The sequence below is a fragment of the Excalfactoria chinensis genome, chromosome 6 (genome assembly GCF_039878825.1).
Source record: "Excalfactoria chinensis isolate bCotChi1 chromosome 6, bCotChi1.hap2, whole genome shotgun sequence".
NCBI classification, from domain to species: Eukaryota; Metazoa; Chordata; class Aves; order Galliformes; family Phasianidae; genus Excalfactoria; species Excalfactoria chinensis.
The window spans coordinates 13162112-14269326 of NC_092830.1; the positions used below are offsets into that span (position 1 = coordinate 13162112).

General features: G+C 37.5%; 12 protein-coding genes, 1 long non-coding RNA gene and 1 other non-coding gene across 34 annotated transcripts; 6 read left to right on the top strand and 8 right to left on the bottom strand.

Moving 5' to 3' along the window:
• The first annotated feature begins 128821 nt into the window (after positions 1–128821).
• Positions 128822–476508, top strand: LOC140253777 (uncharacterized). The gene is made up of 13 exons (XR_011903983.1): positions 128822–129015; positions 203696–203756; positions 243143–243321; positions 339406–339530; positions 340302–340439; positions 364854–364943; positions 377982–378045; positions 378125–378277; positions 468666–468852; positions 470987–471067; positions 472464–472562; positions 474065–476148; positions 476317–476508. It is a non-coding gene; the product is annotated as an uncharacterized lncRNA (long non-coding RNA).
• CTNNA3 (catenin alpha 3) lies at positions 463716–848150 on the bottom strand. Of its 2 annotated transcripts, XM_072339609.1 has the most exons (19): positions 848019–848150; positions 844535–844641; positions 838764–838956; positions 830758–830924; positions 821017–821136; positions 773305–773568; positions 767883–768086; positions 617141–617221; positions 613455–613607; positions 594929–595021; positions 580552–580708; positions 558823–559023; positions 535272–535423; positions 509365–509457; positions 503765–503946; positions 487224–487307; positions 482126–482231; positions 476053–476187; positions 463716–465875 (listed from the first exon to the last, which is right to left on the bottom strand). In XM_072339609.1, exons 1-19 carry the CDS (start codon positions 848041–848043, stop codon positions 465588–465590), a joined length of 2805 nt encoding a protein of 934 aa, XP_072195710.1. In that variant the 5' UTR covers positions 848044–848150; the 3' UTR covers positions 463716–465587. The 2 variants fall into 2 exon arrangements, with proteins under 2 accessions (XP_072195710.1, XP_072195711.1); XM_072339610.1 differs by lacking the exon at positions 487224–487307.
• LRRTM3 (leucine rich repeat transmembrane neuronal 3) lies at positions 669657–748472 on the top strand. Of its 3 annotated transcripts, none has more exons than XM_072339612.1 (3): positions 669657–670176; positions 670498–672029; positions 746100–748472. In XM_072339612.1, exons 1-3 carry the CDS (start codon positions 670173–670175, stop codon positions 746307–746309), a joined length of 1746 nt encoding a protein of 581 aa, XP_072195713.1. In that variant the 5' UTR covers positions 669657–670172; the 3' UTR covers positions 746310–748472. The 3 variants fall into 3 exon arrangements, with proteins under 3 accessions (XP_072195713.1, XP_072195714.1, XP_072195712.1); XM_072339613.1 differs by lacking the exon at positions 746100–748472 and adding an exon at positions 701948–701998; XM_072339611.1 differs by lacking the exon at positions 669657–670176 and having other exon boundaries at positions 670200–672029; positions 746100–748119.
• Positions 848151–860813: 12663 nt separating the features above from the next.
• On the top strand, positions 860814–860895 carry TRNAS-UGA (transfer RNA serine (anticodon UGA)). The gene has a single exon. It is a non-coding gene; the product is annotated as a tRNA-Ser (tRNA).
• Positions 860896–865708: 4813 nt separating this feature from the next.
• DNAJC12 (DnaJ heat shock protein family (Hsp40) member C12) lies at positions 865709–896879 on the bottom strand. The gene is made up of 6 exons (XM_072340100.1): positions 896669–896879; positions 873442–873547; positions 871660–871738; positions 869751–869890; positions 868664–868862; positions 865709–866828 (listed from the first exon to the last, which is right to left on the bottom strand). Exons 1-6 carry the CDS (start codon positions 896785–896787, stop codon positions 866734–866736), a joined length of 738 nt encoding a protein of 245 aa, XP_072196201.1. The 5' UTR covers positions 896788–896879; the 3' UTR covers positions 865709–866733.
• Positions 877186–895574, top strand: SIRT1 (sirtuin 1). Its single transcript, XM_072340099.1, has 9 exons — positions 877186–877849; positions 879524–879640; positions 880225–880466; positions 881627–881779; positions 884531–884678; positions 886255–886334; positions 890263–890449; positions 891644–892204; positions 893481–895574. Exons 1-9 carry the CDS (start codon positions 877387–877389, stop codon positions 893798–893800), a joined length of 2271 nt encoding a protein of 756 aa, XP_072196200.1. The 5' UTR covers positions 877186–877386; the 3' UTR covers positions 893801–895574.
• Positions 896880–899724: 2845 nt separating the features above from the next.
• On the bottom strand, positions 899725–930709 carry HERC4 (HECT and RLD domain containing E3 ubiquitin protein ligase 4). Of its 3 annotated transcripts, XM_072340145.1 has the most exons (26): positions 930556–930709; positions 929612–929767; positions 928129–928415; positions 925603–925762; positions 924551–924627; positions 922556–922777; positions 921115–921206; positions 918656–918786; positions 917586–917746; positions 917124–917200; positions 915095–915219; positions 914487–914546; positions 913862–913973; positions 913345–913534; positions 912617–912789; positions 911172–911288; positions 908737–908760; positions 908164–908262; positions 907412–907579; positions 907144–907287; positions 906202–906368; positions 905338–905404; positions 905016–905098; positions 902695–902878; positions 901981–902083; positions 899725–901170 (listed from the first exon to the last, which is right to left on the bottom strand). In XM_072340145.1, exons 3-26 carry the CDS (start codon positions 928352–928354, stop codon positions 900962–900964), a joined length of 3171 nt encoding a protein of 1056 aa, XP_072196246.1. In that variant the 5' UTR covers positions 928355–928415; positions 929612–929767; positions 930556–930709; the 3' UTR covers positions 899725–900961. The 3 variants fall into 3 exon arrangements, with proteins under 3 accessions (XP_072196246.1, XP_072196247.1, XP_072196248.1); XM_072340146.1 differs by lacking the exon at positions 930556–930709 and having other exon boundaries at positions 899732–901170; positions 929662–929721; XM_072340147.1 differs by lacking the exons at positions 908737–908760; positions 930556–930709 and having other exon boundaries at positions 899732–901170.
• Positions 930710–957310: 26601 nt separating this feature from the next.
• On the top strand, positions 957311–998931 carry MYPN (myopalladin). 2 transcript variants are annotated; one of them, XM_072340419.1, is made up of 19 exons: positions 957311–958224; positions 967313–967488; positions 969125–969176; positions 970827–970974; positions 972368–972439; positions 972645–972786; positions 973688–973711; positions 975770–975886; positions 976641–977010; positions 979041–979625; positions 981075–981222; positions 989401–989622; positions 990110–990259; positions 991469–991548; positions 992347–992476; positions 993920–994127; positions 994702–994867; positions 997031–997164; positions 998762–998931. In XM_072340419.1, exons 1-19 carry the CDS (start codon positions 957311–957313, stop codon positions 998929–998931), a joined length of 4008 nt encoding a protein of 1335 aa, XP_072196520.1. The 2 variants fall into 2 exon arrangements, with proteins under 2 accessions (XP_072196520.1, XP_072196522.1); XM_072340421.1 differs by having other exon boundaries at positions 970827–970953.
• Positions 998932–1008343: 9412 nt separating this feature from the next.
• ATOH7 (atonal bHLH transcription factor 7) lies at positions 1008344–1008799 on the bottom strand. The gene has a single exon (XM_072340240.1). It carries the CDS (start codon positions 1008797–1008799, stop codon positions 1008344–1008346), a length of 456 nt encoding a protein of 151 aa, XP_072196341.1.
• Positions 1008800–1024191: 15392 nt separating this feature from the next.
• On the bottom strand, positions 1024192–1037806 carry PBLD (phenazine biosynthesis like protein domain containing). The gene is made up of 9 exons (XM_072339515.1): positions 1037674–1037806; positions 1035672–1035771; positions 1034443–1034541; positions 1033955–1034064; positions 1033769–1033798; positions 1033176–1033264; positions 1031868–1032046; positions 1030121–1030183; positions 1024192–1025397 (listed from the first exon to the last, which is right to left on the bottom strand). The coding sequence occupies exons 1-9, from the start codon at positions 1037755–1037757 to the stop codon at positions 1025285–1025287; spliced, it is 867 nt and encodes a 288-aa protein (XP_072195616.1). The 5' UTR covers positions 1037758–1037806; the 3' UTR covers positions 1024192–1025284.
• A 452-nt stretch (positions 1037807–1038258) lies between these two features.
• HNRNPH3 (heterogeneous nuclear ribonucleoprotein H3) lies at positions 1038259–1044614 on the top strand. 10 transcript variants are annotated; one of them, XM_072339505.1, is made up of 10 exons: positions 1038274–1038448; positions 1039276–1039411; positions 1039912–1040050; positions 1040578–1040765; positions 1041132–1041218; positions 1041336–1041451; positions 1042353–1042488; positions 1042748–1042828; positions 1042911–1042997; positions 1043295–1044614. In XM_072339505.1, the coding sequence occupies exons 2-10, from the start codon at positions 1039294–1039296 to the stop codon at positions 1043369–1043371; spliced, it is 1029 nt and encodes a 342-aa protein (XP_072195606.1). In that variant the 5' UTR covers positions 1038274–1038448; positions 1039276–1039293; the 3' UTR covers positions 1043372–1044614. The 10 variants fall into 10 exon arrangements, with proteins under 10 accessions (XP_072195614.1, XP_072195606.1, XP_072195610.1 ...); XM_072339509.1 differs by having other exon boundaries at positions 1038307–1038448; positions 1043260–1044614; XM_072339511.1 differs by having other exon boundaries at positions 1038307–1038448; positions 1040578–1040720; positions 1043260–1044614.
• Positions 1044615–1046350: 1736 nt separating this feature from the next.
• RUFY2 (RUN and FYVE domain containing 2) lies at positions 1046351–1070284 on the bottom strand. 3 transcript variants are annotated; one of them, XM_072340232.1, is made up of 18 exons: positions 1070210–1070284; positions 1068174–1068347; positions 1067631–1067748; positions 1066654–1066755; positions 1065370–1065493; positions 1063337–1063398; positions 1062756–1062821; positions 1061153–1061219; positions 1059863–1059964; positions 1059062–1059178; positions 1058165–1058332; positions 1057160–1057257; positions 1053161–1053280; positions 1051290–1051419; positions 1050544–1050638; positions 1049530–1049578; positions 1048715–1048792; positions 1046351–1047962 (listed from the first exon to the last, which is right to left on the bottom strand). In XM_072340232.1, the coding sequence occupies exons 1-18, from the start codon at positions 1070211–1070213 to the stop codon at positions 1047819–1047821; spliced, it is 1818 nt and encodes a 605-aa protein (XP_072196333.1). In that variant the 5' UTR covers positions 1070214–1070284; the 3' UTR covers positions 1046351–1047818. The 3 variants fall into 3 exon arrangements, with proteins under 3 accessions (XP_072196333.1, XP_072196332.1, XP_072196334.1); XM_072340231.1 differs by having other exon boundaries at positions 1061153–1061222; XM_072340233.1 differs by lacking the exons at positions 1046351–1047962; positions 1048715–1048792; positions 1049530–1049578; ... (1 more) ...; positions 1051290–1051419; positions 1053161–1053280 and adding an exon at positions 1053484–1056284 and having other exon boundaries at positions 1061153–1061222.
• Positions 1070285–1070741: 457 nt separating this feature from the next.
• On the bottom strand, positions 1070742–1084138 carry DNA2 (DNA replication helicase/nuclease 2). Of its 3 annotated transcripts, none has more exons than XM_072340292.1 (21): positions 1084006–1084138; positions 1083703–1083875; positions 1083203–1083386; positions 1082205–1082350; positions 1081717–1081842; positions 1081015–1081234; positions 1080372–1080489; positions 1079932–1080097; positions 1078469–1078663; positions 1077342–1077572; positions 1076830–1076946; positions 1076626–1076735; positions 1075326–1075435; positions 1074087–1074311; positions 1073372–1073565; positions 1073178–1073267; positions 1072879–1073071; positions 1072443–1072532; positions 1071903–1072085; positions 1071617–1071763; positions 1070742–1070997 (listed from the first exon to the last, which is right to left on the bottom strand). In XM_072340292.1, exons 2-21 carry the CDS (start codon positions 1083867–1083869, stop codon positions 1070941–1070943), a joined length of 3069 nt encoding a protein of 1022 aa, XP_072196393.1. In that variant the 5' UTR covers positions 1083870–1083875; positions 1084006–1084138; the 3' UTR covers positions 1070742–1070940. The 3 variants fall into 3 exon arrangements, with proteins under 3 accessions (XP_072196393.1, XP_072196394.1, XP_072196395.1); XM_072340293.1 differs by having other exon boundaries at positions 1084065–1084112; XM_072340294.1 differs by having other exon boundaries at positions 1070817–1070997; positions 1083703–1083920; positions 1084065–1084093.
• Positions 1084139–1086146: 2008 nt separating this feature from the next.
• On the bottom strand, positions 1086147–1101648 carry SLC25A16 (solute carrier family 25 member 16). 2 transcript variants are annotated; one of them, XM_072340561.1, is made up of 9 exons: positions 1101429–1101648; positions 1100462–1100554; positions 1098098–1098231; positions 1096307–1096370; positions 1090939–1091060; positions 1090361–1090427; positions 1089414–1089576; positions 1088439–1088507; positions 1086147–1087708 (listed from the first exon to the last, which is right to left on the bottom strand). In XM_072340561.1, exons 1-9 carry the CDS (start codon positions 1101520–1101522, stop codon positions 1087552–1087554), a joined length of 963 nt encoding a protein of 320 aa, XP_072196662.1. In that variant the 5' UTR covers positions 1101523–1101648; the 3' UTR covers positions 1086147–1087551. The 2 variants fall into 2 exon arrangements, with proteins under 2 accessions (XP_072196662.1, XP_072196664.1); XM_072340563.1 differs by lacking the exon at positions 1101429–1101648 and adding an exon at positions 1101019–1101220.
• Positions 1101649–1107215: the final 5567 nt, after the last annotated feature.

Below are 1107215 nucleotides of genomic sequence, written 5' to 3' on the forward strand. Positions count from 1 at the left end.
CTTTCAGCAACCGAGAGGTCACCCTGAGGCAGATGCTCAGACTCATTCTGATTTTGTTTGCAGTAAGTCAGGAGTAACTTCAAGGCAGTAAATTCAATTATGACATGGGTGGTAGACAGTGGCTGGGACGAGCTATATTTCACCAGTTTTTGTTCTAGGCATTTACTTTTTAAAAATGATTTAATTTAGAAAGGGATTAGAGTTCTTCTTTCAGCTGCTTTTCTACCCATCTTTATTATTTGCTTTTCATTTAGTCTCAGCCAATACATGATGTTTTCTTTCTTAATCGCTTGCTAGCATGGTAATTTTTTTAAAATGTATTCAGATCACAACAATTTTCTGGCAAAGAAAAGCATGAAATTCACTGCCCTTGAAATCTGCATCCGTAAGGAGGAAAATATATCCTTTCATATTTCACTGTCAGAAAAGAATGGTAACCGTGAAGTTATATTTATGTATTGAACCTTGTAATATTCTAAAGAGGAGGAAAAAATATATGAAGGATGCTGATTTTTCCTCTTGTGTATGCGGCATGTATGTTATTTACCTGTCAATGTTCAGGTAATAATTTGTTATAATAACCTTCATATTTCAGAATAATGTAGGAGGTGACACCAAGCAGACTGTTATTACTGGCCATATGGCTGTGGTCTCGGGCTCCCTCATAGTCTTCTAGCCAGATAGAAAGAGGAGAAATACCCAGCTAGATAAGTCCACATAATTTTCTTTGCCCTGAATGCTAATCTTGGTTCAAGATGGAAAGAAATTTCTTGAACTATTCCATAAAATATTAGCTTTGGGCTTTTGTTATTCAAGCTGCTTTTCTCTGGTTTTCATATTTTATCCAAAAAATTGGCAGAAATTCAGAAATTGTATAGATGTCAGAGCTATGAATAGAATCTGCTAATCCTGTGAATAATGCAGTGCTTGTTTTAATGTACCTACCTGAGAACAGCAGAATAGAGTTCAGAATCTGTGGTTTGTATGAATGGAACCTACAAGTTTTCTCCATTATCTCCTGACTTTGTCAATGTAAGCTTTGTGTGAGTTGGAAATAGCTTTTTCCCTAACAAAGGGCTGTCTGGGAACTAATTGTTGATTTCTATAAACAGAATTGCTATTGTTGAATCATTCTGTTATTATTTAATGTTAAGAAATGGGATAAGTCAGAATATTATTTATACCAAGAATAACATTACCAAGTAAGAACGTTGCAGCTACTTTCCTCGTTCACTGAGAAAGAGAATGTGGGAAATTCTTTTGTTTTTCAAGTGTTGAAATTCTTGGTGCCATCCCTGAGTAAGATGCCACTGTCTCATTTTTATTTCTTTGCCTACCAGTGCTACTTTCATATAGGAACACTTCTTTTTAAACTTAGTTTTAGCCTGCTGTCCACATTCTCTATGATAAGATAGTAACTGAGATGATCTCCTTCATAGATGTGATTCCCTGTTCAAAAGAATATCTTCAGGAGATGCACAGGGAGATGCTGAGGCTCAGTGAATACTCAGTGTATAAGGACGGAGGAAATAATTTTGTGTCCTTTTTTTTTCTTTTTTTTTTTGGAATTCACCATTACCTGAGTAGCCTGTTTGTTGCTTCTGATAAGCAACAGGCTCTGATTTCTTCTCCTTCACCCAAATATTAGGAAGCCAGAGGAAAAAACTTTCAGCCTGTCTAGTTAATGCATCACAAGAGTGTGTTGCTTTGTACATGGACTCCAGCAGCACTTAGTAGCTTCTTGGGCTGAAAGGTGTATTCCTTTATATGAAATAAGAAATGTTATCCTATTAAGTCAGATATGGGAACTTTATCATCTTCTGCCAGATAACTTTATTAAGTATACATTTTACCTTTTTTCTTTAAATACTTAACTAGATGATTGCTTGATTAATGTTAACATGTCATGAGGCAGCTGTTTTCAGTGCATGACTGTATTTCCCATGTCTCTGAGGAAACATGAATAAGGAAACAGATCAGTTTAAAACATTGCTTTCTGTGCTGTCTTCGTTATTTTTTCAATCTCAGACCCAATCTCTACATCTGTGGTTTTTTTTTCTTTTCCTTTTATTTATTTTTTTTCCTTTCCTAATTTCCTTCCAAATATTCCCTTTCTTTTATTTGTGAGAAACTTGGCCTGATTTGTAGCAGTGATGAAGGTGACAGTGGTACCACCCTTCTTTTGCTGTTAGTTTTGTGTGAACCACATAGCACTCACAATGGCCACAGGCATGTAAAACCAGCACTGTGAAGCCAGAAAAATACTGTATTTCTATTGACATTGCCAGTCCTCTGCCTGTTTTCTAGTCGCTCCTCACTGGTTGTTGTCTTCTGCAGCATTCTGCTCTGACATATTGAAGATTTGTGCCTGTTTGTTGGTATGGAGAAAAAGTCAGTCCTGGATAGCTTCTCTCTTGACTTTTTTTTTTTTTCTAACTTCACAGGCCTGCTTTTTAGCACATACTATTAGTAAAGGCCCTCAGGCATGCCTGTTTGGCTCCTGCCCTTCTTTGCCATTACATCTGAGTACCTGATTGATGTAGGTAGCATGTTAGGAGATGGCAGGTATTCTTTTCCTGTCAAATAGATAACCTGGAAAAAAAAAAAAAATAGTCGGCCTTTATGAAAAAAGGGCCAGAAGGCTGCTCCTTGGCTGTAATTTATCAAAGTATTTCTCATCTCTGTTTACATCAGCTATACACATGGACCCCAGTCCTTAATGGCTGTGCCTGGGCATTCACTGTGTTATTACAGAGTAAATGACAACAAAACAGTTTCTTGGGCTGCCTTATTTTCATTTGAAGAAAAGAATAGTCACCTTTTATCTATAGCAGGTTTGTGAGCCAGTGGTGTGTTCAGTGAATTTGTAAACGGCTGCATAGGCAGCCTGCTTTTCCTCTTCTCTCTGGTGTAAAGCAGTCAGATAGGGGAAAAGAAGTGTGAGGCATAAGAAAGATACACAGTTTTGCAATGAGTGTGGTATTAGTTCTACTGTGCTTGGATATTGCACTCTGAAAATTAAATAGAAAAAGCTGGAAAAGTACTTGCTTTGTTACTGTGCTTCAGACAGGCAATCCAGTCCTGCTGTAGATAAAGAATCCTAATTGTTTGTATTCACTGAACATGAAGGTGTGTCACAGAAATACAGTCTATAAAGTTGCTCCAGTATTTCACTAAAATGCATAGATTTTAACAGTAGTGTTCTGGTTTTTATCAATGTAGATATATGTGCCTGGAAAGTACTGTAAATACAGCATTTTGCTTTAAGTATTTGTACAGGGAGTTCCACTAACCATGTACAGCCAGAGGGTGAAATTAATCCGAAATTAATAATGTAGAACAGTGTAAGAGGACTAGCAAACATGCCACAAAAATGGATTCTAAAATCTCTCCCAAGTAAATTTTTAACACTGTACTCAGGAGTGAGCAAACATTATATATTCAAGAAATGTTTGCCAAGTCTGCCTGCAAGAAGTGTAGACAGCTAGAAGATGTCAACAGGGAATATTGTCATAACACTAAGAATAATGTGTTATCTAGTGCCTAACACTGAACAGCATGTAAACAATTAATCACAGAACAGGAACTTCTGAAAAGCAGTAACGTGTGAGTTGTATTTGTAGGCTTGAACTATTTATTGCTTCTGATGAATAGGTCTTTTAAACATTTTTTTACATGATATCTCAGCATTTTAATGACTGGCATCATCCTGGTACTTACGGCATCTTGTTTCTGGACAGAGTGTAAGTGTTTATTTTTCTTCAGAAGGATGAATCCTGTAAAGAGAGGTGAGTAAGGAGAAGGATGATTGCTCAACCTCAGGGTGCAATACTGTTCAAAATGCATGTTGTTCATAGTCTCATATACACGTGTAAGACTGTCATAATGCAAAGCCAGCCTTTTTGCTTGACAACTTTGTTACCATCTTTGCACTATGCATTCAGTTGTTGTGTGACAGGCACTGAAATATCAGGGATTTCATGGAACACCAGAGCATTGTTGTTTAAGTTGGGGTTTGAGAACTGGTAGCAGAGGATTTCAGTGCCCCGATGTAGTGAAAAGAGGAATTATCTGTGTATCAGATGGATCTCATATTGTGTCATCTTATAAACCATGTGTATTTATAACTTGCCTATGCTTTCCAAGTTAGGAAAGACTACTCCTCCTTGATTGGAAAAGACAGTGTTTTAGTACAGAAGTCTTTTCTTGAATAAATTGGTCAGGGAATGAGGCTCAGGTTCAGACAGAGGTAGCAAAGGCACTGGGAGAAGGGAGAAAGGCCCCCCCTTGCCCAGGCCAGGCCATGCTCCTATCCGGGCAGCTCCCAAGGCACCAGACATGTGCGCTGGAGAGAAACACCAAGCTAGTGGGGCCAGTGCTGTCACAACTGTTATTACCAGTCACTACTACTTCTCACCCTTCCACATCAAGCTGTCAGCATTCTAAGAAGTAGCTTCTTTCTTCAGTTACTGGAATTAAGTGTTTCATTACTGAACTTCGTGACAGCTGCATGCCACAAAGGAATTAAAAGTGGCCACCTTCGCTTACTAAGGAGTTCTCCTACCAGCTTCAGAGGGTCCAAAGCAGGTCACATAATGAAACAGGTCTGAGCTGTTCTCTTTGTGTCCACCTAAAAGGCAAAACTATTATAGGCTTTGTTGCTGAAACCTGTCTTGCTGCTACTGTTAACTGGCTTAATGAGGAGGTATAATCTTTTTGCTCTAGGCAAAAGTTGTTTCTATTCTGATTAATGTGCCACTTATCACAAAAGTTAGCATTTCAACTAGCTGATCTTTTTCCTGTCTTGAACTGTAAGGGGAAGTTGAATGTATCTTCATTTTGTCTGAGAAGTTCCCAAAGGCATGAAAGATTAATCTCCTATTAACATTTGCCTGCAGCTATTTCTAAAACATCTTCGTTGATTTCTGGCAAATTAATTAATCCTAGAGGAATGATTTGGTGTTCTTAGCTGTGTGGGTTTTTTTTACACAGAACTAGATCTGTACTGAAAGTAGTAGTGTTTCAATGGCAAAGTGTGAAAGGGATATGTTCACAGCAATGCAACTTGACCTTTTCAACTTCCCAGCTCTGTAGAACTCCTGTAAGACTCATTTTCCTAAGTCACAAAGTGGCTATTATACCACAAAGAGCAGCAATAGATGTGCTAATATTTCTGGTATTTGAATTAGTTTCTCATAGTAAAAAGATCCTTTTAGAAAGGCCTGAAGTCCATAGGGGAATTGAATATCAAGAGAGTCAGTCTAGCCTGCAGGACACTTTTGTGCCTGAAGGCATTCAAGGCCAGTCTGGATGTGGCTCTGGGCAGCCTGGTCTAGTGGTTGACAGCCTTACACATTGCAGAGGGGTTGAGACTAGATGATCACTGTGGTACCTTTCAACCCAAGCTATTTTGTGTTTCTACATAATTATCAGTTTGTTATAATGATAAATTATAAATGGTCAGGCATGTTTCTCACTGACTTCCATGCCAAAGACAAGGTGCTGAGTTTTTAATGTATTTCTGTTGAGAGTTCGTCTTTTGAATCTCTTGTCAGAATTGTAAACTATTACAGTAGAGACCTTGAAGTTTCTACCCCAATTTGTATTGTAAATATCTTCTCACAGTGTTAAAATCACTATGACTCGCTGTCTGTATCATTCCTATTATGTTGGTTGGATAGGTTCAGTAATACTGCTGCTGCATCAGAATTGGTATTCATTAGTGAAGTCTGCTGGGTAAAGCAGGGGTGGAGACCTGCTGACTCTGTGGCAGTGCCCCCTGTATTCACTTCGCTCTCTGATAAGTGTGAATTAAAGGCCTTGTTACGAAGGATTTGAATGCTAACACTGAAGGGATGAACTTCAATACACAAAAATGTGATGTGGAGGTAGGAGATAAAAAAGATTGGAGAAAGCATGTGAAGAAAAAATGAGAACCTGTAAAGTAGGTGAAAAAGACAGGGTGCAGTAAAATGGGTTACATGCCAGTAAGGTTCAGGACTTAGGAGCTGTGAACTGCAGAAATGGTCATTACTGCAATGAACTGAACATGTTAATGGCTCACAAACAGAGGGTCAGTCAACAATGTCATATGAGCAAGAAAAAGGCAAGCACCTCAATGAGTCTGAACAAGCAAAAGAGCCTGCAAAACCAAGATAAGGCATCCATTTGCTTTACTTCACGTTACCAAGACACCAAACAGTGTGCCAAGTCCAGCTGTGGGCATGTATTTTAAAAAAGCTACAAACCATTTTTGAGAGATCCTAGAAGGCAGGTGTAAGAATGATTAAAGATATCAAAAACGTGAACCGTAGGTTATAGTAGAGAGTTGAAGAATTTTAGCTAGAGGAGAATAAATCTGAGAGCAGAAGAATTATATTTCATCTGCCTGTGACGCTGCTGCAAAGAGGAAGTGAGTCTCCATCTCCCCTGTTTATGGCTTAAAACTTTATAGGCCTAGCAGGTAAGATCTGTTATTAGAAGACAAGTAGGTAATTGGGGTTTGGAAGATGTTAGCTGCCGGTATGCTGCAGCATGTGGGACAGATCATCATTGCATCAAGTGTAGATGATCCTGCCTTTTGGCAGGAAGATACCTGAGATGGACTCCTGAGGTCTATTCCAGCAGTACTGTCTGTAGTATTTTAAGCTACAGATGGATGGTTTGGGGGATTTATGTACCAATATAGCCTTGTACAGCTCTGTACGAGTTGTCTTGAATTCAGCTTTTTGTTGACCTCTCACTGGATGAGATCCCTTGGTCACCTAGAGAAGGGTGGTGCTGGCTTGCTGTACAGACACCCCCTGACCTATCGTTTTTTCATTAAAAAACATGAACTTTGCCTGACATGCAGATAGTGCTGTGTAGCAAAGCAGGCTTTTCAGATTTCTCCTATGGGTCCTGATTTATTTCCTATGCATCTGGGATCTATGATGTGAAACAAATTTTAATGACTTATGCTGTATGGGCTCGGTCGCAGGGGCAAACTTTTGTTCTGAGTTTCCAGAGCATTTAATACAATAGAGCTTCACAGTAACACAATAAAAAGCAACAGTAACAATGGTATGGAGGGAGTTGTTACATTCCTAAGGAATATTTTTTCAGTAGCTTTCTTGTGTGTGCATCTCACATACAGTGACAGCACAGAGAAAGAGCAATCTCTAAGCAGTCCTATCAAACTGACAGCTTCTTACTCTTATTCACTGCAGGGCAGTCACATGCCAGCTTTTAAAAAGAGTGATTTAAAAATACGAAAATGAACAATAACATCTTTACGGCACCAATAGTGGTAAACAAAACAAAAATGAAGGAGAACGCACCAGGGGTGAAAGTTTTTTAGTGTTTGTTCCCCTTAAGGCATGAAATCATTTCTTAAGTGATTGACACCCAGGATTGAGTTAATCTGGAAGACTTACTTATTTGCATCCTTTGAAAACTGTTGGCTGTACATAAACCTTGGGAAGTTACATAACTGTCATCTATAGTTGTACACTCAAGTATTTGACAAATAAGTTTAGCAAAATGGTGTTTCTTAATGCTTCTGTAAGAAGTACTTGATAATCCTATAAGATAACAAACCTGCTGTTCCTTTGGATATTTTGATGGCATAGATTTTTACCTCTGAAATCTAAATCCAGCCACCTGAATATCTGGAAGAATAACACTTGTAATAAATTTTCATATAGTTTATTTGTGCCTCCATTTTAAAATGTTTTGGTCTTCAAATTGATTCTTTGATCTTGATGGCTAGGTTTCCTTGTCCAAAACAGTGCAGTCTAGTTTTGTAACTACAAAATGCTCAGTTAAAGTCATCACAGTCCTTTTACTTTATTTTGAGTTTCTATGCTGGGCTCCCAGTTTCAGACAGAAGTTGTACAAAAGGTTAATTACACATTTGTGACTTGACTCTTTCGAGCATCCTTTTGTATATGACTCTCAACATACAATCACCATGTTTCAGACCACTACTTCCTGCTCTAGCTTGGAATTCTGAAGTAGGAATCTTGCTATAGATATGTTTTAAGAGATATAGTATTAACCTTTGGCTTGTAGTAAAAGTTCAGTAATGAGGCCAACACATCCAGCATCTCCTAAGAACTGACTCTCTAGAGGAGGAGCCCCCTGTCATGTTGGTTAGAAAAATTCAAACTAAGACTCATCATTCCATCAGTTGTTAAAAAATGGGGCATCTATCCTCCTCCTGTAGTATGGCTTGAGTTTGTGTCTTAGGCAGCGAGTAGTTTAAATGCTACTGCTTTTATTCCTTGGGTGAAACTCAGAACACAGCTAACAGTGGCAGAAGATGGGGAGGCTCTGTTACATGCAGTTGTTGAGAAACAAAGGCTTATCAGTTTGTTTTTCTTAAATTCCCATAGTTGTGATGAATAGGCCCGTGATCTTTACATTTGCTATCATTTCTTTAAATTGTTTGGTTCTTTTTTTATGTGCTCAGCAGGAGTTCGTGGAGAACAGGTGTGTACTTGATAGACTACAGGTATTTAAGTAGTGATTTGGGAAATTGTAGGTTTGTTTTCTGCTTTTTCTTACTAGCTGTCTTTTCTATTTTCCTTTTCCTCTACTGCCTTTTATTTCATTTTTTAATACCAGCTTGTTTCAATTTCTTCATGCAGCTGCTTCTTAATTTCAATTCAGTTTAACTTCTTTCCTTGATGTAGGTTAGTTGTTGATGTATATACTCAGCATTTAAGACAGAATGTTTTTAATGAGTATTTGTTTCCTTATTTGAAGAGGGAACTTCAGGGCATCTGTATCTGTGTAACACAAATCTCCTTGGTCTCCTTCTCAGTGATATGGATAGAGTAAGCTCTAAGAGACCAATGCCATGTTGAGCCAGTTTCTAGGTTGCAAAATGTCATGATCCTTTCCTTCTCCCAGTAAAATTTCATGTTTTGGCTCCTTGTGACCGATTAAATTACTCATCTCCACAGCAACTGAAGAAGAAGAAGAAAAAAAGAGCCAACTGTATTTTACAGTTTATATTTGTTTTACCTGTGTATTCTTCTTTACTAAGTAAGCTATGCTCTTCTTATAAGATGGAGCAAGGTTGGATCTGCTAGGGCAAAGGAGATGATGAGGTTAGGAGAGCCACTGAGCATCCCTGAGAGAACAGGCTTGATGAACAGCAAGGTTAGGCAAGCATGGAAGTTGCAATAGGGAGCCAAGTGCAGTTATGTCTCATGTAAAGACTTCAGGACTGCCAGGAGAGGCACTGAGCGGCTGGACAGACCTTTTCAGGAATTGAGAGATCTGGTGAGAAGAGTTTGCTGCTGCTAAGGAAGGTATTGAGTTGATAAGAAGTGAAGAAAGACAAGTGAGTTCTGTATAAATCCTAGATTCTGTCTCTGTTCCAGTTACTTTGAATTTTCTCAGTTTTATAGAAAGACAGAAATTATAGAAAATTATGGTTTTTTGTTTTTTTTTTTTTTTTTTTTTTTGCATTTAGAAGTTTTGCAGTCTTTTATGCAAAGGCATCCTTAAGTCTCCTCAGAGCACGTCTATTACTTCACCTCTGCCCACTCCAGAGTTTATTATGGTAGTCTACTTCCATATAAGTGCTTGTTCAGATGTGCCACACTTCTCTTTGTGTTTTTCACCCCAGATAAAGTCTTTTGTCACATTATTGCCCCAGCAAATTTCCTCTGCGTTGCTACTGTGTGAGCACTCTGGACCATCTTCTATCTCTTCTTTTGTGGAAACACTTCAGACTGTGAACTGCTAGATTGTGACTTGGATCTCTCTCCTAAGTTATTTGCATTCTAATTGCTTTCAGACACACCACAGATTTGTTAAAATTTTGTGCTGTTCACATATTTTGTCTTATGTTACACATTAAATTGTGTAGCAGAACTTCCTCACAGCAAATGCTGTGGGTACTTCAGAGCATAGCAAGGTGTTAGAGATATTTTGTCCTCAGCCTAAAGATGCCTTATGGATTTTGCATCCACAGAAAATGCCAAGTCTAGGATTGCACTAAGTAACAAGCTGATAATATTTATCTGAATTGCTTTTGCTAGTTTACTGGTTTGCTGAATCCAGGTCCAATAGAAATGAAATACTTCTAACACTGTAGTGCATCTGTAAATAGAGACTTTATCTGTGGAAGTGCATGCATCATTTTGGGTGGTACTTTGTGTATTTTCGGGACTTTCTTACATGTAGGAGCTGAATTCTGGATTAATTTTTGTGGGCAAAATCATGTATTGTTTAAAGTGAGTTGGAAAGGAAGATAAACATATCTTCAGGCTATCTCTTTCAAGTTTTGCTAAGCAGTTTAACATTTCTTGAATCTAACAGTTTTATGCTGTACAGGCAGAGTTCCCAAAGAATACTTGCAATTTGATGTATCTCTTGTCTTCAAAACATAGTTTGTGTGAATAAGGTAAGAAATACACTTCAGTGCTTTTGTTTTGATTGTGGTCCCAATTAATGAGCTTCCTTCTATAAAAGGATCATTCTAAGACTTTCCTTTTCAAAACTTTTAAATTAGTTATATCAAGCATAGAAGAAAAGTTATTTAATCTATTTTCTTATTATTTTGTTTCTACTCTGGGATAATTGCAGTACAAATGAAAAAAGTTTTTAAGTGCAGGGAGTAATTTTAATACAAGCTGAATAAAAAAATAGTGGAAAGAAACTGAGCTGTATGTCAAATCTCTTCAGATCTTAAGTTAATGATATTGAATATCCTGTAGGTCACATTTACTTTTATTAAATTATCATTCAAAAACATCACTAGGCAAAGTATAATATGCATAATTGAAGCAAGTTAAATGATATGAAGAATGCCTTGAACAAATAGCTATGGGGGACATGTACTTATACATAACCATTAATGTAACTCCATAAGTCTACTCAATTAGACTTAATTACAATACTGTAGAAGCCAACATAGAAGCTGTGAGATGTGAAAAGAGACGTTTTACATATTGCTGTAGGGATCACTGTATTTATGCAAGACACTGACATGCCTTTTCTCTAAAGGTTTAATTGTAACAATTGTGTTTGACTACACCAGCAATATGGAAACAGAGAAACTAAAACAAGGCAAGTGCCTTAGGACTGCTCAGAAATCAGAGCTGTCATCTGTAGTGATTAGCACATGCCATATCAAGAGCATTCTAATGTCCTGCTCAAAATGCTTTATTCAAAGAAACACACATACACCCAGCTCCAAATCTCATCAGAGTATTTTAATTTCACCACAAATAAAATGTTGTACAGTTCTGTCAAAATGGCTGGAAAAACACAATGATAACTATTACTGCCCTGAGTTACCTAACAGGGAGGGGGGTTAGAGCTTGACATTGCTAACACTTACACTGATGTAGAACTTTTGTGGTATTTAGTGGTGGTATGTCAATGAGAACCTGGTCTGATACCCAAATTGGGCCTGCAGTTCATCAAAACCATTAAAGGCAGTATTACAAATACTGGAGCCAAAAGAATGTCTTATCTTGAGTGAAACTTAAAGAAGTTTCTCCATGCTGTGTTTTTCTGAATGCATTATTTGCTAAATACAGTACTTTTCTGAAGATAATAGCCAACGCCATTCCACTGTATTCCTGTGTCCAACCTGGGATGTTGCAGTCTGGATGAATGAACAGTTGTGTCAGTAAAAGCTAATGGGAGAGTCAGCTTCAGCGGTTAATTTAGACACACACTCTACACAGGCCAGTGAGCTCAGGTAGGGGTCTCTGCCTGAACCTATCATTTTCAGCTTCTTCGTTAGTGGCCTGCAGGAGGCAGTGAAGTGCAGGCTCATTACGTTTGCAAATGAAAAACGGGCACATGAAAATGAATGCAAATACAAAGTCCTGCAGCTGTGAAAGAAGAACCTCCAGCAATGGTACAGGCTGAGGGCTGCCCGTCTGGGGAGCAGCACTGCTGACAAGGACTTGAGGTCTTGGCAGTGAACTGGTCAGGAGCCTGCAGGATGTCCTGGCAGCAAAGGCAGCCAGCAGCATCTGGGACCACGCGAACCATGGCAGAGCCAGCAGGCTGAGGGAAGTGATTATCCTGCTTTGCTTGTCACTCAAGAGGCTACATCTGGACAGTGTGTAATTTTAGGTCCTCAAAAACAGGCAAGCTGCTAATAAACTGAAACAAGTTCAAAAGAGGGCCACCAAGGTGGTGTGGTCTTGGAGCACTTGATTTGTGAGAAGATGCTAAGAAAATGGATCTTGTTCTGCCTGAAGATGGGAACAATTTGGAGGCATTTAATGGCAATCCACTGCTACATAGGAGGTGGTTATAAAGAAGATAGCTTTGCAAGGGTGGATCGTGCCTGACCAATCTGGTGGCCTTCTCTAATGGAGTGGTAGCATTGGTGGACAAAGGAACAGCAACTGATGTCATATACCTGGGCTTGTGCAAAGCCTTTGGCATGGTCCCACCTCACATACTTATCTCTAAGTTGGAGAACTATGGTTTTGAAGGCTGGAATGTTCAGTGGATAAAGAATTGGGTGGATGGTCAAAGCCAGAGGGCTATGATCAACAGTTCTATGTCCAGGTGAAGGCAGTGATGAGTGATATCCCCTAGATATTTGTCTTAGGATAGGCTGCTTCTCTTCAACTTCTTCACTTCAGTGCATAGTGGGAGGACAAGAGGTAACTGGCATTAGTTACAGTGAGAGAGATTCAGGCTGACTATAAGATAACCTTTTTCTCCAGATAATCAGTCCAGTAGTAAAGCAAGTTGCCCACAAAGGCTGAGCTACCTCCACCCTTGAAAATTTCCAGGATGTGACAGCAATTTGATCTGACCCCATAGCTGACTCTTCTTTAAGCTGAAGGTTGTTCTGGAGCCCTCCTGAGTCTCCTTCCAAACTTAGTTGTTCTGTAATTTAATAATAATTTCTAAAATTAGGTTTTCATAATGGTCATGGTTCATAAATAGTCCTCACTTGCTGAAGTTTATTGAGGAAATTAATGCTGAGGGTAACAGTGGAGCAGAACAGGATTTAAAAAAAGAATTGAGAATATTTTTTCCCAGAAGCAACTTGATTGTCTGGAACATTTTTTTTTTCCTCCTACTCTTTTCCTTATTTAATCATAGGCAAAGATTAGGAATGTGCAAGATGGAGTTAGTGACCCAGGAAAGTTATTCAGAGATAAAGGATTTTGTCTTTGAACTGCAAAATCACTATTTCTCTCTTTGTGTTTCCATCACTCCTATCACACTGGATGTGAACATTGCCCACAGGAAGAGTTAAAATTTGAGGTATGATGGAACTGGGGGAGGAGGACATTGGGAAGGCCTCGATTTTCTGAGACAAAGAATAATTCGTACATCCAATGCTGCTTACTGCTAATTAATACAGTTAAGAGGATAGAAGAAAAATGACACTAAATTGCTAAATTCTCTAATTCTCTAAATTCTTAGGGAGGATGGCATCTAATTCAAAAAAAAAAAAAAAAAAAAAAAAAAAAAAAAGGATGAAAGGATGTGCTGAAAGCTTAAATGGAAATCATTTTAGAAGGCTCCTCCACACAAAGTAACTGTAAATGTAAGACCTTTTAAGACTATAGGCCAGCTCATCAGTTTGTATAATAATGCACGGATTCATGTGAGGTAAATCTGATTCATTTTGATCAAACATGAAGACCGAAATGCACCTGTAGACTGGGAGAAGCAGGAAAATGTTCTTGGAGATGAAACAAAGACCCTTATTGTAAAAAAAAAATAAATAAAAAGGCTGTAGATTAAGAAGTCATTTTCAGGACTGAGGAAAAGTAAAGGGAAACAATTTCTCTCAGAACAGAAAGAAGTACCTCAGTGTGACAGAGACCTTCTGGTTCTTGAACTCCCAAAATACCAGAGCTTCTGCAGCTGAAATTTCTTCTTTAGGAAAGGGTGTTCAGCTTACCTATCACTCAGTGGTAGAAAAGAATGTTTAAAAAAATGTTATTAGGGTAGAAGAAGAAGGTGGAATTGTTAAATCCATAGAGATGAAATAAACTCACTTTGAACAAATCAGATAAAGCATCTCAAGAAGAAAAAGTACATATTTCATTTAAAAAGCCACCTGCTAACAACTCTAACTACACTGAAATGAAAACTGACGTATGGCAGATCAGTTACGTGCTCTTAGGGAGGAGGAAAGAAGTATTTGGAATATCTTCTTTCATTGCATTGCCTTAGGACTTCTGACTTAGTAGACTGCAAGGATTGTTAGTGAAAGGAAACCATTCTGGGAGAAAGCTGGGAATGTGCTGTAATGTTTAGAACCAGCAAATAGGAAGTAAAACTCAATATATTGGAGTACCATATCGGAAATTCTTTAAAAGACATTTTAAACCCGCTGTAAATGTTCCAGCTGGGTGGACTCTAAGGTCTTCCAGTGATAGCCAGACAGGAAAATAATGTAAATAATACCAAGGCATTGAACAATGCCATGTTTGAATCACAGAACGGTATTAATGCTCTAAAAATATCTAGGAGAATGGTATTAAATTTTTATACCTTATTTCATTGTTCTAATATTAGAGGTAAACTTATTTAACTTCACTAGAAACGTGGATTCAGCTGTGTAAATCCTGTATTCAATACAGATATATTGAATTATTATACATTGCAACATCAGACACATGCCCAGTCTACAGTTAAGGCACAGTTTTAGTATAGGCCTCTCCTGTGTAGAATAAAGCTGACTGAAGTAGTGAAGTATTCTGCTAATAAACTGTAGTGCGAAGTACAATTTTTGCATGCACATACACGAGCATGTTGTGTACTAATATCCTGGGGTTTCTAATTGGAGAATTTTAAATGCCCCTGAATCTTGGTAATACTTGCCATGTTCTGAAGGTTGAATGCTTAATCTTTCCAGGTATTTTTAAGATCTCCTTGGTGGTAATTTGTATTTTAATTCTGGTGGATGAATTTTCAGGAAGCACGTTTGAAGATTTTTTCAAAGTTTATTTAAGCAACAAACAACAAGATTAATTTAATCTTGTGTGTATGTTTGCAGTTTGGGAGGTTGCAAATGCTTAGTAGAAACTTCTTCTCGGTGGTTGTTTCTTTCTGGGTAGGTGAATCAAACTCATTCAGGGATAAGTTCAATGGATTTTAAGAGACTAAGAATACTAATTAATATGGTCTGGTTAATTAATGTCAGGCCTTTATAGAATGTGAAATAAGACCAGTGTAGCATACTTCACATTTGGTTTGCAAGCTCTAGTTATACAGTTCCTTTGTTCCATGAGTGCAAACAAAACATACAGAATGCACTGTGCCTTAGAGAAAGGCAAATCTCTAAATAGTGTTGATTTGCTGTAGCTCTATTTAAAAAAGAAAAAAGAAAGAAGGAAAAAGCCTAGCTGCATCTCTGTAAATAAAATCATAATTCAAGGTACACATCCAGCTTTTAATGGTAATTTTAAATATTGTATGTCCATTGATCACTAAACAGATCTGCAAAGGCTTATTATCAGTACTCCTTTTATTACACTCTGCTCATCAGAACAATTCAAACTAAACAGTTGCCATCTTACGGGGCCAATTCAGCTCAAACAACGTTTGTTTGAAGCACCTGAACCTTTCCCATTGTTCAGAGTGAAGCAGAGAACAGATATGTAACAAGTGCAAATTAAGACTCTTTTTTTAATTTTTTTTTTTTTTTCTTTTCTTTTCATTCTGACTGGAGAAAGTTGTTTTGTGAGGTGATAAAATCTGGCTCTTTTATTGTAAAGAGAGTAATTTACATGTATGTTTGTGACTATTTGTCAGGAAGCTTAGATTTCCAAATAGAGCTTATCATGAATATTTATTAAGAATATGTGAATAGAGATCTTAGAAAATTGTCTACGTGGGCCCTGTCCAGTTAGGTATAAATTGCTGCTTCAAAAAATAATGTCTTTTATACTGAAGATAAAATATGCTGTTTGTTTATTCATACTGAAAAGAATCAGTAACTGATGTTGTAGATGTTCACTTAAGCTATGAATGTCAACCGTCAGTCATAAACTTCAGAAACTAGACTTCTATGAGACATGTCAACTTTTAAAAGTTGTAAAACAAGGCTTTAGAATATGAATCACTGAGCTTACCCTGAAGCCACCCCTTGCTTAGAAAACTAACATGATCAAAACTTGACAGACGTGGCTCTGAGAAGGGCAGCTGGACTTGCCAGTCAACAGAGGCACCTTTCAATATGAACAGTTCTGTGATGCTGAAAATTTTTGAAATTTGCCCTTCTGGTCCTATTCTTTCCTTCCAAAAGGATTCTTTGTGGCAAGCTCTGCTATAAATTTGAGTTACAGGAAAGCATCTACTTAACCTATTTTTAGCTAACTATTTGAACTGATTTCTAAGCTTGTCTTTGAGGACGTGCTATAGCTTTCTGTGTAATTTTTTTTAATTAAAGTGAAAATAAAGGTTCTTGAAGTCTAGTAATCTTAAAAGGAATGCTGCACGTGCAGTACTATCCAAGTGTTCTTGTCAAAACTAGACAGCAACTTCTCAATCTGATGGAGCACCCCATAATGAGAACAAGGAGAAAGATTATACACAGTTTTGTACCTGGCATAATTTTTATTTATTTATTTATTTTTTACTTCATTTGGTGGATTTATTGAGAGTTTTATAGATTTTCAGGTGTTATGGAATATGACATAGAAACGAGTCTGTATTTGAGAATTTTAGCTGCTAGCTCTGCCTCTTTGAAAACAAAGTGGAGGGAAATATGTTCCAAATGTAGGAGGCTGAATTAACTCCAAGTTTGCTTTAGGACAAGTAAATTGTTTGGGCTGATGATAATTTTGAAATGACTTGTGAGAAAGAATTTTTAAATGGAATTTTGAACAAGTATAATAGTATTCCTCGTTTGAAAACTGAAACTGATTTTTTGGAGTATTCAATTTTCCCTAAGAGACAAAAACACACTTTATAAAGGCTAGAACAGAAGATTTAAGCTAATTTCTTGACCTCTCCAGAGTGATAGTTCAGACTAGCAAAATCTGTGTTGCCTTTGTGCCACACGTATGTTAGCAAGCCCTCAGCTTGACAAGTTGTCAGCACCTTCAGTGAGACAGTGCTCTTTCAAGAATTACAGCACCTGTCCACTGGGTGCTCATTCCAGCATTCATTCCTCAGGATTAGCTGTAGAGCTTGTTTTTTTGTGATGTTTGCCACAATGTGATGTATGCCTGTAGGTCCACAAACTAGTGATGCTCAATTGTCCTTCATCCTAATTAGATTCAGAGAAAAGAAATAAGGAGTGGAGGTGAACAGAGGAAGAACAGACAGAGAGGGAAAAAGAGCAGAAGCAGAAAAGAAGTATGAAATAGCATTGGTTTTTTGTTTGTTTTTATAGTAGGGGAAAAAAGATTATCTAAAGAGAAAAACATGTAAGATACCGGAGGAAAATTTTTCTTCAGGACACTTCTACAGATTTGTTAGCCTGTTTTACCTCAATCAGCATACATTTCCACACTCTCTACACAAATCCCTCCTCTGTACGCAACTTGTTGAACTACTTGGGCAGTTTAAATCAAATTCTGTAGAGCCATGATCCCTATAGACTCCATTAGCAGGAAGGAAATCTCTTCCTATTTAGAAGCTGGGGGAATGTGCAACACAAACACATATTATGTTATGTGAAGAATCCACACTGGAATGAAATGAGCAAACCTTGCATAAACTTCAGGAAGAACATACACACCAACTTAATACTCTATCAGCTATAACACACAGGTAAGTAGAAAACAAGATTTTGTTAGTTGGAATTCCTTATGCATTTTATTTTAGAGAAGAATTGATTATAGCATGAGAAAGATTCTAGGAACTAGTTCACATGCTATAAGCAATCTTCAGTTAGCTTTATCTGTGCTAAAAACTAGACTTGAGTTTCCAAAATGCCCCTCTGAATACAACAGGTGTGACAAATTGCAGGAGAACGGAGACTTTTTTCCACATACATTCAGCAAGGTTTCAGAACTAGTTATGTAAGGAAACATTGCACTTCCAAGACAGGAAGTAAATCTGGCATAAGATATGGATAAAAGTAATATCAGTCAAAGTAGATGCATGAAAGGAGAAGGACACTTATAGGTGAGGGGAGTAAGACCACAGGTCACCCAGCCTGGAACCTGGACATATCTGTTAGAGGAATAGATGCCCTATTAAACCTGTTAAACCATACATTTTTTCTCAATCCACAGCTGATCTGTGACAACACAGTGATGGACAGCAGGCAGATCTTAGAAGTATATATTCCAGTGTATATAAAACAGAAGCAGCAAATAATAAGAACTTCACAGACACTGGTGTTATGCTTTGCTTTTTCACTAGTGTCCACAGGGAGAATTCATGTTGTGCACTTGAAGCAGGTAATTTAGCTGAGACTCAAATCTCAGAAAATTGGATCCTTTGGCTATAAATGTCATCAACAAAAAGAGTTTGGTATTTTCAGATGATAATTCAGGACTTTAAATGAAATACCTGTAGCAGAGTTTGTGAATAGCTTGCTATGCTGTCCAATTGAATAGCCAGAGAAGACCAAGAAAATAAGACTGATAGTTATTGACAAGTTTCACTAGCTGACTACACCAAACCTGAAAGAAAATGTCTGAGTGGAAAACAGATTTAGAAACACTTTAAAACATAATACAGAAAGGTATATTTAGGATGATTCTAAAGAAAGAAAGGAAACTTGGAAAACATTATTTGACCTAACCTGATCTGAGAAAGAAATTTACACCTTGCAGACTTTGAGGTGTCTGCATGGAAAAAGGGCAACTTAGGTAATGTCAGAGATGGAAACGTTACTGGCTTATTTTCTTTAAAATCAAATAATTTTTCAGGTCATGAGGAAAAAGTGCTTTTCTTTGGAGAAGTTTTTAGAACACCTAGGGAACATCACAAAGGAATATAAAGATACAGTGTGTATAAAAGAAATAACGAAATTCCAATTAAGGATCACATTTTCTTAGAATATGCATCTGATAATGGCAGATCATGAAAATACAGTGCTGTTGCACTGTGACTGCATGGCAGCAAACAAATTTGGCTATAGTGAGTTACAGTTAAAGACAGAAATAAATTATATTGCATAAACCATCCGATGTTTGTCCAGCTACGATCTCACTTTAGTGGAATTAATTACAATGCTTTTGAAGGTGGGTAGAGTCCATCTAAGAAAAGTAGCATGTGTGACAAATGTTTAGGCTTGTACTGCCCTTTAGGGCATTCCTGCTCTTAATACATTTAAATTACACATTACTACATGCTTAAAGCAAATGTGATAAAGCAATGGAATAACATCTTTGTAACTTCACTTTTCTGCTCTAATCTTAATGTTGCTTATATTTGAAAATTGTTTGCTGAATTTGAAGATACAAAGCCATATTCATTTTTAAAGTTCTGGACTACACAGTATTTACCTCAATTATTGCAAAGTGATAATAGAAACAGGTTGTTGAGCACTGATGTTCTCACTGCACTGCAAGGTACTTGCCCACCTAAGGAGCTCTTGGTCTGCCAGAAAACTGTTGGCCTTGATCACTGTACAGCAGTGTCTAATCCCCTCCATCTCACTAAGCTGCTGTCTTTTCTACTTGCCCTCATCAGGCTTTTTATCTAGTGGTATCATGACTTTCTCAGCTGCTTTTGAGTGGAAGAACTTTTGCAGGTGAATAGCTCCAGGATCTGGTGGCTCCCTGACAACATTTGGTTTTTTTTTAAGTCAGTTCTTTGAGTCCTGTTGTGAGTCTCTCTCACTGATGCACCGGGAGCCTAACTCACAGCTGGAATTTCCACTGGCAAATCTGATAGTTAGAAGTGAACCATAGCAGTGCTCAGTATTTTAACAAGCAAGATGTTTTGTGAATATAGCTCCAGTTCTTTAGTTGAATGTTTTATGAAAATAGTGTTGCTTTCCTAACTGAGAAATTATTTTTTGCTTTTAAGTCAGATGAATATAAGCCTTACAGGAATGATTTCTTAATGTTAGATTCCATTATTTTCTATAACTATTTTTCAAGTCATCATTTTTATTGCTGTGTTTTTCCTAAATACAAAGCTCATATAATTGTGTGTTCCTTATCTTGCATTTTACTGAAAGCTGGCACAGAATGACATCATCCAGACTAAATGCATGTTCTTATATATTTTTGTTTTCTACTCCAGTGGTTTTGACTAGTTTCTAACAGTATGGCCACACTGATCTCAGGGAATTGAGGAATATTCACCTGAGAAGAAAATCTGGCCCAGTACCCCCAGTCTTTTTCAGAAGGGCTGTACTCAACCCTTTCATCCTGTTTGTATTGGTTGTGAAAGTTGCCTTGACCCAGGTGCAAGATATTGCACTTGGATTTGTTGAACCTCGAGAGGTTCATTTGGGCCCACTGCTCAAACCCATCTAAGTCCCTCTGGGTGGTACTGCGCCTTTTATTCTTGTAGGACACATATTCCAATTTCTTAGGTTATTTGAATCCTTTTACAAAGTGCACATAACCACTGCAGATGGCCACTTGGTTACGTGGACTGCATGTGTGAAAGGTACAGTTCTGCTGGGACTTGGCAACATTATGGCAAATTTGTCACGGTAAACTTGATCATGTAGTTGCTGTGGAATTACCAATGTACAGCACAGCTCTTTAGTAGAAAAAGAGTGATAAATATTTTGTTTCATGTTGTGTATTTTTCTGTGAAGAAAGCCTGAAAACATAAAAATAATTTGAAACTCACTGTAAAAAATATTTTTTTCACCACAGCAAGCATTCTGAAGAGAAATATGCTGCAGTTAAAGAAAATGACAATATATTTTACTTCATGCACCATTAGCAAAATTGCCTGTTCATTCTTCCTACCAGAATCCACATTGTGGATACTAACAGTAGGAATAATGAGAAGAGTATGAGAGAGATCTTTGGTCATTATGTAGCAAGTGCAAGCCCAATGGCTAGAAAAATTATGTTTTGACTGGTATCCTGAGTGTGGCTGGTACCTGTTCTATTAAGAAAATAACTAGATCAAATTCTCTGCTGAGGTATTTCAACACAACAGTAATAATTCAGAAAGAGATTAGTTTAGGTGATGATAGAATTCTGACTTTTTTCTCTCTCAGCAATCCTAATTTCTGACCCTGTGCATAATTTATGTTGAAAGATGTTGAAGAGGATGATGTAAAGCAGGGATCGTAAACTTTATAACTATTGCAGTGAGATGTAATCGCTGTGCACTACAGCAGATTCTCAGAATATCACTGTACCTTGACTCTACGCTTTAAAATAATGCCCATAAAAGAAGACCAATTACAAAGCAGAACATTCGACAAGTTATAAAAAACAGCTGAGAGAATATTTTTTCATTTAATATGAGTAAGCCTAGCATACCAAGTGACTGGAAAGGTTGGCTGAGTGTAATTGATGAGCCTTACACACTCACTTTAAACCACAGCTATAGTGTTTTATTTTAGAAACAGAATAAATGCAAGACTGAAGGCATGCTGTCATGTTGATTTAACTATATTTTTATTAATGCAAACTTTAGGTATGTTATAGCTAAGACTGAACTGATCTCAATTCACTTTCACTGTTTATGATGCTGCTCGTTGTTGCATTTTATTAGGTTTTGGGCTGGGACTTTCAACAGAACTAAAGGAATTAGGTATCTAAATCTGACTGAACAGTAGTTGCAAATGGATGTTTAGTTAACTTGGGTTCCCTAGGAGTCTCTAGATAGAAACTTGTCAGCTCCCTAGACTTGTATAGCATTATAATACATAAATACAAATTATATTTGCCAGTTTTTAAAGCAGCAAAAAGATTAATTGGTGCCCTCCCCTCACTTTGGAAAATAAAGAGCCTTGATTAAATCAGCCTAAGAGAGCCCTTCTTTTCAGCTGGGAGAGTGCAGGCAGACAGTTCTGCCTGTGCTGAGCTCAGTCACTTCATTGCCCTTCCTGGTGTGAAAAAGTAGAGTTTTGTCCCAGCCATATAACCAGATAGTCACCACTGCTGGTGCAGATGTATTGCGGCTGCTCTCAAGCTGTGGTACAGAGACAAGAAGACCCCTGACATGGTGTCAGAGCAAGAATGCAACTAACAGGAGAAGAAACTTAGTGCAGGTCCTGAGCTCATATCTGCATGTCAGTGCTCCATTGTGCCTGCTGAAAAGTACTGTGTGGCTTCCATTCCACACAGTTGTGCTGGTGAAAATACAGAAGTAATACTCCAGTGATTCTGGCTGTTCCCTTGCAGGGAATCATGAATTGCAAAAGTAAGGATGCTGTATTTGTAGGAAAGTAAATAGGAGCAGAGAATTGTAAAGTCATTTTTTACAGCACAAGATTCTGCAGGGATGAATTACTGTGGGCAGGAGAAATAGGTTGTTGGCTCTTAAGTCTTATTGCTGATGGAAGATGTCCCACACATTGTGTATACACATTTTCTAAGGGTGTCACCTGCCTGCAAGTACTGAAAGTGACCCATAGTGTGATTGCATGCTGAAGTTTACCAAAGAACGTAGCTGTGAGTGTGTCCTCTGGAGCTGTGTGTTAATTCAACATACTGAGGGCCAGGCCATCAGGAGAATGTGCTGAAAGTTACTTGCAGGCTTTTGCAGCCATGTGTTTTCAGGCTTTTGATGTGTTTGTCTTCCTCTTCTCTCAGAGGGAGCTTATTTGTTATTTTTCAGATACAAATAATATAAAAATTAGAGTTGTAAACATCAGAGGCTGAATTACACACTGTAAGGAAAATGATCACAGCCTGAACCTCTGATTAACCATCTGAGGCAAGCAACAAGTCAGCTGTGGGAGCACAGGTGAACGTAATTCAGCTGTGCTCCCAAGGGGTGGAGCTTGATTCCACCTCTCCTAGATCCCATTTAAGGGCTGACCACCATTAAGGTAGCATCTCTTTCTGGAGATTGCTCCTTTGTGGAGTTTTTGTGGTGAGCCTCAACACTGGTGAGCATCCATCTCAACTGAAAGCCTCAGCACTGGTGAGTCTTTTCTTAGGTACCCTTTGGCTATTCATTTACTCTGTAATTACAACTGTACTTGTATTATTCCAACTATACAACCACTATAGAAACAAAACCACAGGAAGTGCGTTCAGCCTAGAAGCCTGAAATCTTGGTATGTGAAATAAATTTGAATGTATAAGTTGTTGCTAAGCTCATTTTCGCTTTCAGAGCATTTGTTAGACTGAACTTGTTGATGTATTTAAGAATATCTTGTTAATTAGCTCATACAAATCTGGACTCCCAGGTTGCATGCTGGTGAATTAACCTTCTAGGAAACCTTGAGTATCCTTACAATTTTGAAGCAATGACCTAGATGTTTTCAAGTTGGTTTTCTTTTTTGAGCTCTGCTAGAGCTTTTTCTCTCCCAGGAATCCCACTGTCCTGGTCTTCAGTAGCCCAGCAGATTCTGTACTTTATTTTGTTCTATTTGCAGAATCATTGAGTCATTTAGTTGGAAGGGACCTGTAAAGGTCATCTGGCCCAACTATCCTGAAATCCTCTGAGATATAGGAGTGTGAATTTTGTAAGGCTTTATATTCTTACTATGGTGATTTTTCATGGGCTGTGTTTGATGTACGAATCAGAAAAAAAGATGATGACTAATTCTTTTGTCCAACTTTATAATTATTGGTGAATAGGTTAAAAAAGTTTTCATGAATATCATGCTTTTGTTTTTGTTTTTTGTTTTTGTTTTTCTTTTCTTTCTTTTTTTTTTTTTTCCCCCCAAAGGTCATGATAATTCCAAATAACACGATCTTGTTACATATTTAGACCCATATTTCAATTCTTTTTTTTTTTTTTTTTTTTTTTTTTTTTTTTTTTTTTGGCATTTTGATATGTTGTGTCAGGATGTATCAGTCATATCCTGGCCACATGCAGCGCTGTGACTGACAGGGCTGGAGGAGCAGACAATAAACCCAGCAGTTTTCATTCTAATAAGAGTTATTCAAAGAGATGTGAGCACTCCTGCTTCTCATTTTTTTTTTTTTTAAATGAAGTTTACCACTCCATGCATACCCTCACATCCTCCTCAAGTCCTTAGCTGTCACTAAAGCCACCCAACTATATCTGTTCTTTAGTCATGTTCTCATCAGTGCCTGCTTGATGTACCAAAGCAACCTACTTTGAATCTCATTTTCCTTGGATTGAGAGCTTTCCAGTCACAAAGAGCTTTCCAGTTCTGTCCTGTTTCCAAATTGTTCACTGCTGCTGAAAACACCCAACCTTAATGTGGGAGTATCAGGAGCCCAGGCCAGCAAGTGATGAGGGACAGAACAAAGGAAAAGCCAAACTGTGCTTTTACTGAGAGTTCAGAGATGGTTTTGCTTTTCCCTGTCAGTGTCAATGATCCTTTCAAAACCAGCTTTGCACCAGTTCTGTGCCTGGAGAAGTGCCATTCTCCAGTTTACTGCTGACCTTCTTGGCTAATCCTTAATCTCTCTTGAACTGTGAACTGGAGTGTCCTAACTTCCTAACTACAATCAAGACTGTGGTCTTTTTCTCTCTAAGCTTTTTCTTCCCTGGGTGACCCTTCCTCACTTCCACACTTGATGAAAAAGTCACTGCTATGCTGAGAGAAGGTTGTGGCCTCGTGGCCTGTTGAAATGCAATTCCTTTGCTAATGTTTCCAAGAGGTTACACCCACAGGCAGAATCAGGTCTTGCAGACCCCTACAGGCGATATGTTACTGCTTTTCTGTCACCCTCTTTACATACGAGCAATGGAATGGTGAGCTCAGCCACGGTGAACAGACACCGGCATTGCTCACGGTGGCGCGAGCCAGAAACAGAAATGCTCTCTGAAGAAACTTTAGCGTCTGTAGCTATGGAGAACTAGGAACGCATAAGGGCTGGAGGGGGCTGAGCTGGTGGGAGTGAGGGCACGCAGGTAAGGTAGGAGGCTGACGGTGCTGGCCGCGCGCTGCGGCCACGCGCCTCCGCAGCAGCCCTGCTACCAGCATCCGGCCATCTGCTGCTGCTGCACCGGCGGGAGTTTGCTCGAGCTGCAGGCGCGGCGCGAGGTGCTGCACAGCGTTTGGGATGGAGCGGGCTTTTGTCTGCTATCCTCCACAGAGCGGGAAGCGGTGCTGCCCCGCGCGTGAGACGGCAGGGCTTTGCTGCCAGGAGAGTCACGTAGCTCAGCCTCTGGGAGCTCCTCGCCAGAAAACGGCAGAATAAGATTTTTTATTTTTATTTTTCTATTAGTGTAGTAGTAGGGCTGGGGAAAGTCGGATGTGGTGGTGATTTACAGGAGACGAGGAAAGTCTGGGTGCCTCTCTGCCCGTTGAGCGGTGTGCAACAGTGAGCAAAGCAGGTAAAACTGGGGCTGCCTTTAGTTGCCTGAAGTGCAAGCCTTGTGTGGAGCAAGCCTGGGCTGCAGTTGGTAGCTGAGGCTTCACCTCATGATTGTATGAAAAAGAGTGTTCTGTTATCTTGGAAGCATCTTGTGTGGAAAACTGTTATTAATGTACCAAGAATTTGAGCATATTCCTTTGAAATTGGAAGTTTTTTTTATAAAAGGAGCTTTACTTTCCCTTCAACACACAGCTTTAAAAGACTGGGGTTCTGTATGCAAACACAAATCCACTAAAATACCTGCAGTTTGAGTTACATTTAAACAGATTGCGTGAGCTTTCTCTTAAGGCTGAATGTGAAGCAGGGGATCTGGAGGGAGAGAAAAAGGCTGATTTCAGAACTGACTGCGTTGATTGAAAAAGACCTATGGAGATTTGTATCCACTGAGGGGAGGCCTGCCATGCTGAAAGCTAAAACGTGGGCTTAACCTCTTAAAATCCTTCAGAAGTCTTTCTCCTTTCCTATCCGAGGTGCCTGCAGTCAGCTTGCTTCTATGAACAGCTCAGTTGTAAAATGCTCTCTGTTTCTGTCACACCCCTCTTTCTGGCATATACCTTAAGTAATATCCTGACAGTTTTATGTCGTATAGTATATTGAAGAACAAATGAACGGTAGCCAAGAAGAAGAGATGAGAATGATTGTATTGCTTTAAACTAATGAAAACTTCTTTAGAGTGCCTCATTAATGGTATATTAGCAGAGATTGTTCAGAGAGCAGAAGTGGGATTCATATTTTGTGCTTCACTGGAATGGGAAGGAAAAACACTGTTTAAATTCCATTTTGCTTTACTATCTTGTCATTTGCTTAACAGTGTGGAAGATATTTGGTTGGGATGAATGACACTTGTCAGTTGAATTTTCCATCTAGACACTTCAAATTAAGTTAGTGTTCAGGGTTTTGAGTCATAATTTGCACATTATATGAAATACTATCACACACACCACTTAAAATGAAGAAATCTCAGATACAGTGGTATAATTGTTCTCTTCTTAATCTGACCATTAACTTTTTATGCTCTTCACAAAATGGTGATGAAGTACTAGTGTTTCTTCTTGATTATATGTATGAATAAATGAGTGAGAGCTGTGCTTTCACTCATTTATCTTAAGGTACTGAGATTTGGATTGTGTTGGCATCCCCATAGTGTAGCTCTATGGATACTGTCCTGGAGTCTTTCACTGAGACCCTGGGCTGTATCTAAAATACTAATCTAGTGCTGGTCTGGAGAGCTGGCAAGTGTATGTGATGTTTAATCTATGAGGGAATCATAAAAGACTCATAAAACCTACTTCATCAAATTGCTCTGGTTAAATTCAGTGCTTTCTGGAACAGTTCACAGACTAGGTTGAAGCCAGTATGGTGTTTAAGTGATAATTCAGTGGAACTTCACAGTCTCCTTAAACTTGTGTAGATGTCTTTGCTAACAGAAGTGCTTTTATAAGTTCTTATTGATCAAAGTGAATTAAGATGAAGCAGGTAAAAATCAAACAAAAAAAACCTCTGATCTTAGTGATGACCCAGTGTTCAGAGTGTGGACAAGTGATATGCACCATGTAGGTTTTTTTCTTTCCCATGGAATCTTTCTTGGCTGCAGTGGAAGAAGTACATTGTATAAAAACAGTAAGAATCTTAAATTCTCAGTCTGGCCCTATCTTTGCAGTGTGTCTGACTCAGAGAAGCATCATCTTTCCTTCAGGATAAGAGCGTGACTGACTTTCACTGACTCCCATGTTGCTTTTATCTCCAGTGGCCATATAACTGTATGTAGTCCCCTTATTCAAAATAGGTGTTTACAACAGTGAATTCTGCACCAGATGTGTTGTCTTTAAAGGGAATAAGAGTGCTCCATTCTCCCTGCAGCTCCAGTGTGCAGCCCCTTTCCGGAGAGATGTTGTGAGCTTAGCCACCAGGTTCTAAAGGTATTCAGCATTTATCTGTAGAAGGAGTTAGTGACAACTGTCTGTAAAATATAGCCTGTATGGAGATTATGGTGGAAGTGAAGGAGTTCTTCCTGAGAGAAATCTCATGTAGAAAACACAAGCAATGACCTCATCTACACTGAGGTAAGAACTGTGTATGTGTTGACAAATTTTTTACTGGAAACTAGCTTTATCCTCATAGTGTTTGATGGTGAATGTGAGAGCCATACTTCTGAGACTAGGTTTTTGTTTGAGTCTCATGGGGGTATGATTTCTGGTACAGAGATAGCTTAGGGAGAACAAACAAAAATGTAATCCCAGAAGCAGTACAACTTCTGCATTCAGCATCCACATTGCTATCAACTCTGCTGTGCTTTGGATGTTCTCCGAGTTGTCATTATGTACTCAAAATTCCCACTGTAGCACAAGAGCGTAGAATGCTAGGATCAGGGATGTGGGATTTCTGTTATTAAAAGCAAAAATAGAATGATGTAGCTGGAGGTTGTCATTGTATATGTTTTGTAAGTGGTGCAAGAAGATCAACATGCTTTGAAAAGAAAAAATTAAATGGAGTTATATGCACATACATATGTGTGTGTGTATATATAGATATATTCAGGTGCAAACTTAAATCTGCGAATCTCAAAATCCAATTTTCACCTGAGGAAACTGAGAAATTTTAAAGTAAGTTTTGAATTTTCTGGGTGTATTTCCTGCCTGCCTTCCTCCATGATTTTTAGGCGTTTTTAGGTAAACTTTGTGTTTACTGACCTGGAAACTTTTTAAGACATTGCTTTGTTTCCTGCCTTTAGGAAAAAATAAACCATGTTAGTGGAAGGCAGAAATGAAATAGAAGAATGATGTGTGTTGTTTCTTCTCTACTTGGAAGATGCTAGGTAAAAGAAAACCAGCTGAAGAGAACTGTCATTTGGACATTTAAGGTAGTAATGAAGTGGTCTGAGGTGACCACTTTAGCTGGCAAGGGACTCCTTGGCTTTGGTGTCCTTTGGAAGCCTTGGGCATTGGGACCTTAGATAAAGTACGTAAGGAAATCTTATACTTTGTCAGTTTCAAAGTGGTATCTATTGCTTTTGTTTTGAACGCTAGAAACTTTAATACACAATCTTCACACAACTTCTGCTACTGTGTTTTTTAGACATGCCTGTAGAATAATCTGCTTAAAACATTCAGTGGTGTATGAAAAGCACTTGACTGCTTGCCACCCTAATTTTTGTCCTCCTTGTCCCACAGAAAGGCTAATTGCACAGTAAGACAAGGAGGAAAAAAAACCTCACCAAGTTAGTGGGGTATATCCTAGTCTATCCTCACCTGCTGCTAAATTGCTGACAAGCTCTCTTTCACCTGGCTGATGTGTGCAAGCAGTGTAATCCACACACAGCTGTCAGAGTGCAGTTTACATGCTTGCCCCAGTGTGTAACTCACTTGGAAATTGAATGATTGAGGCTGAACTCTCTTCTTTCTTGAGTTTGGTTCAGAACTGTGATCCTGGTGCTTCTTTTTATGTTCACACAGAATGGAATGTCATCAGCACCAAATGGGAATGTCTGTCATTTCACGTTTGTATGCAAGTTACTCCCAGGAGCCAAATCTGTGTAGGAAAACTGTTCTGTCTACCTTGCCCTAGTTCAATTCCCAGAGGTCTGTCAGAGCTTTAGCCTTGTGCTTGCTGACTCATGTCCTTTAACTGAAACATATAGAGGCCATCAGCTCCCATAGCCTCCGGCGGTAAACAGAATCTCGTTCATTCTTAATAGACCAAGCATATGAATCTGACTGGGGTCACCAGGGACATAAGCAGCTCACTGCTATTATATTCACTCCTGGAACTTCTGCTCAAGACACGGTAAGGGTTCATCTGTCTGCAAGGCACCAATTGTCAGTAAGGATGTAGTAGAATATTGCTGTGTTTAACGCAGCCTACTTTCATATGGATTTAGTAAATGTAAATCCTGAGATTTATCTAAAAGAGGCTGGGGAAGCAGGTATTGCAAAGTAGTTGTGAGAATACTTTCATGCTACTCGTTACAGAAAACACTGATGGACTCAGGACAGCAATCTTCTTTCTAACATGGTTTAAAGTTTTTGTGAGCAATAGACAATGGCCTGCTGTATCAATGGGCTTTGTGACCGGCAAATTATTTGCAGATCTACTGTACGTGAAAAGAAGAAGCAAGTTTATGAGCTTGGCTGGGACAAGTGGCAGTGTTTTTAATCTTAAAAAGATGTATCAGATTTAAGGAAACATACTTTATTTACAACTAAATACTAATAATTTTTAGGTACTCAGTTTTGTGTGTTAAAATTCCACCTCATATAGCTTCTGTATGTTGAAGGAATTGTTTATATAATCTTCGTGCTTAGTAACTTTCTCTTCCTTCTCAGTAGCTTTCTCTTCCAATTCCTCTGTATATAAGAAAACAAAATATGCAGTATTTGTAGCTGCATTTGTTTTAAAATAGTTGTACATATAGCTAGGTGGGTTTTTTGTTTTTTATTCTTTTAGTTTTTCCTCCTTCTAATCCTCATATGGTCTAACTGGAGTCTGCATCATAAGTGTTTCTGACAGGACAAACTAGTACTCTCCAACAGAAAAACACTTTCTTCAGCAGGCAATGCCTGGTAATAATTATTTTGGAAATATGTTACTAACAATCTCAGAAGATGACACGTAGTGATTCTTAGGTCTTTTATCTTGTAAGAGGTCGGAGGATGCTTTTAAAAAAAGTACATACAAATGTAATGGAGCAGGAGTCAATCTGTGGATCAGCATAGAACTTGGAAATAACTGCTGCAGGATTCCTTGCTGAGTTCCACCAAAACTTTTAAGCAGTAGTTTTAAAAGGAATATGACAATTCTGTGGCTACTCCTGCAGTATAATAGCACTGACCGTAAAGGATTTGGCATGCAGCAATAAATAAATAAATGGCTGTCAGGCAAAATCCTCAGTGACTGGAAAAAAGGAGACATCACTCCCATTTTTAAGAAAAGGAGAAAGAAAGACCTAGGAAACTACAGGCAGGTGAGCCTCATGTCTGTGCCTGGAAGATCATGGAGTGGATGCTTTTGGATCTTCAATGTTTCTGGATGAAACATCTGTGTGATGCTTAATTTGATTTTATTCAATACTTTTCCATTGAGAAGTGATTCTAAATAGTGCCATCAACCATAATTGCTCATATGGATCCTTTTTTCTTTGCTAGGAAGAGTTGATACCACATTGAATTTTGAAAAGAGCAATATTTTCTTACTTGAAGTCTCAAACTGTCCTGTTCCTCTTCACCCTCATTAGCCTTCCTGAGGTATATCTGTTGAAGTTGAGTAAATCTCAGTATTTCTGAATTTAAACAAGATTTATTTTCTGCTTTAGGCAACGACAGACTTTTTGGCCAGGCTCTGCTCATCTGGAGATACTAACAGAATAATGGATATTGTTGGAGCTTCTCTGCTTCAAATAGTATTATGTAGTTTGCAAGCAACTTTATGGCAAGCTTCATCATAAATTAGACCTCAGAGAGCTGTGACCAATTTTTATCCCTTACTTAAATTTCATCTTTAAATTAGAAATATATTGCTCTAGTGATCAAATACTGGTTAAGTAACACAGACAAGACTATGGCTGAATTTCAGAACTCTTGTTTTAGTGATGTTACTCCTCTTTGAACTGTGCTCTTTAAAAATATTCCATTTCAGTTAGGAAAACTCTATTAAAACTGCTGGTGAGCAGTCATTAAGATACAAGAAAATACCTCTGCTGTTTTATAATACTTGAATGTTCCTTGGCATTAGAAATCATACTGATGGTTTGTGTGCTTCCAAATGATAAAACAGCACCTTTCTGGGCTGCTCTCAATGCATGACAATTTATATAAGATTTTTATTGACACTGAAATTGGCTTGAGATGTCCATTCTGACAAGAGTCTGAGCTGATTATGTTGTAGTTGGCTGTGTAGGCTATAGCAGTGTTGCTGAATGGAGCTGGGGCTTACTGTTGCTTCAGAAAAAGGATGCATGAAAGCTCAGAAGTTGTTTCTTCTTCTGCTTAAACAAATTTTTCATTGGAAGCAAAAGCTGCCTAAATGTGCTTGCATCTTAGTTGCTCTGAAAGTAATACCTCCTGTTTATTTCCATGGAAATTAAAACATACAAGGAGCACAAGAATACTATTTGATAGAGCAAATTCTCATCTATAGACCATAGACATTCTGGAAGGTACCAAACTTACCTATTGAGAAAACAGAGTTCACACATGAACAGGGACTTTATGGAATTTTTATGCTTGTGTTGAGGGATAGTAAAACATAAAAGGTAATTCCTGTCCCCCCTGTGACATATGCAAGCAGAGCATTCTTTTTAGGAAGGCTGAGGGTACTCGAAAGATGTATCAAGTCTCTTTACTGTATTTCAGAGAACCTATAGTTAGGTAAGTATCAGGTAGTTCCAGAGTCTTACTATTTCTGATTGAATTTGAATGAATCCAGACCATAGCATAAGAGTGATTCTAGGAATGGTGTGGTTTTCATCCTTATGTTTGTTTGTTCAAAAGCTGAAACCATGTTTAGATTAGCACAGCCAATTGATGTAAATAGACACAATTCTACCAGAGTTAAGGGCTCCTCCATACCTTTCAAGTATTCAAAATAGATGTAATTTATTACTTCTTCAAATTGTCCACTGAAGTCTATTGTACACTCACAGGAAATACAAGAATTTGTAGGACACGCAGATCCTTATGTGCATTAGCAGTGCGTGTTCCTTCTAGCTGTTACAGCTAGCAGCTGGCACTGTAGCTTATATGGGTAGTAGGAGGAATGCCTGTTTTCTTTCCCCTGAAATGTGAATTAAACCTGTACTTATTCTTGAGATTCTCTTCCCCTTTCAATATTTTTGAGGGAAATTCATACTCATGCTTTTCTGTTACGCAGCATTTGCTTGGATAAAATTATAGTTGCTAAGATACCATGAAAAATCTTATTCCAGCCAAAATATTTGTAACTGGACAAGAAGTACATTCCAGTCGCAGTTGCAGCAATATTTTTTCAAACTAAGATGATAAAAATCCTTACCTTGCTCTGGGTGTTCAGAGTTCAGAAATGCTTCAAATCTTTTGTTATTAAACAGAATCCTGATCCTTCTGTTAGGGAATCATCAGTTACTAGATACCTGATTTTTAGTAAATTCCACCATGCTGATTGTATACGATACATTGTCATTTACACAGAAGAAAAGTTGGCATGCTATTAAAATGAAAAAAGAAAACCACAAAACTTTCTTTTCATTCCAGATAAAATAATGCCAAACCCTGAAAATGAGGTTTCAGTTCACTCATGTATAACTCCTGAAGGTTTGAATGTTCTCTGTCCTGGTATTTTGTTAACTTTGTTTGTATAGTTCTAACTGGGTCACCATAGACAATTGGTGTTATTAAATAAACTTTAAAAGTTGCTGGCTAGTGATTTGGCTGATTAAATATGGATTAGATTCAGAATAAGCCGATAGAAAGATATCTTATTTTCTGACATGCTTAAGTTTATGAAGATGTTATGTCACATTGTATCTTATCACATTATGTTAATTTAATACTGCGTAGGCTTTTGATGTGATGTACTTCAGCTTATTATAATGTTTTCCAACTCCAGGAAAGTTTGTTATCAAGAGGCATGAGAGTTGATTCATTTGACAATTAATCCAAAGCTATTATAGCCTAATGCATCAGTAACATTTTAAAAGAAGGTATTCAGGTAAAATGCACACTGTGTGTGTATCCATCCATGTGCATGTACTTATAGAAGTGTGCCTTAATTTTAAAACTAGCTGCAGGAATGGACTTAGGAATTTCCAATAAGAACAGTCAGCTACCATTCCAGTTTCCAATCTGGAATTGAGACAAGGCAATCTCACAAGATTTCTGCAGAGCTCATGTCAAAGTGTCTGATGTGGAAAAGAAAACCATTTCTTCCTCTCTTTTGACCCATCAGCAAATGCTTGGGTTCACACACACAGCTGTGTGTGTATGGGTTAAAACTGTATTGTAATAATAAGAAAATCCTGCAAAGAAAGAGCAGACTTTGAGAAGTACTATGAGAAAACGAACTTGTTTTGTCATGTGCTGGTGAGATGGGCATCACTTCTGCATGAAGCAAAGTAAGCAGCAGGGCCTTCCCCAGGGGCAGGTGCTCTGAAGCTCTGCAGTAGCACAGAGGCTGTGTGCTGCCCTCTGAGCACATTCTCATTGTTCGTGCAGGAATCCCTGCTTTGTGCTTCCTTTCAGGATCCTGCAAAGGTGTTTAAGGCACTTAACTAAGGTCTAGTAAGGTGAAAACATGCAAGAAGCTTGATCTTAAAGCTCTGTTAGTGGAGCTTGGTTTTCTTTTAACACTGAACGTTTTTGCCAGGCAAAATTTGTTAACAAATATTGCTTGAATTTTGCCATTTGTAATCAACTAAAATGAAATAAAAACTTCCCAGTCTTCTTTCCTGCAGAATACAGATTTCTTGGGAGACCAAGCTGTACAAGTTGTAAAGAATTTTATGGGTGAAAAATAGGGCTAGTGGGCGCGCAGTCAGTTCCCCTATTGTCAGCTTGAAGCATTTCAGCAGGATGTCTTCCTGTCATCTGTGCCAGTGTGAGAGCTCTCCACCCAGAGAGCTGTGCCTGTGTGTGTGAAAATGATTACTGTGTGAGATGCTCAGCTGAGCAGGGGAGCATTTGTGGTAGCTGGGGGAACCACCTAGCACAGAAGGATCTATATGCTTGCTAGAAGGTACATCTTATATCTTTGTGGATTCACTGGGTTGCTTCCCCAAAAGGCTGCAGTGTTATCACAAATATAAACTCAAGAATATTAGAATCTTTTAAAATCTGTTTCCCACTACTGCCATTGGTGTGCATCACTTGTAAGACTGACAGAATCTTCCCTCTTTGTCCCTCTATGCTTACTTCATGCCCATCCTTTCGCTAATCCCAACTCTTCTGCTTTACATTCCAGAGAAATTGAAGTTAGAGATGTTTTTGTCTTGTACTGTTTTGCTGTCCACTTTAGTATGTTTGGATCATCGACTGCTCCTTCTCTTGATCTTTGTGAGGCAGTTAACTGAACTCAGAATGCTCAAAGTGCCTAATTAATGGCAAATTAATTGTCTACACAAGTGAGACTGGAGTCAGTAGTAACCAGTGAAAAGATAAACTGAAAGTCTAAAGGTAAGCAGAAATTATTTACTGCTGGTCAGTGCCAAGAGCAGCCAATAAAAGGTGACATAAAAGTGGCTGACATGGAAAAAACACACTAGGATATGATCTCCTGAATTAATGCGTAGGTTTTATAGAGTGTAAACAAGGAACATGGTGATTTTCAGTGTAGATTAGTGAGCATATTTTCTTTCGTGATGTATTTGAGGGTTGAACCCTGAAAATTTTGTGTGTATGCTTTTAAGACAGTGATGAGTGGCAAGAAATAAAGTTTGAGGCAGATCTATAGACCTTTATGAATCATACTATTTGAGATCATAACTTTGACAGTCCAAGTTTGACTTCCTGTTTAATACCTTTGCCATCTGCCATGTTCCTTACAACATCTTACAATTAATACTTCCAATATGAGACAGGAAAGAGGAAGGTCCTGAGATGGTAAGAAATGCCATCTCTTTTAAAGGATACTTCGTACATTTTCTTACCCTGCTTTTGTCACAGCACACTTAATTCCTGTGAGTTTTGTACAAAATTGTATTACTAAGCGATTTTACTGTGTGTCAGTTTTTAACTTTTTTTTTTTTTTTTTTTTTTTTTAAATATATATTGCTGCTTATTTTTCTGGTTGTCTTATTGCAGTTTGGGATGGACATCTAACTGTGCCCAGGATAGACACTGTTCATACTCTGGAGACTGCCATGCTTCAAGAGCTCATTCCTAAGATTTTTGAAGCCAGAAGTCAGGTAGCTGAATGAAAAACATGGAGCATACTCCAGTGTTCTGCAGAAAACCATAGTAGAGAGCAGAAATATCTTGCTTCTTCTGTAGTTTTTGAATGACTGAATAATGCATACCATAAATACTGCATTTGCAAGTGAAGGTAACTAAGAGATCATAGCTAAGGCTGATTTGTTGTTTTCTAAGGGGTTGCTTCCAGTTGCAGCAAGCAGCACTGATAATGTTGTTTTTAATTGTAATAATTTTATGAGAATTAATTTCAGCTGTAATTCCACATGTCTTGCTAGTGTATGGTCATACAGAGCATTTCTCATGGATGGAATTAGAGCCATTCTAGCAAATCGCCCCTGGCTCCTGTGAACCTATTAGGAGTGGACTGCAGTGTATCTTGATTAACAGTGTCAGAAGGTTCAGAGCGATGTGAAAGGGTGAGAGCAGTGTCTGCTTATCATCTGTTGAGATTAGGAGACCATCTGTTAGTACTGCTGTAGTGGTGTCTGCCTGGAGCCTGGTCTGAAGCCAGGCTGTAGTGAGTACGGTATGGTGGATTCAGCTGCAGGCTCTTGGCTCACTTTTTATCTTATTTTTATGACCCTTAATCAAAATGATACTCAGTAAGAGTACGTGGATCACAGCCAAACTATTGTTCCTTTTATAGAGAAAAAATACCCACTTAATGGAAATGCACATTTGGAAGGAAAAAATGAATATTTAATCTCTAGAACAGACATTGCCTGTTCTAACTGGCTATTTGTTAGAGAACAAGGCAGGCAGCATGTTCCTTGGAACACTCCCTGAGCTCCTGGGGCTGTGGCATTGGACCCGTTTGAGCCAAAGGTTGGCATCTTTGAATCTTTTTCCTGTGGATTTTTCCTTTGTAAAGTCCAAGTAATTTCATGAAGAGGTAGAAGGTGAGGTCAACAAGGTGAAAATTTAGAAAATGGTTTAATAATTACCAGTTTCCCTTCAATATCACAACTTCAGACAAATTCTTGTGTAAAAAATGAAGTTATACATATAGGAAAAGAAGAATATTTAAGAAACCAGTTCTTGTGATCATATAGAACAGCTGTATTCTGGATTTTGCTGATTCTATTGAGAACTACTCCATGGCAGTACAATACATGCTATGACACACCTTTGTAATGCTTGATATTAGAGAACTTACAGTGCAAGATGAACTTTTCATGTTTCTTGAGAGTCACTTGCTCATTTTTGAGTTATAGTTACTGAGCACATTTGCAGCTTGAACAGCTGGATTTGGCCAGTCCTTTTGTTTCACCTTCTTTGTTTCCAATGGAAAATGAAGTATTGAAGTACATGTGAAGTAGTTCAGGATGACCAATTTTCTCTTTCTTATAGAGTGCAAATTGAGAGAATATAATTTCTTTTATGATAATACCACTTTTACTTTCCCTTCCCATGGGAGTCAGGGAAAAAAAAAATAGTAAAAAAAAAAAAACCACAAAACTGCAACATTGTATATTTTCTTGATATTGCTTTTTTATTTTCTTTTTTTTCCAAAGCTTCTGGAGGAGGCAGAAAGCTTTATTTTGCCTTCACATTCTCCGGTTAGGAGTAGTTGGTTCTGGCAAGGATATTTTTCACTTGGTATCTATGAAAGTTCCTTTATTTTACAGTTTCTGGCAATTTTAAGATCTGGGTTAAAAACCCTTATTTAAAGGAGTCTGGGTTTGTCAAGGTTCTATTTCAAATGTAAAGCTGTAGATGAAATGAAAACTAGGTTTAAGAAAAATCAGATTTCTGAAAAAGAAGAGCAGATTTGAGGTTGGAGAAACCCTTTGCATTAAATCAATCCATGAAAGATTCTGAATTTAAATTAAAAAAAAAAATAATGTTTTTTCTATTCTTTCTCCTTTTTAACATTACTTTTTGAGATGTGTAATTTTCTAGAAATATAGCAAAAAGAATACAAGATGCAACATGAGTCTCTTTGTCCCCATGTTTGAATAGAAGACAAGCTGACTTCAGATAATAATTTTTTGGATCATTCAGGACTGTTTTTCTTTAAACAACAGCCCCCCATAACAAGGAGGTAGCATTTGGCAGCTGGGAATAGGCCATAGTGATCTGATCTTAGTATGCCCACTGCCTGTGTGAACTTGTGCTCATCAAGGGTTAATGGCTGGCAGCTCTCTGAGGCACTTGTAGAGGCTGCCTGTGGTAGCTATGAAACCTGAGCACATTCTCTCAGACGGAAAAAAGCAGCTTCTGTACCCATCCTTTCAGGAGGAGTGCTGGAAGATGGGAATTTAGAGCTCTCTTTTAAAGATACTGGATGGTGCACAAACCATTTATCCCTGTGGCCTAAGACATTTCCTCCTGCCTTGGTTGCGCCAAGAGGGAATGTTTTCTTTGGCACCAGCACACACACAAGCAGCCTAGGTCCAGCTCTATGCCCTTTTTACATGGCATGCAGGGAAACTGGATGCAGAGACGGGAAATAGCTCTGCAGGAGTCTGCTTGGTGCTGGCAGATCTGATGAGCTCTGACTCTCTGCAGTCTCTGCCAAACCCAGGTTGGTGATCAGCCTGCCCTGCTGATCCTGAGATGCATACCATCTGCCTTTTCCATTACCCTATTCCCATCATGCAGTGTAATAGCTTGATGATTGTGTTGGAGAATGTTGGCTGTACAAAAAAGTAACCTGTGTTTTTATATCTTTAGATCTGTGCATTTTTGCAGAACAAAATAATAGCATGGTGTTTTTTTGTTTGTTTGTTTTTTAATATAGTCTTATTTTCCTTAACTTACTAACAGACATTAACCCATTGACCACCGCTCTCTTGGTACAATCTTGGAACATTCTCCTTATTCATTAGAGATTCTGCCCCTCAAATCTATATCATTCCAATCTGCAGAGAAGGGTATTATGGGAGACCATGTCAAAGGCCTTACTGAAATCCAGATAGATGACATCAATGGCTCTTCCCTTGTTCACCGACACAGTTATGCCATCATAAAAAGCCAATATAAGAAGTTGTTTTTGTTGGTGTATGTTTATTGAAAGATCCTGAAGTGCAGCTCCTTCAGTTCAGAATTTTGGTATCCCTTCATTTTGTTTTACAGTACTAATATTGTTCTCCATCTTTATGTTGTAACTTTATATCCTGTTCTCCATCCCTGATCACCTAAATTTAACTGAATAATCATGGGAAGAAGTAGTGTGGGCAAAACCACTGAAGTTGGAAGAACTCCTCCGTAGTTTGCCTCCAGCAATTGCAAGCCTTTCTATTGAAAGCTGTCCACAAGCTAGTGAGTTAGCTGCTGTCATTCAAGGCAGCAGAACTTGCCAAGCTATCTTATTAGCATGGTCTATTCAAGTTCTAATTTATTATATGACAGTCTATCCAGAGGGATGGATTTTTCCAATTGACATATGCATCCAACATAGAAATGTCACTTTTATTTTCCTGCTATCACTGCTTTTAATGATGTGAGGGTGGAGGGCCTTGTGCAGTTCATATTACCAAATGGGTAGTCTGAGTTCATTGACTTGAATTTTCTCACTTCTCAATTACTACTGTTCTGCCCTTTTTGTTATAAAAACTTCAGACCGTTATTCTGGGTTTTTGTTTTGTTTTTCTTCTGTATTTGATGCATCATTTGTAGTTTGATCTAACAGTAATTTGAGTTTGAACCAACAGTACTGTATTCACATTCTTTTTGGCAGCACTTGAAACTGCAATATGACTGCTGATCTAGGTAACACTTAGGACACAATCAATAGGTTACAACTCTAAGTGAGACAAGATTTCTGTCTGGATCTTCTGAAGTTTGAATTACTCACATTTCTATGCTTGTTTAGGTGGCAGCATACTGGCTTCATAGGTCACTGGCAATAATTATGTAAATGGGATCTTTTAGGTAGGGAAGAGAGTGTGTGCACAGACTGAGCACCTATAAAGCCACTGAAAAACCTGTCTGTATGGTAAATTAAATGTATATTTTCCAGAAATGAATAATGTCAGCAAAATGTTTGAAGGGCTCATGATATCAGTCAGAAGTACAGTGCTTCATGGCCATTCAGAAGTCCATAGAATTGATGGTGTGATTGCATTTGTTGGATTTCAGTAAAGTATACTGAGATACAATGGAAGTATTCAACAAAAGCCTTCATGTTAAAAATGCAGCTGTGACTCACAGGTTCCAGCAGTGGCAATGAATGTTATCTGGCAACAAATTGAGCCTCATCAGTTCTTAGCTCAAGATGAGAGTGAAATACTGAAAACAAGCTAAATAAGCAGAATGACTAGATTTCTGTACAGTATGTGATGTGATGCATTCCCCTTTGGGGCCTTTTTAGGAAAGTAAAGCATCTCAAGTTACTTTATAATGAAGCAGATCTACTATTCTGTATTTTCTATGTGCACCAAATAGTAAAGTAAACCAATAACAATTGCTGCTAAATGTAAGAATATTCTTGTACATTGTCTTCAGATTATAATTCTATTTTTTTTTGTCAAGATAAACAAATGGGATTTAATTATATGAGGAAGGTCAGCAGGTTTCCATATTTTTACAACCAAGGAATTCTAGGAACTCTATGCAGTCTGAAGCTTTACCAAATTTACACCAGAGCTGTAGGAACACGTGGGCTGTCTTTTTGCCTCTAAGTGCACCACAGCTGAAGGTGATAAATGTCACCTCTTCTAGCAAAATTAGTGGCATTGATGCAGCTTGCTTCCATCACCCAGTATGTGTTCCAGCATGTGTCATGTGCAAACAAACGCGAGTTTGGAGACTATCCCCATAGCTTATGAAATGCTGCTTTCTCTTCTGGCTAAATTGATGATTCTGTATTTTTTAAGAATGGCTGCATGCAAATGTTTTGGTACACAGAATCATTTCAAGGAAGTCCGATGGAGGAGAATTGGACAATTTGAACGGTTATTGCATTTTAGTGCTTTAACACCTTTTCAGTACAACTAATTATTCTTTTTGGAAAATGGTTTATTTAAAAATTTTTATTTTTAGTTTCCTATTTTCAGAATGTTGGTAACTGGGCTGAATAATTCTTTACAATATGAATCGGTGAGTAGAAAGAGATTATCAATAATGTAATTAATGTTACTGAAGTTTGTATGCAGCAGAAGTTACTCTAAAGTCTACAGAAATGCATGTCTTCAAAAGGCATCTATAAAATCAACCATTTTAGAATATTAGGAAGGTCAGATTTATGATCTTGGCATGGTGACTTGGAAGCGAAGGCAGGGAAGTCACTGAACTTCACATGGATGATATCTGTGTCATCTGTGAATTTGTGAATTGCTGCCTCCTAGCTCACCGATGCCCTTCTAGTTTTATGGGAGAGGCCCAGGTATTACATATTCTGTTCAGACAAAAAATAAGGTCTTTACTCAGTGTTGTAGCCCTCCTCACAATTCATCGGTCTTAATATCCTTTATGGAAGGGAGGAAACAAGGAACAGTGATAAGTCAGTTTGTGTTCAGTCAACTGCCTCATTCATGAGAAACGTTAGACATGGAAGGAGGGAAAATGCAGGCTCAGTATATGAACAGGCAATGTAAATATTTCCTGCTTTCTCACCCCAGTCAGCACTTTAAGAGCTAATAATTCTGCTTTTCCAGACTGGTAACTATAGCATTTTCCCTTCCCTATTTTAACAAATACAGTAAGTCATATCTTTCACGGAACTTTTCAATTTATACTGTTACTTACAAGCCCAACGAGCTCGGTGATGTCTGCTCTCTGATTATAGCACAGTAGTGCTTTACTTGGCAGTATAAAAAGCAGTCCAGACAAATAACAGCTGTGTTTGGGTTTTATAACACATTGGCATGTATCACTTCACATTGACAAATCCCACTTTTGATTTTGGATTCCTAGCCAAAAGCTGTAGTAAGTGTTTTTCTCTTGTTCAATTCGGTGTATCACTTTTGAGATGTGTTTTCTGATAAGATGCCAGGTGCCCCTGCATGAGGTACAAGTTCTAGGGGCACTTGAGCATTATGGGCACTCCAACGCAACACTGAAAGCCAGGAAAATGGATGGCTTCTTACAGTTTATCTACTGTTTTTGCTGTGAGGTCATGCTCTTCAGTGCCTCAGTTGTTTTATCCTTCTCACCCACTGTGGGAAGAGCAGATTTTCAAGCATACCTCTTATGCTAAAACTTGGTAAAAAAAGATCTTGTTTCTTCTGAAGAGCAGAAACTGTCTTGAGCTTAAGTTGTTCACTGTTCAGTACAGCTATTCTGTTCAGTTTGCTTGTCAACTTGGATCTTCAAAGTGTGTGAATAAACACAGCACTTAGTGGAGTTTTTGGACTGTGGTGATGGTGACAATCCATCAGTTGGGTGCTGAAATCTGCCTGTACTAAGGATACATTTTCCCAGTGAAGCCAGAACCAATTTTTAAGGATATGTTGAGTTGTTATTTGCTCGGTATTAAATTGTTAGTTTTTTAATAAGGAGACAGGGCTCTCAATGTACCAAGCTTGATGTGGAAATTATTGTATAAGATTTTATGACCCCTATTATTCAGCAAGCCAAGGAAGATGATACTAATGCTCTCTTCTGGTCATAAATTCTGTAAGATACTTCGATACCACGTGGTTACAGTGTTGGCATAAATATGCTGATGGATACAGATCTAATTAATTTTTAGAAGTTCCTTGTAATTATTCCGGTGATAGATGTTTAAATTTGCCTGTAGCATAGTAGAAAAAAATATCCCACTGTATTACTGCTGCTTGTAAAATGTAATGGCTGCAAAGCCTGAGGTTGTAGGTCTGCTGTTGCCTTTTTGTTCTACAAGTGTTCTTGTGGTTCTGCTAAAATTATGGCCTGAACTGAATGCTAGAGTGTGGAGTTAGCTCCTGCAGTCTGCGAATGCTGGAGAAGGGCTCTCTGACTATGAGGAAAACAGGCACACTCGTGAGTCTGCTAGGTTCATGGGACACAGGACACACTCTGTTGGAGTAGTAGAATAGTGAAGATGTCATTTTGATTTGGTGAGTAGTCTGTATTTCCTGGTGATCTGCTTGTGAGCTTTGGGATGGTGCATGACATCTCTTGGCAACCATATCCTGGGGTTCACAGAATGCAGAATTGCTAGCCGGTCAAGGGAAGTGATTGTCTTATTCTGCTCCACAGTGGTGCCACCTCACCTTGAGCACTGTGAGCAGTTTTGGGCAACACCATACAAAAAGGACATAAAACTACTAGAGAGCACCCAAAGGAGGGCTACAGAGATGGGGAAGACATATGAGGAGCAGCTGAATCCCTCAGTGTACTCAGCCCAGAGCAGAGGAGGCTGCATAGAGGCTTCAAGGTGGCTACAGCTCCTCAGGGAGAGCAGAGGGGCAGTGCTGAGCTCTGCTCTTTGGTGACAGTGACATGGCTTGCGGGAAAGGCATGGAACCATGTTAGGGGAAGGTCATGTTAGATATCAGGAAAAGGTTCTTCCCTGAGAGGGTGGACAGAGTTCCCAGGGCATTGCTCATGGCACAAACCTGCCAGAGTTCAGAAAGTGTCTGGACAATGCCCTTGGCTGTATGGTCTGATTTATTTATTTATTTATTGTTGGTCTTCTGTGGAGTCTACAATTCTTTTGCACACAACAGTTATTTGTGCTGCTATTTTAGAGTAGGCTTTAACTTCCAGTGCATTTCAATGTTTTTCAGAAGAAAGAATGGTGACCTCGTATAAAATGTTAGTTCTTTGGCTATTTTGTTGTAAGAAATATTAACAACCATCTTTTATTAAATTTGTGTTGTCCAAAATATCTGTGAAGACCAAAGAAATATAACAGTACATGCTCAACTGGTTTCTACGTTTTTATCCTGCTGTAGCTCATGACAGAAGTGCTAACATTGCCAGGGCAACACCAGTCTAGTTGCATGTAACCTGTGGATCCCTTCTGGTTACTGCTGCTGTCTGAGAAGGGAACCAAAAGAATATATTGTGGCAGGAAGACACTCGTTCCATCTCTTAACTGCTATACAGTAAAGATGAAGTAAATATTTTCATTTGATAAAGCTCTGACTATTCTGTGAAGGAACTCTGCATAGTCACTACTGTTTGTTTAGCATGCAAAGAAAGCATTCATCGTGTTTATGGTGGCTGTAAAAGAGTAACCTGATGTGTGAAGTCAAGAATTTATTGTTACTCTGTTATTGCTTTAATAGTCTAACAATTAAAATAATTCATCTAGTTGCAGATCATGGTCCAGGTTTAGTTTGCTGCAGCTGTCAAGGATCACTAAACTGGGAGTTTCATTAGGAGTTTGAAGGCCAAGAGCCTGCACATGCGGGAGCTCCCTGGCCTGGCAGTGTGTGAGAGCTGCTCCTCAGTTGTGTTGTTCAGCTGTAGTGCCTTCTGAAATGGTGAGACTGCACTACAAGTGGGAAGTGTTTAGGGCTTCAACTGCAGGTGAATATTCACTGCTTGGTGCAAATGAGGGAGGCAAGGGAGCTACCTCAGGTATGAAAGAGCTGACAGGAAAAAGTGAGTGCAACATAATAATTTGTGTGATCTTGAGTTCTGCAAAGCACAAGTATGTGTGTTTTCAGGGACAGGAAAAGACAGTAACTAGTGGGTGCACTAAAGCTCCCCTCACCTTCCTTGAAAATGCATGTAGAAGTTTTGTTCTGTTTTAAAGCTGAAAATGGAAGTTCTGTGTCTCATAGAATGGCCTGGGTTGAAAAGAACCTCAAAAGATCAAATGGTTTCAACCCCCCCAGTCTCTCCTATTCCTTGTACCGGTCTCAAATGCTTCCTTCTTCTGGGGAAGAGACAGCAAAACTTCAGGCCTACGAGCTTCTCCTTTAATTTTAATGTGCTAACCTGGTTTGTGTTCATAGCAGTCTCCAGCTATGTGCTCTTGTACATGTTGTTTTATTATACTGCTTTGAATCACTTATATATTCTCTCTGTGAGAAGCTTCTCGTGTAAAAACACGGAAAGTTGCAAGGAGTTTTTCCTCAGGGTGATAACTCTGAGAAAGTCTTCAGTTGTTAGAAGTAAACAGTCTGAGTAAACTCAACACCCTAAATCATGGAGGTGAGAGATTTGAACTAAGGTGGCTGTGTGAGGATGGAGGCAGTGAGCAGCTGCCAGCACTGTAGAGCCCTGCTCCACACTGTCTTGCTGTGCATTGCTGTTTTGTCATGGTGAGTCTCTTTGGTTTGCTGTTGTAGCAGACAATGATTAACAGTTGGTGTGACCTGAGATCTGGTTGCTTTCAGTTATTTCCTTTAACCGAAAGAACTCAAAATCTGCTTCTTCTAGTGAAAACCTGGATACTTAAGTAGCCTGGGATTAGCAAAAGAGTAAGTGGCAGGAAATTATTTACTCTGCAGCATGTAGTCTTTTTGTCAAAGCTTTCTTTTTGAAAATAAAATACTGCATCCAAAAATGCATTTGCCTTGGAATTTGAAAAGCAAATACTGATTTGTACATTTGGACAAGAGCTAAGTCTTAGAGAAAAACCCTTGTCCGTCTTTCTTGATGATATTTACCTTCATAGAGTGTATATTTATAGGCTTACTGTTCTAATGATCTTAAACAACTGGCCCTTGAGATAACTGAAGCTTGACTTACATTGCAATTTATGCTTCTTGCTGAAAGGGATTAGGTAGTATAAATCAAGGGTTAGTGGAAGTATCACCTTGAATTTTGGATGTTTTTCATTGCATCCTTTAGAAGGCTCTATTTCTTTGTTTAGAATACTATTATAGGAGGAAAAACATCACCTTTCAGAGAACGTGCTCATAGAAATAGGATAGAATGGATCTCAAAAGAAACAGGTGCAAAGATTGCTTTCTAGCTGCACAGCCAGTACTCTGTGCACAGCTTCAGGTCCATGTGCTAGATGAGTACAGTATAGTAGTATGACTTTGTGGCAGCCAGACTTTCAAATGGCCTGAGGACTGGAGAGGAAGCCTAAGCTTGGCTGCAATCTGCAACTGTCTTTATGACTGCTTGGAACAAGAGAATGTTCAGCAAATTGTAACATTCATGGAGGAAAATGCTGTAATTTATAATCTGCTCTAGTTCATTTTCAGTTAATTCCTCTGTGACTGGCTGCACTCTCAGCATTGGTGTAGCCATGCTGAAGGTGACAGAGGCTGCTGACTGAGAAGCCTGCTCCTTTGTTTCTGGGAAGTTTTGTTGGAAGTCAAGCTTTGATCTGTTAGGTGGCCTGTGTGGCCCCTGGAGATGCAGCTGGTATTTTTCCCTTCTAGACCATCCCTCTGCTTGTTACCAAGACTCCTGTGCCAGTCACAAGTCTGATCTCCCTACCTCCAGAGCCATGCTGTGTTTGTAGATGCCAGATGGAAGCCCTAACAATTATAGGTTCTGTATACTTCATTATTTATAAGAAGATAACAAAACCAAAGCATTTTTTTTTTCAATTTGTTGTTGTTGATTTTTGCTTATCTGACCTTAAAACAAACAAACAAAAACCCAAGTAGTAATGGAGATGAGATTGTAAACCATCTGAAAAGACCGATACCGCAGGAACCTTAAAAATCTGTTTTAATTAGATTCTGTTTTCATTATCTGTTTGAAAGATTTCCTATTAGTGCACAATAAACTGCAAAGGGCATTCAAAGATCTGCTGGCACAGATAACTGCAGCAGTACTCTGGGACAGCTCAGTCTATACAACGTGCCACTGGTGCCCAGCCTTTCTGGCTGAGGTGGCAACTTAGTTTCTGCTTGCACCGGGTGAGCACCACCTCTGCCTGCCCTTTTGGTGGAGTGGCAACATGATGGCAAGAGGGCCCCTGGAACTGCAGCTGCTGCTGGGTTTTTTTGTTTGTTTGTTGTTATTATTATTTTTTATTTATTTAATTTTTATTGTTCTGCTGCCTTCTCCCTTTTATGGTCTCTGTTAAGCTTTCCCAGCACCTCTATATGCTGATAGGCTGATGGGCTTGCCAGTAAAGGAGCTAACTTTGTGCTGCAGGGTGTTGGTGGGGCTGGTCCTTTTCCACCCTCACTGCAGCCACTGTCTGCTTACAGCTGGTTCTCTTGGCCTCGTGAGGTGAGAAGTACATATTTGCAGGAGAAACCCAAGTTAATCTGTAACCTAAGCAGACATTCTTGTACCTTAAATGGCAAAAAGTTGGCATGAGTAAACGTCCAAGAATTTAAAGTAAATAAGTATTTTGGTAATTGTGTTACTAGAGAAGCTGTTCACTTGTCAGACGCACATCCCTGCTTCCAAGCCAGAGATTTCAAATATCTGTGTAGCACGATGGCATGTAATGTATCAGATTAACCCCATCAGACCTCAGTCTTTTCTTCAAATTTAGCAAGTCATTATATACAGCAGGAACTACACAGGGATGTCTGCAAGTAGAGCTTTAGGAAATAGTCTGTGGCCATTTATCATCTTGCTCCCTAAGTGGGAAACAGAAAAATTCTCCTGTGTCTTTCAAGCAGTGCTTTCAAGCCAAATTTCCTTTCAGATGGTCTCCAATAGAGTCCTTTGAAAAGAAAAAAATAAGTCAACACATGGAAACAAAAGATGTATAAAAATAGCAACATGTGAACAGCAACTGAGTACCCTGATAGTTTCTTAGACAAATGAAGTGCTGTTAAAACTATTTGGAATATTTGTCTGTGACAAAGCATGGTTCAAATGAATATACAATACTGGTTCAGTTTCTACAAAAGAGCAATTTTTCTCCCACTGTTTGACTTATTTCAGCTGCGGGTATTGCTATACCTGTTTGTATAACACAGCATGTTCAGTCTATTGTTGGTAAAGAATTAATTACACTTGTGTCTGAAAGCAAAAGTATGTTTCTTTTCCTATATGGGACATGAAGTTGAAATAGTAAGTTTGCTAATTTTTGCATAGTGGAAGCACTAGGAGAATATTTCCATTCATACAGTTATGAACTTGATCAGTGCCTGCTTCTGGGAAAACTATTCTGTATGCACGTACACAGCTGATCTTAAATGGAAAGAAGGAGAGCATAAAAGCCATGGGCTTGTATTTTCCCCAAAATTGCATAAATGCTTCAAATGCCTGGATCTCATCAAATTGCAATTGGTTTGGGATTTCCTTTGTGTAACTTGGGGCCCAGTTGCACGTTACTTTCCTTCTCTTCTATGCCTTCTCTTCAATGGTCAGTGAATAATTTTGCCCAGTTTTGGCTCAAGATGATGTACTTCCTCCTGTCTCTGAGCTTAAACATTTGCATATGCAAATGATGATTTGCAGGTAATAAGTATACTGGCAAATTAAAGAGGAAAATAGCAAATGGGTTGTCAAATGTTATTTTTTCAGATATTATCCTAAAAACAGTGTTTTTTTGTCTACTACCTAAATATGAGCACCATGGATTCCTAAACCTTTTTAACAAAAGGTTAGGATTTTGATCATGTTTATATTTACTTATTTCTTACCTGGTTTTTGTTTATTTTTCTGAGGAGGCAGATTACAAATCCGTTACCTATATGCACACTACTTATCAGCTACTAGAAATGTAGATTTGATAGTCTAGCAAATGTCTTTTTAACCTTTACCACCTGTCTATACATTTATGCCATATTTCAGTTTAAAAATAAATTTGTTCATTTTTGGTAAAAATAAGGGAAATGGACATCCTGCCTTTTAAGTAAGGAGATAGAAAAAGGGCAAGAAATGTCCTGTGCAATGAAATTTGTTCCTCATTAAGACCATTATCTGCTCTAATGTAATCATGTTCAAGAACAGACAACCCAAAATCAATGCAGTCTGGGCAGATATTGCAACAGCTCCTCAGGAAGCACAGATAACACCAGTGTCAGTAGCTTGACTCCGGGACAAGCTTAAACATGCATCCAGAAAGAAACAAAATCAGGAGGAGATAAGAAAGCTCTGAACTGTATCTGAGTAGACTATAGTAATATACTTTGGGTAGTAATTTTTCGATAGTTGACTGTGCAGTTCTCATCAATAAAGGCAGAATAACCAGAAAAGAAAGTACTTGCTGCAAGGCAATAAGCTGAAACCTGGTTTTGGGAACTTAGTATTTATTTTAAGGACTTTCAGTGTTTCTATGTAGCTTTGTTTAGAAGTCAAGGCTTCTAGCATTTCAGTTACTGTTCTTTGTCTTTCTTTTTCCCCTTTGAGTATTTAATGCTTTTTTTCTAAGGGACTCAGGCTTATGTGATTTCTCTGTTCCTTTTTGAATAAGTGATAAATGTCTTGGTCAGTCACTTCTTGAGCCTGCAGCAGGAATGAAGTCTCTAAAGGTATCAGGTCTCTAAAGGTATCAGGTCTCTGTAGGACACATACAGAGTCACTAGCTGGTTGAAAGAGAGAAGCCCTATTAATATCCTTGCTGAGAGACAATTACAGTTTCTGCTTGAAATGTTTTTAGTGACACCTGGCCAAGCAGGATATATGTTGACCGATGATTTCAAATTGTTATCCCTGGCCCCATGAGTAAGCTAAGAACAGCAGTAATGGTGGGAGGTTTAATTTACAAGAAAGGGAATGAGATTTGCTCTAACAGAATAAGGCTTTTCTAGAGCCTTTAGTCATGACATGATCTTTTCTCATAGACTGCAAATACATGAGAACATTTGGGTATCAATGAAAACTTTCCACCAGTGTGTAGCTCCATGAAGAAGCTGCAGGAGCTTTGTTGACAGTACTGAGGGACTGGGGACAAGGGTTTAAGTGCTTGTGTATTTTACAGTCTACTAATGAAAGAGCCTACAGCAGCCAAGAAACGTTGAGTACTAGAAATGAGGTGAACAAGCTAACTTTGGGGTGGCCCACTTGATATGTACTTCCCTTTTACCAGATACACTGGGAGGAAAATGAAGGCCCAGACTGGGAGTAAGTAATTTCCTCCCAGGAAATGCTGTGATATTTAGATGTTAGGTGTTTGGGTGGTTTTTAAGTCAAAAATTAAATCAGTTGCACTCATGGGAACAAATAAACCTCTTACAAGTAAAATAAATCTGTATATGTGATATACAGAAATATTAGTATTCATTTGTAATATACAGATGTATATGAAATATGTATCTATGATGGTAATGACTTGCAGAAGGGAATCTGTAAAGGATAGGAGAGACCCCTTTGCTCTGAGAGACCTGCAGGTGTTCAGAAAAGGGTCTTATTAACACAGCCTCAAAAGAAGTAGACATGAAATTATGTGGGAGATTTCAAATAGGAGTGTCTCCACTACAGTGCAGAATATCTAATCAACTGTTGGCTCGTGACTCCTTCCTGCTATGTCCCAAAAGGGAGGGTGGGACTCCCATTGTTGTTCTGCTCATGTTGGATGTGCTCTGAAGATCCAGGTGAGGCTTTTATTACCACTTCTGTTGGTGGATGTCAGGAGCCTCTTTAATAATGAATAATAAATTAAGAATGTTAATACAGCTGCTATCTTGTGTGTCCAGCTGTCTGAACAGTAATCCTGCAAATCTTTATTCCTGTGGGGTAGGACCAGTGCCTAGGTATGAATTTCTAATCATGTAAATGAGACTTGTCGCATGCAAAAACCTGCGGGATTACAGTTGAAGCTCTAAAAATGTTGCATCTGAATGCTGACTAGACTGCCTTCTGCAGTTACTTATGCTTGGGTTTCCAGGGCTCACCAAGGCAGAAAATGACACACATCAGCAATTTCTCCACTTTTCCCTTTTCCCCTTACTATCCCCTATGCGAACTTTCTTCTTGTATCAGCAAGATTGATTGATTGGTATTCTATGGAGGATATTCCCAGGAGACTATCTATGATCCCTGCTACTGTTTATTTGTGCTCCTGGAGGCCTTCAGAAGTGTACTTTCTGAAGAAGAATTCTTAGTTAGAATTAAAGAATTTTGGTTCATGGAAAGAATGAATAGTTTCATTTGTACTATGACAGATCCAAGGGAATGAATGACTGTTTTTTTCCATTTAGAGTTGAAAAATATGAAGAATGCCATGCAATGCCAGACTGAGTCTTATAACGTAAATGGGCTTATTATCTGTGCTGAATTTCCTCCTTTGCTGACACCAGTAATGAACAGGGAACAAACATTTTGGCCTGACTCTTGTTTTATTGTGTGCAATGCCAGTAACTCTGCTCAAGTTAAGGTCCTCTGTGAGGTTGTGGCAATGTCTTGATCCCTTCAACATCTTCCCATGGGACATTCCCAGATTGTCTTTTAAAAAAAATAAAATAAAAATTGTTTTCTAATTTTGTGGTTGCAGCCTCCTGTGACCCAGCTTGAAAGAGCAGGAGCAAATAGTAGTCTTCCAGCTTTGTCATACCTCATAGCCTCTTCCTCATGTCCCAAATATTCCTGATAACACTGTTTCTTCTCTGTCATTTAAGTTAGAAAAAGAGCTGAATGTGACGATGGCCTGTTGGAGAAAGATGCTTCCAACTGGATGCTGTTTGTTCTCATATCTGAATGATCTTCAAAAGCTGTTCCTGCAGCACAAGTTTACTGCCCACTTGGTGTGAAGTCACTCCTGTCTGGCTCTTCCCTGAGCTCTCTCTTGAGTGGAATTGCCACTGTGGGTTTCATCTTTGGTTCCATTTTATTTTTCTGTACTTGAAATGATGTGTTCAGGATACAATAAATAAACTGGTTTCATGAAGTGGAAGTTGCACTGTAAATATTAGTAATTAACCTTCTGGTGATTTTTGCCTATGAGAGGATAAAAACGTTGCCCCCAGAAGAGTCTACTACTGACTCCTTTGGTTGTTCTCTGGAATAAGTCTGGGCTTTTGGCCCTTTCATTCCTGGAGAATGACAGAGAGCTTGACCAAGATTAATAGCATAGTATTGCAAGATCAGCAACTTGAGTGTGAGTTTACTGTATACTACCTTTTCCAACCACTGCTTAACCAGAACAATAGGGAGTAGTCCATGATATTTTATAAATTTTCTGGAGTGCACAGGGGTGCTGATTAATTAAGTCTTTGTGATTATATGTAGTGTCCTCAAGCACAAACAAGACTGCAGCTGTTTGGGATAATGCAGCTAGTGCAATCTTTACTGTGCAGACCATACTGACAGAGGAGAAGGAAGAGGAGGAAACATATTGCTGCATGATGCACCTTGTGTGAGCCTAGAGAGGAAAGCAGCTTCCTTCCACACTATTTTTTTGGTTTTATATATTTGCAAATTATTATTTTTTATGTTCTTCTGCTTTTTAAATTGCTTTTTCTTTTTTTCTTGTATGCTAAATTACTTAGAAAGCATCCTACTGGTTAGATGCATGCCAGATAAGGATTTGTTTGTTTTTTTAGCTCTCTCTCATGAAAGATTAGTGTAAGCAGGTGGCTGGATAGCTTGGATTTGTACTGTTTTTCAGGAGCTTAGAACACAGGCAATAAATTGGAAGATGTCCAGGGCATCTTGTGACAGAGAGGAAGCAGAATGGACAAAGAAATCTAGAATACCTACCCAGAGCAAATAAGAAATCAGGGGTAACAAATGGGGTTTGGTGAGGTTGGCTAAAAGTATGAGACTACAGATGACTGTAGAGAAAGTGAGATTAATGGAGTGAACTGAAATAGCTATCATAATAACACCACTACAAAAGGCATTGATGTATTTCCATATAACAAACTCTTTGTAAGCAATATTTCTTGTCTTAAAATGAATACTGTCTCTTACTACATAAATATAGGATATATGTGACAAGTTGAAAGCAAAAATGATCTTGACAAAGTTTTCTACCTTCTGAAATTATCTGCAAGGTTGAAAAAGCATTAATATCACTAGTATACACCATTCCAAATAAAGCTGGTATGTAGGATGGAGAAGGCTAGAGGATAGGCTCTTGGTGTGTATGACTATGACCTGGGATTTTGGTGTTCTTCTGTTGTTTTACTGATTTTACTGTAAAGCTGGTAACTTTCTTAGCCTCCTCATGCTTTTGTTTACCCCCCTTTTACATAAGAAAAAGAAGTCATGCTTTAAAAAAACAGCAAGAAATTATTGGATGTGTATTCTCATGGTATTTCTATTTCATGAACTCCTATTTTAATTGGAATTTGATCTTGAAATAATTTTCTTCAGGAAAACTGCTTTGTGAATTTAAAGATTCTTAAAATCAGAATACCTTTGAAGTTCTATGTTTTATGCCTCGTGATCTTTCAGGGTGTTTTATACTTTTATCTCTTAAGTAAATGATCATAGCTTTCTGTGCATTAGTTATAAACTGCTGCTCCAGAAATGGGTATTTCCTTACTGGTTTGTCAAAGCATTCGTGCTTACTTCAACCAACATCTACTCCTGTTTGTGATACAGAGTGAAACAATTTTTTTCTCAGGAATGCTGCCTTCAAGCCTCCTTTGTTGGTGAGAGATGTTCAGTATTACAGGGACAGAAAATGGGAAGACCAATAGGTAGTGTAAAAAGTTGTTTATTTCCCATTTTCTACATATAAGCAAACAGTAATAAAACATGAGACATTAATGTAACATCAGAGACTTTTACAAAGACTTGTTCAAATAAGCTTTGCTTGGGATTTTAATCAGGTATGTGGTATTTGAAATAACAGCACTTGAGTGGGGATTAACTGAAGGCTGGTGAATTTGGAAGCCTTCAGTAAGGGCTGGACACCGACCATGGAAGCCAGAACTATGTGGCAGGAGAACAGTAATGATTCTGATCGAAATTACAGACAATCAAAAAATATTCTATTCTCTCTCACCTCCTCACTTACCCAGGTTTTCACTGTACTTCCTGGAAAGTGTTAATCGGTTCTGGATGCTTTTAATTATATTTTTTAAAATCAACCGCCTTTTCCCACCATGTATACATGAAGTAGATGGTCTTTCTCTCTCTGCTTGCTTGGGAAGCATGAGAATTGAATGAGTATGGAGGTGGCATCTCTTGAGGACACTAACAGCAGAACTTTAGAAAGTGTTTTTCCAATTTATTTGATTTTTTTCTTGTCAGTAATAGGAAATGAAATTGTGTGAAGAAAGTTAAGAAAAAGAAGCAAGTCTGGATTTCCCTGCTGATTCTAAACATTGACAGTCAGCAAGTGTGGGAAAAGAAGCACCTTAGTTGAGGGATGACTTAGAAAGTTTTAAAAGGATGTGGAGAACAAATTATGTTGCGTTTTTTCTTCCCCTCTGCCCCAATTTTCAAATAGAGTGAAGTATTTGTTTGAAACACTGTGATGAGGCACCTGGCAAATGCTTCTAAAGGAGCAAATATTTATTTCCATTTGGAAAACAGCTGAGAGTATATTAAGTCTGTGTTCCCACCTCAATATGAAAATCTATATAGTTTTAGTAGTGTTTTTCTTAATTTTTATGTATGTTACAGCACTTAGATCATGTCTTTTATTATGATAAAACATTAAAATAAGATTGTAACTAAGCTTGAAGCTTCCAAATATGCGGTAAACCTTCACATAAACCAAAAAGCAATCTGTCTTTAGTGTAGTTTCATCATTCCTTATTAATGCTATAAATGAGGAATGTGAGTTTCTCTCTTGTACAACATGTAGTAAAATACTTAATGGATTGTGAATGGCATGTTATAAAACTTAGTGTTAGGTACTGCAATTTATATTCAAATGCATCTCAGATAAATAAATACTCTATAAATAGAAATCTATCTGAATTCAGAATACAGATAACCACTTATAGCAGTTTGGATGATGAAATCATTAGATAATTTATTTCTGCAGAAACATGTGTTTGTTGCATTCTGAAGGGAACTCCCCTGAATAAGCAGCTTTAAATAGGGAAAGAGTTTTATGCAAACCAGAAGAGTTGTCTATATTCCTAGTAGGATTCTGGTAACCTCTAAACATAATTTCAGAAGCACCAAACCGGAACGAGTGCTGGTTAACAAGTTAATACAGTTCTCCCACCCCATTCTCCAGGATGCCTGAGGCTACCAGACATCACATGCTTACCCAAAACAACAGTTATTTGGATTCCAAAACCTCTTTGCTGCACCAATTCCACAGCAGCTTACAACCACGGTAGCACCCATTGCTGGAACTGTCTCTATTAACCATAATATTTTCTGCCCACAGAGAGTGAGTATAATTCACGGATGGCACAGCAGAAAGTATGAAGTTTTAATGTAGAAGTAAAAAATAAAATAAAATATATATATATAGATAGATATAAAATCGCACAAAGAGCAAGCAGTTTCACAAATCTTTGTGAAGGCTGATGATCAGTATTTTAAATTGTTTACTCAGCCATGAAATGAGAACCAAAGGATCTAAAGGACAAATTCAGATTAAAGTGGCCTTGTGTTTTGTTTCCAGCACTTGGAGGAACAAGGCAGGACTTGGAAGAAGGCCATTAATTCTGTTGATTCCAGATCATTCCCTTCAGTATTTTCAAGTGAAGACAGGTGTGTGGATGGATTCAGAGCTGAATGCTTATTTCTTCCTCTTGTGAGAGAAATTAGTAGCTGTACCCTTGAAACAAGTCATGTAGAGTATTTACAGTGCTGCTCAGACATAAGAAAATGAAATCATTTACCTTGTCTTTTTGTCCTTACCCTCTACCTATTTGCCCACCCCACCTATAGTCTGCAGCTGTAACCTGTTACCTGTTGTGCAGGGGAAGAAAAAGCCACCGACCTTGGGGGTGTTCAGGGAAAGGCTGGATGTTGTGTTGAAGGACATGGCTTAGTGGGAGCTACTAGTAATAGGTGAACGGTTGGACTGGATGATCTTTTAGGTCTTTTCTAACCTTGGTGATTCTACGATTCTATGATAAAGCTTGTAATTTGTATTTATTTATTTCTTTTGTAAGAGTGGGACAACATTCCAAAATTAAACAGGTTCCTATATAGGATGCATTGTCTGCATTCAATTCTTGCATTCCTCCAGTTCTGTTTCTGCTATAGATGTATAATTCAGTAAGTAGCTTGTATGGTAACTGTTGAGTTGTGACCTGAAGCTCCAACTGAGCACCTGGGGAAGGGACTTGGTCTGCCCCAGGAGCACAGGTGAAGGCAATTCAGTTGTGTGATTGGAAGGGTTGGAGCCATTTAAGAACTGATAGCCACTGGGGGAGAATCCTTCTCTGGAGATCCCTCCTTGGTGAGGCTTTCCCCTTCAAACTTAGAATCTTCTGATACAGGTGAGCAATCTTCTTTTCCTTTACAGCACCTTTTTACCTTGCTGGTCCTTTCATCGTCACACCTTTGTTATACCGCCTTCCTCATCACATTGTTCTATTCCATTGCTATATATCTCAGTATCTTGAGGTGTAGAGTGGCTACTGAACAATAATACACCAGTGGTTTTCAGTGATGTGTCATTCAGATGTGTGTACACTTACTGTAGTGGGTTGTGCAGAGCTTGGAGAGCGCTTGTGTTGCAAAAGGTTCTTGAAGGGTCTGTGACATTTGCATTATCAAGTGGAAATAAGCCTGGAGAAAATGGTGGCTAGTACTAATACCTAGCAAGAGATTTTTTTCACCCTGTTTGCCTTTTACTCTTTCATGTACTGGTAATTGCATTGGAAAGCAGACAATCACCAAGGACTCCCAGACATCTGTTCCTGTGGATCTGGGGTTGTGGTTTATCTATGCTGTATCCATATGTAACAGGACACTATTATTTTTAATAGTGTGTCTTTTGTGTTTTTGTCTGTATCACTGCAACATATCTGCTCAAGTGACACTGCCAAAAAGGCATTTGTTTCTACCTCGATCTTGGGAGAGAAAATTAAATGAAAGACTTTAGTAATTTATCTGGGCTGTAGCCCTAAATCTGTGTTACATAAAACTGCTATGGAATTTAAGGCAGCAATACATTTAAATACTAAATGCACAGTTATTGACTCTGCCACTGCTATGAAGTTGAAGGAAGGTGTGAAGTAGCATTTTCATCAGATTGCAAGTATTTCTCTTGAGTTTCAGTAATAATTAAACATCTTTTTTGAAGTGCTCTCAAGAGGAGAAAGTTAGTCTTCTGTGAGTTTTCACTTCAGTAAATTAGAGAGCTCTCCTTTCTTGCTACAATTACTTCAACTTGAATAAATTGAGGAGTTCTTTTTAAGACAAAGAACTCTCTTAAATGCACATATTAATTTGAAGGTCTTTTGATCAAGCAAGTCACCTGATGTCTGAGGCATCCCCAGTAGAAGCTATGTCCCTGTGTGTCATTATATACTGTGTATTGTGAATATCATTCCTCTGGATTTCTTCGCAAAAATGGATCCTATTTGGTACCTACTTTAATTACGCTTGTGGTACTGGCAGAGATAACACCTCATTTGTATAGCTTGATCTTTATTTTCCAGACTCTCTTTATTAGAGAGAGTGCAGGTACCATTCAGTACCCAGTAATAGGGTACCTACATGGAGGTATCTGGCTGCACTGGTACCCTCATACTCAAATGGAAAATTGTAATTCAGACACAGTAAGTTTACTGTAGCTCTTGCTGACATTCCAAGTGTGTTTCCTCATAGGACTTGTGGAAAAACTCAGGCTTTATCAAAAGAAGTTGAGCTGCTTGAGTTGCTCCAAAGCTGTCACACTGCTTCCCTTTAGCATGGCTCAGGGTAAATCAAGCTGTGAGATTTCTGTATAAAGGAAAAAGTAGATCTTGGTAGCAGAATTTCTGTAGCATTTCCTTCACTGGAGGTAGCTATGAAAGAGAAGCTGCCATTTAGCTATGATGCAGATATACTTAAAGTATATACCTTTTCTGTTTGCATTTCTTTACAGATACTCTTTTTGCTTCCCCCCATGACTCTGCTGGTCTGTAGGACTAGTTCTTACATAGTTGTTTGTCTTATAGTGTTATTGGCTGTAAGGTAACTGGATTGTTTGCTTTCCCTTTTCTTTTGGGGGAAAGATTGCAACCACCCAGATACTCCTGGCAGCACCCTCCACTGCTCAGGAGGCACTCAATGACCAGAATTGAATTGACTCAAGTCAAGCCATCTTGAGAATAAAGCGAAAACTTGTCAGGGCATAAGAAAAAGCAAGTAGCCTTCCTCATTAATGCTGCATTTCCTCTGCTTGGAGCTGGTTCATTAAGCTGGAAATTGGTCAAAACAGGATGCTCTTTTTGTCATTGTTGTTCAAAAAACCTTGGAACAAAATTATTTAGTTTTTTATTTATATATGTATGTGTGTGTGTATATTTATTTATTTATTTTGCAGTAAACCCATGCTGTCATGTCTAATTTATTCACACAGTGATCCCTAAGTTTTTGGTTTTTTTCATGAGATGCAGCAAGCTTTAAGGTGACATATGTGAACATCACCTGAGCAACACTAATGTCTGTACTGAGTTTGAGGAATTTCCATGTTGCCTTGTCATATTGCTAAGCGATAGTTGGGTAAATCATGCTTAGGGATATTCATGAGATGTTAAAAGAAACTTAATTCAGTTTGTCTGTGTTCATGTTTGCTACTTTTTTGTGAAGACTTTTATAAAGCCTTTTTAAGTTGTGGGGCAGTTCAGAGAGAAGCTTGTTTTTTTTTTTTTTTTTTTTTTTTTTGTATGCACAATTTTATTTGTGTGCAGTGATGCACTGCAGAATTAGGAAGAGCTCATAAGTCTTTACTATCTTCATTCTGGAGCTGCTGCTTTGACACTTAAAATGTCTGGGTTTGATACTTTCCTTGGCTAGGTTGAAGTGCAACTGCAAAGGCAGCTGAGTAAATCTTGTTCAGAAATGTTATTGTTCTTGGGATGGATACCTTCAGAAAACTGTGGCTGCCACACAGTTGCCCATCACAGAAGCTAGGTTAGATACCCCAGATGCCCATTTAAAGCTGTTTACCAGTTTCCAGTGGATATACTGAGAACTCTGTCTGGAAATTCCAAACAGCTTCAGTTAATGATCATTCACATTTGCTATTGGTGGCATCCCTATATATATATATATATATATATATATATTCATATATATATATAATGAAGAATGAGGATGTACAGATCACGTGATGCACAATGACATCACTGTAATGGCTCACCACACGGATATTGTCGAATTCTGAAGGCTGCCTACAGTTCAGCATTAGTCTGATATTCAGGTTTCCTCTGAGAATGATTGAAACGTTGCTGTTATAGTTTCAGTAGCAATTACAAGGTTTGGATTTTTGTGTGTATGGTGAAGGCTTACTTTGGCTTTCCTCAAGGTTGTTTTATGATTTCTGCCTGCTGACACTTCTTTCGTCTCCAATGGCATCTTAGCTGTGTCCTTCCCAAACCTTCCACACCTCTTCCCCCATATGTACATCTTGGTGCTGAATGAGCTTTTCTTGCATGGCATTCTGCCAACCACACAAATACAAGAATAATAGGGAAAATAAGCATCAGAAGTATTTGTCTTTTCAGACATTTTTATTCCTGCTGGAGTCTCTAATTTCATTTTTCTTTCTTTTTTTCCCCTCTCTTGCTGCTAATCTTTTCTGTGTTGATTGATATGTTCATTATACTACACTGAGACATATTTTTCTCCTTTTTTCATCTTTTGTAGAGAACCTTTTTTGCTGCAGTATCTTATTTCACTGCAGCTGATGAACTCATCCATTCTTTCCCCATAACAAATGTACGTGTAATATATTTATCTTTCATGGCTGAATCCATGCAGAAAAAGACACCCCTTCCCCAGCCCCCTTTTATTATCATAACTTTGAGATGATTCCCCAATCTAAGCACATAGAAAATTCCTCCATCTAAAAATCACATTCTGTTTAGGTTTAGATGTAACTTTCAGTCTGACAGAGTCTTCCTCTTCACAGTCTACTGGAAGATACCAAGGTTATGTTCTGAGACCTACCTGTCTGCACTACCTGGATGCTGTGGGGAAAACATTTCCCTTTTGCACATGTGGAAGAATTACAGTCCAGAGTTCTCTGAATATCTTTTTTTGTTACACTGTAACTAATTCAGCTACAAGCAATGCTACCTGGAAATATGGGGCTTTCATTGGTGATTGTTGTTCCCTTTTGCTGTTCTAGCTTTCCAGAACTGCATGCAGAAATATACTAGTTTTTTTTTTTTTGTATTATAGGACACCTACAACAAGATTTTATCTTTTACAGGCCTGCTGAGTCTGCCATCTGGGCCTAAACACAGCTGGTAGCAGTGAGTGAACAGCTTGTTCTGTGTTAGAAGGCTGGTTTTTGAGGTAGAGGTGTAATTGAGCAGGGGGAAGGGCTCTATCTGTACTGAGTGACTTCTAGCTGCCTGAGCATCCTACAACTGTATTCTGACCCAAACTGTGTAGTCTCTGCTGTGCCAGCACCTTGTGTCCATGGTGCAGAAGGTATTTCACAATGCAGACTGACTTCAACTCACTGTAACTTCACGCTACTGGCCATGATGGCCCTACTCTTTTATTGCTGTAGGCAATCCAGATTTCTTCATCTGTTGAATTAATTGCTGTTTTGAGTCTATGAGAAAATGGGAGCATGTTTTGAGTCTATGGGAAAATGGAGTTAGAATTGAGATGTGTACCATGTGGGCTCTCCTTTGTTCTTGTTCCACTCACTGTTTGTCACAATGGGATTATCACTTATGCTAATTTAGAGCATTTGGCACAGAAATTTTAAAGAGAATACATCCACTTAGTGAAAGCTAGTTTTTGGAAACCTTGTTGATGAGTAAAAAAAACAGTAACTCTGAGGCAAATCTCTCCTGTTTGATTGACACAAACTGCCTCCATGAGAATTTCTTTATTACATTCTCTTGAGCAAATGGCTTTTTGTTTGAGTTACGGTATTTTCTCTTTGAGTCATTTACTATTTTCTTTTGTAGCTATGCATTGTGTTTGGAACTGCCTGACAGAGGTTAATCCTCAATGAAGACCTCAGATCTAGTTTTCTTATGAACTGGGGAAGAAATAGAAATGAGGAATTGAAGCTCTTTTAAAAACAAGACAAACTAAAATAACATAGTTTCAAATAAGGAATTGTGCTAACTAAAACTCTCTGGGAACCATAATGGAAACTATCATCTCTTACATTACAATGGGTCAGAAAAATAGGGCTCTGTAAAATTGAATGTAACAATACTGGACTTACGATTAAGTTAAGAAATTGCTCATAGCTACTTACCCCTTTGCTTAACTGAGTGTAAGAAAAATCTTAATGTTAGGGGAAGAATTTTCAACTACTGCTGAAAATGTATAAAGGTGGAGGTGACTGAAACCCTTAAAAAGCTAGCAGAGGTCATTTTATATGGTCTTACTCTTATTAAGCTGTAATTGATGTGTATGAGGGCAGCTCCAAAAGCAATGCCACCTGTTTTATTCTGTTGGTGTAGAACACTGGGGTGGATGTTGGTGGTATGCCAGAAGGGGTTGAACCTTCCCACCAGTATTCCATTACATGTTATTGCAGAATGACAGATGGCAGCAGAGGGACAGTCTGACACAACAGCATCTGACATTTGCAGATGAAGCAAAAGTGTGGAAAAATGGCATCCTTTGACCTTCATCGACACTAGTGAATGTTTATGGAGAATGAGTGGATCTGGGCGCAGTGCAGTGGTAGGTAATGTTTCAGCAGTGGCAGCAGTGACAGTAGATCAGCTTTGCCGGTGCAGGCTTTTACAAGTGTGACGTGCAGGCTTTTGAAGACTGTGTAGCACAATGCCAGTTTTGGCTGGACTGTCCTACCACACCCACTGTATAGTCTGCCTTCTGGCTTCCATTTCTATGGACTGATGAATGATGGAGTGCATGAGCAGTATTTTCCTAGTAACGGCACAATCACAGTAGCTATAAAACAGCAGGCTGCCTCTGCTGGTGCAGAGTTTTACAAGTGCAGCATGCAGGCTCTTGTTCATCACTGGTAAAATGCAGAGCTAATGTTGGTGACCGTGTTGAAGGACAATGTTTTGTAGCAGAGAATTTGCTTTTACAAGTAGCATCATTTTTCTTATTGCATCTGTTGCAGTTTCCATGGCATAAAATAGAAGGCATTACATTTGGTGTAATTGAAGTCACGTGTGAAGCATCTTTCCAAAATACAAATGAATGTAATAGCAAAACAAATGTTGTCTATAACTAACTAGGTAAGGTCTGAGTTTGACAGCAGGATAGAAAAAAGATGAAGCAGGTGCTGCTGTTTTGCATTCACAATGGCAACTGAGCAGTATTACTTGGCAACTGATGAGAATCCAACTGTTTCTACTGGGAAAAGATGTATATGTTAATTTCAAAACAGCAACAACAACAACAACAAAAAATCCACCACCAACAAAAAAATACACCTCTTTCACTAAGTGATTTTGGATTTCTGATCCGACTTGCACAACTGTAGCCAGTAGGGATCCTTCATTTAACATTCATTGCTCACAAACTGTATTTAGATTTCATGAAGGGATAATGAAACCGTGTAGCATTTTGAAGTATGTTAGGAAGCTTGGAAAGGGAGCTGATAGGAAAGTGCAGAGTCTGAATGGAATAAGTGCAGGAGACTAGCAGTTGTATAGCACCTAAAAAAGCACATCAGTGAGGTCCATCAACGTATAGCTGGACAGAACCAGCTTTGAGAATGTTTCAGGATATGTTGACAGAAGTAAATATGCCTGTGTTGTGTTTAACCCTAATAGTACTTTTTAAAGTATGTAATAACTTGCTGTGTACTGTTTTAAGTATCATCTCAGAAGCTTGTTAAAAAAGCTTGGCATTTCTCAGGAAGGAAAGCAGGGAAGTACACATCAATGTCTTGTCTCCAGCGGATGTCACTGGCTCTTTGTTCCTGGGTATCTTTCTTACTAAAACTTCTCAACACTGTGCTTTCATTAAGCTTCTCTGTGCAGAAATATTTCTGTGAAGCAGCACACACTGGACTAGTGAGAAGTCTTCGTTAGTATACTGAGCAAACACATCACGTACTGAAAAGATAGTAATAGACTGATTAGTTTCTTGTTTTCACTCTGCTCTGGCATATTGAGGGTTATATCATTCTAATGTTTTGTCTAGATTGCTATTGCGATGGAAGTGCCATGGCAAATGATTACTTACACTGTTGTCTGTCAAAAGACAGATTGGAAAAAGAAAATAAAGACCAGTTTTCCTATGCTACTCAGTGCTGCTTCCCTGTAATCTCTGAAGAGAGACAAATACGGTTGTCATTTTATTCTGTGTGTTGATGGTGGTTAATGTCAAGAATGAACTATTTAATAAGGCTTTAATGATATCAGTTAGTTATTTAAACATTTCTGGGGAGCAATATTATAATTAAGTACAGATATTAATTGTATGGCTCAGTGTTCATCTTTGAAAGCTCTGTGCTGCTAAGATTACTGTACCTTTTCTATCAGCCTGTAGCTTGGCTTCTAGAGCTGATGGTCCTCTTGGGAGAAGGAGCCATCTCCTGCACTGGTTACTTCTTGCCACACCTTCCTTCCAGTCCCCAGAGAGGGGCCCAGGGGGATATGATGGTTATTCCTGCATTTAAAAGTATGGAAAGCTTCTAAGGGTAGCGAGCAAACAGTTTATCACAATTTGCACAATGCGCATCCCTTTTTCAAGGTTTTCTTTGGAACACAGCTGTAATGTAACTGTAAAATGCAAAAGAAAATACATCCAATGTGCCAAAATTTCTTTTTTTTTTTTTAAACTTAGTTACTACTTTTCAAAATTCAGATGTGTTACACTCTCAATAAACATTTGACTGCAAGTATCAGTTGTAACAGTATTCTGCATCCAACCATGTATTTGTTAGATCATACTTATAGATTCTGTGGGGCAGAATCAATTCTTCAAGAGTTGATCTTATCCCTGGTACTATTTCTTGAAGCAAGAATGTTTTCAGTCTTCTGAGTCATTCACCAGATTTTTCCTTGTGTGCAGTTAGAAGTAGTTATTTTGGTAAGTAACTTATGTACTTGTTTACAATTTTTGTTTGGACAAATATATTCTTCAGACAAGTATGCTTTATAGTTTATCCAGATTGTATCTTGTTTCTCAAGAATGTGATATATATATATATATATCTTTTTTTTTTCTGAGAACAGTTTTGCCTTCTTGCTCAATGTTTTTAAGATGAATCAAAACTACAAATTGAAATATTTTGGAGGAAGTTGAGTAGAAAATCAGAATGTGTTTGTGTCTTTGTAGGACTGGAATCTTCAGCTTGGGTGAGAATTTCTCCCATCTCTGAATAATGCTGTACATAAATAGCATGCTTGAATAAAACCAGCAGGGGCACATCAGCTGTTACATAGAGGGGTTTAATGCACCTCCATACCCCCATAGAGCAGCATTCTGCAGAGGTATTGGCACAGCAGTGACTTATGTGGGGAAATGACAAGTAGGAGAGGAACAAATGACACTTCTTGATTTAAAAACTTGTTGTGTTGCAAATTCTTTGACCAAATGCTTTTGTAGATCTACAGAAGAAGTGAACTTCTTTATCAGAGGCTTGTGTTCCAGGCTTGGTCTTTGGTGTTGACTTGAAAATGTGTGTGAGTTCTCTTTTTTACTAGGCAGGCAGGTGGGGTGTTCATCTGGCACGCTATGCCAGTGTCACATGGAGTCTGATCTGATGCTTTACGTAGAGGCACATTGCTAGTGCTGAATCTGAGGTAGGCACCCCTGCTGTGGGACAGAAAATGCAGGAGTCATGTCACTGCTCAGGCAGCTTTCAGTGGGACAGCTTATTTGCCTCGCCTTGGGCACTAAGTGCAGTAGCACCTTGCTGAATCCTTTTGCTTGTCTTGTCATGTTGCATTTGTTTTCTAACAGAAAGTGGCTGCTTTTTGCAATGTCCCAAAATTTGAGATTTATTTATTTACTAGCAGAGGTCCCAGTAACTCACAGTGTTGTGCCTTGGTGCCTGCACACACATAGACACCACTGACATTTCAAAGAACTATTTGTATTTTATTTCAAAGGGAATTAATTTTGATTGACAGTTTCAAGAAGTTTACAAATTAGTGTAATTAGGAATTGTGCTCAGCCCTTCTACCATTGCTTTATGAGGGTAGCTCAGATTTTCTTTTGTGCTGTTTAATTTTTTGTTTTCTGTAGTCAGAAAACTTGAGATGCAGCAAAAAGACAGAACCAATTATATATCAAGCACTTGCATAATCCTAAAATATACCTCTCAGTAAGTATATAATGACAGTGTGCACTTTTAAATCAATTCTTCCAGCAGTAACAAAGCTGGGGATTTGATAAGTCTCACAGGCCAATTTCAAGTGAGTAGAAAGAGACAATTTGTCACAGTCAAGTGATCTTAGGACCTGCTGTCTTTGTTTTATTTTTTGGGGGGGAATATGAAGTATAAAAATTTAATGCTGTAATTTTATGGAGATTTTCCTAACTCAATTCACAGGGATTTAAATACAATCAATAGCAGTCTATAATAGTTTCTGTGGCAAAGTTTCTGAAGCCAGCCCACCCATAGTGGAATAACTTCCTGTCCTTGGAAGTTGGGGGAAACTGTAGAGATAAATCCAGAAAAAAATCTGTTTATTCCATACATCAGAGCTCAAAATTCCTGCTTTTGTTCACCTGCCCTGTAAGGTGGACTTTGGGTTGCAGGTTGTTTACTGCTATTATAAACACAGAGAGGTTGGACTGTAAAGGATGGTTTTGGCTCTTTATCAGTCCTTTATTTTTTCCAGTCTCCCATTCTTGTTGCTGTGCTTCACAGAGGGACACCAAGCTCAGTTCAAGTGAGATTTTAGATAGAATTAATGAACATGGTTATATTGCTCTGTGCCTGTTAAACAGTGGAGATGTTCTGCAAGTTCTAAGTCTGTATAAGTAATGCCATGTGGTACATAAATGGAAAATACTGTTTTGGGAGTAAAAATTGTAGAATGAATAATTGTGTTTGCAAAGTGTTTGAAAATGAGGAAAATGAATTTGAAGCAAGGCTGTGCTTCCCTTTCTGCTCCCTGAGCCTCCCTTCCCATGGCTGCAATGTGGAGGAATGCCTGCTCTGCTCCCTGACTGGCACTCCACATCAATCCCTAGGTGTTACAGCCTCTACAAGCCTTTGTGGCTGTCATGTGTCTCTTTATTCTTCTGAGCAGAAACGAGTCCCAGGACGTAAAATCCAAGTGGTGATGCAGCAGGGGTGTGTGTGTCTGTCTGTCTGTGGAGCCCCCTGCTTTTCTGTTCATTTTCATGTGTAGAAGGAAGTGGTGTGTGTGTTCTGTAGATGTAATTTGACCTAAGTCAAAGTTTCTACTTAGACATCATTTATTTTGCTTGCTGCTGAAGTTCTGAAGCTAACACTGTCCTGTCCTACACTTTTAGCTTAAATTTATTGTAAGAAGAGTGTCTTCCAATGTTCTGTAGTTACTCTAGTTCATTTTTCTTGCCAGCAAGTTAGAATGACACACATATATCACAATCACTCAGATTTCCTTTTTCGGTGTAGCTTTTCTAGTAATTGTCCTCTACATGTACTGGCTGGTGGTCAAATCATACATTGCTTTATGATATTCATTTTCTGTTTCTAAGTATTTATTACAGAGTTGTTGCTTTATTGTGGCAGCGGGCATGGAAAAACACTGCTTTGCTTGTTTGTTATCACTTAGTGGGATCATGGACAATACTGAGCATACATGGGAAAGTTTTGCTTTTTGAAATAATTCAGCATTGCCCTATAATAGAGTTGAATATGCTTATCTCCTTTAAGTAAGTCAACAGTATCTTGAGTGAAAGTTCCAGAGTTAATATGGTAACGGTGCAATCTGGCCAGATGTCATTTGTTTGACATAATGGTGTTGAACCGATGACTCACTTATTAGCTGCAGCTACTTATAAGTGAAAGAGAAAGGACTCATCATTTCTTTTCATTATCTATTGAGAGGAAAGGTGAGTCTCAGGTCAGGCTGTTGACTTTCTCAAAGTAATTAGGAGTACAGAAATCCAGCACAAACTGATGGAGTATATCTTCGGGATTTAAAAGAAAAGTTGGTCTGACAGAATGACTTAACTGTCTTTGAATTTTGCAAAACTGAATAAGATGGTCTGGTGCATATTAAAAATAGTCACTGTCCTGTTAGTATGACAGCACAATAATAATGCTGCTGTGAGTATTCCTACTGGCTATGTATGGCTTTTTTTTTTGGTTGGTAAACTATGTGCCCCTTCTACTGCTTTTCTGTGGTCTCTACTATTGTAATTTATGAGGAAAAGGAATTACCATAGAAATTGAAAAGGGGTAATTAGTATCAACAACTGAAAGCAATTATACTTGCAAAATTAAGCTATTTGAAGAAGCGTTTTTTCCTTTTTTTTTTTTTTCCCCCCCTTGAGTATTGGAATAATTTCAACCAGAAGAGGGCTACAAAATGCGGGTGTGAGTCTCTTGTTGGTTGTTCTTTTCCCTACTTCCCAGAGCAATTGAGCCTAGCTGCAAAATTCAGATAAAGACTTTGAATTAATGCCAAGCTGAGTTAGGTCTGCATCTGGAAATTAAACACAGCTCCATTTGTATGTTAAAACATTGATGAAACATGGAAAGAAATTTCTTGAATAAATCCATAAGAAGTCTTTGCTTTAATGCTTTTTCTTTTCTATTTTCCAACTTCATTGTATTTCAAGCTTTTTAAAAGACCCTTTATTACTTTTTTTTTTTTTTTTTTTTTTTTTTAAATAAAGATTTCTCGTTAAATAGCAGACTTCCAAGAGGAAATACAAAATTAATCATGAAACAAGAAAAGCAGTCCAGAACATGTATAGATGAAACCTGGACTGGTTCAGTATACAAAAAATTATATGTAAATGTTTTGAATTGCCTTACATTTACTTTAGTTTTGGAATTGGAGTGGACTGAATTTTTTTTATATTTTTTTATTTTTATTTTTTTTAAATCTTGTATGCAGCCTCACTGGAAAAAATGCAGAATTTTATACCTAGATAGATGGCTTATCACTAGGAATTCCAGATACTGATATGTTCACTATTTGCTCATTCCATAACACTTTTTTTTTCTTTTTTTTTTTTTTTTTCTTTTTTTTTTTACATTTCCTCTACAATTCCTGTGTTACATTATGGACATTTTTTTGATGTATGTTTATGAAGACAGACTGTGACATGAAGTCTAAGAATTGTGTTCCTGTCTTAGGGTCAAACAAACTGCCTGCCAAGCACACTGAGGCCTGACACATGGCAAGAGGTGGTCCCCTGACTTCAAACAGGTCTTATGCACTGACAGCATTGATTCAGTTAGGGTTAAGTTTAATATTATGTTTCTATGTAGGCAGCTATTAAATTGGCCTAATATAACTGGTCAAACTGAATCTGGTTCAGTTAATAATTGCATAAGGGACAAATACGTGTAGAGCATAATTTATAAAAATCAGAGGTCTGTTTGGAGTAAAAATCTGATATTATTATGTGGTACAGCATGACAGTTTAAGGTATGCACAGTCTGTAGCAGAAGGAGGATGGTGAACTTGAGAGGTCCTTCTTGCTAGTCTTAATGATTTTTTTTCCTCTATAGGGGTTACTCCATTTGTCTTCAGGAAGGTAGAGCTACTGTGGCTGTTTGTGTCTCTCTTGGTGAAGATACTATGAAGCTTCAGTATTTAGGCACAATTTACATCTCCCACATTTCACTCTTCAAAGACTAGAATTTAATCTCAAAATTTAGAATCTCTGTAAGGAACAATTAAAATTTTCATACTCATTCACTAAAACATTTATTAACATTTCTGCAAGATACCATTTAAAAGCATTTACTTTAGGAAGTGTTTTTAGGCTGGCTACTTTTCAAGTCATTTTCAAGTTGTGCACTTAGAGGAAATTATTTTCATTATCACCTAGCTGAATATAATAACACAAAGGAAAACAGCTTGAATGGCTTGGACTTACCAGCTACTTAGTCCCTGCAAGGCTGCACTGGATTTTCTGCCTTTTCTTCTGTATTTGTTGTTATCATTATCACAGATGAAATCCTGGTGTGACTGGGAGAGGCTGCTGACTTTCTCCATTGCATAATATGTTGAAGCAACATGCTGCACCTGCTGGGAGAGATGGGGTCGCTTACCTGCCTGTAAAGAATTTATCTCAGCCACATCTGCAGCACGGTGTGAATTTGATTATATATTCTCTGCTCATCCGTCTTTTGGAGTCTGAGGAACTGAGATGTTAAAACTCTGTATGATCAATAAGAGCTGTATGTGATGTGCCCTCCTGCTACACAGTTCCAAATGGGTAGCTTCTTGTGTTAGTGTTCAGTGAGTTTGTCTTGACCAACTGTGGTTTGAGCTTTTTGTAACTATTCTTCCACTCTTCTGAGTGGATGTGTTTAATGAGGTTTAACTGAATCTAGCTGCACAGTGTGATAGAAATGCCACTACTCTTCCCTTTACTCAAAGCTATTTGTGAACACAGTAAAAAATTTTGTTGCCCATTTTCTTTATGTGGGAGATTTTTGTGTGTTTTACTTGTCTGGTCATTCACATAGTTTTACAGTCAATCATTATAGGAAAATAACAGAAGGTGCTTCTCACTGAAGGAGACCTGGTGCGGTTCTTTGTGATGAGACTGAGCCTGAGGAAGGGCTAAGAGAGTCAAGGTAATAGCCATTGTCTGATGGCTGCCCTGACACAGGATCCAAGACCTGAAAAGGTTGTTCCTGGTTTGTAGTTCTTGCATTTCCTCTTATTAGTGATCAAATCAGATTATCAGTATTTGGTACTTTCAAGTTTCTATAGATAATTATGTTTTACAGCTTTTATTTGTGTAGATCTAAAGGAAGAGCTGCTTTGTATTTGGGTAATTTTTTTCTGCCTGTTTGCCTGAAACTGATCAGAAACACAGAACTGTTTTTCATTCTTCCTAATTTGTCTTCTCTATTTTTAACATTTCCATCAGTTTTTATCAATTTCTTTCTTGACTACAGAGCTTTCAGGTGAAAAATCTGAAACTGAGACATTGATACAAACATTTGTGTACTGAACCTAATTTCCTTGATTTTATGTGTTTATTTAGATGCCTGATATAGGAGTTCATGTGATAAGGGTTAATAGTAAAAACAAATGCTCACAGGGAGAATTCTATTGGTCCCACATCTGCTCTTGTCCTGGGTTAACAGTATTTCATTAGTATCAGTTGAGGTCCTGCATGACAGCATAATTACTACATAATAAGACTTAGGTGGCATGAAATTATCTGCCTGTAGATCCTCAAAGACAAGGTCGCTCAGAGTACAAGTAGTCTTTAAAATGATGTTTCTAGAACTAAGTGTTCTATCTACTGGAAAAATAAAACAAGTAACATGTTTCAATTTTGACACTTCTTCTAGCAGTGACAAAGCAGCTCACCAAAATAATCTCTCTAAAGCATTTTTAAAAGCCAGTGGTGTTAATGTAGAGATCATTTTTGTTTATGTAGGGCTACATTAAAAAATCACTTTTGTGAATACGAAGCTGAGAATTAAAAAACAGTAAATGGTGGCTGAGTCATCTGTTGCTTTTGGTAGAACAGCTTTGGATTTACTGCCTCTGGAAACCAAAATGGAATGCTCTTATCCTATTTTTATGGAATCAATAACCAGAGCTGCTTAGCACAGTTCCCAGTAGATAATGATGTGTCTTGAGTTGGCTTTGCTGATTCTAGATTTCCACCCAACCCCCCCCCCCTTAGAAGTTAAGTATTTGCTTAACTTCTTTATTCCTACATTATTAACCACTACTAAGAGCTTCTTTTGCATGGGGCCCATCCATCAGTTCCTTTGTTAAAAGAACTACTAAAAGAAAGTCCAGATTTTATTCATCCCCTTTATACAGTCCACTCTAGGGACTTCTTGACCATTGAAATGCATTTGGCAAGACAGCCAGTGAAACCATTAGGATATTTGACACGTATTTCATTTATATTCTGGAGAGTGTAGCAAGACGGGACCTGTGCCTAAAGCAGATCTGGGAGATAGATTTATGTAACCTTGAAGAGGTCACTTAAATCACAGCCTCCCATGTGAGCACACCGGAACCAGCCCCAGCACACCTGAACTCCATGAAGGTGCCAAGCTGCTGCTGCTGGCTGTGCTGTGAGTCACAGGAGGTAATGGCATGGGAAGTCTCTTAGGTGCTCAGGCACCAAGTCTGGCCTGTGTCTTTCTCTGTGCCAGTTCCCTTACCTAATAAATGAGAGTCTGCTTTACTGACTGTATCAAGGGGATTAATAAATTGCACATTTTTATGAAGTACCTGGAGATGCCAGGGTGCATCCAATAGCACTGTAGGAGTTTCACTGTTGGTGCTTCTAGAAAACAAATTTCAAAGATCTTTTTTTATTTGCAATTTGTATTTTCTTAACAAGCCTTCAAACTGAAAGAAATGTTTTTGCCCATTCTTTGATACTGAGATATGCGTTGCTGGACTCCCGTTGTCTGACATGATGTACTAAATTGCTTAATTTTGTCAAGAGCAGTTCCATTCAGATCTTCCAAGATTGCTTTATAAATATGTTTATATACTTATGAGTGTGTGTGTATATATACATGTTTACTTTATGATTTAAAGTATCAACTGAGCTGACTGTGGAGCTAGCTTATTGGTTGGGGTTTTTGTTTCCTTTGTTTTTTTTTTTTACTTACCGCTTCAAAAACAATCCTGGTTACTGTTACCCAGCAGTAGTGGGGTCTTTCTTTCACTGTTCTTTGCCTCTTCATTCAAAATTTAGCTGTCTTTAAATTCCATGTAACTGTCATCACCTCTGTGCGCAATGTTTTGTTTAATCTTTGCATTTGATACTTCCAAGGTGAAACTACACTGTGCCTGTCTTAGTTGAAAAGTAAAGACAGGTAACTGGTCTAACTCGAAGTATTTTACTCATGAGGAGACATTAATTTTGACAATTGGCTTGTGATTAAAGAATAAAAACCTTTGTGATCGTACTGTCTACCACTATCAGCAGGTTAACTCTTTTGTGTGAAGTAACCTTTCTATTTTGATGCGATGGTGTATGTGACCTCAGAGAAAACTGTATAGGCACGAGTGGAGCTTCGATCTTTATTAATGAGGAGGTATTTTTTCCTCCTCTTATTTGTGCAGGAGTGGACAGTGTGAAGAGATAGGAACCACTCAGAGTAACCATAGTTGTTAGTGTCTCTCTGAAGAAGGCAAAAACTTTCCCTGAGATGGGATGTGGTTTTTTCCTTGATTTTTCACTGTGGCCTGGTTCTGATTGAAGGTCTGGGACACAAGCAATCACTTTGACCATTTCTACCTCTTGCTGATTTCCTAATATTGACATGTGAAAGTGGAAAGGCTTGGTTGCAAACTTTCCTGCGTACCCCCACAGTAAAAAAAATACAACATACTGAAAAGCTGTGCAGGCGCTGTAAGCCCCAGCCTCTCAGAAGACAGAGGGAAACTGTATTCTCATTGTTGCCCCAGAAACAGTGAGCTGATTTATTTACCATTCAGTTTGTTTCTACCCTTTGAGATCAGTTCCATGCTTGATGGTTACTTACCTTCATTTTTATTAATAAACTCTTCCTAAATAACTATAAAAGGGTGATAATGTAAAGATTGGGTTTGTGTTCATGATCTTCATATTTTATTTGGAATTATGATAACCTTTCTAATCTAATTATGAATACTGTTTTAAGGAACTTCTCCCTTTTACGTGTTTTCATACAAGTTACATTTTATTAAGCTTTCTCCTCTGCAGTTTAAATGAAAGTTTGCTCCAAAATTTATTTTTCAACAAGATGTGATCCAGTATACTGGGGTTAGGAGACCATTTCTCTAAAGGACTTGCAAAATATTTCTAACAGGTCTTCTTTCGGAGGGGAAAAGCAGAAAATGAAGTTGGAGCTTCATTTATGTGTGCATGTCACGGCTGTGTTATTTTATGCCTTTCAAGTTTAAACTTTGACCCACATGACTTACAGATGATGTCCCAGTAATGGCCAGTTGTTGTTTCTGTGGTACACTGACCAGGGGAGCACACATCACTGAGAACCCAGCATTAAATACCACCTAAAGAAGCTCTGGGTGCATAATGTGCTTTCTGGATATGGCACGTATGTATCACTGCTTTCTCAGCTCTTTTAAAGCCACAGGACACACTTGCCCCTAAGGGGTCAAAACAGGATTTGTTTTGCTTGGTGTCACATTAGCAACAGTGGCTATAAGTAGATATGCAAGAAAGTGTGAAAACATGTTAAGTAAATACATATCTCCATCCTTTTACTTTCTTGATCCTCTGGTTATTCCTGACCTGGATGTGGTTTTGGTCTACCTACCAGTTCTCAATGAGTGCATTTTCTGTAAACTTGAATATCTGTAAGCTTTTAGCATCTACCAACTATTTCCTTAGGGAGTCCTATGACTATTTTTACCTGCTGTGTGCAAAGCCAGTCCCTCTGTACCTGTGTTTTATTAGTCAAGGCAGACTATATCAAGTCATTCACTCTTTTCATGTGCCTGTTGGAGAGCTTTCCTTGACAAAGATGGTGGTTACATATTCAGGAGTTCACTAGTTTTAATCTGTACCACAGTTGTTAGAATTTTCTTGGTTGAAATATTAGGTCCATAATTCCTTTTATTCCATACTGGATCCTGTTTTTGTATTTGATATTAGCCTGTCACCTTCTGGTACAAACCAAGGTGATTTTGGCAGGTAGACTACTTAGCAAATGAGCTCATGTAATTTTGGCTTCATGTGGGGTAGTGGAAAATATCCTCTAGTGCAAGTGATTTTGTTGGTCATTTCACCTCCTTACTTTACATCTAATCCTGCAGTCAGTCCAGCTCTGGGTGAAACTAACTGTTTTTTTTCCCCATAATGAGCATTAATACAAAATATTGTCCAATTGTTTCCATTCCAGTGGCACCTCTGTCCTTTGAGTGCTCTTTTGTGTCCTGGTCTTTTTTTTTTTTTTTTTTTTTTTTTTTTTTTTTTTTTTGACCCTTAAAGGGTTTTGGGTGTTTCTGATGAAGAAGGATTTAGTAGTTATGGTTCCTTTTGGCTTAGCCAATTCTCAGAATTATTGCCTTTCTCACTGTGTCTTTGCTTTTAATGTACTAGAGTTTAGAATTCTTCATATTTTCTTCATTTGAGCATAGGCTTCTAATAAATTTGGTCATCCTTCATTTGGTCATCCTGCTTCTAATAAATCCTTACTATGCTGTTCAGCTACTCTGGCTTCCTTCTGCCTGTTATCAGCTCCTCTCAGTGGGCATGACCTCTGCATTGGTCAGTGACTGCAGTATGCTGCCTTTCAATGGCCATCACTACTGCATCTCAGCTATCAAATCACCTAAATGTTATTTGTAATGGCTTTTTAATATGCTTTAACTTTGGGGTAATTTACCTTCTGGAAGCTGAGTAGGGTTATCTTTTTAAGTTCATTTTTGGTTACTCCTGTAGTGAATAGACTTAGTCACATTGTGGTCACTTCCACAGACATGCTTTCTAATTGTGCAATTCTGATCAACCTGGACCTACCTAGGTGCAAGGAGGGACTTGTGCTTTGCCTAGTGAGCTCCCAGCAAGTTGCTTTGCTGTTACTGACAGCACCTGAGTAAACGTCTTCTCTGTTTTCTGTCATACTGGGATGTCTGTGACAAGTGACTGAAGTCCTTTTATTTGTTTCCTGCCCTTTCAAATCTCTCCTGACACAGCACAGTTGGTGTATCTGTGCTGTTCAGCTGGAAAGTAGCATAAAGCCAATGTTACACTGCTGTTCCTTAGGCAAGGCTTTTCAAGGCACATGGACTCAGTGTTACTTGCTGAGATGATTAATGCATTAATTAATACAATTGATTGTAGAAAGTCCAAAACCTTTGACTAGACCAAAGGTATTCCTCGCTTGGATTTAAAATCCATGAACGTGTTGCAATTAGTGGCAGTTACCTATTAATAGCCAGCTCTCAGCAGTCAGTGGGCTATTCGTAGGAGGAGAGGCAAGACATGCAAATGTATGCAACTGCTGTCTGTGTAGTTTAATCCCTGCCTTGTTTTTCTCAAGAGGTGTGTCTTTGTCTGTTGTCAAAAGGTGCAAAGAAGCAGATTAATGGTGGTGATAATTTAGCAAAACCTCAAATAAACAGTTCCATATATCATATCTGCTACATTTTAATTCCCATAAAGGATATGTATGTAGCAGCTGTCTTAGCCAATCTAGTTGCAGCAGTGCTTCATATATTGGTTCACATACATTTGAAATTGCAAAAGGTAATGATAGTTGTCATAAATGAAATTCTCAAGACTGAATATTTAAGTCCCGCCAGTTGTGTGCAGAAAGGTTTGTCAAGCTGACTCCCTTCAGTATTATCAATGCTACTATTTTAATGGGTCAGCTTCCAAATATATTCCCATGTTAAAGCTTAACTGTTGTCTTTCAACTCTTTACAACTGAATGTGAAGTCATTTTGTATCAAGAGATTTAGGTTATGGGCTATAGTAATGGAACTGCCTTTTTTTCAATTTAGCAAAATACCATTAAGAATTAATTTATGGCCTGGCTACATTACTGAATCATAGAGGTATGTAGGAATGTTATACTCTGGGTATCCTTTCCAACAAAGTTCTAAAGATAATTTTCAAAGTACAGACACTTTCTTCCCTCATTGCACTGTCACTTGTATATATAAATATGATTTAGGGAGTGTGTTTTTGCTGGAGATGCTGAGGTAGCAAAATGTACAATTACAGATAACATTCAACGAGGTGAAGCTGTGTGTACTGAATGCAATTCTGCATTGCATAAGCAGCAGATGGGACAAAGGCTGATTATTTTAAAGTGAAATTCCACCATTCCTTTGCAGAAATGTCAAGTCCCTGTAGGTAGTTCTGCCCGACATTGTAAAAGATTAAAGAAAAAAAAAAAAAAAAGAAAAATAGGGCCCAAGCAAATTTATAAGATCCCTATGAGCCACCAAAGTACATATAATGAAAACCTTTCATTTGTAAAGGGTTAAACCTTGTTCAGCTGTGATGTGTTTACATAAGTTCGTAATTCTGTAGTAGTCCTTGAACACATAACATTCATTCAGAGGTTCCAGACAGGTTTCAGACAAAAACAATAACAAAACATCAACCAAACCCTCAGAACTGGGGAAATGCAGAATGCCTTGAAATCTAAGCATTGGTGCAGTATGGTGACTTAACCCCAGCGGCATTAACTGACAGCATGGGTGGCTGAGAAAAGAGAAAACCTTGTCACCTCTGGGCAACAAAGAGTCTCAGTCACATTATTCATATTAGCTGATATCACACTGTGAGTAGTTCTATATATAACTTTATCCAAGGAACTTGATTATGGTGAATCAGACTAGGGGGATATGTGAAAGTAGGGAAGTATGTGCTCTTATTAAAGTTTATTGCAGACTGACATGTTGGAGATAAAGAAGAAGAAAATTGCCTCAGAGTTTCTGAGAGTTTGGCTCCTTTCTGTTGCACGTTTTTATGAGATAAATTTGAAATCAGGGCTTCTGTAAGAGATTCAGCAGATGTAATGAAGCCATGGCAGTGGGAGGCAGAGGCAGTGCTGCCCTGCTCTGCACCAGGCTCATGTGCTGCTTTTGAAGAAAGGAGAGCTTGGAGCCCCTCTTATCTGTGTGTTCTCCGTGCAGAATTGCATTGCTCTTCTGCCAGTGAGGAAAAATATTCCTGGAATGCTTTGTCCATTCTAAAAGATAAATCCGTAATGTGTAAATCTTTTTGTTCTTTATCTGTTCAGTGACTTTTATAATTTCATGCACGTGTGGCACCTGTAAAATGCTTCCTAATGGAACCAATGGTTTACCTAAAGAGGTCAACAACACTTTGGGTGGTAGGCAAAGTGACATGCTATATTCGGTTCAAGTCATTTACTAATGGCAAAGTTTCTGCCTGGTTCATATTGGCTTCTGAAGCCCTAGAAGCTGGGCTGATTTATGTTCAGCACCTGGCCCTTTGCTGCTGTTTGAAATCCTTTTTGTTGTGGATTGTGATGTGGATGTTAATTTATCAAACCTGGGATTCATAGGTTTACAGTGTTACAGCTGAGCTAAAAGAGTCTCCTAAAGAAGGGTACATTCATCTTGTAGCTGCATGTAAATATTCACAGTTCCTATAGCTTTAGCTAGATGACTGTATTATTTCATCAATCATTCTGTGAGGATTTCTGTGTTGTCCTCCCTTTTCAAGGGTAGGCAAACATTCACCACTTCAATATATGAGTTACTGGAGAGTATGGTCCTTATAAATGGAAGAAGCAGTGTTGCTGCCTGCTGCTTTTCTTGGCTGGCATTTTTAAGACGGTGTGCAAGTGAAGAGAGAAATGGAAAGCGTAAGAGCTGGCCAAAATACAGCCTTGTTGGATTTGAGGAATAGAATTTCAAAAATAAATTGAGTCTGGGCCTAATATCTTACTGGCTCTAAGCAGTAATTTTATGTCTTTTAACCTCTCTGGCTAGCGATTCTTCACAGCATTCTTATTTACCTCCTGCTGTCTGGGGGCCTCAGTTCGTCCAACCACAGACAGCAGCCCAGACTGTCTTGCCTGGGTGCTTGTCAGGAGGGGCGGGGGCTGCTGTGTAGTTCCTGCCTTTCCTTGTGGGAGCTTGCTGAGAAAGCCAAGGCAGGCACAGACTAGGTGCTGTGGTGTTACCAGTATGGGCAGAAACCGTGCAAAACATTTCTCTGCATGTGACCAACGGGCAGTTTTATTGCAGTGACTTGCTGCACCTTCTATCCTGTTAGCAAAGAGGCTGTCCAGCTAAAGGACAGCAGGACAGCTGTGGCTGTGAGAATAACAAGGCATACTGGCAGTGAGTATGCTTTCATATATACGTGTATATATGTGTGTGTGTGTATATATATATAGATATATCCACACATACATACACTGACTACTGAAATGTGAACTGGGCAAATGCCCATTGTACCTTGCTACCCACACAACCACAACAGTCTTGGTTTTAATCTAGTCTGATAGCCTCTCTGCCTGCTGGGAAGAATGACTGCAACTGATTTTGTTCCCTAAGGACTTGGTTTGCTGTTCTTTTTGTTTGTTCCTTCCTAAAGGAAGCTCTGTTCAATAACTGTACTCAAGCATTGTACTTAACTGAGTTAAGTAAAGTTTGCATGTAGGAACTTTGTCTTACTCAGATGAGATGTTCTTTTCAATTTTCTCATTTCTCCTTGCAAATTTAAAGAAAACACAAACCATCAAAATGACCTCATAGTTCCAATTACTTTTTATTTCTCAATTAAAACAAACAAACAAAACAGAACAAAAACAGAAGAAAAAAAGTGGAAATAATTGTTCTCAAATAAGTGAGACACAAGAGAACACTTTTTCTACAGAGAATGCATTGGTTAGGGACAATGATTTTTGGTAATGCTGGTGGATGCTCAGTGCAGCCTTTCAGAATGCCTGGTATTCACTTCATTTGCTAAGTTTGTTGGGCTGTGGAGGTGTGCTCTGTATTTGTTAACTGTTAAGGGAAAATGGTATTACATGTTGAATATAGTGAAAGTAAATTCACTTCTGTTTTCCATGCTGAGAGATTTGGGTGCTTTTGTTTGGCTGTTTTTTTTTTTTTTTTTTTTTTTTTTTTTCTTTTTTGCTTTGAGTTTTTTTCTTTTTAATTCCTTCTACAACAGTTGATATAGATAAATTTAGAAGCGTAAGACCACTTTCCTGTTCTTGAAGGTATCAGTTCTGTCCACATATAATAAAACCTAGGCAGTATCTCTGTGGAGTACCCTTGCATAGACTGCTGAAGCATTCCTTCCCTGCATGATGACTGGGCTGTAAGCAAATCTAAACGAAAAGGAGAGTATTTCTTATGCTGATCATTTTTGGCTGCTGAGATGATTCCAGCTTGTGCAGCTGTGCTCAGGTACAAGTGGTGCCCTCCAGCTTTGCAAACTAATGGCTGTGATAATTAAGGGTCCTTGTTACTACCCATATGGCGATGGAGAGTCTTATCATTCTCTCATCCAACTTGCTACTGCCAAACAGTGTGAACTTTCCTTGTAATCCCTAGCTCAAAGTGTGTGTGACATCTTAATTACTTCTGGATAATGGCAGAAAAGGTGACCAGGAATATAGTTAGCACTTGCACATAGCTTTGTTATCAGACAAGCTCTTGCTTGGCCCAATTAATCAACCAAGTGATTAGTCCTAATCATCATAAGTGTCATGGCTAGAATACCTAATTATTCATATGAAAGCAACTTGTTTTAGAGGAATTGCTATAAGAAAAGCATTGTTGTTAGGAGTCGTCTGTCCTTCACAAGCAGGACAGGGCTACCTTGGAGCTTGCTGGTAGTCTCCTAATTGGGAGAGGGTTGTGTGCCCAGGACCCTTAACTGCCTCTGCCATGAGCTTGCATGTAGCTGGGGCAGAGTGATAAGGCTGCAGAGAAGCAGCAACCCATTTCAGCGGCTTCAGGGACTACAGCTCCTTTACTTTCATTTTGGGAACCTGTGTTGATGTGTATCTCCTGTGTTGGGTTATCTGAAAAAAATGTACCTCTAGAAGATGGGTCCATATGACTTTCTGCCTACAGGGAGAGGATATAGGGGGCAATTTGGTGGTCCTTCTCTTTCTGCCCTTTTTTTTTAATGACTATTGTTCAGAATTATCTAATGCCCTTTTTTCCCCATGATTTGACATTTAAAGGCCATATTGTGTGAATTAGGAAGATTGTTGGGTGTTAGAATGAGAACTGAGCTGAAAGAAAAATTGGTAGATATGGAAGTTAATCCACCTGTGGCAGTTAGCCTGAGGTTTATCCAGATGTAACGCCACTCAGCCAGTCTTCACATAAGCAAAGCGAGGTAGAAACAATCTGTGAAATCCTAGTTACAGTAACATTGGTTAAGATAATTAAAGCATCTCAGTATAGAAGAACTACTTAGTATAATTTTTTTTTTTCATTACATAAATTCCCTAATTTTCTTTGTCTGATTTTTTTTTTTTTTTTTTTTTTTCAACTACTGAATATCTGCTGTTGGAGTTGTACCTACATCTTCCCAGACATAACCTCACAAAAAACCTTTTAAAGAGCTAAAAATAGGAGGGCAGAGAATATTGAAGACATCTACTTTCCCTCTGCCTTTTTAAGAACTATTTTCATTGCAGAAATCAGATTTAAAACCTTTTATTTATTATTTTTTCCAAATGATTTTCTGCAGTTTGTGTGGGCTAACTGTAGATGGAGAGATGCATTTTTCACAAGAATGCTTCTCATAAATATGGTGGAAATGTATGGATCTGTATTTGAAATTAAAGTTGCCTTCGGTAAACTGTCTGCACAGCTGTGATAAGGAAACATGTTGAAATGTCAGCTAGGTTTACATGCAGTGCGGTCAGTTGTGCAACAGAACTTTACTGTCTGGAGTACTTATCTTACAGTATTTTTTTCCTCTGTTTATTTAAGCTTTACAATAAGTGACCAATAAGAAAACTTTAACTGGACAATTAAAAAAAAACCAAACCTGAGGAAGCCACAATGCGTAACTGCTTTCATCATGCTCTCATTGGCCAGAAATGAATGCCACAAAGCCAGGCCATATGTGCTGCCTCTGGCTGTCCCCCTGGCTGCCACCATCCCCACAGTCCTTGTGGGGCTCACTCCCTGATGAGGAACCTGGTGGGCTGCAGTCTGCAGCAGCAAATGGTGACCACTTGGCATTCCAAAAAGTAAGCCATGGGGTGATGGTTTTCCTCGGATCTCTCATCAGTCCTCTTTGAAGAGGCTGGAAATAGAAGATTTCTTTATATCCTCTGTTATTCTCATCCAGAAATACCTTTGGTATTCAGGGCTAGCAGCTATTAGGAGATGTCTGTCCCATTTTTCACCTTTTTGTTCTGTATTTCGTCTCCTGTTATATTTAAACAAACTGCAGGTTTAGTTGATAACTAAATGGTAGACAAAAGCCAGAAAATGCTTACAAACATAACCAGTTATTTGTTCAAAATGATTGCACTGGCACTGCCAAACCTCATGTATGGAGAGAAGAAAAAGGAGACAGAGCAAAAACCGGAAGTCTTGAGCTGAGGCACAAGCACTTGGTTTGAAACTGTGTAATTGCAGAAGCTTTTACTACCTTATAAACACTATCATAGTTAAGGGTAATTCCTCTTTTCAAGTGTGCTCAACATGTTTTTGTTTGTCCTTTCTGTTATGATCTATTATCAGGTAAATATTAACTGCGATTTAATATGTATTATTCTGCAATAATGATCCATTTGTAACTCCTGAAGGACAGAAAAGAATGAATAGTGACTCTGAGGGTGAGCATATAACATGCTTTTTTCCATAGGCAGGCCAACAAGGGAAGCCCTGCAGCCTCAATTGTGCTGCATCGTGCTTTTAAATGATTAGCTCTGTAGAGCTCTATGGGGTCATCGTATATTTCACAGAGCCATCAGGAAGGAAAGGGAGAATGTCCAGAGTGGCTGCCTGTGTATGATCCCTTCATGCTGGGGGTTATTCCTAGAGAAGGAATGGCTGGGTCTGGTTGTCTTTTACTGAGGGTGGGGTGTGTTTGAGTGTGTGTTTGCATGCACGTATATTGTGATTATGTTGTAATGATATCTGTATGGAAGAGAGTTAGCAGGAGTATCATGGGAGTCTGATGGAAACGGTGAGCAGCAGACCAGCAAGTGGGGTAGAAAAAATGAGAACAAGATATGCCTGTACTTGGGGGAAGAATTCAACAACACAGAAATGGTAGATATTCACAAAAGTGGCACATTATCAGTGGTAGAGAACAGTATGTTTGCCAAGTGTGAAGGGATTGGTGGACTCTGCAGGGACCAGCTTGATGAAGTGGTAACATAACCTGGCAGTCACACCTGTAGCAGTTGCCAGGGATGTGAGCAATCATGATAGCAACCCTGTGAAGGGAACTATTCAGTAGCAAAAGTCTCTGCTACAGGCTGAATTACTCAGCCGCATCTCAGTTCTCCAGAACCAGCTGAAATCTAAAGAACACCTTACAGAAGGGTGCATGAATTTCACAGAGATGAAGCTAAGGGCAGACCTTGAGTTGGAGCAGACTGCATGGAAAAACACATGGAGCATCAAAGCTTAGGGGGAGGGGGAGAACAGTGACTCAGTTCCACATGCTTCAGTGAGTAGATGTGCTGAAGAAGGACAGTGTTGGCAAAGCATTATGGTTGGCACTCTCTGAGCAAAAGTGAAATATTAAAACAAGAAAGCAATCCTCGGTACTGTCTTTTTAATGCCTGTACAAGATTAAGGTAAGCCCAGAATGCCTTTTCTTGTCTTTGTCAGAATCCATTATACTTTAATGACATGGCATAGTTGTTCTCAGTTTATTTGTGCTCTGCACAACTTGCGAGTGATGTCACCTTGATGAGGAAAACCATCTAGAACTGATATAAGGAGAGACATGCTCGCAATACTCTATCACTTAGAAATCCCCAAAGGAAGAAGAGAGAAAGCAGTGCAGCAGCAATGAGCTATATTCATGCAGGAAGTTTACACCATACCTCACAGGTACAAAAACAAGACAGAAAATACTAAGGAACTGCCCTGGTGGCAAAACTTGTCTGTGTGTGGAAGCCTAGATCTTGGAGTGCTGGTGTAATCAACTGCTCTTCATACACATGAAACCTACAATAGGAGTCATTAAGAGCTCAAGTTCTTAAGTTCAAAATGTCTTCTGAGGATACTGTAGAGATTCTTCTGATGGCTGAAAACTAATATTAAAAAGAAATGGAATAATTTGGCCTGGTGTTTCACTGTTCTGTAAAAGGGTAGAAACTGAACCTGTTTTGCCAGAGCAACAGACCAGGCAGGCACACATCTGCAGGGTTCAATCAAAATGGAAAATGTTTCCTCTGTGAATAATAAGAAGAAATGAACAAAATAAAATAGATCACTGAGTGCAAAGGGAAATCGTGAGCTGAATACCACAGAGTATTTCTAAGTCAGAATCAGTGCTTCTAAATTGTAACTTAAGAGTGATATAAGAGCAGGAAGACGAAGAGAGAAAAGCATCAAAAATTCACCTGAAAAGTTCAAAGGACTTTGGTTTACAGAGCGTGTATTAATCTCATACAGTAAATAAACTGATGTGATTTGCCCTAATGTCTGGTGCAAATATAGCATCAGACAAATGTGAATTCAAAATGAAGCAATGCAAAGGAAGAGGAGCTAATGCTAATTGAAATACTAGAGGAGTATTACAGGAGACTTGTTTGTTTTTGTTTGCAAGTCTAAGAAGAAGGAAAGCTCGGATTGTTTTGTCTCTTTCTTCCCTTCACCCTCACTGCTGGTGTGGTGTAGGAACTGATTCAGTGCAGGTGAGTCCTGTGCAAGCATGTGGGAATGGCACAGCTTTGTTCTGTGGCCATAATTCAGCACTGGAAAGTTAGTGTTTGTGGCTACCACCAGCAGCTTCTTCCAGGCATGGTGCTTAGGGTCAAGTGACACTGTGCTTTGCTTCTTCCAGGTAGGTGGAATAAGTGGATAAAGGATGAGTAAATTTACTGCTTATGAAGAAAACGTGGTATGTAAATTGGTGTTAATTTGAGAGGGACATGCGTTCATGTGCATAAAAATATGGTTTGTTTCTTTGTAACGGAACAGTGTGAAAAATTTCCTCAACTTCTTTTCTGAGGGGTGTGTGGTGATATAGTGCTAATGAGGTAGGGGTGGAGGGACAGAAGAAACAAGCATTTTAGAAATGATGAAACCCATTGTTTTCAAGTAAAGTGTTTCCACAGGACCTCACTGTCCTTGGTGAAACTGGTGCTGTGTTTTGGGAACAAAAGTTTCTGCAAAACAAAAGGTTTGGAAAGAAATTGTTGTCATCTAGCCTAGGAAAAAGGGCATTTTGGACCCCTTGGCAGTGGACATTTCACCCCAGGCTCCCCTGGGACCTGCAGGTGCTGAGCTGTGCACTCAGAGAAGTACCGCATTGTCCCTCTGCTTTGTTTCCCTTGCTGCTACCTGAACTTCATCCTGAAAAAATAATTGCCAGCAATTTATAATGATTCTGGTTACTGCATCAAAATGACAATAAGGGGCATTTTTTTTGCTACAGTAAATAGTGGAAAACAGTGAAAAAAGCAATAAACTGTCATTGTGATAGAATTGGCTTGTGACAGTAGCTGGACATAACTGGAAACTGCATTTTTCTTTAACTGCTCCCTTTCAAAGAAGGTTGTGATGTTTAGGGCAGGAATGTGCTTGCAGGATTTAAAGCTAAAGGCAGGAACGTCTGGAATAGTTACAACTGTGGCTATAACTGATAGTAACCTGAATGGGTAAGAGCCACAAAGGGCGTTGTTCCCTAAGAAAATTGGCACTGTGATGTAGGTAATCCTTCACTTACAGATGACACAGCTGAACAGAAAATGTACTCGATAAACCTGGCCTCCTCTTTTGGCTCTGTGTATGGTCTGTTTATTATCTGTCTCATTTCTGTCTTCTTTAGTCAAATAACTCCATTTGCTTTGAAATACACAGAATAAAACTGCTATATCTTGAGAAAGGAATCTGTAATACAGCATAGCTGTTATTAAGGAATATCTATTCCAATCCAACTCTGCTGTAGTTCTCTTATCTGAAGTAAACCTCTGGTCGTAGCTCACTCCTGAGTGGCTGGATGCTTTTGTAATGAAAAGTTTGGGGTGCTGCTAGTGATTGCGTGGTCTCCTCTCTCTGGGGTGTGTGGGTGGGGTAGGAGTTACGTGATGGGAAAGAAACAGCCCCAGACATGTTTCTCTCACACTTGAGCAGGGTAGCAGTGTGTGCAGACACAAGTCTACCGGGTCACTGGTAATATTCCCAGTGGTGGCTTATCTCCTTCACATTACTGTCTTGTTCTATATCTGGTTCACAACTTCCAAAAGCGACACGCAAATTCAGGAGAGCATCTCACATGCTGTGAGATTTTTGGAGAACAACTGTACTTGTTTAAGAGCTGATGATAAGGAAATGGGCATTTTCAGATATGTTTTAGCTGACACTACATTTCTGATCAGATCAGGCTGAATCTGAGTTTGTTACCATATCTCTGTGCCTCCAAGGACTAGGCATAGTGGCTCTGCCTCATTCTAGGGTGGTATCCAAAACAGTGTCTTGCAACCTTGCCCAGGAAATGGTAGATTGTCAGTGGTCTGGTGACCAACTCCTTTTGCAACCATTGTCTACCTTGGTGTGTTGGGTTAAGGTTCGCCTCTGCTACAGATGGATCTTTGCTGTGGGCTGCCCAGCAGCATAGCCATCTCTGGGGGGGAAGAACAGGGGGATTGAAGAACTTTCCCAGCCCCTGAGGTCCTGCTGTTAGATCCTTCTTGGTGCATTTAGGAAAACAACCAATGTCATGCTAGGAACCTGCTGCTGCATATGTTTTAAAGAAGTATTTTTATGCTGTTTAGGGTTACTGCAAAAGGAAATTCTTGAAATGGTTTTTGTTCATTAGCTTCAAGTTAAATTTTAATGCCTGTATAAAAGAGACAGAATCTCCTTCATCTTTTCTCGCTTGAGATTTCTTTCAAGTTCAAATAAATTCACTTTTTAATTTAAACTCAGCATGTGTGTGAAGCTGTCCCTGGAATAACTGTTATCCAAGGATTCTGGCTTCTGCATTAGTTGACTGCAGCACAGAATACTCAATATATTGTCATCTGCAGTTAGCAGCACATCATTGGTGAAGAGAGTTTTTAACAAAACAAGGTGAGTGACACAAAACTGCTCAGAACACTAAGAAAAATTTACCTAGAAGAGGTGAATGAAAAAAATAAAAGCAAAATTCGTGGTGCAGCCTTTAACCATTACCTGTTTGAATAGGATTGTATCAGAAATAGAACAGTGCTCTTCTCTCTGTTGTATTTATGATTGTGTCAGCATTTCTGCAATAAGCCCATATTTTCTGAGCTTTAACAACCAGGTATAAAAAAGTCCTATTGAGGTGGAACTTGTTGCACACATTATAATATCTCAGCATACTAGGAGTTTTATTAAATGTGTGTTTGGGGGGGTAACCTCCTTTAAAGTTATTATAGAAGAAAGAATGAAGGATTTATGGCTTGAGTTGCATGTTGTCATACTTACTGACAGCAAAATCAGCTGATTTATCCATTGCATACTTACCTCATCCCCTGGCTCAAGACTACTCCTTATTCATACACATGCTTGTTGTGAGCTATGCATCAAAGCATGTGTATAGTAGCCGTATTTACTGCTATCTCTGTGAAAACAAATGATCGAGAGCACAATATACTTCAGGTGAAAAGATGTTCCTTTAAGTGGAATGGTTTATGTTTTCTTGGTGTCTGTTTTTACTTTGAATAGTAAGAATCTCATTTATTACCTGTGGGTAGGCAGGTATGTAATAAAAGCTGGATGTGATGCTGGTGAAAGAGACTTCCCTGGTTTTTATAACCTCTGTGCTGACCCCCGTAAATGGTCACTTACTGGAGGTAAAATACTTAGGGAAGGGTCTGTAGCAGGCATTTGTTGTCACCCTGGCCCCTGAGAAAGGTGCCTGAAAAGCTGAATGGTAAAAGGATTGGCAAACTGAAGGTATGAAAAAACTTTTTTGTTAAACTTGTCTTCCTGATAATAGGTAGAAAAGATCTACCTCTCTTTGTGCTCAAAAAGTATTAAAAAGCAGAGCAAAAAATTTTTATTTATTTTTATTATTCAGTTTTAATTTACCAGTAAGTAAATGGAATGTGCTGGATTGCAACAAGGAAGTCTCTTGAGATTACAAACAGCAGGTTAATGTATGGGATAAACTGTCTACCTGGTTTTGTAATTTAAATCTTTTTTTTGTAAAGCACGGAACTGAACAAAAGCCAGAATTTCTAATCCACAATAAACTTGGATATTTCAACCTTTTTGCTTCCTCCTAAATCTGATCAAATAGCTGAAACAAAAAGCTTGATTTTGGGAAAGTTCAAGTATTTATGTTATTGGCTTTGCTTACAACCATATGAAGAGCTGCTTCTGTGTACTTTCTGGCTCTGGTAACAGTAATAAGGATGGACTTGATTGCTGCTTTCCAGCTGAATCCATCTCCTGTGATACAGGCTCAGCAAGAGGGGAAAAAAAACAACAACCCAAAACATGGCATGAGCTTTCAGTTCAACTTCAGAAACATCCAGGCCATGAGAAAACTTACTGTGAGGGCAAGAAATGAAAGAGGAAAAAGGTGTTGCAGTTTACTCAGGAGCTTGTCTTGCAGATGAGGAAGGATAACATGGCCATTCCAGCCTGCAGCTCATGGGGAATGACAGTACACCACCTAACTGATTCAGAAAGAAGTTTCTTAATGTCACCCCTACAAGTATTAGCAAAACTACTATTGTTCTGAAAATTTGCTTTTCAGCTAGCAATCAATTTTTCTTTTAATTATTTGCAATGAAATTAAGTAACACCATCTTGATTCAGGCTTGTTTTTCTCCTGCCTTTTCTTCTCATCCAACCCAGCTGTGTGTTACTTCTCCATGTTTTAGTCTTATCTGCAAAAGCTTAAAAATTTAATTACTAAAAGAGTTTCTTGTGTATAGGAAAATCCCATGCAATTTTATTAAGGGGAAAAATGGAAAAGGATAAAGATCAGGACCATGGTTTTTAATTCAGTAGCAGTCTCTCCAGTGTCTCATTATCCTCCTTGTAAATGATTCATTGCCAATAATTGTCTGTGAAGAAAAAATGATTCCCCTGTTCTCAAGTCTCCCACATTTATCCTTGAGCTATTTGTATTTTGGATTAAGACCTTTCCCTAAGAAGTCTGTGTAAATGTCTCTTTCCCCTTGGCTGTCACCAGGTGGAGAAGGAAGGCTGATCTGGAAATGGCTGGTGTTATTCAGGTAGACCTTCAAAGCACTTAGAGACCTGTGCAAATCTGAGGTTTCAGCTGAAGAGCAGAGTAGGAAAAGTGATAAATATGTTTTTGAGGGCTGGAAAGATCTAAGATCCCTGTAAAAAGCTTTAAGAACTCCTACAATGCTTCTGGAGCAGGCAGGCAAATTACTGCCTCAGACAAATGTCTAGGCTCCTAGATAATTCTTTGTTGAATGGGCAGGTTTAAATGGACTGGTACTGCCTTGGAAATGTGGTGGCTTGATTTTCCTCGTAAAATGTTTCTGTTCTGTTAAATTGTTGAGACTCCTTCTTCTTTTTCCTCAGGCCATGTGACATTCTTTAATAGAAGTTGAAATGAAATTAAGTGTGTTTCCTTACAGCTAGGAAAAATCATCTTAATTCTTGGATACCCACTTGTCTTTAGTGAATGAAGGTCTCTTCAACTTCTTTTTTTTTTTTTTTTCCTAATAGGAACCACAGCTGTCTTTGAAGCTGGTCAGTGATATTCATGCTTAGCTCGCTGATCTGCTCATCAGTTGCTTAGATTTCATCCTAGAATTATTACAGCAGTTTTGTGGAAATGCATTGTGGTGGAAGGGCTCACTTAGAAGCTTTAAGCTGTAGAAGAATTTTGCAGCAGAGAAATCCACTTGCTTCTTGTTCTTCTGCTGATAAGCAGGTGTTATCCTTGACTGCACATCTGACTCCATGGAACCAGGAAACTGATATGATGGAGAAGTTTCCTTGGTGACTTGACAGTCTGTCAGACATGAAAACAATTAGCTTTAGGATGATCTTTTTTTTTTTGACTACTGTTTCTAATCCTCTAATCATAGTAAGTCTTTGCTTAGATCAAGTACTACCCCTGGATAGTATTGTGAATTGACTAATCTCATCAGTACTCCTCTCATCAGTATGCTTTACTTAGCTCCACTAACATGCCTCTAAGTGCAGATGAGGTCCAGGAGTAGATTGGTCTTGATTATCAGATGAATGGTGTAGAAGTGCTGAGGCCTTCTTGACTTTGCAACTGAAATGGTCTTAAAAGCAAAAATTTACACCATGTAATTACTGATCCAAAACACAGTTTCGTAGTTGTTGATGCAGCTGGCTCCTCTAGATAATTTTTTGCTCACTGCCTTTCTTGTTTATTACAGAACAGGAAAGGTGGATATGGAGCATGGCAGTTCAGGAGGATGTGATGTGAGCACTGAGCCAGCTGGATACTGCACAAGGAAGCTGCTCCTTGCCTGACCTTTGCCACTGAGATCTTCTGAAATGGTAAGTTCTGTCCTTTAACTCAGGGCTGTAGTAAGAATTTTGGTAAACCAGGCTCACTTAACATATGCTTGCAGTTGTGGTGTATATCAGGGCCAAATTGTTTTAAAAATACAAAGTTTTTAACAATAGGTACTATGGAGAGAGGTAGGGGAAGTGACCTATGTGTCCCAGGTTATCCCCATTCTTGATGTGGCTGCTGAGAAAGTAGAGAAAACTTTGAAGAGCAATTGGAATAAAAAGCTTGAAAATGGCATTCATGCAGGTTTGAAACAGTTGAGCTGCTTAAGCTACTGCCTTCCTGTCATTTCCTCATCAGCTTCTTATTTCTTTATGCTGAAAGTCATGTCTTCTCATCCTAGCAGAACGGGCCATGCAGTGTTCTTTTCTGCTTCAGTGCAACGTCAGATAGGTCAAATTAAACAGTCTTCAGGTTAAACAGCTGAAAATTAAGCTGGATGACTTTGTATTGAAGCTAGTGAAGAGTACTTGCATTAAAAGAGGACTTTCTGCAGAATGTATGCTGAAAAGTTGTCTGTAATAATATTGTGAAGAGCACCTGGAAGAAGTTATGATTTCTACTTCTAGAGCAGAATTTAAATTACATCATATTATTAAACAAATTAAACAGAAAAAAAAAATGACTTGGTGATTATTATTTTAGCCTATGTAAAGGTTGAAGTGAGATTTCATGAAAATTAGGATAGCAGAACTGTCTGCAAGTCTGTTACAAATGAACCGTGTAAGAGGATCAACCCAGTGTTATCTCCATAAGCTGAATATTGGTCTTTCCTAGTGTTTTGCTTTGTACCTTTACGTTCTTTACAGTGAATAACCTACATTAAAAAGTTATCAGTTATTATTAAAGGAGCATTAAAATTTCATGCTTTTCAGTCTTAAACGAATCTCATCTATAGCCAGTGTGGAGAGCAAGTTATCTTTCACCTCTTTATCTATCCTTTACCATGGATATGATTTCAAATGTGGATCCGGCCAAGAATGGAAATTCTTTAAGCCCCTATTTCTTATGAGACCCCTAGGTAAAAGCATCATGCTTTTACATTGTCTTGGCCTCAACCTGCCAAGTGCCTTTGGAAAATTTTGCAGCTTACAAAGTACAAACCATTGGAGTTCACAAATATCTATAAAAGCAGGCAGGCAGGAGGCAGCTCCTGCAAGCAAATCCAGCAGGAGGGTCAATGTTTAAAGCAGAATAGGCGTTCCCCACTTTTTCAGAGAAATGGGGTCTAGATTGGGTTTCAACTGTGCTGGAAGCCAGCAAAACTGCTGGCTTCCCTGGAGACAAAATGAGGCTTTGTCCCTCTTATTCTCTGTTTTGAACTGATATTCCATCACTGGAATGACACCTCTGTGCCACACTCATTTGAATGCATTGTAATACAGATTAGTGCATGTTCCCATTTAATTGCAAAAATGCACATTTTGCAAGCACTCACTAGACAGCACAGCCTTCGATGCCCCAGTGGTAAAGGGATAGTTGTGTGTGAAGATCCTAAACTGAGTTTTGGCAGGGGTCTTGTAGGTGTTACCATTTCTTTTCTTCATACTGTTCTTTCTTCCTTTCATACTCCTTGCCTTCCTCTCAGCCCCATTCTTCTGTTGTTATTCATAAACTTAAATACCACCCCTCTTGCGGGCATTAATAATGTTCAGTTAAATTTTACTCATATTTTAAGCAAGCACAAACTCTTCAAGGTGAGCTAAATTTAAGCCAAGTTCAAGTACAAACAAGTAGAATACACAGATTTTCCTCATTTTGCAGAATTCATTAAGGCGTGACATGAGCATTGGTGATTTACAGGGAATATTCAAGAACTCTCTGAGTGTGGCAAGACTAGCAGGTCTCCTGGGGGCCAACAGCTTCCTTCACTTTTACTTGCTGTCACACAGGGAATTAGATATTCACTCAGTGATGTGCATTTGTTTGCTTGTTAAACAATAGTAATGTACTCAAGTATGAAAATCACTTTTAAGCCAGTAACAAGAAAATCCTTTCAGCCTTTCTGGTGCTTTTGAAAAATAGTTATTCTGATAGAATAATGTGAAACTGTGTTGTAGAGTTTTTTATAACCTCTTTGACTAGTACACAGTGGATATGTAGAAATGAATAAAGGGTGTACTGTTTCTTGTTAAGAATTTTCAGTCATGCATGTTACACATAAATTTTGTGGCCATTTTATATTTCGGATCTGGAAAGTTTTTATTATGGAGATGAGGTTCCTGCTATGATTACAGCCTTGTGCACAAAGATGCAGGAACTCACAGGTACCTCCTTTCCTGTGGCTACAATAATTGAAATGGGAGGGAGAACTCTCACAGTGTCAGTCAAGTTTTCCTCAGATCTCTACTTAACTGAAGTTCTGGCTCAATAGTGCTGTGCTTAACCATCATCAAATGGCATTCACACACAACCCTCCTCTGCTACTATGCATTTTTAAAGACTGTCTAATCAAAGCGAATCTTCTGAATAAGTTACATTTGTTAGCAATTAATTTGCCTCTGCTTGATTCAGTTGAGTTCAATGTGCTGGGAAAAAAACAACAACAACCTACTTTTTTTTTTATTATTATTTTAATGTATTTTTTTTTTCCCATCTCACCTGTAAATGTTGTTTAGATTATTTTTAGAGCTGTGTGATCTGATGGGGTTCATGCTGAAGTAAGCCTGCTGAAATCAAACCCCCTGCCATCGAGTGGAGATGCATCCTTTGTGGGTAGTGCTCAGGGAATTTGACTTCTTGGACTGTGGTGTCCTGGTATGGGGCTGCATGGTGGTTAGACAGCTAAGCTAGAGCATGAACCGAGTGTAGCAGCTGTAAGACCATAGTTTAACCAGTTGTAATGGCCACTAGTAGAGATGCAATGTATGTTCACTCTCTCCCTTGTGATCTTCTTTAGTGTCACAACAGGTAAGCTAACCAACATCAAAGAATCTTTTCAGTTAAGCTCTGATGTGTATTTCTCATTAACCACCTCTTAGGGATATTACACCTGCTACAAAGGCTTCTTTTATGTGTGAAATAACTGGGTCACAGTTTTTTAATGTGGTGTTGTTTTTTTTTATTTTTATTTTTAATTCAAGATAAATACGTGGAATGAAAGCTAGTTAATTGAACTTGAAGTTTTCCATAGCTTTTCTGTTCAAAGAAAGTGACCCTTCACAGCAGTGGAACAGCCAGTACTTCAGTTGATCTGTGGGGAGCAAGACATAGCTGGACAAATATCCTGCTGTTTCTCAGAGTGAGGACTTGAATCTGCTTGCCTCTGTTTCAGAAAACAGACGCAGCCCACTGGCTATTTCTCTTTTTCTGCAGATAAGGGTATAAACAAACATGTGGGTGTTTATTCAGGGAACAGTTCCAGTGGGAAAGATGGATGAATCAGAACATCTAAATTTCTGCTAATATCCTGACAATGCTCTGCTGGAGGCAGTTAATCTGCCTGTGGAGAACTGCCTCTGTTATGCTGGTACTTACTTCTTTGAAGTTGGAAGCTGATATGTCCTTCCCCTGCCCACTCTGATCTGGGCTCCAAAGGACCCGTCCTCACACTCCACAGCTCCTGGATCCAGGCAATGGATACTTTGCTCATTTGTGTCTGGAAGAGGATCTTTCCAAAATTATGCCTTGATGGTCTGATGCTAAATTTTTGAAATACTAAACCAACAACAACAACAAAAATCCCCAACGACTGGAGAACTGTATTATGCCAAGTGTTAGTTGGAAGTGCTGTGCACATGAAATGCTGGAATTACTTAGAAAGATTTTCAGGACTGTGTATACTCAAGGCTAAGCTTCCAAGCTGAGATGCTGGGGAGTGTTATATCTTTTCAGTTGTTTTGCTTTCAGTGTGGATCTGAAATAACAAGTCAGATGCTTGTCCTGGCCCCAAAGACTTTTGTGTGAATGGATGGTGGTGTTGTGCCCCGGTACGTAGGGTTGGTTTATTAACAGGTATTTGACTGTAAGAACTGTGACAGCAGGTGTGAAGATAGGCTGAGTTAGAGGTTTGCTTCAGGTGCTTGGTGGTGACTGCAGGAGGCAGCGGTGTCTGGGGCAGAAGCATTTATTCTGCCTGGATTTTGCTCCCATGCTCCTATCCTCTTTCTGAAGCCAGCTGCAGGTCTTGGGCTTCCACCCTAGTGCTGGCCTGCCCATTATCCTGTCTCTTTACAAAGAAAGGCTCCTCCATCTTGGGCTCTCCCCTAAATCAACAGTAGGCAACATATAGTCTACCTTTATTAGTCTCATTTCTACCTTTATCTATCTCTTTATATATATATATATATATATATATATATATAAAATGATTACATGTAACATTAGGCAGTGTTAACAGAAAATAACTTTTGCTTAAATCCTTTGTTGAACAAGGATCAATTTAATTGTATGCTTAAAGAGAAATATATGCCAGTGTGCTATGTTGAGTCACTCCTTATGCTGGTGATGAGTACAGATTCAAGCCCTTAGTTGCTTCTTCAAATGCTGTTAGAAAAGGAATGCACATTCCAGAAACAAAGTTCCTGTGTGGTTTTTGAAGACTTTGTTGTAATAAGCTATGGCTGAAAAAAAAGGCGAAAGGCCATTCAAATATTACATCTTTATCCTTTTCATGAGAGGATGGATTAAAACGTGAAAATTAAGAATTGTTAAAGACTAACAAAGAAGAGAGGCTACAGGAATAGTTTTAATTTCCTTCCTTACCATATGTAATGATAGCCCTAGGGCAGAATGAGGAAAATGTGGAATGTGTGAATGGAAATGTATCCATTAGGACTATACCATTTTCACTTTCCTTGGCATGAATATATAGCTAACAAAAATACCATTACAGTGCAAGAGCTCACTCTGTATAATTGATCCATTAGCTATCATAACATACAAATCATAAAACAGCAATTGGGAAGATGTCTTTTCTCAAAATGCCAGAAGAGTTCCAGTTACATAACATTGTATTTAATCTGATCTTAAATGTCTGCATCGTATTCATTCCGTTATGAGATCAGGAATTGATTTGGTTTGCTGGTCTGATGCCAGCGTAGCGCAGATGTTTGTGTGTGTGTCTAAACAGAGGTGAAATGAGTTCAGTGTAGCGTGGTTTGGAGAGAGCAGCTGAGAAACTCCTATATTTAGGGTAGGGTGTGAGCATGTTTGGTATGAGCATCTGGTGAAGGATGAAGAAACAGAACCAAATGCCCAGTGTCCCTTTAGGGAACACTTTAGGGAAATCCACTGGGCAAGTAGAAAGAAAATGAGGTGCTTGTGGTAGCTGTTACTGCTCCCAGTTCTCTCCTTGGCAGCCCTCTCTGTTCTGCTAGATTAAAGTTGCTTTGCTACTATGCATATTACAGTGAAAGATCATTTTTCTTAATGTAATCTTGCCTTGTAGTCCACTTGCCATAAAGGTGCTTACTTTCAGTAGGCTAATTGTATGATTCAAAGTCATTAATTAGCATTTATGTAGCTGAGTTGCTGCAGTGTTCTCAGGTCCGTGCTCATGACTGTTTGTACATGTATTTCCTAGCCTGTGTCATTATATATCCAGCTTTATGATTGCTGATGAACACAGAATACCAACTTGCAAAGCAGAGCAGATGGACAAGTAATCAGCTTAATGAGTTAATGTCACAAATGAGATGACCTAGCAGTTACCTGTTATTTATTTCTGCTAGGACTGTTTCTGAAGTGACAACTGTTTCTTAATACAAACTTGTAAGGCTGCTACTTTTCTCCTTGAAGCAAATGCTGCAACATTACCAGGCTAGCCACACTGATGCTTACCAAAGTCCCTAACTGCTGTAAAGGGCTGGTAGGTTTTGCCTAAGAAAGTTACCCCTGTACTATACCTATCTTCTAGTTAGGTATTATTACTGTGCCACATAGACGATCACTTATTTTCTTGAAAATTAATAATCTACCATTAACTCCTTGCCAGCATGTTGTCTGTTTGGCAAATGCTATGTATTCTTGTGGCTGCTTTCTCATTTAGAGGCTGTACTCTTCCTCTTTCAAAGAATGTCACACTTGCTCCCCTCTTGATACAGGAAATCATTTATATCTGTGACTGAGTCAATAAGACTTGTAGAGTAGCTTAGTTTTTATGTTCTGCTGAGGTAACTGAGAGAGTTAAGGGCCTGTAAACCATTGTAACCTTTATTGTTCCTTCAGAGCTATGCAACTGTTGGAGTTATTATTCCCCAAATGGTTCATTATTATTAGGAAAATAAAAAAGGTGAGTGTGAAGAGGGTGCTTAGCTTCTTGTGCATAGCTTTTCAAAAAACATCCTCAGATTTGCATTTTGTTCTCTGGGTTGAAGACAGGTCTCAGTTCTTATTGTGCTTCCCAGTGGATTCCTACAAACTTACCCAAGTGCTTCTCTCATCCCTGCCCATGCAGCAACTGCTCGTGTGTGTGAGAACAAATGGGCGTTCCAGTTGGTAGTCTCAGATCTGAGAGCTGTTGCCATTTCTCTTCTGCAGAAACTTAACAATTTTCCCTGCTGGAAAGAGTCAGTCATCACAAGAAGTAATTGCTCATTAGTGCGGTGGGGAGGAAGATAATAATATGGCATCAATTATTTAACGTGTTACTGGTCTATTAATGTTGCCCTTAGTAGGTGCATTATTGAAATAAAGGATGCAGGGCACTTAAATTCCTTTCTAGGTCTCTATTTTATATTTGATGTTTTTCAGAAAGTTATAAATTAGGTTGTTAACTAATTGATTTATGGGATGTGCTTATTGTGCCAGCAATTTTCTGCATCAGTTGTAAATTACCTTCTTTTATTTTGCCATTTACATAATTATATTTTACCCTTTTGCCTGTGTGTGTAATTTGTTACCCTGACAACCTTTATCATTCTAAATTTTTTTGTGGGTTTTGTCAATATTTCTCATGTGGATACGATAGTGAAAAAATAGGTATCTACCCAAGTGATATGAGGTTTTAAGCACCAGCGCTGTCTAAGGCTAAAATCCATTAACATGCCTTCAGAAAATAGATGAAAATGTTGTGTTATGACTGTACGAAATTATATGTAAAGTAGCCTTTTTACAAACTAGAGTTAATAGGAAAAAAAAAACAGCACTTTTAAAATTTAATTTAAAATAAGTGAATGTTGTGGAATGACATGGAAATTTGGGCATGGTAGTTATTTTTGCATTGGCTGTTTGAATGGTAGTAGTACTACAGGTCAGCTCTTCTGAATGTCTATGAGAGTGCCCATTGCCTGATTGACAAAGCTGGCTTCTGGAGCACTGGGAAGGCTCAGACCAGTAGCCCTTGCCTACCCCATAATGCCCTCTGAGCCTCTGTTGGCTGGAGAAGACCCAAGCCCTTCCTGGTCTGTATTAGCAGGTATGGATATGTATTCATATCCACGTAGTTGCATTTGAGACAGCTGCCCGGTATGAAGTGCCCAAATTTAGGAAACCCTAAACATGGTCCAGTAAAAGAGAAGCATTAGCATGTATTTTGAAATGCAGCACAAAGCATATTTGTACACACAAGAGATGTATATCAAATGCTTCTGCTGCACAGGACGGATTTACTGCAGGCTACATTTTGCTGCTCTCTGAAAGAAGGGCTTGCTTGTCAGTCTATGATAAGAATATGTAGGCCATGTTTGACTCTAAAATTGTGATGGATTCATTAAGTAATAACTCACTTTCCAAATATGCAGCTGATCTCATGTTAAAGTTTGAATCCAGTGATTTTTATTTATTAATTTTAAATCTGGATTCATATCATGTTGAAGTTTCTACAGATTTCTTTATGTAAATTGCTTTATTTGGTTTTGAGGGCATACAACTAGTTTAGTTTGAAGCCTAAAATTCACTTAGAAATGTTTAACAGAAGCAGTACCTGTGGTGACCTTTTGTTAAATGGTGCTTTATGTTTAGGTGGTGCAACTTCCTTTTCTGTTGCTCTTTTGGTTTTTGTGTAATAACGGTAATAACAGGTCACATTATGGCAGCTTATTCCTTTTATTCAGTGGTGTGGATCCAAAATCTCTATGTGAGTGGTCCACCTAAAAGCTTGGCCACTTACCTGTAATTACTTCCACAGATAGTTGTCCTTATTCCTAAACCTTCCCTAGCCTTGGGCTATTATCACTTTTAAATGCTTCAACTTGTTTCACTGTCTTTTCTTCAGAATGTGTTTCATTTGTAGTTCTTAAATGTTACAAATTTCCAGCAGAACATAATTTTTAGAAAATGTCACCTGTGCATTTTGGAATCAAAATAGTGCGTCAGCAATTTGAAAAGAGGGCCAAGCACTGGGTTTGGAGGTATTCAGATTGAGGGTATTTCCTTAGATGAAAGGAAAAGCAGGATGATTTATTTTTTTTAACCGGTGTTCCATAAACTGTAGAAATAAGGTCTATTTTTACTACTTCGACACCAGAATTCCAAGATCCTTGAGTTTACATCTTATTAATTTGAAGTGAGCTGAACAAAAGAACATTACATTGAGCGTGTTCATTTTAATCTTCATCTCAGTGAACTAGAGGGCCATATTTTAAAGACTGCACAGTTTTTGTCATGTAGATCTTGTTAAACAAGCTTCAGAGACTGAACGAAGAAAATGAATAAGCAGGACTCACTTAAGAAAGTAACTTTAGGGAAGCAGAACCTTAGAAACTTTCCCTGGTGGCCATTTGGGCAAGCAGTTGTGGCAGCGTTTCCAGGACATCAGAATGCACTTGTTGGATCTGGTGCTGAAGCAATTACCAAGAATTAAGAAAACCAGACAACACAATTAGCATGGAATACCCTCACGTGTTTCCTTCACCTTCTGAAACATCACTGCAAATTGTTTTGTCTTGGATAAGTTTTGGCTGGTTGGGTTTTATTACACTAATTTGCTCTCTGAGCTGACTCTGTTAGTGTTGGCTTCTTAAGTAGAACTACTGGGTAAAATAAATAGCAAACAAGGTTTGAAAGCCATATAGTTTTACTTGTATGCTTGGAAAGAAGTAGTAAAACTCCTCCATTGAGGAAAGTGTTTGAAATCGTTAGGCTTATGATTGGTGGCAAGTATGATTTAAAAAAACATTATTATTATTATTATTTTGTAACATTGAGATTTATAAGGGTATTTCTTGGAGAGTAACTTCACTTCTGTGGAACAACTTTGTCTTCCTTACAAAGGCGATGCGCTTGGGATTTTAATTTCAGCCTCCTTCTGTCAAAGACTATTGGAGTACTTCTTATCTTTATTTTACTTATTGCACTGAATGTCTTTAACGAATGTATGCTGTACACATGAAATAGCGTAGCTCTACCCTAGAATATGTAAGGACTTTTCTGTTACTACTGCAATACACTGCAATGTGTATGCTCCTAAAAGCTTAGCTTTATACAGCAGCTGCTGTAGAAAATGGTTTTATCACAATCCTATGAAAAATGCTTTTTGCTTAATGGAAAGGTGATCTTTGAATAGTCAGTTTTCAAAGTATCCATTGAAGCAGTGGAAGCTAGTAGCAGTTATTGCATTGAAAAATGTAACTGTAAACATTTGAATAACTGTTCCTGAGAAATGTGTGTGTGCAGTTTGAGGAGTACCGACATTTGCGAAGTTTGAAATGGGGTGGAACTGCCTGAATTTGTAGCTGCATTTGGAATAGAATATTTAAAAATAAAGCAAATAGTTCCTCAGAGAGCCATTATCAAATCATCAGTGTTTTCTTCCACTGCTGCATACTGTTCAAACCAATCCGTCTAGGTATAAATGAGGATTTGAATGAGGATTTCTTACTGTTTGGAGAGCCAGCTTCACATTTGCATTTACTACCATGGCTTATAGATTTTAACATCAGCAAATTATTTTTTACTTCACAAGCAGTATAATCACTAACGACAATAGATGATAGATTAAAGAACCAGACCTTCAATTTAGAAAAAAAGCAGTGATATGCACCAGGTAGAAAGTAATTTCAGAAGCTAGTAGGGCACTAATGCAAATGTCTGTATGTCCTGGACAAAAATACTTGTTTGTTCTTGGTAGTGTGAAAAGGACTCCTGCCAAATGTTATCCAATCTTAGAATAAAATATTCCTTCAGATGTTTTACATTTCATTGTAGATAAATGAATTTATGGGTCTGTGCAAGGAAGAGAGGTATTGGTGTCATTGTATACCATAGCAAGGGACAAAGGAGAAATAGCAGCTAGAGGGAACCTGGCTTTTGGGTAATTCAAGATCATTTGGCAGCAAGCAAGCTTTAGTCACCAGAAATAAGCATTTGATGTTCTTAAATCAGTCTTTCAGCTTCCAGGTATCACGTATGGTTTGATGACTACAGCATTACATTTCTTGATCATGGTAGGCAAATTCACAATTTGCACTGGTGACTTGAATGCAACAAAATTGCATAATATAGTTCAGTAATGGTGTCTGGACAAAGTGCTATACCTGCCCCCAAGGAGAGAATGTGAGATGTATTAGAGCAGGGAGCAGAACCTACATTTCTCAGATCTTCTGTGGCTTCAAACAAGTGTTACCAACTTGGTAGCACTGTGCAGTTCAAGCATAACTTTTTTGTGCCATGAGGTCCTGGGCGTGTTTTCCTGCCTGTATGTGCCAGAGCTGCTGGGAAGTTATTTGGATTGTGCTGAGAGGATGAGTGTCCCTGCTGCTGATTCTTTGGGATGGCTGATGGAACTTGGTGTGTGTGTGTTTACATGAACTTCTCAAGTTCTCTCTGACCAGAGATAAAATTGCCTCCTGATTTATTGGAGCTGATGACCCTTAAGCAAAGACTATTAGTCTGCTTAAAGACTCCCATTTGACATAAGTGGGCTCTAGATCAGGCTTCATGTCATTAAACAGCTATATTTCCTGAATCTTGGAGATGAATGCACTGGATTCTTGAAATGATATTTGAATTAAGCATTATGAGCCTGAAGGAGGAAGTAATGGGCGATATTCTGTAATGTAAGTTATAGGGGAAATTGGAATAGAAGATGATAATGGTCCCAGAGGGCCTCAGTGGTCATTAATCTCATCATCTTTCTTCCCTCTGGCACCTCTCTGCATCAGAAAGTGGTGGTGAGAGAGACCGCAAAACTGGGACAACTATCAGTTACTTTGCAACCAGCTTGGTGAATACACATCTGCTGTGACTTTTTTGAAATGACCCAGTTAAAGTAATATTTATGGGCAAAAGACCACCACCAACCACAAAAGCACTTTAAAGTCTTAAAGTCAGATGTAAAATAATTTGAAAAGTTCTTTATATTAAAAAAAAAAAAGTATGAATTTTGTAGTTTACAATATAAAGGATAAAAAAGAAATTTCAGGTAAGAATTTAAGTGTGTGGAACTGCTTGTAATGATGCCATGAATTAATGAAGTCTGGAGTTGTTCCAGGTGGTCCTGAGTTGTATTATCCATGACTGTCTTCTGTCCCACTGAAGGCTGAGGCTGCTCTGACCTGTTGTCACGTTTATGTGTAGTGGAAAAGTGGATGTCCAGGAGGTCTCAATGGCTGACAGTTGTGGTCTATAAATTCTTTTTAGCATTTATAAAAAGCTTAGCATATATGAAATTGTCTCCTTAACATAAACAAAATCTCCTCAGCACTCTTACAAGCCATCCCATCATCCCCTTGTGTTAGTGCTTTCCTGCAGTGTCAGCCTAGTCAGTGATCTTGCAGATGGGCTTCCTTGAGTAGGAAAGAGGTTTTGGGCCGCTTATATTTTGGAGAGATGAGGAAGAGAACAGATGGTATGGTAAACCCAGCCACCTTTTTCTTTCCATGGAGTGTCTCCCATTTTTTTTTTATTTTATTTATTTATTTTTTTTTAAACTCTGCATATTTCTCTTGTGCATCCTATTCAGTAGCACAGAGATGCAGGAAGCAGGAGAGAAATCTGAGTGTTTAGCAAAACAGGAGTGAAGGCAATATCTTCTTCAGGTGCAAGTTAGTTTTAATATACTTCCTCTCTTTTTGCAGTCTTAGCCCTAAAAAAAGGACATCTCTGAGAAGGTTAATCCTGTCAGTTAAAGTGATGGTAGAGAGACTTTTCTGAGTAGAAATTCTAATCTTGCATTCTACTCATGAATAACAAAGGCTGCAGTACAGAGAAAATTAGAGGTGAACTCACTTTTCTTTATTCTTGATTATAGAGTTCAGTGCTTGCACTGCTCCCTTTGCTAAAAGAACCCTGTAATCACCCTCTGCACTTCCTTTTTATGCTCACCAGCTATTAAATTAAGAATTCATTAGACTGCACACCTGCAGTGCCTTTACCCTGAACTGTAGTTTTTAACCCCCTATGTCTACACAATTGTTACCCAGCCTGTGCATTGCTTGACTTCAGCCAAGTAAAATTCACAGAAAAAACAATTTGCGAAGATAAAACTTCTGTCTTTTTAAGCCATTTCATAAACAAGAAGTGATAGTTTTTTTGGTGAGCACTGAGGACTAGAAGTGAGGTTTACTGTGACTTTCTGAGTAGGTAGGACAGGTGAGGGTATGAATAACCAGAGTTCAGTGAAGCTCCTGCTAGAGCAAAAAAGATGGAGAAAAGGATTGAGGAGTTGCTGCACTCCTTATGTTGGACATAACTAGTAAGAGGTATTTTTTTATGCTTTTTGGCTCATGTCCCTTACAGACACATGAACTTACTTGCTAATCTTTGGTGGCAATGTTTTGATTTTGGTACATTTGTGAGGGTTCTGTTGCTAGTAGTTTGTGGTTGGGTCCTTTTCATTTTGCTATTTTGGCAAAGGTTTTCTAAAGAGGGCATTGCCTGTATGTTGTTAGTTCTCAGCTGTGTTCGAGGTGTGGTGTAGTGTAGATACACAAGGTTCACAGGAAAGGCAGTCATACTTCATATGTCTGTGTTGTTCTTCCACTGTAAAGTTCCATACTTTGCTAATAATTACTTCTGATTGGCTGGTGTGGCAAAAAGAGGCAGGAGGAGCAGTGAACCAGCAGATCTGAACAATATAAGTCTTGGTGCTGAATGATGCCTGCATGTGAACTCTAGGATTTGAGGTGCTTTTTTTTTTGTTTGTTTGTTTGTTTTTACACACTTTCTTAAATGTATTTTGTTGTGAGTCTAGCATGTAATGCACCCAGGGCAAGGGTTTATAGTGTTTTCTTTTCCAAAATCTTTACTTACTCTTACTGTAAGATCCCAATGCAAAAAATATGTGCTTTGCTCTTAATAATGATTTAGCATCTTAAAAATGATATTTACCCTGGATGTTTTTATGGTGTACTTTAAGCAGTTTGTTTTTCTGTCTACACTGAATAAATTTTATGTGGCACAGCCAGAGACTCATTTGAGCATCTCCTCCTCAGCAGCTGTAAATGACAGCAGAGGCTGAGGGGCGGCAGGAGTGCAAAAAGGAAAAGGAGGTGATTGTGGGTTTTTAGTGTTTGAAGACAGTGCAGAAGGAATAGAAAGGTGAGGATTCCCAGAAGGGGGAGGGTAGAAGCTCTTCAGATACACAGGGGAAATGAAAGAGAAAGGAAGACATGGCAGCAGCAGCTCAGGAGAGTAAGCTGGGGAGTTCAGTCCTGTACTGCAGGTTTCCTCTTAGGAGGTTCAGCTACAAACAGGCTGACAATCCTACAGCAAAATAGTTTGGGAGCCCAGGAAGAAAGCTGAAACCCAGCAAACTTCCCAATAGCAGTCTTTTTTACAGTAATGTCTATGTTCAATACCAGTCCCAGCAGGGAGTCTTGCAGCATGTGACAGGACCAGTGTGTGGGAGAGGCTTTTTGGATGTGTGCAGGGCTGAGCCATGCTCAGGGCAGCTGGACACAGCGGTCTTGTCAGTGTGCATGTGCTGCCATCATGGAGCCTGCTGCTGGGTGAATGTCACCTGCTGTCGATGGGCAGTGATGCTTCACTTGTGGCTAAAGATTGATGCTATAAGTGGTTTCGGTGCTTTCCTTAGCTGAAACTAGCTATACTGCAGATATATGTGGCATAGAATAATAATTGTCCCTTCCATTATCCTCTCTGGCTTCTAGCCTTCACTAGGTGTAGCAGATAATGAGTAGATCCCCTCTGAGAGCTGATGTTATGATAAATGCGTCAGACTTACCAGGAGATCTGAAACCTGGTTATTTCATATAGTTTGGAAGAAAATTGCCTTTACATGCAAGTAAAAGCTATATGAAAGAAGACAGTAGGAAAAAAAATAAAAATCAGCGTAATGTTCTGTCTGAATGAGCTTTTATCAAGGACATGAGCAAACACATAATTGTCAGTTTGATTGCAGTAGGTAGTCAGAAAAACCTGTGTGCTTACAGGGCTCTATCAGGATCACATGTTAGCAGAAGAAATTCCTCCCTGCTGAAGCTGAGACCTTTTTCCCAAAAGGGAAGATGCTAGTGAGGTTTCCCTGGGCTATTGCTGGAGCTTGCAGACTTCAAATCATCAAAAGGAATCCTAACAAATTTGTGACGTCTGGCACTAACACACAACACTGAGCAGCAAGGGAACCAAACCAGAAACAGCAGATTATCCAAAGAGATGAGAGAAAGAGGATTGTACTAAACCAAAACCACAGTGGAAATCAACTCTTTTTGCACCCCAGATATTGATTTGGGAACATGGTCCTAGTGTATAGAAATAGACGTTGCTGGCATGCATTCTTTTTCTGTTTGTTATATTTACATGTACATGGAATTATTACTCTTGTTGCTGAGTAGGATTTGGGAAGGGTGAACAAGGCTTGAGGCCATGAATGAGTTATGCACATTCCTTTAAATGAAGGATTATAAATCTTTTCATGTTTTCCAGCCATGTAAAATTTGCCAGCTATTGGTAGAACTACCTGAAGATTACTTTTTGATCATTTGATAGTTTATTTGTAATTGTTCTCTTCTGTCCCTTTGGCTGTTCATTTTACTGGCTCAAAGTATTTGTTGAAATAAAGCTCTCATGCCTTGATAGCGCAGACAACATAAAGCAGAATGGATGTTGCTTACACAAGTAGTAACTGCAAAATAGCCATTGACTTAAAAGATATATGACTTGTGCAGAAACTTTAAAGCACTCAAAGTGGCATAAACCAATTTTCCCTGCCTACTTAAAATACCAAAGCTTTTAAGTATGTTATCTTTGGATCCTCTTAATGCTAACTATATATTCCCTGTTTCTTTGGCTTTGGGGGAAATTAATAATGTTAGTTCAGGCTCTGGATATAGGTTAAGAGAGAAAAGGATTATGGAGAATTTCAAGAGGCGTGACTTAAACCACCTGGTAGCAAAGAAATTTATGGATACTTATTCAGTTTCATAGCACTTTTTGTTTGCAGATCTGTCACACTAAGAAATTACATAAGCTTGTGGAAGATGTTACTGAAAATGTGTAGTCAACAAATGATCCTCTCTGGGACACCTAAAAGTTGCTGAGTATGTCTTTACAACAGTACTTAAGATGTTTTTATTTCTAAGCACATTTGTGATGGTGCAAAGCCAGGTTCACTTAGAGCACTCACAATTGCATTAGAAGGTAAGCTTAGATACTGGCATTGAGGAAGGATTTTTATTGTACAATAAAAACATACTGAAATATATCCTCTTAATGTTGTCTGAGTTATGATTATCAGATCTATATCTTTATGCAATTATTTTGGTCACACTGAGCAATATTTATGTCATAATACAACAGCTGCATTCATTGGCATGCTCTAACTGTAGTCTTTGGTGACTGTGATTCTTGTTTGCTCAGCTTTCTCCTTAGTGGATGATGCTATTTATCTTCATACTGAAAAATCAAGTTGGCTTTGTATCACTCGATGTGACATTTTGATATTTTCCCTAAGATGTGACTAACAGTGAGATAATTCAGGAAAAGCAAAATCTAGGATGTTGCTTGGTAAACAGGATGTGCTTGTAAATGCAAAGTGAACGCTGCTCCTGATTTCTTTATCATGCTTCTCTGTGTGACAGCATCCTGCGGCTTGTTCCTGCACAACTGCTGCCCTGTTCACTGCTCTTACTGCAACTGCTTTTCAGGGATATTGGTATTTATCTTTGCTTGGAAAGGAGTTCTTGCTTTATTCACGTTATGTGTACTTGGAAATGGAGCAGGTACTGTCCTCCAAAAATTATATTGCCTGCCTTAATTGCCAGGCTACTGTTGATGGGCAAATTCAGGCCCAGATGTTTATACTGGACGCAGCTGAACCTGTTCAATCTTGGTTCATAGAACAAATCTGTAATCAGTGCAAAAAAGGAGAAACTATTTTATGAAGACTGAATGCATGATGAATGTATGCATCCTATACAACATGCAGTTCTTAAAATGTTAAAAAGAAATATTTATGTCACTGTTCTGAATTCTGTATTGGAATTACTTTGTCCTTGAAAAGCTTGGCAAGGGCTGTCTCCCACAGAAGCTGAGTAACAACTAGTTTTAAAAAAGGATTAGCATATGTGGTGTTTCATAGAGTGCAGTCTAATCCTATGACTTTTAGGTTCCACCGAAGTATAAATGCTAAAGAAGATGGGAAGTGAATCAGAAACCTCCTGAGGTAATATCAAAATTGTTGTAGTAATAGAAATATTTTGAAAGGACAAATAAGGCTGTTGAATATTGAAACACATTTTGCATTGTAAGTTGACATAACTTTTTAATTGCACTCATAAATGGTGCAGCATAACAAATGAGTTATTAAAGTCCCAGAAGCAGCTGTTGTGTGTGAACAATCAGCTTCTAACTGCTAGCTACAGCATCATTTTCAGGACTAACTGGAGGCTGAGTAAGAGATTATTGCATTTCAATCAAAAAGTTATCACAATTCTGCAAAAAATGATTGACACTTTGCAGTATCAGCCCTTGCAGCTTATTTAAGTCAAAATTCAAATGCTCCTTTGGTCTGAATGCATCTTTTTGGTTTTCTATAGACACATGCAAATGGACCTCCTTCCTTATTATAAACCGAATATTTTCCTTTCTCATTCAGGAACGTTCTTTCAAGGCAGACATTAGGAAACGTGCATCAGATACCTTGTTGTGGTTGCAGGTAAAAATTTGTCTGAGGCATCATAATGAAAACAAAATAAGAGTGTTTTTATCTTTTTTTTGTTCGTTTGTTTTTGAGAATTTTCCATTGTCCCCTCTACAATTACTTGCTGAGTCTTCAGGAAACCAGATCCATAAGCTTTTAAATTCCCTAACAGAGTTACCCTACCTCAAGCTGAGGAAGATAGCTAAGCAGAAATGTTTGTGCATTGCTAGTGCCCTATGCTTAACCTCACAATAGCAGTCTGCCTCTGGAAGGACAGCATATCTCATTTCTTCCACAAACTTTGAGATTTTTCTCTTTGTCCTGTTTCCCAACACTCACTGGTCAGCTCCCTTTCATCCTAACTGCTGATTATTCCAGCAAGCAGCCTGTGCTGTGGAGAAATATAAAACTATTAAAGGCTAGCTGCTAAGCAAGAGGCCAAATGCATGATTAGTCAGAATGCAGTTTGTCTGCATAACGTCTTTTACTCAGTCTCCAAGCCTTGTGTCACCCACAGATATTTGGGATATAGACCAGAACCATGGGCTGAGGTATTTTCTTCCAAAAATGTGCGCAGCAAACCCATGAAAAGTCATCTTAGGAGTTTAAGATGTCAGTGTCACAGTTGCTTATAAACTGTATTTATCATTCTTTATATTATATATATTTAGCAATTTGTGTTCTCTGCCTGTGCTGTAATATCTAGGTAGGACATCGAGCAAATGTGAGGCATTGCAGAGAAGGATAACAGCATAGAACTGAACATGCTATTCAGCTGCTTGCCAGCAGCCACTTGAATGAGCAACAGTCTGGCTGTTGTGGGTTAGTCAGGGTTTCTGATCATGGATCTCTGGCCTGGTTTGTCTCATCGGCAAGTCCTAGGCAGCCCACAGATGCTTCTGGTATGGAGTGTACATACCTAGCAAGAAATCAGCCTTTCTGCTGATGCAGGACATGAAGGTAAGCTGGCAGCAGGATGAGAGGGCTGTGTGTCTCCTTGCTGGTAGGAGGGAGCAGCTCTTTCATGCAAGAGCTTGTGTGTTTCAGCAGGGAGTATGGAGAAAGGATGGGCAATTTAAATAAATGAAATGCATTCTATGGAGATACAGACTCTAAAGTGCTGTTTGTCCTTCACACCATGCTGAAAGTGTTGAGGGCTACTAACACATACATTTAAAATTTTATTTTAATGCTGTTAGCACAGGTATATCTTATGGTGTACTTGCGTATATGTGCTACCTGCCTATGACCTACATTTACTTTTCCACCTTCCACATAATTAATGAAATGTGTGCGTACAAAGTCAGGTCATATTATTGAAGCTACAAAATTTGTTATTAACATGTTATCTAATTTGCATAATGAAATCAGATGGCTTTAGAATATTTAAGCATTTTTTTCTTAGATGTAATTGTCATTGTGTCTTTAATTATTAACTGAAAAAGAAGTTACAAGAATAATACATATGAACTTTCTGGAATGATTGATTTAAATAAAAAAGCCAGAGCAAATTAAATGCCTTGAACTGATGTGATCTGGCACCAGAGAAGGACAATAATGGTTTTAAAACTCATTTTTTTAGCCTTAAGCTTATTTCTAGAGCTGATGTTAAAGTAGGAAATAAAAGTTTAAAGTATAAGACAGATACGCTTTGTGTTAGACTCATGGAAGTTCTCTATGTGCAGATGATTGAGTGATCTTGAAAACAGTGTAGGAAGCAGGTAATTTTTCCTTAAAAGTGCTTTAGCAACCCAGTTGGGGCTAAGAGTTGGACTTGGTCTGAAAATAGAGATATTATAAGAGGAACGGTTTCATGTAAATGTGGTAATTAAATAAGGAAGTATTTGATTTAATGTGTGGCTATTTGTAGTCAGTTTTCAGCTGTACATATATATTTTTGCACACATCGTTGTCTGCCTTATAATGTCACCCCTTGCATTTAACATCTTTCAAAAATGTCTTTGCCTGGAGCATCTTCCAAAAGACACCGAAAGAACACAATTAAAAACCTGCTGACCCTACTGAAATTGGAGAAAAAACTCATCTCAGGTTTTTGGAAGCTCAGCTCATGGAATGGCACTGGCTTGCATGAACTGTGCTGTTTATAACCAAGCTTCTTGCAGTGCTGTGGAAACTGACTTAAGTAGATGTTGTAAACAAGGACTCCTAGGCTTTGACAGGAAATGATTTGAAGTAAACAGCTTTGGTTTGAGAGGAGCACCCTACCAAAACCTACTCACATGAAGTCTTACAGCACTGGCCATAGATTTGGTTTTGAAGTGTACACATTTGTCTTGCTAAGGGCCTGCTGTAACATGGTAGCTAAACAGAATAAAAACGTGTGGGTAAGGTGCTGAGGTGAAGAATGCCTGCAGCAAATGGAATTTCTGCAGTTCTTTAATTAGGAGAATTGTATCCAGTGGTATTCTAAATCTGCCGATGTAGAGCTGACTTACCATATCTTAGTATTTTTATCTCTTTGGTGAGCATGTCTCCAGTAGGTGCACCATAGACCCTGCAGAGGATAAGCTCCCAGATTTCATTTCCTGTGCTTTGCTACCAGATCTTACAGCACTACTTGAGTGTTTAGGGCTGAAAATCATAGAAAGTCGTGCATTTCTCTTTTCCTTCAAGTAAATGTTGTGCTGCCTTTGGAGAAGTTTTAGGTTGTCAACCTAAAGGGAAGGTTTTCATGTGCATTGAGGTTTATGACAGAAGAGACTTGCAGCAACCTTCTGAGAATCTGCAGGTCCTGCAGAGAAAGCTGCAAAGGCAAGAAGGGAGCAGACCCAGCCAAACTTCCAGGTGCTAAAGAAGCAAACTTCCTAAGGAGCACAGAAAAAAATCATGCAGTTTGCTGCAAGCCAGAAGGCAGAACTGTCAAACCTGTGAAGCACAAACACATCCTGATAAAGAAATCAGTTCTAAAGCACCATTCAGTCAGAGACCCAGTCACTCTGGGGGTAAGATGTACCTCTCACTTCTCTGGTCTGCTTAAATAGCAGAGAGCCAGCCTGCACTCTCAATGGGCGCAGATGACTATTTTATCTGGTTTGGACTGAAAACTTGGTTTGGAGCTGAGAAATACTTGTCAGTGAAAGTTTTTATTAAAATTGCTAACTTTCCTTTAAAGGTCATGTCTCAGTAGAAAAATATTTTGTGAAATTGGTGCATTCCCAAGAAAAATCTTTTAGAAAAGTTCTTGTTCAGCTCTACTTCTGTTCCATACAGTGTAGGAGGGTGTTTTTTTCAAGATAAGCATTTTTATATTCCAAGCTGGTGAAATTAATAGTCCTTTGACTGTTGTACCTAAAGGTTTCTTCACTTTTTACAGGTAGCTATTTTAGAAGCTCAAAATCCATTAAATACGGATGGAACAGCTGCTATAGTGATTGTACCCCTTGATGCAAGCAGCATAAAACCTGAGGAGGTCTGGAAACTGAAAACTTACCTTACTTTGAGGTGTTGCAGACCCAGTGGGAGAACCCCACGCAGGTGCTGTTAACAGCCTGTTCTGAAAAAAGAAGTCTGTAAAGTGAGGCTTTTAGAAAGTGTTCAGGCATATGTTTTCCAAGGCAAAAATTAGACAGGGAGATTGAACTTTGTATTTGCTTATGGTGAGGGAAAGAAAAACTATTATTAGCAAAGATCTGTGCTGGAACTGGAATGTAATCCTCTCAGCTGCACTTTCCTATTCAGTTGAGCTTCAGAAGCCAGCAGTCTCAGTGTGTGGAACGCAGTGCTCAGAACGTTCCTTTTTCCACTCAAAATCTATTACTGGGGTTGAAGACAAGTATAAGCAAAATGCAGAAACAAGTGGGTCACAAAGTATCTGCCTTTTAATACTCATTTATATGAACTGAAACATTTATCTACTTGTAAGGCTAATATCTTTTGTTACTTGATTTGGAGGGGTGTCCTGCCTATGGCAGGGCACTGGAACTAGATGAGCTTTAAGGTCCCTCCCAACCTAAATCATTCTATGACTTTATGATACTTTACTTTAAGTATTTAACGCCGATTCCGGAGCCTTTTATAAAATATGCTGAAAGCAAAAGAAAGGAAGAAATAGATGGCAGTAACAGCACAAAGTAACATAGATTATTGCTTTAGTCTCTTTTGTTCCCTTTAATATGGAATCTCAAAGAATGTGGATATAGGTGGGTGGTCTTCATATGGATCACCATCAGAATTTTGAACTGAGTTCCTCAGTGTTTCTCCGTAGGGTACAGACTGGCTTGCATTAATCGCTGGAGGATTACATTAGCTCTGTTTAGCAGTTCTTCAAAAGTCTGAAGCAGAAAAGATGACTTGCTTTGTGTTGTTGACTGATGCTCCAGTATGAAGCATTTGAGAAGAGTCCAGAGATGATTTATCCCCACCTTAGAGGGCGAGAAGCTTGTGGTATTGTGAAGCCTGTCAAGGTGATATACTTAACAAAAGCTCTGTGATTGAAATGAGTTTTTTCAAAGTCATCTGAACAAGGACAATTTCCCCAGAATTATTGTTTTGCTTTAAGACACACACATAAATATTTTTGTATTTGTTTGTTTTTAAAAAAAGCAGGAAGAACAAAATTACTATTGAACAGCCATTATTTCCTCAGAGAATTAAGAGAAAGGAGGAAAAAAATAATGAGATTGTGGAAAGGTTGCTGTGGAAACAAGAAAAGGAACAGTTAAAAACATATTTGAGGTGATAGGTCAAGAAACTTAGGTTGAAAATCTGCTGTGTTAATTACAGCCAAAGGAACTTAGGGGCATATTCTTATCTTTGTTTTTTTTTTTTTTTCCTTCTGTGGAAAAGTTCAAGATTAAATACAAGCATCTGCTTTGTTAAATGTATGCATTTTCTATAAATGTGTAAATGGCTTTATGCCAACGAAGCAAAACTAATGAGCAAAATAATTCTTTAATTTGGAAGAAGAAATGAAGAAAATAGAAGTAGCTGTGGTAGCAAGGATATACTGGATTGAAGAAAATGGTTTGTTTTCTTGCTGCTCGCAGTGTGTGCTCTGCAAAGAGGTATTGATTTGCGTGGCCAAGTACATCAGCAAATGTGCAAGGAGTGCCTTGTGAAAAAATGTTGTCTGTACTGGTGTATCTGCTCTCTGCAGTTTGTTGAATGGTGTGTCTAGTAGCAGAAAATGTTATTGTAGCTCCCAAGGATGTGATGCTGTATAGTGATATTATGTGTTGGCAAAGCTGAAATCCATATTAGAAGTTCCAGCAGGATACATCACGTGTTCCTTTCTTTAAACCTTGGCTGATGTGCCGTAGCAAGATCACCAATAAGTGGTAGAAGGAGAAAGGCAGGCTATTCATAATGCCTCTGCTCAAGTATTGCCATCTGAGAGCTGCAAGAACAAGTTCTAGTGTGGCAGGATTTATGGCCTGCTACACGCTCTGATTGTTTTGTGCTTTTTCTTTTGCAGAGTGTAGTTATTGCTGAATATGACGTCAAGTTTATATTTTGGATCTTGGTCATGCTGCGTTCTGAAGCATTTTCAAAGATGTTTTGAAGGGTGTAGGGATGTAATGGAATGGTTCTGTGGGAAGCCTACTTCTAGGAAAGGGGAGCATGGAGGCATAAAGAAGGGAGAATGCTATTTCCCCATTGAATATCTTCATTCTTCAGTTGTATTGTTACTGTATCAGTGGGCAGATAAACCTGACAGATAATGAACGTGTTATTATGTGCCCTGAAATGTTTAAAAAAGAAAAAAAGAAAGAAAAAGTGCGGGTAGACGTTAGCATAGTTGATGCTGTTCTTCGAAGGAGTGATATTCTTATTTCTGCTCCCAGGGGCACGTTCCTCAGAGGCTGAGAATAAAGGAGGGCTCCAGGCAGTCAACTGGCTTCCTCAAACACAATTGGCAACATGTCAAACTGGGATGCATTTTGCTTTATACAAATAGGAAAAATGTCCAGAAAGGAGAAGCATTAATGAAATTCAGAGTTTTGGAGTGGAGTTTTTCGAGGCAGTTGTTAAATGCTGCACACCAATCCTCTACTTGCAGTCCTTAGCACAAGACTGTAGCTGAACAGACGTCATTTTGGTAATGAGATGAGACTTATTATGAGACTGAAATTAATTTCTCTTTGTTAAATTTATCTGTGTAGAGCAGTTATAAAATTGCTTACAGCAATCAAGATCCTGGTGGTTTGCCAGCTTTTTAACAGATAAGCAGTTTGGAAATAATTATTTTCCAATAGTGTCATTGAAGTTGAGAACATTTTTGTTCCTCCTACTCTTTCTGCTTTCTTTTTAATTAAATATGGGGTGGGGGGGAAGGAGGGATATGTTTCTAAAAATATGTAATGAACAGGCCGTGAATACCAAGTATGATTATTGTACTTATTTCTCCTTTTAAGCATTCTCATGAGACACTGCAAGACTTGGTAAAACTTCTGCATTCTTCTGTTTTATAAAATAAATATTTGGTGGTATTTCAGGTATGTTGTAACTCATCAATAGTGCTATTAGATAAATCTTTCCAAGAGTGGTGCAAAAATACTTGCATGCATCTCTGTAAAAGAACATCAGTTCTCTAAAGTTATGCAGAAACTGAAATTATGGAAAACTAATTAATGGTCACATTAAAATGCATTTCACACCTCTAATCAAGATGCTTGTACCTAAATGCAAATTTACTGTGCAAATAGAAGGGAAAGTAAGGAGTGTATTTATCTCCCTTTGGGGTTATCTGATTTTTCTAGCAGCACCTGAACCCAGTTGCAGTGTGGGGCATGCAGGGCTCAGAGAGCCTGGAGGGCTGCAGGCTACTTGCTCATGGAGATGTTGTGGGGCTGAGGGAGAACATGGGGACTGAGTTTCCTCCTGGTAGATATTAACAGGTCTGGAAAGGGTCATGGAGTGCCTCCCTGTGTGGGCTGTGATAATACAGGTGGGGGACAGAGGGGTAAAGGTGAAGGCACAAGTGTTGCTCCGGTGGGGAGAGCTATTCCTAGAGCAAGGGCAGGGCACAACTACGTGCGTGGCAGTGGGAGGGCAGCACTCACTGTTGCTGTTGGTTAGGCAGAGTGCTTTTTGCTCTGGGTGGAAAGGAGGATGGAAAAGAAGAGACTGATTAAGATATTCAAGATATTATATTCCATGAGATCTGTGGTACTTGCTGTCCAGACCAGCAGGAGGTGTGAGTGGACTGCAAATCACTTGTTTGGATTTAAGAGTGCAAATTAAACCTTACTCAAATCTATAAGCTGTTACTTCCCAAATTCAGAGACACACCTACTATATTTCTTATTTCCTTTTTTTTTTTTTTTTTTTTTTTTTGACCACTTCTAAACAGATTGGTGAGTTTATTGGTTTATTCAGCTGCTGGATTAAAGCCAGTAGCAGACAGGGGTCCCTAAGACTATATGTGTGTGTGTGCATCTTATTCTACCTTGGTGCTCCCTACACTAAACAATCAGACCTACACTGTCCTTTAAAAAACACCCTGAACATAAAAAAGAAACTCCAGAGCAGCAGATTAGAAACTTCAAAGTAATCCGCCCCCCCATTCAGGTCTGCCTTTGGAATTTAGTTGTGATTGTGTATTGGCCATAATAAAATTCACACATCTCCCTTTTTTTTTTAAGGAGTATCAGTCAGCATTGAGATGGCCCTGCCAGTTCTAAACAGGTGAGAACACACCTTCTCCATTGACGCTCTTTGATCCCTCTGTTGCTACTCTCAGGAGATACAAATTGTAGTGAAACAGCTGTAAAGAATAAGCTGAGGACTGGCATTTAGTTTACTGAGATGCAGTTTTTTGATATCTGATCTGGAATCTTCTAATTTTACAGCTTATGTGAAGCTATGGTCTCCTTGCTATGGCAAAGAATAAGAAAGAGGAAGAAGGAAGTGCAGGGAGGTGATGAGAAATGTCCTGAGAAGCTGCTGGCATTGCCTTCTGCATGGCTTCTCAGATATTGTAAGGGATTTCTCAATGACAGCAGAGGAGTGGTACTAGCAGTGCAGGATGCCATCCTCTTGAGAGGTGGAGGGGGGAAGAAAAGTATAACTGTGAAGATGCAGGTCATGGAGGGAGTTTGTGCGAAGCTGGGAGACATCAGGGGCATTTGTGAGAAGTGGGTGTTGGTACTGGTAGAGGGGCCTGTTGAGTAGAGCTTGAGACTCAAGAAGTGTGGCATAAAAATAGGCAGCACAGGAAACAAGCTGGGGTAGACCTGAGCCAGGTAACTATGGTGATGATAGTTCTTACGTTACCTGAGTAAGCTTGGCTGCAGAAATTGCCTGCTGGAAAATGAATTTCCAGGCACATGAAAGAAGTTTAAAGGTGGACAACACAGCAGAAGTAGGACTGCTACTAAAATCTCTTCTTGGCTTCAGCAGTGTTTGCTCACTGGCAATGTGCAACACAAGAGAAACTGCATGTGGGTCACCTGGAGGACTTGCCATAGCCACCAGTCCTTGCATGCTCCTATAGTTGCCTTGGCTTGGGAAGTCAGCAGGAGTACTAAGGCTATAAGATATGCTGTTTCTGGCAGGCTGCATTTCTTTGTTGATCACTTCATTAGCCAGAGCAATAAAAACAAGCAGGAAAGCAGACGTAGGCAGTTAGGCTTTGGCCTGACCATAAGACTTTCTGAGCTGTAAGAATAATTTCAGAAGAGCAAACTAAGGGAAATATTTTGCTTAATAAGTTACAGCATCTCATCAGCCACATATCACACAACACAATTTTATGAACTGTTGCACTTTGACTGGATATAAATGGATTGTAACTGATAAGCCATAAAAAAAATACTAGTTACTTTTAAGATTTCTAATGGAATAAAAAACATTGCAGTAATGAAAAAACTGACATTTTAAAGATTGATAAAACAACAGAAAAATGTATTAGCTGAACAGCCATGTATATTCTTTCAGTTCAACAGACCTATCATCAGAAGATAGCAAATGAAACAGGATGAAGGTAATCAGAAACTCAGGAAATTGAAATTGGGAGCATGCAAATCTGTTAAGAGATTGAATGAAGAAGGTGTTATCTGAAACTACCTGAAAACTAGTACTTGAGCAGATCTGCATTTCCAGGTGCTATTAATTTGGTCGTTGTGTGATGCTGTTCAGAATCATCTGTTGTAGGCTTACATGGTTAGAGCGAAAATCTGAACCTGTGCTCTTTTATTGGGATTTGCTGTGTAACGTATTTAATTGGCCATTTTCCATTCAAGTGAAATTGAAGTTTTATAAACCTCCAAGTCATTTCATTTTCATGAATTCCATCTTCCTCTGCCCTCTCAGAAAGGGTGTAACCATTTGCTTGTGACAGAAAGTATCAAAGGGGAAGTCAAACAATGCATGGTCTAATCAATATCTGTAAGTGAATGTCATTGAGTAATTGAACTGCATCCTCCAAGGAATTTTTCATTGCAACCTGTTACTGTAATGAGAGGTCAGCATAGAAGAACTGGTCTAGACAGAAGATTAAAGGCCTCTGGTAAAAATGAGTCTTTTTCAAATGTAAATTCAGGAAATACTGGAACAGAGCACTATTTTTGTACTTAATTAGATGCAGCTTTCTTTCTAAATCAGCACCAGTGTTTCCTTAAATTAAGAAATGCAGTAAACACTGGAATTATTGGTGACATTATGTGATTGTACCATGGCTAGTTATCTGTATGACCCTCTGTTATTTTTGAGGACTTGTTTACTGAAGTCAACGGTAAAATTCCATTAATAATTGAACACTTTATTTTCTTTAAGGAGAAAAAATGAGGTAAACACAATTTTCTTAGGTAATTTGTGATTATAAATTGAATGACTTGTTTAAGATCAATGTTAATAAATAATGTATAGCATTCTTTTTTGGTCAGCCCATAAATATAAAGCTGATTGAAGAAAACAGAAAGCATACTAAGGGCAATATATCTGCAGGCAGTGATAAGATTTCTGTATGTATGTTCCAATTTATATGAAATTGATTTCACACTGCCACTAGTAAAGGTAGGTTTGTATCAATCAACTGAACATATGCACTAGCAGGGGAACACTTAACTATATCCTTCCCCTGGCTCAGCTGATGCTCAAGGCCCCTCTTGTTGGGGCCTGTCTGACCCTCCTGTGCCATTAGTACTGTCCTGCACAGCTTTGCAGGATAAAGGACCTACATTTCACAACTATTCTTTTGAGCAGCTCCTTCTACATTGTGTATATGCCACAAAACCCTTTTTTTGCTGCTCAGAAGCAGTCTGTGTATGCATCCTGCACAAGGGCACTTTGCATACCTGAGACAGGAACTGTGCTGCTACATTCCTGTTGGTGGATGGTGACTGAGGGGGAAGCAACTGAGAGCAGGTAGAGGGAGAAATTCCGATGCTAAGGCATGCAGCTAAGTGAAGTTCTGCAATCTTCATAGCCCCTGAAGTCTGCATCACCATGATTATTAAGGTCTACATTCTCAGCTGATGAATATAAGGACAGACCAATTACAGTTTAATTGTTCAGAGTTTTTCCCTCAGGTGGCTGAAATAACTTTAGTTGTTGCAGTAGGCCTAACAGATTTTGTGAATCTGACCTGTACTTCCTTTTGTTGTCTACCCCCACCTGACACGCCACTTCAAAAGTAATATATAAGAAAGAAACTGAACAGAGAATCAGCTAAATAGTTTTTGATAATATACATATGCATAGATACTGTTAACGCACCCAATTCTGTTAGTTGCATCAGTCTAAACCTAAATACAAGAAAAACTCTTTCTGATTGGCACTGATGAGCAGTGAGTCTTATATATGTAAAACAATCAGAGCTACAGAAGTAGAAAGTTGCAGGTGGCAGCTTTTGAGGCAAAGTGCAACTCACCTTCTGGAACATGCAGCAACTTTTCAGAGAGAAAATAAAACAAATGCTCTTATTTTTGTAGGTAATCTGTGCTTACAGTTGATGGTGTATGACACTGGTTTTAAGGTGAAGGGTTTTTTGTTTTTCTTTTGAGAAGGAATTAAAAGCTAGAAAATGTGAATCTCTTGAAATTGAGTCTGAGGTGCTCCATGCTGCAGTCCTGTTTTCAGCTGTGAAAGTCAGTAGTTTGTTAGGGACTGAGAGTATCATCTCTGAACCAGTGAAGGTGAATGAAGCATGGAGTGGTACCTCATGGATGAAGAGGGAGTTTTGTTTTGGGTACAATGATCCAGAGGACGAGAGAAGGTGAAATGTTAAAATAAGGTTTGAAACCAGCAGTAGTATTGAGAGCTGCTAAACAATGCAGTATGCAGGGAGGGCAATAGATTTTATAAGGTAATGAACAGATTTACAGACTTAGAAAGTGGTAAAGAAGAAAAATGCACTTAGGTTAAAAGCAAGCAATAAGTTCCTGGACAGGTATGAACATTTCTGAACAAGAGGGAATGAGGTTGGGACCACTGCATGAGAGCCTGCCATAAAATCAGTCTCTCTTACTTGGAAACCTTCTGGAAGTGACATCAGGATTAATTATGTGAATACGCTGAGCTGTTTTATGAAAGAGATCCAGCCCAAGTTGTCAAATTCTCACTCCAGAAATCACTTTAGACATGAAGTGCCCCAAACTCTTGTCAACTTGTGAATTTTGGAAGTGCCAGACAGTGCTGTGTGTGTCACTCAGGTGATCATATGGAGATTTGTCTGTGAAGTTCATTAATTGAAAAGAAGACTATGCAAATAAGGGAGTGTGTAGAGACAGCAAAGTTAAAACCAGTGGGCTCAGTGATCTGTGCTTTCACAATACGGTTGTAAAATGAAATAGGATGGATTCACACCCTTTGCAGGGCTAACGATGGATTCCCTTCCTGTTCTCAGTTTTTTGACTTACACTTTTGCTCTCTGCTGGACATTAGGTTTAGTGAGCATTCACTTTGGTGAGCCAAAGAGGAGTAGTGTCTAGTAGTGCACAGGTAGAAGTCAAACAAGCAAGTGAAGCTTTTAGACATGAAGATTCAGAGGCTGGAAGCAGATTGCCAGGAGATGGTGTCTTAAGAATATGATATTATTTCACTGGAATAACCTTGCATGGTTAATTGGTTTTGTTAGAGCTAGCAATATATTGTATCTTATTTCCAAATTCTATACAGATGCTTCCTCCTTAAAAAGCTGTTTATCAGTTGATGCTTGCTTATTTATTTCTTGACTTGGAATATTCTCCCGTGTTTTTCCTAACTTTGAGTCTTGTATTTTCAGCCAGTAACTATGGCTAGAGCCTGACTTTTACCAGTACATGAAAGCAGGTCCAGTTTATGTTCCAAAATATTGTATTACTGATTTGGATCATTTTTTATTTATCTTCTCCTGATTTTTTTTTTTTTTTTTAACTGAAAGCTCTCAAAAGCAACTGTTTTTCTGAGGTACTAGTTATTCTATAATTTTTAATCATTATTACTGATAATATCACTTTCAAGCATGAAGTTTCTCAGCATCTCCACAAGGATGTCAGTAGGAGGGTTACAGCATGAATACTGCTTAAAGTAGAGCCCTTTTGTGATTTCCATTTTCAAAGCACAAACTGAAGCTAAAACAAAATGTGTATCTTTTCTGGCATTATACTACCTTCATTTCCCCTTTACATGTGTCAACAATGGCCACGAACCTTGAGTACTCTGAACACATGTCTAAGTAACTCATCCTTTTATTTTGTTTGCTTCTCTTACACTGATTCATGACCTGCATTTCTTTCAAATGGAAGAAGGGGAAAAAGACAGATTTCTTGGTAACGTGCTGTTACCAAATACAGCAGAGACAGAAAATCACAGAGAAATGCCAAGGGGAGTTTTTGAAGAAGGCAGGAATATCCATTCTTTGCATCTCTGAAAGATCAACTATGTTACTTTACAATGGGTTCTATCACCAGCTGACTATTGGTTGATAATAAGGTTATTGAGTGTGATAATGTTATGCTAAGAGTCCCCTCCTCCAAAGAAAAGAGGGGAGGAAGCGTATTTTCACATCAATTCCTGAAATTTGTCTTTTATTAAAATAGGAAGGAGAGTACATACATATGTTACATCATGACAGTGACTTATTGCAGAACATTATTTTGTCTATAGGAAATTGCAGTTCTGAATGACTTTCAGTGTCCAGTTGGCATCTCACTAGGGGTATTGGTACTTCTCTCCTTTATGGATGCTTTAGAAGAAAGGCATACTTCCAGGAAGAACTAGGCTTTAGTCTATAAGTCCCTTTGCATGCTTTTCACTATTATGATCTTTGTCTCCCTTGAGTCTTTCTTTTGAAATACTCCTCTGCAGCAGTTAGGCTTTCATTGCAGGCTAACAGAGGAGAAAGAGAAATAAGATTAATTGTCCCCCTGGTAGGAGCTCCTTTTTCCTCAATTAGTACAAACAGTGGGAGCATCAGGAGCTATCTTGGTTCTCTCAGATTCTGACATTATGGATAGCAGAGTAGTCATGACCATTTCAGTTGCCTCAGAAATAAATATGCTCATCCCAGCAGCTATTTACTTTTTTCCTGCCCACAGTCAGTTCTGCAGCATCAGCTCCTTTGAGGTGGATTGTAGGACCAAATGAAAATGAATATTCTCTTCTCTTCCCCAAATGATATTGGTAGAAGTTCACTGAAATTTGAGAGTTCTAGGTAGATTTGGGCTGAAGTGAAAAAAGCGTGGCCAGCAAGTTGAGGGAGGTGATTCTGCCCTTCTACTCTGTGCTGGTGGGGCCTCATCTGCAGTAGTGCATCCAGATGTGGAGTGCTGGAGAGACATGGACCTGTTGGAGCACGTCCAGAGGAGGGCCACAAAATTGTTCCAAGGAATGGAACACCTCCCCTACGAGGACAGGTTGAGAGAGTTGGGGCTGTTCAGCCTGGAGAAGAGTAAAGCTTTGAGGTCACCTGATAACAACCTTTCAGTTGCTACAGGAAAGAAGGGGACAGGATCTTTTAGCAGAATCTGTGGTGAAAGAACAGGGGGAAATGGTTTCCTCTTAAACAGAGTAGGTTTAGGTTAAATGAAAGTAAAAAGTCTTTTTACAGTGAGAGTGGTGAAGCACTGGAACAGGTTTCCCAGAGAAATGGTTGATGACCTGTCCCTGGAGACTTCCAAGGTAAGGCTGGATGAGACCCTGGGCAACCTGACCTAGCTGTGGTGTCCCTGTTTGCTGCAGAGGAGTTGGACTAGGTGACTTTTAAAGTCCCTTCCAACTCTAAGGATTCTATGATTCTGTTTCCTTGAATTTATTTCCTGCTCAGTTCTTTCTATTTGAGCTGCTTTTCAATGACAGTATCAGAATCTTTGACATTCTCCATCCTGTCAGCAAAACCAGTTAGTCTAAATGTGAATTAAGGTGAGTAAGCTGGAAGGCTTTTGAGTCTTTCTTTTACAAGAAGATGGATGTGAAAGAGTGCATGTACATTTTTTACATTAGCAAGACATCTTTAAAGTAGAATTGATTAAATTGATTTTTCATATATGCATGTATATATTTTTCAATCAGTGAATGTACTTTACTGTGTGGAATTTTTATTTTAGAGTGGTCTGTAGTCCAGAGAGGGATTAACTGTTCAACTGCAGAAAACACCAACCATAGACCCATGGTAGTGTCAAAAAAACAATTAGGTATTAAAGTCAGTGTTACAACATCAAAGGTTATATCTTAGGATTCCATATTCCACATATGGAATTCTCCCTGACTTGAGGATTAGTTAACAGTTGAATATTTCTCTTACTTAAAAATCAGGGAGGGAAGTATACATGGGATTTATTCTTGTTGAGACTTACAATGTGAGTGTTGCTATGGCTTAACTGAGACACCTCACTGCAGTGTCAGTCAAGGGAGTGAACTTCGGATTCTAATCTCTGCATGAAAAATAAAGGTTTTGTTTTCTTAGTATCGGAGTGAGATGTCTGAGGTGAGCTAGCTGGATTCTGATATAGTCCTATGTCTCTTTTTAGCTAGGAGTAAATTACATCTTTAACAGAGGAGTGCATCTGCAACAAGAGTGACAAGTTTGAAAAAATGTCTATACATATTATTGTGAAGAGTAAAATGTTTTATGGTAGATAATGGTGCATTATTTAATGATTTTCATTTGAAATATCAAATTAAGTTTTTCATCCTTTGTATCTGATGTAAATTAACATAACTCACTTCAAATCAGACTGAATTTCAAGTGAACTGCCCTCTTCCTCTGCATCTTTACTGTCTTTTCTTATGCAAGACCTTAACAAATTCCAAAGTATGTGATTTTGCTTAAAGCAAGGAAGAAATTATTTAAAATCTTTTTAGCTCAGAATGTACTTTGGAGATGTTCTAGAGCAGGTCTTGTGTATTTTTATTTATAGGCATAAACCACAGTGATGCAACAACTAGACTGTAAAACATGGATAGATAAAATGGCTTCAGGCAGTTAAAAAGCTGGCAAGAGGATCTTTGGGTTACTGTATTATATTTCTTATATGTAAGAACTGGGGGGCTATCACACGAAGTTCAGGAAATCCTACAGAAATCCTAGTGATGCACTGGCTAGCAAGGAACAGGTGTTCAAATCAGGCTGTCTCTTGCTCTGTGTTCCTGTGAAGTAGGCACAAATTATTAAATAGGTTAAAGCTGCATCTGCTGAAGGCAAGGAAAAGTAAAATTAGAAGTTGCTTAAAATGACATTTCAGCCAACTAAAACATTTTCTTATAAGGACTCAGTGAGTTTTACCTTGCCATTTTACTTTCTTTAGACTGAACTTGGTTGAAATGTTTCATGTTGTAAGTAAAGCTCACTTGTTTCTCAAAGGGACAAGCCTCTTCGGAAGCGAGAAATTCTGAAATAATGTGACATGGGTATGAGTAATATATACTATTAAAATCAGATTTCTCTGGGGGAAAAATGTTCAATGTGAACTGTAGAATAAGTGCGTGTGACTTAAAAGCCTGTAACGAGAAACTGAAACCAAGTTTCATACCATTTGACAGTGAAAGCTTGCAAAAGATTTTGTCTTCTTAAGATGGACCTCCAAAATAAAATTAAAATCTCATTTAAAATAGTGGATTATTGCAGCAGGAAGGCATATGAATGTCAGATTGACAATAATAAGAAAGACTCCTGAAATGAATGACAGATATGGTTTTATGAAAAAAATGTGTTAGCATGCAGTACTAGATAATTTATATGATATGTGACTAGTCTAATAAAACCACTGAGAGGGGAAAGCAAAATTATATAAAAATATATAAAATTCTCACATTTGTCATGCTTTAAAAAATAATGAATAACAGAAGACAAAAATGAGAGTCAAGCAATAGTTTTACCAGAGATTGTTTAAGAAATGGCAGGAGGAATGCTGTGTTCATTAAAATTACCCAAACCATTCACTCTCCCATATGTTGTGGAAATGTGATGTTGCTGTTCATTTATTATTATTATTATTATTATTATTATTATTATTGGCCACTTCTTAATAAAACAAGCTATCAAAAAACTTACAAGCTGCAAACTAGGTGTTTACTAAGGAACTCTGCAGTACTGATTTGACTGTGGAAAACAGTAAGAGCTTTCTCTGAGCAGCCTGGACAACCCCATACCTACTAGTTGTGAGCAGAGTCCACCTGAGGTCACTTGATGAGGAAGAGGAAGTTGAAAGCAGAAAGTAGCCTCATAATCACAGGCACTGGTTTTCATGGGAAGCTTTAGCCACCCTGATATTTCTGGAAAAGCAACACTGCCAGTATGCATACCCCAGATGATGTTCCTGCAATGTGCAGATTGAAAGAAAGAACTGCATGGGAATGTGCTGACTGGGGACAGCAAGTTGCAGTGACCAGACAGTAGTGGAGTTCAGGATCTTATATGGAAGAAGCAAAGCAATAAGTAGGATTGTAACCCTCGACTTCAGGGGAGCAAATTTTGACCTCTTGCACTTGGAGCTGTTCCATGGTTTAGAGCATTGGAAATGAAGGAGGTCCAAGAGATTGACATTCAAGTACAACTTCTTCCAAGATTAAGATCAGTGCACCCCTATAAATAACAAATCAGGCAAAGGTGGCAGGATACCTGCGTGGATGAGCATGCTTGGAAAAGCTCAAATGGAAAGTCTATGGAATATGAAAGAAGGGTCTGGCCACTTGGGAGGAATATAAGAACACTGTCAGAGTATGCAGAGATGCAGTGAGAATGGCTACAGCCCACTTGGAGCTAAATCTGGTGAAGGAGGTCAGGGTCAACAAGAAAGGCTTCTTCAAGTATGTCAGTAGCAAAAGGAAGGATAGGGAAAATGTGGACCTATTGCTGAATGAGGTAGGTGTGCTGGTGATGGAGGACACAGAGAAGGCAGGGTTACTGAATGCTTTATTTGCTTCAGTCTTTACTGCGAAGATTGCCCCCCTGGAAGCAGGTGTTTGTGTTGTCATGAAATAAAATCAAGAGAAAATTTTCAAAGCTAAGATGGTTTTCCACATGTGGAGTTGAGACCTTCTCGTGGAGAAGTTCTTCACTGATACCCACTTTCTAAATACTGAATAGGTCTTTCAACCTGAGACAAAGAATATTATTCATCTGTAACAGAGGTAACATAAAAGACAGCACAGTAGGATAGGTTTCTTTTTTCATCTCCTATTAGATGATGTTAAAATCCCAAAGGAAATAATTCTATCTGAACATTTTAATAAAACTTAAACTTTAGTTAATAGCACTTCTGTTTAACACTTGATTTGGAAAAGCATTGTGGTTTATTGATATTTGAGCAGGTGCAACAAATGTGCTGTCCTTACTTTAAATTAATATCTGATACAGTCATGAGAAGTGGTTATTAAAATGGACTTGTCTTCTGTATTAATTAGGATTTGCTCTCAACTCTTCTCTGAATGCCTCTGATGGGGAAAAAAAAAATATTTCTCCAGACCAGATGGTGTCTTTTGTCAGGTTAACTCAAATATCATGTCTGCTAGGTATGAAGTGTTATGCAGATAATTAATTTATCCCTTCTTTGACTAAGCTGAGTTAGACAAAACCATCTACCAAAGCTCTGTAGAAAACTCTGATAACAGTTTAGGTATAGTGCTGGATCCAATTCAGGTTCTTTTGCTTTTGTTGATTTGTACCTTGCTGTCAAGGTACAGGCTTTTCTACTTTCTGTAGAATCATTGTGGACCAAAATTATTTTCTGCAGTGTAGGGAGAATGAGAGCAGAAATCTAATCCCAAGCAGAGTATTGACATTTGCTAGCCCTATTGTATTCAGCAGTGACCTTGGTTTTTATTTTGTTTGGAGATCAGTTAAGACATGTGTGCCTTTCCCCTCCCTAGCTAGTAGAGAACTCAGCACCCCACAGTATGGGAAGCTTTGACTGGGAATATTTTTAAAAGACGGCACAAGGAGATGAATTCACTCTCCAGTGCACTATACTAGCCCAGGACAACAGGTACTTTTGCTAGGTGGGACTTTACCAAAGCTGGTCTTGCAGATTTATTGTTCTGCCTCTGTAAGAAGATTCTCTAAAAAAGGCAAATGATGCATTATAATTTACTTTCTGTTTCATCCCCTAAAAGCGTTAAGTACCATAATTTATTATCGCTATTTCATGGGGGAAGCTGGGACGCTAATGTAGAAATATATGATGGAAGTCTGAACTTCTTTTATCTCTACAAAGGTTAAAAAAAAAGGAACAAGACAAATGGCTCGTACTTGCTTAAGTTCTAGTTTTAACTGTCGAAATGCCGACAAATGTTATTAATCAAATCTATTTCAAAATAGCCCATGTTTTCAGAGTGCAGAACAGCCCTGGGGCTGGGTGACAGAATGGAGGGTAGGTGAATGGTCTTGTAAATTTTGATGAAGTTCCTTTATAGTTCCAACACCGAGAAGAAAGTACTAAGCCATGCTGTGAGTTTGTGGAAGCCTGGAATACTTCCAATGAAAACCGAGGATCTCATTGAAGATGTTTCTGTGTACTCAGGAATGACTTTTTTAACTGAAACTCTTATAACTCAACCACCTGTTAGCTGAAAACACTGCCTAACTGCAGGTAGCATGGTAACTCCCTACTAGCTGATATGTTACATGAGCTGCCCTTCCTTTTCTGTGTCTAATGAGTAATGGAAATGGTGTTTTTTACTAATGCTTACTGTTCAGTGAATGGCAGAATGATGTGTGACCTGAATAAATATTTAAGTATATTAGTGTCAGTGAAATTTTCCCCTTGCTGTAAAATGCATTTCAGAATATGTGAGGCAATTCAGAAGGGTAAAAGCAGTGAACTGGATTTGTCCCAGATTATATATTGTAGTTTACTCAGCCTCTTCTTTAATTTAAAGGCTAAATAAATTTTGATGAATAACGACATCTTCATACATTTTAAATTGAATTTGACTGTGAAATGTCAACTAGGCCATATAAACCAATACTAAAATCAGTTAAAAAACAAAACAAAACAAAACAAAAGCAAACAAAAGCCTGTGCAATTGTGTGTGGTGATCTGGATGCACAAGATTAAAGAAAGCAGCAATTGGAGTAAGATCAGCATGGCAGAACATAAATCTCTTAAGTTAATGCCAAGAGAAGGATGGGCACTTTTTGAAACAGGGAACTATGTGGGAATAAAACTTTTTGAATGCTGACAGTAGAGTCAGTTGTCACATCTGCTCTGACCCCTTAGTAGGAATTTTGTTCAAGATGGGATATTTGTGACACAGATTCAACCCTTGCTAAACTTATTGCTGTATTTATCCTAGACAGTGAACTTTGGTGCTGATACTTGTTTGGCTCTGATACATCTGCCACAAGAAATGATTGCCTCCCCATTTTAGAGATTGTGCAAGACATTTCTGATAGATTGGCCTAAAACATCTTCCTGTGCATCTTTTATCTCCAGATGGTTGATGTATCATCTTCTGAAGCCCTCTCTCCTCATTCTTGTCTTTCTCATGGAGAGAGGCAGAAAATGAACAAAGAACAGCACTAAACACTTTCCCTATATTACTCAAATGAATTATTTTTTCCTGTGTATCAAGTTTAGTTTGTTAAAACCCCTCATTTTCTGAATACTGCTCAAAATAGCAGAAACCCTTTCCTCTAAGTTATTTTTTTTTTTGCCTTGTGCAATTCTTAATGTTTTGTTGTTTTTTTTTTTTTTTACCCATTGTCATTATGCCTGTTTTTGTATGGATTTTATGTGTTTGAGATGCACAGTGAAAGCACAGCTGCTAATTTGTTCTGGCAATTTGGCTGGAAATTGCCAGGTACTGAGCACTCCCAGACATTTTAATGGAAAGTTTCAGCTGGACTGTCTCAAGGGTGTGCTTATTTTGCTTAAACTGATTCAGTCATTTCTCATCATTTCTAAAGCTCTCAGCTTGTTACTTTTTCAAGTCCAGATGAATGAAAAGGATTCTGTCAAATGTTTTGAGGCACACTCTTTGTTGCAAAGAACATCTACATACATGGGAAGGCATTAGAAAGTGTTCTGAGTTATTTTAACATTGGAAGTATTTGTATTTCTGTATCTCCTAGAAGCATTTGCATCTAGATGATGTATGTTGCAACTTTCTTTTTGGAGCATAAATACCTGTTAGGTATTTATGAAAAAAAAAGTCAAACTGGAATGGAGTTCAGACTGTTGGTATGCATGTCACAGATTACATAGAGAGAAGGAAATGTGCAGAGGGGGTTCAGAACAAGAAAAACTGAAAACCAAGTAATCCAGAGTTAGGCAGTAGACAGGCTGTGCAGCATATTAATTAGTTTCCACATCCATGGGAGCTATCTCTATCTGTGTGTGTTAGTCAGTTCAGGCTACTGTATGGAAAGAAGTTCAAGGATGGAGATGAGCATGACACAAACAGTTGGACAAGGGCAATTGTCTCAGCAGAGTTTGGTGAATACCCCCTGGCAGAGGCACTCTTGCCTTGTCTAGTTCGTGGTACATCACTTAGACACTGATGGTCAAAGGCAGTACTTCATTAAAGTCATTGGTTGAATTTCTTGACTGAAATCTTGAAATCAATAGCAAAACTTCTATCAGCTTTTACTTGGAACAAGATTTCATCTCTTGCTTTTGGTAAGTACAGAGAAATTGTAACTACAAAGGCCAAGGCTTTCAAAGCTACCAGGAAGATTCTGAGCGCCCTGAAAACATGAATTGTGGGTGTTCATTTTCCTTGGCAGTTCTTGCAGTCTGAACTCTATGTTAATGGATAACTGTAATGAAATATTGAAGACCCTTAGAGTCAGGACATGTGAAATTCACTGTGTATGGATTGCTGAAATGGCCAGTCAGCAAGGGCCAGACTTCATCTTGCAGTTGCACAAAGGTTCAGTTACAGGGCATGAGATTTACAGCATGCTTTAGAGTGATATTTTCCTTGCAAAAAGAAAACTTGAGTTGCAGACTTAAGAGACTTTGACAAAAATGTGTAGTGGAAATACATAGGAATACCCTCGAGGTTGCTGACACTGAGTCAGGCTGTCAAAGGAGGGGTACAAATAAGATATATACAAGTTACCTATCCAAAAGTAAAGCCTCCTGTTTTATTCTGTTGGTCCATGACATTGGAAGTGAATGTTGGTGGTTTGGCAGTAGAGGCTGAACCTTCCTGCCAGTATTTCATTACATGTTAATGCTGTGTGACAGAATTGGCTTCTGACATCGAAGTGCAGATGAAGCAAAGGTTTGTACCTGAATCCCTCCATGCAGAAAAAAATGGCACCCATTGACATTTATCAATACTTGCTGAACATTTGTAGACACCAACCAGCAGATGTGAGCACAGTGAGGTAGAGGGGTGGTGCATTTCAGCAGTGGTGACAGTGAGTCACCTCTGCCAGTATAGACTATTCTGAACACAGCATGCAGGCTCTTGTTCACCTCTGGTGAAAATGCAGAGCTAATGGTAGTGACAATGCTGAAAAATAGTGTTTTGCAGCTGAGAATTTGCTCTATCAAGTAGTGTTATTGTGTGCTTTGCATCTGCTGTAGTTTCCATGGAAATAAATAGGAGACCTCACTTCTGGTACAACCTATGTAGAATCATGAAAATCATTTTTCACATCTGCGTGCTTTTTGATTTTTCTGGCAGAAAAACAGATGGCATTTTGTCAGCTAACAGATTATAACCATGACATAATCCACTTAAACGCTGGTCATGTGAACATGTAGGTAGTAACTGCTGAAGTTAGCTTTTTTTTCCCACCCTCCATGGTAATCCATGAATTGGCATTAAAGCTCAATACTTCTTTTGAAGCAACACAACTTCTTCTTTTGAAGAGTTTTGTAGACATGAAGGGTAGAACTGAATTCACCTGTGAACTATAAGAAGTGTATCTTTGTGAGATTAGAAGAATTCCTACAGTCTCCTGGGGGTTTGCCTGTGCTATTTGAACCCTAAACTAAGTCTGTCATCTAGTTTTTTCTTTCTGGAATAGAAGCAGACATCACAATCAGTGTGGTCCACTATCATTCTTTGTCTTGTCTTGAAGGATATTTTCCAGTGCGAATCTGATTAGGGCAGAATTCTCCTCTCATGATCTGGTTGCCTCACCTGCCAAGGATACAGTATTTTTTTAGTTTTTTTAGTATTTGTTGAATCTTGTTGAATCAAAACCTGCCTTTTTTCTTTCTTTTTTTTTTTTTCCCTCGTGTCTCTCCAGTCTGTTTTGAAATCTGAACAGTCATTTCATTTATTTTCCCAGACTTTCAAGAAAATGAAATGAGAAGAGTAGTGAGACTGAGAAAATGTACCTATCAGCCATTTTCATTATGCTCTCCTGTTTGCAGTGAAGAATCTGCATGGTGTTTGGATTTTAGACAGACTACTTATCCATCTTATATTGCTCTGCAATGCAGAACGGCAATATTAACATATGCTTCTGTTTTCTTTTAATAGTTCACTGGGATTAGGAAGTTTGGATCTTACCCATGTCTGTATAGGGAGAGAGTTAATATTCTTTACTTATGTTCATAGAGTTAATTGAGAAATAATCCTATATGAAGTACTTGAATTTTTTTTTTTGTATGTTTAAGTTATATTTTGTGTATTTTTAAGTATTTATTCTTTTAACAATACAGTTCTCTTCATGAAGTATTGTAGGTTACCAAGAAATAGATACTTTTTTAGATGTTACCTTGTCTCCCGACTAATCCAAGTAAATATTCCTACAGACAAGAAGCAAATCTAAACTCTTGCCAAAAGTCCCGTAACAGCAAATTCATAGACCTGATCCAAAGGGAATAGTTATGTATTACACTATTAAATACTGATAGCTCTGTATTTACAAAACCAAACTAATAACAAACTGAACAAATAAATCTCCTGGAAGACTTCTGCTGGAAAATGAATTTTATGTTAAACAGACTAGTTATAAAAGCTGATAAAACTGTGAAATCTGAAGTATTGTTATTAAAAGATATTGTGCTTGCTGACTTATTTCAGATCCTAAGACTTACTGGCCTGGCAGTGAGGTAGATCAGCTTTAATCTCTAGAAGGCACCACAGTTTTGTAGGTTCAGTCTGTTACACAAAGAGGCAATAAGTACTTTCTGTGTATCTAGAAAATAGATTTTTTAAAAATTTGATTAATAAGAGATCAGTTACCAAACAAGGGCATTTTACCCCTCCAGCATGAGAAGACTAAAGATAAGTACACGGAAGTACTGCTTATGCTTCACATAACTTTTTTCATTTGTTTTTGTTTTCCCCATTGTTTACAGGCATCTGTAACCAAAGACCTGCAATTTACAGAGCAAAGGGAAGGGCAGAACGATTCAATGAGAGCAGAGGTTAAATGAAAGCATCTTTTGTCAATTGAATGGAGCTGCTAGAAAACTCATGACTGCCAGAAAGCTTCCTGCTTCCAGAAGGGAAAGAACAGACATTTCAACAATCAGTTTCTGGCTATTGGTCTCAGCTTTGGGTAAGTGAATATTTTAGTGAACCACAGTAGTGTGACTTGTTCACTGAAACTGCTAAAAACAAGGTGCTGCATGCAGATAAGGCAGGAGACAAATACTTGTGTAAAATTAACAGAAAGCATGAAGGCTTTGAAATAGAGGAGTCTAGCACAACTCTGTCAATTCTTTATTCTGTGTAGTTGATAAGGTGATATGTTAAGCCATTACATCAAGATGATGTGTTACCGATAATTAAGTGCTTTAATAGCAAAATAGTTATATGATAAAGAAGTTATCTGTTATGCAGGCAATACAAATATTAAAAAGTGTGAAGGAATACATCTTCAACTTCTAATGGAACACTGGCAACGCATTTGAAGATAATATGGGGAGTAGTATCTGGTCTGTACATTGTTAACATGAATATGTGAACTTGTCAGGCTAGACAGTTTTGTCATGTGTAGAACCAGGCAATGCAGTATGAACTGGCATATTCTTTTAAGGTACAGATGATAAGAGCAAAAATTTGGCTCGACAGCATTAGTGTTTCTATCTCCATAAAAGCTCTCTGCTTACCTGAAATGCATCTGACATACTGCATGACACTTATTCTTCCACCAAATTAATTATGCAGCTTCCCTTTTCAGCTTGCCATCACTTAGCATTATTTTATCTGGAGAAGAGTGTGAGCCTGAAGTTGGCCCAGGTAGGCTGGCTGGGCTAGGTGGACCATTGCCAGAACATTAGGCTGTCTCTATGCATTCTTCCCCAAGCCAGGGCAGTTCCTCCACGGTTCTGGGTTGTGTTTTCTACACTGTTTCCATGCCCTGGCTATTTTGCTTACATACAGATAGCAGGACAGAACTCCTTTTACCTTACACATAATGGTTAAGGTTTGAAGGAACCTCTGGAAATGATCTGGTCCAACTCCATTTCTCGAGAAGGAAAATTTTACGTTAGAGGGCTACTGAAGTCACAAGTGAAGTTCATTTAATACCTGGTGTGTGCCCTCAAGAAGTATGAAAGCAGCCTTTCAAAGCCATAGAAGCAGAACTCTGCACTCCAAGTTATCTACGTTTTGTTTAAGTTTTCAGAAATATTATGTAATTAAATTCATCAGTAAGTAAAACACTTGGAGTACCCATACTTGGATGGAGACCTGGCTGTGATTCTGAGTGTCTGATGATAATCGTAGCTAGTGGCATTTTTTATTGTTTATAAAAATCTTGTAAGATTTATTTTTTCTTTTGTTCTTGGTTTTTCCTCTAAGAGTCTTCTGTAGACAGGGACATTCATCTGCATAGCCCAGTGGAGAGTTCACTGCATACACACAAGAACATTGTTTGCCTCTCACCTCATATTCCCAAGAATGTAGATGTCACCAGGACACTGCAGGTTTCCTGCTGCTTTCCTGTGACAAGTGATGATTTTTGGGATTCCTTTTGGGATAATGATCAGGGCCCTTTGAACCGTAAAAGGTGGGCTGTGATCCAGATCGTGTCTACTGGTCTGTGTTTGCCAGATGTGACCTTAGATTTGGGAAAAGTCCGTTAGTTTCTGGAAGAATTACAACTTACAAATGGACTGTCTCTATGGCACTTTGCATATACATGTATCACCATAATGAAATAAAGAGATTGAGGGAAAAAATGTTAGCATCAAGCTCTGCTGTAGCTGGAATTTATCAGTTTTACCTTTTCCTTGAAGTCTAGTAATTAAACTTATCATTACATATTGCCTCCCATCAATTAATGAGCTAAGTAGGTTTGTCAGTCAGCAGCCTTAAATTGCAACACTAAGTTTTTATGAAACACTTTTATCACTGATTGCGTATTTGGGAAAAGATTACTGGCTTAATGATTCCTGAGGCACATATTCTGAATGAAAAACAACTAACATAGCTCAACTTCTTTCAACATGAAATTGTATTAATTGTATTCCAACAGAAATACAATTAAAGAATCAAAGCCCTGGCTATTCTTTTCCTTTTAGGGTCTGTTTTTGTGTTCTTCTAAGGTGAGATGTTCTCAAATACTTGTGCTAATAAGAACTTTTCTACTGAGGCTGAAGTTTTTTATTAGCAGCTGCAACAGCAGCAACTGATAATGAGAAACATGGATGAAAATAACTTAAAAACATTTAAAACTACTTCAACATTGTTTCTAAGTTTAATTTTAAAGTATTTTTTTGTCCTGGATATTTATTTTACGTATACAGAATAAATACTGTTTAGAAATCAGTCATATGTAGGGAGAATATATACAAGAAACATTGTTTGCTGCATGGATGTTCAGTTAATGAAGAATTAAATCAGATCTGTAATTTTTGCTATGAATATACTGGAAATTTGGATTAGTTTTTAGAAACACTGTGTTTCTAAACGTTAACAACTATAAACAAGTGCTTTATTTAGGAATTAATAGTGATAGAACTATATAATTTTTTTAGCTTCCCCTACAATACTCTCATTTATATTGCTTCATAAGTCAATGACTGGCAAGTTGCCAGAATAAATAGTGCATTGTTATGCTTTTAGATGAAAATAGACAGAAAACTATAAAAAAGAAACCAGAACAAATTTATGGAAGAAAATCCATTAGTGACTGTTTGAAGAGAGGCATCTTTTCTCAGCCCAGAGGGATCTGGGCTTACAGTCTTCTGAAGTCAGACAGATGTTTGGGGGTGATGGAGGAATCGTCACTTTAGCTTGTGCCACATCTTTGCCACATCTTTTACTTTTTGCTGGGAAACTGCTCATGGCTATTGCTGGAGAGAAGATGCTTTACTGAAATGAGGAGTTTTTATCCGCGTTAGTGCAGGTCCAGCTTCTTATAGCCGTGGTAATGACAAATGGTTTGCAAGAGAGAGTCCAGATCTGGAGTAAAAATGTTAATCTAACCAAGATATTAGATACCTTTATTAAAGACAGCACTGTGTTTCTTCCACACCTCTTTTCTCCTATTGTCTTTCCAGTGTCATTTGAGTCATCGCTCATTTCTGAATAAGAAGTAGGAAAGTAAATGTATATTCACTTCATCAGTGATAACAGCAATCGGTACATTTCCTTTTCTAAAGTGTGTTAACTAGACCTTTAGGTCTGCAAAGTTTATATATAGGGATCATAGAATAGTTTAAAACTGGGAAAAATGCTCCTGAGCAAAATCTTTGGATGTGGTTTCAGTTCTCTGATTTAGAAAAAAGGATAAAAGCAGAAATGAGTTCTTCAGTATGCTGGCTGGAAAGCAGTTGCAGTAGCAGCAGGAGCAGCACACCAGTCTACAGGCAGCCATAGGGTAGGAAGCCTTCTTTCCATTATTTCTGCTGTCTCCATTCTCAGCTTTTTACTCCCTCTAGGTAATGAGAGATATATCTGAAATACACAAGGGAAATAAATACAAGGACAATGATAGAAATAAAAGACAGTTCTTGATAGCAGTGGAGCAATGAAGATACAGCAGTGTGTTTGATTTATTGTGGTGTTTTTTAGTAAACGCAAAAAGATAATACTCTTAGATTTTTAAATGAAGAAACATGGGGAAAAAAAACCCTTTTTATTGTTGAATGGAAAATAACTAGCAGCAAGACATTTTACTGTATGTGGTGTTATCCCCATGCTTTCACATCTTAGGTGGTGGACTGTGGAACAGGATTACATCAATCTTTGAATGTGGTACTACTTGGGCCATCATGAACATTTTGATACTGTAAAGAAACACATTGTTCTTTTTTCAGTGATAAAGTGGCTTCTTTATTTTATTTTATTTTATTTTATTTTATTTTATTTTATTATTTTATTTTATTTTATTATTTTATTTTATTTTATTCTATTTTATTTTATTCTATTTTATTTTATTCTATTTTACTCTATGCTATGCAATTCTACGCTATGCTATTTTATTCCATTCTATTCTACGCTATGCTATTTTATTCCACTCTATTCTATGCTATGCTATTCTATGCTATGCTATTCTATGCTATGCTATTCTATGCTATTCTATGTTATTCTATTCTATTCTATGCTATGATATTCTATGCTATTCTATGTTATTCTATTCTATTCTATTCTATGCTATTCTATGCTGTGCTATTCTATGCTATGCTATTCTATGTTATGCTATTCTTTTCTATTATATGCTATGGTATTCTATGCCATTCTATGCTATTCTATGCTATGCTATTCTATTCTATGCTATGCTATTCTATTCTATGCTATGCTATTCTATTCTATGCTATGCTATTCTATTCTTTGCTATGCTATTCTATTCTTTGCTATGCTATTCTATGGTATTCTTACCGAAAATTCATAAAAAAGGGCGCAGTTATTTTTGTCCTCTTTCTACATCCCAAATTTCTGATTGGCAAATATTGATGTTTACAATTATACAAGGAATTCAAGGGAGTGATCTAATTTATACTCCCCATGCTACCTCACCCAGTGATATAAATGATTGTATCTTGTTGACTTGAAGGAGGTGTCAGCAACAGAGAGAGGGGAGTGTTTTTCTCAGCAATATCATCATTATGGATATGGTCAGTGAGACAGGGAAAGGTTGAAAGAGGTGAGATGACCAATAGGTTAATTATTAAAAAACAATTTATCTGTTTTTATTTGTTGATCATTCACTAGACCCACAGTTATTATTAAGTTTTGCTTTATAACATACAATCTTTCCTACATTCAGTTTAGCACCCTGCTAAGTTATCTGTTGTCCTCATTACTGCCATGCTAAATAAACATCTTTCTTCTTCTGGTGGGCCAGGTGATGAGGTAATACTTACGCATAATTCAGTACATTTGAACTACCTTTTTTATTTTTATTTTTAATTTTTAATTTCCAATGAAATGTCATATGAGAAAAGAAGTTCTGCTACCTCTCAGCTATTTTCATCTGTGCTGCAACAGAAATCAATGTTTCTGTGCTTTGGCTGTCCACTGAACCCCTCCCCCAGTTTTCTGTTTTGGTTTGGAATATATTGTACTGCTTTCAGCCCCATTTGTTGGCTTCTGATTCTTCTTTACAAGACCCCGCGTGCCACTTCTCACTATCTCCAAATGTTACTATGGCACAGTGATGTGGCCTTGAATCGGTAATTTAACTTAAAGCTGCTTTTTCCTGGGCTTCTTTCCAAAACTACCTGGTCTTGTGGGGGTAACCAAATCAGAGCTAATCTTTGGATGTGTGTGTTAATATGGAGATGGTATGCTTATATTATGTGGTTAGACACAGTCCAAGTGTGTGTATTATCATTATCTCATATCCAATGATCTTTTCAACCAGTATTTTTAGAGTTAATTACTATTATCTGTTAACTATTCTATGCAATTCAAAAACATCTGAATGAGCATAGCTCGGGCACTCAAACTACATTAACAGTACCCAACAGTGACTCTATACACTAGGCATATGGCTCTAATTTGGGCATCTTCACATTTTTGTTTGCACATTAGAGGAAAAGAAATGGGTATATCGTGGATGATAATACAGTCTCACTCTTGATTGTGTCACCATGTGCCACAATTAAGGATATGCATGTTTCCTAACTATGCATTTCAACTTTTAGTATCTGTGGGTTTCTCTTCAGTATGAGCCCAAATCCAGCTTCTAATGTTTGAACTGGGGATACTTAGAACAGTTAGGTAAGGCACTTTATGATGTGTTGACAGTGCAGTTCCAAGCCAGACTCTCCATTATCAGCTTGCTTTTGCCAGCAAGTTCTCTTGATTTGACTTTGTGTAATGTCAGGTATCTAAAACAAACGAACAAACCAAAACTAAGCAAATTTTAGCATGTGATACTACCAGATACAAGTTTTTATTTTTTTTTCCCTTTTGACTTTTCTGGTCATACTCATCTATTTATTCTGTTTGCTTTATTTATTTTAAATTAGTATTAAACCACTTGATCATATGTTTTACTTAAAATGGGTTTATTAGTGTTAGTGATATCCAGATCAGCACGATAAGCCTCAATTTTTTAATCTCCATTTCCCATTTTTTTTTTGTCTTTATTTTCCATTTTATTCTTTCTGTCATTCCATGTTTCCCACTCCTTCACTAACAGACAAGCTGTGCTGCATGTATTCCCTGCAGCTCATGTTCCCTTCATCCACAGCTATAATATTTTCAATGCCAGTCTTGTTTTCTCACCTCTGTGGTTTTATTTCCTGTCTTCTCTGCTGAAATGTAAACAAACAAATTCTGAAAATAAATACTTCGGATTAATACATGTGTTTGCACTTCTACTGTGAGGTTGCAGTACTGTCTGTTTTATGGGAGGAGTGCACAGAGAAGTCAACTTTACAGAATTCTTTTTGTTCAACATGGCCACTGATTTCTGTTCTAAGTAAAAAGGATACACTAAGCTGCTCATTCTCTTTATAAACTAAACAACTGTGAGAATTAAGATGCAGTTCTCATTAATAACTTTACACGTACAGTGTATGCCTTTAATAAACACATGACTAAGAAAGATGCTAGCTACTTCTGAAAGGTCTTCCATACATTGCTGAAGTTCTTCAGACAAAGTATCCTTGAAGGATATGAATTTTTGTCAGTTTATATCTCTGTATTTTATAGAGGATGCATACTGTTTCAACATAGCATTGTGCGCTAAGCAAACTTCTAGAATTTTTCAAACCAAAGCTTTTGATAGAAGTCTCCTTATTTTATGGGTTGTTTAGTACTGTCATTCTACTTGATGGGGATAAGTGACAGTTCAACTAATAAATTATTGCAGTTTTGATTTTCAGACTTTTTAAGTCTTGTTTTGGTTGCTGGACTCTTTCAAAGGCTCAGTACCACTCTGTGTGGCTTAACAGGTGTAGCTTTGTATGCTATATTGTCCTTAGCCCACTGGACTCTCAGTTTTGCTGATTTAGAAGTATATGTTTACAGATTAGTTATTTCCTTGGCCAGCAGTTGGTTACAGCTTATTACATCTATTAATAAAGTGAAATATTTTAAAGTCTGCTGCTCAGCTAATATATTAAAAGAATTCTATGAAATACTGCACAGTCCAGACTGGATGAAGAACACATTGAAAGCAGTCTTGTGGAAAAGGACTTGGGGATTTTGGCAGACAAAAAGCTTGATGTGAGCCAACACTGTGCTCCTGGAGCCCCAAGGCCAACAGTATCCTTAGCTGCATGAAAAGAGGAGGGGACAATAGGGAGAGGGAAGTGATTGTCCCGCTCTTATCTGCCCTTGTGGGACCCCCATCTGGAGTACTATGTCCAGAACTGGGGCTCCCAGCACATGAAGGACATGGAGCTATTGGTAGCCTGTATTTGTAGGGGAGGTGTTCCAGCCCTCTTAAAGCCCTCATGCTTGAAGATAAGCTAGTTCAAACCTTTTAATTACTTAAATGCTCTTTTCTTTGCAGTGGTATATGAAGAAGCCAGCTGTATTGTTCAGAAATCCACACAAACTGTTTTCTCAGTTGCGCCATGGCCTTGTACATTGATCTAGAAGGATCCTTGTAGCAGTTTTGCTCATTTTCGTTTAAACTGTGGGTATGGGAAATTGGTAATCACAGCCTGAACCTCTGATTAATCAGCTGAGGCAAGTGTCGGGTCAGTTGTGGGAGCACAGGTGAGAGTAATTTAGCTGTGCTCCCAGAAGGGGTGGAGCTCAACTCCACCTCCTCTAGACCTCATTTAAGGGCTGACCACCACAAAGGCAGCATCTCTTGGAGATTGCTCCTTGGTGGAGATTGCCTCAGCATTTCCCAGTGAAGGCATCTGTATGGGTGAGTTTTTCCTCATAAATAACCTTTTGAATATCTGTTACCATCTTTGTATCATTCCACCTTAAAACTGTGTAATTTTTCTTTCTGTGTGAGTGAAAGAGGATCTTTCTGGTCAAAGACCTGGTGCACTGTTCTTAAGTCAGGCGTTACTGTGGTGTTGATGTCTTTTGTTGAAGAAAGTGCTCTAAAATGGTAAAATGCTGTTATGGAACTGGTTCTCAAAGGATAGTTACTGCTGCTACCGGTGGTGAATTATTACTACTAAGAAACTAAATACCGGCATAAAATGTTTCATCATGTACATATCTGATTTATACTCTGTTTAAATAAAGACAGATCATCTTAAGGTTGGTAATAGCAGAAAATATCAGCTGATGTGTTTCAGGACGGGATTAGATTAGAACAGATACATCTGAAACTTGGGAGTAGCTTGCTAGGTATGTAACTACTCATGAGGATTCAGGTGCTTTTCTTTGCTTTTCTCCATTCTCCAAATTACTGTTTGGTCCTGGCTCACAGGGCTGTTTCAGTTGTTTACTGCAGCAGGATATATCAGGTATTAGGATGTCTCAGAACTTGCTTCTTCAGGGGTTGCTTTCTAGGCTTTTCGGTTTAGTAAGCTCAACTCAGTATATTTCATAGCAGTGGGACTGTGTGTGAAGAGGTATTGAGCTGCTGTTAGGGGCCTTTACTGTCTGCTAGCTCTTTCTGCTGCAGAAGCATTGTTGTAGAGATGAGCAAGCTCTCTACGTCAAAAGGGATAGAAACTCCTGTTTCTAAAAGACTTCCTACTGCTCTAAAGGAACAAAAAAGGCATTCATGAATGGGGAAGAGCTTATGCCTTCCTCTTATGACTGGGGTCATCCAGAATGAAAGTTGAAATAATCAGATGTTATGGAGGTAGTTATGATTAAAGGCTGTGATGTGTCCTGCTCAAGGCTAAATAATGCCAGTAACAGGTTTTTTTGTTAGAACAACACTGAGTGATGCTCTTGCTCATAATGTGCTAGGTGAAAAGAGGAGAGCACTACAATGCAGTCTTGCATCTGTTTTTTTTCCTTGAATTATTCTATGGGAAAAGGAGATATACATGTATTTTAAGTTATGATGACAAGAGCATTCATAAGAGGTTGGTAAAGCTGTGACACATGGTAACTCCTAATTAGCTATATTGCCTCAGATATATATATATCTTTTTTTTTAGTCTGTCAGAAGCATCATTCAACTCACATTAATCAGCAACATCTCCCAAAATGAGAGAAAAAATAAAAGATTACTTTGTATTTAAGTGGACTGAGAGTGTGGCGGGAGATGTAAGAAAGATAAATGCTCTGTATCTGGAACCTAAGGATTCTTTTCCTAAGAAAGTAATGCAACAGGGCTATTTCAAAATGTGTGTTAGTAATACAGGATATCCATGTGATACAGTGCTTTGCAGTATTTAACTTCTAATTCAGTTTACTAGAATTTTGTCAACTCTGTGTTAAAATTGGCAGCTATAAGTGTCCTGGTGACAAAATTCCTTGCACCAATTGCTCTTGACGAGCTGTTAAGATGTATGTTTCAATATATTTGCAGAGTGTAGTTAAATGTGGGACTGCTGTAGTCACTTGGAGAATCAGACCAAGTTAGAAAATAAAAAAAAAATTAAGAGAAATAGAAGAAAAAAACCAAATAATTGGAAGCTTTGGTATTGTCTCACAATATAGTTCTTGGGCTCCTTCAGCACAGTCTGACACCACTGCCTTAATCTGGCTGAGGACTTGTAAAAGCAATCACACTTAACCAGTAGGGTGTGGAGGTGGTCTGGGGAAGCCTGTCTTACCCAGCTGTTATTTGCACCTTTGTCTCTTAGATTTTATTTTATTATTATTATTTTTTATATCAGACTCCTTTATACTCTGACTGAAATTTGCATGTCTTTGAGTTCATTATTTCTATGACTATTTATCCATGAAATTACTGTACAGTCATAGCCAAGGTTCTCAATTTTCCTTGTGTAAGACAGTCGTTTGTTTAGGATGGGGAATGTTGTCACATGTAAAAACTGTACTACTATAAATAACAAACAGGAGCAACTGTGGTTATTTTTATTGTTTTATGCAGAGCAGTGAATAAATATAAAATAATAAGTACTAGCAGGGTGGGGAAAAGGGCTGATTGCTTTAATTAAAGTCTGCGACAGCTTCTGATTTCTTTGGCATTTTAAATTACATAGAACTGCAATGTAATTTAATTTTGAAGGTGTTTAAGCAGTCCATTCTTGAGTATTGACTGATTACCTTTTGCTCCATATACAAAATTTGTATAACAATTTATCTTACGGTTGGTAAAGTGAATGGTGCAGCACAGCTCCTGCTTTGCAAGATTATTTTCAATCAGTAATTAGGACAACATCAGTAACTGAGAATGAATGGAATAAAACACTAATGGCTGAAGTAGGTTAATGGAAGTGCTGTTAAACCTTGCACTGAAAGTAATAGGCTTATATGAGCTGTTACAACACATCAGGAAGGTGTTCAGTAGTCCCTAATTACCTCTAACTCCTCTTGCTCTTGTAATAAGAGTTTTTGCACCTCCTCTATCAGTGTTTGGAGTATTCTGGGACACAAATCTCATCATGTGGTTTTGGGAGAGCTGTGCCACACCTTCAGGCACAGCTTTCAGTGCTAACATATAGTATGGAATGTTTTGTATATGCATGTTTATAAAGCTAAAAACTCAGTACCAACTAGAAATATAATAGGAAATTTCAGGAAAAGGCATTATTTTGACAAAGCTATTTCATAATTGAAATGTGTGTTCCTGGAAGCTTTTTTTTTTTTTTTTTTTTTTTTTTTTTTTTTTTTTTACAAGAAATTACAACAGTTCCTTCACTTTAGAATTACTTTTCTACCTCAGTTAATAACTAACCTAGAATAGAAAATTTTCCATCTCAGGAGCAGAAAAAAAATCATAAAAATAAGCTGATTTTTCGCTGCTAAGAGTTCAGCTTCGATGCGGAAGCATTATAACAGCTACCTGTTCTCATCAGTTGTGTACCAGTTGCATTTTTCCTTCTGAATTTGACCAACCTGCTGCGATTTCAAAGTTAAATCATACGTTTTCCTAGTTTTGTAGCTCTTAGAAATGTTCACCCTTCTTCTTTTTATCTCCTTTCACAAAAATTTTTATCATTTTCATTCATGTTAAGAGTTCCCACTGTTTCCTCTGCTGGGTTTCCTCTCTTACTGCTTTCCTATGTATTTGTAGACTACTGGCTATCTCTTCTAGTCAGAGAAAGTTACTTTACAGCTAGAAGTAGGTTCTGTGCAGAGGTAGTGAACTTACAGTTGTTCATGGGATACCAGATTAACAGTCTACTTTGTCAAACATTTGAAATTCCCATTGTGCAGTGTCCCAGGGAACCTCCTATTCAACTCTCCCAATTAATTGCAGATGTGACCTTTTAGCATCTCTGGAATATTGTGTGTAGTTTAGAAATGAAAATGACAGAAAATAACCTGGTATGTTTAACATACCTTATATGGATGATCTGTAACTTTTATAAATAAAGAAGCAAGAAATAGTTTTAACCCTTAAGAAAACCATACAGTATTACAGTATCTAGCTGTGGAAAGAATTTCAGATGCTCTCAGTGCTGATCATTTTCATATGCAGAACAGCTTGAGCTGGTACAAAATGCTTCTTTTAATGAAGCTGCTGAACTTGTAAAGGATGAACAATTTTTTGTCCCACTTGGAAGGAAAACAGATCTAATGCATACATAAACTCCAAGGGTTTTATTTTTAAGATTCTGTAACAAAAATATTCCTGAGAGTGTTTATAGAAGATTCTGTTCTGTGTGAGTTCTGTAAGAACTAAAACACCTTAATTTTCATGTAGTTTTCTTTCTGATGAGAATAGTGTTACTTGCTCGGGCATTTAATGTATGCTGACCTTCAGTTCATAAGGCAAATGTTCAAATGAATTATTCCCATGGAAGAGGACTCTGAAAAGATCCTTGATATGAACTCTTTGTTAGCAGGGCTTTAAAAACAAACAGCAGTAGATTGTTTGAGATCTGTGGTTCATCCAGCTGCAGCTGCACCACCTGTTGCTTCAAGACAACCAGGCTGAGGGGCTCTTGGGTAAGAACAGTAGGGATGGTTTGGGGGTTTCTTTTTTGTAATTAATTTTTTAAATATGTACCCTAGGGAAAGAAAAGGGGTGGGTGAGAAACATTGTGCAAGGCAAAGATGACTTGGACTCTGGCAGCCCTGTGAATGGCATAGCTCAGAAGTGGGGCCTGCATGGCTTTCTGCTCCATGGAAGGGCAGGATGGCGAGCATCCTTAGGCATGCCAGCAGCCCTGCTCACCTCTTGGGAACCCTGGTTTGGAGCTGACTTTCTAGGGCTGCTGTGCTCTGCTTGACAATGTCTCTCCCACCATCTTTCACAGATTTATTTTAAAACTAAGAATAGAGTTTGTTCAGGTGGCATCTCACTGCTGCCATCAGTCACTGCTTTAACAACCCTGTACTTACTGATGTGTCCATCCAGCATCTGCTGGCTCTGTGACTTCCCAGTACGCTGGTTCCAGGATAAAATCTTCCACTTGGAAAAATTCAATCACTCATTTGCTATTTAAACCCTGCCACTGTTTTCCCCCTTTTACAACTCTTCACTGGTAGCAAGTGCAGGCAGTAGGGGCTGCTACCTTTTTCACCAACATATCCCTGCTCCAAAGCAGTGCCTGTCTGTGCTTCCCAGCAGCATGCAAACCTGTTCTGCAGCTGCTTTCTGCTGGCACGTCTGTGATTCCTGGTACTGGTGCCTTCAGATTGCTCTGTAACCCACCCACTTTTGTTGTTCTATAACAACACGCTCATCCATGCTGGGCAGTGCTGTGGCTTTGCTGCATGAGGTGCTTGGCTGCGCTCAGTGTTCACGTGTCTGCAACATGCTGACTCCCAAACACCATTCTTGAGCTGCTCCCCACCCCTCTGCTAATTTGGTTCTTATTAACTGGAATTTACAAGAACTGTGGCGTGGTTACAACTTGAAAATTAAATTTTGCATGGTAGATGGATTACTTCCACACAGCCAGAACTCATAACTTAGTTCCTGCCCTCAGATCTCTCATTATGTTTGTTGTTCATTTTTCTTATTCATGCTATTTTCTGTTCTCCCTTATTTTACTAAAGAAATGATAAAATTGTATCTAAATAAGAAGGGATCTAATCCAATAACAATTTGATTCAAATGTTTTCCCAGCTGTAGTGATCTCTCTGGAAACTTCTGTGTGATGCAGAGTGCAGGTGTGGGGCTGAGGGGTGAGGAGGAAGATACAATGAGATAGATGAAATTTTTCTGCAGCTCCAAATCCATCAGGTTAAAATGATTTTCTAGCAGCCTAAGATAGGCTGATTGATAAACACTAGAGTTTCAGATGCTTATATGAACCTTTAAGCCTTTGACTATTTATTTATTATGTATTATTGGATATAGCCAGTTCTATAAAAATGTACACTGTACTCTACTTTTAAATTTGGCAGTTCTCCTTTATCTGAGCTACTTCAACTTTATTTGTATTTTCCCTTTTCACTGTTAGGATTCACAGTATCCAGTCCTCTGCAGCGTTATCTTGGTCTTTTATCTCTCTGTAAAGCGCTGGGTGATACCTTGTATATGAGATGTTTTATTAAATTGAATTTGTTTGCTTTGGACTATACCACAGATCCTTCAGTCTCTGTACATCTTATCCTAGGCAGGTCCGTCCTTCCTCCCTATCACCTTGCTGCCCTATCTTTTTAATCCAGATGTCTGTTGGCTGAGAGGTATTGCTCTTATACAGCTATTGTAAGCTGTGATCAGACATCCTTGACTTCATGGTATTTCCCCAGTGAATGCACTCGTGCCTTCTTGCAGCTTTCATCAGAGATGCGTTACAGAGTGGAAAATTCTCGGGCTTAGGTTAGAGATAGCGATGGAGGCAGTGGCAGCTCAGGGCAAAGTCATATAAATAAAAAGAAATTGAGTCTTCCTGAAAAGAATGAAGGGGCCAGTAAAGGTCAGTAACTTTAAACCTCTGTGCTAGAAAGGGCCTTGGAAGCAGTGGCCACTGCAACCTCTGTGTGGCAGGTGAGTCCATAGGCAGGAGGTTTCATTATCAATAAAACATTTATTTTCTTTTCCAAAAAGTTACCGTTGCTGATTTCGCTCTTCCCTTTTTTAAGCCTCTTTGTTCTCAGCAGCATCAGACATAAGATGCCTTAAAATTTCTTCATTGTTTTAAGAACTGCTTCTGCTTGGGAATGAAAAAAACTGGGTTTTATTTTCATGCACTTTGTAGGTCTAAAATATTCTTTATGTATGAACAGAGTAATTGAGCTGTAGAATTTATACAAGTATAAATTGTTAAAAGGAAGACTGCACTGCCTAATGATGATGGCATTCAAAGGAAAGCAGTCTTCCATTTAAATCTGGAATAATATTTTTCAACTCTTGGTTATTACTACATGTTCAATGAGGCAGCTGTAAAATCACCTTATGTACTTTATCTCGTAAATATAAAATGAAAAGGGTATAAATTAGAATACAACTTTAGGTTATAAAATAAATATCAGAGCTAAATAAAAATGCAGAAAATCAAACCTGACCTAGCAGCTTAAAATACCCAGGAGATAGCAGAAATAGGCACTGCAAGTACTGCTTGAAGAAAAACAACTTGGGGACTTATTCCAGTGTCCTGGGGGAGAGGGGGAAGAAGGAGTATTAGTAGTTTCAATTAAAAACAGCACTTGTTTTTATAGGCCAATTTTCTTTTTGTGGATGAGGCCCCGATACCCTCAGAATTGTTTAAAATGTCCATCTACTGTTCTCTTAAATGTGTAGGAAACATGGAGGAAAACATTACCCATGGTAACAGGAAAGAAAGGTACTTTCATGTTCGCAGGATGTCTGTGTGAATCTCAGTTCAGTTTGCATTCCTGTCTTTGGTGACCCTTTTTGAAAACAACGGTGTGTTTCATTTGTGAAATTTCAAACCCACTTTTCATATGGAAATCAATCCATAACTTAATTTAAATCTAAAATTGCTTTCATATCAGAACAGCCTGGTCTCCTTCAGGCACTTTATTATGAAGTACCAATTAGGGACATAATTTAACTTGTGAGATATACAAATCACAATGAATACATGTGTGCTATATAAAGAAAATCATGTGTGAATACACTAAGATTTAAGCCTTTTAGAAGTTGAATTGCTTGCCATCATACTCCAAGGTCCCAATGCTCTTGACTCGTACTCATTGGCTTGTCAAGAATACAAAATGGAATTGGAAATGCAAATATCATTCATATTAAGAAGGAAAAGCAAATCTATCGAGTATTTGTTCATATTATTTTGCCAAGATCTTCATGTATCGTACCTTGGAGATAAATAGGTATAGCTTTTCAGTGCAAAAAGTGCAACCCCTTGAGGTCCAGAGCACACTTAGCCAATCAAGACCTGGTGCCCCAAATTGCAGGAGATGCAGGAATTGTGGGGTCATGATAATTTCATCGGGTTGTCTGTCTTCCTTTTCTGAACTTTCTGTTTTGCTAATCTTATTTGCGTGTTACGGAAATGTGAGCAGAGGCTAAAGGGTTTTCTCTGCTGCCACATCATGGGTGTCATCTTAGCCATCATCTTGGGGATTAGACTAGGAAACAGCTGCTTAAAACTGCATGTTTCATCAGTTTGGCTGAAAAGCTGATGCTTCAGAGAGAGCCTTTAACAAACCTGTATTTTTTGTGGAGGCTTTTGTAACATGTTTAAGAATCATGTAAACAGTAGGTGCTAAAATCTGAATAATAAATACCTTTTTTTTTTTTGGTAACAACTAATCTGTGTCATGGTGCAAGGCTCACACAGGTGAGTTATTATTCCATCTATATAATTTGATAGAATCTACTACATATTATTTCATCTCTACCCTCTAATTTATACTACCTTTATATACACAGATTTCATTGTAGCAATTTTACTCTCAAGATTAAATATGTGCTTGTCCAGAGAACAAAAGATAATAGAATAAAGACCGGTTAAGCAAAATCTAAATTAAATTCAAGCTATATTGAAACTGAATGTGATTCAAATAATGATCAAAAAGAAGAAAGGGTAAGTACTTGCTTATTGGGTTGCAGGAGAAATAAATACAATCAGAGACAGTCAAACAGCTTCTGTACGTACAGTAAGTTTTTTGACTAGATTAACACTTCAATTATTCTGTTCAGAAGCAAATATATGGGATGAAGCTGCCTGCCTGGAGCAAAGCTGAGTCTCGCGCAGAAAAGCGGTGAAAAGGAGCTTCTGCACCCTCTTGGGGGGGAGTGCTGGCAGCTTTATCCTGTTGCAGGCAGGTGCTGCAGGCATGGTGTGGGACCAGGGGTGCTTAGGTTCAGACTTGGGCTAAGTGAAATCATGGAGGTAAGATTTCTGAGTTAGCACATGCCTGAGAATGAGCAAGAGGGAAGTGGAGGTGCAGCAAAGGCTTTGTCTGAGGTAGCCTTAACCTGCCAAATTGTTTCTTGCACAAGATATGGCTGACTCTACCTTGATACTTTCCTAATTATACAGTTTTATATGCACAGTGTTTGAGAGGAGGATTGAAGTGAGTGGTGACACGCTGGTCTGTTTTGTTTTCTATTCCGATTCCAGCAACAGCAGTACTTTTTTTTTTTTTTTTTTTAATCGTTATTTTTAACAAGAGTGAAATCTGAAGTGAGATTGCAAGCTTTTGAGTGTTGTTTATGCACCCATCTAGGCAACTCTTTGCATTAAATTGGAGTATGAAGAATAAGCTAGAGAATTACGGATCTGTTATGCTTCTGTAACAGAAATTTGGCTAATGGAGTTGTGTTTATTTTTGCTGTAAACCCCAAACTTGCTGAAGCTCAGGGAAGACATCATCAGAGGGTAAAAGGTAAAATAGCAAAATTGCTGTCCTGCAAGATGAAAGTTTGTAGATATGATGTTATCTTCTTCATCGGTATTTGTTCCATTTCCATTCTGGGAAGTCACTGCTTTGGAAAAAATGAGTACTTCTAAAACTGTTGAAATTATGATTCAGACAGCGACTACAGCTTGATTCTACCAAAGTAGATTTGAGTGAGTGATTAGAATGGAAGCTGATCTGTTCTAGAAAGCTAATGAGCTTCTTGTAAGTAAATATGCTAAAGGATGAAACTTTCCTGAAGGCAGTTGTCTTTATTACAAGGAATGTTCTGTTGTAACTCAGGTTGCAGATGTCTGTTGCCTGGGTAATTTAAAAAGATGGAGACAAAGTAAAAAGCTGTCAGAGCCCACGGTGACTTGGGAGGATTTTTATCAGAAGGGGAAACAATGTTTCCAGGTAATTATCAGTTTATGAATGAGCTAATCCTGTGTTCATGCAACTGTTCTACTTCAGCTTTTGTTATGATGAGTATGACACTCAAAATAGTCTAATTCAGATCTGCCAGAGATAGTCACCAAAATCAGAGATATTATATGAAAGCTAATTTCCTATCTTTACATAATGCTTTTGATTTCATCTTCACCATTTTGATATAACTGATGGCCACAACTGTGCAGACACAATGTGTTTTTTTTAAAGAAATTTCTCATTTTACAACACCAAACCCAGAGTTCACTGAACAAGATTTCATTTCTTATCAAATAAATAAACAAACAAATAAAATCCCCAACCCTTCACCAGTAACCTGAATATCTTGCTTTCCAGTAATACTTCTTTCTACTGTTAATTTCATGGTTTGCAAAGATACAAGTGAGGAAAAGTTTACACACTTAATTCAGTTATGCCCATCTGCTGGTTACTGTTTTGGCTAACACATTAAAAATTTACTGTGTATGATTCCTTGTAGGCTGCTATTTATTAATGGATTAAGAATGGCCTTTTGAAGTGAGCAGCATGTATGCAGCAAGCCATTTTGTTCAATTTAAATGAAAAAGAATTAAATAAGTGCTGTTATCCTACTTCTTTGAAGATGTTTGGATTCAAATATTCGGTTTGAGGTATTGCTGTGCTCTTTTTAATAACATGCCCTGGAAACAAAACAAAACAATGTTTTGGGGCTTTATTTTACATATTGGATGAGAGCTCTTCTCATCAAAGGCAGAAGTAGCTGAGAGGTAAGCAATGCTTGCAAAGCACAGCCTCTTGGCTCTGCTGCATAAGCACAGTTTCTAAAGCTCTGAGCTGGAGAACAAGGCTGACTGCAGCTGCACTGTGCTGTCCTGGATGGATGTGCAGCTGAAGTACCTACAGGTAGGGAAATCTCCAGGCCAAAGTTGAGGCGGGCATCCCTGGAAGGAATCTGGGGCTGGAAACCCTCTGAAGACGCTTGCTGGAGTCACCCTAGGTTCCCATCTGCCTCTTTGATGTCAAGGGAGGGTGGTGTAAGAGCTTACAGGAAGCGGTGCCATCTCTCTTGGTGGTCTCTGTCCCTGCTGTGAAAAATGGCACCTGTAGGTTTTTGTGAATTCTGTCTTACCTCCAACATCTCAGGGATTTTGTCTGCTTACTGCAAGATGAGTACTGTGTCAGAGCACTAGTAATGCATCAGGCTTATTTCCCTGGCAGAGTTTTATATAAATCCAGTAGGTCCAAATAAATAATTACAGTAGAAGAAGAAACCCTGATGTACACACAGAGACCAAGAATAACTATTTGGCGTTCTGTAAGGGTCAGCATTTCCCCATGAGATTTAATGCACCTTTTAGTTCCTGCTAAGTTATCATGGTTACAGAAAGCATGGCACAGAAATGAGAACAGGGACAGCAGTAGTGTGAGGAAAGCCAGTTCAGCGGAGCTTAATGTAGTTGAAAGTTTTCTATCAACAAGCTATATTGTAGACTTGGCAAAGGCACTCATAGTGCAATGAAATGTATCAAAAAACAGGTCAGTAGAACAGTAAAAATCCCATTAGATTTTGAGCATCCTTCCATAGTGAAATGTTACATGCGGGTTTTTGTGTTCTGGCTTGTCAAAAGAATGAGAAACCTATGGGGAAGGACTGAAGGGAGACTCCCCTCCTTTAGGCATGTGCATGGGAGTTGCTTAAATGCATGAACTGCTCAGCTGGGGAAGAGCACAGAGACAGGGAGGAGGGGAAGGCTTTTGTAAATATGATCTACTTTCTGCATGCATCTCCCGACTATGCAGCATACTGCTTGTTTGAAAATATAACTCTTCCTGCAGGTATTCATCATTCACAAAGCAGTAATTAATTCTGCTTGGAACAATCAGTGATAACCTGACATTATAATCATCCTCCCCTCTTCAGTGGATTGCAGAGGCTCCCCCACCCCCAAAGAAATAGATCATTTCTAGAAAATATTTCATTTCTAGTAATGAAATAGCAGATCATTAATTCATTTTGTTTTTTAAAAGGATGGGTTCAAATGCTACAGCTCATATTTTGTAACAAAATAATAATAATTTTTAAAAAAGTATATGTATTATTCACTTGTTTTAACTGTATAAAATTAGAGATGGAAAAAAAGTATATTTAGTCTGCTATGTTAAAAAAAAAAAAAAAAAAAAAGATTGATTGATTGCATTTAATTGCTAAAGGAAATGTCAGTGCTACAAGAGTGCAAAAAAACCCCCGAGCAACCCTAAACTTTAATAAGACCATTCAGAGTGAAAATGCAAGAAAACTTGATTGATGCATTGCTGCTCTCACAGCAACACTCTATAAATATAATTAAACCAAAAAATGAAGAGTTAAGATGAAATTTGTTTCCATGACTCTTTAGAAATACAAAGCAAAAAGCGTATGGGCAGCAACTAACTGTACGCAGTAGAAAGAATGGAAACAAAGAAGTGGACTGGCTACCTAAAAGCTTTAATCTTATTATTATTATTATTTGCCTCTCTGTCACAGAAAACATTTTGATCTTTGTAGAAAACTTCATTAAAAAATGATTTTTTTTTTTTTTTTTTTTTTTTTTTTTTCTTATCAAAACTGCATTCTGTATCATCTACTCCTGAATAGAATATTCTTTCCATGTTGATCAGAAGACAGTTAGGGCCTGAATGGTCTAATTGTTGAGCATGGCTGACTGTTTCACACCCAGGGCCCTTGATGCCAGCACCCTTGGGGGATGAACTGTGGGCTGCTGGAGCATGAGACCCTTGTCGTGGGCATTTCCTTGCTTTCCATGAGCAAATGGGAACTCATCTCTGTGCAGCTTCTCTTTTTACAGGTCTGCAGTCCTAAACCTAATGGTGACTTTCACTCAATGAATAAGGCTATTGGGTAGGTCATAGTTAACCTTTAGCCGTCAGCACAGATACACGGGCATTTATACCAGCACTTCAAAATTGCTACAGAAGAGCTCAGTTTCCAGTTCAGGCATGATGTACACATGGTTCTTATATTTGCTCAGTATTCCCAGTTCACTGTTGGGCTGTGGCTGCTCTGTGCAGTCTGTTTTGATCTGCTCCCTTCTGCTCCAATCTGATGTTTTTTTCCTGAAAAATGAAGCTGGCGGGGCATGATTGTTGCAAAGACAATCAATTACTGAAGCTGTAAAAGTGTTCTGTCTGGTAAGGACAGAGTGTGCTCTTACCAGCTTGCTGCATAGTTTCCACTCCTCTGCGTTTTGAAGGTAAACGCACAACAGGCTATTGGCACAGACTCAACCTGGCAGTAATAGAGGCAGCTCTGGCAGATCTGCCATTGTACATGAGATCTAATCAGGGGCTTCCTGCTGCAGTTCAGTTTTTGTGAGGGGACTTTGTTAGTCAGAACAGCTTCTAGTGGTGTGTAACTGGCTGGAAAACTGTTCTTGGAGGATAGTTACAAGCAGCCAGCTGTGAAAGAAGAAAGATGTAGTGACTGGAGTTCCTCAGCATTCTATTCTGGTACTGCTCACTGGGTTTTCTGTTTTTATTTGTTAGTGAGTGACTTGAATGGAAGAGTTGAGAGCACACTTATTAAATTAGCATATGGTGCCAAACTGTCAGGGAACAGAATTCCAAATGAACTGGACAACTTACAGAAGGACTTGAGGGAAATTTTCTGACATGGCAGATTCAGCATTTCAACAGGAGGAGGTATAAGAGCATGATCCACACAGCTACCAGATTCTTCAGAAAGAATGCCAGGAGTTACTATCCTGTGTTCAGTTTAATGTCAACAATTTAGTATTGTGAAAAATGTTAACCTTGTTCTAAGATGTATGAGGGAGAATATATATCTAGATGTTTTTCTTTCTACAAGGGAGGTGTGTGTTGTGATCTTCCACCTTTGCTTGTAATGCTGGCAAATTCAAATCACAGCTGGTTCATTTTCTGATCTTACAGCAGGTTGCGGTCCAGGCAGAAGTAACCTGGTAGTAATCAAAGGCCTCAGGTAGACGAATGGTGATCTTGGAGGGTTTGCAAGACTTGTGATTGCATAGGCTTTAAAAGGTAAATTTGAGAATACTGATTCCCAATACCAAATGATTTAAATAAATACTACTTCTGTCCATCTTTTAAATCTACATACTAATATTATTCTCTGGGATAAAAATTGCATATAATTATTGTGACAAGGAACTCACAGCATGTATGATATATGTGATTCTCATTTATTATTATCTGTCTTAAACCTTTGTTTAAAAAAAAAATATTTTGGAAAACTGCTTACTTAAACCATTCCTTTGATGAAGCTGGACCAATGAAATGCTAGTTGTGGAAAGCAATTAAATGATGCTCCTAAGCAGAGATGACAAAGATAAATCAAAGCATTCTGATGAGAATACTGATTAATTGCACCACTTAGCTATAAACTTGTTGAAGTTTAGATGTTACTCTTGTGATCTTCTTAGGACAGGTGTCTTAACTTCTGAGGCGTGATTAAATGCTACAGCATGTGGGTGGCTATGTGAATCATAATCTTCAGACTAATGTGTGCCTAAGTTATTAATTTAGTATGCTCTGACTATGGGAAATATTTTGCTGTAATTATGAAATAATTAATGCAAAACTGTAGTGGCAACTTCCCTCCAGTAATTCATCGTCACTGCTTCAGTGACAGACCGTTTCAGCCTGCCTCTGGGAGGTTCTGGAGAGGAGAAGCAGAATGACACAAACCACAACTGGAAGGAGGTCCCATGGATTGATGGCTTTGCAAACAAACTATTGGTTAATTGGATGGGGGTGCATCTGTGGGAGCTGGAGGCGTTTTTGTATAGGAGAGATGTGTCATGCTGAGGGCTCTGGCGGCAGCAACTTGAGCAACTGTCAGTTCAGGGGAAAATGGAAAAGTAAATGTCTGTGCCTTAAATGCTGAAGTGCCTGAAATTTGATTCTAACAAGTGCCCAAGTGGCTATGCATGTGCATCTCCACAGGTTTGCTTCTCCTGCTACATGATTAATACCTACTGTTTAGGTTCATAATTTCCATTAATTGCTTGCTAAGAATTGGGCTGTATTTCAGTTTTTAACTGAGCAAACCCTCAGATACTTGCTCTTTGTCCTTTACAGCTGTTCTGGGCATCGTGTTCCTTAGCAGGATGAGCCACTGGAGGCAAGGATGGGAAGGGAAGGGCATGATGGAACTGGAAATGGAGCAGCTTTCTAGAAGGGAATTAGATCTCTGCATAATTTCCAACGAAGACTCTTGAGACCAGTCTGCTCTGGGCAGTGTAGCCAGCCAGACCAGGAGCAGTGGAAGCAACCTGAGCCATGCTGGTTGAGATTTCTGCTCCAGAATTAGTGTGGCTGTACTTGTTGCTGCCAAGCTAGGGTCAGGGCTGCCCACAGATAGCAGTGTGCTCCCACTCAGCAGCGCTCTCATGGAGAGTTTGCCTCTGCTTTTATTGCTGCATTTGTTATGTCCATGTGGTACAAGTCAGATTCTCAATTTAATAAAAAAGTAATGAGTTTTGGAGCACTGTATCAGGCCTTGTTCAAGCAGAGGTTGGGACTGAGTCCTGGGTGCCCTCCCTTTGCACTCACTTGCTTTCAAGATCTTTACACCGGGCCCTGCCTTGGCTACTCAGAGCACAGAGGTGCTGTCTACCTCATACTTCTGCTTTTTGCTCTCCCCTTTGTCACCAGCTGTTTCTCAGCCTTGTGAACATATATGTTATGGAGGCTTTTTTGCTGTGATTGTCAGTGATGTTGTCGCAGGAAGGATTTTCTGCCAGTGCTGTTGTTTACCATAGGCAGGACTGCAATACAGTTTGACTGTACGAGGTTAATGATGCTAACCTGACCCCCATAAAAGCTCAGGAATGAAGTAGCTCTGATTTCAAGAACCCACTCTAAGAAGTGAGCAAGACAATATGAATGAATATTGCCATCATTTTCCCTCACTCCCAAGAACAAGGCAGGCAGGATTGTTCCAGTTTTCCCACATGTCCCCAAGTCTGATGTAAAATCAATGAAAGCATAGACAAATTTGATTTAAAATAGAGTTTGTTATCTGATTATTGGAAAGAATGGGCCTAAGTTCATTTCTATAGAGTAATGAAGAATGAAAAATAAGAATTTAAAACACTTTTTTTTGCTCTATATTAAGGTTCATGGAAATGGTTAATGTTTTGCTTGAATGATTCTCAGCCTCTTTGTGTGTACTACGTGAAAAGTATTTTTACAAATTAATAACTGGTGGAGGCTGAGTTTCCAGATATTCAGAGTTTCTCTGATTAGACCTTATGTGTTTCTTTCAGTTTCTTAATCCCTCTCAGCTTCCAGTATTTGTGTTTCACTCTCCAGATTTATTTATTTTTTTGTAGTGGATTCCTTTTTCAGTGGCTGCAGTGAAGATTTTTCAAAGCCTCCTGCTTACTTGTCAAAACTGCTTATCTTTCTCTCTCTTTGTCCCCTTTATGTGTTGAATTAGACTAACTATGGAGATACATATTTTTCTGACTAGAATGAAAGATCCAGGATTTGGAAGGCACCAGATGGTGGCACTGGTCTTTCACATCTAGCAATTCTGAGTCATGCAGTGAAACATAGGAAGTTTTATGTGAGTTACAACTCATACAATCATATATATATATATATATATATATATATATATATTTTTTTTTTTTCCTGAGCTGCATAGTTGGGATGTGTGAGGTGACACATTTGCACACTTATTGTTAGCAAGTGCTTTGAGGTCAAACTGAGATATATTTCTAAGAGAGCAGGAAGGGTAAGCATGGGCAATATCTGAGCATCACTGACACCTTTACTTTCTGTATTTGTATCATGCCGTTACATTTCATTACATTTCTGTTTGAAATGTGGAGTAGTCTAGATGCCAGCTGAGCTGTACCAGTTTCTGCTGGTGAGGCTGCAGTCATGGTTCTTAATCAGACGTATGCCTCTTATTATGTCTTGACTGAACTTTCTTGCATTTACATACTTTGATGTATAGTTTTTAATAGTGACTTTTTTCTTCTTCCCCCCCCCCCCACCAAATATAACAGACATTAGCAATGGTAACCTTATGTTGTTATTTGCTTTATATTCTCAAATCCTTCACTTAGGTATTTCCATGGTATGTTTAAAAACATTACAATTTTTTTATTGCTTTAAGGAAGAATGGGTGGTGAAAACTGTATTTGAAAGAGGGTCAGGCTTAAAATCCATATGAAGTACTTTGTTAGAGAAATGTTTAAGACAGAAAAATGTACTTCTTGCCCTTGGAGATTATTCCTGCAGTCCATGACGTACTTCTCTCCTATCTGGGCACCCTACTGTGCCAGGGATCAGAGAGTGCTTTCAGATGTGAAGGTGATGGGTGTGAAGTGAGAAAATACATAAAGGCCAGTGTTGGGTAGAGCGGTGATTATGAGCAACAAAGGCAAAAAAAAAAAAAAAAAAAAAAAAAAAAAAGTTTAAATCCTTTAGTATGGCTTTCTGAAAATGAGTTATCTCTCAGTGTTAACTGCTGGAGTCCTTAGGCTGCAATGTATGCCCTAAACAGAGGGAAAACTAGATAATGTAAAGTTAGCTGACCATCCAGCCTGCCCCATAATCTGCACAGTAAACCTTTCTGCTGGGAAATACAAAGGCACTTAAAAAGAGTCAAAGCACAGTGTGTGCAGACTAAGTATCCCTCTACAAAAGGAAGTGTGCTCTGAGCCCCTAAGGTCTGTTTCTCAATGACTCTGCCAGCAGAACTAGTCTTCAGGCAGCAAAAATCCTGATGACAGAGCAAAGCAAGGTGAACTGGAGACATTTGGGTATTCACATTTAGGTGAAGTTAGCTGCCTTCCAGAGCTACATGTGAGCATAGCTTCAGGATTTGTTTCTTATAAATGTGTTGAGTGAAGAATAAGGTGAGAGTGAATGTTTTAAAGTCATCGTGGTCTTTACTCTGTAATATATTCCCTAACTATCTGTAGTGGGGAAAAGTTTAAGTTGACTACGCTTTAGCTGGAAAAGCAGAACAGAAAACTGTCTGTCCCTTGATGATGGGGGAAAGAAAAGCAGCAGTTACATCCGTGACCAAGGGCAATGGTTAAAGTAGAGCATTATATGCATATATATGTGTGTATGTCTTCCTATTCTTTCTCCTTTCTGTATATTGCCTGTGCTCTTGGATAGATATAAAGTTTTCCTTCTCCTAGGAGGAGAGGAGATGGGAGAGAGGAAAACTTGCATGTAGCTTGCAGTCTGTATTCTCCTATCTGTGGGGAATTAGTCTTCCTGCCAAATCAAGACTCAGTCTAGATTTGGTCTCTAACAGCTACAGTATTGTAATTCAGTTTTATAACATACCTTCGTCCCTTTCTCTGACACTTGTGGAGAACTATCACTGTATTTCTAGGTTGAGATTTTGCCTTTCTGTGAAGCTACTTATTTTTCTAGTCTGAATATATGAGAATAATACTTTTTGTCCCATAAGACTCAATTTTTACATATCTATTGATTGCAAGAGAAACCAGGAAAAAGCTAAATTGAAATGCCTTTTGAGTATGTCATTGTCATGTTGGAAGGCTTGCTGTAGAGTGTGCTCTGGCAGCAGATAGGTGATTTCTGTGGCACCTGAATACATTCTGAAGTTGCAATTTGAAGAAAGTATAGATTATGGATCAAAATGGAGCCTGGAAATTTCAGTGTGAAATCACAGGATGTCTGCTTAAGCAGGGCGTACTTTTCTGCTGACAGACTCTAATAGCAGCTATTATACATACATTGACTGCTTTGTTCGCAGCACCTGGCATTCTGTAGAATCAGACCTTCATCAAGCATTTGAAAAATTGTTTTTCTACTTTTACCATATTCTCACAATTGTTTTCCTTTTGTCCCTTAATATGACCTCAGCTGTGAGCAGTTCATAGGAAAAAATAGTCAGTCTTGTTTGCAATGTTATATGTCTTATAAACAAGCTGAGGCCCTGACAGATAGATAGCACTGCCTGCAATATAAATAGTACTAGTGTTGTTTTGAACTGTGTGGCCTACATAGGATTTAAAAGTTTGGAATTGTTGAGGGTTAACATTTTTTGTTGCAGAGAAGTACTGTCCTCCTAAGGTGATTATGTGATAGGAACTTAAAGGTTAAAGGTATCAGTTAAAGAACTGGTATAATTGGAGTTTTGTGGTAGTTAAGATTAGGAATCTTACTGCCTTCCATCTTGATTCAGAGGTCATTAAATGCACATCTATTGCATCTTATTGCTCTTGTGGGGAGTGCAGTATGTAGGGAACAAAGCGAGCATAAATGAAAACAGGGAACTTGCATTGTGGCCATGGGATTTTGTTTGGTTGTTGCTGTTGTTTTGGAAAAACACATATAGAGCTACTAATTTCATTCCTCATAGAATGTGGAAACCTCTTAATTTTGCCTTATTAAATCATTCTGACAGAAAGAAAAAGTTGCCTGGAGCAACCTGATCATACAACAGAAAAACGGAACCCAGAGCTGTCATTCCTTAAAATATTTTCTACTTTTCCAAGTTCTATAATGCTTCTACCAGAAGAACCCACAAGGGAGCACTCACCTGAAAGATTTAGTGCATGCATAGGCACAAAGGCACAAGTGTGCATTTGGAACGTACTTTACACAATAGGTGTGATGTGCTGGCATGATACTCCTAATTTCTCATTTAAAACTAATTATGAGAATAAGTGCATACAATGAGTCAGGCAGAAATGATCTAACCACAATTTGCTGTCTAACATAGAAGTGATAGCTGAGCAACATCTCAGTGTTCCAACCATTATAAAGGTGTTTGGATCACTGGGAAAGTACTGTAAAATACGAGATGTTTACTGTGTTGGAAGTCACTTCCTGTAATGAAAAGCTTTCAATGGACAGATATAACAGGTGCAGACCAGGAACATAAATTAGTAGCTATGGCTGTTTCATCTCTTCTCTTTTGCTGCATTGCCTCCCTTGGGTAATGTTAAAATGATCTTCTTGTGACTAGTAGATGACTTCACCCAGATCTCGAGTACAATCAAGGAGGATGAAGAGATTGTAAACAAAGGAGAGGAAGAGGTTGCACACTTCAGTAAGAATTGCTTAAATGTCACACAAGGGCAGAAATAACACCGAGGAAAGAGAGAAAAATGAGTGCAGAAATTTTAGAGCATAACTGTAAGATACAAATTTAATGGCAATTTGGTATCTTCTCAATGAAAAGAAAAAGAGATAGTTGGAGAGGAAGGTAAGTTCAGTTTCAGGATGTTGTGTTTTTGTTGTTGTTTTTTGTGGGAAGAGCCAAAGGTGCTGGTAAGGAAAAGAGTAGCAGTAAGTGCAAGACTTAAAAGGGAAATTTAGCATAATATGTAACCATAAAAAGACAGAAATCGCTATCATTTTGAAAGGATAGGAAGAAAAGAGCAATGTTTTAAATAACAAATGACAACCTCCTCCTCCAACATAGTACTCCCTTCCAACCTTCGGTAAAGCAGTCTTCAGTGGCAATGCCCTTCCTTCCTGTGCCTCTTTCTGGCTGTCCAGCTGATCCTCTGTTCTAGGAGCTGCCACCATCTGGGTCAGCTGAGCTCCTCTTTGGAAGAGAGGTTCTCTATCAACTTGACACTGCAATCAGGACAAAGCTAAGAGGTACCTGAGACTGCTCTTGCAGTGCTAGAGCATCCTTAACTAATCATAACAGGCTCTCTTGGAAGTGAGTAGAAGAAAATTGATCCTTTATTGCATATGCCAGTAGATTTTTGGCTTTCTTTATTCTTTTCAGACTTGACGTAGCTCTGAGGGTGTTTGGCACGAGAGCAGTGATCTTACTAAGTGTGACGTGTGTGCATACTTTAGCTGATTTATGTGGTAAATCTGTCACATCAGGTCAGGAATTTCTGACTGTGTGGACAAGGTGGAGGCCCATTTGGACTTTGGATGTCTCCTGTTGGCAGCAAATACTGAACCAGGTGCTGAAGAAAAGGTGTTGTGGTTTGGAGGAGGCGGTGGCATGTAGGGCAACTGCTCTGGAAAATGCAGGAAGGGGTTTGAGAGTCTTATCTATGCAGTAGTATCACATACTGGTTTCCAGTTTGTTCACATTTATTCCGTCTGTGCCTACTTCTTACATTTCTTCATCGTGGAACTTTCACTCAGATCCAGGCAATTAATTTTTCTTTTTTAGCTTCCAGAGGGGAAGCTTGTTTGTGTAAAGTTGAGCCTATCTACTCTGTTTCCCCCTACCTTCTGTAACAGTTAGCAGATGGGTTATGCTGTCTGCCAGAAGTGACCACAGTAGGTCCATTTGTTTTACGAATATCAGATGCAATTTTGAAATTCTAGGAAAATGCATCTGAAAAGATATCATGTGAAAATCAATAGTTCCTTTCTGTGTCATCTTGTTTATGTGCTAGAGCTGAAGGAGGGCCCACTGGAGCAGGGCTAAGATCAATAACTTTGTGAATTTTAATTGCACCACCTTTTAGTACTAGCTGAGCACTGTCTGCTTTTAACCCTCCAAGAGTAAAATACAAAACCTTTTGGCAGCTTGTGACTTTTTCACCATCCAGTCCCATTGGAACCACTTGTGGGCTATCTTACAGTGGATAGAAGGGAATCAAGGAGGAATTTCATTTTAATGACTGCCATATAATCTCATTTAAAATAATTTTTCCACCACTTTGGTTTCCTATTTAAGCTTGGTTAATATATTTCTCTTTTTACTGCCATTTTATCATCTTGCATTGCCCTTGATTCCAGTCTAACCATGTTTTCCTGCAGTTTTTTTTCCCTGCCTTGTACATAGTTGGTGTCACTTTACTTTACAACATAATTCTCAAGTGTGCAGCAGGTTAATAAAATCACCATGTACTATATGGAATATGGAGATAATCATAAAAAAATATGTCCATATTTCCTTGTAAAGAACCGGTCTTTGCTTTTCTCACTTTCATTTACATTTCTCTTACTTGGTGATTACAAACTGTAATGACCAAAATGAGTTAATTTAAGGTTACCTTTTCAGCTTACTTATATCAAACAACTCTTCTTAAATTATCATTAATTTAAATCATTCTCATGTCCTTTTGGCTTTGTAATCTATGAATATGCAAGGCCAGATAAGCCTTTTAAAATATATTTATACAGAAATCTCAGTGGGATCATTGCTACTGCAGTTTCCCTTTCACAATCACAGTCTCTCAAGTATAATATAATTTAATTTGTATATTGCCGTGTGTTTTTCCCAAATTCTATTGGTCATGCAGTTACATCTGCTGACAGCATGTGAGTGTTAATAGGAGACCCTCAGCATCATATAAACCTTCTGTAGGACTACTTGCCCTGTTCTGCTGGAGGTCCCAAGCTCCACGCTTGCCATACGTAGGTTTTTATCATCTGTGAATTGGTAGCCAAGGGTGTGCTTACTCTTTCCGTATGCATGCTCTGAATTAGATCTAATCTGAAATGGCTATTCCCCGGAAATTTCTGCAAGAGGGGCAACCAGGAGTTATCTACTCTGTTTCCTAAAGCTTTCCACCCAAGAGATTTTAGCCACTGATAAGGTTTTTATCAGGCCAGTTCCAGGTTGCATTTTTACATTGTGTGCTAAGTAATGGAGATTACTGCCTCTTTAAGAATTTATGGTTGTGAAGTGGTGATGAGATTTATCAGAATGACTTTTTACTTTGTTTTAGAGAATAAGTACATTATGTCGTTCCTGCTATCTGTGATGATTTTTTTTAAAGAAACACCAAGAGCTATATAATTCTCCAGTTTTTTAAATAGTAGTGTAACTTTACTGATGTGAGTGGTGTTTTTCCCCTCTGAAAAGGGGAGGATATGCTGTTTTGTAACTGAAGAGGACAGATTCCAGTCAAAGACTGTTTTGTGACTACATGAAATTCTTCTTTTATTTACATTGAAAACACTGACGGTGAAATTTTATGCTGTTCTTGTAAAAGGCACAATACAGAAATCAAAGCCTGGGAGGAAGGAGGGTTGCCTTGGTTCTTCTGCTCTGCTCCATGGCGTGCAGTAGGATGGAAGAGGCTTGATGGTACAATGGATGGATGGGGGATTTTGGAAAATATTATGCAGCAAATTGTCACATCTTTGCAAGCCATGAATTGAAAAGATCTGTAATGTTACTGTTGAGACTTCCTTATGACTCAGGTCTTTTTTAAAATTCTGATTAATGCTTGTAATTATACTTTTTTTTTTTTTTTTTAATGGAAACTGGTGCATGCCAGCATCTTTGTAGGATGTAGATGTAGGAGCTGCTTTTTCGAATGAACTTGAGCCTGAGTAACACTAGTTCAGGATGCATGCTTTTGCTGTTTTGAATTGCCTATAGTGGTGTACATACAAAAGATGCAGACAAATTAAATAAAGATATTCCTCTTTCCTAAGTAGAGATACTCCATTTTCCTTCTTCTTCACTTATAATTAAGCTGCCTTGAGTAAGCCAAGCCATTCTTTTGTTGCAAAATCTGCAGATCAGTGTGGCTCATCCTAATGGTTTTTCAGAGATTTTCAGTAGTGAAATAGTGGCTCAGGTGTCTATCACCCTACCAATGTCTGCAGAGCTCCTGAACTGGAGCTGGCTTGGCGCTGGTGCCATGAGCAGGGTCAGAGGAGCTTGGGTCTCTATGGATGTAGTCTGTACCCAAGTGGAAAGGCATGCTTTGATTGTTGTCCATAATGTGCAGTCCTGATTTGGGGTCTTATATGCAGATTCTTTGTGGAAAGTGACAATTGTGCAATTAGTTAAAATCCTTGGAGGGGATGGCACCAAAAGGAAATAACAAAATTGCTCTACAGAAGGGAAATGTTTTGAAGAATTGGTAGAACTTCAGCTCATCAATTGCTGAGCTCTCAAACATGTATAATGTCTTACTGTCTCCTCTTTTTTTATTTTAAACTTTACCTTAATTTTACCAAGAACTGCAGAGTATATGTTCTGAACATCTTATCCACTGACAGGTCTTCAAAACACGTCAGTAGAAAATTTATTTTTAGTATTTGGTTCTATCCGATTTGCTTGCAACCCACATCTTATCTTTCATTCACTATCACTCTAAGACTACTTCTGGCATTACTACTTGTAAATTCCAGGCAACTCATTGACTTCACATTTGAGATTATTTTTTTCTGTGAATGTATTTATCAAGTTTCAGGCCAGAGGCTCTCAAAGAGTTATAAGCCTCTTAAAGGAAGGAAACTGCTGACATAGCCTTAAATTGTTGTATGGCAAATGTTACACTATAATTACCTTTATCTATCATCAAACTCCCTTTCAGAGTCCTGGCTATGTGCCATGGGCCTCATGACGGAATACTCTGTTAGACTCAGATTTTTCATGGGAAAAAAACTCTTCAACCAAAACATGATGAAGTGCTTTTATAAGTGCAGTGTCACTGGCAGTAGCAGGGCAGTGAGAAGAAAAAGGATGATGTTAAGCTTTAGGACAAAATGTTTTGATGGTAGGCCTGTATGAGAAAAGGAACATGACTTCTTTCAGCCACTCTCTCAACTACTTCATGACTTTCACATGCTTTTAAGAGTTGAGATTTAACATGAGTGGTGAAATTTAAGTAAATGAATGTGTGTTTTTACTATGCATTGGAGTACTGGCAATGCCATGAAGCTGGCAGACACCAACCTCACTGCAGAGTGAAGAGCATCATAATGCTGTCCCTTTATCACTGCTCTTGGGCTACTCCAATCCACCTGGCAAAACTGAGCATGATAGCTTTGGCACAAGACTGGGCTGAAACTGCTTTGCTGATTTCATGATTGACATAGAGTTCATGCACTGTGATGTGTGATTGTTTGGTTGTGCTCTCATGGGATCCCCACTGTGAATTCTAGGTTTGGTTTGTACGTTTCATATACTTAAAGCAAAGGGATAAAGGGAGGAAGCACTGAATGTGAAAACATTTGAGAATGGTGAAATTCACAAGAAAGAGGAAGGAGTAGATGCTTCCATAATGCAAAGACATTGGGCGTGGGGAGAGAGGCCATTCTGTATGGCAACGCGGACAATATCATCATCTCAGTATCTGGAATATAACAACTCCCTTGTGGTTTTATTTTAATCATGAAGGCTTGTCAGTTGTGTAAAGCATGGATAAAAGGAATACCTAAAGACAACACAGAAAATATATTTGGAAATTTTCTCTGTATGTGTATATATATGTGTGTGTGTGTATATATATATTAATAAACTAAAATATATTTACTTTATACTTGCATTTGTTGTTGTGACTCTTAGAAGATTCATTGTTAAGCAAGCAGGATATAATGTATCCATTACTGAAATGTACCCAAAGGAAAAGGGGATGAACTTGTGTATTGGAGAACAGTCATATTGTGGGTGCAGGTCGCTATCCAGATAAATTTGTGGAGGCAGCCAAAGGGAGATGGTTTTCCATACTTAGGTCACTAGAACTACTGTAGAGTATCAGATTGTATAATTGCATTTTGAGTATCTTCACATTTATGTACAGTACTTTGTTTTGGTGGCTAACAATTTCCTTTCTTCTGTTTAAAGTGTACTAAAGCAGATGTGCTTTAAAAAATACAAAAAAAAGTGAGCTAAGCACATTTATAGCTGCATCTCTCTTGTTCTGCATGTTTAGTCATTTATTTCAGTACAGACGATGCAAAATATTCTAGTTATGACATACTGGTGTTTGATTTATTCTTCAGTACAAATGAATGAAGATCTGGAGCGTTGACAGTCGAGGGAATGGTTTCTAGTCTGTTATGCTGTAACAGGATAGTGAATGTACTAAATAGTATTAAAGGTATGAGATGAAAATAGACAGTCTTATGCAGGAGTCAAATTCAACTGCCTTAAAAGCCAACAGTCAGCTGAGAGGAGTAATTTATGAATTTAAGTGGTCTCTCTTTCAATGCACAATTGCTGTATGTGTCTAAAATGTGCCCAGCGAAAAATGAGCATGTGCATCTGTGTGTGGGCGGGGGGTCTTGAAGCTGAATATTCTGACAGAAAATAAATGAATTTAAGGGACTTGAAATATGACATGAAGTTTCTGCTCTGGGATGCTCTTCCTAAGTTACAACAGGCAGGTCAGTGGCAGGGGGACGAGTAGGTGGGTTCACTTTTGCATTCTTTCTAGTTTTCTGCCCCCAGGAAATAGATAAATAAAAATCGGTGGTTTGTCCACTGTAGAACAAAGTGCCCCAGAAAAGGAAACAAAGGTGAGGAGGAACAAATCCCCCCCCCCCCCAGAACTTCCATTTCACTGTATTAAATGCTAAATCTACTACAGCTGGAATTTAAAATGGTGCTGACATCTTGTACTGCCCTCATCCCTATTGAACGCAGACACTCTGGCCTTTCTCCCAGAGGAAGCAGCATGAAAGAACAACTTATGACTTGCACATCTTGTAGTGTGGTTGGTTTGGAAGATAAGAACCTTATCAGACTTCTGCAGCAATCATGTGGCAGTTATGTGCTAAATTCTGCAAATTAAATTCCATTAATTTAACCATCAAGGATCTGTAGCAATTTGACAAGAATTCTGCTGTTTCTCCTCAAATTAAAAGTCAAGTTTTGCAATCTATGAATCTGAACTTGAACATACATGTTATGAACTGTATTTTGATTCTATGAATACTAATGACTTTAACTATGTCCTTGTATGATGGGTGTAATATCTGCTTATCTCAGTGTTTGTGATTGTTACTTTGAAGGAGACCAGATTTTCTGAAGGATGATAGAAATGAGTTATTCCAAAAGTATTGGCACTTGTGGTTGGGGACAGAAGAGGGAATCCCAGCACTCTTGATTTTGGTACAATATGAATGGAAACTGTCCCTCAGCTAGTGTTGCTTTTTTATCGTGAAAAGTTTCAGAAAAATAGCTTTTGCTATCATGTCATTAATGGCCTTCTGCTATGGGTCATGATTGTGGCTGCACAGGTGCTCTGTTTGGACTGTGCCTCCATTATCAGTGCTGGGTTGCTCAGGGGCTTCTGTCTGTTCTATTTGGAAAAACTATTTTCAAGGACGGCATCACATACACATTGATTTGCACATAGCCTTCGCCTTCTGCTCTCTAGGGTGAATCTGGAAAACTACTTTACTTGGCATGACAAAGAAATGCCAATCTGTGCAGATATAATTCATGTTTTATTATACCTTTTTAGTCTTCAGAGGAAACAATCGGATCCAGTGGAGATAGGCATTTGGTTTGTTTAATATCAACCTGACACAGTGGATTCAGTAGAACTTAATCTGATGTCTTTGGCATTTTTCTGTCTATAAAATTAGAAGCGAACTTCTGTCTCAGGAATATCAGATGAAAAATAATAATTAAGAAACTATTTAAAAACAGAGTGGTTTCTCATCTGCAGATAAGATGTTGTTAAAACATGAAAAGACTTTCTTTCCTTAAAGCAGTTTTAATGTAATTGTTAATCTGTAATGTTGTATAGTTCGAAATATGAATGTAGTGGGCAAAGATAAGAAGCATTTTGTATGTTTTAAGTGCAGCAAACTTGAGTGATGCTTATTTTAATGTGAAATACAAAAGGTAGCTGTGGGCTGTCAGGCACATCCTTGTTGTAAACAGAAGCCCTAGGGCTTGTATTTGGTCTTCTAGTGCTCTGGAAAATGTTGGTGTGCTCGAGCATAATTTGCAGGTGAATGTCTTAAAGTATCAGTCATAAAGTAGTGAGTGAGAGTGTGGGGGGTTTCAAATGACATTTTCTTGTATAGTGAGATGTATTGTGCTGCAAGTTGGCTCTGACTGCGGATGACAAAGGACCAAGGTCTGGTAGCGGCCAAGGACTGAGCTTCAGTTTTTCCAGTGATGAAGCATCAGTGAAAAGATGTTTGTAGTGTTTACCTGGTAAATCAACACAGATGTGTTCTGGTCATCATTCCCCAGGGTTTAGGGCTTGGTAGGAATTTACCAAGTTAAGGAAATATAATTGTTTTCTTTTGCACTTGAACTTTGAATCCATTTATAATAAGATGAGTACATACTTGGTTTTGTTTGCATGTATTAGCTGCTCTACTCTCAGTAGACAAAAATAAAAAATTACAAAGATAATTCTATTGCCGTCATTCTAAGAAGGCTTTGTGATTTCACAAGGGCAAATGTGAAATCAGCTTAAACTTAGTGAACTCTCCATAAAAGCATTTCTGTTTACAATATTTGTGGCCGGATGGAGACTTTTGCATGACTGAAAGTGATTCTGTCTCTCCATTGCTGTTTTCATGAGTGCTTTTGATGACTTATTTCTAACTGACATTTAGTTATGTATTTTTTGTTGTTGCTGGTAACTCATCTGGGATGTGCCAGTTTATGCCCCATTCACAGTACCAGTGAGAGGAGAATCAAATCCTTGAGCATTAATCAGAAGATACTGTGAATTTTCAGAATAAAAGGTAGCATCTCTGGGTAGCAGTGCAGTTTCTGTGACTGGACTTATAGCCATGAAAGCTGATTGTTGAATGTTGCTCTTTATGGAATTGAATGTGTGGAAATGAAAGAGCCAGCCACTGTGTAGAACAGCTTTATTAACAGTAGATGGGATCAACTCTATGATGATGAGGCAGTGTCTGTTGGGGCAGCAGGAGAAGGCAATAGGGAAATTCAAGTGAAATACCTAGAAGGAACTAAGGAGTTATCCTTTAAGGGAGTGACAAGACCAGCTGTCCAGCTGAAGTGCCTCTCCTCCAGTGCATGTAGCTTGGGAAACAAACAGAAGGAGTGGACCAGGGAAGCAACATCTCTCCCACTGTAAGCAAAGATCAGGTTCATGACCACCTGAGGAACCTGAACATTCACAAGCCTATGTGTCTCAGGGTCCCAAGAAAGCCAACCATGTCCTGGGTTGCATCCAAAGATGCATGACCAGCATGCTGAAGAAAGTGATCCTGCCCCTCTACTCTGTGCTGGTGAGGCCTCACCTAGACTACCATGTCCAGATGTAGAGTACTCAGTACAAGAGAGACATAGAGCTGCTGGAACACATCCAGAGAAGGGCTGTAAACATGATGCATGGAATCAAATACATCTCCTACAAGGGTAGGCTGAGAGAGCTGTTGCTCTTCAACCTGGAGAAGAGAAAGCTTCAAGTCAACCTGATAGCAGCCTTTCAGTATATAAAGGAGAGCTACAGAAAAGAAGGGGAAACACTCTTTAGGAGAATCTGTGACAATAGAAAAAGGGGAAATGATTTCAGTCTCGAAGAGTGTAGATTTATGTTAGGTATAAGGAAAAAATCTTTTACAGTGATTGTGGTAAAGTACTGGCACAGGCTGCCCCCTAATGTGGTTGATGATCCATCCCTGGAGACTTTCAAGGCCAGGCTGAATAAGGCTCCGAGCAACCTGATCTAGCTGTGGTATTCCTGTTCCTTTCAGGGAAATTGGACTAGATGGCCTTCAGAGATCCCTTTCAACTCTAAGTATTATATGATTCTATGACTCTATATTCCTATGACCTTTCCAACTGCTAGTGTATGGATGGAAAAGAGAGAAAAGACAATGCACAGATTTTGTGCATCATGAATGACAGTATGGCATATGCAGCAGAAGCACCTTCATCACGTGGTATAAAAGCTCAGCAACGCCTCCTCTAAAATCAGAGCAGCATCACAAATAAATTATCTCTGTCTCTTAGGCAGGGATCTGCTGGGACACTGTGAACCAAGGGAAGCAGAGATGTGTGTCTCTCCCTGGGAAACGACTCCCCTCTGGGAGGCAGCGTTCTATAGGCTTGCTGTGTTTTCCTGTAGCCTGTATCTACAGCCAAAGATTTTATGGCAGTTATGCTCAGTTAATATTCTCTGCAGATAAGAATTCTTTAGTACCCAACTTTGCTACTTCATATTTTTCAAAACAACTAATATGTGCTCAGTGATCAAGCTGACTGCTTTTTATTCTAGGAATAATACTAGAAGCCCTGGCTTTAAAGGCATGGCTAATGCTCCAAGGAAGCTGTTTGCATTAAATTGCCCAGACTGCAAAAAACCAAAAATCTGTCCTACTCACTTTTCTTATCTTGGTATTAAAGAACTTTGTTAGATATAATTAGCTATACAAGGTCTGCTTTGATAGTAATATGATCTTAATAACAAGTACTATTAACCAAAACCCCCGATTCAGTGAGAGGTGAAAACGGTGTTTGATTCCTCTTATTCTTGGACACTGGTATCTATATTATGGGGACTAATTTTAGCCTGTGGTGTTAAACACCTGACATTAACTGAAGTAGTGTCTGCTTGGTGTATTTAAGGATTCAGTGTGGGGTGACTGCAGTGCTCTCCTGGCAGTAAGATGTCACACAGATCAATAGAGCCACTTGACTTTTCTATCTCTATTTGTGATCAGGAGGATATTACCTATGACGTTTTTACTTTGGCAAATCATCAGCTGCTAATTCTGCCACTTTCAGCCTCAAAATAGAGCTGCCCTTTAAAATCAGTTGTGGGGCTAATCAAATAGGAGTGATTTGTAACATAATTGTAGCTACCTGAGCTCCCTCCAAAAGCCCTAGACAGCTTAAACTGAAATGTTTGTGTAGTTAATAAAACAAAATGCTATTGCTTCAGCCAAGTGTTGCACATCCTTGTGTTAGAAGGATAGTGGGAACACTTGTTTGTTTGTGGGGGCGGAATAGGAAGATGTTGTGTTCTTTAAGAAATAAAACCTGTAGGATAGTTCCAATTTTATGTGCAGACAAGCCATCTGTTAAATGATAGTACGAATGTCTATAGTTCAAAATGCATTTGCCCAAGGTTTTATCAACATTCCTCTGAAGTAGTTGAGTCCCTCATCAGCAAGTATAAGTCAAGCTTTGCTATCCATTTACCCTGGCTATAGCAATTTGTTTTACAAATGTGCTGTTATTCCCATCTTACAGCAGTATAAATAAAATAAAAGGGGATGGAGAGAGTGAAGAAGTAACTAAAAGGTCTGTGAGGAAAGAGAGGAATAATTTAACATAGCAGTGAGTTTCTTCCCTTGCTGATGACTCCCTTTGTCTGTTCACCTAAGATCACAATGATAGAAGGATGCATCTCATAGCTAGCATAGAAGCTGCATGGCTTTCCTTGTACATCATCTCATTTGAGCACATATTTATTATTAAATAGGACAAAAATTCCAGAGTAGGCTTTGAACTTCTGTCAGCAAATAAGTGAGCGCAGACATATTTTGTGTTTGAAATTTCCTGCCTTGAATTAATTTATAGGGAAGAGAGCTTTGAGGAGGGAGGAGGGAAAGTGTCAGGGAACTGGCAGAAGACCACCACAACACAGAAAGGTAGGAAGTGAGAGCAGGATTATAAGGAAAAGGGCTTCAAAGTTTTCAACATAGAAATGTTAATCGTTTTCTCTGAGAGGTCTAGGTTAAGCAGCTCAAAGTTTATGACTCTGCAGGGTATAGGGACCAAGATCACACTTAACAGGACTGACTTTCCATAACAGTTGGAAGGATCTTCCTTTTCTTCTTTTGTTGTTGTTGTTAGGTCTCAACCCTACACAAAGCCACTGTCAACTTTGGCTGATTTTTGTTTACATATTACAGATAGCTTGCTTGCTGATGTGGGACACAGCTACTTGGAGGAAAAGGAGGTTGAGCTGATGAAACCTTGGGGAAATATATTTTGAAGCATAGGCACTGCTACTATCATTTAACAAATGCTTTGTCTGCATTTAAAATGTGAATTGAAAGTTGTGCAAAAGTGCCTGTGGATGAGTGCACCAGTTTAGAAATCCACACCAATATAACGTTATGTGCAACAATTTTTACACACAGTGAAGCTCATAGGAACAAGAAGCAAAATTTAAAGTAAAAAAGCTCAACCCTTATGTTAACTCATCCTAAATATTACTTCATAAACAGGGTGGCGTACATTTGATAATTCTTACAAGGATCTTTATTTCCACAGACTGTGCTGCTTTTGCACTCTTGTGCTCCCCACAAAGTAGACAGCTATCAGATGCTGCTAACAGGAAAGCAATGTCAGCAGTGAGAGCTAATTCTCTTTTTTTTGTCTGTATTTTTTATTTCACTTATACTTGGGATGCCAAAACCTAGAGTTGTTTTTATCATTCTTTTGTCTTTATTTCCTTAAAAGCATTTGACTCTCCATCCATCTACTCTACATCTAGTCTAGCCTCTGTCTATTCTCTCAGTTTTGTTTTTCAGCATCACTTTATTTCGTATATACTTACATGGAAGCTTAATTGGGATCCCAGCAATTAAATATATATATATAATATCCAGAAATTACTTTTACAGGATTTATTTTGATTTTTTTTTTCTTAAGGTTCAACTGCTTGAATAAACATTAAACAACAAAAACAACAACAAAGTATTTCATAAATTGCTCCAAACTGACAAATTTCCTGGGCTCATTGGATCTTTGTTCCTGCTTTCAGCCTTCCATTAGTGTTTAGAAGAGGTTCTAAGACAAAGAGAGCAGTTAGTGCCCAATACTTGATTTTTCTATTTAGTAGGCTGGATGAAGAGAAGTTCTTCTTGATTGAGAGAAATTCTTGCTTTTTAATAACTCCTCGGTGTGGAGATAAGTTAATCTTGAAATTCTACGTATTTCACATTTATCTAATATCTTCCTATGTCTTTTTAAAGGGATTTATTTTAAAGTAAGAGAAAATATTCCACTGAGCTGTAAAGAGGCTTACTGAAGTGGTTTTGCTTAAATACAATATCCAGCTGGAATGGCGACATAAGCAATAGTTTAATATCTTACAGGCCATCTGGGAATAGAATTTGTTTGAGGGGAAACATAACACCATAGAGTGTATGTTATGTAATTGTCTCCACTTTGAACATCTCTGCCAAATACTTTTGTGGCTGCATGTCCCTGCCTCTGGCTGAAGGAAGCAGCTGTAGCCCTAAAGTGCCCATTTGCTCACCATTTTAGAGGCTGTATCTCTTCCTATTTTTCCTCTCACTTTCCACCTGAAAAATCATAAACCTAATAGAGGCTTTTAGAAAAGCTGACAGACAGCAACTTACAGTCTTTTCTACTGATAGCTTTGTCAGTGAGAGATTTTGTTTGTATATTTGTTTGTTTTTAAGCAGAGAAATACTGTTGTTTCATTGTGAAACTTCATAACTAACTCCATGCTGGTACATATATTGCATTTATTTCCACATAGATATAAAAATACAAAATATAATTCATTATCCTGTCCCTAACCTGTTAAGTTTTGAGTTAAATGCAGTCCCTACCTCTCAAACGCTGTTCCATCTGAATATTACTCAGTCTTCCTGGTTTGATGCGTTACAGTGAACTGCATTTCCAAAAATGATTTCAAGTCCTTGTTTCTAGATGTAAACTGGCTAATGAAGTAGACTGTAAACTTGAAATAGGTTCATTTGCATTTTTTCTATGTATATCTGCTGAGGAGGACTACAAAAGTAAGCTTCTGTTTTCCAGATCTCTATGAATGAAAAATCGGAGCTTTTGACTTAGAGTAGAATCATAAAATCATAGAATGGCTTGTGTTGGAATGGATCCCAAGAATCATCAAGCTCCAATCCTGCTGCTACAGGAGGCAAGGCCACCAGCCTCCAGATCTGGTGGTAGAGCAGGTTGCCCAGGGCCCCTTCCAACTTGGTCTTGAGCACCTCCAGGGTATCCACAGCCTCTCTGGGCAGCCTGTGCCAGCATCCAAAACAGTGGTGTAGAATGAGTTGAATTAAGTAAAGTAATGTTGAATTAAGTAAAGTAATGCTCTGGGGGATGAATTTGGGAAGGGAATTATGAAAATAATACTGATGGACAACAGAGAATGGCTTCCAATCCTCCACGTGTAGTTCATGTTTTCTGGCAGATTGTTTTCAGTTTAGTTTTTACTGAACTTATATCTATCTGGCTGCATTGCATTGTGTTTGTAGATGTTGGATGGGGTGGTACTTACAATGTTGTCTGCTATGTGGAGCCTCTCAGCAAATGACCTTAAGATGTCCTGCAGTGCAGCTCAGAGCTGTTACAGAGTTTATCACCTCAATAATGAAGACACAGAGTCAGTGACATGACTGTGATAGTTTGGCAGGCTGTGGCAGGGATCTGTGCATAAACATTCTGAAATTTGATTTTAAATTTTCCAGACTTGTCTGGTGCGTATGTGTGTATCCATTTAAGCTTGCTTCTGAGCATATGGGTTACCGAGCTTGCATTTGTGTTTGGTCCTTCCATTGGAAAAACTATCTATATGCAAAAAAGCTCAGACTGGAAAAAAAAACCTTTTGGAAGGGAAATCGAGTGCACGTGTGTGTATGTATGTATGCTGGAGAGAGGTAAAATCCAAGTTTAATGGTAAGTCTCATAATTACACCAAGAATTAGATCAGATTGTACTCTACTTTCTCCAAATTAAATAAAATCCTGCTAATGCATCTCACACCATTTTATAAGAGCAACAGCTGCTTAATATTTATCAGGTGCTGTATCTGTGAATTTTGTTTTTTTGGTGTTCATGGAGAAGATGCTGCTCAGTACTTCAAGTAATTTGAAGCACTGATCATCCTGCAGTTTTAGTGAATTTCTGTCCTGTCTTGAGTGAAGCAGATCGTGTATTTCCTTAAGGCTTTTTATTCCAGCTTTCCAAGAGAGGCTATTTCATCCTAATTAACTCTCAGACAGCTCTGTTTTATTTAAACAAACACTAAAACCATGTTCTGGTGATATTTTTTTCTTCATAAATGAAGTTACTTATTTCTCTAGAGAAAATTTGATATATACAAATAGACTATGGTACTCGCTGTGTCTTGCAATCCATGATGCTGTTTTGATTTGATTCACTGTTTTTCTGAATCCTTGTTTCTAGAAATAGGGTTTCGACTCCTAACTGAATTATTTTGTGGTGTGTAGCACTTGTTTTATTCAAGCACAAAAATAAAAAGGTAGGGCTGTTGTGTACTGAAGAGAGGCGTGCTTTGTACCACTCACCTGTTTTTCTGTCTGCTGAACAACTGGGGAAGGCAGAAACAAGTGGGATGCCAAGAAGACAAGGGAATGCCTTCATGCAGGGTGTCCTGTTGCAGTACTGAGGGGAATTCACAGCCTACACCTTCCCATATGTTGTGAGGAGATATGTTTTTGAAGAGATACTACAAGCATACCAATAAGAGAGACAATAGATTTGTTCTTTCTTGTTCATTTTTTAGTGATAAGAGAAAGAGAAAAGGCACAGAAACTGAAACCTATAGGAAGCTTTCTTTTTCCTTTAATGTTAAAAGTTAACCAGTGGGAGTAGTGACTATGTGTCAGTGAACAGAGAATCAGAGCCAGTGAAGAAGACATCATTAATGCTGATAAATATGTATTTAGGGAGAGAAGGAACTGCAAAGGTCAGACATCTGTATCTTAGTATTTCAATGTATTAGTTTACCAGTACACTAAATAATGTTAGAAAAGAATTTCCCCAAAATGTGCTCATGTGGAAGCATATTATGTACCCCCTAAAGAAGGTGCCCTGATCCTTCTCTGAAGAAATTCATGTTTTTTCCCATTTCATTTGCCTATGAACATCTTTTTCAATTAGTACAGATGACATTGTCATTAGAGCAGATTCATAAACTGCTGCGTATCCCTACTCAGTATATTATTCTGCTTTGGCCTATAGTTTAAGTAGGAGTTAATTCTGTTGAAAGGAGAAGAAAGTATGAGCAAGCCATTTCTTGCAGTGCAAGCTCAAAAGCTGTTGTGGGTTTTTTAAAATCTCTAATTTGTAATCACTGATGACTCCAAAATAACCTTTTCAACAGAGTTTAGAAAATCTGAAATATGAGGAACGGCAAGTTAACTCTTAATTTTAGTGAAATTAGATAAAAGAATTTAGAACTGCTGGGGCTTTTAGATAGCAGTAGAATCAAATTCATTTCAAAAAAAACCTGATGATTTTTGTTTGTTTGTTTGCTGTCTTTTAAAATAATATTAAGTGTCTGAATAAAATTAATGCTTGATTAAAAAGTAATCCAAGTTGAAATCATGAGCAGCTTATCCTAACTATCAAATCCCTGGATAGCTACTGCCTTTTTTCATACTGTGTGGGGAGAAAATGCTTCTATTTTAAAATGATGGTAGTGGGGAGAGGGAAATTTATGATCCGAACTTGCTGCAAATCATTTGTATTGATCTGTTTTGTTTCTATTCTGCTGAAGCTAATGGAAATCATTTGTCACCTGACTTGTCCCAGTTGATTTGGAGAACCACCATACCATTTATCTGATCTGGAGCAAGTGTGCTTATGTCTGCAATCACAAAGATGTATTTAACTTCCAGCAAAGTAAAAAGCATCAAGTGAAAATGTTCTTATTTAAACATTAGCTTGAATACACTGTCTGTGTATTCATGTCAATGTCTTAATGAAACTGAGTAATTATAAACCTCATGTGGGGATCACAATAGGTCCTGTCTTGTTTGTGCTTTTCTATTACAAGGTCAATAGCAGGTCATCGGCTCCTATAAATCAACACCTTTGTATTGATTTAAACAAGTAGGTAACCATTAGGAACAGGGATGATAGTAGCTCTGTGGTGACATTTGGTTTCTGCATTAAAAGCAGTGTGAGCTCCTCATTCGCTTTCTTCAGAAGAAAGGAATAACTCATCTCTTAATACTCTCTGTGTATTCATTTTCACCATGTGTCCACTCCCTTCTGTGTTTTGCTACTGTTTTATTTAAAATAATTTAAATCATGCTATACAAAACAAGTTTGTTTTTATCTTAACTCCAGGCATATAATGCTCCTTGATTCTGAATCCAGCTACCGCAATTTTTATAGTCAAAAGCCTTAGATGTCCACCTCAGGCCTGTGAAAAACCGATCGTTTTTCACTGTAGGTATGAATTATGACTACAAAGTTGCATCTTAAACCAAACTCTTCTGTACTTGCAGTTGTTCCTATTGAAAATAAAAATGTTTGAATCACTTAAACTTCAGTTTGAAACCCCTACACATCTCCAGAGCTTCAAAAGTGTACTAAATTCTTAGTATGTTTAAAAAGTAAAGCAGTCTAAAATGTAATGTTGTTTACTGAAGTCACATAAATGACTCACTTCAGGTCTGCTGAATGTTTGTGCACTGTTTTTATAAACAACTCAAGTTTTAGATCATCTCACCTGCCATGTGAATGTTCAGCATAGTTCATTTTCAGTGGCTCAGTCTGATTTGGAGTCAGAATGCGAATTTGCATGGCCTTACTAAAGCTGCTTTCCAAGCCTGTTGGCTGTGGAATCTTCCTCAGAGCTTTAATCTTGTGTACTGCTCATTTTTACAATGTTCCTAAAGAGTTGCAAAAATGAGTAATTTTCTTTTTCATCTTCCATGTGCAAGACTCTCTCTTCTGTCTCTTAATGCTGATCACATTCAACAGTTTTAAAGTGTTTTCTACTGATGCAGTTGTTATTTACTCTGTGGCTTGTCAACCAGCTCATCACAGTTAGTTCTGTGCTGCTTAATTAAGGATAACTCATCTGTGGGATTAATGTACCTTCTGCTGATATTTCTAAACTAGACAGTATAATTGCCCTGTTCTTGGTGGGGAAAAGTCTCTACAATGCTGAGTTGAACAGACTTTGCCTAACTTTGCATTTCATATTTAATCTACACACAATCTCTTTTTAAATATGTGAGAATGTGTGACTACCAGTGTTAGTCTGAAGTGTGAGGCACTACGTAAATGATCTCTGCTTAGCCAATGTTTCTCTTGGCTGAAAGAGAGGATACTTGATTACAAAGCCAACCAACCAAAAATAAACAAACAGGAAACCAAAAAAGAAAAAAAAAATATATGGGGAGGGACATAAGGAGAGGATAAGGGGGATTATTTCAGAACTGGACTTTTATTTAAGACTTGTGATCTTCCTGCATTCTACAGGGTTTGTTTATCTGTGGTCAGCTTAAGGGGTTTGAAAATGTCAAGAACAGTATAGGTATAATATCACATAGCTGAGGAATGAAGAGATTCTTGCCTTGTGAATCAGGAATGTGCTCAAGAAGAGTAGAAGAATTCTATAGATACTGCTGCTGCTAGACATGAGGAGCTTCTAATTCTGTTTGGGTGAGGGAAAAAATAGAAATACTGTACAAACAGTGAAGCTCTAAGCCCAGTGAGTATGTGCCAAATATTCTTCTCCCCACACAACAACCAAAAATCAAACAGATGAGAGGTAATCAGATTCTATTACTGCATTAAATGTTCATGTTTCAAAAAAAACAAACACATATCTGCTAAAAATCTGGTAATATTTCACATTCTTACAGCAACTGATCAGTGTCTCCTTGCTTTTTCTCAGCCTTTTGTTGCAGAAAATGCTGTATTTTTCTATAGATGTGTTTAAAACAATCAATAAATCTGGAACAGGAAATACTGGAGTGAGGCTGTCCTCTGAACTGTGGTGTAGGCATGAACTATTTTATTCTACAGAATAAGGAAAATTAGAATGTACCACAGTGCAGTTATAGAAAAAATGGCTGGGAAGGTAACTCAAGTTCAGCTTGGTGCTGTTGCAGTTCTCACTGTCAACAGTAACCTACTGGTGTGTTCAAAGCTACTGCAATATCTTTAAACCATACTGCAATTCTTTCACCTCATTGTTAAATTTACTCTTAGATTTGAAGGGTGGTTGAATAACTGCATGCATATGGAACAGTTCACATTAATTTAAAAAGATGTTCTTCTGCACCATTAATTCAAAATCATAACATAGGCTGTGTCTTGTGTGGGTGTGCTGGAGGTTCTCACAGTGACCAGGGTGCACAGCTGGGTTGAAGCAGACTGCAAGATAGCACACTAGGAAGACATAAGCTTGGGGAATTAGGGTCTGTTGGAAGAGCAAGGTGTACTAATAATGTGGAAATAAATCTGTCCTTTCCTGTTATGTTTCAGTGGCATAGGTCCTTTACATTTTTGTTCCTGGTTGCTGTTTCCCAGGAGGCAGGGCAGTAATTACTTGAGCCTGATAAATGAATGGGGTCTACAGCAAATGCAGTTGCCTGTGCTCCTTGCTGGGAGTCCCTGCTATTCCCTTTGTATTGGCACTCGTGTTCTTGTTTCCATGCCAAAAATAGATTTATTAAAGAAGCTTCTGGAAGAAAAGAACAGTAATGTTCAGTGGACTTATTTTCTGGTCAGTAGTGTGTGTGACCACATGAAAGCAAAAGGAGCTTGTCAATGTGTGAAGAAGTCTAAATTAAGATTTATTGAAATGGAAAATGCTAACATTGCCTCTTTGTACCTGTGTTTTAACATAATATATGCACACGTGACCTGATGTTCTGGGGAAGTATGTTTCATATCTGAATCTGATTATTGAAACCACCGTGTTTCCCCATTTCCCATGTACATACATTAAGTTGCCTCTGTGCTCTTCCCAAACTTTATCACCAATGTGTGCTATGTGATTAGAAACTAGGAGAAAGTAAAGGCATTATTTGACTCTAATTGCCAATGGGATCATGATTATTGTGTACTGGGTTTTGAAACTGTCTCAGAGGTTTTGGTTCATTTTATTATTTTTATCATTACTGAATCAATATTTGTAATTAGAGATGTGGTTGGATTAAGAAAAGAATCTTTTTAAGAAAGGCTTGCTGTAATACATAATTTAAAGATCTCTCATAGTGTGTGAGTAAATCTTGTTCTGTAGGCTACCAGTGGTCTGCAGAGTAAAAGGACTGGCATGTAATACTGTGCTGTGGTGTGAAATGTGTATTGTTGGTGCAGACAGACTTTTCAAGGAATACTGATAGTGACTGGGCAAGAATTGAATTGCAAGCCATTATTCCATTTCAGTGTTTCATGTGCTTTATACAGACTAAGTTGTCTTGCTGAAGCCTGAGTCTGAAAAACAGTGGCTACTGCAATCTGAGATGTGACTTGAAACTAAGCACAGATTATGGTTCAAAATAGTGCTCTGTGAATGTGGGATTATTATTCCTTGTGTTTTCTTGTTTTGAACTGAATCGAGGAATGTCAAGCATTTATGAATATAAACATGGAAAAGTTCCATAACATCTGCTACTAATTTCTACCAGATGAAAGTGATAATGATGATGAATATTTTTGTTGATGATGCTGATACACATTGGCTTAAATAAATTCACTTACACGCAATGAATATCTAATTGAAAATATATGATTGTATTACCAAGTTGTTGACTTAGTGCTCACTTAAATTTTTAATTGTTTTAATTTGCTGGAGAATTTATGCTTCTCTATTTTAGAGAAAAAAAAGAAACAGTGTAACAAAATCAGGCATCACTAATACACTAAATAAAGAGAATGGTTAGAGGTTTACTATTTGAAGATTGAATTTTTTAGGATTGGATTGTATCGCTTAAGCGTTTTTTGAGTGGTGTGAAAACTTTGTTAAAAAGCTATGCCATTGAAACAACAGTAGTAATCATGAAGGGGTATCATCCTGCCTGCTTACAGACTTCACTGGAGCTTTGACATTGTCTTAAGTTGCCAGTGCGGGGGACCTGACAATGCCTCATGTTGCCATTGCAAATACCTGCTATTCTTAGTGCTCTTTTTCCATCTCGCTCTTCTCTGCGCTGTTGTGGAGTGCTTACGGTATCTAAGGGAGACTGAGGACATGTACTGAGTGGCATAAGGGCAGTTTAGCCAATCAGAATGAATGTTGGTTTTCTTTGACAGGCAAAAAATTGTGTGCTGGGTGATGTTTTTTGTTCTGTCCCTATTTTCCCTGGAGGGATCAACAATGTGCACATATGGTACATTTCATTTGTAGACCCTTGAGAATCTACCTTATTTTATCTCATTAGATGCTTAGGATAGGAGACTGAAACATCATTGAAGGACATTTATGGCAAAAATAGTTCATCTTAATGCCAAAGATGTGTGCCTGTTCTGTCCTCACTGATGTATGAGGCTTTTCTTCAAGTGTTTCTGGTATTGGGTTCTGCTCCGGACTTTCATGATCAGTGAGAATTTGGTTTTGGAGGCTGATAGCAAGGTGACAAGACTGGCTGGTCACTGGTGTAAGATTATAAGGATAAAGGGTTGTGTCCTGGTTCTTTGCTGCCAGAGTGTTTAACTGAGTGATGCAGAAACTGCAGGCACTGGTTTTCAGTAAAGTTCAGCACCTTTGGGAGACAGCAGTCTATTGGTAGTCTGATTAGTAGACTCGTAGAGCCATTAAGGTTGAAAAAGACTTCTAAGATCATCTAGTCCAGCTGTATACCATCCACCAATATCACCCACTAAACCACATTCCTTAATACCACATCTACATGTTTCCTGAATACCCCCATGGGCGGTGACTTCACCAGCTCCCTTGGCAGTCCATTCTAGTGCCTGACCACTCTTGGCTCAGGCAAGCCAAAGCTGTGTGCTTTTATACTGAGAATCTGTGAACTTTCTGAACTTTTTCAAGGATCAACAACAGGCTCTCAGTAAGCATCTTACAGGGAGGATGGAAAGAAGTGCTCTTCAGTTTCCAAGTGGACCTGGGCCATTTGCAAGTAACCTGATGATGACTAGCCTGTTAGGACAGGAAGATGCCTCATTCTCCAGAAATACTATGATTTCTGAAGTGATAATGCATTAATCCGCTTTTACTTCAACAGCTCAACCGTCTTCCACTGTTACAATGTACTGTACTCTGGTAAGAACAGGACAGTAGGAGGATGCTGTGATTACATTGGCAGATACACTTGCAGAAATGTGGTAAAATGTTTGTTTGGAATACAGCAGTGTTTCTTTCTTGCAAACAGGATGTGAACAAAATTATCTATCTCTTTGTATCATTGTTGTTCACTGCGCAGCAGCATGAGGATAAGGGTGAAAACATTCTGTTACTCACCACAGGAACTTTATGATTTACAGCAGAAACTCATTTGTCACTAGAAAGGCCAAATCTAAGACAGCAAGGAAGCAAATAGATATTTCCTGTTATATATCCTAATTTTGATTTGTTAAATGTGTGAGAAAGAGTGTGGCTGCATTCTCTGTTGCACTATATACATTTGCTAGCATTTCAACGTCATTCTGAGACAACATAGATAACCAAAACAGGCTTGAAATCCAGTAAAAGTGCATATTTGGACTGTATATCAAAGGCAATTTAGGCATCACAGGCATACTCGCTGTTGTTTTAATAGTGTGTGAAAGAGAAATTTTAAGATATGTCTTAAATCAGTGCAAGTTTCTCTGCTTTTATGACTGTTTCTCAAGCCTGGAATTCCATTCCAGAACCAGAAATGTTAGTTGACTCCTGTTAGCAAATCTGGGGATGCTATTATAGATTACCACATGTAGCATTTCCTTGTTAGATTTATATTGCAGGAATATATCTGGACATGTGAATATCTTGCAGCAGAAATATGAAATTGCAGTCTGGCTTGATTATAGCCTTGAACAAAAAAGGAATATTGCCTCTATTTACAAGGAAATGCAATGTTGATAACAGATGCTTCAAGATAGTCAGTATTAATAAAAATTTAAGTTTCCAGAAGAAAATTAAGGAATTGTATCAGAAAAACAGAAGAGTGACATAAAGATGTATTTTGCTACCTAGTGACCACTGCCATTAGAATTTTCATGTGGCAGCTTGTATAACATGAAGCTGGTAGCGTCAACTTGTTTTCCTCCAAATATTTTTGTACATGAAGCATTTAGAGAAGGTAGGTGAAAAGAGAGAAAGACAAACAGGGCAGGACTTTGATATAGCACTGTCTAACTTCACCCTCATTGTATATTCAAATGGATGTTAGTCCAGGCTCACTACAAAAGCTCCCATGTGGAGCCTTACAAATGAAAGGCTTGCATTTTGTTCATATGCCCCAAATAGTTGGTGGTTTCAGAAGGCTTTTTGACAGAGCTTTAAATAAAATGTCAGTGTATTTTTCATACGCTTAAAATGATGTGCATTTTACTTTCCATCTTTCTCCATGATAACTACAGTCAATTCCTTGGATGCTCTTATGTTTTTATTAAAGGGGAAGAAATGAGGACAAGTGGTTTTATTTTTCATCTGGTCTAGCCTGCAAATGTAAACTCCCATAACTTGCTTTTTTTTTTTTTTTTTTTTTTTTTTTTTTTTAAATATATACTTTGTTTTCTTTTATGACTTCTCCTACTCTGAAAATCAAGTAACTTATCTTTATGAAAATACCTGCATTAATTTCTGCTGCAAGCTTTACGCATAACTGCTTTCAAAACCAGCTGAGCCAGATTTAAACACGATGGAAGTAGTATAAAAGCAAAATGATTGAACAGAAGAGATTCACTAAAGAGGTACTTAGTTGTGAGTGTCATGTAAACCTTTATGTATCATAGCCTTTTCACATACTGGTTAATGTAGCCCAGATTTCAAAGTAGGATTGCATTCAAAATGAGTTGTTGCTGTTGAGACAACTCAGTTGCCCAGAGATTATGAGTTCTACGTTCTTATTGCTTATCAGTGTTCTCAGCTACTTTGTACTATGGAGATCATACTTGTATTCCACTTCTTCAGTGAAAACATCTGAGAGGTTTTTCTGCTTAGATAGAAGTAGAACCAAAACCTTGTAACTTCCAGAAGCGTGAACTGTAGCTATAAATTTGAGGTTTGAGGGTTATAAGATTGCTGATTCATCAAAGCTAGCACAAAGCTTTTGAAATGATTTAGTGCATAATGAACTGCTGTGCTTTTGTGCCAAGGAGAATAAGTGGTTAATAATGGCCAGTTCTGTAAGCAAAGCTACTCACTGATGCACGTGAAAAACAATTATAAATTCAGCAGTTACTTTAAATCTGCAAAGCTGAAGCCACTTCATTGAAGAAGGTCTACCTGAAAAGAGAGTCCAACTTGGAAAGTTCTTGAAGCTTCTTCATTTCCTTAAGGTCCAATGTTGTGCCACTGTATTTACATCACTCTTCCAAATTATTTAACTTTTTAATCCTGGACTAAAATTTAGTTTTAGCTTTTCAAATGTTATCTCTGCTTTTCTGGATTGTAGCAGCTTGAGTCAGTCTGACATCTCTGATGTATTTGAAGCTGACATCATTGTATTAACAGGGTTGCTTTGAACACATTCAGTCTCATTAAGGATGTTTACGTCTCGCTTTTGCATAATGTCATATAGTCATCCTATCTACGTGTGAAATGGCTTGCACTGTCACCTAATGCACTGTGCTTACAGGTGTGTATGCAGAACTTAAAGGTTATATCCTAAACTCCCTCACAAACATGGTATCAAAAAGTAAGATTGTTTTATGTCTCTTCTAATGGCACTATTTAAGTCATTGGACTATAATACTGGTAAGTATATCTCTTGAACATTTCACTGTCTTATTTTTAGTATCTCTGGCATGGCAGCATTGATGGACTAGAAAACTGAAATTTGTTAGACATAATTTACTTCACTTCCAGGTAGAGATGTAAGAAATTAAGGATATGTTGTCATATGGTTACAACTCTACAGCCAAAATCACTTCATCTTTCTGAAGCTGACTGCACATTCAAACTCAGGCAAGTTGCTTAAACACTCTGCTTTCATTAGCCTTGTGTCATACAATGGGGAGCTGATGGCCTTTTGCTTCTCCTGTAATCTCACCCAGCACACAGAGCAAAGTGACTGAGGAGGTGGGGTGGAAGTCCAGGTGCACTTTACAGGAGAGCCATGGCTGTTCCTGTGCAAGAGTTCTGATGGGGACCTGTTAATCTGTAACCTTCAGGCTTCTGCACAGTCCAACAGAACACTCAAGCATTCTGTTGGACTGTAGAATAGGCATCTGATAGAAGACAAAGCAAGAACTGTATTTTTTGACAGTAAAAACTGACATGTATGTTGGGGAGCTGGTTTCCATAAGAGAAAGCATAATTTAGAAACTGTAAATTTCATAGTTTGCTCTTTCAGACCAGATGTCAGAATGTATAGCAAAGTTAAATATAAGGAAATTACTTAATTACAAGTGATAGCTTCTGTTGAATTTCTAAATCACCTTGGATTGCATCTAGGAAAATGGAAAGTAAACTAGATTATTATAAGAAATAGTTTGCAGAGAAAAACCAGTCAAAGGCTGACTTTGAGTACTTTCAAATGGATATAAGGTAAAATGCCACAGCATAAAGCAAGGGATGAGTTATAGCCAGTGACAATCCCTATATATCATACTGTAAGCTTATCTTCAGTTTTGTCTTAAGTTCATTCTTTCTCACTGTTACTCCTTTCAATCATCTGTAAGAAGAGATGTTTTTTTACTGTCGTGATAGTAAGAGTGAAGCTTTTGGTATTTGTAATGGCTTCTGAGATATTACAGTAGCAATCAATGTAAAACTGAGCATTAGGCACTGTCTATGTGCTTTCTTGGTAACTTATGCAGTTTCTTTATTGATGTTTCCGTAATAGTTGCTCTTATATAAGTAGACTTCATAAAATACTAAGGGAGGGGGAAAGATATTTTGGCCTGCTCTTTACCATGGCAAAGAAGAAATATCTGCATTTTGGTGAAATTTAGAGCATCTTCAGACCTTCACACAGTGCTGAGTGGGGCAGTATAAAGTTGCTCCTGGCAGTAAAAATAAGTTGGTTTGTCAGTTGGTTGAGTTCTCATTATGACAATTACTATCCTGAGCTCTCTTTTCAGAAATGGCAAGTTATTTAGAGTACAAGTCTAATTAAAAGAAATAAGGTCATGATTATTAAATATATGTTGCATTTTTTTTGGAAAAAACTTTGGACCTATCGTTGCTTTTTTGTATTTTTTTTTTATTCTTAGTTGAGAAACATTAATTTTAAAGCTCTTTGTATATTATATTCTTCGATACACTTAATGAGGAATAACTTTCTAACAATATAGCAAGGCACTGTAAAAACTGAGGTCTGCAATGGCACTTTCAGGATGGAATATGACAGCAGTAAAATATTTACAGTCACATTTTTCATCCTTGTGATAGTGGTATATTGATTATATACAACAACAAAGCGGTAAGAAAGGATCAAGATTTTGTGAAGTACTTTATTTACTCAGCCTTCATATAATACTTACTCCCTTTACTCAAGAGCCCTATTCAGTCATTTAAATGGCTTTTTCTTTTTTTTTTTCCTCACATAATTTCCATGAGGTTATGTAAGCTGGTTTCACATCAAGCCACTCTACTTAGGGAAAACTTAATTAGCACTGCCATGCTGGAGGTGGAAGAAAAACAATCCCACCTGGCAGTTGGTCTGTTTATTCTTTTCTTGTTTGCTAAAAGTTGAATGTTATGTGACTGCCAGAACTTGGACCAGTGGGACTGGAGGTTTGATTTGTTCTGTGGGGAGTTCACCTTCAGAGGGAAAGGAACAGTCATGAAATGGAGAATGATGGAAAACCTTTGCAGAGGAGAACTTTCATCTTGACTCCAGTTGAACTGAGGCTGCCTTACAACCTTGAATGTGAGAGTTTATATCTTTTCCACAGATAGATAATAGAAACAAACCCTGTAACTTTGGATGTTTTCCTCTTCCAGATGAAATCTCTCTTCTTTTTGGAATCTTACAAAGGTCTGATAGTTTTAAGCAACCACCTGAACTTTGAACTAGAGCTATGAGCATCTTTAGGTGATAACTTTGTGTCTTAATTTAATGGACAACAAGGGGAAATGAGGATGTTTAAATATGCCATATACTTACTAGGAGTAATGTGCAATGTTTCCCACTTCATTTGTCCTAGTGAATCATGAAAGAAAAGGAACAGAGAGTAAAGCATGAGATTAAATGCAGTAGCTATAAACTCAGGGTATGAGAAGGTGTTTAAAATCAATTTATTTTATTGAGCATAAAAAGTACACCTTGACATCTGCCAGTGAGATGAAAACTATGAAAAAGGATGTTGTACAAAACTGGTTACAGCAACTTCACTGCTTTAAAGAGGTTCTTAAGGAAGTCAGTTTTTAGCCAGCTGTAGGGTATACAAAGTTTGGTGTAGGGCTTCCACTGATTTTGAAAGTCTGTAGCACTGCTATGAAAACTGTGCTGTCATTTTAGATCTCCCACAAAACCATAATTTAATTGGCTGTTATGCAAATAGAAAATATCATCAGGAAAAAAAGGGTGGCATGCACGGACTCATTGAGTAGAACTGCTCGGTGTTTTCTGGAGAGATGGCTGACACAATTCTCCAGTTTCTCTGAGGCCTCCTGGGCTGCAGAGCAGCACTTGATTAGAGCTGCCAATTCCATTCTGAAGCTGGTCAGTGTATCTGTAATAGACGCAAGCTATTTGTTAGCATATGCTGGATGTTTGTTTTCCTTAGAGATTCTGTAGAGTATTTTAGGAAGATTTTCTTTGAAGCCAAAAAGAATAATAACAGCTTAGAAAACCTTTGGAATTTGCACTGCAGAAATAAGTGTCTTCTACTTCCCATTCGTCGGTGGTAAGCAGCAACAAGGCAATTTTTTGAAAATACAGGGTAAACATGATGATTTTATTTAGCTTAATATTTTGTTTTCAGGTAACACATGTATATTGCACTCCTACAATGTAATGGGACTCTGGAGGCTCCTTAGTAAATCTAGAGAGATAGCATTCCAGTGTTAGCATGGGTTTCGAATGAATAGCACTATATATTTTATATAAGGCATTCTTCAGGAAGGTGATGGGTGTGAGTAGTGGATATTATGAGCCTAGTAAACTGTGTAAAAGTTAACAATTTTAACTTGAAGTAGGAAAAAAAAAAGTAACAGATACATGTAACTGTTAATTCTTGCAGGAAAAAAAAACAAAAACCAAACCAAAACAAAAAACAACTTTGTTTCATTCATAATCAAATTGCTTTGACCCCCAAATTATTATTCATTTGTGTAGATTTATTCCTGTGTTTGAGCTTTTGGAACTAGGGAACCTTAACTAGTTTTCATTGCATTGAGCTTTATCATGCACTTCAAAAGAACTGTAGTGGGTATTGATTTTTACCTATTATGTGTACAAAAAACTGTAACTATGGGAATTACTGTTTGCAAATAGGCAGAAAGAAATGTTTTCTCTGAGAAATAAAAAGCAAATGAAAGGGATGGAAATGACCTGCAATTTACTGAGGCAAAGCATAAAAGAATCCAGGAGATCTAATTGCTAGCAAAGACAAGAGCTCTGTTCCCACTTATGACCTTGCTTGTTTTCACTGTTATTCTTTATTGAATCTTCAATGTTTGGCTTCCAAGAGTTTCTGAAGATATGGGATAACAAAGTGAGATTTAACATGGGTTTCAAATATCATTTGATGGATGGAAGTGATTTGCATTGCTTTGCTTAACACATCAAACAAATATTTTTGCTTAGTTTCTGAAAAATAGAATCATAGAATTATAGAATGGCCTGGGTTGAAAAGGACCACAATGATCATCCAGTTCCAAACCCCTGCCATGTGCAGTGTTGCCGACCACCAGCCCAGGCTGCCCAGAGCCACATCCAGCCTGGCCTTGAATGCCTCCAGGGATGGGGCATCCACAACCTCCTTGGGCAACCTGTTCCAGTATATAGGAACAACACAAACAACAAGCACAACAGACAGAAATGGCATACTCAGGTCTTAGTAAAATTGAATGAGGCTATTATATTATATATATTATATATTGAATATATATTATATATTGAATCATGCTATTTTGAATCGCCAGTGATGCAGTATACCAGTAGTTCTGCCATATCTATTGATTATGCTGGCAGATGATTAACCATTACAAATAACTGGGTCAAGAAAGTCCACTGAAAAATTCTCCTGCATACTTTTCAGCTGTCATTACTGATGCTTTATCTTAGAGGGAAAATCTTAAGGGCGAAAAATCCATTTTCAAAGATTCCTGCTTCATGCATTAAAATTGGTCATATACATTTACTTTGTGTGTGTAAATTTAATGAAGCTCCAATGTAATGTAAATTTATGCCAAAAGGTAAATTGTATTATATATATATGTAGAGAGAGAGGGAGAGAGATCCTGGAAGAGGATGAATGCTGCATTTTGACTGTGCAAGGCTTAAGATGATTGTACTTAATTTTTCTAGTGTCAGTTTTGTAGAATCTCTTTCTGTTGTTTGAAAGAGTATCATGATTTAAGAGCACGAGGTGTGATCTTCTCAGGGTGCCTGCAGGGAGATCCCAGTCTGGGTTTCTGTTTCTGCTGTTAAAAAGGAAATTTAGTGGAGAATATCTTCATGCGGGAGGGAAACTGACTTGGCAGGAAGGCAGGAGAGGTCCTGCTCAATAGAAGAGCAGCCAGCAGGGAAAAGGTGGAAAACGAGCACAGGTAGCAAGAAAAAGCCCACTTTTCTATGCTGTGTTGTCCAGTTGCTATGAATAGCTCCTTTCCTCGTGCACCTGTGTTCTTGCTCGCACCACAAGTGCTGCCCTGCTCGTTCAGCTCAGTGCTTCCCTGCTGTGCGGGTGGAGCGGCACCCAGTGGTGGGATACAGAGCACCTGCTGGCACTGCCACGTGCAGCGAGCCCACATGGCTGCAGCGCGAGCGATCCTGAACTTGTAGGAAAAGTTAGCCTGGAGGATGCATTGCTTACAAACTCCCGGCCTTGTTTGTTTGTTTGTTTTTTATTGTTTTTTTTTTTTGTTTGTTTTTTTTTTTTTTTTTTTTTTTTTTTTTTCCTCCTGCTTCTTCCCCAGCGTTTTTTAATTTATTTTACTTTGTGCTTTAGAAAGCCAATGGTCAGATTGGTTCCGGGAGGGCGGCAGGGCACGCGCTGCAGGCGTGCGGGAAGCCTACAAAGTGCTGGAAGGTTCCAGAGCGCTGGGGCGGCCGCCAGGGGGCGCCACGGGCGCGCTCGTGCTGCGCGTGAGAGCGTTGGCGTGCTGCTGCCTTAGCTCTGCCCTCACAGCCGGGCTGAAGGGAGGTGAAGCGCTGCTTGCTGTAGCAAAGCGTGCTCGGTTAAATTCTTCCCTTTTTCCTCAAGCAAAACGGATGTCTGATGGAGAATGTATAAGTCTGAGTAATGCACATGGCCGTGCATCGCAGGTGAGAAGGATTTCTCTTGAATTACGATCCTAAGCCTGTTTTCAGTGTTGGCGCCGTGCTGCAGCTGGCCAGTAGGCTCGGCGTCACTCCTAGTCGTGTTTTTATTGCCACTCAATTAACTCTGAGGTAATCGGGTTTACTTTCTTGTTTTTAAGTGCAGGTTATCTCGTTTGTGATGGGTCATCTCTGAACGAATGTGAAGAATTAATTGCGTAATAAACTAGCTCTGATCTGGGTATAATTTAGTTACACCTGTGCTGTGGGAACTCTGTGCAGAATTTCTGCATTAGATGTAGCAGCACCTGTATCTTAACCTGCTTTAATTACAGAAGTAGCCACTTGCTATTGCAGTGTAAACTTAGATGATGCAGTGTGATTTTTGGACCAAAAATCATGAGTGTATCTTTGCATTTAATTCCAGCTACTAGGAAACAGCAAGGACTGTGGTACAAATACAGGGCTATGTATGCTGCAGTGCTTTCTGTTTGGGTAATGGCATCACATGGGACAATCTCATGGTGTCATCTTATTTGTAGTGCATATGCTACCTCAGCAGGAATTAAATTCCCAGAAAATAAGAAAAAAGCAAAATGCAGTCTAGAATTAGTGAGAACGCAGTTCTGAAAGCAGTCATTTTTGAAATTACCCCGTAATCTGTAAAAATTAATCAGCCTTTTTTTCTTGTTACGTGTTCTTTTGCTTGTAAGAACGCTCATCTCTTGCCTTTCCAGATGCATCGTGTTTTGATGTCTGTTGTAGTATCAGGTGGTGTTATTTCCAGTTGATAGAAGGGGATAAAGTGGTTGTGTAATGCATTATGATTATAAAAAATGCACAAACGTGCCCATTGAGGTTCCGTGGAATGAGGATGTTCTGGGGGTGAGAACTTTGTTCCTACTGAACAGGCACAAAAGAGTGAATGTATCATCACAGCAAGCGCCATTTTGTTTACTGTTCATGCTGAATAATTGCATGCACATCAGAAATTGCTTTCTCGGTACTGTTACATGTAGTTCAGCTGTGACCTGAAAACCCTAAGACAGGTAAGTGGGGCAGGGTTGACTCCGGCTAACAGATGTGGTATGATTGTCCACAAAGGAAATATCAGTAGCAAGACACTTAATAGTTGGAGGTGCTGTGCTCTAGTAACAAAGAGATTATTTGTTACATAGTTGCCACAGTGAACAGGTTCTCCAGTTTTTTCAGCTTCCATAGCTCTCTGAGTATTTGACTTTCTGAAACAGTTGAGAGCAGGGGAGAGCACAGAACCAGGCAGTGGGGTGGTGGAACTGCAATGCTGCTGCCTGGTTATGATACCCATGTGGTTGGCTAGCTAAGAACAACTGGTTAAATATGGTCCTATGGCAAATAATTGTCTGCTCTTTCTTCTTTACAATCTTAACAACACGTACAAGCTTCCTGTAGTGTTAGTTCTGCTTCAGCAATTGAGTACCACTGCATGTGTGTGTAGAACACGTTGTTCTTGTAAGGTGTCTGTGCTGTGGAACCATCCCTCCCAAGAACGGAACCGGCTGCTAGACTCATTTAAAGTTCAGAAATAGTTCACAAGTTGAAACTGCGTAGGTAGTTGTAAGCCATTAAAAATAAATGTGTGAAACAGTTACTGACTTCAAACAGCTAAAATTCTTTGAGACTTAAGCAGCCAGAATCTGATCTTGTGTAGAACAATGTGAAGATTGTAATATTTTTTATTTATTTTTTTTTCCAGTGAAGACTGGCTGTCATGTACATAAAGCTGATGTGCTGAATAGCTCAAGTTTATAGAAGGCAGGAGTCTGCTCAGTGGAGTGGAAGTAGAAGTACCTTCTTGATATATTTCAAAGCAATTATTGGAGGTTTTCTTAATTTTTCTACACTTTTCCATTCCGGTAACTGGGGACTTAAACTGAACAGTTGTGTGCAATTATGCCATAGCACTACCCAATTAACCACCCAAGGTAGCACAGCTCCCAAGTATATTGAAAGGATGCGTCTCAGCAGCAGTCCACATCCGTTAACCAGGGGGCTGTAGAATTGTTCCTTTGGAGAAGCAAATACATTTTATGTTGCCTGTATGCTGTTCTAAGTGTAAGTACATTTGGATGGTGCCATTTCAATTCCTTTTATCATCTGAAACAGCATTTGGCTTCATGTGCTCTTCTCCAGCAGTAAACAAATTGCTTTGTGCTTGTTCGCTATCTTGGCCCAAGTCTTCCTTCTGATTGTGTGCTTGGGGTGGTTGTACTGTCATCAGTTTTGTAATGTCCTGGCCATGAAAGAAGAAAACTGTTTCTTCAAGGTTGTTACATGCGCCCACTTTTAAGTGATTGATCTTATTATTTTCAGCAGCCCTAGAAACTTGTAGTGCAAGTATTTTGGTATCAAATGATAAAAACAGTGTCCCTTTAGTTTTCTCCAAACTACGCTGTATCTTGTTATCAAGTTCTCATTGTATCTGGGGTCACTAAGGGGTATTGTCAGGTGACATTGCCAAAGCAGTCATCTCTGGCTGTGGATCGCTGTCAGCAAACACTGCAAATTTGATTTTCCGTGTGGCTGAGCAGCATCAGCTGGCTTTTGTCATTATTGCCGGAACCATTTACAGGCATCAAGGATAGTACTGGCTGCATTCCATTGCTGGCATTGGAACTGTTCCCTGCCATTGCAATTCTTCAGTCATTCATCCTCACAAATGTTTCTCCACCATGTGTATTGAAACAGCAGCAATGCAAAGCACCATTCCCTACTGACACTGCAGACTCTTGTGCAACAGTTTTGAGAGCAGTTCCTGCTTGTTTCTCATCACTTGCAGAATTGTATAGGATATGCCATCCTTGTCTGTTGTCAGCCTCTGGTAGTGACAGTCTTCCACGTTGTTAGCAGTGTTCTTAACACTTACTCTTCAACTGGGAGAAAAAGCAACTGATTCACTAGAAAAATCAGGGGCTTCTGTGGTGTTAAGATTGCCTGTGCATTTCCCTGTGAAGAAGCTGAGATTCCATCCCATCTTTTTCCCTCACCTAGATTTTGCTCCTTTATGTGCTGGAGGTGTTTTGGGTTGTAGAGAGACATTTGGTTTTGTGCTAATATCAGATAGATATGATTCCAATTTTCATAATGGAGATGGAGTGCTCACATCTGCGCAGCATCCCTCTCACTGATTACGGCTGATGCATTAGGAAAGACTGAGTCTTAGAGATGGTGGGACTGTTAAGAGAATAGGTGGTCTGGTGAAATTGCCTTTCCATTCAGCTTAGCTTTTGCATGGTGGACTGTTGAGACTTGTTTATCTGATGAAGCTTAAAGTTAGTGGACAAACTGACTTCTTTTGTGTTTTTTCTTCCATCTGTCATCACAGAAAATGTTTATGACAGATATAGAAAAGACTTCCCGCATTGCTTTTCCAGCCTACTTTGAGTTGGAGTGCATGCTATTGACTCAGTGTTGTTACAAATAGTGTTCTCTAACAATTTAATAAGTCTTACATAAGAGATTAAATTGCTTTAATTGTGTCAGAGAAAATCATTCTAATTGATAAATATTTTGATTTCCTCACTCTGTCTTATTGTTGACAGGGTGTAGTCTTAGATGTAATCTATTTTAGCATTACAATTTTGCAGCCACCATCAATAAACCTGGTTTCAAAGGGGGCATGTTTGAGTATCAGTTTATTATGCCTTAGATGATGACTTTTGAATGGTCAGTGCAAAAGCCTTTTTTGTTTGTTTTGTTTTCCCAACAGTGAGTGATGGTAAGCTATTAAGGGATATTAAATCCAACCTACCTCACTAGTCACAAATCTGCAGAATCTCAGCATTCTGCCACCACTTCAAAGGAAAGAATTGAGAAGTAGGCACAAAATCTGTGTGTGCAAGCAACTCTTCTGTGATTACTCATCAAACTTCTGTTAAGTCAGAGTCTCTGGAACCCTTTGCCCTTTCACTTTTTGCCCTGGTCAGAGAAAAGCCATTCACTGTTAGCAGGATTGTGGTAGTGCTTTGTGAAACTATAATAATTTGAGGCCAACAGCATTGGTTTCAGAGAGCTACTGTGGCAAACAATAATTACAGGGATTTTGTTTGTTTTCAAATAATTATGCAATGGGTACATTTCTTTTAGAAGACTTTTTTTTTTTTTTTTTTTTTTTTTTTTTTTTCCTTCTGTGTATTGAACTTCATGCCTATAACAGCATGTCAGTAAAATCATTCAGCTTTTGTAGTGCTCTCCTTTCCTACACAAAACTTAGCATTGTAATTACATGTACTTTAATGGTTCCATTAGTGAGAGAGTGTACTTTGTGCATTCTGGTACAGTTTAACTATCTTGTACATTGGGACTGCAACATGAAGTACTCAGAACACCTCTCTCTTGCCTTCCACCCGTTGCAGGTCACAGGCAGAATGTGTTTGCATATCATATGAATAGTGTGTCTTTGTTGGCATGAAATTCAACTGAGTAAAAAATGCTAACTGTCATGATGTGTGTAGCTCAATTGTGTTTCAATGGAAAAACTGGTGTAAGGTAAGGTAGAGGCATTGGAGTTCCTGTTTTATAGCTGCTGCTCCTCCTTGTGACCTGGGCTTGAAATAGAATAGCTCCCATCTTCCAGCATTTACTACCAAGATATTCTGCTTCTATGTAGAGGGAGGAGCCATCTTGTCTTTTGAAGGAGCTTCTCCATGGGCTTTTGAAGCCATTTCAATAGTCCATTTATTGTTGCCTTCTTCATTGAGTTTCCTGTATATGTAATTCAGTGATCTATGCAGAAAATGATGTGATTAATTTGAGAATATTTGAGTAGAAAGGTTCCCATTTCCCTTCAGTTGGCTTTAGGTCATAAGCATACAGCTTTCTTTTGATCAATTGATCAAGCAAAGCAAGTATTTCCTCTTTAATGTTTTAATAGATGAATTAAGAGCTTTGATTATTGCAAGATTAGCATGACAATCAGCTTTGAATATTGATTTTAGAAGTGTACTATTCTTTTAATGTAGCTACACATCAATGAATTTCATTAAGTAGTAGTTGATCTTACAGGTTGGCACGCAAAAAATGTATATATGAAACAAGCTATCTTACAATGACAAGTAATGCTTTTGTGCTTTATTTTGCGACCTAATAGATATAGTCCTTCTGGAAGCAGTAATTGATGGAATTATTTAAATAAATAAAAAGAAAAAAAGCTCAATAGAGAAAGAAAGCAGAAAGAAACAAAATGAGTGCACTTATTAAAACTCAGGAAACTACCAGTTGCCACCAGACATCTCTCAGCAGTTTGGTGGGTGCTTAGAAGCAATAGCACTGCGTCAAACAGGTTTCATATAAATGGTGACTAGTGAAATATTCATGTTTGCTTATGGTGCTGATAGAACTTTTTGCAAAAGCAAAGTGTGAATCGTTGTAGTGTTCGTTTCTCATTAATGATCTCATTAACCTATTTCTTTCTTCATCAAAGCACTTCTTACTAAACAACATTTGTGAATATAGGGGGCTGTCTTCTGTGCCAGCAATATTTTAGCTGTTTTTAACTCACTAAATATAACTGTTTAGTGTAAGTTCTTGTGTATGGACTTGGGAGGTTGCAGTGTTGCACAGGGTTCTAACCAGGCATTCAGGCCAGCAGTACTTCTTACAGAACTCTTTTATGGGACTAAACAGCCTGTCTTCTTTACTAAGCATTTTGAGAACCGCATTGCATCACATTGAATTACATACTGAACAGCACAGCACTTCATTCTCCTTCAGTCTAGCAATTTAAGTTTCATACTGCCATGAGTTTATAGCTCAAACTTCAGTTTGAAATGTTTGGAAGTGTTAGTTTTATATTTTGTCTTCCTCTTAAAATGTTTTTCTGTCACAAATATTTTACTTCTGTCCCTCTTCATTGCCTTCAGCCCAGAGATGTCATTTGGAAATGAAATGAATTTAGTTTTTTCCACTAGAATCCTGTGATAGGTTGTAACAATCAGTCTGTACAGACAGTGCGCGATTCCAGCATCAAAGGAGGCAGTCAGCCAGACACTGATTTTTTTAAAATCTAAAATCTGCACTATGAAAAATGGATAATTCCTGAATACTGGTGAGATTAGACGAAGACCAGAGAGCATAATTGTCTTTTGCTGAGTTTATTTCTGAAACGTCACCATGAGGTTGTCAGGGTGAAACTGATTGCTTCCTAAAAGAAGCTTTCCTCAAAGTCAGTGCGAGGGACAGGATGTTTCAAGCGCCGGGAGAAACCAGAATGAGTCTCATTCTTGTAAGCATTCTTCAGACACTTTTCTTATATGCTCATGATGTCATAAATATTTAAATACTTCAAAGATTCATTTAGCAATAGGAAAGCCTTCTTGGTAGGATTCATTTCTCCCTGGATGTTAGCTTTAAATATATTTTACTCAATCTTTCATTGTTTAACTCAACATAAACAAACGCACACTGATAAACCAAATGGTCCTCCTTAGGAAAGGAAGACATGCTGACTTTCAGCGTAACCAGAAATGAATACAGTACTATCATTGGGCATTAGGTTCAGTATTTCAACAAACTGGGGAGTTACGTGTTTCTTGGGCTTACAGTTTTTTTTTATAGGTTTTTTTTTTTTTTTTTTTTTTTTTTTTTCTTTATAGAGCTGAAGAAACTCAGTAGCTTTAGCGCCATGTCACCTTTGTTGAGAGATACATCATACGTAGAAGTTGTGGACCCTAGCGACTAATCCTTAATTTAGAATATATTTGTCTGCTTTCTACCACGTTACATCTTGATTGGTTTCTTGTTTATTGTTTTGTTGAGTAATATTATTAAGCATGAAGTATTTATTGAACTGCTATCTTTAATAATTAAATTACCATTCACTTTGAAGTATCTGAAGCTCTCAGGTGAGATATGCTGCATCTAAAACAGGTGCCAGTAGCTTCTACTGACCCTCATGTCAATGTCAGAGTAATTTCTAATGGTTGTAAACTTTCTAAATTTAAAATCATATTTTAGATCATGCACTGATTCTCACAGCAGAATTTTTAAAAAATACATTTCAAAGTACAGTTTGCTGAAGAGATTTTTGTAGGAATAAATCCTGACCAAGTACAATAATCAGAGATTATTTGTATATTGAAGTAATAGCTCCAAGTTATTACTAATCTGGAAAGCACTATGCAGGATGTGGGGGTGGAAACTCTTTTAAGACTGTGATGCATTTGCAGTCTGTTAATTACAAGATGCATCACTCACATGAAGGAATTATGTACTGCTGTCCATCGTTCACACTTGCTGCTTTAAAGGTACACAGTATATCCATCATATCTGTATATGCTTTACCTATTCAATTATAAAACTTCACAGAAACTCTTGTATGTGTACTATTAAAAACAACTACCATGCATACATTAATCAGTTGGTGTGATCAGTCCAGCAAAAGTATATTCATTGTGTGTTTACATGGTGTTATAACATACAAATTTACAACTTTATTAGCAAGCCATAAAATCAAAGAGGTGTGAGGTGATGTTCTTTGTGGTGGACCGGCTTTGGTAAAATGCAAAGCCCAGATCCGTTGTCTATGTTTTGCTGTTGGCATTACTTTAACCAACTAATTACTAAGAAAGAAGGAGTTAAAGGATGGTATTAAAATACCAGAATTTAACTGCGAAATATAAAGGAAGTAAAATGTCAGTCTCTTATTGCAGCAGTGTTAGTCACAAAGCAGCGAAAGGAGTTCTACAAATGCAGTAGTTGTCAGGAACTAAGACAAAAAGCAGTCTTGTTCAGGGGCAGATGTAGTCAATCATCCCTTTCCAGGTAGAATGTGATATGCCGCATGTATTTACATGTAATCAAAAATATATATTAAAAACATGAAATCTGGACAGTTAGAATATGTATTTTGAAGAGCTGGAGTTGGTGTAATTCTATGACTAGTAGTGGAAATCCCCCTCTAAAGCTGTTTCTCTTAAGCTATATTCTATGTCTAAATAGAGTAAAATTAGTTGCATTGACAGTAAATGCATCAAAATGTACACATATTTATTCTGGCTTGCTTTATTTTCTTTCCAGAATGGTTTTAGGATTTACTTTTTTTCTTCCAGTTTCCTGCTGCCTTATGGTACTGCAGTTTTGAAAGTCTGACCATAGTAACAAACGTTGCACATTGAGTGGGGTGAGATTGGTGGTCCTTGTCAATCTCCATTGCCATCTGAGTTCCGCAGGGTACAGGTGGCTTGCCAGCAATATTCTGCACTGGGGCTAATGTGGATTTCATCTTTTTTGACAGTTTGGATTTTTTGGGAAGAATGTTGCCAAGAATGAATTACGTCATCAGGAAATTATGGGGCTTGTTTGTTGGTTTGTTTGTTTTTTTGGTAATGTACACGGAGTAGTAGAAAGCACTTAAATTATCCTTTAAGATTATCTTAAGCTGATGCAGAAATCTGGGCAAAGCCAGTGTTATGAAGTAGAAAGGTGGCATCATGTGTTTCTTCGGTGTGTTTGGGGAGGCTTAATCCTGGCTGGTGTGAGAAAGTCCTTTCAGGTTGCAGGAGGGCTCCATGTAATGAGTTGTGGGGTCCTTTCCCAGGGCTTACAAAGAGAAACACACCTATAAAACATGAAAACGGAGTGAGAATCTCAAGTTTTCTGAAGTGCATTGGTAGATTTCCTCATGCTTTTACCTCTGGAAGCATTTGGAATTCCAAGTTGAAATCTTATATGAGGAACATGTTTTTGGTGTGGTACACCCCCATAAATGTCTTTGTCTGTGGTGAACAAATTAGATACCATTTTATCTCAGACCGCCTTACAATGAAACACTCTTTTGAAGACAGAAGATATTATAAAATAAAACCATGTACAGAAAACTCTAATTTTTCTATATTTGAGATCAAACAAAATATTTCAAGATAGCAGCCCAGTGCATGGTTTCATTGAAACTATATTTCCTGTTCCTTCCTATCCTTTAACTAGGTGGGCACAGCTTCCCTGATGCTTGCAGTGTGCTGGAGTAAGAGCTTTTTTCCTGAATGTTACATGGGGGAAAGGGGAGATATGGAACAGAATTTGCTCAGATATGAGTGCTTTGGGGATGGGAGGAATATGAAGTGCACATTTTACAGGTCAGCAGTCTTTCAAAAAACATTTTTCTCCCCTGTTTTATGCACTACATTGTTCTTAAAATTATTTTCAGGTCCACTTGAAATGTAGCATATAAAACCCAGGTCTGTGAACTTGTTTCTCTGTTGCCAGCACTTCTGCGCTTTTAAACTATGAATTTGAAAACAGCGTGTTAAAAGCTGGCTGTTTTGGTGAATGCTTTCATTGTTGTATACAGAAACAAACCAATATGCAAGAATCTTTGACAACAAAACTCAATTATCTTTAGCAAATTTCTGCACATTTTTAAAGGCTGTGAAGCCCTGTGTGGGCCTTGAAGTGTTTCTCTACCTGGAGCTAATTATACTTCTGTACAGTATAATTAGGATGGGTTCTGCAGTATGAGTGCCCAGGGAAACTGCTTTGGGGTCACCTTGACTGATGCAGTTTCAATAGGAACTTTCTCAGGTACGAGGGCTGGATAAGAGCTGTTTAACTGAGCCAGTGGTAGTATTTCCCTGCTTCCATATTTCACCTTTAGAATGTTCAGGCTTGGTTGCCTTCTGGGTCTTGAGTTCCTGCTGTGCCTTTTTGTTGTATATTCCAATGCTGCTAATATATCATGCTTTTTAAATTTCTTTATATATATATATATATATATATTTATTTTAAAGTCATGCTGTCAAATATTGGGACTTAAGAAATAGAGCTTGCATCTAGATAAAAAAGTATTTAGTATTGCAAGCCTCAGAGGCTGTGCCTTCTCTGCCAGCGTGTTGCTACTCTGTCAAGAGCTGCAGCTGACTGATTTCATGGAATTTATTTTTTATTTATTTTCCATTGATGGACTGGAGCTTTGGTCTGCCTTAATGTACATTCACATGAAAGAGGGGAAAATGGAATGTAAAATGTTTTCCTAAAGTGCCTTAAGATGTCTGCTGTCTGCTCAGTTCCTATCAAGTCTGTATTCTTGATACTAACCAGTATCAAGCTTCTTCCCGCAAGTGTCTTGTGTTTGCCACTGTTGCATACAGGAACTTCGTTGCTCTTCTTGTTGGGGAGAAAGCAATGTAATAGGTATGGCTATGGGCTTTGCTGAGGTTTAAGGCTGTCTTTGGATCTTGGACTTCGTTGATAGTATCTCCAAACACAGTCTCATTAGACAGCTAAAAGTGATTGTGAGCCTTTTTACTTCGTGGAATGTGTTGTAAGGTGTCACGGGAAGTCACCTGCACACTCAGTAGGTGGCAATTTCTGCTGTCATTATTGCAGTTAACTTCATTGCTTTTTACATATATTAGGAGAGGTTTTTGTAAGAGACAAATTTAAACACAAAATCTGTAATACATCTGGTGGTACCTCTCGTGATAGATGACCCATTGGCACATGCAAAGACTTCGATGTCAGTCTTGTCAAGACTGATGATTGCCAATTGAATTTGAATTTAGCACAGGAGTAAGGAAAGGTACTTGGCAGCGTGATTAATTACATCTGATAGGAATCAATAATCCTCTGCCAGTTTCTGTATACATTCTTATTGGAGTTATTAATCTACATAGCCCACAATATTTTATAGTATTATATGTGGGAATAGGAAAGGATGCGTGAATGTGGTTTAAAAATGTAGGTGCATGATAGGATCTTGTAACTAACAACTACTTAAGCATGCTGTTGAAAACAGTTAACTGTGTCATTCTCCAAGAAAGAGCCATATTCCTGCAAGAAATTAGGTAAATTTAAACTAAGAACAGCAAGAAAATAACATCAGTACTGTAATGATCTGTATTTTTGTTCTTTCTTGAAATAGAATGGATCATCAGAGATCCAGCAGATTTTTGACTAATAATTCATAGAGGAAGATATATTTTAATGACACTTAGCTTCAGTCTTCTTTGGGAGGCGGAGGAGGAAACTAATCAAATTTCATCTGTCTTTCTACAGCTAGAAAAATTATTTCAGGATTCTAAGAACGATAATAACAATTTTAATAAGTATTGTGCTTTGTGTTTTACCAGTGTAATAGCAATGGATGTTTGCGTTGTAAGACTGTGCCTCATTGTAAGATAAAGCCCTTGAGAGAAGCTTTCTCTGGATATTTTTACATTAGTTCTGATTATTTTCAGCCCTGCTGTTTGAATTTCCTTTTGGCATCTTATTTCAGCCTAGTGTTCCTAAAGTGCTTTCAAACAGAGTGCACTGGAGAGAGATTTAATATTTCAGAAATGGTACTTAAATTTATTTGTACAGTCCTGAGCAGAGCACTCATATACCAGGGAGCCTACGGAAAGAAGAAGGTTCTTTTGTTAAAATTCTGCTTCCGAATTGGGAAGAAAAAAATCCTTGCTGGGTTTCTTCAGCTCTAAGTGAACTCTTCCACCTCTCTGCCAGCAACGCTGGCCTGCTGGAGATCACTTCTTCTGAAGAGTGTGAACATTCTCCTGTGTAGTGAATTTCCATTGAAGAGCTCTTAAACATTGGGAGCCTAGTCCTATTATTTTTCTGCTACATTATTGTAACAAAAACAGGTTTTTCTAAGAACGAAAAATGAAATTGAATTTCCAGACACTCTTACTTGTGATTGAAGTTAGATACACTAAAATGACCTAAGAGCTTTTGGCACCAAAAAGATGCAGCGTCCTTCCATGCTTCTGCCTGTGTGGCTTCAGTTCTGTTCATCTGATCCTGTAAGGAATTGATTCAGCTCACTAAGCTTGTAAAGAATTAATACAAGAGGAGGTGTGTATAGTTTACTTGTGTCTTACTGAGTTGAACAACTATTGTGTGTGGTAAGTTAATATGTGAATGTGGGTGGTCCGTTTCAACCCAAGCCTTTCTGTAGTTCTGTGACTTTGTTCCGAATTTTGTCTATATACATAGCCCTATTTTAAAAGTATTAAACAAAAGCCTTGTGCTTTATAAAGTGCTCTCTGTTCTCTCCAAGTTGGTAGAACTTGAAGAGGCTATCTGTCTTCTGGTCTGCATTCTCCTAAGCCAATTGACACTACTTTGGGTGATGCAGTTATCTTAACTCATTGACTTCTCCAGTTAAAATTGTAATTCCTGCTTCACAGGAGAGTGCTCCTTCTGTTTGTCTCTTGTTTTTGTCACCTAAGTGACAGCAGTCTGCAGGATAAATGAGAAAGCTGATTCACCTGTTTTCAAATCTCCTCTAATGATTTAAACTGCCAAATAGTTAGTGGCTTGTTCTGAATGTAATATTATTTAATGGAGCTCCTTGAAAGAATTTAAATGGTGAGCTAAGGTGCAAGGTATTAGAGGTCAGTGTGAATTCTGAAATCTGCCTTTTGAAGTTCATCTGCATATTACAACTTTGTCGTCTTGTTGTCTGTCAGCTAATGGACTGTATGAATATGGCTGCTGGGTGGTGGGCTTGATTCCTCCTTCCCTCAACTTCACTCAAGCCACTGCTGATCTCCATCAGTGTAATAGCAATACAAGTCAGGTCCTGTTACGTTTTTCTTGGAATCTTTTCTCAATATCACATATATTCTGCTTGTAACATGGTATGCCAGATGCCTTCACAGGTAAGAGTTATGTTTATAAGTATAAAGGCAACTTAGAAGACTCCTTGGGTTTTTGTTTCTTAGATCACATGATTCCTTTATCCTTTCTTCGGTATATACTTATTTTATATAATTTTTTTCCTCCCTCCTTGTTTATTAATGCACTAATTTGAATGTCTCAAACTCAGAAATAATTACTGTTACTTTTTGATGAAAAAAGTTTTTATTTTCTATTTTTTCAGCATTATTTCTTACTGTTACTATATTCATTTTTTATTAAATTAAATGTATGCGTGAACTATTGCACTGCAGAAATAATTCTTTTTTAAAATATTTTTACATCCTTATCATCCTTTCCTGTTCCCTAGTGCTTAATCATGTTGGGTTAATCGTAAAGGACAGAACAATATTAAAACAAACAACAAAAAATCCCCCATTCCATGTTTGTAATTGTCTAAAGCTGTGGTCCTCTCTGTACACACAGCATGAATGTAGGCAGAGGAATAGTTTACATCTTTGACTTCTGGAATTCTCTGAAGCTTTTAAACTGCATTAGCCTCCTGTTGCTAGCAAGCACTTCAACTTCCATCAGTTAAGTTCCAGAGCAATCTGAGATGAGGGGAGAGTAGATTTATGTGGAAGTACCAATGTTGATGAATAAACATATCAAAAATGCAAGATTTTAGATTTTCAGAAATTTTCTTGTAAATCTGTAATGTCATTTGAAAGTGACAGGTTGAGTATAACCCTGTACTAAGTCTACCTAGCTTAAGCTTGGTTTGATGGGCTGCTGCGTTAGGACCAGTTACCACTTGCTCTTCCTGTTATTCTTTTATTCTGAATTATTGGATTTGTCAAAGTCTCCAGAGAAACAAATAGGAAAAATAGTTAAGCACAAGCTGTTAAAAAAATAAATAAATAAATAAATTGGAAGTGATTGCACTGTTATTACATCAGGAAGAAAAATGCCGGGCAAATAAGAGGAGAAACTGCTTTTGGTTTGGCACAAATGTAGAGAGCATACAAGACAAAACTGCGGAGTGACAACAAAATGTTTTGTACTTGGATAGAAACGTGATGTTATTGGGTAAACAAGGCTTTGCTAAATACACGGAGTAGGGCATTAAAACACCAAAACAAAATATAAAGAAAGTAAGATTTCAGAGAAGAGGTGGCAAAATAACTGCCCTAGGTCTCCTATTGTGAAACCAAAAAGTGAGACTGTATGTTTTTGTAGCTTCTCTGATTCTTCAACAGTCTGTTAGGGCAGTGTGTTAAACAGAACTGAACCTTTAATTACATTTTAGCAGTGTCAGGAGGTCAATAATAATTGCAATAAGAGCATTTGTGACAAATCAATTATATAACGAAAGCAATTATAACATCATTAGAAGTTTGATAACCCAATAACTTTGTAATAATTACTTCTCAGTTACTCTGAGGGAATAATTTACCACAGGAGCTGCTGTACTACAGCTGTATTCATATTAAAGGCATATTGGAATCATCGTTTGTTTGAACCTTAGCTGGATAGTTGGGCAGAGAAGAACCTAATGGGATTCAGCAAGGGCAAAGGCACCTATTTCTCTAGGGAGAAATAACTGTTTGCATCAGCACAGATTAGGGGCTGACCTTCTGGAGAGGCCCTCTGCAGTGGTAGCCTGGGGTGTGCTGGTGGACAACAGGTTGGCCATGAGCTAGCAGTGTGCCCTAGTGGCCCATAAGGCCAGTGGTATCCTAGGAAGCATTAAGAATCCATTGACCTGTGGCCAGCATGGATGTGATCCTTCCCCTCTGCTCTGCCCTGGTCATGCCACATTTTATAATACTGTGTCCAGTTCTGGTCTTCTCAGTTCACAAGAACAGAGAGCTGCTGGAGGAAGTCCAATGGATGACCACAGGTAGGGGCACTTATGAGGGAACCTGCCTGGCCACTTTCCTGTGTTCCCTACCCTTGGGCACCTGCTTTTAGCAGGGGATTGGATGAATTATCTCCAGAGGTCACTTCCAACCCTTATGATTCAGAGTGGCCAGGCACTGGAATGTCCTGTCCGGGGAGGTGATGGAGTTGCTGTCCCTGGCAGTGTTCAAGAGTCATCTGGGTGAGGTGCTACAAGACGTGGTTAGTAGCTTAGTGGGTAGTAATGGCGATAGGAGAATAGTTGGACTAGATGATCTTGTATGTCCTTTCCAACCTTGTGATTCTGCACGATTCTGCGATTGGATTTGGAAGAGTAGTTAGAGAAATATTCCATTTCTCTAACTGGGTATTTCTGGGTCCGTGGGTTTAGAAATACAACCATAACGTGCCCTTAAAACAGAAGGATAATAAGGAGGTGTTTCTGATATGTGGTTTTGCCTGTGTGTTGGATCAGTGCTCATTTGATCCAAGGCAAGGGGAGGGCTGTGTAAGACAGGGGAACGTAAGAACAGGAGGCTGCTTTTGACAGCACTTGACAAAGGTTATATCCAACACAGAACTGTAAATAATTTCATTCCTTAAAATTAACTGCATTACCAGATCATATCTGAGATCCACCACTTCCCTTCAGCATGGTACACATGATAGAAACAAACTGTGGAAAAGGTGAAAGCTTTTACCGTTGGGTGATCTTTGCCTACAAACTTAGTGTGAGCTCATGAAAATGTTTATCTAACTGCTCTGAGTTCCAGGTCTTTTTTTTCCACTGCAAATCAGACTTGGATTTTGTTGAAATACGGTTTAAATGTGACTGGCAAATGAGACAGGACAAATTTTCTGAGTATCTTGCAATACGTGATAAGAGCTGGATGGACTTCTCCACCTTCACCTTTTCTCCTTTTTGTTAACTGAAGAGTGTTGGTGTTGCCTGTTCTTACTCTTATGTATGTTTCTTGGCAGCTAGAAAACAAGTTGTTTTAAAAATACCTAACAATTATGGAAACGAAACCTCATCACCAGATAGAAGGAGGATTATTTGAAATTATTGAAATCTGTCATGGTTATCTTAATTTTGTGATGTCTAGAATAAAAAAATATGTAGTCTGTTGGCTTTTGATACATGATTTAAGCAAGCTTGCAATTCCTGTCAAGAATACAGCTTTCAGAAGCACCACCTGATACTTCTAAAGTAAAGTAGTAGTGAGTCGGGGTTATTAAAGCTTCTGATGTAAGGCATGGTGATATATCAAAAGGTATTTTTGAAAACATGTCTCAAAAATACCATGCTTTCTTACATGAAGATAAAGATTAATTTAATTCTATTTTATTTTAATATATATTTTTTTTCCTGCTGTGAGTTGGATGAAACTAATTTCTGGGAACTGTGCTTGTAAAAGCAAGTAAGGGTTGTGTTCTAAGATTATTGTGTGAATGGGGTTTATTAGTTGTGAAATTGTCCTGGTGCAATGAAGAGTGATCATTGTCTTCCAGAAAAGTCTGTATTTCAGGACTATTGGCTGTCGTAAGCAAACATTTCTAGTTCTACAAATACAGTGCATTCTCTAGTAGCAAACATTTTCTAACCTACAATGATATGAATTTAAATTCAAAAAAGAGTATGAAAAATGTCATCTGAGCCTGATGAGGCAAAGCAGTGTATGTTCAATTCATAGTTTCTTATTCATTCTCACCATCACATTGGAAGTTAGACTGTGTAGCACATACGAGATGTTTTTGCTTGTTAGACAGTTTTGTGAGCTGTTATGTTTACTTTGTAACTACGAACTTTGTTTTGGAGGGGTCCAGAATGTTGGCTGTGGCCTCCTTCGGACTAGATACTTTATAGGCAAGTGGAGTAAAAAGTCAGAATAGTAATGCTAGAATTACAGTGCTGTCTTGAGAATTAAAGCAACCAATTGTAGTGTATGATTTTTACTTCAACAGTCTGTTGTGTCTTTTCACAAATGCAATTTTCTAGCTCCCATGCAGTTGATACATATAGGAATGTAGTTGATGAAATGGGGGGATTGTGGGATGTCACTGCTCCACAGAAAGAACATCCTTTTCTATTTTTATTTATATGTATGTATTGGCACCCACCTGTATGGGAAGCATTTCAAATGAAGTGCACTAAAGAGTTGAGGCTGATTTTCTAGGAGCATAATACAGCAAACAAGTGACAAACCTCAGGTCTCCTGCTCTCCCCCAGTGATGCAGAATTCAGGAAGCATCGTGAATTTCATATCCTACATTCAGTGTGTCAAAGTGTTTGTTTACATATAGTGCTGGTAAAGTAGACCTTGCATTGGGTTCCACTGGTGGTATTTGACATTTTGCATCTTGCTTCCTACATAACACGAGTCTCCTCATCTTCAGATTTCACAAGTTATTTTCTCCCTTCAGGTGGCTAATTGTTAAAAAATAAACATGTTAAAACCTGTAGAGCCTGTGGGAGCCTATTAAAAACTGCTCTCCTGATGAGGAATTTTTGTTTAGGCTTTCAGCTGGGATTTGTCAGTTAATCAGCTTTTAATTTGATTAATACATGACGTATTGACTTTGTTTTGTTCCAGGTTCTCAGTCAACATATCAGGAAGTACCAAGTTTAATTTACCCACTTAAAATTCTAAATTCATCAAGCTGTTATCTTTCTGAGACAAACTTTTAATCTCATCAAGTTAGTCAAGATGCATTTTCTATAAACATACCCAGGCTGGCATTAATTACATTACCATCCTTTAATTCTTTGTTTATGAAAATATAACTGGATTATAATTTGTTTAAATTACTACACAGACTGGAGAAATATTATAAAAAAAAATAATTAAAAAAAATCCTCTCTGGTGATGGTTTTTCAGTCTGGTTTCAGAATGATTCATATCATTTTTTGTTTGTTTCTTTGGACATCTGATTCATGTCAGAAGATGCTGTAATGTTTTTAAACGTTACTAGTGCTCCTTTGCTTTGAATGGAGTACTTAGTTTTGAGTAGGATTGGCAATAAGCATGTGCTTACTAATCAGTGGAAAATGTCTCTTCCTGCCTCAGCTGAGTTCTTTGCATTTCTTACAGGTTGTAGAAAGATGTTCACAGAAGTTTGAGGCTATGACCAGAAGTGGCACAAGCTCTGAGGGTGAGAGGCATATCTTTTCTGTTTTGTTACTCTGGACACAAAATGTTTGTTACAGCAACAATAGATGCATGGTTTAATGATGGTAATGTTAAATCAAGAGTCTTTTATCTATTTTATGGAGTTCTTTGACAGGAACTTTGAACTGGATAAACTTCATTCCTTGGAATTTATCCTTATTTTGTAGCATTGAATTCAAATCAAAACGTAGGTTATCTGATATCTGGGTAGTTTTTTGTTTGTTTGTTTGTTTTTTTCCGCAGAGAAAAGTCTGTTTGAGACCTATGTGCCATGAAACAAGTAAATTATTTTATGTGTATCTATAGTATCAGAACATAATTTTTCATATGAAGCATATGTTAAAAGTATGGTGACTTTTTTTATTATAAGCACAGCTTGGATGAAAAACTAAATTGAAAGCCAGTGGAAAGGAAGTAACTGAATACTTAAAGCAGTGCGCAGATTTTGAAGATATTTAGGCAACTAAAGTTGTGTTCTCTTGGCTCTTATATATGAAATTAATGGAAAGAGTCTGGATGCTTTTTTAACATGCCTTCAGGAAATGTTCTGTTTTCAAGGCTCCTAAGTCAAACATTAGTATACTCCTAAAAGGTAAGTTAGGTATCATATTACTGGGCATTCACATTAACTAAAATAGGAAGTGAATCATGTTCATTGTTGTTGCATGAATATCACTTTGCAGAAAAGTAATGTGGACATCCTGCTTTCAGTAGGAGCTGTAGACTTTGGTCATATTTCCACAGTGCTTCTTGTGGATGCTTTTTTTTCCCCCTTTCAGTGTTTCTCCCCCCCCCCCCCCCCCCCCTTTCCCTTTGCAACACATGGAAGACATTTATTTTCTGAATTTTTCTGAAACATTTGACTACTCATGCTAATGCCTCTATTTTGAAATCTCTCCCTCTGGCTGGAGAGGATCTGTTTCACTTAGGATATTTCTGTTAAACATCGCTGAAGACTGAAAAATAGCTTGCAGCAAAGGGCTCCTGTTCATCATGCCACACATCCTGTTGTAGCACTGTGCTAAAAATGCTGAGGGAGAAGCTGCAGTATAGCACATAACACTGAATTGCATCTTAAGAGGAGGTTTTTACCCTACTTTTATTTGCCTAGAGATTAAAAGCCACATGTAGCACCTGTTCTTTATTGTCTAATTTCTGATGTGTTAACATGAGGCATGTGAGGTTGTGTTGTAGCTGTTCAGTTGTATATAGTTTTGTACAGCTGAAATAACTGTATTATTTTAATATGATTCTACATTTTGATTTTATTGCTAGCCCATGTTTCATCCTGTCTTTGTAATGACTGTGGACTTATTTACTGCTCTGTGATTGGATTTCAGGAGACAGCGAGACAAGGAAGCAAGGAAAACTATTGCAAAAATAAAAATGTTTTGAATTAGGTGAAAATTGTAGTATGTGAGGGGCTTTTAAAGTAAGATTCAGTAATTAACTCTTCATGGACTTTTTTAAACTGCAAAACTGCAGCATGTATTAGCATTAATTAACCTCATATTTCTCTGCTACCTCCAGTGTAAGATTGCCTTCTCTTCAGTGCTGTTAGTACTAACATCTTGGTCAGATGTGTTTGCTTGCAATGGGGACAGTTTCTACCATTTTCTGAAGAGATAGCAGGATTTTTCCTACTGATATAGTTTTTTTTTTTTTAGTTAAAAAAAGCTATTTCTATTTCTTACTCTAAAATTCATTCTATTTAAGCCTGATTAAGCAGTACAACCTTTCTGCCTTTAAAATCCTTTCCCATTTCTTTTCTGTTCAAGAGAAGATTTAAGTGATCCTTCATGAGGGCAGGGTAAGCTTCTCAGAGCCTAGGTAGAACAATGGAAAGATGTAAGGGATCTCTAGAAGCCCTTGTGTTTATCTCTGCATGCAGATGGAATCAAGCTTAGAACATGTTGCCCAGTGAAGTCACCATTCACCTTTAAAGACTGTGATTTAGTGGCCCTGTTTGGTTTTGTGTTTATTTTTGCTTTTAGACAGTGACTTCGTTGCAAGTAAGATCACTTGAGAAGAGTAATTAGAATTTAGACACGGGAAGTAATGAATTTAATGTCCAGCTCACAATACTTAATAAGAGCCTGATTGAGTTGTGCTGTCTCATCTGCTATGCTAAACAGGGTACCCTCGTGCTATATTTTCTGTTCATCTGTTCTTTCATCACTTCTGGAGTCCTAAAGTTGATGGATGAGTCTTGGCTAGGTTAGGGAATTGCAAAGAGCCCTCCACATTCAAAATTGTCACTGAGAGGTGTCCCTGATGTACAGTATGCTCCCTTCATTTTAGGTTCAGTTGGAGCTCTTTTATGCGCTTTCTGTAGCCATTTATCTGTTTGTTCTCTACTAGTCAGTAATTTTATGCTGCATCCAAATGTTATGATGTATAGTACGCCACTGGAAAATACTTGAAATGGAATATTCTAAGATGTACCAAAGAGTACTTAGGTCATGTAATTCATGTGCAAAGGGATTGACAAAGGTTAGTTGTATATTACCTGCTTTATTCAGACCATATGTACTGCCTTTGAGGGGAGCTGAAAGCTGGCCACTGGTGACTAGGTTGAACAGGCCCCTTTTCTCTTTAGTTCAAAGAGTACAGTTCTGCTGGAGAGATGTGCACCAGCAATTTGAACTACTGAAAGAAATCTCCTATTGATACTGATTTGTTTGCCCTAATTTATGTACCTTTCTAATTTCTGTAGTAATTATTACACATTCTCCTTTTTTAATGGGTGGGTTTAAAAGCTTATAGCAGTGTCCTATGCAGTGTATGTGTTGTATCCCTTTAACTAAGAAAAGCACAGATTTCACACTGGGATTTGAAAGAGTGTTTGTTGTTCCTATTAAGGGCTTAAAGTATGTTATTTACAGCTGGATGTTATAATGTAATTAATAGGAGGTAGCCAGAGAGCACTCTTTGACTAACTGATTTAAGGCAATTGAGCGGCAGACAACCTTAGCTAAAAATGTCAATTTACGAATGTGGTTTGGGTCAATAGCAGCAGTATCAATTGCTTCCAGAAATCAGGTCACTGGACTTCATTCAGTGTGGTAATTTAGGCTAGTTTATGTCAAGACAACAGGTTTTCTTTCTTTCTTTCTTTCTTTCTTTCTTTCTTTCTTTCTTTCTTTCTTTCTTTCTTTCTTTCTTTCTTTCTTTCTTTCTTTCTTTCTTTCTTTCTTTCTTTCTTTCTTTCTTTCTTTCTTTCTTTCTTTCTTTCTTTCTTTCTTTCTATCACTTATTCATTTAGAATCTTTCAGTCTTCAAAAATTTTTGATGAGTGAGTAATTCAGTCTTGTATGTGAAAGTGCTGAAGAAATGCTAAATTCATCGGATAGCAGTGTGAATTCACAATTCTCTGCTATGCCAATACATCTTCTATTTGTTTGCAGTAAAATCTACAGATTCAAAATAGCTTTGGGACAAAGGAGATGTTACAGCTAATCTGAAAACAGAGTTTATTCTTGTCTTGTGTTATGAATTACAAAAATCCATAGAGCATGCAGTGGGCAAGAGAGACAAAATAAATTACACCGTTGTCATTAAAACTTAAGAATATTCCAGATGTCTTTGGGGAAAGAAATCCTAGTAGTATCCATTTAGTTTTTCATCTTGCATGCTTTTTAGTATTTTTAATATGATACCATAAGTTTTCTTATCTGCTTAATGCTATTACATGTGAACAGCAATTTTCACCTTAGAGCTAATAATTCATTACCATGAATTATTCATAACTGACTGAGACGAGATAGAGATAAAAGTTCAGCCAAAGGTGAGAGGACATGTGGCCGATCAGGAAGGGAAGAAGAGAGGAGCCTCTGTTCCTAGTCTGCTCTGTGACCTTGGGCAAGTAACTTAATCACCAGCTTTCTCCATTATTTCTCCTATCAGATGCTTCTCTTGGCTCTTTAACCTCTGAGCTGCTTGAAGCAAGGATTGTATCATGCTGTTTACATGCAGTGTGCTGGGGCCCTAATCTCAGTTGAGGCTTCTGTGTATTACTGCAAAACATGGAGAACCAGCACAATTTGTGTGTATGTGTGGGAGGAAGATTTGTAAGATGAAAAAAAGTAAAATAGAACAGTTGCAGTGGTAGCTTATCGCTTATCCTGGGAGTGCATAGAGCTAGAATGACACAGGAAAATTAATGCCCGTTGTACTTGCTTTAGACTGTGACATTAATGGACTTGCTAAAATTGTAATAATATATGTCTTTTAAGGAGTCATTCTGGCAGTCTGACAAACCACCATTTAGCTCTAACAATCAGTTTGATCCCCATCCTGAGCCATAGACTTGATTGCTTCTCGAAGACTGAAGTTGAGAAAGTGTCGGGTTAGAATAAATTAAGAAATTCAACTACAGAGAGACAGAAAAAAGTGATGAGAGGTTACTGTTTCCACGCTTCTTGCTGACCGGGCTTGCACCATCCTTTCTGCCATCTCCTTTTCTTTAAATCTTAGTCTTGCATATTATATTTGTCACAGTAATAATTTGAGCTTGTCCACCTCCCACACAGAGATGTTTGCTTCTTCCCCACTTAATGCACTGCATAGAATTATTCTCCCCAACTAATCTGTCAGCTTGTTCATTATCCAATGTCTGACAGGAATGTGGCTGTTAAACACATGGGAGTAAAATTTTTGGAATTTACAAGTTTAGGCTTCTGCTCAGCGAGAGCTATTAAAATTTGTGATGCTCTTTTAAAATAGGGCTTTTTTAGTCTTCTGGTGAGAATTGTTAAGAAGCAATTAATTATTACAATCTGTATGATATACTTTTTTTTTTTTTTTTTTTTTTTAAATAACACAGATATAGATCTCCCACCTTATCTGCCTGCTGTGTGGTATTTTAACCTGTACTCTTTGTGTATAAACTACAAGCACCTTAGGGTTCAGGCTGTTTTTCCACTTCTCTTTGAATAGTGACAAAGCACACCTAGCGCATTTGTTCTTTACTCAGATGTTTCCATTGATGCTTAAAATCTTGCAAAAGTGTTTGTATACAAAACGTGAGAATTGCTTATTCCAAACTTTGTGTGAGGTAAAAGATAGTGCATCTATCTTGAATTAATGATTTATTCTGTGGATGAAGACATGGTTTTCTTAGAAGTGGACTTAGTAGTAGCAAACTGGAATAGTATGTTTGGATGAGGAGGGAGGTTTTATGAAAAATAATGTCATTTTCAGTCAAGCAGTCAGCTTAACTCTTGTAAGATGGCAGTGATTCATATTTCTGTGGAGATAGGATCATACAAAATTGGAAGTCTAACTTTTAAGTATTTAATGTTTGAAGTTATAATGTTCAAACTGAATACAAGGATACATTTAAGATTCTACAGTGCAGTGTTCCACTGCTCTTACATATCCATTGGAGGACATAGTTTATTACACACCAGTTCCCTACCATTTCTGCAGAACTACTAGGACAGTGCTTTTTGTGTGAAGAAGGTTTATTGATGCAATTCCTTCATATGCCCTGGATACCAGTTCCTACAATATGAACTCTTACTCAGTTGCTTCCTGCAAACTGAGTTGGAAGAGAGACTTCTAACAGTCTGTCTGTGCTGCCGTCACATTATTTACACTCTTTGGAAAATATAAGTGAGGAATAGAAGAGTTAATGGAGAAAGGGCAATTTGTGTAACTTCTATTATGAGATGCAACTAAAGATATATTTCATTTCTTTAAGGATATTTATTCAAATTATGCTTTTTAACTTATCTGTCTTTATGGTGGGATTAAAAGAGTATTAGAACCTGTTAGAAATCTAATGTATTATCAAAAAAACATTTGAAATGAACTCTTTCTACCTGTGAAATATTCCCTTCTCTGATACCATTTACAGAATGTTTTTGAACTGTAATGACAGGAAGGGAATTTGTCTCCTTTAGAAACTGTCCACTATATTAGAGTGGTGGGGCGGTTATTTCCAAATCTGTGTGGAAGTGAACTATGTTTGGTAACTCCTGCAAGCAGAAAGTGTGGAGTTGAGAGAAGACTTCTCACTTAAATTGGAATGAGACTGCTGGCGTTACAGAGACTATTTAGAATGAAAAACATTGTGTAAAATACAGGAATAATGCATTATTCCTTCAGGCTTGACAGATTTCCCTGTAGTTGCTTATCCTACATTTATAGCATCTATTACAGTAACTAAAATGAACTAATACTGAATGAAGACGTAAAAGTCCTAAGTCCTCGTAACGCATATTGAAGTTTTTCTTTTTTTTCCCCTCAGGCTGAATATTGTTGAACTTTATTTATAATTTTTTAATAAATAGTAGTTGAAGTTGTCATTCAAGCTGTCAGTCTTGTTGCTCAGGAAGAACTGTCTTTACTTATTGAGCAGTTAGGTATTCTGAAATATATGTTTGCCAAATTGCAACTTTCTGTTACAAGCTCAGATTCAGACTAAGTTTGTGTATAACATACAGAAACTCTTACCAACAAATTTGATACTGTTATAAGAGTTAGATACCCACAACACACTTTAGTTGTAAATTCCCATTTGTCACTTTCACTGATAAATTCCTGAAAGTTCTGGAAAAATTCTGGCAAATTTCTCTGTCTTTGTGCTCAAATCCTGGGGCATCAGCATGTAAGCTCTGCTCTGGGCTAAGTTAAATGCAGTTTTCACACAGGAAGAAGTGGGATTTTGGAATGGAGAATGTTCAGGGTTGGGAGATTACTTTTGCTTCTGGTGTATGAAAACTTGAGGTTTTGTATTCGTAAGTATTTTGTTGGAGTGTTCTCATGGTTTTGTAATGACAGTGAAATCTCCAGTATGTTTGTAGATGGTGTGGTGTAACAGACCCAACTGAAAATGCTCCTATGGAAGTGCTGTATCATGCTGCAGTGGTGTTTCCATTACTTTGAGCACTGTGGTGGTACACTTTTTCATGTTCAGTGCTGGAAAATTGGTCACCGCACACTTACATTTAAGCACTGTGACCAAGATGTTTTCTCTTACTCATTTCCAACTTGATCATGTAACTAGTTCAGGAAGCTCAGGTTAAGAAATTTCTGAGAATGGATCAATAAGGTTGAATACTCATAAGAATTTTCTGATAAATATTTTCAAACAGCAGTAAGAGGTGTGTTGCTAAGGACCTACCAAATGGAACCCATGGTGATGAAGGAATGTCTGCATTCACTTTGATGTGGCACATATTCCAGTGTATTGGACCTGATAGGAATACAAAGATTAAAACTGCATTCATTTGCAATTTGGCATTTTACAGTTAGCCTTTCATGTAAACCTGAGAAAACAAAGCCATGGTGGAGATCTGGCTCTATTCTCCTTAGCATATGCTAATATCTTTTTCTCGATGTAATCTTCTACCTTGCCTAAATAAACTTTTAAATGCATGTTTTCCTCAAGATGCTCATAGAAGTTTACGTTAGTCTGCAATGTTCAGCAATTCCCAGACAAATAATACCAAGAGAAGTCACTATGAATTGTGTTATCATAAAGGCTAGAATTACTTATTTCCTTTTACAATTTAAAATGTAGCGCAAGACACTCCAGGGTAGAAATAACATTTCCAGCTGGCCTGATTTGTGTTACTAAAAGTAACAACAGCAAAAAAAAATTATTGCCTGTTATAGTTTGAAGTCAAATATGTACCTTATTACTAGGGCAATCAGAATGTATTTCATTGCAGTGCCCACCAGGGAAAAAAAAGTGGAGGCTGAAGTGAGAACTCACCTTATTGCAGATCATTCTGGATTGTAAAGATTTGGTAATGAAAGTTAGACTTGAAAATTCATTGGAAATGTCTCTGTTAAAAGCTGTCATTACGGAGACTGAGAAGTTGCACCATCTGATCAGTTAGTCTTGTAAGATTTCTGCTCGTTTCTGAATTCACTCTGCTGTTCTGTTGTCTCTCTGAACAGCTCAACTCTCTCTTGCTAAAATATACAAAAATATAAATCAGCCCAAAGCAGTATGCTTACAGCATTTGTTCTGTGTGTCATGGTGTCCAGATTGGTGGATTTGTGCTTATACCCATGACACAGAGGCAGTGATGCTTCACATAATATTGTGGTGTGTAGCCAGAGAAGTCACTGCAGAACTGTGGCTGCCATGTTGCATGTCTCTCTATACCATGGCATGCAAGGAGAAGCACACACTGGAGAGCAGTGTACCTTGGCAGAGAGATGCAGCAGTTCAACTTCCACAAAGGTTTTCTTTGGTTTGCAAGTCTGAGAAGTCTTAATAAATTTGCTGCCTGAATTGGTTAATGCTGTTAACTTCATCTGACTCTGCAATATCATTAAAGTGATAGAAGATTGAATAGAAAGATATTGATAGATATCTATTGCATCCAAACTGTTTTAAGAGGAGTCTTCCTCATCATTGCAGAATGGAATGAAAATCCATGTATACCTTTGCTTTGTTAAGGTATCCTCACATAAAGTAGTGGATACTAACATTCAGTGTGTGGATTTCTCAGTGTATAAAACTCACTGATTCCTTTGTAAAATGACATTAATTTGTTTCAAAGTGCCATAGGTTGCTTACAGTTTACGTAGATGAGAAGAAAAAGGAAGAACTGGAGGTACAACTCACTAACCATTAATGTTGTAGTGGTAAAATAAGATATGGGTACATTTTTCTTTGTGAAGAAAATGTAAATTCTGTTTTTGCCAAATTAGAATTGGGTGCTTGTTAGCTGTAGCCACGATGATTTGCAAGGACAATTTTTTATGCAGAATTTTGAAAGCGTTTTGCTTATACTGAATTTCCCGGGTGAAAAGGAAAGTAACGTGTTCAGTATTGAGAACAAGTTTTTCTTCTTATGTTTTGCATTGACCAAGGTAAGCTGGTTGTTTGCTGTATCTGAATTGGCTCAGGTTTTGGTTTTATTTTTCTTTTTAAGAAATATTCTATGTTATCAGACTTAAATTTTCAGTGTTTCTAACTAATATTCCTGCTAGGTTTTTTTTTAAAAATCTTCCTTTCTTTAGAAGATGGTCTACTCGAGACGTATGATATCTCTGATCTAAACTCATATTTATATTCTTCTAAATTCATATTTAAACATACTTTCTTTTATCTCCTATGAAGAAGGGACTTTGGCTTTTGCAGGCATAGCAGTTGGTCAAGTGAAAGAAATTCTACAGAAGACTCTTTGCCTGCCTTTCCTCTTACACATCTTTGGTAAGACATACTGCACAAATGGTAAAATTTTTGGTGCTGTTGCTGTTAGAATCACTGTACAAACCAGCCATGCAATTGGTTAGCAATCCTTCAGTAAAACTGAAAATCTGCAACAGGATTGCTTGAATCCCATTCAAGGGTGCTGAACGAATTTCTGTTATTTTTAGTGGTTCCATTGATGAAACATTTTTTGAGCCATGCTCATCTATTGAGCACCACCTTGACCCAGAGAAAATTTCCTGACATCATCTTTCAGGTCTATTTCTTCATATCTGTCTGACACTGTGGCTCTTTACGTCCCTGAAGTGAAGCAGGCTGTATCTTTTAAAGAAAAGTAGGAAATGACTTCTGTAGTGGGTATTTCCAGAATAACAGCAGGGTTCGACTTTGTTACGTTTCCTTAACCTTAATTAGCTGGCTTAGCTGTGTGGGGTTGTATGCAGCAAAAGCAGAAGAGACAACAAATGTGATTTTAGCCTAAGGCTAACAGTGTTTTGGAAGAAGATCTTGAGGTGCAGTAAATCACTCTAGGTGGTGATATTATTGCAATGAAGAGGATAGTGTGTCTCAAACTAGTATTATATCAGGGTCTTTCCTTCTGAGTTGTCACAGTCCCATACAGTATCCATGAGTTGGCTGTAAAATTGGGCTTGACTTCTCAAATTCCAAAAAGTGTCTGCTATTTTTTCATTTCAAATTCAGAGATCTAAAGGGGAATTGAGGGGAAAATTAATATGGAATAAGGCAATATTTCCAGTCTGCATTTAACTCTAGATTGGCCACCATAAGCTACACTCCCCCACATTCCTAATTCCCAAAAGCAGCTATGCAAGCTCATTGTTTAAGAGGACTTCAGATGCCAAGAATGTGCCATCTGCATTTGCCAGAAATGTAGATTCATTTTTGCCTCTTCTCACTGGAGTTCCTGAAGCAGTGGAACCAGCTGCACTTATGGAACAACTGATAGCAGAAGGATATATCTAAGGTATGTCTTATTGCCAGCTGTTCTTACTGAAAGAATGTTTCAGTGTTGTTACCTGCTGCTCGGCACCCCCTGTCTCCTGCCTGTGCTTCTTCGGGATAGCTTAACACATTGCTTCTGAGAGTACCTGAATGTGGGGTTCTATTGAGTAAATAATGGTTTCTTGTAGAACATGCCCTGAAAATGGCAAGGATGGCATCCCAGTCTGCGTAACTAGACAATTAAACTGAGTAGAAGTTTGTTCTTACTGTGATGAAATAGAAGGCTGGTGAAATGTTCCTACTGTTAGCTTGTTAGTTATCTTCCATTGCTTGTGAAAGTTCACATAAACTTGTGTATGTGCCAGGTGAATGATAGCAGTACCCTGTGTCACCCAAAGAGGTTGTGAATGCCCCATTTCTGGAGGTGTTCAAGGTCAGACTGGATGGGGCTGTGGACAGCCTGGTCTACTGTTAAATGTGGAGGTTGGCAGCCCTGCATGTGGCAGGGGGGTTGGAGCTTGGTGGTCCTTGAGATCCCTTCCAACCCAGGGCATTCTATGATTCTGTGATACCCTGTGTCAGTTCAAAAGTAGGAAAGAATTGCACTGTGGTGAGTTTATTCTGTAGATGACAGTGGTGGAGAACAGTAACTGTGAATGGTCTTTTCTTTCAGTAAAGAGATGTAAGGAGCTCTGCTAGAGGATGGAGATCTATAAGGAATCTAAAAAAGAGAAAAACTCTGAAAGAAGGTTGACAAGATAAAACTGTGGCTGAGTGCAGTTCTTATCTTAAAATAGCTAACAGTCTGTCTGATGAATTTTGATTGCAATGCATTGGAGAAATAAGTGCTTCTTTTGAAAAAGGAACTGATGCTGGTAGTTGTCATGCCCAAAATGAGTGGTATATTCTCTTGGGATTGTGGTGGAAAGAGCATTAACATAAAATCCAAAGTTTTATTAAAAGTTATTTATTGATCTGCTGTCATGAAACAAATATAATTCACAGTTCAACTCCCATATATGGATTCTAACTGATCTTTTAATGAGAAAGACGATCACATAAGACGGACTGTATTTCTGTATGACACCTATCAAGCCTTAAATTCTGAGGCACAAATGTGAGACTGAAAGCATGAAAAGTTTGAGACCAGATTTAAACTTTTACCACTAAGCTGAATTTACTGCTTTTGACTGGAACTGAATCATCACTGCTGTAACCTGATTGCTTCTGCAGTCTGTAAAACTACCAAGAATACATTTTATTTTCTTACATTTTGTTTTCTGCTCTGTAGTTATATTAAGATCGCATGTTGATCCTTGAAATCATTTGCTGTGAAAATTTGCATAAAGTGATGACTGCCTTGGTTGAGGATACGAGGCTTATTAAATGCAGTAGAAATTTCTTTACAGAGAAGGGCAAAAAGACCACAAGAAAGTGGTGAGCTTAGAACAGGAGAGATGGTAAACACTCAGTACAGCCTGGATAACAGGATTCTGGATTAGTGGTTGTAATTAATATGAAAAAGTAAAGCAGTTCGGTGTTAGTTTAGTATTAGTGTCTGCTATTATGGGGCTTTCTGCGACTCCCTGTGCATTTCTGCAGTGTATTATTCTCTGTTCAGTTCACTTGAAATGAAAGAGAAAAAGATGATATGGAGCTGGTTTTACTGCAGTAAAAGAGCAGGCACTGTAATCCCAGGGTTGTATACTGTCATCTGCCTATTCTTACTGCTTTTTTGTTCCTCCTCCTTAGATGTCTGGTGTACTACATAGTCATAAGTACTTTTCTGTGTAGACTGAAAGTAAAAGGTGTGGTTTTCTGTTTCAACTGCACTGTTCTCTCACTGCTTCTGATCACAAAGAAACAGTATAAGAACTGCTTTTCATTACAGTTCTTTAGGACAAAGTAATCTTGTCAAGACTGAAGATAGAACTAGCCTCTGAGAAAGCAGCGTACTGTGGGCATGAAATCAGTAAGACATCAATATCTGTGTGGTTAGCTTCTCCATGACTAGCTGACAATGACTATTTTTAAGCTTTCGCTAATAATTGCATCAGATAGTGATGAACAATGTACTTCTGCGTTTAGAAGTCAGTCATGTGTTAACCTTGTTTAACATAATTTTGACACGTTAAATAAAAGAGAAGAATCTCTTTAATGCTCCCTGGTTTGGGGTGTGTCAGTATTTGTGCCTCAGCTGGCTGCTCAGAGCTACCTGCTTGCAAGCAGGATGAGCAAATTCACTGTGAAGTAAAATGTGATTCCTAAAGGATTTTAGTGCTGCTTTTGTTCATGTAATTGTCAAAATGAACATGATGGCTTTGAGAAATAGTCAGAGATAGGGACTGCTGTGACATATAAAGGGGTGGAGGCTGCCTAGCCAAATCCCTTCATCTGCACTCATGGAGGCTGATGTGATAATGGCAGATCTGTAGCTCTGTGGTATTGAGGAAAGGTGCACATTTCTCAGCTGCAGATACTGCTTCAGCTTCTCTGCTCTGAGACCAGATGTACAAGTCAAACATCTGCATCCTATCCATTGAAACTGGAGGAGAGCTGTCTTTGGGACTACATGAGTTACTGCTGAGGGGCAGTGGGAGATTGGGGTAATGATCTTAATCTCTTCTGCCTCTCACTTTTATTCTGCATTTGATCTTACTTTGTCATGCTAATGGTATTAGCAGTGTAGTTGGGGGTTTCTCTTATAAAAATGTGAAGCATCTTTTTGATGCTTAAAAGCCATCGGGGATGATAATGTGATGCACATAAAAACAAAAATTTACTCTGAATCTGGAGCTGGTGTAGGACAGTCATCTCTGGCCGAAACAAGCATTGTGATCTCTCAGAGGAGACTCTCTAATGGCTCAGCAAAGGCCTCTTTCAATACAAGTGAATGAATATCCTGAAGTGACCACATCACATGACGTTGTTAGAGCTGAATTGTGGTGCTCAAGTAATTTACAGAGCTGTGTGTTCTGATGAGCAGTCTTGCTTTTGACTGTAGAGAGTGATATGAATTACACTTAGGCAAAGCACTTTTTATTTGAATATTTACCAGAGTGAAAAATTCTCTTGAAATAAAATTACACTGCAGTAAAATTCAAGGGTTTGATTCCCTTTAAGTGGGAAAACAACAGAGCAGAGGCTGAAATTCCATTCTCTTCCACCTTGCCCCTTCTTCCTAATTTCTGGAGTTTAAATTTTCAAAATAAGCCACAGAGGAACGGTTAGAGAGGCAAATTGTTAACAGACCTTATGATGTATTTTGGTTCATTTTCCAGTATAATATTTTAATTTCTTGGTACTTTTTTCAAGTGGTTTGATAAGTTTGGGAAAGCACCGTGTGTGTGTTATTGTATGCACACTGAGATAGAACAATCATACCATTGCTGAACAATGAGGATTGATGCTATTCATAAGGGCTAGACCAAGTCATGGAAAGGTACAAGGAAAGTAAGCAATCTAGTTATGTATTTGCTGAATTTGTTCCTTATCTTTTCCTGTCACTGTGGTGATGTGGGGTATGTGGTTTTATAAATTCTGATGTCAGCACGGATGAGTTGACCATAGAATATGGCCAGGTATATTCATTTTAAAAGAACAAAGTGCTTTTTCTACTAAATCCATGGAATACATTATATCAGCCTATTATCTGCCTCATCTGGGAGCCTATCAATTCTGATGTATGTTATCAAAACAGTCTTACTTGAGTGATTCATAAATGGAACATGATGCATCAGGTAATCCATTTTGAACTTTCATGTGCTCCTAGAATATGATATGCTCGTCTTTGTTTTATATAGAGAAGGGCAGATATGTGTACATTTTCTGCTAAAGAGAACTTTATGTATATTTTACATTGTGGAGTATGTATAGTTAAGACCATGTTGTGCAAGCAGTGAGCAGTATAAAACTGCCTTTGCTGCAGACCTATTAAAACCATTTCATCTCAGGTAATATTGCACATGAACTAAACCAGACATTATGTCTAGTGTTATTTGCTGTTTGGATAATAAACAGACTTTGATTAACACCATTATTAATTTGTCAAGTCATTCCAACACAATACTTAAGAGAAATGAAAGGTTTCCCTTTTCCCTCTCTTCTGTGGAGAATTTATCTACGGTAACATTATTTGCTGAAGTTCCCTGTCCTGTGATCATTTCATTATCTTGCAAGGTAAAAACTGGGTGAGTTCTGCCAAGTCAAAGGTAGACATTTTTTTTATCCATCAAGGCAAACAGGCATTATTTAGCTGTGTAAATACTTCTGTTTTTCCTTTCTCCTGTGGCTGCTTATTTTCTTGTAACATCATGTGAAGAAGACAGAGAAATTCTGTATGTTATTTAAGGAGTGATTTCCCTTTACAGCAGCCATGCTGACCCTTTCCCTGTATATCATATGCATATTTATTCACAAATTACCTTTATGATATTTTCGACTACTTACAGATCGTATCACTTTCTATCACTTGATTACTGATAGCAGATATTCTATTCTTCCCTTTCCTGGAACTTGTTCTTCAAAAATGGTATCAGCTGTGTGACCTTTTTTAGACTCCTTGTGGTCAGGCACTTCTAAGCAAGAGGTTATACAACACAGGTAACTGCTCAGCACTTTCACTGTTGATTTCTTCTGGAGCTGACGGATGAATGTATCGCCTAAGTGTGTTGACTTCTTTAGTGTATGTAGTTTTTTGTTGCTTTTTTTTAGTTATAGTATCATCCAGCTACACTAGTGAAAAATCTCCTGATACACAACTTATTTTTAGAAGATTCAATCAGGGAGTCTTACCAGAAGTTGCTCTATTGTTTAAAAAAAACAAACAAACTAGTTTTTTGTGCAATAATATTCTCTGAGCATTCCCTTTATAAATTGAAGAGTAATGGCTTCTACATATATTATTAGTTTTTATGAGTCTTGCAAGTTGTTCCTAGAAGTTTTTGTGTCCTTTGTATTTGGCTTGTGCTCCTTTATGTAGCCTTCCAGAACTTAACAATCCTTCCTATTTTCTGTGGTGAAACGCTTGCTTTCTGAAGAACATCTTTGCAGTTTTTTTGCCACTATTTAACCATGTCTGCTGTTTGTTTCTTTCTCACACTTGTTTTGTTTCGATGGCAAATCATATTTATGAAGTGCTTGTTTTTTTGCTAGCTATTTCTCACTGTCTGAAATGGAATGAGATAAAAGTTCAATTGCTGAAATTTCATACAAGTGTTTCATTGTCCGTGTAATTTGAATTAATACTTTACCAAGTTAATTTAATTACATTAATCCAATTCACTGAATTTCTGTAATACTTTCATCTGGATTTTGGTATGTGAAATACTTGGAGGAAAGCTCTTCCTCTTGTAGCAGAAATGCTAAGTCACAGCCTGAACCAGTGATTGAGCACCTGGGGGGGAAGGCAGAGCCAACCAAGGGAAGATCAGAGGTGCATGTAGTGAACGTGAGTGACCAGAAGGGGTTGACCCAGAATCAACCCTTCATTGATGGGTTGGCAGTGAGGGAAGGGCATCACTTGCTGTAGATCCATATATACCTTCATTCAGTATGATTTCATAATACATAAATCATTCTATAGATGGTGGAAAACAAACTGTCCATACATCATTGCTTTGTAAGAAGAAATTTCAAGAGGCTATTAAAAAAGCACTTCAGACAGTGTGAGGCTGATTGATGTTCAGAGTTCTCCTAGTAAATACATGTTTCTTCTCTTTCTTTCCATATTGGCTAGGATCTTGCTCATTCTACTCATTGCTTGGCAAAAGAATACTTGAAGCACATACTCTGAAAACCTGACGGAGAATAACTATGAAATTATCTTCATGCTTTTATTGTAGATTGTCTTCTTTGTAAATAGTGGTATATGGGAACATTATTTTATATCTTCTTTAGAACCATTCAGTGTGATGATTTGCATGTTATCTTAATTGTCATCTTTTATTTACTGGTTTGGAATACATCTAATTGGGAAAAGATCTTGATGTTCTTCCTTAGTGCTCTCTAACAACAGGAAGGTATTCTAGTAGCATGGGAATTTTCTGTTCAAGTACAAGCATTTCTTGGTCATGGAAACTAGATGCTTTTACCTCTATAAAATGTTTTTGAACTAGTAATGTGATTTTCCAAGTCTGTGTCATTTGACAGATGTATTTTAAACTTTATTTAAGCTGTTTCCTTATACTGTGGTATTTTGTGGAAAAATGGTGTAGACTTTACTGTAGTAACTTGTAATGTTTCAACCTCCAATTTTTCATCTCTTTAGCATTAGATGGCACTGTTTTCCAAGCTTACCTTTCAATCTTTCATGAGTGAGTCTGAGAAGCTGAAAGCTAAAAACGAAGCACCATCAAATAATGGAGGTTTTAGGATATTTACCAAGAGATAATTTAATTAAAATGGGGCAGACTGAATTGGAAACATAATGACCATTATCGTTTGGAAGCACAGAGACTTTCCAAATTAATGCTGTTACTGCTTTGGATTAATAGAACACTCCCTTAATACACACAACATAATCTCTAGTACAGCTTATTAAATATATTCTCTTGTACAGCTTAGTGATGTGACCTTTGGATTTATTTACATATGGCTGATATAACTGACACTAAAACAGTGAGTAGTTCACCTCCATGTCATGGTGTGTTTGTTTCCTGTCCTTGCAGTCCTCAGGCTTCTTGTGGCAGCTCTCCTGCTAGCAAATGAAGCTCAGCAAACACACCTGTACCATCTTAAAATATTTTAGTTGAGAACCACGACATCAATTGAAATGAAGAGGGTTTGGCATGCTCTTACTAGTCATCATTGAAAGAAGAAAAATTTCCTGAAGAGACAGTTGCATACCTCTGAAAATGCACACTCGGTGAGTGCCCCTTTTTATCTTTGGGGAGTCTCCTGACTCCTTTCTCTTTTCTGACTGCACGTAGCAAGGATGTCCATCGGTCACAGTTGGAAGGGGCAGATCATTGCTAGGCATTGGGGTAACTTGCAGGCTCCGGTCAGTGCAGGCTGTGATCAGGACTCTTGATGGTTTGTGGAATCAGATCTAAAAACTGGATTCAGATATTGTTTTAGCAGTTCATAGTGTTTCTTCCAGCAGAAGGAAGCTACTAGCACACAGGGAAAATACATTCTGCAGCCTTAAACCAGGATTTGCAGCCTCCAGGCTTCTTCTCTTCAGAGCTCCCCAGGATTAAATTATCCTTGTTACGATTTGGATGTGTCTTCATATATTTGCCGTCCTATTCATATCTAAGCAAACAGAACCTTTTTGTGGGTATTTGAAAACAGCACTGGAAATGATAATGTCATTGTGTAGCTAAGTATCAATGAGTCACTTGAGTGTAAATGCCAATTCAAGTGCGGTTGTTTTAAGAATCAACAATATAAATTGAATATTTCTCACCTGAAAAAGGATTTTTTTCAATTATATCAAAAAGTTTAAAAATGAAACAGGAAGCTTTATTTTTACCCACAGCTCCAGCTTTACCTTTTGATTAGTAGTTGGTATCATTTTCCTCCTCTTTTGTGATATCCCTTACTTTCTGATTACAGGAACATACTGCAAATGTTTAGGGAAACAAATAAAAAGGATTCTTGGTCACTGAAGTGGGAAAACAACCAGTTCAGAATGCTTGCGTTAAGCCCTGAGTGGTTAAGGACAAGTGGTCTTGCTGCAAGCAAAGCACTACTTTTCAACTGTCAACAGTGTTTAAATTGATCAGTGGAGATACACAGAAATCCAAACCTGAATAGTTTGCTTTATTGTGAACAACACTGCAAGGGCAGTGTAGTTAGGAACTGGCTTGAATGTTTTGGGGATTTCCTTCTTCTGGAACAGTAGCCTACATATTGCTTTCTCACAACTGTCCTCTGATGCCCCTTTCCATTGATCATTAATAGTATTGGCAGGAATGATTTTATTTTTCTGCAGTATCTACAGGTCTGATATCATATGGGTAAAATAATGGTTTATCAGCCACCTCTCACAGTGTGTAATACTTGTTTAGGACAATGAGCAATGTGGTGAAAATGATCACTGAGTCAGGAAGCACATGCCAGCTATTACCTGCTACCTTTGTGATGTACATATATAGATGATTCATACAGGAGAAATAAAAGCTCATCCTCTGCTTGGTCCAAGTTGTTGAAAAAGAATTTTTTATTTTTGGCATGCCTATTTTTGAAGATATTTCTCATATCCTCACTGTAGCTACCTAATATTACTTTCCTACCTTTTTCAGAATAAAGGAAATATGACAATATTTCTGTGAATGACTGCCTTACAGACTGAATGAAAAACACCAGCACTATAATAATACTGTGCTTCTGAATACTTGACGAAACAATAATAATAAAACACCTCTTTAAACTGCAGTACTAATTCTTAGGCAGCCCCACGTATTTTTTTTTACTTTAGCTATACAGACTAAAGGCTCTAAATAATAAAATACTTTGTATGTTATAAAAAGAAATACTAATCATAGTTCTTCTGTTCTTGTCTCGTGTGCCTTTTTGGATGTGGAAGGTTTGTGCCTTCTTAGATGTTTGTCACCTAATGACCTAATGATACAGGAGCAGAAAAAGTAATGCAAAGACAGGTTTAAGAACTGTCCAGATTCTATGCTACAGTTAAGAACTCAAACTTGTGAATTCACTATTTCAAAGAATTTGCGCTGTTGTGACTTGAACTTGGTTTAGGGCTTAATTAGCCCCATTCTAGCCCCAAAACAAAGCATAACAAACCCCAAAACTCTTGAAGAGATGCTGTGAATCTTCTGGAATCTTCTGATATGGGTGAGCAATCTTCCCTTCCTTTATAGTACCTTTCTATTGTGCTGGTCTTCTGTCATCATGCCTCTGTTGTAACATTGCTGTAACACATTTCCTACTCTACCGATCTGTCCAATTGCTACATAAATCTTTTATCTTTTTAAAGTTTATTCAGTGATTTTTTTTTATTTTTTATTTTTTATTTATTTATTTTTTTTTTTGTTAATCAGGAAGTATTTTTATTGTTGTTCATGGAGTTCCAAATCAGGCTGCTTTGCGAGAGATCAGCTAGGAGCCATAAGGTGGGTTGTATAGGGGATGGGTAAGTGTTGTCATCTTTACATTGCCAGAGCATTGCACAGCACAGTGTCTGCACAGTGTTACCATGCAGACACAGCTGTGCTGTTACAGTGAAGTGTCTGTTGTCTTTGAGCATTCAGTGGCATAGGACATGAAATGAGCAGAACAAAGTGAGAGTATCTAATTCTTTCCATTCCTTAAGTTTTTGTGATAAGATGATACGTAGCATACAGAGTAGGAAAATCAGATCTTATTCTTAAACCAGGAAAGTGTGGTATGAAAATAAAGATTAAATATCAATCTTCCTATTACTGCAGTGCTTCTACTACAGTGTAGCTTCCAAGTATGTATTTCCCTTATTATTTTAGGAAGTATTAAATAGAGGAAGCATTTAATGCATTTAATGAAATATGAGTTACATCATCCACCTTTCATTGACCTTGACCTGGTGTTGATAATGAAATGATCTGGATATTTGTAAAATCAGTGAAATGATCTGGACGTTTGTAAAATTAGAATTTATCACAAGGCAATCAAATATGATAGCATGTGGGAATACTTTCAGTGGCTTATAAATACTAAAATGTGTGTGCTTCTGTTTATGTGAATGAGGGCAGAAGTCTATCATTTACATTCTTAAAACTACCCTTGAGATACCTCTTGTATCAGATGCACAAATACAATACTAGCAATGTCAGTAATGAGGCATTAAGAAGAAAAGTAATTTCCTTATTACTGTGATATTGCGTTATCTTTAATGTCACACAGAAATTTTTTCAGATGACAGCAAAATATGATTTTAGGGATAAAAATGAATGACTTTGTATAAACAGCTTGATTTTTTTGATGGTGCTTGTTGTGTGGCAATATAGAATTGTGACTCTACTACATTATTAGAAGCTAAGATAAAAGATTTTGGTGCGCACAATTAAAAATAAAAAAGAGAAGGATTACAAGGTAACCAGATGAGTATCTAGGAAGGGAAATTGTGGTTCTCTTTCTACTGTTTACAAATACTAAGAAAAATATTTGAATGTTGCAAGCTTCAGTTTGTTCTAATGTATTCCCTTTGTTCTTGAGGGCAGGTAAGTTGTAAGTGCTACCAATTCCCCAAAAAAGAAATCTTTATTTAGAATTGGATCTGTAAAATTCATTTGTGAAGTGTGCTGCTTCTTTATAATGTATGTAAACATTTGTCCAACTCTTTTGGTGTACATATATGAAAAAAACACTGCCAGATTGTGCTGTTGCTTATTCTGTGACTTTCTTATCTGTGGTATTCTGATCAGGATGTTTCATTCCTAGTTTGACACACAGGACTTGCAAATCAGATGTATTTAAAGTTCAAGCATGGGAAAAGGAGACTGTTGTCTTCGATATAGACCCCGTGTATTTAGCAAGATCACATACCATCTCATGCTACAGTCAGGAATGTCAAAATTTTGACTTGATCTTCTTCAGTACAACTTCTACACTAAGTTTTTTATTGTGGTGATCTCTGTTCTCTCTGTTCATTCCTTGCTTTGTTAGATTTTATCTTTCTGTGAACAGTCCTTGACTTCAGAACAAATTTGTGTAGCTGAAAAATAATCTACTTCCAAAGCAGTAAATTATGGTGACTGGTTGAAACCTCTGGCCTTTCCAGAACACCATTTGTCTGTGAAATTTAATGGATTTTTACTGGATTAAGCAGTGATAAATCCTTTCTTGAAAATGGAGTAGGCCCCTAATGAAGCCTTACTTCAGTCCTTTGAAACTTTTCTTGAGGATGGAAATTAAATGTGATTACTGTCTGTCTGCTGGTACATTCTTTTCATTCAAGAAAAATATGTTAAAAGTAGTTCATAAACTGCCTTTTGTAATTTAGCTTGCAGTGTCTGTGTGAAGTGCCTAATTATTTCCCCTAATGATGCGATGGAGTGGTTAAACATTTCAATGTTAATCTCGCATTGTAGGAAGATCTCTCATTCCCTTCTCAGGGTTCTCAGCTGACATTTTAAACTTTAAAATAAAAATATCATTCACAAGGGGTTTCAACAGAAGCAGCTGTCAATGACTTCTCACTTGCATCTTTTAATGATTGCAGAAGCATACAGTTGACTTCATAAAGGACAAACAGCATGTATGTTGATAGTTGTACTTTCAAGATGCTGGTTTATGAGTCTTGCACTTTTCTGAGTGCTCAGACTAATCATATATTGAATAAACATGCTTCCAAAACTTTGAAATGAACTGGATTAGGGTCTCTCTAGAGTGTTTCTGGTGGAAACTGCAAGGAATGTTTGACAGTCATCCAGAGTTATCAGGCATGTGTGTACATATATGGGTATGTACATTGGTGTGTATGCATATAATCACTGCAAAAAGGGTTACTGCTTACCTTCCTCTGGAGCTGGTGTTTTATACGTTTTATATATTGATGTATTTTGCTTTTCATGATATAGTTGGCCCTTAAGAAATTACTGTTTACATTTATTCATTCTAATCATTGTCATTGAAAATATTTTTGTGTACATTTCTAGGCCGTTTGAATTAAATATTATATTTTGGTATAGTAGATGTGGCCAGTGTTATAAACACAACATAAAAGCTGCAGTCTTCAGTAGCATCCTCTCGCTTGTTCTTGATGGATTGTGTCTTACTAACTGACACATCCAGTGTTCATTGATCCTTGGAGTGGAGCAGCAAACAGAACAGCTGTTAGATTTCTCATTTAAGTTGTTTCTAAAGGAAATAGCTTATTTATAATGTAATCACTTAAAGCTTTTTCCTCTGGCAGGATGGAAGAGAGCCATCATTTTGTCAGAGGACATCAATAAGCTTTGTTCCTAGGAACCTGTCTGTTAGGCTCTTCTCAGCTGAACCCTAATGCTAGTGGAGAGAGAAAAGTGCATAGTTATATGTGTAGCCCTGTGGCGTGGCATCCATGTTTTAGTTCTGTCAAAAAGCTTCTGTAAACTGTGCTGGGCTGGTGAAGACATAGCCATGTAACTCACTGTTTACTAATGCTTTTCATATCCAAGACATAACAGTTCACTGTTATTCAGCAGAGAAAGTAACTGGTCCCACTTCTCTCTCTCAGATGAAACCCATGTAATTTTCAAGTTCAGAAATAAAACTTGTTGTCACATATGATGCAGATTATTCAGACTCTTGCAAAGAAACATTTCAGTGTCTGTTAAGCTTTAATTATATACTACCTTTCTGTCTTTCAACTGATGTTTAACATGGTATTTTCTAGAGTATATTTTTATATGGAAACAGGCAGAGTTGCTTAACATGGCTAAATTATAGTTCTGAAGCATAAGTTCTCAAACTTTGCTATGTAGTACTGATCATCAAGTTTCAGCTGGCAGTACTAGAAGCGTCTGGCTGTTAACAGATGTAGGAAGTTGCTTGGGTGGTGGTTGCTTGTGGTATAGGTAGATACAATCTACCTATAGGCAGATGAGTCCCTCTTATTTCTTAGGCTTGAGGTGACAGTTCTGGTTTATTGTAGAAGCAGTTCAGTTACTCAGCCAGTTAGCTGAGAATGTTAATATTGGGCATTTGTGATAGAAATTGCATATATTCTAGTCCATAAATGTTTTAAAAATCTTATTTTGAAGATATTTTTTTTCTACTTTGCTGAAGTTCCTGCCAAGCCTTCTTTCATATTTCAAGTATTGAAGTGGAATTTAGCTTTGAAATAGCTTTTTGCTTTAAGGAGAAACTTTATTGATCAAATACGCAAAAGGAAGAACCCCTAACCCAACAGAAAAGATATTGCTGTCTGTTTCCAATTAGAAAATCCCATATGGTTAACTCAGTTCTTTGGTTGGAAAAGTTCCTAACTGCTTACACATCGGTATTGAATCTTGTCTTAATGAATCAGCTTCCTCTTGCAGGGAATGTTGTATATACTGAAAGTAAAGTAATTTACGCAAGCTATAAAAAATTTACCAGTAATAAATTTCAGAGCTAGTGCTGTGCTAGGTTTATTAGTACTTTTAACAATATTGTATTTATAACCTCACTTCAGGAAGCGTTACAAAGCTAATATAATCAATTCCCTATAAATGCTTTTGCAGTACAATAGAATATTCAAGACTAACTCAATGATTTTTGTGTTGCTGAGACTTCTTTACAAATTTTCAGAGTGCTACGTGAATTTCTTGTGCTTTCTAGTAGTCTCAGATGTATCTTTAGATGTGAGCTAATTATCAGTTTTGAACTAATCCTCATCAATGAAGGCATTTTCTGAGGGCTGTGTATTTGACCAAAATGAGATGAATCACAGCCTTGGGGGTGTGTGTGTGGGGGGGTTCCTCCTGTTACTGTTGTTTTGAACAGCAGAAAAGATCTTTAGACATTCTGAACTTCCTCTGAAATACACTTGGGGAGTATATGGAAGTGCTTATTTACTTGCTTTATGTAGAGTATCTGCTGTATGAGGAAAGGCTGAGAGACACGGGACTGTTCAGCCTGGAGAAGGTTGAGAGGGGATTTTGTAACTGTTCTTAAACATTTAAAGTGCAGGAGTCAAATTGGTGAGAGTGGACTATTGTTGGTAGCAAGCAACAATAGAACAAGGGACAACAGGTAGAAACTAGAACACAGAAGGTTTCATACAAGGAATAGCTTCTTCACTATCAGATGACAGAGCACTGGAACAGGCTGCCTGAGGAGGCTTTTGGGTCTACTCTGCAGGTATTCAAGACCTGCCTGCACACCTACTTGTGCTACCTGCTGTAGGGATCCTGTTTTTGCAGGAGGATTGGACAAGGTAATCTCTAGAGGTCTCTTCCAACTCAAACAGTTCTGTGACTTCTGTGTTTATTTACTAGAATTTAAAACCAGAATGGATTTCAGTTTATAAGACAATACTTGGATTTGGACTAAATGATAGAAAGTATGGACAAGATTGCTTGTGGAATAGGTTGTTCAGAAGAGTTTTCATGTTGAATGAAATGTTTTGGTCTGAAAAAGACCTATGAATTTTACCTGTTTTTCTAACATTAACAGTTGTTCAAAATAATGTTGTTTTTTGTTGTTGTTGTTGTTTGTTTTTTGTTTTTTTTTTCCTTTTCTGGAAAAGAAAACAGGCAGAACTTATGCGATAAAATATTTGATTACTTATATATTCATATTTGTAGCCAAAAGGAAATAGGAAAAAGGAAATTAAATTTCTAAGTTAATTCAAGTACAAAATGTGAAATATTTAAGAACTTGCAACACTTTCATCTTTTCTAGTGGAAAGGTCTATTTAATTATGTAGAGTTGGTGGCCTATTTTCTGGCAATTTTTGTTTTAAAATTAGTCTTGGAAAAGATGCATTTTGTCAAGGATTAGCTATTTTTGATAAACTAATAAAAAAAGTTGATTAGGTTGAGGATGGACTGTAGCTAGAAAGAGAGAAATTCTGGCATGCTCTTCAGCTTTCCACTTAAGTGTTAACTTTGCCTTCTCAAGGTTCATATGGTATAAAAACATGGTGTCCCTCAAGCTGGAATATGCTTTTGGTTTTTTTTTATTCTTGGTTACTGATTATTTTTTCTTTAAAATGCAAACATGTAATAGTATAGGGATTCAAAACTTTGTATTATAATTTCTCGCCTTTTTCATTGCCATTCTGGAAAATAAAGTTAAAGCCAGCTCAGGAAGTCTATTCTATGTAAATAGAGTGGGAATGTTGTATCATTACCTCAGTAGGGAAAGGGAATCCTCTTCAAAGCTCAGTTTTGTTAGGGGAAGATTAGGAGATTCACTGTGAGCACATTTCAGATGCATTCTACAAGTAGTTGTACTTGAAGAATAATTCAGGAAATTCTGCAGGAAAAGAGTGAATGTACACAAATCCCACGCTGAGGACACTGCTGGTAGAGGTATAGGTTTTGTAATTGGGAGAGGCATTTATTTGAAGAGTTGGTCTGGGTAAACATAATTAAATGTGAACATGAGGTGATGAACTGGCTGAATCTAGGCTGAGCAGAGAGCTGGCATGCAGGATTTCTCTGGCTAGCGCTGTGCTGACACTAGTTGCTAAGACCATTGAGATGTAGTGTGAAGATTGTCTGTATTTGCACACCAAGGTGCCAGCCTAACTGCGCTGCCTCAAGATCTGCTGCTGCTTACTCCTTAGCTCCGTGGGTATGTTAGCACTTGGCATATAGAAAAACTTTCTCTGTCATGTCAGAACTGACATCTTGTCTAAATAATTGTTTTTTAGGTTTTATGATCAAGCTACAGTAAAAAGAATAAGAAATCCTAACAACTCAGAGTGAATATTGACTGCACTATAGTCCAGATTAGAAACGCTTCACATTTAATAGTGTTTTTCATATTTAAAACAGATTATTTGGAAGAAAAAAAGCAACAACAACAACAACAAAAAACCAAAACAGCGAACATACTTATTACTTACTTTAATATTGCTTGTGTGGTAAATGAGTACTAAGCAACTACTGTCCTCCTTTGAGAAAAGGTGAAAACAGGTTTTGAATTTAATGCACGTCATTATGAACTGGATTTTGTTACTTACCTATTTTTCCAATTCCATGCATTTGACGACATCCCTTACATGCAGGCAATGCAACACTCAGCCTTCAATCTCAGCTCTTCTGCATACCTTGGTCAGGCAGCTTTCTATTATGTGTGGGGGAAGTGAAGCTCCTCTTTTAAGTGGACTGTTACAGAAATGGTTGACTTCCTCCCCCCAGCAACATGACATAAGGATCCTGTAAGTTATATCAACTATTTGTATCAGGACTGTCAATGGTTTACAGGCTGGTTCAGCCCAGTTCCATGACTAGTGGGGTGAAGGGCTTTTGCAAAATCTGTGCCTCCAGAAAAGGGAAACAGGGGATCCCCAAATCCTCTTTTTGTCCTTCAGGCTAAAGCAGATAAATTGAGATGCATGAAAACATTTGTTCTTCTGTCAAGTCATTGCATCATCACGCAATACCTTGGTGTCTTTATTTTCTGACAGGCTGTCGTCATGTATGATTCTAATAGGTTGCATTTATTTTTCAAAATTAATTGGATATCATCAGCTTTTCATACTAGGAAGTTTCTCTGAAAGAAGGGGAAAATAATACTGAACATGGCTGTAAAAGTAGAGTCTTTGTAGGTATAGAGGATGGTGTCTATGACTATAACTGATACAACTCAGTTACACCCACTGAAAATTATTATTTAAGGTGCATAAAGTCTTCACTTGTGCTCTTAAAAACCTGTTGAGCTTATTTAAATTTCATAGCACCCAAATAAGGCGCTCTTAAAATAAATGAAATTGGCTCTTATTTAAATACTGACGTCCAAAATCCTGACTTTTTTTTCTTACTTCTGATACACTATGTTTTCATTTTTGGACAAATAGTAGAATCATAGAATTATCTAGACTGGGGAAGGGCTCTGAGGTCACCATGTCCAACTGCCCATCTGATTTGCCAGTCCCATTACAAAACTGTGTCCCTTAATGCCACATCCATCTATAAATAGCTCCTGGGATAGTGACTCCATAACTTCCCTGGGAAATGTATGCTAATGCCTAAACTGCCCTCTCCATGAAGAGATTCTTCCTGATAATCTAAGCCCCCCGGCACATCTTGAGACCAATTACTTGTATCTTATCAATCGTCACCTGAGAAAAGAGACCAACATCTCCTTGCTGCAACCTTATTACAGGTAGCTGTAGGGACTGATGAGGTCTTCATTCAGCTTTTTCTCTAGACTAAACAACCTCAGTTTCCTCGGCTGTTTCTCACAGGTCTTGTCCCTTCACTCTGTTTCATTACTTTTCTTTGACTGCATTCTAGCAACCATTCTTGTTTTGAGGGGCTCGAACTGAACACAGTGTTTGAGTGCAGACTCATCAGTGCAGAGTACAGGGGGACAATTGCTTCCCCAGATCTTTTGTTTCTGAGCAGCCTTCCAGCCATGCTTTCACTTGCCCACATCTCTGCATGAGGTTGTTAATTTTGATGGACGGATGGATGTGAAATGATATACTCTGAATAATCAGAAAGAACAATAACTTATGACTATAGAGGCATGCGAACATGCTGTTCTACATGACTTGGTATTGATAAACACTTGGAATCAATTTAGAGCATGTCTCTTGATTGTCAGCAGAGCAGCAAAATCATGATGCTCTGTTTTAATGCAAACCATAAATAAAATCTCTGTAATCTGCTGGTAATAGTATAGTTAGAGAGATTTCTGAAAGAAAATTTTCTTGCAGTTCAGACCTTTGTGAAGTGTGTTTCAACTCTTTGTTCTGGGGTTTCAAACATACACTGCATTTGGATCACCTAGCCCACAGGCTTCTGACCTTTTGGTTTGCCTGAGTTGCACTGACTGAACAGGAATGTCTTGGGCCATGTACACAGAGGCCACTCCAAAAGTAATGGCTCCTATTTATTTCCATGGAAACTATAATTGATCATGCAGTAAAGGTTGTGGTAGAGGTTGAACTTTCCCACTGATGTTCAAACTTTTTTTTTTTTTTTTTTTGCAATGCAACAGGTGGCAGCAAAGGGGCACTCTGACAAAATGGTGTCTGACATACATGTGTGTATGAAGCAAAATTGTAAAATTGAACTACTTCGTGTCGAAAAAATGGCACCCATTGACATGAATAGACACTTGGTGAATACTTATGGAGACCAAACCGTGGATATTGGCACAGTGAGGTAGTGGCTAGTGTGCTTCAGCAACATTGCCATCGCAGCAGCTGTGAAACGTGTAGTCACTGCTGCTGTTTTGCAGATTTTTACAGTTGCAGCAAGTTGGGTCTTGTTGATCGCAGGTGAAAATGTATAGTGGTGAATTTGGTGAGAAATAGTGTTTTGTAGTGAACTTCCTATGTCAAATAGTGCTGTTATGCCTTTTGTATCTGTTTTCATGGAAGTATATAGGAGGCATTACTTTGGGAGTAATCTATGTAGTTAGGATACTGACTATTGTGCCTTCAAGAACCTAATGTTTAATTGTAATAGGTTTCAGGATCTGCAGAAGATACTCACAGCAAGAAGAGGGAATTCTAACCTATAAATTTTTTTTCGTAGAAGTGAACAGAGAGAAATAGTGAAGGGGTGAGGCTAATATATCTATTGTATAGCACTAATATTTTTCATGCAAAGATGACTCACATTGAATTCTCTCCTACTGATGTTGCCTTTTCAGGGAATAGATGTGGATTCTGACTCTTGCCTCCATGTTTTCAAATCAATCATATTTGAGGGTCAAGAGATGATAATTATTGTTCCAAAGAGGCCAAAGAGATGGAGTAGACTTTGCATATTCTCTTTTTGTTATAGTGGATCATATCAGCTTCATGTTTTTGAAGTAAATGTGCTATTGCAGCAGATAAGCAGCCCTGACTATTAAACAGCACAGTGGGATTTTGAGGAACCACTCCTCAGTTAACAGTTTCATGCAGAGCTGGTTGGTCTTCATTGGAATGTTTTTTTCTTTTCCACATTGCAACAGAGCGAAACATCTGCAATTCAGATTTACTGTGCAGCTTTGTGCTGCTGTTACTAAACAGCATAAACTTGTGACTGTGAGAAAATACTGCATTGAAAACAGAAATGTAAGTTTTTGTACATGATCTTATTTTTGTTTGATCCTGGAAAGGAACAATTATTATTGCATTTGCAAAGACAAGCCGGAGTTGGATCTTACCTGTTTTACTGGATCTTTGTTTTAAGGGTGCTGAAAGGTGTAGTTATTAAAATCTGAGGTGAACCTTAACATGATAAATCTTACAGCTATGATCCTATTTCCTGTTGAATGTTTTAGTATTTCAGTGACACGTATATTTTTAAACATACCTATTTGTTACCTCTTTAGATGGTATAAGTGTATTGTTGAATCCTGACTTGTAAGGAGCTACTGAAATATTTTTGGCTTGCTATTTTTTTTTTCCTATGTAGCATCTCTTCTTTCAGAGACAAAAATATTCTCCTTGTGGTTTACTGACATTTTTTCACAGTCCAGAAGAATTACTTTGAGAGGCATTTTTAATAAGATTCTTAAGTGAATGAAAAGATTGAGCACAAGCAAAGAAATGTATTAAGCGCCTTACTTTAATCCTTACTAAATCATTTAAATGTACGTATATTTGCATGTGAAAGCTGCTGTATTATCATTCCAGTAGAACTGTTGTAATAAATAATGCCAGTCACTGTCTAACTTCTATTTTATTTTTAGATGGAGAAGCCTCTCTGGAGAAACACCAATTCCTATTTAATTGCCCTAGAATTTTAAGATTGAGATGAACGCATTAATGAATCAGGCACTTCTGTGAACTGATAGGGTTGCTGAAATGCCAGATAGTCTAAAATTCCTATAGTAGAAAACAAAAGATAAAAATAGATGACTGCCTTCAAGAATAATGGTTATATCTACATGTAACATAGAAATCTCCTTGTTAATGTTGAAAAGCTTTATTTGTTGGGGAATAACAGCGACACTTCTGCAATAGTGTTTGTATTTGTTGTTACATAACCTAATAGAGCTTTTGCCAGTGGAATGACAGGAAAGCAGATCATGATTTCAGACATGTTAAAGTACTAGTAGAACAGCCTTGTTCAGGGAGAGACAGAGCTGTGTTTTACTCACTTTGGACAAAATCTGGCCATCCAAATGTTCTCAAGCAGATCTCAAATACATGCCAATACATACTTGCTCTGTCACTGCTACCTGAGAGAAGAGACCAGCTGCCACCTCACCACAACATCCTTTCAGGTACTTGTAGAAGGCAGTAAGGTCTCCCTGAGCCTCCTCTTCTCAAGACTGAACAGTCCGTGTTCCCTCAGCTGTTCCTCTTAAGACGTGTGCTCCAGATCCCTCACCAGGTTTGTTGCCCTTGTCTGGACAGTTTCTGGATTCTTAATGTCTTTCTGGTAGTGAGGAGCCCAAAACACAGTGCAGTACTTGAGGTGCAGCCTCACCAGAGCTGAGTACACAGGGACGATCACCTTCCTTCTTCTTCTGGCAACTATATCTGATATGAGCCTTGGTGCCATTAGCACTGTTGGCTATGTGGGCACACTGCTGGCTCATGTTTAGCTGAGCATTGATCAGTATACCAGGTTCATTTCTTCTACACAGTCTTCTAGACACTCTGTCCCAAGTCTGTAGCATTGCCTGGGGTTGCTGTGACCAAAGTTCAGGACCCAGCATTTGATCTTGTTGAACTTCATCCCATTAGCTTCAGACCACTGATCTAGCCTGTCCAGATTCCTCTGATGGACTTTCCTGCATAGAAAGTCATAATTTGCATAGTAGTTGTACAGCCTCTCAAGAAGATGTGTTATTTCTTTTGTACTGTTACTATGTGACAGAGGCTAACAATGATAAGGAGCCTGTTTATAGTTGCTTATCATTTCTGTAATCTCTGTTGATTGATTTGGATATATAACCAGAGATTGAAATCACCACATAAAGGTTAGATGGAACACTACCTTTAGTGGCTTTTCTTTCTTTTCAAGATATTGCTAGGGAGAAGACGACAATTTGCAGCTAGTTGCGAAGTAGAACTATGCCTTTAGTCAGCATTCTCTCTTCACAGACCCTAATGCCTTCAAAGCTTTTCAGACTTGCATGCCAATGCCCTTGAGTACATCACAAAGGAAATCAATCAGGCGGTGATTTTTGAGAAACGTGCAGGTGAAAATCTTAGTCAGGTGACCAGGTTGCCACTTGAAAAACATTTCTCAGCAGCAGAGAAATTTGTCAAAGACCTGACAGTAAGAAGGGCAGCTGATCACTACAGGTTGCTCTGATGAGGTTGCTATGTTTAATTTAATATTTTAAAAATAAAGAGGAAAGTCAAGAGGAGGAAAGGGAGATCTTTAAAAAGACTTCTGTCATTCAGAGCAGTGCTCTGAATAGTATTTCTCCATATTCCTGATGACTTTTTTTTTTTTTTTTTTTTTTTTTTTCTGTCAGCTTTGTGCTGGACATTAATAGAGGTACCCTTGGGTAAATTTACTTATCCCTTTTCCCTTTCCAAGTAGATGTGGAGAAATCCTGAAGTGATTCCTAAAGGGCTATGGTTAGTAATCAGTCCCCTTAAAAGCAAGCTACGAAGGAAAATAATTTCACCCAAACAAACAGAAACAGTGCATAGCAAGTTACAAAAAGGAGCAAATAGGATGTAAAATGAAAAGTCAGTGTTTCTTGTTTTAATTATATTAAATGGTAGATGCAAGGAAAGAGAGGTGAAGAGGATTGTCTTGTGTTCACAAAGAAATTATGGAATGCTCTAAAGAGGAAGAGACCTCATTACTTTATGTCTGCTGTGACCTTGAATTGATGAAGGCAGAAAGGCTTTGTTGGTTGATTTTCACAGGTTACCCAAACTGCAATTACTATTTGTTCTTTCTTAGTTTTCCTTTGTATGGACAAGAGCCAGTATCAGATTTCCCTGTCCTAGCATGTGATTTCTCATCATATCTTGTTAGAGTGCCCATGCTGCCTTTTAGTAGAGCTCCAGTCTGGTTGGAGCTTTTTGAAACTTCCAGGCTATAATAATTCTGGGATTTAGAATTTTAGTGGTCAATGAAATGAATTCAAAGAGGACACAGAAATGGTCTGCAAGAGTCCTCTACCAAGTTTTTACCAATATTCCCCTTCTTTCCCCCTGTTCATGTATTCCTTAGAAGCGGATGAAGTTCTTTGCTGTTAATCATACACCATTATATCTACAAGATTTTCTGACATGCTCAAGGACCGATTTACATTTTGCAGAGGCTAATGTTTCTGGTGTTAGATTGCTCTATGAAAGCCCAGTCAAAAGCAAATGTCGTGGGTGCACGAACTAGGCAATTAGATATAAAGATATAATCCCTAAAAATACAACTCTGGTTTTCTTGATAGATGTGCTTGGAAGAAAGCAGATGTTTGGTTTTGAAGTATTTTATCTACAGGTATGTTATAATGAAGAAAGGATTTAAGACTCTGCAGATGGTGAAGCTATGTTTTAAATCAACATAGGCTCCTTAAGGATTTTTTATTTTTTTTTTTTAATTTGAAAAAATAAATCTTCGAACAAGGTTGTGGTTTAGCATGGCAAGTAGCACAGCACCACACAGACGTTCACTCATCCCCCGAAGTGGGATGAGGGAGAGAACTGGAAATGAAGTAGAACTTGTACGTTGAGATAAAAAGTGTTGACTAAGACAGAAAATGAAATGGAAATGAAAATGCATAATATGATATGTGTATATATAGGTATATCTCTATATATCCAACAACTCATGCAGTACAATGTCTCACCAGCTGCCTACTGATGCCCAGCAATCCCTGAGCAGTGGCTGGTCTCCAGACAGCTCCACAGAGCTTTGTGGCCTTCTTCATGAGGTGAAGAAAACGGTATGCTGATAGATAGATCAGCCTTATGTTTGTTTCACTAATACAGTCTTTCAGAAACTCAGTGTGGTGACATTCAGTTACTGAGTGTCTTGAAATGTATCAGCTTCACCTAAAATAGCTACACTTCTTGTTTAAAGACTACTAATGTTACTTGGGCAGTAAAACACTCAAACCTTAAAGTATTGAAAACACCCAAACTTTAAAGTATTGTGAGTTGTTACATTAGTTTCATGTGGAACACCACTGTGAATTGATTTTGGTTTTGATTCTTTCTTTCAGGCCAACTTGTATTCAATAAAGTTAAGAGATCAAAGTGATCACACCCAAAAAGGAAATATGGAAGGAAAGGATATTTTTAACACATTGGCAATGCAAATAATCTGGGCACACTGAAAGTTGTGTGTAAATTTTCCTGAAGTTAGTATTTCTTTGTCTAGACTGTTTTTTTCTAGATAGAATTGACTGAACTTAAAGCACTTTTAAATATTTGAAATTTAAGCATATGACTTATAAAAATGTTTTGTGTTCTTTGTTCCAACCTGTGTATGTTCTTCATTTCTTTGGTGATGGTAGAATTAATTTAGTAATTACTTCCCTCTTGGTTGGCTACATGAGTAATTACTGGAACAATCTTTAAAGTAATTACTTCTCTGTTGACTAAGAGCAATCTTGATAGTGAAAATCAATACATGCTAGCAAATCAAAATTTGAAGGCTTTTCTGGTACAAAGCTGGTTCACTAGGCAAGATTAAAATGGTTGTATATGAGACATATCTGTGTGGTGAATGCACTTTCCCTGGTCCCTTGCAACAGGCACTGTGCCGCTGCTTTATTTTCTTTTCAGAATATTGCTTGACTCAGGCCAGCTGTAAAGAAAACAAAAATTCATTTTGTTGGGCCACACAGTAATTTACCATATTTAGAAACTTACTTTATAGACAGTGGATTGTTCTTTAGAATGAATCAGCTGGTGTGCTAAAAATGTTGAGTCTGTGGGGACTGCCACATCCAGACTTAGCCCAGTACACTTATTTGAGAAAAATCAGTAATTAATTTAATTATGTAAATAAAAAAACAATATACTTAATTCACTGGAGTTCTTCAGAACAAGCTTAAGTGACAGAGTGGATTGGGACTTTGTTTCTGAAAGGCACACTGTGTTGTCAGTAGTAAAGGGTTTTCATAACAATGTGGTGGTACCTTTTTGACCAAATGCTTGAATGGTGACTGTAGGGAAATCAAAGCCATACTTCTGCCTCTGTGTACTTGCAAAGCAACAAAATTTAGTTGGTAATTTTTTATTATTTTTTTATTTTTATTTTTTCCTAAAGCTTTATGTTTTCATTTAAGTAAAACTACCATTAGTTATGCATGATGTGAATGAGTGCATGGTTCACACCATGATGCAAAAGACTACCTTCCCTTGGTATGTTATTATATATTCTGTGCTTAGGGTACCCTACAACTTTGTAGAAGACTTGAATTTATTCCACTAAATATTTTGATGTTTCACTCAACATGCTATCTTACACTTCATGCATTTGAAAGTGTTCTCCTGGGTGGTCATTACAAATGCTGTAGTTGGCATAAACTCGTGGTTATGGTAGTACAAGTATAATTTCCCAGCACTTGAAAGAATTCTTTTGGGCAAGGGGTTGGAAAGAGAACTCAACTTGTAAATGTTTCTTTGTGACTCACAATCTGACTCTTGACAATCTTTCTGTTGACTGTCTTCCCTTAGTATATTATCAGTTTTAGCTTCTTCAAAATTTGCATTTCATTTATAGAAATGTAGCGTATTTTAAATCCCAAAGAGAGTCTAATTCAGGAGTACATAAGTTTTGAGATTGCCACTTGTGATGTGGAAGAATAGAACTTTTCTGATAATGATTTACATGGGAAATGTAAGCATATTTTCTTAGTAACTGACACAGTCTGCTGCTAAAGATACTTATGTATCATGTATCCCCCATGAGAAAGGCTGGAGTTCTTTCGAACCATCTACAGACTTTTTAAGTGTTTGCACTTTGAGAAAGTTGGTAAATAAGTTACTGTATCTGAGTTATCTTTGAGTCGCTGGTTAGTGTAGTGTAAAAACATTTGAAAAAGATCCTAGTGCTACAGAGGGTATCTAATGAACAAATTTTGAAAAATCAACATTGGTTTTTGACTGCTGAAAACAATATTGTGCCTTTTGCAGTTCTTTGGGGTTTCTGAACAAAACGACAACTCCTTGGCTCCATTTTTTTTTTTTTTTTCCAGTGTCTTTCCCAAATATAACATTACTCTTCTTTCAGTTTTACAGTTAATTGAAGTGGTTGGAGTTCAGACAGTTTGACAAGAGGGCTACAATGAGGCCATTTTATAATCTTGAGATACTTACCATATCATAGAATGGCTTGGATTAGAAGGGACCTTGAGGATCATCAAGCTCCAATGCCCCCACTGCAGGCTCACAAATATTTTAGCATTAATTCTACAATGAAGTGTAGTCCTTAATTATAGTACTTTCAGAAAATGAAGGCACCAAATATCACTGTTATCGTTGACTTATTTTCATTTTTAGAGAATACTGCAGCAATGAAAGCTTGCCACTGTTTTCTTAATTTTTAATAAAGCTTTTATAGAAACAGTTCATTTTAAATCTCCTATGGCAAATAAGATTGTATAATAATTATGACTTTCAAGATATTCCAGATGTTGGTTTCCATTACTTATTTTCCCTAGCTGATTGATACTATTACCATAACTTTTACTGTAACTTTTGTTAGATCAGTTTTTAAACATAATGCTGACATTGAAATGACTTTAAAGATTAATAGCCCCTATTTCTGTGATGTACTGTGATTTACAGAAATAATACTCTAATCAGAGCACTTATTGATTTTTGTGTTTGTGATGAACATTGATGTACAATTACAATAGCAAAAAAAGACAAGCTTTTAGTCTAAAATAAACTTTATATAGATAACTTAATAAATTGTCATGAAAAAGGTCCCCCACCCACAGTATCAATTTTCTGCTGAAAGAGTTATAGTGCAGTTTCAGAGTAAACTTTGTGTTCCTCCAACAGGTAGCTATAAAGTAGCATAGCAATGTGAACTGGGTTGCCTTCTTGCCAGTGGCAATAAGCTGTTATCTAGAAAAAAACTAATAAAGGTGATGATAATGGGTATGTAGACAGTAAAAGTCCTACTAAAATTTTCTTGCTTAAAGTGTGTCTTTCAGGGCTCATGAAAGCTGGCTAAAAACGTGGGTTTATGAACATTCAGCAGGGTGTATTTTACAAGCTGATGTCATCTGGGGAGAGAAAATAGATGTCAGTGTTTTCCAGGCCAGTTAGGCTGTTCTTGCTGACTTGCCTACTTCATTGCAAATGGATTTCTAGCATAGAACCAATACTAGCCATCTGGAAACGAACCAAAGCAATGAAATGGTATTTATGCAGGTTGTTGCATTCTAGGATCAATTCTAGTGCTCTCTGAGTGTATCAAACCAGTGCTCTGATTGAATTAGCCTCAGTTATCTCAATTCTCTTATTCAGGACATCCAACTTATTTTCTGTTTATTATAGAATCATAGAATGGCTTAGGTGGGAAGGGACCTTTTAAGATCACTTAGTTCCAACTGCCCTGCTATAGGCAGGGACACTCTTCTCTAGACCAAGTTGTTCAAAGCCCCATGCAGACCTTGAATGTTTCCAGGGAGGAGGCATCCATAGCCATTCCGGGCAACCTGTTTCAATGTCTCACTGCCCTCACAGGAAAGAATTTCTTCCCTAATTTCTAGTCTAAATCTGCCCTCTTCCAGTTTAAAACCATTTGCCCTCATCCTGTCGCCACATGTTCTTCTCAAATGTCCGTCCCCAGCTTTCCTCTAGGCCCCCTTCAGTCACTATCAAGTCTCCCCAGAGCCTTCTCTTTTCTAGGCTGATGAGCCCCAGCTCTCTAAGTCCATCCTCATAGGAGAGGTGCTCCAGCCCTCTGATAATCTTCATGATTCTCCTCTGGACCTGTTCTAACAGCTCCATGTCCTGATTCATCTATGCTTCACTGGGTAGGCAGAGTCCTTGCTATAATTTTGTGCTGGGACAGTTAAGCAGGACTTGTAAATTACTAAAATCTAATTTTTCAAAGGCTGGATGGGAGGGAGTGTTCTGATTTATTTATTTATTTATTTTAACATTTCTTATGTTTGTGTCATTGTTGGCTTGTAGTACATGCCTGTTTGCACTTAGGAAATTAACTCCTAAATGTAATTTACAGAAGTATTTCTAATTTTTCCTTGCTAAAATCACTGTTAATGGAAGGAAGACAACAGCCCTTGGAGAGATAATATTTCTTTGCTGGAACTTGACACTGCTTTACTGTGTGCAGGAGTGACAGTAAAATTATGTTCTGAGTAGAACTGATGTTACAGGAAATTGCCATATGGTGTTTTATGTGGGTTGACATAGAATTCTCCATATATTCATCAAGGTAATCTGCTGTGTTCTTACAGAGTAATAAGCATTGAGTTATCCATGAGCAGACACCTGGGCTTTGAACTTTCCATGATACAGGTGCAGAAGTCACATAACTGGACTAGGCAAGTGGTATGTGGCAGGTCAGATGCACTGCCATAGAGAAACTGCTACCTTGTACTCTGCCTGTCTAGCATATAAAAGTGATTGACTTTGCATGTACTGCAGCCTGTGCTTATATTATAAGCCTGTTAGGATTAAGTAAATATTTGCAGAGCTAGCCAGTGTCTCATTCCAGGTACTGGAAGCATGAAAAAACTATACCTGATTAGTTTAACATGCATGCCATATTAAATGGAGTCCACGGTTGCTTTTTAGGTCTAGCTTAGCACTGATTCCATGAGAATTTTAGGAGCTACATGTGCACTGGTGCTGTGTCAGATTGTCCTCTGAGTTTATAGAGATGTTGCATGCATGGGTGAGGACACACTGATGCTGTTGGAAAATCTGATGTAAACATACAGAAATAGTACATAGTTTCCAAACATTTTTGGATGAATCATATTTGCTCTTTACCAAGGGCACTCTCTACCCAGTCTTGTTAGTGCTCTGTACTTTGGCAATGCTGTGTCATTCTGGGCTATGCTGTTTAAGCTCAGTTTGGCCATACCACCAATTAATGGAGCACTGACAATATGTGGAAATCAACCATCTGTGGATGAGCAGTGCCTCTTTTCACAAAAATAGCTAGAAATGAGTAGGGTATAAAACAGTCACTGAAACGCTACTTCAGAGTCCTCTCTGGATCAAACATATGATCTTAGAACATGCTGTTTTCATCCAGCAAGCCTCCAGTTTGTGATGCTGCATAACCCCATTGATCTCTGAAAACCTATCTAAATTTGTGTTGAATGCTTTCCCACGCTGTAGTCAGTCATCACATATGGTTATGGCTACTTGTTTTCTCCAAATATATCATTACATACACCCCAAGATACCACCAATTGTCAGATACTTAAACAGTTCTGTAATTTACATTCACCTGTTGGAGTAAATCTCCACATGCAGGTAGGCCTACCTATTTTAGTGATAAGCTAGTAATGCATTCAAATGCTGGCCAGTGTTAATTTAAAGATAGATGTTAATTTAACTGATTCCTATGAGTTTCTGTAAAGATGTCTGTTTTGTTAAATATTGCCTGCTTCACCCAAACCAATCATTTGCCTCAATTTTCAGGGCTAGCCAGGCTTCTCGTGCCTCTGAACTTCTAAGCAGGGTTCAGGTTGGCAAAATCCCTCCCAATCCAAGACCACTTCATGAAACTGAATGGGTACAAGTCTGTGGGGCTGGAAAACTTGCATACCAGGGTTCTGAAGGCATTAGCTGATGTGGTTGCCAAGCTGCCCTCCATCATATTTGAAAAACTGTGGCCATCAGGCAAAGCCCTGGGGACTGGGAAAACAGAAACATAGCTCTTGTATTCAAGAAAGGGAGGAAGGAAGACCCGGGGAATTACAGGCTGGTCAGCTTCAGTTCTTTGGCTGGGAAGATCATGGAGCAGATCCTTCTGGAAGAGATGTTAGGGCATGTGCAAGATGAGGAGGTTATCTGAGACAGCCAGAGTGGCGTCGCCAAAGGCAGATTGTGCCTGGCCAATCTGATGACCTTCTATGATGAAGCACCGATGAACAAAGGAAGGGAAACTGATGTCATCTACTTGGATTTGTGCAAGGTCATTTGACATTGTCCTGCACTACATCCTTATCTCTAAATTGCAGAGATACAGATTTGAAGCCTGGACTGTTTGGTGGACAAAGAGTTAGTGGAATGGTCATAACCAGTGGGTTATTTTCAATGGCTCTATTTCCAGATATAAGGTAGTCATCAGTGGTTTCCCCCAGGGGTCTGTCTTGGGACCAGTGCTCTTCAGTGTCTTTATTAATGACAAAGACATTGGGATCGAGTGGTACCCTCAGCAAGTTTGCTGATGAGACCAAGCTGAGTGGTGCAGTTGACACAACAGAAGGGAAGCACACCATCCAGAGGGACCTGGACAAACTCAAAAAGTGGGCGTGTGAAAATCTAATGAGGTTTAACAAGGCCAAGTGCAAGGTGTTGCACTTGAGTCTGGACAATCCCAGATACGAAAAGAACTCATTGGGAGCAACCCTGAAGAGAAGAACTTGGGGGTCCTTATGGATTGTCATGATTTTGCAATTTTGTAATTAAAAGGAGAACATACAAGTCCTTAACAGGATGAGCGCATGTTTATAGGTTCATTACACTGAGATCTGTTTCTAAACATTTTGTTTCATTTTTCCTTTTCCAGGGAATAGAAAACTGTTGTGTTGAAGTAGAAGAATTAATGCCTAGGATGAGAGATGTGTCTAGAAAGATGTAGAGAAATGAAGCATTGGGCAGAGAGTGAGCTTCAGCATGAGATGGTCCCTGCCTTGCACCTGCCATTGCTGCTACCTGCTCCCAGTGTTCCAGAATTAACTGTTGTAGGTAAGAAGTATTTTCTGCTCTGTGTGATTTTCTGACCCTTAGTCGAATATTTTACTTTTTTTTTTTTTAAATTTTTTATTTGAGATTCAGTCCAACTGTATTAGCTGAAATTCAGTCTTTTCCATAGTTCTGAGTAAGAATTTTATACCATGCTTACATCTAGTTTGGCTGTTTTAAGTTGCTTTCAGGTGGTGTAATATTTAAGAATATTTTTGTATATAATTAGTTTTATGTATTTCTGTAGTTCTGTACATGCGAGCAAAATAAGCAAGATGACAAAATAATTTTGAAAACTACCAGTGGGATTTAGGACAATAACGATGGTTGTGGAATGGTCCCAATTTATGTGATTGATGTTTTAGAGAAATCTCCCAGAATAGTCATATAATGACATGCCACATGTGTACTGATTTCTCCAAAAAGTGGTAATTGCTTTCTCATTTTAACCCTACCACTGCCATCAAGCAGACTTTTCCTTTTGGAAAATTCACTGTACTTAGGAACATCTGCTGCTCTCAGTATGTTTTTTGGTGAAATGTGTAAATACGAGTAAAAACCTTGAGATTTTGCTATTTTAATATCACATGGAAGAACATGCTGGTACTTGAAAACCTCTGTATTAAAACAAACACCCCAAACCAAAAAACAATCTAACATGCATTTTAAATTGTAAATTTCATACAAGTTTTAAGGAAAAAATCTTCAGACATTTTAGTGATTTCTTTCTATGCTCCTTAGTTTACTCTTTCTGTCTCCTAACTCTTCTGGCAAGCTTCTAGCTGATCTACTGGATAATCTGAATCTGAAGACATTTGGAATTTTCATCTAAGTTGACAAAATAATTTTAACCATTTGTCTCTGTGAGACCGTTTGAACGTTTGATGTAATTTACTGTGATTGTACTTCTAATTTTAAAAAGTTTTAATATTTGATAGATTTCCAAACCATGTTTAAATCACTTCCCTCCTGTAGCACCCCTGTTAGGGCTGCAAGTTACCATTTTGTTAGTGCATTAGCATTATGAGGTACCAATCCACCTGCTTCTCTGGAGCTAACTTGTAGCAGTACTGTAGGGAGGTGGGTGTATTAATTTTAAATAAGCAGGTGTTCAAAGAATTAAGGAGAAGCCAAAGACTTGGTATGATTCGCAAAAAACAGATTTTACACTTTTTCTGGCTGTAAAAGTTGAAATGTGGTATCAGACTTCAAATACTTGTGAAATAAATATGAAGGCACACTGGAACATTTTGTGCCAGAGGCTAAATTTCTACAGTTTAAGATGCCTGAAGTACTGGCAACAAAAAATGCAATTGTTTTGAAATTTCCTGTTTGGGGATTTCACTCAAATGTAATGGAAAATTTTGATAAAGATAAAATACTGAATTGGCACCTCCTAGTCTTACTGCCTTCCTTATTCAGAAGCGAGGATTTTCAGTTCATTGTTGTGTTTTAAGCGAGATGGAAACTTTTCTGCTTTTGTCAGAACAGCCAGAAGCAGAGGAAGGTTTGTCTGGTATTTGTACTGTCAGACAGTGATGTAGCTATGCCAGACATGCTACGTCAGCCAGAACAAATGTTGTTTTGTACATCACTTTGCTTTTGGTGTATTCAGGTCTGTCTTTTTCCAGTCATTCTCTGAGTGGACAAAGCTGAACAGACCACCTGGCTGTGCTGTTTTTCACAGAATCATTGAGGTTGGAAAATGACTTCTGGAGATCCGGTCCATCCACTCTGCTCAAATCAGTGTCAGCTGTACACAGGGCTGTTTTTGTTTTGTATATATCTTAGAGACTCTACAGCTCTCTCTGGGCAACCTGTTCTCGTGTTCAATCAACCTTGTAATTAAACAGCTTTTTCCTATGTTTAGATGAAAATCTAAATGGAAAGTCCTTCTTGATCTTTTGTTACGTGCCTCTGAAGTGAATCCATCTTCTTTCTCTCCCCATCAGGTATTTATTTATATACATGTATAGCATCCCTCTGGAGCCTCTTCTCAAGACTGGAAAATGCCATCTCGCTTACTTCCTGCTTACGTACTATCAGTGTTTCAAATCCTTAATCACCTGCATGGCCCTTTCTTGGACTATTTCCAGTATGCCCATGTTTCTATGAAATTGCTTTCTGGCATTTCAAACTCCCACATGTTCCAGTGTTTGGGGTTACTGCTCCCCAAGTGCAGGACTTGGTCTTTCAGTTTTAACTTCATGATGTTTGTTGCCCTGTTTTTCTATTTTTGCTCAGGTGTCTGCATGGCAGCACAACCAACTGGTACATCAGCATTTCCGTGCAGTTCTTTAGCATCTGCAGGCTTGCTGACTTAGTATTTTGATCCATCATCCAGGGCATTAGTAAAGATATTGAACTGTATTGGTCCCAATACCACACGCTGCCATACTCCTCTAGTGACTTTCCTGTGCACAGCCCTTAGGGTGTGGCTCTTCAGCCAGTTTTCAGGATGTGGAATGCAGGAAGGTTAGGTTTGCAGTCTCAGTTGTAGATCGCTTCCATCTGTGGCATCAAGTTTTGGTTTCTAGAAAATAAACAGTGATTATTTTATTCTTCTGATTCATCCTGGAGCTGCTAGATCTCAGCATATTAGCTGGAGAAGATTACTCTGCAAAGGAAGCTGCTTTTCAGTATTTACTAGATTTCTTTTGTGAATTATATAATTTCAAGTTTAAAGTCTCAAACCTGTTGAATTGAGCATCTCTTTCTCAATAAAAGTGTGCATTTACATTTGAAATCAAAGAAGCTTCGAATTCAACTTTCAGTGCCCACTGTTGCATATTTGGTGTGGACAGAAACCCTGGAGAGCATTTAACAGTGATAATTAAAGACATTCTTAAAGAATATGTGGGAGAAGATTGGATACTTATCTGTATTTAGCAGTCATTTGAAAAGCGATTTCAAATGGCACTGTTTGCATTTGTACACTTGCCCTAATGTTTTCTTTTGTACCTATCTGCACTCTTCTGGGTTGAACAGAATGGAATATTTCAAATGAGTAGCACATAATGACCAGTATATTTTTAATAGTGATTTTCAATTTCTTTGAACTTGCAGAAAATTCAGAGTCAGTGTATTTCTACCAATTTGTAACAGAAATATTTGCAAACAATTACGATTTTTATGTATGACGGAGGACCAAACTTGGTGTTTTTGATGTGGGAATGTGACCGAATTATGGATTGTTGTTTATTCAACTGGTTCTAGCAGTGAAGCAAAATGATGAAAAAACACATGGTAGACTGGCAAAAGAGGCACCATTAGCAAATGAATGCTGAATTGAGCAATTAGGCAGGAAATCGAATGAGGATTCACTCTAAGGCAACACATGGCAGGACTAGAGACAACTGTAGAAGCTGGCAGAGCATGGTCAGCACCTGGTAGTGTGATCTATGTCCAGTACAGCCAGCTGCCCAGCAGGGTTTGGAGGACTTTAGGATGGCACAAACATTTTTCTTGCCTCATTTGAAATGTTTTGAGTGCAGCAGTCTGCTTAGAAAATGAAATAGATCCCTGCTTAGCAGAAGGAAGGGGGAGAGGTTTCATTATTTAGAGTTCAGTCTATGAAAATGTGTTCCCTTTTGTTTCAGTAAGTCTGCATTATCAGAAATAATTGCTGTATAGTAAACAAAATATCTGAAAATTAAATACTTCTGATTTAAAGTACCTGTAATAAGTTGTAGGTCAGGGAAATAAAACTAATATGTGAAACTATACTGATCTGTTTTCCAGTAAGACCTGAATGCCTGTTCCTGGTGAAGCACAAGTTTGCTCTGCTGTAAGTTCGCTCTTGTTGCAGTTCTTCTTCAGACAGTTCCTAGGAAACTACTCAGAGGTGGATGAGTATGGCATGGCATGCTTTATGCCTTAGAGCAGTCTCAGTTATTGTGTTCCTCAGTAAGCCTAGAATGATATGCATGTCTTGAAGAGAGGGTGTTAAAAGCTCTTGTTTTACTGAGAAGTTTAACTTGTATAACATCATCAGTGTTGCAGAAAAAGGAAACTTGTAAAAATCCATAGGGTTCCTTTATCCTTTCGTATAATCTGATTTCACTTATTTCTGGTATGTCATTGCTGGAAAAAACAAACTCCTTCCCTTCAGTAGAACCTCATCAGAGCCTTGTGAAAATCAACTGTAGTGTGTTCACAACGGGTCATGAGAATGGAGTGTTCTCTCACTTATGTTTGTGGTGTAGCTTGCATAATCACAATGAAAATTAAGAAGTATTTTTATGAAAATAAGCTGGCAGTGATTTACATTGCACTACAACGCTGTCTGAATATAGAATGCTGAAGTGTGTCAGGGTAGGTCAGATTCTCACTTGATAATAAAGCTCAGCTGTGCTGGCTGATATGCCTAATAACTGTTCTGGTGTAGTTCAGCTGCAATAGGAAACAGTACTTATTGTGTCACCGGAATATGGTGGAGATGTACATCTCTGCAAGCATTTATGTGCAGAAGAAAGATTGATTTTTATTTATTTATTTTTTTCAACCTACATGTTAAACAAAGTGCTAGAGAGAATTACAAACCACTGAGACTAACAGATAAGACAAAACAAATACAGTTCTGAACATCATAATTCAGTGATTACTAAAACTATCTGAGCATCCCTGTTGTTGAATTTGTCTCTTCACAGAACATATGTCAATAAATGTATTAAGGCAGAAACTGCATCTCAAAATGAATTAAAAGTGTGTTTTGATAACAGAGTACTTCAAGTGTAGATTAATTAGCATTAACTTTCTTTGCTCATGCGTATTAGTGAAATTTTCATACAAAGAATTAAGTTTGATTTTTTCAGATTGAGGGAATATTTAGGAAGCATTGCCTCCATTTGCAGAACATGAGAAATAGGTTAAGTACTTTGCAGGCGTAGGAAGAATTTTCTATGCATTTTTTTCACATTGGCCAGAGTGCGTAATTTCTAAAGGAAGTTCTCAGTGGCCCAAAATCCCTTAAATCCCTAAAAATGTACTTTACATTTTAGCTTTCAATAGTGACCTCAGAAGGAAACAAACCCTTTACAAAAACACACTGATACAGTTAGTTAATGAAACCTATAGAGAAGGTTCTCTGTCTTGTTGCTTCCCAAATGTAAGACAGCTCTTACAGTCCTCCCACCTCCCTGAGGATTTATTGCTTACTACTAAGAAAAATGTAGTTCTTTGTCCCTGCTATTGCAAGAAAATAAAGCTTATATGATAGTCTCTGTCACCGACACATACACATGTGCTGTGTAGCTTGGTGTAATCTGGAAGATGTTCATGGTGTATGATTAGCATTTTAAATAATATTTAAATATTTCATGTTGATGACAGACTAGATTACAGTTTATATTAGACAGTAATAATGACACCCTCTTAAGAGCAGCTGAAAACAGATGAAACTTCATTACTGAGGGAAACAGGATATTCAGAACAAAGAAACAAAGACTGGAATAATAAATATTAGAACAGCTTGATCGTATGCTAAAGCTGGTGTTATGGAAGCTTTCTTAACTGGCACAGCCTAAACCAGAGCAGTCAAAACTTAGTTAAAGGGAGAGATTGTTCGATAACAAAAAACCAACCCAACTCAAGAATATCTGTGAGAATAATCATTTACATTGTTCTCTTGGGTGTGGGTGTTTTGTGGTTCATTCGGAGGATTGAAGCCTAAGCTAAATGATTTGTTTCTCCACAGTGGATAAAAATGTGACAGTTGTACTTAGTTACTTCATTCTTCATTTTTTTCACACTTTTGAGACTCATTTTACAGATTTTTTTTTTTTTGATTTTTTTTTTTTTTTTTTTATGGTGACAGTCTCTTTTATCATATTCTAGGTTAAATTATTCTGCTTATATTAAGAATATTCACTTCACTGTTCTTAACCTTCTTGCTGACATGGGCTTTGCTTTGCGATCTAATGAAAAGAACCTGAAGAACATTCAGGAAAAAATGACCTTTAAATACCCGTTCATCTCAGGTAAGGAATAATAAGGATTCACTGGCTCCCAGCAGATGGTAGGCTTTCCTTAGATGTCAGTACAGATTTGTTTCAATAAAAGAAGAGAAATGCCTACAAGCTATTTGTGCAGAATCCTGAATTTGGTAGCTAGATAGAAATTGACTTCAGTGACATCTCTTCAGTGGCTAATATTTGACGTTACCTCCAATCACTGAATAGGGTGATTTTGAAGGTATAGGTGGCTAAGTGAGGTTTAAATGTTCCAGATAAATGGTTAGATCCTTCAGCCTTGTCTTATTTTTTTAAAAAAGATGCAGTTTATGAGAAGCTTGATACGGACTAGATGAAAAAGGGAACCATTGCCCAGTTCATGTAAAAACACTTGTTTCGGGTGCTGGTGAAACCACATGAAGGTTAACAAGTGTCTTTTATTTGATATTAATAGAATTCAGTAAGTTTCTTATTTCAGTACATCTGGCCTTTGGGCACCAAAGCTAGCTGTAGATGCAAATTGTTTGTACAGACTTCATTTATATTATGAAAATTTGATTGGAAGTAGAATAGATCAAAATATTTCTGCATTCACTATTTGCAGTTCATGTTTACCAGCCAAACTGAAAATCATACTAACTGTGTGGCTTGGAAGTAGACAAAGAAATTAAATAAAATAAAGCTAGAGATCAATATCTTACAATCCACTCGATCTGCAAACCCTGATAAGATGTATTTTGTTCCCGTTCTTCAGACAGTGGGTTTATGTTTTTCTGGGATTTTGTGTTTGTGTACCATAAGTTTCTTTCCCTGACAAAGCATCTCAATGCCAAGAAAACTAATGAAGCTGAGTTTATTTGCTTTCAGAGGCTGGGCAAATCAAACGTAGTCCACTGATGCATGGGTAATGTCTAACAGAATCTGCCTATCTTGGTGTGTATGTCATCACACTGTAAGTGTTACACAAAGTAGTACTGTGCTGTCTTTCCAGTGCAGCGATGCTTCAGGCAAGCGTGGTTTTTGTCTGCTTGATCCTTAAGATCAAAGAAGCTGCATCAGCATCTGATTTATCATTGATTACACAATGTACTTCTCCTTGAGGAAAACCACACTGCTCGAGTTTTTAAAATTGCTTCCCACTTGGAAAGAATAATGTAGGAGGGGAATAAAGGCTGGTATCCTCATCCCAGGTTGCCTTGGGGTCTCAAGAAGAAGAGTTTGTCTTTTGGTTTAAAGTGTGCTAATAGAATCATTCCATCCTCCCAGAAGATAAAAACAAATACAAAGCTCTAACTTGAAATTGTCTAAGACTTACAAAAAACAAACAAACGAAAAAGCCATGAGGCTTTTTCTATGTCTTGAGCACCAGGAATGTGTCATCCACAACCTCTGGGCAGCCTGTTTCTGCACCTTGCAACATTCTCCATGAAAAACTTTCTCTGAAATCTGATCTAAATTTCCTCTCTGTTACTTTAAAACCATTCTCTCTTGTTCCTTTTCTATAACTATCTAATCACATAAATTCTTGATTTCCGTCCCATTTATGGTCTCCCTTTAAATACTGGAAGGCCATAATGAGGTTTTCCCAAGGGCCTTCTCTTCTCAGACAAGCTAAGCTCCTTCATGCTCTTCATGCTGTCCTCATAGGAGAGGTGTTCCAGACCTCTGATCATCTTCATGGCCCTCTTCTGAACCCACTCCAACAGATCCACATCCCTCTTCTACTGGGAACCCCAGATCTGTGGATACAGTACTCCAGATGTTCTCACAAGGACATGGGAGACAATCCCCTCCCTCACTCTGTTGGCCACCCCGCAGCTAATGGAGTCTAGGCAGCTACTTTGGCCTTCTGGGCTGTAGTCACACACTACTGACTCATGTTTCAAGTTTCTCATCTATCAGGACCCCTAAGTCTTTTTCTGCAAGGCTACTTTCAAGAAATTGTTCTCCCAGTCTGGGACTGCCCTGACCCCAGTGCAACTCCATGCACTTGGTTTTTCTGAATGTCATTTGATTCTCATGAGCCAAAATTACATGTCCTTTTGGATAACATCCCTTGCTTCTATTGTATCAACTGCACTACTCAGCTTCGTGTCATCTGCAAACTTGCTAAGAGTAAATACCCACTCTTGTTGTATTAACAAAAGTATTATATATGTACAAGATCAGCTGCGAAGCTGTTAGTTCAGATCAAATTGTTGTTGCTGTCATTTTTTTTTTCTCCTTTGGATGATGGAGGCAATTAAGTGGGTCCAGGGTTGAAAATCTGCAGTCAGATTCTTATTCTTCTGAAACTACTTCACTTCTCCAAGATGTGAGGAGAAACTTTGTAAAATCCTGTCTGTTTTGTGTACCATGACGAAGACTTAATAAGGATGCAGTGACTTCCTTTCAGGGTGCCTGAAGTTCCATCAGCCACACCTCATCTAACAGCCTGGTTGCTTTCTCAGAATTTCAGATTTGAAGAAAATGTGCTTTAGAAGTGTTACCTTACTAAACTGGAACATCACTGAAATATCAGCTGCTTATCAAAGCCACGGAGTCCATTGTGCTGTTTATGGCCACAGTCAAGCCTGTGCAAGTCAGTTCTCAGTCTTCTCTAAGGGTAAAGCCTGACAGTACCTCTAAATAGATAACTTGTGTATAATTCCCCACTTACTGTTTGAGCTAAGAATGGAAACTGGGCTTCTCTCTAAAAGCAAGATGATCGATAATGTGATAAAAGGACGTGCTGATATGATTTTAGAATGGGTGATAATTTTGTCCTATTCCAGATTAGCTGAAAGAAGAATAGAACAACAGATTTTAGGGGTCAATGAAGTTTAGAAAAAAGGCTATGTCTTTGTATGATTAGATGTGGGATGAAAATGAAATTTTCTAATTATTTTTGCTTATTACTAAAAATATCATTTTCATTATAGTGAATAAATGAGTAATTTGGTGGTTACTTTCCATTTTAGATTACTCTTTGTTGGATATAAATGTTAAAACAAAGTTGGGCATAAGCATGTTACATTGGGCATATCTATATTAAAAGTCATGCATATTTTGTTTGCAATTGCAGGGATTAATTTTCATAGATTCAGTTTCTGAGAAACTGAAAACCACAATTCATTTTTATTGAATGCAGCTTTGCAAAACAATTCTTTTCTTGCTTAGTTTTGCAGGTGAAGGAGTTAAGCCTTGCCTACAGTAGATTTATGACAGTAGCTGCAGGCAAAAATTAGCTTAGCAGTTTTTGTCAAAAACTCCATCTTTTTCTTTCTGAACTCCATTTATATCTATCAGAACTACAAATTGTGTCCCAACATAGCAGGTAAATTGAAGGTCAAAGAGAAGTGTAATGGGGCTGAATCACATGGCTTCATTTTCATGAAGGCAGGAAGGATTCTAGAAGAGCAGGTCATAAAGCAGCTGTAAATCACAGTGGACAAACTGTTGAAAAAGTAACTTTTATCTTAGGAACATTTTTATGAACTGTGAGTGATTGGGTTTTTTGTTTGTTTGTTTCGTTTGTTTGTTTTGTTTTGCCATAGAAAAGTATTAAGCAAGAAAAAAACAGAAATAAAGCAAGGCTCCGTATTATATATAACTACATAGGAAGGCTTCTCCAAATGCAGTGCCTCCTATTTGGTTTTCTTTTTGTCAACTGACATCAGAGGCAAATGTTGGTGGTACAGCAGTAGGGGTTGAACTTTCCCACCAATATTCCCTTGCATTTTCTTGTTGTGTGACAGATGGCAGCAGAGGGGCAAGTCTGACACAATGGCATCTGACATGGAAGTGCAGATGAAGCAAAGGTTCGTCATTGAATTTATCTTTGCAGAAACAATGCTGGCATTCATCAACACTTATTGAATGTTTATGGAGACTGAAGAGTGGATGTGAGCAGGTGGTGGGTGGTGCATTTCAGCAGCAGCAACAGCAGCATAAAAGATAGCCATGTTCTGGGTGGCCATGCAGTTTCTTAAGAGTGTGGCATGCAGGCTTTTCTTCATTGCTGGCAAAAATGCATAGCTGATGGTGGTGATTATGTTGAAAGACAGTGTTTTGTAGCTGAGAATTTCCTCAGTCAAATAGTGTTATTGTGCTTTTTGTATCTGTTGTAGGTTCCATAGAGGTAAATAGGGGGCATTACTTTCAGAGAGACCTGTGCACAAATGTACAGTACCCATGTAGAAGCATGTTAGAATTACGTAGTTGAAATAAGGTTGCATTGGCTCTAGATTTAATGTATTTCTGCTCTTGTTCCCACACCAGAGCAGATTGATATACATCTTTTCACTTTTGTGTTCATGAGAAATAGCTCAAATCTGAATGTAACCAGCACAGGTCCTTACAAAGATTCCTGTCATACTTTTTGTTATGCAGTTACAGTTTCTGAGTCTTCCTGTGAAAAATTCAGAAGTGAAAAACTGTAGATGACCTGAGGGGAGGGTTTGGGGCTTATTGCAACCGAGCAGATGTGAATGAAACAAAATGTAAAAAGTAAGATCAGCTGCAGGTCTCTGTTAAGGGCCGGAAGGAAATGTCTGTGCTTAAACTACCTGAGTTACAGGAGAACAGCTCTGGGAGGGAAAAATCAGTTATTTGGAAGTTGCCTGAGGTGGTTCTGCCAGCTGCCCTTGGGTCACAGCACAGGATGTTCTCTACATCTCTAATGGGGTTGCTTCCTAGCAGCAGCAAAGAGGAACTAAGGAAAAAAGTGCCTTGACTGACAAGGGCGTAGGAAATAGGGACAGCAAAGCCAAGTCAGGGTGTATGAAAGGTGAAGAGCTGGCAAGAAAGGCACCTCAGCTTACTTTTCAACTCTGCCACTTCCACCCCTGTTACTGAAGAAGTTAGTTACGAGCAGATGGTTGTGAGCAGTCATCATCCAGGATCATGTTTTGTGCTGTAGTTCCTAAAAGCTGCCAAGAAGCAGGGAATAGTAGCGTGGTCTGAGCCCTGCAGCAGAATCTTGCCTCATTTCCAGCTGTTGCACAAAGATCTCACTTCTGTCTGCAAAAGGTGAAATGCATTATAATTAATGTGGTTCTGCTGAATTCTGCTGCCAGTGAGTGGATGGAATTCAGAGCTTTTCCTTGTCAAAATCAGTCATAACAAGCAGGAAATAGGTAAAAGTAATGCTATTAATATACTGTGCCTGATGCTGTTCAAGTGTGTTATACAGGAATTTCACTAAGGGACTGTATAGGTGATATAATAAGTGACAACGTCAGTGAATTTATAAGCATGCAATTCCACTACAGGGTGGTGCTGGGTGTCTGGCAGTCTGGTGCCAGCACCAGTCCCACAGATGATCTCCCAGATGTACTCTTTCTTTCTGCTGCTAACTTGGTAGGAACTAAAATGTGAGACTGCTGTGTACTTCAGAGTGCATAATAACAATATTTGTGCTTAGCAGTTAACAGTCTCTCAGCACGAAATATCTGCTACTTGGTGAGTAGAGAAACAGCTGTAGACTTGTTTTATGGTGGAGAAACTTCTAATAAGAAAGACAGCTGGGAGAACTCTGCTCAATTTTACAACAAATGGTAATTTCCCCTCTAAGAATATAAATATTTTGGTTACTTCAACGTAGTACTTAAAAGATAGCCTTCTTAGGTCTCTGTAAGACTCCTGACTAGATTGTCATCATGTCTGATACCAAGACAAATATCCTTAACTGCAGCTTGTCAATTTTTTTTCCAGTCTCTCCACTTAATTCCTTTTCTGAATTGCCCCACTCTGTTATTTGGTCTTTCACAGTCTGCCATGACACCTTCTGTCATATCTTATCCACTACAGGTGTTATGCCTAGTGCTTAACTGCTTATCATGACATCTTGTCCTCCCACTTAGTAGTGTTTCAGAATGTCTTTGTATTTTTGCCAACATTGCTAATACCAGTGCAACCAGGTAGAGTTCCAAAAATCGACTCTAAAACTTACCTCTGTTTTTTCTATATGTCATTTGTGACAGTGCTCCTCCAGCATGATGTGTACTCGAATCTAGAGAGAAGTTACTTGGCTGGTGCAGAGGCCTCAGTGGATTTCACTGTGATCCGTTATGTACTTCTTTGTCTCTCTGTCTGACCTATTGCTTTGTACTTAAGTTACTGTCTTATCCGTAAAAAGGCAAAGGTAAGTGGGTGCTTCTTGACTGTACAGCTGTTGCAGGATGTATATGTGCTCTTGGTGTCTATGCTGAATGATCTGCCTACCTGGTGGCAATGAGAAACCTGGGATGTTCTTTGCAGATGTTCTGTGCCCCTTCAGTTTGGTGCACTCCTCCAGTCTGACAATGAGAACCTTAAATTTAGGCTGTAATAAGGATATTTGTAGATTTCTGTGTTATCAGAGGCTCACCATTGATTTGCTGGTTCTGCTCAACTTTTGCGTTATCAGCTGTAAAGGTACAGAACTAGGCTTTCAACATGCTGTGAGAAAATCAGTATGTAATGTTAGGAGTGGCAGCTCTTCCATAGAATGGGGGTTGTACCTCTAAAGTGCTGAGGCTGGGCATGCAGAGGTTGGCCTTGTGCTGGGTGTGTGGTGTCTGCCTGCTGCCTAGGGGGCTGGTCTGGGCCGGGTGAATGACAAAGCATCTGTGCTGATGGTGGTGTGCTGGGGACACAATCATATGCCTGGGGATTAAAATATTTATAGGAATTGGTCAATATTAACCATATTAATTTCATTGTGTTTGATTGAAAAGAGGAAAAAAAAAGTGCTTATTTTTTTCATGGGACTTAACTCAGTCCTTTACCTCTTCATGCAAAGTCGTCTTGTTTGATAGAAACATTGTATATATTCCTTAATTGAATGGACAGGATTTATTTTGATGCATTCAATGAGGTTGCAAATATTAGCACTGACTTTTTACTATGCCTTTTTGTTTGGTGCCTAAATATTTTGGATTTTACTCAAAATTGAATTTTTGGTTGTTACGGCTTTCCCTCAGTTGGGCTACTTTATCATTACTTCTTAACCAGAGTGAAGTAGCATGATTGAGTGCTGATTTGAGCACTTCTGTCAGTAGGAGTCATTCAGTTGATATTAGTGGATTTTGAAAAGGGTCCATTATGCACAACCTAAATTCCTACTGTTGGCTGCCTATGGAGCAGCTGATTGATTTAAATATATTTATAGACTTTCAAGGTCCGTAATTTTGTTGTCTTTGCTATTTAAATCTGATGACTTGAACCTTGTTTTGACTAATATCAGAACTCAAGTATCCAATTCTGTCAATCGCCCATTCATTCAAAAGAAAAAAGAAAAGAAAGAAGGCTTGTCTCCATAAAAATATTACTAAAAATCTATTCTATTTGTTCTCCATCTGTTTCCATCTTGTAAACAGTACTTAAAATATATGGTACTTTTAACATCTATTCTTTTGCAAAGAGAAAATATTTCCCAGTTTTTGTCATACCTAAGAATATTAGTAAGAGGAAAAGAGCTTGCTGTTGTTTCCTAAGCTTACTTTGTTTTGCATTTTAAACTACACTGAGATGTACTGTTTTGAAATTCCTAAAGCATGTGTTTGTAATGCTGCTTGTTTACTTCTCCCAAAGGTAATGTAATGAACATTTTGTGTGATAGGAATATAACAGGAAATAGAGTTTATTCCCAATAAAATTTCTGATTATTACTGTATTTTTAATTGAAATTAGAAGATAATATTTCACATTTTCCTGCAGCACGTTTTATTTACTAGCTTACAATTCAGAAAACGAAGAGCTTTTGTCCATTACATTCTATATAGCTCAAATTATAGTGTGGATAATCAAACTCAAATAGAATAAAAGGTAGAGTATTTAAATGTCAATTATGAGTATATAGGGGGAAAAAAAATAAATCCTTAAGTACAGCTGTTTCAGTAGTCCTAGCGTACTTTTAAAAAGAGTCATAAATGTCCAGTCATACTGCTTCCTAGTCAGTATAGGAAATCACTCATGGGTCAGTGTTTTAGTGGTCACTTCTGTACACCAGTCCCTTTCCCTGGGTGTTGTTTCTCATGAAAATGTTACAGGAGGCTGAGATTACAAAACCCTTGGTTAGAGCTGTGCGCAGTGATTCTCATCTAGGTCAGCTCTTGGTGGGTATTGGTGTTCTGCAGGAAACAGGGATGAAAGGCGGGTTAAATTTCTGCACATGGTGCTTTCACTGAACTTCAAAGAGGACTAAATAAATATTAGTTTATTTATCTAATCAGCCGCGGGATATTTGGGAAAAAAAAAAGACCTGCATTACAAAAATTCACAGCTGTGTGATGTTACAACCTCTTTTGTTACTTAGATTCAACTGTTTTGGAGTTGTATGCCATGTACAGCTGTGATGATGCTGCATAAAATATTTAACTGCATATTTTAGTAAGCATTTTGCTGCCTTCTCTTAATTCTGTTTTCTTAAGAATTATTTCTTTGCTCTTTATGCCCGCTTCAGGGATTATCATCAGTATTCCAAAATTAATTCTGTTTTCTATTCAAATGACAAATGGATTAAAGATCTTAGTTATGAGAAATGATTTTCCAATCATCATTTGGTTATCAACATTTGTAAATAATGGGATGCTTGTGTGATAAGGAAGTCACATTCCAACTGCAGTAGCTGCATCATTTTTCAGACTTTCAAAGCGAAAGCTTAGAAATTTTCCCATAGAAAAGACCTAATTTCTCATAATAGATTGCATTGATGTGGTGCATTTCATTTAAAAGCCTCATTGCTTTTATAAACATCATTATTATTCTTTATCGATGTTACAGTAACATCTAGAATCCCCAGCTGAGATTGCTTCCCTTTGGTGCTAAGCACTGTGCAAAATACAGAGCGAAGCATATTCTACCCAAATGTGCTTATGTCTGAGCTCTCCTTGTGCATACGTGCTCTGTGCCAAGGAATCGCATCAAAGTGTAGCTCCCTGCACCCAGCCAATGGGATTGCTTGAGGAAAGAGCTGCCTGCTCCACTGGGAGCTGCCTTCCTGCAGGGAGTGTGGTGCAGGAGATGGTATAAGATTTCATTGCAGTTGCCATACAGCAAGCTGCTTGTAAGTTACGAGGTGGGTACTTTGCTCAGGTAATTCTGAGTGAACCATTATAGGCACACTGAATTATTCCCATAGAAAATAAGATAGTTAGAAACTGAATATTGGAGTTAATTATTTTCCCAGCAGGATATCTGAAATTAATTGATATTTCACAGTATCTGAAACTAGATTTATGGTATGACATACAACTGTTAACTGAATAAAGGAAAGGATCTCATCCCATTCCTCCTTCACCTTCTCTAGCCCCCCAAATCCTTAATATACATTTGATTTAAAAAAAACAAAAACAACAAAAAAAAAAAAAACGGAGTATTTTAGTAACTAGGTAAGGAAAGTGAATCACTTTGATCACTTTGCAAGTGCCTTTTCTGGAGTTCTCACTTAGTGAGAATTTGGATGCATGTCATCTCAGTTCTGGTGCCTTCTCATGCTTGCAGTGGCTTCTGTGTCCATCAGTTTGCAGCAGAGGAAAGCACATTCTGTACTTTGAAAGCCCCTACAGGGTGGCAGTGTGGGCACGCCAAAAGCTTTTTCATGCCATTAATCTGTAAGTACGGGGATCAGAGACACTTTTATTTTTTCTTTTTTTTCTTTTTTTTTCCCCCAGTTTATGAGAATATTGGATAATTGTGGATAATTATGATTTTTGTATCTCTGAGCAGGCAGGACGGACGTGAGTAGCCCTCAGCAGAAGAGACCTAAAATAACAAATTCTCTTTGTATCTTAACAAGCTTCAGCGCTTTGGTCCAGGTGAACTGAAAAGCTGGAATTTGTCTCTGTGCTTTTGTATGCGGGACAATTAGCCTGCATTAGCGTACTGATAAAATCATCTCTTTGTAATTTCCAGGAGAACAATATAAAAGCCTTTTCTTTCCTGTTTACTGTAAATCACTCTGGAAATAAGCAAAAGGCTATTTTATTTCAGAATGAAAGCTTTTGCCTAGTGAGTTGTGATAGTATAATGAACCCATTCCAGACGAGCTGCAGGTTATGCCAGGATCTGTTCTTTGCCAGATGGCTGCAGAGCTGCTCAGCTCTCTGTGCTAGAGCTGCTTTATCCACAGCACATCCTCTCCAGGCCTTGCTTTGAGGTTTCCAGAAGGTTCTTTGAAGGATCCTGGATGAGGGCAATTGGCAATTCCCCTCAGAAATTTTGAGAAAGATTTTATGCTTCAACTCCTATTGACTGAGAAAATGTTGCAGCCTCCACTGGTGGGGCCTTAATTCAGTAGGGGGTGTGTTGTCATGTACTCAGAGCATTTGGAGTCACAGCTGTGTGAAGCAGAGTGATCAGGTAGGTCTGTGCTAAAGCAGAGGTCCCAGGGATTTTAGACAAATTTTGCCTGTCGTTACAATTGTTAAATAAATGCTACAGAATTATTAAATTTCAAAACAGGGAAATTTTACTTTTCAGGCATTTAACTTGCATTTGTCTTGATATATCATTCTGTTTTGCAGTAAGTTTTGTAAATGTCATTTACACATTTTGCTATTACTTGCTTTCTGTGGGTCTGGACTCCACGTGCTGAACAGAGAAAAAGATACAGCAGTGGAAAGGAGAACAGAGGAGAGAACTGTAGCAACACAACTTGGCTTTAAGCATTCATCTTCCAACATGTTGTTGCTATTGTTAACATTGTGAGCAAGATACTGGTTTTTTAAACATTTTTCTGTTGAACATTTGGATAATATTTTATTGTAAAGGTTAAGATTTATTATAAGCAAATATGTCCTTTTCTCCTTACTTAATTTAGGTGCTTATATAATTATTATGGCCAGCTAGTTGTTGGGCACATGTTGAGAAACAAGGTTTACAAGGAAAATACCCACTATACTTTGGGTATTTTGCCTTGAGGACAACTTTTCCTGTCTCCTTGACCTCCAAAATGTGTAGAGGAGCTGTTAGGTGATGGCTTGAACTGGTGATTGGGCACCTGGTGAAGGGGTGTGGCTGGCCCAGGGAGTACAGGCAAATTGTTTGCACCTGTGCTCCCCAGGTGATCAGAACGAGTATACCCAGAGTGGAGGCACCATGGGCTCATATAAGGGCAGGCCATTGAAGAAAGAGTGTCTCTTGGTCCTGGGCTGCTTCCAGAAAAGAGGTGCTGTATAGTTGGGGTGCTCCTTTGAAGCTTGGGTGAGTTTGTCTCTTCTTTTTGTATATGGCTCTTAGGCTACCTGTAAATACTCCACCTGCTGTCACCAAGAACCTATCAGAAGCAATTTTGTTTCTTTGTGAGTGTGATGCTGTGGCTCTCTAGGTTTTTCCGAATGCTGCGTTCTTGGTGTTTTAATTTTAAGCTTGAAGCAGGAGGAGAGGGGAAAAAAAATTAAAAAATTGCTTGATTTATGTGGTATTTTTCTTTAAGTTGTTTAGGGCACTTGTTTGAGATGATTACTGGGGATTGTTGCATTAAAGAATCTCAGCTTTGTTGATTAACGTGTAGGAACAGCTTACACCTACTAGAAGGCTGCTATTAATGTAGTTTAATGAACTTTGTGAGCAGATCCTGAAGCATGAGAAAGGTTGGCTGAAGTCTCTTTGTTTATGATTTCTGCTGGATCTGAAACTGTTGATTTTCCGTTAGCTTTTTATATTTAGCAGGGTACTTAAGGGGTGCTACTGTGTTTGTGTAAGCAGCTCTTGGCTCAATGAGAACTAAAATAGGTACCTAGAGAAAATGAAAATCTCCGTATTTAAGCCTGTTTTACCTGATAGCAGTAACTTTACAATGTGCGTGCTGCGGTGTGAAATCCCAAACCTGAAATTTAAGTGTTGACTTCTCAAACGTCTAGAATGCAAGGCACTGCTAATGAGATGTAGGTCTGAGATGGGTGCTTGTTATCTAAAAGAGACTGCCTTACAGGAATATGGCTAAAGGTCTTTATTTTGGAACTACCACAACTCTTGGGCAAGTGATTAAAGTTAGGCAAAGATGCAACTTGTGATGTAGCTCCCAGGGTGCTAAATGGGGCTCTGATGTTTCCTTCTGCCTGTCCTGTGAGTGCTTTTGTAAAGCAAGCTGTCAGAGGCAGGGAGTGTTCTGTGCTTATCAAATATCAGGCATGATGAGACTTTATATGATAGAACAAATGGATGCTACTGTAATAAATAATAATAAAATCTTGTCTCATCTCTTGGAATCCATTTTTCATCTATGCTTCCAGAAGATGAGAGCTTGAAAACCATTCATCTCAACAGATGAGAACACAATGCTAGTCACATCAAAACAGGCTGAAATCCAGTGTTGCTTTCGTTATCCTGAAGTCAGCAATATGCTATCATTGTTCCTTTGTCTAATGGAATTTACTGAGGCTATTCATCCTCTGCACACATTGTGAAAGTGCACTTTGTAAAGCTGAGAAAGCTCTGGAGTTAATAGCGTAATAATTCAGCAAGAAAAACTGATTTGCAAGTGACCCATGTATCAGGCTCAATGGTGCTTAAAGGTAGTTCATAAATTCTTGACAAAGAAAGGTGTCAGCTTTGTGGACCACCCTTTTTTATAAATAAAGTAGCCTTTTAAGAGTTGATCACAGAGCTTAATGCAGAATGTTATTCTGATGTGTAATTTACATGCCACCAGAGGAGAGAAGGGAAGCCAAATAACATTGTGATTGAGTGCTAACAAGAAAAACACTATGTCTCTAAGGACAAAACAATTGTACTTGAACCTAGACTGTGTTAGAAAAGCTGTGATACTCCTACCCCCTCCAGGTCCCAGGGGGTCTCAAGCCATCAGGTGGTTTTCAGGGTCATTATGCTTTGGTTCACACTTCAGCATGGAAGTGCTGCAGAAGGGACACTGAAATGGTTGTTTTTCTCTGTCTGTTTGCCAGGACCATGTTAGGTTAGCAGTGCTTAGGAAAAACTTTTATCACCTGCTAATGCCATGTTCCAATGAAGCGTGATTCAGAAAACAGAATTTGCTTAGATAGAAATGATCTGTAAATGTCAATGTTGCACTGCAGTCTCTGGACATTTTAGAAAAAGTAGGTTATACTGTAGCTCTTATCTTCCAGGATGAGAAATAGTGATTCTCCCTGGGTGATCTCTGAACAGTGAAGGCTGGCATTGTGTTTCTGTCTTCTCCTTTTGGAGGGTCTGGCAGCAGCTGCTGCCCTGACGCTTCCCTTGTAGTGGGACTTGGTCTGAGAGTGTCTTGTGCGTGCTGTGATGTGACATGGCACTGCTTCCCGTCACGGTGCAGCGTGGCAGAGACCAGCTGCTTGTTTTTATACGAGAAGTAACATTGCTAAAAACAATATATTGCTTACTCTGCTGGGATTAAGGCTGCTAATTTTACTCTGGAGTAGCATACTGAAAGCAATTCTTACTGTTTCTGTATGATTTAGAGGCAGAGAGGGGTTTAAGCATCTAAGTATTATTTCACAAAAACATGTTTCTAGGGGATTTTATTCCTCCTATGTGTAGAATGGACAGAGCAGCTCAATTACTGAAGTTATTGATTACTGTAGTAGCTCATTAGTCTAGAATGTTCCATCAAGTCAGTCAGTATCCCATGTGATTTCAGACAAAAGTGCAGCATTTCAGGTTTCTGCAGAGTTTGGCAGATATGGGATATGTGAATAGAAGCTTTTTATTAATAATTTAGGAGCTCATTTCTATATAATGAAAACATAAATTGGATATTTGCACTTAAGCAATCTAGTCAGATTACTCAACTGAATGTGTGTGAAGCACTGAATGATTACAAAATACGTTTTGGAATGCTTTGTACAAGACTTTTTATAGAAATGAGCTAATGATCAACGTATGAATGCATGATTTAATCCTAAAGGGCATCCCCGAGAAATTTGTTGGAGGATCTGGTGGAAAAATAATAATAGCTTGTGACACGCAGAAAATGAAGTCACATGAGATATCAGCTGTGGTCATACAGAAATCTTTGAAAGGGTTTTTATAGTTACCCTTTAGAAAATGAGTCTAATTACTGCAGATAATGTCTATTAAAAGTGATAGAAGGGCTCTATTTTATCTCTTTTAATTGTCTCCTCATCTTCCGTACCACTGGGAAGTTCAAATTCAAAAGTGATTCCTCAGGATGGTCTCTAGCTCATAGTACAGAACAGACATCGGACTTGCCCTATGAGTACAATTAAGGAAGTCAGTTAAGCACTGTGCTGTGTTCTATAAACTGACATGAAGGTACTGTGGTAAACAGCAAAGCTGGTATACTGGTAATGTAACAGTGCTTGTGACTGTTTGAAGTGATGGAGAAGAAACTGAGATTTGTACTATGTTAGAAATGTTTGAGTTCTGTCTTGCTTTGGTTCATGGGGCGTGCTAGGAAGAAAAGCCTTTATTCTCACTATTGATCTTCTGAAATTGGTGGGGTGGGGGAGTGGTGGTGGAAAGAGGAATTAAAACAATCTAGTGATTATTGGCATTACTGTATTAATGGAAAGTCAGCTTTATAGATCTTACTCAAGCAGATTTACTCCAAAGAGTGGAACAGTGGAACATCTTTTGTCTTTATGAAAAGCTGGAGAAAAAAAAAGAGTGTAGATCATTTCCAGTTGGTATCTGTACCTCGGATTACGAGTGCTATCCTTTAGTGGTTCTCATTCAGTGTGTCTGTGGGAAATTACACATTTAGAAAAGTCCAAGTATGGTACATGAAGTTATTGCTTAGCAAAAGTTGTGAGGGAAAAAGGGATTTCCGTTCTTTTGTAAATGTCATTACATCATTTTTTGCAGGGTATAAGGAAATATAAAATCACAGATGTGCTAATATAGATAGAATGTTTCCCTTTGTGGAGCAGTGAATCTGCTTTACATACATACATTCCACACCCTTACAGCCAGTAGTTCTCCCATTTTCCTCTTGGGTGACCTTCTGGTCTTCAGTTGTTTGCTCTTTGGAAGAGTTTTTCAATGCTGATGGAAACTGCTAAAACAAGATGAAGTTTATTGATTTAACTTCCTGTTTAGATTAGTTGTCTCCAAAACTATTTGATTGCATGCTGCTATTAGAGGGAAGGAAACAAAGCTTGAGTAAGGAGTCCCACATGAAGGGCACCTAGCTGAGAGCTTGCACAGGGAACCCTGCTTCCGGTGTCTTCTCACTATGTCCATAAAACCCCACATCTCCTTAACTTTTGAACAAACTCTGAGTCTGCCATGTTCACCTAATAACAAAGGAATGACTGACTAGGAGTAATTTGAGGACCTCATTGCTTATAGGTGAGGAATTATTATTGTTCCATGATTGACTGGAAGACTAAAATGCATAATTGCACGCTTCAAAAATACATCTCTGCATTTATTTTTATAGGGGATTCCCCAAAAATAAATATTTCTCAGTTTTGAAGTGTATGTTTTGAATGTGATTATCTATTGGAAGATTTTGGAGAGTCTTGTTAGTCCTCACATAAAGAGAAACAATGTGCTCCAGGCCAGATTATCTACTTTGTATGGAAATATATTCTTAGTCTTTATGCTTTTCTAACAAAATGAGTGAAATATTTTTCTAGTTTAAATGAAGTAGTGTTGTAGAGCAGTTTAATGATGGAGTTGCAAAACTCAGCGCCACAAAACTGGAATGCTTTTCACTAGCATTCTTCAGCGAAACTGTTTTGCAAGGAGAAATTAGGAAGGAGCATATCTGGTGTGGCTGGGGGAGGTGGTGCTGAGGCTGGCCTTACTGTGTCGCCCTCTGGGGCTGGGCAGCTGCCTCCTTCTTCTTCAGGAGGAGTTTTTGTTGTTTTAAGATTTGTCCTAGAATCATAGAATAGTTCGGGTAGGGAGAGGACCTTTAAGATCATCTAGTTCCAACCCCCTGCTATAGGCAGGTGGACCTCCGCTAGAGCAAGTTGCTTGAAGCCCCATCCAGCCTGGCCTTGAATGCATCCAGTCTCACTGGGCCACCTGTCCAAGTGTCTCACCACTCTCACAGTAAATAATTTCTTCCTAATATCAAGTCTAAACCTGACCTATTCCAGTTCAAAGCCATTTCCCTTTGTCCTGTAGATGTTAAATAGCACTGATCTGTGAGGAATGCCACTCACCAGTCTCCACTTGTAAATTGAGCCATTGACTACAACTCTCAGAGTGTGACCATCTAGCCAATTCCTTATCCAGCGAGTGCTCCATCTGTCACATCCATTTTATTTTATTTTTTCCCAATTTGGAGAATTTGTTTTTTGAGATGATGTTGTGCTGCAAAGCCCACAAATACAGAATTAATGCAGAAACTCATTTTATTCCTCTAGAAACATTACCAACAGAAATATGTTTCTAAGGGAGTGGAAAAAAAACAAATCATTTTTGTAAAAAGGGAATTATGTAAAATAAAGCAGTTTACAGTTTGGCTGTATGAAGCTGGTAGTTCATGAGCTTTGAGGCGATTCGTACTGCTGACTTGGAGTAAAATCTCTGAATGAAGTTGTGTTTGGCTTGCTGGTTGTACTCTAATTTCTTTAATAATATAATTAATTAAGAATAATTGAATGGAAATGCAGTGACTTGGGTGCATAATGGATATTTTGATTCATTAGAAAACCTAAGTATTCAGAGTGTGGACAATACTGAGAAACAGGTGTGATTTAGACGAAGCCCACATGAGATGGCAGTTTTGCTGCTGAAACAGGAGGAAGAGAGATGGTAATGTCAGTTTGCACTAAGATCTTTTTCCAGATTCTTTTCTCAACACAAAACAAGTTAGTAGTCCTGAAAGGAACAAGTAGCTTTTATCTAATTAAGATGTTCTCAGTATTCTGTGTTTCTCCTCCTTTTCTGAGGTACTGCCTCATTTAGCAACCATTCAGATTTGGATTCTTCTTCTTATATTTAAAAAAAAAAAAAAAAAAAAAAAAAAAAAAAAAAAGTTCAGACCTACTCACTGTGCTGTTTACACAATGGTTGGAGTTCTGTATGGAGGCTCTAAAAAGGATGTTAGTCTTCGTGAAGAGGATTTCTGATGTATCGGTGCTACTGCAGATGATCAGACTGTTCCCTAGGGAGCTTTGTGCCTACTCCAGGCCAAGGGCTTTAGCACAAAATGACAGAGTGGGGAATAACAGGGAGTTGCTACATGCTTGACATCTGCACCTGGTTTTCTGCAGTTTTCGTAGCTTGCAGTAGTGGTTTGTAACAGGACTGCCATTATTTGCATTGCTTCTCACTGGGGCTGTGAAGTTTTACACTGTGCTTTCTCAAAGTGCAACACAGAAAATCATCCATGGTGTTAGCTGCAAACCATTCAGCAGCTGTAATCATAGTCACGTTGAAAGGCTTCCCTGATGGTGTGGAACATATTGAAATACATAAAAGAGATGAGAGAGAAGGGAAATTGTATAATATTGTGAGACTTTTGCATAAAAGTTGATCATAGCAGTGAAATGAAATGAAAAGTTCAGTCTGCAGCCATTATTTAATCTCCAGCTCAAATCATTAAAGATGATCATCACTGCTTGGCACCAGAAACAATTCTATTTATTATCTGCTTGTGGTGTTTTGAAGGCTTTTTCTATTTACTCAGCTGGAAGCAGTTTTAAAACCTAACATAATGCAGAGTCTATGTATGAGGAAATGAGCATAAATTCTTCTTAATACTACAGTAGGAAATGTGTATGAAAACCCATTAGTGGTGGAAATTGTGCCATGAGTGTTGGATGTTATGCCTTTTTTTTTTCTTAAAGAAAAAAAGACTGCAGATATGGTGTGGATGATGCATTTCCGAGTTCTCGTGCACCAAAGCAGATGCCATGAAACTGAGATTTTTATGTGGGCATTAATAGGGACATTGCTACAACCCCTTCACAAGTATAATATAAATTGACTTTAAATGTTACAGCTTCTTATAAAAGCTAAGAATCAGTATCCCAAAGTACTAAAAGTTTCTCTTGTACTCGTTTCAAAGATTTATTCCATTTCTTTACTGAGAACATTGTTGCTTGAGAGAAGACAACTATTAAGCTGACCACCCTACAGAGAGCTTTTTTCAGTAATATATTGACTAAAAAAATTGACAGCAAGTTCAGAAGTTATGAAGTTATGAACAGGAGTTAAAGCAGATTGCAGTATAGTTCAGCTTTAAATATGTGGCAGTATTAACCTATTACTCTGTTCAATACACTAATTGAAAACAAGATCAGAATTATAAAGCAGCAAATAAAATAAACCCCTGAAATTCAAGAGAATATTATCTACATTTAGCTTTCTTAAAGTATAGCAGCAGTGAAACACAGGCTGTCACCACATGACTTGGAAACTGAGAACCAGAACACCTGTAGTGTTAGAAATTTATGCCACAGTTCTGCAGAAGTTTGTATAAAAATCAAAAATTGCATATGAGGCTTAGGTCAAACAGGTGGTATTGTCCACCTGTGATGGTAGTGCCTTGCTGCAAAGGGCAATGCAGTTCCTGCAGAGCGCCCTGCAGTTCTACAAGGTTGTTTTACCAGATGAACGTGTAGTAATGAAAAGTAATGATGCCACCATTTTTTCAAAAAGATCAGATGTGTAGTGTGTGATGTTTTGCCTGGAATATCACAGGAAGGACTGCAGTGGATTGAGGCTGGTAAACCTCCTTAATGCAATGCAATCAGAGTGAGTGCACCTGCGTATGTTGACTTGTGTAGTCACTGAGCAGGTGACTCAGAAAAGACATCCATCAGCAAAGAGCTGGGGAAAAGGTAAAGTTCAACATAGACAAGTGTCAAGATAAGGGAGGGTGTCAAAAGTAAGGCAGTGTTCTTCCAAAGTATCATAGTACTGGGAAAGGAAAAAAACAATAGATGATACACCAACCTAACACAGGCATTGCCTCAAAAGGTGTGTGCTTTCCTATGAGGAGAGAAGCAGAGGGAGCTAAGCTTGTTTAGTGTGGGGAAGAGAAGGCTCTGGGGAAAGCTCCTTGCAGCCTCTCTGTACTTATAAACAGAAAGGAAAGTGACTTCGTACATGATCTGTTAGTGACAGGACAAGGAGGAGTAGTTTTGGACTAAAAGAAGGGAGATTTAGAAGAAATGCTAGGAGGAAATTATTTACTCAGAGGTCGGTGAGGCACAGGTTGCTTAGAGAAGCTGTGGATGCCCCATACCTGGAGGCACTCAAGGCCAGGCTGGATGGAGCTGTGGGCAGCAACCCTGCTCATGGCAGAAGGTTGGATCTAAATGGGCTTCGAGCTCCCTTCCAACCAAAGACATCCTATGGCCTACAGTCATCCCTTCCAATGTGAAGCTTTATATTTTTCCCAGTTATTAAAAATACAAATATAGCATAGCAGACAAGAGAAAAAGAGATAAGTTGAAAGTAGAAGAAAATAATTAAGGTGTATGGATTTTTACTGCCTAAGGCAGAGAAAGTATTTTTAATTTTTTGGTTTCTCTTTTGTCTCCAGAGTAGATCAGAGAAATATTTGTTCTGAAAGTTTTTTGTTTTTTTTTAATGAGATCGTGTCAGCTGGTAGTTCACAAATCTGAACCTATTCAGACGGTGTATGTATGCACAGTGCCGGAGGGATTGAAAAGGAGTAATACCCTGCTCAGTATCTGGTCTGGGGCAGCGTTTGGCAGAGTTATAGGCAGAGGGGAGGCTGAGAAATACAAGAAGTGGGGAAGTGGCAGAGTAACAGTGATAAGAGTGATTGGGTGAATGAAAAATGTCTCTAGATATCCACAGCCTGTTTTTTACCTTGTTGAAAATGATCAGCAGAAGGCATACCGCATCTGTATGCTTGGAGCGTTTGCAAAATCTGCTCATCTTTAGAAAAGAAAGATGAAGTCAATTTGCCTTGGATTCTCAGAGCTGGTCCTCTGTTTCCTTATGCCACTGCAGGTGAGTGCAGCAGGGTGCCGGATGGCACTATGGGGTTAGGGGAGTGGCAGCCTGAGGCAGCTGTGCATGTTCTTTTCAAAATAAACAGTTTTAGGAATTATAATTAGTTAGAGGATTCTGAAGATATGTTAAATTTGATTTCCACAAGCAGAGGCTCATCTGTTTTCCCAGGAGTACCTCTGATTACATTCCATGATATTCTTGCAAAATTGATCTTGTTTTGAAATCCATGTAGGGGAGAGAGGCAGGTTTTCTTCCTGGAGCGTGAGCATCAGTGTGCCTTATTCTGCTACTTGACACCTTAGTGGAAAGAAAGATTCGATACAGTACCAGTAGGGCTAAATAAAGTCTTGAGCTGTAGTTTCCTGTGCCTACTAAAGCTGCAGTGGAGTTTGGAAACTAGTGTTTTTTAATTCCTCTGTCTTGACATGAAGCTTATTTTTCTTGCATAATAATCTTACAAGCCTTCCTTCCCCTCTCATTTAAAACCAGCAATGACCTTTCTGTACTTTGGGGTGCATTAAGTAATTTTTGTGGTGTTTGAGTGCATAACATGGCTGCTGCTGGGGTGTGTGGAACCTGGCAGCTTGGAATTCCTTTGTGGAGAGGAAGCAGGAGTATCACCTGTTAGTCATGCTTTGTTTTTGAACCAAAGCATGGTTTCAGGACATAGGAGGGGTAGCTGTGTACACAGATGCAAAGTTGTTACAACTGAGTTCCCCCTACCGTGTAAGGCTTCTTAGGCTGTCTTTAAGTCTGTAATAAGTTTGGGAATATCCAGTTCCCAGGTAGGATGCTGCTGCTTAGCTCAGTTTTCTGTCACAGTGAATGTATTGGTTCCCTCGATGTTGGTGTTGTTAGAGTTACACCTCTGGTATCATTTTGATGAGTCTGATCTCTCAGATAAAAATATTGATTCCAAAAGGAGGTAAACCTCATGCCAGCCCCTATCTCCCTGTTCTGTTTGAGAGCTGTACCTCTGTCCCTGTGACCCTGCTGGTCCTCAGTATCATGAGGAGTTTCTGCTGCTTTCCTCTGTGGTGACAGCCATCACTGTAAAATTGTGACCACCATGAGGCTACTAAAGCTCTGGGGGCACTGTTGAACTTCTAGCTCTGTATTTCTCTTTGCTGCCTTGTGCCTTCTCAGCTTCCTTGAGCTAGAACTGGGTTTTAAAGGATGCATCAGTCTGCTTGCATAGCATCCACTGCTACAGTGAAACATGCTAATGAGAATGCTGTTGTAATGGTATTAGTATGATGTAAGTTCAGCAACTTCCAAGTGCCTGGAATTGTACCTGATAACTGATAGTGCTTTTCTAGGTGTTTTCCTAGTTTTTGTTTGTTTGTTTTTTGTTCTTTTTTTTTTTTTTTTTTTTTTTTTATCATGTTTAGTTAAATGTGACTTGTTAAAATTAGGTAATTGAGTAACAAGGTAAATGCTTAAATGAGTACTATGTTGACCTAAAGAATAAATTTGAAAAGACTTTAGGAAAGGAAAAGTGGCCCTCCAGGCAGTATGAAGGACTGTATCAGACAGTGTGACTTACAGTAAGCACAGACCTCAGAACAGTCTGTGAGCTCAGAAGTTCTAATAGCAGATACTGGCAGCAATGGAACTGAAATGTACTTACACTGGGAAGTTTTCTGGATCAGGAGTGTTTGTTTCTTGCCATGTATGTCTTTGTATAAGAAAGGCATCTGCCACTGGACAGACTGTAGCTGTTTTTCTGACCATGAAAATGCCATCTGGAAGGCATGAAATGGAGTTCTTTGCCAAGTTATTATTAGAGTAACTATATCAAAGCCAAGCATTATTTCTTGCCTTTTGGTGGTGTTTACATTGAACTGGCCTTATTACCCCGATAAACCTTGTTAAACTTCTGTCAAGAGTTTGGAAAATGGCAGTAGCATTATATGTCCTTGATTGAAGGTTGAAAAATAAACATTGCAAAGAAAATCTGAGGTTGTGGAGTGAGAAGAGAGAAGATGAAGAGGGGATTTGGTTTTCTATCAATAAGCCCAACAAGTTTCTAGGCTTAGATTTTGCTTTGAATCCTCTCTGGAAGGATGTAAATGGAGTTGGTTGGCCATTTTGAGGGCTTGAAGATTACTTCAGAGATGACTCTTCTATCACTCTAGGTGTAGAGAAGGTTGTCAGTGGTAAATCACATGTGACAATGTAACTTAAGCCTGAACAAAGAGAACATGCAAGAAACTAAAAATATTTTCAGAGCAGTTAAGACTAATTATCACTTTCACTAGTTTATTTAGATCTTTACTAAGTTATCATTCTAAAGTTACAAAAAGCAACAACAAAACAGCATAGTATTTAAAGGTGTGATGTTTTCTCATAGTTGTATTTCTGTGAGTAAAAATACAGAGCTCATTCAAGTGCGTGAGGTGAAGTGTTACAAAGGTTATTGGAAATGTAGCTTTAGTAGGGAAGAGCAAATTAATGCAAGGAATTATGATGCATTTTAGCACACATCTGTGAGTAGGGAACGTGTTTACAGGAGTCATTAAAAGTGTCTTTCACCCTGAGGTGTACACGAATATTTAACAGTATATTCTGTAGCATTGCTGCACCATGCTTAGCAAGTCATGATCTCACTGTTAATTTTTGTGTGGACTAAATGCAAATTGAAAGATTCCATGGTGGATGCCAAAACTAGCTGGTATCTACGGAGCTAACCTGAGCCTAAGGAAGGCAGCCCTCACTGCCACCTGGGAGTGTCGGTTTCTCGAGAGGAGGATGTGATCCCACTAAATGGCAATTGAGAAAAGCATGGGTAGTTGCTTAGGTACCATAGATAGAAATAAATTGTTGCACTGTTACTGATGGATGACAGCCAGGCTTTCACTGCCACAGAGGGCCCGAAATCATCTGTTTATCTGCCTGAGTTCTGCAATTCTGCACATGTTCTAAAAATATTAAGGCTACTCCGTATTGGCAACTCCAAAATTGATGAACCCTAATATTATTAGGAATTGACATCTTGTTGGTATTTACGTTATGCTAAGTTGACCTGTTTGTCTGTTCCCAGTATTTAAATGCTGTTGGCTTCGAAGCCTGAATTTATGTGGCAAGATCTCAGTTTTCTCACTACTTCAGCAAACTTGTATATTAAAGACCAGATTCAGAATCGTAGTCAGTAGGAAATTATTATTTCATTAGGTGTTCGTGTGGATTTTGAATAGTCATCTTCCTCTGTAGCTGATGGTTAGAGCAGTCCTTCATTGCTTTTGATGATAACATCTTGCTCCCTTGAAAGTACAAGTTCTGCATTAGCTTTCCTGAATTATCTTAGAGTTTGAACTCCTTCCTGAAGGGTTTCATGGTATTTTTTTTTCTTTTTCTTTTTCTTTCTTTTTTTTTTTTTTCTATAAGAGACTCCAAATGGGAATAATTCTTTTAGAAGATGACTGATGAAATAACTCACTTGTAAGAAGTAAGTAGGCATATCTGAATCAATGTAGAAAGACAAATGTGTTCATTAGCTGCTAATATTTTGATGAAATCTGAAATCTAAATGTACCACGGATCTGAGCAAGTGGGGAATTTCTTACCATCTTAAACAGTTCAGTGGATATTTAGCCCTAGGCAAAATATTTTTACAGTGAACAGCACCAATGAGAGTCTTCAGTCCCAGAAGTAATCAATAGCTTTACAGACTTTTTTTTTATTGGACAGTGCAGTCCGTGACTGTTGGTGATGGCTTTAATAATTGCATGATTAGCTTGTGTCTGCCTGTTTTCTGCCCATCAGGTAAGTTACATTCAACCTTGGAGAAGCTTTGGTTTTCCCTTATGTAATTCTCATTCGTTATTGCAACTGGTTCAATAACACAGATATATAACGTGTCAAAATAGGAACTTCAAGTAGCAAAAAGGGAGAGGAAGAGACTGATTTAAAATCTAATGATAAGATAGTTGGAATTTTGTATTGCAGCAAGATCATTTCCTTGGTCTTTTCCCAAATAGCTCATAGGGGTTTTTTTGAAAGTAATAAAAGATGATTCATATACTTGATAAAAATCTGTCAGTCAGGGTGCAGGAAAAATTTTACTAATTTGAGATTGTGTTTAAATTATAAAAGTTCATATAACTCGGTTAATGGTTATTTTCTGTACAGTATTCAAATATTCACATCCTTTTTTTTTTTTTTTCTTTTTTCTAAAATATAATCTGATAATATGCAGAAGTGAGGCACAGTAGCGAACCTTTCATGACATCCTGTTTCACAACAGATCTTGCTGCATTTCATGTCTTTCTTGGATCAAAACAGTTCCAATACAGTTCCTCCTGTCTCTGTTCTGTGGTTTTCTAGAAACCCTGTAGCTATCTACCCCTTTGTCTTTTTATCTCGTTTGTAGTTTCTTGATGCAGTATTCCAACAAGGCAATTTCAAGTGAAAGAAGATTACATTATAGACTGACCCCACTCTCAGTACTGTCTAGGCTAGCTTTACTTTTTGAAATAAGTATGTCTATGTTTATCATTAACTACTTATGCTGTTTGATCACACGTGAAACTAATTTGTATTGTTAGTTTTCTTTCTAGCAAATACAAAATTAATCAGGAAAAAATAAGATCAGAGATGCTGACTTTGCACATCTTCAACAATTAGGCTCAATATCTGGGAAATTTGCTGAAAAGATATTAGTGAAAAGTTGGCATCAAATTCTTTGGATCAGACTTTAAAGGACTGGTTTAAATTCACAAATCTCGATGCAGTAATAAATAGGTTTTTGTTGTTGCCTGTAAGTAAAGGTTAAGTGCATTCTTAAAAGTTAAGTATTTTCTTAAACTTTTTGCTGATTGATGACCTATAAGGCAAATTGATCCATGATGCTTTGTTGCTGTTTTTCTTGTAACTGATTCAAGAAATATTTCAAGTCAGAAGAAAGTACACTTCATATACGTAAAATAGCTACAAAATTTGAATTAAAAAATCTGAAACATTAGACAAAATAATTATGTCCTTCTGTTAAGTCTATGTAATAAATTAAAAAATAAAAACAATGCACAAACCCCAAACGTCACCTAGTAATCACAAATTTTTATGTGATCTTTGTGAAGGCAGAAGAAAACTGTAATAAGGACCACTGGCTGTCTATGTGAGCACAAAGCTAACACAGCAGGAGACTCCATTGCTACTGAGAGCCAGAATCCCTGAAGCCTTAGTCAGCCTTCAGCATAAAAATGCTGTCCTAACCCTTTAGGTGGCCCTTCAGATAATGATAAAACTGTAAATGGTGGTAATAGAATCAGAAGACTCAAATTGTAGTCAAATATGTTAAATGCTTTGCCTCTAAAGATGTTTCAGACCACTGGTTTTATTCTTGGCTGGCTGTTTGAAATGGAACAGAAATCTGGTGTTATAGTTTGTCTGTAGCTATCATAAAGTGTCTGTGTTGCCTTCAATTCCTCCCTTTTAAAATTGCTTGATTTTTTTAGTTCTCACACTCCTTTTGAACATAAATGAACATGATTTTTTAGAAACAATGTAACTTGATTCCATAAATTTATTATGCATAGTTATTGTGGCCCAGAAGTCTGTGGCTGCTTTCAGCAATTTCCTGATTTTTATTTAAACTGTAAATTTATACAAACCAATGCTGAATTTTTAACAAAAATAGCGTGTTTTCTATTTTGTAACATTTTTCACTCAGTCATATATGTTAGGAAAAGTAGATTTAAACATTAGAGAAGAAAATTAAGCTTATATCACATTTTTGTAATTGAAAATGTGGGAAATATTGAAGGACTTCAGATCGCTCTCAAGTTATTTTAAAATCCTGTTGATTGCTATATGCAATACTTTGCAAGGACACCTGTTAGATGTGGCTGTCTATTTACTGTCCCCTTTCACGTGGGCAGTAGCACAGAGATGTTAGTAGCACTCCTGTCAGATAGAAAGGCAAGATTCTGTTATTTCCAGCACCCCCAAAAATCCCCATTTAAAGGCTTTTCCTTCCACCACATAAGGTATTAAAGTTATTCAAAGATCAGCCAGTTACAGAAGTAGTCAACTCATGTGTGAACCTGCTTTGCTAAAGTCACATTTCTGAGAGAATCATCACAACGCACAATGAGTGTGTCTGGTTATGTAAGAAGAACCTTGTGATGAAGTAACATTACTTTATGTAGGGAGAGATTTTACTTTTTGGGATTCTTTGTTCTCTTGGATGTGTTTTTTGCATCTGAAATAGGTTTTCAACAAGTGAATGAATAGCTGTGTCTATACTGTTTTTTCAGAGTATACTTCCATGTATAGTTGAGCAAAGGTTATTTGGAGACGTACGTGTGTGTATAATATTGGAAGAAGGTCATGGGTACTGGAAAAAAAATAGACAAGTAACCTATCCTGTTCATTTCATTTTTCTTAACCATATGTAGTTCAAATAGAGAAGTGTTAAGTGAATCCAATTGATGAGAAATAGAAACTGCATTCTACGTGACATTTATTCAGGGTGTGTGTAAATGTAAGAAAAGGTATGTGTCTTGCTGAGGTCTAAACATGCCAACAGCATAAAATACAGATTCTACTATGCTGTATGGTATATTAGGGCTTTTCTTTGTCAGCTTTTGGTAAAGTCTAGCATAGAAATACACAATTGCAGTGAAATTGTGGATTCTTGAAAATCAGCCATGGGTTATTGAGTTCTCTCTTGGAGGAGAAATCTGTGAGGGGACAGTTATGGTTAAAGCTGAAACCCATAGTGTGGGTGAGAAGAAATTCTGAATCCGAACCAGCTTAGTGCATAGCTTTTTTTGAACCTTGGGGATCAGTCAGACAAAACTGTAGTTACTTATTTTTTAAGATGTTTGAACATCTTATATATATTTCCATGATAAAGAGTTTTATCAAAGGTTTGTGATAACTCTGCTCTCTAGAATGATGTAGACCATCCTAGTCCTGTTTTATGATCTCTCAGTGACAAATATTTTGTGAATATCTTAGAATCACAAAGCATGCATGGTTGCCAAGCTGTGATAAAATCAATGTGTAAGACATTAGATAGCTTTTGGGGATTACAGTTGGATATTTGATCTTTTTCTGTTCTTCATTGAAATTTCATTAATTGAAATTTTCGTCATGCCAGATCCTTATCAAGTGAAGTTATTTTACAGGGTGTCTGTTATGCTTGGTTGCAGTCATGTTCCCTTTAGGTATTGCTGAGTAATTTACTAGCCCTAGGTAACTATACTATAGCATCTAAGACCACAAATAGCAGAAAAGAAACTGTGAAGCTTAGCACAAAACACAGTTACTGTGGACACAATTTCAAGAAAAATTAAGATGCATTCCAGGATAAACAGGTAACTTTTGATATTCAACAGAGAACCACAAAGTAATTTAAAAAAAAAAAAAAGAAGCAAAAAGCTTTGTACACTAAACTTAAAATGTTAGATCTTTTTTCACCATACTGAAAAGAAAACATGTTCATGCCTTTCTTTGATATCAAAGAAACTCCTCATTTCTAGTCAGTGAAGTGTGTGAGTATGTGTGTTTCTCCAGCATACTTAAATTAATCGAAGCCAGCTGGACATGCTTTGAGTTACATACACGCTCTGTTGACTTTCTGAGACAGCCTCAACTATTCCAAAAATGATCATGCAATTACATTTGGTTAGATATATGTTGATTTGGAAAGTCTTTTGTTTTACAGATATTCTTGTGAATAACGTAACTTAAATCACACACACAGAAAAAGAAAACATAAAACTTGATAAATATTCAGCAAAAAATAGCTAACTGAGTTTTCTTTTTTAGTTACAGGAATGTTTTACAGCTTCTTGCTTATATTTCCAGTCTGGTTTATTACTATGGTAACAAGTATCTGCAATAGCTACTGTACATGACAGGAATAAAAAAAAAAAAGACTTTGAGGGGGGAAAAAAATAAACCACTTAGCTTATATATATTAGATCAACTTGAATGGACTAGATGAAGATGAAGCCTTAGTGCTATTGTTGTATATCTGTTTTCTGTATATAGTGATTATAATGTTTTCTGCATATTCCTGAAGGATTAATTTTTGCGTGGAGTAAGAAAGGTACTATATCCAGAGACTTCTATGTACTTGCAGAGAAATGGAATTCCTTATTCATCTTTTTCCCTAAATTATCCATCTTTGTCATTTTTCTTTCTGAATAGCTATACCAGATTTCTGCTCTCCAGACCCTTTCTGCAAAGCTTTTTTCTGGTGCTTGGTATAATAGATAAATTACAAAGTTTGTTATTTATGGTATTGGATACTGAAAATTATTCTGCAGTAGGTAAAGGAAAAATTCTGCAACATCTGTGTGGTAAGCGTCAGAGTGAGGATTGTAATCAATATGAATGTTCAGCTTGGTTACACCCTCTTTCTTTCACAAGATCAGTTAAGGAGCTGAGACACTGCCACTATAGGGTATAACAGCTTAGTCATGAATAGGGTCAAGCTGTTCCTTGGCTGGCTTTCCCTCCTCCTTAGGACTCTGCCTTATCCCTAGGACACAATTCATCTGGAGTCCTGGTGTGTGCCAGCACCAGCTCTCCTATGGATTCAGTTCAGTAGGAAACACATCCAGGCTCCCACGAGTTGGGACCCTGCCTGTGGTGGCACATAGCTGAGTAGTGTGTGTGTTTTTTGTTGGGTTATTTAAATGTTTACTTTATGGCTCCTTGGAGATTTTAAGTCACAAGTTGAAAATACTTGAGGAAATAGAAGGATAAATCAAGTTGTGTTTAATGAGAAATTACTCTTTAGTTACTTCTTCTGTTTTTCAGGAAACATGGAGAACAATCATAGCCTTATGTTCATTCAGTTGCTCTGCTAGATAAATTTGACTGACAAATTATTAATGTGGACAGAAGAATTATTATTATTATTATTTATTTATTTATTTTTTTAAACCACCTTTGAACCCAGCATTTACTGTTTCAAAAGCTCATGTTGTCCTATAGGATGCTGTCTTAAGTGGCTGGGCGTATCTTGAAGTTTATAAACCTGTCATTATTTGTTGTGCCAAGTGGCTAGACCTTCAGGAGCTATTTCAAAGCAGCAAATGAAGAAAAAAAGGAAAACAACCCTAAAACCTTGCAGTTGAAATCCGTGGAATTGCAAACCTCTTTAGTTGTAGCACTGACCCTAAACATGGACAGAGTGCATGCTTGGTTGTCTGTCTAGTCCAGAGACACAGAAGCTATTACTGCAAAAGATTTCTGTGGCTCTTAATGCTTTTTAAATGTTACTATATTGTGGGTTTTTTTTTTCTTTTTCTTTTTTTTTTCCAAGCCAGAGGGATGATAACACAGTTTGAAAAGCTTAAGGTACTATCAGTGCAGATTCTAACTTTTTCCTCACGCTATGAATTCATAGAGAAACATCTGTGTGATGGCCCCAAGTAGTTTCAGTTATGAGACTGAAGTCTTTCTTGCAAGTTCATTTCTCACAAAGATGGACAGAGCCCCAAGGACCTAGAAAAATGATTAGGCTACCCTGCCTCTCACTTCATGCCAAACCTTGTGGCACTGCTTTATTTGTGCATTTAATATTTTTCTAATTGAAAGAATCTTCCCACCTTTTTGCTTTCCCCAAGTATTTCTTGCAACCTTTTGTTCCTCCAGGTTCTGTATGGAAAAGCTGGCACTGGCAGGGCTTTGTGATCCAGGGCTTTAATTAGTCATGAGCATCAGCTGTTACGTGCCATGTAGATTTCTGAGCTTTTGTCACAGATTGTGCTGAGAAGGAAAGTACTTGGCAAATTTGTCTCTAGCACATAACCTTCTGTCCCCATTTATAAATGGCAACTATCTGTAATGCATATTTTTTCAGTTTCTCTCTTTTTATATATGCAAAACAAGAAAACAAGAATGAAATGCAAGAAGTAAACACGAGCATTCATAAAAAACACAACTGGTAACCTTGGAGACAGAAAACCAAGGGTGCAGAGCAGTTAATTTATTTTTGAGGTGAAGTACTGTAATAATCTATTCAAACTTCCTATATATGCAGACTTCTGTGTTTGAGGAGCAATAGGAACAGTAAGACTACATTTTGCCTGTAGTTTTTTAAGCACGTCTCCTGGAGAGGGGGGAAACTGCATATACTTGTGAAAGATTTGCTATGTTTCTAGGCTTATAGTACTCGTTAGGCTGTGATTTTTCCAACAGCCATTGGACAATAGGCTGTTGTTGTGTTTTTCTCCTTACATATAGGTTTAAATTGTGCATGCTATGGTACCCCATAGTCAGAAGCGTGTTTTAAATTCTGAGTACAGAAGAATCTGTGTAGCTGCAGGGAGGAGAGATGTGCCATCCTGCTGCTTTCTGGAAGCACAGATCTACTGACAGCCATTGTTGCAGTTGACATTAGTGATCCTTATTTCTGATTGTTTTTGGTTATTATGCTTTGTTATGCTTATTTCATCTTTAAGTGATAGAAGCTTTTTTTATGCTTCTTAGTGCTTGGGATATTTTGGAGCTGGAAGTACTATTTTTGATATTTCCTTGCCAAGGAAGAAGGTTTGAGCTCTGCAGCCCTCTCCTAAATGTAGCCAGTTGTTAATGGGAATAGTACCATAGCTAATTTGTAATAAGATTGATCACAATTACTGAAATCCACAACAGAACAGATAGCATGCAGCTGTACAGTTTAAGTGAAGATGTCTGTCTCTAATGTGTTATTAACACAGGTGTTAATAAATAACTAGTAATACACTTCAGTGTATTACTTCAGGTCTGGGTTTTTCTTTACTGCATTCAGTATATTTATGGTTGCTCCCACACTTCTAGCTTCTGTGGTGGAACAGGTCTTTGTATGTGCAAGCTGGTCTAGAGGGAGGTGGCCCTGCCCTACAGAAGGGGGTTGGAACTAGATGATCTTAATGATCTTCTATGGTTGTGGGAGCAAAGATAAAGATTTGGTAGCTGGATTGGCAGAAGATTATATATATCTTTATATATATATATATATATATATATATATAAAACTCATCTTGCTTCCATGTCTACTATCCAGGCTATTTAGAATATTTAGTAAGTGTAAAGATCTGTTCCAAAACTAGCAGTCATTCTTTAGCCTCACTGTGCATAACTGTCACTGAAGCAAAGGAGATTTTCACTTGATTATCAGGCTTAAGTTCATGACTGATAACATCACTCAGCAAGGCTGCAGGAGTATTGTGTATTGTGTATCTGTACTATATGCTCTTCTGGTTACACCTGAACATCTTTGAGATACTGTAAATTTATTTGACTTGAGGTAAGAATCTGACCTTAAGTTCCTATAAATCTTTCCCCCTGCTGAGACCAAAGTACATTTCTTCACTTCATAATTCTGTACAGTGCTCACTGTTTTGTTAGGAAGACATTGAACAATAAAGGTTGGACCTTGAGGTATTTTTACTCTAAATTTTTTTTTTTTTTTTTTTAATGATAATCTTGGTGTTGAGATGGACTGCTAAAACATCAGTGCTGCCACAGCTCGTTGTGTGTTTTTATAACTCAGCTTTGAGATTAGAGAAAGCAGAGTGTCTCAAAGAGAGTCTCTAGTGTTGTTTTTTTTCCCCCACATTGTTTTTCATTTAATCATCTTACAGAAATGGTAGCTTCTTTGCTCACTTGTGTGTAACGTGCTCTTTTTTCTCTTGGAGCCTGTGTACTCATAAATGTGTGTATATATACACAAGGTTTACTCATGTTCCATGCATGAGTGTGAAAAAAACAATTGCTTTCCTAATTTTCTGTTATTATAATGTTATGCAAAGCTTGCAGAGCTGAGGTTGTCCATTTGCTGTCCCACGTGCTCCTTTGTAGTATTTCCCCTCTGTTCAGTTCCACCTTTTATGTAAATTAAGTTTAAATGGCTTCCTTTTGATCCATTTCATTCCAGTGCCATTAGGAATTGTAGCATTTCTGCCTCCTTGTAGACATACCGCTCTTTAGATGTTCAGACTGTGATTTGATTTGCAGCCTCTTTGTGTATATTTCTGATGATTACAAGAAGGAGTGAAGTCAGTTTTTGAAGGGCCTTTGTGCTACACAGAGAAACATAGCCTGGCAGTTTAATTAACAGGCAAATTGTCTGAAAAGGGAACTACCCAAAAGCTTAATGGAGGCAATGTTTTCCTTTGTAAGTCTTAATGCAGGAATGAATCTGAGCTTTCTGTAAGAAGTAGGGTTGTTTGCAGTAGAAAGTTATGCTTTATAAACAAACAAGCTTCTATGCTTTCTAGTGAGTACTCTTGGATTGAGAATCTGGAAGTGTACTTGATTTGACAGGGAAAATGACCCATATGATGACTAGGACTCTTACACTTCACCTTCTCTTCAGCATCTGTCTACATGGATATTTGATTTGTTGTGAGGACAATGCACTCTTGTCCAAGGGCTTTTTCATGCCATTATTTAACACTGCATCTCCCTGTGTCAGCCTGGAACTTGAAAATATTCCGTGAAGTGAAATAGTGAAATGCTTAAGCCTCTGCATGTTTTTTTTTTTTGTTTTGTTTTGTTTTGTTTTTTTTTGTAGAATCCCAGAATCATCAGATAGTTTGGGTTGGAAGACCATTCAGTTCCAGCATCCCTGACATAAGGTCACCTTGCTCAGTTTGCACAGAGCCCCATCCAACCTTGTCTTGAATACATCTAGAGACAAGGCACCTACAGCTTCTCTGGGCAGCCTCATCACGTTCTGAGTAAAGAATTTACTTCTAATATCTATGATAGCTCTCATTTTATAGTCATTACCTGTTGTCCTATTACCACTATCTTCTCCAGTCTTAACAAGTCTGGTTCTCTCAGCCTGTCAGGAGAGGTGCTGCTACCCTCTAGTCATCATCATGGACTCCTGTGAACGTGCACCAGGAGGTCCATGTCTTTATGCTGGGCATTTTACATTTTCAGATTTAAAAAAATAACACTGGAAATACATTACACTCAAAGAGCTGTATTCAGAGGTGGCTCTGAATCCTGTCAGGGTCTCTCTGGATAATGTTCCTTTCCTCCAGTGTGTTGCCTGCACCACTCAGATGTCATCAGTAAGCTTGCTGAAAGTGCCCTGAATTCCACTGTCTATGTCAACATTAATTAGTGCTGGTCGTGGTACAGCCCCCCCAAGGAACACTGCTTGTCACTGGTTACCACCTGGACATTGAACCACTGAATACTACTTCTATGCTTTAATGCATTCATGTTTCTATTTTTCCTTCATTTATGGAAGGTGGTAGCATCACTATCCCGTGTATATGAACAGACAGCTCTCCAGAGCAGCTGAGGACTAGAAGTGAGGCATGGGATGGAGTCTGAAAGACTTTGTTGGCCTGTGTTTGCCTGCACAGTGAGTTGATTCTGGGCTCTCTTGGTCCACAAAGCTTGTTTTCAGGGAATCCTTGTGCAGTGGTTCCCTCCATATCAGTATAGATTTTATTTCTAATCTCTATGGAAACTTGGCACCAACATATAACCTATGGAAAAGACTCAGGAAAAACATAGAGAAACTTGAGCATGCAACTGAGAATTGGAATGTGGTGGAATCTGGGATAGGAACAGAGAATGGAACTTAGTTCACTTGTCATAGTTAATTCAAAGGGTAGTATACATTAGATGTAGTGGTTTGGCATGATACAGACAGTGAAATGAGCAGTAAATAGTCTAGTCTGCTAGGTATGCCAGGTACAAATTGGAAGTATAGGAAAATATTGTGCAGAATTTATATTTTACTGTGTGTTTAACATTTTAGCATACTCTCTCTGTGGATGTGGTCCATATTTATTTATTCTGGGGGTTAGTAAACATTGGCAAAATAAAAAACCACCAAAAAAGGCAACCAAAAAAACTCCCCACAAAAACAGCTCACTATAAACCAAAATAAAACCAACAAAAATAATATTTCTGGTTGATTGAGCAACTTAAGTAGCCAAGGTTTTCTGGGTTTTGTATGCTCAAGTGATAATACAAAGGTTAAATCAGAAACCTGTAGATGTCATTGGAAATGGATGATAAGGAAACTTCTGCACCTATTTAAAAACAAACCAGCCACAAGAGCTGTTACTGTGGACATGGGCTGTGATCAGCTTTTTATAGTTTGTTAAAAATGAGAATATTCCAGTGCCGCCTATGGTTTAATGCTCCCAAACAGAAACTTTTCTTCCTGATGCCTTAATTCAGTGAAGTCACAGCAGTGTTCCAGTTAATTGTAGAAGTGCAATACCAAATTCTATAATTTAACAGATTTAAGACTCAGAAATCATAAAACATTGAGTACACATCCACTGCCATATATACCTTCTGAGTACATTAAGATCTTTATTCCTATTTGATATTGGCTTGTGTTTAGTGGTAATCATCCATGAAACTTTTTTTTGTTTTGAATAAGGACAACTAATCAAGGTGTTAGTGTAACATTAATAACACCTTTGTCTTAAAAGAAATTTGAAGGTGTTCTTATTTCCACACATTTTTCGTGTTCTTTTTTTTTGTTTTGTTTTTGTTTTTAGAAGAGTCAAATCTCTTCACTGTGGTTATAGAAGTAAATTCAGCCACAAGGCTTTTTGGTACTGCTTGTGTGTGTTTGTTAGCACGTGCTGCATCTCAACATTAGTAAAAGGCACAGTTATTTTAATATTTATCATTTTATTGCAAGATGTAGGTTACTCTGAATGTAATTCTTCCTTCTTATTTCCATGGAAACTGCATCAAAGGTTACAGCAACACTATTTGATAGTGCAAGGTATAAGCTACAAAACAAATTTTTTTGAAGTATTCATTGTCATTAGTAGTGTGTTTTCAACAGCAATGAACAAGAGGCCTGTGTGCTGTGCTCCTAAAAATGTGCACCAGTGGAGGTGAGCCATGGCTTCACAGCTGCTATGATAATGTTGGTACTATGAAAATGTTGCCCTTGCAGTCCAACTTCCACTCTATTTGTGTTCATTGTTTGGTTTCCACAAATATTCAGTAAGCATCACTGAATGTCAGTGTCTTTTTCTTTGTGGAGGAGTTCAGTTCTACTCCTTTGCTTCATATATATTTCTACATTAAATGCCACTGTGTCAGACTGCCCCTCTGCTCCATCTATCATGTAGCAACAAAATATAATGGCATATTGGTGAGAAGGCTCAACCCCTACTGCCAGATCACCAACATCTGCTTCTGTTGTTGTGGACCAATGTAATTAAATAGAAGTTTCTTTCAGGATAGCACTTACCTTTTAATGATGTAAAAGTTTATTTTGCAAATAAGATAGAAGGTTCAGAGATTGTGACTTCTGGAAGTAAAATTGAGAGGAATGCTGAAAGGGTATAAGTACAAAATGAGGAAGATCTGAGCTAAGGGGAAATGTCAGAAAACAGTGACTGAAATGAGAGTTTTCTGTTCCCTGAGCCATTGCAGCAGGGATCTCTACTGGAGCTTGCAGTAGGGACAACAGGAAGTGTAACTCCCCAAAGAACTTCTGACCAAATAATGTGACAGCAACATTTACAATACCAATCCAGTCAAGTATGGTTTCACAAGCTGCATGAAAGAGCGGGATCTTGGATATTCTGGAAAATTTGTTACTGCTTGTCTATAGGGCAAAGAAAAGAATCTCTTTAAAGCAACATCAGAGATGAAAACTGGTAGTCTTCACTATGACTTCTTACTCTATTTTTTTTTTCCCCCTAGTGATAAACTGATGCTTTCGCTGACCTTTTTAACAACTCATTTCCACCTCAGAAATAGATACACAAGAAGAAATTGTAGCAGTTAGATGAATTGCAGCTGTTAAGTTGAAGTCAGCATTTTCTCTTCACCTTCAGTGAAGGATGAAAACTGTAACTTTACTCTCTCCTCCACCATCTTTGATCACAGTATTCAGGTTGGCCTGAAATCCGGGTGGTTTTATTCTCTCTTGGATTAAATGGGGAAAAGGGGAGGAGGGTGGGGGAAAGCAATCGACCAAGTCAGTGTGGAAGTTCATCTTGTGAGTAGCACTAGCATATCCAGTATTAGAACAGGGATGATTATGTTTTTATTACTGTTTAGATGACTGAGGAAATTGCTCTTCTAAGTGCTGTACAGATCTGGAGCAGTGAGGTTTTAGACCCGGTGACTGTAGGAGTTCCATGCAAAATACGTAACAATATTTTGAAACAGAAGTACAGCGTTTCTTGTAGTCTAAATAGAACTCAAGCCAAACTTCAGCAAGTTATTAGTATAATTTACAAATATGCATTCTCACAAGGCATTGGTGCTATACTGTGTTGACTAGAGAATGCACAGAGCTTCTTTCTCTTCTCATTTCAACATTGTTCCTTAGCAAAAGATCAAGAACCACAAGACTTGGAAGACTCTGAGAAAATTAAAACAATTTTAGATCAACTAAAAAAGATTCACAAATGCTGTGCTAGATGAAATGCTGTTGTTCTGTGACAAAAGAGTTGAGTTAGAGCTCATAGGGACCATACGTAAACCCCCCAGTGAACCTTTACCTGTTGCTCACATTGGGAAAAAAAACAAAGCTTTTACAGCATCCTAAAAAGTTTCATTGTTGGCATAAGCATCCCAGCACCCTTTGCTTCTTCCAAAAGTTGAATTGGCACTACTTGGCTCTTTTCAGTGAAATCATAAAGAATAAAAGACAGAACACTTATGGAGCTTCCCAAATTGTTGAACATATTGCCAGCGAGTAGCTGTCTCTAAACTGGTAGGAAATCTTCAGTACAAACAGATGGCTGGTATTTATTCAGTTCTATGCTGTATAGCATAGAACAGTTTTCTTTTTTACACCATTCTCATTTCAATGATATTAGTGCTGGGGATATTCATAGCAGTCTGGGCACTGAGTGGCCATTTTCTGCCTGAAGTACCTGACCCAGTAATTTGGATACAGAGATTAATTCCTCTTCTTCTTTGCTGGACTGCACAAGACAGATTAACATTAGCATAAGATGCTTTATGTGGTGGGATTCAGCTTGTGAGGAATTCACTTCTGAGGAATGAAGAATGCCGAAAGGACTATTAGCACATCACTTTTGTCATCTTTATTCCTGAGGACTTTAGCCAGGATAAATTCTGTGGTGATTTGCCTTCTTGGTTACCTTGCAAGAATATATACATGTGCAATGAAATGCTTGGTACTGATGTAGCTGGTAAACATTGACAAGAAAGCATTAAAAGTGACAGTTTGCTGGGAATGCAGTCCTAGCATACTGCTAACATTTTTCTTCCTTTCATTGCAAAAGAGCCCTGAATCTTCATTTTATGTAGGAATACCAGGTTGATGGTGTGCTTCATTATCAGTGTGTTAGCAAGCTTTTTGGAGATTATTAAAAAAGTCTCTGTGTGTGCAATGTTATGAAGGGAACACAAGGACATAATGACTGTAGAAACAAAAGGAAACCAATTTCATTTAATGCATTCATGCATTCATCTCTTCTTTGAGGCACAACGTTGTTTGCAGGCAGTGTTAGTGAAGGAACCTGTTTATGCTCTGTCTTCAGATAACTGGAACTAAAAGCAACAGGTACAAATAAGTAAATAAGTATTTGTATAAAATTGCTTACTGGATTAGTATTTCTTTTCTACATTGATACTAATCTTACAATACAATGTGTGCCTCCGGTGGCGCAGCGGTAGAATTCCCGTTTGCAACACCAGGGGGCCCGGGTTCGAATCCCCTCCTGTGGAGCAGGGGGTAGAAGTGCCGCTCTGCTACACAGAGGGTTCGAATCCCGGGAGTTGGACTCGATGATCTCTAAGGTCCCTTCCAACTTGCACAATACTATGATACTATGATACTATGATATGATAATCAGAGATGGAATGTAACTGTCTCTGATCATCGCCGCTGCTCAGAATTATTCTCTAAATACCTCTTGCAAAAACTGCCTAGAACCTTTTTATTTTTTTTTCCCTTCTTTGCGTGAAGCTTATTAGCATGGTGTTCTGTCTTCTGAGTGGCATTCCCTTTTTGATATCAGCAGTGTGACATAACTAGATTTGGGTTTTAGAAGCTTGTTCTACAGTATTGTACAGTATTCATCTATGCTGCTAAACAAAGTCAAGTCATGTAATGGCTCAGTGTCTGGATGGAGATCAGTGACAAGTGGTGTCCCTCATATTGGGGTACTGGGACCAGAGCTCTTTAACATCTTCATTAATGGTATTAATGCTAGGATCAAGTGCATCATCAGCATGTTTGTGGATGACACCAAACTGTGTGGTGTGGTCTGTGTGCCTGAATGGTGGGATGCCATTCAGTAACCTAGAGAGGCTTGAGAAGTGGAACGAGGAAAAATTCATGATGTTGAACAAATCTTAAGTGCAAGGTCTTGTACCTGGGTCGTGGCAGCCCCCACTATTGGTAAAAGCTGAGGTAATGTTGGGATAGAGTGCAGCTCTATCAAAGGGACTTGGGGGTACAAATGGATGTGAGCCAAGCAACCCGGCCATATATAGCTCAGAAAACCAACTGTATCCTGGGCTACATCAAAAACAGCATGGCCAGCAGGGTAAGGGATATGAATCTGCCCTTTTGCTCTGTGCTGTAAGACATTGCCTGGAATACTGAGTCCAGGTGCGGAGTCCTCAGTACAGGAGGGATGTGAACCTGTTGGAGCACATCCAGAAGAGGACCACAAAAATCACCCAAGGGATGGAACGCTTTCCCTAGGAGGACAGGCTGAGAACTGGGGGTGTTCATCCTGGAGAAGTCTCTGGGAAGAATGAGGAGTGGCCTTACAGTGTCTACAGTGGAGTCTGTAAAAAGGAAGGGGACAGTTTTTTTTTTAGTGGGTTCTGTTCAGATAGGACAAGGGAAAATGGTTTTAAACTTAAAGAGGGGAGCTAAAAATTGTTTATAAGGAAGGAGGTTTCTCAGTAGGAGTGGTGAGGTGCTGACACAGCTTGCCCAGAGATGTGGTGGCTGCCCCTTCACTGAACACATTCAAGGTCAGGCTGGATTGGGCTACAAGCAACCTGATCTAGCTGTGGGTACCCCTGTTCACAGTGGGGAGTTGGACTGGATGACCTTTAAGGGTCTTTTCCAACTTAAGTGATTCTATGATTAGAAGTTTTCATATGTGCAGTTTAAAGCATGTATCTGCTGGCTCACCCTAGGGGCTACAGAATTCTCTTGTGGAAAGGAGAGGAATTTCTACTGTGCCATCCTCTCATGTTCAGCACTGGTGTCCTATTAGCTATTAGACCAGCTGGTTCTGTGGACTATGGCTTTTTAAAATTTTTTTTTTTTCAGATTTCCATTTCAAGAAAAAAATAAAACCCTTGAAATGGTGTTTTACTGAGTTAGGGGTGTAGCCGTTTACTTGTTGTAAACGTATCAGGTGTTGGCTACATGAACATCTTTTTTCATTTATGTTATATACGGTCTGGGGTGACAGTTAACCTTTTAAGAAGTTTCCATTAAGCTCCATCTGTGGAAGCTTATGATTGTGCCAGTATTTTCAGGTTTCTTTTTTTCTTTCTGGACATGATGTATTGTATGCTTCCCTGTGGTCTTTACATTTCCTAGTCATCAAAGTGGAATTTAAATTTCAGTTAAAATATGGGCCTTCAGATGTGCCAGCAGAAACTTGCATGTAGGAACGTACTTTATGCTGGTTGCAATCTAGTTAAAAAATCAGTCACCTCAAACCTAGGAATATGTGATATTTATCATAATAAAAAAGTAGTAGATGGATGCTGGGATGAGAGGGTGGGAGGGAATATCATTATAACCAATACAAGACAAATCTCATAAGTGAAAACCGATTTTTACAAAAGCACAGGTAAAAGCTGCTGACAGTTTCCTTTGTGTCTCTAAGTGGCACTGACCTAAAATAGCCCCATAAATTAAACTACTCAAGAACAGTACATAATAGACCAGACATTCTGCCAGCTACTTGCTAGTGCCCAGCAAAATCCTGTCGTTTTCTATAGAAGCAGCTGGGTGAGCTAATTGTGTGGCTAAGGAAGCATCAACAAGTTGGAGGTAATCATTAGTCATCTCTGCAATATCCCTGGTAAATTGTCAGCATGCTTTAGCAAAGCTGTTTCTGTCCGCTCTGTGATCTAGCGTACAGCCAGGTTCAAGGCTTTGTACATAATAAGTAGACGTGTCTGTAATTTGAAAGCAACCATCTCTTCCATGTGTCAAGACAATGCTGCAAGAGGTGCTTCCAATATTACCATGCTGTATCAGTGTACCTACAACATAACGCTACAGTCTGGTCTGACATGCAGTACAGTGGTAAAAATGTTTGGTGTCACCCACAGTGCTCTAACCAATGTCTGAAGCGGTTTTAAATTCATTTGTGAACTGTAGAACAATGTCACCAAGTCAAGCATGATGATGCAGCGAGAAGGTTAAATGAGGCACTGATTTGCTAAGAGAAATTCCATGGTTTGAAGCAAAGTCTTCAAACAAACAAACAAAAAAAAAGCCAACAAAATTCACACACAATCTCAACATAAGTTTATACTGGATAAGTATTTTGACTTCTGCAATATATTGCATGTTTTTCACCTGTTAGGAGCTCTAAAGTGGTTCATTTTATAGTTTAGAATTATTGCTTGGAGAAAGTAGATTGAAAAAGCACTGCTATGTCAAGTGGAAAATCTTTTGAATTAGCCTTGACTCTTTGGTGCTGGATAACCCCATATCATTAATCTTTTCAGCCCCATAAGCAATCAGATGAGTTCCTGCTGAGACAGAAATAACTCTTTGGTCACATTTGCTCACACTGATTCCACATGGCTTTCCCCGGGAATCTGGATCTGTCTAAGGCAGTGATTTCTGTCAGACTCAGTAGAAGGAGTGAAGGAGTCCGTGGTGATTAACCATGTGCAGGCAGTAGAGGGATATCTACACTGTTCTAATATTGCTGTTCATGCCGTGTCAGTGAAGGGCTGCCTCAGTGCATCTCATTGACATGTTTCATGCTCAAGAAAAATGAAACACTGCTTTTTTGTTCTTAATCTAGAATCATAGAATTGCTGAGGTTGAAAAAGACGTTAAAGATCAACCAGTTCAACCACAACGTAACCATACTACTCTCATTCTGAGGGTCCCTGAGCACCACATCCAAACAGTTTTTAAACACATCTGGGGATGGTGACTCAACCACCTCCCTGGGGAGCTTATTCCAGTGCTTTAACAGCCCTTTCTGTAAAGAAGTTTTCCTCATATCCAAAAATATTGTATGTCTACAAGCAATTCCTTTTTTTTTCTGTTGTTAGTTTCCAAGATTTCAGTGAAGCCTGATATGAGGGTTCTAATTTTTGTCCTGTGCTTGTTTGAGGAAGGAAAAATATAACAGGAGGAACCAGAGCAGATAAATTTTCTTCTGCTTTCCCTCCTGTTGCACCAGTTGTGGTCAGAAGGTAACACAGAGAGCAGGAGCTCTCCACAGTGGTCACCAAAAAAATGTGTACTTCCACAGTGATTCTTGCTCTCAGAGACTCTTGTGCTGGCAGTAATGTTGCTTTGTACATGCATTCATCTTATTAGCTATCTAGGAATAGCTGTACATTTTCAGAGAAATTTTCAAGGTTTGCCACATCCTATCGTATCTATCTGGTGTTTTACTTAAACTGTAAGCAAGGATGTAGCATTACTGACAGCATGTGTTTCAGTTGTTGCCTATTTCATTCTTTCTTATGAAGTATTGAGTCCATAGGAGCATTTGGTATGAGTGGTTGGGGTGGTAGGCTGCCAAAATTTAGGAAGTTTGGGAGGTGAATGTATTGTATGCTCTACTCATTTGACAACCTGACGAAAACAACTTTTTCTGTTACCAGTGATTATGTTATGCATGTGTCTTACTTTGTGAAACCTCATTCTGTTTTCCATGCTGTGCAGACTGACTTCCAGTGCACCTCTGCCTACCCTCCAGCTGTGGCAGCAACTGTGTCGCAAGTCAGTGACAGCTCTCAGTAACTCCAGTGGCTGACAGAAATGGCTCTCTAGAAATCTAGTGTGGTTTACACTGTTTTATAGCACTTTGGTAGCTGCCAGTTTTTTGGGGAAAAAAAAGATAAGCCTTAAAATGTGTAGATAGGAGTTGGGATTCTCAAAACTACTATGTTCCCAGTGTTAAGATTTTCTTTTGTGGGTGTGGACTTCTCTCTTCTTAAATACAAATGCTAGAATTTAATAAGCATTCAGATCTCATAAATTACACCCGACTGCCTTACTGATCAGCATTTCTAGCTTATTATAATGGAAGCTACATAACAGATAGGAATGCAGGAGAGGTTTTTCACTTACAGTGCAAATATTATGAGAAAGAGATTTCAAATAATATTAGCAGGCATTTCCTTATGGAATTTGTAATATCTAAATGTACCATTGGAATAATATTCTTACCAGTCAAATTTCACCCTGATTACCCAGTAGCTATTTTGAACTAATGCAGGTAGGGTCCCACAGCCAAACAAATTATCACAAGAAACAGTCTTTTTTTATGTACACTGCGAGTAGGTGAACAGAAAAATCTGACAGTGTAAGAAGCCTGCTGCTTGGTGATGATGTGCTGTGGGGAATTATTTATGGAGGATGGTCAGCTGTTGGAGTGTGGAGGGCCTGAATCATGTCTGTGACATGTCCTCCATATAAAGGAACATAAACTCTTGTTTTGGGACCTTTGCTAGAAGTAATTTGGAGTACACATTTACTCCCAGCCTTGCTGATATACTTAGTTCTGTGCAGCAACTATGGCTTTAAATGTAGCCTACCAATTTTATTTGCTGCCTCTGCTTGCTGCTTAACAAACTACACCTGGAGTACAGTTTCAGTTTGCAATTTCTCTCTTATTCTTCTCCTGTGTACTTCATTACAAGGCATAGGCCCAAGCTGTAACAGCATCTGTGTGGGTCTCAAATATACAGAAACGGAATTAACATTTTCTCTTCTTTGACAGGGAAAGGGAGTTATTTATAGGAAAATCAGCTTGATTAGATCATTGGTATCCATGCAGTTGTTTATTTGCATGGTATGAAGGTTTTTCTTCATTGAATAGGAGGAACGTTTTAACATCTCAGTAATTTTACTCAATTGAAAAGATTTTCCTACTGTATAATTAGTCTTATTTATATGATTAGAGTTTGTCTAGTAGTTGTTTGGTCCTTTTCAGTTTGCCTTCACTATACTTAGAGTATTCATCCAACATTTTGTGCTGGAAAGTTGGAGATTAAGCAAGATGGTTGTTTTTTGCTGTTTTTCATGCATGTAAAAGGACGAGTTTGCCAATGGAGCACTAAATTGTTGAATGTTATCTAAACACCACTTAATGTCAGCATATTTTCCTGGGTGACAGGATGATGAATTATGAATTAAAAAAAAATAAAATGTCTTAGTGAAGTTTTGTGAGACAAATAAACTATTTACGCCAAGAGATCCTACAGTGAACCTTAAGATGTACCAGCTGCCACATCTACCACTTCGCATACAACCACCTATTTTAGGCTCCAAATTAATTTGTAAGGAGCTTTGCTGAAACTGCTTTCTGCAGCACTTAGACACATATTCTAAACCTAATTCACTGCATGTGAATGACAATACCTTTTAAAACAGTAGCAACTATTTGTGCCCAACTTGATCAAGCATGTTTCTCTAACATGATCAAGACTGTTTTGTATTCCTTATCTCAGCTGTGTCGGGGTAGGGTCAGACTGGGCTTTAAGCAAACTCATTTTGCTGTGAGGGTGGTCAAACACTGGAAGAGGCTTCCTACAAGGGTGGTTGCTGCGCCAAACTTGTCTGTGCTGAGAAGGGATTTAGCTACTGCCCTTGGTAACACACTTTAACTTTCAGTTAGCTCTGAAGTGCTCAGGCGGTTGGACTGGATGGCTTCTCAAGGTTCCTTCAGACTGAACTGTTCTATTCTAGAACTTCATCTTTCACTTATGTGGTGAAACACAGCGCTGGTAAGTGAGAGCAAGGGAAATTAATTAAAGCAAAGAAAAAGGGTTGAATGTTGTCTAAATACTAGGCTCAAAGTGTGAAGCACTTAATGATGAATTGTGTCTGCTTTAAATAGGTTTTAAAGATTGTGCAGACTATATGGGCATAGTCATGTAACTGTAAGTATTAGAAACAGCAGAGAAGGGTAACATAGTAAATCCATAAGCTGTCCTATCAAACATTCACAAGGTTAGCAAAGTGAAAACTATCCAGATAGCTGTAGCATTGCTTCTTCTCTCAGAGAATCTAAGGTTCCACCATGTACTGCCTTTGTAATCCCTTGTAATACTTTGTTACACACAGTACAAGGCCTGTGTTGAAGTGGACTAAATAATTCTGGAAAAAGCTGAAAACTGAAAAGGTGGTTGAAATTGCTCTGCAACAGTATGGTGGTATCTGTGTGCCTGATCCTCTGCTTGTGAACACACGCTCATTTTCCAGACATGACCTGCAAAGGCAATAGAGGAGAATACATCATTTACTTTCTATCAAGAAATAGTGCAGTCCTTTCAAGTTCAGCTCTGCTGCATCCTGACCCTGCAAGGCTGTTAGCTCAGGTGGATGTATATTAAATGGTGTTAGGAAAGTGAGTTCAGTGTAATCGGTTCCTGGCTCATAACATATCAGATAAATCATTTCTCTGTTCTTTCTGCCTGCAAAGTGGAAATTATGGATGCTAAGAATTCTGGGTAATGAAATTATTTCTGCGTGGGAACTGCTTGTGGTGTTATCTGTGATGCTGTAATACAGTTGTGCTGTGCTTTGATTTGCGTAGCTATAAATTCCTTCTCTTATTGCTTAAATATAAGCACACCTACTTTGCCCATATGCCTCTTCTTATTTATGATGCTGTAAGAATTGATTTATTAATGTATTGACCTGTTTTCTACTTAGGTGTATATGTTTTTTGCAACTTCTCAGAACACTAACATGTTTGTATTTTAGAATCTAACTACCTCCCTATTTTCTGTTTATCTTCAGTAATCTATGATAGAGTTCTAAACTATCTCTTCCTTAAATGCAATTCAGATTTATAGGAAGGATATCATACCTTCTGTACTTCTTTGAACTGTAAGAAAAGCTGTATGTACTACTGCTGTGCTTGTTGCTGCTTTTATTTCAGCTAAAAGAATGAGATTTACACTGTATGTGCAGATTGGCAAACCTCCATGCATGCTGAATAATTAGGGGGGGCAAGTAGCAAGTAAGCATGGGAAGAAATCATTCTTGTTCCTTGTTCTTCATATATGTGTTAGTGATTACTTCTGGTACTTACTGGTTTTTAAATATCTATGGATTGATTGTGCTTTTCCACTTCTTTTATAGCATAATGTGACTGTATTTCCTCGCACTTAATATTTTCATCTTAGATAAACTCTGCATTGCTGTCTCAGTTATTGTTATGTCTTGCTAATGCTTTAGAGAAATTCCTAATTTTTAGTAATATTCATCCAATAAGGTATGATTAGCAACAGAGAAATATTTGATGAAAATTCTGGTATTTCAGATAATCTCATCAAACCTGTCAGAAACGTTATTAAGTCACAACATTCTCTGGAGTGTATCTCTATTTCTTTTAGGGCCTGAGATCAGCATTTCAGTTTTGCTAGACTGAAACTTTCACAGCAGAGAGCTCCCAAGTGACATTTCTAGCTTCAGTGATACATTTTTCTTTGTTAATGCCAGTAGTGGTGAACACATTGGATAGTTGTGTGAATTAAGCTCACTCAGACTGCAGGGACTAGGAAGTATCTTGAAATTGCTTTCTCCAAAGTACAAAGTACTGCCTCCTCTTAATTAGGAAAATATATATATATAGGAAAAGAAAAGGAAAAAAATAGAGGAAAAAAGAAAAGGGGAAATAGAAGCCTCAACCTTAACAGTTAACATAGGTATCTTTGATGTTTTCAGTGAGATAACATGTATCACATGTATATAATAGTTGCAAAGCAAGGTAGCAGTTTGTTCTCTGAACTCTTTGAAAGCGCACATGCCTTGTACAGATGCTCTAGATTCAGCTTGAGAGATGAACTTAATGTCCCACAATAGGGGCTCAGATTAAAAGTTTATGTAAATAGTTTAATTGCATTTGTGCTCTCCGGTCGTCTTAAAAGCTTTTGATGAAATGAGGTACAATATGGTAGTGAGAAGTGTTTGTCCTCACAAGTCTATTGCTGTCAGCTTAAGTAATGCTGCAGATGTTATATTACATGAAAAGGCTTGTTTCCCCATGATAAAACATAGTTCAAGGGATTATAGCAGTCAGGCTTCTCAAGAATTGATGGGTAGCTAGAGAAGTGATATTTCAGGTACCTATTAAAAGAATCTATTGAAGAAGGTATATTGTGTGGCTGTGTAAACTAATAGAGCAGAAGGAGCAGTCTCCAAGGGTGTGGGAATTAGTTGAATGGTAGTGCTGTCATCCTGTGCTGGTGTAACTATGAGAATGTTTTGAATGGTTTTGTCTGATTGGAGAGTTTACACTATGTAAAAGTTGCATTTGAATTAAAGCTGCGGCAAGCTGTGAATTATGCAGGCTTTTAGAAGTCTGAGGTCTCACAGGAAGACAAACTTGATTCAAAACTCTTCAGTATTTAAAGGGGATGTCACAGAAATACTTCATATTTCCTAATTTGAAAACTGAAACAGTTGTAAAATCAACATTGACAAAAAAGTGATGCTGAGTTTGAGCTTTTAAAAAGATGATGACATGAGTACGGCTTCTTCATATCACATGGTTCAGCTCTAAGGACATTTGGTACATGATTCTCACTAATCACCCTCAGTTTCAGATAACCCGTTGTTGCAGTCCATTAAGTGAGTAAAGGCCTGGTTCCTCTCTTTCCATGGCTACATCTACTGCCTCTGCACTTCCTCATTGCCATCTTCCAAAACTGGAGAGTTCTTTATTTCTTCCTGGTAAATACATACAGGCATGCTTTATCTTCCCTGTGCCCATCAGTAATTCCCATGAAAGTTGTAAATATATAACTTAGGTGTTAGAATAGCATGTGAAAACAAAGCAACTTCTCCCATACCATTGTATTTGGGATGCCTTGAATTTGCTGGTTTACTGCCAATGTACTGCTAGCTTTCTAGCAGTGAGAAGTATTGATTTACATACCCAGTAAATATCTTGTAGGCATTTTTCTGACTTTATTTGTTACTCAAATAATACAACTGGACACAAATTGACATTATAGTTAACGCCTACTAACAGCACCACTGAAATTAGCTAGAATCTTTCTTTAGCATCTAGGATTAATTAATTACTTTGTTGTAGTGATTTTCATCATGAAGTTTGCTGTGTTAACATCTGAAAGAAATGGAGTAGCTTGGACTACTGTGTTAATCTGTGTATCTTTTCTAACAGTGCTTCTTATTTTTCATTTTATGAAGCACATTGATATAGGATCCCTAGGCATCTTTTCAGCCACTGTCACATTAAAATAATATTTATCACATGTTTATTGCACAGTAAAGACAGGTGTCAGATGAATAGGAAGAAGGAACAAATGCATGGCTTTATGCTATTTAAAAAATGTAAGCACTGCATCTGTTTTGCTAATGCAAAGTATTTATAGCCTTTAAGTTTTTACTGGAAAAAATGTGTACTTCAAATTGATTTCTTTTAGTTTTGTGTACTAGAGATTTCCTTTATATTACTATAAAATTTCTTGTTGATCTTTTTTTTTTTTTTTTCTTTTAACTTCGTAGTAGTTTCTGTTGGATATAGAGTTGATTTGCGCTGACAGAACTGAAGGAAAACCTCTCTGAATTTAGTGTATGTAATATATATAATGCGATTTGTTTTAGAGCTATAGAATAGCTTGGGTTGGAAGGTACCTTAAAGGTCATCTACTTCCAGCACCCTTGTTATGGACAGAGTGGATAAATTTATTGTTCCTCAATATTTTCTGGGCTTAGTGTCATGGGTGGAAAAGAACTGCACTCTGTTGAACTGGTGGGAGAGAAGCCAGAATATATTTACTGACATAATGTGGATACAGTATAGTGATTTAACAAAGCTTAAATTGTAACTAAAGCAGGCGTTTAGCAAGATTTGAGGTAGCTGGATACACTCGATTATTTACTGCATAGAGGACTGGGTTAAACATGCACATACAGGGGGTCCTCCCATTGAGTCATGAGGTTCAGAGTGGATTCTCTTGCTTTCTAAACTCCTTTAACTGTGGCGATAAGGAGCCTAGGTGCAGCTAAATCCTCTTTGTCCCAATCTTGGTCAGTGGTTTGTGTCTAAGGGATTGTGTGGACACAGTAGATATAAGATATAACCTTAGTGAGGCTAATAAAGCTTATAATCAAAGGTGTGATCTTAGTGAGGCTAACAAAATATGAACCAAACCGCTAGTTGCTTATCGAGTAGCTATATCAGCAAAGCATCAAGACATCAAGGTCTAAGGAATCTGTGCAGGCATCACTGCTCAAGGGGTGAGAACATTGAGCAGCCCACTGCTGTGCAGGAGGGATCAGACGAGGCTCTTGGGCCCCCTTGTCTCATAGTCATAGGTCTCCTTTTAGGCATATGCTCAATTAGTCCTCAGCTGTTGAACTGGAGGTCTGCTACTAGTTCTTTCAGCCTCTAATTGGAGGCAGATTTGTATCTGTAAACCTGTTTTAGCGAGAGTGTGATTGGTACTGTTGTTCATTGTCTTCCTGTGCAGGGGTTTGTGAGGAGAGTCAGGCTGAAGAAGGGAGTTGAGGGAAGAAGTCAGGGGAGACAGGCAAGTAGGAAAAGCGTGCCATCACACTTGGAATGCAAATTCCTGTATATAAGTTTATAAGCACTTCTGCTTGGTATTTTGCTGCTCAGTGGGATGCCTTCTTGAGCTAGTGTACTACTGGTCTACAGGAGAGCAAAGGAGCAGTTACTGGTTTTATGGAGATATAACTAGAATGCACCGCTCTCCTTTTAGGGTGCACTACATTTGACCTGATATCAATCATTTATTTTTTTTTTTATTTTTATTTTTTTTTCCAGAAGTGAAATCTTGAGACTTTTCAGCAATAGAGTTTTAATTGAATTTTGCCATTTCAAGGATAGAAGGAAATAAAACCTCATTTGTTTCAGTGCTGCCAGTTCTAAATGTTAGTTTTATGGCAGAGGATAACCTGTGGACTGACACCAGCCAATCCTCTGCTATTTGGCTCAGCCTGACTGCAACGTGTGGGCAGAAAAGGCTATCAAATTTGGCAGCATCTATGTCCTCAACCTTCTCCTGCACCTACTCAACTTTTGTTCTGAGCACTGTCAGAGGACTGAAGATAGATAAGTCTCAACACAGCAGCTGTGACGGTATCTGAGATCTGGGGATAAATGAAGAACAGGTTTGATAATGAAGGAAATGCTAATTAGAATGGAGAAGGGATAGGTAAGCAGAGTAAGAAAAATCAAAAAGGTTTGGATTTCTCCTCCTAGGCTAGATTTTTCCAAGTCTTGTGTAAATATTAGCTGTGGATGATCTGAAAGGTCACTAAGGCTTAAATACCAAGCATCTTCTTGTGGTTGGAGAGGTGACCTTTGTCATTTTAATTAAAATGCACATGATAAAATTAAGATATTAGTTGAACTAAAACATGAAATCAATTCCTTTAGTATTTCAGTTTCATCAAACCAGATCTTTTGAACAGAAGGTACTAAACCAATCTTTGTGGCTTAAAAATATATTTCCCTGTGACTGTGTGTGTATATATATATATATATGTATATATTTAATCATTGGTCATTGATTATTTAAATCTTTTATTATCATTATTTTATTATATTATTTTTTTAATGAAACGTAAATTCAAGCATATGTACATAGGTTGCCTTTGGAGATGAAAGGGGGATGCTGTCTGTATGGATATATTTCTTTACTCTTGACAATGTGCCCTACTAAACCGGGCATTGGATGGCTCAGTACAGAGGTCAGTCTGTCTGTGACCCTGAAGATGATTAAAGCAAACTGTGTCACCTCTCTCTCTCTCTTTTCCCCTGCTGATCTGTTTTGCCTATTAAATCTTACCTGTCACCTTGTTCACCTACTTCTGCTAGGAAAACATATTTCTCTTCACTAGTTTCCAACAGTTCTTTCGCTATTTGTGTTCTGTCACCTCTTTCTTTCAGATGTTTTGGCTAAGGATCTGTTGAATGCCTTTGTATTTATAAGTATTATCTGGATTTCTGTTGTCGCTAGACACAATGATGGTGTCTTTGGAAAATATTTTGCTAGGTAATTAGATACAACTGCCTTGATAAAATTTGTTTCTCTCTTTGCCAATAAATCCATTTTTCTTTTCGTCTACTCATTCTGTTCTTAAAAATGGTTTCCACCAATATGCCTATCTCACTGACCTGTAATTGTTAACGCTTATTTGCTCCTGGAAAGCCTTTTCCAGTATCTTCTATAATGAATTTTGATTTGAGATAGGGTCTCTCATTCACCAGCATAGAGCTGGATTCCAGCATTGGAATCTTCCTAGTCTTCTCTACCAAAAACGCATGCAAGAAATTGCTTTTTGTTTGTTTGTTTGTGTTTTTTTTTTGTTTTGTTTGCTCTGTCTTTATCTTCTCTAGGCACTTCCTTAATAGCTTCATCATTTATTGACCCTAAATTCTTTCTCTCGTGTTATTAATCCCTTTTAAAAATTGCTCTTCATATGCTATTGTTTTAGTTTGCTACACATATATTATTACTTAATAGCGTTCACTGTCTTCTCTGGATCCTTCATCTGGATGTGAAAGTTTTCTATTCTTTCTGTGACTTATCTCCTTTCTCCCTTCTTGTGTTGCACTTACTGTCACCACTGTTGTTGCCTAGTTGGTAATATAGTGCTAGTAATGTATTTCTTCTTTTTCTTTTTTTGCCCAGAATGTCACTTCCCTTGGACCACGCCTTACTGACCTGTCTAGAGTGCTCTGCTAATTAGTTTCAAACTGCTCTTTAACACATGATACTCCTTAGAACTTTAATCCATTTTTCACATATGCCTTGACCTTTGTTATTATACTGTCCTTTTCTGAGTGCTTTCTTTCCACTAGACTTCCTCCATGATTACTGTGTCCATATTTGATATTACCAGTTAAATGTGTAGCTGGTCTCGTCACATTCAGAGTCAGTTTCCCACCAAAAGTGTAAAAAACCCACATAAACTTTGTTTTCACTACTCTGTACTCTTAATGTAGAAGTTGCTGTTCTTAACCATTTACTTTTTCATTATTTCTAACTTCCACTATACACTTTATTTCTTAGTTCTCTTCCCTCAGAGAAGAGCTTTTCTTCATCCATCAGTGTCGTTTTACTTTCCATTTTTGGTTTTTTTTTTCTGGTCACGTGTTGAATGTTAGCAGACTCGTTCCTTTTATGTCCAGATGATACCTGTTGGTCCCAGGGGGGTAGCTCTGTATTTACAATTGCCACCTTTTCTGATAAATCTTGTATCCTCTTTTCTTTAAATCACTTACTCAGCTGCACATCAAGACTTGTCTTTCTGCCTTGTTCTGTGTGCAGTTTTGAGTGTACCATTATGAAATACATTTGCGTGCTCTTGCCCTGAGTCAGAAACCTGGCTGTGTTCCTGGGAGGTAAATTACCAAACACCATAGCCAGAAGCTTGCAGCTAAGGTTCATGATCCTAATGGTATATTTACCTCCTGGGAGTAAGATTTCTCTTGGTGATCATTTCCAGCTTGGGTTCATGACTCTCTTTCTATGAGACAGGGGCTTTTAAGCTTGTGTTTAATTCTAGGAAGGTTTTTCATTGTGTTGACATGTCACTACATCATGCTTCATGTCACAGTGCCGTGACACGTCCACCCCAGGGAGCTGCTAATGGTTGTATGTGTTATTCAGCACAATCTATTCCATGCACCTTCTGATTTTTCAGTTTCCCAGTTAGGTGGGCTGCCTTTCTCAGTGCATCCTGTTCGTGATAGTTAATTAGCTGCCCATTGTTTCCTTATTGTAACTCAGGTTGACCATGGTAGCAGAGTACCTCAGACAGCTGATTTGCAGCCTAAAACTATGAATTCTGTAGACTGAGTGCCCACAAAATATTGCTAATTCTCATTGCAGAACCTGGGTGAAAGAATCCCAGGCAGAACTCCCTGCAAACATGGTAAAGTTTGGTGAATTCTTGCCTTCGATAGTTACTCTGGGTAGTGTCACTCTTAGCTAGAAAGGCACCTGGAGTAAGACGCTCCTGTGCCTTTACCCATGCTGTGGGGCTGAATCATTTAATTCTGAAACTCTCTTGGTGGCAGAACCTGTGTGGTTCTGGATAAAACCATGTGAGGTGAGGGAACCGGTGTTAGATGTACTGAACAGTTGTTGTTATTTGCGATTCAGTACATTAGGGGTTGCTCTACTTGAAGGAAAAATATTATGGAAGAGGAATTCATTCCATAGAGTGCCAAAGGCATTGTCCATAAGAATTGTGCAGCAATCAGACAGAAGAAGTCACTTCTCTACATTGGTCCTGATGAGAAGTAAGGAAATCCAGTATAACGTAGCTTGTTTAGTTTATTAGCATAAACTTCAGCTTGGGATCACTGTGTTTACCACCTCGGTACCCTCTTGTTTGCCTAAGTGGATTGTTCATAGAAACGTGTAGGGGAGCGCATCTTGTGGGCACACCTGTTTCAGTGTTGTAGCTTGAACACCTACCTCTCTTACTCTGTCACACTGCCATTAAAAAGAGGGCAACTTGATCCCCAGTCAACCAAAAACATCCAGAGTGGTTAATTCAGAATCATCTTGTGTTTAAAAAGAAAACTGCATGATTTGCACAAAATGTAATTCAGTGCTAGTGCCTCTCTTTTGTTGGTAGCTGAAACAAGTGCAGACAGGTTTCACATTTTAATTTGCTACTAGTTAGTTATTGCGAACATGGTCTGTGTTTTTTACCCTTGTCCTTCCTAATTTCTACTGATCTGCCAAGGACTAGAAAGGACATTTTCTATGAAAAAGCCAACAATTTTAATTTTTATTCTTTTAAACACTGAGCCATTAATGCACATTCAGTTTTATTTGCATTTCTAAAATAGTATATGATAGTTGAGCATCTGGAAGTAATACTTTTGTTGGCCTCAAATACTCCAAGTCTCATTCTTTGGCTGTCTATACAAATCAGTTTGGTTTTCTAATTCTCTTGAATTATTTAGGCTTTACGAGAAAAATGTAATCTCACAGATTTTATCATTTACCAACCAAATGGTGAATGTAGAATTCTTGTCTTAGGAGAAATAATGAAAAGTATTAACCTTTTGTGTACAAAATTAGCATAACTCTGAAACATGGTCTAATAGACCTAGCTTTTAGCTGTACTTTTGACTGCATGAACTACGCAGTTGTAAATTCCAAGATTCCTTGTTTAAACTGATAAAAAAAACAGTTGCATTTTTCAGTATTGCAGAAATGGGTTTAGAATTTTGGTTATTTGATTTCATTGTCTCTCTTTCCTGATAGTCACAAATCTTGAAAGCTTTAGATTCAGATTTTTTTGCCAGGTAACAATGTATATAGACAGATAGATTTGGGAGGGAATTTGGTGTTGTCTGAGAATGGGTTTGTTTTCTTACTATGTGGTTCTTGTTTTTCATAGTTCACAACTTCACAAGCCAACATTCTCTATTCTGTCATGGGCTGAGCGTAGCACAAACCCTAGCAGAAAAACCTGCATTCTCAGGTCTGGTGACTTATGTAGTGTTACTTAATTATATAGCTTAACTTACTGTGGCTCAATAGCAAGGAGCTTTCACTGTAGTTGGCAGCTGCATATAGGGGAAAGTTACAGTTTTACAATAGAAGAAGAGGAGATATTCTTTGTGCTGCAGAGAATCAGATAGGATATCTCTACCCTATGTACTGGAGTGCATCAGAGAGATACTCCAGGCAAATAAACTTTCACTGCTATAGAACCTCTAGTTACAGTGTTTGATTTAGCATGTGTAAATTAGCTGGCATTGCAATTTAAATGATGCCAGTGATTATCAGCAGTGAGTGCTGCCTAAAATATATTAGGAAGCCTTCTGTCATTTTGCAATGAAATATTTGTAATATACCTGTTTAATGAGGATGATTCCCTCAAAATAAAATTAAAGTGCAGCAATTAGAATAAAACCAGCAAATAGCTTAAAAAAAAGCCAGAATAGTAGGTGTTAATGCTTTATTTTGTGTTAATAGTTCTGTGAAGTTAAGTTCTGCACAACTGTTTCAAAATTTATGAAATTCATTTCTAAAAGAAACCATTTGGATGATAGACGTGATTATGATTTCTATTGTGTCTGTGCCAAGAAAGCTTTTGTTTTCATACTGCAAAAATTCTTTGATAATAGATCTTGGGTTTAGCATTTTGGTTTCTGAAAAGAAATTAATGCTTATTTTAGTAAGTTCATATTTCATAGAATCATATAATGATACAGTTTGGACTGGCAGTGGCATTATACAACTGAACCATATACTGTTAAAGCAACATAACGCTTGCCAACTGCACCTCTGCTGCATCATCCAATGAGCCTGCATGATAGTACTGTTTATTTTGACTGCTTCTTGTACACAGATGTCCTTTTAAAATGTGCTTGATCTCCTGATAGATTTATAAATATTTCCAATTGACAGCCTCTTCACAAATACCCATTTTGGGAGATGTGAGCCAGCATTTCCATAATCGTGTTCAGTCATTCAGATAGCCATCACATTTGAATACAGCGAAGAAAACTGGTCATGCTAAAGCAGAAGCCATAATTGGAAGCAAATGCCAAAAAGATGTTTTCATAATGAGTGCATTGATATTTAAGTAGCTTCCCAGCATTTTAATGGTAAAAAATGTGTCATGATCTGCCATCTCACTTGGCTGATAGCTGGATAAATGCATATATTGTATTGCTTTAAAGTAGCACTGGTAACGGCATGCTGCCTGGGATTCTGTATATTTTAGAAGAAATTACTTATTGGCTTTCATAGCCTTGGCAACTAGTATCAGAGCAACTGCTGCTTTGTTGTTTTAGGACTGTTGTCCTGTAATTCCAAAGAACACCTGGGGACACCACTTATGATACAGGAATATGGACCTTCAGCGTGTTATGGAGCTCTGGCTGTTGACCCATCTACAGCCCAGCTCAATAAAGTCTACCTTCCGTGTAGGATTACTCTATAGATTAATATGCAGGTCACTCCAAAAGTAATGCCTCCTGTTTATTTACATGGAAACCACAACAGATAAAAAGAGCACAGTAACACTATTTGACAGAGGAAAATCTCAGCTAAAAAATAATACTTTTCATTGTAGTCATCACCATTAGCTATGCATTTTTGCCAGCAATAAGCAAGAGTCTGCATGCCACGCTTATCCAATGTTTAACAGCACAGGTGACCCACTGTTTCACAGTCGCTATGACAGAGTTGTTTTTGGGAAAATGTTGCCTATGCAGTTCATCTTTCATCATCCTGATCAGATGGAAGTCAAAAGGCACCAAATCCAGACTGTATGGTGAGTGTAGTGGGGTAGCCCAGTCAAGATTAGTATGATCTTCAAATCAAATGGGGATGGAGCCTGGCCTTATCATGTTGCAAGAGAAAGGTTGTCTTCTCTGACCTGATTCTGGAAGTTTGAGCCTTCAGCTTAGTGCTGCAGTGCAATGATCAGAGTTGGTAGCTTGCCCAAGTTACAGGGAATCCAGTAGGATCACCCCTGTCCTGTCTAGAAGACAGTGCATGTCACTTTGCCCACCTAGGGCTGTGTCTTGAGCTTCTTCTTTGATCAGGAATTCACATGTTGCCCCTCCATGGACATGCTGTTTTGAATCTGGCTTGCAGTGGGCTGAAAGTGTACATTGCCGTTTCTTGGTGAATCTTCATCAGCTGACACCCCCAAATAATCTTCTCTAGGCTCCTTTTAAGCAGTTCTCTCCCAGCCTCTATTTGTGCTTGGGATTGCCCAACCCAGGTGCAGGGCCTTGCTTATTGAGCACCTCACCTTATTGAGCTTAGTGAGGTTGGTATGGGCCCACCCCTCAAGACTATTTAGGTCCCTCTGAATGCCATCCATTTTCTCTAGTGTGTCAACTGTACTGCTCAGCCTGGTGTTGTCTGCAAGTTTGCTGAGGGTGCACTCCCTCTATATCCCACTATACAGATTGCCCACAAAGATGTTAAATAGCACCAGTCCCTTCAGCAGTCCTTGAGAAATGCCGCTTGTTTCTGGTCACCTTTTGGATACTGAGATGCTGTAACATCTGAGTGTGACCATCCAGCTAATTCCAGCCAAATGTTCAGCAGTGAATCAATGAATGTGGGTGGGTGCAAATTTTTCTGGATGGAGGAATTCAATAACACACTCTTGCTACACACTTTTTTGTCAGACACCATTTGTTAGACTGCCCTTCTGCTACCATCTGTCACATGGCAACTGTATTTAGTGAGATACTGGTGGCAAGGTTCATCCTCTACTGCCATACCTTCAACAGGCAACTCTAACATAGTGGTATGACAAAATAAAACAGGAAACGTTACTTTTGGAGCAACATTCTGAAATATTATATTCAAAATGGATTCTGAAGTTAAAAAGTCCAAATTCAGATATTTTTTTCAGCATTTACGTAATTTAAAGTCAAACATTGTCAATTATTTCATGAGGCTTTCATTGATTTGATTTCAATACCCTGCATTGTACCCCAGTACCACAGTCTCTGCAACACAAACTAGAATAAAGCAAGGCTGTAAATTCTACTTCCATCCCCACATTGCAGATCTAAGATGATGAAAAAATAAAACATCAGCTAGTTACAAAGCAAAGTTTCAGAGAATCCATTGGAATTTTTGCAGTTAGTACAGTTGATATCTCATGGAAAGTCATGAGCAGTTCAATCAGACATTATTTCCATTTTTGTTATTCTGTTGGCATAGCAAGCAGGGCACTGTTGCCACAGTTAATACCCCAGCTCTCTTATCTGTGTCTGGAAACTGGTTCTTATTGACCACGAGGGCATTTTAGATAGCATTTCCATCTTTTATTGTTGCATATACCTGATTAATTGGAGCATTGTTGTGCCTTCTGTGTTTTACCCCTTCAGGTTGCTATTTTTTTTTCTCCTTTCCTTTCTTATAAGGCTGCATGTAGTTTGTTTGCTTTTTTTTAAGTAGAAAACACTTAGTTTTTCAAGAGAGCTCGAGGATATTTTTCTCACGTTTTTCAGTACTTTTGTATAGTGTTCATTCCTTGCAAAAAAAAAAGAAGTTATTGCTTGGAGAGTTCCTAGAAGCTGTGACTACCATTTAAATTCTGCATTGTGGCCTCTCCTGTTGTGAGAGGTTTTAAAGGGTATTTATTGGGACTGAGGGGAAATAATAAAGGAAAGCTGATTCTGGGGGAGGATTTATTTACAGGCTTTCAAGGAAATAAATTATTCCCTATACAAGCATCCCACCAGTTCTCAGTTGACAATATAGGTAAATATTCATTGCACTAAACTTAATCACACTCTATGGAAAAATGTTTGCAACCTGTAATGTTTCTGAGGTGAACTGCAGATTATTTTTAACGTTACAGTTGTGTTTTCTGTAAGGTGACTAATGAAGTAGGGTTCTTTTTTTCTATCTACCTTGTGTATATGTAACCCAGTGTTGATGTACATGTAACATGTAGGGCGCAGAACAGGTTGTTATCACTTCTAAGCTATTTTAGGCAATTCTGATAATGGGTCAGTTTGCTTGGTGTCCGCATCTTAATTGTTAGATGGAATTCTGCTGCCGTTGCAAACCATGCAGAAAAGTTAAAGCAGAACTTTGAAAAACTACACAAGGAGATGAACAAGGCTTACCACATTTTTCAAACTGTTTGGACCAATGAGTGATAAAGGAGACAAGAAGTCTTTGTGCTGGAGAAGAGATAACTGAAAGGTTGCAAAGAAGGGAATCTGTAAAATAATGAGTAGGAAACATGCAGTGAAGTAGGAAGGGGTTATTAAATGTTTCTTCCATAAGGGGAGAGTATTTGGAAATAGACTAAAAGCTAGAAAGAAGCAGTCTTTTTTCCCAACTTTCATAAGTTGTGGAATGCTGCTGCAGAAGATTATCAGTTAAAAAATAAATAAAATCGACTGGTTTCAACATGGTATTATAAAGGTGGGTCCATTGGTGTAAGTTTTAGAAGAGGCTGTAAAATTTAAATATTGAGCATCTGGTTCTGGTAGTTTGTAGATTTGCCAGGGAACTCACAGGGAAGGCTTGTTATATTTTTATATTAAGCTAATGATTGTCAGAGATACTGTGCTGTTTTGAATAGTCCTTTGCTTTGATGAAGACCTGTAGTATCACGACATTAGTAAAAACATTAATGTGTTACAGCAATAACTGGAAAAAAACAAACTCTACCAGTGTGTGTAGCATGAAATATGAATGGTGTATGTGCAGCCTCGAATGTAGCTGGAATAGTTGGTGGTGTAGATGGCAAGAGAAAGCGAAGCTTCTCTAATTTGTTCTGACTCTTTTATTGTCATATGCTTATTTTAATATGAGCATATATAATTATAATATATTTTAACTACTTCAGTCAACTGTAGCTTCAGTTCCTTGGTATCAATCCATTGCCATTGAGGCTAGAACTTGTAAAGAGATGGCTTAGTATGGACAGGTGGTTCATAGTGCAGCTATTGGGATGATGAGTGGGTTTTTTTGGTACGTATCTTCCCATTTGGACATTGAGTAGCTAGAAATAATCTTGAGACTTAAGGAAGAAACCCTGAAACTATTTACTCTGTACAGAAAAATAAAGCTTTAGTAATTGATCTTCCTCATGTATTAAGTAATAGTTATGCTGAATTCCAAGGGAGAAATGCAATCCTCATCATGTGTTTAAAATTCTGGTTCTACCTTCTGTTGAGTGTGGTTATTAGAATATTCTTCCCTCTCTGACATAGCAGGAGCATTTTACAGTCCATTTCACCACAGCATCCTGTAGAAAGCTGACACCCTGACCTTGTTTAAACTATGTTGTGCAGTAAAACTGTGCACTTCGCTTTCAGATAAACAGCAAGCTGCATGCGCAGCCCACATTCTTATGGAAGAATTAGGATAGTGCCTGTACTGTGAAACTGAACTCATAAATGTGTGATGACAGAATCATACTAGGAACTACTGCAGTTGTAAAAACCTAGTAAGGAATCTTACTAGAACTGCCCATGATATGAATAACTTCAGAAGCATCCTACCAGTCAGACCCTTGCTGTTGCATTGATAAAGGAAGTTGTGGAGGTGTAATCACTAACAATATTGCTGAAATAATAGCATGTCATTTAACAAGAAATCATTTAATTTATCAGTCATTAAGAAAATTAATATTAATGTTATCTCACTTATAATAGCTGATTGAAATAGGAACTATTGAAGAAATGGGTTGATGGCCTTTTAACTTGCAGTAATTTGTACAGAAACATCTTTTCAGTGGTTACAGGAAAGCTGGATGTTCCTGAGGACAGTGTGATTTTGGCTTAAATATGCAGGTAGTTATCAGCTCAAATATGGGTGTCAGCATCTGATCTTCCTGTGCTTCTGATACTACCAATATGTCTAGCAAGCATTTATTTTTTTATTTCAGATTCAACAGAGAGTTACATCTGCTATCCCCTTTGCCTTTTTGCTTTTTTCACTTCTCCTCCTTTCTGTAATCTTCATTACCATTTGAATTGTTTTTCTATTCAGATAGAAATAAAAACAAACAAACAAAGAAACCCACAGAATTTTCATCTAGACGGGAGGTCTTCACACTTCATGAAGACATTTGTTTAAAACAGTGTTGTGACAGCATCTAATGATGCGCACCTGGAGAGTCAAGGCACTACCAAAATTCTGTTGTTCCTCACTCTTCATGTAGGAGCAAAGTAAAACATGGCCCCTACTCATGAGTGTTTACAGTCTCTTTTAAAATGTTCTTCATGATAATGTTATGATGTGCACCTTTCTCTGTACAGCCTTGGGCTACTGCCACCATGCGTAGGTATGTCTTCAGAGGCCTCCAATTTAAATACTCCCCAGGTTATGCGAACTGAGAACTGCCACCTGGATGCATGGAAAACCTAGCTAGTAGAATAGATGCCATTCAAACTGAGCACTATCTCATGGTTAACTCACGCTGATACATAACACAGCCATTGGAAGAAATATTTTGGTACTCATTTGCAAAATAGGATTGCCTGCCTTACTGGAACTTCTTCCATATATTGATGGTTTTCTTTGAGATGGGTTGATATAGTTTGATGGCTCTTTCAGTTCAAGTTTGTTGTGTTGAATTTTATGTTTACTTGAAAATCAAACTACTCTTAATTATTGTTATCTTAATAAAGTGCTGAGAGCAAAGTGGCTTAGGTGTACAGGAATCAAAGCAGCTGTTGAGATAGCTTTGATGTTGAACAGTTTGAGAGGACAGGATGGCAAACAAAGCTGTTAGTGTTCCAGCAGCATTAAAGCTATTGTGATGTGTGGAAAGAAGTTGAAGGGGTAATGGCAAACAAATAGTGAATTGCTGTTTGCTGTTTTGTGTACTGTGCACTTAAAATGTAGGATTTCATTGATGTAAATTAGACCAAGTGTTATTATCTCCTGCTTTATTGAAACAAACGTAGTTGGCTTAGAGATTTGAAGACTCTTGTTGCACTTGATGAGAACAGCAGTAGAATATCAGAAGCTGGTAGCCTCCAGTGGGGGTGGAGATGGTTTAAAGGTGCAAAGGGATGTTGAGTAAGTAGAACAGAAATGCTGCAGGACAACAAGCTTGTGGTGAGTGTCTTTACCTGTGGCCAGACAAGGGTAAATGAGGCATTCTTAGTGCTGCTAGGAAAGAAAAGAATCATTATAGCAGCAGCCAGAAACAAAGAAGGAAATTTTAATTTTCTGGTGGTTATTTGGGAGAATAAAGTGTCTAGGAAAGACTTCACCTTTTTTTTCTTTTTAATGAGCTGTGTGCTAAAGGCAAGTAGAAGGGTTAATACCTTTAGGCCAAATCGTGACCTGCTGTAGATTTAAGAGACTGGCAGAGTGCTGCTGCTTGCAAGGAAGTTCTGCAGATTTATACCAGTGCAGCTTTCAGAGTCAGCTTTTAAAATATATATTTTTTTCAGATAAGTATTACTTGAGTCAGACAACTGAATTGAAAAGCAAGAATACAAGCACCAGGTTACTAATACCCTTGTAATAATAATAATAATAATATGTATTTTAGCTTTCAGACAAATTTTGGAAAAAATGCAACAAATAAGCAAAAGAAAATAAAGACCACTCATAAGTAAACGAAGAAGCCAAAACCGACTCCTCAGAGAAACAACCAAAAGAAGAATTTAAAGTAAAAGATGAAATAAATAGATCCTGGAGCTGGATCTGAAACACTAGAAACCATTACATAAATATAGGTGTAGATCTTAAAGGCAGTGTAGGATGACATTCTAGTTAGTAGTAGGAGAAAAGTCAAAATGAAAGTGCTGTGAGCATCCAAGTGAGACAAAACAACCTACATTTATCCAGCACTTAACATTTTGAAACTGAATGCCATTAAATAAAACAGGAAGTTACATTTATCTTAGGTGCATGGAAAGAAAAAAAGGAAATGGTGTATTTCTAGGGATTCCTTAGCTATGAGCAAAATATTGTTTTGACTGGGGGACTACATTAAAGTAAAACTGTGACTAAGGGAAGTGCTGGTGATATAAAATAAGAGGACATGGTGCTTTGCCTCTGGATTTAATAAAAAACCATGTACATACCATACAGAGGTTAGATTGGCCCTTTGAAAACAAAGCAATTGGAGTTTGGGACAAATTGAGATAATCAATTTCTTTAAGAGAAGACTTTGGCAAATAATTGATTATGTCTTTGTGAAGATGCTAAAAGTTGCTTTGAAGATATTTAAAGAAACAGCACTGGTCAAGAGCAAACCCAGGTTGTTTTTACTAACTGGCCTCATCCCAGTGGCTCTGCTCTGTGCAAGCCAAGAGCTGGCTTGACAGCAGGCTTTGTGGAGTTAAGGAAAAGTGTCACAGGTCCTCTGCTCTTGGGTCTGACCTAGATTCTGACATCACTAGTTCCCTTCATTGCTGGGACAGCAAGGAAGGCAGGGCCCAAGTCTTCAGAATAGGGACTGTGATAGTGCTCTGTTTTGTGGCGCATTTGTATGTAACCTTAGACAAGTTTATTTTTGTAAGTTCAATATGGTAGGGCTTTTCGTAATTGCCATCTGTGGAATGAAAAGCAATTTAGGCAAAAAAAAAATAAAAATAAATAAATTATATATATATAAATATATATATATATTAGAAAGTGTAGTCATTATCGAAAGCCATGGAAATAACTTGATGCAAATGTTCCATGTACAATAGAAGGGCCAGACTTGACTGTCATGCATGTTGCACAGTAACAGATTTTACTTAAGTACCATGGGATGCCCACACTGCGCCTGAAATTAGAATCTGTCGCAAAAATGGATTATTGGGATACAAAAGAAGCAGTGATGAGGAAAATCAAATGTTACTGAGTTTTTCCTAACCCTTAGCATGTGAAATTTGGCTCTTGGCCTTGTTCCTAATCTTGGACATTTATTGGAAAGAATCAGCAGTAAAAATAATGATAGTATAAAATATCACTCTTCTGTAAGAATCACATCAAATTGAGAGAAAAAAAGTTATTCTTTCACCACCAGTTGCTCAGAGCAGCTAGCAGTTTTTTTAATATCTAAATATTATCTGTATTACCTGAAGATAACAGTGGCTGCATTACCAAGGGGGATTTCCCTGAGGTGTTGTTATCTCAGGTGTTGGTATCATTAGAGCTCTGGTGTTGTGGAAACTATGAGCAGCCGAAATCTTTTCATTTTCCCCCATATTTAGGTTTTGTCTTTTGTTCTTGTCAAGTTGGAGAGGAGGTAAATGGAAGTTGAAGAGAAACGATGATTAATCTGGGACAATCACATGCAGCATTCATTTATATTCAAAATTTTGCCTTGCAGCAGCTTGACAGCTCCAGGTGGCTAATAAGGCAAAGGCTGCAGAGCTTGTCTCCTTATTAAATTATGTATTTATGACCCTTGTCTCTTATCTTTAGATCACAGCTCTCTAAGAGAAGTTGGTATGGCTGTCCCATGGTCATCTCCAGAATATCACTTGCCAGGTAAGAAGCTTCCCTTAGGGATGGCAGATAGGATTTTTAAACTTCATGGGATGGTGAGGCATGAGGTAAACCCAGCTCCCATGCACTGTCATGAGCCAGAGCTGAAGAAGTCCCCACAGCACTCCAGTTAGAAATCCTATTGTGACTTAAAGCTTCTCTGGGGTTGAAAAGCAGCTGCACCAGGGTTTCCGTCATTCTGGATTAAGGGACATTTTTTGGAATGCCAGAGTGAGAGGCAGTGGCTGGTATTTTGAAGTGTTCTCCATGGAAATCATAGTATTGGTACTGAAGGTGAGGCCTCTTAAATAAATGACAGGTACAAAGTAAAAGACTAATTTCTTTGAAGAAATAGAGTGTTATGTTTAATTATTATACATCTCTTTTACTGTTTCTCAGCTGGATGGAGTTTATCATTCAACACAAAAGATTCTAATTTATTGCAACTAAAGGGCTAATTATGAAGACAAATTCTATTCAACATCTTAGCAAAGGCTAAAATCACAAAAATGGTCACTGCAAATGTTTTTCTAATCTACGACTTCTCAGTGACTTTGAGAAAAATACCCTCGTGTTAGTCATACTTCTGGGACCAACTATAAATCTTTACCACTCACAAGTGAAGCAATAAAATTTCAATGGCAAAATGTTTGCAGTCATAAAAATGTGAAAAATATGCCACTGTTCAGGGACTAAAAGCTGTCCCAGGAAATGCTCTCAAGTCTGTGAATATTTGTTGTGCTGCCTGATTTTTAGATATTATCTTTATTCAGGATTTTACTTTTTGAATATTGTTTTAACTAACCCTCTGTCTGCCAAACATCCTGAAAATAGAAATATTCAATTTATCACTTGTTAGCTAGATGAATGGAAGTATAAGGCAAGTGGTTCTGAATAAGCTGCTTTTTAGGATTACATATCAAAGTATGCCCTTGCACAAAAAATTTTCAGTATAAAAATATGTTTTTACTTTATATATATATATATATATATATATATATATATATATATAAACATTCTAAAATCTCATTTATTGGAAGCTATAGTAATTTCATCAGGAAAATCATGCTTTAGCTTAAACAAAACAAATAATGCAGGATGTAACACCAAGTGAAACTCAAATGCTGTGTATTAGCAAAAAAATATGTTCCAGATCTCACTACCTCCTTTCCAGTTCTAATTTGACGCAGGGACACCCAGAATGTAAGAAGTCTTAACCATGCAGATAATTAGTATGCTGGTGTTTAACAAATACTCAGGATGCTAAAGGGAAATCTTCATACTGATACTTTGCTTTCATTCCTTTGCCATTTCAAATTAGCTGAAAGGTTATTGAGGCCAAGTCTCTAGTTCGAAATATTCTACCATCTAGGCAATTTTAATAAGTTTTTGAAATTGTATTATATTGCTGTTGATGCAGCAAAGGATTAGCTTTGGAGATTGTGTTTGTTTGATATTCTGACTACTGACTATGGTGGTGGACATGGAGGTTGCCATCATCTTTGCTTTGTTGTGAGGTCCTTCACGTTCATGTCCTTTGTAGTCACAGAAATCTTTGTGTATACAGGATAAATAAATTCTTTCATCATCGGAGACAATAAGAAAAGGGGATTGGAAAATACTAACCTGTCATTAATTACAGTTCTCTGCTCCATCATGACAGTACAATGCAATCTGGATTTTTTTTCTGCACACCTGTAAGTGTGTAGAAAATGTGCCCCAAGACTCCAATGGTGGAATAGCTGAAATTTTATTCTCTCCAGCAGTCTTGATGCATACATGATAATTTAAACCTTGTTTGTCTTTAGAATTATTTCTTCTCTGTTCCTGTACTTTGTCCTCATATTTATCTAATGCACATATTCTCAATAACACTTTCTTAACCTAGTAAGTCTTGCAAGGTTGGGAAAGCAAGACACACTAGCTAGCTTTCTCTTCTACCACTGGCTTTATTTTTCTTTCTATTCTGTCTTTCACTGCACATAAATACTTAAATATATTTAACACGTCTGCAAGCCCAGAACCCAAGTTTTATCAATAACCATTGCTATGTTTATGATCAGTAGTGTTTAGTAATATGGGCATTGTAGCAGAGCTCACCTAATTCTGGCCCTAACAAACCTGGGTCTGGGTTGAACTGATAGGCCTTTTTATTCTGTCTCTCTTTGAAATAAAAAGTGGGGGGTGTTAGTGATGGGCTGTTCAAAGCAAGAGATGCTTGCCATAGAAACCATGTAGTGAACTGGAAAGCATAAGTGAACCCAAGTCACAAATCTGTGCAAGGTGCATGTTATGTTGTAGCTTGGCTTAAAATATAAATTAAAAAAGTCTGGTCACACCTGCTGGTTGAGGTTGCATATTTTTATGGTTTTGGACTGCTTAGTTTGTTTTTAATTTACTTATCTTCACTCAGCTCAGTTAAATGCATGTTCTTTCCAGGAAAACCCTCAGCTAAGCCATGGTTTGTAGTTTGCAGTTCAGTTCATCAGAAGGCCAAGCCTAACTTGTAGCATGCAGTTCTACATGAGATGTCTGCAGTAGGTTGTTAATATGTTTAGGGTTCTTAGTTCACATCAGTTTGGCATGGAGTACAACGGAAAGCTGCTCTGTTGCGGCACTCCAGTTGTGGGATTCATCCCACCATGTTTCAGTAATGGCAACTGAATCATAGCTTGCCTGCCACACAGTGGCTTCCTGTTTCTCCTACTTGTTGCTCATGCTTTGTGCATTGGTGTAGATGCACTTCAGCTGAGCCATTGTCCTCACCACCCTAACCCCAGCATTATCCCCCACGGCTCATCTCTAGCGAGCCTTTGTTTTATCCCCTTCTCCCTTCATACCTACTTCAAAGCTCTCTCAAGGAGCCCTGCCAGCTTGTGGGCTAGTAAAATCCTTTCCCCTTTGAGACAGGTGAGACCCATCCATAGCCATCAGGCCAGGTGCTGAGTACACTGCCTCAGGGTTGAAAAAGCTAAAATTCCTGCAATGGCTTTCAGCCATGTATTTATCAGATGGGTTTTATGATCCTCTCTGCATCTTTCCCTGCCACCCTAGGGATGAAGGATGACCCCACCTGTACTGCTACCAGAGTGGTTAGTCCATGGACTTTCTGTGTCCAGTTTCAAGCAGAGCTTCCTTGTGGCAGTGTGGAAAAATCTGATTGTTATTAAAGAGGTCTTAAAAGGCATGGCCTTCCAGCCACTGCTGAAAATAGAAGCTGCTTTTCTGTGGAGGTGCTACATAATTTTCCTGTCAATTCGCAAATGATTTGCCTTCAGCATTTCTCTAATTTGCCATGCGGTTCAGTGCCAGTATGCTGTGAAAAATAACTGATACCTAGTTTTTACCTATTCAGGACTGGAGCCACACTTCCTCTAGGGGCTGACTACCTGAAAACAACAAAGATCCCTCTGGCAGGAGAATCCTAGAAGCAGCAATTAAGTAAGCCTCCTGATAAGGCTTTGCTAAATTCCAATGTTTTTGAAGCAGAGTGACAACTTCTGCAGTTGATTGGAGGGAATCAGGAGTGCAGTGAGGGAGCTGACTCTTGCCTGCAGCTGTCACTACTTCTCTTGTCCCCTCCTACCAGCAGCAGATTCTTTTCCAGGGCTGCCATTCTCTCCTGCTCCATCTGCCCTCTGTTGTGTTCCTGTTCTGCTTCTCATACTTGGGGCAGGAGAACTTTGTTTTCTCTGCAACACCAGGAAGCATCTGTATGGCTCTACCTCTCTACAACTGAACCCCAGCATCCCCAGCAGCAGTGAGAGCTCAGGCAGCCTCAGGCTGGGGTGTGTGAGGGGCTGGGGCAGTGGAGTTCCCCACAGTGAGGCAGCAACCACCATTAGGTCTTGCATCTTGATGCTAAAGCATTTTCATGGCAGATTGAATCTGTAGGGAGTTGAGATAACAGATTTATCCTAAAAAAAACTTGCAGCTTCATTAAAAGCATTTCACTGCTATGAGAGATGGTATAAGGTCAGGTGTCTAGTCTATCATGCTTCTGAGTTTTCCTCTGTATCACAGTGATTTTGGTTGACAAAATTTGATTGTGGAAATCAGATTATTTTAATGGAAAAATATGTTTTGTCTTAGTTTTGTACTTCAGCCTAACTGAAACTTTTCTAAACTTCCCCTTCAGTTCAGGTGGGGTGTGTCATAGGATTACTAACAGGAAGCATTATACCAGCCTAATTTTATTTGGAGAAGGAAGTGTTCTTTCTCATTTAAAAGGGAGGAAAAAAGTCAGAAAGTAAATCCTGAGGATGTTCTCATTATTCATGAAAAATGTTACTGAAATCAAACTCGTAGGGACTGGCCAAACATCAAAGTGCATATCCATAGCTGCAGAAGGAATTATTTCAGGCTAGCAGAAATTTACTCAAAACATCTGGTCCTTTCATTAGCATGCTGAGTTCCTATCATCTTTGCTTGTTCATTCTGCCAGACTACAACAGGAGCAAGAGGGATTGTCATTTATGAAGGTTCAACCAGGACTAACACGCAGAAGGTTTAACTAACAGTTGTGCTAGTCACAATGAGATCACAGCTGGTTCAGTCCCTCTTTCTTTTTATTGCACCTTTGACTTCAGCATTACAACATTTCAACTATTTCCTGCTTTTATTTCCAAATATTCATGTCCATGACTGAACTTAAGAGCGACATATATGTCTTTCTGCCATGTAGGGTTGGATGCCACTTTCTCATTTAAGGCAAAGGGGAAATGAAAGAAAATTAACTGCAGAAATAGAGGGCTTTACTGAATAACAGATCTCTGCCAGTGCGCTCCGGGGAAGTTACAAGGGAACAAAATGGGCCGAGCCAGGCAGCAATCAAGATCTGTATGTCTGCTGACCACTCATTTTGTATCTGCACCTGAGTCATTTAACTCCCTCTGGGTTGAGACCTCATTTGCTGTAAAACCGCAAAGCTTCTTACGTTTATTGTACACGTCTACCTACCTTTCCTCTGGAATCTGTCGAGCTGGTGAATGGACTCAGCATTACCCCTCTGAATTTGAAGGTACAAAGTACATCTTGTACATCTTGGGCTTTGAAAATTAAAATCATTTATCAGAGTGAAATAATTTTGTCTTACCTGCCACATTACTGTTCTTGAGAATAACACCTGTCTCATTTTGAGTAGGGGCATCTCAGTGTGACCTTAAATGAGCACAGATGAAAAAAACGGTTGCCAGCAAGCACAAAGACAGCTTTTGTTGTTCAGCAGAAAGACAAGGTTGTGTTACGCTTACGCCTGTTTTCTTTCACAGCTCTGTCAGTCAGGAATACAATTTCAGAACCCTTCCATATGGTAGATGTTCAGATTCATTTTTCTCAAGGCTTCCATAGGCTTTAGGTTACTTCTCTGATAAGAAACAGTCTTGAAGATGAAATATTATGTTAGGGTAATTCACATGTCTGTTCTAGTAAGAAAATCTGTATTTAATACCTCTTGGTTTTTTATTACCAGTTCTTTCAGTACAATTTGATTATTTTTTTTTTTTACCTTCCTGAATACCTATATTTACTGTGAATTGTTTTGCTCTGAACTATTGTTCTGTCAGTCTGAAGGAAGGGCTAAAAGGAGATGCTGGTGTAAGTGGGGTAGACTGTGATTCTCAGGCTGAATATTGATGTGACAAATCCAAATCAACTGTGCAAGGTTTGTGGGTGACACCCTACAGTTCTGAATGTTCTTGACCTATTGCTGTTGTAGTAGGTAATTAAGGTAGATATGAGGCTTTTCTGGGTTGAGGGAAATTTCTTTCATTGCCCTTCCCAGAGATTACTGCTTTTGGAAGTGAATGTTGAGATGTACTGGAGCTGGAAGGGTACTGTAACCCTGGATTATGGTATCATATTTAGTAAATAAATAAAAAACATCCCATCCAAGCAAAAAAAAAACAAAAACAAAACAAAACAAAACAACCCACCACCACCACCAAAATAACCAAGTGGTAAATATATTACAGTATATATGACAGCTGGTGGTGCGAATGCATTGCTAGGACTTCTTCTCTGGAGCACATCCTTAGTGATTTTGGAGGGGGTTCTACAGTATGGCATGCAAAGTGAACAAAGTGCCAGACTGTGTTTAATTTCTTCCCCATGTGATCTGTGTGAATTAGTGGAACAATCGACTGCCCCAGCATCCCTTTCCAACTGCAGATTTCTCGCTCCCAGTGGTCTCTCTGAAACATGCAGCAGCAATGAAACAGAAGTTGCTAAAGCCGCTAATTAGAATTGTAATTAACAGATTAGGGATGTGTCAGGATTCCTTTCCACATGTGAGTTTTGGCCAGGGTATTTCAGCTATAGTTTCTGTTCATATTAGATTCAGCATTAACCTTATCAGATTTCACCTAAAGGAGAAGCCATGTTCTCTGTTGAATTAACAGTGAAGCGTTTTTTACATGTGGCTATAGGGCTACATGTAATCTTCAGGGGAATTGGCTGATGAGAGTCACATCTGCTTCAGCTGTTTCTGCTGATGGAAAAATGGAAGTTCAGGGCTCATACAGTGAATCTGTGCAAGAGAGAAAAGTAGCTACTGAAGGAAAAGAATCATGGAATGGTTTGGGTTGAAAGGGATGTCTCCAGTCTTGGCCAAGGGCAGGTGAGTTTGTTCTTCAGGGAGAGCAAGATTTTTAGCAGGAGAAGGACATAAACAGAAGTCCAGGGAAAGAAATTTTGGGTAGTTTGACAAAATCTATGAGGTAACCTGTTTCTTTGGGAATTCACAGCCACTTGAACAAAGTTTTAAGGGAATGAAATCATTGATTTTAACCCAGAAGTACTGGTAGCAGGAGAACTGGATGCTTCAGTGGCATGAGAGGTACCTGGGAGATGGGGACTCCTAGGAAGACACAATACTTGGATTTGGGTACAATTCTGGGAGAAGGAGATGCTGATCCTTAACAGAATGACAGACAGCTCACTGATAAATTGAGTTAGAGAGTAATAGCATGCTACTTTAAAAAATAAATAAATGAGGTGGTATGCTGCATAAGTCTTGGCTAAAGAGCTTGGCTGTAGGAAGAGAAAATTTAAGTGACAGCTAACATATAGGTTGTTACTGAAGTCTGTTGTTCAAAGTTAACTGCTTTCTTTTTTTCAATGTAACCCAAACGACAATCTTGGCAAGTTTAGAAAGGTAATGAAGTATTCACACAGTATCTTTGTCTTTCTTATATTTCTAAAACATACATTTGAATCGTATAATTTTGAATTCAGCCAAGGCGGGATTGAAGTCTAATTAACGTGTTATTTGTTTGATGTTTGGGAAGGTTTGGCAAAAAGATGCCTCAGGAAAAGACTGCACCAAATATGCTTGTGATTCTCAAACCCAAATCAGAGCAGACGTAGCAGGGCTGGAGAAAAACGGTGGAATGACAGGAAAGCTTCCTTTCTGCTACTGTGGGAAAGGTTGTGGTATCTCTGCTACTAATTTTCCTTGCTGAGAGCTTTCAGCAGCACAAACAGACAGAACTGTGGCAGTTTGTCACCAGCACAGGGTGACTGTGAGCTAAGTAAGTAATCAAGATCCAGATTCATCATTCTCAGTTGTGAACCAATCCTAATAATGTCTTTTCCAAAAGGCTAATTGGAATGGGAAAAAGCCTTCTCATCATTCTGTGTGTTGGCTCAAATATGAAGTAAACATGGCAGTGGGGTGAGCCTGATTTTTTTTTTTTTTTTTTTTCCCTTTGTAGCTGCAGCTCTTCTAGGTTCAGAAGGTGACATTCTTTCAACTTTGAGACCTCTGCTCGTAAAGTTGTATCTTTCCATACTGCCATCTAAAGATCTGGATCATTGTTTTGCTGACTGTGTGATAGTGTAATCTTTGTGAGATTATAACTGTTGTCTTCTGTAGAAGCATGGTGCTTCTAGTAGCGCCTCAAATAACTTAGTTCATCTATCGATTTTCTACTATTTCAGTGTTAAGTGCTTGCTGTTACGGTTCAGACTGCTAGCGTAACTTAAGAGCCAAAGCTGAAAGGAACACAACATAATACTGCTGAAGTTGGAGTGCTTAAGTAGAGATGGAAGCTTTACTGCTTCAGTAACTAAGCAGAGGTATTCCTTAGACTAAAAATACTGTGTTGAACATCAGGAAGTCAAGTTATATCAGCTTAATATTAAATTAATGTTCTTTCATATATATCATTATCTTCTACCATGAGACATGCAGCTGTTCACACAATCTGCACCCAGTCAGTGGTTTGTGACATATCTTCAGCAAGCGTTTTATAAAAAAAACACCGCAGTGTCTAATCTTGTAGTCATCAATTTATAATCTCTAAGTGTATTTCTTAACAAATGTATTCCTTCATAAACTGTATTCCAGCAGAGCGGTGTTTATGTCCTGATAATTACCCTCACTTAATGCTCCTCTGTGACCTTTATGCATGTAAGGAGCAATGAAAATGCACTTGGGACTTGTAAATGTCATGGTCAAGTTTAATTTTTCATGATTGTGAGAAGCTATGATGGTAGATAGTGAAATAATTTCTTATCCTGGAAATTCTGTTAAGGTTATACACACTCTGTTTTACCTATGTTAAAATGCCTTCAAGTCACGTTAAGTCATCTATTTTGAGATACTGGGATTCTTCCTTTGCTGGAATGTGAATGCAGTGACAGAATTTGTAGCAATCTTTCTTGGGTTCCCATTTGCCTTCAATTTTCTGACCCATATGTACATCAATAACAATATTTTTGAAAGCTTGTATTAAGATTGGCTATTTTCAGGTCAGACATCTGGACAGCTGAGTATTTTTTTTCCTAAGATGCCAACTAGAACAGGTTTTGAAAATTACACTACTCTTTGCCAGAACACTGATTATAGTGAATAGCATACATCAAGGCTACTTGGTATTCTTAGTCACTGACAGTAAGTCAGAACATTTTCTGTAGGCAATCCTGTGTTTTCATCTTTCTGAGACCTGGGGAAAAAGAAAGGTCATGTTTGCATGGAGAAATTCTGCTCCCACCACACAATGTGAGTTAACTTCACCAGTTAGAAATGTGCTAACAGCTTGGAGTATCTTACGTTCCTTGCTAGTTTTTTTGTTTGTTTGTCTTGGTTTGTTTTTTGTTAGTTTCTTTTTTTCTGTTGCTTTTGGCTTCGTTCACAATAGAATAACCAAATGGAAAGTTTTATTTTTAGGGATTATACTTTTCTCAGACTAGTCACAATTATATAAGTATTGAGACAAATTTTCTTCTTCACGCTCTTTGAATGTGATCGGCATCGGTGTGACTGTTAGCAAAGTGACACCCACTGGCTCCTGAATTAAAAAGACTATTCTTAGTAGAAGAAGCAGTTATTTATTCAGAGGGTGAGCCATTACCAACTGCGGTTGTGTATTTTTTGGGTTTTTTTCTACATAAATGTATGAACTGTTAACTAAAGGCTCATTGAACGTAGAATGTCGAGTATGGAGGAAACTAAGTTATCAAATACAGTGCAGAAGAGCAGGAAATGACAAGAGCTTAGAAAAGAGATGGCATCATGGAACGGATCATTTATCAGAAACAAATATTTGTCAGCTTTTCACAAATATTTCTTAGAGCTTTAGAGGCAGTTTTTCTTGCTTTTGTTAAGCCTCCAAATACTCAGTTACATCTTATCAGTTACAGTTGCTTAGTTGCAATTAAATTGCTGCAAAGGAGGCGAGTTTTAATTGTAGCATCATCAGCCTGATTTCCAGGGAGGTGCAGACACTTTATGTTGCAGAGACTCAGGTGTTTCAGTGGGACCTACCAGAAAGTGCAATAACTGGTATGAATAAGCATGGTGGAGTTTGGTCCTAAATTAATGCCTGTTGCAGCCTAGAGCATTTGTTTGTATTACCAACCTAAGCTATTGCTTCTAAGGGACTCTTTTGCGCATTGATTGCAAAGATTTATTTTAAACAAATCTCCTCTGATAGTCATTGCAAATCACTGCTTTAACTTTTAATTATTGTCTAGGCAACTGTTTTTGTGAATTACGAGTATATTCAATGTCACAAGTGTTTTCTTTCTTCTGCATTCCTTGAAGTTGCTTACAGATACAGGGTGTCTAAGGTTCACTTAATCTGAGAAATAAGAAACCTGGGAAGGACATAAGATAATTAAGTTGATAGTTTAGTGAGAGGGATGCAGAGAGTTCTGTCAATAAAATCATTCAAATTACATACGGATGGGTACGTTGACTCCAGACCATCTACTGCTTTTTTTTTTCTTGATGCTGTTTTTGAAGTAGTTTTTCTTGTTCTCTTTTCAAGAGAGACATTTTTGCAGGAGAACGCACACAAAGACAGTGCTTTTAATCTAGAATATTAGTTTGATTCAATCAGTATAATTTTGAGGATAAAAATTTGCAAAACTGAAGAGTCTGGGTGAGGTTCTTCCTTCATTAATCCATGTTAAATTCTGTTGTGTTTATTACAAACTAGCTTTAGAGTTAAGGTTTGAGGGCTTGCTAAGTTCTGTTTTTTATAGGATGGGGAGGATTTCAGGTCTGACACGGATGTTAATACACATAGGTATTATGCAGGTCGCTCTGAAAATAATGCCTCCTCTTTATTTCCATGGAAATTGCAAAAGATACAAATAGCACAATAACACTATTTGATAGAGTAAATTCTCACATACAGAACACTATCTTTCAACATAGTAATCACCATTAGTGATGCATTTTCACCAGCCATGAACAAGAACTGCATACCACACTCATCAAAATCTGCACCGAAGGAGGCAAACCACTGTTGCTGTCATCACTGCTGAGGCACACCACCCACTGCCTCTCTGTGCTCATATCCACTGTTTAGTCACCATAAACATTCAGCAAGCATCATTTAATGCAAATAGGTGCCATTTTTTTCTGCACTGAAAGAATTCAGTTCCACTCCTTTGCTTCATACGTTCTTCCATGCTCCCTGGTATCAGTCCTGGGAATTATTGTTTCTAGAGAGTATCTGCTTCATTTGTGCAACATGCATACCTGCATCTCCCCTGCTTTCACAAGCTTTTGGCAAGTCTGGCATTTTGTGTAGAAATTCAGCAGTCTTCAGAGAGAAATCTCTTCAGTGATTTCTTTCATAGGAATTATGACAGTAATTCCCAATTATTTATTGAACCAATGATTATGTTCAAAACTTTGGATACAATAGGAGAAAAATACTGTGTAGCTCTTCCTTCTTCCTAGGTGTTTTACACCATGGGAAACAGCATAGCAGAGAAAGAAGTCATAAACTTTTGTATATAGAAGGAGGTGTCAGACTAAAAAGAAAAAAAGAAATTTACAGTGATATTTCTGCTTGAAAAAGCAATAATTTAAGAGACAAAATCAGGTTTTGAAAAATAAAAAGCTTTTCCATTACTTGAGGTTTGGTTTGGTAAACAACTGTGTACCCTTCACACAGCAGACACTGTTACAAAACTGTACTCTCAGGATTCTCTGAATTGCTGAACCAGGGAATCAACAGCTTTCAAATAGCTGACTTTAATAAGATACTGAATTGTGTAAACTGCTGATGAAACTGTAAAAGAAATGTATTGGAATGGTGTGATCTGGTCTAATCTCAGGTCTGTTCCTGTAATTCTTTTTTCTTACGTTTGTGTGGATAATGACTGATGGAATGGATCAACTTTGCCCCTGCCTGGGTATCTGTTTTTATTTTAAATGGCAATTTAAAAAAATGGTCGTATTCATTTATCACTGATATATCAATAATTAAATCATTAGAGATACAGATTTCAGTTGCATCTGGAAAAACTTAATTTCTGGCTCTAAAATGTATTAGATCTATTGATGCAATTTTGTCTTATGTAAAATTTCTGAAGAAGCAGTAGACAATAAAAGCAGTGGTTTTACTACAAAGTAAGAGTGTAAGAGGTACAGGAATACTTTAAAAAAAGGATGAGTTGTACGTAAATAAGAACATTTACTCCTTCTCTCAGTAGTGCTTTCTGTTATGGAACACATCAAACATTAGGGTTCTTTTTACCAAGCACTGGTTAACTGAGTTTTGTTTGATCTCTAACTACACAATTTACCCAGGACACTGCTGGAACCATCAGGTGTCTTTTCAGCTGCCGGTGATCTTATTCATCCTTTTACAGGAAGGATGTTTTTAAGTCCTCTCCTATTCTTATCCCTTAGGTCTGTTATTTCTGGCTCACTGCATGGAAAGCACAGCTAGTAACTCCCCTGAGCAAACCATACCTGGCTGCTCTATGTGTGCCTTTGGAACAAGTAGTTTAATACAGTGTTAAGTGCAAGTCTCACTTTGAATTTCACAGTAGTCTCTTAATGGGAAAGCGATGACTTCACAGCAGTCTTTATAAAGCATACCTCAATAACCAATTGTGTTCTCATTTCTGTACATTCTGTATGTATTTATTCTCTAAATCATTTTAACTTTTACAGTCTCTGTACATCTTAACATCAGTTGAAACCTGAAAATACAAAAGTAATTTGCATCTGGAAAAAAAAATCCATTTACTATTTATTACTTTACTCACTTAGAACTACCCCTTTCTTTCCATCATTTGTTGTAGACTTTGCCATTCTCTTTGGTTTATTCTTCTAACTTCAGATTTGTGTGTGGTGTTATTAAAGAGAGCAATCTGTTTCCAAGTCCAGGGGAAAACTTAAAGGTATATTGGAGGCAACATACATATTGCCTACTCACAGTGTACAAAGGTCCAAACATTAATAATTTATTCAGATTCTTTTCATGTGTAGTTGGGGTCACCATAGTTACTTTATCTGTAACTTCAGTCAGAGGGTGGTGACGTGCTGAAACAGGTTGCCTGGAGAAGTTGTGGGTGCCCCATTCCTGGAGGCATTCAAGGCCAGGCTGTGGATGTGGCTCTGGGCAGCCTGGTCTGGTGGTTGGTGACCCTGCACATCGCAGGGGGGATGAAACAAGATGATCATTGTGGTCCCTTTCAACCCAGGCTGTTTTATGATTCTATGTATTGCCTCTGAACTTTGCCATTTATTTCTGTACTGTTTGTCTGTTGTAAATAATGCTTTATCAGGTTATCATCTAGGTGATTTTTTTTCATGTTTTTCCTTTCTGTACTTCTGGCATCTGACTTCCATGGCAGAATGAGTACTTGCTGATCGACTGTGTCTGCCTTTTAGCCTGAAACTAACAATTATTTTGTCAATGTTGTTCTAGTGTGATTTGTCTTCCACATATCCTGCTTGTGTAGATTTAGCTGTGTGTTTTCATTATTTAGTATTAGATGGAAAGATATTTATTTAAGAGTACTGCTAATAACACATAAAAAACTTCTAGAAAGAATCCGGTTGGGCTATGACTGTAGATTTTGTTTCAACTATCAGCATAGCTGGCATTTGTACTTTGTACGTCATCTGTTTTACCTTATGTGATATTCTCTCCATCATCCGTCTCATAGAGTTGTCAGTTTTTACATTACTTGAAAATACAGCCTGATCATTTTTGTGTCTCAGAATATTTCATCTCAGCATCAGCTCATTCAGGATGGTTCTGGCAGAGCACAGTTGCTCAAATGAAGCTTGGATGTTGCAGGTCTGTGTGGAATGGTTTCTTTGCTTGGTGCCAAATCTGTCACTGAAATGCTGCCATTGCAACAAGTTCACCAGGACACCATCTACTGCAGTTTTGTGGATTCGAGGGAAAATTAGTGAGTATTTCTAGGCATTTTGAATAGCACTGGTTCTTTATAATGTATGTTTTAGAATATGAGATTCTTTAAACTGTATGATTCCCATGTCATATAGGTTTCCAGAGCCATTCCTAGATTTGTCTTATCAGTTTGATTTTTTTTTTTTTTAACAACCATTGCCCTTCAGAAAATTTCACCAGCTGCTCACCTTTAGCTGGAGATGAAGCAAATCTTTTTCTCAGCAACTTTCCCTTAGAGCCATGAATGTGAGTCACTAATAAATGATGAGAACTGAAACAGATGCCAGAAAATTAAAATCAATTGATTTTTATGCATAATATTAACAAGGCATTTTGTCTTGGTGACAAACAGTGCTATCTTAAGTAAGCATTCATTTGACCTACTGGCTTTGATATCAGTTGCTATTAATATCCACATAGTACTCATTATCAAGACTGCAGCTTTCAGGGATTTAGTGGAATAGTAAAGAAAGCTACATTAAACAAACCCGTAAACAACAGTCTTTAAAGGGAGAAAAACAAAAGGAAACTAAATTAAAGCTGGTCCAGTATTAAAGAGAGGATTAATGAACACAAGCATTTAATGAATATTCTCCTGTAAATAGAAAATAAACATGACCTATGAAAAGTTTAATTTCTTTTGAAATCTTTGTGTATTATAATTCTTCTAAATTAGTATTTGTCTGAGATATTCAGAAGTTTCTAAAAGTTATACAGTGTGGCCATAGAAATAAAATGAACAACAACTTGACAACCAAGACAAATGTATAACTAATGCTGTGTACTCAAGTGAACTGTACCAAAGCAGTTCACATGTTGCCAGAAAGTTGACTGAAGCTTTCTAAGAGCATCTGACTTTCAATCCAGATCTGATGAATGAACTAATGCTTGCAAGTATTTCCTCTGTATTGGAAGGCTGGAAGAATACTCATCAGTTCCTCTAGAATATAAAGGAGTCAACATCATTTTAGGTCCTTCCTGTTTCCCAAGCTGACATATACCCATAAGACATCTTCGAAATTCATCTGCTAACCCTTTGTGCAAAGCTTCTGTTTGCTGGGTATATCAGCCAGAGTCACAGCTGCATCAGTAGCCTGAGTCAATATTTGTTTGTGTAACAGGACAACTGCTGCTTGTTGTCACAATCATGTTACACAGTATCATTAGTTTAGCCTGCATTCAGTCTTTTTTTTTTTTTTTTTTATTTCTTTTCTATGAACTTCAGTAATTGCTAGGCAATATGCAAAAATATTTCCTATGAACTTTGGTAATTGAATCAACATCAGTTCATATCAGATAAACCTATAGTTCAACAGGTTTCTTCATTTTCATTATTTTACTGTATTATTTTACTGGTACAAGTTGCATGAGGGGAAAAAAGAGAAATAGTTACTGTTTCTGTAATCAAATCTGATAGTACCAGGAAAGCTAGAGGATAATTTCCATTCTATGTTGCATTCTATATGTAAGTTTCTCATCTATTAGATAAAGAATCCGCGTTAGATCTCATTGGAGATCTCTGCAAGTGAACAGAGGCATTGTTTTTTGGGATTTTTTAAAATTTTTCTTTTAGAGAGAATAGCATTGGTGAAGTCAAGATCAAATTGTTGCTTCAGAGCCTAATCCTTTTAGTGTTCTAACAGCCTACAGAGAGCTTAAAATTAAACAGAGCCATTCAAACTTCTAATTAATGAGTGGTAAATGGTAAAATGATATTGCATGACAAAATAACTTGATTAACCTGGCAGCTATTAATGTTGATGATTTGGTCTCACTGAAGCAATACGTGGAATCTCTTTAGTCAAGACTTTTCCATAAGGAACAGAAACAAGATGCAGTGTTTTTACTAGCAATTTTGATCCAGTTTTATCACAAGTCAGTACTGTTCAAATTGTGCTTAATAAGATGACTATTCTGTTGCCACCAGTACACTTTAAATGACCATTCTTCTGCTCCTTTGGAGTGTAACATGAATGGTAACCCCCTGAACAAAATATGTATTATAACATGAAATATCTAGTTACAGAGAGACAGGACTGAAACATTGAATACATCTGTCTGATTCATAAATATATTTTATTTGGTCTCACAAAAGGCAGGAAATGTCAGATCATACAAGAATCAATTTAGTTTGGGCACGTTCAGCACAATTTTAACTGCCAAACATAATTATTTACATCACTCTGTGACATAAACATGATCTCTGCTCACATCTTTGCTTGAAAAGGCTGTCTTTATTGGTTCTTTGCAGACCATTTTTCCAGAGGCATAAAATCTGAAAAAAAACTCAGAAGAATTTGCTCATATTATTAATTCCTCTTCATATTTAGATTATAGTAATGCTCAGAGTATTTCTGTGGTCTCTGCTTATGTTTCTGTGACATTATTCATGTATGCATGTCCATTATAGCAGAGGTCAGTTTTTACTAATAGTTGAATAATATCAGATTCTCTTTTCATCCTTTAATCTGACAGATGTTTCTGCCATAATTTGATTGAAGGGAGCAAGGGAAATGTAAGAAAAATCAGTGTCAATTTAACTCACCACTGAGAGTTCTGGGTCTTCCAGCAGAAACAACTGTGTAATCCTTTCTGGACTAGATTTTAAGAGCAGCACCGTTTTCTTCAGTGGCATCATCCTCTCAGCCTTTCCTCATGCAACAATCTAAATAACAAAACATTGTTTTCATACGGCTGCTGTCTGAGTGACTTTGTGATATTTTGCCGGCAGGGCTACATAGCTGGAAAGGAATTGATCTTATATGAAGGATTATTTTACCTTTTAAACTACTGTGGGATATCAGTTACCTTTAGACCTTAAGTCCTATTACATACCTTGAGAAAATCTGTCAAACAAGTGGTGCTGAGGAAAGAATGTACAACTAATTTGTATCTGGTGTAAACGTTCCAGAATGAGCCAGTGTTCCAGTTAAGGAAGAAGACTGGTTCACATTCCCTTTTTTAGTAATAGATTGTTAGCTGAATGGTCACTTTTCAGTATGACTCATGGAATGTCTTGGGTTGGAAGGGATCTTAAAAATCATCTCTTTCCAACACCTGCCTTGGGCAGGTTTGCTAGCCACTAAATGAGGCATCAAATCAAGTTGCCCAGAGCCTAGATCTGGAAGTAACTTTTTTTCCTTAGTCATTTACTGTTTAATGAGATATAAGTGCCTCTCTGAAATGCTGTCCTGAATGTAGCGTTCTTTTTAATTTTGTGACTTCATATAGTGCGTCACAATAGTTTTGTATGACTCCAGATACTGGGATCAATACTATAATATATCTTCATAAATGACATCAGTGCTAAGACAGTGACCCATCTACAAGCTTGCAGATAGTGAAAAGCTGGGAGGAGTGGATGTGTCATCATTCTGGGGGAGAAATGGGTTAACAGGACTGCCGTAAAGTTCAACAAAGGAAGTATTTGTACAAATACACGAAGTCTTGCAAAACAGAGGAAATAAATCCTTAAACAACAGTGTGAAAAACACTGCCAGTAGTGGGCAAGCTGTCATCATTGCCTTTGAAAGGGAGATTTACTACAACACCGTGCCTTGAGACCTGTCTGAAAGTTGCACTGTAGCCCATGTCCTTAAATTTTCCCAGGTTTTAGATGACACTTTAGCATAATATCTATAGACACTTTTTTTCTTATCTCTTCTGCTACTTGTAAAAATAGTGGTTTCTCTTTGATTTTTTTTACCTCTTTGTTAGTTATTATTTTGTCAGGATAGACTGGAAATCTTCTCTTTCATATTTCCGTAACAGTAATCACATCCAAAATTGCATGAATGGGTTGCAGTGATGACAAAACACCACTGCAATTCCCCTCTGTGGTAAGGCTTTTAAACTCTGTAGTGACCTCCAGAAGCAGCACACAGCAGGAGGGTTGCAAGGGCTTTTTCACTGAATAGTTTTAAGGCTGATCATAAAGTACTCCTTGGATACGAGCTCCTTCTAGATTATTTTCATCTAGGAATAAAATACAATTGAGTCAGCAAGAAAAATCCTTCAGCATAATCTAAACTTCACAATATTTTTCAGATCTGACTGTGGGCAAATAGCCCTACTGCACATGGGGAAACTTAATAGAAAATGGCCTATTAGTGTATTTATAGTTAAGACTCAACAATGCAGTGATTTGTATTTTCTATTTAATCACACCCACTGATGTAAGAAACATATGAAAGTGCTGGTGTGACTTTGCTCAAGCAAACTGTGTTAAATTGAATGTAGCAAAGCTTGTATATTGGAAATTGTGCAGTAACAAAATCTGTGGTTTTTTAGTTGTTTTTGTTTGTTTGTTTGTTTTTTCGCCAACTATGCCAATTCAAGGTAATAGTTTAGGGAAGTTACAGGACTAAAGAATTAGAAATTAACTGGGGAAGGAAACATAATGTTGGGTTTGCGGCAGTAGCTCATTTTGTATGATAAAACTAATTTGTAATTTGATCTCTAAAGCAGAACACAAGCATACCAAAGCACTTGAAAGATTATTACAGAGGAAAGGAAGTGTGAAGACTGAAGTAGTTTGACAGCAGTAAAGACAAGGGCAGAAGAACTCTTATGGTGAATAGCGTATTCATAAGAAAGCAATTCGGTTATTAGAAAAAGCAGATGAAGTTCCTGGGAGGGAGAACAGAAATAGTTTATGCACTAAGTTCAGGTTTAGAAATCTCATTTAACTTAATGTTTTTTTGTGGTTGTGTTTTTTGTTTGTTTGTCCGAGCATGAGAAGAAAAGTTACTGAACACAGAAACTGACCTTAGAAAGCACAGCTCATTATTAAGGAGTTCCCTAGGCTAAAAACAGAAGCAAAGGAGTGTGAGTGGCTTCATCCAGTTCTGCAGGTCAGGAGTCTGTGCAGACAGAACAGTGTCCTTGCAACCAGCTTCCTTTCTCACATGGAGCAGGTGAATGATTTTTTTGTAGGGTAATGATATCTTTTCTGTCTGTACATTTTAATGGCTGATGAAAGGACTTCTGGCAAAGCAGGGCTAGGAGCATTTACTGCTAAGTAGAACCAAGTGAAATATACATATACATATTTTTTAAATATACATATTTTTTAAGGAAAATTCCCCTCCTATTAAAATTCTTTGTAGAAATATAAATTGATACATTTGTTAAAATACCCTAGATGTATTTGAGGATGTGTTTGTTCCTGGGTTATTAAGGGAAGGATCACATAGATGCAGTTCTTCGCTGAAATAGTGTAAAATATTGTTTAAATAGTTTTTTGGTCTATTAGGCTTCTCACTAATCTTCTGGGGGAACTCATTAACATGCTTCATTGCTAAAAGGCATGAAGATAGTTTTCATCAAGTAAAATTGTTAGTGATGCATATCACGCATGACGTGCATTGTAATTTGTGTTTATGATTTGAGAAACCTTGTCATAGCAACTGGTACGTTGTATAAATTAGTACATTCTTCAGAGATGGAAAATGCAGGGAAATTTGATTCTTGGCTCTTAAGTGAAACAAATCAAAGCATTGCATACAAATCCTCACTTTTACTTTTTTTTTTTTTTCTTCCTTTTTTTTTTTTTAAATGTGTTATAAATGATTTACTTCTTTCTCCGCACTGAAGATCTTTAGGAACAATGCTCAAGTTAAGAGCAGAAATACTGAAATGCTTTTCCCTGTGTCCTTTAAGTCAGGTAGAAATAGCTAATCATATGTCAGAAGCAAACTTTGGGCTATGATTAATCCCACATATTGAGAATTATTTTTCAAGAAATTGTTTCTGAGAGGGCATGAGCCCTTTGGAATGAAAGACAGCTTTCCAGACAAGAATGTCTTAAACATTCTGTTTGTTGACTAGATATCTGGTGAAGGAACTCAGCTGAATACATTTGAAAGAATTATTATTCAGGATCTGAATCCTTTTCAGATGACTGTTATCCTGGTTTGAAGTCTTATAATGTGTCTTGGCAGGATAAAGAACACCTGGAAATGTTAAAAGTGGTAGGATGTAAGCGTATATGTATATAAGCCAAAAATTTCAGCTCAGATGTACTTTTTTCTACATTTACTGTATTTCATCAGTGCTTTGATAATGAACTGAAAGGTTTATGAGATTTTTGCTTTTCAGTATTTATATGGGATTAAACTGCAAGGGAGGAACTTCTAACGGTAGGGTTATCAAATGATGCTTTTTCATGCAGATAAGGAAGACTGTGAACCCAGGGCCTGCTCTTATTGTCTTCATTTACAGTTATCAACAGCAGTAATGAACAATACACGTGCAATCTCAACCATCAAATGACTGTGTTAGTGAAAGATATAAGACGAGATCTACACAAACTGCAGAAAAATGTTTTGAAAGATTTAATGTAATATCTGAATGTTGATCTCATCTGCCTGCTAAGAATTTCCTCATGCTTACACAGGGCCTTGCAATTGCTTACACCTCTTTATCTTGAAGCTAAAGCTGCTAATAAATGTAACAATAGCTTAGACCCCTAAAACTATATGTACAAACCATAACTAAAATCCTATTTTTTGGTATGCACATTGATACAGGGAGATTATATTGTACTGTAGATTTAAATTGCCCTGATTTATTAAGCAGAATGCAACATATAAATGGAAATATTCTACTACAGAATAAGCAGAGGGAAGACATACACCCTAATTTTGAGTTTATAGAGAATTTTTGCCTGACATATAAAATTTCACTGGGTTGGGATGGTCTCTTTTTTTTTCATCAAATTAAAGGTTGTAATGTGGGATTTAGACTTTATCATCTATTTGAGAATGAACTTTCGAACAGTTCCAAAGGTCTTCATGACTAGTGAAGAGGTCATAGAGCAAGTAGGGTAGTACAGAAAGGATCTGTGGCAGTTTCCAACTATTTCAGTAGCTCTCAAGTTCTTTATCTTGGGCAAAGATCACAGAGCAATTAATTGGAAAATATTTGTTTTGCTTACAGACTGTACTGTTCTGGTTAGCATACTTCAGTCCCACTTTTCCTGTAAGGCTGGGATATTTCTGTTCTTTGTTCTGTCCAGTGAAGTGGACAAGATATTTTTTAATTATTTGTGATACAGTTGACAGGCATCTTTTACTTATGTCCTGAGGAAAACTTGATACAAAAAGTTGCTTATTTTCTCTGCGTGGCAATTATTTGATATGATTGAGAGCTTCTTTAAGAAATTCTGCTGGTTTGATTTTCTGAAATTATTTTGCAACAATTTCCATTATGTGTTCCTATTTTTGGCTCACTAGGGTCTGTTTGAAATGAGTGTGTACATGAGGTAGAGTAGCTAATTGAACTTAGGCAACTTTTACTACTTGTAGTATAATGCTTGCACAGGTGAAGCGTGAAGCAGATGTTGCTTTCCTCTTCTCATAACAAGGTTAAAATTACCCATAGCTGTTGAATTTCTGAAGTGAATCAAACTGTTTATGATTTTTCATTCCCCAAACAGAAAAGCGGAGAGCAGCAGAGAGATGCAAAGTAACCTCTTTTTTCACTTCTGTGTAAACATAATTTGCATTCTCTAGCAACCATTTAAAAAGCAGTATATCTTGTGTCTAATTTAGGACAAAAGAAAGCTTTGGTTCACTTGTGTAGATGGAAAGGATGGATATTGAAATAGAATCTGAGGTCCTGAAGAGTTTGTTTACCGTAGCTTCTTTTGAGTACTCCCACCACTTTCACCCTTTGCTGTTAACTCACAACTTATTGCTGAGTTTCGCTTTATAACATTCTAAAAACTTCCAGATTTATATCGCACAGTAGTTTGAAACAGAAGGAAACATGCTAAATTGAGTAACAACTACAGATAAAGTCAGTTCAGAAATATGAGAGTGTTGGCCTAATTTCAAACTCTTTGGTCTCTTTTCTATTATTAACATTAACTCTCAGAAATATTTCAATAGGCAAGAGGACTAAGTCTTTTGATCTCAGATTCATAAAGCTCCATATTTAACAAGAACAGCAAATAGAACAAGGAAAAAGTGTATGTGCTGATATGACTGTTATAAAATGTAGAATTGAAGTTCAAATCCATCAATAAAATAGAGGAAATTTATATGAACATTAAATGAAATTATAGATATATTGCTTAAACCAGCTGCATTATTAGAGTTAATTCAGAAAACTAAATATTGGCCCCTATTGATTACTGAATGCATTCCATTACAAATTACAGAACAAGGAGGATTTATTCTCGCCAGTGTAATAAGGCAAAGTCTCAACCTCTGAGCACAGTGAATAAATGCTTTAATTAAAATGGAGAAGAAGTCAGTCTTTCTTTGGTACGTTGCATGTTTTGCATTAGAGTTTTAGATTTACTTAAGATATTCAGATGTTTGCCCTAAGAGCATACTTGACTGGGCAGAAAAATAATACTTTTTGGGCAACACCACAAGTGAGAAGTTTGTCATTGTTCTGGCAGAAGTTCAGTGCTTCAAGGTCCTTGAGCATGAGATGCTTTTTCAAATTTAAAATTAACACAGACAGAATAGAACTGCTTTGAAACAACACAAACTTCCAAAATAAAGTAGAATCTGTATTGTGGAGAGAAGAGTAGGTGTCTTACTTTTGTTAGTATTGAATTCAGTATGTTTGTATGACCTGCCTGGAAAGCATTACCTCAGAAAAGGCTGCAAACTGGAAGTGCACAGCAAGAGCAAGCAGTGGCTGGAGAGCAATGGGCACAGGACACAAAATTCCCTATTTAGCAAAAGCAGTGAGGAGGCTTTTAGATGGCACTGTCTTTTCTTATGGCAAGACTAGTATTCCCAGGTGAGATACACACATTTACTGGTAATAACTAAGTCCAAGTTCAAAAAAGCCATGGAAGCACTTGCTGACAGTAAGGGGACAGTCTGTCCCTTTCTTTCTTACAGTCTCCCTTTAGAAACAGAAAGGCCACTCTGAGGTCTCCCTGGAGCCTACCAGAGTAACTTGTATCTATTGCAGTCCTATTGCTATTTTGATGCCATAGCAAAATACAAGGTTTACATTGCACTATTTAGCTGTGTATTTCATGTGAAAATTTATTTTTTTTTCCCTAAAATCCTTCAATCAAGTTTCCATCACAACTTGTGTAAAAGCTCTGCAGACCTTTGAGATCAGACTAACAGGCTTGTAGGTTGAATGGGCTGAAACCACCAGGGAAAGATTGAGTGGTATTTCCATGCCCCCGTCTTCCTCTACAATATTTTTTGCTTTAATTTCATTTGATCTATATCTTTCTGAGGGATAAATAATGCTTTGCTGTTTGCTGATTTGGGGCCGCAATAATTCCGTACTGTGATGGGATCCTGGGGAAAAGGTCAGGTGAAATCAAGTGCCTCAAAGTGAACTAGTAAAGATTTAGGAATGCTGACTCAGAAGTGCCTGTAGAAAAACTGTGACAGTGACTAGTTTCATGCAGAGAGAGAAAGAAGACAGACCTGTTTCCAAAAGGGTGCATTCTGCTGGAGAAAGATAAAAACAGGTATCCATAAAGTTGACATTCCGTGTCATAAACAGTGCCGTCAGTGACATTGTTGTCTGGTCTGGGAAAAGTAAAATCAAAAGAGGAAGTTTGTGGGTTACTCAGGGTTAGCAAAATGCAGAAGATTACAGAGGAAGTCATTTAGTTTAAATAATTAAATACTTTTTGAAACAAAAAGTACTCAGGTTTGTTGTGGAACAGATAAAGATGAAACATGATTATTCTGACTGATTGTTCTGGAAAGGGCATCTTTCATGTTTTCAGATTCCTGTGAGATGACAGCCATTTTGTTTTCTACATTTCTAGATTGTCTAGGTTGTAAGACATAAATATTTTGTGCTATGCCCCAGTGATCTTGACTTTGTTCTGTTTCCTGTGAGATAGAAGAAATCAGTGTAGACTGAAGATGGTTTCCATTGCTTATGGCAATCACGATTTGAAGAAGAAGGTCTTCACATTCCTATTTAACATTTCTATTCACAATATTGAGTGAGGAAAAGAAATACATGAGTACAACTTTTATTTCAAAAGTCCTTACAGTTAGTTTTACTTTTCATTCCTTGAATACTGTAGCCAATATTAGTAGGCTAAGACTTTGTGAGTCACTGGAGTCACAGAATTCAATAATCCGGACTGTGTTCTACTCTTGGCCAGATTACAGCTGTGAGCCGGAGTGGCTGGAATAAGGTGCCTTTGTCCTGATACTGGTTTTATAAAATCTGTAAGATTAGAAGGATCAAAACTTTGCCTTGTTAAAGCCAGGCATTTCCACTTGACTTGGATGCCTTTCAGCTGAACTTTGAGAGGCATTTGAGAAAATCCAGGTTCAGTCTGAAAAAGCTGCTTCTAACCTTTGTGTACGTCGTCTCCATCTGTTGAGCAGTAGCACTGTACATTTTTTACCTTCAAAAATCCATTGGGAATGCTATCATTTTGATCTTATATCTGTTCTGACATAGGTATCTCCCAGTTTTGCCAAGGGAAATATATTTATTTCATGATTTATATCAAAGTTTCCTCATGTGTTATCTGCCTGGGGCTGATATTAAGTTATTCTTCTGTAGAGGCCTACATACCAGGGCTTGTAGGACTGTTCTCTGGAGTTTCTTGACTTAAAGTCTGAACGTGGATTTACCAGCTGGTATTAGCTGCTGCTTCTGTCATGTTAGCTTTACCTTAAAAAAACAGGAAGGATCTGATCCTGGAGCAATAGCAGTAGTAAACGTTCTGTCTTTTACTTCTATCAGGAGGGCAAAAACCAGGGTCAAGACAGCATATTGGAATTTTCTTGCTGTAACAAGCAACTACTCATAAAGGCTTGATTAACACTGCAAACTGACTCTTCACTGATTCTAGGAAGGTCCCTCTTAAAGCCTGCTAGAGCTACTGAAGAGCTTGAAAAAGCAAAGGAAAAGGCCTTTGAGCTGTGACCAGTCACCTACAAATGGAACCTAGAAATTTCAGGGTCATGTTTTTGTCAGTATTTATGCTCTTATTTGCAGTGGATATGAGTTAATCCTTCTCAGACTGCATGGAGCAGGCAAATCCATTGCCCACAACATATGTCTCAGACTTTACTTAGACTTCAATCAGGTAATTTTCCTTTCACAGCTCTTGCAATTTTATAGAGCCATTCCAGTGACATAAATACTTCCTGAATTTGTCTCTGAACACTCCGTTACTAAGTTACCATGCATCAGCCAAGCAGAGCTGACTTTTGACTTCACCAAAGTCAGTTTTAACTGTTGTGTTTAGTTGGTACTTAATTGTTGTTTTCACTGTTCTTCATGAAATAGCAGCTAAGCCAACTCTAACTGCTTGGGATTTGATGTGGACTCCAAGCAGACATGGACAATTACTACAACACTCTTGCCACAGAGTAATGTTTGCAGCACAGTAAGCTGGCCAGTTTTCCGGAGTTTTCCCTGTCAAAGGGACTGTTCTAGGTCTTAGTTCTCTCTGAGCAGTGAATAGCTTGGAGGGCAAAAAAATCCCCATTTGTGTTAAGCAGTGTCTGACTTCTGCTTCAATCTTAAAATCACACAAGTTTTATGAATGTGAGTGCAATCACTGGAATGTATAATCCAGTCTTAGTCAAATTAATTTCTTAACTCTTCTCTGGTGATGAATTGTTCTGGATAATTTTATGTTGTATTAAAATACCCTGTAAATTAATTTTTAATGTACTTAAATGTAGCATTTGTGATTTCATTAACAGTATGTTCTTCTTTATATCATGAGAGCACACTTGATCTACCCTCCCTATATACTTTATTGTCTTGGCATATCCTAAATTAGTTAATCATCAATGTGAACTTCAGTCTACTTAATTTTTGTTCTTATGAAAATCTCCAATTCCCAAGCAATGCTCATTGTCTTCCTCTTGGACCCCTGATGCTTCAGCTTTAGTGTTCTTGAAAGAAAGCTTTTGATTTGTATGAGGTCATTATAATTAGCTCTCTATTTTTTGTTCTGTGCTCCAGCATTTGTCTGTGTTCTGAGTAGCTTTGTCCAATCATCACTGGTTTTGTAAGATTCTGTTGTATACATACAGTGCTGCGAGAAAACAATTTTTCTTTGGTTTTGCATGGCAGTGGGTATAGATCAGAATGCTGTCATAACATCGGTGATTGGAAACTTGAGACTAAATCAAAGAGACTAAATATAGAAGTCACAGACATTTCATATGTTATTTCACTGACAGTAATGGAAGCTGAACCAAGCTTTTTAATGGAATTATTAATAAGGAAAATGAGGTTCATACAAGCTGCCTTGTTGAATTCACATTGTCTTGATTTACAGCACATAGCTCCAGTCATATAGATGGATACTTTAAAATATTCTGAAGTATTGGCAATGTTCTGAAAAAGTTCTTTATGATATAAAACGTCGAAAATAATGAGACAATCATTGATTCAAAATATATCTTTGTTTACCGACCAGAGAGTAAATAATGTGTGTGAGGATGAGTAGAGCTTACAGTAATATGCTTTTTCAGTCTGTAGGAGTGTGTGGTTTAGGCCAGAACACTATTATTATTTGAAGATTTGTCATACGGTCCATGACTTTTTTTTTAAGTTCACATTATATGATAAATTCAGCTTAAATGATCTAAATTCTGAATATATTAGAATTATGACAGTCTAGTGCCACTCTAATAAAAGGAATGAAACAATCGTGTAGAAAAAGGTTAATGAAAAAAAGCATAAAAAGCTCTTCCCCTGTACTGGACAAAGTTGCAGAAGGCAGAACGTTGTTACAACATGTAAATACATTATGTGTTAAATGTGTAAATAAAAATTACTGTACTGTTGGATACTTCTTTTTTGATTACTGGCTAAATTAAAAACTTTTTTTAGTAAGTCAATGTATTGTTATTTATAATCAGTTTTCTTCACTTAAAGAGCGAGTAATGTGGCGGAGCACAAACGAGCTTGTGCCCCATACATCAAGGTGATATAATTCTGGTGTAATTTTTGCTTGATGGCTAAGAGAGAAACTCATTGCAATTTTGACTTGTTGCCTGATATTTGGTAAGATATTTCAGATCGTTGCTTGTAATCCCCAAATGATGCATTTCCAGTCCTCTGGGAGGACATATATTATGTCTTCCCAAATGAAGATCATCTGTGAAGCTTCTGTGTCACAGCTCAAGCTGCAACACTGTGTGTGTTTGTGTTTCTGCAGCTAGACACTGCTGCAAATTTTCAGCCTCCTTTCATAGTATTCATGGCAGCTACAACGGCACTGGGAAGTGAGATGCCTTCAGCATGAACACCAGGATCACTCTGGTGGGATAACAGATTAAGGTGCCAAACTGTTTTGCTGAATGCCCACTCAGCTCTGGGAGCCATGTTTCTTTGTACCCCAGTGGCTTTGTCTGCAATTGCAAATGCTATTAGATGTTATCGTCCTGTGACTTTGGAGAAAACAGCCTTTACTTGAAACTTAATTATTCCAAAACTCTGGTTTCTCCTTTTTCTTACCTATTTCTGTCCTTTCCTGACAACACATACGTGCTATTTTTTACGTCCGTTTTTTTCTTCATTTTCTGCAGATTCTAATGCTAACTCCTGTTTTTCTCTTGCAGCTTTTTCCATACCCATTCCACAGCTGAATCTCTTGGGCAGAGCAAGAACATGTACCTGTGCCCCTTAACATGGCCTCGGGCAGTAGAAAAATTTATAGATCCCATATGGAACTTTGTGACTTCAGGTAAGAAAGAAGTAATTAAAGCAGATGAATTTTAAGAGAACTGTTTATATGCAAATATATTAGTGGAAGTCTGTGATTCAGATGTCTGTGGGCTAAATTATGGAAAAAGTATTGCTCATTTAAAAATTCATTATAAAGAACATAAAATGAATTTCAAAATATGTTATGAAATAAGAACTGGTGAAATCCCCAACCACTGTAAAGCAGTCTGAAGTATGACACAGTATATTTTTTCTTTCTGTTATAATTTCCGATTTTAATTATTTTTTGATGTATGTAATGAATTATTTTTTCCATCTTTGGATCAGTTGCTTTTAGTAACTTTAGCTTTTGCACCACCACTTTTAATGGTGGTGTTTTTTTGTTGTTGTTGTTTGTTTGTTTGTTTTAATGTTAAAACTCAGAAGGTATTTCCAATTTTATTTATTATGAGTTCCTACTGGTTTGATAATGGATGCTGTGTTTGGACTGTCCTAGCAGAGGTTGCTGTTGCAATTCCCTATCTTGATCATGATCACAAAATCTTGATAATCAACTCTTACTGTAAATTATTGTTGTGCAGGCATGGAATGTACAAATTATGTTCTTATACAGAATATGTCGCTGTCAGATTAGTTCTTGTTCTGAGCAGACCATGTCACCCTGCTCAGAAGCCTTGTCATTTTCTAGAAAAGGGAATCCTTATCTTATTTGGTATGTACGCATACATACGTATTTGTACTTTTACCTGCCTTAGTGAATTCTTCACCATTTTGTTCTTATTTTTCTCAGATCTGCTTCCCAGCTTTGCCTGAAGTTGTATCTGTAGAATAGCTGTAGAGCTTTTTTCCTCCGTGCGTGTCAGAAGACTCCCTGGTACTGAGGAACTCCCAGCTGAGATGTGATTAGCAGATATTTTGCAAAATGCAGGTATATCTTTCACTGTTCTCTTTAAGACTTTATCTGTGGTAGCATCATGAAACCATATGCTTTTTGGGGCAAAGACTGCATGAGGGAGGGAGGTCCCTGATTAGAATTGGAGAAGACACTGAGATAAGGTTAAGCACTATAAACCTGAAACTTAAGAAAAACTGTGTGACATACACGTTGACGCCTTTAAAACAGAATGTGGAAGACTGGTTGACCCATCATGTGGAAATGTTAGCTAGGAAGCTGGAAAAGGATAGAAATAGAGGTTAATAACTTTAGAGGACAACGCTTAAAATGTTCTTACTGCTGACAAAGACCATCCTTGATTACTTTTTTTCAATTATAAAGCAGAAAACATAAAATCTTACCTGGTTACTTTTTAGGATGAGTCAGTCCAATGGGAGTGATGAGTTAACTCACTGAGTATTTACTGCTGCCATTCTACTTTACAGTAACTAAAGCCTTAAAGTATCAATGAAAGTATAACAATTAGTTTAGACATTACAGATTAGTCTCTGAAATAATTCTAGCAGTTTTAATATGATTTGGTGCATAGGCAGTAGCAGTTATTCAAGAATTACAAACTTCATCAGGATTTATTGGGCGACATCTTCCTCTGTTCCAGACTTACCTTGTCAATACAGTAGTGGATGGTGACAAATGTCTTAATATTTCAAGATCCTTTTTATAAAACAGTGGACGTAACTTTTTAGAGGAGATATTATACTCTGTTAAGAAACCACCAGCGTTCAAAGGTTAATACGTTTTTTCTGTACCTTCTTAGGAAAGCACTAAATGTAAGGGTACGTTTATCAGTTAAATCTGAGGAAGAATGAGACTAACACAGTCCTAAAAGCTGAAGGACTGGTTTATGTCATCTTCAAGGTCATTTTGTGTGCCTCCGGTGGCGCAGCGGTAGAATTCCCGTTTGCAACACCAGGGGGCCCGGGTTCGAATCCCCCCCTGTGGAGCAGGGGGTAGAAGTGCCGCTCTGCTACACAGAGGGCTCGAATCCCGGGAGTTGGACTCGATGATCTCTAAGGTCCCTTCCAACTCACACAATACTATGATGATATTTTCCAAATCTGCTGACCTTGTTAAATTGACTTGTGCTGTTACAAAACCTAAATTATACTGAATAGTATCCAAGTAAACTACAGCCAATATTTTTCCACTCTTGATGTGTCACAGTTGTACACTGATATATTTTTAGCACTGTGTTAGGTGAACTGATGGTCACATGTGCTGAGAATGGTGTCTGAAATGCCTAATTCTGTGCATTTCAGCTCCGTTAAACTCTGTAGCCCTCCCAGAACTAAGTAGCCTCCTTGCTATGAGGCACCTTGCACTTAATTCATGTTCTGTCACAGTAAAACCAATCTCAGAAAAATCAGTTTTGTAGAGGGGCTGGAGGTTTTACAGTGACTTACTTTTCTGCATTCTTTCCTCATCTACCTACTTACACAAATACTGCTTGAATTAGGCTGTTACAAGTTTCACTGCATAAATCTTAATACCACATGCTGCTCTCTTGCACAAGCGCAAAGTGAGTTGCCTTCCTGGTGACACTGACGAAGTAGGAATGTATGAGGACTGCTCCAAAAGTATGACCTCTGATTTTATTATGTTGGCCTGTGGCATCACAGGTAGATGTTGGTGGTATGGCAGTAGGGGTTGAATCTTCCTGCCAGTATTCCATTATGTTTGGTTGCCATGTGACAGATGGCAGAAAAGGGGCAGTCTGACAGATGGTGTCTGACATGGAGGTGTGTATGAAGCAAAGATGTGGAACTGAGTTCCTCTGTGTAAAAAATAAAAATAAAAAATGACACCTATTGACATTAACTGATTCCTATTGAACACTGAGGGTGACCAACCAACGGATGTGAGCATGGTGAAGCAATGGGTTGTGTGTGTCAGCATTGGGTCACCTCCATGTGAGCATGGCATGTATGCTCTTTTAATGGACGGTGAAAATATATAGCTAATGATGGTGACTGTGTTGATAAACAGAGTTTTATGGCTGAGAATTTGCTCTATCAAATAGTGTTATTGTGCTCTTTGTGTCTTGGGCATCACTAGCACCAAAACAGCACTTCTTGATGTTGACAGTTTACTAGTTCAGAATTCTAGGTGTGCTTCCTAAACAAATGGTTGAATTTATAGATAGCAGAAACTACAGAAGTCTGAGAAAATTAAAGCTATGAGTGCATACACGTACATCTGCATCTCTGTATGTCTATGTATGTAACTTGTGTTTTGTTCTTATTGCTCTCAAGTAAAAGTGCTATAAAATTTTTAAGCAGCTGCCCTTTCTGATAGGTGCTACCTTGGGGCTCATTCCATTGTTCATTGAAAGTCAATGACAAAGATCCCATTACCTTTAATCTTGCAGGATCGAGGCTTTAAATGAAATAGCCAATCCTGCTAAGATTTTCCCATGAATATTCACTTGAACTGCACTATGGTATTGCTTTTCACTTCACTGACTTGTTTCTGCAATAGCTCTTCTTAAATGTTTTGGATCAGTGTTTGGTCAGTACCAATGGATGTCTGTGGAAACATAAGTTTAGCAAACATTCAAACAAAATTATTATCAAAAAATTTTAATTAATAAGCACAATTATTCATACAAGGAATCTGATGCAGAGATGTTACCCTGCAAATGAAAGTCCAGAAACAGATTGTGTGATTCTTGAGCTTGGAAATGTTTAGAAAAGGCTGATATTTGAACCCCAGATGCTTCTGAATAATGAATGGCTGACATGCAGTCCACAAACCAGGAATTATTTGCCAATGTAGGTAGGGGTATAAAGAATTCAGTCAGGCTGTTTGCTTATTTGTACCATTCTGTCCTTCACAACAATCAGAAAATAGTGTGTAATTTTCTAAAAGACAAAATTTTTACTTTGTAATTGTAAAAAAACATTTGTTTTTTTAGGGTACAGTCTTTGTCCGTGGAGATGTTTTAGTAGATCCTGCTACTTTTCATTGGTGTTGATGTTACCCTTCTTACAAAAGCCAAATTTATTCAGACCAAAGTGCTCCTACAAGGATTCTATGTATGTCACATGCGTTATGTTATTTCAGGAGGGAATAGAAAAGAAAATACTCTGCAGAATTGCTGCAGAAAACAATTTTTGTTCCTTGCATTATTGCTTTATCTCTTCCACTTCATTATGGCAGTAGAACTGAATGCAAATGAGAAAAACGAACCAATCCCAGATACCCATTTTGTTGGATTTAACTTAGGAATTGAATATCCAGCTTGTATTTTTTTCTGGACAATTTGCAAGTCAGATTATGTGAAAAATCCAGACAGTGTACATTTTTATCCTGGGTGTAGGAGCATTTCAGCTTTCTCTCATCGTTGTTTTATGCAGAAAGTGGTGATAAAAGGCCTCTCACTTCAGGACTGTGGATATGACTTCATCTGCCTCCTCCTTGCCTCTGTCTCTCTGGGTTCTAGCAGAGTGCTTTAGAAGTCCAGGGACATCTCTGTTCTTCTGATGATATGGATTTTCTTTTGTTTTCCATCTCTTACATCTTTTCCTTGCAGAATCTGAGTAATTAAGAAAATAATGCTTTCTTTAGGATAACCTTTTCTTGCCCCACATTACTAACATATTACTCTTTTATACAAAGCAACAAAACCTTCTGTGAAAAATTATTCTGTACAGTGATGTTTTCTTTCACAGTGATTGTTCATGACTGTGCACATGCAGCTCTTTTATCTGATGGGCTCATTTTTCAGCTCTGGGACTGGATGAATCTTTATTTGAATCTTCTGAGCTGGGAAAGTTGGGAGGAAGGCATTTGCATTTTAAGTAACTTTCGCCAGTAAGGTTGATAGAGCAGTGAGTTCTGTAAGTGTAGGAAGGAGATGATCTTCATTTTGTCTTATGTCTTCTCCATCAGATGTGTTATTACCCATCGTTCCTCTTTCTCTGTACTTAACAGCCCTTTTGGGAACAAGTTCCTGGGATGTGAGAAGCCAGGCTTTCTCATCTGCTATCAGACACTAGGGCTGTTCCCAATATCCACAGCTCTGATCTTAATTCCCCATACGCTCATTTCTTTTCTGTGTTTTGTTGCAAGACTGTAATGTTTTCTTCCAAAATGAACACTTGATTGACACCCACTAATTCTGTTAACTTTTAACACACTGTCCTACCAGTAATTCTTGCCCTTTCTTTGTTACCCTCTCAGGATGACCTCCTCCCCACCCCCGCCAGTTATCTGTAGGAGCCACGCTGGTTGTATGTGAATGCCTGAGCTTAGAAAAAGTCTTGCTAAATGTTATGGGGGAAGAAGTCTCTTAAATTGCATCCTGTTTTGGGTTCTTCATGACATAGTATGCTTAGGTCTTATGGCAGTTTAGTGATTTGCTTTTAATCCATTGAGCAAAGCCATAGCCAAATTGTTAATATAATGCATACTGAAAGCAGATTATTTTACTCTTTGAATCTGTTCATGCAGTGCTACAGAAAAAGTCCATCTCTGGTTTTTAAAGATGAATGTCAGCAGGAGTCAATGGAAATAATTCCATTGACTTCAATTGGATTAGTATTAGTTTCAGATGAAGTAATTATAGGAAATGACTGTGTATGTACTGCTGCTGAAATGCATAACTCATAGAAATACCAAACTGAAAGAAATACCAAGCTCGGTTCCTTTTGGTCAGGGACAGGCAATTTAGATACCTTCCACAAACTAATTGAGAAATGAGTCTTTTTTAATTCATTTATAAAATGTTTCACACTTGCAATGCTACTAAAATTAATGCTACTTTGAAGACAAGCTTTGCTGAGTCAGGACATAGTAAGTGTCCTTAGATTACACGGCTTTGCTGTCACAGAGAAAACAAATCCATTACTGTATTTTAGGTATCTGCTCACCTAATATTTTGCAGAAATGTTATAGCATTATGGGAAATAGGGTGTAATGGTAGAATAGCTGCTCACTTAATTTCGGACTGAGGTAGCTTGGAGAGAGGAAGTCATCTGAAGTCTTGCAGAACAATTAGTCACATTTTTTCCCTCCAGCAATAATTCAGTGATTACATAGCTGTTAATGAATCTTGCAGGACGCTTCCCTGTTTGGATTTGAAGTAGTAGAATTCCAGCTCAAGTAGATGCCTAGAGTTGTACAATTTGTTACAAGGGGAGCATCAGGCTGCTTTTGTGATTATTTCACATGTACAACTCAATTAAAAAAATAAAGAGAATAAGGCTTTAATATTGTTTAGGGAGGATTATGGCAAGACTTCATTAAGCATGCAGATTTCTTCAGGCTGAGTTCTGCACATAAGCAAGGTTTGATCAATAATACAGCTCTGCTTAGGCTTGATTGATTCAGCCTTTCATGTGCTCATAGGATGAATGAACAAAATGTTCCCTATAAGAAATGGGTGGTCCATCAATGTAAATGGCGGTTCCATCTCCTCGGGGCTAAGCCCCATCATGATTATTTATATTATAGTTTATTATCCTTCTGTATGTCTTATAAGGCAGGCTCTCAGTTTTTCATGTCATCCCAGTGATCGTTCATCTAATCTCATCTCAGTTCCTCTGTATTGCATAGGAGAAATCTAAATGACACCTTATATTTTTTAGTGAGTTTTCCTGTGTATCATGGACAATGGTACAAATCTCACCAACGAAGTTTTGCAGTGTTTATATACAGCAAAGCTCCCAAAGGTTGTGCAGGTGATGTAGCAAGACCACCCTGTTGCCTGTACCAGATTAAGTGTTCTAAGATTAATTTCTGCATGAAAATGAATTTAATCATGCATGTTAAACCAGCTTAGCATGATCAAGTAAATGTAGTAGAAGGAAAAAAGACACTTTTGAAAGACTTCTGAAGACATAAATAAATTGGTAGGGGTGGTCTGAAGATGATAAGCACATAATATAATGCAAATTGTTAGTCTGTTAAGCTCAGTTTTCTGATGCAGGCACTAGTCCTTTTGTCAAGATTCACAGAAAAAATGTTTATAAACAGAGACTTACCTAACTGGCTAAAGTTAGATCAGTTTGTAGTGAAGAGCGTTCACTGATTTCTGCTTCAAGAGTATTTTATGATTATAAACAAACCATGAAAAACCAAAGAAATGCAGCTTGAAATGCACTGATTTTAAGACTGGCACGTACCTCTTTTTGTTTTACCATTCTGGGTATTTCTGCTCTTTCCCTTTTGAATGACCTTTTTTTTAGCTTTAATGTCATGATGTATTAGGTGCATTCAGCAATGCATGAAATATTTCAAAGGTTTCTGAATGCGTTTTGGATTTTAATGAACTAGTTAGCTTTTTGCCAACGTATGCTTCTGTGTTCTTGCTGCTATCTCTTGTGACTAATTCTCTCAAATGATTTTAGTTTTAGCTATAAACTACTTGTACTTATTAGAAAATGGCATTGCAATAGAAATGGGCGGTGGTGAAGTTAAATCCTTTTTAGCCTATTCTTGTTGAAAATATTGACTCCACAGACCAGTATATCTGCTTAAGTGGGTTTTGTTTCAAATAATAAAGCAATGCTTAAGTAGAAAATGTTTCACCAGAGCAGACTATTGATGAACCAGTAGCCATGTTTATAAGAAAATGTTCTCAGAAACTGTCCAAACCAGAAATAAGTGTGAAAATGACATATTTCACAAAGCAAAACTGGGACTAGTTTGACTTCTCCTGGATTTCTGTCTAGATAGAATTCTGAGCATTAGGAAGAAGATATACTGCTTTTACTCTTTGTACATCTTAACTAGAGAAAGACGATTTGCTTTTTTCCAAAAGTGCCTTGGTGGTGCCCGTGTTTGGCCTGGTTTGGCACAGCAGATATGTCTGCTGATTGGCCGGCGCTTCTCTGACAATGGAGAAACTTCAGTCAATTCCCAAGTGCAAACAGACATCTATTTTCACTGCTTACAACATAACAAATCACTGCTGGCTGTAGCAGAATGGCACAGAGCCTTAGGCAGGCACAGATAGGCTTACTTCAATGCCTTTGTGGAGGGGGTGAAAGAAGTATAGATTCTATCAGAAAAGTGAATTTGTTTTCTAAACATTTTTCAGATATCACCTCATAGAAAATATCTGCTGTCTATGGGTAAGTCTGCATTTGGTATGTGCTGGACATACTCCAACACTGTAGAACCTTAATTTCAGTTCTTGTGGTTCAAAGTTCTTTATAGACAAAAGTTACTTTCTCAGTGTTATAGGCAAGTGGCGTTTTCTGCCACCTTGTTGCTAGAAGTTTGTATCACCTGTGCACATTTTACCGTGTTCCAAATTTATTCTTTAATAATTGTGTCTTCTGTGTACTTTTCTCAATCTCAAATGTCAGCTACAGGTCATCAGTTAGATCTCTTTCTAAATTGTATTTTAATTTCTAACTTTCCTTTGTTTATTTATAGTTTACTATCTCCAGCACAGGGAATACAGATCCAAGGTTTTAATCTGTTGTTTTTCATAGTGTCCAGTAGCAATTACAGACATCACACAGGTTTAAAAATGTACCGTATTTCATTACTAAATGTAGTGTTTTTGAAACGTTGTTAAACTGTTTGATTTCAGAAGCAAATTCCATAGCTTTAAAAGTAGACTATAGAGATATTGATTATTTCAATGTTAAGGTACAGATCAGATTGTATATGTAGCTACACATACGTGTGTGTGTGAATATATGAACACACTTCTTGTTGGCGTATATTCAGAACATTTTAGACTTCTCCTAAATGTGCAAATTGACCTGGTAAGGTAGAATTTTCATTGTACTTTCCTTCCCTCCTACAGACTATTTTTGTTTCTCTAAAATATTTCAGACAGTTTCCACTGGTTTTTAAAAGGTAGATGAAGGAAAATTCCTCCTTTAGAAAAAAAATAAATAGCAGTTAATGTAATTTCAAGATGATTTAGGAAGCTTTAACATTTTTTAGTGTCGTTAAGATGTTTTTAAAAAGGTGTATGCCATATTAATGAAAATATCTGCCTCAATATGGTAAGCAATTACAAAAAGCAGAGTTTAGCATATGTGTCAGTGCAGACTGAAAGCTCCAAAGGCCCTACTTTGCTGCTCAGGCTGTGCCCCTGGCGTTTGCAGTGCCAATCTGTGTGCACATAAGCACAAAGCCACTCTGCATGTTCTGCCTTCTCCTTCCTCCAGGGCCTGACTAGATGGCACAGATGCCACCCCCACGGAGTAAATCAAGCTCATCTTGTAATTGCTCTCCCCAGCTGCTCTTGAGTATGTCTTATATACTATCAGCAACACTCATGCAGGTGATCAAGCTGAGTGGATCTGAACATGGCAAGTCTGATTTGAATGTAGAATGACCTGGAGCCAGAGCAAGGGCAGAAAAAGAATATGTGGGGTAATACTGCTCCTCAGTTCTAGTGTCACCAAGCAGAAGAGAGAAGAAAGAGCAACTAATTTGCCATATATGGGAAGCAGAGTTTCTGGTGCATTCAAGGACTTTGGGATGGAATAAGCAGTGAGGCCATGGTTTGTGTCAAAAACTGGGAGCTGGTGAGATGTAGCAGGAACATACAGAGAGGGAGCTTCATTAAGAATGTGTAAAGTCTAAAGATTAAACTAAATAGATGAAAGCTGATAAGAACTTTAGAGAGAGAATATTACATAAACTTACCAAAGAAAACAACCAGATAAACATGGAAGAGAAGCCAGAAAGGAAGACATGAGGCTGATGTTTTTTAGGAGGCATGGGGACAGGCAGCCTTTCTCTCAGCAGTACCTGCAGCTCACCTGTTGGGCAGTTGCACTGAAATCTCTCTAGGAGGAGGCCAAAAAGTTCATCACTATTGAGCCAGCCAGTCTTAATGCTTCTTGATACTTGAATTGTTTTATGTTTTTCTTTGTTTGCTTGTTTGTTTCTTCACTTCAGCTTGGAAGACTTGCATTTGATGTTTCTGATACCACATTCTGAAGAACAGAAGGTCAAAATAAGTCCTAGAAAGAGATGAATCTGTTGAGTGGGAAATTATATAAGATGTTTAACATAACACCTTTGATATGTTTGCGTGGTAGCAGGAGATAGCCAGTCAATGCATAATAATTATTTTCCAGTTTGTGTTAGCACAGTCTTGTATTCTCACAGTTGTAATTAATGTCACCATTGAGATGAAATTGTGAGAAGGCTATGCTAGCCAATTAAAATGGTAATAGGACTTCAAGATCTTTTTGTGACCATATTGATTTGCTTAATGGAAAGCTTCTCTGTGACCTTTTCAGGGCTCATACTGTACTTTCTTCACTATTTATAGATCAGTCTTGTGAAACATTATTTTAAATTGTCACACAGTAAGTTTGTAGAATTTTACAAATTGCCCAAAAGATGATGAAAACGACTGTGATTTTGTGATAAAGAGCTCTAGAGCACTGCCAGCAGATCATGAAAAGTGCCTCTAACAGTCTACTGGGAGTGCCCTGTGGCAGAGTGAAAATTGCAGTGCAGCAATTAGGAAAAGGAAGATGTCTCTTATTCAGACACGGGTATTTATTGTGGTATGTTTAAGAAGTGTTATGTAGTTGTAGCTATAAAAGAAAATTTAGAATGTGAGAAATCTGTAGTTGATCAAGTATGAGATTCGGAGTAAAGTGATCTGACATTTGGAAGAAAGCAAACTCTATAGCTGAGTCTGTTAAATGAGATTCAGATATCAGATAAGAACCTAAACCAAACTGGAGCCCGATACCTCTCAAGCTTTACAAATCTGGGCCTCCATATAGAATCCTTTGAGTAATGTGTAACGCGATTTGAAATTTCTAGAGGGAGAACAGTGCTTGGGGAACTGATTGTGAAATGAAATTTTAATGGTGCTGGGAAAAAAGGCTGTTAAATCTCATAATGGCAGTAAATTAGTGTGATTTCTTGATTTTAAAAAATAAAGGGAAAATAGTGACTCAGTGTAGACAATTGCTGGTCTAGAAATTGTTTTACTTAGTCCATTTCAACAGGTAGCTTCCAAATATGTTTGTGTTAGCCTCCATATTATATGACAAAATACTTGTTAGATTTAGTGTTACGCTAAACCTTGTCTGCATATTAAAATGAAGAGCAAGAAAAAATGAGTGGTGTTCTCACCATTTGTTATTGGGCAGAAGCACTGAATCTCATAAAAATTTCTCGAATAATGCATTTACAACACTGAAGATTTTCTGCTTCTACTGCTTTCCACCTTCTGTGGATTCGGTCTAACTGATAAAACAGATGTGTAACACTGTAAGACACAGCGATGAAAGATGGTAGTATTTCCAAGCCTTGGCTTTGCATTCAAATGAAAACCTAGGTTGTTGCAGCATCTCTCCACCCGTCTATGTGCCCTCTTTATAGTTCATTCTACCTCAGTGGTCACAATTAATGGACCGTTCTCAGCAAGAATTAAGTATTCCAGAGCATGCTGTGCAGGGAGTTGGTGCTTTTCCTCTAGAAGATGTGGTGTTCGGACTTAGTGCTGTTGATTTCCAGAGGCACTGCTGGTCACTTCATCAGATCTGTTTGAGGCCATCTGATAGAACCTCTATTTTAGGTCAGTACTGTGGGATTTTTGTACATGCAACCTCTCACTGAAATTTATGGTAACTTTGTGTAATAACTGAAGCACGATTGGCTAGTGACCAGGCTGGGTGCCCCATTTTCACTCGAGTAGAACTCTATTAAGTATCAAGTTCTGTTGAGAATTCATGTATGAAGACAGATTTTCTCTCCAATATTCACAAGAGCAAAATATTTGCATTTCCCCCCAGCAAACAGCTTGTCCGCTTGTAATGACAGTTTTCCATCTGCAAAAAACTGCCTTTTTGATTCCACAAACCACCTGAGGTGAAAATGTAACTGACTTGCTTTTCTGTAAAACTGCCAAAAGTGAAATCATTTTGCCTGCAGCAAGAAAGGTTTTCATGCTCCTATATGCTCCTAGTTTTCTAAAAACTACATGCTTGTGATTTGAACAGAGAAGAGGAATATCTCTGCAAATTAACCTATTCTTTGTGCAGCAAGATGATACTTTTATGTGTAAGTTCAGGTTTCATATTCACTCACAACTGGAGAAAGTTGTGGTCAGTCAAATTAGGCCTTCTCAGTACTAAATACAGGTTTCTAGGTCATAGGTACATGCCTAAAAAGCTTGTAAATAACAAAATAAAGAGAACAGCAGATACATATTTTCAGCTCCTTTAGAAGTTAGGGTATTTTTATTTAGATTTATTAATACATGTTTAAGTATAGAATTTAATACACTCATACCCCAAAATACTTTGACCTGAAGAATCATACATTAACTACAGATGTTCCAGTTGAGGAGTGGGGATTCACAGAGGGGAAGGTGATATAGGAGATCCGAAATGACAAAGTTTTCTTAAAAGAAAAAATAATAATCTGCATGGTAATGTTTGGGACAACTTCATCTTCTGACAGACTTCAAGGCCAAATTCAAACATGATTGATTATTTTTTAAATAGTTCAGTTTCATGCTTTGAATTTTACACAATGGCTGGCTTATTTCTTCCACATGCTGTGATTCTCTTTACAGCATCCTAAAGCATTGACAAGTTATGTCATGTCTCTAATCTGATGCAGCAGAAGGAGGCTTACAAGCCCCAGAAACCTGCAAGCTCCCTTCTGCATGACCTACACCAATGATGTTCCTTCTCAGCACCTGGCAGTTTTTGGAATAAATTAATGTTTTGCATATCTTGTTCCTTACTGCACATCCTTTTTATGCAAAAATGCTTCTGCTGCAATTTCTTTACAGCAAACAACCTGGCCTTTTTCTCCTACTACCTATGACAGCATCTCAAATGCTTCCAAGCACAGTCATGTTATTTCCCTGGAAGGCCATTCCCCCTCAGAAGGTGGAGCAGTGGCTTTATCCTTTTTACTGCTGTAGTCCTTTCTGAATACTGAATCCAATCGCATCTTGCAGGCCCTACCCTTTTTCACGATCACAGTGGTGTTATTAGGAGGAATGAACTTCAAAGGTTATTTTACCTAGTTCTTTATTGCTGGAAGGATGGATGTTTCTTTAATGAAGTTCCATGCCATATAAAACGTAAGGTGAGAAAAAGACGTCTGTAAGATACCCAAGTATTCATTACACTCACTTTCCTGAAGAAAAATCTTTGTACTAGTGAAATCAGTATCAGTAGGAATAGCATTGTTGATTTTTGCTGGACTGACAAAAGGATCAGCATGAAATAGGTAAGCTTTGGCTGCCTATTTTGCTGTTTCTATTTGCATTTCATCAAGTAATGTGATGTTCATCACATTAGAAAAGCAATCTATATTCTGACCTGCTGTGGAGTCACTAATTTTTTTCTGACAGCTCTTTAAGTGAACATTATTTTAAAATATTTTTAATTACAACAAGAAAAATAGTGGAAACAGCATTACCCCACTGGCAGATTAATGTGAGAATGGATAAAAGTTGGAGACGGATGAAAATTGTTGCAGGAGCAGGCTCTTTTTAACAACATGCAATAAAGCTTAACTCTTTGACAGTCTGCAAATTGATAGTTGAATCATATTAAGGTAATGCAGCAAGAGCTATTCAGATACAGCTCATCAACAATTGTTTGATACTGAGAGTGTTAGAAAAACTACTGCAATAACCCAGGTTATAGTGGGCATTCAGATTTTCAAGATAAATCAGTGCAGCAGTGTCCACATGAGAAATGTGTAGACCACTGTTTAAATCATGTCTTGACTTAAGTAGAACCAACTAAAATGTTCCCAAAATTAAAATATTTAGAAGAGGATATTGTTTCATAAGAAATTAATTTAAAGCAACACGTTGTACATATTGATGTGTGCTATGACCATAAATCATCTTGAACATATCTGAGGCACCACACTGGAGATGAGCAAAGAGACATTACATTTCGATGTGAAAGAATTATTAGACCTCAGCTCCAGACTGGGGCTGCAATTTTTTGATTCTGACAGTAAATCATTTCAATAAGGATGGAATATGAAGTGTTTCAATCCAGACCTTTAGTAGTACAGGCACTGTCAACACATCCTTAAATATTCAGGGAGAACACAATGGGGTCACAATGAGGGACACCTCATCGAGGCCTTCCAGTACTTGAAGGGAGCATCAACCGTATCAGTGACAATGGCCTGAAAATTGAAGTCTGCCAAGGGTACAGAGTTTTCTTACTGCCCCATAAAATAAATGAATGCCATCTTAACTCTAGGGTATTATTTTTTTTTATCATTAGCACATAATCATTTGCTTCATACAACCTCACTTTTATGATCCATAACACAAACGTGAAGAAATTTTTGGTATTGCCTCCAGCCCAAAAAGGTCACTATTTTTTTTTCATCTTGCTCTCAATCCTCTTTCTCCCTGTAACTTCTTAAAGGCTTTATTTTATTTTGTTTTGTTTTGTTTTGTTTACTATAGCTAAATAAAAAGTAAAGTGGAACTGAATGCTCACTTCCAAACTGTTATTAGTAATACAGATCTCGTCCTGCACGATGTCTGGCAGTCACAGTTTATAGTTTCATTTGCAGCATATATGTATGCTGCATTCATAAATAGATTGATTTTTTGTTTGTTTGTTTGTTTGTTTTTTAATTCTCTCCTTGTTGATAAAGACCAGGCTTATTTCATCAAGTTCTTTATTTTTTTTCCTCAGAACATCTTCAAGTATTCTTCCAGTATTTTTTCTTATTGCAAAGAATCAGGACTATGCTTTTGTAAAGCTCTCTCTTGGATATGTTAGAATTATGTTAGAATTTCCTTTCCTCAAGCAGGACAAATTAATCTTGATTTGTCTGCTTACTATTGCTATTTTTTTGGATTTCTTATATTGATCTTGTCAGAGGGATCTTAAGTAGGAAAAGCATGGCAAAGTCCAAGCTGAATCTTGCATTCTTTGGCTGGAAGCAAGCTTGTTGCCTCTGTTCAGTGGGGAGAAACCAGTACTGGCTTCCATGAGTCAGGGTGTCATTTAATGTGAATAAAGTCAGGACAGTCTGCCTTCCAGCCAGGAGGAAAAGTTGTGATACCTCACTCATTCACACCATTAGTAGCTGTCCTGTAGTAGCTGTTCATGCAGTTTTACATTTCTTGTGCTAACTATTGCATTTGGGTAGGCGTTCTCTTTTAGACATGCTGCCTTACTGTCTGATAAGATAAGGATGTTGCTAATCACTGAAGGAAATGTTTGCTATCAAATTAATGAATTGGTGTTAATGAGTGATTCTGTCTACTTAGAATAGTGTGGGGTTTTTCTTTCTTATTTATTTTATATGGTAGAATTACTGTGAACAAATGTTCATTTTAGCATTATTAATATGTTTATTATATAATCAGTCTAACAAATTGTGTTTTTAAAAGCTTAATCTTAAAGAGATGCATATAGAAGATAATTAGCTACATAGTGCTGCAACAATCACTGTGGTAATTGATTGAAAAAGTGGTAGGAGTTTTCAGAAATAGTTTCAAAATAAGTAAGTGGTTATTAGCGTGAAAGCCTTCTGGTGGCTAAGATATCTATTAAAGGTTATCAGATGGCTTTTACTGTCTTATTGTCTTGCAAATAATAGTAGGGGATTTTTGCAGATATTAGGAAAACATTGCCATCTTGTTCTTTCTCTGCAAGCAGCAGATTAGTATGGGAAAATGTCAGTAGGGTACGGTGATGTTTCTTGATGTGCAGAAGATAATGTTCCTGGGTGTAATCAGCAGCCTTTTAAAATTGATTTTCCAGCTATGAGGTAACAAGATAACAAAGTAAGGCACTCCAGTAGTTTTATGTAGTTCATTTTGTGTAGCTTTCACAGATCATGGGAGGATTATATGTTAGCTGGAAAGTCATTACAAGGGTTTGAAAAACAACACAAAACTAATATACTCAACAAAATAGGTATTCTTTTTACTTAGCACTATATTCAACTGATACACAAAGTCATTAAATTAATATTCAGGAAATCCATATGTTCTGACTATCTGCCCGTTCTTTCAGAAGTCTAAAGCTCCAGATAACAATGGTCTTCCATTGGCATCAGTTCACATACCATAACATGTAGAAGTAAAATGTGGAGTACTTATTTGCTAGAAGGATTCTGGAATGTTTGAGGACCAAGTTGAGCAATAACTACAGGGTTTTTAGGCTCACAGGATGTGAGATCTGAATGTGAGGGTCTGTTCTGAATCCTAACATGACTGAAGCTGCAGAAAAGGAAATTGGATAAGCATAGTTATTTAATTACAAACTGAAATGAGCCTTCAAAGAAGGAATCTCACTAGCAATGGAGCTGGGATTACATGAGGTGTTGTAACAGTAAGTCTCCAGATATTCTACAGAAAGAGCCCAACTCTCTCCTATTTCTTACTTTTCTTTACCTTAATCTGTAGCCATGCATTCAACCATGGTATTGAGTATATTTGTCAATTTAATGCTTACTATTTTTATGGGTAAATTAATTTATCAAGGATGCAAAACTGAGCTGGAAATAGAAAGCATACCGGCACATAACAATAAAATAATTTTTAAAAAGGACTGGAAGGGGACATATGTACTCTGAGTCTGAGGCCAATGCCATTCTTTCAGAGTTTTTCATACTATATGCATAATCTGAAGGATGTTTTGAGGGTTCTAAAGCATATGGCAAGGCTGCTGAAAAGGACAGAAGGGCAGAGAAGATGTTTTATGAGTCTCCTACTATGAGAAATTGAATGACTAGTAGTCCCATGATAAAAAAAACTATGCCACAGGCTAGAAGACTGGTACAGCAGCTGTCTCAGGCAAGAGAAAAATGAGGTGTAAGGAGCAGTGGTGATGGCAGGGTGAGCTCAAGGTGTTCCCACCAAAAAATAATGACAACCAGGGAGTGTGGACTTGAAGTAGAGCCAAAACACTGTACCAAAGGAATTCAGTGGAAACAGAGGTAACAGCTGTCATCAGGCAGCAAGGAGAGCTTGATCTGTAGGCTAATGAGAAGTTCATTTGTTAATTTGACTAAAAAACTTCCAAAATGCTGATTGAATCAGAACCAGACCTGGAGTTCTAAAAACCATGAATATGTATTGTGGGACAATAGCCTTGGATCCTGGGCAGACACATCTTGCTTGGAGTTTAAGCTTAAACTGCTTTTAAGTGAAACATCCGTGCATAGCAGGGTGGCTCTTTGAGAGCCGCTTTTTTCCCAATGCATGTGCTGTCTGTAGGACTGAGGTCTGCGAAGGTGAGAACAGAGATGGATTATTCTCCTGCAGCAGGCAGCACACTGCCAATGGGTTCAACTGCTGAAGCAGCCAAAACCAGAGGTAATCTGGAGAGGACATAGTAACCCAGCACTTGGACATCAAGATCTGCTGCTAGGCCTCATTGGCAAAGAAATATAGGAAGCTTTACAGGAGCTACCAGCAATAAGGAACTAATTAAAAATGATCTCATGAACCATGGATAGTCAAAACTCATAGGCATGGCTAGAACTTAATTCCCTTGCTTAACCCATAAGAAAGATGTCTTATAAAGAGGCTGGGTAGCATCTTCCCCAAGGAGCTGATCAACCACAGAGGGTAGATACTGCTAAAAAGTCATTTACTAAGCTGGATTTGATATTCAAATGAGCATGCAGGACCCAGAAGGCAGCTGCCAGCTTTTCCATATGTATGCCAGGCAGCATATTAATGTACATATGATCTGAAAGTAATTTTTTCCTCCATTTCACACCTATATACCTTTAATGAACAGTAATGCGTTAATGGATGTATTCTTTTATGGAAGGTAATGAGCCCCCAAAACATAAATTGTGTTTGAGCCATACTTGGGTTAGTTTGGAAGCAGAGACACCGAGTTTCTCTGTACTTCCTACATCTTACAGGAATCCCTCTTCAATCTGACAGTTCGCAAAAACACTCAACCCTTACAGAATTTTAATATGCAGGAATGATATTTTTATGACCAAAACAGTTCACGTTTCGTGGGGTACATAACTTGGAAGGTTGGCAAGTTCCATTAATGTTGAATAGAACTTCCTGTAAAAATGTTCACCCTTGACTCTAGTCTGTTAAAAGAAAGAAGCACGTTATATAGGAACAGATGGTGTAGGTTTTTGCCACTAATTACTGTTGTTCCTTGAGTGGAAGGTTCAAGAACTATTTCTGTTTCCATTTGTTTGTTTATTTTTGATGTTTGGTGGGAGTACTAGATAAGCTTTCTGCTCTGTGCTGCCTTCACAGCACATGGTGTGGTACTGACAAATTAGACCTCCTAGGTAAAATCACACATTCTTCAGTATTCTGTAGTCTTCTCTTGTATTTCTTCTTTTTGTACAAACAGCGACAATGGAAACAACTATTTGCAAGTACTGGACAATACTATTTAGCTACTTTTCTCAAGTCTATCCAGTAAGATTTGGTATCTTGGCATTTTTTTTCCTAAAGGTTGAATTCTTGCTAGCTGTGTTGTTATTCCGGAAGGTACAGTGTCACACTGTGATTTAATTCAATCATAGATACTGTTTATAGGAGATATAGCAAGAATCTACATGAAGTATTCAAAATCTGTATTATCTGTAAAAGATGGCAGTGTCTTCTAACAGGAAAGAAATAGTCCTTTTGGGAAATAAATATGAAACATGTTTAATATACATGCAAAATACTAGGTGCATGTTTTCCTGCAGGATAAACTTCAGAGAAACAGGAGTGATAATGGGGTTCCTGTTGGGCTGAAGTATGTGGTGAGCACTGACACATTCCTGAACTAGCAAAGCTGTATTAATATTTGAACACTATGGCTCAGCTTGGCAGGTCTGACATTAAGCTGTGTTTCTGAACTGTTGAATGTGTTTTGTGATCTGGCCATGAGGTGAAGCACACAGTATGAACTGCAGCATGCTCCGTTTCAGAAATGTTTTCATGTGTGTCTTAAATCAGTCATTGTTTCAGAAAATGTTTTAGTGTCTTTCATTTCCATGAGAAGAAAGTGTGTGCTTTAGGTTTTTTTTAGTAACTAAAACCGTAATTAATGAAAATGGTTATTAAAGAGTGCTATATTCCTTATGTTATCATTATCTTATTATAAAGTATACTCAAGAACTATTAGGGGAAATTATTACACTTCTGTATGGTAAGTGGAAGGCAGCTAGTGGAAATGAGTGGGCGTACCTGCTGAAATTACACGAGAAAAATTGTAAGTGGAAATAGCAAAGTACTTAGACTTTGAAAAAGAATTATTTATAATAAAGTGTTTATTATACTTCCGCCTGATTTCAGAGGCCAGGAAGTAGATATGCATGCATACACACACACACACACATGAAGAATCATAGAATAATTTGAGTTGGAGGGAACCCTTAAAGGTCATCTGAGCCAACTTCCCTGCATTGGACAGAAGCGCTTACAACTACATCAGAGCCCCATCCAGGCTGACCTTGAGTGTCTCCAAGGTTGTCTCAAATGTTTATACATACAATTATGTTTCTCTGCAGCCAGGCAAAGCAAGTGTTTATTCCTTGAAAAATAGCTAGATAGTGTTTGAAACAGTAAAGCTTGATTTATCTCAGTTGTCAATTTATTTTTTTTTGTTGAAGTGAAAGTGCTTCAGAATAAGGTATCCTCGGCTAAGGGGAAAAGTGGTTTTCTTTCATTATTGTTGACATGAGATGTAAAAATGTAAAGAATGAAATGAAATAGAGAAAATGTGATAATTTACAAAATAGTGTTCTGCAATAACTTTGCTTACTGGAAAAGCATTTGAATCTAAGAAATTTTTCACAGAAGAGTGGCAGGTGGACCATTGTACTGTTTGCTATCTTTGAATCAGCAGCAAGATGCATTTAAAGTTGCAAAGATTGCTGTTACTTCCCATGTGTAGATAATAAATTCCATTGAAAAATTGCATATTAAAAAGTAATGCATGCATTGAAGTCAACTATGCACATGCATCTGCCTTTAGGTTCTTTTTCTTTAGTGATTTTATGAGTGCTATTCCATGAAAGAAATTTCAGTTGTATTATAGTTCTGTTATGAATTTTTGGTTTGATTTCATGGCCCAACAGTTTTCATACATGGTATGATATAAAAGTTATGTGCTTTTGCCCTATCTACATCTATTCTGTGACAGCAATAAAGACCTAAACAGATAGTATTATATTGCTGGTTTAGGAAGAGGTACTTCATTGATATAGTATGTTAGTTTTTGAAGGGATTTAAGTTAAATGGTAAATATCAGATGTTTCATTCTGTTCTTAAGTACTTTGATTCAACTTCTGTGTGTGAATATTACACACACATGCAGCAGAAGTTCAGAGCTCTAATGTTTTCCAGGAGTTTTCAGCTTTATTTACTAATGCATTGCTTGCTTAAATTATGTCTTGTAACTATATGTACAACGAGAAGGAAAACTGTATTTCTAATTACATTTAGACAAGGAAAGAAAAATAATAGGAATGCCTGAAGAATAAGTGCTAGGTCCTACAGAAAACAGACCTGAGGGTATTAGTCGATGCTCAGCTGAGTATGAGCCAGCAGTGTGCCCAGGTGGCTTAGAAGGCCAATGGTATTGTAGCTTGTATCAGAAATAATATAGCCAGAAGGAGCAGGGTAATGACCATTCCTCTGTACTCAGCTCTGGTGAGGCCACACCTTGAGTACTGTGTTGAGTTTTGGGTCCCTCGCTACAGGAAAGACATTGAGGCCCTGAAGTATATTCAGAAGAGAAGGGCAACAAAGCTGTGAGGGGTGTGGAGCACAGGTCTTATAAGGAATAGCTGAGTTTTCATTTGGATCCCTCTGCACACATATACTGTGCAGAAATTACCTCGTTTTCCGTATTGAACTTACAATTCTGAGTCCAAACTTTTCTGCCACTAACAAGATAACCAAAAATATTGTTAGTAAAGGTTTACTTGAACACTTGACCAGTTGTCATAAATTCTACAAAAACTTTGTCCTTATCCTTCAAAAAGAATGCTAGAGTTTTAGAAATACAAAATAAATGTAAAGATAATGCTGGGACAAAAACTGGAAATGAAAAATCTCAGATTCATTTAGCCCTCCCTCTGTAAGAAGCCTGTTCGTTGATTCAGTTATGAGCAGGCTGAGCTTTGTGTGTTCAGCATGCTTTTAGGCCAGATTTATGACACGGTCAGAAAAGGACCTGCTTAATAGCCAAACCTAAGGTAGTTCTGTTAGATGTATTTTAATTAGTATTTCTTTCTTGAAAGCTACCCGTGAGTGCTTACTCATACTTAAGTCACTCTATATCTGTGAGACTGAAGCAGTAAAGAGCCAGGAGCATTTAATGATCTTTAAAACATCATCTAAATCACCAGCCTCTTAACTGAGTGAAATGTATTTAAGGTGCTTGAAGTCTGATGCTGGTATTTTAATAACAAAAGTGAGGGGCCATAACAATCTAAGGAGCACTGAGCACTCTGCAGTCACTTCACTGGTGTACAGGGCTGACTGACATACAGCGAGGAATGAAGTTCTCACTTTCTGTTGACTGCTAAATACAGGCATCCTGATTTTGTTGTTTTTTGTTTGTTAGTTTGTTTTTTTTAGTGTTCTTTAACATTTAGCCAAGAAATTTGGACCGTTAAGTTGAAATGGATTTATCTGACTAAAGTCCTGTTTCATGGATGCCATTCAGTACTGTGGTGGCTCAGCCTTGTTTACTTCATTGGAGTGAGCACTGTGTACTACAACACTGGGAGATTTCTGAAGCAGTGAAAAAAACATTGTCAAAAAAAAAGGAAACAGTTTGAAAGACTGCAGGAAGGGTGGTGAGGCCCTGCCAAACCTAGGTTCAAACTGTAGTCAATATTAATCCTTAATATAGTACAGATATTCCAAGGTCAGCAATGGAGGTTTAAAAAGAGACTCTTCAAACTTCAGCTGTTCCCTCTTGCATCTCCAAAGTGTAAATCCCAGCTGCACCCATCACCAGTCCTTGCAAGAGGTAGAGCAAGACTCCCCAGAGACATGCTGTATCACATGGTTTATTAGCAGTGAATACCTTGGCAGATGTTCATTCACCACGTATGTGTTAGATGTTCTGCAGTTGCAGGAGTACATAGCATACACAAGTCTATCCAGCCCTGAGCCTTTCTCCTCACCTTCCTACTGGCCCCAGATTGACAGCAGGAGCAGTGGCAGCTTGATGTGCAGGTTGCTACAGCTCTGGATCCTGTAGCTCAGTGTCACAAGTTCTTCGTGTGGCTGGGAGAGCACTGTTATGTCCAAGCTAGTGCCTACCAATCTCTTGGTTTTTTATTCTTTCCCTTCACTTCAGTTGTAGTCCCCAGAATCATTTGGTTTTCTTATTTGCTTCCTTTTCCTTTCCAAGGTTATCTAAGGGTTTGTCTGCTCTAGAATCTGGAGAAAACTAAATAAGATTTTTTGTTTCTGCTTCCTTTGTGACTGGAAATGTGGCTATGTTACATTCTTCTATATTTATTTATTTATTTTTAGTTATTGCTAGTTCTTTGTAACTTCCATACCGCTGAGTTGTGGTTGGCTTTTGCTTGTGTATTTTTTTCTTGTATATGCATTGCAGGTAAATCCTTGCATGTCTAGCTGAGAGAAATAAAAATAGAGCAGGCTTTCTAATTATATTTTTTCCACCTGTTCTATAAAATACTAATTTTTGCATGTGTACGTTTCCATATTTCTGTGCTTGTAAATAAGTTATGATCACCAAAGGAAAATTTCTGTTGCTAACAAGAGGCACCTTGCTGTCTTGCTGTCTGATATAAATTATTCATTGTTTTCCACGTCATCTGCTCTTGATCACAGAAACTTGTCTTCTTAGTTCTTACCATAGCCAACAAATCTCCCTATGTGTGAGTTCTTCAAAATGTATTTGTGCACTGTTTAATTTTTAGCTTTTCTAATTTATAAACTCTGCTTAATTATTTATTTATTGGGAGGGAGTGGCTGAGCTCAGTATACAGCATTATATAAGCAAAACTTCATTATTTTCTGTATTAAATTAGCATAGTGAAATTCTGTCTTTCCACAGTATAATTCTGCTGCTTAATGTCTCTGCCTTGAGACATCCAGAGCTCAACAGACGTGACGGAAATATAACGTGATATTAATAATTGCTCATAAGAGATAAGTGACAGTAGATCTAATACAAAATTGACATAAAATCATGGCTCCTAAGTCAGAATGCCTGTTGCTAAAAAACAAAATTCTTCTAAACACCCATTTAATTAATTTACTATGCATCCAAGAATAGAAACCCATTAATGCACTGAAAACCAGTGGTAGAGTTTATAAAGGCAGATGGCAGAAGCTGAAGTTGCACAAGCGTCCTGTTCTGGAGATGGGAAGAAACATGTAGTCAGCAGTGTTGTATGTGATGTAACATTGTAGTAAAGAAGTCAGAAGAAGACAAGATCCTCTTTCAGCATCTGATGTTTGCCCCAGTTCTTTGTCAGTAAAGACTCCTTCCACACAAAATACCCTTCTCTTTTCCTCCTTTTTCTATAGCAGAATTTCACACTTTCCTGGTGTTTTTCTGATTCTCTTAGTGAGAACTTTCTTTGGATTTTTTTTTTTTTTAAATTATTATTTATTTTTCCAATGAATTTGAATACTTGAGTTACAGTTTTATCTTTTCATTCCTTTCTGCTTTAAATACTGTAAGGTGGTTGAGTACTGGTCATCGCTTAACTGATGCAGGCTGGTGCACCTCTGCTATGAAGAAAGGTTGAGGGAACTGTGCTTGTTTAGCCTGGAGAAGAGAAAGCTACAGGGAGACCTCACTGTGGCCTTCAAGTAATTGAAGGGTGCATATAAACAGGAGGGGGAACGGCTGTTGACAAGGGTGGATAGCGATAGGATAAGGGGGAATGGTTTTAAACTGAGATAGGGGAGGTTTAGGTTAGATACTCTGAGGAATTTTTTCACACAGAGGGTGGTGATGCACTGGAACAGGTTGCCCTAGGAGGTTGTGGATGCCCCATCCCTGGAGACATTCAAGGCCAGGCTGGATGTGGCTCTTGGCAGCCTGGTCTGGTGATCAGTGACAGGCAGGGTGGTTGGAAATGGATGGCCTTTGTGGTTCTTTTCAACCCAGGCCATTCTGTGATTCTGTGGTTCTGTTATCACTGTTTTGGCAGCCCACTGCAGTTCTACGAGCACAGACAACATTTATTCTCCAAATCAATGTCCACCTATGTAGGTGAAACTGTTGGATGTGCATTTATCAAAGCAATGTGGATTCTGGCTTTTCATGAATTTAAAAAAAATTGTTCCTAACTGCATAGCCAGGGACGTATCTTACACATTTTGCTAGTTTTGATAAACTAATATTCTCTAGGATTTGATTTCAAAGCATTTATTTTTGATGATACTAAAAGCAAAATGGAACAGAGACTTACTGTCTTGATTGGAATCACTTAGAATAGAGAATAAATATGTTGTTTAGCATTCCCTGTGAATCAGGGTAGAACAAATCTTTTGTGGATTCTAATCTAACTCTGAGACATTATTCCTATAACACAACTAGTAGGCTGAATTATGTTCACTTCCCCATGTTGAAGCTTATGATTTATTTCAGTTTCAAGACTGGAATAATAGAACTTTGTACTTGTGCTGCTTGTATATAAATCTTTACTATGCAAGCCAAAAGTAATGGACATAGCTGTTGTTCTTTATTCATATTACTTTCTGCCAACAACAAGACTGTATCAGACAGCATGTGCTAAACCAAAACAGAGGTGGGGATTAAGTGATTATGTGGGTTTGGAAAATTGTACGTGTATGGTTTCAGGGATCACTGATATTTAGAGGAATGTGTTTTGACTGCAGAATACTTTGCCTCCAAATCTTTCTGCCAAGCCTCCTGTAAAATTCAAATATAGGAATAATAATAATGTATATTGCAATAAAAACACTTTATACTTTCCCTTTCTGTGCAGCGGACGTGGCACATATTTGCTGGGTAATGGAGGTCAGCAAATAAAAACTGATCTGTAAAGCTTAAATGAATAATTTGAAATAGTTATTTATGTTGTCTCAAAGCACTGAGGTGCTGCAGTGGGGATTTGGCCACAGTCATAGCAGCTCCAGAAGGACAGGAGCCTCTACTCTTAGGTTTCACAGATAATATCTGGCACAGAGGGTAGAAGTTGAGTTCAATTACAAGCTGTGGTGGGAATTGGTCCAATGAATGGAGAATGCTCTGCCTGTATCCTTCAAGCTTTAGATTCCTTCTGCACCATCTTTGCATTCTGCCCCACAATGAATCCTTTTTGGCAGGCTTCTCATACCAGTCCCTTTTTCCGGAAGAGAAATATTCAGGCCAGTCCTGCTAAGGTTTTTTAATGACATTTCTATTCTTCCCACCTTTTAAACAGTAGCCCTCAGACACTTTTCAGGGCTTTTTCTTCACTGTATATTTGCTTTTTTTTTTTCTGTTGCAACAGAGGTATATCGACTCTGTCCTTTTGAAGCGGGTGGAAAAAATGATGACTGTGGCAGAAAGGACAAGCTTCTCTCTAGAGTTTTTTTGGAAGGTAAGAATGTAAAACCTTTTTAATTAAAGTCAGCATTTTGTGGTTAATCTTTGGGATGTGGATGTGGAGACAACCATCATTTTCCTCAGCTGTGTTACAAATGCGTGAGTAATTTGGGCTGATTTGTATGAGGCACTCTGGGACAGAATTATGACTTCAAAAGGCTTTATGCAAAACCCTCATTTTTATTTTTTTTTTTAGAAATGCAGTATAAATGTAGTCTAATTAATATAAAAATAGAAGAGCATTAGACTGTGTTGCAACCTGCCTTTGCTCACAGTGCTATTGTAGGAGCCAGAATTAAGTCTCAGTACTCTCATCTTTGTTTTCATCACCTTTTATAACTCGTTGCTTAATTTGTTTAGTGTTTATTATGCTAGAATTAACATTAATTATGCAATAATATAAATGTAAAACTTGTTTCTGTGATGTAACAGGATTTCTTGTGAGACATATTTTTATTTGCCCAGATAAAATGTACTGTACTACCGCAGTCCTTAGTTATATCTTTATTTCCAGCGTGTGACATGCAGTCAGTCTGTCACGTGCTGGGAGGTATGTGTAATGTATCAAGGAATGTGATGGGAAAGAGCCACAGCACTGTGCCAAAGCAGGGATACCTGCTGCCCTGCACGGCATGATGGAAAGCAGTCTCTAGTGGTGGTATGTTATCCTTCCATCTGGCTCCCATCCAGCCACATCTGTGTTTGTCAGTCACTGCTGTTATGTCATGAGTCCAAGTAAAGAAATAGATGATTAGAAATTGAAACAAAACAAACAAACAACGAAAAAGTCTTCCTTGCCAAAAGACTGAGCTATGAGCAGTAGCAGATAAGGAAGCTTCATAGGTACAGACTTTTCAGAAAAAAAATAAAATAATCCAAACTATTAATTAGAACCCATACGTATCAGAAAGCATGAAAATAGATTGCCAGAAAAAGCAGTACAGTCTCTAGTATTGGTGTTATTTAAGGAATACATTAGACACAGATATGTCAGAAAGAATTCAATGCAAGCACCTGGCTAGGGGATAGAATTAATCACTCCTCTCTCCTCCCCCACCCTTTATTATTATTATTGTTATTATTTTTGTCACTGGAAGCTATGAAGGCACTGAAGAAGCAAAATGATAGCACATGTGATATTTTTAGTTTCACATGTGGAAATACAGGCAAAGACTTTGCACAAAGTGTGATGAGAAATTTCTGTGGAACTCCATGGAGATTTTCATTGAGCTGATTCCTCAGTATTATACATTTGCAGATTAAATTGAGTCTCAGTAATGAACTAGAAGGGAGATAAATAGACAAATGTTAATTAAATGTGGGTTTTTCTTATTGTTAAGAAAAATCCACTTTGAACTTACTTAAATCTGTTAAACTCCATAGAAAATCTCAGTCCCCAGAACTATTTTAGAACTGGCTAATATAACTTCCTTGACTACAGGGAAAGAAAAAGTAGCATTACACTATGGGTTTTCTTTTCTGCTATTATCTTCTTCAAAAGGTAATTAATTTGTTAAGAAGGAACTGGGGTGGCTGGTGGACTTCCTCTGTGGTTAGGTGCTGTATTTGTGTTTTCTGTCCTACGACCATCTACCATGTGCTGAAATTAAGAGTTCTTGACCTCAGAATTTTAAAAACTGGAGACAAAGATCGAAACAAATGGTGTTGTTTAAGACGTACCTTTTTACATCTGAGAATTTCAGAAAAGCCTTAGGGGATATAAGCATCCATTTCCTATTCAAGTACTGCGTAGATTCAAGTGCATAACTTCTTTTGGCAGATAAACCCCAAAGGCTTAGGACTGCTCAGTAGCGGAGTGGCAGAAGAACTTGTCCTATTCTCATATAGAGTTGTGTAAGATTAAATATTTCAAAAGCAAGTAAACCACAATTTCCTTTGCTTGGCAGTCACTGGGCCACTCAGATTCACAGACTGTGCTCAAACCCCACCACCTACTTTCTGACAATACTTCAAAAAGCCATAAAGTGTAGAAGCTCCATTCCAAAAGTATCGAGATTCAAGTTCATTAAAAACACACATTCATAAGGACTGTCAACTAACTGTGAATGTGTGTTACTTTCTTCATCATGATAACAATTCTCTTACCTCATTGCCTTTCTTGTATCTGTGTGTGTTTTTGCCACCAAAATGTGTGTTAAAAATAACCGTGAGAATGTTATTTCAGTTCTAAGGATAGGAGCTGCAGTGTTAAGTGAGATTAGTGTATTTAATGAATATTAATTGAAATTGAAATGTTGCCATTTATCAATACTTGTGCCTCAAACCGATTAGTATGAGACTTTTAGTATGAGTTTTCTAAAGACGACTGCTATCAAGTGTAAATCAATCTTGTAGTTAGTTTCTCCATTGTTAGAACTGAAACATTTTCCAGACCAGATTGTATGGTAAAGAAACTACTATGTAACTGAAATTTATGGTTCTTGGAGTGTACTAATTACATTTCCTCTGGCTGCAGCAATCTCAGGGGTACCCATTCTGACATTCTGCTGATAAGATTATCAGTATTTCAGGTCAGAGTTTGAAAATAAATCCTTAGAGAATACAACTACATCCATTTGTTGGAGGCCACTATGACATTAGTGAAAGTGTTTGTTCAAGAGCATGTTTGTCAGGACCATTATACCCTGAGAACTTCAAGGACGATCTAGAAAGGAACTTTCCATCTCTGCTGTGTCTCCCTTTGGCACATTGTCCCTGAAGGACTTCTGAAAGCAGTGTCACAGAACAGTGTGGTTCTGTGACATCTTTGGCCTGTAGATCCATGTTAACATTAAGACGTAATTTTCTTTGTGCATTAGGCAAAAATTGTGTCTAGTGTGGAGGTAGCAGGAATGACATGACTACCAAGTGAGGCCAAATGAGCCTGCAGTCAGCAGTGGCTTTCTCTACATATCTGCATATCTCATAGCTGGTGGTCAGAATTCAGCTGTGGAGTGTTTTCATGGAAAGAAGTGTAATGTATCCAGAGGACAGTTTTTTTTCCATCATCTCTTTTTACCGCAGGTGAATGAAACACAGTTTTGACTTAAATGCTGCTGAAATTTGTTGTTATCATACTGATTTCAGCTTGACTAGTAGCAATGAGGAATTGTAAGTGGGCATCTAAAAGGTATACCACTGGCAATTTTAATTTACGAATGATCTGGTAAAGAATTTCTTATCAAGGAAAAGCTCCTGTTGGGCTTCAGAGGAAACTTATCCTGAGCATCAGCACGTCAGCGTGTAGCCAGAAATGATGAAACTTGTCAAACAATCCATATCCTGTGTATTGGAGAAATGATGACTTAAATCTAGAGGGAGATGTTTTAAGTAGGAGGGCAGTTAGAGTTGCATCAACATGAGGTCTACAGGTATTTTAAAAGCATCAGCATTAAGCTGACAGGAGCCATTAAAGAAAGTGATTTGAGGGGGTGGTATGTAAGTAATAGCAAAGGAAAGAAGTTAATTGAAATACAATAGACTCCTGAGGCAGTGAAAATCATGTGCATTGGGACTGGGATGCAGCAGTAGGGTTTAGCCTGGTGGTTAGCATACTTACTTTATAGCCATAGTGACCATTTAAATTCCTTTAAATGAAGTTCAAAGTAGAGAAGAAAAAGCAACAGGGTAAGTGTTCTGTTGGAGTTCATGGCAGAACTGGTAACATCCCTTCTTCCCTCTGTTTTCTAGAGCCCTGACACCTTGCCATTTCTTACTTGACCAATATCATACCCTTTTTATTGCAAGTTTATTCCGGTCGGTCAGGATGATCTGTCCACTCTTGGTTAGCCTTGATAATCAGAGATTAAGCTCTGATTTATGGCTGCAAAGGTGTGAACTGCCAGCTTTGTGGGGAAACCAAGCGGAGATGGTTCCTGTATGTTTTCAAAGCAGGAACATTTAGAACAGATAATTAAAAAAACTTCAACGTGTGAAAGTGTATGAAATATTGGAAAAAGGTGAGAAAAGGGAACAGTAGTCTCAACAGATGTAAGTGCATGTAGTTTTGTTAAAAGTTCTTGATTTTTTTCCAGCTAAATGTTTAACCCTGTCTCTTGCTCTGTGACTTGCCAGTACAGAAGTGTTGAGTGAGGCTTGGGGTGGTTTTAGTCCTCCTGGTTAGGTGCCATAGCTCACATCTCACAAACAAGTCTTTTCACCTGAAGATGGGTGGGAGCAGATCTGTCCAGTGAGCTTTTAGTGCGTGTACAAAGTACTTGTACATCTATCTCTCTTTAAGAGAGCTATATCTGATGTAGCCATCCTGAAGACATGTGACCAGGGGCCAGATGGCGTGCATCCCAGAGTCCTGAAGGAGCTGGCTGAGGTGGTTGCTGAGCCGCTCTCCATCATATTTGAGAAGTCGTGGCTGTCAGGTGAGGTCCTGGATGATTGGAGGAAGGGTCACGTCACTCCCATTTACAAGAAGGGGAGCAGGGAGGACCCAGGTAACTACAGGCCGGTGAGTCTCACCTCCGTGCCTGGGAAGATTATGGAACAGATCCTCCTGGACAACATGCTTGATCACATAAAGAACGAGCACGTGATCCTAGACAGCCAGCATGGCTTCACCAGGGGAAGGTCATGCTTAACTAATCTTGTGGCCTTCTATGATGGAGTGACGGCGCTGGTGGACGAAGGGAAGGCGACCGATGTCATTTACCTGGACCTGAGCAAGGCCTTTGACATGGTCCCCCATCACATCCTCATCTCCAAATTGGAGGGAAGTGGATTTGATGGGTGGACAACTAGATGGATAAGCAATTGGTTGAAAGGCCACAGACAGAGGGTGGTGGTCAATGGCTCTATGTCCAGGTGGAGGCCGGTAACGAGCGGTGTCCCTCAAGGGTCTGTCTTGGGACCGGTGCTCTTTAACATCTTTATTAATGACATCGATGAGGGAATGGAGTGCACCCTCAGCAAGTTTGCTGATGACACCAAGCTGAGTGGTGCAGTCGATACGGTGGAGGGAACGGATGCCATTCAGAGGGACCTTGACAGGCTGGAAAGCTGGGCTCGGGTGAACCTAATGAGGTTCAACACGGCAAAGTGCAAGGTTTTGCACTTGGGCCGGAAGAACCCCAGGCACTTGTACAGGCTGGGAGGAGTTGTCCTTGAGAGCAGCTCGGCAGAGAAAGACCTAGGGGTCCTAATAGATGAGAAACTTAACATGAGCCAGCAGTGCGCTCTGGCAGCCCGGAAGGCAAATGGGATCCTGGGCTACATCAGGAGAGGGGTGGTCAGCAGGGATAGGGAGGTGATTGTCCCTCTCTACTCTGCTCTTGTGAGGCCCCATCTGGAGTACTGTGTCCAGGTGTGGAGCCCTCAGTACAAAAAAGATATGGAGATTTTGGAAAGGGTCCAGAGGAGGGCCACGAAGATGATCAGGGGGCTGGAGCACCTCCCCTATGAGGACAGGCTGAGGGAGTTGGGTTTGTTCAGCCTGGAGAAGAGAAGGTTGCGGGGTGACCTCATTGCAGCCTTTCAATACCTGAAGGGAACTTACTCCCAGGAGGGGAGCAAACTCTTCGAAAGGGCTGATAATAGCAGGACTAGGGGAAATGGTTTTAAGTTAAAAGAGGGAAGATTTAGGTTGGATGTTAGGGGGAAGTTCTTTACTAGGAGAGTGGTTAGGTCCTGGAACAGGCTGCCCAGGGAGGTTGTGGATGCCCTGTCCTTGGAGGTGTTCAAGAACAGGTTGGATGGGGCTCTGGGCAACCTGATCTAGTAAAGGCGTATGTTTGGTGGCCCTGCTAGGCAGGGGGGTTGGAACTACATGATCCTTGAGGTCCCTTCCAACCCGGGTCATTCTGTGATTCTGTGATTCTGTGATTCTGTGACCACTCACTTGTGGGGAAACAGGGATTTCCCCATTGGATCAAATGAAGTTCTGTAGCCCCTAAATCCTTCCTAAATTCTTTTAGGGATCTGGTCCATCCTCATTTAGTTTCATTATGTGCTTGATGGCTGCGGAATATTGAAAGGAAATTGGATATGATGGTGTCATAAAGAGTCTATAAATAACATGACAGTCTGCGTTATGATTCCAGGAGTTGTGCTGCAATTACCTGTGCTGCTTATTGTGTGGAGCAGGAGTAAAATGAATAGCTGCAGGGAGAGGAATTCAAGCACAGGGGTGATGCAACCACTGACTAGCTAGCTAGCTATCCATATATCAACACCATAAATATCTGCAGTTTTGTCTCTAGCTGTCAACTCATAAATAAAGACCCATGATGTAAAAATCCTTCAATCAGGGTGTACTCCTTACTGTTTATTATTGTCCCACATTACAGACAGGATTAGAGAGCTTCCAGCACCTCCCAAGGGAAGCCCTGGATAGCTGAACTTGGCAAATGCTTGGGCAATAGATTTAGCACATTTGGAAATTCACTGCATGTCTATCTTGGTGGGGTAATTTAGGTCTCCCATAGTCTGACTCCATTTTTTCAGGGGTTTAGGGATTTTCTTGTTTCTGGATAGAAGAATTAACATAAATTACAGTAAAATTTTTCAGCCTTTTTCTTCCTTTGTTCTTTAGATATTTGTACTCAAAAATTAGGAGTCATTAAAAATCCACATTTTGTTTACTAGCGTATCATTCAATATTTGTTCACAAAATACCTTACTTTACCATCTCAGTGTAGTGAGATGCTCTTTCTTCTGTCTTCATGGAGATCCTAAAATGACTTAAGTAGCTTGATTTGACAAAATACACTTTGGGATCAAACAGATCCCGTCTGTCTGGCCCTGCTGCTGCCTGGTCATCACCCTTACTGAAAAGCAGCATTATGCCTCTTTTTGGGTCCTAGCACCCCCGATATACGCTGTGTTTTCTTCTTCCAGCTCTTAGCTTGTTGGGATGCTTTGCAAATGCGAACACACATGAATAATCTAAGCTTAACAACATGTTAATGTCTCAGAGTTGTATTATTTATACCTAACAGTGAGCACTATGAATCTTTCTTATGCTTTATTGATGATGTGTTGGTGCTACACCTTTTCTCAGGGATCATTTTTCTACAGGTGATGGAAGTCTTTCTCAAATGACATTATTAATGTGCATAAAAATAACAAGACACAGGATGTTAAAACTTATTTTCTGTGCGTTTTGTCAGTTGCGTGTGGTCAGGACAAAACCACTTGGAAGCAAAGCTGCGTTCTGGGCGATCAGCCCCGGCCTGAGTTGCTGCACGCTCTCCTGCAAAGCTCGAGCTGTTTGCACGGAGGATGCCACGTGCTCGTCCGTTGCTGCAGCTGCTCGTGGTGCCGGGGTACCCGCGTGCCGAGCGCCTGCAGGCAGCACAGCTGCAGCTTACGGCCGTCCCGCCACGAGGTGCGGCACTTCCCGTCCGGCACCGGCGCCCCCGGCGTGGCTGAAGGGAAGGCTGCCTCCTTGCTTTTATGTTTTCTTCCACTCTTTTGGAAAGGATCGGAGAGAAAACACCGCTGGTGTTGCAGGGGGTGGCGTGCCGGCTCGTCGCTTCCGAAGCGAGGCTGATGTTACCTGGTGCCGTTGGGGTGCGCAGAGCTGCTTTTGTAAGTGCGGGGAGGGTGAGGAGGTGTGCAAAGCAGGACTGGGTGCTGCTCGGGGCCGCTGAGGGGAGACTTCTTCTCCAGTGGAATGGGATTGCGTCGGGGCTTTGAAAAATACTTTCAAACTTTTACGCTTTACACGTTAACGATAAGAAATAGTGCTCTTAAAAGTCTTCCGAAGTTGTTTTTGATGACTGTTACATCTCTTTCTGGCAGCTTTGCAGTTGTTTCTCACTGTTAGGTGTGATGTAGCAGAGCTGCAGGTGTGTCGTTGCCCAGACGCGAGAGCCCTTTCACAAACTGCTTTTAATGTTAATGTTATGCAATCATGGAGTCATAGAATGGTTTTGGTTGGAAGGGACCTTTAAGATCATGTAGTTCCACCCCCTGCTACAGACAGGGACACCTCCCTCTAGACCAGGTTGCTCAAAGCTGTGTTAAATGAGAAGATACTGCGTACAATATAATTTTAAAGCAAACAAAGGAAACTGCTGGAATTGGATTGCATCACATGGTGAAACAGAAGATGCATTTTGATGTTTAATTTGAATGATAGCTTTCTTTTTGCCATGTATTATTTAAGCTTTACATGCATTCCTCTTGTTATCCCCCACCTTAAAAGCTGGCTGCGTACCAGCTGAGTATTGTAAAGCTTATGTAAAAGCATTCCTGTTTCAGGGCTGTAAGCTGTTACTTTAAAACAAATAGGATTGGATTGTTTATATTGGGTCTTACATTATACAATCATTGTATTACAGTGCTTTGAATTGTAAATGTGTGGAGAAAGGCTGTTTCTGGGAAATATGATTTTTCAGCTATTAGGCAGAAGTGCTATAATGTGTTTTTGGGGAGACTTGTCTTTTTTTGTTGTTTTTGAAGTAGGGAAAATAAGTGCTGCATAATCTGGTCCTGTTTGTGCACCTGGTTATCTCGTTGTAGTCCTCTGCTCTCAGACCAGGTGTTTGGTTCTTGCTCTTAATCACTGAAGGTCATATTCCTCCTTTCATTGCTGCTATCCTACCAGTCCGGTAATTTCTTTCCACAGCTGCTCGTTATCAGAAGCTAAGGGTATATATGAGGACAAGAAAGATTGAAATGCAAGAGATTTCCAAAAAAGCATTTTTCTATAGTTTTGGGGATAATTGCAATTATAAGTGATTGGGAATAGCACAGGTCATAAGTTGCTAGCATTAAGTATGCTTTTATCATAGAATCACAAGGTTGGAAAGGAACTACAAGATCATCTAGTCCAACCGTCCTCCCATTACTGTAGCTACCACAAGCCACAAACCATATCTCATAGCTAATGGTGGTAAGATTATGTTTTCAGACAGAAAAACGCCTCAACTTGTGAGATAAAGAGTTTGTTGCAACAATAGCTATGGTGTTAGTGTTTCAGTGCATTAGCAGTCCCATTCAAGGTTTTTTCTCTAAATGGGATTGCTATTTGTATAATTAGAAGTGATGCTGATTTATCTGATTTTATTCTCTGTTGCGTATTCTGTATAATTTTTTCTTGCAGTATGGGAATTATTCTCTTATTTTTTCTTTTCCTGTGTTGGAGTTCATCATTGTCTCAAATCTGTTCAACTGCCTTTGAAGCAGCAGGTTGGAGCTGAGGGGGAGGAAAAAAAAGAAATCATACATAGAGTTTCTAATTAAGCACAGGATGTCTGTACCACAAAGATCATTTTTTGTTTTTTGGGAAGTGTTCTGCTACCAATTATTTTTCTTTCCTTTACGTAAAAGATACTTGGTAAGCACAATGATTGGCTCTTTGCTGTACAGTATTAGATTCTATTTCAGAAAGTATAATACAGCTGCTGTATCTGCTGAATCCATGACTTTAATAAAGATGATTTATATTGTCTTTGGCAAGTACAATAAAATAATACATCTCATACTCATTTCTTCATACTTTCTTTAGTGCGTTATTTTACACTAGAAAGTTAACAGAAATAATTCTTAAGATTGTATTGAAAAGTATTTTAATACAGGATAAGTATTTATTTATAAGAAGAGATTTCATTATTTCAACTGTCATTAGTACAACTTGGTCCTCAACATGTAAGCTTTTACTATCACCCAGACAGCAATAGATGAATTATTTCTATAGCTTAATTTCAAATTTGCTGTTGATGCTTTTTGAACATTTTGCTAGAGTTCTTCTGATACTGTGTTGAATAAATTCACATCTTACCTGGGAGGAAATGAGTGAAACTACAATTAGGCAGTAGTTACAAGTTAATTGGCTGTATGTAATGGCTGCCCTGTTGATGATGATGGTTTACAGCTTCTAGCTTCTTTATGAATTTACAGTCACTGAAGCTAGTATGAAGTATTTTATGTGAGTGTTTTTGATCTCATCCAGGAGATAAGCTACTCAGTATGCTCAATGTGTATTTGAGCAGATGTGGGCACCTGTAAGGGAAACTGTTGATCACAGCCTGAATCTCTGATTGACCATCTGAGGCAAGTGATGAGTCAGCTGTGGGAGCACAGGTGAGGGTAATTCAGCTGTGCTCCTGGAAGGGGTAGAGCTTGACTCCATCTCTCCTAGATCCCATTTAAAGGCTGACCACCACTAAGGTAGCATCTCTTTTTGGAGATTGCTCCTTTGTGTAGTTTTTGTGGTGATCCTCAACGCTGACGAGTATCCATCTCAACTGAAAGCTTCAGCACTGGTGAGTCTTTTCTTAGATAACCTCTGGCTATGTACTCTGTAATTACAAGTGTATGCTTGTATTATTCCAACTATACAGCACCTCTGATAGCTTTTTTTTTTTTTTTTTTTTAAGTAGATTGTTATCCATTATTGGAAAGCCCTTGACAAGGAATTTGGTGTTTAACAGGGACGTTGATTGAAAAAGTGTTGGGTTTTGACCAGCGTGGAGTACTAATTATAGTCTTCAAGGCACCTGATATCATTGAATGTTTTCCTTCGAGTGGCTTCTTTGTGCTAGTTTGTGGTACTGTGATTCTTTTGGCTAGTGTTACAAATTCTTTGTACTTCCTTATAGTGAAGAAAATAGCAGCACAACATCTTTCATCTCAGAGTTCTTTTATGTGCTGTTTCATGCTGAATGTCACTCATGAAAAAGATGCTTTCACTTCCTATGGATGCAGAAAATCATCATACCTCTGACAGTGTGATTCGAAAAGTTCTTCAGAGATGAAGATAGGAAGAGTGTTTTAATAACCATATGTTTTTGTTTTGTGTAACATCACTTTGTTATCCTCAACTTCTTTTAAGTTTTTCTAAAAGCACCAAAGTAAATACGTAATGTTCTGGGTGTTTTTCTCAGTAGAATTATCTGTACTCTAATCCAGAGGTATTTTGTGAAGGATTTCTGGCAGTGAATTTTGGGGTGTTTTCTATTTCAAGTCATTTCTGTTAATTATTTGTAGTGTTTTGGTTTCAGGTTCCGATGAATAGCTGTTGTTGTTTGCAAATGGTGATCTTTGTTTATTCAGCTGTTCTAAATGAGAAAAAAGTTCTTTCATGTAATGATTATGACAGATCAAAAACATCCAGATTTCAGCAGATGATTCTCTATGTCAGAAGTTCATAGGAACTAGCTTTTTTTCCTTTCTGACAACTGTGGTTTGTAGTACAATGTTTTCTTTATAAATAAATGATTGCTTTTTTAATTCTCATTCTCTCTTTCCAGAAGATCTGATTACAATGTTATCCTGCAGTTTTACAAATATGTACTTGCTTTAATATTAAAAAATAAGATTTTCAACTAATGCGCTGTTCTTTTTCAGCACAACTGAGCAGGATTGCAAATAGGGCTTTATGTCTGGTTTTAGACTGGTTGTACTGTGATTTCAAGAGTGTTTTGGATTGGCCTCAACAACTCATTTAACAGGGAGAAGTTCTCTTGGGCTGGAGGGGAAAAAAACAGCAGAGGTTTGTGGTGTCCTTTTAACTCTTGGCCCATCGTATTAAGAATTGCTTGTTGAGTAAATTAGAGGCAGACGTGATTCAAGATGTCCCGTAGTCCATCTGTCTGTCCTTTGAGAGTCGTACTTGAATTAAAATGTCAGTATTATGCAGTATTGTGTAAATTGCTGCTCATAATACCTTCTGCAGGGAGCCCTTAGACTGCTAGGGCAGTTCTGATAATATGGGTACATTCTGCAGGTTCTGAAGTTCACTTCTAAATCAACATTGCTGATAATGACAAAGGAAGTGAAAACATTATTATTCAACCTTTTCCTTCCAGAGCACTGTTGAAAACATGTCTGTCTTTGATAGACTTAGCAGCACTCTGAAGGCTTCCATTTTGTGAGCACTGGCAAAAACAGTCCCCAGCAGCTCTAGAAGAGGCTGGTGGAAGCACATGCTGTCTGAAAGCAGGTGTGTAATCTGGAATAGGTTTGTTCAGTTGTTCCTGTAAAAGATCATCTATTCTTAGAGATGAGTCCTGGCTGGATGAATGTTAAACTGGATATGGCATTTCAATAACTATTTACGAAAGCAACCATCCATAATGACGTACATACATATATCAGAACAATTTCAAGAAGGCATTCATCATAATTATGAATAGGAAGATCTCAGCAAAACCACTGCAGTGCATGATTTGCATTCTTACAGTTCTGCATCCTTAATGAAATTTTCCTTGGCTGAGCACTGGAAGAATGCAAATTCATCTTGTGATTTTTAAGGAAATAGAGTGCAGCTTCTGCCTGAAGTTGTTACAAAAAAGATCTTTTAGCATCCCTAGGTCATTTTCTTAAAAGAGGTTGTCATAGTTCATGCTGTGGTTAAATGCTATAACTTTGCTTAAATACACAATGTAGACTTCAGTTGTTTGTGGAAATTAATGTTTTAATTTTTTTTTCCCAGGTACGCTTGGGCACACTTGCATGTTACATGATTGGTTTCGTTGTTGGCTATGTTTTGTTTTTGTAGTCACTACTAGAAATCCCCTGTAGGTGCATCAGGGGAACTGTATGTGCACTCATTCTTGCAGGGAAAATTCAAGACACCTACGTGCACCTAAAGACATGGTTTTCTAAGTGTGATGTATGCAAGGATTTGAAAGAGAAAACTCAGTCTAATTCCTGACTCCTGTAGGAATGAGACCAAAATCTCTTCTCATTTTCTACTAATAAAAAACTGCAGAATACCTTAGCAGAATTTGACTAGGTATTTCACAGACCCTCCATGTGTTTTGCATAAGATCTACCAATAATTCTTGCAGGATGAAAGTGATAAAATGTATGCTTTATGCTCAACAGCAGCTGAAGAGGCTTAATGTGGGACCTAATTATTTCTTCCAGCTGCGACTAAGCAGCCAGTTAGTAACAGCTGCTGCGAGAGACAGTGTGGGCAGCAGTTGTGTGATATAGGTGAGAGATACAAAAATAGCCATTCAGTAGTGGCAGGAACAGCGTGGGCAAACAGCAAAGGCAGGAAGAAGTGCTCCTCAATTATTGAACGTGAATGGGGGTCTGTAATTAAAGGTTCATTTCTCCTCTGTCCTAGGGAATGTGATGAGGTTGCTACAGAGCTAATGGGCCAAGGATTCTGGTGGCTGGGGCTTGCAGAGGTATGCTGTGCTGTGCATGTGGTCCCTCTGCTGTTTGAATTGTGTTTTTAGTCACTACATTTTTTATCCCATCTTTTAGGCCTACCACCTAATGAAAGGAAGACAGATGATCAAGTGACATCTACGCTAACTGTAGCAGTTTTCACCACAAGGATTCTGTTGTGCTTGAAGCCTTATCTTTTCTGGGTGATGTAAAGTCTCTGCAGAGCATACTGAGAAGAGCATCTTAAAGGTATGTGATTCTGAGAATGTCAGGTGGTGAAACTCGGACAAATTAGGAAAGCTGCAGGGGGGAGGCTAAATAAGCGGTTAACCTGATGAGCTACACGGATCTCTGCATCTTGTAGGAGAGTTGGGGAGAAGGTGCTAGTGACATTGCAGTCTGCATACTAACCATAGCAAATAGGAAGCCTATGGTGCATGTTTGCTGTAGTCTCTATTTTCCTATAAACTACAGTTTTGTAAAGCTTTGTTGTGCATGGTTGTTACTCTTAGAAGTCCCCCTTTCTTGAGAAACAAAAAAGGTCTTGTATATATTCTAATCAGTTAATGACACTATAGTTCTGGTGTCACAGAAAGCAAGAATGACAGGAAAATTTTCACAGCATAAGTTAGTGATACATCTATTAAAGACTGGGACAAAAAAGAAGGCTTTCCATTTTAACCTGTCCTCCCAAACCTGCTGAAGGCTGCAATTGCTGAGTATGCTTTCTGAAAGGGTAAGTAGGCTGGATGCATCCTTTGGTTTGGCAGAAGCATTAGCATTTCCTTTCCTTCAGTAAGGAGTATTAGAGAGGTGATCTCTAGGCTCTTCCATAGGAAAGATGCGACTTAAAATTGTATGAGGATTGACCATACTAAAAGATTTGTTTTATCTACATAATCTGAACAGGGTTCTGCCACGTTTTATGACATTAAGTGCTGTTAAGTTGCTTAATTTAATGTTATACATACTGTCTTTGCAATGTATGTCTGAATTTCACATCAGGTCCATGCTGCAGAGTAAGTATACAAAAACACCTAATCATTTTTTATTTTTAAGATAAATGCTTTTTAGAAGTATGAAAAATATGTATTTTGTAAAGGAGATTCTCCTCCCACACCAGATTATGGATTAGATAATACAGAAAGAATATTTTATTATTTCTGGGTATGAGGCTGTTAAACAGCCATTTCTGCAATAACTTTCCATGTTCAGTTCATGCACTATACCACCTTGTGTTTTTTCCCCTACGTATCAGCAGGAGTGAGGAGAAGTATGTTTGAGGAAAGTACTTTGGACAAAAGGACATTAAAGATCTGATGTATATATGTCACCTTGCCATCACTGATGTGCTCTTTAAAGCTCTGATATACAACTTAGTGAATGTGGAAAAACTGTTCAGTCGTTGCAGAACCATATTGCTTTCATGTCTGCTGGGGCTTGACATTCTGCCCGTGAAACACATTTATGTACGCACATCCATATCTATACCAACTGCATCCCATTGCTTTAATTCTAAGAAAATCTGAGTAAATGTTAACAATAATAATAATTAAAAAATCACATTGGCATAATTTTCCTGTAATTAGTAAACTGCTCTTCTGTTGCATTTATTCATTCTCCTCTTCATGTATTACTAAAGCTAGGCTGAAAGATGAGAGGGAAATAAAATCAGAGTGACAGGGAAATGAACCAAGTTGTTCCTCACTGAAGGGAATGACAGGGCTCTCAGTGACTTTAGCGGGTGCATCTCCCTTTGTGCTTTGCTTTGAATCAGGAGCATACCTTTGAATCACATTTGATTGCAACCCTTTAGTGTGCTTTGGTTCACATTATAAAATAATTTTAGAGAGGTAGATTGAGTTCCTTTTGTACTAGATAGAACTGGAAGGACACATATCAGAAGTACACTGATGCACAGATACTCAAATGAGTGTTCAGACCATGGGATAAGAGAAAGGCTGGTTTGAAATAAATCTGTGTAACAGTTGTCATGTGGATGTGAAGTTCTGTGCTTTGTTGTTTCATTTTGTAAGTCTTCAGGGCAGTATCAATATATCATGTTCAGTTCCATTATTTATTGGTGGGATTTCTAAGTGAAAAGTTTAACAATTGGGCAACTATCTTTTGGGACGGGGAACGAGATAAGGTATGTGGTTTTGTGCATCGAGTAAGTTTTGTGCAGTATTAAAGCATATGACTTTTTGTGACCGCTTTAAAATTTATTATTAGTGATCTGAATTAATTAGAGATAATGTAAAAAATCAGGAGCATAAAAAGACATGTCACATATCATGTGTTTGCTCATTAGATATGACAGTAACTCAGCAGGAGAAATTAATATTGATATGTATATTGAAACAGAAATACACTGGAGAAGAACAGGCTGAGTCCTGTTCTTTGCCAGCATTAATAACGGGAAAGTAAAGCATAAATGCTTACTGACTACAGCTTCTCATACATAAGTATGTTTGACTTTTCATAAATAGGTTCCTCCATGTGCCATTTGGTTTCCATGAAACAAGCAGTGATTAGCATATAGCTGTACTCATGTACTTCCTACTCAAGGTAGTTCAGGAAAGGAAGACTCCAGAATGGAGTTTTTTTCCTAGATACTGTTTTACTACAATGTCTGTGGGCTAATTTGAAGCATATGCTACAGCCAATGCAGACTGTGTGGTGCAGGGACACTCAATATGCATATTACATCGTTTCTTAATCTTTCTGGCTTTCTTTGTGGTGTAAGCAGACCTGCATTACTGTTTCTGTGCAGTTTGCTATTCCTGGTAGCATTCCAGTAGTTCTTGTTTTTTGGGACTAGGGCTGTGGGCTGTTGTACCAGATGTGTACTTTTTGTTTTGCTCTTATTCCAGTGATTTTTAGAGCAATACTAAAACGTACATTTCAGTTGCACTTCAGAAGCATTTGTAATCATTTTGATAAGCACAACATTGTCATTTATCACTTTTCTGCTATCGCTTCTTGGCCTGTTTCCTCCAACAAAGTACCTCTGAAGTGTTTATACAGTCTGCATTGACATTAAACATGAGGAATTAGAAATCTGTGTGCAATTAAAATGCATAGTTGGGACATAGTTGTCCATGTGGCTGGAGTGCCACAGTATGTGGATACAGCCTGTTTTGGAAATGGTGGATCAGGAAGGTGAGCAGGTGAGAGAATGGTGGCTGGAATATATGAAGCACTCCCTCAGTTGAGAGTTAATGGACTAGTATTAGAGGTGACCAATGTGACTGACATAGTGATGGCTGTTTACTCTTAACTGCTTGGCTGAGAAAATGTAGGATCTGAAGTTCTCCTTAGCTGGAAGAAGCTGGTGGTCCTTACATGGCACTTCAGCCCTCTTGCCATCTTCTGGAAGAGCATGATGGCACAAGACATACAGCTGTTTTCTAGAGTGCATTCTTGATAAGCTCCTAACACAAGCAATTAAACAGATGGCAAGGGGTAGATCTTTGCTTGTCCTTATTCTTTAAAAAAGGAAGAACTGATTTGAATGTTAGGAGGAAACTTCACTACAGTAAATGTGAAAAGGTGGTGGATTTCAGAATTTTCAGAGGAGGGAGCGAGGCAAATAGCAGGATTGCAACCCTGGATCTCGAGAGAGCAGGGTCTGCTTGTAAAGAAGAGGGTTCTGGGAAAGCTGTTTGTTTGTTCTTTAAAAAGAACCACCTTCTCCAAGCTCCAATAATCCATGCTAATATGTAGGATATTGAACAGAAGTGGAGAAAGGCCTGTCTGAATGGACAAGAAGCTTCTGTGGAAGTTTGTGTGAGCTGAGGAAGAGTGTGAGGTTGAAGCTGGGATATATCACCCAGGGGAAATACAAAGATGCTGTTTGAGCATGCAAGGATAAGGTTAAAAAAAGCCAGAGATTTGAATGATTCTGATAAAAGACATGGAGGGCAACCAATAGAGTTTCTGTGAGTATGCTAGGAGCAACAGGGAAGACTGAGGAGGATGAGGCCCCTGCCGAATAGGACAGGGGATCTGATGATGTAAAACATGGAAGAGGCTGAGGTTGCCAGCTCCTTCCTGACTGCAGGCTCCAGCGGGAAGGTTCACTTCCACAAATCCTTGGAAGATACTAATTGGACATGGCCCTGAGCAGTCAGGTCTAGCTGAACCTGCTTTGAGTGAGGAAGTTGGTCTAGACAATCTCTAGAGGACCCTTCCCACATCAGTGATTCTGTGATTTGGCTGTTTATTAGAAGTGTGATGAAGAGTACTGCAAGGTGTAGGTACATGTCTGATCAAACTTGTAGGTTGGCCACAGGCAATCGGGGAAGGAAGTGAAAAGGATATTTACAGGAAGACTTATATACATAGCTGGGTAGGATCTGCTTGGTTTTAAACATTAAAACCTCAAGGAAAGTTCCATAGTTAAGAACAGTAAGCATGTTTTAAATCAGTGCTATGATGCTCATCTTGCCTGGTTACTGATCATAAGAACTGGTGCATCATCTCCACTGGGATTCTCCAGGAGGGACAGCAAATGAGGCACAATGTGTTGGTATGGTTTCAGGTCATTCTTGGTTTCTTTAATTTGTTCTTCTTCTGAAACTTGGATCATATATAAGCAACTCCCCCTACAGAAGTTCCCATAGCAACATCACTGAGGAATTATGAATAAACTGCACAGCATCAGCAGATTCCTACTTTAGATACAGCTGTGCTGACTAGTTCTTTTGCTGGCTTAGTTTATGGTAGCTGTGAAATTAGGACCTTCTGCTAGCCATACCAAAAGAAAAAAATCATTTTGCATGCATGATCTCTTCAGTAGAAGGACTTGTTGCAGTAGCTATGGTGCAATTAGGAATTAAAACTTAATCTACGCTGGAAATGGCTAGGATGTTAAGTGCATTAAAGTGAAAGGAACATGGATTTTTTTTTGCCTTGTGTTTATATGGTACCTTTAGTACTGTGAGGGGACCTGGCTTCTGTGTTCTGAAGTAATACTCCTAAGAGCACATGCTCGTTACCTGCAGAAATATTTTAGTAATGAATAAAAATGATATTCTTCCTCCTCACATATATCAGATGAAGATTCATCACTCAAAAGATCTGAACAGTGATCAGAGCCACTACCACTGAAACACTAGGTTACAAGTTCTCATATCCATGGAAATGTCTTTTTTAATTTATTTTTATTTTTGAGTCAACATAGAAAAGTATTTCCTGGCCCAAATTTACATGCCTGCAGGCTAATCTTTCAAGTTTGTCCCTAAGCATTAGAGGGAAGCATGAGATTCCCTTTAATATTCATTCTTGTTGAGCTGTGGATCATCTCATTCAAAATAAACAACCTACCAAACAAGCAAACGAAGCAGTTGAATCTGTACTCTTTTCCAGTCACTGGCTATCAGAGAGATTCTTTGAGTGGTGAAATGAAGTCAGATCAAATTTTGTCTGCTTTTTGAGCTTTTGAACATCATGACCGCCATGTTTTATTTTCCGTTCTAGGCAAGAAAGTGTAAAGGAAGTGTACAGGTGAAAATTAATGCAGTGCATGTTGTAACTTTTTGTTCCTGGTATGCTCTTTTTCTTTAATAGTGTCATGACCCGTCTAATTCAACAAGTTCACAGTTTTTTGTAACTTGAACTGCTGGAATAATAATGGAGTATACGCTTTATTAATGGTCAAAGGGATACAGATCACTGAGCTGGCCCCAAATTAGTTTCACAGTAATAGCAGAGGATTATTTAATGTGTGAAAACTTCTGATTCTCGCAGGAGTGGGAACTGCCTCCTTGCAGTAGTTGACTTACTAATGGTAAATTTGAGACACCTCTGATAATGCAGTTGAATGCTGATATATGTATTAACAGAGGCTATGTTTCTGGCTGATAGTTAAATTTATGTGATATTACTTGAATGCATGTTTTGTATTAAATGGTCCTGTATGCTCCAAAAGGTTAGCAGAGTTCATGAAAGTATTGTTTTAAGACAGACATTCTGTGCTGCTTCAGAGGGAGAAAATCGTGCATTGCTTCCCTTTTTTTCTGTTAGTCTTTTTATGAACAGCTCTAATGATCTAACTTTGTGTATCAGTATCCTAATAAACTGGAGAAATGAGCACTTTGCAGAACAGGCTCTGATAGCATTTTAAGAGTGAATAGAAGGAAATGAAGGGAAATCTTGTTGCTTATAGTAGCATAATTTACTGGTTGGAGGGTCATCATCTGATTTGTATCATTTGTATCTCCTGAAAGCTTGTTCTTGGAAGAAACCTGGGGGCTCCAGGTGACTGGTATTTCTGCTGGCAACCTGAAAGAATCTGTTGCTCAGCCATGGGTAGCTGGTCTGAAGAGAGGTAAAAGATGTCTTAAATCTTTATATTCTGTCATCCAGCATCTCAGTGTGTAATAAAAATTTCTGTGAAAGCAATCAGAATTCAGTATCATGACTGTCAAAAGGGGAATTGTAATAGGGAAATAAAAAATTGTCTGTGTGTTTACATGTATGCACACAGGCACACATGCTCCAGTTATCTCATAGTACTTACATAGTGTAGACACCCTCTCAGCTTTGGTAAAATTACCAAGACTATTAGTTTATTCTGTGTATTGCTAGGATAGACAGGTCTCTTTCTCTGCTGGAAGAGTTATTTCGAGGCAAGTAGTATATGGTCTGCCCAGAACATAGAATCACAGAATGGTTTGGGTTGGAAAGGACCTTTAAGATCATCTAGTAGCAACCCCACTGCTATAGGCAGGGATACCTCCCTTTAGACCAGATTTAGACTTTGAATGCTTATAGAGTGGGGGCATCCACAGCCTCCCTAGGCAGTCTGTTCCAGTGTCTCACTGCCCTCACAATAAGGAATTTCATCTTAATATCTAGTCTGAATCTACCCTCTTCCAGTTTAAAACCCCTCATCCTGCTTCTACATACTCTTATAAAAAGTCCCTCCCCACCTTTCCTGTAGGCCCTCTTCAGGTACTGAAAGGCCACTGCAGAGTCCTCCTAGAAGCTGCTTTACTCCAAGATGAAGAGCCCCAGCTCTCTCAGCCTGTCCTCATAGGGGAGGTGCTCCATCAGACTAGATGCTAGTGATCACTTCTTTGCTAATGTTTAACTCCTTCAGATAACCCCAGAATTACTGTGATTTCAAGGCAAACACTATTGCTAGTAATGAAAACTACATACCGTTTCTACTTCTGTTAATGAATGACATAAATATGGCTTTCTCCTTCTGTACGGGAATATGAGGTATAAATCATTTTGCTTAGTGCTCTTAAAATGAACACAGAAGTTTGCAACATTTTATGGAGGTAGTTAAAATTAAGGAGGCGTTGCATGAGGTGCCTATCAATCCATCAGCTTCTAGCTGTGATATGATTGTATGCCTTTGACAGGAACCTTTCCTGCTGGCTTTGTGCTGGTCTAAGAAAGAAAGTGATTTTGAACTCCTCAACAGAAGATACATTTATGAATGTTGTTTTAGTTATCCATTCCGTGTTGGAATTAAATTGTAAAAGCGTGGACTTTCAAAAATTAAAGCATACAAAAACTTTCTTACGTAGGAGAGAAATTGTTTTTACTTATGCTGAGGTTTTCAAATGTTAGAAGCTGGTTACATACAAATTGAGCTCTATGTTCATAATTTGTTTCCAATATATTTTTATGATTTTAATAGAATTCTCTTTTATAGGCATGCTTTATAATTTTACTATACAGTTGAAGTATATACAACATTATGTAGTTAAATTGTTGTATGTATATAATTTTAGAATAAAAAATAAATTCAGAGCTTTCCATGCAGTTTCTGTAGTAGAGTACCTTACCAGACGTTTTTCTTAGATCTGAAAAAGTGTTGATGTTGGGTGTTTTGGCTTGTGGTGACCGCTGCCATTCATTCTAAAGGAAATTATAGCAACTGGGGGGAAAGTGCATGTCAGCTTCCTCCTACATTGCAGTTGCTACCTTGCATGTTCATAGAGGTATGTAACACTAATGCAGACAAATAGCTATTGTTACCTGCCTTGCTAAATGGTAAAAAAGAATCACCTATCAAGAAAAGCAGCTAACCTTTCAAAGGGCTGTGGGAGTCAGATTTTGGTGAGAGAGAAACAGAAGACATCAGATGAGATCAGTTAAGAATCTTGCTAGAAACTCTAATAATGACATTATAAAATCTTATATTTCAAGCATGTTTCAGGTTATGTCCCAAGGTCCTCCTCCAGTCTTTTTTTTTTATTTCCCTAGCCAAAAAGATTTTTAAATAACGTCACTTCAGCTTCTCAGAGTGGAGCAGGTCATGCATATATCTATAGGTAACTTGCTTTTGTACCCTGAGGTTCTAGCTCTGCATCCTTGATTATTGTGAACTTCAGATGGGGAAAAATCTGATTGGATCTGCCTGGCTGTGTTTAAATTGTTTTGCACAATTTTGTTCTTGTACAACATACGAAAGTAAGAAGGGTGAATTATGACAGACTAGATGTAAAATATAGGAAACAAATACTTTGGTCTATTTTGGAGCATTCTTTTAACAAGAGTATCATCAGTGAACTGGTTGGCTATTAAGTTCTTCTAGGCACATGGAATGATTACCATCATAGGTGTAGTTGGCCTGAAAGGAAGAAAAGGACAGACTCTTTAGCAGGATGTGTTATGAAAGGACAAGGAGATATGGTTTCATGCTAAAAGAGGGGAGATTTAGATTGGGTTCAAAGAAAAAACCTTTTACAGTAAATGTCGTGAAGCACTGGAAAAGGTTTCCCAGAAAGGTGGTGGATACCCCATTGTTGGAGACGTTCTATGTCAGGTTGGACGGGGCTCTGAGCATCTAGATGAGGAGATTTAGATGCCAGCATCCTTTTCCATTGCAGTGAAGTTGGACAAGAGGGTCTTTAAAGATCCCTTCCATCCAGGAAGGCCAGCTGTATCCTGGGGTGCATGAAGCATGGCATTGCTAGTGAGTTGAGAGAAGTGATTGTCCCATTCTACACTGCACAGTGAATTACAGCCTCTGTTTAGTAAACAGTGTGGTAGGTAGCTAGTTCTTTGTATACTTTGTGAAATTTTCTATTTAATAGGGTTATGAACGGCTGTTTTTTTTAATAATTGGAGAAAAAATAGGTGCAGAGTTCTAGAAAACTTATTCTCATTTGAGTCATTTGTGTTGAAGGAGAGGAGGAAGTGCTGTGGAAGCAATATTTAATATTGAAGCGGGGAGGACAATGAAGAGTAAGAATAGTTGGCTTCTAAAACCTTACTGCAAACTGCAAGTTTTGTTGGTGAACTATTGAATAAGTTTTCTCTTTGAAGGGTAAATGGTTCTGGCGTAGTCCTTCATGTATTTATATAGTCCTGTATCATGAGTCATTGTAAGTGATGTAGGATTTGGCTCTCATGGTGACTTGTTTGTTTGTTTTAAATTGGGCTTGTGTACCATGGCTTTCTTTTCCTGGCTGCTTTAACTGACTGACTACTAGCATGTAAATTAGTGCTAAAACAAGATGGTCTTTTTGTCACTGTGATCAACCTACCTGATTCACACACCTGTGAGATAAAATTTGTTGTAGACAGTGTTTAATAATGCCCTCCTATCCTTTCCGTGCTATGAGGTGAGTTTGTCTCATGCACATGTGCTTTTGCTCACTGTCACAAACATGAAAGTGCTTTCTCATTCTGTTTCTCATCTCTGTCTCCCACAGCTATGTATACAATCAAAAAATGTGGTGAAAGAATGTTGATTTCCATTGCGCATTCATCTTCAGGTATAGAACATTTCTTTTTGGAAATTTCCTTGTGGAAGGATTAGTTTCTTGTCTCTGTCACTTTAAATAAATTTGACTTGTAAATATACAATATTGCCTTTTATTCTTAGTATGTAAGATAGCGTGTGCTGTGAAGGAGAAATTACAGCTTTTAATTACTTAGTATTTATTTAATTTCTCAGTAATCCCTACAGCCAATTCTGATGGATCATAGCATATTTACTTTTTTTCTTTTTCTTTTTTTTTTTTTTTCCCTTTCATTTTTAACCTTGTCTCTTTAGTTTGCGTTGGAAACATATTATTTTGCTTTCTGCACTGTCATTCTGGAGTTCTCATCTATGTGATGATACTAGGAGGGATTTCTTAGTAACTGGCATTGTCTTTTAAGGAAAATAGAGTTGTAATGAGTTCTGATATGTTATCATCACGGATTAGGAAGTATGTAAAATGAAATAAAGTGTTTTGGCAGGGCTCTGTTGTGCAACTGTTAAAAATGTGAACAAAAAGAAGAGAGGACCTGTTATGATCAGAGTATATGTGTGCTCCATACGAAGGGTACAGTCTGGGAGCCAATCTATACAATTTGTAGTCGGTCATTGAGTGAGTTTGAAGTAATCAACGAGAGGACAGAAAACTCTGAAATTCAAGACTAGAAGTGAGGATTTTTCATTGTATTCTGTGAGACCTTTCTATATAAAAGCTCTAAAAACCTTTATATAATCAGATTGACATAATCTCATTAAAGACACTGTGAATGGTGCATTTGAAGGTGACCTCCAAGATAGTGTTATCTTAGCTGCATGTGGAATGGCCACAGAGTGCCATGGTGTAGTTAGAAATTGAGCCCAAGGGTACGTGTGAGTCAGCTTTTTAGCACTCAGAGTTTATGTAGTCCAGGAGATGCCCTCAACCACCTACACAGCAAGGTTTGCAGCTTGTGTTTCTTATAAAAAATCTTGGAGACATACTGCATAGTTGTATGCACTAGTAGGGAAGATAACATTCCTCTTTCTGGCTCCCTAGCTATAGTGCAGAAGAGGCTGACAAGTGGTAGAGAGCTATAATTTGAAGAAGTCATTGTCAGGAGGTAGTAATATGAAAGCATGGGAAGAGCAAGAGTGTTGTGGTGAATACTGAATAGAATGTCACCAGTAGTAAAACTGTGGGAATTAGTATAGAGCTGCTTTACCACTTAAGTACTGTGAAAGGAGTTAAAAAAAAAAAAAAAAAAAAAGATCAAAATCTATTTTCAAAGGACTTTGGTACAATTCCCATGCAGTAGTGTGATCGGTGTAGTGAATAAATATCAATGAGACATAATGCATTGATTTGAAGGCATACTTTTTCACCCAGGCTCTAGGTTTGAATTGTTTTGAATACTTCTTGATCCTCAAATTGAGTACTTACAATGCCTAAGCTCGTAGTTGAGACAGAGAATCTTAGGAAAGCAAGTTAAAAGATTAGAACAGCATGGCTAATTAATTGGTGTTAAAATGGAGGCTATTTAGACCTGATTAAATGTAGAGTTGTGAATATTTTATATTGATGACAAAGAGATATTTGTCACCAATATAAAACTTATCTTTAGAATGGCTGCAAAATATGTGGAAAGAAAACTGTGGGAAAGAAGGATTGTAATTGTTACTTTGGTCATAGAAGTAAAATCTGGTAAAGGAAAAGATACCCACCAAGGAAAGAAAAGCAATCGTTTTCTAAGTATTTTGTGGTTTTAGAATATTAACCTTTGAGACAACTCTGCTGGAAGATACTTCCATTTAGCAATGTTCGTAAGTCAGTATTTGTAAATTATGAGACAATAAAGTCTGAAAATGGGTACTGTCAATATGCTTTCTAAAAAAAAACCACCACCATAGATTTGGACAAAAGTTGTAATCAGCTGCAGTCAGAGGATATTGTTTTTGAAGAAGACATTAAAAGGTAACCATGGTGCCTCCCAAGTCAATGGTTGACATTATCAGAGGAAACAGCAGTTGTTGGAAATATAAATGTGGATCTAAAATCAAACAAGCAAGTCAATATGATGTCTGGTGAATTAGCCTTTTTTTAAGAAAATGATTGATTGCTTTCTTAAGGGCAATTAGTGACTATGAACCCTACTTGTATAATGGCAAACTGAATTCAAGTTACATAAATACAATGTAGCTTAGAATTTGGACAACTATTGCAAATGGTGTTCATTTTAAATCACAGAAGGGAAGGCTGAACAGAGGATGAAATACTACTCAGAAATTTATTGGGTGGTCTGCAGTCATGTGTTGTGATTCTTGAGAATATTGGGATGGAATTAAAAATAAATAAAAATATACATAGTAAAAAGTGGCTGTAATGACTGTTTAGAAAAGTGAATGATATCTGGAAAATAGGAAAGAGGTTACCATTCTGAACTTTGTTTTTGTTATGAAGTTACCTGATAATTTACGCTGCTTGATATCTGATGTTTGTTTGGTAATCAATAGCCTGGTTAAGGTTTGGTAGGCAAAATCCCAGTTTTTAGATGCTAACCTGCAAATCAGGATGGAACTGATTGTATTTGAATATCATATTTTTAGAGATTTTAGCAATAGGGAACAGAGCTCCAAAATTCCTGCCTAATTAGATGGAGGAAAAAATATAATTTCAGATTGTAGACTGTCAGAAGCACACATCAGAAGCCATTACAGGTTACTTACTTAGAGGGAAATGATCGCATCTGATTATTTTGGATCAAAAAGGAAGAATGTTTGAAAACACCCTTAATAGTAATTAAATTGTGTTCCAGTGTCTGAAATCAAGGCTGATCTGAGCTGGGGAAATTTAAGTGATATAGAAGAAATTCCAGGTCTAAATAATTACAGCTTTCAAAAACATGAAGTAAAAAAGAAAGCTGCTACTACTTTTATTTGTTATCAAAATGATGCTCACAAATTTGAGTCTTAGTAATAGCACACAGAAATAGCTGCTGTCTTTGTTACTGCCCAGTCCCTAATAATTATTAATAGAAACAAACTGATTTATAATGAAAGTTGTTCTCTCAGATCTTTACACAGCCAGCTCTTTGGGTTTAACCAGGGTGTAGGATTGTGGCTTGGAAGTTACACTAATGCTCACAGTTAATATCTGTTTTCTTCTTTTACTGAGTAAAGTCTCCTTTAAATTTTCATTTTCTATCCCCATTTTTTTTTTTTTTTAATAGACTTATATTTGTGGGAGCATAGTATTTTCAGAAACTTGCATTGTTTTATTTAATGTCCTAATTCAGAAAGATTGAATTTGAGGTACTTTTATGAAGTAAAAGATGGTTGTGGTAGCAGGTACCATAAATGAAAGAACAGTTGCTGAAGTAGTAGTATTTAGTCATTAAGAAATTAGTCACTTGGAATCATTAATGCTGTTTTTCTCTGAGGGATATTTTTTACTGGAAAGAGTGTGGTAAACTGTAAGAAACATAGCTGAAATGAAGAATTTTCCTTCAGGGAGAACAAGAGGTAATAGAAGGGGAGTTCTTGAGGAGGGTCATGCACTGTGTTAGCCTATCCTTTTTTACTAGGATATTTCTTACTATCCAAAGCTGCATTTACGTTAATCATTGAGCTAAATGTTCGCTCATGGCCAGACTGAGGCTAACATCATGTTTTAATTTTTCCTCTTTCATTATCTCAGTATCTAGAAGGGTTCCTCACAATGAAACAATGTTTCCATACAATCAGTGTTAAGAGCTGTTGGAATGACTATGTTAATTGATGCTAAGGTTGGTTTCTTCTTCCATTGACAAGCTTACTAGTTTTGTCCTATTCAGTGTTTCTTATCCTGTTGAGTTCTTAGTTCCAATAGTAGTCTTTATTTTTTTTCCCCCTCCTTTTTATTTATTTTTTTCTTTTTAGATTGTCTTTCTCTGCTTTTTTTTAAACTTACTCTGTTCTTCCAGCCTGTCTTCATTCTGTTACTCCTAACCTGAACTCATTTTCTCTGAATTCATAAATGGCTCTGAGGGACAGGCATTTCTAATGGAGGATTTTTCAGAAATTCAGATTAATGATTCACGAGTCTGCAGATGAATGACAAACTGCCAGGCTGCTGCTCCAGAATTTCACTGCTCTTCTGGGATACAGGTTTTGAACACATGCACTCAATACTTCCCAGCAGGATGACTTGGCAATAGGGCCATTTTACTAATTTATCCATTCTTATTTCTATAAAGTGGCAATAAATAAATAAAAATTTTCAAATTATTTCTGAATTTTTAAAGTGAGTAATTATTTCTTAATGATTATAGGTTAATTTAGAAGTCAGTTTTCAAGAGGCTACTTGCACAGCATTACTGGGGAATGCTATAAACCTATTAAAAATGCATGTGGTGCAATAACGAGTAGTTATTGGAGATTAAAAAAAACAAACAACTCTCATGGGTTTGAAACAGAAACCTGCTAATTGAAATCTATAACATAGGTGTGTAAAGCTCTATGGAATTCCTTCTGAAAACAATTAGTGGTGTGGTATCTCTCTTTGTGTTATGGGATTTGTTGATAGTGAGAAAGGATGGAAGACAGAGGGCTGTCTTTCAGTGCCACAGCTGCATTTGAGGTTGTTACTTATTATTGTCACAGGACAGTTTCTATTTTCTCACTCCTTCAATTTAACTTATTCAGAAAAAAAACCAGAGGTGCTATCAAAAGAGATTGGGGTCCCAAAAAAGTATGCTGAAATACAGAACTTTCTTAAGCAATATTCAGAAGCATACATTCTGTGATGTTCACTAGTTTGAAGTATTCAATTTTAAAAAGAGCAAGGAGTGATGAAGTATCACATGTTCAGTGCTTTTACTGTAATTTCCCATGCACACAATTTGATTAAGGGATGTTCTTAATGAGAATGGTATCAGCAGGTCTTCTGCTTTTCCAGTAGTGCGGCCAATATTTTGCAGAGCCAAGAGATCAAGTTCAGTGTCTTACATTTCAAGTAAACTACCATATGTGTTTTGTATAGAAGAACTTAGTAACTTCAAAATCTGGGTTAACTAGTCTGTACTTGCATGGATTAAACAACATCTCTTGATTGAAATAAGAATTTCTAGCATAAAGATAATTTCTGTTCTTGAAATCCACTTTGAAGAAAAACTTGAGTGTTACGTGCTCGTAAAAGTTGGCTTCATCTATCTGGGGTCTAAGAGTTTAGTTTGTTTGGAGGTTGATGCTTCTTCATCACTTAATAATTAAGCATTATATTATGAAATAGACTATATTTTTTTCCTATTGCCTTTTTTTCCTCTATTTATGTATCCATATAGACTAAGACGAAAGAGGACAGCACCAAGTTATGCTTTAGTGAACTTTTTTTTTTTTTTAAATGAGTTGGATGTTTCTTATTCTGAAACAGCTCTTTGTCATCAGTTTCAAGTTATTTAATAGCTTTACCAGATATAAATCAAAAGTGATGTTAGTAAAACTATTAAGTAAGAATATAAAGTCTTGGTTCTGGATGAATGCGTGTGTTTTATAGAGTGGCTCAAACCCACATACAAAACAGTTGAGTGCATTCACTTGACAAGCAGTTTTCCTCCACTTTCTAGAGACCAGCATTTAACAGTTAAGAGTCTTGATTTTACAACAGTTGTGGAATTTAGTGCAACCGGTAAGGGCATTCTGTACCTTTATTCATTGTTGCTGTTGTCACTGTTTTGTGTTTTTTTCCCCACCTTCTGTGGAGCTCAGTGCTTTGTGAAAAAGTGGAAGTAGTTAGTTGTCTAATGCCATATCCAGCTGTAGCTTGAATGCAGTTCATTAGTTGGTTCTGGAACTCTTCTTTCCTGTGGGATTTTGTTAGATCCATTCATTGATCAACTCCATTCTTTGATGGAGGTTTGGTATGGTTTTTATTTTGTTTATTTTTTATCATTTCTCTCTGCTTTTCTTATGGAGTTGTTGAAGATTTTTCTTTCAGTCTGGACACTGAATAGAATTTATCAAGGATCAGTGCTGAGGTTATTATTGTATGATAAGAACACCTGAGAAAAGAGCAAAATCTTTTGATTTGCACATGATGAAGACAGGACCAAAACCGGTTCTAGGACTGTCTGGAGGCAGGCAAAGTAATATTCAGTTTGGTGCTTGAAATGGGAAGTAATAAGTCTGATTAAGAAGCAGTAACAAAAGCTTATTGTTTTCCGTGAGTTCACAATTGCAACACTCTGCTCTAAGGCTGCATTATGGTGGATAATCTAATCCTTATAAATTTAAGCACTTGCAAGATTGTTTTATATTAGAACACTTATATAAAGTGTTAGACAGATCTGAAGGATGTTTAATAAAGTGCTGAGAGAACTGCCCCTCAGACCTTCTCTCATATTGTCTGTTGGGAAGCTGGACAGTGGTCTAGGAGGGAGAATGAGGTCAAGAAATCTTAGATTTGTTTTATTAGAAAATAGAGTTACGGGTAAGAGGAAGGATATTTGTACCTTTATAAGAATATTGAGGTAGAAAACATTTTATTGGACATTAGCATGTGGCTGGTAGGAACAGGAGGAAAGTCTGAAGCACAAGCTTGTAATTTTAAAAAAGTGATGACAAATGGAATAAATAGTCTAAAAGTCAAGGAGTACAGTTAGGAGCAGTGTACACTGTAGTAGGAATTTATCAAGAATGTAAACAAAGGAAAAGGTACAGGGAAAATCAACTAGGATTTTTTTGAGGAAGATCTGATAGCTGAGCCTGTCAAGCTGAAGAGGATTCAAAAATATTGTGCTTTTTAAACAAATTAACTGCATTTCTGCGTGATATAAACAGTAGTGTTTTAAGACAAGTAATATATACACAATCTTCCTTCAAACTGCTTAGATGGAGTCATATTCCCAGGTTGAAGAAAAAGCAGATTGTATGCAAACCACTCGGTTACTTGAATTCCTCCTTACCACCCCTATCATTTGCATTTCATGATACTTTACTGTTTTTCCAAACATTTAACTTTAAAAGTGATCTGAAATACTTAATAGGTATCTTTGGGAACCACTACATGTTGGATTATCTATATATTTGAGATCAAGAGATGAACGTATTAAGAGTGACTAGATTCTAATGAAGCTTGGATGTTGTACCCATGAATCATGGAATGATTTCATGGAATGAAATAAGTCCGAACAGTACTTTTCCTGGTTTCACCACAGGTGAATTTTCATTCTTTCATACTAACAGGACAGCTGGTCATCCTATACTAAAAAGCTAATTGCTCTTGCTACTCAAGTAAAACAACTGAAGTAAAACAAAACCAAACACAGTAAATCATTGTTTTATTAGATCGTGTTCTGCACTTACTTTTGTAGTGCTGAACACTTGTATGTTTGTAACAGATGTTAGCTGTTTCAGGTGGCTTCTTAAAAGCATAATGCACTGTCCTCTGTATACATCCATAGCCTCTTTTGTTTAAAAGATCTCATCTGAGTAAAGAGTAGGAATATTACAATTTTTGCATAGATTTCCACCCACCATGGTCCAAGAATCTACTTTTCAACAGCATGCAACACACATAAAATGAATCAAAAAGCCATTGCAAATGTGGTATGTCACAGGAATAGTATTCTTGAGATTTTTAGTCCTACCAATATGATAGATCCTGTTCTACCAATAGACAATATGTGTTTTTACTATTAGTGCAGCAAATTGAGTAATATATTTTAAACTCATACAAATCATAACTAAAGATAATAAGAAGGCCTGCCCAATTCAGCTGTTGTCAGTTTGTTATGAATTCCTGTGCATCAAATTTATGGATGACAATTCTGTTATGGAATGCAGTTGTATGGTGTTAATAAACACATGGATGTATAATCCCTGCATGATTTGTGCGAACTGACAATCACAGGAATGTGTTGCTGTCATTATGCAGAGAGGCTATCACAAACCTTTGTGCTATATCCTTTTCTTTAATTCCTTTGTGGGAAGTGCTTCACCAACTCAAAGGGTAGATATTTTGCTAATGGAATACAAATGTGTACTCAGTAAGAAGCAAATAAAGTGTTTTCAAAGAAAGTTTTGAGAATCAGAAGGAACAACATTATTACTTCTGAAGGCTGTTCTGGGATAGCTTTTGAGCAGAGGGAAGGTGGTTTCCCTATATGTGTTCTGCAGGCAAACGCTACATTGCAGAGCATCTGCTGCACTGGTTTCATGCTTTAATTTGTTGCAAACCATTTAACAACAGCAGATTTTGAGTTTTAGAATTTTATCTTGCTTAATAAGGACAAACTACATCTTTTTACTAACAGTTTTTTTCCTTATGTTTGTATGCTTAATGTTTCTGTTGATGGAATTCATCACTTTCATCACATACTCTAGGACTGCATTTCTGGAAGTGAAGCTCTGTGTCTTAATGCTGGAAAAACAACAACAAAGCTTTACAACTTTCCCTTTCTCTGAGATAAAATCTTCAATACACAGCATGCTAAGAATCCCATAGAACTTTGCTTTATAGATGTTTTGAAAAATGATACGCTTGTTTGTAGCACTTCACTCTAAAGGCTGTTATTACTAAAATCAGCCTGGTGGTGTTCTGTTAACAGGCTTTCGTCTGTATGTAGGGTTTATGCTTTGTCAGATGTAAGCATTGGTTCTCAGGAAATGATAGCTAACTTTGTTCACACACCAGGCAGTCTGTTACTTGGCATGGGTTTAGACTAGTCTGAGTCTTTAGTCACTACATACATAATCTCTGTTTGATTTCAATTTTTTTCTGCTTTTTTTTTTTTTTGTGGTTGTTTGCTTGTTTTTTGTTTGTTTTTTTTGCATACTCATCTTTGCAGTTTCCTCCTCTCCTAATGGCGTATATTCCCTGAGATTGTGCTATTTTTTTCTACTGAAATCCATGTAACATGCTTTGGGGTTGGTCTGCTGGAGTTCAGGTGTGGCTTGCTCTGTATATTTAAGTGCTTATTAATGCACTGTCACCTACACTCGAATCAGCAGTTCTTATCTCTATTACTTGGCTGATGACATCCACATTTTCTCTACAAAACCAGTCATAGAGGATGTGTCCAAGGAATGCGAGCACTTAGTGTAATACATAATTGATTTCAAAACACAATGTGAGTCATCTGACTTGCACTTTTTAGTTTTATAGTCTGGATAAAGAGGAGGAAGTACAGTAGCATAGGGCATAGAAGTGTACCAGTCTGTTGTGTAACACATGAGTAGCTGTTCACAAAAATCTATATGATAGCATATGACTACAAAACAGCCTGTTTGGAAAACAAGAGTGAAGGGAGATCTGTCTCAAGGAACCCAATGGGGATTTTGAACATGCATCTTTAAGTATGAAGCGAACTTTGATGTTGTGGTTCTCTTCTGTAATATAAAGAATATTCTTACACATAGACACAGTTACATTTAATTTTATCAGAGGAACTAATAATGCAAAGAACTATTTTCTGAAGAAAGGAGAAAGTATGATCACTTGATTCCATGTAGTTTCACACTGTCAAGCATTTTTTGCTAAAAAAAAAAAACAACAAAACAACAACAACAACAAAAAACAAACCACAAAACATAGGATGCTTTGAAATGTTAAACTACACAAGTTCCATATGTGAGAGATGTTGCCTCTAAGATCTTCTGTATGAAAGCCTGATAGCTGCACTGAGCAGTACTTGAGGCATTTTTACTGACATGCTCAAACATGACGATACTAATGAGAAGAAATAATCTTAGCCCAGAATCTTTGTATGCAGATGGAATTGAAAATCTATTTTGAATTTTGGCACAGAAAATCTAAGAAAAGCTAAGGTCAGAGAGAATTACAGAAAATGCTAGAAAAGGTGCCATTGTGGACTATTACCAGCATGTCTATACTTCTATAGGTGAAGCAGCTAATGTTGTTTATGTAATTGTGGCGTATATATATGAAAATTAATGTTGGATATCACGTTGATATTAATCTATCTGAGGAAGAAAACTCTCATTCAGTGAAAGCAGTTAACATATGTTAAAAGTAGCATCTAATTGTCTGCCTCATATTCATTACCTGTGAATCAAGAGAATGCAGCAGAGCTTAGGTAAGCACCATAAACAGCTCAACAGGTTAAAGAGTAAATATGTTGTATTTGACCTATGTTGGTGAAATGTATGATAAGATGGAAGCTTTTGAAGAGAAGTCATTGGTTACACTGCGTACTTTTCTTCCTCTTCTTCTCAGCCACACATGCTAAACCTACAGGAGCTTGGTAAAATTTTAAGAAAGCATATTGTTTAGAATTTTTTCTTGTTTTTTTGTTGTAAGATCTGTTCATTTTTTAAATTATTTTAAGTATTATTTGTGAGTGCTGGGGTGTGCCTGTGAATACCAGTTCTTAATGTGTAGAATTTTCAACAAGTTGATTATTTTTCTAGCATGATAAAAGTTAAATTTCATCTATTCTTTCATTCCCTGACTGCATGGAATCTATGTGGTTGTTTTTTCAAGTTCGTTGCTTGCTGTTTGTTTTCTGTTCTAAATAGAAAATTGGAATTATTTATCCTTAATGATGTATTTGTATAAGCAGGAGGTTAAAACTCATACCAGAAAATGATGATTTCCTGGACCCACATTCTTTGTAGTAAGTAGGTTTAAGACTGACTGACCTTCATGACATTGCAAAAGCAGGAAAAAGAACACTATAGCAAATTAATGTAGAAATGAAAGCGGAGGGATTTTTTTATTGACCTAAATTATGAAGATGCAATCAGAATATCCTTATGTAACTTGTTTTGTTAATACATTCAGCTTTGTTTATGCTTCCTTAAATTTTTAATATGCATCAGAGTTTTTGGCTGACAGTAATAGCTTGCATCTAAACACCAGTGAGATCTGAGTTTGGGGAATTTGGTGTAAGAATAGTTTTGAGATACAGCAGCTCATATCTGAGAATATATGGGATTGCTGGGAAGTTTCTGGTGGGGCTTGAATATTGAAACTGTCATGTGTCTGACTTAAGACAACAGGAAAGAAAAGTGATAATATGGATAAAGATAATATACAGTACTTGTTACAGTACTTGCTTATATCTTCCTGAATTTTATTAAACATTTTACATAATGATAGGAAGAGTAAGTATTAATTGTCTAAAGAAAAGGAAGGAAACCAGAGACTCCTACTTTGGTTGAAATGATGACTCATTCAGCTACAATAATTGCCCAGCCCAACTCCAGTACCCCTCTTGCATAGGAGTGTGTTTGGTTAGTTTTTGTTTTTGTTATGGCAATGAAGTGTTTGTTTGCAGAAGAACTAAGTTGTGACACAGAATATGATCAGATTCCTTTTTCACTCGGAAAGGTAAACCTTGCCCTTATGTAAAGAATTATTGCACGCTGTATGCTGAAGATGACAAGGGAAAGAGATCCTTAAGTGTGCATTACGTTCTAGCAAACTTCTTCAATATTTTAAGAATATCAGAAAACTCATAGCAAATGTCTAATTGCAGAACTTTATGGCTTTGTTTTTTTACTTCAGTCTTGTCTTTCTAAAAGATACCATATGGGAACTGTTGAGTCAGGCCTGAACCACTGGCTGCAAGGATTGGGTCAGTTGTGGGAACACAGTTGAAATGTGTATAACAGCTGTGTGCCAGGCTATTATACCCCTCCTAGGCCCCATTTAAGGGCTGACTGCTACTGAGGAAGGATCTGTTTCTGGAGACTCCTCCTTTTTGGAGTTTTCTACTATAAGCCTAGATCTTTGGATATGGGTGAGCATTTCTTTCTTGATTGTCTCTTTTTGACCACAATAATCCTTTCAACTATAACACCTGTAAAGTACCATCCTAACCCTGCTACTCTTTTAACTGTGTGTTTATTGACTGTACAAACAAACTTTAACTGTTTCTAACTTTGCAAACTTTAGCTGTTTTCTAGTGAGATATTTAACCTGATTATTTTCTGTTAACTTTTGGAATAGGCATTTCTTCATAGGACACTAGCACTTGAAGCTGTTAGAGCAGTTTGAGAGCGAATCTGAAGGCTTAATTCAGTTGCTGCTTTTTTGTTTGTTGACTGTCATCCTGTGAATGAATTCCCAGTGAATAAATAGTAACTACAGTCAAAGCAAAAGAGATCAGTTCTACCTTTGTGTTATAAAGTGTATAGGCTGTTCATAGGAAATTTGTGTCACAAATTGAAAGAAAGCTAAGTCAGACACTCTAAAAGCTGTACTTTGCTTTCAAATGGCCTTGGTAAATGCCCTAACCCAATCAGAGAATGATTTCAAGGATTCATTGTTTATATATATTTTAACAGATACCTCATTCTTTTATTCTTAGTATTATTTATTTTTCCTTCTCTTCTGATAAGAGGATTATTATTTGAATGCATCTAAATGTTTTCCTTTCCAGATCTAAACAAGCCACTGCTTTCTAGCATTCCTAGCTCTAGTAGGTGTTTGTAATAGTAAAATAGAAAAATTTCTGTGGCTAGAATTGGATACATTGAGTTGTAACATTTACATTTAGTTGTGCAAATTAAATCACAAGTATTTCAGATTTAATGATTCACATGTAAGTGTTAGTTCTGTTAATAGGAGTCTCAAGTCCCTTGGAAATGTTAGTGCATGACTAGCTTTGTGCTTTGAGTGTTGGCTTTTTTGTTTCTACGAGGAGGTACTGTATAGAACAACAATTTTATCTGTCACAATTAATGGAAGAAGTGGTGTGAACTAGATTGGAACTCAGAAGATTAAGGAACAGACACACCTGTTGGGCTTCAGAAAAGATGTTAAATTTTGCTGTGCTTAAATTGCCTGAAGCTATTCCTTTGATGCGGGGAAAGCTTGTGCAATTGTGCAGTCAGTGCCTCAGGCCCTAAGAGGCTTCTTACTATTCATTATGTGCATGATCTTACATGCTAATTTGTCCAGCATCTATCCACTGCACCACTCATGCTTGACAGAGTGACTGTTTAAATCACAGGCATTAATATTAGTGGCCTTGTTATGACCAAACTGCTTTTTCAGGCCTCAAGAATCATCTCTGAAAAGATGACCAATGCTTTCTCAGTGGTGAAAGATTTTTATCATGTGAAGGAATTCATTATAAACTGGATGATAGGAAAGGGTGTTAAGAAGGATTGCACAGTGTATCAGATAAGACCTTTCTGTAGCATTTGATGACCCGCAAAGACTATGTATGCCTTTGCTTTTGTGAAACTTTGTAAACACTCACATAATTTGCCTTTACTTTCTTCTTGAAATAATTAGATAATTATTATTAGAATCATGCTGTGATTGTTCCTCCTAAATCCTGTTTATAAAGTGGTTTACTCTTAGTTTTGACTGTATAACAAGAACAAAAATGGGGGGAAATCAGTTTATTTGGAGGCAGCCATTTCAAATGACAAAGATGCTCGATCTAATTAAATCGTTCACACAACTTTATCTGTAAGGTTTTGTGTATGTAAATACAGCACTCAAATGTGTGAACAACATATGAGTAATTGTTAACCTGAAGGTTGCTTTTTCTGATGATAACTTAGTTTGGTTAAAAGCTCAAGTCACTACTTGCAGGGACAAAGCTGGAATTTTCAGCTTAATATGTGTGGCTGTACCTCTATTAATAAGCTGCAGATGGCTAAGTAGCATAAAAGTCTGTCTAGTAGAAATAGTTCTTTCATTTCACAATAGTCTCTCAAGAAAGAAAAAAAGTGCGAATCTTTTTGGATCTCTCTTGCAATCAAAAATATGTGAAAGAGAATTATTCTACAGTGGAAAACGCTGAATCGGATAATTAATACACAGATGCTTTAGTGACTTGTTTATGACTTACACTTCAGCAGCTGATACTTAAGCTTGTATTAATGGGGAAGAATAAAGTCCAGGGAGCTCACCACAGGTTCTAACTTGTTTACCTACTAAATGAATATTGCATATAGAAGCAGAGTAGCCATCTTCCGCACTGTGGCCTTCCTTCACTAGTTCTGATTTTAAACCATCTTTCTTATCTCAATAAACACTTCAGTTTCACTTTCTGATCAGCATCTAGAATATAGGAAACCTCCAGATGCACTTGCTTAGTGCCTTTACACAGCCCCAAGCGTGATCAGTCATGAATGCATTTGATTGTGGGTGTCATAAAAGCACAAGTAATGCTAATGTATTCAGGTAAAATACTGTGCTCTTATAGTGAAATGACACTTATGGCATTTTATATTTGCTACTTTGGGGGATAAGAGAACTTAAAATTTGAGGATTTTGAAGTATGCTATCAACAGCTGAGTATAGCAAGAAGTGGAAGAACATCATCTGAGTAAAACAGCAGCAACAATAAACAAAATGCACTTAAGTTTTTCTGTCTATCTCAGACCTTCATACTGTAGTCTCTGGTACTTTTTGCTGGACCTTAAATTTGAGGAGGAATAGTATTTAAGTGGGAAAACAAATTACTGCAAGATTACTTTTGCATGTTGCAGTAATGTAAGTAGAAAAATCTAAAAGTTTATTTTGAGGGCAAAGCATCTTTGCTTTTTGTTCATTTACATTACAACTAAGCAGACAGTTATGCATAAAGTTATTTGTTCAATCTGTAAGCATTATTCCATGATTTTTCTCATCAGATACAATAGGGAAAATGATGTAAATAAGATTTCTTAGATGTTATTATTAAGCAAGAATATTTAATGTTTAGCAGCAGGAAGGGGGTGTAACATTTTCCTGATGCTTGTGGCTGCTTTGGAAATCTTTTGCAAGAGAAAATCCATCAATGCTTGTAGAAGGAAGTCTATGATTACTTTCATCATTGAAACTAGTGTGTCATAAACTGTCAGAGGTTTGTTTGTTTGTTTGTTTTTGTCCTCTTTATGTTTAATGGGTTAGTTTTTATTTGCTTGTTTCTTTTCAAACAAATTTCATGTATTCAGTTTACACTTTTCATTTCAGTACTGAATAATTTATGCTTTTTCCTCTGGCCTAGCTAATTCAGTGAGAAGCTAATCACTCCTTATAGGTTTACATTCTGCAGATCATTGGCCTGAAAATGAGATATTAATTAGATTCTGTCCCATTGACAGGACACTCCTGTAGAAATCTATCCTTCATAGCTTATTTCAAATATTTTCCTATTTTTTCTTGACAAGAAGATGGCTTCCAAGATTTCTCATACTCCATCATATTGATAAAGTAAATGTAAGGCATTCAATCAGTTATCAGTGGAGTATTAATATTCAGCTGAAAGGATCAAACTAAGCTGCTGGCTTAGCACCTTCTCTTTGAGAGAGAACCATGAGGAGATCTTGAGAAGCAACTTTGCTAAAATATAATTGTAGTTGAATTAAAAGCAAACCTCAGTGGATTGCATTCCAGTAGTGAAGACTATTTTTTATTCTGTTCTATGTAGGTACTATTTCATAAGAACACTTAGTATGACAAGATAATCAATTCTTAAAGCTCTAGAAATGCTGTAAAATTGCCCGACCTTACCATGTAGTCTAATTTGAATATGAATGGCTTTGGGAATTTATTTCGCTAAACTTAGCATTCTAAACATGAACATTAATTTGAAACCATATTTAAACATCAACTCCTGGGCTCCCCATGTCTGATGTGAATTCTCTGTTAGCTTCAATAAATGCTTATTATTAATCTTTGTCATGGGTTACAGACGAAAAATCCTGCTCTGTTTAGAGAGTATAAGAAAATCACAGTGGTTGAAAGGGACCTTAAGAGATCATAAAGTTCAACCCTTGTGCTAGAGCAGGTACTCTACAATAGGTTGTGTTGGTAGGTGTCCAGACAGGTCTTGAATATCTTCATAGAAGGAGACTCCACAACCTCTCTGGGCAACCTGTGCCAGTGCTCTCTCACCTTCACCATAAAGAAGTTCTTCTGCATGTTATTATGGAACTTCCTATGTTCAGGTTTGAAGCCCTTATCTTTGTCCTATAGCTACACACCACAGTGAAGAGTCTGACCTGGTGCAGTGTGTGTGCTCATTTCTTTCCAGTAGAAAGCTCAGAGGGGAGAATTTTTATTTGGCAGGAAAAGCATCGAAATTTTAGAATTATATTTAAACTAGAAGTAATGCTGTGTCCTGCTCAGATTCACATCTTTGGAAATCTGTTTGACAAAGACTTGTTGCAGCGTCCATTTTTCTTTTTTCTTTTTCTTTTTTAATGTAGACTAGGCTGTAGTTTTTTAGATTATTTTCTTGAAACCATTAGCTAGTTGTCAAATGCACAGTTTGCTAGAAGAGGAAAGTGCATTTCATTACAGAGATACAAGGCAATAAAAGTTCTGAAGCTTAAATTCAATGCTTAACATAAATAACTTCCTTTTACTATAGTTTTTGTTTGTTTTTTTTTCTGGTGTGGGGTAAATTTCACAGAATCACAGAATTATAGGGGTTGGAGAGGACCTCTAGAGATCATCAAGTCCAACCCCCAAATTTCTACATATAAACTGGTAGCATAGTAAAACTATCAAGTTACTCTTTTCTGAATTCCAGAAATTCTCTCCTACATGCGGAAAGGAACTTTTTTTTCTGATAGGAATATCTATGTAATATCTATTGCTTTTTAAAAGTTATTATAAAAATTGCCTGTGTGAGCACAATGTTTGGAGTCAATTTGAAAAAGAGGCCTCTGCCCTTAGGTAAGCACCTTTTCCAAAGTGTTGGCTAAACCTTTAGAAGTAAAAGTTCTGAAGTTTCATAACATGCAAAAGATTGGGATTTTTTTTTTTCTTTCTCTAATGGAAGGCCCTTCTGCTCGGTGATCTATCTCTGTACCTTTGACTGCATTCTGAAATGTGCAGGGGTGGAGGAGTGAGCCTGGATTTTCATTGACTTTTATTTAACAGGTATGGCTTTGTTGCTTCAGTGCCTTTTGTAATTTCCGTGTGTAACAGCAGCAGTGCCAGATAGCAAAATTCATAAAGAACTGGCAAAGGAAGTTTCAGAATTTTGAGCTTTCAAATTCGGAGGACTCTTTAAAAACCTTGGAGTTAAAGAAGAGTGGTAGAGGGGATGTATCCAATTGACCAGTGTGCTCTTTAGTTGCATAGATGCAGAACTGTGGTCGCAACTGTGTAGATCATAGAAAAAAGTTGTAAATAAGAATTTCCATTTTACAGGTTGGGGGGGAAAAAATAGACCTTGTAAACTAACTGAAAAGCATGTAATGGAGCAAGCGATAAGTAGCATTCACATCTCTGAGTATGCAGCTTTGCTCTGAGTGTGAGTGTAAAATTCTGCTTTAGTGCACCCCCAGTTAACAGAATGTTTTTGTGTGATAAATTCAGACCTCTAACAACTATGGATTTAATAAGTTACATTACTTACTTGAGGTACTGAAACTGTGCAGTGGTTTAAAATGAAATAAAAAAGTTGTCATGAGTAAATGAAGCAAGTGAAGATTGTACCAACCGTGTTTACTGACAGAGTTAATCTAGGAGGGCTTCTAACCTTTGGGAAGTTGTATGTAAAAGGCTAATGGAAGTAAAGCAGTTAACAAAGAGGCAGATGTTAACAGTGTAAAGTGTAATCAAGATGAATACTAAGAGGTTTGCAGTGTAAGAGCCAACAACAAAAAAACAAAATGTGAGAATGCTGACTGAAAAGCACTGCTAGAGAAGCAGGATCTTGGCAATGCTAAATTAAATGTAAGCATGCAAGTGTGGTGCTGCTAGGAAAATGCAAATGTGAAGATGTAACAGAAAGTAGACTTTCTGTTTTCTTTGATGTGAAGTGGAATAACTTACTCTAGCAATGCTCTCTGACTAAAGAGGTATTACAAGAATTCCTGCATAAACTGTTGTGCTAGGTCAGTATCACACAACTTTAAGCAGTTCTGCTAGGTAACCTTAGTAGCTCTCACTTTTCATGTCTTCAGAACTGACTTTTTTGGATTGCATTTGTAATCACCACTCATCATTTTTAGCCAAAACATCAGCCTTACTTAGAATAATTCCCTGTGCTTGATATTTTAGATATTGGCCTTAAAGCCTTTGTTTTGTTCTGATTGCAGAAGACTTAATTTACCCTACTGCTCCGCAAACAATGGGACTGTGGTGTTTGTTCTCCATGTAGCTTGTTTATTATTTTGTCTTTGCATTGACTTTTAAGCCTCCTCTTTTTTTAAGGGCATCCAAGAACAAGTATTCTGATGATCAACTGCTTTTCTGTTTTTTCTTTGTGCTGCTAATTTCTTAATCTGACCTATTTCCAGTAATCTAAGATGTGCAGACTAAATGTGATTTAGCTTGTTTATATTTTTTTGTTGTTGTTTAAGACAAAAGTTGTAACTTTTTCCTTAAAGAGACCTTTCCAATTGATGCTTAAAAGTTAAAATAAGGTCAGTTATGGAGAACTGTGTAAACTGGAGTCCAGAGAAGAAAGATGTTGTGAGGTTGAGTGTTTCTACTTCTAGTATGGTGATTTCTGCTTTAACAACTTTGATCTGATTCCTGTTTTCTAAACAGTCTTTTGCAGAGATCTTTCAGTGATTTCTTTGCTTAACTTCCCTTTCAGTATTCCACTGGCTTATTTCCCCTGTTCCCATTTAAATCCTACCATAAATTGCTTTTGAAAGGTAATTCTGTTTTTAACTTGCTGCAAGCTTTGGCAGTTGTTTTCGTGTTGTATGCTTTCTTTGGTATTCCATGTTCTGGATTGGACTGTTCCTTCTTTTGTCTAACGCTGCATATAGATGCATCATTTTAGCTTCATTGTTAATACTTTGATACATAGAACTTCACATAGAAAAACAATTGCTCTGTTTGAAGTAATGACAGTTTGTTCTTCCTGTAAGTTTGTGCGAATGAGAGCTTGTCTTCTCATGTGTTATCTTCTGGACTGAATACCATGTACAGAAACAATACCATATAAGAAACAAATTTATTCTTATTATCAGTGCCTTTCCAATGATTTTAAAAATAGCGGCTCTGTGTGTTACTATATGCAACTGTAGTTCCATATTGTGTAGACTGCAGTCAAGTAAGATTTTCATACTTACCTGAAAAGGAATATGGACTGTCTTCATTTTTTTTAAGTTCTGAAAAATACAAAGGTTTGGTTTTTTGTTTGAAACTACTGAAGACCTCAGTAAGCCCCTGGGATAGCAGCTAGTGTTGTATATAATACAACTTCTGACGAAAAAAAGAGCAAATCAGAAGAAACTCTCCCTAGTGTGATAGCAGATGTTGGTGATGGAAAACTATCAGAACGCTCAACTCAGAGGCAAGAGGGTCAAGGAATCTTCCAGTGGCAACAGATTGCTGACAAAGACTTAAGCATTGAAGGTATATCACAGCTCAGGAGATATAACTAAATTTCTGGCTGTATTGTGTTAAAGTCTTGAAGCATGAGTGAGGTAAAGGGAAGTGGGCAAGAGAGGCATTTGATGGGCTTTCCAAAAAGATAGAACAAGGTATATACATATGTAGCAAATGTGTTTCTTTTTTCTTTTTCTCTTTCCTCTCTCTCTCTCTCTCTCTCTTTTTTTTTTTTTTTTTTTTTTTTTTTTTTTTTTTTTTTTTTAATATGATAAAGCTGTAAGGAACCTATGTTGCTGGGCTTTACAAATCATGTAGATGAAGTGTTTTATGAGAACAGTTCATTTTGTTCTATACTCATGTTTGCTCTGTGGAAACATAGTGGTAGAGAGGCTGTGGTAGACAAGGAGGCTCTTGATTTACAGCCATGGTCATGACCGTTTTGAGTAGAGCTGCTTCTTTCAATAGAATTCAAGTGAGCTGCAATATAGAATCATAAAGAAATAACAAAAGCTCAGAAAAGATATGATATGAAAACAAAACAAACCTATCACCTTTACCATAAAAAGATTATTTAGTTTGTAATAACAGGAATGTTTTGGCCTTTTCATTTCATGATTCAACAAGGAGAATTCTGTAAGCCCATAGATATAATGCGAGACAAAATGATTGAAACACTGGAGCATGAAATACACTGCACATGGTGATGGACTGTACACCATAGAGTTCAGTGGAATTTAAATCCATGCTTCTTTAGCAAAACTCTATGAATAGATGCTTAAGTAATGCTGACAGAATACTAATAAGATCCTTTTTTATGCTTTGCTTTGTCACTGATGTTGTCTGGGGAGGGACAACCCTGGCTATTCATAGACTGGGAGATGAGACACTGGAGAGCAGCCCCAGTGAAAGGGATTCAGGAGTCTTGGTTGATTGCAAATTGAACATGAGTCAGTAGTGTGCCCAAGCAGACAGGAAGACCAGCCACATCCTGGAATATATTGAGCACAGCATTGCTAACCAGTTGAAGGAATACTACCTTGCATGCTACCATTTTTACTAGCATGGTCCAGTTCTTGGCAACAAATAGCTGCAGTAGAAAATAGTGTAAGAAATTGAATTATCTGGTAGGCCTATGATGGTTTTGCTGCAGCCTAAAATACATTTAGGCTTACAGCTTTGGGATGTTGGCTCAATGTTTTTTAAAGTCGAAAATTTAAGTCAACTTCTACACTTAAAGTTTACGTGTGGTAATATCATCTTGTATTGAACCAACAAATATGACTGAAAAAAGGAATGTTTTTCAGAATATGAGGCTTTATTTGAATCTGAAGAGCTTCCATATTTTTATTTAAGATCTTGTTATCTTAGCTTTTGTTTTTGTTTTGTTTTTAAGTGTGGAGGAGTAGTTCTTTGAATGCAGGAACTTCATGAGAGTATGTTAAAGTGCAGGCACCAAATTGCTCACCATTGTCTCATGCATTCTTCAGATTATATTGACATAATCTAGCAAGAGCTTTACATCTTGTTATGCTCTTTCAGCAGCTTTCAGATTTCCCTGTGCTTGTGTGAGCCCTCATCTTGAACTGTTTCTTTTCACTTTATTTTCTGTGTAACTTACATTCTCCATCCTCTATCTCTGTGTGCTGATCTGCTCTCTAATCTGCTTGCTTGTTCGGCAGCAATCTTCTGGAGTCTCTCTTTTGATCTGAATATAGATGTTGAGATCTCACCAAACAGTTGGCTGATTTTTATGCTTGCTTTTCTCCTCTAGATCTTCTAGAGAGTGCGCTCTCTCTTACCAAGACTTTTTTCTTGCTCTTTGATCTCCTTTGATTTTCTTTTTATGCTCTCTGGTCTAAACAAACTGTCCTGAGGGCAATTTTTTCCTTATCTGCTCTGCATGACATATTTTCTGGCTTTGACATTCCATTTTTTTTTTTACCTCATGTTCATCATGGCTTTTTACAGATATTGCCCTGTTAGCTTTCCAGCCTTAAATCCTACAGATTTAATACATTTAAAATGTTGTGTGTTACAGCTTTTTTTTAAAATTACTTTTAATATAATGATCCAGACCACTCTGTAAAACTTACTGTGTTGTCTTTTCCTCCTAATGTGTCAAGTGTTCTCTGTTTCTAGATTTGGTACTGGAGGGGGGAGATGGAAATAATAATATCAGTGTATCATTGTCATTTTACATGTGGTAAAATAGCTTAACACTAATCCGGTGAAAGATAAAGTTGACAACTCAGGTATTTGATAAGGGTTTTCTTACAGTCTAACAGGAATACATATTAATGCTGGATATAAGTCATCTTATTTTTAAATGCAGACCATTCAGGTAGTAGAAAGAAATCTCCTCCTGCAGGTGTCTGTGATTATTAGGGCTGTAGAAGGCCCCTCGCATACTGCATCTGTTTAATATCAACTAGCCATTTGATTCTGCCCCCTCTGTTCGGCTCTGGTACTGAGTACTGAGTGGGTGCCATGGCAAGAAGTGGTGGGCACAAACTGAAATGCCAAATGTTTTGTCTAAACATCAGGAAGCAGTCTTTATTGTGCCGGTGATGGAGCATTGGCACAGTCTCCCCAAGAGGCTGTGAAGTCTCCCTCTTTGGAGATAATTGGAAGCCACTTAGACTTGGTTCTGGGCAAGTTGCTGTAGGTGGCTCTGCTGGAGCAGAAGGTTGGACAAAAGGACAGACTTCACCTATTCTGTCATTAGTTGCCAAAGTTAGTCCTTATGATTTCCAAACTGTGTATATGCAGTGTAACTTGCACTGGAAGCTGTAAGAGAAGGTGAACTTAAGAGCATCTGGATAGGGATAAACCATTTCTTGTGTTATTTCCTGAAGGTCACATGGATGAGTCTTACTACAAACATGGTTATGATTAATTCTCTAAAACCATAAAGTAATCTTAGTTGCCCTACCAGAACCCAACTGAGATTAATTCCATGGGTTTTTTTGTGTGTTAAAATTGAACAAAGGATCTCACAGAAAGCATAGGGCTTTTGCAAAGTAGAGGTTCGTGTTGCTGCTATGAGGCACTCATGAACCAAATATGAAATTTAAGCAGAACTCCATCTTTATGTAAACGGCAAATATTTCTTAATTTGTTTTATTCTTGTAAAGGAGGAGGAAAGCAAAATGAAGGGATACAATAGGATACACTCAAAGGGTGGTGACGCACTGAACAGGTTGCCCAAGAAGGTTGTGGATGTGCCATCCCTAGAAGTATTCAAGGCCAGGCTGTGTGTGGCTCTGGGTAGCCTGGGATGGTGGTCGACCCTGCACATAGCGGGGTGGGGGTGGTAGGTGTTGAAACTGGATGATCTTTGTGTTTTGTTTTTTTTTCAACCCAGACCATTCTGTGATAGGATACAATCCTAGTAAATAAAGGATACTACATACTGAAGAATTCAAGTTAAATGCACAAAAACAACATTTTGTGAGTGGTTTATATGCTAAGTGTACCATGGGTGAACTGTGAAATATAACAATAGAAAGTCTGTATAATTACCAGTACTATACAATTCGTTGTGTGTTGTTTTCTGGTATATATTTTTTTTTTTAATACAAAACATCATAAATCTTATGAATCACCCATTTATAGCTAGAAAATAACAGAAGGACAATCTGCTTTCTGCTGAGAAAAGTGCACACAAAAGAATCAAACAAAAAGTAACAGCTTTTAAATGCCACAAAATTCTTAGACTTTGAAAGATTTATGATTTTTTTCTCACCTTGAGCTTTCAGAGATCATTTGTGGAAGGACTGTGAAATGAGTTTTTAGGAACGTAGCAAGGGGATTGGAAGTAAGTGAGTAGATTTGTGCTTAATGTGTTTTGGTGTTTGCTTGTAAAACATTATCGCCTTCTTATGAGGAGCTGCTTTCTCATCATGTGCAGAGATGATGCATTAGTTGTGTGCCTGCAGAACACACTTGACTAAATGACAGAGGTGTAGACTGCCAGGGAGAAAGCAGTACTGTGATGCTTTCTTACTAAAAGTGTAAAGCACAGTTCTCTCTTGAACAGTCTTTTCCTAGATCCAAATGCATGATTGCAGGAACTCAAATCTATGCTTTGTGAAGGTGTCAGATGTGGTAATATTGCTTGCATTTCAGAAACTGAAAATGTATTGAAACAAAAATTTTGTTGGGTTTTGTTGGATTTCAGGCTATCCTTGCAGTTTCCATTTCCATGAATGCTCACCAGTCCCAGGTTTTCTTTGCTTTGGACTGCTTAGAACAGAGTGGTATTTGTGTAGTATGTTGAGTCTGATGATCAGTGAAATAAGTGGGAAGGAAGAGGGTTTGTAAGTATTTTTTATGTGTACTGAGTTGTTTTGTTGTTTTTTGTTTTTTGTTTTTGTTTTTTTTTTTGTGGAACAGGGTTAGCTTGTGTGACATATTGTTTGTGCAGTGTTTCCTACTAATTGCCTTCTGCTCTATATGTAGAATGCATGCATGTTTGCATGCATCAAGTATTGTAAAGTTATTATCACTATATTTGGTTACTATTGTGGTTATCTGACCAGAGATGCTACATGTAGCAGTTAGATTAATAAAGTCACGATGGAGTTGGTAGCAAGATGAGAGTGCATGTTTTGAAACTTAGTATATTTGAATATGACTCATATATGATAGTTGTGAAAGTTGTTTTATGAAGACCAGTAGTTTTGATTACTCTTTATCAGCTGGGAAAGAACTAAACAATTTAGCTGAAAGAAAAGAAAAATATTGCAGATCTTCAGAAAATTCTTCCTTCACCTATAATGTACTATTTTGACATCCATTTCCTGACATAATAAGAAACTTTGTACAACTGGACTTTTCTTCCTTATTCCAGTGGAAGACCAAATACCACTTGAACTTTTCTTTCATATTGTAGTGCTGGAATTGGGCTTTTTTCTTTCTCTTTTAAAAAAAGCTCTTGTTTGCAAAACCAAATAAGACTTAGAATGTCTGAATACTGAATTGGATAAATCAAACATTCAGTCTAACCACACATCTACTGTAAGCTGATGAGTCTGCTGTCTTGCCATCAGTGTTTTTTAGCAAAGATGTCATACTCTGATAAGAGATAAGATACTGCCAAAATCAAAGGATTACCAGGAGATTCACCTCGTGTTTTGAGATTTTAATAATAATGTATTATTAATAATATTTAATAATTATAATTATTTTAATAATAATAATTTCCTGACTCAGTGATAAAGCAGACAGTAGCAGATAGGGGATCAGTTATAATTAAGCTTTGCTAATAATACTTTAATGGAAAGATAGAAAGAATACATGTGAGAAAGCAAAGGTGAAAGACACAATACTCAACAGTTGTTTTGCAATGGTAATTTAAAGTTTGAAAACATTTCAGGATAATTTCAGGCATGTCCATTTTCCTGTTAAGAAATTTGTATTTGGAAAAGCGTGGCTCCTGTTTACAAGTCAGTACTGTCAGTATAAGTTGGAGAAAAAAAGAACAGAAAAAGAAAAGAAAGAAAAGCCATGTATACCTTGAGATTTCATTTTCTAATGTCCCTACTGAAATACAAAACCATTTGGATGTTCACAGCCAGTCAACAGACATAAATCAAAAACAAATGCACTAGATTCAGAAGGACTGTTGTGTTTTATTTTGCTTTATTTTTGCTGAAGTAAACTTATTTTGATGTCTCAGAAAAATCTAAGCATATCAATGCCAGCTCCCCAGGGAAGGTTCCACCAAGAGCTTTATATATGTTTATATTTAGGGCTTAAAGCCATGTTTTTAGATATTTCATGGGCATAATCTAGAGGCATCAAAATTTACAAAATACTTTTAATCTGTATAATATGACACTGTTATACACCAAATAAGCAAAATCTGTTACTTAGAACTGACATTGGTGCTTATTAAGTAAAGGGTTTTACTCACTTTGTCCCTAGTAGCAGTTAATTGCATTAATTCTCACAGAAATGGAGCAGGCTACTTCTCATCTGTTTTTATCCTAACCTGACATCTTTGCCAAAACTATTTCTCTTGATGTTTGTGGGTTTGTGTGGTTTTAAATATAAATTACCGGTGTCTTTTGTCAGTAGGAAGGTGATTGCTGAGCAAGATTTCTCAGTTAACACCCATGAATTTGGCTCCATCTGCCTGAATCATGTTTCCTTCAAGTTCTACTCAACTTCTCAGTGAAGAACATTATCATAGAATCTTTTTTTAAATTACAAGTTAGGTATTTATTTTTCTAGAAAAAATCACAGTGCACACATAGGAGAAGATGTCTAAAAACATGTGAAAACAAATACTATTGTCATTTGTCTACCATTTGGATATAGAACTGGCTTTGTATCCCATGTCTATTGAACAGATATTTGGGGCTTAGTTCTGCTTTAAATATGTATTAGACCATTTGTATTGTTGACAGGAGTTGTTAATGTAAGTTTGATGGTGACTATAGTCTTTGATACACATTTTTTTTATTTCCTCTTCTGATTGTATGCAAGATGGTGTATTATTGTATGGTGCATTTGCATGCTATTTTTCCTTATGTTTTATGAAGGTGGGCCCGCTTAAAGCCGCAAATGAGGGTTATGTACTAAAAGGTGTTTGTTGTAGTATGTGTCCTATTTGTTGCAGATACTGTAAGTTTTATAGTTAATCAAAGAGGGAAAATGAGGAAGATGATGAGCTCAGATGTAGATCTGAGAGGTTGCTCTACTCAACTGTTACTTGTTACTGTCCATTCAGTAGATCTTCTGTGTTCTTCCAGTTAAATCATTCGCACTAGGGAACAGGAGGCATTCCTGATGGTGCACACATCAGGGTGTTTTTGTTCTCACCAAATTTGAAATATGATTTTCAGAAGTTTAGGGCAAGAGTTAAGTCACTTATCTTTACATTGTTAAGATGACGTTCTGTTTTATACTAGAGATAGTAATAGAGCATCATTTTATATGGTGCGTTGCAGATTAATCCCTGAATTTCTTTTGTGAAATGATAGCAAAATAGAGCATAGAGAGGCATAGAGAAGTTCATTCTAAATTTGTCATTCTACTTTTAAACTAAGGTTTGAATAGCATGCAATAAATATTTGGACATGTTACACCCACCTTATTAGGAATTGATAAGCATTAAACAAAATAATAGTTACTGGGTGGTCACCTGAGGTAAGACTTGAGGTTTTTGCAAGAAATATTTGTGATCAAGTAATGAAAGATAGCTACAGCTGATGTGCAAGGAAAACATGTTTGCAAAGATACAAGTGGCAGAGCTAAGACTATTGTTCCAGGTGTAATAGCTGATCTTATAAAGAAAGCACATTAAACAGAACTTTGATCTTGCGCAAACATATTCTTACATTGTTTTTAAATACTTGAAATCATCGACTGTGGAGTTTTTCATTAAACATGAAAGAGAATTTTTATGTAAAGTATCAGACAGTTTTTTAAGTATCTAGGCACATAAAATGCACATAAAAAGAAAGTCCTAGGGAATTTGACTTCCAGAATTGTAATGATAGATCACAGTCATCCTTCCCAAGGTCAGGGTCATCCATAAATTGAGGTACTATGCCATTTAATGCCTAGGAACATTTACATCAGGTCAAGAATCAGACCTCCTCTTATCTTGAGGTTGAGGAAACTTAAAAGTTTTCTCATAACTGTCTGCTGTTTTACAGAGATAGATTCTTCAAAGTTCAATTTCCCTCAGTCAGACTTAAACATTGTTGGTTTCAGATTTCTTTGATGTCAGCAAGAACTCATAGGACTTGGCTATCTCTGCTCTTGGACTTACTTTATCATACTAGGGGACTGTGTGGACTCTTCTTATCCCAGCTCTACAGCATGATTTGATCCACTGTAGACAAAAACAGACATTGTAACCAGACATTACTTTGTATTCCATTATTTTGATGTAGCTATGTCCTTAGAGTATACAACTAAGTTTTAATTAGCAGTGGCCAATGATACTAAAACTGTTAGTTTCATGAGGAGAAGGGAAAACAAATTACTTGCAACCAATATATGTTAGCACCTGAAAATGAATGGTTGCTGAGAGAGTGGGAAGGAAAAGGAGGGAGGAATACTGGCTGAGATGGTAGGTTGGAATATCTACTGCATTTTTTTCCCCAAATGTTATTAACAGCTTATTCATTGTATAAATTTCCAGGGCATTAATAGTTGTAGTAGCTGTAGGTGGTACTGAAAATGCTGGTGAAAAATGTGCCAGAAGAGGTAGATTAGTGCAAATACAGCCAACCTTGTAATAATTTGTAATACATGGATATGGAAGTTGTGAGCTGTATTTGTTGCCCAGGAAGATTATCACGGTGAAAGCTGTAGCACTGTTCTGACGCTGCTCTCTTGTAAAGCAGTTTTAGTACTTTCTGATATGTTTGCAAACAAATTGTGTGACCCTCGCTATAGAAAGCTGTTTGTTTTTTGTAATTCCTTTGGATGAACATGCTATGGAAGTGACCTCCTGGAGCCAAATAATGTGTGTGCCAATGAAGGAATTTCAAACAGCACTTTTTATAAAATGTTCTGCATATTCATAGCTTTGGTAAAGAAAGAGAAGGGTAAATTCTGCACCTGGAAGATTGCCTGAGGAAAACTGGTCCAAACAGTTGAATTTTAGTGAAGGAATTATGGTGGTTGTCTGATATGGTGCTGGGACCTGTTAGGGAAGTGGTCTTTCAGATAATTTTTATGCTCTTAATTTTTCTAGGATTAACGCTTGTGCTTCCAGTTTTGTTACTCCATTTTATTCTCTGTAAAGAGAATCACTATGACCTTCAGTAAAGAGGTGGAAGATTTCTCAGCTTACAAGATTGGTCCCCAGGTCTTCTGAAGTGTTTCTGGGAAGTCTTGCAAACTTACTTGGCAAGGTTCTGTCAAGTTCATCTTAACAACCTGTCTTTGAGGACAGCCTCTATTTCACACCCCACTGGCTCTGTGGGACTATCATTTTTTCTGCAGGTACTTTGTTTTCTAGGAAGTCCTTCAGGCCCTCAAGCTGTTTTCATGTTAACTGTAAAATAATACTGCAGCAAAATCATACCATTGATAGATCTGTCATCTCACTAACAAAGAAAGGCCTAGTAGGAAAAATGAGAAATAAAAGAAATCTACTGTTAATTATCAAGAGGAGCAGTGGAGGCACACATGTTCTGATAGAATCCAGGAATGTGGATTTGATAACACATCTCCTCAGAGTTTATTTTGTTGTTATGGTAATGGGAAGTGCATTTGTTAGATTTTTGTTTGTTTGTCTGGATTGAGATCAAAGAGGGGAGAGAGCTAGAGCATGATTTATACTAGAGCTCAGCTTAGTATCTCTGAAGTGCTGTTAGCCATCTAGTGAGAAAGTAGGGTGTTGGAATCACGAGAACTGAAAATGCAGTGCAAGAATAAACTTTCAGAGTGAAAGTACTGTTCTTGGGGTTGTGCAAATCTGAAGATCTTGCATGTGAGTGCTAATGATTAAAATACGGAGTTCAGTAAAGCAGCTATCAGTGAAGTGATTGCTTGTTTTCATTGCAGCTTGGTGGTGTACTTTATAATTATTTCAGTCATTATGTCAATAATAATTTATTACAAAAACTAGTGAGTACAAACATTGATTAAGATCATGGAATTAGATATATGGGTGCAAGTGAGAAGGGATGGAAAGCATGGCTTGGAATTGTAAAGATTTTTATTTATAACATGGTGTCTGTTGCTGTCAAAAGCTTTATGCGTGTACAGTATTCCTGTGTTTTAGGTTATTATTAATTGGCCTTAAGCACCTCCGATGAACTATGAATTTATAATAAAAATTTATGAAATGTTTAATAATATTTTGCTGAAATGTGTGTAGAAGAAACAAAAGTACTTTTGTACTGACCTACAGAGCTACATACTGTTCTGTATAGTCTGAAAATCTGTTTTCTATATCTATTTTTTAATTTTAGTTGAAGCTGACAAGGGATGGTAATTCGTCACATAAATCAGGCTGCCATTACTCACCTAGGTTCATTTTCTCCTAAGTTATTCTAACCTTTTCCCCTCCCCCAAAATAGAAAGAGGAACATGTTTGTGCACTGACAAGTGTGACACATTCTCTGGGGAATATTTAATGGTGGTAATTTTCAGAACAGTGAAATGAGAGATGCTTGCTGCTCTTATAAAGACTGTACAAAGATAGCTTTTTCATTAGCATGCATACAGTCCTTGCATGCTCAATTATCAAAGTTCAAACACACATAGTAATTTCTAACTTACTGCTTATCCATGATATCTAGCAGTGAAATATTTAAAGATAGAGTATCTACATAAAATGTTAAACAAATGCTGGTTATGTGAAATGAAGATGATTTGTTTATGCTCTTTCACAGTAAAATGTTTTAATTTTTTCAGCTGCTTTGCTGTAGTGATTTGAAAGCCAGATCACGTTTTCCAGGAGCTTTACAGCAAAACCAAAATTAAAGCTCAGCCTATTCAATCTATTTGTATCAATAAAACAGTCAAGAAAATGCTGATGACAGTTGAGCTATTTAAAGTTTATTAAGTTTTATGGACTAATGGAATGTAGATCACCAGTACTTACATTAATAATGATTGTATAGTACTATTTTTAAACAAAGGCATAGATTAAAGAATATCCATTGTAGAATAGATCTGATAATTGATCTGATGATTCTCAGGAATTTCCTTTTTTTCTTTCTAATATTGAATTCAGAAGTTCCAACAGATACAGTTTACTTACTGAGAAAAAAACATGTTAAAAGATTAACTGGAGAATAGCTAATCAACATGCACAGATCCTTTTCATTCATTCTTGATTGCATACTTCCTCTTCTTTTCCCTCTTTGTATTCATATGTGTGCATGTACCTATTTGTCCGGGTATGTAATTTATTTTATAGCTTTATGGTACTTGGTGTAATTTGTACTGCTAATAGTTTTGCAGTTAAATGTCACCGCTTTGGTAATTTTGAGAATTTGCAGGCATATTAATTGCTGCTTATGCTGATAGTCGTAACTGGAAGCTAAATGGTGGTACAGAGGATCACAACAGTACACTGGAAATCTTTAGTTCTGATTTCATTGTTTTATTACAAAGGGATATGAAAGGGAAAGTAAAATTTTTATTTCCTTTGAATTTTTATTTGAACCATGGAAGAGAACCTGTTGGAATCAAGGTGATATGCTAGACCATGTACCTGCATGTGATACAGAGTAAGATTTATTTCTTGTGTCTTGCATCGTGTTTAGATTGCAGAGGTGTATCTTGAACTTTATGCTTCTAAGCAAGCTGGAGACAGCAAGTGTTTGTCATGATTAGCTGACTTGTACTGAAGCTCTGTATTCTAGGACGGGTTGCTGTGCCTGCTGCAGTTTGTGGTGCTCAGGGGTGCTGTCTAGCTCTGGGGGAGCTAGTATGTTAACGAAGAACCATGAACAGAAGCCAAATGGTGGTCTGTGGGACACAGGTGTCTTTGAATATTTTGTCCCATTTTCAATAAGCAGCACAAGTATGAAATCTGCATTATATCCTAAATAGGTGTTGCCACTTGGTGTTGCGGGAAAAAGAATAAACGTGTCATAACTGTGCTGATAACTGCCCTCATGCAAGTACAGCTAAATATGCTACTTCTGTCAAGCTCTTGGGACTGATATCCGGAGAGGCTGTGGAATCTGTGGGCAAAGCACTGTCCTGGGCTGACCCTGCCCTGGGGAGATTGTTGGATGTGCCCCATCTTAATGTTCATTCTAGAATGAGTTATTCTAGAAGAGATCTTAAAACTTCATTTTTGTAGACATAGTGTACCTTTCTGCTGGAGCTCTCGACATAGCTGTAGGGATGCATGGGACTCATCTCCATGTGAAACCTGCAAAGGTCTTTCTTGCTTTGTTGTCCATAGAGAATTTTCTCAAGTTCTTGTAAAATACCTTACAGATGAATGTTAGAGGAACTGTGAAATTGTACAAACTCTGGCAAAACATGGAGAGAGCAGAATTTGAGGATTTCTGTGCTCTAAGGGAGTGCAAGTGTCTTCTGGACCTGAGATCTTGCAAGCAGGAGAGTGGAATGAGATTAGAAATATTTTAAACAATGAAATTGTTTATGAGCTGTTAACATCCAGCTTAGAGCAACAGGCTTCCAAGTATGTGTAACTAAAGTGAATTTATTCCAGATTCAGTCTTGGTTAGGGCTGACTAATTCTTGTTGTTTATACAAAGAAAACAAAATGCAAACTCTCCGGACTAAAAAAAATATGATAAAGATTCTTTAATAGAGAATTTAACTGTAGATATTTGCTATTCAGTTATAGCTGTTTTCCAAAATCAAGTAGCCAATCAATTGTTTATTTGTTTTAAAAGTAGTAGCATATCCCTTTTAGGCAATGAATTTGTCAAACGCAGCACTATTTTATTTTCTTTCTCCTTCTTTCCTCATTTCATTAAACTTCTATTAAATGTAATTAAGTATATACTCAAACATTCCCATAGAACTTTCATTTTTATAAGGTAGAGGATGTCAGTGTTTACTAACTTGGCTACATTTTGAAGAGTAAAAGGAATATAATGCTTGCTTTAATTGCTGTACAGTGTAAGGCTCCTGCTGTTTCATTTCTATTAAATGATGTGAAATTTCCAGTAAGAGATAAGTAGCTGTTCAGTAAGGAGAGCAAAGAATTTCCTGGCTTCCTAAATACAGCTTGCCTCGTCTTCCATACCATTAAATAACAGAGTTGCCTGGGTGCTAGTAGATAGCAGGAGTTTCCTCTGTGGTTGCTTACTGAGAAGCTGCTTATGGGAGAACAAAACAAAAGAGATTTTCCTCTCTTCAGTTCGTTCAAAGACAAGACAAAGTTTCACTCTTTGAAACTGGATGTGATATACCAGTAACTGCTGCAATGCTGTAAAATTCACACTGAAGTAATAAGCACATGGATGTCTCTTGCTGTATTTTCACTCACAACACCTGAGTTAAGTAATGCAATTGTTTTCAGCAAGCTGCAGTGTTCAAAGTAGTGTAATAACAGCATGATGGACTGTGTGCTCAGGAAGGCTTTGAGAGAGTGTTATTTCAGTGTCAGTGAAGCCCTGCTCTTCAAAGTCTTTATGACTTATAGCAGCTCTGTTGCAGATTGTTTAAGTGTAATTACTTCCTTGCAGTTAAAAATATTTCTCGAATGTTCGTGTATTCATAAGAATCTAGGACCAAAATTTAGTATTTTTTAAGCGTTATTGAGAAATAGTTAAGTAAAATCTACCTGCTTACGTCTCATTCTCACAGTTATTCAGCACTTGAGAATATACAACAGGATATGTGTGTACAGGGAATGAAGGAATGAAGCAGTAAAGAACCCACTCATTGTGATTAGTTGCTTCACTCTATCAGCCAACACCTGCTACTGTGGAGGTGGACTGATTTGGGGATGGAGAAGGATCTGGAGTTTGCAGTAACCAAACGAGGAAAGTCAATGCAAACAAATTTGAGGAAAAGAATGTTAGGGGAGTACCTGCACTTAATACACCTTGGTAAATAATATACCTTGAGAGGAATATCTAGCTGTTCCAATATACCAGAGAGAATTAATTCATTCAACTTCTATCTCTGTAAGATACTCTTGAGTAATATGAATAGAAATGAAAGACAAATTTTAATAAAATAGAATGGAAAAGACCAAAGGGTGACAGTTTTAGGGAGACCAATGTTTATTTTATATTAATTTCATTTTATTGCAAGTTTGCACAGTCTATCCAGTATGCTCCCTGCACAGTACTCCTGTTTCAGTTTTAACTCTTTGTAGAGGAATGGAGCATATCGGTGGAAGGTTCCAGTGCTGTAAACAAATAACTCGGAAACATTTATCATGCATCCAGGAAATGAGGCACATATGGTATTAAAACAAAAATCAGAAGACTGTATTAATAATAATAACTGAAAACTATCGATCAGAATTTATTCCAGATGCTTAATGGAGGGTAAATGTTTTATATCAAGGCAGTCTGGCTCCCATTTTGCTGTCAGTTTATGTAGGCAGCCATTCATGTATGTGTTACAGTGGAGAAGGGAAAATAATACGAGCTTTAAAAGCTATTTTATGCAACTCAGGGTATCTTGTTAAAGCAAGCTAACATCAAATACATTGTTTTAATCTGAAAATAATCCTTTGCAGGGAGAATATAATTTTATTTATACTTAAGCTGTGGCACTAAGGCTGTCTCTATAAAGTCACTTAAATAAGTGGGGGGAGGGGGGGGGGGGGGAAGTAAAATCCTTTGAATCCAAAGATAGCTGTGTAGGCAAGGATTTGGATATATGGACTTGTGCCTTTTCTATGTCATGCTTATAATGCATTGGATTCCAAAGTATAGTTACCTGGCATGGATAATTGGTAGTGTTTGCACTTTTATTAACAAAGAGTTTGTTTTTAATGGATGTTTAAGTTAAATCTGGATACATGCATCTGTGGAGTCTGGTAGAGGAAGGAGATTTCTCCAATTGTATTTCAAGTGAGTTTCATCAATTTGCTTTTGCTTGAATCTGCCTTTGTTCCATTTTGCACTTAAAGCAAGATACTTGTAAAATGTCATATGTCCAGGGGTGATCTTGTTTTACCATTGCAGCTGTGGATTGTAGTGATGTTAAGCTTGTCTGCAGTAGTTAAGTGCTACGGAACTATCGTTCTGGGAAGGTAATGGTGGCGTGTACAGGATCTCTGAAGTCAGAATGACATCACTGATGTCTGATGTTACCAAAAATCAGGTCAGGTCAATTTCCAAGAAATCAGGTCAACAGGCAATAAAGGTCAATGAAAAGAAGGAGAAAATGGGATTGCGATTACATATCTGAAAACTAAAACATCTGTCTTCTTATCTCCTTGCATTTTGGAAACTGTGTCTTTTGTTTCTCTTCCTGATTAACTGTGGCAGGTTCAGTCTTGGCCCCTGGTGCTGCTTTCAAATCAGTGCAGAGCTGACAGCAACATCTGGAGTAAAAGGAGTGTTTTTGAGTGGCTGCTTTTAAGAGCCAAGTGCGTAACTACAAATAGCAATGCAGGATTCCAGATTTGCAGTCTGTAGTGTGAGATGCACAGATACATTGTGGCCAAAAGCTAGGATGAACTCCCTTTGAGAGAAGGTTTAGAGCTTGAAGATAGAAGCTTTCTGAGAAAGAAAGAATGGGAGCTAGAATAAGTAATCAGAGGAAGCATGCAGCCAGAAATTCTGCTCACCAAATCTATGAGTTTTTTTTAGTATCTGCTTGTTGAAAAGAGCAATACAATGCATTCTTGATGTGCAGCTCCCAAATCAGGGCAGAAAACAAATATATCTGAGACTACTTGTGGTTTCAAACCATTGCCATATTTTCCTTCATCTTCTTTCTCCTCATAAATCTATGACTCCGTTAAAAGAACCTCATACTTTCTTCCTTTAGTACTGACAGACCGTGTGCTATCTCAGCTGCTGGAAGGTGTTGTTGGAAAATCCTTCTTGTAACTGTCATAAAGACAACCAGGCTCAGAGAATATCCATCTGAAATTATTTCACTTTTTAATGAACAGTCTGTGCCAGCTTGCCTGGTCCAATAAAACATGGCATCTTGTGGCTTTGCCTGTTAAATTTTTGTAGGAGATGTGACCTCTGAGGGATACAGTTTTTCTTCTATTGCTATCCTAACTTCTTTATTAGCTGCAGCTTTTGTCACAGGAGGAAGTCAAGCAGTACAGACCTTACATTCTCATCTAATGATTAAAACCTTTTCTTCTCTCCTGCCACTTTCCTCTTCTTCACCATTAAAACATTCATGTTTGTCGCTAACTATTCTAACTACTAGGGATGCTTTCAGTCCTCACTCCAGCTGTAGTAAGAAAGAACCTCGGCTGTAGATGCTTCACAGACAGAACTGTATGTTTATTCTTCTGGATCTGAAATCACAGCATGATTCACAGCTCATGCTTTGAGAGAATACCTGCACCTTCAAATTTCAGGCCTGTTTTCAGGTGGATTACTGCCCCTCTGGAAGAATTCATTTTGTTTCCAAGCACATGAGGCAGTGCAGAGCTTTCTGTACTTGTGTTGAGCCCTTAGAACTACTCCAAGACATTCAAGAGTACCACTTACAGCTTTGCTTTCTTATGAACAATTCTATTTCTCTACCCTAGCCCCTTTTTAGCATTCACTGCAGATGTTTTCCAGGTGTAAATAAAGTCGGTTGTCATCAGTTCTTTGTAGAATGGCTTGACTTGGAAGCAACCTCAGGGATCATCAAGCTCCAACCCCCCCTTGCCAGAGGCAGTGCAGCCAACTTCTGCATTTAATACTAGACCAGGCTGCTCAGGGCTCCATCCAATCTGGCCCTGAACAGCTCCAGGGTATTTACAGCCTCTCTGGGCAGCCTGTTTCAGCACCTTACCACTCTAATGGGAAAGAATTTCCCCATGACATCTAACCTAAATCTTCCCTCCTTCAACTTAAAGCCATTTCCTCTTGTCCTTCCATTATTTACTTTTGTAAAGAGTTGGCTCCCTTCTTGTTTGTAGGCTCCCTTTAGGTAATGGAAGGCTGCAATGGGGTCACCCCACAGCCTTCTCTTCTCCAGGCTGAACAAGACCAGCCTGTCTTTGTAGGGGAGGTGCTCCAGCCCTCCAGTCATCTTCATGGCCCTCTTCTGGACCCCTCTCCAACAGCACCACATTTTCCTGTATTGTGAGCCCCAGACCTGGATTGCAGTACTTTGGATGGGGCCTCACAAGGACAGAGTAGAAAGGGGCAATCACCTCCCTGTAACTGCTGGCCACCTCTCTTCCGATGAAGCCCAGGATCAAATACCTCAGCAATGAGATATTTCTGTCAGAGAGATGAAAGATGTTAACCTTATACATAGATCCACCACCTATAATTCCAGTCAAATGTCTTTTCAAGGATGAACTGACTGATTTAAATCCCAGCGGCAGTCTATAAATCCTGCAAGATGGGCTTTCTGTAACCTAGCATATGGCCAAGCTTTCTAATTCTTGAAAAATACTCCGATCTACTCTTTCTACTCCATCCCTGTTCAAAGATACCATCCTTGGTGTCTTTGAAATCTTGTTACTGTTTTATCCAGGAGCTATGAAATTGATTCTCTGCACATACACTTGTGAATAAATGAGTTAAAATAGGACTGAAGGGTTTAAAACACAGGGCTTTGTGATTCTTTTTTTGTTTGTTTTTGGTTTTTTGTAAATCAAAAGCTTCTCATTTGGAAAGACTCCCCTGTGGGCAGTGATTGTGCTGTTGCAAATAGAAGGAAGTCATCACAGGTATGTGCCTCTGCATCAGATCAGTGTATTGGAAAGTATCATTAGTTCTCAGCAGGAAAAATTCCATGTCAGTACATTCAAAACCCAGCTTTTCATTTTTTCCAGTAGCCATTTATAAAGATAGTGCTTTCGGGTGACGCATCTTGGATATCAGTTGTGTAGAAAACTTCTTTATGTATTGCATTATACAAATCATTTTAATGAGCTTAGTTGTTATAATGCTAGGTGAATTTAAGATCATTAGGCTTCTGGATAAGTATTCTAGAATTATATTTATCTGTAATTTGTGGAGGTATTTACATCTTAGTGTCATTTCCAAGCCTTCCCAAAATTCATCAGGTAATTTACCACCAAGAACTATTTGAAGTGTTTGGATTTACAAGGAAGTAGAATTCAATATACGTATACTAGATGTAAGAAGAGATGCATACTAGCAACCACAATTGATTTACTGACAGAATCCTCTTATTTTGTGCATGTGCCCTGGATTATGCCTTCAGCAGTGTAAAATTCCAGGCATTATCTACCAAGGGTGTCTTTTATTTTCCTTCTTCTCTCTCAGCTGAAATCTCAGAAATACTGTTTTTGAAGTAAGACACCTTGTACAGAGTTTGTTTCGGTCTGCTTGAAAACCTTCTCTGTCGGAAGTGAGATGCTGCTGTTAGGTCCCTGAGGTAATCTTCAGGCAGAGTAACCCAGTTCCCTCAGCATGTCCTCACAAGGCCCTGTAGTCCCTGGCGATCTTGGTTGGCATCCACTGGCCTTGCAGCAGCTGATCTGGGAGCTTGTGGAGCTCACAACTGGACACAGTATTTAGATGTAGTACAGTGAGTGCCAAATAAAGGGAGATGAATAATCTCTTCCCTCTGTCTGCTGGCTCTGCGATGATTTATACAGGACAGGCAACTTCTGGCCTGATCTGCTGCCAGGACATACTGCAGGCTCCTGCCCAGCTTGCTGTCTGCCAAGATCCTTGGGTCCTTGTCAGTAGAGCTGCACCCTAGCCAGGCAGCACCCAGCCTGTATCATCATTGGAGGTTCTTCCTCCCCAGCTGCAGAACTTGGCATGTGTTCTTCCTGAATTGGATAAGGTTCCTCTCACCCTGTTGCACTGATTACTATGTATGTATGATCCTGTGTGTAACTCCTACATGGTGAGAAAAAAAAGATGTCTTTTATTTAATGAAAAAAGAGGGTATAGAACTTTCATTTTATGAATTTAGAAGCCTATTTTTTCTGTTATTTAAAATACCTTTTTTTTTAACAAAACTTTTATTTTTTCTAGCAGCATTGCGGAGAACCATTCATTTGCAACTTCTAGCACTTAGTCTCTTTAATCCATGTGTAATTGTCCTAAACCTACTGAATATTAATAACATTTACATTGTAAAATGAATGAAAGTGTGATGTTGTATTTGTCATGATGACTTTCATTACAAAAATGGAACACAACAGGAAAGAAGCAATCATTTTTTTCCCTTCAGTTATAACCCAGACCCAAACAACATCTGAGCTTAAAACAAATCCCACCCTTAGCTCAAGAAGCTAAGTTTTCTTTGCAATTTACCCTTTCTTTTGGCAGCTTCTTTCCAGCTCTGTTGCAAATGGAGCTCTTGGTTTTTCTCTAAATCCAAAATTTAACCCTAGTTCTAACCCTGATCCTAGTCTTTATTGTAAGTTGATATTTGATCTTTTTCTATATAAAGAGAGAACCCAGGAAAGAAACTATAAATAAAAACTTTTCTGTAAGTTTACTCACTCATTGCCATCCAGTATAGCTCCACCTCATTGCTTGCTATTACAACACTGACACCAAATCTTAAGCCATCTGTATACTCATTTTCCTCACTGTAAGGTACTTTCTACCAATACCCCAACAAGCTTCTTGTGATGCAGAAAGCCATTAAGCTTGTCTCTGTGCTGAAAAATTATCTTTGAAGTGGTGTAGAGGGTTCCCATTTCTATTACCACACTGATTATAACCAAATGAGTTTTGATTAAAGTATGGTTTTATGTCTTAAGTCTGGGATCTGTTAGTCAGTCTCTGCTCTTTCAAAAACCTACAAAACCTGCTGCTAAGATACTTTGCACTGGCAATTTAAAAAGAAAGGTCTTTCAATCAAGATTATGTCCCTAGATGCTGTATAATATGGAAACATCTGATATAGCCTCCCATGCTGGCATCAGCCCTAGCAGGAAAGCACTGATTTTCTTCTGCCAACCATAGAAACGTTAGTTAGAAATAACTGTGTGAAAAGTCTTAAGGAACAAAGTCTCAAGCAAGTAATTTAATTTATTTATGTGAATATTCATTTCAGGTTTTTAAACTAATTAGTGTTGAATGCTCTGAAATATTTCCGTATTTGCTATTCATATCTGGGGAAACAATTTCTCTCATGTGAATTCTCCTCAGTAGCCTGAGCAGGATCCAACTGTGAGCTACAAAATGCATGAATCCAAATTCCCACTGCTCTTTTTATCTACACTGTTCAGTAAGGCGCAGAATCCCACTTAATTTCACAAATGATATTAAAGAATCTGTTAGTCAAGATCATTTCTGAATTTTTAAAGCAAATAAGTCTTGATTAATCTGTTACAAGAATGCTGCACAATGTGTGAAATTCATCACTGTTATGAGATTTTACCACTGACATTTTTTGCTTGAAGAATGTTGAGGTGCTGGAACAGGTTGCCCAGAGAAGCTGTGAATACCTCATTCCTGGAAGTGTTCAAAACCAGGCTGGATGAGGCTTTTGGAAACCTGATCTATTGCAAGGTATTCCTACCCATGGCAGGACTGTTGGAACTAGATGATCCTTAAGGTCCGTCCCTTCCACCATGTACCGTTTATCTAAAACTTTTTGTTTTCTCTTTTTCTCCCTCTCTTTCTTTCATTTCTGTCAGTACGACATTTATTACACAACACTTTATTCCATAGTTTTACAATATGGAGTCCTGTACCACTTTGATTTTGCATCAATTTCTAGAGAAACTATTTTATTTATTTATTTATTTGAGATTACAGGTTTCACTTGAAGAAGCCCCTAGTTTATTTTTTCAAAATCAAATAAAAATTCGGAGACATAAAGCTGAAAGTATGCTTTTAAATTCTGATTGTTAGAACTCCAAATTGTGCTACTGATGCAACTATAAATTTAAAAAAACAAACAAACAAACAAACAAAAAAAACAGATGAAGGGACTGATTGTCTAAATGTAGATAGAATTTTGAATGCAGAATGACAGATAGGCTTGCTTTCAGTATTTCAAGACAGCTTTAGGTTGTTGGAATTGACCTCCAAGATTATCTAGTCCAGTCATCCACCTTCCACCAATATTTGCCCCCTAAACCATTAGTGTTCCTTTGTATAACATCTAAACATTTCTTCCACACCTCCCTGAGGAGCCCATTCCAGCACCTGACCACTCTTTTGGAGAAGAAATTTTTCCCAATATCCAAACTGAGTTTGCCTTGGTGCAACTTGTGGCTGTTCTCTCTCATTCTATTGTTGCTTAATGGAAGTGAAGAGACCAACCACAGCCTCCTTTCAGGAAGCTGTAGAGAGCTGTAAAGTCTCTTCTTCAGACTAAATCAACGGAGTTCCCTCAGCCACTCTTCATAAGACCCCTCAGTTTATTCAGCTCCTATCCCATATTGAGCTAAGAACTGCAGCGATAAATAGTATACCATCCTTCATCCAGCAGATATAGTCTGAATTAACAGGACAAAAAGAAAAGTCCATGGCTACAGTAGACAAGTAGGGCAAAACAAGGTTTGCATCTGCTTCACTGTTTTGGTGATAGCACTATCTTCTTTTCTTCCTAGCATTGTTTAAGATTGTAATCTCAGATTCTTCACGTCAGCTGAGTACTCTGTGATGTGTATCTTTGCAACCAAAGTTATGGTGTGTGTCAGAGGGGAGGATGAAGCATATGTAGGACAGAAATAGATGGGTATGTTTACATCATTTTCTGTGTATCTAAGCAGACAAAGTTGACTCTCACATCTCTTCACCAAGCAAAGCTAGTATGAAGGCAGTTTGTTTAATCTTTTACTCAATATGACCTGAAAATAGTATGGAATCAAGTTTTGTAAGATATTTGCCTGCAAAAAAGGCTGGCATTACTGTTTTATTGTCAGGGTTTCTGTTAAGTTGCTAATTATTTCTTGAAGTACTTCAAGAATACACATTCATACCTGCCACATGAATACCGCTGTACAGCAATTCTTTCCTGACATTGACTTGTTGGATTGTAACTTTCCATTACAAAGAAGTTGTGTTTTTGGTTGTAGCTTTTTAGAATCGCTATCAACAATTGCATTTTCTTTAGCTCTGAGTTACTGTTGTTACTGTAATCAGATACTGTTAGTGGTGGGGAAAAAAAGAAAAAAAAAAAATCTCTATGTTAAGTGGTTACCTAACTCTATTAATAAACTTTGAAGAAACCTTTGATATTCTCAGTAGCCTTTCAGAAAACTGCCATTTTCTATTGCCCTTTCCTCTGAAGACTTGAGTCTTTCTGGGTCTTCAGAATAAAACAGCAGTCAACTAGAAGCTGTTCACACAGGGAAAAAAGACATGGAATCAGGGCACTCAGAACTTTGATCAAATAGAAATAAACTTCAGCACTATTTATTAACCAGGAACAAAAAGGAAAGTCTTGCAGAGGAGTTGTAAGCCTCTGCTCATCGTAGCTAAAGATGTTTCTGAGGCAGTCAAGGTGAGAAAGCACGTCTCTCTCAAAATTAATTAACAAAAGGATCTTAGTATTGACTAACAGACTGAACATCTTGTTACTGCAAAAAATACTATGAGAAAGATTTACACCTCAGACTAGAGTGAGATAGACATAAGCAACTTAATGTTTTGTGGAAGTGATCTGAGGATTAAGCCAGTAAATTATTTTTAATATGATTATTTATTCAAATTCTATTTATGCAGGAAAAAAGAAAGCATCCTGGAAGCCAGGCAAGGTGAAAATGCAGGGTCATAGTGTTAACTTTGTAGGAGTGGTGAAGATGTCACACTTCCAGTATAAACTTTCCGTTACTGTGTAACAGAAATTTGTACAGAACAATGCTGCTGGAAAGACTGGTAGAAGAATAACTCAACTTTGTATAGTTCTCCACAGCAGAAAAGATGTTAGGTACAGTGGTAATATATAGGCCCTGCCAAAGCTAGATTGGATGCTGGTGAGGTATATGGGAATGTGCTCCTACACAGCTGTTGTACTAAAAACACACTTCCATATGTCGCTCAGTGTTCCGTTTTCCAAGCTATCTCTGAGGATTTAGCGTGTGAGGGTGTGTGGCTGGCAGATGGAGATTTCAAAGTAGAGGATACAGAGAAGGGTGTGTATTTCATGAGAGACAAATATATTTAAGAGCTCTCCTTTAATCCCAGTGGAGTTTGAGTGCTGTGGGGATAATCTGAGTTCAAGGGCCTGCGTGATTTTCGTACTACATTTTGCCTAAGGGCAGTCTGATCCTATCATCTATTGCTACAGGCAGTATTGGGGAAAGATTTGCAGGAGATGGTACTCAGGCGATGACTAGTATGATGCAGTACGGTGTAATTGCTAGCATCCTCAAAGAAGGCAAATTTCATGTAGAATAGTTACATAAGAATTTTAAAAGTGTAGAGAGAGCCCCATGGGCATTGCAGCAGCCGTGCATAATCTCCTTTACCATCTAGGTAACTCCTTGGGTAAATTCTCACTGTTTGCACGAGTCTTCAGTTGTATAATATGCTTTTAAGTCTCAGAAGTGGAGGTGCAAGTTCTTAAAAGTTTTCTGCTGTAAATAAGCATGTCTTGGCTTAGCTTGTATCACTGTAGCACGAGTAGATTACCTTGAATTATCCACAGATACTGTTGGACAACACATAGAGTGTTTGGTTGAAAACAGTTGCAGAACATACCAGATAGATGAGTACCTTAAACGTAGTTTTAGTTAGATTCACAACAGAAATCATTCTGTGAGGAAACTGACTTAATAGAGAACGCAAAAGAAAGAGGTAAAATTCAACTTTGTCTCAAGTGTTAATTAGCAATAAAAAGCTATATTTTGATGATGGGGATGATGAGTCAATCATTGTTAATGCTACATATTTAAGGTCATTCATAATTACTTTGATAAATAGGATAACTTTGTCCAAACTTCATTAGATCAGAATATTCATTAGGGAAGGATAACATGAAATGCCTAGATATTTCAGGAAACTTGTATTCTTGCCTTGCATGCCTGCTGTCCAAGATACTGATTATCTACATGTATATAAATGAAGTTCAGATAAATTGTGTTTTTTCATTCCATTCTAGTAGATCCCTAGCTCTCAAATATACCAAAGCAGAATGGAAAATTATTGCTAAAAGGAAGGATAGATAATCAGCAAGAATTACACACAGAAATGTCAACAATTTAAAAACAGTGACAGTTTTTAGTTACTGTGGGAATTCTTGTTATTCTTCTCTGGTGTTGGTCAGATCATGCATATTTGGCGTGAAAAAAACAACAAATACTGAATTTTAAGGTAGTTGTTTGGTTTTTTTTCTATGATGTACTGTGACCCTCCCATAATGAGTGAATCCTTCCAGTGTGGCAAACAAATTTCGTGTAGTTGCTTCTCTTTCATAAAGAACTATTTTAGAAAAGGTGATGATAGTGAACTTACAAATTTGAGTTTGTTTGTGGCAAATGGGGATTTGATCTGATTGTGCTGGCATTCAAGATCACTGGGATACACGCTGCAGAGTACTTCAAGCTAGTGTTGCACTATAGTAAGTAAGCCCTCATGAGATGCAGGACCTGTGAGCAGAGATGCAGTACATTGCTAACATGTTAATACTGTTCTGTGCAGATGTACTTATCAGTACTAGCCTGACCTTTCTGCACTGCAGACATATGCTCAGTTTTGATATGCTTTTTCAAAGTAAATTCTTCGTGGCTTTGGGTTAGAAAGAGACTTGAAGAAACTGTGGATGAGACAGAGAATTCTAAATCTGGAATAACAGCTTGAAGAGCTGTGACCTGCTTGTCCATTTCATTTTGGAGTGTTGTTAGCTCATCTCCAGCGACAATGTCCGTACAACATAAAATTACTCCTTACTAAAGAAAACAATGTATGAAAGAATTGCAAGTTTACGTGTTGCTTCATTCTTGAACAACAGAGACCTCATCAGAGCCTTTGCAATGACCCCACTCAGACAAACACTGACTGCAAGATAAGTTTAGCTGGATGAGAACTGGCTAGTTTATTTAATGCTCCCATTCTGTCTAGAATTGGTGATGTTCATGTGTCAAGATGCATCACAGAAATATTTCACATCTAAAATGCTCTATACAAGCATGTGGGAGAGTTAACAAGACTGGAACCACATTGTGCTAGTATATGTGAAATTTATCCAGATAATACTCATAACTGTAGTAGCGTAGATGTTTTATATATGTAATAAAGAATCAACAGGACAGTTGATGAGCAGTTGGAGAGAAGAATAAATAATGTGAGCAGTTTGGATTTCAAAGGTTGGAAATGTGTGGTCTGAACAGGAGTTAGCAAGAATCTTGAGTCTTTGGTGGTTAAGGTGGCTTTTTCAGAAGACCCTTTCAGGGCCTCCAAATGACTTACCCTCCAAAGAGAGTGGAGAGTTTGTCTGTAGTGACAGAGAAATCAACTGGAAATTACAGTTTTGATGCAGGAATATTAAATGAAATTGTGTAGATTACTTGTGGGGAAGGCCAAGCTAAATGTCTGGCAATCCATTTTTTGGCATTAAGATTTCATGTGTGAAACTCTACATAGTATTTGAAGGTTTGTATATGAGCGGGATCGTACTCAGTTAAATTTCAGTAAGCTGTAGAAACTGTATTGATACAGTACGGTTTAGGACTGAGAATCATAGAGCTTGATCACTGTAATAGAGCATCTTAATCACAAAATGTGCAGATTTTTTATGGAGTTATTATAAGCAACAATAAAATGACAAGTTGTTTTAGTATATACACAACATATAATCTGCTGTGAAATTGAAATGGTTATTCATTTGCTGTAGCTAGAGTAGATCATACTGTGATGCTTTGGAAACTGCTATACCTACAGTCCTATATAGTCTTAGTATAATGTGAGATCTATGCAATTTGATGTCATAGTGTGTAAAAACAAAGCTGTAGTAAGAACACATCGCTATATGGCATTTTTTATTCTGGATGACATTTTTCTTTTTCTCCAGTAAAGGTTGTTGTACTGCTGTTTCTCAGTGAATGAGTCATAGTTTTTTCAATATTTATTTGTAACTCTACAATAGAAGAGTTGTAGTACATGAAAGTGTATTCTTTCAAGGAGATATCAGTAGATGAACTGAAGAGACAGTTGAAGGTTTCTTCAGAGGATCCTATGAGACATATCCCCTACCTGTAAAAATAGTCAGGCTCCACTGAAGCTGCTCCAGATTATCCCAGCAAGTACCTGCCTGTTTCTAGTAGGCAAGCTAGACTGAAAAGCAAGGAAACTAGTTCCCTCCAGACCTGCCTACCTGTGGTAAACAGAAGTCCCTTCATTTCAGTTATGAACACAAACAAGTAACTTGTTTTGCAGTTGTTTGATATCAAAATTTTCTGTGTTATAAATTAGTTAAGGAACAAAATCACAACAACCTGGTATTGCTGTTGTATTGTTTTTTAAATACTGACCTTTAGAAAGCCAGTAGCTTACAGCTGATGCATAGTAGTGTTTGAGATGATAATTTTCTGTGTAGTGCAGAGTAGCTGCTACATTTACTGCTATAAGTAGCAGGCAAGCTTGAAAGCACCTGGGAAAGAACAGGCAATCTCCCTCCCTCCAAAGTCTAATGTGGCCTTATTATTACTCACCTGTGTCTGAGAGCCAAGAGAACCAGCTGTGTAACACATGCAGCTTTACTGAGTAGTGGGGAGAGGGGCTATCCAGGAGAACTTCTACAGAAACTGTGATAGAAGAGGCATGAACAAATCATGCTTGATTCAGAGAGGAGGAAGAGGGTCAGGAAGAGCTCATCTTTGAAGGTTAGAGACTTAATGCTATTCTTCTGAGGGATGTCTATACTGCCTCCAGAATCTGAGCCTATGAATCTATTCAGGCTTTATTATTCTGCTTCCCCAGATTTTCGTCTTTGTACTATTCCTGATTTCTTCATGGAAGAATCCAGTCCTCCACCAAATGCTGTGGGTTGTGCTCCACATTTTACAAGTCCTTCGAGTACAGGTGTTCTCCTAGTGCAACAGAGGCCAGTACAGAGCAGGATGTAGAGCTGTGAGCACAATACAGTAAGTGATGCTTGGACTGATTGTGGAAGAAGTCACTCACAGCAATAAAAAGGAAGGAATATCTACCTCTGTTGCAAGTACAGGTATTCTGTACTGGGACCTGGAAATGCAAGCGTGAGCCTATGGGAAATGAGGTAAGAGAACCAGAAGTAGAATGACATACTGATGCTGTAAGGATGTGGAGTAGCTTGAAAATGGTTTGAACTTTTCTGAGGATATCTTTGAACAATTAGTGAAATGCATGTGAACGTTTCCTGTTAGGTTTATTCCTGATAAAAGAGAATGTAGTCAGAGCAGTAAAAACAGTTTTGTTGCTGAGACTTTTTACTGTAAGGATGTTTGCCCATACTTCTATATCAGGTATATGATTCCTCGTTATGCACCTGACCAAAGGGTCTTGCAGAAACCTATAGCTCTAGCTTTAGTAATTGCTAACACCTGGCAAGGGATAGCAAAGAACTTTGCCATCTCCTACTTTAAGCATATTGTGAGTCCACGTGCAACTCTCTTGCTAATGCACTGAGCATGAACACCATTCAGGAGGGAGCTTGGAATGTTGCATGTCTACACAGGGCATCTGTTCTTGGAAACAAATGGATATGACTGTAGTTTTCTTCAATGTGGTTTCTTCTGTTTTCTCTGTTTGGGGCTAGAACCATACATTTTTACTTTGAAAGAAAGAAAGCCTGTCCTCTAAGTGTGCCTAATATTGGTGTAGCACTAGTTACTTCTGTACAACTCTGCAGAAAATATCCACTTAAAATGTCCTAATTTAGCTCCAGTCTATTGGAGAAAGATTGGTACTTACAAGAATACAGCTTTCATCACTAAATCTGTGTCTCTGAGTGGTATCTGTTGGCACAATGCGCACCCTTGTTACAGATTGTTGGCACTCTACTGAAGTGCAAGGCTGTTTAACAGAGGCTGGATGGAACCAGGAGCTTAGCACAGTGTATAGCAGTACTAATTAGGATGTTTTTGTTTTGTTTTTTTTTTTAATCTGTGTCCAGCATGTGCCACCTGCTTTTTCCCTTACACATGTGAGACCTAGACTTGTAGATGATCATCTACAAGGTTGAGAAGGATGGGTAATACTCTGTTAAAATAGTTGATTGGTGTAGTACTCAGACACTGCAAGTTGTGTGGATTTAAATAGTAAGTCAGAATTGTATTCAAGTAATACTGTATTTACACTGATATAATTCTTTCTGTGGTAGAAGCTATTGCTTTGGGGAAAGTTACAGATACACTGCTTTCCATTCTCCTCCACAACTTGATGGTTTGTGAAATGATCTGTCCAGTATCTCTCTAGTCACGTATGCACAAATAGTATAGGTACTGAGCAATCACCTAGATTTTGTCACTTTGTCTTACTGTGTCTTTCCTTAGACAACTTCAAGTTTTGTAGGATTTTTATTTTTTTGTTAATATTTTTTGTAAAGGTAGTTGGAAATGTTAATGTTTCCAAAACTGCTATTTAATGAAGAGCCTCAAAGGCTAGCCAGAATTATCTTAAATCTTTATAGGCACAATATGATTTATTTTCATATTTTATCTCAATAATGCTGATGTTCACAGCTCCAAAATAAATTCCTGTTCCATAGTAACTCTTTGTTTGTATTGGGTTTTAATTACATAATCAAATAAAGATAAAGCAAACCCTTCTTAAGATTGGCATTTATTGCAATTTATGTTGTTTTGTTACCTGTAATAACTTCTAAAATTTTCCCAGGATGATACATAGTAATGCGGGCACTAAGAATGAGGGAGAGTAAAGTGATCAGGAGGGGTGATGCTTTACTGTGTTGAAAGTGAGATTGATAAGGAGAAAGTACTGCTTCATTTATTTCAAGGGAACATTTCTGTGGTAGCCTGAGACATTTTCATATTTTTCTTGCTGAAAGTAAAGCAGTAAAATGGAGAACTGAAAATTAACTCTACAGAGATAAGAAAAAGACTTGTCCCAGGAATGACTAGAGGGGGGGGGGAAATGTCTTAAAAACTTAGAATCAGTACGTTAATAGTTTATGCAAACTTCTTACATAGCTTCAGTTGTTATTAAGAGATCAAAGCAAGGCTTCTTGTCAGAAATAGTATTTTGTAATTTCTTTATGATACTCTTATCCTCTTTTTCCAAGTCTGTAAGACATGTGAAAGACTTGTCCTGTTTCAGCACACTAGTTAATTTCACTGTTTGTAAAACTGGCAAAAATATAAGATTTTCCTTTTATGGCAGAGGAAATATGTATTTGCTTACACAATTTATTTTTCAAGAAACTTCTGTTTCATTAATTGCTTTCATAGACATTGTATTCCACCCAGCTTGATATAAATGTAGTGAGAAAGCGTATATCCTATCTAAGATAGAATTTTTAAATGACTAGAATGGTTATTGTAAACTTCCAGATATGTTATCTTGAAGAATGAAATATGTAAGTGGTATACAGCTATTTCAATATTTAGAATGAAGAAGTGATCATTTGAAATATTAATGGGGTGCTGAGTGTCACAGTGTTCTGCATTTCAGTTCTTCCTCTGCTTTCTTTTGTGCTTAACAGGGCAACCAGAAATTTCTGTCTTTTTCAAGTTAACTGCTGGTAGTGCAATAGCATTTAGTCTCTCTCCAGAAATATCTACTCTATTAGAACAGCATTTACCAACCAGTCAGTTTACTGTCCTAAAGTTTTCTTCCCAAGGTTTCCTGTTCTCATCCATTTTTGGATGCTTTCCTGAAATCCAGTTGATTAAAGCAGAATTTCAAAAGCTTGAGAGTGTTAATGACGTAGAGGAAGTGTTTTCAGTGTAGTTTGTTTTAATCTGCCAGATTTAGGGACTTATAATGGTTCCTGACTGAGAAATTTGTAGATGATGGCTTGTCACCATTGTTTCTGCCAGAAAGGTAGAGGACTTGTAGCATCTGGAGAGGCAGTCAAGAAGAGTAGACAAGGTGGCAAGGGACGTCTAATAGGAATGCTAAATTACAGTAAAGGTGGAAAAGGGCTCAAACTGAGATGGCAATCTGATGTTCATTCCCAGCTATCACATGGAGAAGAACCCGAGTGTTTTTGTATGCCATGCCCTGAGAAGCAGTTGTTAGGATAGGTGAGAAAATGGAGTCCTGATCTGTTCGGGTTAAGGAAAAAAGTTTTTAGAAGTTCTCATTTCCCTTTGCTCTTCAGATGTCACTAGGAGATTTCTTCAGTTCAGGAGAAAAGTTTTGTATCCTTGGGACCAACACATTGTGCTGCCTGCCAGATGTGTCTTCTAAAATCATTTATTTGCTCCATTTATTTATTTTTTCTTATTTATTTATTTATTTATTTTTAATTACTCAAAGGCTTCAAGAGAATTCTGATCCGTTTCCTTTTTCCAGGGATACTGGAGAATTCTTTGAATGCAATTACACCTTTTTGCTCTTCTTCAGAAATACTGGATCCTGGTACTGTTTTTCTTCCTTTCAAATGTGTTTTACAGGTCTGTTGCTCAGTAGGCTACTTTCACTTGCCAGTTACAGATAGCTTGCTCTCTTCCCTGCTAGCATTTGGATAGTACCCATTCTGCTGAAATCCAGTAGTGCTTTGGCTTACCTCTCTGTTTCTGTCTTTACTGAGAACTGCGTAGTCGCTCTTGGTACACCAGACATTGCCATGCTCTCTTTTTTTTCACAAGCTATGTCTGGAAATGTTTAGTATTTCAAGGAGATAAAAATAATTCATCTACCTTTGTTTATTTAGCAGAAGCCAGGTCATTAGCTGAAATAAATCATTATTTTCTGTTGGCTTGACATTTTTTCCTTTCATGTTCCTGCTTCTTCACACTTCTTAATTCTGTGTGGGAGAGGGAATGGGGATAAAAATTCATGGTACCATCATTGAAACATTCACTTCTATGAAACTAGTACTTCTCTATTGTTTATAAGTAAAAATAATTATAGTAATGGTGGAACAAAGTATAAGCAGAGATCAGTACTTTATGCTATTTCCATTCAAGAATGAAGTGAATCAAGTGATTGTAGTAAGAGCCAGTTTGAAAACAAAGAGGTAGGCAGGGTTCCCTGTGCAAAAAGTAGTTGAGCTGTGCTCAGTTAGAAAAAGTTGGTACGGATGCTGTAAGCTTAGATTAGTTCAAAAATGAGTTAAAGAAAGATGTCTCTGTCAAGAATTGCTAAACTTATCGGAACCTCATCCAAGTCAGGAAGTCGCTAGGCCAAAATTAGCTGGGAGGTAGAATGGTTTCACTTTAGAAGGGTTAGAATTTTACCTTGAGTGTACATTGCCACGGTTGGAGGAAGACTACTCATTCTTGTGACCTTTGTCTGACATATCATTGCTTTTCTTCTGTTAAAATCTTATTTTCAGTTCGCAGTTGGTAGTGTCAGAGGAGCTTGGGTCACCTCCGTGGCTTGGCTTTTATAAGATCTATTAAGGAGGCAGGTCCCTGAGGGGCCCCAGGGCATGAAATACGTACTTGCTCAAGAAACAGGAGGTATCTCACTATGATATTTTTTTAGAACATGTGTATTCTGATGTTTTCTAACCGTGAATTGTTGGCACCTTGCAGCCTCACCCACTTCACTGACCTGCTAAAATACATACTGATTTTCTGTCAAACTCTATGAACTTGGAGTATTTTGCCAGCAATTCTAGAAATTACAGCATATTTGCACCATATTGCTTTTATTGCTTTTATCTTCCTTCCCCTTCTCTTTGTTGTTGTTTTGTTTTATGAGAGTAAAATAAGCAATTTGAGGTCAGCATGTTATTCATATATGCTATGATAGCCAGAGGATCTGAGTTGCCTTTTCTAAATAGTCGCCTTCTTTTGGTAATAAAAACTAGCTTTAGAATTTGGAAGGCTTTGATGCTCAGTGGAGTGCACTTTCCTGGTGCGTGATTACTTTAGAGAACAAACAGCCAGAACATGGATTTGTCTTGTCTATATACTGCACGTTTTCTGCTTTTCTATTGAGGGTTGTGTATGTATTCAAGAGTATAGCTTATTTATACAGAATGTCGGAGCGCTTTACATAAAGGTTAATGAAGTCCTTCTCTCAACATGTCTGAGAGTAACCATTAACTCTATTTAGAGCTCTGAATTGGAGGACATATAGGTAAATAGCTTATGCAAAGTTGTGCATTAATTCTGTGCCAGATCTTGGAGTATTTGTCTCCCACGATGACTACAGTGCATCATTCTCAGTGCTGAACAGATTTTACATAAATATTAGTGAATGCAGTTAAAACTGTTTTGATTAAAAACAGAAAATTAAGCAGGAAAATGCTCACTACAGGAATAAGGTTTTCGTAAAATTTCAGTGTAGAAAAGATATTTTTGTGAATCTATTGATGTTTTCATGTTAATACTGTGAAAAAGAAAACATAGATGTTTTCTATCCACTATAGTTTACAAGCACTGAACTTTGTATATAGAGGGCACTGAAAGGCTTGAGGCCCTTTAAAGTTCAAATCACTGGCCTAACAGATAGTCTAAGCCCTAGCTTCTCCCTGTCCTTTCATTTGAAGAACAATATTTAACTTTAGGACCAATCTGTGTCAGACTATTTACGGAAGTTTTGTGCCTCTTAACAGGTAACTGCGCGCTGGGTTATTTATATGCATAACAAAGATTGAATCAGTCTTAGGTTTAACATCTGAATATGTACACGTAGGAAGAGAGAGGATAGGAAATCGCAACTTCACCATGACTACAATCTGTAAATACATGCTAAATATGTATATGCATGCCTGTATATCTGTGCACAGATAAATGGATAGGTATAGGTTGTTTTCCTCACTGAGTTATAGACATTCTTCTATTTTTGGTTCCCATGGAAACCAGCAAGAACATACAGATTCATCCTGTGCATACCCCATACTCTGGCTTAAAGAGCCACAGTGTGTGGAGCGCAGGAATGATGTCTGCTGTCTTTAAGTGTTCAGATTGTAATCTCCTGTGCAAAAAAATTAGCCATCTATAGCTTTTCATAGTACTTAAATCAGCAGAGTTGCAAAAGTCCAGCCTTTGAAAGTCAAATGTTCATGATTTTGTTGTTGTTCACAACACTAAAAAATGCCTGTGCATATAGAGATTTATATAGGAATTCATCCCAATTTTGCAAAATATCATCAGCTGAAAAAACTATGACTGGGGGGGTGAGAAGGGGGGGGAAACAAAGAATATACTGACTTACTCCAGGCCCAGTATTCAGTGGGGGTTTGCTACCTGGAGAAGCTGTGCCAATGCAAACTTGTAAGGACTAGGGATTTAAAAATTAGGTTTTGAGCACCTAAGTAGTAATTATACTGTACCAACATAGAATCATAGAATAGCTTGGGTTGGAAGCTATTTCTTAAGGATCATCAGGCTCCAATCCCGCTGCCACAGGCAGGGCCACCAACCTCCAGATCTGGTACTAGACCAGGTTGCCCAGAGCCCCATCCAATTTGATCTTGAACATCTCCATGGACAGAGCATCCACAGCCTGTTCTAGCACCTCATCACTCTCTCTGTAGAGAACTTCCTCCTGACATTCAGTCTAAACTTAAACTTTCCTTCCTTGAGCTTAAAAACATTCCCCCTTGTGCTGTCACTGTCTACCCTGGTAAAAAGTTGATTCTCCTCCTGTTTATAATCCCCTTTTAAATACTGGAAGGCTACAATGAGATCTCTTCATGGGTGTCTCTTCTCCAGCCTGTACAAGCCCAGCTCCTTCAGCCCATCTTCACAGGGGAAGTGCTCCAGCCCTCTGATCATCTTTGTGGCCCTCCTCTGGACCATCTCCAACAGCTCCACATCTTTCCTCTTTCCTGTATTGTGGGCCCCAGACCTGGATGCAGGTGGAGCCTCACAAGGGCAGAGTAGAGAGGGACAATCACTCCTCTGTCCCTGCTGGCCACCCCTCTTCTGATGGAGCCCAGGGTACCATTGGCCTTCCAAGTTGCAAAAGCACGTTGCTTTTTTCATCCATCAGGAACCCTAGGTCCTTCGCTGCATGGCTACTTTCAAGGAGATCTTCTCCCATTCTGTATATGTATCTGGCATTACTTTGACCCAAATGCAAAACATTGCCCTTTGCTGTGTTGAGCTTCATTAGATTCACTCAGGCCCACCTTTTGAGTTTGTCAAGGTTTCTCTGGATAGCAAATAAACAATTTTGTTGAGGTGTTCTAAACAATTACTGAGAGAAAATGAGAAGCCTGAGCCGTTAGAAATCTCATTTTTGCCAAAGGCAGAATGATAAACACAAATGTTTTTGTGGGCGAGATTTGTATTTTTGTTCATGTCTGGAAAGTTGATAAGAAATGTAAGATGAATCTTCTGGGAAGACATGTTTATTGGTTTTCTGTGCTGTTCAGTCAACAGCTACAGCTCTTTCAGTATTCAGTAGAACATTTTAGTCCTAACCGAATTGCAGCCTGGTGCAGAAGTCTCTAGTGAGAAAGTTGCTGAGACGTGGTCCCCTTCTTTTTCCTTGATGTTGAGATGAAGTTGGCTTCTTGTTGGCTATTGACTTTACTAGGTGAGCTATAGATTCAAGCAGAATGTGCCTCCTTGCTTTTTATTTTTCTTTGGACATATCTCCAGTACTCAGTGCTCATTGTATCCCTAAACCATAAGCAGTCTGAATTTAAAAAAATAAATATCAGTCAATCAATTCACATAGTATGTTAGGGAGTGGTTTCTTTTTCCAGATGTATAAAATAAGACCATTTTGGGAGAAGCTTAACTTATTTGTTTCCATGGTGCTAGACCCATAATTTAACTAGACTCAGGCTATTGCACTGAATAGAGGGACTACAAAGGTTGAACTGCATCAGTGACCTGAACATCCTTTGGGAAAATATAGTCTACATCAGAGCATCTCTGATAAATGTGTCTATTCTCAAAATCCATTTGATGTTTTATACACACCTTTTCTAAGACCTCTGCTATGTGGAGAATACTAGCAATGATACTGCTCCCTGAAAGATAATTTTTCCAGTTGCTGCTTTCCTGTAAAATCTTCATCTTTGTAATCCAGGAATTTTAGTAATATTATATATATTATACTAGTAATGGTAATCTATATTTGCATGCAAACAGTCACTGTTTGGGGGGGGGAGGGAGGGAAGGGGATGTTGTGCCTTACCTGGACATTATTGAGGAGTCCTAAAACTACACGTGTTTCTGTAGTCCTGCTACCTTTCTGTTCTGCAAGGACACAATCAGGTTGAGCTCCACTTAGACACTGCTAGGGCAGAAATGTCTCTAGCTTTGAGCGTGTGTTACTTGTGCTCCTCCTGTGCTGTGAATTTATCAACATTACTGCTTCCCAAATAATCTCTTGAATTTTTTTTTTTTAATTTCGATAAAACTGATAGTTGGCATTTTTACTTTCATTCTAACAGCTGTCACTTATACCTACTTTCACTGTAGTATCCTTGTGGGATGTTTTGTAGAACTGTATAAATATGAAGGTGAGGATTGTTGTACTCATCAGAATATATTTTTTTAAATGTATAAAAATTCTGAACTCTCAGAAGCAGAATTTTGCAGTAAAGGAGACAAAAGAAAATCTGCTTTAGAAGAACAGTTGTGTTTTTGTTTTTAAGAACAGTTCATACAGCTTTTTATTATCCTGTTTATTCCATTCTAAAAAATGTAATAATCCTCTTTACTCATTTTTGCTGCTTTTCACTTACAAAGTGTTTTTCAACCTGGTGCTTCCTTTTTTTTTTTTTTTTTTTTTTTTTTTTTTGTCTAACACCTGCCTTATCACATGTCCTCATTTTAATCTTAGAAGATGAAAAATCTCTTCTCAATGCCCACTTTATTATCAGATTAACTAATGAGTTTGCTGCAGGGTAGTTAAATAAAGTGTTTTTCTAGTGAAATAATTATCAGATTGCATTTGTTTCTGTCTGAGGGAGAAAGAAATCTTACCATAGTATGTATAAAATGCATGCCGTATGAAAACTTAGCCTGTATATTACTGCAGCTATTTCTTGTGTTACTACTTTGATAGAGCTGTTCTTCCTGGAAAATAACCAGGACCCACTAGAAATTCACTCATCTCATTTGATTTGCTAACTTTGTTGAATGTCTTGCTTCAAGAGATAAGGTTATTTTTAAAGTGTTGCACATCCATAATTTACACTGACTTTCTCAAATATCTCTGTCCTCAAATCTAGCGTATATTTAAAATGACTAGTGTAAGAACAGGCTCTTGAAATGCAAGGAGGTTATTAACATAGTTAAATGTATGTAGGTAATTGCTGAAATACATTTCTAACATAGAGCTAACGAAATAAAAATACTATACTAATAGGTTGTTAAGAAGTAGTTAACCTATTTTCTTCTTGACACCTGTGGCCATGATAGCATTTGATGTTTGTTCCTTAGAGGTCTGCCTGAGACTCTTCCTGTATATATGATCTTCTCACATGATTCCTTTCAAATGTGTTGTTGAAGATATGCTGAAATAAATTTTCATGATATACACGTATAATTCACTACAAGCGGTAACACTAAGTGTTGATTCACTTCGGTATAGTTTATGGGCAAATATCTGGCATGAAATACGATTTTATTACGCAATGGATTAACAAGAGACTACCTGACTTTACTTCACTGGAGTCATTCCAGACATTGATGGAAATGAGGTTAGAACTTATTTGCCCAGTTATAAATAATTTGTGTAGTCTTGCAAAGTGTAAATACCGGAGAGCATTCAGCCAAATTAGTGCTCTAATAGAAAGTTGTCTGTACAAAAATTAGCATGAATTCTTACAATATGTCCATAGTACACTAGAGACTGGGTTTGCTCTAATTACTTTACACAAATCTGAATGTAATGAAGGAAAAGCAATCTTGGAAGTACTACATGTAATGGAGGAAATGCAAACTGCTTTGGACCCACTTACCTCTTGTGGAACATTTGCTGGAGGTGACTTTTTGGAATATCCACCCCTTGAGGGAAGGCAGAGCCTCCAAGGTGGAGTGCACGGAGTAATCCTGTCTGTGATAGTTCACCAAGCAGCAGGATTTGTGAATTTAGCTTGTAGCAAACACCAGGGGGACCTGGTACGCTAACTTGTAAGAGAATACCAAAACTCTGCTCTGTAGAGCAGAGTGCAAGGCCCATGGCCAAATTCCATGATTATCCATTTAGGGACGGGGACTTGATGATGCTATTGGAACTGATAAGCTATCTTGTTTTCCTGAGCCAGCAGTTTTCAACCTTTCTGTCAAAAACATGTTTAGAAGTAAACCTTGCAAGACCAGGGGTGCGTTTGACAGGAATTACTAATGCTCTGCCTCAAAGTAGGAAAAAGTAGTATATGGCTTAAGAGAGACAAAAATTGGGATGGCTAGAAGATACCATTGCAGACAAGCTGAGATCAGTCAAACTGAGCGTCTCCTTTCTCCTTTTCCCCACTTTTACTCTGCCTTTCACTACCCCCTCTAGGGACATCTGCTGGGTAAGATTTGCACACTCAGTTATGCTGAGTGCTTCCCTGGGAAACTTGGAAATTTGTCTAAAGCTGTTCCATGGTTTAACATGATTGTAGTTAGCTATATTGTTCGTCTAATTGATTAAACTCATATGTTTTGCAGGCACTGTGTTCATCACCAGCATTCCAGGAGAATGTTGCTTTAAACTGCACTAGTTACTAATTTAGCTGAGGCAGTTCTCACTAGTGTGCCCAAACTCCTTATGAGTGGTTGTGAGAGCCCCTTTGAATTCATTTAGATGAATTACACAATGTGCTATTTATGAATCTAACTGTGGTAAATCGTATATTGAATGCAACTGAATATAGAGCACCAAATCACTCAATCTAAGCTCAGCCACCCCCAACCCTTCTGATATCTGAAAATGAGCTGGAATGCAAGAGGGTTTATTTTCTGCCCAACTTCTCCACTCCTTTCACATGATGGCACTATTAAAATACTATTTATTTAATTGAATTAAAGTCATTTAATACTTCAGTGGGTAATTGTGAGTTATGGAGAAAGATTTACCACTATACATTTACAAATTTATGTTAATGTTGTAGCAATTTAAAATATAAGAATTCATATACATACTTGCATTAATACTTTTATATGGGATGTATCCACAGTCAAAGATATACCTGCTTTGTGCAGTGGCTTTGAAACTAAACCCATGCATTGCAGTTTGTTTTTTTGTAACCTGTACTCTGACATGGTTAAACACTGTCTTTTGATTCTGCATTATTCCATTTCCTTCAAATATGACTTGCATAGGAATTGATTTGGTCAGTGGCTGAGGCTATGTATATAAATTCTTCAATCCACTGATATCCTTTCTCCTCCACTAGAAAGATATAATCTTTTCTTGAGTGTTTCAGTTTAATTTTAGAGAGATTCTTAAAGAATATGTACTCCAACTGCATATGCTTCATTGAGAATGTTCTTAAAATCCTCATACAGTCTGGCAAGCAATGTGAAAATCCGCAGACCTTCATTCAAGTGTTTTAATGCTTTCTTCTGTCATCTGTATTAGAATGCTGGACAGGATGATACGGCTAACCTTTTCCTGTGCACCTTTACCTTCTCAGAGCCACTCTTAAGTTATTTTCACCATTATTACAGCAAACATGATAAGTTGCATACAGTACCTTAGCTAAGTGTATTGGAAAACACATTTCAAGCATCATTAGCCATAGCAGATCATTTCTCGCTGAATCAAATTCTTTAGTGAAGTCAACAAAAAGGAGTGATGGTAACTAAAATATCTGAAAGTGACTGATTGTCATCCTGAGGTATATCCCTTGTGCCTCGTCTAGATGTACATCATACCATTTCAACTTTGGTGCTGTTTGTTTTTTAATCTTTGAATCTTTGACCTTGCTTCCAGATGATATGAGTGAGATTGGTTTGTAGCTATGTGTTTCTTCCAGTACTGTTTTTTGGGTACTGGAATGTACATTGATCTTGTCTAGAAATCTGACTGCCCTCCAGCTGGCACTAGCTTCGTATATATTGAAAGCAACGTTTCTACTGCTGCTCTATGAGATACTTTATTGACACATCATCCTGTCTTTAACTTTTCCATTCTTCACCCTTTTAACAGTGTGTCTTGCTTTAGATTATAATGGTGGTAGTTCTGTTTAACGTGAACCATCAAGATTATTCGTCTGTTCCTTACCCTTACATAGTCCTGACGGCATTTTTCTCTATCTACATTTCCTAGCTTTGCTTCAACCTGGATCCCCTGGCAGCTTTCACTGAGTGCCTGTTAATGTGAGCTTTTAACCCACATTCTAGTGACAGTGCTACAAACATCTTTAGTCAGCTATTATGCCATCTTTTGGGTTTTTTCTTTTGTATTTAATCAGACCTCCTTATTGCATTTTTTTCAATTGTTGAATTGGAATATTTTTTCCCCCTTCAGTGCTCATCTAACAACCCTCACTTTTGCTAGTACTGCGTTCTCCTGTTTTTGTTTTACTAAAATTTATTCCCTTTATTTTTGGATCTTGCTCTTCTTTCAGTGCTTAGAAACAGATTCTGGTATCTGCAGTATATATTGTTGCATTATCTATGCAGAATCAAAGTTCAGCAATTCAAGGCCTTCTCTTCCTTTCATTTTATAGCTTTCCAGTATAGCTAATCAATCACAGACAGTGCCAGAGAAAATTCTCTTCTTCTGATATGTTGGTGTTCAGACTGTTTGTGTGCAGTTGTCCTGATTTCCTGACCAGATATTTGGCAATGTGAGGTCATGCATGATTTATTTCTAAAGAGGAAGTTCTTAGTGAGGACAGGCTTTCAATGCAGGATTTAGCTATCTGCTGTTTTTTTCTTTTCCTTTTGTCTTATTCTTGCCTCTCTCCCACCCCACAATTTAGACATTTGGTCACAATAAATGAGTCTCTCCCTTCAAAAATGTAACTCATTTAGTTCTTGTGTTCATATTAAATAAGTACTGAGTGTCAAATTCTGTCCATGATATAATCAGTCAAGCTAATAGCCTCAGCAAAAGTTACTACATATGTGCAGCTTGATACTTTTTTCAATATTTTCTAGTTCCTACTTTATTTAATGTCAGGACATTCCCTGTGAAGGATATATAACATTTTGAACAGTCGCTTTTAATAGTAGCAATGACAACAAAATTGTGCCCTGAGTATATGGAAGCTAAAAATACGCTCTAATATCTCAGCTAAAAAAAAAGTACCTGAATGAAATCTCAAAGCATTTTTATGGGGGATATATGTGTGGAAGAGTTACATTCTAAAAATACTTTCAGGCCGTGTTAATACAGGAGACATAATAGAAAATATTTTAAAGCCATATTGATAGCTTTGCTGGAATTAATATTTGAATAAAATAAGAATACATAGACTGACTTTTTTTTTCTAGATGTCATCTGGCAATTTAAATACATTCAGAGAGAAATTGTAACTGTATTTATCCTCTGAATGGGGGTGGGTGAGTGGTCTTAAGTACCAACAAATCCAGTCTTATTTTTGTAGGTTCTATGTATTTTTTTCTAGTTATCACTATTCTACACTAAAGTTTATCTAGCCTTCAGAGAAATGGAGGCATATGAGAAGCAGCAAACCAGTGTGTGATTCAACGTTTCTAGTTGCGTAAGGTGCAGAAAGGAAGAGAACTGAAATAGTGCAGAGAAGCAGGGCACTGCATATCACTGGGTTAACACTGTGAATTACATCGGGTCAAATGAAAAGTGAAATTGTATGTCCTCTTTGCATAGCTGCCATCTGGCTGACTTTGGATCCAGATGTCGCATTTCTTTTTATCCTTTGAATATAACAACTGTTTCAAGGTTTACTTGGGGGGAAATACAGCAAGTATGGAGGAGGCAGATGTGAAGTAGACATAAAGATTTTGTAAAGTAATTAGAAAAGATTGGATATTCTATTTTATACTCTTCAGAGATTTGTTCCACCTGGCTTACTGTTATTACAAATGTTGGGAATATCCTTGAAGTGTCAAATAAGACAATGTTTGTGCCTTTATATCAATGCAGTGTTCAGATGTTGTCTGTATTTGAACATTGCCTTATTTCATTTTATTTTTTCATGCAGCAGTCTTTCTATAAAGCTGAGAATGCAGTAACTATTAAATCATTTATTCCAACGTTATGTTTAAATTTTAAAGTGTATTTACAACACAGAAGTTGAACTGAACCACTGGTAGAAAAAATAATAATAATAATTGAGCCAAATCTAAAGACAGAAGTCTGTATTACTTGAACTCACCAATCAGTAAATTCCCTGATGAAGGTGGCAGGAGAGGAATTCTCCAGGAAACCTCACGATCATTGCTGAAATCATTAACCACCCATCAGGATGTTTACTATCAACTAGAGAAAATGCTGCCGCTCTGAAATGTGGCTTGTTGTTTTTTTCTTCTGCTAGGACTAGGGACTGGTGTTGATGTATGTAATTGGGTAACATGGATTTTGGAAAGCTGTGATATACCTGATATCATTTCCACTCTTTGTTCTTTATTTCACTGAGAGCTTTAAGGTGACAGGGCTGTTAGCAGCAGCTACCTGAAAGAAGGAAAATGGCCATGGATTCAGATACCTACAGACTAGATCACTGGCTCCATATAGATTTTACCAGGAAGGGTTTTGAAGTTTGAAGCTGTACTTCAACTTCTGACTTCCTAAGCCTGCTTGATTCCATATTTGGTTAGAAAGATTAAGAAATGCCATTTTTTACACGTTGATTGTTGAAATATCATTGCCTGATGCTTTTTATCTACTGTATGGTTCTGCTTCTCTTACAGCAATCAAATTTGCATGGGGTTCATATCAACTTTTACAGTCTAGACTATATTAAGTTCAGCAGTAGAGAGGGATTGTATCGCCATTTCTGTAGCAGCATTGTGGTCAACTGGGAAAGGCCTGTTTTCATTCATTCAGCTGAAGGCTGCACCTGGAGGCATCTCACCACCACTCTGAGTGTTTTCATAAATTCTCTCTCAAGTTCTTGTTTGTGAATACCTCACACTGTGGGAGCACCTATGCAAGAGCTATTGGTTGCAGAATTTTGTTTTTAACTTCATCATGATGCACAGCTTTCCAAGCTTGTTGTGTGTTTGGTCATTAAACAGGCAGTAAACATCACACGTTTATCTCAGCTTCTGTCTGAAGTAGAGCTTTATTTGCTCACTGGGGTTGAGTCGAATGCTGGATTTTGCTTTTGACTTCTACTGTTTTAAAGTAATTTTTCTGTACTTTCAAGTGCCTATATTAGTGGGTTTTATTACTTTCATTTCTAGGCCTTAGGTTCGTAGATTCATAATGCCTTGTCCAGTTCTGATAGTAACCTCTCTCAGTAGTTCCAAGAACTGTGTCATTGTAAAAGAAAATCTTGTGCTCTCTAGAAGTACATTCTACCTATGCTCTCTGTAGAGAAATATACAGCTGTGTGATTTATCTATTTGACCTTCAGATTTAGGCTTCCTCATAGCTGTGTTAATACTTGCAGGTCTATTGTGCAGTTTAAAAAATAAGTGATGCTTATTTCCATTTGCTGCTGTTTACAAACACATACATTTCCAGAAATGGGCTGCTAATTTTTTACTGAATTTGACAGACTAAAGTTCCCAACAGAAGAAAAATAGGTTTTGCACATCATAGGCCATAAGTTCTTCACCTTTTTATTCAGAATATTCTGCTGCCACCCCTCCTTTCTACTGCTTTTTTGCCTTCCTTTTTCCTTTTTGAGAGACTTCTCTTGTGAGAACAGCAGAAGGGATTTGGTGCTAAAGGAAAGAGGACTTTAGAGGTTTTCTGCATTCTTGTAAGAAACAATAGGCAGTAATTCTGACTGAAGAACGTTTTTATGTGAAAACTGATGTTTGGAGTAGCAGCTTTTGTCTGTGATCACTTCTTTCAAAAGAGAGATCAGTTTGTCTCAATTTGTAGGATGCTTACAACTGCAGCTTGATCATCCTCTTCATAGGAAAAAAAACAACCCACAAGTATTTCTGGATAATCCAGTTTCATTTCTGATTCTGAGTCCTGTCTTTTCCATTGTACGTGACGTGAACTTAATTCACTTCCAAAATGTCTGTATTTGCTTACATATGTGACCAGCTCCTATAAGAACTCGTAGTATAACTTTCAACTCTTTATTTCCAAGACAACTCTCAGGTTTTTGCATAGCCTGTCATATTGTCTGGTAAAACTGATGAAAATAGAGTTGTTTAGAGAGTAAGCTACGTGAATGAATTACAGCTGGGAACTGGTGGTTTGCTTATTGAAGAGGGGGAAGCATCTTATGAGGTATATTGTTCTGTTCAGTTTTGGGTGCTGAAACACATTTATAAGAAGTGATTTTAAAAAGTAGTCAGTGCTTATTGGTTATTTTTGTTGTGGTTTTGGAAAATCTATTCGGTTTGCTTTATGTCTTGCAAAACTACTATCCCAGTAAATATGGCTACATATGAATCCCAGAGCCCTGATTTCAGTGCTTTCTGCTGACCAGCATAGCTTAAACCATTTAATGTCAGCCTCCTGCAAAGCTTGAGCTTAAGACTCAGTTATATAGTAATATCTCAAACTAAGACATCAGAAGGAATGCAAAAACTAGTCAGAATCAGCAATGATGGCATAAATATAACTATTCACGGTTAATACTGATGCCTGAAGTTATGAAATAAGTGGTATAACCCCATCCCGAGCTCTGGCCTGATCCCCGGGTAGTTTTCAGGGTGGATAGGAAAGAGGTTTGGTGCAGAAACTGAGAAGCTAAGATTAATCCTTCACTGAAGCAGAGCTTCAGCCTGTGCATGTCAAGTGTCTTGTTGCCCTGATCTTTGTCCTGATCTTTGAAGCAGTTATGTTCTCTCATGTCTTGACTTGTACAAGCTAACATGTTGAATCCCTGCCTCAATAGAGACCTAATCTGCTCCTTTTCCGCTGAATTCCAGACAAGAACATTTCTAATGTGGTTTCTCTTCCCTGTTTTAATTGCACTTTGATTGTATCTTGCATTATTGGTTCACTAGGGACTTGGGCATTACAGTACATTAATTAGGAATATTAACACGTTACTAGGAGCTGTTCTGAAATCTGTGTTAACTTACAAAATTCATTTTTGGCCTTATCCTTCAGCAGTAAAATACCTAGAAAATTTTAAATTGGTTGTAAAAAATTGTATGGATTTAGATGCTACATACTTATATAGAAAATAAGGAAGCCAGTTCTTGCAGTGAGGGCATACTTAGTGAAGAAGAAAAACAATGTTCTGGCTTTCTGGTTGTTTTGTTGTTGTTGTTGTTGTTCTTCATGTTTGGAAGTATGTCAGGTGATTGTTTGTACTGTTTGCTTACACTAATTTTGTATGACGAGGAGACCAAAGTTAAATTACTTAAAACAATTAACATGTGGAATCCAGCAGATGTATGTAGCTTCCTCTAAAAGTAATGTCTCCTACTTATTTCCATCAATATGACAGTGAGTCCAATGAGCACAATACCAATGTTTGATAGAGCAAATTCTCAGCTCCAAAATACTTCTCAACATAGTTGCCACTGTTTGCTGATTTGTGCAGGTGAGCTGGATGAGATGCTCTTCATTTTGCAGCATGACAGTTGTGCATAGCTTTCCAGTACATGACTTCTCTTTCATATTGCCATTGCTGAAATGCACCACCTGTCCCACCCTGTGCTTACATCCGCTGTTTGGTCTCCATAGATATTTAGCAAGCATTGTCAATGGGTGCCGTTTTTTCATGTGGAGGAATTCATTTCCATACCTTTCATACGCACTTCCATGTCTGACATTTTGTTCGAAAGCTTCTCTACTGCCATCTGTCACATAAAAAAATGTAGCTGAATACTGACATCTCCACTGTCATACCTCCAACATCCCCCTCTGATGTTCCAGGCCAGTAAAATAAAATAGGAGGCATTACTGTAACTGTATTATACAAAACCAGTTTGTTGGAAGGCTCCCATATGGTCTGAATGTCTTTTGTCATTATTTTGTTGAAAGTTCAGTCTAGATCACATTGTCAGACTGATAAAAACAAATAATTTCCTATTTTATAAATACATTATGTGTCTTTGATAAAACAGCAGGAGGCAGGTTGTAATCATACCTGTCTCCTTGCAGGTTCACCTTTAGCTCTTTCACAGTGTCTTGATGTTCTATAAACATGGAAGAGAACATTGAAGTGTTATGGTCTCCCTGCAGGAAAAAGTCTCAAGCAACCAGTTTTGAGAATAAATTTTAGTTTTCCCTCTGAAGAGGTTATTTAAGACTTAAAAATAATAATTAAAAGAATAGAATAAGAAAGAAACAACAACAAAAAGCAGAAGAACAACACTCAGTATAATTAACATTTACATGTTCCGTCTAATTTCTTTCACATGCATTTGCCTAAAAATAACTACAGTGCATACCCTGCATTACAATGAATCCCTCCTGTGGTGGTAAAAAAAATATTTACTGTCTTTTAAAATGGATGTACCCATTTCCTGTGCACTGGTAGGGGAAACAAAAACAAGCATTTAATTTAAAGGATGCTTCATCTGTTGATGGTGTTTGTGCCAATTTACAGAAGCTAATGGTAGTGTTAATGTAACTTGATTTCTGAGCAATTAAGCAACAGTTTTAGTACGAGCAAAATATTTAATTGGGATCTTTTATCAGGAAGCCAGAATAATGGCCAATACTGTATGTGTACAATTCTGATGAAATACTGTGGTTTTATTATGTTGTTAGTCTGGATGCTAAATAGCTTCGACTGTTGATAATGGAATACAATGTCTTTCACTTTCACTTCAACATATATAAGTAGCCATATTAAATATTTCTCACAATCAGTCTTGCAGTGTCAGGGAAGGATTCTCAGCTGCAACTACTGCATCAAGGCAGGACAGAGTAAATACATAAGTATTTACAAAAAACAACAACAACAAAAAACACCCAACAGCACTAATCCTTCTACAGAGTTACATATCTGGCTTCTGTATTTTCTCCATCTTCTCATACATGTCACCAAAAATTCAGATCTATATGAGACTTTTCCTTTACAAGACTATCTTCCAGTATTTTCTCCCTATAGAGGAGATTAGCGTTTTGTGACCTTTTGAACCAATAGTTCTGTTTTCTGAAGCAGAAAATTAAGTTTTCTTTACTGTGAAGAAGCCTATGTATGTCTCATATTCACTCTAGACAGTCCTGACATACAAGGAGCAGAGTATGTGAAAATGTGTAGAAGGAGTTAGGACAGCAGAAAGCAGATTTTCAGTAGAATTTATAACAGAAATGTCTTCAGAGGTTCTTGCTCATACTAAGATACCTGTAAGGTGCTCTGAGAGTCCAAAGAGCTATTCCGTGAATTAAGGTGTAATTCATTCTCTTTCCACTGTTAAGAGGACAATAGAGTGAGGAGGAATCAGATTTTTCAGCAAGGCTTATGAATCTTGAAGGAAGATCAGAGAAATGTTTGAGATACTTGAGATAGTAAAATAAAATCACGTCAGATACTGGTCCTGGATATTGTATGCCAGATGGTTTAGGAAAAGCTGAAAATGGAGGAAATGGCCATAAGTGTATAATTACTGTAGTTTCTGAACAGATGTCTTCACTTGCAAGGAAATTCCAGGACAGCGGCTTGCAAAATCTTCTTGCCAGAAGTACCCAGTCCCTTGGGCTGGAATTTCTGCTCAGTGCCTGGAAGTGTCACCTCTGGCATTTCCTTATAGGTGCTATTAGTACTTCTGTAGGTCCTAAACCTGTATAGGCAGATTAGGGATTGTTTATTATTAAAACAGGGTAAAATACCAGATGGCTGGTGATGTTTGCATGGAATTGTCTTTCCTGTGTTCCTCTCTGTAACTGTACTGTAAACCGGCTCAGTCATGCAATGTATTTCTCCTGGTGAGCATTGTTCAGCTCTTCCTGTAGTTTAGGTGGGAATAACAGGCAATAGTCAGGCCCTGGAATATGAACTTGCAAGGTGCACTTAGTACAGGAGCCCTGTACCTCCAGTGAAGGTTATACAGCTACTTGTAACTTCCAGTTAAGAAAAATATGTCCCACTTTTCTTTTCTGTAGGTGACACAGCCTTTCATGTGTCTTACTGGCTGAAGTAAATAAAATGGGCTACACCTAGATTAGACAGAATTTTGTAATGTGTTTGTATTGGCAGAAAGTAGGAAAGGAAAAACAGCCTTTTTTACTATCCTGAACTGTAATTGAAGGAAAGCTAATCAAGTGAGTGGAAATGGCATGGGAGAACACTACACTCATATTAGAGATGGATTATTATTCGTGTTCTGTTTTTGGCAGATGGCTTAATACATTAAAATGGACGAGAGAGCAGTACAGACAGTGTGGCATCATAGCTGTACAAATGGAGACAGCCCAGGCAGAAGCTCATTGCAGTTTGGGGAGTGACTGGGAGAAGAAAATGGCTCTGTCACACTTAATTAAAAAAAGCAGCAGCACAATACAGACAAAGGCCAGTGACAAGTATTGTCCCTGCAGATGAAGCATTATCTACTTTGTACAGTCCATACAGTGCCATTCAGCTCCTCTGCTTACTGACTCTATAGGTGATGCAGCTTTTTAATTTTCCTTTCACTCATAAAGGAAAAACAGCTCCTTAATCACCCCGAGGTCAGTCAAAGAGAGGAAAACACAGAAGTTGAACCATTCCTTCCTCCTTTTCCTTTCTTCTTAGATAAATGTAGGTCTAACTACTGTTCTGACCTCTGGGATTTCTGTTTCAGTACTTAGATTTCTGTGTCTAACTGAATAGCAGAGCACCCTCACGAGAACTTTCAGCTAACTTTTTGTTGTTTACAGTGCAAGCATCTTTTTTGGAACATAAATGCTAATGAAAAACAAGGGACTTTTTTTCCCCTCAGCTTTCAAAAAATAATTTGTCTGTGACAGTAATCTTGTAATTATTTTCTGTAGCGACTTCTTTCTCCTTAGAGTTTGAGTAAATTAATAGGTTCAAAGTGTCAGGAGCATTCTTTCAATTACCTAAGGTGTGCTAGTTCTAGTAACAGATTTTCAGTTTGCTAGATCAGTTTTTGCTTCACGCTCGGCATTAAGTGGATTTGGACCAGCTTGCATTCAGATCAAGCATAGCACAGTCTTCTGCACCATTTGTCCAGCTGTACCCTGTTGCAGGCAGGGCACCAGATGCAGACAAGGACAATGGTAGGGCAAGATAGAGGCCAAGCCTGTCAGTCAGCAGCAATTCTCAGCATCATGTGTGCTGAATACAAGGAGTGAAGACCTTTCCAATTTGGTATCTCTGCTAGCTAGAAATCAGTAGAAAGATGTGGGAGCACTGCCCCAATACAATTTGAAGTGTGTTCTTAATTGTTCATATAGGAGGAGTTTAAATTTCAAGTGTAGACCTGGTTATTTTGCATGGTCTGCTAATTTAAATGCCTAAAATTGGAACAGCATGAATGCCTTTAGTGTTGCTGTGTGTCCTCTGTGTGCAGGCATAGTCCTGGTGTCTGCGTGATTCTTTAAGGTGTTGTCTGGCCTAACGTGCTTATGTTTATGATGACAGAGCAGTCTGTTACGCTCACAGCCATTGCCAAGTGACACATAGCTGTGGGTATTTGTAGATTAAATTAGATAAATAATGTACTTATTCCTGCACTTCTTACTGCAGAAGAATGTGCATGCCTTCACTACTATAGTTTCAATGTTTATGGAAGACATTTGATTTGAATTGCTTTTACAGAAGTTAATTACATTCATTTTATAACTATATCATTAGTGTTACTTTATAATGCTACTCAGGCCAAGTGACTTTCCTTCAGTCATACTGAGAAAAGATTCTCAAATTACCTATTCTATTCTGGACATAAAATAAAGGGCTACAGTGCAAAGCCGTACTACAGAGTGAAATGTCTGAAATGAGCGTACAGTAAAAATTATGCATAAAATCTGCCATAGACATATTTATTCTTCATCTATCTGTATTAACATGAAAAGATATGCATGTGGACAGAACACAGATATGCTCACCAAGGTTGGAAATGATCTCCAAGATTATTTAGTTCAATTAGTGTCCTTACTATAACTTCTAAACTTTTCTTCAACGCATCAGGGATAGTGACTTCACCATCCACCTCCCTGGGCAGCCCATTTCAGCACCTGACCACTCTTTTGGAGATTTTTTCCAATATCCAATCTGATCCTCCCTAGTACAGCTTGAGGCCGTACCTTCTCATCCTATTGCTAGTTATGCAGAAGAGACCGATGCCCACCTTGCTACAGCCTCCTTTCAGGTAGTAGTAGAAAGCTACAAAGTCTCCCCTGAGCTTTCTCTTCTCCATATTAAACTACTCCTCCTAAGACTTGTGCTCCACACCCCTCACCAGCTTAGTTGCCTTTCTCTGGACACACTCAATGTCTTTCTTGTAGTGAGGAGCCCAAAACTGAATGCAGTCCTCTAGATCTGGCCTCATCAGAGCTGAGTACAGGGAGATGATCACCTTCTGCTCCTGCTGGCTGCACTGTTTGTGCTAAAAGCCAGGATGCCATTGGCCACCTTGACTGCCTGGGCACATTGCTGGGCACAAGCAGCGACCAACATACACAGGTCCTTTACTTCCACAGTCTTTCAGCCATTCTGCCCCAAGCTTGTAGCAATGCATGATGTTTTAGTCAAAGTTCAGGGCCCAACACTCGGTCTTGTTGAACTTCAACCTGTTGTCCTCAGCCCAGTGTTCCAGCCTGTCCAGATCCCTCTATAGAGCCTTTCTACGCTCCAGGCAGATGGACACTTCCTGTTTGGAGTCATCTGCTGAGGGTGTACTCAGTGCTGTCATCTAGATCCATAAAGATATTAAACAGGATGGACCATAGTACTGACCCCTGAGAACACCGCTTCTGGCCAGTCAGCACCACTCATTCAAGTATCATCTTCTTCTAACTGTATTATATAGAACAGGATGAATAAAAATGGCAGTTTTGCTACCACTGCCTCACTAGCATAAAAATCAATCTCTTTGCTCATGCCTGGTGCCGTTTGATTTGGCACTTAGCGATCCGCTAGAGACAGTGAGGAAAATATGAACAATGTCAAGAGAAAATGCATTGTTGGAAGCAAAATCAATTCTTTAAGTTCATTTCAGTTCCTCATTTTGCAAATTTCATTATATCCAATTCTATTACAAAATACACTCTCAGTATGGCCAATAATTGGAAGAAGAATGCTCACGTGGGTTTAATAATTAATTTATTTGAGTCTTCACATGTTTCAGTTTTCTTCAATAAAATATAACCAAGATGGAATGATCTTATGGAAGATCATATAGTCAGTGCACATAAATTCTTACATGCTAAAGACTTCTACAGACAAGAAGTAGTTTTTAGGATGTAGTAGAAATTCATGCTGAACTAATGTAATTGCTACCAGAACACAATAATTGAATGTTTGCAGGAGCTTTTACTGATGTCATATACTTTCAATCTGGCTGTTCCTCATCAGTTTCTCTGTTTGACTGATGCAGTCCTACCATACTGCTCAGGAAGCAGGACATGATATGCTGCTTGGATGGCCCCGGAAATTATGAAACAAAATTGTTTCAGCTATAAAACAGAGTACAGAAAATCCAACTTTGTTTTGTTGCCGTGCCTTTAGTATGAGTCCTTGTTGTAGTCTGTATGTTAGTTTCCTGCAATGAAGTGTTTGCAGCTGTCCAATTCCCATTCAATTATTCTGTTTCTGTGTGATGAAGTTACTTTGGGGTGCGCAATAATAAGCTTATGCAACAAGGAATTGCAGTGCAGTGACTTCAGGAGTCTAATGTAAAATGTAAAGGAGAAACACACCCCTGCTCCCTCTCTTCTTTTTTTTTCCCCCTGAAATTCTAATTTTATTCTATGACATATGGTTTTCCATCTGTTTATAGATCAAACAAGCTTAAAGATGGGAGTTTTAAGAAAGGAAAGTAACCTTTTTCTAAAGCGGGAAATTGTATTGCTGTTGAGAAATTGCACTAGTTTTGGTGAAATGAAAGGGAAAAGCCTCTAGGCAGTGCAGTAAGTTTGTTGATTTCACAAGTGTAAGCTGTGCTGTGTGCAGTTTTGTGTTTTTTGAAGCCTTTTCTGTACGTGCTATGTTAATTGTTTAGTATTTTACTATTAGTTCCTCCTTTATTTCCTTTCAGACATCAGAATCTTTGCACATTACAGTAGGTAATTACAGTCAATAAGAGAAAAATAATAATTTGGGGTGGGAGGAGGTAGCATGGTGGCTGTGGAGAGCATCGTGGTTTTATATCCATTACCATCTGCTAGGTTAGAGGAGCAGGAGGATGCGAGTAGGGTGGGATTGTGTGGACATCAAGAGGGAAAAAGACCTATCTCCAGAGACATGGAAGAACCTGAGAGGAGGCAGTGTGACCAGCACTGGAACTTCAGAAACTGTTGTGAACAAAGCAGTGACTGTGACAGTGGGCCTGGCTGAGGAATTATTGGCAATATTGGTGGTACTTGAGGGGAAGATGAGGCTGTTCACTTAAAGCTTGGGTTTGTTAGATCCCCATCTCCAGGATACTGTAACATAGTCTGGTTTTTTACCACATTTACAAAAAATGAAACCTTAGTTTAGATCACGGTTGAAATCATTACCTTATGCAACCTCTATCTAGTAGTACCCAGTAGCAGGCAGTGTCTTACACACTAGCTAAAAAATAGCTTCAGCAAAATAGAATACAGTAGAGGCTAGGTCAAGAGGGTTGAGTACACAATAGTTCTGAGTCCTGAATTTCATTTGAATTATAGGGTTGCCTACGCAGTGAGTACTATTTTTAGCCGAGAAGATGGGTTTAATTTACAGTAACTGTTTCAGGTGAGATTTCTCAGGTGGATACACTTGCTGAAATGTTAGAAATGCTGGTATATTTGTATGTGCTACATTCCTTGAACCAGCCTTGAGAACATGTTATTTTGTGAGGAAAGACATGTGGGATTAGGAGGCAGGGCAAAGTGATCTCACTCACTTGAAATTATTTTGGCTTCTTCTCGCAACTAGACAAAGAGTTTGGTGAAAATAGAGATCATTGTTACTCCAAAAGCTGAAGTGCTTTTTTACTGTTTATTTGTTTTACTTTATCAAACACAAATACCCTGGTCAGTTTTCCGAAGGTCTATGGGCAGATGTATTCAGTGCTCAATTTTTAATCAAGATTTTAGGCTCCAGTTTACTTTCCAACTGGCTTGATGCAATTGCTGTACTTTCACCATGAGCTACAGCTGATAGATTTTGTCAGTGTGATTTCTTCAAAAGGAAGGACAAAGCTGAATATGGAAAGGATGTACCTCACTAATGCTGTACCTTCCTGTGCTTCTGATCACACTGGCTGTAAATTCTAACAGTTCTAGTTTGATGAAAGCAGGCGGAGTTACTTTCATGTCAGGCTATGGCACAAATCAGCTAAGTGTTAGGACATCAGATTAGGGGCAGATAGTTTGTGGAGGATGTGTGTAGCTTTGTTGCATTTGTTTTTGCTGTATTTCTTCATGGCATTTGTGGCATGCATGCGCTCCATATGGGAAGGAGTGGAGCTTTCCTGAAGGGTAAAATATGGTGAGAGTTTGCAAGGAATAAAATGTCAGGCAGAAGCTACTGTGTTTTCACATTTATACCTTCTGTAACAATCTATGTAGATTTTGGGTAAGAAATGTTTCTTTAAGTGATTGTATTTTGGTGATAATGGAGTTGTTACCTAAATGCACCAGCAGTATGGCATTGCTTTTGCAAAGCACATACCTACAGTCTGAGTACCAGATCCACTGAAGAGATCATTTAAGCATGTTTTTAGCTATACTGGTTGCAATGTTGGCAGTTCCATGAGAATTCTTTATAGTATAAGTCACTGTTTACACCCACCATGCTGGAATGTATTGAGGTTGTTCTAGCAGTAAGGGTCAGAAGGTAAAGCATTACTGTAGTCTGACCAAATAACAGCCGGTGTTAATTCAGTGGCTGTACTAAAGTTTACATTACTGTGTTTAAACCAAAAGTATTTCAGCCAATGTTTCCCCTTACACACACTCAGTGTTTTGTCCACATTTGCATAGTATATGGTATACAACATCTGAAGTGAGTAGTTCTATTTTTCATTACTATATGAACTAAGTACATAAATCTGTCGAAAATAACAAACCAGAAAACAAGTGAGAAGTCTAGCATATGTTATCAAATAGCTTGGCATTATGCCTGGTTCGAGTAAGTCTGTGCCCATTGTTTAAGTAGCATATTGTATGCTCAAGTTTTGGTTAAGTCTGATACACATAGTAACAAGATGTAAGCACTTCACTGCTGTTTCTGTGCCAGAGTATGATTCTGAGATGATACCTCAGTTAAGGAAAAAGAGAATGCAATAGTAATGCACCAAGTTTCTGGAAAAGGAAGTAGGATTGGCCCAGAAAAAAGGGCTTGCTTAAAAACAAGATAAAAAATAACTCATTAGTTCATGTGAGATGAGGCTGAACATGCTTTTGTTAAGAAAGAAAGGATAGTTAAGATAGTTGTTAAGAAAGATAGGATAGAGAAGTAGAACAAACAAAATTAATTCACTGAAGTCTCTTCCTGGAGTGACACCTATTTCTTACTGCATAAGTTACTGGTGGGGGAGGCATTCTGTCCAATGGATACCTTGGGCAAAAATATAGGAAGAGTGGCTCTTCTCTCCTTTCATACCTTGAAAAATCAAAATGTAATTTTAGCACGCTTGAGACATCAGAATTCACTTTGAGAAAAGATAAGTACAGGGATGCTTGGGAGCTGAATGTGTTTCTGAAAAGCAGTACTGTAAGGGCTCTTTTACTTGGGAACAGTTTTCTTTGTATTCTTTCTTTTACCACGTATTTTCTGAACTGTCCTATTCTGCTTTTATATTTTAAGTGTTGAGAAGGCTTATTTGTACATGCATTTTGCTTACACTGGACTTATGTGTTATTGGCTGTCAGCTTTGGTCCTTAGCTTTTGATAATGCAGAAAATTAATGGAGTCTTCAGCTCAGGCGTTATGATAATAGAGTGCTCAACACACCTAAATAAAGACAAGTTATTTGAAATGCACCAGGAGGAAAGGGCAAGGAAGACGTATTTTCTTTTGGGGAGCATATCTCTTTACTGGTGGCATGCTTTCTACCTACTCAAAAGCAAACCTGAAGGTGACTTATCAGGCTTAGCCAGCCATGGTGGGGGATAACATTTTTAGAGAGCTGCTATAGAGGAAGGATGGCAGTAACTGCTGTCGAGGGGATATTTTACCACTGGATTCAGAGTAGCTGTGCTGATCTATCCTGGCTGCTGAGCTCGTCACATACCCAGGTTAATTTGTTCATTTTGTTGTACTTGTGGTAATGTTTTGAGAACAAGATAAGGTGAAACAAGACCTTGGGAAGTGGGGTGAGGGTGTTGAAAACTTTTATACTGTCTTTTTGTTTGAAGGCGGAAAGTGTAGGACATAAGACAGGAAGCTAATGCTGAAGGGAGAACACAAATATAAAGATTGTAGAAAGTATGATATATGGAAATCAAAGGGTGGATCAGAAAAGGCAGGTGGGTTACTTGGTTGCTGCCTGCAGATAATGCGAGGAAGCTGTGAAAGGGGGATTCAGTGATTCCTTACCTTGCTCTGGCCAGCCTTAGAAATAAACATGCTAAGTCTCCCTGGGGAGCCATAGAGGACCCAATCCTAATCAAATTCTTGAACTTCAGATGAATTGTGGATCCTCTGCAGCACACAGAGGCCACTGGTTGTGATGATGATGTATCAGATAGTACTACAAGGTGGTAGTCCAAGCAAGTCCATTCCTGCAAAGAACGAAATGCAGTAAGCTGTGGATACACCTTTCCCCTTCTTGTTTTATGATGATGTAGTTACAGCTCCGTAGTTTTTTGCTGTTATCTCCTTGATCTTTGTAAGGCCTTAACTCCAGGAATATTCTGCTTTCTTGGAGAAGTCCTTTCTTTGAAAGATGGTTTTCTTGACCAAAGAAGCTTTAAAAATAAAAATTAGTTTTCTCTCTGTCTCCTTTAACATCAGCCATGCTGTATAGTTGGGCAAACAGGCCTTGGTGCTCTGTTCATGTTTTCAGACTGTGGGAGCAATTATTTCCTGTCATGTTTCTACCCAGTATGGAACTCAGTAACTAAGCAGACAAAATGCCTACCAGCAGGCTGGCTGGAGTGGTTCACACCAGCTCCCTTAATGTCCTGTCCCCCTGCTTCTGTGGAAGTGCTAAGTGCCAGAAGGCACAATCTGCCCCATAGCTAATGAGCTGCATGACTATTTTCAGCTGCTTTTAAATCATTTTCTGTCTTGTATAAAAATAATTGAGAAGTCCAATACAAAGCCAATAGCTCTAAAATAGCCCGACTCATAGAAGATGGATAGTCCAGAGGAAACATGATCCTGCATGACCAGACATCTCTAGTCTCCAGCCTGCTAAAAAGCAGCTATTTTAAACATCAGGAAGTAGAAAGTATGCTGCCTACCTGTAAAGAGCTACTTAAAATTGCTAGATCCATATCTTGCAGTGCTGACTTATATCTTAAACAAGTCTTGTATGCTGGAGTCAAAAGTAAGCCCTTCTGCTTTTATTTCCTTTTGCTGATGGTCGATGGGTTTAGAAGCATTATTTCTGTTTAGTTTGCCATCACTGTTAAGCCATTTCTGCTTTGGATACATTTTGTTTCTTTTTTATTTTAGGAATTTTTCTTATAAACTAAGGTTTATTAATTGAAAGGTGGTTATTTGTCATTTCAGCAGTGGCACTTTCAGTGCACAGCAAACAACCTGTATGCAGCTAATGCTTTCTAACCGAAGGGAGTGGGCTTTTATTTATGTACTTAGTGAGAAAAATATACAGGCTAAACATCCCCCAAGTTTAACCAAGAATGGTACATAAGGGATAAGAATTAGTTGGAGGCACAAATAACAGGTACAACCACATAGAATTTTACTGTCTATTACCGGTGAAAACTTGGAAATGTTTTCTTCAAAACTGAAGCTAATAAGAGTCCATTTAAACCTGCTGTACAAGGCTGTTTTTCATAAATGCTTAACTGCAGATTTACAGAAAGTAACTCAATCTGCCTTCAAAAGATCCAAAACCTTTTGAAACCATCTGGAACACTAGACCTGTGTGATGTCACCATGCTTTGTCATCTTTGCTGAAGATGCAGCTATAGATCTTCCCTTGTGATTCCAGGTTAATGGCCTAAGTGCAGCAAACCCTGGAAGCGGGTTTTCACGTCTCCCACTTCCCCCCTATTTTTCCCTTCCAAAACCAAAGTCAATTAGTAGATTCAGAAGAATTTGGTGTTTGTTTTTTCTACAAAAGGGCAAGGCTGTAGGGATGGACAGAGATGCAAGTTCTTCCATTTTTCTGAGGAGCTGAGGAACTAGAGGGCTTGTGTTACTTAGCAGGAATGGCTGCTAACTCCAGGTGAAAACAGAGCAATTGGGACAAACTGAGTAAAATGTTTTCAGAAGCTCATCACCCATCAGCATTATCAACAGTGGCAGGGCAGTGGTGGTTCCTTGCTTTGCAGGTCTTTTGAGGGTGGTAATGAGCTAATACAATGAACATTGTACAACTCCAGGACTTGTTTCTTCTCCCTCTACCACCTTAGCTAGGAATAAACTTTACCTTGTTACTTTTCCATTGTGTTTGAACTTAAGCCAAGAAGTTGAAGTCCTGATATAACTAACCCATCATTCTTATGGCTCTTCTTGGAAGGCAGCTGGGGCTTTTGATTTCTTTGTTCTTTCTGAGAGGTGGGCTGTTTTTTGTTTTGTTTTCTTTTTTTCCTCTCTTAATGAAGTTCCATGTAATAGGAATGGTATCAGAAGCTGAGATTTAATTGCTTATTGAGAATGGCCAGGCTATGAGATCAGTGACCGCTATTGCAGTAAAGTACACTGCATTAAGCAATAAACTGTGCTTTAGTGATAAGAATGCTAAGAAAAGTTCTAATCTAAAGCAGGCTAATAAGAGCACACACAGTGTGCTGGACAAGCAGGTACTCCCTGCTTATTGGAATGAGAAAGTCTTGACAGGCTTTTTACCGGGGTATTTGTTACAGCCAGACTAGTAAGGAGACACATATCCAAATGAAACCGACAGTACTGAAAGACAAGCCTCCTCAGTGGTGTGCATGCTTTTTATTAATAATGTGAAAACAAGACATTTGTTGCAAACATCAGATGTGTGACTGATACCGAAGGAATTCCACAGACATGAGGATTCTTTAAGAGTAACACTCCTAACAGAACAGAACTTGTTACCTCACTTGTTGCCTTTTGAACCTCAGCATTGCTGGAGGATCACGTAGACTTAGGGGGTTGGCAAGAACCTGAGATAATACTTGGAGATACTGGCTTTAAGAAATGTATACTCTTCTGTACAATATACCACACAGAATCTTTATCTCAGCTCTTACTAGTCTGCTAGCAGACCTACTGAAAGTAGATGGAACAACTGGCTATATATTGCCTCTACCTGCTGTGCTTAACTGTTAGCTGCTTCCCACTCCATGTTCTTAGGGGACTAACAAAAACCTATATATGTGACTAAGATCTTAATGCAACTGTACTGGAGGTGATCTGTGTTGGAAAATAAGTATATTTTTTCCAAATCCTTCCTTAATTTTGTTCCATTTGACAAAATGTCATTTTGGTGAAAGTGGAATCCTGATGTGTAAAATCTCTAATGAATGATCAGTGCAGGTTTTGTTGGGATTTATTTATCAACAATCTAAAAATTATACTGCTGTACTGTCCTGAATGGTTGACATTTGTCAACCTGAATGCTCTGGCATTTGAGGGAGCCCTTTCACCTGAGCTAATATAGAAGTCGTAGCAAAAAAGGATCTACTTGCAAAGCAAAGACAAGTAAGGAGTGAAGTCTGGGAAAACAAACAGGGCAGGCAAGACAAGTTTGCTTCTTTTAAAAAGTCAATCCAAGTGGATTCAGGATTGAAACAGATCTAGTAAAAATGTTCTTTCCAGAGGTACTGTACCGAGGCCTGGTGGTAATCACTGACTAATAGCACTTTGTTACATATGTTGAAACATAATGTAGTGATTTAACAAGCTGCTAGACAGAACAGTCCTGCATTTGAGACTAAACTGTCATAAGCAGTCATTACATTGTTCAGATTCGAGATGTATGTGTACTTTTTTTACACACTAATATCAGTATAATCATATATTCCATACTTGTTCGTTTGTGCTGTGATTAGAAAAGCTTCTATTGTTATTAGAATAGGTTATCAGTGTGATGCAGTAGGGCTTGTGAATGACTAGAAAGGGCTTGTGAATTCACTAGGAAGCATTAGTTAATTAATTAATTAATTAAAGCCTTTTAAAGAGCTATTATTGCTGTGTTGCAATCATTGCTTTTTTATTACATTCTTAAATCCCTGTTGCTATAACACTGTTTCATCAAAAATGTTCAAGCTTTCATATCCACCCCTATTTTGATAGGCCTTGGAGGGGGTTGATCTTCAGATCTTTCAATCTAGATTAAAGCTAAAGGCCCAGACCCTCAACTAGCATCAGTTCGGCTGTTTCAGTCATAGTGTAATGATCCTGATTAAGTATCTATCCCAACAAACACAGCACTTAAAAATTCTGTATGTCCTAAACAACAAGCAGTTTAGTATTAGTGGTGAAGCAATACCTGACTAGTAAATGCAGAAGGACTTGGGGCACAGTTTGGCACCCTGCGTTCTGCTTTTCACCAGCTGTGACACAGTGCCATGGCATATCGCTCAGAAGTGCCCTGTTGAAACCTGCCAGTATGAAGGCACGATGGTTTGACACTGCAAAACGAGTACTTTTCATCTGTGTGCAGTTAAATAATCCAATATCATTTTCAAGTGATTTAAGCAAATGTGAACTTACAGATTTGTAGAAAAGCAAAACGCTAATGTACAGTTATTATGTAAGTAGGGGGAAAAGTGAAAAATCATCAGAATTTGAAGAAAGGAACATAAAAAGTGACAGACAGAATATTAGACTATTTCCCTGCCTTTGAATTCACTCATGACTTGAACAGGATGGATTCTCTTCTTTGCGGAACCTTTTCTGACAGCAGCATAGATTTCTTCTGGCTTCTCTCTTTTAATTAGAGGCTTCTTCTCTGGAGCTTTCATCCTCCACATCACAACAGGATGTCGTGGGCCAGTAGGACTCTGAATCTTGATAATCTTTGTGGATGCAATGTAGGACATCTTCACTGTCTGTACCACAGCGTTCATTAAATTTTTGGCAGCCTGAATTAGTGAGGTGACACTATCCAACTGTAATAAGAAACAGAAACATTAGTCTTGGCAAGCAGTCCGCTTTTAATCACAATATGCTCAGGATTAAACAATGATTAAAACCTAAGACTAAAATAGGAAAGCGTAATTTGTTTGCTTTCTCTTGGTGTGCTTGATGGTTATATTCATGTTCCACTGGTCAGTATTAAAGTGACACACAGGAATCTGTGCTGGTGAAGTATAATGGCTTATTGAGATGTATGTTGCTTGCCTTTAAGTGTGAACTCATGATTCTTGTCTGCAGGGCATCACTGCGATTACTACTGACTGGTAATAAAACCACCTCAAAGAAGAGCTATAAAAATGTTACCCATTATTTTCTTAACATCAGCAATAGGCAAATTCTCCAGCTGCTCCCTTCACATTCCAGGCTTTCTCACGTGCTTCTGAGCATTGCAGGGATACTGTGAAGTGGCTGAATTAGTAGCTGCTGAATATAGTCTCAATGACTAGGATTTTTAAAGCTAATAAGTGTGGGCTGTTGTACACAAACTGCAGTGACTGTGTGGCCTTGGGTTTTTTTCTTTTTTTTTTTTTCCCTTCAGGAATGAGAACCTTGAGAGGCAGAATGCAAAACAAACCTCTGTGTCACATGGTACTGTATTTAACAGCATGCTACGCAGCCAAGCAAGTGTTAAAGTAAAGGTATTTTCTATAGATATTTCTGGAAATAGAAAGTAGTATATATTGATTCCAACTGAAAATTGGCTGACTTGAGTGGGGAGAAAAAAAAAATGCAGTTTTAACTACTGTTATCTTTGCTGTGCTGCTCTGTAGTGGAATACAAAACCTGAATATATTGTTCCCTTCTCACCTAAGGCTTGCATGGCGTGTAGGGACTGAAAGCAGACAGTGCTGGGGCCACTTTACTTTCTTAGTTCTCTCCTTAGACACAGTGGCTTTGGCAGCTTGGACAAAGACAGATTTATCTGTGTTGCACAGTACAGTTGTGTGAAAGGCCAACACAGACCTGTGGCATGTGCTGAGTAAAGGCATTTTATTCTGACACAGTGATTCTCAAACTCTCATGTTTTAATTTGAGCTGGATGGAATTGTTTTCTTCAGAGTGTCTGGTAAGATGCTGTGTTTTGGTTCTAGGGGAAAAACAATGCTGATAACACACTGATGTTTATAGCTGCTGCTAAGCAGTGCTGTACAGAGCCAAGGTCATTCTCAGTGATGGGCAGACGGAGCTAGGAGGGAACAGAATGTGGACAGCTGACTTAAACCGGCCAAAGGGGGGATATTCTGTACCATAGAACATCAAGCAGAAGAGGTTTGGAAGGAGGTGGGAGTTCATCTCTCTCAGTGCTTGGGGGTAGTAGTTAAGCATCAGTCAGGGCTGATAGACAATTACTTGTGCATCATTTGCTATATATGTTTACATATCTCTAGTCATAATTATTTTCTTTTTCTCTATCTTGGTAAATATCTCAATCTGTGAGTTCTACTTTGTTTTTTTTTTTTGTTTGTTTTTTTTTTATTCTTTCCCCTGTCCCACTGGGAATAGGGGGAAAAGAGCAAATGACTGTGCGGTGCTCAGCCCCCTGCTGGGTTAAACCACAACAGTCAGAGGCACAGTTCTGGTCTGACACACTTTAGATGGTGATATCTAGCAGGCTGTATGCAGAAGAATTACTGCTATACTGGGAAAGCCTAAGTTGCAGGCTGTGTCTTGATAAAAGCTAAAAGTAAGAGCAAGGATTTTATATAGGCCAACACTGGCAAAAAAAATTGATTGTATAATTGGCCATCATTGTTACTTAAAACATTTGAAAATGAGGTCGCCTCCTCATTTTGCAAGTTTCTTGAATACAGACTGATAAGGCTCAGGGACATCCTTCCAGAATAGGGCTAATATCACAGAGGGAGAGGAACTGATGTGTGCAGGGTGTCGGACTATGTCTCCTGGTCTCAAAATCCAGCTGCAGAGGATTGTTTGGTCTTTTTTCTTACAGCTATGTCTGATGTTAGGCCACTGCATGCCACCATTGAGCACTGAGAAGGTATACACACATCCGTTGTACTCAAACAGGAAGAAAGTAGGCTATGTTTTGATTCTTTTCTTTGGGAAGGTGTTGGGGTTTTTTGTTTGTTTTTTGACATGTGTGGATCATGGCTAAATGATGCCATAGTTCACATTAAGCACAGGGCTCACATTTGTTCACAATTTGTTTGTAATGAATGCTGTGTTCCCAGAAAATGCTAGAGGAACATATATATAGTATAAAAAAACATCTTGGCTAGTAGTTTTTTATTCAAAGACACCGTGCTGTATTTTATTATAAGGCTGACAATGTCAGTTGTGAAGGCATCTCCATTCTGAATAGCTTGAAGAAAGTCCTTTAGAAATAGCTAGTAATTATTTATTTAAATCTCAGTTATTAACATTTATTGCTTATATGTGTTGTAAATATAGAGGTTGGCCCAAAGGTAACGCCTCTTAGTAATTTCCAGGGAAACTACAACAAATGCAAATAGCACAATAAAGCTATTTGATAGAGCAGATTCTCAGGTACAAAACGCTGCTTCTCAACATAGTCACCACCAGTAGCTGATTGGAGCAGATGAGCTGATCAAGTCACTGCATTTTGTGATGTCTGACAGCTGTACGTGGCTGTTTAGAATGCAGCTTGTCTTTCACACTGCTGTCATCACCACTGCTGGAAGACAGGACCCACTGCCATACTGTGCTTGCATCCCCTGGTTGGTCTCTATAAACTTTCAGTGTGAACGAATATTAATGGGCACTATTTCTTCCCCATGCAGGAATTTAATGATGCTCCTTCACTGCAGATGCCATTGTGTCAGGCTGCCCCTCTGCTGCCATATGCCACTTGGCAACAAAATGCAAGGGAATACTGCTGAGAAGGTTCAACTTTCTACTTCCATACCACCAATATCCACCTCTGATGTTCTTGTCAAAGGAAGGAAGAGCACCAATTAAAAAAATCAGGTAAAATTTGTATCAGTTTGCATCTCTCAAAGGAGAGATGTTGTGCTTTCTATTTCTTGCACATGCATTTGTATGTGTAAAGGTATGGACAGAAATACTTCATGTACAATGCACACAGCATGCTTAGCAAAATTTGCACTTGTGTATATAATGCTGATGTGTTAGCAATGGTGGCCTCCCATGAGCCAGGTCAAATGAATTTGTAAATGAATTGATGAGGTGAGGAGAATGCTTTACTGTCTGTATAGTTGTTGCTTTTGTAACAGTTTAAACACAGGAATGTATGTAAGGCAAAAAAACAGTAATAGATAGGAAATGGTTGGATTTGCATTTTTGGAATTAAATATGAACTGAAAGATCTTCAGTTAATACTGAACATTCCTCCAGAAGTGCTAGGAAAAAAGCCAATGCCCTGTTTGATGTTTCATGGGTGGTTAAAATTTGGAGGACCAAATGTATATAATCCATGAAAACATGTAAAATTTGGCATGGCCTTGAAAGTTCATTCCTTGCTACAGCAAATGTGTTTTTTAGAAAGAATTCCCAGTTTATAATGGTTGTGTAATCTTTGCATGACAGCAGTTTAAACCAATAAGACGTGTATTTGGGGACCATCATTTGTAGATTTTAAGGAACCAGGCTGCCTATCCTGGGATGCATGTAGGCTTGTAGAAGCAGATACGCAAAATAAAACTAGGAAAATCAGGTCTGATGCAGCAACATAGTTAAAATAATAATAATAAGAATAAATTGAATACCAATAAGGATGTTTGCATTTGGTTTTGTGGTGCACTTCCTGTAGCATTTGTGGCTGGGATGGAGTTTGTGGTACATCAGCATGGGCACAAATCTCCATTTATTTTATGATGCTCTTGGTGTCCCTTGATAGGCAGTGAAATACAGGAAAAAACTGCTCACTTAATGCCATCAGTATCCATGTTATTTATTTATTTATTTGCACTGTCTTAGAATCCATCTACCTGTTCCCCATAAGTTTTCTGGATGAATCTTATGCTGACACTGTGAAGCAAAAACATACAGTTATTTCTTAACCACACTCAGAATTTCAGAGAAGCTTTTATAGGAGCTGTTCCTGGAGCTACAGATGATAACAATCAGGTGGTATCTTTTTTTTTTCCTCTTTAGAGAGCAGCTGTTTTCATAGTTGAGTGACATTAATATAATAGAGTTTGGTGTAAATCCATTGTTCTTTTATAAACCTGATGTAGTTGAGGATTATCTTCACTTGGATACTTTTATCTCAAATAAATATTCAGTAGGTTCTTCAAGGTCGCCTATCTAAGAAGATGGATGAAATGAAACTTGGCATAAATGAAAGACTGATTAAAAAAAAAACAAAACTCATTGAGCATTTAAGTTAAGTTCATTTTATTTAGGGACTTTTCGCTGTAAATTCTTCAGTCCGTAGGAAGTGGTATATAAGAATTCTTTGCAAAAACAAAGGCTCTTTTGCCTGACTCCCACTTTCTCTTTTTCTGTACTTCCTGTATTTGGGAGATTAGACTGTGTCAGTCATAACAGGAGTTCCTGAAACGATACCCTCTATCATAACCTCTCTCATCCAAATATGCCATCTCTCCTACGAGCACTGTCCAGTGACAGTGAAAATATGGAATGATTCTTCTACTAGTAACTCATATATAAATATACGGAAGTCCTTGCCCAACTGTTCCCAAGTTTTGCCCCCTTTTCCCACAATAGTGGCATGGCATACAAGCACACCCAATAGCCAGAATTCATGTAGGCAAACTCTCCATTAAGTAACAAAGCCAGAAATAGTGGAGTTGAGAAAAAAAAAATTAATTTTGAAGCTTCTCTTTAAAAAATGTTTACACACGTTTTCTATAATAATGTCTTGGGAGTAGTAGTAATCCATTAAGAAGTGTATTGTAATAACAAATACACTTAATTATTTTCATTGTTTGATAGTGCAAAAGAGACTAATGACTGAGAATTTATACAAAATTTCTCTTGTATGTATCTTCTGTTTACTAAGAAAGTGATGCTTGCCTTGTCATGTGTTGTTGCAGTTAATTACATAAATACAGAATTTCTTTCTTCTTAAAGCATCTAAATAAGTCACTCTTCTCGTATTCCCTGTGTACATTTGCAGATCCTGTCTCACTGACATAAGGAAGTGGCAGCCAGTGGAAAACAATACAAAACATTTCTTCATAACATGCGTGTATGTCAGGTAGGGATACAACTTATTGATCTCCTCTAAACTATGCATATACAAATATATATATATACAGATATATATAAATATATATGTATATATGTATAAATATATACAAATACATATAAATAAATAGATAGATATAGGTATATAAATATATATATATATTTTTGAATTTAAGTTTTAGATTTTGAGCACAGATTTACAAATGGCTGCTCGCAATCTCCCAGGTCCCGTTTACGGTTCATCTAGACTTCCATTTTTAACACAGTTGAAAATGATAACTTAGAATTGAGTATCAAACATACAACTTACTCAGTGTTGGATTTCTGAATATAAAAATATCTTGGAAACAAGGTCAGCTATTAAAAATGTATCTGCATTAAAACTGCTGGGTTTAAATGTATGAATACACACTGAGAAGCAAAGTTTTTGTTACAATAATACTAATCAAAGAATAACAGACTTGATTTGACTTCTTCTAAGAGCACAAAGTCTGCATTTTATTGCAGAAAGATGACTTGCTAAGCATGTAAGGTAAGAATGCTTATGCTGTGCTTTTAATTTTTCATCCTTTTTATTTATGAGGCTTTTCTGCATATTTTTTAAGGTTTTCAGTAATGCTGCTGTTAAAAAAAAATAAAATCAAGTGATTTAATCACTGTTAATGTGATTGAATTGCAGGATACCATCTCTTAAAAGCAGCGGAATAATCAGTCTAAATGTAAATACCTCAATCAGAATAAGTACTCTGTTAAGAATTAAACCCCGACCACTGAAGACTGGAATTTCCCTTTGTCAGGTTCTGGGTTTAACAGCAGTTACCTTGTTTTCTGAACTGAGGATATTTACATTCTTGGCTTTTCTACACACAAAATAGTAATAATTTCATCTTTCTTACTAGAAACAATAAGATCTTGGTGTAACAGTTGCACAGGAATAAGATGGGTGTTTGAGAAAGCACAGGTAAAAGTTAAAGGTTGGACGTACTTGATTAATTACCATTTTTCTTCATGTAGCTGCTAGATGACATACAAACCTATCGTGGACTCAAGACCTCATACATGATATATTAATATAAAATAATCCAGAGACTTTCCATTGTGAATTTTCTTTCCCTTTACTGAGAATGCTTTTCTCTGCCTTAATAAGCCTCTTTTCTGGTCACCTTTCCTTTACTGTGCTGTCCCCTTGGAACAGCAAAGATTTAATCCAGATTTGTGCAACTTGGTTGAGGAAATCTGCTTCATGGTGTGGGTGGGTGGCTAAACCAGGGCTGTTTATTTATCTGTGAGCTGAAATTTCTTTAAAAAAATGTGGTTATTCCATTGGTTATCTGTGTCTATCTGCCTAGCCTTAACATTCCCTCAAGTATATCTGGAGTTTGTTCTGTTTTTAACCCATTTTTCAGGCAGGGAAATTGACTCCAATCAAGAAAACCACTGTTATTACTTGAATTTGCTTCAAGCTGGACTCAAGTCCCATAATTAGACCAGATCCTGTGTACAAGGTACATGATAAACAACTTACTTACGTAAGTACTGGAAGACTGTTTCCCTGAAAGGCTGTAACAGAACATATGCTTGGGGGCAGTCAGCTGAATCCCTTGATCTTGCCAGTTGTGATATTTAAAAAAGCTACCTGTTCTGTGGCGTACATTAGCAATATGTAAAGTACTGCTACATCCTTACTTCGTAAAAAAAAAAAACAAAAAAAAACACGCTTTTAGTTAGTTGGGTGTATTTTTAGATAGCAACAGTAACGGAGCTGTCCCTAGATAATTGAAAACCGTATCCTCTTCCATTCCTCCAAAGGCCATGTACACACTTAGTTACAAGTATATATAAAGCACACGCAGTGGAGGATGTAGTGTCATTTAAAAAAAAAAAAAAAAAAAAAATTAGACTTTTTGGGCAGCTCTCAGTGAAGTAAAATTATAAAACAATGTTCCATCTCCTCGTGTTTAAAGTAGAGATTTAGAAAAGTAGTGGTTTATTATTGTTAGATTCCAAATGCTGTGATGATATTATGCATGGGCTGCAAGTAGCTCTCCACCATGAGTTTGTCAAACAAACAAGTATCAGTTCCCCGTGATGTGGAAAAAAGTATTAGCAAAGAGAAGCAAACTGGCTCACCAAGGAACTGCTTTGTCAGAACACAGCCTTGGACTTAGCAAAGGTCACTCAGCAGTACACGCAGGACAGCACTACCATAGTGGAGCAAACTGCCCACCCACAATAAATGAAGTGCACTATTTCACTAGCCAGTATCTCAGGAGACTGCCAACTTGCTGCTGAGCCCTCTGCGCCCATTCTTAACTCTCGCAGGGAGGCATTCTGCCCGTCTTCACTTCTTTATTATTAGGAGAAAGAAACAAACCACACAAAAGCCCTAAGAGCAACTGCAATGCATTGCTACTCATCTCTTCCTCTGCCAAAGAAGCAGCTCTTGCTGTATAGCTTCTCTCTTGCAGCAACGGAAAACCTCCAACTGTAACAAAGGCATTGAGCAACCTGCCATCTGCCACAGACCTGGAGCCTTAATGGATGTGACTTTTCTGGCGCATAGTTGTCCAAGGATACCTTCCACTTTGCAACACGCTAGCATATGCTTCTAACTCGTTGCATCATTACCATCAAATCTGGAATGTTCATAGAAATATCTTGCATGTAATTTCTGATGTAACTAGCATGGTAACTCAGTGAGGGAGACACATTTAAATTAAATTGAACTTTTAAGCAAGAAGTCAGAAACATTAAAGCATCTGCATTTGACACATAAGTAGACTTATGTAAGTGTTTAAGTCAGTCTGGTTTTTGAGAGGACGAGAAGAAAATTCAAAGATAAAGGAGGCATTTGCAGAAAAATCAGCGAAGCAGCCTTCAACATACAGGTATGGCTGGCTAATGCAAGAGAAATTATTTCTTTGCTACTTAGCAAATTGTGTGATAATGCACCTCTGAGATTTGGGTTGTTTTTTTTTTTTTTTTTTTTTTTTTTTTTTCTTTTTAGGGTCAAAAGAGACTTTCTCTTGCCAAACACAACATTGAAGATGAAACACAAGAAGATACTGACTGTAAGTAACACAAAAAACACTTATGTGCTTGTCAGGAGTCACAGAGGGAGATGCTCACATAAGTTAATGGTGTGATACAATTCTTATTTTTTTTTAACTCACTGTTGAAACAAGCTTACTCTCAGCATGCTGGGCCTGTCGATGCGCAGTGCTTGTTAAAAAAAGTATCAGATTATTTATACAAATGCAATTACTGTCCATCTGTGTACTGCAAATGTTACCCCATTATTTTGTGCCTGAAGAGACATAAATTTGAATTTAATTAACAGAAAGTATATTTATTTCCTGCTTAATCACACCTTGTGAAAACTTAAGAGAATCCTTACCATTTTCACTTGTGGAGTATACAAACTGGCACCGATTGATTCATTAAAAAAACTGAGTATTTTATGTGAGTATGAAAGACTAAACACAACCCAGGAATGTTTAATGGATAAAAAAGGAGAACTGAATGAGCAGCTCTTCAGTTTCTCTGTACATACTTCTTGCAAGCAGGACTTTGACCATCTACTGAGCCGCTGTCAGGTGTGAATGTACTGGAGAGGCTGCTGTCCACAGAACTGAAAGCAGTAAGGTACAGTAAGTTTTTATGGCCTGAAGTAAAAAAAAAACACCAACTGAGGAGGGCAGTTAGGAAGACTATCAGCAGGACAGCCCCAAGCATTCTAACTGCCCCAAGACAGTCAGCTTCTTCAGCCTACAGTAATGAGGTAGGAGAGTATTAATCTCTGATGAGATACATTCCAGAGGACATTATCACAGGAGTTACAGACAAGGACAAGGTGATGGGGCACTGATAAAAAACAGGTAAAAGAAGTTTTCATTCTCAGTAGAGAATGAAAAACTGAGAGCTGTGTTTGTGGATTACAGTATACTTCTTCATTTGCATATCATCCTGGTTTTTGTCACAGAAGTTGAGTTCTGAACATTACTATGTTAGCAGTTTTCCTGTGCCAGATCTTCATCATGCAGAAGGATATAGTTTCATATACATATATTTCAAGAGTCATCGTTTCAGTACTTGATAGACAATTATATGTTTTGTTGTTTTCTTTTTAACCTGCAAGAGCATGTCCTCTTTTTGCTTAATCATGCCTGACATCTCCCTTTCTGGTTGTTGCTTTTTAATAACATAACCAGATGAGAGAATATCAATACTGGGAAGAATACAGTTCTACTCAGCTACATTTCAGACTCCATTAAAAAAAATAATAAAATCTATGCTACTGTTTTTATGTGAAGAGAATCTCAAGATTCTGCAGTGTTGCATATGCCAATAAAAAACTAGACAGAAGGCTGAAATGCAGCTGTCCAACAGATGATCTATAGATAGAGTACAGATGTTCCGTCTGCAGATTTTCTACAGCATCGTACTTACGTATAGGCTCCCAGATCTTTTTCTGCATGAGAGAGATGGACAGACACACACAGACAGCTTCTGTACTTCCATACACAAATGACTTTTTAATCTATTTTTTCCAATGCAAGCAGCTAATTCATGATCAAACTACGAAGCAAGCCCTCGTATGGACTTTAAAGATTGGCCTTCAGTGTTTTGTTCTCAACTGGAAGTACAACTATGAGTGCCAGTTGTTGTGCATACATCCTTACAGTTGTGCATACTTTATATACATTAAAAGACTATTGTTTCTTAAAAACTAATTAATCCAGAATAACAGCAATAAATTAATACCTTTTTAAGACTCTATAAAGAAAAACAGATTCACAAGTGATTGCAATTCATGCTTCACTTTCTTAGTCTCTTCCTAAAGTAAGTGACAAAAAAAAAGAAACAAGGGGAAAAAAAGAGAATAAAAGAAATTCAGGCCTGTACTAGAACACATCACAAGCACAGGAAAGGACAATTTAAACTGAAGATATTTTATTGTGTATTGACTGTAATTCATTCCATTTTTCTACTTACAGCAGACATGATGAGCTCTCCACCTAGGTTCTGGATTTCTGCTCTAACTTGACTGCAGATTTTGAGCTGATGGGAGTACAGCTTGATCTGTTCTAGGTAAGCCAATAAATCCTGTTTACATGACTGGTCTGGACACTGAGAATTAAGAAAAGAATAGTAAAGCACATACATTTCATCTCAGACATCATATTAAGTACTTAACTGAGAAGCATTCAAATCACTCAGACAAACGTCCTTGTACTTAGTTTTTCTTTTACACTGCAGGGCCTGCTTCAGCAACACTGCTAACCAAGTAATTTAATGTACAGAATGACTGCTCTTCATTCAATTCCTAAGAGGCTTTCTTTCTAAGGTATCTAGAAGTAATAGTTAAATGGCAAATGTAAGCACAAATGCAAGAAGAATGTTAACATTTATAAAAGTTACGCTTTATCTCCTAATATCGATCTGCTTTTTTAAAAAAAAACAAGGTTTTATCCATTTTCTGTCAGATGTGCTGTTTCAGTGGGCACAGGAAAATAATAACAGCTTGTGGGTAATTCACTGATTTCAATGCTTAAAAAATAACATCCTTCCACCTTCACTTCTGTGAGCTCCCACAATACTTAGAGGGGAAGTACTGATTTAAATAAATCTATAATGGGTTAAAAGCCTGAAAAAGCGATAATTGTACTTAATTTAAGAAATACTTTACATAAACAACTGGCTTTACTGAAGAAACCTAATAGTTGTTTAAAATGGGATGTGTTTATTTCAAGTGTGATGATTCTGTATTCTTCATGGCTCTGCAGTAGTAAACTAAAAGGTTTATGTTTTGGACTTTCAGAAGAGGCAGCAAAGAATGTAGCAAATGAATCTGAAAAATTGTTAATATGAATGAAACATTAGTCCTCCCCTTGTGTTCAGGTAGATCCATTACTAAAGTGCTCTCTGTATTTCAGCGTAGTTTAAAAGAAAAACAGAACGGCGTTTCTCAACATCCTCTCAACATGCACCATTTTTGAAGTGTTACCAGTATTCAGATCTCAATGACTGCTGAGAAAACTTGAACACTTGCTTACTTGTTAAACTAATGCTTAAAAGAAATATCTGCCCTTCTGTCCAAGTGCAGCAGTAACCTCCTTGAGCATCACAACTACACTAGAAGTCTATTTCCTAGAATAAGGTGCTTGCTTTTCCATTTCTCTGTGATTTACTTTTCCCCACTGGAAAACCTCAGCAGATAGACAGACAGGCTGCTAATACAGCATCTCATCAACTTCAAGTTGTGACAGCATCAATTATAGAAACTCAGAGACAACGCTATTTTAATTTCTTACATAATACTATTATATAACATTTGCAAGTTCATCACATTTACTATCTTCCTTGCAAACACTTAAGGAAGAAATGCATAACACTTAAGAAATGCTGAAGATGGTATGCTCCAAAGATAGGGAAAACATAACCTCCCCTGAGACCTTGAGGTTAAACCAGTTCTATCAAAACACTGGTCTAGGGCTCAGCAGCATTTAGAAAAGCAAGTGTAAGGCACTGCTGGAAAAAGGCATAAATAAATTTCATAAACCTGCAGGATAAACACAGCTTTACTGAAATACAGCTTTATTAAAGCAAAGCTTTACTTAACCTGGCGAAGGTAAGGAAGTATCATGAAATACATGCTGTCATCTTACTGAGTCCTGTGTATGTTCACTATTGACCTAAAGAAACCTTTGGTCTGACACACTGTGCCCATTTTTATGTACTTTACCCACAAAACTTTATGAGATATAAGGCATTTCTAGGAATAAAGGTAACATTTTATGTTAGCTTAGGTAAGATAAAAGTACAATGAAGAAAATTAAAGTCTCATACCTTACAGCATATCCCAATCAACCAGAAAAATATGTTAGAAAGAATTGTACTCTGTGAAGAGGATATTCCATAAGGAATCCTCATAAACATCTGGTACAAGCAACATGTGCTTACTAGTGAGAAAAAACTTTCAGCTGCAACTGAAAATAATTTAAAAATACTGAGATTAATCATTCCACAGCCCATCGATGGTTACCTTTTCAAAGCCTAGCACAGAGAAACAAGTTCTTAGGTAGAATTCCTGGCAAATTCTGAGGGCTTCTTTTTGATATACAAGTGCTGCTCCAAAGGAAATGCCTTCATCTTATGTTGGCCCACATAATATAGATATAATAATATATATATATATAATTATATATATATATATATATATACACACACACACATATATATATATGCACATACACATACATATATATAATTTATAAATATTTATATATTAATATAATATATATAATATATATATTATATATATTATATATATTATATTTATATAACACACACACATATATATAAAAGTATTCATATTATATATATATATATACACACACTGTATCTATAGATATTGTTTTTATATCTATATATCTATGGGGATATCTACTGAATGGACAGGGTCTCTCCAGAATGCTGTGCATAGGTAGAAGGCCCATTTGATGCACCACATTGGGTTCCTACGAGATGAAGGGACATACAGTTGCTTTCACTATTACTTCCTTACAGTTACTCTGATGAACAGCATTTTTACTTCACAGTCCAAGTGCCTATTTTACCAGGATCATAATGGACCACCATCTCCTGACCAGCACCTGCTGAAACAATTATTGAAGAGTTTTGTAGTAAAGACCTTAATCTACACCACATGTCACTAAAAACAGGACGCACTACCTTAATGTTCTTTGGGATTTTAGGTACAAATTTGACAATGAATTTGAAATAATCTTACTTAAATTTATCAGCAATACACTTGTGATTGCCGAAGTTGATGCTGAATGTGACTATGTTTGCAGTTGTTAACTCAAAGTCATGTTTAAATGCTGTGAATGTGGACTGAATCCTGCTGATTCTAGCACATAGAAACCCTTTCTTTCCAGTACATGGAGATGTTACAAAAATTAGAATTGAAGCACAACATAACAGAGATGCTGTTGTGAGTGATCATAGAATACTGCAAATAGAGTTTCAGTTCTTTGGTGTTGTGTGTTTTTTTCTCACACAAAAGCTTTACACGATATGTAATTCCACAGTTCTTAATTTTGATTCTCTGAAATTACAAGGAGAATGAACAAAAGTCATTCATTTGGAAATGTTTTATGTCATGTCATATTGAAGAGATACAACGATTCCTCATTACACAGTGATGGCTTTTTCAGGTTTTTTCTCAGGTTTCCATCAAGATAGAGGAAAAAGAGGAATTTTTGCTTTTTTCCCCTCACATGTCTCTTCAAATACTGAAAATGCTCATCATATGTTACTGTGGTCCTGATAACAGCAAATACATAGTCGAGAGTAATATTTGAGTCCTGAGATGACTGTGAAGATGAAACTCATGTGGCCCAACTAAATGACAATATTAGAAATGATAATGAATAATTGAAGTGATGCAGGGTAAGCTCAATAGCAGAAGAAGTGGTGAAGAAAATAACATACACAAAGAATGCATGGACTTCTACTTTAAAACACATACCTGACGGTATGATGTACAGCCATCGGTTTTCTCTTTTGAACTAAATAATAGAAATCCATTTTTTACATGCAATTCTAAGTTACACATATAATTTACTTTTTACTGAAAGAGAACGTGTGAAATATTTACTGAAAAAATTGGTTTATGCCACTGAGAAGAGCGTTCACAAAATCTTATCAAAATTCATGTTCCAAACTGGACACCAAATTCTTGAAGGTTCCTTCAGTTTGAACCAAATTCATTGAACAGCAAGTAGGTGGTTAACAGAAGGAAAAAATTCTTCAAGAGAGCAAAGCAGAAGAAACATGTTAAAATAACAACTATTAGTCTTTACAAATACCATGCAGACTAAAGAAAAACACACTGAGAAAAATACTTTGTATGGCAAAGGGTGATTTTGCTTGGGAATAAAGATTAAAAGATTTCTAGTCACCAGAGGAATGATAGGACCATATTATTCATCTGAGAGTAGGAGTAGGAGCAAGATTCCCCTTTTTACTAAGTCAGATGCCTATCTAGCTGTGATTGTAGTTATATTCACTGCAGTGTTATTGAACTTACTGATGAAGACATCTGACCCAGTCCTATGTCTTTGAAGCATGTTTTCCACTAATCTGTTTTATATATATACATAGTTATATATGTTTTTTATATATATATAGTGTATGTGCATGTATATATATATATGCACATACACTATCTGTTATACTTATTAGAAGCTTATTTGCTTCAAATGCTTATGACAAGAAATTACATATAAACTGACTAGTGTGTTTTAGGTACATGTCAGATGAGAAAGGTGAATCAAGGCTTATCAACTTTGTGCAGGCTCTTAGGACAAATAGAAGCTACCTGAGTGAATTTAGTAAAAGAGTTAACTAAAATGGAGTCACATTTCCCAGCAACTGAGGAAACACACTGGTTATCAGCACTAATGCTTATCCGCATTATCAGCACACTGGTTATCAGCAATAACAATTTATGTCCAATTTGCCCTCACCGATTTGTTCACATTTCTAGTCTGGAGTTACTGTAACAATACAGAAAAAAAACATAAGGGAATGAACAGTTCTCTAAGAAAGACTGAATTTTTATTCAAAATGGAGTAAAAGGTTATGACACTTTTCTCTAGATTTGATACTATGTAATTTTCTGCAATATATGAGTAATGATTACAGTTTTCAATTTTAATTTTTAATTGATGAAAGAAATTGATGAAAGATCCAGTTCATTTGAAAAGAGACGTGCTGGAAGAACACTTATCAAGATCAGAAACAGGGGTGTTCTACCTCACTTCTTTCTCCACAAATCACAATTGTATAGACCAGTTACCAAAATTCTATGGCATTAGCATCTGAGAGAGACATGAAAGAAAAAAACCCACACAGATTGTTGCTGCTTCATAAATATTAAGCAAGTGAAAATCAAAAGCGAGGGGTAGAGAGAAAGTACATGAGGATGTGGAAAACAGCAAATATACCCTGCCACTCTGGACCAAAAAGGCTAGGAAAGTAAATGGCTTTAATACTTGCAGACTAAAATTTCATTGGATTGTTCTTCTCTGGCCTGGTTTTGTAAGGCCCTGTTGACCTTACCTACATGAGTTTCTTGAATGAATGTACTAAGCTACAATGCTGTTGTGCTAACCATACCTGCACATTTACATGGATCCTGCTTTGATTTTTGGCTGGAGGAGTGGGTTTGGGTTTGATTTATTTATTCATTTATTTTAGTTTTCTGTTATTTAGCTTATTTAGCCAGGAGAAGCTTTTGGAAATAAAGAAACCCATAGCTGTAAAGCATTTTATGATGATAATTTTTTTTTTTTTCAATGGTAAGAAATTACCTCCAGACGTAAGGTATGCAGATGGCAGTTTTCTATCTGTCAAGAAGAGTATTTAGATTGAAAGCAATTAGACATAAAAATACCAAAGAAGAGGCCTATACTAGGAGGGAAAAGATGTCTGAAAGAGAACTTAGATACAGCTGAAAGCAAACATTCTAGAAAATACATATAATGTGCTGTAAAACAAGTAATTTGAAGACAAAGAAGAAAAGTAACCTAAGCACTGAGCTGAGACCTTGCAACTGGTAACACTGCTTGGAAAAACTATGGTGCTGGTGAGTTTCCACATCTAAGGTGATTTGCCTCATTGTTTTTCTGAGTGATTTAACCGAGAAAGCAAAGGAGGAACTACAATGTTGAACTCACATTGTAAAGCAGAATTTTAACAGACTCTTAAATATACAGGTATATAATAAATAGGTATATGTGCATATACATTTGCATATGTACCTAAATATATATAGACATGTATTTAAATAGTATGAGGAAGAGAATCCACCTACACAAGACATGATCGATATATCCGTCATTTCCAGAAATTGGGAGGGGAAAAAAAAAGGAAAATCAGGTCTATAAATGTCCTAACTATTATTTCTGTATTTCTGTAGGTGATCTTCACAGGTGTTGAAACTTCTGTGCACAGGTTAAGTTGTGACAAAGGTTAATGCATTGCTACATAAATAACCTACCTGATTGGCAATCAGCCGTGCTAGGATGTCCATCCTTGATCCTGACTCTGAAATCATTTTTGCTGCATTAATTACATCAGATGTGTTCTTCAATGGTCCTCTACCCCTTCAAATGAAACACAGACTTTATTACATTATTCAAAACTGAGAATAAATCATAGCCATGCAGATTAGGCACAGAAGAACTCAACTGAATTAGAAAAAAAACAACTAAACATTGGTCTATACAGAAGCAACATTAATTAAATCCCCACTTCCAAGTGTTTTGTTTTCATGTTCCACAGATTTGCACTGCTTGGCATCAGCTGGATACAGAAGTACCAGAAAAATGCTACACGTTATTTTCATCCTGCAAGTGCAATCCATGCTAAATCCTAAGAACATGGATTTTTAAGCCCAGTTCCAATATGTCACAAATAGATAATTCTGAGGGAATGGTGAAGGTGTAGTACAGAGACCGCTTCTGCTGCTTGCTGTAATTACCCTACAGTTATACAATGTTTGTGTTCCTTTCCCTTCCAGCAGTTTCCTGTTAGGTATTATCTAGTAAAGTATTCTCTAGTAGATACAAATAAAAAAGTTTATCAGAGTGATGAATTCAGAGACTCTCTGTGGATGAAATCTGTGTATGTAAGCACAAATGATTCATGAACAGGAATGCTATGAAAACTAACAAACACCACTCAAAACTTGGATACACTGTATCTGAAGACGCTACATAGTATTCAGAACAATTCAACATCAAGTTCCTCTGAACAGTTTGTCCAGAAACCACTTTCAGCCTTCTTCAACTTTGAAGTACTTAAGCTAAAGAAGCAACATTTATTTTACCTTGCACTTATCAAGTACGAACCCATGCTAAATTCACCTCTGCATTTCAGCTTTTGTGAAAGATTTGTAGTAAAAAAAACAAAACAACTCATTTACTCTAAAACATTATTGTATATGGTTACATATTCAGTAAAAAAGACAATGATGGCAACACAGATCACTGCAGCATGCTGGGGCTTGACATGTGCCTACCAAGTACTGTCTAACACTAATAAGCACCGTCAAGGAGAAGAAAAGTACCTCTGGATCTGATGGCAATGCAAAAGACATCAGTAGGACCTTCATCAGTAGGTCCTGTAGCAGCTCCAGTTCCCGCAACAGGCTCTGCAGCTGCTCCAAGCATTATGAGAGACCCTGATGGCTCTCTAGCCCTCATGATGAGCCCTGTGGTTGTTCTGCTATGGATCCTGTGGCTGTTCCAAGCATTGCAATGAGAAAATGAAAAAATATACCTCCTGAGGGAGTTGCCGTAAGACAACACCATAAACCATCTGCAGGTCAGTGGCAGTATAAATTTTGTCCTTTACAAAGTTTTCCATCTTTTTTCTCTCTTCTATGAGAGAAATTCTGATTTCTTGGTTGTGGTGCTCATTATTTTTTATTTCTAAATTGGCCTGTCTTTCCCTTTTTTTTTTTTCATTTGGATTCAGAACTTATACTGGACTATGAATGCCATTATTTGATTTATTGCGTGGGAGATCTATTTATTTCCTCACATGTTACTATTTACAAGCACTGAAGCTGTATTAGCTAAGTTTATAAGACATTTAGGACTATGAAAACAAAGATGAGACACAAATTACTGTATTTATGAGCAATTATATGCCCCCAAGGTAGTGATGGATTGTTATTGGATCACTTAAATCAATTGTTCTGTCCAATGAGGAGACTGGGAGTAGCCCATAAATAATTAGAGTGTGAAGTCTAACTGTGTCTAACTAGAAGTTTAATTGGTGTCAGTATAAATGAAATCAGCTGAGAGCATCTCAACAAAGTCATGGAAGAGAAAAAGCTTCACAGAAAGGTCTCTTGAAAAGTATAAACAAAAGAACAAGCTTAGAATCTGTTAACTGCTGTAACACCAAGGAAAACAGTGACAGAAAGACCTAAGTCACACAGTCTAATCTTTCTTGCCCTGAGCCACGATGAACGGTATGACTGCAGTCCCTTCATCTATGCCGGTGCACTGTCTAAACTAACTCCAAGGACTAACAGGCATCACTATGAGGCATTATTTTCTTTTTTCTTTTACACTGCGATTTCACTCTGGAAAGCAATTATCAGAAATATTCCCTTAATCCTTAGCTTTAACTTGCACTCTAACTTCATATTCAAAAGCTCCACCATCACAATCTTCTGCCTCCCAGCAAAGCTGAATGGCTTACTGCTCACTGTACTCACCTCAGTAAATGCACTTGACAGTAATGTGGAAGGGGATATAAATATCTGGGAGGCCAGACTTGCAATTATCTCAAGAAGTATGGAAGAAAATATAGCTATAATTACCAAAAAGGAGAGCCTGTCCATTCACATAAGATAATTAAATGAACAGATACAAAAGTGAGGTGTCAGTCCCTATGCAGTGTTACAATAAGAAACAATTTTTAGTTCCAGCTGATCGCAGAAGCATCAAGTGGCACTAGAATGCTGCAGAAGAAAAAGCAATGGCAAAATGGTATGTACAGAAGAAAGCCAACGCTTTTCTTTGTACAGTAATGAGTTATCTGTAGCTAAGTCTGACAAAGAACACAACATTCTGGGAATGACTTAATTTAGAAAAGACCAAACTAGTAGATTAGTGTTGGGTTTCCTTCCTAAAATGTAATTTTACAGTGAAGTAAGGCTCTGTGAAAAACCCTGAAAAGCCTTCAACTGCAGTCAATGGATTATATGGCACAACAGCATTATATGGTACTTGCACTCATATGGTTACATGGTCCATCAGTAAACAATGACGTTGAATGAAACATGCACATCTGTTAATGACATATGTTCCATCAAAGCAACAACCTCCTGTTCAGGGAGTACAACTAATGACTTACATTTTCTGGATGAACCTGAGGCAGATGAGCCCTCTGGATTCAACACCACTACTGTTTAAGAAATATATATGACCAATGAAGTAGAAGACCTTGAACACATAACAGTTCAAGAATCCAGACATTTCATAGAATCACAGAATCACCAAGGTTAGAAAGGACCTAAAAGATCATCCAGTCCAACCATTCGTTTCCTTAAAGTTAAATGGGCAGAAGGCCAACTGTTACTTCTCTGCTTTCCCAGACTTATGCAGAATAATAATGCAACTGTGGCTAAAATAACACTGAAAATAAATGCCAGCATAAGAAGACACGGTAATTAAATCTTTCCTATCAACATGGTAGTAAAATGGGAATTGAAAAGTACTGTTATTTGCAGCAACTTACCAATCAGTGTACCTTTATGTTAGTCCTGCGATTTCTTTCGTTGCTCTGCACTGGGAAAGGCACATTCTTCTGCCTGCACTACACTCCAGTCGGTGCTTCTACCAAGAGGTACTCTCTTGATCTCCTGTTGTGATTTCCCTATCTAGGTCATCTTTTTCAGTCCAAGCCCCTTCTGCTTTCAGCAACATTACAAAATAAATAAAACTATTATTTAGCATGCTTCACTCTGAGAAGCACCCATTCATTTCTTTATTTTTGTTGCTCATTCTTTGTTTTGCCATTTAAGACCAATCACAGAACTGTACAGTATTCACTGAATTGTACATTTTCTAGTTAGTAGACAACACAGGAAGAGAATTTTGACAAATTCAGTGATGAGAGCAATGTCTAAAATTCATTTTATTTCACTAATACAATGGTCACTTATTTTGGTCTGGAAAAAAAAAAAAAAAAAAAAAAAAAAAAAAAACAACCTGAGTCTTGTGATAATTTCATGGAATATCATGAAAACTCTCTGGTGTATTCTAGTCCTTGGGTGCCATGGCTATGCAACAAAAATTCTGCTCTGTGGGCCACCAGAGACACTGAGGCTCTATGATGGTAGACCACCATCACCCTGCCTCTCCCTTCTCTTTGGCTGCTTTCAAGTGGTATCATGCCTGGCTAGCACCTGGAAGAGTCAATAGTCACACCCCAGAGAGTGTCGGTACCTCACCTCTTCATGAAGCATGCCAGTTCTGACCCTGGGAAATACTGTGTCACTGCATAACAAAAAAACATGCACTTGTGTTACAGTTTTGACAAAGGTCTGGTAATATTAAAATATAGAGGGGGTATTTTATACCTTCACGTTTGTTCAGAGGAGCTATACCATGCAGCCATCCTATATATATACGTGTGTGTGTGTGTGTGTGTGTGTGTGCGCGTGTAATTTGTATATGTTCAAAAATATAATATATACATATATATACAGATACATAAAATACTTCTAAGTACTCTTTAAAATTCCCCAATAAAATAATAATATAACAACAACTAGGTTTGAGAAGCACTGTGAAGTCATTGTCATCTTTGATCACAACTGTCTTTCTATAGTAATTTATTAAAAACAGGTAAGAATGTAACAAAAGCAGTGGGTTGCATGGTGTATATAGCTCTGTATATTTATTCTGAATAAATACAAAGATGCCATTACTGAGCAGATGTCATCCATGGAGCTCAATTAACTGTACTTTGTTTAGTTATAGATGAAAAGTTTTACATGTGTTGAAGCGAGTTCCCCCAGTTATCTATTCAACAGTCATCTTTTCCATGTGCCATGAGAAATATCTCCCTATGCCTCCCTGTTTATCACATCCATACCCACAAGTATTACCAGTACAATGTAAGGTACTATTGCCCCACCACATGAGTTCTGATATCTTAAGCAAGCATTGTTTCTGATGAGGTAAGAATGCTTTTTTCCTCTCACTGCCTTTTTGGTTTTGAGTTTCTAAGATCAGCAGATCTTATTAATAGTCATGGGCTTATCATTTTAATCACCCATTAACATTTCTGACTACACAAAAGGTTGGTTATTTGCTTCATCACTCTCCCATTTTCCCTGTCACAAACAGAAATTATCCTGAGGTTTTAACATGCATAATGTTACTATAAGAAGCTATCCAACAGGATGGATGGTTCTGTGCTTCAGTCATTTTATTTAAATCCAAGCCTTTCTTTAAGTGGAAACTGTTTGATTTTGAACAGATAACATTTAAATATGTAAGCATACATTTTAGTAAACATAGTTTGCAGTCTGACCTGTACTGTGCAATGCAAAATGAGTTTTTAAATCTCACCCTTTACAGGAGGGCCCATGACACTTCTGTGGGTACTGAGAACTTGTCTGCACAAGAGGTACTTCAGGTTGTCTCCTGTGTGAGCTGAAAGAGTAAATATGGAGGTGTTTGGCTATGTGGAGTGTGCTTCACACATAACAGTGCTACCTTTCTAGGTCTGTAGCATCTGAAAGCACAGAGGTGAATTATGGCTGAGTCAGAAAGTCAGAGCTCTCTCAAAGGGCTCCCACTGCAGAGTGGCCCATCTGCTTCCCACTCTCGTGCACCATGTGTTGAATTTTCAAGAAGAGTTATAACATGGTTGAGAAAAAGCAAGTGTTATAGCCCAGAAGCAGAAAAAAAGGCATCTGAAAGTTATTAATGAATGAAAATAGGAATGTAAGCGATACTCTAGTGCTGACATGCAACATTGCCACTTAAGTCAGTTCTGCCTATTAAAATCACCTTGCTATACTGCAACTTTTAAAAATGGAAATACACATTCATTTGATTCTTCAAAGTTTATCTTTCCAGTTCTCTGGTGGAAAAAGCAAATTAATCACTTTGAAAATAATCTATTGTAACCTAGGTCTGTTTTCTCTTAACCTTTCTCTTCCTGACTGTTTCCTTATGTCTCCTGCAGGAAGGTTATACCAATAAAATCCCAGTTAATCCCAGGAGGTAGAGGTTAAAAAGTCAATCAGAGAATTCAAAATGGCTGTTTTATGTCTACAATGCTGTAAGCTGGTATTTATTTCCCTTGTTCAACTGTGTACTTTAAAAAAAAATAAAATTAAGTGCAGACCTTACCTTTTGATTGTATAAAAGCCCACGGGCAGAGTGTTGAAGGAAATATGTTATTGTTTTCCATGGTTATTCCATGTCATAACATCACGCTAAATGGTCAGAGCTGGGATGGCTGCTGGGAAGCTGCACTTCTTCCCATATGGTTTCCAGGAGAAAAGAAGGAGTCATACCTCGGACCTTACTTCCAGCTGTACCGCCATTTCCACAGCATGGTTAGAAGGCAGTTCTCTCTCCCTTGGCTTGTCTGTGGTCATACACAACCACTCTGCATAATCCACTACTATTAATTAACCAAACTATATGCATCCTCTGTATAAGGTACAAAGACTGTCCTAAGTCACCATTTCTGCATCTGCAGGAGCAGATCCTGCTGGCAATTTACAGCTGTCTTCTGTATATCTGATTCTGACATTGACATTTAGAAAGGACAGGCATGAAGTGGTACAGTCTCCACAATGCACATTATAAAACCAACATCAGTTATTGAGCCTGGAGAAGTAGCAAAATCAGGATTATCAATATCAAAATGCTGACAAATAAACCAGCCATGATAGGCTGCAGAATAGCAATTAAAGAAAATAAAATTCATCTTTCAGAAGTAGCTCAATTAGTAGGATCATATTCTAGTATTTAAACCAATACTGTTCTTGTGTCATGTTGGGTTTTTTTAATAATGCTTTCATTGTTGCAAAATCAAACAAATGGCAGGAGATAAAAGTAACACACTTTGCAGTAAAAAATAATGTACTCATCAAAAATTTATGTTTTGTGCTATAAATGCACCTAGCACATCTGCTGTGCCACTGTGACAGATGTTTATTAATATGGATCTTCAATCATATTCCTCAATTGCTAATGGTTCAGTAATTCATCTTCTAAATACTGCCCAAGTTTTTGATTATATGTTGAACCAATTACCAAAATATTTTCCTATAATCTGTGCATCTCCATGTCCTCAGAAATGCACCATTAATTTGCAGTTTCGTTTCAAAATCAATGTCAAGTTCTATCACAGCAATTCCTACAAGGAGTGTTGTATATATGCATGCTGTATGAAAAGACTTGAACAAACAGCTTCTAAAAGATAACAAAAATGTGTTCTGTTATCGGAGTGATCTCTTGCATGAATATGTTCTATGGTAAGGCTGGCAACCATCAAACAGATGACAGAGCTGAGTTCTTTCAGTTATCCTCAGGAAGACCAATTCCTAAATATCACTTCCTCATGCTCTAGTAAAACTGACCTTTGTATGCCTCGCTACGTGCAACTTGAGTACTGCCCTTGAGTTCCATTGAAAAAGTACCCATCTTCAAAGCACTATGTAAAGTAATCTCAGATTTTCAGAATAAATACTTTACATAATGAATAAAAAGCTTTAGAAACAGACTATTTTTGGTGTACTCTTCCTCCATAAATTTGATACTCACACTTTTCCTGCTTGTAAAAATATGCAAGCAAACTCTCATTTGTACTGTTGATGACTTTCAGATTCATAAAAGACTACAGCACTGGAGGAAAAGGCTTGGGATGTTCCCATCCTCCCTAATCTCCTGCTTTTGGGATGGGCTCTCCTCATTGCTCAGAAATATTTGTGCTAACAATGTAGCATATTATGTGTGTAAATAAAATCTTTCTGCTGTCTGCCTCAAGCACTCCAGTATCAGGAGACAAGATCCAAAATAGCACAGAACTGGAATAAAGTTCAAGATATTTAAAATAATAAATCCAAAGTTCTTTATGTTTGCTTTCTGGTTTCTAAGCCTTCAGGGCCACATTTTCAGGATTTGCTCAATGGCCATGAAACTTATTTTAAAATGACTGGGGGAGAATTTCACCTACAATAATATAACACAAGTGCCAAGATATTAAATAATATACATCAAAAGATTTCTAGTAAAATTCTGAGTTGTCAGCACTGACTATTGGAGCCTAAGAAGACAGCAGATAAAACATGGAAGGCCTTAATCCCTACGCTACTTATCGAACATCAGTGAGAAAGCTGCACCCACATGGAAGTGAGAGATAAGTGGCAGTATGAGAGAAAGACACTGGTTGGTCACTGGCTAGAATCTGTCACTGGTGCTATTCCAGTATAAAAACCTCAAAGGACTACAAAGAAGTCCAAACTGTGACCTGTTTTTAACTCTTTAGCCTAAATAAATAAATAAATAAATATTAATGATTAATATTTTTACTAATTATTAATTAATTAAAATAACGAATAATAAAAGTCATTTTGAGCAAAGGATTACAATTTGTCTAGGCTTCTCCACCCTTACTGCGATGCAGCTATGCTGCAGTTTTGCACAGGTGATGCAGCCAATGGAAAAATACAGCTGGTAAAACCAATGAACAGAACTGACAACGAACTACTGCTGAATGCTAAGCAGAAACCCAAGGCATCAGTGTAAAAGGCCAACTACTTTCTTACTTTTGATACTAGCTTATACAGCTTCCCTTTAGCTTTAGGTAAAGATGGTGAGACAGACATTTCTGGATAGCAAGAAAACTGGTGACATCAGGGTAGATGTCAGATGCTGGTGAAAAGCAAGGACTATGTTCCCCTGATCCCTCTGACACAGCCCTGAACAGAAGCACACTATGTGCAAGTAACCCAGAATACCATGCACTGGGTGGCAAGCACCCATGACAGTGTTCTCACAGTGTCTCTTTCCCCTCAGAAAAGCCAGGAAACCAAGGTGTAAGCCCTATTATTTACCACTCAGGTAGGAAGAGGGACATGCAGTCTGTGTCCTTGCAACAGTGAACAATAGTAACTCACCAATCCTTATTATTTAAGAATGATTTTCCTCCCACCTACAAAAAATAATCAGGCAGCGAAGTTCGAGCTGCATACGACAGCAACATTTACTGCAGACAACGTGAAGATGAGAATGTGTTTAGCTCCCTTAAAGGGGGAGTATTAGACTTTGTTCCATCTTTGTTCTTTACAGAAAGGGCATCTTTCTTCACAACTTTGAGACACTGAGTGCACCAAAACCTAAAGTGGCCTCCCTTTCAATTGGCTGTAGCTGATCATGCACAGCTAAGACATACTGGAGCTATTTAAACTGCTGTTTAATCACAGCATGGGATACAACTCCTTACCCCTAATTTGAGTCCTCAACCCCTATCCAATTGCCCCATGGAAAGCATTTCTTTTAGGGCAGGCAGTTACTTCTAAGTCCTATTTCATTGCTCTGTATCTTGAATACACTTCCTTTTGATACACTCTCACTATTCAGTCTATTTCATTGCCAGTGATGTTCATAAAAAGAAAAAAAATCAATACAGAACAAATTGTTTAAAATAGGTAGCTATACTCTACGTTGGTCAGACTTTATAAACCATCTGCTGTTCTTCACAGCCATCTGTAAGATTTCCTCATATTTCCTCATCTCGTGGAATTGAATTTCTCCTTTCCCAAATAATCATCAAATTGTGACACTCAAGAAGTTATCCAAGGATCCCATTTTACAGGTTTTTGCTGTATTTATTTTGTTCCTCAGTATGCTGAATATGTGTGAACCTTCCATTAATCTAATGATAACCTCAATGACAACATTAGCTTCATTTAAGAGAATACATCAGGCGTAGTTGTAGGGATGATCTCAATAATAACAAAATAAATATAGCTAAGGCAGGTACCTTCAAACAGCAACTTTTCAATTATCTTACCATGGAAGGAAGATGCTCCTGTGAGCTTTGAGATGCCTTCCATTAATTCTTACCTGTGCAGGTTATACCCATGTCATGTCTTCCTTCTGCCATTATAGATGACAAAGAACTACTGGATGTGTTTGTTCTACTATTGGTTGACATTGGGGGGGGGAAGGGGGGACAGGACTCAGATGACCTTAACAAATATGCAAAAATAAGTTGAACTTCTGTTTGTAATCTATGATGGAGATCCCAGATGTAGAGTTTTCTACCTTCACTATCTTCTACACACCTCACACCTAGGTAAACAACCCAGATACAATCTGTCAGTAAAGAATTAATGACATCACTCTTGTTGTGTTTCTGCTTAATGAGACTAGTTACATGACTTGGATAATCCCAAATGCTTGTTAAAATATTTACTCACTCTGAAGTCACATTCTCTTTATCTCCAGATACTGACCTTCAAGCAGTCAACTGGTTCACATAATACTGCGATACACAGCCTCAGTGGAACAACACCAACTGGTGGCCATCTAGCTCACAGAAACTCTAGAAGTACAATCCAATCCACGCAAAAGCAATCATCATTTCTCATTTAACCTTCTTTCAAGCAAACCGGATGGTATGTCCCTACACAAAACACAGGACATGACAAGAAAAATGCCACCTTTACACTAAGAAAGCTGAAACCTCTCAGCAAGCATCAGGGCAGTCAGGAGCTTGGGCTAGCGGCTTGGTGTGGACATACCTTCAGCCCTGAAGTGTGAAGTGTCAAGAGTTTAGTGGGACACAGAAGCATAGCTATCCACTGCACTTTGCAAATAGCTGTAATACATAAGAATCAAGATATGCTATGAGAACAAATGCCACTATCAGGACAATTTAAAGACAAAAAATTGTAACCTCAAGGGAACCAAAACATCATCCTCCAAAGGCACTGAACAGAGAACGTATTTAAACATGCTGAATGCTGCTGAAGGAAAAAAGTGTCAAAACCACCACTAGTCTAGGAATATGTGTTAACATCAAAGGTCTTGGTTTAACTGAGAGAAAGTTGAGACAGATTCCAGTCCTATTTTTAGAAGAAAAACACAGCAATTGAATACTGTTTCTGCTGTTCAGCTTGCTCCCAAGGTGAGCATTTCTGAATAGCTTTTCTCACAAGTACACACATTCAAAAAAGAAAATAAACTACAACAGTACTAAGTTAAAATGAAGCATACAGAAAATACAGTAAGGATGGGTGTCGTCCTGCAGCTTTTGGAAAGAAGTGTATTTTACTGATGGCTAAACCCTCATTCTGGGTTTGTTTATTCACCATAAAAATATCAACTGTTTCTCATGGACTGATAGTGCAGAAGAAAGTAAATTTTTGGTACAGTGAAGAGAACAGATTATACAGCTGAGCTAGTTTTATGAAGCTGAAGGCTTTATCTCTCTGAAATAAGGAAGGTTTCATCTGCACACCAATGAGTGTGACTTTAGTAAGTACTGCATTGCTGTCCAACAAACAGTCTGTAACCCATTTCAGGGAAGAGGGAAAAATAACAGTAAAACAATTATTAGGAAAGATGAGGTTCAGATATTGAATGTTCTAACCATGTTTTCTCCCTTCACCCTATAAATTATTTCTGATACAATATACAACCAAATCCAGGCACACAATTTGGAGAAGCTCTATCTGATTTGGGTACAGCTGGGTACTCCTATAAAATCTGCTTTTTAGGGTAAGCACATTGGAAAATGTGACCTATTCCTTCAAAGACATTTAAAATTCTTACAGAGATACCTTGAAAAACATTTTAAAAGTTCAAGTCCTTTCTACCTGACACCGTCTTTAATCAAAATAGGAACATCTGAATATTTGCATGATTGCCACCTCACTAAAATCAAAGCAGCTGTCTAGAGTTGTCTAGATTTATCACTTCCTGTTAATCAACAAATAAACCTCTGAAACGTGGCTGGCACTGCGAAGTCTATACAGTTTCAACAGCATTTCCTTTTACTTTATCAAATAACATCTCACCAATCTGTTTGTTTTCCACTGAACAACGTGCAACTACTATTGATCCTCTTAGTTTAAACAGCCAGTGTTGATTTTTATGTACCCGCAGAGGGTAATATCTGTACTGTCAATTTTGCCAACTCTGCTTTGACACTTAAACTCTGTGCTTGTATTTCATCAGCAGCAGACAGATCAACAGTACAGTAAGTGCATAAATCATCCCTTTTCATCCTTGGACAATAAGCAGACAAAGGAAATGCAGATATACATCATACTCTGGATAAGACTGATCTCTTGTAGGAGTGGCCAGAACTTTCCATTGAATCAGCAATGAGTATAGCAAAAAAGAGAAAGTAATATTTTATGTCAACTTTGCGGTCAACATTAATTCAGTGATGTGCTTATGCTTCCAGTGAAGGGGTTGGTAATAGCAGAAGTTCTTCTTTATTTCTTGGAAACCTTCCAAAAGTGTAGCTTCTAATTTCTGCTGATTAATTCAGAAAGAACCTGAACATATGGTGTTATAGCAAGAAATATATACAGCATGTGCAAAATATAGCAAATAAGTTCCATAAAAATAGATCTACATTGTATAGGAGAAAAGTTAGGAGAGATGCTCTGCCTTTTTTAATGACTACTACTTTATTTCTCAAAGAGATTTTGCCTGGCGTTTTTATCAAACAACAGCTTGAGCAAAATAAACAGACAATAAAGTCTTGCATCATGCCATGGAAGTACAAAAGACAGGCTTGCTGACGTGCCAACTGGATAATGTTACACAAAAACTGTCACAGCCCTGAACATTACAATAAGAACAGCAAACTGATGTGTCAATGATCATGACATCATTTCCAGTTTGGATACTGCCTGATCCAAAAGTTTGGACACAGAAGAGAAAAAGGGGAGAAAAAGCACTTCTCAACTGCAGTGTCATGGCTCTGATTGCACAGTTTCATCTGGGGCCTCCTCCATAGCCCACTTGCTCAGAAGCTCTATTAAAGCTCTGGCCTACACTCCTAACTATCATGTTTGTCCCTGACCTGATCTGAGTTACAGATCTCCAGCAGTATTCTAGTTTTACCCCCAGAGAGATGTTGGACCTACCTTGCTAGTAACCTGTCTCCTTGTGCCCATGTTGTGCTCTGACCACTTCTTTAGTTCTTAGATGGACCTTAAACCTGCCTCATTACTTGACTAGGATCACTGATGGATCATGCTAGGAGCACCCTGTGCTGCCTGCTACTTTCAGATGCTGTATGACTATGCTCTGGATCAGTGGAAGCTCTGCAGTTGCTGGCACTAACCTCAGGTCCAGGCTTTCCTCAGGAAGCAGCTGGCTGTCTGGCCTGTGTCCTAATAACTTCAGGATATAATTCCTGATGCCTCAAGTAGAAGGTGGAAGATATCCGTGGCTGGAAAATGAGCAGTCCCAGTCAGATTGCTGGCTAACTCCAATGATGTACACAGACAAATATATCTGCCTTACTCGTTAAGTTACATTTTGCTATGTATATACTTGGATATACTCAGAGGTCTTAAAGCATATTAAAGATTTACTATTAGAATTCTTCTTTATTTGGTGCTTGCTATTTGTTTACTTATACAGAAGGTCTAACCTTAACATGCCAGCAAAAACTGTAGATTTGTACTACACAGAAACACCACGTTTTATGGATTTAAGATCAGATGAAGGGGGAAGTTATTTACACTAAACTCTGAAATATTGCAGTGTTGCCCAGAGGCTGAAAAATATGGAATCTCCAGTCTTAGGAATTTTCAACCTGGACATGACTCTGAGCAAGCTGATCTAATAGTTTGTTATGAAGGGGCTGGATTGAATGACTACCACAGTTTCCTTCTTACCCTGTTTTTTCTATCAGTTGGTAGGAACAAATGCACAATGAGATAAGACTGGGCTGCTGGATAGGAAGGAAGCCCAGGTAATTAACGTATTTCCCATTGTCCACCTCTCAATCACATGGACTGTTTCCATGAAGGGTGTGAGGGAGAATAAGGAGCTTTCCAGTAGAGTATAGAAAGAACCTGTTTAAAAATGAAATCTAGCAGGTGGCAAAGGAATATGCCAGTATTATGAATGTTATGAGCTGACTGGAAACAGAAGCAGTAGGAGAGATGGCTGAAAAGATTTTGACAATGAAGGCAGGTGGCTTTTTCACAGCAGAAGTGAGAATGAAACTGTGTCAGGAGGTTGTGCTTAAAGGAACAATGAGATAACATGAGACAAGGAAGGAGGCTGCAAAAGAAGCAGACATAAAATTTAGACTTAAAACAAAGCCAACATGCAGACAAGTACATATATGTGAACTACCCTGTTTCCTACTTTGATGTTGACATAGGGCTTTGGTTTGTCCATTTCCTTTAACATCTCTAATCCAAGTGTGAGCAATGGTAAATTGTTTCCTGAAGACAATTACATGTGGTTTAGCTGCAACACTATCATGATAACATTGCAGAGGAAAGCAAGCAGTGCTGAATTCATTATTTTGATCATTAGCTTTTCACTGTATTGGTTTAAGTGTTTAACATGCTTTGTTAGTCTGAATAACAGCGAAGATTACATTTGGCATTCTCATCTAACCTCCTCGTTAGCTGCATACTCTGGCACTTGCTTGTTTCACAGTTTGAAAGCAAATTCTAACTATAATTTCTAACGGTATATAAAAATAGATTATATCTCAATACTTTCCCATGTTTATCTAATACCTCTACTATTCATGTTAATAATGCACGCTACAGAACAAAATAAATCTGTTCAACTTGGAGGAATCTTGGATATCTAAATATTTTGACTACAGACTGTGATTGTGTGCTTTCCATCCTCTCAGCCTGACCCTTATTTCCCATATCCCTGCTCAAGCAATCAGTACCAGTGGTGGTCATCATGGCTTCATCTGACCTAAGCAGACAAACAGCAGCGTCAAGGTCATGGTCCGGTCATGATGACATTAAGCTCAAAGTGGATTTGGAGGAACATGATAACACAGTAGCCTAAAGGGTAAATTTGGCTGTGTGGCTGGTCACAGTGCTGGTCAGTGTTATACTCAAGTCTAATTTGGATGAAACCGACAACTGTAGTCTGTAAGCAGACATGACTGAATTGATCACCTTACCGAGTAAATAAGGATAAAATGAGGAGACAAACAGCTGCTTGAGCTCTACTGCACAATACAATCTCCTCTCAAGTAGGGACAACTTTGAGGTTACACCTCCTGCAGAGATCCCGGGCATCTTGATGTCAAGAGATCACTCACCACTACAAATCTTTGGTAAGAGACTCAGCTTTGTAAGCTTTCCTAAGATTATGGCTTTAATTGTGCACATATAACCTATTAGACATAGCCCACTGACCGAGTAAGGGACTAGCAGTGGGTTCAGTTACACTTCAGCTCCTTGCCTCCTTGGTTCAAGGAACTTAGAAAGCAAGGGAGACTACTCAACCTTGTGAAAACCCCCAAACAACAGAATTCCTGCAATGGCACCAGCCTCTCAGCCATGTAATTATCAAATGGGTTTTCCTACTCCTCTCAGTATCTCTCCCTGAAACTGAACAAACACAGGAGAACACCACCTCTGCTCTTCCACCATGCACTAACCACCCCAATACACTGAAGCCCCTTTTGATAGCCCCAAGGCTTCTCTCAGCAACGTTATCACTGCCAGCAGGAACTGTCAGTAAAGGGTAATAATCAGAGGGGTGAATGAGGCCAGAAAGTCTTCAGGTAATGTCCCTGACATGTATCACTGCTACGCTCTTAAAACTGAAGTGAGTAATACCTCTATGACAATAATGCAGCGTGTTTAAAGAAATAAAAACATGAACCAAAATAACTTCATTCAACAAGCTGATCATCAAACTAAAATGAAGTTGTGTAAAACAAAACAAAAAAATTAGATGTTTTCCTTAGGAATTCTATCAAAAATGTTACTGTCAGAAGATGAGTGTCTAGTTCTTCAAAAAATCAGTACCTCTAAGAATTATATTGGGCCTTCAAAAAAAAATGAGGCCACAGCTATTTTTAATTGAATACTTGCTAGCATACATCCTCAGGAAACATAAACTCTTTACAATTAACTGATCTGCAAGACCACTGAAACAAGTATCATATGAATTATCATACTCTAGATAAATATCACATGAATGAAGTCACAGTACCATGCACAAAATTTGCTCAGACAAAATCTTTTGAGATGGAGAAGGATGACAGATGCAGGATTTTTGCCTTCAAAATGCTCTGTTAGTTGTGAAAGCTGGATTTATACACGTTTTAGAAGCTCTCACATTCAGGAGGAATGAGCAATACCAGCTGATTCTGCATTAGGTGGTATAATTTAACTTGACACATCTTGACACTTCATCACATATCTGAAGGACCATGTTTCTACTGGAGGGGAACAAGTGCCTGAGGCTACTGCTTAGTATACATGCAGTTCTGGCAGGACAGACAGTTAATCCTGCATGTACTGCAAAATCTTAGCAACAGAACTGCACAAACTGGAGTAGCTTAAATAGTAACTAATTCTAACAGTAAAACCTTATGTATTTTATCCGCTATGTTGTACCAAGTAAATCCTACCAATTCTGTTAATCAACACAAATATGATAAACCAGATGCAAGAATGTACACACACCTAAATTATTCCTGACTTAAAAATAATCTGTCTTAAAACATATTTTTATGTAACTAGGTCTAGTCAGTTAGCTTCAAGATAGGAAGCAGAGAGAAATTCACCTACTTTTCCACATAGATGAATGGGCCAAAATAACATCATGATGTCCTGCTGTTTAAATCACTATGTTTAAAATAAAAGGTCGTCTTTTTATCTTCTTACAATGCAAATGTTGAGTGTGTGGACTTTCAAAAGCATCCCAAAATGCTTATTGAAATGATAAGCTACGACTATTCGACTATTCTGATATGAGCAATGGAGGGAGAGGGGAGAATTTTTTATATATCACAAAACTGAACTGCATACGTAACGGCATTCAGTTTGTTCAGAGCTTTCAGGAATATAGGTGTTATTATGATATTAATAAAATATTAATGATAATATGTAATGCCACATTTTATGGCAGTGACTGGGTGGTGAACCAGGGAGAATAGGAATGTAATGCTTTTTCTCTAGATACATGGTCTCTTCAACCCCCATTAGGTACAGAACTGGCATTCTGCCCTCTTCTTATATCCCCTCTTCTTCTTTCCCAATCAAAGATGAGCAGAGACAGCAGCTGAACTGAGGCTCAGGACTGTGGTTGTTATCAGGTGCAGAGATTCACTAGATTTCACAGCTGCACTTGGTGCCTTAACCAAGACTGTTACAGAGAGAAAATGTCAGGGTATGTTGCAGCCCGTGAGTACTACCCGTATTAAGAGAACTAGATGATTTTGCTGGATTTATTTTTCCAAGATACATTCATTTCCTGTGTTTTGCTATTTTTACTATTTTTCTAACACTAACTTTGATATTGGCATCATTTTTTAAAATAATCATCAGTGCCAAGAGTAAATGAAATGTTTTCTGAAAAGCTGAGAGCTGCACTTAAAATAAAGATTCTTCATACAGTGCATTTTGAATCTCAGCAGACCTACAAAACATATAGGGGTAAAACTGCAGAGACTATTGCTTACTAAATATATATTACAAAAAAACAGACTGTGAGATAGACTTTATCCAGGCAGTATAAATCCTGAATTCACTGACTGGACCAGGTAGTCCATCCCCAGCCCTTAGCACATGCTGGCTAACAGCCTAGGCAGAAGCCCATTACTAGTGACAGTTTCCCTCAATGCACCTGTAAAAAAAACCTTGGGCATGGTGGCAATCTCTGCCATATACATGCAAAACTTATCTGACCACCCAGTTCTATTTTCCCTATCAGCAAAGCTTGATAATGAATACTAGCAGCAGCAGCGGTGATTTTTGCTTGTACTTTTCTAGCCAAGTTGAACAGAAATTGAATTATTTTCACCCAAATACAATTAAAACTATTACAGCAGATAAGGCAATTTCTGGCTATTCATCTTTACAAAAGACACAGTGAAAGGACAGTAGAGTCCAATTGACAGTACAGTGTAATGGACCTATGTGATTCAATACAAATTGCCCTCCAAATTTAAAGCTATAACTTCAAGCACATGAATTCTTTTCATCTGTGAATGTTCATGCTTTTTTTACATGAATTTGAAGGAAAATGTAATGTGAAAGGACACAAGGAAGAAAAAAATGCCCATTATACATGCACACAAAGATGTTGATATAGGTCAGCATTTCTGTCTTTTCACTCTTGCTTCCATTTACAGGTCACCCGGTTTACTTTTACTGAGAGAAAAAGGTGTATTTTAGACTCTGGTTCTAAGCCTATTTATTAGCGGTACATTCTGTTTCTATAAAATACAGCTTTGAAAAATATTAACTTGACAGGTCTTATGATAGTTTTGAATCAACTGTTTAGTAAGTTTTTATAAGCCTTTCTTAAGACAACTCCATGTCAAGTAAGTTTGCTGTACCCTAATGTAGCTGTATAAACTCTTTAGAGGTTTTTTTCCATTAAATTGCATTTTTTTTAATGTCACTTCCTTATTAGAAAGTTCTTCTGTGTCTGGGGTAAAAACTAAATCACAGGCCAAGAGTTTAACAGAAAGTACTGCACAGACTCTTCCCAGATAGATTCCACATCCTAACCTCCCCTTAAAAGTCTGTCTCTTCAGGTGCCAGTTCCAGTCTATTCTCTTTCATTTAGATAAGACTTGTCAATATAATGAAGCAAGGTCCTGTATTCTGAAGTCTAAGTAGCACGTTTATTTGTTTATATAGAAACTTTCCAGGAATCGTGCACCCTTCCATGTTTGCTTAAAAGCTTTATCCCTGAGCTATTTTTAATCTAATGAAAGAAAACTCATTCACTGTAGAGACAGAAGCTATTCCTTTAAAACAGTATATTCCCACACAGCTGTCTCCACTGAAAAAGTGGAAGCTCACAACCAGAACAAATGACTCCTGCTTTCTAACTGGTATCCACATGCTCTGGGTTGAGTTCTTGTGTTAATGGCCCTTATGCAGCTACGACATTTCAGATATCCCAGACCTAAGAACACAAAAGGGCTTCGGTGCAACTAAATGAACATTATGGAATTTAACCAAGTCTTCAGATGTTACATCACACACTGCACTGTAAGATAGTAGCAGACTCTGTACACCAAGAGAATTCAAAAGGGGATCTAGAAAAAGAAACACAAAATGCTAATCATGAAATCATCTAAGATGACCAACAGGAAAAACTATGAACAAAAGAATTCATTATAACTCACCCAGGAAACAGAATCCTTACAAAAGCTGAAGCACGGACTGAACTCATTAGACACATATTAGATTAAAAATGAATGCATTTGAAGGAAAACAAAATCCATTTTAGGTAATATGTGACACAAACATTGAAAGTCACTACCTACCAGAGTAAATTCTGATGTAATAAACACAAAATGTCATCATCTGTTATGTCTTCTGTGCCTAAGACCTTGAAATTACAGCTTGGATTGCTCAGTCCCTAAGACACGCTACCGCTTTCTGTGGCCTCAGCAGCCCTCATTCCTGGATTTTCAGGAAGGTAAGAAAGTCAGCTGTGCTCCTTGGTGTCATCAGCCACCTTTCACTCAGTAATTAGAGGAGCAGATCAACACCAGTTCACCTGTTCTTTGGCTACATCAAAGCCTTCATTTTATAACACTGCCTGGCATCATTAAAGAATAAACAATAGGAGAAATGATTTCAAAACATCCAAGGGTACACTCACACAGAGCATTCTAAAGGTGTTATGTGAGGGACAAAAGTAAATATATAGCTCAGAAAGTAATGCCTCCTATTTATTTCCATGTAAACTACAAAAGACACAAAGAACACAACACTATTTGATAGAGCAAATTCTCAGCTCTTTTTCAACATAGTCACCACCATCAGCTATGCATTTTCACCAGTGATGAGCAAGAGTCTGCATGCTCTGCTCGTCAAAATCTGCACCAGTGGAGTTGACCCACTGTCACCACTGCTGAAATGCACCACCCACTGCCTCACTGTGCTCACATTAACTGGTTGGCCTCCGTAAATGTTCAGTGAGCACAATGACCATCAGTAGATGCAACACACCTTTACTTTGTACGCACTTTCATGTCAGATGCCACTTGTCAGACTGCCCCTCTGCTGCCATCACAATGCAACATGTAACAGAATACTGGCAAAAAGTTCCAAACTCTACTGCAACACCACCAATGTTACTTAAGATGGAACTATGTACACTATATAGTAAGGATGTCTTATTTTCTCTTACTAACAGCCCTTGAAAACTAACAGAAATCTTACCACCAAGAACATACAACTTTAGCATCAAGCATATGATACAGGAGAGTTTTATATAAACCTGATTATCTCAAACTACAGTCTAAACATTCATGCAGGAAAATGATTCATGTACTTAACTAAAATTAGGAAGAGAACCATCATAATCAATGTTACAGTATCACAGATTTCCCTACTGTAAACTGAAATAAATGCTACAATTTCCCCTCTCTCTTCCCAAAAGATTTTAAGTTTTTCCTTAAGTTTTTCTACCAGAGACTCTGCACAGGTCCCAGTGGATTCCCTGGCAGTCAGGTGAAGGAATAGAAGGTGGTCTTGCACTCAACATTGTCAGTTAAGCTGTTTCCAACAAGAGAGCTACAGACACAAAACTAAGAGCATGAACTGGCCCTTTTAACCTCACTTAATCTGAAGCTAATAATTTAAAGAATTAATGAATGAGAGAGACTACTTCAAATGTAAAATTTGACCTTATGGCAGAATATTTTCTTTTACAAAGTTCCAATACAGATTTTATGCCCTTAAAGGAATACAAGGATTACAGAGTTCAACACGCAATTCTTTAAGTCTCTTTCACATGAAGCATTTGAAAAGGCATAGCACAATTAAATGCTGTAACTGTCTTCCTCTGAACAGGCCTTCACCAGAACTCAGTTTTTGTAGCTGTTTCAGCCCTATGCAACCCTGTTCTTTCACACCTCTGAAGAATCTGTCCAAGAGACTGAGGGTTTTTTTCCCCTATCTTATGAAATAACTTATGAGATATGAAGGATCTTGCAAGAGTGGTTGCGTTTTAAGGCCTTATGTATCAACAACTATTTCATTAATAACAAAGTGAAGAAGAAAAAGCACAACCACACATGCAAGAAAGAAATCTAACCACTATCTACCTCTGGTGCAATTCATCTGATGATGGAGAAAGAGACTCCACAGCCACAGCCTCTCTGGGCAGCCTGTTCCTGAGCTCTGCCACCCTCACAGTGAAAAAGTTCTTCCACTCGTTCATATGGAACTTCCTGTGTTGCAGTTATTGCCCACTGTCATTTGTCCTGTCACTAGGTACCACTGAGAAGAGCCTGGCCCCATCCTCTCAGCACCCACACTTTAGGTATTTTTAAGCATTTCTAAGACCTTCTCTCAGTCCTCTCTTGTCCAAGACTGTTTCATATGTATAATTATTGCAGAGCATATACTGTCAGCAAAAAGAAATACCAGCTTTGAAGGCTATCTACCGTAGAACATTTTGTTCTTCGAAACTACCCATAGCAGCACGATACAGCTTTAATGGAAGGCAGCTAATGCTATATAAAATATGCATGACTGAATGTATACTGCCAGACATATGTTCTTTACAGTAGGTTTTATGCACAACTAAAATATAGTACATGCTTGACAGTATGGTATGGTACAAGCAGAAGGAGTAACAGATGAGACAGAGCTACAACTTAGAATCAAGATGATTTTGCTTCTTTTTTTTCTTTCACTGAATGGAGAAGGACAAATGGAGCTCAAAACTTAAAACCTCCCTCCAACTTGTCAGTGCTACTAGCTAAGGTTGTCGAGCTAATTACATTAGCTTAGCCACTCAACTTTGCGAAGACATTGCCACTGGACATTAAAAAAAAAATAATAAAAAGTCACTATTTCCTGTCATAATGATATGACAATAGCCTCCAACATTTATAAGGATTGAAAAGCATTTTTTTGCATTATTACCTTGTAAAGTCAGTCATCTCCATCATAATCACACACATCCTTTTGGCCAAAACAATTATGTCATTGCTGGTATCATCCCATATTTCAATCTCTGCATCAAGCTTACTCTTGACTTTTTTGAAGTCAGCCACTTGCTCAGCTATCTTTTCCTTTTCAGCCTCTGGCAGTTGAGTCATCTTGGCCTAAAACATAAAACAGAATCATAGAATGACTTGACTTGGAAGGGAGCTCTAAGACTGTGCTGTAGGCAGGGCTGCACACAAAATAATGTTACTTACTTATGTTCAATAACGTTACCTGTCTGTGTCAGAGAGGTGTTTTTTTGTTGTTGTTGTTGTGATTTGGGGTATTTGTTTTCTTTTGATTGTTGGTTTTTGTTTGTTTGTTTGTTTTTAACTGGATATTAGTAAATACATAAATATAGAACAGCCTGAGCACTTCCAAATTTCAGCATCAGTACACAATCACTGGGTTGAACCAAATAAGTAAGGTTGCCATAATGGGAACAGCACTGTCCATGAAACTATTACTACTAATGTAGTAAGAGAAAGAAGAGAAAATTCTTCCAAACAGCTTGTATAAAATACAACTGACATGTTTTCCTTTTTTCTTCAAATGAAGGAGTCTAGGTTTTGTTAAGTGTGATATTAGATGCGCGTTACAAACTGCAATAATCTTTCAGGTAGACAAGATTAAAGAAGAAGGTTTAGTTGCTCTAAAACGTTCAGATGTGCTTTTCCTGGATGTTGTGTTGAGGAACATGGTTTAGTGGGAGCTATTGGTAACAGGTGAATGGTTGTATTGGATGATCTTTTAGGTCTTTTCCAACCTTGGTGATTCTATGATTCCTCTCTGCTGAGAAGTCTCCTTGGGATTATTTTAAGAACTGAGAAAGATTTCAAACCTGCATTTTCCATCTTCGAGGAAAATGTAGATTAAAGCCCTAGAAAATCAGTACGTGACTAAAGTTATCAAATAATTAGCTTGAATGCTAACAGAAAATAACCAATATTCAAATGAAGCCACAGCCAAACTGGGTTCAGGTGGCACACAGCTTTATACTTGGCTGCAGTTCTGGACTGAATTGTTCGCAAATATTTCACTAGATAAAATTGTTTCAAGTAAAGATTTACTATAGCTAGAGAGATATTACATTCCGTGTGCATTTACAGTATGGAATCAGAACATTTACACTGTAAGCATGTGTTCTTTCTACATTTAAGCATTATGCCTTTTCTTGTTGTTTGTAAGTGTTAATAAAAGTGTAATACATCAAGACTGACATAACTGCTGAAAATGCAGCATGGTGAGAAGAGAAATACTTTCCATAGTACTCTTATTTATGAGCAAGACCATCAGTTTGCTCCAGACAAGGGACAGATATACTTCTTTCAACAGAAAAAGGCCAGGTACTACATAAAAATAAACCAGGCATAACCAAAACCAACACAGATAAGGCAAAAAGGTATCTGATGCATGAGGATCTGCCAGGAAAAATTCAGAGCTTCTCCTACAACACAGAACAAACAGTTTTTATATTACTGATCTGAAAAATTGTGTAAGTTCACACTCAGAGCAGAAATACAACAAAACTAGTTTGCAATGAAACAAGTCTCTGCTTGGGACTGTGTTACTGCTGGTTTGTTTGTTTTAAGTACTATGCATTTTATTTCCATCTGGAAGTTTAAGTCTAATTTCTTATTTCAGGTGGATCCAAACAGCAGCACAGCTAAGGTTCAGCTCCCAGTAAACTAAAATGTGTAGTTATGTGGAGGAAATGATTTTAAATTGCAGCATTAATTTAGCTAAAACCAAAAGTTCCCCTTGCCAATCTTCTAACCAGCATCAGCCAAATCTAATATAATGCAAAACAGATTCCCTGCATGGGGACTCTCAGGAAGTTTGTGTTCTTTCTTAGCTCTGCAGACACTGATTCAGAAGCTTAAATTCCTGAGTGGCTGTTCCTGCCTGTTGACTGCCTGTCCAGAACAGAGCTTGTCTGCTTCTAATCACTTGTAATCGAACAGTAGGAACTATGTTCTGAGGGTGTATTCTCTTTGGTATCTCATCCCAAAACTTAAAAGTCCCGAGAGGTGATTCAAAACAAAGCTCAGGCTTCTCAGTTGACTCAGTATAACAAAAACATTAAGGAAATAATTGCTAGAAGTCACTGGAAGACAAAACTGAAATCTCCCTAGAAAAGGAAAAGCAGACTTGCATCAAGCCTTTGCTTACTATCCTAATGATTCTTAAACAGCGTTAGAGTTGATAGGCTGAATCCAATAAGTCACATAGAAATCATCATACCCACAAGTAGCAAAATATTCAAATCACAGGATACAGAATACTGGATATGAAAGCATGACAACCACATCAAGATTAAGAAAAGGCAGTTCTAGTAATTCAAAATACCTTACGTATTTAATGAATAACCTCATATATTTCTTTTGACATTTTAAAGAGTGCTTTGTGCATTCAATTTTTGGTTAAATAAAGGCTTTCCTTTATTATCTTTATTAGAAGGACACAGAGAAGTGCGTTATGAAAACAGCTGTGAAACGTGACATGCAAATCTCATAGTAAATTCCTTCTTTCAGATTTGTATCTGGAACTCAAATAGAAAAACCAGTATTTGAATGTTTACCCCCTGGGTTTTCTTTCATTTTCGCTGCTAGAAATGGTCATCTGGGTCATACTGGCTTTGGTACAGGAGCACTAAACAACTCAGCATGAGTAACTGACTACAGGCAATGAACTCATGACACAACAGTTCCTCTCATGCCCCCTCTCCTGACTCTGACCACTAATTTCTATACGTGTGTGATCCTGGCTACCAGAAGGTCTCTCAGAGGGGCTGAAGAACCGCCCCATGGACATCAATTATATATGGAGTAATGCCAGGATGACTGGAGGCTTTCTGCTCTCACTGGCTTTTCTATATACATTTATTCATTTTTCCTCTTCCTCCCAATAAAGCCTTTTCTCAGCAGAATCCCAACTGCCTTAAGTTTTACTATAATTTAAGAAACATTCATCTTTGGGGTATAATTATGTAAATGATTAAATGCATGTCTACGGAAAAGCAAATAAAAAACAGCACATAGATACTTGAAATTGACTGCATTGGTATTCTATGCAGATACCATATGTCCCACCAGGCTGGGGGGACCAAGATCTTTTGTTCTGTTCGCTACGGTGTTTTATAACTATCACTTTCTCTATGAAGTGGTCCACCACATGTATTATATAAAGCAACTCTTAAGACACTGTAATTATATTGCAAATATTTTGCAGTATATTCTTCTTTATAAAACATCATCTTCCAAACTTAAAATTGGAAGTTACAGCAGTGACTGAATTACCAGTTATAATCTGTATAACAGGTAATCAGCTTTATATGCAATGCATATGGTTTTCAAGCCATGCCATTTAAGAGGTTTTATTTATGCCTGAATTGCTGTGTCACAAGGTTAATTTTCCCGTTTATATCAATTACTGCAAATTATAGGCCTCCCAAAGTATGTTGTAATTGCAATCACTAAATTATAAAGTGTAACTGAGTAATTAAAGGAATACTTTTCTTGTTTTGTTATTAAAAAAAGAGAGAGAGAGAGAGAGAGAGAGAGAGAGAGAGAAAGACCTAAACCAAACCACATTAAATCAAAACATGGTCACCTCATGGTTATAGAAAGAGCTTCCTAAGAAAGATATGAAACAGACAAAAATAAAGATCTGGGCTACAGATTCAAAAGAACTGAAGTACCCCTTTTCATGCTGTTTTGAGTTGAAGAACACGTGCCTTGAAATACAAAAGCACAAGAAAGATGACATTTTATTGAGGAAAATCTGACAAAGTAATCCCTATTATATGTCAGTGACTTTCAGCTGGAATGAGACACGTTATCCAAACAAAGGCGGAAAGGAAACCACAATTCTGACAGTTCTTCTTTCATTTCATTTCTTAGTGCTTTATAAACACAAGATCATGAATCACACAATGACTACTCAGGTTGTAAAGCAACATAAGCACAACCATTTCCAACCTCCCTGTCATGGGCAGGGCTGCCAGCCACCAGACTAGGCTGCCCAGGGACCCATCCAACCTGGCCTTGAACACCTCCAGGGATGGGGCATCCATCCCCCTGGGCAGCCTGTGCCAGAACCTCACCACACTCTAAGTACAGAATTTCCTCAAAAACAAAGATCTAAACTAAATCTCCCCTCTTTTATTTTAAAATCATTCCCCCATGTCCTGTCACTATCTGTCCATGTACAAAGTTGATCTGCCTTCAGATCTCTTCAAGGACTGGAAGGCCAGTAACAAAATAAAAGAGATGTATGTACAGTCTAAGCATAGATATGAAGGGAGCTTATAAACAGGAGGGGGACTGACTGTACACAGGCAGACAGTAACAGGACAAGGGAGAATGGTTTTTATCTGAAAGTGGGGAGATTTACATTAGATATTGGGAGGAAAATCTTGACTCAGAGAGGGGTGAAGCAGTGGCACAGGTTCCCCAATTAGTGGATGTTCCATCCCTGGAGGCCAGGTTGGATGGGGTCTTGGGCAGCCTTATCTAGTGGCCAGCAATCCTGCCCATAACAAGAAGTGGAATTAGCTGATATTCAAGGTCTTTCCCAACCCTGGACAGTCTATGAAAAATGATGTTTTATTGACATCTATTTTGTATTAAAAGTTTGCCATTTTCCAACTAGCTGTATATCTTATAACGTCTATTATCGCAGTAACAGCAGACAAAACCAAATGTGAGAAAACTTATTGCTTTTAGTTAGTTTAAAAACAGCTAATGAAAGTCCTTCAACTTAAAGTCAAGTTTTGCTGAAACAGTATTTAAGATGGGAATGCAGATAAAAAATAATGCTTGCTAAACACACCAGTTTTGCACCAAAAACCTTTGTATTCCTCCAAAATGTTCAGAGGCTCTTTAAAAATGTCTGAATGTAAACAATAATCAGTAGTATAGTGAAGTTCCTAGATTAAATAATGACGTGAACAGCAAAACATAACTCAGAACTTCCAGAAATATTTAACCTAACAGTCCAATGCTATGTTAAGTTTTACATTTCATGGGTAATGTAGAATTTTCTATAGAAATCTATAGAATTGATTTACACAGACTCTCAGAATTTTAAGTCTGTAACTCATGCACAGTAGTGGCTAAGAATGCTGATATATCCCTTTCTCTGTGCAGGTGCAGTTTCTCCCACGTAGAGGTTATGTTTGGTTAATGTACATTGAAGACTTCAGAAAGACTCAGACATAAAAATTACAAATATCCTAACTTGTAGTAGTTCAAGCTATACTGACAAGACTATAACCTGCTAAAGCTTCACACAGAAGCGTAACAATTTTTCTAATTTACATCTTGACTGTGTTTTTATAAATTACACAATGTTTTTCTCTCTCAGGTCATACATATCAGTCATACGCCCTCTATACATTTTCAGGCATCTATGAAGAGCCAAACAAGATTTTAATAATTCACTGTATGAGTTTAAGCGGCTTCATATGAGAAGTAATACAATATCATTTTTTACCTCATCAAACTGCTTTTTATAAAAACTGATGTAATACATACCCTGTCAGTCTTCCCTTCTGTCTGAATACTTGTGCGACTACGTGCATCATGGTCTTCTTCAAGGTCAGATACATCTTCAAGCTCTTCGGGCGTCTAGGAAAAAGATGTTGAAACGTTATTCTCTCGTGGTTATTAAATTTGGTATTAATGTCAAATATTATATCTTGTTCTAAGAGAATGTCTGACAAACAAAAAACAAGTCTTGTTGTAGAACACCACTGCCTACTAAATGCTAATTAAAACCACATTCTGTCAGACAGCTTTGAACTAGATCAAAATAGCCATGATAACATTAAAGCTGAATCTTAAAGTTAGCAAGTCTGGAATTTATTTATTTTTATATCTCATGTTACTGCTGCTAGCAAGGGCATCCAGAAACAAACATATATGTGACCAGAAAGCACACGTTTTTTCCTACCTTGTCTTCCCTGTATTGAAACAGTGACACACTCACTGTAACACACTAATATGTGAAAGACCCAAACTGCTCGTGTTTGGAGTATCTCTCTGACATTATTGCAATGTACATACTGTACTGTGCACACAAACATAAGGACCTGAACTACTAGCATTCTTTGATGCCAATTTCTTCAAAACATTTGCCCTGAGCAAATTAATGAAAAAGGCTGTTTTCCTGATGATATATTTTCTGTATGAGTCAAATCTTGGAATTTATTTTCTACATTCCTATTTACCAACATATCATGAAAAAAAACCTGCAGGAGTTCTGAATTTTATCATAAGTAACTTAGTGAAATAAAGAACAATGAACAAGGCTAAGGAACACCCAAGAAAACATTCAAAGCAAGCTTAACCATACTAGCATAGCAGAGCACAGTGAAGCACACAACATTAAGAATTGCAAACTGTTTAAAAGTTAATATTGTCAATGCAATGGGATACTCAGAAAGCTTTCCTTCGACTAAAGGGATTAATGTTTTAAAGAAACAAATTTACACATAAATTCAAACTGAATGAAGAACTGGTGACAGATCTGCTGTTGGATGGTCTGCTATCAACTTGACCTCTAGAGTTCCATGCCATTCTTAGTTCCCCAAAAGCCTGATGTCCCAAGAAAAACATGAAAGGATGAGGATAATAAACCTACCAAAACATATGCAGAAAAAAAACACCCTGAAAATCATCATTACTTTTACCCAATTTTCAATCACATGAAATATGTACTTATTTAATCCACGGTAGCTATGTGTTTTCATCTTCTCATTTTTACTGGCAGGCTATAAGTAATCAGTATTTGTTGAGAGGAGCATTACAGAGTTGTGCTATTTAATTTTAGGTCCATAGCACAGTAGCAAAACTACATTAAACTGTATAAATCCATTTGCATATATTCCAGTCATTTGGGAAAGTAGCTCTGTGACCAGCAGGTGGTATAGGTGCTGCTAGACTTCAACACCAGGCTCAAAACAAGGTTTAAGTAGCACTCTTGTATTTCAAAGCACAGGAGAGGATTTTACTCGCTGAACAAAATAACAGTAATTTAAATGAGCTAATATTGCAAGAAATAAACAACTTAAACTGTTGCCCAGCCTGACAGCAATATAATCCTGGTGGTGAAAAGTACTGCCTAAATATCCTTAAGAAAACAGGCAGGCAGGCATTTTTGGGGGTGAACACAACTCACTTAGCTGTACACACTTTAATGGTAAAGAGGGAAAAAGGAACATTTTATTTTCAGGCAGAGGTTATCAGTGTCACAAAATATTTTGGATTTATCTTGATATTAGGCCAACTGAGAATTCCATACAATCCAAATGTTACTGGCCTGTAATTCTGAGAAATTCTGGTCGTTTGCAAAAAGCCTCTTTTTGACCCCCCACAAAAATACATTCAAATACACCCCTATGTGCTTAAGACTATAATCATGTTGTTTGCTGGTGACATGCTGGTGATATGTTAAACAGACAGTAAATGTGTATTTCTTTCCATATTTATGATTTTAATAAATCTGCATTCTCACTCTAAATTACAGTCGTGTAGTATTGATGACTTTTAAACTGTAATGATACAAAGTCAATACAACAACAACAAAAAATTACCACTCCTCTGATGAAGCCTTTACATTTGCTTTACTAGTACAGCATTATAGAAAATAATAATACTGAGGGCTGGCCTCAAGTTTTAGATTTCTGCCAGTCCTTCAAACTGTGTGAAGGTGTGCTCTTGGGCTTACTTGCTTTTCAATCCATGCTTTATAGAACAACATGTCTGACTCCTTTTCATGGAATTATCTCCAGTACACATTTGTATACGCATACCCTCCTCACAGATGATTATCCAAACAACTCTGCAGACCATTTACTTTTAAAGGTCACATACACTCATCAATCCTGCAAATAAAGTGTCTCTTTTTATTATGTCTGTGCAAACACTGAGCTATTTGTGGTATGTAAATTCTAGAACAGCAAAAAGAAATGCTTTACACACACTCTACAAGGGTCAGAATTTAGTCCATTATATTGCATACTGAGAACAGAATGGGTTTAAAGAGATTATCTGCTCTACTCAAAAATGTGACTAATGTCCATATTGGAAAATTTCATCATGTAAGGAATCACGTCATTCAGGGTAAGAATATATGGCATACATTTCACTAATGGGCCCTTCACAAATATTTATCTAGTGCATACTATTTCTCATGTTATTCACATTACCGCTATTGTTACATATTTAATACTGCCAAATGACAGGCTGCCAGAGTTTTGATACTCTAGAGGGAAAAGAATAAACTGCTCTCTTAATTTATTGTTCCTAATCAATTTATTAATAACTTTATAATTGTTGGAGTCTATTTCTAATTCACTAAAAGCGCAGTTCAGATTTTTGCTAAAAGAGATTATTTTGAGTGTTACTTTGAAAAAAAAATAAAAAAGAGCATTTCAGGGCAAATTAAAATACAATATTCTTATACTGTCAATATTATTAAATCCTCCTATTTGTCATTAAACATGATCATACAGCTGTATTTGGAATCTGTTCTTGGAACCTCCCTTAGAAGTTTCTTTCTCATATAACTTAAGGTGACAATCATTTAAATCAAGGACTATGACTTTGATAGCAGTGTTATCAACCTCTTGGCTAGGAATTTGTCATCAAGTAACAGTAAAAATATCATCCTGCAACATCCTGTACACATCACAGATAGTTAATCTTCAAATGCTGGTGATAAACTGTTCTTGTGACTAACTGTGCAAATAATTTTTATAGGCTTAAGCTACAATTTCCATTAAGATTAGTTGTGAGAACAGAAACTTCATCCAAGACCAAACAGTTTAGGAATTTATTAATGATAAGAATAAAAGATGATCTTCAAAACAGAAAGATGAAAGTATTTTCAACAGAAGAATTACCAACTAGATCATGTTATATGGGAAAGAGCTGAGGTTTTCAAAATAATAAGATACCTTTTCACTACTGGATGCCAGGCATTTCTTGTTTTTTGTTGGATTTTTTTCTTCAGTGAACATTAACTTAGTTTACAATATTCCACTCCAAGAGATTAGTACAAAAATGGTGTGATTAATCACCTTTACAAATCACTAGACAGATCGGAAGCCCAAGTAGGTGACAATCCTTGTGCTTTTAGTTCTTACTGGCAGTATATTAGGACTTTGCCTGTCCTGTTCAATATCTTTACTGATGACCTGAATGAGAGCATTGAGTGCACTCTCAGTAAGTTTGCAGATGACACCCAGTTGGGAGGAAGAGTCGATCTGCCTAGGAGGAAGATCCTACAGAGAAGTCTGGACAGGCTGGACTGAAGCCAGTGGGGTGAGGTTCAACAAGACCAAGAGCCAGGTCCTGCATTTTGGCCACAGCAAACCCAGGCAATGGTAGAGGCTTGGGGCAGAGTGGCTGGAAGACTGTAGAGGAAATGGAACTGGGGGTATTGGTTGATGCTCAGCTGAACACGAGCCAGCAGCATACCCAGGAAGGCCAGTGACATCCTGACTTGTATCAGAAACAGCATTACCAACAGGAGAAGGGAAGTGATCATACCCCTGTTCTCAGCTCTGTTGAGGTTGCACCTCAAGTATTATATTCAGTCTTGGGTCCCTCACTACAAGAAAGACACTGAGGCCCTGAAGCATGTTCAAAGAAGGGTAACAAAGCTGTGAGGGGTCTGGAGCCTTATGAGAAGGCCTTATGAGGAGCTGTAGAGAGAGCTGGGATTGTTCAGTCTGGAGAAGAGGAAGCTCAGGGGAGACCTTATAACTCTCTACAACTACCAAAGAGAGGCTGTGGTGAGGTGTGGGTTGGCCTCTTCTCCCATGTAGCTAGCATACGACAGGAGAAAATGGCCTCATGTTGTACCAAAGATTTAGGTTGGATGTTGGGAAATAATTCTTCTCCAAGAGAGTGCCAAGCTGCTGGAACAGGCTGCCCAGAGAAGTGGTGGAGTAATCATCCATGAAAGAGTTCAAAAAACACTTAGATGTTGTACTGAGGGACATGATTGTGTAGGAAATATTGATGACAGGTGGACGATCGGACTGGATGATCTTAGAGGACTTTTCCAAACTTGGTGACTCTATGATTCTAAGATAACAGTTATCTCAGTTAGAGGCCTGAGAGACAGGAAGGATGTGAGCACAGGAATGTAACTGAAAGGTTTAAAGTGAATTTCTGGTAAGTGGTTTCCAAAAGTCCTTTCTAAGTAGAAATTGGGAAGTTGCCACAACTTAAGAAGTTGGCACATAGAGTTTCAGCACCTATTTTCAATCCAAAGTTACACCTCTGCTGAAAACCTGCATTTCAGCTCTGGTTTTGTTCTTTCCTTCCCTGAGTTTGATTGTACCTCTTGGAATAAGAATGCCACTCTCACATAATGCCTAGAAGAATTTGAAACAAGCTTTACTCCTGATAATTCTGAATTAGTTATACTACTGCAATAGCATACAAACATTTTTGAAGTGTACAACATTAGGGGAAACTCCTTCAGTATTTACCCAGCCAATTTATTATGCACACTGTATGTGTATATAAAGTAAATTTCAATGTCTCATGCAAGAAATGAACGAAGAAATCAAAGCTAGGAATGGCACTGCACACACTGGGGTCAAATGATACATGTAAAATAAGGTTTATAGAAAAGGTAGCCGTAGCCACTTTGAACAAATGAAACACCGTGACAAGCAAAGAAGCTAATTTTTCAGTAGAATAAATTTTTCAACAGGTTCCTGAGGGCTCGCTTATGAACTTGGAAGCCTATTTCCAGATCTTTCATGGAGAGACTGAAAGTTTTCAGTGAAGCATGTTTTCTACAGCATTTTACAAAATAATGTAACATCCCAAGTAATAACAGAAAATATAATCAAGTACAGTTATAACCTGGCTCAAGTCAAGGAATATCCCTATTTATACTTAAGTAGAAACTTCACCACATTGCTCATAAGTTTCCATTTTAAACTCAACAACAAACAAAGAATATTAATTTTTAATAGAAGATATATGTTATTTTGCTTTCTGAAAATATATTCTGTTTCCTCTGTTTGGTTGACATACAGCTGCTCCATCTAGTGGGAAGCTAATTACAACATTTAATTTACAATAGAAATACCTTGTAATAATTTATAATGGAAATAATTTTTAAGGCAGTGAAAAGCTGATTTTGCAGTTGCTCTCATTTTTGCCATAAAACCTTTTAAATCCTACATGACCTAGAAATTTTATAGTTATATTTGAAACAGAATACTTTACTTACAAACATTACTCCAACAATTGAAAATGAGAATAGAACTTGTTTTCTCTATCACACCCACACATATGAAAAAGTACTCTAAAACTGCTACTATAGGACTGGCAAACTCCCGAGGTAACAAAGGAGTTGCTTTGCATTGTAGTCTTCAGAACGTCATAATGGTTTCCATTTTCAAAAGAAGGTTAGAAAAGCAAATTGGAAAAATACAGTACATTCAGCATCATTCAAGTCTCAGGGAAAATGATGGAATGACTCCTCTTAAAACACTCTTCTGGGCACATGAAGGACAAAGTAGTGACTGTGAACAGCCTCAACAACTTGAATGCCCTGTACAACAAACTGACCACGTTTCTGGGTGAGAGAAAAACAATAGATGTCCTTTAGAAAGGCTTTTCTGGTCATCTCCCAGGTTTTGTAATCAAGCTCTGTTATTAAACTTTGAATGACTACATGGTTAAGAACTGTTCAGATATCCAGGCTCACAGAGTTCATAGGTTTGTTCAGCCTGGTGGCTGACAGCACAAAAAGTACCACAGAGAGTCTATCCCAAGACCAGTTAAATACGACATCCTTACTATGTCTGGGGAAGATTATGGAGTGCACTCAGTGAGTTTACAGATGACGCCAGATTAGAGGACCAGTCAATACTATAAAGAGTAGTTCTGCCATCCAGAGACAATTATAAGTTTGTAGGAATGGGTTGACAGGAAGTTCAAAAATGCTCAAAAAGAAAACAGCAAAGTCTGGCAGCTATGAAAGAACCCTTAGCTATAAACAGAAGAAGCTGTAGACTGTCTGGCTTATCAACTGAAAAGGACCTGGGGATCCTGGTAGAATGCAAGCTGCATGTAAGCCTGCAGTGTGCCCTGGCAGCAGGGAACATCAGGAGAACACTGGACTGCATGAATCACAGTGCAACCAACAGATCAAAGGAAGTTATAAATCTCCTCTTACCTAGCTCTTACTAGAAATTCTGTAAAATACTGCATCCAGTTTTGGCTCCCTCTTAGCTTGTATCAGCCTGAAAAAGTGGCTTCAGGGCATATAGCAGCAGCATCCCTGCAGCCCCACAGACCTATGAGGAAGCAATCAAGAAAATGGTGCTAGACCCCATATAAAAAAGCATGCAAGGAAGATGAAGGATAACAGGAATTAAATTGAAAAAGAGAGGTTCAGATCAGGAATAAGGGAGACCTTTTTCCCCCATGAGGACAGCCCAGCAGTGAAGCAGGCTGCTCCAAGAGATCATATAACTTCAGTCTTCTGAGGTTTCCAAGACACATCTGATTGACACTGTGAGTTAGCACTGAGGAGTCCCATGGATGGCAGGTGAATCCCCTGAGCACAGGAGATGATTTTCACAAAGATCCATGTAGCTAGCTTCAAAGATACAGTGCTTCTTCCTTATGATGGGGACTAGTGAGATACAGAAGATAAATCTACCTCCATGAAAAGAGATTTGAAATCATGCTTTGACCTTCATAAACATGTAATACAGCCTGCCTTCCTGCAGAAACTCCTTTTCCTGCTAGGAACACTAAAACTGCTTTCCAAAAACAAACAACAACAACAACAGAAAAAAAAAAAAAAAAAAAAAAAAAAAAAACCACAAAATACAGCAGTGTTTTAAAGGCAAATACAGTGAAGCTTGACTATTCAGTATTCAAGTACCACAAGAAGAAAGAAAATACACAACTCAGAATTATACAACAAATCTCAAACAAACATCTGATAAAGATGTTAAAAGCCTGAGCAACAGCAGCTGCTGCATCAAAGATTTTCCCTGACATGTCAAATACACCATTTCTGTTCAATGAATTATGCTAAGTGATCATGCTAAAGAAGTAATTAAAAAAATCCCTTAGATAGATAGATGCACCCTTTAATAAAAGGTTTCTCATAAGAAATGCTTTTCTTATACTGGAGCAGATGAAATTATTATCTAGGACCTGAAGACTTCCTAGAGTCTCTTGAGTGTCAATTGACCTTCTCAAGCATCAGACATGCAAGTAAAATGTGTCATTTTAAACAAAGGTGCGTGGAACAGACCTGTCAGTCAAACCTTGTGCACAACTATAACAATGCAGACTATAATGCATAACCCAATATTGAACACAGAGCTACAAATCACTAACATCCTTTCCAAAAAGCACCACCTGTAATTTCTTCCAGTTGAGTACATTCTCAACCTAGACAGTGAGGGAAAAATACTACCACCCTAGCCATAGTTTGTTTTTTTTTGTTTTGTTTTGTTTTGTTTTTTGTTTTTTTTTTTTTTAAATTAGCTTTATTCCTGCTTTTAGTCATCAAAAGTGTTCTGATGCCTGTAACCTGCATCCAGCCACATTCAGTCATTCAGTAATCCGTAACTGTTCAACTGAGTGATCTGTATCAGCTGAGGAGGAACTAAATAACGCATTAAGTAGATCGTTCTGTAAATCAGTTTTCATGTCACAAATCAGCAATCTGACTCCAATTTAAGAAGCTATTACTAAGTAGATTCTCCAAGTAAATTGGAATTAAGAACAAACCAAAAAGCATTCAAAACATTAGCTATTTCAGTCTTTGTTATTCCTGCACAATAATATTTATTAGATCATTTGGTTATAATTACTAAAGGTTACATGTACTCCCATCACTAACACATTTAGCACCGCATGAAAAATGCTCAGTTTTGTATACCTAATGATTTTCTAAATTGGGAAGGTTTTATAACAAGCTATTATGAAAAAAAGGCAGCAAGGAACCTCCTCCACCTTCAATACACCAAGTAAGAAACTTATTAATATTTCCCCTCTTCATATTTTTTCACAATACAGCATGGCAGACATCTTAAACAGTCTGTTTTGCCCAATGAAAATGGAATGAGATATATTAACAAACAGACATAAAATAAACAGATAAAAATGAGCAACTGTGAAGAAAGATACGAGATCCTTAATAATCGTGACAGTTTCACAAAATCTGTCTCGTATATGAACTGTGGCTAAATCTTACCCCATGCTGTCAAAGCTTAATCTTTTTCCTCCTATTCATTATAAACACATGAAAACCCATTTTATGCTTAATTATGTAAAAATATTTTACATATTTTAAAATGGCTACTGTATCTTCCCTCTCTCCTACTTTTGCAGTGTTCACTAGGCTGAATAAGACTAACCCGTTCAGGAATTTCCTCATAGCTCAAATTTTACCTTAAGGCTGCGTTCCTAAAGAACAGGATGCACAAAAGAAACACATCTGACAAACAGGACAAATGTGTCAAAAAGAATATAACATTTGCCAATCCAGGAAGGGATTATGTCTGTGACCATAACAGTTATTTGAGCAGAAGGAAAGTATGAATTCTAGTGACTGTTAAAGGATGTGAGCATATCTTCAGAACCCTAGCTACAATTCCTTCCCTCTCTAGAGAAAGCTCAAGTGGCTGATGCCTCTTTCACCCACACAAACAGAGCTTAAGCTCAAGTGAGTTCATCCTCAAGTCAAGTACAGTGGTTTCCAAACTAAGGTATACACATGACTGTTTCTATACTACTTTATCTACTTCAATATACTCAATCAGAAAATTAAGTAGAAATGCCAGAACACCATGCTTCAGGTTACAACAAAACAATGCTTTCCATCAACCACTTTATGGTACATGTGCGCTGGTTTTGATGGGTTTATTTCGTTTGTTTCTAGAAAAAGCAACTATGTTTCAGTTTTTAGAAAGGCGATTAAAAGGGTTCATTTCTTAGAAACAGAAGACCAGGGCTACAGAATTGCCTTTAATCTTCCAAGCCTTTAGCAAAGTCACCTGGCCAAAAAGAATATGAAAACTACTTTTCATAATAACACTATTTTCACTAAATTGCTAACTGTTCTAACTTACTTTCTCAGAGAGCATGATGGCAGCTGTGGATTCCATCCTGCTTTGCCCTACAGTTCCCTCATCTTATATGGGAAGGCATGGCAGACAATTGTGAATTCAGCTCTGGAAAATAGGCTGATAACAGTCATCGTTTCATTTGTTTTTGTCTTTTGTTTATTTGTTGTTTAGCTCAAATGAATTCTCTGGTGTGTAAAATCCATTACAGACATGGACTGAGATGGACTTCAAGGCACATGAATGCAGGTACCCGGCCTTTCAGCTTTGTATTTAAGCATCCGTCCTCTAACTTACATCCACTGCTATTTACATCCATCTTCTAACCTAGTTATTGCTGTTTGTTTTCACTTTTAGTAAGACTTTCTGAACTGGATTACTGGAGATATTTTTAATGTCTTTTAATACATGTTAGTATCTTTAAATATCATACCTGACTACATCATTTATTTTATCCAAGTTGGAATTCACAATTCATGCATTAGTTACCATTTTCTAAAGAGACTGGAACCCTGTGAGAATTCCAGCATTCGTATTTTACAATAAACATTTCTTATGCTATCTTAGTGCCCAAGATTAGAATTAAATCTGCATATACGTGAGACAAAATATAAGAAAAATTATTGGTGAGAAATGAAAAAGGAATTAAAGAAAAAAATAAGAGGAAGAGGAAGGGAAAGAAAAGGATAGAAACAAGCAATACAGGAGAGAGGCAGGACAACACAAAACAATGCCTGTGATGACGCACCTCCATTCCAAGAATACTACCCTGTCTTTATGGTAGCATATTCATGTTAGTTGTTGAGTGGCCCCTAATATGTTTTTATTAAAATAAATAAATAAATAAATAATAATAATAATTTTCCCTCTGTGAAGGATGCTATTTTCCTGCAACTAATGATGCTCTTAGCTTTTTTTTTTTTTCTTTTTCTTTTTTTCCCTATGCCATAGATAAATATTTGAGTTCATCAGTTTATCCAAGAATAAACAAAAAGGAAGCATACAATATATTGCAGCCTAAAAGCCAATTATGTTAGGAGCAGCTGCTTGCCAAACCCATGAGCTATTTGGCAATCCTACAAACTGTATAAGAGTGAATCATTCCTTCTCTTATTATCCAAACTGCAGCTAATATTTGCTATTGAGTTTTCTGGAATGGAAAATATCAGGAGAAAATGATGGTGTTAACTGATAAACTAAACACAGACCAAAATTTAATCTGGGTTTACTTCTACCAGCTGGGAAATGTTAACTTAAAGGGCAGAAAACAGTTTTATGAATTATATAGCTAGTATGTTCTACAAAAGAATGGGTCAATTTCATATGCAAAAAAAAAAAAAAAAAAAAAAAAAAAAAAAAAGAGCAGATTACATAATAGTTTACAAACAAACAAACAAGCAAACAGCTGCAATGCTGCCAAAAAGGTCTTTTCATCCAGGAAAAACTAACTCTTTCAAATCCTTTTTTGCAGTTAAAGGGCACATAGGGTCAGTCATCTGCTTTGTGATGGGTAGGTTTCATATAAGCAATAAAACTAAATCAAGCAATCAAGCCTGAGAAGATGGAAGCTGTAAGGCATGAATTTTAAGACTATAGTGCTGTAAAATAATAGAAAGGGATAGCTTAAGTTTTAAACAGATACAATCTTCTCCACTGGGGATTGAGTCAATTTCAGAAATCAGCATTAATCTATTGTCCAGAAGTCCAAACATCAACACACGCAAGTGAAGCCACAATTTGCTGCTGTTCTGCCTAGCCCCACTTTAAATCTGTTAAGATTTAAGAATGTAGAGTTATCTCACATCTGCTTAACCGATTTCCTCAATAAGCAAATTACAAACCAATTAGAAAGAAGGTAATCCATCCAGAAAAGGAAATGGCCCGCTTAATACACTGAATACATGTAGAAGAATAACAGAAGTCAGTTACCCAACTCTGACACTGATTGTCAGTTCCAATCATCAAGGAGTTGTGCTTTTAAGACTACAAGCAGACAATGAAAGAATGGCATTATTTTTAACCATAGTAGTCTTTATCCCAAGGGAGGAAACCTGATTCCACTGTAGCAAGGAGAAGAGCCTCCCCAGGAACAAAGTCCATGTAGCTGTCAGGAGTGCAAGGGAGCTCACTAGAACAGTCATCTGTCACTTCTAGGGATAAGTGCAACTCTGTGCATCCCCAGGCTGCCAAAACATCACTCTAGACAATTAAGTGCAGCTCTTTATTCTCAGTATTCTATTTGGATATGCTTTGCTCTATCCTAACGTGAAAGTAGTCATTATTTCTGTAGGTAAATTTAACATGTATCAAATTCCAGGATATTTCTTGAGCTAATAGGAATGGCACAGATAATAATTTCTCATACTGAAAAGCATTACTGATATAATCAATCCAACTAAACAAATTAGATTTTCTTCTATTTTCCATAACAATTTTTGTGTGGACTGTCTCAAGGAGACCCAGATAATGGAGTACATGGACTAAGAAACTGATTTTCTGTTAATGTTACTGCTCTGCTTTCCTAATAACTGAAGTACTTGCTATATGGAACAGCAAGAGAGCCTCAAAAACTAATAGCTTAGTTTCACTGGAAGAATGGTGCTCCAAAGATGCAATTTCAACATAATCCATTTGCAAGATGATGCACAGTACTCCCTTGCTGCAATACACCTCACTTTAGTGTCAATATATACTGACTTTGTCGGTACTGAATGTAACAGAGCATCTCTTTTCTTCCTTCTTTAGAAAAGTCCCTGAGGTTCTCAGACAATTAGGTCGTATCTGGTTTGTCAGACTCTACAGTATTTTTTCATGTACCCAGTCTTCAACTTATCAAGCTCAGTGGTGGATTATTATTTTTAATTCTCAGAATAATTTCCTTCCATGGTTCCTGTTCTTTTTTTTTTTTCCTGAGTCAGCCTCCCTGCTATTACTACATACATCCTTGGTATGCCCTGTTTGCCTTCAATAGCTCTGCATTCCAGCATTGAGATCATGCATTCAAGGAAAAGAATTCTGTGATGCAAATTGGAGGAAAGAAAAAAATAAACATCAGGAATGTATCATTAATAGAAAAAAAAAAAAAATGAACTGAAATATACCTGTAAATTACTAGATATTATAAAGAAAGCACAGTAAAAGAATTATCAGTAGTAAAAGAAATAAATTCTTCCCAAATCCTTTTCACTCTCACATAGCTGCATCAACAAAGATACGCTGACAACAGGACTAGGCGTTATACTTTGTTACCTCAATGTCAGAGCAGATTACAGCACTGCTACTCCCTTCTTATGATAGAAAATCTGAGATCACAAGCTAGAACACAGTTAATTGCTATTTTTGAAACATAATTGCATCTTAGTTGAATGCTGAATACATTTGCAATGTATTCCTTCACTTTCTGCTTCATGGTGAAAAGTGTCCATCCTAAATGTCAAAAGATTCAACAATGAAAAGAATGGCAACTAAGAAATTTTAATCAGGCCAATGGCTATGCTGATGTTTATCAATAGAAGAAGTCTATAGCCAAATTAATACTGAGTAATGAAGATTTCAAACCAGAACTGGAAACAACATTGACATGGAAGATTTCACTCAGAACTACTGCCTGAGCTATTAACTCTATATACTGTCTCCATTTCCAGTCTGGTATTTCTCAAATTCCAATAAACCATGTGGTAAGATGTGTTTATAATGTTTTACTGAAGCATATGTGATTTGTAACATTCTTCTGTGTCTTCTAGTCTTAGTTTTAGAAATTTAGTCTTTTTAAGGGAACAACATTCCATTTCTGTGGGAACAAATCATAGAATCATATAATGGCCTGGGTTGAAAGGGACCACAAAGATCAGCTAGTTCCAACCCCCCTGCTATGTACAGGGTTGCCAACCACCAGACCAGGTGGCCCAGAGCCACATCCAGCCTGGCCTTAAATGCCTCCAGGGATGGGGCTTCCACAACCTCCAGTGTCACCACCCTGAGTGAAAACCTTCCTCCAAGTATCTAACCTAAACCTCTGCTGTCTCAGTTTAAGACCATTCCTCCTTGTACTGGCACTATCCACCCTCATAAATAGCTGTTCCCCCTCCTGTTTATACACTCCCTTCAAGTACTGGAAGGCTATCTCTAAGCTAAACAAGCCCAATTCCCTCAGTCTTTCCTCACAGGAGAGGTGCTCCAGCCTTCTGATCATCTCAGTGGCCCTCTTCTGGACCTGCTTTAAGAGCTCCATGTCCTTCCTCTACTGGGAGCCCCAGGCCTGGACATAGTACTGCAGATGGGGCCTCACAAGAGCTGAGTAGAGGGGGACAATCACCTCCCTCTCCCTGCTGGCCACCCCTTTTTTAATGCAGCCAGAGCACAGTTGGCCTTCTGGGCTGCAAGCACACACTGCTGGCTCATGTCCAGCTTCTTGTCCACCAGGACCACCAAGTCCTTCTCCACAGGTCTGCTCTCAAAGAGATCTTCCCCCATTTTGCATAAATACCTGGGACTGCCCCAACCCAAGTGCAGCACCCTGCACTTGGCCTTAATAAACCTCATTAGGTTTTCATGGGCCCACTTCTCCAGCCTGTCCAGGTCCCTCTGGATGGCTTCCATTCCTTTCAACATATTGACTGCACTGCTCAGGTTGGTGTCATCTGCAAATTTGCTGAGAGTGCACTTGATGCCATCATGTCACCGATAAAGATGCTGAGGACCACCAGTCCTAAGATCAAACTCTGAAGGACACTGCTTGTGACTAGCCTCCACACTGACACAGAACCACTGATCACAACCCTTTGGCTGCATCCAGCCAACCAATTTCTAATCCATCATACAGTTCATCCTTCAAATCCACCACTCTTCAATTTCAATTTAGAAAGATGGATGTGGTGAGGGATGATGTCAAAGGCTTTGCAGAATATATATATATAGGCACACACATATATATACATATATATATGCACACACATATATTTACATTAGATAGTAGGCACCAAATGACAAGGAAGGAATACACACTTGTTTTTCTTTTGCTTTTCTTTTTTACAAAAAAGCCCTTAGCAAAGATTTTCATGTTCCAGAATATACATTGCACTAGGCAAAAGTTTTCAATGAGCCACTAAACTAGAGCTACTAAACCCATTCTGGAAAGCTCTATTTTCCTGAAGGAGAGGGATATTATTTTGAACAATTAAATACATAAATACATGTGACATACTTGCAATTGAATTCAAGCCCTTAAAACAGGAAAAATTTGAAGTTTAAAACAGTATGCAACTAAAAATTGTTTATGCCATCTATTCCTGTACAAAACTTATTTGCTTCACAGTCTGAAAACAGTAAACCCAGTACTAAGAAACTTGATGGTAAGACATATAGCAATCTGCTGCTGAAAATGTCTAAATTCACAGCCTTGCATGATACTTAAGACTGTAGATCCCAGGCAGAAGACAATGCAGATTTGCCAGAACATATAATAGCAAATTTATATTGTAATGTATACAGTATGCAACTGACACTTTCAGCACTGGTCCTTTATCAGCATTTCTGAAATAATCCACTAGGTTTCCAAAAAATACCCTGAAAACATTTTTTAAAACAAACACAGAGCTAACAGCACATCTATCCCACTAGCTCATGCTTTAAAAACTGGAAACCTAAGTTAGATTTGAAAAAGTAATATTTTTAACTGAAAAAAAAATATATAAAATAGTAGATGGGTCAAATAGTCATTTGCTGACTGCAAACAATCAGCTATAAATACAACAAACAGTGGCAAAGTGTAAAACTCCAGGAGTTGCATGCAATGTAGCAAGTAGCTTGCTTTTATAAATAAGAGCTAAATAAGAGAAGTCACTCTGTTCCAACTAAGTCTGCTAGATCAATTAGTTCAACTAGTTTCAAGTAGCTGAAATACACATAATTTCTTGGGATTTTATGAAAACAACTTTTTACATTAGGTTTTGTTCTCCATATGAAAAAAACATGGACTCTCTAGGCAAGCCCAAAATACATAAAAGACACTGACAGCCTTTCAGAGAACTGAAAACTCTGTAACAAAGTAAGAGAATGTAACAGGAGTCATTTCAGTCATCACTCCCATTAAAACATCTGTTTTGAGCAAATTATTTTACCATAATACTTTCTAGAAGGTTTTAATTCTGAACCAGACAATGTTTTATACAAGCACAGAGCAAGGTGATATCATTCCCCCAAAGAAAGACCATCTAGAAAACTCAGTAGAAGACTGAAAAACAAACAAACAAACAAAAAAGAAAACCACAGATGAACAATAGATGCATGGTGGCAAATACGGAGGTAATTTAAAGAACCTCTGTTAACTGCATGATGAATACTGGTTTCATCACAGCAGTGATGCTGCCACTGCCATGGAACATGATAAAATTGAGAAAAGAGTGTTTAGAGGTGAAAGCTTAATGAAGATACAGTAGATGTGAGGATGTTTATAGATAATAATAAGCAGTTGAAGAACAGGTCTGTTAAACACTGTTATGTGGATACTAGATACAAATATTCAGCAATAAGGAGCATATTCCCTATGCAACAGCCAAAGAAAGCTAGAGTAGGTGTTGCCTAATCTCTTCCCTAGCACAGCTTACCCACATATGGTGGAGATTAATTCAAGACAAAAGAGCATTGCAGAATCAAATGTGTTGAAAATGCTTATCATAGATAATGGATAAAAGTTTATCATAGATAATATCTATAATAGATAATAGACCAAGGCTAAGCCCGGAGAGAAGTAACCAAGAGCTTTGAGAATTTTCAGAAGAATAAATAGCTAGATGACGTTTGTGAATCTACCAAGGCAAGCAAAGAGAGGAATTCCATCTGGAAAGTATACAATTAGAGAAGAAAGATGCAACACTTATCATATTAGTGAAGGTGTGATAAAGGGAGCTTCACCTGAAACACCCCTAAAGGGTAAAGGAGGATTCCATCCAATGGGGAGAGTAAAAAAAAAAAATGAGGACAAGCAATGCAACTGAGAAGAACGGATAAAAAACTGCTAAAGAGAATGAATAGAGCAGAAGGAGGAAACAGTGTTAACAAACAGGCAAGAATACGGAAGTGAAAGGAAGGGGAAAAAGTATACATTGGAGATGAGTCTCTGAGATTCTGTCATTTCCTTCCAAAAGCACTTCCTAATATTTGAGTAAAAACTCCAAGAACTACCAGTTTTGGCACTTAAGAAGAAAAATTTCTTTCTGACCACTCGGCAGGAACAAATGGTAGTGAAACACTGAAAGCAAGCAATAAAAAGGACTAATACTACTTTCATTCAGCCTTATATTTTACTCCATCAACAAGAAAAAAAGAACTGGCAGGTCAATGGATGTGATCACGCCACCCTACTCATCACTTGTAAAGCCACACCTGGAATATTTTTTTTTCTCACTTTTGCAGTCCCTCAATCCAAGACAGACATTAAAAAAGCAGTGTCCAGCAGAGGACTGCCTGATGATGAAAGCACTAGAGAACTATACACGTGAAGACAAGTTGAAAGAATTGCACTAGTTCAGCTGAGAGGCAGATCAGTGAGGATCTAATGAGTAAATGAGTAATAACTTCTGGCTGTGATCCAGCACTGTGCTCATATAGCCAATAAGGCCAGTGGTATCCCAGGATGCATTAAAAAGAGCATGGTCTTCACTCCAAAGGAGATAATTCTCCTACTCTGCCCTGGTCAGGCCACATCTGGAACACTGTCCAGTTCTGGCCTCCTCAGTTCAAGAAAGACAGGGATCTTATAGATGGCGTCTTCTGAAGGGCCACAAAGATGATTAGGAGCCTGGAGCAGGGAAAGGCTGAGAGACCTTGGTTTATAAATATCAAAAGTGTGGGAGTCACATAGATGAGGCCAGGCTCTTTTCTGCGGTATGCAGTGACAGGACAAAGGGCAATGTGCAAAAACTGGAACACAGGAAATTTCATACACATATGAGGACAATGAAAATGTATTTGTGTTTTGGCTTCCATTCTAACACATTGGAGATTAAAAGGTTGAGCATCCACTTTTTCTTCTTATACCTCCTTCCTCCTATCCAAGATAAAAACACACCACCTGTTTCTATAATCAATAAATTAATCTGTTGTGGTGTTTTGTTTTTTCTTCTACTAACAAACAAAGTTTTGAAAATAATTGTGAAATCACACCAACTCCAAAGAAAGAATCCATGGCAATTTGCAACAACTCCAAATTGCAGACATTTCCCAGGGGAACAGCTTGCTCACAAGTTGAAGACAATGAGATGAAACTTTCAAGATAAGACAGAGAGAGGGATTTATTTACAGATTTGCTTCTGTGCAGCTTTTTGCTCTATTAAGCATCAAGAACACCAATACTATTGCATAGAGAACCGTAATGGTCACTTGATTTGTGGAAGATATTAAAGGCTTTAAACTAATGAAGGTGGCAGAAAATCAGACCCTTGAGTGTATTTTATGTGGTACATAAACCTGAAATACAGGCAAAATGCTGTTTATAGTAGCTTTCCAGAAAATACAAATCAGCCTTATTTATTTGGAAATACAGACTGACCTGGTACTAAATGGAGATTAGCATTTAATGGAATGACAGCATGTTAAATTGAAATGTATGAGACTATGTTCCAAACTTGTTGTAGTACAGAGCATTTTCATGGGATATATGCAAGGTAAAGTCATAATAACTATGACTGAGTTTATGGTGCTAATAAAGATGTGTAATATAAACAAGGAAGTATTTCTTATATGAGATTACTTCCCAGGTATATTCTGGGGTAAATAACATACATTTCTTGAAAATGCATATGTAGAAAATTTAACATACAAAATGAAATCTATATGGGACAGAGTTTGGAGTTACTTTTCCCTATGATGGTTATCTCCATGCTGGGGATCCTGCCTAGAGATGCCAGCAAACCAAATAATGGGGATGGGAGAAGATGCTGCAAGGTTTTACTTAACAGTATGCATATTTGATCTAGCTGTAAGAGATTTAAACTCACCTCATTTTCCTGATAATGAAACCAAATAAACACGGTTTCTGAAACAGAAATATAACATTCCCTAGTAACACTTTTTATGTGACTCAGGATACAAACCCCAGAAGAGAGCAGGTGTTCACATAGCCTTAAGTCAATCTATCAATTACCAGACTTTAGCCAATCCACTCTACCTTACAGAGCAGTCTTGTAACTACATACTGCTGCATGTTTTGTGAATCTTGAAGAACAGTGTACTAAGCATAATGATGCTACACACTTTGCTTTTAGATACACAAGAAGTAGGCAAGCAAGCAGTAAACAAAATGAGGGGGTAATTAAACAAATATAGAGTGATTTGGAGATGAAAATAAAATACTACTTCTTTGTTTTTTCTGTATGGAAAGAAAGGCTTGAAATTATATTAAAAAACAAACAAATAAAACATTTAAAAACTGGGGGTGGGGGAGGAATGAACAAAGGATAAGGATGCTAAATACCAGAAAGTTAAATGAAGACTTCAGCAACTCTTTCTGTAAGATTAGTTCTCAGACATATCAGATGGGAACTTTCTGCTCTGAAAGTGTTAGAATAGCTGAATCCCTAATAACAACATGGTTTCTACTATGTCTAAAAAGCACCCAAAAAGGGTTTAACATAAACAGGACATAAAAAAGCTAAAAAAAAAACAACATCCAAAATATAAAAACCATTTGCCTGATAAATTAATCATTACATCATCTAGTATACTCTTTTGTCCTAATCTGCCAGCCAAGAATCTATCCTGTCTTCCAGGAGACACAAGTGTGGAACTAAAATGGTTAAATCAGTAACAGAAGAGATGTCTCTTTGGGTAACCTCACAGTCTGCTTACACATGGAATGAAAACAAACAAGCTAACAAACAAGCAAGGTCACAATTCACCCCTGATGTAGATCTGTATCTTATTCTGAAGAAATGCTATGTATGTCTCATTCCCTCCTGGTATGTGTGCTTACAGTGCACTACAATTAGAAAATTTTCTAGAATAGTACCTTTGACAACAGCGCACACGTCATCTTCAGATACTCGCAAAGATATGAGGTATAAAAGGTGGAATTGTCACAGTTCTGCCTCAATTCCACTCCGTCAGAAATAGTAATAATTCATTACTAATACACAACAGAAAAACTCAGTATGTATGGATCAGGTTAAGTAGTCTTCTTAGGTTGAATTTATTTTCTGTTCAACACTACGTGCTTCCAACTCGAACTCTACAGCAGCAAAATTATTGAAATACATCCTGAAACATGCCTGTTATTGACTCCTGGAATGAATGAGCGACTTATAGATCACACACAGATACATCTAATGCAAGTTCACATTGCCAGTGCCACTCTTTGCTTTGATACAGGTAGTTTCCTAGCAGCTCTAGGTGGAGCACAGTGAGTTACAATCTGGTTAAGAGACGTGTGCTATTTTTGACAGACGATGTGTTGGAAAGAGCAGTGGAGGTGCTACAATTTTGACGGCCCATTTTTGGTAGCTTTGCACATAATTGTATGTGGGAGGGAAGGGGAATGACACCAAGCATGTTCACAAATATTTCCTTCACTAATCTGAATAATCCCACTGGCAAGCTCAGTAAATTGATCAAGCCTGAAAGCAGAAGCTGAAGAACACTGAGAAGGCCCTCTGCTAGACTGAGGTGTCTGTACTAACAGTCATTATCAGATGAGTGGCATTTCTGGAATCATTTTTAAATGACACCAGATATTACATCTTTCTTCAGTCGCAGTGCATCAAGATACACCAATCTTTGGATGACAGCACTGATAGAATAAGCAAGAAAAACACCATTTTGAAGAAAGTAGGGCAAGGAAACATCTGCTTGGTAACAACCAATGCGAAGTACATCTTTTCTTAAATAACAAGGGAAGAAAATCCTTTCCTGGTCCAGTTACAAAGAAAAAAATAAAATAAAAGGATGACAAGGCAACAAGTACTGACTACATCTATATCAGAAGCCTAGTGTGTAAGGGAGCAAAAATATACAAGAAAATCTCTCTCAGCTAGGAAAGCTGACAAGGAGCCAAGGGAAAGAAAGGTCAGCTCCAACCTAATTAGGTCAGGAATGACAGAAGGTGATGAGAGTTGCAGGTCCACCTGCCTTGCTAATTGCTATTGTACAAATTCTTCCTCTTCTGCAGCTGGTGTAAGACAGAAAAAAATTAAGAAATAGGAGTTCAACAAGTCTCCCAATATTTCTTAGTAATGAGTCAGCACGATTCATAAATTTCAGACAAATAATAATGAAGTTTATCTGGTTAATATAAGCTCTTATTTGTCTTTCCTCCCTATGAGGTCTCTCAGCTCTCTTTGAAAAACAAACAGCAGTAGGACTGCAGTAAACATGTTTTCCTAATTAGTTTCCCTACTTTATTTTCTCTACCTTTTAAATAGAGGTTCAATTCATATGTGCTATTACATGCACATGGCAGGATCTAATTCATTCCAACTATGGAAGTAAAAAAAGGGGAGAAAATCCTGCATGTGGAGGATAATCCTGTCATTAATAAAAGCAAAGGTACAATTTAATAGAGACATTAAATGGCTGAAAGAGATTTTCATCATCTGCCATCTTCCTTTCCAAAAGGTCTATGTTCTGAATACTCTCGCAGCTCTGCTGGATACATAAGACCAAATTCTGACATGATGAGAGAAAGCAACTGGACTGAAGAGTTCGCAACCTTTGTTATCAGTGAACTCTCTAAATTTCTTTAAAAAGGAGTGAAATACTACCCAGTACTTGCAATCAAAGGAAAAAGAAAAATGGAATCTCAAGGGTATTCTGATGGAGTCAAAACAATAAAAAAGGCAATACTGGAATATTTACCATTAAAAAAGGGATATTATCAGGTGCTACTTAATCCAGCTGTCTCATATTATTCAACAAACTACATTTTCACATAGAAGCTCATTGTTTTGTTTTGTTTTTTTAAACAAGCAACATATTTAACATTAAGCAACATTTCATACTTACTATCTCAAAGACTATCCACCTGTTTCTTCTGCCTTTCAAACATATATTTCACATGGCTAAATTCTCTTATTTACCCCAATCTACTGCCATAGAAGCAATATACTGATTAATACACTATCTAGAAGTTAGCGTGCAAAAATCAAGCTACCAGTGCCCTTATGATTCAACAAAAATCCAATACTTAAAGAATTGAGGAAAAATAAAAACAAAACAAAACATCGAGGCATGTGGGATGCTAATAAGCACATGCAGCTATGCACCCTGGATCAAACAGCAGATAATTTCAAATTAACAACTACCAATGGAGGAATTCATCATCCTTGCAAGTGAAATGATGGAAGGCATCTTAAAGGATGTATCCTGCAGTTCCAGAGGCATTTCTATTAGAACTCATCTGTGCAGCACACCATCTAGTATTTATTTGCTCTCAAGTGTTCTGCACATTATACCTGTGGGACAGGAATTAATATTTTATGTCTCTATGGTTAGGCTTGGACCTTGAAAAGCATATCTGATAATTTGCAGTAATAACAGTATTTGGCAACATTTGTCAGTTAGGGATAATATTATAAAAAACATTCACTCTGTGTAATTACATGTTTGAAATGCTTCCTGAGGATCCGATCTGGTGAGTTTCTGCTTTTACTTTGATGCTGAAAAATCCCCCCCTGCGAATCAACATCCTCATTAATTTACATTTCCAAATTATATTTTGATCAACAATTTCTTTCCTTGATTTAGTCTTGAAATCCCCTGTGATCAGCCACACATTGTTCTTTGGCACAGTATCAGTGAGGCCCTATAAAATTTGGCCCCAGAATGCTTTTATTTCCTCACCTTGGCTGCTGTGCTTGCAGCGTAGGTCTGAATAACCATCAGATTTACTAAAGCTTCTTACAACCAGACTGAAATGAAGCTGACATTGCCTGGAACGTACCTAATAAGGAATGCAAATATATCTGTGCTCAATAAATAAATAAATAAATAAATAAATAAATAAAAAGATGAATGCCAGGGTTTTCTCAGCTCTCTTTCCATGTTGGCAAGTCAGTATCTCCAAGGGATGTTGGAGTAGCTGACTATCATTTCACTAAACCTCAAAAAACCCTCTCCTGACAGTCTCTGAAAAATGGCACTCATTAAGTAGAAAGCTGCACATGTCCTTTTTAATGAATTAAACTCCTTTTATTTTCATCTCCTGAGCTTTTGTCATGACTTTGCAATTGTTGATGCTGAATTCATCCAAATACAGTTGAATACACTTCAAGCCACATTGCTTTCATACCCCTATACATCTATCATTTAGGATAATGGAGATTTCAATAAAGGTGGATACCTGTTGTTATCCAACTGTCCATAACTGCCTCACATAGGAGAAGTATCTGCTCTTTGCTACCCATAGCTCCAATTTCAGCCAACAACATAATTTCTGATACTTCGGATTTTTTTTTGCCCTGTCAAATTACAATTGCAAAGTAGAAGTGGAGGACAGACCTGGTAAGAAATCTTCATACTACTACTGTCCATGTAGGTGCTGTGCAATGATTTATGATTTTATAGATTTAGTATCCACCTACAAAACAAGCTTCCACATGCTTTTTATGTAGTATGCATATATACAGTCTCCTCAGAGCACGTTATTTTCCCCGATGCCCAGAAAAAGAGGGGACATAACAGCCTTCTCTTTTTTGAGTGACTGTCCAAATAGATATACACATCATAGAGGACTGTGAGAATATATGCTCAGAGTAACCTACAGAGGAGTGTCTGTGTCTTCACAGGGGCTGTGAAAGTTTGTCACAAACCTTAGTTCATTTACCCCAAATGAAAATCCCTGTAAAGGAGGACTCTGTCATAATCAGATTATAAGGAGCTCAAACTCAAGAAGACTGAACATAGGGAAGATTCGTATCTAACAAAAACAAAACAAAACAAACAAACAAACAAAAAAAAAACAGGTAGAGAAAAAAAATATCACATTGAAAATGAAATAAAATTTAAAAATGAAACAACAGTCTAAGTCATACAGTTGGATGGCATGAACAACATGGGCATTAAAGTTTAACTGATCTAGAAAAGAGTCACATTACAACAAAGTTTCTATGGCTATGGCCACTGAAACAGGAACAGATTGTCGAGTATCCATTTGCCTGATTTGTTTTGCCAAATAAATCCATCCCACATGAACTACTGCTTTGAGCAAGAACCTTCTACAAAGTGCAGGAACACAGTGAGTGAGTACAAGCCTGTGAGCTGGCCACCCTCTACACCAGCAAATAAGGAGGGGAAGACTCATTAAACTTCACCAACAAGAACTTTTTGTATCACATATGCCAGCATTCGGTTTTCTCTGAGTAGGGCTCACAGAATTAAAGGAGGCAGAGGGAAAGAATACAACCATACTGTTGTCCCAAACATTTGCATTGTTGTTTAGTTTGCAAGGAAAGAATATGCCACTAGCTTTCCTGTGTCTGAGGCACAGAGCTTCACCATAGAATTAATCCAAGTCCTGAGTGGACTAGAATTAAAGCCAACAAGTAACATCTGCATACTGATATCATTCATAGTCTGACCACAAGAAGTAGCTGAGACCACCTACCAGAACATCTGAAGTGCGAAGGAGGCAAACATCAGCCCTTCAGTATGTTGAACCTGCTCTTTCATTTCCAAAGACTCACTGCTCCCTTACAGGGAAGATGAAAACATTCAAAACTCTACCAATGAGGCATATTGTAATACCAGTGGTTCTCATTGCTTAAACATGACCTGACAGACATTCATCTTTCCTGTTTGATTCTGAAAGTACCTGTTGTAAACCTCTTTTCCTGAAGAAAGGTTTTTAATTCCCCAATTAGCAGATGAATTTCATCCCTTAAAGTAACTTTATGTGATTGTGAAAACACATCACAAAAAAAGTCCTTTGGAAAAGAAACATTTCCTGCTTGAACTAATATCAAAACATCCACAGTTTAGAGGAGCAGCAAATTGAGTTGATGCTTCCATCATCAAGACACAATGGCATAAAATGTGAACATCTGGGAGATGTAACAGTACAAGCCTCCTTAAAAGTAACAGTGACAGGGACAAACAGAAGGCAAGCAGATATATGAAATTTCCTTGGATACATGTAGTAAAACTTAAATTCAAATAGGACCAGGAAACATAATGAAAACATGCTGCAGAACTGCAAAGTAGAAGGACAGTGATAAAACTTTTACAAGCAGTTGTAACAAAATTAAATACTGGTTGCACCTCGCTTCACATAGCTAAATACTAATGAAACAAACAGAGAAAGCTTTAAATAACCCTACAGATAACCAAATCATTTTCTAATTTCTTATGCCAAGCTATGTACATGATGACCAAACAAAAAACAACAACAAACATACTGACAATCATTCCAAGAATTAAGACTAATTTGTTGGAAAGCTATCAAAGATCATTGTAGGTGAAGTGAGAGCACAGTAAGCCATATATCAGTGTTTCAGGATCTTCAGTAAATAATTAATTTCCTAAGTGACAACTGCAGCAAGGATAATATACTTAAAATTTGATTCAGCACATTTGAATTCCCACTGAAACTAACTTTGGCATTGCAAAATGGTAAGAAGAGCCTCAGTAATTAACTTTTTCAACAAATTTTACCCTGTAATATGTTTTTATATTTAAAGCAAAGAATAATCTATTTATTTACTTCAAACTTATCAACATTTCTTGGAAAACATATATGTGCTTTTATTATTAATTTTATTCAAAAAATTAACTGAAAATATAGATATTGCACTGCCTCATCTTGAAACTGAATTTGCAGACTGAAATTCTTCCTGAACTACAGAATAAAAACCAGGATAACTACATTGATTGTATCCATTTTATATAAGTCAGGCTGTTCAGTATTCTGGTATGCAACTGGCTGAACTACAAGAAGAGATTAAAAGGATGATACCCACTGCTCCTACGTTCCATCAAATAAGGTTAAGGGCAGAGCTACAATCAGTTTGCAGCAACACACTTATCATTAATGAAGATTTCTTATCAACTCAATATACATTAATATTTTTAAAGAAAAAAAAAAAAAAAAAATCCACCACACATTTTTCCACAACATTCTGATTTGGTAACCTTGTTTTCCACACAAGAGGATCCATCTCCCTGAGTCACAATCATGCCCCCTCACAGCACAAAATCTCCAAATCGGTTAAATCTGAATATGAGTTGCAGGGCTTAGCAGATATCATACATACTTCTAAGATCTCATGAAAATGTGCTTATGTCCTCAATTATCTTATGGATGAATTTTAAATGAACAAATCAAAAACTTACCCGAATCATCATGACTGAGCATCTGATGTTATGAATTGTATCATAAATCTTCTTAGAAACATCCACAAATTGGTTATCATCAAACAGATGTAATGTATTCTTGCTTAAGCTCTCCAATGCAATATTTACTTGACTAATGAACTCCGGAATCACTATTAAAAAACAAACAAACAAAATAAAAAAGATAAAAACAAAATTCAGTGAGCACAGAAAGGATAAAACCTCTAATTTCTGTTCTGACAAGCTGCCAGTCACATTTATTAGAATGCTATTTATAAAAGCATCATCATAGTAACATGGTCGGCTGTAAGCAGGAGCACATAAGAGTGATAAAAATGCACTTGGCGTGCATGTAAGCTGTTGGTAGTTATACTGAAGAGCAAGAGAGCCTTAAAAAAGTGTAGATGGCAATACACATAAAATCTTGCCACTGATTTCAACAGCAGTATCACCCAAGGACCTCACTCAAAGTTGAAACTCCTATTCACCTATTTCACAATCTGTTTGCAGATTGTTTTGGTCTGAACCAAAACAAAACTACTTAAAGATCTTTAAAATACAAAATATCAAGTGTTACTTGGATATACCACAGAAGCTAACCCTTGTTTTATCAAACAGAAAATGAAAATTTTTGGTTAGTTGGCATTACTTTGTTTAACACACTGGTACCGCTGCATCTACCTTCACCCGTTAAACAAAATCAAAGGAAAGGATACCAAACACAAATACAATGAGTAAAGAGAGAATGCAGCCAGAAAATCCATCATACACATCTCCTCAAACAAATATAGTTCATACTCATTTGCAACAAATCTTCTTCCCTTCAGTTACAGGCTGGCAACACCAAAGAAACATGAAGGAAAGAGACAGGTATTAACTTACCTAACATTCAATAGGAATATATTAATATAGGAACATAGAAATATAGGAATATTCAATAGGAATGTTTCCTCATGAAACAGGAGCTCTGTGTTGGTTTCAACTAAGAATATATTATGCTTTCTATCCCTTCCTTCACAACTACAAGCAAATTCAGGGATAAAGTTGGTTATAGACATAAGACATCAGAAGGCTCCCTTTCAAAAGAAACAGGTACCCATTTTTAAGACAGTTGCTTATCATTGCCATCAATTGCACACATAAACAATACAAAAAGACAAAACTCAAATTCTAAAATGTATAGATCTAGTAAAGTATAATCACATTTCACTTACACTGCCAGAAAGTTATCAAACAATTATTTTGACACTTTTCCTGTATCTGACATGATAATCCCCTCAGATCCATGATTCCAGCCTTGTTGGTTTTAGAGTTCTGAAGCAAAAGACTACTAAAAAAACAGTTCTGTTGGACCCGTGACTTATTCATGGCCCAGAGCCATCAAGAATCATTTACATCACATTTTATGAGTGCTGCTGTGAAAGCAAAGCCTCCTATTTTATGAGGTTGGCTGAAAATGTCACAGGTGGTTCTCTATTGAACAGTGTCATTGTGCTCTTTGAACTTTTTGTAGTTTCCATGGAAATAAATAAGAGATATTGCTTTCACAGCAACATTCACAGAACATGTCATATATTTTATTTAGATTTTGCTACAATTTTTCTTTTTTCTCAACAAAAAACATTATAAAATGCCTGTAATCCCACCTTTCCTAAGGCAGAAGACGTAGGAAAAAAATGCTTTAAGAAATACTAGTATCAGCAATTCTGAATGACCCCAGATTAAATTATAGACTTCATGGCACCTGCACACTTCTTGAAACTGCACTTTTTTATTTCGCTAAGTCTTCTTTTGATTAAATAAACAATTATCTTGGCCTTTCCTTGTGGTCCTTTCCTCCTGGACCTTGCCATCTCCAATAAAAAATAACTAAGAATACTAATTATATTTTAATAGAAGTCATGACCAAACTCTTAATTCAGAAGCTAACACACTGGTATTCCACAATCACAAAAGGTAACCCAGAAAAGTAAATGTTACTAATCAATTTATTCCCATTCTCAGCACTGTGCCTGCTATTTTTAGTAGCAAAATCAGGACAACTGGTTTTACAGAGAAAGGCTTCCATGAATAGAGGAACCAGAAAAGTAGAGTCCACAGTTATTCCCCCCCCCCCAGTAATAGTGGCAGATTGGCAACAAAAAACAAGGAGAAAGCTGAAGTACTCAACAACTTTGCCTCAGTCTTCACCAGCAAATGCTCTTCACTCAAGCAGGTTGTTTGGAAGATGGAGCCTGGGGGAACAGTGTCTCACCTACTCTAAGTGAAGATCAGATTCACAACCACATGAGGAACCTGAATATTCATAGATGTATGCCCAGAGATGTATCCTTGAAACACGAGGGAATTGGCTGATGAAGTCGCAGAGCCAGTCTAGATAGCATTTGAAGAGTCCTGGTTGTAAGGTGAAGGCACTTTTGTCAATGGAAAAAAAAGCAACACCAGACCCATTTTTCAAGGATAGAAAGGATGACCAAGAAAACTAACAACCTGTCAGTCTCACTTCTGTGCTGAGGAAAATCATGGAGCAAATCCTCCTGGAAGCTATGCTAAGGCATGTGGAAGAGAGGGAAGTGATACGGGACAAGCACGGCTTCACCAAAAGCAAGTCCTACCTAGTAGCCTTCTATGATGGCATAAGTAAATAGAATCATAGAATCCTCAGAGTTGGAAGGAACCTTTAAAGGTCACGTAGTCAACCCCCTTGTGATGAACATGCACAGTAAGATCATGCTGCCCGAGTCTTCATCCAACCTTGCTCTGAGGCATCATCATCTCTAGGCAACCTGCTTCTGTGTCTCACCATCCTCACTGTGACAGACTTTTTTTCTTATGTCCAAAAGTATGTCTACCTTCTTTAAGCTTGAAGCCAATTCCCCTTGTTTTATCATCGCATACCCTGCTAAAGAGGCTGCCCCCTTCTTTCCTGTAGCTCTCCTTTAGATACCAAAAGGCTGCTCCCAGGTCACCTTGCAGCCTTCTCCAGGCTGAACAGCCCCAGCTCTTTCTGCTAGGTCTCATAGAAGAGGTGTTCCATTCCATGCACCATTTTTGTGGCCCTCCTCAAAATGTGCCTCACCAGTGCAGAGTACAAGTGCAGGATCACCTCCCTCGCCCTGCTGGCCACACTTTTTTTAATACAGCCCAGATATGGCTGGCTTTCTGGGCTGTGAGAGCACACTGCTGGCTCATGTCTGACTTTCCATCTACCAGAATATCCTGGTCTTTTTCAGTAGGGATGTTCTTAATCCTTTCATCCCCCAATTTGTAATGGTAATTGGTAATTCGGTCACATCAATGGATAAGGAAAGAGTCACTAATGTCATCTACCTGGACTTCAGTAAGGCTTTTGACATAGATGTGAGCCTGTTGAAGTCCATTCCGAGGAAAGCCACAAAAATAATCCAAGGGATGGAATGCATCTGCTGTGATGACAGAGTGATGATGAGAAAGGCAGGGCTGTTAAGACTGGAGAAGAGAAGGCTCTGGAAAGACCTGAGAGAAGACTTTCAGTATCTAAAGGAGGGCTGAAAGAAGGAAGTGAACAGACTCTTAAGCGGGGTGTCTTATGATAGGACAAGGGGAAATGGCTTCAAACCAAAAAAGAGGAGATTTAGATTGGATATAAGGAAGAAGTACTTTAGAAGAAGGGTGGTGAAGCACTGGAACGTGTTGCCCAGAGATGTGGTGGTTGTCCCATCCCTGGTGACATTCAAGATTAGGCTGGACCAGGCTCTGAGCAACCTAATCTAGCAGTAGGTGTCCCTGTTCATTGCAGGAGTAGGACCTGATCCTTAATGGATCCGTCCAACTCAAAAGATCTGTGATTCTATGAAAACATGAGCCATTCTACCAGCACCTTTTAACATACTTGTATTAAATGATTAAGATCACTCCATCAGCAATCAAGATGGCTCAATATTGAAAAAGCAACAGTCTCCATAATTAAAATAATAAAAACATTTAAAAAAAAAAAAATCAACACATATGCAGAGTTCATCTAAAAAATGCCTTAACAAATCAATCTGTAACACATATAGACATGAACTTTTCACGGTCCATTTAAAAAAATCCACTGATCCTTGACACTAATCCTATTTTTAAAACATACCTACTACATTATAGTCTCTATTAGTAAGAGCATATCTAATGATAAAATATACATCAGTTTTGTATAAAAAACAGTTACTGCAGATCCAATTTCCTAACATCCTCTTAACATTTAATCACATTCTTGGCTCATCAATTCCTTTCACAAAAGTACATTTTCATTATGAGGAAAACTAAAGGTAATAGAATAGCAGAAGGCAGAATCTTTATAAAACTGCTTTTTTCTCCTCATGAAATATTCCAAAAAACTGAGTTCACTATTTCACTAACCTCTGCCAAAACATCTAAACTTTAAGAACCTAATCTAAAATCTACTTACACCACTGGGGGCTCTTGCTTTGATTTCAGTAGTTCTGAGAACACAGCAGGATGCATTAGGGTTATTTATTAGATCACATATAACACATTAACTGTCATCTTTTCTCAAATACAGGAATGACATGTCAATTCAAGTATATATGAAATTCTGCTTATGTTTAACAGTAAAAAGTTATTTCAATTTCCAAAAAATATACTGTTGATTCCTCTGATTTTTGTATGTAAAAACTGTAAGGAAATAAATAAATAAATAAAACCACTGATCCCTTTAATATATACATTTCCAAACTCCTAGTTTTATGTTTTCAATGCTTTCTTCTAATATTTTAATAACAAGTATTAAAAAAATAAAGGAAGTTTTTTCTACTTATATACTTGAAATTTTTACACGAGCTCCAAGACAATTCCACTTCACTCAATATAGCTCAGGCAAGCCCAAAAATTGGGCAGTAATGTTTTAATAGATAGTATGTGATTAATGTCCTCATGTTCCTATTTAAAGTAAGAAGGTTATACAAAGAAAGGAATTACAGCATACATTTAAATCCCAACCACATTAAGTGCTGCCAGTCAAGTAGCAAAGGCATAAGCATATCTTTTACACCTTAGGTTAATGTTCAAAAAAAGGAATGTTACTAAAGTAAAAAAATTAAAAAGTATAAACAAAATGAAAAAGTAAATCAGCAAAGCAACAATCACACTTCTAGCAAGGAAAAAAAAAGTCCATTCAGTAGCATAATTTATAAATCCTTCTCTTTCTGCCTTTTAAATTTGCTCAATGCCTGTCAACATAGCCTGAGTGTAAATTTGGTCAGGTTTGTCTAGCTTTGATTAAAATTGAGAAAGTCACAAGCAAAGGAACTTCAACTCCACCATCATAAGGATTCTTCTCAATATGATATTTAGGCATCAAGAAACCCTACGCTAAACTGAACAAGCCTCTACGCTGCTTCATTTTTATTACCGAGAAAGAAATTTACTACCAGGATTGAATATTTTTGCTTTAAAAATGCCCTTCATCTTCAGCAAGAAGTTAAGGTGAGTACTCCTGTGGCAGAATAATCACAGAGTTGTGGCAAGTGGTGCTTAACTTGAATTTTTTATTATCCCCCATAATCTGTTCATTTACCATGAAAGTCACCGTGTTGCGTATAGACAATTTGCTCTCAGAGGATTTTAGTGGTTCCCCAATTGCAGGAATTCACCTGAATTCAAAAGGCATAATGGATATCAGAAGCGTAAGTGAAGTGTGGCCAAAAGGATTAGAAACAGTTACCACTTCAGTATAGGACAATACAGCCATACAGAACGAATTTAAGAATCTAGTAACCTAACGTCTTTATTCGGTACTTCTTTATTTCATCTCACTCTTTGAGACCAAATAATATTTTTCACTGCTTGTGATTTTAAAAATAAGCATCTGCAATTTCTTCTGGAGTGGTACCTAAGAATTTTGGTTTGTAAGAACAGACCTGGATAGCCTCGTAACTCAATTTGAAAGCTATGCATTATAACTACACTTAATGTCATTTTAATCTACAGTGGTATGCAGAGGACTATTAAAATAAATAAATTATCAAATAAAATCCATCTGAGCTAATGCAGCAGTGCTGGTCAAGACACATCATTTGAAATACATGGGCTTATTCTGACATAAGCTTGAGCTATAGCACCCAAACTACGTTATTTTGAATGGAATAAACTTTAATGATTGGCGAAGACACCTTCATTGTGTGAGTTCAAAAACACATTAAAGTGCACTCACTCTAAAGGGTTGAACTGAATGACATTGTCTTTTGAAACTCCAGTCATCTATGGTTTTGTTACAATCTACACAATACAATGCTAATATGAACTATATTAAGCTTTTTCTAAATTTCATTCAATTATTGTACAGACAGTTTCAAGGCTACTAATACTTCCCTGATATGAATGCCAAATTGGTGACATTTAACATTTTACTGTTAACAGTGTGCCAAAAGACTTGCAGAGATATGTATACACATGTACAAAGAGAGCATGAGAGTTTTGTGAATGTGCTTTTCATATTTCCCTTTTGCTCTTTCAAATATTGTTCACTTTCTTTTTTTTTTTTTTTTTTTTTTTTTTTAATAACAAGCTTATAGTTTACACACTGGAAAAGGTATTAATAACTTATTAATAACTTTTTCTGAACTTGTGAAGACATTAAATATTTAATCCGCATTCCCCTATTACCTTCAATCCTAGGCCAATATATTGGATAAGAGATCTCTGAATCACAACCCACTGTCATATTCTCACCCCTGGCCCAACTATTTAGAACACAAATAATAACGACTGTAGTGTTACTACAGTACTTCATACTGAAATTTCTGTATGCTGAAAGCATATTGCAATAAGAAGTACTCAAAACAGAAGTCTACTGCAGAGAAGAAGCTGCATAATAAAGCATGATATAGTTAGTACTTCTGTTTAACCCAGAGATAAGCACACTAGAATTACATCTTTAAAATAGAGCTCCTAAAATTGAAATGAATTAGGTAGACAGCATATGAGATTACTCCCTTTGGTGTTCTGTAGAAAGGGTGAAGAAGCATAAAAATATCACAGTGAAAACGGGAAGACTCTAAGGATTCTATGAAATTGCTTTATAATCTGCTAAGGATTATAGAGAAATCCTAAAGAAATAGAGAAATTCTAAAAAAGTAGTCAGTGCACTGAATCTGAATTGAAAACACTTTTAGACAATACATTGTATATTTTATATGTATACACATATACACACACACATATAAATGCACGCTATGTCTGTATACATAATTCCTAAGATTATTTCATGGGACACACAGAGGTTTTTGTTTAATGCAATCCAATTATGACTACCATGAAATCTCTACATGCATGTCCTTGCCTTGAAACTAGCTGTCATGCAGCAGCATGAAGAAGTTCAGTGAGCTGATGCACATGGGAATGTTTTTTTTGGTTGTCACACTAGTTTGGAGCTGGTTCAGTGCTGTAGTTCAACATGCTACCACACAAGACAGGCCACAAGCTAGTACTGGTATGACCAAGGCAGTAGGAGAAGGCACATGAAGGTAGCAGGCATAACTGCTATCAACAAAGGCTGTGCTAAGCACTGTTTGAAACGACTGTGAATTAAAGCCTCTATTTCTATGCCTACAGTTGTTACCGTTGATTTCCAATGAAGTTTTTCTTCACTGGCTTTTTTACATCCAAGATCAAAATTCTGTCAGCAGGGAGCCTACTAACATGTCAGGCAAATGTGAAAGGCTGAAGAAATACTGCCAAACTGGGACCGTACAAACATACCAAGTAGGACAAATCACTAAGAGAAAATGAAGAAACAATATGTAGGAGCCCCTTTATCATATTTTAGAAAAGTTATCTTAACAGAAAACAGCTTTTCCTTTATTTAGGAGGGGAAAAGAAATCTTGATGTCTTAAATCTCAATGGAATTCTCAGTAAATAAGCATTATGCTTTATATTGCTTAAGCCACTGACTGACATTAACTAAGAAAACAACTCTTAAAACTGCCAGACCTCTAGGCATATTATAACATGCTGTTTATTATTATACATTTAATAATCTCTGTTAACTTTGAAATTGTTAGAAAACACATAAAAGGAAGTATATGTATATGTATAAAGAGAAATATATGGACAGTCAGCTGAATATGAGCCAGCAGTGTGCCCAGGTGGCTAAGAAGGCCAATGACATCCTGGCTTGTATCAAGAATGGTGTGGTGAGCAGGACTAGGGAAGTCATCCTGCCCCTGCACTTGGCATTGGTGAGGCCTCACCTCGTGTCTTGTGTTCAATTTTGGTCACCTCAGTACTAAAAAGACACGGATGTACTGGAGCAGATCCAAAGAAAGGCAACAAGGATAGTGAAGGGCTTGGAAAATCAACCTTATGAGGAGAGGCTGAGGAAGCTGGGGCTGTTTAGTCTGCAGAAAAGGAGGCTGAGGGGGGACCTTATCGCACTCTTCCAGTATCTGAAGGGTGCTTACAGTGAGAGCGGGGCAAGTCTCTTCTCACTGATGACAAGTAACAAGGATGAGGGGAAATGGCCTCAAGTTGTGCCAAGGTAAGTTTAGGTTGGACATTAGGAAACCCTTTACAGAAAGGGTAGTTAAACACTGGAATAGGCTCCCCAGGGAGGTGGTTGAGTCAACGTCCCTATATGTGTTTAAGAGCCGGAAGTGGTGCTCAGAGATATGATTTAGCAGAGGGTTGTTAGAGTTAGAGTACTATGGTTAGACTGTGGTTGGACTTGATGAATCTTTGAGGTCTTTTCCAACCTGGGTAATTCTATGATTCTAAATAAAGGTAAATGTTTTAAGGTAAGCAGGATTATTTTTGTCTTTAAAAGGGTGAGGTGTTAAGAGGTCACTTGAAAGATATGTAAAAATTTGAAAGCATTCAAAAAGAATTACCTTCTTGAGCAAAAACAATACTTGTATTTAAGCAAATGGAGCTGAAGAAACTCATAAAGGTCTTCTCTGCCATGCATCAGCTCAACCATAAAAGCTGATCTGGTTAGGAGTACTGGAAAAAAGACGGAATTCACTTCACACAGTGAATTCACCATTACACTAGAACACATGAATCTGAGAAACAGACACCCTGGAATATGTAATTGATCCCTAAGTTTTGCTTGAAGTTTTACACGTTAATATTGCTATGAATAAAGAATTGGTTTGCTCACATACTTGCTTACAAATACTGAGATTACAAAGACTTATATATGCCGAGACTGACAGTCAGCTCATTCCACATTTACTGCCATATCCAGGAAATAATGGCTGGCATTACCTTGGCCTACAATGCCCTGAGCTCGTATCTCTTTAGAGCATCTTCTCTTCAGAAGATCCCCCACAACATTCTGGCCCTGCCCAGTAAAAAAGCAAATTCCACAAAACAAAACAGCCTTCTTCCAAGTTATGGTGGATTTGTTCTGAACAATATCTATTGTAACATTCTAGCCACTTTCCCTGAGACTGCTGCATAAAAATCCATGATTTTAAACAAACAAAAAAGCTGTGCAGAATTATTTCACCTTTTATCTGATAGTTTACAATTTTTAAGTCTTCAAAGACCAGCATCATTTATCTTCTTGTGTACAACAGTAATGCTTCCTGAAAAATTTTACCTTTCTATTAAACTGCATAAACACTGTTTGTACACATCCACACTCCCATATACATGGAAGACAAGAGAGATAAAGAGATTTGAGAAGTAGTACAATCTCTCTCTTACTGCTTTCAAGTTGGAAAAAAAAAAAAAAAAAGAAAAAAAAAATGGGGAAAAAAAAAAAAAACAACTATTCTAAAGTAGTAGAAAGAGAATTAGCAGACCATAATAAAGAAAATAATCTGCAGAGATGCAAAGAACTCCAACTAATCTGTTTCAAGCACTTGTTCCCATTATCAGTATGACAGAAGACTGCTCTCACTGGTTTTTCTCTACTTTTGTCAGAGTAAAGCAGACTCTGATTTTTAATACCTGAGATCTAATTTCTTTTCCAATTAAAAGCTTTTATAGTGGGTCAGATGTGGAAAGTTACTGTTTTTATTTCAACAGTAAGGAAGATGGTTAATTGAATTTAAGCACACAGAAGTATTGGGGAAGTCTAGCTTGAACAATAAAATCAATGAACAAATGCTAAGTATCTGTCACTAAATCTCTCTAAGTATCTCTAAGCTCAGCTTAATTTAAAATCACAGGAAAGCAACAGTATTTTTAAATACAAAGTTGTTTTATCTTCCTTAATCTTTTCCAAACATAGCTTAAGTTTTATTATATGAATTATTTGGAAAAATATAAACAAAAATGAACTTACAAAAATAAAATGAACTGACAATTGCTTTTATAATCACAGTTGCAAAGTACAGTGATTAATGGGTTGAAAAACAATTAAAACAGGTCTTCAGGTAATTGTAAATCTCAAGGACGGGTATGAAACTATGTTACATTCACTGATGTGAATGGATACATGGTAATTAATCCTGGGAAAGAGATTCTGTGAAGAAGTTAGCGGTGAGAAGATTATTTATGAGTGACAGATATGTGAATTTTACAAAGACCCAAGAAAAACACACAATGGGATTTCACCTTGTATGGCTGGGAGGGAAAAAAAAAAAAAAATAAGGGTTAGTGGGTCTGGGAATATATGCAGAGATCCTCACTGAATTTACATGGGTAGTGTATGGATAGATCTAGCCCTATGATGTCTGAATTCCTTAGCTTGTGGAGCATGGATATTATGAATCTGCAGCACTACTTTGCAAGTGATCCTGTAAGGGTAACAATAAATTCAAGAAACTAGAGAAGAAATAACCAAACATGGGGTGAGGGGTAGAGGTTTCCCATAGCTTAAAAGTGGTGGGAAAGAAACCCAAAGTGAAAGGCAGCTGCTCTGAGCAGCAGGTAGTTAAAGCATTCAGTGTCCCAACAAATCAGCAGGGGCAAAGACTGCTATTCACAGGTGCTTTCATGTTCACAGACCTTTAAGAATTATCCAAGTATGATAACGTGTTGGCATCCTTCATTCCCCTTAGATCAGTGGACAACAACACATCTCTCTGCTAGCACATACTACTGTATTCATGTAGTTTTAAATTATTACTGTTGCTAACACAGAGACATTTATAAAGAGGAAAAGCCATTACTGGTGCTAATCTAAGTAATTAAACCATTTTCAAACTCTAACAGCCTTTGAACAGATTAATACAAAGATGGGAAAGGGAGCAGGCCCTTATATTGGACTCAACGAGAACAGTATGGGACATGCTGCCTTCTATGTACTGCCTTTGCTCAACTCTTCCCAAAAAAGTCTCGAGATGCTGAGCTGCCATAGGTGCATAAAGACAGTGCAGAATGGGATTTAGCACTTGATACCTTACTCAGACATACCGTAACAGCAATAATACATTTTTTTAAATAGTTTCCTACCATTCCACAAAATAGCAATAGAGCATGAAATGGTTCAAAAAAGGCTCTTAAAGACAGAAATAAAAACAAAGACCTGAACAGGAACAAAAAACAGAGAAGCATCTAATTTTTTGTGACTGGGGCTGAACTTTTCATTCTGTATTGAGCAGTGTTAATGGAATGGAAGTTCTGGTAACAGAGTCATCATCTTCAGAACAGAATAGCTTTTGTCACTTTAGTGGCAAAGAAGTTCTACTTTTGTTATAAATCTGCAGACAGAATTTAAACCAAACTGCACCATTGCAGATAAACAAACAAAACAAACCACATCTGATGTGCACATCAGCTTTCTCTAGACTTTCTGACTGAAATCTGTTAAACTTCTAATCAACTCAGAAGCATCAGGATTTTTGTTCAAGAACCCTGCATCTCAGGGTGGCCTTTGTTAATTATTGCATTCGATGAGCACATCACTTTCAGAAGCTGTGAGGTTGATTACACCAACCAACCTAATGCTGACTGATAACAGCTTCTCCCTAATATTCTCCATCTCAACGGTATTCTCTTTGGGATGAAATTACTGACACTTTTCAAGCTCTACTATACAACAGGGAACTGGGCACTTCTGTTCACAAAAATCTCTAAACTGCAAGTGTAAGAAAGAAAAATAGGAAGAAATGATGTAATCCTGCCTCACTACCAGGAGGACCCTCTGTGTCTAACAGAGTAAGATGTTATTTAAGCCTGTAATAGATAAAAGGCACATACACTTTCAGTAAAACAATAAACCAAATATGCAGTATTTTGTCTGGTGGTTCATACCATTATCTTTCACATCTTATTTCAGTTTCACTTGCAACACAGAACTGCCAATGCAATCCTGCTGTTCTGTAGTTTTCTACAAGCAAACAAAACAAAACAAAAGGTTTTATTTTAAGGGAAACAAGTCCAGGTCACAAATTGGTAAAGGAACCCTTACTCTGTACCGTAGCATTAGCCCCACTTAATATTTTTCATTATCCAGTTACTTTTCTCTGCAGGTTCTAAAATAGATTGTTATTTTTTATATATCTAAGGGAGAAAAAGGAACACACTTATTTTCTAAAACCATACTTCATGCAATTCATAAAGATAAAATAGGAAAAAGTAAGCCAAGCCCTCTAGCCAGAAATCTGATTTTTATTTCTATCTTTATTTCATACAACTCACATAATTTTGAAACACTGCAATGGCTAAAATTGTAAAACACCAGTTTAATAAATAACGTTTTAAGAGTAGCAACTGTATTTTACCAAACTTCACAAGAATAAATTTGTCTACACAGAGGCTTTAAAAACTAAATGTATACCCTCTAGAGTACCTAACCTAACAGGCTCTTGAGGCAGATAAATACCTCCAACAGTACACTACATGCACCACTCAGCTACTGGGGGGGAGGGGGAAAAGGAATCATAGAAATCCCAGAATTATAAAATCAAAGTTGGAAAAGATCTGCAAGATAGTCTAGTCCAACTGTCCAGCTTTTTCCAGTACATCCCTGCTAAGCCATGTCCCTCAGTAAAATATCTAAATGTTTCTTGAAAACCTCATGAACAGTGACCCCACCAACTCCCTGGGCAGCCCATTCCAATGCCCACCCAATCTTTCAAAGACAATTTTTTTCCAAACATCCAACCTGAATCTCCTCCTGGCACAACCTGAGGCCAGAGCAACTTGTTAGCCGTAACTAACAGACTTTCTGTTCAATTCTGCTAGAAGGATAAAACTTAAGACACACGTGAAAATTCATGTGAACCCAAATGGGATCACTAATGACCTCTCTGTTTGACTCTCCTGGAAATCAGAAGATAAGACTGCCACATTTGTTGCCTTGGGCACTAAGAAATACCTACCTATAAAATCAGCAAGTCTTTTACACTCAAAATTACACTCATACTACTTCTCAAAGGTGACTGAGATGATTTTGTACCTATAAGATGAACTTGAACTTAAAAAAATAAAGGGGAGGGGGCGGGGGGCAGGGTTATTGCTTTAGTGGGCCACAACTTATAGCTGTTTGTATTGGAGTTAAATGAAACAATCCTGCCATAAAAGTTAGGGACAGACAGAGCCATTTTCTGAGTGGTGAGAAAGGATTTTGCATGAGATTAGATTTAAAAGTATTTTTAATGAAGCATAACACATATGCATAACAGCATAAGCCATATAAAACTGCAAGGAAAATTATATATTGTCCTTCCAATATTTTACACACGTTTCTCAACAGTAAAACACCATTGTTAGTCAACTGTATTAAATTCAGTGAAATCACAGTTGTTCCTTAACTCACACAGTTTGTTTTCCTCATTGTAAGATGCTTTATTTTGCAGTAAATTCTGCCTCCAAACAAATTGTAATCACACTTGCACAGTTTCTACAATGAGTTCTTCCTGCATGGTGATGACAGTGTGAAGTGCATTGTGAATTCAGAAGGTAAGGCTGTAGGTTTTAGAAACTGAGCACATGCAGCTGGGCCACATTCCTAACATTCTAATAGTGCTATCGACAATAACATGGTCATCAAAATACTAACAGGAGACAACAATCTAAACATTTCATTTTGAAATGTTGCCATTTATTTGGTACTGAACTAGAAATAGTGTCTTTTTAGAAATTTTGTTTCCCCTCATGTATACAGTATCATTTTACAAAACCTGAAAATAATCGGATTAGCCAAAAGGGATACTCCTACACAAAACTCTCAACTTCATTTGGCACAAAGAGAAAACACTGCAAAATACAATGAAAACATAAGAAATGAACTGTATATTTTCTGCAGAATCAGATTCTTTGTTTTTCCGATATATACTGGTAAGCAACAGAAACATAGAATCCTAGAATCACCAAGGTTGGAAAAGACCTAAAAGATCATCCAGTCCAACCATTCACCTATTACTAATAGCTCCCAAAGAGAAACAACTGCCTTTGCCAAAACACACTTAGGGAAAAAAAGGTCACTATTTTTTAATACTATGTCTATTAAAACAGAATAACTGCAGTTATTTCATCAAGAATAATTACACTTCATGGAAGACTGATGACATTTAGAAGGCAAACACAAAAATGCAACTCATTACACTAAAACTTGAAGCTCTTAATTACAGTAAAATACCAATGAACATGCCTTATTGTTTTTGTTGTTGTTTCTAAATACTGCCAGACAGATATTGTGTCTAAACTTGGAATTAAAAGCAAGTCTTAAAATGGTTCAGAAAGCACTGCTGCATTACAAACTCCATCTAATTCCTACCTTCAGCACCTTACTGTACTGTGCATTGGTACTCTGCCTATTCTTTTTGCTCCATCTTAATAACAAAAGCTGGCAAAATTTAGTAAACAAAATTTGGACAAGGCTTTCCAGACATAATCCAGCAGAGCTATGGCAATCATTCCTCTGATTTCAATGGGTTTCAAATTAGGTCTTAAATGCTGAACCTGTAGCTCCAGCAGCTACACAAAAGCTTTCATTATTAAAACGTGGTATTACTAGAATTGTTTTAAACAAAAATTGTTGAAGGTATGTTGGTATATCTAGCAAGTGTGTTCAGTATGTTACAATAAATAACCACTTGAAAGTCAGAATCCAATAAGTTGCAGAAATTGAAATTCCTCCAGACAACCTGTATGTGCTCAAGATTTAAAAAACAAAGCAAACAAAAAACCTCAGGTAGTGTGTGTGCGCTAAATAACAAACTAATCAAAGAATGTGACAGATCTGCCTCCTGCACAAAGCAAGGTTAAAACTGAACTCAGTACTAGCTGTGCCGGACTTTGCCCAATAGACTTTGACTAGAACCCCTCTACACAACATTTCAAAAAGATTTCATACACATTTTGATGGAACCAGCCTGTCTCTTTGTGTTAAACTGATTTAGTTCTATTTACTGGAAGCACTGGGAATATTTTATATCTTGTTTGTATATCTAATACAGATAAAACCAAATGGGAAAATTATTCTGAGAATTTTCCAGCAGAATTTTAAGATATCTAGAATCCCACAAGACCAAGAACAGACAACAGAATAAGCAGATGATACAATACACTCAAGCCCAAAATCACACAGAACAGACATGAATAATGAAAATAAAGAGCATTTTCAACAGTCACTCAGTAGTCACTGAAATGACTCAGTAGTCACTGAAATGACTCAGTAGTCACTGAAATGACTCAGTAGTCACTGAAATGACTCAGTAGTCACTGAAATGACTCAGTAGTCATTGCTTTGTTAGTTCAAAACAAAAATGAAGAAGAATATGAAAGCTCTCACGTACCAGTTCTGTATAGAAAAGCAGTAGCATGGGCTACCATGTACAATAAAGGATGACAAAACAGTCAAATATTGAACTAAGAATTCCACTTGTACTTGTTCAACTTGCCCCATCTCTCAATTCTTAATTGAGAGATAGAAAAGAATTAGAAGCAAGAAACTAAATAAGACACCCATGTTCAGTATAATCATGGTAACTGCACCTTGCAGTACGTGTTGTCCCAGAATAGAAACCTTGACTTCATCAATCACCTACCAATGACATTAAGAAGAAAATTCTTCAGTATTTACCTGAAACTTCTCAATCAACTATTATCTAATTAAATAAGGAACATTCACAGCTATCAACACTAATGCTATAATTGGCAAGGAGAAATTATTTAGGAAAGGAAGCTCTGTACAAGAAAAAAAAAAAATTAGAGGAGCAGTGAAAAAGATTACTTGTAATAAGTACTGACTGTTATGTGCATACAATCACAGTGAAACTGCAAAGGACTGCTGACAGATAAGGAAGCAATTGTCAGATTTCCTGCTACTTTCAGTTCTACCTACAAAGTACAGGAAGGATGAAAAACTTCCAATAGGCTTTTTAACCTTTACTTGTGGTTTAGAGCTTACATATGCTGACTACAAAATACTTCTTCCTAACTGACAATGCAGGGAGAGTAACTTTACTCCAAGATTCAGGGGTAGCATACTTTAAAATTCAGCCGTGTCAGTTAGCTCACCCATTCATGAAAAACAGTTAGAAATATACTATAATGTGTAAAACTAACACTGCTCCTGACATTATCAGGATATAAATTCTCAAAGTGTTCTCAGTGTACAGGTACCTACTTAACCTTATTTGTCTTGTGAAATAATGCATTGAACAGGTGAAAAAAAAGAGTAAATACAAGATGATTACATGCAGCTCAGAAGAAATATGGTACACTGCTGAAAATCTTATGACTAGCTCTCAAAAACAAACACACCATAGTTTCCAAACACTTGAGAGCAAATACTCAACAACAGTGTACTAATAAGCTTTAAAGGTTTATCTGTGAATCCAGAAACGTATCAGATTAAATCATACAAATTGATTGCATCCATTTGCAAAGTTTCTATGCTTCAGCTGCCTTCTGCAACAGGATACTTCATGGAAGTTGCCCACGTTAGCATTTTGGAGACTTTCAAATTGAAAATGAAGTATTTGCCACCCTTCTAAATTTAAAAAATAAAAATACCATAAAAAACACCCTCTCTTCTAAAATAAGAACACTGCAGATTTTTAACAGTAAGCAAGACATTAACTAAGAGAAGGAATGCTTTTCTGGCAATCTGAGATTGCTACCATACAGACTAGGAATGCGCCCTTTAAAAACATTTCATAACCCAGAAAAGAAGACCCTTAAGCAACTGTAATTAAGCATCTCCCTAAAATAAATAAATAAATTAAATTAAATAAATAAATAAATAAATAAATAAATAAGAACACATTCTTTGCATCAACATTTAGAAGAAGGAAAGTCTCCAGTTCTATAAAGCTGGTTCTGGGCCACACAATATTGAAGGCAGTTTGGCTATTACACACACAGCATCAGCCATCCCCAGACTCATCCAGTTATCATCCCTCTCACTGCATTTAACAACTGAGTGGTCTTGAAAAGCAATTGACAGACACCTGTTATCTGAGCAGCAGAGACTAAATGAGAATAGGGCTTCCAATGGTCCACTCAGCACACTCAGTAACTTTCACGGGTAATTTAAGCTAACAGGGCTCGGCTTGGCAAACTGACATAGGAAGGAGCATGCAACCAGCCAGCTGCTCTGACAGTATCTCATTTCTCAGTTGCCTTCTTCCATATTGCAAAGTCCTTTTCCACAATATGTGGAAGTAACACAGAAAAGTTAATAAAAGCTAATGCAGATTTCTGTGACTTGTTTCAGATGCCACATGCGCTCCATGTAAGAATAAAGTACTTAGAAAAACACCAACAGCTTGATATAAGAAACACTAATTTGCAACTTAAGCTCAGAAAAAAAGTTATGAATTTGCTTCATGTGAAAAGGACAAGCTCTTGAAAGACACGACTTCTCCAAAGCATCTTTGTTGCTTAGGAAGGGAGCCAAACTGCTCACCACCTAACCTAGCTGTTAAGCTCTTGCTATGCCTTGTGAGAAGCATGACTGCTGCCTCATATTACTTTGGAACAGTACCAGAAGGTTGCAATCATGAATACTTTGCAACAACGCCCAAGATACAGACCTTCTAATCTTCCAACTAAAGCTGTCTACCTTTTAATTTTTAGTTCCTGACAGCAATCTTAACGGAGTACGAGTTACGGATAGTTGTGTATTTCTGCATGAACTACATGCCAAACCTACAAAAAGTGATGGATATATTATTTGGCTTTATCTGCTATATAAAGTTTGATCTTAAGAGTATTTCTGAAACAACTCACTAGACCATCCATCTGCAGCTGTTCAACAGTGCAGGGTAAAACTGAGGGAGGCCCACTCTCATCAAATGCAAGCCAAAACAAAGCTCATTGTAGATCAAACTTTGTATTGTATAGGCAGCAGTGGAATTTGGGTAAAGAAACAGAATCTGTTCTCTACAAAGAAACCCTGTTTATCATAGAAAAACAGAAAGGCTTGGGTTGGAAGGGACCTTGAAGGAATTCTATTTCCACACCCTTTTTGATGAGTAGGGTTGCCAGCTACTAGATCAGACTTGCCCAGGGCTCTATACAATCTGGTCCTCAGTGCCCCCAGGGATGGGACATCAACAACTTCTCTGAGCAGCCTGTGCCAGTGCCTCACCACTTCCCGAATAAAACATTTCCTCCTAATATCTAATCTACATCTCCCCTCTTTTAGTTTAAAACCATTCCCAATTATCCTATTGCTAACTGTTCATGTAAAAAGTCAGTCTGATTATTCTGATGTGAATAATACACATGCTCACCCCAACAATTTCTGCTACATCATTCCCAAATCAAACACTCTACAGTTACTACAGAAAAAAAAAAAACAAACAGCAAGAGCTGAAGGTATGTTTGACACCAGGGAATCTGGGTGGGATGCTGAATATCTTCTTTAGAGCAGGCTTCTGAGTAGCTAATGACAGTGAAACGCTAAATAAGAATATCTCTAAATCACTTAAGAACATGCAATAACTTATCACAATTAGTATATTTAAAACTACAATGAAAAGCACTGTGAGTACAGTAGAGGGAAAATATTGCTACTGAGACTCTGGAAAATATAGTTAGCTATGCAAAAGTTTACAGAGATGCAAGAGAAAGACAGACTACACAACTGAAAATGAAAGGTCCTCAGTGTTAAAAAGCAAAAGAATGTAATACACATTCTGTGTATTAAAGTCGTAGCTGAAGTGAAGAAAATTACCTTTGATATAGACAGATAAACATTGTCCAAGTTAAAGCTCAGCAGACATTCTAAGTTAAAAACACCCAGTAGAAAGCTCAGCAGCAGTTCCCTGATCTTGTTATCAGCTTAAGCCCACTACAAATGGATTCTACCAAGAAGTATTAGGATGGTGATTCTTAAGATCTAAAAGAGAAAATACTCTGAAAGGCATAGATGAAGTCTATTTACACATTGGAAAATGACAACCCATTTCTTCAGCTAGCCTCAAGCAAAGAGAAGCAGTGAAGAATTTATCATATTGCATGTACTGAACATATAAAGGCAATTCCATGGGGAGGGGTGGGGGAACCACGAAAATTGTACCATGGAACACATTTGGATGCAAATTTATTATACTAATTGTAAGAGGGGAGAGCACTTAGTACGCATTATTATGCTAACAACTTCATTTCCCCTACAGGGAAAAACAGATTTTACTATGGACTAGTGGAAATTTAAGAAAAAAGCCAACAGTGGTGTTCACAGCCTAAGGAACAATCGATTATACACGTGTTCTCTGCTTCAGAATCAGATTGAAAGTGTATGGCATACTCATTTTCAGTGAACTGTATGAGCCACTAAGAACAAGAGCATTTTTAAGCCAACAAACGAGTAGTTATGGGCATCTCAACTTCTACGTACTGTTTATAATCAATGTACATGTATATATTGTTGGTGAAATGAAGAAAATATACTTTTAAGCTACCAGAAATGAAGATAAGACTATCAATAAAATGTGGCACTATGTTCAGAGTCATTGATTACCTGTACCACACACAAAATAAATTGTGATGGCATTTCATTCTTTTCAGAATATTATTAACAAATCTGACAAAGAAATCTGACAGTTTCTACAGCCAGCATTTTTAACAGATTCAGAAGGATTAGAATAAAGCTTTCTTTAAAAAAAAGCTTGCTGCAGATTTAACTGAAGGGAAGTTGTTGATTACAACAGCCCAATGGATACAAAAATAAAGGATCATTGCCTTAGTTAGTTATATATATATAAATATTTTAGGTTGTCGTGAAAAAAATCTACACATCTAAAACATAGATGGGGGGAATGCTTCCCTTCCACACTTTTCTTAACTCTTACAGCTATTCTCTTTCATTTTATAATAATTCTCTGTTTCTTGTATTTTGTTTCTTGTCAGAATTCACCAACTCCAGAAGTTCACAAATTCCATAAGCTTGCATGCTGAAGCCTCCCTCCAGGTTTTGGAGGGTTTTGTTCTTTTTGTTCTTAGTCAATTTTCTTTCTTTTCAATCATTTCCAAAGAGAGACCTCAGTATGACTTAGCAGTCTGAGCTTCACAAGCCAGGGTAAAAACCTTTGAATACTACCAGAGTTGAATAACAAAGCACAATATTATCTTTAAATCTCATTCTGAGGGTAGTGAATAAGCAGTGAAAAATGTTTTTTTATCTTAAAATACTTCTTTATCTTTTTTTAATTACAGCTTAAATGGAATTTAAATTATATAAAATGAGAAAGGTTCCTCCAACTAATTGTAGCCATCTCAAAGTAAGTCACCCAGAATAAGATTGGTCATATTGGTACCTTTTATGCTACAAGAGATACAGACCTTCAGAAGAATTCATTCATCATATGTAATCTGTTGATGTGTTTTTAAGCAACTCAGTGAAGTCTCTGGAGATGCTTCTCTCTCCATTTTGGCTTAGGTGGCGTGCCAAAAAGAATAAAATAATCTATGGGTAAGACAAAACCCACCACAAAGCTTCCATATGCTTCCTCCTTGGCTGGTGTATTTCAGTTAAGGGAGAGTAACATTTTTTTAACCAGATATAATACAGTATCCCTACTGCAAATGATTCTGACAGTGGACAAAGAAAACTGCCAGTTACATAGGGTAAGCTGTTGCTACAAGCCTGGAAGCCATATCGGAAAAAAATAAATAAATTAATGAAGCATCTACAAAAAGACAACGTTACTTGCTGGTGCACACAAGTATGCAAGACAATGAGGCAGATGCAGGAAGATCTGATCAAATAACATTGATACCTTTTCCTGCTAAGATAAATGGTCTTTTCCTGGAGAAAAGCAATGCAGTAATTAAACCCACCAAGCAGAACCATTTAATATAGTGCTATAACAAGAAAGACCTGTTTCAGGTGGAGTACATTAGAGTAAGTACAGAGGCTGTACAACTGGTCACTCACAAATTAAGAGGAGACTCCACAAGGTAGCTAAAATATTTACCTTGGGGCCAAGATGTAAAATACAAATACATTCTTTACTGATGCTGGCAAACAATATGATGTGAAAACACTGCCAATAGAGCAGAGAAACTGGGTCAGGAAGAACTGAATGAATTTCAGAACAAAACTATAGAAAAATGCTTCAAAAAAAGGTAATATGACTTGTAAAGGACTTTAAACACAAATTAAAAGTCTCCAAAACAAGACTCAAAGGTGAATGTGTTTGGCCCACTGCAGCCATATATTTTTTTAATCAAGATGGAGCTGTTCACACCAACAAATGAACAAAACCTACAAACTGGCCATGTGTAAATGCTCAGAATCTGAGGTGGATTTTTAAAAGAAGTAACACTCCTACACAGAAGTCAATGGGACCAAAAATTTCCTTATTACCAAATTGTTATCTTTAATAACTGTGAATATGTAACACTCAGCTGAAAGCTCCTTAAGCCTTGTATGTCATGGAACTGCAAGATATGAGGCGTTCCCTGATTATGAAATATCTAAAAACTTGCACTGAACCAGGTGATGAACCACTTAAGAAAAATCTGTGGTAAAAACACACAGCTAATCATGGTATTTGGGATTACTCCCACTGAGTAATCTAATATTAGATTTTTAGCTTTGAAGACATTTCTGCAAATGACACCATGCTTGACATCCCCTGACACAGCCAGACATTCCAATCAAAACCAGTATTATGTCTTGTCTCTTCTAGACACGTGGGTTTAGGCATATTACATAGTACTGTCACAGCAATGCAACAGAAAAAAAGCCAGTGTCAACTCCTAATATGTTTGAATACTGAGAGTTAGAAAAGATGTGCTCAGCTTTTACATGAGAATCAAAACTATGCTTTCATGTAATTGCAGCTTCTCTTATTATGTGTTACAATACTTTCAAGAGTTATGAAAGCAGAACATCATGCGCAGTTCCATATTCTTTTATCAAATGGTCAAAAAAGGAGATGAAACCAGGCAAGCCTATTCTAGAATATTTTCACTATTCTGTCGCATTATCTTATTTGGTGTGTCAGTTCACTTGTTTCACATCAAAGCACTTCTGTCCCCGACCTATTGGAACTCATCATGAAACATGTTGAGGTAAAATAACTATCAGTCAAACAAAACACACTAGAAACCTGTTTAGACTGACAGAGGATTTAGATCTCTGAGTTCATGAAGCGAAATCCCATATTCTGGAGATGCACATACTCTCCAGAAAACTTCTTAATGGAATTTTAATGGCAATAATGGCCCCACTGCCAAGACTTCCAACTGAAGAAAACTGGGACTTAACAGGTAGATTTTTTTGACTGAGAATACACACTGCAGAAGGCCAAAGATTTAGTGTTCAAATACACCAATAGTATTAATACCAATCCCATTTACACCTCACGTAATCTCATGGCTTTGAAATGGCCCTTTGAAGGCCAAGTAGAAAAACCATTAATTAGAAATGGCTGACAGTTCCTCTTATTTTCTCCTTGAGAGAAATTACATTTCAGACCTGTTAGACGGTCTTTCACAAAAAGCAACGCATACACAGACACAATTGATATATATTCCATCTCTCCTGATCTTTTTCCAGCCTCTGTATCATATTCAGACTTATACTGTTTACATGAACACCAGAAATCATTTACTGACAGACATTTACAGCCCTGCCTCCAACATGGAGATATTCCAATATAGAAAACTCTCATTTAAATACAATAGAAAAGGAAATTGAACCTACTAAACATTTCACAAAGTTCCACATCTGCATAGCAAATCTGAAAATATCTGACGATCTTTAATCTCTGTTCAATAATCCTTAAAGTGGTAGGTTTACACAAATACAAAACCCTCCTTCCCTCTAAGCTTGCCTTCCATCTAACTACAACAGAAGCAGTGAGGCCAATAAAACACAGCAGAAAGCTGCTGCCTCATCAGTTAAAAGTTTCCAGTCATTGCTAATTGTATTTATGAAAAATCTCTAGTGAAGACCTTCTGAATGTCCAAATCCTTATATTAGGAAAAAAAATAAAAATAAAAATCCAACTATTTTTCTTAAAAGACTTTCAAGCTGTATGGCATCATCATAACTGGACACTATTCTGAAAGGAGATAACACACCACACAATGAAGCATAAGTACATAATTAATACTTAGATTAGAAAATCAGAGTTTCTTTTAAATGTAGCGTATAAAAGAATGTTTATACTACTTAAATAATTGGAAATATAGTTCAGAAATGAGACTTACCACTCTTGGTTAAATACTGAACATTCTTCATCACTCTTTCAGTGTAAGCCCCTGGTTCATAATTGTCCATTTCACCCGAAACAATATGAGCTACTCTTGAAGCACGCCCTCGGATCGCACCTGCCGCACGATCTAAATCGTCAGCATTTTGCTCTCTCAGTGCAATGATACACTTGTTTACGTCCTCAAGAATATGGCTTTCTGCAAATGAAACAACATTTATTTTTAGATTGCATGTCTTTTACACCATCAGACACATTCTAGACATTGAACTTTATTTTGTTATTCTTCTAGCGGAAATACATTGGCCAAGACAGGCTTGGATAACAAACTTAAAACATGACATCTAAACTGAACTCTGTGTGAAATCCTTCAACAATTTAATGATTAATGGAAATTGAAGGTACTCTCATGCTACCCTATGGTCAACAATAATAGAATACTCAGTTATGAAGTGTTAGAATACATCAAACCCAGAAAATCTTACATTAATCATTAATATTTGTTGTACAAATTAAAATTTGAAGGGATTATCACTGTCACTTATTACTGACCCCCTCAAAACTATGGTGGCATAGATAAGGTTCTAGAAAAAGATGAATCTCTGACAAAAAATAATTACCCCAACAACAAAGTTATTTTAAACCTGTAAGTCAGGATCTTTACGATAAATCTTATGTTAACAGAGAAATATGTTTGGCTAGTATTAAAATTGTATGTTGGATTAGTGCAATACACTACATTATGATAAAACGCACACTGGTTATTTGCTGTAATAGGCAGTAGTACATTTTTATACCAATACTTCTTATGATACTTACTGTGTTACTATGAATATTTTATGTAATATTAGTGTACAAATATGCTTCTTAATTAACCAGTTATCAACAGATAGCATCACTGGCCTGCCTGTACAACTACGTTATTTCATTAAGACCTCTACCCTCACAATATCTCTCTCACTCCCCTGATGACAGAATTTCTCTTTTATATTAAGCTTTCATTCCTACAAAATTCTTTCTCTTATTAGAATTTCTCTCATTAATATTAATTATCACCTCACAAACATAAAGCTACATCTAAATAAATGAAGAAATTTATTTTTCTTCATCTTCTGCACATAGTAGCAACTGGTTTATTGTCAACTCAATCTAAATGATTTGACACAGCATAGCTATGAGCTATTAATTTTTACCTTAATAATAAGAATATATACATGTTACAGTCCTTTCCTCCTGTGCTAATAACTATACATTCAAAACACTACACTCCCAATATAAAATTAAACATGATTTTTAAGGACAGGGAAATGTTAGCCTATGTGAAATATATGCATGATACGGAACTTAAGAAAGTCATGAAAACCATGAGATACCAGGTCTTGCATGAGACACTAGAGCAGTTAAAGATGATGTTCCTAGTCAAAAAGCTTACAGAAAAAAAATCAACATCCTCAAAATAACCCTACAAAAGGGATTAAAGATGCAATAAAACATCACTATTTTTCCATAAGACCATAAGAAAACAATATATATCACAGCAATTACTATCTTCTGCGTATAATGAATATTTAATGTTTACAAAACTTCATCAACATTCAGTTATTACAAACTTGCAAATGGGAGCTGAAGAAGTATTAGTTACTTAGTTATCCAAATTGGTATCCAGCAGTCTTTGCTATGGATAGGGGTTGAAGCAAGCTGATTTCATCTTCCTTAGAGATCAAACATTTCCATCTGGCAATCACATCCTACAGAGACATTTTGGAACTGCAAAGCTGTTTTCACTGTGTTTTTTTTGACTTTTTTTTTTTTTTTCCTTAATGGATTTAGTTGCCATATGCTGAGACAAAATCAAATCAAGCTTTTTGACACACTTTCACTTTGAGAACTGTAGAATGCTCAATAAGGACAGCTACCCTGAACTTGTCCTTCTATTTTATTCAAGTTCCATGTGATATAATGATCTGACAGAAGGGAGTTTGATGTCAATATACATCAGCCAGAAAAATTGTTAGAATGCATATAATGTACATATATGCATATAAAGTACAACATGAGCATGAAATACTAGCATTTCCACATTACCCATGCATAATGTGAGCATTTGAAAGTGAAGAAAAACTTGGCCCAGGGAAGCAGAACTAGGAAATAGCTGCTTAAAAACTGATAGAAGCAACTAGTGGGTTCACACAGCTGGAAACAAAAGCACAGATTAATTCAGAAGGGTGCCAAGCAAACAATGTTTTTTACATTTGAAAAGTTATACAACTCCTTTTCTAGGAGAGATTATGATTCTGATTCTGTCTTTCTGAACATCAACTTTTCCAGTGGCAATAGTAAAGCTGCATTTCTGATCAACAAATCAGATTTTGATAAACTAATATAAGGTAACGGGGGAGGAGGAGAAAGATCATCAGCAGTACGGACAACAGATGAAGGGGGAAAATAGGCATTAAAATAAGAAAAACGGGTTATAAAACCAAAGGGTAACAGGCCTGAGGAGGAATTCTGATGAAGCTAGAGAACACTGAGGAGCATCATGAGTTACAGAAAGAATGGGTAATGGGTATGTAGTATACTACAATTCCAGCAAAGGCATTCTATTTTTAGGGTAAGGACAAAGTAATATAAATGTAAAACTAAACTTACAGAATAAAGGGTAAAATATAAACAGAATATGCTTACGGATTTAAAGCTTAAACACTTTAAAGCTTCTGTATTATTTCTGTTATTGAATTTCCTTATCTACATAAACCTAAGATCTGTTGTTTCTCAGAGACTTTTGTGCATCCCACAATATGGGAAGGTATTATTTATACCATATCTTCAGAAGCACCACTATGAAAATTCTCTTGCATTAAACCATGACATAATTCAGAATATGTATGTTTGTTGTAAACTCAGATTATCACTATTTTGTATTATTAGCACTGAATTACATTTTTCTTAACAAAAATAATTGCTAAACTATGATAGCAAACAGACAAAATGCACCAACAGGTAACTCTGAATTACAAACTGCGTCTGACACGTGTACCTTGGGATTCTGTCTCTAATAAAATCACAAACTTTGGCTCAGTTTATGAACCTGCTGCATCACAGAATGCTTCTGTGAATATGAAACTGTCCAAATCCATGCTGAAACATCTCCCCATTCTTTAAGACCAGTAGAAAAAGTTTAACAGTAGTGACTTTGTCAGACCTGCTTGTTCTGTCTATGCATATTCTTAATGACTCAGTCTCGTCTCTCCTGAAGAAAAGATGGGAAAAAATGCATATTTGGCTGCAAGGCCTATACCATAAAATTGGAAGTACAAGCTAGTAAGTGATAGTTAAACCCTAACAAAAAGATCCCTATCTTTTACCAACTACTGCCATGAGAAAAGAGCAAACAAAGAAACTTCAAACAAAAAGTGTAATTCAGTTTAGGGCACTCCTATTCTTCCTGTATTTGCATAAAAAACAAATCTGTTTCTTTTAATTCCCACCTACACACAAGACATCCAGCGAAAACACTATGACCTCATCAGCAATCTTATTGAACAAATTTCCTTGGCACTTCGATTTCTTTTAACAGAGTGACTACATTCTACAAGGGGAGTATATTAGTCACTGTTCAAATGAGATCTCTGGTCAGCACCTAATGTTGCAAGTCCCTGCCAATTTCAGTGAAGGAATTTAAAACAAATATGGATATGTAGAAAAATTACTCAAGAAAAGGAAAATAAACATAATTTCACCTCTGACTGTAGTAACTAAATATATACTGTCTGCTAAAATTTAAGTAACTACATGATAATTTTTAATATTATTTCTCATCAATCTAGCTGTCAACACTGTCATTCTGCCTCAGACCAAGAATCATTCAGAAAAACATGCTGTACAAGTCCAATATACTCACCAAATAAATGCATGGCACAGCCAGAATCTTCACTTTTAGACACATACAAGTGAAACATCAAATATAAATAAATTCAAATTGTTACACAAATCTTAAAAAAAAAACAGAAGTGAGAAGAGAGATCTAGGTAGTTTCCTGAGGAATCCACCTCAGTTCCTGGGAAAAATAAAGGAAAAAAACCTAATGCAAGGCAGTTCCAGGCCAGTGAAGGACAGAAGATGATTAGGAACAAACAGTATTGACTTATGAAGGGCAATTTGACCATGACCAGACTGGCTAAACTCAGTGATAGAACATGAAGATGAATGTGGGCAGACAAGAAGAGTGGATGGTTCCCCCCAAGAAAGGTATTGAAAGTTCACCAGGATCTATCATTATTCGCATGAGTCACTGCAGATGACCTTTGAAGGGAGAGAGTAATAACTTTACTTAGTCCTTTTACTTTGTACATTTTCAGATACTTCATCTAGTGCTATGACACATTATCTTCATTTTTGTGCAGAGGAAATACTAATTTAAGTTTGCTTTTCTTTTTCCAGATCTCACTTTGGAATGAACAAACTATTGATTGATTTGGCAGCCTCTCACTGAAGTTTGCTTTCATTCACATATGCATAAATGATACCAAATCATTATCTTATAAATCTGGAAAACTAAAAACAAAATAAATAAAATCAAAACAGAAAAAAGAAAAAAAAAAAAGAAAAAAAAAAAAAAGAAACAGTACTATCAGAAGAAAATCCTTGAAAATAAAATTATTCCTTAAAGACTGTGTCTATCAATTAAATAGCTGGCATCCCAAAATGATCAGCTTCATTGACTAAAGCAGGTTTCATATTACTGTAAAATTCTCTGTCTCTGCATGCATAAGAAACTTATAACAACATTAATGCTTTCCAGATTTTTCTTTCTTTACATCTTATATTTTAACATCATCTCAGTAAGGTGTGGATGACTTAAGATGCTGACAGCATATATTTCAGTCTTCACTATCACCTCTTGGAGCACAAAATTCAGCCTACAGATAAATTCCTGGATTCTTAGTTTCCCATTCAGCATCCTGATGTATTCCAAAATATCCCAGAAATGATGGAACAACTGTCAAAATCTCAGCACATAGCTACTTCTGCCTTCCCACAGCCTTTCATGAGTCAGGCTCCAGGGTCTCTGAAGCCAAGAAGTACATTGCAAAAGCATCGAGCTATCTTCATGCTTAGAGGGAAAAAAAAAAAAAAAAAAAAAAAAAAAAAAAAAAAAAAAAAAAAAAAAAAATCAATAAAGAAAAGGTTGCTGAAAAGTAGATAAAAAGCATGGACATCTGGATGGGCAAGAAATCAAGAGAGACAAAACAAGAAACAAAAACACCAAAATGTAAGCATTCACAGCTGGGTAGGGTCAATTCTCTAACCACACACTCCTCTTTTCCCTAAGTCTACAAGATCAAGAAAGCTTCCCTGAAGAAACATGCACTGGTGAAATGAACTCAGTATAACTCTTCCCCCACATCATCATTTGGCCTTCTCATCTTAAATACACCTTTCATAGGTCATCTGAGAGAAAAGATATATTCAAGGGGCAATTCACCTCATCTTTTTTTATAAATGTGTTCAGTTGAAATAAGTCTCAGAAGCACTCTTTTCCCTCCTTAAGCTATAAAAGTGACTGAAAATACTTAAATCAATTTTGATTCTAAAACTTAAAGGAAATGTTTCATACTCCAATTATTCATGACAATGCAACAGGAAAGAGAACATTTTTCATGTGTTAGTACACTGTAATATGATGCTGATTTTCTAGGACAAGAAAGAAATGAATTGAAAACTGTAGCAGGACATGAAAGTGGAAGCAGTGAGGCAGTAAAAGAAATCTAGCACTCAAGCAAGTAAACAGCCTCTTTTATTCAGACAATGAACCTGGGTAACAATATTAATAACCTATCTTTCTTAAAATGGTTTTCTTTGCACCAAAATAACCATAACCAACATTCAGTAAAAATTTACCAAAGCTGTAATTTTCCTTCCTAAGAAGAACATCATCAAATACTCCAGCTTCTCAAAGAGCAACAGAAAAAACTCCTTCAGTCTTTATTTCTAAATCATAGCTGAAAACACTGCCTTTAAGGCCCTCTCATCTATATTTAGTAGTACTGAACTATAACACCTTTTTCTTTCTTTTTGTCTCAAGTCACTATAGAAGGATTTTTCAGCTAATGTTATTATATTCACAACAGAATTCTTATGGTATATTTATCTTTCTTTTACCTGGTCACAAATATGTTGTTTACCTGTTACAAATATGGTGTGACTGATGAATGTCCCCCACTTCCTCCTCCATACCAAATAACACTTTAAATGACTTCCACTGCAGAACCGGTTTATTAAACTACCCCAAATAGTACCAGCATCATTTAAGTACATTTATACCTAATACAACATTTCCAGACAGATCCAAGAAAAGATTATTAAACAAGCATATGTGCCTCATCTCCTATGCCGCTAGAAATTCTACTCAGGAAAGCAGACCATGGTCTTTCCCTTCTTTACTGAGATGTGAGGCTAATGAATGACATAATAGCGGGAACGAAAAGAGGAAAGGAACAGAAAATGAAAAAAAAAAAAAAAAAAAAAAAACAACAACAACAACCTGTGAAGATAACGAGGTCCACAAGAATAACAAACAGATACTCAGAGAGGCTGTGAAATCTCTGCCCTTATGGCCCAGCTATAAGTAGGAGGGTGAACTAGACCTTTGTATTCCATCCATCACAAATCACTTTGATACTGTGATACAGAGAAAATACAGGAAGAACTTTCACCCAAAAAAGGCAAGGCCTAAAGATGACATATCTGGGCTCTATAAATTTCTGAAACAGACTTATCAGTATCATCAAGTCCTTTTTACAGATTTGGTCATAAAAATCCTCAGAGCACTTGCTACCACCTGTTAGCTTGATATTTTTTTTTTCTTCCCGGTTACTTTGAACATAATTGCTACTTTTCACACTTTTCTTTAAATACTGCATAATGAATTACTTGCCTTCCAAAATCAACTTTTATTTTATTCAGTATGTATCATCCCTTGCATGAAATACACACGACAACCATCTTCATTCTGGGTCTGATCTCTTTATTTAAATGGCAGTGAACATCCAAAGCATTTACTACTTTCCTCATAACATTTCTTTCTCAAAAATTGTACAACAGCTTCCCTTTTTTGCCATCTTTACATTCCACAGGCTAAAATTCAATGAGGTTTCTTTTTCCAACAAATGAGCTACAGAAGGGGAAGGGAAAATTGAGCCTTCTCCACATCCGCTTTCTCTTTCATGGGGTGAGGTGAGTACAATTACATGGTTTGTTGTTTTCCCCACTGTTCATTCTTACTAGTTTTCCAACAGTTGGTAAGAACTGTCTGGGTAAGAGTTCCTAAATACAAGAGAGGATTCTCCTTCAGCAAGAGAGAACATCACACAATACAATCCCCACAAGCCTTTCCTCAGTCTTTGTAACTCATTTGCCCTTTTGAAGACAAAGTTGGTTAGAAAGTTGATGAATTAAAGCAGATAGAAACCACCAAGGAAAAAAAAAAAATAATAAAATCTCAATGCTAGGAAAGTAGAGTTTCAATTTTCCTTGCTTTGCCAAAAGAGAAGAGCTGAAGTCTGCAGTTTTATTCCCTTAGCTGAAAAATGACTTGGCCCTAAACAGGGCATAAATAAACCTGTTTTCTGCCCTTCTATAGCCAGGAAATAGAACATGTATTGTTTTCTTTCTAACTTCCACAACTAAAATCCAGATCTACCTAAAATATTATATAACTCCATGAAAATATTCCTTAAAAGAAGCAAGTTTTTAATAAATCAAAAAATTCATAAGTCTAAAAAATGCCAAAAGCATTGTTTTCTGAATGTTTGGTTATGTAAAGGAATTGATTTGTGCCAGGAATTGCGCAGTTTTTCATCCAGCTCCATTCTTACAGATACAGTAAGTCTTTTGAACAGTCAACTAGTTAGATTGCAAGGAAACTGTTCAAAGCACAGCTGTTACAAATCGATGCACAGCCAATACCCTAGTTACTAATTTCAGTGCAGATGCCACAGAATAAACAATTGGTAATCTTTTTAGGTTGGACCAAGTAGCTTTAAAAGAAATCTGCATTTGTTAGAGAATACTCAAAGTTAGTCTTTGAATCAGCTGGAGGATTTGGTCAATTTATTACCACCAGAAAGAATAAATTTCCTTTGTCGGAGAAAAAAAAAAAAAAAAAAAAAAAAAAAAAAAAAAAAAAAAAAAAAAAAAAAAATCTAATGTGAAAATGTATCACTCATTTTATTCTGCTGGGAGACTTTGGTACTGCCTGCTTTACAATGTGCGTAACATAACAGACCACAGTATGTTAAATGGTAACTATTTCAGTTACGCCAATAAATATTTTTAAACAGTAATGGCCACCTGTCAATTTTTGATAATTGATTCAGGTGGAAACACTGACTTTACAATAATAATCTTCTGTAACAGCTTTTATTCCTGCTATACTGAACACCAGACAAGCATGTACTAATTTGTTTTACATAACAGCCAACACACAGAATACATTTTTTAACAGATGTAATTACTTGGTGAGGTATGATCTGGGGTACAAAAGTCCTAAATCTCCGTGCAGAAATGAGTAATTCCGAGCTTTCTCAAATTTGTACTTTTTCCTGATGATGGCATTAACACACATTCATTTTCTGATTGTAGCCTTGTCCGTTAGTTACTAACTTTCAAGTACCAAACATGCAAAAGGGAAAGCTAGCTTCTCACTAAATCAGCTAGTCCCCTGAAATGCAAGCTTAAGGGCCATCTACCACACGATACAGTTACTGTAGCACAATTTTCCTTTCTCTAATGTCATAAGCTGTAGGAGTTCACACAAGCTCTCCCTGTAAGGCTCTATAGCACAATTAAAAGGTAAAGAAAATGAGGATAACAAAGTGATACTGGCAAACAGTTTCAGATTGCGAAGCAACAAAACTGCCTGACAAAGAGAAATGACACATTAAAAAAGGCTAGCAATTCAGTATTTTAAGAAGTAGAATGGGTTAATACTTTTTGTCTTCAACAGTGTCCAGTAACTGACAGATCAGAAACACAAACAAGTACCCAAGGCATGCTTAACACTTGATTTGTCACTCCAAAGAAATTCATGAGAAATATTAAAACAGTAAGAAATGTCTTCCTGGACCATCTAGCTAAATTACTCTGAATAACAAATCTGAATTTCATATACTACCTTCCATATATGAAGTTTCTGTTGTGTTGAGATATTTATACTGTGTAATACTGAGTGTTTATATTTTTCAGTGCATCTCATATGAATCCTGACCTGGCCATTTCTTTTGTAAATACTACCATTTCTTAGGGGAACTAACATACCACTACATCCAGTGTATAACCGTGACACCTGTTCTCAATAGCATTGTTTTGGGTTTCTCTTCTTTATTCTGTTTTATTTCCTTATCAGGGTAGGGGAGCATGATGTACAATGTATATATAAAAAAAAGAGAACTGAACAAAAAAGAACTTTACATCTGGAAAAGGCCATAATTTTGGAAGCACAGCACACAAAGAAATCATGAAGGCTGTTGCTCCAAGACGTGCACACAGTGCCATCTGTGTCAAATGTAGGCATTATGTGCGTACATGCATGTAGACATTAAAAATTTATCCTGGCACTCCTACTATTCAAATGCACAATTTCTACACTTACAGTAAGACTGCAGTCAGAAATAAGGCCAAGAAAACCGTAAAACAAGTTTTTCTGTTACTGCATTGTTATTCTAGAGAAAATGCAGAAATGTCAGCACACTGAGGAAGAACACTCTTTGTCTCACTATTGCAGTAGGGTTCCAATATAATGTAATCACTGGTTTAATACACTGTACAGAAAAAAAGAGACTGTTTGTTTGTTGTTTTTCCCTAGTTTTTGTTTTGTGACTTCTGTTGTTTTTCTGTTTGCGTGTTTTTAAAATACTTTTTTTTTTGTTTGTTTTTTGTTGTTTTTTTGTTTGGTTGGTTTTGGCAGGGGGATAAATTGGGTTTTTTGGTCTGTTTTTTATCACATGTCTGGAACTAAATTAAAAACGTCTTTTACACTCATTAACAACAGAAGTTTGAACACACAAGTCAGACTTCATGCAATCTACAAATTCAACTGGGGATCTTCTGTCTATTTTGCACTCAGTGTTGCTTTGTGTTTGTTCTTTTCCCCATGACATGCTGAGGCTTCCCAGCTTTAAGAAAAGTAAAAGCACATCCTATGCAGTTGCTGGACATCCCAAAGAGCAGGCTCCTTTTTAGTCAACAGAGAGTAACTCTTTAGTATCTTACTGCTTATTATTAAAGGGAGCCTTAACACAGTGCATCCTATTCAGCAATCAATTTCTTGTATCTTGTGCACTTCTGTATGCGTTTTGTAAAGTTCCTTTTTGAAAAACAACAAGAAAGAAATAACTAGAGGTTTGATATGCTACACACTAGCCTGGCTGTCTTTCAGTAGCAAAGACGCAGCTTATAAATTTCAGAACTATAACACTACCATGCACTGAGATCTGCTATCTCTTAGATAAAAGAGGTTGTGATAAGAAATGAATTTTGCAGCTAACTATAGGCCTCAGCACAAACTCAGTGAAATTCAGTAAAATGTGAGCAGGAACGGAGTGTGGAATTTCAGTTTCTGGATTAAATAATCCAAACAACTGAGTTCAATGAAGAACAGCACACTACCTTGCCACTTAGTTCTGCCTACTTCCTGGGTAATTTTGCATATTTATTCTTTGATTTACTCTTGCCCTCTGAAGAGGTACAAAAGGTTCATGACTTGGACATCCATATAACATTAGCAATAGATACAGAAACTTTTGAATCAGAAAATGAAGACATGTCAGGCTTCCATAGTACAACACTTGCCAGAACAGTTCTCCAAAAATCAGGATGTGATTCTACTTGGTGCATAGTTTATGGAATACTTAAATATTTAATCCCTACTAATACATGTTACCTAAAATGTGCCACATCATTACATTGTTTGCATCTGAATCTAAGCAATCAGTGTAACAAGAGTAATTTGCAATTATGTTGGTGTATTAGGAACTGGATCCTACTTTTGTGGCAAGGAAATGAACGAGAACTGCTCCTATTTTATTATGTTGGTCAGTGACACCAAGAGTGGGTTTCGGTGGTATGGCAGAAGAAAAAGTTGAACTTTCCCACCAATGTTTTGTTATACTTTGTTGCTATGTGACAGACAGCAGCAGAGGAGCAGTTTGAAAAATGGCACCTGACATGGATGCGCATATAAAGCAAAAGTGTGGAACTGAATTCCTCCATGCAGAAAAAAAAAATGGCACCCACTGACATTCATCAATGCTTGATGAACATTTACGGAGATCAAGCAGTAGATGGGACAACAGTGCACCACCCATGGGTGGTGTATTTCAGCAGTGATGACACCAACAACAGATCAGCTCAACTGGCACAGATATTTATGAGCATGGCATGCAGGCTCCTGTTCACCACCAGCAAAAAATGCATAGGTAATGGTGGTGACTACGTTGAAAACAGTTTTAATCTGAGAATTTTTTATATCAGATAGTGTTACTGCACTCCTTGTACCTGTTGTAGTTTCTATGAAAATAAATATGAGGCATTACTTTCAGAGTGAGCTTTGTACACCAATGGGAAGTAGAAAGCAACACTAAATTTTCAAATAAAACAAAATGAATACAATGAGTAGCAACAAGCTACCAGGAACAACATATTAATCCAAGATTTCTAAAGGAAATTTAAATTCAAATTGTTGAACTACAAGTTAGGGTATTAATTTCTATCAACACTGATAACACCATCTCTTAATATCTTTGGTAGGGAGCAGGGGAAAGAGAAAACTTTGTACGCCTTGTTTGGGCAAACCAGTGCTATGAACAGGGAGTATGTATGCTTTAACATAGGTAATTCTTATCTGTCTTGAAGCACTTCATAATCAGGCCAAACAAAGCAGAGATAAATGGAATTGAAATGAATTGTACAACCTACCTTCTGTTTCAGCACTGTTCTAAGAGCATACATCTCTACATAGATTTCTTACAGACTTATTCTTTCATGGCATGGCATTGTATTTAGCTAGGTCAGATGCCAAGATGACAGTATGAAAATGCCAAGAAGTCACCACAAAAACATTATGTTTAGTCCCAACTGTCTGAACAGCATTTTATTTTTTTTATTTTTTTCTCCATTGACATGCTGTCAGTAAATCTATAATTAGCAATTTTTGCAACACATTCATCTATGAACTTGCAACATAGTAATACATTGAACCAGAGCTCTGAACTGCTGACGGGAAACTAATTATATGAAGAGAGATAAGCAAGCCAGAAATCTGATTCATTATTTCATTACTCCCCGTTCAAGCATTTGCCATGATTTTGCAGTTTGAATGACTTCAACTGTCTCACTTGTTATCTTAATGACTAACTACCAAAAGTAATTTGAAATGTGACCCTGATCAAGATCTAAAATTCAATGCTCTGAGTACTTACAGGTTGAATATTAGCCTTGCAATTCATTGCATTTGAGCACTATTAAAACCAGTGTTTGTTTTCAACATAAAAGTTATAATAGCATCACAGGGTTAAAAGAAAAGTAATGACAAGTTTCACAACAAAGTGACAGACACCTTAAATCTCTTAATCTATGTCTTGATTGAATGAAAACTCTTCAGAAACCAAGAAATTGGCATTATAAATATTTGCTTTGTAGATAATAAAAAGAACATTCTCTTCTCTCCCTTATCAAAATAGTCAATTTCTTAAGAACCTTTCCAGTTCCTTGATCTCACAAAAGGTAGCATGATTGCAGTTTACACAACAATTACAAAAACAAGGGTTTCTCCTTTTCCCAGATAAATAAAGAAAAAAATGCCTATCCACTATGATCCAAATCATATAAACAAAATAGTATACAGGAGGTACTGCACAATAAATTCCTATGCTTACCCACAAAGTGGTCACTAAACCCTGAAGTTACAATGTACCACTAATGTTGAACTCATCCAGGAAAAGGCCCTTCTACAAAGGCTTAAATGATTTCCACATTCTCCAGCAACAGGAATAGTCAGGAACAAGGAATACTTTCCACAAAAACAAAACCTCAGACCTATAATTCTACATCACATTCTTATTAATGCAATTCTGAAACTTCCACAAAGACATCTTGCTTAGTTATGTGGCATTCAAATATTATGAGTAGTTGAACAAGTTTTTCTTAAAAATCCTACACACAACACTGAAGGGATGCATACCTGTTCTGAGAGTGCATTGATACCTGCAGGCTGTGGTAAAAGGAAGTTTATGTCAATCCTGAACATACCCAAAACAGAAAGACTTCTGATGGTACAACACCATGGCTACGCAAGGACTTCCCTGTACCAAGTCACAGTTTGTTACAGTTTGAACTAAAACATATTCACATAGTCTTTTTGCTATGGCACAAACATACTACATGCTTTCTATGATATTCATTTTTTTAAAAAAAGCTTGCACTATATGAACAGCTTACTTTGTTTTCCTTTAGGTGTAAATGAAAAAAACAAACAAAAAAACCCACAATTAATAGAATCAATCTCACTAATATTGATGAGCATCACCTGCACTTATAAAACACCCATCTGCTCAATTACAATAGCCATAGATAAAATCCAGTCACTGTAAGTTGACATTAATTTGAAAGGAAAGAGCTTTACCCACGATAATTTAATCACACACAAACAAATGCACAAATAAGCTTCTATATCTGTAACCACAGTAGTGCATGATTTGAAGAGAACAACCTTAAAGTAAATTACCCATAGATCTAACTTCCTCATTCTACTTTGTTACACTGTAATACTGAAGTTACTGCAAATATCTGAAGCAGCAAAATTTAAGGTGTTTCAACAGACCTCACTCTCCCTACAGTATATCCACCTGCTAGTAAATACAGGTCAGGCTGCAAGTAGCTTATTCAGTGATGCTCCTTAAAACCTACTGAGCGGTCTCTGTGTAATCTATACTGCAACGGAAGACTTCTCTCATTACACTTTCTTTTTTAAGGTGACAGCCAGTGCCCACACTACAGTCTTTCATTTTTAAAATTTGTCTAAGACAAAGGCATAACCCCAAGGGCAAAAGGTAAAATTTCTTTTTGAAGGTGCCTAAGGTTCTGGGCTGGTTCAGTCTGGGTTCCATGACTAATGGGGTGGGGGAACCCACAGACCCATACCCTGAAATAGGATGAAGGGGGTAGGGAAATGATAGGGAGAAGGTAGGTAGATGGGCCTAAATACAAAACAGCAGGAATAAGGGAGAAAAGAACTAATGTACCGAACATGATACCAGAATGTGAGATAACACAATATAATACAATATATTTGGAATTGAAGCTCATAAATCAAATAAAATGAGAGAGCGTCCAAAACTGAAGGCCTTATTCTAATGCTGAAGGCAAGAGGGCTGGGGAGCACACACTGCAGAGATAAACAGTAAAAAGAAAGGGCAGTCTCGTGGCTCATGAGCAGTTTTATCCTTCCCTCTGAACAGAAAACAGAAATGGAACAGTGAAGTCTTCTGGGACTCATAGTTCTTCCCTCCTTAGAAAGGTATCCAGAAACTACTGACAATCCATGGAACTGAAGCATTAACTTTCAGCGCATTACACAGTACTGTGATGTGGAATACAAAGAACAAAAATCATAAACCCACAACAGATGGATACTGAAGTATAGGAAGGACAGAGATTCTAGAAATCTTAGCAGGTAAATGTCAAAGGAAAGAAAAGATTTGAGAGTGGCAAGGGATAAAAAGGGGAGATTTTCAATGAAAATGCACTGGAATTTAAAGATAATATTAGATAAAATCAAATATAAAGTGCATTCTAAATTTTCAAACATTACAACATTGAATAGAAAGTCCTACAATTTTTACTGATTCTCAGTAATATATAAATATATAAAGTTTCCCAGTGTATCTAAAACCTCCAGTGGAACAAGAGAGAAAATAAGGAAGAACAGGATTTTACACAATTGAAGTAATATTATTTGAAAAACTTCTAGACAATGTAGGGATTCTCTCTCAATAAACTTCCAAGTTAGTTTCAGCAATTCCAAGCCTTCTACCACCTGCCTCTGTTCATGTATTTACAGCAACCAACCTATACAAAGACCTCTTGTCACATCTAGGCTACTCGTAGTGCCAATTTCTTGGATTAAAAAAAGCCACAAACACCATCAAAACACATCAAGATCTTGAAGACGACAAAAATAAAACTAGGTGTGCATGATGCATTTTCCAGTTATGGCACAATAACTGCCATTTTTAACACAAAATTCCTGCCTTTCCAGATGTTGGTTTAGTGTAGTAAAGGACAAAGGATGCCATGAAAACTAGAATCTCTATTTTGACAAGAGCAATTGATAAACAAAGAGCAAAAAATAACCTATCATATCTAATCTCCATTTCCATCCAATCTTGCCCTGTCCAGGATATCCACTGAATTCACAAACCCATGTGGTTCTTCCATTCAAATGCTCTGCCAATTAGCCAGCGTAAATACGATTATTTATTACATAAGTGCAAACCAACATGATTAAATCACTCCAGACAGAAATAAACAGAAAACAATTGAACAGCTTGCAGTTGACTACACATATCATGCACTGTTTCTCTACTTCATAACCAACTTATTTAAAGACCTCCATTATATAAGAACTCCTGCAATAATTGATGTATGTATACCAAAATGAAGAAATCATTCAAAACAATGAATGATATAAGCACAACATGACTCCAAGGTAAAGACCAGTGTATGTTTTAACAGCCCCTTTTCCTTCACCCAACAATCCAAAGCCAGAAGAATACATGAAGCTGGAAAAAATGAAATTTCACATTTGCATACTCATTTCACTGATGAGCTATGAAGACTGCTGTGAGACAAAGCACAGACCCTAAAAGAATCGTGACCTCTGGTTAGCAGACAGAATGAGCAGAGAAGGACAGGGTGTATTACGCTAATTACTTCTGATGCTTTGCATCTTTCTTTCTCAAAATGTCATCAATCAACCTGTGGTAGATCACAAGCTATATTTACCTTGAAGTTTGTTGATTTTGTTTCAAACAAATTTTTTTTTTAAAAAAGGATTTTTATACCAAATAAATAAACCAGCTTTTTCTAGGAAGTATAAAGAAATTTCTTGAGAATTCCTTCAAACAATGTGACGATGAATAATGCTGAATGCTGATTCAACATCAGAGACATAGGAGTATGATTTTATTTAAGAAATATTTCAAAAATTGGCAATAGACTGGCACTGAACAAAAAGAAATAGCAAGAATCAATGAAATTTGACTCTGTGGATACCAATCAGTGTATGTCACCAGAATGAGGTGGTGGGTAGTGTGTTTCAGCACGGATAACAGCAAGAACAGGTCACCTCTGCTGGTGCAGATTTTTACAAGTGTGGCATGCAGGCCCTTGCTTATTGCAGGCTGATGGTAATGACTATGTTGAAAAGCAGCTGGTAATTTACTGACATTTTTTTCTATCAAATAGCATTATTATGCTCATAGTATCTGTTGTAGTTTCGATGGAAATGAGGAGGAGGCATTACTTTTGGAGCAACCTACATAGTTAGAACAATTAAAATAGCAATGACAGAAACATAAATAAAAGTAATTGTGCTGGGAGTTGACAGGGAGGAAGAGTGCTGAACAGTGGAATTTTATTTGTTCAACTCACCTTGAAATCTAAACAAAATGTAACGTGCTTGTTTTAGCAATCTGTAACAGCAATTTCTATGAGCAGAGGGGATCCTCCCAACACAACTGGGAAGAGCTACACTCCTGCAGGGAGTTCAGAAGGATTCAAGTTGGCATAGCATCCACAGACACTGGAAGAAAATGACCACTGTGAAAAGAGAAACCACCTACCCAGCAACCATCGACTTCCTTCACCTCACATGTATTCCAAACAAAGCTCCTGAAATCTCATAAATCTCCAAGCTGGATGTGTCTGTACAAGTACAGGAAAGCACAACTCTGTGAAAGATGAGTTTGACAAATATATTTAAGTAATAAAAATTTAAAAATAATTTTGAAAGAAAGTTTAGACCACTGAAAAAGAAAGCAGCAGCTGCTACTAGATCACAGGTAAGTATGGTTCATATCTAAATACTCATGACTTTAACGAAGCACACGTTATCACAAGCCCAGCTGTTTATCATTCCTGAAAAAATGCAATGATTACAAGACTGGCTCTGCAGATGAAGGGATTACACTGGGTATTGTTTACAATATTTTAACAGACTCCAATTGTAGCTCCATGAATGGTCACACTCAGAGAGCTGCAGTCGATGGTTCAATGTCCAAGTGGAGACTGATGATGAGAGGCATTCCTCAAGGATTTGTACTAAGACCGGTGTTATTCAATATCTGCTGCCCAGGTAGGTGACATGGATAGTGGGATCAAGTACACCCTCAGCAAGATTGCAGATGGCACCAAACTGAGCGGTGTAGCTGTCAAACTAGAAGGAAGGGATGCTATCCAGAGGGACCTGGACAGGCTTGAGAGATGGGCCCATGCCAGCCTCATGAAGCTCAACAAAGCCAAGTGCAAGGTCCTGTACTGGGTCAGGCAATCCCAAGCACAGACAAAGGTTGGGCAAAGAGCAGTTTGAGAGCAGCCCTGAGGAAAAGGATTTGAAAGTATCAGTTGAAAGACTCAATATGAGCCAGCAAGGTGCTCTTGCAGCCCAGAAGGCCAACCATATCCTGGGTTGCATCAAAAGATGTGTGACCAGCAGGTCAACAGAGGTGATTCTGCCCCTCTACTCTGCTTTCATGAGACCCCAGCTGGAGTACCGTGTCCAGTTCTGGAGCTTCCAACACAAGGACATGGAGTTCTTGGAGTGGATCTAGAGGAGGGCCACGAAGATGATCTGAAGGCTCGAGCACTTCCCCTGTGAGAACAGGCTGAGAACACTGGGGCTCTTCAGCCTAGAGAATGCTCTGAGGGGACACTGCAGCAGCCTTCCAGTACCTGAAAGGGGACTACAGGAAAGCTGGGGAGGGACTTTAGAAGGGCACGCAGTGACAGGACAAGGGGAAATGGTTTTAAACTGGAAAAGGGTAGATTTAGACTAGATATTAAGAATTTCTTTACTATGAGGGTGGCGAGACACTGGAACAAGTTGCCCAGGGCCAGGCTGGATGGGACTTTGAGCAACCTGCTCTATTAAGAGGTGTCTCTGCCTATAGCAGGGGATTAGAACTGGATGATCTTAAAGGACCCTTCCAACCAAAACCATTCTAAGACTCTACAACCAGAGGGCTGGAGCAACTCTCCTATGAGAAAAGGCTGAAAGGGTTGGGCTTGTTCAGGCTGGAGAAGAGAAGGCTCCAGAAAAACCTAATTATGGTCTTTCAGAACTTAAAGGGTGTCTACAGGAAAGCTGGGACAGAGTCTTTAACAGAGAATGCAGAAAAAGGACAATGGTTAATGGCTTTAAACTAAAAGAAGGGTGATTTAGATTAGGTATAAGGAACCAATGCTTTACCCAGAGAATGGTGAGGCACTGGAACAGGCTGCCCAGAGAAGTTGTGGAAGCATCTTATGTAGAAGTATTCAGCCCCTTCCCTCCACAGCAGAGTGTTTGGAACTACATAGTATTTAAGGTTTATTTCAACACAAACCATTCTACAATTAGATGCGAAAGGAAAATCAGACAAAATAATTTTCCAGCATGCATAGGGCAGCCAGGGAATTTCTGCTCCTGGAGACCATTAAGCATTCTCTCAACAATACCCAAGTAACCTGATCTAATTTGAAGTTCGTCCTGCCCTGTGCAATAAGTTTGATTACATAATCAAGAGTTTTCTTCAAGTACCTTTTGTTCTTTCATTCTACTCTCCTGTTCTGCAATTTTGTACCTGTTGCAATTCAGGTTAATAATACAGCACATCCTGACTCCTAATTAACTATTAAAGATTGCTACTGGTTGTAAAAACTGCAGTTAACAGCACAGACTTCAGACTTTAAGGGACAGTGTTAGTAAAGAAATGAAGCAGCAAATTTACCTGTGTTTTCACAGAAATTATATCCTTAAACCCAAGCCTTTGCAAAAAGACAAGGGAACTTTCTTTTTTTTTCCCTGTTTCTTTCTGCTACTGTTAAGCTGAAGATTTAATGACACCAAATAAAAACTACATTATGGTAGCAAAAAAGCATGTTCACTTAGTTCATGTTCTTGTTTGGGCCATAAGACCACTTAAACTTTGTATCAGTATGTCATAAAGATTAATATCCACTTTTTTTTTTTTTTTTTTTTTTTTTTACTTTAATAAACCATCCAAAACTGATAGGCAGACAGCGATTCTCTGTTCCTAGGAGCATCTACCAATAATGGTACTATTATTTGTCACGTTTCATATTGGAAATGACACCGTTTTACACAATTCATTAGCTCTTGTTTTCCTTTAAATTAATAAGCATTCATTTACACTGGCTATTTTCAATTAGACCTCTTCCTACCTTATAAGAGAACTAATTTCATCTGTCTCTGAAGCATTGTTTTTCCTTTAACCCAAGTTATCACATAAATGAATAGAACAAAACTGAAACAGATAAACAAAAAAACAATTTCATGAGGATAGGTGAATCAGAAAATAAGACACCAATCTACTTAGAAAAATATGAATAGCATAATTCATATATAAAATAACTGTTAATTATTAGTACCTTTCTTTTCCCCTCCATTTTCAAATGCTCACAATTCCCTCAGCCTTTTCATCCACAACAGGTTACTGTCTCTTCCTTGTGCTACATCAGAAAAGGACATGTATCACTGTAGAAGAGTGAAAGAGGCTTTCTGTACATGCCTTGTTTCAGCAACCCCACAACTGGCTCACAAAGAATAACAAGGAGGCCTTTTTTGCAGAGCTCAATTATTCTCTATCCTTTTAGCGATATTACTCCTAATTCCATTTATTTTTTAAGACAACAAAACAACCTATTAGATCAACGAAACAGTGACTGCTGAGCTCTGCACAAATTTTCAGCAATGCCTTTAATAGGTGCTACATTATAACTTTAAGATATACAGTCTCAGGTTATGTTTTTCTGTACTACGATGCTTAGATAACATTTAGGACAGGAACTCAAAAAATAATCAATTCACACCATTTCTCAGGAAATTCTACATTCAAACCTAGGTCACTTGGTTAGGTATACTGACCGACCAGCATGAAGCAAAGAGAAGATCTGTATGCAGCATCAGGCTAACTCAAAAAGAGTCCAAAGAGCCATCTCCGCTTATGGTTTTTGCACTGTCTCACAATCAGTGTTTCAAATCACAAGAGGAATACCACTTGCTACTCCAGTCCAGGGACTCCAGTCCAGCAGTTTCCAGTTACCATAATAAAAATAGCATTTTTTAAAAATATACAGGAATACACAGGTAAATGCCAGAGCAATCACTGTACAACTCAAGACTTGTTTGGGGTTTTTTTGTTTGCTTTTTTTTTTTTTTTTTTTTTGTGTGTGTATGTGTGTTTGTTTGTTGTTGTTTTCAGACAGAAGCACATTTTCACTTTTAATGAACAAGTAATGACTTGGGAAAATAAACTTAGCTTAGACATCACCTGCAATGGTTACTACACATGTTCTACACTGTTGCATGAACTACACAATCCTAACAAGTGGAATTCAGCTGTATGTATTCGTGCAGAAAAGAAAGGGCAGACAAATGACACATCAGCCATAAGAAAAATAAATAAATAAAAATTTAAACCACATTTTATGAAGATGACAAGTTTTGGGGTTTTTTTCTGCCCATACTACTCTAGGTCAAAAGTGTACTTTTGGTCTCTGAAGAACAGGAAGTAGAACAGGTGGTTAGTAGCTCCTGTTTCTATGCTGAAGACAAAGAGCTTCAGAAAATGCTATCATTAAAGGTCTCTCCACTGAATAAATTTTGAAGTATATTCCTCTCAACAACTACACAGAAATAACATTTCTGGAAATAATATAATGCATCTGTTTTGTTAATAAGGTGTTTTTAAACATATCAACATAAAAAAAGTAGCCCCTGTGATTTCTTACTTCTATGTCTATTACAGAAATTACTGTAGAACCAAGTTTTACTTACATAAATTCATAAGCACATCCAGAAAAACTCTGGATGACCAGAAGCTTGGTGCCTGCACAGCTCAAGGAAAAGCCAAACTATCAAAACTAATTTAGTACCACTTCCTTTTCTCTCCTGAACTCAAAAATCATCCATCAATTAAGTGTCCCAGTAAAAGTTTCTGTTTGTATTATCTTTGTAAATAACAGCTATGGAGGCTCTAGATCTATTAAATACTATATTACACTATTTTTCATAATATTACACTGGGAGGGAAGGGAAACGCCCAGACAATCTTCTATGTATATACACACCAATATGTACTTCCTTTCGCAGAAACTGACTTCACACAGCACAAAGGATTTTAAAAGTTAGAGAGAGATGAAACCATAAGATTGGATAAATGCATCCATTGTAAGAGAGAAATTCTGCTTCACATGCCTACAGTTTGTTCAAAGGACTTCTACGCTGTACAGAGTAGAAACACTTACTGTGCCGGGACATTTAAAACATACAATAGGCTTCACAAAACCTTAAACTGATCTTGCTCATTTCCAGTAGAAAAGTAACTCTCGTATGAAAAGTTTTTGAAGCACATGTAGGAATAATCTGATTCAAAAATAGCTATCATACCTGATACAGCAAGGAAATCATCAATACTTGTTATGTCATCCACAGCTTCAGTAAGAACATGGATGTGATTCTCCCATATGCTCCTATACATCTCCATGTTGTTTTTTACAACTTGACTTTTTGGTCTTGCAGAAAGAGCTAAAGCTGCATTAATAACCTGTACAAAACAAACAAACAAACAACAAAACAAAATAATTATGTATTTCAAAACAAAGTTTTACTCAAAGCTTAATACTGCAGAGCAGCATTTATATTATTCCAACTTTTGTTTCACTCGCTGTAAAAGTATTATATGTTAGCAAATGCCGAAGTTAACTTCTTTTTTAGCTTCATGAAGTAAAAAGGGCCTATTATTGAGTATTTTCACTGAAGGAGATATCATCAGCTTTTATCATGTAAAAGCATGTTACCAGGAAAACAGATACATAACTTATGGCAAGGAAATAACATGTAGGAAAATCTATATAAAAATAGCATCATTCTGGTATTTCTAAATCAGTTAGGCCTAAAAGTAGTAGATATGTTCACAATTAAGGGGGTAAATTACATCTCTCCTAGAAGGGACTAATGTTAGATAAAATACTAGATGGTAAAATTACTACTTCATTAGACACCTCTTAAATCAGTTCATTAGCTATAGGGCTTTCTTTAATATGGCATTTTATTGATGTTACATCCAAAACCATTACATAACTCAAACTGTACTATTTATTAAGGTAACTGGTTGAAATACTATTTAAAGCAAAGAATAAAAAGAATCAAAACAACATGCCACACTAATCCCCAGTGTTGAAGGTATATATTCATGAAACAGTTCAAGTATCATGCCACTGTAACAACTCCATTATACCAAAGAATACGAACTAGGAAACTTCTGACCCTAAATTTAAATGGTGCTTCTTTATACTACTACCAATCCTCCTGACTCTGCTTGAGATTATAAACTAAATGAATAATCTGTTTTACTTTTGTTTTTATTTAACCTATTACACAATTGGTGAAATTTAATTACAAATTTTAGTAATATTCATGCTTTTATAACAGAAGAATATACATATGCTTTCAAAATGAAATTGCCGGGGTTGAGTCTTTTACTAACAGCTCTGGTAGAGATAGACCATCTTATTTGTACTTTACCAGGTAGCTGGAGAAGGAAGAAGGTATGCAACTACAACGAAGAAAAGGATTTCTTCACCGAGTGCATAAATATTCAGGGGACAAAAAAGAGAGTCCAGTGTTAAAGCACCCTACTCTCCAGGAGGAAAATCAAATTTGCAACAGGAAAAGCATAAACTTAGAATTGGAACCAGCTAGATAGATAGAAAAACAAAACAAAAAAAATCACATTCAAGTTTACTTTCTACAAGCCAATAGAAGCAAGTCTATCATACCAGCTGACTACAAAGTAGAAAATACTGTCAGCAAAAGCAACAATATGAGAACAAGCAGAAACAATAACTGAAAAATCATGAGGGCAAGTTTTTTGCTCTACTTCTTTTAAGTGCAATACCATCCATTTTGGAGCGCCATACTTCTAAAGAAAACACAATTTCTCTCCCATTCAAGAGAGAACAGCATCAATTACCATTACCATAGACTAAAAAAAAACCCACAATCTGTGAGAGAAGTTGAAAAAAGAAGTCAGTTTTGAGGAGAAGCTGAAGACAGAAAGCTGCTGTAGAGATTAAATGAAAATCAAATTCTGGGGTGGGGAAAAAAAGCAACCACTAAAAACGACAAACAGATAAAGAACCACTCGCAACAGCAAAAAGTCAAACAAACCAAACACTATCCACACTGCGCTGCCAAAAAGCTCCTCATTTTACTTGTTTTAGATTAAAATAACAAGTACACTAAGTACTTAACTAAGGAAGACTGTATAATTAACATTTAATCTGCTGCATATCAAATAGCACCAACGTGGTATAGTATACCAACATACTAAAATGATTTATTGTGTATTTTTAGAAAACAGGAATTTAATTGTCACCAAGGTGCTACTTAATTATTAATCATGTAACAAATACACTTAAACATTGTTTAATTTAAACACTGTTTGGTTGACTTCTGAATGCAAGGAAGACCTTTGCCACTTTGAATTATTACCAAATAGCTCCAACTTGCACAAAATTATCTTCTAATTTGGAAAACAAAGGATATGCAATCTTAAGTTTAAAGCTATGCAATAGATTGAATAAAGCTCAATCTGTCATGCTCATTTTCTAGATTAAAATAACTCAATTATTTAAATTAGACTTTCAACTCTTTTGACAATTAATTTTGTCTTATTTATATAATTGAATCATGCAGATGGTCTTAAATCACACACTATTAAGTTTTCCACAAATAAAAAAATTAGGAAAGAACCAAAGTATCAAGTTAATACTGATTAAAAGCAAAAAGTAAATGCTAGAAGAAAAGCACTCAGCAGTTGAGCAATTAAAATCTGAAAATAGTGGGTCTCCTTACACTGCTTTTCAAACCTGCAGAACCTGTTTTTCAAATACTTGATGAAAAGCATCGCTTTCTGTGCATCTATGATACAATGGAATACTCTTAAAACAAATCAAAGGCATCTCAAAATCCACAGTCACCAGCTACAGGTTAAGATGTTTGCTTACAAAACAGAAGAAAAAGAAAAAAAAAATAAAATAAAATACTAGATGTGACAAGCCTGAGACAAGTGTTTGACAAAGCACTGATCTAGCCAGATCCAGAAACGGACTTAAAACTGATGACTCTTTTTCCATTTCTAGCTAAAATGTAGTTTATGCTAAACGTGCCATTGTCCCCCTCGTTTTCAGACACCTCTTCAACCTATTCCCCTTGCCATGCATTACACAATCTTATTTTATCCATATTCCAGATTTGTAAAACCTGCAGACACACCATTTAGCAGTTGTATCATCTGGCAGCAGACCTGCCCCAGTGGTACGATCCCATCCCTAAAAGCAGGTGCACTTGTGAAAACCATCATCCAATTTCCTGCTCAATTACACTTTTTAAATGCAATTATCAGGAAACATACTCTGCTAAAATACATAATGTATGGAAGGTAACATTTATTTGAGTTTTTATACAAATTTTGCTCCTTCAATAAAATTTAAGAAGAAATGTGGTAAATCCCAGGGAGATGAGAAGCCCTCCCAAATGAATGCCAAGTACAGTTTGGATCACTGCAAAATCATGGATCATTTCATTTTTAACATTTGAAAAAAAAAATGGGGAAAAAAATGAATATTTGAAATATAACAATAGCACAACAATGCTGACATGAATAAAAAGGTTGGTCATTTCTACTCCATCAGAATGCATACATTATAAATGAATCACCAGAGACCTTGAAAGGCCAATTCAAAGACAATAGCAAAGGTACCCATATTCTAGGCATAAGCATACTATCATTGCAGCCCCTCTGCTCACATTCCCATATGTACTATTCATTTGCAGCACCGTTTCTTCAGGAATGTAAGGTCTTTCCCTGCAGATGTTTATTTATGCTCTGATAGCCAATTGCTTCTGGCTTCTCGAGTCAACAGACTTCTCAAAGTGCTGAAGGCTTTCATTTCCATACACATATATTGCTTCTACTGCAGGCTTAGCAAACACTTTTTTGCAAAGAGTTAAAGCTGGGAATTTAAGAGGTTATTAACACTCATTTTTACAAGCGTACATATTCAGCATTTTTCTGATATTGTTATTCCTCTGTTATAACCTTTGACACTAAACAATGTACTTTAAATAAATTCTTCAAAGTACGCAGTAACACATTATGATAAAGCCATCCTCAACTGACATACAGCTTTACCAGTAATTCAAATTACTTTGTTTGTTTATTAAAAGAAACACTTCAAATGAAAAACATACAACCACAACGTTATTTAACTCCACTTCAGAACAGCTTTTTGGTTATGTTGTAACAATATCTCTTAGTATCTGCATTGATGGAGTCAACCACTTATGATTTCTATTCAAATAGCAGTGATAAAATATAATAAAAGTTTGACTTCATTTCCAACTTGTAAGCAATTGTGCCCTGCGGTGTTTACACGTGACTTGGATAAGACAGTATTGAACAAACCTATACATGTACAAACAAATACACAAACTAAAGAAGCAAAGGACCTGCACTGAAATACTCTATGACTTTTTCTCCCTATATTAGTAGTGAGTACTTTCAGTTCCTAAGCACCATTCTACCCAGTGCAGAAAAGAGGCATAAGGTATTCTTCTCAATGTATGGTTTCAATGTCCTGATGTGAAAAATCAAGACAGAAAACGAGAGAGAAAACACAATGACTCAAGACTTGCACTCAGATCATGTTTTTAAAACAGTTCTGCATTTAGTACTTCAGGAGTACCACCTCTACGCTTGACACATCCTGCAGCTCCTCACAAAAACTTCCAGGGAACATAAAAAAAAAGCATCGGCCTCCTGTTCTACGCCCAAACCTGTTCACTCACTCCCTTCCCTGTGAGATGGGGGAAGAGATAACACAACAACAACAAAACACACACATGTAGAACTCATGAGTTGAGATTAAACTTTTTACTGGGATAAATAAAAGAATAATAGTTATGACTGTGCGTGCGTGTGCACATGCATATAGCAAGTGATGCACAAGCAAATGCTCACCACCTGCCAAACCAAGAATATATAAAGCAGGCAAAATTCTTAACACGGGAGACACTTACAACTAATCAAAAATTTTAGCCAGAAAATCTTCAATATGAGAACAGGATAGTGACGGCGTACAGGAGTAAATGAGAGAATGAAAAAGCAGAGGAGTAGTACATAAAATCACAGCCAACACCCTCAGCAGAGTATATCAAGTTATTTTCTACCAATTAGGAAGGGAAGAAAACAGTTCAGATTGCACATGGGTCATAGAAAAAGCCAGAAAGGAACATTGCCAAGTACTGTAATATACCAGCATGTATTAATACACTACCAATGAGAATGCTACCTTTGGTATTTTCATCAGCCTATTACTAAAAATCCTTAATGTCACAGAGTTGTTACAAGGACCGTGATAGCAAGGTCTATCACATGCATTAGTTTATACACATATATAATTGAAGAATGAAAGAGAATGGAACTGACAGTTTTCAAATTCACAAAAAAGAAGCAAGTGATCAGTAGAAATAAAACCATTATTTCTTCTACCAGAAACAGAAGTACTGAAGAAAAAGTTTAATTTTTGGTTTTTTAAATACAACACCTAACTTAAAAAAAATAGTTACTCTGCACAAAGACAGAGTGCGTACTCTCCATCACTCAAGGTATTTTAAGACAAGGGCAAGATGAACAGACAACAGGAGAATTTTAACCCTCTAAACCCTGCAATAGTTGAAGAAAGAAGAAAAGGAAATGTGGACTATATGATCTTTAAATGTTCACTGAAGGCTTCCTTTCTTTAACCTTAGTGAAGTATCTGCACTTCTGAGAAACCAATTTCAGTTGCTGAAAAGCTTAAGGCAGGGTTCAAAGCAGACTAGTAAAATGAGGAACAAGGTGGCACTGAACTTAGGTTATTGAACAGAGATCCTAATATAACACTGAGACAAGTAAAAATGAAAAATGGAGAGACATTCTCATTATTGCAGTTTAAAATATTAGAAAAGTGCAAACGAACTGAAAACGCAGGTAAGTATTCATCATCCACATCTGGGTGTGTGCTCTGGGTTATTTTTTGAATGCCTTTTCTTAGATCGTGTAGCTGATTGTCAGACTGACACAAACTTTGTGCTTACCATTCCCCAAATGTAATGTATAAATGCCACTTGCAGATCATGTAACTTCTCTTTGCCTTTTTCAATGACATTTTAGCATTTTGGCTTCCAGGAACAAATTATTTAAACACAGACTGGTAGTCATTTGCTATCTTGAAGTTGATGCTACTTCTATGGAAACCATTTAAACCTATAATTTAAAAGACCTGGAAGCTCATCAGAGACATGATTTAGCCAAATTTGTAAGATCCATCTCTCTACACGTCTCTAGGGTAGACACTTATCTGAAAAACATGCTATTATTCCCAAAACTCAGTGAAGTTCACCCCTGTACAGGTGGGAAGGTGGCTGTGAAGAAAGGAAAATTTATCTGTCTACTTTGCTTTGAAAACTTGTACAGAAAACACTACAAACTACCAAAAGCATGGGCCTTAGCTGCAACTTACAGGTCATACATGCACAAACAAGAATGTAGACCACATAAGTCCTAACCCTGGCCATGCTACAAATATACTCATTCACTTCCTATTGTAGTATTAACAGAAGTGAGAAACTTTAAAAATAAAAAATAAAAAAACTATAGGACTACTAAGAATAAAACTATAAGCTACTAAGAATACAATGAACAACAACAAAAAAGCTACCAAGAATACTGAGCTAGGTTTCCTCAGAGGCAGCTGCAATATCGCCTCAACACTGACAAACACATTTCTCTACTGGTGCACCAGAACTGGTTATTACCAGATTTGGAGCATGCATCTGTTGTTCCCTGCAAACAGTACTGTCAGCTGCCTCAAGGGTGCTGAGGCATCCATGAGATCTCCATCACGCATGCAGTACCGCAGCTGGAAAGCATCCCAAAATTGGGGAAGCAGCAGATAGCAATACTGTGCTCAATACCAAGAAAACAAACTTACTGCAGATGGAACCACACACGATCAGTGTGGTTTCAGCTTCTCATTTCAACATGAGTAAAATGTACTTATATCGGCTATTTATACTTCTCTATTACTGCATTTTACATCTATACACATTCTTGGCTCTTTATTGCTGTCCTCCCCTCTCTTCCAAAAAACATGTGAAAATGAATCTCTTAGCAGAGGTATTATTATGCCGTCATGTACTACTGTATGCTTTCCTACTGTATCACTCCCCTTCCCAGACTCAGTATTTTATTTCAGGTCTCTAACAATGGAGTTTCTTCTTTCTTTCTTCTCTTTCCTACCATTCTGCTGCAATACTGCCAGCAACAAAACATGGCATCTTAGGACAACTTACTAAATCACAATAAAGGATGACGCTGAAGAAAGAAAGAAATACCTTTCCAGGAAGGAAACTTTCAAGTTTTAAAGGTGCAGGGAAAAATAATTTCTTTACAGAATGTTCATAGCATTTTTGTGCAGCATGGATCTAGAACATATACCCTCCAGCAACTTTAAAAAACTGCCTCATCCCAGTGGCTTCCCAAGAACTTCAGCAACCACAGGTGGAGCAAGCATAAGAGGGTAAAACAGAGCAACTTCTGCAGTGCTAAAGAAGATGAGGCCACTCAGTATGTGTAGTTGGTATTTTCATTTATACCACAAAATAATATACACAAAAAAAATACACAAAATTGTGTGCCTCCGGTGGCGCAGCGGTAGAATTCCCGTTTGCAACACCAGGGGGCCCAGGTTCGAATCCCCCCCTGTGGAGCAGGGGGTAGAAGTGCCGCTCTGCTACACAGAGGGCTCGAATCCCGGGAGTTGGACTCGATGATCTCTAAGGTCCCTTCCAACTCGCACAATACTATGATACTATGATACAATCTGAGAATTTGTTGAGGATTCTCTTCTTACATAACAGAAACTGGAAGATGAAAATTAAGACAGAAAACCTCAGGGACTTTTGCAATAAATTATTCTCCAAGTACTATCATAAAACAGCCAAGTAGTCAATGTGAGATTTTTCAGTAGAATCTGAGAGTCATAGTTTAATTTTTATTTTCCTTCAAACTGATTTTATGGGCAAAGCGCAAGCCAATGCAAATATTCAGCTAAGCCTATTTGCATTACAGCATAAAGCATTAGGCCTTCTAATACATTTTTCTGGCCCACAGCATTAGGATTCTATGCTACCCTTGCCAGTTAAAAAAACTCACAAGCTTTACCAGCTTTTTAACCATTTTCTCCATAAATCAGAAAAGGTAACAGCCTACTACTACTGGTACTAATGACTATGCCAGAGGAAATGAGAAAGGTTCATATACCCATACAGCAGACTGTATCATACAACTGACTTGAATGAAAACTAACCTTCTTGCCCCCCTCCAAAATAAATTCTCAGTGACCTGTTGCACACAGCTCAATAGTTACAGATATGCTACTTTAGTCACAAGGGAAGAAAGTAGAAATCACAAAGCGAAGGAAGGAAGACTGAAACTCTAGCAGCACAGGAGCTGTATACCAGATTAAATTGTTTGTGAAGAAAAGGTGTAAAAGAAGGAACAAAATACAGGAACGTTCAAGCAGACTATCACAGTAAGGTTAATGAGACTGCTTTGATAAACAAGAATTTTTTCATTAACTTTAGCAGCACTGTGCATGGATTTGTATAACACAGGGAAAAGCTACATGCAAAATGCATTACTTCACCAAAACATCTGTCCTTTGGTTTCTGAAATATTAAGCCATGATGCGTACTTTTAATTAATTTCTTGGTTCAAAAGATTGGAGAAGGTACATACAAAAATGCCTGACACTGTCAGAGATTCTAACATCTGTTTTATCTCTTTTAAAGCAGATGGTAGACAACTCACTGATTTATCATGTTTCTGATCTAGCGGTTGGCAATCCTGCCCATGGCAGATGCATGGAACTAGATGATCTTTGAGCTCCCTTCCAACCCAAGCCATCCTATGATTCTGTGATTCCCCCAATACTTCTGCCCTTGCACAAGACTGCTGTGCGTGAATAAAAAGGAGTTAAAACAGATAAAAGGAGATGCAGCAGAACCTGTTCAAACAAGATGATGAAACAACTGTGGGTATGAAAGTGATGCTGGCAAACGGTTTTTATGACAGTAATAAAAAGCTTCTTCATTATCCCCCACCATCTCATGAGCAAAGAACAAAGTGGATGATTGATTTTCTCTGATGAAAAAGCATATATATAGGAAACGTAGACTGTCAACTGCAAAAATCCATAGCATCACAACTAAACTACAGTATCTGAAGATACACATCAAAAGAATGTTGCCCTTCATTAGCTCTGAAGTTTCATTTCTACCAAGGAAAATCTTCAGGTTTGTTCAATGAAGTACAGACTTTTCAGAAAATAATTTAGAAGCAAATAATATCTACCAATGTGTACCAACCCGGAAGAGCTGAACAATTTAAGTGTAAATCAAAATATAACTCAAAGGGAAAAATAAAATCCCCTGTTGATTTTTGTTAATAAATAAATTTTAAAAAAATAAAAAAATTAAAAAACTGATAAAACATTTGGTTTTGAGAAAATATTTACAGTGCATTCACATTAAGAGCTTAAGCAAAATAAAGCAAAAAAAAAAAAAAAAAAAAAAGTTATGACCATAATATTATGAAAACATACAGAGACCATGTAGGTCCTTCTTGGAATTTAGAGTTTTAATTGAATATCTGACCACAAGGCACACTGCTGCAACTGTGAGGCTGCTCAAAGCTTCCATACTACTTTGCACAGAACCACAGTGTAATCAGTGAAGATGACAACACAGATGTCTGTAGAAGACATCTAGCCCATCAGCCACAGACTCAACAAAAACCTTAGTAAACTCTTGATGCCACATGTTTCTAAAAGGGATAAATAAAATTTCAAATGATCCCAGAAACATGTAAGAGGTACTGCCTGGTTCAGAGACAGGAAAGAACACACCACAGCTGTGCTGAAATGACTGAAACTCAAAGAGAAAAGGGCTGCAATGTCTGGCTTCTCCTAAGAAGAGTGGTGGGTTTTTTTTGCTGGTTTTCTTTTTTGTTTTGTTTGTTGTTTTTTTGTTTTTGTTTGTTTGTTGTTGTTGTTGTTTTTTTTACGTTCTCCTCACTGCAGGTACATAAGTTAATAAAGAAGCAGTTCTGTTATCCCTGAATACTGCAAATGAGATCCAGACAGTCCAGCTAATGTTCAAAAAAACAGAAACATCACACTGGGATAAACAAATGTACAACGTTGAAGATGATAACATCAGATCTGTATGTGAATGGCTTAGAAACCTGAGACACAAAATACATTCCACTAACCAGCTCAGTATCTTGCTTAACATAATAGAATACTTCAGCCAGAGGACCTTCAAATCAGAGAGCTGTGCAGACCACATGAATATGTACAAGGAGTAGCTGAAGTCCCTTGGTTTGTTCAGCCCAAAGTAGATTAGACTGAGGGGAGACCTCACTGTGGCCTATGGCACCCTCTCAAGAGGAAGTGGAAGGACAGATGCTGATCTCCTCACTCAAGCAACCAGAGATAGAACGCAAGGGAATGGTGTGGAGCTGCAACAGAGGCTGGACATCAGGACAAGGTTCTTCACCTGAGGACAGATGGGCAAAGGAAGCCTTCACACCATGGAGTTTGCCAGAGTTCACAAGCATGCAGACAGTGCTCTCAAACATATGATCTGATTTTTGGGTGATCCTAAGTTGAGCCAAGAGTTGGATTTAATGATCTTTAAGGGTCCCTTCCAACTTTGAGTGTTCTATGATTCACAGATCATCCAGTCCAACTATCTGATCACTTCAGAGCTAACCAAAACTTCAAGCACATTATCAAGGGTATTATCTAACTGACTCTTGAACACTGGCATCAGCCACCTCTCCAGGAAGCCTGTTCCAGTATTAGACCATTATCACGGTAAATAATTTTTTTCTCATGTTCAGGCTGAGTCTCCTTGTGCCACTCCTAAACATCCTGACATCAGTTCCCAAGAAGAGAGACTGGCACCTCCTCTTTGCTTCTCTTCCTCAGGAAGTTGTAAAGAGCAAAGACATCACCTCTCAGCCTCTTCTGCAGCATAAACAACACAAATGTTCTCACTATTTCCTCATATGACAGCACTCTTAGCAGATTTCCTTTTTGCCACCTTCTGGATAATTTCAAAGTCCCCAAGCTCCTTTAAGATCCAAAGCTACACACATTTTTCAAGGTGAGGCCACAGCAGTACTAACTATAGTGGAAAAATGACCAGCTAGCCATGCTGTGCTGTGGTTACGGTACCTCAAAACACAGCCTGCCCTCTAGGCTGTCAGTGCCTGTCGAGTCATGTTGAGCCTGCTGTCAACCAATACCACCTAACTGCTCTTTGTAAGGCTGCTCTCCACCCACTCATCTCCCAGTCTGTACCTGTGCTCAGCATTACAGAACAGAAGTAACTAAAAAGGAAATCAATCTAGCTTGCTTGCTGCATTTTCTCCCAGTATCTGTTCTTTAAAAACTGACATACTGGAAAAAGGAAACAATGCCAGAAGACTACCTTAAAGAAATAAGAAAAAAGGGGCCTGATAATTACACGGAAGCCCAGCCAGGCTAAATCATCTTTACAGACTCAAAAACACAAGTTTCTTTCCCACAGACTTCTTACCCTTAGCTGCTCCTTTTGTTAGCCTACCTTGCTGGACTTACTTGCTGAGCCACATGAAAGCTGATCAGACTGAACCTGATGTAAATGTAAAAATCTATGGCATTTTAGAAAGAGAAACTGGAACCCCTGTCTACTTATTTCTAATGTCCTATGTTTAGGAATTTTTTCCAAATCCATATCCAACAGGTTTACCATCTGTTGCTTATTTTGGCCTCCACCATGAGACAGAGGATCAACAGACCTCCTCCAATACATCTCTTCAATGAAACACGAGGGGAACAAACCCAAATCCTAGATGAGAAAAAAAAACTACCATTTTGTACCCTTTCTGTTAAAAAATATAATTGTTTGCTTGCTTTTGTGGATTCATTTCCTTTTCTTTCTAACAGATTTAAGGAAATGACAGATTTGCTTGCGTACCAGGAAGGCAACATGGATTTCCACCCACACAGAACAACAGAGACATTTTAGATTTTGCCTACCTGACAACTATCAAGAAAAACCTCTCATCAAAACAGGAATTATTTTTCCTTCACAAAAACATATGATAGCAGCACTCTCTCTACATTCTATTATTATCTATTATTATTGATATAAAATTAAATATTTTTTAAAATACAATCCCTCAAGCAATTTCATGAACAGAAATTGTTTTGTATCTGCTCTAACATTTTCTTAGCTAATTTAATTTATTGAATGGGTAAATATTTACTAATAATCTCATTTAAATTTTTAAAAAGCTTGAGTTCAGAATCAACTATCTACTTTTAAATATAGTGCAATATAATTAAGAGAACACGTATACTTCTATTAATTCTAACAATTACAAGGCTTTCCTCCAGTGCTAGCCTATTGTCTATCTACCTTTTCACCAGTGCTGTAGCATCATGGGGAATTTTGATGCTGAAATCCAAAGATCCCATGGTATTATTTGGTGGGGTGGATATGTATGTTTGAGGGAGGAGGGTTTATTTTGGTTTTCATTCAGTGTTTCTAGACTTAAATCCAAACAACTTAACTCTGTTTTGGCAATATATTTTTCTGAGCAAAAAGCCCAATTTATTTTTTTTTTTTACTCTACAGATTTATGAATACTGGAGGTTTCTGCATGCTAATTTCTCCTATTTCAAACTTTAATTGATATGCTCTGCAGGGATCTTAAGAAATAATTATTTTCCTGCAGAGAATTTTTTCAAGATAAAGCATAATATGATTTACTGTGAAAATGCAGAAGTCTTACTCTGCTGTTCTTACTTGGGTAAAATACCAATTGCATTCACAGGGAATGATCCTTATCTGAGAAAGCAGCAAATGCTGCACAGTGAACACACCATTAATAGTAATAAGATCTTTTAACATGCATGCAGCATTCTCCATTTAGATAAACTTACAATCATCAACTAATTCATCCCTGAAATGAATTTACAAGGTTTTTAAAAAGGTAAAAAAAGAAAGACAATACATAAATAAATGACAATATATACCACACCAAAAGGAAAACTACGCAAAACAAAAACGATCAATTTCCATTTTATTACAGAAAATTAAATCCTAGCAATTTAAATGGCCAAAAGAAAAAAGTAATCCTTTAGTCAATATTAGCCTTTAATAGCTTCTGCTATCACATGTGAGAATGATAATCTCAAGTTTAAAATAAATAAATAAATAAAAATGCTACAACTGGATGCATGATAACGTGTTGTAAAGGTCCACTTGTACCCTTGCAGAAATAAAGCAGTTGGAAGAAGCTGCTAACAAATTCTTCTTACAAGCTAAGAATCCCACAAGAATAGTAGCATATTAAAGCAAACAAGCCATTTTATGCAGTGATATGTATAAAAACACCAACATGCTACAAAGTTATAAAAACAGACATTCAAAAAATGATTCCTTTCAGGAAGTATAGTGATAGGGTAAGGGGTAATTACCTTAAAGAAGGTAAATTTAGATTAGACCCAAGTAAGCAATTCTATACAATGAGAACAGTGAGACACTGGAACCAGTTGCTCAGAGGAGCTGTGGAAGCCCCATCCCTGGGAGTGTTCAAGGCCAGGCTGGATGGGAATTTGGGCAACTTCATCTAGAGTCAGGTATCCCTGTACATAGCATGGGCAGCTGGAACTGAATGGTCCTTAAGGTCCCTTCAAACCCAAACCTTTCTATGATTCGATGATATGACAAAGCACTTTCAGAGTACCACACTACCATACCATAAATTTCTTTTTCTCATATCCTGTCTTTTACTCAGTGGATATAAAATGGATTCCTCAAGCTTGTAATTGAGAGTACTGCTAATATTTGTTCCTCACCTCCTATTACAACTATACTTAGCATTCAAGCACAAAAAAGGATAAGAACATTTCAGCCACTGTGTGAACTGCAGCATTTTCCAAAGAACTAATGATCTTGAAATTGTTACCTCGAGGCTGAAACAACTCGTGTCTCTGCTCTAAACAGAATTATGTAGCTGCACAAGTTTTACATGTCTGTAATTCTGAACACGAGAAACACAGAAGGAATTCACTTTCTGTAAGTTAAGTACCAATAAAGTATCTACAGCTGTGCTAATTCTTATTCATCTACTTTAGACAAAAGCTCAAGGTTGATGATAATCAGAATTAATACTGGAATGTTCGCATACACACAAATTAAACCAAGCTGTAATAACATTTCAAGTTCAGTCAAAATATGTACCATGCTTAGTAAAAGTAAAGACACTCCCAATTTGTCTATCATGGTAGGCTATTCATTCCATCAGATTTAATTTCTAAAACAAAACAGCATGTTTCTTAAATTGCAATTCCTACAATTCCTTAAGACTCCCAATCAATAGGCCATTAGCAATTCCTGTGTTAACCACTAAGAAATAACAAAAGGATTAACTAAGTACATGCCTTCATTTGTAATTCGGTTTTCATTTAACTACATTAACCACTGTGAGAATTGAATGTGAATATTAGACTGAAAAAGCATAACTAAACATCTATGTTGTGTAACAAAACACTGTGCATGCTCAGTGCATTGTAATGGAAATTAACTGAAAAAGTCATACCTGTGGGCACAAAGTCTCTAGGTGATTAGCTGCCATTTGGACAATTTTCATTCCATCTTCATTTGTTGACAACGAACAAGCAAGATTTGCAACCTTAAATAAACAAACAAACAGTTTTGTAAGTAGGTATTCATCCCCATGCTATCAAACTTTGCAAAGTCATCTCTGCAAGGAAGACTTCATTACTTGGGGAAATTAATTTGTCCAAGAACATGATCTGAACAAGAAAACTCAGGAGGAAAAAAAAAAAAAAAAAGAGAGAGAGAGAGAGAGAGAGAGAGAGAGAAAGAGAGAAGGAGCTGTGGAAAGGGGGGGATGTTAACAAGGAATCTCATGATCTCTCACCAGTTCAAGTTCACTGTGTAATACCCGCAGTATAGTATTCACCTAACTATAGGAAATTTCCAATTAAGATCCTATGGCTTCTTAATTCCCTTGTGGTTGTTTTGTTACTTCTCAGAGCTTTTCAAATCACATACACAGACTTTTTTTTTAAAAGCTACTTATTTTTACATCGTCAAGATCCAGTAAGATTTGCCATGATTTGATACAATGAAATACAGAGTGATTTATGCCCTGTGTCATACACAGATCATTAATTAGCTGTAGAATTATCTAATGAAATAGTCATGTCAGTACAATTTATATTGAGAACGTATAAAGAAACATGAAATATATGCAAGTTCGGGTTTATTGTCAATTTTACTATATGTAGTGGAGATACAGCTTTCTTTAAACAAAAAAAGCCTTCCTACAAGGTTACACAACTCAGGAAGTTTGCAAAAATGAAGGAAAAGGAACACACTTCACTTAACTGCAGCTCAATATCAACCTTTTGTAATGGGCTGCCTGAGTGCTTTTGGGACACCAAGACCCTATAGATCTTTTCATTGTGCTGAAGCCATGTAAGACCCTTACATAAATTACACTTGCTAGCTTTGACAATCCTTTACTGAAATAGCTGTATTTACACTGCATCAGTCTTGCATTAATGTAGTTCAAGAGCTGCTTGAGAAACAGTCCTCTGTAGTGCTGCAGCTAACAGAACAGAACAAAATAAATAGGCATACTTAATCTGTAATTATTCACAGGTCATAAAATGAACAGCATGGCCCAGGTGCCAAACAATAAAAACAAATCTTCATTTATCAACATTTTAATAGACTTTCCAACAAAGAATAATTTAATAATGTTCTGTTATCAGAATTTTCTATTTATTTAATTGATATAAATAATTACAAAGAATTTGTTAGTCCAAGGACAAGTAAATTATTCTTCCTTTCCAAAAATCTGAAGAGAATGAGGGATAGAACGCCTGGCCTTCCATGCACAGCTGTGTCTTCTTATAAATAATTTATGAACCTTTCCCTGTTATTCCAACAATTCATTGGCTCCCCACCTGAGCAATATAAAAAGTTCTAGGATTGAAGAAATTCAGTTTTCATGGTTGCAATGAAACTGTACTCTTAAACTGCATTAGTATTTTTAAATACAATACAATGTTTGATAAAAACTGTTCCCTATTTTCAATCTTCTCCTCATGAATCTCAGTTTTATGTATTCCTTGGTAATGATCTAACCCAATATTCCCAAAGCACAGGCAGCAAAGAAAGGATACAAGCATTAGGAACTTACAGTGAACCATTTTATGACTAAAACAAACATAAGACTACGTTGTTTATACTGGAAGTCTTTAAAAAATTCAAAACAGTTTTTTAAAAAGTATTAGTCACTTATTATATTAATTGTGTTACAACATTTCAGCTTGGTTTTAGGAATACATATTGCCATTCCGACAGTGAATTTATCTCCTTGCCTTTCATTTTAGGGAATCTTTCACTGGCATTAATCTAATCAGATAGAATTTTCATCTACCTATGATGTCATCAACCAACATTATAAAACAGGAAGCATTACTTTCAGAGCAGCCCCCACGTATACTTAATGTGTAATAGGGCTCTCTGTCATCTTCACTAGCTGATTAACAGCTATTCCACCTAAAAGACAATCCAGATAACAGTAAATAATTAGCATGGCCTCAACCATAAGTACAGTAACTCTTAAGTCATCTCCCTCGTATGTCCTTAAGAGATCTCTTTGGCACTACAAACTAAAACATAAAATCAAGTCGATTCATTATAAAAGGGCTGCTCTAAAAGTAATGCTTCCTATTTTGTCACGTTGGCCCATGATGTCAGAGGCAGATGTTGCTGTTACTTTTAATGTACTACTTGCAGTAGTACAGGTTGAACCTTCCTGGCACTATTCCATCACATGTGGTTGCAGTCTGACAGATGGCAGCAGAGGGGCAGTCTGACAAATTGGTGTCCAATACAGAAGTGCAAATGAAACAAAAGTGCATAAATTAATTCCTCCATGCAGAAAAAAATGTCACCACTGACATTCACTGACACTTGCTTAACATTTATAGAGAAAAAGCAGTGGGTGTGAGCACAGTGAGGCAGTGGGTGGTGCGTTTCAGCCGTGGTGACATTGACAGTGCGTCACCTCCACTAGTGCAGATATTTATAAGTGCAGCACTCAGACTCTTGTTCACTGCTGGCCAAAATGCCAAATGATGACAATGTTGAAAAATAAGTGTTTTGTAGCTGAGAATTTTCTCTACCAAACAGTGTTATTGTGCTCTTTGTATCTGTTGTGGTTTCCACTGAAATAAACAGGAGGTTTTACTTTCCAAGTGACCTACATACTAAGCAGTTTATCATCTGCTGCCAGAGTTTCTACTTAACTTGTGCATTCCTTATAAATGCTTCAGGATACCTCCATTTAGAAGTCACACTACTATTTTTTTATTACCTTGTTTTTAGTTTTTACTCTTGTGGAATCTATGCTCAAAACAGATTTAACATGGATTTTGTTGCTATTCCTGCCTCTTTTCACTTTTTACCTCCCAGTCTTCCAGAAACATCCCTGACACTGCTAGTTTAACTGTTCTGACATGTCGTGCATCAAGACATGTTTACCTATCAAGACGTGTTTACCTATCTTCTGGTTCCTTCTGCACTTCTCTTTTATATGCCTCCATGCCTTTCCCCACATTACACCATTAATGCCATAATCACTACTGATTTAACAAAATTAGCTCTACACTGTACACTGGAGACTAACCACTTCCCCTATTCAACTGTAACCAACTACCTTGTTAACCTGAAAAAACTCTTCAGAGCATTATGTAACAAAGTGCTTCCTCTAACATTATTTATCAGGCATGTTAGAGATTTTATTTCAGTAATTAATTTATGAAAGGGTATTTGAACACCAATGGACTAGATTGCTGCCTATTTTCAACTAGCATAAACCAGCAGTCTGTTTACGATTACAAGTTCTACACGCTCAGGTAAGTTTCATCTCATACAAGGTCATTTAGAAAACTGCTTTGATAAACTGGGTCACACACAAAAATATAAAATTAAAAACACAGCCTGTTGAAGCAAAGATGACATGTGAAAGTGAGAACTCTACACCATAAACATTTCAGAAATAACTTACTTTTATCTAAGTGTCAGACTTACTGCAGAACCCCATTTAGCTTTCTCTTGCTGCTTTTGGTAAAACTAAAGACAGCTGAAGAACTAGGTTAAAGATTCTCTCTCCAGATCTCAGCATGCAGAGCTATTTTACAGTATTATTTTAATAAATCTAAAAATTATCAGCATTATACATCTCAGAACATGGCTACATACTTTTACAGTTATGAGACCTGCAACTCCATGTGGAGTGGTCAGCTGACTGCAATATTATCCAGCTTCAACAATATTAGCCCAAAATTACTATCAAAAACTAGTGGCCAATATTTACAAGTAGAAAATTTGTAGGAAATTAATATGGCTTTAACTGTGTCTGACAGAAGTTGACAAACAGATTTGGCCTACACTGTTCTGAAATTTATCATCATAAAACAGATTTATACGTTACTGTTACTGAACCTGTGCAGAATACACAAGACCAAAAATATTTGGATGGTGCATATTCAGGGCCACAGACATCATTAATTATCACCCAATGCTTTAGAAAGTAACTGGTTAGTGAAGTTGCAAATCTTGACAGTGTTGACCTGCATCTATTTGCCTGCTGGAATGCTCCACTTTGTACTTGTTTAGAAATAAAGCATTTCACACCTTTGTGGAAAACTCAGACTCAACACATCTGTCCTCATCACAGTTACACAAAATAGATATATTCCAGTATAAGAAACTGTCCTCTCCCTAAACAGCTATTCCATCTACAAATATCTATAGAGACTTGGATCAAAACAGCCTCCATTTCAGATCTCTCCAGAGAGGTGGGGGAAGCATGACTGCCAGCAAAGACCAAGGCAAAGAACTTGTTGAGTACCTCAGCCTACTCCGTGTCTGCTGAAACCATTTCTCCCTTCTCATTTGTCACAGGGGTTATATTCTCCTTGGCCTATCTACTCTGAGCAACGTACCAGTAAAACCCTTTCCTGCTACTTTTCACATCCCTCACCAAGTCCAGTTCCATCTCCACCTTGCTTTTCTTGATCTCATCTCTGCATGTCCAAACGGTATCCCTGTATTCTTTCCAGGCCACACAGTCTTGCTTTCACTGCCTGCACATGTTCTTTCTTTCCCTGTTTGACCAGCAGATCCTTGTTCAGTAATGCCAGTTTCCTGCCTCTTCTGTATGATTTCCTATGTCAAAGGATGGAAAGCTTGTCTTCTTAGGAAGGTGTCCTTGAAGACCTGCCAGCTCTGTAATAGACCTCAAGGCACCAGATGGTCCTTTATTGGTTTGGTCCCTAATTTTAACCCAGATACTCCCAACATAACTATGGCTATTTCTCAAGAGGCTTTCAGTCCTGAAAAGCTCTCCTCCTTTAAATGAAAACAAAACATTTTATAACAGAGGACCTTTCACCAATATGTACACAGATCTGCAGTCAGAAGTTCTCCTGACCTCCAGAAACCAAGTCAAAAGAAGTTCTACAAACTTATACAAGATTCAGCTTGTGGAGATGTCTGAATTCTAGCAACTTGGGACCTATTCCTTGCACTGGGAAGACATTTCCCATCTTAAAGAGGACATAATTTACTGAAGAGAATAAAAAGGTCAGTGCCTAAGGCACCTTATGCAGCTCCCAAACCAACAACTCCTTCTACCTCGTACATACAGAAATATCAGATGAATTTGGGTAATTCTTTTCAAACACCTATTTCAATAATAAGAAAATAACATTTCAGAACTTCACATAAGTTAGCTCTTTTAACACTCTTGGAATGTTTTTATTTAAAGTTACCTTCTCCCAAAATTCTATCAAAACAACTGCCTTATTTTTGCAATTCCACTTCAGACAGTTTCCATAAATCTGTGTTTTTGACAAGTACATAACTGTTACAGCACAACAAAACTGATACATTTACCAAAGCCACAGACAAGCAGGAAACTACCCTTTGTAGCAAAAGGCTGGTTCCACAAATGAACAGATTAATAAAAAGGCCATTACAGTTCAGCCACTGCAGCACCTTTGCCCAGCTGCTACACAATATTCCTATATTAAACAGCTTTGCTGTTTTTCTCCAAGCATTGCAACACAACGCCAAGTCCGTGTTAAGTGATGTGGCATCCTCACAGCACATTTAAAAGCAGGAGAAAAACAAAACAAACAAAAACCCCTTACATTCAGGTAACTTCGTTTTTACATTTTACAATTACCTGGATGACTCATTTTTTATTTTTTTTTCCACTAAGCTTTCCAACAATTGCAATGCTGACAACTGCTGTTTCCTGGAACTGAAAGGAGAATAATTCAGCGAAACCTTTGTACAGAGAAGTACCTTAATGATTATCAGAAAGCAGTGATAAAGTCTTTCATACACCCTTGATCAAGGCAGGAATCAATTACAGAATGTAGATGTATCAATTCTTTCTGCTGTAAACTAAAAATGCCATTATTTTCAGCATTATTTAAAGATCTTTATTCTTTTCTGATTCCTCTGATCAGGTATTGAAAAAATATACATATCCAGAGAAGGTATATACATATACCATTCTTTTAGAGAGCAGCTTTAAGGGCAAGTGGTAGCAACAAATGGTTAAGTACTAATACTGACTAAAACACTGCTCTACTCCAGAGTGTGTATCTCTCATTTTCACTGGTGACAGGCCATTCACGTGTGCTCCTAAAAGCTTGACATTGTTCACATAAAGTACTTAATTCAAAAATAAATCATTTTGAACCTGAACTGAAACTAATCATTCAGCAACCTAGAAAAAGAATGAGCATCTCATATTGCTTTATAACATTGCCTCATGAACTGATTTTTTAGACTGAAATTTTGGGTTTTCTAGCTCAAAAACTAGGTCTTAAAATGCAAGGCCATTAAGCTTAGTGTTCACAAATGGTTGAGCACCAGCTCTTAACACTGACAAGTATAAAAAACAAGGATGAGGAAATTCAACTTCCAGAACACATAAACCCTTGTTTTGTAATCTATTCTAAAAGCTCAACCAGAAAACATGCAACAAAAATACGCATCTATCACATTTTGCTGGACAAGAAGTCAGCCAATCACTGTCATGCACCCTATTGTGCCCTGAACTCAGCACAGCAGGGAACCGTACACAAGGAAGGGTGTGCCAAGACAACATCATGGAGCGCTGCCACAAAACAATGGCTACGAAGGCACTTTGTGGACTGCTGGAAACAGTGGGAGGTAAAGGTGAACTCACCTATGTCTCTTGCATTTAGTTCTTGGCAATATTACAAACAATCCTGCCCCTGATTTGTATTCTTTTATCTCTTTTTGTTTTCCCCACTGAACAACAATCAGTTCTGCTGCACAGGCATGAAACTCCTGAAGCTCAGGTGTATGCTAAATCTGTACAAAAAACTTCGCATACTAAATTGAGTCAAAATTTTAAATTGAATTTTAAAGCTGAGAACATGAATAGGAAGCTTTTTATGAAATAGAACAATTATATTTACAGTGCTTATAAAGTACTACCATAATTCACTCATAGGAAATACAGGCATATAAATATATTAGATAATCAAGCTATCTTTAAAACAAAGCAAATGTTATACTGATTCAGTGGTAAAAGCTTGACCTCCTCCATAGAGCACATAAAATTATAGCACACGTTTACACATTTTCTACTTTCTACATTTCAAGTCCTTTAAAAACATCAATTAATCCTCTCATTTCAATTTTTCCTTAATTCTCTCACATAAGTAATTTTTCCTCACACGTATTACTTTTCCTTCTCCTCAGTGTGTAGTACCACAAGCTATAGTATAGTATATAGTAGCTTCCCACAGCTACTATAAAAGCCATCTATAGACAGCAAATTCCAACATCAGTGGAGCTGGAAGTAATCTCCTAGCTACAGTTTATATGGAACTTCGTACTAACAAACGTTTCTGTTTCACATGAAGTCTTTCTATAATTAAGTTCAAACGTTTATAATATGAATTGCTTCACTGATTTGTATAATGCACTATCTATTCTAAGAGACCAACATTCACTACCAAAATTTACATACAAAATCATTCAGGTTTTTAAACTGTGGATGAACTTTGTGGCATCCAGGAAAGAGCTTGCATATGTACTCACCATAAGCACATAAATAAATTCACCTCTTATTGAGCCTCCTTGCTTACTGAATACCAGCCTTAAAAAAAGACAAATTAATCCTCTGTTAACCACTGCAAAGGGATGAACACATAAGAAACACTCCTGACAATATAAACACCCATCCAAGAAGTGTTATACAGGTTACTGCTAAGGTTCAAAAAAAACAAATTTCTGAGCAAGGAAGCCTAGAATTGTATCCTATACATAATTCCTAAAGAAGGCTGATGGGATATGTGTTAATTAAGGTAAAACTTGAAATGGCTCCATGAACTTCCCATCACAAAAATACACATGATATTGCTCATCCGCCCCTTTACCAGACTGGCTGAGTAGATACTGTTTGACTGACGGCAGTTCATTAAGAGAACATGACTAGATGATGTAATTCTGTCCTGACTCTGAGCAGAAGTCTCCTGGGGTCTGGTAATAGCTGCCTATGTTTTTCAGAATGATAACATTTCAGAAATTTGACATGAATAGAACAATGCAGCTAGAAGGGACATTCAAAGATCATGCAAGTCCAACTGCCTGGCCATCTCGGGGATAACCAAAACTTAAGTGGATTAACAAGGGTATTATCCAAGTATTTCTTGAACAGTAATAGACATGGGCACCAACCACCTCACTAGGAAGCCCATTCCAGTGTTCAACCATCCTCACAGGAAAGGAATTTTTTCCTAACATCCAGTCTGAACCTCCTGTGGTGCACTTTTGTGCTGTCCCCATGCAACCTGTCACCAGTGACCAGCGAGAAGATGCTGGCATCTCTCTTTCTACTGGTGCCCAGTATTTTCAATACTATTTTAGCACTTATTAAAAAGAAATTTAACATTATGATATTAAAATGTGAGCAATGCAAAATGACAGTTCATGTTATTGCATCAGTTTGGTTTCTTTTAAAGAGCTTTTCCAGAGGAAGAATGCACTGGGAGGGAAAAAAAGAAAAAAAAAAAAAAAAAAAGAAAAGAAAAGATAAACATCTAACAGTAGGTGCCTTTTGTCTTAGTCAAGTTGTCAAAAACAAAAACATCCAACATCTCTGAACAACCATCACTTGTCTTTCTTATGATGAGAAATTCTAGTCCATGACATCCTATTCTTCTTCCTAATTTCCTTGTTTTCTTCTTTTTGAAAACAAGTTCAGCTACTGTGCTTAATTTTATGTACACAGTTAGGTCTTCAGTGTGAAATGATTTCTCCTGCATTTGCACCTCAGAACTATTTTTTTTATGGGCGACAGGCAATACAAAAGAGTTCTGTCAAAACTGAGATTTCTGGGGACATGCCATGGAATGACAATTATCACTATTTCTAACAATTTGAGAAACTTCTGGTTTCTGAAGTAATCCAAGAAACAAACAACTGCCAGTACACTTCTGTATCAGCTGTCTCTATGCAATTAGCAAAAAATATTAACCAGGTATGATGAGCTGGAATTCCTGTTGAACAAAGACTACTTCCCCTAGGGAGCTTGCATAACTTATAGTACACCCTACCTCAACAGCTAGAAGTGTCAGCCACATAGTATGATGAATACACCACTCAGACATGGAACTCTGGTCTTCTGGATGTTTACCTTTTCTTTCCTTGCTTCACACTTATGCAATAAAAAATTGTGATTAAGAGGATTAATGAAAATGTCACCATTTATCACCTGACGCTCAACCCATAACAGGAAACTTGAGCCTTATTTCATCAATTACATAAACGTGCAAAAATTTTCATATTATGAATTCAGGACTCGCTGCAAGGTGCTGGAAATCTGTAAGTCTCAAAATACCAAGGTTCAAAGCCCTGAAATTCTCATATGGTTAAAAACACAGGCTTTACTTTAAGATAATTAAATTTTCTACCCAAATTTCTCCATTCACCGCTAAGAGCACATTAGTTCTCCATTAAGCTAACTTCAATATATTGAAGAACAAGTTACTAATTTTTGAAGGCCTTCTTCCATCTTTTCTATTATCTTCCAATTAACATTGATAGCTTCCTTTCACCAAAATTGTAAATGTTTTTGCATTTAAAGCATTTGTGCATTTATCCTGTGCTGCCCGTTACTTCTGATATAGCTCCCACATCCCTACAATTACTACTTCTATCTTTACAATGTCCTTTTGCATGCTTTCTGCAAACAACCAACCGGAGTAACACTCAAAAATACTGAAAGCTTGTCAGTACAACAGTAAGAATGACTACGCTCTTTTTATTGATGGCCATCACATAAACATTTAAACCAGGTCAATTTGTTAGAGGACTCTGTTCTGCACAGTAATAAATTTCAGCTTACATAGGAATGCAAAGGTTCAGGCCTAATTCTTAATACTGCTAGCATTAACTTTGTGTTTTAGGTGTCAATTTTCATTTCTAGACAACTTGCAGAAAAAGTTGTCTGTAAATAAAGAGGGGAAAATTTTTCTGTTCATATGTCTGTGGGTTTTTTTTTTTCCATTTGTTTTTGTAGATGCATTGTTTGCCACGTAGTCATAGATTTACATAAAATTAACATACATTTAGTAGCCGAATTGCTAAAACAGAGGAAATAAAATCTTGGGATTTAACAGAACCGAGGCAATGAAAAACCAACAAGAAAGGAAAACTCAGCTATTCTGTTCTCACTGATATGTCATTAACTAACTCTGGCCTGAACAAGCAGGCTACACACTGATCTCCTAGAACTGACCAAGTGGGACAAAAACAGGGGACTACTGAACAGCCATTCTGAATCACACAGCTGAGATAGCATGTCAATTAGCAGACAGAAGGTAGTTCTCATCTCAAAAGCAAATAACTGTGTTAACTAGCTAAGATTTGAAAAACATCAAGAAAGAAAGAGATATGAAAAAGAAAAAAAAAAAAAGTTAATTCACCATGGATAGATTGAGCCTAGACAATAGTGTGGTAATGTAAATCCACTTCCCATCCATAAATAAGAATCTTGCTTTGAAGTACTTGTCCCATTTATAAGAAACAAACAAAGAAGAGGGGAAAAAAAAAACCACACTCCAATTATGTCTGCAGATTACACTCTACAACATAATCCTGCATCCCGCTTCAACAGCAGTCATTGTTCTTGTCTTCTGATTATGCTCTGAAGAAGAGCAATAAAAGATTCTGCTCTCTTTTTTGCATTCTCGATGTTAACAAAGATGCTCCAATAATCTATCAGTTTGACTTCGACAGATGTAGTTGTAGAGTTTTGCAATTAACAGAAGTAATTTTATATTTCAATAGCTAAGTAAAATCAATGCTAAAGAACATATAATTAAACATAAAAATATTATCTTTATTTAATGCTGAACACCATGGAACATTCAGCCATACAAATGATCCCTACCAGTGAGAATATTTAATTCATACCGTCTCTGAAAGGGATGGAAATACAAATCTTGCAGTTGTCAGTACTTCAATATGTAAAGCAAAAATGCATCAATAGGTGTGGATTAATAAAGCCCACTTCAGTTTAAGCTATCTGCCACAGAATTGCATGTTACTTTGGATGGCATTTTGTGGTTGCTGTTGGTTTTCATTTTTCAGAATTATAGTCATTTTTTTCCCCATGACTGTTAGCTCTGAGTGAAAGAAAACAAACATGAAAGAACATAGTCCTTTCCTACCAGATGCTTAGAGGTAAAAAAAAAAAACTATCACAAAGCTTCTTGAAGGTTTGTTGTATGCTCCACTCAGAAAAGAAGAATTAGAAGATTTTATTTTGCCAGCTGCATTTACTATGATGAGCTGCCCTCCACATCCAATTTTCTGGGCCAGTATAGTTAAAATCTGCTATACAACAGAGTTAAAAATTACAGTTTAGGTAGAGTGAAAACTGAGAGACATCTTTCCCCCATTGTATTTGAAGAGAAATAGTCAGTGTCTTTACAGAAACTAGTGGCAGATGTAGAAAGCTTTTTCAAAAGGTAGTTGCCCCGTTCTTTGCCTGAGAGAAAGCAAGTGTTGTCATGTCATATCCTTTTTAATTTACTGTCAATAAATTCCTTTTGATTATCAAATACCGTGATTTCAACTCTGCTGGGTTTTGCAAACATTTTGATTAATACATTTAGGTTGTGAATATGCATATACATAAAGAGGCTTACATATAAATAAGCAACTCTTTTTTCTTTTTTCACAGAAATTGCACCAATTTGCAGGTCTCTACACAGAAGCAATTAATTCATACAAACCTTGCATGGACATTCTTAACCAAGTTGAATGTTGATTTCCAGTTAGATGAATGAGTTTATCTTTATTCCAGTCTCTATCACTGATCCATGTGACAGACCCATTTTTCCTCCCTTCTTCTATTTGAACTTATTTTCCCAGGACTAGGAATCCAGGTAAGGGGTCACAGACCTAACTAAGCAACAGGTGCCGGGACCAAAACTATAAGCTCTGACAACGCATTTTAGACACCAATATCCTCTTTCTAAAAAGGTAATTTTAGAAGAAGCTAAAGTAATAAGAGCCGGTAATTTGTTTTCGTCTTTATTTTTTTTCCATATTATCAAGTTTATTAAGAAAATTAAATGTTTTTAATACTTTTCATATACTCTTTTTGCATTTTTTTTCATAGAGTAATTATATGATTCTTTGAGGGTGATAGAGCAGTGGAACAGGTTGCCCAGAGAGCCTTTGGACCCTCCTTCTCTGGAGATATTCAGAATCTACCTGGATACTTCCCTGTGCAACCTGCTGTAGGCAACCTTCATTAATGGGGAACGTGGAGCCCAGAACATCTCCAGAGGGTCTTTCCAACCTCTATGATTCTGACAGCTTGGGAGGGACTTTTTTTTTTTTAAGGGCATCTACTAACGTCAAATGGCTTAAACTGGAAGAGGGTAGATTCAGGTATCAGGAAGAAATTCTTTACTATGGTGGTGATGAGACACTAGAACAGGTTGCCCAGTGAGATTGTGGGTGTCCCCTCGCTGGAAGCATTTGAGGACAGGCTGGATGGGGCTGTGAGCAACCTGGTCTAGAGGGAGGTGTCCCTGCCTATAGCAGGTCCCTTTCCAATCCAAATCATTCTGTGATTCTTATAGCTTGTTATGATGCAATACTGTAACATCAGCTACAAAGTTACTAAATAATTTATTTCTCTATATGAATTTTTAGAACTCAAAAATCTTTCTCCTTTAGGTCTTTTAACATCATTTAGAAATATCTTCAATACATTTATTTCAAAGGACAATGGTTGTTGTTGTTTTTTAATAACACATTATGCTTTGCAGGTATCTGCTGTTTTATTTCACTATGCACTTTCACGTATGTGCTACTTACTGTCAATTATCAGTAAAAGAATTCACCTTAGAAATCCTTGTTTGTGGAAACCAGAATTTCTTGCCTAACAGAAACAATGGAACACAGTCAAGACTGAAAAATAAAATAATTAAAAAAAAGTCAAGAATTTGGCAGTAGGCAAAACCCTTAAGCTTATGTATCGGAGAACAACATCTAACTTCCATATTACTAGATCAGGCTACAAAGAATATGATACATTCGTGTACTGAGCAAAGAAATGAGGAACACAAAGTTCACTTCATCATCGCCTCCACTTCTATTAAATCCCTATGCCTCATCTTGGTATAGCTGACCTTTAACCACAGCAGCAGAAAATTTGCATCTGTGCCAAAAGAAAAGAATCAGAGGATTCCTTCCTGCTCCCATCAAATTCCTTTTTTAATCTCAAGCTCACCCAGCCTATCACTCCACCTCTCAGAAATCATTACTCCTCTTTGATAGAACAGCTCAGGAGAACAGCCTGTCAGCTTTCCTAACAAGAAATTTCCAGTTACAGAATATCTGTTTTTCAATTTGTGTAGACAGGAAATTTCAGTCTTCCATTTTACCTATCTTTGTTCTCGATCACATATTTTTGATCATAAATCATTATCGCATGTTTGATCACATCATAAACTGTTTTCATCTCCAACAGAAGTAAAACACAAGCTAGAATACAATCTTCACTAAAAAGCAGGCGTGTACTACAAGGCATGCTATGGAAAGTACAACCAAGTCCCCTAAACCTTTTGATGCTAATTTTGATAGTACAACTAGTGCTTTTTTTCTGATTCCTTACAGAGCAAGTTTTAAAAATTTCTAAAAGACAAAAACATTGAAAAGTGTTTCCACATAATCAAGTACTACCTTGAGATGTGCAATTTTATCATAACATTTTAAGTAAACAACCAAGAGTTTTGAGGAATTATGGTGCAAGCAGTGCAAAGATGTAAACCCAGGTGTCCCAGATACTTTGCCACTGCAAAACACCAGCCACGTTCATAACCACCAGCTAATATCCTTGGTAGGTGTAATTAAGAAGGTTGCTCCGAAAGTAATGCCTCTTGTTTTGTATTGCTGGTGCACAACACCAGAGGCTGATGTCAGTGGGGTGGCAGTAGAGGTTGAACCTTCCCACTAATATTCTCTTAGATCTTGTTGCTATGTGATGGCAGTAGAGGGGCAGTTGGACAGAATGGTGTCTGATATGGAAATGCAGATGAAGCAAAGGCTTGCCACTGAATTCTTTCATTCAGAAAACATGGCACCCACTGACATTCACTGATGCACACTAAACATTTTCAGAGATTGAACAGTGGATGTCAGCACAGCAAGGCAATGCGGTGGTGCATTTCAGCAGTGGTGACATCAACAATGTGTCACCTCTGCTGGTGCAGATACTTATGGGCATGTCACACAGGCTTTTGTTCTCTGCTGGTCAAAATGCCAAATGGTGACTATGTTGAAAGATAGCATTTGATAGCCGAGAATCCTCTCTATCAAACAGTGTTATTGTGTTCTTTGTTGTAGTTTCCACAGAAATAAATAGAAGGCATCACTTTTGGAGCAAGCTACATAACATCACAAGCCTCCTAGCACATTTTAACAAAAGCTAGAACCTCTGGGCCAAAGAACAGTTAATAAAAATCAGGAGACAGATAACAAAAGAAAACAACGAAGTACGTAGACTGAGAAGTTTTGATCTGCTGATTAAAATTGAAACAACAAATCATCTCTCAATATTTAATTAAGTACTTCTAATTTCTATATCAAAGTCCCTGCTGGGGAAACATTTGCAAGAAAATGAGCCTACAACCTCTAACTTGGTCTACTCTATTTATCGAGGAAACTATCTCATAACCTACTATTCAAATATTCTTGATCTTCCAGAAATAGTTGTGAAAAAATGCACTAAGACGACAGAGATACCAAATTCCAAACTGCTATATGGAGCACAAGGAAATACAACATCACATTTGTCTAGAAGAAAAAGCACACAACACCTCTCAAGGTACAATTCATCCCACCTCACTCTGGCTATCTAGAAAACAGAAGCTGAAACTAGTAATTTAGACTAAAGAAGGACAGGCACTTACACAGATAAACCATCTCTGGGAAATTATTATCTTGGGTTAAGAGTAAGTTGGGATAGATAAGGTTTTATACTGAAAAAAGACTAACACAATCAATCTTGGAATACCTGACTTTTTCTACTTAGAAAAAGGACAGACCAAACCAAATGAATACAGCAATACAGGTGGTTATTACTACAAACAAAGGATTCTTATCATTTATTTTAATCTGAACTGAGAAGTGAAGGCTTAAAGTAAAAACAGCACAAATACCAGTGGTTTGTTTTACATAAAATGCACTTACACCTCAGTGCTACAACATAAAATTCACTACATTATCTATCACTGGCAGCAGTATTATAATCATTTTCAGTGCAAGTGGAGAGCTGGAGATACAAATATGCAGGTCTTGCTGGTCTGGATTCAAATGGGAATGCTACAAGTAAAATCAATTCAGCAACAGCAGTAATATTTAAAACTGACAGAATCACAGAAAGTGATAATGTGTACTAACTTCTACAAAGGGATAATTAGACCAAGAAAACTGTGTTGGTTCACTGATGATTTTGAAAATACACTATGAATGCTGTGTTATATTATGCTTTCCTGTCTCTGTTTTGAATTGATACTGTCTAATTACTCGTTAGTGGAACACTAGCATCATCACTTTGTGTTCCACTTAGCATTGTTTAGCTGATCTGCTGAAACAGTAATATTTTTAACGAAATGATTTACAGAAACTAATCTCTAGATGATGTTTTTGTTTGGACAGAATTTCAGCTGACAGCGCATACACCTGATTTTACAACACAACCTGAATTGCAAAATTTACCTTTATGTGATAAAAAAAACTATTTCTTTTTTTTTTTTTTTTTTTTTTTTAAATGTCATAACTATATTTTACAGGAGCAATAGTAATATCAAGCAGAAATGGACAGATCTGTTTACATATACTCAGCAACTGAAACATGGCCTCCATGAGGTTACCACAGAAGAGCTCAACCATTAGCTGTACCACATATTCAACTCCTCTAACAGGAAACACATGGCCTTGGTAAAAACTTAAGCAGCAGTAAGCCAAAAGCCCCACTGAGGACACAGTGACCTCATTAACCTCTGATTTTATCTATTTATTTATTTAGCCACAGTATTTGGAGAATAAAATAAAATAAATACATTAAAAAAATTGCAAAAAGACATCAGAATGATGACTGAATAGAGAATGTGAACAATCATTTAGCGGGAAAAATAAAGAGTATCTATTAGTAGGGTGTGCTCTCAGCCCACAAGGACAACTGTAACCTGGGCTGTTCTCCAAGGCAGAAAACAGGAATTGCTAGCATTTGAACTGCTTTCCAGGCATCAAAGCTTACAGGTAAGTTTGAGAATTCATATGTTCTGTTAAGTGTATTTGCAACTGAAAAAAGTTTTTCTTCTTGAAGTATTTTGTATATAATAATATGGACTGCTTCATTTCCACCACTGACTTCTGTTGTACGACCTGGTGCCCACACCAGAACTCTACACATGACAACTACACATGGATGCTAAAACGGCCCTCACATCAATATTACAATTGTCCAATATCTCATCTATCTCTATCAGTCTTCTGTTGTATTGTAACTATCTTATGTAATTCTTTGCACCTAATTTTACTTAGTTGCTTAGATTTTAAAGTGTTTTACCTATAATTCTCATGCCTATTGTTATTCCATAGCTACATGACATATGCTGCCCACAGTCATGTACTTTAGTAAGTCACTTCCATTATTCTCAATGACAGGGCAGTTCAATTCTGCAATGGTGTATATGAGCTTGTATTTGATAACCTGAGAACTGCAGAGGATTTGGTTGTGTTGTTGTTTTTTTTTTTTTAATATCTATATATTTTTTAACAATGAAGGAAATACTAAAGAAATAAAAGTTGGGGGGGAGGGGGAAACATGGGAGTGAGTACCCTCTTCCAAACAAGGAAGTAATATCTACTATTTAAGAACTCTGATCAAATGCAATGATGCATGAAAACTTCATGGGATCTGGAAGCACTGTAAAGAATTAGATCTTCAATTACATGACATCCAACTCACAATTGCACAAACAGCATCACATTATGAAATATATCCCTAGCAAAAGGCATGGCAGCCATCCCAAAGAGGGCAAGTGGTACTCATAATCAGAAGTTTCACCACACAAAAGTAAGGGAAGTGATAAATAAAATGGATAATACAAGTACCAAAGATTCAAAACCCATACATTTCCTTTCCATTTGTCTTGTCTTTCTCACATGATCAACCTCCCTGGTAACTCTTTTACCTATATCTGATCTCTGCGGGCTATCAATTACCCATGGAACCACATTCAGTTGGATAACAAGCTGCAGAAAACCGAGATCACTAAGATTTAATTCTAATCTACCTACTGTTTTACTCAGCAAAACAACAGTAAAGCAACAGTACAATGCAACGTTACTCCAATTTAGAAAAAGTAGTATTTTCCACATTGCATCTTTTGAAGTGCTACAAACCAAAATATGCTTACAATTTACTGCTTTAATTTATTTCCATGCTCCTTGACTTATATTAATTGAATTGTGATCCCACTTTCCACAGGACAGCTGCATTATTCTTCATTCTTTGCTGACACTGTTGAAAATGACCAATTTTCTATTTGGAATCAGGTAAGTCTGCTTGTAGGTACAAGGTCTCTTAGTGAACACTTGCTTAGCCATTAACACTTCTTTATTTTTTGTTTTTCTTCTGGTAGGCTACCAGCTGATGGATGCAGTGCAACTACTAACTAATATGCTGGTGAGCTTAGCAGCACAGTTTAACAAAAAGCCGCTGAATATCAGACAAGATCCTGAGAAATAAAGAACTTTAAACCAATATAAGAATTTTCAAATTCATTATTTCTGTTCTGGTAGATACCCAGAAGATAACTTCAATTGTACATTCATTTTGAATAGCCACATATGATGTAAACACACCAGTAAAGAGACAAGTTAGAACGACCAGTCACACAACAGCACCTGACACTGTGCAGTCTCTGTGAAAGGCAGTGACTTGAAACACTTCATTAAGTATGTATTGTACACTCTTGGCACTATATGAAGTTAAAACATAAACACACACACTGTGAATTTACATATACACTAAGGTCAGCCTACTACGTCTTAGAACACTTACAGTTTGAGACTAAAAAAATCACAGATATCACCAAGATCTCAAACAAAATACCTATGGAAATCCATACAACACTTTCTCAAAGCAGAATTCCCCTCCATCAAATTTCCATTCAATCGAAGAGTATAGAATTGTCAATATCTCAAAACCCATTATCTTATAGCATACCATTACATAATATAAATTATGTACATAATGTACAAAAGTAGAGTGTGTTTACTATGGCCTTAGGCCATTAATGCATTCTTACCAGAAATACCACCTTTATTATTTCATGGTATTTGGCAACAAAGAGAATACTGCAGAGGCATTTTACTTACACCATGCAGTTTAAAAAAAAAAAAAAAAAAAAAAAGAAGTGCAAGACCATCAAACATACCTCCACAAGTCTGCTGGTGTGTTCTCGAAATATAGCAGCATATTCTTTTATTTCTTTTTCTCTTCCATTTTTAGCAGCCTCAATGAGAACTAGAAGCGGAACAGTGGTATCTAAGAAGGAGTCTGAGATGTGATCTATAATGGCTTTACGAAGCTGCAAAACAAAGCATTATATGAACATCAGCTATTTACTAAATTCTGCTATAAATACAACATGTTATGTATTAATAAACTGCATTCATGAATGAAGTTCACTGTAATAATATATTAGTATAACATGAACATGTACACACTGCATTCCTGAATTAAGGGCAGGGTTACATGACTAAAACTACAGTTTTCCCATTTAAACAGAGAACACTCTCTGAAGTTAGGAACAGTTTTAACCTACCAGTACATAAATCTGCACACCTGCATGTGTGACCAAATGAGTGTGTGTGTACTGTAACATAAAAGGTGCATTAGTCCTCTCAAAATCAATAGTCAGCAAACACTCATGCTCTTTGATGAACAGAATAAACTACTTAAGTGATTCCAGACATTAAAATTTTATCTCCCGTGTTCTTTTACTTGGTAGTTCAGATGTCAAAGAAGGCCATTTCATTTTACAAAAAAAAGTATTCATTTAATTATGTTTTAGTCACAAAATGCTCTATATCACCATTTCCTAATTACAAAGTTACCCAAATATTTTTCTGCCTTGCTGGAAAACCCAGTGATACACTCAATTAGTATCAATAATATATATTGATATATATATATATATAGTATCAATAATATATATTGTGCCTCTCACAGTAGTTATCTCCATGAGATTACTAATTATACCACCTGACAACAGATTAAAAGAGCAAAGAGAATTATAAGCAAGTCTGAAGTTTTCCCTTTTTCAAATAATCGTTCTTGAACTTCTTTTCTAAATTATTAAAGAAATGTCACATTCTGATAAAAACTAGCTTTCTTAAATTAGATTTTATGTAATCTTACTGCTGATGATTGGGACGTTACTTGATTGAGAGGTTAATTTCCATGTTATAAACTGACACATGCCAATTGTTCATTTTCATGAGAATGAAATACGATGCTCAAAACTGCCCATGAAATAGATTTGCATTATCAAGTTTACTGACTTTCCTACTGTAAAAAAATATTTTTGTAATAAGTATAGAAGATATCGATTGGAACAGAAAATTAGGAAACAAAATTCTTTTAAGCTCTTACATGCTGGCAGTTTTATTGCTAAAGGAAATGCTTTTCCATTTAGCATTCAGCCTTAATGTATTTACATGAAAACTCTGTAAAAGTAAAGACTCAAACAGCTGGAAAAGCTACTTAAGACATAAAAGCCTTCAAAAAATAGTTTAAAATGTTTAATGCTTTTGTCATCTCACTTACTGTAACGTCTTGCTTTAGAAGACTCAATCTGAATTGTATGCTCTTAAAAGTCATTTAATAACGGCAGAAGTTATGAGATCCCAACATAAAACTGGATAACTTTTTTTTTTCCTTCAAGTCTCATCCACATACTAATTCTGCTATTTTAAAAATGAAAAAGACACCAGGATCAAAGAACCTCCAGTCCTGCCAAATTATCTTTTAACATTTGTGTCCAACTGAAGGAAACTGCAACACTCTCCTCACTGTGTACCACATGCATTAAAAATAAGTACATAAATGCAACCTTGAGGAATCACAGTGTAAAATATTCAGATCTTGATTTATATTATCAACAACAAAACACTGCGGAACCACATCAATGGCTTCTGATTCATCATCTCCAAGAGAAATGTTTGGGTTTAGAGACATAACCCTGGCTATTGTAATTTTGCAGTCTTACTACATTATTTCAGGACCACTGACCTCAGTAATATTCATGGTGAATTTGAGGCATTTAGTCTTAAAATTGAAGCCTAATCTTCTCTCTCATCAAATAATTATTTGCTGTCACTTTTTATGGTGTGGTAGGATTAATTAATCTTTCACATATAAATTATCAGTATTATTTTGTTCTAAGAAATCCTCTATCCCACAGTTCAGAAAATGAAATCTTTTTTTTTTTTTTTTTTAAATGATAGTGCCACGTCTTTGCTGAATGCAAACAAGTTTGAAATGTGTTCCTACTTAAACCATACTAAGAAACACCCAAAGCTGAGATTTTCAAATTTGGCCTATGTTCTATTAAAGAATGAAGAAATGCAATGTAAAACAAGGAAAGGAAAAGGAACTGCCTGAAGCAGTATTAAATTCTCTTCAGCCTAATCCTTACAATAATTTTTTCCACTACTCCATATGTCAATTTTTGGCACTGACCAGCTGCAGAGCAAAGTACTAAGAATTAATTCAAAACATAGGAAGACAGATAAACAAAGAAGAATAGCAAGAGGAAGTAGCTCTGGCAGGTGCTATCAGGGAAGGTACTGAGCTGCCATTAAAATTCATCTCCTACTTGTAAGTGAAAGAGATGCAATCAGGAGAGGGATGATGCCTAACTTGGAGGGAGCACAGGAAGTATTTCTTCATGCATACCTTCTATGTAAATATCACAAAGCTATAGAACTACTCTGGATGATGATACTAGTTCTAAGCTGTCAATTAACTAAGCATGACTGCATTCAATTAATTAAGCATGACTGCATTCAACCCAAACATTTTACAATGGCTTCTTTAAGAACATGATTTCTTAATATAAACTTTAAAAGTTGCAGAGACATTTCTTGAGTCCATGAAAAGATGGAGCCTACTTCACTTGTGGAAGAGATGGTATAACACAGTGGAGGAATTAAGAGAGCACATGATGAAAGTCTGCATCACATGGGTGTCTGCACTAAACATATTTTGATGAAACGTGAAAGGAAGTGGTTAGCGGCAAACACCATATTACAGTCTTCTTATCTTTCATAGCTTCTCCTGAATGGCCATGGGAGACAGAAAAAATTTTATTCATCATCATAAAACATAAGAGTTGGGTTGTAAGACTGTATACAATTATGGGATGGATTTTCCTCCACCAGAGAATTGACAAACAGCCAGTGCCAGAGAGGATAAAAGCAATGTGTGTTCACATTCTGTGTGGCCATAAATTTTCATATGGCTGGGTGGAACAGGCCTGGCTGAAAGTACTACAAGCTTTTCAACTCTCCTTTCTAAGCTGGAACTTCCTACACTTCAGCATCATAAACAAGTTTCTCAAAGATGCTTCCCGCAGCTGCAGCAATGTATACAGACCTGACTCTGAACCACGTATTCCCAGTATCCTTCTCTGTCGCTTAATCTTCCAGAACAAGGAAGGACTAGATATAGACTTAGTGGTCCCTTCAAGGTATCAATTGCAAGATCCAAAAATAAAGTGAATAATAATTCAGTTACATTTAGAGTAAAACTAATATTGTTTTCCACATATTACCAATATATTCTTCTAGAAAATGCATATATACACACACACTTGGTCATATACATGTACAGAGTTTTGTCTATGTACAGACATATATACTGCCAACATCTAAACACGGTAGGGTTTTTTCTGCATGGTTTTGAAAATCTGGACATATATGTTCTGCAGACTGCTGTAATTATCTTCAGTACTTCTCTAACATAAAAGAAAAGTTTATTTACAAAATATAGTGTCATAAAATCTGAAAATTGCAGTTTAGGTAAGTTCTTCTCCTACCGGTTCCCTGGGAGATATACCTGTCTGCGAAGATCTCTCGTCTTCTTGCACATACTGTCTATTGCAGTACTCAGATCATCACTTCTTTCTTTCCTGTCAGTCTGTAATAAGCATGACAGAAAATAAAATAATATTTATTCAGTATTTTACTTGTGTTCTCGGATCATTAGAGCATTTGGTAAATCATGTGATATGCTTAAGGATTTTTTCCCCCTAATTTCAAGTCAAGCATCCCTAGTTTCTGAAAAACCCCTCAAAAAGCTGATATGTGATACTGAACAAAATCCAGTGAGTCAAAACAAGTTCTACTAACTGCGTGTAGAAAAGAAACTAAACAACTTTATCTTCTGAATTGCTGTCATACAGTAACTTATAGCTCAGGATTACTAATGAAATAACATTAATATAATTATTATTATTGATGCCAATCCATTATCACCATATCGTGAAAAATCACTTTTTCCACTCTACAAGCAATTCATAAATTCAGATGTCCACAGGCTGTTTGATAGTGCTTTAAACTGTAATCGTTATTTTACTCCCATAGAGCAGAATGGGTGAGTTTCAAAATGTCTGCAACATTGCAATGCAAAGGCAATAAACACCACCAATGAAAATAGGCAATCTTTCCATTTATCAGAACATTCATTCTCAGCATCAATAAAAGACAGAGCTACTGAAATATTTCAGAGGTCTTTAAGGAATCAGCCGTACACCTTCCAAACAATCTTAACTTTTTATTTCTGGCTACAAGCAAAGCACTTACATCACTGTTAGCTATTTGAAAAACACAGCTAGCATTTTTGTTCTACAGCCCAGTATTTGTCATATATGATACTGCCACAGTAGTTGTCTTAAGTAGTCTTTTTTCCATGTAGCATATACTGGTGGTAATTCTTATTTTTTATTAAGTATCAGCAAACAGAGCAAAATGGCAAAATGATTAGGGACAACAAGGAGCATTTACATTAAATGTGTAACATCATAAATGCCTTTAAATGATTGATACATTTTCTATCAGCAAAGGGGTACAACAACTTTAAAAAATTATTTTAAGATTCCTTATTAATACTTCGATGTTTTCCTATCATTTTCAATTTCTGAAATTGCTTATAATCTTCACAGGGAGACAGCCAAATATACATTTTGGAGAGAGAGATCATCATATTAATGTGACTTTATCAATCCAGCACTTGCCTAGGAACCAAAGCACTTGCTAGGAACACAGGCCCTATAAAATTACTGCGGACATAAGTCAGCTCAATATGTACCTATACATTTTGCACATGATAGAAGCCACAGCTCTGTGTGGGCACATTCTTTGAAAGTTCTTATTTTCAGTCTTTTTATCAATGAGGACATATCAATGCAAAAATACTGTAATATTTTACAAGTTCCCCTAGTAATCAGAAACTTCAGACGAGGCAACTGATAATACAATCAGCTCTAGGCAAATTTAAGTTTCTGAGACAGCTAATAGAAAATTACATACCAAGCAACAAAACCTAAATATACTGTAAAATGTAGTTTCCAAACATGAAATATGGACAGACCAAGAATGTGGTTAACTTCATAGATTCATACAGTCTTTCTTCCTTACAGAAATATGAAGCTTCAAAAGACATTACTGTTTGGGTAAATCATTCTTATAAAGATTTAAATATTTCAGAATTGCATACATCCTGTGAGAGGGACATCTGACTACAAAGTCTGCTGAGAGAATACACTCAAAGGTCAATGGCCTTGCGTAGCATTGTCCAGATTCTGTAAATTATCACCCATCGGGCCCAAGTGTCTTTGAAGATGGAATTACTTCTTTCAATTAAGTTTACTAAGCTCAGCAGACTTTCAGATACCTACATAACAGCAGAGATTCAAGTTTTATACTTGCAGACCACCTTTTGTGTTTTTTTTAAAATCACCATATTCACTATTTTAAAAGTATGTGTTACAAAGAAAGGCATATTGAAAGTGAATATGTCCACACTACGTACCACTATAAATTACTACGTAATACAGCCAAAATGCCTATACTGGAAATATTCTGCATCTGCTTGTCAGTGTTCTTTTCAGGACTGCTATATTTAAAAATAAACAAGTCTTTTCTGCAGTAGCTCATTCCGCTAAGAGTGAGTGAATAGAGGAAAGGGCTATGGAAATGATGCACATAATTCTAGGCTCTAGGTTATGAAAACCATGCAACTGAACTAACCCCTTTATCTCGGTTTTCCTGTACACAGCTACAGCTTTAATTTGTAAGATATACGTCATAATGGCTATATGGCTCCCTTGTGTAGATATTACAAGCAATACACAGCTCCTATTTCAATGCGTTTTTAACTCAATACACATTTTACAAGCACAGAATCACATTATTAACACTTCCATAAATGAAAACAAACATTTTAATTAACACTGCATAGCCTGAAGATAAACACTGAGTATTGCAGACAATACAGGACTAACTTATTCACATGCTTGCAAACAACTTCAGTTGACTTAAAAAATTATACATGATAAATACATTCCTGTCAGATTTTCATGTAATATAGCACACATCTAAATGTAGATGCTCAGCTGAAAAGAGTGTTCTATTTTATAACAGCGGGTCGTCATGACATCATGATATTATAGGTCCCTCCTCACAAGATACACAGATAAAAACGAATACACTCATTTTTCATATATAACCTGAAGGACTCAAGAATATGTTGTCAATGTCATCTTCAGTAGGTACATGCCAACATTTTAGAGTATTAGCAAGTAAAATAAATAGTTCTTCAGATTTCATACTCTGTTGATTTCAAGAGAGACTCTAAACAAAGGAATATCATTATTCTGATAAAGTTTCCAATTTCATTTTTCCTATACTTACGTAGTGCTACAAATGTACACTTAATAGTTGTACTGCGTTTCCAGTCTGAGCACTCAATAGAGGATTATACAGAAATTCAGTAAGTATCTAAAGTCTTCAAGCTGATAGGTCTGAGCGAGATTTATTACAAGGATACAGCCACTCACAGGTATTAAAATAGTAAATAGTGTTAGTATTCACTATGTGACTTCAAGAACAACATTTCTTCCAGGCATAACCAAGAATTCCGTTACAACAGAGAACTGAATTACTGTCTGGACAAAAATAAATGAGAGCCATCTGTGCGAAATAGAGCGTGTTTATTTCAGTATGCACTGGTGCTAAAGTTTTCACAAGTATTAACTTAAATCCTACAAGGCTGCACTCCTTGAAGTTTCCTTGTAATCACCAGAGAGAAAAGAATCACTTCAGATTACTAACAAATGGCATGATCCCCACTTCAGGCACCATAGAGGCTGGTGAGAGACCTAGTTTGGCAGCCTGAAGTTTATAGCATTAATCTATTCAGCACCCAAATGCTCTTAATAGACTATATCCAGAAACTGAACTTATGCTCTGTTACCTAGTATGCGTCCCTAAATAGTTATACAATGAGGGAAACACTAAACAGGTATAAAAGCTTAGTAATTATTTTCATTGTTTTTCAGCAAACTAATAAACGGTATTGGCACAGCAGCTGTACCACAACTCAGCAATAAACATCTTTTGATTTACTTCCAAATCCAAAAGACTATTTTATTTTTTAAAAGACTTGGAAATTTTTTGAAATAATTTTCCATAAAAGCGTCAACATAAAAGTAAACAGCAACCAATACCATAATAAGTTAATAAACATGTAAGTAGACAATTCAGTGAATAAGACGTGGCTTGGACAGACACAGCTAGAGGTTGCTATCAATGACTCTACGTCCAGGGGGAGACCCCAGGGGTCCATCTTGGCATTGGTGCTCTTCAACATCTCTATCAATGACATATGCAGTAGGTTTGACTGTACTCTCACTGGTTTTGCTGATATCACTAAGCTGAGTGGTATATATTGGGTATATAGTGCTCATAAATGTTTTGCCTTTTGAATTAAAAGGTCACTGTGAAATCTACAGAAAAGCACAACAGTGATGAAAAAAGTATCTAGAAAAATAGTTTCACACTTTACTGTATATTGAAGCAATGTTTTCATTACTATTGAAAGTTGCATTAGTGGGTCTGCACAAGTCTATGAAAAATATTTTCTTTTATATTCATCTCATGGACGTGCTGTTGGTTCAAATACTTTTCGGGAATATTTCAAGCATCTATCTTAAAACAAACATACACACAACCTTTGTAAGGAAGGATTCGAGTAAATCCTATTGCAGTCTTCATTTATATTAAGAACATATGAACTAACAGAAAAGGGCCAAGAGGTTCATCCCCTTGATTAATGCGCTTATGCTTGGCAAAATTAGTTGCGGAGCTTCAGCAATCAATATGTAAACAAAACTAATATCACTACTGACTTTCTTTGCTGGAGTAAGACAAAGTACTTGTTGTCTGCAGGTCAAGTGCAGAGTTAAGAGATCTGAGAAGAAGCAGGAGTAAGTGCTTGGCTGTGAATTCAGAGAAGTCAAGTCTGGGACAGCCACATCAGGACAGCAGGACTACAGAAACATTCCCACAATGGGAACAATCTAACACAGCACAGAAAGTTCAAATCAGTGTTTGATTATCCTTTTCTTTACAGTTACTGTCAAAGGGATGTCTGCGGGCAGATCTTTCAGGATTGCCTCTGTCCTTGACAACCTCCACTAGATGAACAAGCAACAGAAACTGAGCAATACGAACCCCACTCCCAGTCTTCCTTCCTGTCAGAGCGCTTGCTACTAGTCTGCTCTTCAAGTCTCCTTCCTTACCCTTGCTCCCTGCACTGCCAGTGGGGCATTTGAACTGCAAAGAGCCAAACACTTCCCTCACTTTTACACTCAAGGCGTAAGGCCCTTTAAACCATTGTTTCTTAGGGGATAATGAATTTACTACTACCAGAACATGGAAATCATGTTTCAGCTGTCTTCCTATCAAACCTCTTTATACATCTGACTTCCTATATCAACAATTATTCTTTTTGTTAATACAGGCAACATATACATATACACACACAAATTATTTTAAGTTGAAAACACTATCTTTATTTGATAACAGATTGCCTACACACTCCTATTAATAAAATCTAGGGTACTTTTTCTTACATGCACCCAACTTCTGGAAGCTAGCTTCTGTGAAAACAAGGTACTGCATTAACAAAATAATAACAATAAACTGCTTTAATTGTCAGGGGCATGAAAGATCACATGTAACTGAGCAAATAAGGAATCTTTTATTTGAATTCTCACTACAGATACCCTCTTCAGCATGTTCAATACGTGATTTTTTCTCTCTCCAGTTTTAATGGAAAGCTCCCTACAGATCTAATGGTGTGAGACACAAAGTGCTCTGTAAGAAATGAATCACCTCAACCTCTATCAATATCAGCTGGAGTATAGGAGGCTCTCCTCACTGTGTGAGTTATCCTTTCTTCACCAGTTCACAAGAAAATTCCTGAATTTAAAGCCCTCTCTGCAAAATTTCATTTTACCATTCACTTTTAACTAGTTCTTAATACTGAAAAATAAATTTAATTTTAAGTGAGCATGGATAATACAGCCTAAGGAAAAACAACAACAACAAAAAAACAATTTATGACCCATTAAATAAAAGATAATAATAATAATAGTGAAGTATTGTAAAGATCACAATTAATCCTATTTTCTCAAAAATAATGTTGTTGGAACATGCATCACATTGCACTTTATTATGAACTCCCTGAAACACCGGTGTGAGACACCTGAAGATAGGGAGAATAGTTGAGGTGCTTCCAAGGACAGAGATGGATCCCTCGTTTCTGCTACGAGCATGAGGTCATCAATCCTCTCAAAAGAGGAATGTGAGCAAGCCACATGTGGAAGGGAAAACCTATGTAGTTCTGAGATTTTATTGTTTCTGATACATAAGGTCGGTATCTCATTATATCAGTGCCTCACATGCTTTTTCACATTGAAATAGTAGGAAAATTTCAGTCTGATTCCAAGGTGGTCATAAAACATCCCATATTTTCCTACTCATCTTGGATACAGTCACAGAAACTGAATGCATCACAGCTGGTCTGTTGCAAAGCAATTAAAATGATCGCTTACTATTTCCAATGCAAAATCAAAAAGCACACATACTTTGTATTTCAAATGCAACTAATGCTTCATAAAGAAGTTATACAGGCTAACAGTCCTTTCCTTTGGGTTGTACTTCAGCTTTAAACTACCTGGGGAAATCAGAAGGAAATAAAAAATTTCTTCTATTTATTTTGATCAGATATTGTCTTATTCACTGATGATGCAAATATAATCAGAAACAGGGTAATATTTGTACCAAACTGATAACATGACACATACTGAAGGTTCATCTGCTTTTCATTAAGGAGCAATTTTTCGAAGTCCCTGGTACAAAAGTTTTTAATCTAATATCCATCCAACTGTTCTGGCAGCTTCACAGCAGTGAAATTGGAAATTAGTTGGAGAAGAGTTCTTCCTACAGCAGCAATATACAGTTATATACAGTTCCTATGATGAACTATCATATAAATTCCATGGTGATTATACACTGTTATGAGAGGAAAGAAGGGGACGAAGGGGGAGGAGAATTTGAAATAAAATACAGTATAGTTGTTAAGACAGTCCTTCTCATTCCAATTCCTAGCAGCTTCTCAGTATTCTAAAGGGAAGGGGGCTGTAAGAAAGAAAACGACAGACTCTTCAACAGAGTCAGTTGTGATAGGGCACAGAGAGAGACAGTTTCAAACCACAAGATCTAGTTTGGATATCAGATAGAATTATAATATTTTTTTTACAATAAGGGTAGCGAGGCACTGAAGCAAGTTGCCCAGAGGTGGTGGAAGTTCTCTCCTTGGAGACATTAAAGCTCAGGTTCAACCAGGCTCTGAACAACTGGATTTAGCAGCAAGACTTGCAGTTCACTGAAGGGGAGCTGCACTAGATAACTTTTAATGATTCCTCCCAACTCAAAATATTCTATGATTCTATGAAATCCCAAACAAATAAAGACTACAGAATCATAGAATAACCAAGCTTGGAAAAGACCTCCAAGATCATGTAGTCCCACTGTCTACATACCACCAGTACTTCCCCATTAAACCACATCCCTTAGTACAACATCTAGATGTTTCTTGAACATCTCCCAAGATGATGACTCAACCACCTTCCCTGACAGCCCATTCCAGTGCCTGATCACTCTTGAGGAAAATAGTTTTTTTTTCATATCCAACCTGAATCTCCCCTGGCTCAGCTTGAAGCCATTCCCTCTTATTCTGTTGCTAGTTACCCGGGACAAGAGGCTGAAACACCACTTCACCAGAACCTCCTTTCAGGGAGTTCAGTAGGTATAGTTCTACGTATTTAGGTACAAAATGTATTAGTTAACCCCTCTGTAATCCAGAGAAACTAAAGTAATGTGATTTTTGAATCAAGGAGGCTGGAAGAAACTTCAGAATGCTCAGTGAATGAAAAAAACAGCTTGTGGGTAAAAGAATGCGGCAAATGGCATAAACATTTAGCTCTTAAATCTACAAATTCTTCAACTAAACACTCATCAGATTCCTCTGCATGCAATGAATCCAGGTTGTATGAATTCCTTTATATGCTTTGTCTACAAGGAGAACAACAAGATGTTATATATATATATATATATGTATATATAAGATGTTATAGGGATTGTAAGAGCAAACAATAGTTGATGCAATTACTTCACCAGTATTCAGCACTACCAGCCACTTCTGAATAAAACATAATTTTTTTCAGCACAACGAAATGACTCTGAGCTATTATTCCCCTAAGCCTGAGACTAAATGCTTTCAACACACAAATGTTATTTAAAAAGTCACAACTTAAATAGAGAAAATCTATTCCACTGAAGATAGTCTCTGCTGCTAGCATTTACAGAGCAAAGAACATGAAAGAGATTGATAAAAGAGCGCTTGAATGATCCTTTTACACTGACAACTGCAAGGAAAGAGGCCACTGCACAGTCATTTATTTAGCAGATTGATTTGGACAGTGAGAAACTTGAGTGTTACTGTGGTGGCTGGATTATACTCTCAGTGCAAGAAGCATACTGAGATCCTGGATTTCCACAATACCTAAGGAAAAAGAAAAAAGCAATCTGATAAATGTTGCAGCTAAGAGGGCAAGGGAGGCTACATGTGATACATGCAGGGAAGACTGCTGAAAATTACAATCTTCAGAGGGCAGGGATTTGCAAAATAATACACGAGATCAATAAAGTCATTCAGGGCATGTGGCTCTGTGGGTATATGATGGAAATCTCTGCCTTTTTCCCTACTTATTATTTTTTATTTTTTTTAAATGCAAAGATAAGTGTCCCATGGAATAATTCAAACTCATTTTGCAACACTGCGGACATTTTAATGAAGTGATCATATTTTAAGTTGCAAGTACCTTTCTGCAGGACTTGTAAATTTAACATTTCAGAGATTGTCTTCCTAAATCAGGAATCTCCAAGTTTTGGAAAAAGAAAATACAACCAGAGCAGTCTCCAGAAAATAAGTAGGTACTATGATGCATAAAGCTAGGAGCACAAAGAGAAAAGAATCATAAAAGGTTTAAGAGAGATATGAATAAATTAAAATCTGGAGCTGATGCATCATTGACTGTACAAAGTTAGCTTTCAACTGACAGGCAGCAAAGACCAAATACAAGGTAATGAAAAGTCCTGATATTAGCAGAAAGCTCAAGCAGAATTGCTACGACAAGCAAAAGAAAAGATAAAGGTATGTGATAATAGAAGGTCAGAATCATGTTTTGACTAAGTCTGGAGTTCACAAAGACAACATCTTCTAAGGTCATCTTGGTGATTTTACTGGCATTATTCATACTTCCTGGTAACTATATTTAATGCAGAAGCGAATAATAATTTCTCTGCAAAGGTGAAATTAATGCCTAGTGATCTGATGACAGCATTTTGTAACAATATGAGTTATCAGTAAAAGCAGAATCAATTAAGGTATCAGAATACCAAGTGGCGCACACTGGTTTCATGGACTATTCCTACTGAATGTACATTAAGCATCATCAACAAAGAAAACAAAAAACTAATTCAGATTGGGTTCTACTGGAAGACATTCCCTAAAGTACACGACTCAGATCTTATCAAGAGGATAAAAAAAATAAAATGGGATCCAGCAAAGGCTGTACTTGAGATAGACAAATGTTTCTTAAAGGCATCTTGGTGTATTTTTGCCAGCATGGTAAGAGATATGTTTGCATACTGCCATCACACAACACAAAAATGATGATGAGAAAAGAAGCTTAATATAAAAAGGTCATAAAATGTAATAAAGTAATTTTTTCCACCAATGCAGTAGTTACTATAGAGCTCAGAAGAGCATTTTCTCCTTTAAGATTTATATTCATTCTTTCACTTTCAGTTAAATACATGGCTGAAATCTAGGGAGTAATCTTTTATTCCTGTAAATGTGTTTACAGATATTACTGAATTATATAGAAAGTTTAGGAAAAAAAAAAATAATAATAAAAAAAAATAAAAAAAAAAGAGTTAAAGATACATAAAAGTCCTAAGATCTAAAAAAAAAAAAAAAAAAAAAAAAAAAGTAAGTAGGACCACTGTAAATACTACTTATGAGTTGTAGTGTACTTGTAAATTCATAGGTAGATACTCTGGTTATTACAATCAATCAGTATTCTGTTTGTGTATTCTAAGTGGGTACACTGATGCACCAATATAAGATGCTTCATTTGAGAAGTGTTCTTGCACGTCCAGATACAGATAGTCTTCTCAGAAACAGCTGGATACAGATCTTCCAATAGTAAGAATCAATAAATGGAAAATCTTAGAAAGGAACTGTTTATGGACTCCTTGTGGTAAATGAAATATGGAGAAAACCTAATATGCAAGCACACATTTAAAGACCGTGATGGTGTGAACACTGCTGAGAGGACACAGAAGATGTGAAGAAGAATCTTAATTCCACCATTTGTCTGCTGCTTCAGGTTTTGCTGCTGTTCACTACATATCTATGCATTTGCTGATATGCATAGGTGTATTATTCAAAGGCAGGGAAATTAAAAGCTGCGGTTGTTCATTTTTAACTAGCATACATGTTCCCATGTAGGCAAAATACCTCTACAATCACATGGCAGCATTACATATTAAAAACATCTAAAACAATAATTATACAAAAGCACATTAATGGTATCCTACAAAATATCAGAACAACTTTACATGAAAAGGCTTTATGTCAGACTGTGCTGATAGCATAAGAGAAAATTGATGCTGTACTAAACCATATAACAAAGAACAAATTTGATGTGACAGTGTCTGAGAAGAATGTTAATAAGAGAAGAATCAAAATCATTTAAAAAGAAAATGGGAAAACCAAGCAGAAAAGCCAAAGCAAATCTTCCAGGAAAAGCTAGTTATGTAATTACAAAAGAGAGATCAAATGATAAATTACGGAAGAATTGTTTCCTACGCATAAGGAGAGAATAAGAGAATTACAAGCAACTGAAACAAGTCTGCAGAACAGAGGTTTGGTTTTGCCTGCTTAAGCCCATCAAGCTTTTATTCAGTAATCTAAATGCCAATATTCAGCATAATCATGCTATACACAAGAAGCTTCAAATGGGAACTAATGCACAGACTTAACTACTAACAGAAGCACGTACTGACAGGTTAACAACTGGAGGGTATTGAGAGGGCACAAACCAAACATGAAAGTGACAAAACTGAAGACTCTTCTTACAAAAGATTTCATTTGCAGTTCTTCGCTAAACTATGGCGAATACAGCAACTTGGGTGGAAACAGCTAAGATACTTCCAGACGACTTTTTCTGCTAAACCAAGTTAAAAAACAAAAACAAAACAAACAAACAAACAAACAAAAAAAAAAAAAAAAAAAAAAAAAAAAAACCACAAAACTGAATCCTGAAGAGCTATCTAAAGCAACTATGGCAGTTAAAGAAAACCAAAGAGAATCATGCCACTACCTGAAGGCAGATGATGGCAAGACATTACACGCTACAGTCCACACACACACATCTGCACCCTGCCTAAGGACTCTTCATCCACGATAGTAGAGCAAGGGCCAAGTAAAAATTGTCCAGCTTTATGGGATTCCAGTTAAGTTGTTGCAACTACTTGTGCTCACTGCCTGATCAAGAGAGGACAATAGAAGGCCAGAAGGCCAAGACAGAGGCTATAGCAGCTGCAGCTGATTCTCCTAACTCCAAGGAGACCATTCAAAGTCATTCTCAGAAAAGCACAGAAGTAAGCTTGTGTTAGAGGACTACTTCGCAAATTCCAAACTAACCATTTCAAACACCAAACAGATGAAGTCTGTAGGGAATGGGGAAAAAGCAGAGCTTTGACATGATGTCTGTCAGATCTGCCACAAGCGGAACAGCTGGAGCATGCTCTGGAAAGTTTCTAAAAAAAGATGTGGGATCTGCATCCTTTGCACTCTCTGGATATGTTTCATCCATGTTTCAAGAAAAGTTTTGAGAGGGAGAGAGGTTATAAATGTTGTTTTTGCAAAGATTCCTTAAGTACAAAAGCTCAAAAAATGCTTGTTAGCTTTGTTACTGCTTTAGCAACAAGAAGACGTCATCACTCAAGCGGCAGCAGAAAATGCACACAGGGTAGGTCAAAAAAGCAAAATGAAACACAGCAAATAATAATTTATTTCTCATACAATAAAGAGATAATGACCTCAGGATATGCAAAACATCTTATCTCACTTATCACTCTTATTAGTTATGGTACTTACTGAAAACATTACTCTTTTTGGGTAAAGAGTACACTATGCTGGCCATCACAGTGCTATGAAATGTTCAACATGCAAGCAAGTACTAAGGTTTAAATTAAAGAGCCATTAAAAAAATTGTTCTACCTAATGACACTTAATAGCACACTGAAAAATAAATACAGCTTAAGTTCCACCTGGAACCTGAGTTTTAAAAAAAACAAGATAACAAAACCTACATATTCAGTGCATCCAGTAAACCTACCTATACCAGAATAACTTTGTTGATAAAACTAAGAAAAGAAATAAGTTGCTAAGAAGTACAAGTGCTTTGCCATCATTTTCATATATAATTGAAATACTGAAGAGTAGAATACTCAGAGACTATAAATGATACATGATGGAAACAAGAAGATAAAGGAAGCAAACCAAATCTGGCATCAGCTCTACAGAATGTTCAACACAGGGCAGAGAATGACATGAATTGCCAATTCTTGTTAGCTCTCTATTTCTAAAGCTGCACGTGTCACTGGCATCCTAGAAATTAGAAAATTCTAATTCAAATTAAAAAAACACCACTTAGACGCCAGCATCTCATCCACTTCAAGCACAATATGCACAGACACTGCAGGTAAACAATGGCACTGGCTGACTCTGGAGACTGACACAAAACATAAGCAGCTTCCCAGTTAGGGAATAAGCCGGGTAATAGAAGAAGGGAAGCTGAATGCAGATGAGCCAGGTGACAAAATGTTATCCTGGGAAGGCTAGCACAGGGAAGCCTATGAATAGGACATCTAACTTCCAACAGGTTTACTGTTGACATAGGCAGCAATGTTGCGGTGCAAAGCAGGGCTTTATCCACCTTTTTAAAGAGTAATAGAATTTTGTGGATCAAAACCAAAGATATCTTTACTACTGCTGAACCAGGTCAATTAGCCCCTGGTATTCCATAAAACATGGGTCCTATTCCTGGCAACATAGCAATACATACTGTTACAATGGTTGAATGGACAAAAAAGATCTAATTTCTATTCTATATATAAATGAGACCAAACTCTGATTTAATTAAGTCAGCAAATGACACCAATTTTATGTACGTGCAGCCCGCATTTATTTTGAGCACAGACAACTTCGGTACCACTCTTGGAATTCAAATTTCAATGAATATTAAAAAAAGTTGTAACACTGAAAAATACTTTAAAATTAATCCCCTTTGTAAGCAAATGTACAGCAAAATAAGAGGAGCCAGTGCAGAAGACTCATGCAGAATCTAAAAGCTGATGGTTCATACAAAGGACACTAGGTGCCATCTGTTATCTCATGAAGAATTTAACCTGCGTCAGTTTACGGACAATTCACCATAGATGTAAAAATCACATTTCAAACATCTCTTCAGTTCTTGGACGTGTGCTACAAAACTGAAGCCTTTCTTATTCAATTTTGAAAACTGCAGAAACTCATTCACCAAATGCTCAGTGACAAATTCATTAACTTGCATATCACGATCAGTAAGTTTTGTAAAATATATTTTCCATCAGCAAAATGTTAGACGATGTAGGCTATTTTAGCTGAACAACACAAAGGCCGTAAACATCTTGTAGCTCCACTACATGATTCAGATTCAGCCCCTCTTATTTTTTCTACCTTAAATAAAACTAAGGTAGCTCAAAAGCTTTTGAAAACTATACCTTGTCATTAAGTAACTACTCAATCTCTCTAATATATGTATCTCATGACATAGCCCTGGAGTACACTGATGCTCATTATCTGTGTCACTCGTTTTGTGTTAGCTAAGAATTTATTGCCAGATTCACAAAGAGATTAAGGTAACTTTCTCAATAAAGATAATACCGAAGAACAGCTACCCCTAGTGATCACTGATATGGGAGATGAAGTTCAAAGCTTATCTCTGCTAACAGATACTTCTCATTTTTCTCAACAAGATTGCAAACAGACCAAAAATGCCACGGCATTTTATTTATTTATTGAACTGTTGCAAAGGCAACACTCAGTGCATATACACATATCTGCAAAATCTCTGAAAGCAATCTTACCAGAAACATCTTTCCGAATAGGTCTGAGTTACATTCTTACACCCAGGCCAGAACTCTGGCTTTGAAATGCTAACCTACTTCCACCTAAGAACCTGAATCCCAATTTAAGTGCCGCTGATCTGACCTCAGAAACAGCACAGCAAAAAAGAATAATCTTTCTCTGTATCTCTATGCAATATGAGTCTACTTTTAGGAGCTAACAAGTAAGGATCTGTCTTTTTTAATTACCCTAATCATTAAGCAAAGACCATGTTATGAAGAGGTTCACACATGGGGAGGATATCAATGCCAGACAGGGAGCAAAAGAAAGATCACAGACTTAACAAAGAAGCAGTTGGTGCAGAGGACGGGGAATTTAAAGTGCATCAATAAGAGAAAAGGGAGAAAGAAATAAAAATCTCAGTGAAGAAAAGCAACATGAAAATAAATTACAAGCACTAATATTTTCCATAAAGGAGAAGGCAGCCCCTCTACAGGCCTTACTTGGAATGCTGCAACTTGCTTTGAGTTTTGTTCGCCTCCTATACAGGTATCAAATCCTTTTCTGAATTACATTTGCTTCAGGATAGTCCTGCTTGGTCATCTTCCCTGCAGCTTCTACACATGCTCTGACTTTGGTTCCTTTCTCTCCCCTCATAAAAGCCAAAGATTCTATATTTGTTTCCTCCAAATCCAGCTTTTCTCTGACTGATAGTACGTGGCTATTACTGCCTGTCTACCCTTTGCCCTATTCACTTATTTACAGAATTTCCATGTTTAAAGAGCTTCCATGTTGTAGCTTCTATGCAGGACTTTTAGGTAACTGAAATCTTGTCTTTTTTGCATGTATCTCTCAATATTTCTATTTAAAGAGAGAAAAGCTACAAGAGAGGGATAAAGAGAACATGCGCATACATGTCAGTGCTTTGTTCAATTTAACTCTCCCATGATTTAGTTTTAAATGTTTTCACTTTCTGATTTCTCTGTGCTCCACAGTAAAATAAGTCAATACAAAAAGAGTAAGTTCAACTGCAGACATTCCCTTTTCCCCCAATGCTCATTAAGGGAAAAAAAAAAAAAAAAAAAAAAAAAAAAAAAAAAGGCTGAAAACAGCAAAAGCTCATAGCATAGTGTAATGGCTGCAAAGCAAATAAACAGCCTGAACCTGAATTAGCAACACTTAATCTATCAACACTTCCATTATATGATAAAATCCACTCAGATTATCTGAAATAAGGGAGAAAGACATTTGAGAGCCTAAGTGGGGGGGGTGGGGGAGGAAAATCAATTGCACAGATTATATTTATATGGAAAAGCCACAGGTAATACTGGGTGGGGGAAATACAGGCCATTACATCATTTTAGAGCAGGTCTCTTCTGCTGAGCGAAGCGTTACAACCAGATGAGCACACCACTTATTCATTTAGATCTCCTTAGAGAAGGGCCATAAGAGGGTCAGAGCACAGAACTCCATGCACACAGCCAGCCAGAGGCCTCCATGCCTCTCAAACATTTAACCTGCAGCCTGGACAACCTGTGAGTGACAGGAAGCTATCATACAATCTTAAGTTTAGACTGAACTGAGAAATTACAGACCAAAAAAAAAAAAAAAAAAAAAAGGAGAAAATTGTCTATTGTCTCCTTCAAAGTAACTACTTCCACTATTTTTGTTACATTTCAACACAATTCCTGTTCTAAAAGGATACGGAGATAACTAAAGTGCACTGCACTGTTCCAAAGCAGGGGAGCATATTTCCAACTTTATTGTTTGACCAAAAATAAAAATCAAGTATGCTCTGTAATATCTTTTCAGCAGTAAGTATTAACAAGGAGTATTTTGAGATACAGAAAAGGGTAATACGTGGATGCAGGTATGCTTCTGGAAATTCACTCTGGGCAGTAAACAGCTGAAATCTGGGAATATAAATCCTAGTGCCAGGGAAATGCTCCTACCAGGAAATAAAAAGAAGGTCAAGTCATAAATACCATCTGGAGAAAAAAAAAAAAAACAACAAAAAACAACAACAACAACAACAAAAAAAAACAAATTACAATTGAAATGTAATACAGAATTTAAAGATAATTTGGGAGCTGGAGCGCATGAACACAGAACAACTACGCTGAAAGACAGCAGCAAGCTTCCAAAGCATGGACAGGATTAGCCTCACCAGCATGTTTCTACAAGTCACACTTTTGACTTACATCCATATCTGGACAGAGACCAGCTCTGAAAGGACCACCTTATGTACGAGTGACATTACCATCCTGCTTCAGTCTACAGGACCACAGCCCTTTCTTTCCAAAGATTCTGTGCTACTATTATAAAGCCTAGCAGACAAAGTGTATTTGAGTTTTATGTAACTAACTGCCACTGCTGTATTAGGTGGTATCCATTATGCCCATAACCATGTTATTTTCCTGTTTTTCTAATACTTGTATGTGTATAACATAAACACTGCAAATCCTCCTTATTTGTCTGGACACAACCACATAAACTGCAGCTCCAGCCTGCCTGAAAAGTGTAACGAAGGTAGCAATAATTAACAGTAATGGAGTACTGGGAAACTGTTCTCATCAGCTTTTATTTGTGCAGTAGCTAATATTGCAAGACTTTCATGAAATGTTTGTCTTCAGGCTGGTGTAACATATGAGTTAATACTTACCTGAAAGTAAGGAAGAGTAAGGAAGAAAATGGTGCATCTACAATTTTGCTGTATCCTTGAAAGTAATTTCTTAACTGATATACCAAACAACTTATAATAACACACTATCATGAACACAACTGTACCCTAAGCACTAGGTTTCCTCAGACGTATTTATGTCTCAACATTACAGCTGTGGTAGTTCTTTATAGCTGCATATTAAAATGTTTTCACAGGACACTTTACAAGTGTTTTTATGCTAACTGGTAGGAAAGTGCATTTATATAGCCGAGTTCTTTTTACTCAACAGACTCTTTTAGATTTTTGAACACTGGGTAATAATGGACTTTAGCAGACAGGCTGCCAAAAATCAGTGGGGCAGACTGCTGAACACAGAAAGAAACTGCAACAAATATAAAAAATATATAAACAAATAAATAAAAAAGAAATAATTATTTCCTATGAAGTGGATGAAGTGATACAACTATAAATGCATTGATAGAATTGGTATCCTCATTTTAACAATGCAGGAGTCTCCAAGGGCCAGAGAAGACAGGGATTTGATTTGAAAACATACTACACAAAAGGAGTCAAACTGCCTCGGCACTTAAAATGTAATGCAGTTCTTCCTCCAGAGCAGATTTAGCTTGTCTATGCCTTACATCTGTGTTTAACAACGGAGTCTCACCAGGACTCCCAAATAAACATCTCTATTGCCTTGATGCTATGTGGCCTTGGTTCTATGAAACATTTTGTAACAACAGGGAGAGCAGTATCAGCAGCCTAGCACTGAGACAGTTTTTACTGTGGTTGCACACCACAGCCAGTAATCAGGCTAACACTTTTACTTGAAAAGTAATACAGGGTTTTGGAGATTTACTTTTTATTTTCTATGATGTTTGTTACCATCGCTTCATAAGGAAGACCTCTGATGACTGCTGTAAGTGTACGAGAAAGAAAGATACCAACCATTTTCATAAGAAACATGGATGAATTCATACACCTTAAGCATTCTCAGAACAGCTCATTGATTTCTGCTGGCTCATCTAACACTGTTGAGGTATCTTGGACCCAATCAATGTTAAAGAGGGTTCTCTTCAAATAATTCTTGCAACTTTTTCACCATGCACTTTGTTAAAGTCCCTATGACGTTATTTTGTTTGCATTTACATTCACATCATTGTTCCAACACCTTTTCTTCCTGCTGTCATCTCACAAGTCTTCTCTGGTCTGGATATTCATTCTGGGCCTCAAACACATTAAGTTCAAACAGCCTGTTGTTTGCAAACTTCATTCTTAATTGCTCTTTTTAGTTTCTTTCTCATTTCTACTTTATAACCTTTCTTCCAAATCAAGCACAAGCATATCATGTTTTTACTTTTCTTGCTTCTGCAAATCTTTTCAACAGATGTAGATTTAAAACGAGTTCTTACAAGGGAACATTTTCAACTAAGTTTAGTATGCCCTTCAGGAGTAATCAAGGAGTTTCCTCATTTTACACCTAAAAAATAGCTGAGAGAAGGACAAACAACAAAGAAGCTGAACAGCCAACCAAAGAGATGTGGACAGATATTCAGGAAATACACCAGTTCTCCATAAGCATTCTTAGTAATCAATAAAACTGTAGTGCTTCTATAAAGACCTGCTAAGTTCACAGTGTTAAAGCAAACCACTGAAATCTGTATGGTTGCTGGTGTAGGGTGTTAAGGACTAATTCAATTTCTGCTCCCCCTCATTTATCACTTGGCACATCTGTTGTACCTCACAGTCCAGAGTCTCAGCTGATGGAATATTTCTGTAGTACATGCTATCTTTGAAACAGAAAGTAGATTTTGACCCATTCCTCCATACATACAAAGACAACCACAGAGATGTTAGGCTGAAGTGTTAATCAAAGGCAATTTAAGTCAAATTTCACAAACATTTCTGTAAATTTGTACATACTCACATGGTTGCTTGTTAGCTATAAAGATGGATTCATATTTTGTCTTTAACATAAATGCCTTTACAATTAAATTCCCTGAAGCATAAGGAGCTGACCACTTAACAATGTATCTGCTTAATGAGATCAGTTTAATCATGCAGGTAAAACTGAATACATAGGTATTCACTATCACCCACCCTTCACTGCCTTCCTATGTTCCCATTAGAACATGCAGTGGTCATAAAAAACAACTGAAAGGTCACCTTGTTTAGACCTTTGGTCAGTACAGAAAACAACTCTGAAGTCTGTGAAAGTGTCCTGCCAGGGATAAGAAACAAATTTTGACACAGGCAGCAATGTCGTAAGAGCAAAAACTATCATGGTTATCAGAATACCCACAATTTCTACACAAAAATCTAACTGTGGTTATTACTCTTCCTGCATTTCTCCTCCCACAATGTTAATATATATCTAAGTCACTTCTATGTCACTTTGCCCACTTCCACCTTTGCTTCTTTCTTCAATGCATCGTGATTTAACTTTAACTTTTTTAAAAGAGAATTTAAACAGGTAGATAATTGCAACAAAAGAAGGAAGTGGTATGATACTGCTTTTCAGTTCTTGTTCTATAAAACTTCAGAACACAGTGACATGTAACCTTGATGTTAAGAAATTAAAGAAAAAAGTATTCTGGAGAACTAACTGAAACCTGAATCTGTTCAGACAATATAGAACAACTAAAGCAATTGCTAATCTAATTTCAAGATTTCAGTGATTTCTTAAGAGTATTTTTCCCAAAAGGAAGTTTTGCATCATTAGCCTAAAAGATATTTTAGAAGGCAAAAAGCCAGAAACCCAAGTGCTTTGATGTTCTGAAGCAATTCTATGAACTGTCTTGTTCTGAAAAGGCAATTCCTCACAAGGAGAAAACAATTTAAGGATGGTAAGTGCCGTGTTATTACTCAAAGAGAAGTCTCTCTTTCATATACATAAGCTTGTACAGAGATAACAAAAAATATAGATACAAGCTGCTATGTAACAGTCCCAGCTGTAATACACAAGCTAACTGAAAAAGCAAAGGCAGCCTGATCTAATCGAAAGGCAGACCACTTGACCTATAAAGTTTACAATTAGGAGAGTTAAATTAGCTGTACAAACCACCTCAGAAATATTGGAGGGATACACACTTTTAACACTGCTGTTTATACTCAGCAGTTAATATGATTTTAATCTTTATGTAGACTTTATTAGCCTTCCTCCTACTTCTCTCATGGCCTCCAAAGCAAATAGCTTAAGCAAAGTCCGAGTAAGCAGACACTCAGCAGCATGAAATCCAAAGCAACTCATCTTCAACCACATCTTCTGATGCTTATAAGCTCAAAAATGGAAAAAAATAAAATAAAAAATAAAAAATCAGGCACCTGTCACAAGCCAGATCTAATAATCAGAGTCCCAGACTTAGAGAACCAAGAACTGAAGCTACCATCCCATGCTTCATAAACTTCATACAGAATGCGCCAGGGGAACAAGTACTTGCAGCTCTGTCACAGATAATGCTACAATGCATTATTTTACTCATTCGGCACAATAATCAGATCTACTTCAAAAAGATCTTCTGTGGCTTGAGGGAAACACGATGACTCAGCAATGTTTATACATACAATTAGTCTAATGCAGAATATTATTTATACTATGCTAAGCCCCACTAGAGAAGAGGAATGGCTATAAAATAAGGTAGCAATAATCAGCTCTTACACTGAGTTTTCTTATCTATAAACTGAGCTATAGAAGTGGGAAGTTACTTGGCCATCACATTCAGGCCAACACCAATAACTAGCCCCCCCTAAAGAAAATGGAATGCAATCAGATCTTCAGTGTCAAATAAAAGTTTGCCATTACCCAACCAACAATTTTGACAAACTGAAGAGGCTAGCACATAAAACTCAGAAGACAGCATTAATGTAACAAAAGCATAATCATTGTCTTTTCAAAGTATCTAAACGTTATCTCTGAACCCCCCTTCACTCATGATTATGCAGCCAAGTTTTACTCTTAGAACAATCATTCCCACTTCATAAAAGCAGAAGAATCCTTCTACTTTAGCAAATCAGGCTAGCAAAAGTAAATGGAAAAAATCTTCCACGAGCTCAAGAGACATAAGCAAGAAGTGAATTCCAATCTCAAATAATTATAGACATCTCTCTTAATAGCTTATGGATACCAGACAACAAAAAAGTAAACTGTACAACTGTGGGAGGAATGAATTCACTGCTGGAAAACAGTATTTTGCAAGTCACACAAACCAGAAAAATTAAAACATATTCTGCTTAACCTACTTCTTACCTTGTGTGGCACTAGAAGAATGAATAATTGTTCCATTCCTCATTCTAACAAGCACCCACAAATCAGATGTATTTTCCTGAGCTGACCCCTATAAATTCCAGAAATGTATTTTGCAAATGTTGTGGTGTTGGGGCTATAAAAAGAACCAGAGCTGGCTGGAGTTTTGCTGCACATCACGAACCAAGTCACAAATTAAACATTATAGCTAAGGCTTAAATTTATCCGTTCCAAGATGGATTGGTCCCTGGTAGTTGTTTCAATGTCTTCAGAATGTTGTATATCACATAACTTTATGAGCAGTGCCATCCCTTTCTGTCCTGCTCATCATTAAACAAGGTGTAGTGAGGGGGAAAAAAAAAAAAATTTAAAAAAAAAAATCACTCTTCAATATTTTGTTCCATGGTTTTGGGGATGGATAAATCTTATTTAATATATCTAAAGTGACAGTTCTTTCTTCAGATAAGAAACTATAGTACAATAGTACAAAGAAAGGTCAGAGCACTGTAAGCTATCATTTACAATCTGTGTTTTTCTCAAGTTGGGAAATAACTCTCAGAATTAAATTAATTCATTTTAAACATTCACAGTCTTTAGCATTGGGTAAAGATAATAAACAATATCAGTCAACAAAAGTAATCACCATCTTTCCAAGAGCCGTTGATAAACCCTTCTTCAATGAGCAAAACACAACTTCACATTTTAAAGTTTCAGCATACCTCTCAGTTTCTCTGAAGGCACAACTTAGCCCCATAACCTCTTTCTCATTCTCAAGTACTGCCTTTCCAGCACTTTCAAAGGGCAGTGGACAATCCCTATTGTGAGACTCATCCCATGGAAACCCAAAAGATGACAATGGAAGAGCCAGCAGCATACAGCCCAGGAATAGGAAGGCAAGGACTCACACCCAACTCTTGACCCACTGCAATAATGGTCTACTCAGATTATGATCAATTCTGTACACAAACTAATACAAATCCTTCCAAGAGTAGTTATGCTTTAGGCTAGTGCACTTAATGCTGATAAAATTGCAGACTAAAATCCAGTTAGTTTTATCAAGTTTGCAAAGTGTACTTGCAGTTGTGAAATGTTTTTTATTACCAGTCATTAGTTAATAACCCAGCAGGAGCAATACAGTGCCTCATATAATATGAAAGACAGAGTATTGATGCTATTCATACTCTGCCTTTGTGGTTCTGAGACATACATTTGAAATGCTATTTATTGTCATTACTTGAAAATAACAGAAAAGCATCTCTCGATCAGATTTTGACTGGTTTCAACAATGGAAAGAAAAAAAAAAAGAAAGAAAAAATATCTCAGAAACCTAGAATCAATTCCTTAAGAAGCAATAGCTATACAAATAAAATATAAACACAGGCAACTTCCAACCTTTTAGACTGCCAGGAAATACAGAGTCTAATTTAGAACTGATATACATCTAATGGGAATTTACTCATGCAAATGTCAAATAGATTTGCTTAAAGGAAGCTATTGTAAGGCATGATAAATATTTTCTTTACTTGCAACATCCCATGAGATGTTTTGCTTTCTTTTCTTTTTTTTTAAGAACAAAACAAAAACAACAATCCTTTTTGAGGTCTTTTTATTATTTCTACAAAAGGGACTTAACATTGCAATCCTGTTATACTTCACTATAATACAGTACCTTTATTACAGCCAAATTTCCTTTAATTTACTTAGCCTTTAGGCTACAAACCTTACAGCTTTAAAAGGTGGTTATTTATTTCCTATATTTGTTCTGTTTCCAACCTGATATTCATTTTCCTCCACAGAGTATTTTGACTGGCTTCCCAGTCATTCCAACTTAAATGAAAGGGAAAAAATAAATAAATAAATAAAGAGAAAAACAAGATTTCATGATTTTGCACTTGGCCACTGCAAAACTTCAATTTGTTTTCCAACTGACTGGTGTACTCATAGATCACTCCTCTCTGATTGTCTTACAAGCTGCATAGAAGGTAAAATAAAAGTGGAATAAATGCTGTCTAGGTATCTAGTGCCACATTTGAAACCACAAACTCATATTTCTAAAAGAACATATCTAGTTTAGGATACTCTCAATTCATACTTTCTTGCCATCTCATTTATGAGATCTCAGAATTTACTGTTCTCATCCTGTTTACAAAGAGTAGCATTTGAAAATCACTTGTGGGGAAGAAGGGAATATCTATACAAAAGTGTAAGCATCTGATTTTATAGGTCAGATATCTTCCAAATTCTTTTCCAGCCTTCAGTATTTTTATGGAGTTCACTGATCTTTAATGGTATAAATTAACATATGAAAATCAAAAGAACAGATCTGTTTTCTAGCTATCGTTGTCAAATTTGTCATTTGAAAGACTGCAGTATATCTTCATGTTTGTAACTTTAAATTTGAAGTCATCAGTTTTCAATATCTGGGCCTATTGGTTCATCAATGCTTGGAAAGACAGCAACAGGATAACTTTCATGCTGCAGTACAGAAAAACCCCATCATGTTTCTCACTCAGTTGAAACCACCCAGCTTTTGGTATCTACGTATTGATATCTGTGCCTGAATGAGTAATGTGCCAGTGGAGATTTGAAACAGCACAGGCAATGGAACTGAGCACAGCTTAAATCCAGCACTTGCATTTGGTCAGATAAATCCCTGCAGGCTGCACAGACTACTGACTGAGTCCCCGAACACTGAGATGGGAACCTCAACAGCTCAGTCAGACCCACAACACTACACTGAAGACACTGAGAATAAAATAGGATGAGTTCCATTTTCAGCATCCAAAATAAATAAATAAACAAACCCACATCAAAACTACAGATATCTATTTTTAAATGAATTTGTATCTATTTTTAAATGAATTTGCAGATGCCGTTATAAAAACGTATGTCATCAAGCAGCTGTACCACAGTTTTCAGTATTCTCCATACTTTGCGTTTGCAAAGGAAAATCCAAGGAACGTTCTGTCCCTTGGATCAAGCACGTGCATTCTGCCTTTGTTGGGAAGGCAATTAAAACACCTGAACATATTCAGCAATGAGCAAACCTGGGTGAGCGACCACGCATAGAAGGGAAGGAAAGGATTTCAAAGGTATTTCTTTCAGAGTTTCTTTATTGCAAATATCTTTAAGAAAAGAAATAAAAAACGTCATTTCTTGCTTAGAGTATTTTCCAACAAGAACTATCAACCTACAGAAAGGGTACAGGAAAAATCACCGTTTTCCATACGCAAAAATCATACCCCTACGTCTCTAATCCAGTAGCTCAAACCCCACGGTTATATTTCAGTACACTGTAAGGACTGAGAGCCCCGTTGGTCACACACGCACGAAGAAGCGCTACACTCTCATCCCAGCACTACCAGCAGCCGCACCACGCCACCACCTCCTCCCTTCACGTGCCTTCCTATACCCTAACTACTCGGTTAGGCAAAGCAAAACCGATTTTTGCCTCAAAAAGTAAAAAGTCGTCGATTCTGATCAAAAAAGTAACGGAAAGAAAACAAAAAAATCATTTTCCTCTAATTTAAGCCAAAGTATTCTTACCTTGAAGCACCTTCTCTCTCCCAGACGCCAGCAACACTACTGGAGGAGCACAAAACACCTCCGCTTCTGAGCAGAGCCCTCAGGTTCCAGAAGGTTCCGGGCGGTTCTGGTGCCCGCCCCCCCCCCCCCCCCCCCCCGAGCACAGCTGAAGCCTCTCGGCCGCAGGTGCGAGCAGCACAGCTGCGGGAGGAGGTGCTGCAGGTGCCCGAGCAGGGACTGCTCCAGCTCTACAGCCGCGCGGTGCAAAGCAAGTGGAAAAGCAGACAGGAAAGCAACGATGCACAGGGGCTGATAGTTTGTTTACCTCTTAAATTCTTTTCTCAGACTAGTTTTACTTTGTATCCGAAGTCCATTTGCTTTAAAGCTCTGCCTCCCCTGATAGGCGCCAGGCCAGCCCTGAGCTGGCCGCGGGTCGCAGATATCACATAGAAATGGGAATTTAAAAATACTTTCATTTTGCAAATGCCCACAGATTGTCATTGTAGTAACTGCAAAAATACTGGGGGCGAGTGGTGATATAATTCAATTCAAATAATTAATTTAATGTTCACCTTTGCTCGTATAAACTGTTTATGCAAGGTGCTCATTTGTTGCCATGGCTAAATCCTCAGCAGTATATCTTAAAGTATTGTCTGTAGCCACTACCACAATTAGCGTAGCTTAATGAGGGTACAACAGCTGGCCAATGGAGTGAGAGGTAGCTGAGCCAAAGGGATGAAAGACAGAAAAGGTGTGTCTGTATGCACATATCTTCATCTCTTTCATTTTCTTTATTCCTTTCATTACTTTTTTCCCCACCAGATTCTATACCAAAGAGCTTGGATGTTAATTATAATTAAAAATGTGGAGTGAAAATGTGTGATGAATTTATGGCAAACTAGTTAGTTAGTTACCCTGTTTCCCTGAATCAACACGGTGTTACATTCTCATTTTCAGAGATGAAGTTCCTGTTTTAAAGTTGTTTATTGCCTGTGCTATGTGAGGCTTCTCAGCTGTTTCAGAATGAAGTCCCAGCACAGCAGCAGTTTACTCCCAGCAATGGAGTAAATTTCTCAGGGTGGACACCCCAAACTGCATCCCTCAAAATAGCCATGGGAAAACAGGGGCTAAAAGCCCTGTCCTTGGAGCTGAACTGAGGGCGCTTGTTGGTAGCTCAGAGCTTGTCACAAAATTGCACTGGCCAATCATCAGCAGATACACAGCTGATTGTATCCAACAAAATACAACAGTGTATTTTCCCTGAAGACCTGAGTTAATTCATTCCAAGCCAGCGTAAAAAACAGCATTTTTCTACACAATTAAGTTAATTTTGCTTACTATTCAGAGCAAGTGCCAGGTGTACTCTATGAAGCACTCATGTACAAGCCCTCAACTGAACAATACAAAGGAGGGTGTACATATTTATGCAGAGGGACTATAAAAATGGGGAGAAGTATAACATGATTTGTTTTGTAATATATTTTATGTTGATAGGTTTCAAGTAAATGAGCTATTGCTTCACCAGTCACAGGAATAAAACAAAATGTCACATTACAGAGAAATGCTATCACAAAACAACAGCTGAATGCATAGTTTGGCTACAGATGTAACTGGCAGGAAGTCCCAGCAGTATTGCCTGTTCTGTCATTGCCCATAGGGAATCATGCCTGATTACATTTAGCATGGCCTTTCTCTTTCTACCTTTATTTTGTCCACTATGAAATCACAATTCTTTGTTTTTACTTCATTCTCAACCTTTCTTTGTCCATGAATTCCTCTGATTCCTAATTCCCTATCTGGTTTGCATATCTTTTAAAAGCCAGAGCCCACGCTGTCGGTCTTTTATGTAAGGATTTCCCCTATGCAAAAGAACCTGCATCATCCCATCACAGAGATTGCACCTAGTTTGGGGCCATCCCACTGTTTTTGAGATAGCTGCACATGAATAAAGACCAAGGTTACAATGCTGCCTTCAGGTCTTAACTGGGAGACATACAGTGACCAGGACAGTAGCATCAGTCTCTACAAATCCTCTTTAGAGATGTCAATTGATCTCTCCAGGTTTGGAGATCCTGTTGAGTGACTTCAAGAAGAAACAAGCAGAAGTTTCCAGCCACTCGATGCCTCTTAAAGGCATCTGATGAACTGTGTCCTATTGAAGTCATTCCAGAAGCAATGTTGTCATTTTTGTGTACCACAAAGTATCTCAGGTATACTTTGACAGTGCTGTTAGGGTTGAGAAGTAAAATATCTGGTTTTAGAAGTGCTATTTAACACTGTGAGGAATACTCTCTAAGTCTTTGGGATCTCAGCATACTAAACACTGAGCACACATGCTCACTTACAGCAAAAACCTGTGCCTTTCATCATAGAACTTCTTCAGCAGTGGAAGGCACATGCCAACCTCACAGAAGTATTTTTCAGTTGCTGGATAGAGGTGCATGATGCTTATTGTTCACTTCACTTCCTTTAGAAAGGTAACGTAAGAAGATACATAATATGAGAAAGTAGCACACTTCTGCAGGTTAAGTGTGCTCTCACATCGGTGTTCTTACCTTAGAGAATATACCGTAGCTAGCTGGTGTGCTAAGAACACATTGACATTGCTACAGTTAATGTACAAGGATTTCTTGTTTACTGAAAGCAAACCAATTCATCATTACAAATGCAATGCTGAGTACCTTGAAGGGTAAATGGCTTTTGTGAGGTTCCAAGAACGTCCTTGAGACTTGTTTATAAATCCTGTGTTAATGCCAACTAGTATACTGATCATTATGTTAACGTTTCTTACTATATATATATATATATACACACACACACACACATATATATATATATAATTTTGTTCTTAATATATTCAACACCTTACAGAATAAGACATGAATTACAGGGAAGACAACATAATTCGATGTGAAATTCAAAATGCAGTGAGAGGAAAACCAATTCATATTTAGGATGTGTCATCTTGGCCCTTCTTAGGACAAGTAAGGCTAAAGAAGCTTTAAAAAATGAAAACATCTGAGTGTGATTTCCTATGTATTTCTATTATATGCCTAACACCCTGTTCCATCTGTCAGTTCCTCCTCCTACTTCTTATTCATTGAACTCATGCAGTATGTGGGAAGCCTGCTGTTACATATGTTCCGGTTAACCCATGCAACTATGTTGACCAGTTCACAGGCTGATAAACACCCCTTACTACTAATGGATCATAATTACTTTACATTCATTGGAAGCTTTAATCTGGACCTCTCCCCTCCAAATAACAACTGAATTTTTTTAAATCTTCATCATAGTGACTTCAACACTCAGAGGCTGAAATCAGTCCAAAATTTATCTAGGGAGTACCCACATTAGGTAGTGTGATCACTCAAAACTTTATTTATCAACAATACCAAGCTGAATAGCCATATTTTATAAAAGCCCCGAGCTTTTTCCTAAGTTAGGAAAACACTGACAAATGATTTTCCAATTTTAAGTATGAAAAAGTCCTACCAAATAAGCAGTAGCATAGCAGAGGTTTTTGGAGTTCTGTAAAACTTTGCAGATTGAAAGGTATGACTGCCCTCACTGGTTGCAACTTCTCCCACTTGTATGTGAAACCAGCACTGGAAACCAATGGGACTGGCTTAATTTAAGCAGAAATGCCCATGTCAGATCCTGCTGTGATAACAGACATTTTTCTTTGGTTTTAGAAAGAATTTAGTATTCCTTACAACCAAAACAACATGTACAGTATTGGTTTAGCATTCATTCAAATCTACATCTATTTTTCATTTCAAGCTAGAACAAAATTCTGGGATTGTGAGAAATTGTTTTTGAGAGGGATTTATTAGCAGTAAAATATGGATTTACATTGCTCACTATTAGCAGCAAGTATTTTTTTAATGATACTGCCTGCCATTTATGCTATCTCTGACAATGTTCAAACAGGAACAGTTAGGAAAAGAGCTCAGGACAGAAAAAAATACCCACTGATACTTTCTAAGTTACCTGCTCTTATCTCTTGGCAATGTATAGCGCAGGTGATGTCTTGAGCCAGAGGGTGGTATCTGCCTCTTGGTACAAATCTATATCTACAGTGAATAAAACTGTCCTTCTGCTAGCTACAAATATTCAGCACTATCTATTCCCTGAATTTATAAGCAGAAACAATACTCCATGACCTAGACAGCCAAATACATACCCTGAACAGTTTATGTTAATGGACTAACATTTGTTCACAAAATGTTTCAACATTTGTGAATAATGTGTAAGTGAAAAAGAATGCCTAATCATGAACAATTCACAAACAAAACCAAATACTACTTTTCCCACATGTTTATTTTGTGATAGAATTTGGCCAATTCTTTGGCTACACTGATTAAAATGTGCATTGTTAGAAGTCTCTCTTCACCCCTCCAGGACCCAACAGGCAATGATCGAAGGATGGAGACTACAAATTTGCCTGAATTCTATTCCATTGTCTGATTCCTTCCTTTGTCTCACTGTTCCCCCTGAAGGAGGCAAATAGCGAGTGGCAAAACTAATAAAATAGGAGGCATTATTTTTGGAGTTGTTGTTATGTATCTCTTGATATTACTAACTATGTCTCAAGGGTACTATCTGAAAGAAAAACAGGCTGCTGGAAGAATTTCTCAAAGTAATGTCAATGCTCAATGTTTAGATGCTACTTAGCAATGGCACTCTACATGCCATATCTATAATCTACAGGAGGAGACTGCTATTTCCCAGAGGCAATTCAGAAACACAGTGGCCAAAAAAAGAACAGCTACTAAGATAGCCCTTAGGAAGTAACAAACACAGAATTCCATCTTATTTCCCTTCTCAATTCAGAGTTTAGATATACGTTACAACTCAGACTGACAGTTTGAGCACACACTTCATGTTTTCAGAACTGTTCTATCAGAATGAGTTGAAAAGCCAAAAAAGTCAGTGACATGGAGCTATAACTCAGATCTCTCCTTCCTGAGTGCACACAGATTCATCCTCCTGCAGTCAGTCAGTCATTCACTCACCACTGCTTACAGATTCATTCTGCATGCATAAGGGAACTCTATGCATTGGAGATTGGACTCAGCAGGGCTCTATACTTCTGTATTTATCTAGATCTCTGATTTAACCACAGATTTCTGTGAAGTCAACAGTTATCCCTCTTTTAAGCATAGAGTACAACTCTTCCAAAAAGAGATTTCCTTTGTAAGCACTCGTGTGGCTTAGAGCCCCTCCTGCTGCTTTGTGAGGGTACAGTCTGGTAGGGAAAAAAAATGTATTTTGACTTAATTATAGTTTCTGTGCTTTTTATACTTCTAAAGCATATTTCTGAAGTTTAATATCTCAACTTAAGCTAGTAGTAACATAGTCCTCGAATTTACATTTCAATTTTTGACTCTGACATGACAATTTTGTAGAGTTTAAATATTTATATTTTTATTTGCCCATCAAACATAGTGCTAAACACTGAAGGTAATACTTCCATTCTTTACATACTGCAATTACAAGTTCACTTCTATAAAATATGTATTTCAATTGCTAGAGATGGCTCGTGCATGTATCATTTCATTTGCCCCCACTAAGGTGAGAATCAGGCATTGAAGACATTATTGCTTTGTTGAAGTTTCAGGCAACACAATGATAGAGCTTGATACTGTTAAAATATCTGTGAAAATGACTGACAAATGGAGACTTAAAATCTGGCACCCCAAGCCTGTTCAGACTCTTCTACAATTTGAAGTACTGCAGCTATTTCTACTAAAACCGATAGTTGGCCCTGGGTGTGGAATAAGAATTTGAGAGCTACTCTAGGATGGTGAAGCAAAGGATCGTAATTAATGCCCTCTGGCCCACTGAGGATTTGAGAAAAGAAGCTCACTGAAGTGACACAGATTTCTACAATCATCTGAGCTTATATTAAAGATTTTCTATAAAATACCAAGTTCTATTACTCTCGCTTTCAGTATAAATCTTACAGGTTAGTTATTTAATCAATGTTAATTAGACAGACCAGTAAAGTAAAACATGTTTCTATCAAATGCAGAAAAACATAACTACTTTAAATTCATTTACAGCCTATCTAAAGGCAAAGGCATATACCAAGTATTAATATAACAGAGAAGCCTACTAAACATGAATGGATATAGTTTTGCCTAATCTGATATTTATCAGTTAAAGGAAGACCTGAGATTTTTATTTTTAAACCATGAAAGCAAATATCCTTCCCCCAATCAGCTCTTAAATACTTTGAAAATGAAGTGTACCTTCAGGGGAAGACCATTTGTGCAGCCCCACAGACACACTGTGGATTAGAAGCTGTACCCCATCACTGATTTGAGCACGTCACTTCAGCAGGAGCCACAGGCAGGCCAGAGGTGATGGCTGCAGATTACATTCAGGTCAGCCAACCCTAAAATTTTTCTAGCATTGGTGTCATTTGAAGCTATAATTTGTTATATCATCAATATCATCAATCATCAAACAAAAAAATCATCAATATGATTTATAGCATCATCTCTGAAAGAAAAATAAACTTCTTGATAAGGTGCCGTTTCTTGCAATCTCAGGGAATATATGCAGTCAAACATCCATTTTAAAATTCAGTGCAACATGAAAGTGCTAATACAATGAGTACAACAAATTAAGACTGTTCTGTATGAGTTTTTTCTAACTCTTTTTTCTTCAATTACATTTTAGTTAAATCCAATTTGTGTACTGCTTTTAATGGAAATACCTTTCAACAGTCCTGAGGACTTAATTACCGTTTGCTGCATTAGCAAAACTCTGAGTAACATATTTCTAACAGAAGACTTCAAATTATTTCATTTCAAGTAGCTTCCAGTGTTGGAGACAATTTGCTTGAAATGTGAGAGTTACCTCAACACAAGCATCCAAAGAAATCACTTTCAAACACAATAAGAAATGAACAAATGTTTCACAGGGTGTCATTCCCGCTACAACCAGTCTGGCAAGCAAGGCTCAGTCTTCCTGTAATTCCTTTCTTCCCAGGGAACAACTTTTTGCCATAAAAATTCTATTCCCATCGAACTGAAGCTTCCCTTAAAGAAAGTGAGAGGCCTTTTTTTCACTGCAGCACAAACTGAATTTTAAAGACTGAGGTCTGAAGTTTTGCTCCCTTCACACAGTGCCAAATACCTTCAGCCTATGTTACACACCACCCAGATAAAGTATATTGCCAAAGTCAATTTACTCTCTTCCTCTTGTTGTTACAGTTGATTGCTCAGTGCAGAAATATTTGCTATGCCATTCTGGCTACCCAGATATCTTTTGGCACAAACCTAACTAATGAGGAACAAAAAAGTATGATGTTGGGTATGGTGATACAGAGGGCCTTATGGAGACATGCATTCCCCACTCAGTAGAGGAAAAAATGTAACATCTTTAGAAGGCATCATTAAGTAAAAAAAGAGAGGATGGAAAAGGAAGTGGGACTTTCATGATAACTCTGATTTTTAAAAAATGCCCTGTTTAATAGCACTTAATATTTACCTAATTCAAAATGTCAAGAAATTTTCAACACAGAATGCGGACAATACTTCATGTAAAATACATAAACATACTAAGTCAAAAATCCAAAGTATTGTCAAGTTTCCCTCCTTCTATGTCTAATTATCATTTGTCAGTGGTCTAACATGCTTCTCTCATCTATGCTAAGATCCATTATTCATGTAAAACCTAGTAGATTTGTCAGTGTATAAAATGCTGTGAAACTGAAGAACCATTACTCTAACAGAACTGAAGCTAATGTTGATACTTTCTGTTTGTTGTGATGGCTTCATATAATCACTTAACTAATGGAAGCAATTACTCTCAGCTTTCCAGTATGGTCATTGTGGCTCAGTAACATCAAAACATCACACTGTACAGGAAAACAGCCTATACAGTTACAGTTATGAAAAGAAATACCATTCCTTCTACTCCTCCAATCTGTTGAAAAGAAACACTTGCCACGACAGATTATAAACACCTAGGGCTGGGTTTAACCCTTTCTGTATACTGTCCACTGTCACTGCAGTGGAGATCAGAAGAAATAATGTACAGAACATTAAATTGCCAAATTATTGGAGTGGGTCAGATGTCTGACAACAGAACTCACAGCTGGGTTTGCTGCACATAAGTAGAACATCTGCCACTACCATTTCATTGTAGCAAGTATTTAAGCCTCTTCATCTAAATGCATTCAAGTACATGAATGTAGAAACAAATTACTCCCCGTCGGATGACACCTTTACACTTATAAACTAGAACAAACATGATGCAACTGCATTATTGTTAATACTAGTCCTTATCAGCTGTAAATGTTTTATTCATGTAGAGGCAGTGCAACCCAAAGGATCAAGTCAGTATCCAGGATAGCCAATGGGGGGGGGGGGGACAGAAAGCTTTAGTACTATCTGGATCCTTGTAAAAGTCTAATAATCGAAAGTCCTTATATTAAAATACCAGAGATCCTGTGGGTATGTGCAAAATAGAAAGAAGATTATGGAGTCCTGTGAGCCTTTAATTAAGTGCACAAGCAGCCCTCCATTAGTGCCACTACCCAAAATTCTTAGTTAAAAATGAGCAGACTGTATTTTCTGCAATCTGTTCCTCATTCCAAATCCAATTTAAGTTTCCATAAACTCTTGTTTTCCTGTTCTAATCATCAAAAATTCTCTGAACCTTTCCTGCCTGTTGTCCACTGCAGAACTGCTGCACTTTTAATTCTTTCAAGAATTTTCCCCTTCTACCCACATACTATCTTACAGAATTCCTTCTGTCCTAAGCTTCTTCAATTTCTCATCTGAAAGAACTGGGCTTTTTCATTAAAATTTGATTGTAATTAAAGCAATCATGAATTCCATGTGCTAAGGAGAGGATTATATACTTCCAGTTGGATTTTCACTTTTAGAGGTCTTTGCTTCCCCAAATTCCCTCTAGATCCAGTGGCCACAATTCTCTTTCCTTTCTTCCATCTTCTTGCTACCCTGCATTGTAATCTCAATCTCCACCTTGCCATCAGAGTATCTGGATGGGTGTTCTACTATAATAATCCTAAAACAACTACAATCCAGCACTCCATTTACACCAGTCTCCTTCCTTTGATCCCTCTTTTATCACAGTTGGTCAAGTCCACTACATGCCTGTACTTTACCTCAATCATGCACTTGAGTTTGTGGGATTTTTTTTGACTGTTGGGAGACATAAGTCTTTGAGGGAAAGACAACAGAAGAGAGGCCAAGGCCACTTGTTTTCTTTTACTAGGGGAGGCTGAAGGGTAACCTCTCCACAGCCTGCAGCTTCCTCTTGAGAGGAGCAGAAAGGAAGGCACTGATCTTTGCTCTCTGGTGACAGCAACAGGACCTGAGGAGATGGCATAGAGCTGCATTCAGGAGAAGGTGAGACTGGATGTTAGGAAAAGGTTCTTCACCAGAGGATGGTTGGGCAATGGAGCAGACTCCCCAAGACAAGGTTTGTGACACCAAGCCTGACAGAGTTCAAGGAGCATTTGAAGCAAGGAGCATACACTCTTAAATGTATAGTTTAATTTATAGGTAGTTGTGTGTGGAGTCAGAAGTCAGACTCCGTGACACTTGTCCCTTCCAATTCAAGATGCTCTGTTCCTTTCTATATAGAAAATATGCTCCAAAAGTTTCCTGACTTGCTCATGATTTACTAACAGTGTTGTAAGGTAAGCAAGAGAGAGACATTTAGATGTAGATATAAATCAGACCTAATTCATTACCCTATATAGGTACCAACAAAGATGCAAAACACTGTTTAACTTCTTGGTCAGCTAGATGGTTGGACTTGACGATCTTGATATTTTCTTTCCCAACCTAAATGATTCTTCTAAGATTCTATGATTCTATATGGGGAAGAATAGGAGCAAAGGAACAACTTCAAAAAGCTTCATCCCAGACTGTAATTATATAAATATAAATATAAATATAAATATAAATATAAATATAAATATAAATATAAATATAAATATAAATATAAATATAAATATAAATATAAATATAAATATAAATATAAATAATATAAATATAAATATAAATATAAATATAAATATAAATATAAATATAAATATTCCCTGGTGAGATTATAGGGACAATGAAATTGTTTTAAAGCTGGGTGGAGGAGAGGAATATTGCATTGCAATTTTCCCCAGTATTCATCCAAGCTCAACAGCAAATATATCCATTTGCTCTGCCTTAGGTTGGAAGGGAAGGGAGAGGGAAGAGGAAGTCACTTTGCAAGATGTTTTAAACTTACATTTTGTTAAATTAAATTCACTCTGGAAAATCTGAGTAGCACTCAGTCTGAGTTACTGAAGTGGAAGAATTTAGACTGCTTCAAGCACCCCTCAGAATAACAACTGCAAAAAAATGAAGCAACAGAAATCTAAAAAGTGCAGTTTAAGAAATTCTTAATCTCAATGATTCACCAGTAAAAGGAGAAAAAAAACCAAACAAACAACAAAATAAAATTTACTGCATGGCAACAGTGAAGTGGTGAGAGTTTTATTTGGAAGATAAAAAATAAAGAAAGGAGTATTAACCGCTCCATGCCCTAAACCAAAGCTGTTCTCTAATTTTTTCCCCTTCAAAACATGTTTTTGTGATTAGAATGTTCTGGAAATTCCAGCATAGAAAAACAGGCAGATAATAAATACATCACTTCTGAGTTAAACTTGATATTGCCTTTCTTAATAAACCTATGGAAATTACACAAAAATTCTTTGGCCGTAGACACTCAAATTTAATATGAAGATAAATCAATACTGGCAAAGGTAAAACAAACTTTTCTTTGGATGGGACCTCGGGAAATATTTAGTTTTTCCCAAAAAAACAAATCCACTTGCCTAATCCCCACTCTGCCAGTACTGTTTATACCTACACATCCACAGACATTTCTAATCTTTTGTGATTCTAACCCCAACTACTATATATGAGATCTCCATAAACTGTGAAGCTCTTCTTTAGTAGTAGTTTTAATTAGAATATCTGGTGTGATGCTATGTTTTGATTCTAGGAGAGAAAAGAAAAACAATGCTCATAACACACTGATGTTTATAGTTGTTGCTAGGCAGTGTTGTATAGAGACAAGGCCATTCTCAGCCGAGTTTCTGGGAGGGAACAGAATTAGAACAGCTGACTTAAACTGGCCAAAGAGATATTCCATACCATAGGACATCAAGCAGAAGGAGTTTGGAAGGGGGTGGGACTTCATCTCTCTTTTCCATTGCTTGTAAGGATAAGATGGGCATCAGTCAGTGGGTGGTGAGCATCTTTACATCATCTTTCTGGTACTTGAAGGGAGCATATAAACAGGATGGGGAATGACTATTTATATGGGTTAATAGCGATAGGACAAGGGTAAATGGTTTTGAATATGACAAGGGAGATACAGGTTAGATATTAGGAAGTTTTTCATTCAGAGGGTAGTAACACAATGGAACAGGTTGCCCAAGGAGACTGTGGATGCCCCATCCCTGAAGGCACTCAAGGCAAGGCTGGATGTGGCTCTGGGCAGCCTGGTCTAATGGCAGGCAACACTGTCCACAGCAGATGTTGTGGGTTGAAACTAGATCTAGTGTGAAACTAGATCATGCTTGAGGTCCCTTCCAACCCAAGCCATTCTATGATTCTGTGATCTTTGAGGTCTTTTTCAACCCAGGTCACATGCAATATATATTTACATATATTATACATACATATATATTTACATATGTGCATATAGTTATAACTATTATCATTTTTCTTTTCTCTGTCTTAGTAAATAGTTTTATCTCAATCCACAAGTTCCACATTTTTTTCCTGATCTCTTCCCCATCTCACTGGGAAGGGGTATGGTGATAGAACGAGCACCTGCCAGGAGAAACCACAAGAGGGCTTAGTCCTGCTGAAAGAGGCTTGAAACAGTACCAACATGGTTTAACTCAAACTACTATTTGATTCTTGCTCTGATCAGAGAAACCAGTGTTAACAAAGAGGATAAGCTGTGGCCCCAACACTTATCCTCCCTTCTAAGCAACGCTACCAGCATACTACAACATTTGATTGCCTCTCATGTCAGAAGGGATACCAACCCAGACATATGCCCAAATGCAACTAGAGCTGTGAGCCTACTCTGAGGAGAGAGATTTCTGATTTTACTTTCCAGTCCCTACAGTTTCAAGAATGTCCTGTAAATGTTTTAGTACATATAAATAGAATACCTAATTTGAAAAATTACCAGCAAAAAGAAATATATTCAACTTTCTGGAAGCTTGAGATAAATAATAAATTGCAATAAATGTCTAACTAGACAATGTGCCTAAAAAAGAGACTGTAATATTATCTATGAAAACTAGTCTTTTTGCTCGCCTTTGCCTAGAGACTTCTTTTCAAATCAGCATTATATATTAAAACTCTAAGTTCTACATAAATGCACTTTATATCATTTAATTAATATATTAACTGTTTTATTAATGATCCTTTTACTAAAATGCTAATTAACCTAGTCTGAAATGACTTCCAAGAAAGTATCAGTCTATGTTTTTCATTCATAAAATATGCTTGAAGGTTTTAATCTTGTTGGAAGAACCCAAAAATTAAATCATTTGGTGAAAATGAAAACACTTTCAAATTCAGAGAATTTGGTTCCCATTTCCCTCCATTCATATCTCTTTAAACATTTTCAAGTTATCCATATATTCCGAATAAGTGGAAACTATTTTATACTTGCTTGGGAATCATCACATCACTAAACAAAACTTAATTTTTGCCAATATTTTTGGAGGGGGAAAAAAAAAAGAAAGAAAGAAAAATGAAAAAGCCTTGAAAACCACATGAGCTTTCTCTGTCAATTTCGAACATACAGATCATTAAAAAAAATTACTAAGGCAGCAGCTCCTATGAAAAAGACAGGAATTCCTATATTAACGCACAAACCTCTGAGCAGTCCAAAAGCATGTAGTGTCACAGCTCATGTTCCTCTGGATGAAAAGCTCCAAAGGAAAAAGCAAGATAGGAAACAAAACATAAATCAATGTAAGGAATAAAATTCTTCTGACAGAAGTGTTTCTTGTTGATAACCCAATCATTTCACCTGCATTTGTGTTGATTTACTTGTTCCACAGACTTTCTGGGTAAGATAGCATCTCAGCCTCAGAGGCGAGATAATGCAGAGACACAGTGACACAGCTTTGGAACTGCAGGAAGTCCAGATTCAGAAAAAAATTCTGAATTTCAAATTTCAGTGGCTCCCACTGCAGCTGCTAAAACAAGCACTGAGGAGCTGCTATATAACTTCTGTTAGTTCAGAGACAATCTGAAGTAGAAGGAGGGGAAAACCCAGACTGAAAGGACTGGAAACACAGTGTTCGTTTTACTTACTTAGGAAAGATTTCCAGATATTGGGAAAGAATTACATATGCAGGGAAATTCTAATCATTTAAGACTAGTAAAAGGCACCGGCTGTCCAAAGTGAGTAGGAAATAAAGCTATTTTATAGGCTTAGAGGAGCTATTCCAGTTCAAAGATGGTAAGAGTAAGGTTTGCGACCAGCTAAGCAGAAAAATAAGATATTGTCCTATGGAAAGAAAATTGAAAAGAAACCTTCATCCTGTAGGATGGAAATGGACATGGTCAGCAGCTAACTAAGCAACCAGGGTTTTCTGTTATTGCTGTTGTTTGTTTGTTTGTTTGTTTTGTTATTTTTTTTTGTTGTTGTTGTTCTTGTTGGGTTTTATTTATTTGTCTTCGGTGGAAGATACAAGAACAGAAGAATTCCTTATGGTTAGACTAGGTTTGAATTAATAAACTAATAACTGTTAACAGGTTAAAAGTTAGACATTACAATTAGAAATTTGCTTAGCCAACACCTCTAAACTTCTTAAGTATTCTATCAAACTAGCAAGAATAACCTTATACCACAGACTGAGATAAAACCATTCGATACAGCAGTAAATATATTGCTTTGCTTTGTCTCATGTAACAATCCTTGTTTGGTTCAAGTGAAACAAGTGGTCTGAGTCACTGGAAATGCGTTATAGAGAAAAGTGCACTGGATTTTCATGAACGTTATATTATCTAGATAAACTCTCTCTACACTAATTTTTCTAGCCAGGGTGCTTGTTTGCTTGTTCCTGTAATAACTTCAGTTTCTTTCCAGCACTGGAGCTTTCAGCTTCTCAGGAATACCACTGAAATTTATTTGGAAGTTGCACAAAATTGTTTACCTACAGAGAGTTAGAACCAAGTGGAATAACACTGTGAGCACAGACAGATCATCTTCAGAAGCCTCTGTTATTGTTTCAGAATAAAAATTATAAGAATTTTGATAACAGGATTATCTCATTTTCTTTGTACGCTGTGTCCAGCACACTATCATCCTGCAACAATCTCCAGGAAAAACAAAACACCTTCCTTGTCTGCTATAACAAAATCCCAATAAATGTCAAATTGATGTCTATTTACTTCTTTATGCATTAGAAAGTGATTGAACTTGGATTTCTGTATGGACTAAAAGGAACAGTAGAGAGACAGAAAACTCCTCAAATCAGAGCAGTGTGCCACTGTTACCAAGCTGTGCCAAACCTAAAGGCTGACACTTAACAATTTGGTACCAGAGCACATAGCATTCAAACACACAGACTCACATAAGCTACCTACTTCAGTGTGATGTGGATGAATCTTTATGGCTTAAATCGATCTTTAATTGCAGATTGGAGAAGGAGCTGAGAATGGTGAAATATGATATCCTACATTCCTAGAAACACAGAATGGCTTATGCTGGACAGGACCTTAAAGACAGTCTAGATCCAGCCCCCCTGCCATGGGCAGAGTTACTAGATCGGGCTGCTACTTAGCAGAAATGAACTTTGCAAGGAAGACTTTTAATCATTACCTGAGGGACTCTTCACAAGGTGGTGAAAATCTCATTATCTCAGCCTCTTTCCCTATGGAATACTAATCATGAGTAACTGGACACAAAAGCTCCCTTTTAGAATGTCAAATAAGTTATCTACTTCAGTTCAAAGTTAATTAAGATGCAAATGGAAGACAATATTACAGTGTAGCTCCCTTCCCTTAAATGAAGAGATGCATTGGTATGAGGGACAGCTACTTAGAACAGAAAAACATTTTTCATGCCATGAAAATTCATATTGAGGCTGAATGGTGTGTACCTCTTGTGGCAACCAGAGCCAAACAAACTTCAGCTATGCATCATTTACACGACACTCATCTTATGAAGGTAGTCTTCTTTTAACAGAGACATTTATGCAGCAATTTCTTTACATAAAATTATTCCCTTTCCTGGGGAAGTTAAAGACAACAGTATGGCTGGCTGATGAATACCAAAACCTATTCCACTAGATAACGGCAAAGCTCAGGAGGAGCAGCAGCACTTTTTTGTGAGCTCCCAACATTTCTGTCACTGAAAGTGTTGATGTGTGATAAACAGGTTGTTTCAAAAACAGCAATAATTCCTATAGATTATCTGGGAAGCCAGAGTTAGCAAATTGCTTCAATTTTGGATTTTACAAATCTTCCAAATGCATTATCTGAAGCCCACACAAGCGCATCTAACAGATACTCTCAATGTCTGCCAGTTATGAATGTGTAAATTAAAAATGCATACATGGAATCTTAGTATAAATTATGGTAGATGGTTTGTTTCGAATATCAGGAGTGAAACCACCCAAATGGTGATGGTACAAAAAATAGTTACCTCTGACCTTTATTCTAATTGTAGAACTCAAATTATATACAAATGAGGGCAGCGATTAATTTCACAGGAAACACAATCAGCAAAACATACTACCAGCAATTGTCAAATTGTGAAACTCATCAAGATCCTAATAAAGGCCTCCAAAAGAAATTCTGAAACTATGTGCTCAAGGATAGCATTGTTCTCATATACACATCCACATCAGCCTCACAGATACATCTACTGACTATCAGTCTCAGAAATGTTTAAATAGTATACCATTCCTCAAAATGGGGAGTCTAACTGTCCATAGTTTTTATTGCCATTTTTGTGCATGAACATGGGAAGCTCCCTAATGATTTCATAAATTGTTTCATATATATATTCCAACTTTCTTGAATAGCAACAGTGGAGATAATGGGGATGGAAACAAAGCAGATTCCTTTTCTGCTGCAGACTGATGTTGTATTGAACTGTGGAAAATAAGTACTGACACACGTAACTCTCCCAACCAGACTCTGACAAGGAAATAATGCATGGCTGCACACAAATTGTGCACAAAGAAGACCAACACCAGCAAAGGGTGACAAAGGCTGTGAACTTACAAAGCACACTTACTGAAATATAAAGGCTGCTCCAAATGCAATGCCTCCTATTTTATTGTCAGCTTACAACATCAGAGATGGATGTTGGTGTCATTGCAGCAGAGTTTGAACCTTCCACTAAATGTTGTTGCCATGTAACTGATGGCAGCACTCTGACAAAATGGTATCTGACATGAAGTGCATATGAAGAAAAGGTATGTAACTGAATTTTTTCATGCATAAAAAAATTGCACCCAGTGACATTAACCAACAATCACTGAACGTTTACAAAGACCAGACAGTGGATGTGAGCACAGTGAAGCAGTGGGTGGTACATTTCAGCAGTGGTGACAGCAGTGTGAAAGACAAGCCACGTTCCAGATGGCCATGCAGATTTTTATGAGTGCAGCATGCAGCTTTTGTTCATCACTGGTGAAAATTCATAGCTGACAGTGGTGCCTATGCTGAAAAATAGTGCTTTGTAGCTGAGAATTTGCTCTTTGAAATAGTGTTATTGTGCTCTTTGTATCTGTTCTAGTTTTCATAGCAACAAACATGTGGGATTACTTTTGGAGTGGCCTGCATACATTCTAAGCACAGTGGGGCATACAGGATTTCTATTGTTTACAAACATTTTTGCTACAAGTAGCCTGAAGCAAATAATACCAACTAGCAACGTAAGGTATCATAACAAAAAACACAAATGCTGTAGATAAATACTTAAAAATAAAAGGATATATAATAGCCATCAAATACTTAAAGTAGCTGTCAAAATAGAAAGAAGGTCATCTGGCAGATTTATTACTTGATATGCTAAACATTTGAGAGGCTAATTTTGTGAGACTTATAGGATCAGCAACTGTCCCTTTAATTTTTTGGATGCTTGTTGTATTATTAATTTATGATAAGATATGGAATTAAATGTTGGAAAAAAAAGAGGGAAATGTGCCAATAGAGAAACTTCTCCCACTTAAATTCTGCAAATGAGCCACTTTCATTTGACAATACTGCATCACTTAAGACATTTGACTACAAAAAAGAAACATGCTACTAAGAGCAGGAATTTTCTCTTTCTCAGCATCCCTGCTGTAATTTAAGTTAACTTTTTTAAGTGGATCATAGTCAGAAGTTTAGCAACATGAAGTTCATTCCCACAGTGTCAATAATGGGCAATACAAAAGCACTGTTCTCACTAACAATACAAAAATCTTCACAACCACATCTGGAATTGGTGCATGAATACAAATGACCAGAGTAGTAACTAATGCTGGAAACTTATTCTAAATCTGGCTTGGGATAAGACTTTTTGTTTGTTTGTTTGTTTGCTTGTTTGCTTTTAGCAAAAGCAAATCCAGTAATTCAACTGTTGCAGAACCTGACATGCTCACTCATGTTTCTCTCATGTATCTTTCTGCACAAAGGGTTAGAATGTTAAACACTGGTCTTTACATGAACATACAAAATATCAGATTCTTTAAAACATTATTCCTTTGATCAGCAACTATCTTTTGCAGGTATGACGGCACTTATGTAAGGAGAAAATATATTCAAAGATACTTACAGTTTTCTTTCTGGAGACTCTTGGATACAGTGGCGTTCTTCAAGACTTCCATTCATTTATAGATCACTCTTTTCTAACAGTATATTTCCACTTGACTTTAAATCACATAGAGAAGAACACTGAAATTGCTATGCCAGATAAGATATGTTCCAAGTTTCTATCTCAGTGTGGCAACTATTAGGTATTTCAGATGAAACTGCAAAGATCTTCATAGGAGGCAGTTCTTATTGAATAACATAGCCTTACAGTATATTTTTTTCCAGGCATCCATTAGTTCTACTCTTTCTTTTTCCTACCCTGTGTCAATTACCTATGCAAGCAAAAAGCACCAAAGAGCATCACTGCAGAAGGGATCCCACAGAGATAGTATAAACTCAACTATACAGCTGAAAAGATGCAATTTGATGAAGAAAGAAAAAAAACAAATGAATATTTAGCTTCCCCTGAATGGTTCTTCTTTTCTAACTTTCCTACCAATTTCAGAGAAAACATATTGTCATCATTCTATTCATGACTGTTCTGTATATCAGACTGGTAATGTTTATACTGGTAAATTAAGATTAGGGCCTCTTTTAGTCAGATATTGAGAGAAAAAAAAATAAATAAATAAGTACATTACTGTCCTAGGAGCTCACAGTCTTATAAAGGAACATAGGAAAGGGTTCAAGACAAGCTCAAAAAGCTCTCAAGTATTTTTTGCTGTGTTAATGATACATCTTTATACATAAACATCTGTTTATGATCTGGACCTCAGTTTGGCCAAATGAGAAATGATGACAAACATATGCTTTAGGATCAAATCAGTAAACTTGGATTTTTGTAATACATAGAAATTTGTCTGACATCTATTTATGCCAAAAGATATACCCTGTAGAAAATGGATGGAGATATTCCTATATCCTTTATGCCCGAAGACAATATACTTGATTTTGAAACTAAGCTCATGTTTATATGCCCTTTGTATTTTGTCCTGATTCCTTTTCCCATTCAGGGTCACCTGGGATGCAGAAACAGAGCCAGTGACTCACTCAGATTCAGCATCAGTGTCCCCATTATGTAGGCTGATTGGAACTTCTACTTAGTTACTGACTGTCAGCATTGTTTGCTTTCTAAACTTTTCCATATGCAACTAAGCTGCTGGAGATAAAGGTGTGTTTTTTAAGCTTCTTAGCTACTTAGGAGATATAGTGGACTGGATTGAAGGATTTACAAATTGCAAAAGCTACAGTACGCAAAAAGTACAATGTGCCTATCTCACTACTCCTGCAAGAAAGAGGAGAAAGGGTAAAAGCTAATTCTCCTATCCATGTCAGCTTCCTTTCTTCCTCCCTGTGTTTGCAGCACCTTTCAAAACTCTGGTCAAGCAGAAATTAACACTGCCAATATTTACTGCTTTACATTGTGATGCAGTAGAAAAACATCATGCATGGCATTTGAATTCCTTTGATTTTATCATGTAATTTATCTGTTGGCCTGTCCACTGGATAAAAAGACACTATTAGTTTTAAGAAGCAATGGAGTACACTGTCACAGGAAATCAATCAATCAAACAAACAAACAAACAAAAAACTATAGTAAGACTTTTTGCTTTGAACAATTATATGGGAGCCTGTTGCCTTTTTCTGTAAACCACATAAACTTGATGAGATTTGTTTGTTTCTTTTTGTTTGTTTTTTTTTTTATGTAATCGCATTTCATTTAATACAATTTTATTGAGTAGACATGGTCCTGAAAAGATGAAAATGAAGTCACATAAATCACATCCGTTTTCTGTAAAGCCATTTGCCAGACGTACTACTGGGAAAAGAATAAGAACGGCAAATACAAAATGGAATAGCCAGTCAAAACAATTCAACTCTTTACTTTCTCAAGCAGAAAGTTCTAGTTCATCCTTACCGGGCACAGAAGAGTGACCTCTACGACTAACTTGAAGCAGATTGAGTGCTAGTCAACTAAGCATGTCTGTCAGTGTAATTAAGATTCTTGATCTTTCTCAGAAGCACCAGCAGCCATGGCTGGAATATTTGTAATCTGCTGTAGCTTACTTAATTGAAAAGGACTTGATTGAATTATTAAGATTACAGAAATCTACAACTTTTGATGAGACAGAGAAGAAATATTTTTTTTGCAGGAAAAGAGCAGAAAACAAAATTAGGCAGAAGCCAGGGAAGGAAGTGACTAAGCAAGCAACTGTAACCATTTGGAATAAATCATTTTTATGCTAGTCACACTGTGTATGAACATAATTATATGCTTCTTAACTTTGTTCGTGTTTTTCTCTTTCAGTTGCAAATCTGTTCTACTGTCATGTTTAGTTTTCAAAATGTTACTAATGCTGTACAAAAACACAGAATTCTGGTCATCTTTGGATTTGAAAACACAACCTCAGAATACCACAACTGAGTGCAAGAACAAGTGCACTCACAGGGGTAAGCTGGGATACTTCTTTGTTCAGTTTTTCATGTAAGCAAAAGAAAAGAGAAACAGGAAATTGTTTCTGAGTATTTCAACAGGTCAAGTGAAATCAAGATATTCTGCACTCTTAAATGCTTATACCAGTACACCTCTTTGTAGTGAGAGCAGTAATATAACTAGAAACTAGAAAGTAGCTCTATCTAGGAAGAATAATTGTCTCATTTACTAGTCTGGGACTGACCCTAAGAAATGCTATGTATATATTTCTCTTTTCATTTCAACCAATTGAAATACATTAGCAACCCTTCACAATTTACATAAGCAAAAATAAAAGTATTGTTTAGTAGTTTTGACTGTTTTCAAAATGAAATTCTTGTAACATCTAAAAAGTCCTACAGTGAACAGAAGGTGACAGCCTTTATCAGCCTAGTTTGTCCTCTAAAGAAATTTTGCCATTAGAATAAATCTTACCCAAAGCAAGTAATAAAAATGACAAAAGAAATGGAAGTCCAAAAATGGATAGGTAGCCTAACTGAAAGAAAAGACATATGTCTGAAAATAAATATTGTCAGATAAAAAAAGTGAAGGTACTAATTTACTACACTGATCAATTTCCAGAATAAGGAAATGCTACTGTGCTTCTCAACAATGGAAACACGGAGGTCTAAGGAAAATTAAGGTTTAAGATGCAGTTTGGGAAGCAAGTTATATGTTATATTTTTTGAGATTTTTGAGAAGGTGTGATCTTGGCTTTCCTGTAATCAAAGTTATTTCCAGCTACCTTATTCTAGAAGTCGAAAAGCCACAGCAGTCAACAGGTGCTGACCTGATAACATCAGTAATTTCTCAACTTCAGCGTACAATGAGATACCAAGGCAGTTTCATTTGGAGTACCAAGGAGCAGCTAGTTAAATGTGTAATAAGGAACACATCTGACATTCCAAAATACCTAAGTGTACTTTATCTATGCACTCTGTGCTGAGGAACTAGAAGATAACCATTTCTTAAATAAGCATGTACAGGGTAGGAATTAAGGAAGAATGGCTATGGGAAAGGCATGAAGAAGAAAAGCTAATCTTGAGCTTTTTACCTACACATCAATAACTAAAGACTGAAAAGGTCTAGGGCTTGCTGGAGAATAAAACTCCTTGCTGCTTACCAACCACAACCATCATTGCAAAGTCATATACTTTTCAGCTGATGAGAGCCTGGAACACTATGTGACATCAGACAGGGTCTAAAGATCCCCACACAGCCATGCTGTGCACACCTGACTCTTCACAGGACAGCACCAAGCTGCTTGGGACAAGACTGCTAATCTGCTTGAAGTCAGCTACATGCTGCTACCAGCTCCATCCATGTCCCAACCATTGCTGGAAATCTGTGAAAATGAAACTTTACAACAAAATTCCTTTGTTAATTTGGCACCTCTGAAAATAAATTCTCTACCTGTGCATTAATTGTTATAGCAAGATAGAAGTCAGAAATTCCTAGGAGAACAAATTACATCTCACAGGCAAACCTACCTCATGATGACACATAACATTCTAAATGCTTTAAGCTACATAACATGTGGGTGCTGCTGGGACAGTAAAACAGTAGACTGCCTTCTGGTAATGGCCTATTAGATCCCAATAGTGTAGGAAGCAATTGCGAAGAGTGTGGGTTTATTTTAACCTGCCTGGCATCTTCATAAAAGACTACAGGCAGACCTGCAAACAGAGGCCACTGAGAACATTTTGTATTTTGCACTTGCACATCTCTAAGGCATTCATCATTCACCAGAGTTTGTAGCATTCATGTTTTGTAGGTTGAAGCTAGAACTATGAGTAAGATATAATTCATTTTATTTTCTTCATTGATAATTATTTACCTTTTAGTTCTTTCACTCATACTCACCTTCTACTAACATGCTGGAGGACAAGTCTGAATGACATACTACACCCACTGAAGCAGAAATACCACCTACCAGTTTTGGAGAGCAAACAAAATGAAAGCTTTTCACTTCCTGTACTTGTGCCTTAAGATGATGGGACTGAAGGACTGCCTGCATGCTTCAAAATAGTAGGGGGGAAAAAAAATCAGTATCCAATTTCTCTTTAAGAATACAAGAGTTATGACAGGATCCAAAACAGCTAGCTGTTATGCCACGAATGAAAGTATTAGGCTTGTATGCAGCATAATTTCCACAGGAACAGATTACATAATAGAATGTCCTAGATTGGAGGGGAGCAGTAACGATACCCACCAAAAGAGTAAGACTTAATCATGGCATCCACCCAAAGGAGAGCAAGGGTACCTGCCCCTATTGGGAAGGATGTTGCAACCCTGACTGAATTCAGAGGCAACCACATCACTGTCCAGACCTCTGGCTGTGTAGTGTACATGAGCCTTTCCTTGGAATCATGAGGTAGCAGTCAGAGCAGCTGTGTGAGGTGTGAGCAGGTAGATAATCTGCTCTCCCTCATTGCAAGGTTGCAGGATGAAATAGATAGACTAAAAAGTGTCATGGGGACAAAAAGAAGAAGCAGGAAAACCCATTCACCCATGCACAGACAAGTTACTTCAAAGGAAAAAAATACAAAATCCAAGGCACTCTGTATCACATAAGGTTGAGGAAAAAAACTTGCAATGCTGGAGGCAAGAAAACAAAGGAAAGGAGGGAATTAAGGCAAATCTGTGCTTGAAGCTGCGAATTAAAACCCTCTTTGTCTGCTCCGCTGCCCCAGGCAACTCTCTACAACAGGCCCTGGGTATGGAAGACCCATCTGTGGGTGATAACAGACCACTCAGACTAGACCAACAAACAAAACAAAACCAGGAAAAGCCTCCAGGAAAGGGTAATCTACAATGTTGGACAATCTGTTACAATACCTTGTTAACAGTGCCTCTTCCTAACACCTAGTTAAAATCTCTCCTCTTTTGGAGTAGAGATTCTTCATTGCCCCTAGTTCCATCACTTTGCAATTGTGTAAAAAAGTCAGTCCACCTCATACTTTAAGCTCCCTTCAGTACTGGAAGGCTGCAATGAGGTCTCCCTCAATCTCATCATAGGGGAGGTGCTCCAGCCCCCTGATCATCTTCATGGCCCTCCTCTCAACTTGCTCCATCAGCTCCACATCCTTCACAATCAGAAGTATCTGTGACATATCCAAAATGCCTACCTTTTAACAGAATTATAGAGTTGAAAATCTTTACTATTCAACAGTATGTAACTGTGCCTGAGGAAAGTGATAGCATGTGTTGCCCTGCAAACTGCGTCACTGAGTTTTTCCTGGCATACAAAAACTGACAGGTGTGTTCCTTTTGTTTTCTACTAGCAATCAGATGTTATAGAGATGTTTTTGACTCCTAGAAAGGAGGCATGTCTCTGATTGAGTTTCAGGTCTTCCCCCACCTTAACACAGAATTTGTAAAATGCAGTCCTTTCACCTTGCAGAGCTAATTGTTCCTAGCTGGAGAACAAGGAGATGTTTCCATTTATCTACATCTTGCATCTACCACCTTGGTCCTTTGGGTCAGTATCAACAAACTTCTGGGACAAGACTGTTCGTGTGCAGTGTTATTCCTTGTTTCTTTAGAGTAATTTTTTACTTCAGTCCCTCTGCACTGTATGTTCCCTGAATTTCCCTTTCCTACACTTCCTTTTTGCTATGTTCACCTTTGGCAAATCCTGCATCCTTCTGAGTTTCCCTCTGTCTTCCCATGCTTCAATACTTTCCTGGGAGTTATACCCTTCTAGCTCTAATCTAATCCTCACAGAACATCAGGTTCATTTAATCACTGGCTCAAAAATTGCAGACATTTTATTAGATTTATCTACTCTTAATGATACAGTGATAGCACACCAAAGTACCCTTTAGAACAAGCTACAATTGCTAACCCAGCTGATTTCTGGTTTCTCTATAGTGAAATAAAGTTGAGGGAAAGACATAAACCCAAGCCCTTCATAAAGCCAAAAAGAACACAGTGCAGTACTTTTTATCTGCAGTTCCCCAAAGGAACGTGTGGTTACACACAGAAAGGCACTCCTAGACCAAGGAGTTCTATCTATAAACAGAAAAACACCGTATCCAGAAGCCTACACTCTGTGCATTAAGAACATAATACATTGTGGCTAAAAAGAATCATCCTGGTTTTCCAAATGAGTTTCTTATGGAAGTAACAAAAATGGAAACATTTCTTAAAAACAAAACAAAACTGAAAACAAAAAACACTCAGTTACAACAATTATTGCACAAGAAACATATATTAAAGAATGAGCATGAAAGGAGGAAGGCAATGGAAAACAAGTGACTGAACAGGGAAAGTCTTCTGACGGCTGATTCACATAGAATCCCACTAACCACCACTAACTACTGTTTTCTTGCACTTCGGGAAGCCTACATTTCTTCTCTTCACCCCTCAGTCCTCAACCTCCTGGAGCCTGGCAATTTTGTCATCCCAAATGTCCACGGCAAATACACGTGTGGTCTCTGCAGGTGTATTTGTCAGGGTCATAAGGAAGCAAGAATTGCTCTTTCACCTGTTCTTTTGTAACATGTTCGATTCCACACCAGTTCTGTAGAGGTACTAGCTTTCACAGTGAATGTGATCTTTTGTTCGAAGCTTTGCTCTTCTGGCTGCAATTCAGGTTAGGAAGTAATTAGCTTTTCAGAGGCGTGTTGTGGCAAAGCACAAAGACCACAGCCAGAATGAATGTAAAAAGAAAATATATTCAAATTTAACTAAATAAGCAAAACCAAAACCAAACATGAAATTAAATTAAAGCAAATTACTCCAAAGGCTGGCAGTGAGCAAATTAGTACAGTACAATGCCCAGACAGATAGTCTACTGAAAGTTTAGTACCAAGAAAAATATCTGAGCCATCTCTCCCTTGGGATACTGTACCATTCTGAAACATCTTTGAGTTTAATTTGTTGGTCACACTGATCAAGAAAATCATAGGCTCCATCCAACACTGCCTTGTCACCCATATAAACATTAAGACATGCTTAACAACATATCTGTCCATATTTTATTTATATATTTTTTTAATGTATGTCATTTTTACCCTCAGAGAAAGCCCAAGAAAACTGATCATGGAAGCAAACAACTCAAAACTAATAAGGTACATGGAATCTCAATTTATACCCAAAGCTGAAACAGAGACCGTGTAAGAGAGTACACAAATATTTGTCCTAAGAGTATTTCCTTTTCAGAATAGTAAAAATTCTGTCATTGTAGACAGAAGGAATAACATTGATTCTCAGCACTAATCAGTGCTCATGCGCAGTTAGTGCAAAGGCACTGACATATCATTTGCAGCTTTTACCTCTTGTTCTGCTACTTCAGTACAGCATGCAGGTCTGCCTAGTGCAGGCACAGAGCAGTGAACTTAAAACTTCTGTGACTACAGCAGCTAACAGACACAGACTCACACGTGGTCTAAGTTAATTTCAAACCAATCCTGTAACTCCTCCTAGGAGTTGCGATATTAAAACTAGCTTATCCATAAGAAACATTAACCAGTTTGGCCTAGAGTACTTTTTTCCTAGCAGCATGAGTTAGGAGGTAATGCAGTGGGGTTGCAAAGATATATAAACTGTACTTGATACAAGGCAAAGGTTAAATCCCTTACAAAAGGTATCTTCCTATCTAAAATGCAGCTTTAACTTAATTCCTTATTTTTCATCGTTTATCATACATCTATCAGACCGTGCTGAAATTCTGCTTGAAATGGTTCATACTGGGAGCAGCTTTATTTCAGCAATTTGAAAAGAAATCATTCAACTGTATGAAGATACAGAAATGTAATTTAAAAAAACTGTTTATCAGACACTGGCACTTTTCCTGCTTGTGTAATTCAAAAAGGATCGCAGTAAAGAAAATTGAATTTGGCAATCCATTAATACAGATTTGATGCTCTCTCTGTTCATCTCTTGATGTCTCACCCCTTTCAGAAAAATGAAAATAACTAATGGTAAAAGAGCGGCTGTTCCCTCACATTTGTCCACTGTACTGGCAATTATTAAAACCCTGGAAAAGCTACTGAAGCTCTGCTGACTCATGGTGGCAGAGAAATTACTTGTTAATTCCATAATGAAGATACAGAAAGAAGACAAAGGAAGAAAAGCCAGAGCACTATCAAAGTCTGAGAAGAAGGATCAGACTGAGCTAGTAGAGTAAGTGATACCAGCTCTTACTGAGAAAGAATTTGGAAGGAATCTGAGGCTTTATGTACTATGTTTGAACCAGATGAAGATTCAGACTTAATTTCACCCCAGCTGACTTTAAATGTCTGAGCCGTTTCAACAAAGAGCTCACTTGTCAAAGGCATCCTCTGTCAGCAGAGGAAGAGAGTGGCAGTTCCAGGAGATAAACTGGCTTGCTGAAGGTCTGAATTGTCTTCCAAAGATGCCAGTCCTGCTCCATCAAGTACACACAGACCTCAAAGCAGTGATGGAAAATCTACAATAAGCACATCAGGACAGGCACATGATACTCCTGCCAGCCAAACATCTCCCCGGAATATCACAGTACCCAGGACATCCTGAATTTTTTCACTGGCCTCCCAGGCCTATGGATCAGATTCAACAGCTAAAGAGCTGCTGTGTTGGGAATGGGAGATCGTGATAAATTTAGAATTAACCCTTTACTTCTCCACAAAACTGAGTCACAGTGGAGAACTTTTTCATGGTGGGGATTGATGCAGATAAATAGTTCTGACTGACAACATGCAAAACATTTACCAGTTGTTATTAGCCAGGGGCAACTGTGCTCCTAATTTAGGCACTACATTTAGGTGCATTAATTCTCTATCATAATTGCTTTAAGCCTGAAGTCATTCACAGACTAAGTACAAGGCAATGCTGGCATTTTAAAACATGGAAAATTTTAGGTTTTACCTTGTTTTAAATTCTTCAGTGCACAAAATCCAAAGCACATTTTTCCAAGGAGTAAAGTTCCTCAGAGGGGAACAGCAGTTCTTACAGCTGTCTCACTGCATTTGAAGAACTATCATCTATACTCCTGTTTTAACAAGCAGCACACTTCAGGCTTTTGCATGATCTACCACCACACAGATCTTTGACTTTATATTTCTCCATCACCTCTGATCACAGATTTCTTGGTGAAGGAAGAATGCTAACATGGTACATTTGATATAACGCCATCTTACCATCACTCTGCCCAGTTAACAGGGTGTGTCCTTTCTCTACAGCGTACAGCAAACAAAGTAAAAGGAAAGAGAAAAAGGCTCTTTGTGACAATCCAGAGTCACACATCTAAAGGAATTCTGCATGCTTTACCCTCACATAAAATTCTAGCCACAACATAACCTACAGTAAAAACAATTCACCTGATAGAGGTAGCACATCAAGTCACTTAGCTTGTCCCCATACTGTAAGGATTATGGAAGCGTATGTTTGAAATGTTTGTGCTGTGGAACAAAGTGATAACAAGTTCGGAAATAAATGAGCACAATACTCTCTTCTAACCTCCTGGCATTATGCTTTTAACAGATGAGAAAAAAGCAAAAAGGCTAATTGTCAGCTCCAAAACATTTTTCACGTTGTAAAGTGTAGTGTCCCCACTGAAATGCTTGATAAGAGACACAGTGAGGAGCTGATACTTCACTAAAAATAAATAAGTAAATAAAAGTTAAAAAAATAATAATAATAATAATAATCGTGAGTTATTGCAAAAATGTCTTGTGAGCACGTCTAATGCAATGAGGAGGGGAAAAAAAAACAAATAACCCTTAGGACTGGAAATTTGTATCCGTGTCCTACAAATGTCATGTTATCCTTCCAGACGAAAGTCTCAGCCTGCATATAGAGCTATTAAGTTCAAGGATGCAAAACAGCTTTCAGAAACAGTAAAAGAGGCTAAGAGGATTCGGATATTTCAGCATACCTCACTAATTTACATTGAAGCTGACCAGTCTGCTCCTATTACTCACTCAGAACAATCACTCTTTTCCCAGCAGAGCTTACTCATTTGCAAGATAAAAGGAAGACATTTCTGCACATGCCCATAATATTCTTCACCACTGGGGGCAGCTTTACATAAGACTGCATCGCTGAAACCAAAGCAACAGTCGGACGGAGCTTTCAGAATGACAGTACGCAGAAGTGAGCAGAGCTTGTTCGTTGTACGGGCTTATTCTACCTTCTATGCTACAAAGCAGTTTCCTAGCCGGATCGGGTACTAAGTAAGGGAACTGCTGTGCTATGGAATACAGATGTGTGAATTCAGATAGCTAAATGGTGCTCGGAAGATTCTAAAATGCTTTCTTATAAAGCGAAATTTTAAGAGCCAGGTTTCTAACTATAAAGATGCAAAAACGTAACATCCATGAAGATCCTATTACCTAGGAAGAATTTGACATTTTGCTGCGAATGCTGTGTTGGGATTGATTTATTCTTGGAGTGTTCTGCATGGCTGGCAAAGAATAATGTTCCAAAATCGGTCCATCTCCCAAGGGGTCCAATTTTTCTTCCTGGGTGTCAGCGAGCCCTGACTCACTACAGTGCAGCTGACAGGGGCTGCCATGCTTGTGGCACACTAAGCAAAAAACAAAAGACCTAAGGACGACCTTTGAACAACACAAAGGATGGGTATGTTTTTCATGTTATTTTTTTAATATACAATTCATAGCCACTGCATAGCCTCTGCTTTAATTACTCCATAGACTTACCTTTATGTGATTTGTGATTACAGTTAAATTGCTTAGGGATTACACCTTTTACCCAACTGTTTTTTCAGTATTTATAAAGGCATTCTTTAAAAAAAAAAATCTGAGTAAAGAAAACAATGTGAAAAGTAGTTGAGACAAGCTAGGGATTTTTAAATGATTGTTGAAATAAAGATTTTAGCATGATTGAAAGAAATGACTGATGTGTGGGGGGATAACTTTTCTAAGTTGTTTTTATTTCCAGGTTTCAATGTAATTAGGCTACTGAGCGGATCAGCTGTAGCTCTGGTAATAGCCCCTACTGTATTACTGACAATGCTTTCTTCTGCTGAACGAGGATGCCCTAAGGGCTGTAGGTGTGAAGGCAAAATGGTATATTGTGAATCTCAGAAATTGCAGGAGATTCCCTCAAGTATATCTGCTGGTTGTTTAGGTTTGTCCCTTCGATATAACAGCCTCCAAAAACTAAAATACAATCAATTTAAAGGTCTTAATCAACTCACCTGGCTCTATTTAGACCATAACCACATCAGCAATATTGACGAAAATGCTTTCAATGGAATACGCAGACTAAAAGAGTTGATCTTGAGTTCCAACAGAATCTCCTATTTTCTTAATAATACCTTCAGACCTGTGACAAATCTCCGGAATTTGGATCTGTCATACAATCAGCTGCAGTCTCTGGGATCTGAACAGTTCAGGGGCTTAAGGAAGCTGCTGAGTTTACATTTGCGGTCCAATTCCCTAAGAACCATCCCTGTTCGAATATTTCAAGATTGTAGAAACCTTGAACTGTTGGACCTGGGTTATAATCGCATCCGAAGTTTAGCAAGAAATGTCTTTGCAGGCATGATCAGACTGAAAGAGCTTCATCTGGAGCACAATCAATTTTCTAAGCTCAACCTGGCACTTTTTCCAAGGCTAGTCAGCCTTCAAAACCTTTATTTACAGTGGAATAAAATCAGTGTGATAGGACAAACTATGTCCTGGACCTGGAGCTCATTACAAAGGCTTGATTTATCTGGCAATGAAATAGAAGCCTTCAGTGGACCTAGTGTTTTTCAGTGTGTGCCCAATTTACAGCGCCTCAACCTGGATTCAAACAAGCTCACATTTATTGGTCAAGAAATTTTGGACTCTTGGATATCCCTCAATGACATCAGCCTTGCTGGGAATATATGGGAATGCAGCAGAAACATTTGCTCTCTGGTAAACTGGCTTAAAAGTTTTAGAGGGCTGAGGGAAAACACAATAATTTGTGCCAGCCCGAAAGAGCTGCAGGGGGTGAATGTTGTCGATGCAGTGAAAAACTACAGCATCTGTGGCAAAAGTACCACCGAAAGGTTTGAATTAGCACGAGCTCTCCCAAAGCCAACATTTAAACCAAAACTCACAAGGCCTAAACATGACAGCAAGCCCCCTCTGCCCCCAACTATTGGAGCCACTGAATCAAGCTCTGAACCCGAGCACGACACAGAACACATCTCCTTCCATAAAATCATAGCAGGGAGCGTGGCCCTTTTCTTGTCTGTGCTTGTGATCCTGCTGGTAATCTATGTGTCATGGAAGCGTTACCCAGCCAGTATGAAGCAGCTGCAGCAGCGCTCTCTCATGCGAAGGCACAGGAAAAAGAAAAGACAGTCACTGAAGCAAATGACTCCAAGCACACAGGAATTTTATGTAGATTACAAACCTACCAATACTGAGACCAGTGAGATGCTGCTGAATGGAGCAGGACCCTGCACGTATAACAAATCAGGCTCCAGGGAATGCGAGGTATGAACCATTGTGATAAAAGAGCTTTTAAAAGCTGGGAAATAGTGGTGCTTTATTGAACTCTAGGGACTATAAAGGGAACGTTTTTCTCACTTTTCTGGCACAGCTCTTCCATGTCACTTATTTTGTACATTCATAATACTGGTCATTTTGCTCTCATACATAATCAACTCATTGAAATTTAAATACCGCAATCAATGTGAAGTCTGAGCTCTGGTTTAATACAATACCTATTGTACAAATCCTCTACTGATTTCATTAAAGTCTTGCTTGTTTTTAAATAGAAAACTTCTTTCATAACTAATCCACTGCACCTGCAGTGAGTGTGCTTCTGTTTAGGGAGAAAAATCACAACAATGAAGAAAAATAAATAAACCCATCTCCCTTCCCAGCCCATGCTCTGAAACTCGCTTTTTGAGCTAAGGTACTGTAGCATGATAGGCATTCTGATTTTTCTGAGTCAAGAGATGGTGCAGGAGCAGCTCTGAAAAACAGACCGATTTCTGCCCAACACGACAAAATAAAAAGAACAGTTGAGTCATCAACCCAAAAGTAGAGTAGGCTTAATATAAATTTCAAAATAAAAACTGTAGAGTGGTGTTTATTCTACTGCATTATAGCAGTTTTTCTATGGCTGATAACTAGTAATTGAAACCTGTTTATGTGACTTCATACAAAAGGTGCCAGTGTTTATCCCTTACACCCAGTTGCCTTTCAGAAAGTAGTCAAAAGGCATTCATTAAGTGAGGAGCAGGAATTCCTTATTGATGCAATTAGAGGAACTGAAATGTGCAGTAGCAAAAGCGACACCACTTCCTGCACACATTTGTACAAGTGCTCATTAGAAATTCTCTTTTCAAGACTGTCAAAGACATTAATGTAGCTGAGGAAACAATTAAATCTGCCATTTTCTTCTAATTCTTTCTATTTGCTGGGCTTGTTAGGGTTTGTGATGTGTATTGTACACTGTCTCTCCAATAACTAAATAAGGCTTCATTGCAATCAAAGCCAAACAGTGTACGTTTTAGAAAAACAGCAACTGCAAAAGAGCTTTCAGAGAAAATCTGTCCCTCACTGATCTAAGAACACTGCATCCAAAAATCCTTAAACAAGACACTGACAAATTATTTTTCTCTCTTACCAAAACCCTGATGACAAGAATTCAGATACTCAGTTTTAACGTGGAATCATTCATGAGTTGTTTTGGACAAAATGCAGATTTGTAACCTGGCTCCTCCCTTCCCCCTCTCTACAGAAGCTTTTTTTTTTTTTTTTTTTTTCTTCCAATTGCTTAGAATACAACATCCTCTGTATTTGGAAAAATTATCATACATTCTATGTATTTTGATGGCCTTCTGAACACAGATGTTTTCTTTCATTCTTTAAATAATACATCAGCGCCCATATAGAAGTAGAGTTTGTAATGCAATTAATTTATAACTTGATTTGGCTTAGTAAACTGCACATCTTCAATCACTCAGAAGGGAATGTTTCTACAAAGCAGTTTCACTGCAGCAGATTAGAGGAAGCAAAGCCTTAGCAGGATGTTCTATTGAATTTTTACTAGAAAAATAATAATCTCAGCCAATCACCTCGAAATGCACTACTTACAACAAAAACAAAGCTATGAATTGTTTCTTTAAAGGAACTAATAGACATGAGGGGTATTTGGGTTTTGTGGTGGTAGTGTTGTTGTTGATTTTATCATATAATAAAACCAGTCTCATTTTCAAGGACTGTAGCAAGGAAAAAACTAAGAGTAGAAGCTTGAAACTATACTGAACACTGCAACACTGAGACCTCATTTTATTAAATATAAAGAGGATCCTGAACACTTAATAATGGAAGTGCTGAAGATGTTTTAGCAGCACTGAGCAGACTGTAATTTTTAAGCTGAACTGTAGCTTAAAAGTTGCCACTGAAAGTCAATATAAATGGAATTATTTTAGCTATTATGGGATTCAGTTTTCCACTAGCAAGTCTTGGTAATCTCTGTGCTGAAGGATTATAAATTTGCTGTAAACTTATTGATAAGAACTATGGCCGTACTTCTGTAGTCTTTAGTGCCTGCAGTGGTGACTAATACTATGTACTACTAAAACAAAAGGGATTTGGCCCCAAACATACATATGTTCATACACAGAAATACGTGTATACACACACATGCACACATATAAGAAAGTTCTGCTATTCTTGACTTTGGGAAGTGCCGACTACATTAAAAAAATAATTTCATATGATCAATACATGTTATAAAATTTCTTAATATATTGTAACTGTGAATGAGCTGTGAATAGCTGAGTTTGACTTACAAAGCAACCTCAATGCCTTATTATACCTCAACACATAGAAATAAACCCAATCCCATATCCCCCTACAGAAAGCATTTCCTGTAAATTTACCACTAACTCCCTTTGAAAAATATTTAACAATGGGACTGAAAAAGGCCAGTATGTCATTAATCATAGATGACAAAAATAGCAAAAATTCAGCACATTTCTATTCAAGTAAACATGCTCAGATCAACTGTGTTATTTGTTGCCTGAGAAACAACAGACAGACTTCATGTGTTGCCGACTATGTACCAAACACAGATGAACTCATAATTGCTACTATTGCTGCTGTCTTATTACACAAAATAAAATGCCCAGTATAACTAATTGAACCTTCTTGCACAGCCTGAGGCCTGAGAATTGAGTTGTTAAATCCCACCCTAGTGTCTATGGCTTAGAAAAAACTTTTTTAACCAGCTTTGTAGCACATTAAATTGTACAAAGCACATGCTTTAAACTGCATAAAGAGAACATGAAATAAACTAGCCTTAATTCCACCATTATAGAATTAAACACTATAGAATTGACTTGTTTTGGGTGACTAGGCCACCAGTCACAACTTTTAGTCATCTTGTAGGAAACAGCGTCAACTTAACTGAGCAACTTTCAGTTCCTATGAGGGGTTGTCCTTTTCCTAAATACAAATGAAATGATAAAGCCTCAGAGATTTCAGAGAAGAAAGTTCTTACCTGTTTCTCTGTAATCTGGACCTATAGAGTTCTTGTCCTACTTTACCTTAGCTTTTGGAGTTTTTGATGCCAGTCTCTCACAGAACTCTTAAAGCCTTCCTGGGTTGATGCTGAGAGATCTTCAGAGGGTGTGCAATAGCTATGATGGCTTTTAAAGCCCACTCCTCCTTCAAGTATTTCAGGTACCAATTTGAGGAAGGAGATACAGGAGATGTGACAAAATGCCTCTTATAACTTGCTTGTCCTTTAATGGCTTTGATGCAGTCCATATATTCCAAGTTGAGAACAACAAGATAGCATTTATAGGGGTTCTTGTTTGTATGTTTGTTTTACATCAATGTCTACTCCTTTCCCTGAGATTTATCCAGTGTTACATAGTGTTTTGGAACTACCATTTGAAGACCAAGGCATTTCAAGATAGAAAAAAATGTAGAACCCCTTCATTTTCATTGGTTTAGCAACAGTTATTTAAACAATGAAAATAGAAATGTCAGCTGGGATCACCAAACAAGGCTGTTTCATCTTACAGCAGCACCCCAACAATCTGGAAAGTTGTCAACACATCCATTGCTAGCCATTCTACAAAGATCTTGCAACAATCTCTCATGTTAAAGCTTATATGAGACGTATTAGGAAGATGGCAAGAGATAACAGAGATTAGATCACACACCAACTGAATTCTGGGAAGGTAAATCCAGTCCCTTTCTCCAAAGACTTCCTCTCTCTTAGCCAGTGGACTAGTTAGCTTTCGAGCTTTTGAGTTAAAAGACAGAGATGCTATTCACTAGCTCTTAAAATACTCAACTGATATTTTAGAATACTAGATAATACAGAATGCACACTTTTTGAAAAGAAAATAACTAATGTATTAAGCAAATTCAAGCAGACTGGTAATGTTCATTCACTGTGCTGAGATTACCTCCAGCAATTGCAGAGTAGAATAATAATAATGAGACCAAGTGGCTTGAATATAATGAATGCAAGCATCTCTGCTGGCTGGTAGGCTTTTATTACTCACTATCTGCATTTACACAGTCATCATAGATTACTGTTTGCTTTCTTAAATTTTATATGAACTAGCAAACCTTGATATAAAATTCAACTGCAAAAATGAACATAAATTTACAATATTTCTGCAAACACAATTAAAAATTCTCAATTTACTGCAAAGGAAAAGTCTTTTCCACCAGCCACTCAACTCTAGATAAATATTCTCTTAGATGAATTTTCGTGGAACAATAGTGACATCCAGTGGGTAGTAAGCTTAATCACAGGTCTCTACTGCATACAGATTTGTTTGCCTTTTTACTCTATATTCTTCTGCTTAACATGATAACAGCATCTAATCCTTTTATCAAACTAGGCACTCAATTGTATTTTAATTTCAACTCTATGGGAGTCATAACCTGGACACAGTGAATGATGGAGAAAAGAATAAATGACTGCTAGCAAGAAATGGTCTGTCCAGTGTGTAAAGATCCACTGTCATCAAAAGGCAAGAAACACTGAGCAATAAGAATAGGAGCTGTAACATTTTTTTTTTTTAAATTTTTTTTTTAGAACTTCTTACCTAAAAAACACAACTAAGTGACATTAAGATAATGTAAAGATTTAGACTACAAACAACTACTTCAACTTCCTTAAACAGCATAAGATTTTTAAAAACAGCTTAATAAGAATAAGAAAGGCAACCGATGACAAAGGAAAGGGAACACACTCCATTTTAACAAGTTAAAGGTACAAATAATGTAAAAATTGCCAATGATGTGAGTACACAGCATATTTGCTTGGGAGAAGGTTATTTGTAGTAACTTGCTGGTATGTTCTGTTGCAAGTACTTTAGGCCTGAGGGTACATCAATACCACCAGTAATATTTAAAACGACAGTGAAGGATATAAGACAATGAAATCAGGATTAAAGCTACTGTAGATAGCAGTCAAATCTAGTTTCCTAAAGAAGATGCACAAGAACTCATTTTACTCCACAATGAATGAAGTACAGTCATAGTTTTAGATTTTATGTACTTGGGGTCAACCTACCAGATAGTGTGCAGCCCTTGTTTTTATTTCTAGCTAGCTTTCTAGACAGCAGCTAGCCATGACAGCAGCACAATACAAAACTTTGATGTGATCTTCAGGGCTACAGCCAAACTATCTCTTGGCATAATGGTGAGTAGAACAAAATTGAATGCAATAAAAGCAAAAAGTGACAGCATACAAGAGCTATGAACTGACTAGCAAGAAGGCTATAAATTAATAAAAAGTAGTATATTCAAGGCAGTTCATGATAGATAGCTGGGATTTGGTGGCCAATGTTTTACCTACAGGAAAAATTATATTAAAGTTAGAAATAACACAAGCCTTGTAAAGGCAATCATTAACAAAAACTTGCAAGGAAAGACAAAGACAGTGTGTTTTATTTGACCTACCCATTATAGAGATCACATGTCCTTAAAATTCTAGTCCTGCTCTTGATACTAGGCTGTCATGGCTATAACACTAGTATTCAAATGTAAGACTGAGCACTGTTTACTTAGGGGAGATGAAAGGGATGAAAGACACCTACTCCATTATTAGGCTTTCCTTTCTAAACACATGGATGGAATTTACAGTAGTTATTACAGGAAATGTTTTATATCCATGTGAAAACCACAATTTTAAAAATCTTTGTTAATGAAATCAAGCAAACGTTTTAGCAAAACAGAATCTTTCTTTCTTACAATTTCTTACTGTTCCTCACAAGCTCTTTAGCTTGTATTGAAGAAACTAGAGATCTAATCTCAAAAACAGAGATCCCTCCTTATATGTCATTTTAATCCCTAAAACAGCCTCTCCTATGTTACTGTGTGACTAGTACATTGACCATATGTCACACCTTGTGCTCTTGACTACCTGTTCTGTTCCTATTACTTCAACATTGGTGGTAGACTTAAGATCATGTCAGACTTCATAATTACAGTTCAATCTTGAAAATATCAAAATATTTCATCAAAGCACAATCAGACTTTATTAAAATAAGGTTAAAGGAAACTGAAACATCCTAATTACTTATTTACTTGTACTCTAAGCAAAGACATAAATACACTATGAGGTTTATTGCTTCACTACACCACTGCAAAAATCACCTGCCCAGTCTGCATGCAGATCCTTTTCTTATTCAGACTAGCTGATTAGATAAGTAGCTCGGTCTCTTCATTGCTTACTGCTAGGAAACAAATGAACAAGCAGCTTTGATATTGGCAGCTGTCTGCAAGAGTTGTAATCATGAAGTCAGCCATCATTACAGTTATCCTCACTTGACAACTATAGGAGGTACTACTGGATATCATGTATTATAGCTATGCTATAATGTTATATAGGAATCATATAAAGATTTTGCATTTTTATGGGCACTACTATTTATATGCAAGTTTACTGAGAGGTGGAAAACAGAAAAGGCTCACAAAAAGGACTCAGGAAAATCAGTACCTGTAAAAAGTTGAGAAAGATCAGTGAAATTTTCCAGAAGTAAACAATTTTAGAAGATACAAAATAATTCTAAGCTACAATTGCAGTGTTAAAACAGTAGTGTTTGTACAGTTCCTAAAGTATTTCTGTTGTTTCTTTTTGTTTGTTTTTTAATTGCTACTATCTGATTCTGGACATTTTGAAATACTAAACAAAAAAACTTCTCGGTAACTTCTGTTTCAAAGCTAATTTAATCAAATGGAGAAACTGACTTCCTCTGATGTAACTTGCCTTCTCTGAAGCTGTGGGACTGAGTTTACATGGAAATAACCAAAATACTTTTCATCTTACTGTACTATTGTCTGTTGTACGATTGCTTCCACCGTCTCTAGTAATGATATAATAGTACTTGTTGATAACATGGATTACTCTAGCTGAGCCTAGTCCACTGACTTTTTTTCTGTGCTTTATGGCAAAACATGGGTAGTGTCAATGGGTCTAATGTGCCCTTTGTGCTCAGGAACAACATACTGCATGTTGGAATAATGTTTCTTTTACAGTAACTCTGCACTTATTGGTGCTGCAGAACCCATGTATCTAATTTTAAATTCAGCACTGTATTTCCCAATTTCTTAAAGACTACAAAGCTCTCAAATCAACATCAAAATAATGCAGTGAGATTGCCGTTCTCTTCTGCCAGTTCAGCTGTAACTCAGGAGAGAAAGCATGCTCAAAATGTTCAAAGAAAGAAACAAAATCTCCAATGGAAGCTGGGCACCCTAATTGCCTTTGTAATTCTTCATTCCATTATCCACATCATTACAAGTGGTTGTGGATATAGGAAACCTAAAGCCTGAACATGCTTTTCGCTACAGCATTGATAATAAGCAATTATGCATTAGTTGTACAATCTCTGTGCCACTGAAAACACAACCATCATAATTGGATTCCTTATTCCAAAATACGGATTTTATTATGCATATTCCAGCTTCCACATTGTTTCTTTTTGCATATTTTTTATTTTTCCAGTTATGCAGAAATGCCTTTGGTTTGCAATGAACTGTGCAAATGCCACAGGGGATAAAGGGGAATGCAGTTTACAAAATACAAACTAGAGTCATGCAGAAAAATACTTGAGACTTCAGCACCTTAAATAATGTTTGTTTACTCATTTTTCAGTTTCCTGTGGATTAACTTGTTTACTTTAAAACAGGGAAGGTTTCCAAAATCTGCAAATGGGAATTTAAGCACAAGGATGACATTCACTTCTTGCAATAGTTGGACACAAACATTTCATAGAGTGCTACTCTTCTCCCCTTCCCCTCAGAGTGAAATTTAAACAAAACTTGTTATTCAATGTGCTCTGACCAGCTTCCTGAAGCTGTTAAATATCACCTTGCAGGACACGTGTGCAAGTTTTCTTGGAAATCCAAGTAAACAGTTCTACCTCAATTGTGCAGATGGTGGTAGATACATCTTATTAAGATTATGCGAGATATTTACAAAACAATGTGGTATGTGCTTGGAAATTGTTTACTGAACTACTAAGAGGGGTTGCCACAAATTTCTTCCACACAGGTAAAATTAACCAACTTTAGAAAAGTGATCATTTATGGTTTAGTTTAAAACCTGCTATAGATTTAAGAGTCTATTTTTAATCAGATGAGGTTATTCCCATATATCTTGCTAATGACCATCAGAGTAACCTTACATAAAAATATTTAGCTGAAGTTTGAGAAAAGGATAATCTTTTCCTCTTTAAAAAATAGTACCGTCAAATGATAATTCCAGCACATCAGAGCTTTTTTAGCAGTACACTATGCTTTGTAATATAACACTGCCATATCACTGTATTAGCCTTCCAGCCATCTATAATGTGAGTCACATCCTCAAAACAGTGCAGGCTTCACTCTGCATTGCTTCATACCAGCCAGATTCTCCTGAAACACACTGTACTACCCAGAACACATATACATTACACATAAAAATAACTTCTAATTTAAAAATGAATTTCACTTCACGTCACACCTGTGACCCAGAGTGTAATAGACTTACCAACCACCTTCCAAGAAAGTATCACAACACTGGCAAAAACCCTTCAGTGGGAACTTCTCCTAAGGCAACTTGTACCTATTCCAAACCAGTTTGTACTTTTAGGACTCAGTTTTGAACCTTCCCTAATTTTAATAATCCTTAACAACAAGTTTCCAAACTACACTGTTGACATAAATGTGGGACAAAAGCAAAGTGAGCAACATTATTATATGAACTCAAAAGCTGCTTACCACTGCTAATTACTGGGCAGTAACTTCTCTTCATTAAAGAACAGTTTTCCTTCATGCATAAATAATGCTGGACAACATATTTCTCTTTGTCTGTAATGACACTGGCAATATATGTTACAATGGCAGAGAATATGGTGGGTGGGGGAAGAAGTGAACTGACGTTCTAAGTCAGAATTCTGTACATTAAATCTTATATCTTCCAATTTAAAAAACATATGTAGAAAATAAACAATTTACCCCAAGGGAAACAATAAACACTGTGAGGTGGTCTGCATACAATTGCTAGCAACTGAGCTCTTTTAATTGAGAGTTTGAACTTAGAGCTCGTATTTATTTTACAGCTCAAGGAAACCAGCCAAAGCCTCTCAGCACTCCTGGATTTTATATATACAAAATTTTTTTGCTTATAACATCTTTAGGACAAATTTTGAAATATTAAAGCTTTAAGCAATTGTGTAACAGACTGAGCAGAAGAAAACAAGGGAAGCTGACTGTGAGTCCTATGCATCTGATATTAATTTGCATGTCCAGCAATACAGAGGTTTCCTTTTCTATAAAGCTTAATAAACAGAGTAACTTAAAAGAATACAATTTCTTACCATCCAGAAGAGTACAGACTTGTCTATAGCTAAAGCATATGTTCAAACATAGAAGAAAATTTTGTCGCAGTGTACATTAATTTGCAATCATTTCACAATAGATTGCACTCTCAAATCTAGAATCATACTGCACTTAGGCTTTAACAGTATCTTAAAATTTCTTTATAGTAATTATAGTAATTCAGTTATAGCAATATAGTAATAAAATGCATTTTAAAAAAATCCACAGAGCTACTGATAAGAATGCTTTGGCTTCATGTATAAACTAACATGGCAAATTCTAAATTTAACAAAGACAATTTCTCAAAAAAGCCTCATCACACTAATCACATCCATCAAGTATATAAAACACATCTTGTCAGCTAAGAACAGAGAACTTCAATTAAGTGTAAAACCTTATTCAGCACTTCAAGCTGTTAATGGCTCAAACTCATTAATGAGATGATGAAAAGAAAAGGCTCCTACGTACAGAGTCTATAGTGAGAATTTATTACCAGTACTCATTAATTCCGCCTAAGCTCATATACTTAAGAAGCTGTCCCACATTTATGTCAATGCTTCAAATATCAACAGAGAAAGACACCAAAATACTCATGTTTGTGAATGTGCATGTACATATATTTGGGGCACAACAGCCATTTCTGAGGGAGAAGAGAGAGAGAGAGAGAGAGAGAGAGAGAAGGATGCTTTTTTTCCTCTAACATAGAGAGCTCCCAGAATACCTAGTGTGATACATTAACCTGCTGCTGCAATCTGTGGTTTATTTGAACCTCAAGACAACTTTGGTCAAAGCTTGCTATTACTATTTGATAACTTTATACAGACTTCCAGCAGACCATATGAAAAAAATATTTCTAAATCTTTCCTTAGACATTCAGCAGTGTGACTACCTAAAACTGATAATAAAGTTTACCTGGCAGGCACAGAAGTTTTGCCTCAGAAACAAATATAGAAGGGTTTGTCCTTTAAGCTGTGTGAGTGATGAGGCCTTAAGCAGAAGAGAGGAAACTATCAAAATGGCACTTTAAGCTGTTCAGGACTTTGATTTTTCAAGTAAAAATAAAAAACACTAACAGCAGACCATAAAGCATGCCCAGGCTTATAAAATTTTATGATTATTTTGGACAGTTTTTATTTAAATGAGATCAGAAAAGCAGTGGAAAGAGGTTTACAAAACCACAAGTGAACGATCGTTCAACTACAGGACTTTGGTCTCTGATGTGAAGAAAAAAACACTCCTCAAATTCTTATCTCATTTCAATTCAGCAGCTTCAGGGTTCATGAATTTTCATCCTAGTTGTAGACTGCAGAACTTTCTATATGTGCTTTCAACCTTAAGGAAGGCTATCATTGGAATTTCCCAGCTGCAAGATATTCTAAGTGCAGGTTTACTTCTCATAGAAAGGAAAAATATCAATATTCTGATTTCTTTTTTGGATTTCTCTTTCCCAAACCCTTTATTTCCTCTAGCTCACAGTCCCCTTCTTTTGACTGACTGTTTCCTAGGATGAAGACAATCTAGGAGCATACAAGAACAAAATCATATGAGATGCCCTTAATTTCCAGTTTGCCATGTTCTGCAGAGCAAATTTCTCAATAGTTTTACATTACTTCTGCCAGTAAAGAAGTCTCACTGATCACGAAACAAAATGATAGAGTAAAAAAATCATGTTCAACTCCTCAGGAAATAAATAAAAAATGAAACATTGTTTTGAATGCTTATCCCTTCTGCAGGAACCTGTACTATCAATCTTAAGTGGAATTAACATAATGTTAAAACACTGTTACTCATGAGAAAACAAAAGTTATCTCAAATTATGGGCCTTGTTATAGCAGCTTTTAGTTAAAGAGAATTTATTTTTTTGTATCGGTGCTTTACCTTGGGCACTATTTGAATAGAACAGACAGAACGTATCCTTAAGCTGTGAATAGGAAGCTGAATTGCCTAAGGTTAATTTCACATTAGCTGAATTATCAATTAATCTATACCAAATACAGTTTTGATGTTCTTGAAAAGAACTCTGCATACAGGGGTACACTATTTACAGATAGGATAGTTTCCAAGGAGGACAGCTATGCTGCAGCACATAGACAACACTTCTTCTACTGATCTGGTTAGTTGAAATGCACGGCTATAATAGGATCAATTACAAATGCATCTGAATAACCCATTATCCCATTTTCCTGAGTAACACCAAACATTTTATATCTATTTATTAGGGCTCTTTCTGGAGTTTTTAATAAAAAAAAAAATTCTGATATATGCTCCAGAAAAGGGAATCTTCCCCTTTCTAATAGGCTTCAAATAAAACATTTCCTAGACTTCCCTTCTCAATATCTGTAGCCCATGCCTCTTATCTGATCATTTATTCAATTTAATGCTTGTTTTATACAATTTAATACTTCCTCTTCCACTTCCTTGTACCCTCAACAGAAAGGAAAAACAAACACCATCATGTGGTATATTTCCAGCATCAATCTCCACGTCCAGTTTTGTTGAATGAATTCAGGAGAATGCATTAACAGCTTTGAAGGGGGAGGGTAGCTGGCAGAACTGCAATAAAACCTGTGCCAGGCAGTGGATGGAACAGGATTGAAAATGGAAATCCACCTGCTACGTAGTTTAGCTAACACACTGCAGCAGTGTTGCATGCTCGTATAAGAAAGTGAAAGATTTGCAAAGGAATATTAACTTTGAAAATGTATGGGGATTAAACTGTTTGGAAAACAGCCTGAAATAAAAGAATGCCTCAAAGTCAACCACTCAAAAGTAGCAGATACCTGGAAACACAGCCTTCCCTGTTTCATAGTTTATAAATAGAAGAAATTGCTGTGATAATTACAAGGCTCATTTAGTCAATAATAATAAACCATAGATACCTGAAAATGAAACAGTTCCATTTCAGTTTTGGCTGTATCTTTGTCAATACCTTCACATGTTGCACCAGTTGCTCATTCACTCAGAGCAAATATTGATCATCAAGACAAGATAATCTTTACAAGTTCCTTCCAACCCAAAACATCCTATGATTCTATGGTTCATGACAGGAATCTAAAATGAAACCTCTAAATATTCTAAATCAAACCTCTAGCTCAAGTTCTATAGAGAAATACCTTGACTGGGTTGGTATATGAGTCCTCTCCAAGGAGAACTTGAAGTTTTCAGTGACCCAAGGAGCTTCTGTATCTGTCAGAGAAGGATTGTATCTTTGAATCAGATAATTTGTGTTTCTGTTGTTGTTTTTTCCCATGGTGATGATTCACCAACTCACAAGAGTTAAACTGTGACCACTGAAAAGTCTAGTGATCCCACAGCTAGATCAGCACAACTTTAAATACGTTCAGCTGCCCAATAAGCCTACCAAAAGTGACTGAAAACAAACTTCTCTCTAGGTCATATCTTCTTTGCTAATGAAGGAATTCACATAAGACCTCCATGGTATGGTCTGTAAAAGGGCCCCTTACTGGCAAAACCATACTGAATGGTTCAAGACTGTTAGATTACCTTTATGACTATGTTTACTTTTATTTTTTGGGCTAGTAATGCAACATGAATCAACTGAAGAATCACTGTATATTATTCTTTCCCTGCCTTTTATCTACTTAAGAGTTTGCTTAAAAAACAAAACAGTGCACTGTTTTGGTCCTGGTGATTCAACAGCAGCATTAATTTTCTCAGGTTATCCATCAGCTCAAGTGCACTTTTTTTTTTTTTACTTTTTTTTTTTTTTTTTTTTAAAGAAGTGCTGTTCTGCTTGACAGTAGTAATACTGATTATAAGAACACATAATAGTGATTGCTCTGTGTTTTCCTATTCTATTAATGTGCCAGAAATCAAAGCTTGCAGAGCCTGTGGGAAAGAAGCCAGTGACTATTAGCCTTCCTCTTGTTTCAAGCTTTTATACCTTTAGGAGTTTACTTTCAGGCTTGCAGTCTATAAGCTGCAGAGTTGAGACTGAAGTAAAATACAGAAATACAGGTCTGACACATATAGAACAACTTTTCCAGAATGCCCTGGTTGTCTTTCCCCAATCCAAACAAAACAAAAAGCAAACAAAGCATTATTTCAAGGCATTTGATACTCTTTTTTTCCTACTTGGTGTAAATTTTGAAGAGATTCTTTTCAAATAGATGTGATGGAGAGAATTTCAGATCTTCAGTAGCAGTCTTGTGAAATTTCCACCATTTTTGCACCACAGATACCATCTGATTTTGTTACAAATTAAAACCTCCTTTTTTCACAGTGGCCTGTTCAGTATGTCCCCAGACCTCCCTGAGAAGTCCTGTTGAGTGGGCAGCACCTGACTATCTTTTAAATCCTTAATCCACGTCAGTGGACTGGACAAAACAGGGCTGGAGCACTCACTAGTACCCATTCTTCATCTTTGCCACCAATATGAATACAGCAAATCCTACTGATGTTAGAAGCAAGAAGTCACTCATTTTCTCATTCCATCTATTTTGTTTGATTCAGATTACTCAGTTGGAACATAAGATTTTTCCAAAGGCTAAGTGTCCTACAAAATTCAAAGGAAGAGGACCTTACAAGGCAGTAGCACAAGGACTCTGAGTATGTTACCATAAAAGCCACAAGGGTGTTTCAGAAAGTTTAACCTTCGTAACTAATTCATACATCAAAGCATTCCAAAAGGTTAGCTGAATTTTACAGAAGCCTGTCATATGCTGCAGCTTGTACATCAGCAGTATGAAAGTAGGACACTGATATTATGCTGACAGGAGGCCTTAGCATTTAACAATTTCCTCACTAAATAAGCATGACTTGTGATGGCTGCAACAAATCCAGTTTTGTCAGTATCAGGTTTTCAGCCACTAAAAGAAGGAAAGAGTGGGGGAAAAGCAGCTTGGCTTGCCAGCTTCCCCTCTCAACACAATGTGTGTCCCTTTGATGACATCCACCTGCTTGCATGCAGCATAAGGATCAGGATGGAAAATCTGAAACATAATGGCACTGTTGCTGTGGAGTAGGGACAGAAACCATGAATGGCCTGCACTTTGCACAGGTCTCCACAGATACGCTTTACACTGAGGTGACATACAACATTAGTCATGTTGAACTTACAATTCTTTATCGATCTAAAAGAACTGGTGATTCTAGCATTTAGAAAATTCATCATGACTGCGTTATATACAGAATATGAGGGAAGACAGCACCACAAAGAAAGGAAAAATTTGCCAAGAGGACGTTTTGTTGCATTCTATCTTTCAAACTATTTGATTAACTAAATTACACTCATTAGCTCCTGTTCCTCACAGAAACTGTAGCAAGGAGGCAGGCAGGCCAATATGCTCAAGGAAGAGGATGATGGTATCATGGAATCACTGACTCCTCATGTCTCCTGGAAATAAGGATCAGGTTTTTCCAGCTGTTTTGACCTGTAGGTGAAAAACAGCTACAACTACCCTTCACACAGATTCTTTGCAGGGATAAAAATCTAGTGCTACTCACACTGCAAATGATGCTGTTTTACTATTTCTGAGTCCTGCAGAGTGACAGCTTTCAGTAATAGACTATATATAACTTTATATAATTGTCTTTCTTGTATTTAATACTTCAGGTGAGAAGGTCACAGGCAATGATCTGATACGCTGCCACGTGTGCCCACCTGCATCCAATTCCTCCCAAAACACCACACACACAAAAAAGGAGGCAGCCACAAAACAATGGATTTTCATGCATTTTCAGTTTTCCAAGTCAAGTCAGTCCCCCCAGTGAGCAAAAGATCTCTTGTGGTTTTTCTCTGCTAACTTTCATAATAGTTCGTGTTTGGGAAAAACAGTAGACATAGACAAAGACACACATTTCCTCGAAATTATGCTCTCAACAGGAAGAAAACAGAACAGAATCACATCTCTGTTTTGTTCCTGTGTTCGATGCATGTAGAAATAACTCATCAATCTAGTATGTAATTGTTCTTCTTACTCAGAATTTTAGCTTGAAACAAAAACAATCACTTAATTTTCTGCATATTTCTATTAGAAAGTAAACATCATTAACTCATATTAATGAACAATTATAACCTTCCTTCCCAACTGCTTCATAAAACAATTAATTGTTTGTAATTAGAAATAAATACCATTCCTTTAAGTAATTCTAATAACAAAAATATTGATGCATTTTTCTTTAGAGTCTTGAAACACTTCACAAGCTCAGGCAAGCATATTAATAATGTTCGCCATTTATACAGCGAAGACACCTCAGCTGGTTTCCTTACAGACTATGACAGACTGTAAGACTCCTGCTGCCACTCTCCGGCTTTGTCCACTAGATCTTTGTGACTGCCTGTTCCACATATCTCAGAGGAATTTCTTTAATCAAGCCAGAATGCATTTCCATTCCTGTCTCTACTCTAAAACTAGTACTCATGTAAATATTGCACATAATCAGTAGGTAGGAAAATGGCTACTCCTTTCATTACTAATTTCATTTTAACAACTTTTTCAAATGGTTCACTCCATTTGAGATGGATGAGAAGGACAAGTAGAAGGGAGGCTGGAGTGTTTGAGTACCACTAGTCCCAAAGCCAGATATGACACAGTTCTCAATCTGTACTGAATGGCCTTAAATGTGCCAAAGACTTCCCCAAACAATATAGCCCATGGTTGCAGTTAAGGAAACCCTAATAGAAACTGTTTTTACCCTGCATACATGTTAAAACCTTCATCTTAACTATGGTTTACTGTCTACTTCAGCAGCAGCACTGATCACATTTTTGATTGTCATATCTACATCATCTCAGTTTATACAGCTAAAAAAAGGTATATATCCTTATCCCCTTTAAATAAATAGTTAATGTTTAGGCATTAATGTTATTTTCTTTTTCTTACAGGAAGTAGAGAGAGATCCCACAAAGTGTGGGCAGAAAGAACATGAGTCAGAAAAAGTGAGCAAACGATTAGGCAGCAGCAAGGGAGCAGCTCTAGGCACTATCATCTGAACTTGAAAATGCACAGAATATGTTGAACTAAAATATAACCTTAATCCTATAAAATCTTTCAGAGGTGTTGAAGTTCTACAGCCTGTCAACACATAAAGTGAAATTACTCAGAGTTTATAATCACCACCACAATAATGTACACCTGTTCTGATTTGGTTGATTTTCCTCTTACATTGTCAAATATAATTGATAGTTGTCTGCAGAACTTCAAGGAAACTTAATGCTTTGCTGCATGAAAGTAGAACACCACTGCACTGGAAAGCATATTTTTCATTAAAATAAATGGAAAGTTTCTCAATACACATTCCAGGAGTTACAGCCACCATAATAAATCCAGAGTTCAGGTATTCAATTTGTTTTAAAAGGCATTCCACTTTGTCAGTTATGTCTGTTCTTTCTAAAGTGACTCATAATCTGACGTGAATACATGATTGCTTAGAGATTTGAGTTCAGTCAGATCATTGTAAAATTATTACTGTGAATGTTTATCCAGGTGAATATTTTCTGAAAACTGAAAAAATAACTAAATTCAGATTTTGTATTTAACATCTAGTATAAATAAACATGAACTGCAGCTGAAATAATACTAACTTCATGCTAACAGTGCCAGACAAAGTTCAGTTTCATTGTCTGTTAATTCTCACATTTAGATTTCTGTTATTTTCCTATCCAACATGACTTAGAAAGAGCAAGCTGATATTGTGGTTATTTCCAAAAGACTGAAATTTATGTTTCAGAAAGTAACCCATTTTGATACTAGTATTTATGCTACTGCTGGCAAATAGCATTGAAACAAACCTGTCTAATGAACGAATGAGAACCAGTTAAAATAAGGACAAGAAATTACAAGTCAATATTATACTTCAATATTACTACTACATAGGTCACTCCAGAAGTAATGCCTAATATTTATTTCCACAGAAACTACAACTGATACAAAGAGCACAAGAACAAATATTTGATCAAAAAAAGTTACTTGAGAAAGTAAATTATCAGCTACCAAACACTATTTTTCAACATATTCACCATGATTAGCTATGCATTTTCGCAAGTGATGAATAAGTCTGCATGCCATGTTTGTAAACGTCCGCACCAGCAGAGGTCACCACTGCTGCAGCACCCCTTGCCTCTCTGTACTCACATCCACTGTTTGGTCTCCATAAACATTCAGCAAGAGTTGATGAATGTCAGTGGTTGCCATTTTCTCCACATGGAGGAACCGAATTCCCCCCTGCTTCATGTAACTTACACGCCAGACACTATTTTGTCAGACTGTCCCTCTGCTACCATCTGTCATACAGCAACAAAATGCAATGGAATGCTGGTGGAAACATTCAACCTCTACTGCCATACCATCAACATCTGTCTCTGATGTCATGGGTCAACATCATAAACAGGGGTCATTACTTTCAGAAAACCTTTGTATATACAGAATTGTGGTACATTTTCAGCACACAGGGCTGGGCTTGTCAATACAAAAAGGACAGGTGGCTATAAAGAAGGAATCAGACTACACCAGGGAATGTACTGCCCCATCCTCTGTGCAAAGAAACTGCATCCTTTCAGGAGTGTCATCCTGCATTCCTTAAAAAAGGTCCAGCTATAAAGTGCCAAATTCTGCTGTTCTCCCCCCACCCCCATCCCCACTGCAAAATACGATGGCACTTGAAAAAGTGGGCACAAGTGGTGTTTTAAAAGTCAAAAATTCTGTTTCAATCTGTTGAAAATTTTAGTGCAACAAAGAAGCTGGAATAATGATGAGAAACCCTAAATCACACTTAAACAAGTTATGAACACAGAAATTATTTTCATGGGATTAACATTGTGACTCTCTATTTAAAAAGCCCAGATCATAATGATATGTAATACAATAATCTACTTAAATTCAGGGATGCATCGGTAAAAGCATTGACCGTTATGATACCTCTATCATAAATTAAACAAAATTATATGCAGGGCAGTTTACTATTTGGGCTTTCTCCTGAGATGAAGACACTGTATTCACGTAAGGAAGTCTTACAGTGGAGATGACCAAGAATAGACAGAAGTACACATTTACAGTAAAACACAAGGTACAGTAAAACAGTTAAATTAAGGATGAATAAATATATATTTTTTACAGTTTCATCTATTAGCCCTTTATGTATGTTGATTCCATATCATACTTCTAACTTTAAATAACATATTTACAGGTGCTTTCATTATACAATTAGAAATGAAATCTTTGTAAATAGAAATTCCACCAGATTATCACTGATGATCAGTGAAGTTCTACAGACAAATTGTGAATCAAAAGATTCTAAGAAGTTCTTTTAAAATCAGTAACATATCACTTGAATCAATTCCTTCTAAATGTTTTGTTCAGCAAGCACTAAATCATTTCTGTTTCTACTTCCTTGTTATTGCATCTATTACATAATTACAATTGAAGATAGACTCATGAGAATAGGTGAAATACTTACAGAGAAGCAGTTATTATTTTCAGTACATTCTAGTCTATCACATCCATGTCCAAACCCTGCTTATGTCATCACTATAGTCTGAACAAGCCTTTTGAACAAAGTGTCCAGAAGACATCACATAGTTTTTCCTCACTGCTGATAATTTGCTTAAGCCCTAGCAACAGATGTTCAAATATTCCTACTATTGCCAACAGGAAATACTTTACACTTTTCAACAATTTATTTTGCTTGGTTTGGTACTACTCATTCATCTAGCTTTATTGAGTCCTGGAAGCTCCTAGTTGCCCTTCCTAAATCTGACAGATCTGAATAAATGTATCCTATCTGCAAATTTTGCCATCCTTTCATGGAAAGCTTCAAAACATACTGCCTGAAGCCAAATTTTAATAATTGAGGGCTCCCTTCTGTTAACCTCTAGCTGCACATGGACTCTTTATTCCTTTTCTTCTTGCCTGCCTCCAGGCAGGTCCCATCCTGGAAGTTTACTTTCTAAATAGACTTTCTAGAAAACGCTTTCTGAGAGACCAAATAAATTCTGTGAATGTACTGTTTATTACCCACATTACTCCATGAAAAAATCATCTATTATCTATTTTAATAAAGCAATTCTGGAAAATACAGTTTTCTGGGTAATACATTTAAGCATTTCAGACGGGTGTAGTTGTTCCACACCTACCACATTGATTGGATAGAATAATTAAGAGACCAATAAAAAGCAGTTACGGGCAGCAGAGTTCTCCCAAAATAAAAGGAGGATATATAGGACATATAAAGGACATTCTAGGAGTGGTTCTGAATTTTGTTCTTGTGCTCTGTTATCCCTATCACCTGGAGAAGCATAACTTCACACATCAATACAGGTTAGGGGCTGACCTAGAAGGGTGCTCTGTGGATAATGACCTGAGTGTCCTGGTGGACAACAGGTTGGCCATGAGCCAGAAGCATGCTCCTGTGGCCAAGGAAGCCAAGGATACCCTGGGGTGCATCAAAAAGAGTGTGGCCAGCAGGTTGAAGAAGGTTAATAAAACATTTTGTTTGTTTTCTGATTTAATTATGCTTAGCACTAGGTTCAAACAGGGTGTTCATATTAGGCTAGATACACTACAATGCACTAAGGCTTAACAAAGTAAAGATACAGCTGTTATCTTCATACATACGCACTGGAATGAGACTAGAAAATTTTATTACAGAACTATCATTTTGCAGGGGAAATTCAGTGAATAGATCTTTCATTTTCTCTTTGAAAATCAGTGAGATGAATAGGAAAATCAAGACTAACTATGTTAAAAACTATCAATCAAGCAATTGGTGTAGAATTAAGTTTGATTTGTCTTATTGATAAACAATGCAAAAGCATGTAAATGACAAATTAAAATCTATTTATTTTATAGTTGGCAAAAAGAAGCGCATCTAATGCTAGATGAAAATTGTGTGCTATACATATACAAACATTGCCAGTATTCAGAGAAAAGCATATTTAGTTCAAGTAATGGCTGTCATTCTAACAACCCGACCACTGATGCTTTATAATAAAGGAATGAAATGAATAAAATAAGATTACATGCACATTTTGTATTTAAATCATTTGTTTGGGATCAGTCCAATTAAGTTACCATCTTACGAAATCTAATATTGTCATCTGAGTTATTTTTCACTCAAAAAAGTTTATTTGCCCTGTTTATACCACAGGTACCTCATAGACTGACAAGCATTCCAATTTATACACAGCATGCATACACAAAAACAGGAGTCAGTGCCTGTTAACTACAAGAATTAAATATCATAAAATGATATTTCCAGGTAACTTCATGGCACTGTAATCCAAGCAGAATGTAATTTTCAATGCATATTCACATAAAAAGATAAAACCCACCTGTTTAAAGCTAAGCTATCAAATCTAAACACAAGTACCTTAACTTCTGTTCCGAAGATACTGTACAGGTGTGAGCTGTGGGGGGAGGACAGGCAAACTCATCACCTAATTTCGCAGAAGTAAACTTGATCTGTAATTACAAATCTTATCTTGCCATCTAAATTAGACGTGGTATAATCCTTTTAAAGTCACATTTGGATAACTATTTTAATAGGTTGAAGTGCTGGTTCTTTTTTGTTGTAATTGTTGGACTTTTAATTTTTTTATTTTAAGATTCAGGTCATAAGTTTATTTTCTGGTATCTAGAACAGGGATTTAAAAGTTGAGGTCTGGTTTGAACATTGTTCATATTTACTTTTCCCTTCCAAGTTCTATATGGTGTTCATTCTTAATATAGCTCAAATACGAATAAATATGTATTTAGAAAAAGCACTGCTTTTTAATATACAAGGGCATTTGAATAGACCTATTGAGAAAGAAGCTTCAGAAAACTAGCTGTCTTGTGCAAAAGTAGAAGTATTGCAATTCTCAGTCAGTGAAATGAAATTTCTTATTTACAAAAACCCAGAGGCATATGTGTCTTGCAGATGCCAAGAAAGAATGGTTTCTTTTTCCTTTCCGTAATAAATCCATGCAAATTAAAAACAACAACAACAACAAAATATATTTGCAACTAGGTTACAGAAATCTCCATGTAATATAGAATATTGTTAGCTCATCTGCCTGTTATTATCAGGCCAAAGCTTAGATATATTTGTGCAAATGTCCTTACAGAATCCTGGAAGTTTAAATATTCCCTCATATCTGTAATAAATCAGCCGTTCTCCACTTGCAAGTGAATGGTAACTTGCTTGTAAAAGAGCATTTGTTAGTGAGAGGAAGGAAGGTGATTGCTGTCAGAGTCCAAAATTCGCTGCAGCTTAATATCTCATTTCATTACACAGTTTTATGTATCCTAGTGCAGAAATAAGACTGAAGATTTACATGCATTAATCTTACTAGGGTGCATTATTACCAGCAATTTTAAGATTGTTTTAGGAAATTATTCAGTCAAGTTTCTAGAGAAAAGCCATATGGAAAAGCATTTAAGCTTAATTGCTTGTGAGTTTACTGTTCTCTAACTAGTCTGCACAATGACAATCATTCTCTTCTATTACTAAAAATAGCTCAGCTCCCACTTACCCCTGTATTGCCTACCCTGTAATTCTAAAGTGAAACAGGAATAGTATAAAAAACACATCTAACACAGTCACCGTGTAGCATGCCTCACAGTGTCACATGGCCTTCTAGAGATTTCAGGGCAATTCTTCAGCCTCAACATCTTCAATATGCTTATAATTGATCATGGCAAAGGTTTTTATTTGCAGCTGACTCAGAAATAGATTTAAGCAGGTGGCTGAGATTTTATTAACGTGAGTCACCCACCCCCATACATGCAAATCCATAACAGAGCATGTACACTCATCAGTTTACCTGCAAAATTCATCTGACTACAGACACTCTGTTAAAGAAGCAGAGGATCCCCAAGGAAAGATGCATTCATGGCAAAGCTTCGTGAGTCCTTTCTGTGGTCTTTCCACGGGAAAATGGCCATGAAAGCCATCAGCAAAAGCCAAACACGAAACAATGAGAGCATTTCCCAGAAAAGGTACAGGAGAAAGAAAAGCAAATGAAACAGAAATTATACAGGGGGGAAAAAAACTGCATTATTAAGGACAAGTTGGTAAAAGCTAACATGTCACCCCCAGAGAAATTAAAATAATTAAAATAATTGCCAGTAAAGAAAAAACAGAAATAATGGGAGAGTTTTGTTATCTCAGTCATGCTGTGGTGCCAAACCTAATCTTAGGATTGTATTTTATGGATTAGCTAGACACAAAACCCACTTAAAGAAAAACAACTTACAGCATGGTCAGAAAACCCGAGACAAGGATCTCACTGAGAGTATTGCTATCAAGAGGACAGTCTGCAAGAGGGATGCTGATATATTTAGATGCAATGTGCCTGCTGCAGAAAATAAAATAAAATAAAACAAACAAACAAAAAAATTCTCCCTATTAGCCCTTGACTTTAAAATGCTGAGCTAAATGAAGATATAAACTTCTTGAAAGTAAACAAAATACCAGTAAGTAAGTACTGGTAGTAGCACAAATGTTATGCTAATACAGTATAGTGAAAGGTCTCAGAGCACACCTGGATAAAAGCTATTGATATAGCCACAACAAGCTGCTTCTGTGTTTAAACAACAGGTTAGGAGAGAGTATTAAAAAATAACCTTGTCAAAAACTATTGTGACAATATGCAAACCAGTATTAACTGAAGGATCAACAAGGTTAACTCACCACAGGAGCCATGGTGATTGCAGAAACAACAACAACAAAACACCTCTGAAAATGCAGAAAATCTCTGAGGTTTCTGTAGATTCATCCTTAGATGGTGCAATTGCAAAATTGACTGAAAATTCCATGACAGTAGAAGGGGTTACAAACCCAAAAGAAAAAGTAGGTTGTAAAAACTCACCAGAGCCAGCCAGAACACACCCCAGACTAACAAGCACATCCAAGGATAAGAAAACTAGTCACTGAGGCATCACATATAATGCTTTGAAACTGCTCCAGCAGCAGAACAGAAGGCAGCATGCCTGATGTTGGTTCTTACCAAGAAACCTCAGACCTAAGTTGCTGGGGATGGGTACACAGAACAGCTATCTAGATTTAAGTGTTAGGAGAAAAAAAAAAAAAAAAAAAAAAAAAAAAAAAAAAAAACCAAAAAAAAAACCAAAAAACCAGCTCCAAGTAACAGGGAATAGACAATCACCATGTACTGACAAAGCAGTAGCGAGACTTTCACAAAGTCATACCTCACAAAATTATTGCTGCTTTACGTGAGACTCCAGAAACAGCTGCAAGAGCTTTTCAGTTATTTCTTAATTAAAACCCCAGAAATTTATTAAAGATTATATTAAAAATTGTATTCAGTGTGGACAGAATCAGTCACTTGTAAGATATAAAATCAAGATTGTCACACAATAAAATTCTTTCTAGACTCTCAATCCCATCTCTCTCAGATGAGATTTTCAAGGGTTTACTGAATTGGGCTCCCAGTGGGAACTTCTTTAAATACTGGTATCTAACATTTTTTGACAAGGCTGTGTGACAAAGTTAGTTTCAGTCATCCTACTAACAACACCCTACAAGTTACTTCTGTTATTTCAAGGTAAAATTAGTTCCTGGAGCAGCATTATTTTCCTGATTGAACACCATGATTATACAAATCCCAAGTCACTGGACAAGTTTAAAATAGACGCATTGTTTTTCTTTCACCCTCACTTCTCCCTTAGGTTAAAAATTCTCTTAAATCTTTATTCTTCTCACTGCAGTAGATATTTAGTAGCTGACAGAATGGCAGAAACCTAACAAAAATATACTTCTAAATTTTTTGACGAGAAAGATAGCCAGTTTCCAGTCTGTTAAGACTACGAACTCTTTGCATAAGCAAAGGAAGGGCTGCTTGTTAGTGCTCTCTCCCAAAGAGACTGAAGGAATTGCTGATGGAACAGGGAAGGACAGGTGAGGCATACAGCCAAAGCTCAGTTGCAAGGGGAGTAACCAGCTCTGTTCAAACGCACCTCAGTACGGAAACGCGGATATGGTGCCTGTTATTTGCTTCTACCTTGTAGCAGTTTCCTCTTTGGAAGGGCATTGCGTTAATCAAGATAAGGCACAAAAGCCTTAGAGATTCACTAAAGCACTGCAGCTTTATAAATCTAAACCAAAGTTGCGCATAGCCTGTCACAAACACTCTTCAGAGGAAGAAAAATTATAAATGGGTCTTTATATCTGTTCTAAGAACAAGCATGAGGAAAACAAGTCATTCTTTCCCAAACCATCCGTTCACAGACTCCACCATCACTTTAATCACTGTTTCTTTGAACAGAGCCTTAGGAAGAATGAAATAAACTGATTTTAGACTTGTTAAATAAGTTACACTCTAGAAGTTGTGCACCATGCTCAGATTTGGAACAGTTTCACCTATTTGTTGTACAAACTACTCCAGACTGCTCCCTCTCTGCGTGAGCATTTTCTGCTGTGGCCTGCATCTCTTCCTGCAAATATGTGGTGGAAAGCATGATCCCTGGCAGGCTGCCTTAGCTATGCCACCCACTGCCTTGGGTACAGATACAATGGGGATCTTTTCCCAGTCATGCCTACCCACTCCTCAGCCTTAAACACAGTGCTAGGAGAAATAATATCCCTCTGTTGTGAGGCTGTTCAGGACACTGAAGGAACTGAAGGGTATTAGCATCCTGCTTAGGCATGTTAGGCAGTTCATAATAAAACCCTCTGCTACAAAGCTTTTAAATATTTTTCTATTGACTTCTACAAGATATTTTTTAAACAGCTCTACTTAAATAGTTCCATTGTGATTTCTAAAAGAACTGCTAAATTAATATGCTATACAACTAGTTCTTCTAAGAATATTAAAAGAAAAGGAAAAGCTTTATAATACTTGTACACATGAGATATGGATTTGGCAATTAAACCTTAATTTGGATTTCATTTAACAATATAAGAATTCTGCCAACTTCTTCAACAGACACTTAATGTATTTGCATTAACACACAGCCCATAATCTCTCCGTGCTTTACCATACAAAGCACTCCACACATTTGTAGTTGCAAAATCATCTGGTCCTTGGTGGGGCTAGACTCTCCAGTCAGCTTCACTGAATTAAAACAGAAGCAGCTCCAAACTTTGACTTCAAAAAAGCTCTAATACATTACTCTTCATGTTAATCAGAAGCATATGGTCTTTGAAATAACATAGAGTCCTCAGTGACTCAGCACTGCTGTTCGTAAAAGGAAGGGCAGTACACCAAACAGTTCTTATTACAAAACAAGTGTCTTTCAAAACACTGGGATGAATCTTTCTAATTCATCTGTTTGTCAAAAACAATTAGCAGTTTCAACATCTAAAAAGGAATAATGCAGTGTCCTCTGTGAAAGGAAAAGACAGTATTTCAGCTCCTGCCAATTTCCTCATAGAAAGGGTCACCACGTTCAGGGTGTCTGAGCAAACCAAACAATCATGTAAAATGTGTGAGGGAAATCTGCTCAGAAAGGTGTTATGGGGTCTGCAAGCATCACTGCACTATCATCACTTCAAGAAGGTGAATAGTTTAATAACTAGCTCAACATATGCATGTTCTGTCTCTGATGCAATAGGAAATTATCCTGCTTGCAGTCACCCTTAAAGAAGCCTGCTGCAAAGCAGTGCTGCCCATAGATAGATACAATCTGCATTGTACCATAAAACTAGAACTGTCCAAATTGTGCTGATATTCCAGATATCTTTTAAAATTAATTCCTTATTATTAGACCAACAACCTTTACTCTGTCTACTTTCCATTTATTTGTGAACTATTATGTTTTCCTGACCTGAGTTCCAAAACTATTCTTTGATATCATTTTATACCTGTATGCAAGCCAAAAACAGCTGCCTACTCCAGCCATCTGGAAACAAGTGTTATCTCACAAACTCCTCCATCTAATATTAGTAAAACAACATACCCCGTGATTTTGTATTTGAAATTAAATATCAAGGAAAAAAGCAAAGATCAATATAACCGAATATAATATATTAATTCATATTTTATAAACATGACATTAGAATACACACCCCAATATTTGAAGATCAGCAAAAACAATCTATAGCAAATAATCTGTTGCAAATGAATTGCACAGGTCTAGAATTTGTCATGGCTAATGTCTCTCTTAAATGTGTTATAAACTGTTGTGAAGAAAAGCAATCAAAACGTAAATTTAAGGGCAAGACTGTGGCCCAATATTGTCTAATGCTAATCAATGGAGATTTCATTAACTCATGTAACTTGTCTCCACATGAGTTAAGGAGATTACTACCTAGCTAGCTCTAAAAACATAGAATATAAGACTTAAAGATAGCAAAACTCCTGCAAAAGCAAGACAGTCCATCCTGTGCAGATACCAGAAAACAAACAATATTTCACACCAGAGATCCAACACTTATTATCCAGCAGGATACTGCATTGAAATGGTAGAAACCCAAAAAGATTTACAGTTAAGGGAAACTTTAAAATTACTCCCTTTGGTAAGTAACAGACTTCACAGTATTTACCTGTGAGTTAAGCCAGTGACTCCTTTTATCCAGGTTCCACCCCATCTATAATTAAAACTACAAGAAAATGTCAAGGGCCTTTGACACCATTTGTGCTCCAGGTAAGGATGAAAACCAACCATTCTCATATATATATATATATATATATATATATATATATATATTTTTTTTTTTTTTTTTTTTTTTTTTTTCCCCCTCCATGGCTGGAAGGAACATTGTACCAAATATTTGGTAGAAAATTAACTCTTAAGCCCTGAGGTCTGCCTGAGATAGGCAGGTACACAGAGGCAGATCTGGGGGGTGTGGATTTTAAGTTTTATTATATCTGCTGCTTTTAAACTAGGCAGAACTGGGATTTAAACTACCACAACACTCTCCAAATCATTGTCTGAACTACCTAGCTACCACTCTTAAATCATTTGTTTGATTCAACTCACCCAGCTGATAAACTGTTATTTATTTCAGGATGAAAAAAAGGCCGACATTTCTCTGCTTTTTTGTTGCTGTTTGTTTCCTTGTTCATTGTTAACTGTATTAGCTTCCAAAAGCAACTGCAGATGCCAAACTACTCTCCAAACTTCCTGACTACAGAAGTACTTCCAGCTGCAAACTATCCTAGCAGTAAGATACAGAACTAAGACTCCAGGAACAGAAGTAGCTGTTAGGAGCCAGGAAGCAATGATGGCGTGCTGATGAGCAGCACCAGTGATGCTCAAAGCACGTGAGAGAAGCACCAGGGTGCCACAGGCAGGAACAGGGGACAGAAGATGGACCCCTCCAGTGTGTTTTTGCCACTCAAGCTAGACCCTGTTGCTGACATAGGGCAATTGAAAGTCTGCATTCTCTGCAAGGCCTGTGGGAAAACTAACAGACTAGGTAACAAGAGAGAAACCCTTATCAAGGAGAATCTGCTGATTCTTTCCTCCCCAGGCTGCAGTTTCACAGTTGCTTTAAACTGACCTAATTACTCACTGTAACTGAAGAGTATAGGAAACAAAGCCTGGATTTTCTCTTCTTCCCTTGTGTTGGTGTTAGAGCTGGTACTGCACACACTGAGAATTTAGTGTTTCACAGGTCATCAACTGGAAACTTTTTTTTTTCCCTGTTTTAAAGTCTTGTCAGGTTCCTTGTAGGCTGGGTTAGTTCCCATCTGTCTCAGTGCCTCACAACCACACCTAGATTCAAGGAGTTCTGAATCCACACTTGGGGAAGGCATTGGCTCTATTGAGAAACACAGCAAATACCTGCTCTTATAGCAACTCCCCATGATTCTGAGCAAATCCTGTCCTCTACTTTAAAACGTTTCTATTCAGATCAAATTGCTGAGCTTTTTTATTCAAAGCTGTAGGCTAGGATCAGAAACCCTCCCCATGCCTAAGAGACTGCAAACAAACAGCTACAATGTATGCAGTGTGAAGCAGAGACAGATTTTAATCTTCCTACAAAGTGACTTTCTTCAGTGAGACACTGGGGGAAGAGCATTAGGCTAAGAATTTTCCTTAAGTAGACAATTTGCAAAAAGACGTTCAAATTCTAGAAATCTCTCTTTTATTTCTAGTTATCTCATTACTTCAAGTAAACCATCTTCATACCTCTTGACTTCTAATGCTGATTTCTTTGTGGGCTTTGGCTGCAAGACCTCATGCTTCACAGATACAACTGGACAGAACTTAACTAGTGACACAAACTAAAAGAGGCATCAAATGGAAGCACCAGTTCAGCAAATCAAGCTGTAAACATTCCCAAATATTAATATATTAAATTCTCTTTATAAGCAGAATTTACATTTTTATTTGTTTGTTATCAATTTATTTCTTTTGAGAACTTGCTCACAGAAGTCATCTTTGAAACTTCTCTTTGATGTTTCCCAAAAACACTTAGATTAGATTAGTATTAGATTAGTATTTTTTTTTAGTATTTTGGCACTCACACTTGTTTGAATGCTTAAAAGTCACACTTTCTGGCTTCTCTCTAGCTCCATACCTGACAAATTTTATTGAATTTATATATATATATATATTTCAGTATTTTTGAATATCAAGACCTTTGTTTTATAAAGGTAATGCTAAACAAACTGCTAAGAATAAACAGTTACTTAACTGCAGCATGACCTGTAGCATAATCACAATTAAATCCCATCTGGCAAATGCAAGACTTATACTGAGAGGTTTTGGCAGTCTTCTAATATGTGAAAATGTAAGAGATACCAAGACTGCACTTAATTTAGGGGTCCTGCTGATACAGCCTGGCTTTACTTGCATACAATTCAGCTTAAGGAACTTTTCAGAAGCAGTTCATCTCATATCTGGGAGACAGAGAGATGAAGAGGAGGAGGAAAAGGAAGACAAGAGATTGGAAGAGAGTCTAAAGATGCAATTACAAATCAAGGACAAATACAGAGACAAAGACATTATTACAAAAAAATAGCATGAAATATTCTTAATTAAAGCTAGCACTCAGCATTTGGGTCTAGCTGCTAAATTCTCCCACTACTGTGCAGTACAAATACTAATGATATCTGAGAGGAATATTACAATTTAGACAAAGTAAGACTCATAAAAGTTAGGATTGAGTGTGCAGCAACTGACAAACACCTGTGATAGATCTGTCCTTAAAACAGATCTACCTTCCTTTCATTTTAACAGTTTTTGTGATACTCCTTGTTGAAGTTAATCGTGAAACTCAGTACGTTCACTGTCAACCTATACAAACACTAGAAGTGTTGTATACGTGCTGATAAACACTGAGAGCTCATCCTTAGAAAGATTTAGGAGCACATAGACCTCAAATTTTCAATTTAATAGAAGATTCCTCTTTACTCTGAATTCTGGGAGAACTTGGTACTGCATGGTGAACAACAAAATTAAGTGTAGCACAAATTGGCTTCTTTGACTTCACTGGGATCTAACAAGAAAGTCGTGACAGCTAATTTACTGGAATCGTTTTTGAGAGATAAAATACCGTCCCCTAGCTTAGCTGATTTACTGGGATGTGAAATAAGTAACATTTTCCCACCATTCTTAAACACAAAGTATTATTTTTCCCTTTTTGCTTCATATTAAAATTCAAGTTGATATAGTGACAATGAAAACTAATGCTGTAAATATTGACCTCCATAGGTCTGAGATGATGGCTGATACCACTGAATCCTTGAAACATGTTTGGAAGAAGTAAGTGGAAAAGTTTTGTAAGCTACTGTAGAATTTTCTAGTGCTCTGTGCACATTGTGAAGTCTAAAAATGAGTTCCAGACAGCACAGACAGACGTGATTTACAGCAATTTCTGCTCAAAACTAGTTAACACTAAAGAGCTGACTGATCTTCATTTGATGTGATTGTGAGTTAAGAACACTCTACCTTTTTATTATGAAACTCAATTTGTTAAAGTGCCTTTTTTTTCTTTTTTTCCTTTTTTTTTTTTTTTTTTTTTTTTTTTCCTTCATGTAATACAACTGTAGTTAACAGACATTTCCATCAACATTTCATTGCCCACATTAGCACACACTGTGGAATAACTTTCTAGTACATCTATAGAAAACACAGCTTTTTAAATATTATTAAGTTTAAAGAGATAATTGGAATGAGGTGAGCAAACAATACATTTGTTCCTACTCCCTGAAGACAACGATACTTTTCTTCAATCGAAATTCCACTACACAGGGAAACAACTTTGTGAGAGAGAATTGCTTTGTCCATAAACAGGTGTAGAGGCCTGATTTAAAAAAAATAATGCAAGTCAGTTAATTCCATTGACCTCTGTCAAAATAAGCTTAAGTAGTATTCCTACAAAGCTTCAGCTTCACAGAAAAGCAGTTTCTAAAAAGGATGAATGAGAAAATAAATCTAGACTGCATGAAAAACAGCATATTTCCCAGTGGAGCCCTTAGCAGACCAAATGTCCCTCCAGGGAGGCTGCAATTGATTATGCTGCTGACAGTGGCTTAATAAACAAACAAATGAGACTGTGACCATGTCTGTTCCTTCATCATGTTATAAAATTCTATGTTGTCATCTTTCCTCAATTAGTAGTCAGTAAATAAGTTCACAACATCATCTTCCCTATTTAAAAATGAAAGAAAAAGAGTGGTATCCTTTACTGCTGAAACTGAGGGACAGATGCATTCTGCTTCCCAAAGTTCATATACAAACAGTGCTTGTAACCACACAAGAGGAAGAGGAGCAAAATGAACCTCAAATATGTTTGGAAATTTTTGAATTTACGATGCAAGCAAGCTTTTAATTATTATTGATTGTAAGTTTTATAAAATAGCATAGCATTAAGATACTGTTTATTGATAATACGTAACTTGTCAAACAAACAAAAAAAAAATCACAATCCCACAATAAAACAACCTTAAATTTGATTTACTTCAGTACCTTTGATTCTGGGGGAGGCGGAAGGGGGAGGAAGATAAAGAAAAGGATCAGACCTAAATACAGTTCAGGTCTTCAGAAATAATCCTTCTGCTGCTTAATAGACAAAACAGGCCTCACTCTGAAATAACTCTAGTGGAAGCTGATGAAAGACTTGCTAGTATCTAAATCATTGGAATTGGATTGTGCCTGAGCTTCATTTCAGTGTCAGAGACCATTTGTCCTCTTTGTGATTTCAAATGTACCAAGGAAGGGCTGTGAGTTTAAAAAGAAAGAAAAAAGAAAAAAGAGAAAGAAGAAGAAAAAGAAAAAAGAAAAAGAAAGAAAAAAGAAAAAAAAAAAAGAAAAGATTGAGATAAGTCAAGGAACAGAACTCCATTTGAAAGGTGACTGTTATAACAAATAGTTCTGAAATTCTAGGATTCTCACTAATATGTAACCCAGAAGAATTTCAAGACATCTGAAATAAGGGTCAAATAAAGGGTTAGTGGCATCAAAACTACCTATCCTGTGGTGTACAAATATAGTGGAAATGGGTCACTAGAATTTATTATACATAAAATACCGTAGCATTGGTTACTTAAGTACCTTTCTACAGAAATGCAGATGAATGGGAGCATCCTTTTTCAAAATTCTGCTCCATTGTTTCAATTAGCCTGCACACCTTCATTTATGAGAAAAAAGATTTTCAAGAAGAGCTGAAAATATAGCTGCTGGCAAATAGTACTCAAGAAGAATGATTACATTAAAAAGTTGGGTTGGAGAGAAAAGAACAGATACTAGCTACCTTCACATAGGATAACCAATTAATGTTAGCTTGTATAAAGCATGAGATGTCTAGCAGAATTTTACGCCAGTAGCCCTGAGCTGATACACTGTATGCAGTTGCAGATAAAGCATTTTAAGGAAAATAAAAAAAAAAGGCAAAATATACATAAGAAAAGGAAAATCAGAAGGAATATTGTTAACATTAGTTATGATTAGTGAAATTGGTTAATTTGGAAAATATTGAAGGAAACAAGAGAACAATTCCCTACTTGATTTAAAAAAGTAGCAAAAGGACTGATGATCAACATTACCAATAGCAAATTAGAAAAAAAAAAAAATCAGTAACTTGTAGTGAACATTTAGATGCAGAAACAGAAAGCCCTTCTGAGGGAAATCACTGCTAGGCACTTAGACAAACACGTCATAGCTAAGTGCAACTTCCATTCAGTTTCATCTGTGCTTCTGAGTTGCCAGATTCTTTCAAGGAATGCATAAGTTTCTTAGAAGCCATACATAAAGACCACAGTTTATCTGAGGGTAGGCAACTTTCAATAGATCCAATTTAACTTATCACAAATGGTAATCAACATTGGGTTAAAATAATGTAATGGATTATGCATTCATCACTGTAAAAAAATAAAAAGTAGAAAACAATAAATTTGTGCATGACAAAGCAAACAGGCAAGCGTGTGAGACACAGACAGGTGGGTGGTTGTCAGCAGGCTGTAGAGAGCCAAAGCATGTGGATCCAAGACCAAAGAAGAAAAGCTTTCTTCCCCTGGATCCACGAATAAAATCACCGTGTATTCCAATAAAGAAAACCTAAACCACTAAGCATGGAAACAGTGCCAACAAACTACAAATGATGTATTCAGCACACTGAGTAATAAAAATGCCTCAGAAATACAGAGAAGCAGAAGTAGCCAGCTATGATGTCATCAAGCTCATTTAAAATCCTCCTACACTAATTGTAAGGGTCCAAGCTCATTCCACCTTCAAGGATAAATTAAACTTATTCACCAACTGCACCACAGACTGTCCTTTAAGCAGAGTACCAAGAAACATGATGAATGGACAACAGTTTCTTACTTTCCCACATCTCATTTATATCAGGTACAAATTCATTTTTTCAAGGCACATCCTTATCTTTAGAAATAGCAACATTAAGTAGTATATTTCAAGATTTATTTCCCTGGCAATCTTGAAACTACAAGTTAATGCTAGTAAATTACTAGCAGATTAAAAATAAATAACCCTGTGCAAAACAAATAAATAAATAAAAATTTTAAAAATTACATTAACCATTTATTAGTATTAAAGTTTTAAAATACAGCCATTATACAACTAGCATGATGTCTGTCTTACAGAGAGCCCCAAAGCAGTCTCCTATACAAAAAGTCCCAAGCAGTTCTGAATTGAGGCCTCACAGAATTATATCCTACACTGTCACTACTATATTTTTTATTAATTCTTACTTGAGTACCGAAAAAGAAAAAAGGCAGGAAAAAATCCTAATGGCAAAGGTTGAAAAGGCCTTTGTAAAATCCTAAGTTAAATTAAAATGTTTTGTTTGAATAAAAGCTATGCTTCAAATGATCTCCTTACAGTTTGCATAGTAGAGAAATTATGCCGCCCCAAAGAGCAAGTCTATCATGTGTGAAAGTTATATAAAGACTTCACATCCATTGGTCCTTCCCAACCAAATACTTGTTTTGTGTGGGAAGCAGTACTTAAAAAATAAAAATGGTATGACATTGTCAGAACGTTTAGGGTTTGCCAATGTAGAGCACAGGCAGCTCAGTGAGGAGGCTGCTAATAGAGCGTGGAGCTTAGTAGCAAGAAATGAACGTAGCAGCAAGTGCTTTAAGCATAAAATGTAGTTTAGTGATGACTATGTCCTACTACTATGTCTAAATACTTACAGCTGGGAGAAATTTATGTATTTGTGCTGTATGTAATTTTCTTAAAAGCTGACTTGAAATGCCACTTAGGGATCTCAGTGAAATCATGGAACTTTCCACCACTCTGGAGCAGGAACACAGTGGAATATGGGCATAAAATGTGTTCAGGAAAAACAGTATGGTGACAGGCATTACAGATAGATTTTCAAAATAAAGATGTGTATTTGTTTTATATACAAGTGTATTTGATTAAATGAAAGGATAACAGGTAGCATTTATCTGAATTAAATAAACACATCATGAACTTGAATTTGACAATTTCCAAGTGTTTACATAGTGCCCCACACAGCTCTTCCAGAGCTGAAAGGCTTTAGAAAAGCTCTGAGGAGAAAAGCTCTAATTGCAGAACATGCAGACACGCATGACAATGCCCTAACAGTCTTTCCCTGGACAACCAGGCAAATAGGACTAGTACTTTATTTTTACTTTCTAAAGAGTAACCTCCAGCTGTGTCAAGAACTGCAGCACTGAGGCAGAATTAGCCAGTTTGGGAGGAGGTCAGACCAAAAAATGACTACATATCTTACATTCTAAAATGTAAAGCTAACATAAACAGAAAATATTAGCCAGGCACATTCCTCATGCATGAAACATATGCAAAAACCAACAAGGAGGCACTACAAGACACTGAGAGAACTGTTCTGTTAGAAATGACAACCACAAAAAACCTAAAAGAAAGCCTCTCTAAACCTTCCAAATATGTCCTCTATTTCCCCAGTGCAAATTAAAAGTTTCTCAAAAGTACCTCATTCTCATTACTGACCTATTTATCCAGAGACTTCTTGGTATCCATGGCATCACCATTCAGCCACCAGTCCACTTTGGAAAAACAAAACCAGTTCTCAAACCACTTCACAAGAATCATGCAGCTCAGCATCTGACCACTTGGAAATAAATTCAAAGCAAATTTCTTACTAATAGCAGTCACCAGTAGTTGATAATGTCCTTAAGAGTTGCCACTTATTTGTTGTTTAGCACAGACTAAGGGACATTTTGACACCCTATCCTCAAGGATCAGGTTTGCTTATTTAGGAAATGTGCTATGTTTGCTTACTGCATTACAGGTTACCGCTGTGCCTCCACGTTTATTATAATATGACTTGTTTCTGACTTGTGAAAAATAAACACGTATATTGAAATTGTCTTTCCTTGCATTCACACAGTATCCTTCTCTTTAACTTTAATCAGGCATTTATCACGTTTCTAGCTGTGACTTGCATAGAGAAAGCCTTATTCTGCTGCCATTATTATTGCCAAGCAGTTCCATCAATTATAATGGCATCATTTGTTTAATAAGATGCTAACCAACATGAGGAAGAATGGATGAATCAAGCTCCCAGTAAGATATCTGGCTAATTTCAGCTAGAATTATGCTTCTGCTAACCACCATTCACATTAGATGGTAATTTTCTCCCAACTTTCCCCTGTGCTAGCTTTTCAAGTGGTTCTTAATTAACTCTGTTTTATTTATGAAAGCATATTTTGCTAGACTTTCCCCGAGAGCTTTAGTAAACAGCTGTATTAAAGTTGTCTTTAGTTATCACATCTTCTGTAATGCTCTCAAAAATGCTGGGAGAAAGGAATAATATTTAGAGAAACAGAGGTATTTGAGCTGAAGGTTTGTGGTATGTTTAGCCTGTCTATTAAGCATTTTTTCCTTAGGAAATCACAATGGATTTGAATGCTTATATCTGTGCCTATGTCATTCGCCTTCTTTTCTTGCTGCTTTTTAACAAGTTGCCCAATTTTGGTTTAATTTTGTAGAGGAAAGAAGTCTTAAAAATAGTTCTTACAGATACTGAGATCATAGGGAACAGAATACGTGAGAGAAACTGTATAAATATTTACACTGGAGGAAAGATGCAGTTGGCTATTTAGCTCGTGAGATGCAACCGAATTGAAGTAACATGTCCCTCCAAGGCAGATAAATCTTCCTCCACAACAACTGGTAATGCTGTGCTTTCCACAAATACTTAAGCAGTAGTTGCTACATTTGCAAAAGGAATGAGTGTTAATTGCCTTGAAAGTACGCATTTGGACGCTCATTACTGTAAAGATAGATTTCACTGGTACTGAAAAATGAGTGCTGTCTGCTGGGTAACAGAGCTGAACTTTGTACTCATCAGTTTAGGATGTTATGCCTCAGTTTGCTGTGATAAGCCAATCACATTTAAAAACAAAAACAAAAACTTGGTGATCATTATTAACTACAGTACCCTTGTAAATCACTTGTTAGTGAAAGGCACTTTTGTTGGTAAGGTTATTATTTAACATGGCTCAGAAAGATTCAGGACCTGAATAATGAATTTGTTTACTTTTCATGACAAACAAATCTTATCAACTTTTCTAGATTGTTATGCTTTTGGTGAGTACTGATGTAAGAACTGGTAGAGTGGTCCATCTAAAGAATTGCCCACCAAAAATAATGACATTATATTTAAACTACATACAACATATACATACAATATATATTATATTTTAAGTGGGAAAAAAAAAGAAAACAGAATTACATTTAGCTCCACAACAACAAAACTTCCACATCGATGTAAGAATGAGTTTAAGAAGTTACTAGATCAAGTCTTAATTTTTATTTTAGTTTATTTTGCGCAAGGCCAGAAGGACTCAAATACTTATAGTGACCTAAAAACATATGGAAAAACTAGAAGTGTTTTGAGTCTGTGCTCATCATGTTAATAGTAAAGAAGGAAAATATTAAGAAAGGTTGTTACTCCTAAATTCTACAAAAGGATGATCAATTATTCCTATCACCGCAAGTTAACAGTTCTTTAAGACAAACACTTTTTTTTCTAAACATAAATGTTCAGTCAGAAATCGCAGCCTTAGTTCTAAAAGTGTTCAGGAATTAAAACAAAACAGAAATTACAAAGAAATGAATCATTTCAGATTTGAAGGAAAAAAAAAAAAAAAAAAAGCCTTTTCAACTTGTCTTTTTTGCTTATCCATTTATCCTTTCTCTCTTATCTGTGGACAGCCAAGGTTGTATATTTGATTTACAGCCCTTCTCCACAGCTGTGCCAGCATGTAAAACATAATGTGAATGTCTTTACCTCATACTGACTCATGAATCAGAAGTTTTAAAATTCTTAGCTTATCAATTTCTAAAACATATTCCAGTGCAATTGTTTACCTATTGTCAGCACACTCTCTGACATCACACGTTCTTCAATACTCACACCAGGAAATTGTGGGATAAATAGAGAAACAAGCAATGAAAAGTGACATAAAATTTAGGCAAATTATTGATAATTGCTCCCATGATTCCTTTCAAAGACTTGGGAAGGTGTGCTAACTCCTTCACTTCAATTTCCCCCACTATAAAATAGGGATATTAATACTTACCAACTCTGAAGTGGATGTTGAAAATTAAGTTGTACTTGTAAACTGCCCTGAAGGTAAAAGAACACTATACAAAGGCTACATATCATCCCCATCATCAGAAATTCACAGTGTATAATTTCCTCCTCCATACATATGAAGGCAGGAAATTATCCTACCTAGGAGATTGATGGCACCTGGAAATTGTAGGCAGCCACCTGCTAAATTACTGTGGATGAGTCACCAACACTTAAAGTATTAGTTCTTTGCTCAGTGTGACTGTATTTACTCTTAATACATAATGTTAGAAGCATAATACAGAGTTGTTTATAAGAGAGACATTGTTACTGAAGACTGTAACTAGTACATACAACAACAGAACCCAATGGTGGAAGAGATGGTTCTATTTTAATATCCCAATTTCAAAACTGGTATTTCAGATCACACAACACAGGAGAAGCTCTACTGGTTTATACATGCAATGGAGCTGGACCTAAACACTAATTTTGCCCTGTTAGATTTATGCTGCATACGTCTCTCTGTTACATTTCCCCCAACACCTTCCCTTGTGAAAAAGAACCCAAGAAACACAACTTGCATTTCAGGACAATCCAATACATAAGAGATAAGGAGCTGCACTGCACACTGACAAGAAACATTTAATCAAAAGAGAAAAGACTGTAACTACTTCCATTTCTTTCAAAGATTCACAGGCATAACCTCATCAAGTTTAAATTAAGATAGCTTCCTTGATATTAGTGGAGCTCTGCTGCTTAACAGGGGATGAAAGGTTATTTAAATTCTTAGAAATAACTAAAGTAATGCTTGAGGTATTTGAAGCTGTATCGCCATTGAAATTCCATTCCTCATAACTTCATCTTCTGATGGTTTGCATCCACTGGGCTTTGCATGAAGTAATTTCACTCTGCTAATCATATGACAGCTATGATACAAGGACATGATATGTCTGGTTTTGATCTTGCATAAATGAAACAATAGTGAGCTATGTTGTACGTAGTTGTGACAGTATATGCATTGAAGAGATTATAAAACTAAATGAGAATACTCAGGCCATCTTGACACCAACTATGTCCAGATGAATTCCCAGCTATTGCCTCTAGTTGAATTCTAAAACTATTAAGCTTCCACTCAAAGAACAATGACCTTTAGATAAATTTAAAATCTTGAACACAAACTCCAGATGTAGTCAGATGAATTTCAGAATCAGCATGCAAAAATGGAAACAAATCTGTGATTTTTTTTTATTTTTTTTTCCATTTCACATGAAGGATTTAAATGTCTACAAAATACCTTCCTCTGTATTAAGCCCAACACTGCTTTATAGATAGATCTGTTCCACCCATATCTAATCTCTTTCCTAGACTTAGAATACCCAGCTCTTTCTTTCTTCATAGGTATTTTCTAAGTATCATAATTTCTACTTCTTCAGTTTGTGCCAAACCAGTACAATAAACTTCCTCCTTGCAACTCAACAGCACCCCAAAAGAATGAGTGTTGTTTCAAATATACCTGCTACCTTTGTAAAATATGATTCTCCCACCTCCAAAGATTTTGCCAACATACATTGGCAAAAAGAGTGAATTATGTTACTAAAATCTTAAGTAAATGATAATAAATAAATAAATTCCAAAATAAAAGAAACAAATTAGTTTAAAAAACCTTAAAAACAGATGAACTCCTAATCTCTTTTGTCCAAAGTTGATACTGGAATTTTAGTCAGTCATGTTGATGACTTTCTAATGTTTCTGAACACTTTTTACAAAACGCTGACAGCCAGTCATCATCAGACTTTAACATGTCAAATAATACAGAGATATAAATTACATGATGTAATCTGTTTTTTAAAATGCTTTCTAGAACATAGGAAATAATTTCCATGTAATACAGTTTTGTTCAATAGCATATAGAAGATTTTTCTTTCATACTTAAATAAGGCAGCTCAAACCAGATTTAGCTCATCATCAATGACAAATGAGGTAATGAGAATGAAATTGAAGCCATTTAACCTCACTGAGATTTATCTCAGTAGAACATAAAGCACTTCTGACATATTTTTTCTTATCTTTGTGGCATCTAGGATAGAAAGCATCTACTGACCTGCTGTTCTCTCTGCATCAGTGTGAAAAAAAATCATAATTAACTCAGTCAATGCTGTGAAGTTTATAATCTGATTCTTAACATCACTTAGCACTTCCTGCTTCCAAAAGAAAATGAATACCATCAAACACTGTTGAAGAACAGGTTTCCAGCCTTATACATAATGACCGATTTTTTGAACAATATCTTGGAAAAACTCAATCTAAATATCTCATTCAAACAATGTTCTTCCACATGGGCTCTAGGGACCAAAAAAATTTCAGAGTCAGAGAAAGAAATTTCTAAATGTATTTTCATTGGAAAAAAAAAAAAAAAAAAAAAAAAAAAAAAAAAAAAAAAAAAGGTATGTGAAATTCCATCTTCAACAGATACAATTCTTAAATTTAACGATTTTGAGTTGATAATATTAAGGATGACATGAAAAAAGTAATGTAAGGCAGTAGAAGACGCATAAAATGTACCAGCAGAAGCTAAAGACTCAAAACATTATGAGGTTAAGAAAGCTTTTCTCTTCATTTTACTTAACACTGTGTAACAACAGCTGCAAACATATTCCCAGTAAGGTTTTTCTTCAGTTACACTTGTTTCCACAAGTAGCACCATCTAACATGTTTCAAGCCAAGCAGCAATTCTGAAAATACAAGCTATCACAAAGAAACAAAATTTCCCTCCGGAGGGGAAAAAACAGAAAAAAATCTTGAGGGGACTCCAAATTCCAGTTCATGTAAGTTTGGTTTTCACGCATCTATCCAGTGTGAACACCGAAAGACATTTACAGGCAGTCTCAAATTGTTGTCAGGCTCTTCCTCCTACACAGACAATTCTAGTTCTTCTCTAACAGAAAATTCACACAGGTTGCCCAACCTTTACCAACTGTACTTCAGATGGCAAGTATCATACTTTAGCACTGTCCTTTTTCCATTTAAAAGCCCCATTTAATCTATGTCCATAAAAGATTGCAGAGATTGCTTGAACTGTCATGCATCCAAAATTCTGTGAGTCCCATAGCTTACATCTTCATTACCAAAGATATGGAGAGGAATGTGGGTGGGTGAATGTTTTGAGTTGGGTAGTTCTCAGTAAAATGACGAATATATATAATATTCATATATATATATAATATATATATAATATATAATATAATATATATATATACTCATATATATATTCATTTTATATATATATATATATATCTTGTATGGAAAAGAAACGAAATGTGGATAAATGTCTATTATAAATTATAGGATCCAGTTCACTGCTGCTGTTGAGGTACCAAGTCTCTGGACTATTTCTGAAATATCCTTCCTTCCCATTTTTTGAAAGTTAGTACAAGCTGGCAAAAATGCTTTTTTTCCCCTCGCAAAGCCCATGAATTTGACAGTTTTCCATTAGCTTAATCTTCCATTATACTAGCAGCTTCATTGAGGGGAAAAAAATAAAAATAAAAAAATAAAAATCAATGTCCTTATTGCTCAATATATGCCTTTGCAGTAAAAATCACTGTCTTGCTGTGAATCATAGTTTTAAGAGGTGTTTGACTAATGCGTTCAAAAATTAGACAAATTGAATAGGTGTTGCAGTCTGTATCATACAGACAATTCTATAATCTTGCCTGCTAGTAAAGAACTTCCAGCCGGTGCCAAGCAAGCCACTGGAGCAACCTCTACAATTAACAATCATCATAAAAATACAGTTTCTGTAATGCTCTTTATTTTATTCCAAACCATTTACCAGCATTTAGCTTAATTATTTTCTCAGCCACTGAAAAACAAGGACAACATAACTTCACCAACAGCAATGAATGTATTTCAGTCTAATTATAACATAATCAAGCTCAAAATCAGGCAGAAATATTGGAAACTCGGGAAGACAAATGCCTCAGGTGCCTACAGAAAGTACTTCGTAAAACATTACTTTCTAACCTGTATGCAGAATTACTAACATCCTTAGTTTTATTAAACATTCCACAATTTTTAGCGCTGTGCTATTTCAAATCTATAGGAAGCTGTCTTATTGAGAACAGCAGTCTGTCAGTACTTTATGTCACCTCTTATCTTACTGCTTATTCTCTGCTCATCCTGGTCTGATAATGGCTTAGAAGACACTGAAATTCTTGATAAGCACTACTTATTTCAGATGACCAACTGGACTGTCACTCCTCTGACAGCTTACATAGTACAGGCCTCTCTCACAGCAACAATTATTAGCTTTGATTAGTTAGGACAGAGAGCAATAGTAAAAAACTGGAACATAGGAAGTTCCACACAAATATACAGAAGAAATTCTTTACAGTGAGGGTGATGGAGCAACTGGTACAGGTTGCCCAGAGAAGTTGCGGAGCCACCTTCTTCGGAAATATTCAAGATCCATCTGAACACCAACCTGTTTGACCCACTGTAGGGAACCTGCTCTAGCAGGGGGTTGGACACAATCTTTACAGGTCCCTTCCAACCCCTATGATTACATGACTGTGATAATCAGATGCCACAGCCTCCTGAATATCATCATGATATAAAAAGTGAGAACCTAAGGAACTAGCAAAAATAGCCAAAATCTTTCAGAGATGTGAATGTCATTAATGAAATGTTTACACTGGCATAAAACTTGGCCCTATGGATTTAATAATTTATCAGCAGACATATTTCATCATTTTTGTGCAGGCATAAATTGGAGTTCATCATGTTTCTGCCTAATGGAAGTAGGTGGAAGCCAAGAAACTGAGTACTGGAAAATTAACTAATCCCCTTCATTTGTTCCCAGAGTGCTGCCTTCTCCTACTGCTATCTGAAGTAATACTTCCTGTAGTGGACACAGCAAACAGGGAAAAAAGGAAACAACTAGAGATAGCAACAATAGGATATATTAACGATATGTCTGTGCCAAAAGATTAACCTTATGTCACATTACTCTCTAATATTTCATTGCTAGAGTATGAGAAGGACAGTTGTGCTGTATGTTAAAATGTGTTACAACTTGCTCACATTCCCATGAACATTCAGTTAAATTGGACATCTAATATGATAGATTACATTTCTAGCTTTCTTTCAGAATCAATTAAACATCTGAAGTACTATGAGGTAAATGTAATCAGATGCATATATCCATTCACTCATTTTCATAATGAGTGTTGTAAAGGAAGCTCAGACTTTACATACAGGAGTTTCTTACAAACTCTGTAAGGATTAGAAGACAAAAAGAAGGTATAATTCATGCCTGCTACCAGACTGAGCCAACTTCAGGAACATAAAGTTCCATCATATTTATGTCAATAGCAAGGGAAAACAGTAAGAATCTGTTAAAGGTTTCTACATTTTAAAAAATTCATCCTGATAAAGGTGACATAGTAGCAGCATTTTAAACACAAATTCCACCAGAATTCTTCCACTTAAGTTTACTTGCATGCATGCTCCTTAAATGTCCACTAAGTCCCTCATCACAGGAGAAGCCTGATGAAAATGTCTCTGCTACTACTTTCTCTTCCTTTGTAGAAATCACCTCCAGAACAGTGTAAGAAACTCATGCCCATTAGATTTTCAGATGCAAACTGGCACAGTGGTGCCTACTGGAGTGATTTTAGAACAGAGAAGGGAGACTGCATGAAAGCTTCCAGGTGGAAGTATAACTTGAGGTGCTATTTACAGTTCACTGCAAACAGGAGTAGACTTAAAACTGCAAAGCAGCTCTGGGAGTCCCTAGCAACTCTGACATTTGCTTCAGTGGAGGAAGCCTTTTGTACCGGTACAGCCACATGTTTCTGAAGACAAGAATCAAAGAAATAATGATTCAAAACATTCTAAAAACAGGTGTTTGATGTTAGATTGCTTAGACATGGCTCTAACAAAATGAATCGCACCCATAGGACTTAAAACAGGCTCTTAAGCAGTTGGATTTTTGCAAACTTTCAAAGCTCTACAGTTCAACAAATTTCAACAGCCTTCTGCTAGCTTTCTTTCTCCTTTTACTTATCCTCTGGCATTTACCTATGTCAGATTGTGTGAACTCACTTGTAATGTGACCATAATCTCGTGCTTCCCTTTACTGACCAACAAGGATGTTTAAGGCTTTTTCTCACTAATTCTATATTTCATCTCTGTAACTTCCCTTGAAAGATACTACGATTCTGAGCCAAAGCTCTAATTTGGACTTTGATACAGTATCTTCTATACTGCTCAAAACAGCTATTAGTTTTGATCAAGACAAGAAGGTTAGCTATGAGAATTCTATGACTGGTTAGAAACTAGTTGAAAAGCAAAATATCAACATCTGAAAAGAACACAAGGGCTAGTAAGAGAATATGTTTTATCTCCATTTTCATTTACAGTAAAGTAAAATTATGCTAATGAAATTTGCTGACAAATTCATGAATCATCATCAATAGCAGTGGATGGGAGTTTATACTGAAAGTGAGATGCCAGAGAAGACTGCAGCAACTAGGAAGAAGATTAAAATTGATGGAAATACAAGGTCATGCATAAAGAAAGGATTTTTTTTTTTTTTTCTGTTAAGAAAATAACAGCAGGAAAAAACAATTTGAGTGTATTCATCAATTTCAACCTTAATATAAAGCCATAAAACAGTATGGCTGTAAAAAATAGTAAATCTGATTCTAAACATGTCAATTCAGTCAACTTCCCATGAAGAAAAAGGGGTTTAAACATCACTATAACAGACATTGGTAAGAACTTATCATAGAATCATAGAATGGCTTGGGTTGGAAGGAACCACAAAGATCCAGCCCCCACTCTGCTGCAGGCAGGGTTGCTAATCACTAGATCAACCACTAGATCAGGTTGCTCAGGACCCCACCCAGCCTGGCCTTGAACATCCACAGCCACCCTAGGCAGCCTGACAACCTCTCTGGGCAGCATTTTATCTTGGATAATATCTAATTATTCTGAGTCATACTTAAGGAAGAGATTCAAAGTCAATTTCTGTTGTAGAGAATAACTTGTATGGTAATCCCTGGAAAGGACAAAAAGAAATTTCCAGCTTGGATTTTTTTAGCACACAAAAATTAAGGAAAAAAAGAGAAAATTAGATCTATATCTGTGCCTGTAGCAACCAGAACTAGAGCCCTTTGTATAGAATTCATAAGCTGGATTCAGCAAAGCATCACTCCACAAAACTTTGTCCTTAGTTGGGGGATCATTTTCCCTAGGTTACATTTGATACTATCTCACAGCGATCACCTTTGCATTTAGACTACATCTTCCCCAGGTTTGCTTGACTAACTAATGCACATACAAAAAAGCACCTCTGGTTATATACTTTGAATAATAGGAAACCTCAATACTCCAACAGACGCTACACAAGATTTAATTTTAACAAATACTACAGATGCTTACTGAGCTATTTTTAATGCATATGTCCTGGGATTCTGGAAGCAGAGATTTTGGTCACCACAAAATTTGAGCAAACAAATACCTATAAGTAGATACACAAACCTTTTCTTTGCCTCTAGAAGATCTCATCCTAACAACAACAAAATTCTAATTTAAGGAGTAGAACTGCTACTAGAGAACCTAGCAGTCCTGTAATCTTGTCAGAGCCCTCCTGTGAGAGAGGCTACCTTTGACACACACTTGTTATACTTTCCCCTTTTGGGCACAGAACGCTTAAGTTCACAGTATGGTTTCTATGGTGAATCCTCTATTCCAAAATGAGTCAGAAAAGTTTTTTATGGTACTATTCTATTTGTTTACCAAAGTCCTCAATAAAGGTGAAATGTGCCCCAGCTTCTATTCTGACTATTTTTCCAGAAATATTCTTAGTATAAAATGCATTTCTATTCTCAGGCATTTTAGGAGATGAATAACAGGCCTTAATCGTTAAAATATTCCTGAGGAAAAGCAGATGCCAAATATCACACCCTGTAACACTTCTTCAGAGAATTTTAGGATTATATTAATGTCTGGAAGCAGGGAACGTGACTTTTCCAGTGAATATTAATCTCTTTTGTTTACAGAAAATTTTGTAGCTTTCAGGCAGATTATAGCAAATATTTAAGACAAGTACGATGCTCTTGTTTGAAAACAATCATAGACTGGCAGGAATGTGAATTGTAGTGCTTATCCACTACCAGCAACACAGCTCATTTGCATTATCTGTTGCTTCTTTTATCTGTGCTCACTTTATACTTACACTGAGGTTGCCATCCTTGTTTTTATTTAATTGTAGCTGTAAATTACAGTACTGGCTGAGGAAAAATAATTTCAGTACATCTGACAAAGTCCACAGTTTAAATGGCAGGGAGTTTCCACCTTATCCATCAAACATACACAGCTCTCAGTTTGTCTACGCTAGCATCTTAGACTGATGAGACAAGCGCTTCAGGAGCCAAACTCATCACATTTTTGGCTGGCACTGTATAGTGGTCTGAAAGCAAAGAAACTACTCTCCTTTTGCATGAAACTAAATCAGAGGATGTGCTCCAGGAATACTTCCAATGCTGCTAGTGCTCCTTCCGCAAGATCAGACATGATCTGAAAGAAAATATGCACAATGCAGACTCTAGGTCCTCTTCACCAACTGTTTCCCTCTACACATCTGCTGCAGTTGCACTCACTAATATAGACGCAGCTTGTGTTTTCTCTCAAAGCTCCTCTAATGAAAGTTAGAGCCCTTAGCCCTGACAGTTCTTTCAGCAACAGCTGGAGCCCCGTGAAGTCAATAATTGGCCATGCCTTTTCATTAGTAAAGCACAAAGGATAAGATTAAATAATAGGAAGAAAAATGAAGTTGTATTCTCCCCCAGGTAACGAGTCCCAATAACCAGGAACAACTCAACCCATGAATCAGGTCTAAACTCTCAAAATATTGTGCAGATATTTGGATATTTTATAAAAGCTATATGCAGATTTTGAGCACATCTCCCTTTTCCACAAATAGAAGAAGCTGTGAAGAGCCTACATCAATATTTTAAAAAAACATAAAAAAATAAAAAAAAAATAGACACTGAATCAATTAAATTAAATGATTGGGTCTTTTTCATCAGCAAGCACACATAAAAAGCATCCATTAGGTGATATAAATGCACGGAACATACACTAGTATTTTATTTTTGTTTTGCTTTTTTTTTTTTTAAATTTTTTATTTTTTATACAAAATTAATTACATGCCTGGTAATTTTCTTTGCAAAACATTGTCCCTTTTGTGTTTTCTTAACAAAAAAATCTCTCTTGACCATCCCATTTTTATGCAATGTTTCTCCTCAAAATAGTTTCAGGTAGGTACTAATGGGAGTTAGTGATGGCATGGCTAAAACATCACACTGTTACAAAAAGTAATGAAAACAAAGGCAGCCTGCTGCACTGTGGCAGAATGACATGCCTGCCACTCCGAGGGAATGACTTTACACTAGTCACTGGCCATAGAATCTTTTGGGATGGCAACATAACGACAACAGCACAGTTTCATTGCAGTTCTATTAAGTCCATGATACTCTGAAAATTTAATTTCATTGTTTGGCATCTAAATGGAATATTCTCACAGGACAAGCTGGAAAGTAATCAGGCATTGACTCAGCAGCACTTACTCATCAGTGCCATAAAATCTACAACAGTGACTTTCACAGGAGATGAGGTATGAGGAGAAGGAAAAAGTAACAAACAAATTATTTGGTTTGCAGCTGCTGTGAGAAACTCCTGTAACAAACAAATTCTCCATCCATAACGATCACTAATAGGTACAACCAAAAGTGTACTTATTTTGTGGACATTTAAATTCTGAGCTCACGTGCGGATCCAATCAATGTTTTTGAAATGCTACAACATAAATCATGCCCCCAGAAATCTGAGCCATAAGATATTTAGATGTGGATGAAAATCTCGCAGTTCAGGTCTAGTTCTATTCTTAAATAAATCATTCAAATATCCTGAATGAACAGTTTCAGGAGATAAGTTCCTCAATTCGTCATTTTAACAAACATTACAATATATTATAGCAAGCACAAATCCTTTTTTCTGTACCCATTCCAGGGGGGAAACAAAAGAAACCTCAATCAAGTAACCATATTTACCTACTATATAATGCTATTAAATACTATTAACTAATGCAAAGCTCTTCAAGACAAGATTATCTTGCCCTTGTCTACACAATAGCTTGTTCTGTCCTCCAGCCTTTCTATGATAGCAATATGAGGTAAATGTTGGTATACTAGTGAAGAAAAAAAAATGTTACCACCAAGATGATCTGTAAGAGCCAAAGGAATTACACAAATGGATAAAGTGGGAAGAGGAGAAATCTCCTCCTGATCTCTGTCTAGCTGATACTTTGAACCATAAAGGTATTACAGAAGATACCTCTGCAGGTATGGAAACCTTTCTTTTCTGTTTTCTCATTTCATCTTTCCCAGTATGCTTCATATCCTTGTTTGAGATTAATTACCAACAGCAATAGGGTAGATAAATAGGATTTTGGTGTGGTTCATTATTCAGGAGCACACGATAAATCACATTGCTGTGCCTTTCAAACTCAATTTCTCCTCAAAAGTCATATCCCATTTCCCTTGGAAGAATTCATTTGGTAATTATTTGAAAACATCTATTTTTTTTCCTATAGGATTCCAGACCTTAACACAATTTTGTGTTAGACTTCACATATTTGGTTCTTTCCTGCTTTGAAAAAGGGAAATACAAATGCCACAATGTTCTGTTTGTGCACGCACACACACAAATTTATGGTAACTGCTTTACAGTATGTAAGCATACTGTCACAGTAGGTGTGTTTATCTCCAAGTGGCACAGAAAAAGGCTTCAGCCTCATATGACTATCTACCAATACAGACATGAGGTCAGATCCAAAAGCATTACAGTCTGCACATAAGAGGCTACAATGGGCAGAAGGCCTCCTCTGGTAGGTCTGATCATATTAGCAAGAGCAGAGGATGGGGCAAAGCCTTTCCCTGAGCAACCAGCACAGCAAAATGCAAAGAGAGAAGGAAAAGTAACTCCTCCTCACAGAGTGCTGATGCCACACAATTGTCAGCTTGCTCTTTGATGGAGGATGAGACACTGCCATGCAGAACTGCAGAACTCCAAACCTCATAGAAAAAGACATCTATTCCTAACTACATTACTAACTGAATTCTCTTCAATCTGCTGCAGTAAAAACTGCAGTATAATTGTCAAACCTTTACTTATGTCTTCACTTTAAAAATCAAAACTACTTCTTTTTAGACCCCTGATGAGCTTTTAACTACACACCAACAAATACAAAAAGCAGTTGCAGGTCAACTGAATATACACAGAGTAGAATGGGATACATAATGTAAAAATGATGATAAATAGTAATGTATAACAAAAGCAAACATTCACTAAAGTGTGTTTAAGGTAACAAAGGCCTCTCTCTCCATCCCATTTAAACCTTCATTTTAACACCAAAACAAAACTAAATAAGATGATAAAAAATATTGTGCAGACACAGAAATTATTAGTGTCTATGACTTCCAAATGTCATCTCTGCCTATAGCTTCAACTTAACACTTCAACAAGCCTTTTTTCTTTCTTTCTTTTTCTTTTTTTTTTTTTTTGTTACAAACATTTCAATCCTACAATCTGTGCTTTTAAATCAAATACATTCTGCACATTCTCCAAGAAATGTACATTAAACAATGGAACAAAATACTACACAAAATTAAAACTTTGTTGTGCCTAAATGATGCAATTTCAGAGTAAGAATAATATTAGAGAAGCATAACAGCGAATTCTTAATTTGAGACTACTATTACTAGGTTAGCTATTCTCTGATTAAAAGTATTCTTAATGAAAAGTGTCATGGTAAAATAAAATGCAATAATTACATAAGATTAAGGACAACTGTTATCATCTACCTGGACCTGTGCAAGGCCTTTGACATGATCCTGTCCCACATCCGTATTTCTGGAGAAATATAGATATGAAGGGTGGAATATTAGATCTGTAAAGAATTGGCTGGATGATCATAGCCAGATGGCTGTGGTCAATAGCTCTATATCCAGGTGGAGGTCAGTGTACCCCAGGGGTCTGTCTTGTGGCTGATGCTCTTCAACATCTTTATCAATGACATACACAATGGGACTGAGCGCATGTGCACCCTCAGCATGCTCCCTAATGACATCGAGCTGAGTGGCACAGTTGACACAACAGAAGGGAGTGACGCCACCTAGAGGGACCTGGACAAACTCGAAAAGTGGTCCCAATGTAAACCTAATAAGAAGTTCAAGAGCAAGGTGTTGCACTTGGTTCAGGGCAATCCCAGATACGCATATGGACTGGCAGAAAAACTCATTGTGAGCAGCAGAAAGGACTTTGGTGTCCTAAATGAAAAGAGAGGCGGCTAGTAGGTCAACGGAGGTGATTGTTCCCCTTCATAATCCGCCCTTGTGAGGGCCCATCTGAATTACTTTGTCTAGACCTGGGGTTCCTGATACAGGAAAGATGTGGTATCAGGATTTTTTTTTATTTTTTTATTTTTTTAACTACAGTTACATCTTTTTCTAAGTCATACAGATTTTCTAATTAACATCAGTAAGAAACTGAAATCCTACAAGGGATTAAAAAAAAATGTTAAAATGTACTAAACAGAATTTTGTGGAGATATTAACACAAGTGATAATATAATCAATGTAAAGGTTGTTATACTTATTTAGGATAATTTTAATCTAAGACACATTAATCAGGCTCATTTCTTGCTCAGTGCTTCAGACTGAATAGCAGAACAAATATTAAATATTAAAAATGGGAAAATTATATTTTGTACTAAACACGTGAACTTCAGTCATCTTCCTGAATGATGTTTGAATTATAATATTTTCTATTTTAGCTCAAATAAAAACCATCTCTCTATAGAGATACTAGTAAGTCTTTTATTCACATTTCATTTACTGTACTGCTGTAACTATTATAAACACAGCTACACAGAGATTAAAAACAGTTTATGAAATGTGATCATCAGTTGTTTATTTTGTTTTAAGTAATTCTCCCCTACTGCATTTAACAACATAATTAAGTTAGCACCAGTGCTGTTCTCTATTACATTGTGTCGAGAACTGTTGAACTTAAACCTGCAGCAAGGTCATCTTTCCCCACAACTCTCACAATCCCAAATCACTGCAGAATTTTTAAAAGACCGCTGTCAGTAACTCAATAGATTTATATAATTTTTAACAGTCTAATAGAATTAGAGAGTTGTGCCACCATGAATGAAGGCTAAATTTTAAACATGTAGGAATATTAGATTCACACATAAAATGAGCTACAATGTACTTTGCACATTCCATAAAAGTCAGTTTCTTCACTGGCTCTTAAATTGCTTTAGAACTGCACAAAAAATTGCTGGTAAAGGAAGAGAAATTTCTCATGCAAAACTACCTCACCTGAATATATTTTCTTTGGCCTACTTTAAACAATGTCAAAGGATATTTATGAGATACTGAAATGAAATGGATATCACCACAGTAGAAAGGAAAACGCTTGATATGTATAAAATATGGTAGATTCTAATCCTCCAACTAGCTTCACGCTTGTAGCTAACAAGCCTGTGCAGAGACCTAGTTTAGCCAGTTGAGATCCAAAATGATGTTGTGTCTAGTGGATTAATACAACAGGGCATTTTAAAATTGTGTTGGCCCCTGTTTCCTACATGCCAGAAAACTTTTCTAACTGTTTTACTTATTTTTTATTAGATGTTAGAAGACCAGTAAATATTTATTATTACTAATATTTTAGGGAATTATATTTGCTATGTGAAAGGTTACAAAGCTATGGCTTCCCTCTGTTCTCCGCAATCTTTATCCACTCTATTCTAAGAGCATAAATTATATTTTCAAGTCCTGCTTCCTTGAATTAAGACTTCCAAAAGGTAGATATGCCAAGAATGGTAGCAAGGCATTTGTCACCATCCCACGTTTCAGTCTACCTGGCTTTATATACATAAGAATTACAATTCCCTAACTAACAGGAATACAGATCTCCTGAAGAGCCCACACTCACTGTGTGTATTCAGATACTTGGACAATTTGTCACAAACATTTTGCATTGCTACTGACTTCCCCCCCTCCTTCAGATCACTGCTGGTAGGATCATCCAGAAGCTCTTCAAGTAGCAGTACTTGCATTTCACAGAACAAAAGAGCAAACCACAATACAAGTACACTAGCACAGATCACAATATTTCTGTCTGTCTTCAAGTGTGTCATAGAGGTAAATTTGTATTCTTAAGGAGAACACATTCACTGACTTCTAGCATTATCATAGCTTGTATTTCAGGACAACAGCCCCCAAAAACTGCTAACTTGAACTGATCACAAAGATCTTTTCACTATAGTTGTTTATTTTGTTTCATTGTGTAATTACTACAGAAAGACTGGAAGATAAATCCTTTGAGCAAAGAGGACAATATATTAGAGAAGGCCAAATGATATTTTACTAAATTCCATCACTAGGCAGAAAGATTAACCTAATCGGTCTGGATTTCTGGAACTTCTCTATTTCTACTTTTCTTTTGATCAAGCTATATGTGTTAAGATGCAGTAACTCCAGGCAGGCCAAATTTACACACTAGAGCCTTTGAACATCAAAAGAGCTTGCTGGCCCCTTTAAATTCAATTTTATCAGTAACTCAATTATGGAGAAGTTGTTCTCTCTCTTCCTCACAAGAAAATATATTTCCATTTATATCATCTTATAATTTCATATAACACACTATGGAATCCTATTTCCCTTGTCAAATGTGATCAGATTCTCTAAAAAAGTTACAGACTGAAGTTGGTAAAATATTTGTTCAGAAGGCTTTCTGTAGTTTATGCCCCAGTAAAGATGATTCCAAAACCTGAAATAACTCCATCATATTCAGGGTGATCTCATACAAAAAATGGGAAATGCATCTCAGATTTTGTAGGGAAATCATATACTTTAAAAATTAAATTGCATATTATAACTTGTTATATGATAGAGATGTGTAGGCAGCCAATTTCGCAAGAAAACTACCTGCTACAAAATAAATAAATAAATAAATAAAACAACAAAAAAACAGAACAACAACCACCAGACTGCAATCATTTAGTTAAGTCTAAAAGCAGATGCAGCACCTGCACTGAATACCAGAGTATAACTAAAGAAACTAAAGGCAACTCTATTGATACTGATGCTGCATGTACATCATAACATGAATACCTTCAGCTCAGTGGAAACAACTTTTTCCAACTTTATATAGTGTCCAAGAAAAAAAAAACCTGTTTCATATTCTGACATATTTGTAACTCAATTACAGAAAACAAGTTGTTTCTACCATAGGTCAATATGAAAAAAATAAAGGTGTCATAGAATGGAAGGGACTGTAAGGTTCATCATAAGGTTCCAACTCCCTGTCATGAACAGGGTTGCCACACACCAGATCAGGCTGCCTAGTGCCTTGAGCACCTCCAGGGATGGGAAATCCACAGCTTCTCTGGGCAACCTATTCCAATGCCCATGAAGTTTTCCTTTTTCCAGTCACTGGATACTTCATCTGGCAGCCATGACTTTTTGAATATGACAGCAGGTGGCTTGGCAACCACCACAGCAGCCAGCTCATTTGGGAGCCAGGGATGCAAATCATCAGGCCCCACACCACAGACTTCACTGCACATAGCTTCTACTAACATATCGACTGTCTTGCAGACTGCATCATTTTGGGTTTTTTTTGCACTGATAAGGCCGAAACTTTGCATGTAGTTTGTTTAATTACCTGAATTATAAAATATCAAATAAAAATAACAAAATACCAAAATAGAATCTTACCAGTTTTGTTATTATCTGAGCTCTTTAAGAGCTTGGGCAATACAGTTGTAGAAAGACAAATCTGGAGGCCAGTTCACAACTCCTAAATTTGAAGCTAATATTCAGCAATTGTTTGGACCCGTGCTCTCAGGAGAAAGTATATAGAAAAGAAGGCAACTACAGATCTCTTCCTCTGCTTTACATACAATTACAGATATTCTCCTAGCAACTGCATGATTTTCTTTGCAAACAGATACAGCAATAAGACCTTTTTAATTTTTTATGAATTTTTCCTTAAGCAAATACCCTATGCCAACTCTGTGCTTTTTCTACATTCATTCTGCTACAGAGTTGGAGCATATACATCTCACAGCCATGTGCAATACAAAAACAGAGCCAGGTCACAATGTGTTACAGGAGTTACAGTATCTGAAATAAAAGCATTAGCATAACAGACGCCTAGCTTCCAAACAAAAGTAGTGTAGCACAGAACATATACAACTAATTTTGTAAATCACCCAAGAGTTATTTTGACAAGTATGCTGAGTTTATTAAGCTTCAATGAAATGTATCAGGAGATTACCCCCATTTTCTTTTTGCATCTACTATTTTATTAACATACAAATAAGCTATGGTAGATTCCTAGCCAGTCACAGTGGCCCACTGAGGGGAAAAATATCCTGCCTGCCCCAGATCTTTTGCAATTCAGGCACGGTGGCCCTCTGTGCTGTTCCTTCCCACAGGACTGTCACTTCCAATTACTGCTATCACTTTCACCAAGGTCTCTTTCTTTATGGTAGAGGGAAAGGTAAACTCTGTACAAAATTGTGTAGGAAATAGACAGAAATGTCAACCATCTATTTTGAGCAAAAGTACTACCTCAGCAGAAACAATTCAAGATAAGATAATCTGTTCTAGGAGTGTCTCTTTTCAAGAGCAAATATTCCCCTGGATCTCCAGTGAGCCATTGGCAAACAACACCAGGAATGAGTATTCAATTCTATGGGTCAGCCTCAAGGATGCTGTGATGAAATGCAAACAGAGAACATCCAGTGGTTTAAGTCTGCTGTAGGTTCCACCTTTCAATCACTCAGCATCTAAGTCCAAAGACAAAGCCTACCCAGAATCTCCTCATGGAGAGCCATGCCATGTGTATGGTACTGTAACCTATATGCTTATACAGATGATACAGTTATTTTTCTTTTTTTGAATGTATCTTTCCACATAACTTCAATTGAAGCATGATTTTCCTGTTAGCAGTTACCATTTTAGGTGTAATTAATGCATACTAACATTGACAGATTTTGCAGTCCTGAATAAAAGACTACTTAGCCAATTGCAGAAATCCTGGGTGGTGGAAGGCTGTTACCATTCTGTAGAATAACATAATTATTCTTTTATTTGCCCCCTCTTATTAAAAACAGCTTCATAAGTTCACCCAGATGAAAACACTCCTGAATCAGGTTATTCTACTGTCAGTGTGACCTCTCTGTGACAACTCAGTTTGTGATACCTGCATTTTGAAGAACAAGCACAGCTTCAGAATTTAACTTTCATTCAGTCAATTCTGTATCCATTTGAAGCACTAACACAACATGGAAGTGAGAAGAAAACAGACCTGAACAAAAGCTGAACAGATGGGACTTTGGCAAGAAAGTCCCTGATCCCACACAGAACAGAGATCTAAATTCTCTTTAAACCTTTGTTGGCTCCACTCTTCTACCTAACAAGAACCAACCTCACTTAAAAGAGTATTTCTGTGTTTGTTTTCTATTTGCAGAAAAGTACAACAGCTTCTATTTTTCTAGGAAGTTTTTTTGGCCAAAAATGGGTTCACTTTCTTTGCAAAGCAGGGGAAATATGTCAATACCAAGGGATTTTATTTGTTTTGATTCAAGGCATCTTTGACATTTTATTTTTGGAACAAGACTGGAAAGGTCGGGGGAGTTCACTTGACCCATTACTTGATCCTGGCAAGAACAGCCATGATGCTGCTGTCCTTGACAAAAGCATGGCTAACCAATTTCTAACTATTTTCCTATAAAGGACACTTAACAACTTCTTCCAGCAACCTCTTATAGTACTTAATTACTCATAATAGGAAAAATTTAATGCTACTGAATGCGGCTTCTTGTTATGTCTACCACTACAGTAGACGTCTTTACAACAAATAAAGATTTCAAATCATCCTACTCTATATTTTCTAGACCCCGATGCATCCTGATACTCTCCCTTTAGATAGTTCATGATTACTTTGAACCTATCTTTGGCAACACTGCTCAGTTCTGAGCAGTATTTCTCTCCTGACATGACACCTCAGCACTGACCATACTTAAGTTACGGTACATGCCTTGGCAGTGAACACTTACCTCATATGTCAAGACTGTTTTTTAATAGCACAGTAACGCTTGTATGCCTTGTGCAGTCCACAGATGCCTGTCTGCCTGGAATGTGAGTTGCCCAGGTGCCCCTGACTCAGTGGGAACAGCTGATTATGACCACACAAACACAGAAGCTGGGGCTAGAAGGGGCACCCTGTCTTTTCAAACCACCTCTCCCATGCACCAGTGAATGTAAATTCTGCCTCTGTCCTTCAACATACCCTACACCTCCAATTAGAAGTTGAATATTCGACTCAATCAAGCTGCTCCCTTATGACCAAATCCCCAGCAGAGACCTTACGGTTCACATTTCTGAACAAGACCTCTTTCAATTCCACATTTTTCCTACAGTACTGCAGCCAAATTTGTATATGCTAACAGATCTGCTTAAACTACTGATTTTAACACATTCTTAATTAATTACTTCTATGCTATGTTTAAATAACAGAAAGACAGCCTATTCTACAGTTACAAAAAGCTACTTTTTTAAACCTGCCCCTTAAAATACATATAATATGCAAAACAAACACAGATTTATTGCACAGTATATTTTGTGGCTACCAGATAGAAAACTGTCACCATGACTTTGTTGACCACAAGGACAAGGTGTTTCAGATGCACAGGATGTGAAGCATTACGACGTTTCGTGTGATGGACATGTCTGCTCCTCTGCTCAGTACATCCTAGGCTTGCTGAGCCAAATGTGCTAAGCAAGTAACCTGGAGGCATTTCAGCTCTGCTTATTGTGCATGCAGCATGAGTGACCTCTTTGGAAATACTCACACATAAAGTTTTAAAACCATCTCTCTCCAATTTTAATATGCATAAATTTGAGAATTCACACAAGAATATGCAATAAAAAAGAGAACCAGCAGTGAGCACAATAAAAGCTAATTTCCTTAGCATGCATTTGTCTATAGCCACCATGAAAATTGCTTCAACCAGTTGTAGCTGTAGGCTGAGGATGAAATATATCCTTTCAAAGCTTAATGGAAGAAATAGGCATTAATGAAACACTTTGATTCTAAAAGTAAAGATAAGAAAATTGGAAATTAAAGTTCCTGAAGCAACTGAAACTCTGTTATTTTTTATGTGTGTATTGAAGTGAAAAATGAAAGCATATGTATGCACAAGTAGAATCATAACAGCCATGAAATATTATAACCACGCAACATTTCTTCAGGGTCTGGGTTTGTCAGATTTCTTGAACACTTTCTACCTGAAAATGTCACATACCCCAAGAGATCTGAGGGCTGGATGCAGGAAGATTTCCTTGAAAAGTCACTAGAGAAAAAGGACGTTTCATCTGGACTTGTTAGAAATGAGCATTTGCACTGTAACGCTAGCCAAATGCGCCACTTTGTAGTGAGATGAAAAATTCTTCACAGTTGAACCGGTTCTGATAGTAATTAATGACCTATTCAACTTAACATACCGGTCTTGATGAAAAGTGGCATCTATTATGACAGGAGCAGATGTTCTCTGTAACACTTTTACATACCTAACATACATTATAATAACCAATTAGCAAACACTTCAAAGGCAAGCTATTATGCACACTGAACTGCAGTGCTACTCAGTGCATTTCATTTGAAAAGGTGTAGCTTGCAAGTAATAGACAGATGTAATCATGCAGTTTGGACACATGGGAGAGTTTAACATGGGATGTTAAATATACAGCTAGTTTACAACTGTGATACACCTTTTAAACTCAAATACACTAAACAGATGGTCTGTTTAGTCAGATTCTCTGTTTAGTGCATATATTGTGCCCTGATGTTACGAATGGCTAGCAGATTTCTGAAAGATCACCAAACAATCAAGTATTCTGAAGTCTTGATTTAGTAAAATCTCTCACCCTGATAAATAAAGTCATTTCGACCTTTAGATACACAAGACCAGATTGTGATAAAAAGCTGGGATTTTTAGGATTATTCAAGGACTAAAAACATATTTGTCAGTGAGAGTCTGTATATCAGCCTCTCTATGTTAATTCATTAATCAGCTGGAAATTTTATTTGATCAAAATAACTATCCATAACACTCTACAGAACAGCACTAGAGATTAGATGCAATTCCAAGGTGATACAATGTTCAAATCTTATCACTTATGAATGTGGACATATGTGATTGAATCAGACATTAACAGCTGCAATAAAATGTGGAATTCCTATGAAACACTGAAAATTAAAAGAGAAAAGGAAAGTTTACTGGCAGCTCATTTAAAGATCCCCATCCTATAGTGCATGCCAGATTTTTTGACAATAATCACCCAGTAACAGAGTTACTGCTGAAACAAAACAAAACATCCTTAACAGCATTTACATTCTGAAGTATTAGATTGTTAGCTACTTGCTGATTCTATAGATGCTGCAAAAAACTGCTTAAACTCCAGTGAAAAAAAGGAAGAAAAAATGGAAAAGTAAAATAAATGGAAATTGTTACTTCAGTGCAGATTTATGTGCAAGCACTACCAGCTCACCTACCAGTTCAGACTGCAAAGGCCTGGTTTCCACTTTGTGACAACCAATATCAAGTTTGTTCTGAACAAATTTTTCAAACATCTGCTAAAAAGCTCTTTGCATACACTATTAACTGGCCTGTGAAAAAAAATAAAACAAAACAACAACAAAAAACTAATCCAAAATAAAATTGGATAATGTTTTGTAATGTAAAAAATCTGACTTCTCATTTTCTATTTTGCACATCTATATGAGTAATATGGTAACAGTAATAATGCACCTACCTTAAGTAGGTCACTATGAATACTTGGGGTTGCAATACATTGGTCAAAACAGAAAATGGGAAGTAGCAATTTCACTTTGTGATAAGGGCCAAAACCACAGATTTCAATATAGAATATAGACCATTTGATTTAAAGAACAAATTGTAGTTATGGTGTTTATATTCAGACAATTCATCATGCTAGTACACAATTGCAGTGTGAGACTGTTTAATTGGAAACTAATGCTGACACTTGAGAGTTAATTACTGATTGTATTTTAAAAACATCTTAAAAACTAGCTACTTTTTATGTTACTGTTTCCTCAGTAGTTATTTCCCAAAAGCAAGCATCCTAGATGTTTCAAATATTTGCTCATAACCCTGTCCTTCCCTGACAGTCACAGCCTCCGAAAAAGTGCCAGGAGGGCCTGTATTTAAGGCACCAGCTGAAAACAAGACCAGCTTCTCCCTGCCTGAAAATCAGCAACTATTCTCTTGATTCCACAGCACATAATCCTAACATTCACTTGATGCCCTGGCTTTGGAGTTCCTCAGTAACAGACATTGAAGTGAAAAAGTGGACACATATGTGCAGGCTAGTTTCCCCACAGAGTAGGGGGAAGATGCTATTTTCTTCAAAAGAAAGAAATAATACTTTCTCTTGAAACATGGAAAACATTTCTCATCCAATCTTATGGCATATTAGCATTGTACCTGAAAAGTTTCGATGACTTGGATGAGATAGGGTTAAAATTAGAGATGCTCTAAATTTTATTGCCCATTTCGTCTGAAGTGGTGGGGTAATGCTGAGCAAGGGAAAGGATGGCTGGCAGGAGCAGTAAGAGTATTTTAATTATAAGAAGCTACATCCTGGCTGAGGTTTTACGTTAAGCAATTTGCTGGTTAAGCAACCACCTGTTCCATCAAGTTAGAGTTGGCCCTGATTGAAGAAAAACATTTAGAGATGCAGTTGAGAAGTATTAATAATCCTACAACATTAAAAAAAGAACAACAACAAAACAAAAAAAATCAACTTAAAAAAAAAAAAAGACCCCAAAACTAAGAAAGAACTTATAGTTCTGCCCAAGAAAGCAGGAAATTCCACAAAATTAAGGAAAAAATACATTCCAGATGACAAAACAAAATGAAGATAGATAAAAAGCTCTGCCAATATTCACATTAGTATGTCCATTTGATGGAGCTCTTACAAATAAATGAGGTGCTGTTTCTTACACACAAAAATGGATGCCCAGTGAGAGACAAGACTCATTAACAAGCAAAACTGCAATGCTGTATCAGCTCAGGTAGAGCAGAAAAGGAAATGAAAAAGCAACTATCTAAATAGCTACCATGATATTGCAGAGAACTCAATATATTATCATCATAGCACAACAGGGAGATTAAAAGGACACAGACCAAGGAGAGCAAGACTGTAGTGATACATCACTAAATCGTATAACGCTTCAAGAAATAGAACCTTTATCAGAAAAAAAGTTTTGCTGTTGGAGAGTATTGAGATTATTCTCCAAAAGGGCATTTTCAACAAGAAAATTAAAGATATATAGCTTGCAATGGCTAAGATTACCATAGCTTGCAAGCTCAGCTCTAGAGCTCTCAAGTACTACTGCTTTCATTGCACTACTTTCTTCTCAATCAGACAAACACAGATTTCTAAAACCTTCTTCTAATGACATGTGCATTTGTGCTGCTTTTCTTTGGAGATCCCATCCCAGCAATAAGATCATGCTTCCCATACTTTGGCTAGGTTGCAATTTCCTTACATTCCTTTATTTATCTGAAAATTAACTCTTCAAGAATTCATGGTTTTCTTCTATAGGCTAGGAAACCTGTACAGCACTCACTGGCTTTATTTCTAGGCTGTAAGCATCAGATCAATGTAATTCAGACCTTGGAGGCAGCAGAACAGTATCAGTGAAAGCTGTACTGTAAATGCAACAGGAATAGCAATCTGGTTTCACACATGCAGTAAACATGGTATAGTCCAGAGACTATGCTTGCTGCAGGGAAGAAAAAGGTGTTATAAAGCAGCATCATATATTGCTCAAATATCTTCAGGGACAGAAAGGTAGGCAGATAAAGAACAGGGATTTGAATGCTTTAAAGATATTCTTTGTTTGCATCTCCATTTTCTTTCAGTTCAAAAATTTGCATGAATATGCTACATAACAATTGAATAAACCAGAAACTAAACAGAAACAAAACAAAAACAAAAGAATTCTTATTGGGCTCCACATATTAAAACAGACCATGTCTCAAAGAAGACATGAACATATTAACAATTTAACGCAATCCATCAGCCCGGAAAAACAACAGCTTCTCTTATGTGATTCTTTTATATTTTGCTTCTTTAGATTTTTCTCTCTAAACAAATAATTTATGTGCCATTCATTCAAAGGAAAGGCTACTTTTCAGAAAATTAATTTGCCAGAGTGCTTTGTAAGCTTTAGGGAAGATTTTATATTTACTTTGTAAATTGAACAAGGGCATTTACTGAAAAAGCTGCATATCTAGGATGTTGAGTAGTATATCTACAAATACAACCTGAATTCAAATTCAATTATTCCTCCTTTCATTGCTGAACTCTTTTGAAGTTGACTTCTTATCTCTGGTCTAAGTTTCAACAGGATTTTTTTTCCACCTTTCCTCTCAGTAACATCCAGATAACAGTAACACTCAGCACAGTTATCATCCCCCTTTCTTACCTTCAAACCACAAGTTAGTATTTCGATATAAATGAATTTTAAGCAATGACTTTAAATCTGTTTTACAAGATATCCAAGATGCTACTTGTAAACATGGTTTGTAGAACACAAAACAATGGAGAAAGGACTTAAGCCAGTAATGACTGAGCTTACTTACCAACAAAACCTGATCTAGTGGGAGGTGTCCCTGCTAATGGCAGGGGATTGAACAGAGTGGTCTTTAAGATCTTTTCCAATACAAACCATTCTGTGATTCTATGGAAAGGCAGAGGGGTTGGCAGTGCTCCTATGACACAAAGCCCTATGATCTGACTACCATTTCTGAGATTTGAATTAGCTGCTACATACTGCAGTGTGTTGCAGACTCTTTTAAGAGCATTTTCATTGGACTGGAGGCTAAGAGATTTAGTTCCTTGAGAAGAGTACCTTTGCTCAGTTATTTCCAGATATGAAGAAGTCTCATCAGTGCATTTCTCTACTTTGTCAAGGGAGTCACCTTCAGATATGACATGTTTTCAGTACCTTAGGAAATGGTGAAAACATAGACAGGTGAAATGCCAAGTACTATTTTAACTGACAGGAAAACTACCTAGCACTACCTTGTGTTGAAAAAGCAAGAGTAATTTCTTAGGCAATCATTACAGAATAAATAAATCTGCAGAGCAGTTTGCTATAAAGTAACTTTTTTCTCAAGCCATCCTTCACTAATTGGAAAAAATCATACTTATATTAAAGCACTTGACATCAGCAATCAATAATTCAGCCATATATTCTAAAAATCATGACAGCTAATTTGTCACCTTTCAACAGATGGCCAAACTGAAGACTTCACCAAGTTCAGAAAGTCTTAAGAAAAAGTAATCTTTTCTTGGTAGCAATTTCTCTTCTCTAGTTCCATTTCCTATCAATCCTAGAACCAGAGTATGGATAAAGTTAAATTGTGGCTGCCCAGTTGGCTCTGTGCAAAGCAGGTTACAACTGATGATGTGTCCACATGGATGGTTCACAAAGCCACCATAGTGGCAAAATCTTCTAAAAGACTTCTACACAACCAATTGCCAGACTTCAGAGCAGGCTCTACAGACTTGGTGCACAAAGCAGTGAACCATCAGAACACTGAAAACTACATTAACTTCCCTGGAATCTAATCCTTTTCTTAAACAATATTACTATAACTGAATCCTCATGTGATTTATAAATTATTTTGCTAACACTCCTGAGATTAAAGAAATGTTGACTGTACAAATCTAAAATGCACTGATAAAAAAGGAATATGACACATTCAGGTTAACTTCAGTAACTTCAAGATAAATAGTCTTTTATCAGGAATTTTCCAATACAAATATGAAAGACTAGCAGACTTCTGTACTAGCCATCAGCATTTTTGATTAGTACAACTGAATAGTTCTATGTTCATCTATTTTTAATGTACAAAGCACACAACAAAAAGAAACAAAATGATAAATAAAGTATTTTTTAAAAAGCTGGCAACCATCTCTGTCATATGATGTTGCATAAAACATTTCTCCTTTATTCTAAAATCTCACTAGAAAATTCTGTCCAAATACGTAAAAAAAATATTTTGTTCATTTAAACAGATTCTACCTGTGAAATTTGATTGTGAAGTTTGGTCAGGTTTTTGGAAAATTAAAGTAAGCTGGTCCAGATTTGGAAAAAGTGTGTTCTAGAAATCAATTATGTTTTGGTCATTTTCATGCAAATTCTTGCAATGCAAATTTTATGCTAAGATCTTCAAAGAAGATGAACCTAAAGGGGGTTTCTAAGTGGTAAAGTTAGACAAGACTATTATCAGTGGAAACACACACTCATCTCACAAAAGATACAGGCTTTTCAGGTACCTTTACTGGCTGTTTGTAAAGGCATTCAGGCATTTATTGAAAGTTATTGTAAGGCTACTTCAGAAAAAAACTGAATGAATAACTACTGAGTAGTCTCTGATTGCTTTTTGCTTGCTTTTATCTAGGAGTTGAGTTAGATCTTCTCCTTCAGACAATCTTCTGGCTCTGTCACCATGGTTGATGTGCTTCACATCAGAAGGATTCATAGAAAAAAAGCTCATTTTTGTTGGTTTTTTTTGTTTGTTTGTTGTTTTTTTTAAAGTAGAGCAACTTGATAAATTTGAAGAAAAGTGCAGCTTTTAGGCACACAGGCCCCTCTTCAAGCCCATTCATAGTTCTTGAGTAAAATGCAGTGCTATCTGTGCATTTAAGCAGTATAATGAGCAAGCAATCATCTTGCATTTCTGAGGAGTTCGGCACTGCTTCACCAAGCTTCCAGATCAAACTGCTCTTAATAGGGCTGATGGATTGCCTGCTAAATAACATTTGGGCAGACCCAGGTCCAGAAGAATCACTAATGTGCAGCACATCAGGAACATACAGGTCAAAACCTAAGAGGATTTGGAGTTGACATCTCTGGTTCAGGTGCGTTAGCATAGACTACAACATCCTTTTGTTGATGAGGCATTTTAACTTCTGCGTCTTATAAAATCAGATCCACTATACTACTTTGAATGTGATGCACTTTCACAGGGAGCAGTTCAAATGCATGTAAGCACCTTCTAATTCAAAAACAGTTTTTGAGAAGCAACCTTGTATTACCTAGGATCATAGAATGACAAGAGCACTGCACTGTGAATAAACAAATGCAGGAAAATCCTGTTCTTCCTTCATTGACAAAACTCTACTTGAACTGCAAATCAAAGCCAAGCAAATACAAATAAGCTGTTAGCACTCTTCTGTTAGCACTCTAAAGAAGTGACATTGACTTTTTGTTGGTTTGTTTATGCCTAGTAGGTATTAAAGCTGTAATTTATGTTTACATAAAGCCATGTTACTCACATCATCTTTGTCCTTGAAATTTTCATTACTGTGTAGAACAGGCAGCATCAGAGCCCTTCATACAGAACAAACCAAAGTCCACACTGTATTTTGTTACTGTGCTCCAAAAAGAAAGAACCAAAAAATCCCAAAGAAACTGAAATGCATAAAAATGGAAACCATGCCATACACTGGTATATAATATACTAAACAATTTTTTGCCTAAGCAGACAGACGATAAGGAAGAACTGATATAATGATTACATTCTTTCATGACAACTTAATTAAGCCCTTTAGTTAGTGAGGGTCACTAAACATTGTATCACAGAAAGTAGCAACTCATTCTGCTGTTGCTATATAGCGTTTAGTATCTGAATCTGATGTTAGGCAAGACATGGCACTATGCCACCAACACCATCATGCTGAGGGCATGGCTTGGCTTTAGCAAATGAACCAATCCTTGGAATTAATTTCAAGGTACACAGAACTGGCCAAAACGATGTGGTTAGATTTCTCTATTAGAAAATTCCAATTAATGAAATATCTTTATTTAAAAAACAAAAGAAAACAAAAAACAAAAAAAGATCACACCGAAATGCATTCATTATTATTTTAAAGCACTAATGCCATTTTAATCCTCAAATTAACTTTTCAAAAATCAACTTTGAAAATTCATATTATTGTATTTATATTTTAATTATGATTGGGTGCAACAAAAACAGATACAATAAAAAAAAATTCCAATCCATACTGAAAATGCTGTGAAAAACTTTAGAAATCCTAAATGATTTTTCATTCTAATTCATTGTGTATCTAAACATCTCTCATTTCTGAATTTCCATCAAAGTGGAAGTTTATATTCTACAAGAAAGATTTGTCTGGAATTACATGCAGGTAGAGCCTATGAGCTTCAGAATGTACATTTATCAACACTGTTAAAACTAGCATCATTTTATTATGTGCACATACCCATTTAATAAGGATGGCTCACACATCATCACCATATTTCTCAAATACATATGGTAATTTCTTTTACAACCAGCACAGTATCCTCTATCTTTATCTTGCTCCTGCAGTTACTGGCAGGCAGTAAAGAGTGACACTAGGCCAAGCAGAGTGATGAAAACCTAGTATACCTCTGCTTAATTTGTCCTTACACATAGCTAGGCTGTTTTAGAGTCCTTCAACTTTGTATTGTTTTCCAATGATTTTCCTTGTTTATTCTGACAGCAAATAAGCTATTTGAAACAAAACCTCAGCTTCTCTTGAAACTTCTGTAGAACTTTCCATAGAGCATTACCTAAATGTAACTAGAAAATGGTGAGAAGTGAGAAGTTCACTTGTTTGAAAAATATCCTCCATTCTTTTCCTCTACTAGGAGTGCAGCATATGACCCATTTTGTGTGTTCCTCTAAATCTGCATTGAGCTCTCACTACATATGAAGAGCTTCTGACTGTCTAATACCACAGGTTACCTGTTTTGAAGAGAACCATTATCTGCCTACCCACAATACCAAAAGTAGTACAAGCCACTTTTTTCATCACCTAAAAGACAGCTGCAGAGTAAGCACACACTGCTGTGTCTTTCAATAGATACTCCAGGAAAGTAAACAGATTAGCTTAAGAGTACAGTGCACCAGAGAACACTGCTTTATTCAAACTGGTTAAAATTCCACATCCAAGCACTGACCATTTCATGCCTCAATACTACTAAAAACCAGCTGAGAGAATAATCAAACTAGGAGAATACACGAGGTTTACTCCTTGCTCTCAGAAATAGTACAAGCTCTCCAGCCTCTAGAACTAAAGACCTCTTGAGCAAATATTTCTTATCTCACATATTTCCAATTTATGCAAACACTAGATGGACAATGCAGATGTCACATCAGTTTGGTCTGCTAGACAAATTGCATCCACGTTCAAATCAGCAAGACTGAACTTAGGGCAATATGAAACTGTTTAAATATCAAGGCTAACAGCTAATACTGAAAAAAACAGAACTACAATTGGTGGTTTCACTCTGAATTTGTCTACACCACTCTGATTTTCTGGCTCCTTTCCTGGAGTCAGAAGACCATATTTTAACACTTAAGGCAAAAGAGCATTAGGATGCCTCACTAAAAAAAGTACCTAAAGGCAGCAGAATATAAAGAAAGGCAAAGGTAAATGAAATAGACAAATTGCAGCAAAACACGCACTGTAACAGGAAGACAGAGGCATTACACAAAATATGGTTAACAAGGATGCTTCCTCTTAAAGACAGAAAGAGGGGAACAACAATAAAACAGAATAAAGAAAGCTTAACAACTGAGATATTACAGAGATAATGAACAAAGTGGAAAAAGGAAGACATCTATGTCTTCTTCATTACCAAACCTCCTAACTGTTTCCTAAAAAGCCCATTATTGGAGCTGTAAAAATCTCAGCTTTTCTTCAGGAAGGGTTAGATTATAGTCTTCATAGTTAAATGCAGCATCTATAAAACATATCCTGAATGCTTTCACCTGAAAATGCAAACAACCAGCTAAGGATAAGAAAGAAAAATATCCTGTTCTTAAGGCCAGCATCTGATTCCTCACTCTGAATACTTCACCTTCCAGTCTCTTCAGTCTTACTTATTTTTGCTGCTCTCTAATTTATTGGCAAACAAGCCTGATGAAAAGTAATACTATTGCCTATCACAGCACTTAAGGGATATTAAAATTGCTCATTACATTTAAATAATTAGAGAAGAACTTGAAAAGCGATCATATTAATCACATTCCACAGAAGTCAATCAAATATATACATAAAACTAACTTGAGGAATTGAGTGCTTGAAAAAACACTAGGTCTGCTCTGTTTTGGGTCCAAAAGTCCAACTATCAACCAAAACAATCACACAATGAAAATGAAATACAGGAGTAGGCTGAGCTGCAACTGATTCAATATCACTGCTTTTCAGCTGTATATTAAAAAGCACAGACCTTATTCTCTATAGAGCTCTCTTTGGTTTCTGCAAGACCTTCTGCATGACCAGACCCTAGGGTAATTAAACCAACTGTTCACTAAAGGCACAATAAAGTTTAACTAAGATTGGCTTGCTTTTAAAAAAAAAAAAAAACAACAAAAAAAAAACACATTATTTCTTCTACTTTTTCATATAATAGGGTGTTTTTTGGTTGGCTTGTTGCTGCTTTTGGGTTTTTTGTTGTTTTTACAAAGCTACTAAAGCAAAGGTATAACATAAAGTGAATCTCAGACTTTCTCTTAAGTTCCTTTTATTCAGCTCCCTTTCCTTCTGCATGTAAAAGAACCTCATATTCTGAAAACTTAAAATGGAGAGAAGCTGCACTGACCCTCTTTAACTGTTGTCCACAAGACTCACCAGCTAATCTGTACAGCCTATACGCATCTATCTATGCAGGCAGGTTTTACAAACTTCTCCTTAAGCTCTCCTTACAGATACGTTATTTGCATTTAAAGCCATTTTTTCAATGTGCATTTTTTCTTCATGTAAATCTTCATATTTTAATGCTACCTATCAACTGCTAACTTAAGAATTACGACTAGAATGATCAATGATGGTCAGATTCTCCAAGCTGCAAGAATAGAAAAATAACTATCTTTTCCCAAACACTTGTTATTGCTTACTTTGAGTTGAATCTATAATTTAGCCAGCATTTAAGGTAAAAGCATTATATGCATTAGTTTATTTTCATTCCTAGAGCTCTCTTTGAAATCATACTTCAGTAATTATGCTTTCAGCAGAGCCTATCAACAAATAAGAGTTTTCAGTAGAAAAGAAAAACAAAACAGAAGGCTAAAATTGTTAGTGCTTAAGAAAGTTAGATCTAATTGTAGTAACACTTTCAGAACTAATTTAGAACCATAAAAAATTAATTATTAAATACCATGAAGCATATTTCAAACTATGCAACAGGTGAAAGGAGAAATTTTTACTCAGTCACACACTAAAACCTACCTCTCCAATTGTACATGCTACAATAGAACTGTTGGCCAGTTATGTAAAATACATACATATAAAAGCACCTGCTAGTAAAGTGTATCAAAGTAAAAAACAAATTCTCAAAATTGCAGTGCAGATATTTACGTATCTAGGTTGGCTAATATTTAGAACACATTCCTTTTTTAATATTAGTAGCTAACATTAACGTCTAACTAAGACACAATTTAATAGCTATTGCTTACAAAGCCAAGCAAGCAATTAATGCTAATCAAGTCACAAGCTGTTTTAATCCCATGAATGTCACATTCTTTGTGGGAAGGAAAGATATTAAGCAAATGTCACACTATTCAAATTTTGAGAAGTGTAACAACATGCAAGACAGGAGGTTCAGCACCTAGAAAACCACAAATTGATTGTTCCTTAAACTGAATTAGAATGAAAGATAAAACCTTGTTACTTCTTCTTCTTATCTTCTACTGCTTCTTTAAAAAAGAAAGAAAGGGGTCATACTCCATAGCAGCTGTTATCAACTGTTCATTTTGGTATTTCAATAACCAGTAAAGGTTATTGTTAAAAACAGCCTATTCAGCTTGCTCAATTTTTATTTTTATTTTTTTGAGTTCCTTCTACTTTAATATACCAAATCCACGTTAACAGAATAAAAATCGCCTGTCTTTCTCATGGAAGTGGCTTACAGTGGTTAAGTACTCACTGTATTCTCTTCTTCTTTACCACCTCCCAATAAATAAACAAATAATTCACTTGCTTTGTACATCTCATTCAACATAAAGGCTCCACAGTACTGACTTTTGTTTTCACAAGTAATTTTTGTGCTCTGGGAATATGCTGCATCATGAGTTACTCAAAATCCATGTTAAAGATTGGACAGATAAGGAAATAAGACTGGACCACTGGACTCCAATTGTAATCATTTGCTTACGAAAGTGTAGGGGTCTTTTGTTTTGTCTTTTTTTTAAAAATCAATGCAAAAACAGGGCACTCAGCCACAAGAACTGAAAGTAAGGCCTGGAAACAGCAGCTATTTCAGTAGGAGGTTTGAAATAATATGGTTCTTATATTGCCATGGAGACAACTTGTCCTCATGTTTAGTGTGACAGAACAGATGGCTAAAAAGCTTAAAACATGGACAGACATGATGCAGACCTCTCTTATGTCCTGTTTCCTTATTACTCTCCATCTCTGATAAAGAGAAGTATGGTTGCTACACATATCTGATCTGGCATGACAGTAAAGATGAAGTCCAAACAAGGTAAATGGTAAGTAAAGCTTCTGGCTTCCACTGCAATATTTCTCACAGTGTGGAACCTTGAGTTAGGTAACCAAAGGCTAACACCTTGGAATAGAAAAATTACCATACCCAATCAAAGCAGGTGGAGCATATCACTACTGTGCTTATTGCCAAGATTTACTGAGAAGAAAAACAGTAGCAAAAGCAAGTTATTTTGAGGAACAGAAATTACCACATTAGAAGCACATGTAACATTTGCAGTGAACTGTCCTTTGAAAAGGAAACACAAAATGCTCTCTTGGTGAGGGAGAAAAGATCTGTGTAGAGAAAAATCCTGTCATTTTATGAAAACTGCTACAACCGTTTAATGCCTCTCTATAGGTTTTTAACTTCAGCCTGGAATGAGTAGGAATTTACTTTGAAAGAAGCTGAAAAATCTTGAAAATATTATCCCTTTGTACTTCCCTTGTACAACATCTCCATGCCACTCACAGCTAAAATTGGGCAAATTAACGCCAGTGCCTTGTGGTGTTTCTGCCAGCATGCTGACCAACTGATCTAACAACATACTGCCCTTTTACCAGGCCATTAGTGTGTGGACATTAAAAGGTTCAAATATGCAGTCACAAGTTCTAAAGAACAACCACCATAGAATATGTAAGTTATTTATATTTAAAGAAAAACTAAGATCTTTAAAAATGACTGGCAATTTTTGCAGCCACCCATCATTTACAGCTCTTCAAAGGGCTCAGAATTTAATTTGAGTTACACATTTCTTTACAATAAGGTCACTCACAGCATATACAGACACCACCACCATCAAAAAGTAACTACTGGTAACCTCCCCCATGGCTGAATTGCATTTTGTTAGAGGAGCTAAGAGGATCTGAACTGTGAAACCGTGATTCGCACAAGTTGGCTGTAACAGGTTTATCTATGACTTCAGCAGAAGTTTGAGTTTAATTTTCTCCCTTGTTTCATGGCACAGCATTAAGTAAATACATGCTTGAAGAAGCAGACGGTGGAAGAAATAGGCTTCTTTTTAACTACTCATAACAGGCAGCTCTATGGCTTTCACAGAAAGCCCTTGCATATGCTACTTGAGAGATGAAATAAGGGACTTGTTACAAGCAAGATGCATCTAAATCACAGAGAACTTAAACGTAGGTGTGCAGGGCAGAAGGCAGAGAAGATATTAAACAACCTAGCAGTCATCCTGGCATAATGCTTTGTAAGGAACAGCTTCAAGGAGAAGCCAACTAAGAAGCTGGAATGAATATTGCGGTTAACTCTTGTGTAGCTATCAATAAACCAGAATCCTAATTGTACTTCAGATACTCCAAGAAATATTCAGCTTATTATGGACAGCTGAGAAAGAAAGCATCTGCAAAGCTTCTACCTTATATTTGTACATGCACATCAAACCGGTTTTCTTCTGCCAGAACAAGCTGAGGTATCTTCTGGCAGATGAGACCAAAAATTCACAGAACTGCTATACATCAGCAGCACTGGAGCATGCTTTGGATTACATTCTTATGCTATACTCTCTCTATCTTACAGACAGAAAAGGGAAAGTGAAAACCAAGTTGGTACACTGCTCTTAGTAAAATGCTAGTGCAATAGGGCAAACAAAAAGAATTTGGTAAAAAATTAGTCCCCATTGGAAAGGAAAACAGGACATAGGAAGAAACGTTTCTGAAAGTTCTGTGGTAAAATCTGGGATAGGCATTACCTTCCCCCACTATGTTTCATATGAAAATAAAAGAGCACTTTTGGGAAAGTTCACATTCAGCAGATGGGAAAATCTGAGAAACTGTTCCTCCAGCCTCCTTTTGTGCAAGGTAGAAATTGAAGCAAAAGTAGAGAATGAGATAGGAAATGTGCAGATGAGAAACATGAGGAAATAGGACAGAGAGCACTTCAGGAGAACAGGTAAGGGTTTCTAACCATGTAGAAGAAAAGGGCTTCACGAAGTTTGGATTAGGCAAGTTGGAAAGTTAAGAGAGGACCGTGCAAAGAAGCAAAAACAACGTGACAACTGATTTGCGAACAAACAAGTGGAAAATAGTTATTTAGAGAAGAATCAGAGATTTCCAGGGAATGCTGAATTTTAGACACAATTCAGTACAGTTCAGGCTTCAATAATTATTTGCTTAGAACAGCATTCTGTGAGGTTCATAGGCTTAGGAAACAGGAAATTAACAAGGATTTCCAAAGGATTTCCCAAATGAAGATAGAAATAACTTCCATTCTGAAATTCAAATTCTAAAATCAAGTTGTTGAGATTCATGGAAGAACCAATTTAGTTAAGGTTTCTTAAATACATTCATTATAATTTATTCTAATCTACTTCCTAATTAATACACCCAAGTTATTTTATTTCTCCAAAGACTTTCTTCAGTTTTATATGCCTAGGGATTTTAAAAATGGTACTATTTTAAATTTAACAGCTGATAAATTTAAATAAAATGCAAAATGTATCACAAAGGCAAAACAATGGAAAAATACCACGTTTGTCTTGAATGTCATTTGAAATAACATGATTCTTCATTGTGGTCACAAATAATGCATTTAATTTTTATTCATACCAGTAAAGCCTTCATGGTTTTACATGGTTTCTTCCATTTATTTATTTACTTATGTACTGAAGTCAATAGCAATCTGCTTTAGAAGGCAGTTGAACTAAATGATCTCCAGAAGTGCCCTTGACACCTACGATTCTGTGATAAGAAGGTTCAGTTCTCATGTTGACTACATGCTAATATATTCTTCTCCCATACCTACATTATAATGACATTCTGTATATTTTCAGAACTCTATATCACAACTCTTATCATTTCCATTGCTTCCATCTTTACCTCATTTCATTCTCATATTCCACTGTAGGACCTGGTTTCATTTGTTCTTTTCAACCTCCCTCTTGCTCATGAACTGCGTTTTTTCAGCTCCCTCTCTCCACAATCTCTGAGGATAACATTCCTCTTCCTTATCATATTTTATCATATTTTCCCATGGTTACATCCTTAAGCCACTGCAGATCTGTGGGTATGCCCTTAGCATTTAGGCAATTGGATAAAAACACCGTCATGAAACCAACAGCTCAATAAATACTGCATGTTTTTGCTAGAAATTCACCCATATTTGTTGACTGCCAATATACTTATCTGTTGTTAGAAGCATTCCCATCTCCTATCAGTTTACATCTGTTTAGCAGCAAATATACTTCTGCTATCTCAAAACTATATCCTGCTTCTTGCAGCTCTTCATAATCGCCAGAGAGAATTCAGAATCAAACTGCCTCTATTTCTTCCTTCCTTCTTAAAAAAAACTTTTTTTTTTTTTTTTTTTAAATCTGCAGCAACTTTTGCTTTCAAGTTCCAGTGAGAATTAAAGCAGACATGATAAAACATTCAACACACCAAAAACTGGGCTAAATTCCTGTCAGAACTGAATATAATGATTTTTTTATAATTTTTAAATTCTGTTTTGCTATGTAGTTTTGTATACACACCTTTTAGCTGCATTTTCTAATAAAACAAGCCTGAAGTTTTAGATTGTAAGGTTATTGGAACATTTTCCCCCCTGACACTGTCCAGAAATGTAATATTAAACAATGAAATTTAGCTTGCAGGACAAATGCTTCTCTGAATAGTACCTTATAGCTTTCAAACTGCAAATCTGAGATAAGCCTAGGCTGTTTGGATGTTTACCTTATCTAAGCCAGAACTCTGAACAATCTGAAGTGCACACACAACCATTAAAAAAACAATGTAGTCAAAGAGGTGAGAGCTATCAATGCAAGTGCTAATGTACTACTTCAGTGTTTTTTAAAGTTTAAATAATTAGAGGTATACAAAGACAGAACTTTTACTGAGCCCCATAGCAATATCAGAAGGAAAACAACAATAGGAAAATGCAAAGGAAATACAGACAGGGCTGGGTTTGTTTGATTTTATCTAATTACCATGTCATGAGGGTTAGCATCTCCAGGACTATGACCAGAACTATGACAAGGGAGAACCAGTAGCTGGTAGCAGCCTCTCATGCTTACAAATGAGCCACGGTGTGAACTGGAGTCACCAGGAAGTCTCTTTCCACAAATTCTTAAAACAGTAACACTGTAAACTGTCAGAACCTGGGTATTTCAGGAAAGAACAGAAGGGTGTAAATAGTTAAGGAGGGAAAGAAGATGCAACAAGAGATGAGGAGTAGGCCAGAAGTAAAATATGGGGAATTTTATAGCAGCAATGAATATCACAAATTGCCTAAAAGGAACAGATTTTGCATTCTACATAAGTGTCCTTTTTAATCCTTTGATTCTCCTAATACGTATAAAACCAATCTAAAATTAGAAATACATATAAATTAAAGACTAACTTCATATATTATGAAGAATATGTTAGATAATTCTACGCTGAAGCATGTGGAAAGCTCCTAAGAAAGCAGTCAAAAAGTCACAACTTTTCAGTCTAAAGCATTTGAGCCAAATCTGCAGACAGGTTTTAAGATACCGTAGCACAAAAGTGGTTGAAGCTACCAACTTTCGTGGTCCTTCATTTACTGAAAGCTGTTAGATTAAAACCTGTGGTTACCTGTTACAGGTAACAGAAGTTCTCTGCTCTGTGGGTATTTCCTATGAGACCAAAGATACCGCACACACCGATGTAACTCAAGCAAGTTCATTTTTTAACCTGAAAAGCCATTTAAATTTCAATTCAAACATTGTATTTATCCCAAATTGTGCAACTTCTCTTATTCTTCCTTGACAAATTGATTTTAGCAGAGGTTAATTATATTCTAAAGATTGAGATCAATTACTTCTTAATACAATCATATGATTCCTATATCACTCACATCCTCAAGCCTATTTGCATTCTTCTTATAAGGTCAGAGGTGACAATTACTAGACTTAAAACACCCTAGGAAAGACCAGGGTTGTGCTGGAGTGGAGGGAATGGAGGGGTAAAGATAAGAAAAAGATCTTTTCACATGTAGAACTACATTCACCTTTAGTCAGTGTTTTAGACAGACTATTACCCCAACATCAGATTCAGGCAAGAAGAGTTGAATTACACCATGGCAACTGGTTGTTTTTCATCTTTGTTTTTCCCCCAGATACCACTGGCTATGAATGTGTCAACATTTCTTGCCTATGATCAGCCCACAATAAGTTACTGTGGAGTACATCATGAACTGCTTGCTCACAAGGCCTACAACTCAAACACCCAAGAAGAAGCAGTGGAAACACACCTAGAAACTGATCTGGATCTGAGCACAATAACAACAGCAGCACGAATCAAGGAACACAGTCAACAGCTGGCGTAACTGATGGGGGGTTGGTGGTAGTGGTGATTTTTATTTTTCCGTGTAGCAGAGGCTGCAACCAAATTCTATGTAACATTATGAACAGCAGTGACAAGACATAATAATATGGATTCTAGGATCCCTGTTTAATTTTTAAAAGATCCACAAAGATTAATTGTTTCAAGTCTACAATTTGTAATTAGTTAAGTTGTGCAGTATTTTTTGACTTCAAAGTATGATCCTTGAAATGAACCTTTTTTCAAAACTCATCCTACCTGCCTGTATAAACTGTACAGTTGTAATGTATTTTTCATATTGTAAAGTTTCAATTACCAAGAACAGCTGGTATGTACAGTACCATAATTTAATTTCATCTCACAAGTTTCAGTTTCTAAAGTTTTAAATTAACAAAAGTTATTTCTTGTGTTATTCAGTTACTCTCTTTTGTAGGGATCATTTTATTACTGCTTTCGTGCCCAGAAACACATAGCCTAAAATTCTGTCCTTTGCAGAATATGCACCATTTTTACCATGTTTAAAATGTAGTATTTTATCTACTTGTTCCAGAAGTAGTGTATTAACCAAAAGGATGGTTTACCTATTCCGACATCAAAGAAATTCTTGAAATAGATAGCCAATTTTTCTTATAAATGAAAACCAATAAAAATTTCAGTTTTCCTCAGATACCCCTGACATACATACAGCCTGATTTTTAAAATCAGAAAAATGTTATGGTGAACAGTATTTTAAGAGCAGAGTTTATATATGGAACTGTTAATCATCCCTGATGAAGTTTTGTAAAGTCTCACTGCTGTGCAAAACAAAATGAAAAAGAGGCTTCAACAGGCAGCTGTCTTTACAGAACCTGTTCTGAAAGCATAGCCTGCCAAATCAGGCATTGGTATTTAAGTGTAAAGATACAAGGGCCAAATCTGCTTCTATCAAAGACAGTTGCTGAAAGATGCAGTAACAAAAACAAGCCCTCACTTCTGGGATATAAAATATTACTTCAAAATCAAGAAGCCTCTTCTTGGATGAAAAATATATTTATTTGGACCCAACGGTGAAGGTTAACAGTCTTTTAACACACTGCATCAAGAGAAGAAAAAAAAAAAAAAAAATCTTTGAATACAACAAATGTAGTATTAAGTCTTAACAATTACTACATTACTTATTTGTTTACCATTTATAATGAAGTATTCTTATATCCCATTGTTTTGTTTTGGATCTTCAAGATTTCTCAATACTGTATGAGAATAACTTTTATAACGCAACCCTCAAGGTGTAATTATAAAAGACTAAAGAAGTTAGATTCATATTATATCATGCTGACTGGGTGAAATATAAAAGGGAACAGGAGCCTTCCAAAATACAAGAGAAAAAAGTTTCATACGATGAAGCAACTTTTTTATAATAAAGAGAAATTATATAACCACAATATATTTTTCTGAATGTTTATCCCACCGTATTTTCATGTAGATTCAAAGCAGAATACTGAAATTTAAAATTACAATTCAACTCTTTTCACAAAATATAAAGCGACTACAAGGAAGAACAGCTTCAAAATATTGTCAGAAAATTAATCTGCATTCACTATCTTTGAAGTATCAAAAACTGTATTATTTATTTAGCATTTTAGATTTTGTAACATATTTTGCATAAATTATTTGTTATTCAAAACATTACTTGTCTTTCAAGGACTCATCTTAAAACTCAACATTTCAGTTTCTTATTTTAGTGCGTGTGTTCTTGAATTTCTAATTATTGTCTTCAGTGCTGTAATTTCACTACACACAATTTGGAAATACTTTGCTAATTATAAATGGAAGAAAAAAAATGCAAGCATCGTTCTGGAGCTGAGTGACATTTGTACTCCAGGAAAAAGTGAACTGCTTTATTTCAAAGTTATTTTGAAGTTTAATGCTCAGCCATTCTGGTCATCAAAGTTGGTCTGAGTTATTAGACTCAAACACCATCTTCTGAAATATTATTTCAATTTCTCATACTCTATCCTCATTCTTTATTTTGACCCACTGCCCTCACAGTGTGTGAATTCAGTTCTGGCACTGATATAATTACTCAAAATACACAGGTGTTTAAAGGCTCCAAGTACTTCTAGTTAATGGAGAACTGTACAACAGTAATATTTTCTATTATTAAACACTTTAATGAATTTAGGGCCATAAGTTTTCTTGTGCTAAATTATATTTCTCAAATCTGGTTGAAAAAACAACTGCGTACGCACAAACACGTTTACATAATGCAAATGTTTCTCCCTATGCTACTTTCTCTCAATAATAAGGCATATATTAACAATTTGTCTTAAATCCCTCCTGGAAGACTTATGTTAAATCAAAGTATCAATCAAAAATAGAAGAAAAACAGGGTGATATAACATTTTCTCTATCAATTACTTGAGCATTCATAGAACTTGGACCTCTGTAACCCAGTTAGGCAACTCTTAGATCTCATTTTTGCTTCCAGTGCTCTGACAGACAGACACAGCACCCCTGGGCACAAAGAAGCAGTGGAATATATACCCACACCAAATGTTGAGTGTTTCTATGCCTATAACTGAATTCTGTTATGTTGTTTTTTTAAATGGACTTCATCAACCTGGAACTTGCTATTCTCAGAAGGATGGAAGTCTACTAGGACATTAAACGTCAGGTAAGTACCTTCCTTAAATAAGTACCTTGCTTAAATAAAGATGCTACAAAAATAAAAATAAATAAATAAATGAATAAATAATAATTTAAAAAAAAAAAAAAAAAAAAAAAAAAAAAAAAGTAAAGGTAACCCAGAAAAAAAAACTTTCTCTTTAGATCCTACTTTTCCTACGTTGGCTTTCTGGAAGATTATTGTTGGCTATATACCTACTTGGACCACAAAGAAATAGTAAATGAACAAAAAATGTATAATATAAAAAAAAACAAACCCTAGTACTATAATACAGCAAGAAGAAAGTAGGCTGAGCCTGTGGATTCAAATACTTATTTACAGGTCGGGTTCATATAGCATTTCCCTTTTTAATTAGATTCATAAAATAGAAATAGACATAGCTAACAATACTAATCTCATTCTCAGTTATGTGATACCATGATACCAGGTAAAGCTGTTCTATCAAGAAACCTCTATAAATGAACATCCAGACAATTTTAAATAATTCAACAAGAATTCATACCATCCATCAGTGGATCATATTCATGCAGTCGTTTACAGGACTCAAACAGCCATTAGGAAGTTGAGCACAAGTATTTGAATGGAGAAACTCTCTAACAAACAAGTTATAATACAAAGATTTATGATTAATCTGAAAGATCACCACGTATTGCAAAACATCCTAAATACATGCTAGTATATAAAAATTACTAACAATGAAATAGCATCAATACAAATAAGCAAAAGGCTTTTTCAAAGCTGTGAACAAAATTTACAGTATAATTTTTTAATACAAACCGTTTCCAAGGAACATAAAAATAAAAGCTGGATAATGATCAAGATGCATCATAGATGGCAACATTCAACAAATTACTACAAACGTATCATCCTCAGAAGTTGTGTACTACCTTGCTCAACATACAGCCATCCAGCATCAGACATTAACGTAACTCAGAACACTAATGCCAGCAGCCCTGTTTTCCTCCTAAAGATTTTGGAAGCTTTCATTGGAAGAGCATGGAATAGATAGCTCTAGCAAAAGTGATACTAATGATATTGTGGCAAGTTTTAATGAGAAACTGTGAATTTATTTATTTATAATCCTTAACTGAAATTGATGTCAAGTGAAGTATCTAAAAGATTTCTCCGAGTTTCCCTGTTTCCCTCTCAATACTGGCAGCGGTAGCATTTTCCTCTTTGTCACATCACACACTCCTGAACTAGAAAATTTTGTCTATATGGACAAAGTTCATAACCTGCTCTGACAATTCTGTGTTAACATATTAGTAAATCCTTCCTTATGCCACCCAAAACTTTGGAACAGTATTTTGTTTTTCAATTGGGTAGGTATATCACCCTTCCCATCTTCTTAGTACTCTGTGAAAGGTCTGTTTAATGCTCACAAAGACTTTTCTTAGGGTAAATAGTGTTAGAACATTAAAGACTGCACAAGAAAAATGTGCTTGCCAATTTTTGGGGAAAGTGATAGATACTCAGCTTAGATAGGAGCAGAATCATACGGTCTTCTAAAATATGAAGGTACGTTTCCATTGCACTGGCACATGATACCCAAGTTTGCATTTCTGCGAATAGCAATTGAGGGAGGGAAAAAAAGAAAAAGAAAAAACAAAACAAAAAACAACAAACAAACAAACAAACCCAGAAGAGATTTTAGACATCAAGTTACATTTTTAACTTCAACCAGTTTTCAAACATTGATGAGCGACCCCAGTTTCCAAATATTTTAGTAATCAAATATTTTTATAAGTTAAATATCCATAAGTGTTGTGAAATGAATCTAATTGGCTCTCTGAAAAAATCCTATCTGTGACTCAGTATTTTACTGGTATCAGCTAACTATAACCCAAAATGGATGAAAAATGGTGACCTAATGGTGTGATTTTAGAGGTTATTGTCAATATACTATTGTGACTTTTCGGAAAACTGATGTCTTCTTTTTGTAATGCAGCACCCAGTGAAAAGTTTTGAACAGATCTTTAAATGTAGCTTGGCATAAAAATCCAGAACATCTCATATTTTTAGGAACAAAGCCTGAGTATCTGTTAATGAATACAGCAAAGGTCAGATCAAAGGTAACTCTAAGCCCGAGAAGCTGTCTTTAACAGTGACTAGAAGATAACGATCAAGTAAGAACTGAAGAATGCACACAGCATTATTTCCCCAGAAAGCCCCATTAGACATCAGCCATTTGTAGGGCAGGGACTTAAAAAGCCACAGATGGTGTTTTAACAGCTCTGTGAATTTCCTGAGAGCCCTTTGAAGTCATGTGAATTTTTAACATTCCTAAATCCTGCAAAGAGTAAATTCATTTTGACAAAAAAGTCACTTTTTCTTTGTTCTAGTACAAATGAGTGACAGTGTAATAGAAATATTTTTCACTTCCATATTTGACAAAGAAATAGGATTACGATGTAATTAGTAAAGACAGACCAATTACTTTCTTGTAGTTTGAATAACATCTATCAAGCCATCTAAAGCATAGATATTATCTGAAAAGCTACAGACTTAGTCGTCAGATTTCCCACTGGGAGCTACTTAAAGCCAATATTCAGCACACTAGAAAGCAGAATAATTTTTCATCTTTATCAAGTCCATCACAGGTTTGAACACAAACACACAAAAAACCCAACCATGTTTCTCACAAAGTATGGCAAAACATTCTTCAACACAGAATTAGATGCATGAATCTCCCATTCTTTGCAGGTTGGACTATGTGATCCAGATCTAAAGCAAATACTTATTAAATGCAAAAAAAAAATTCTAACTTATAAGTGAATTGATAATGCTTTTATATCATAGGGCCAAATTCTATCCTTCTGCTCTAATTATAGAACCTTGATTCATTTGAATTATAAAGTTTCTGAATAAATCAATTTGAACATCAGAGTTAATGATTAATGTTATTTTAATGAACACCTAAGGAATTAACAGTTTTGCCACTAGAACCTTGCTGAGAATTTTTATGCGGATCTGAAGTGCAGCATGTAAAACTGAAAACCCCATATGGCCTAGAGCTTGCAGCCTACTTTATCAACACTAATTTTGTATGCAAATAAATCATTCTTAAAATAGTCTCTTTAGATGGTTAACTAAAACAGCACCAGTTGTATAACAGGAAAGGAGTCTGCAAAATGTATTCATTATATGCAGTCCTGTTATATTAAAAATCTAATACAATTGTGAGAAAGAACACTTCAAAATGCCACCACTACAGATGTGACACATGTAATCATGGTAATTTACAAATCAGTATTAATGTTGCATTCATACAGAATTTGTCTGGATCAGCATCACAATTCTATTCATACCAAATGACCTAAGGAGACAAAAAGCTATTGTAATGAAAACTGAAAGCGTTGAAAGTTTGCCTATTTTCAAACAGTTTTTCCAGTTTCCTTAGAGTACCTTTCACTTTCTATTTCATAAGAAACAAACTTTTATGTAGAATATAGTTGAGCAATAGCTCTGTTTGCAAGCTAATTCCAAAGTGATTGCATCAATTAAATGTATTTCTAAGTTAAATAACTTGGACTTCATAAATACATGAACTGCTCTAAAAGTAACACTTCCTATTTTATTATGTTGGTCCACAGCATCAGAGGTGGATGTTGGTGGTATGGCAGTAGAGGTGGAACTTTCCTGACAGGATTACACTATATTTTGTTGCTGTATTACAGATAGCAGCAGAGGGACAGTCTGCCAAAACAGAAGTGAATATGAAGTAAAGATGTGGAACTGAATTCTCCCATGAAGAAAAGATTGTATCTATTCACATTCATTTATATTTGCTGAACCTTTATGGAGACATATGGAGATTGAACAGTGAAAGGGAGCACAGCGAGGTGGTGGGTGGTGCATTTCAGTAGCAGTGACAGTGAGTCATCACCTCTGCTGGTACAGGTGTGTTTGTTGGTTTTTTAAATGAGCGCAGTATGCAGGCTTCAGTGGGGAAAAAATAAAAAAGAGGCATTACTTCTGAGTTTTCAAAATGTCAAACTTTAAAAAATATAAATACAGTGTACTTGAAATGACTAATTTTTTTTAATAACAACTTTAAAATTATAAATAGGAACACAGTGATGCTGTCTGAAAATAAGCAGTACTGATTTAGTTCCTATTTCCATTATTTAAACATTAGAATTTGTAAGAATTAAGCAAGAGGATTGCCTACTCTGTGGCTTAAATATAGATTTCTATACATTTTCCCTGAATCTTTCATCCATTTCTTTGTTTCTGGGAAAAAAAAAAAAAAAAAGAAAAAGAAAAAAAGAAAAAAGAAAAAAAAAAGAAAAAAAAAAGAAAAAAAAAAAAAAAAGAAAAGAAAAAAAGGAATCTTGCTGATGACTGGCCAGTAAAACAGCATAAGATCCACCCCTGTTCAGCCAACCTGTTCAAGGTTATCTCATCACTTAAATTTAAGTGTCAACTGTAATACAAATTGCTGCTCAACTCCTTGGAACGTGTTCATTCTTTTATCCAATATTTGTGTACATTTTGCCATGGAATTCTTGGGCTTCCACATTTCTTTATCAGAAAAAAAAAAAAAAAGCTCCACCCACTAAGACTGAAAACATATTTCAGATTATTTCCACTAGATTACATTCTAAGATCCTCCTTACTTAATATGCAAAAAGTCTTATTAAAGTTATTTATACCATGTTTTTTTTTTTACTGCATTTCAATGTATTCTCACAGAAGGAACAAATTGTTTTCTGCTTTCAGAAATAAGTATTAGTGGCCTAATTTTGTGCCATATCTTATTTTAAAAAATTCTACAGGAAGAAGATACACAGAATTATCTTTAATCCTGCAAGAATACAATAGTTACTGGAATAAAGAAGCCATATTGCCAGCTAGGACTTGAAATAGCAATTTAAATGCAAGTATAATTGCACGTCACTTCTGAAGAGAGATACAAATAAAGTGTATAGAACGTATCTTGAATGCAAGTAATTTATGAAGCAGAAAAAAATATATAAGCTCTAAACAATTACATGGAAATAAAGTTGAAGATATTTTAGGTTGGGTTTTAAAAGGATGTACAGGCTGTTAAAGCATTAAGAGATGGGAAGGACTAAGTTTAATTCTGGACTGAACACATAGAAGCAATTATTCTGATCGTGAAAAAGACTTGCTTTCCTTGCTAATGAAAACCTTTTATTTCAATTGTTATTCTATTATTAAGTATTTTCTGTATATCTGAATAATCAATAGGACAGTGTCCAAATGTAAATCATTAAGAGTGATAAAGCCGGCCTTATATACATGAACCGGAAGCAGTAATGGATCACAGAGAAAAAGCAGACAGACCCTATATGCAAACATCTACATATCTGTTATCTAACTGATCTGAGAGGCAAATAAACATATCAGAGCTTCCTCATTAAAAATCAATTGTTAATGCTATTGACCTTGCTCACCTAAGAGTTTAGAAAAACGAAGAGAAATAGAAAAGTAAATCAAAGACAGAATTAGAAGGGGGAAAAACAGGTTTTCATGAGGTACAGACAAAATACTGCCCATATGAAAATCCAAGTATATGGAGTCACAACAATACATCATGCATGCTCACTGAAAGCAAAGGTCTGATATAACTTAATGGTGTATTTTCCCATTAAAATCACAATTTTCAAGACTAACTCATTATGGTAACCTTGGAAAATAATTTAAAAACTAAGCTAATGTTATAAACAACCAATGCTTAAATTATGTATTGCAGCATTTACTGGTAACTAAGCTGAAATCCTAAAGGTTGCTCCTTTTCTAAGTTTTCAGTTCTGTCTGCCAGACACTAAAAATAAATAAGCAAAGCAGCAATTTAGAATGAGAAAAGGGGCCAATAACAGCTCTTGAGATCCTTACAGCTACTACTTGGGCAGAAAGACAATATCTCCTTTAAAGTTGTCCAGAAATGGATCATTTCACTGGAAACCATCTTCTACTACACCACAAACTTTGCAAAATACATCCAACTAGAAAAAATAAAAAATAAAAATAAAAAAATTATCTATAGTAGGGAAAATCAATAGCCAAAAATGAGGAAAGATAGAAAAGGAAACAGTAAGAGAAGTAAATATAAAAGGAAGTTTCTCTGTAGAGGTGCTGCTTTGGCAGGGGTTGGACTAGAAGATCTCCAGAGTTCCCTTCCAACAGTTCTGAGATTCTGTGAAAAAGATCCAGCTGTGAATAACTCCAAAGAACCTGACAAAAGTATGACAATGGCCAGCATGGTAGAAGGTTAATAAAAGCAAGTAAACTGGAAGACATGAGAATAGGAAGGTACAGATTAAACTGATCATTTACATTAATCACATGCAATCCTGTGGGGGAAGAATAGTTAACACGATGGCATCTAGATTCAACACACTGTCTCCTTTCTCTGCCATGGCAGAAAAAAAAAATGGGTGAATAAGATGTTATGCTGCATCAGAAGGGTAGGATAGTAATACACACATATAAAGAAAAACAATGCCATATGAACTGGTGGCATGATGTCTTGAAAAAAAAGAAGTATTCTAGCTGAAAACAGGGTAGGTACATTAGTTTTTAATGTGATAAAATGGCTCTCACTCTGTGGCAATAAGTCTCAAAACAATAGTTTGGGGTCTTTTTTTTTCTAATGCATCTTTTACTGTTTGTAAAAGCACAGAGAGGGAAAAAAAAAAAATAAAAAAAAAAAAGTACTCTGCTCCCAGAATTCATATAATAGCTTTGCAGTCAGATATATGTGATTTAGGGATGATGAGGCAGACTTCATGGGTCGAAGAATCTTATGAATCTTTTCTAATTTCTTTTGGGGTAGAGTGGAAAGGGGAACTGTTGAAGGAAAAGATAGATTACATTTGCCTGTGGGTAATAAGGCTCCATAAAAGGAGAAGCAGCATAGACTGAATAGTTACACACAGTTTGAGGTGAAAAGAGCCATACAGAGTCTAGTCCTGACCAGAAAATTCACCTACAACAAAATACTGATAAATAACGAGTGAGGAAAACAGGATGAATCATAACAGTTTATATTTATGTTATGTACTCCTTCTTTTACTAGTTTACTGAGCTTAAACAGTAAGTCAAGCCTGAATTTCTTCTATAGAGTGCAGATGCAATGAAATACTTCCTGCCTTGCTGAAATTCTTCCATCTTGCATGAATGTCAGTAGAAAAAGAAAATAGCAGAACTGCATAGAGGAAAAGTGAAAACTTCAAAGAGGTCACAATTTCATATTACATATTAAAAAAATTGACAGCATTTTAAAAAAGTGTATTTTTTCTACGAAAAGTATAAGACATTGTATTGCATGTGGGTGTCTGTCAATATAGGCAACAATGAAAAGCACAGCATAAAGTATTCAGCAAAAAAGCCATTCTCTTTAAAAAGTTTAAAAGACCCCTTTAAAAAGATATATGTACCAGATGCTATACAGCTCTCCTTTTTATATCCGCAGAAATAAGTTTCACTCCAAAAAACAAAGAGACTTTTTAGCTGCACTAATGTCAGTTCAAGTTCCACCACTGGCCTCAGCAGATTTGACATTTAAAACTAATTGGGATTTTGGCCCTTCTATAGTTGAGAGAATTAGCAGCAGAGCAAAGAATTAGTGTTTTACTTAGCACAGTTTGAGAAAAGCAATAGCCACAACACACTGCTGAGCACACAGTGAGATACTTGCCTGCAACATTCTGAAATTTCTCCTATACTTAAAAACATATTTATTGAGAAGAACATCTCCTTCTGTCTCATACTGAAAGGAGTCAATCCATCCAAACAGAGAATTAAAATCTGAAATTAGAAGCTTACAGAGATTGGTCCCTCTCAGTCAGAACTGAAATGGTGTCCCCCCCTACCTTCTCCTAATGAGAAGTAAAAAGATTTTCAGCCACTGAAGGTACGTTGTATCACAGCACAATTGTGAAAGACGAAAAATTCTACCCTGCTAGATAAAAGAAACTAAAACTCAGGTGTTGGTCATACAGTGCCTCCTCTGCTCACAACATATCCTTTCTCCAAACTTGTACTCAGGCTAAGTATTCTCAGTGATTTTAAGATGCAACAAATAGAACATAAATCCCGTAAGATTAAAAAAAAAAAAAAAAAAAAAAAAAAAAGTATTTAATCTCTCTGATCTCTCTGAAGAATCCTCCAAGAGATACACAATCCCAAGCTTGGGAAACTCCAGGCATGGATCTCAGCTGAGTAGGCTCAGCTGTGCTCAAAGAAAGGCAATACTCCCTTCCTCCAGTAAGGCTCCATCTGAACAAGAGCTAACAGAGACCAATAATAAAAGTTAGCAACCCTTCTCCCTGCCTCATAGCCAAAATACAACACTCAGTAATATTCAGTAAATAGTAAACAATCAAACAGCAAAAATGATACCATCAATCACATAATCCCAGAACAGAAGTCAGAGCTTATATAACAGTCCATAGATCAAAAGTGTCAGAATAAGTTAATTTTCTTTTTTTTTTGTACTTTTAGGAACTTGAGGCTATTTTCAAGGTTGCTTTATGTACTACTTCAGCACAAGCCAACAAGATATTGAATGAGAATTCATTAGTAGCTGGTCAAGTGTAAATAGTACATCAATCATGTTATTTCCTTACTGACGGCAAATTTAATTTCAACTCAGGAAAAAGCCTGTGTTTTAAGCAGTGAAATATATCACATAAAATAGTGACATTAGATATTATGTTTTTAGATTCTCAAGCCTTTTTTCCTCAAGAAAAAAGAAAAAAAAAGAGCTTGATACATAATGAAGCCCTTCTTCCTTCATATCTACCAAAAACAATTTGGAATGAGAAAGAAAAAGGAGCTCCAAGTAGAGCAGATGAATGAACTACAATTTATTCTAGAATAAATTCGTTAGTTTGTGTCTAACACTCCAGTAGAACTTCTGGAAGAACTGCTCTCTTACGTCTTATATTTACAAGATTTCCCCTCAATAAAAATACACATTCTGTGTTCTCTATTAAATATCAGCCATTGGCTATACGGCGATCTTTCATGTGAAAAGATGAACAGGTAGGTCAATAAAAAAGTGAAAAAGTGGCACCTACTGACATTCACTGATGCTTGCTGAATGCTTTCAGACCAACCAGTGAATGTGAACACAGTGAGGCAGTGGACTGTGTGCCTTAGCAGTAGAAAAAGAGACATGAAAGACAAGCCACATTCAGCATAGCCATGCACAGCTGTCACAATACAAAATGATGACTGTCTCGATTAACGCATTCATGCAAATCAGTTAATGGTGATGACTATCTATAAAATAGTATTATGTAGCTGAGGATTTGTTCTATCAAATAGCATTCTTGTGCTCTTTCTTTCTTTTGCTTTCCATGGAAGAAAATGAGAGGCATTACTTTCAGAATGAGCTACATATTAAGTGCATACAGAACACAGTGAGAGCATAAATGTTTCATAACACGTGGTTTGTCAAGCTGGCTGTTTCTCTGCCTGTTAGCAGATTTTCATTTGGCTGACTAACTGTCAGTTATAACAGTCTTCTTTGGAGTCAAAAGAAAGCAAATTAGTATTATTACCTTTTCAATAAAGACACTAGGAAAAGTAACACTGACACTTCTATAATTGATTATTATTAAAACAACGCATATCAAACATTGAGTATAATGGTGACATTTAACATTAAATATCATTTGTTGCATTTGATACTAATATTGTTAAGTTGTTGCAAATTTCTGTCATAGAGGAAATACTAGAAGGTATTTCTAGTAAGGTACTCCTAGCAAGGTACTGCTGTTTGGTTTTTTGTTGTTCTTGTTTTACAGTGTATAATAGCTTTCTTCAGAGGAAAAAGTTAATACGAGAAAACCTACGGAAATGTAATATTTTGGTTTAATCTTGTACAGAAGAATTTCAATCAGTTTTTTCTTGTATTTAAGTTCAAGTTCATAAACGGATTATGGGATATAAAATTGTTAAGTGGATTCTGAAATACTAAATTTAGATAAATCTTTATAACATAGTTATAAATTTGGTAGGGTAAAAAAGATTCCCACTAACATGATCAGATGAATCACTGTCAGCCATACTATTTTCATGCCAACACCTTATGAGGAAACTCTTACCATGTATACAAATACTATCAATAGCCTTCTTTTGTATATCCATCCTACCTCAGCTACTGAGTGAAACAGAACTGGCAGAATCACAGAAGGAACAGTCTAGTCTGCAGGTAACCTGAATACCATCTGAAAGCCCCAAATTTCTGCCTTCTAATTTCAGTCCAGATTTGACCACTGCATATGAAAAACAACCACCATTGCAACTGCACATTAATCTAAGAAAAATCAATTTATGGTGAGAAAATGCACAATGAAGACTGGGAAAAATAGAGGAGAAGACACAACTTTCACAAACAGGAGATGACAATGGTCTAAAACTCCCACAGGCCCACTGCGGTATAAGGTTGTCCTGAGTACAGAGCTACCTCTCAGCAATCCCATTATACTGCTTTCAGACTCTCATTTGTTTCCTCTATAGTCACTGAAGATGCAACTTCACCACCCGTCTCAGAAAATTCAAAGGACAGGATCACAGTCCAGTTGTTTGCAAGCAACACATGGCCCCAGATTTATGGACTGGCATATAGCTGTGTCATAGATATAAACAAACAACACTAAAATAATAAATGAGAATTAAAGTTTCTACCCTGAATTAGCAAGTCAAAACAAAAATTTGTAATATCAGCCCTCCTTCTGGTTACTTCTTCAGCCACTCCATTTTGATTAAACTGTGGTAGCTATTTGGAGACTCAAAATAAATGTTACAAAAGTAACTTGAATATCAGATTTTTGCCAATTTTTTTTCTCCAGAAAAGGTAAAATCAAACTTTTTTGTCAGTGTTTACAGATACACAGAAGCATGAACTGCATCAACCATTTCAGCCCTGACTTCATCAGGGTTAAGAACAGAACATCCTCCCCACCAAGACACAGATGATGCGCTTACAACACAATTAACCTTTCTCTTTCTTTTACTAGGTACCTTGAAGGGAATCTTATCCCCCCACTGTTCTTAACCTCATTCTTTACTTCATCATTTGGCCAAGGGTGTCACACCCAGCCCCAACAGGACCACAGTGATGCCTTACACAAGCAAAATGTATCAGATTTCTTCAAACACTTCTGTAAGGGCCCGACAGCCCCCTCAAACAGAAAATTACACTAAACACTAATGTCAGAAGGAGGTAATTGTAGGCCCACTGTGGAGGAGAAGAGCTATACAAGCAATGTGTCAAGTTAAATCTGTGAAAACACTTCCCACAGTTCTTTCATATACCCTTAAAATTCTGCACCAGGTGCAACTTGCAGACTCACACAGAGTTGCCCTCCATCCTGAAAAGGAACAGTTTGAGGTTCTGAGGGTTAACAGAGATGGGATTTCTCTGGCAAGATAAACTTTTTGCTGTTCTATGCCAATGTACCGCTCAGCAAAGCATTAAGTTGTTGCTTGAAGTTCTTATTTTTTCCTGTTCATGTGGCATTCAAAATGACTGTTAATCTTCAATTCTCCACAAAAGAACTGAATATATTCTGAAAGAAGGGAACGGGGGATTCCTTCAATGTTTTTTTCCTTTCACAGACTGATAACTCTTCATATTGAATGTTAAGGTTTAGAAAAAATTAGAAACATTGAATAGAAAAGATAATCCTAGATTACTGCTGAATACAGCCTCTAGTTAGCTGGCTTATCCTTTTGTTCCATCTTTGTATAAATTTTCTTTAATTCTTGCTACTGGTAATGAAACAATATTAAAAAAAAATAATAAAAAAATCAGGGTAGCCTAAGATCGCAAGGATTTTCCAGTAAGAAAAGTAATTAGAATTAACTTTACTTAATGTATGTTACTAATCTTTGCAGCTGTATGATTTGAGACGTGCATTTTCTCCACACACTCTACAACAAAAACAAACCGTGCCAGTTAGCACCACAAGCTTACAAATAACCACAAGAGGCAGCTCTTCTGTTCAGCTGATCTTGAAAGGGCTTTTTTTTTTTTTTCCTGTTGCTGCTTTTTAAATTAATATGGTAAGAATCTGCCCTTCAACTTACTTCGTCAGCCTTCTGATAATATACTGGTCACAATTACAATGACACGAGAATGCATACTTCCTTTTAATTTTTAGTTAATTAGTGAAGAGTAGCACATCAGATAAGGAACTACAGAAAAATAATACACTGAAATGAAAGGTAAAACAAAAGGGAAGTGCCAATAAATGTTGTTAATGATCATGGAGAGAGACTTTAAAAGCCACACCTTAATTGTCTTTTCAGAAAAACAAAAAACCAAACAAACAACAACAACAAAACAAACAAACAAAACCACCAGAATTGTGAAATTTTAATTTACATTCTCTGGTGTCCAGTCCCTAACAGGCTGAAGTTTTCAAATTGCTGTTTTAAGTTCCAGCTGAACAGTAAAGAATCAGATTCTTCTGCAACGTTTTACAGTACTGTGCTAATTTCATCAAAAGTCATTATAACTTACTTCATATGAAATTCCATTTTTATTTCCTCATGAAAAAGATAGAAGTTAGGCAATAAATTACTTGACAAGTCAGATATAAATTATGCAGATAGTTCCACTTCAATCAGAGAGAAGTTATGTTTGTTGGTATAAGTGAAGAATTACAACACATCTTGTAGCTAGTATGTAAACATCTTATATCTGAAAAAAGTACCAAAGAAGTATTTGCTTTTAGCAACAGAGTAATTTTAGACACATTTGAAACTTTAAAAGAAGTTAAGGTTTGCTTAGGAAAAAGATCCTGTCTGATACAAATTTGGATTTGTTATTAATTTATGATATCAGAAACTCGTAACCTCCTGTAATGGATTGGTAAATTTTTTTTAATATGATTTTTTATATAAAGTAGTAATTATCTTCAAATCTGAAAGCAAACACAATTTAGAAATATATTTGAAGAAAAATCAGCTACTCCATATAAAGGCTATAGAAATGCATTCTGAAATACCAGACTTCAGCAGCATCCTTAGAAATTGCATACTAACAGTTCAAAATGTTCAGTTCAAGATTTTCAAGAAAACAGAAAAGTGGTTAAGAAAAACTTCACATAATGACAGTATTTTGCACAAACTGCAAGATATATACATAGATATACATATATATCTTCCAATGCTTATTTATTACCACACTCAAGGATTTATTTCATCTTGGGAAGAGAAAATTGTACTTCACTGGAAAGTTTCTTAAAATTACAAAACAGTTTTCAATCTGATATATTTCCTCTGCTGTTAGGTATTCCAAATTGAAATTACAGACTATTGTACAGAATCATCCTCTGCAGGATGAGTTGCTCATCACCCTACATTACTTAGGTGCAAGCCATTAAATTAAGATCAGATCAGTCCTAGAAATAGCTTGGTTCAGAATCATTAAATGAAAAACAAAACTTAAAAATGGAAAACCTTTAATTGTATATCTCCAGTTCATGTGTGATCTGAGTTTACCAGAAATTCTACAAGATCACATACAGTCAGGTATATTTAACTGCACCTCATTTTTGAACTGTAAATTTATCCAGGGAATTTGTTAGATTACTTTTCTCTTGCAAACATACTAAAACCTTTTTCCTGAAAATTTAATATCCATTTTCCCTTTGACAAAACAACAGTAGAATAATAATTTTAAATTATACATATAATGTATAAAAACCTGACTATAGAAGTATTTAAGGTCAAATTAATTAAGTACCTAGCCAATATCAGCAAGAGAATTATGAGAATTACATGTTTTCCTCTGTAAATACCAGCATAACATGCCATATGGATATACTAATTTTACTGGAATTATTATTTTTTTCCTGAAGACATCATATTTGAAAAAGTCATTAAAAACCGTCTGAGCGACACTTTCCACCCACACATCATACACTGATATTTTTATGGTTTATATTTTGTTACACCTGACTTCCAATCTTTTCTATAAGAACAGTTTCAGAAAAGAACACAAAGAGGATTAAAAAAAAAAAAAAAAAAAAAAAAAAAAAGTTTGAATCCATTATTTCTACAGGAAAATATCTGAACAAAAGCACTGTTTGGACACGCTGTTTATAAATTCAGGAGAAGTAAAAGAAAAATCCTTAACCTGCCAGTAAAGACCACTCAATACATGAATAAAGCAAGGCACTGAAACTCCATAGCACTCAAATTCATGACCAAAGACCAGGATTACGGCACAGAACTATGAGTTTCCCACCCCTTTTCTGTTTTTATGTTTCCAGTGTTCAGGTTTCTGAAAGTGAACAGCAGTTGCAGTTTGAAATCTATACAGACACAATTGCACAAGTTAAAACTACCCAGAATTTCTTTCTTTCAGCCAGTCCTTCCTCATCCATGTCAAGCCATGACCCTGTCCAACACACTCTTTTGTTGATTGTTGGTTTTCTTTAAGCAAGAGAGAGAGCATGAAGCTCAGCAGATTATAATTCATTCCCTGTCTTAGGTAACACCTGTAATCAAACATTCTTCCTTGCCTGGTGCCATTCTTGCATACAATCCACATGCTTAGATCCAAGCATGCCTCAAATCCAAACACGTCTTGTAATGAGAAATTGTGGACACAAACCTGTGGTGAAGCAGAAAGTTTCAGACAACTTTCAGGGAACCCACAGAAATGAAGTTTCACAGCTGTATTAGGAAGGTAAAATTGATTATTGGACTTCCCCCATTTTCTCCACTGTCTCAGTAAGAGACTGAAACCACCCATGGTGGGAGTAGGGATGGTTTGACTACGGTCCTTGCCAAACTCAGTACATACAATACAGCAGCAGTACAGTAAGTAGCAGCAAGCACAACCACCCATGGCACAAGAAGCACGGGAACCTCCAAAACTGCCAACAAATTTACAGAGCTGTGATGGTTTGCACACTATGTGTCTGTTACTTGTGAGTGAGACTCTTCTGTGAAATATTTTTTTAACAGAAGAAATGATTCTGTGGTACTGATGTATTTTTCAACCTGTATCAAGTTGGCTAGTTTCTTTAAAAAGAACAAAATTTTGTTTTCAGAAACATTTTCTGATGTAAATACTTCAGTTTGATACATTTTTCAGGATTACAAACTTTTTAAAATGGCAACAAAATTGCAAGTAATTTTGCTGACCTTATTTGCCCCAATCTCAGGTAATTTTAAAATAAAAACCTAGTTAAGAAACAAGTGACTTTGAAATACACAACAAATAAGAAATTGCAATATCTGAGGAAAGTTATAAAGTATACTAGCTAAGAGTGAATAACAAAATACAGCTATACATTCAACCAACACCCTGAAAAATCCAGAGAAACTAATAAAACTAATATCAGGAAACAACATTCCAAAAAATGTTAACCGAGGAAGTCAGCTATCATAGTATATCCAACCTTCCTTCAACCTTTTCTCTGCCTTGCCTGAATAATCTAGCTAGTGATCTTTATTCAGATCCACAGGCGGTGCAGAATAATTACTCAGACATACCATGCCTACTAATGAAAGCAGAGAAAGAAGTGCCTGTCATCCCAATTGATGCTCACTACAGCCCACTTTAACCCACATGCACACCTTGCAACCCTATTATTCTTTTTCATCACCCAGGTGAGTGCATATCCCTATTGTGACTGGGAATAAAAGCAAACGGAAAATTCAAGAAACATGGTGTGAAAATTGCTGAACTCCAATACATTCCATAATTTTCAGTTCTGAAGGATGAACAGAGACATGACAATAGCTTGTCCATAGGAGAATACAAATGCTTATTACTAGAACAAAATGATTGTTCCTATAAATACATTATTATCTACTCACCATAGTATCATTCTACCACAGATAAGCTATCCAAATTCACATTAGTAATTTCTGCTATTTGATGTCCTGAAGTGCAAATGTATACTTCACTGATATAGATCTCTAAGCAAAATTCAGAGATGATAGCAACAACACACAAATAATCCAGAAACACCCCCCAAAATATTGTCTTTTAAAATAGAATCAACACTACTGAATCATTTTGTGGGTAGAAAAACCTTAAGCTCCTTGGAGACCAAGAAAGCCTCTACTATTTTCCTTATATATATCCATCACATCACCTCACTGTGATACAGCCCCTGTGATAAGCAGCCACTTTCATAAAAGGCAGTGTCTGTTTAAAAGATGTTTCTTCCAGCCTGCAGTAAAAGCCCTAAATTCTAATCACTGACCCCAAGAGGCTCTTGATTTTATGTTCTTCTGCCTTATTAGAGACTTCGAATACTGATAAGTAAAGAATTTAGGCACAAAGGCTACATTCCTTATAGTATTTCAAATAGAATCAAATCATAAGTTCCTGTACATATGTTTAGTATAGTCAGACCTACAGAGAAAAAAGCTTTGCTAAATTCTAGGTAGATTACACCCACAGCCTTTCTCTCAACCAGTGGGTTGATCACCTGGTCATAGAAGGAGATGAGGTTGGTTGGCAGGAGCTGCCTTTCATGAACCCATTCTGGCTGAGTCTGATCCCCTGGTTGTCCCTCATATACTGCATGATCCCAATCAAGACAATCTGCTCCATAACCTTCCCCAATACTGAGATCAGGGTGAAAGGCCTGTAGCTCCCAAGATCCACCTAATCTTCACTGTAGACAGGCATCACATTAGCAAGTCTCCAGTCATCTGGGACCTCTCCAGTTGACTAGGACTGCTGATAAATGATGGAAAGCAGATTAGCCACCACCTTCAGTACCTTTGGGAAGATACCACCCAGACCCTGTGACTATTCAGGTAGAGTAGCAGGTCTCTAACTGCTCCTCCTGAATTGTGGGGAATTTATTCTCTCCTCTTATCTCTGTATTCCTGCTCAGGGGGGCTAGGTAGCCTTGCGATAACAGGCCTATTAAACAAAGCATACCCTTGGTTACATGGCAAGGAAAAGAATGACTCATGTTCAAGCTGTGGTGAAGAGCCTCTGTACCTCAGGACACAAATACACCATGATTACCATACACTTGGACTCACACAAAAATGTATTATGTAGACACTGGGACTTACAGAGTATGGCAGTACTTCCAAGGACAGGGAAAGGGTTAACCACCTATTCCTTAACTTGTACTGTGTTAAGGAATGATGTATAACACATCTACAGTTCATTCAATTCACATTTCTAACATATTGAAATTATTATACAAAATTATATAGAAAGTGGTAATAAACTAGCATACTCCACTGAATATACTATCATTTCTTCTGAGTTAGAAAATCTCCTCACTGAAAAATTTCTTTAATCCTGTCTCAGTAATAGCCATAAAAAAACATTAGTGATAGTAGATCCACTGAGTTCAGCATTAATTGCATAAGCCGAACAAAAATGCTGAAACTAAAAATATTTTAACTCATTCCTGCCATTTAATCAGTGTAACAACACATTCCTTAAATTTTTCTGTATTTCTTCTTTTCTACTTTCCTCCTTACACTTTCAACCTTATTCAGACAGCATATTCTTCAGCGAATTATGATACTTTCCCTTTTTGCCATATTTAAACAGCTGCTACCTGACTTTAAGTTTGCTTTTTGAATTAAACAGTATATTCTTCATTTACCTTAGCCTGTATTGTGTAACTCTAGAAATATGATTATTTCTAAGATTAAAAAAAAGATAATCACAGTTTGGTTCTAAGAGTAAAAATTTCAGACCGTGTGACTTACAACCATGTATTTTGACTTCTTCCAAATATAATTCTACCAAAGAGTTCATGCAACAAACCCTCAGTGATCTTTTTTGGACTGACATGGATTGTTATACATTATATTAGTATTCTTCCACACTTCCTATCTACTTTGGGTTGTTGCTTTTCCTTACTGAACTTTCTGCCATTTATCAGCAAATGTATCTATCCTAGAACAGATGCTGCAACAGACATCAGCTACAAGAAGGTATCAGATACCAATAAACTGAGATAACCAGAGCAAAAGAAATCTCACATGACTAACCCAAATCTATAGGACCACCAAAGATACAAGAAATATGTTGTAATCAATTGAAACTGCAGTTAGATCCTGTGTAAAAATTAATAAATACATCTTTATATCATGTAAGGAATTAAAGAGGAACCTGAATTCACAGGTAATTAAAGAAATGTAATTCTTCATCTCACTTCTGTATTTTAATTTCAGGGAAAAAAAGATTAACAAGGACAATACCTGCAAAATGAAAATACATCCAATATGCATAAATCATTTTAGTCCCTATGTTTTGTTATCATAATCACAATAGGATATGACAAAGAAAATAATAGAACTGTTATGGTCTGGTTTAACTAGTATGACTTACAGAAGAGAAAGGAAATTTGGCATCCAGAAAAACAAACAAACATCTGTATCATAAAATTATCTTCCCAGTGTGGTGGATGCATCTTCAAGTACTCTTTTGATAAGAACTGTATACCAACAAAAAACATTTCCAGCAGAAGGGCATAATATTAACAATGTGTACCCTTCATAATATTTGAGCCTCCACTGTTTCATCATGTAACAAGTGCTATGTTCATTTTTAAAATCAAATAGTTACTTTAAAAAACTATATTAATTTTCTAAAACTCACAGATGAACCGGCCTATGAGAATTCCAGACTACCAGATTTCTGGATTCACTGAAAATCCTAGCTTTCTAATTTAGCAATTAAGTCATTTCTGCCCTTGTAATTCAGTGCCTTTGAACAAATCAATTTTTACTCATTCTGAAGGTCTGTACTCACCTTTGGGTTAAATTTCTATAGACAAGTTTTCCTTTTAGCCTTGTGAAGATCATGATGTGAAATGCAGGTTAAACTATGAGCAATTACAAGATAATCATACCAAAATACTTCTACTTAATATATATTCACTAGAAACATTTTTTAAAAAGGAGAAAAATTTGGTTACCTACATTGTTTATGTATTCAGAAAGCAGGTCTTGGAGAGCTTGACGGATCGCATTACACTCAGCAATGATGCGTTCTCGATGGAAATCACGTGTGCAGGAAGAATCAGCTAGCAAAGCTGCCCCACTGATAATAGCTTCCAAACGTTTCTCTAGTGATGGCCTTATTTTCTCTTCACTCACTACATGAGGATCCTGGATAATCAAATGCTGGAAAATATTTTTAAAAAAGTAAAGGTAAGAATAGCCATACTAATGAAGTTGCTGCTTTGTTTTCCATCTGCATGAACTACAGCGACATTAGATTTCCTCCACTTCCAACTAGCTCTGTCATCTTGATATATCAAAAATACTTATGACTATGACAGATCCCAGTATCCTTGCGCTACAGGCACGGATCATTTGTAGACAAAGCCAAAGATCTGTCAACCAAATCTCACTAGTTCTAGTCCAAGTTATCCATGTTATCAAACTCTGCTTGCCTGGATTTGGTGCTAAACTGGCACCTGAGCTTCCAGCTAGAGCTGTTTCACACCAAAGTGCCTCACAGAATAAGATCACACCTACCTGCTTGCCATGTTGACATCTTCTGACCACAACTACCTTGTTGCCAAGTTGTCTCTATTTTCTACTTTAACTTGGCATGAGGCTGAGTACTTTTCATCCTTTGCCTCAGTCTCTTCTACATTTGCACTTGTCATTTCTTCTACAAGGCATTTCACCAGAATCAGAAACACTATTTGTTTTCTTTATAAATATAGATGTGCTTTTATCTCTGAAGTATCTTAGCACTTGGTCAATCATTCTTTTCAATATTCCACTCCAAGAATAAAAGCTATAAACCTCATTTTACAGGCAAGAAACAGGCCCCACCAACCAGCCTCAGAGCCATGCATAGGATATGTCTTAAAGGCAGCTGTATGCCATCTTTACAAGTTCTCAGACAACACCGTTTCTCCACTGTAAGTTTTATCAATATTATTGTCAAAAAGTATTTGTTGAAACTGTTTCCTGTGTCTGTCTGCATTTCTTAACTTCCTTATTCCCCCATATAGTGGTTCTGCTGTGCACTTGCCTTGTAAACTTTTAAAAGAAATGAATTTTATACTAAGCTTTTATCTATATGTACAACTATAACACTGGGTATGAGATGTTTACAACTCAGTAATATTCCATGTTTTAAGTATCTCAGAATGGAAGCTCAGCTTTGTTTGTATGCCTGTAGGGGGGGTCCAGCATCTCCCATATTTAGACTTCTAGAGATCAGAATGTCATCCATATATCGAACAAAAATAGAAGTACCATCTCATCACTGAGATGTTACAAAAGCAGTCTGATTCTGATGATTTTTAGTCTAATACAGACACATATCAGGGCAGAAATTTGCTGCTGCTACATTTAACAGGCTCAATACCCACAAAGCACAAATAGTAGCTTTTGTTCAGTGACTGTTTCCAGAAGTCACCTAAGCACCCTCTTGTTTTTCACCAGCTGTGATAAACAAAAGCAACAGAGTGTTTTGGAATGGTAAAACTAATTATGTTTTTGTGATAAATAAATACTCTAAGGAACAAGAAAGGAAGAGGTGACATTTTCATACCTTACAAAAGCAAGTACACTGGAGCTTCAGCATTCAAAGAAATTCAAACTACTCATTTTTAATCAAACTGAACATCTGAATTTGTCATTTCTGTCCAGATCACTAAGTCTATATTCCAACTATGTCTGCTTAGCTAGTTCATCCATATTCTAAGCAATCAGAAAAAACATTAAACAAAATAACCATGCCATGTATGCTGAAGTGGAATTCAGGTCAGGCAAACCAGAATTTATCTGTGCTATTAAACATATGAAATACTTTTAAGTCAGAAAATTTTAAGTATTTTTCTATTTCAGATTTCAAGTACTGTGTTACATTTTAAAACATCTAGGAAATGGAACTGCAGTTCACCCTGTTTATTTGGAGGCAAGCTAAGGTATTTCATATCTCAAACATTACACACTGCAGAAAATTATGGAAATGTAGTACAGGAAACTGAAAGAGAATGGTAAGAGGTGCCTTTACGGACTCTTAAATGTAGGGGAAAACAAAACTCTTCCATCTGCCACCTCGTTAAGAAGGAATGCATAACTTCAGGATCAGAATTCAAATAATTCTCAGCAATGTGAACTTTGTTTTCCTACATGGCAAGTTTAATCAATTATTTACATAGTTCCCCATTACTTGAGCTATAACCAAATACGCAACAGAACTAAAAAGGAAAAAGCTTACATTTTATCAACTAGTGAAAATTGTACAAAGCTAGACACTGATTTTTAAATTTTTACTGGGTTTTTTTTTGATGCTGTTTCTATTCTCTAAATTAACTCATATCGAAGAGATAATCTCAAACTGCTCTACCAGAGCAAATGATAATGGAAGGTATTCCAGAGATAGCCAGCTTCCAGAGATGAGTACATCCATTTATGACATGGAAGGCATGTTTATTTATATTAGAGATTTGAAATACACATTCACGTGTGTCTCCCACATTCACATTACAAATGCCAAACTGTTCTGTGGTACCTCACCTCTGCTACAGTTAAATCCTCTTGGCACTACTCACTGGATGAGCTGCTTCACTGTTAGATTCCTGTATCTCAAGTACTCTCAACCCTGTACTACACAGTATGGATCATAACATGAAATGCACAACTAGAATACTCAAGTATAGCCGCAGAAAGTTCACCTTTAAGAAGTAGCTTTATCACAGAAGACCAAGCCACACCTGATTACTACAGTCAGTTAGCCTCTCAGTTACAAAAATGACTGTTCATTCTCAAACAAAAATTGGAAGAGAGGTTCTCCAAGGAGACAGTTTGCAGAAAGTGCACAAAAAGACAAACAAATAGTGCCAGCAAAAAGCTGCTACAGTTCAGCTCTGAATTAAATTTAAGAAAGAAGACTGCTAGGCAACAGTAACCAGGAAAATATGATTTAAAATTCTGCCCACAGATTTAATTCTTAAAGCAATTTCATCAAAATACTCTGATCAGTAACCTAAATGGAAAAGGTAATTTGATTTCCAAACAATTGGAGAATGACAGATATGCAATAAGTAGTTACACTTTTTTGCTTTAACAGGGTTAAACAGTGTATAACTACCTGAGATCTTAAACATAAATGAGCACCTAACCAGAATTATTACTTGGCTACTTTACCCCTCATTTGCCTTCTGATCCATGGAAGAACAATCACGAGAATTCAGAAACCAGGTTGAATTTTCTAACATTTTGGACTGATCTACAGTATTTTAACATCTCATTTATAACTGTCCTGCTACATGGCCAGAGTCACTAAAGAACAACAGGTCAAATGAACACACTGAGTCAAGCATAGATGACCCATGTCATTTGTGAGAAATCTCTTCACATTTAGAAGATGCAGTACTAGCAAAAAGCATAGGTAACCTATATCCACATACTCACAATTAAAGTTGTGATAGTTTTAATTGTGAATAACATGTTTATTCATATGGAGCCTGTAAGAGGAATTCTTGAGAATCTACTGATTTAAAAAGTTAACTGTTCTCACTATTACTATTAGCTTCCTGATTCAAAAATCTATATTTAATCTGTCACTGCCAGCACTGGCAAAGGAGGAATGACATTGCAAAACATCTATATACTAGACTGTTGGGTAAGCTCTGTGATATTTTCTACACTATAAATATTTAACAAGATTTGTTCCCAACAGACTATTTACTACATCAGCTTATATCATGGCACTGTATTTGCAGCAACAAGACAGAGCAAAGGGGTTATTTCAGGTCTTTAGCCAGCAGATCATTCATTAAAGAAATGCTCAATCATTTAATTCATAAGACCATTTTTAAAAGTATAAATGCTCTATAAATTATGCTTATTTAACACACACAGCTTAAATTCCAGTTTAGTATCTAGGCAAAAATAAATTTTAAATTCCATTAACATAATGGCATTTTACAATTGATGCTTCTATGCTGTTATGTTTCCAATAAAAAATTCAATCCAGAAAAAATTTTCCATGGAACAACTATCAAAATTCTTATTAAAAAAAAAAATCTCATTAAGATGGTACTGCTCACATATGACTAAGATAAATTTATCTGCAGTCAAACGATGCAAGCACTTTGCCAAATTTTGTTTTATATTGTTGAATTTTTTTCTGGTTTCGTTTTATGCTTTGTTTTTTGTTTTCTTGGTTAAACAGTTGTTCTAATTTAAACTACATTGTTATTCAGGGTATCATCATATCACATCACTTAACACAAAAGTTATTGTCTTTCATTTAGTAAGAAAATAGCTCATAACTTTAAAACCTAGTGTAAACAGCAAGAATGGCTGACATAACACTGTGTAACATTCCTTTGGGGATGAAAAAAAGAGCCTGTCAAATTCAGCTTAGGGCATTACTGAAAAGTCTGTTTTGATCAATACACTAACACAACAAGATTTATAATATGTAGGGATTTCAAACTTTCTTTAACCATTCATTGAATATTTTAAACAAAATCTATTATCATCAGTCACAGTATTAATTCTCTTGAAAATGTATCAATAATATTGCAGTTCCAAGTCTGGCATCAGACAAAACTGAGTTTTTTCAACCAAAAAGGCCCACATTTGCAAATAGGTTTAGTAACTCACATCCCTTTTTCTTTTTTTTTCCCGCCTCGCATTTTTTGTTTTGTTTTAATCTGGGTTTACACCTGCTATAGCAGATGAGGAATGCAGTCCATCACCCCATCTTCAGGAGGTCTTTCATCAGTTTTAGCAAGATAATGGAAAATTACACATGGAAGAATCAGAAAAGTTTGAGGAAAAGGGAAAACTCCATACAGAAGTTAAGGATTAGGAGCAGAAAAGGAGCTGACATTCTCCAGATATTTGGTTAAATACAAAAGTAAATACATTTATCTGTTAAAGTATGTTTACCCATCTCACTTAATTTAACGTGAATTTAAAGATAAAGACAAGTTAAGTTTCTTAATCTTCAGTTTCATAAATTACATAATGATTCCATTGACAAGTTTCAGAGTAAATAGCATCACCTTGCATTGCACTAGTTCAAACACAGTCAATGCAGCAGTGACTGCAATCATTAGAGAGTCATTGCTTCTTATAAACTGAACTTATGGGTTCAAGGACATTTCTGTTTCCTCCATTAGTTACATGCAGGAAATTTATTCTTTAATTTTATTTGAAGGAAGCAATATAGTGAAACAAAGCCTTAATTGCAAACATTTTTGAATAAAGTGATTCTTTCCAATGAAATAATTTAGGGTGATACTATTGAGACTAACACTAAGCAGAGCATTGGTCTTTCACTTAGCAGCTATAGATGCAAACTGAAATAAAACATTTTTCCAAATACGTTGCAGAATGAAAAGATTAAGGGTGTACCTACCTCAAGCTCATCAAGTGCACTTCCTAGAGTAGCTCTGTAAGTTTCAGGTTGTCCCTTTTTATTCCCAACTCCTTGGGAAGCATTAGAAATTACATTGAGCGCATTTTGTATTTCATTACAAATTGAATCCTTGCTGGCTGTAAGGGATGCAACATCTGAATGTTCCAAACAAGCTGAACATATTGAATGAAGAAGAGAGGAATTTTCTTTCAGTGTTGCACGTGCTGCAGCAATTTCATCTCGCTGATCACTAGATTTCAAATCCTGTCAGCAAAAAAACATGACATTTATTGCCAAAAGCACTTCAAATCTGACAAGTAATGCATAAATTTTGTTGTTTGTGGGTATTGTTTTTCTTGTTGTTCATTTTTCTACCTGCAGTCTGTTTAAGGACACAAGACACTTATCAAGCATTTGGGAAAATGACTACATCTACAATTGTACTCATGATGCAACCTTCTTTACCTCACAAGGAATGAACAAGATCTGTGTAAAACAATCACATTTTAAAAATCATATTTTATAACAAACATTCTGAAATATTCACATTTTGCTTTCCTAAGAAGATTTTTCCTGTGAAGAGTGGGCTGAAAATCAGCTCTCTCTCCTCTCCAACATGCCTATCTTAATAAGCAATAGAAAAAGAAAAGGACAGAGATGTAGATAGGGTTAATAAAGGAGTCTTTGATTGCTGCATCTAAACACTTTTCTTGTGATTGCATCCCTGTCCTGCCAGCCTAAGTCCCAAGCACTCTGTACTAAGGACAGCAGCTAGAGACGAGAATTCTGAACTTCCGGGAACTGGGAAGCACGGAAGGTAGGGAAAGCATGTCTACTGTGACACAAAGGAGCTACGGACCAGGAGATATATTAGCTACACAACATTAGATACACAACAGTTTAGTCTCTCTGGCTTCTATACTTAAGTATTTCTTTCTGTGTTACATCTTATGCAGATAATTGAACTCAAAAGTCCTTCCAAAGGACTTTTCCCAATCCAAAAAATACTTCCTAACCAGGAAGTCCTTAGAAATTCAAAATTGATAAGCCAGCCGCATAATCTGGCCATTTTCATAAAAACAAAGCCCCACAAGTTCTAGACACAAAGAACAAAGGAAGAAGTAGGTAAAGTTGTCATGCTCACATCTAGCACCCAAAAATACATTAATGTTCTGTAGACACTCTTAGAATTTTGTGAGTCTTATCAACGTACTTAATTCTATAAAAACATAGTAAGAAATGCTGCAAACTTCACTCCTTCCATTTGCTCCTTTTCAAGGATTTTGTCACTTCCCTTCCTTAACTGTTCCCTTAATTACTCCTTTGCCAGACAGCACATTTGACTTTGCTACACTGTTAGCAGGGAAACTTTCAACAAAATGTTCAAGATTACACAAAAGATAAATAAAAAACTAAATAAAAGTGCTAATAAATGTGGGTTTTAAGTGAGGAGATGGAGTAACTATGTGACTACTGTGGTACAAGAAATAAACTGAGGGTGGTAGCAGAAGTAAACTAAGAAAAATTCTTACATTAAAAATAGTAAAGGAATTATAAAAACAAGCTTATATTGACTCTTGTCTTAAATCACTTTCTCATCTTTTCATCTTCTGAAAAACAAACAAACAAAAAAAACAAAACTTTATGGTAGACATTTAAGGTTCAAATATACATTTAAGCAATGATGTTAAGACAAAGTTAAAAGATTGCAGCACATATCTTCTAACAATTAGAAAGTACATGTAGTGACAAAAGATACCCAGGCAAACACTAGAAGCTCCACAAGACAGCTTAGCATATGTTACTACCTCCTTGTAACACAGTTCACTCAAAGAAAAATGCAGAAATGCTAAGAACTCAGACAAAACAAAATCATGCATTTTACTGTTCACAAAACTGCAATACAAAAGTATGTACACTGGTTTCTAATTGCCTGTGTGCTCTTTAAGGCAGTTTTAGTGGTCAGCTTGACCCCAAATCCATTATTATCCACAAATCCTCACACAAATCCTTAAATAAGTGGTTCAAGAATGGCACTGAATATATGCAAATGGAAGTGAAGTAATTATGGACCTTAAAGGCTCATAAGAAAATTAAGTGCTAACATATGAAAGCTTTCCTCTCAGATTTGAACATTAGCCAGAAAATTATTACCATTTAATTAATAACTGGACAAACATCTGTTATGAGAACAATGCCTTGAGTGGTCAGGAGAGACAGTGAGAGTCTCACCTAAAAGGCATCCACAGCTCCAAAGCAGAAATGGGAAGCTCCTGTGTTTGCCAAGAGTAAAGGCCAGAGTCTCTCCTAACTAGGTTAATAAAAAAATGCAGCGATAACAGAGATAACTTCCTTACATGAGAAAGTGATCACAAATCGAAAACTATAAACATATACATGTAGGCATGTATTATTTACATATACACACACAGAGGATCCTTTGTGAAGGGAACATTTTAGAAGCTGTAGAATAACCACTGCCTCTTCTAGAAAACCAATGTAAGATTAACTTTCATAGTAACATGGGATTATTCAGGCTCCTCTTGTAGGTACTGGAGGACTGCTGTCAGGTTCCCCTCAAATTTTTTGTTCAGACCAAACAAGACCAGATCTCTCATCCTCTCCTCACAAGGTAAGTGGCACTAATCCCAGGCATCCTGATGGCCTTTGGCATCCATCAAAATAAGCAGATACACATTCATTTCTTTCAGAGTTTCTAAGCCTGTGTTTTTACAACTGCTAATATGGCACATTGACAATTTGTGATTTGGTAGTCAAACACTTGGTAAAAACTTGCTATGCCTTAATGAGAATTGATTTTCAAGAAAGCTGCCTATCAGCAAGGCTCTCTACATGAGCAGAGCACCCATATAGAGTAATGCCATCACCAGATTACATATTAAGATGAATAAAAATGAGCATTTGTTTTCAAACTTGTTCTTCAGCTGTCTGGGAATGCCTTAAATGTTCTGCATATTACGAATTTTAAAACACAGTGGGTTTTATTTCACACACAATTGTATCAAGTTTTAGAATCATAGTATAGAATCACTGGTGATATAGGGCATCAGTTCAGATCAGTAACACAAGAAGAGCAAGTTAACCACTGAGAAGATACACCCATAAGTTCTGAACCTCAGTGAATCAAAAGAAACATACATCTGTGCGTTCTCAATAACTTAATCACTTTTGCTAGTTAAGCTGACTTCAAGTCATGGTTTTAAGGACTAAGAATTTAATATACTATGCTTTACAAAGACTGTTCTGTCATCAAAAAACCCTGATTTACAGGACACAGGTTCCCACAAGAAGTAATACCTTGCAACTTTCTCTCAGTATTGTACACCGGTTTACCATCAATCATACACAAACTGGTATATGATATCACAAAAACATTGCAAAAAAGAGTACCAAAACTTGATCATGTCTGATTAACATACCAAGGAGGTTTGTTTAGCTTACAGGTATTCTTAGTGGCGTTGTTTTTTTTTTTTCCCAGAATTTGCTGTTCAGCTAAGGAGGAATAGTTTATTAAGATGACTTTCTTCTATCAAAATGCAACTGCTGCACACCACTGTCTCATATACTTCTGCAGCTTCTTCTGGCCCTCTTACAGATTACAGAACAACACCTTGTGGTCATTTCCCTATCTATTATTGCAGAATGCATCTAACAACCTACTCTTTTAACTGTCTCCTAGATTAAGTTGTTGCCTTTGAAAGGTTGCAAAGAAATTTTTCCCTCTTAGAATTAATGTAAGAGGATTTTTATTTAAGTCTAGATCTCAATTTTCTGCACAAAGATACCACTTAATATATTAGCTCACAAAGTTTTTTTCCTAGTTACAGTTGTGCTCATATTTGTCATAAATGAGCATATCTAGTATTAGAGCAGGAAACATTCATAAGCAAGAATGACCCAGGTCAAACACCAGATCTGAACCTCCAGCAGCTCTTACCCCATCTTCAGGAGCAAGAGAGGGGCAAAGAAAGAACTGAAAGAAGTAAAGAAAAAGAGATGAAGAATATAAAGTGGAAATATATATGATACAAAGAGAATTCACTTCGTTGACCTCAAGAAGCCCATCCATTCAGTCAATTCAGGACAAACTCAGCTCACTGATTTTTATAAGTTTGGCCTCCAATTCTTGAAAATCATACATTGCCCTAACACTGAGAGCAGAAGGAAATTAAGACTTCAAGATCATTTTAATACGCGCTCATCAGGGGAACTAAATGAGCAAACAATGCTTTGTTAAATAGTCTTTTTCAAAATGCTTTGCAGCTGGAATATCACGATTGTGTATGTTTTTAATTATCTCAGAAAAGACTGAAAAAACATCTAGGGAATTTCAGAGACCTGGTATACATGCACTGACTGATTTGCTAAGCTTATCAACTGAGATTGCATAAGAACCAGAAGTCCAGAACGTACATGAAGACAGGACCTAACTGCTCAAGCACAATTAAAGAGACATGAAAAATGGCATGTGTCAGCAAAGCCAGGTTAAGTCTGTAAACATTCGTTCCATTTTAAAATATATAGAGTGTTCTAGTTATTTCTTAGGTATGGGAAATTGTATCATCATTCACATGCAGTACAACATACAGGATACAATTGATGAATTTTCTGAAAGCATTCCAAACAAAGTATTCAATGAAAGATAACTCACTGAAAATTGTGCCATAGTGACATTTTCCACAATTACAAATTTCTGCAATATTTTTTGTTGCTGTTCTAGTACCTTTTTGATTTTTGTTTTGTTTTTGAAAATTTAAATTAGGAGGAGTTTGGAGATGCTTATTAAATAGACAATGTTCTATTCTCTGCCTTAGTACTACTACACTGCTTAGAAACATCTAAAGTCAAAAATACCAATAGCAGAAGTCTAGAAGTTTCACTGATACACAATTTAACAGGTACCAAACTGATGAATATTTCGTATTTTTCCTGTTTTGTTTCAGCCTTATTTTTATACATATTATCATATGTAAATGGACTCCAGCTTTCACATTAGTTGGAAAGTGGTCCTGAACTCAACCATTCAAGGTCCAAGGCGTAAGTTTTTCTGGTTTTAACAGAGCACAGTTCAGTTTTCCTGGATCTAATACCCCAGTATGAGAGATGTGAATTCATCATGCATATGCAAGTATGCAGTTCCTATAACTGTTTCAATTGAGACTTTCTCATACATTATAGACCCAGCAAACAGTCAAGGTGCTTGCCACTACTTGCCTGACAAACTTCAGCTGCAGTTTAACAATTTTAAAATATTTATGACAAATATCTGTCAACAATACAAAACAGGCGGATTTCTTTTTTCCTTGCCAACAAAGCACAAAACTATAGCAAACTGAATCAAATTACTCAATGACAGATTTTTCCACTCTATTTTAAGAAGCGTGTAATTCAAACACTGCAGAGAATGCTAAGTTCCTGTTATGCGGACATACATACAATTGATGTGTGCAAAAAACAGCACTCAAGAAAATGAAACTGAAATGTTGATCCATCAAAAAAAGATTATTAGCATTTCAATTTTCAGAAATGTTAATGATAGAATCTGTTTTGGCTATTCAGCTTACAGTGCAATATCAGTTTGTTTTGAGTGCTATCACAGATAACAGTTTCTTTTTCTTTTTGCATATCAGCTGGGTTTTCGCACCATTGTTTTCTGCATACCCTGCAAACATTTATAGGATAGCAACTCAGAGCAAGAAAGAAAAAGCCATAAGCCCTTGAGCTCTGTACTGAATGTTAAAGCATTTGTATATGATAGATTTAATACAGAACTGAGAATAAATATCTTCCAGCAGCTGTGCTCTGGACCTATAAATTGCTGTAAGTACTGTGAAAATCTATACACAGAAAGAACAGTTGTATAATTTAAAGCACCAGCATTTGTCAAGAAAAGAAAAATAGAGAACTTGATTTCTTTGTTTCAGAATTCTTATAAAATAACAAGTTGCCTTTACAAAAATTCTTTTTAGATTAGAACATATAGTTCTAATAGTTCATATTTCCTGATAGCACTTAAGTGCAGAATACAATTTAATTTTTAATAGAATTAATGAAATTCAAGAAGCACAAATGCCAGATAAGTTAAAAAAAAAAAAAACAAAAAACAAAACAAAACAAAAAACTAGAAATTTATTTAAAAAAAAATAACAAAGAGCATTTATGCTATACACTGAATACACTTGAATAATATGAGAAAAGTAGAGTTGATCTAATTTATGCTGTACTGATAATATATACTGTACTAATCCACAAAAATCAGTTGATTTGTTGAAGAAAAGGTTTAGACAATTGAATTATTATTATTGAGACATATCCCTACTGAGAACGTTGACAGCCACATCACACAATCCTGTCCTTCCTTACACTCAAGAGAGTGCATTACCTCCACAGTGTGACCAGTCCAAAAGAACAAGCATAAATACACATTATACCTCAATGGCTACATAAAATGGCATACCATGTAACCAATGTGTAAAACTTATAGACTTTTTTTTTTAAAGTTTATTGGAGAAATATAAAGACTTGTGTCTCAAGGTCACACATATATTCAACCATCTATCATTTGCTAATTTGTGGACACCAAGCAGTGGTTTTTTAAACCATTAATGATATTGGAACTTTTTACGAAATAGGGAGGTGCAACTTTTGAGCTGGTGACTTTGATTCAGAAATCAGGAAAAGCTTCTGAAATATGTATTTTTCAGGAAAAACAAAAATACATTTTAAGAGTTATAAGCAAACATTCTTTTCTAACAAAGATAATTTTAAGCCCATGAAATAAGAACGTTTTGTTAAAACACTGAAATAGTTACTTTCAGAACATAGTCAATATTGAACTGTATTGTCAACGTCTGTTACATTAACAGACTGTTGTCTGCTAAGCACAGTTTAAATTACCATATTTCTTTATGTGCTAGCTTCCAACTATCATAATTGAAATTACTCAACAGGAGACAGTGTCCTTCTGGACTTACAGCAAGTAACAATGAACACTGTAGCATTTCTTACATAAGTTCAGGAAATGCAATTTCCTTGATTTTTAACTATATAAGAAATAAAGCTTATATATATAAGAAATAAAACTGAGTTGAGCTCTGGTAAGAAATTCTCATTATAAAAAGGAATATTATGGAAAACATGGAGCCAGATTCTTCTCAGAGATTCACAATAAAAAGATGTGAGGGAAGACACACTACTGGAAAGCAAATTGCAATTAAGAATTTTGAGCAAAAAAAGTTTACTACAAAACAGATGCCATGACATTCTCATCCTTACAGATATTCAGAAGTCTGCTAGACAGTATGTGAGAAACCTGATCTAACAAAGTTAGTCCTGTTTGCATAGGGCACTAGGCTTGATCTTTCTTGAGGTTCCTTTCTGCCAAAATATGATATTTAAAAGGTGAAAGTGAATATGCTGGGGCTTTACAGAACATCAGAAATATTCCTATTTTGTAATGTCAGTAAGTTTAAAAAAAAACATCCAGAGAATTGGCATTAGAGCAACAGCTCAAGCTGGGAGTCTTCAATAAGGGACAAAGAACAACAACAACAACAACAACAAAAAAATCACTATGTAATTATGCCTTTGCAGTTTACATACCTAATCTCTCCCTGACAGTCAGAACCAATAGCAATATTAGGTTTGGAGTTCTCTTTTTGTTCGGATTCATATCTTTTATTTCTAGTCAGTCTTCTTCTTCTGATCTTCAGAGTTTCAGAATCTGTCAGTGGCTGCAGAGTCTATCAATGTAGTCTTCCTAATTTTTTTCTCCGCCAGTTTCAGCCAACTGTGTGGTCTTACTTGTAACTGGGTAAAAATTCAACAGGCTATGGCTTCATCAAATACAGCTACATGTGCTAAACAAGCTGTAGAAATCCTTCTGTGCAAGTAGAATACCAGATCTTACAATAGAATAAGGGGGAAGAGGCTTTTTTTGTTTGGTTGGTTGGTTTGTTTTTTTTTGTTTGTTTGTTTTTTTGTTATGGAAGATAACAAAGTACTTTGTTAGGTTAGGAAGACCTCAAAGTACTTTGAGTATCCTTGGTGCAACATCTTTACATCAAAGATCTTCTATTAATCAGAATATACAAAATTTGTCCCCATATTCCACAGGTCTGACAGACAAGGAGAAAACATTTTTGTTTATCCAGTCCCTGCCCTTGTCTATAACTTCAAACATTAAGCTTGGAGAAACTTAATGGAGAAAATTTAGAGCACAGATTAAAGACAAAACGTGAAAGAAAATCTGCTTACTTTGCACTAGCTTGCATGGTATTTCCTATCATTAAGAAAACCTGTTTCAGCTGCTCACAATTTTGATGAATTAGTAGTTTGGGCTAACATTGGTCACATGAGCTATTTGGGTGGGGTGAGAGAGGCAGATGGGCTGGTTGGTTCTATCTTCTCATTTGGTGTTTTTGATAAAGAAGACAGGTGGGTTCAGACACTTCCAAGATGAAAGAAAACATTATCTTCATTTTAACACAGTCTGAGTGGTGTTTGGCTATTGTTTTGTTTTTTAAGTGCTTTCTTAAGATTTACTTCCCTTAATTTAATGCCCAGCTGCCGTTGCAATAAGGAAGATGAAATGCAAAATATAGCACAATGGTTGGGGCACTTTTCAAACAGAAAGAAACAGTGAATCTTTTTGTCTAAGACTCTTGTGTTAAGAAGCTGTTAAATATGAGAGCCAGGGTAGACAAAAGAGTAGTAAGACAGTATCAGCATACCTACTTCATTTGTTAAGGGACTAACAATACTTTCTAACTTCAAGCCTATTTCACAAATTTCAACACAAAAAGCAGCTCAATCTTAAATGTTTTTTAAAATTTCTTCTTTAAGCAAGTTATTCATCCATGTTAATTATAAAACAATAAACTGAACTAATCACACACTGTTGCTCTACTTATTCACTCTGAGCCTAGGCTGGCTACTTCTCAAAGAAGTCTACAAGAATTAAAGAAATTATCTGTAATTACCACATCAGCCTTAGGATATCTGAAAGTTTACTTTCAGTAGGATCTTTGATTCTTTCTATTTATGTTCCAATCAAGACTATTCATCTTATATTTCACATGATGTTTGTCAGGTACTTCTTCCTCACGCTGGCTGGTCTGCTCTAACATCTTCCTGCAGAGACAGCCCCTTTGCTATTCATGCCTACAGCCATGAGCAAGACTTAAACACAGAAGCTGCTCCTGTCTCTAGCGAGAAAAGCATCCACCAGACAAACAAATATATTCAGCTATATAAATAACCTCTTCAATCTCCAGGTACTTTCCCCATGCTCTTGAGAAAGCATGATAAGTACATCCACTGTGACATATGTTAGAAGTACAATTCGGGACACAAAAATAAAGAGTAGGAGTAGATCAGTGAATAAGAAGGAAGAAAATATGGAGGAAAAAAAAAAATAAAATCAGAAGTTAAAAGGCAGGAACTCTAAAAATCAGGAAGAGGTAGCAAAAAAAAGAATGGCATACAGACTAGTATACCTGACCATCAGGTCCCAGTATTACTGGTTTTGTGAAGCCTTGAAATCTTAAGGGAAGTGGTGAACAACAGTGTGTGATTAGTTCAGTATATTGTTTTATAATTAACATGGATGAATAAATATGATAGTCCTACTTGATAAAGGGGGAAAATGTCTTCCACCCCTTATCCCATTCCAAGTGTCAAGAAGCATGGAGAGAAATGTCGGTTTATCTGTCCCCTGGTTTCCTCTGGAGAAAAAAAAACAAACAAAACAACAAACAAACAAACAAACACCTTTTTTTACTCTTGCTGTGTTTCAAGAAATAACACAGCACAGCGTTGATGGAGAAAGAGGACTGATGACCATCAGAGACAGATAACCATAGTACAGAAGAAGCCCTGTATTTTAGAATTCATTTAATAGGGACAGATCAATAAAATAAGTCAGTCACAGCAGCGCCATACTTCACATTCACAAATAATTTACTAAGCAAACTATGTCTAAGCTATGGCATTTAAAAACTTGTATTTTCATATTTCATACAGAAACTGAATTTCAAGTGCTCAGCAAGTCTGAAACACATTGCATTAGTATGTCATGTCCCTGTATACTTCCTGCTGTCAGTCACTGAACAGAGACGAATATCAGGTAACAGCAAAAGAACAAGAGGGGATGGTCTTAAGTTGACACAGGGGAGGTCCAGATCAGATATTAGAAAAAAATTATTCTCAGAAATAATGGTGATGCATTGGAACAGTTTGCTCAGAGAAGTGGTGGAGTCACAGCCCCTGGAGATGTTTAAGAATCATGTGGATATGGCACTCAGGGATATGGTTAGCAAGCATGGTGGTGATGGGTTGGGATTGGACTAGATGGGTCTTAGTTGTCCTTTTCCAACCTTAATGATTCATCATGTTTCTAATGACTAATTTTCCATTGATTAATCACAATTTGACCAAACAGATTTGTTGCCAAATCCCCTCAATCCAAGAGAAACTGCAACATACGTTTTTGCAGAAAACTTTATACTTTTCTTCACATTAACAACACTGTTTGTAGGACACACCAATTCTAAGATGCATATGTATACAGGGTGTTTTTCATTTAGAGTTTTTTGGTAATACAACATGCTGTTTTGCTGACTAAGACAAAACAAATTATATTCTCTCTTCAACAATCTAAGCCATGCTACAATCAATATAATGTCTAACAGATTTGAGGACTGTGAATAAAATATTAAAATTGTGTTAGAGTTCTTTTATATTGAAGAGCTTAATTAACATGAAAATAACCTTTCAGTAACGTTTCCTTTCTTTTAGATTATTCTTATAAAGTATTAATGAAACATTAAACTTTTTTCATAGGACAATAGCTCGCTTCTAAAATGAAGAATCACTCAAAGACCATCTAATCAATTTCCTTTTTAGTTTATTATTAGAATATCACTCCTAAAAAGTGAACAGAATTTTTAAAAAGTATAATCCTTCAGAGAACTCACCTTCAAAGTTAATGAGTGTAATCACCTTCTGAAAGAGAATAAATCACTTTGTTATAGCAGTTATGTTTAATACAAAATTGAAGTTATTTTTGCTCAAGAAAAAAGCTCTATGAATTCTGAAATAATCTTCTTTAAGCCCAAACATGAGATACAGTTGTGCATTTGTGTATTTCAAAAGTGAGTTTTGTAGCTTCCCTTCATCCTCCAGCAGATCTTAAACCTCCATCCACATTCTTCAATATTATTTAAGAGAAGCAATATAGGGTCTCCACAGTATGACGTAGAATTGCATGGTTGCAGCTGTGATCAGCCCTTCAGCATACAGGCACTGCATAAACCTAACATGAGGCTTATTTGTTCCTTATACAAAGTAAATACAGAATTAAAATAAACTACATTGAAAGATGACAAACTTGCAAGCAAGCAGAGCTTTTTGCTCTCCTCTTAGGCACACTCAGGCTAGAAGAATAAAAATAAGAATGGGTTCTAGAAAGTACATCAACCAGAAAAGGCAAGTCCAAAAGGGTGTATCCAATCCTAGCAAGTAATACAGGCAGACTGGTAACAGGCAAGAAGAAGGCTGAGGTACTCAATAACTATTTTGCCTCAGTTATCACTGGCAACTGCTCTTCACAGACTGCTGAAGCAGATGAGTCAGAAGGTGGTGTCAAGAGGAGCAATGCCCCTCTCACTGTTGGTAAAGATTAGGTTCACGTCCACCTGGGAAGCCTGAATATCTATAAGTCTATGAGTCCCAACAAGATGCAATTCAGAGTCCAGAGGGAACTGCCTGATGGAGTCACCAATCCACTCTTTCTGGTATTTGAAGAGTCTTGGTAGTAAAGTGAAGTTCCTGGTGACTGGAAAATGGGCAATATTATACCCATTTTTAAGATGAGTATGGGCAGCAGGTCAAGGGTGTCAGAGTCCTCAGTACAGGAGAGATGCTGGAATGCATCTGGAAGGTGCCACAAAAACAATTCAAGGGATGGAATACCTTCCCTACGAGAAGTAGAGAAAGTTGGCACTATTCAGCCTGAAGAAGAGAAGACTCCAGGGAGACCAAATTGCAGCCCTTTAGTACCAAGAGCAGGGCTGTAAGAAGAAAGGGCAGATTCTTTAGCAGGGTCTGTCATAATAGAACAAGGGAAAATTGTTTCAAACTAAAAGACAGGAGATTTAGATTGGTTATAAGGGATTTATTTATTTTTTTAAATACAGTAAGAGTGGTTAGGCACTGGAACAGGTTGCCCCGAGAAGCGATGCCTCCTCTTTGGAAACATTCAAGGTCTTGTTGAACAGGGCTTTGAGCACTAGATCTATCTGTACATTCCTGTTCTTTGAAGGGAAGCTGGAGTAGATGACCTGTAAATGTCCCTTCCAACTCAGACAATTCTATTATTCCAAGGTTCTGTATGCAGTCCCACTGCATCCTGGGAGACATTCTTTCAAAGCAAAATAATCCTCCCCTTCATAGATTATCAATATCAGTAAAAACTATTACTATCTCATAGTCTCAGTTTAGGGCATATTTTTTCTTCTTTTTTAAAAAAGGAAGCATTCACTGAAATCAATTATGTATGTTTAAAAAAAGCCTAAGTTTCCAAGTTCATTCCAGTGTTTTTCATCCCACTTTCTCCCCTATAGAATTGTCACCAAATTAGAAACTTCATTAGGGAATTTCAATACTGAAAATATTCTTCAGTTAAAGCAATACTCATACACTTTAAAAAAGAAAAGATTGAACAAAGACAAGCATCTTCATTTTGCACTTACTCAGCTTCCAACACCCAAACGGCACCTATGGAATGTCTGTTATTACCTATTTTCCCCACCCCTTTAGACACTTTTCTTCTTTCTTAGACAAAAATAACTGTCACAAAATGCCAATTTCTAGATTTAAAAATCAGTCTTATCTATCACTTTCACCACAGTTAAACTTTCCAAATGCAAACCATTGGAAATTCTTCAGAGTACTCTATTGAACAAGCCCTGAGAAATCAGGCTGTCTGTGAGTCAGTGAAATTTGTGAAAGCCAGTGATTTAGTCTGCTAATACCACAATGAAAACAGGATGCTGCCAAAAATCTAATCACATAGTAACAATTGCCACTGGAAAGCAATTTTGATAACTATAATCTCTTCAGATAATCAAGAACAATCGAATATATATAAAAGCATTACTTTTCTAGCTTAACAAAATTATTTCTATTGTATTTGTATTCAACAGCTGCTGTATTGCAAGGAAACTTTGTGATGCCTCTGGACATATATACAACATATAATGCATGTTGTAAGACAACTTGATGCATTTGGCAAATCTCCCTTTGAAAGACTGCTTGAGTCTTGTCATCTGGAAGAAGTGTTGGATGTCAGTTAGCAAGAATCTTGAGTGAAGATAGGTAGCTAGACAACATATTGAGGATTCCAGTGATGATGAGAGGATTCCAGTGATCATGAGTTCACAGTAATTAGACAGCAGCTAGCAAAAATACAGGACATTTTGTCTACAAGCCAAACTAGCAGTTTCATTAAAGTGTCAAAAATAGTTTTATAAGTGGGCATATGTGCCAGAAAATAAAAGCAGTCTGAGTAATTACATAGTCAGTTAGCAATACATTATAAGATAGTGGGAGCAGAAGTTCAGCATCTCTGCAACTTAAACATCCAGACACTTTTTTCCCCACACTGGTTGCTCTCCAGCCAGAGCTGCTGCAGTAGTATGGTGCACCACAAACTGCCTGAATAAAAGGAAACCCCACAAGCAAAAATTCTGGGTCAAACCATTTGTGCAAGAGACATTGGGATCTGTGGGTTGTGTCCATCTTGGAAGAAGGAAAACATACCTTACTCCCCTCTGGTAATAAGAGATAATAATAAAATATTGTATAATGAAAGTGAGATAATCACCATTGCTTCCAAATCAGGCCGCTTACTCCTTCAACACAAACAGCAGTTTATTCCTCCTCCTTTGAGAGCTTGTATCTGAAAAGTATCAGTGTGTGCAAAACCTTGTTAACATTACTGTTTAGCACCTAAGTGAAGCCTACAGGGAATAATTAGTATCTTCTGCTAAGCCTTGACAGAAGTGAAAAAAAACAAAATAAAAAATTCCTCAGCCTTATGTTGTGTAAAATACTCTTTTCTGTTGACCCCTATCTGATTAAAAAAAAAAAAAAAAAAAAAAAAAAACATGGGACACCAGATGAGGTCAACATGAAGAAATCTGAAGAACTAAGACTCTTTTGTGCATCCAAAACCACTAACAGATTCAATGAACATATAAGACCAAGTGGATTGGAGGAAAAGAAAGTAACACAAAGACTGCCAGAAGCAAATTTGCACAATGCAAATCCCAATACCTAACCATAGTGCTAGTCAGAATCAGACTGAAGTCAAATTTGGAAGAAATCTGACTAAATTATCTTGCCCAATAGGCCCTGCAACAGCTGTGCAACAGGATCTATGCTATCATCTAGGTAAAAGGATATGCCTCTTGAGGTTATGCCTGATGCAGGATCCCTCCTACATATAGAAGCCAAGGGATTCCTTGCCTGTGCCAATAATTAGTAAATGACTAATAGCTTGCTAATCTTTGTAAATCCTGTAAGACATAATCTTAAGATTATATCTTAGATTGACCATGCACATACTATCCTTTAGATACAACCTATCAACGAAGTCCATGACTAGGAGTGGAATTAGCCACAAATAAGATCTTTGAAAGCAAGGAGGTACATTCTGAACTTCACAACTTACATGGAAGGTCTCCTGGGCAACAAATGATCAAGTGAACCTTGCCTTCTCTAATCTTGTTTTGCTATCTTATTTATGATTAAGTTGTGTTAAATCACTATTACATATAAATAAATACATCACTATTTCTCTCTTATGAGTGAAGTATCTAAATTTACTTGTGACTGCTGTAAAAAGAAAAATTGCTTCAAGAACATACCAGTTAGTTTCATAAATAGAATAAAACCATCAAATGGACATTACTAATATCTTGCTCTTCAAACAGGCTCTTCATCAACACAAATACCAATACCTTGGCCTACTGGTCCTTGTCAAGCTCAGGCTCAGTTCCCAAAGAATACCAGTCCAGGAAGAAGTGAGTATGATGAGTAAGGTTTTAAGGTTTCCCCTGGTGAACACCACTCATGACCGGTTACCAGCTGGATGTTACTCCATTTACCACCCCACTCTGCACCCAGCCAGTTCTTAACCCAGCAAAGAGTTTATCTGTCCAAGCTATGGGCTGCCAGCTCCTCCAGGAGAATACTATTGGAGACAGAGTATAAGGCTTTGCAGATGCCTAGACAGACTAAGTCAACAGCCTTTCCCTGATCCACCAGGTGAGTCACTCAATCATAGAAACAGATCAGATTGATCAAGCAGAGCCAGTCTTACATGAATCCAGAAATAGTTGTGGGAAAGCCAAGAGCTATGTGCTCACAGTATGGGGTAACTAACACAGACAAGAGATCATGGCAGCCTGTCTTATATATTAAAATTTGGAAAAATTGAACAAAAAACAAACAAAAAAACCAAACACATAATTTTCACTCCCCATATTCATGCAAAGTACTGGATGCAGATAACTTTCTGTTGTCAGGATTATGATTTTAATCTATTAGCATAAAAAATGATTTTATTTTGGCCTCATGTAAATACATTTTTTAATGCTGCAAACCTTGTATAAACCTTTGTTTGCAGTTCCTTAGTAAAATCTTCAGTTAAAGATAAGAGTGATTAGAGTAATAACTGTACAGAACTACTTCTCTATTTAAAAAACGTCTGCAATTCTCTAAATCACATGGATCCACTTTGGGAAAAACAACACTTATGCAGTTTGCTATCACACTAAAGATGAATTGGACAGAAATTAAATCACATTATGGTACTGTTTCATTAGAAAGCCTTCTAGACTCATATACTGCAATACATTATTCTCAATATGTAAGCCTTTAAAGAAAAAAATAATAATAAAGCGGTACTTCAGTGAGGAACATTGAACAGATTCCAGCAACTTATTTCAGATTTCTGAAAAGCTCACCGTATTCTCTGATTAATCACCAAAAGTATTTGTCCAGAACATCTAGAGAAGTCTCAGGTGTTACTGAAGCTTTAATTCCAAATAAAAACACGTATGAACAAATGGATGAGTAAGTTCACAGAGGAAGAATACCATTAGAAATAAGGTTACTAAGCTCAAATAAAGAAGTTAAATACAGCCAAGTTTAAAACAATAGAACAAACAAGGGGAAAAAGTTGATCCTTTGAAGACACACCATGACCTAGAATAAGCAATGAACACAGAAAGAAGAAATTCTGGAAACACAGAAAGAGGAGAAAGATGGACTGCTGTAACACTAGAAGGAAAACCCTAGAGACAGATTAATCTGTGAAAAACAATATTCACTATCTTTTTTTCTTTTTTCTTTCTTTCTTTCTTTTTTTTCTTTATACTGTCCTTGAACAGAGTTGTAATCAATTAAAATCAGGAGGTAAAAAAGTAAGATTTCATTTTAGTACTTGAAAAGAATAAGTTGGAGAATATTAAAGAATAACCTGGTGGTCTTCAAATAGACTAACTCTGTTTCATTTCCAATCAAATTTCAGTCAAATGTAGACTACTGTAGCACTGATGAGGTAATTAAAGATTTAAGGAGGAAAAAAAAAAAAAAAAAAAAAAAAAAAAAAAAAAAAAAAAAAAGCTGAAAACAAGGGATTCAAATAAAAAAAAAATAGAAACAAGATTGTAAACATACAAAAGTAGATTAAAACCACCATTTTGTGTTGGCTCAAAACAGCCTCCTTCTGTACCAGGAATTATGCAGCAACATATATCAATTTTCTGGCATAATTTTTAATCCTACCACAAATTTTGTTCTTCAAAGCAGAATCAGAAAACATGCCCTTAAATTAGTGTAAGGACAGTACAATAAGACTGGCAGAGAAATTATCCTGGAGCATATAACAGCAGTTCAGTCTTAAATGAAAATATATATCAAACATGATTCTTCAGAATAGTTATTTCTGTCTGGAAAACTCCATGTTCCCAACCACGGTAATGAAAGGGAGAGAACATTGTAAAAGAATGTACAGATAACAAAGGGCAAGAGTAAAAATGAAACCATTTTGTTAACCTCCAAAATGACCTAAAAATAAAAACAAATGTGAAAGCAAATATTACCAGAAGTGCAACTGTTTGTACTTCTGCTGGAAAAAGTAAAGCAGTAAAGCAGTATAGCAGCCCTAAAAATACACCACTCTGCTTCAAATTTTCTTCTAGTCCCCTTCAGAACAACAAATATCAAAGCAAAGTGAATGAACAGATTGTAGCCTGTAAGAACTTCTAGTAACCTTTCATCATCTTTATTATGGATAAACCCAAGTGGAAGTGCTGGAGGATGCTGAGGCTGCAATGAGAAAAGTTACAGGAATTATGGATATTTTTAAAATATAAGGGAACAAGTCATCTGTTCTCTATGACCACTATGGGCAGAGACAAGAACAAAACAGACTTAAAAGACAGCTAGGAAATCTCTGTATTAGATAAAAGGAGAAACGTTGAACAGCAAGGAGAATGAAATATCGAAACAGATTGTACACAGAAGCTGTAGCGCAAAGAATTTAAAGAAAAAAATTGTTGAAATTGATCACTAACATTTAAATCTGATTTGGAATACACAGATTCTGTATGGTTTCCTGTATTCCTTTCAGACCTTCTTTTCTGATTCTATGAACATACACTTTCAAACAAATAACAGAAATATCACAGCTCTCCACCAGACTAAGCAAAGAGATTTCATTTTCAATACAGAAGGAAATGTTTCTGATGAACAGAAGAGAGTTACAAAGGCAGAAAGATTCTTTTCATTATGGGTCAGTAAACTGGATAGCAATCATTCTGGTCATGACGAATATAACCATCTTGTACAGACTTATATGAAAGTGTCAGGCATGTTATCAGAACAAGGCAGAAGTACAGAGGGTACATACTGTTGCCTTACTGGCTATATGGCTAAACACACCCATGCACACAAATTTTGCTCAGTGCAGTAGCTTGCAATGCCACTAAATGAAATACTACAAAGCATACAGCAATTATATAATCTAGTGGGTGAGTTGCATGTGAGGTACACAAATCTAAGACATTAAAATAACTATTTACTGCATGTATATGATCTCCCCTTTGACAATACCTGAGCAAGATCCCTAATTACAGAACATCTCCAAACATACTACCAGACCTAAAATCTTCTTACAGATGCTTGAACACATCTCAACACCTTGCCTAAAAATCTCTCCAAAAACACTGCTTGCAACAGTTCTGGGAATCAGAACAAAATCCTGGCATACCATAGCTCTGCAGACCAACCAACATAGAGCATCTTTGTATTTCAAGAATAATGCAATTAGCACTGCACTGACTGAAAATTAGCAAAGCCAACTAGACATAAGCAGGGCACTATTTAGCACTGTATGATTTAGTAGGCATGATTCCCCATTTTTCCCAGTTTTCCCATTTAAAAGCCTTTCGTTTATTTGCTGTTTTTACCTCAGGACTGATGTAAGCAAATGATAGACCTTTCATCAAACTGTTCTAATGGTAATACACTTTTCACAGTCTTGTTAGTGTCTTCCATGAAAGCATGTGAAAGATGTTCACAAATGCCTGTTGTTACTCATTTAGTACCACCTTGGGTCTTCTTTAATATACCAGACTTGTAATCACCTGAAGTAACTCCTTTTACAGTATTTTCAGATCATACTTGTGATAGTTTTTCATTTAGCCACTGAGATCTCTCACAGCTACACTTAGAAATAACACAATAAAAGAGGACAGGAACTGGAACTGCTGTACTGAACTTCAGGAGCCCTTGGATACCAGCTAGTCTGTCATCCGCAGTGAATGCAAGGACCTGATCTCAGAGGTCTGTTCTTTCAGGACAGGTACAAACTTTGATGGGGTCATTCACAAGTTCAGCAGCAAGTACTCATGACTAAGGAACAGAAAGAAAATCCAGCTAAGCATCTTCAGTCCAATCTTTAGCAATCATGACACCACATCTTTTGAAATCCCACAGAAGACCCTACTTTGACAATAAGGCCTTCATTGACCCAGGCTAAAAACAGCATTATATAGCAATAGCAGAATAAACAAAATGTTACATTCCTTCACAAGTGCTAAAAATTATGAAAAATTAGGAAAACACTTGGAAAAAAAACTGTGACACTTCTTTGGAAATTATTCAGTAAAAAATAAGTTTAGCTTTTCAAATGAGTTCTAGGCACTACTGAAAAGTAAAATTCCTTTGAAGGTCTGAAATATTTTCAGTACAAAGGATCTTCCCAATTTCTTCACCAAAATTGTTGTCAGGTACCTCCTGTCAAATGAACACTTCCCACAAACAAACAAAACAGTTAGTGTTAACACTAAACTGAATTTTGCTCCTGTATCTAGGATCTTATTTCTGTCTCCCTTCAGCTAGCGCATTTATTTTTAAATACAGGCATATCTCTCTGCATGTAAATCGGTGCCTGTGCCCCTTGAAGTGCATATTACCTAAAAGTAGTTTAAATATCCCTTCCTTGTTTCTAATCATATCAGAAATCTCCAAGTAGGGAAGGAGGAAAGGAGATATTTTTTAAGTGAGGTTATCAGATAAGCAAATCCTGATTCAAGAAAGTAGGCCACCATGACATCACCCCAGAGTTCATTTGTATCCTGAGTGAGATCACAGGAGAACCTGCTCAAAAGTGAGTACTCCCTCCCCTATAAAATACTATACTCCCATAGTATTTCTCTCACCAGTGCTTTGGTTTATCAAAAACACAAAATAAAAACACACAAATTACGAAAGATGATTTCTTTAGACCAAGGATTATTAGCTCAAGACCCACCCCTGGGGAAATGTGAAAACAACGAGTAGAATTTATGCAGATTTAGACATGTATTTACATCAATTACCAAAAAAGCAAAGCTCCTCTGCTTCTGTTTAAACTACTTTCCCAAATAAAATATTTCTTTAGAGTGCTTATGGAAAAGAAAAGCAGAAGTATTACCTAAGCTTTCCTACCTATTCTCCACAGAGAAAACCCAGCCAAACATTTCTACTCTCATGCCCTCAATAAAAATTACTGATAAAAGAAAACTAAGGTTTCAATGAGAATATGAACATCCTACTTTGAGAATGCAGCAGAGCTGAAGCAAATCCTCTGCCAGTTTCTTAAAACCACTGATGTTGGGCAAGCACCTAATGTAGTTCCTGGGTTGGCTGAAATAAATACCTCCACCTTTCAACTATTTCTTACATATAGTGTTCTGTTACAAAAGCTTTGGGTAGCAATCATTGCATTTGACTTTTTTGATACAGTGTACTAGGTGAGTGCTCTATTTTCTGCTTGACTATTTATTCTTTAATTGGGAATGATTAGCTTGAACATGTAGCAGTTTGCCTACTGTACCACACCTGTTATTACTTATTTCAGACACAGGGAATAACAGGTCAAAATTAAGTTATAATCATCAGCATAATGTATGACAGTACTTAAAGGAATTGCTATGATATCTGTTGTCTCAAAAGTCTGAAAACATGCAGGTTTGGGTAGTAGACCCAAGAGGGGAAAGAAAGTTTGACTTCTCCACATTGCTAGTTCCATCTTAGCAAAGCTACCAGCAATAGATTTGTGAATCTATCCTTTCCTGTCTACCTTTCCTGTGCCATGCTAAGGTTAAAGTTTGAATCATGCTCTTTTACTTAAACCAGAATAGTTTTGTTCAACATATTACTGTTATTTCATAGCAGGAAATAACTTCCTTTTCAACCTATAAATTCAGATCACAAACATCCTCACTAGTCAAAACACACTGCCTCTTGTTGCAGCTGGGCACTGCTAGGAAAATTCCCATTGATTTTGCTAACAAGGCAAAAATAACAGAACCTTGTAAAATCAGAGTAATTCTGTAGGCTGTTTTATATTTACATCAACTCTGGAATACTCAGATTTCTTGCCATATGTTTTTGTTTGTTTTTATAATTGCTACTAGTCCCAGCACATCAAAAACATTTAAACTGATCATACACATGACATACATGTTTAAATGAGGTTAACTCAAGATGTATCACAGTCACCCAACATAAGAAACACTTGCAGAACAAGTCTACAAACAATAAAAATGCAGTAAGCTTGTGTGACAGAGTGTTACAATTAACACCACTGCACAAACTCCGTATAATAGTTATCTCACATATCACACATCACTGCTTTTTAAAATTAACCAAAAATAATAATAATAATAATAAATCCCTTAATCACCTTCCTAGAATGCATCTAGTTTGGAATTTTCAGCACTTGCTGTCTAAACACACAAGGACAGCTGCTACAAAATCCAATATACTTGGAATCTATTCTGATACTAGTGTTCACCATGAGCATTATTTTTGATGTGCGGTCATTTAATCAATGAGGTCTTCATACCACCAGGTGTACCTTACTAAGCACTTGGCACCAAACACTAACCATTCCAAGCGAACAACAGTGTGGCTAGCATTTCTGAATAACAGGCTACTATCTTCCAGAACACTGATTTGAAAACTTATATGATACAAAAAATGTAATTGAGAATGCATAACCCTTTATAAAATGATAAGTAATTTGAATTGTTCAGAAAATCCATAAAGCACAGTATGAAGACATTTGCAGAGAAAAGATAGTAATAAGAAGGGAGATCTCCCAGATTGGTGCATGGAGAAAAATGCATAGAAGAGAACCACCAAATGTGAACCTGCTTTTTGAATGTGCACTCAGCTTCTTTTACCCAAGAAACCTGCTCCAAGATTTCTAAGTCACATCTTCAACTGCACACAAAATATTGCCAAGTCCTTACTTACATGGAATGCCAGATCTGTCTCTCTGTAGAGAAGATACTGTTAAAAAGTATTTGGGGCCATTTATTAATTTAATACCAATTAATTTAATAGCAGCAAAGCACCTATCATTACTATACATTAACCATATGACAAACTAAACAAAGATTAATTTTAAGTCTTCCAGAGTAAATTAAATCTACTTTCCTCATAATGTTTTGAGTAAAGGGACTAGAGAGTATTTTTTCCTGCATTCAAATTAAGTTTGCCTCTGTGAAAAGGTCATTCATGAAAAATGTTAGCCTTAAGGATGAATATTTGCAAAGCTCTGACCATATATTGCAATGACAAAAGGAAAATATTATTGCAGCTGAAAACATAGAATGGTTTTTCTAATAAGCAAATTAATAAGGAGATACATATATTCTACTATTACTGAAAACTTTTATTTCCTCATCAAAGATAGTGACCAGACAAATTCACTTTTCTTTCAAAGACATTAATGTTGGGGGAAAAAGGAAAAAAGAAAGAAGGGGAAAAAAAGAAGAAAAAAAAAAAAAAGAAAAAGAAAAAAAGAAAAAAAAAAAAAGAAAAAAAAAAAGAAAAAAAAAAGAAAAAAAAAAAAAGAAAAAAAAAAAAAGGATTGTTTGAAATGACAAACCATCAACTCTGACTGCTGCATCATGACTCTGACTAAACTGAAGACTCAAACTTCCAGAGTCAGCTCACAGAAGAAGACAACCTTTCTCTTACAACACGATAACTACAGACCTCATATGAATTTGAAGACCGTGGAGCACATTGCCAGTCTTGTCAGGACTGTCCTACCACACAGTGGTGTAGTCCAGATTTAGTGCCTTCTGACTTCTATTCATTCAGGCTGATGAGAGACTGACTGACTGAGTAATACTTTCCTCACAACCATGGTTACACAGCATCTGTGAAATAGCAGGTTACTTCTTCTGGTGCGGATTTCCACAAGCGTGGCATGCAGGTCATGCAGTTCACTGCTCATAATAATTGTGAGGACTATACTGAAAAACATAGCTGACATTTTGCTCTATCAGATAGCATTATTGTGCTCTTTGTATCTGTTGTAGTTTCCATAGAAATAAATAGGTGGCACTACTTTCAGAGCAGCAACCCATGTATTTTCTGAAATTTTTTTCATGCTATTTCCAGTTTACTATCTCCTACTCCAACACAGAAATTAAATGAAACAAAATCTTCTAATACTACAGTGAAGTCAGACATTCTCAATTAAGCAGTAAGTACACACAGACATTTATGTATATTTTCCCATTTTCTTATTAGGTATAAAATGTTTTGGGATATATTTCTTTCAATTTCATGACTGGCAATAAATAAGCAGAAAGTACACACTAAAATTGCAGCAGTGTTTCTACTCAGGCATTTTCAGAGATTATTTTTAGAAGGAAGAACAGGTTAATAAAAAGTCAAATACTTCCTATTTCAGTGCACATTTGTGATAATCCATTTGATTCATTATTTGCATTGAGACATGCTAACCCATTTTGATAGCATAATGATTTATATATGATTAAATGTGGTGCATTTTGTTTATCAGTCTTGAATTTTCACTGCATACCACCCATCAAATTGTTTCAGATATTTACATGAGTCCCAAACTACCTTAATATTTCACTTCTCTGACATGACTTTGTGACTTCACTGGATTTTGGTCAACTACAGAAGACTGTAAAATACAGCTCAGCTAACATTTAGATTTAAGGATTTAGTCAGAACTGTAATAGAGGGCAAAATAAAACAGTATGCTATAAAAGTCTATTGGACAGACTATAACTACAAGTTAAAAGAACTACAAGGAGCAGAGATATTTTTTTCATCAATCAGTGGTAGAAAAAAGAATCAAGAAAGAAAGAAAAAAGTGATTTTTAGCGATCTTTGGTGCTCAAATTAATTTTCAATCCACCTTGAAGAACTATCTCCAAAGTATTTCACATTGATGTACATCTTGATTAGGAAAACTACACCAAAGACATCAAAGATAAATTTATCAGCAGTCAGGTCTTATGTTGCTTTCATGTGAACTATGAAGAACTTCTTTATAGAAGATGACAAAACATCTATATGTAAGTAGGTAGTGACACTGCATTACCCACTTCTCCAAATGAGACCCTCATTAGCAGCATCCTGAATGACAAAGCTTGCTTCTTTTGCAGGTTCAGCTCTGTACTTCTCCCTGCAGATGTGCATCCCGTGTTCAGTCCCTAAAACTGGCTACCACAGATTACCGCAAACGTATGCTGGATTGATAACTGTTCTGTTTGTTGCTGTTTTTGAAACAGAACACATGCAGCAGCTACTCCCACTGAAGAATTGTTATGATTAGCAGCTTAAATTAATGAATAATCCATTTACTAACGACCCTGTGCTTCATTTTTAGAAGAGACTCTCTTCATCATAAAGCCTTCTACTACTAAGGACTGACTTTAAGAAGCATTGCATAATTGTAGTTTAAGCTGCAGCAGGTTAAGGCAATGTTCTATAAAAAAAAAATGGAGTAGCAAAAACCTGACAGAATGGTGAACTGCACAATGCTGAACACATCTGATCAAAATCACTGCTATTGCAGTAAGAATGGAATTCTCTCACACTGGATAAACAAGTGCTGTTTAAAAATGACTGCTTCAATCCACTGGTTAAGGAAACCAGAATCACACTGAATTTTCAAAAGGAATATGAAACTCCACTGCACACAAGTGTTACATGGACATTTCCTAAAAACAAGAGTGGGGAGATTTGTTTTTGGACGAACCACCATTTATGAATACATAGAAAACTACAGAGGCTGACCATGGAAGAGAAACAGTATGTGTCAATATACTGTTTCAGGAAGTGCTCAATAGATGTACATGGAAAATACAGACCTCTAAATCTGAGTGAGATAATCTACTGGAGTTCTGAAGACTTAACTGCTGAGACAGATAAGAGAGATACATTGGATTCCAGGGCTTAAAAATACTGATCTTGCACCTACAATCAGTACAATAAACATATTTAAAAAGGAAGAAGGTTAGTTACTGACATTTCTGTTCATTACCTGGCAAGAGAGGCAGAAAATGCCTCTGCGTTACACTCAGCTGTGATCACACTGAAGACCACTAAAAAAGACAAGGTTCCAGCACTGCTGAAAGCAGTATCATGAAGGAAGCCAGTTATTATGGTTAAACATGTTTAAAAGTAAGTATAAAAAGGTACAGTGCAGCAGCTGTTTAAAATGAGTCCCTGGTAGTGAGACTTGGAAACAAAGGAGGTGTTGCTAATCACTAGAATTATGTCTTCCAGAATTACTTTGAACCACACTCTGAGCCATTATCCAGATTTTCTATCTAGGATAGCAGCATTTCTTGAGATGTCCGGGTCCTCAATGAAGCCAGCTAGGGCACTGCCCATTACTGCTGCTGAAAAGTACAAGTAGTATTTTTAGGATCTTTTGTAAGGGGAAAATTTGTGGAGCAGATGAAACAGGTTCTAAGTGTAGATATCACAATATCATTATCCAGTATCTCATGTAATCTTGTATCAGTACTGTTCCAAAAGGCTATCCAGTCCTTTAGGGTGAAGAATTGGAGATAACTTACTTTTGTAGTAAGAATATTGAGTACAAAAGTAACTTAAATACACAACCTCACTGTTCCATTTTTAGTACATCACATCTAAGGGTAGAAACAAACTATGATTTAGCTCCTTACTAAGGTAACTCTACAGTTCAGAGCAAAGCAGATAGAATCCTGTGATCCATTACAAACATGCTAAGAAAAGCAACAGGTATGTGTCTGTTTATCAAGGTTTTTTTTTTGTTTGTTTTTTTATTAATTGTCAAGTAGGCAAATTATTTCAAGAAATTTCCCTGTCTTAAAAACTAGAAATAATTTTTAAAATATGCTCTGTTCTATTGGTAATCTTAAGTAAAGAAGTAAGAAGCACTTTTTTGAATGCTAGACTACTAAAGGCAACTGTGCTATGAATTACAAATGAATGCCTGAGTAAGGTATTTTCCTTATTGGTTGACCATGGTCTTGTTTGGTAAGCAACTGAGCTGTACTGAACTGGCCTCCCAAATTTATTTTAATTAATAAATTATTATTTATTAATTTCCTAGTCAGCAAACTTCAAAATACTGTGATTCAACATAGTCAAACAAAAAATAGATTTTCTCAGAAATGAAATGTTGATAATATTAAAATAATTTTCTAAGGGAGCTAGTTACAGAGAAAAACACATTGACAACAATTGAATTATTTCCCAATATTGTTTCCAAAGTAAACACAACATATATTTTAACAGCAGTTTTGCAATATACAGATGTATTCTTCTGCTATGTAACTAACCCTAATGTGAATCTAGTTACATGTTTTAACATTAGGGCCATGAAAAACTGATATCTTAAGTCCCCATACAGAGGAGTCTCATTCAACTCAATGGGATTTTTTCCACTAAAAATGTCAAGGCCATATGGTCTTTTGGCTTGGATTAGAATATTGACTCTATTCTCCTAGAGTCAATTAACATAGTCCTGCAATATCCAGTACCTCCAGCAAAGATTTGCAAAAACTAGAGCTTATTCTTTAAAAGTCACAAGGTCTGATCTTTCACAGATGTTTCTTGATCAGTCTGCATATCAGCTAGCATTTACTTTTTATTAATTCTAGCTTCTTCTTTGTCTTTTATACAATTACCGCAATTTACATTTTTTACTCTAAAAACAGATTAATGCAAGAAGACCACAAGGTGACCCAGGTAGTACATAAGAAGTAAAGCATTCAGTTTCAGTCAATGAAGTTGAAACTTTTATTATGTAAATCTATAGCAATCTTTTACTGTTTTGTCTCATTTTCTTTACCTCAGCTCCAATAGGCATGTATATTAAAACAATTTTGTCTTGTAAAAAAAACAAACAAAAACAAACAGTCCCAAAGTCAGACATTCCTTGCTAAGGTGGCTAACCATGACTCTAATAAAATTGCTCACATGAATATTGCTTTAACAAACAAACCATTAATATTCTGCAGAATTGCACAGATCTAGAGAAAAATATGTTGCTGAACACATTTCTATCTGGTTCTTCTTATTTCTATCATAAATAACTGCATTTGTATCTTGACAAATATTCAACTTTATAAAAACTGTTTAATTCTGTACCAGATCTCCTCAATTCACTTTAACTCAGTGGTAATTAATGGCTTGCCTATTATACATGTTAGTGTGGTTCTTTCTACTTCTATTACTGAAATTTTCAGAATGAAGATGAATGTTGACATGTGCTAAGCTCATGCTGCTCTGTACACCTGCAGACTGCCTTAATGCTGCCCTCCTATTGTCTGGTGCATCTGCTCACATTTGCCTCCAAAACATTTTTCCTCACGCTTTGAGTTCCCCCACAGCTCCTTAATAAAATCTTTATTTTCGAACACTTAGGAATTGTAAGCCTAGCAAAATGACTCTTCATTTTTTTTCCAGTGGCAAATTTGGTATTAACTCAAGAACTGTTCCACTTCAATATCTTGAGATAGTTTTTTTGCTAATTATTTCCAAGAATGTCACTAAAATATGATTAAAAGTTATTTTTCTATATATAATATAAATCACGAACGCTTTCACAGACAAGTCTCTCCAAGAAATTTAATATGGTTTGCTGTTCCTTAGTGCATATTGAAATGTCTACATGACAGTAACACTTTGAATGACAGATTGGAGCTATTAGAAGTTCATTGCAAGGAAATATCCTAAAACAAAATGTATGGCAGCAAAATGCTTCTAGATTTTTCTATCAGGATTCCTTACATCATTTTGAAAACATAGCATAAAGGTCATGTTACTAAGTATCAGGATCTATATAAGTACCATCTACCATCCGAATCAAACCATAATGCTCCATTCACATATATATCACCCAACTGATCATAAAGTCTTTCAGCATCAACAGATGTGAGAAGCAAATGGAAAACTGGCAGTTTCCTAACTATGAGGACTGCCAAACATAAGCAACTGATTTCATAGTTGTAACATAGCAACTGATAAGCTATCTAACTGAAAGAGTCAAGCTTTGTTTTTTTGTGGTGTTTTTATGCCCTACAGAGGCAAGCCAATGTTAGATTGGAATCCTTAGATCTCAGACCCACTGACTCATGCTTGTGTGAGTCCCAATTTGAAATAAAGACAAAGTAGGGAAGGGAGATACAACTTCCCTCTCAAAGAGTTGAGATTTTTTTCCCCTCAATGAGATTTTTGCTACTTCAAGAAACAGCACCTTTGAACTAGAGAATATATATATTTTTTTCCCCTGGAAGGCAAAAATAAAAGAAAAAAGACATTCATACAAACAACAGGATTCTTTACAGGCCAATTATGTTCCTGAATAGAGGAATTCAAGGACCTAGAGAAAAAAGACTGATGCATACGTTTGGTCAAAAGCATTGCCTACTGGCCTAACAAAAATCATTAGCCCTCCTACATCCCCAAAACATTTTTAGTCTTCAGACCATTACAACTGTTCACCTACAACACAATAACTAACTTTAAGACTCCATAGTAGGGGTGCAACTTTGTACTGCAAGTCTTTGCACTTCATGTAGGTTTAACTCACCCAAAGAACAATGGTCTATTCAGAGAACATTCATCTAGGCAGAATGAGTAGCTTGGAAGAGTCCTTCATAGAAAAGAAGTAGTCAGAATGAACTGATATGTTTCAGAAGGTAATGTAAAAAAGTAAATATGTCAAATAATGTCATTCTCGTCTACATGCTAGAACATCAAGAAAATGTTAACAGATTAAAAAACAATAAATGGAAGTTAGTACATTGTTCTACGTATTACAGATAATGATCATGCTGTTCAAGAAAAGATTATTTAACTGGAAAACCAGGAAGGTGAAGAGAAAAATTCCAATTAACGATTAAAACGAAAGAAGAAAAAATCAACATACCCATGAAGTAATATCCTGTCTAGTAAGACATTACCTACTCTGAAATTACTAGTTTTGACTTAGAACTTCCAGTTATAAATAGAGGCATGATTAACAGGCTAAAGTAAAATTATTTTTAAGTACACTTTTAAGAACATAGAAACGAAAGAAAAAATATTTCCTGGTCTGTTACAGTAATGTGTTTTCCATGATCAGTCAATACTGCAGAAAGAAATTGAACTGAATAGCATAGCATGTAACAGGCAGTTAGACATGAAACAAAAGAGGTTTATGTCTTTACATTGCTTCTGTGTTTAAATTTAGAATTGATATTATAGAATCATAGAATCACCAAGGTTCAAAAAGACTCATAGGATCACCCAGTCCAACCATCCACCCACCACCAATAATTCTCACTAAATCATGTCCCTCAACACAATGTCCAAATGTTCCTTGAACACCTCCAGGTTCGGTGACTCCACCACCTCCCTGGGCAGCCCATTCCCCTGCCTGACCACTCCTTCAGAAAAGGAGTCTAGCCTGAACCTCCCCTGGAGCAGATTGAAGCCATTCCCTCTACTCCTATCACCAGTTACACAAGAGAAGAGGCTGACCCCCAGCTCACTACAACCTCCCTACAAGGTAGTTAGTTATAGGGAGTGATGAGTTTTCCCCTGAGGCAATAGTTTCTTCAGAAATATGAAAAAGCAGATAAGCACCAAACAGCCTCTCTTCCCAATGGGATGTGGAAGAGAATCAGAAAATAATAGTAGAACTCAGAGACTGAGATAACTATTCACTAAAACAGAAAAGGAGAGGAATAATAGTAATGATAATTATATATATATTTACAATATAAGCAATGTACAAAGCAACTGCTCACCACTCCTCTACCAATGCCCAGACAGTCCTCAAGTAGTGACTGACACTCCCCACTCCTTAACTCGCCCCAGTTTTATAATCTTCACATAGTGTCACATGGTATCAAATATCACTTTGGCCAGCTTAGATCAGCTGTCCTAGTTCTGTCCCCTCCTTGCATCTTGTACACCATCAGCCTCCTTACTGGCAGGACAGTACAGGAAGCTGAAAAACAAAAGCACGTTTGGCTCCATACAGCACTACTCAGCAACAGCTAAAACATAGGTGCGTTATTAACATTATTTTTTCTCCCAAAGTAAAAGTGCCATACCAGACACTATGAGGAAAGTAAACTCCATCCAGCTGAAACCTGGACAATATTTTACAATATTGTCTGCAGCAACATCCAAACCATAAATTACACCATTCTATTTACAGACCAGAATTTATAATCTATATGCAATTTATTCCATTTAAATGCAACTTCAACAAAAGGGATTTGCTGTATAACTTACACAAAAATGTAGTTGTAAGAACAGAGTCCTTCAAGTTCATACTTCACTGACACTAGTCATCTTATAAAGATATGAATTTTCAAGTATAGTGCTGAAGTGATTATCTGGGGAAATTTTTAGGGAATTCAGGGACCAAAAATATCTTGAGCTGTATTAACAGGAGGCTTAAGTGCTTCCTTGTCATAAGAGGCTGATGCAATGGGGCTAGCTAAGCCTTGGTGAAGGTATGGCTTTGCACACACCTAATAACAACCACTCCAATACTTCCAATAAGGTCAACAAAGAGACAGAACTTGAGACTGAGAGGTAATGCGTAGAAGTAATTTGAGATATCAGGCATAAATCAAAAGACTTTTAGAAGGGTTGTGAGCAAAATCTTTTTTTCCAGAAGGCATTCTGATGATGGATTGAGCTGCTCAAATAGGTTGTCCAGTTTTCATTCTGAGAGATTTTAAATACACGACTGGATAAAGCCCTAAATAACCTGATCCGACCCCACAGATGACCCTGATCAGAGCAGAAGCTTGACTAGGACCCTGATGAAGTCCCTTCCAATCTGAATAAGGAGAAGCTAGAAGACCTGGAGGCAGTAGTCATAAATAATTCATTGTGACATTTTTGTGACATATAAAATATTATTGCACCAAATTGATTGCCACAGTCTTCATACAGGTATATAAAGCATTTAAGTTTTGACAAATCTGCAAACTGTAATTCATGAACTTTTCTTAGCATAGGCATGAACATAACATTTATATGCGTGATAAGATGTATAAATTAAAATTTTACAAAATTAAACAGGTTACATTTCATTATTATCACTTTATTTCATATTTTTAAAAGGATTAAATATTACAATTAAGCACAGTTGCTAAAAGGAAAGTATGGGTTTTATTATTTAAGAAGCAGACATGCTTCAGCTCTTAACTCTGATTCCCTTGTCTGTGCCAATAAATCTTGCTTGCACCAGAATACTTTACAAAACAGTTCTCACCAGTGCTAGTACTGACAACTGCACTCATATTAACAATACCAAAGGAAGCCCTAATTCAAACACTATTCCTTGACCTGGACCACTTTTCTCATTTTGTCCTGTAATGACAAATCCCTCCAACCTGAATACAGGAAGAGCAAATGCATCTTTGTTTAGATGATCACCAAATCAACTGAAGCAACCAGTTCCAGTTTGGATTTTCTCTCTTTTTTTTTTTTTTTTTCTTTTTTTCTTTTGTGTGCGTGTGTGTGTGTGTGGGCTGGGTGGGCGCATGGGGGTTGTTTGTTTTAAACAGGTTGTCCACATGCTTTAATATTTCTTTACCTGACTATATACAACATAGATGAGTTCAATCCACAAAGTAGCTTTTCAAGAGCATACTGGTATGTTTTCACATGTACTTCCTGAAACTGTCAAACTCTGCTTGTGACAGAGAAGGCAAGAAGAAAATTCATGTCAGAACATTCACTCGCACAGTATGTATGCTCAAGGCATCAACAAAGTTGCTGATTGTTGTTTTTTAAAAGAAGAATCTGAGTAACCTATACTGGTTTTACTAAATGTTTAGGCTAGAATCCTTCTCCGATATCTAAATAGGATATCCTAACTTAATTGATCCATAGGAATAGGTCAAATGCAGCTGCTTCAGAAAGAATAGACATGATGCACCAGTGCCTAACATGGCTGATTGGGATTTTAGAGTATTTGTTATATGAGAGCAAAACTTAAAAATACCAGTGCATCTAATTCACTGCGTACCTCGCACCTAGCTTCATAAATGTGTGATTTGATTTGGCAGGAAGTACCAGAGAGCTCTTTGTGTCAAGCCCCACAAACAATGGTAGTTGCAAACCAAGAGTAGGAAAGAATAAGCCCTTCAACCAATTATCAACACATTATTCTTTATCTGGCTGTCAGGGACATTGTTGCTCAACTAAATATATATATATATAAATATATATATCTAGAAAGTGTGTGTGTATATATATATATAAACATATATATAGAAATATCTATATATTTATAGATATAGAAATATCTATAAATATACTACTTTCTAGATATATATATACTTTCTAGGTATATATCTATATATATCTACACATATCTATATATATGTATATGCGTATATATATATACGTACATATATACGTATATATACTATATATACATATATCTATATCTAGAAAGTAGAATATTTATATATATAAATATATATATTTAATCAGATAGACAGGCTGATCTCTGTAGTTGCAAGTTGTGTAGTTAGGAACTAAATAAACATTGTTTTCTCATTCTTATCTAGTTCCCCCAGCACTCAGACATCCTGCACACGCCTCAGCTGTGTCTTTGAAATTCATTCTTGCTGTAATGCATAACTAGCTTGGCATAGAAAGCTGAAGAATGTTTCCTTTCATACAGTAAAGCATTCATGAAATAATCTCTCCAGAGACGCTTGCTTTCATTGCTGCAGAATCAAAATTGATCTTTTCAAGACTAACAACCATGCAGAATATCGGAATATTTTAGACATACAACACACAGACTGACCATCCATAACCCCATCTTACCAGCTTAAGTTTGTACATGCACACTTAGTAACAGTGGCACTGCATAAGAATTAGTATAGGTAAGCATAACAATTTTTCTCTCAGATGTCAGCCAGACAAGTTTCTAGTAACAGTGATGTAAGAGTGATTATTAAATCTCTCTCAGAAAGAAAACTGAATGCTTTCAAGTTACAACAAAGTTCCTTTTGTGGGTATTGCTTCTACCAGCTTGCAAACACTGAGTCAGACCTTACTAAAAAGTTCGAAAAGGCAAACATAGGAAAAGCAACACACTTTTCAAAATCTTGACAAGGAACCACTGCAGCACTACACTAGAGAAACAAGTGCGGGCTTACTGCATGTATAGGAAAAGTGTTATTTTAATAACAGACACTGGCAACAATCCTTTCCAGGTGAAAGCCAATATACAAGGATTTTTTTAAAAAAACTGTAATTTTCAATGACTACTTTTTAGACCTGAGTTTCTCGAGGAGTGGCCCTCATTCTTCTCACTCCTTAATCACTTCATTTGTCAGTTTCATGCCCACAGGATACAAGAATTTCCAATAAATTTAACATTACACCTAGTGTATGGGTGTTCCATAAAGGAATTAAGTACTGCTCCATCAGACCTTTCCTGGCTGCAGCACTGCCCAAACCAGATATTTAAATGTATTTCCACAGAGAAACATCCAAGAAAATAGAGTAAGACATGTGCATACTGGGAAAACAGAATCCACTGCAAAGACAGCATTTAATACAAATATATGTGTGTGTGTGTGTATACTTTTCGTGATTAGCAAGAGGACAAAATCAGAGAGACTTCTAAAGAAAGCTATCTTACTAAACCTGATCATCACTGCTGAACTTTGTTTGGGGTCATCTATGTTTCTATCAGTGACTGACAGAGATTATTAAATCTAGCAGAAAAGCAATGCAAAGTTAATGTATTTACTGTACTTTAGCTATGACAAGTAACTAAGTTACTCATAAAACCACACACACAGTTGTGATATTTTAGATAAAATATCATTATGTATCATCACTCTGTTAATCAGCTCATCTTCTAGTAACTGCACAGATATTTCCAAATTTGCCATGTTCTCTCATATAGGATACAATCAGAACTTAATTAGATGAATTTCACTAAGAATTTTTGGATGGAGGCAAATGACATTATTTTCATAGCTAGTTCTGGAACTGTTAAATATTTCCAGCACTTGGACTGCATTAAAATAGTAAAGTAGTAAGGAAGTAAAGCAGTATAAAGGGTACCTCACTGCCAAAAAAAAATGCTTATGTTTCTTCAGTTCTGAGGTGCCAGTCCCACACTGTCCATGCTATATGCATGCTAGTTTCCTCCTACCACAGGAATTATCGTTTTTTTGTCCAAACAAACCCAACCACAATTCAGAAATCGCTTTCCTCATGATGCCACTTCAGAAGAATGGAAAGGAGTGCATCAGATTAGGATTCTTCTCTCTCCCATAAGACTGCAGGACATCCCAAGAGGCTCTACATCTGTACACGTGCTCCCACCACATAACTAACAATCAGTTCCCCTAGTATCATGCTAAAATATATATAACTGTACAAAGCTGTGAAGCAAATCTCTCATACTCTTAGTATAAAAAAAACTTTGAGAAAAAAATCTCAAAACTGAAGTTTTGAAACATCTGTTGATTGATGACATATTACAAAACACTTAGCAGTGATCCTTGATACGATAAATCCGCGTTCAGACATTTTTCAGGTCTAGTAAGGAATAGGCATCACGTTCAGATTCTCTCTGGCTATCTATAAGCAAAATAGCCCAGAACTGAGCTTTTATCAGCCTTGCTTGATGAAACTGAAGAAACTTAAAACAGACCTGAGAAAGCAAAAACTTAAACCAGGCCTAATCAAGATAACTAAACAAGGTCCAACTGTACCCACTGCAGATTTGCTTACCACCAATCCATAGACTGCTGAGATTTGAGGGTGGTTGGTATCCTCACTTCTTCTCCACAGGTACTGATTTCTAGAGGGAAGGGTACCAGCACTCAGTGGACGCATGACAGTTCCCAGCAACTGATCCTTAAAGTTATCTTTAATAACACTTTTGAAAATCTCATTTCTAATAGCATTCTTTGTGAGACTTGCTAAGATGAGTTAAGACTTATCTCTACTTCCGTTTGGGTAAAGAAATATTTTAAGAGATGTCTTAGCAAGACTACCAAAAGCAGAGATAAAAGGACCTACTTAAAGCAGAGGGGAAAAAAAAGAATAAAGATAGAGAATGTGTTGAAATCATTTTGAATTTTCTTAAAATACTTCTTTTGACAGCTCCAATAGCACTTCTAAGTTTTTACATTGTTTCTTTTCATAATCATTTCATTTTTGAAATAGGCTTCTTTCCTCCCTCTCCTGCCAACTGTTTCAGTTTTGCAACTATGTCAAAAAGCATCTGTCATTTCTCTTCTAAACTACTACAGACTCTGGAAAAGGAGTACTTTGCCTTTGTGGACTATCACTGCTGACAGTAGTGCTGGAAAAAGATTAGGCAAAGATTCATGCAAGCATGAAGGCAGAGATACACTTCTTTAAATTAATCTTCATTTGTTTTAACCTTTTCAAGATTCTTAAGAGCTTCTCAGCTTGCTCTTTGCAATTCTAATGAATCATTTTCCGGGCAACATAAAAACCTTCACAATTAATTCCCAATAAGCCGAGGCGAAGATCAAGAACTCTTCACTATGCTTTCAACTATCTTTCTCGTTAATTCCTTTCCCTGACCTCCCAGGTTTGATTCTATATATACCATAATAATGAAACTCTCCAGGATGAAATGCAGAGCGCTACTCTAACAGAATCTTCTAGAATCTCGAGTTCAGAGGAGATAGGCTTAAGCACATCAGGACACTTTGCTATCATTTTACTTATGTTTTAAAACTGCTGCTTACCTGAAAAGTGGGAAAAGAGGGGAAAAGAAAATATTGCACCTCATATAATCTCTGTATCTATATTTGCCTCTCTAATCTACTAGTTTAGAATTAAAATATAATGATCAGTTCCAAAACTGTGATCTGCAATCAAATTTTAGTTCCATGAATTTCATCACATCCATCTAGGTCAGATCCTGGACATACAAAGTATTGCTCCTAGGATGATGGTAATAATATAGGCGAGAACATAACTTTCACCAGAAATACTAGCCAAAAAACACATGGTGAGCATCTCATTTCTAGTACATTTGTTATTAGTCTACAATCTGATGATCGGTAAGGAAGTTAAACAGAATGCTGCACATTCAATTCAGAACTTGAGACAATAGTTTACAAGGTTCTGCAGATGAATTACTGCAGGATTTTTAAAGATGCTCACACAAAAACCAACTGAAAGTTAGCTTACTCATCTGAATAGGAAGAAATGTAATATTTCTGGCAGTGTCTATCTCTATTAGAAGCACAGTGCAACATCTGCATTTATTAGTAAAGATGATAAATGACCAAAACAATGAGCTATTACTCAGTATGTATATTGAAGTTATTTAACATCATCAGCTCCAGTGACTTATGTCTCATACTTTCCCTTAGTCTTTCCACATTTCTGCAATGGTCACTGGGGTTTTTTAATATCAGAACAATTCAAAGGACATAATATTTCCAAGTATGACTACGTACCAGCCTGGAGTGCAATTAGTTTTCCCCATACAAGAAATTCAGTAATAGACTCCATCACTTACAGAAAAGACTAAGCAATATGAGTGATAGCTGTCAACATAGGTATGAGAGGTATTTATAGCTATAATGACTGTTGAAGTTTATTTAAGTCATTCCATACAGCTGTTGTGTTACTAAAATCAATGTAGAGAGGATATACTGAGGATTGAGTCTGACAGTGAAATGCCTAACCTGTAAATAGAATTGTTCAGCATACAGAGAGATCCGGAAGATAGCAATAAGTCTGTGTCTTCTAGCTTTTTAAAGGATTTCAAGCTCTGACTAGGGAACATACACTAAGACTGGATCATGAATATGCCTTATATCTGATTCCTCCACGTTTTAACTTCAATTCAACCAGCATTTGCAGTAGCTGCTTTATTCTGAAACATTTTCTGACTTGACAGTTCTTGAATTGCACTTTTCCAAGCTAGATTTAGTATTGATTGTACTATAGTATTGATCTGAAGTACTTTCCTGGCAATATCTGTGAACTGCAACATTTCATATCTTCTAAACTCACTGCACATTCCTAGATCATCTCAAGATCAGGCAGGCCATCAGCAGCATGCTAATCAGACCTTTTGAATCCATAACAGCAATTCTTCTATGTCCCTTCTTCACTTCTGGGCCATATTCCAAACGCAAATTAAATAGATCTCTTTGGTACACTAACTCCACACTTTAGAAATACCATTTGCAGGAACTGCTCAGAGACCTTGGGTCCCAAAAATGAAAAGGAGAATCATCACTACGATTTCTCAGCCTCCAATTCTCCTTTCTTTGGAAGATAGTTAACAGTATTATATGACCATGTTTGTTAACTCTTCTATACTTTAGTTAATCCAGTTCTGAATTACTTGACTGCAAACAATATAATTTACAAATTCAGAAAATGTAATGCTTTGCCTTTATGGACTAGCTAAAATAAATAAATAAATAAAAATAAAATCTCCCATAGTACTTCCCTCCCACAAACCAGAGAGAACACTCATCCTTTTTCCATTAATAACCTATCCAATTACTGCTAATAGTCAATCCCAATATGACTGAATATAGGAAACTTGACTGAAGTGGCAATGAGACTTCCTAGACTCTTTAAGAAATGCTGGGAATATCAGAGTACTTGCTATGAAGGGGACACATTAGTCTAAATAACATGCTGATTAGCCTCTAAAGTACCTTTATTAACACAACAGTAGAAAGAAAACACATTTGGTGACATCAGCTTTCCTCAGCCAAAGGAGAGCCATTAGTCTGTTTTTCAACCAAGAAGTCCTCTTTACAAAGCTACTGCTGGAAAATTAGTTATTTCCCGATTTGATAAGTAAAAGGCAAAGGAGATTTTTCAACTATAACTTGACAATGTATATTTTACCTACAAAGAAAGTTTTAGTCCATAACAGCCATCTATAAAACCACAATTTCCCAAATGACATGAAGACAGATTTTAGAGCAGACCAACAGGCAATATGGTCTATACTGCTAAGGAACCAACTTTGGCCCTTACAAACCATGAAGATCTTATATTCCATATTAATATTTTAACAAAAGATAGGTGACAAAGAGAGGAAAATATTAGAGTCTTGTGAGGGACTAATTACTTTCTCGTAAGTCTTTAAGAAAAAGAATCGGTAATAACAGGTCAATATATCACAGACCATCAGACATCTTGGCTGGATCTGGAGCAGAAATGGGAATTATGAATTCAGGGTAGGAACATCAAGACTTGCTTAGGGCAGTGAATAACCCATTTTTTCCCTCTTTCTTCATGTCCTAAACCACTGTAATTTGTCACTGCATACACATTCAACTCATAAGTTTGATACTTAAGGCCCCATATAAAACATACATATCTAGCAGTACTGCATCTCCTGTACAAGGCACAGGAAAAAAAATAAAGCAAAACTGTGTGTATGAGCAGAATTGCTTATTTGTTTAAATCTAATGCAATAAATATATTTCTGTGAGCAAAATGAATGAGTAAATAGCTTCAGAATGAACAAATAGAAATGAGGTGTGGATGACAGATGATAGAAGGCCTTGCAGGAAGAAGTAGACACTGACTTAAATTGGTGCAGTGGCTGCCTAGGAAATATAACTACTGAATGACTAGACTAAGTTTTAGAGGAAAAATGAACACAAGTATCATTATGTAAATGCAAAGTACAGAATGCAATTTTATGTAGAATATTTGCTGAAGAAAGGGGGACTAAAAAGGGGAGTATATGTGTACTGGGGAGGTGACAATACAAAAAAAATAAATAAATAAAAAATCAAGGACTAAAGACCCAACCCATTTATATCACAAACTACTGAGTCAGTACACTGTCTTGGATTCTAGACAAGACTACAAAGTCATCTGTATGCAATATACTTGATTTCCATTATCTTGATTCTGCCCTGCACAGCACTGCTACATCTTCGTGATATCTTACACAAGCTAGAAGCCAAAGTGTGAATGGCACTTGAAAGTCAAGGGCCAGAAAATCCATGAATAGGGTACATTAATCCTCTCCTGTGTACTATATGTATCACATTTGATAGCATTCAATAAAGGACATATTCCCTATAATCACAGAATCATAAAATAACCCAAGCAGGAAGGGAAGCATAAGGATCAGAGTCTGTAACACAATGGAAAGCACTGCATTGGTAGCAGTTTAGCAAGGTCCCAAGCTGCATCAAGTAAGGATTTGTTCAAATTCCTCCATGAGGAAAAAGCACACACTGACATTCATCAACACTTGCTGAACATTTCTGGAAATCAGATAGTGGCTGTGAACTCAGTAAAGCAGTGGCTGGTAACAGTGTCAGTGGGTGACTTCAACTGGTGTAGATATTTATGAGCACAGCATGCAGGCTGTTGTTCAATGTTATCAAAAATGCATAGTTAATGGTAGTGACACTGTCAAAAAATACAGTTTTGTAGTTGAGAACTTGCTCTATCAAATAACATTGTGTCCTTTGTTATAGTTTCCACAGAAATAAATATGATGCACTACTTTCAGAGCAACCTACATATATGGAGCACATGCCAATAACAGGAAATCACTTTAAAGCTGTGAACTGTTCTGCCAGATTCTAAAGATTTTTAAGTTGTCTTTTATAACAAGTTTAGTTCATTGCTTCAGTGCTATCTTGCTGTTCATCTCCTGCCCCCTGGCAGTTCTCAATTAAGTTTGTTAGCATATTTATCTTCAGCCCTGTTAGCTGTTGAGAGTCAAGAAATTAGATCTATTCTCACCACTGCTACACAGAGTAAGAGACAGGAAAAAGAAAAACGTTTGAAAGCTCAAAATACTATGGGGCAAGGGTTTACTTGAGACAACTAACAAGAATTCAAACATAGAATTTTCTAACATATCTAAAGCACGAGATCAGAACTTTGTTTTCTATTGCCAACAGACATCTACATCTCTGTCTCTAGAATCTTCCCACATAAACAAACCCAAAGTCTCAATTCAGGTGAAAAATCATTAGTCCTTTCTCTTAGCAGCACGGACAAATAAGGTAAGGTATGGGCGTGTTTGTTATAGTCAGCACACGCTATCCCTGAACAAGCCATGTCCAAAAGTCATCCTGCTGTTCTTCAAGACTGTCTTTAAACTCTGCAACTAAATTTAACATTGTTAACAGAGTTCTCGCCATGTAGTGACCTAGTTACATTAATTATTCCAACAAATTTTGTTATACTGTTCTTAATTTCTTTATACACCAAACGCTTAAGAACATAAAGATGTAATGAAAATTTGAAAGGGAATGTTAGGGGGGGGTAGAGTAGTATGCCTCGAGAAAAGTCTGTTTCTTAATGATTAAACACAAAGTACCCAAGAGCATCAAAACAGCTCATTTTCCCTTAAAAAGAGAAAGAAGATATTTTCAAGACTGTTTGAAAAGGTGAAATATAAGTAAATTAATTGCTAGAAAGGTAGATGAGGGCCATGGTCAGTGAGCACGGCAGGAGTGGTTTGGGGCTGGACTTGGTAATGCTAGAGGTCTTTTCCAACCTTAATGATTCTATTGCTCTATCAGAAGAAGCAAAAATAAATAAATAAATAAATAAGAGAGCTCTGCATGGAACAAAATAATAATTCTAAATCCTGGGCAAGCCCAGGAAAACCCAGACACGTGGCAGGCCTGCAGCCTGTCCAGAGTCCATATTCACAGCCCAGAGCATAATGGCGACATTTTTGAAAAGTCAGATTATCTTAAGTAATGGATATTCTTGGCATGCAATATGTCAGGATTATTGCCCTAAAGAGTCTATATAAACACATGGTTAAAGAGGATATTGTTCTCAAAGGCAGAAAGCTCCTGACTGCAGGGACCTTATCTACTGGCAGAACTCCAGATTCAAAATTGTCTGGCATAAATACAGTAAGACTAGGTTTATGGAGTAGAGCTGACCACTTTTATTTGCCAGCAGTGATTCCTGATGAGTTCACGATATATTTCCAACATTTAGTCCGAAAAAATTCTGCAGCAAATTCTCTTGGGAAGAAAGAGGGGAGGCAAGAAAGAAGGAGACCAGAATTATTAATGCATGCAACACCACTGTATTATGAATAAAATCAGAAAAGTAGGTGCAATGAAGAAGGCAAATATAAGCAGAAAAAAATATTTCAATGTCAGAAAAAGTTGTTGCAACAAACACAGTATCTCTGTCAAAACAAGCTCACCTTTCTTGTAGATGAGTTTTGCATGTGGTTTGTTCTGTTGAATTAGTCACATTTATTTCAACTGCATTTAATGCTTTTTGAAATTTCTTGTCTTGTTATAGGCACTTTATCCTTTCTTTTTCCTAATAAATTAAGGTTTAACAGAAATGGAAAAAATAGTTTCTGTTTTATATGCAGAACAGATTGCTATAGCTAGACAAACTTCCATTTTCAAATAACTTACCTTATTTTTAAGATTACTCTGGGATAGGTTAGCTCTATCATAATATGAATAAAACATTCCTTCCAAAATGTGCCGACTGTAAAGAACAAGCTGCATTTTCACTTATAGACATACATACACACACAGATATGTGCATATCTGTGTGTATATATATATTTTTTTCTAAAATTATATATATATATTTTGTACATTCTTATATACGTATAAATATATGTATATACACATACAGGAGCTACTCCAAAAGTAATGCCTCCTATTTTATTATATTGTCACATGACATCAGAGTCAGATATCAGTGGTATGGCAGGAGAGATTGAACCTTCCCAACAATATCCTGTTACATTTTGTTGACAAGCAACATATGCTGTGCAACAGCAGTGGAGTAGTTTGACAACATGGCAAATCTGATGTGGAAGTAAGTATGAAGCAAAAGTGCAAAACTGAACTCGTCCATGAAGAAAAAATGGCACACACTGACATTCATTGACATTTGCTGAATGTTTATGGATACCAAACAGTAGATGTGAGTACAGTGAGGCAGTGGAAGTTTCATTTCACCAGTGGTGATAGTGACAGTAACCTTCAGCTGGTGCAGATTATTGCAAACATGGCACATGGATTCTTGTTCATTACTAGTAAAAATGCATAGCTAATAGTGGTGACTGCTGAATATATATATATATATATAATGTATATATATATATACACACACACACACAATTTCTTTGCTGAGAAATTGCTCCATCAAATAGCGTTATTGTATCTTCTCTTTGTATCTGTTGTAATTTCCATGGAAATAAATGGGAGGCATTACTTTCAGAGCAACCTACACATTATATATGTACTTATTATTTTTAATATAGACAATAAGTAACATACATTTGTGAATGGGGATTTTACAAATAGCTATAACATGAAAATCTAATATAACAACTACATAATGTAAAATCTTCATATTAAAACTATATTTATCAGGCAAAAGCATAAGAGAGCCATAAAAGACGAACACAAGCCCCAAAACACATTCTTTAAAATATTTCTCTGTTACCTCCTTCCACTTTAAGATATCTTAGTGCTAGTTTCTCGAGATGTGTTGCAACAACAGGAAACTTACTTAATTCAAGCTTCAATTGACTGATGACATTTGAATGTAAATATGTTTGACCTTCCTTACCTGATGCTGAGACAAGTTACATAGCATTTAACTCACAAATAGAAGGTCTATTGTTCAGGAGATAGAACATATTTTACTACTTATGTAGAATGCCAAGCTTTAATAAAATGGGGAAGAACATTAAAAAGATACTCAGAACTGTATAAATCTATTGATTTTTACAAGGGGAGGTAAAGATTCAAGAAAACAGGAGTGAAAAGGAAACATTCCCATCCAGTCCATGCACAACAGAAGCAAGTCTTATGACCACAACTACTGGCCATCTGTGGTTCTGGCGCACAAAGGCATCAAGCACAACCTTAGTTAACAAAAGGATTAAAAGTTTTTAAAGTCAGGTTTTAAAGTCATGGCTTCTCTGCTGACATGTACAGTTATCTTTAGACTTCTACAATGTACATGTAAATAGCTCTTACTGACAACCAAAGAAAACCCACTCAGACTTACCTAACCAACACTCTAAGATGGCTCAAAACAACACTTAAATGAAAGAAAGATAATTCTTTTTTCCTCTTTATTCACTCTCACATTAACACTGCTCTAACACTCCCTCTCTAATATGCTCTATCCTAACAAAATAGGGAAGATCATGTATTCAGACATCTCCAAAGAAGTAATCCCATTAATTTTCACACAAACAGTAAAAAAGGAATGCTCTGATCCTGTTAAAGGTCTGATCACATTCATTTGCCAGGAAAATTAGAAGGAAAAGCTATCATGAACAAAAATTGTGATCAAGTGTTTTTTCTTTTTTTTTTTTTTTTTTTTTTTTTGAGGCAGTATTTTCCCTCCTCTCTTCAACAATTTACTTTCTCTACATGTCTCTCAGATTAAATGATAATGTTATTCCATTCCTATATGTCCTCAAGCGGTCCATAATAATTCAAAGTACTGCGTTTCTGAAAAAAAGAAAGACTAAATAAATAAACAAGAAAAACAAGAATGCCCGATGTTTCCTTATTACCGTTTTTCCAAAGATGGTGTAGCACTTCAAAGAATTTTTCTTCTAACTAGGAATGTTAAAACATTTGGATTTGTTACAGAGCCCTCCTGACTATTATTCTTTGGACTTTTCGAAAAGTTAAAATTATTTGTCTTTTCTGAACAAAAAGCTTCTCAGGAATGAAACAACTACAATTACGGATGCTTTAGAAAAGACAACATGCACACTGTCTCACTACACTCTGAATAGAAGAATATCTGTGCGCATCTACATCTGACATCGAAGTCAGACATTTTTAGCTTATTCCATTATCTCAAAGTTAATTAGACAGCAATAGTAATGTTGTGTGTGTCTTCATAATATTAATTCAGGCTACAATTCACATGAATTTTGTGCTGGTGGTAAATAAAGCTAGGTCTTGAAAAAAGAGGAAGTGCTTTAGTTTTAAAACATTTAACTTCCTGAAATTGGTTCTGTACAATTAAAATAGCTTCTGGCTAGCTGTATTGATACAAATTTATAACACTATTAACTTACTGAAACTACTTCAGATGTAATCCAGCTTAACAAAAAAAGTCAGCTCAGAATGTAGAAATTAAATTTTCAAGTCAATTTAAAATGGGAGGAAAATAAGTAAGAATGGTAATGTTCCAAACAATCTCCACAGACTACCTGTGGAACAAAACAAAGTATGAATGGGAAGCAAGCAGTATAAAATAGACCTACTTAAAGGTAGATCATTTATGGTCCTTGATTGTTTCTCAAGTATAGAAATTTACTAAAAGTAATCCTTCTTCAGAGGAACTATCATTAGTCAGAAAATGAATGAAGTCACCTTACAGTAAAACAATTTCAATGAAGAGGCTTAAACCAATACTCTTCCAGCTGATCAATACATTGTTAATTTTCCTTCCACAGCAGTAAGGCCCCATATAAGAGAAAGAAATGTGCACCACCTACTACTATAATCCTAACGAGAAACAAAAATATGTTGGAATGTATCAGAAAGTCCCCTCTTATCCCAGAGTGCTTTATCATTTTGTTCAATCTCATTTTCCATGCAAATATTCATATTACAGCTGTGTTAATGCTTGGGATGATAAAAAATATTATTCAATGTAAAGCTCACTTAGCTCTTACTGGAAACATTCCCATAAGTCACAGAGCAAGAGAAAAGTTTTGCTATTCATTGTGGTACAGAGAATTCTTCTTTCCAGTCAAATTTCAGAGATAGTAGTATCAATAAAATGAAATCTTGTTTTACTAAAATGCATTTTTTACTTCAAAAGAATTGCCAGACTCTCTCCTGGGTGAGAAAGAAAAACTACATTCCTTAGAGGCAGAGTTCTGCAAAGGGAAGACTGGCAGCACACTGATATTCTCAACCAAAATAGATCTCTAGTGGATGTAATCCAGCCCCTGAAATATATACAAATATGAAGTTGCTAATAAGCATCTTGTAAGGAAAGTCTACAAGAGGTTAGATGGATAAAAGGACATCCTTCTGAATGGAGTTGGGAGACAAAGAGCAAATAATTTTTAGTCAGTTTAACACACTTTAAGCATCCCTGTGCAGGGTCATGCAAATGCCAGACTGAGGAGAATGAACAGCATGGAAACCTACACCAGGTATGAGAGTGCATTAGCCAGCATGCAGCTTGGTGCAATTCTACACTTGCTTCACTTAACAGTATTTGCAAGGGTTTGCCTATGTTCAACTGTTGAACAGAAATGTTTCACTTGCTTTTAATCTGGCCTGAGTTGACCATGTTTCCACATAACTTTTTTTAATAAGGCATTTGTTCTGGAAAAGTATGAGAAGCCTATAGAATTGGAAGCGTATCATCTACTAACCAGCAGTAAGAAGATCTGACATGCAGCAGTTTACAAGAGAACAGACATGAACATGTGGGGGTTCATCAGAGCGACATTTCAACAACAGCAAGAGATCCATGTTTGTTTCTTGCATACTTTTACCACTAATAAAAGTTTGGTCCATATTCAGAGGTTAATTTCAATGTAAGTAATTTTAAATATCCTTTTAAAAAGTTGTGATTTCCATCTAACTGGAAAATTACAATATTGAAAAATTAAACTACTTTTGAATGAAATAGTTGTCTGTTTCCATCCATTTTAGAGAAATAAAGTGCAATATAACAATATTCATTACTCAAGCTATATAAAACTTATTTCACCACAGGTGTATTCATGTTCATATCATACACAGTTGTTGTTCATCACCAAAAACATGACAGTGACTCAACATTTTGGGCTACAAATATATCCATAATCCAACAAAAGAGCACATTTGTCGTTATCCTTTAAAGGTACAAACTCTTCAAAGTCAGTATTAAATGTCATGAACTCAGAAGGACTTCAGTTCCAGTCCAGATCGGAGCTTTTTCCATAGTAATTGAAGCAAAACTTACCCTTTTCATAAAAAAATCAATTTCTTTCCAAAGCAAGAGTCAATTCAAAGTCTCTTACATAGCTAACATAAGCAGCTTTCCAAATCCTTTTCTGCAGAACCTCCAGCAAGTTCTCTTGGGATGAAAATCTCAGTATGATAATTAGCTAGGTTTCTACCCAAAAAAATCCACCAATCATAAAACTTCTGAATGGGTATGCAATGTAAATTAACTGAGGTACAGAGGACATCTCTACTTTCTCACTTGCTTTCTAATTTCAGTCTTTGCCTAGTTTGTTTTCTTCATAATATTGTATAAGATTTTGTAAAGATACACACCCTAGTAAAAAGCCTATCTTCTGTGATTTAAAGTAGGAACTGCTGTTATGGCTAATACACCTCCAGTGCCCCCAGATTAAAAACCTTCTGTCAACACATTTAAACAGAGCAGAAAGACAGCAGAAATAGCATGAGGAGATATATGAATGCCTGATACTAATAAAATGCATTAATATTCTCTAAACAGCTTACAAATACAAAATATTAAGATAGAAAATGCAGTGAAGATCTGGAAACAAGAGAAAAGATGCCCTTCTTTCATTTCTGAAGATGAAATGAAATATTCCCTTGAAGCGTGTTTAGAGTCTGCTAGGCAATCATATATAGATCACATAAAATAACAAGGGATTTTGTGAAGCTGGGAATGAAAATTCTGTGAGGAAAGCTACCCCTAATATCAGTGATATCTTTAGAAGCAACTACAGAATTTATACTTCCCTGGTTCAGAACTACTCTCCAAACCCTTGCAGATGTGATGTTTACTGTGTCTGATATAATTACAAGGACAAGTAGAATAAACCCAATTACAGGCTAAAACTAACATTACCTTCCAGTTGAAACAGTCTTTTGTTTACCAGCAGCCTCATGTCCAAGGGCACAAAGAAATATGCTATATTGCTTCCAGAAAAACATCTCCCACCACAATGAAACTCACAAAAGAAATTCAAGAACCAAAGATTCACGTGTTCAACCACCTTCTGTCTCTGAGCCCTTTCCTCATTTTCTATCAAATAGATTACTCAATATAAACGACTGGAAGTGATCTGCCGCCAAGCATGTGAAGTGTTTGACAACACTGACACCAAGTGACAGAATTCAGAAAAATATAAAACAACACGCACAGAAATTATGGGGCACTTCACCAGACTGATCTGAGACTGGCAAAGTTGTGTTTGTTTGTTTTTTTTAAAACGAGAACACAAAAAAGAAGACCTAACATGAGAGTTGGCAATTTCACAGATTTCATATACAGCTTACAGAAAGCTTGTTCAAAGTTAAATACATTTAATCATGTAAATACATTTAATCAAGTACATAAATATATGTTAACAGTTTAATCTCAAGCTCACAAGCATGAGCGAAATACTGTATACACTTCCAAGTTTTACACAATCTAGCCTTGTTTGTATGCACAGCAAGTATTTGCTTCCATTAACTTTTGTGGATTCATGTTCATTTTTCAAGTAAAAACAAAATTTGAACTGTACATTTATACCCTTTAATTTAAAAGTTTGGTATGTTAATGCAATGTTTAATAGTCTCTAAGTCTTACGTGCTTGCTTTACCATTCTGTACGATAAACACATCTGTACAGAAATAAAATGCCTTCCAACATCACAAGCATATACAATGGCCACCTTTCCTGTTGACTCACACAGTCACTTTACATGAAGCACAAAACCCTATTGATAGAACAGTAACTTTATCAAATTTTCTTCTTTTCCCATACACTATGTATATGCCAAGTATTCCACACTTTACCATCTTGTTTCCGCATGCTTACCTGCTGCCGTTTGTATGCCAAATAATCAAGGTTTTCCAGATCCTTTTGAAACTTCTGGTAGGTATTTTGTAGATCAGATTTACTGGATACATTTCTTAATGTTTCAAAAGTTCTTTGAAACTGTGATGGTAAGAAAGAAACACTGTCACTCACACCGCTCATGATTTGGCTTTTGTCTGTTTCCTGCATAAGCATTTTAGTCTACTTACTAATGTTGTAGAGCTCTGTCTTCTTAAAGCATACCATATTCTAGACATGAACACAATCCTACAATCTTGAAATCAATTCCACAATTCAAAATAGAGTATATAACACCCAATTTAAATAAATTATATCCACTGTTTCATTTCACAGACTTACAAAAAACATTCGTGATCAACCAGACCTATCACTACAGATTAGTTATTTTCCCATGTCATGGCATTAATGGAACACGTTCACATGGTTTTCTTTCTTGCTTTTTTCTTCTCTGTAAGGTGGAGTGATACAAAGATATTCAAGTAACAGATATTCAAAAGGATATCTATAAGGAAAGACTCACCAATATGGATGCCTTCACTGGGAAATGCTGAGGCAACCACCACCAGGAAGCAGTCTCCAAGAGATGCTGCCTTAGTGGTGGTCAGCCCTTAAATGAGGTCCAGAGGAGGTGGAGTCAAGCTCCACTCCTTCCGGGAGCACAGCTAAATCACTCTCACCTGTGCTTCCACAGCTGACCCAACACTTGCCTCAGCTGATTAATGAGAGGTTCAGGCTGTGATTACCAAATTCCCATACATTTCTCCAAGTAACAAAAGCATATGCAAAACTTCATACAGGTAGTGAAATCACCATTCGAACAAGCATATCAGTAGGATACTCTTTATCAGTCTACTTTGCATAATCTGAAATGCTAAAGTCTGACCTTGGGCAAAGTGTTCAGATGCTGCACAAAAGCTGTCACAAGATTATACTTTGTTACAAATCTCACTTTTAAAAATAGTACTTCTTTCACCTACGGATTATTAAAAGCGTTACTGGTATTTTTCACAAAGAGGAACAATACTGATTCAGCTGTAGGAATAGCAAAAGAAAGACTAATCTTTCTGTTAAAGGAGAATGGGAGATGTCATAGCACAGAAACATCTGCAGGGCCTGACAGATGGTGCCTCTCAACCTTCTGGTCATCACAACCGATCCTGAACCTAACATCTGGCCTGACTGCTGGATGAACTTTATGGACATAGCACATGGATTAGTGCTTGTGAGCAGAGATGGTCACAGTAAGAGTAACCATACTGCTTGGTTTTGTTTTTAATGAAATCATCTACCTGTCCTTAAGGATCTGACATGAATGTTTACTATACCACTGATATGAAATTACAGAGGTATGTTGTACACGATTTCCTCACCTCACAAAATAGTAGCAAGACAGATACACATAGGGAAGAATACAACAAAGAGAAACAAATTAAAAATTTAATTTTCTAAGGTTTGAGAAATCCTTTTTTCTCGAAGATCTATGCTTTGGAATACATTCTTACTTTCCCATGTATCACATTTTTATGATATGGTTCCTGAGTCCTAAGTGAGATCAGTACTTAACAGCCCCATAATCAAAATATGAATTGATATATTGCATAATAGAATAAACACCAAACATCCTCAACTATGTTTCTTTCAGTAAGTGGAAGAAAACATAAACAAGTGAAACATCTTAGTTCCTACCTGATTCTGTTTTTGACACATACAAGTGATTTGTCAAGCAGTCCAGGAGCTAATACATGAAGCTCCAGAAAAAAATCAAATACATTTTGTACTTCTCCAGTTGGTTATGAAATAATTCTCAAATGAGGAAGTCACCCTCCCACTGCTCTGTTACTATTACCAAGATCTAGAACATGAGACTGAAGTCACTCAGTTCAGCAGTTTGAGAATTTAAGATGTACATTTTTAACAAAGGTTGAGTATCTGGTTTTGCTGGAGGTTCATTACTACCTTCAGGAAAACTTCTCTGGCTATTGCTGTTTCTCCATCTATAAATATTCTTCAACACGCAAGCATGTAACAGCTGTAAAGCTGTAAGTAGTTTACAACTATTCTGCTATGACAGTAATTAGTCACAGAACTCAATCTATAAACACTTTCCTACACTGATTCAGACAGAAAGAGATACATATTTTCTATGTCTGTCCAAAAGACTTGGTTTACTACAGTTCCAAGTGCTGTATATGAATTACATACTGTAAGTTTGAATGTGGCACTACTGTCCAGGAAATGAGGAAGAAGACAAAAAGAAACTGACTGATTTCCAGCCACTTCAGATGCAAACCAAGCATCTGAATAATAACTACAGCACACACTTCTCTATACCTTATCACTATCATCACTGAAATGAAAAAAGAAATGCAGAAGAGAAAAAAATACATGAAACTCCAATCACTTTCAACCCCCCTTTAAATGCTGAAAGCAGCTTTAGCAGATAGTACTGCCCTGGATGTAGACTGCTCCGCAGTGTGATTTGTTCTGTGGGCATGTAATGAAGCTTCAGTTGTGAATGCTGTTCAGCAACCACTTCTAGGACCACAAACAGCTGCAGCACACTTCTACTGGCAATTTGCAACTGGCAGACACATCCTAGAATCTCCAGACAAGTCACTAATTCATATTTTCCACATGCTGCATTCTTTATTTCAGTATTACTGCTCTCAAAACTGATAAGTAGGATAATGCAGTATTTACATCCATTCATAACTTATTTTACTATACCTCATTTGGCACGACCAGAGGTTAACTAGACTTGCCAGTTGCAGTTAGGTTTGCTACCAAAAAATATCTAGAAGATATGTTATTTTCTTATGTCAAACCCAGAGTATACTACACTGAATTCTCTAACAGTGTGACTGAGAACATAAATGCTAAGACAAAACTGACAGACTTCATGATTTTCTGGTCAACTTCCAAGTATCTTGCATGATTCTTTTTTGGCCCAACACTGCTCCAGATATGCTCTGAAAGCCTTGAAGTTAGTATGATTTCTTCCATTGATTCATACTCCAAAAGGTCACCCTGAAAACTAGAAGCAATTTAATTACATCATTAAATCAAATGTCTAATTGTAAGGATAAAATGGGAAGTTCCACCTGAACATGAGACAAAACTTTATTTTGAGGGTGACAGAGCACATGAGCTAGCTGCCCAGAGAGCTTGTGGAATCTCCTTCTCTAGAGATATTCAAAACCCACCAGCATTATAGTCTAGGGAATCTGCCTTAGCAGGGAGTTGGATAAAAAGATCTCCAGAGGTTCCTTCCAACTCCCATGATTCTATGATCCCATGAAATCAGGCAATTATTTCAAAGTGAGGATGCTGAGGCATAAACAGAGCACTTGCTTAATGTTTCAGTGGGAAATCATACTAAAATTTTTACATTTAATATCTAATATATTTGACCCTCAAATTAATTTCTCCAATTCACTGAAAACTTCAAAGTCTCTGTCTGTTATAGCTTATCTCTAAGGTTTTTCTGTAAAGGGTTAATTTTGTGGTTTAGTATCGCTACCTTGTTTAGCTGTTGCAAGCAAACTGATTTACAATACAAGTATTTGCAGAACCATTGGTATTAAAAGCATCTGTTTCCTGATTCTTAAGATCTAGCTTTATAATTATTTATTATTTGATAGCAATTCTTTGCAACTGCACTTATCTTTTCTGGAATCTCAGACTTCTGTTCTAGACAACTTTGAGCTTGTTTGTCTTGGCCTTCTGCTCCTACGTTACTCATTCTCACTTTAAATCCTTGGTTCAGATTTAGGGCCAGTGCTGCAAATGCCAGTTTGTTATTTTAAAAAATAAAATAAAATAAAAAATTTAAAAAAATAAAATAAAAAAAAAGAAGGCTCTCTTCTGGTTTGTCTGGAGCCATAAAAGTCAAACAACATTTGCCATTCAAAATATTAACTTATCATTTTCCATTGTGCAGGACAGCAAAACAGCACTAAACTATTCATTCATGAAATCTTTGTTTTCATATGGATGAATTAAGGAAGAAAAAAAATTAATTTCTATTCTGACATAAGCAGCTCATTAAAAAAAAAAAGAAAAAAAAAAGAAAACAAAAACTTATTTTAATACATACTTTACATTAAGAGACTAAATTACAATAAACAATAAACATACTCTGGATCAGGATAATCTGTGTATGCCTAAGATACTGTTGATCAGCTAAACTGTTCTACCTTATACTTACTTCATTATACTACACAACCCAGAAATAATCTGCCAAAAGAAACAGAATTTCCAAGGTTATTTTACTGATGTACAACTTGCCCTCCAATATTAGCACTTATAAATGGAAATCTCATTGTCATTTCCATATTATTCTCTTATGAAGCACTGCACTTCAGTGTGTTGATGAAGAACAAAAACAGAACAACTACTCAAAAGAAAACAATTTTGAAATGCTCTCTTTTCCTTATTGGTTTGAAGACAGTCTACGACAATGGAGTTCTAGGCCCTGTCTGGAGCATGCAGGAATTGACATAGTCCAAATAAATAATTATATGCAAGCAAACACTTAGTAATATCCTTCCTTAATTTTCTTCAAATTCTTTTCAAACCGCTTCACTGACAGTTATAATATTGATTTTTTTTTTCCCACTTAGCTGTACTTCTAGCAATTCTTCACATTCCATGTTAACCTATGAGGAAATTAACTGACAGCCTTACAATTATGTTTTTTATGAAAAAAAAATACATATATACAAATATATTACTATATATGATATATATATTTATATAAATAAGCAACCCAGAAATGTTCTTCCTCATTTAAAGCAAGCCCTATACATTCAAAATAAGCTTTATTGCTGAGTCCAGATAAATTCATTTTCATCATTATTTTCTCCTAGTTTGTGAAACTGAAAGGTCATTGCAGATACTGTCTCCATCTCAGAGAAACCCAGATACCATTGTTGTCTAAGGCAGCTTTTCCCAGATTTAGGAATCATATAGTTAACTCTTAATTCACCACAAAAAAAGAAGTTGATATCCTTCTTTTCCCAGGCCATGGAAAAGAATTCCAAGAGCACAACCTACTCCTTCCTGTTACTTTATCTTCTTTTGTTAAGGTGTGGTATATGGGTACAATTCCCTATTGTTTTAATTATTCAAGACTCTTAGAAAGGTGGAGGCTGAGCAGCAAGGAGGAAGGCTGCTGTGTATTTACTTGCCCTGTTACCTCTAAAGGTGAGGGTTTGCCTCTAATACTGTACATGGAATCAAGCAGACACTCTGGAAGAAAGGAAAATGATCCTCTCTCAAACCTAACAGGCATGCTTTGTTCATGGACACCCTTCTAGGACATTGGGTAGGACAGAAAACAGTGAAGAAAAGCAGATAAGCTGCCTGCAGCTGAAGCAAAGCTATGAAACTTCTAAGCATGAACTCCTAAGGTAGCTGACCTGTACCTACATCTAAGATGGGACAACAAAGATGTTTCAGTACACTTAAGGATGAGTCTGAAGAGCCTATTGCGGACCAGGAAGCTCTGGAGAGGAGAAGGAGAAACATTACAGTATTCCATTTTGTTTTCTTATGTTCAGGTAAAACAGATTCGGGAGCCTTCAGACTTTGTCATTCCAAAGTAATTCTGGAGTGGTTCCACCTGAAGCTGGACACTTAGAGTCCCTTCATAGCCATGCTTCTGACTTACAACAAAAAGATGATCTTTTTTCAGCAATTCCCATACTAAGACTAAAACCAGGGATGTTACATAAACAGCATCGTAGCCACTGAGGAGACTGTTCCCTAGCAACAGTTTGCTAGAGTCATTAAGTGTTGCTGTTTCAAGGGAAGCCCTAGGGGTTGGAAAACTATGAGTCATTAGGGGGTCACAAAGCAGCACGGTAAAGATAACAAGAACAGAAGGGGCATCCAGGTTCCTTTTGCACGCAAGAGAATGTTCACTTAGAGAAATGAAGCTCTTCTTAAAATAATTCTTAGGGGCTGCTTTTTCTTTGTCACTTACTGAACGTTACAGATTGCCATAGAATTTGTGGAGTGTCATGACAAACACTGTAACTCTAATTACAAGTAACTGAGTTCATGTGTCATATACTGGTCTCAGTAAGAACCCATTTCTGGTGGCTGATGAGAAAAACATGAGTATGAGAACCACAGAAGCCAAATCCAATCTCAGACACTCCTGTTAACTTTTTAACATCTCTTGTTTACACAGGCTTCTATTACTGTGGTAATTATTCACACTCACCAAAGAAAAGGTGAGAAGACTGTGACTATTTTCTTTTTTTTTTCTTTTTAAATGTTGCATGGTACCACAACACAAAGCAGTCAGAAAGTGATGTGGCAAGCAAGTCAAATTCTGTATTAAGGAGAGTTAAACAAGTAAAGCCAAATCCCAAAACCTGACGCACATATAAGCCTAAAATAACTTACCCTTCTTCTGTGTTACCATACCATCCCTCTCTTGCTAAAACATTTTTAATGCTTCCACTGTAAGAAAGGGAAGAATATGAAGCACTACACCCACAGTGCCCAAGCTCTCAAGTTGCTTCTTATTTGTAGTCATTCTCAATTCTTTTTTTCCTGACAGTAGTTAAATAACTCCAAGCAAACTCCTTATGAAAATCCCACTGTCTGAGATGCTTGTGAAAAGTATGAGGACTTAAAAAGTAAACCTAGAAGCATGACAAAAAGGGGGAAAAAGCAGACAAAACATGCTGGTTCAGCACAATCTGGAATAGAAAAACAGACTGCCAACACATTTTAAATGAAATGCTCAGAACTTGTTACTGTTTTGCTGTTCTCCCTTGATCAATAAATTCAAGCAGTTCTATTAGTCTGTTAATTCACTTAACTAAATAATATTGAGCACCACTAGGCATAATGAATGCAGCTCTGAATCAAATAATGTGACACATGAGATGGCTCTTGGTCTGTTTTTCACAACACAGTTTTGGTTAGAGAAGTCAAGCAGTAAACTAAGCATGGAAAAATCAGATATCAAGAACTGCTAGAAAAAAAAATCTCTTCTGAAAGAGTGGTCAGGCACTGGAAGAGTCTTCCTAGGGAAGCAGCTGAGTCACCGTCCTGGGAGGGTTTCAAGAAATGCTTAGATGTTGTGCTAAGGGACAATGGTTTAGTGGGGAAATACTGATGGTAGGTAGATGGTTGGACTAGATGATCTTGGAGGTCTTTCCCAACTTGGGCTATTCTATGATATAAATTCTTGCCTATTAAAAAAAAAAATAACTTGTTTAAAGATGAAACTGTTTTCATTAGTGTGATATATTTGATTTTCTCAGTCAACTCTAAGTAAAATGAGCCTTAGCACTGCACTATTGTACTTTTATAAGGCTGTGAATTCCACTACAAATGACTAGAAATACAGCCTGATGGAATATGATCAGTCAGATAGCTTTGTACTGGCTCTAATATGCAATAGTTTTGGGTGGTGAAGATACTATAAGTCTATGTGAGGAACCAAAAGTATCTCCACCTTACTGGTGAAACTACTTAAAAAAAATCTCATGTTCAAAATGGCCCTTTTCAGTGGTGCCCAGTGGGCAATATGTTCAATCTAAACATCAGGAAGCCCTTCAGCATTGCATGGGTGATGGAGCACAGGCACAAGTTGCCCAGATAGGTAGCAGAATCACCTCCTTGAAGATCTTCAAAAAAACATCTGAATCTTGTCCTGGAAACCTGCTCTAGGTTTTGCTGCTTGAGCAGTGGGGTAGGACCAGATGGACCCAGAAATCCCTTCCAACCTCAACCATCCCATATTTCCGTATGGAAAGCACAATGCTCTTACAGACTACAAACTGGAAGAAGTACACATGGTTCAACCTTTTTCTCAGGTACGTGTCGAATGGCAGACATGACAGACGACAGACAACACTAAAAGAGACTGTATATGACAGCTAATCAAACTGTCACTGTCTCCTTCATATTCTTGTACAAAGACTGCAGAGAAAATTAAAGTGAAAAAACCCAGAGAGTGCATTTTCCCAGTAGAAGTAAGCATGGTATTAAATGCTTTGAATGACTGTGAGCTAATTCATCTAATTTACTGAATGAACAAGAATAAATTCAGCAATCGCTGCTAAATGAGATTAAAAATAACATAAACAGAAAAATCCCCATGAAATACTTTGTACTGCATGAGATTTAATTAATATGCTAACTAAATATTAATGTGATTAAATATTAACATGATTAAATACTAATTGAATGATTAATATTAAAGTACTGATAGTGTTATTATTAATAACATATTAATATCAGTAATTAATTAATTACCGATTTTATTACTGTAATTACTGATTAGTAATTACTAATACTCAGTAATTAATATCTTATATTAATAACTAATAACTGATATTAATCAGTAATTAATATCAGATAGTGGGCTACCTTCTTTCATTTTATGAATAGAAACAGAAATTATATTTTGTTAGTCTAATCCAAAATAATTTTTAAAAAATACTTTTTTTTTTCCTCAATTTTAAAAATTAACTTTGTTTCTATCACAAACTTTTGTGATTTTATGACAATTACAGAGCACAGAGGTATGGAAAAAGAAACAATGAAATATCACACTTCTCAAATGATTAATAACTGTGTAACATTTTTGTTCACATCTTTGTGAAGAATAAAATGGAAGGACTATTAAAATGTTATTAAAAGCTACAAAGCTTTTAATAAGACCTCTTGGGATCCCTTCCAACCCCTACAATTCTGGGATTCTGTGAAGTGCACAGCAAAGATAAGTCATTGAATTCCTCCAAGCAAAAAAAGTTGCACCCACTGACATCCATCAATGCTTGCTGAAAACTTATGGAGACCAAACAGTGGATATGAGCACTGTGTGGTGATGGGTAGTTTGTTGGTTTGTTTCAGCAGTGGCCATAGCAATGTGAAAGACAAATCAAATTCTGGACAGCCATGCAGACCCTTTTTTTATTAAATAAATAAATAAATTTAAAAAAAAAAAAAAACAAAAAAAAAAAAAAAAAAAAAAAAAAAAAAAACCACGAGCGCAGGATGAAAATGCACATCTGGTGATGGTGACTATGTTCAGAAATTGTGTTTTGTACTTCCAAAACAAATCCATCCCCAGAAAGAAAAATTGAGTGGCTTTCAAATAATATTTTCTACTGTGCAATTTTTAAAGACATGCCAACGTTAGAACTTTCTAGCCTTTTCCATTTGCAATCCGTGAATAAATAGCCAGAGCACTATCAGAGGCCTTTCTAACACATCGCCCCCCCTCTCCTTGTAGCTTCTGTCTCTTACATTGACTTGAATACAAAGAGAGATCTTGACCTACTTGGTTCCTTCTGTCCCTAAATATCAACATAAAATTCCACCTTCAGATTCTCTAGAGATCAATTGTCCTGCCACAAAAATCAAGAAGGTTTCATACATAAATAGGAGACAAAAGAAAAGGAACTAAAAATATGATTTTATGGATAACTATCTGTTTTCCAGATCTGATCTGCTAAGTTAGATGTAGGGCATTGTTTTTTACGGGGGGGTGGGACTGTTTTTTTTTTTTTTTAATTATTTCCTGCAAATCAATGCTTTCACTAGTTGCCAAGGTACATAACAGCAGAGAATTCACAGGGGGAAAAAAAAAAAAAAAAAAAAAAAAAAGCAAAACAAAACAGAACAAAATCAAAAAAACCCACCACACTTTTTTGGCCAAAGGGAGTCTGAGTTAAGTCAAATTGTACTTACCACAGTTAAATGTTCCAGTAAGTATGCCACATCAACCATATCTGCCAGAATAAGAAGTCGTGTGACAGCTGTAAGAAGAGATCGTGCTGTTTGGACAACTGCCTGCCTCTTAGGCAAATAGCAGGGATCACTGGTAAAGGCCTCTGCTGATATCTTTAAAGCTTGACCTGTAAAATGGAGACAAATTCATTCAGGCTATATTGCAACACTCGAGAATAAACAGTTAAAATCTGGTCAGTTATCTGGCAAGTCACAGGTATTGCCCAAAAATCTATTGTGTTTTTGTTGCCCTAATACTTTGGAATGGAGATCTATTACTGTAGAAGATGCAGAATATTCTGTGTTTTGAGTGCTGTTTCTTTTTCCATTTTGAATCATTTAACTCTTAAAACAGTTCCTTTGGCAATCACATAATTATTCTTAACTGCACACAAGAAAACCAAAGGCTCTAAACGTTTCTAGTCACTGCTTTTTATATTATTTTGCACTTACTGTTAAGTAATTTACGGACACAAAAGAGAATCAAATATTGCTCTTCTCATTATGAATAAAAGTGAATAGAATGAAAATCTCATACACTCACATATCTAACATAAATATCTAAAAATCTATGTAAATAAGCTAGCAACTGTACCAATAAATAATAAATACAGCTTTCCAGAATTAAATTTTGAAATCTAGATTTAACTGGGCATTGTATTCCTCTCAGCATTCAGTCTCTGAAAAAAAATCCCACATACTCATCCCATCGAAAGATCTTGGCTTTAAACTGCTCCAATAGCATCATTAGTACCAAAATTCATTATTATCACCTCATTCTGTCCTTTAAACTGAATATTTATTATATGCACTTTAAAAATAAAACCATTGCTAGTAAGTAGCAATAAGCATATTGATAAAATTAAGTCTACACACACAAGCCCCATCTTTTGCTATCCCAACATGCAAGTCTTTCAATAACCTTAGGACAATATAGACCAAGTTCTAGCCATCAATATCTAGTTCTTACTGAATACTCGATTGCCAAATGAAGTGAGAAGCCACAGTGCAGCACAAGAAAGTGAATATTTAAGACATACTCTTCTCCTCAGACATATTCCTGTTGACTGCCTTAGGCAGCCACTCATTAAATTGCATCCAGGCTCTTAATGGAAACACTTGCATTGAGAAGAAAAACCAATCATATTTTGGATATTTTTAGCATGAATCTGCCAAAGGCCTCATATCTGGAGAATGTGGATCTCAGCACTGGGCTGACTGGTTGTTGCTTTTTTTTCCCTGCTTCTCTGTTTGAAAGCACCTCAACATTATTTAGATACTGAAGAGATCTCTAAAACACTTTTTTGTTCAGGATAAAGAAAGTAAGAGCTGAAACTGAAAGATCAAGCATCTAGAACATCCTACATATGTAACTCAATAATGGCATGTTTGCAAGATGTGCCAATTTTTCTGAATTTTGTTACCCTCAGCTTGGAAGCAAAGGTACCCTAGAGTGCATTACTGCTAGTATTTTAGCCCCCACGGGACTCCTAAAGAATATGGCATAAGGCCAGGCTTATAATTCATTCCACAAACATTTCTACATTTTTTTTCTTCTTCCACCACACAGGCATGAGTTAGGCTACAGAGACAACTGCAACATAATATCTGAACAACAGAATTATGCCAGCCAAGTCTGAAATGGAGTGGTGCCAATCACATGAAACTTTATTCACATTGGATCTAATTCTCCACTGACAAACAGTAACAGTGTGAGCAAAGTCAGAAGGGTCTGAAACATGAACCTTTGAGGAACAAGCTGACCATTTTCTGAGGTGACTGTATGAACAAATACATGATGGCCAAGGGACCATGACCACAAAATACAGCTGTGATTGCAGTTTAGGAAGGAAGTAGCTACAAGTACACAAGCAACAGGAAGTGACGTATCCAACCTCAATACAATGTGAGAACATTTTTTAAGTACTGTAGACAGACATGACAGTCTGATGCAATTTAATCCACTTTATTCAAAATCCCATCAGGCAGATTTCTCCCCTAATTATATTTGTCAAAAACAATGAAACACAGAGTACTAATTTAGTGCCATAAATACAGAAGCAGAAAGATGAGCATATCCATCATATTTCAGCTATTTCAGATATTGAAGTGAGAAGCAATTGAAAAGAATAAAGTCACGGTATATCTTAAAAAATACACAATTAGTGGAAAACAGACAACTCCAAGGCACATTTCAGCACACACAGAGAGACAGCAAAGTAAACGGTGTTGCTACCATTAGCTGATCAAGTACTGCTGCTGGTATCAAATGATTGCTATTTTGTAGGTTTGCTTACCATAAATAAATAAATAAATGTGCTCAAAGAGAAAACTGAAAATACAGCCCAGCCATGGGTAATTTTTTTTTTCAAGTTAAGGATACCTATGCACTTTCCTCTAGCACCTAAAATATCAAAAAATTACCTGAAAATACTCTTAAAAATAAGTCAGTCGTGAGCCTGTCAGCAAGTATGCCATTGGCAAATAGCTGACAAGGGTACATAGACCTGCTGGGCTGCTTGCTAATTGATAGTAGGCTGCCTGTACAGATACTGCAGTAATACTGCTTATTGCAGCTCGTGAGCACTCCCCACAGACAGTGATCCAGATCACGCTCCAGCAACAGCTATGTTTTCTCTTGTTTCAGACAAGACCATCATAATATTGCTTTCTTCTTTTATTTATTTGATTTTTTTTTCCTTCTACTTAATCCTGTCCAAGAATCACATTCTTGTCTTGTTTGTTGTTACATCTGGCTTTCTCATTTCATTTGCAACACCGTGAAATCCACATGGAAAAACTCTTGTGCAAATTCTTGTGTTCTCACACTATTGTTGCAAAGAAAGTTCTGGCACTCACTTCCCTGAGCCTGATGGACTTACAGTCCAAAAGAAACAGTTGTGAAAGGGAGCCATTGATCGAGAGGGAGCCACTAGTACCAGTGAAAAGAGAGGATTTAAAATCTCCTGTTGTTCCTTGGGATAGACAGCACACCAAGCATCAAAGTTATTGAGCATTGTTAGATGCTCCGTTTGACAACTAGTAGATATGCAGGAATTGACTTAAACGTGGTTGTGATAGCATAAAGATTATACCAATATGTCACAAGGTATATTTCTACATCTTGTCATGACTACATTTTATCTTGTGGAACACTTCATAATGTGTCTAATGCTATCTACATTTCATAGCATCTCGAGTAATCATGGTGGTAAATCACAAGGAACTGAAGCAGCACACACAGATAGGGAAGTGAAAAATAACAACTAAACATGGCCTCTAGATTTGCCAATGGAACGTATATTCAAACAAAACACACCAACTGACCTTAATCCAATCAGACTGTACCAAATAGTTCATAGCAACAGATCAGTAATGTTTATGCAATTTTAAATGTATCAAGTAAAATGTGTCTAATCTGAAGACTTTTTGTGCCAGGCATACATGATTAGATGGATTAATTCCCTCATGCATCCAGCACAGTAATAAAATAATGCTCCACTAGTAATCCTACACTGGTCTTAAGGAGTTATCTTTCATGCTGCTGTTTTTGTTCAATAACAAATGGGTAACAGCTTTTTGTTTTTTTTTTATTGTTTGGTTGTGTTTTTGTGTTGCTGTTGCTTAAACACTACTGAAGATTTTTGATCTTTTTTTTTTTCCTGTGTAACACACATGGAAATTACCATGTCTTCAAGGATCATAAATTATAATTACTGTCAGCTACATCAAAGACAGGAATTAATCTTCTGGTTGCTGTAATCAGAAGAGCAAATAACTGTGTGACTGGTGCTGTCTGTGTATCAGCAAGGCTTTCAGTAATAATCCCTCTACAAGCACTTCGATAGCCACTGCATCATTAAGGAGTTCCTAGTCTTAAACTCCAGAAAAAATATCAGTGGCTTATACCAACAGTTGCATATTTCCAAACCCTGGATTATAGTAGTATATACATCCTTAAGTTCTTCTACTGGCACAATCAGAATTAGGACCAGAGAAGACTGGGAGTCAGTTCACAGCGGAACACAAGCCTACGCTTTCTAAAAACAAAAGATGAAAAAACACTAGTTGTTAGTATGATCACCTGTTCTTCTACCACAAGCATCATTTTTATCTGCTATAGTTAGCAAGCTGGAGTTGGCATTATCGATGTCAAAGCAAAGCAGATAGATATCTCCTGCATGTTCTTAATATACAATACCATTACAAGTCAGCTTGTCACAATATCTTAGATTCGATGTTACAGGACATTTTTCTCCTGCCACAGAGCCTGTTACTCAGCTCAGATACCATTGTATTTTGTTGTACTGCAATCATTTTACTGCTGCATACCAGGAAGTTCTACTTCCACATTTCATACTGGTGTTTCTAATGTGTAATCAGAACCACCACATACACCCCCCAGCATGCCTCCTGTACAGTCTCTTAATTCCCTTTTTCACACTTAGGGACATCTGAGCCAGTTATAGATATGTCCAAAGCCCTTCTGCATGAGATCTGTTCTTGGTTTGATGAAAAGGATGTACAAAACAGGTGATCTCAAGCTTTTATATCTAAATTCTTCCTCTTAGAATGAGCTGCAGAGTATGTGTGTGTACATCAATGTAGTATGAGAAAACAAAGCTCATTTTTAAGAGATTTTCTGGAGCAGAATAAAAATACGAATCACTACTATCCCCCTTCTTTAGTAAACATCCTCACTTCACCCTCCCCACTAATTTTTCTATGTGAATAGTCACACTTCTTGTATACCACAGTTTACCCTGACTTTTGCTCTCAAGACATTAAACATGAACATTTGAAAGTGGGCCTTTTTGTTGGGTTTTTTTGTTTTTGTTTTTTTTGTTTTGTTTTGTTTGTTTTTGTTTTTGTTTTTTTCTGTTGTTTGGCAAAATTTTTTGTTTTTGTCTTTTTAAATGATTTATTCTTTGAGGGTAAGGGAAGGCTCAAAATGTAACTCCAACACATAGCATGCTTTCACTAAGTTATGTATGATGTAAGGTTTATCTAGGAATGCACTTGAGACACGATTAAAGCTAAATGCATGCAAGACTGACACTGCAATAGATGGAAGCAGCATAGGCAGCAACTGCTTTGTTTCTGACCAAATATGTTCAGCAAGTAATGATGATTAACAGCAAACATTTTAGCTAGGCCTGTATAATTGCTTGAAAAATATGATTCAAACATATCACACCTTGATATAAATTATAGCGAGAGGAAGTAGTGACGTGTTAAACTCTGGACTTTAAGATAATGTTTCCCCATATACACTACAGCACTATTTTGTCTCAAAATTAAGTAATAGAACTGGGGCATTAATTATACTTTGATGCATAATGTCAGAACTGCTTATGGCTGCATCTTTCTTAATCCCTTGTATAAAAGTTAGTTATTTTACAATTTATAACACATTATGAGTCAAAGGCAGTTTATTGTTATGCTGTATACATGAAGACTGGCTGTGAGATTTTTTTTTTTTTCCTAAATACTTACTTTTGGATTTAATACACTATTTTTGAATTAAAATGGGGACAAAAGTGCTCTTTAATAAAGCCAGACCAAACCAAATTTCCAGGAAAACTTGTCAGCTATGAGGCTATTGGATTTCTACACAATGCACATAGTCCATCAGCAACCTCTGCAGTTCTCCCAGGTAACCTGTTCCTGATTCCACACCCAGTAGGCTTCCTTTTTGTGCTTAAGTAAGTCCAGGAGCAACTTGTTTATTCACAGAGACCTCCTAGCATTCTTGTCTGCCTTCTTTTTACTTGGGGTGCAATGCTTCTGGACTTGAAGAAGACTGTCCTTGAATACTGACCAGCATTCAATCCTGAATACTGAATCAGCATTTTCACACTGACCATAACTGTTCCAAAGTATTATGCACTTAATTAAAGTCATAGTCTCCTACTTAAAAAGCTCAGTGAGCATTGATATATGATAAGAATGTGAGAAAAGATTTCACATAATTTTTTCCAGACATTGGTCTACAGCCCTGGGACTCATAGTCTGCTTCACATCTGAGTGAAATTACCCAGAGGATTGTTTCAGAATTCCAGTCTACATTAAATATAAACTGCAGCCAACGTGCAGCATAGAAAATTAAATACTGTATGCTATAATATGAATGGCAGAATTTACGATCCAGATCTTTTTAAAGAGCTTGAAGTAACAAGAGACATTTAACAGCAGCAGAATGCAACTTCAGCAACAGGCAAAATTACCTGTGGTAAGGTACACCACAAATTTAAAATAATACAGCTCCGAAGGACTAAAAATACCTGTTAAAAATCAACAAATTGCTATTTACTGTATGATTGTTCACCAACTTCTTAAAATTAACTTGAGCAGCTCAGCAAATCCATGGAGGAAGATGGGCTGCAAGCGCACAATTTGTCATTGCTTAATGATAGGTAATAACATTGATTTAACTTTCTTTTAAAATGTATGCAGTGTGTATAATCTACTTTATGTATTATTTATTTTTGTAGTCATCCTAGTCCTGGATGAGAATCAATACAGAAATTGAAGATGTGAAATATTTTTACATCATCTATGTATAAAAATCAATATAAAACTATATATATATATTTTTTTCTTGTCTTGTGTTATCGACCTGGACTGGCTGGGCTAACATTTTAGGACTAATCCAAAATGGATGATTTTTCAAAAAGCTGAACTGATCAAAATGACAGATAATGATATTTGCTGGCTGTAATGATTTTAATCTCAAAGTACTTCAAGTTATCTCAGATATTGTATGCATATATCAGACTCCAAAATGCAGCCCTTGTTGGATCCAGAAGAAACCAATAGCTAGTAATGACTACTCTGAACAACTGCAGGCACTCAGAAACTGTCCCAGCTGCACATGGATGAAGCCAAAATATAAAGCTGTTACTTCATTAAGGGCAGGGTGATACAGAGACCTGGCTCAAATAGCTAATGCAGTCCTTCAGGCATGAATTATCACACGGCATAAGAATACACCTAACAAAGCTTAGCTAAAAAGCAATAGAAGTCTACCCTACTGCTTGATAAATCCAAGCAGGATTAGAAGTTCATTCAACAACAGCATGACCTGACAATAATTTTATGGTGCAGACCATTCCTCTTTGCTGCTACTTATTTGGAATGGCTTTTATCAGCTCCTTCTAGTCTGAACCTAGGCAAGCATCAGGAGCTACTCATTTCTAAAATTCATGGAATATTGAAGAGAGGACATGATTACCAAATGACCAAGCACCAAGAGCATTATTCTTCTGTCCTGATTTTCCTTTCAAATCTTCTCCTGAATCAATTTTCAGGACTTATTTTTAAAGGAACCTGTTTCAGATGTCTATCATTCAGTACACAATTATTCAAGCCTGAGCCTCTTACTCAACCAAGGAGACAGGCTATCAGGAAATGGAACACAGCAAAGATTGGCCAACAATGAGCCAACATAAGAGGATAAGTCTTACAGTAGCTTGAAGATTCCATTATTCTTCCACTACAGACTCAAAATGTAACTCCAAACAAGCCTACTGCATCTTTACAAACAAAATCTTTACTACTGCACAAAAGAGGGAGTGTGCCTTTTTTTTATTATTATTTCTATCTAAAAAGGTCTTAGATTCAGGAAAACAGCTCTTTCCATGAAAAGAAACAAAGTGTGCATTAACTTAAACACACGCTAAATAGTCAGTAAACTTAACTAGAGGGATCCTGTATTCATTAAAAAGAAAACATACACAAATTTTTAAAGACTATACTATCCCTGACATAAGTGCTTTTCCAGAGCCCTATCTTGCATGCCTTACCTCTTTACCAGTGATATCTGACAGCATACAATCGGGCAACATAAATTTCAAACATCTGCACATGAAAACATATTTCTCATGGATACCTCAGCTTCATTTTCATACCAAATTTATGTGGGTAAGCTAATTCCTTTAAGTTCCTTCGTTACATAATACACTTACTCTCTTTCTGAACATCAGCCAATGCTGCATGAAGTTCCTCCTTTAAGACGGTCGCCTCCTTGGCAATTTTTTCCCCCTTGTCCAATAGATTCCAAGTGGCTTCTTCCACAGAAGCTAAGAGGACACGAGCTCTTTTTGAACGTCCCTTTTTCTTACCAGAAGGATTCTGTGGACATTTCACTAGTGTTGTAACCTACGTTTAAAAAAAATAAAAAGAGAATAGCAGTGTAATCTTCTTTACAGAAAGGGTTGTTAAGCACTGGAATGGGCTCCCCAGGAAGGAGGCTGAGTCACTATCCCTAAACATGTTTAAAAACAGTTTGGATGTGGTGTTCAAGGACATGATTTAATGGAATACTGTTAGAGTTAGGGTAGTCCGTTTAGGTTGTAGTTGGACTTGATGATCTTTAAGTTCTTTTCCAACCTGAGCAATTCTATGATTGTAATTTATGCAGCTTCCAAATTAACAAAATCAAATCATAGTTGAGAATAAACCATGGGATTTCCCCTGCTTTAAGGAGTGACAGGCAAGTCTAGTCCACACAGTGAAAATGTGCAAAATTATTAAATTTGACAGGCTTAATCTGATATTCCTAATTTTTATGTTCTTCTCTCCATAAGATCAAAGCAAACTGAATGGAAATTTCACTCTCGCGTTAATCCTGATATAAACTGCTAACACTGCTCATTACAAAAACCTCATCGTGATATAAAAATTACTAATGCTATTTAAGGAGGCTTCAGCCAAGCAGACAGCAGTTCTACATCTTCCCACACTTCCCTCTTAAATATCCCAAGTTATCTCAGGAGCAAATATTCAAATTGAGTATAAACACATTTCAAAATATTTTCTCATCTTATACGCTAAGATTGCAGTGGCCAGAACTTAATGCACAAGGATTCTAAGGATATTTCAGCATAGAAGTTATACACAGTTTTAAACAGAACGTAAATTAATGCAGCCTTGTCTAAATTACAGTCTTTAACAATGCGCTTTAACATTAATAAAGACGTTATTTTTATTTAGCATCCCACTCCACATTCCTCATCATTTGAGCACAGCCTCCACATTCCAACAAAATCTTTGCAGCAGACTGTTCTCTGGGGCATTGTTTGAGTTGTCAGTAACACAGGAACACTCCTAAATATTTTTAAAGGAAAGTGTTCTACAAATATTTCAAGACATACTTTCTTTTCAGTAAGTTCACTAATCCTCCTTCTACTTCCATTCAGTGCCAAAAGGTAGACAGTGCAGAATTAAGTACAGATCTACTTATGGAATTCAATGAACACATTTTTTAAGTATGAATTGCTTCATTTTTTTAAATAGCATTCCAAACATATTAAATCAGCCTTTTTATTTGTGCAGTAAGAAAACTGACAACAATGTTGTGAAAAGAAAGTTAGAGCTGTGTATGAATTTCTTAGACCACCAGGCAGGTTTAGCTCATGGCTGCAGTACAGAGCTTTATTTGAGCTGGTCTGTGGAATAGTGCTTTCTTCACAGATCTAGGAGGAAAAGATCCAGTATTTGTGAAATCATGCACTTTCAAGCTTTTCATTACTCAGTACATTTAGAGTAAATAAAAAACATCCTTATTTCTGTAAGCCTATCCATCACTGAAAGTCTTGTGGAATTTGGGGTCAGAAAACTAAGACCAACCAACCAGCCATGGGATGACATAAGGAGGACAGCAATATAGATAGCTCAGAATCAGATTATTAAAAAGGATCTGGGTATTCTGGTAAGCCAGGAAGGAAAGTAAATGAAAATATTTATGCACCAGCCAGTTCCTTGAGAACATACTAGGAATTTAAATATTTTCTAAAATAATAAAATAAAATCCTGCAATATTATCTCTAGAGCACTTTATGAAGCTTCAGTAATATTTTAAGAGACATCTGAAGAGATTACAAACTGATATAAGGAAGCCACAACTTGAAAAATGCAGCTGTCACAAGAGAAAAACAAACAAACCTACCTAGGAAGCCTTTTAGACATCTTAACTATTTATTTTTCTGAGCTTTGATGTAACAGAATCACCAAGGTTGGAGAAGACCTACGAGATCATCCAGTCCAACCAATGTAAGTTCATTTATATGTAAAATACCTGTGCTGCTTATTCATATATTTTTGAGGAAGAAGAAAGGAAACAAAAGTAAAAATAAAATAAAATTATTACTGCAAATGAAAACTCATAATTCTAAGATGTTTCATCTTCAGCATTACTGCCAGAAAATATCAGAAGTATAATTTCTATGGAAAAGGGACCAACATCACTTGATAGAGGCAACTTCTGATCTCAAATAGAAGTTAAAATCTGATAAGTTGGCTAAAGTAAGTTAATAGATACAGAAAAACTACTTCATTTTCAAACACAGAATCCCAGTGAGGAATATAAAACCTTAATGATGATTCTACACAAAGAATTGAATTAAGCAGCAGCAAATATAGCATGCTTTTTTGATCTTCTGTCAATACAGGTTGCACAGCAGTGACAGAATACACAGTTAAAATGACAGCATTATAAGGCTCAGAATAATAAAATAAATAAACAAACAAGGGAGAGAGAAACATACTCCATTAATCTAGCTCATGCCTAATTGCATTTCAGTTAGTTTTACATTGCCATACATCCTTATTGCCATATGTGACATGGCTATCTCCCAGCATTCAATGGAAATCAATAGCATATTTTACAACACTTAAGATGTTTGGGAGGAGAATTACTATAAGACCAAAGATTTTAAAGTGAGATTTTCAAGTCCATATGCCATCACAGCAGCAAATCTGTTGTTGTCAGTTATTACCATTATTTATTAGGCTTGTAGAATTGCTCTGATTTTTGTTTTTGTCATGATTCACAAATACTGAAATCCTAGGGCACTGTGCAGTAATTCTTGTAATGCTATATTCAGAACCAAATCAGTCTTTAAAAGACAGCCTATTAACATTACCGTAGTTAAAGAAAACAGTATTTTCATACCTTTAGTACCAAAAGATTTCCTTTGTTATTATTATAATAACAAAAAAATTAAAAGCATCAACCACAAAATAGCTTATAACTGTTGAAAAGCATTTAGTTAAGTACCTGCAGTCCCTAGACATTTGAAGAAACAATATATGAACCCAGCAATCTAATGACAATGGCAGAAGTACCTCCTCACCATTTCAAATGCTAACCAGCCCTTGTCTGGTATATAACAAAGTGTTGCCCATAAAAATAAATACTGCTTAATCAGTTGCACTGTGCATAAAGTAAATTCACCATACAGAACTAAAAACAGCATTGAATCATTTCTGTGTGAACAAAGTTTTGTCAGTGTGGGTGACAGGGTAATAAGTAAAAGCCTTTCTACTTCCTTATTTTTCATCAGTAATATAATACATGAAATCCTAAAACACATGCATTAACACATGCATAAGTATTCTGCAAAATTTACCTTTCTCTCACAGCCATAAAATTCCATAGCCTGTGCATGTGTAAAGAGTATAAATATATGGAAGAAAATATACTTGGTAAGGAAAAACTCTTTGAAATATTTGAGAAGTATACATGTGCACAAATAGCACATATTAAGTGTGTGTGTATATACAAATAAAGAGACAGAATTTCAGACGAAGTTTTCAAACAAGGAGCTAATCTGCATCTTACAGGACTTGCACAGATCACAGGGTAAAAGCAGTTATGAAGTGTTTCCTTCATGAATTAATGAAGTGATATTAATCTCATCCAGCCACATATTTCCTAATTTTTAATTAATGTAAATTCAAAAGGGACAATGTCTAGCACTACTTTGCTATTTGTCATGGATGATGTAAATTTTCAGCACAGAGGCTCATACCATGCTGTGCTTTGGATTTTCTATGAAAATAGTGGTAATAACACCTTGACTGTATTAGTTGTTGCAGAGCAGTGTGTACACAGAGCCAAGGACATTTCTGCTTCTCAAACTGCCCTGCCTGAGACAAGCTCAGAGCACACAAGAAGCTAAGAAGGGACACAGTCAGGACAACTGACCCCAGCTGGACAATGGAATGCCCCATATCATGTAGTGTCATGCCTACCAATAAAAACTGGGGTGAAGGAGGAGGAAGTGGAGGATACTCAGAATGTTGGCATTTGTCTTCCAAAGAAAAAATTAAATTGCTATGTGTCTCTTCTGTCTTAAAAGTGGCTGAATATCTGCCTCTTGATGGGAATGAACGAACAAATCGTTGTTTCGCTTCACTTGCACAGGCAGTTTTTGCATCACCTAGCAAATAATCTATATCTCAATCCATGATTTCTCTCTTTTAACTTTAGGATTCTCTCCCTCATCCCACTTGGGAACAGTGGGTGAGCAGCTGCAAGGTGTTAAGCTGCCTGCACCAACACTGCAGAAGAAAATCTTTATCTAGTCTCAAATGTTATCTTTATTTAAATTAGCAAAGAAATTCAACAAGCTTTGGTCTCTGAAGGTGAAATAAAATATAATATGAATTGTACCTAAAAGTCTTCCTTTCAAACATACTTTTCCCAAAACACCTGGAATAAAATAAACACCATGGATAAAGGCAATCCCTTATAGTGTTTGTTTGCATGGGGGCAAGGGATTGAGAAGGATTAAAGAAAATTTTCTCCATTACTCTGAAGACCTAGTGCAACTAGCAGTACATAGCCAGGAGAGTACAGTATGGAAGTATAATGCTAGTCAGACTAACATAGTTACGCCACTTTCCACCTGTGAGTTCCTCTCCCTGCAGAGCCCTGCACAGCAATATTTTAACATGCCACCTTAGGTCAGGTCACTGCTTGGGATGCCAAGGGGGAGATGCAACAGTACTGGTGGTCCTGCAATCCCCTAGTCATCATCTTGACAAGGCTGAAGGACGCAGGTAGACTGACAACCTTGTGGTACATGCAGTTGACTAAATAAAAACAGGGATTTGCACACCACTAAATAAAATGAAGTGAGCATTCAACAAGATTGAGATTTAAAATAGAAGATGTCTTATGTTCTTTTTTCACATAATATATTTCTGTAGAGGACCTTTAACACACTTAGTTACCCACAGTATTTGCAGAATCATGTCAAGTCTTCAGCAAGTAGGTCCTTGCCATTGTACTGGATAAAAAGTAAAAGATTTCCAATCCATGCAAAATATACACAGTCTGTTAAAGATTCCCTCCTTAAGCACGGCATATTGAACGGCTGAATATTTGAATTAAAACTCAAGAATGCAGAACACCTGCTCCTAAAATGAAAGCATCATCAACAAACCCAAAAGTCTATTAGTTCAAATTTTCTTTAGATGGAAGTGCTAAGATATATTTTTATCCAACACACAGCAATTGTATTGCTCTAAGGGAATCTCTTCCAAAATAAAACAGGATAGGTTTGTGGGTTGTTTTTGTTGTTTGTTTTCAGAATTCACACAAAGAAACTGACCTACAGATGACAGGACTCCATCCAATATTTACTATATGAAACTTTCTATGATTTGAACTCAGTCTGTAGCACATTTCACATTTAAATGCCCATAGCTAACAGTGTGCAAAAGACTAGCTAAAACATGCAACAGTTGCTATAACATACTGTGTAGCATTCGCAAGATGGAAGGGGCCTCATGAATTACCAAAGCTAGAAGAAGATGGTCCCTGCCCAATTTCCAAGCCAGTTTCAGAAGAGTCATGGGTACGCTTTTCACAACAGTGTCCTTAGACTATATTCTTCAACCTCATTCACTTCTCTGTATGTCTAACTTCTTTTCTGTAATGTTAAAATACCTGAATTATAAGTGGTTCCAGTAATTTCTCCACTGTGAAGGTCTGGATCTGCAGATCCTGAGGATCAATTTTCAGTTTAATGTTTGGTACTTTGGTTGGCATTTCACCTAGGAACAAAGCAAAAAGATAAAAAATAATTTGTTATGCAATTATTAACCATGAGAGCCCATTGCAATCTGTCAGTGTCCAGAAACCGCTTCCTGGAGTACAGGCTTGATTCCACAAAGGGATTAGGATTTTAAGAGATAAGATTAATTATTATGATTCCTTGCTTCTAAATTGTGAAAATATATACAGATACTCACATAAACCATGAAATAATAGATTTCAGATGCATATAAATGTCTTCTCTTCAGGATTTCTAATTTGACTGTGTATTTTAAAAATGCACAGGGATAATTGTATGAGAAATCCATTAAATATAAATTCTGTACTAGTCAATAAAATTGAGCTTTTAAAGAAATATGTATTTTGTTATTAAATCTATTGAAAAATTGTGTTACTGAATACATCACAGAAGAAAAACACCTATGTTACGTGTATAAGACCTATATCTTACTTGGATGTTAAAGCAAAAAGGTCATAATAATCAGTTTGAGAACAGAAATGTATATAGAAGCTCCTAAAAGTCCTGATAATTAACAGCATGAGAATGTGAAGCATTTAGTTATTTTATGCCCTGCAGTAGCAAATGTTTTCTAAGTGTTGAGACAGATTAAATTAAGAAAACCTATAACTGAAGTCAGTAAGATGGAATTAAAGCTAAGGAAGATCTTTAAAGTGAATGAGTCATTCATTAGGAGCCAGATCCAAAGTTCACAGGCATTAATTTATGGGTTTTCACTGAGTTCACTGGGTCCCGGTTCAGGCTGCAGTGTAATGAGCGTGCAACAGCAGAGAATTACAACTGTGTTTTAAGTAGGAAAGCAACTGATTATTGCTCCAAAATAAAATACACTTTAAATTTTCCAGTAACATAACTTCCTGTAAAACATAACTCAACAAAGCTTTTTTATCCAATAAAGACTTCAAACACAAAAGTAATGGATATCTGTCTGTTTTTGAACAGGACTTATTACAGCCATTGATGTTGTATAATAAAGTAATGAGGTAGCTCGATTGTGCAGGCTGAAGGGATATATTGTAACCTCCTGGTGAACCTAGCATTGATTTAATACTATGTAGTAGGTTTAAGCTTTCTATACCAAGTTTGTCTTATAATAGATATCCACATTCCGCTTGCAGGCAATGATAGTATGAATGAAAATTAAAGAATTAATGTTAGAAGTACTTTAAGCTTTTACCAATCTCAATATCACCAATAAAGGTGATACAAGTGCTAAATTTATTGCTTCATTATAAAATACACTTGCTACAGCCCTAGGTTTCCACAGATTCAGTTGCCCATAATCAAGTGAGAATATATGGAAAGAACTGATTCTTCAGTTTTAATTCTATTTACAAGTCAACAGATAAAAGTGAACAGTCCTGACATGAAACTGACAACTTCAGTTTTCCTTCCATATTACTTTTTTTTTTTTTTTAAAAAAGACTACTTTTGAAATGTCACTGCAAATCATTTCACCATTTTTTACACATTTATTTCTTAGACATCTGTAACAAAAGCCAAGAAAATAAAATTCGGGACACCAAAAATTAGTCGTGTCACATACTCAAACCTTCAAGCAAACATACAGATCTTGTCTCTCACTCCTACTACCTCACTGTAGCCATTAAGTAGACTTAATAAGACTCAAGGTTTTTAATGATACTGCTGGTTCACAATTCTTGTGTTTGACATAATTTTCAGAAACTTCCCTGCATGTGAGGTTTTTTTTTTAAATAAATCACAACAAATGCAAATAGATTACATTGGTTCTACTGTGAATTACTTTTGGACCTGTTAAAAATCAGATGAAAGGTATTGGGTTGGCTGAAAACAACACTTCATGCTTCTACTGAGCTTTAAAAAACTCACAAGATGATTGTCAGGTTTTTTCTTCACATACACCCATACTTCAAATTTGTAGAGGCTTCCACTCGATTCACTGACAGAAGGGCATTACTAGCCATTTCACTCGAAGTTCAAATAAGAGACCTTTGCTGCTTGCAGCAAAAGCTTCCCCCTTTCTCTCAGCACACCATCCTATACTACATATCATCTACAATGATTAGATCTTTCCCTCTGAACCATCTCAAATTTATATAGTGTTACGAATCCAATTCCAGTTTATTTAAATCAGAAAAACCTCCATGAGCAGAGCATTTATCTTCCCTGTGTTTGCAGATTTTTAAACCTTAGCATGTTGTCTAATGCAGATATTTTCACTCTTTGCTCCAGCACTTGCTCAGGTTTCTGAAATCTACAATAGTTTTTTGCCTTAGGGCAAGCCAATAAATTATCATTAATTGAAAATCAATGGCAAATTTTGCTTTATTGTTCCTGAAAAATTATATTCTAAGATATATAACCTATTTAAAGACTTTGCTACTGGTTGTAGATGTTTGGGAGTTTCATTTGTTTTCTCCTAAGTATAATTCTAACGTTCTTTGTAAGCAGACAAAATAGGAAAATACGCTTGCAAACAAATGCAGTGAAAATGCAAAATTTTATATTATTTTGACAATGTTGTCATTTCTTTAACTTACCAGACTCTTGTCAGTATTATTTACCATATTAGTAAAAAAGGGTTTTGGGGTTGATCTCTGTTTCTTTGTTTTTAATGGAGGCAAGTATAGAGGGTGGCAAAGAAAAATTTGCAGGCAGTAAAAAATGATTCTGGACCTTTACCTGACATTTCCACTCCTTAATTAAGAAGATAAATTTTTAGATAATTTCATATCTTCCTCAAGATATGGGGAAAAAAAAAAATAAATAAATCACAGTTTGGGGGAGTTTTTACCTGTTTTTGTTTGTTTGTTGTTGTTGTCATTTTTGTTTACTTTTGACATGCATATATATACTCCCATAAAAATATGCCCTGTAAATACAGTACAGATCTTGACTGCAAGATTTTTTGTTAAAAGGCTGCTTTAACCTCACACTTGGTTATATTAACCTTTACAGTAGGCAATTTCAGCACTGTAGATGGGGAACATTTACAACACTTAGGACGTTAAGCATGTGTCACCAGATACAGTTCTTCTGTCTCCAAACATCCAGTAAAGCAACCACCTGCACTCTTCTACAAGTGCTGCAAACTTAAAATAAGAACTTGTCCTGTCAGCAGATGTGTCCAAGCTGAGAATACTGGGTGCTATGGACTAAGAAAAAAATACCCTTGAAAAATAGTTTCTATCAATTTTCATTACAGTTGAACACAGTACCTGCACTTTCTTAGATCAATGTGAAAGTAAACTGTATGCAGACACAGACCAACCAGTTAGCATTAGAAAGCCGAGCCAAAGATATTCTGCAGAAATTAGAGAAGTTTAGAATCCATTTCCTGCTAAGTCAGTAGAAAGCTAACAGCATATCACTCACCTATGCTAGAATACAAACGGTCCATATTCAGCACTAAAGCAACTGCCTATGTAATATCCTTGTGTTAGGGAGCTTCAGTGCAACTGATTTGGCTCACTATTTGGCTTCTGAAGCATCTGCAAGGGACTGCCTGACAAGCACTCCAGTGTATTTCAGGATGACTGACAGGACACAATGGCTGCTGGAATGGTGGCAGGGGGATGGGCAGCCTTAAAGCTATATACAAGTGCACAGCTACACAGATACTTAGATATTTAATTAAAAAATAAAAATAAAATAAAATAATAATAATAATTTTTAAAAAAGATTAAAAACCTTCTATTAAAAGTGATTTTTAACAATTAAATGACATGAAATACTCCATTACTCATTTTTCTAGTGCTTATTTATAATTTTCAGCAGGCTATTGTTTTCCCATACATTCTGGTTGTATGCCAGGTTCTGTCTCAAGGCAGTGACTCAGACCAGCTTCTGAACTGGACAGCAAAAGGATTCATGAGGCTCTAACTGAATCTTTTGGCACCAAATTTGTTTTCTTTCTGTTGTATGTTATTGTCCACTGGCATACAGCATAACATCCCATCAATTTCATTAAATGCAAAGCGCTATTGCCTTCTGGAAAAAAAAAAAAAAAAAAAAAAAAAAAAAAAAAAGAGAGAGAAAGAGAGAGAGAACAAGAAAAATATATTAAATCAAAGCAGAATGGATGAGTATTTGTAAAAATGGTACACATGCACATATCACCTGAAATTTCTAAGACATGGGGCATTGCTGAGAGTGTGTAATAGAATGTTTCATTATTTGATCTTAAATTCTTATTTATTACATAATTATTCAATAGCTCTATCAGTTGGCATCAGCAGCATTTCAGGAATTAAATTTGTTAGCTTTTTTTGCTACTGAGTCAGTACAGTGAGAGTAAATCAGATTTTATAAAAGCAACAAAAACAGTGATTGTATTTTTTCCTTAATCTTTAGATGATACATGAAAAATAATTTCCAGAATGGGGAAAAAAAAACACCTGTTAAGATGTACTAGTTGGGTTTCCAACGCAGCAGCATGAACTTCCATGGGCCAGGCCACACAACAGAATGGAGCGATATCTTCAACAGATGGGAAGGGTAACACATTCAACTCTAGGGAAAAAAATCCATAAAGCACGTAGCAAACTCGATTTCTGTACAGGGCCGTCAGGTTATACCCTAACCACCTCAAATATTTTCATTTCTTACCATTAGCAAGAGTTAATAGCTGCTAGTGCAAAGGCAGTTGAAAAGAAAGGGTAGCCAGAGGACTGGAAGGTGACAAGATTCAGAGTTGTTCATTGTATTTATTCACTGCAGGTTACTACCAGACTTAGCACATAGATACAAATTTACAGTGAAGTAACCAAAAGATGTTTACATTCTCTGGACTGCATTCTCTTTAATACATTGACCACCTTCAAACACACTTGAAAAACAACTGAAATTCCTAAGGACATGAAATTTCTGCCAAATTCAACATAGCTTTCAGTATAACTAAGTAGTGTCATACATCATCCCTTTAAAAACGAACCAAGTAAAAGAAAACAGTATTAGCCTAGTTCTTACTGGGTACAGGAGAATCTACATGGTGAGGAATAGGTTATGATCTAATTGTATGAAAAGCTTTAGTTAATGTTTATAGAAAAAAATAATGCTTGAGATGAGAAACTCATCACACTTCAGTCGGCAAACACTTTCCAAAATGTCTGACGACCACTGAGACTTCAAATGATAAACCTTCTCTGGATTATATTATTCTCAGTGCACTCTTTTCCTTGCTAAAAAAGCTGTGCCTACTTTTCCTATAGTGCATTCCATCAAATCTCTCTAATGTAGAGGTTATCTTTCAGTTCCACATGAGGAAACAATCTGAGATAAATTACTTGCTCACAATCACACAGAATGTCAGTGGGAGAATCAGGAAGAGAATCTGGTGATACAGCTGTCCGTCTAACTGGAGCACCTTGCTCCCACAAACTGCGGCCAATAAACAGGCTGAGAAGAGTAAATCATTTCTGAACACATCTTGTAACATAAACCTAGAGAATATAATCTCTTCTACCATATTCAGGTCAAAGTTACTCAGATACTATTATTTCTTATTCTTAGTAACATCAGCTAACACATTCTTCTCCCTTAAATATACTATCAAAATTACTGCCTTGGTTGCATGCACTCTTTCACAGGCAGTTGCCACACAGTGACGAGTTCTAGGAGACATTCCAGCAGAGGTGTGAATCCTATAGTCTGATCAGCTGCAGAGCAGTTGGCTTTGCACTAGCATGCCAGGCTCTGCTCTTCAACCAGCAACAATCCACAAACACATGCTATTGTCCTAAGTCTACAGCCACAGCAAGGAAATCCTCCTCCACAGAAATATCACTACAGAAACCTGCAGGCCTGATGATCATCACACTATATTAGCATCAAACTGAATAGAACTGACAGGAGAAGCAAAATAATCCTGCTTTATTTGGAAATATTTTAACAGCCCTGTCTTCCAAACATTTCTTCCAACGTACTTTTTTCCAAGAACTGAAGCTTCATGTCTGAGAACTACAGTTGTAATATTTAAGATATCAAAAAACATATATTTATTTCATAAGGAAAAACAAAAAGGAAGTTGTGCAACATCAGAGGCAGCATTTCCTTCAAAAACAGAAGGTTTTCATTATACTCTTTAGACCCACTCCAAATTCTTTTCTAAAAACTTTAAATATATATATATATTCTGACATGAGCCTCTGCGCTATTTTCCCTGCATGCACTTGGAGCACTGAACAAGCACCCTTTCTTGTTTAAGCAGCACACAGTTTGTACATGGATTACTATCTTGTACTGGTAACAATAGTTCTAAAAGGTTTGGCTCCAAGCCCTCCCCTTTGTTATCGCTTTTAAAGTGTTCCTATCTCTATTCAGAACCAGAGACTCTGTTTAAATAAAGTTCAAGTTGACCTTTCACTAAAAATAGAATATTGTTCAGTTCTTGTAGGGAGCAGGGGGGTGAGGGAGAGGAAACACACCAAGCATTTACCATTTTTGTTATTTGACAGCTACATACTGTAATATCTACGATGTTTTGCTTAACAGATACCCACTTCTTACTCAGTTGCAATGATTTAAAATGCTTTTCTCTTGGTAAGGCTGTCACATCTCAAAAATTTTTTTGTTTCATATTGATGCCTCACACGTGATGTTTCACTATCATGTCCCATTTGAAGCAACTATTTTCAAATTAATTTAGTTTGTAAAGGTGGGCACTCTTTGTTTTCTCCAGTGACCCAAATAATGTACCTGTTCTCCACTGCTGTCTAACGACACAAACAAACCAACTCCAGAATTAACGCTAGTATATGTAATCACTGTTTTTTAAGAATGTATTAATTTATATACATATGGGGGGAAAAAAAAAGAATCTGTTTGCAGAAAGCACACCATCTGGGACATCCACAAGCAGCATATCAGCTAGTACCTACAAAGGTTTTATCTAAAATAATAGGGACAGATTGTTTAATCAAAGCTGTAATCCCACCACACACCTGCAGGACTGTACAGACCTCAGACTCCAGGACACTAAGGAACTCTTCCAAGCAGGCTTCTGGCAGAGCATAGCACCTTATCGACTCAACGAGTTTCAACATAAAATCCGGCTTAGAAGAGAAACACTACATAGTAGATTCACTGTTTCTTCTAAAACAGTCCCAGAAATAACAACTAAAGATTATTTTGTCCCTTTGAATACAAAAGAAGTTGAAGGTGCAACATCATTGGAGATTCAAGGCCAGGCTGGATGAAGCCCTGAGCATCCTAGTCTAGTGAGCGGCTGCCCTGCTCACAGCAGTGGGGCTGGAATAAAATGATCTTTGAGGTTCCCTCCAACCCAATCCATTCTACGATTTTATGATTTGACCCCCATCCTCATTCTAATACAGAAGACTTTGGCTAAAGATTAATCCTACAAATAACTTCTTGGTTCCAAGGCAAATAATTTTCATACTACTGACCAATTCTTAACAGGAGAGAACAGCAACAATTCATTATGCATTTTTTCCCAAATGCCTGACACCAGGCCTAATTCTTTGCTGTTGCAAGTATTTTTGTCTACACTGGCTCTGAACATACCTCACATTTTTAATAAGAGGAGCCCAAATGTATTTTACATAGAAAAAAAATGTCGTAACATACATAAAGTTTTTGAAGCATGCCAACCACTATATTGAATGTAACAGTCCTATTTAGAAATATGTCTTCTTACCTTAATAGCAAATAATGGTGTTAAAAATACTGTACAAGACAATTCACACAAAGGTTATAAATGTACATTTAGAGTATTATGCTTAAAAGTTCCTTCTCTAGAAAGTAAATTATTTAAGTAACTATAGTTCAGCTCACAGATTCACATTCTTTTACTAAATGGAAAATTCCCTTCATTTCTATCCAAACTTACCTTCCAAATGAAGAATCTAACAAGAGATCCTTGAAAAAGGCTTTGTGAAGAACTCCTCTTAATTCTTCTTGACTCTAGAGGCACTGACAGCAAGAGAGCAAATGACTGCCAATTCTTCCTTGCCTACAAGAAATAAAAAAGGAATGGAAAATAGTCAAAATGGGGAGGGGAGTACCCATTTGGGACCTCCTCCTAAGCCATAAGTTTCCTGACTTTACTGACAATTTGTTAGTGTTTATAGTGCTTTAAGAAAGCCCAAACTCAATCTTCATCTTGAAAACAGTTTGTTCCTGAGATTTCAGACCCTCAATCAATTGCTACTTAATTCAGTGGCGAAGTCCCCTCTAAAGTCAATGAGCTTTATGTTGAAGGTGAGAGGGCAAAGTGGAACAAGGAAAGCAATGGCCACTGATGTAAAAGCCAGTTCAAACACTGTTGCAGCATACATATTACAGCGTTTGATATGAACTATAGCGTACACAACAACTTTCATTCACCTTTATGTCACAAAACGCTCAGAAGTTATTTCCAGATCAATAATCATGCATTTATAGTATTTTTTACCAAGGTAGTCATTTCGGTTATTTGGTGAAGTATTGCTAAGTAGAAATCATAACAGCTTTGAGTAGCTTGACACGTAATACACACAGAGTGTATGCTTAAATTTAAAAAAAGAAAAAAAAAATTGGAAATTTTGAAAGGCAGAAACTGTTCAATACTGTTCTTTATTCTACTAGACATCATCTATTCTGCTGTTTAATATTTTAACTGTTTTGAATCATACAAGGTCCATGTGTCAGGCTGAATTTTCTTTTTAGAAAAGTTCAATCAAAGATGTTTTGCTATTTTTAGTTGGTTTAGAGGTGAAAAGGGCACAGACAGCCTGAAGGCTAAGATTATCTGACACCAGCTGAAGAGCACTGGAGAGGCTCAACTGGATGAAAATAGAGAGACCAAAGGAATGAGTACTTATTCTGACTAATCACAGGTAAACAAAAAGCAAGATTTGGAGAGACATGAAGAGGTTATCCTAAGACAGCTGGAGGAAGCAACACAAAAAAATCTATCCCATCTCAGCCCTGTCATGCAATGGCCAACTGACTTCTGTTGCATCTTTTATGCTTAAAGCTGCATAGAAGATTTGAAAGTGAGGTAAAAGATTATACTGGATATAGAACATCTTATGGACAATTTTTTCCCATGCAACAGCATCAGTTATTCACAGAAACCAAAGAGAATTCTCTAGATGATGATTTGCTACAGGAAAATGAAACTAGAGATGTTACACTAAACTTACTGCTTCATTCATAATTCATTCTCAGAATTTCAAGATTCAAACTTGAAAGATGAGCTTCTCTTTACTCACCTCCAGCTCAAGAATTTAGAAGGCATGAACAGCCACAGAAGAGAGCAGCTAGACAAAAGTAAAGATTCCACTTCCTGAGCACTGTATTATAACTAAGATGCAATCCAAGCCTTAATACTACTAACTCCTGCTAATCAAGACAACAGTTCTCAGCATTTCTAATCTCTCCTTTCTAATTCACTATTTGAAATTTCAGAGCAACAAAGGAGGTAACATAATTACAAGATTCAAGAAAAATGTGAAATTAATGTTTGCTACTCCATTTTTAAAATTCAGTAGATCTTTCTAATCACATCAGTGCTTCTTTTCAGAAGTAAACAGGTGAAAGCAGAGCCTTCAAGTTCTAATAGATACACTACATTGTAGAAAATTGCATTATTACATTAAAATTACATTAAACACCTAGTGCCATTTTAAATACTGTGTGGTATTTACCATACAAGCCTCCACAGTGCCACAAGTCTCCCATAGCCCTGGCCAGGACTGGATATGGAGATGCTCTAAGAGGCTAAAAGTATCTAAGATGGTCAGAGAGACACATGCTTGTGCCCTTTCATCATACCCAAGTTGTCTCTATCTTAACAAACTATCCTGGGGTTGTCACTGTAAAGCTTTTCCAACAGATCAGGCCATGCTGCAGCCTGCCCCTGGCCCCACAGCGTCACAGAGGTGGCTCTTCACCACCGAGAAGCCCGATCCAGCCCCAGGCACACACCCATCGCTCTGCAACAACCAAACCTCAGTGCGCAATTGGCACTGTCTGGGCTGAAACCAGCACATAGGGAGGACACGGTGCAGTCTGAACTCAAGTCATGATGAAAATGCATTTTGATACATTGGCTAAACACAGTTTTGTGAATAGTGAGACATTTGCAGCCTTAACGTTCCTTTTGTATTTGAAAACAAAGTTCAAGATTGCAAATTAAAATAATTTGTTCTGTATATTTCCAATTCTATTTTCAGTTTACATAAATAAATCACCAGTGAATTTTCAAACTGAATGTATAGAGCTGCAACCAGATATTTGCCTTAAATAAAAAGTGATCATATCTCTTTACCAGGCTTTTATAATCACTTAGTAGAGACATCACTTCACAATCACATCTTGTTCATATCATCGCATTTTGGCAGTACGTACATTTCTGAACAACTATTTTCAAGGATGAACGATGGGGAAAGTGAAATTTCATCAAAAATCTCTGACAAATGCCTTGAGAACTCACTAAGAATGGCAGCTACATCCACTGAACCAGACTGACGCATTAGTTTCACAAAAACAAAGTCAAAAATCCTTGTAGTTATATGTATTTCAAGCCCTCTTTTCTTTTTTGTTTTAATAAAAATAAATATTAAAATAAGTTGTTTGTGGTTTTTTTTTTTAACTTACATGCATTAACTATATTATATATATTATTATTATTATATGATATTAATGCCTCTTTTTATGTTGGCACACGACATCAAAAGTGGATGCTGATGGTATAGCAGTAGAGGTTGAACCTTCCCACCAGCATTCCATTCCATTTTACTGCCATGTGACAGATGGTAGCAGAGGGGCAGCCTGATAGAATGACACCTGACATGGTGTTACAGCGCTTGTTGTTGTAGTTTCCACAGAAATAAATAGGAGGAATTACATTCAGTGCAACCTATGTAAATGTAGCCCAACTCCTCTTTACTCAATGCAGCCCAGGCAAGCCAAAATTTGGTCATCTACACACAAAGCAGTATCAAAACGTTTATCCCAAGAGAAAATAGAAAGCCAACAGTACACACAAGCAGAACCATACCCCCAAACCGCTAGGTCTGTCTGCAATTTATCATCGTCAGGTAACTTCAGAGATACAGTCCAAATCAGCAGGTTTTGTGCAAGAGTTTAACAGTGCTGAGCCAATGAAAATGAGCCCCTACCTACAAATAATGCTAAAAGAACTTTCAAATCTTGTTGTAGCAACTGCTGCTAGAAGCCAAGAAGAGTGTTTGTATTAATACACCACAAAAGGGACAGAAGCGATGGAACACATTTCTCAGTAAGATTGGTCAGCAAGGCAGGCAAAGAAGACACTAAAAATTATCTTTCAATTACCTCCACATTAACACATATTTTTGCTTACTCATATGTAACAGTTCTGAGGTAAAGCAGACAGGCCTTTAACACTGAGAGACCTGGAAGCGTTCAGCTTGGAGAAGAGAAGGCTGAGAGCAGATCTCACAACTGCTTCCAGACATCAGAAGTGCAATAGTCAAGTTGATGGGAGTGGACTCTTTTCAGTGGCATACAGCAACAGAGTGAGGGGCAACAGGCAGAAATTAGAACACAGAAGTTCCATGCTAACACAAGGAAGAACTTCACTGTCAAGAGCAACAACACACTGGAACAGGCTTCCAAGGGAAGCTGTGGAATCTCCTTCTCCAGGGACACTCAAGACCCACCTGGACACCTGCTGGAGTGACCTGCTGTAGGGAACCTGCTTTAGCAAGGAGTTGGATGGGATCATCACCAGAGGTCCATCGCAACCCCATAATTCTGCAACTCAGTACACCAGACTGTTGCCAGTTGTATCTAGAAACACCCCTCAGAGCTACATTCCCCCTTCAGTAAGAGGCAGCACTCACATACATCATCTTTGACCCTGAGAGCACTCCCAGCTTCCATATCAAAGGCGTCATCTTACACAACAGCCTAAGAAAGATGCACTCACCTGCGCTCCCTATTTCCACCTCACACATCCCACTCCGCGCCTCACAAACAAAAGGAGATGGCTGCGCCGCCTCCTGGTGAGGAACTCCAACGGCCGTGCACGCGCCACCTCTTCAAACGGCTCCACACGCGCGAGGGACCGCCCCCCCACCCCCCATGGCATCCCCATCGCATCCCCCCCCATAGGCGCTGCAGGCTGTGAGGAAACCCCTTTCCTCTGCTCAGACTGTGCTCTAACAGGTGGTTTATCAAGGCAGCATCAGCCTCTTAGCTCACACAGCGCTCTTTTGGGGGGAAACAAAATAAAAGCCACCGCTTATTTGAAGCCCTGTGATCAACAGCTTGCAGTTTGTTTGCAAACAGTGCTTGCTGAGAAAGCTACGGACCACTGTGATGCTTCCACTGCCAGCAAGCGGGAAATGAATTCAATGAAGTTTCCCTGCACAGATGCTGCTACTGGGAAATCTTCCTGATAGCATCTCTTCCTAGAAGTAGCTGTGGGAAAGGAACGTGCAAATTTGCATTAAGCCTGTCAGTGGGGTTTATTGCAGTCAGATGTTCTATCGCCATATACATATAACTCCTGATGCACACTGCTGGTCAGGTGGCAGGGTTTTCAGCTGTCATGAATCTTCTCTTTGGTTCACAAGGCAAAGATCAGCTTTTAAACTGTACGTATTCTGCTGTAGAACAGAACAGAGTACGCTGAAATTCTGGATAGAATTTCACAGCTTCTGTGAGAGCTCCTGGTAACTAGTTTTGTCACTGACAAATTTTGAACTGTCTGTCCTATTACAGCCATGATTTTGTTTAAGTCTTAAAACCAGTTTTTCTCTCTCCTTTATTAATTCTAATGCTCAGATCTTGCTAGTTTTAACTGATTAAAGGAGTAGGAATTTTAGGACTCCTTTGGGATAAAAATTCTCTCTCCAAAATACACTTATCCATTGGGAAATTTCATCTGTTATCCTAGGTTCATTTTCATAGAATCACAGAATTGTTAAGGTTGGAAAAGACCTCTAAGATTATTTAGTCCAACCATCCATCTGCCACCAGTGTTTCCCACTAAACTCTGTTCTTTAGTACCACATTTACGTGGCTCTTGAGTGTCTTAGGGACCACAACTCTACCAACTCTCTGAGCAGCCCATTCCAGTGCCTGACCACTCTTTTGGAGAAGTTTTTCCCTAATATTCAACCTGAACTTCCCTTGGCACAATTTGAGGCCATTCCCTTTTGTCCTGAATTTTGACCCGCCAGAGATTCATTAAAAGCTCATGAGATACATAAAAGATTTTTACTCTGTACTTCATATTTAGTACTGTCCTGAAGAAAAATTCAAAGTACTAATGGCTTTAGTTTAGCCTGCATTTCCTAAGTGAATACATTAAAATGTCATTTTTAATTCATGATTTTTTTTTTCTTAATAATATTTCTTGAAGACTGTCAGACTTAAATTCTATTCCCATTCAAAAATAGATGCCATAGGTGCAAAATTTTTTACACGATGGAACAATATATTTTTAAAGCAACGTTAAATGCATGAATTCTGATAATAAAATTAACCATTTGTGTTTATAAGACTTACTGACGCTTTTAGTCAATGATATATCAAACACTTCAGTTAAGCCTTTAGTCTCATGCCTGGCTGTTTTCAGTGCCCCCCAACAGATACTGGAAAGTATTTCTCAAGAATTTGCTCATACCATTCTAAAATAGGTGAACTTAGCCACCCACTAAGGGCAAGGATCTCTCTCTCCTCACACCCATAGAAGGTGACCTGAGGAGCCAGCTGAGGCATCCAAAAGTCAAGTGCCTACTTGAAAGATGGGGAAGCTCATTCCAGCTGCCTGAGTCTAGTATTCTTTTCCCCTCTCTCCTCTGACATTGCCAGATTAGCCAGGTATCTTGGACTTTAAGGTGGTGAACAATAGATAGCATTCTGTATTAACTAAGCACCCGTGCCTGGGGACACACTGCAGTGCTCAGCAAGCTGCCTGTTTCTTACAATGGAAACATTCTTGGAAGTATTTATAGTTATTTCTTTTGTATTGAGATCTCTTTCTTTTGGCATTAATAGTTTGGTAGCAAAGTGCTAGAATTCAAATAGCACTCTGCAAATGCCATTCTTCCTCCTGTATGACCATCATTCACCTGCAAAGATTGTGTGGAAGCACTGAAAATTGCCCCATATGTAGCATTTGCCTCACATCCTATCTGCTGCTTTACTTGCAGCTTATACAAAGAACACTGGAGGTCACTCTAACTCAAGTATCAATTGGAGTGAGGGCTTTTCGAGATTAAATTGAACGTAGCTGGTTAAATGCAAGTACTGCATGTGCCGTTTGCAACAGCCTGCCAGTCCTTGTGATTGTGTTCTACTGAAACAGCATCTTTATCTCAACTCTTGGATTCACGTGAATACAAAATACCTGCAACAGACATTTAAAGAAAAATAATGTTTCCTATATAGAAAGTAAATTTTCCTAAATTCAAAATACAAAAATTAGGCATCCCAAATTGTCAAACAGAAGGGACACTGAGTACATTTCCAGGCTCTCTTGTCTTAGGGTTCCACATCTATATTTCAGATGTCTCTGAGTCTTCATTTCTTACAACCTGGCAAAAGGGACTGGAATGGTCAGACTACGTAGATGAGGGTGCTTCTTAGTCAGGAAAGACAGTCCTCCCAAGGATATGGCCTTACCATTTGTGAGCTCAAACTGGTATCCTGTGGGGTCTTTTTGGTGGGTTTTGTTTTTTTTTCCCATCAGACAAGTTTGGTTTAAAGAAACAGTTTGGATTTGCTGCTTATGAGCAGTGGGAGCATTTCCATTGACCCCTAAGGCTGAGTACAGTCGAAACTCTGCAGACATAGCATGCTGATGTCTGTAACTTGTCCACTTTCTCATATAAGGCACATAATTGTCTTTCCAGCAAAATTTCTAGTAAACTTAAAATAAATATCTTGAAAAGGAGATCAAGTAGAAAGTTCAAAATATGGTTCCATTATTTAACGTTGATGCTAACTAGCGTAATTCATGAGACACGAGAACTGTGCTGTTAATATCCAGGACAGTTATTAGGACAGTGATCAAACAACAAGAGAGTTCTGGTGATGTGAATATTTGCATATTACATTAATGATACCATTCACATGGATTTCACTTGCAGCCCACATAAAATAGTAACCAAAGTAATATTTCTGACTTTGACTTTTTTTATGCGGGTCAGAAATCTCTCTATAGAAGTGTTACACAATTCCCATAGTTTTTTCAGCTTGCAGTCACTGTGAGATGTATTAGCTACCCAGAATTCTTATCTAAAGAAGCATGTTCTAACAATTCAGTAAAGAAAAGGGATTAAAGAGAAATGCTTCTTCAATATAATACTACTGTACAGCAGTGTACAGAGTTCTCCAAAACAGCTGTACTGAGTATTACACTTCCTCAATAGAATTAAATACAAGAATTACTTGTGCAGTCTAAAAACAAACTCACTTTGACTTAGAATTTAAGAAACTGCTCATTTCAGTTTCCTCAGAAATGGCCCGAACTATTACCAAACCTCAGCTCTGATGTACTACAATTCAGTTCCCTTTGAGCAATAAAAACGTTCAGTCATTTCATAGTACCTTCTTAAAATAAGTTACTGCTTGTGTGGATTTCAAGTAGTCTATTTTCTGTAACAGAAATGAAACTTCAGCTTATCTATTAGTACAGAAGTAAACAGCCTTACTCCTCATCATCAAACCTTTACAAACATAGAAATAACATTTGTACTATAAACCCCAGCAGGACTTTCCTTGCACTTACACCTGAAAAACACTTGTTTCTCTATCAACATGAACACTGACTGACCACTTCTATTTATTTTCTGCACTGTACACCACTATCTTTGGTCATACTGAAAGCACTGTTTCCCTTCCTCCTGCTCTTCATGTATTTGCTATTTACTGAGCAACTGTTGTTTACATAATAATGAGACTGTGATATAATCATGTTATTCACCTTCATGTACATGCCACTGGGTATACTATGGGCTTATAAAGACAGTATCGCAGCAGGCACCACTCAGCGTGTGCAAGCCTTACTCGAACAGACAAAACAGCTCGGCAGCTCCGTTTGGGGCGGGGAGCCGGGACGCAGCAGCTCCCATCGGCAGCTCCCATTGGCGGCCATCGGTGCTCGGGGCGGGGAGAGCCGCAGCAGGAAGACTCGATAAGGATTTGTGCCCTGGCGGTGTATCACGAGAAGCAGCGATGGCCGAGTGGTTAAGGCGTTGGACTTGAAATCCAATGGGGTCTCCCCGCGCAGGTTCGAACCCTGCTCGCTGCGGCCCACAAGGGGCTAAATTTTTCCTGCCTCCCTTCAGTTATTTTTGCTCCTTATCCCTTCTTTCGCTGCTGAACGTGAGTCTATTCCACTGCGACTCATGAGGTAGTGCTTTCAGAGCACTCAGTTAATTTATTTATTTTTAATAAAAGCAAAGAAAAAAAACTGCAGTATGTCACAAAACAAATTTCCATCATGAGAACTAAAACATCTGTGAAAAGCATCAGCAGCAGTGGGAGGTGGGGACACTAAGCTCCCCAAAGCTTGATCCTCTGTGGCCAGAAGAGACAGTGCCCTAGTGCAGAGCTGGGGATGTTCTCCTCCACCGTGTCCTGCAGCTGATAAAAATAAGTAAGCTCTTCCCAGCAGCAAACTGCTCTATACTGACTGTATTTCCTTCATGAAGGAAGCTGGGTTGATTGCTCCCATATCTCCAGTAAGGGAACGCTGTGTCATCATTTATAGCTTTCTGCTCATACACACATACAATTTTAAGAGTGAATGAATTTCAAATAACAATTAAAGAAGAAACACAACTTCCTTCCCATTCAAAAGAGCTGATTTTGTCTAATCCTTCAAGAACATAAACTCTTGTTGGTGTTTTTTAACTTGAAGATCTCACACATCCTGCTAATCTGGAACAGATGCGAGAAGCTCTGTTTTGTGTAAGGATGTTTTGGGTAGCATTACAAAATCATAACAAGCTTTAAAGGAGTCAAGATGCAGAACACAGTGTGTGGGCTTTTTGCTTCTCCATTACAACTCTGACATTTTGCCTTTTTTTTTTACTGACTCCTTTAAGCAACTTATTTCCAAAAACACATATTTTATTGTTTTATAGATCTAAAGACAAAGCTCCAACCCAGTAATCAACCCTCAGAAACATCTCATCTTCAACATCTCATTCCACTGGAACCTCGCTAGTGACAGAAGCATCAAATGCCAAAACAAAGGACTAATCTTAAATTCTGAACTGCAAACTAAGAAGTCATTGTGGCAGAAAAGCAGCGTGAATCTCCTGCTGGAAACTTACTTTCCCTCAGTGTTGCAGTTGGAAAAATAAATAAATAAAAAATCACCAAGTGGGAGCAAACACACAAGCTATTTCCCACCCACACTCTTCACTGAGATTTATGAACTTGTTCCCAACAAGGCCCTGCAGGGGGAGAGCCATGTGGGTTTAATTGCAGTTACTTTTTGTAAGGGTGTGGTTGTTTTTAGTAATTACAGAAGAAAGAAATTAAGGACTGCCAAACAGACTACTAAGGCTATATATGCATATTAGCAGTCCTGGGTTCAGGTCTCTCCTTCGTTTCCCTTTTTAAAACTCAACTATAAGAGTGAGAAGAAGCAGTAATGAATCCATTGCTAGAGTCCAGGCCCCAAAAGCGATGTGTGGGCATAACAACATACTGTTCCATGTGTCTACAGTTCTGCATAATTTTCTGCCCTAAACCTGGCTCATGGTCCCTCTAGCAAAGGAACACTCAAGATACCCAAGCTCCTTTTTGTCATGAGCTATCCATCCTGCCCTTTGGCAGTAAAAGGTCAAGCATAGACACAGGAGTCCTGGGAAAGACTCAGATACATTGGAAGTGAATACAGGTAGCAGAAAGTACCAAAATCTCCTTAGAAGTACTGCAGGCTTTTGGTGCCAAGTCACTTGATATCTTCAGAAAAGCAGCTTTGACAACGCAGCATGCAAATCTTTTTATCAAACATACTAAAAACTACATCACACATCAAGATTGAAAAGCTCCTGAACACTAATAACAAATCTCATATTTTATAAGTAATCCCTCTCATTCACTGCCTCACCAAAATTAGGGAGCAAGAGCTAAGTGTTGAGAAGATGCCAGAGAGGAAAAAAAAACAGCTTTCTGCAACTTCTACCACCTGTGACAGATCATGATATACACCAGAGACCTAAGACTCATAAAGCTTCCCAGTCTCCATGTTGTGCAGCACTGTGATTATTCAGACACAATCTATTCAGACACAATTCTTTCAAAGCTTGGACAAGCAGAAAAGATCATAAGAGTCTTATTTTCATTAGCATGAAAGGAAGAAACAAGTATAGCAAAGGTAAAAGAGCAAACATATACAGTGCACACGTCAAAGTGGAGGTTTGGTGACTCATCGCTGCAGGACAAGCACATAGACTGAGCTGCAATAAAAAACCCAGCGTAAACTGATAAGTATCACCTCATCTGGCAGGGACAGAAGCTGATGGCTTACTGAGTTGCTTTATCTTTTGCTGTGTAATTTCACCAGCTTTATAACAGCTTTGCTGCTTACCTTCCCAGCAGTCTTGTTTCTTATTTCAGGATATTAAAGTGTATGATAGCAGTGTTTGTGCTCAGGAAATTAAAGGCAGTCAGTATCTGTTTTAATCATCAGGATACTTCTATTATAAAGCTTATGAACTGTATCTTTTTTTTCTTTTTCTTCCCCCCCCTTCACTCTCTTTCCTGAAGAATAAAACCACTCAGGAAATGACCTTACTTATCATCCACCTGTACTCAACTTGAGGTTTTTATGTCCTATACTATTTGCATTCATCAACATCATTCTTACATCGCCACTACGGAAACATTAGCAAAATACTTAGCAAAACAAGAAGTTTACTAAGGACTAGAAGATTCTCAGTCTTAGTCATAGTCAGAACTTGCACAAATCCAGAAGTTACAGCAGGAATTTGAAATATATTAATTTTTATAGTACAAGATGCACCGAGTCAAATTCCCCAGACATCCAGCATGTTCAGGGCTCTTTGTGATCTGCATAAACAACTTATAAGAAGAGCTAAACAGAAAAATGGGACCTTAACCCACAGCCCTTGCAGGTGCCCCCTCCCTAACTCGTGGCTTACAGCTCCTAATCATTATGCGCCACCTGTGGCTGTTGCTGGCCTTTCACAGCTGGTACCATTCATCAAAAGCAGCTAAACTCTTCCTTTAGCTACTAAAAAGCCACATACACTTAGCTGTTGTAATTACATCTTTTCAAAGCTCAAGTAACTCATACATCTCCTCCACCAATTCATGTCAAAGCATGAGTATTAGCCAAGTAAGTTTTGTGCTTACCAGTGCAGAGGCCAAAGCACTAGATTATCACAAGCAACATCACATGAGCCACTGTGTCTTTCCATGCTACTAGCAACCAGGCTTCAAAACCCAACTAGGTTTTGAATAAACACCTTCTTCTTAAAAAAAAAAAAGAAGGGGGGGGGGTAAAGTCCCAACCCATCAAGTACTGATTCCTCCTGTTTTCTAGTACTACTGGGCTTATTAGGCATTAACACCAAAATGCAATGGAAAGCATAGCAACAACAGCAGAGCAGCAAGGCCTAGGCTGCACTAAGTGAGGATATGCTCAAAGCAACAGTTGTGGGCACAGAAATAAAGGAAACAAGCTCCTTACCTTTGGAAGGCCTCACATACACTGGGATCTCCATCAAGACACCCTCACACCTCCACTGCCAATCCTTAAATAAGGTCTGGAAAGGGATGGATCCTGGCTGCACCCCTTCTAATCACTCAGGAGCATTGCATGCACCTGAGCTTCCCTGGTTGGCCCTGCCTTCCCACCAGGTGTTCAATCACCGGGTCAAGCCATGTCTCAGTATTTCTGCTACACTAGGAGCAAGTTAATTCAGTTCTATTTGAAACACAAAAAAGTTGGAACTTTTCAAATATGTAAGTGTGAAAAATGTCTGTATCAACATACTGGAGCATCAGTTAATAATCTGACTTCTTCATTAGGGTAAATATGAGATTATTGATCTCTAGCGGGTATGTTGCAAAATGTGGGGCTCAGACTCTTACTGATATCTGCAACTATTCATTTATAAAAAAAAAATCCACAGGTGTTTTGTCATAACAGGCACTTTGAAAGACATGAGAAGCAGTTTCATCATTCAAAGACCTCCTATATTCTCACACGTCAATTAGGTGCTAAATCATCCACTAAAGCACCCAGCCTCTGCAAGTGAACTGGGGAGAGAAGGCTGTTCCCCAAGCAGGCCAGCTAGCTGCATTTCCATCTTTTCAGAAAGAAGAGAAAAAAAACCTACTCTGTGCCCTTTACATGGACTAGTGCTTTTTCTGTTCCTCTGATTTCACCTTATTTACTGTCCTTCCATGACAAAATGGACTGAAAGTCTTTCTTGAGCAGATACCTTCCAATAGAGAGAAGTAAATATGTAATAATATTTAGGAGATATTACAAAGAATTATGACTATTATCTGTTTTCAGCTGAAAAATTCACAAGGGAAAAAGAACACAATAATTTTGTATAAGAAGGATGATGCATTAAAAAATAGCTGTCACTACTGCTGTCATCAAAGTAGGATCAGTGTAGCTATAACAATAGAACAGCATTGCTTTGAGCTTTTATAAACTAACTGATGCAAACACTACTGGAGTTATCACCAGTATCAGCTCCTGTAAAGAAAATTGGCATCAGAACAACAGTACAAATGTATCTAATGATATGTACTCATTATCTGTATTGCAGTAGCAGGTATTTGCATTACAGCTTGTTGCAAATACACACCAAACAGAAGCATGGCAGGACAGCCAGCACATCATGTACCACCAGCACAACAAGACCACATGTGTTTCTTCAGGAAGAACAGATGTCATACAATTGATTTCATGTTGAGAAAAGGCCACAATTCTTAGATTAGACTTTCCACAGAGATTCCCAGGATTCATAACTGAATTCCCTCCAGTGTTTCCTTGCCGATGGGACAAGTAACAAGAAACTCTAGAGGGCTCATTTAAAAACAACAACAACAAAACACCCAGTAATCCTTTCTGTATGTATGCAGTTTTATTTGTTGCTGTCGGAATCACTTGCCCACACCAAAACACAACGCCAATTAAGGATGACAAAGAAGGAAGCAAATGCAAACTACACACAGCACAGAATTTGAGAAGTCACTCAACATGTCAAAAACTTATCATGTAAGATTTTAAACATGTTAGTGCAGGCTGGCCTGATTCTTCATATTTAGGGTCATAGCAGGATTTTGTATGCTGTCTGTGAGGCCACAGAAGGGAAGAAAGTAACTATTAAGCTAGGACGACACTGGCATACAAGAAGTATTGGATTTCCACCAACAAATCTTTACAAGAGTTTCTGTCCAGTAAAGCAAGGTTCTCGAACTGCCTTCTAAAACAAACTGTTGGTGCATAAAGCTTATTTATTATGACAGAACGCAAGTGATTTCTGAGAATGCTTGATCCACCATGGTTACTTGCTGGATAATAATAAGGTTCTTATTTCCTTTATATTGTAAAATTACAACTGTCCAACAAGTTAGGCTTGTAAAAGTATCATGAATGCATGCATTACAAATCACTGCGGTAAGTACAATGCAGTAGAGAACCAAAGTACATAGTTTAGAAGCAAGCACAGTTTCAAGTCCATTGTCATACAGCTTTTGGTAGAAAGTCATTTAATGGAGTAACATCCTGGAATCTAGCATTGACTTTTGTTTCTGCTGAGAAAATATTATTATCACAGAACTAAAAAACACATTACTTACTACACAATATTTAAAGATACAAGAAACAGTATATAAGAAATTAGATAACTACACCAAATTGCTTGACGTTAGTACTGAAAAGGGCTTTGCTTACTGAACCTTCTTATTAAAACAGACCTCTACCTGTGATGACCATATAATGTGTGTTAATAGATACAGACGTTGCATTTATTCAAACAACGTTCAAATCACAATGAATGAATACAAAATACAAATAACTTAAAACTGCTGCAAATAATACCGAGTTGTTGAATAGATGACCTCACACTGCTGTGTATTTTGCATTTTAGATCTCATAGTTTCTGAATTTCCTCAGAAGATCTGATGGGGCATCCCCTGACCAGCGGAAACGTAAGTGCCAGTAGTTTGCCTCTGAAAATCCTTGGGGTAAAAAGAGAGAGAAAGGCAAGTAAATCACGATTTCAAACAACACAGTATCATAGGTTTGTAATAACAGTTCATCTTCCCCCAAAAAGCAAGTCAAAATTGGTCACTTTCAAGTGCTCTTGACTAGAAGGGATAACCTCTGCGTTCTTGGCATTATTTGAACAAAAACTAAAGCAAACACCATATTTCGAGATATATATCAGCTGAAAAGAGTCCAAGGGAGAACAGTAAGAATCATGAGAACTCTAAAAAGCTGAACTTAGAATTAAATAGTAAACAAAAAAGCACTTGCTTAATCTGAAGGAGAGAGAAAAGGGGACAGGGTTAGTCTCCAAGCATGTGAAAGGCAGCAGCTTGAAGAGCAGGTGTGTACTTTCTACACACAGAAGAGCTGAGGAGTTTCTCAGGCCCTTACCTACATTTTTTTTTCTAATGCCCAGAACTATATTTTTTATGATCTATTAGCTGTGAATATCAAAACATGCTCTTTCTACATCAGGAAGCTGAAACCTGTTACTAGTCTTATTGTTAGATTACTTCATTCAGGTTGAAATGTATATGTTGAATTGTAGTCCGTGAGTCTTCTGCACTAAAAGATGGAAGGCAAATCTATCTCTGTTTGAAATGAGCATCCAATATTACAGATCTTCCTGGATGAAACCAAAGAAAGTGACCAACATGCTAACATCGGGTATGAACACAGCTGCGCACACAGGCTCTGAAAAATAAATACATTCTGATGTCCACATTTATTGGCATATATATTCATGCCTACTGGATACATTAAGTAGGCATTTCTTGGGTTTGATTGTTTCACCTTCAAATCTATGAAGAACATACAAAAACTGTGTAAGAAAGAGATGCTTCCAAAGAAAACTTACTGCCACAAGGAAAAAGGTGACATTTTGTTTACTTAGAAATTTAATTCCTTTACAAAAGTCTACAAAGCCGATTTAATTACCTAAATTAACGAATAGGATAATGTTATAAGTTATTATTTTTGAAAACTAAATGTTTTAGTTATGCCTCACCAACATTTGTTTGTAGAACTTGACTTTCTGCATTCTCCAAGCACTTGATATTAAGCTAACAAAGTAACGTTTGTTCCCTCCCGTTTCATCTTAATTCCCTGTTCAGTCAAACTGGGAAGAAATGTCAGGACTTGGTTTAATAATATTTCTCTGATAATATACATCTAACATTATGAAACTGCTGAAGCATGAAACAGAACAGAGGGTGGTCGCTGTGGTAAGTTAAATTTGGTTCAGATATACTAACCTAAAAATTAGATAGGAAATACTAACTGGCCAGATGATAGTTTCTGAAATACATCATTGATTCTGGTGTGGGCACTACTTTTAAACAAACAAACAAATAACAACTCACAAAAGAAACCTTCAAGCCTCAGTTTTTAATCCTCATGAGCTCATCAGATACAGACTGTGCCATAAGTATTGAATGCTGGATTTAAAGAAAAAGAAAAAAAAAAAAAAAGGAACCTAAATGTTTTATGTAACATGATTTAATGTTTTGGTGTTGCTTTTTTTTTCTAGCAGAAGTGAGTTTTTCCTTTTGATTTAGGAATAACTAGCATTGGTTTTACTAGCTAGCAGGCAAAGCAACTGGGGGCAGGGAGGGAGAAAGGCGTGAAAGCTTCAAAAACAGCAAGAAAAAAAATCCAAATCCTAAAAGCTACAACAAAATCCCAACCCAAAACCACATTAAAAAGAGGCAGATGTGTTCTTCTGGAGAAATTCTCCCGACTAAAAGCCTCAGTTTCAGGACAGTCCTGCCTTCTGCAGTCTTCTGTAACCGCTGGTTTTACTTACTTGGGGAGTCTGGATTCTTTGAAGACTGTGGTTTTACATCGGGAATTGCAACATCTTGCTCCCTGTTCCCATCAGACAATCCATCTTCACTATTTTCAGTTTTCTGGGTCCAAATCTCATTAGTTAAGTTGTTGCTATTGTTCAAGTCAGGAGCTTCCAGCATTTGATCCTTCTTATTTTGGACAGCCCAGTGCATCGACTACAGAAATGCAAAAATGAAAAATGATGTACCAGTTTCTATGCTTTAAAATTAAAAAATAAAAATCATTTTTAAAAATGCTGTTTGCTTTCCTACATTGTAATAAATAGTTAAATAAAGTACTTACTAGAGAAGCTTGTGGGTGAACAAGATGAGGAAACATGGTAACATACTACAAATAGCATTTGAGAGGATAGCCCATGTCAGGCAAAGTGAAAGAACAAAACCTAGATGTATGCCAAATTACTTGAGATGCTTTTTAAGGGAGCTTGAGTGACTTTTATTTCCATTTTCAAAGCTGCCTTTGACTTTTGAAAGCAAGACAATTTTGCTTTCAAGCTTTACTATTGAAGTCAGCAGTATGACTGAACTATGCCTGGTGAGATACTTCCATCAAACATTTAAACTCGGGCAGGACAGTTCAGCTAAAGAAGCTCTCAAATATCAATAGTAAGCAGAATTGAGGCAGGCAGGATTGGAAAGCGAAACATTCATTCACCTGTCTAAATATACGACTGTGTAGATTTGTAACAATCATGCACTGCAACAATGCAGAAAATAATCAAACATTGTGGAATTAGAACCCAGTAGAAACACACCAGCAAAATCAGTAGGAAAAGCAATCCTCAGAACATCTATTTCTAAGCTGTAACATGTAAATAATACACATGGAAGTGGCAATCTGAAGAATTAGCCGTAAAATTAACAGCCTAAAGCCAGACTATGCACGGCCCTCTACAGCCCTCCAGTGTTATCTGAGTTCCCTCAAATTATTCTGCACCATCCCAAAGACCCTCCACTGGAGAGCTGTTGCGGCTCAGCCTCTCACACTGGAACCTTTCCCATGGGTCAACCCTACCTCAGTGCTCAGTCTTAGACAACACCAACCGTTTTCACAGAGCTGCTCAAGGCCTCCCACTGCTGGAAAGGAATGGTGATTTTGCTTCTCCTCCAGTAATCATAGCGCGCTCGACTCTCTTCATTGATAAGAACCTCCTTCGCTTGCTGCAGCTTCTGGAAATTCTCCACTACAAAACAACCCAAAAAAGAAGCTAAAGCCAATACTTGTTTCCAATGAAATCAATTCAGGTCTGCCAGCAGCACAAGCAAAATCGACAAGCAGACCAACAAGCACATTGAGGAATCTAAATATAGTGAAAATTAACTAAATTGTGCATTTAATTAGGTAGCTTTTCTACATATGCTAAAACATTATCTTGGATACCTGACTGCACAAATGAGAGCTCCTACTTTTCCCTACAGGATAATTTTTCATTAAATGGTTACTAAGGATGCAGCTGCACATTACTATTTGGAGAAAGGTCATAAAGATTTAGATTTATCTAAGAGCCACCTGTGTTACAGTGATCCATTACTATTATTATTCATATATTCAAGTTTACAAATTAGATTTCTTTTGAAATATAAAGCCCAATCAAAACTGATAAGCTTAAATCAAACAACAGGCAACGCACTGGGGAGGCAGTTCTGCAGTTTCCTTTTTCTAGTGTCACTAGTTTTCAATAATCATGGAGTTATTTTAATTACTCTTTACTGAGCTTAGTTAAGCTGATGAAATATAAAACACCATAACCTTTCACCAGCAATCTGAAAAGGCATTTAACATAAATGCAGCATGTTTGGGTAAATGGGGCATAAAATTCTTCTCGGTAAAACCTTTCTAACATTTGGCACTTGGCCTCCCCTGAGTTACTAAGCTTCATTGCCTTCAGAGGGAGCTGCGGGGCTATGGCCAAGGAACAGTTTCCTGTTACCCTGCCACATAAGCCAGAATTTGCTGCAGTCCGTTACACTGACTCCACTGGTGTTTGTGTTACTCAATAAATTAGATACTAGTGATGAGGTTATTGTTAACAGGTGGTAGATTGTCTCTCAAACTCCAGATCTCAAGAGGTTCCTTGTCAGAGAATACCAAAGAGACATCCTACCTACTTTGCCTTTCAATCTCACCTTGCAAGGGAAAGGCACGCTGGCTGAGAGCTCTGCTGGAGGCAGTGGGGTGGGAGCCTCCCATAGCGGCTGCTGCATTCACAGCTCTGCTGTCCCAGGGGAGTGTTTACAGTTAAATAATTAGGAATGGATCTAAATAAAAAGCTTTGTGCATTAACCATCATAACAGTTGCAGGAATATAAACTGCCCAGACAAAGATGAGCATAGATTAGAGCTGTCTTTTGGATATAAATGGGTAAGTTTGTCTCCAAACAACTCAGGTGCTGCTTAGACATCACAGGTATGGCTTGGATATGATGAACTGTGTGCTTAATTGAGACATTAGCTGATGTTCTGCAAACAGATGGCTACTCATGCGGTGCTGGCTTCTCTTTATTTCCAATAATTAAATTACGCTATAAGAAACTGAAGTACATTTAACATGATCCTGATTATCTTATTCCTGGACGCAAATTAACTAGTTGACGTAAGTGAGACATCTGAATGTTACTGGGCTTGGAAGCAATCCAACTTCATAGGTCTAAGAAGGGCTACACTCCATAATCAATTTCTGTATTCCATAGGAATAAATTATTAAAGAAAGAAAGAAGTCCTAGAAATAAAAAAAAGAAACCAGTGACTTCCTGCTCTTGCCACCTATGAGGCTGCAAATGTTGGAACAGAATATTAAAGCCTGCTATTTAAAGCATATATGCTCAATACACGTGACAATAAAAATATACTGGGCAAAAGAATATTTAGTAAAGTTTCACGGTTGAATTTAATGTCATAGTCATTTTAGTTATCTTTGAAGAAGATTACTTTTAAACGGAGAAAAAGACATACCTGCTTTGGGGTTCCCAGGGTGTTTGTCTGGATGACATTCAAGGGCTTTAATCTTAAATTCAGCAAGAATTTGTTCAACCTAAGCAGGATATCAGATTAGAAGTGAGTAAACACACAGAAAAGATTTTCAATTTGCAATTCGAAAGGGGTTGGGAGAACAACGAAGAATGTTGAAAGATTCTTTTCCTATTCATTTCACAAAGTTTTTAGCACAGGCACAACAGGCAACAACAATCATCTGTCAGTGACACCGATTTCATTATCCACGCACTGGTTCTTATATTCATTTTGGTGAAACTCAGTCATCCAATACAGTGAGTTAGCTTTAAGAAAAACCTGTGAAGATCACTCATGCATAGTAAACTTTGCCAGAACCACATGGGTTGTCTAGCTCAGATACCACAAAACTAGACTAAGAACAGATCAGTTATCTTATACCTATGAGAATAACAACATTCTTAGATGAAGGACGTGGAATAATTACGCTAGTAGTAGCCATGCACATCATCCTGAGAGAAGGAATCATAGTACTCGGTCAACTTGTTATCTCAGTTTGTATTCCCACGTCAAAAACAATGTTGTAACATCTGCTGCTTCTCTCAAAAAATAGTACTAGTACTTGTGAGATTATTTTTCAGGACCCACTGGCAATTATTCCCCCTTTTGAATTCCATTTGGAAGCAATTTGAAAAATCAATATCAACTGTGCATGAACTATCCATTAATTAATAAGGCCGTAAGGTATTAATGTGAGCTAGGAGATGAGAAATAGCATCTGCAAAACAAGCCCCGATATGAACTTTAACACTGCCCTCTGCTGGGATGTCACATTAGAAGCTCTCTCAGGGAAAGCTTTAAATCACCTTCTGCAACAGACCCAAGTTGCTCACTAACTGGCTTTCAGCGACATAAATTTTACTAACATTTGACCACTGTGACAAATGAAAGCATCTGATTAAATTTACTGAGCAAAACATAGCTCTCATGCACCCTGAATTTACCATTCATTACAGCAGAGTAATCAAAACTCCCCTTTCAAAAGCTGAACCTAATTCCAGCAGCTAGATTAAAAAATAATAACTCTCCACTAACTCAAACTATCCATAAACATTACGTGGACATCCCTAGGAAGAAGAGTATTTGTTTAAGTACAAGCCATATGACTGCTTACATAGTTCTCAACCTACAGTACACATCTGCCAACATCAACAAAAAAAAAATCTAAATCAAGTTACTAAAATTATCATTTAAAAGTCATTAATATGAAAAGGATGCACTTTGTGGTTTTCTTCCCAACGATGAATGCAGTTTTTACAAGTGAAAGAGGGATAAATATATACTTGAGAAATTCAATAGCGCCGTCAGTCACTGACAGCTCTGAACTTTCAGCCAGTTGTACATAGACAGCTTCTTCATCTTTTGACACTGCTAATGTATGCCAATATGTTATTTGCATGTTGGCAAATCTATGCAGTTGGCTCACAATATAAAACCATATCACACATTGAACTAAATTATTCAATAAGCCATAGTTTCACCTATATCTGTAATGCAATCCTGTTTCATAAGACATTTTTAATGTGAGCCTCATTCTAAGATCCGAACGTTGGCACACAGATCACAAAAATGAGCTTTGCAAAGAGAGAGAAAAGTAGCAAGAAAGAAGATTTGCAGAGCATTTCAAATAGTTCCACCTTTAGAGATTAATAATATCAAATCCTCCCCGCAGATACACAAGGACATTCAAAATGTTATTAACCTGGAGGTGGGAAAGGCTCTTACCGTAGACAGTTCATCACATCCCAGCAAGTTGTAGTAATCTTCCAGCTCATCCAGTCTGCAGTTCAAAATTGCATCCATCTGGGCTGGTCCAGCAGGCTTTTTCAAGCTGAGGCACAGCAGGTTTAAAATATTATATCGATACTCAGCTCACAAACAGCTTTAATAGCAGCCCAGGGAAACAGGCGATTTCCACACAGGTCTGCAGCTCTCTCCAGCGCTTTTTAATACAGAGAGCTGACACACATGAATTGTCTTGAATGCTCTGCCTGCCATTGGTCCCTGCAGGATGCCAATCCGCTTGCACAAACACGCCGACGGCAATGCTCCCTGGGATTTGTAGTCACCCAAGTCATTTCAACATCAGACTCTGGGTCTCCTCCAAAAAGCATTCTGGATTCTCAGTAAAATCTAGCTGTATTTCAGACGTAGATTCTGCAGATGGCCAGTTAAAGTCAGTTTCACTGACTTTATGCTCCTATGCACCGGGGCCTATATATTCTAAAGGATATTCTGCTTTATTTTTAAGTGATTGCTTCCAAAATAACGATGACTGGGATGGACACTTTGTGAATGAAGCCCCAACCTTGCCAAATCTTCTGGTTCTGTCAGCTCCTTCAACAGAAAAGGTAAATCCTTGTGTGTGAAGGATAACTAGCACACATACGTGCTATCACTCAAAAACAAACAGTTCATTGCTTTTGTACAGTTGCATGTCTGTCAAAATAAAGCCTATGAAAAGACAGCATAAAAAGATAATAGACTTGCTGTCTCCTATCAAAAGAAACAGAAGTTCCCAGTTATTTCCAATTGCACCTTAAAGGCCCATATCACACGCACAACACCTTTGTAAAACTCATTTAACTTTCAAATGAAACACATTTTAATTTGAGCTACAATTAATGATCAAGGTCTCAGTCCAACAAAGCCCACACTCATGCTTAACTGTATTCTCCTATGATCCACTGATTTTAAAAGGTAATACCTAGGGGTAACAGTAACCACATGCTGGAACCTTTCCTCTGGAGCCTAAGGAGCTGTATTTCTACTGTCCCTGTTCAAAAGCTTTGTAATGCAAGACATTTAAAGTCACAAAATACTGCTGATTCTTTAAAGTAACGCTTATACTGCCTTGAATATTTATATAATCTTAGATGCAGTAACCTAGGAGAGTCTCTGCAAAATAGATACACGGGGCATGAGTGAAGCTATCACAGTGCTAAGTGAAGCAGTGAAGGACCTTGTTTAGGACTGTTTATCAAATGTGGAACACGTGAACCTCACATTTACAACTGCTCTGGTTTGCTCTATGTTAATATCACTTACAGTGTTAATTTTGCAAGATTATCTACACAATTATCTGCTACTCCAGGGCTGTATTGTCTGAAAGTTCTTATTTTACTGTATGTTCAGATAGCCTGTTAAGATTATAAAACACAAGAAAACACATGAAAGAAAGCAGCAGCAGTATCAAACAGCAATGTGTGGGCCTCAGGGAAACTAGTTAAACTAATCAGAGAACATCAGCCTATTTCTCAGAGAATACAAAACAGATTTTTTGTCCAACAAAGTGGATGAAGGAATACAAATCTCTCCCTCTTCTCCATTCCTTACTTAATAATGAAGCACAAAAGTATAATAAAGAAAGGAAAGCGTTTTAGCAAGAGATCGTGTAAATATTTAAATAGACAGTACTTTGGGGGAGGACAAAAAACAAACAGCTGTTCCACATCCCCAGCAGCACTCCTGACATGCCATTCTTGGCCAAGTATTTCTGTGTATTTGCATAAGGTGAAAGGGAAGGATCTTTTTAACCCCCTTTTCCCTGCAGGTTTCAGTACCTTTTTTTTCTGCCACAAAGTGAACTGCAAATGCAAGAGCAGGATTCAACTGACAAACCCCTGAGCCTTGCAAGCTTTATGTTCACAGGGAGTTTTTCCCACCTATACTCTGTTCAGATGGAATGAACAAGACCCCAAACCACAGCAGTGGGCATACTTGTTTTTCCCTCCTCCAATGTTTGGGATACAAACAAAAGGGTTGAGCATGGAAGCTGCAGAATACTAATACAGCAGAGTAGCACAGTCAGTTGCTGCTCCTTACCAGGACAACTCATGGAGCTTCATCAGAAAAGGAGAGGAAGAAAACCCACATATAAAAATATAAACATTACCTTCAGGAGATAAGTGTCGTTTGAATGGGAATCACAGCACAGGAGATGGCGTAGCGTATGTGTATTCACATGTTTTGGTTAGCGTAGCTCAGAATGTACAAACAGTACAGAAAGTGAGGAAATCTCCTATTTGTCCTCTGTACCCAGACACTAACAAAATGTTTGTGTTCATTCCCAACACGTAACCAACACCATTGCTTGCTTAGAGTCAGGAGCAAAACTAAACCCTGGCTCAGTGTAACGGAAGGCTTGCCATCCACTTGTTGGTCCAAAATGGCTATTTAAATATAATCTGTATTTCAATTTATTCCCATACAATGTATCAAATCTTCCAGTACTGGCTCTTCACAATCCGCTTGAGTTGTTTTGCTTCCCAAGGACAGAGCACACAGAATCCAAGGAACAACATAAATAAGTTCTGCATGCTCCACCTTCAGATGGTGGCACGTGCTCAGAGTGCTTGTAGGTAATACAACCAAAGCAGGTGCAAAAGACGGACAACATTTCTCCTTTAAAAAATCAGATTTTGTTACTGCTGTTGAAAGCAGATTCTGACTCCTATCAGTTCAGAACAGCTGAACAAATGAGAGGATGGTGTAAAGCCAAGCCAGCCACCACTTCACACAGCTGCCTGTTTTAATTTACCATTGTAGAAGAGAAAGCGTAACACAATTGCACTATACGTTTCTGTGCCCATCTATACAGCAAGAAATACAAGCAAGAGAAACACAAACGTTCTTGAACGTGTTTCACATTGGTGTCTCCATTGGAACTCTACAAAGCACATGAGAGTGAGCAGCATGTCTGCCAGGGGCGGCTCTCAGCTTCCTTCATTTCACTTCTAAGACAGTCACTGTGCAGAACACCACTGATGGTGTCAAGCTGTGCCCAGTGCAACACTTGGTCCCCTGAAAGCCCACATTTCAAGTAGCCCACGAACAGAAGAAAGTAATTTGTCTATCCACGACTATACCCTGCAAAGTGCATCAACATCGATACAAACACCAAGTGCGAGTCCACAGCCACTCCCACCACAGAAAATAAAGAAAGGCAAGACGGGCAAAAACCGAAGTCACAGTAAAAGGAGGTTTAACATGGAATAACTGCAAGCCGTTTGCATTGCAGAGGCCCAGGCCAGGAGCCGGCCCCGGCTAACGTGAGGGCAGCGCCCAGCGCTGATGGGAAACCTGTGGCGAGTAACGGTATGGCCACGAGAGCGGGTGAATTCCGCCCTGGGGGAACTTGGGGCAGAAGGTGGCACGGCTGGGGAAACCCGTGCGTGTGACTCAGGCAGCAGCAGCTCTCAGTTCAGCGCCTGCCATTAACGTAGCAGAAGCTCCCGCATCACCACAGCCCCGAGCTCCGTGCGGCCCGACAGGGACGAGCAACGTGGAACTGCTGAGCCCGTTCGGGTAAGCGGAACGAGGCGGTGACCCGGCCCGGCCCGGCAGCGCTCCCCGCGGCAGCCCAGGCGGCGCACGGCCACGTGACCAGAACGCCAGGCCGCGCGAGGGCCGAGCCGGCGCCGGACGCCACGTGACCCGAACCGCGCTCGCTTCCCCCCCCCCCACCTCCGTCTCCCCGTTCACGTGACCCGGTTTGTTGTTGTTGCGGCCTCCGCGGGGCGGGCGCCCGCGTGGGCGGCGGCGCGGTCACGTGCCGCGTTTAAATCGCTCCCTGGGGGTGGGGGAGGGGGCCGCGGCGGCGGCGCTGCTGCGCGCTGCGCCGGGCGGGAGGGAAGGAGGGAGGGGGGCGGCGGCGGTTGCTTCTCCAAGATGGCGGACGGGGAGGCTCCGCTCCTCCGGCCCCGCGACGGCGGCGGCCCCGGCGTCGCGGCCGAGAGCGCCGAGCCCGCGCCTAAGCGCCAGCGCCTGAACTCGGAAGACGGCGTCTGCGGCCGGGCCGCGCCGCCCGCACACCGCCCGGACCGGGGCGCGGGGCCGCCTGCCGCCAACGCCGCGACGGAACCTCCGGGCGAGGAGGCGGCCGTCAGCGCCGATGGCGACGTCCGGGCGCGGGAGGAGGACGGCGGCGCCACGACGGAGGGCCGGAGCGGCGCGGACAATGGGGCCGCGCAGCGGGGCCTGGCCCGGGCGGAGCCGCCTCCGCAGCCGCGGCAGCGGGGCCGGGGGGAGGGGGCGGAGGCGGCGCCCGAAGAAGACGCGGCGGAGGCGGCCATTGGCTGCGAGCGGGCGCAGCGTTCAAACGGGGCGGCCGGAGCGCCGGCCCCGCAGCCCGGTGAGGACCCGACCCCATCCCCCGTCCCGCCTCGGGGCAGCCGCGGATCGAGCCGCGAGCGGGGCGAGGGAGGCGCCGCGATCGGCCGCCGCCCGTCAGCCGCGGTGCCCCGGGCCTCTCCCGCTAAGATCGGGGCTCGTCGCGGCCGGCGGTTTTCGTGCCGGGCCTCGGGGCGACAGCGCCTCGGCGCGCCGCTAAGATCGTCCGCGGTGGTGGCAGCGCGCTATTAAACATGACAACCGAAAGCCCCATCTCCCGACAGCGATCGCTTTCTTTCTGCTTCTTGAAAACTTGCATGGAAGGGACGGGAGCGGTTGTGCGGATCCGTTCTTTAAGTAGCTCCGAGTTAGTCTTAGGCTTCAGCAGCTGAACCGCAAAGCGCTGCGCCCTCAGGGAGCTGTGTTGGAGGTGGGTTTGGAGCAAGGCTGGGTAGTACCAGCACTGAGCTCGGTCCGCTGTGTTGGGACCGGCAGGTTGGGAGGCTTTGGGGTTTTTAAGGTACTGCTTTAGGAAGAGGCTTTAAAATGCTGTAAGATACTGCCTTTGGCCTAGGAAGTGATTTCTATTATAAATGCCTTACGTGGAGCCTGTTCCTCGAGTCACTCAGATCCTCAGACGTGTTCTGGTTTGTATTGGCTGTTTCTGGCAAGAAGTCCTGTTATTCCTTTGAAGAATCAAAACAACTCCTTGGGGAGTGTTAAGTTTAAGCTGGTACTTTCGGCTGTCTGTCACATCTTATGAATCTATGGCGATATGACAAGTCATTAATGACACAGACTTTGACTTCAGGTAGCAGACACAATGGCTGTAGTAGAACAGTGTGTCGATGGATGTTTCTCGTATTCACAAAGCTTTTGTGTATAAGATGCTCAGTGACTAATAAAAAGATAATAATAATGGTAGCCCATATTCTAACAAAGTGCTCAGAATAAAATATAGATTTTCACCTTAAACATTAGCTTGGTATCGCATGCTATGAAATGAGTATCCCAGTCCTCTGGGCATGTGATGAAGTTAGATTGGGTTACTCCAGCTCAGGGCCACAAGCAGAGTGCTGGGAGCCAAACCCAGCTGCAAGGTACAGCGGATGATAAACGTAGTGAAGGTGGTTCAGGGTAGCACGTTTTTGTGTCGTAAATGAAATACCATTTAATTGTGTGTGTGGCCAACTGCAAAGTAACAGCACAGCAACATTCTCTTACTCCTTTCTATCCAGCTGTGTGCACGTTTCAATGCTGGGCTCTTAAAACCCCATTGAAGATTGTTCTATAAGCTGCAGAACATTGATTTCTATCCAGTTTCACAGTAAGAGCTGAATGAAGTGAGAACCGCATGAGAAAATAAGAGAAATAGTGGTAACTTTAAAACACTTCACTCTCGGTGAAGGTACAGATAACCTCAGTAACCAGCACTATGTATAATGAACACCTCATTCATGTCAATGTCAGCCCACTGATGCCAGTATTATTATGGAAACCCTGCAGTAAATCAGAGGCCTGAAAATGTGTTAATAAGCTAAAAAAAACCCAACCAACTTAAGTGGTGAAGCCATTTGTTGGCTATTGCAGCTGAATGCAATGAATTACAACTTTAGGTTTTGTGATGCATTTCAATATGCACGTAGTGTGCTGCTTGGCTCCGTTTTGTAACTTCCATTGTTGTGCTGTCTTGCAGATAACTTCCTTTTAAGCGATGAAATCATAGCCAATGGTTTCCACTCCTGTGACAGTGATGAAGATGACCGAGCTTCACATGCAAGTTCTAGTGACTGGACCCCAAGACCACGTATAGGTAGAAGCCTATGTAGTTATTCTCAGATGCTGCTTGGCTTTGATCAGATGCTGCTTAGTTCTTAGTTCTATGAATCTTATGAATCTTAGTTCTATGATTCTTCTACTGCTCCATTCTTGAGTGTTTCTGGGGCTATAGAAGATCGTCTCTGTAGTCCTTACTTTAAGATGACTAATAGAGCAACGAAAAACCTGTAGATTGATGGGCTCTATTTGTCTTTAGTGATCCATTAAAATATGTATATGCATATTTGTGCCCAATGAAGCACTGGAAAAACACCAGTTAAGCCATTAAATGGAGAAACACTGTGAAGGTCTTGTTGCTAAACGTGTATTTTTGAGAGTCATCATGCTTGTTATGAGCTGTGATTTTTACTCTGACTGCAAGAAATCCACTGCGGGTTAATGTAAAATAGTCATAAAACCCTACCTATACTGTCACTGCCATATTTAGACCAAGATATGCAGGGTTTTTGATGCAAGGAATCAAACTGCTTTAATAAAATGAAGAAGCAAGCGTTCATAAACGGAACGATGATTTCTACTTGTCTCAGTCAATTTCTGTTTTGTTTTTTATTTCCTCAGGTCCTTATACTTTTGTTCAGCAGCATCTCATGTTAGGAACAGACCCACGGACAATTCTGAAAGACCTGCTCCCAGAAACAATCCCTCCGCCTGAACTGGATGATATGACACTGTGGCAAATTGTCATAAACATTCTTTCAGAACCACCAAAAAGAAAAAAAAGGAAAGATATCAACACTATCGATGATGCGGTGAAACTTTTACAGGAGTGCAAAAAAATCATGGTCCTGACAGGAGCTGGGGTACGTATCGCCACAGTGACAGAGGGAGAATATATGGTTGGTTCATTCTTATCCAAAGCTTTATGGCACACAGACAGTCTGACAGTGGCAGTACTGGTAAACAGAGAATTGGGGAAGAGGAAGTACAGCTGTCCTAGAATGATGCATGCTGCAAGACTGGAGCTTAGACTGGAAATGACAAGATCTCTCTTCTGACAAGAAACTATTCTTACATATTTAAACTCTTTAACAATTGCTTCCACGCAAAATAAGTATGAAATAAAATCACATCTACCAATTCCAGAACACTTTCTATCCTAGTCTTTTTTTCTTTCTTTTCCAAAGCTAATGAGTTTTAAGTCTCAGTGAATTTCCTAAAACATCTAATGGAACTAGAAGGGAGTAAAAGGCTGGGGACGGATGTGTTCAATCAGAGTGCCATTTCATTTCAGTAGACAGTTTTATGTCTAAGGTACTACCCTACAATGATAAAACTACTCACGGTTTCACTAAACAAAACCTTGAGTTGTCACGAATTTGCAGCTTTACACCTGTGTATGAGATACAGTCTGAAAGTCCATCATTTTTTTTACCCCTGTTGATTGCACACACAGGTGTGATTGATGCTATTCAGAAAAGATGGCTAATCCAACTCAGACCAGCTTCTCAGAAAAGCGCTGCTACTTCTGTTATCCAGTGTTGTTCTTCCTAGAATTGCTACTCCTGTTTCTCCTCCTCTTGTTATAGTATTCTGGGGTAGCATGGGGACAATAAATGACTCCTTATTGTCTGTTACTGCAGTGCTCAGCTAGATTATCAGAGGTGTCTTCTCATCAGAAGATTCCATTTTGTTACTGCATTAGCATGTTAAAGGGAAAAAAAATGAGCAACTCTTTGTGCACTTCTCACACAACTTCCATTACTAAAAGTTCCGCTGCTGTGTTACTGCCTGTAGGGATTGTGCTGAAGCTTTTTGGGACCAGGTTGGCAAGTTGTGTTTCTGTGCTGCATCTCCTGCTTGTGATCTGGAAATTGGTTTGATCAACAGAGAGCACAGGCTGGTTTTGTTCTTAATGCGTATGGAGTTATGGTTTCCCAAATAGTATCATGTAGCTCTTGTTATCATAGCAGCTGTTACAGCCCAGTACGCAGTCTTGCTTATTGCAAAAAATATATTTCAGGTGTCTGTGTCTTGTGGAATACCTGACTTTAGATCAAGAGACGGCATCTATGCACGCCTTGCTGTAGACTTCCCAGACCTTCCAGACCCTCAAGCAATGTTTGATATAGAATACTTCAGAAAGGATCCCAGGCCATTTTTTAAGTTTGCAAAGGTATGGTTTTCTTATCCATCTTATCTTGGTCAGTAAAAAAAATACTTCAGATGTGTACATGAGATTTTGCACAGCTCTGTTAACAAAAGGATATCTGTCTCTCTTGCAACAAGATGGCATTTAATTCACTTAATTCAGTGGCATAATGACTCTCTCCTTGGCTGGCCACTGCAAACTATGATATCCTCAAAGATGATACTTTAGTCATTATGTGCAACCATGTTTTTGACTTATTAAAAAGGCTTTGCAATATTTTGTTCTTTTTAAAGCCTACTTGGCTGTTCCTGTGATAAGCTCACTCTGCATGCAAACTTCCTTATGGCTCTGATTCAAGGGAGGATAAATAACATTTTGTCATCATTTTAGAAGTCCTTGAAATTCTTAGCTGCTGTTACATTCACTGGAAAATAAAACGAGAAACTTTTGGCAGGCACACAAGTAATGTGGAAAACTAGACTTGAATTTGATGTGCTGTCACACGCAGTTTCATGTCATGCTGCGTGGTCACATGTTATCGCTTCGTGGTTAGGAGGAGCGAAGTAGTTTCATGTGCTGATAAGTTTGATCCTGCTTCAGGTTTTGGTGGATCGGATGCGAGGATCTGTATTTGAAAAGGTGGTCTTTTCTTTAAGAAACGACTGTTCATTTCTCAAAAGGGAGGACGGAGCCATTTTCTGAGAGATATTTGCGATACTAAGCAGATTAATTAAAAATACCTCAGAGACGAGAAGGAAATATGGAATCAAAGAAGTATTTTTAAAGGACCTGCAAGGACTCCTGAGAATCCATCGCTGCTCACTGTGCTTGCTGTTTCCTCCCTTTGCTCACAGTTTGTACTACTGCTGTTATTGATCCAAAGCTTGGAAAGGAAACATGGCTGTATTCCTCAGTTGCTTGGCTTTCTTCAAAGCACCCTATCCAAATTATAATGTTTTTTGCTGTCCATTATATACACGATGCTTTGACTTTTGAATATGGGAGGAGGGGAAGGAGAACCAACTACATGAGGTCTGCCTATATAGATATTTTACCAGAACGGTTCAAATTTAATTTGGCAGCTATTTCATAATTTCATCTGATATTAAAAGCAAACAAACAACAACAAATGCACAAAACCCTGAAACACAATAGCAACAATAGCAACTCTGAAAGCTATTTGCTCTGTCAGAGCAGTGGCTGATTTACTCAGCCAACAGACTTGGACCCAGAAATTAATGTTTCACTTCAGTATGTACATTTTAAGGCACAGCTACTCTACCTGGGCTTTGCTCTATTTTTGATGTACTTTTCACTGAGCACTATTGGCTTTGCCTCGTTTCCCATCTCTTCTTACGTCTGTGCCAAGAAATCCATTCTTTATCACTGTATGGATGTGCATTTCTAGTTCTCTAGTCAGTCTTTCCTCACTGCTGCTGCTATAAACTCAATTTGCCTCCTGCTTCATTGATTCCTCTGTACAAGTTCTTGTTTCCATATTTGTTGGTTTGGTTACTGGTGGCAGAGCACGTCTTGCTTTTCCAGACTAAGATAGAAAAGCTCTCAGGACCATATTACTATCTGCTGGTAACTGTGTAACAGCCTAGTCATAACACTGCTGTGAGCAATTGATGATTGCTGCAGTATAAATCCAAAGATCCATATAGCTTCAGAAAGAGTAACTTGAAATATTTGGGTGAAAAACAAATACTTTCAGAAATTCTCATTTGTTAATGGTTAGGCTGTGGCACAGAGATACAGATCTGTTGCACAGGTAACAGTTCACTGTTGTGCTCAACCTTTTAGTTCAGCTTTCAGTATCTGCTAGTAAAGGTAGGCAGCCCCTCCTTCTTGCTTACTTACTGTTCCCCAGGTGGGTACAGCCCAGATGCTGTTCAGTGGCAAAAGAGTGACAGGAGAGCAGAGGGCCTGGAATTCAAGCTCTTCTTCTTTAGAGGTGCTCCTAAGCAATAGAGCGCTGTTGCTTCCAGCCTCCTTGTCACACAGCAACCAGAGGTACTGCCTGGCTGGTCAGTTCTAGGCAGAGTTCTTTGTGCGAAGCTTTCAGCTGAGTGCCTGCATGCTTTTTCTTCTGGCAAGCTCCTTTATTCAGAGGTGTCAAAACATTCCACAAAAGTTTGCACATTTCCTCCTGTACACACCTTAGAAATGCCTACCACCTCTTCCCTGATATAGCAGATAGGCTGAGCATCTGGCTGGGCCAGTGGAATTGCTCTTCTAGGCCATGTGGTTTTGCATTGCTGACTGCTGTAACTGGATAAATTGGCAAGGCTAGTCTCAGTGCCACCTGCTTTCTGCTTTATGGCCAATTTGTATTTCTGTTTGCTAGTGAATGAGGGTCCAGAAATGGCTGCCAGTACAGCTGATGAGTAAAAACTGCTCATCTTTAACCAAAAGACCAGAATCCAAGTTCCTCATGATTTTTTTTTTTTTTTTGCCTGACTGCAGTAGAATCGTGTCTCTAATAAAAATACCAAGGAAGAAGGGGTAGAAAATAGTTCATGTTCTATAGTTCACAAAACCAAAGAAGACCTAGACCTTGTTCTTGTGCTGCCTGAAGAGCAAAGTACCAGCTGCTGTAAGGAGCAGTTCATCCTTGTATGATGAGAAGTTCAGCTGGTAAAAGAAGAGTTCGATCTGAAAGGGCAAAATGCAAAGGGGCTGATTACAGAAAATGAGCACATAATTGCTGCATTTGGAATAAAGATGCTGTGTATACATATACGATTTCTAATGTACTTTTGAATTCCATAGGAAATCTATCCAGGCCAATTCCAGCCATCTCTCTGCCACAAGTTCATAGCTTTGATGGATAAAGAAGGAAAATTGCTTCGTAACTATACTCAGAACATAGACACATTGGAACAGGTTGCAGGAATCCAAAGGATAATTCAGTGTCATGGTCAGTAATTTCAGATTCCCTTTTCCTATTTTTTATGAGTAGGAATGATATTTACTGCTGTATGTGACAAAGTAACTGCTAGCGGTGTTGATATTTTCCTTAAACTGGTATTTCTCAGAAACAAATATTCTGCTTTTAAAGTAGTGGTTAGTATATCAGGTGAAATTATTACCAATAACTGAAGAAAACATTGCAGAGGGACTGAGAAACATTTTCTTCAGATGCATCCAGTAAGACCCAGTTTGATATTTGCAGCCAACACTGCTCTGGGGATCAGACTCATCTTCATCTACAGAGCTTAAGTCAGTGGATTTGTCAAGTTTCTTCATTCAGAGAGAGTAAATGCAATGCTCTGTCATAGTAATCAAAGAGAACAGAATACACCCCATAGAATAACCCAAATCTAACTCTGGTTTTCAAATCTGATGCATTTTCTTTTGGATGCCATTCCTAGTTAGGTATTTATCACAGAATTCTTACTCAGCTGTGTTTTTGCACTTCGCTGACACACACAAATGTTGGTTTTGTGTTTTTTTTTTCAGTTGCATGATGCAGTAATTAGATTTCAGGCCAGCATTACTGTAAATCCTATCAGTGGATTTTCAAATAAAAAAATATTCTATTATTGGATTCTGAGGCTTTTGGAAGTTAGCAAAGGTTATTTTGAGCCCATTACGCTATCCGCACTGCAGTTACACTGCTTAACGCTGGTAGTGGTTAAAGAGAAACTGACAGTAGTTATTTAAGGGCTTGTGCTTCAGGATCTGTTGTCTATCTGTGAGAGCTTGACACGTTCCACTGCAAGATCAGGCATGCCCAAATTATTTTTTTAAGCCTTGTTTCATAGTTAAGACAAATCTGACAATTCCTTACTTCATTCTTCAATGTCCTGTCACCTTCTAGCAGTACTCCTTGCACAGGTACAAGGCCCTGACAGGTAAATATATGCACCAAAAGGCCACTCTGGTTTGCCACAGTTTCCCGCTGTTAATCATATGGTAGCCAGCAGATAAGGTTTGCCTTCAGACAGGGCTGCAAGAGCTCTGGAGAGCAATTTTACACAATCTTGCCAAACAGCGAACATGGTAGCCAAGCTGAATACTAAGTTTGGAGCAGTATTCTAATGGGAACAATATAGCTGTAACTGTTGACAGTTTCTGAGAGGAACAGCGCTGTTACTTAATTGCTTATAATGAAGTCATAGCAAATGCATTTTCACAGTTGCTTTACTCTTTGAAAGGCAGCTGAGATTGGTGTGGGTTCGTGTCCTGCTGCTGATGAGGCAGGGCTGTCACCACTTCTATTACTTGTATGAACGTGGAAAGTAGGGGGAACCATCAACATATTTTGTGCTTTCATACATTCAGTAAATCCTCCTCCTAAAACACTTTCTCCTGGCTAACATCTGCGACTACCTTTAGTACCACAGGCATCTCCTCTTCATTTAAAAATAGTTTTTAAGGACTTTAACTGTTTTTTGTTAGCACTGCAATTTAACAGCCTTTGTGTTGTAACATCTTTGGCAAAAAGACCAAATCTGAAAGTCCTCACTTCTACCATATTTTTTTCCCCCAAGGTTCTTTTGCAACAGCTTCCTGCCTGATCTGTAAATACAAAGTTGATTGTGAAGTTGTTCGAGGAGATATTTTCAATCAGGTAAAAACTCACTTTAAATCACTGCAACTTTCTGATAATCAGCTTGAAAACAAAATGACGCACTGCTTAAAAGATCTGCATTTTTTAAACGTAGAAGAGGAAAAAAAAAAAAAAAGCTTTCCTTGTTTCCTATGTGCCTATCTATATTTTAGCATTTGCTCTTGTATTTAAAAAATATACTCAGTTACTACACTGTAGAAATTAGGGGATGGGGAAGAAGTAGAACCAAAACCATTATAGGCCATTTCTAAAGGCAGTTCTGAGAAGAGCAGAAGGTAACGTGGTAAGTAGAAAGTTGGATTCATACCTGCCTTAGGGTAATCTGAGCTCTCAGTCACACTGAGAATGTATTTCTAGCTATTTATAACACCAGTCGCTCTTAAAGCATTTACCTGCATTCAACATGTTGAAATTGTAGATGATGCATGGAGAAAATGCTGACATAAAGCAGTGTCTGAGCAAGGACGAAGCAAGAATTCTGAATGGCACTTTTAAGAACTGCCAAACTATTTTATGTTCTGAATGCCTCACATTTGGGGGCGAAGTACTTCATGACCAAGCCCAGAGTTAGTTCTGCTTCATCAGAGTAGAATAATCTTTGCCTTGGTCAGACCCTCTTTGCTCTTCTTCTCTGTCTTTTGACGGAGACAATTCTCTGATAAAAAGATTGTCTATATAAATGAAAAGGCACTTTTCTTCAGTATTTGCATGTTTTTCAATAAATACTCAAGTCCACAGTTGCAATTTTAAATGAGAAACATCTTTTAAGCATTCCATCTGAACTGTCTTATGAAAGGCTGTCTCTGAATTCTGCTTGACTTCAAGTTTTATGAAGTGTCAATATCAGAAGACTGATGCTTTGTGGCTTTGTAATGCTGAACACCTGTGAGCTCTGTTTTACTCTATTAACATTGTTCTTGAGAACTTTACCTTAGAGATGTCTGCTGCTTCTTTATCTCAAAGCCAGTTGGTTGGGATTTGGGCTTTGTTTTTCTTTCCCTTCTGAACAAGTGTTCCTATGCATGGTGTGTAGTTTTCTGTTTTGATTGTTGGTGGAAGTATTCCTTCTAACAACACTTCAATCAGTGCACTTTTATATGTCAAACTGAACTTGTGCCCTAACGGCTCATGGCCAGTAGTGGGAACACAAGGTTGGAAGAGAAGCTTGTACAACAGTACTTCTGAACAAGGAGGTGTTTTTTTCTCAAGGAAGAAACATTCAGTGCATCAGTCCTAATCTTACAGTGCTGTAAAGGCAGCAGCATCAGTCCCAGATAAATGTAATGAGAAGGTATTACAATAGAAAGGATGCTCACCTGTATCCAAAGATCCAGGCTCACAGGAAAACACCACAAAGGAGGGATCTCCACAAAAATCTTCCTCGGTGGCAATCAGCCCTTAAATGAGGAGTAAGAGAGGTGCAGCCAGGCTCCACCCCTTCCAATCACAGCTGAATTGCCTTCACCCGTGCTCCTGGGGCTGACTGGGTCCTTTCCCCGGGTGCTCAAGTGGTTCAGGCCATGACTCAACAGTTTCAATACGTTACTTGTGAAACAAAGCACTGCCAATTCCAACAGCTCTTTTCTCTAGAAATAGTTTGGGGAGTTAGTCCCAGCAGGACGCCGCTTGTATTCTCTGCTGTCCTCCACTGCTTGGAAGTTCAGTTATATGTGAGCCCAGATCCTGTTTTCCATTAAAAAGTTTAGCTTTCCTTTGCTCTGGTCCTTCCTTTGACAGTTTTAAGTGCTTCACAACAGAATAAGTCTATTTAGCATCTTCCTGATAGGATTTCCTTTCAACATACTGGATATGGATACTTAAAAAAACCGCCAGTTCCTCACCACTGCTTTTTATTCTTTTTGCCAGTTCCAAGGTAGCACGCTGGTTCCCTGCAGCATGATTCCATTTCTAGGTTGCTGTACACAGCCATCCTGCTACACAAGATGCGGCAGCATCTATAAATCCCAGAGGAAGAAAACACTTCTGAGTAGAACTGGTTTTGATTATTTTCAGAAAGGGCAATTTGTGCCTTTGACTACATCAAGCAGTTTCAAGAAACAGAAAAGGCATCTCAGATTTAGGATGTAAAGGCCCACAGAAACATGCACGTGTTCGTGGATGTTCTCAAACCAACACAATCTTTACTGCTTGTTTTAGATATATCCACAGCTGATGAGGAATTCCACTTCTTCATTAGACAAATTCAGCAGCAGAGGTGGTGTGGCTGTGGGCTGTGCTGCCCCTGGAGGGAGGGAGGATCCTAGGCAGCTGAGCGGCCAGCTATTGAGCCTTAACTTCTTGGTATCAATTTCAGCTCTTGGAATAGATCTCCCCCTTACTGATGACCTTTCTGAGGATTAGCAGAGGAGCTGGTGAGTAGAGTAGTGCTGAAACCTATTTATGGGCCCCTTTACATTAACTCATGATTTGGGCAGGGACAGCAGTTGCTGTTCACAGATCTATTAAATCACATTATTGGACTTCCTGTGGGAGATGATGGAAATAATTACTATCAGCATCTTTTTAAACTAAATCAGAAGTTAGAGATCTTTGTTTTCTTCCTAATACAGCGCAAACAATTTTACTTCCTAAATCTTCCGATTTAAAATGCAAATGCATTGCTTCCTCCAGCAGAAGTCACAGGGTAAAAAGCATCAGAGAAGTTCCAGATGTTGATGTGCTGTTAGCTTTCTTTCTAATACGTAAAGATCCAAAGAAAAAAGTCAAGGTTTTTTTTTCTTCCCTACTCTGTTTTGGGGGATTATTTAAGTTGGTTGTGCTGTTAGTCCTCAGCTTGGGTAACATGATGAAGATTTTCTCTATACCACTTTCTAGTTCTTGCGCTATATTGCTTCTTAAACGTTGCTACTAGGGAGATTTCTACAAAGAAAGATTAGATTATTCAAAGACTTGAATTCTGGAAAAGGTTCTTTCACACCATAGAAGCAGCTTTTTACTTGTGATGCTTTTTCCGATGGAAAGCATTGTCTTTGGTGCCACAGCAGTCATCAAAAACCAGCAGTTGTGCGTTTGTCTTTTTGGTTTGTTTTTTTTTTAACATTTTCCTATAATAACAGGTTTCGTCCATCTCTTTATGCCTTTATAAACGCTAGTTTGTTTGTAATTATAGGACTGTAGCTGTATTTAACTCCTTAGGTCTATTCTGGAGTATTTTACTTTAGAGACTGCAGCTGAGAAAATAATTTGCTCAGTAGTAAAGCCCTGTCTGTCTATATTTGCATCGCTCACCTGTTTGCTTTTCTTCTCCCTGAAAATGTATTAAGTTGAAAGAGATCAAAAAGGTCAGAAGAGCCTGTGGTTTCAAGAGAAAAAGGACTGTACTTCTCCACAAACAGAACCAGCATCTGCTTTTGCTGTTGTTGGAAGAATCGGAAATTTTATAAGGGAGACCACACAAAAGATCTTCCCCTGTTCTTGTTCTGTATGCTTTCTGCTAGCCACCTGCTACAGTGCTGCGTTGCTTCATGCAACCTCTCTCTTTGGAGAAGAGATAGCAGAGAGGTAATGCTCCGTAACATGCTGTTTGATTAGGAAGGGGCATATAGCAGATTGTATAACGGAAACTGAGAGTGAAACCAAAGCTTTTGTTCTGATCAAACCAAAGAATTATCTTCCTTTCCACGAGGAGGTGATTACACATTAGCGTTGAGTGTGACTCATAGACTTTGGCTTAGTTGTTTGCTAAGAACAGAGGTGTAGACTTTCCTTGTTTCTCCATTTTGACATAAAAGGACTCCTTCATTCCCACTGTAGTTCTGTGTGCAGAGTAAGGAATGTATTCATCCACAGAAAAAAATGAGGAAATATCACTGAAGCTTCTGTCTTATGCCAGAATAAGTCACCGTGAGTTGCTAAAATCTGTGGCACCTTAAAAGCCTCAATAGTGACATAAGCTGCTGTATTGCAGGTTGTTCCTAGATGTCCTCGCTGTCCGCCTGATGAGCCACTTGCTATCATGAAGCCTGACATAGTGTTCTTTGGAGAGAATCTACCTGAGCAGTTCCATCGTGCCATGAAGTATGACAAAAATGAAGTCGATCTCCTTATTGTCATTGGGTCTTCGCTGAAAGTAAGACCAGTAGCATTGATTCCAAGTAAGTGACTGGCATGGGAAATTTCTTCTTTCAAAAAATGGGATGAAATTAAAAGTCGCAGTTAAGAGTTCCAGCTCTGAGTGTTTTTTCTACACCCAAGGCATAGTAGAGATCTTAAAGTAATAAACCTATAAGCCAGAGAACCACTGCGCTGAAGGTTAAATGTCTTTGTTCTGAGATGAATGTATTTCTCTCCCTGTTCATAATGTGCTTCTGGAATTGTAAGATTTAGAAAGTAATTGTCTTTTAAAAGATAAATATAGTGTCAAAAAAAGAAAAAAGAATAGCTACATCAGGTGTTTAAGCAGTAATTAAAGTCAATATGCTAAACAGTACATAATGGGTAGTATATAGTGTACAGCCACTTGGATCCTTACTTCTTAAAGGTGATAAGGAAAACTATCTGTGCTACTACAAAATAAGTCCTTCAAAAGGGCTGAGAAAATACAATTGCAAGTTAATTATTTGCCTATTAAATGCACAACTTAACTTGCACTCTTTAACATGCAAGCCTGAGAAGGGCCTGCACCAACCATCTGCTGCTCACTGGGGACAGAGCCACATCCAGCACTTCTGTAGTAACACCCTCTTTTCATTATACAAGAGGCAGAGCCTTGTGTTCAGGCTGATGGGAAAGTTAGGATCCACAAACCACTGCTCCATCCATGAACTGAATTAGTTGGTTATCTGAAAAACCAGTCAATACCAGGCTATCAGATTGGTGGGCTTTGGAGCCCCAGATGTGTTAAGCAAACCCTTACGTTACAGACTGTACCTGCAGATATTTTGACCTAATTAAGAGAAAGTCAGTTAACAACAACAAAAGACTATCGTCTTTGTGTGCACTGAAGTGCATCAAATGAATGCCCAAGATCACTGCAGTCCTTCAAAGAAATGACAGTACTCTAATAATCTTGTAATAACACATGACCAAACATTGCTGTAGTCAGCATTTTTGTGCATGGGTTTCTTAGTGGTTAAACAGAACACCTTATACTGCAAGAAATGGGGAAATCTAGATAGACTACACAGGCACAGCACCTCACACTGCCACTCAGCTTTGTTACATTGAAGATTTGCTTGTCTTCAGACAGATCTAGAAGACATCTCTGAGAAACGAAGTCTTTTTGGCACATCTTTGGTAGAAAGCAAAACCAAAAAGCCTGTCCTCAAACTGTCTTCTCTATGTTTTAGGTTCCATCCCTCATGAAGTGCCTCAGATCTTAATTAATAGGGAACCTTTGCCTCATCTACACTTTGACGTGGAGCTTCTTGGAGACTGTGACGTTATTATTAATGAATTATGTCAAAGGCTAGGTAGTGAATATACAAAACTTTGCTACAACTCAGTAAAACTTTCAGAAATAACAGAAAAGCCTCCACGAATGCACAAAGAGCTCGAAATGCACTCGTCTGAGCTGCCGCCTACACCCTTAAACATTTCAGAAGACTCTGGTTCACCAGAACAAATGACTCCACCGGATACTTCGGTGGCACCCTCAGAACACACAGCTGAATGTAAGGTAGAAAACTGTGATCCTGCCTCTGAAACTAAAGGGATCTGCACGGAGGAAAAGCTTCAAGACACACAGGCATCCTCTGAAAACCCTGAAAATACTGCTAGTGAATTAATGAACTGTGAAACAATGAAGGAAAATGGAACCAACAATGGAGAAAGCAAAGAAAAAAATGAAATAGTGAAGAAGTGCTGGGGAAACAGAGCTGCAAAAGAACAGATTAGCAAAAGGCTGGATGGTAAGTGTTAACTTACTTCATTCTCTTACAGATTTTGACTTATGCGTTTATGCTAGACTTCCTTTAAAGCAATAAATAAGTTGCCCTTGAGGGAATCAGTGTTTTTTTTTTTGTGGTTATTTCTGCTCAGAAAAGTATCTACTTTTTTCATTGTCGATGCAGAGTTTCTTTCTTTCAGAGGAGCCAATAGGAAAACTCTAATTGAGAATAGATCTTATAATCAGTGATTACTGAATGGTTTTAAACTGAGACAGGGGAGGAAGTTTTTCACCCATAGGGTGCTGACACACTGGAACAGGTTGCCCAAGGAGATTGTGGATGCTCCATCTCTGGAGACATTCAAGGCCAGGCTGGATGCGGCTCTGGGCAGCCTGGTCTGGTGGCTGGAGACCCTACACATGGCAGGGGGTTGGAACTGGATGATCTTTGTGGTCCTTTTCAACCCAGGCCATTCTGTGATTCTGTGACTACAAACTCCCTAGAAAGATCAGAGTCCAAGATGCAGAAGCCAAGTATCGAAAATAAACACACCTTTCTTACATTTTCTAATACATTTCCAAAAAACTGTACCCATCTTGGCATTTTAAACACTATGTCCCAACTCAGTCAGACAGCTGTTCTGTAGCAGTGAGGGACCAAAGTCACCACAAGATTCGAAAAGCAAATCACACAACTGGAGCTCAGGCACATTCCAAAGGAAACGTCAGACTTCCCAAAGAAGCCTTCCAGTGTGCAGTCTGTTAACTGATGTAACAAGTAATTGTGCTACACAGTCAGTGAGGATGGAGAACCGAGAATTAAGTTGCAATTTTCCTAAAGCAAAGCCTGTTAGAATTTTGTCAAGCACCCTGTGTGCTGGGTACCAATTCTATGGAACAACCAATTGCATTCGAGCTGTGAATACAAGTACCAACTAAAAGCCCTCAGAAACATTAGAGTTTAAAAACCGCTTTTACATCAAAGGGAGGGAGGGGAGGAAATGTTTAGCTTCCCAGAAAAGCACGCATTAAATGCTGTTCCTAACAACGCACTGAAGTACAAATTTCTAGTGTAATCTTATTTGTCATATTAGCTTAACTTTTGAAAATACATCTATGCAGGTACTTTTTAACCAGAAGTCTGCAAGATCTTGTCTGAATAATTTCACTTTTTGTTTCTGCTGGGCAACCCGCTCTAGTTGTCCCTGTTTGAGCAGGGACATTGGATCAGATGATCACCAGAGCTCCCTTCCTATCTCAACCATTCTGTGATACTGACTTGTTAAATTCTGTTTCAGGTACTCAGTATCTATTTTTACCACCCAATCGCTATATTTTCCACGGAGCTGAGGTATACTCAGATTCTGAAGACGATATGATATCTTCCAGCTCCTGTGGGAGCAGTAGCGAAAGTGGCTCATGTCGCAGTCAGAGCTTAGATGTGGAAGATGAGAGCGAGATTGAAGAGTTTTACAATGGCATAGAGGATGAGGATGCTCCAGAAAGGGAAGAAGACGCTGCATTTGGGGAAGATGGAGTTGAGCAAGATGCAGCTGATGAATCAGCTTACACAAATGAAGCTGCAGGGAACGATCATCCAACGAGCACCAAGTTGTAAAGTGTGATCACTGGTTACAGGAATTTTCCACCAGCATTAGGAGCTTTGGCATGTCAGGATGAATGTTTACGTCTGGATTTAGAGTAAGGAAACCATAAGGATGTGGTGTTTATAAACAACTGAAACAGATTTTCATGCTTAGTTTTTTACCTTTTTCAATAAAATTCTCTTACTGCACACTCAACACTAACTTTTTTTTTTTAAGGTACTAGGAATATCTAAGCAATTATTACTATGTTCACTTTTAAGTCATCTGTCCGATCAGGCATCCATGTATATAATACCTATTTTGCATAATAAATTTCAGCTTATATTATTTTTAAACAGTTTTGAAAAAGCCATTGGAATGTTAAACTAATATAAAGGGAACAGCTAATTTAGACCAAAGAATGGTATTATCACACTTCTTGCTTTGTAACAGTTTGGTTTATTTAAAACTTCTGACGCTTCTGCTAGACCTTTCGTTCTCGCATAGCCTATCATTAAACACTGGCATTTTCTAAGACCTACTGTGGCAGCTAATTTTTTTGCTTTAACAGTTAGTTTGTATGTTTGAGACATACTTAAATGTGAGTAGATAGTTAAAAAATGGAAACAAGACAGAAAGCACTTGAAAACTCCTAATCTTTTTTAGACTGATAAGAAGTGCTGTGAAAATGCTTCAGTTACTGAGCTTAATACTTCCTGTGGACATGAAGCAATGTTGACATTGGCTCCTTAGCAATTATAATACTGGGACACCAGTATTTTAAACAAAATGGATTCCCAGTGGTAGAAGTTTTTCATGTTGTACACAAAAAGTCAAATATAGTGCAGCTTGCATTAACAATAGTATTTGATCAATTGCCAAGGCTGTAACGCGGAGGCTTGGCTGAGTACACAATAATGTTCCTACCAGCACGTGGGAAGGCATGGAAACCAAATCTCTTCCTGTAATACCTACAGAGGTAACAGAATTGGAAGAACTTGCTCAGAGAGCAACAGCCTCTGCTGCTACTGCTGTGTAGGTGAAATACATATTAATCACCTCACCTGGAGACGTGCTGCTTCGAGTGATGTCCCAGGTGGGGAACGTGACTTTCCGCCTGCTAGCTCCAACGTGCATCTTAGAATCAAAGCAGCTACTCCAATTACCACATTGCGTATTAAAGTGCTAAGCTGCCTTACAACTGGATGTTGCAAATTCTCAAGTGCGGATTGTTTCCAAGCCTTTAGAATTATTTTGTACAATTGCACAGTGCAGTAGTAAGTGAATCAGCATTTTTTATATAAACCACTTTTTCAACATTGGCCCGAATGAACTCTACGATGTAGATTATTCATATACTTTGCTTTAATATTTATTACATTTTGGAGATGTATAGTAGCTGTTCTTTGAACATAAGATACATCACTTAATGAATATTTAAGAACAGCTTTCTGTATTCATCTAAAAATGTTGGCATGTTGTCTCATTGTCCAAATTTAATACAGCTCTTATTTGGCTACACTAAAGAATGCAATATGTTTAGTTTTCACTTGCATGTTACAATGTATTAGTTTGTGCTATAGGAGATATTTTAAATTGAAATACTTTGTTTTAAATTATTTTTACAGTGAGGATTGTTTTCTGCTCTTTTATATTGTATATAGTGTCTTTTATGTAATCTACTGGCATATGTTTTGTAGAAGACTGTTTAAAATGACCGGCTATCTTCCTGCAACTTTTGAAATACAAAACCAGTGTTTTATACTCGTACACTCTGTTCTAAAGTCTATTAAAATCATCATTTGATTTTTGGTTTCCGTTAATTTCTAGTTCGCTCCTACGAACTTAACTAAAGACGCCCTACAAAGTTTTAAGTGAGGTCCTGGGTACTCTACAGTACAGTGCCTTTTATGTCTGCCCCCTATGGGAGCAGAGTCCCAGTAAAGCTGCACTGGTACACCAATATCTGGAACCACAATGCAGTTTTGTCCTTCAGAAAACTACTTATCTTCTTTCAAGCCCTATGCTGCATTTAGATGTATTCACTGAGCAGTCCTGCTTGTTCCTACATAGCAAGGGGTTCTGAATTAGCTACAGCGACATCAAAGTCAGAACAGTACCCTTAAAACAGTCACTCTATAGTTAGTGTTTTTAAGGTGACACTTGGGCTGCTAGGACTTCCCACGAAAAGCAATGTATAACGGCACACGCATTGCTCACTGCCGGGATGCAAGGCCCAACGAGCAGTGAGGGAACTCACGGGAAAGCAGATACAATGAAGCAAACCATTACACGTACTGAAATAGTGCAACTTACTGCCACACAACACTGTGGGAGCTCCTAGTGCCCTGAAAGAGGAAAGGGAGGAATGCGGGTGGATGAGATGGGGGGGTTCCCAGACAGAGGCCACGTTCCTTTGCACTCTCCCCAAAGCACCTGGACGTCTACGCATGGAGACAGCTTTCAGACCAGGGGAACCCAGCAGCAGTTCCTCAGCGCTGCAGGGAGCTGTGTGACACCGACTGGCACTGACAGCCAGCAGCATAGAGCACACCCTGAGCACCACCACGCATCTTTCAACGACTGAATTTCTCAGCACACACACAACAGCGCTCTGTGACAACGCACCCTCAGTTCCTTCACTCGTCCAGTGCCGCGCAGCACGGAGTAACGACAAACTGCCCTTAACCCACGGGTATTCCTGAAAGCCACAACTGAAGCGCTCTGTAACAACACACAGACATCTCTCGCGGTTGTTTTACCCGCGTCTACCACTCCTAACGCCTGGAGGCAGCAGAGCAGCAAGCACAAACTGCGGCGGAAGCAAAGCGGCTCTCCCACACTTCGCGGGCGGCTGAGGAAGAGGCCCACCGAGTCACCGACAACAGCGCTACACTTACCGCCTCCGCAGCGGGATCCAGCGGGACAGACCGCCCAGCGCCGAGAAGCGGCCCCGAGAGCCGCCCCCAACACGCCCAGTTGTGCTGCATTTAAATACAGGCTCCAGAAAGGGAAGCATCCAGGGCAGGCCAGGGACACGAGGCTACCCGCCAGCAAGGCGTCCGAAGGCTCCCGCAGGCAGCGGCAGTGCCTCCAGGCTCCTCCCTCAGGCACAGGTACGGCCTCGCGCACTCCCCGTACCTACGGCCAGCTGAAGCCCCGCGCCTTGCCGCGCGCTGTACCTGCCGGCAGGAACCCCCAGAGTACTAAAGCACGGCTTAGGAAGCACACCTAGGCAGCCTCTACGCAGAATTAAGGCACAAACAAACTAGTTTCAGCCCTACCATCTGGCTAATCGTTTCTGTAGGAGGCTGGGCTTTAGTACAGCCCACCACCTCTGCTCTGTAACAGCAAGGCTCGAGAGAGAAGGAAAAATCACTTCCAGCCTCTGCAAAGGCCTCCGAAGTCAAATCCTTCTGCCTCACACTGCAAAAGTTCATATGCCTTTAATTATTAAGCTCTGTTCTACAGCTATTTGTAACTGATGGTACCACACTGCGTTCATTCCTGGATAAACCAAGCTCATGGCAAGGTAGAGCAGTGCAATGAACTGGAATCCTTCATAGGAACGTAAACCTTCAAGTGGAATTCTGCACCTTGATGCGTTGTATACATTAGTAACCACCTTAATAGTAGTAACTCCTATGAAGTGCTTAAGCAGGGCTCTGTTTTAATATTTCTACACTGGCTCAGAGCAACAGCCCTTTGATTTTCCCCTGGAAAACAATGGGCAAGTTTCTGTGATACAGGCAAGTACAACAGTCCGTGTAGTTCTGTCACACAGCTGCAATCTGCAGTTCTGTACCTGTGACAGCTGCAGTACATCTACTGCTACAACGAAAACAAACCTTCCTTCAGTAAACATAACGCAGATGGATCCAGCTAACCATCCTCCAACAGTCATTCTGAATGCTTATCAGAATGCTAATCCTCTTTTCAAAACTGCTTGTATATTTGGAATAATACAAGTATGTAGTTGTAATTACAGAGTAAAAGGATAGCCAGAGGGTATCTAAGAAAAGACTCACCAGTGCTGAGGCTTTCAGTTGAGATGGATGCTCACCAATGTTGAGGCTCACCATAAAAACACCACAAAGGAGCAACCTCCAGAAAGAGATGCTACCTTAGTGGTGGTCAGCCCTTAAATGGGATCTAGTAGAGGTGGAGTCAAGCTCCAACTCTTCTGGGAGAATTACCTTCACCTGTGCTCCCACAGCTGACTCATTGCTTGCCTCAGGTGGTTAATCAGAGGTTCAGGCTGTGATCAACAGTTTCCCTTACACCACTTCAGAGATTTTTAGTTACTGTAAAACATTCCCACTGGAACCCAAAATACTACTTTCCCCCAGTTGTTCACGTGATCCTTTTGAAAGCCTACAGGCTTTCCTTGCTTAATTGGAGATGGGACCAGGAGGAAAGCATCTTTCTTCCTTAACACCATGGCAATTTTACTTAAGCAGGAAGTTAATTGTTTCTCCTTCCTCACATGATGCACAGCATTGAATACTGTACGCAAAATGCCACTTAATCCAAGTAGGAGGGAAAACACTTCAGCCACTCACTTTCTCTAACCAGAGGAAACAAGCCAAAGCTAAATGCTTGCTTAAGTCCTTCACACAGTTGTTATGACCATTAGCAGACCTAACAACAAGGTAAGTACTAACACCTGTGTGACAGAAGTAACATAAGGACTAGTCACTGTTCTGGTACTGCATAAAAGTCTTTTACCTTGTGTAATGTTTGGTAACAGAGCACCTGTTTCACTGCACTGAACGAGCTAACACCTGCACCGTAATCAGGAGTGTTTAGCAGCTATTATCCTCCTCTGTAGGATCCAACTCCATTTCTTGCAGAGGTGGATAGAATCAAGGCTGAAAGTGCAAAAATGTTTCAGGTTAGTGCAGTCCCAAGGAATGCGACTCTCACCCTGCTTTGTCAGTGGGCTTCCTTCTGTGTGAAATTTAATCCATCACCCAACCCCACAAGGCTTACCAATTCCACTCAAGTTTCAAGAGAGCACGTCTGTCTTTCCGATGCTGGAGAAACATGCAGTAATTGTCACAGCAGTTTTAGTAAACATTAACTACAACTCCAAGATGAAAGACATCTGAAGTTTTCTAGCACATCCTAAATTGAGCAAATGGTCAACAATGTTCAATAAATAAATGTTCAATAACTGGACTGAATTCTGTCTCCAACTATCTCATCTACAGAATAAGGGGCTGTTGCTAATCTCTCAGATCAACAGGATGAAGGATTCAATATGGCAGAATGGCCTATAGGGAACAGAAAACAAATAGTGCTGGGTTTACATGCTATGCATTATAATCAGGCCTGCACAACTGAACAGAAAAATAACGCACCTATCAACTGCGTGCACTGAGTGAAGGCGGGGTCCCATGGACAGCAGGGGAAGAAACAGCATTTACTCAGGTAATGATACACAATGGAAAAAGAGACAGCTCGATGGTTTTTTTTCACTTCCTAATTTCCAAGTACTTGCCTTCACACGTTTGGTGTTCCATAATCTCAGAGGTTTTAATATTACCTGGTAAAATGAAGGCATAATGTACTTGTTTTTTCCCTTCCTTTCTCCCACGCATAGTAAGATTAAGCTGCTGCAGCATTTGTCACATTCTCGTATTTCACATCAGGGAGAACTTGCCAGCCAGGTAACACATGTTGGAAAAGATGAGATATAAAGGCTGCACGTAAAGAAATTATTAGAGATTACATTGCATCAGAATGCTGTAAAAACAGTTACCGAAAGAATGCTCTTAACTGCACTGACTGCTCTGTATATCTACATCTAATCACAAGTTCAACAATTTATTCTAATGAATGAATTTCCCTACTTTTGAAGTGAGCATACTTGATTTACTGCATACACAAGTTACCCTCTGATTGAATGCGTCACTGCCGCATGATGCAAGCATCCATACACATCAGTCAACAAAGGTTTTCATTCAAGACTTTTATTATAGCTTGAATTATTTTTTTTTGTCACTGCATTTAAAAATCTAAAAAAAATAAATATTTGTTTCACAGCTGCAAGTCACATCATATGCATTAACACCACACAATCTGGAATTTAACCAGAGAAGGAAAGTCAACTCCAAAAGTGTCCAGCTAAGCACAATTGTCTCATGGCATTTATACTAAAAATAAAATCTTAAGAAAAGGGGAAAGGGGTGTTAAAGAGTTATTTCAAATGCATTTATCTGGAAAAAAGTGAAAATTCTATTAGAAACCATAAACTACACTTTCAGCATTTAAAAATAAACGTTTAACCTCTTGACAGCAACAACTGTCGGGAGCATCTTTTTTCTTTTAAGCTGTATTCTTGACACATGGCTGCAGAGGTTCCCAGTGATAAATTAACCTCTTTTATAACTGTGTCCACTTACACAATCAGTCCTTAAAAATAAAGCAATGTATTAAGTCAGCTCGTCCATCCATGTATTAAAAATGCCATTGTATGCAGGTTTTTGATGCGGTTTTGTTGTCAGGTTTTTTTGTTGTTGTTGTGTTTTTTTTTCTAACCAGCATTAAGTGACTGCTTCACGGAACTTGTTGGATTGTACACTGTGAAGATGAATGTCTTTCAAACAATAATTTTCATTATTAAGGTTCTTAAAACAAACCAGAAAAATATATCTTCAGAAATCAGAGTAGTCACTTTTTTTGTTAAAAGCCATAAAATAAGCTCATATTCAATTACAAGCAATAGAAACCATACTGCTATCGGAACATAATTATTTTATCACAAAAGTTTATTATTTACAAAATGAAAAGTTACCAAGTGAATTTATCAGGGAAAGACCTAAATATTCTTACTAAGTGATTTGAAAAACTTAAGCAAGTCTCTCATGCACTCACACGCCAAATTGTCTGCATAAGATGAAATGTTAATTCATGTTAGTGAAATTGACTCCCACTCACAATACTCTCATTTTATTGCAAGATGGCAAAATCAACATGGTTTTGTACAAGATTTATTAAGACAGCTCCTCATTTTTGTTCCCCCTCCCCCCTCTTTTGGCTCCAATGAATATCCATACCACTTAACATCTTGCAAATAATCAATTATATTATCATCTCCATCATTTAATCCACTGAATTTACCACCACAAAAAAAGACACAAGAAGTTAGTTTAATGATCCCACTTTACACAGATCTCTCATTCCTGAAGTTATACTAAACTGAAACCTTCGTAGTGATCTATAGCCTGGATCAGCTTAGATTTTAGGGTTTCTTTATCTGTGTATTTTGGAAGATCAAGAAGATTAAAGCAAGTGTGAGCTACCGGAAGATAACCTTCTCCACCTCCAGTTGGCTGGATGACTAGTTTAAGACACTTCATTCCAAGGATTGGAATACGATCACTGCCTGTCAGAAACACTGCCAAGAAAAAACAAACAAAGTCCTGAAAGCAGTTTCAGTTAAAACACCATGTATTCCACATAGGCTGTTCTAGTTCTTATTTATAGTTCTCCATTATTCCAGCTGTACTTAGCTTTTCATGCTGAAACTTTTCAGATAAACTTGAAAACAAGAAATGACTTCGCCTGATCTCCAGCCTGCATAAGTGAAACCTCCACTGTAACCTAACACGTTGTACACACAGGAAAACATTTCATTCTCTCATACGAAACCAGTGCCCTTGACAGGCAAGATCAGAATTGGTTACCTAAAATTCACTAGCTTTACCTTTAGTGTACTTCTCAGCATCCTGAATTAGTTTGTTCAGTAAGGAAGTGGTTCTCAACATCAGCTCATTCACAAGAAGCTTCCCTAACTTGTCTTAGCCTGTACATTTTCCCTCACATCAGTATCTTTAGGTACTGACCACCAGTTATAACTTTGCCATTCTACCTATTTACAGTGACAAAACTAGAGAACATGAACCTGATTTCAAATCACAGGGAAAAAATTGTGATCAGCAGACAGATGCCACCAGTAGCTCACACTGTTGGGCAATTCTTTTATTTTAAATGCCGCTTTGGCCTTCTGCAGCCTTATAAACCACCCAAAACTGTTCAGGACAACTTCATGAAAGTCATAGACAAACTTATAATCAACTGCTCCTACTCTTATTTTTTTTTTTTCCCCTCCATATGAAGTTAATCACATTGTTACCATTCTTATTGCACCTGAAATCAGTGATCCTGTTCAGTTAGAAGTTTCTGTAAAGTACTGTTGAATACTTACACAAAAACTGTTTTTTCTTCTCCAAAGGCAACTGATGAAAAACCTCCCAGAATATTTTAATAGTAGGATGGTCTGCCCAGTACTCTCCTTTGTATTCCGTATTCTAAAATGAGTAGGAAATTAAGTTACTTCTCAGTAGGATAATGCTGCAATAAAGTATAAACAACACGGTTTGTGACAAGGGATACTTGCTCTGAAAGTGACCCACTGCCACCTCCTTGGGTCAAATTTCTTCAGCTCTTCAGTCTGATTTCAACTATGCAGACAAATGGACGTACCTCAAAGCAGCCTCAATTCCAGAGAAGTTGTAACAAAATCTCACATTGCGTTTCAGTAACCAGAACTACCTACTTATATCAGCTGTATGCATTTTGTTCACTTTTTCCCTTCTAACTTAATTTCACAACTGCCTTTCGATTCTGTGCAATTTTTCTTCCTCTTTATTCCCCCCAACTCTGATTTCCTTCAGAAATTAGATGAGAAAACTTTAAGCAGGAAAATAAATAATATTTTAGTGTCCTTATTCACTGACAACTAAAAATGAGAAGATTCTCAGTTATGCAGTCTATCCAATAAAGGCTGCACTCACATACCACATGCTAATAGAGAAAACAGAGCTTAATATAATACTTTGAGATTATTTTTGCATCCTGAAATTAAATATATATAAATATATATGAAACAAAAAGCCAGCTACATTGTTTGTTTTTTTACCTTCTCCAGTTCTTTCCAATCGTAATTTGTGTTCCCAATTACCATTGACTGCAACTCACTGGGCTGGAAGAGCTGAAGAACTTTACCTCCACATACTTTGTGGAAGCCTGCGTGGAATGCACTGAATAAGGAAGCTACTGATTTATTGAAGATGTAATCCACATACGCATCTACAAAATCTTGCCTGTACAAAGAAAAAAAACAATTATGTTGAGAGAAGAAGAAAACAAAAGTACGTGTCACCCTTCCATCCACAAACAAGTAGCCATCTCAGTACAGAAAACTTCACGGGAAGTTGAGCAAAAAGGATCCTAGGCTATTATGTGCTCCACGTTACAGCCACAGTGAAGATGACCTGAATGAAAATGGCACATAAATGTACATTTTTTTCCAAGACAGAGCCAGTAACGTACAAGACAAAACCAAGAGTGTTTTGTGCTACTGATGTCTGGCATCACTGCACCCATCACAGTGAACTGGACTGAACAGCAACACACTCAAAGACCTGGACTTGTACACTGAAGCCAGCTGATGCCAAAATTGGTGTATTTTGGCTTTGCTCTGATTTTATTATAAAGCATCACCATATGTGCACAGAAGCTGAAAATCAATTTCAAGTAGACATTTGAGTCCTACACGTTTAAAAAAATCAGGGAAAAGAAGTTAAGATACTGAGAAACAGATTGTCTTATCCACACTTCAGTACCAGGAGTTCTCTCCTCTTACTGCAAACACCATCTTCAGCAGAAGCTAGTAGTTAAAATCTCCCAATACAATACTTATTATAATTTTGTTTACTTATGAAAGGATCCTAGTTAATGCTGTTAGCTTCTGCATTGGCACAGTGACTCCAGTTATTTGAATAACATCACCAATAATTTAAAGAAACACTGAAGCTCATTTTGATCATACGCTATTGTTAAGCTGTAGAACACATCTTCCCTATTTTAAGCATGCTGTGGAATATTAACACCAGACAAAGGTTTCTCCAGAGAAAACTGACAGAAGTAAACTAATTAACATCATGATTCTCTGCATGAACATTTTTCAAACTGAGTTAAAAAAAATCATGGAATATTTGGGCCCTAAGAGAAAAGACTTCATCAGACAACTGGGGATGACAGCAAAGCACACATTCTGTGGACACCCTAAACCTTTTCTCATATTTCAACTCCAATCTCACAGACACTTTGTGACAGAAATAAACAACTTCTGGAGAAAACATCATGTTTAAGATAAAGCACTGAAGTCCTTAACTACCAGACAAGGATTAAAGAGAAAAAAATCTGATCCATGTAAGACATGACCCTAACAACATTATTAGATGCTTGCTGTGCTTCTTTGCTTTTCCCTTCAGTGAAGCGGCTCAGTCTTGCCACTACACTTGGAGCTGTGAACCAATGTTTTTCTCTCCCAGTAATGAGGAGTCAGGAAGAAGAAGGCACTGTCACTGCACAGAGTTTGTGATGCTTTCAATCTTCTCTCATTGCTTTTTCCTCTACACGGGACTTAGCTACACACAGAAAACACTGCCCAAAATGCAGAACAGAGATAAGAACATACCCAAAGGTGCTTTTTCTCCCTTCCTATAACATACAGCCTAGGTATGTTCTGCTCTCACATAGTGTACCCTTCTTTCCATTTGATTCTCCCTTCACTCAAGGAAGAAGTGAAAGCTCATAGAAGACAGGAAGATTACCGATAGAAATACATGAAGGGGAAGACCAACAAGGGATAAGTAATAATATTCTGCACAAATAGACAAGAGTACCAGAAATATTCTACCTATCCTCCAAGAGCAGAAGGGGAACAAAGGGTGGGAGAAGCTGCTTTTATAAAACAGAATTAACAGAACCCATGAAAGAAGGAGAAAACCACACCCTATGTACTCATTAGACAGTGACACTAGATAATAAACTAATGTATCTGTTGTACAAAGTGAAGACTTCTCTGAAATGGTATTTCACATACCAAGAGTCCTCACATAACAGCATCTAAGTTGATGTTTTCACAGTGACTCAGTAACTTTCTGCAGAACCGTTTTTGACCTGACATGTAGACTGCATATTCAAATGGGCACTAAAGAGTTTCAAAATACTCCTGAGGCCAAAGTGAAAAAAAGATATTGCATCCTAAGCAACCTTAGATGTCTAACCACAACAGCTATTTACAACATACATAAGAGAACAGCTTGGAAAAGCAACAGTATCTTTGTGTCCCATCACTAGTGTAGCAACTTGACAAATGATCTCTATAGCAGCCCAGTTACATTCCCACAACAGACAGTAACACTGAACTACTCTGTGATCCAGAACACTCACCTATTTTGTTTGACTACAGGAATGTCAGCACCATTAGGAACAAGTTCCTTAATTTCTGTTGTACCAAAATTTTCCACAGTGATCTATTTAAAACACAAATAGTATTAATTTTATTTACTGTGTAGAGGACTTCTTCCCATCTTTTAGTTAACAGTATAGTGAATGGCAGATAGATCTTAACATGTTAAGCACAGAAAAATAAATTCAGGACAATCAGCAGCCAATACTTCTGCCCAAGCAATCCATCAGATGAAGCTGTAATACACAGTACAAGCTCTACTAGTAAAACAAAACAAAGCTTCCAAAGTCAAGAAAAACTTACAGTAAAATTAAGACAAAATGCCTCTTCTATGTCATCCTCTGGATAGTCTAGTAGTTGCTGCATTCCCCTGAAAAACAAATTACAAAGTAAATGTACCAGTGAGAGGAGAACAAAAAAGTTCTACTATTATATTCCGGTTAATAGCTTGCTGAATTGCAGTGCAGTGCTGCGAAATTTCAGGCAAATCACATTGCTTTCAAAAGTATAGAAAGCAAAGCTTTAAAGAAACAATGGTTCGGTTTTCCTATTATTTGTACTGTTGTTTCCTTTTGATTGTCTCCAGGAGTTAAGAGAGAAGATTAATACCCCAATGTCTAGCTTCAGTTCAGGGAAGGATTCCCAAGACAGAGGTGCTAATTTCTTATTAACCATTGATGGTGTTTCCCATTATCTTGTTCAATTTCTCCTTGACCTATGAAAAGATTTTGCATTCATAACGCTGAGGCAATCTAACTCCACCTGAAAATCCTACCTGTTGTTTCCATCCATATCCCTACTCAAGGGCAATTATTTAGCAAGCACTTGCTTCTGAAATAAGCAAAAACGCTTCCTCCTCAGATTAATCAAAATATACAGAACTAAAAATTATGTTCACACTTATTTTATAAAATTAATAGTAGAATCTCAAAGCTTTCAAGTTCCAAAGATTCTTGTAGGGCAATAAAAGCAAAGAGATGAATATCAAAATCAAACACTTAGAGAAGCAGCTGTTTAACAACAGCACACATCTGAAATGGCATGATAACTACAAGTTACTCCGAGATGTTTATCCTGTGTGAACGGCATGTATTTTCTTTAACCCTTCAAAGGAAAGCGTTGAATTCAAAACTAATTCCTAATCTCACTCATTTTCCTCTTGCTTACCTGCCAACATCTGGCATTAACTCTTTTAAATCATCCAGGGATGGCTTCTTATTCAACAGCTTTTTATACAAAGCCAAAGGGAAGTGAAGGTCTACAATAGTAAAATTATATATTGCTAGCCCACAGACAACACCAATCAAATGAAACAAGTCACTGTCTTCAAAGGTCTAAGAACAGAAAACAGACAAAATATTTTAAAACAAGTTACTTTAATCATTTATAGTCCAGAAAAAAGTTATGCATATTAAAACAACAGCTAAGATACAACATGTTTTGTATTCCAAGTGATAAATGCTGCTGAAACTACCGTATAAAGATTCTGTTTTTATCAGTGAGTTATTATTACAATACTTAAATATATTTTAATTTAAATTGATTGGGAAGGAGAGGTGAGGAGCTCACTGTTGACTTCCTGGGACTAAACAGTTAAGGCTTAGAACACAACTGTGGAAACATTAATATCTAGATAACAATGATCTAAGCAAGTGCTAACTACAGTTATTTAGCGTGTTCCACTGAGAGAGGACTAAAGAGTCCATGATCAAAACTTCCAAGCAAGTACAACCAGGTGACTACCAAAAAGTGGGCCAAAAAATGCAAATGAACGCACGAAACAGAGGTTTGACATGCCACATCAATTTTCTCCTCCACTCCAATTCTACTTTTGGACTCAGTTGGCATTTCCTACCAAAGTGTCACCTCAACTGGGGACAAATGGTAAGGAGTAAGGTAAGGAACGAGGTTAGGGAAAAAAAAAGAAAAAAAAAAAAAAAGAAAAAAGGAGAAAGTTTTGATCTAGCAGTGGAAAAAATTGCAGTTTTTCAAGATGACTTCCTTCAGCTTCTCCTCTCAAAATAAAACTACCACAAACTCCTATGTTCATACATCATTAACAAAATATTTTAACTGAAAGAAAACTCGTGACTGCTGATTGCACCCTACCTTGTCAGAGAACCAGATCAGCCTGGACTCTTCGTAATACCTGAACATTCCATATTTGGGATCTAGCAACTCCCTCATTATGAGCAGAAAAAATTCTTTGCGAACACCGCCAACATCAACAGCTTCTTCCCCTACAAAAATAACCTGAAACACACACTTCGATTAGTGTACAATTAAGAAAGAACATGAAGCAACATTTGTCTAAAACATATTCTCAATTACTATCTCATCGGTGAAAGACACTCAGGTCAGTATGTACTGGCAGTACCTTCAGAGGCTTCTTGTAGTCTACATTCTTTGTTTTCCTTAGGACTTCCACAGCATCTCCTACAATATTGTCTCTCCTCACCATTAGTATCAGGCATGGGTTAACAGATTCAAATACTGGCAGAAAAAGAGAAGACAAATTCTGCCTGTGAGCCTGATCAACAGCCATCTGGGAGGGGAAAAAGGAAATAAAATGTAATTGTCAGTAGGTGACTTAAGATTCCTATCAACACTAATTGGTCTCATCAACACTAATACACTTAGGGAAGACACAGAATACAGCGTCTGACATTCCAAGTGAAATACTCTGGATAACAAAAGGAAGCAAAAAGGAAAAAAAAAATAAACATAACACCTCCCTCCTCCCACTAAAAAAAATGCATTTTATCTAACAGGAAAATGAAGCCCATTTGGTATGAAAGAGCTATTAAAAAAGTGATTTTAATTATTGTTTGGTTTTGTTTGTACCTTATTACTTGGGGCTAATGTGAAAGAATACATCCAGTTAACAAAAGGGGAAAAAGTTCAATGGATGTTTATATAAAGATTAATTTTATTTCAATGAGATTCCTACCAGCTTCTGCCATGTACATACTTAGAGGAAAAAAACAGATCCCTTACTCTCATGGAGAAGAGGATTGAGTTGGCAGAGTGGGGAACAAATGAGGACACCAAAAAAGGCAGACCAACCCTCCAAAGCCTCCAACTAAACCCAAAATAAGTTAAATCTTTAAAAAAAAAACTGACTCATACCTGCATCTGCATGACTGCATCTGTTTGCAGAAGAGTTGTCTTTGCCTGAGCATCAAAAACAAATGGGTACGTGCAAATGGTAACAGGCATGTCTGTTAACTAGAATGAGAAGAACCATGTCATCATTCTGTTTATTGAAGAAAACCCAGAACCACAATTAAAGAAACAAATTTATATTCATTTAATATATCTATTTTACTGAAAAGAGAAATAAATCTTCACTTGCTGTCAACAGAGGACCTGAAATATCTCAGAAGAAGCGAAGTAGATGTTCAATAGTTCAGTATTTCAGCCAAGAAAAAACCCACCCCCACTTAACACGTTTTAATTTCACTCCTTTTAAGTCCACTCCTTTTGTTGCAGCTAGTAGCTACCACCAAACAAGTCTTTTGTTTTTAAACTCTGCTCTGAATTTGCAACAGAATTACATACTACTGCCCCAAAAAAACCTTCTGAGTTCACAGTCCTAACAAGTTAAAGCTTTACTCCTAATGGAACACATCACACAATCCTCGGCCCTGTTTCTGATTTCCTTACATTCCGGAAAAGAAACCAGATTGCAACCCATCTTACCTCAGTTAATCCATGGTTGACATCCTATGACAGCATTTGCACAAAGGCAGCAATAATTAAGATGAAAAAGCAGCATTAGTGTCTGCATTAATTATTCATCTCTGATGTAGAATTATTTAGCTATATCTTCTATATCTTCCCCCCCCCAAAAAAGAATGTTTACTGAAAAACTGATAAGCATTGTAATTAATCTACAAAATACAACTATGCCTTTCAACACCCTATATATGCTTTTAAAAGGGAGCATCAGAACACCTCTTAAATGATTATTCCCACACCTTAATACATGACATTTGCTTTCACAGACATTTTCAATCTAAAGTGATTACAGCACGTCACATTGAATTCAAAACATTTTAAATGAGTAAAAATTTTAAGATAACAGAAAAATTGGTCATTAAATTTCAATTATTTAGACCGATGACACCGCATATGAGAAAAGCAACTGAGTTTTGCAATTTGAGACAAGCTAATATATATTGCTATGCCCGTGTGGAGACATTCAGAACAAGTTAGGTAACTCTGCTAAGGAACTAAGTCATGCACTTGGTGGATAAATAAATAAACATGAAATGTGAAAATACACGAGACTCTGAATTGCAACATGTAGACACCTACAGCTCAGACAAAGTGATGGCCAAAATAACATCACCTGTTATATGTGCTCTCTACGTATCTCTGATTCCTAAAGGAAACACAATAGGCAGCCCATTTCCCACAGGTAGATTTACGCAATGCTGTACTCTAGTTGCTGTATTTATTTCTAAAACACTTTTTCCTTTAACTCCTTTAAGGACATTATTCAGTAACTTTAACATTCCCCAACTCCTCTTTTGTTGAAAGCACAGCATTCCTTTTTCTTCCGTTCTTAAAGAACTCTTCTTTTACTTTTTTTTTCCTGTTATTTCTCCTTCCGCACTTTACTCAAGGAACTGAATGAACAGCTTTGTCTCAAGATATGGCAATAAAAATATGACAGTGGCAAAAGAAATTCTGATTCATTACTAGTGGTTCAATAGGCAAGTAGGGCTTCTTATTGTTGTATAATCAAAAGCACATGAAACTAGTGGATATGAAGGCAAGAAAAGGCCATCCAAAACACTGATACAAGACTAGTGCCATGGAACTTCTTTCATCTCTATAATAAATCATCGTAATTGGACTTAAAGACACATACATGACAAAATAATAAATGAATAAAGGGAAGTCAGTATCTAGCATTTTCTGACTGTTGTAAAGATCCTGCTCAACTCTTCTGATTTGACTAACAAATGCAGCTTTGAACTTTAAAATAAATCCATTTTCCAGCTCTCATTTTCCTGTATCTCAGAATTCTTTTCCCTGATCATGACAAATGCAATTCTGATTTGTTTGCATCTACATAAAGCGCGGCTGTGAAGGTCACAGCCTTGTCTAATTCTCTCTATCCTTCACCAGCATACTCTATTCCAAATGTACAACCTGCTTCTATTTCCAAGACCTTGCAATATTTACCTACACCTTCCATATCTCATTTACTATACTATCTCTGTCAGCCACCTACCTCAAGCACTGATTATTCTTCTGAAAAGCCTGGCTGACACAAAGCTCCGATGGCTATAAATATCAGCTCATTATTTCCTTACAACCTCCCCTCCCCGCCCCCCCAATTTTCCTGCTGTTGCTATTTTACTTAGCAGTTTTATATTCTTTAGTAGACAAGCTATCATTTGTGTTGTATTCATCAAATACAGAGCAAAAGTAGGCCTTTCCTTTTCAGGACCTTCTAGATACCACTGCAGAAGAGTTATGTTTATGTAGACAAAGCAAGTACATGAACCTACTCTGTTCTTTCAAAACTGAAGTCAACTGTTCATCAAAATCTTATCCAAGTGATTGCTTCCATGCGTGGCCATTTACTCCTCCCACTCTTCTATTTACAGATCCAATAAACAATTATTTCACTTCTCATCGCTACGCAGTGATAAGTAGAATAGGATATTCATTATCTGTTCCCTATAACTCCCTACTCTGTTTCCTGACTTAGTTTTCCAGGACACATTCAGCTTTCTTTAAGTTTTGATTACTCCGACCAAACGTAGCTCACATGATGACTCAGGTTATTTGAGATGCTGCCCTACCAAGAGTTATCACTTCCCTAACTTTTGATACAGCAAACCTTAACAGATAGCATTCTGAGTCACCTTTTAACTAATCCATTCAAATGCTAAATGGTGTCAGTCCTAAGAATGATACCCTACAAGAAATACATCTACTTAACACATCCTCTATAACTAGTACCTGACATAAGTTGAGTCATTCGTTATCACTGTCTATCATCATACTTGTATGAAAACAAAGTGTACGTATTTAAAGAATCTACAGGCTTCCATAGAAAGACAAAACCAAACATAAGGTGGAGGGGACAGATTAAATTTAAGCAAAAGAAGCCTTACCATTCCAAATACCTGCTGCTGGACCCAGTTGACATAGTCATTTCTGATATCTATCAAATCTTGTATTTCATGAATATAAAATCTGTCATACTGGATAACTTGTCCTCTTTCATTTACCTAAAGAAATTAAGTTTATCACTTTGTATCATCTTTTTAAAATGGATTCTTTTTTATTTTTCAAGCATTCATTATGCCAGCCACAGATACCCAGCCAGTAAAAAGTTCTAGGAAAACAACAACGCCTACAAGCAAACAAGAACAGTGGTGAAGATAAGGAAAGATGGATTATTCACAATTCCATCCAAGGTACAAAGAAAAATAACTAAGTGTACAATACTGCAAAACACAGTGCTGCCACCCTGACGCATCATGAGATGACACAGAAACAGCATTTGCTTATGTACAAGTTTAAGAGCAACAATTCAAGAACTCTGGTCTTTCTGACACTATGAATACTACTTCAGTTACATGGTCTGTGAGGAACAATTTCTATTTAAAAATAACGAGCTTAGAAAGGTAAGAGACAGAAAGACACTTTTACAAAGCATAATTCTAATCCCAGGCCCTCCCAGAAAATGCACTAAATTTGCTTTCCAAATGACAGATAAGCACCACTCACTGGTGTGACAGTGATTTCATCTTTATAAATGGATAATCTGAATTTATTTTCTTAAACAATCACCAAAATAAATAAATAAATAAATAAATAAATTCCCTCACACAAAAAAGGGGAAATAGCAATAAAAAAAAAATAAAAAAATCGTAAATCCGTGAAATATCCTAGATATGTTTTTTTCTTATTTTCTTCCTCTTACCTTAGTTCAAATCTGGTAATTATTAAGAATTTGCTGATAAACCTACCTCGCCACCCAGCTGTTCGTAAATCTGTTTCTACATTGTTACCACATATTAGTCAAAGCTGGGTTTCAAAAAAACCATGAATTTGGAAGAGATCAGGAGGGGGATCTTCAGCAGCCATTACCACAACAGCTTCTCAGACTTGTGATGTTTAGTCAGGTTACTCTGAATCATTTGGGCTATTTTTGTTCAGAGCTCAAAAATTCATTGATTTTCGTGTATTAAATTAAGATACTAACGCTCTGAGTAAACACATCACAGGAGAAATCTTTGTCCTGGTAAAACTGCTCAAACCTACCTCAAAATGCAACCTTCCAATTTTGACCTTATTCACTATCATTTCTAAAGTATTTCTTTCCAGCATGCCCTCACAGATGCAATTACTTGGGTCAGTGACAAGAAAACAGATAATTTCATCACCATGTCAGATTAGAGTCCAGAATTCTAATGTTTTTTAGGTCCAAAACAAACAACTGTTATTGTTGTTATTTATCAGTTATTTAACTTCTTTCAACAACTACACAGCACACAGGTGTTGACAAAAAACAAACAGATAGAGTAGTTGGCTTAAACTGACGTAAACATACCCTGTGCAGTATTTCTAGAACTCTGAAAGCTGTGTGTAGAAAGTTTGTAAATATTCTTCGTTCGGATGGAGGAATGCCAATCTTATACAGCTTCAGGAGGTGGACCACAACATCCTTGTAGAGTTCCACTATTTTGAGGAATAATGGAGGTTCAAGTACAGACCACCAATTTTCTGTCAACAAACGACAACCACACAAATATAGTACTTGCCAATAAACATTATACTATTTTTTAAATCAAGAGAACATTTCTTATTTGAAAATGTACTTGTAAATATAACTATAAAAAGAGGTGAGCAGAGATAGAACAACATTGTATCAATGCTTTATTACAAATTCAGCTCTGTACAGAGCAAGATTCAGAGAAACAACAGTCTTCCGACTTTAAAATGGTCCTGGTGTACTACTCTACAGTGTTACATTCTCTGCCCACCTTGTTCTGGGCTATTAGCAGCTGAGCACACATAAGCACTACTGAAATGGGAAAGGCTCTGAAGAACAGAAAGAGACATTCAACAAACTTTTGAGTGCAGAAGCTAGGATAGGTGTTTTCTTTAATATTATGCAACATTAACCCTTAACTTTCTGATTGAAAAAATCCAACAGAACTGTAAATAACCAGCATGTTGTTGAGACCACATCTTCACTGATTAAATTTCTTAATATTTTCATTCCTATATCCTTTTAAGAGTTAAAAAAAAAAAAAAAAAAAAAAGTCAATTTCTTACCAAGAACTTTCAAAGGAGCTTTCTCTAGTTTCAGAATTGCTGTACCAAATGGAATAGCTAGTGTTGTGAAATTGTTTGCATCACTCATCAGCGGGCACTCTGGTAGAGTGAGATACAGCCTTAAAGCTTCAACATCTGGTAAAGAGCTGCTCAATTTTGGAATAAGGTTCTTTTCCAAACTAGCTGCCACCTACAGAGCATAATAAAATTCAGTTTGATACATTTGTACACTTCAACAAAATCTGATCTAGATAAAAATTAAACTAGAAAATACTAAGAGTTTAAGTTAAGCTACGTATAATATTTAATTTACTGTTTTGGTTCTGGATTTTAAAATACAGACACGCAATATGCTGGTGTTACCATCTAGCACAACACAATACAGTTTTTACATATCTGTAGTTGAAATATTATTGAGTAAAGAATGCAACTAAATGTTTCCAAGCAAGCATAACAATTGCATTTCTAGACAGGTATAAAGATGTTTCCAAAGATAAAGAAAATACGCAGCACAAACCTGTTGTGATATATGAGCGTGGTCAGGCTGTATAAGTTTGTGAAATAGTAGTCTAGCAGCATTCATATCAACCCCTGAGAATCTAACGCTGGTTTTGTAATGATCATCATTGCTATAGCAAGGAGAAAAAAAATACAGACAAAGACTGAATCCTGTATTCTCAGCATTCTGCAAGTCTTCCACCATGAGTTTTTAGCCTTGTCTACTGTGGAACTTAAATGTCATCGATCACAGTATCAAAGTTCCACCATGCAACCTTCAAAGCAATTAAAAAAAAATTCTAACTGCCAGACAATCAAGTAAAAAACACCAAGATCTAAAACAAGCTGCACAACATATTCCTCCTGAATCATATACAACTTGCAGCTGTTAAGTAACGAGCTTTGGTGGTTAACAGGGCAGCAGGAGGCATGCACTTCCAAAAACTGCTAGGAGACATTCTATATTTGAGCCAGCTGATAACCTATGTGTAATAAAGGAGCTAGAAAGTTAAAGCAAAAGCATCTGAGTAACATTAAGACAAAGAAATTGAATGAAGGTGTTACTGTTGGAACAACAGACACTAGGAAGTTGGTCACAAACTCTTCTGTTCACAGGAATACTTGTTTAAAAGCTGACCTCTTACCTCAAAGCCAAAAAGCTCCCATTCAGGCACCCAGCTGAGGAGAACGTTCCATCAATCTCACTGAAAGTTTTCATATGAAAGAAGTTACATTTCTTTTGTGCTCTTTTCTACAAATCAGCATTTTCTATTACAAACTGTATTTAATTTCGAATGAGTTTAATTTCTAATGAGTGACACATTGTACATATGATCTTATTCTGAGTTTAATCTGATGTTTTAAGTCATAAAAATCTCCATTCAAGACTGGATGCTTAAATAATGCTAACAAAGGAAGAATTTTTCCAGTTCATTTTACTTTGCACACTCCTCTTGAAAAGTAGTGGGAACAATCTTTGAGTTATGCTCAAATTTCTTTACACACACCGTCATTTTTCAATGCACAACTAAATAATTAAACCTTGTATTAAGCTCAGGTGACTAAGTTGTGCCAGCTGAGACACAAGACTAAAGGAGCTAAATTACTTCATGACAACGAAAGCACAGCAAATAATCTGCTCATAATAAAAGTCAGTAATTAAAAATACCTTTGTTGCATATGTTCAGACCCACATTCATGCCCAAATCAAATAAAATTATGAAAGACAACTTTTTTCCTCAACAAAGCTTACTTAGCTATCTCTACAGGAAGCCTTCCAGATGGGAAAGTCAGCAATCTTTGAATAAATGTTTCATTCACAGTCCAGATCTGCTTCAAAAGGTCAGGATACCTGAAGTCATCTGGTGGCACCATGTTCTAAAGTTTAAAGAACACAATGAATCCCTATCATTCATTTAGTTCACTGCCAGGCCACGAGCATACAGAAGAGGATCCATTCAAACTTTAGGTAGCTGCCCTCCCACCCCACATCCATCAGACAACTCTGAGAATGAATCACGTTTCTTTGCAGAACATTACTGCATCAACACAAAACTCACAATCTGATACGCTTCTCGTTCTAAATGAATTACAGAGATTTCTAATAGAAAATTTTGAGTAGGAGACCTGGTCCAGAAAGAGGTGGCAAGCAGCACCAAAACTAAAATAAATCTAGAAAAAGACATTTCTCTTGAGGATGCAGGCTGACAAACACAGCTGACTCAGTATAATGATGACTAGCTGTTGCCAAATTCAGTATCCTGATCTGATCCTCCGGGATCTTAATGTTTTCCTTGGGTCCAGCAGAAATATCGCTTAGCCACACAGTGAAACAACTCAGGGAACTGACCTGTCCAAAAATTTACTTGAAAGAAAATCAAGCAGGCCTGGCTGAGACCCCTTAGCTGGCAAGGGCACACAGGTCCCAGGAGTACAGGACTCACATAACTCTGAAAGAAGTCGATGCAAATTGACAAACTAAGAAGAACTAAAAGGGATATTTCTGCAGCACCAAAGTCCATCTATGGCTAATACTTTTTGTACAGAACAAACGACAATAACTGCATTCATAGAGTTCACCTCAATTAGTCAGTCAGAATCTACTTCAGCTATTATGAAACTTGCACAGTAGAATCTTTTTTTATGAGAAGAATTTCAATAGAGAAGTTTTGAGCCTTTGCTACCAGTGATTTTTCTGGTCTACACCTGTTAAACAAATTCTATCTCATACAGTAACAGTTACCAACACTCGATCAGAATTGGAAAACGGGAGAAACACTGTTACTTCTCCACAATCAGAACAGGCTGTAGGAATAAAAGGTCACTGTAAGCCTGACCTGTACTCAGTTTTGCTTGACAAACATGTTTTCCCCTAAAACCTTACTGTTTCCCCACGCTGCCTAATTAGTTGTTTTAGTGGGGTGTTTTTTTCACTCCACCTTTTCAACTCACATTGCTTCTCTGATCCCTACAGTCTAAAATCTCCTGAGCTACTACTCAGAAATATCCCCTATACAAATCTTCCCAAGTCAATGTCTAAAATGGTTTCCTTTCCATCACACTCCTTGCCATTCTCCCCTCAAACACACAACAGAATTTACACAGATCAATTCTTATTCTCTTAAAGAAAGTTACTGTTTTAAGACTAGCACAAAATTATCAACACAAACAGCCACCATTTATCATTTTTAGCCCCATTTGTTTCTTCATCACTGTGGAATGCTATATTGACCACAGAGCAAAACACAGCATAGCTGCAGTCAGGAGTAAGGGTGGGTTGGGGGGAAGAGCTCAAATATTCACTTTCAAAAAGCAAAAGGTGATTTTGAGCACTAAAATAGGTTGTAACAGAGAAGATGTACAGTCTCCTTGGAAATATTCAAAAGCCACCAACACATGGCCCTGGGCAACCTGCTCAGACAGGACCTGCTCGAGCAGGGGGGTTGGATGAGATAGACCCAGAGGTCCCTTTCAGCCTCAACTATTCTGTGATTCTATTAAAAAGGAAGATTTCATTAAAATGTGGTTCCATTAAGAGGGAGGAAAGGCACACATTCATCACTCCGCAAAAACTTGTGCCCAAAAGCTTCGCTGACAGCTAACACTCAAACTCTATCCAAGTCCTCACTGCTAAACTGATGCAATGCCTTGTGCTTCCATACTCTAAAATATTACAATGTAGTTCTGCACCTTCAATATCAAAGTCTCTTCAAGTGCATCAGAAAAAAAATGAAGCTGAGTTTTAAATATATTTTCATTCCAAAATACATTTAATTTGTTACCTGTGGATAAAAGTAGTGTGCAAAACTTTGGTCCCCACCAGAGAAAATTCTTTTTACACAATAATACTGCTCGCTGTCTGCAAGAACAATCAAATAGAGGCAACTGAAAAAGTGAATTTGAGAAATACTCAAGATGCTGCAATAAATACATTCAGTTGGGAAACAGATCATCTGTTACATAACCTCGGTGTCAGTAATTGTTCACAGTGCAATCAGTAAAGCCATATTTGACAGACTAAGCAATAAGAGCTCAAAGCTAATGCTCTAGCGCTAACAAGGCACCTAGCCCAACAGCACATCTAAGCAGTTTTTGCAAGTACTTCTCACAGAAGCAATGGACTTTAAGAGAGTAGAGCACAGTGAAAACAAACTGTTGGGAAGGAAACAATCTAATCCTGTCTCAAGATCTGCAAAACACTTCCTACACAAGTCCAGTAAGTAAATATGCTAGGTGTTGCTTACCTGCAGGTACCAGGCACTGAGTACTATAAGGAAGCCAGTTTCCTTTTACTGTGAAGGGACTTTTCCTATTACTGGTTGTTCCTGTACCTAATTGCCCGTTACCTCCAAGTCCAAAAGAGTAAATTCTTCCAGAAGAAGGAACAAATGCAGTAGTGTGCTGCCTAAGGGAAACAGAATTCAGTAACAAAACCCTCAGCATCACAATATGCTTTACACAGGCCAACCTAAGAATTTTGTTGAACAGTATGTGAAAGGTCCTGTAAACACTCCACATCTCTATTGGAAAAGCACCATCACTGACAACACTGTCAAAACATTTTCCTGGAAATGTTCAAGGAACGCAGATGCCAGGTTTTGCTTTGAACCCCGCACACAGTTTGACCCTTTGAGCATCTCTCTGGACATTCAAAGATGTTTTGTTTCTACCAGATTGGCTGCATCCCACCTTGTCCCTGCAGGCAGCCCAGGTCAGGCTGGACAGGGGGGGGGTTTAGCTCCTGTTGGAGCTGTAGGTGTCCCTGCTCGTTGCAGAGGAGCTGGGCCAGATGGCCTTTAAGGGTTCCTTCCAACTCAAACAATCCAATGATTCTACTGTTCCTCATCCCAACACTAGTTGCCCCCTCCCCTAACATCCACTTAAGAACAATCGGTATTGAGTTTACTAAATGAAAAAGGTCCAATTTGTTATGAAGAAATGATTGCATAATACATTTAAACCCAAATAACAATATATGTTTATCTCATCAAAAATTGTTAGAATTAACTGTTTTGGACAACCTCCCCAAAAACCCTCTTTCTTTAACAGGGAATAATTAAGTGACAGCAATAGACAAGTGCACAATCATTAAGATTTTCAGTTCAGAGAATGAAAGCTCTCAAATACTGAGACTTCCATACACGTCCTAGTGAATGTTTTTAAAACCTCACCAAAGCATCTCTTTCACTGGATACTATCTTCCACAAAAGAAAGGTTAAAGAAAAAAGAAACATTTTGTATTAGAATTTACACAAAGTTTTACACAAAATAAGTGTTTCTAAGATTCACAGTGCTAGTACGAAACAGACCTTACCTTCCACAAGTTATCTGTGTGACAAGACTTCCCATCAGTTCAAAAACTTTCCTTGGGTTTATCTCATGGCTGGTAGAGTTATGACCCAACTGACCATAGCCTCCAGCTCCAAATGTAAAAACCCCACCTTCCTAAACAAGTAAATTACGCAGATTAAAATAATAGTATGTCTTGGAAGAAGGAAACAGTAAGAAAAAGGGGTTTAATAAATCACCTTTTCTGATAATTCTGAAACTGTGGGGAAAGGACTAAAAACAGATTTGCGCAAGAGGCCCCTGAGACACAGAAAGGTCACAAGGTTATTAGTATCATGAAAAAGCAGCATTGCTGTCACAGCTATTACCCTATTTGTGTTAAATCTGAGCCTTGTAATTTCACGTTATTTGTGTCACTGACAGGCACTAATCCTCATCCTTTCCTCCTTTCCAGATTTCATAATGAACTATAGTGGTATACAAACTCATACCACCAAAAAGTATAGTTTGGCTTTTAAACACTGAATGGGATTTTAAAATCAGTTATTAAATAGGGAGCTGCCCTCCTCAGAAAGACAATGCAGAGTATGACTGAGATAGTTAACTTCGTTATTTGAAAGAACAAAACAGAAATGTTCAATGCTGTTGTAAGGCAAGTCAGTTTTTAGAAGTGTTTTTGATTAATTTATCAAGAAATTAACCAAAAACTGAAATGAATGAATATTAAATCAGAAGCATTTTCTTAAGTTATACAACTTACCTTACAACAACTTTAAAACTTTCCATTTTGACATGCTTTGAAATTGTAAAGCTGTTTCTTACTCTGCAACAGATTGGACCTCTGCTGGAAATCATCATTAAAATGGCAGCGTCCGCTAAGAAAAACCAACAGGTTCATTAACTGAATCAGAATAACAAACAGTGACAGGTTTTTCTGTATTTCAGAAGGGCTTGAGAAAAAGTCACATTCATACACAGTACCACCTACAAGAGTCAAGACCCCTGGCTCTGCAAGGCCTGTCACGTAAAGGGAAATGGATTCCTACAGGTAACAAATTTGTAGAATTCACAATATATTCAATATTTTGAGTCTATCAGTTTTAAAGAAAGCCTGAAGTAAACTTCTGTACATAAAAAAGGGAAAAAAAAAATAATGCAAGTTAGAAACTGTTTTCTTTACATTCTGTATCTCCGTAACCTTACATGATACAGAAATATCAATTTTAGAAATGCAAAGTTGCCACATCTTCCCTAGTCAGAAGAAGAGAACATTTTATATCAAAATGCCTTTGTGAATGGTTTATTTTTCCTTTCACTGCAGAAGCATCAGCTTATGTGAAGTATAAACGGTATGGCCACACTTAGACCACATTCTTCCGAATTTCATTTGTTGCAGAGCAAAAATTGAAACACACCCACCAAGAAGCAAACATTCTCCAAAAGTAAATACTGATCTTTTCCTTCAAAAATAAAACATTTTAAATAGTTAATTCAAAATTTCCAACACCTCTGGCAACATTCTGAATACAGACTCGGAAAATAAATGCTTTGTCACTTGTCCAAATCTTCATCGGTCAGAATTCTCTACTGATGCCAGTCCAAAATATTCCGTTTATAAATTGGCACACTTTATCTAAATGCTGAAATTGAATTCAAGTATCAGAACACAGACAGGAAGGGACAGGAGTCATGCACTTAGAAGATGTGTGTGTGCTACTTTACCCACCACAAAATAAGGCTACTTATCACTTGATGCTTGAAATGCATTATCCATCACTAAGATGAGACAAATCTCTAACGTTTCATGTCTCTCTCCGTAAAGTTCCCAAACCTCAAACACACACAACACTCCAAATTTAGTTTAGCCAAGTTATACATACAGCAGCTTGGCACATCTAAGTGCTCTGGTTTGATTCCTACAGCTCTGCATGAACAGAATACAAGCTTTTTTATTTATTTTTTGACCCCCACTCGTCCCTCATCACCACCCTCCAAACTGCCCTTGAAATCAATGGCCAATTTCCCACAGACCCTCACACTAAAATATTTTCTAGAGGATTATGTACGTTTCCAATTTCTTAAGTACTTCAGTAGCAAAATGCAATTCAAACCACATACTGCCAGCTACCTGGGCAAGGAGTTTAAGCACAATATTAACCTGATCTGATCAGCAATCAAAGCAACAATGCTAGAGGTGTTACGTTCCAAAAACGGCTAATCTCTTTAGCATACACTAATGTAAATACCTGCAACACATACTGCCTCATCAGAAATGCTCTGTTTTGTATGCTCACCTTTACCATGTCTGACAAGATTTTAAAACTTCAGAAAGATTTTGTGCATTTTTTCTCCAATTATTTAACCATTCTTCCGGTGCTTCCTCAGGAAGAAGTGATGAAGAAGTTTTGTTGTTTCCTACTCAGGTAGCGTTTTCTCTTTAAAATATTGAAAATGAAAGCAAAAGTATATTTTTAAATGTTGTACCTTTGTAAGGGCAGCTGTATGATCTTCTCCACAACATATATGAACAACCTTCTGAGTTCTCAGTGACTTCAGCAGGGTAGGAACATACCTGTCTGAGAGGTTTAATACAGCAATGGATTGCTTATTTTGAAAACAAAAATCAGAGAGCAAATAATTTCACCCATTCTTTTTTACTCAGTTTCAAACAAACAAGCATTTTAAATTTGTTGTCAGGATACAATCACTGTGGCTGAGCCTACACATTTTGAGGCGGTAACATCACTACAGAAAAAAAACAGAATTACTATACTGAGTTACTTTGTAGCAAATATGTTCATTTTTGCATGGCTGACCATACGCTAATATATAAATAATGATATACAGAGCAGTGCATCAAGCCCATCATTAACCATGACAACAGAAAAGAGATGACATGTTTTGAGTAGTTCATGTGTTTCACTCTTTTGATAGTATTGAACTACGACTGATACGTAATGGAGTACTTCAAATGACTGACAGTACAGAGGTACAACTAACTGCCTTCCAGGGTGGCAACAGATCAACTTAATCACTGAGCTGCACAAAGTAATGTTTCTAAATGTTAGTAGTAGTGTCTATAAAGTTGTCAGGTACACAGAGATGTCTGGAAAAAGACCCTATCATCCAAACATAAGCAAAAGTAGATTTTACTGAGGAATTTATATAAAAAAAGTTGTCATCGATTTTGCAGAGTGTGTGGAAGTAAGCAAACTCTCCCACAAGAAATCTGATTTCATCATAAATTACAGCAAGTCTGGGTACATTTCTTATTATACAAGTGTAGCCACATTTAAAGCATCAATTCAAATAGACCACTTAATTACGATGTATTTTTCTGATTTTAGAGGGTATTATGAACAAGGGACCAGTGAAAGAACATCAAATCACAAAACGAGCTATAGATTCTATAGCTAACTGTATTCTGAGGGAACCTGACAGCATATACACCCTGTACCCTAATAGCATACATGCAATAGAACTGAGACAGGTTAGACAAAAATTGGCTTCTAACTGCATTCTGAAGTTGTTAATGAGCATCACCACCCTAGTAGAGGAAATTTTGGGAACGGTTAACTGAAAAATTACAAACTGCTCAGCGCATGTGGCCTGAGAAAGGACAATATCCACATAAACGTAATAAACAAGGAAGACAGAAAAATCTACTCACAGGGAGAAAACACAATCCAAGCAGACTAGAACCTCAATATTATGCTGCCAGGATTTTCACTACAGAATAGCCATTGGAGGAAGAAAAATAAAAGCAAAACTGTCTTCCTTATGTAATCTTGCACAACATTGGCACCATCAAAGCGTACTCAACAAAGGTTTGTTTTGTCCACTTCTATTTTAGGAATACTGGAATCTTCACATTCACAAACCAGGACTTTAAGCATGATGCTTTACAGTAGTGATGACTACTTACCATTATCATCATTAAGACCCAGCTGTCCAAATTTGTTGCGTCCCCATCCAAAGATGGCTCCAGAAAGAGTTAATACAAAACTGTGAGCTCCTCCTGCTGCAATCTGTGCAAAAGGGATTCCCAGCAGAGATTTAATCACTTGTGGGGAGTTCTGTTTTTTATACTCATAACCTAAGCCCAGCTGGCCATATTTATTCTGTCCCCAGGAAAATACTTCACTTCCTGTTCAAATAAAAAAAAAGAAATACAATCAATACAATTTAATTATCTAAGATTCATTTACTTCAAGAAAAACTAAAAGCTTTCTGACAGTTACTCTCAAATATTTTTCAGTTAGAAAACACATGCAAATCACTGAACACTTTTGAAGCAAAGCGTTCTCTTGTTCTACCCAAATATTTAAATTGGAAATGTTTTCCAGCCCTCAGTGCTATTCTCAATACTACAGTTTCAGTAGCATCAGATAAATGGTGCTTGGTTATCGTGAACCAAGATGCTCCTCCATGGAGAGTTCCATCACTGCACAGACTTGCATGCAGAGAACTCATCAAAGCTGCAAGCTAGACATGCAGAGGTTTCCAATTTCCAATCATAAGCCTCATTTACGTTTTTATATGGTAGCAAACTTATCTTTCCACATACAACGATTTTAAAGTATTGCATTAAATACATAACTGATGAAGAATAAAGTAATTTGGTGCCTTAGAGTTAAAAATACATAATTTTATTTTCAAGAAACACACATCAGAGAGCTATTGATGCATCTATCATCTCCAAATGAGAATATTTTAATTAACAACCAATGTTCATTATCATTAGGATGAACAACTAATAACGAAGAGATGGTACACCTTAGCTAACAGCCTAGTTTTCTAATAGTAACACTACCAATGTCCCTTCTATTTCCATTTTTTTCCAACAAAGTGTTTATCAAGATACCAAACATTCAGGTCTCTCTCTTGAAAAGCAGGTCACTTACACTGTATTTAAAATAAATTTATATATGTATAATTTTAAATATATTATAAAGACATGCACACAAATATTTATATATTTTTAAACATATTTTAGATATATAAAATTAACCCTTTGTCTGAGTTTTGTATCTCAGAATACATATCCTCAAAACAAAGAAATGTTGCTAGATTATACAGAGCACTGCAGCCAGAATGGCACTGAAATCAATACAAGGCCATGAAAAATCACACAGAACCAAAGCACATGTCAACATAAATTAATGTACACTTTAAAAGATCAGCATACAATTAATACCCCTCCTCTCCTCAGTTTATGCAGTTGGTATTTTAACTACACAAAACAGAAACACTGTCAAATACTACCATCTTTTACTAATCTGTTCTCTTCCCCCCCCAACACATGCATTTCCACACTGAAAATTAACTCTGTCCAGTAGCCACTTGTTTCGGAGTTTTTGGACACAACTCTCATTTGCCACAATAAAAACAAACACAACGTAAATTTAAGTTCAGGTTTGTCTTTATTGACAGATATATTTAATAGACTTGTGGTGCTGTGACACAAGTGAGGCCAACTAAGTATGTTCACAGTCCCAGAAAAGCATTGAGAAAACGTTTAACTATTCAAAATGTGGGTTATCATAGAAAATTAAATATTAACTGTGGAATCACCAACAAAACTGACACTATGCAACAGAACAGCAGATGAGGAATTAAGTACCTCTGAGCTACAATAACTGGAATTTGCAGGCTAAAACAAAAAACTAGCAACAAAGAATGCTAACAAGGTGAAAATGAAATGGGATAAGAAAAAGGAATGAAAAAATGATTAATTAAAAAAGGAAAAACATGAAATCAAGATGATAAAAAAAGCATGAGACAAAAAAGAAACAATAATAAACACTACCTCAGTTTACACATTTGTTGTTAAAATTTAAGTCTAAATGAAATGGAACATTGAAAACCTTAGAGCTACCAGGTAGGAAACTGTATAAAACTCCAGAAGAATCTTGCTTACCTTTTGAGAGTGCAAGCGAGTGGTAATAACCACAAGCAACTTGCACAATTTGTATCTCTGATAAGCTTTTAATATTTCTATTGGGGTAAGAAAACAGAGAAGGAATTAAGCTACTAGACTGTGGTATGAAATAACAAGTCACATTAAAGGATAAAATAATCAAGTGCATCCTATTTACTGCAATAATATATATGAAACTAACTTAAATACTCTAAAAGCTATTCAGTAACATCATAAGTTAAAGCCTCTCCTTTGCCAACACCTTCAGTGATTGGTACTGTCTTATTTTCAAGTTAATCAATTCAATAAAAAGCCAAATGGAAGATCAGGGAGGCGTATGTACTTCAGAGATGCTAGGAAGGAGATGTCATAGCTGAGTGCAAGCAATGAATTAAGGAAGCAAGATGAGACTCTCCCTTCATAGTTTACAAAATAAAAGAAGTTTTACAATGTATTACTCTTATTTAAATCAATATTAACTGTAAAGGCTGAACAACGTTCTAAAATTTGAATTTTTTTTTTTAAACTCTAACATTAACTTCAACATTGCTTACAGAGCCAGTAGGCATCACACTATTATCAAGAAGCATCATTAAGCTACAGTAAATCTAGCGTGCTTCCATTTCAGTGAGAGAAATGGGAACTCCTGGAATGCCTTGGGACTTGCAAATTTGATACAGAAATAAATAACCTTTAAATTAGTTATTCCTATCTTTCACACTTAACACAAGTCACAAATAGTCACAGCCAAGTCAAGAATTACTTGCGTTCTAAAGAATTGTTACTTGGGTTTTCATCTAGGTTGAAAAATCACACACTACTTTTCCAGTGTAACTTCCACACTTAGCAGATTACAATTTATAAACTAAGCAAACCCACTGCGTGCTTCTCACCTAAACTGACCTTTTGAGAAAGGAAATAGACTGAGGCACGCACAGCTGAAGTACACCCTGTAATGAGTGCTTTTAATTATAACAGAACAGCTCGACCAGTGTGATTTAAGTAAACTTTTTCAAAGAAGATAACTTTACTATGTACTTATTGTTTTTGACCTGGGCACTCTGATGCATTCCTCTGTTCCAGGCAAGCCAAGCTGTCCATCAGTAGCCAGACCCCAAGCATATACCTGACCCTTGTCATTTAATGCAAGAGTGTGGGCTTCTCCACATGATACAGCTACAATATTTTGGGCATCCAAGGCACCAACGTGCTCTAAGAAAACAAGAAAAGAAGTCAGTAATAAAATAAAATCAAGTAATAAAATAAACTTGATAACAATTCTCAAGTTAATGCTATCTACAACAGTTACAGTCATTCTCTCCTAGATGTCCACAGAAATGACTCCTAAGTAAGCCTAGAATTCTGCCAAAATATCCTTACCTTAGAATTACAAACATGCTATTCTAGGAGAAGTTAAATTTGTCACTCAAACAAGGGCTCTTGGAATCAACCTGGCACAGTCACATACAAAACTAAAAAACAAAATCTGCAGCATTTGTGCAATGTCTTCTTTTAACCTTGCTAGCTGAGAATGAGTAACAAAATCCTCTGTCAAATGACTACACGTGTAAACTTTATGTAAGGGGGAAAACACCTCATCACAGCAAGTTAAATTCACCTATTCATTATTAGTAAAAAGGTGCTGCCAGACTAGGCAGTGCCAATTAAAGACTGAAGCTACTGATTTTGCAACTAGCTGCACAACGTTCTCTTCATAAAGCAAAGTACTGTAGAAACAGATCTAAAGTTTAACTTTCCTAGACACACAATGCAACCTATGAAAAGCAAACACTAAAGTCCCTGTGATTTTTTCCAGTATGCTGTTCCCTCCTTGAAATTCTCAGGCCCAGATTTCAAATGTGTGAATTCTACTACTGATTAAGAATCACAACAAAAACACCCGTGTATTATCAATGTAATACATAAACAGTCCAGTGCAGCCTAATTCGGTTCCAAAACGGTAATTAATGGTATCTGCAACACGACAGACACTCAGCTTACAAAATAAAATTCAAAAAGGCAGCAAACAGTTGTTCATACTGCTAACAGCTGTGTTATTCAAATGGTTGCCAGCCCAGTTTAGTTCATTAGGGTCTCTACAGCTCTGCTAGTACAAGAGGTAATGTTCATGCTTTCTACTTCAGGCAACACCATGTCCATTAGGGCAGACCACCGCCACTAGCTGCTAACCTGGCCAGCCTGACTTTGCCTAACATGGTTTAAGAATCACTCATAGAATCTTTGTGACAAGTAGAGCTCTGAGAAAAGCAATGAGGTAAGAGAGCTAAACAGCACCACTGGTGACAGTGGTAGCAAAGACAAGCAGTCAGTGACAAAAGTATCTCTGTCCAGAAGAAACACCTAGAAGTGCACGTACCCATTTGTAAAGATACTGAGCCTCTATAGAATGCTCAGTTATCTCATTATATTTTTAAGGATTAAGGCAATTCCAGCATCACTTTCAAAGCGTAATAAGTATTGAGAATGATTCTGACAAGTTGAGTTTCTGTTCCTATTCACAAAACAGAGTTTATCAGTTTTAACACTTGTTTACTGTTTCCCAATTGAAGTCCAAATTAGTCCTAAGTTACACATCAACTACATGAAAAATCTTTATTTGGCATCAAATTCAAAACTCTGAACAACGAATGACTAAAATATTGCGTAATAGAGAGGTACTAACTTTCTTGCTTCCATATGAACAGTTTGCATCAGTTATTGTGCCAAGTAACTTGCAAAACTGCTATCACAGCTATTAGAATAAATTCTTACTAAGGCTTTTCTGTTTGCTTACGAGATGCTTATTACAGAAGCACTGTCAGATGCACTGTTCCATCTCTCTCAGTAGCATGCAGATATGACTCACACGCACAGCTCTGAGGGGAGCCCATGTGCACACTCCTCTGCAGTCCCTACAAGATGTTTACCCAGTTCTGCTATAGAACTGCATGGTGAGAACCAGAAACACGTAGGACCATAGCAAAACAGAAAAAGCCCCTCTAAGTCTTACACTGCATCCTTTTGGTTCTTCTAAATTCTATTCCTCTAATAATTTATGTGCACAGAAGTTTTTCATCTGTTTTTAGTTTTTAAGAAAAGAAGAATTAAATCACACTGCTTTAATCAGACATGCTCCACACAGCACACTGCAGTATTAAAAACACACAACGTGCTTCTCAACTGCAGTATGCCAAATATTCATTTCCAGCATGTTCCAGTAGCCAAACCCATCCATATGGACAACGCTAATCCGTGTTTTGAAGAAGGTCATCTCCCCTTGGGATTACAATCAGTCAGTGAGTCTTCCAAAGCCTCAGGTAGAACGATTCCACACTGAAAACAAACAGTTGTTCTGTCTAGCTGAACAGCAGGCAAAAATACGGAGGCACAGCCATGCAATCCAAACAAAGGGATGTTTTCTTCAGTTAAAGAGACAACCGATCTTGGAAGAACTACTGTGCCTACAATTCAGCACACACACAAGCACTGACAGCCTTGGGCTTGATGTAGCATTGCCAAGAGAAAAAAAACACATTCGAATACAGGTATGCTCTGCAATTCATTTCTTCTAAACTTACCGGGTCTTTTCCTGGCTTTCTCATGCCCTAGTTGTCCCAGGTCATTGCATCCACATGTATACACAGTCCCATCATCCAGGACAAAAACAGTGTGTCTTAGTCCACACCCCACATCTCTGATCCTTTTATTTAAGAAAAAGTCACTTTTTCTGGGTTCTAAAACAATCTCTTCATCAATTCCACCCAATCCAAGTTGTCCGAATGATGCATTTCCCCAGCACAACATTTTTATGTTCTTGATTGCTGATCTTCCAGCTTCACTTTTCTAGAATTTTCTTTATGTGTAGCTGTTCAAGAAAAGGAAAATGGGCAGCTTTTCAGTACTGTCCCTTAAGTTTGTCACTGCCTAAATAGCACGTAATCCACAAGTATACACAAGTAATACACAATATTTGTATCAACTGCAGTAAGATCCTTTACTGCCCACTTCAAATTTCAGTTTCAAAATAAGCAGGTTCTGGGACTTATCAAAGTTTATTTCAAAAATGTAAATATTATCCCCTATGGAAGTTCTATAATTCCTTATTCTAAACTATTCAAACTACAGTCACTGCCGCTTCCTTCTAGGCAGTGGAGGTGACCTCAAACATCTTCCAAGGTACTTCTAAGTACAGGCTACTTTATTACCACAGGGAGCTGCCTGGTTCCAGAAAGCTCTCTGCATGGCTTTGGAAAGATCCCCAAAACAACACTTGACTCACAGCTTGAAAAAAAAAACACCAAAACAACAAAACTGGTCAGCTCCATCAATCCAGTGACACAATGTAAGGAGTAAAACACGTCAATCATTGTACTTAAACGACTGTGAGTCAACTGAACTTACAGTGCTAAAGAATAAAAAGCTCAAACAGAAGTCCCAGTTACGCACTAAAATTAACACAGGCCGCAGCTTCATGGTTACTTCTGCAGTAGCAGGAGGCCACACATACAAACTCATTCACACCAGCTCTCATCGCTAGCATGACTAGGTTGCAAGTACCTGTTTTTGTGCTGACAGATTTTGTGCCTCTCTGGACAAGATACAAAATGACTCCTATATTTTCAGTATATTAGATGAAGACCTCAGAAGGACTTTTTCACTATTGCTATACTTCCACAACATCAGTTTCCCCCATATTCAGAGCAATTTAGGAGTCAGTGCAACACAATGTAAAATCACTTTAAGTTTTCATCATAAGTAGGAAAAAGGTACCAGCAGCATGACCCAGAATACAGCGCACAACCAATGCACTCAAACATACATTCTGCAGGGTCACGTATGTATTACTTCAATGTAAACCTGCTTAGAGAAGCCAGACATCAGCTTACATCAGAGTGTTAAGTAAACCAATGGCACAACTCCTGGCAGCATAACGGGGTTAACTACTTCTCTTTACAAAAGTCAATGCAGAGCAATCAAAAATGCCTCTTTTTACAATCTCACAAGAACAAAAACAAGCAAACAAAACCCAAGCAAACAGCTTAAAATACATTGTGCTTTTACCTATCTCAGGAGGTGACGCATGATCAAATATTTCCCTAGCTATATCCTACCACGTTCAGAAGGGGACACCGAGTAGGAAAAGTCTTCGGTTAAGATATAGCCATGCAACAGCAACTTTCACATGTCCGTAAGAGTGACTGCAGCGCAAGCTTCAACCTGCAACAGAAGTGAAGAAAAGATGCACGGCTGCAGCGCTTCAAGGCTTCCACAGGAAAGATTTACCTTCAGTCGGGAAAAAATAACATTCCTGCTCTCTATTCGAGCAGCTACGTACATCCACAGCTGACTCGTTTGTTTACTGGAAGAGCCAGAACCAAACCAGCGCTGTACTTTAACCTCACTCCCGGCAGCGCTGCTTCCCTGGCTGCGGGCACCGCTCGTGTTGTCAGCCGCGGGGTTCTACTACGCGTGACGTCAAAGCCCGACACACGTTGCCACCGAACAGACAGCGAGGGAAAGGCACCGCTCGTTCTCCGCCGGCAGCAGCCGAGCAGCGGGGCACAGAAGGGTCTGGATGTTTCCCGCACGCTCGGGCGCCCTACGCAGCTCCGTCGGACGCGGGCACCGGCGTTCGGCCGCTTCTCGGGCGGTAGCGCGTTCCCGTCCGCCCCGTTACCCCGCGAGGGAAACGGCCCTAACGGCTCCGCTCCCGAGCACGGCGCGGCAGCCCGCCCGGCAGCGGCCCTCCGAGAGCGACCACGCCGCGGGAGAGGCGGCGGCGGACCGGGGCCTCCGCCCGCTGCGGCGGGGCCTCGCCCGGCTCCTCGGGCAGCCCCTACCAGCCCCCGGCGTCGCACAGCTGCCCCGGCCCGGCCCCGCAGCCGCCTCCCACCCACCGGCCCCGCCGCGCGGCCCCGGCCGCTTTCCCCGCGGCTGAAGGGCGGCTCCTCAGAGCGGCAGCCCCGGCTCCGGGCAGCGGCACGTCACAACACGGCGGAACTCACCAACGACCGAACGGGGCTCCGAGCTCCAGCTCCCTGTTCTTCGCGAGGCCGCGTTCCGCGGCTCCCGGCCCGACCGCCTCGGGCTCCCACCGACCACCGCGAGGGTGTGAACGGCCCCGGCGCGGAGCGCTGACAGGGCCCGACCGGCGCTGCTGCGCAAGCGCGGGATCCGCGGGCGGGGCCGCGGCGCGTCCGCTCTACCGCCCCCTCTTACCCGGCCGCGCGCTCAGGGGCGGCGGCGCTGCGTGACGTCACCGGGCCGCCGCGCGGAGGGGCGTTTAACGGCCGCGCCCGGCAGCGCCGCGGTGCTGTGCCGGTTCGGTGCTGTGCCGGGTTCGGTGCTGTGCCGGTTCGGTGCTGTGCCGGGTTCGGTGCCGTGCCGGTTCGGTGCTGTGCCGGGTTCGGTGCCGTGCCGGTTCGGTGCTGTGCCGGGTTCGGTGCCGTGCCGGGTTCGGTGCCGCCACCAGCAGTATCAGCGAGGAGCTCGTGGCCGCGTCCGATCCGCTTCCTGACAGCAGGAAGCCGTGCAGATGGATGAGCGACGGGATGAGGCTGGGGCGGTCTGGGGGCGGGATGCTCGGCACGCTGCTGTTGGCGCCGTCGAGTGCCGGGCGCGGGCGGTGCTTGTGGCGGGGGATCCCGGCGAGGAGGCGAGGCCGTGGGTTGGGTTCGGCGTGCTCGGTTCCTTACATCCGAGACGTGCGTGCGGTCCGCTGGCTCTTTCACGGGAGCTGCGTTTCACGAATAGAAACGAACGCAGTTCTCTGAGTTGTGCGTTCAGTGTCCGAGCTCCTCTCGGCTTCGCGTTGGAACACTTGTTTGCACTGAACACGTATCTCCGGTGAAGCAGCACAATAGCAGTTAGCACACGAGGCAGCTTGCTTAGCCTATTTTTCTTCCCGAGTGCACGCAGGCCGCAAAGTTACCGGCACGAGATGCTCCGCAGCGACAGGTTTCCCGAGGGATGGGCCAGGAGGGCGGCAGGTTTAGTGTTGCTTTGCTCTCTAACAGACAGCATTAGTAACAATGTAAGCAGATGGGATGTCTTGGCCCAACCATTACGTATCGCTTCATCTGAACAAGCAAGGCTCTGCAGGACTGCTGAGGACGCGTGGCTCTAATTGTGTCGCTGAAGATCCAAAGCAAAAAGGTTCTATTCTTACAAAATAGGAACGTCAGCTACGCAGCTAAGTGATGCAGCGCTTTGCAGCATGGCAAATACACGGCTGTCTTGCTTGAAGGAGGGATGCAAGTGATTTGCCTCTGTCCATTTTGCATACAGAAATGGAAAGTTAGCAGCAGCTGCCATACATAGCAAGTAGAGGATGACGTTTTATTCATTACCTTCTACGCTTCCTTCTCTTTTATGTAGGAGACCAGCAGGACAGTAACTGAGTAATTGCACTGTGGAGTAGACTTTAAATGTTAGCAGTCATTGTGCAATGTGCCCTCTGACCAGCATGTGGGGATGTGTCCACGTGCTTGAAGGTAACGGTAATATTCTCTGTGCAATTTTTACATAGAAAAGTATTTTTATTTAACTGGCCTAACAAATTAGAAACGTATAAAGCACGAAGCAGCATAGGATGTTATCCAGCACATCTCACCTCCCTTGTAATATACATTTTATTTAAAAGAATTAGTTTTGTATTACTGCAGAATCAGTAAATAAAGCGTGCCTCAAAATAAAGTACAAATGTATTTTGATTCCACTTACTACCTAGCTTGAGAACTTCTCTGTCGCATGACCCTCATCCTTCCCATCTTAGTGCCCTGAGAAAGCTCCTTCCTTTGTGAGACTGAAGACGCAGAAGCAGTGGGCGAAAGGGAGTGCGGGATCACTGTTTGTACCCCATGCACTCAGTGCAACCAGTTCAGCATCCATCAAATGGCCATGCTGTTGTTCTGCTGCAGCAGCACAGAGTACCATGTGTTCCCATGGGTGACCATGCTTGCATCTCAGCGTTCTCAAGATCCTTGAAAAAACAGTATTTTGCAGTGATGCAAAATCCAGTGAATACAGAAACGTGAATAACTTTGACTTCGGGAAAGTGATTTACTTCTCATAAATGCTTCATCACAGCGGGCTGGCTATGTTGCAGTCTTACTGATGGTCATAACAAGTAGGCCACTCTGCCATTATTAAAATAGTAGTGCTTGGTTACTGCCTGCTGATTGCTGTCAGCACAATTGGTTTTTCAATTTGTATTCCAGTTGAACGCCTATTTAGATAGCACAGAAGTGAAACAAAATCATACAGAATGCTACCTGGCTTCATTGTTAGCACATTCAGTCTGCATTCAGTAGCGCATACCTTGTGCTCTAATACTGAAAAATGTTGTTCAGTTGTTCACTTGTGATGCTGCTGTGTTATGGAGTAAAACTCTCTGAATAGCGAATGCAGGGATGGATTCTCTTCCCTCTGCCTCCATTTTCTCCCAGCAGCAGTCAGTACATACACTTTGTAAACATTAATTCCTCATTTCAACCTCCTTCCCCTTTTTTAATCCTTTGATGTGTCACAGAGAACAGAAAATAGAAATGTGTGTCCAGAACAGCTGATAACATGAAATTAGAGGTGTCAGCTTTTTGCAGTGAGAAATTGCTAACCTTTGTGACAAGCCTTTGTTTAGTAGTGTGTTCTTGATTAAGACAAAGGAAAAGCTTTAGGAAGGAAATGGCATTACAAACAAGGCAGTGACAAACCTCTTCATGGTATTCCAGTTTTTCTGTTTTATCCTTACATTTTTCACAATGTCAGTATTGGATGTTAGTGAATTAATGACTGTTCCTATGCTCCGCTGCTTTACAGCTGAGCACATGGTGGTTCTCAGCCTGCCCACCCTGCACATTGTAGTGATTCTTGCTAGCTCGTATGTAAATGTGCTTATCAGTAAGACCAATTATTTGGTAACTGATGGCAAAATAGTGGGGGAAAAAAAGAATTTTCTGGCACGTTTCTGAATGTTAAGTCACCACATAGATACTAAATCTAAAAGATTGCAAGCTCTTTGTCTAACCTGAGGCATGTAATTAAGGGAGCTGTTAATGAGAAGCAAGGGAGTCATACCTCCAAGTAGATAAGAACAAAAGGCCTATCCTTCATGCCTGCAGGCTACAAAATGAAGCTAAAATAACAAAAAGAATGCTACTCACAGGGTGACAGATGTACAGAAAATGGAAAAGCAGTGAAGGACAACCATGGATGCTGGACAGTAAGACCACAATGAAGGGAACCTGACCTTTGCAAGAGGTATGCAGTTCTTGTGCTCACAAACTTCTGAGTGTATCCAATATCCCCAAGCCCACACAAAGAACAGCTGAGACTCGGAGCAACTACTCAGTTTCCTTGGCAGCATGGCAAAAGCCACAGAAGTGCCTGATCATCTGCAGGCTGGGGCTCAAGATGCTGAATATTTTCAAGCATCCCACACAGAGAGGGTTAGGAGTGCAGCCCCTCCTGCATGTGACACATTCTCCTCCTATTGCTGTGATGTTTCGTCCGATTACATTAAATTTCCTAGTATGTAACAACAATAGAACAGCTGGCTACATACTGAATAAACACCAGGAAACTTCCATTTCACCTTTTGTTTGGTTTTTTGTTTGTTCGTTTGTTGAAGTTGGATGCTGACACACCAGTTCCCATGTCATTAAACTGCACTTTTGGTCAGGCTGAAATACTGAACTTTGATTTTTAAGGTGAACTCCTCCAAAAGTACAAGATAATATTTTAGCCAGTTCAGCCTTGCAGAGACCAATTTGAAGACACACTGAACCTCAGCTTACAAAATAGCAGCTCCAAGTGGTGCCACATGTAGCTGATTCTGACATGACACTGTGTCTTTGCAGGGCAGGATGATGAAGCACCCTAAAATTAGCCGTCTTACTATTTCGTAAAGAGCAAGCAGAAAGGTAGCAGGCTGCACTGAGGAGAACAAAGAGGCATGGGAGAGGACCAGAACTGAGGCTCACGCACAGACAGGTCCCACCATTTCATGGTGAGAACACTTGGCTTCTTTGCAAATTTCCATCTCGCTCTGCTTAGTGTAATTTCTTATCCTGAGCACAGGGTGACCTTATTGGGAAAGAAGAAAGGCAATTGTGCAAATGGTGGGGGGGATTTGTTCTCTTAGTGGGCTTGGGAAACAGTAGAGAGGAAAACTACTGGTGAAAACAACTGTGATGATCTATTTTCTTTTTCTTTCTTTTTTTTTGGGGGGGGGGGGGGGTGGGGAAGTTCTCTTTCCACCCCATTTCTTGGGCTTTGCAAAGAGTAAGATTTGAGAGAAATAAACTAAAAGGCAGTGGGAAGATGGGCATGGATGTGTTTGGGTATAAGAGTAAAGGAAAAGGTCCTGGAACAACATGAAATTTGCAAATGAGGGGAAAAAGAAAAGAAACTGTAAGGAAACATTTGAATACCAGAGGGCACAATAGGCAAAATAACTAATGGATGTTAGAGCTGATTGCTGGGAGAGAAGAAAGAAAGCATGATTCCCTAGGAAGCAAAGGACTCAGTCACCAGTTCTGTGCGATAGTCTGTGTGGCTCTGTGCCTACATGAGTGTCAGGACCTGCTTTTTTCTCTATTGCTACGGTAGGACACTGTGGAAAAGTAGATGGGAATGAAATAATTGACTCTGAGACATAAAATCTGACCAGACCTGCTTCTGCTGATAGTTCTCTCTCACAAAATATGGGACTTTTCTGTGACAGAGGTATTTCTGTTTGGTAAAGATGGTTAGACAGCACTGTTTGCAGCTTTCATAGTTTGATTTAGGATGAGACTAATGATTTCATGGGTATTACTGAAACCCAGAGGGACATGATACTTGAAGATCTATTTTGGTGCAGTTAGCAAACGATATTTGGTACAGGATGGACTGTGCCATTGGTATCAACTTCAGTATAAGAGATCTCTGTTCAAAAATGTATTAAATATTCACTGTGGATGAAGACTCTTGGATAGGTGGAAAATTAGATTTTTCTTGCTCAGGTTATTAAGGGCCTCCAGAGAAATGATATGTGAGCAGACTGAGACTGGAGTGCTTGGAAGAACATAACTCTTTATTTCCTATAATATAAGTCTCAATATTAGCATTGGAATAGAAGATTCCAAAAATGTTGATATGATTTTGGAGAGAGAAGCACAGTAAGCTACACAAGATCAGCAATCAAATCCTCATAACTATGTGAAAAAACAGAATTATTACTGCTTCCCAGTGCACAGTTCGCAGGCAGAAAAATTTAATGACTCCTCATGCTACTGGAGACTTTGCATCCCAATAACTAACAAGCTACCATTTAGAAGAGGAAAACTGCCACAATGTTTTGTTTCTATTTAACAACACTGGAGTTGTGCAAGATGCTGACAATTTTGCTGCTGATTTTTTAATGAGCGATTTAGAGACTTATCCCCAGAAAATCATGGGATAATGTTTTTAGAAGACTGTTTCTTTGTTTGTTTGGTACGCCAGCACAGGAAAAATGGCTTCAGTTTAAAACTTCAAGCTCGTAAGTGGAGGCCAAAGCAGCTATATATCAGTTTCAAGCAGAAATAGTAGAGCAGCCACCTGTGCCAAACCTCCATTGCATATAGCTGGCATTTTTTTCTTGGATAAGGAGGGTGGTATCAGTGACTCATCACCCTTGTCTGACTGACGAAGGCTTTCTTGTTATTAATGTCAGCAAGCTACTAGGGCACCACTAATTATGATCACTGATCCCAAAGAGAAATGATCAGTTGAGGGGTACTGCATTATCCCCACTTTACACAGACATATTTACTTATTTCCATAAAAGAATGATACACAGCTATTTCCATCTTCTAGGCAGGGCTCTAGAGCAGCAAAATGACCCTTAAACACACATAGATATCAATCTGAGAGTAATCACTGCAGTTTCAAGAGAAATTGTTTCTGAGACTCCCTTAGGAAAAGGCACAGCATTTCCACACCATCAAACTGAGACACAACAGCTTCTGTACACCCCATGACCCAGTGGAGACATCCAAAACTGTACAGATTGCCAGCATGAAACTCCAGTTTCATCACAAAACACTTCCACAACATTTTTTATCTTGTAAATTTGTAAAGCTTTTAGCTTCTAGATTTGCAAAGCTTTTAGCTTGCAAACAGGTACTAAATACTGTGACCAATGTGACAAAACTTTTGCAAATACAAGCAATTCAGCACAAAGAATAATGCATGTTGATAAGCTTGCAGCAATTTCAGCCAGGTAAACACTCTTCAACAAACAACAGAAATTTACAAATTAAATTCCTCTCAATGCAACAATATATATATATATATACATATATTTCATTTTTCCTTCATTAATCTAATGCCTATTTGGCCTGTTTGAAAGTGGTTGCTTTGTAATAAATGGTATAAAGAAATCACTTTTCCTAGGAAGCAAGTGACATATGATCTTAATATTTTTCCCAGCCTCTTGTCCAAGCTTGAGCCCCTAAATAGCTCCTCACCATTATAAATCTGCTTGGGTTATCTTCTGAGTTTATAATAACCATAAGCATTAAAATAGTTTGTTTATAACTCTAATAATCCCCACCGGCTTTCCTGCAGAATTATAATAGACATGAACCTAGAAGTATTTTGTTTATGACCAGTACAACTAGTCATAATTTCCAGTGAGTTATAACAGCAAAGATCAAGATCAAGTTCAAGATTGCAGTATCTGCTCATGTTCAGGGCAAACTGATGGCTGATGCTTAGTTTGGAATATTTAACAGGAATATATAAAATTCCAAAGTTTTCACTGTTACATTTGTTCCTATGTACCATTAGTATGACAGCTGATTTTAGCTGGACACAGAACTCACTATTTGCCCCAGTAACAATAAAGCAGATACTGTTTTTATATTAACTTTCCCAATGTTTTCTAACAAAACCACAGGCTAGAAGAAATATCGTTTGACAAAATTTTACATTTACATATTTTAAACTGAAATCTCAATTATGAGGAGTATCCATGTTTCCATTCCTTCTGTGCAGAGCAGTCAGAAAACTTGAATGTATTTCTCACAAACTCTGTCCATGACAGTACGATACCAGGAGTCCCTCCTTGCTGCTCTAGACATCGCTTAAACTTCTCTTTCCACTCAAACACCTTAAATCCTATTCAACAGCTCAATACACAAGAAGAAGGAATAGTTTTCATGTAAGATACCCATGGGTGTATCTGAAGTAAGTTTTCAAAGTGAGTAATTTGATTTTCAGAAAATAGTTAAGATTCAAAGATTTAAATGACTGCCTCCGAGCCTCTAAATGTCAAAATCTTGGCAAATATCAAGTTACATAAACACCACCAATGAGAATACACAACAACACAGGTAATCCTTTAGTATATGTTTTAAACTATTTTATGATAACGTAGGCTTTGTCTCCGTATCCTGTCTTTGAATTTGCAAACTAGTACATATTTCTCCACAAAATCTATGTTCTCCAGACTTAACATTAAGCACATACTTTAAAAGCACTGTGTTTAATATTTTGTTCAAATACCAAATTTCCACGTTCCCACACCATTAATTAAGCATACCATAAAAGTATTTTTTGTGCTTTAAAAGGCTTTTACTAATTAGATTAAATGAAAAACACTCACCATAATATTTGCATTTTCTTTCTCATTGTCAGTTTGGAGTTCTCCAACATTCTTCCTTTTCTAAAACAAAAGAAAGTAAGACATTTTTTTAAGAAAGCATACTCAAATCCATGATAGACAGAAAGAAAATCCCTTTTTATAACCTGTGTGATAGCACATGGCATTGCTACATGTCACAGAGGTGGCCAAAACCTGGCTTGTAATACACATGGTTTATTAGACTAACATGTATTTTCAGTCCTGCGGTATGTCTTTTGACTCCTTCTACTGGGTAAATTGATATTGGGACTGTTTGGAGTTCTGGAGACTAGCACAAGAAATAGGAAAGGTATTTTCCCTCTATTGCTCTTCCTCTCAAGCTTTGTCCTGCTCTTCAGACAATGTCTTATGAAAAGATCACAGTTGGCACAGGTAACAGTTTTCACAGTCAGCCTGTATGGACTGAACAGTCAGCACCTCATGCTGTTGTTTTACTTCAGTAATTTCCTGGGTCATGATCCTTAGTTTGGTAAGTGAGCTTACATTACCCGAGTATCACTCGTTCTTTAGCTAGACAGAGTGATGCGGATCCTGCTGGTGTTCAATATGCTGGTCCTATCAAATGACTATCAAACGAGTTCTCATATCTGCCCATTCTGAAAGTTTGTTTGTGATGTGAAATAAATAAATAAATAAATAAAAAATAAAAAATCAACATTTTGTAAAATTAATTCTGTCATTAATACCGAATCCTAAGGAAAAACTTCTTGAAGTTCCACTAGCATCTGTGGATGTGATTTTTGCAATGCATCTTCATGCAAATGGTCACAAATTATATCATAATGGCAGTGAGTTTAAAATTACAATGAAGAAAGCAACATTTAAAGTGGGAAGATGACTCAGTGGCCTGGGGAAAGGAGTTCCAGACAGATGAGGCAGCATAAGGGCAAGAGTGCCAGAATAACTGGGAGGGGCAGGTAAATTGATCTCAAGTGAGTATAATAAGGTGACACACCAAAGTGCTGGTAAAATATTAACTATTTCTGCTAGCAGTCACCCAATGAGATTCAGAGCTTGGGAATTCTAACCTAGGTATGTTTTCATTAAAAAATATACTGCTTTAATAGGAAAGAGGAAAAGCCTTAGAACTTCTACGGAAGTTGTTTCTTTCCCTTGTCTATGCAGTCAGACTGTAGGGCAGTGTCACAGCCCGTAAATGGTACACAAGGGATCAAGTAATAGCATTCATCCCACTAGCCACAACAAGGCAATACCATGCCCCTAACCCCACACACCACTACTGCCATGCTTTTCTACTGCCACCATGTGTCTAGATCGCAGCTTCCATGTGAAATGTGGATAAGGTATCTCTCCCCAGCTGTAGAACTTTAGACAGGAGTGTTTGGCAGTTCATTCTGTCACACCATTCTAGTACACTATAGAAAGTCTTTCCATTAAGTTTGTTTCAGAAATATTTTAGCAAAATGTCATTAAAAAAAAGAGTCTTCCTGCTATCTGATTTCTGCTTATCAAGCTCTTTGCTTCAGTTAGTTCCTCTAGCCACGTCACTGCTCAGTCATGATGCTGTCCTCCAAACTGATCAACTCCGACCTACCTAGCTGCCATAAACTGCCATAAACATTGCTGATACGTTACTGAAACTCTCATCTGAGTGTGTTTGGGAAATAAGGCATCTCTGGAAATTACTTTTAAGATCTAGACCATCTAGAGCGCCCTCTCCTGAATCTCTTCTAGCAATGAGTACTTAGCTAGCTTACCAAGTTACTGAATGCTTCATCCTACTAAGCGTTTGCCTAGAGCTATTTTCTCTGTAGGTCTGCTGTCTGTCACAGGTGCCAAAGCCTCTAGTGTTCACCAGACATACATTCAGGTTTGAGTTCCTCTAAAATTCTGAAGGACTTGATCTGCACTACCATTAGGCTGAACTGCCTCTGCTTCCTACATGTCCCTTTTGTAGATAATTTGCTTTAGGCCTCAGGGCCTCTAACATAAAACAAAGGAATACATTGGAAAGCCATTCTACCTACTAAACATGAGTGTTTTTTTCTTATTACCATGCAACTCACATTAATAGGTTTCCATAAATAATAGCAGAACTTACTTGGCTCTTTTTTGTTAGAAGCATTTATAGTTAGACTCTTAGTGAAGCCTCTCAGTACTTTAAGGAAGTTTGGAATTTGTTTGTAAGAGCCCTGGATGAAATTGTGTGCTATGCCATTTAAGTGATAAGAATAAAGACTGCACTGTAAACTGTTATTTGACAAAAGCATTATTGGAAATGTGGTTACAAATACACCTCAGCAGACTGACTCTTAATCCAATTTTAAAAATACAGTCCGTAATGCATTGTTGTGCTAATCTTAACCCAAAGTCAAAAGGCATTCATGTGTATGACCCTGCCACCAGACAACATTACGCAGTTAACAAAGGCAGACACTGTAGATGTCATGTCTGCTTAATTTCAACCATAGAAATAGCTGCAATGGAAATTATTTAAAATTATTCACAGCACAAAGGGAGAAAAAGACCAAATACTCAAAATAGGAAGTTTACATCCTTCACTTTAGTTAACCATCCCATATTTCCTCTTCCTTCAGACTCAGATAACAAAATATCTCCACTGTTTTTATCAGTTCTAGTGACAGTCTGTTCAGTTGGTATTTAACATGGCTATAAACAACCTTATTTGGACTTTGGGATATTTATGTTATAGATAAAGGTAAAGAAGCTAATGGAAACAGATAGATCTGTAGCTAATGTCTAAACATGTTTTATCTGAAGATCAGATTAGACAAGCCACAAAAAGGAGAGACAAAACTCAGACAAGAACAGCAAAAGTGAAAACAGTGTTTGGCTTAGTGCCTTCTCTTACATACAATCTGAAGAAGACAAATCCAGACCATTGTTGTGTCAGATACACAAGATCTGGCAAACCTGCACTTGCACCAGACTTGAGCTAGGAGAGAGCCATGGTAGGAATGCAAATCTTACGAAGCACATTTTTGCCCCAAGTTAGCAGAAGACAGCAGACAGCTATTGTCAGATACCCTTCTCTGGTTTGTTTTGGACTAGACATGCCTTGCAATCAGGACAGCAAAACCTTATAGTGTCAGAATAAATCCTATAGTCTATGAAGATGCTGGGAGTATCACACTGGCTGTAAATCTCACACCTTTCAGTTGAGCTGGTATTTTTTTGGCATCTATGTCAAATCAAGCTTCTTCATGTTTTGCTTGCCCAAAGAAAGTCATGAATTGGACTGCATACCCCTTTGATATTTTTTTATCATACTTTCAGCAACTAAATCCAATTTCTGGGTTTTAAATTTTAATCCACTGACGTCTGATCTGTTTTTCTATTGATTACTAGGCACAGCCTCACCTAAGTCATTGCATTTTGTAGACAAGAGTCCTCATCTTTCAGATTAAGGAATACAAGTGCTCATAGAATATTGTTGAGACATCCTGACTTAAAAATGGAAATTCCTTTACAAAAGGAAGAATGTGGGAGAGCTCAGTAAAATATTAACTACACAGGAAGCAGTAAAATATGAACAGTTTTATCTCACTTTTTGTGTAAGTTATTTTAAAGTCTAATATTATAAAAGGGAGTGTTGTACAAAAGACAGTAGAGCACAAGAAAGAAAAAACAGTTTGAACTATAGACTTAGTGCGCTTTTGTTTTTGAGGCAGAGAATCCAAGTTAAAGAGACACTTTCAAAATTGTGTCCAAGTGTTGCTTTCTATGAAAAAGGTATATTACAAACCCTTTTTACAATCAACACCCATAATGTAAATTATTTCTTGCTGGGGATTATCTCTATTATTTTCTTTATTGTTCTGAGGACTATCTCTATTATTTTCTGGAAATACTGATAACATCTTTCAGCTGTACCATTTCTACTGTATCAAAGCAAAATAATTTTTATTTATGTACTCATTCTGAAGAGAAAGAGATGAAGGAATGTTTCATTGTTTTTATTTGAGCCTTCTGCACAAAGGAACTACCATTTCTTTCATCATTCCGATATGTCTCAACTTCTAAAATTAGAATCTGAATTGGAATCGCACAGTACCTGGCAGGCTTATGCTAAGATATGCACTGCATAATGATATGAATAGGAAATATCCAACCAATATTGTTTAACACAAGGTTTGCAAGTCACTAATGAGTTTTCTTCCTCTAGGTACCTAGGTACCTTTCAGTAGCCATGGTTGATTTTTGTACAATTCACAGCAAGAATACTGTATTACTGGGCAAGCATAAAAACATACACAGCATATAGCACAAGAAAAGATGCTGCCCTTTCATATTTCCATTCATTACCCTTTCTGTGCTTAGCAAGCATCTTATTATCCACTATCAGATATGCCAAATGGCATCGTAGCACACTTTATGCACAAACACTCAATGCTGTTTGTCTTTTAACTTCTAAAATGTACCCACAACATTCTCTTGGTTGTTTTTGTACCAAAAAAGATGCATTTTAAAACCTCTGTGGAAACAGGATTCCAATTCAATGCTGTTTCATTAGTGTCTGGTTGGGAAAAGTAGATTGTTTCTGGTTTACTTTAAAGGAATTGTGAGAAATCTTATCAAACCACCATTAGCTCACATGCTAGATGTGAAGGAGTTTATACAATTTTAGGTAGATATAATATAGTCTTTATAGGAATAAAAACAGAAATAGGTAAAGTATTTAATTTGTAAGATAGCTGTATAAGCACTGTCTCCCTGCTCCGTATAATTGAATGTCACACATTCATGGGCAGTTTTCTGCACAGCCTTTTGCCGTATCAAATACCGAGTATTTACCATGCTTCACTCAGAAAAATACACAATAAAGCTGTGGGTTAAATGTGTTTTTTTGGTCTTTTCTCAAAACATTTTGTTATGTATGAAAATGGAAAACAAAAGTACAATATCATAGTTCCTTTTGAATGTCTTTTCTTTTGTAGACTGAGCTTTAATAAAGTGCATTTGAAACCTAAATTGTATCTACAGGCAGTAAGTATTTTATTTTAAAAAGCATATATTTTGTTCATCTAAATCAACAGCAAGTTGATGTTGTGTTGTATACAACCTTTATCTGCCTAACGGCAAGAATCAGTGTTAGAACGCATACTTCTGTGGACTTGTGACAGCATGGTAAGAAGTTTTTATGACATATATGATACAACCTTTTCTTGATAATGAGTATGTCCTTCTGAAATAATAACAGAACAGAGGTGAGAGGATATCAGAATGAGCTGTCATTACCAGAGACACAGGTGTGTGAGGCAGTCACAAACTACTCCTGCAAGCAAAGACACCAGAGTATATCCAGGCCTTTGATGATGATAGGTGTTTAACACTGGACAGGCTGTGAGGACCAGCACAGTTCTAGATATGCAGGGGAGTGGTAGGCAGAGGTTGCTCACAGTGATTGATCAGCTCCAGAAGGAAGTGTAATTGCAGCATACTCTGTTACTTGTGGTTTTGAGGTCTCTTTGTGACTTTGAAGTTTGTCCAGCAGTTTTTCATCACTAGCTTCTGTGAGAATTATCAAAGTAATCAGGGATGTCCACGCATGTATGTCCCAAAGCTTACTGCCAACCTGCAGCTGTCAGCACTACTTCCAGCACTAACCCCAAAAGCCAAAATAAAGCTTTGTATATGTGTAACTGTGAAATTGAGGTAGCTTGAAGGCAGATAATTTCTTATTACAAACTAATTTGGCATATATATGCTATATGCTATATGCTAGGTAGATTATAATGTCTTATCTGTGGGGTTAATGGTGACCTTGGAATTACTGCAACCTTATGCCCCAAAGAAGTGCTTGTGTGCTTCTGTTAAACTGGAACAGCAAGCTAAGCCCCGCTGCTTCTCTGAGCTGTTTCAAAAAATGATTACTGTTGCAAAGGACAATGACTTCTTCAGATACTTCTCTTTTTTTCTAAACTTTCCAAAGCACTACATTCTCTTATACACCCTGTTTCAGGGGGTACTACACAGTCACAGCCGCATTTGCGGGCTTACGGTCAGACCAGACAATATTAAGGGATCTTTTCAAATGGCCATCAAAAGACAGTGCAAGCTGTAATTATGGGCAGTCCACATGAATATATACCAAATATCTTCAGCTGAACAATGCATAACCCATCTCTTTTCTCAATGAATGGTTCAGCACATGCTATTAATAGGATTGTAGTAACTCCATCATATCTAGAAGATCAAGTATTTTCCAATAACGATAAATGTTGAAGGTTTACAATTACTGTCTGATAATCCTACTGTGGAATAACAGCCAGCCAGATACATATCAAGTTCCATTGTAAGACTCGCTCCTTGTGTTTGTAAAGGTACTTTGGGATTTGACAGACAAGATCTGATGAGAAGTAGCGCTCACGTACTTTATTCTAGAACACTAAGCCTAATGGTAGAGAGAGACAGATGTTCCCTTCCACCAGCCAGCAAAGACAAAACAACATAAAGCTTCAAGTGCCACAGTACGACTTTTAATACTCCGTAGTCAAAAGCCGCAGCTGACTGCCCTCTAAAATCAGTCTATAAGGTACAGCAGTATTTTCATGGACTCTATGCTGTTATTTGCAAACTGAAATTTGCTTATGTTACTCCCTGAAGATGATGGCCCTGTAGCAACCTGCACATTTGGTATATGCCCTGATTTCTTCTGCTTCCAGCAAGTTTTACCCCTGTACCTCCTGCTGTTAAGATGGTCAGTCTGTTAGTTCCTCAATTTCAAGGTTTCTCAATGCTGTACTTTCTGCATAACCCTTAGTTAATTCCTTCTATATTGTTAAATGCTTTTGAAATTCTAGCACCTTACATCAAATTCTCTCCAAGTGGAATATGTTTGTAGGGGTTTTGTTTTGTTTTTTATCAGATTGAATAGCTATTTTGAATTGCCTAATTCTTTGTATCATACACAAACACCAGCTCAGAGCTCCACAAGACTCCCTGCACATTTTGTATTAATTCTGTTTCAGCCCAGGTCTGCATGGATTTATATTTATTTTATCAGGTATGCTAAACTTTATTTTGGGGCTTCAGACTTCATAGCTTTCACATACAGATACTTTAATGTTCAAGCCACAGTAGTATGCAGTACTGTATCCATGTGCAGTTCCTGTCAGCACTCTATGGACCACATCTGCTGTTACATACTTTATAAAAGAGTACATTAGATCTCTGATCCAGGTATAAATTTACATTAGACATCACTAAACACATAAAATGCCTATCCTGTCCCCAAAAGAAGGTCTGACTTCAACGATAGCCCTGAAGACACAAGATGATGTTCACAAGTGGTTCTAACAATGGTATTTACAACAAGAGAGAAACAACAGATAACCACCTGCAGCACACCAAGGAAACTTTTCACAAGAGAACTGCCTTTACCTCTGATTTTTCATATTGCTACACCTCATAAAGCATCTCTCTGAAGAACCACAGGAGAACCTCTTTTCTGGCAAAAGTGCTCACTTGGTAACACTCACTTGGGGGAACAAGAGGTCAGACGGTCCGTTAGTTACATCATTAGTTGTCAAAATGGCTATAATTCTACTCTTCATAATCTATGCACATCATTTTATTAATAGTTTAAAACTAGCATTGTAATGAGATTTTCTAATATTATATCGACAATCAAGCAGCATTTTTTGTAGCCTGAATGATGCAAAATTTCAGATTCTGTTATTGCTGCTGCTGCTGTCTAAGATGATGAGTAAGCAAGAAAAACTACTCTGCATTTTCCACGTGATGTGTCAGGTTTAGTCACTCGTGGTTTTAACCGGTAGCTCAGCTTTGTGAGCTATATTCTTTGTACTGCTTAAGGCATTCTGAAATTCTTCCACATTTCAGTTTCATTTAAAGCCAAGTTTTATTTGTCTCCTTTAATTACTTTTCTCTCAGGAGTTTATTCTCCTGTGCACTCAGTAACAAGTTTAGAAAGAGTATTTTTAGGATTTGTAGTTATAGGCCATCCTGAAGGAATTCTGCATAGTTGTTCTATGTGTTTATTAAATTAAACACTTGAAGAGGTCAGGAATATTCTACTTTTAAATCACATTTGCTGAGTTTGCATTTGGAGTTGCAAAACTTTCATATTGTTACTCACTAATGTGTTTCCCAGTGACTATAATCTTCAAGTTCTGATCAAATTGTAAAGACAACAGCAGTAATAAATAAACCTAAAAGGCTGAAATATAAACCAAACAACAAGATGCCATAAAAGTGCCTCTTGGATGCATCTGCAAAACCTACATAAGCATCTGTAAGGTCTGTTACATGGGTGAGGAGAAGGCACTCAGTGCCCATAGGTGCTGTCGGAGCAGTGGATTCCCTGTGCTCGATATTCTCCTGTCCAATGAGGTGGAATGCTCTGCAGGCACATGGTTTACGCTGCTCAAAATAACTTGGGACCTGCGAACTGACAAATGCTATTGCTCCGGTGGTGACAGGTTGTCCAGCTTCTTACAGCCATCCTCATAACAACGAAGGTTAACTTCTTTCACTGTATGGACTCCTAGCTGTTTGTGTTCCTGAGGACTGGAAGAATTCCCTCATTTCCTTGTCTTTTAATCTCACACTCCTGGATAACTGGCATCGCTACTAACTGCCAGCATTGGGCAGCAACACCTGGAGGAATTTAAAAAGGTAATGCTTCAACTTTAGATTGGTCTACATTTTGATTCTGCAGCTCAGGTGCCGAGGGGTTTGATGAGCATGTATCTTTAAATGCTAATTATTGCTGATAAGACATATACAGGGAACAAATCATTTTTAAACTGACGGACTTAAATTACGCTGAGACGCGTGCATTACAGTGAAAGAGAAACAATGTTCTGAAGCGTTATAAAGGGCTTGAATAGCATTGGTGGGGTTCTCAAAATCCCTTGGAGCCAGTCTGACTCCTCCAGAGTCAACGGAAGATAATAGTGACCTGAAAAGTTCATTGCCGGGACAGTATTCTTCTTTCAGCCTTTCTTTTTTCCCTCCACTTTCTGAAATGTTCACAAACTGCTGTTCAGCCTTAAACTGAGATGCCATAATGTGGGTTTCCTTCCTAAACAAAAATCAAACCTAATTTAGCACGACCCCCATAGTTAAATACTTTCTATTTATTTATTTATTTCTCTATTTATTTATTTATTTTGTCATGTAAAATGACCCCTCTGGCTATATTTAGTGCTGGGAGATCTGCTCACTGGATTAATGTACACAACAGCTGCAGAAACAGTCCTGCTAGAAGGGCATAGCTCTCCCCCTTGAGCTCTGACTATCTCTCCTGCACTCTTTCTCTCTCTCAGAGAGAGTATTTGACTGTCAGTAGCAAATGTTTGGCTCAATATATTGCAACATTAAGCAGTAATCAGAAGCCCATCTTAAGTTTTATAAAATAATATGCCAACAATGGAGAAGACAACAGAATAGCTCCAGTTTACGTCAACAGAATATTTTATAAATCATGTTAAAAACACTATAACTTTATCAGCAGTTTTGTTTTGGTCATGGGGTTTACGTTTGTGAAGGTCTAAGAGCGGAAACAAAATCAGCAAGTGTTAATGGAACAATTTCACAAACTTCAACACCGCTCTTCTCCCACTCCTACACCTCCTGAAGGTTCCAAAGGTCAGGATATTTCCTTCTTAATTTTTCTGGGCTTTTTCTTTGTGTGCTTTTTATTTTTTTTCCAGAAAAGGCTACAAAATTAAACAACAATAGGAAGCATGTAAGTTCCCATAGCTGAGCAGTATGATAGCAGTATTATGTTTGACTATAGTAATAGTCAATTGAGGAGATAGATTTTAAATTTGAAAGGCTATCATGGAGAAAGAAAACAAGCGTTCTGTGCTGTTTTGCTATTCCTATGCATCCTCTGGAGATTTTACTGTATGTCTTGCTGTGCCACTGAATAAATGTTTCTTATTGACAGCTACGGAGAATTAGATATCTCTACGTGTTTGTAAATATATAAAATATATATAAGATTAAGAGTACCTGTTAAAAATGTACACAGGACTATGAGAGCTGTTGGACAGCACACCCTAAGTTGCCATCAAATTAAATGGCCAAAAAAAGTTTACTTTGCCATACTTATTTTCATAAGCAATAATATTCTATGAGCATGGGCACACTGCTCCACTTAAGTCTCATTTAAAGCATAGTAGTTTATAATTACGATTGAAAAGTGAAAGTTTTTATGTTACAACGATCTAATTGGCGAAAAAACATAAAAGGACAGAACAGCAGATATAAAATAAAACAAGACTTTGAAAAAACAGAAAGGCACAACTGGTCCTAGTTAGAAAAACTACAACTGGATTTCTTTTGTGCCTCATTTAAGGCTTTAGTTCCTTTTTTCACTAGGAGCCAATATTAATATGAAAACTGAATGTGATTCTAAAAACAAAGTGCAAAGGCACATCTATTTGTTTGCATACCATTGCTTTTCAGAGCTTTTCTTTGTCCAGTTTGTGCTTATTCAGGCTGGCTACACAAGCAATCATTTGTCTTCAGATACATGTGCACAATTCATTTGACATCAGTGCTGTTTACACGCATGGGTAGAATAGGGAAATCTGCTCAGCATTTAGGTTGTGCAAATTCTCATTACGAGCATCTTATGGAGTGCTATAATTTGTCAGGCTAGAGTGAGGCTATGCAGTACTCACATCACTTATTAACTAACAGAGCCAAAATAAAACTTTGCAGCAGTCCTCACCCTCACGCGTTTCTGGATTTTTGCACTGCTCACACATATTGATAGCAGGAATAATAGAAATGACCTACTTTAAATCACTGGGGTCACTGTCCGTGAAAGTGGATTTGCAGTTTTATCCATGAAAGGCTTGCAGTGCAGTGTGACTGTGTCTGGACCCAGATAAAAGAATACTGTCGCCTGTTTGTTGTATTTTCCATTGTGGACTTTTGTATGCACATTCAGCACCAAACTGTGGACTCCTGCTCTATCTTTTTAGGCCTTTTGTATAGACAGTTTCTCACATAGGCAATCTCCGCAGGAATCTGGGTTGCATACTTAATAAAAACTTGCCCTGTATTACCAGAATTTGAAGTACCACAATCAGAGCTTGTTCTAACAGCTGTGGCTCTGCCTTCACAGGTCAGTGGGAGAGGAGGATCTAGGCAGTCCTCAAAGACTATCCTCATCTCTTTTTCTTTTTAACCTTCTAATTTAAAAATCAGAAAGTTTCTTTCAGTTTCAACTTGACTTTGCATGGAGTTTAATAAAGATATTGTCTAACCTTGTAGTTCAGGCAGATTCACTTAGGAGCAAAGAGAATTTGAGGCACGGCTTAAGAATGGGTCTATGTGCTCATTATGAGAACTACTGTACGATGATTCTGTGAACATATAAAGACATCTCTGTGATCAGAGTAAAAAAAACAATGGTCTTTTCATTATGATAGTATGAAGGAAATGTTGACAAAGTTAAAAGTCTGTGCATGTTCTTTTTACGTGAAGAAGAGGTGGTTATTTTAGACTCTTCAGAGTGCCCACTACTGCACCACTGAGGTCATGGGCCAGGTGAGAAAGTATTCAAGGGCATGAGTTAAGTGCATGTAGGCCTATTGGTGTTGCTTCAGCAGAATTATTTGGAGGTGGGATTCAAGTTGATAAATTCTTTTATTATTTTTTTCCCCTTTTGTGGGCTGTGCAGTTATACTATCAGTAGGAAAAGGAAGAGAAGTTGGGGACAAAATACAATGGTAATGAAGAACACATTTCACCGCTCACATTTCTAGTGCTATTTGCCTGCAAAACAGATGCTCACAGGTCTTATCAGAAGTTCCCTAAAGCAAAATAGGTGCTTGTAAAGCTCCAACATCTGAACATTTTGAGTTGCATTCAAATGTCCATGAATGAAAAACTGAACTTCTCCAAACAAGACAAAAAGAGCTGTTTTAAAGGAGAGCAACATGACTACAAAAAACATCAAGGTAGATTCTCTGCTAAAGTAATCTAGAGTCTTAAATATTTCAAGCTACAAATCACTTGGATTTGCTTTTATATTATTTACGTCAAGTTCATTAAAAAAAAAAAAATCACACTGCATTACATGCGACTATATTTACAGTTAATTAGTTATTACTTCAGCATAATATTGTTTAATATAGATTATGTATATGTGCATTGAGATAATAATTCAATTCTATATTCTTCAGCTCCCGAGCCACTAAATATTAAAAATAATAGAATATCCCCTAAATTCTAGAGAACAGATGCCCCATTGCTACCTGTTTTCCTCTCTTTAGCTATATATAAGTAACACTTCTCAATGTTTAAGATTTGAGTTTGTAAGGAATTTTGCACATTTCCTGAGAAACAATTAAAACAATGAACTGATTGGCATTTACAAACAGAGGGGCTGTGAGGCTGAAGTGGGTAATTCTGCTCAAAGCTGCCTCAGATTCAGTAGTATCAATTCATCAGTTATAACTGCAATTAAACATTCTTTAAACTATCAATATTCACATGAAAGCCAAGAGCAGCTATATTTGAAGATATTTGTTGACACCACGCCTGTTAATAAATTAATGTTACAAGGAACAGTATAAAGCCACCAGCCTCTTTCAGCTTGCAATCAAATGAAGCTTTACAATCTGGAAATTATTAAATGGAAGAAAAAATATTCTTAGAATATTAATAAGCGGTTCAAAAACACACATGAAGTAGAATATTTCCTAAACACAGACCTGAAACATGCTTGTTTTCACGTATTCTTTATTTCTGTCAAAAGCTGCTATGTTTTTGGCATGGAGGAGCTCTCCTCGTTTTCCATTATTTAACTACAACACTTCACTTACTTGACTCATTACAAGGAATAGAATCCAAAACTACTAATGTGTCTAAAACAGAAAGGTAAATCACCTTCTTGTACACAGCTTTCTAAATGCAATGATTAAAAGTAGCTTATTCTCACACCCCCAAACACACGACTGCTAACCTCAGTCCTCAGTTCCAGCCTAACCTTCAATATTCTAGAGCCTCTATCTGTCCACCAGCAGCTATCACACATCAACAGACAGCAACCGGAAACAGTGACAATGGCAACAGCCAAGTGAGAATTCCTGGAAGCACATAAGAATGTGATTGTGATCTTTAAACCAGACAGACTGCTTGTGTCATCCCTTAGCTTGCTTTGCATTGTGCACTCCTGCAGCTGAAACACCCATAGAACTGTTAGTGTTCAACAGTGGATGTGGAGATGCAATTTATTTGAAATTAAAATAAATGAAAAAGGATATAGCCTATAAGATCTGCTAAACTTTCTAGCTTCTGAATGGCAGTGCTGGACATACAGGTCTGGAATCTTGATGTGTAAAGCCCACAGAAGCACCACTATGCAAAGAAAGAACATTTTGGTAGGTGTTCTGATCCTGAGGTTTCATACAAAAGCAGCCACAAAGTAGGGGTAACTTGAAAAACCAGAGAGAAGCAAAATATTCTGACTAAAGCTATTTGTTTTTAACTACAACCAAAGGCCAGAGAAAAAGTTTTGTTTTTTTTTTTTGTTTTGTTTTGTTTTTTTTCCTGTTTGCATTGAATTAGCTATTTGTGGATAACCTATTTTTTCATTGTGGTTCAGACATCACAGCTTTCCAGTACTTAAAGGAAGCTTACAAGCATGAGGGAAACAGGATTTTTACATGGGCAGATACAGGACAAGTGGGAATGGCTTTAAGCTAAAAGAAGGGAGATTTAGGTTTGATATTGAAGGAAATTCTCCACTCAGAGGGCGGTGAGGTGCTGTCACTGCTGCCCAGAGCTACGTGCACCCCATCTCTGGAGGTGCCCAGTGCCATGGAAGGGACCCTGGGCAGCCTGAGATGCTGGGGGGCAGCCAGCCCATGGCAGTGGTTGGGGCTGGGTCGGATTTGAGGTTCTTTCCAACTCAAACCATTCTGTGGCTCCATGATTCTATGATAAGTGAAGGAGTATTTGAAAAGGACATCTTTAGGGCATTAAGCATTCAACACCATTTCTAGCCAAATAGAATATAGGACCAGCACTCTGATATACCTGTGATTCCCTTCAGCTTTGCTGAGATATCGCTACCACTATTTTCTTAGGAAAAAGCTTCAATTCTTTTAGTGATGACTCAGCAATAGGAAATGAAAGGGTACAGCATCACACTGCACAAGCTCCCTGGGGTGATTTTCCTGCCTTCCATATAATGATTTTCAAGCTGAATTATTGCCTAAACAATCTTTGGAATCTAATTCTACCTGTGTGCATATTTTATCTTAAAGACCACTTGGCTAATAAAAGAACATTGCTCTAAATGTTGGCTCATAGAAAATCTGAAAGCTTATGCAGTTAATTTTCTCATGGAATCTGATTTAGTGAACTGCAGAAATAGACGCAGTCAGTTTATGCAGTCAGTTTTCTTCTCAACAGAGGCCTTTCAAGATAAAGGGTGCCCAGTGTCACTGCTGTTAGTGTCCTGGAAAAGCAAAAGAAGCTGCCCCCAGTGTATTTGTTTTCTGCTATAGTTAATGAACCAGTCAAGACTGGAGAACTGCTGACTGCTGGAGTCAGTCATCCCATTTTTAATCCTAAGCAGCACCAGCTTATTGCTATTATTCATAACTAGCATTGCAGTTCCTCCCCTTGATACCAGTTTATAAGTAGAGGCATTTTTCCAGTTTGCAAACTTCTGAGTACTTTCATTGGCACTACAGATTACTGATTACTCTATTTGTACTGTCTGTCCTCCCTACTGATTATTCTTTACAGCTCAAGATAGATGCCTGCAGTTATGGTGTGCTTGCTGTTTGCCCCATGATACTGCAGACATGCCATGCACTCACTAGTTCCCAGCAATCTATGCCACTGCTGGGGGAGTATGGGATGATTTTTATGTAGCCACAAAGACACTTTTGTCTCGAAGTCCCAATTAGGAAAAATTAAAGGGAAGCCTCAAGGCATATCGAGGCCAGTTCCACATCAAAATCTAAACAATACAAACAGTCCAGCAAAGAAAAGGACTGGATTCAAGCCCAGGTCTTAATTCTGGACTTTCAATACCTATTTTGTCTATATAAAGGCTGAATTATTATTAAAAAGTATTAATTAAATCTGCGATAGCGTAGTTTTCCTTTTGGTTATATATTTTTGCTCACAGGAAAGAAAGCCTACATAGGTATTTTAGAAAATGTATTCAATTTGGTCTTACTGCTGTCTGGCCTCCAGAACTTGTCAGGCTGTATGCTTGGTTCATCTCAAACAAAGCCAATCTCCACCAGTTGAGAAATCTGAATGGCCTCAGCCTACTCAGTGCTTCTTTCCACCATCAGCCTTCTGTTCTGCTTGAAGAGAATAACTCCTTGTTGGGGGGGGGGAGTGAGTGAGTGTGGAAGAAAGAAACTGGGCATCTTGTAACTGGATTGTCTGTCAGTCTCACAGCAACATTAGAAACATCACATCATTCAAAACGTCTTAAAGCTTTAGCAGCAAAGCAGCACTTCAGAGGGCTGCACTGGACTAGTACCCACCTTCTCCCTTACTAAAAATTAAATTTAAAATAGTCTTCTACACAAGCTGAAAATAGAAAAGAGTTGGTTATATTCTGACCCTGATTTCCTGGGGAACTGTTTGTTTTCTTCCACCCATACCTGCTCAGCTGTCCTCAGATGGGCAGAGACAAGGTTGAAACGGTGATTTGTTCATTTGCATCCTACATGTCCACTCAGAGCTGTGACAAACCAATGGTTTTTGCTCTGCCACGTATGGCTGCTCTGTCTAACCTGGTCATGTGAACAGAAGATGCTTTGTCCAAGTGTGTTACAACTAGAAAATGAACCATCAGTGTAAGGAAGTTTTGATTTGATCACTTTCATTTCCTTTATCGTTTTATATTATCATCAACTACAAGTACTATTTGCCTGCAAAACAGCTGCTCACGATTCTTATAAAAAGTTACCTAGAGCAAAATATGTGCTTGTAAAGCTCCAACATTTTGCAGTAGTTTACATCTGTTTTCCCTCCTTTGGCTATCAGACACTTGCTTATTCACTGCACTTTTTTACATTCTTGAAATATAAAACTTTTTTTCCAATAAATACACCTTCTTGGAGAGTGTGTCCCCATATTGCAATAACAGCCCTTAAGAAAATTAGCAGCAATTATTTCATGTTTCAGTGCTTTGTTCAAAAGATGAATAGGAGACATATGAGACCCAAAACAAACTCTCATCTGTATGGAGCAAACAGTTGCTTTGCTATGGCTATGTGCAGACAAGCACATAACAATCTCTGTTGAAACAGACATAATCCCTACGTGAGAAATTCAAGAAATATCTTTACAGAAGTGGAAAATGAAACCCCAAGTAGCCAGTCGGATGATTTTTATAAACTCAATCAACAACATTAATGCAGAAGTTCTTTACTTGATTTCAGCATGTTTTGCATTTGCACTTTCTCTGTAAGCTTTCCGCTGTTCTCTAAGAAACTGCACAGCCCTTCATCAGCTCTGATGACATTTACAGAGTCTGGTATCAAATTACAACATGCCATTCTGAAATGTTTCAGAAAGAGTAGCCAAGAAAACTAGCAAGCTAAATTTTGCATTCACAGCACATCTCCTTCAGCCTTAGAAAATACAACCTTCAGCTGCAGCATCTAAAAGTACACAAAGACACCTACAGCTAAGATGTTACCATTCAGCCATTGCCATGCATAGAGGTTAGTGTGGAGATGTGTCCTTCCAGAGGAATGTAGAGAGAGTGTACTTCCTATGATATCCCACTAGAAGCACACACTGCACTTTTTCAGGCTAAAACAGCTGCACGGTGCAGAGAAAAGATCTGGCTGTGGCTCTGCTTCTTTCCTTCTGTTTTTGAATAGAAGGTGACACATGGAAAGAAGATCCAAAGCCAATTTGGTCCTCCATTACAGCTAAACCCCAGGTCTGCTGTTCATTCATGTGCAAGAAAGGTTTGCCTCCCAAGCTGTGAACTCCTTATATTAGAAAGTATTTAAACCCTTCAGAGCTGAAGCCATAGATTTAGCTTTGACCTTTACAGTATAAAGTGTGCAATCAGCACATGAACAAGATAATATAACCCTTTAAAAACATTCAGCTACAGTAAGGTTGCGCAGCTTTTAAAGAAGTAAAAGCTGAGCAAGCAAAAGTGGTACCCATAGAGCTGGAACTGTATGCCTTAGGGAGACCTCTTTGTTCTCCAATGAGGTTATATTACATACTCTATCCAGTAATGAAACAGCATATAGCATTACCTCATGTGGGCTTCCCAAATCAGTGTTCTTATATGCACCACAGCTTCACTTCAACACTGAGCCAGATAGTCTAACACCAAGCATTTGATCAGTATTGCAGACCCTGGCTCAGTTGCAAGAGTGAGGCAGGCATTGCTTTACAGCTGGAATTTGCACTAGGGACTAGATGGGTTGTTTAGAAGTATATAATTTATACTGTATTTGAACTGTAGTTTTTCCAGTAGGCACAAACTTATCAATATGGTCAGGTGCCTTTATTGTCTTACTGAGTTTGATTGTTTCATATTATCAAAACAATGAAATCAATACAACTAAAATGTTCAGTATTTACATGGGAAATAGAACTTCATCACAACAAACTGTGCATCAGCCACAGGGATTTAGGTCTCAAAACGCACATCAGAATATGATAGCTTTATGAACATTCACTGATGAATATAAGAAGTTTAAATAGAAGCTTTCCTTTTCATAAATAAGGAAGAAGTCCTTCATTGTCCTGGAACAGATACTATAGCAGTACAAGCTATTACAATCTCATTTGCTTTTTACCATCCCTTTTCCAGGGACAACTGTTCCCCTAGCAGAACAGAAAACCTTTCACAACAGAGATACCTTTTTTACTTCTCCTTCACTGCCAACTTAGGCTGTCACATAAGGCTATGAATGGAAATGGCTGAGGAAGAGCATACACATTCCCTTTTCTTGATGCCACTACAGGAACAGAACCTGCAGCGTGACAAAGCAGATAGCTTGGAATAGGAGTATTTGAAACCACCACAGCAAGGCCTGCCAGGCCATAAATGAAGAGATCCTGAAAGAGATACCATGTGCTGCCCATGTTCTGAGAGACAGATTCTGTAAAAACTCATGCATTTGTTTCAGCATTTGTGAGGTGTCAGCTCTGATATGTTGTGAACATATTTATTTGTCTCCATATTTAAGCCACCTTAAGATTAGCACATTAATAGGATATCCGAATCATTCTACATTTAAAACGGCTCTTACGTAAATAAAAAGAATAATATACAGAAGGACTGAATTAGCTATTGAAAGGAATGACTTAGCTTCACTTATCAGGGATGCAGGTTAAAAATGGACTTTGTCTTCTCATCTGTGGTACTTTTTTTTTTCCTCAAAATCTGGATGACTTAAGATAATGATTTTAAAAACCCATAGTACAAATTCTGTTCATATTGAATAATGACAGAATTCTCTACTTTACTTTAAATAGATAGCTTTTTAGAAATAATGTTTAATTTAAGAAGGCACAGTACATTTAACATCATTATTGTTTCCTATAATGCAATATCTTTAAGAATTTTAAATGAAAAATTGTCATTATAGAATATATTTGTTCTTCTCTCCCCTTCGTCTTCCTTCCCCTCATCCCTCAGATGTTTTTGAGGGTTCATTTACGTATTACTTCAGTGTCTTTAAAGCTAGAATTACTTAATTTAAAAGTACTGTTGTTCATCTACAACTCTCAGTCCTTGAAATACCCAGCATTTAATCTATCTGATGGGGTTGTTTCTAAGCTCACACATCAGCAATGTGAAAGATTTGACACTGAAACTTAGTTAATAGCTCTATAGTTGAAGTTTTGCCTGGAACAGCATATAAATTATCAAGTGATAGAATAGCAATTCAAGGCTACCACCAGTGGTAGAAAGTTATAAATGATGGATTTCTCTGTGCAAGGGTGATAGTGTCTGGAAGCACATATAGAAACAGGCCTTTAAAACAAGGCCAGTTAATTTCTAGCAAACAGCTGCACTTTGAGAATATGTTCTGCTTTTCAGATTCTGTGCAATCAACAAATTCACTATTGATCAGGTGGTCCTATTTGTCCTTTTTATTGGCAGCATGCAAGACGACAGTTTAGAATCCTCAACTTCAATATCTCAGCTTCTGAGAGAAAGTTATTTAGCTGAAACTAAACGTCAAGGAAACAGCGAAAGAAGCAGATCAGAACCAACTTCACATAACTTTCTTTACGGCAACAGTTCTGGTGATTCAGATGAGGTAGTTGCCCAAGATGACCTTCCAGATCTCTCTGCATTTTTGAGCCAAGAAGAGTTAAATGAAAGTGTAAACCTAGCGAGACAAGCTATTGATCAGAATCCATTGGAAGCTAAACAGGATGAACTTCATCCCCCAGATCAACTGAAAAACACTGGAAAAAACAAACAAATGGCCCACTCTGCTGCTTTAAAAACATCAGACAATGGCCTGCCTGCAAACTTTTGCCAGGACCGTGCCACAGATAAAAAAGGTTCCAAAGGGAGCCCTCAAGATCTAAAGAAACACCTTCCCTCTGAATCGGAATCAAAAAAGGAATTCCTAAACAAAGCAGCAGATTTTATTGAGGAACTCTCTTCACTTTTCAAAGCTCACAACTCTGAAAGAATAAGACCCCGAACATGCAAAAATTACAGGAGCAAAATTGATTCTAAGAGTAAGTCTGCACAAAAAGCTAGCTCTAGTCTCTCTAATACATCAGAAAACAGAGAGAGGCTTTCCATTCCGCTACCTCTAGACTTGGAAAACAAAGCAGAGGAAACATTTGAAAAAACAGACGATCAACTATCAGAAAACTTGGAATCTATCAACCAACGGACAAGCGCAGAACTAAAAACAGAGTCAGAATCTGCATATTCTGATGAGCCTATCGGACAGCCACCACGCTTCACTCAAAAACTGAAGAGCAGGGAAGTTCCTGAAGGAACCAAAGTGCAATTGGACTGCATTGTGGTAGGAATCCCCACACCTGAAGTCAGGTAAACATGTTCTGCATAAACATATATTGTGTATCTGTAATGGTGCGTGTGTGCCTTACTCTTTCCAGATATTTTAGTGAATATATTGCATTAATCTGTAGCAGAATTCCCTTAATCTTCATTATTGAAATTGATTGCAAAGAAGAGATGCTTTCTTTAAATCATAACAGAGGGCAGTTACATTTTAAGACAACACATTCTGAGGCATATTATTTTCTTTGAGTTTTAGAGAACTGTTTTTAAATATTGTATTTCCACAATAAAAATAAATACTAATGAGAAGTTAATGGAAAACAAAACTGATTGTGTAAATTGGCTAATAAAAACACCTATAACGATTTTGAGGTTAATGGCTTTAGTCTAGAAAAGTGTAGATTCAGATGGGACATTAGGAAGAAGTTCTTTACCATGAAGGTGGTGAGACACTGGAACAGTTGCCCAGAGGGGTTGTGGAGACTGCTTCTCTGAAGGCATTCAAGGCCAGGCTGGATGGGGCTGGGAGCAACCTGGTCTAGTGGAGGGCTAGTGGAGGAACTACGTGATATGAGAGGTCCCTTCCAACCCAAATCATTCTATGATTCTATGAGTGAATGGTTTCCTATAGGTCAAAGTCCTCCATAAACAAACAGGAAAGAAAGGAGTTCAACTGAGTTATTATACAACTATCAACAGCTCACTCCTAAGTCAGATTCTGACAAAATTCTGCCAGAAGCTCAGAAACAACAGTTCTATCAAGAGTACAACACACTAATTTACACTTATCCATAGCACATGACTCGCCTGCTAAATCTGACCACTTAGTTTTCACCTTTATCTATGAGGATTTTGAAGGTAAAATAGGTAACATTTACAAAGATCACTGAAGGTGAAGGGAAGTGTGAAAGAGCTACATTTTATTCATCAATATCATAACTGAAATGAGACATAGATTATTACACATTTTTAAGTTTACATTGAAAATTCTCCATCTCATCAGTGTTTCTAAACCTAAATCTGTTCTCATAGAGATAATTAGCCAAATTTACCCCCCAGTGGCATTGGTAGAATTACATTTCCTTTGTTGGGACTATATCAGTACAGCACTAAGGAAAATCCTATCCACTTTCTAGAAAAGTACAATACTTATTTGCAAGCTGCCATCTGCAGTATCAGAAATAGATTCCCTAATAGGCATTCTAGAGCTGTGTTGATTTTCTAAACATTGAAAAGAACTGTTGGTGTTCAGCATCTAATTAAGAGACTGAGTTTCACAGATGCTCCACTTTTTCCAACTGTCTCATTACAACAGTCCTCATCTTCCTTATATCCTCAGACAATGCTGCACACAGCACTGCTGCAGTCAGTGCTATCATCGTCTTTCCCACCAAAGTAACATGCACCATCATCAAATGAAAAATATTTAGTTTTCCAAAGATGGAAGCTACAGAGATTTCTGTGGTAAACAATCCTGATCTCCTGCTACCTTGTTTTTCTGGCACACCAGATTCTATTTTTCAGAAAGAAGATTTTACAACACATTATCAGGTATATAGGAACAAAGATCTATAAATGAATCCTCTTGTATTCACCTCTCTTTAGTTATGGACAATCTTGTCATGAAGAAAAATTACAATACCTATAGGATCCCTGAACTGTGACTGTGTTCTCAGTCCCTAACATGACTTTGACCCACGGTGTTTCTCTTATCCATAACAGTAACAGGAAGGACTCAATGGTTTTAAGAAGAGGTATCTAAGCTGAATCTGGAAAAATACCTTGTTTGGGAAGAATACACTTTCCATCCAAAATCACTGCTAAAATGAACTGTTTGAGGCATGCTTATTGCGGAGCTTATGCATTCAGCCCTTAAATACATAGAGGAGTCCAACCAAAGAAGAAAACAGTGCCAGAAAACAGACAGGAAATATCGTTCCCCAGATACTAGCATGCCTCTCTGAATACATCACTTATAAAGGCTTTGCGACTTATCTGTCTGGGTGCTCGCCTTGATAAATCTTTTTTTATATTAAAAACACCACTAGAATCCATGGACACGAGCAACCATTTCTTTTTCTTCTCTCAGTCATAATTTATAACACAAAGAGAATAAAGAAGATTTTCTTGTGTGTATATAGACCTGTACATAAACCCAAATCCAGCTTTCTTTGCATTTAAAAAAAGGTGAACAGTAATTTGTTTGTTTATAGGCACATACTTTGGTGCACAATATTAATAATAAGTATTTCTCTAGAAGGTCACAAAGTCATCCTTTCAAAAGGACGTTACACCCATGCCTTTGATGCATACGTAAAAATGAAAAGATGATATTCATGCCATCTAAGTTTGGGTGTTAAACAAGTTCCTGAATTAGAAGCAGACACTACAAAGTTACTGAAAACTCACAAGGGCAAATCAGAGAGCCCAAGGACAATGACTCATCCTGTGGAACATCCACAGACATGCAGAATGCCTACTCACTTAATTTGGGGACCATTCAGTTCAATGGAATTGGACAATGACTTTTCTTGGGTAACTTGGGTCTATTTTTGTCCCATCAAAACTTACGGTTTTACATTGAAATATGTTTCAATGTTTAATATTATTTTAAATAATAATAATCTATGTAAGTACATGATAGCCAATACAGAAGCTGTTACATTTTCATAAAACAGGTATCTGTCAGAGTTGTCCAATGATAATACACTGCTGTCAGGCACTGTACTTTTCCATTATAAGTGTATACGTGGTTTACTGGCTCTTGTTTCTAAGAAGAGTAGGGTTTTTGAAGAACAGAGAAGACCAGAATACCTTTCTAGCGACATGGACACACAGACAAGTTACTAGAGAATACCAAGCATTTATCTACCAGTTGCATTAACTGCTCCACTGAATGTTCCTACTGTGAAGTAAGAGACAGAATGAAAGGCACCTTGCTTTCAGTTCAGCATGTTAGGGCATGAGGGTTTGAGTGTGTGACAAATAAAAGAGAGGTTATTTCAGAAATACCTATTCACATGCTGAAGTCCCAAGGCCAAGGTAAATAGAGACACGGAGAAAAAAATCCCATAGAGAAAGCAAGCCCCAAGCAGTTAAGCTCAAGAAAAACATCAGGATTCACTTCACAGTTTCACAATTCAAACTAACAAATGAAAGATTAACCACAAGGGTGCAACACTCCCTTTTTGTGTGTGTGTGTGTATGCATGTGTATGTACATGTTGCCAGCTAGGAGAAAGCTGGGAATGTTAGCTGATCGTAATCATTTGTTATCAAGATTTGTCCTGTTCATCCAAGATTCTTTCAACTCCACCCACGGGTAGGAGTAACACTAAGAAAGAGTGTAAAAAAGTCATTTGCATGAGTAATCCATATTTATGTGCTTTCAGTCATCATGGCCTTTTTAATCACTGCTACGCAGCAAGAGGAAAACAGAAAATGTAACAAATTCTGGGTTATGTGTTCCATTGATCACCAAGACTTTGAGTGCGTGTTTCTTCACTAAAAATAGTGCTCATCTTTAATATGCTGTGTAGAGCTTCCAGAACAGTGATGAAAGCATCTTGTTGGCCATAGTTCTGGAAGTTGTGCTCATAGCTGGCAACAGCCCTGCTTTTGGAGTTACAATTTTCTGAGTTTTGTGGTAAATTAGTTTGTATGCATGAAGCTGTGCAAGAAGAGAAGAATTCAAACAGATAAGCAAGACAGATACAGAAATCAGTAGACCCAGGAATTCAGTAGTTAGCAAGGTGGCAAACTGATGAGAGAAAGCTTATCGGTGCCTGGTTTTGAAGCATCACTTCTTTCCTCCATCTAGCTGAAGTCCTACAAATACACAAGCATTCCTTGGACACTCGTACTAATTCATATTTGCTTGTGTCCTGGGACTTACACCGGGCTTCCAAATCACAAAAATAAATCCCAAGTTATTCATAATACTTGTAAAATTTACACATACAACGTTGCAGTGGTACTGTGGGAACCCAGCAAGCTCTATAATGCCGTTTCTCAGTCACCACTTGCAGAAATCAGGTAGTTAAACTGATGTAATTGTAGTTATAAGGGAGGAAATAAAAAAGTGGAGATTTAGAAAGAAGCTAATCACAAGAATGGATAGGACTAGAAAGTATGATGAACATTCAGGTATCACATTTGAAAACATGACAGTACAAAACCAAATGGATGACATAAAAACTGTAAATTCCTTTCACAATGGATTAGGGTCAAAATATCATTGGCAGCAATGGAGTAGTATAACTTACAGGCTTGGTGGGTAGCTGTCTAGTGCATGAGAGCTCACAAGGGGACAGAAAATTGGATGGAGGAACAAGAGAAAAAACTGGAAACTGATAAAAGTGTCACTGCACAGAAAGCTAAATCCTTCCTGAATTAATCCAGATAGACCCATCCAATTGCTTTTAAGATAACTCAGCTTAATCTAATGAGATTTTATAGTAAAGGAAGCCTGTTGAGTCCATCTATCTAGAAAGAAGTTTCAATTAAATGTTAGCCTTTTTCAGTATCATCAGTTAAATGCAGTGACACAGAAGAGACTAATAAAGACTGATACTGTGGTACAAGAGCCTGCAGATAGTGCAAACATTAACTCACTTCAATTACTGCTAGATTACTGACTGTAATGCAGGTAAGGAATAAGTATTTAAGAGTCATGAGTAGCATATTTGGTCCTTCCCATGCTTCCTTGTATAGCTCTGTTTCTTTATGAGTAATGATAGGTATGATAGTGGCTTCTTTCCATGAGGCAAGCACTCCTTATTTTCTCAAGTTCAGAGGTGCCTACATTTTTCCAAACTGTTTGGCACATCACTCTTAGGTTAATTTTATTTATGAATCACGCTACACGGCATACACAGCCATCCTGGAAGTGTCATGAGGATTTAAAGTTCTAAAAACAGGCTGTATGTCATAAGGTTTCCATGAAAGCATTCTTTAACATAGGCATACAAAGCTTAAAAGGAGTATTTCAGTGTCACTTTGTTTGAGGCTGGATCTGTAACCAATTGCGGATTTTTAAGATCCTGAAGTCACATCAGATTGACTAATATCTTTTTTCCTGGCTGCCAAATGAAACCATTTATCTTTTCTAATGCTCAAAACCTAGAGAGCCAAACTTCTCTTACACAGAACTACAATCAAGTAGATGGATTAATACTTAGGATGACTTTGGCACAGCAGATGTCACTGCCTTTGCTTCATGTGAATCTGCATTGTGTGATGAAGCTATCACTACAATTTGTGGCAGGAATGAAATGTCAGTGACAGAGAATATTGCTACTTCAGTCATGCCACATATCTCAATGTCAGAACTCCCTTTGTAACTGACATTTAATTGCTACCACGTGCAACATTTTAATCATAAGTATAAAATAAAACGTTGATAAACAAGGAATATATATATATATATATATATATATATATATATATATGGCCACACCAAAGGCCTAATTTTACAAGAGAGAATTGTTATTCGCCTTGAAGAACTGAAAACAAATAGCACAGTTAGCACACAATCCAAATAAAAATTATTTCACTCTGCAGTGAAAATAGCACCTAAAGAACACACTGCACAGGAGAACTAAATCCAGGTTGGAAACAGAAATTAAATCCTGAAGTGTTCTGTTGCAAATTTTGGAATCAAAGGGAAAAAATAATTAAATTTTAAAACATAACTCATGCTTCATCATCTGCGTGAGCCTACTGAAGGAATATACTACTTATACGCTACTCACATAACTGCGGGAAAATCTAACAATGTGTTTAAATTTGCCTAAAGGAACTTAGAATTTGTCTCACAAAGTCAAGCACTACAGACTTATGTCTCCACTAACAGCTGGAAAAGCTCATCAGGAAGGATACAAAGTTCTTATACCTTGCTGATGATTGCATCACAGCATTGCATGTCTTTTATATTATGGGTTCTTGACTGAGGTACCACGTTTGGTACAACACAAAAATATTAGCGTACTATGTAAGTTATTTTAATGTTCTGAAAAGATGCTGATAAAATGAAATCAAATTCTATAATGTGGGTATTTGATAGTTTTTCATATATGCTAAAGTTAACATGCTAAAACAAGACTACATTGTAGGAAGAGGTATGAGGTAGGTATATAAAAAGACATGAGTGAGTGCCATGACTCAGCTCCCAAGCATATACAATGAATAACCCAAGCCTACATGAATAACCCTTCTAAAAGTCTGCTTTTACATCCAAGCACACACTATGTGCTTGCAGTAACTCAACTGTGTATGAGCACCGAGTTTTCTCTTCTGAAAACAAACATTGCCAATTGTCACCAAATATGAATCTTAAAAAGAACAGAAAAATAAATCATGTTATTTATAGAATTTAAAAAAACCCTTTCCAGATTCACAGGAATCCTATATAACTTCCTAGTCTGGAATCTAAAAATGGCACTAATCAATTTCAAATGACCTGGTTAATCAGCTCCCTGGTGCACATTACTGCATTTCTCCCTAGGGACTGCTGAAAATTTCTTCTACTTACTCACAGCTACCAGAGTTACTATTTTATCCCAGGCATTACAGGTTTGTGTTCTGAATACAAAGGGCCCTGCATTTCATCTCCACTATGAGCTGCTATGCCTGTATCTACAAGTTTGTAAGGGCTGAACAGATAAGCAAAGCTAATACTCCTGGGGAGCCAGTCAAGAAGCTTTATCTAATTACTCATTGGATGAAGACTGCTGCTGTAGCCACCTGGCTGTCCTACCCCTTCTTTTATGGTTACTTGCAGGTATCAGAAGTGACATAGAAGAAAATTTGTATAGTTCAGTTATCCTAGATCTGCACATCCAATGCTCTTGTGCAAACCCGTTTTCATCAGACCAGGGGAGGATGGGCTTACAAACACATCTGAACCTGTCATCCTTCCTTCACCAAGAGGCTTACAGGAAAAAAGTGAACATTAACATGGTAACATTTTAAAGTAGTGTTGTCAGTATTTGCAAGATCTTGTCTATCAGAGCTCTAATGCTCAAATGGAAGAGAACTGCATAACCTTGGCTGAAGTTCGCTGTATAAAGCAGCACTGTTTTTGCTTTGGTAAAACCCTGCAAGAAGGACGTAGACTATTTTACTGTAGTAAATCGGTACTTCAGCTGTGAAATGTCATGAAAGAGAGACAGGGCATTTCACAAACTACTTGCATTTGTTTTAGCATGATATTTACTACATGTTTGTCTGCTGCAGTCAGAGACACCAATTTCACAAAAGTTGTTTTATCAGAAGAACTCTCATTTCTCATTACAGTGGAAGCTTGTAAAAGAAGATAAACTTGTTTTGTGTCTACATTCACTTGTTTACGTTTTAGCTCTATAGCAGATTGTCTTTCTATAAGGGGAAACTGTGTTAAGCAGTATAATTCATTCTACAGTGTGGGAGATTCCCATCATAACAGGCGGACGTGTACAGTTTCCAGGCTGTCAGTGAACTGTACAGCTACAGATTACAGTAACATGCAACTTGAGGTGGACTGGGGAATACCCTGACTACTTTAAGAAAGCCATGTTGGGCAGCTGATACTGATGGTGCATGGATAGTACAGTATTAAGTATTTAAGTTCCAGTTCTGTACTCCTTTATACCTCACAGTCCTTTCAAGGCTCCATTTTCCAATTGTAAAACATGTTTCTAATAAGTTCTGTTTTTTCACAGTATGGACTTCCTTATAGCCACCTTCTTTTATCCCCAGCATATTCGTTTGGGATTTTCTTTATGCAGAATTTGCATCACAAACTACTGTAAAAAGTTGTTTCCAAGAGATGAATGCATCTAACTGGTTAAACAGATTTGTGTTTTTTATACATATAGAAGGAGGAACTGTACCAAAACAATTTACAGTATGAGCTTGAAAATGAGAAATATTGCAATTTAGTAATCAAAATTCTGTCCTTAGTCTTTCCTCAACAAATGTTATTTGGTGCAGCATATAACAGTAAATGCATTTCTCACTGCTTTGATAGCATCTCAGTGGGGCTTTTTAAATTTAGCTAATTATTTTAAAACAGTGGTATTTCTGAATGTTACTCCAACCTTTTAACTTTGGATTTCTATACGTAGTACTACACCTTCTCTATAAAACCTAGGTTGTCCTATAAAATTTGAGTCTGGTTCTGCAAACCCACATGCTTTTTCTCCTTTTGTTGTGTACTTTCCATTTTATCAAGCAATAATAATCAGGACTGTTCTCCCCTGCTACTAGTTGTTAAAAGTTGAGCTGATGGTTTCTGTCATTAACACATCTCAATGAGCTGTCTGCTCAGGCGCTGCTTTTCCTTTTCCTTGGATTCCTGCATTTACTGACAACACTCTTCTGAAAACCGAGGGAGTTAAGAGAACTTAAGAAAGTCTTAAATGAAAATGTGAAGTCTCTAAAGGGGTCAAAACACTTGTGGATACTTAGCTGGGTTTTAAAGAGAAATGTAAAAATATCACTCAGAAAAAATTCAGGATCCAGATTTCTTACTGGCAGTTGTCCTGTAAGGAGGTATCTCCATGTTTTAATAGATCACTTCTCTTTCCATATCTGTGTGCTTTTTTTATTAAAAGCAGGTTTTCTTAGCTATTTGTCAAAATGAAGAATAATATGAAGTTTTCTGTAAGTCATGTTCTGAATCAACAGGAACTTTGGAATCACAAATTTGAAGGAAATGTGTTTCTTTAAGGATTGATTTGTTTGTTTGCTATACTTTAAGCTACAACACAGATCTGAATGCACATCAAGACAATTCAAAGCTATACTAATAGCATTCCAACCTCATAGCTTCCTTTTCTTCCAACCTACTACTGAATCCTATAAATCAGGAAAGATTCATCCCTTATATAAACTAGTTTGTTAGTATGTTTAAAATACTGCAAAAAGAAAGCAGCTCTATTATTTGCTGTACCTGAATATTGTGAAAACCATAAATATTTTATTCCTATGACTGTTGATTCCGCTTGCCTACAGTGTTCTATTGGAACCATCAGGCTAAAAACCACCCATTTTATCATCAGGAAGACTTCAAATGTTGTCATTCTTGTTGTCAAGTTGCTTTTACTTATAAAACCTAATTTTTTTTTCCCTTGCAGGTGGTACTGTGAGGGCAAGGAGCTTGAAAATTCACCAGACATTCAAATTACCCAGACTGGTGATCAACACTCACTGGTTATTGTCGAAGCTTTTGAGGAAGATACAGGACGTTACTCGTGCTTTGCTTCAAACATCTATGGAACAGACTCTACATCCGCAGAGATTTACATAGAAGGTAACATTATAAACTGTTGCTGAAACTGGTTGCTGAAATAAGTAATACAGGATTAAGATACAATTATGTGTTTTGTATGTTACACGCTTATTAGATTTGTCACAAAAATACGTAGCAGAAGTCATTTCAGTCACTACTAACATAATGTCTCTGTAAAACATTTTTCATATCATTGATTGTTCTTTACTTATAACTTTATTATGTTGGTTCCCAGAGATTTTACATAAATCATTGCAAGATCAAAATCTAAAAATACTGAAATTCCAACACCAGAGGTTTTTTGCATGTGGTTACTCTAAATAAGAGAAATCTCAACTTTGTGTGTAATTCTTATCAGCCCCTTTTCCCTGGAGTCATTATTGTAAATTGAATATAAGATAGCTCTTGTCAGAACTGGCCTTTTTCCACAAGAAAAGTTTTCAAGTAGCTCAATTCTAACCCACTATTGGGATGTTGTAACCAAAATGAAAAAGTACATAGCAGAAACTTGATCTTTTACTTGCACAATAGATGCTTAAACAAAACATGTATCTGTAGATTGAAGTCTATTTTTTTTCTCCCCTCCTTTTTCTACCTAGCAGTTTCTCCTACTTTTCCTAAGAAAGGTCTGTATGTTAGTTCTTTATAACACTTTTTTGGTAAGGTTTTCAACTGTATCCATCACCACATTAAGAGGATCATAAATCTAAAATAAGCATGTAAAATTTTCCTTTTTCCTTCCTTTTTTTTTTTTTTGTGTGTGTGTGTGTGTGTGTACATGTTTGTGTTTCTCAGACAGATAGATCAATTAGTATGAGTAACAACACTGACAACAGTGTGAACATTCATAACTTAAAGCACCTACCCCACTTAATACAAGAGTACTTTCACTCTATCACTATTCTTCCTTCACCTCTCTAATCTGACAGTGAAAGGACGAATCCGTTTTTAGTATCAGCACTGCCCCTGACATTAAAGAGAGATGTCTGTGCTTGGCAGGCGCTTCTCAGTCCTTAACACTGGTGCCAAGGCCTGCTTTTACCTAACTCACTGGATGCTGGGTGGAAGACACAGCAGATGGAGGTGCTCATTAGCAGAAGCCACAGAGAAAATGACAATTCCAAAGACAGTGAAGGCTAAATTTAAAGTGTAAAATGTCTCCAGAAGATGACTGATAGTAAACCATGCTGATTTCTTCTCTAAAGCTACATTACAAGGCACCAGTGTACGAACAACAGCTATGATCCCAGGTGTCCTTTATCTCCCCTCCTTCTAACAGGTGCTTGAGAAAAGAAGCTCCAATTGCCATTGTGGACCAAATAAAGGACTAATCATAGCAGTGGCTTTTTAAATAGAACCTGAGGAATACTCAGGTATGCATCCACACACAGATGCTGCCTTGCCTATTTCAATTGATCCTTATTCTAAATCTGTCTTATGTCAACAGCAGTTCTGCATCTTGCACAGTATGTAAAACAGCATGGTTCACTTTCACTGCAACATGATCTTGTATTTGGGCATACCTTCATGATAAGTACTGATACAGCATTCTTTAAATGCTCTAGAGGAATTCTTAATACTGCTTTGTATAATCTTGGAGAACTTTATCTAAGTACCACACCACTAAATGCTTTTTCTTTATTATGTCTTTTCATAGGAGCCTCTTCTTCTGACTCTGAAGGTGAAACTATCAAAGACGAAATGGATCAGTAAGTTTAAAATTAGTTACATTTCTTCATTTATTTTTTTTACAGCAAAAAAACCCACAAGTGTAGATATGCCCATTTGAGTCTTGCAACTTCTAGGCTTTTCCTTGGGCACTGTTTGGTGTCAGATGTAATCTAAAATCAGGGAAACTGCTTTATTTTTCCTAAACAAAATCCCTTCCCTGTGTATTTAGAATCTGATCCAGTGCCATTAGTTTTTCAAACAAAGTTTTTCTGTTAACTGGAAATGGAATCAGAAAGGTCAAAAGCCAAAATAGTCACTAATTTCAACACCTGTCTATACACTAATTCAATATGAAATGCAACCAGTGCTTTATAAAAAGCAAACTTCAATTGGATACACTTATACACTCTGTTTTTTTCCCTGTAATTTGTCAAGAATAAACTGTTTTCTTTACATCACAAATACAAAATGTTGCAGTGTGACTGAATTACTTCAGTCTGACTTAAAGCAAATCTTGCCCTAGGTGATTTTTACCTCGAAGTTATAAAGTATACCAAATTGGATGGATTTATGCACTGTGATAAGTTTAAAGATTTCATACAAAACTTAAGATCAAGAAGAATATCTCACAGGGTCAAGTGCTAACTTTTTCTGCTGTTCTAGCTCAGAACTTTCCAAGTGTCTCAGGAAAAGCAGTTTTTCCTCAGTTAACCCATTAGTGATTAATGCAGTACTGATCCTGATCCTAATTCTGATCATTTTCCTGATTACTTGACAGCATCTCGAGTCTGCTAACATCATTAAATTTTGAAGCAATGTATCGCATTCTTTGTTCCTCAGGGAAGAACGAGAGTGCTGTTCTGACACCGTAGCTGCAAGTCCTCAAACAGTAGAATTCTGAAAGATCAGGCATAGGTATAATCAAGGTGTCTTTATTTTTTCCTTAGTTTCCAGCTCTTCTCACATGTATTTGAATACCTACAATATCTCAGACTATCTCCTGGGATTTAAAGACTGGCTTTCCTGGAGGGACTTGTGATGCATTCCAGACTAGCTGGCACATGTCTCACAAAGAGGGGTTTTTTATTAATATAGCTCCAATTTCTCTGCATCATTTTGCTTCCCGGGAAAAATAAAAGGTCAAAATTTTTACTTCTATATAGGAACAAACAGAAGAAGTGAATAGTTGTCAACCTGTACAGTGACCCTGAATAATACGTTGGTCAGAAAACACACTTCTCTCCTGTTTGTTTGTTTTTTTGTTTGTTTTTGTTTGTTTTGTTTTTAAACTTTTCATCAGGAAATTACTGAAACTGTATCTAAGTGGACCACAGTATTTCCATTACTATATGAGCCCAGATCTGCATGCAAGCTCAGTGCATATTGCAAGAGAAACTGCCATTGTGCTTTCATGCTATTCAGAGCTGATAATAGCAGTTTTCAAGCGACAGTTGGGTTAACCCAGGGCATTTTATTACGCTTGGAGTATCTGAGCAAGATGAGTGATTTAAGTGTCAAGATACGCAGGCTGATTCTTACAAAATGAAGTTTACCTGGTTGTACATACCAGAACTCAACCTTAGAAGAAATGTTGGGGTTGACATATAGCTGGTACAGATATAACCAAAGGAAATACATGCAGCTCTAGCTTCCAGCTAAAGAATTTCTTTCTGGTTAATATTGCACAGCAACCTAAAGCCAGCTGACACCTCCTTGAAAGCAGCAGCTCCTGCTACCAAAGCTGCAACCAAGCCTCAAGAAACTTCCAAGGCACCATCAACTGTGGTTCAGCCTGTGTCTGTACCTGTCCAGTCTGTATCTACGCCAGTTAAACAGGTAGGGGAGACAATAAGTTTTGTTTCAAGAATCAAAAGCAAACTCAAAGTGGTGTTAATCCACAGCCTGAGACTCAGAATCCCAGCATTTTCTAGTTTTTGCTTTGCTGTTGTACTTTAGCTTCAAACCTTACAGCCATATAGTAATCGCATATGCAGACGAGATATCCAGGCTACCAGCTAACCTTTACCACCTGGCAAATGGAAGGGAACCTTTCATGCCTGGGTACAGGCATCTCTGCAGAAGTGAGCAGAAGGAGCAGCTGCTGCCTGCTCAGCCAGCGGCAGAAGCCTGTGCGCACTCCAGCAGGTCAGAAACTGCGTGCCATGAAGGGCACTTGGAAGCGTAAGTCAGCTCACTGGCATCTTCACATTGCAGACTGACTCAATCACATTCAATACCAGCAACCTATAACTTTTTCCTCTCACTCTCCTACAGCAGTTTCTCATTAATGTTAGCATGGAGTTCTGGACCTTTTCGTTCCAAGCTATCAGAATAACCATAACTGATTTCTTCCTTAATAGGAAAGAACGGTGATATTTATTTAAAAATGAAACTTATTTGGAAGTTGTTGAAAAGTTAATGAGAAATTCCCTCTGCACTGCCTTTGCAATGTATGCAGCCTAGGAATAGGTGGCAACCAGTAAAAAGAGATGGAATAGATGAAGCAGCATGGTTTTACTTTTGACTACAAAGAAAACAGAACTAAACCTTCGTAGTGCATTTTGACAGAGGTAACCTAAGTAAAAAACTATCATCTCTATAAGCTTACTACCACATTCAAGCTTCCTGGCCTGTAAGACACCATGCATAAAATTTGACTGTGTTCCCTTAAGATGCTGAATCCCTAATTCTGGTGTTCTAAGGCAACTCCTATTTCAATTAAGAAGAGCAATTCTACTAATCAAGTTATATAACTAAGTTTTCCAATAGTCAACAATGGAGAAACACTTATGCACTGCACTGTATATTTTGCTCTGGACTTCATTCACCAAAATCTCTTCTGTATCATTCCATGAGCATAAAGCACATTTTATACTCCTCAGTGACCATACAATATCTACCTTGCAATCTGACAATCACTCAAGTATCCTCTTCCTTTCAGAACCTATATTTTCTGTGAATAATTCTCTCATCTAGGATGTTATAATAGCAATGCTTTTTCAAACTGATGTATTTTTCACTATTCAGCCCCAGAAATTATTTAAACTACAATAAATTTTTTTACAGGAAGCCCTCTTCATTTAAAATTCAAGGGAAGGGTGGGAGGTGCCCAAGCCTTTCAATTTTCAAACTATTTAATTAGATTGCAAAGGATGCGTCACATCTTTTCTACATATGGAAAAATATCCTCTTTTTACCTGAACATTGTGTGATTTTTTGTAATCTACAGGCTGAAAGCCCCACTAACTATTTACAAGGATTGGACGGAAGACCTATAGTTGCTGCTCCTGTATTTACAAAGGTAACTTGTTTCATGACGTATTTCATTAAGAGATAAATTAATTGTATAGAGAGAAAGCTTTCCAGCTGCAAAAGGAAATACAGGAATTATACGTTTCTTAAGGCATTCAAGCACTCAATTAACTTTACAAAACCTTACTGAAATCAGTATTACTTCTAGTCCAATAAAACATCTACTGACTGTGTGTATGCATTTTCTTTGTTAGATGCTACAGGATATTTCAGCTTCTGAGGGGCAGCTTGTAGTTTTTGAATGTCGGGTGAAAGGAGCACCATCCCCAAAGGTTGAATGGTACAGAGAAGGAACGCTGATAGAAGATTCTCCAGATTTTCGGATATTACAGAAAAGTAGGTTTCTTACAAGCAAGCAACAAAACTGCTAATGCAGTAACACTGGGTTTCTTATTACAATGTTAAGAGCCATATAAGCCATGCTTACAGCAGTAAATCTGCGTCCCAGAAGCCACAACTGTGGATGAATTGAACAGCTCACTGACAGGTAGTATTTGTCTCAGGTTCCCTAAACTATTGCATTGTTTTGCCTTCTGCTTTTATCTCCTTTATACTTCAGTGTTCTTTTCTAACTCAGCCTTAATTCTGCTGTTTCTTTCTTTTTTCTGCACTGTTTATGTAGAGTTCTATTGCCTATGAAGTGCCTCATCTTTTACTTAAGTGCCACTACACTACTGCTTGCAGACAGGGGATTGCTTACTTCTCCAGAAAAGCAATGTGATGTACACATTAGCATTCTCACACGAACATGTTTGCACATAATACATGATAGGTTGTAAACATATACTTCTATTTCCCTTTTCTAATACAGCTGAAATGTCTCTGGTTTTCACATACATCACTAGAATGCTGAAATTGCTAAAACTCAGTAGAAAATCTTTAAACATCACACTAAATCAAACTTAAATAAAAGGCTGTCCTATCATAACTTGATTTCATGTGGGTAATAGCTTCAGAACACACACTGAAGTAAAACTAAGATGCAAAAAATCTCCTTCTAGCGGAATTTATTTTCTGTTCGTAGGTGTTCGAAAGTGTTCATAAGGTTCCATGGATTTGACACACCATTGAGTACAAGGCTTAACAGTCTCTGCCACCCCCTAAACAGAACATTGCTCCAAAAGGAATACTGTATTATACTGAGAAGATCAGGCTGTATAGTTAGTGTTCAAGAAAAAGAATAGATTGGCCAAAGTAAATATATTTGATGTACTAATTCTGTTTCTCTTCCCTTTAGAACCACGATCTATGGCTGAACCAGGTGAGTATCACCAAAAAGCTCACACTTTATTATACCACTACAGTGATTTAACCTCACAGAAAATTATTTAATCTATATAATTTAATTAAAACAGTTTCTTAATGTACTCACAGCCTACAGCTACTAGTGAGATATATTTAACTATAGAATGTTTTATAAACATACAACTTGAATTAATTACACCACTTTTGAAGAAAATAATGTTTCCATTCTGGTTTGACCCAGTTTTCTGTCTTAGGACCTAACCATTACATGTTTACATGCCGAGGATTACCAACATTAATGTATGAGGGTCCCCCACATCTGAGGTTCAGAAGTACACCAAATGATGTAGGACTGAGCTATTTTTATCTACTTCACCAGTTGGGGATATTGCATCAGATGTTTAGCCATGTCAGCCATTCCCTTTTCTCCCTACCACTGTAATACGAGAGTCTCACATCAGGTGTTCCACCCCTGATATCAGCAAATCCTAAAAAAGTGACTGGATTTGCTCACTTTAAGCATCAGAGCAGAACAGACGACTCTGCTTCATTTGAGCAAAGGAGTCTTATAGATTTTAGTTACTTATCTATAAAATAGTCACCTTCTCTGTTATGTTTTTCACTATTAAAAATAAAGTAGCCCCCTCTTGAGACCAAAAAAAAAATTACCAACCATGGAATACAGACTTGGGTAACTTCCCCTTGCCATATTAGAAGACTTTCTTACCCCCAGAAATGTCTTGAAATAGACTCTTGTGAAATGCAATGCAATGTCTGTACCTCTTAGATTTAGGAACGAATAAATTGAGCTTCTACCAGAACCTACCAATGCCATTCCTTTACCGTCCAGTGGCATCACTGCTGAGTAATGTGAAGCAGTTTTTAGTGGGTAACCAGTTGGGTGCAGTTGTCACTGACTCATCACCTGCTGCTCATTCAGAAGGAATCTGGATTTCCATGCATGCAGTGGTTGGCAAATCCAAGTACTATATACTAGATACTATAATGCCTTAAACTAGTTCTTATAATCCTGCTACTATAATGAACTATTATTCCTCTATAGTTGTTAGCAGATAACCTCATCTCTGCTACTAAATTCTCCTTAGGGATAACATGAAAATCACATTTAAGTGTGGTACAGTCCTCTACAGAAATACTCATAAAATATTAATCCTGTGAAGCTTAAGGAACATTTCTTGCAAAATTGTAACAAAGTAGTCACTGACTAAAGACAAAATGCCATCAGCCCATGTTTTGGCACCCTTTAGATGCTACCCTCCCTCCTCTTCCCAGCTACCCAAAGAAAAGATGTAAAAATGAAAGAATCAGGTCTTGAAAGAGGCCTCTGGAGATCATCTAGTTCATTTATATCATCATGCTAAATCACCAGTATTTAGCAGCTGGTACTGCTGCCCAGATGTCAGATACTGCTCAGGCAGTAATTCCCTATTGAGTATTCAGGGTGTAATTTGATTTTTGCAACAAAATTTTGCACTCACATTTTTCATGCCCACAAGAGATTTCTTCACAGAGAAGAGGAAAAGCAACTTTCTCAAAGCACAATTAGCACAATCGCCTCTACCTGCAAAAAAAAAAGTACTTCACTAGTACTTCTGAAAAACACTGGCCATAAAACATGTCTCTCCTTTCTTCATCTCAGAGCAACTCCACTTGATTTTTCCCAGTTAATCTTTCATTTTGCAATACATTTAAGTGACTTGTAAACAGAGTGCGTGATATTTCTCCAAATTCAGTTCTAAGTTCTTCTCAGAGAAGAAGAAAGTCCACTTCACATGATTAGGAGGACATTCTCCAATGTTTTCCAAACACTGCTGCCACCTGTTCTCCACTTTTGTTGGGCATGCTGGAGCACAGAGTGTACCAGTTGCTGCAGACAATGCTGATAACAGCTGCTGCACACAAGGGCTGCCAAAACTGATAATAAAGATTTAAAAAAAAATTAAACTGAACAAGGTGGAAAACCTTAATACAATGTCCCCTGTGGTAGTCAAAGCTTTGTGTTTGTTCAGTGTATGCCCACTACAAGTAATAATACTGCTCCGATGTTTTGCAGAGGAAATTTGTACTCTGGTTATTGCTGAAGTATTTTCAGAAGATTCTGGCAGTTTCACCTGTACTGCAAGCAATAAGTATGGCACGGTATCTAGTATAGCTCAGCTAACTGTCAAAGGTAAGAATTGCTTTAGTCCTTTGCTTGCTATTACAGTATCACAGTATCGTGTGAGTTGGCTATTAAATACAAGCAGGGCATGCTGTTGCACTGTGTGGTCCAAGGAGCACATCCTTGTCAGAAATACATAACATTACGTCTTTTTTTCCAGAGTCTTTCCCCAGTTAGAAATGTGAGGAAATAGGATTGTTAGGGAATGAATTCCCCACAACCCTTCCCACAACAGGGCTCTTGCTAACTTTAAGATCTGTGCAACAGCCTAATTGGCTGTTTCAAATGCCCTTTAGCACTGAGCCAAAGGAGGAAATTTCCAAACAGATTCTATTATACTGCCAACAGGATTCATGCTGTCAAGGCACTAAGCAGATAAGTAAGCAAAGAACCAGTACAAAAAGAAACAACACAGCACACTTGACTCTAATTCAACTCAAGGCCTGTGAAAGTAAACTTCGCAACTAATGAGTTAGAGAATTCTGTTGAAAATAAAGTTTATATTTTATCATACCCTGGTGGAAATCACAGGGACAAACACTACTGGATCTTCCAAACAAGGGCTCTGGCAGCTCCTCCTGCCTCTCCTCCCTTTCTAGTATTTCTTTGTTAAGGGAGTTCATTGTTAAAGGAATAAGGTCAAATTACTCCTTCCATCAGCTGGCAAAGACATTGGAATGACTTTTTCCAATTGTAAATTCTCTAATTTCATTTCACCATAATTTATTGTATTTATCTTCAAGTTTGATGTCTGTTATTCCAGCATCTGAAGACAGTAATAATGCTGCTGCCCTGCACACAATGAGCTCAATCAACTCAGTTGCTGCTGAAAATCAGTCACCTCCACATAATCCTTCCCAGCGTGTAGGAAATGAAAACCCCAAACCTAAACTTGAAGGTGTTCTTGTGAACCACAATGAACCCAGATCGAGTTCCAAGATAGGCCTCCGCGTGCACTTCAAGCTGCCTGAGGATGATAAAGGAAGTGAATCGCCACCAGAAGATGGACTTGGTTCTACAAACAAAACCAGACCCAGCTATTTTCATGACAAGATAAATGGACAGCCAGCAAAAATACCAGAGCCAACATCACCATCCAAGGAGCCCCCTCCAGTACTAGCTAAACCAAAGCTGTAAGTAAAAGGTATTCTAAGCCTCAGCAGCATCACTGATGTTATTTAGTATTTGCATTATTATATGTCTATTCACAGACTAAGAGATTGCTGCACTAAGGCAAAAGACTCAAACATGGAACAAGCAATATCACACAATGCTAGTCTAATTAACTGTACTCTCAGAAAACATGCTCTAAAGAGGTGGACATTTCTGTACATCCCTCTTGAGAAAAGCATTCCCCTAGTTTAAAGAAAACACTCAGCCCTTTATGGTTTATTTAATTCTACACTGTTTTTATCTGCAAACAACAGATAACAACATTGCTTCTGCGCAGGCAAGATAGAAGCAGGCTTTTCAGATACATCTCACTCAATTCTAGGTATGCAGTTTTGCCAAGAGAATTCATTTTCAGTCTTGCCCACAGTATGGGCAAGCAACTAGCTAGCAACCATAGTCCCCCAAAGGCCTGGCCTCATGACCATCTCTTACAAACGTAACTTCTACTTTAAAAAACAAACAAAACACACCACACAGATAAAATACTTAGTGTTTGGTACTGTGAAATCAACTGAACTAAAAAGCACCTGCGTGATTAGTGTACTGAGTCCAAGGGAAAGTTCTAAGCATTTGTGTAATTTTCTTACAGAAAAATCTCAGCAATTTAGACTGCAGTGTATTAGGAATCCTTTCAGCATTTTAAGAACCTCCAAAATCTAGCTTCACAAAGAACACACTTTTTAAACAGAGAGCAGCTTTAACCAAAGACTAGGGAAGGACTTTATAAAGTAATTCCCTGATGCTCTTAAGCAGGGATGTAATTCCACAGAATGAAACATTACAAGCGAGAAAATAACTTAAGACGTGGCAGAGGAAGAACCTGGAGCAGAGCTTTTTTTGTTATCATTATTACTGAAGCCTTACAGTCCTATTTACTTGCAGAGATACAGTGTGATTAAGAAGTGAGCAGAAGCAGTGTTTATGTTGACCACAACTTCCATTGCTGCTTCCATAAAACATGATTTCTTTCAGGAAAAACCCAGAAACTGCATAATGTGCTCCTTTGTTAGATGTATGTGAAAGAAACAAAAAGTCAGGATTGCACAACTTCTCTTTCTAGTTTTGGAAACTTGAAACTCCTAACTTAAACAGAATTTAACACTATTTTTTGCCTTGTTAATGATAGAAACAATAATTTCTTTAAATAAAAAATAAGTTTATTTAACTTCATGTACTTTAGCAGTGCCATTTAGTTTCTACATGTTTATTTTTCACCTTTTGACAGTATTTGTTCAATACTGGACAACACATTTCATGATCATTTTCTTCCAAGTTCTTTCTGACTTTGTTTGGATGTGGAAAGGCTAGAGTATTTTTCATATGCTGTATTTCCATATACATATTACATTGTCAAGTGGTTTATTTTGTTAAGTATTTTTTTCTTAATTGCAAAGTAAAAAAGCCTTGAATACAATAGACAGTAGATAGCATCTAAGAAATAACAACTGCATGAGTACTCTCGAATTGATCACTACTGCCTGTCATCAAATGTCAGTGTGGATTATCACAAAGCCTTATTAGCCAAAAAGCTGTTCTCAGAACTCACTTGAGCAAGAGGTGAATAACTGCATTCTGGCCTGCAAATTCTCATTCCAACAAACCCAGTCCTACTTTTTAAAACAGAAGCAAATCTATACTAAAGTAATACACAGCAGAACTGGACAATGCTAGCCCTTAAATATTTTCAGGTGAGGTCTTTAATTACATTTTACATGTTGAAGTGCAAGAACCATCTTCAGCCAAGAAATTTTCAAAGCACTTTGTTCCTTGCTAGGATAATGATCAAGGAGAAAGGAAGGTTTAGTAGCCAGCTTGTATAAGGCTCTTCTCATACAGTTGGAGAATGTAATTTAGCAACTTTTTCTAACTGTTTTTCTATCAAAGGACACAGGTCTTTTCTCTTGCAATTTACATACAGAAACACAGCCATTATGTTCAGGTTTCCACCCAGGGTCATGACTAATCCTGCTCATCTTTGTTTCGTATGCAGTGATCTCACCCAGTTAAAACAACTTCACAACCAGGTCTTGCTTGAGCAACAGCAAGTGCATCAGACATCTACAAGAGATTCGTCATTCAACACTACTTTACTGAGTTCTGCTACTTCACTCAATCAACAGTCCACCTCAACCACATACAAGCAAAGCAAAGCCTCTGTTTCGCAAGCATTCAGCTATACCCGACCTAAGCAGTTCCTACCATCACAGACCACACCACCTATCATTTCCTCATCTAGCTCCTCGGTGACAATATTCAGCAGTGTCTCTCAAGGAATTCAAAGAACAAATAGCAGGGAAAATGTCACAGGAAATCCTCCATCCATACAATCGAGGTCATCAGGAGGATTTACAGGCAAAAGTGAACAGTCTTCACCAAGCGCTAAAGAAACCACGGTCCCATTAACACTGTCTACATCCAGTGTAAAACAATTTCAGCCACAAAGCGTGACTCCTGCTCCTGTCTCCCCAACTGGCTGGATTCAGAATCCAGTAGCTTTCCTCAGCGCTGTTCTTCCTTCACTTCCTTCTCCACCATCAACGAATGCTATGGGGCTGCCCAGAAGCACACCAGCCACGTAAGTACTATTAACTGTATGTGCAGAAGCAGAGACATTAAGGGAAACTAAGATACTTCTGTCTGAAGGTTCATTGAGGAGTTTCCCGAAATGCAGGTCATTCATAAAATAGAAGAGTGAGTGACATATATTCTCCCAATTTCTTCTAAACTTCATATTCAGTTAAGAAGAGAGAAGTCTCAATAAAAATAAGCTTATTTATCTTATCTCTCAAGAGCAAGATAAATTCAAGCTATAGAGAGTTTTCAAGCGGATGCCTACAAGAGTACTGGGACTCAGTCAGAGATTAATAGGACTATTCTACTGGGGAAATAAATAAGATTTAATGAGCTTACAGGTTAAGTCACTCTAAGACCATTTGCCTACATCAGCTACAAAACCATTCTTACATGTTGTAAGCACTTTGTGTTAGCACTATTGTAATCACAACTTTTAAAAGGTACCTTGCAATGTGCGATTTCCTACACATGGTAGAACTAAAGAAATAATTTATGGAAAATTATTTTTCTGGTTGCAACACTTTCTGTATAGAATGCCTCTGAGAAAATCTCAGAAGAATTAATGGTTTGCACAAATATATTTGAACTGACAGCCAGCATGATTTCTTGACAAAATGGCTACCACCACCATAAAAGCAAATCAGGGTGCTGATGTGCTAGAAAGATTGTGGCCTTTACAGTTCCTTTTTCACTTGCAGAGTTAAAATTACTATCCTTTTTGCAGATACTGAATTCTTTGTTAGCATGATTAGCATCTGCAGATCTATACAGCTCCATTCTTATAACTCCAAACCCTGAACAAAGCAAGCAGCATTTCCCATTTTTGCCAACACTACACTTCAAGTTAGTGATAGACACTAGTAAAGCATGGTCTCCTACTTATCATGCTGATAATACATTTTTGGATCTGTAGTTACAACAGAAAAAGGGCCCCCATATACACAGCATTCACCACTTTCAGTGCCAGGAAATCCTGGTTTCAAACCATTGCTACATCCCCACTGCCACACTTGCTAATTGCTCAGCACAGGTAGGTAATCATAATGACCCTGTGACACGTGCCTGGAATCTTTCATGGCCCCGCCATTCTGGGAAGGCATACCCAATAAAGCTAGAAGCTTTTAACTATGCCCAACTCTGGTCTTTAGTCCTGCTATTATAACTTTGCAATGGCAATAATTCATTGCAACATCATCATTCCAGGACACATACAAACGGAACCCATAATTTTATTATAGTACTATAACGCTTACTCTCTTTAAAATGTATTTCATTCTTAATAGCATTAATCAGAATGAGAAACACCACAAAAATAGTATTAAAAAAAAATCCCAAATTGTGCTTTGGTTTATCTGTAAATAGGTTTTCCAGGCAACTGAAGCTTAATGTATTATATCAGACAGGCGAATATATGTGTATTAGTATGCATATAAGAATTTTCTTTTAATAGCTCAACCCAGGGAGTAACAAAGAAAAATCCAAAGCCTTTGCAGTTACCAACAGATGAATCTATTCGGGAAAATAAAGCTGCTCTTGTAAAGGACCTGGAAAGAAAACTACATCTCAGAGAAGATATTAATCAACAAAGTAGCCAGCAGGTAAGAAAATCAAATATTACTAAGGCATCTTCTTCTCGTGAACGAAGTATGTAATACAACTTGTGGCAGAAATGGTGTTTATGTAGTTAAGCTGCTATACTATTTTGCAAAGTAAGCTTTTGTGGCAAGTACTGTTTTGGAATAGCAAAGTGAAGCTTTAAAAGGGAAATATGAGGGGATGCAGCTCTAGAGGTTTTAGTTTGTGACACTGTAGCTCCATTACTCATAATCTCTATCAGAATGATATAAATGCAAAACCTTTCTTCTTGTAGAAGCTAATGCACAGTGGACTTCCTTTTTCCACTTTACAAGTTGCTTAAAGCTCAATGAAGTACTAATCAGTTCATTCGTAACTGGAATCAATAAATACACCAGTCTGGGCAGTATCTATAAAAATCACAAAAATTAAAACTGAAATATTACTATGAGGTTAAGATCATGGTAAATCAGGTTCATTCACCCCTGTAGGGTGTGCTAGGTATTTCCAGACACCCAGCATGGCCAGAGGTGATTACTGTTCGCACCTCAGCCGTGGAGCTCCCCTCTGGTACAAATCCCAAGTCATCCCACTAGCACAGACAGCACAGCAAGTAATGGTTTATCCTGATCTGTCATCAGTTAGGAAACTTATCACATTTATTAGCTCTTCTGGCAGGGAGCATCCAAATAAGCAAAAAGCCATGAAACATCTGGAATAAGTTATCCACTCTGAACAACTGCAGTGTAATACCTGTACTTGCTCTGGTAGTAAGAGAAATTATATGGGAAGCTACTGTGAAATATCAATCAGTCTTTCAAGTTAACTGCATGATAATCCCTCCAGAAACAGTAATCACCACTAGTGTCAAAGTTATCTGCTGACCCAAAAGTTATTTGTATACTTATTTACTATCCAAGTGGCAGCAAAAAAAACAACTTAATTCCAATAGCCCTTAAATGCTGAAAGTGTTAGTCTAATTTTTCTCCTCAGTGAAAGCAGTGATTAAAGAGACCAGTTGTATAGAATTGTTCAAAATTCCTATTACTTTGCCATTTATAAAACAACAATATGAGAAACATTTTATAGAGCTGGAATCACTCAGATTTTGTCCTGTTTTTACTTATTGTAGTTAAAACATTTTAAAGTGAGACGTTCTCATCCCATATTTGCACATTTCCATTAAATCTGTTGCAACAATGTGAGAAAAAGAAATGTATTTAAGAGAAAGTAAATAAAAGCACAACTCTTCTCTGTGTAAGAGATAAACAGCCAGTAAGAATCCTCAACTGTTGGCTTCCTTGCATTTTCTACATGCAATTTAATTGTATCCCTGTTATAGAGAGCATCCTATGGCATTATCCTTATTATAACCCCCAATTTCATTAGTAGCATTTGACCTCATTGACAGTATCTGCAGAACATGTAGAGGTCATCCAGAATAAAAATTCAGATGACCATCTCTGTCTTAAAGTACGGGTATTTTTTTGTATTACTGTATAAATTGCAGAAAAGAATGAGCGATTTACATCCTGATGCTCTATTTATTATCTATCATTGACTTCCATATGAAGTGTTTAGCTTACAAGTCTAGATTTTCCTATATGTCAGCATTATGCACTCAGCATGGTATCTAATAATCCAGATGTACTCCTTCTGTTTCATTCAATATATCATTCATCACCACCACCAAAGTAATCCAGAATCAGGATGTAGTTGGTAATTTTGCTGATGTTGCATAAAACAGAGCAGATTAGTCTCCAGATTCATACCGCTATGATAGTCAGGAAGAAATACAAGTATGAACTTGCCACAATTCTACCTGCAGTATTGATCAAGCACATGCAATAACAAGCTGTCATTTTTACTAGGAAAAAAACCAAACACCATACTTGCAACTTATGTGGATGGAAGCTGGTTATATTGCCAGGTGACATTTTGTATAATTGGGAGTGTTGGAAAAAAGAAAAAAAAAAAAAGGTGGTTCAGTTATTCTAATCATCTGAAATCAGATTTGCTCAGTTCTTTCAAACAGAAGATAAGCTAGATGAGTACCAGTTTTATCCAATTACAGCAAGAGGTTACGACAAATCCTAAGACACAGGAGACTTAACTCAGTTTCTTCCTCAATCTGAGGATAATCAAGTTTACAGCTTTTAACTCCCAGAAGGACAGCCTAACTCCCTGCCAGCAGGTATAGCATACTGTGTTATTCCAGGCTGTAGTCCAGACAATTCTTTACCAGCAGGATAGAAATCTAGAAATTCCACACAAAGAGGGACACAGAGAGAAAGAGAAGGACTCTCCTGCCTAGGAGATAAACACCTGGATTCTTCTTCTCACTCTAGTGGATATTTCAGTATTTATGCACAAAGAGAACAAGAACTTCCCTGTCCATTCATCTCTACCTCCATAATGCCTTAATAGAATGGAGCTTAGAGGTCCCCCTTGGAAACTGAGTTTGAAAGACATCCAAGTCTCATAAGCACAGTAAGCATCCAGGCCACTCTGCTGTTTGATGAGCAAGGAGCACAGCCACTATTACGTCCACTTCCCCAGTTCTGTCACTCTAGTCCACTGGGCCTTTCACCTTCCTTGCAAATAAAATATCTACACCACATTCAGTCAGAAGGTGCCATGTAGGAACACGAATAAGCATGGAAAGTATGGGGTAGACAGAATTTGAGAAGATTTTGGCAAGTTGAAAAAAAAAAATATAGAAATCTGTAATGAAAAGCAATTATTCTAAATGGCTGGTTGAAAACATTTACTCTTCACACAAATGGGACAAAAAGAGGAAATTTTGATTTGCAGAAAAATCCTAGAAATTAATGACATTATCTCCTTAAAAATTTGCTACACAAGTAATATAAAACTGAAAATGGAGGTAAAGGAAACTTCAAAATTCTGCACAGTGATGAAGTTAAAGTGCAAAAATAAAGATTCAAGATAAAATAAAAAATATATGTAAAATAAAAAAGATTATTCCTCTTTTAAACCTTTATTTCCCCCCAGTGTCCCCCCCCCCAAAAAAAAAAAAATATATGTATTCTTTACTTACTTCCATATATTCTTATGTTAATGAATACAACACAGTTAATTTGAGAGTAGAACATATGCAGAGTTTGTCCTAGAGCTTTTAGATCATTAAATATTATGGCCTTTAAAACCCTGTGCAGAACTCAGTTCATCACACAGACCACATAACCACTAACACTTCAACACAGAATCATTTCCTCATAGTTCCCATACTAATTCATCATCAGAAAGGTCCCAAGAATCACAAATCAGTCTTTTCCCATAATAGTTATACTTAATTCAAATATTCCAAAAAGCCTGCTCAAAAACATACTCAGTATATACTGAAGTCAGTGAATATAGGTAATTTTGGACTACAGGTGGGAATTAAGTCCCATGGAGTCCTCACTGAAGCTTGTTTGCTCTAAACTAGAAATGAAAACGGATTTAAGAATTCAAATAAATTACAAGATCCTGGTATTAATAGGCTCGAATTCCCAATAATTGTAGCAATGAGGGCTTAAACAATCACTTGCAGGTGGCTTCTCAAGACCTGGATCTAATCAACCAAGTATAGGTACTTTTGCTTGTGGTAAGGATCCTGGCTTGAGGAACTCATCACCAAGGGAAGGAATCCTGAGCTCCTCATGCTTTTAAGCTGATAAGGCTGTGGGAATTGGAGATATAAACTTCATTTGCCTTTTCTTCTGTTTTCATCTTGTTCAATCACTTTGAGTTGATCTGTATGTTGACAACTGTCTGTGTACCGCAGATGAATAGCTAGACTCTTATAGTGTTCATATTTACACATGGTTGCTATGACATCTGTGCCATCTGAGAGAGCCAAAATAATTCATTTGCAAGTAATAAATTGCTTTAGCGATAATGATAAATGATTAGCTGTATTTTTATCCTGACTGCCAGGGCAGTGGTGTAGAAGACAAAGAGGGAACCAAAACTAAAAAGGAGTCTTCAGTCAGATTTTTAAAGCCACCTTGTTACAGCTTAGAAACAGACACTAAGATGCAACATATGCCAGTTTTCTTAGACAAATTGTTAACTGGATTTAGAATAACTTTGCCAAAAAGCCAGTCCAGTAGAAGCTACAACACAAGGATTAAACTGGGGTACTTGTATGGAGTTGTCAATGAGTGGTAGTCAGAATAAAGCTTTTATGCAGCAAATCAAAATCATCATTCAAGTTTCTCTAACCATTACATCAGCAGGAATTTCCATGACTACTTAAGTATTACAATTTTTTACATTCCAGAGAAGTTGCCAAAATGTAGCTGCCCTCTTCATTTTTGACCCAAAAGCAGAGCTGGAACCTTTGTACTCATCCCCTTGGTCTCCTCAGTATGCTGAACTCCAGCCCAGTCTTAACAATAACCAAATTGATTTGTTCTTTGTTCTTGTTCATTTGACAGAATACTTGTGTGAACCGCATCAACAAACACAAACACTTTGCTCTACTACACTTATGTAACCATATTCAGAAATAGTTTTATGGCTTATGTGATGAAAACAGTTCTTCAGAAAGCCATACTAACAGCCATTTTCTGTCCTTGATAATCTTAGAAGGAAATCAACAAAGCAAAAAAAACCCAAAAATTATATTCCCTTTGTGATTATGTATTTCTCCTTATTTCAGGCATTTCTGTCCTTTAAAAGAAGTTTCATGTAACTTTGACCTACATAACATTGCTGTTAACACCAGTGTAATTTATTTATGCGTGAGCATACAAACTTATTTACAGGCAATATCAGCACACTTCAGTCTTAGCATTTTAAACATAAATACAACACACTGTGAGAACCTTAATATCAATATTTTTTTAGTTTAAAATACACTTCCTTGACTATAACTCCTTAAAACAAGCAGTCCAAACACATGCAGTCAGCTCATACAGTTTCTGGCTTAAGAGGCAGGTTCATCAGCATGGCAAGAAGATCACTCTTGTGGCTTCCATAGACAATAAAGCAGGAGCCAGTTATAAGAGCCCAGTGTTGATGGAGATGGCCTGTTCCAGTACCTCATCATATCAAGTAAATAATTTCTTCATGTCTAATGCTCATCATCCTCACTCATTTTATTCTAATCTGATCTCAGAGTTGCCTTCCAAGTGTATAAAGTCATTGTGATACTGTGATAATTTCTGAGGTAACAAATTTGTGGGTTACCTCACCTCAGCCCTGTTGACCTTGAAAATTACTTAACAGTACCAAAGTTCTAGACACAACTAGTGAGGAACATATCAAAAATGCTGTATTTAACTTTATAATTATCTTATTGTATCAGCAATATCCAGAAATAGTAACACAATTTTTAAAGACTCTTTACATAAAAAGAATTAACACATTTAAACGGGTAAACTACCACATCTGCTATATTTTATCATGTGACAGATCACTAGTTGAAGGGAGAGAAAGAGATTACATCTAGCTTCATTAGTCCTTAATTAGCATACACATTTCCAAAGGCTACACAGCACATGAATGCACTGAGAATAATTTCATTCTTAAAATTATGCATGGAGTCAATAGGTCCTATTGGCTGACCCAGGCAAAGAAATCCTTCCTCATTAGAAATTTTTTTTGCCACAGATTTTGCTCTCTGCTCTTAAGGCATGAGCAACGTGAAGGAATGCATTAAAAAGTTCTCAAAGGAGTGGAAGGGGAAAATATACCTCCAAATATATTTTTCAGTATGCTGGCCACCACAGAATTTACATGTGAGTTACTTAGTTTATGGACACTAGAATCAAAATATGACTGCAGTACCTTCTGGTGACAGCCATTTCGTAAAACATAGTAGGCACTCCCAGATTCTTACTCAGTTCTCCCTGTCTGAAAACATGCAGACCTTTTCTTGGGCTAAAAGGCCGATCACTTAACTTTCCCCTTAGAACACTGTAACTGGCTCTTGCCATCTTAAAGGGAAGAATTATAGTATTGGTTGATCAGAAATCAGAGCATCTCTGATTTTTGCAGTCTTCACTGAAATTCAAATTTGATCTACTGAAGTGGTTTGTTGAGAAATGCTGTGTGAAACAAAACGGAATAATAATTAAAAAAGCTCAACAATTTGAAACTTCATAAGTGTTTGCTGACCACCAGCAGCTGACCTGCCCACAGAGCAAACACAGCCTACCAAGAAAGTGGATGGTACCACCTAGTGGCCAACTTCCACTCTGTGGTGAACGTCTCACACTGTTAGAAAGGTCTGCAAGCTCAAAAATTCCTATTTGCCGAAGCTGTACTTGCTGTGGTATATTTGAAGAGGTTATTTGGATAAGGAAGATTTTTACTTATTTATTTTTGCAATAAGGACGGCGAGGCTCTGGGAAAGGTTGCCCAGAGAGGTAGTGAATCCTTGCAGACACCCAAGGTCAGGCTGAATGGGGCTCTGAGCTCCTGATGGTGTCGCTGTTCATTGCAGGGGAGTTGGACTGGGTGGCCTTTAAGCGCATCTTCTACCTGAGACAATTCTATGGCTCTGTGCTTATGAAAGAGCAGACTCAAAAACAAAACAGAAAATTCAAAGTATCCTCCTACCTTGAGCTGTCTGGCCTTTTCCTAACATAGCCAATGCTTACCAGAGCAGACCTTACAGCAACACTCTACCTCCCCCCCCACCACCAAAATGATTTTATATGAAGAAAGTGTTAAACGTCTACCTGTACAGTATCAAAGACAGACATTTGTCACCTCAAGTCCTTGAACCCAGCTCCTCAGAGGTCCCCTGTAACCTCTCAGCCTTTGGCCACAATTGTCTCCAAAAGCTCCTCAAGATCTCAGAAGACATTTTTAGCTAGCATTTTGGGATGCCACTCCATCTTTACTCCTTGGGAGCTATCAGTCAGAAGCACAGTGGAATGGCTAAATGATCAAGGATGCAAGTGTGATGATTTGGAATCTCTCAAATTTTATTAGCCAGCAGCAAGACTTTGGACAAGATGAATTTTCTTAATATTTCTCATCATTAAATGGAATAGATGTAAGGATAGACTTTGTCTTTACTTGATTTAGAATTTTAGAAACTAAAATTCTATTAAAAAAATAGAAATTACACTTTCGGAATTCCTCAGATATTTCTCTTCCAAGCCACAAATAGTATCCTCCATACAACTAAGCAACAAAACCTTATGATATCAGCAATATCTGACACATTAAAGTGAGATTCCAAGGATCCATGCCTGCCATGGGAATAGAATCAAACAGAAGTCTGCTCTCAGAGACGTCAGCTGTCAGACCAATACATTCTTCAACAGAAGCAGGAACACAAGTGCTGCACTTATAAACTGCACAAAAGCAGGCCTAAAAATGTGCATTATTACTATATATGACAGTAGCTTCCCCGTAAGTTGTTTCTTTATGACTTAAAATATTCTTGCAGCTGTCTGTATTAGTGTAGCTAGGAAGCATCTGCTCCCACATAAGTCCATTGATGTGTTTTGCCTCACAATGCCCAGGATAAATATAGGTAGGGTATTAAAAACTGAACCTGGTAGTTCATGTGAAGATTAATGTCATAGCAACACATTTAATCGAATGTTTCTTGGTCTTGACATGAGACCTTCTCATGCAGAACAGTGCTGATAAGGATGAGAGATGTCTAGTTGACATCAAGGGATTATGGAAGGTGCTCATAATTATAAAAAACTATCTGGAAGTGGTCATTCAAACAGAATGACCTATCTATTCAGTGCTCTAAGGGTTTATGTGCTTACGTCTTCTTTCTCAGCTACAGCAGTTAGAAACCTGGTCAGGTTATATCCTGAAGGTAAAGTACTCTGAAACATTTAACTTTTTTTGCCAGCTTTCTCTTTCAATAGGTATACTACTCCTTATTTAGTTCTCAATTGAATTATTTAGTAGTATCCATCTAAATAAGTAGCAGGTGACTAATCTTTGACTTCTTTAAAAATTCTGTGTTCCAAAGTTCTCTTTGGGGTCAATGCTGTAAAACTATGTAGACTTTCCTTGGGAATTTTGAGAACTGATTTGATTTCTTTTATTTATTTTTTTTCTTTACTGCCTTTGAAAATACTTATTTCATTAGTTAAATTTCTCAAACTTCAGATCCATGTCTGCAGACTAAATTCATCAGTCCAAAAGTGACTGAAAAATATCACATAACATAACTCATCTTGGTCAGATGCTATGCCTCTCTTACTCTGTAGGAATACAGGATTTCAAGCTTTGAGCAGAGGCTGATGAATGAAATAGAATTTCGCCTTGAACGTACCCCTGTGGATGAATCAGATGATGAAATTCAACATGAGGAAATCCCTACAGGCAAATACATAGCACCCATCTTTGACAAGAGACTCAAACATTTCCGGGTCATGGAAGGATCTCCAGTCACATTTACTTGCAAAATTGTTGGGATTCCTGTTCCCAAGGTAAGTCATTCTCAATGTTAGCAGCAAAGGAATAAAAATCAACTACCTGCTGTTTCCTGCACATCTCTGGATAGCTGCATTCAGAAGAACGTATTTCTGTGTAGAGAGCTCTAATACAAACTATTTCCCCCAAACTGCTGAAGTAGCAATACCCACTTCTGAGCCAGGATGCACTGTATGGACTGCATCACAACCACTTGGCTTCAGGAAAATGTCATAAACAAAAAAATATAACTTCTCAGAAAGATGGGAGCTGATCTGAGGTAACCAAAAGAAACTGACGATCCCATCTGTATAAAGGAGCCATTCAGCTTTCTCAGTTCAGCCTGGAATCATTCTATTTCACATTGTCACCCATCTAAGTTTTTTAAGATTCTAAAATTTGTACAAGTAACTGGCAAGATCCCGTCATGCTTTTAACCTACGTTACTACAGTCACTATTTGACTTCAGAGCAAGTTTAAGCCACTGTTTTTTCCCCCCATCAGATATACTGGTTCAAGGACGGCAAGCAGATTTCAAAGAAAAACACACATTTCAAGATGAGCAGAGAAGAAGATGGAACATGTTCTTTACATATTGAAGCTTCTACTAACGACGATGATGGCAACTATACTATTATGGCTGCAAACCCACAAGTAAGGCATTTTATTTTCCTTCATTAAAAACACTTGCTTTTTCTAATATATATGTTACAAACATGGATCAGGCCATCTAGTCTGAGTTTCAGTCGTGATCATATCAAAATTCAGATTCTTCATATTCTTCAATCACTAAGGATATTTTCTCATGTTAGTAACTCCTGTCCTACTTCTGACACCCTCCCCTTGCCATTGCAGTCAGATATCTTTGGAGATATGGTCACGTGGCAGACACGATGTTTCAGGCAGAAAAAGCAGAGCAAAGAAAAACAAATAGGTACTTCAGCTCTGAAATCATTACTAAGCAATTACCCTTTACCTAGGCTGCAAAGATACAGATCTGAAAACAGTCTTGTGCTCTGACTCTGTGCTTTCACTCTTTGCTAGTTCAGCTTGTTATTTAGTAGTACAGACAACTAAATCAGACAACTTCCAGTTGAAGTTTTCCCCTCAGTTCTGAATTATACTTCCACCCAGCTATTCCTCAGCTTCCATGTAGCTGCACGGACGAAAATTATGCTAGTACAAAGTCAATAGCATGCAGTACCTACAGAGATAGAGCAGCAGGAATGAAGGAGGAGGGACTGATGCTACTTAAGCTGGTGTAATGCTATAATGCAACGGAAAGGACAGCACTGAGAGCACAGTAGTCCCAAGCTACAGCAAGTAAGTATATGCTCAAATGCAGCAGCTGTAGGTACAGAAATAAAGGAAAGAAGCTGCTTATGCTTGGAAGGCCTCAGGTACATAGGGATCTCCATCAAGATACCCTCACCTCCACTACCAACCCTTAAATGAGGTCTAGAAAGGGGTGGATCCAGGCTCCATCTCTTCTGGTCACTACAGTGCATAGCATGCACCTCAGCTCCCCTGGGTTGGCCCTGCCTTCCCACCAGGTGCTCAATCACTGGTTCAAGCCATGACTTAGCATTTCCACTACAGCTGGTTTACATAGAGTTGTTACTAAATGTATTGCCACAGCCTTGAAGAGTTGGAGGAACACATCACTCTAAGCAGACAAAGAAGCCCCTGCCTCATCTGCAGTCCACCACACACTGATAGCACTTGCAGTTAAAAAGCAATTATACTTAATTCACTTACATAACGCAAATGAATTCTTATGCACTGTAAATGTTAAATATTTATACTTTACAAAAGAATGAGCTATTAACAAGCTATTAATTCTTTTTCCATTGCAATTCGCAGGGTAGAGTAAGTTGTTCAGGCCACTTGATGGTTCAGAGTATCCCCGTTCGGGGCCGAGTATCAACACTTCAACCTCACAGGTAAAAGTATTCAAAATAAGCGGCAGCTGTATCTCAGCACATCCTATTTCAGTTCTAAACAAACAACAACAACAAAAAGGTGGAAATAATGGCAGCATTTCCCTCCCAGTATCTTGGTTCTAGAATACAACATTTTTGAAGATGTACAGTGACAATAACATAAAGATGGTAGCAAATAGCCAAAAGGCTATTTACAGGAAAAACTCACCCATATGGAAGCCTTTGGTCTGCTAGGAAACACTGAGGCAATCTCCACCAAGGAGCAATCTCCAAGAGATACTGCCTTAGTGGTGGTCAGCCCTTAAATGAGGTCTAGAAGAGGTGGAGTCAAGCTCCACCCCTTCTGAAAGCACAGCTAAATTACTCTCACCTGTGCTCCCACAGCTGACCTGACACTTGCCTCTGCTGATTAATCAGAGGTTCAGGCTGTGATTACCAATTTCCCATACACTAGGTCACCTTCAAATGCTTAAATAAATTATTATTTCACTTATTGCACTGGAGTTAGAGGATAGGGTTGGATTAGTAAAATGAAATTCAGCCAAAAAAGGGCAAAAAGAAAAAAGGGCAGCTTGGAAACCCAATGATACTGTATGATATCGTTCATTTGATAATCTCACTAAATAGAAAATATACAGTATTCAATCATAATGTAATTTTAAGTTACAATCCATGCGTTTCTTTCTGCCCTTTAATTTAGCTCAAGCTATTTTCATACTTTTCTACAATTTTCTTCTTTATTCAACACTAAGAAAGGATTTGGCTTCCAAACATATACATACAGTTTTTGTCTTGTAGAGCACGCTCCCGGGTTCCAGAAGGAGGAGACAAAGAAGCAGTTCAAGAACGCTTTTTCAGGCCATACTTTCTACAGGCACCAGGTGACATGGTGGCACATGAAGGGCGACTTTGCAGGCTGGACTGTAAGGTACTCTTTCCCCATTCTTTTTTTTTTTTATCCCTGCTTCTATATATGTACTGTTAGGTGTTTATATTGATAGCACAAATGCTTTCTTTTAAAGTTTTAATACTTCTGTGTTTAAAATTATTGCTTATTGTCATTCTCTCTGAACTGATTCAGGCCATTTCCTTTCAGCACATGCTATATGGTATGAAGAATGCAAAGAACACAATCCCAAAAAACAATGGTTCAGTTACGGGGTTGTTCAACCTGCTAGATTCGTTCACCATGTCCTTCTAACAGTCTAAACAGCAGAAGTTCAATTGGAAATGCTGGGTCTTTTGACTGTGTTTACAGATTCTTGAACTTAATCCATAATAGCATAAATTCACAAGAAAAGAGTATTCAGCACGTTGTGTTCTGTTGAAAATAGTGCTCCCATTGTATTACACTGAAGATTAATACTCCTGAAAAAGAGGGAACAAAGCCCAGTTCATTTTATGCTTCCCTAGCTTGAAACATCCCAATTTACATATTCAAATCCCCACATAATAGTGTTGTCACAAATTACAGTATGCATAATGAGCATCCAGTTATTCAACAGTATTAAGAAATTTGTCTGCTCCAGCAGAGATAGGTAGTTCCTCTGTATCCCAGTAGCACAAACAGAAAGGTGGTAGAGCTGACCCTGATCTCTTTGATTCTCCAAAATGTCTCTACTCTGAAGAGTAGAAGCTATGGAACAGATGTTAATGCTTCCCTGAAGATGAATAAGGTCAATTGCTACTTAATTTATAATGTGAAGTTTGCTAGGGAACATGCCAAAGAATTTGGCTATTCTTAGCTCTGCTATCCAGGCAGAGATTGTGAAGACTTAAAGCATGCCTGGTATTGCACAGACCTGGAAGAAAGCAGTCCTCATTCAGGCAGTTCCACTTCCTTCTTTCCCTAGTTTGTAGAATATTGTATGGAAAGGAATGTGTTGGACGTAAGTACTTTTATCTGTTGGAAAGATCTTGAAAAGCATAATTCAGACTTCTTTCTGAAATGCTTCATTTGTCTTGTTACAGAACATGCAGCTCAACAGCTACAAAGAACCTATATTCTTCACCAAAAAAATATGAAATGCAAAGACACTTGTATAAAATACATTTTAATGTCTGTTAAATCTAGTGGGTTAGATTTATAATCATCATCAACTACAACAAAAGAAGTAGCATATACTTAAGAGGGAACCTAATTATATAATCAAGTTTTGTCCTTTCTGACTAAGAAAAATACAGCCATTTCATCGTATATGTTTTTTCCTGGGTTTTATTTCTTTTTTGCATTTATCCTTTTTGGAACTAATCAGCAAAAAACAGAAGCTGACATTATTCAGATTGTATCTGAATTAAAGTTCATCCATTAACTTAATAAAATATGTTTGTCAGTTTGACATTTGCCTCTAGCTATTTCACTGTCTGTTAGGTGAGTGGATTACCAACACCGGACCTGACGTGGCTTCTGAATGGCAAACCTGTGTTACCAGATGGTACCCACAAGATGCTGGTCAGAGAGACTGGAGTTCACTCTTTGCTTATTGATCCTCTCTCACAAAATGATGCTGGAACTTACACTTGCCTTGCCACTAATAAAACAGGACAAAATTCATTTAGTCTGGAGCTGACTGTTGTAGGTAAGAATCACTGGAATAGTTATTCATGGTACTGCTGTTATTTTCAGATAATCCCCTACATAATCTTCTTACAGACAACTATAAAAAAAATAGTTAATGAACAGATAGTAGAGCTGTTGAACAGCAGTGTTACAGCTGCAGAAGACAAATGGACCTAGTAGGTGAGTTCCTATTACTAGCAGAGGGCTGTAAGAATTCTGAATCTTCATTACTTTACTTCTCTTGTCTTGGAAAAATGACATTCTTAGTTTTCTCTCCAGAAAATACCCAGAGTCTAAATTCACAAAATATGTAGAGGTCCTTCCTGCTAAGAATTTCCTGCTATGGCAGTAGGTTTAGATCCATGCCTACATACATGCATGTACCCTTTAACGAACAACAGCTCTGCATGTTACCTGTTTTATGTTCTCTTACAGAACCTACAGTCATGGCTTTTCACTTTCCTTCCACTATCCCATTAAAAAATTTGCAGCATATATCAGTACCACGGTTTTTGTTTGCATTCTTCTGCATTGTTCAGTGACAATCAAGGAATACAGTATCTATTGTTCACTACTTCTGTTTCTTTTTTCAGCAAAGGAAGTAAAAAAAGCTCCCATGTTTTTGGAGAAGCTTCAGAACTGTGGTGTTCCTGAAGGGTACCCCGTCAGATTAGAGTGCAGGGTTGTGGGAATGCCGCCTCCTGTATTTTACTGGAAGAAGGATAATGAAAGCATCCCATCAAACAGAGAGAGAATGAGGTACCGTAACATCATACTCATGATTGGAGTTTCTTGTAGCCAAATCAACTGTTTTTATCAAACAGCTTTTCACTGAAACAGGTGGTGCTCTTCTTAAAACTATGCCTTTCTCCCACATAAAGTTTTAAAATGGTGGCTTCACTGTGTGACATGAAGAGCTATGTCCTTGTTACAGAAAAAGGCAAGGAGCATAATGTGCCAATGCCTCAGAGGGTAGCGATAAGCCTTTCGGGCCACAGGCATGATAAATATCTAGTTACTGAATACATTATGGTATTTTTCATGGGTTTTAGCAGCTTCTTTGCTCTCTAAACTATTTTTCCCTAGTTAAGCTCTAAGTATAAATGAATTCAAACTCAGAACAGTTAGAATGTGGTCGTGAATGCTACACAGCATGGAATAACAGAGAGCTTAGCACATCAGATATGGAAGCTGATAACAAAGCTTGGTCACAAACACAGGCAACGACTTTGATCCTCTCTTAAAAAATGCAACAGTGACCAGGTTTAGTTCTTCCATTCAAATATATTGCTATTTTTTAACTTTTAAAAATCTTATTGCTGTTTGTAGCTGTGATTAATATAATTGTTTGTTTAAAAAGGTTGATATCGCAGCATAAATGTGATTTTAGTTGGCTCCAACTACTGATCTTATGCAAACATTGGCCCTATGCTATCGACTGTAAAAAGCACTACATTTTCCCATGTGCAGCCTGCAGTCTCTCTACAAAGAGAACTGATTCAGCAGCAGCACTTATTGTGACAGGCAAGTTTACTTGATACAATCTTCAGTGGGTTTTGGGCCCCTCATGAAAAGAAAGACATTGAGATGCTGGAGAGTGTCCAGAGAAGGGCAATGAAGGTAATGAAGGATGTGGAGCATATGTCTTATGGGGAGTGGCTGAAGGAACTGGGATTGTTCAGTCTGGAGGGGAGAAGGCTCAGGTGAGACCTTATCACTCTATACATCTCCCTGAAAGGAGGTTGTGACAAGGTGGGAATTGGTTTCTTCTCTCAGGTAACAGCAGTAGGATGAGAGGTAATGGCCTCAAGTTACACCAGGGAGGTTTAGGTTGGATATTAGAAAAAAATTCTTCACAAGAGTGGTCAAGCATTGGGACAGGCAGCCCAGGAAAGTGGTAGAGTCACTATCCCTGGAGGTGTTCAAGAAACACATAGATGTAATGTTTAGAGACGTGGACTAGATGATCTTTTAGAGGAGGTTTCCAGCCTTAATGAGTCTATGGATTCGAGAGACCTTCTTTTGTATCAAGATATAGACCTGCATGAGTTTCTGTACTACTCTGTCTTATCAGAAGGCAAATTATGTAGTGCTGGTAGCAAAGGCTGAATGTTCCTGTTATTAGGAGCTGCCTAAAGCACAAATTGTCCTCTACCTGCAGTTTTGTGTTTTGGTGTTTCATTCCAGTTCACATGAAAGCAAAATGTCACATTTCAAAACATCCTCCAATGCCAAGCATGCTGATGTGTTTATCTCCCACTTCCCTTATACTAAGAGAAATACTTAGACTGTCAAAATAACCTACACAGCCTAGAGAACAGAGGAACCTCAGTTCTCTGATATACTACCAAATAATTTTTTTCCTGAGAACTGTGGCCAAAAAGTCACAGACTGCTAAAGAGTAAATGAAAAGGAGGCAATAATGAAACAAATTTCACTCTAAATGTCATCCAAATTAATGTTCAAGATTATGCCATTCAGGCATTTCTCTGTGGAAAAGGACGCCATGAGAAAGTTTGGCTGGCTCTGATCACTGTTGTGAAAATACCACAACTTTGTACAAATGTGTTTCTTTTAGCTTCGGTGATTGAAAATATATATATATATATAGTATGAGTCACCAGAAGCTTTGCAGGGCCTTATTTCATTGGAATTCAATAAGCAATTCCAATATTAGCACATACAGAATAAAAACACCATGGCTTTTCACAGCTGAAAGGAACAAGAATAGATTTCAGCTGCTCAGATTATTGTCTGTGGCTATCCTGAAAGTAAGTCTATCGAGTATAAAGGTCATAGTCTGATACTTCTTTGGAAACAGAAGTTGTGACTGTTTTATTTCATAGCTGACATACGTACTGCAAAATCTCAGAGACAACATGCTCTTGACAAATTCTAACCCTAAAAAACTCGTTTTCCCAGCATGCACCAAGATACAACAGGGTATGTCTGCCTTCTGATTCAGCCTGCCAGGAAAGCAGATGCTGGCTGGTATACCTTGTCTGCAAAAAATGAAGCTGGTATTGTCTCTTGTACTGCTAGACTTGACATATACGGTAAGTACTGGCTAGTAAACAAATCAGAATTTATTTTCTTTGACAGTCCTATCTCTCACCTAATTCTTTGTTCTTACATTGCTATTTTTGCCATGGATTAGAAAATTACAGCATCACTGCAGACTCCATTTTAACATGGCCACCAGGAGGAGATAGAACAATGCAGTTAAATTATGAGATTACTTGCCATTAAACTGATGTGGGGAGATGAGAAATGTTGTACAGTATTTTTTTACTTCTGATTTCTACCTTCCACAAACACATGAAAGTACAATAAATGCATTTTCTGCTTAAACCTTACCTCTGTTCCTTTAGAGGCACGTAGCAGTGCTATTGCACTGACCTGAGAAAGAATAATAAATTGCACATTTAAAAGTAGACCAGGGAGCATGTATGCTACAAATTATGCCTAATTAATGCAAGCTAGCTAAGATGATGATGTGCTGATCCAAGACTCAAAGGTGCAAGCCTAATTCAAGAACTATGGTACAACGTTTAACTTCTCGGTATCTATGCACAATGCATATATTAGTTAAGGTTATTTGTATACATCAACAAAACAAAAACAAACAAAAAAATAACTTTAAATACTTAAGCAATAAAAAGAAGACATGTGCCACTGTTACCGTGTGTGCCCATGATTCAAACCCACCTTGCCCAGAATCTAGCGTAACAAAGTATGGGGTTATATCCACATCCTCAAAAATGCTTTTCAATCTTGTTTTCTTGTTTAAAAAAAAAAAAAAAAAAAAAATAGAAGAAGAAGAAAACTTATCAGAGATAACCGTAGGTCATCAGTGCATCTCCGTAAGTTTTCTGCCATCTTGTGGTGATACAAACAACAGAAACAACAGTAATTCAAGAGAGGGCTGAGCAGAGATTGATTGAAAAACAAACACACGAAATGAAAAGTAATTCCCCAGCTGTCTGTTCTGCAGGCAGACAGAAATGAAGTTTTATGTGAAGGACGGACACTAAGAGCAGATAAATAAATAAATAAGAAGGGAACTAAGAAATGTGTCCTGATTCCAGCTGTATTTTCTACATGTCTTGTATGCCAGAATGACAGAAACCACTTTTCCTCATGCTGTTACCAGTGAAGGTTTGGTCTAGTATTTAAGTTCTATTTGCAAAGAAACAGGGACAGTAATGAGCGTATTGATTTCAAAAATAAATACTACCAAAAGAAAAGCCAGAAAAAAAAAACTCCTCCAAGGGATGGAATAGTACAAAATGAGAGTTATGTCCTGTTTCTCTCTGCTCACACTGTAATGTGTCTTTTGTTTTGCTTCCAAGATCTTGGAGAAAGCTTCACATATTAAATGATTCGTTTTTGGACTTACTGAAATTCATGTGAACATTCCTATTGAATTGAAAAGGGGTGGAAATTTGTCCATTAGTATTTTAATAAAAATACTCACTGTAAATTATGCAGATGGTAATATTTGAAGGAACATTCTCTAAGACAGGGAACTAATTGCTGTGCTCCCTTCAAGGGTGTAGGAAGGAACTTAGCAGTTGTGCACATTGACTTCTGTTGTTTCGTTGCTGACTTATTCAGAGGTTCATGAAGCCTATTCTGTTTTTGTTACTTCAGCTCAGTGGCATCATCAAATTCCACAACAAATAAAGCTTCGACCTGGGAGTAGCCGGTATGCAAACCTTACTGGCCAAGGACTCGACATTTATTCTGGCTTCCCAACTACTGAAAGCCCTGTGTTGTTTTCGTCCCCAACTCAAAGGATGGTGGAAAGTGATGAACTTTGAAACACACAAACGAACAGTGGTTCCAGTTACACTTGCAGAAATACTAGAACTGAAGAAAATAAAGAGGTACAAGTCAAGATGCTCAAGGTTTACAAGCAACTTGTTTGTAATTCAGTGTACTGCTGCTGCAAATTTTGCAAGTAACATATATGAGACTCTTGCATAGTATTTTTCTGCAGGATAATTGTGGTATGGAGTGTTGTGCAATAAATTCAATACTGTGTAGTTTGCTAAGAATTACATAGTAAACATAGTTTTCAGCACTTAAAAGTCAATACCACTTCTACTGCTAGAATTAAAGCTACTCTCCTGTAGCAAGCCACCCTAAGGATTGATGATGTTTTGCTGGAATACTGCCCAGTGAAAACACTGATATTACAGTAACAACAATCCTGAATGAGGGTAAACAACATGACTTTGAATGTAATTCTAAAAATAAAAAAAAAAAAAAAAAGAAGAAAAAAAAAAGCCAGATAATCACAAAGCACAAGGGCAAAGATGTATCTCATTTTTATATACGATTAAGCCAGATAATCTTATAATTGTTGAACTCAAGTCTAGATAAGTGTAGAATTCCGTGTAGGTACAGCTGTATTCCTTATATATTTCTATTTGTGTGCGTGTGTATACTCCATGAACTGTGTACTCATGGCATAATGATTCATAAAATAAGGTACAGGACATACACCCAGAGCTCTAACATAGGAGACTAATCTTCCTGTAGTCTGAAGCATGTTCTGTAGAACTCATAGCTGAAACTGTTTTCCAGCTGTGCTTTATATATATATTTTTTTCCTTGCATTGGTAGTGATTCTCTGCTTTTAAACATAAATTCATACCAAGGTTGTAACTTCAGGGCTTTCAAATATCGATCTCTTTCTTCCTGCTTTTAATGTGACTCAAAGAAAAGTATTTACCGTATACCTCATTTTCCCCTCTAATTGAAAAGAAATTATGATCTGCTGGAAATCAATGATTTCATCATCATTTATGTAACAATGACCAGTATGGTGTCTACTGTTATGACAGTAAATTCCATTAGTACACAAAAATCTATGGACTTAAACAACAGGAATGTGCAAGGAGCTAAAAAATTCTACTACAACTAATAGGATTATTATAGGAATAAGAATCTAATGAAGATGCAACAGAAGGTGTTAAGAAGACTTAACTGATTTAAATACATTTAGCGTCTGCACAGTAGTACAGCATTTAAAATTTGTGACTATCTAAGATTATTTCTTGCCTCTAAGTTATTGCTATCCCTCTTCTTCAGACAAGAAAAAATAAAAGATGAAAAGTGAAAAGAAAAATGAACAGGTGCTATTGGTTTAGATCTTATTTGGATTTTTTTCAAAGTTAAAAGCGTAACTTAAAAAATTACAAATGCAAATAAAACTATTAGGAATTATCTTAAGAGCAGAAGGGTACTGAATGTGGACAGAGACTTGAGAAAAAGAAAGCCTTTCATCCCTAGATTTCCTACTAAAGCAACTTACGGTATCACTGTTGGTTCCTTAAAGATTCATGGGAAGTGAATTTATTGTATCGTTCCATTTCCTACGTGAGCACCATAACACGTCTCACAAAAACACCCAAACATAAACTCACCGTTACAACTTCCTTGCTTTTGTTAGAAATCTCATGTATGATTCACCCCAGACTGAGCAGATCAGGAAGCTAAAATATATCCTGACAGATAATACAAGATTCAGTTACTTCAGTGAGAAAGCAGAAATGCCAGTTGTTATTGCTGATGTTGTATCTCCTTTCCAGCAAATAAGATAAAACTAATCGCTATGAAAAACAATACATTAATTCAAGTGACTTCAATTATGAGATGCTCAGTTTAAGGCAAATTGCAAGTCCCCCAAAATTGAGCAGCCCTTGTTCCTCTGATCTTCACTTATTTTTAGGATGGCTGAGTGAGTCAAAGTTGGTAAAATAAGTAAATACATAAAACTGAAAGATTCCCATATTTGTAACTACTCTTGAGAAAATAATCCAAATTAAGATATTGGATTTTATTTAACTCAGTGCTGTTGGGAAGAAGGATGAAAAAGTATTAAGACACAAAAGACCTAATTCCAGTCTTCTCATTACTTCATGCCGGAAGTGAAAAGTGGATTTGGATCCAAACTGTTCAAAATTGAATATCATTCATCAGGCTTTGTACCTAGCAAAGGGTTAGTCAAGTTCTTTTCCCCTGTGGAACACAGCGGTGGGCCCCTTGCTTAGCTTTAAGGGATTGGACCAGATGATTTCCTGAGGTTCCTTCCCACCTGAATCATCCTATATGTCCTACATTATTTTACTTTCCTCTGCCTGTCTGAATATCCTATGTGAATGAGGTTTCTGACTGACTGACTAGGAACTAAGAAATCAAGCAGGCACAAGCTTCTCCTTTTGTCTGTGATATATCCCACTACACAATTCTAGTAAGAAGAGTAAGCATGGTAACTGATTTTATTTTATTTTTCACATAGTTTAAAAGAATAATAGTACCAATTATTTGCAAATACTTGGTTGCCAGTTCTAGAACGATACCTGTGAATATTACTGACATTAGTAGCGATTCTCACATTTGATAACATCAGACATCATGTCCAAGAACTCTGCACAAACCAACAGACAAGGAGCTCAGATTAAAGATGTAAACCACATCTCCTGATCATTTTTTTCAGTGAAATCTGTCTTGACTTGCATAATTTGAGCAGACAAGCTGAAGGATAAGTCATACTTTTTTAAATGTACTTTTTGCTCTTGTTGTTGAGGCAGACAAAAGCCACTGCTTCTCCCAAAAATAAGCATAAGAAAGATTAATTCTAAGTCATTAAACAAGAGGCCCCTGCAGATTCACAGCAAACTAGGCTACAGGGTGCACCACCAAAATCTGTCACCTGAACTGTAAATATTGTCTCTTTGATGGTATTTATTTGCAGAAGGATCAAATTTTTATCCATCACACTTCACTACAAAACATATAAGTCAGAGAAATTACATTCAGTGCATCCAACATAAATAAAATCAGAATCTGATCCCAAATAGTCTGTAGTCGTTAACTTTTGCTTATTAATTGCTGCAGAACATTTGTGTTTTGCATGTTCTGAGCCCAGACAATGAGTGTGTAAACAGAGCTTAGTGAATGGATGCAAATGCTGTTCATTAGCAGAACTAATGTGCTCATCATAAAGAAGATGCAAAAGTGATGGTTATGTTGTTGACTGATGGAAAAGCCAACAGGAAAAAGCACTTGTGTAAGCAGTAGAGGCAACACTGAGCTGTCACAAAATTTGATGTTGTTTGAGTTCATGTGCCATGAGGGTATCATACTTTGTCAAGATACACTATGCACTATGCAATTGTGCTCTCTTCCTGAACAGCTTGACTTTTCATTGTTTTTGTTCAATTGAATAGCTGATTTGATTTCACACTAACATGATATTTCATTCTCTTATTTAGGTCAGGTTTTTGCAACAATAAAAATCAACGTTAGAACATTTACTGGAATTGGTGTTAGCGATTATCTTTGCAAAGTCCATTAAATAACCACAACGCAAAACACAACATCGTATCAATGAGATACAGAAATATTCATTTTTGTAAACTCTCAGTAACAGATCATTTTTCTGATTTGGATTCTTGTAGGTTTAATTAGTTTCTTGTTCCCTTCCAGTCCTGTTTCTGCATGTGACCAGATGCACAATATATTTCAAAGACTGGCAGAAATAACTTCTATTCTGCGATTCTAGAAAGCAGAAGCATTATCTTTGCTTTAAAATTTTTGGCCCATCTTGATACAGACACAGTCCTCAGCAGCATGATATAACAGTTTGCATTAATAACAATAGATTTCTTGCCTTAAAACAGCTGGTTTGGGATAATTTGCTTGCATGCAGACAGTGGAACATATCTACTGAATGATTCCCATATGCTGAAGTGGAGAGCACAAAATCTAGATTGTAATAATTAAGTCTACAGCCTCTTTCATAATATGTAAGCAGTTGCCAACTGCTTACAGTAACAATTTATATTGCAAGGAAACAAATCTGAAATAAGAGTTACTGAAAGAACTGTGCTCTTACTGCTACAAGGTTAAAAAAACATTACTTTCAAGGCAATATCTTCATATAAAATGATTAATAAGACCTAATGAAAATTTGTAATTGTTGAATATTGAATGAGTAATTCACTGTTTGTTGCCTTTCTATTTCCAGTACAAATATCTTCACTTTGAGCCTTAAAATTCTATTTTATATTTTTTTCTTGGTTAAAGTTGATATTTTTTATTTTTTGATCCAAAGTCATTCTCTATGAAAAAACAGTGCTATCAGCAGTTTTAAAGTACTTCAAGTGCATACAAAAGGAAGAAACAAATGCTAAAACATTCAGGAATGTATCTCCTTTTATCTCACCTCAACTTAAATAAATGCTTCGGAGTTGCATACAAGAGCGTGTCCTTGATGTGTTTAAGTAATGGTGAAACTGTGGAGCAAAACCAGATGTTTCTACAGAACTCAGCTGTGACAGCTAATGAAATTAATGCATTTGGACTTTACATTATTTAGAAGGAAATCATAAAGTACTGTCAAGTCAAGGGTATAGCAGACATGATGCCAGCATATAGCTGTGACATACAGTTGCTATTTTTCTCTAAATATCAGTTTGCTCTTGTTCTAAATCACACTTTTTTCATCCAATAACCTCTCTCCTCAATCAAATTTTAAAAGAGGAAGTTTTCTCAAGGGAACCAGAGCGGAAGGTAAGGAGTCTTTAGAACAATCTGAACGTTCAAAAGATCTGTAGTTGTCAGATTATCAGCATCTTGTAGAATTCATCCCCTACTCCTGTGTTTGGGCATATCTTTCTGTTTTACAGACTGGCAGAGATGAACTCCATTGTGTCTCATAAATTCTTGTACCATGTTGCATCATGTTCAGCCAGCACCCACACAACACCCACAGAAATCCCCAGTTATTGGATCTAGGACCAAAACTCATCTCTGCAGAAAGTAGGGCACTGGAGAGTGTTACTTATTTTTCCAGCCCTTAGCTCTGTGTCCAGTTCTTCAATAAGTGAGAACTGAATTAAGCTGCAGAAGCAACACTAGTACTACAAAGAAAATGGATTTTATAGCCTTGATATAGAAGACAACAGGTGGAAAACAAACAAACAAAACCACATTTTATTACATTTGCTGGTCATCATTTACTGTCCCATTAACCACGTTTCTCCATTCCTGCACAGACTGATTCTTGCGTACATCTATAACTGCTAGGTCAGAGACAATGTTCATAAGAACATTATAGCCCTGCTACAGCTCCACAAGCAGAAGCATGTGATTTCACTTACTCTGAGCAGAAAAAGCTGCTTTTAATAATGCCCTTATACTTTAAGTGCATTATAATTGTGAAGAACTAACATCATACAAATAATCCTTGGGCCATACATGCTACAGATTTAAGAGGAGGTCTCCATTTATTTCAATGTGAAATTATGTTCAGAAACAGACCATTCACTAAGATTATACAGTACAGACACTGGTGATACATCATCTTCTAACAGTACGTGACTACCTTTTTTTGTTTTGTTTTGTTTTCTTTTTTAAATAAAGAAATGGAGAGATATCAAAGATATTTTGAAATTTTGCAAAACTGTGGATTTCAGACTGCAGGAAGCCATTCTAACATGGACTTTCTATTATTTGGAGCTACATATGCAGACATCTTAAGCAAATTCTGTGTAAGTTAAGATTCACTTTGCAAGTTAATTTCTGTACAAATGAAAAGTGAAGAACAAATTGGAAGAAAAATCCTACTAGTATACAAAGTACTAAAATGTATTATTTGGTAGAAAATATTTAAATATTATACATGTGGGTTTTGCTTTGGTTTTTTTTAAAACTATGTTTTCTTGAAACTTAAAGTTACAAACATAAAGCTTTCTTTTTTAAATGAAATCAAATGTCTTTAATATCTACGTAGAGGAAGCATTGGACTGTTTCTTCAATAAATAAATGTGTTTTTGTTCTCAGTGCACTTGCTTTATTTCCTGGGTATTTTACAGAGACACAACTTAGCAAAAAGAAGCCGTTTTGCAAATTCTTGGTGAGTTTTTAAAAGTCTAGATAAAGCCATTCCTAAAGTAGAACTGAGAATTGCATCTCTATTGTCCAGCCAAAATAGACTGAAACCTAAATGCAATGGTACTGATCATCTTAAGGCAGAAGTGTATTGTGGAACATTAAGAATATGGCAGGAAATCACATTCTCTTTAATTTCTGCTTAGCAAAACACATCACAACTGTGACTTCACTGAATATTTCACTACAGAAGTTCTACTTAACAGGATACAAGAAGCGCAGCTAAAAAATAACTTCAAAAAAAACACCCTAATGATATCCATACTTCCCCATGCAAAAATGTTGCAATGTCACCTTACAAGGCTATAACAGAAGCTAGCAACATTTTTATTTTTCATAATGCATGTACCGCAGCACCATTTAGGTATTCCAGTCAAGACCTGAGCTTTGTTCTTTATGTGTGTGTGGTGCCAAATGGTCTGTGCCTTAAAAATCATGCAATAGAAAAGATAAACCTAAAATGCTGGAATTAACTGAAGTGATAAGACATACTAATACACATCCACTGGGAGCTGCAATAGGTAGACAGGAAGAAATCACTGCCTTTTAGCTGCTAACATACTTGTATGGAACACGCTACCCCCCCAAAAAAAGGGTGAAATGATTCAACCAATCATAAGAATAAGACCATCTGTGCTAGTTCACAGAGAAAACACCAGGATGCAGTTTGAACCTCATAGAAGAATAGAGGTTAATTTCCCACAGATAGTTCATTACTGAATTTCAATAGTGAAACGCATGTGTTTAGCAAGTAACAAGTGTTTAATGAAGAAAAAATTTATCATCCTCTGTGTAATCGCAATGTGACTCTACAACTAATATGTACTAATATTGTAAAAAGAAATAACTCATGCTTGCACTTCTCAGTGGGACAGAAATCTGTGAGCAGAAAAAATTCTACATATAAGAACACATCAAGCTTTCACTAAGCCAAGATATCTGTCGCAGAATTGCAGTCTATTTGCATTATTTTCCTGTTTCAGGATGGGAAATACATTGCTGAGCTAGCAGTGCAGTTAACACAATTTCTGCCCAAAGTTTACACTAATAAATTAGCGTAGGATGGCACATTGTTCATATCATTTAATTGTCTGAGGATTGTGTATACCTGAAAATAACAAAGAACATATTTGATGTGAGTGTAACAGAGCACTGGAACAGTCTGCCCACAGAGGCTGTGGAGTCTTCTCCTCTGGAGTTATTCAAAACCTGCTTGGATGCCTACTTGTGTAATCTACTGTAGGGAACCTGCTTTAGCTTGGCAGTCTCCAGAGGTCTCTTCTAACCTCTACAATTCGTGATACAGAGAAATCGGTCACTTAACAGTAACAAATTTTCCAACAGTATTAACTCAAGTGCATGATAAACAACAACTTTTTCTGTCTTCTCCATATAAACTTCTGTAAAGAAATCAGCAGATAACATGACTCTGTATTCCCAGAAGGCTAAATCCACATAAAGATGTACTGTAATTCATAAGCACAAGCCTGCATTTTAATAATAAACCTAATCATTACTGAACTTAAGAAAGCTAAAATATACATTAGAAACCATTCCTGAATACAAGTGATAAAGGGAGAAATTTGCTTGGAATATATTTGTTTTCTATTCTATATTCATTTAACCTTAGACCTGAAAGTCTGTCCCAGCAACTTTTACTCCACAGTCCAACTTGTGGCTTTGGAAGTGCACTGTTCCGCAAGACACTGATCAAAGGCAAAATGTCAGTGAAGGGAGATGACAGATAACGTCAGGTCTCTTTATATAACAGTTCCTATAGCAGAGCCCCTTCCCGCCAAAACAGAGCTTTGTTCCAACTGCTTCTTCAACATATATATTTTTTCCCCATTGAAAGAGACTTAATTGCTGCAAACAGCTCCTATCAAAACTTCCATATCAAAAAGATATGGCAGCAGGGAACCTGCCAGCCTTCCCTGCTGGAAATCTACCACCAGTTTATTTTGGGACAGCAGCTCCTTTTCTCCTTCCCCCAGATGGCTAACACTAGCAAAGGGCTTGTTTCTGGAAACTCCCAGCAGCATCACCAGCAGAAGTATCCTTCATCCTCACAGTCTGCTGCCAGCATTACAGGCATCTGCAGTGAGACCTTTGTGGACACATCTGCCATTCTGCTCCTATTCACTTTTTTGTTTGTTTATTTTTTACCTCCCCAGTCTCCTTTCCCTAACTCTTCTGCCTTTTCTAACCAGATCTCTCTATCACCCACAAGCAGAAAATAAATAAAAGACAATTCAGGGCATCAGCAGGGCTGAAATGAAGCAAACCTTTCAACAAAACTGATCTTTAAAGGCTGCTTTTTGTAGGGTTCACTAAACACACTTCCTCCTGTAACTGAGTGCCAAACATCAATTGCCAGTTTTTCTGCACATTAAGCTGTCAGGGTTGAGGAAGCAGTGAAATACTAAGGAAAGCAAAGTTACTAGTAAGCAATTCTAGAGTTGGAATTTAAGGTAGTATATGAGAACATATCATAGAAAACACTTTATTTTTGATTTACAAAATCTGTTACTGTCTCTAGATAACATAAAATTAAAAAATAAAATGCAAACAAACTACAAGAACCCAGATGTTCAGATTGTTTTCACACAAGCATCTCATTCACAGTAAGTAACCACACGTGCTTTTACAGCCACTAAAAATAAAAACATTTTCATAACTTGAAGCCAGCTCTTTTTCGAGCATACAAGAGACACCGTAAGTTGGATTAAAGCAAACCTACACCATTTTGGAACCCATATATCAAACTTACAAAGTTTAAGACAGTTAGTTCTCCAAGGGCTAGAACTCCGATACAATGTAAAACTTCTTCCAGGGGAGTCATTCAAGGGAAAACAAAACAAAGAAATACTTCAAAGCTGACATGAAAATAAAAACATAGAATGAAATTCATCTGTAGTGCTACTCCATTCAGTTATAGCAAGGGTCAATTTGGCCCATGACTGGTAGGAAATACTGTAATGAATCATAATTAAATAAAAAGACTTATTTAATCAAAGGAGCCAAATTAACTAGCAAGCAATAGTCTGTAAGATTTCAAAGAACTTTCTATTAACAGTAAAGAAATTCATACTTCTTAAATGTATATTGATTTAAGCTCTCAAAGCAATTTTATTTTGTCAAATTAGTGTAAGACACACACACGAATAAAGCTATTGTAATGCCAATATTACCTTATTCAAGCAGATTAAATCTTGCTAATTATCAAATTACACATCTGGCCTGCCGCATATTTTTAACTCGTAATAAGTTCTAATTAGCTATTTGAAAGTGTTCAGGGTGATAGCTGAATATTCGCTGTGCATAAGGATCACTGTCTGATGCCACTTTTTGTCCCGTATAATGGTGGTAGCTCTCTGGATGAAAGTGTTCACAGTGAAGGTTAATCCATTCTCTTTCAGTACTGTATCTCTCTGCTTCAGCAAGTATTCGTGTTAGAGCCATGATATAACTCAAAGCCATCTGAAGGGTCTCATATTTGGAGAGCTTCTTATCCTGACCCCACTGTGGAACCACCTTCCTCAAACGGTCAAAGGCTGTGTTCAGTCCTTGCATCCGTCTTCTCTCCCTGGCATTGGCAGCCAGTCTTCTCTTGGCAGCACTCTCCATTCTTTCCGTGCTGCACTTCACAACGCAGCCTGGTCCACTTCTGCACTGGATCTCTGCTTCTACTCCTGAATCCAAATGACCGGATTTACAGGTTTTCATATTTATTGCAGCTGCAGCTTCACACGCATACAGAAAAAAATTACACTTTAAAAATGAAGTGTCTAAACAGTCATAGAGAAAGCACTCCTATAAGTAGCCTGTGTATCTCTTTAATCTTTTTCCAGATATTGTTGATGAGGTATTTATCTCAACATAAAAACTAAAAAAATAAAAAACACTTCTGGCACTTCTGGAAGTGTCTAAAAGTTGCTTATTGTTTAATGAAAGAATAAAGAGTTCTCAGTGCCTTATGCTTCCATTCTTCTCATTTCTGTAAACACGATGACATAGATAGAAAACAACGAAATCTCCATTCTCAAAACGTAAGTTAGTGAAGAAAACAGTCCTTTTAAGCCAGAAAGGATATTAATGGATTAAGAAGACATCCATTCCAATGGCCATTTCACTTGGAAGGAGTTCTGATTCAGTTTAGGAGGACGTTTTGATACGATGAACTCTTGCGATCTGAAGACATAACTTCACAACAGAAATCTCTCCCTTCTTGACTGCTGCCGGTAAGCAATGATTGTGCCTTACAGACTCGAGGAGGCTTTATAGAAATTGCTAAAGCTAAACAGGTGGTAGCAGGTGGGCGGGCGGCTCTCTGCTTCCATCCCAGTACCTTCCCAGCCTGGGAACCACAGGGGGAAGGAAAAAAAAAAAAAGCAACAGTAAAACCCGAACATTACAGCCTTCATCTGTTGAGAAGTCTTCCAAAGCCATTCTGTCCAGCCCTAACAACTTGCCATCTGGAGCCGTGTCTGGCTGGCCCCACAAGACCCCGGGCAGTTAAGCAAAAGATCCTTTCAATTGATAATCTGTTGCAACTCAGGAGGAAAAAATATGTATATAACTCTCACTGTGCATTGTAGCATTTGCACTTTAAAATATCTGAAAGTTCTGGTAGATAGTATTTGGGGTAAGAAACAATTGTTCCAACAAAACAGAGGAGAAATAGATTGGTGGTGTGTGGCAGAGCATAGTACTGTGCTTCACTATACAATCCTGAAGCAAACAAACTCAAATTATCGGGAATCTTGTAGGACTCAAGTACAGAACATTGAGAAGAGATCAGTATCTCGAGAAAAACTGGGATTATATACCTGCATCATTGTTATGAAAACAATTCAGAACAGGTTTAAACAGTTAAAATGTAGCTATGGATTTATCTAATAATTTTTAAAGTACTTGGAGAGGTTGTGATACAGACACACCAGTACAAACAGTCCAAAAACTATCCTTTTTAATATGCTCTGCATAATGTTTATATGCATATTTATGAGAATGTAAATATAGAATGTGCCCTCTCCAGAATATCCCCAAATAGACAAGGAGAATAAAAGAAGGTGCAGAAAAGATGAATCTGCTTTCTGGCTGTAAGAGCTCGTTTGTGCTACTAACTCTAGTGACAGAGAAGTCACCATTCAGACACACAGAATATAATCTTGGTTTTACAGAACTTATTAAAACCATTATCTACATAAATTACAAGGAAAAAAATCATATGAACACATTAACAAAAGATTAGGGGGAAAAAAAAAAACCTGCCACACAATGATTTATTATCTGTATTGATTTCAGACTTAATTAAACTGTTACCAGCATTCATAAATTACTAAGTTCTTTCATTAGAGAATGAATACTGTATATTTATTTAGAACTATGACTCAATTGTTTTCATTATGACTCTAAAACTTGAAGTAGTTGTAAACAGCTGATTAATCTCTAGCAGAAGCAATGACAATGAAATGAGGTTGAATAATCCAAAAACAATAGGATGCAATTGAACACTAATGGACTCAAGCATGACAGATGTTGAACGTAGGCTGTTACGCCCAGTTGGTCTGCTCTTAATATTCTGAATCCTAATGGTCTTGAACAGAGATGATGGTTGGGGTAGGGAGTCTCCATTATTCCATTATCAAAATGTACGATGCATCTTCAATATTTAAAGAAGTACAATTTCTTCACATTTCATTATAACGTTGAACATTCCTATTTGTGTGCGCTGACCTGTTCTCCCAAATATATATATACATAAAAAAAAGCACTACTTCACATTAACGTGCTCCTTTCTGAATGACAATTCCTGAATACTTGGGAGTGTGAGAGAGCTGAACACAGCACATTTCCAAAAACCACATAGCCATATGTCTTTCACAGAAGGATCAGCAATTAGAACATGTGAGATACTTCTTTTGCTGAAGACATTTCATGGGCAGCAATAAGAAAAAAAAAACAACCCGTGCCTTTAATCTTCATGCAGTTTCTACAGCATATTGTAGTGCTGCAACTTAACATGCTCAAACAATTTTAGTTGAATCCTTTGTCATTTAAAATGAATCTCAAGGATGTGTAAGAAAACAATAAAATTAAGGCATTCTGTAAGTTAATAAGTATTGTGCATTCTCATGAGACATTCGCTACTCAGTTCAAATTATTAATCACTCTTACTATGAAAATAGTGCTGCTAACTTCATGCCTTAAGTATGAAAAGCATTTCTAACTTCCCGTCCTGCAAGCATGAATTACAGAGACTTCAAATATAAAAGTCACAATTCAGAAAAACCTTACAGTCTACTCCACTAATGAACAGTAAGACAGCAAATGACAGTACCATCAATTTTCCTCCTTTCTAATTGATTCCATTCTATGAGTAACACACTGATACCATCTCAAGAGAGGAGCTGAGTTTTATCTCTCTTAATGAACAACTAACTTCATTTTGTATGATTTACTACAAAAGCACAGAATCAGGGCACCAGTCCATCTGGTTGATGAACCATAGGGCTTACAGGTAATGTTAACAATTGTTCCTTGGAAAGCCAAAATGCTTGCTTTCCATGTCACTTATTTTTTCCTTAGTTTCTGCTTTTTGGTAGAGAAAAAAAATATATGTTACTTGATCACATTGTTTGTCTTCGATGATATTCATAACAAAAGCATCTATGCTCATCTAAAAAGGCTATTTTTTTTCCCCACAGAAAAATGAGTATCAGTGCCTTATCCACACAAATTAATTATTAGCATAGTCCATTAGCCATATGAAAACATGCCACCTCAAGCTAGAAAACAAACTGCTTTATTGCTCAGATAATAATAGAAAGGATATCAGTGACATTTTCCCAAGTCTCCTTCACCTGGGCATGATTTTCTCATTTTTCCAGCTTGCCCTGCAGTACAGCTTATGTAACTCTTCTCTCCCCTCCGTTTATTTTTACTTACTGCTCGGAGACACTACTCGTTGAAATTACTCCTCCAACAGTTCTTGGAATATTTATGATAGCAGCTTTCAAAAAACTGATCACAAATTCTGGCACGATATACTGCTTTTCTGCTAAAAACAGATCTAGATTCCAGCTCCTATTAGTTTCATCTTCATTTTATCTCAATGATTTCTCAAGAATTTCCCTTCTGCTCTTATTTTCTGTGTCAGAATATAATTTGCAGCCAGAAGAAACACTGGAATGTTCTGTGCCTATTTGCTCACATTTCAATCTTTGAATCTCTTAAGCATGTACACATTCAGTGCTACTCCATAGCCCCAGAAGCATTATTCCTGTCTCGCATTTTAATTCTAAAATGGTGTTTTTGTTCAAAACATTTCCTTCTCTACTCAGAGAAGGAAAAAAAACCAAACCAAAACAAAAAACAACACGATGGTTAAGCATGCGTTTTTCACTCATAAAACAAATTATTTTACCAACTTCAAGTCACCAGTGAAATTAGCAAAGCAACAGATACTTTCAGTCCGCTGCAAAATAAACTAGGTTCAGGATTTACAACTGAATACAGAAATACATTAAAAATTTTCTGCTAGTTACCCAACATAGTAACTCAGATAATCATCACAGGAACCTTTAAGATGAACATCATAACTTCCATGTGCATTACTATGGAGAACATAATCTAATTACTGGTGTAGAGTACTAATTTTAAAAGGAACCGAGAGTAACACTTTATGTTAAAAGTATTCCCAGAATACTTTCACTCCTCCAAATACACCAAAAGTAACAGATAAAAGCAATTTATCAAAACAAGAACCTTACCTTTTCCCTCTAGCCAGACAGCACTATTTCATCTCTAGTGGAACCCTTCTGAAAACCACATCAGGACTTCTTACCCCCATAGGAGCTTCAAAGGTAGTTTATACTGAGCAAGCCAAAAACCCAGAGTGCAGTATGCTGCTTAATTAATAGCAGGTGAGTAATTACCAAAATGTGACCATCGTTAAGGGTGCAGCCTTTCACAGTATTTGCTCTCAAGACAGACTAGCAATCCATGGGCCAGGGAATAATATACTTTCCTTCCCTGGTTATTCACGCTGTTTTCCCTATCACTCCAATAGGAATACTTCCCTATAGGTCTAGCAGCAAAAACAAAACAAAGCAAAAACAAACAAAACAAAAACTCTCAAGTGAATGCTGTGTCTGCAAGAGAAATTTAGACGCCTATTTTTATTGGGAAGTTGAACAGCAATCTACAGCAGTGAGATGGACTGGCAGTAATTTTTCCTAGCACTTCTCAGTGCCATACTGTACACTTTTCAGTACATTCTTACAACAGTTCATTTTATTCTAACTACTCTCTGAGCTGATCATTTCCTTCAATAGTTCAACAAGAAAATCTCCCAGCAACATTTAAAGGTCATTTGCCATACTACTCCTGCACTATTGTTTCTTGACAGTTTATTTGTTTCTCTTTGCCATTCATCCTTTTCAATGCCACACTTTCTGAGTAGCTTCCCCTCAGGTGAGATGTGAGACTTAAAAAGCCCAACTTTCCTAGGGAGCCTATAGAGAAGCCTTTCAATGTAACTTTGTTTTAAAACATGCTTCTAGAACAGGAGGACGAAAACAGACTAAAAATAATCAATTATCAGAAAAGAGAAAGGGCTTGTTTTACCATGGTAGGACAGGAACATGTTTTGTACCTGTAACTATCACAAATGTTTCTCCCTTATATCACATATAGATTATGATTACTATCATATACATATTGATTTGTATGTATATTGAAAAAAAAGCCCATGAAAAGAAAGTTACCACTGAGGATGGCGTTGCTACCTTTTTCAGTGCTAAAGCAGAAGGGAAAACAAAAAACACCTTTAACAAAATTTCACAGATGCAGAGATGGTGGCAATCAAGGCCCAACATTTTATGAACCAGCATATGCGAGCTAGGATTTACTTGGCTATTTTCAAAGGTTTATAAATGTAAACTTAATGAGATCTCTGGCACTGATGCAATACCAGTGTTACAAAACAAATCAAATCAAAACAAAACATCTTAGGCTTATTACAAAGAATGGATGAACCAATATTTAACAGGAAAAACAGCTTATGGAGTTTTTCTATAGTAAAAAATGTGGTCAGACAAATGTAGTGCAGTTTAGGACAACATCTGATCTTAGCAGAGGCTGTGATTTGGTACTATTACCTCTTACATGCTAAAACTTCAGGCTTTCACTGAAACAGGTCATCCTAGTCCTTTCCCTAGGGGCTTACTTTGTCTCAGACACTGGCAGAGTAAGCTGTCACACAGGAAGTCAGTTCCCCAGACTGACAGAAAAAATACTCCTTTACTCTGTGGTACAGTTCTCTATATTGACCATTTGCTGAGCTGATTTAGCTGATAAAGTCACGTGGTCATTTGTTTCAGTGTGTAGGAAGTGGCAGCACCATGTGGCTAAATGAAAGCAGGGATGGAGCAGAAAATGTAGGCACAGGCATTACTAGAATACACCATACTACAGCTACATGATACTAGGTTTAATATATACCATGGTCTGATACACAATAATTGATCATGCATGGCCTTTTATCCCTCTAATGTAAATCAAAGAGATCAGTCAAAACTGTCAGGAAAGCTTCTATTTGTTAGTCAACCTCTTCAAAACAATTCAGCCCCAGGCAGATATCCAGAGATGAAATTTCTGACTGCTTTAGCAAAATTATTAAGACTAGAAGAAAGGAACCTTTTGAAGAGCGTGCAAGGATGATCAAGAGAAAAGAACTAGCAGTGATCAGAGGTATGGAATGGATTTTGTAGGAAGAACAACAAAGTTAGAATGGATTTTTCAGGCTGGAAAACAGCCAGCAAAGCAGGGGTTTGAGAGATGCTGGCAAAACATAAGCAACAAAGTGCGTTCAATGAGGTTGATTACAATGAGGTTCAGAACAAAAACAAGGTAGGAGATATGTGAATCTCTCTGCGACATATTTGTGAATACTAATAGTTAACATAAATTAGATGATGGACTAAATAAATTAGAGCCAACTCAGTGAACCAGACAGAGCAGAATACAGCCAGGCTAAAGAGCAGAACAGATCTAACAGCTTGTGACTGTGGAAAACAGGAGGTCTTACCATTCCTTCCCCTCTACCCCATTCCTCCTTTTTTTCTTTTAAGGCCATACTCCCCCTCTACATATTCTGATGCTTATATGACTGGACAGCCACATTAACCTCTCAAGACCAGGAGAAATATTTTTTTCAAGGGTTGGTCTTCTGCTAGATTAATAAATTGAATCAGCTTTCCATGCAATCAGTTAAGTAGGTCTTGGTGTGTTGGTGGGACCACCCAGCAGATAATGGTAAAAGAATGGGGAAGATCTTCCTTTTGTGGCTCTAGAAAAGCTATTAGACTTACACATCTCAATCATGTATAGTGCTCTTGAACGAATAATGCATATGACTGCTATGTTATCCTGTAACTCCTATACTATTTCCTCTGCTATATGGACAGTGGGAAACATACTGTTATTACAGAAAATCACCACTGTTTTTTTTAAGTCTTAGCTGTACTAATTTTTTTTTTCTACTTAAAATAATTATTATTAACAGGCTAAGCCTTAAAACAGATTTTTTATTTGGAATTCAGACCAAAACCTATTAAAAATCCCAAATTTAAAATCTGAGCAGGCTACAATGCTGAGAAACAGTTCAGAATTTCACCCTGAAATGAAATTATTTCCCTCAAGGTATCTATACCTTATTTTATTTTTTCACCGTATTATATTTGCAGTATTCCTCATAGTAGTACCTAAAATGGTAAACGCTATGATTTCCAATTCAAATATGCCTGTAACCAACCAACTTGCTAATAACTGTAACAATGTATTTTACTTGGATTCTGTTGCAAGCACTGAGTTCCAACCTTCAGCAATGCTAACTGTATGTAGCAGACAGCAAGGGGGCAGGTTCTTAACACTCGTAGGGCATTACATCTTTCCTAAACTAGTTATGAAGATCAATTATTGACATGTAAAAAGACAACTTATTTTCTTCAATTTTCTTATCTTTTTATTTTCTCCTAATATGTGGGGATTTTCTTGCTGGCAAACAAGAAAAAGCAAAGAAAGACAACAGAGAAAAACAAGGACCGGAAGATCAGATGGAAGGAGAGATAGAAGCAGGAACAGAAAGTGGCAGTACTAGGTAAAAAAAAGATGGAAAGTAAGACAAGGACTCAAGTGGGCCGAGCAACGTGACTTTACAGTGTCTGGGATGTAGAGTCTACAGTATCAGGAATTTTCTTATTTTTTCCTTTTGGACTTGTAATCTGAAGAAGAGAATGTAATCCACCTTGGAAATAAATTGCAGTTCTAAATCTGGTACCTAGCCAATTAGGAAGGAGACTCTCAAAATTCTTTGTCTTCAAAACATAATTAAAGCTGCAATTACTGTTGCTTGCCCAAAACAAAACATTGTATAGTCTGTACCATATAGTCTAATGACTGGAATAAATATATATGAAGTAACAATAAACAGGGTGATGACGCGTGATAGCATAAGCTTTTTCTATTTTTATTATTACTGTTTTTCACTTCAGGAGGAGATGTTTTCTTGTGCAAATAGGCATAAATTTTCTACCAATTGCCCTGCTTCTCATCGATTTCTACTTGGCACAGTTTGCCAGATGCTGTTTGGTCTGAGTGTTGCCTTGACCTCCACCAGTGACGCTGGCCCCTTTCTGCTTTGTTGACCAGTATTTTCCCAGCAGGGAGGTCCCACCCCTCTAATAGTTCAGTTGCAACTTTTGCTGAAGGCTTATAGGTTACCCATATGTTGTACTGGAGGGGCCAGCATGACAGGAATTAACTCAGCAGTGGCGTCCAGCATTGTCGCAGGAGCTTGCCCAGGGGAGATTACAAATGCCCCAAAACTAATTAAATATTTTGTCTCCTGCTGGTAAACAAAAGCGAATGAGGGCAAAAAAATGAAATGCCTGATTTAACATGTATCTTTAAGTAGCTTGACAAGAGCAAGCCTGAAGTTAGTGATGCATGATTTGAAAGCCCCTAATGGGTCAAAGCTGTTAAATAAACGAGACTTTTGTCTATTATTCTTCACTTCATATACTCGCAAAATGTACTTACAGTTAGTTTTCTGAGTATTTCATCACAGCATTTCTGGAGTAAGAACTACACAGTCCAGGCTTTTAGAAATATCCATCACTTTCAGTTTTGCACTGAAAAGAATACAAAAAAAAATTCAACCACTCAAAGACATACATCCATACAAGTGGGAAGTGATTGTATTTACAGTGATGTTTCACAGGCTTGAAGTGTCAAATGCTGCTTCATAAACATTAGGTATAGTAATCCTTCTTATTTAATAACAACTTTAAGAACATGTGTTCTTTTTAATTAGCAGCCAAGTGACTTTTTCAATGAATCAGAACTATTTTTAAGATCAGTTCAACTATTTCAGTAATGGTTCAAATATTTTTGATACTTAGCATTTTGAAGGTAGTGAATCCAATTCAGTAAATCAACAGTTTTAGATAATGTATAAGGACACACTTTAAAATACACCACTGCAGACTGAATTTCTTTTACTAACCCATAATAATCACAGTTATCAACTAAATATTCCATGAATATGTTTTAGCATGTTAAGTGCTGTCTTTAGAAAAGCCTGGTAGTCAAGATGTTAATTCTAAATAGAATTCCCACATACTAAGTTTCCATGCATGCTTAACCACACGTTTATGTGTAATCCTACTGCAGTTAATGGCACTAAACAAATATGCAAAACTAAAAATAGCAATAAGTTTTGGTCATTGTCAATTCATAATGCCATTACTGTGAATCAGGCTGGGACTGATCTAACAAAAGAATAGCATTCACCTTTTCTGGGAGGGCATATGTTAAAATCTTTCTGTTTTCCATAAACATATTTCTACTTACTTTAAACTTCTTTTTTTTAATGATAAAAAGAAAGTTATCTTTATTTTCTGAAAGAAGGCAAGAATCACAAACACGAGAGAAAGAAAAGGAAACACAAAAACAAATTGATGTGCGTGAATATATGTGTATTTTTTTACACATACAAAAGTACCTGTTTCATTTTTTAGTGGTACTTTACTGTTACATTTTGACTTTTTAATTAAACTATTATGTAAATTAAGTAATACACACTCCATTAAAAAAAAGTTTACACTGTTAACTGTAAGGCTTGATGTTGTAATTAATGCTTTCCAACTTAACAAGGAACTTCTGCAGCTCTGTTTTTTGTATCCTGCCATAGGCAGATGAGCGCACACGCACTCACGCATAGAACACATCTGCTCTTTTGTCCAAATGGACAGCAGGACGCCGCAGAGGTTTTTCCATCAAAAAGAAATGCAGTCCTGAAAGATTAAGATGTTGTAGTGAGGCGCATGGTAACGTGTGATGTTTCAGATTTTCAGATCTCCCCAGTGTCATGTTTCCAAAGTCTAATGAATTAAATGTGACGGATATACTTAAAAGCCAGCACTGAAGACAGTTGTGAACAGAGGAACAATGTAGTAACTGGTCAGATATAACGCTGGATGGATTGAGAATGCACAAAGGACAGTGTTTCCCACTAGGTACGAGTGAATACAAACTGATACAGAAAAAGGATTGAATATTTAGTATAAAAAAGCTTGTTATTTGTTTACTGTTCTCCTGTAGAGCTAGCTGTTTTTTTTTTCATTCTTTACTATTTTAGAGATACCAAGAATCTCAAATGACAGCATTATATCAGATTATACCAGCAATTGCTCTTGAATGATCCAAATTCCAATTTCAGGAAGTTTCCTCAGCCTTAATTAGTAACACAGTGGAAATTTCAAATAAAAGAAAGATTTTTACAATAATATATGCAGCCACTTCTTTTAAAAATACGTGCTTTGAAATGTATGAATAATCGTGTTCATTTAATTGCATATATCATCACCTACTTGTGGACTTTAATTCCTAGCACAAAAAATGCAGTAAGGCAGCCACATTTCTGCTGCAGCTGGTCTTTTTCATATGCCATCAAGAATCAAAAAGGTTTGTGTCACTTTGTTTCTCCTTATAACTCAAGAAGTGTTTGAAGATGGTAATAAAATGCAAACATGGTGGTTGCAAAGATGGTAGAAAATGCAAACATTTCCTACACAATTTACCAAGCAATATAGTAGATTCTTCATAAGCTTACGTTTTCGTTCTAAATTTAGTTGTCTTTCTACTACACCTAAATCACAACATACTGGCTTCAATACAAAGATTACTTTGTGAAATATTACCTCATGTGAAATGCATTGAGGCTGTCACTTAGACAGCGGCCTTTTATCTATGCATGAATGAAATTCGGAAGAGACTCAAAATTACCTAAAAATCCAAGACAGCAATCCAACAAACCGCACACAGATTAAGTTTCCCTACTCTGTCTGTCTTCTTTAGGGAAAGAACACGCCTTCTTGAAGCCATTAAATGCAAATCAGTCATTCAGAGAATTAAAAAAACTGTAAAATTTGAAACATTCAACGAAAAAGAAACAGATTTTACTGGTATCACTGAAGCCAAACACACCACTGTATTTATTATTCACTGTCTTCCTCTGAGTTTTGCACAAAATAGGTATGTGGAAGACCGCACAGGGAACACAAGCATGTATCCTTTTTTATGCAAAGTACTTTTTGTTTTTCAGGAAGAACTTAATGAATTCTACAAAGACAAATGGATGAAACAATTAGACGGAGCTCAGTAAATTGTACAAGGCTTCTAGGTAAGCGTACACTGGGTAACACACGTGAGAAAGTTTGTCTCAGTTAAGCAAAGATTGGCATAATCAGTTTTAGGCTTCAATAAGAGAAGTGAGATTCCTGAAAAGAAAGGAAAAGGGAAAAGGAACAGACAGAATCGAGGACCTCTCTTTTCATTGGCTGTCAAGGTATGAATTCACACTGTACTATTTTAGTGATCAACTTTATTTTGTTTTGTCAATTTCATAATCCTGAGGCACACAGCAATTTAACATACTCCCAGCAATCAGAGAAGAAGTACACTTCCCAGTAATTCTTTCTGGACCTGTCTGATTTCACTATCTTTCAGTCCGTGCTGGTGCTCGAGGAGACAACTTATCCTTCATCCTAAAATATCCTTTGTTAAGAAATTAAAAATGTAAAAAAGTACCAATTAGTTGGTACTCTGACTGGGACTAATGCAAAGGTGTCTTCTAGTACCCTGGGATATGGTGTGCTCTACTTTGGAAAGAATCAATCAGTCAGAGATTGATGAAGGGGTGCTGAGGTCAGGTTTGCAAACACAGAACCATCTGCAGAGTCTCCTGGGCTGGTACCTGCAGCAGAGTAATTTGCAGGAGCAGGTGTTTCCTTTTAATCTTTTTTTTTTTTTTCTGCTGAAATTGTAACTTTATTGAGAAAATGCCTGCAGTCGGGTATTAATAGCGGACTTCATCTATTGATGCTATTAACTGCCAAGGTTGCTGCAAGTTGCAGTTACTACTTAAAAACACGAGTAAGAACAGAGACTGTGATATTAAATGCCTGCATCAATCAAACGTGTTTTCAAAAAGTTACTGATTTTTGTTCAGAAAGGAGACGTAGTAATTATCAGAATCATCATCTATTTCAGTTTATAGCCATAAGTACTTACAAAGAAAGAAAACTTTCTGAAACAGAATAAAAATTCAAGAATTCCAAGTGGAATTTCCCACCTGAATTGAGCTTGGCTGGATGTTCACTCAAGTAACGCGGTTTTGGTTTGGATCCAAAATGTGCAAGCAATAGGCCAGTAGAGAACACATCTGGATTAAATTGATGTTTCTGGATTTCTTGTACCTCAGAGATTGATCCAGCTCTGCTGTATTCTGCTCAGCCGATATTCCCAAAACATCCAAACTGTCAGAACATCATTAACTTCAGCTAGAGACAGACAAGTTCCTTCTGCTCATTTACCGAAACATTTGAAATTGTGCTGTGTTTGCTTAATGTATTTTATCCATACGATAGTTTTTAACAGGAGAAAAATAATGTATGGGAAAGTGGCTCCTTGGTTTGAGAGCATCGCCAAACAAACAAACAAAATATATATCTATCAAAGAACATTTGGAATGTGCATAAAACTTAACCATATATGACTGAGGACACTGCAACCAGGTTAACATTCTCTCCCACCAATGAATAAGCGAAAAACACAACAATCAAATTTAATTTCTCTATACAGAAACCAGTGAGTTTAGAAACATATAGAATTCAGAGTTGTAGTAATCTGCTTTAGATGCTAAGTCTAAACATCATAGGCTACAAATGACCTCCGGTCAATTTTTCTCCCACATTCCTACTATTGAGAATGATGATATGTTATTTTATTTCCACATTCTTTTGAAGCCTTACAGATAGAATCTGCAGCAACATTTTGGAAGTGAACATGGAAAATAAAGGAAAATGAAGAAGCAATAAGGAGAGAAGGTAATTAAAGAAAGGACAGTGACTCAGCAAGCAAAGTAAATTCTTTGTTCTGTCCTTTTGTTTAAGTTTGGTAATGATTTTGAGACAAATCTACTCCTCTGAAAACACAAAATAATGAAGAGTTCCTGAAGTCAGAATCAAACTGCTTAATTTGGGTGTTTCTCAGGTTTTAATTAAACTAATTTAATTTTCATTTAATACATCATCGCCATCGATTTTCTTCTATTTTCCATTTCTTCTTCTGGGAAGGTTCCCTCCATTTCTGGTATGTTTCCCTGTCACTCTAATGAGTACTGAGACAAAGAAATCTTTCATTTCCCAGAAATAACCATCTCATCTGTTGCTAATTTCCCTTCCTATCCCTTGTGAACACATGGCTCCTGTCTACAGCCTCTTGTTGTGCACACATTTGTGAAATGTTCTATTTCAACTTTTGGCAAAATGATCCCATTTCAGAAAGAACTTTTTAATATACGCAGTCTATTTTCACCTAAATAACACAGGAGAAACGCAGAGGATTCTCACAAATCCTTAAAAAAGAAATATTAAAAGGCTTACTGCATATAAAAATGGCTTTCTGGTTTTCTTTCTTCCCTTTTATCCGTACATTCATTTCTATAGCAGCAGAGTTATTGGTTTCTATTGTTCAATTGATTGTTTTCTTATTTTGCTCCCTTCCTCTAAGTCATGCACATTTTCCTAGCTCCTACATGAGCTGGACCTCTGAAGCACACAACAATGAAGTAAAGTGAGCAAATGCACACTTAAATTTTCATGTCTTTACTCCTGGACCCAGCCAGGTCTTTATTGAAAACATGGAGTGCCTTGTAATGATTCGGTGTCAGAAAGATGCATAGCAAACACTTGAGTTTTACACTGATAATTTTGATAATAACATACAGTGGGTGCAACAAAAATGTTTTTTAAGTTGTATTTAATTAACGTGAAAGGCCCAACAACTTGCATAAAAAAGAAGGAAGTTCACAATGATGGCATCTCCATGAAATTCTTGCCCTATTGAGTTGCAACGATCTACAAATGGTGCTGCTTAACCTGAAGATGACTTTTCTTCACAGAAACCCATCTGTAAGTAATGTCTCCTTTCTGCTCTTTCCATGCTGAATTTGGCCCTTAGAAATAAACTGAGCTTAAAGACCCTGTTCCTCTTTTTGATGTAAAACCCATGTAAGGTTGAGTCTCCATACTCATATCAAGTGCAATGGACATTACATTTGGCACAATGGTAAGTTAGCAACTTTCAAGCAGGACTTCATTCAAAGTTAAGTCACTTAAGTTTAATTAACGATACACTACAAGCAAAAACTACTAGGTAAAAGCTTTGAATGACAGTGTGAAACAAGACCACACAAATTCTAACTCATTTTGTTTGAAGTTCACACAACCTATATTTTCCATTAGGAAAATCAGACAAAATTTGCTCCAACAACCAATTTCGTTTACTGTTGACTGAAAATGTGCAATGTGCTAAAATAAGTCTTAGTGAGTAATTAGGATCACCAGGTCAACTGTACAATATTTCATTACAATAAAGTTGCTACTTAGAAAATCAATGCTCTTTTTCTTGCCACGCTCAGCAGCCTTGCTTGCTTTGCATATGGCTGCATGTTTAATTAGCGATCCTTCTGTAAGTGTCTGCAATTAGCACAATGATGATTAATAAAATAACTCCTTTAAAGCTCAATTTAGGCAGCAGAACTGCACAATAAGGTATAATTAATTCATCATTAATTAATCATGGCTGATTAACTAATCTGTTGATTAAAAACACATTACTGCATAGTTTCCCACCTGAGCTCCGGTGATTTTTCTATCCAGAACTGAAAGAGACTAAGTAGTAGTAAACCATTAAAAAAAATGCATTAAGCAGCAAGTTTATTCATTTAGTCAGGAAATTTAGATAGCAGAGATATATAAAATTTCCCAGCCTTTGTTCATTATTAGCCCCCCTGGGAAAGTGAAAAAAAAAAAGAAAGAAAAAAAAGTACTATTTGTTAAATGTCAACAGATGAACAATAATTGCTTTTTTAGATCATTTATATTCTTAAAGAGGTGGGTTGTTGTTTTTTTGAAAGCATCTCAGACAATGGACTAGACTCACGCTTTTATAAACCAGACTAAAGGAGCAAATGCAGCAAAACAAGCTTGCAGAGGGGCTCAAGCAGGTCTAAGGCACTAAATGGAAAGAGGTGATTTGCTTTATGAGAAGACAAGGTCAAGGTGACTGCAAAATATGCCACTGCAACACTGATGTTGAGCTGCCTCCACTGCAGCTCCTTGCCTCCAATGATTCCATGTTTATAGATTGTACATCAGGTCCCTGAACTTCAGCTAGCCTGAATAAAGAAGAACATACATTTCAATGTGGAGATTTCTTGCCGCCTATTTCTTAAGCTTTGTGGTGCATTTAAATCATGTACTCAATAAGCCCTCTACAGCGACAATAACAAGGAACTTATGTTTTAAATAAGTCCTCGGATTTTCAAGTTGTTATGTGCCCCCAGATACTTGGGCTTCTGTGAGTTAAAAGTTGTGTTGAAATTCAAAATAGCTGAAACTACAATAATTTGGCACAGCTACGATCCTCAGCATTTATGAAGGACTGTACATAAGATTCAACTGTTCCCACACTGTGACAACACCTCTGAAGTCAAGAAACATGATTCTTTATTTTTCAGCGATGCCCAGCAATAGGACTAGAAGCAATGGGCACAAACTGGAACATCTGAAGCTCCATCTGAATGTGACAAAGAACTTTGTTACCATGAGGATGACAAAGCACTGGAACAGGCTGTCCAGAGAGGTTGTGGAATGTCCTTCAGTGAAGGTAATCAAAACCCACATGGATGCTTTCCTGTGCAAGACACTGTAGGGAACCCGCCTTAAAAGGGGATTGGATTCTATTAAGGAATTAATACCAAGTTTAGGAAAAAAGTGACCTGAAAAGGAAAACAGAATTTCAGCTGAAGTAACTCAGTTACTTCACATATTCCTAATAAAACCCAGAGAAAGATAAGAACAATAAGGGAAAAAGTTGAAGCAGCATGTTCAATGCAGAACATTAGAGAAGAAACTTTTAATTTAGGAGTAAATCATTGGTCCTTCAAAAGTAACCGACATTATAGTAATCAATAACAACTTCTTTTTTTCAGTTTTTTAACAGTCCTCAGGGTATCACTATGTCAATCTCTTAAATTTGTTGTAAATATGAAGTGCTGAATAAGCAAAAGTACTGTAAGTCACAGCAATAACATCGACACATGAAAAGTACTGTTCATAAAAGAGCTACATTTCTAAACCTTTTGTATTTTCTTTAGGTTTTAATTCAAGCAAATCAATAAACATAAGAATCATCTCAAATGTGGCAGGGAAAGGAAGCTGATTATAGTCAGTTTGATTGTTTTGTCACATAAAGAAGTTTATAAATCAATCCAGGAGATCAAGTGGCTTTTAATGTGGAAAAAAAGAGAATTATTTAAGAGCAGAAAAATAAGAGGGCTGTCCTTGGACAGTTTCTGAGATCAGTTTACACAGGAAATCCTGAGATGAAAATTAAGGAAACGATATCAGGGGTCTTCAAGATTGAAAGTGAACATTTTCAAGGAACTTTTAAGAATGGACAGTAAGTAATCAAAGATTATAGAGGACAGCAGTAGTTCACTGCCTAAAACTAAGATATAATCAACACAATATGAGTAATGTAATGGTGTGATACATGACACTGTTAGTGTCAGTTTCTTCATAAAGTCAAGTTTCCTTTTAATACAATAGCAAATTGCCCCGCAATTTCAACTCTTCCATTATCATGAAGTGAAATCTTCAACTCTCCTCCACGTCGAGAACATTGAAAAGCTAAATGGAAACAAGAATAACACGAATCTAGAGTTAAAATGTTAGTATTACAACTCAATTTTTATAAAATGCATGAAAATTCAGGCTAACGTATCCTCTGTCTCCTGAAAGCAAGCATCAACTGGGCAATCACTGTACCAGGGACAATCTGGGAACATTGTCTTTCCAACTCAAATGATTCTATGAATTTCCTCAGCAGTCTCCTACCATATCTTATTGATGCACCTCTAACTGATGCCAGAGTCAATGATTCTGTTCTGTGGGTGCTTATTCTGGTCCTATTCAACCTGATCTAGCTGTCGATGTCCCTGCTCATCCCAGGAGAGTTGGACCAGATGGACTTTCAAGCTCCCTTTCAACTCAAATAATTCTCTGCTTCTATGCTTTACAGATGAAGATTAACTGACTACCTCAGACTAGAATTTGACATAGGGTCTTAACAAAGTGGCATGTAATAGCAAGTAATGAAGGATGGCAGTTTACTGGGATATAATGAACTAAGTCTTCTTTGTACAACTAAATATGCCTTAATACACACCCATTTGTTGGATAGACCATTTCCCTAGCCAAGAAGGAAGAATATTATCAGCATAAGAGGAAAGAAACACTCCATAGGTAGTGAACTAGAACTAGACACTAGGTTCAAAGAACACGTTTGGTTAATGAGTAAGTAGAGCTGAAGTAACCGGCAGAAAAAGTCTGCAAAGAGACATAGATGCTGCTTCAGCTGTCACAAACTGAGACAGAAGTCTTACATAGACAGGAACGAATTTATATAACTTCAGGATTTATATAATCCTTGATATATCATTTGATACACTTGGATAAAATTTACTGATAAAAGCTTTCCACTGATTTATAATCACAAATCTAATTTTTTTAATGAAACTGTTTATAGTCATATTCAGTTGAGAAGATAATGCTTAGCATGCTGAGTCTGCAGTCTTGTTTCAGTCCAATGTTAGTTGCATAACTACTTGATCAGAGAGCGGCCTGGTTAGGATGGCATCTGGCAAAGGTTAGAGTTTCATACTGTTTTATTTTTGTAAAAGGCTGCAAATGGATGGCAATTCCCTGATGTTCAGAGTCTCTCTACTTAATGAAATTCCAACTGCAAAAGTTGTTCAAAGCTAAAGGGAACGTGGTATCCTAATTTGTAACTGGGTAGAGATTGTATTCAGATCACGGCAGTGCACGAGATCTCTAACAGATGGTATATATACTGTACACTGTCAGACCATTTCTTAGCCACAGATGACAAGAAAACTCTTACTTATATAAGAATATCATATCTCAGACAAAGCAAAGGCCACCAAAACAGTGCAAATAGGAGCTATATGACTGCTGTGGATGCTTCCTGGTCTTTTCTATTTATAGAATTACCAACTAAATTATTTCTAATCTTAGAGGTTGGTTGGATTCTGCTTTTCCTCCTTCAAATGTGAAACCAATGCTGTCTGTTTCATGGCAGGCTTATTAATTTGATTTTGCTGTATTTTGTTTTATTTTTAAAGAAACCTGCCAAATAAAAGGGGAAGAATATCACAAAGATTTTGCTCAAGACTACATGTAAATGATATGTGAAAAAGAATACATTCTAAAACAACAGTGAATTCTATCAAATCTATCTTTCCAGTTAATTTCATAATTTAAAAACTATGATTGTAACTGTGCAGAACTCTCTACTTCATGAATCTTTGAACAAGAAAAAAACATAGCTAAGATAGATTTATTCTTCCATGAAGCCATTTCTTCACAAAATATATATAAAAGGAAAAATGAGTGAAGCATCTCACCTGGTAAAAAGACTGGAAAATCTCTTTGTAGTTAATGGGAGTGGCTGTTGTTTGACAGTTCGGTTTAATAAAGATAGGAAGAGAACCCAGACACAGGATATTATGTCTGATACTTCAGCAGAGATGTAGCTGACCTCCTCCTAGAGGTCACAATACCCAGAAAGAGCTGATAATAAATTTAATGTTCCTCTTTTTTTTTCGTATACAATTTCATATCTCATCTATTTCGGAACTAGAAGACTTTCAATTTTAAATGGAAGAAAACCTTCATTCTTGCAACAAAAGATATTGCAGAGGCACCACAGAAGTTTCTAAATAGTCAAAAGATGCTTTTACTTATTAACCTTCGGTGGTACATTATCTTGACTGCCACCAGCTTTTCTAAATAATCACATCACAAATGTAATTCACTCCAGTAATACCTGGTAATCTTCCACGCACACGGAAGGAAAAGTTTTTTCTGAACACATGTAAAAAGCACAGGTTGATAAGATGTCATATGAATTTGTCCCCTTTAAATCTGTTTTGTATTATTTCCATCACACACACACCAAAAAAATAAAAAAGACTGAAGGCATTGACGGCAGCAGTGAGAAAGGACTATTTGTCTATTAAAATACTGACAGCCAGCCTGAGAACAAGGCTTGTGAGCCAGGAGCACTCCTAGAAAGGCACAGCTGGCTTTACTGAGACTGAATGCCTCAGAACTGCGGACATCCTGAAAAAGCCATCCATAATGGAAAAATAAGGAACTGTAAATGCAAATTATTGTCAGGAGAAACAGGAAAACAACCTGAGACAGTAGGAACCAGCAACTGGTATCAGACACTTTAGCCAAAAGAAAAGAAAGTGGTGGGGAAAAAGTAAAATGTTATCAGAGAGAACAGGCAGCATCATGCTAGCTATACTAGCTGTCTCAGGTGAAAAAAGCTAGCAGCACTGTACACTCTAAAGATGTGGTGTCCTACACAACCCTGTGTCTGTGACATTAAAATCTCTTATTTTCTAAGCAAAATAGAGCCTCTCTGAGAAGTTCCTGTATTGCACAAACTTGTCCTTTTCCTAGATTTCCTAAACAGACCAAATTTTTGCTGGGAATGACTCCAAAAGCCCATGACACAGATCATCTTTGAAGTGAGACTCTGTCTATAACTTATACTGTCCCACTTGTGGGGGGGGTCAATCTCTTCTTATTTAGACCCGTCTGAGGTCTATTTGACACCCACTTCTGGGACTGGTTTGACAGCACTCACTACCAGTAACGTTCTAAATATATGTGCAGATGTAGGCAACCAACAGTAAGCATATTTGTTATTTTACTAGTGAGAGATTTTTAGTAACCTGCAATACCAGAATATGTATTTGCTGCTGCTGTATTAATCTTATACAAAATGCATACACTTTCATTCTTATTAAGAAATCATAATAGGTTGATATACAGTTGCATTACTAATCATAGGTATAATCTTCACTGGTGATTTGTCCTCAAGTAGCGAAACAGAAAATAAAACTAATGTGTCTTTGTATATAATAAGATATAAATCTAACCAATCAAACCTAAGCTTATCAGTCTCAAAAAACGTTTGGTCTCAGACTCATTTGGCTAAATATAGGAAAGATTCTATTCAAGGTAGCTGTTTGTTGTAAAAGGCACTTACTTTAGGGAACAAGGAATCCTATTAAGGATCCAATCTCTGTTTTAGACTAAGTGACAAGAATCATGTCTTCAGTAACAATCCCAAAAGAATAGTATTTCTACAACCACCATCACCACCCTCCAAGGGAACCAGAGGGTTGTGGGGGTATTTCACACTGCTTCTGTTCTTCCACTTTCCAGCAAAGCAACCGAAATGTGAGAAGTGAAGGGGCACTCAGTGCTTCTCTATCTAGTCTTCTTAAGTGTAACCATTTCTCCCAGGTTTTCTTCCCCCATCATGGTGTCATCTGCTTAACAGTAAACATGTGATCTACTACGCCTATCTTTTCCAAAGACAAAACAATTATCAGTAACAAATCTGCTCTTTCACTTAAGATCTGGTCATTTCAAAAGTAGAACTGCAAATCATACTTGTCACAAGCAAATGAAGTTGCCAGTGCCTATGCACCTTGTCTCCATTTAAATACTTAATGTTAGATACATCTGAATTGACTACCTTTTATTACATCCATTCCTGCTACCATGTAAAACATCATCATCGTAAGAAAACCAATCTTCGTACAGAAGAAAAAACTGTACCATAAAGTACATCCCTTAAGTGCAATCCGAATGTACCATCTCTTCTTATCTAGCTATAAAAAAGTACTAGCTATTTTAAATCATGAGTTTCCTAAAGAACTCACTGAAGAGATTAATCCTGAGTAATTTCCCTCTAAAAATCCCTAAATGAGAATCAGAATCATATTTTTTCCATCTCAACATAAACGCGAGCGGAAAGGAAAACACTGTTTAGGAGCTGGACTCAGTGATCCTTAGGGCTCCTATCCAACTCACGAAATTCTGTGATTCCATGATTCTAAATTGCACTGGGAAGTATATACATTATAAATGATCATACTGACTGATTCCTCTTCCCAATAAGAAAAAACAAGCCATAAGGAGCAAGGAGCGAAGTCCAACTCAAACCATACAGTGAACACCAACTAAAGCTCACCACTCTTCAGTCATGATAAAAGGTCATAACAGTAAAAATACAAAAGTTGAGAGCAAAAACCAACCACAGAGTTATGATCCACACACTTCAGATTCCCTGTTGGCATAATATAGGAAGGAAAGCAGTTTCTTAAGGATTACCTCCCAGGCACAATTTTACTGTTCAAGTTGAGAAATAGATAAGGAGTTATTGCAATACTTTGGATTGCAGTAAATATGTATTATTATTATTTTTTTAAATAGATGAACAGCATTACAAGAAAACAATTCCTCTTACCAAGCATTTCTTTCTTTCCCAGCTGCTCTGACCAGTAGCTGCTTAAAACAGCATGGGCAGATCCTTAAAAGAAATTGGAACAAAAAGTACAGACTTAGAATCACTATTTTATAGAGCGTTACTATTTTATAGAGGTTATGTTCAAAATGCAAATTCCATACACAAATTGAATGTCCCATGTGTGTACTTAAGAGTAAAAATGCTTACAATTTTGCAAAGCAAACAGAACTTAAGGCTCCTGCATTTCGTTTATTTACAGTCAAGCAGTATTACTTCCTCATCCTCTGATTTTGCCTAAGGGCTTCATAATTAGCCTCAGGATTAACAGGTAATACAAATTAAAACATTTGAGCCCAAGTATCGACTTCTGGTAAACAAGTGAGCTTTCCTAATAACTGAATTTCAAAACATTAAAACTCAGTAACATTATTCATTTAAACAGTATTTTAGTCAGTGGAACAAATAAATACCCACGAGAAAAAAAACTGAATGAATGTTTGGATATTTTTTAAGACTAGGAACAGGTGGATAGATGTCACTATGGAGAAAGAAAGAATTCCCTCTCCTAACAGTTTTCACAAACAAAACTGTTTGTCTTTCCTGTAGTCTTGATACCATTAAGTATCAGGACTTTTGAGGTCTTGCTACAGCCTCTGGAAAACCAACTTATTGCATCCCAAAGGCCATCTTAAAACCCTAGAATAACTTCTCAGATTCATGTTGTTTCAGTGCATATCAGGTGACAAGAGCAAAGATGTTCTGTTGAAAACCCAGATGCAAAACAAGTGTTGTTATCGGGGCTCAGGGACACCAGGACATACAATGATTAAGGAATTTTTCCAGAAGAAAGGTAATACAAAGTCATAACACTGTTAAAAGTATAACTCAGCAATACAGTGGAGAGGTTGTTTCTATAAAAAGATTTACAGATGCAAGACAAGCAGCTATGAGCTATAATGAGCCTAGAATCAAAAAGGTTCAGAAAACATCCAGCTTTTCCTATATAAGAATAATCAACAAGTCAGATACATCCACCAATCTGCCTCCTGGCTGTAACAGAAAAGCAGGAGTGGAAGTTTAAGAAATAACTGAAACACGTGGCTTATATTTCCTCATAAAACCTTCAGCTAGAAGTGCTAGAAGTACAACCACCACCACTCCAATAAAGAATGTTTTTTATTCAGCAAAAAATGTGCCTTTTTTATCAAGTTCTCAGCAGACTAATAATTAATCTGTGATTACCTTGTATCTAAGCAAATAACAGTACCTTATTCTGCAGCAAACATTATCACAGAACATAAAAGAAACAGTCAGAGAACTAGAATTTCAGCCTCTAAAACTATAACTAGCTAAGTTCGTATTTCTCATAGGACTGAGAACATCCACAATAAAGAATAGAGGAGATCTCAGCTGAATCACCACAAATACAAAACCATGACAGAAGCATATGCGAACTTCTTCTGTAGTACCTGCTGAACTGCACAGTAGTCTTTTGCTATTCTCTAATTGTAATACATCAGGAAAAAGTTATGAAAAAAGAGGCAGGAATATCTGGACTGATGACAGCAAGAAGCTGAATTTTTCTGAATGAGTTTGGAATCGATAATGAAAGTTTTCCTGCTGTCCACAGTATCTTTTCTAATAAAGTACATTTTTATTTGATGTATAAAGGCACATTAATCCAGTTTAATAAACACCTTTACACTGAAACAAGTCTGAGTCATTCACCATGCATGTTCTCACACACCTGTAACAGGGTCTTCCAGCACGCCGTACCAAGGTGCAAAATATCTGGAGTAAAAATCATGGCCTTTGTCTTTTCCATTGGACTTTCCCTTCAGAGTGAGTATGAGTCCTTTCACTTTTCCAGTTTTTTCAGCTGACAGAAAACGCTGTGCGCTCACTTGCAGTTCTTCCAGCGCAGACCTTGAATTTAATTACAGAATTAAAATTAACATGAATTTAAGTTTTGAAAGGTATCAGAAAAGCATGAAATTGTCTTCCCTGAACTCTCAAAATGGCCACAGTAGTGTTAGAGTAGGAAGATCCCTAGCATTGTTCTCCCAACATCACTTGACATAAGACTGCCCAGAACGCATACAGTACTAGCGAGAAACCATGCATTTCCTATCTAATTGTGAAAACAGAGTGCCCAAGAATAGAGCCTCCAAAAACACACACTTTCATTTTAGCATTTTCATCACAGGAAAAAACAAACAAACAAAAAAAAAACATTTCATCACTATAGAATGCAAAAAATAAGCATTCCACCTACTTTCTGAATAAGCAAACAGTTAATACTACTCAGATCAGAGAATTCTAAGGCACTCTACAACTGGCTCAATTCCGTAAGTTGCAGATACTTCCCTAAAAAATGACACTTTGGAAGAGTAAAAATGCTGAGTACTCAGCTGAGAATATTTGTTATTTGCCCATTAGCTCATGCTATAGCCAGTAGTTAGGCCAAACTTCAAGTAAAAACAATTGCAATTTGACCTGATTAAAGAAGTCAAATGCAGACAATATGTATACAAGTCATGCTTAACAATGCAATTCAGGTCTCCAAGATTAACAAATGCTGCAAAATGACTTGAATTGGAATTTCCTCTGTAAAGCTACTTATGATGCTGTAAAGTATGTGTAAGCAGATTAATCAGCCGGGCATATGAACCCACAGCATTCTGTCAGCACACCCTGTCTCACTAAGTGCACCTGTACAGCTGTGCAACTAATACTTCTTCAGCTGGGAAACAAGACCCCCAGTTTCCTGTTCAGCCCACTTTTGACTCAGAGGATTGGCAAAAAGACACCACTATGAAAACTGTTTCCTACACCTCCCTTTCTTGAAGACAGTTTTCCAACTAATCTTGTTTAGCTTTGCCAATTCCTTAAGCTCACAGGGAAGATTAAAGAATTATTTAAGGTGGAAGTTTAAATTTGTGTTTTCAATCTCCGCCTGTTTCAAAAATAGATAAGTGAGCCGTGCATGTAAACAACAGTGGCTAAACAAAAGGCATCGGTTTCTGAACACCTGCTTCAAAATAGTACCAGGTACCTTTCATAAGCATCACTGAGGCGGACCAGGAGTTTCTTTGTGTCAGGAGAATAACGGAGATCTTGAACAATCATGTCACCAGTGGCAACCTGGTGCAAAAAATATAGTTAGAGAAACAAAGATTGTCACTAGAAAATAAAATATTTACTTACAGTTTTCCTACAACAACAAAACCTCCACTAGAATAGGGCTTATGCAGTGTCCTTCGTGCAACCCTCCAGTATGTGACAAGCAAGAAAAACAAATGCACTACATGCATGACTGGGTATGAGTAGGTGCTGAGAGCTCTGTGTGTGTCAACTTGGAAAGAAATCCAGGGACTAAGAACAGGGCAAGGACACTGGACTGCCCTCACACGCATACAGCAGGCTGAAAGTGCCCATGAAATACTGACATTCCAGCCAGCAGAAGGCAAAGTTTAACTGCAGCATATTGGAGAATTTCATCTCCTGAACAACAGGGCTCGGAGCTTTCTGTTTTGTCCATCTCTGTGCAGCGTACCTCAAGCAACGTGAATTTACCACTTTCCAGCCATTCTAATACGTAACTATAGCTCATTTAAATGCATTTCTAAGAGAAAATCTGTTATTTACCTTTATTAATTCTTCTACTTCCTGAAGTCCCTAAAGGAAGAACAAAACAAAAAACAACTGTGGAACATGGAGTGCTTATATGAATATATCTACCCAAGTAAAAATATGTAGATATATATTCAAGCACACATACAAGCAAATCTACACTTTCCTTGAAAGCCTTTTATGAATAAAACTCTGCCTAACCTGTGGGTAGGTTGAGTAAAGCGGTAAGTCCAGCACAATATGGTCCTTCTCTTGTCTTGTTTTCAGTTCCCCGCTCAGGGTCACAAAAGTAAGAACTGAGTTTGGGTTTTCTAGAGACAGAACATTGCAACAGCATCAAACATAAGAATTTGAAATTAATTATAATAGCTCTTAAAGTAACCCAGTATGTTCAAAAAAGTGATGCAGCTAAAAATCTAAGAATTACAGTAAACTTGTATTGCAAGGCAAAATTCCCAGATGACATTTGTATACTCAGCACTGTTCTTTAGGGAGAGAGTGGGGCATCAGAACAAGTGCAGGCATAAGACTACAGCCTGACAGCAGCTGGTAAAATAAAATACCTGAGGTATCTCCACACTTGTTCTCTAAATGTTCTGAAGGCTTCATTGTACAAAAAAAGGAGATTTTCTTAATTAGAAACAATTTTCATGACATCTACTGTAATAACAAATAGCTTGTAAGCCTACTTTTTATGTGAAATAAAACAGCAGCTGAGGCAAGTGTAGCATGACCACAGAGAGGAACTTCATTGGCTGGGGTGAACCATCGGAGTCCAAAGCAGGAACCTTAAAAATAAAGGTTTTTTTTTTTAAGTGGAATTGTGTTTTTTTTTTTCTTTTAAATTTATTTCTACATTTTCTTTGAATTAATGACATTTCAGTCAATCAAAACTCATGATATAATCAGTCTTGGTCTCAAAGGCCCCTACAACTCTCCTTGTATTGCTTTTTGGAATAGCTATTTGCTCTCAGACCCTTCTGCAGCTGGTGTCTACTCCTCACAGAGGAAAGCTACTTTGTTGCAAGAGCAAAGAATTCACTCATCAGGGAAAGCTCTCTGCTTAAAAGCATAAAAACAAACCCTTATCCGCATGAGTGAAACAAGGCATACCAAGGGTTTTGCTGGCATAGTGGAATCCACACCACAGCTACATCAGTCATAAATCACTTTGCTTAAGCCACCAGTTGGTAGTGGCAAAAGACAAAAGTGTGCTAAGCCTTCATCTTACTAAAAATCCTATTCCTATTAGTTGTTTCAAAAATAGAATCTAAGAGAGTGAGCTAATACAGTACCTTAACCTAAAATGGAACATCAGGCTATAGCCATGGCTGCAAAGTGAGCAGGTTCGACAAGCTGATTCAGCTGAGAACTACTCCAGCAAGCAATTCTGTGTGCAATTTCAGGTTCCTCAGTTTTGCTGGAAACCTGTTTGTTCCAGGACCACCTCCACAGTTTCTGAGACTTTGTGGTAACCTCCAATAAGAGATGATTGAACAGCCAAGCCAGATTCTACTCCCTTTGCAGACCTTCATGTATAGAATAAGCTTTGTGCCTCTATTCTCCTGCTTGTACAACAGAATTATCTCAGGAGATAATTAGCAGGAACATAAGTATCAACAGCAGGACCTTTGCATAGCACTTTCAGGAGACTTTCTGTACACAACCTGCTTATTTCGCAAAAGGCACTAAAACAAATGATGGGATTTATGAGTAATGTTTGTGTACTGTAAAACGAATTGGAAAAGCTGAATAAATGAATCTACGTGCAAAAGGCTTAATATTATTATTAAAAGATGTATTACAACTCCGCAATTTTTCTTTTGCTGTCTTATGCATTAGCAACATTCCTTATAAATGTACCCATAGTTTCTCCCTGCTTTTTCTGAGGCTCTGGAGGGTAAACAGAGCCACTCACTTTTGGTAAAGTCATCCGTAGGGCGCAGCTTTCTGATGAAGGCAGTTTCTGAAAGGTTCATTTCTGTTGCGATTCTTTGGTGCAAATCTTCATCCAAGTCCTAACAATGACACGACAAACCCATTTAAAAGCAGCCCATAATAAAAAAAAAAAAAAAAGCAGAATCAAACTTGCTTTCAAATCAATTCAGTCACCTCATTTTTGTGCTACACTAAAGCAGATTCATTTGTAGTTCAACATAGTTTGATGAAAAAAAAAATAAAAAAAAATAACCTTGCAGCATAAAATAGTCTAACTAGTAGTTCAGTCACTGTGGTAACATGGGCATTTCCCACAGCTGGTCTGTAAGCTCACAAATCCCTGAACGACATGGGGGATAGTTACAAAATGCTAAAGTCAGACATTCCAGGAGGAACATATCTTCCATTTTGATTAAAGGCACAACAAGAAGACATTGCAAACAACCTAAAAATAGCTACAACTCTCCTTTTTCCACTCTGAGAAACCCATGCTAGCAGGCGGAATGCTGCAACACCAAGGGCAATGGCCAAGGCAGTTTATCAGCACTTACTGCTGTACCCTCAAGGTTACTCATTGAGCAACAGGAACAACATGCTAAGTCAGTAAAAGTAGGAATGAGAAACTGAACTGAAGGAAGAAACGTGCTGGAGCTCGCTGCGCTGGTGGGAGGGCACATGAGGTGTAGCGACAGGAGAAGCTGTTACTTCACTCTTGTCCCTTTCTGGTCACACAGACTGGCCAGGTTCGAGAGTCTGGTCTATAAACGCTAACATGTATAACAAAATGTACTTAGTGGACCAGTCAAATTCAACCTCGGATGGACTGAACTTCGCTCTGCTAACTTGACTTTTTTCCCTTAATGACCTTAATGCTTTGAACCAACGATCCCATGTTATTGATACAGAACAGTTAGTGACAGGCATAGCAGACCAATCCTTCCGTGGTGAAATCTATACACTGAGACAACATTCTGACCTTTTACAGTCTCTCCTTTACCCCAGGAAAGCACTGCTACAAAAATACCAAATCAGAACAAAGAGCAGCCAACATTTTGCTGAGATTAATAGAATTTTATTGAAATACTGCCATCATGTGGCACTTCTGAAGCTCGGGAAGGGTTTGCATCACCATTCCTGCTAAAGCAGCTGTTGAGGCTTGGAAAGGAACAGAGAACAGAAGCAGTGCTTACTGCTCCATATGTTCTTGGAGCTCAGAATAACATTAATTAGAACTTCAGCTTTAGTGACCCTGAAGCCTCTAGTCTGTAGAGGAAACGTTAAAACCTCAAATGCCATAGGCAATACAGAAATCACCTTCTGAACGTATTAACGTCGTCAAGTAAAACTAACATAAAAGCACAATTAGAAGTCTACCAGTTTAAGGTAAGTGCATTCAGAGAGAGTGTGTTCAGATATTACATAGCAAAAAGCAGCACTGAAGTGAGATGCTCTGTGCCAGCTTTGCTGCCTTGGTAAGCGTGATACGCGGTATGAGATCTGCTGGGGATCAGGAATAGCTGGGTAGGATCCAGAGGGCCAATGTGACTAACAGACTGCTCCATTTACTTCCCCATTCTGAAAGTTTTCATCAAGTGATACCACACAAATAAGACCAGGCACATACGTTTCTAACCTGGTCTAATAACTGGTTCTGGGGGTAGTGAATGAATTAGCACCATCTGCTCAGAACCTTCACAAGAGGGACTGCATTCGGATGCAGCACAAGCGCCGTGCAACCTGCAGTAAAAGCTGGCTGTCACAGGACGCAGTGACTCAGTCACAGGACTGACGTGTCTCCTTTCTCTTCCGCAGGAAACAAACAAACAAAAACCCATCTCATTCGAAAGGAAAGCGATAAGCAGTACCCGTTATCACTGCAGCAGCCCAAGGCAACCTCATTCTCCAGAGCTCGGGTCAAGCACGGCGAACACCGCCGCTGCAGCGCCTCAATAAAGTGCTGTTCGTTTCTTTTTTAAACTTACATTTTCGAGCAGACAAACCGCCGCGGGGTTTCCACAAAACGGCCGGCTCGTAAAGGCGTCAACCGTGAAAACGGGGACCTGCATTGCCGCAGCGCTTCCCGGCCTTTGCCCCGCGCTCCCTATCGCGCCCTGCCTCCAGCGCGGCCCCACTTATGCTCCCCCAGCGGCAGGAGGAGCCCGCTCGTCACTTCCGAGGCTGCAGAGCCGGTACCGCGTACCGCTCCCTCCTCCGTCCCTCGCTCCGGGCCAATCTGAACCTTGCACGGCTTTGCCGCAGCCATACAACCGAGGGGAAGCCAGCAGCCCGGCTTTCCCATCTCCCTTCCCCAGCCGACGCCGGGAGCTGAACGGAGCAGCACCCGACGGGCCGCCGACCCCTCAGCGTGTGTGAGGCGCCGCCTGCGTGAGGAGCTCGGCGGGCCGCTGCTGGGGGCGGCGCGAGCTCCTGCCGGCTTGGCGCCAAGAGCCCGCAGCGCGCGAACACAGCACGCGCACCGAGCGCTGCTCCGCCGCACACGTGAGAAGAGGGAGGAGGCGCCGCCTGCTCGCCGCGCATGCGCCGCCGGCCCTTGTTAGCAGAGGCGCGCATGCTCCGCTCCCGTCCGGGCGGGCCGAGGCGTGGGGCGCTGCTATCGCGATAGCCGCGCGGTCGGGGCGCCATCCTGCCAGCGGCGGTTGCGTAGGCTCCTGCCTGCTGGCCGCTTGGAGGCGAGGGGCTTCCTTCCCGGCAGCGGCTCCCGCTGGGACGCGTGTAGGAGCGTGCGAAGGTCTCCCGGTAAGCGTGGGGAGACTAAGAAAGGGAGGGCCGCGCCGGGCCGCGGAGAGCCCTTCTAGGCCGCCCGCAGGGCGCCAAGGCAGCTCGGGGCCGCGCGGCCTCGTGCGCGGTGCGGCCCGTGTTGGAGGGGGGCGGCCCGGCGGTGCGGGTGGGGGAGGGGCGGTGCGGCTCGCGGAGCCTCGCTTCTGAGCGGCCGCCATTTTGAGTGCGGGAGCCCAACGCGGCCGCAGATCCGACGAGCCTCAACGGCGTGCGGCGCCCGAATCCCGGGTCGGGAGAGAGGGAGCGCGGCGGCTGTTCCGAAGCAGAGAGAAGGAGGTGGTGGTGGTAGCGGTGGCGCGCGTGGCGGGGACGGTGGCGGAAGGGGGGCCGGCTCGGGGAGGCGCGGTAAATGGCGGCGGAGCGGGAGGGAGCGCCTCCTCCTCCCTCCGAGAGAGGTCGTGCGGCGCTGTGTGGCCGCGCGGCCGCTTCGGTTCGGGATTAACGGCCGTGGTTCCAGAAGGGGCGAAGCAGCGCGAGCGCGGCCGGGGGAGGCCGTGATGGCAGACAAAGGCGGGCCGGCGGGCGCGCGCGGTGCGGTTGCGGCCCTTGTGCCGGCACGACGCCAGGGACAAAAGGGGACGGGCCGGCTGCGCGCCGCATCAGCCCGAGCATTGCTGCCCTGCCCGGTACCGCCGCATCCACGTGCCTTAGGTACCAGCGAGGGGAACTGGAACCTCTCCGGGGAACTGAAGGAAATATGTTGTTTTTCTTTAAGGAAGGGGGAACTAAAGCCTGTGTGGAATCGCGGGATCTCAACCTTGCCTTTTTTTTCCCCTTTTTGGTAGCGTTTGATTTAGACAAAAATGGACTGGAGTGGAAAGCACAACGGGCCCACCGATACAACCAACGATGGGACGGTGGTGCGGCTCCGCGGCCTGCCCTTTGGTTGTAGCAAGGAGGAGATCGTTCAGTTTTTCCAAGGTATCTCTAGTATAGTCAAAGCATAAAGACTGTAAAAGATAAGTCGATGCTTTGCAAGCCCGTAACTGGTAATGCCCGGTAGTGGGGTGGAGGGGGGATTGTTTTAACGTGAATTGCCTCGAGTAAGGTGTATGCCCTGTTCAAATGACTGTAGACGTAGTAAAGTTGAATACATGTCTTAATTTAGTCGAGGTGGTGAATGTATTATGACTATAATCTGTACGCTAGCGTTTGGAGCGGTTAAATTGCTTGATTGGTAGCTTTGTTTTCTTCGTGTAACCTAGGTGGGTGTATGTGCGCATAGTTAAAGCAAAACGAGTATGGCTAAATCCATAAATGTTTAATGAAAGATCGTGGGCTTGTATTGTTGGGTGATGGGGGAACTGAAGAGTTTTTTTTCGTTGTTATTGTTTAGATGCTTTAAGTATTTTCTACAGATGGGAATGTTTCAGCCTTTAACACTGTTCCCCTTGATGGGGTTATTTGTCCTTGGGTTAAAGGGTTGGAAATCGTGCCAAATGGGATAACATTGACGCTGGACTACCAGGGGAGAAGCACAGGGGAGGCCTTCGTGCAGTTTGCTTCAAAGGAGATAGCAGAAAATGCTCTGGGGAAACACAAGGAAAGAATAGGGCACAGGTGGGGATGGAGAGTTTGGGATGGTGTTAAATCGTTATTTTTGGGGGTTGTGGGACAGTAATGCTTTTGGGGGGCTGGGGACTATTATACGGAATGGGGTATTTTAAAAGCATTTTTATAACTGATCCTAAATTGGGAAATATGGTAGATGTGGGGGGTGGGGGAGACAGTATTACTCTGTGTAGATTGCTAAACTTAGAATGTTGCCTCAGTCGTTTTTCGTGTAGGGGGATTTGTGCTAAGTGCTGCCATAGCCAGACATTGTTTTTCAACAGTATGTTTCTCATACTGGAAAGACATGTTTTTTTATTTAATTTCTACAACTAGAATTTTCACGTTGTAATTTTTTGCCATTGTAAAGTTTTACTTTGATACACTTAAAGACTCTTAACGGTTTTGAGGAGGAACTTAAGTTCTGTGGTATCTGTAGTCATTTTTATCACATCGTATGCTTAGTTATTTTTCTACTGTTCAGACAGCTTCTACGCGCATTCTTATTTCTACCTTGAAAATCCTCTCTTGTTTAGATACATTGAAATCTTCAAAAGTAGTAAGAGCGAAATCAGAGGATTCTCTGACATGCCGAGAAGAATGATGGGACAGCAGCGACCTGGACCATATGATAGACCATTAGGAGGAAGAGGGGGTTATTATGGAGCTGGGCGTGGAAGTATGTATGACAGAATGCGTCGAGGAGGTGGTGGATATGACGGTGGTATGTTTACCTAATGATAGAGGTTCTGTTGTCAGTTTCATGTTTCTGACGTCTTTGTCAAGAAATAAAGAAATGGCAGGAGCTTCCTGTTAGGTTGGACGTGCTTCTCCAGAAGGAATTTTGTTACTTGTAATGTATGAAAGAAGAAAAAAAATGCAGCTTATTATTTAAGTGTAATGGATGTTACTAGAAAACTGTTTTCAGCAGAATTGGGCATCCCTGTTGGATGTCAGTTGAGAAACGTGTGTTTAACGCTTTGCTGTGGCACTTCTGGGTGCCCAAAGACTGAAAAATTGACTCTTGTGCATCAATTTGTGATCTCTCTGTAGTAATGTCATCGCTCTTGTCTTTCTGTCAATTACATAGGATATGGTGGCTTTGATGATTATGGTGGCTATAATAACTATGGCTATGGAAGTGATGGCTATGATGACAGAATGAGAGATGGGAGAGGTAAAAAAAAAAAAAAAATTAAAATAAATATATTAAATAAATATATTAAATTATATATAGAAACAAAGACCCAAAGGGGTGCATGTGTGTCATTTTTCACTTATTTTTCTTCCTTAGGCATGGGAGGACATGGCTATGGAGCTGGAGATGCAGGTTCAGGTTTCCATGGTGGCGGTCATTTTGTTCACATGAGAGGACTGCCTTTTCGAGCTACAGAGAATGATATTGCAAATGTAAGTAAAATAGCAACATCAAGCTTTCTAAGAGCAAGAATTCCTGTGTTCTTTTTTTCCCTATTCCAAACTTGCTTATGGCTCCAGTGAGTGCTGGATAGCTATTAACTGAAGTCTCAAGTCACTTATGCAAGTTCTGCAATCCTTATTACGTAGTGAGGCTTTTAAAGATAATGTTTATGATAAGGTAAGGTTACTGAGGAAGGCAGCTGGATTACATTTATTCCTGTATGCTTTTTCATTTCCAGAAGAAAAAAAAAGATGTGAAATCTGTATTTTCATAAGACTCGGAAGGCTATTTAAGCTTAACTGAAGATAGTAGTATTATTTTTTGGAAGAGTGATAGTAGATGTGAAACTCTGATGATGGGTTGCACGTTTGTATGTTGCCACGAGCCTTGTTTTAGGAAGACAAGGTGGGAAACCTGCATGGAGCTGTGTTTGCTCGGAGTGGAAGGCTCACGTTTACCTATAAGAGTTCAGATAAAGAACTTGCACAGAATTTCAGGAATAATGCACCGCTGTATCTTTCTAATAACTGCTGTAGGAAGGAAGAGAAATCGTCCTTTGAGACCCATATCTGGTTCTTTTTCCTCTAAATGAAGTAATGATGTTCCTTTTCTAGGGTGGCATTATATTATAGCACGTTTATTGAAGAGAGGTGTGTAGACAAGTATTTTTGTTTGCACCTCTGTTGTAAAGAGTTCCTCAAGCTCCGTAGCTGGAGTATTTACATGATAGAAACTTCTGAGTAATAACTTAGACACAAGTAATTAAATTTGTGTGACAGGATGAGAGAAAACTAATACAGTGCTTCATGAACAGCTGGGACACCAGAAAACATCTGGCTTGAATTCTAAATCCATTTAATCTTTTTTTTTTTTCTTTGTTTTTATTTCTAGTTCTTCTCACCATTAAATCCTATAAGAGTTCACATTGATATTGGGGCAGATGGAAGAGCCACAGGCGAGGCAGATGTGGAATTTGTAACACATGAGGATGCAGTAGCTGCTATGTCCAAGGATAAGAATCACATGCGTGAGTGTTGCGTTTAAATGAGGGTTTAACTGACTCGATTTCAGTAGGGTGTAGATCAGTACAAGGGTTCAAAATGAAGTGACAGTGCTTTAAATATAGTACTAATCATGGAGTTTTTGTTGATGATCAGAACATGTAGATTGATCATCTCAAATTGATTTCTTGTGGACTTCCAACTATTGTATGCAGGGTAGTTGTTTGTTTTGGGTTTTTTTACTGTTTTTGAATCAAAATACAAAGTAGATTTTATCTCCTACAGAACATCGATACATTGAGCTGTTCCTGAATTCAACTGCTGGAGGTGGTTCTGGAATGGGCGGCTATGGCAGAGATGGAATGGGTATGCATCATTTCCAGATATGGCTTGTTTTGCAAAACATGATGGAGTTCAAGGCTCTTACAGTGCACCTTCTGCTTTTCAGATCAAGGTTATGGCTCTGTTGGTAGAATGGGAATGGGTAATAACTACAGTGGCGGTTATGGAACTCCTGATGGCTTGGGCGGCTACAGTAAGTAGATATTCTGTTTTAAATGGGATTTATTTGTGATTATTTTGCAGTGTCTGGGTGGGATTTGCAAGGGTGGGTTTTGTGGGCTGGGAGTGAAGGGAAGGGAGTGACTTAAATTGTAAATTGCTGGGGCATTTTTTTGTAATTTGGCTATTGCAAGAAATGTTTCTTTATAAAAATAGTGCTAAAGTATTGTTCTAGTATATTTGAGATGGTGCTGAACAGTTTTTTATTACCCATCACGTTTTTTTCTCTTTTTAAGGTATGTATACGTGACCTTGTGTCAATTGTTTGCAGGTCGTGGCAGTGGAAATAGTGGAGGATACTATGGGCAAGGCAGTATGGGTGGAGGAGGATGGCGTGGGATGTATTGAAGGATAGCCTTGCTTCTACAAAATACCCTGGAAGAAACAACAGTCTCTGGTCTACTAGACTTTCTTACAAAATTTTAATTTCTTTTGTATTTTAAGAACTTTATAATGACTGAAGGAATGTGTTTTCACAATATTATTTGGTAAGCAAGAGCTTGTGATGGGAAAATCTGTTTTCTGTAGGTTTTATTTGTTGCATACTCTGACTTTAAATAAATTTTTATATTCAAACCACTGATGTTGATACTTTTTATACTAGTTACTCCTAAGGATGTATTACATATTCAAGAATACAATTGGTTTGAGATGTTGTACTATGGTTCAATAAAGGTGGTTGTACTGTAACTCCTATGAACACTGAGTTCTATGTACTCTTGGTGTAGTAAATGAGTTTGATAAATTCTCTTGTTTAAGGGGAAAAGGGTAGATGAATAGTTAAGCTTATTTGGTAGCAATTCTTCCTAAGTCTTTTTTGATAAGTTGTATGTGATTTCTCAACATGGCGTTAAGCTCAGGCTGTGGAGGAGTCATAGATCCAGCTTTTCCTCCCTGTAATATCAGCGTCAGCTATGCTCTTCAAGTGATGCGGTTGCACAAATGCATAGTTCCCAAGTTCTGTCATCCACACCACCAGGCTACAACTGTTGGCTTCCATGCTTTGCTGTAGCACTCTGAACTCTTTTCAAACTTAACTTGCAACGCTGTTGCTAATCAAACACTAGCAAATAGGTTGAATGCTAGCAAATTGAAGGTACATTTGCTTTCTTCTCAACCTGCTTTGGGAAGGCAATTATTTGAAGCAGCCAGGATTTTCCTAACAGTTGTTTCAACACCATTGAGCTTTTTTTTTTTCCCTGCACATAGCTGATCTGTCTGTATTTGTTCAAAACATGGCAACCATTATATGAATGAGCTTGTTAGAAGCCAGGCATCTCTGAAATGCAAACTGTAAGCCCAATATTTGTTAAGTGACACAACCCCAACCACATTGAAAGGGTTTTTTTTTTTTTGTGCATTTGTGACATGTAAGATGTGTAAGAAACAATTGTTTGAAGACACTTACTTAACATACCTGATGTGTAATAAGGTATTTATTCTTTGAGCCAGTGTGATCTCCCAGATTAACTGCTTTGTCCTCAACACCTCCCTTAAAATGTCAAATGTGATCTTTCTTGGGTATTAAAGTCTGTCACCTGTTTTGCTAGTACTGTGTTTATATATATGTAATAAATGTCTTGCTCTGGGAGATAGTAGAATGGAGTTTATTTCACTAGAGAGTGTGTGCTTGTGTCAACGTTATTGGAAGCAATAGCAGCAGGGCTCACCTGCCATGGGAAGTATTCCAAATACTGAAGTATGGGGACAGAGAAAGGGGAAGAAAGATGACTTGAAGTCAGCACAGTAGTGATGGTGCAGGGCTCTGTTTCAAGCTGGTGCTTGCAGTAAGTAGTGCATTCTTAGTTGGTGAGGGCTGTATGTCTTAAAAAACTGGGATAACTAAGGGTAGGACAACAGTTACTCCAGTTGCAGGATAAAATACCTTACAGTGAGGTGGAGTACATCTACATCTGACAGATTTCTCTATCAGCTACCTAAATAGGTATCATAGCTCTGATCTTTCCTCAAGTATACTTTGCATTCTGTTTTCTGAGAAAGAACACTTAATACTGATTTAAGACTGACATACCTGAGAACAAAATGGGGTCGCACTTCAACCTATTTCACCAAGAAAGTTCCCAGAAGTCATGCTGAATCTGAGTCTTGAATAATGCAGCTCTGTTCAGGAGAGTGAATGCCTTATGCCTGTCCCGTCCCTACTTACACATCATCCTGTAACGAGAGCAGCATTCAGTACAGACCCTTTAAGGAACTTCAGTGTTTAACTGTTCTGAGAAGACAAAACAAGATCTTTAGAAGTTTATAGTTGTTGTATGTAAAGTTGAAACACTTGCTGCAAAGCATAGTTCTTTTAAAGTGGTTGGTTATCCACTGAGAAGTACAATCACCTCTGTGATGAATGCTGGCCATCAGATGGATTTTCCTCTGCTGTCAGAGGAGATCCAAGTACATTAACCACCTTTGCAAGAAGGTGAGACAGCTCATACAACCATTGGGGGGTGGGAGGGAGGAGAAGCATATTTTCTATTTGTTAATGCCCTTATATTGTTAAGTTAGAAGGAAATTGGCCCCCTAAATAAAAAATAGAATGCTCTGATACTTTGGGAACGATTACCATTTCTTTGGAGGTACCCATTAGGTACACTGCAGACCTTTCTATACTTGGAAGTATACGAGGAAGATTATTTAGAAATGCAAGATCATCTGTCACAGAACAAAGGTTTATAGAAAGACAAAATTGCTGTTATTAATGGAGTAACAGTAGCGTGGTCCAAAAACCTGCTGAAAGTGGGCCAGATACACAGCTTGATGCCAAAGGATGCCACCTGGAACACTATACAGCATTCACCATTTTGCTCAAGGCAGCAATTTCCCTTCACATAAAAGCAGCCCAAACAGGTTATATACCATTCAGTGACACTTTTCCACTTAAGCAGCATGGTACAGGGGAATGGAAGAGTTCATACTGCGGCAGTAGATAACTGACTGCATCTGTACATTACGGAAACTCCAGCCCTGGCGGTAACTGCACTATATTCTTATTTTAAACAGCTGCCTATTTTAAAGGCTTTTTGTCCAATTGCATTATTTTTGAAAAGATACTGCAGCAGGACTGAGCAGCAGCACGCTGTACAGCAAACAGTTTGCCTTCAGACCAGCCCTGCATAAAAAAAATACCCACTTCAAAACACTCTCAGATCAGCGTGCCTTAATGAAGCAAGCAAGCAGCACTCCATTACATAATTAGCAGGGCAGCTCCCCCATTGCCCAACACAGGCAGAGACTTTAAGCAACACAAGCAAGCCAATAAAACATTCCAAGTATTCTGCACTGCAGATATAAACAGTGACGTTACTCCCATCATGACATTGAAGATCAATTACATTTATTTTTTTCCTAAAAGCTATTTACACATTTACAAACATTTGTATTTTACAAAAAGTTACACTAAGTAATTTTAAAAACATTTTTCTTTACAAAAGCTACAGAAGCAACTACACTGACGTGTCAAAAAGAACAGTTAGTTAGCTCTTGGAATATTAGCTAAGTACCTATCCTCAAAAGACACAGCAAAGCTAAACAAAGTGCAAGGACAACTAAAAGAAAGACCTGTTTCCAAGTTGCCACGCTCCTGTCAGTAGGAATTCCAGACCCATAAATGAGCTCCAGAGTTGCTAACTGCCAACTGCTCGGCAGTACTGACCAGAGTGTGGAGATTCCATGGCTGCACCCATTCACAGGAAAGGCTGAAGGGCAGAGGGCAGGTTGGTTCTAGAGCAGTGACAAGACAGCAAGGCTGCTGCTAAATACAACCCATCAAAGGCTGCGTTTTTATTTGTCTACTAGAAGAACTGAGATGTACGTTGCAGCAGAAGTTACCATGGAATATCAACGTGAACAGTGGTGGGATGTGTGAGACCTAGCGGAACTCAAAAGCTCTCTGGAAAAAAATGTTTAGGAACAAACTGACCTTTGAGAAATATGGCAACAAAAAAGATAAACTTTCTGGTCCAACACAGGCACCACAGGGAAGGACACGGTCCACAGCTTTTAGTGTCTCTTGGCAGCAGGCTGATGCTGCCTTTAGAGCTAAGCATGACTTTCCTGAAAATAACAGATTCCTGCTTGAGGCTACAGAGAACATAGGCATAAAAACATAGGATGGACATCCCTCTATGAAAATAGAGGTGAAATTAATAGCTGATTTTACAAAATAATTTGGCAAAATGTGTCTCCTTTCTCCCAGTAAAGACGCTGTTTCTCACCTATCTGATACCATCTCCCTTCACTCCTCTGACTGTATATAGAGTTGTCAGTGCAATATTCTTGGATGTATCAAATCTTCCTAACTGAGAGGAAGCAAATGACTATGGTATTTGGCAATAATTTACTCGGCCACCTGCATTTATTTCCTTCCTTACTATAAAATATAATTTAAAACCATTATTTCCATTTTGCTTCACAACAGCACATTACGGGCAAATTTTGCATCACAAGTCAGTTGGAGTAGCCTGTAAAAGCAGGTAAATAAATCACCCTTCTCAAGATCATAATGACTAAGTTACTTATTAACACTGAATCTCCTCTGTAAACTGCCCTTCCTTTCTCCAGAAGAGCTTCCAAGTCATTTGTAAGACTGATACTGCAATCTGTAATTTTAACAAGTTCATTTTTAATACATGCACTTTGTGGTTTTGGGTCCCATCTTCTCTATTTGTAACAACAGAAATAGTGCTGTACATTCTGCAGTTGGTTTTGTTTGCTTGTTTGTTTTTTTTGCTTTACAGATTTAGCTAAATACACAGGGTAATAAATAACTTGTAAAATAATCTTATGGTACATTAGAGGAGCACCTCTGTATAAGTATTGCATGGCAGGAATCACAGACACGAACAGGCTTTGGTGAAGAAGGCAGAGGCAGTTCATTGTCCGAACAAGCATTGCAGAAGATCTCACCACAGTTTCGACAATGGTGCTAAATAATGGGGAGAAGAACAGGAAAAAAAAACCATCACAAAAATAAATAATACGCAATGGAAATAGACTTGGTAACTGGATACCAATAAATCACACACAGAGAACAGTCTGAAGTGCGATTCCTTCCAATCGTTTGGTCCGAGCATGGAATCAGTTTTCAAGAGATGATTCATCTAAAAACAAATCTATGGTGCAATCCTAGACAGACCAAACATATAAACCTTGAATCCCTAGAATAAGACAAACTAACATGCTTTGCCAATTAAGAATACAAACAGTGACAATGGATGAGAGTCTGTCAAGCAGCTCTTAAGATTTAACATAAAAAGTAGGTGAAATAAAAATGTGTGCATTATGTAAATAAAGTTTAATAATTAACAGTGCTTCAAAGGTCCAATAAGCTCATTAACTTCTTAACTCTAATAACCATATTAAAAAAAAAAAAAAGTGCACTAAGATTTCCATGTGTCAAATTTTAATGGTGCAACTGCTGCCAAGTACATGAGACAGTGATTCAACAAGGCTGGTTGAATAACTTCAAGTATGGTCCTCACAGCACTAAACTAAACAGGCAACATTGCTTTTGAAAGTAGGGCCCAGCTGTGCTCCCTATATCAAAGAACATCTCAAAAAATACCTGTACATTCATCTGAAGGTTGATATTTCATGCTGCATCTCATCTCTACAACAACCGACATATTTCTCATACTACACATCAATGAGTTGGAAGAAATCTCATTTGAGTTTTACCTTCCTTTTGGAAAGTGAGAATTCCTTTTCACATAACTTGCAATGTGTAGCCTCTTTGTCCTTCAACCAAACCTGCCCCTGGAGTGAAAAAAATAGATCATAAATATGTGTATGTGATAAAGGTAAACTTTGGGTTCAAAGGGACAAGACAAATCAATAGAGTAATGTATGCTGCCTGAATTGCTGAACATCCTGAGATCTCCAGTGTCACACAGACACTCTGAGGCAGCACAAGTTTGCTCCAAAGCACTGCTAACATTGGGAACAGGAACAAAGACATGCTGGAGGTGCAAAAGTTCTACGGCAGAGCTGGGAAAAGCAGTAAGCTATCCAAGTCTCAAAGCTGCAACCTATTTCCCTACTCAATGAAAGAATGTGTGAGGTCACACATCTCCCAATCATAAGCAGACACAACCTCTGCTCTCAAGATGCACAATCCTCAAGTTTCCAACCTTTCAGAAGTACAGCTTATATTTTCATAGACTTCTGGATGATCAAATATTTATCACTAACAAGTGTTGTATTGTCGTCCACATATACTGTCCCAAATACATGTTGTAAAATAAAAAGGGTGTACCTTTGCAATAACATTCAGCAAAGCACATAACTTTATATCAAACACTAAAAATCAAAACCACTGCGTATTTTCTTTTGCTGAGCCTACAAGGAATCTGTGCTTCTCTCCCACCAGAGAATTTCATACAATGAGTCTCTTCTGAATAGCTGCTGTTGAAGAGGAGTCTTCTCATGCTTGTGAAACATTTCAAAGGGGACAGTAAACACAAATGCTTTTCTTTCCTGCAAATCCTACCAACCTGTAATGCTTTGTTTGCTTCTTTTATATCTTCTATTTTCAGCTTGGATCTAAAAAAAAAAAAAAAAAAAAAAAAGGTAATATTTCAAACTGTTACATTCTCAATTGCAGTCTAAAAACCTTACAAGGTTTAGGTGTTCAACAATTAAGTGATGTGTTCCCAACTTAGTATTTTACATTACAGCAGCATCTAGGAGACATACTAAGTGCTACACAAAGACAAAGAATCCTCTGAATGGCTGCAGGTTTGTTTGAGTTTATGTGGTTCAGGACAATAATCTGCACTAGACTAGCACATACAGCACTGGTAGGAACCAGGAATTCAAACTTCTGGACTGTCTTGCCAGGGAAATCAGTCTTCCCACAGCCACCCAGTGCCAACCCACTCAGAACTGTCTGAACTGCAAGGTATATACTAAGTTATTCTACGGGGCTTAAAACCCCACACTAGTCACAGCAAAACAATTTAGAAGGCACATCCTTAAATGAAACAGAGAGAAATGGAGAATAACAATTACTGTGCTCAGAGCTTAACGCTCACCACAGTCTGAGGGGGGTTTTGATAAGGTAATACTTTACGTAGCCTGAAGACGTAGCAATAAACAATGGTCTAAGATTGCCATACAGAGAATCTTCATCTCTTCAAAGAAAGGAATCCATGAGCGTGCAACCTCATAAAAAGATAAACACTATCTTGCTGTACTAGAAGCTGTTATCATCTACTTGGATTACTCTGCAAACTCGTCAACTACTTTCAATGCAAAAACACCTCCTAATGCCCTGCAGGCCCTGTTCTAGCTAAGATTTTCTTTCCAGGACACAAGAATTGCATATGAGGTCACAGTCACAAAGTAAAGAAAACTCAACACATTTCACCTAACTAGAAGTATTTCCTCTTGATAACTTGGCTTGGTAGTATTGCCTTAAACACAGTAGTTCACATGACTGCCATCCTATTCTTTCTCATAACTCAAGTTTACAAGACAAATATCATCATCAGGAATAATGAAATTACTCGCTCAGCTTGGACGCCAGTTCCTGGAGAGCAGCTTCTTGGTCCTGACATATCCTTTTCAGTTGCCTGTTCTTTTCCTGAAGTTTAATGAACTCCTTAAAAAAAAAAAAAAAAAAAAAAAAAGAAGAAGAAGAAAAAAAAACAAAACATATATATATATGTATACACACACACACACACACATATATATATCATATATCTATACATACACATATGCCTAATATGCCTAGAAAACTGGTCCTAACCAAAGCTGATCTTACTGAGAAAGCCAAGCAAATGGATGACTCATCACCCTCACTATTAAGATTTCCAAACTGAATTGAAGCAGCAACAAATCAAGATCACACTCTTTTAGGCCCTAAAAGAGATGCGCCTATTTGCCTCTTCAGATAGGCATCTGAAGAATTGCAAATACTTCAGTTTTGCAATTGAAGTATTTCATGCTTCAGTCTCCCTGAAGAAGCAAATACAATTCACTGCAGGCACTGACAGCACTGTGTAGCCACGTACACCAAGTTAGAGAAAACCTGAAGTAATTTCTGGCCTAACATGAGAGGACAGAAGAAAAAAATGAGGAAAAAGTTAAACAATGTTTCCAGTCTTTTTCCTTAATCTACTTGTGAGAACACATTAATCTAATCTTTCTTATCTGGTTGCAGTAATTCTTAGAAGTCCCGTGTCTAAGTTCATAATTAACTTTTCAGTCAACCTCAAAGTTACTATTCAAGTTTTATTGCAGAATTTACTTTTTTAAGGGTAATTATTTCTTGGGTCTCTATTCGCAGATGAGACACAGTTTCTTTTTCCTTTTGAAGATCATCCTCCAGAGTTTGCCGCCATTCCTTTTCTATCTTCAAATCTGTTTCCAGCTGGAACCTAAAATATGCAAAACAAAGAACACAATCACTGTGCAAAGCAGTATCACTTCCTAAAATAATAAGAAGGAGTTTATATCTGGGTGCAGTATATTGTTGCAGCAATAAACAGCTGGCATGTTTGTTGAAACAGAAATAATGCAGCAATACGGTAACATTTCAGACATTGTAGTAGGTAAAATGCTGTCACTTAGAGAGTGCTTTGGAAAAGAAACACATTCAAAAGGATCAAGACTGTGGCAGCATTTTGAACAGATAGCAACAAATAACCAAGATTAACCACAACATTCTAAGCTGTTTTTAACACATGAATGCAGGAAAGCCCTCCCTTTAACTTCATGTAATTTGTTTCTAAAATAAAAAGCCAACCAGACTGCCACTGATAATACAAAGGACTGCAGGCATCCCTGGTGCTCATAGAAGTTATTTAATGTTATATCTTCAGGTGTTAATCTTCTTGTTTAGACTAAGGCTTATGGAAGTTTGCACAGAATCAAAGATACAGAAGGAAAGACTTTAAAGTGCTCTTTTAATTGAGCTTCCTACATCGCTGAGGTTCAACATAAAGAGGGATCTAAACCCTATTAGTTTAACTGAAGTTCAGTCACTGGCACTGGGGTTATTCTGATGCAAAATCACTCTAGCTGGAATTTCACTGTCATGGAAGAGCTGGTGTTTAGAGTGCTATAGAGAAAACAGGACGGAAGTGCACTGCTCAGCCTTCTACACCTACATCTTGACAAAACAACAGAAAAAGAGAAAAACTGAGAGTAGTCATGCAAGGTTTTCTGATGGAAAAACCTGTAACCACATTAATTTTCCTGTTTGTTATTTTTTAAAATCAAAACCATTTTTAAAGGGAAGACTTGCATTTGGGACACTACCTCAGCATCTGGTTGGAAAAGATCAGAAGTGAACATGACCTTGAGGTTTCAGAACTGCAGAATTCTAAGGTTGGGGTCTGAACTGTTCTTTTGCCAAAATCTGCAAAGATGACTGCAGTAGTAAAGTGAGCATTTGTCAGGGCAGTTAAACACGTTTATTGACATTTAGAGTTGTTAAGAGAGGCAGGGTGGGCTAGTAATCAGACTGGAATCACTGTCTTTTAAGCTCCAATCTTTGTGTCACAGATTTGCCCTGTCTTCAGTAATGTTGCTATTATCTTCCAACAGGCTGAACACCTGCCCCACTGTAGGGAGCCTCTTACACTACACGCTTGTTTAGATCAATAATGAATTTAACAAGAGAAAGGGAGAGGGTTGGCTTTTATGCTATGTTTTATTTTTTATAATTCCTGGGGATTATTTTTTCTGCAGTGGTAAATGAGGCTATTTTTTAAAGGATTTTACCTTATTCATGAGCCTGATTGAACTATTCTTACGCCATTTCTCTTCAGGTTCACACCATTACATAGCTGTGGGTTTTGTTAGAAGTGTGGATTACCGCTACTATGCTAGATATCTTCTCTTGCCTACAGTAGTTCCCTCATGAACTAAGCCAGCACCTTCAGACAAAATATACTGTAGCTCCTCCTCCTCCTTCCAAGCTGCACACCACTTAAGAGGTTCCCAAAGGTAGCCTGACTTTCTTGGAATAGCGTACTTTCTTTCATCTTGCCAGTATGTAACATCAATATCTTTGGTTTTGAACAGAATGTAAATATCAATTATCAACAGCCAACTTGTATCAATGCACAAAACATTACTGCTAAATGCTTTTTCAAACGGCAGGGGTATACTTACAGCTGTTTCTCCTTCTGGGAGAATTCTTTCTGCAGATTTTCAGACTTATTCACATATTCCTGTTTAAGTTTCTCGTCCTCATTCTCAGCTTCCAATTGAGCCTTCTCTGCTTGCTGCAATCTGGTGTAATTCAAATCAACTTTGGGTAAAACTGAAGCTAGAACTAGGGTGTAGAGGGTGAAGAAGACAAATAAAAGAAAAATGGGGAAATAGAAACATTTCTAAATAAAAACAAAGTTTGGGGGAAACTCACAAACTCAAACGAGAAATCCATACAATGCCTATAGAACTAGCTCCTGTTTTTCATACAGTCAGAGAGTAATCACTGTAAGCAATCGGGATTTTTATTTTATACTAATTGATAACAGATGCCAAAGCACGATGATACATATTTTAGAATTGCAGCATACATCTTAATGTTTTTTTTTTTTCCCCTTCCTCTTTAGCATGTTTTTGTGTCATTTTTGGAAGCTTTTTTTTTTATAAATGCTCCCTGTAGAAGTACTTTGCTTGTACTGATCACCCAGGGCAGAGAACGCGTGTTGTGTAAAAGCAGCTCAAAACAACTCAGGCATAAGGCTGAATACAGAGCACTGCAATCAGACAGCAAAACACTTAACTAGCCTAACACAACAAGACGTACCCCGATAGGTCCCACTACATTTACAGAACTCAATTGCATCACGTTTGTAAATGTAAACAGTCTGTACTAAAAATAATGCATTCTTACACCAGCTAAAATAGCTCCATACTATAGACGGTTTAAATAAAACTGATTAGTCAAGAAGCAAGAGGCTGTTTATTAAATTTAATCTTTCCGAATGCTAGAGGTTTGTTTCTGCTTCAGGCACCAACGCCCTTAGAATCCATTAGCCCACTGTGGTTTCTCTCTGCTTCACCACCACTCCAGTCCAAAAAAGGATGGGGGTTCCATAATAAAAGTAAAGGTGCTAAGATGGAACTTGTGCTATTGTGGCTACACTTGCCCTGAAGAAAAGGCAGGAAATCAACAGCCTGTAAAATACCACTGAAAGTCCCCACCTGCTGCATCTTGTTTAATAAAAATGCTTCAAGTGCCCGCTCGAGGAAGTGGGGCAGAAATCTCTGATTCATTCTGTGCTTGATTTCACAATTCCCAGCAGCTAACTCACAGCTCCCAGGATCAGCTAAGAAGATATCAAGTCAGCCACGTCTACATTTGTGCTTCTACTGATAACATTGCCCCAGTGGGAATTTCCAAAAGCTACCAGCAAACAAGTGATAAAAGTCTAGAACTAAATACTTCACAAAGTGTGCACTGTCCCATTCTACTATACCTGCTGTCGTGAGACACATTTGCAGTGACAGAGCACACAGGCCCAAACCAGATGTACGGAAAAGAGTATTCTAGGACAAAGCAGGGCCAGTTAACTGGGCAAAAGACACCACATCAAGCTGCACTAGTCTCTAAGTTACAAAGCAAACTGCAGTGCAGCTCCCACAGCCAAGGTAGAAAGGGAGCTTGCTGCCCAAGGAACACGCCAGCCAAGCCAGGCTACAGCACTGTCCCCTAAACTAGCACCAAGAATGACAGCACAGCTGCAGCACAGATAAGTGCTGAGTGGGACTGAAGTCTGCAGCAGGATTTTAGATTTGGATGTCATGGAGTCAGATAGATGATAGATACTGCTTGCATAGAGCAACTGTGAGTTGGTTAATGTTACCATTTCTGCTACAGTCTAACCCTGTTTTAATCACTGGTTCTGTTTTTTCAAGGCTGGGGGGCATTTATTTCTTTTTTTTTTTAACACTAAGACCATGTTAAATGCTCTCTCTGGTTCCAAAGCAAAGAATAAGATTATATATAATCATGTAGCAGAAACCCTTTTTGTATTATTGTGTTTTGCTCCCATGTTTGTAAACACATTCCCTCCTGCTGAAAGACTCAGATTCTTTTCTAAGTTGACTCCATGTTTGCTTGTCAGAGGAAATAAGGAGAAGTGCATCAAGGGCAGACAGCAGCAAAAAATCTTATTTAGCAGCAACTCATTGAAGAAATATGATTTGTAAAGACTGCCTAATGATGGGTGGAGAGAGGGAAAAGGGGTTGGGCAAAACCGTGAGTTAGGAATACAGTACAGACATGGCCACTGACAAACAAGTTAGACAGGCACCCCTAAATGTAAATCCCATCTCTTACTACCGCTGTGACTGTAGCTGCCCTAGTGCAGCTGAGGCAGGAGCTACAGCTGCGGTATTTGCTATGCCCCACCGCCCTTTCTTTCTTGATCCCTAAAGCCCAGGCTCAAAACACAATGTACCTCCATGAAAATAGGCCACACTCTGTCACATCAGGAGAATGGAATTGTGCTGTAACTGCTTTATCTTCAAACCCTGGAATTCTTCTACCATATGTACTGACTGTATGTTTATACCTCCTTTCTTTCTTAAAGGTACTACTCCGACACAGCACTCAAGCCCCTTTCCCCTTCCCCCCAAAGCCCTGTTCTTGCTGTTCAAGAAAGCAGTGCTAGTTACAAGTGGAAAAAGACATAAGAGAACAGAGAGCTTGCTTTTGGGATAAATATAGCGCCTGAAAGTGAAAGAAACAAGCAGAGATGAAGTATTATCCAGAAGGGCAACTTTTAAAATCTTTTAGTGCCATAAAGAACAGGAAAAAATGGCAGATAAAAAAAACAAATGTCATAATTACGTATAGGCCAAATGAAGAGAGCTAATCAACTTGTTTGTTTGTTTGTTTGCTTTTACAACTGACAAGTGAATAAATGACATTAGAAAACTAGCTTACATTTTCTTAACAATAGTGCAATCATTTACGTTCTCTCTCTTTCTTTTTAAAAGAGGAGTAAAGCGAGATCAGCAAAGATGATCTTACAGAAAACACAACAGAACCCAGCTACGATCAGTTACAGTGCAGGATTTCTAGTACCACTTTCTATGTCAAATTGTCACTTTACAATTCTGAAGTTGCATTTTATCAGTAATATTTAAACAGAAGAGAAGCCAGAGGAGCTTTCAAAATGATATATCTTTGACAAGCTTATACTGGTGCTGAGCCTCATTGCTGGCGCATTTGACAAATGACATTGCAATAGTCCTAGTTTGAGTTAACAGATCTTTGTCACTTCACGATGCAGTGGACAAAAATCAAAGACAGATGAAGGCAGCAAAATAGTAAAAACAAAAATCAGGATAAAGGATAAAAAGAAAAAGAAAAAAGAGGAAAAAGGATGTCAATAAAAGAATATTCATGTCACTAATCTTTTTTTAATATATAACCATGTTTTTAATAACCATATTTAAATGAAAAAAAAAGACATGTCAAACACCAAGATGACAGTGCTTATGGATGTTATATTTCACCATATATTCTATTAAATAGACCAGCATTGCACATAGGCCACTAAATTAAATGCACGAATCACATTTTAATATTATGTTACACATGCAGTCTAACAACAATGGAAATTTATATAGTAGATTTTTAGTCTTTCACTTTTCAATCTTCCAGTATAAAAAACTCCCTATAATAAAAATATTGGTAGTGCTAAAGCAACTGAATGATTTTTAATAGCTTCAGCAAATTCAGCAGCGATCCATTAAGGCAGTGAACACTTGTATCAAATAATCTTGCTTATGCTATAAGCAAGATTGATGCTTTGGTTTCTATTGCATTTCATTCAGATGGAGAAAAATAAAAAGCTAACATTGAATCCAGATTTGAAACAGCTGACGTAACAGCTTCTGCTGTTAGTACAAAAACTGAGGAAAAGAAGATAGCAGACGAAGAAAAATGAAAGATTAATTTTTTACTTAAAATAAGCGCATTTGTTAAAAAGAAAAACAGAAATCAATCCATACAGCACTAGTTACAGTTTCAGAAACTTTCCTTTCAAGTTTTCTAGTTGAAAGTTACATTTCAGTGGCAACGGTGTGGGAATGCAGTAAAACATAAGAGGATGGAGAAATGAATGAAGGAAAACAAAGCTGGATCTGTACCTTTGTTCTAGTTGTTTCATAGTTGCATTAATTTGATTGGTCTTATCCTCTAATCGACCAATTATTTCATTCTTTTCTTTCATTGCATCTTCAGAAACCTGTGTTACAAAAAAGGTTCAAGACAAAAAGGTTAAAGAGTTTTGCACTGTAACTCCAAGGAGATTTTCCTTCTTCTGAAGAGAAAAAAATGTTAGAACGGTACTTAACACAGAATTTCATGCCTAGAAAAATTGTAGCTTACTAAAGATGAACTTTTCACTTCAGTTTGCTTTCCTAATCATTTACTGAGGCCACTTAAATTCACTGATGACCTTTTTAAGTAGCTCACTAGACTGTTAACCATAACAAACCATGATACCGAATCCTTCTTTTTCCCCCACTCATTCTGCTAGAGATTTGGCTGTTTTCTCGTGTTGTTTTTGATCATTTCTTCCCTAAATCAAACATTCTGCATAAAGAATTTAAAGCTCAGTTTCCCTGGTGTTGTTAAATGAACGTTGGGTCTCTGAAATCCATACTCTCCCAAAGAATTTTTTAGCTTTGCACTGTTACAGATTTTCTTTATTTGGTAACAGATTTTTAAAAGCTGTCATTAGGTTTCTCCAACAAGCAAAATCTTGTTTTCAAAATGCTTTGTGCTGCTTTGAATGCTCACATCTTCTCTTTAACATCACACTATTTGACTGCACCTTTTGTATTTCTCATTTTCCTTACTGGACAGGTCAAGGAGTGTGAATATCACTAGATATACAACTATTCTATTCCACAGAAGTTAAAAGGCCATGCTCTTAGTATTATGTTTTGCTTTTCTATAATCTCAAGAAAATGAAGTGACTGCCTTTAACAGTGCTTTGCGTTAAATCACACTGTCATCAGTAATGTTCCAAATAAACATGTTGACCTAAGAAGCAGAAAGAAAGCAGAAATTAGGCAAATAACAATATCTATAATGGAAATGAATCTCTCTTACTTCTGTCATTTCATCAGATTAACAGCAGACCTTACCTGCAGCTTCTGGTACATTTCCATGTTAATTGCTTTAACTTCATCAAGCTGCTGCCGAAGGCCTATGAGCGTATCCTGCTTCTCGTGGATGTCCTTCTCCAATAACTTCATAGCAAGTTCTATCTCATGTTTCATGCTAACTTGAACTACCAGCTCATTCTCCATATCCTACATAACACACAGGCAACACAACGCTAAATCTTTCAACAATCATGCAATGTTTTATCTGTGTTCTGAGAAAGGGAAAAGCTAACAGAGCTGCAGGAACATCCAACACAAAACCCTCTGTAACTGTGCAAAATAATTATCTACAAGAACGTTACACTTGTGTATTTAGCAACTTATGCTCAAAAAAAGAAAAAGAAATTGTCATAGGTTAACCTAAAATCTACTGCACCCATGACAGGGGTATAGACAGCCTGCAGGGCCTAATTATTTTCCTTTGTCGCCCCTCCTTTTTCTGATAGATGGTTGTATTATCATGCAAAACCATGACAGAAATAAAACACTTTTGGATCACGCAATTTGGAACACATCACACAATACCACATGATTTCTTGTAGACACAGAGTTGAGTATTAATTGCAAAAATAGAATTACAGGATTTCTATTTTTGCAAGAAATACTTAACAAACATATAGAACATGCAGTGCTCCTTATCTAAAACATTCTCAAAGAAATTCTGTTTTCCTTACTGTTCTAGTAACATTGTTACAGAAATACTACAGCAATGACTGCTTTTTTAGAAAACCCCTCATTATCTGCTGTCATGGAAACAATGCTCTGGATTAAAGGCAGAGCCTAACCTGAGCCAAACCAAAGCTACAAATAATTATACACAGACTTGAGTACAACCCTTCCCAGAAATGCTGTGTACTTCAATGAAAGTGCACTCACCTGCCGAAGCTGTGATTCTTCTCGAAGCTGCCTCCGTGCTTCATTGTACATCTCATCTAATCCCTGCCTGGAGTGTTTGTATGTCTGAAGTTCTGCTTCAACATCTACTTTAGTTACCTAGAAAGAGATGCAGAATCCTTATTCATTACAAGTTCAGCCACTAATACCATAAACTCCAATCACAGTACAAACAGGAAAATAGCTTCTGTTTCAGCTTAGTGGTCATCAGTTTTACAAGATGTGAGTAAACCAGCAAAATAAACTGTACTACAATATACCTCACCCTTCAGTAAGTCAGTCCAAAACACCGCTGTTTCAATATTGAGCAATCCCAACACGCAACAAACCTGCACTTTTACCTGTAAAGGGAGTTAACCTCTTATCCTGTACAGGGATTTACATAAGGAGTTACAAATTACAGCTTAAAAAGCAATTGTACACCCACTTATTCCTAATGATGCATCAGTCTTTTAATAAGAAAGGTCAGAATACAATTCACCAATCAAAACATGCTCTGTTTTGACAAGATTCTCAGATAATAGTCCTAAATGCCCTTAATATGAAGCTTAAGTTTATATATAAATATATATAATCTTTTTTTTATTTTTTATTTTAAACAACCTATAATCCTTTAACTTCAACCTACCTACACCATTATAAAGCTTCCCAATTCTAACAGGTTCTTCCCACAAATAAAAAAAAGCTGTTTTAAATCTGGCCAACTAATGCTTTCATCAAGATGCAAAGGAAGCACAGTCAAATGACAATGAACCACACAGTATTAAAGTAAAACTGACGTACCTCTAGATGATGCTGTGTTTTCATTAAGATCAGAGTATTTTCACTTCTTAATTGATGATTTTCTTCCTGAAGTTTAATTATATTGTTTTTGGCTATTGCTAACTGGAATAATGATAAAAAATAACAAATAAAAAGTGAGCACTGCTGTAAGAAAGAAAAACATAAAAACATTCTGATGAATGTGAGACCAAGACATGCTCTGCCCTGTTCTTGCAGCCTACCAAAGAAAGGTTTAACACTTAACAGCACAGATATCCAAGATACTTCATTATTTCATGTCTGGCAAGGAGAAATATATTTTCTTTTCATAGCTTTGTTATTATTCAAAGACCCTCAACCTCCTTTTCTCATCCTCTATTTTTCTCCTTCTTTTTGGATTGAAATACATCCAATTTTGTTCTTTCTGGACAATTTAATATATCATATGGTGTAATTTAAATAAGAAAGGCTCTCCCGGATGTAGAGAAAACATATTCAAAGAAGATAAAACATTATAATTGAGCCCTTTATTATATACCCAACATCAGGCCTACGAGCCAGCTGATATGAACAGACGGATGGCTAAACATGATGGCTTGTAAAGGAACCTGAAAACTCAGAGAATTAATGCTCAGGACAAAAAGTTTTCCTCTCTCTGAACACAAGAGCACCCAGAGTAAGCTAGCTATCCTTTCAACAGCTGAATGCAGACATTCACATTTTCCACTTCATTAACTGTTTCTCAATCAGCTTGTGTTAAAAAGAAAGGCACTCGCTCTCATAAAGCTAAAGAATTTGGAATCCAGGGAAATATCAAAGATAACTGAAAAGATAAGAAATAAATACAATACCAGATCCAGAGAAATGTAAAAACTGGATATGGTAAATAAGCAAGAAAGAGCCTTTTGGCTAATGCTGAGAACAGTAACAGGAATTGCTTACTGAACTACTTTCTGTCTCTGTGTATCAACTGGTGTCATCCACTGAGCGCTAACTGGCTGCACAAAATCGGCCTGACAGCTGGCCTGAAGAAATGCTTACTTTCTGTTGCTGACCCAAGTGGGAAATTGTCACATTCATAAAGAATTCATTTACTGATGCTGCATGCCACCTAAGCAAGCTGACTGCAAATCCCTGCTGCTATTGCACCTTTATTTCAAGGCAAATTATAAACATCTGAATGTATTGTAGACTAAAATAATTCACAGTATCACAGTATCACAGTACATTAAATTAATTAAATTAAAACATATTTATTTAAATATTTGTGACAGCAAAGCACACGTATTGTACATTACTAAAAAATAATACCTCTTCAATCAGTTTAGTGTTTGACTTCTCTAATGAATCAACTCTTGCATGTAGACTGCTAACCGTGCTACTGAAAGAGAGAAAGAAAGAAACTGTTACTCAGAATTCTATCAAAACCCATTTAACCAACCTCGAGGGCTTTAATGTGACATACAGTCATCAACCATCAATAAGTGCTAAAAGATCTTCATCCATTATTTGAGGTTTTCTTAAACAGAAGGAAATCACGCTCCTCTGTCAAATGTTTATACGATTCTTCCCAGTTCCCAATGTCACCCTGGTCAATTGAGCCAGTTTTTGAATAATATTGTACCCCAATGTTTAAGGAGTTTGCTGAAAGTTGAATTTGCAACCTTCTTGTTTTCCCAGCCCCTGATTCATATCTGCTGAAAATCATGCTCTAGATTCTCTTTCTCCAAAAATTCAATTTCCTTTATAAATTCATTTTTCTTTTATAAGACCATCTGTTTCTCCAGTTTTTGATACTATTCTCAGAGTCCCTCCTTCATGCTGCTTCTTGCCTTCATTTACAACACTTATAAAATAAATAAATAAATAAATCTGTTTTTTTTTTCCCTGTTATTCTAGCTTTTTAAATCAAAGGACACCCTTTGACCAGAAAGCCTCCATCACCTGACTGCCCATCTCTGCTATAAGCGTATTTTTATGCTGCCCTTTCTGCACTGAACAAAAAACATATCCTGAAACACCATTTACTTTTCCACCTATTTCTGTGCAGGAGATGGAGTCCAGAAAGCCATCAGTTCATTAAGAATGGCAAGGTAGAAGAGATCAGCACATTTCATTCAACCAACATTAAAAATGAGGAGAGCTATTGAAGCACTGGTTTGCAAGTAATTCTGTGCATAAACCAGTGTACAGTAACATGCAGCAGCTCACCTAAGTGATGACAGCTATTACTAAGCAACCACCCCCATGCTTAATTGTGACAGTTCTTTTCTCCTCAATATACTTTAATTTTGCTTGTATTGGATGCACAAAGATTCTGTGTACTTCAGGACGCTTCTGCTCAGTAACTGATGCTACTTCAAATCAGAACATGCACACCCCAACAGCAGCCATATAGTGACCAACAGCTGAGATCACCAGCATTAAATGAATAAATATGATCGTGTGTCAAAAAGGGACCAAGATCAGCTACACTACAGATCCTATAGGAGATCTGAGCAGGTTTGTTGGTATTTTTTTGCCAAGGCAAGATACAAAACCACGGAGATTCATCCATAACACACAATAATACTTACTGACAACTGTTAAACAGACTGCAGTTAAAATGGTATTTCTGACAATGCATCCAGATCAAGCTTTTCATTCATCTGAAGTTATAAATCCTGAGCACCACAATCAATTTTGCCCTCTCTTAACAGGTTCTGACTATCAAAAACAGAAGCATGAAAACAGATTTCCTCCCTCAGTCTCCCAAGAGAGACTTCATTCAGCCTGGCTACATTTTCAGTTTAAGCACGAAGAATATTCACCCATTTCCCTGAAGTTCTCTCTCACAAAGCTGTGGTAGAAAAGGAGATAGAGGCATTTTACCTGTGAGCCTGAACAGACATGCATACTTCAAAGTAATACTTACTTCAGTTGTCTGTTTAGTTCTTCAACATAATTCTTTTGGTCCAAAATTGCAGCAATCTGTTCATTTCTAAAACAAGAAAGACATAATCTGAGCTTTACCAAAATTCCATAGTGAATTATGTTCTGAAAATTTCAAATGCAAATGTTCGTATTAATTGTACTTCAAAATAAAAAGAAGCAATTTCATCTCACAGTCTTGAAGTCAGTAACTTACATGTTGCGACAACAGTGAGAGCCAAAAAACCACTGCTTTAACTGCAAATAACTTCTGTTTACTCTGCCATAACTCGGGCTCTTTGAAATACTGAATGCTTAGTAAGTTCCTTTACTCAGCTACCTTGCAGTCCTTCAGTGCTGTCCATCAAGGTCAATGCAGTAGGTGAAGTTGCTTAGCCTTGCTCCAGAGAGCACACATTCTGATAACTAAATAGTAATAGAGAGCAGCATAGTGAGCCATTCTCCTCAAGACTGTGAGACTGCAACATTTCATTTTTAGGAAACTTTTTTCCTACAAAGAACAGCGCATCAATAAAGACATTATTTGTTAATAACCCAAATCTGAGGGATCTAGGGAGGACATACCTTTCTTTTCCTCCAATGTCCTCGTCGCTCTTTAAATACATCGAGAAATCAATCACACCAACCTAGGAGCAAACAAATGTACACAGTTCCATATGGTGGAAGTAACTGCTGTGGAAGTTCAGGCTTTTGTATCTATTTACTGGTACCTCAGTTACATCAGCTTTGCAAAGAGTGTCAGTTAATTGACGTTCAAAAGAACTGAACAGTAACATTTTAAACCAACAGGTCTAGTCACAGTGATTTGTTCAAAATGTTTCATTGGAAACAAAAACAAACCAGGAACCAAATCTTTCTCATTAGGAGGAAATCATGTGTTCTCATACCTGAAAGATCCTAGCCAAAAGCTTAAAGGAAAATGTCCAGCACTAATGAACCCTACAGGTGACTGAGGAGGCTTGAGACAATTTGTCTGTAGTATTTCACATAACAGTCTTTCACAGCACAACACCCAGAACTGATGTTTCTCCCATGTTAACTTCTTGAGAAGTTAACTTCTCAAAATTCCATGCCCAATAGCACTACCTCTCTGCACTTGCTGATTGCCAGGTATGCACACACAACTTTCCATTTCTACTTTTAAACCTTGTTAAATCTGAATCTTTACCATTCACAAACCTCTACTTAACTCATATGCTTTACCATCATCTCTAGCACCATGGTTACAATAATATTTCCATTTCTCTGATCTACTGCTTCTTTCTTCAGCTCCATTTAGCTTTTGCATACAAGTACCTCACTACATTTTCTTGGATTGCACGTTACTCTCCTATGTATTTCCTATCATAGTCTTCTGTCTGTTCTTTCCACATCTTTTCTATAGAGTCTCTCCTCCACAAGCTCTTATTTAAACATATTTAGCAAAATATTACATCTCTAAGTTTTCCTTTAATCCTCAACATGAACACACATTCCTCCACTGAATAGAAATCCTCCAGCATACCAAAAACACATTCCAGGTGCGATTCCAACCATCCTTTAAAAGGCTCTTTCTACTTAATACAGCTTACTGCTCTTGGTTTCTCTGAAGAAGGTGCCTTATTCATGCCACTCTTCACAAAGGGGATTCCTGTAAAACCTCACCATGACAGCCACAATTACCTTCTCAAATCAAGTTTTCTCTCCCCTCATAGAACAAAGCCACTGGAGTGACCTAGATAACAAAGATGCAGCTAACAATAGCTACTTGTAATTTATAACACACAGTAATTCTCAGTACTGAGGATTGCACATCGATAAGGCTCTTATAATTACACACTTTTCTGTATTGTGTCTTCTGGTAGGTAACATCAGTGCCTAAAACCTTAGAGAGTTACTAGTATGAACACTAAATAAAAGTTAACCCCATGATTCAACAGCACACAAAACCTAGTAGCTAGAAATTTTCTTTGACAGAAAAATTGCTTTTTCAGTCAAACATACTGAAATAAATAATTATCACATAAACTACACAGAAATTCTCCAAATTATCTGGAAAAAACAAACAAACAAACAAACAAAAACAATCAAGGCTGAACACAGCTTACATGTATTTATAAATACCTGCACGTATGCCTTTAAAAACAGTCCATCAAGATTTGCTTAGAAAAGATAGCAGTTGGAATTCAAAGCAGTCTGCAAAGCACACAGAGCTCTGCTGATACTCTACTGACACTGTTTGTTTTGCCATCAGAAAGCAGTCCCCCTCTTGTAAGGTCTTTTATTACACTAAGTGAAACATGCTAGTTCTTTTATTAACACTCCCATTGTGTTCCAACAATAAATGGATCAAATGGGTCAAACTGAACATGGAACTATGCCCAAAGAAAAGGATAAGTTACACAATTAAAACGTTAACAACTCTGCCATTGCTACTACTGCATCCATTTGACAACAAAACCTTTGCACTCTGATGATTATCACCACCTGAAGGTCTGATCTAACTGATACTGAGGTTAACACAACATCCTCACTGATCCAGGATCGTGCCCTGACCAGTCTAGTCAGATTTCTAAATTCTCTGCACTCAAATTGCTCATTTACCTGTACTGACTTACTTGTGAATCCAGGTCTTCGCCCTTTACACACAGGTTGGCATCTATTACATTTAGCCCAACCAGCAGTCCAACAATAACTGCTCCTTCCTCTTCCATCATCAGCGCATGATACTCATAAAATTCACTGTTAAATAAAAAGATCATCTAAATTGGTACACTCCATATATCCACATGCAATAAATTAACAGCAAGAGACACCTGAGTCTGAACTTCCTTTGATTCTAATCTTCCAGCACTCCTAAATATGGGCCAAGTCTGCACACATTTTGATTCTACGAATGTTTAAAACCAGGAAGCACACAGTTTGCCCCAGAGGCTATTTAAAAATACAGACAGAGCCTTGGGCTCCACAAATCTAACCCACAAGCTGTTGGAGGACTGGAAAGCTTTGGTAGGAAGATTTCTCTTGCTTTTAAAAAGAGTCTTCCCTATACACTTGTAGTAGCCACTCTGACAGAAGTCTTATGATTAAACAGTGTGGAGATTAATGAAGATATACTTGAAATTAAATAAGCAAAGTAAGAGACTAAAGGGTGTAAGAAAAATGGGAAGAAATTATTTAAAGGTTTTTAAATGAAAAATACTCCACCAAGCCAGAGAATATTAATATCCTCCTCACATTCTCTAAATAAACTTTAGACCCTATGAAACAAACTGCTCATTCAATGGAAGAGTCCATCACTGTTGAGCATCAATGACGTCCTGACATATCAGCATTATCTGTAGTAAACAACAATTCTTCAAAATATTTACAAGTATTTATAATATTTATACAGAACTGAAAATAAGATGGTAAGTCCTTCTTTTCTTTCTGCTTCACTCAGCTCACCACAAAGAAGGAATTGTACTAGAAGAAAACAATGTCATATTTAGAACTGTGAAACGAAGGGCAAAGTCAAGTCAACAGTCCTCCACACAATGGATGCTTAATAGAAAAGCATATGGTAAGGGTGAATTATTCCCCTCTCCACATGCTTCCAATCCACATTCTTCATGGCTGAGGAACACAGCAGGAGCCCCATCACCCTCACCAATGAAAGAGCAGTCAGGCATGCTGCAGAAGACCTGGGGAGACATCTCTGCATCTATCAGCTGGACCTCAATCTTCATGAGACAACAGAGTTTGGACTCTTGACCACAAGTACTGCAGGAAATCAGCCCAGATACCAGAAGCCATGTCTTGTTTTTTTACAGATATATTAGAAAGCAACAAATAGAAAACACTATTTTTTTTTTTTAGGAAACTAAACGCATAAAAATAAATTCTAAACAAAATCTATTTACCTGAGAAGCTCTCTCTGAATGATTAAACAGCGAAGATAGTCAGCCATTTTCTTCTGCATTAATGCCAACCGTAACCAGGCCCTGGCCCGGCCCAGTGGTGTTCTGGAAAAAGGGGATGGAGAAAACAAAGTCCAAAATCAACCATATAACAATTAATTTGCTGTCTTGATTATCTTATCAGTCTAATGGTAGAGCAATTAACATCTCTGAAACTACTTCAGTTTCAGAAACATAGTTTTTAAACTACTGAGTGATGCAGTACAACTCTATGCTACATACTCCAAATTCTAAGCTGTACATCTTCACAAATTGTGGTACATTAATAAGATAATTCAAAGCAAACAATGGCAAATTTAGCTAACATTAATATCTAATAAATTAAACCTGAATATTTTCCTATAAGTATGCACTTACATACTTACAAAGTGATATACATATAAGTGGAGAGGGGGAAAAAAATCACAATCAAAATCCACACAGATATGCTATATCAAGAAGGAAAGTGCAACAAACATAACCAAAGGTATTATTTCATCAAGCTTGATACAAAAGTAAGTAATAATTGGTATACCTACATTTTTTAGATGAGGTCTGAAGATAAAAATTGTAACCTTGATGCTGCCACATAACCCCTCTCAATGTAAACAAGCCCTCTGAGAGCTGAACATGCAGTCAACTACACAACTAAATGCAAAAGAAGAGTGCAGAGAGATGGAAGGAGACTGCAGCCTGCAGCATAAATTCACATTCCAGAAGGATCCTGCACTAGAGAATACTTCTACAAGACTCCAAACAGCTGTCCAATTCTTTCCACTTCAGTATGGCACCTTATGGCTAGCAAGATCCCGCTGTGCCCTCCTCCAGTATCACATGCTAGCTGTTCAAAGGCTCGATTAATGCCAAATTAAACAATGACAATTGTAGATTCTCATTCAGATCCATTATTTCTTGTAGTATATTTTACAAACACAGCTTACTTGAGGCCAGGCAAATCTCTGACACTTGCTGCTATTTCCTCAGCTTCTGGATACAATTTCTCCACAAGTTCCAAAGGACCCCAGATAGTTTTATTGTAACTTAAAAAGGATTTTCTTACTAGGAAACAAAAAAAACATCACCGAGTCAATTGAAATGCTGGAGCAGTTTCCTTCAAAAATAGCTGGCCAGTTTGGCAGTGCCCAGTCATCTTACAAATTACTTTGCTGTGAACAGAAAACTGCTGCTACTAGAACAAGATAGTACTTAAAAGGTCTAGTTAAACATACATGCTACACACACGCAGATGCTGAATCCCTGGGTCACTCACAACCACAAACGGTTCACAAAGCAAAAAGTTGGCAGATGCAGAAATGCAAGTTGTGAAGTACTAGTGACAGCATCAATGACAGAAGGAGAGAATTCACATAATTTACTCTCTTCTTAAAGAAACACAGCACACAGATCTTATCTCATTCATGAGAGAAAGGAAGAAAGACTGCGTGTTTGAGATGAGAAACATGCATCTAGAATAACCACCACACCTTTAAGGCCGTGCTTCAGGCAGTGCTCCATGACAACAAAGAACTGCTGCAGAGGAGGGTAGTCAGAATCCAGAGTACGGCCAAAGCTCAAAGCTGATTCAATGAGTCCTTTGATACTCAGTTTGGCCATGTTCAGTAGATTTGCTCTTTCTACAGCTGTTGGGTCTTTTACAGCTAAGGCGAGAAAGAAAAAAAAAGTTATGGTTCAAGTTTTAGAAAGGATGCAAAATAATGGAACGATTCATAGCTGCCTTACCCAAAGGAAGCTTACCTTAAACAAGGGATATTCAAAGGAATAATTCAGTAAGTGCTACAAGCCACCACACCGTGGAAAGGTGTACGGTCCAGAACAAACACCTTCACATATACTGTGCTGTTGGAGAAGGTGAATCAAAAATGGAGGCCAGAAACATCAGTTTTCAGTTTGTTCTTGCACCTCACGATAGCAGTCAGACACAGCAAGATAGCACAATCATCAATGCTGTGCTAAGATGCTTGGCTGCTTAAGAGCAATCAGTGCCCTCACCACTGAACCTAGGAAACATTCCTGCTTGGTATATTGTAGTATAATAGGCTCACAACAGTTCTCTATAGGATTAAGGTCCCTTCCAACTTGCACGATACTGTGATACTGTGATTATTTTACATTGTGTCTTTACTTTCACAATGACTAAAGCATATGTTTTCCGTTTGAGGCTGCAGCTAGCCTCAGTGAGTAAAGCTAGAGCAGCTGCATGAAAACATGACATTTGCATGCTTGTTTTTCCCTGAACAACAACAACAACAATAAATAAAAATAAAAATCTAAGATCCTTCTTATAGATACAAAATATTTCCTAGGCAGGAAAATCTAAGTGTGGAAAATGAAGCTTTTGCCAGAAGTTGCAATCTGAAATGCTTTTAGTGCACTCCACAGAACGTACACTAAGAAATTTATGTGTAGGGGTTAAACCTTGTCAGTAAGATTCCCACAGCTTTTCAAAGTCTAATCAGACAGAACAGATGAGGCTCCTCTCCCTGTAACTGCAGCTACTGAGAGCAGAGCGGTCAGGAGATTCCCAGTTTATTTTCACTCATAACGAAGCATCTCAAACGTTCAAGCTGCCATCTATTCCACCAAATGGAAACATGAGACAAAGCCACACTGTTCACTCACCAGGATCAAAAGGATCGGAGAGAAGCAAAAGTTTATGATTTATTGGTTTCTGCTGTTTGCAATTAAATATCACATATACGCGTGCCTATTTTCTTTATAACTGCCCGACAGTTTCCCACTGGGTTCCTCTGGGAGCAATCAAGTCACTTGTCCGACTTCTCTAATTGCACTGCACTGCTTTAGCTTTTTAGATATCAGAACCTCAGAAAATTATCTTCTTAATGCTCTCTATTCCTAACTGCCCATCAAACACCAAAGCAGCACACAACCCAGCCTACCTCACGGCTTCTAGAAAAGAAGCATCACTGAGGTTACGTACCCAAGATAACCTTAACAATTACTCCCATACTGCCTCAACTTACAGGCACTATTTCTATTGAGAAAATGCTGCCACACGCGGGTACAGCTGGCAGGAAGGGGCAGCCGGCGAGGTGCTGAGGCAGCCCCGGCCCTGTGAGAGCACCCAGCCCTGTGACAGCGCGACCCATCCGCACGGCGCTCTTTCCCTTCTCGCGGCTGCTGAGACGCCAGGCGCGGGCTGCACAGGCTGCCGGCGGCCGCTCACAGGGATACCACGAAGGGCCTGCCCCCAACCCACAGCCGGGACAAGCCGCACGGCGGGCAGCATCAGTGCGCAGAAATCGAGCGGTCTCCGCACTACGGCGGGGTCCCGCCCGCGCCTCTCATCGCCGCCAGACGCCGCTCCGCCCTCCTCTCAGGCAGCGCAAAGCCCTCAGCTCCCGCGCACCAACCGCCCGCCGCCTCCGTCCCGGCCGCGCCGCCGCCGCCCCTCGAGGCCCCGCAGTGGACATTTTCTGCTCGCGCCCGCCGCAGCCCCGCAACCCCGCAACCCCGCAACCCCCGGCCCTGCGCCGCTCACCCATGGCTGGAGAGGAGGAGCCGCCGCCCCGGCCGCTCCCTGCGGGCCCCGCGCCTCCTCCCGCCCCGCCCGCCGCTGCCGGAGCCCGGCCCCGAGGGCGCCCCCAGCGCCGGGAAGACCGCCCCCGCCTGCAGCTCGCGGGTATCGCGATACTACGGCCCTGCGCGTGATGTAAGCGAGCCCCGGCTGTCACTGCGGGGTGTCCCGCGCCCGGAGGAAGGAAGGAAGGAGCGTGCTTTTGAGCACGGAAATAGGCTGGCAGTGACGATGCATGCTCCTTCTTACTTTTATTATCAGCTCAGGAGAGAGCACAGCACTGAGACTGAGGCAGTGCTCAAACCCGGCATCGCAGACCGTGCCTGCATGAGAAAGCTCTGTTTCAAAGTGACACAGGTCAAAGGAACACCAGGTACTTCGTTCCTCCTTTACTGGATTGAAACAACCAGCAGCCCCTAACACAGCTGCAGCTGGGGGATCTGCTCCAGTTCTCCCTCTCTAGCTGCTCAGACACACAAAGCAGCTGCTCTAGAAGGACCAGCTCAACAATCAGTTTATTAAAGAAATGTTTGTCATTACTTTTACTGAAGGAAACATTTAAAATCACAGAAAGTAATTCATTCACACTGAGCTGTGCATGTCAGCACTCGCATCCCACTAAGCAATAATTTACACTCAGCAGCACCAGAAGGAAATACACAAGGAACGTCTTCTAAAGCGCTCAGTCTTCACCATCATAAAATGTTACATTTGTGGATACTTTCATGAGCCGCTGCGGGAAGATTGAAGATGTAGGAAGTTAAGGAAGTTAAGTCTTAAGCAGTTCAGTGATGTGTTGCTTTCCAAAGCAACACAAACAAACATGTGCATGAGTATGTACTGATGTAGCCTGCAAAGAAAACACCTAACTTTCCTATTTAAATAGGAGATGTAAGGAGCTGAAACAAAAACCAACTTGATACAGTGTCAGAGAGAATGAAGAAAAAGATCAACAGGTGACAAGTCCTACAATTTTCCAATCTAGGAACCTCAGACCTGAAGTGTTCCCTCAGTAAGTACTGAAATAAATGGCTCTTCCAAAAGAATAATCACACTGACATGACGATGCCCCACAACCAACATGATCGGGGGAAAAAAAAAAGCATTAAAAATTTAGTCATCCAATTAAAAATAAAAGCTATGTCAAAGTTGATTTGCAGATCACCACGGAGTTTTATTTCTGCTTTTCAAGACAGAATGGAACTCCAAGATCCACCTGTTAACATCTAAGCCTCCTTCTGGCACATCTTATACCGTGCTGACAGTTAGCATTACAAATATCATCTAAATGATCAAAGATCTTCCCATTCTTACCTCCTATCCAAAGGAGTCTTACCTTCCCCTTCCACAAAACATCTTGAAAAAGGATATCATTGCCTCAGACTGCAGATGGCACAGCAGCTTCTCCAAAGGAGGATAGCGGCGGAGTGACGGAACGCAGCCCACCATGATGAGTTTGTGCTTGGCTCTTGTGATAGCAACATTAAGTCGCCTCCAATCCTTCAGGAGGGCGCCAAGCTGATAAATAAACAATTTGCTTTTATTTTTTCTACGTAAGCTGCAGAATTATCTACATCCAATTTTCAAAATGTATCTATATTTAACGTTCAGGATAGTTTTTAAACTGGGATAAGTCAGGTTAGGATGAATAACTCACATTTTCATCGTTACTGTTCCTAACAAAAGACACAATTATGATGCTTTTGTCTCTTCCTTGGTACTTGTCTATAGTGTTGACTTCCACTCTGTTCTCCTTCAGTCTTGCCATCAAATCAGTGATTACCTTCAGTTGATGTCTGTACGGCGATATAATACCAATGTCTGAAGGTTTACAGCCAGCCTAAATGAACCAAAAGCAGAAAACACCGTCAGTGCAGTTAGCAAGGAAGAAAGGCAAATCCCTTCCCCTCCCAAGAAGGGAAAATCCCCTCCCAAGAAGGGAAATCCCCTCCCCTCCCATCCTCACCTCTCAAAGAATTTAACACCCAGCTTTTGTTTCACCCCAAACTTCACCCAGGCACAAAACAGGGAACTGAACGCAGACCTCAGGCCCCCTACTGTTGCAACACACAGCCAACCATGAATTTACCCTCAGTTATCCCTCTAAGAATAACCCCACACGTAGTCAGAATTTCTACAGCAATAGAAGATTAATTACAGAACTGTCCCTTCTGAGCAACATTCAAGTAAAAGATACCTTAATGAATAAAGTCGTGAGGAAGAACACTAGTTTGGCTTCTGTCACATTACATACACCACCTTTTTCTGTGTGTTCTGGTGCCGGGACCTTTAAAAATGTGAACAGAAAATATTGACCATCTCCAAAAGCACACTGTATTCTGATCCTTAACTCACCATATCATTCAGTTTTTATACTAATTTATTTTAAAGGGAAAATGCTAAATACTACAGAGTACACCTATATCACCTCAAGAAACTGTCAAGGTTCAATCATCTGATTTCACAGTTCATACAATATGCATAATAAAAACAGACTTTCTTGGTGAGGGTTCTTTCCATTTTGCTTGACAGCTGTAACAGATGAATCTTTTACTGAAAATGGCCTTACACATTTAAGATGGATTTTCCAGCAAATAAAAAATTAAAATGGAAGAGAAATAAATGAACTTCACCTTCTCAGTGTTCAGAAAACATACAGGTTTGTCTGGCTCAAGTACTTCTTTCAACCACGTTTTGGAAGAATCCTCAAGCTCCAGTTTCAGCATTTTTAGATTTGGCAAATTAGCAGTGGCATTTGACACCTTCTCTGATCCACACTCCAGTTTGCCTTCATACACTAACTTGTTACTCAGTGACATAATTTTACTAAGGATTAAGAAGAAAGAAATGGTGTCAAATCTTGCAATTTCAATCCCACATTAAAAAACAAATAAATAAAGGAACTGCTGTAACAAATAAAAGTTCAACATACCTGTTCATCCTGTATTGCACAGTCAACTGGACAACAGCATTCTGGTTTTGCTCCAGCCTTTTAAATAAACTTTCACTCATACCAAGATCTCTAGTACAAAACAAGCAATTCACAAAAACATGTCAGACAACATCATGCACAAGCTCTCCCAGAATTCATATTACTAGTATTTGTTCAGTAGCATTTTATCTCACCTTGCTTCTGAATTCTGTACAAGCGGAGGCAGCTGCTGATGGTCCCCTACCAGCACAAACCGTTTGGAGCAGAACAGTGGGCCCAGACAGATGGGTTGGCTTATCTGGGAAGCTTCATCAACTATACAGAAATCAAACTGCTTCTGAACAAAGATGGGGTGATTTATGCCCATGCAGGCAGTTGCTACCACTGGCTGAAAAGCAAGACACACTAATAAGAAAAAGCTTCAATCCCTCAACAGTACATTTTTTTGGGTTTAAAAAAAGAAAAGCCAACATTTCAATTAACTAAAGATTAAAAAAACAGCAAATTTTAGCCCTTGAAATCAGTGCCATTCACACTGCACACATATTGACCTTGTATTCTTAAAGTCTTGCAATCTTCAAGTTTCACTCTTTCAACTAATTTATTTCTGAAGATGCCACAACCTGCTTCTCCAACTCTTTGGGAATTATTACATTATTACATTATTATTACATTATTATTACATTATTTTGTGCAAACATAAAAAATGCTTTTCAGCTTTTAGACTACTAAGATGAGTCATTCTTGGCTGTAATGAAATTGCAATGATGCAGGAATTGAGCATCTCTTTCATCACAGATTTCTCCCGCCAGTAACGCACCCTTGGGATGGATTCCTAGCTCTGCAGCATCTGAACAACCAGAACACTAACATAATATCCATTGCAGGCCTTACAGAAACACCTCTCACCTGACTGTTGTAGAGCTCTTCCAAATCCGTCACAGATTTAATTGATTTGGACCTGCAAATTTCTTCTTCTGTAAACTTCCGTATATCCGGATGAACCTTCTGAGCTCTTCCCAAACGCAAGAAGCCTACTTTGAATTTGGCTAGTTTCAGCAGGATATTGTCCACAGCAGTGTGTGTAAAACTAGTCAGAAGAACACTGAAGCCACAAGCAGAGAGAATTCTCACCTAGTGAGCAGAGAAGAGAAAAAAGAAAATGCTATTAGCTTGTAGACAGACTTAGTGTGACAAAGGCTGGGGTGGAACACTAAGTTTTGGATGGAGCCAACAGCAAGTATGACTTCATTAATGTAATTCTTCCCAGCCAAATTGGCTACTGAGCTATTGTCAAGGGATTATGAGCAATAGATCTGATACATCTCCTAAACATCAGGCTTACTACACGATACAGGACAGTAAGGGCAGAACAACACATGTTTGTGAACTGCATTAAAAAGGCCATGTGCCAAAGAATATCAATACTGTATGCAGAAGTCTTGCAGACCAATTCTGGAAACACTTTTCTCCACGACAATTTAACATCAAATTCAGTAGAATGAGCTGATTTGGTAACAGCATCAGCTTGCTCACTCTCCATCTTCCTCCTCCCCCACAAGTTCTCATGCAGCAGAGAATGAAACAAGGCAGAAGACAAAACAACCATTCAACAAAGATAACAAGTGGATGTGAGATGTCAGTTCTTTCAGGAACAACTCACTCAGCCCACAGCCTAAACCCAGTAAGTTCCTACAGCCCATTTCTGGGGAGACAGAACCACTAGTCAGAGGAGCTGGCAACTGGACCACACAGCTTCAGCACCTTGGGTTTATGCAGATCCCATTGGACAAGTTATAGACTTCCCCAAGGAGTCCTTTTTTTGAGCTGCAATTCAGGTCTTGAGGACTTGCTAGCATTTGGGGACAAAGATTTTTAACATTAAAACGTCACAAAGTGATTAAGTATTCCTTCAATTTCTTTCTCTCACATATTCCCACAGAAGCAAAAGGCAACGCTGTTTCACAGAGCAGACTGTTAGTTCTACCAAATAAAAGTTCTTCAATTACAAAAAAAAAAGTTTCTTTCTTTGAAATAATGCAAATAACAGTACGCTAAGTTACAGCAATTACTTGAGAAAAGCATAAAATGAGTTTAATGCTCTCCAAATCTCACAAATCTTTTCAATATCAAAGCACAGGATCTTACCAGAGCGCATATTGTAGTAGTTTTTCCCGTCCCAGGCATACCCACAATAAGCGTGTAGTCTTTTGAAAGTAACACTTGTTTCATTGCCTGTTTCTGAGGCTTATTCAGACCTTTAAAGAAGAAAAAATAACAGTAAAATGTCTACGTTTCATAATTATACTTGCTAAAGTAATCACGTTCAACTTTGCAATACACAGACAAGTAGCATGGGGTATGTACTACTGTCTCAGAAACAGATCACTGAAGATGTTTTGTGACCTTTTGTGACTTATTTTTGCTGATAGCCTAAACGATCACCATATGATATAAAAGAAACAAAGTATTTTCTATTTTTCTTTTTATCATACCCATTCTCATATTCAAACATACAAAGTGAATTGCACAGATAGCATCATCTTGCTTAGAAAAGAAAAAACACACAAGAAACCAGAGCTGTTTTTCCCCAGTCTGATGCAGCTGAGCAGCATAGTCTGGTTATTTGGATTAGGCAAAGCTCAAGCAAAATAAATAAAGAAATAAAAATTAAGGACCATGTAGAATTATTGGTGTCTTAAGCCAGGTTTTGTTTCCAAGTATGGGAAGGAACTGTTACTCCCTGTCTTCCAGTACTTGTTAATCTATCATTCTTGAGTTCCAGCACATACACTTTCCTCTCATTTCCTTCCCTTTCAGTGGTTTGCTAGGAGGATTTGAAGCAGACCTCAAAGCAACAAGGTGTATCTTTTAGTTTTCAGAAACTTTTTATAAATTACTTGTTTTAAGACAACTCGGTTAAATTTCTGTTTTCACAGCCATCTCTGTCAGCAGCAATGAGTATTTTCACTGACTATAGGACACCATCACATATCTCCTCCCTTTAAAAAACAAAAACAAAACAGGAGTGCCACAAAGCTTTGCATATTACACATAGTCAACAAGTCGTTAAGAGTTCCTATAGAAATGAATGTTTACATCAATGCCTATCTCCTTCCTCCCACTCCCTCCAAGTCCTCTTCCTCTATCTCAAGCCTTCCTTGTTCCCAATTTTGTAACAAGGAGAGCATTCTGAAACTGCAAGCTACAGGAACTATTAAAAGTAAAACAGAATTCTAAGCAGATGTCTGGTCATGTCTTCCAAGTAGCTTGACTGATTTAATCACAGAAAGACACGTAATGCCAGAACTTATTTTTAAACAAAAAACTGCTACTAGACCTTGATGTAGAAAAAGAAAACATGTACTTAGTGTGATAAATGCCTTGGCAATAGAAATATGCCATTAAACATAAGACTTTGGGAGGAAAAAAACCAAAGACTTAATACCTTTTAAAATACTTGCAACAGCTTCTTTTGCTTCAGGAGGAAGGACTGAGCTCAAATGCTGAATAAAACGAGGCTTGTGGAAGTCAATTATCAAGTTGCGAAGCTTTTCACTGAGGGTGAAAAAATATAAGAATCATGAGTTTCTCGTTGAGAAGATGCCTAAAAAAAAAACTCAGAGCATGAAATTAATTTAATTCTTCATACCTGATAGGGGAATCTTTCATCAATTTGGAGAGGTTTTCAAAGGGAACTCCTATACCACAATCTCCTTCTTCGTGATCCAACCTAAATGTGGTACTCCCGGGGAGCTTTGATAAATTCCTGAAGGATCACAGTAACATACACAGATTAATTCCGCTTACAAGCAGCAAGTTGATGATGAAAGACTCATTAATAAGAGCACATTTCAAGGCAGTGTAATCTGAATAATTAGTTACTAATAACAAAAATAACCAGAGTATCCATAGAAACTTATGTTGGAGATATAGTTTGCAAGCATGCTTTTTAATCAGTCAACATAGTCAAATACCTAGGCATAGGGAAACTGATCTGCCACCTTCAGTCAGGATACAGGACTTTTAGAGATGTACCTCCCCAAGCCAAGCAAGAAATGTCAGATCATATCAGAGCTTTGTTGACACCTGGAAGTGCCTTTCTTGAAGCCCATATCACATCACAGTGCTGTCAAGCAGATGTTTTTCCTTTTGTTCTATTACCTGCCCAACAAACAGGAGATTTTTGTTGCACTGATTTCTCTCACGTAGCCAGAAGCCAAACCAAGTAAACCATTTTCTTCTCCACTCACAACAACTCTATCACCAACCAACAGGTTTGCTCCAGGCACAGTCCCATTTTTACATTGGAAGGAGTGCAGATATTGTCCTTCAGAAACTTCCTGAACTTGATCAATTCTGATCATGTTTCCAACACAGTCTCCAGCCTTCTCTCTATGAAGATATTACAAAGAAACTAATTACTAAGTTCCCCTCAGTATAACTAATATTTCACATATATGAGAATATATATCTATATCTATCTATCTATCTATATATATAGTTTACAATAGTCACTATGACCAGAGAAGAATTGCAAAGGTATATAAACACCCTATAGTTGCTTCAGGAAAAGACTCTGACACCTAAACTAAAATTATAAATAACTTTATGTTAAAAACTGAACACTGAAACATATGAATGCACTTGACTAAAATGTTTGATATTTGCTTACTAAGTTGCTGGTTTCACCTAAAACAACACAGCAACAAACGCATCGAAATGGGCCCACAAGCCACCCATTAATTTTTACATAGCTACTAGGTCCAGGGATGTAAAACAGAATGTACTTCAGCCAGCAAGAGCCTTTAGAGTTTATACATGTCTAGTACATATTATACATATACATTTTACATATACATACTATACATATACATTTAGGCAAGCATAGGAGCAGAGCCGAAAATACTTCATTATTTGTCAATAAAACCCTCAGAAGACCAATGCAGTGAGCTGGACTTACAGCTAACACCCAGTGTCAGCCCTCAGGCACTGAAAAATAATGATAATGATATAATTTCTACTTCCAAAGACTGAGACTGTAATTAACTTACTGCTTCCTGTGTGAGACTTCATAGCAACAACAAAAACATATATAAAAAATACATATAACCTATAAACGTAGTAAGCTATTGATTTCATCAGCTCACATCTCAGCCTCTACCTTACAAGAACATCTGATTATTTCTACATGCAGTAGAAAACATCTAGGTTCCCTTGTAGGGAAAACTACAAGTTGACAATGCTTCGATTCCAAGCACTCATTTGTACCAGTTAGAAATTCATCTTACCTTTCCAAAGAAGGTATCATCCATATATTTTTATACCCCTTTTTACTGTCTCCACTTTGCATCTCCAAGGTTAACATCAAATACCACAGACTGAAATACTCTAAATGGGAAGGTTTCAGGTGCTGTGTCTCTTTTTCAATAATGGGCATAATAGCAGGAGGAAAAGACACACTGGCCATCCTTTCTTCCACAGCTCTAGGAGTGAGAAACAATCAACTTCTACCACATTTCTTGCAAGTCAATTTGTACATAACGCTAATTTAAGTTTATACTGTAACACCTTATCATCACTGAAATAAAGTTGATTACACGTTCTTTGTTCCTACAACCTCATTTAATAACTTTACATCGTCTGTATGATTTTGAATTAGGGGCAATAAGTTAAAGACCGATTGAAAACATCCCAAGAATCGTTCTGCAAACATTTAAGCATTTCATCTGTTATTTCTTTTTTAGTAAGATATGAATACCACTGTGAAGCTTACTTAAGCAAATGGGATCTAACAGCTAGTTCAAAAACAGCCTTCAAGTCAACTTACCTTGGAACTAAGCATCAGTAGGTATTTATACATAATCATGCATATAAAAATGCAACCAAAGTGAAAGAAGTTAGTCCAGAAGTTGTCAAAATAGCTGGTGAATTAGGAATAACATAATGCTGCCATAGCTGAACATTATAATTATGTATGAATGTATGAATCAATTACTAAAACATACTATGCTTGTATACAAGGCCAGATCCCTCAACATTACACAGAATTTCATTGCTACAACCTGAAAATACAAATGAACAATATCCTTCTACAACATCTCTTGATCCAATATAACCTATTTCATATCTGCATGATAGAACTTTGGTTCTGTCTTTTATTGTGCTAAAAATACAGACAAAACTTCATATTAGTTTAATAACCAACTCTGGAATTTTGCGTAAAAATTTGGTAATTATTTGAACGTGACATTTTTTATTATTTTTTTTTTTAATGGGAGACATAATAACACCATCACTTCAGTAAAGGAATACTGACACATCATAACTTGTGCAATACATTTACAGGAAACCACCAGTCAGAGTCAATGGGGAAGAGTTGCCCAGCCACAGCTCAGGTTTACTGATTCAAAAGACTGCCCACTTCAAGAAGTCATAAGGATATAGTTCTGGTTTCTTCTTAATTGAATTTATTATTAAGTTAGACATAACAAATCTGTTATATTCATCAAGTATTTTTCCAGACTTTTCTCAGCTGCAAGTGCACCCAAACAAAGTTGTTACATCTTTGCCAGATTAAAGAGACCATAAGAGTTCTGCTGGAGTTTATGGAACATTATTTCTTCATGACAACTCTTGCACTCAAAAACAATAAACCATCAAATCACAAAGATCAAATAACTGTATCAAAGGCTGAAATTATTCTTATTTAAAAAACATGAATCAAGCTAGGGTTGTGGGTTCTTTTTCTTACCTGCTATATAGAAAGCAATTGTGTATCTGGGAACAATATTTACAGGCTTGACTGTCATCAATTACAGGAGGCAAAGCAGCAAGCTGTGACTGCTGTCTTCCCACAGTAGACTTACAGGTACTGTGCATTAAGTAGAAGGCCACCTGGTTTCTTAGCTTTATTAATTCTGTCAAGAAAAGAACAAACTAAGCTGATATTTTAATCATTCTTAATGCAAAAGAAACTAGGCATCACACTTCAGTCAGCTATGAAGTAGATACTCATATAGCAAAGTCCTAACATAGTATTAATAAAACTTAAATATGTTTTGAACATCAACTTACTAGTTACGATAAATTACACATCTAAGTATAACTCGGTTCATGAGAATAAATCCTTTTACTCAAATGCTTCATGATAATTAAGCCAGTTAAGTTTCCAGGGTAGGGGGACAAGGTTACCTCTTCTATCCATGCGAGTTCCAGTAACAGGATACATAGTTCCAGTTTTAAGATAAAGAAGAAATCCAGCTTCAGGATCCACTCTCCGTTCTAAATTTAACAGTGTGTACAGGATAACCTGTAAACATTTATATAAAAATTTGTTGTGTATCATATATAAATATACTAAATACAGCTTTTTAAGATCATTTATGTAAGCAGCCATTACTATTACAAGTAACTTAGAAAGCATAACTAATAAGCACCTAACCAAGCATCTGAATTCAAAGGCATCTTCCTTAACAAAAGCTTATACATGGCTACTGCCCCTCACTCAGACCAGCTATCTTTCAAGATGTGCAGCAATAGTTCTTGAAGCTCTTTGCCCTGAGCTAGTACTCAAATGTTTAGTAAGGACAAACTAATCAACAGTTTTTCAGGATAAAAGCTATAAATGTGTTTGTAAGAGTTAAATAAGCACACATCCCACACCTCAGTTGATTTTTAAATCATCAGCTTTGAGCATGCTAGGGTTGGTCATCCATAAATCCAGATTATGCCACATACAAACCAAATGTTCCATATCCTTGAGACAAAGTCATTCATTCTACTAGAACAGATTGCTTATAGCCACCAATAGTCAAATTACACTTCTTTTTTGTACCTGACTCCTGTGCTCTATAGAGTTGGATTCCTTGCCAGACTTGAGCTCTAACGGCATTATCCTGGACTGTACACCATGCTGGCGATGGATTTTCACCCTGGCTGTAACATCGATCTTTCCCTTCAATCCAAACCTGGGAGACCAAATGTTCTCTTCAATGTCTAAGATATCTACAATTTCTACTTTAGCAGAGCAATCTCCTGTTTTGTCTTCGCTTGGTCTAGGAAGAAACGAAAGGAAGTGGGAAGTTAATGATTTTCCTTAATATTTCAAGATTAAAACGGACTTTAGTATGCATGCACTGACAAACTATTACATTTGAATAGTAGTTCAATAAATATTCCAATTTTTAATCTTATATTTAAAGCATCTTCTATCTTAGCCAGCTGACTAGAAGAACAAGGATGTGTTATTACTAACACATCTGCTCTCTACCACATTGTTTACGATGATTTCAATTTCACTGTGATTTATGCCAGTCCTCCCTCAGTCTTATAATGATACTTCTTAATATCTTTCCCACTATTCCTAATTGCAACTAAATACGGAGCTGAATATTAGCTATGTAGGTATCAAGGCAATGAATTGCATCATACCAGTTAAGAGATTTCTATCTACAAAGTTGTATCTACATTAAAAATTTAGTGTATCAAACAATATATACAGATTAGGATGATTTCATTTCTAATTTTGGATTCTTACAGTTTTAGCTGCATTTTATTTTGGTTAGCCGGATTGCGCATGAACTCTTCGGTCCACTTAAAAAATGAAGGCAAATATTCTTCTATCTCCTGCATTATGTCTGTTTGTTTCAGCTTTAAATGATACCTACAAAACAAAGCGATTTACATTAGGGCAATAGCAAAATTAGCTTCACCTTTGATACTGAAGTACTTCACATTCACAGAAATAATTGTCAAGTGAACTTTAAAACACAGATAAGACCACATTCACATCAACTGGTTAATTCATAAAAATACAGCTGAGCACCCATTAAGAGAAATAAGCTACACTTCCCATTTAACTATAGCAGGGCAGGTATATTAAATTACATTACTGAACAGGGAAACATAAGAGATAGCAATATTTCATTAAGATTGTTTTGTAGAACATTCCCCTAATAAGAGTAACCATTTGTTAAAGCATCAAACCTTCCAAACATAAAAACAGGTACTTGCAATGCTACTTACATTTCTTTGAGATACTTCTGCCCATAAACAATTTTATTTGCAAGTTCCTCTACTTTTTCAGGTGACAAGTTATTTGTTACAGATTGCTGGAATATTTCATGAAGAATTGTCCCAACAAGTGTTTGCCGTGAAGCACACTCAGTGCCCTACAACACAAGTTATACAGTATAAAAACTCGAAGATTCATATTCACTTCACACAAATTTTCTACAAAATTTATGGGTTTATACCTTGTATGTGACACATCTGAATTAATTTAATAGCAAAATCATTAGACCTTCCATCTCACTTATTAATATGGCTTCAAATGTGACTGCAAATACAGACAAACTGTAGTGTGTCTCTCCTATTACTTTGTCTCCTGCTTTTATTCCAAATCTGCTATTAGGATGCAATCCCTATGCAATGTAACAAGGAACACATTCACATTTTAAATTGTATTTCCAGCAAGTCTTCCTTCTGAACAGCATTAACAGCAGCATTTCCTTATGCAACAATCTTTAATAACCTAGAAATACTGTGTTTGCATTAGGAATATATGAAGCAATTTCTTGCATTTTATGAACACACATAAAATTATTCCAACATCAGAGTGGCTCAGAAACCCACCTTGCTCACTGCCAGGAACAGATAAATTATGACCTCCACATATGCCCCTACTAAACAGCTGAAAAGCTGATCAGTTTGTTTGGTAGTTAATGGCATTTTTCATAGAACTGGCAGTTGTGGGACCCAACCACGACTCAAGAGTGGTATTATCACAGCGTCGGGACCCTTTGCATTGCCCATTCCCAGCAGTTCATCTATTTCCCTTACTCCTCTAATGAAGGCCTCCTACTGACATCTCTTTTCAGTCTGAATATCCTGCACTTTGATTTCTTGTTCCAGCCACAGTTCCCCAGCAGGCTTTCAAACAGTTTTAGCACTGAGCTAAGCCACCCTTCTCAGCTGAAATGTTAGCCCATTAAAACATTTGATGCTGCAGCATTAGCACTTACCCTAAACCTTTCACTCAGCACTGCTTTTCTCATACACCGAATGCTACTCGATACGGTAGTGCCAGACAGCAGCAAATCCGGGTAAAGAATGAGATATCCAGACTGCTCATTTATTACCCAGGTACCAGAGCTACAGTCCCCTTCTAAATGAACAATGTCTCCTGGAACAACTGGAACAGACTCCCTAGAAAGCAAAACATTTAAACAACAATTTGCAAGCAAATGATACCACGTATAAGAAAGCAGCAGAACAGATTCAACATACTTTGAAACCTGAGGTTACTACGAGATTTTTACTGACAAAACTTTAGTCCTGAGCACTAGGTCATGCATCAAATCTATGCTATGAGAAATCCTGAGTCGTTCCAGACACATCGGTTCAGCCACTTCAGAACTGATACGTTTTATACTGGCATACTACGTTTAATCATTACAGGATCTCTTCATTCAGGGACTTAAATCGCTTCAGGAGCTCAGCAAGGTCTCAACACCCAGCTCACCAGCTGTCCCGAAGGACGCACAGCTCCGTGTCTCCCAGCGATGGGGAAGCGCTGACCGCCAGGTGTTTCTCAGGGTCACGTCCTTCTCCCCGCACGGCGCGGACCTCCAGCACGCGGTACCTGTTGTGCAGCCCGCTCCTGAGCGCCGCCTTACAGGGCTCGGCCATCGTCCTCTGAAAGCCGAAGGCGAAATTAACACAGCCAAAGACACTGCGGCGCTTGACAAGAAAAAAGACAGGCACAAACCAACCTCCACTGTTTAGAATACGCATCAGCATAGATAAATAAGCGATTACAGCGTACCTTTTAAATCGCACGCGTTCCCCTTCTCCCTCCCGCCGCCACACAACAGCCAACCTCACCTCAGCCCCGCAGCACAACCGCAAACCCCGCGCCGCTGCTCACCAACCTCCACTCACGCGCAGGCGCAACAAAGCCCGCCTCTCTCTCCTGCCCGGAAACTCCACCCCCAGCTCGGCCATTGGTGGAGAGGAAGGCAGAGCAGCCAATGGGAGCTGCCGGAGGGAGGTGCGAGCTTCCCGCGCGCGGGATGAAAAGCAGAAGTTGTGTGTGCTCCCTGTTGTGTGAGGAGGCCTAACGGTCACCTGCCGGTCAGCGCTCCTCGTAACGGGACTGCGGGAGAAAGAAGAATTAAAAGTGCTTTTCTCTCTCAAATGTTTGTGGGTGAACCTCAGCCCGGGAGTTGAGCTTTTCTTGTGACAAACGCGAGCCGGTGCAGCCAAGCAGCAGTTTTCTGAGGCGATGCGGCAGTCTCAGACATGCACGTTTATCCCGTTTGCTTCTCTTTGGTCACAAGAACTCTACTTCAGGAAGCCGTTTTTGCTCCTAAACTATCACTTCGAGCTAGGACTACAGGACACAGGTATTAAGTCTCCACTCGATATATCAGTAGTTTGCACTTAAAACGCCAGGGAAAAGAACAACAAAGTAATAGGAGTTTGGTCTCGTATCCCTAATGTAGGCAGACACTTGGAAGCAGGACCGCGCTCCAACCCTGGGAAGACAACATGGCCAGGGGTTAGGCACCCAGCAGGAGGATCCAGCTTGATGTTTAAAAGGTAAGATGGCACTTAAGTGAGCCCCTTTTCTTAGGGTTAAACCTCGTGTACATATAGAAGATATAATAAGAAGATTCAAATATAGGCAACGTTTTCTGTGAAGTAACTGCAAATTGATGCATAAATAAATGCCTCTGTTACAGCAAGCTGACATTTCCATTGTAAGGATATAGAGTTGAACTTCAGGATGTATTTTAGAGACTGTGTTTAATCACTGGAAGCAAACTGTCATCTGAGATTTTCAGGACACAGTATGGATAAGAGATACTGACCTGAAGGAGTTCTGAAATGGAGAGGCTTCCTTTTATATCTAAGGGTATTGTAAACAGCTGGGTTGAACAGAGTACAAAAAGCATTACCTAAGGCTGTGCTACCGATTCTTCACAGAAGTAACTGGTTCACTGGGTAGAACTAACAGTTACAAGACTCCTAGGAAGCAGATTTTCAGGAAATATGGCAGTAATAACTATCACCATTTCCATTCAAGCCTCTTTGTATAATAAAGTTGACATATGCAAGCATAGGCAAGAAATGTTTTCTAACATGCTTGTTTTGTGGGGTTTTTTTTCCCCACACAGAATTGATTCTGAAGCAATTGCATCAATTTATAATAATTTCTAAAGTTTCTAGGAAGGATGTGTACAAACACGTTTGATTGCTGTGCTGTGAAACATCTGAAAAACTAGAACTAGATTGAAAATAAAACCATAAACTAATGACCACCAGCTTCCTTAACATTCAATTGCTGACAGTCCAGTAACTTCAGTGTGGTAAAAGAGTGGTTAAAAAGAAGTAACCTCACCTTCTCCAGTAGGGACCATTCATATGGAAGATGAACTCAAATCCAGCATTTTGGCTAAAATGTTGGGTCTTCAGTAGCAATGAAAAACTCCTCAGAGCTTACATACATAGAATATATTTAAATGATGTGTATATCTATTAGTATTTTAAAAGCAGAAAATAGACACTTGAAAGTCACAGTAAAATGGACTACCATGGGGAATACAGCCAGTCAGATATATGAAATACAGTAGTCAGATACTCAAAACAGCGTTCTGATTAAGAAATATAATAACTTTTTCAAAAAAGGTGAGAAATAGCTACCAAAAAAAATTAGAAACAGGTCTCTTCCAGCTCTTTTTCCTCTCATTGACCTTTCTGAAGTATTTTTGTACTTTCAAGCAGAATTATTAACACACTTTAAGTTGTTTTGTACTGCTGAAGACACAGCACTGTAGGATGATTTTTCACATTCCGTATGCTGCTCAGTTGTTTTGATGACACACTCTACTGTTGCTTTCTTCTCAAGCATGAGTATGTTGGATTCTGCTTTACACGCACACACAAAAATCACACAAAGATATTCATTCAAAATTTTTAATAAAATAAATTCAAATACATCTTGTTCTCTGCCCGTAATTGTATTGTTAAATATAAAAGCAATAGATACTTTTAAGAAACCAGAAAAAAAAAATGAGTCATAAAAGTTGGATTGAGATCCATAACTCAAAGTCCAGTCTGTCCATTTTTTCAAAACAAAGCAAATTGATCACATAATCCACCGGTTCATTTAATACAACCATTACCAATTCTTAAAGGACACTGCTAAAAATATTGCAATAAATAAATAACTTATATCACATAAGTCAATGCTTTACAGCTTCCCAATTCAAGTGAATAAAATCAGGAGTACCAATGCAAATTATGTATAAATGAGTCTGAACAATAACTCTCTCTGCAAGGAACTGCAGGAGAAAAAGTGAAATAGTCTATTGCATACCATACTTTAGAAATAACACATACACACATATACAGACTCTAATATAATCTTCATTTTCCTCTCCAAATGCCTAAATGGTCCATATGCCTAAGTAGATAAGTGCAGCAGCATGCAGTCCTGTCTGTCACCACGTTTTAAGGTAGGGACAGACCTGTTTACAAGAGCCAGTCCTTCAAAGTAGGTCACATACTCAAAGCCTTCAATAAACTGAGTTGAGAACATTAAGCTCTACAGAAAAAGGTACAGAAATGCCTTGTAAGATTACATGCTAACTGCCTTAAGATCTCTTCTAGCACTTGTCACTGTACAAGTTTTCCAATCTTATTTGTGTAGTTAAAGATTTTATTTTAGACTAGAATGCATGCAAAGAAACTGGTTTCTAAATTGCAAGATTACCGATGATGTTAAATACATCTCGCCATTTGTTACTGAAGAGGCTCACAAAGCTCCTATATGTACCCACACGAAGATACATGCTTTGTTCTTAGCATACAGAAAACTCGTACAAAAGGCAAAAAGAAAAGACGGTTCAGTTGGGGTCTAACAAGTTCAGCTTCAACAGAGTTGGCAAGTAGTCAAATAAGAAAACTGTTCCATTTTATTCAAATAAGTTTAATCCATGTAAATGTTAAGGAAGAACAGATGTCTAACTAGTAGCTTAGAAAGCAATATAATCATGTGTTTAACTCCTGGAACGGTGATAAAGCCGAACAACTAACAGCTTGGAACCCGGATCAAATGTGGGTGTCATTTTAAAACTGTGCAATTCTTAACGTTTATCTAATGAAGCCTATAAGATTAAGTGCAAAAAATGTTTATCGCTAACTAATGTTTATTATGATCTGTCTCCTACTTTGACTCCAGGAAATTAACCACACTTTGGCAAATAAAATTAAGTTGTCCGATAACAGCAGTGCCACAGTATCATACATATTTCACTTCAAGTAATTTATTCACCAATATAACTTTGACATTAAAGCTTAAAAAAGTTCAGTTGAGGCGCAAGAATTGTTTCATAAGTTCATACGTGGTGAAAGCCACAGCCTGGGAAGGGATACAACGAATGTAATTCAGTGAGAGACCACGGTACAATCCTCTTCGTATTCCATGTTGTTGATACACGTATTTCAGTGTCTGCACCATTGTACTGGAAAAACAGAAACTGGAATCATTATTGAAGGTACATATTTGATAGTCAGAATCACTTTATTTATAAATATAAAACATGCTTTCACTTGGTTCTTAAAAGCAACATATGGAAAAACACGTGACCCCATATAGCAGAGCATGACAATCATTTTAGGACTCATAAGACAGTCAGAGCTTCTGCAAGAAATTTGGGCTCAAAGGCTGGAAACTGGAAAGAGTGGTGGAATTCCATCTAAAGAATACCGGAATGAATACGTATTACTGGAATAAATTCTACTGGAATGAAGCATATAACTAAAAAACTGCAAGAACTCCAACTGCAATCAGTGTGTGCAACATTACTGTAATAGAGGTTAATCAAGCAGGTTAAATAAAGTAGTATTACATAAAATAATACTGAGATTCCGCTCCATTAAATGTATCATTTCAGTGGCAGCAGGTAGTTTGTCCCTTAGGAATCCTAGTGATGCTAAGGATCAGTTAGTTGAGTAAAAATATACATAACGATTTTTCATATACAGTATTAGTAACAACACAAAAGCACACTTTGATTTTTGTGTTTATTTTTGTCCAATTGTGGAAACAGAGCATCTCACTAAAAGCATGAAGAAATCAACAGCACAGCAACTGGGTTGTTTGTTTGTTTGTTTGTTTGTTTGTCTTCAAGAATTTAACATCACTCGGGTATCTATAAATTCAGTTACTAAAGATGAAAAGAAAAAACTTACAGGCACTTTTCAGAGTCTGGGAGAACTGCTCCTAACTGCATTCGCCTGCGAGTTACATCAAGGGGGTATCTACAGAGAAGATATTTGAACAGCAGTTCAACCAGATGTGTGATGACCATGTGAATATCATTGTGTTTTTGTTCTTTTTTAATTTAAATATGTATATTATATATAAAGAAGTCCATCTGCAACCTCCCAGCTCACTTTTCAGCGAATCAGGAATTCGGCTTAGATTCTCAACACAGCTGAAAGTTCTCCAAAAAGGGAGACTCCCCCTATACAACCAAAACCGGCAAATGAGATCTCTTAATATATTCCATTTGGCACGAGAAAGGAAGACACATGAAGATCAGATGAGAGTATAAAGCTGTACGACACTGGAGGGAGAAAACGCCTGAATGAAAAATAAAATTAACAGTTTAGAGATTAACAGAAAATGTAAGCTACATATGTAATGTAATGCAATGCAGTGTGTGATATAGTGAAAAACTGATGCCACAGAAGTCTACCAAATTGATTTGATTTGTGGCCAAAAGAAAACATGGCAAGGACAGTATGAGAATGGAGGGAATGGGCAAAGCAATAACAAAGTATCGCCAAACACAATATCTTAGGCTTTCTTTTTTCAATTCTTAGACTTTGCAGGTTATACCATCTTAAAATATACTGGAATAATACAGTTATGCAAATGATGTTAATAGTCCAAATTTCATAGCATGCCGAACAAGATTCCAGCTGACTTTAGTTTTGTCTGTTTGCTTTAATTGACTCATTGCATTTATCTTTAAAGCCCCTGAGGATTAAATAGATATTTATTAAGTGAAACAACATGAAATAACTGAACCGCAGCCTCTGACTGAAAAAAACCTTATTGACACTAGACTTGTTATAAAGATCATATTCTCAGACAAAACACTTTTTTTTTTCTAAAACAAACATCTATATAAAAAAATAACAATCAATACCCCAACTTACGATATCGTCTGAGCTATTGCTCCAGCTATGCCACCACACAGCAGATTTATGTGTGTTTTCAAAACTAAGACATCGGGATTATCTAAGGAAGGCCGTCCAAGCAAGTTAGGTGCTTGAGCAAGTCCAATGCTCTTTAAGGTACCAAAGGTAAAAAAAGAAAAACCTAAAAGGAAATTTAATTTTATGTACTTTCACAAAAGAGGAAAATATTTGTTGATGTACTTATCATAGTCATAAACAAAAAGCTGCCATTACAAAAATAAATTATTTTCCAATCCTATCAGAAGATTTTCTTAAGTAAGAGAATCAGATAAATAATACTTAGAGCTTTTCCATAATTTCTGTCCAAACTAATTACCGCTTACAATTAGCATTAAAAGAGTGCTTTAATTAATCTCAACTGTGGCTTTTACATTACTGGTTTGCTGTTAAAAGTAACCCCTAAGATCTGTTTAACTGAAAAACATGTCTCATTGACTAAAGATGCGTGTTTTTTCAGCAGTCATTTCTGATGTTCCTCCATCCCATATCACCCACTGCTTTAGCTTGGCTAAGTATTTATACAGAAGTCTCCAGGAGATGGAGCCAATAGAGAGCCTCTAAGACTCCACCATGTACAGGGCTGTGGCCCCTTATGGATTTATGCAGAGTGACAACCTGAACACTTTTTGGGGGGTAAATATGGGGAGCAGAAGAGAGAACTACTACTTTATCTCTTTCACTCTTAATTCCAAGTCTCAGAAAACCTGAGTTTTGCTTACTGAAGGCACTTCAACACACACTGATCAATTTAGACCAAACACCCACAAACGCTTCTAGTGGCCTCCCCTCTCAGTTCAGTAAAATGCAAAAGCCTTGGTTTTAATGCAAGCTACTTAATTTGACGTGCAAATATATTAAGCAAAATTAGCAGTGCACATAAATGCTGTGTGCTGTTTTTAACTTACCCGCATATGGAGCCATTCCTACAACAGTTGGCATCAGCCCTCTGTAGAACCCACTAAAACCACCTTCCTTTGAAAGAAAAATACACTCACGTTTGTGGCAAGAAATAGAACAAATGTCTTAAGCTACACAACTGCTTCACATCATCAATCTGACTAGCATCATGTAGCAACAAGGAGCTAACAGCAAGCTGCATTTCTCGTGTCCGAAGAATTGATGGGACAACTACCTAGCTCTATAGGAGATACAGAAGGGAAAATGGAAAAAAAAATCTACACCTGACATCATAACCTCAGAGACATTTCTGCATTACACATATCCCTCCTCCCCAGATACTTTGGTAACATTTCTATGTGCTACTGAAAAACAGCTTTTCTTTGTTTTCATCTCCCACTTATATCAGTCTTAGCTAAATCTTAGCAGCCAAAGTAGAAGGAAGCATCCAGATCATTTTTTACATTAAGTTCAGTGTGCACGCAGTGAACTCATTTTCCACCTGGTAACTAATTTCAGTGCAGTGCAACATCATTTAAAGAGAATACTTTGCTTTGATAGGACTGAAGATTAAAAGAAAAAATACCTTTGTGTAAATCATCTTGAATGCATGGATAATTCCCATGTACTTGTGTTCCCCTTTTACTTGGAATGCCAGACGAACTCTAACCATATCAAGAGGGTAAGTACAAATCACTGCTGTAATACCTTTATTAAAAACAAAAACAAAACAAGCAAACAAAACTCACCTACACCTTATCTGTTTCTAGGATTATTTTGAAAATCAGAATTTCCTTTTGTGGCAGTGAATGTTATTACATTCTGCTATTGCATACACCCATTATTTTGTTGAAAAAATACTTGAACACCCACTTATCAAACAGGATCCTCAGCAACACACAAAGAGTTTATATTTCTACTTGGTGTTCACTGAAGCTGCAGGCTTATGCCTTGATTCTTCTCCAGAGTTACAGGCTTAACTGTTTCACATAAGCAGTCTTCTTTATAGCCCACAAACATATGGTTAGTCAAGTGCATCAGTGTTTACTGGACTGCAACCACAAAATCTAATCCTACATTACCTAGTAAATAAACAAAGCACCATTAATATGGTTAATTTCCAACAACTTGTGTCAAAATTCAAATATGTGATTACTGGATATATTTATCTACAGCACCTGAAAATACAGTATTTTAAGTCAATTTGGGAGCCTAGTCATGAAGAGTACTGAACTGCATTGCATTGCTGTATTTTTATAGTTCACATTACACGACCTGTTTTAAAACTAAAACAGCTATTTCGAGACTTAACAAGATATTTAAAAAAAAAAAAAAAAAAAACCCCAAATCTTAGGAATCAACTTATCATCTTGTAAACATACCTCCAGTACAAAGAATAACTCCTCTAACAGTTACCTGAACACTAAGTCCTTCCTACAGCTAGTCTTTGAATTAAGCCACTTGATTACGGACAGATTATATGGAGGGAATGGTTAAAACAGCATTATTAAAAACAGATTATTTTCTGGTGTTGTAACACTGGAAATGATAAAAATGAAACTGAGAAAAAGAGAGAAAGAAAGCAAAAGCACTTGTGATTCACATTCTGCTTTCTAGCAGCAACTGCTCTTCCACATCTAAAGAACACTATTAATTGATCCTACAGAAGATGAGCAACTTCTGAGCGCTGGTAGGAAACTGCACTTCCTCTGAAGTTTTAATAGTCTGTTATAATCGTATCTCTTTTTGTATGTGTATGATTTCCCCCCTCTCACATACGGTCAGGAGAAAGCCACAACAGGAAGGAGACAAAACTGAAACAAAGTTTTATAAAAACAACAGCAGTTTCAGTAAAGAGCGCTAACTTGCATATCTGGAGAGAGAACGATCAACTGCTGAACAGTGGAAGGAGGATCTGACATAAAACATCAACATCAGATGGGGGTTAGGGAAAAAAACCAAAAACAACTTCAACTGAGTTTGTGTCTTTCTGGAGTATCCTACCAGTAACATTTATTCTAGAAGACAAAAAACATCATCTTAGATATTTTGGACCGTCCCTCTGAACAGATAAAGCAAGCAACTGCAGCTGATTTCTGATGCAGTCTCACTCATGGGATTCAAAAGCTGGAAGCTGCAAAACACCAGAGCAATCTTAGGACTGTTTCCACCGACCTATGTTATTAAACTCAACCCTCGCAGCCTTTTCCCAAGGAATTTTCCAAGATGTCCATAAGTACTGTAAAATTGGCAATTCAAGCAATTTCAGTAAAAAGGTGGGAAAAAAAAGATAAAAGAAGAGGCTTTTATGGAGCTTAAAGAGTTCACAGGAATGTTATCCTAATACAAAACACAAACTGATTCCCCTTCTTTTTTCCAGTCATGCACTGATAAGCACCCAGGAATATTCTCTGTACAAAGACAAGCAAAGAGACCGAGCAGAAGTACTAATAGTCAACACTAAGTCCAAAAACAGCACAAGTGAGAAAAAAATCAGACAAGACTGAAAGAAGTCATATCCAGTAAACAAGACCTTTAAATAGGACTCGTTTTTTTCACTTTACATTAAAAGTGTGTAGTGCTGGATTCTGGAGAGGAAAAGAAAAGATTTCTAGTCTTTGCAGTTTGAAAAAGCTACAAAACATGCTTCCTGAAGCAACTCAGAGTTGCATGGTACTGCTTACTGTTCATAAGAGCTAAATGCTCCAGGAAGGGTCCAGACTTCCTTTGAGGCTCAGGAAAGACATTATCTCTCTGTGAGGAACAGTAGTCAGGTTTGGGGAAGTTTACAAAAAACAGTAATCTCATCTCTACTCCCTAAAGACTATGACTTAACAGAAGACAGACCAGAACACCTTAAGGCTGAATCCCTCTCCCAGGGAAACAATGTTTTCCAGCTAATCTATCTAGAAATCTCTCCCACGGTTGGTTTAACAGGTCAGAATTGGAAGTCTCTGCCCAGTTCAGAGACACATACAGCAAATCCCATCTTTATCTGAAATCTCATCTGAAATAATCATAACAGGACAAACACCATTCCTCCTCCTGTAAGGTACCACTTCTTTAAATACAGCAACTTTTTCATTGCAAATGTTGACTCAGAAGTATCTACCGCACTGAAGTCAAGAAATTGTCAGGGAGAGAACATTTTAGTTGATCACTTCTTCAAGCACCCCTGACCACCCCTGGGGACAAGATACTGGGTTGCACAAACTCTCACTGAGGCTAAGCATAAATGAAGCACAGCAGGTATTAGACTGTCCACACTTTGCAAGTTGACAATGAGATGAGCTGTACAGGCAAATAGCTGTCTCACAATTTCCCTACTATTCCTCCATTTTCTGCCTTTGAAATAAAAAAATAGAATAGCTAGGGCAAGGAAATAACAAGTGAAACAAGTTTACAAAGAACAGGTACTGCAAATATATTTGATGTGTGTGTTTTTCTGAACTCTACATAGACCAAATTAGTACTACCAAGTTATTCTGAGGTACGCAGTTTCAAACGCTATAAACAAAAGTCACAGCCTTCAACTGCAGGAGACATATTCCTTCACAAGTATGAAAGAGATTAATTTATCAAGAAAGCGTGTTCCATAAAAAACAAAGCTTCACGAACTATATGAAGACGGAAAAAGCTGATGACAAAAAACATGCATCAGACAGGTGGAAGAACTGCATGATTTACAAGTCCAGGTATGTCTAGGCACTTAATACCTAACTGTATTTCTTGCTAAATCACACCTGAAAAAGTAGACCCAGATCGTTTTAAAATATTGACTCAATTAAATGACTTATTTACATCCTATTTAAAATTGACATTGCATCATTCTCCTAATCTAGAACATTTTCCAATCGCATTTATTAAGTAAAACAAAACCAAACAACCTACCACCAGGCTTCCTATATTAGGGTCTTTGTTAGTTCGTTTGTGTGTTTTGGTTTGCAGGCTTTTTTTTTTTTTTCTGGTTAATCAAGTGCAGGGGAAAAAATGGGCACTTCTGTATTTTACTTCACATTTTTCACTAGGAAAATTGAAAGATTCAGATTTGCAAAGTCGTTCCGCAATACAAGCATTATTTGACTACCTGTTTCCTAGACCCCCCTATCATCTATGATTTCTCTGTCTTCTCAGCCCTGTCTTTGCTTAAAAGCAGTTATGAGTAATTTATCTGTTAATGAGGTGTTACAGCTGAAATTTGAATCACACAAGACCCAGGAAATTCAGAGTTGAAGTTTCCCCAGTAACTTCAGCTCGGCCTCCTTAAATGTATGCATTACAATAGGTTCTTCTCGACTCTCATTCCACTACCTCCCCGCCTTGCCTTTCCCTGTGGATAAGCCTTTGATCCCATTTATCAGTTACAAAAGATACCTAAAAGTTTCCCACCATTTTGAAGCTGATTCGGGTCTGCTGACTGTTAGCAATGTTGGAAAAACCGACACAAGCAAGATTTAAGTAACTGTATCATACACTCAAATGAATGCAGCCAGCTGTGTGGCTGGGCACAACAAAAAAATATGACACAAGAGCTAGCCATTTTCAGCTGCACAGTGTTACCTCTTGTGAAACTGTAAAGATCTCTCCACCAACACTAAGGTGCATGAAGCACGTTCTCCTCTAGTCATTTAAACACGTAAGAAACAAAATAATACACCCTTACATGGGGGCTGAAGCAAGAAATATCCCTAGCTGCATTTAAAAGTCTTCTCATCTTGTTTGCAATTCCAGAGAACTTTTATACCTAAGATTCTGGACTCTGTGCTCTTCTTGGTGACTCCTTCTTCCCATGTATCTTGCTGGAATACAGACCCTCCTTATCTATATACTAATGCTACCTGGTAAACAAATACCTTAGTAATACTCAGTGATGCCATAATATACTATACCTGTGTGCTATATTCTGCTATATTCATTTTCACTGCACACCTATGTCTAGCTCAGACTACTGAGTATAATGTACCACATTAATCCTGTCATTTGATCATGGTTACCAGACAGCAATGTATATTGATTTTACTTCTGTCACTCTAACCACACAAAACTGATTTAACTAGAAAGATACTCAAAACTACACCAGATCCTATGGTGGAATGAATGGAATCTATGGAATGAATTCCTGCATGTCAACACTGACAGAGTTCACTGATTTTTCAAAGTTTTCCTAGATTTTAAGATCTCTGAATTGCCTCTTTTTGTTCTCTTTCCCTTTCCTCAGATGGCATGCAAAACAAAATACTTCCACATCTCTTTCTAGTTTAACTAATAGTAGCATTTGTTTTTTCCATTCTCCTCCTCAAAAAGAAACTACATTTTCATACATCACAACTAAGGAAGAACAGTCAATGGTCAGTATGTATAAAGACTGCTTTACAATGTAAAAACAAATACGAAGAACCACCCTGACTAAAAATTTGCTCACTACTATTTAACTTCCTCTGTTTACTCTGAGCTACCTTGGCTGAGAAATGACCAGCAGGAGAAAAACAGACTCGTATAACCACTTTTATTACTGGCAGTTTACAATCATTTTTTTCCTGTTGCTACTGCACAAATTCCTACGTCACATGTCAAAAATATAAACATTTCTGGGAAATCCAAAGAATCTCTCAACTTTTCTGGGTTTATGTTCAACCTAACAGCAATGACTGAGAGGCTGATGAGCCAATTCTGCTCAAACCTCCATCTTTGTTCTTCATCCTGATGAGACTGGATTGGTCACTTTTCACAAGCCACAATGAACACCACAAATATCACAGCAGGGAATTCAGTGTTGGAACAACTTTAAAGAATACGCATTTTTCAGTTAGATAACTGTTACATTAATCATTTACGAGTGTTTTTACTTAATGCAAATTTGCAAAAGGTAGACCTGAAAACTTATTCAATCATCCTCTAAATAAATATTGACTTTTCAGTGAGACAGTGTCTGAAATGCAAGTACAAAGCTATACCTGCCATGGATCCAGCCATCAATCGATGCACATGCCCTGAAATTCCAAGGTGCTTCTTTATTACCTACAAAATATGGAACATTTATGATAGTTTTATATAAGAAAATACAGGGAAACGCATCACAGCATTTTACTAGCACACGAATGCAAACTCTGCAGCTCCTACAAGTTTACAACTCTACAAATTCAAACCAGAGCACTTAATCACTGCTAAAAGCTTACTGAAAATATCAGTTGGTACCAGTTTCTTACTAAGAGCACCAAAGGAACAACATTCCTCCAGCAAGGCAGAACAATCAGTTGAAGTGATTTGTACTTCAGAAGCTCGTTGATTGCATATCAAGTTATTAACCTGGTTCAACCAAGACAAACTGAATACTATCTCTTTCACATTACAGGGTGCAAAGAACGCTGAGCAAAGCTTAAGAATTACACTTTGATAAGAAAAACTGCTCTCTCGTGCAGAGCACATGAAATTTACCCTAATAAAGAAACTTGTATGACTTCAATTGGATTAAAAATAAAAGTAAAATAAACAAAGAGGGAGAACGAACAAGTATTTGAGAACAAGAACTTCCTAAAATACACAAAGCCTTGCAAGAAAGAAACCAGCTTTCAGACTTACATCAAATAACTTAGAAATTTTAAGAAGTGGTTAATCTTATGATGAATCATTCCTAGGATCATTTCATTTGTTCTTTCTTAAAGAACTGTTTTGTTGGTTTTGTTTTTGCCTTTTAAACTCTCCTACAAAGCATCTTTAAGGTTTGTTAATTAATAGATAAAAGAAAGTGCTATTAAGTTAAATGATTTCTTGATATTTGTGGATTCATATTGATCTTGATATTTGTGGATCATCTCCTTATAAAGCATATCACATACTCTTTTGTTCAACACAGCATAAAACAAGCACAATGTTTTGATCAACAGCATTTATAATTACACCACATGAAAGAACATACCAAGCTCACTGCAGTTAGCTCTTTGTATCACTCTGCTGGAATTTGCTCTTTTGGAAAAGGAATCCCAATCTGAAACCTACTGTCTAGTAAAGGTTTTACTGTTTACTTCACTAGGTACTAAATTTGTCCTTTCAAGTATGAAATTGCTCGTAACAGTAACATTGCACCTTTCACCATGTATATGCTTAAAAACACAGCCATGCTAACATGTGACATTTCACAAATGTTGCAGGGATTTATTATGAATGCATTATGAAAGAGTAAATGTGTGAGAACAGAAAGGAACATGCACATTTTGCAGGCCCCTGAAATAAGCACATCTTTTCTTCCAGCTCATTTTTATCTATGCTGACAGTCATTTCTCACGTCAAACATAACAGTCATTTAGCCAGACAGACTTGCAAGTTACAGATATACTACCCACCAGATACTAAGAATTCTAATGCAGTATAATAAACACTAAAGAGCTTACATTTTCTATTTTGTTCCTACTTCATCTGCAAAGCATTATTTTTAGCAGCACAACTGCAAACTTAATTCTATATATATATATATATATATGCACACACATAGGCACACATACAATATACAATACAAAGCTACAAAAACTGTTGGGAATTTTGTTTTCCTTAAGCAATACTTCAGGCAGTTTCACTGCTGCCCTGACATTGTAAAGGTTAGATTCAGATAAAATCGAGTGACCTTAGAGAAGACGTGCAGAGAAATAAAACACACAGAAGTTTCAGTGTTAGTTTTTATCACTTAAAAAATGTCTGTATTCACTGTCACCAGTAGGAAGAAAAAAAGAAAACAAAATAAATTCCACTACCTTTTTGTATTGGTCAAAGGCCATAAATTGAATTGCACCATATGGAAAGATTCTAATCATCATTGCCCCATTTCCTTTATACAGCCCAAGGTAACCTTCCTTTTTGGGGACAGCACACAGCGTAGAAAACACTCCTGTCAGCAATGCAAAAAGAGATATTCAACAATTACATTGAGGGGAAAAAAAATCAAGCAAGAATTACTGACTACAGGAAAGTATGCACAGAAATAAAGCCCAACCTCATTGCTCATGTAACGACAGAGAGTGGAAAATGCACTTTTCCATGCCCAGCCATTAACAGAAGGAAGAGGTTTAAGGTTAAGTTATTACCAACCTCCCCACCCCTCAGACTCAGTGAGCTTTCTGAATTCCTGCATCTCAAGTCCCACGCTGACCCAGACTACAAGCAATCCTACTGCAGATGATAGTATTCACACCCAAAAGCTACAGCCAGCAACAGAAGCAAGCTGAGTTACATTTCACTTAAACCAAAAATCAATTTAAAATAAAAATGTAAAATAATGGGCAAACGTTCAATTGTTGTTACATGCCAAATAAGAAAGTAGATACCATCACTGAGGAAATTAATTGAACAACTCTCAGACTCTCATTATTTACAACTTTGGCATTTTACACTTAGTGTCCCAGAGACGTGCTAAGAAGCAGCAATCCTACTCCCTCTTAACAGGCATGAATCCAAGATCACACAAAGTCAGGTCAAAACCTACAGCTTTATGATGAGCGTATTTTTAACTACACACACATGCTATCTAACTGACATTTTGGGGTTTTTTTGCCTTTCTTCTCTCAAAGAAAGGAACAAACAATAACAGTAGATCAGTTTTCACATTCATCCACAGCTACTTAGTAACAGTAGAGCTTAACCTGAAAAAGCTTAAACATTTCTTCTTTTAAGGCAAAAAAGACAAAAAAGGCCGATGATCAGCTTCCATTTAGAAATTAAATCAAGTAAACGTCAGTTTCAGAGGTCCTAAGAATACAATATGAAACCTATCTTTAGGTTCAGGTTATTACACTCCCCTAAAAATGCTTATGCTGTGACTAGAATTGATGAGTTACTGTTTTTATTTCTTACAGCACATGCTGAGATCCACATGCCATGAACTCCACAGAGCAAGGGCAGGAATCAGATACAGTGAGGCTGTGATGAACGAACCTACTCTCCCTCTGCACTAACAGGTATGCCATCTATGTAACTTTCTTCTTTGCTAACATGTAACAAGAACACTTGAGTGAAACACATTTCTAATGATCAAAATCATACATAGCACCGTGTGTAGGAACAAATCTAAGACCGAGCTTGCCAGTGATGGCACCATACCAACTAAACAGACAATAATATTAAAATATTAGTCAAACCAATTATTTCAGCCTTCAGTTGTCAGGCTGAAGATGTAAACGCACACTTGTGTGACTGTATTAGCAAGCTGTCAAGTGCCTCTTGTCTCCCTTCTTGGTACAGCAACAGTAATGTGCCACCCTTGTATTTCATTTCAATGTTTGTTTTTCCAGCCTTTAAAATATGATCTTTAAATTAAAAACTTCTACATTTGATTACATGTAAGAAATTAACTAAATCAGAAACATTTTTTTCTTGATACACACTTGAGTTTCTGAACATAAGTTAGAACATATTTGAAGAACATATGACATAAAATATCTCCAATATTACGCACAAGAGGGCACTGTTACAGCCCCGCAGAGACTAGTTCTGAACATGCTGCCAGTTCTGAGTTTCTTTTCTCACCGTGATGCAACAAAGATGCTGAACACAGATCACCCCATGCAAAGCACAAGTCCGCTTTTCGACATGGATCAATCACACTTCTGCCTGCAGCAGTAAGTGCAGGAGTCTTGCAGGGCTCAGCAGTCACAGCTCTGTAAACACCAGTGCCTCTGCAAGGACTTTCACGCTCTGAAAAGTACCTGTTCCCACAAGCCGTGCACACTAGTACCACCTGTAAGGACTGCGGGTTACCAGCAGTGGCAGCTTTTACACAGACAATCCTGAGCTTGAACCTCTGATCACCAATCTCCTGCTGACTTCAGTAAGAGGAGGATCAAGCTGTAGCTCTTATGCAGTATCAAGGATTATTCTAACATCTCTAACTTGGCAACCGATATCACTTGTACAGGCTCAGTGCCTCCTATTTAAGGGTGTTCCTCAAACACTGCTGTGTTTTTTAACACAATGTATGGCAAAGGGACCTGCTCACTGGAAACAACCTACTGTCTGATCAGCACTTCTCTTTATCACAGTCGGATCAGGTAATAAATCAACAAATCTACGTGACACATACCACACTTTAAAAATGCTGATGACACAGGCAGCAGCCATCTTACCAAGGTGTTTGTAATGGTGGTTATGAGCCTGCAGCAAGATCTTCACTCGATCCAGTGGTGCAGTGGTTGTTTTGGCACAGCATCCTGCAACACCTTTCCAAAGGGAGAGAAAAACCAATGGGATGCCAAAGCCTTTTGACTCAGCAGATAAATAAGGGACTTTTAGAAGCTATTTTTAAATGGAGTAGGTAAAGGAGAAACATAATTACTAAGTCGAGAAAGCCCCAATTAGGAGCAAAAGTCCCCTATTAAAAGTATGTTACACGACTCCGCAAGCTCGACTGAAAATCAGCACCATCTGCTTCAGCACGACCACACAGCCACGAATTGGCCGCTCAGGTCCCAGCAGTAAGTTCCAGAGAAAGCTGCCGAAGAACATCGCCTGCTTCCTCCGTGCCAGCCCGAGCGGCGTGCAGGCACTGCAGCTCCCCAGAGCGGCACGCTGCGTCTGCACGTTCCCCCGGGACTCCCGGCTGAAAGCGAGAGCCGCAGCTATGAGCGGCATCACGAGAAAGCCTGAAATAAACCTCATGCCTCCTCGCCACATTACAAGACACCTGGACAACACCCCGCAGGGAGAACACGACGCGCTTCTGCTGCAAGGGGTTGGCGGCGTGGTTTGCCGTACGGCTTGGCTTCCTTCGCACCACCGCAGCCTGACAGCCGCCAGCTCTCGGGGCACCGACAAGCGGGCTGCCCCGGCGTCACAGCGGCGGCTCGGGGCCTTTGCACACACACTTTGCAGCTACGCCGGCCTCTCACCGATTCCGAAACGCATGCAAACCACCCGCCTGCAAAAAGCTAAGCACGTTAGGGGCGAAGAGAACAATACATTTAAACAATCCCATGCTTCCCAAGGTCACGCAGCCCCGGGAGGAGCGTTGCGGAACCCTGACGTAGAAGCGGCCCTGCCCCAGCCGGCCCGCAGGACGGGCCCAGCGCCGGGCAGCGGAGGGCCCGCACCCACCTCCGGCGATGAAGGAGCGCAGCCAGTAGAAGTCGCGGCGCGCCGGGCCCGGAGGCAGCGCGGCGCCGGGCCCCGCCGCCGCCGGGGAGGCCATGGGGCAGCGGCGGTTCCCTCAGGCGGCGAGCGGGCAGCGCATGGCGCCGCGCGGGGCCGCCGCCGCGGAGCGAGGGCGGAGCTGGGGCCGGCCGGCACCCTCCCTGAGGCCGCGCCGCGCCGAGCCACGGCCGGGCCGCCGGGCCGCGCTGCGGCGCCTGCCGATCGCGTCAGAGGCTGCGAGGCGGACCGCGGGAACTGCGCCTCGGATCGGCCGGACCGTGAGGCTCGGGCACGTGGCAGGCGTTCTTGCAGCGTGTACGTGACCGCCTCGCCCCGCAGCGCGGCGCTTTCCCTAGGACCTCGTACCCTACGCGAGTGGAAACGTTCGGTGTCAGTGCGCAAGTTTCAGAACGCATCAGAAAGGGAAGCGAGTGCTGCAACAACGAAAGCAATCTGTTTCACAATCACCGTGATGAATACCAGAATCATCTCTGCAGATGTCAACGTTTTTCTTGGCGATTTTTCTGGCTGCCCACAATGCCTTTGCTGAGTACAACACGTGGGGCTTACCAGGAGATATTCACTTCAGCTTATTTTCAAAAGCTGATGACAGAAGTTGGTCCTCAGGTGAGGACACCGTACCTACACAGCGCTGCTCAGAAAGCCAACGCTGGCAGCTGCCAGTGCATCTTCTGCAACCATTGTGCTGCTCGTGCTTTTTGCCCCATCCTCATCGAGCCGAGTTTTAAGAGTTCAACATATCAAAATCCCTTTTTTAAAGGTCAGTCTTTCAATAAGAAGAAAACAGTAGATGCTTGCACAAGAAACTCATTCCCAAACGAATCTGCTGGAACATTTTTCTTTCTGCTTATGTCAAATTGCATTCAGCAGAAATTAGTATTTTTTTCCTTTAACAGGTTACATTCCTTAAAAATTAAATTTGTTGAAGCATTTGGAAAACTTTACTTTGTTCTGTTTGATCATTACTTTTTTGGGGAGTGGCTGCTACGATGCGCATTTTTTCCCAGTCATAAAAAGTACTTAACAAGGGTGTGCAAGGACTTCTCTTACTGGGAAAATCTGAAGCGTGTTCTCAGACTCAGCCTTCTTACATTGGTAATACACCAGGGAAACTCATCATTTTTGCTCAAGTTACCGTGTTTATTCTCTAATGTGAAAGCAACTATCCTGTGGGTTAAGTAACGAGGTTTATAGCCACTGTTGGTACAGTTTTACCCCAGCCAACTTGTATTCTTTTGGGAATCTGCTCAGGAGAAGGTCTCACTGAGGCACAATCATAACGCTTTGGCAACTCCAACTCTAATCTTCATTTCTGCTATCTACAGTTTTCTCACAGAAGTGTTGCAAGAGCACTAACATCTGAAAGTTAATTCTTGAGTTTCACCAGTCGCAATAAAGATCTGGCAACTGCATAAATGGCTGCTACTTTCAGCAGTGGTGTGGTATTTTGGAAGGATACTTTGTCAGACATTGTGATTTATGGAAGTGTGCACCATACACTTTTTAGGAGAGAAGTAAGAAGCTTGCATTGTGAAATTATGCAGAACATCTCAGAGATGCACTAACAGGAAGGAATTCAGCAGTGAACTTTGTGCATAGTCTAAAATATATATATATTTATTATTATTATTATTTTTAATAATTCAGCATTACTTGTTGTATGGGAAATTGGTAATCACAGCCTGAACCTCTGATTAATCAGCTGAGGCAAGTGTTGGGTCAGCTGTGGGAGCACAGGTGAGAGTAATTTAGCTGTGCTCCTGGAAGGAGTGGAGCTTGATGCCACATCCTCTAGACCTCATTTAAGGGCCAACCACCAAGGCAGCATCTCTTGGAGACTGCTCCCAGGTGGAGATTGCCTCAGTGTTTCCCAGTGAAGGTGTCCATATTGGCAAGTTTTTCCCTATAAATAACCTTTTGATTATCTGTTACCATCTTTGTATCATTCCACCTTATGCTTGTCTGTATTAAATGCTCTAGAATTCTATTCTGTTTTCTTGACCACCTACAGCAGTATTTTATATACATTCTCACTACTATTACTTCATCTTTTTATCTCGAAGTGCTTACACGCTTTACAAAATTTCTCTAGTGACTTGCTTGTATGACCCATTCTTAAAAGTTGTCAGCATATTTCATGTCACTCAGGTTTCACTTATATCTACTGTCATTCTTCCCAGACAGACTGATGGTATAACAGGGGAAGACATCAATGTCAGGATACTCAAGAGCACAGCTGCAAACTGGAAGAAAAATTCAAGTTGGTGGGTAATTTTATTTGTAAGTGTGATTTGTTGATGATTTTTTTTCATTGGTGTTGAAGATGCTTATTTTTATAACCATATTTCAAACATGTATCAATTTAAATTAACTATGAAGACTGGAGTTAGGTAAGCCACTGTGATGGCAGTTCATTCTGAAAAGAATGCTTCTGGGCCCTAGGGAAGTACTTGTTTCTACTTTATACTTGCTTTTGGTCTTTACTGGTTATTGATACAAACTGATTTCTGGATGGCTGTTCACTTGCTTCAGCTCACACCCAAAATCACCACCAGTCAAAAACTTCTTCCACACAAGACTTGATACAGTTTGAGGATTTGTTTTTTCCTTCTTTAAAAGTATAACTTGCAGACTAAAAGTAACTGAGCAATTCTCACTAACTTGCAACTGTGGCACCTTGATCTTCTTGGTAATCAGTAAATAAGGCAACGCTGCTTCCTAAGATGGAGTGAAACAAAAGCCAATGGTGACCACAGCACAGGCTGATCCTTGCTGACAAGGTGCAGTCCTGCAGCAGAACATGCTGAGCTGGGTGCTGGGAAACAGCTCTATCAGTAGCCACAGCAGATGGGCTGAGTAAATCCAGGGTTCACTCTCAGGGCAAATAAGGAACAGTGGGAGATAAGAACAGAAGATAAGTCTGAAGTTCATCCAGCAGCAAGGATCTAAGAGGAAACAAGATGAGACAAAAGATGAAGCCAGCACAACTACAGCATAGCTCAAAAAAAGAAGCGTTGGGCCCTGGGACTGGGTTGTGAGGTAGGGGCCATGGGTGTGGCTCGTCAGGCCATTAGGACCTGTTGGTGCAAACAGGGTCATAATAGTCTCTACCTCTGTCAGTGAGGTCTTCAAGGAGCAGAAATGTTTAACTCTTCAGTCAAGGAGTTGTCAAATGCAGCAGTGCCAAGTTTCTCAAGCTGAACTGGCAGCTGTCGTTCTTTCATGTGTGGGGAGGAGGTGTGTATTTCATGTGCTCTGGAACCAATTAATAGGACTTACTGCACAAGTGACTTGAAGGACCCATAAACGTCAGGCTGGTGCACAAAATGTTAGCTGCTCTCTTCACAGGCATAGTGTTTACTGCCAGACTGCATTTGTTGGCTAGGCACAGCAGTTATTCTGTTCTCATACACTGGACTTATACAAGGTCTTTGTCATGATCCCTTACTACATCCTTATCTGTGGGTTTGAGGCCCAAGATTTCCCAAGGAAAGTGAAAATAGGGGCAAGCTACTTTCCCAGTGAGGGCACTCCATCTGGCTTACAGCCTACTCTCAAGTTGTTGTTTTGAAGCGAACATGGCAAGCTTGGGCCATAGCTGGAAGACTTGTTTGCTGTCATCTATCAGCTGCAGGGCAAGAATATCCAATCAAAACTATTTAGATCAGATTCAATGGATCTGAATAAAAGTGAGGCAGAAGAGGAAACTGTAGTCTTTAAAAACAGTATTAACACTTTAACTATCTGTATTCAGCATGCTTCCAGATGTTAACTTACTTCCCGTGACTATCTCACAGGTAGATACTATCTACAGAACTCAGGCCAAGAAAGACTAAATGAGGAAGTCATTGGCAAAACCACAATTAGAATTCAAGAGTTTCTGCATTAAACACATGCTATTCAAGACTTCTCTTTCAGATACTGCCAACTGACAGTTCTGCAGGTGATTTATCTGTATTGCAGATACAAAGACATTAGAAGTGGTTGGCTTGTGCTCAGCTGGGCTTGCAGGCACGGCACCACATCAGTGCAGCATTCAGCTTCCAAGGACCTGTCTGGTCAGCAAGCAGGCCAACTGCCTTACTGCACCACAAAGTCAATAAATATGAGAAAGGCTTTGCTAGGAAGATGCTTTAAACTGTTTTGTAATTGAACAAGGAACCAGTTCTTATGTCTCAGCATATTTCCATTGTAATCTTTTGGCCCCAAAAGCAAACATAGATATGGAAAGATCCAATCTTTCCCTTATAGAACAGCTTATATGTCTTTGTGGTGTAATTCCTAGGGCTTTTGGTTTGTGAAAGGCTTAACTCAGGTTTGGCATCAGGCACATCTAGCCCTTTCTCACTGGATTGATAGCAGATGATCAGAGATCTGATCTAGATGACTCCACAGGAATGATTTCAGGCCAGCATTCCTGAAAAGCTCTGCTTTCAGTGTCAGATCACTAACAGGCCTGCATGGCTCTGGTCAGCTGTGTTTGGGGTCTCTGCACGTATGCTCTGTTCATGGACAAAGGACTTCTCTTCTTCTGCTCATACTCTGTCCAATCATTCACTTAGATTATGTCACGTGTTGTTTTCCCACTGGGTCCCTAGATCTGATTATAACCTGCTGTCTGACTTCTTGGTTTGGCCTCAGATCTGTCCCATCACCTGGAATTTCAGTGTCCATCAGGACTCCTGGATTTACCTGCTATCCTCAGACTGATCCTGTTTCCCTTGTGTGGGTACAACAGAACCAGGCACTGGTCAGTGCGGTCCTTGCCCCGCTGGTTGTGTGGCTGTGCTTGGCTCCCTGCTCCTCAAGGAGCAGCTGCCCTATGTGGCTCCCTGATGCTCAGTGCAGATTTCTTGTGCTAAAGATGACAGCAATGTGCTGTTACTAAAGGCATGCACATCTTATTCTTTAATACTTCAATGCCCAGTTGTATCTGTTCCACAGGTATCACTCTGATATTTCTTTGGATAAAAGCACAGATATGGTAGTCCTGTGTTAGGCTGAAAGTCTGCTTGTGACAGTCAGCAGCATATCTCTGGAAGAAAGCTGTCCGGGCTATTATCTAAAGATACTCCTCTGCCTTCCAGTAACGTATAGCTAAAATGGTCCTCTTGCACAGAATCACAGAATTATCAAGGTTGGAAAAGACCTAGAAGATCACCCAGTCCAAACATTCAATATTTTCCCATTACAGTTTTCTTGGGAAAAAAAAAATAGCATCTGTAATGTTGTGTAGCAGTGAGTTCTATGGTTTAACAGTGCACTCTATGAAAAAGTGGATGTTTGCTATACTGATATTTGATAAACTGACTTGATATCCTGTGCTTTAGAGTAACCTTGGAGAGTTTCATTGTTCCTTACACTTCTGGTGCCCTTATCACCTCTGTGCCTTTTCAGGTTGTACTTTGCTCCTCTTAAGCCATGTAGATGAGAACTGCACAATATATTCAATAGTAATGTTCCCTGTTTTTTCTCTCCTCCTTTTTCTAGTGATTCTTGACACTACTGAGCACACCAAGTTGTTTTGCAGAGCTATCTGTAATGGAACCAGGATCTCTATTTTGTATGGAAGTGGCTAATTCAGAGGCCTTGGTTTCCATCTTTGCTTCACTTTGCATTTTAACAAAAAAATTTCATCCACCATTCATGTTGCTCAGCCAGTGATTACTGTGAAATCTTGCTACAGGCTTACATTCAGCTTTTACTGTAGCAGACAAAGTACCTTTATGC

Excerpts from the sequence above, each read along its gene's own strand:
- HERC4 (XM_072340145.1), bottom strand. The coding sequence starts at position 928,354 with ATGTTGTGCTGGGGAAATGCATCATTCGGACAACTTGGATTGGGTGGA. Across the intron at positions 907,288-907,411 it reads ACTACAAGAAGCCTCTGAAG|GTTATTTTTGTAGGGGAAGA; the intron begins GTACTGCCAGTA and ends TGTGTGTTTCAG. Across the intron at positions 906,369-907,143 it reads TGATCTGGTTCTCTGACAAG|ACCTTTGAAGACAGTGACTT; the intron begins GTAGGGTGCAAT and ends TTCTGTTCTTAG.
- ATOH7 (XM_072340240.1), bottom strand. The coding sequence starts at position 1,008,799 with ATGAAAACCTGTAAATCCGGTCATTTGGATTCAGGAGTAGAAGCAGAG.
- DNAJC12 (XM_072340100.1), bottom strand. The coding sequence starts at position 896,787 with ATGCTTCCCTTTCTGGAGCCTGTATTTAAATGCAGCACAACTGGGCGT. Across the intron at positions 873,548-896,668 it reads TGGATCCCGCTGCGGAGGCG|CTTGAAAAAGCCTGCTGGAC; the intron begins GTAAGTGTAGCG and ends GCTGTGCCTCAG. Across the intron at positions 866,829-868,663 it reads AAAGAATCCAGACTCCCCAA|GATTTTCAGAGGCAAACTAC; the intron begins GTAAGTAAAACC and ends TTTTACCCCAAG.
- CTNNA3 (XM_072339609.1), bottom strand. The coding sequence starts at position 848,043 with ATGGACCGTTTGTATTCTAGCATAG. Across the intron at positions 773,569-821,016 it reads TGGCATACAAACGGCAGCAG|GATTTGAAATCTAGTGATCA; the intron begins GTAAGCATGCGG and ends TTTTGCTGACAG. Across the intron at positions 580,709-594,928 it reads TAGAGACTTTGTGCCCACAG|GTTATTAATGCAGCTTTAGC; the intron begins GTATGACTTTTT and ends TGTTTTGTACAG.
- LRRTM3 (XM_072339611.1), top strand. The coding sequence starts at position 670,449 with ATGACTGATGTGTGGGGGGATAACTTTTCTAAGTTGTTTTTATTTCCA. Across the intron at positions 672,030-746,099 it reads CAGGCTCCAGGGAATGCGAG|ATACCACTGGCTATGAATGT; the intron begins GTATGAACCATT and ends TTTTTCCCCCAG.
- PBLD (XM_072339515.1), bottom strand. The coding sequence starts at position 1,037,757 with ATGCAGGTCCCCGTTTTCACGGTTGACGCCTTTACGAGCCGGCCGTTT. Across the intron at positions 1,035,772-1,037,673 it reads CGGTTTGTCTGCTCGAAAAT|GACTTGGATGAAGATTTGCA; the intron begins GTAAGTTTAAAA and ends TGTCATTGTTAG. Across the intron at positions 1,030,184-1,031,867 it reads GCTGGAAGACCCTGTTACAG|GATCTGCCCATGCTGTTTTA; the intron begins GTGTGTGAGAAC and ends ATTTCTTTTAAG.
- DNA2 (XM_072340292.1), bottom strand. The coding sequence starts at position 1,083,869 with ATGGCCGAGCCCTGTAAGGCGGCGCTCAGGAGCGGGCTGCACAACAGG. Across the intron at positions 1,081,235-1,081,716 it reads AATAAAATGCAGCTAAAACT|ACCAAGCGAAGACAAAACAG; the intron begins GTAAGAATCCAA and ends GTTTCTTCCTAG. Across the intron at positions 1,075,436-1,076,625 it reads TGTTGCAAGTATTTTAAAAG|GTCTGAATAAGCCTCAGAAA; the intron begins GTATTAAGTCTT and ends TCTTCTTTAAAG.
- RUFY2 (XM_072340231.1), bottom strand. Across the intron at positions 1,051,420-1,053,160 it reads TCCCAGAAGGAGAAACAGCT|GTTCCAGCTGGAAACAGATT; the intron begins GTAAGTATACCC and ends TGCATATTTTAG. Across the intron at positions 1,048,793-1,049,529 it reads AAGCAAACAAAGCATTACAG|GGGCAGGTTTGGTTGAAGGA; the intron begins GTTGGTAGGATT and ends TTTTCACTCCAG.
- MYPN (XM_072340419.1), top strand. The coding sequence starts at position 957,311 with ATGCAAGACGACAGTTTAGAATCCTCAACTTCAATATCTCAGCTTCTG. Across the intron at positions 972,440-972,644 it reads CTGCTCCTGTATTTACAAAG|ATGCTACAGGATATTTCAGC; the intron begins GTAACTTGTTTC and ends TTTCTTTGTTAG. Across the intron at positions 975,887-976,640 it reads AGCTCAGCTAACTGTCAAAG|CATCTGAAGACAGTAATAAT; the intron begins GTAAGAATTGCT and ends CTGTTATTCCAG.
- HNRNPH3 (XM_072339505.1), top strand. The coding sequence starts at position 1,039,294 with ATGGACTGGAGTGGAAAGCACAACGGGCCCACCGATACAACCAACGAT. Across the intron at positions 1,039,412-1,039,911 it reads GATCGTTCAGTTTTTCCAAG|GGTTGGAAATCGTGCCAAAT; the intron begins GTATCTCTAGTA and ends CTTGGGTTAAAG. Across the intron at positions 1,041,452-1,042,352 it reads CAGAGAATGATATTGCAAAT|TTCTTCTCACCATTAAATCC; the intron begins GTAAGTAAAATA and ends TTTTATTTCTAG.
- SLC25A16 (XM_072340561.1), bottom strand. The coding sequence starts at position 1,101,522 with ATGGCCTCCCCGGCGGCGGCGGGGCCCGGCGCCGCGCTGCCTCCGGGC. Across the intron at positions 1,096,371-1,098,097 it reads CCTTTGACCAATACAAAAAG|GTAATAAAGAAGCACCTTGG; the intron begins GTAGTGGAATTT and ends CATATTTTGTAG. Across the intron at positions 1,089,577-1,090,360 it reads AGGAATGGCTCCATATGCGG|GTTTTTCTTTTTTTACCTTT; the intron begins GTAAGTTAAAAA and ends ATTTCCTTTTAG.
- SIRT1 (XM_072340099.1), top strand. The coding sequence starts at position 877,387 with ATGGCGGACGGGGAGGCTCCGCTCCTCCGGCCCCGCGACGGCGGCGGC. Across the intron at positions 877,850-879,523 it reads AGCGCCGGCCCCGCAGCCCG|ATAACTTCCTTTTAAGCGAT; the intron begins GTGAGGACCCGA and ends GCTGTCTTGCAG. Across the intron at positions 892,205-893,480 it reads GATTAGCAAAAGGCTGGATG|GTACTCAGTATCTATTTTTA; the intron begins GTAAGTGTTAAC and ends ATTCTGTTTCAG.